Genomic DNA, 1045322 nt, shown 5'->3' on the forward strand with positions numbered 1-1045322 from the left:
TCCTATAATGCTGAGATAAATGTTGGATGTTCCTCCATTTCACTATTTTTTTTACATCTTTTTAGTACAATTCTATCTTCATCCTTCCTGCCTCCAAGAAAATGAACCCCAAAACAATTGCAAGTCAGGCAGCTTTTTAGCATGCAGTGTATTAAATCAAATCCTTCAACCCAAATAAAACTGATCATGGGAAGTGTAATTATTTCCCAAGGGACACCGAAGTAAATTTTTCTTTCAGTATACTACACTGTATTCCTTTTCATTCCCAGGAGAACTTTTTTTTCCTTTCACTAATAATGTGACTATTTTTATAAGTTATTGACTTCATATTTCATATAATCAAAACAGCAAAGGAAGAGATGACACCACAAATGGAATAATAATTTGGGGAGCAAATGTGATCTCTTACTATAATAGAATATGTGCACTGGGTACACATAAATGATACATTATCCATCTGAACATCCATCCCTAAAATTTTCCACAGAATTCATTATCACATTATATGGTCATAGGTGGCACATTTTCATGTGTTAAGGAAATAATGTACAATTTAAATGTTTTCTTGAAACAAAAAATTGATATGTCTTAAATTGATACCTCTTCTGGGTACAAATCTTCAGTTTAACACAAAAGAAGCAGTCAGAATAGACTTTTTTGAACAGCCAAATGAGTAATTTGATGAACAGAGAACCCTTGACCATTTAACAACCTTTGGCAAAATGCTGTGGCCCAATAATTCTATACTTCTTATGAGCAAATTTTAACTTGTTCAAAGATTCTGATTAAATATATCTACCAGTGAAGATTTTATAAAACTTGCTTTTTATAGTTTGCAGCATAAATGCACTAATTTTTATTATTATTTTCAAATATATTAAATTACATAATATGCTTTTTTAAAGAAATCCTACAAAGATTCTGATAAGTTGCTGTCATCTGATGCAATGCCCCCTCCCAACAGTGTCTACCTAGGAAAACTCACTATCCGCTCGGCCTTTTCCACATCTGGCTTGACTCATTGTTGATTCTGCAGCTCCAGGTTTCTGAACTGAACCTGTTAAAGTGAAATTGACTGTTTGTTCTGCATACCCCGGAGAACTTTGGAAAAAAATTGGAAATATTTCTCTGGTAGATGATGAAGCCCTTTGCTTTCTAATGGTGATAAAACTTCCCTTTTCAAGAATGTAAATCAAGAAACACTGATTTATCTTAAGACTTCTTTTGCTGTTGCAGGTCTAAAGATGTGAAATTCTCTTTTGATTCTGATCTCCTGTCCCTAGGATCATAGGCAGTTGCATCAGAGCAAGTCCTGAGTAGTTTCATGACCTCAGGAACACTTGGCCATTTTGTGGTTGACCACGTACAGTGTTGGATCTCATCCTCACCTGCTGCTAGGATTCAGCTTTGCTTGTAAAAAAATCATTCCATTTGGCCAAGCCATTCTAGCTGCTGGCAAAATTGAGCAGAGATAAATGTGAATTTCATTTGACAAATAAGTGAGTTCATTATGTAGAAGAGACATACAAAATTGTATTTGTCTTATGAGAAAGAAACATGTTAATAATGGATTCATTAGCTTTTGTTCAGATCTACCTGCAGATTTGTGTTAATGGGTTGTCTTTCTGCTAATCTTTTCTAATATTATGCACTTTTCACTCCTTGCCACATCTATTGTCTTTGTATCACCCAGCCAACATCATCCGGCGGCCCTGATGGTATTCCACCTGCCAGGATAGCATGGGAAGGGTAAACAACTGAAATAGGTATTTCATTTGTTGAAGCTTAATCAGCCTATGGCTATTCATCTCCCAAAGTAGAGAATGTCTTGTCTATAGAAAGAGCAACCACCAAGAGGTGGGGAGAGAATGCTTCAGCTTTCGAGCTCCTAAGAAATGGTAAGTATGCAGCTTTCTGTGACTTTTCTCTGCCTTCCAAGATGTCCACATGATGCACTCAGAAGCTCTCCAAATTTTCAGTTTTGTCAAAGGTCCTCTAATTTAATCTCAGGAGCATTTAAATCAGTGGTTTTGTAAATGACTATTTTTAGGAAAAAGCATTATTTCATCATCTAATCTTTCCTTTCCCTACTGTCAATCTTTGCAATTCCTCCACTAAGCTACTCCACTGCATTTGGTTGCCCTTAGTGATGCTCACGGCTAATTCTCCACAATGGGGAAAAGGTTTGTGCTAAAAGTGACAGGTTAGAGAATGTGAAAGTGAACTTAACATAGGAAAAATTAAACATGATGACATTTCACTAGAAAAGATTCATTAGAACATAGTATGGTATCTCTGCAAATGTTTAGGATAAGTTATGCCCTACAGTTGCATACTATGGCGGTATTATTTATTTCATCCCTGTTTGAATCACACTTGTCATGTCACATTGCCCATCTACCTGGTCTTCTATCAGTATGTGCAGAGATAAATTGGAAACAAACAACAACACACCCAGCCCCAGGCTCCATGAGAATTTCTATAAAGGTGAAATATATAAATATAGAAAAATATAATGTATGGCTTCTGTGCCTTTAAGAAATATCAGTGAGTCAAATACTTCTCATATTATATGAAATGGTAGGAAGATTCACATTAATAACCAAAAACACCAAGAGAATAATTAGCTAACATCAATGTTACTGAGCCAAATTTGACAGTTAATACACAACCCAACCCTCCTAATTTTCTGACTGCAAAGATGGCTATATTTAGCCAAATCTAAGAATGTACTGGGGGAAGGGGAAATTAATGTACTAGGATGATTATATAGCCCTGTTTATTATAATTATCTATTCATCTGAAAAGATCGGGCTTAGAGATTTTTTTTTCAGACAACTGTCCCTACATTCCAAAATAACTTTTAATTTACAGAACATTTTATTAGACCCCTCTGAAGCCATGTATGAGAAAAGAGAAATTTGCTATGGAGAATTTTCTAAATCTGGAATTGTAGGTTGGAACTGACCCACTCTCTAATGTGAAGAACAATACAAAAAACAATTCTACTAAACAAATACATAAGCACTTTTCAAAATATTTCACCTAAAAAAACAAGAAACAAACCAAACTGTTGAAGATAAAACTGATATGATCCAAATGCCTAGCTTTGAAAAAATATTGAATACCTTTCTCATGTTTGCATTTCATTTTGAAAAATACTCCAAAGAAGAAATTGTGAAAGATTTTGAATTCCAACAATTTTCAAATAATGAATATGGCTAAAATAGTGATATGGGTGATACTTATCTACATTGTTGGCAAGAATATATTTTAAAATGAGAGAATTTGGCATGAAGCCAACATGTTAAGTGGTATCTCATCACATATTAGTGTTGTCTGGGATATTTGAAAGTTATTACATTAAATTAAGATGTATTCCCAGTTTCAAGAGACAACTGTAAGATTTAATATTATATTCTAGGATTTTTATGAAAATTGAATCTGGACATATATAATATTTAGCTTTGACAACCAATGAAAAGTATCCTTTTGGCACACTTCAGTTTTATTGAGTAATTTAGTGGAATACACTGAACTTATACAATGTGTCATTACAAAATGCCTTCAATAATTTCTTCCCTTCCATTATTTTTAAGCCATAAAATTTCTAAATTGCCCACCTTGATAATTTGATAACTTAATACTTTCATTTATTTTTAAAAAGACACCATTCTGATATTGTTATTTTCATTTCAGAATTTTGATATTTAAATAATCAATACTAGATGGATTATTGAACTTGAGACTAGTCCAAATAAAGTACAAATCCCAGACAGCTCTATCAATAGTTAAATGCTTCTGAAACACTGGCCTTTTAAGGCACAGAAAATGTAAATGTTGTTCTTAATCTTTTCTCTTTCAAAAATTTCCATTTCAACTTGTGCAAAAATACACAGAAAATCTTTGAAATGCTAGTTGTTATTTCTCTTGAGAATCAGACATTGTTTCAGGATTAGATCCCCTCTATCCCATCTCTCCTAGACTATAGAAATACATATATAAAAACAGAAATCTATTACTTGTGTCAAATGACCTGAACTACATTTTGGATGTCTAGAATTGTCCAGAAGTTCATGTCAGGTTAATGTTCCTTTTTATCAGCTCTCTTGAGTAATTGGAAAAAGGTAGAGAGGCATGGATGGAAGCACATTCTTGATTATATATATTAAATGCAAAATGTGGTTGTTTGAAAAACTGCTTCAAATAATGTTAATGACATATATCCTTCCAAAACAGAAATTCATTTTTAAAAGAAAAAAATATATTTTCTTCCTTTTACTTAGCAAGCATTTCTGTTAGAAAGTCTTTAAGATTGATTAGGATTTCCTCAGCCTTTGAAGTGGAGATATTGAAAACACTTCTTGAAACAAGGATATTCTGGTCAAGGTCAAACTCTGGGAGTAAAAGGATAAAATTTTATATCTTCCTTTGAAACACAGCCCTGAGCAGGCAGCAACCATATATCAGTTGACATTTTCTAAGGTGTTTTAACATGCTGGGAGAAAAAAAAAATGTAGTCCCATCCAGTCCTGCCACAGACACTAGACATATACCATGTTGCTCTAGTTTAGCTGAGATATTCTCAACTGAATCAGCTCCTAACTTTCATATATACTGATTGGCTTATCTCTAGTATTTTCCCTCCAAGATCCTATTAATAGGCAAACTGCCCTTTCAACCAGTTGACACATAAGATTTCTCTAAGGAATCTTGTCAGAGTAAGGAGTTGGGTGTAGAGGGGGCATAATATTGGAGCCAAATCATTGGAACCCATTTGACCATCTTCCACATTACATATTGGACTCTATTTGGGACATTTACCCTTTGAAATAGTGGAAAGACTCTTATTGCTATTTCATCAACAGAACTTTTTTGATATTGGATCTAAGCAAGGATAACATCATATAAAAACTGAAAGTTATCCTTTTTTTAGCTACAATTATTATTGTTAAATTTGCAAGAAAATTTTGTCTTTGAAGTTTCCATCCAAAACTCCAAGGAGAATGGGGTTTCTGCTGCCATCAGCAATCTTATAAGAAATCTAACACTCCAAATCCTTTGTGACTCAGATGATATTATGGTAAATATATTTTTGAAACTTAGTCTTGATATTCTCAAGTTGCTCTTACAAATCTGCATAGATTTACTTTCTTTTTTTTTTTTAAAACAGGCACACTTCTAATCAAAATGAAATGGGAATTTTTCCAATAACTGGTTGTATCTTGTTGAGAAATGAACCCAAAGAAGCTGTGAGCACTTGGTTGACTCAGCAACTCTTCTTTTATGCCCCCTTTTACTTCTGATTTAATCCCTATGCACATCCTTCAGAAACAACTGCAAATAGTGAGAGAATAGTCAAAAGCAGAAGAGTCATTTTTCTTTTCAAAATGGGCTAAATTTGCTTGTCATTAAAAATTTGTTTGCATTTTAAAACTTCAAAACAAATGGGGATGTTTATAATGCCAAATCTGAGGCAAAGATTGCATTTTTGCAAAGCTACCCAGAAAATGTATGACAGTTACTAAGACACAGAATTTAGCAACCTGTCAGTGCCCAACCATAGCTTCCCTTATTCCATTCACACAGTATCTAGACGCAAATAAGCAGTTGGGCAGGAGAGACAGGTTACTATTAATGTCATAACCACATCACCATTCAGTTACTACCTGGGTTCAGGAACTAGGCAAAACATCTGTCAATCCCCAGGCTATATGGGCAACCCAGTTTACTATCTTGTTGGAGTTGGTCTGTGGGCATTAGAACAATGCAAGAAGTATTTTGTTCCTTTGATGTATTATCTGCAGTGATTCCTTTCTTCTCTGAGCCAGTGTCTTGGGTGTGACTTTAACTTTTCCATATAGTTCAGTCACATGCTTGTTGTCTGGATGAGGGCAAACCTTTCTTTCCAAACTTGTTGTCATGGAACCAATCTTTAAAAACACTGAGAATAGCACAGCCAAGTGAATTGGACCTAGCAATGAAAATTCTAAACTTTTTCTTTTTCTGAACTTGCTTTTTCTTTTCCTCCCACGAAAATATTCTTACACTCCAACTCTGGAAGTCATATCATTAGTAAAATGAAAATAATTTCTTTGTCACTGCTTAGAATTAAACCATACTTCTTCAGACCTTCCATAAACTAACATCAGATTCATGCATAATAATATTGAGCCTTTACCCAAAACTCGGTTTTGTGAAAACATAAGAACTCTTTTGGGTTCCTTTAAAGCAACTGATGAGGTATTTAATGATATTTGAAAACAACAGAGAAGAAAGGAGGGTTCTGCAAGGCTGCTGGGTTAGAGGAGGAAGGGCTTTGTCAGACTTTCTTCATATTTTGCTTTTCCTGATAAGTTTTATCTATCTTGGTTTCTAGTGGAATATTTTCCATATTTCTTCTGTGGGGGGATTCTGACATAGCTCTAGTCTCTGCCTTTTATTTTCCACTCTCCCAGGAGAAACAGAACAGCCATTCCAGAGCCTGTAATCTAGAAAAGCAGAGAAAATGGCAGGTACCAGATGGATCCAGAAGTTTTGATGGATCCAGAGTTTTGTACAAAATTACACATCATTCTGTCTCTATATTAACCTTGTGCTCACTAAACTGCCTTCTTAAAGTGACTGGAGCTAGATAAATATCAATTAGAAAATTACCCAAGGAAAAAGAATCAGAAAGAGGGCAGAAAATTAGTGAGTTTAGCAATTCTGTCTTCCAGGATCACCTTATATTCAGTTACAACTTAAACAACCACCACCACCACAAAACAACAACTCAGTCAAGGTGGTAGAGCAATTTTAAAATCAGATGTCAATCTATTATATTTTTTCTGATACACAATTCCATAAAGCTCAAGTTGCCTCGAGTATAGTATGAGGCATCCTAAGGTGGTATGAAGAATTCAAGACATAGTAACTGAAAACACTTAACACCAGACCTGGATTTCATCAGAAAGGGTCTAAGTATGATATTCTAACTACGTTAACCTTTCATTTTGATCTAGAGATATTTTATCAATTTGCAACTGCTTAATAAAGCTATTCTAAAACCTATCAAGAAACTTCCCTTTAATAAAATTAGAAATACTAATTTTCTTAATACTAAGTTCCTTAATTTCATCCTTCACATCAAGATGAATGGATCCAGACTCTATTAACACATCCCAGAATCATCCATGAGCCAACCAATCCCATGTGAGTTTGACATATAGTCCTTTAAGTGACATTTCAAGCTGTGAAAAGCCCCTTACAAAGATAATTTGCCTCATCATTGCTGAATTTCTTCTTTCTAGTGGGTGTTGCTACTAAGTCACTGCTAAATGTTCTTAACTCTGCTTATTGCTCCTCTGATTTGAGGCATTTGGCTCTATTTCAGTTAGTTAAAACTCCAATTAGTACTTTAGCAGCTAGAGAAGACCTCAGCCTTCATTTCTGAATAGATAAGGTTCTCCTCATTTTAACACCAAAAATCACCAGGGAATGGGACCTGAAACTTTTCTCTTTTGAAAATGATCATGTAATAGTTCCAGAGGTTCATGAATTTGCAGATCTCTCTGGACTTGAATTTTCTCACCATTACATGAAGAGCCTTGGCCTTTGGCTCGATTTTCCAGAACATATCAAACTCCATATGATCCTTGTTATCATGCATTTGTGGGTCTGGGTTGAAGGTGCTGTAGGCTATGAACGAGTTGCTCCCCCTCATAGTTGATTACCAGAGCAAGTGTCAAGACAATAAAACCATAAAGTCTGGTAAAAAAGTAAAGATTTATTTTTAAATATTTGTACACTGCTGGAAAAAAAAACTTTTCCTGAGGAGAGTGAAGGATTTCTTCCATCTGAAGAAACATCCAATAAGAAATGTGATAAGACTGAAATGGATTTCAAATCAGTGACCTTAAGACTGAATTTGTTATTCTTCTAAAGGATAAACTGTGAGTTCACAGTCTCCCACAATAATTCCACTTCTATTTTTTATTCTTTGTATTTGATGAAAACCTTTTAAGAGAAAGAGACTGACAGCAATTATTTTACAAAAGCATGTGAATTATAAACAGGATGTGCAATGACCAGGAAGAAAGATATTTAAAGGTACAATACAAAGGAAAATGAAAAAGGATATCATTTGCTACAGATTCAACTGTTTTTTAAATGCCTCCTTTGTTGTGGAGAAAATGACTACTCAAGAAGATTTCATAAAAAGACTTAAATCACACCCTTAGCAATCATCTGGTCTGCCATACCCCAAATGCCTCATTAGCAAAATGAAATTGAACACAGAGAAAATATAGCAAGAGAATGTAGAAATTTTCATGGGCAAGAGAAAGAAAAAGCAATCAAAGTGAACTCTGCTTGTATCAACAATGACTGTGTTAGGGGAATGAATGTAAGCATTCCCTTGAAGGAATCCCAGTTGGAATGTCATCAGAAATGGCAAAAAAACATTTCAATGTCACAGCAGTAATATATTCCAACTTGATTAGCACCAAGACACAAAGCCAAATTTGGAAGGGGGGAAAGTTAACAATATTGACATCACAACAGATAAAGTGATTTTGTATGCTTCAATGTTAAGAGAGAAAATTAAAATAGATAATATTTTGTTATAACTGTAATAATTTCTGGGACTGCCACCTAGGGATAAAAATACTCTTCTTTAGTTACAGTAGACATTGTATTTTTGTCTTTCAATAAGTCCCTCACATTGAATTTGACCCCCATTTCAGATTTGATTAGAAATAGTAAATTGAAAATGTAGGTTTTTCTGTCTTGTTTTCAACAAATATGCACCCTCAGTGTTTTCTGAGGACTACCTTGAGCCATCCTGGTTGTGCTGTCAATCAATGGCAGGTGCTTGTTTAAGGAAGAGAACCTGTGAACAGATTCAGCCTACCTTCCACACAGGCAGCTGCCTTTTCATTCTCCAACTCCTTGCCCCAGTCCCATCTTTTAAATGAGTCCAGGTCTATCTACCAGTCAAATCAACTACTGACGACATGATTAACTTAATTCTTAGTCAACTGAATTTTCATGGACAGTCCTTTGATGGTCTTCCCTCTGTTTAGTCTTTTATGAAAGTCTTGCATTTGATAAACTTTTAACAAGGCCTTCACTAGAAAAAGTCAACAAACACATTTGAGTTCAATCCAGAAGCTGAACAAATTTAGTTGCTATGTGAATCATCCTGAGGTGAGAGGGAGAATATCACCTACATTGCAAGAGAGAATTATAGTGCTATTACTAAAATAATATCCTATGAAGAGAGGTCATAGAATTTTTTTAAATAGCCTGGCAGGAACTCACACTTAATAATATAAAAATCATGTTCTCTGTTTTATAGGGATGTCATAGGTTGATGGTAAATTTGAATCAGGTTTTATTTGCAGGTTTATTCTATAGTTGACATGGTTCTTAGACTTCTGAATCTGAAGACTTTCTATAATTAAACTAGCATTATAGGAATTTCTAGGGGGGACATTTCATTTTACCTTCATGTTCCACTTGCAATTAAGGTGATATATGGTGTGTTTTAGAATAAGCTACAATTACGATTTTTAAAGTTTGGTCTCCAGAAAAACTAATTAGAAATTTGTTAGATATGCACATTATCAAGTCCCACCTGAGACCCCATGAAAAATCCATGAATCAGAAATTCATAGATTAGGCTCAGCAATATGGATTTTAACAAGTCCTTCAAATGATTCTGATGCATGCTCAAATTGAAAACCATTGTTCTGTATGGCCAAAAATAATCAATGTCACCCACTGTTTAACTCTGCTTGCTCCAAGGAAGAAGCTTGAAAGCTTCATTGTAAACTCATTCTAGGTACAATTTGATCAGATATATGGGGAGAAACATCCACCATTTAGACTCAGAATATAATTTGAAGGAAAATTAATTCTTACAACTGTTTATTTTTCCCCCGGTATAACTGGGCTTAAGGTAGTCTCTTCAATCACAGAGATTTCTGATCCGTCTTTTCAGTGCTTTTAAAAAAAGCAGCAGCTGATCTGCTTTACTTGACTGCCCCAGAGTCTAGAAAATGACCTTGCACATCTTCCTGTTAATCAATAGTTCTGCCCATATGCCTTAAGGCTAAATAATTATTGTATCTAGTTCTACTTAACGACAGACTACTGGTTTGAATGTGTGTATGCTAACATAAACACGAGTTTTCTTTTAGAAGATGTTTTCAAAGACTTGCATGGCTCACAAAGCTTGAAAACCATAGATCTATAGACATCATCCAAGTCACCTGGGACCTCCTTTCTAGGCTCTCTCATTTACATTGGGAGAACTGGAGTGCACAGTCAACAAATGAATGAATTTGCTTATAAAAATGACTTAACAAAGGGATCTTAAGATTGTGGGTTGTGTATGTCCCTTAAATTCAACCTGAAATATCACATTTATGGATACTTTAAATGCCTATGTGTATATGGTCCTTCCTTTGGGTCCAGAAATGTAATTCAAGGTGTGTATAAGGAAGCCTAAAATGTAAATTCCACCATGATATATATTTGGGGGGGGGGAAATGCAAATGGCTAGCACTCCAGTCCTCCTTTAGCAAGAGCCAAGCTTGTTTGATATTTTGAAATGATTGCTTTTTTTATGGGAATTAGATAACTGACTCATGTACTTGTGTTTTACCTGCTCTAAAATTCACGTTTCCTCTCCTGTTGCTATTCAGAGCTTAAGCCTCCGTGTGTCCATTTGCTATGACTGGGTGCATCTTCTTGGTGGCTCTTTGACCCTCATTTTACCACTCTTTCTCACACCTGATCACCAGAGAGCTCCAACTAAAGCACAGTCCCCCTTTCTCTGTCTCCACCATCTCACACACATCTCCATTGGTACATCCTTTCTTTCGCTCAAAGTCAAAACCTCACTAAAAAATGACTTCTTAGAATAATTACCAATGTCAGGCTTCCTTGACTTTAGGAAATGCATCTCTGAAGCAGAAGGGGCTGGATTCAATGGACTGGAATTCTCTCAGATCCATCACAAAAGACCCAGGCCTTGCTTTCCTTCCCAACTTGTAGTAGTTTCCAAAGTGAAGACAGCAGCAGTTTTTCTTTGTCTATAATCCATGGTTAGTATTACTGACATCTTCAAACAAACCTGGATTTCAAATTCCTCTCAGAAAGATTGGGGGATGGGAGGAGTTACATACTCTAAAGACCTCTATATGGTGGTTCAAGGAAAAGGCCTGGATCTTAGAAGGTAACAAGGTGATTGTTTTTTAATCCTTCAACTGCTTTGCCTCTCAGTGCCATTCACCGTGATGTTTGTAGGTCAGTGGTGCAACTCAACACTCTTCCTATAAAGCCATAATAACAATCGCTGGCACAACTGTTACTACAACAGAACTTCCCTGGATTTCATCTATTAATTCTTGTAGACTGGAGGAAGCTCACACCCAGCAGACATCTGTGGCTTTCTGGACAAGGGCAAGGGAAGGAACCAGCATGCAGTCTATACTGCGTAGATGCACAAAGCACGGCTCTGTGCCACGGCAGTATTCCCAGAGGGGTAGGTGAGAAGAGAGACTTTGGGTAGGAAACAGGTCTAGAACTTCTCTCTAGAGTAGCCTTTGATGGTTACTGATGACAATTCTTTCGCACCAGATAAACTGGGTGGATAATTTTGGTAGTAAACTGAACTAATCCTCAGCCAGCACAAGTGGCAATCCATAAAGAAAAGAGCGGCATGTCATCGTGCCATAAACCTCTTCAGAAGAGGTGATCATGAATTCCCCATCCAGGGCCCAAAAGGAAAGAACAGCCTGCTCATATACTGTATTCACAGTTTAAATAAAATCACAAATAACCTTCAAAGACAGAAAGGAGGAGAGTAGAAGAAAGAAGGGAAGTAATTGTAAGAGGAGATTTTACCTTGGAAAATGTAGTAAGCATTCCTAATGCTCCTCCAGCTGATCTCGAAGATTGCTCACACACCTAAAGCTATTTTTTTTTTAAATAATCTCACTGCACTTTGAAATTCCTGAAGGGTGGTGTGGCAGTGATACATTTAGATTATTCACTGATTTTTTTTTTCAAATTTTAGTTTTTCATGCTCATAATCTGTAAGAATTGCCATTTTGAGTACACAATACACACACACACACACACACACACACACACACACACAAAGGTACATACATCATGTATATACCTTTACTAATTTTGTGGAAAACACTATGTATAATAATAAAGAGTTTCCATTGCATTCTTTCAGTGTGTTCAGTGATAAAATTTTGTGGGGAATAAAAATACACATACCCTGGTTGTTGACCATTTTCTAGAAATTATGATCTTAAGCAACACTGTTAGAAATGCCTGTGTAAAATACCTTCTCTAGTATCAATGAGTCAATGCACTTTTAATTTAACTTTCAAAAAAGAATGATGCTAAACTTAAATATTTTTATATCTGTGGTGTTTTCCTATTATCCTAAAGTATTGAACAAGTGACCATAATACCTGATATAAAAAGGGAAAAATGGCCTCGTTGAAAGGTTACAAGTGAAAGAAGTTGTTTATAAAGTTTCCTGCCAAAGAAAATTGTTTAAAGATCTGTAAAATGTAGATTCACTTCTTAAGATTGTGATTGTAAGAAATTCTCACCCTATCATCCTCTATCTTTTGAAAATGAATATTTTGTATTTCTAAGGACCAAGGAAAATATTTTTAAAGCCAATGTAATACACAGAAGCCTCAGAAAGGAGAGATACAATAATCTACATCAACTGCATAAAGCTAGATTAGAATCTCAACATTTGATGACAAATTTATCCATCTTTCCTATAATTCTTACACTATACTAAATTACATTTGGGCAATTTTAGCTGATTCTTTCATGTAAAAGGCACCAACATTAATGATAGATCTGGTTGAACATGGAAAGTTATCATCTTCCTTTCAAGCACTTTGAGTGGATGAAAATTATCATTCAATTTTCTCACCTAACCATTTCACGTGAGCTAACACAGAGGTCCAACACTGTTGCAAAGAAGGCTAACAGACTATTTGCATCAAGGATACTTAACCTGTGCAGTTAGCAAGAACTAGCCATTTAAAAATATATTCAACTGTTTTGTAAATAAAAATTTTGATTACTATAGTTTTGTTCAAACTACTGTATTTTAAAATAAATTAGACTTTATTTGAATTTTTAATGTTATAAGTTAGATGTTGCTTTGTTGATTCTGTGATTCAATGTACACTCAGCCATATTCCTGTGGGAAAATATAAATCCTATTGACTTTCTTGGCATAAGCCAGAGATTCATAGTTTCTCTAAGGACTTTACATATGAAGAAAAAAAATATTAAAACCCACCAAAATGAAATGCTAGTGAAGAAATTAGAAGCCTACTGTATAAAATGTATTTTTAAAATCTTAAGATATATGTGACTTACACTGCCTGTTAATCTAGTCTCTTTGTGAAATAACCACAGCATACTATTTGTTAAGACTCTGAAACACCAAATATTTGTGATGTTTGTATAGTACCATTGTTATAATATGTGATTTCAAATGGTAAACATCTTTGTCGTAATCACGTGAACCCACCGAAGAATAAATTCCTGCTGTTATGTAAAACCAACTCTCAGAATTCAGATTCCCTGAAGCTGCTATGTCACCAATAAATGAGAATTAATTGTGAAAAACAATTTCTAAAGAATTGAGTTTATGATCACTGTGCATTTTCTTAATAAATGAATTCAGAGAGTTTTATTTTTACCAGTAAATACAACTGCTGATTTCGACCATACTATCATTTCAATGGTTTCTATACTCTTGATCTAACTACCAAAAACTGGAAGGTTGGTGCAAAGTGTGTCCTAACAAATGTACAATAAATGACTTTTCCTGCATGCTGCCTGAGATATGTTGTAATTTGAAATGTCTTATCAAAAATTATATATTTAATAACCCAAAACTGAACTGTCAATATTTCTCATGTGTTTAACTGATGGTATGTTAAAATCAAAATCAGAAGCAATGTCTATCATACATGTATGTTACATGTAACATTTAATCTTGTTGAACTGTAATCTGTGAAGTTTTCATTGCCTGAACTAGTCAATTCTGTACTGTCTTAACTGTTTTCCTAATCTTACCATGTTTCCTAACACTGAAATATAAATGTTTGTAAATTAGCCATTCATATTTGATCAACTTTCATGTATCTCTAGTCTGACTCTATTAACTAAAATGAACAAAGAAAAATCAAAGCTTTCTCCATCACACAAGTCCAGGGACACTTTAACTTATGGCCAAAATTCATTATTTACTTATTTATTTCACAAACTTTTATTAAGATCAACTGGGTTATCAGGCTCTTTGCCAAGTATCTAAGAATCCTTCACAGTCAGAGAAATCATGGATCCAGTGAGGGCTTTTGAACTCTCAAACCATTTTGTGATTTCCATGGAGATAAGAAATGATTGTTTCTCCTATGTTATAACCAATTACCTACAAAAGACTCTTGCATTTATTACAGGGAAATGCAACTATGACTTGCAGAAGTATTGAGTCTCGAATTTTAAAATCATTTATTTATTTTTATTGACTCAACTTAAGAGATTTGACCCCCAACTCTGGAAGAAACAAAAGTTTCCTGCTTGGAAACTATATATTTGTCTGTTTTCAAACATTATAGTAAGGTTCTCCTGCTGCACATAATCTGAAGGATCAGATCATATTTTGTAAAATGTTGTCCTTGTGGATCATCAAGGGAGTCTATAAAGGAAGAGAAAAATGACTAAAGATAAATAAATAAGTGTCCATAGAAGACCAATGAGGGAGGAGGGATACATGCCCAAGATATGTTCCAAAAGACAGATTTACTTACACAGACCAGAACTGCTTACCTCTTTCTCAAAGTGCTTGTGTGTGCACACACACACAGCCAGAGTCACACCTCCCATAGCACATCCACTGCTGTTATTCAAGGATCAGCTCCCATTGGCTTTCAAGGTGGGTGTTTCAGAAGTTTTTTGCCACTGGGACAAAATACCTGAGAAAAACAAAGGAGGAAAGGTTTATTTTGTCTCATGGTTTCCAGAGGTGTTCCGTCCATGGGTCAGCTGGCTTCTTGTTATGAGCCTGCAGTGAGGCACAGCATTGATGCTGGCCTTGGAAATCAGGTCCTCATTCCCAGGTGGTGAAGATTAAACACCTGAGAAATGCTGACGCAAGCATAGAAAAGAAGTTCTATATAAGAAAGAGATAGAACAGAGGTAGTGGACTTCTCTGGAGAGAAGTCAAGGGCCCAGAGCTGGGTGCCAGCAGGGGTGGGGTGGTATGTGTCTTGCCTTTTTATAGATCTCAGATTTCCTCTGTCTGCCCACTTCCTGCCTCAGGGTAGGAAGGAGCAGCCCAGGGGGTAATAATCATTAGCAACTCCTTCTGCTGGGAAGATCCCCTGGAGGTGTTAGCAGTCCACTTCCTTTTCTTTGATAATTAGGCTCATCTCTCCTACTGTATCATGTACTATTATTTCCTGTTTGCCCTGGCTACCTGTCCTTTGCCCCTGTCTCAGCGTCATGGCGGAAAAGGTGAGCAGAGCTGCTCACCCTGTGGTAGCCAGAAAGGAGGTGGGGCAGAGAAAGAAATAGACAGAGATGGATAGATAGAGAGGGAGGAGGGAAGTGAGGGAGGGAAGGGAGGGAGGGAGGGAAGGGAGGGAGGGAGGGAGGGAGGGAGGGAGGGAGGGGACTGGGGATAATATAGTTCCCAAGGGCCTATCCCCAAAGACTCACTCTTACAAAGTGGTTCCACCTCTCTCAGTTTCCACTATCTCCAAATAATGCGATCAAATTATTAATTCACTGGTGAGGTCAGAGCCCTTATGATTCAATCTTTCAAAGCCTCAATTCTGAACACTTTTGCACTGGGGACCAAGCCTTCAGAGGACATCCCAGATGGAAACCAAAACACTGGAGGTGATTAGATTAAGTCTATTCATATGGCCTACATTTGCACAAGACAGAATTGTGCTCATCAATTCTGGTTTATACTCAGAATCCGAGTTCAAATTCCAGTTTTATTTGTCCCTCGGGTGATCTTGTGAAAATCCAGTAACAAAGACTTTTTCCTTGACCAAACTTGAGTCAGGTTCCTCTGAACCATCTTCTATACTAAACCTCAACCTCAGGTTCTGTCTTTAGTCAGCTTAATCCACTTTTAACAAGAATCCTGCTGCATCAAAGTAGGAAAAAAAATCTCCCTCCCTTATTATCTGATCAAATTCCTGCATCCCTCATCCTCAGTACCTTATCACTCTAGCCTGTCTTCAGCAAGAATAATGTCAAATTGATCTGTAAGAATCCTCCCACATTCAATGTTTCCTCTTAGTGATTTTTCAACCACTGACCTCCATCCTACTCCTTGGCTATAAATTCCACTTGTCCTTCCTTTATTTAAAACTAATCTCAATCCATCACCCTTGTAGCAAAATCCCATTGGAGTTGTCCCCATCTTGAAGATGTCTTCCTTATCATCTTTAATGACTCTGAATAAATTTTTATTTAACACTAATGACATCTTTGATTCTGAAAGACCAAACAAGCTAAATTCTAACTCTCTTCATATGCTAACTTTAAAAAAAATTATTATTTGCTAAAAATCAAGCAATATACTTGGAACATTATTTGGACTATGTCCCTGATCCTTCTGAAAGGAATATGATGTCCACTCCTTTGTACACACAAGATCTTGAAGCTTAGAGAGGCTAAGTACTTGTGAAAAACCATATAGCTACCAAGTGGCAGAACCAGGATTTGAATTAAACTCTGACTCCAAAGGACAAATTTACAAAGATTATAATCTTTGTGCTATTTGCCTTTTAAAGTCAAATTTGAAAGTATTGATTTGCTTTAAGCAAGTTCCCAAGCTGATATAAAATGTCACAAAACGATAAAATGGTAGCAAGTTTCTTTTAATATATACAACCTACAAAATCATCACCTGCATCAGGTCTGCCAAAACTTCCATCCAAATTTAATGTACAACTCCATAGTAATGATATTTCTACACATCATTATCATAGATCTTACAATTTGTGATAAGAAATTCTATAGAATATTATATAAGTAAAAAGACTTTATTTAATGATGCCAGATGCAAGGCAAGCATACTAAACAAGTTTTTCATGCCTCATCAAAGTCACCTTGGAAACGGCTCATCCAACGTCACCTTCAATATTTTCAGATAACCATGGAGAAAGAATATATTTATTTCTTGCTGCTTTGGCCTGGCTTATCTGTAGACATCTGATTTGGGAACAAAAATGAATCATATTTCACTCACAAATTTACAAGAAAACTTTTTTTTTTGACAAAGCAAGTTACAAGATCATGTAGAACAGCAGCAATAATAAAAAGGGCACTGACTGTGGTAGCTAACCCATGAATGGAAACAATCACGTGTCTAAAAATGGGCATAGGTACAATAGGAATTTTCTTAATACAAGTGAACATTTTGATCTAATATTTTCCAAGACAGTAGCTATATTGTGGCACTATGGCACTATTTTCATCATCTACGAATAGCTATGCTTCTCTGATTGTGCCTCATCTCTGTGCTTCTTGGTTACAGGGAAAGACAATACAAAGAAACCCAGAAATTTGCCAACAAATTTCTAATTTTCTTTTCATTTAATCCCCAGTAATTGAACATTTTTAAATGTAGGCTCCCAAGATACGGCAGCTTGACCTGCTTATACATATAGACACATAAGTAGTTCTTTCTAAGATCCAGCCATTGGGTGAGAGCAGTTCATTGGCAGATGAAACTTTACCCCATTTCAAGGAATAATGTTGGACATACTGCCAATTTTCAGTTAGTGAAAGTTCATATTCCAGCATTGGGTGGCATTATGATCCTTTTTAATCTTCCTAGCTCATCACTGACTGAGAATAGAATGAAATATTTTAAGAAATTTTCCAAGATGATAAATCTGTAACATGTGAAGGTAATCTACAACGGTCCCAAACATGCCCCTCTACCTCCACCATAACATTGGCCTTCATTACCAAGGATCTGATGCTGCTAGGAAATTTTTATTTTGCCATAGTATTGCAGGGCAGCGAGCACCCGGCCAGGGTGGTTTCTTGCTCAGAAGTTTGTGAGCCACTGAGAAAAAGAAAGCCCCAAACAATTAATAAAGAAATAAGAGAGCCAGAAATTAGATCAAAGAGGAGCTCTCGATAGGTTCTCCAGTCCTGGTAGGAGCTGGATCTGAACAACTAGAAAATGGTTCCATCTCTTTATTGAGAGAGAGTCCATCAAAGGCAGAGATAAGGTTTCAGCAGGAGGAGTCTTGCTGCAAACAGGTTAATTGGCATCTTGGCAAGCCACACCCATCTCTGAAGGGCTGTGTGGCTCCATTGAGTTACCCCATCTCCAGTGAAGTGCTGAACCTGACAGCACTGAGTAGGAAGTCACATGGAGTGGGCAGTCTCAAACCAACTGGGTTGCTGCTGGGAGTTCCCAATACCAGACTGTCCTACCAATGGTTTCCGTGTTGATTTGGTTCACGCACATTTCATGGATGGCTCCCTGGCACCATAGAAGTGAAAAATTACTAAATAGGCCATATACAAAACCAAGATTATTTTGAGGTCCTTTTTCTTACTTATCTCACTAAAAACAAGGTATGATGCCATGAGTCCATCAACACAAATAGAAAATACAACAAAAGATCAAATCTTTGTCAAACAGCTGCAACTCTCTGACAGCGCTGATGATTTTACTTTGTGAGAAGAAAATGTTAACAACCTTCTTTGGTTACCATGAGAACCAGATGACAAACAACCAACCAAGTTTCCTAGAGGGGAAAAAAGCATGTGGCCATCTGTTTTAAAACTCTTGCCAATAAATTCCAAGCCTATGCAAGTCCCAGTCTCAAAGAAGCCAAGACCTGAAGATGCAAATGAAAAAAAATCATGTTATTAATTAATCTGAGAGCACTCATCTTTGGGGACAGTATGATAAGAAATGAGGCAAAAATCTTGGTTCCTGCTGCTATTGATTACAGAAAATTTGTATTTTTGTGATGGAAGCCACCATGATGCCTCATCTAGTACACATTAGTGGGAACTCCTGCTAAGCCAGATTCCATAAATTCTGAAGGAAAGTTTGACTCAAAATTCCTAACTAATCTCCTGTTGACAAATTAGAACCTAGAGATTGCTCTTGAGCATCCTTTCCCAGAGGCTTTTCAATTCAATAAGAACAGATTACTAGAGTACCCTCATCCGAAGACGAACAGAAGCAAGTTAAATAAGGATTCCATTTATTAAGAAACTTGTAAATGTCAAAAACAATTGAAAATAAAATGCACACATACATAACAGCTCAAAAAAAAAAAGAAAGAAAAGAAAGACAATGTCAGAAACTTAGAATTAATAAAGGATGAAACAAAGAAACATAAACAAAAGCCAGACCCTTTAAGGCCATTGAACTAAGGTAATTCCTTTTACTTGAGACAGGAAGTCTGAGATGGAGCACCATATTCTGTAGTCAGAAGAGACATATTTAAAAATAGGATGTAATGAATTATTTTCTGACCTGCTACGTGACCCTTGAAAATTTACCATGCCTCATTTTTTTTTATTGTGTGTAGTAAATCCTGATAGACTCAGTGTCTCTGTGTTACAGTTTCCTCATTGCTAATATTGCTTCAGAAGGTAGTCTAAACACAGCCAAGTACACAAATTATGTTACCAGATGACTTGAGTTCAAGTATTGGCTGTGTTAAGCTGTGTGCTCACAGGCAAGTTATTTACTTTCTCTGTGCCTCAGTTTCCTTATCAGTCAAAGAGAGAATAATAACATCTATCTCATGATGTTGTTGTAAAACAAAGTGAGTTCATAAACCCAAGCCCTTAGAAAAGAACCTAATGCAGAGTAACTGCTGGGTAAATCCACATATTATCATCACTCCTTAGAAGAGACAGAGCTGGGAGGGGGCCTGTCTGCTAGTCATCCCTAGTTAATTGTGACTTGATTCTTACTGTCTACATAAAAAAAAATGGAGAGAAACAGAACAATGAAAACCACTGGGACACAACTGGAAGATACACAAGTAAAATAAAGTAACATAGGAATAGACACTGTTGGGTTCAGTTCCATGGAATAAGAAGAGGCATGAGGACTTTTCTGGAAGTTGAAGGCAGAGAGGAAGGAAATCTGGTGTGTTCAAATACTGGTATAAACACTTGGTGATGCCTGCCAAAGCACTTTAATAACTCTCGCTTCTTTCTACTGTGTTACAAACAATAACAACAACAGTTCACCTTTATTTTTTTAAAAATGGCTACTTCCAGGCCTTTCACATGCATGGTCTCATTCTACCTTCAAAGAAACCCCAAAAGTTGAGCAGCATGATCTGCATGTTTCAAAAAACAAAAGCTTGAGAATAAAAGTGGTCTCTACACATGAGGCTTGGGTAATCAGTGCAGAGCCGCAGGAGGACCACTCTGACACCAGAGCTTCCACATCCACATACTAGGTTCACCTGCTCCCCGACAGATCTTAGGACAAAGGTTCACTTCTGGAAAAATGTAAGTGCTGAAATGGATTGAAATAGTAATGTCTATAAAGAGACCTGCTCCTGAAATTTTCTCTTCTGTTATCCTTCTTGCAGATATTTTCATGTTATATTGTTATTTTGAGTTACATTATTACTTTGTATTGTATCATTCCACCACTAGCAACAACCTCTTACACTAACTAATCTGGAAGAATCTCTGGATTTATTGTTGTTGTTACTGTATTTTCATAGAAAATATCATAGAATCACTAAAAATTGTATAAGCAGGATGAGGCCTCTGGTATGGTCAGAATAAAAGTAATCTTTATATTTTGGGTCAATGTTTTAGAAGTCCCACATGCTGCTGGGTGCAGTGGCACATGCCTGTACCACAGCAGCTTGGGAGGCAGAGGCAGGAGGATATCAAGTTCAAAGCCAGCCTCAGTAAAAGTGAGGCACTAAGCAACCCAGTGAGACCTATCTAAATGAAATACAAAATAGGACTGGGTGTGTCTCTCAGTGTTAGAGTGCCCCTGAATTCAATCCCGGGTACCCCCCACACACATATGCACGCACAAAGTCCCACATGTCAAGATCTTATAAATCTAGCCTAACTTTCCCATATAGGAAAATTGTGATAGTCCATGAAACTCTAGCCAGAGCAATTAGACAAACCAAAGAAATTAAAGGGATACAAATAGGAAAAGAAGAACTCAAACTATCATTATTTGCTGACAATATAATTCTATACTTAGAGGATCCAAAAAATTTCACCAGAAAACTTCTAGAATTAATAAATGAATTCAGCAAAGTAGCAGACATAAAATCAATACCCATAAATCAAATGCATTTCTATACATCAGTGATGAATACTCTCAAAAGAGAAATTAGGAAAACTACCCCATTCACAATAGCCTCAAAAAAATGGAAATACTTGGGAATCAACAAAAGAGGTGAAAGACCTCTACAATGAAAACTACAGAATACTAAAGAAAGAAATTAAAGAAGATTTTAGAAGATAGAAATATCTCCCATGCTCTTGGATAGGCAGAATTGATATTGTCAAATGACCATACTACCCAAAGTGCTGTACAGATGCAATGCAATTCCAATTAAAATCTCAACATAATTCTTTATACAAAAAAAAATCATGAAATTAATTTGGAAAAATGGGAAGATTAGGTTCATAACCACAAACATTTACACTTAATAAATTATTACATCCCAGACCAAAGTTTATCAATTTTTTAAAGCTAAAATGCATAATTTTCTATAATACACATAAATATTTTTACAAGGAAACTATGTCATTGAAGAAAATTATGTTGAAGTTGAAATCCCATCATACTGCTATATTGACAATGTTTCTATCTAATGAATTTTCAGATTCTTCAATATTTTTATTGAAATAGGTGAAAATTTGAAAGAACATGTTTACTGTAAACAAAGTTTATGAAGCATCATTTGGTAAAAATTTTTAAGGATGTATTTGAAGCGCTCTTAGGAAAGATGCAGGATTAGTCATTTAAGAAAATCTGTATGTGGTCATCTCCATTCCATTTAAAATGACACCAGAGAACAAGTCCCTAGTCAAAATTAGGATTAATTTCCTGGCAAGATGAGAAGTGATCACTTACACGGTGCATAGGAGAAACTCTTAGCATAACATGTGTTTAATTGACAAAGTGCTTTAAGCATAATTACTTTGCATCAAGGACTGTCTATCAGAATTTGGGACTAAATCTTGTAGGACCAAAAGAGAGCATTTCCTTTAGATCTATTTATAATTAGAAACACTTAATAAATAATTTCTTACATAATTAATTTAATAGAATTAAAAATGAAAATGGAAAATTTTAGAACCCATAGAAGACATGATTTAGTCCCCCTCCCCCCCCCCGCCACTGCAAGAGTATAGAAGTCCTTCTGACTTCTTCATGAGGGTAGTAGTTTTACTAAATTGCTACATTTGTTCATATAAAATACGTTCAGGAAATTAACCTAAAGCCTCAACAGCTATATGTTTGACTTAGGATTGGTACCCATGTATTGGATGAAGGATAGATGGAAGAAGGGATGGACGGAAGGAAGGAAGGAAAGAAGGAAGGAAGGAAGGAAGGAAGGAAGGAAGGAAGGAAGGAAGGAAGGAAGGAAGGAAGGAAGGAAGGAAGGAAGGAAAAATAGAAAGCTCAGGGATAGAATCTAAAAACTAAATGGGACAACTGTGACAGATGAGGTTACTGGGGAAGATTTCAGTTCCAAGCAATTAAGGCAGTGGTTTCAACCTTGAGCAGCCCCTGTGGAGTGTTTAATATAAGCATTCTGCTTAAGACCCCCACACACACTGAGCAATTGAATCAAGATGGTGGTACATGGGGATAGGGGGCAGAACTCAAGGATGGGAACCTTTCAATAGTTTCCCATGTGGACTTGCCAGATCGCAAAGCAAAACACAGAATGCCCACTCAAAGTACTTTTTGATGTGTCCCAAATACTGCATGGACACACTTACACTAAAAAATTATTTGTTATTTGTTTAAATAATAACTAGGACAAATGAGTAGAACATGACATTTGTAAAATATATGACAACAACATGGGCTGGGGCTATAGCTCAGTGGCAGAGCACTTGCCTAGCATGTGTGAGGCACTAGGTTCAATTCTCAGCACCACATAAAAATAAACAAATAAAATAAAGGCATCCTTTCCATCTACAGCTACAAAAATAAGAAATTATACATATACACACACACACACACACACACACACACACACACATATATACATATATATATATATGACAACAACAAACCAGGATGTTCAGGACACCCAGCATTTGGCAACTAACAGTGGGGACACTGGTTCAGAAGCAGTAATAGATCCCTGAAAGACCAATAGGGTCAAAGTAAATGCCAAGTTTCAGAGAAAATGTGTCCTCAGATAAGAAGCCTAGACAGAAATTCAAGCTTAAGAGAGACTAACCTGTTTCCTATGACATATTATAGGCTTTAATGGTTGGACACAGTGCAAACTGAATTTGAAGGTGAGAACAGAAGGCAAGGTACTTCTCTCTGGAGCCAAACTATAGATCCAGGAGCCCTTGTGTCTTCTTTATTAAGGAATAAATTTATCCCAGAGCCTGGGGTATATAATTTCAAGAGAGTTCAGAAGTGACCTTAACTGTGATTATGAGTTTTTTATGGTAGAGGACTGGACCTTTCATTGCGGAAGAATTAGCCAGCAAGTCAGCACTATTATCAATGACTCTTAAAAATATCTCTGTTGACCAGTATTTATGTCAAAACAACAGCCCAGATGAGAATGATGTCAAGATGTTAAGCCTTGGGCAAGATAAATGTCAGTCATGACCTATAAGAGTTTCATTCTGTGAACTGAAAAATAACAAAATGAAAATGTATTTTGACATTACTGGAATAATTGAAGAAAAGAAAAATTTAAGGAGCCTTTCTCCCCCTGTAAAAATTCAAACATAGCAGTGCAAAAATCATTACAAATATATTGGTAATATGTATCACATTTGAAATGCTAATAAAAATATATAAGAATAATCTTAACAAAAATATATAAAATCTTTCTAAAATGCCTATAAATTCTCTACATAAGGAGGAATAAAAAATGTTAACGAAAATGAGAAAGAGAGTTAAGAATTTTCAAAAAAATTCAAGAAGCACTTAATCACTTTACGATTCAGAAAAATGCATATTAGAACCACACAGTAGTAACATAACCAGAAAATGGCTAAAACTTAAAAGTAGACAAGATCAAGCATTGGCGAGAACGTGAGTAACTATAACCCACGTTTTGTTGGTGATTAGTTGTCATTCTTAGGCACCTACTAAATGTATGCACGACCTACAGCCTGGCAATATCATTACTAGATGTGCACCAGAAACGTGTGCAAAATGCACCAAACTCACCTACAAGGTCATGAACCCCAAATGGAAAAAAATTCAAAATGGTTCAATAATGATGGTATATTTGCACAATAGATACAATCTAGAAACTGAAATGAGTAATTACAGCTATTCACAATCACTTGATGAATCTTACAACCATGGGCTTACACATAAAAGAGAGAGGCATGGCCACTGAGAGGAGATAAGACAGAAACACTGTGTATCTCCTTGGAAGTTCTATGGGTACATTCACTTTGTGAGCAATTTTTATCATTTTACTCTTCTCTATGTTTGCTGTATTTGAATAAAATGTTTTTTGAATTTCAAGAATTACTAGAGGGACTAATAGAAGATTTGCATAAATTTAAATGTCCTATTCTTGTATAGAAAAACCTCAATAAGCACATCAGATCTTCTTAACTGCCTTATTCTATTCCTGCTGCTATAACAAAATAACTAGACCTTGTAACTTATAAATTATAAAAATTTGCTTTCCACAGCTTTTGGAGTCTAGGAAGTCCTAAGTTCTCCAAGATGAAGGTGCCAGCAGATCTGGTGTGTGGTGAGGGCTTGCACTCTCCTGGCACTTTGCTGTGTTTTTACAAGGGAAGGAGGCATCTCCTTAGGACGATCTCCCTAAGCCCTTTTATGAGGGTACTAGTCCTGCTCATGAGGGTGAAGCCCACGTGTTCTATTATCTGTGAAAGGTTCCTCTTAATACCATCACTTTGAGGTTTAAGTTCTAACATAGGAATTTGAGGCAGAGACACATAGCACTAACTACTCTGTGACTGTAATATAGTTCCAATCAAAATACCAACAGTGTTTTAAAATAAAGGGAAGGTGAGTGAATAATATCTAAATTCAAAATAAATATGTACATGTATAATATAAATATATATTATATATATGTGTGTGTATATACACACACACACACAGACACATATATAATAGGTAAGTAGTTAAGAATGTTTTAAAAGTTAAGAACAATGATGAGTGTCAGTTCTTTTCCAACACAGGGAACATTTAACAACTTAATAGTAAAACATAAAAGCAAATTTCTAAGCAAAATTCTAAGTACACAGGATATACTATAAAATCACAGTAATAAAAACAGTTTATGATTTGAGTAGCAATAAAGATGTTGATACGATCAATTGGATAAAAGTGAGTTTCAACTACACATGGAACTTAGTGGCATTCTAACTCATTAAAGAAAAAAAAATAATTATGTAATGGAGCCCATTGGAACAACTATATATTCATCTAGGAAACTGTTGGATCTTTGTCTCATTCCCTACAACAAGATATATTTCAGAAGGATCAAGGATTTAAATGGCAATAAAATTAAGGCACTAAAAATAAATGATAAATAATCATTAAGAAATATTTTCTAAGAGAAACATGCAAAGTCCTGAAAATATAAATTGGTATGTTGAATTGTACAAGCACAAAATTAAATCAACATAGAGAAATAGTATAAACCATGATAAAAATTAAAAACTGAGAAGATATTTGCAGCAGATGGCAAAGGACTCTTTCTTACATAAAAAGAGCTCTTACAAACCAATAAAAAGAGCATCAATCCAAGAGAAAACAGAGAACAGAATAAATAATGTAAGTAGGGCTTAAATATTAAAAATATGAATTTATACTGACTTTAAAAAACAATCTTAACTATTTTTAATGATGCAGTTCAGTAAAATGATAAACACATTTGCATTGTTGTGAAACAGATCTCCAGATATACTGACTTCTAACTACAAATTTTCACCCAGTGAATTTTTCTTGATCAAAAATTGGGTTGTACATTACACTGATGAGGGAAACAGGTTCTGTCATTCATATCTGGTGGGAATACACCATGGTCTACTATCTTTGAATGCCAATTTGGTAACATCTTCCAAATTTTAAATGAATAGACTTTTTGATACAGCATTTACACTTCTAGATATTTTTCTCTGCAGGGATATGTTTGTGTATGTACACAGACTTCTAAAACATATTTGGTTCAGCATTGTTATGGAACCTAAATGTCATAAATAAACCATGTCATGTCTATTCAACAAAAGACTAAGCAACTCCTAAAAAGAATGTCAACTTTTGCATAAAGATCTGGAGTAACTTCCAAGATAGAAGGTGCTGAAATCAATATGCCACCATGTGTGTGAAAGAAAAATATATTGACAGGAAGGATCAACAATGATGCGCTTGGATATACACAGTTTCTCTGAAAGCATTCACAGGAAAGTGTTTGGGGAATTTACCTCTTGGGACTGGACTGAAAGACAAAGGGTCAGTGGTACAGAAAGACATTTTTCACTGCAATTTTTTTAATGGTTTGAAATCTGCCACATCCATATTTTACTAAGCCAGCAGCAATAGCAAAGACCGACCAAATAGAAGTAATTCCTTTGACTGTGAATCTGGATGATTCTAACCATGTGGGCATTTTTCTGGAAGGCAAAGTAGGAATTCAACTCTAGTAGGAATTTCAGTTCCACAGAGCAAAGCAGGTAGGGGCAATGCTGCTGTCCTTGCTTTGGATTCCATGCTGTATAATGATCCTAGTAGTTTGGGCAGGAACACCCTTGGGGAAGTCACGTGTTCTTTGGGTTTTCCTGAGGTAGACTGAAACCCTTAGCCACTTCACATCACTGCTTTGTGTTCACCTATAAAATAGGAATTATGATAATGTCTGTCTACTTCACTGGTTTGCATAGTTGAATATCATTATGTTCATGAAAATGCTTCATTAACAAATATTATCATTTATATTATTTATTCAGGTTCCAAGACACACTTTTCACCCCTAGTTAATTTTTTGGGGGGGTTGTACTACTGATTGAATTCAGGGGTATTCAATCACTGATGCACATCCCCAGCCCTCTTTTGTATTTTATTTAGAGACCAGGTCTCACTGAATTGCTTAGCACCTTGCTGTTGCTGAGATTGGCTTTGAACCTGAAATCCTCCTGTCTCAGCCTCCCATGCCACTAGGATTACAGGAGTGCACCACCACACCCAGCCACCCCTAGTTTAGACATATATATCAGTTACATGTCTTCTGACAAAGTTGCCACAGAAATTCTCCCTCTGCTGGTGTAAATAAGCAGAGCTAAGTGCAGCTCATGGTTCTCTCATCCTATGATAATTATGGCATGCATTTCAGCAGTTTTAGCTTTCACAGCGAGCCGGAAGGGAAGCTATAGCTCAACCTCTCCCAGAAGCACTTTTATAGCCTCTCAGAAGATAGCCGCTTCTGTATCACATCCCTTGTATTCACTACTCATCTTTCTCAGAGATAGTTATCAACAGCTCTCAGATTGTTTCCATTTGGAAATGTGATATTTCATGAATAGCAAAGTGCCCTAGAGGAAGAACCTATTAAATTTTAATATCGAAGAACATTGAGATGCAACCATCAGCTTCTCTTCCTGTACCCACTTCATGCAGAAATATCCTCCAAAATACACCATCTTCCTTTCCCTTTAATTCACATGTAGAACTATCCTTCTAGATGCCAGTGTCTCTCCTAGGCTTCTGCTGGCTCAGTACAATCCATTTTCTTTGTGCCAAGGCACTGGTTGGCTATCCACATGTCATCCTCTACCATGATTAAGTGTACTCCAGTCACATCCCTGCCTCTCCTCCACCATGTACTCATCTAAAAAGTTGGTTTCAATCAGCTACTGGTCTTGCCTCTCTTGTCATTGCAAACATTTTGGGCTTTGAGGGGATTTTCCCAAAATTATACCCAAGGAAACAGGGAGTCAAATATATCTACATCTTTATAAAATCTAAAATATGGGCATAATCTCTATATCTTTGGAACAAAGTACCTTTTATTTATTTACTTGTTTCTATTGATATATTACAATTATACATAATAGTAGAAATCATGTTATATTTATACATAAACATAATTTGACCAACCTCATTTCCTTGTACTTTCTCTTTCCCTCACCATACTCTTTTAGAGGAGACATATTAGTTAGCATGAAATGCCCTTTGTCAATATTAGTTTGGATGTTTCTAGAAGTGGCATGATAGGTTAGGTAGGAGACAATTAAACAATAATTCTATGAAGATGTAGCAATTTTTCCTAGAGTATAAGCTCATTATCATGCGTACCAAATGTCACTAACAACAAGGCTTTTAAAGATGTGAAGAATCAACATAAATGGTAAGTTATGTCACTCTCACAAACACCAAAGAAATGAGAGTCAAGTATACTGATGCTTTTTGAATGTGGATTTGTGACTAGAGATAATAAATGCCAGTAAAATCAGGCATATATTCAAAAGGGACCATGTCTTAAAAAGCTTAGGTAGAAATGAAAATGATATATTCTTGAAAACTGTTAGATGAGTCAACACTACCTGCATTGATAAGGATGCTAATGCTGAATGTTTTGTGTGTTTCAATATTATTTATGACACTTGAGGATAGAAATACTTTATTACAAATTCTTGCTAAAATATGCCATTTTAATATGTCTATGTAACTAAAAATATATTTTTGACATTCATTTGCATACCAGTAAGTTGACATGTTATCACTGAAAAAAAAACCTTCTGCTCACCTCTTGTACTTCCCAATGGGAAAATGGGAAATACCTTATCTGGCATCTCCTCATATCAAGCTTGTTTATCAGTCACCCAAGTCCCTCTCCATTCCCTGTATTCATACAATTAAGAGAAATGAAACGTAAAACAATGATGTTACAGACAAGACTCACAGGAAATGGAGGTGGTGGCAGTCAAACTAGAACCAAGTCTCTACTTAGGTCCATGTTCAAAAGGAAGAAAGTCATTTCAATTTTAGAGAGAAATTCCAGCAATGTCCCAAGACAGGAGTAAGTACTGCAGAAGTAGAAAGAAGTGAAGACAGTAAATTGAGAGGCTCTATAAAATACTAGGAAGAGCCAAAAAAAAAAAAAAGAAAGAAAAACAGGAGACTATTTTATTTCCAAAAACAACTATATTCTATTTCTTTGCTACAAAAAAGTACGTATTATGGTGAAAATGTGCCTTGGTTTTCTTTATTTTATGGACCAATTCTTTCATGACTTCATAAAGTATTGTCAGGATGCCTACCATGCAATCGTACCCTTAGCAGTGGGAGAGACATATGTCAGTATCCTCATCTCCTGAATAGTCATGAATCCACGTGGGTCATGTGATCCATGAGGGGCTAATTAGATCTTTCTGGAGAAAGTCTTTCTCCTGGGGTTAAGAGAGGAATAGCAAAGTCCAGAATTGCCATCAATCATATTCCTGATCACTTGGAGAAAGCTCATCTTTAGTGGGAGAGAATGAGGCCAAAGCTCAGAGAAACACTATCAAGAAATCTATTGCAGGAGAACATCCTTCTTTGAGTCCCTTGTTCCAAATCTTCCTGAAAGAGTTCCTGGACATTCAGTCATAAGGGCTGCTAAATTCCCCCTTTTATTCAAACCAACCAAGCAACCAACCAATTTACCAGTATATTGAGGATAACATCGGCAATCAAAACGAAGAAAACAGAAACTGATAGTCATTGGGGGAAGGGGGTCACATAAACACATATGTACATACTTGCATGTAGAAACACACTGTTTAAAGGCTTTTTTTTTTACTAACAATATATTTAAAATATAATGTCATAGGAGATTTTCTCGCTAATGTCAACTCTAATATTAACCACTTGTATGAAAGTAAGCCATCAAGCCATCTCTTTAAATCACTGGTTATTAGTGTTTATATCTGAGTGGTTTGGGATTAGATCATTAATACCCAATAAGGTTGGATAGATAAAGTAAGAACAGTGGATGAAAGATTTTTAAATGCCCATGTGAAGACACTTGGGTGGTAGTGAACTGCGGTGCCTAAGCCAAAGAATCTTCACAACTCCATTTTTATTTCTACATTCTTTGATTTTTGTTTTCCTCTATGGCACTAGTTGAAATTTTAAGACAGTTCCTCAAATACAATTTATTTTCTTCCTAGTTTTCTGTCCTTTCCTGGAAATAAGATTGCATTTTTCTTATTATATAAAATCAACCCCACTATAGTTAAGCTATACTTGTAGTTTTGACCTCTAAAGAGTGATTTTGAGAGCTCATTCATCCTGCTTTCCTACATCCATGTCTTATTGAAGACCCTCTCCTTAATCCTGGTATAATTGATAGTATCTCACCAGCCAGGGCAGCCTCCCTCACCTCTCATCTAATAATAGCCTATATCTGGATTTCCTTCCAAACATTTCTAAATTTGATTCCCCTTTGAGCCACGGAGCAATCCCAGAGTGGAGAAAGAGCAGGATACAGACCCTCATCCCTGCTGGGAGATCTAGAAACCTGAGAAGGGATTCTCTCAAGAAGGGGCTTTTCAGAATAAAAGACCTTCCCATGGGGGAGAAAAGGAGAACCATTTATCTGGTATGTGGCATTTGCTCCTTCTTATAGTAAATTCCTTTAGGGACATGATTGCTCCCAGATCTTCCTGGAATTGGTGTAACATTGTAATATACAATACACAACCCAGAAGAGCAGCCGCAGGAGCCTGAGTTCACAAAGAGACAAGGCCTCACATCCCTTTGTGTGGCATCGTTTCACTTTGTCACAGGGCCACATTTTCCAACAAAAGTGGTTTCATCTGAGTTAACCTTTAAATCCCACACTCTTCAACAATATCTGGCCATTACTCTTTGTTCAGTGGCTTTGAAACATGGTATCTTAGCACTTGAATCCTGTTTACCCATGAAATCCACAAGTATAGGGGATTATGATGGCAGTTGAGGTTGGGGTGGGGGGATTCCCTGGGTTTTAGTCTGGTCTCCAGGGCATCACCATCTCCAAGATATGTGCTCCTGAACATTGTCATTCCCACTTAGGGAGAGTGAGGGGGAAAAACAGTATTTGAGACCCTCTAAGTCTCAATAGGCAATGCTTATCATTTGTCTTCATTATCTTATTTAATCATCATAACTGCCCATCTCTGGATATTATTATAACCTGTTTTACAAATAAACTATCTCTCTGACAGGTAACTTTCTTTTTGAATGTTACCTTGTCACATGAAAGGGTTGGAATTGAAGCCTTTCCCAGGTTACACCAGATTCAACCAGAGCCTTTAATTCAGAGACATTTCTAGAGGAGAAAAGAGAACAGAGACTAGGATTATTATTTTCTTCTGAGTGGGTCTGTCACAGTTGATGCTCCCCAGTCAGTTCTTAACTAATTGTGGACACTATTTTTCTACGTGTCTTTTATGAAGGACAGGACAAATTTGAGATGGGGTGGAATTTGGTGCCATATTTGAACTTCTGGGTGGTTATCAATTTTTATGACCTGAGAACTTTTACCTCTAAGTTTCTTAATGCTACTTGTCTGTGATAAACAGCTCTTATGGAGGAAAAAAATATTGCAATTTTATTAAAATGTGATATGAATAGCAAGGAGAGAAAGGAAGGTGGATAGCAGCCATGTCTTTTTCTGGAGATTGTCAATTACTTCAGTCCAAAGATAGGCTTGGCTGTTAGCTCTGAAGGGTGAGTGGCCACTTCAGGATGCCAGGTGGAGGTATGTCTAGTAAAGAGTCATTCTTCAGTAGAAAAGTAAGCAAAGGTTTTTTTGCTAATTCCTGCTACCATCTCTACTGCGGCCGCCTACCATACACAATATATGTGTGCATGTGCACACACACGGAATAAAAATAAGAAAAAAGTGTGATTTTTACCTTTGAAATTCACAGGATACCATGACTAACTTACCCCATGTTCCAGTCAATATAGCACCATAACAAGGAAAGAGTCCTAGTTTTTATCCTTTAAGAGATAATGGGTAGGTTATCTATTAGAAGATAGTAGAATGTTCCCTGCTTTTCAGTTCCTAGGATGATACAGGGACTCTTAATTCCCTACTACTTTCCTATCCCCTCTTATAGCCCAGAAAATCTATAATGGGAATAGCCAACTGTGTTTGCTATCTTTGTTACTGTAAAAAACATCTGAGATAAATCAACTTAGAGAAAAAAGCTTTATTTTGACTCATGTTTTTGAAGGTTTCAGTCCATGGTCAATTGACCCAATTGCTTCTGGGCCTGTGGCAAAGCAACACATCCAGGAAAAAGTGGGTGGCAGACCAAAAATAACTATTTTTAATAATGGGATGACAAAGAGAAGAAAAGGGAAGGAAAGAGGTCCTAATACTCCCTGGACACCCTGGACCAGTAGACTTCCCATTAGGCTCTCTCAAAGGATCCACCACCTCCCAATAGTACCACAGCCTGGGGATCAAGCATTTAGTGCATGTGCCTTTGGGGGACACTTATCCAAACCATAGCACCAACCCCACCTGGTTCTACTACTTGAAGTGAAACTCCTGCCTCATGGCCAGAACTTTGCACTGGGGTAATACAGATGCCCACCCTATGATGCCTTCTTGTCTTTCAAATTTCTCTCCCTGTCCTTGTCTTTGCCCTTGGAGATCTGGGCTTTTGAAGAGCAGGGTTACAGACAAACACAAGTATCAACAGCTAGAGCTGACCAATGAGCACATGGTCATGGGCAGCCTCTGGATCCAATAGCCCTTAGAAGATGATTGCACAAAGAGACTGGTTGGACTTTCAGGGCTTTGTGTCAACTCTCAAGTAAAACAGCATTCTAAACTTTTGTTTTGGCTGATACAAGTCTGGAGCTAAGAGCCTTTTAACAGCTGGGCCCTTGGCTGTGGGCTGATGATTGTAATAATCCTATTGTACAAAACAAGGTAAGAGCCAGATCTCAACAACTGAGATAATTGCAACAGCTGTGGCCAAGGCTGGCTTTAAATAGTTATCACCAAATTAGTATAAAACATCCTGTGAGTCATTCTACAAGTACTTTACATTTTACATTTTGTATTATTGCACTTAATCCTCATAATAACTCCATGAAGCAGGTATTGTCATCATACACATACGTACGTGTGTGTGTGTGTGTGTGTGTGTGTGTGTGTGTGTGTGTGTGTGTGTGTTTCTGGGTTGGTTGATTTGTTTTTTGGTTCTTTTTAGTTACATAATATTAGGATTCATTTTGACATAATTGTAAAAACATGGGACATAATTCATTCTAATTCAGTCCCCAGTACTTCCCCTTTTCCTCCCCTTTTCCTCCCCTTCTCCCCCTGTTCCCCTTCCCTCTACTGATCTTTCTGCTATCTACTTGTAGTTTTTCTGATCAGTGTCTTGTGTATGTCCATGATGGTGTATATGCACACAGAAAAGTTAGGTCAGATTTGTTCCACTATCATTCCCTATCCCAGCCCTCCTCTCTTCCCTTCATTCCCCTTTGTCTACTCCACTGATCTTTCTTCTATTCAATTTTTTAGTACCTCCCCCCTTATTTTTGGATTAGCTTACACATATCAGAGAAAACATTCTGCCGCAGTCTGGCTGGGCACAAATCACCAAGCTTCCACAAAGCACTTGTATGTTCAAACAGGAAACTTTATTGCCCGAAATCCACCAGCACTCCACGCACACTCCCTGGGAACTCTCCCGAACGCCACCCACGCAGCCCTCTCAGGTACACCACACCAACCAGAACTCCCTCCACCAGAACTTCACCAACTAATTCGAACTCCCCAGGAATCCCTGCAAGAACTCCAAAGTAGTGGGCACCCGCAGACAGCAGAGGTCTATTTACAATTGAATACACAACCTGTTTCAATCCAGCATTATCTTAATGGCTCACCTCTCAACCATTACTTCTGGCAAAATGCCAGGGGCCATTCCGACTCGGCTGTGGCTCTCAACATCTCCCCCCTTCTGTTTAATTAAACAACAAGCATGTGGCTAGGGGACCGTGCCTGTCTTAGGTTGTCCAATACTACATATGGTCCTTACCCGTCATTGGATGAGCTGACCTCAAGGCGTCAGCCTCCCGTCTTAGGTTGGTACCATTGCAATTGGATCTTACCCGTTATTGACTACTGGTCCAACATACAGCCATACTTGTGGATAGGCCTTTGCACCAGTGGGGGGGTGAGGTTCTTTGCCTCATCTCTGTTGGCCCCCAAACTTGGCCTTTGCACCAATGGGGTGGTGAGGTTCTTTGCCTCACCTCTGTTGGCCCCCAAATTTGGCCTTTGCACCAGTGGGAGAGGGTGAGGTTCTTTGCCTCACCTCTGTTGGCCCCCAAATTTGGCCTTGGTGCCAGTGGGGGATGAGGTTCTTTGTCTCACCTCTTTTGGCCTCCAAATTTGGCCAGAGGTGAGGCAAAGAAGAAATGGTTGAGAGGCGAGCCATTACTTCTGGCAAAATGCCAGGGGGCCATTCCAACTGGCTGTGGCTCTCAACAACATTCAACCTCTTTGACTTTTGGGTACGGGCTTATTTTACTTAGTATTCATAGTCTCCAGAGCCATCCATTTACTGGCATTAAAGGTCATTCTTCTTTATGGCTGAGGATACTATATTGTGAATATGTGCCACATTTTCTGCATCTATTTATCTGTTGAAGGGTACCCAGATTGGCTCCATAGGTTGGCTATTGTGAATTGAGCTGCTATAAACATTGATGAGGCTGTGTCACTGTAGTATGCTGACTTTAAGTCCTTTGGGCATAAACCAAGGAGTGGGAGAGGTGGGTCAAATGGTGATTCCTTTCCTAGTTTTTCAAGGAATCTCCACACTGCTTTTCAGAGAGGTTGCACTAATTAGCAGTCCTACCAACAACATATTAGTGTACCTTTTCCCAACATCCTAACCAACATTTATTGTTAATTGTATTCTTGATAATTGCCATTCTAATTGGAGTTAGATGAAATCTCAAAATAATTTTAATGTGCATTTCTCTAATTGCCAGAGGTGTTGAACATTTTTTCATATATTTTTGACAATTTGTATTTCTTCTTTTGAAAAGTATGTTTAGTTTTTGTTGTTATTGTTGTTGTTTGTTTATTTATTAATTCAGGGTGGAGTTATATTAATTTTTTTGAGTTCTTTTTTATTTTGGATATTAATCCCCTGCGAGGCAGGTGGTAAAGAGCTTCTCCAATTCTGTAGGCACTTTCTTTATGCTTGTTTTCCTTTGTCATACAGAAGCTTTGAAATTTCATTCCATCCCACATATTGATTTTTAAAATTTTTCTTCTTATATGCTTTAGGAATCTTGTTAAGGAAGTCAGTTCCTGTGCTGACATACTGGAATGCTAGGTCTACAGTTTCTTCTAGCAGTTGCAGTATTTATGGTCTAATTCCTAGGTCTTTGATACATTTGGTTGAGTTTTATGCAGAGTGAGAAATAGGAGTTAAGTTTCATTCTTCTACAGGTGGATTTCCAGTTTTCCCAGAACCTTTTGTTAAAAAGGCTAACATTTGTGCCCATAAACTTTTGGCATCTTTGTCTAATATGATATAACATTATTTATGTGGATTTGTCTTCATTCCTGTTTTGATGCCAGTATTATTCAGTTGTTTTTTTGCTTCTTTTTTTTATTATAGCTCTGTAGTATAATTTGAGGTCCAGTATTATGATGCCTTCTGTTTCACTTTTCTCACTAAGGATTTCTTTGTCTATAACAAATCTCTTATTTTTCCAAATGATTGCAGTACTACCTTTTCTAGTTCTGGGAAGAATGCCATTAGTAATTTGATGGGTATTGCCCTGAATCTGTATAGTGCTTTTGGTAGTATGGCCATTTTGACATTATTAGTTCTGCCTGTCCAAGAATATAGGAGGTCTTCCCAGCTTCTAAGTCCTTCTTCAATTTATTTCTTTAGTATTTTGTAGCTTTCGTCATAGATGTCTTTTGCCTCTTTTTGTTAGATTGATTCCCAAGTTTGTTTGTTTGGTTTTTGAGGCTATCATGATCAAGATAGTTTCCATAATTTCTTTTTCAGCAGATTCATCATTGGAGAATAGGAATGTAATTCACTTATAATTGTTGATCTTGTATCCTGCTACTTTGTTGAATTCATTTATAAGCTCTAGAAATTACCTGGTAGAGTTTTTTTTTTTTTTGAGTCTTCTAAATATAGGATCATGTTGTCAGCAAACAGATAATTTGAGCTCTTCTCTTCCTATTTGTATCCCCTTATTTTCCTTCTCTTGCCTGATTGCTCTAGCTAGAGTTTCAAGGACTATGTTGAATAGCAGTGGTGATCCTTGTCTTGTTCCTGTTTTTAGAGGAAATGCTTTCAGTTTTTCTCCATTCAGTATAAAGTTGGCCTTGAGTTTGTCATATATTGTCTTTACAATGTTAAGTTATTTCTATCTCCAGTTCTTCCAAAGTTTTAAATATGAATGGGTACTGTATTTTGTCAAATGTTTTTTTCTGCATCTATTAAGATGATCATGTGATTTTTGTTCTTAAGTCTATTTATGTGGTGAATTATATTTATTGATTTCTGTATGTTGAACTCACCCTGAAAACCTAGGATGAAACCCACTTGATCATGGCACACTCTTTTTAATGTGTGTGAGTATGCAGTTTGCCAATATTTTAAGAATTTTTGCACCTATGTTTATCAAGGATATCAGCCTTAAGTTTTCTTTCCTTGGCCTGTCTTTGTCTGGTTTTAGTATCAGGTTGATACTGATTTGGTAGAATCAGTTTGGTAGTGTTCCCTCCTTTTATATTTCATGGAATAACTTTAGGACAGTTGTTATTAGTTCTTATTTAGAGGTCAGTAGAACTCAGCTAAGAATCCATCCAGTCCTGGACTTTTCTTTTTTGTAAGTCTTTTGAAAGCTGTTTCAATTTTGTCACCTGAAACAAAAATTGACATTTGTTTAAGTTTTCTATATCCTCCTGGTTCAATTGGGTAGGTTATATGTCTCTAAAAATTTGTCAGTATCTTCAAGATTTTCTGGCTTATTGGAGTATAAATTTCCAAAATAGTTTCTGGTGATGGTCTAGATTTCAGTAGTGTCTATAGTGATATTTCCTTTTTAATCTTGGATTTTTAACAATTTGAGTTTTTCCCCTCTTTCTTTTGGTTATTTTGGCTAAGGGTGATAAATTTTGTTTATCCTTTCAAAAACCAACTTTGTTTTGTTGCTCTATGTATTGTTTTTAATATCAATTTCATTGATTTCAGCTCTGATTTAAATTATTTCCTGTCTTCTACTGATTTTGGTGTTGGTTTATTCTTTTTATAGGGCCTTGAGATGCAATGTTAGATTCTTAGTGTCTTTCTGTTTTTTTAATGTATGAGCTCAATGCTCTGTTCTTTCCCCTTAGAACTGTCTTCATGATATCCCAGGATTGATATGTTATATCACTATTTTCATTTACTTCTAAGAATTCTTAAATTTCTCCCCTTATTTCTTCTGCTATCCAATAATCATTCAGAAGTTTATTATTTAATCTCCAGGTGTTAAAGAGGTTTCTGTTTTTAATCTTATCATTGATTTCTAATTTCATTCCATTATGATCTGATAGTTTTGCATTATATCAGATCATGTGGAATCTAAGATTTACTTTGTGACCTAAATTATAAGCTATTTTAGAAAATGTCTGTGTGGGGCTGGGGATGTGGCTCAAGTGGTAGTACGCTCACCTGGCATGCGTGCGGTCCGGGTTCGATCCTCAGCACCACAAACAAAGATGTTGTGTCCGCTGAAAACTAAAAAATAAATATTAAAATTCTCTCTCTCTTTAAAAAAAGAAGAAAGAACGTTCTGTGTGCTACTGAGAAAAAAGTGAATTCAGTCATAGATGGATGAAGTGTTCTATAGATGTCAGTTAGGTCCACATTGTTAATTTTATTTTTTAGTTCTGTAGAATCTTTAGTTTTTTGGTGGTTTTTTTGACAATCTATTAAGTGGTGAGATAGAAATGTTAAAGTCAGCAGTATTGTATTGTGGTTTATTTGATTCTTAATATTAAGAAGGATTTGTTTGATGTATGTGGATGCTCTGTTGTTTGGGGTATAAATATTTACAATCATTATTTCTATTTGTGTATAATTCTCTTAAGAAGTAAAAAGTGATATTGTTTCTCTCTTCTGATTAACATTGACTTAAAGTTCACTTTATCTTATATGGGAATAGCTACTGCTTGTTTATGAGTCCCATGGTGAATAGTATTTTTTTCCTACCCTTTGATGTTCAGTCTGTGAATGCTTTGCATGTAAGGTAAGTCTCTTGCAGACTTTATATTGTTGGGTCTTATTTTGTAGTTCACTCTTCTAATCTATGCCTATTAATTAAAGAGTTTAGACCATTCACATTAAATGTTATTGAGAGATTATTTTTATTTCTGTCATTTTGATTTATTTCTAATGTTTAAATTAGACTTGATTCTACTTTAATTGACAATTCTTCTAGTGTAATTTCTCCATATTCTTATTTTCATTTTTATTCTTTATTTCTTCTTATAAAATATTTTACTGAGTAGGTTCTGTAGTGCAGACTTTCTCATTAATAATTATTTTAGCTTATTTTTATCATCAAGGTTTTTATTTCATCTTTAATTCTGAAGCTTAATTTTGCTGAGTAGAATATTCTTGGTTGGAATCAGATCTTGGAATATATTATTTCAAGCCCTCATGGCTTTTAGGGTCTGGGTTGAGAAATTAGTTGACATTTGGATTGGTTTACCTCTAAAGGTAATGAGTCATTTCTCTCTTGCAGCTTTAAAAATTTTATCCTTATTCATATGATGGACATTTTCATTATAATGTGTCTTGGAGTGAATCTGTTGTTATTTTGTATATTTAGAGTCCTATATATCCCCTGTATTTGAATTTAAATTAAATCTCATTCTTAAGGTTTGAAAATCTTTTCAGATATGATTTCATTGAAAAGATTATCCTTTCTTTAGCTTACATATCAGAGGCATTGTCTATCCCAATGAATGTTAACTTTGGCCTTTTAATGTTATCCCATATTTCTTGGATATTTTGTTCACGGTTTCTTAGCATCTCTTCTTTATGGTCAATTTTATTTTCAATATTATATGCTTTATATTTGAGACCTGAAAATCCATCTTCAATGTAGTCTAAACTATTGTTAATGCTTTTCATTGAATTTTTAACTTGGCTTACTGATTCTTTTATTTCCAGGATTCCCATTTGCTTCTTTTTCAGAATCTTTTTCTCTTTATTAAAGTAAATTTTTACTTCCTGCATTTTCTCTCTGATTTCACTCCTTATAACTTCTTTTAGCTCCGAAAACATTTTAACTATAATCTTCCTTAATTCCTTTTCTGACATTTCCTCCACTATGGTGTCAATAAAGTCTGTTGTGGAGGCATTATAGTTTGTTCGGGATGGTTTGTTCCCTTGCTTTTTTAATATTGTTGGATGTCTACCCATCTGTCAGTAGTTTTTACTTCTTCAAGCAAAGAACTACTTTGTGAACTTCTTTCTCTTAAGAGCCCTGTGTTAGGTGAATATCCAGATAATGATATTTTAAGTCAATATGTAGCTTCTGCTGATCCTAATGTCAGCACCACTTTAAGAGATGCCACTGAGCCTGATTTACTACAAGAACTTCAGAGTCATATCTCATTCTATTCAACCTTATAAGAAATAAAAATGTGATTGTTCTCCATTGTTCCTCAAATACAGGAATAAACTTATAATAATGTTCTAGAATGGGTCAAAAATAGTTTAAAATTTAGTAAACTTACTATAACCTTATGTAAGGGTTATATAACCTTATGTAATGGTTATAAAAGGGGGAAGTAATAAAAATTGGGAATAAAGGAGAGGGAAACTATGTAGGAGCAGCCGAAGGGGAGAAATGGAGTGGGCTCAATAAGCCTCTCTGAACTTGGTGTGACCTCAGTCCCACTGGTTGGCACTGAGAAATCACTGCCTCGGTCAGCTGGGCCTGTAATTTTAAAGGTGGCAAAATCAGGCTGCTCTTAAGTGATAAAATGGCTCAGTATCTGAAGGCTACTTTGTTAAAATTCAAGACTCTGGAGAATGCAAGAGCTAAACCGTGTAAAAAGAAGGCATTGAAGAGGGTTGGAGTCTAAAAGAAAAGGCAATTCATCATGAGAGCTGGTTGCCTCCACACAAGGGATGAAGAGAAGTGAGAGTCAGAATCCAATCTCCACACCAAAGGCAATCATAAAGGGAGGGGCCTCCAGGGGAAAGAAAATATTGGTAATGCAACAAATACCATTCTGCTTTAGCAACCCGTTCTACCACTTGGTTAGCTTTCCAAGGCTCTGCAAGAGTTCTAGAAGCAGCTGGAAAAAATTGCATTCTGGAGAAGTGTCCTTGTACACCTACTGGTGCATGAACTGTATAGTGTGCATTAGCGTAAGACCTTGGTATCCCTGAAAACCCTCACATGGAGTGAGAATGGGGACTGAAGGTGGAAGAAGAGCTTATTTAAGTCATCCTTGTTTTTGACACCTTTGTGGAATTGTGTTCCTTATAGGATTTACCATAGGAAATAGGCATCATCTCAGGAGACAACTAGATATATTACTCTTTCTGCAGATAAGAAAACAGACTGAGAGAACAAAACATCCACTTCATACCTTTTATCATTAATGTCTCTCTATGTAATATTGGTTGTGGGAAGGGGGAAATGTGCCTGAGGCACACTGATCCAGAAGGTATTACACCCAAATGTGGTAGGAAAAAGCACAACAAGGGTCTCCAAGAGGCCCACTTGCTTAGTAGCTATCAAATACCAGCTGGAAGAGACTTTCCCTCATTTAGAAATGAGAGCCCTACAAAGAGCGGCAATCATCTCACCCATGTTCCCTGAGCCATTTCCACCAAAGGACCACCCTCTGCTGCCACAGTCTGGCTGGGCACAAATCACGAGCCACTCAAGAGGAACAAATTTTATTTCTAAACTCCACCAGCACACTCCACACATGCTCCCCCAGGAACTCTCCCGAACGCCACGGCTCCTCCAGGAACCACCAGCCGGAAATCCCTCCTCCAGCACTTCCCCAACCAATGAAAACTCTTCAGGAATTCCCACGAGAGCTCCACCAGAACTCAACGGGAACTCCTCGAGAACTCAAAAGTCATCATCTTAATGGCTCGCTGGCGTCACCTCTCAACCACTACTTCTGGCAAAAATGCCATGCGTCATCCCAACTCGGCTGTGGCCCTCAACACTCTACCCAAACCTTGTCCTTCCTTTACTTTTTGCTCTCCTTATACAGGCACCATTATGGGTTAAATTGTGCTCCCCCAAAAAAGATGTATTTAAATTCTAACCCTCAGTATCTCAGAATGTGACCTTATTTAGAATGGAGTCTTTAGAAAAGTGATCAAATGGAAATTAGGTCATTATAGTGGGCCCTAATTTAATACAACCAGAGTACTTATATAAAGGAGAATTATGAAAGATCTACCTACACCCACCAGCATGGGACCCAGGCTCACAGTAGGCCCAGGTTCATCCTGCCACAGGCAGACACCCAGCAGAGCTCAGGCCTGGCCCAGATCTGCCCACACCGACATACATGGGATCCAGGCCCAGGGTAAGGCTGGGTTTGCCACCTGCCCCACCTGAGAGCCCAAGCCTAACTCACTTCCATCTTGGAACACTGCAGATATTGTCATAGACTTCCCAACACAGTAGCCCCTACCTTTTTGACAACAGACAGGGCCTAAAAGCAGCTTCACTCAGAGCAGGCATCCCAAAGAGAGTGTAAGGTGCACTCCTCAGCTCCATCTCTGTAAGACACTGCATCCATCTTGGGGCACCTCTACTATTATCTCGAGTTACCTCAGCTATTGCCACCACCACCTTTAGTTGCAGTAGTATACATTGAGGGACACTAGCAGGGTCTGGAAGCCCAACATCAAGGTGAGGTACAGACAATCTGCATGGGTACTACAATAATCTAGGGGAAAACTGTAATATCTCAGATCCACACTGCATGAAAGGAAGATACATAGACAACATGAAATAATAGGGAAGGAAAGTGCCCCAAAGAAACCAGGATACTACAATAACAGAACCCATGTACAGTGAAGTTGATGAAATGTCAGAGTAGGAGTTAAGAAGGTTCATAAATACAATAATCTGTGAATTAAAGAATGACCAACATTAGCAACTATAGGCAAAAATTGATCACTCCAATAAAGAGAGAAGAGAGCAAATATAGGTACCAAAAGATTACTTCAAGAAAGAGATAGAGACTCTGAAAAAAAAACAGTCAGAAATTCTTGAAATGAAGGAAACAATAAAATAAATTTTAAAAAATTCAAAAGAAACCATACCAACAGACTAGATCACTTAGAAGAAAGAACATCAGATAATAAAGACAAAGTATACAATGTGGAAAATAAACTTGATCACACAGTAAAGATAGTAAGAAACCATGAACATAACATCCAAGAATTATGGCACAGTATCAAAAAATCAAATCTAAGAGTTATTGGGATAGAGGAAGGCACAGAGTTTCAAACCAAAGGGATGTACAGTCTCTTCAATGACATAATATCAGAAAATTTCACAAGCATGAAGAATGAATTGGAACATCAAATGCAAGAGGCTTAGAGGACACCAAATGTACAAAATTACAACAGATCTACACCAAGCCACATTATAATGAAAATGCCTAGCATACAGAATAAGGATAGAATCTTAAAAGTCACAAGAGAGAGGAATCAGATCACATATAGAGGAAGACCAATTCTATCTCAGCAGATTTTTCAACCTAGACCCTCAAAGCCAGGAGATTATGGAATAACATATACCAAGCTCTGAGAGAAAATTTATGCCAAACAAGAATCTTATATCCATCAAATTAAGCTTAGATTTGATGATGAAATAAAAACATTTCATGATAAACAAAAGTTAAAAGAATTTACAACTAGAAAGCCTGCACTAGAGAAATCCTCAGCAAAATCTTTCACAAAGAGGAAATGGAAAACAATGATGAAAATCAGCAGAAGGAGGGAAATTACACGAAAGGAAAAACTATTCAGAGGAGAAACCAAGTCAAGTTAAATAGCAAAAATAAACAAAAATGGCTGGGAATACAAATTATATTTCAATAATAACTCTGAATGTTAATGGCCTAAACTCACCAATCAAAAGACATAGACTAGCAGATTGAATTAAAAAAAAATCAAACAAACAAAAAAAGACCCAACAATATTCTGCCTCCAAGAGACTCATCTCATAGGAAAAGATATCCACAAACTGAAGGTGAAAGATTGGGAAAAATCATACCACTCACATGGACTGTAGAAGCAAGCAGGGGTTTCCATCCTCATATTAAATAAAGTAGACTTCAAGCTAAAGTTAATCAAAAGGGATAAAGATGGACACTACATGCTGCTCAAGGGAATCATACACCAATAAGACATAACAATTATAAATATATATGCCCCAAACAATGGAGCATCTGCACCAAACTCTTCTCAAGTTCAAGAGTTAAACAGATCACAACACAATAATTTTGGATGACTTTAACACACCTCTTTCACCACTGGATAAATCTTCCAAACAAAAGCTGAACAAAGAAACTGTAGAAATCAATAATACAAAGAATGAATTAGACTTATCTAACATATATAGAATGCTTTATCCTTCAATGAGTGGATACACTTTCTTCTCAGCAGCATGTGGATACTTCTCTAAAATAGACCATATATTATGCCACAAAGCAACTCTTAGCAAATATAAAAAGTAGAGATACTACTCTGCATTCTCTCAGATCATAATGGAATGAAATTCAAAATCAATGATAAAATAAGAAATAAAAGCTATTCCAACTCCTGGAAACTAAAAACTATGCTACTAAATGAACAATGGGTTGCAGAAGACATCAAGGAAGAGATTAAAACATTTTTAAAGGTGAATAAGAATACAGATACAACATATTGAAATCTCTGGAACACTATGAAGGCAGTTCTAAGGGGAAAATTCATTGCATGGAGTATTCCTTAAAAGAAGAAAAAGTCAACAAATAAATGACTTAATATTACATCAAAAAGCCCTAGAAAAAGAAGAACAAATCTACACCAAAAGCAGAAGACAGGAAATAATTAAAATCAGAGCTGAAATAAATGAAATTGAAACAAAAGAAACAATTGAAAAAATTGACAAAATAAAAAGTTGGTTCTTTGAAAAAATAAAGTGACAGATCCTTAGCCATGCTAATGAGGAAAGGAGAGAGAAAACTCAAATTATTAGCATATGTGATGAAAAAGGAAATATTACAAAAGACACTACAGAAATCCAGAAGATAATTAGAAATTATTTTGAAAACCTATATTCCAATAAAATAGAAAATATCAAAGGCATCAACAAATTTCTAGAGTCATATTATTTGCCTAAATTGAACCAGGATGATATACACAATTTAAACAGATCAATTTCAAATGACAAAATAGAAGATACCATCAGAAGCCTACCAACCAAGAAAAGCCCAGGACCAGATGGATACACATCCTAGTACTACAAGACATTTAAAGAAGAACTAATACCAATGTTCTTCAATTTATTTCAGGAAATTAAAAAAAAGAAGGAGCACTTCCAAAAGCATTCTATGAGGCCAATACCACCCTAATTATAAAACCAGGCACAGACACATCAAAAAAAAAGAAAACTTCAGACCAATATCTCTTATGAACACAGAGGCAAAAATTTTCAACAAAATGCCAGCAAATTGAATACAAAAACATATCAAAAAGATAGTATGATCAAGTGGGGTTCATCCAGGGATGCAATATTGGTTCAACATATGGAAATCAATAAATGTAATTCATTACATCAATAAACTTAAAGACAAGAATCATATGATCATCTCAGTAGATGCAGAAAAAGCATTCCACAAAATACAGCACCCCTTCATGTTCAAAACACTACAAAAACTAGGGATAACAGGAACATATCTCAACATCATAAAAGCTCTCTGCTAATCCCCTGGCCAACATCATTCTAAATGGGAAAAAATTGAAGGCATTCCCTCTAAAAACTGGAACAAGACAAGGATTCCCTCTTTCACCCCTCCTACTTAACATATTTCTTGAAACACTGGACAGAGCAATTACACAGATGAAAAAAATTAAAAGAACACAGATAGGTGAAGAAGAACCCAATTTAGCACTATTTGCTGACAATATGATTCTATACCTAGAAGACCCAAAAAATTCCACCAGAAAACTTCTAGAATTAGTAAATGAATTCAGCAAAGTATCAGGATACAAAAATCAACACCCATAAAGCAAAGGCAATTTCTGTATATCAGTGACAAAACCTCTGAAAGGAAACGAAGCCATTTACAATAGCATCAAAAAAAAAATTAAATACTTGGGAATCAACAAGAGAGGTGAAAGACCTCTACAATAAAAACTACAGAATTCTAAAGAAAGAAATTAAAGAAGACTTTAAAAGATGGAAAAATTTACCTTGTTCTTGGGTAGGCAGAATTAATAGTGTCAAAATTACCATACTACCAAAAACACTATACAGATTTAATGCAATTCCAATCAAAATTCCAATGGCATTCCTCATAGAATAGAAAAAGCAGTCATGAAATTCACCTGCAAAAATAAGAGACCCAGAATAGCTAAAGGAATCCTTAGTAAGAAGAGTGAATCAGGTGGCATCACTATCCCAGAACTTAAACTATACTACAGAGTAATAGTAACAAAAACAGCATAGTATTGGCACAAAAATAGACTGGTAGATCAACGGTACAGAATAGAGAACACAGAGTTTAACCCACATAATTGCAGTTATCTTAATATTTGACAAAGTTTCCAAAAATGTACCTTGGAGAAAAAGATAGCCTCTTCAACAAATGGTGCTAGACAAATTGAAAATCCATATGCAACAAAATGAAATTAAACCCCTATATCTCACCAGGCACAAAATTCAACTCAAAGTTGATCAAGGACCTAAGAATTAAACCAGAGACACCATGTCTATTAGAAGGAAAAGGGGGCCCAAATCTCCATCTTGTCAGATTAGGCCATAACTTCCTTAAATAAGACTCCTATAGCATAAGAATTAAAACCAAGAATCAATAAATGGGTTGGATTCAAACTAAAAAGCTTATTCTATGCAAAAGAAACAATGAGGTGAAGAGAGAGCCTACTAATTGGGAACAAATTCTTACCACACGCACATCAGATAAAATACACAAAGAACTCAAAAATCTTAACACCAAAAAACCAAATAACCCAATCAATAAATGGGCCAAGGAACTGAACAGACACTTCTCAGAAGAAGACATACAATCAAAAAATATATGAAAAAATGTTCAACATTTCTAGCAATTAGAGAAATGCAAATTAAGACTACTCTAAGATTTCATCTCACTCCAGTCAGAATGGCAGCTATTAAGAATACAAACAACAATAAGTATTGGCAAGGATGTGGGGGGGAAAGTACACTCATACATTGCTGGTGGGACTGCAAATTGGTGCAGCCGATATGGAAAGCAGTGTGGAGATTCCCTGGAAAACTGGGAATGGAATCACCATTTGACCCAGCTATCCCATTCCTTGATCTATACCCAAAGGATTAAAAACAGCGTACTACAGGGACAAAGCCACATCAATGTTTATAGCAGCACAATTCACAATAGCTAAACTGTGGAACCAACCTACATGCCCTTCAGTAGATGAATGGATAAAGAAAATGTGGTATATACACAATGGAATATTATTCAACATTAAAAGAGAATAAAATCATGGCATTTGTAGGTAAATGGATGGAGCTGGAGAATATAATGCTAAGTGAAATTAGCCAATCCCAGAAAAAACAAAAGATAACTCTAGATCAGGCAAAGGGGAAAAGGGGAGGGAGGGGGAGCGAAGGGGAATAGGGGACGGAAAGATAATGGAATGCCATGGTCATCATTACCCTAAGTACATGTATAAAGACACGAAGGATGTGACTCTACTTTGTGTACAATCAGAGATATGAAAAATTGTGCTCTATATGTGTATATATATACATACATAATTGTGCTCTATATGTCATATATAACAAATTAAAATTAAAAATAAAAAAATGATTGTAAAAAGGAGAATTATGAAACCAAAACAGGCACACACAGAGAGATGATATTAAGACACTGAGAATACTATACGAAGAAATTGGAGTATGCATCTAGAAGTGAAGACACATGTAATCTGGGAAAGAGGGATAGGAAAGAGGGATATTCTTCCTAGAGGCTTCAGAGAGTATGAATGCACATGCTGACACCTTGATTTCAGAATTCTAGCCTACAATAAAGTTCTATTGTTTAAGAAACCCAGTTTAGAGGGCTCTGTTATGGCAGGATGCTAAAACTGTTGTCTTTTCTTATATTACCTTCTTTTCCCACCCTAGGTAACTAGGATAAGAAATAAGACTTGCTCTTCACCATGGAGATTTCAGAGTTCAATGCTTTGTTATTTTATTGCTGTCAAAAGCTTTTCCAACCTGCAAATTTAGATTTCTAATCTCTCTTTTTGGACTCTTGTATCTAACATCCAAAATACGTTTGCTTCCAGCTAGGTTCTGATTGCTCCCCAATTATTAGCACAGTTTGTTGTTAATAAGGGTACAAATTCAACTATTGATTTTGTCCTCAGGTAAAGTGGTCCAAAAGCTTGAGTTCAGATCACAATCACCTGGAGTGCTGATTAAAGTAGATTGATGGACCCTCACCCACGAGTTCCTCATTCAACAGAGCCCAAGCATTTCATTTTTAACAGGATGCCATGTGCTGCTAATTGGTGACCACTCTTAGAGAACCACAATCCTGAGATAGTGAAGCTTGGGAGGAGGGGCAATTAATCATGTCAAATTAGTGATGTTACAGGGAAAGCAAATTCAGGCTGCAGAGTTTCAAACTTCCAGAGACATCTAGTGCCCATTTTCAATATGTTTACCATCTACGTTGAAGGCACCAAGACAGAATCTTGAAACCTGTAGATTTATATCTGAACACTTAAAATACAAAGGGACACATTTCTCTATTTCTATAACTTATGAAGAGCTCAGATCAAAGTAGAATAATTTTCCATTCACCTGCCTATCAAACTATGGCTCAAGGGTCCTGAGGATTTGCTTTGTGAGCTCCCAGTCTTTGGGAAAATAAATTTTAAAATGTCCAGTGTATAAAGCCCTCTTCCTAAATCTTCAGAGTCACTCTTTAATATCAGAGTGCCCTAAGAAGTACCACTTAAGCCCAAACACCTTGAGAAGGTGGTCAATAAGAGTTAGTAAACACGGAGGTTGCCAGTGTGGGCCTTGGGGTTGATCCACTCTGCAGTGCACAGGCAGGATAACCACATCACTCCCCTCTCTGTGCCTAAGTTCCATCTCTCAAATGAGGACTATAAAACTGTCTACTTCTAGGGTGATTAAGAGCATACAATAAAGGTGTCCAGTTTCTGGCATGTACTAAACTCTCAAGGTGGTTTTGTTTTTTGTGAGTTTCAGCCCTTAATTTTGCATGAACATCTTAGCATGGATTGAGATAAATGGTCAAGCAATAAACAAAGCAAGACCTTACTAAAATATGGAAAGCTGTATTTGGGACCATGAATTAGAGCACGATGTGGAGATGGCAAGAAACACAAAGGGCCCACAAAAGGAGGACAGCAAAGTAAATGAGGGAGAAGTAGGAGACACAGGGGTATTAAAAGTTAGCTACTTGCTAAGCATGTTGTCCATGACAGGAAGAGAGGGCCTTCTTGCTGTGAATTAGACTAAATGATCCTGGTATTTGTTTATGCTTTTTCTTTCTGGAATTCAAGATCAATCTGCATCAGCTGAATCCAACAGAATGAGTTCTTGGATTTCTCTCTCTCCAAATAACATTGAGATGAGTTAAGTGTAAATGAATATGAAGCAGATGGATTAAATGGTCAATTGGGAACACAGGGGGTTGAGAAGCAAATGCAAAGATAGTTAGCAAAATACTTTCTGTGTTCACTGAACCTCAAGCACTTAAAAAGATACTTGGAAGGTGAATGCACCCTGAGAGTGGCTGTGGCTCTCTGCCTCCTGAGCCCTCTGCCTTTTCTGCTTTCAAAGTGCCTGGGGAATTTAGTATACCTCTTCATCTTCTACCCATCTTCCTCTGCTTTTACCAAAAGCCACAGAGACAAGTAGCAAAACTTGGTTTACATCATAGGAACATGAACCAATTACATTACTACACTTTTAATAGTGACACTGCTCTAAAAGTTGTGCAATTCTGAAATTGGTCTTCAAGGCACACTTGTATTTTTGGCCCCTGAAAAGTATAAGAGAAAGATTCATGACTCTCTGGGTTTAATATCCATAAGTGATATATTCCTTCCTAAGATGGGTAGAAACAAATAGAGAAAGCACAATGTGTGTTGAGTGAAGGAATGAATGCACAAGTATTCCATAATACCTCAGACTATAGCAGACACCCAGACAAGACAGTCCTTCAAGGACTCTGCACCTTAGAAAGGGAAATAAAATACATGCACAAAGATCAGAACACAAAGAATGAGAGAGTTCCACATTTGTAGCCACAGGGCAACAGGAGGTTAGCCAGAAGAGTCCCAGAAAGCAGCAAAGTAGAAATTGGGATTTCTTAACTTGGTTTTACCACCAACATGTTATTTCCTTCTGGAGAGTCAGGCTGAGCTGCAGTCAATCACCTATGGAGGACAGATCAGTTTCCTAACAGCTGCACCTTTTTTGTGTGTTTTGTAAATAAAATTATAGACTTGAAGAGACATTCATGCGGGGAAGACAAAGAGCCAAGAAGTATATGAAAAGATGCTCAGTCATTAATTATAGTGAAAATGTAATCAAGGCACAATGAAATGTCACCTCACATCTGTTACCTATTATAAAATATAAATATTGGGGGATTTGGAGAAATTTGGACCCTTTCATATGGTTGGTGGAAATGCAAAATGGTGTATAGGTGCTATGTCAAATAGTATAGTTATTTATCCAAAAATTAGAATGGAAAATGTGATATGGCAATCCCATTTCTGCATATTTATTGAAAAGAATTGGAATCCCAAGAGATATTAGTACTCCAGTATTTGTAGCACTATAGCCAAGACATGGAAGCAACCTAAATGTCCACTGAGTCATCAGTGGATTTAAAAAATGCAGTATATGCATATAAGGCGATGTTATTCAGCAGCTGGGGAGGCTGAGGAAGGAGGATTACAAATTCAAAACCAGCCTTGGCAACTTAGTGAGAGACCCTAAGCAACTTAAACTTAGCAAGCCCTTGACTCAAAAAAATAAAATGAGCTGGGGGTATGGCTCAGTGGTTAAGCACCCCTGAGTTCAATCCCTGGTTATCAAAAAAAAAAAAAAAAAACAGTTTGTAAAATGTCTAACGGTGTTGTAAATTTTTAGTGAAATGTGTGTATGTGTTTATCAATTTTTTGTTATTTTAAAAATTACAATGGTAAAACATAATTTACCATCTCAGTAATTTTTAAATATATAATTCAAGTGTTACATGTATTTACATGGTTATGAAAATGGTCTCCAGATTCTCATCTTACAAATCTGCAACTCCACAGAAACTTTTTCCTTATCCCTCAGACCTGAGCAACCAACATTCTACCTTCTGTTCCTTTGATTACATTAGTTACTTAGTGTAAGTGGTATTTACAGTATTTGAATTTTGTGACTGCTTATTTAGCATAATATTCTCAAGTTTCATGCAGTATATAGTGTGTGCTAGGTAAATGTTTTAGATGCTTCTACCTCTTGACTAATGAGAAAAAATTGTTGCTAAATATCATATTTTAATAAGCCTGATTATCCCTAACTATTGGCTTTATTTCTTTGCTGTTTGAGGTTGTTTTTGTTGTGTAGCAAACACAGATCATATGCCTTGTCATTTATATTAATGGATTCTTCCATCCTATTGGGAGACTATGCCACCAATTTGCTTATAACTAAAAATGCTTATCTATCGCCAAGGGGTCAGGGGAAATACAAGAGTTTGATCAATAATTATCAAAATCTGATTTGTCCAGTTAGCGATTACCTTATTCTGTTTTGTCCTGCTATTATGGAATACCACATACTGGGAAAACTACAAAGAACAGAAATGTGTTTTCTTACTTCTGTAGTCAGGGGGTCTGAGATCTAGGTGACAGCATTTGGTGTCTGGTAAGAACCTCTAGTGCATCCCCTTATATCAAAAATTAAACGACAAATTGAAACCATTGGGTGGTCTTTCCTTATTTATGCCTATTGTATCGATCCTAGTTTTTTTTTATTAGTTGCTCAAAACATTACAACGATCTTGACATATCATATATCATACATTTGATTCAAACGGGGTATGAATTCTTATTTATAAAACTATTTTTTACTCCTACTAGAACACTTAAGCACAGATATTTTAAGATAATCTCTCAAGTGTGAAAATAGTAGCCCTACAGTGAAGAGGATGAAAAAGTACAAACTTCTGGAGCTTACAAATTATTTCATAGAAAGTACTTTCAGACATTTTTATTTTAAAATATTCTACATATATTTATAAACAAGAATATTTAAGACAACATTGTAGAGCAGAGAAGTATTGTTTTTACCAGGAGGCTCTTTTGGCCCAAGGATCCCAGAACTATAACTGCACTTTCCTGTATCAGAGGCACTCTCTGAAATTTGATAGACTACATAGGCCTGAGGATGTACACACATTAGGGCTGAATGTGTGTATCAGAGAGAGGAATATAGTTTCAACTCTTTCAATATTTTCTTTCTCTAATGATTATGTTTTATCCTATGTACAACTTAATTGCACTTATGGAATAAATCTTTCACCCACTGCCTGTCCCTATTATAGTGGCTTTCAAATTTGCGTATCTAGAAGACTAACCAAGGTATCTTTTTTGAACGGCCAGAGTGATAGGCACCACTCCAGAGGATTTTTGTTTTGTAGAATCTGCAGCTCCATCAGGTGATTCTGATGGTCTTCTGGCCTCACAGAGAACCAGTGCTCTATTATCTATCTCAAACTGTCCAATGCTCCTCCTCCCCTCTAGGGACAATATAAAGTGGACTTTCACATTAATACAATAAAAGTAGCAACTATTGAGTAAAACACATTTTCTTTCCCGGTCTTATTTTTTAACCTAATTATTTTAGCTGAAAATTAGTTCATGAATATTACAAACATTCACTGAATAGCGCATGAACCGGGTGCTTAGGTTCAAGTTCAAGACCACATAGTCCCTAAGCACAATCAGAATCAGCTTGCCTGCTAATTGAAAAGACAGGTGTGTGAGCAGTAAAGCTACCGCACAAATCTTGTAAGTGCCATTCCAGAGAGAGGAAGAGGGAATACACAATGGAAAGCAGCTAATGGCAGGTAGTGGGGCAAAGTCAGCGACATTTAGGCCAGGCATCAAAGAATGAGAACATGGTTCTCACTTAAAAAAAAAAAAAAAAAAAAGGAAGCAAAAAACACAGGCTGAGTACTAACTGTCCCTTCCATTCTGACAATGAAATGGCCACAGATTCAGTTCCACAGAGAATTGAGTGATGTGGGCAGAAAAGCTCTTCACTTCTAACCACAGCAGGTGGGTGTGACCAACAGTTAAAGAGAAGAGCATTGTGTGGCAAGGAAAGGAACAGAGTAGGGATAAAAAGCAAGGGAGTAGGTTAAATCCAGTCAGGATGCAGCCCCTGGCCAGCTCCATGCCTCTCCAGAGCTATAGAGTTGCTTAAATGCCCAGGAAATTGTACTCAGATGTGTTGACATGAGGACCTTATTTCCCATGAAGTCAATGAGATGCATTTGTTACTATTACACAGAGGTCTGTTCTCTGCCAGATTATTGTGCGCTCCAAGGAGATGCGCTGTTCAACCCTGTCGTGTCTCCCCAGTGTAAATGTCATGTATGTGTCTGGAGCTAATTGATGCTCGCTTGCTTTTTTATAATTAGTCAGGTGGTGGTAATAAACACTGAACAGGAAAAATAAATGGGCTGGTTCCACTTAATCACTTTTTGGTTAATGAAAATGAATAGCAGAAAAGTCCAAGTGCAGCCTGCACTGACCTTGTGTGCTCAAGTGGAGGAGGGTGAAGCCTGGGATTCCCTGATTCCCTTGGTGAGAACTCCTGTGAGCAAAAGGGGAGGGAGGGAGTCAATGCTGGGTGTAGTTTGTGATCCTCTCAGGCCCCTGGACAAAGACTGAGTAAGGATCAGTGGAGCGAATAGAACTGTCTTCACAACATTCTCTTCTCATCTTCTTCATCTTTCCCAGCCCTGGTGCTTCTTCCTTCAAAGTACTTTCCTGTAGCCTCATTTTTTCCAGCTTCCTCATCAAGAGCTGCACAAGGGCTATCCAACCAGGAGAGTCCTCTGGGTACCTCTTTGATCTACCACATCCAACAGGAAATGTTAACAGTGACTGCAGAAAATGTACTACCAAGGGCACAAATTCTACCAAAGGCACAGAAACTTCTGGAATAAAGGTTTGAACTATCTTATTAGGCAAAGAAACCAAATCAGTAGAGGCTTTAGCTAGAGACACAGAATGTGTCAGAGGAAGTTCATTAATGTCTCCTCTCTTGAAAGTAGTTAGGAACTTATTTTAACCTCTGCTTACAGTTTTATATTTACCTCTCAATCCTGGACCACCACCCACCTCACTCTGGAGCATACACATACATATATACAGTTGAGCTCTTGACATCTGTCCTTACGGGTCTAACAGATTTATCATTGAATTTAATAATTAAGCATAGGATATCCAAAACCAGACTATCTGCTCTAATTTTCATCTCAGCAAACGTGAACTTCCAAATTTCCATTTGCTGTGCTCTGAAATCTTGACATCATTCTTCCTCTCTGTTTCTTGTACTTTCATTTAATCTATTAGCAAATAAAGTTGGAATTCTATCTTCTATACAAATATAGGATTTATTTACTTCTCATCACTGCCACTACAATGACTCTAGTCCAAGCTACCACTGTCTCTCTTAACCACAACCTTTCTTTTGGCAACCCCAGAGGGCTTTGGGCACTCAGGGTAAGAGATAATCTTTGTTGAATTGTGAAACACTCTTTCTATGTTAAGGCCACTGTATTAAGCATTTCATAAGAACTGACTTATTTATTACTCACAACCACTTTATAAACTTAGTATTAAAAATTTATCTCCAAGTCTCCAAAGAAAACTGAGGGTTGGGGAAGTAATCATCTTGCCTAAGTTCCCAAGTCTGCTTAGTTTATGTTGTTAGTGCCTGTTTGGTTGCTTCTTCACTAATTCTGGGTATTACCAGGGTCCTTCCAATAATTTATTATTAGCAAAAAACCATAAAATGTCCCTTCCTGTGTTTCTTTCTCTTAAGGATGAGTATTTGGTTAATTAGTGTAAAAACATTAAGTGATGTGGACGTATGAGACCTCACAAAAAAATGTTCAATGACCTTTAACTCATAATCCCTTGATCCTATTAGGAATAAATAATGGCAAAATTACTACCACTGTGATAGCTTCATGATGGAAATATATCCCCAAAACTGCCCATTGATGGCTCCCCTGAAGTCACATTGCATAATTCATTCCTGTTCTGGCAATGACCCCCTAAACCTCTCTCTGTGTATCTTGAAGCCTCAGAGCAGCAAAGAAAGTATTCTCTCCCCACATCCCTCTATATCCATTTACAGATAAAATTGTATAATATTTTGAAAGTGGACTAAGAGTGGCAGGTAAGATGTTTACAAGCTAAAAAAAAAAACAGAAAGGAAAAGAATCTTCTCCTCCCTACTTTCTTTCCTACTGATGTCTTTTGAACCTTCTCCCATTTGACTCTTGCCCTTCCTCCCTCATTTCCAGGAGGCCAAAGGGAATCTATAAAATAATACTTGGGAGATTTTTCCAGTTTTCATTTTTTAAAATACATCAAAGGTAACACTAAAGATGTAGATTAAGGATGTTGATTTGTTAAATGTGTTCAATAATTTCCTCTCATAAGGAAAATATTAAAATGGCCTCAACAGTCAATTCCTTTAGAACTACTTTTACATAGCTTAATATAAGGCCAATTTGCCTATTGCTAATGAAACCAGCAGTAAAAGTAAAACCCCCAGGAAATGATCTAAGCTAAAGCATGTTCAAAATGTATTTGCTTATCGAGTATAATTTTTAGAAAGTAACCCTTGGTGTGCCAGCCAAATACAAAGGGCTAGAATGTGATTTGCATTATAAATCACTGGAAAGACTCAAAGAACTTCCATAACTGACTACGTGTAAGGTCAGAAGTTCCAGGAAGAGAATTTATAAGAATTCTCAACTATCTTATTCACTAACTGGAAAAAAAGATATCACATCTCCAACACCATGTCCTTCCCAGCTTGACCCTTACCCCAGAGACTGGAGAAATGAGACTTTGGAAGTTTAGTATAGCAAGAAAGGAAGGGGGAAACGAATTTGCCATCAATACCATTGATGAAGTAAGAGGGTATAAATTATTGATATAAACAAATACTTTTCATCCTTTCACTCTGTGATGATTTTTATCATAGGTGCTGGGGAAACTGGTGAATGAAAGACCCAGTTTTGATGCTAGTGTGGAGTACAGGCATTACATAAATTTTTAATAATGAAATGCTCTGAAATGAGAAGAAGAATGTAGAATGGGAAAAGTCATCTGGAGGTCAGATTAGGCCTGTCTGGAAGAGGGATTTACTAGTATGAAACGTGGAGGATAAATAGGACCTCGTAAAGTAGAGGAGCACAGTGAAGAGGGTTGGAGCCATTAAATGTTTACTGCCTGGAGCCCAAGGGAGGAACAGAAGGTGCCCCCTGAGAGGTAGCCACAGGGCCTCTAAGGGGACAGGGTAAGATGGGGTTGGAAAGGTGGGGAAGATGCTAGGGGTTTCCTAACCAAGTCTGAGATTTATTTGGGGAGTGACTATATATATATTGAAGCCATGTAAGTTATAACAAGGGGAAAAGAAATACAATCAGACTATCATTATCAAAGAGTGGTTTGGCTAGAGACTGGCTGTAGACAGGTTGGATATTTGAAATGATTATGAAATGAACAACTTGAATCTTGCATTCCTTGATTCAGTATGTACCAGACACTGGCTGGTTTAAGTACTTTTCTAAGTACTAAGGATATAGCATTAAAAAATAATAAACTGTAGGAAGGTCAAAGAGAGGATTATCTCTCTATTCCAACATCAAATAAGAGTGAATAGACAAGGATGCCAGCCATAAGGGACTGGGCAGATTTGAGAGAATTATAAGACCCCCATGAGAAGATAGTGTGGCAATGCAAATAGGCAGGAACAAACAAAAGTGAGTGCCAAGTCGATGTCTTGAGCTGTTTATAGAGATGTGATTTTGAAGAAAAAAACTGGTATGTAAACAGGTTTGAGGGAGATGTTGATGAGCTCAGTATTGAACGGGTGTCCAAAATATTTCATGGTGAGCTGAAACATCCAAGCAGAGAAATCAAATAAGAAGTTGTGTGTAAGTGGCTGGGGCTTGACGGGGCCAGAGAGAGATTTGCTTAGTGAATGAAACTAAAAAATAGGTGAGATGAACCAGGAAGGATGTAGAAAGTGGAAACAGAACACTGAGGAATCTCTACATATAAGGGGCAACCTAGAGGCTGCTTAGATGTGACAGCTACTGAGAACTGATGAGAGAAACTGAGAAGGAATAACCAGAGAAGCTGAAAAGAACAGGGCTTTAAGCAAGAGGCATGGTCAACAGTAATCAGTGTTTCCATGAGGTCAGGGGAGGCAATGACTGAAAACCACCCATGACCCTGAACCATAGGAAGGCAGGGGTGGCTTTGGTGAGAGAATCGCCATGCAGTGATGGGGTGGAACCAATTGATGTTGGGTGGAGGAGCAGCAGTAAGACCAGAGAGGGTGGGGACAACTCCTTGGTGAAGTAGATGGAGGAGGAAATGGGGGAAAGAGTGGCCAAGACATGATTTGATGCAGGTCAAAACAAAAAGTGGATTATTATTCCCAGGGAGAGGGGGCCGGTTCTATGAGATTAGCCCCAGGCACCCTTTCAACTTCAGCCCAGAAGTTGCTTCACCCCAGCAATTTTATCAATTATTCTTTCTTCCCACTGTAAATTTTTTAGTACCTCTTATTTAAAGAAAAATTATTCTAAGAGATTGAAAAAATGTAGAGCTGAAATAAAGTGACAGTGCTGATGCACGCCAAGAGAATATCTACAGAGAATGCAGGAAAAAATTTGGTTGAAAATTTATAGAGAAAGCACAACTCCTGTGAGAAGTAGTAAAACAATCATTTGCCAAATTAAATATCATGGTTATTAAAGGTTTTCAATGAGGGTGCTGCATCCAACCATAATATATTGAAAATAAAAGAGCACATCCAACAAGCTTCCAAAGTACTAAGTGAAAGCTGAATCGCTGTTTACCAAGAACAGAAACATGAAATAGACCTGTAAACGACTGACACAATACTAGGGATTTTCACAAATTAAATGTTAAAGGGGGCTGCTCAATTATCAGAGTTCCATTACTAAAGAACTCTGGGTATGACAACTCTTATTGTTAAAGCTTTGTCCGAGGGTTTCATAAACTGACTTCCAGACTACTCACGTATAATCAAATCCAGCCTTTATTGAAGCACACTGGTGGCAGCTGACCAGAACATAAAGTTATTCCCCTGCTCAGCCCCGAACAATTGCAAGGGTACTCCTTATAAGCCTGAAAACAGCAAAAGGGATGTTCGGGGGGTCTAGCCAATACAAGAAAGCCAGGTTACAGAAGTGGGACAGTGCAGTCAAGTAGAGGGAAGCCTAACCAATCACAGCCCAATCACTCCAGTTACAGAAACAGAGCCCTGTTACCCTAATTACAGAAACAATACCCTATTAGGTAATTTTGTTTTCTTAAAGGTTTCTATAGCAAAAGGAAAAGAACATCTTGCCCCAGTCATGACTCTTTTACTTGGCATGGTTGTTTTACAGGATGAAGTCATAAAACAAAATGGAGTCACATTTGCTTCTACTATCACAATATCATTTAGATATACCATATTTACTACTTTTGTTTGGAGGTTGATAGCTGCATGCACACACATATGCCTAGTGGTAAATGTGATGGAAATTATATGAAAGTGATGTACCAAGTGTTGTCAGTAAGTGAAATCTAAAACACAGGACTATCCCAACAAGTTAGTTCTATTAGTTAGATTTTCTTGCTCAGACCAAAGTACCTGACCAGAACAACTTATAAAGTTTATTTTGAGCTCCCAAACTCAGAGATTCAGTCCATGATCAGTAGACTCCGTTGCTCTGTCCTGAGAGTGAGACAAAACTTCATGGCAGAAGGGCATAGCAGAGGACAGCTGCTCAGAGGCAGCCAAGATGAGAGAGGGTAGGTTACAGCAATTACAGTCTTATCAAATAACACACAAATAACATTCCTTAACACTCAAACATCATTTCCATAGCATGCAAATAACAGGCTTGTCTCATTATGTAGCATGTGTAACATACAAAACATAGCACACAAACACAGGTCATGCTAATAACATGCCTATAGCACACAATGAAAAGATTAATTTGTGTGGCTAGCATGTAACATGACAATAACATTCTTATGACATGTGCAGAAAGTATGTAACATGCAAAACATACTTATAAAAATTGAAAATTACATAGACAACATGCATATGATCTACATGTGACGTATGATATGCATAAACATGTAATGTGCAGTATGCTAAGTCATACAATGTACATGTATAGCATAACATGCAACAAACATTATATACGTATAATGTACAACACATAACACTTGTGACTCACCGTTTTTACATGCAATGTGTTACATGCAACGTGTATGCAACATGTATGTAGCATGAGACATACATGTGATGTAGCAATGTGGTGTGTGTGCAGCCTCCAATGTATGTATGGCATATGACATACATAATAGACTAACCATAAATGTAATATTCATATATAACAGAGTACATACCACACACAACAAAGAAAACATACATTTGTAACATAACACCACACAGGTACCTCACACAGAATGCACACAATACACATACAACACACAACACCTATGGCATACATGTGATATACACATGTGATATACATGTTACATATATGACATGCACATGATATATTTTCATGCAGAACATTACTTTAGGAAACAAAATGTGAGACTGTTTATCAGAGGTGATGGCGATTTTCCTTCCTAGATATTGAAGATGTTAGGATTTCAGTTTCATTATATTTCTGAACTGTCCATTTCAGAAGCTGTCTTTACTGCCTTTTCTTTGACTTAAAATCAAGGACTTTGTTTTCACTTAAGCTGTTAGCTATTTCCATGAGCTACTGAACACAAGTGTGCTGTCACCTGGGCAGCAGCTAAAGGCTGCAGATTTTGTGGCTTGCCTGCTGGAAGCTGCCAGCCCATCATCCATGGATCTCTGGTTAGGAGTGACATGCCCTTTGCATCCAGTGGAAAATTTCTCTTCCTGAAGTCTTTCTGCTCTTTGGCAGCCAGAACCAGATGTAGAGAATATTGATGTTATGGAGTTGAGTTAGGCAAATAGACTATTGGGGGATCTATTTGGCAAGCAGCCTTAGCTGCATTCAATGAACCTCTAAGCATGAAGTGGTCTCACCTCTCACTTAAATAGCAGAAAAATGACTGGAGAGGGCAAAGTAGTCCATGCATATTGTATTAACAGCAGGTAATGCATATCTGTGCTGTTTTGTGCTTATACAAAGCTGTCAGCAGATACTGCCTTAAATAAATCATGTCTACCACAACATATCAGTCACATACTAATGCAAACAGGGATGAATAGTTGCAGCATGCAGGGTGCAATTGAAAGGGTTTGATAAATCCTCAAGATATGAATATTCACATTTCATTCCCCATCCCCTGGCCCCGTTTGTGGTGGTGAAGGTAAAAAGTTTTCAAAATTTTGAAAGTGTTATTGAGCTATTGCTAGTACCAAAGCATTCAAATTACATGAACAAGAATTCCTTAGGTCTCATGTTATGGTTTGTATATGAGTTTAACCTAGATAGCTCATGTGATAGACAATGCAGGAATGTTCAGAGGTAAAATAACTGGACTATGAGAGCTGTGATCTAATCATTGGATTGATCCATTTGGTGGATTATCAATTTAAAAGAACTACTGAACAAAGCGATAATTGTAGGCAGGTGGGATGTGGCTGGAGGAAGTAGGTCACTGGGGGAATGCCCTTAGGATTACATCTTGCACCTGTAGCTCTACCCTCTCATCTTCTTGGCTGCCTCTGAGCAGCTGTCCTCTGCTATGCCCTTCTGCCATGAAGTTTTGTCTCACTCTCAGGACAAAGCAATGGAGTCTACTGATCATGGACTGAATCTCTGAATCTGGGAGCTCAAAATAAACTTTATAAGTTGTTCTGGTCAGGTACTTTGGTCTGAGCAAGAAAATCTAACTAATAGAACTAACTTGTTGGGATAGTCCTGTGTTTTAGATTTCACTTAATGACAACACTTGGTACATCACTTTCATATAATTTCCATCACATTTACCACTAGGCATATGTGTGTGCATGCAGCTATCAACCTCCAAACAAAAGTATATACAGTATATCTAAATGATACGAGTTGTCATACCCAGAGTTCTTTAGTAATGGAACTCTGATAATTGAGCAGTCCCCTTTAACATTTAATTTGTGAAAATCCCTGGTATTGTGTCAGTCATTTACAGGTCTATTTCATGTTTCTGTTCTTGGTAAACAGCGATTCAACTTTCACCTAGTACTTTGGAAGCTTGTTGGATGTGCTCTTTTATTTTTAATATATTATGGTTGGATGCAACACCCTCATTGAAAACCTTTAATAACTATGATATTTAATTTGGCAAATGATTTCTTTAATACTTCTCACAGGAGTTGTGCTTTCTCTATAAATTTTCAACCGAATTTTTTCCTGCATTCTCTGTAGATCTTCTCTTGGCGTGCATCAGCACTGTCACTTTATTTCAGCTCTACGTTTTTTCAAGCTCTTAGAATACTTTTCTTTAAGAAGTACTAAAAAAATTTAGATTTTTCATAAGTAAGCTTAGTCACTTATGAGAAAGAAGAAGAGAAAGATGGGCTAGAATTTCTGGTGAGTAGAATGAGCTTAAAATCCCAAGGAATTGGACTTATGTATTTACTCCTTATATTTTTCAGGATTCTTCTAATTTTTTTGTCATTGAACTTTTCATTTTATTCTGCTTCATTATTAACCTCTATGAACTCCAATAGCATAAAGTTAATTGTTTGTGATTATCTGAGACAATCCAAATCGTTAATATTATAGAAAGAAATAGTGATTTTTCAATGTGATTTTATGGCTAAATTTTAATATCCATGTCTGAAGATATGGGAATCCTTGGTATTTTCCTAACAAAGAATGATGTCACTGATACAGGCATATATTAGGGACAGCCTCATTCTCCTGTGACACACCATTTCTCCTGAGTACTACCATTCCCTTCCTCTCTCCCCCAATCTCCCTCTCTCATTCACTCTCTCTTTTCTTTCTTTTCTGGGCATATATTGAACTACTCCCAGAGATAAAGCAAGGACCAGTCCAAGTTCTAACTGATCTGTACTCATTTTTCCTTTGGCCCTATCCCAACTCAATTTTTCACTGGAATAGGGGAGAATATTGAAGGTTAATTTTTGACTAATCATTTAAAAATTATAAAACAATCAGGTTCCTGACTTAAGCAAACCATCTTCAACAGAGAGAGCACTTGCTAGCAGTGTATTGGAAGAGAACTCTGAATTGATACAAGATATATGTCCCAAGATGGGCAAATGGGGAGGAAATCAAAGGCAGGCCAGGGGTGAAGCAACCAGGGTCATGCTGTAAACTCACTTTGGTCCAAGTGTCACAGCCATTCCATCATTTCTGATTAAGTTGACCTCTAAATTTTCTTCTGCCTTTGTTCCAGTTGCTCAAGATTCCTGGTTTGGCAGCAAACACCCAGTTGAATATTGTAGGTTCTTTGAGTTTCCACAGGATGAGCTTGGGGAAAGGGAGAAGAAAGTACTAAAAAATACTCTTCCAAAAATACTAGATAATGGGATGCACTCCCTAAGAAATAACAAATAGAATGTTGACCACAAATAAGTAAACAAACAAGTATCTGATAAATAACTGATGCATACACTAAGAATATAGATAGAATTATCTTCAGGAGCCTCATTCAAGCAAATAGTACTTGGGTAAATCAAACTGACACTGTGCACTCAGAGCCTTGTGGGCAGAAGCCCAGTCAAGAGATTTCTTTTTCAGGAATGACCCAAATGCCCAGCTGGATAGCAAGATCCTACTCACACGTTTGAACCACCCATCTCACCTGCTCCATTCCAAAGTTTCAGGCCTCCAGACCAAGGTGCAGCTGAACTCTGTGCAGTCTGACCTGCCACCATCTCAGCCATCTTGTTTCATGTCACCATGTTCCTCAGGCATCCTCCAAAAGATGGTGCCTCTGGGCTCTGAGCTGTGCAGCAGAACCAGATTAGGGGGTGTACCAAAATTCTTGGAAAAGTTGAGCATGTAGGGTTATAGTTGACCTTTATGTACTCACAAGAAATGTAAATTTGCTCTACTTTACATAGTATTCTTAGACAATAACCATCAGTGAAATTTTTAGGAAAAAAAATATGTTTTCACTCTATCCATTTCATCTCTGTTCCTACACATTGTATCAATCAGCCTAAGATCAGCCAACCGGCACCTCACATCTCAGTGGGCTAGAAAAGCTCAACAATGATGGCTTTGTTTCATTTATGGAAAATGAGTGATTTATTATTTGAAATTCATATATTTTAATATGCTCTCCAAGAAATTGTCTGGTTTAGAAAACAATGAAAGAAAACGAGGAGGACAGGGAAGAAGAGAAAGGAGAGACTGGAACCTTTCTGGATGTGAAGAGGTTAAAAATGTTGTATTTATTTTAAGCAAGCTTCTCTAATGCTGATTCGGGAAATGAGAGAAGAGCCTTTGATCTCCAGTCTGTCATGGTCACTGTGGCAATTGTCTAGGCCACAGCAATTCCATGAGGTCTGGTGGTTTTCTTTCCATACCATTCCCATGGAAAATGGGAAAACTTCCTTGGACCTGGGGGTCCTGGGGCTGAGGTCCCACCTCCCTGGGCATGCCTGGCCATTGCTTCCACATGCAGCAGTGAGTGGAAAGCTCTTGGCTGACTTCAGAACCCACAGACCTTTCTCTTTACCTCCTTAGCTCTGCAAACCTTCTACCAAAATGGAGAAAATTGCTCTCTCCAAGCGTTTCCTCAAATATTCCTTCTTCTTAAATCTTCCAAGTCATTTAGCAAAATCTTGACAAATGATCTAGGCTTTTGGATACAAAATCCTGGAAGAACCTGGTTGTGTAGGTCATACTGCATCCCCTTCCATACATATCTCCCAAGATAGGAAGCACTGAGCCTTCAGGTGGAATAGCAGATGGCCAAACTTTTACTAGGCAGAACAATGACCCCTTAAGGTGTTCATGCCCTAATCTCTGGAAGCTCTGACTTACAGGACTCTAAAATGATCTGCATTATGTTAACTCCCTTAGTGTGGCAACTTGTTTTGGCAGGAACAAGAAAATAAGATACACTGCATATATTTTCTTCTTGAGTTTGCAGTCATCTGAGATAGGAAGCCCAAGGAACAGATGGATAGAGATAAAAATATGAGCTTTACTACTGAGAAAGTGGCTTGTTGTTTTGTTCAGGGTGGACTACATGACACTTCACACCTCAATTAGAAGGTTCTATGCATCTGACCACTGGCAGGGCTCTACTAATCCACTCTGGGTGAGTGTCCCCCAGGGCACTCCCCTTGGCAGACAGCACCTCGTGCGTGCATACTGAGGGCACATAAAACCAAGAGGAAGAAAAGAGAGAAGATACTAAGCCACACACTCACAGACATTTCCCAAGCTCAGTTATCAGTTACACCACTCTGTCTCAGGGAGTGAGAGTCATGGATCCAAGAATGCTGGCAATATTATAGAAATTTCTCAGCAAGGAAAATGAGGTCAGAGAAGGAGAGTATTCCTCTAATATCTGTTACCTGTATTCAATGGTGAGAAGAAAATAGAGGGAGAAACTTGAATCTCATCCTTCTGCATGCTGTGCCAAGAAGAACTTTCTATATTTTGCATATTAAAAGTATAATTTTTGTCAATAGTAAAACAAATTCTCCCCTAATATCTTTTAATAAATGTTGAGCAAAAATGTCATATGATAGGAAGGATGAGACATCACTAATCTGTTTTCATGCCACCTTAATTTCTTCTTTGCTTTTGTATATTCTCTCTTTTGTAATTCTTTGTGTCTCTGCTCCTCTGACATAAACCCTAAATTACCTTACTTTCTCTCCTTGCTCCCATGCATTTGGCTTTCAGAACTCCTGCTCAATGGTTAACATACTCCCCTACACCTTCCAACTTTTCCCTTAAAACCCTTTATGCCTCTTGGTCTTGACCCAAACCTGGCTCCCTCCTGAGGACACCACTACCCCTGTTGTATCCTACCACTTATGCCAGTCTTACAGAGTGCATGCTGTCATCTTCATGCTCTGGGGTCTCCAGATGGTCATTTTGACACCTTGCTTCTTTGGGCTCAAGAATATGGGACCGGTTCCACTCTGATCTCTTCCCTTTGCTATTATCTTATGACCATCCAGTCACTCCTCCTCATTCAAGTTGCAATCCTGATTAGTGTCCTCCTCTACTTCCAAGGACTAGCCATCAGCACAAGTGGTTTTAAGGCTACATGAATGACCCATCTACACCCTTGACTCTTCTTTCCAAGGGCTCTTTCCCACACTAAGTTTCATCCTTGCATAGCTCCAGTCTGGAACCTCAAAATCAAAATTTATGTTTGTGCCTCTGAGCTTGCTCGCTCAATTATTCTCATGACAGCTCTTCTTCCATCACATCAAGACTTTGAATTCTTTGGTTCTAACTCTTACTCAACTCTCCACTGTCTTCAGACCTCCAAACCAAATATCTCAGTCATTCATGAAGATGACGGATCTGGTTCCTCTTTACAAGGAGTAGAGAGCTGTCAGACAGGAGCCACCTCTATGTGTATTAAAAATTTTACAAGTGACCCTGCACACTAACTTTTAGGTTCTTCCTTTTGTTCTGCTACAATGAAAGGAGTTTCTCTCCTCTTACAGTAGCCTGATTTTTGTACCTTCTGGTTTTCCATAACTTACCATTTTCTTAAATTCTCCTAATCCCAGTGACTATAAAGTCTTCAAATCTGCTTTAAACCAAATTAGTCTTATTTATAAGATAAAACCAAAAGCAATTAGAGGGATAGGGGTGAGGGTGGGAAGAAAGAATTGATAAAATTGCTGGGGTGAAGCAACTTCTGGGCTGAAGTTGAAAGGGTGCCTGGGGCTAATCTCATAGAACCGGCCCCCTCTCCCTGGGAATAACAATCCACTTTTTGTTTTGACCTGCATCAAATCATGTCTTGGCCACTCTTTCCCCCATTTCCTCCTCCATCTACTTCACCAAGGAGTTGTCCCCACCCTCTCTGGTCTTACTGCTGCTCCTCCACCCAACATCAATTGGTTCCACCCCATCACTGCATGGCGATTCTCTCACCAAAGCCACCCCTGCCTTCCTATGGTTCAGGGTCATGGGTGGTTTTCAGTCATTGCCTCCCCTGACCTCATGGAAACACTGATTACTGTTGACCATGCCTCTTGCTTAAAGCCCTGTTCTTTTCAGCTTCTCTGGTTATTCCTTCTCAGTTTCTCTCATCAGTTCTCAGTAGCTGTCACATCTAAGCGGCCTCTAGGTTGCCCCTTATATGTAGAGATTCCTCAGTGTTTTGTTTCCATTTTCTACATCCTTCCTGGTTCATCTCGCCTAATTTTTAGTTTCATTCACTAAGCAAATCTCTCTCTGGCCCTGTCAAGCCCCAGCCACTTACACACAACTTCTTGTTTGATTTCTCTGCTTGGATGTTTCAGCTCACCATGAAATATTTTGGACACCCGTTCAACACTGAGCTCATCAACATCTCCCTCAAATCTGTTTACATACCAGTTTTTTTTTTCTTCAAAATTACATCTCTATAAACAGCTCAAGACATCGACTTGGCACTCACTTTTGTTTGTTCCTGCCTATTTGCATTGCCACACTATCTTCTCATGGGGGTCTTATAAAAATTCTCTCAAATCTGCCCAGTCTGTCCCTTATGGCTGGCATCCTTGTCTATTCACTCTTATTTGATGTTTGGATAGAGAGATAATCCTCTCTTTGACCTTCCTACAGTTTATTATTTTTTAATGCTATATCCTTAGTATTTAGAAAAGTACTTAAACCAACCAGTGTCTGATAGTGAATCAAGGAATGCAAGATTCAAGTTGTTCATTTCATAATCATTTCAAATATCCAACCTGTCCACAGCCAGTCTCCAGCCAAACCACTCTTTGAAAATGATAGTCTGATTGTATTTCTTTTCCCCTTGTTATAACTTACATGGCTTCAATATATATATAGTCACTCCCCAAATAAATCTCAGACTTGGTTAGGAAACCCCTGGCATCTTCCCCACCTTTCCAACCCCATCTTACCCTGTCCCCTTAGAGGCCCTGTGGCTACCTCTCAGGGGGCACCTTCTGTTACTCTCTTGGGCTCCAGGCAGTAGACATTTATTTGCTCCAACCCTCTTCACTGTGCTCTTCTACTTTACGAGGTCCTATTTATCCTCCACATTTCATACTAGTAAATCCCTCTTCCAGACAGGCCTAATCTGACCTCCAGATGACTTTTTCCATCCTATGTTCTGTTTCACATTTTAGAGTATTTCTATCATTGAAAATTTATGTAGTGCCTGTACTCCACACTAGCATCAAAACTGGGTCTTTCATTCACCAGTTTCCCCAGCACCTATGATAAAAATCACAGAGTAAAAGGATGAAAAGTATTTGTTTATTTCAATAATTTGTATCTTCTTACTTCATCAATGGTATCGATGGCAAATTCCTTTTGTTTTTCTTTCTTGCTATATTAAACATCCAAAGTCTCATTTTTCTAGTCTCTGGGGTAAGGGTCAAGCTGCGAAGGACATGGAGTTGGAGATGTGATATCTGTTTTCCAGTTAGTGAATAAGATAGTTGAGAATTCTTGTAACTCCTCTGCATGGCACTTCTGACTTTACACATTATCAGATATGGAATCCCCGAATTTCTAATGCAAATCACATTCTAGCCCTTTGTATGTGGCTGGCACATCAAGGGTTACTTTTTTGAAATTATACTTGATAAGCAAATACATTTTGAATGTGTTTTAGATTAGATCATTCCCTGGGGAATTCACTTTTATTGCTGGTTTCATTAACATCTGGCAAATTTGACTTTATATTAAGCTATGTAAAAGTAGTTCTAAAGGAATTGAATGTTGAGGCCATTTTAATATTTTCCTTATGAGATAAAATTATTGAACACATTTAACAAATCAACATCTTTAATCTAGATGTTTATTGTTACCTTTGGAGTACTTTAAAAATGAGAACAGAAAATATCTCCTGAGTCTTATTATATAGTATCCTTTTTGGCCTCTTGGAAGGGAGGGAAGAGAAGGGTGGAGTGGGAGAATGTTGGAAAGACAGGAATAGGAAAGAAAGTGGGGAGGAAAAAAAGATTTTTTTGTATTTTATTAGCTTATAAATATCTTTTTATTTATCTATGACAGCAGAATGCATTACAATTCATATTGCACATATAGAGCACAAATTTTTTTTATATCTCTGGTTGTAAAAAAAGTATATTCACACCAATTCATGTCCTCATACATGTACTTTGGTTAATGATGTCAATCACATTCCACCATCATTTCTAACCGCATGCCCCCTCCCTTCCCCTCTGCCCTATCTAGAGTTCTTCTATTCCTCCCACGCTCCCCCTCTCTACCCCACTATGAATCGGCCTCCTCATATCAGAGAAAACATTTGACATCTTTTTTTTTTTTTGGATTGGCTAACTTCACTTAGCTTATCTTCTCTAACTCCATCCATTTACCTGTAAAGGCCATGAGTTTATTCTCTTTTATCGATGAGTAATATTCAATTGTGTATTTATGCCACATTTTCTTTATCCATTCATCTTCTGTCTCTCACTATGCAGAAAACTCAAAGTGGATCAAGGACCTAGGAATAAAACCAGAGACCCTATGTCTAATAGAAGAAAAAGTAGGCCCTAATCTCCATCATGTGGGATTAGGCCCCAACTTCCTTAATAAGACTCCTATAGCACAATAATTAATATCAAGAATCAATAAATGGATGGATTCAAACTAAAAAGTTTCTTCTCAGCAAAAAAAAAAAAAAAAAAACCTGTAAGGTGAATAGAGAGCCTATATCTTGGGAGCAAATCTTTACCCCTAACACAAATAGAGCACTAATCTCTAGGTTATGTAAAGAACTCAAAAAGATGAACACCAAAAAACAAATAACCCAATCAATAAATGAGCCAAGACCTGAATAGTCACTTCTCAGAAGATGATACACAATCAATCAACAAATATATTTTAAAAAGTTCATCATTGCTAGCAATTAGAGAAATGCAAATCAAAACTACTGTAAGATTTCATCTCACTCTAGTCAGAATGGCAGCTATTATGCATACCAACAACAGTAAGTGTTGGGGAGGATGTGAGGGAAAAGGCACACTCATACATTGGAACTGCAAACTGGTGCAGCCAATATAGAAAGCAGTATGGAGATTCCTTGGAAAATTTGGAATGGAACCACCATTTGACCCAGCTATCCCTCTCCTCAGTCTATACTCAAAGGACTTAAAACAGCATATTCCAGGGACACAGCCACATCAATGTCTATAGCAGCATAATTCACAATACCTAAACTGTGGAACCAACCTAGATGCCCAGCTTGTAAATATCTTATCTGATACTCTAGTCCACTTTCAAAATATTATAAAACTTGACCTGCAGATCGATGCAGAGACATGTGGGGAGAGAATACTTTCTTTGTAGTTCCAAGTCTTCAGTCTACACAGAGAGGTTAAGGGGGTCATTTCCAGGACTATGGATCAATTATGAGATGGGACTTTAGGGGAGCCATCAATTAACAGATTTACCAAAATACTTCCATCATGAAGCTACCACAGTGCAGGAAATTTATTCCTCACAGGCTCAAGGGATTATGAGTTTAGAGGACATTAAACATTCAAATATTTTGTGTGAGGTCTCATACACAAACACCATGTAATGTTTTTACACTAATCAACCAAATACTCTTCTTTAAGGAAAAAAAAACACAGGGAGAGTCATTTTTATGAGTGAACAATAGTGTTTTCTTTGCCAATAATAAGTTACTGGAAGGACACTGGTGACACTCAGAATCAGTGAAGAGGAAACCAATCAGGCACTAAGCACAGAAATTAGGCAGGCCTGGGAACTTAAGATGATTACTTCCCCAATTCTCAGTATTCCACTTTGGAGAATTGGAGACAAATTTAACGCTAAGTTTATAAAGTTGTTATGAGGAATAAATCAGTTCTTATGTTTTGTACAGTGACTGGTATATAGCAAGAGTACTTCATAATTCAATGAAGATCATCTCTTATCCTGAAAGCCCAAAGCCCTCTGGGTTTGCCAAAACAAAGTCTGTGGTCAAGACAGACAATGATGACGTGGACCAGAGGTATGATAGTGGAGGTGATGAGAAGTAATCAAACTCTGGAATGGTATAGAAGACAGGATTCCAACTTTATTTGCTAATAGACTAAATGTGAAGTACAAGAAAAAGAGAGGAAGAATGATGTCAAGGTGACAGAACAAAGCAAATGCAATGTTGGAAGTTGCCATTTGCCAATATGAAGATTGGAGTAGACAGTCTGGTTTTGGATATCCTATGCTTAATTATTAAATTCAATGGTAAATCTGTTAGACCCACAAGAACAGATGTCAAGAGCTCAACTGTATATATGTATGTGTATGCTCCAGAGTGAGGTGGGGTCGTGTTCCAGGACTGAGAGGTAAATATAAAACTGCAAGCACAGGTTAAAGTAAGTTCCTAACTACTTTCAAGAGAGGAGACATTAATGAACTTCCTCTGACACATTCTGTTCTGTTGTCTGTAGCTAAAGCCTCTACTGATTTGATTTCCTTGCCTAATAAGATAGTTCAAACCTTTATTCCAGAAGTTTCTATGACTTTGGTAGAATTTGTGCCCTTGGTAGTACATTTTCTGCAGTCACTGTTAACATTTCCTGTTGGATGTGGTAGATCAAAGAGGCACCCAGAGGACTCTCCTGGTTGGATAGCCCTTGTGCAGCTCTTGATGAGGAAGCTGGAAAAATGAGGCCACAGGAAAGTACTTTGAAGGAAGAAGCACCAGGGCTGGGAAAGATGAAGAAGATGAGAAGAGAATGTTGTGAAGACAGTTCTATTCGCTCCACTGATCCTTACTCAGTCTTTGTCCAGGGGCCTGAGAGGATCTCAAACTACACCCAGCATTGACTCCCTCCCTCCCCTTTTGCTCACAGGAGTTCTCACCAAGGGAATCAGGGAATCCCAGGCTTCACCCTCCTCCACTTGAGCACACAAGGTCAATGCAGGCTGCACTTGGACTTTTCTGCTATTCATTTTCATTAACCAAAAAGTGATTAAGTGGAACCAGCCCATTTATTTTTCCTGTTCAGTGTTTATTACCACCACCTGACTAATTATAAAAAAGCAAGCGAGCATCAATTAGCTCCAGACACATACATGACAATTACACTGGGGAGACACGACAGGGTGGAACAGCGCATCTCCTTGGAGCGCACAATAATCTGGCAGAGAACAGACCTCTGTGTAATAGTAACAAATGCATCTCATTGACTTCATGGGAAATAAGGCCCTCATGTCAACACATCTGAGTACAATTTCCTGGGCATTTAAGCAACTCTATAGCTCTGGAGAGGCATGGAGCTGGCCAGGGGCTGCATCCTGACTGGATTTAACCTACCCCCTTGCTTTTTATCCCTACTCTGTTCCTTTCCTTGCCACACAATGCTCTTCTCTTTAACTGTTGGTCACACCTACCTGCTGTGGTTAGAAGTGAAGAGCTTTTCTGCCCACATCACTCAATTCTCTGTGGAACTGAATCTGTGGCCATTTCATTGTCAGAATGGAAGGGACAGTTAGTACTCAGCCTGTGTTTTTTGCTTCCTTTTTTTTTTTTTTTTTAAGTGAGAACCATGTTCTCATTCTTTGATGCCTGGCCTAAATGTCGCTGACTTTGCCCCACTACCTGCCATTAGCTGCTTTCCATTGTGTATTCCCTCTTCCTCTCTCTGGAATGGCACTTACAAGATTTGTGCGGTAGCTTTACTGCTCACACACCTGTCTTTTCAATTAGCAGGCAAGCTGATTCTGATTGTGCTTAGGGACTATGTGGTCTTGAACTTGAACCTAAGCACCCGGTTCATGCGCTATTCAGTGAATGTTTGTAATATTCATGAACTAATTTTCAGCTAAAATAATTAGGTTAAAAAATAAGACCGGGAAAGAAAATGTGTTTTACTCAATAGTTGGTACAATGGTTGGTAGGGGAGGAGAAGTATTGGACAGCTTCTGTGATGGATGATAGAGCACTGGTTCTCTGTGAGGCCAGAAGACCATCAGAATCACCTGATGGGGCTGCAAATTCCTTAGTCCTACTTAAGACTACAAAACAAGATCATCTGGAGTGGTGCCGATCACTCTGACTGTTCAAAAAAGATACCTCAGTCTTCTAGATACACAAGTTTTAATGCCACTAGAATAGGGACAGGGAGGCAGTGGGTGAAAAGATTTAATTCCATAAGTGCAACTAAGAGTTACATAGGATAAAATATACATCATTAGAGAAAATATTGAAAGAGGTGAAACTCTATTCCACTCTCTGGTAGAAGAGGGACATTCTTATCCTATCAGCCCTGATGTCTGTACATATCCTCAGGCCCATGTGCTCTACTACATTAATACAGGAAAGTGAAGTTATACTCCTGGGCTTCTGATAGAATAGGCCAAAATAGCCTACTGGAAAAAACATCTCTCTGCTGCCCAATCTTATCTTCAGTGTTCTTTATGATTATCAATTATGTGTAAAATGTTTTAAATTAAAAACAATGTCTGAAACCACTTACTATCCAATAAAATGTAAACTCAGGAGGTTGTACTTATGGGTCCTTTTATACTGCAAGGCTACTCTTCTCATTTGAAAATTATCTAGTTTCTGTTATTCCATGACAGGACAAAAGAGACTAAGGTAATCTCTAACTGGACAAATCAGCTTTTGAAAAAACGTTTTTATTTGTTCTACTTAGTTGTACATGACAGCAGAATACATTTCAATTCATCATACACAAATAGAGTGCAAAATTTCAATTATCTGGTTGTACGTGGTGTAGAGATGCACCATTTGTGAAACCACACATGTCCCTGATGTACATTAATTCCTCCATCTTTTCTATCCTCATAACCCCTACTCACCCTCACTTTTGTCCAATTCAAAGTTTCTCCATTCTTCCCATGTCCCCCTGGCTCCCCATCATAGATCAGCATACACTAATCAGAGAAAATATCTGGCTTTTAGTTTTTTGGGATTGGCTTGCTTCACTTGGCACAAATTCTCTAACTCCATCCATTTGCCTGTAAATGCCATAATTTTATTCTCTTTTAATGCTGAATAGTATTCTATTGTGTGTGTGTATGTTTATGTGTATGTGTGTGTGTGCATGTGTGTGTGTGCATGTGTATGTGTATGTGCGTGTGTATATATATCTCACAATTTCTCTATCCATTCATCTATTAATGGGCATCTAGGAAGTTATACTCCTGGGCTTCCACAGTTTAGCTATTTGTGAATTCAGCTGCTATAAACATTGGTATAGCTATGTCACTATAGTATGCTGAATTTAAGTCCTTCGGGATAGACTGAGGAGTGGGATAGCTGGGTCAAGTGGTGGATCCATTTCAAGTTTTCTGAGGAATCTCCACACTGCTTTCCAAAGTGGTTGCACCAATTTGCAGTCCCACCAGCAATGTATGACTGTACCTATTTCCCCCATATACTCTCCAACACATTATTGCTTGTATTATTGATAACTGCCATTCTGACTAGGTTGAGATAAAATCTTAGTTTTGATTCATATTTCTCTAATTACTAAGCTTCTAGAACTATTAAATGAATTTAGCAAAGTACCAGGATATAAAATCAGTACCCACAAACCAATTGCATTTCTATACATAAGTAATGAATCCACTGAAAGAGAAATTAGGAAAACTACCCCATTAAAAATAGCCTCAAAAATACAAAATACTTGGGAATCAACCTAATAAAAGTGGTGAAAGACCTCTACAATGAAAACTACAGAACATTAAAAAAGTAAGTTGGTTCTTTAAAGATGGAAGATAGGCAGATCTCCTACTCCCATGTTCTTGGATAAGCAGAAATAATATTGTCAAAATGATGATACTACCAAACTGTTATACAGATTTAATGCAATTCCTATTAAAATCCTAATGTCATTCTTCATAGAACTCAAAAAAAGCAATCATGACATTCATTTGGGAAAATTAGAGACCCAGAATAGTCAAAGCAATCCTCAGCAAGAAAACAGCAACTGTAACAAAACAGCATGGTATTGGCACCAAAATAGACATGTAGACCAAAGGTACAGAAGACACAGAGACCAACCTACATAAATACAGTTATCTCATACTAGACAAAGGCACCAAAGACATACATTGGAGAAATGATAGCCTCTTCAACACATGGTGCTAGGAAAACTGGAAATCCATATGTAGCAAAGTGAAATTAAACCTTGATCTCTTACCATGCACAAAACTCAACTCAAAGTGCATCAAGGAACTGGGAATTAGACCAGAGACCCTGCACCTAACAGAAGAAGAAGGTCTAAATCTTCATCATGTCAGAGTAGGGCCTGACTTCCATAACAAGGGAAGAAATAAAATCAAGAATCAATAAATGGGATGGATTCAAACTAAACAGCTTCTTAGCAAAAGAGACAGTCATTGAGGTGAAGAGAGAGCCTACGGTAAAGGAGCAATTTCTTACAACACATACATCAGAACACTAATCTCCAGGATATATAAAGAACTTAAACTTAATACCAAAGAAACAACCCAATTAATAAATTGGTTAAGGAACTGAACAGACACTTCTAATAAGATATACAAGTGATCAACAAATATATGAAAAAGTGTTCAATGTCTTCAGTAATTAGAGAAATACAGATCAGCTTTTTATAATTATTGATCACACTCTTTTCCCTGGCCTCCTGGCTATAGATGAGCATTATTGGTTATAAGCAAATAGGTGTGGCATAGCCCCGAATAGGATGGAAGAATCCATTAAGTATAAATGACAATGCATATGATCTTTATTTGCTACAAAACAAAAACAACCTCAAGCAGCAAAGAAAGCAAGCCAATAGTTAGGGATAACCAGGCTTATTAAAATATGATATTCATTTAGCAGCAATTTTTCTCACTAGTCAAGAGGTAGAAGCATCTAAAACATTTACCTATAGAGAGTAGATAAATAAAATATGGTATATGGATACAATTGAATATTATTCAGCCTTAACAAAAGGAAATCTTGTCACATGTTATATCCTGGGTGAAACTTGAGAATATTATGCTAAATAAGCAGTCACAAAAATTCAAATATTGTAAATACCACTTACACTAGGTAACCAATGTAGTCAAATTCATAGGTACAGAAGGTAGAATGTTGGTTGCTCAGGACTGAGGGATGAGGAAAAAGGTATTGTTTAATAGGTGAGGATTTGCAGATTTGTAAGATGAGAATCTGGAGATCATATTCATAACCATGTAAACACATGTAACACTTGAGTTGTACATTTAAAATTTACTGAAATGGTAAATTATATTTTAAAAAATTTATAAAAACTTATGTACATACTTCACTATAAAAATTTACAATGCTGTTGGATTAGACATTATTTAAAGCTTTTTCTTTTTCAGTACCAAGATTGAACTCAGGCATGCTTACCACTGAGCCATACCCCCAGCCCTTTTTATTTTTTTATTTTGAGTCAAGGGCTTACGAAGTTGCTTAGAGACTCTCACTAAGTTGCCAAGGCCTGTTTTGAATTTGTATTCCTCCTTCCTCAGTGTCCCTAGCTGCTGAGATTATATGTGTGTGCCACCACACCCAGCTATTTAAACCATTTTTAAAATGTGGATATTAGTTTCAAAGAAAGTGATTTGTCCAACATGACGCAGCTATGTTCGGAGCAGCATGAAGATTTAAATGCAGCTTTCTGACTCCCAAGCCAGTGCCCATATTCACCTTGTTCCCCAGGAGTCAAGGAGCATATTATTGCAGGCTGTTCTGATTACTCAGAGGTTTCTACACCATGAGGACCTGGTCTTTCCTTGAATTCCTTTGTAGTTATCTAGTTTTCTTCTCCTTTGAAGATCTCTTTGCTCATCTCATTGGTGAATGATTTTGTAGGCTTCTGAGTTTTAGACTTGATGATACCTTGAAGCATCTAGTCCAGAGTTTTTCGTCTCTCTTGTGTGATCTGAGTGACAAGATAATTGAAGGCCTCACCTAAAGTCTCCTGAAAAAGCTATTTTTATCTATTTAATATGTTGGAATTCTGTGTTAAAATTTCTTTTTCTTAAAAAGGTATTGTAGTAAGAAAACTTAGCATGAGATCTATTCTCTTCACAAACTTATAAGTATATAATAATTTTAGCTATCAGAATATTGTATAGATTATGGCCACAATTTATTCATCTTGAAACACTGAGATTTTATATCTCTTGATTGGCAATTCTCATTTTCACTTCCCCCATCCTCTGGCAATTACCATTCTACACTTTCATTCTTTGAGTTTCATTATTTTCAGATGCTTCTATATAAGTGAAATCATTGCAGTATATTGTCCTTTTGTGACTGGCTTATTTCACTCAGTGTCTTCATGGATTACACATGTTGATGCATGTTGCAGGATTTTCATCTTCAAGACTGAACAGCATTCCCTTATATACACATACCACATTTTTTTAATCCATTGATGACTCAGTAGAAATTTATGTTACTTTCATGTCTTGTCTATAGTACTGCAACAAACACTGGAGTACTAATCTCTTGGGGAATCCCAATTTCAATAAATACACAGAAATGGGATTGCCATATCACATGGTAATTTCATTTTAACTTTTTGATGAATAACTATACTATCTGACATAGTATAACCATTTTGCATTTCCACCAACCATATGAAAGGGTCCAAATTTCTCCACATCCTCCAATATTTATAGTTTATAATAAATAACAGATGTGAGGTGACAGTTCATTGTACCTTAATTACATTTTCATTATAATTAATGACTTTGAGCATCTTTTCATCTACTTCTGAGAACTTTGTATGTCCTCTGCATGAATGAAACTTCTGGTCTATGAATTTATTTACAAAACACAAAAAACAGGTGCAGCTGTTAGGAAACTGATCTGTCCTCCATAGGTGATTGACTGCAGCTCAGCCTGACTCTCCAGGAGGAAATAACATGTTGGTGGTAAAACCAAGTTAAGAAATCCCAGTTTCTACTTTGCGGCTTTCTGGGACTCTTCTGGCTAACCTCCTGTTGCCCTGTGGCTACAAATGTGGAACTCTCTCATTCTTTGTGCATGTATTTTATTTCCCTTTCTAAGGTGCAGAGTCCTTGAAGGACTGTCTTGTCTGGGTGTCTGCTATAGTCTGAGGTATTATGGAATGTTTGTGCATTCATTCCTTCACTCAACACACATTGTGCTTTCTCCGTTTCTACCAATCTTAGGAAGGAATATAGCCCTTATGGTATTAAATCCAGACGGTCATGAATCTCTCTCTTGTACTTTTCAGGGGCTGAAAACACAAGTATGCCTTGAAGAGCAATTTCGGAAGTGCACCAACTTTTAGAGCAGTGTCATTATTAAAAGTGTAGTAATGTAATTGGTTCATGTTCCTACGACGTAAACCAAGTTTTGCTACTTGTCTCTGTGGCTTTTGGTAAAAGCAGAGGAAGATGGGTAGAAGATGAAGAGGTATACTAAATTCCCCAGGCACTTTGAAAGCAGAAAAGGCAGAGGGCTCAGGAGGCAGAGAGCCAGAGCCACTCTCAGGGTGCATTCACCTTCCAAGTATCTTTTTAAGTGCTTGAGGTTCAGTGAACACAGAAAGTATTTTGCTAACTATCTTTGCATTTGCTTCTCAACCCCCTGTGTACTTAAGTGGCCATTTAATCCATCTGCTTCATATTCATTTACACTTAACTCATCTCAATGTTATTTGGAGAGTGAGAAATCCAAGAACTCATTCTGTTGGATTCAGTTGATGCAGACTGATCTTCAATTCCAAAAAGAAAAAGCATAAACAAATACCAGGATCATTTAGTCTAATTCACAGCAAGGAGGCCCTCTCTTCCTGTCATGGACAACATGCTTAGCAAGTAGCTAACTTTTAATACCCCTGTGTCTCCTACTTCCTCCTCACTTTCCTTGTTCCTTTGCTGTCCTCCTTTTGTGGGCCCTTTGTGTTTCTTGCCATCTCCAAATCGTGCTCCAATTCATGGTCCCAAATACAGCTTTCCATATTTTAGTAAGGTCTTGCTTTGTTTATTGCTTGACCATTTATCTCAATCCATGCTAAGATGTTCATGGAAAATAAAGGGCTGACACAACAAAACAAACCCTTTTTGAGAGTTTAGTACATGCCAGAAACTGGACACATTTATTAAATGCTCATAACCACCCTAGAAGTAGACAGTTTTATAGTCCTCATTTGAGAGATGGAACTTAGGCACAGAGAGGGGAGTGATGTGGTTATCCTGCCTGTGCACTGCAGAGTGGATCAGCCCCAAGGCCCACACTGGCAACCTCCATGTTTACTAACTCTTGTTGGGTGACCACCTTCTCAAGGTGTTTGGGTTAAAGTGGAACTTCTTAGGGTACTCTGATGTTAAAGAGTGACTCTGGAGAGTTGGGAAGAAGGCTATATACACTGGACATTCTTTTTTAATTTATTTTTCCAAAGACTGAGAGCTCACAAAGCAAACCCTCAGGACCCTTGAGTCAAAGTTTGATAGGCAGGTTATCAGAAAACTTTTTCTACTTTGATCTGGGCTCTTCGTAAGTTACAGAAATAAGAGAAATGTGTCCCTTGTTGTTTTAAGTGTTCAGATATCAATCTACTAGTTGCAATATTCTGTCTTGGTGCCTTCAATGTAGATGGTAAACATATTGAAAACATACCCTAAATGTCTTAGGAAGTTTGAAGCTCTGCAGCCTTGAATTTCCCTGTAACATCACTAATTTGACATGATTAATTGCCCCTCCTCCCAAGCATGACTATCTCAGGATTGTGGTTCTCTAAGACTGGTTGCCAATTAGAGGGACATGGCACCCTGTTAAAAATGAAATGCTAAGGCTCTGTCAGAAACCTACTAAATAAGGAACTCTTGGGTGAGGGTCCATCAATCTTCTTTAATCAGCACTCCAGGTGATTTTGATCTGCACTCAAGCTTTTGAACCACTTTACCTGTGGACAAATCAATAAGGGTACAAATTCAACTTTATTAACAATAAACTGTAGTAAGAATTAGGGAGCAACCAGAACCTAGCAGTCTCCACTGGAAGCAATCATACTTTGAATCCGAGATACAAGAGCCCAGAAAGATACAGTAGAACTCCAAGTGAGCAGGCTAGAAGAGCTTTGAAAGCAGTAAAACACAGAAGCACTGAACTCTGAAAACTTTGTGATAAAGAGCAAGTTTTATTTCTGAACCTACTTACTTAGGGTGGGAATAGAGAAGGAGTTCTGTGTGTGTCCAATGTCATATACAGTATGTGTTATATGTGATATATTTTGCATGTATGTTATATGCCTATTATGTGTGTGTTGTCACATGCATTGTGTTATGTGAATGTTGTATGTTTTATATGCAAGCTATGTGTTGGGTGCATGTTACATGTATGTTATTTGTGTGTTCTGTGCCATAAGCATGCTTGTGTTATGTGGCATGGTTTTGCATGTGTTGCATGTGATATGTGTCTTGCATATGATACGTGTGGTGTGTGTAATGTGATATATAATGTGTTGTGTGTTACGTATGTGGTGCATGTACGTGATGCATGTATGTTGCATGTTATGTTATATAAGTTTATTTGCACTGTAAGTGCTAATATCTATATATATATTAGCACTTATTCCCTATACTTTTCTTACCGTGACAATAAATATGAACTCTTATGTAATTGTATTATTTACACTAATAGAAATTATATGGAAATATTTTATGAGAGAACATCTCCTATTTTTATAATGACTGTTCTTTAGATACATTTGGGATCTAGATGTTAAGACAATGTTTACCCAGAGCTTTGTAATAAAATTCTTTTGGGTAGGCATCTACTGGTAGAATGAAAATTGTAAATTTGGGGGGAGTTTTCTTAAAATCCTGCTTCAAAAAAATACTTCTATTTATAAATACCTTATTGTGTTCTAAAATGAATGAAAGTAGCAAGGTAAAATAAATTACAAGTTGGAGTTAAATACCAAGCAAACAAAACAGGAAATAAAATGGACAAATAAAGGCATGTGTGATGTGAAGTAGAGCCAGGAGTGAGGCCGGTTCAACTGCTTTCTGCTTAAATGGTCTGTGCTATTTAGAACAGCTGAATGTCCTTCTGTTTGCTCATTTAACAATTATTTAGTGTCTGCTGTGAGCCAGCTCTCTCCATGGAACTTCTTCCTCCTTGACATGCAGAGCAGTGTCTTCTTCCCATAATAGCTTTTCTTTCATGCTAACCAGTTCCTATTCCTTCTTCCATATCTTAATTTCAGGAATCTTATGTTCTACCTTATTTTTAAATTAGTTACACAGGATAGTACAATGATCTTGACATATCATGCATTTGATTCACATGGGATACAATTTCTCATTTTTCTGGGTATACAGGTTGCAGAATCACATTGGTCATGCAGTCACATATATACACACAGTAATAATAATGTCTATTTTATTCTGCTGTCCTTCCATTCCCCCATTCCCCTCCCCTCCCATCACTTCTCTCTACCCAATCTTATGTGACACTTTTCCCCCTCACATCGTCATACATGTATTCTGTGTAATGATAAGGGTCTCTTTCCATCTTCCGTGTAATTCCCCTTCTCTCTCCATTTCCCTCCCACCTTTCTTCCCTATCTAGAGGTAATCTTTTCATGCTCTTCCTATCCCATTTTGAGTCACCTCCCTTATATCAGAGAAGACATTCAGCATTTTTTTTTTGCGGGGGGGGGGGGGATTGGCTAACTTCACTTAGCATAATCTGCTCTAATGCCATCCATTTCCCTGTAAATGCCATGATCATCTTATTTTTTAGTGCTGAGTAATATTTCATTGTGTATAAATACATTTTTTTATCCATTCATGCATTGAAGGGCATCTAGGTTGGCTCCACAGCCTAGCTATTGTGAATTGTGCTGCTATAAACATTGATGTGGCTGTGTCCCTGTAATATGCCATTTTTAGGTCTTTTGAGTATAGCCCAAGAAGAGAATAGCTGGGTCAAATGGTGGTTCCATTCCAAGTTTTCCAAGGAATATCCATACTGCTTTCCAAATTGGCTACACCAATTTGCAGTCCCACCAACAATATATGAGTGTACCTTTTTCTCCGTATCCTTGCCAGCACTTATTGTTGACTTCATAATGGCTGCCATTCTTACTGGAATGAGATGGTATCTCAGTAGTTTTAATTTGCATTTCTCTGATCACTAGAGATGGTGAGCATTTTTTCATGTATTTGTTTATTGATTGTATGTCCTCTTCTGAGAAGTGTCTATTCAGATCCTTGGCCCATTTGTTCATTGGATTATTTGATTTCTTATTGTTTAACTTTGAGTTCTTTATATATCTTAGAGATCAGAGCTCTGATGTGTGAGGGGTAAAAATTTGTTCCCAAGATGGAGGCTCCCTATTCACTTCACATATTATTTCTCTTGCTGAGAAAAAAACTTTTTAGTTTGAATTAATCCCATTTGTTGATTCTTGGTTTTAATTCTTGGGCTATAGGCGTCTTATTAAGGAACTTGTGGTCTAACCCGATGTGATGGAAATTAGGGCCTACTTTTTCTTCTATTAGATGCAGAGTTTGATTCCTAGATTCTTGATCCATTTTGAGTTGACTTTTGTGCATGGTGAGAGATAGGGATTCAATTTCATTTTGTTGCATATGGATTTCCAGTTCTCCCAGCGCCATTTGTTAAAAATGCTATCCTTTCTCCATTGCATGCTTTTAGCACCTTTGTCTAATATGAGGTAGTTGTAATTTTGTGGGTTGGTCTCTGTATCCTCTATTCTTTACCATTGGACTACCTGTCTATTTCGGTGCCAGTACCATGTTGTTTTTGTTACTATTGCTCTGTAGTAGTTTAAGTTCTGGTTTAGCAATACCACCTGTTTTACTCTTCCTGCTTAGAATTGCTTTAGCTATTCTGGGACTCTTATTTTTCCCAGATGAATTTTGTAATTGTTTTTTTATTTCTGTGAGGAATGCCATTGGGATTTTGATGGGAATTGCATTGAATTTGTAAAGGGCTTTTGGTAACATGGCCATTTTAATAATATTAATTCTGCCTATCCATGAGTAAGGTATATATTTCCATCTTCTAATTTATTCTATTTATCTTTTTAGGATTCTATAGTTTTCATTGTATAGATCTTTCACCTGTTTTGTTAAGTTTATTCCCAAGGTGTTTTTTTTTTTTTTTGAGGATATTGTGAATGGGGCAGTTTTCCTCATTTCAATTTCAGAGGATGTGTCACTGATATACAAGAATTCCTTTGATTTATGGGTGTTGATTTTATATCCTGCCACTTTGCTGAATTCATTTACTAGTTCTAAAAGTTTCTTGGTAGAACTTTTTGGGTCTGGTAGGTATAGGATCATATCATCAGCAAATAGTGCTAGTTTAAGTTCTTTTTTCTATATTTAGCCTTTTATTTCTTTCATCTAATTGCTCTGGCTAGTATTTCAAGAACTCTGTTGAGTAGAAGTGGTGACAGAGGGCATCCCTGTCTTGTTCCATATTTTAAAGGGAATGCCTTTAATTTTCTGTTTAGAAAGATGCTGGCCTGAGGCTTAGTGTACATAGCTTTTACAATGTTGAGGTAAGTTCCCATTATCCCTGGTTGTTCTAGTGTTTTAAACACAAAGGGATGCTTTATTTTGTCAAATGATTTTTCTGCATCTATCAAGATGATCACATGGTTCTTATCTTTAAGTCTATTGATGTGGTGAATTACATTTATTTATTTCTGTGTTGAACCAGCCTTGCATCCCAGGGATGAAACCCACTTGATCATGGTGCATGATCTTTTTGATATGTTTTTGTATCCAATTTGCCAGAATTTGAGGATTTTTGCATCTATATTCATTAGCGATATTGGTCTGAAATTTTCTTTCTTTGAAGTGTCTTTGTCTGGTTTTGGAATCAGGGTGATGTTGGCCTCATAGAATGAATTTGGAAGTACTCCCTCTTTTTCTATTTCCTGAAATAGACTGAAGAGTATTGGTATTAGTTCTTCTTTAAAGGTCTTGTAAAACTCCGCTGTATATCCATCCAGTCCTGAGCTTTTCTTGGTTGGTAATCTTTTGATGGCTTCTTCTATTTCCTCACATGATACTGGTCTATTTAAGTTGTGAATATGCTCCTAACTCAATCTGGGCAGATCATATAAAGTAAGTAATTTATCAATGCCTTTGCTATCCTCTATTTTATTGGAGTTTAAGGTTTCAAAATAATTTCTCATTATCTTCTGTATTTCTGTAGTGTCTGTTGTAATATTGCCTTTTTCATCCCATATGCTAGTAATTTGGGTTCTCTCTTCCTCTTCATTATCATGGCTAAGGGTCTGTCAATCTTATTTATTTTTTCAAAGAACCAACTTTTAGTTTTGTCAGTTTTTTCAATTGTTTCTTTTATTTCAGTTTCATTGAGTTCAGCTCTGATTTTAATTATTTCTTGCCTTCTACTGCATTTGCTGCTGATTTGCTCTTCTTTTTCTAGGGCTTTGAGATGTAGTGTGAGATCATTTATTTGTTGGCTTGTTCTTTTTTGGGGGAATGAACTCCATGTAATGAATTTTCCTCTTAGTACTGCTTTCATAGTGTCCCATAGATTTCAATATGTTGTGTCTGTTTTTATTTATCTCTAAGAATTTAATTTCCTCCTTGATTGTCTTCTGTAACCCATTATTCATTAAGTAGGATATTGTTCATTCTCCAAGTGATGTAGAAACTTTTCTTCCTTATTTTATCATTGATTTCCAATTTCATTCCATTATGATCAGATAAAATGATGGTAATATCTCTACTCCTTTATATTTGCTAAGAGTTGCCCTATGGCATAATATATGGTCTATTTTTGAGAAGGATCCATGTGCTGCTGAGAAAAAAGTGTATCCACTTGATGTTGGTTGTTATATTCTATATATGTCTATTAAGTCTAAGTTTTTAACAGAGTTATTGAGTTCTATAGTTTCTTCAACTTTTGTTTGGAAGATCTGTCCAGTGATGAGGGAGGTGTATTAAAGTCACACACGATTTGTGTGTTGTGGTCTATTTGTCTCTTGAACTTGAGAAGAATTTGTTTGATGAACACAGCTGCACCATTTTGGGGGGCATATATATTAATGATTGTTATGTCTCGTTGGTGAATGTTTCCCTTTAGCAGTATGCAGTGTCCTTCTTTATCCCTTTTGATTAACTTTGGTTTGAAGTCTGTTTTATTTGATATGCATATGGACACCCCTGCTTGTTTCCGAGGTCCATGTGAGTGGTATGATTTTTCCAATCTTTCACCTTCAGTCTGTATGTCTTTTCCCATCAGATCAGTCTCCTGTAGGCAGCATATTGTTGGATCTGTTTTTTTAATCTAGTCTACTAGCCTATGTCTTTTGACTGATGAGTTTAGGCCATTAACATTTAGGGTTACTATTGACATATGGTTTGTACTTCCAGCCATGTTTGTTTATTTTTGTTATTTAATTTGATTTGTTTTTCCTCTTTGAAAAGTTTTTCTCTTTACTGTACTACTTCCCACTGTTGATTTTCATTGTTGTTTTTCATTTCCTCTTCATGTAATGTTCTGCCCAAGATGCTTTGCAGAGCCGGTTTTCTAGCTGAAAATTCTTTTAACTTTTGTTCATTGTGAAAGGTTTTTATTTTATTGTCAAACCTGAAGCTTAATTTTGCTGGATACAAGATTCTTGGTTGGAACCCATTATCTTTCAGCATTGAAATACATTGTTCCAGGATCTTCTAGCTTTCAGCGTCTTCAATGAAAAAAAAAAACATCAACCATTAACCTAATTGGTTTACCCCTAAATGTAATCTGCCTCCTTTCTCTTGCAGCTTTTAAAATTCTCTCCTTGTTCTGTATGTTGGACATATTCATTATAAAGTGTCTTGGTGTGGGTCTCTTGTAGATTTGTACATTTGACATCCTGTAGGCTTCTAGAATTTGAATTTGTTTCATTCTTCATATCTGGAAAGTTTCCTAAGATTATTTCATTGAACAGATTGCTCATTCCTTTGATTTGGTCCTCTGTACCTTCCTCTATCTCATTACCTCTTAAATTTTTTTTATGGTATCTCAAATTTCTTGGATGTTCTGCTCGTGGTTTCTTATCCTTTCTGATTTATCTAGACTTTTTTCTAGATGATATATTTTGTCTTCGTTGTCTGATGTTCTGACTTCTAATTGGTTTACTCTACTGGTGATACTCTCATTTGAGTTTTTAATTTGGTTTATAATTTCCATCATTTCCAGGATTTCTGTTTGGTTTTTTGTATAGCCTCTATCTCCCTGTAGAGTTGATCTTTTTCTTCTTGGATTTGTTTATGTAATTCATTGTCAAAGTGATCTTTCATTGACTGCATTTGCTGTATAAGGTCTATCCTTGAGACTCCAGATCATCTGAGCATGTTTTTGAAGTATTTATCTGACTTTTTTTTTTACTGCAGCTATCAACTCCTCTATTGTTGAGCTGTCCTGCATTGTGTTCCTTTTTTTCCTTGATTCTTCATGATGCTCACATTTCTTTCCAGCTCTGTGTGATTGCTGTGTTATTTACTCCTGTAAATTTGTGTTGCTTTTGTATAGCACTTAGATCTCTCTTTTGTGATGGGAGACAATGTCTAGAGATGTTGTATTCAATTGTAATTTACAGTAAATTCATTAGCTTCATAAAAGGCATACAGATTCTATTGGCGTATAGAGAACTGAGAGTTGTAGGACTTTATGTTTAGGGGGAAAGATGTGAGGATATGAGGGTTAATATATCTTAGCTACTTTGGAGGAGAGCTCAAATGAAGGGGGTTATTAGGATAATAGACAGGAGTATTTGGGGGTAGCGAAGTACTTGGGAGGACTATAAGAAGTATAGAAACATTCACCTATTTGCATTTAGTAAATTACACATAGTTGAAATAGTAACGCTTGGGAGGTTGGGAGGGTAAGAGAAGGAGGAAGAAAAGTAAAAAGAAAAAAATGCACTCAGAGTTCTGTTTTCTTTACCAGTAGGTGGTGCTGTGCATTCCAGGTTGAGTCTCTGCCCTCAGGATGTAGGAAACAATCCATGTGGGGTGTCTCTCCCTCCCCTACCGAGAAGCCTCTTGAATCCCGGTCTCTTGGGTTGCTCCTGGTCTCTATCCCCCTCCTCATTTCTCCTGCTCAACAGGCCCCAGTCACTGGGGCTCCTCTCCCCAGCCCTGGGTTTACTCTGGGTGTGCAGTGTCCTGGCTGCCCCATGCTCGCAACCAGCTGAACCCTCTTTGTTGGGCACTAAGTCGCCACAGCTGATCTGTTGCCAATCTCGATATCCGTGAGATCCGCCCCAAGCTGATGAGGTAGATTTTCCAAGATGGCGACTGCCCGTTTCCATGCCAGGGTATCTGGTGAGGAGAAGGAAATTGGGCTGTTTCTCCAATAAGTCCAAACTTCAGTCCTCGGTCTGGTGCCCTGAGGAGATGTGGGTCACAGTCTGGCACCTTCTGTCTCCAAAGAATCTGAAACTGTCTCTAAGCTCTCAGAACTCCACAGCATTCAATTCCACTGGTGGGTTCTTCGCACAGAGAAACTTGGATTTTCTCTCATTCTGAACTGCGTTTGTGACCAGCCATTGTTTAAAATCCTGCCACAGGCTCCATGAAGCTTAAATTCGTGGGTGAGGAATCCTATGAGAGCGTCTGTCCACTAACTCGGGGTCACGCCAGTAATGAGGTCTCTAATCCGCCATCTTGGATTCCTATTATCCCTCAGTCCATTTCAATTTCTCTTCTAAAGTAATTTCTAAAAACAGGAGTAAACTCTTTGCAAAATTCAAATTCTAAATTCCCACAAGGCCACAGGACAGTTCCACCTTCTATGTTCTGTCAGCACTGCAAACTTGCATGACAAAAACTACTGTGCTGACCACCACTCACCACAGGTCACACCCACACTATGGTTACAGCAGTAGTTCCTGTTCCTATTTTGTTAAGGTCACTACTACCAAACTCTCAGCCACCCAAGCATTAAACCATGGAAACATCTCCCATCCTCAACCTACCCTCCCCATCACCTTACAACTCAAGCACTGGTGGGTGGAGAACTAGAGGACTTGATGTGTACTGATCACATGAAGAAGGAATAATAAGCCAGGTGGACAGATGAGTTGTTGGAAAGATGAATCAAACCAAGAGGAAAAAAGGAGGCAAAACAGGCTCTTAGGAATAATAGATAAAATCATGATTGCAAAAAGTTATTTATAAAATAGTACTACATGTATCTATGGCAGTAAATGTGAGAACCAAACACTTTAGACATAACCTAAGATATATATTGGATTACTGCTCTGAGTAAATAAATGTATACTGACTCAACAAATAACTTCCCTAATGCTTTTACTTTAGATGAGAAATTCATTCTCAATATAAACAAAATAAGGACAATTGAACTTGTCAGGAGTTACTTATATGTTTATACTAATGGCTTTGTTTTAGAATTTAATCACCATTATGCATTACAATTGCCATCATCAAAAACCTAGTATTTTTTGGACACTTCTTATGTGGCAGATAATATTTTAAGTCCCTCATATCTGTTGTCCCCTCTCAATTCTATGAATAAGGTACTATTATAAAGATGTGGAAATAAGATTTAGCAAGATTAATTTTTCCTAAGAAAAAAAAAAACAAAGAGGTAGAGCATGGAATGGAACCTAGGAAGTCTTATTCCAGTGTTGACCATATTAATCAGGCTAAGACCTAACTATTTATTTGAAATATGTCATAGTTATCCAATAACACCCAAATCTCAGTGGTCTAAAATAACAGTGATTTGTTTCCCAGTAGGACCACAAAGTCCTACTCAGGCAGGCATCTCTCCAGAGCAACTGCTTTGTGGTCCAGGTGGCTTCCATTTTATAAACCAACTATCTCAACACATGGCTTCCACAGTTGCCATGGCACAGGAAGAGAGCTGGAGCCACACACTGGCTCTTAAATACCTGAGCCTAGAAGTGACATGCTTCATTTCTGTTCATGGCTCATTTCTCACACTAATCACATGGCCACAACCTAACCCCAAGGGAAGCTAGAGGATGTCATCTTATGCAACCTCAAGAAGAGAAAAAAATAAATGGTATATGGGCCTCTGTCACAATGCTCTCAATAACTCAAAATTTTTGAAGAGGCATTTTTTTATATCATATATAACTTTATTCAACAGAATGCCTTTTAGGAAGAGCACTGTCTACAACTGGAAGAAATACATCCTTCAGGAAATTACAGGCGAGACCTCCAAGGATCTGACCAAGCTCCAAAAGGTCAATATTAACTTATCATGAAAAGGAATTTGTTTTGCTTCTCAGAAGGATGATCAAGAACAGAGAGTAACTTAAAGTATCTGACAACCAATCAGAACAGACTAATGAGAACCAGTGCCTTAAAGAGCCAGTGTAGCCATGGGAATCCCTGCTTACCTGAAAAGGGGGAGATATAGGAGAAAGGAGACAGAAGGAATGATACTGAATAGTATTGGGAGGTCTCCTCATGACTCATGTCTTCAGTAAGACTGAACAGATAAAACATTTAGAGTTTTATTTTTCATGGAAAACCAAAAAAGGGATGTATAAATAGATTGATATGAGTCCTATCAAAGGTAGCAGGTTGGATTTAGAAGGCAGAGATCAAGATGGCATGAGTGTAATAGCTCAAGAAAAATCCAGAAATCTAATTTAAAACCTCCCTTTGCTTTATTTCTTAATCAAACTAATAGCAATTATGGGATCACATCCCATATCAGTGTGCAATCATTACCATGTCATTTCTGGGGGCTCCCCACTCCTTAGGAAGAGTCCCAGTACATTGTGCCTGCAGAACCAAGAACCAGCATCAGTGGTCCACACTGGTCCATCATGCTGACCCCCCCGAGGTGCCACTGTCATGGCAGGCTCAATACATTTGTTAGGGCAGATCTACTTCTTCTGTGTTTCACACGGTGTCAGATATTGGCCAAGCCAGGAGCCCTTGTGCCTTGGGTCCAGTCTCTCCAAGAAGTTGCCCCTCCAAGTTCTGGTCATCTCCCCAGGGTACAGTCACACACTGGCAGGGTCCCTGAGACACAGGAGAATCTCAGGTCTCTAGCAGCCCTTCTACCCCTGGATTAAGTGCTCTTTTTCTCTCTTGCTACTTCCCCGGGGCTTCCTGATTTCTCTTTTTTTCTGCAGAATAATTTCTTCAACATTCTTGAGTCTTTACAAAAGAGAAGAACCTTCACTTAGCTTAAGCATTGTCTACTTTCACTTCTTCAAACTCCCTGAGACAAGTAAAAGATTGAGCTGCTTTGAAGAGTAGTGAAATAAGAAAAAAAGAATCTAACAACATAAGGAAAAACTGCTGATACACATGTATAGAACACATACACACAATGGGAAACCAGGTTTGGGTAGTAAATACATCAGAATGATACAGTGGTTATCTCTAAGACATGAGATTATGAAATTTTCTCTATTTTCCAAACTTTCTCTAGTTAACACATGTAAGAGTTACAATGGACAAACAACTGCCCTGTGGCCAAAGTGAATTTGCCAGCAGCTGGTGTAGGCAGTGTTTACCCTGCTCACAGTTTCCCACCAAAGCTGCCGCTTCTCTAACCTCTTCCAGGAGGCTTCCTCAAGCATCTAGAGAGCCTGCTTAGCCTTGGTACTTGGAAATACCATGGAGGTGACAATGCTGGATATAGATCCACAACTGATAGGGGCCAGGAATCAGTAGGTAAATATCTCACCCTCTCCATCCTCTGGTAGGACAAATCTGATATGAATACTACAGAGAAATTCAGAGAATCCCAGTGGGTTTCACCCTCATTACTTGGAGGAAGACATCCGCACCAACACACTTTGACTTCTCCCTCTTCCTTGATTCACCTTCCCCAGTTGCTCAGGTTCACTAACCAGGTTAAGATAATTCATCTAACCAGTAAGCCCAGTATTACCAAGCACCACACTGCTTCTCTTATCTCTACCTTTACATCATCTTGCACAGAGTTTTGCCCACATTAAACACATCACTAGATGCCTGTGGAATCTAACTAGATTTTAATTCACCATAGTTATAATGGAGATTTGATCATTCTCTTAAATGAGTCAGCTTCAAACTAGATTTTAAAACCAAAGCCTTGAATTACAATTTGCAATACAACCAAAGTGTGTGGTGATAGTGAATCTACTTTATAACTTCCCACAGTACCCAGAAGCACAGATGGCTGGAGTTAATGCCATAGGCTTACAAATAAGTCAGGTGGGCACGGTTTCAATGATGGTAGATGACACAGGAATTACAAGAGACTTTGCTTCCCTTGCCTGTCCCTTCTAGAATAGTCACAGCTTTGCCAGCAGTATTTCCACAATGGAGTTAACCTCAGAGAGTAAATAGTGGCTCATTGGCATTCTCTCAATATGAGTTTTCTATGAGCTATTGCTTCCAAAATTTGCTGAAACAATGAGAATCTGCATTAATAACGATGAAGCAGAAACTAATTGCATGATCCTCAAGTGCTTTCATGAAAGAAAAATTGAATTAGGTTTAATTGTGGTGTCATTCTTCAAAAACTGGCAACCCATCTGTGGACAACTCTAGTTAACTCCTCAGCTAACCAGACCATTTTATTAACACCAAGCGCTGAGCATGCTAAGCAATCTGAAGTACATATAACAATCTACATTAGTGAAGGCATTGACTATCACATTGGCAATGGCAGAAGTACTGTCCCTTTGCCCCCACGTAGACCAAGTCATCCCACCTGGGCATCCTGAAAGCAAGGAGGGAGGCTGACTAGAGGACCTTGGGCACAGGCACAAGTGTGAGGACTTTGTCCCCACCTTTAAACCAAGTAGCCCATTATGACCTCATGGATTTTTTGACAAAGTTATGATTTTCATGGCCTTTTCAAGTATTGAGAGAAAGAGTTCCAAGCATTTGATGGCATTTAAAACTTGCAGAGAATGTTCCTCATCCCTCACCACATTTGAAGAATGGTATTAATCAAAGACTGGTCTCACCAAAGTTCAGAATCAGCAAAGTTCTCCTCTCTTCGTGCATTCAGTTCCCTCACTCAGCTCCCTTCACTCTTCCTCTCCAGTGTGCAGGAACTGATCAAGGCCAGGAAGACAAACATGGAACTGTGTTCCACACCCCACCTCTCGCCTTCTACCTAATGGAGGCATGTATGTTTAGACATATGTTCTCCTGGATTCTTTCTCTTCCTTCCTGCTCCCATTTCTACTTCTACTTTCTCCATTCCTAATTCCTACCTCTACCCCTTCCAAGAGATGGATCAGAAGAAAAGAGATTTACAGTATTTTTTCCCTGTTGTTTTGTATTTACAGCTATTGATTAACTTAATTATCACATCCTAGGTACCATTCAAAATAGCTTCATGTAATACCTCCATGTCCCTATTAAATTAAAACTCAGTTCTCCTGCCTCTAATTTTCATCCTGTTTTCTTTACCCGATATTACTTAGAAGATAGCTGAAACATAGCTGAAAGTAATTTGTAAATACATTCCAGTACTACTCTTGCCTAAATACCTGGCTCTAAATCAAACATAAAGGCAACTCTGAATTAAAATGGAGACATATAGACATAGATATATAGATAATAGATATAGACACATGTTTAAGCACATCATGCTCAATGAGTGACAAGAAATGGTCGAGAGAAAAGTACTACTGTAGCTGCAAGTGAGGCAGTATGGTAGGATGGCTACAGTTTGGGTTTGGGCCTGATTCCATCACTCACTACTCAACTTTCTAAGCCTGAGTTTCTCCACCAGTTAAAGCAATGCACGATAATCTTATGCCGTAGCATTGGCATAAATATGAAATATGTGTCACTTATGTCTTAGGACATAAGATACCTTAAGAGGCTGATCCTGAACACAGATTTCTTTCTCTTAAGCTCATTTTCTTCCCCTTTTTTTATTTAATGTAGTGTTATTTAAAATTAATAGCTTTCTTTTTTTCCTTCTTGATTTGATTGTGTTCTCTGTGTGTTATCAATTAGAATCTCGGCTATTCAGGGAAACAAGGCCTGATTCATCATGGGTGTTACCACTTTTCAGTGACAGTAATTACACTAGCAGCAGTGGCTGCTCTTGAGTCTTAACTAAAGTTGTCTTCAGAAACACAGACTTGTTAGTGTCCTCCAGCCAGTGGCATCCTGATTATGTGCCTTCCTGCCTTGCTCACCCTTTGTCTCAATGTGTTATTTAGGAGCCAATACTCCCTAGCCTCCCTCAGTTAAGCCAGCCTGAGATGCTGCACAGATTAAGCTTAATTTGAGAAATTACAGGGTAAAGAAGACAGGGAGCAAGCTGATGAAGCCACCAACGACAATGGAAAGTCCAATGTGATTCACACATGAATATCAACAGAGATGAATGGATGGAACAAAGAACATAGCTGAAGACAGGAAGAAGAGTGAATTTCTGTATCACATTTTGAGAATGTTTTGTACCATCTTGAAGGAAGTGAAAGTTGCCAATAAATTTAATATCAAAACAAATTTGGGGGTTATTAGTTCAACAAATATTTACTGAGCATCTACTATATACTAAGCACCCTGAGATGCTGCAATATAATCCTGAGCAAAACAAGCCAAAAGAACTCTTGCCAGCAGATATTTGAAGTAGGCTGTCTGCTAGCATTTGACCAACTTGATTTTTCTCTTCCAGACCTGTGCGTTTGAAAATTGCAAATTTTCATAAGTTTAAAAGAAGCCATGCGATTTTCACTTCCTCTTTTGCCAATTTTTTTTTGCAGGAGGCTCTTGAAGGATACACTTGTATATCAAAAGACATTACAATAACTGGAAGATAAGAGAGGTGGGGTAGAAGATACATAAAGCCAAGTTTGTCAAAACCAGAAAATGTACTGGTAATATTAAATGATGGAATCAGAGTTAAGCAACTGGAAATTGTTTCAAATGGCTTAACAGCTGTGCCAGAATTACTAAAGCTGAAGAAACTAAGGCTAATTTACCACTTTCCAAGCTAGTGAGCAAAATGAAGTCAGTCTGGTATAGCTACTTGGGTTTCCCTTGATGGAAATTTAAGTTCTGGGCACAGCAACCCTCAGTCCATTTTCACACACATTTTCACATCAGAGTTTAGAAATACAAGTAGTAATAGCAGTCTGTTCTGATTTTCCAAAGAATTGAGGACAAAGGTACATGTGATGAATTCTTAGCATCTACAGATTTTATTCAGACAAAATCTACTAGAGAATTGAAAGGTCAGATAATATCACAAGCTTTTTTCAAAAGAATGGTGTTTAGTGGATATATTTTACTCTACCTCCTATTATTCAAAGAAATAGTAAGAGGTGTCAGAAATTCTGCTACTATCACATAATTTGGAAGTGCCCAATAATTTATAACTTCTCTAGAGTCCAGCTCCCATACAGAAATTATAATACCTCTTATAACAATTATTATGGTTGCATTTTTATATTTACTTGAATGGTGACTTTAACTCTTTCCCCTCTGCCAGTTAAGTGCCACAAAGCAGAATCACTTATACTTTGACTTATTGCTCACTCACCAGAACCTAGCACATAGTAGGGCCTCAATATTTGTTAAATGAGTAAACTTCCAACCTTTAATATCATGGAAATGATTATATTCCCAACAAAAAATTTATAGTGCAAAAAACTGGTGAACAAATTATGAGGAACTAGGGAATGAGATTATTTGTGATTATTCAAATTTCAAGAAAAAGCATTGTAGAGCCATGGAATCAGACATGCTATCAGCTTTTCCATCAACTATCAGGCTTATGTTACCATTAGTCCACGTCATTATTTGGAGCTATTTCTGTGTCAAATATATGGATGAATAGATAGAAATAGATTCCCATCTCTAATCTCCAATAACCATTTTAGGTATGCTTTATTATCCCCATTTTAGAGATAAAGAAATTAAGGCTTTCAGGGTTCTTAAGCAGCAGAGACAAAAATTGAGCTCAACCATGCTCCAAGTATATCTATTTCCTCCCCAAGACCAGATCAGGAATCACATTTTCTCTCCAGGGGGAAATCTAATATTCAGATTTCATGGCCCCACGATTTTGCCCGACTTGGTTTGACCCCACTGATGGCCATTGAAGTCATCTTTGTTTTCCCCCAAAGAAAATGTTTCCTGCTATGATATATTATTTTCTTATAGATTCCTGCTCTGATAGCTCTGTATACTTTAGGAATATAGAAGATGTGACTGACTGTCCTGGCAGGAAAACCCTAAGATGATAATTCCTTTTTTGACTTGCAGAATAGAATCAACTTGAGACTTTTTCCACTGAACAACCATAATAAAGGAATGCATTCTTTTATTAAAGGATCATTTTTTTAAAAAAGCACAACTCATTCTGTTTTCAGTTGTTGTAAGTTCAATGGTCCAATAAAGTACCATATCAATGATATTTGCATTATTCTTTTTCATCTCAAGGTGTAATTGTTTGCATAAAAGAAACCCCATAGCTTATTGAATCTAGTTCATGATGATTATAGAGTACTCATTGATTCTAATTTTTTTAATAGATTATGATCTTATTATATCCCAAAGATAAATGAAGATCCAGTTTGCAGATGACAATGAATATTTAAGGAATAGACCTTGAATTTCATGGTGAATAACTAATGGAATTAAGTAGAACTAGGTGCCTGGCTCTACCCAGCTCATGTCATGAGTTATCAGTGGACACTGACCTACAATGCCAAGGGATGAGTATCAAGCAGGTCTAGAGAGAGTGGAATTAAGTACAATATGGTTTGTCTTTTCCCTATTAATAGGTGGCTTTTATAAAATGGATGATGTTTTTCATTGACCTTGACACTTCACCTGTCATTTGGTGTCTAGGATGGAAAAATTGAGAAACCGTGCTGGATTCAATGCAGATAGCATAAACCAACTAGTTTGCCCTCCCTGGTTATCAGGAATTATTTTTTTTCTCTTTAGTGGATTCTCAGTATATAACATAAAAAAGACTAGTCATGCTGAACACAATGGTGCATGCCTGTAATCTCAGCAACTCAGGAGGCCTGAGGCAGCTTCAATAACTTAGCAAGACCTTGTCTCAAAATTTAAAAACAAAATGAAAAGAACTAGGGGTGTAGCTTAGTGGTGTAGTGCCCCTGGGTTAAATCCCCAGTACTCACCTAAATAAAGAGACTAGCCACACACATTCCATTTTCTATCCACTGTATGGTCCATGGCCAAAATGTGTAATAAGATGATGATCTGAAGCAAAGGCATGTCTTAGGCAAAGTTTCAAGTTACAAGCATTCCCCATTAGGGAAATCCAATTTATAAGATTCTAAGATTTTAACCCAAAATCTGTATATAAATTATGAGTTGGAGGACAGAATGGAAGGTTTATTTAAATTACTAAAGCAATTTACCCAAGATGCTCTGAAGGTTTCCTTAAATGGCTCATAGGTCTTCAAAATATGGTAGGATTTAATGGAATAGATGATATTAATATAGTGTCCCAAAGCTGCTACTTTTCAGATACTTAAAGTCTAGATTTAATTCAACAAGCTTATCAGAAATATTTAGCTCTGGAAAACATTTGAAGTGCAGAAGACGGCACAGAATCAATCAATAAGTTGCTTCATGTCTCCCATGTACACAAAAATGTTTTCCTTTTGAAGCAAATGGTCTTGGATTCTAAGACCAGCAAGTACAATTTAAAAGAATCCCCATATGAATTAACCTTATTGTTTTCATAAACTAGATGGAGCGATTGCTGACATCAAAGCAGAATTTAATTAAAACTGAAGTGTAGATGAGCTGGAACTGAGGGAGAGGGAGCTCTATTAAAACCAATGCTGTCTTTCCTTTTAGACCCTGAGACCCAGGCACAGAAAATAGACATCTTGTCCAGAGGAGGTTTCAATGCCCTATTAATAATAATACCATACACCTTTATTAAAATGATTGAAATCATTAATTAAATTGATCTATATTGCCGATGCTATCATAGTAATGATTACTGAAATAAATATCAAAAGGCTAGTTTTAATTATTAATAACAATCATAAAGCTATTAAATTACTATCCTGCAATGAACACATTCTCTCAATTGCAGGTATTAAAAAAACATGAAGAATCTGGAGAAGGACTTTTGAGAAGATCAGGTGATCTTTTTGTACCCTACGGGGCACTATATTGGTCCACTTTTCCCTAAGACCTAGCTGCTGAAATGATTTATATTTTTTCACATCTTCATCTATCCTTGAAATAAACACTTATCTTAAGGAGCCCAAACATTTCACTGTTTCTTACAAACTGAAAAAGTATAGCCAATTCTCCTAGCTTATTCCAAGTTTGTTTTAATGCTCAAAATCCCCACTGGTTCAAGAGACTTTGAGAACAGAACCCTACCACCACACCTCCATTCTGGTATATCACCCAATGATCAAAGACTTCAGAAAAATCTGTATAAAACAAAAATACTGCATATTATGAAAACATCAGAAATCTTCATCTATAGTCCCTGGTAAAACTGATAACACAGTCCGGAACAAAAATGTCTGAGTGGTCAGTGCTTGTGCAATATCCTAACATACCATCATCTAGCTACAGACCTGTTCAAACAGATAAAGTAGCTTCATATCATGATAACTTTGGCAACAATGTTTCCTCATCCTAAATCCCGACTTTGCTTTCTAGTGTCTAAGAAAAATAACACCACCAACCCATTCTAACAATGTTCATCTCAAATTGGAATAGTTTTAGTATCTTTACTTCAAATATAGTTACTCACGTATTTGACTTTACTGCATTACTCTTTACTTTCTATTGGTCCCATCTGTTCTATTTATCTCAATACCACTCCCCAACCTTGGCTTCTTTTAGATTTATTTTATTTAATGTACCATATTTAGTTTATCTTTCCCTATTAATTTGATTTCTTTGCACTTGTCTTGCTTTGAGTGTATATCTCTGGTTTAACATTTTTGTCACTTTTGGAAGATTCCACACTGCTTACTTCTTCAAATATCATTTCTGTCATATTCTTAGTCCCACATTTTACTTCCTTGAACAAATTAAGCACAATTTAAAGTTCAGGTATGATGACTCCATTATCTGAGACTCATAAATCTGTTTCCTTTATCTCTCATTTCTCCTAGTTTATGGTCACAAATTTGTATCTCTTCCTATTGAGGAAAAAATTCTAGAGAAAATTTGAGGCTCTGCAATGTGGCACATTCCTTAGGAATTTAGAAATGTTAAATTTACTTCTGAACCTAGGGTGAGAATACTAATAATTCTAATCACTTCAACCAGACCTTGATATGATTCAAATTTTACTTTGAATTTTCCCTTATTCTAGAAAATACAGCATTGAAGGGTTTGGGAAAACTCCCTCCTTGGTAAAACTTTAGCTCAGATGTTTTTCTGTTTCACAGCTCTACTGAGCCTCTGAGTTCCATCTTGAAGAAATGGTGGAAATGTGTGAAGGCAGCCTGCCCCAAGGGCTAGCCTTATCTTTTTGAGTTTCCTTCTCCCACATCCCAAATCCACAAGTTTGTACTGTCTTGTTTCTTAGAATTTTTTTTTTCTTACTTACTCTACATGCTCCATTATTCCCATTGGGGAGACTGGGATTTACCTAGGTCACTGTTACCAGAACTCCCAATGCCTAGAATTAAACCATTGAAGATTTGTGAATGTCTGAAAGCTTTCCTTCTACTGAAAATCCTAACACCAGTAAGGAGAACATGAATCCACTTGATTAATTTGCATTTTCAAGTAAGTGTGTTTTTTTTTTCTTTCTTTCCTGGGTGGTAGGGTTAGGGGTAGAAAAAAACAGAAGGAAATGTTGGGTGCTTTAAGTTACAGTGTAGCTGAAGAACTTCAGAGAATCTTGGATACGCAGGTAATAAAAATAAACCAGTATACATATTAATCTACACTATTTCTGGTCCTTGAGTTTTATAGATGCTGATGTCTAGATAGATGTTTGCCGATAAAAGTGTCTCACTGGGAAGATCAGTCTAAGGATAACAATCCATCCATCTGCAGTTGTCAATGGCAAGATCAATCATCATTTGTACCGTTTGCCCTTAGCATGAAAAATCTTCAACCTTAGCCCGATGAGCAATTCTGAAGTCTTGCCTCAGAAAGCACTGACTGCTGATAGTGAAATGCTTCTCAGTATTTAATAAAGTTTATGTTCACAGTCAAGGAGAGCCTGGCCATTTGTTCAATTAAATATTTATTCCTAAGCACTTTTTTTTAATGCACAAAGCACGAAGGTAAGTGATAAGAAACGTAAGAATTTTATTCTTGTCCTTAACGTGACTCTAGTTATGTACAATGAAAAATTTGGAGCCAAGGTAACATATCTTTATTGTTAAGTCATTTCAAGTCCTTTTTTTGAAAGCAGACAAGGCATAAATAATTAATAAATCTATGAACAAATCTATCCCTGTTCTCAAGGAGTTTATGATCCAGAACTAACTCAGCTCACTGTGGAGCTAATAAGATTGAGTTATCCTTGAACAGAAGGTCATTGAGCTACTTCAGAGTATGCAGAAATGTTTTTTTGGAGATGGACAGTTCCTGTCTGCCCTCAAACCAGTCCTTCTCTTTATTAATAGAGCCGAATTCTGTTCATTTATCTTCCTGCCCCACAGAGTAATGATCATGAACCTGCTCTAGAGGTGAGTGTGATGTGTCCAAGGTTAAATCTTCACCTGATCAGTAATTAGGGCAGGGACAGGCTCTGGACCTGTTCTGGCCATTGAGATGTGAAAGCAAGTCTCCTAAGCATCTCCTAAGACAAATCCACTAAAAATGGCTTTTTCCTCTTCTTCCTCTGGATACTTCCATGTTCAACTACGACACCTTGAATTGCTGCAGCCATCTTTCCACAAGACTGAGGACGAGGCCAACCTGGATGACATACCCTACATATGGGAAGCTCCTGGTACCTTGAAGACATGATTGAGCCAGTGGGCTCAAAGTACAAGTAACCCATTGTCACTTCGATTTTTCAAGACAAAAGAAACTTTTTAATGAAAGAAAAATAAAACTTCTGGTAAACCTGGATGAAGTTTTGTTTTGTTTGTTTCTTAAATACCCTTTAGTATTTCAAAAAAAGGTAATAGGATAAGGAGCATGATATCTGATGTTTATCAGATTCAGCTATAATAGTCTGATATTTTTAATGGTAACTTCCTCAAGCAAGCACTGCCCTGCATCAGTGTGCTTCTATCAGATGTTCTTGATCAACGTGAGTAAGATCAGTGGTTCTCACCTTGGCATTACTGACACTGAGGGCCAGCTGTATGTAGGAGTTTAGAATCCCCTGTCCCTACATACTATCAGTACCACCACATATCCTTGTTTAGGACACTGAAAATGCCTCTAGATTGCCACATGCCATGTGAGAGGCAAAACTGCTCCCAGTCGAGAACTATAATCCATGTAAGAATCTTTTACAGGTCACACTCTCCTTCATTCAAGTGTGAAATATGCATCTTTTTAAAAATTTGTTAACTATCTTCTTTTTCAAAAGTTAACATTGTGAGCACTACAAAGACACGTAATGAAGAAAGTCATCTATAACCTAATCCTTCTCAAATATTAACAATTTAGTCTATAAACTAATATACTATTCAATGTATTTTCATACTGAAATAATTGAAAACATGATTGAAAATAAAATGTGTAATATATAATTATCATTTCACAGTGCATCTATTCACATTTATACTATATTTTACTTATGTATTGTAAATAGAGGCATTCATTTTTGCCATATTGATATAAATACATGTAATATACACAAATATGTATACCTCTAAGCCTTATTCTTCACAGTGGTTCAGTGGTATTATACTGCATAGATATTCCATAATTTATTTAACTGACCACCCAAAGATGAATATTAGACTTATTTCCAATTATTTGCCATTAGAAATACTGCAATCAGCATAGGAGTATGTAAATGTTTGCCTATACATGTAAGTATTGTTTACCTAAAATGGAATTACTGGATCAAAATGTACTTCCTAATGTAGAACAGTAGAAATAAGAATCAAGAGGAATGTGTAGTGTTAACACTTAACTGTGCTGATTTATGTAAGCAAAAAATTAAACCTAGGAAGTTTGTGGGTAATTTATCCAAGCTCATACAGCATTTTTTTGGGGGGTAACAAATTCAAGACCAGAATCCAGGTCTCTTGAATTCACTTTGGTGTACTAAATAAGTAGTATGTGCAATGCCAAGTTTTATGATGCTTTAAGGCTCTTACATTTAAAAGAAAGCTCATCTTCACCTGACTGGCTTATAAAAATAAGAAACATTTTTATAGGGATCCCCGATCTTCATTTGAGTGACCTGACCCCCATGGAATATTTAGTAATATCTGGAGGCATTTGGATAGTGATAACTGGTTGGGTGTTACTGGCTTCTAGTAGATAGAAGCCATAAATACTGGTAAAACACTAAAATGCATAGGACACCTCCTTCAACAAAGAAACCCCGATTTAGAGAAAAGGTTTTCAGATATAAAGAATATAGGTTATTTCCTAATGTTTTATCCAGTGAGGGGGGAAAAAAAAAAACAGGAATGCTACCACGTCCCTTCCCTATTCTACCCTACACATATTCACATAGGCAGGTTCCACACAGCAATCCCTGAGATTGAAGAATAAAACTAACCACACGCTTCTCACCATTTTAAGTCTGGACTCATTTGGTAAATCACACAATTCCTGACAAGGTTCAACTAAAGAGCTGGCTCCAACTATAGCCATAGTTGAACTAAGTTGTATCGAACTCTTTGGTCCAAACAGCTTTCTCCTAGTCCTCCTAAAGACAAAGCTACAGTAGCAATGAGAAAAGTGCTGCTGGGAGCAAGTCATTCCAATACACCCAGGCAAGGTTGAGCTCTCCACACTCAGTTATATGTCCCCATTTCCCCTGAAGAGCACAGTGAAAATAAAAGAGGTCACATGCATTCTTCCAAGCCCCTTTCATGATACACACTAGAGTAAAAGTTACTTCCTATTCAGGAGACCTTGAGAGAAGGGGGACAGATCTTGCACTGCAACTGTTATGAAACTTTGCATGAAAGTTTGAAATCTAAATGAATAAATAAGTGCAATCTTCACAGATTAAAATTGAGTTTTTGAAAGAATGATAGATGTATACATGTGTATATATATACATGTATATAGCTGTGTGATAGGATTGTGTAAAAGAAAAACTACTCAAAAAGTCACTTGCACACTATTATAGATGACCTGGACACTACTGAAGCACTCTTGTGATCTGTATTTGCTTCATGTATCCTTCCCTTTCTTAGCTCATTTTCTGTTTTCCTTTTGTACATGAAAGCACATGAGAGAATACAAAAAGAAAGATGGAAGGAGACCTCATGGACTAGCAATGCTTTATTCGGCACTGGAGGGGTGCATCGTCAGAGGTAAAATGGCCATAAGCCACCACGCAGGTTTTTCTTTTTTGTGGCCTTAGCAGAGCCAGTTTATTAGAGGAGCTAGTTACTTTTTGCAGGCCCTCTTGGTGGTCAGGGCCAGGTAATGGGAGGAGTTTAGGGTGGGGCAAGAGGACAGGTAGGTAACCATATCCTTTATTCCAGACTCTGAAAGGGGTATAATGAGTTTGGGTGACATCATCACATATGGATGGAGTAAGGGGTTCACTGCCCGAGATCTGGAAGAGAATAAGGAGGTGGGAGGTAGTTTAGGCTCTACAGCCCTCATGGTTGTGGTGTGAGGAGGTGTAGAGAGGAAATTTCAAACATCTTTGTAGGTGATCCTTCTTTATGGGTCTCATGATTTCTCTGGCTGATTTGAGCTTAGAGAGGGCAATACGAGGCAAACAATTTGGGTTTTCCTCCTAGGGATGCTTTTTGGTCAGTTGAGGGGTCTGTGGCAAAAGTCAGGTTCAGAAAGAATAAGTTGTAAAGTCTTCTAGGGGGTAGGTGCTTCTATGAAAATAACAAAAAGTACTAGAATGAGATTAATACAAAACACTCCCAGAGTCATCAGGAATATGGGACAGATTTAGGACATGAGACCTTCATGCAGCACTGGAGGGATGGGGAATACACTGGCCAGCTGCCTTCAGTTGTCTTAAATCTTCCTCTGTCCCACACACCAAATTTCTCCCACAGGAAAGAAACTGAAGCAAGTCAGGAGAATCCAATCCACCTCTTTTGTCTCAGGATAGTAGAGGATAAGGTGGTATATGGTGAATCATTGCCAAGGCATGCATCCCTGGCCTGTGGCCCCACACCTGCACTTCTTCCCACAGGGCAAGCCTCATCCTGGCAGTGTGGGCATAGGCAATGGTGACCTTCTGAGCATCCTGGGCCATGCAGAGGTGGCCAGGGGTCTCTGGGGAAGAGGAAAGGAGAGTGGGGAAGTGGGACCAGCTCATGTGGTTAGGCTGGCACCACTACCAGGGGTAGACAGAACACAGAGACCAATGAACATAGACTGGTGATCTTACACACACACACACACACACACACACACACACACACACACACACTCACAAAATCACCTCTCACTGCAGGTGGCACCAATGCACAGGCAAAAGCTGATCCAGCTCACTGCTATTTGGGGGGGCAAAGGGCTGGGGGTCACAAACTGATCGAGGGAGCTTATGGAGTAGGGGGAGTGAGTGAGAATTGACTGTACAACAGAGCAAGTTTGGCATAATGAATACTTTGAGAAGAGTTTTTTTTAAAAAAAAAAAAAACTTGGAGGTAGGGAGCCTCAGGTCATTTGCCATTTCCTTAGAGGAAATTGTTCAAACCTTGGAGGATTTGGGGTCAAAGTTCACAAATACTGAATTCAGGCCATGGACTTAGGTTGCCTAATTTAGACTGTGGCCAGATTGGTGGAGGGAACACTGGGTTTTGGATGACCAGTGAGGCAACCAAAGGGTGAGTCCTGTGGAATGGACTGGATAGCTCCCATGTTGGGAAGTCTGACTAGAGTGACGGTGTAGATAAGGGCATCCCCCAATACTCTTCCATCACTGGACAGTTCCACTGGAGAATGAAAGAATGACTCCTCTCCAGTCTCAATGGTAGGGGACCCCCAAGGTGAAGTTGAGCCAAAAGGTGAGGATCTCTGGTGGTATACCTCTGTGAAAGTGAATAAGGAATTAATTTAATCATTTCCAAGGAATAAGAAGGTCTCTGTTGCATGCCAAAACAAAATGGCAGAGATCTCATGGAAAGAGAAAAACTGGAGGATTTTGGAATGAGGAGGGGTAAAAATAATCCTCAAAACATTCTGTCTCCCAGTCAGGGAACCAAATGAAAGCACATGAGAGAAAGCACAAAAAAAAAAAAAAAGAAAATTAGAGGGAGATCTCATGGACCAGCAATGCTTTATTCAGTACTGGAAGGGCACATCTTCAGGGGCAGAATGGTCACAGGCCACCATCCAGGTCCGGCTTTTATAGGACCTTATCAGAGCCAGTTCTTTGAAGGAGATACTTTTATGAGGCCCTGGATAGGTAGGGCCAGGTAATAGGAGGAGTTTAGGGTGAGGAAGGAGGACAGGTAGATAATCAGATCCTTCACTGCATACAACTACTACTTCTACACACAACTTCACTTCTTATTTACTATAATGGAGAAACTCAAGATTTGATTTGCCTCTACTGATTTCTCACAACTAGCAAAAGTTCAGAGAGAATTGGAATGACTCAAATTCCAGCCACAGGAAAAGATAAAATTTTACACACCTTGGTCAGATTCATATTCTTGAATAATAATGTTCAGAAACAACTTGAATGGCAATCTCAACTGAAAAGATGTCAACTGCACTTTCCAATATACAGAGCACCTGCTTGGGGCCTTCTCACATTTGATCTTCAACCAGTGCAGAGAAAAGGAGTCACTGAGCCCAGGGATGGGTGTCATAGTTCAAAGTTCTATTGTTAAAAAATGCTTTTGAGTGCCACAGATTCCTGGATAAACAAAATAAATACCACTGGAAAGGCACATGCAAAATCAGTACCAAAGAGAACACTCAACACACAGTGAGCAACCATCCAACAAATATTCACAAGTAGCATTACATGGCCAACCTAGATGTGGGGCCGACACACTGTGCAGAGGCACTCAAAGAAAGCTTGATATTTTCTCACATAAACCTCTAGTAGAGATGAGGAAAAATGAAAGAACACTGACTTAAGCAAAGGCTTAACACATGCATTAAAATAATGCAGACTCTAATCTTCACTTGTTTGTACATGAAACTTTTAAAAAACAAAATTTACAAAAAAGTTAGGAAAACATAATGGACCATCTGTGTACTCAATGGCTTAAGAAATAAAAACACACATGAAGCCTTCCTCATTTGCATTAAACTCCCTAAGAACTAAAACATTGACACTTATGAAGCCTTTTTCATTTGCATTATCCTCCTTTCCCACTCCCAGAGCTAAAGATTATCGTGCATTTGGTGTTTATCATTCCTGTGCATGACACTTAAGGGGTGTGTGTGTAATCAATAAACAACACATAATATTAATGGTTTTTTAAGTTATATAAATAGCACCCTACTGTGAAATCATCTCAACTTGCATTTTTCTTTCAAGGTTGTATTTTCCAAATTTAGCAAGCAACAAGTTGGGATTAAAGCTTTTTTGCCTTTGTGTGTGTGGGGGGGGTGTGTACTCGAGCCAGGGATTAAACCCAGGGGCATTTTACTACTGAGTCACATTCCCAGCCCTTTAATATTTTGAGGCAGGATCTTGCCAAGTTTCTGAGGCTGGCCTTAGACTTTCATTCCTCCTGCTCCAGGGTCCCAAGTCTCTGGGACTACAGTCAATATGCCACCATGCCAGGGCAAGGGATTTAAAATGTCTGAAGCAGAGGACTGACAAGAATTTATTCTTGGTTTTCACTTAGACCATCATAACCTTGGGCAGGACAAGGTAGATGAGTAATAACTGAAGTAACAATGACCCCAAGATCTAAACAAAGTTGCTACTGGGTCCATCTATCATGAGCTGGTATCAATATCCCTCAATTGGAAAAGTAAAAGATAATTTCTCCCTTTTTTGTATATTTTACACATAATTTCTCCTTTTGCAAATATACTACCTCACCATTCTCTATCCCTCCCTCCTTTCTAATTGTAACCATTCCTCCCAGAGAAAGGAAAATATTTAGATATCTCTTATAGTAGAAAGGAATCGGATGATAGATCATGCTTCATCCCCAAAACAGTAGGAATCCTCTTGAAAGACTTGTAACAGAGTGATATAAGGGAATGAATCCTCAAATTGTAGTAAAGGTAGTCAACACATGTTAGAGTCACAGTTCATGGGGCCTGTCCCCTACAGTGTAACCTCATAAAGGCAGGGGCCATGTTTCTACTGTGTATTCCAGTGCCTGACACAGAACAAGTTCACAATCAATATTTCTTTTTGAATCTGATAATGAAGATAAGCTGGTCCTGAAAAAGCAACATTAACAAAATTTCAGGACTCGAATTATTCATATTGCTGACTTGTTGAATGTTTATGCATACTTTTCTAATTCTAATTATCTCTCACTAATATTCTTTCCAGTGTTTTTTCAGTCTCATTAGAAAAAACGTGCCATCATTGAATACTAATTATCCTGACATTTTCATACCTGAGGCTAAATGTATCATCAGTGAGCTTTAACCTTATTGGTGTGAGTCCTGTGCCCCTGTGCTGACAGAAGGCCCAGCTGGCTTCCAGGGAGCATTCTGTCACAGCAAAAATCCCTGCCCTTCAAGGAATCCACAAATCCAACTCTATCCAGCCCTCAAGAAAGAAAAAAAAAAGAGAAACTTTTACATCAGAAATCCAATGCATTTATAGGAAGAACTATAACCAGCAAGGGGAACAGAATATTCCCATTGTTAAGTTTGGGCATCCTCTGATGATGTTGAAAGGTCACCTGTGTGCCTTTTTGTAGACTTTCAAGGATTACTGTTATTCTCAGCCAGGGGGAGCATCCTGCTCAACCTTGACTAAGTATAAAATAGACCGAAGAAAGGCAAGCTCAGTCTTTTAAGTATAAATGTCTACTGTTTATTTCCCTGTCAGTTCTTGCTTGTTCTTCCAATAGTCCTTCCTTATTCTTAATAATTGATCAAGTTAATCCCTGATTCTAAAAGAAAACCTCATAAGGATACTGCATTATATGTATGTGAGGGTTGAACTTGGAGTCTTAAAACTCAAGGGACTGCTTTCTATGTAAAAGTATTTCAGAAAGGAGTCTAAACTATTTGTAAAGTCATCTAAAGATTAAAACATTACTTTATCATGAAAGAAACACATCTCTAAGTTATTATATGGTAGTTCATCATGAAAGCTCTCAATTCCAAAACTATTTATGTTAATTCAAAACCTCAATTGGTGGTAATACAGACCAGAAATAGATGAATAATGTAACTATTGAAAAAATAAAATTCAAATTAAGATTTACCCTCTAAGACATCATTAATGATATCTTACAATATCAGAATGAGTGAGTTAAAAAAATCAAATGTACTTTAAGGAAAAAAAAATCTCACAATTCAGTTTAAATTGACTTTGTATGACCAAAATAACCAAACTATCACTTTGAACATTTTATCAGGACATTGGAACATCTGAGTCAAATAATTTTTTTTAAATGAACCATTATAATGTCAAAATACATGTTAAAAAATATTTACTCCATCATATGAAGGCCATGCACTAGCCTCAATTGGCCACTTAACATCAAAACCAGCTCAAAAAACTTCCCATAATGCCTAGCTCAAAGACTCCAAAGCTTTCCCTAACCAGCATGGCCTAAGAATGCAGAATGCTGCTCCAAGTCCATCCTGGATTTTCTGCCTTCTGTCCATGAACAAATTAACTCATTATGTCCCATAATCCTGTATACAATTAAAAACTTGGTACTTAATGGGTAAATTAATCTCTAAGCCACAGTTTCTTGTCAATGAGACATTGATAGGAAGCTAAGGAAAACACAAGCTGTGATTTCAAGTGGCTATGCATGGCCTTTCTTGTCAGATAATACAGAGAAGCCCAAGCTGAGAGTCACAGTTTGAATCTCAAATCTGCCACCTAGTACTTTATTACTAAGGAACAGTAATTGACATCTCTAGGTTTTGGTTGTATCATCCATAAAACAGAGCCTGTGATACCCACTTGCTTAAGAGTCTTTACAATGTGTTTTGCAAGGAAGGGACAGGCACATGCTACTCAGCAAGCATGGTGGGAGTAGTGGCTATTACTGCTGCTGTAGGTGGTTATTATTATCTGATCTGGGGGAGGCTATGAAATTGACTAACATGGTAAAGGAGAAAGTAAGATGGCAAGTGAAGCTACCTTGTCTGAAAGAATAAGAAATAGTGGGTGGAGGAGATGTAGAATAGATCAACAAAAGTAAAGAGAAATCTTTAAAAAGCCAGTCTGAGAATTCCTTAAGAGAAAAATAACCAAGTCAAAAAGGTTGGGGAATAAGAAAACAGAACTCACAAGGGATAGCAGTAGGAGCATGGGGTGGGAGATAGAAATTCTAGCAAAACCACCAAGCAAACACATCAGAACAAAGTGCTTCAGTGGTAAATGGACCACAGGTGGGCACTGTGATAAGTATGATTTACACAGATCCCTTGGATAAAAGCATGTCATTGCTATAGCCCCTGGAAGCTTCAGGAATGATTGTTGCTATTCTGCAGGTAACCAAGGAGAATCACTTCGTGATCACACTGAGAGGAGATAACCAATAAGTACAAATGCTAGCAGGGTGCTCACTCTCCTGCTGCCTCCTCATTTAAGAGAAAGGAAAGAGGGTAAGAGGGAAAGGAGCATGTCCATTCCAGTAGGTTCCTTGTGCAGCACTAAATAGCAAAAACTTTGTGGGGAGGGAACAAAGTTTCTATCCATTTTCAGAACTTCAAAAACCAAAAGACAAAGTCTCTTAGTCCAAAGGACACCATTCATGTTTCAGGGGAAATTTGAGAAGAAATTCACTGCTAATGAAAATAAGTTTTGCCATTTCAGAACCAATCAGCATTACCCCCCCACACACACACACACACATGCATGTATGTGTATTAAAAATATGAGATCCTTTGGAAAGTTGTGCTAGTACCTGTTTTCTAGCATGCAATGGAGCAGCCTTCCTAGTTTTGTATTGTGAAGAAATGGTTGAAGGTCCCCCTCACAAGGTCTGAAGTCATCTTCAATAATGTAGATTTTTCACCTCATTTCCTTCCTCACCCAATATATCCAATGGCTCAGATGCAGAAACTCTTCATCAGCTAGGAAACTAAAACTTGCTCATTACAGATAGGAAATTTGGTGGCCATGACTTCCAAAGACTCAGGACACTCTGATTTTAACTGGGGCTTTCTGCCTCTCTTTGCCTCTACAAAAAGGGAAACAAATTCATTTGGGTTTCTTCAAATACTTGGCAATATACTATGCTATACTAATCCAACAGATGTGCCTCCTAGCAAAGATACGAATGCCTGAAAAAGCAGAAGAAATCCCAAGATGGACCAGCAATACTTGGATACCCAGTGTGGGCAGGGCAGGAACATTGAGTGAAGGGTGTAAAGAAAAGCAATGAGAAGTAGGCAAATGGACAGTTGGCAGAATGGAGGGTGTGGAGCAAAGGTGCAGGTGCTTTCTATACCTATCAATGGAGCTCACGAAAGGAGCAAAGTTTTCAAATACCTCATAGCAATGGTCACAGAATCAACAGCAGAAAACAGAGTGGTGGAGAAAAGAACACAAAACATACTTATTTCCATAGTGCTGTCTTGTAGCTTAAATATGGTGGCTTCTGAGAGAACCATCAATAGAGCTGTTAGTCTTTACTTGATAGTGTGGACTGTTACAAAGAGGTGCTGCTTGAACATATTTTATATAAAACCCTAATTTCTAAGGCAAAAATGTTGGTACAAAATGAGCAAATGTATTCCCAAGTTTTGAGTGGCTTTGGTCAGCCAAACAGAAAGAGATGAAGAATTTATTCCTACATAATAGCTATCAACTGCCCTCATCACTAATCCTATACATTCCTCAAATACCTACACTGGTCAGAGTTCACTGAGAAGACCACACTCACTTCCTTATGCTCAATCAGCTCTCAAAATATGAGGATTGCATTACAGAATAAATCCCTTTAAATATTTCTGAAAGGTAAATTTTCACAAGAGAAAAATCCTCTTTTGTTGCCTTTGAGCTGCTTGATTGCTAGCACTAAAAATACTTGTCACTGACCTTTTTGCAGAACTGAGAATCTTTTGTTAATTTATCATTCTTTAATAAGAAAATCTTTTGAAAAATTCTTAGATACCTAAGAATTTTTTTGGTATCAAAAATAAAACTGCAACAAGTATTCACAATGCTATGTAATTTAGCATTTGAGCTGAGAAGAAAGGGAGACCATGGTGGTCAGATTTCTTCAACTTTATGGCTGATTCTGTGCCTACACAAGCTTATAATTACCCACGTTTTCTCCCATTCTGACAAACTGACCACAAGATCTTCAAGTACTATAAGTGAAAAAGAAGGGACAAGAGATAACATGAAACTCAGAATGTATCTCTCCTCCCCTACCTCCCTCGCCTTCTTAATCCAAGATGGAAACAAGAAGAAAATAGAATGTCAAGATTGAACCTGAAAAAGAAAGGCAAGGTTAATTGGGTGGTAGAAAACATTCTGCTTAAAAATCTGAATACTCTACCCATTGCCAGATGTCACTGAAATCAGCCAAAAGAATTCATCTGGAAAGGAAAAGGCATTCCCACATGTGGACCAGAAGGCTTCTACCACTGCATCTTATGTGCTTCTCTTTTTTGAGAAAAATGAGCCAGTGTGATACTGGGTGGTACCAAACAGATGGTACAGATAAACCCTTCGGGTCTGAGGTCCTGGTGCTGCCAGCCCAGCAACAAGGGAGTACATATTCCTGACATTTGATATCTTGAAAAATAGTTTAAACAAAACCAAATTATTTCATTATAAAACATACAGAACATGACAAACTAAACCATCCAAATGGTTTTGCTGTCCTCATGTGGGTATAATCATGTTTTAGAGGAGTAGCAACTATCACCACTTAGTTTCAGCAATAAAGATTCCAAGGTACAGTTTGCTTTGTACAACCTCATTTGATGGCATTTTGCCACATTTTGAAGCCTTCACAGAGTAGTCCTCTAAGGAAATATGTGCAGAGTATTTATTGAGCATCTATTATAAAAGAGGTAAGGCACTGAGTATATGATATCACTTCATCCCCACAATCACCCTCCAAGTAAACGGTTATTGCTACCTACCTTATACAGCTTAAGAAAAAAGACAGACCAAATTTCCCTAAGGACACAGCTAATGGGTAGCAATAGTGAGATTTAGTGTTCTCCACTACTTCTAAGCATAACTTGGAGATAACTGGCGTCCTGTGAATCTTATTGGCTAGCAACTAGAACCTGTTGTATCTGTAATAAAATGAAGTATGTATGCCATTTTTGGCAGAATTGATAGATTGCTTATATATAACCAGATGGGAATCATTAAGAATGGAATAATTTTTCCAGTAATTCTGGTGATACTTTTTAAAAGGTCAGGGAGGGGCAGGAGAAGATCAAATGACATGGTATGAGAGAAGTGAATGACAGTCCAGTGACCCCCCCACACCCCATTGTGTACCTTATCCCTCAACAGCACACCTAGAAACAACCACAAGATAGAATGCTATTCTAGAGGAGACACCAACAGGAGTCATTGTAATAATTTTTAAATTTTAGGAGAAACCCAATTCAAGCCACATTATCATAAATTAAAACCATGTGACTACAATGATCCTTCAATGATTTTAATGGAGATAAGACCACACTTGTCTGGTTGTCCCTCTTCAGACTTCACTAAAAAGTCCTTTATTAGGTCTCTTATAAAAAAGAAAATTTCAATCAGTAATCTTCTATTGCTGCATAAGATATTTCTCAGTATGGATTTTTTTTTAGCACAGTGGCAATATACATGTAATTGGCCCAAGATTGTATTTATCCAGTTCTTTTGAATATCACTAAGACATGGCCCTTAATCTTTGCCTGGGAATATAGACCTTAGGGTGGTGTGGTTTTTGTTTTCTTTTTTGGTATTTTGATGTGACTTAGTTTCTCCACATGGACAAAAAGGCTTATATAAGAGTGGGCTTCAAATTTTAGCTTTGGTCCCCACAGCAAAAGGACACTCTGGCCAATGAGATCCCTTATTACATAAGGAGACTATGGTGCCTGCACTGTTGTCCCAAGAAGCTGCTGTTAAAATTTTCCATGTAAATAAACGCACATTCCCTGAGCATACTGCTGCCAACTGCTAAGCCAGAGATAGCCATGTTTAAATCCCTGAGGAAGGTGTAAGAGTCATACAGATTGTCTCTTACTCAAAATTTCAAGTACCAGTAATGTTTTAGATTTTTTTCAGATTTTTTTCGGACATTTTCACATACATTACAACTTCAGAAAAGACCCAAGTCTAATCATGAAGTTCATTTATGTTTTATCTACACCTTATACAAGGAGGTAATATTATGCAACATTTTTAGTGATCCTGAGTATTCACGTCGACCTCATGTGGTCAGGGATTGAAGTTTTCACCCATGGTGTCATTTGGGCTCCAAAACTATACAAAGTTTGAAGCACTTTAGATTCCAGGTATTTGCATTAGGGATGCTCATCCTGTAGTTACTCGTTTTACTTCTCCTAAAGCCCAAGTGTCTTCATTCCCTTCATCTTGCCATTTCTAGTGTTTAGATCCTCAAGTGTGGAATTCAAAAGTGCTACCAGTAACATTATGTCCAAATAGAGGCCTTGCATATTTAGGGCCTGTCAGATAACCTGCAGTAAATTCTGGTTCCCAAAATTAAAGGTAAAATCATTCCTAGAGAAGGAGAGTACCATGAAGACTCAACACCATTGACCCAGAGGTGGTTTGCAAACATACCACATGATGAACAAGTAGGAAATGCTCAGGATTACAGTAGCTTGCCAGTAATTAATGGATACTGTTAGGAAGTCCTTTTTCCTATAACCTGAAAAAAAGTTGTATTAAAGAAGTGGAGTTGTTTGCAAGAAGGTTTTTTTTTAGAAAAAAAAAAAAACAAAAAAACTATATCCCCGAGTATATACTTTCCAGCCCAAAAGAATATTTTATCTGCTTTAGAGAAGGCAAGGTCCATCATTCATTAGGCTGATCTATGACTTACGTATATTTTTTCAGGGCAATTTGCTTCCTTTTGTTCTGATTCTGTGACTCCAAAGCAACTTTAAGACCATCAACTTTGTATACCTGATACCATGACGTCAAGAAGATGATGTTTATCATGCTCCCGTCACTGGAATGGCCTCTGTAAATCAACCAGTCAGCCTCCTGGTTTCTCATGTTCTTCATGGGAGTTTGTGAGTGCATTAATACTACCCAAGAGTCTCAGAAGCTGAACAAAATGAATCTAAACAGCTCTCTTGCCCTTAAGCCTCAGCATCCCCACTGAGGACTATCTAGGCAGGCTGTAACTGAGGCATAACTAGCTTTACTCAGCAATGTCTTCTGTTTAAAAGCAGAAAAACACAATGTTCCCTTTGCCTAAAGCACACTCCAATTTTCAGACTCCTCCAACAGCATCGTGTGCTCTCAACAGATCATTCAAATGCATCCTCCACTACCACAATTATGTTTTGTTCTGGAGAACAGTATTTCTGAAGACAGATGTTAGAACAACAAGTAGTCATTTTTATTGTGAAGCCTCGATAAGTGTGCTTCAAACTAGTAAATTTGGTAACTTTTCATTCTAGCACCCAATGGAAATGTGTCTAGTCTACTTCATTGCAATCAATGCCCTACATCACATGGAACACTTATTTAGAAAAAAACAAGATACTCCAAATGCTTACAGCGCCCAGGCAAGCATTTGCTGGGCACCTGTGAGACATTCCAGATGCTTGAAAATGAGAAATCACATTTATTTATGAAAGAAGTCATCACCCTTTATTTTATTTTAAACTGGGACACTACAAAGTGCAATTAATACTTGCCACCTTTCCCCCTCTTCTTGGGCATCTAAGCCCTTCATGAAATACATCATTCCATGATTATGTATCTAAATTACCTACCTGAATATGGATGAAGTGGGATGGATTAAGGCTACTTTATTTGTCACTGTTGATGAGGTTTAATGTTTGGCTTGGACTTAGAGGTCAGTAATTTTTTTTAATTAAAAATTTAAAATTAACTTTAGGACTATGGAGCTTTAAAAAAGAGAAAATGCAGATAATTAATAAGCTAGTTCTTACCTTATGCCAGACACTAAGAGTGTTTAATACATTTATAATTTTTCCTAGCTACTGTGCAAGCATTATTACCCAGTTTTTACTAGTGGAGAAACTGAGGTCTAGAAAGTTCAGGTAACAGACCTAAGCTCAGAGAGTGAGAGCCAAGCCTAGGTGATACAGAAGATTTTCTTCAAAATATGCTAGAGTACCTCAACATCATTGCTCACTTCTGTTTTCATGAATAAACATAACCAGCGGCCTCTCTTCGCCTTTGTACATCTATAAAGTTGAAGGTAATTAGTAATTTTTTCAGTTTCTTTTCTATGTAAGTTTTATGTTATCAAGTGACTTCCACATTGAAAGCCACACTACCAAATATACCAGGCAACAGTGACTCCCTAGGATGTCTGGGAGCCTTGAAAAATCCTACCACACAAAATCTTAACATAATCAATCCTTTATAAATAATAATCCCCCTAAATGGGCAATTACAAAAATTGAACCTGGGGAGCAACAAATTGCCATGGTCCTTCCTAAAAGTTTGAGCACAGTCAACAGAAAAACAACAACAACAAAAACACTAACGTTCCCCAATGAGTCCCATTATCATGTAATCACAGGGCAATCTTTGCGGGTGTGCCTGTGGAGAAGCATCACTGTTACAGCTCCAATGGTATCTTAGATATGCTTTCAGCTAGATTTTCCTTCAGTAACACTTCTTATGTAGATATGAGCATCTGAGAGCTGAAACAATACAGCTAGGATTCTCAATAGAACTCCAAGTCCCTCAGGATTAGAAGCCATTTTAGTATTGAGGGTTTTAAATAAGGCAAAGTAGTTTTTCTTCAAAGCAAGAAATAATATCTAGGAATATAAGTAAGGTTAGACATAGGCTCGATCTCTGTTCTGCCAGCAAAAGGCCATGTGATAGTGAATTAAGAGTTTACTGATCCAATCTAAGTCTCAACTCCTCACGGATGAAATGAGTATATTATTTACCTTTAAAAGCTGTTGTGAGAAATAAATGAGATGAAGTATGGCTGAATCACCATCATAGCATTCCTGGATTCCTGATCCATTTTTTTTAATCAAGACTATACTATTCTCAAGACAGCAGCCAGAGGGATTCTACTAGAAATGGAATTGCCAACAGTGTGTCCCATAACGACTTCCATGATCGGCAGTCTGCCCCAGCCTTCCCACCCCTCCTTCTCCAACCTTATCCCTGGTCACTGTGTTCCTTGAACCTTGCTTGTTCCAGCCACATTGGCCTCTTGCATGCTCTTGAACATAGGAGGCATGTTCTTATCCTAGGACCCTTGAACTTGCAGCTCTTTGCCTAGAAATTTCCTACCCCAGATATATGCACTGTCTTCAGGTGTTAGCTCAAAGTGCATCTTTTCAGTGAGAACTTCCTTGGCCTTCTTTCCAAAATTATATTCCCTCTGCCCCCAAAGCTTCCTTTATCCCTACTCTACTGTGTTTCTCACCTTAGTATTTATTACCATATAACAGACTGAACACTTTACTTGTTTAGTAGCCATTTTGCCCTCTAGAAACTATGCTTTAGAGATCTTTGGTTTGTCCACTGCTATATCTTCACTTTTTAGAGCAGTGATCTGCATATTGGTATTAAGTATTTTAATAAAGGAAATAAATTCAGGAACATTTGTCCATAGTAGCAAAAAAAAAAAACTGGAAAAATGTCTACTGACATGTGGATAATACAAAAATTGTGGTATAGAGACCCAAAAAATATTATTCAGCAGTTAAAAATATAAAAACTTACGAAAAAAATTTAGAGGGCTGGGAATGTGGCTCAAGCGGTAGCGCACTCGCCTGGCATGCACTGGGCACTGGGTTCCATCCTCAGCACCACATAAAAATAAAATAAAGATATGTGTCCACCGAAAACTGAAAAATATTAAAAAATTATCTCCCTCTTCTCTTTAAAAAAAGAATTTAGAAATAAAATTTGAGTGACAAAAGTAAATTGCAGAAGATTATACATATCGTAATACCAAAGCCTAATTATTAAAAAATAGTTAGACATATTCAAATGTTATAAAATAATACTTCATTTAGAAAAGGATTAATTTAAGTGCTAGGAAATCCTCATCTCTAGCTCTCACACATGTAACTGACCACACAAAATACTAGTATACATTATTTAAAGATACATATACAAGCATATTGTGAAAGTATGAAAATACAGGAGTGGGGTGTACAGTTCTTCAAGACAGTGGTTATCTCAGAAAACTAGAATGTGGATGGGCATTTTTGTCTCAAATATTTTCTTTTTTCTCTTTCCTTCCTTTTTCCCTTCTCACCTTTTCCCTCACTTCACATTCCTTTCCCTTTGAGAAAGGAGTTGGGGGGGGGGAAATCTGAAGCAAATATGACTAATTTTTGCTAATTTTGTTATCATTCTGTACTTTTTCCAACAGGTTTTTAACATTTCCAATGTTAAATTTATAAGAAAATTTTCACTTGTTCTGTGTTCAGATTAACATAAATTATCTGAAGAACATGTAACTTATCAAGATGAAACAAATTAAAAACAAGAGTATACTTAATGTGTTTAAGAAATGTAATAATTTAAAATCTTTCTTGCCAGGGAAGGGAAAAGGCCAAAATTAATTTTATAAATCAGTTCTATCAAATATTTAAGATATTTAGTATATAATATTGCAGAGACTGGAAATTTTTTAAAAGGAAACACGAATAATGTATGTATTCTCAATTATCATAACACAATGGAACTCTATTTAACTGTTAAAAAATGAAATTATGTCATTTATGGTGCTGTAAATAGATAAAATTGGGAAACATAATAAAGTGTCAGACTCAGAAAGTCAAGGGTTGAATATTTTCTCACAACATGCAGAATTTAAAGGGAAAAAAAAGAACGTAAGTAATAGAGGGGGTCATATGTATACTTATAATGCAGCAATTAAAATAAATGAATAAATAAATGGCAGACCAGTAAACTAGAGAGAAGAAAGTGGGGAGAAGGATAAGAGAGAAGGGGAATGGAGTAAATTATGTCATATGCATGCATGAATATGAACCCCACTACTGTATATTATTATAATGCACTAATGAAAACAATGAAATATTTAGACAGAAACCACAAGTAATTTAAATTAAAGTAAAAGATTTGGAAAGAGGAAAAACTAAAATTATATAGATTTTAGAAAATTCAAATGATTTATATTAAAGTTATTAAAATTATCAAAAATAGACATTTAGTTTTTATCTAGGATATTGCCTAAAAATCAACTATATATTTAGAATTTGAATGAAAATAAATTTGTGAGTAGATGCCATTTGAAAAGTTTTTAAAACAACATACTTCTTAGGAGTTAAGAAAACTATTTCAGAAATGACGAACAGCCACAAAAGGAGAAAGGAAATTAAATGAAAACATATTACATATTTACTCATGGGAAGAAATAATAGTCTTCCCAAATTAAACTATGATCTCCATGTAATTTAAATAATTTGAGGAATCTGACAAACAATCCCAAAACTCATAGGGACAAGTAAAAAACCAAGAATAACTATAGAAATACAAAGTAGAATATGAACAAGAACTTAGTGGAACTTCTGTCTAGTCCAATTTTATGTCATGAGGGGTAAGCACACAGAATCTAGAGCCAGACTTTCTGGGTTTGAATTTTAGTCCTACCACCTACTGTCTATGAAAGCTGGGTTGAGTTCCCTTATATATTTCTTATGTAGAGTAAATGCCTTCCTACATGGGAAGACCTTAGAACTTTGCCTGGCATGTGGTAAGTGCTTTGTAATATAGGTGTTAGATGTTATAGTGAAAATTGAAAATTGAAAAATGCTAAAAATAGGACATTCACTGAGGCAGAAACCTGAATGTCCAATAAACATATGGGAAACTTCACTAGCAACTAGGGAAATGCAAGGTAAATCAAAAAGCAATAGGCAAAAATTAAAGTGTCTGGCAATACCAAACACAGACGAGTTAAAGGAAAAAAATTGAAATTACATCTCCAAATAGCAATCCATCTTAAGGCAAAAATCTCACACAAACTACATTTCAATAATTTCACATGAGTGAGTACTATAGAGAAACTCCAGTCTTGCCCAATAATCATCCCTGCAATTTTATTTGACAAAGCAAGTATTGAAGACTATTAGTGTCCCTAAATGGGAAAATATCTAAATAACTTGTGTTATGTCCACAAAACAGAACACCATACAGCAAGGAAATAAATGGAATTTTGCCAAATAAAACGGAGTGAAAAATTTGCAAAAAGATGCGTACAGTTTACCATTTGTATAATTTCAACTTCATTCAAAAGAATGCTATATATATTAAAACACAATTTACTAAAAGCTAAGAGTATATGGTAATAAAATAATAAGCATCAGACTGAGAACAGATTATTTCCAAAAGGGAGACAGGATTAGGGAACCATATAGAATCAGAATAACTGCAATATGTAAATTCACTAAAATCTACGAAGCAAATAAAACAAATTGTGTTCACTTAACAAAGCCCAGATGGTGGATATTTATTATGTTTTCTATGTTCTTGAAATATTGCACATTTTCAAAAATCTCAGTATATTTGAGTATTTCACTGAATATTACATTTAAAACAATAAAACTCCTATAAAAGAAACACAAGGGGCACAGGTGTATTCATGTATGTCACTGATTAATAATAAAGGCCTAGAAGATGCACACAGACCACCAACTGTGGCTGCCTATGGTATAAAAAAAGGGAACAAAAAGAGATTTCCATATTTCCTGCTCTGTATACTTTCATATTAATATTTGATATTTCTCAAATAGTCCAGAGGGACACCCAAAGGCAAAATTCAAAGGATGTGGAGTTTAGAATATGTAAAAAGTTAGGACCTTTATTAAGACAAATATACCATATTCAGCCAATTGCTCTCAGAATACTTTAGAGTATAAAGAATATGGAATGGAGCATTATGGGGATGGGGATTATAATCAGTGTTATCCTGAAACTAAACTCTCCCCAGAAGACTGAGTCTTATGATAACCCAAAGATTATAATAGTCCTAATTATCTATGCAGGATGGTCATTTTTCAAATCAAGGAGTATTCATGAAATGGAACCGTCTCGAGTCCTATAGATTAATGACACGACAGTGCTGAGAGGAGGAGGGTTTTAAGAAGTTGTTCTGATCTCCAAGACGAGGAAGCACATTCTCATAAATCAGTGAAATCAGAGCTCGGCAATAAAAGCAGCTGGCTTTAGAATGGGCTGGTTTTCCAGGAGTCATTTATTTATTTGATGTCATGTCACTGATAAACTGCGCCAACCACGACTCTGTGTGATCAAGCCAAGTTTATTCAGACACACATCACTGCCTCCTGGAACAGCTAAGGCCAGAACCCTCAGTCTTTGTCAGGGACTCCAAACTATTTGGGGTACTCTACAAAGGGTTTCTGGTGGACACCAGCAGAGCTTGAAAAGTAAATCATGCTCATCAAGGTATCTGAAGGAGAGCACAAGGGGTATGGGGTGACATGAAAAAAGACTTTGCAGAAACATATCAGGGATATCAAAGTCAAGAGGGTTGTCCCTCGTTTTTTGAAATCCAAATACTAGGAGCAATACATAATAATAATGTCCACCATTTCTTGTGGACCAATTAAATGGCAAGAGGGCGATGAGTGCATCTACATGCAACTTTCTACAACCACACAACCCAGTACAGGCAACTGTCATCATGCCACAATCTCTGAGCAGCTTGCTGTAGGGCTCAGCATCAGAGGATGATAATGTGAACCATTGGGTAGAAGTCCAGTTCTATTACTCACATGCTGAACATCCTTTGATAAAATGTGTAATTCTTTATAACCAGATTCCTCTCCTTAAAATTGAGCACGTTAATCCATAAGATTGTTGTAAAGATAAAATGAAATGACAAAATACAGATTTCTTTAAAAATTGAGCAATTAGTTACTGTAGAACCTACAGGAACAGATAAGGATGGTACCCTTCCAACCTCCAACAAAGGTATACCACAGACACACATCCCACATCAATGCCGGTCCTCAATTTCACCGGCACTAAGTCATCCTTCCTGTCTCTAGAAATAAGTGCCTTCTCAGTCTCTTTCCTCACGTCCCTTATGTTCCAACCCTCTGGACACACTGCAGGGCTGATGACTGCATTGGTATTTACTTAGGTAGCTGTGTTTCTAGAATTCACTAATACTTGGAGGCTTCCTCAGCTCTCAGAGGGAAGAGGGTAGAGTGAGACTTTCCTCACCTGACAAGGTTGAAACAATTTCAGTCACACTAATCAGTTTCTGAACAGTGGAGTCAAGACTCACATGCCAAAGTGACCTATACCAAATACCTTAGAAGACAAATCAAAAAACAATAAAAACCAAGGTTGTGACTCAAGTTCCCAAACTATAGCAATACAGATCTGCCTCATTTTTCTATATCACACTGCCCATCTCATGATGCATTGACCACTATCCTACCCATTACTGTAATTTAGTTTCCATAGTAATTACTCAAATTTTTTTTTGGAACCCATATTCATCATTTCATCCTTACAAAAATCTCAAGGATTAATGGATGCTACCACTAATCATTTGTATGTACTTTTGTTTGACCACCACCACACAAAATTGTTCTGTGTGTCACATAAATGCCACTAAGCTGTGCCTAATCTATAATTTTATTTTTTGCAATGATATATTGGGTATCTTTATTTTGTCTATGATGTTCTATTTTTATGTTCAGTGGGACTGAAATTAAATGTATCCTATTTGTTGTCACAAAAAGTGGGGGAAGTTTCCATTTCCAATTGAGGGGAGAGAATAACAGAATAATAACTGCTTTCTTGTTTTTAGGAACATCAGGTATACTGGTCCTCAAATGATTTTATCCACACTTAATCCCTTAGTTGTAAGTGATAATGTCAAGAATCAAATGAACTAACATAGAAGAAATAGTAATAACTCTCAGAATTTTAAAACAGAATAGATTTTCATCTGGAATAGCCAGAAAATCTCATATTCCAAATTCCTTATTTCATAAATAAGAAATATGATGCTAAGAAATGTTATTAATTCACCCAAGGTTACATAGCCCAAGTTTCCTGACTTGGGCCAGGAAGTATTAGGGTTTTCTTTTTCCCACTTCTCCAATCTGTCTCAAGGTCCTCAAAAGTAATAAAATAGTCCCTATTTTTTTAAGCAAACCTTTGTACCTTACCAGGTATGGAGATATATTTGATTTGGTCTTTGAGCTGGAACACTGCAATAAAAATTGCATTGCTATTTAACCAATCAGTGATGAGGATACATTGTTTTTAGTCAACCAAAAGCCCTTAAAAGTCAGTATTTGCTCAAGTAGGGAAACCTACTTGAACTTCTACGAGGGACAAATAATGCCTGGGATGAGAACTAAATTTAAGTAAGTGATGCATGCAATGCACATTCTTAAGACAACACCTAGTACATAAATGTTTCATTCACAAATGTTTCATTTACATACTAATGTATACAATGGTAGGCATTTTTTTTTTTAAAGATGCCCCTTTGGTCAAAAAACGAAATCTCTCAATGGTCTTCAATGGAGTAAACTGAGGACCACCGAGTCCTGCTTGCCAGAAGCCACCCAAGTCTGTTTTTCAGTAGTTGTTTTTAATTTTTAATCAAAGAGTGATAATGGGTTTGGGTGAGTCCTGGATCAATTAAAAAAAAATCCCATCCTATTTCATTAGGAAAAGTGTCTTCTCTCTGTGGAAGTCAGCATTTCTCCTGCCTGGCATCCTGCTCAGTTGAGTGGAAATGGTTTCTAATCCTCCTCCCTGGCCAGGCCTTCTCCAGGTCTTCAGGCAACTGCGTGTGCCAGCTGGCAGTGAGCGCTTGAGTTAAGAGACTCTTCTCAGGTTTTTCACATTTGTTGTATTAACAAGTTTATCCATTTGACTTTCTCCAAGGCCTCCTTCCTAAATGAAAAGGAAACATGCCATTGTCCTTGGATAGCTGTCTCTTTGAGCTTCTTCCTGGGCAACTTATGAGAAACAGATGCTATGTGGTTATAATTTGGACCCAGAGAAACACATCAGTGTTCTAATCATTTATGTGTAAACCAGATGTTGGCCCAGGTATCTTGGCCACTTGAGATATGGGTAAAAGTCAGCTCCAATCCTCATTCCATGCCTGGTACAAGCCTAAAATAGCAGCCTTTTTCCCAGAGTTTCCTGAAGATTCCTGAGCAGCCTCGGCATCATGGTCCCCCCTTGCTCCAAAGGTTCTGGTTTTCACATGCTTGCATTTTGCTCAGCATTGAATTTTTCCAAATATCAAAGTCAGGTTTGTTAGAAATTCTTAACCAGTCAAACATATCCCTAATCAGGCATGATTGTAATTCAGTGAACTTAAGATGTAGGGAGAAAGGGGAGGGTATTACCTCTTGTTACATATTCATTTTTCTTTTATAATTTTTTAATTAAATCTTTACAGATATACATAGTAGTTGGGTTCATCTTGATGTACCCCCGTTCTGGAATGTGCTTTATCCATTCCACCTTGGGGAATTTTCACTGGCTGTGCCTGTTTACAAAACCAGATAACCCAATGCTTCTGGCAGCTTCTTACCCACTTCATGGAATGGTAAATGCCTCTCCATTTATGCAACACCATTCAATTCTGCCCCAGATTGCCTTCATTCTACCAGTCCCAGTAAAATCTTCAACAAAACCAGGCAGGCCTCACCCTCAGAGTGCAGTTGCCTTAGTTAACAGAAGTTTGTTCTCTAGTTTGTTTTATTTGGTTACACATGAATCAAGTTTTGGGTTTGGAATGGGCCCAATGGGCTAAATGGATCATATTGAGGAGTTTGTAAATGGCATCTCCTGGAGCTGTGCAGGGCTGGAATTGTGTAGGGCTGATCCATTTGTAGCCGTCTTCAACCAAACCAAGGACCAATCTGCAAATTTCTCGCTACATCTTAAATTCATTGAAGAACATTGGTAACTGTTTTCTTCTACAAGTAGAATCCCAGGGAAAGCTCAGTTCGCTTCGCAACAATGTCTAGAACACATGTAAAGTGCTTCCACCAAGGAAATTACTTGAAGCCTGCATCCAGTGATTTTATTGGAGGCCAGTCATGTAGGCATACAACATCTTGGTGCCTCCATCTCCATCCCCTGACAGATCAAACTGAAATAGCATGGCCCAAAGCTTTAGGCATTCAGCAACAGGTATGCATTGCAAATCAGACTATTGGCATAAGTCTCAATGATGCCACTTGATTAACCTTGCTCCTTCCACAGACTACATGAGAGCCATGTTTGTAACATTTTTACTCATCAGATATACCTAGCCCTTGGCAAGGGTGCTTACAGAGAGGAGTTGCCCTGTACACATCTGTTCAAGGAATGAATAAGTCAACAAAATCTTTTTTTAAAGAAGTGATAATTGAAGGGAGAAACATTCAAGGCAAAGGACAGAAATGAGGTAGGTGAAGTTGTGGAAAGAGAAAGGGATGTAAGAATGAAGAAACAGCGAGAAGGGGTGGGTTGACAACGGGGAGAAGAGGAAGGAAATGTGCGATGGAAGGAAACACTGAAGGGGCAGTGGGAGGAGGAGGCAGGTGACAGAAGAGGTCATTCTGCCCACAGTTCTCCAGGCTGTAAGGTCCTTTTGATCCGATTCCCTGCCTGTAGGTCACTGGCAGTGAAGGTCTAACAAAATTTCCCTCTGGTCTAAATTTTGCCAAGTATCACTGGGCAAGCCATTTAATCTGTTTGATGTGTCTCTAAAAGAGCAATTAAAGTCAGCATAAAGGTCCCTTCCAATAACACAATTCAGTGTCTTCCAAGAGATAGAAGAATCTATTCCTCACTCTTCTAACCCACTGTGCACTCATTTTGTCCTTTCTCCCCACCCACCCCGATCTAAGTATAGAGAAGCCAGAAGTCAGAATACTCCTACTGGGTCAAGAGTCTACATAGCTCTGTGATACCTAATAAATTCTTAAGAACCTCAAAGAAAGGCCAAATCTATCAATCTAACCACAATTCCAGCCACTTTTGAGAATCATAAAATAAGGTTACAACAAAATAAACTGGCTTTGAACTCTTACCATTCAAATTGACCTGAAAAACCCAAAGCCTGTGTGATTTTACATGTAGGTATATATGCCTCGTTCAATATTCATAGAATGCAGCAGAACTCAGGTCTCTGCTACTTGCTATGGGAGTTCCGAATAAGAATAATGTGGGCTAAGCCAAGCATGGTGGTGCACACCTGTAGTCCCAGTTACATAGGAGGCTGAGGCAGGAGGATCACATGAGTTCAGGAGTTTGATGCCAGCCTGGCAACATAGTGAGACCCTGACTCTTGAAAAATAAAGTAAAAGAAAGTAATAAGTGGATGGAGGAATCAGGTACACCCCACTCAAGGAAGGGCAGGGCTGGCAAGCAGAGAACTTGGCTAGAGAAATTCTAGAAGCAAAATGCAGCAGCCTTGAGTAGCCCTCATCAATATTCCTACCTTCTTAAAGCCTTATCTGTGAGAGTTTTCAGGGAAAAAAACAATTAGAGAATTAAAACTAAATCACCAGATGCTATCAAAAGCTGGTAGATATTCTTTTTAAGGCAAAACTATGTAAATGAGTCTCTTCAAATCTTGGACTGAAGGGAAATGTAGCTTTGAATAAAAGTACCTTTTCTGTGCCTCTGAAATTAGAATGTACAGACTACATATTTCTCTACCTCTCTACCAACTTGCAAAATATTTTATACCTAAAACATGCAAATTATATATACAAAACAAATTATACAGTATATACAAATATATACATACACAAACTTTTTGTATGCACTCATACTAAACAGGCGAAAGATTGAGAAAAAGCTGTTTTTTCAACAAAGGAGGCTAAGTAACTGATTAAGTACCAAAAATGGGGAATTGCACTGTTGTACTTGGAGCAGGTTTTATTTATATAGTGTAAGCCTGGCTGTAGCAGATTATATGTCTAAGAATTAGGTCAGTGATTTGGACAGCAAGCAGTTACAGTTCTAAGTTTTAGTGGAAACCCTAAAAAAAAAGATTTCCATGGTCATATATACCTAATATGATGCTACATATTATACTCCTGTGTTTGATATTCAAAGTACATATTAAAAACCCTGAGATTTCTTATAACACAAAAAAGTATGATTCTGTAAGATTGGCTTTGTCCAAACCCAATTGTCCATGAGAACCCCTTCCCCCACACACGCACATAACGCCTATTAGCATATTATAACATAGTATTGCAGGGACACACTGGGAATGACTAGTCTCACATCATTCTGATGCTCACAATCAACCTCTCTTCTGCTACAGGAAGATGAGACCTAAGAGCTGCATAGCATTAAAAATAAAGCTAGGGAGTGGGGTTGTAGCTCAGTTGTGGATTACTCGTCTCACATGTGTGAGGCGCTGGGTTCAATTCTCAGCACAATAAACAAAATATATCGTGTCCCTCTATAACTCCAAAATATTTTTAAAAACTAATAAAGCTACCGCTGATTGATGTTGATAGAAAAAAAGCTAATATGCAAAGAGGAGTGTAGGTAATTCTAGTAAGTACTTGCCTCCTGGGAAAAAAAATGCAGATTAGTCAAAGGTGTTGAGATATTCATTCCTGTGGAGATCCTTTCTCTTACTGGCTATTGTTGTGGACAGGGAAGGACCACGTTGTTTTGAGCAACTGTTGCATCGTATATTATCTGCCCTCTCTCCTGCAGATAATCATTGTTCCTTTTGAATTCTTTGGTGAAGTAATGGTGGTTTTCCACTGTTGCGAGAGTGAGATGTCTTGCTTTTAAGAGTTATAGAAGCAAAAATTTTTATGACAAAAATGGAAGTAACTAGCACCAGTATATATAATACCAGGGCACATGAGAACTAATGAGTAAAATCTCTTTAAGGCTGTGCCACCACCAACTACATGACCTTGCCCAGACTATTCAACTCTCAACCATGACTGCTCACTTTTAAAATGAGATTGCAGAACTATACTTGGCTTAAGAATCCCAGCCACCTCTAACAGAACAGGACAAAGGATGGAGCTATGGTTAAATATTCTGGCTTCATAATCATAAGCAGTTCCACTGTTTACTTTCTGCATTCCTGGACAAATAGTAAACTTTACTTGAGAATAACAATCTTCAATTATCTTTAATATTTAGTTGACCTGATTCATGAGGATTAAATAAGTTTTTATGTGCAAGGATGTATAAACCTTCTAATGTAACTTATCTATAGAAGTTCCATTATGAACTTCTGTCCCAACCAATTCTATGTATGGAAGTGATGGGTGCACAGATCTCATAAAAGGACTTGGAATGTAAAGTCAATCCCCAGACTTGGAATGTAAAGTCAAAGCACACATTAAGCCTAATAGCTTAAACATTGCTAACCTAAATCAAGTACTAAAAATTTCAATTGCTAGATTGTTCAAGGAGAGCTTAAGATGAATTACTACTACTTTAATCAGACACCATCATTGTTTGGCTTAAAACTCATTAACAGATCCTGGTGGCATCTCGAACAAAATACCAAAAGCCTGTGATCTCCTTATCATCTGACCCGGATTTCCTCCTGGCTGTAACTCCCTCTTCCTCACTTCTCGGCCATCCACTCTGCTGCCCGAACTGTTCTCACCTTGGTCCCTAACATGGTCAGCTCTTGCCTTTCAGGTCTGAAGTAAAATAGCACTTCCTCACAGAAATCTTGCCTAGCTACATCTAAGACAGCTTCCAATTTACCCCACTCCCTCTTCCTCAGTCCCATATTTGTCTAAGAACCTTATCATCAACTCATTTGTCAGTTATTTGAAGGCAACCACAATATCCCAAGGACCATATTAATAGAACAATCTATGGAGACAAGAGGAAATTAATCTGAAATTATTTTATTCCTCATCCTTTTGCTCCAGAGCCTACTGGCTCGCAACTACAGCCTCTATCACTTCATTAAAGGCCTAAAAAAAAAAAAAAAAGAATCAAATGGATGCAGCTAAGGTAGAGATTCACTTCTGATCCAATCCACTACAGTAAGGAGGTGGAGCTGTGCCATTCACATGGGCATACTGTTGCGTATGTGGGCTGGGAATATAGTCCACAACATGTCTGAGCAGAATTGAAGCCTATAGAGCCCAGCAGGAGAATCAAGCCCCGAGAAATATCTATGAAACTTCTGTTCTTTTTGAGGACACTTAGTATCTCCTCCTTCCTTCCCATGAGGTATCCTTAATGCCCATGAAAACCTCCTAAGCAGTAGTGGCTACCACCTCCATACTGAGAAAATCCACAAAAAAAGCCTGATCTCTACACTCTGCAGCTAAGCAGGGCTCCTCCACCAGGCTGTGGACACTTAGCACAGCATCTAGCTTGTACTAGATGTTAAACCATTTTTAACAAATGGATGAACAAATTATTACTTGAGTGAATACATGCATTCATGGATTAAAAATCAACTGTTAACTATAACAGTCAGTAAAAGGAAAGCAAAGAAATATACCAAGCACTGTAGGGTCAGACAGTGGAGGCAACCTACAGTCATGAGTAGAAAAATGTTGCATGTATCCTCTTGTGACTGATGAACCTTTGTAACTGGTGGTTAATTATGTTGTTGATGAATCCAACACTCAGTAATGGGTACGTATTTTTTCCTCACTTCTAACAAAGACAAAAGCATCCCATCCCATGGCTTCATCTTTTCTCCATACACTTTAAAAGTCACTTTTCAAAAAAGACTAATAATTCTCCAATAGAAGGATGAGACAAAAGTTAAAATATCTGTATTTCAGAGAATGCTTTAAGCCAAATTAAAATCAAAGAAATTAAAATCAAAGAAATAATTCCATTTTTGTCCTGAACATCTTGAAGCTCTTTTGGTCTTCAGCCAGGGAGGGTAATCCAGTTTTTATCATTTACTTTGAGAGAATACAGCTGCTTCCTTTTGCTGAAGCAGCTGGAATTTATCTCATTTTCAAAGTTTTGCTTTAGAATTTGGCTTTTTCCAGGCCTGGTGTAAATAAGGACATGGGCTAAGAGAACGAAAACATAAACCAAGAGCAGCTAACTAAGGGGTTCTAAAGTCTGTTTTCATTATGTGCATTGCCGGGACTCTAATTCATCACCAATTTTCCAGGAATGTTTAGATGTCGGATGAGAGGCCAGTTGCAGGGTCTACAAAGAACAACCTGTATCAAAAAGGATAGAGCTTTAGAGAAACATGCCAAGTTCTGTGGCAAACTAATTTTCTATTACACTAATTGTATATGTCCTTGGAATGATGACCTTACCTGAATAGAAAAGTCATAACTTGGATAATTTGAACAAAGTCCTTTGGAGCATGACACAGGTCCAATTATATTGGAAACAGACTAAGTTTTACCTTGCTCTTTAAAATTAATTTTGCCATATTAGACCTCAAACATTTTTAAATTCAAATAAAAATTATATCATATATTACAGTTTTCAATCATGTATACAGTGTGAGATATTGAAGTCAAGATAATTAAATATACATTACCTCCAATACTTATTTTGGGGCGGGTGAAAACATGCAAAATCTACTCTCAATGATTTTTAAGAATATAATACATTGTTGTTAACTATAGTAATCATGTTGTACGATGGCACTCTGGAATTTATTTCTCCTATCTAACCAGTTTCATATCCTTTGACTAACATCTCTGCAACCAACCTCATTCGTCTGCAGTCCCTGGTAACCATTATTCTAACTTTATGATGGACTTCATTTATTAACTTTTCAAATCAAGCGTAGTTCTGAGAGCACTGCTAGGTTTAGTAAGAGAACAGGTAGTTGCTTTCACTTACTAATAATAGCAGTGATGATTCCATGATCTTTATTATTAATAACAAAAATATATAATTGTAAGCCCTCAAAATATAATTAACCTCAACTCCTGTCACTTATTAGCTATGTAAACTCCAAGTTACTTAATCTGACTCAGTTTTCTCATCTATAGTATGGGGTTAATGATAGTATCTGCTCACACTATAATATTTTCTACCTCATGGGATCTTGTCAGGATTAAATCAATAGTGCCTGATATAGAATAAATACTATATAAATATTACCTCTATTATTGAGTTATTACTATGTATCTGGATGAATATAGATAATTTTACATTTACCCTGTTAATCCAATGAACTAGGTTCTGTAATTAGCCTTATTTTGTAAATGTAGAACATAAGACTTAAGCAATATATTCAAGATCACATTTCCATAAGTGGCAAAGTGTCATCTTAAACTCAGGTGAATCTGACACTGTTTTACTCTTAATCACTATTCTATCCTGCACTGTGGATGATGAGTGGAATGGGTAAAGAGGGATGGATACATGGAAAATGGACAAAGAATGAGAGAATCATACTCTCAAATAGTTTATTTTGTGATCCATATCACAGATTCAGAAAGAAAGGCAGATTTATAAACTATGATTTCTCTAGAGAGGAAGAAAATCTTGGAACAAATCTCATTGTGTTCTCCAAATTTCTTCCAGATTGCAACATTTTCAAACAGGGAAAATCTGATTAAAATTTAAAGCTATTTAACAATGGTTCATGACAATTGAATGAGCCAAAGTCAGAACTTGAGTCATGAAAAGGTAGGAAATTTGCAAAAACTGTAGCATAGCAGACAGCAACCTTGTGGTGGTTTGGGGTCGGGGTCAACAAGGTTCAAATAGAGAAGGGTGTGTATATCCCATTCATCCATCCTTCTGTCCTATTATTTTGGGTGACAAGACAGCAAAGCATGGGCAATCAACTGTGTACTTTCAGATCTGAGAAGCTGACCCCAAAATGGATTTAGTGTGTCGAAGTTTACAAAAGAGTACTTTTGGCTCAGCTCTGGTGAGAAGTAGGAAAGGAAGCAGGATTGGAGGAAAAGAGGTTGAGATGTAAAGTGAACAACCTCAACTGACCCCATGGTATGCTGTGGAGCTAAAATGGCCTATCAGATTGGCCTGCTCTGGGCAAACTGAACCTTTGTACTCTCGCCTAGATCAGTCACCTATGTGGGACATAGAGGATGTGTCTTTCTCTAGCTGAGGCTGTCCTTGCAAGGACTGAGAGCTAAAGGTTGTCAATTGATGTCATTTCCACCTCTTGAGAAAATAGTCCACCTAAAAGGAGGATTTGTGTGTACACCACACTGACCATTACAATCCCCAGGGTCAGGGTCTCCCTGCATCTATTCAAACAACCACTCACAAAGCATCACCAAAAAAGGACATTCCCAGGCCCTGACTTTTACCCACCAAATCTCTAGGGGTAAAGCCAAGCAATAGACATTTTAATAAGTTCCACAGGTGATCACAATTCACAGTGAAGGTTGAGAATAGCTGCACAAATGAGAACAAAAAAAATTCTTGCTGAACAAAGCAGGAATTTGCAAAGGAGAATTTCCAAATTCTGCCTCTAATGTGAATTAATTCGTGCCTGAATTCTCTCCAGCTCCCTAATTCCTACAAGAGGAATTCAGCCCAGGAGCATGGGAGGCATTTTCTGCAGCTCACCATCCATCAGTATGTCTGTGTGCATTTGCAGAGAGACTTTGGGCTTCTAACACATCAGCAGGAGCCTGGAAGGCCCAGTGCTTCAAGGACTGGCTCTTCCTGCCAGAAGGCCCAAGGGCTTATCTGCGCCTGTCTGGTACAGAATCCTTGCTGCTTCTGAAGGGTCCATATGTTAATAGTACATTCAGCTAAATCATAGCCTTTTATGAAGCAGCTTTGGGAGATCAATAAGTTCCCAGCTCCACACCCTAAACTGCCCAATTTCAGAGAGCACTTTAATCTCCACTCAGTAGTTCCACATTTCTTCACGTACCTGCTCATCTGCACCCCTCATCTGGGTCACTGCCCTCCTTACCCCTCCCTGCTTTCCCTCTGATAAGGAAGATCTGGGGCAAGTAATGACACATCAACCCAAAGCCCCTGAAGCCTAAGTTAGAAATTGAAAGAGTCACGCAAAAATAAAACATGAAAAATGGCAAACTTTTCTTCCTAAAAAAGTAAACATTCATGTCTGTCCACACACATTATGGGACTTAAAGTTCACAGGCTTTGGCCCCACAAATTCACCTCTTGGAATTAGCCTAATGGATAAAAATAAACATGGAAATACACAACAATGTTAACTACAGAATCACCTGTAACAGTGACAAAAATGAAGAAAAGCTAAATACACTACAAAAACAGAATAACTGAGTGTATGATACCATATTACATAGTAAAACATTCATGAGTAGCCAAATAACAAAGGAAATGCTTTCATCTGGTAAGAAGTGAGAAGTTCGGGATACATATTTATTTACACAGAATTCAAGTGTGTTTAAAATTAGTAGGAAAAAAGATTAAATAAATTTCCCAACTGTCTGAATGATGGAAATGAATAATTCTTTTCCTCTTTAGGAATTTTAACTCTATGCTACAAGTTTATAATTTTTTTAAAAAGCGTAAAATATAAATGCTTGAGTCTGTCAAGACTCATCTATTATTGGAGGAGCCCACTAAAATGCAGATTCCTAAACCTAAAGATAGCTTGTGCTTCATAGAAATACATAGATGGAAAGAGAGGTAAGAGGAGGATCCAAGATGGCTGAGTAGAGGAGATACCGTTTCTGGCTGCTCTGTGCATGAATCGGAGAAAGCAGTCAGGTGGCTTCTCCATGGGGTCTCCCCTTGATGGAATACAGCATCTCAGAGCATGTGACAGGACCCCATACAGCGGATTTTTGCAGAATCCACTAGAGCTGCAACACCTTGCAGAACTCAGAGCCTCTGTTCCAGTAAGACTCCAGACTCTGATCCCAAAGCCCCAGTGTGAGCACACATGCAGCTGTCAAGCAGCAGAGCAGAAACACCAAATCAGCACCTCAGCAGAGCTGCAGAACTCCAGAATATGCTCCACTCCCACACAGGTCACCCGACCGTGATCTAGCCACAGCACAAGGACATCCCAGCTCCCCCCACTTCACCAGACACCCCGATGGGGGAAACAGACTCCATCTTAGAAAACCTTTATCGCCATCTTTTGGTGGAGATGGCTATCAGCGCGGATCTGCCACTGAACAGGTACCTAGTTTCCAACTCCCTCTTCCCAGCTGTGATAACTCAGCAGTGACTATACAGCATAGAAACAGCTCTCAATTGAACAGGAGCACAGTGCGACCAGGGCACTGCCCACCTTGTGCGAACCAAGGGCAGAGAGCAAGATGTCCCTCTGTTTAGACCTGAAAAGCAAGAAAGGGGAGGGGTCTAAAAACTGGGAGCAACTCAGAGACCAAGATTAGGGAAGCTCCATGTAGGAGAGGGAGACCTCAAGTCTTTTCACATTGCTTACCTATCCCATCCTGAGGGCAGAGACTCAAGCTTGGAATAGACAACTCTACCAACTGAAAGAAAAAAAAATGGAATTCTAGGAGTATTCTTTTTTTTACTTCTCTTCCATTTTATCCTCTTTCTTTCGCCTCTAACCTTCCTCCTCTGTTCCTCACAACTCCAACGTATGTGAAACCAAGAACTTTGCATGAAATAGAACTTTAAGGACTGAGTCACCAGAATAATATATAAAAGAATTGCATAAGTCCCCCTTTTTTCTTTTTAATCTTTCTTTCCTTTTTATTTTTCTTCCTCTTTCAACCTAACTATTTTTACTTCTTGTATCTCTCTCTCTCTCTCTCTCTCTCTCTCTATATATATATATATATATATATATATATATAGATAGATAGATAGATATAATTTGTTTTATGCATTTTATTGTCCCACCACGTACTTGTCTACCCTAAATTACCTCCTGCCTATTCCCCAGCTACCAACCCTCTTAGAGTTCTCCAAATTTCCTAAGTTATATTAACCCCACACCCTCACAACTTTCTCCTTTAACATCCTACGCCCGACCACCAATTCTGTCTGCCACCAGAAACTCTACACCTTTTATGAAACTACTGATTATATTTTAAATAATTGAAACCAACATTTCTAGACATTGAGTCTAACTACAAATGTCTTAATAACAATTTGCACATAGGTGATGTATTGTTGATATTGGGAACTGTTACTATTGTCCTTCCCCACAAAGGAGGGATCTTGGAACTATACAAGACCACTACAAATCTATAGGGTAAAAACAATAATGTTAGAGTCTGTAAACAAGTCAAAATAACACCTGGCATTTTGCCAGAGGAATGTTAGAGTTCGTAAACAAGTCTGGATGGTGTCTGGCAAAATGCCAGAGGGAGTGGTTTGAGAAGTAACAAAAGCGAGCCATTAAGTGTGGAGATTCCTTATTGGTTGACTGATGTATCTAGTTTATGCTAATTAAGATAAGCTGTGCAAAATGTATAAATACCTCTGTTGTCCTACAATAAACGGCTCCTACTCCTGCTGTATCAACGTACACAACTTATTCATCACAAGTTATTCGTCACCCCCCAGTTATTTTGCTGCAGCCGGACTGCGGCACAATAACATGCCAGTCACAGAGCTGGAAAGAAATTCGAGCAACAAGACAAGGGAAGAAAGTACCACAAACAATTCAAGACAACATATCATTAGAAGAATTAACAGCTACAGCAGAAAACATTACAGAAAAAGATTTCAGGATATACATGATTAAAATACTTAGGAATCTCAAAGAAAACATTAGATAACAAATTCAGACAGTGAAAGATACCTTTAACAATGAGCCATATAAACAAATCCAAGAAGCAAAAGATCACCTCTACAGGGAGATAGAGATTATATATTAAAAAAAAAGAAATCCTTGAAATGAAAGAAATAATAAACTAAATTAAAATCTCAAATGATATTATCACCAGAATAGACCACTTAGAAAATAGGACATTAGACAATGAAGATAAAGCATATCATCTTGAAAAGAACATAGACAGCACAGCGAAAATGATAAGAAACCACGAGAACATCCAAGAAATATGGAATAGCATAAAAAGACCAAATTTCAGAGTTAATGGGATAGAGGAAGGCAAAGAGGTCCAAACCAAAGGGATGAGCAATGTGTTCAATGAAATAATATCAGAAAACTTTCCTGACATCAAGAATGAAACTGAAATCCAAATCCAAGCAGCCTACTTTTGATGCCAAATGTTCAAAATTACAACAGATCCACACCAAGACACATTATAATGAAAATGCCCAACTACAGAATAAGGAGATAATTTTAAAATTCACAAGAGAAAGGAATCAGATTACATATAGGGATAAACCAATTAGGGTAATGGCAGATTTTTCAACACAGATCCTGAAAGCTAGAAGATCCTGGAACAACATATTTCAAACTCTGAAAGATAATGAGTTCCAACCAAGAATCTTGTATCCAGCAAAACTAAGCTTCAGATTTGAAGATGAAATAAAAACCTTCCACGATAAACAAAGGTTAAAAGAATTTATAGCTAGAAAACTGGCACTACAAAATATCATTGACAGGCCAACTGTGGGACCCCGGAGATCCAGGCCCACTGATTCCTGCGGCCTGCCCTGCGGCTACAGAAGGCGTGGCGCCCCAGGGAAGCCATTAATTAGCAAGCAGGGAGAGGCTCGGCTGCGACCAGGTGGAATCCCACCAGCCAAGCCCGCACTGACCCCCCGGGCTGAGTACGGGAGTTTAGACGGGGAAGGAAGCGGTACAGTCCCATCCCCCGCAGCGGACACTCCACCAAGGGAATCAGCAGTCAGCATCTTGAGCAGCTGATATATCCACCCATTCTCCGACAGATCTCAACAACAAAACAGGTGTGTGGCACTCAGCCCATCCCCCATACATCGGGAACTCGCATAAACTCTCTCCTAGGCTTGCCGGGGGAGGGAGAATCAGAGTGAGCCTGCATAAAGACTAGGGGGGAACTAGAGGCACCTGACCTGCAACCCCCCCACCCATCTGCAGCCAAAAGGAAACCTGTCTGGCTAGAGCTGGGGGTGGGGCAAGCAGGAAAATCCAAAGGACAGAGTGCCTGGGATCCCAATTGCCAACTGTGGGACCCCGGAGATCCAGGCCCACTGATTCCTGCGGCCTGCCCTGCGGCTACAGAAGGCGTGGCGCCCCAGGGAAGCCATTAATTAGCAAGCAGGGAGAGGCTCGGCTGCGACCAGGTGGAATCCCACCAGCCAAGCCCGCACTGACCCCCCAGGCTGAGTAAGGGAGTTTAGACGGGGAAGGAAGGGGTACAGTCCCATCCCCCGCATCGGACACTCCACCAAGGGAATCAGCAGTCAGCATCTTGAGCAGCTGATATATCCACCCATTCTCCGACAGATCTCAACAACAAAACAGGTGTGTGGCACTCAGCCCATCCCCCATACATCGGGAACTCGCATAAACTCTCTCCTAGGCTTGCCGGGGGAGGGAGAATCAGAGTGAGCCTGCATAAAGACTAGGGGGGAACTAGAGGCACCTGACCTGCAACCCCCCCACCCATCTGCAGCCAAAAGGAAACCTGTCTGGCTAGAGCTGGGGGTGGGGCAAGCAGGAAAATCCAAAGGACAGAGTGCCTGGGATCCCAATTGCCAACTGTGGGACCCCGGAGATCCAGGCCCACTGATTCCTGCGGCCTGCCCTGCGGCTACAGAAGGCGTGGCGCCCCAGGGAAGCCATTAATTAGCAAGCAGGGAGAGGCTCGGCTGCGACCAGGTGGAATCCCACCAGCCAAGCCCGCACTGACCCCCGGGCTGAGTACGGGAGTTTAGACGGGGAAGGAAGCGGTACAGTCCCATCCCCCGCATCGGACACTCCACCAAGGGAATCAGCAGTCAGCATCTTGAGCAGCTGATATATCCACCCATTCTCCGACAGATCTCAACAACAAAACAGGTGTGTGGCACTCAGCCCATCCCCCATACATCGGGAACTCGCATAAACTCTCTCCTAGGCTTGCCGGGGGAGGGAGAATCAGAGTGAGCCTGCATAAAGACTAGGGGGGAACTAGAGGCACCTGACCTGCAACCCCCCCACCCATCTGCAGCCAAAAGGAAACCTGTCTGGCTAGAGCTGGGGGTGGGGCAAGCAGGAAAATCCAAAGGACAGAGTGCCTGGGATCCCAATTGCCAACTGTGGGACCCCGGAGATCCAGGCCCACTGATTCATGCGGCCTGCCCTGCGGCTACAGAAGGCTAGCAGGAGAAACCAGGAAGCTAGAGGCAAGGCCCTCAAGACTGGGCAGCTGGAAATTGCAGGCCCGCCGGCGACAGTTCACCCACTGCCCGCATAGCTGGGTGGTAGGAGAACACCCGGCCACAGGTGACCGATCACCCGCCCGCGGCCTGTGATACTGGGCGGCTAGAGACCGCCTGCCTGCCGCGACTGGGAGCTGAAATCAAACAGAGACAGTGCAGTCACACCACCTCATCAGGACACCCAGGCAAGGAACTGGGGCCAGTCATAGCAAAGTAGTGTCGTCACTGGAGCTGGGACGTCGGATCTTCCTTCACAGTGGAATCCACGTCAGCAGGCATAGTTTAACAACACTAAGGAGAGGCATCAGAGTAAAACAGAACCAAAACAAATCTATAGAAGAGAACAGAAACACGACAATCAAATAGAGCTGGAAAGCAACGGGGACAACATGAGAAAACAAGGGAAAAAAGGAGTACAAACAATGCAAGACAACTTAATTCTACAAGAGGACATAGAAACATCAGAAGCAGGGATAGGGAAAGAACTCAAGGCATTCCTAACTCAAATGGAAAGGAATATTAGAGAAGACATGAGACAGCAACTCCAAGCAATAAAAATATATTTTGAAAATGAATTAAACAAACAAATTCAAATGGCAAAGAACGAGCTCTACCAGGAGATAGAGATCTTAAAAAAGAATCAAACTATAATCCTAGAATTGCAGGAAACTATAAACCAAATTAAAAACTCAAACGAGAATATTACAAATAGACTTGATCAAGTAGAAGTCAGAACATCAGATAATGAAGACAAGGTTTATCAACTTGAAAAGAGTATAGTCAACACAGAAAAGATGCTTAAATCCCATGAGCAATCTATTCAAGAGATATGGGATGTCATTAAAAAACCAAATTTGAGAGTCATCGGGATAGAAGAAGGCACAGAGATTCAAACCAAAGGAATGGACAGCATATTAAATGAAATAATTGTAGAAAACTTCCCAGAGATGAAAGATGGAATGGATTGCCAAATCCTGGAAGCCTACAGGACCCCAAACATTCAAAACTATAATAGACCAACTCCAAGACACATAATTATGAAGATAGCCAACATACAGGACAAGGAGAGAATATTAAAAGCTACCAGAGAAAAGAGACAGATTACATTCAGGGGTAAACCAATTAGGTTAACGACTGATTTCTCAGCACAGACTTTGAAAGCGAGAAGATCCTGGAACAATGTATTTCAAACGCTGAAAAATAATGGATTTCAACCAAGAATACTGTATCCAGCAAAATTGAGCTTCAGATTTGACAACGAAATTAAAATCTTTCACGATAAACAAAAGCTAAAAGAATTTGCAGCAAGAAAACCAGCACTGCAAAGCATTCTGAGCAATATACTACAAGAAGAGGAATTGAAAAATAGTGCCCAAAACTAACAACAAGAGGTATCCCAGTAAAGGAGGAGGAAAATAACCAAAAAAAGTAAAACTAGCCAAACTAAAATAAATAAATAAAGAAGCATGACTGGAAGTACAAATCATATCTCAATTGTGACTTTAAATGTTAATGGCCTAAACTCACCAATCAAGAGACATAGGCTAGCAACCTGGATCAAAAAAACAAATCCAACAATATGCTGCCTTCAGGAGACTCATATGATAGGAAAAGACATACACAGGCTGAAGGTAAAAGGTTGGGAAAAATCATACCACTCACATGGCCCTCGGAAGCAAGCAGGAGTGGCCATACTCATATCAAATAAAATCAACTTCAAACCTAAGTTAATTAAGAAGGATAAAGAAGGACACTATATACTGTTAAAAGGGACCATCCACCAACAAGACATAACAATTATCAATTTGTATGCACCAAACAATGGAGCTGCAATCTACATAAAACAAACGCTCCTCAAGTTCAAGAGTCAAATAGACCATAACACAATAATTACGGGTGACTTCAACACACCGCTCTCGCCATTAGACAGATCCTCTAGACAAAAACTGAATAAAGAAACTATAGAACTCAACAGCACAATCAATAACCTAGACCTAACTGACATATATAGAATATACCAATCATCATCAAGTGGATACACGTTCTTCTCAGCAGCACATGGATCCTACTCAAAAATAGACCATATATTATGCCATAAGGCAAATCTTAGTAAATATAAAAGTGTGGAGATAATACCATGCACCATATCTGACCATAATGGAATGAAATTGGAAATCAATGATAAAAAAAGGAAGGAGAAATCCTACACCACATGGAAAATGAACAATATGTTATTGAATGATCAATGGGTTACAGAAGACATAAAGGAAGAGATAAAAAAATTCTTAGAGTCAAATGATAATACAGACACAACATACCGGAATCTATGGGACACAATGAAAGCAGTTTTAAGAGGGAAATTCATATCCTGGAGTTCTTTCATCAAAAAAAGAAAAAACCAACAAATAAATGAACTCACACTACACCTCAAAAACCTAGAAAAGGAAGAACAAAACAACAGCAATTGTAGTAGAAGACAAGAAATAATTAAAATTAGAGCAGAAATAAACGAAATTGAAACAAAAAAAACCATTGAAAAAATTGATAAAACTAAAAGTTGGTTCTTTGAAAAAATAAATAAGATAGACAAGCCCTTAGCTATGCTAACAAAAAGAAGAAGAGAGAGAACTCAAATTACTAATATACGGGATGAAAAAGGCAATATCACAACCGACACTACAGAAATACAGAAGATAATTAGAAAGTATTTTGAAACCCTATATTCTAATAAAATAGAAGATAGCGAGGATATCGATAAATTTCTTAAGGCATATGATTTGCCCAGATTGAGACAGGAAGACACACACAGTTTAAACAGACCAATAACAAAGGAAGAAATAGAAGAAGCCATCAAAAGACTACCAACCAAGAAAAGCCCTGGACCTGATGGGTATACAGCGGAGTTCTACAAAACCTTCAAAGAAGAACTAATACCAATACTTTTCAAACTATTTCAAGAAATAGAAAAAGAAGGAGCTCTTCCAAATTCATTCTATGAGGCCAACATCACCCTGATCCCAAAACCAGACAAAGACACTTCAAAGAAAGAAAACTACAGACCAATATCTCTAATGAACTTGGATGCAAAAATTCTCAATAAAATTCTGGCGAATCGAATACAAAAACATATCAGAAAACTTGTGCACCATGATCAAGTAGGATTCATCCCTGGGATGCAAGGCTGGTTCAATATACGGAAATCAATACATGCTATTCACCACATCAATAGGCTTAAAGACAAGAACCATATGATCATCTCGATAGATGCAGAAAAAGCATTTGACAAAATACAACATCCCTTTATGTTCAAAACATTAGAAAAACTAGGGATATCAGGAACTTACCTCAACATTGTAAAAGCTATATATGCTAAACCTCAGGCTAGCATCATCCTAAACGGAGAAAAACTGAAGGCATTCCCTCTAAAATCTGGAACAAGACAGGGATGTCCTCTATCACCACTTCTATTCAATTTAGTTCTCGAAGTACTAGCCAGAGCAATTAGACAGACAAAAGAAATTAAAGGCATAAAAATAGGAAAAGAAGAAATTAAATTATCGCTATTTGCAGATGACATGATAATCTACTTAACAGACCCAAAAGGATCTACAAAGAAGCTACTAGAGTTAATAAATGAATTCAGCAAAGTGGCAGGATATAAAATCAACACGCACAAATCAAAGGCATTCCTGTATATCAGCAACAAAACCTCTGAAATGGAAATAAGGAAAACCACTCCATTCACAATATCCTCAAAGAAAATAAGATACTTGGGAATCAACCTAACAAAAGAGGTGAAAGATTTATACAATGAAAACTACAGAACCTTAAAGAGAGAGATAGAAGAAGATCTCAGAAGATGGAAAAATGTACCCTGTTCATGGATAGGCAGAACTAACATCATCAAAATGGCGATATTACCCAAAGTTCTCTACAGGTTTAATGCGATGCCAATCAGAATCCCAAAGACATTTCTTGTAGAAATAGATAAAGCAATCATGAAATTCATATGGAAAAACAAAAGACCCAGAATAGCAAAAGCAATTCTAAGCAGGAAGTGTGAATCTGGAGGTATAGCGATACCAGAGCTCAAACTGTACTACAAAGCAATAGTAACAAAAACAGCATGGTACTGGTACCAAAACAGGCAGGTGGACCAATGGTACAGAATAGAGGACACAGAGACTAATCCACAAAGTTACAACTATCTTATATTTGATAAAGGGGCTAAAAACATGCAATGGAGGAAGGATAGCATCTTCAACAAATGGTGCTGGGAAAATTGGAAATCCATATGCAACAAAATGAAATTGAATCCCTTTCTCTCGCCAGCCACAAAAGTTAACTCAAAATGGATCAAGGAGCTAGATATAAAAACAGAGACACTGCGTCTGATAGAAGGAAAAGTTGGCTACGATCTACATATTGTGGGGTCGGGCTCCAAATTCCTTAATAGAACGCCCGTAGCCCAAGAGTTAATGACAAGAATAAATAAATGGGACCTACTTAAACTAAAAAGTTTTTTCTCAGCAAGAGAAACAGTAAAAGAGGTAAATAGAGAGCCTACATCCTGGGAACAAATTTTTACCCCTCACACCTCAGATAGAGCCCTAATATCCAGAATGTACAAAGAACTCAAAAAATTAAACAATAAGATAACAAATAATCCAATCAACAAATGGGCCAAGGACCTGAACAGACACTTCTCAGAGGAGGACATACAATCAATCCACAAGCACATGAGAAAATGCTCACCATCTCTAGCAATCAGAGAAATGCAAATCAAAACCACCCTAAGATACCATTTCACTCCTGTAAGATTGGCAGCCATTATGAAGTCAAACAACAATAAGTGTTGGCGAGGATGTGGGGAAAAGGGCACACTTGTTCACTGCTGGTGGGACTGCAAAATGGTGAGGCCAATCTGGAAAGCAGTATGGAGATTCCTGGGAAAGCTGGGAATGGATCCACCATTTGACCCAGCTATTGCCCTTCTTGGACTATTCCCTGAGGACCTTAAAAGAGCACACTATACGGATACGGCCACATCAATGATTATAGCAGCACAATTCACAATAGCTAGACTGTGGAACCAACCTAGATGCCCTTCAATAGATGAGTGGATAAAAAAATTGTGGCAGCTATACACAATGGAGTATTATGCAGCACTAAGAAACGACAAAATCATAGAATTTGCAGGGAAATGGATGGCATTAGAGCAGATTATGCTAAGTGAAGCTAGCCAAGCCCTAAAAAACAAATGTCAAATGTCTTCTTTGATATAAAGAGAGCCACTAAGAATAGAACAGGAAGGAAGAGCATGAGGAAAAGACTAACAGTAAACTAAGACGAATGGGGGGAGAGAAAGCAAGAGAGAAGGGAAAACATATGGAAATGGTAGGAGACCTTCAGTGATACACAAAATTATAAGAGGTTATGAGGGGCAAGGGGGTGGGGGGAAAAAAAAAGGGGAAAGAATTGAACAACAGCAGAGGAGGTAGAGAGGGAAGATGGGAGGGGAGGGGAGGGGAGGGGGGATAGTAGGGGATAGGAAAGGTAGCAGAATACAACAGTCACTAATAAGCCATTATGTAAAAATGTGAGTATGTAACAGAAGTGAGTCTGTATTATGTATTTGGGGAGTACAAAACCCAATTGAGTCAAATGTATGAAAGATGATATGTCTTGAGCTCTGTAATGTTTTGAACAATCAATAAAAAAAAAAAAAAAAACAAAATATCATTGACAAAATATTTCATGAAGAGAAAACGAAAAACAAATGAAAACCAGAAGGTAGCACACTAAACAACTCAAAGAGGAAAACCAAGTTAAATAAAAAATTTGATTTTAGAGGGAATGCCTTCAATTTTTCTGTTGAGAATGTTGGCCTGAGGCTTAGTGTAGATAGCCTTTGCAATGTTGAGATATGTTCCCGATATCCCTAGTTTTTCTAGTGTTTTGAACATAAAAGGGTGCTGTATTTTGTCAAATTCTTGTCTGAGATGATCATGTGATTCTTTAAGTCTATTGATGTGATGAATTACATTTATTGATTTCCATATGTTGAACCAACCTTGCATCCCTGGGAGGAATCCTACTTGATCATGGTGCATATATTTTTTGATTTGTCAGAATTTTATTGAGGATTTATGCACCTATATTCATTAGAGATTTTGGTCTGAGTTTTCTTTCTTTGAAGTGTCTTTGTCTGGTTTTGGAATCAGGGTGACATTGGCCTCATAGAAAAAGAGGTGGCACTATCAAACTCATTCTATTTCCTGAAATTAAAGAGTCTTGGTATTAGTTCTTCCTTAAAGGTCTTGTAGAATTCAGCTGTGTATCCATCCTGTCTGAGGATTTTCTTGGTTGGTAGTCTATTGATGGCTTCTTCTATTTCCTCACTTGATATTGTCTGAGTCAGGAAGATATACACAACTTAATCTGGGCAGATAATATGACTTAAGGAATTTATTAATGCCTTCAGTGTCTTCTATTTTATTAGAGTATAAGGTTTCAAAATAATTTCTAATTGTCTTCTATGTATCTGTAGTATCTGTTGTAATATTGCCTTTTTCATCACATTCTGGTAATTTGAGTTCTCCCTCTCCTCTTCATTAGCATGGCTAAGGGTCTGTCAATTTTATTTTTTCAAAGAACCAAACTTAGTTTTGTCAATTTTTTCAATTGTTTGTTTCAATTTCATTGATTCCAGCTCTCATTTCAATTTTTCTTGCCTTCTACTGCTTTTTCTGCTGTTTTTTTTTTAAGGGCTTTGAGATGTAGTGTGAGGTCATTTATTTGTTGGCTTTTTCTTTTAAGGAATAGACTCCATGCAATGAATTATCCTCTTAGTACTGCATTTATAGTATCCCAGAGATTTTGAAGTGTTGTGTCTGTGTTCTCATTTACCTCTAAGAATTTTTTAATCTCCTTGATGTCTTCTGTAACCCATTGTTCATTCAGTAACATTGTTCAGTCTCCATGTGATGCAGGAATTTTTATTCTGTGTCATTGATTTCCAGTTTCATTCCATTATAATCTGATAAAATGCATGGTAGTATGGTAGTATCTCTACTCCTTTGTATTTTCTAAGAGTTGCCCTCTGGCATAGTATATGGTTTATTTTTGTGTTGCTGAGAAGAAAGTATCCGCTTGATGTTGGTTGACATATTCTATATATTTCAGTTCATTATAAGTTATTACTTGTGTTATTGAACTCTCTAGTTGCTTTTTCAACTTGTTTGGATGAGCTGTCCAGTGGTGAGAGAGGTGTGTTAGAGTCACCCAAAATTATTTTGTTGTAGTCAATTTGACTCTTGAATTTGAGAAGAGTTTGTTTGAACATAGCTGTACCATTGTTTGGGGCATATATGTTTATTATTTTTATGTCTTGTTGGTGTATGGTTCCCTTGAGCAGTATGTATTGTTTTTTGATTAACTTTGTCTTAAAGTCTACTTTATTTGATAGGAATATGGAGACCCCTACTTGCTTCCACAGTCCATGCAAGTGGTATGGTTTTTCCCAACCTTTCACCTTCAGTCTATGTTTGTCTTTTCCTATCAAATGAGTCCAGAAAATTTTTGGATCTGTTTTTAATCCAATCTGCTAGTCTATGTCTTTTGATTGGTGAGTTTAAGCCATTAACATTTAGGGTTACTATTGAGACATGGTTGGTATTTCCAGCCCGGAACAAGACAGAGATGCCCTCTCTCACCACTTCTACAACGTAGTTCTTGAAACACTGGCCAGAGCAATTAGATAGATGATAGAAATTAAAGGAATAAATATGGGAAAAGAAGAACTTAAACTAGCACTATTCGCTGACAATATTATTCTATACCTAGAAGACCTAAAAAAACTCCACCAGAAAACTTCTAGAACTAGTAAATGAATTCAGAAAAGTAGCAGGATATAAAATCAACACCCATAAATCAAAGGCATTTCTGTGTATCAGTGACAAAGCCTCTGATAGGGAAATGAGGATAACTACCCCATTCACAATATCTTCAAAAAAAAAAAATAAGATACTTGGGAATCAACTCAACAAAAGAGGTAAAAGATCTATACAATGGAAACTACAAAACTCTAAAGAGATAAAAAGAAGAACTTAGAAGATGGAAAGATCTACCTTGCTTATGGATAGGCAGAATTAATATTATCAAAATGACCGTACTACCAAAAGCACTGTACAGGTTTAATGCAATTCCAATCAAAATCGCAATGGCATTCCTCATAGAAATAGAAAAATCAATCATGAAATTCATCTGGAAAAATAAAAGACCCAGAACAGCTGAAGTAATTCTAAGCAGGAAGAGTTTAACAGATGATATCGCTATACCAGACCTTATACTATACTACAAGGCAATAGTAACAAAAACAGCATGGTATTGGCACCAAAACAGACTGGTAGACCAATGGTACAGAATAGAGAATAGAGACTAACCCATAGAATTATAATTTTGTTTATATTAGACAAAGTTGCCAAAAACATGCACTGGAGAAAAGACAGTATTTTCAACAAATGGTTTTGGGAAAACTGGAAATCCATATGCAACAAAATTAAATTAAACTCTCTCTCACCATGCACAAAACTTAACTCAAAATGAATCAAGGACCTAGGAATTAAACCAGAGACTCTGCGTCTAATAGAAGAAAAAGTAGGCCCTAATCTTCATGTGGGATTTGATCACAACTTCCTTAATACTTCTATACCACAAGAATAAAACCAAGAATAAATAAATGGGATGGATTCAAACTAAAAAGGTTTTTCTCGGCAAAGAAACAATCTCTGAGGTGAACAGAGAGCCTACATCCTGGGAGCAAATTTTTGCCCCTCACTCAGAGCACTAATCTCTAGGATATATAAAAAACTCAAAAAGCTAAGCACCCAAAAAACAGATAAACCAATCAACAAATGGGCTAAGGACCTGAAAGAGACACTTGTCAGAGAGGATATACAATCAACAAATTATGGAAAAAATGCTCATCATCTTTAACAATCAGAAAAATGCAAATCAAAACTACTCTAAGATATCGTCTCACTCCAGTCAGAATGGCAGTTATTATGAAGAAAAACAAGTGTTGGCAAAGATGTGGGGGAAAAGGTATACTCATACATTGCTGGTGGGACTGCAAATTGGTGCAGCCGATTTGGAAAGCAGTACAGAGATTCCTTGGAAATCTGGGAATGGAACTACCATTTGACACAGCTATTCCTCTTCTCGGACTGTACCCAAAGGACTTAAAAACAGCATACTACAGGGACACAGCCACATCAATGTTTATAGCAGCACAATTCACAATAGCTAAACTGTGGAGCCAACCTAGGTGTCCTTCAGTGGATGAATGGATTTTTAAAAATGGGGAATGTATACACAATGGAATTTTACTCAGCAATAAAAGAGAAAATCATGTAAATGGATGGTGCTGGAGAAGATAATACTAAGTGAAGTTAGCCAATCCCAAGAAAACAAATGCCAAATGTTTTCTCTTATATAAGATGGGTGACTCATAGTGGGATAGGGAGGAAGAACATTTGATTGTTAGAATAATTCTAGATAGGGAAGAGGGGTGGGAGGGAAAGGGAGGGAGAAGGGGATTAGCAAGGATGATGGAATGTGATGGTCATCATTATACAAAGTACATGTATGAAGACTTGAATTGGGTGTCAACATACCTTATATACAAACAGATGAAAAATGTGGTATATATGTGTATTAAGAATTGTAATGCAAAAAAGTCCATGTATAATGGCATAAATTGGCATGAACATACTTTATATACAGAGATTCAAAAAACTGCTCTGTATGTGTAATAATTATAATGCATTCCACAGTTTTCGTGTATTTAAAAAAATAAAAATTAAAAAGAGGTAGTACAGACGTGATAATCTGCTGTTAGAGGTATAATCAACCCACAGATTCAGACTATGTTGTGCTTTTCTTTTTATCTATTTTCAGCAGGATTTTGTTTATTAATGATCCCCAAAGGAATTATTCCCTTCTTGGACACAGTCATAGCCACAAGGAGTTACCTGTGGACTGCAGCTTTATGAATCTGGATGTCTCTGTGGGATCCTCAGGTATTGTGTCTGGCCATTCTATACAGATTATATTTTCCTATATGAAAGAACAAGCAATGTAGATAATCTTGATTATATAATAAATTCACTTACATTGTGAACAAAATTAAGAAGATAAAGTTTAAGTAAATAAGCTGGGAGGAAATGTGCCACAAGTAAGATAATAGTGTCCTTTCATTAAAGCTTTAGAAATCAAAGAATGGACAGTTTACACAAGAAAATAGCTTAATACAACGTAATTCTATTAGCTAACATTCAATAATGAAATTTAAATGGTTTTTCATATCATATTTAGTGCTGGCAAACTATGAAACAGACTCTCTCGTACACTGATGGGATTGGAAATTCATCTCACCCTTCTAGACATCTTCAAGGCAATATATATCAAGAGGCTCTAAGTTTTTTATTCTCATGTAGTCATTTCTATGAATTTTTTTCTAAGATAACAATCAGAAATTATCCTGGTTATTTATTGCTGTGTGAAAAATCCTCTAAAATATAGATGCTTAGTAGAATAGCAGTCACATATTTAGCTCACAAATGTGCAACTGGAGCAGGGCTCTGCAAAGGACGTTCATCCGTGCTCCATGAAGCATTAGCTGGGACAGCTAGAGCAGGAAGACCCACTTTTAAGATGGTTCATTCATATGGCTAAGTTAAGGCCAGATATCATTTAAGACAGATGGGAGCTCCCTGGGGCTTAGGAAGACACCCTCAGTTCCTCTCCATAAAAACAAACATGGACATCTCCGGTTACTTGTGCTTCCTTACAGCAAGAGGATTGGATTCTAGTAATAAAACAGACAGGAAGTGGAAACTGCTTTTTTTTTTTTTTTTAATGTCTAGGACTCCGAACTGGCAGTATCCCTTCCTCCTAGATTTAAAGGGAAGATAAGTCTCACCTGTTGCTGAAGAATTTAGAGGCCATATTTTAAAACAGCTGTAGAAACAGAAATATAAACACATGTATAAGATTTGTTTTAAGTCTTATGTGAAAATATGAAAACATTAGGGGAGTAGTTAAATAACTTATAGTGCTTTTAAGTAATGGAATATGATCACTAAAATTATTTTTATAAAGTTTTAAATAAACAAAAATGTTGCTGTTAGATTGATAATTTTGGATAAAACCTACATAAAGTTGTATTAAAAGATACAATAGGTCTTTGTATCTGCAAATTACCATTGGCTTTTATTCTTTGGCTTTATTTTCTTCTAATTTCCCTGAAATCCCATAATGGTATGAATTTTCCATTTGATCAATTTTCAAGTTAAATGACAAAAAATTATCCAGGAAATAGTATTTTTCCCTCTGAATATTCCTAGTTCCTCTTTCCACAATTACTATGGTACTTAATACTTTTATCTACATGCTTTCCCTTTCTTCTCCTATCAACTTAAATTATATCCCCTGTCCTCTGGGTGAGTTCTCTGACATCCCCAAAACTTAACCCCCCCAGATGACTGTGCTGTATCCTTTCCATCTGCTCTGATAGAACTCTATGCTGACTCTTCTCATTGCATATTACACTTGTACAATTATGTGTTTATTGTTCATCTTCAAATAATTAGTTTCAACAGGACAGAAAATGTCCCAAGCACTGTATTTGTGGTAGACATTTACAATCCCTTCTCCCTTGCCACATCTCACAAAGATTGAAAACTCAAATGCTTGCATTGCAAGCCTTCCTTGTTGCTAAGGGTTTTTAAAATAGCGTCCTTCACTGGCTAGCCCTTTTCCTTACCTTGTCATCCCTACCATGAATGTTGTCATAATAGGAGGAAGACTGCAGTCATCCTGCAACCACAGGGGAAAACAAAGAAAACCTCAGGGACAGGAGCACTGAGATCACTGAGCCTCTAATCCAGTAGCAGCTTTCGTTGGCATCGTATTATAGGAGAATAATAAAGTACTATAATTTGTGAACAATCCTGTTATGGACATCTTAAGTCAGAGGCCTGACTCCCAGGGTCCCAGTGAACCAGATCTGACCACTTATCCTAAACACAAAGCAGAAAAGGCAACGGTGAAAAGCAGGGGAGGAAACTTGAATCAGTATGGTCACAGTGGGAAGGCAAAGTGAGATCCAGCGTCTAGCCCTGTTATCCAGAGTCTGACAGGAGCTCTGTGTTTAAACAGAACAAGAATTAGGGGCAGGGATAGAAGCCGACATAATTAAGTAGACTTGGTCAAACTGTGGTCTTGTTGATCATTCTCTCAGTTCCGATTCTGTGAGGTGGCTCTAAAGAATTTTTTTTTAAATCACTTGAAGGGAACAACTTTCATCTGTTGCTAAGGATGGTCATCCCTCAGACCTGTGATCCTGGAAGAGAGATGACTCGAGACTTCTAGGCCCCACTGAGGGGATTGAAAAAGGATGCTGCCAATCTTGCCTCAGGATAAGATGAGCGAGTAATCTTAGGGCTATGTATTTGTATAGATTAAACATTCCTTAAATGATCAACATGCCTACATACAGAGCTGAGGCAGGGACCCAAAGTTTAAGGTAATAAAGGGAATAGATACAGGATGAAGTGAAGAGATGCCAGGCTTGATCCTGCTTTTATTTACCCATTGGACATCTGCAGGCTTAATAAAGAGCCATTTTGCTTTTAGCAAAAGTCAGGCTTTTCAAATTCCCTGTTACAATGCAATAACATTAATAGGCATGGTGCAGCCAGCAACTGTTAACAGTTTTATTCTCTTTTTGTGAAGGAATTACATCCCTTCAACACCCACAGTGTTTGACTAGTAAGGGACTCTTAGAAGCATAGTAACTCATGTCAATTCAGAAGAATATCTTATAGGACTTCTGCTACTAAGAATTTCATAAGGACTTTTTGGAAGCTTGAGGAACTTATTGGTTGGGTAGAATTTACAGAACAAAAGCTGGTAGGGCAGGAATTCCACATGGAAGATGGAAATAGTTAGACCAAGTATCAGCACAGGGTTGGACAAGACCATGGCACACATGCTATATGGAGTTAAATTTTCCCATTCATTTTGGAATGTTGTTTCCTTCTATAATAAAAATAAACAATTGGAGGATATTGAGACATCTCACCTAATACAAATATTCATAGTTCCACATATCTAGTCTTCTGAAATTATATTTACATCACAAGGAACAAAACAGCGTTTACCTTACGCTGATACGTTAAGGATAGCATATGTTAAGGATAGCATTTACTAAAGTTATCTCTTTGTATCATATACCTTTAATCTAAAAATTCAGGTAAATTCCTCAATAATTCAAAATTCATCTGCATTTTGATGTAATTTCTATCATAAAGAGAATATGTTCAAAAAAGGATTACAGTTTTGATATACCACTCTTGTCTATTCCAACAACACTGGAAGCTCAATATTAAAGAGATGGTTTAACCACTGTCATTCTTCCCTAGTATTAGCCCCCAAACTGCCAGAAACATGAACAACTCCTAACTCTCAATGAGGCACATAAAGGAAATCTTATCTTGAACTGAGTCAAATTAAAACATAATAAAGACCGTAACAGAGTTCCCTCAAGTCAAGTCAATGGACCAAGGTTAGATTACTGAGTATAGTAAGGGATAATATAGAAGGATAAAGAGCAGACATATAAACCACTCTCCCTTTACCATGTTGAACTTGACTACTTGAACTTCACCATTACTTGGCCAGCTGATATCTGCAAGAAGACCAAAAAACAAGGTTCAGAAGACTGATCTCTATTAATAGAGTCTCTTGTTAAGTGGACCAGTTGTAGGATTTCTGCCCCTCTCCTAACAGTTTTATTCTTTTCCCGTACAAAAAACACAGATCATTGTCAAGTAAAGAGCTTTTGAAAATATACTGACGTGAGCTGGGGTTGTGGCTCAGTGGCAGAGCAGTTGCCTTGAACATGTGAGGCACTGGGTTGGATCCTCAGAACCACACAAAAATATAAACAAACAAGAAAATATACTGACCCATGATAGTGACTCAGAAAAAAATCTCAAAGGATTACTGATCCTAAGGATTTGGTAAGGAATTGATCCCATTTAAAAACTGACATGTTACTATATTCCAGAATTCTGCCCAGAGGATCCCATTTTTGCCTTTTCATACTTTGTATAGTTCATGAAGCTAGGAAGACAGATAACAAAAGCAATACACTAGAATCAAGACCTGGTTTCTGGCTAAAGTTCTGCCACTCATTAGCCTATGGTTTCAGTAAAGTCACTTAACTTTTCTAGATCTTAATAATGTCTTATTTTTAAAAGAACAATTTAGAGATCTAAAGTCCTTTCCAGCAATATGCACCTTGATGGCAAAAACATGCAGTGATTATTATTCTGGATTGTAACTAACATAACCCTGAGTTCCTGCAGACAAAATTCAGACACTACATTTGGGGAGGCAACAGGATCTAACAGGGAACATAAGGATTTAGTTGTATACCAATACAACCTTCATGATGCCAGGCTGGTTATTCACATTTCTTCAGCCTCACTTAGGAGAATATTAAGAATTACATGAAGCAGTATATATAATTCTTGTGGTATGCTGCCTGATAGATTTCAGGTATTTAATGTTAGTTCCATACCTCTTTACTCCCACTGATTAAATATGACTAAGGCAAGGAAAACAAAATTTGAAAATCACTAATACTCGACGAAGAATAACTGGGAGTATAGTAAATAAATGGAAATAGACATTTTAACAGAACAAGATGATCTGAAGTAGGAAAAAGTTCAGATTTTAGGAATATCAGTATCTAGATTAATGTACCATTTCTGTCAAAGTGACTGCCAAGTTCTAGCCCTTGGGCTCCTATCTACAGCCTGACTTCCATGCCCTGTTGTTCCCACATAACAAGTGATATTAATCAGGATTACTTCCCTTATGTCTCTAAGCAGTTTACATTGAACCAAGTCGTTAGCTAGTCTCAATGAAATAAAAGGTAATTTCCTGATACTGGTTTTTCCAAGATTTCTTATAAATGACTCAGTGGAGGAAATATGCCTCATTATAGCTCTGCCCTATAACAATATCTGCCCAACATAAAAATAAAAATGAGGAAGATGACAAAGCTTTTTTCTTTCATCTGACCTTTGCTCTCCCACTTTCATATGCTTTGAATTAAGCTAAATTGCCAAGTAATTTCTCAAATAATTTTCCTCTAGAAATTCTACTTTTTTAAGATACACACTAAACACATCTTTGAAAAGATTTCCCTGGTCCCAATTGATGGCTCCCTCTTCTAATGTCTAGTGACATAGTCTATGCATCTCAATTTCATTTGTAGCCTTCTGCTTTGATTACCATTGGTTTACAACTAATCTCCTTCAAGAGTCTAGTGTGTACTGTCTTACACATGGGGGAACTCTAATAGTGAGCTTAATGATGCAGAAGTTGGAAATCAATGTAGAGTTGCCATATTTATGGCATTAATCAATATAAACAGTTCATAAACTCCAACACTAGTGTTGTTTCCTCCCAGTAAAGGAAAATCAGTTAACCATGGATGAAGAAAAGATCTCTGGGGAGAAGTAAGAAAAGCAGTCAAATATGGAATTTTGGCATTTGAGCAATAGAGGTGAATGGGGTCTGAAATGAAAGAAAATGGTAATACAGATATGAATACAAAGATATATAAGCTTGATAGATATTGGAGGGAAGGACATAGTGCTTACTGTAGACTCAATCTATGCCAGAAGTATTCAAGTCACAGCAGCTCAAAATCGGCCGGGGGGGGGGGGGAGTGATATTATCCCTGCCAATTATCTGATCATGTCTCTTTCACACACTTCTGTTAGGTTTTTGTGTTTGTTTAACTTTAAGATTTCCTTATCTACAAGGATTTTTTAAGTGAAAACTACCAAAAATCTTTGGTAGCTTTTTTAATTTACAGGATATTATTCTTATATATAGTCATCCTGTTGGGCAATAGAACACCAAAATTTATTTCTAATTATAATTTAGTACTTGTTTATCAACTTCTCATCCCCTCCTCCACCCTACTCATCCAACCTCTGGAAAGCACTGTTCAACTTCTAGAGAATTTTTTTTTTTTTTTTTTTTTTTTTAAGATTCCACATAGAAGTGAGACCATTCAGTATTTGTCTTTCCATGCCTGGCTTATTTCACTCAACGTGACAATCTTCACCTCTGTTTTGTTGCAAATGACAGAATTTTATCCTTTTTACAGTTGAATCATGATATACATTATTTTTAATGGTAAAAATTAATGGAATTCACTGACACTTCCATACATGAATGTACTATATACTGATGACATTCATTCTTAGTCAAAATTTCTCTAGTGTTTCTGTTTTAGTAAGATACTGGCTTTACAACTAACCAGTATCTCTTATCATGTTAAGAAAGAGCCACTTTATTCCAACTTTCTTGAATGTTTATATAATTAATCATTGAGTGCCATCATTAGCTTATCAGTATCTATTAAAATAATCATATGATTTTTCCCCTAGTTTTCTTGGGGTGGGGTACTGGGATTGAACCCAGAGGTACTTAACCACTAAGCTACATCCACAGCCATTTTTATTTTAAGAATCCAAGTTGTTAAGGGCCTCATTAAATTGCTCAGCCTCCCAAATTGCTGCAATTATAGGCATGCACCACCATGCCCAACTTAGAGATATTTTAAAAATTATATGCAACATTGGATTTCCCAATATTAGACCAACCCTTTAATAAATTCCACATTGTTATGTATATTCTTAATATGATATTGAATTTTATTTGCAATTATTTTTGCAACAATATTGATAAAGAAAGCAGGTCTTTGGTATCATCTTTTGTCCTGTATTTATAAGGATCAGGTATTAAGATTGTCAGTAATCAGATGATTACTCACAAACCAAATTGAATTTTTTCTTTTAATAGGTGGGTAAAATCTATTTATGCTAACTGAAATGACTAATACATTTCATCCCAATAAGAGCAGAAGGCCCCAATTTCCCACCAAGATATCCCTTCAAATGCAAGCTGCTTGGTTTTTCAAGATGTTGGACTAGAGGATGTCACTTTCCCGGCTGCTCTGTGGCATGAAACCAAGAAAGCAGATAAGCAGCTTCTCAGCAAGGTGAAAGAGGGAGGGGGCATTATTGGGAATTAATACAGGACATTCAAAGCAGATTGGGGACTCAGAAATCCCCAGCACCACAGCCATTGGTGATACCAGCCAGAGCAGTCCCCCCACCATGAGCAAAGTAAAGGAATAAGGGAATTAAAGGGACCTGCATTTATAGGAAGCCTATGGCATGTCTGAGTACTGAGAGATCATAAATCAAAGACACTGCCAGACTAACCTAAAAAGCATGTTGCACAAAAACCTTGTGCAGGAAAGAAGCCCTCTCTCTCAGCTGCCCTCAGAGGATAGAGGTAGGAGTCATTTTGCAGCCACAGAGTGAGGGCTGGCAGCTAGAGGAGCAGATTCCTGGCAAACCCTAGGTGGGCCTGAAATACAGGTCTGGCAAACACACACTGCATAATATGGGGTGTTCCAAGAGAAAATGACCAGGAGAAAAATCCAACATGGAGAGGTATTTATACAAGGGAATAAGGTCATGGAAACCCACTTGGCTCCCCCTTGAGTCTAGTGGATTGCAGGACCTGCTGGGAAAGACACGGCCGGCTGGGAATTCAAAAGGGCCAAGGCAGGAGTGCTGAGTTTGGAGACTGAACTCAAGAAACCAGAAAAACACGGGGTCCACAGGTGATGGAGGGGAGTAAGGGCTACTCTAGCGCACAAGTAGAACCCAGGGGAGATAGCTAGGGTGCAGTCTCCCAGCATGGACTGGCAACTGGAGGTGCACCAATTTAAAATCTTTAAACCAACTGCCATTCAACAAAGAACCTGGAGCCTACTTACACCTAAACCCACCTCTAGGAGCTCCACTTATGGGATTTCATCTCACACTCCAGTGACCCCACCCCGAGAGTGAAGCAGACATCACTGCTCCACTTCATAAAACTGCACCTACCACTACACTAAGCTGGGAAGCCATAAACTCCAACAATTTTTTTTTTAACTTTTCATAGTCTTTTTCTTCTTTTTAAATTTAATTGTGACATAAATGGTTCATGGACACATATTTTTATGTCACTTGTATCATGTTTGGAAGGCAGTTATTTTTCATAGATCAGTATTTTGAGGACTAAGATGTTTAATTAGTACATTGGTTTTGGATTCTTTTTTTAATGTTTATGTTATGTATTTCTTTCTCATTTGTTTCCCTTGATTTTTTTTCTTCTGATAACAGCCAAATTCTATTGTCTTTCACTCTTTAATTTGTTTTACTTCTATTTTCTACATCATAAATATTACATTCTATATTATTTCTGTATTCTCCCCGTTTACTAGTTGAAATTATAAAAGGTTCCCAAATACTGTTTTTACTGTGGGCAATAACTGATCACATCATTTATGTTTGTAACAATTAACATTGTAGATATCATAGTAGGAACTATTTGGGTTAATACTATATATTGTTTATATTGATTTTTGTTATTTGTTTATCCCCCTAAACTAGAAACCTTCAGGAACACTGTAAGTCCACAGGATAGAAACTATACTGCCCCAGAACTATATTGTTTGACACACAAACAAAAAAGAGAATCAATTGCCCCCCAACCCAAATACTTCAATAACAGAATCCAACACCACCACAGTGGAAGAAATGTTAGAGAAGGAGTTTAGAATGTTTATCGTTAAACTGATATGTCAGAAGTGAAATCAGAAAATACAGGAAGTGAAAGATCTTTTCAATAAAGAGTTACATTCTGAATAAAGCACAAATCCTCAAAATGAAGGAATCTATACATCAAATTAAAAATTTAGTGGAAGAAAATCACCAACAGACTAGACCACTTGGAAAATTGAGTTTTTGGCAACCAAGTCAAAATATATAATCTTTAAAATAAATTTGACCATGGAAAAAAGATGTTGAGACCACAAACAGAACTTCCAAGAAATATGGGATAACACGAAAAGACCTTAAAATTTATCAAGACAGATGAAAGTTCAGAGACACAAACCAAAGGTACACACAATCTTTTCAATGAAAGAATGTTAGAGTATTTCCCAAACTTTAAGAATGAAATGGAAAAAAATACAGGAGGCTTACAGGACCCCAAATATACATAATTAAAACAGATCTACACCAAACCACATAATTATGGGAATGCCTAACATACAGAATAAGGATAGAATTTTAAAGGCTGAGAGAGAAAAATGACAGGTCACATTTAGAGAAAAAGACAGACCTCAGCTGATTTCTCAAACCAGACCCTAAAAGCTAGGTGGTTTTGGAATAATGTATCCCAAGCTCTGAAAGAAAATGGATGCCAGCCAAGAGTACTATGTCCAATAAAATCAAGCTCCAGAATTTATTATAAAAACATTCTATGATAAATAGAAAATTCACAGCTAGAAAGCCTGCAACACAAAATATACTCAAAGTATTTCATGAAGAAAAAAATGTAAAATAAAATTGAAAACTAGCAAAGGGATGAACTACTTTAGAATAGTCACAGAAGAAACTAATTCTAATAAAAAAAACTAGAAATAAATAGCAGGGAATAAAATGCAATTCTCACTACTAACATTGAATGAAAATGGCCTAAACTCAATCAAAAGACAGCCTGACAGATTGGATTAAAAAACAAGACCCCAAAATATGCTGTCTCCAAGAGACTCACCTCATAGGCAAAGACATCCACAGACTGAAGGTAAAAGGATGGGGAAAAAAACATCATGCACATGGATCTCATAAACCAGCAGGAGTTTCTATTATATCCAATAAAGTAGAATTCAAGTCAAAATTAATCAGAAGGGACGAAGAAGGCTATTTCATACTGCTTAAGGGAATATACATCAACAAGATAAAACAATCATAAATATACATATTTATGCTCCAAACAACGGAGCATCTATCAACCAAACCCTTCGATATTAAGAATCAAATAGACCACAATACAATAATACTGTGTGACTTTAACATGCCTCTCTTGGAATTGGATAAATCTTTCAAACAAAAACTAATGAAGCTATAGAACTAAAAAATACAATTTTTTAAATTAATAATTTAGATTTGACATATGTAGACTATTTCATCCATCCGTGACTAAATGCTATTCTCAGCAGCACAAAGATCCTTTTCTAAAATAGATCATCTTCAATCACAAAGCAACTCTAAGCAAATACAAAAAAATAAAGATAATCCCTTGCATTCTATCAGATCATAATGGAATAAAATTAGAAATAAACAATAAAGTAAAAAATAGAAGCTACTCTAACACCTGGACACTAAATAATACACTATTGAATGACTAGTGGAGAGAAGAAATCAAGGGTGAAATAAAATATGTGAGGTTAATGAGAATAGTGACACAGATTGTCAAAATCTCTGAGACACTATGAAGGCAATTCTAAAAGCAAAGTTCATTACATTGAGCTCATTCATTAAAATAGAAAGTCAAATAAAAATTCTCATTACATCTCAAAGCCCTAGAAAAAGAACAAAAACACCAAAAAGCAGTAAAAGACATGAAATTATTAAAATCAGAGTCAAAAAAAATAAAATCCCCTCTCACAATTTTTTAGAAAGTGAGTTATTTGAAAAAATAAAATTGATAAAAGTTTAGCCAAGCTAACAAACAGGGAAAACCTCAAATTACTAACATTTCTGATGAAAAGGGAAATATCACCATGGACCCTACCAAAATTCAGACAATAATCAGAAACTATATTGAAAATGTATACTTCATAATAAAATATAAATCTTGAAGACAAATTTTTAGAGACATAACTTACCCAAATTGAATTAGGAGGCCACAGAAAATTTAAACAGATCAATTTCAATGAATGAAATTGAAGATTCCCTCAAAAGCCTACCAAGAAGGAAAAGCCCAGGACCGGACATTCTCAGCTTAGTTCTACCAGACCTTCAAAGAACACCAATCCTCCTCAAATTATTCCATGAAATAAAAAAGGAAGGAACCCTTCCAAACTCATTCTATGAGGCTAGTATCACCCCAATACCAAAACCAGACAAAACACATGAAGGAAAGAAAACTTCAGACCTCTGTGATGAACAAGTGTTATAATTCTTAAAAAAAAAAAAATTGCATACAGAAACATTTAAAAGACACTGCATCATGATCAAATGGGGTTCATCCTTGGGATGCAAAGTTGGTTCAACAAACAGAAATCAGTAAGCGTAATTTGGCACATCAATAAACTTAAAGATAAAAATCACATGATTATCTCAATAGATGCAGAAAAAGTATTTGACAAAATATAGCATCCATTCGTGCTAAAAACACTAGAAAAACTAGGGATAATAGGAACATATCTCAGCATTGTAAAAGCTACAAAATGTTAAACCAAGGCCAACATCATTCTTACAGGAGAAAATATGAAGGCATTTACTATAAAACCCAGAACAAGACAAGGATGCCCTCTTTTACCACTTCTATTCAACGTAGTCCTTAAATATCTAGCCAGAGCACTTAGGCAAAAGAAAGAAATTAAAGGGATATGAATAGTAAAACAAAAGCTCAAATTATCCCTATTTGCTGATGACTTAATTCTATATTTAGAAGACCTAAAAACCAACACCAGAAAATTTCTAGAACTCACAATTCAGCAAAGGATATAAGATTAACACCCATAAGTCAATTGCATTCCTATACATCAATAATGAACCAGATGAAAGAATTTAGGAAAACTATCCCACTCACAATAGCCTCAAAAAATAAGATACTTGGCAATCAATCTAGTAAAAGAGGTAAAAGTCTTCAACAATGAACATTACAGAACACTAAAGAAATTGAAGACCCTGGAATATGGAAAAATCTTTCATGCTCTTGGTAGGTAGAATGAATATTGTCAAAATAGGCACACTACCAAAAGTGTTATAAAGATTTAATGCAACTGCTATTAAAATCCCAATGATGTTCTTCATAGAAATATAACAAGCACTCACAAAATTTGGAAAAATAAGAGTCCTGAATAGTCAAAGCAATCCTCACCGAGAAAATGGAAGCAAAAGGCATCACAATACTAGAACTTCAATCATACTACAGGGCTATAGTATCAAAATGGCATTGTATTGGCACTAAAACAGACATGAAGACCAAGGGAATAAAACAGAAGGCACAGAGAAAACCCCACATAAATAGTTATCTCATACTAGACAGAGGCACAAAAAAAAACATGTTGGAGAAAATATAGCCACTTCAACAAATGGTGCTTGGAAAACTGGAAACCCATGTGCAACAGAATTAAACTTTATCTCCTACATTGCATAAAACTCGATTCAAAGTGGATTAAAGACCTAGGCATTAGCTAGAGACCTTGTGTCTCCTAGAAGAAAATGTAAGATCAACACTCCATCATGTCAACTTAGGAACTGACTTCCTTATCAAGACTCCTAAAGTGCAAGAAGTGAAATCAATAATCAATAAATGGGATGGCATTATTCTAAAAAGCTTCTTTACAGCAAAGGAAACAATAGCATGTAGAAGGAGCCTACAGGAGAAAAATCTTTGCTACCTACACCTCAGAGAGCATTAATCTCCAAAATATATCAGGAATTCAAAAAACCTAACCCTCCAGCAAAACAAATAACCAGTTCAATAAGTGAACAAAAAACTGAACAAGCACTTTACAGGAGAAGAAATATGAATGGTCAACAAATATATTTTAATTTTTTAACATCTCTCACAATTAGAGAAATCCAGATTAAAACTACACTGAGATTTCATTTTACTCTAGTCAGAAAGGCAGTTATAAGTAAATGTTGGTGAGGATGTGGGGGAAAAGGTTCACTCACACATTGCTGGTGGGATTGCAAGTTGGTATAACCTCAATGGAAAGCAGTATGGAGATTCTTCAGAACACTTGGAATGGAACCACCATTTGACACAGCTATCCCACTCCTTTGTATATACCCAAAGGACTTAAAACCAGAATATTACAATGATGTAGCCACATCAATGTTTATAACAGCTCAATTCACAATAGCTAAGCTATGGAGCTAACCTAGGTGTCCTTCAACTGATGAATGGATAAAGAAACTGGTCTATATATACAATGGAATATTAGCCAAAAAGAAGATTGGCTTTATGACTTGTGCCAGTAAATGAATGGAACGAGAGACAATCATGTCAAATGAAATAAGCCAATCCCCCCAAAAAACAAAGGTCAAGTGTTCGAATATGTGATTGCTACCACACAAGTGGGGAAGTAGTAGTTCATCAGATTAGACAAAGGGGAATGAAGGGAAGGGAGGGGAATGGGAACAGGAAAGACAGTAGAATAAATCTGACATGACTCTCCTTTGTTTATATATGAATACACCAGTGAAACTCTAAATCATGTACACACAAGAATGGGATCCTAATTAGATTAAGTTAAACTCCATGTATGTGTAATATGTCAAAATTCACTGTCATTTACATCTAAAAATAAAAAATAAATAAACCCTGTCATCTTGAAATAAAAAATCCAAACAGAGGGGAGAAAAGCACAAACAGTTTGAAAGCACAAGCTGCTTTCAAATGATTATTTCTAGCAATGACCATGTTCAGGAGCTACTAACTCCTCCCCAGGCTTTCCTGCCATGACCTGATCCCCAGGCACAACAGTTCTGTATTTGACCCTCAACCTTCCTAGTGTGATGGTAGCGAGCATCTACCTCTCCTAAGCACAGATGAGCCTAGTGCCACACACAAGCAGATCACCAGGTGAAGCGAAAACCAGGTGCTGAGAGTAGAACTGACGAGATGCAGAAACCCTGAGACCATGGCAACTGCTGACTGTGCACACCTGCTTCAGCCCACCCTTTGCCTACCCTAAGCTTTGCTCCTCACATGCTCAGCAAGCCATCCAGGACCCTAGCCCATGCACCCCTTTGTGCTCCAGCACAAGCCCCAGTGAAGTCTCTTTCAGAGGGTATTGCTTGCTGCTTCATGACTATATTCAATAAACAAAAGTTTAAATAAAAAACAAAAACCCTCACATGAGCCGATAACACTAGGACCTGAGAGCTGGTCACTCCAAGAGCTGGTGACATTTAATAAAAATAAAAACAACCCAAACCCAAACACTATACATCACCTTTTCATGATTTCTATCCCAAATTCAGCAAAAGAACCCCACTCTGATTAACACCAACTGTGGGAAAATATTTATAGGTATTTTGTTACATTTCCTGGGGTTTTTCTTTTTTCGTATGTGCATTCCTTGCTCATTTAAAAATTTTGAGGTATGTAGAAGGCTTATCTGTACTTATACTTGTTTAATACCTTTAATTTCCAAGAATTCTTGGTTTGTTTTTGCCTTGACTACCTGGTACAGTTTTGCTATAACACTTTAATTCACACCTACTAATCACACAATAATAAGCTTATTTTATTTTCTTCCTTCCCTCTAACTTTTGTTATTTTCTACATGTCACAACATGTAACATTTGCATTTTGGTCTTCAGTCCCAATTCTTAATTTAAAGGTTTTATACCTACATTTGCACACTTAAGTTTTCACCAGATTTTTAGAAGTTTTGGCCAAATCCTTTGGCTGGAATTTTTTAAGTTATCTCTTCATTGAATAAAGCACATCCTCTAGAACTGACAAAATTAATCCAATAATAAACACATCGTCATTTATTGTGTTACAGAACTTCTACAACTAATTTTTCTAGTTTCTTTTCCTTCAGCTAAATTGATTGTGAAATACCAACTCTTTCTTTCCAATTCATGTCCTCTAGGAAAAAAATCTTAAATTCATGGTAACATCCTTTCATATTGAGTAACCCATTTGGAAACCATTAAAAGCAACAAAAACATACTTCATGTTTTAAGAAGAATAGTTCCTCTAAAGACCTTTTTATAACATTCCCAGTGGAGTATTTAGATATAATCAGCATTTAATCCAATATTTGCTAAAACCTATAACCTTAGTAAGAATTCTCAGTGCTGGCATCATCCCCAGTGGATTGCAATTCAGTTTATTCACTTGATGTCTTGACATTTAGTTGAACTATCTAACCAAAACGCCCAAAGCAAAAGAATAATTATATAAACACTTGGAGCAGAACAATTACAAAACAAGAGCAGTTAACCTTGAGAAGGGTTAGAGACCTAATCTGTATATGCATATCCTGAGGTTCAGGCACTGGTGGCCTTTCCCGTTTTATTATGTTCTTCCATATTTGCATGTTGATTGGTTTTCTTTCATTAGATGCCATACAATATTTTTCTTAGGTGTCAACACTTATATACACATGTACATTAATTTTCAAAGATATTCCCAGAAGCCTTGAAAACACAGGTACAATATTATACAACACTTTGGGAGCTCAACAGGGAAGAAATTCAAGGGAAAGTTGGTCTGGAATCAGGCCTTTGATGGCCCTGTGCCTTCAGTCTCCTGGATCATCAGACAATCTCTAGCACTAAACTGTAAATGTCTGGTAATTAACCTTTTTTCAATTCTTAATCCATTTCTTCAGCCTCAATGGAAACCTTTAAGAACGAGCAACTTCTCGGACCTCTTTTCTCAGTATCCATTTCCATCCTTTTTGCCCCTCTATTCTGACTCAAACTATACATCATTTTTCTTAAACCCACTTAGGTACTTGACAGTTTGACTCAGTTCCCAAGGAGGACAGTATTACTTGCCCCTACTTCAATTGCTCCAAAATATCACTCTTCTCAAAGGTAGACTACTTGAATCAACGGGAAGGCAAGGAAAGTTAAGGCAGTTAGATCAAACTAAAATTCTCTTTGTAAAACAAAAACTCTTGACACTAAGCAGGTGTTCTGTAGTCTAAGAAACTGAATAATAGGTTTAGGAATAGAACATGTTGGGACATGAGAGTCTGTGCACAGGCAACAGAAATATCAAGAATGTGTGAACCAAGCAGGTTCATTTATCCCATTCACTTTACATGCCCTCTAATAAGGAAATCGGAGACACTTTTTTTGCCTTTATATCCAAGAACTTCAGGGAAGATATATATGCACTTCATAGTCTTGGTGAGGTGGTTGGTGCACAAAGAGAACATAAGTGACTCAATAATTCATGCTCACTCCCACTTAAGAAAAAATTTTTTAAACACTGTAATTTCAAAGGTTCAAATCATGTGATCAATTTTTCCATGATGTGTGTTAAGGAATCCCTAAGCAATTAAATTCCTGGGAGGAAGCATACAATAGTAATCTGCTAGTTTCTTCTTTGATGTTGATGTATCTTTTTCTAAAATAATTCAAATCTCCTTATATGTAATTATCCATAGAGTATTCTAATAGTCTGAATTCTAGCCATGTCTAGAGTACATGAAGAGAGGATAACAAGGGTATCTGGAGCTAAAATACTGTCTAGATCCACACAGGACAAGGTTTCAATGAAGTAGAAAGGACTGAATTTAGAATTAAAAAAGGCAGACCTATGATCCACCATGAGATGGAGAGGTTTTCTTTCATAAACAGACAGGTTGAAAGGATGTTAGGAAGCCTGAGGCCCCCGGGATATTAACTGGATAAATCTGTCATGACATTGTTCTCATCCTCAACAGCACTAGGTACTGGAGACTCAGAAATGAACAGATTCTTAGCAATAGTGACACATAATTAAATTGGAATGAGACTTGTACATAAACCAGAAAGGCAGTTTATAAAATTTCCAGTGGGTGTACAGAAGCCACAGAGGTTCAAGAGAGAGGAGCTACAAGAAGTGCGGGATCTGCTGCAAGGCTTACGTTGAGGCTGTGTTCCTATCTGGCAGCCCTGTCAGCTCTTGAGCATGGCACTGAGCAGGAATACTGTGACAGGGTCACTCCTGCCAAAGTTGGACTCCTCTATGGGCAATGCATCCTAGATTCCTGCTGGTTCGGCAAATTGTTTCTCTGAACTGCACCAGTTTGAGGATCCTCCTACACAATCTTGCTCCTTTCCCCATCTCCTTTCACAAATGTGAGACTAGCATTACAGATTGAAGGTTCTTCCTGCTGCTGCTCTCTCCTCTGCACCTTTTATGGACATCACCCCCAATAGATCTCCTACACGGCTGGAGCTCTCCCTTGGCATTTGCTTCTCAGAGCACTCCGCTGCCCCAGGATATCATTGCTTTCCTGGAACTAAGCTGCCTTATCTTTGAGGCCTTGCCCTTGTCTTATTATCACAGTATCAGGGAGCTCAGTGTGCCGAGTCTAGCAATAAGATGTTTAGTTTCTGAAACCCTACTTGAGTAGCCCTTTATAAAATGCTTGCAGTTCTCTTGGATTTACTGTATACCTTCCCCACTCTTCTAAGGGCTTTACCTGGCTCACTCCTATTCACATTGCATGAGCAGATTAGTGATTTCTTCCAGGAAGCCTTGATTAGACCTCATTAGCATGGGTGGCTCTATTTTGTTTCAAAAGATTGTGTATGTATCCCTTCTGTACCAATTATTCTCTATTACACAAAAATTGTATGACTATTATAAGCAGATACTGTATTTAACAGATATTTATATCCCCACAACTAAGCTCCAGGTTTGGCATTAACTAGTGCTCAATAAATGCATGATGTACAAGGGCTTCAGGTTGTGAAATGATCACAGAATAGTATCATTTGTTAATTTTTCTAAAAACACCTTTCCATGTTAGATGAAAGATGAGAAACATTGTTTAAAATGCAAAGCTGAGCTAACAAAGGGGAATTCCCAAAGATCAAGAATGAAAGGAGAGCCGAAAACCAGACACATGCACTGCTGATGCTATAACAATCCAGAGAGCGCTTGGTGAGCAGCGGAGATAGCAATCTTTGGTAAACTGGGATGGGATTCCAATGTCCACACCCAATAGGAGATGAGCCAGCATATAGAATTGGGATTGAGTTGCAATCCTTGAAGGACCACAATTTTAGCAAATGTTTTGACTTTAAAATAAATCCTTCCCAACTAGGGAAGTCTCTGTTGGACTTTGGATTAAAAACAAAACCAAAATTCTCTGTAGGAGTTTAAAACACAGGCCTCCACTTCCTTTGGGTTTGCAATGCAAATATGCATTGCCCTATAAACTACGGAATTAATCTAAGAGTCAAGGTATCTTTAAAATACTTGTCAAGAGTACAAGTAAACTGCTCTGAAGGGACATGGTCTTCACCTGGGCTAAAGCTCCCCATGGGCAAATCCATGCTGTGATCTAAAATTACAAGACACAAAAGTTAACAGTCCACTATGAGCCAGAGTCAGCATAACTGAAGACTTTAGCTACCAGTATGGCAATCTGAAAGAATAAAATACATATAAAATTATTAAATGTACTAAAGGAAGGATCAAAATCCTAAGCAAAGGATAATACACTGTAAAAATAGATTTTAAAAAAAGTATGATTCAGCTAATATGCAATATCTGGAAGAGAATACAAAATGCTATTAAATAAAGGAAAGTTGAAATTCTAATACAATAAGATGTTCTGTGTGTGGGTGTGTAAGAGAAATCAAAATAATGTCTCAAATTAAAAAAATAGAAACATTGAAACTCCAAAACAATGGACAGATTAATAGCAAATTAAATAGTTTGAGAGAGATCTGAACTGCAAAATGGATCTGAAGAAATCTAAAATGAAACAGAAAAAGAGTTGGAAAATATAGAAATAAAAAGAAGCATGAAAGATAAATGAAGCCGGGTGTGGTGGTATAGGCCTGCAATCCCAGCAGCTTGAGGCTGAGGCAAGAGGATCATGAGTTCAAAGCCAGCCTCAGCAAAATCAAGGCGCTAAGTAAGTAATTCAGTGAGGCGCTGACTCTAAATAAATTAGAAAATAGGGCTGGGGATCCCTTGTACCCCCCCCCAAAAAAGATAAATGAGTAATTCTAATTTATGTCTAGAAGAAGTTCCAGTAGGAGAAAATTGATAGTAATGGCAAGTTCAAGAAAGTAATGGTTGAAAGTAGTGGTCTAGAATGGAAAAAAAGATAAGAACCTTAAGATTCAGGAATCATTGTGGGTCCCAAGAAAAAGAAGTAACCCTAACTCCACACCTAGATACAACATAGTGAAGCTGTAGAAAGCAAGTGGTAGAAGAAACTCTTAGAAGTAACCGGGAAGTTTGGATACTTTAAAAATGAATAATAATTATACAATAGATTTCTGTTCAAGAATAAAATCTCAGTGGAGTGAATTAAGAAAATAAATATGTAATTTAGGACAAAGATGACAAACAGGCTGTATTTTGTGTGCCATCTTCCATCGTGTAGTTATGCCTCCCTGGGAGGATTTTAAAGTCCATTCAACCTAAGAGAAAACAATCTCAATTAGTGCCACTGGCAGGAAGAGGAAAGAATGCTTCAGCATGTGCTTGCTATCCTTCCAAGACCCAGACCAGTGATACTTTCCTGCAACACAGCAGAGAACTCTCTAGAAAACCAGAATACAGACCCTTTGTCTAGTGAGATCATTCAAGAATGAAACACATGCACAACATGCATTTGGAAAGAGTTTTACTCATAAACAAAATAGCAATTCTGATACTAACACTACTAAAAAGCAACAGTAAACAGGGATGAGAGGTGGGAGGGAAAGGGAGAGAGAAGGGATATTGCATGGAAATGGAAGGAGACCCTCAGGGTTATACAAAATTACATACAAGAGGAAGTGAGGGGAAAGGGAAAAATAATATAAGGGGGAGAAATGAATTACAGTAGAGGGGGGTAGAGAGAAGAGGGGAGGGGAGGGGGGATAGTGGAGGATAGGAAAGGCAGCAGAATACAACAGACACTAGTATGGCAATATGTAAATCAATGAAAGTGTAACTGATGTGATTCTGCAATCTGTATACAGGGTAAAAATGGGAGTTCATAACCCACTTGAATCAAAGTGTGAAATATGTTATATCAAGAACTTTGTAATGTTTTGAACCAACAATAAAAAAAATTAAAAAAAAGAACAGCCCTGAGCCCCAGCACTTAGCACCCAGATGTGCCCTCCTCAAATAGGCAGGACTGAGGAATCTTTGTGGTATAGATACTGAAGATAAAACTTGAGAGCCAAGACAAGACTGGCCCTCACTGCCTTTCTTTACAAAGGTCTAGCATTTACATGCATAGGTAGTCAAGCACAATTATCTTTGGTTTTGTAAAAGTGAACTTCAAATTAAGGAAGTAGATTTCATGATCACAATATTATAAAGTACATAAAGCCCTTCGGAACCTTGGTCATATTTCCCATAAAAAATAGCTAATTAGCAATCAAGCTAACATAAAAGACAAAAAGGTTCATAGTCAATAATGAACCTGAAATCGAAGACATATCACTGAGCACTACCCCCCACACACATGTTGTCTTATCCCTGTGGAGATGTCCATGTACAATTCAAATGTGGAATGGAAGACCCAGGACTTCAAGACCAAAGACTTCCTCCAACCCTAGCTTTCCCACTATAGCAGGTCTCTCAGTGCTCCTGCACCTGGATGCTGAACCCCATGTAATACCCAAACCCAGAAGAGGCTGTCAGAATAAAAGGCTCTGAAAACATCAGTGTGGGTTTTAGAGTTTTGATAAGGGCTCCTTTCTTGGAAGAATGGCTTACTTGCAAGCTTAAAATAAATAGAAGGTGACAAATCCAGAATACCAGAATACTTTTGTAAATTTTTTGTCCTCAAGAAATCAGTCTATTAAACAAATTCCAAAGCAAATAATATTGTTGAGATTGTTTACCATGAATCTTACGAAGCCCTGGGTTAAGCACTTTACAGATAGGAGCTAGAAAAAGTAATACTATAAGCTAGAAGATTATTAGTATTTCCACCCATTTTATAGATAATAAGACTGAGCTTAGCAATGCTAAATAACTAGCAAGGGATGAAGGCAGGGTTTGACCAGACAAAGATGAAGTCTTTGCACTGTTGTGCAATAAGGCTTCCTGTCCAATCCTATTAAACTGTCAAGAAGAGGGATTATTCATAGAAATGGCAGAGAGATTTCAACTCATGCCAATTCTAACCTAATGGTGGTTGTTTGATAAAGATCCCATGTTCCGTCAGGGCTCAGTGAAAAAGAAAGCTGTGATCATTTAGCAATGCCTGCCACTGATGAGAAGATGGTAGAGTATGTTTGCTGCAAATTTGCCATCTCTGGAATATTGAATTCTCTGGAGACTTTCTATCTTTAATTCAAGTTAGAATTCTAAGAAAAATAACAGTGACAATTGCTGCCACTTCTGATTTATCTTTAATGGAAAGGCTCCCATCTGTGATATAAAACTTAAAAATGGAAAACAAGCTGCTAAATTGTTCTGAAGTCTGCATTGGTGAAAGTTAACCCCAAATACCGTTGCTTCCAACATTCCATAATTATTTAATAAGGGAATAATATTCCAGCACCAGAGACAAAAAGAAGTGAGAAACTTTAAAAATAAATAAGCCTCTGTAACTAACACAAACTGCCAAGAGTCATGAATTAAGCACTCAGATTAATAAATCCTAGTTTCCCATCGACCCAGGGAAACACACAAAAATCACATTTGCCTAAATATATCCTCCCACTTATCACCAGACCAGGAACCACCAACACAACTTAATCTCTCACTTGGGTGGCAAATAGCCCCCTAGCTGGTCTCACCAATTCTACCTTTATCTTCTCCATTTTTAGTGCAGGTGCCAGAATGATGCTTTCAAAAATGTAAGTCAGATCCTGTCACTCTCAGTCCTCGGCTCCAAACCTTCCAACAGCATCCCATAATATTCAAAAATCAATATCCATATGGTAGCCTAGGCGGCCATTTAACCTGCCCTTTCCTCCCATCTTCATCTCATGACCATCCTTGCCTCTCCACTGCAATGACAGGAGTCTTTCCTGTTCTGTAAACAAGGCAAGCATGCGCCCATCTGTGGTTCCCTCTGCCTAGAATGTTCTTCCACCAAACACTTTCCCAGCTCATTCTCCCACCTCCTTCCTCTCTTTTCTCCAATGCCATTTTCTCAATGAGACCTTTCTTTTTAAAGCTGGAACCCCACACCCTCTGCCATCTCTTTTTAAACCATATTTTACTCTGTATCACCTTTGACCCTCCTGTGCATGTCACATGTCCACTTTTTATCTTGCTTGTTCCCATTTTCCATGCCACTACACCTTGCTTTTACTCCAGTGTCTAAACTATGGCTACTACACTGTGGGCACATCATAAACAGATGGATGGGTGAATTAAGCACCAGAACCATAAGTTTTATTTCCTGTGAAGTAAAGTAAAATTTTCCCCCACAAAAAATTTTTAACAGATCCAGAAGTAATCAAGATTTTTCTAACTATTCATAAATGTAGTTTATATGGGGTCCTGAGCCTATTTCTTGGTATATAAAAACACCAAATACTAAGTCTTGGTCCCCGACACACCACACAAAAGCTCAGTCTGGGATCACCCCAAAAATGTACTGAGTTCTTACTGCCGCAGCAGTTTTCAGATTCTCAACATCAATATCACTGTTAGAAATGCAGACTCTGATTCTCATGCCAGCACTAATGAATTTTAGGGCCCACTTCAACACCATTCCCTTCAGGTGATTGTTAGGCACATAAAGTCTGAGAAGCACCACTCTGCATGATGAGTTTTCCAGTGAAGGACTCTAAGGCTTTATCAGTGGAAGCACAAGCCAATCTTTCAACTGCAGGAAACGCAGGTGTTGCTTGTTCCTAGAAAACAAAGCTTTTTTTAAAAAAAAGGCAGTATCCAGGTGTCAGTCTTCCATTTGTAAGTCCTGTGTTAAATTACATTTTGAAAAAACTTTCCTCCATTTCTTTTCCGCCTTTAATTAGCTCCCCCCAGCCAGCGCATATCACAGCTCAGGCAGAACAGCACTGCACCAGGCAAGTGAGGCTTGGGCTGTTGAGATGTGGATTCTTTACAGATCTCCCTCTTCCTCTGTGGGACCCGGCTTGCTCATCTGTTCAGGAGGTTAGGAATGCAGGCTCTTCCTCCCGTCTCAGGGATGTTTGGGGTTTCAGATGGAATCATATTTGTGAAACTTCTCTCAAAGGAGTAACAGCGCTGCACAAAATAAGGCATTAGTATCTTACTTGCCATTTCCTAACACATGCTTCCTTCATGCTGAGGGAGATGGATCCCAGCCATATCACGATTCGCATCTGAAGACCAACTGTTGTTTGTTCTTATACTAGAAGCCATAGCAGCTCAGGTAGGACGTCTTCCAATTACATGGTTTTGGATCTAATTATCTTACACAACACCCACACAACAGTAAGTTCTTCCTCACCACTAACAGAAATAATGATCCTTCCTGAATCACAACCATTAGAACTGTGAGTTCTTCCCAGAGCCCTCACCCTCTTTCTGTGCTTTAACCACCAGATCCCTGGTGAGTCTTGCCTCTTTGAAGAGCCTTGTCCATACCAATCCTAGCAGAAAGCCATCGTTCTTGGGATCCACAGGTAAACCACGCTTGCAGGCTGCAGGCTCTCTCACTTTCGGATCTGAGCCCTGTACACCACTGGTTTCCTGGTACAGAACTCCTGCCCATCTCTAAATCTGTAGCCTGTCAAAGTTTTCATATTTGCTCTGGCTATTCATTCCATCTCTCCTGCTCAGATTCTTGGCCTGCTCCCTTAGTTAATAAGTTCTTGTGACCTTGTGGATGCACTCTGAATTCACAGGATTTACCCACCTTCAGTTCCACAGGGTGCCAGGCCCCCAGTGTGATCTTTGCCTGATGCTGCGCCAGTAACCAAAGCCATAGGTCCTGGCCCTTTCTGGATCACTTCATCCCGAGACCACTCAACCTGAACACTCTCATGCATATCCTTTTCTGAACTGCATGCTCTGTTTTTGCTAAATCCAGGTATAGTTGTTCTCTACAACTCGATGGCTATTGTATGGGAAGTTCTCTAACAGATACCAGGCTGGATTCATTTTTTAATTAAACTTATCTATGATCGAAATACAGAAAAGTACACAAATCACAGGCAACTCGATAAATATTCAGAGTGAACACCTGTATAATTCACATTTAAAACAAAATACTCTAATTTATATCTTAAAAGAACAAAAATAATGAAATTTTAAAAAGAGAACATTACCAGCATCTCACAAGCCTCTTAATGCCCTCTCATGGTCACTAAAATCTCTCCTAGTCACTTGCTCCTCTTTACATAAAAGTAAGGGGAATGATTATTTTGACACCAGATCAGTTTTGCCTGATTTTGCCCTTCACATATGGAGCCACGAAACAGATATTCTCATGTCTAGCTTTTTTTTTTTTAATTCAACAGGTGTTTTTGAAACTCACTAATTAAATGTAGTGGTTTTTTCCTTTACTACTATATAGCATTTTATTGTATGACTAAGTAACATTGTTTGATGGACATTTGGTTATTCCCAGTTTTGTTCTATTATGGAGTATTGCTATAAATACTCTTGTGCATGTGTTTTGGTGAACATTATGTCTCCTTTTCCTGTCAGGTAAGTAACTAGAATAACTGGAAGAATGAATATGTGCAACAATCTTTCATGGATGTGAAAGTTTTCTAAAAACATTATATCCATTTACACTCAGTGTGTGCAAGTTCCAGTTTCCAAACATCTGTCTTTTTTTCAATTTGGCCATTATGGTTATTATTTAATGTGATTTCCCTAATGACTTCAAAAACCTTATATTTATTGGCCATTTGGATATTCATTCTCATTCAAGTCTTTAGACCATTTTTTCTTACTCATCTTTTTTCATACTGACATTTGGGAATATTTTTTGGTCCTACATATTAGTTTTTATAGAAAAAGCAAATCACAGACTGGAAGAAGGAAATTTGTACTATCCCTCTCTTAATTGGGGTCTATTGATAAAGAGAAGCTCTTTCCATTAATAAAATCCAAAAATCAAAATTTTCCTTATGGATAGGCTTTGTATCCTGCAAGAAATATAGCAGTTTATAGGCTGCCTATGGTGCAAAACTACCCTCACACTAGCATCTTTTATATGATTGTCACTTGAAATAGTCAAACCTTTTTAAGAAAATGTCAAGTTTTTCTTGAAAATTTTGAATATTCTCAAAACAGCCTAAAGTTAGCCGAGACTGTCAAGTTTTCTACTGATAAATGGTATACCATTCTCTGTCTTTCCTTAAATATGTAATATTTATTGACATTGGCTTGAGAAATTTAATCTCAGAATATTTCCAATGCATTAAACAAAGATCTTTTGGGGGTGAGGGGGATGACATTTTTAGCAACAAATTTGCTAAATAAGGATTGTTTAATTGCATTGCCTTATAAAGAAAAAAATGATGAGTCTTAGACCCAAGAGATGATTTAGAATCATCTCATTTAATCTCCATAACAAAGATACCATTAGTATACCTCTTTTATAGATACAGAACTGCAAGCACAGCTATAAGAAATAACAGAATATATGACAGTCCATAGAGCACGGTCTGTCCATAAAAAGCAGTCAATAATTCTTAGCTATGGTTATTACAAGTTCTTTTATTATTACAAGTTCTTTATTTTGTACTTATAAAAACTGAGGCCCACAGGAATAACAAACACCTTCCCCAATTCACATTGCTTTATGGATGCAAAATAAAAATAAGTCCTCCATAGTCATGTTCTCGGCCAAAGGAGCCTTTCTTCTAAATTGGAGACAGAGTTGCTCCCCTACAACAGTTTCAGAAAGTATTTTATGGAGAACGTGGCTTTATAACTTAATAACCAATAGGTAGGAGTCAAGACTTCATATTTTATAAATGGGATGTTATCAAACTAAAAAGCTTCACAGCAAAGGAAATCATCAAGAACATGGAGAACCTACAGAATGGGAGAAAAATCTATCTGCACCTCAGAGAGAGCATTAATCTCAGGGTATACAAAGAACTCAAAAACCTTAAAAATCAATAAGTGGGCACTTCACAGAAATACAGTCTGTCAACAAATATATTTTAAAATAGTCAACATCTCTAGCAATTAGAGAAATGCAAATTAAAACTACAGAGATTTCATTTCACTCTAGTTAGAATGACAATTAAGAATGTAAGTGGGGCTAGGGTTGTATCTCAGTAATAGAGTGCTCACCTAGCACTTGTGAGGCACCACATAAAAATATTGTCTGTCTACAACTAAAAAAAAATAAAAATAACATAAATAACAATATTGATGGGAACATGGGAGGGAAAGTACACTCATACATTGCTGGTGGGACTAAAAATTGGTACAGCCACTATGGAAAACAGTATGGAGTTTCCTCAGAAAACTTGGAATGGAAGCACAATTTGATCTGGTTTTCCCACTTCTTGGTATATACCCACCCAAAGGACTTAAAGTCAGCATACCACAATGGCGTAGCCACATCAATGTTTATAACACCTCAATTCACAATAGCTAACATATGGAACCAACCTAGATGCCCTTCAACTGATGGATAAAGAAAATGTAGTCTATATACACAATGGAATATTACTCAGCCAAAAAGATTGGCTTTATGACTTTTGCCAGTGAATGGATGGAACTGGAGACTATCATGCCAAATGAAATAAGCCAATCCCAGAAAATCTATAAGCCAAATGTTCTCTCTGTATGTGGATGCTAACACACAACAGGGGAGGGGAAGTATAGAAGTTTAGTGGATTAGACAAAGGGGAATGAAGGAAAGGGAAGAGGGATCAGAATAGGAGAGAGTAGAATGAATGTCATAACTTTCCTATGTTCATATATGAATATACAACCAGTGTAACTCCACATCACGAACAACCACATGAATGGTAAGTTATACTCCATGTATGTATAATATGTCCAAATACATTCTACTGTCATGTATTACTAAAAAAAATTTTTTTTAAGTTTAAGAGTATTTTTTATCACTTTATAAATTATAATACTCTTTCTACTGATTTGGTCATTTTGTTATTGGAAAATTCTTCCTGTTTTCAATTAGAAAATCTTTCAAAAAATATGAATGTGTCTTCTTCCTCCAAAATGGATATGGGTGTCTCAGCCAGTTTTTGTGGGGTACCAAACTATTCCAAAATTTGATGGCTTAAAATAACAATACCTTATTATTCACATAAATACATGGTCACCAGTTTAATCTACTCTTCCTTGGGTGATTTTGATCTTGTGCTCCAACCGAAGAGCAGACACACAGTTCTGGGAGTTGAGTGGCTAACTACTGGAGTAATGGAGTACCTGGGCCATGTGTTACTGCATCCAGAAGCAGCCTGGGCCAATTCATGTGATGGTCACAGGATCTATAACTGCCACAGTCTGGCTGGGCACAATCAGGAGCCACTTGACAAAAGAAACTAACTATTTTTAGAACCACACACGCCAAACAAAACAGCTCCTCAGGAAAAACCCTCAGAGCCCAACTTCCACCACTGGCTTCCCATAAGCCTCTCAACCACAAGCCTCACCACCTCCCACAATCCTCCTGCTCTTGAGGCCGATTGGCTGGGTGGCATGGCGGAGCCCAAAAAAAGTCCCCCAATGAGCAGCTCCGTGGTCTGAAAGGGCAGGGAAACAGCCCAATGAGCATCACCGCAGAGGAGCCAATCAGCTAGATGTTGCTGGGGCCGCTGTGAGCCAATCATCAGCTGGCAGTCTGAAAGGGCGGGGAAACAGCTCAATGAGCCTCTCCAATGAGCATCACCACAGAGGAGCCAATCCGCTAGATGTTGCTGGGGCCCCTGTGAGCCAATCATCCGGCAACTGGAAGTTTGCTGGCAGCTGGAAGTTTGCTGGGGCCCCTTCGGCTGTGGCTCTCACCATATGACAACACATAAAAGCATTCAAGACCTCTTGGACCCTCATCTCACAACAAATGATATTTGTTACGTTCTATTGATCAAAGAGTTATAATGCTAGCTCAGATTCAAGGGATGAGGAAACAGACTTCATATCTTGATGGATGATCCTATAAAATCACATTGTAAAATACTGGATATAGGAAGGGAAATTATTGTGGCCGTTTTTGTTTTTGTTTTTTAAGTTACCACAGCAAGTATACCTAAAAGTTAAATCAACACGTTAACTCTACCCTTGGACTAGAATTCCTGTTCTTCTAGTAAAAGAAAGCTTTTCCTGCAGTTATTAAAGTGAGGGTTTATATTTTTCCCTAAAATAAGCAAATATTTTGAAATTATAATAGGCATGGCTGTCAAGTAAGCAAGGAAATATGTTTTTTACCAGTTCGTGAAAGTACCTGTGTTTTCATGTTCATGCATATCAGGAGCTCATGATGAGAAAGTTATTATAAACAATCATGGATTTCATAAAGATAAAGCTCTATGGCCATTTCATGGAACATTGTTTTAATACAGATTTACTGGAAAAATCCATTTCCACGTATACTTAACTGGTGAAAGATGTAACCATGTAATGGAATACCACCATCATTAAAATCAAGTGGGAGAATATTAAATGATACAGGAAGATAATCACAACAAATTAAGGTGAAAAAGATTACATGAGGTATTATTGATTTATTTGTATTTTTGTATACTATTTTCTAAAGAGATCACAACTGGTATTTTTGCTTTTGAAATTAGGATACATGTTCTTTGACAATAAATGTGTCAGTTCTTTCACCTGCTGCAAACAAAAAAATAAATGTAACAGCAACAAAAAAATATTCCAGGTCTCTCTTCAACAATATGCTATTACCACAGAACTTACAAATCTCCATGGTACTAGAAGGAATTGTTTAAACTTGAAACTGATAATTCATGATTCTATGCTTGCCAGTCATTTGCTGTTTAAAATACTTCAACAGTACAGGCAGTACAGTACAGTCAGTACAGACTTCTATTCTGACTGGAATAGAAGTCAGAAATGTTGGACAATAGATCCAAAATTGCCACATTCTATTGTAATGACCTGGAGAAAACCACCATTACTTTATAATTTTATTTTCCCTCTGTCAAATGATCATATCACAGACTTCTAACTCCTTGAGAAAAACTATCTACCAGATCTAATTCAACTTTGCATTCTTGACTTTTTTGGCTGGGGATATAGCTTGTGTGCTCAACAAAGGTCCTACGTACCTACTTGATGGAGGTGTGCGAGTCTGTTGCCAAGTGCACCATCACTCTGCTTACCAGGTTCCCCTAAGAAGGGAAGATAGGTACATACTTCCTATGTCCCATAACAGATTCTCACATGTGCTTATCCCCAGGGCACTTGTCACTTGTTTTAACCTTAGTGGCTATGGATAAAAAAAAAAATGTGGCATATATACAATGTAATATTACTCTGCAATAAAATAAAATAATCATGGCATTTGCAAGTAAATGGATGGAGTTAGAGAAGATAATGCTAAGTTAGCCAATCCCAAAAAACCAAATGCTGAATGTTTTGATATAAGGAGGTGGATTCATAGTGGGATAGAGAGAGGGAGCATGGGAGGAATAGATTGCCACAGTCTGGCTGGGCAAAGTAACTGGGGCGGGGGGGGGGGGGGGAGCAACTTGTGAAGGTTGATACAGCAGGACCCGGAGCCGGTTTATTGTAGGACAGTAGAGGTATACATACATTACTGAATACACAGCTTATATTAACATAAACTAGATATAGCAGTCAGCCAATAAGAAATCTCCATCTTAATTACACATAGATTAACTTAATTGACATAATCTAGACACAGCAGTCATTAAGGAATCTATCATCTTAATGGCTCGCTGCTTCTCAAACCACTCCCTCTGGCAAGATGCCAGGGGCCATCTTGACTTATTTGTGGCTCTCAACAATAGATGAATTCTAGATAGGGCAGAGGGGTAGGAGGAGAAAGGAGGGGGCATGGGGTTATTAATGATGGTGGAATGTGTTGATCATTATTATCCAAAGTACAGGTATGAAGACACGAATTAGTGTGAATATATTGTGTATACAAAACAGAGATATGAAAAATTGTGCTCCATATGTATAATAAGAATTGTAATGCATTCTGCTGTCTAATAGGAAAAAAATGTAACCAACTTCACCTGGATACAACCTAACAGTACTTCATCACATGTAATTGCCACATACCCTCTTGCCTCTTGTCCCAATGTGTGCCTCTTGATGTAGAAGAGAGCACACAGGGTTCCAGTGACCTCCTCATTACAATATCAAAGACCACATGGCTCCCTCATGGTGCTATACAAAGAAAAGATTCACTATTGTTGAGGGTGATCAATCCTGACTTCCATGAGAAGCTAGGGCTGCTGTCATACAGTGGGTGCAGGAATGAGTAAGTCTCAAAACAAGGATTCCTTGGAGCACCCCTTGGTGCTTCTCTGCTTAGTAATGCTGGCAAATGAATAACGGAAGCAATCACAGCCTAACAAACAAGGCATAAAATCCTCAAAGATAAAAGTGTGGGTCACCTTACTGGGCAAGCATCCCAAGCCAAAAGAAGTGCTGGCCATGGTGGGGAAAATCTGGAAGATATGGAGGAAGGCGTGATAAGTGTCAGTCAGGACCTTGGGATTAGCTATACCACTGACAACTACAGTTTGTTTCATTAACCCTTTTACCTCAAGTCTTCAGTGTTCAGTATACATTACACTGAATAGGTCTCTAAGTGATTTAGCTTGTACCTCTTCTCTCATAGGGTCCTATTTTGTAGTAGGAGGAGCCATATAGCATGCTTCTCCTCCAACCTTCACCAGGTTTTTTTGCCAAGGACTTCCAGTTGATTCTGTAGAGCTCCATGTATGCATAATAAATTCAGAGGAGTAACACCTTTGGGGCCAATTTTTTTTTAAACCAAAGGCAAACTGCAGCCAGTGGATAAATTCTTCTCCCTCCCTCGGACAGATATACTTGCAAACTGGTCATTTGCACGATCTCCCACAGAAGATAATCCTGTAAGGCTGAGCCATCTGTTGCTCTTGACAACAAGTGGTAGCTGGCTTAATAATGTACTTTTGTGTCGGCATTTCCTCTTTTCCTGACTCATGCTCCTTCTCCTTGCCTCCAGTTTCCCTGGAGTTTTACTCCCTAATGAAGTAGTAGTACGTAAGACTGCCTCAGCATTTGCAGGTAAGTGGATGGAGCTGGAGAATATCATGCCAAGTGAAATAAGCCAATCCAAAAAAAAAAAAAACTCCAATGGTGAAATGTTTTCTGATAAGTAGATTCTGATCCATAATGTGGGACAGGCATGTGATGGAGGAAATTTGGATTGGGTAAAGGAGGGAAGGGAGGGGAGGGGAAATGGGGATAGGAAAGATGGTGGAATGAGACACATTACCCTAGGTATGTGTATGATTGCACAAACGGTGTGACTACTTCATGTACAACCAAAGAAGTGAAAAATTGTGCTCCATTTATATACTATGAATCGAAGTGCATTCTGCTGTGATGTATAATTGGAATAAATTAATAATCAAAAAAGAAAAAAGACTGCCTCAGGCTCCAATTTCTGAGGAAGCAAGCTTAAAATGTAAAATAGTATGAATATCATGGTCGTGCCTGTCAACGATCTAGCAAGGCTCCTAGGTGTAAAGAAACCACCTTCTCTTCTCCAAAAAGAAGTGACCTTCATAAATTCTCCAGGCAAGAATTGACCTGTAGTGAACAAATGGGCAGCACTCTCCACAATCCTCTTCATCAGCCTTAAAGTACATCGAGTGTTCTATAACCTCAATGACGGGCATTTTCACTCTTATGAAAAGATCAGCACTTTATAAGAGAACTGGAAGAAATTTGACCCTTTTTGGCTCCACCTTCTGCTATGTGAACTTGTCTCCACAAAATAGTGGCATCAATGGAACAGTTCCTCAGACACCAAACCACCACTGCCTTGATCTTCAACTCCTTAGCCTCTAAAACTGAGATGTATATTTCTGTTCTTTGTAAGTCACCCAGTGTGCAGTATTCTGTTACAGTAGCATAAGCAGTCGACACCTGTGAATCACGATTACTCTAGGGATTAGACTCAGATTATTGTCCAGCCCTTCTCTTTGGGATGTATCAATGCTATAAGAAAAAAGCACCTTCTTTCTTCTGGGGCATTGAAGCTAGGGACAGACACGTCTGAGCATACTCTTGAGCATCGAGTGGACTTTCCTGATGACACATGGAATCAGCTCAATAATGAAGGCAGAGAAAAAGCAGAGGTTAGAACTTAAAATAGATACTTTTGCAATTGCTACCACTGCCACAGGAACTAGTTGGAACTAGTGAGATAAACATACATCAACATCCAGGAAAGAAGCCAGGGTTTTCTATGACCACAGCCCTGAAACCATGTGTAGGAACCTTTATTAGTCCAGATTTAAAGGTAATCAAAATACCATTAAAGCTAGTGAAAGCATAATAGTTAAAATTTCAGGTTGGTTTCAAACATGGCTGGCTCTAGGGGTCTTCACATATAATCATGACTGTCTATTTTCAGTTCTGAGCTCTGCTTTCTTTCTGTTGGCCTCATTTACTGGGTAGATTCTATGTAGAAAGCAGTCTTGGATTTTGGCTTAGTGTGGTATCTACACTGATTGCGGTAACCAGCAGTTGCAGCAGGCCAGAAGCATAAGCAGGAACTCTGGGTAGCTCTGGAAAGGGGCAGCAGCAGTGCATCCCCACCTTGGGAGGGAGCATCAGTTGAAAGCTGCAGCAAGGAGAATAGATGCACCACCCACTCCTGGATTTGGTGGAGGATAAAAGGAAAAAATAGTCAGAAATCAAAGCTGGAATTCTAGGGATCACCCTGGAAGGAGGTTAAGAAGAGACGTTATTTTGGTTGGCACTTTTTCCTCTCTATAGTTCCACCACTGTCCTGCTAAAGCATGAGCCAGATCAGATGTTAGACCAGTGATATTCAGTCATGGTGCCATATTTCCACTCCTCTCTCATTATGGTAACATTGCCTACTACACCATGTGCATTTCTCTCCCTCTGCCCCAGAATTGAAGCAATCAAGTCATGAAAAAGTGTCAAACTAAAAAAAATCAGTGTTGTTTTTTTTTTCCAAGTTGAGCATAAATGTGAAGTTCTAAAGACCAAGCATGTATAAAATCTAGTTTTGAAATTAAGACTTCTAGCGAAGTTTCTGTCATACTATCTCTGATGTACATAGAGCTCACTGTTTTGGTGCCTAGGAATTAAAACATAAGATAAACTGTTCAAGGAAATGATTTGTTATGTTTGTATTAAAGTCCAATCAAATATTTCTGGGTCGCCTGTACAACATGGGGGAAAAAGGTCTCCCTATCCCCTGCCAGAGAAGCAACACAGGAAAAGGACAATCACCACTCCAGGGCTCCCCATTCTCATCTGAAGTTTAGACTTCCGCATTCTGCCTCTAAGAACCAGGGCTGAGACAGTGACCAGCCAGGGACATCTAGAACAGCTGGAACCTCCATCCAGAGACATCTAGTGGTTTCAGTGGTAGTTTCTTCTCCGCCTTATTAATCCAGGATTCCAGGGCAATTCCCCGTTTCTTTTAGGGATCACATAGCTTCCATTAAAATATTTTGAAGTTGGCAAGAAGTTTTCCAAGATTAAGGTGGAGTGGTGAGCTTTGCCATAAATGAGGGGTTTCTGTCACCAATTCTTTCTGCTTTCCAGAGAATTTTAGTGTACTTTTAGCTCAAGGGAGTGCAATAAGAGCTGAATCCTATCCTTCCAGAAAAAGAAATTCCAGCAAGATGGATGAAGTTATAACTACTACTTATCTGGAAGTACATGTGATGCTTCCCTCCAATTAAAATAAAGGAAGGAGAAGTAAGACTAAAAAAATCCTTACAGTTTCAAAATCACCCCCTCCCCTACCTTGCCTCTCACCTCCGCATTGCCATTCTCTGCCATTCTAGAAGGGTTCTGTGCTACCTGGGAACATAAAATGGTGATGAGGAAGGGAGACCCCTGACTCATTTAATTAGAAAAGCACAGGATGTGCAAGACGTGGAGAAGTGCCCTCTAGCCCAGACTTGGGGGTCAGCAAATCTTTCTGAATAAGTCACACAGTTGCCCTGGTGCTAATACTATGGGAAGAGGTAGCTTTGGGAAGAAGAAAGCAAGAGTTCTGGAACCTACAGAAGGTGAGACAATAGCACAGCCATGACAAGTAAGGACCCCCGCTGTATTCTACCTATGCTCAAATCTGGAATCCTAATAAAATTCCCAGGTATGGAACCTTGGCCACCATTTTAACCTTCCTGTACCTCAGTTTCCTTATCTGTAGAATGAGAATGTCAACTCATAAGTTTATTGTAGGAATTTCACTACACAGTACCCATAAAGCACCCACACCCTGCGTAACAGTGATCATTCAATTACTTTTCACCATTATAGCTGAAAGGGTCAGGGTGACAATATTATAAACATGAAAGAGACATGGAACTTTCAAGGGCAGGTGGCAACAAAAAGACAAGAAGTTGATCAGCAAACCCTGATCAACTCTGAAATTTTTTCAGGTTAGGTCACCTCCTTTCTTAAGGATTTGGAATTGGTACCAGTGGTTCTGGTTCAGTGTGGGTTCACTTATTCTATAAATTTTTGCTCTACACCCACTATGCATTAGGCACTGTCCCAGGAGCTAGAGATCTGGCAAGGATTAAAGGGCAAGAGGAGCAACAGATTTCTGGTTACTAGTCACAGGGTTAGCAGAGCTGGTGGGACTTTGAAGGATCTTTCTAACTCATAATTAGGATATATTTTACATAGTCAATCTTTTGTTAAAGCCAATAAAGTTCTAGGAAAGGGAGTGGGTACAGAGAAGGGGTGGAGAAGAGGAAGAAGCAGCTGCAGATTCTTCAAAAGTGACAGAAAATTGAGACCAATATGTCATTTAGAACTTGTAGGAGGACATAGCAGTGGGATCAGATTAACAGGGGGGAAAAAAGCAGATTTCATTAAACAGAAGAAGGAAAGAAGAAGTCATATGAATTATGATTCCCATCTTATCCATAGGATTTAGAGCAAAAACAACACAGCATATTTTGAATTAAAACATTAAAGGGGATGGTTGACTACTAATTATTGCAACAGCATATTCCACATCTCCTATGAATTCCCAACCCCCTATATTTAGATAACTTTATATCTAGATATAACATCCTCCATCACTGTCCCATTTGATTAGATGAGTTTAGTCTTTAACAGATTTTCCATTCTCAAGTATTCTGGACTCCCTGGAAAAAGCTTACATGCTCTTCAAATCTATCCCAATTACCATCTGCCTGGCTCCAGGTCTCTGTCAATTTGTCCCTTGCTCCAAAACATATGACCTGCTACTATCTACACAGGTTCCTTCAGGCAATTTCTCCCTCTTAGATTGTTTATGAGTCTAGTCACTTCCCTTAGGTCCTGTTATAACAGATTGGGCCAACAAGAAGTCATTGAAGCTTTGGAGATAATATTAAGTTTCAAATGAAATGAGTTAATACAAGCAAAACTACTTTTAAATATGGCGTCCTCAAAACCCAAGCCAAGACCCAAGTCTCTCTGCAACAGATTCCTAACAGTTACCTTCCCATCCACCTGAGGTTTTTTAATTGCAAGCCACATGTGTAGCCTAGAAGAATACCCCTGAACACATCCCACTTTTTGAAAAGCTCCTAATCTTAAAGCCTACAAAAATCAAAGGAATTTATTCTATACTTCCTAACACTCATTTCATGACCTTAGTCTCCCTTTCAGGGAGAAATACAGGGTAGAAGTTAATGACTTTCTGGAGAGTGAGCCCATAAATACACACGAGTCTGTAGGATATTCCCCAGTTCTGACTTATTTGCCTTGAATAAAAACAAGATTTGTGACATCAACAGCCCAGCTTGTGTTGAGCACCATCAGATCCAGGCCACATGTGGACAAGATGGGACATGTTTCCAGCCATGGCAGATATTAGGTCCTACTCACCTATCAGCAGCTGCTGAATCAAATGCAGAGACATATCCACAGCAAAGGAAACACTATGTAGATCTAGAGATGTCCAAATCTAGGCTCAGGAAAGAAGCATGTGCTAAGGGAAACGTTCTCCTGAAATGAGATTTTGTCATGGAAAGCTGACCTTCTAAATTGCAAAGTAAAACAGGTTAGCTCTTTGGGATTGAAAAATATAAACCCTTCTGAAGTCCAGAAAGGGAACTTTCAGCCTTTAGCTGAAAGGAAATGTTGACTCCAGGACAGTGATGGTAACCCTCTTCATGAGGGGCTGTTCTTGAAGCTCTAAATGAGGGGAATTTTTTCATATCTACCACCACCATTCTTGCTAGGGAATCACAAAGGACTGGCATGTAACCAGTTAGATATGTCTGGATTCTTAAATATTATGGCATTAACTTTAAACAGGCATATAGCACATTTATCTTAAATAATTTTTTTTTAATCTGAAGGTCAGTCGTGTGTGAGAGGGCTTTGATAAGCATAAACCACTGCCTTAGTTCCTTCCAGGTCAGTCTTTGAAAAGGTAAAGACAATGCAGATTGAAATAAGCCCAAGACCATGTATACCACAAAGAAGGTAGCAATCTCCTCAAACTCTCTTGATATCCCAAATTATAACCTTAGTACATTTTGAAAACATTACCACATATCCCTGGCCTGAGGTCTTTGGTGTGAATCACCTCTTAGCCCTAAGTCTTAGCTGTATTGAAATTCTTCAGAGCTAGTCATTAGTTGACCAGTTGCTACTCCGTGTTGAAATGTTCCTTGTGTCTAAAGTTCTCTTGTAGAAGTTGTATTGGGTAGATGTGAATTTTCTATGAATCTGAAAAATCAACCTTGGACTTCCAACTAAACATCACAGCTTGAACATAGATTTGTCTTCATTTCTTCTCAGCCCCACTAAAATTATGGTGAACTCATTTCCAAATGCCTTATCTACAGGCCAAATTCCTCAGGCTCAGGAGTTCCTTGGCCTCTGAAAGCATAGGAATTCAGTGAGGATTTATATGTTGAATATCAAATCTCTAGGTCTTTCCCCAACTTAATTCCCAGAAGACAAAGCAACCAGGCCTCCACGTCTCAGCCAGCAAATTGAAGAATTCCAAGAAAGATTATAACTCAAGATAAAAGCCTAAATATATTGACATTTTACATTTGCTCCATAAAATAAAACATCCAGGTCACACCTGATTATAAAAGCTAACAAACCTCACACTTAGATGAAATTTTCCAAACACCCTCTTAATGCCCCAGTCTCAAAATTACCAGCCAAGAATCAAATATTTGAGAAATGCCTCTAAAACAAAAGTAGTAACCAGAGCACACAGAAGGGAAAAAAAGAGCTAATGCAAGGAAGAATGTCTGTAAAGAGCAATTAATTATTATGCTTCAAGAGATAAGATTTTATAAAACATTACAAGAATGAAATGCTTTACAAAATAAAAAGGAGTACCCTGGAACTAGAGATAGTTTGTGACAATTAAATCTAAAACACGTTAAAATTTATTGTGTGAGAGGATAAAAGTCTTGTAGGCAGACAGGAAGCAGTGGTTGTTTTGGGGTGTAAGCCACTCTATCACTGCCATAAGCTGCTCCCCACTGAAGAGGTATCACTTCTGGTCCTGCTCTCAACTGAAGCTTCCAGAACAGCATAAAAATTTAGTCCACCCAAAGCTGTTTGAGGCAGGCAAGGGCTTTTCAGCTTTTTGTTCTCCCTCCTCTCTCGTAATGCCAAAGCCTCCTAATCAATGTGACAATTTCCTTTATTAGACAGATGGTTGGAAAGCAGTATGCCAAAGACCTCAATATTCAATTCAGTCATCTTACACACTTCCCTGATGCAGAGAGAGAGACCCACCCCCCAGAAATGTCCCATCAACCCTAACTTGTGCTGCAAAACAAGGGGTATCCCCCTGCACTTTCTGCTTCCAAAGTCAATTCCAAAGGAATGATTAAAACAAGGAAAAACATGAGGTTTTGTCACCCATTGCTGTTGGATAACGATCATTTTAGTCATGAAGGAGGTTGCCTCAATAAGTAAATGCACTGCCTGGAAAATGTAATGTTTCATATTCATGCATCTGCGCTCTTGCAAATGTTTTCTTGGCACCATCATATTTTCTATGATTAATTTTCCACGAGATTTACAAAGGAATAAAAATCCTTGCTTATAAAAGTTTAATTTGTATTTTCTGAATACCTCCTGACATCAAATGCCAAAGTTCTCCTTAGTTCATAGCAGGGGGAAAAAAGAAGTGCTATTTTCTTTAGCTGGACATTTTCAGTTGGACAGTATCTTTCTCAATGTAACTATGCTTCATCAAATTTATTTAGCAAAGCACATATTGAATGTGTGTTGTAATATACTGAAACTTCAGACATATTGTAGGCCTCCTGAACTCCTATACATAAAAAACAGCACAACTCAGGATCTTTGTCTCTAGCCCCTTTTGAGCAGGTTCCTGCAGATCTACCAGAGCACAAAGCAAGCAGGAAAGCTCTAGAGCAGATGACACAGCATTGAGCCAGCCTTACTGTCCATCCTCAGAATACAAAATTATCCAGAATTTGAATCAGGATCAAATAAAAATGATAGAAACTTTAGAGTCCTATGTCAAATGGAGAAACAGAAACTAAGAAGTACATAACAGGTGTTCTGCAAGTTATATCAGGAGATGTTGTATGAATTGGGGGAAATACAGAATAAAAACAAAAACATGGCTTCCTCTCATATCCTTTCAATACATCCTGCCCTCTCAAGCACATATATACACAATTTATGTTTAAAATAGGGCCCGAGAATCTGCATATTAAAAATAAAACTCCCAGGAGATGCCAATAATTGGTTAGAAACCCCCCCCCAAACCATCGCCGCCATCACCAAACACACACTCATTGATCTTTAAGTTTCTTCCAAAGCTTTGGTAAATAGAAAACATGACTTTGTACTTTCCAGAAGCTTGAAATATAATTAGAAAGTTAAGATAAAACAGGGCCATATAAGTGTTATATAAGCTACGTGAATATTACAAAGAAAAACTAAGAATGTAAAGGTTCAGAAGCCCACCTCTGAAAGAGGAAGTCCTGAGAAAATTCTTAAAAAGAATGTTTGGAATGTGAACATCAGGGGGTGGAAGCCATTCTGACAGGAGAGGAGGGAAAGGAAGAGTTGAGGGAGAAAGGGAGGGAGAGAGAGGAGGAAGTGGGGCAGAAGAATGAGAGAAGAACAAGAGAGCAGGCCCCTGGAGTAGGTACACCAGGCCCAGAACCATGTGATAGACACTAGCTAGGAGCAGGGCCAGCCTGGTCCTGGCCCAATAATTCTATTTTATGAGGAGTTTTCACCCAGGTTGGCTTACCACAGGTATCCTGCAAATGGGAGGAGAAAGCCCTCATGAGTAGTTGGCCAGATGTAACTTTCAAGGCCTATCTTAAATTCACCTTCAAAAAAGCCTTCCAAGGCTCACCCAAACTTACTATCTCCTTCCTTCTCTGAATTCAGCTAGAGCTGAATTACAAGCATGTAATTCAACTCCTTTACGTGATAAAGTACAATCCCAAAGAAGTGTTATTTTCAGTGTCACACAGGTGTTAGAAGATCAGACAGGCCCATGTTCCTGTATCAATCACTTCACCTTTCTCTCATGTTGAAGAGACATGGCATCAATTCTTAATGTCTAAACTCATGGCTTTTCATTTTCATCAGTACAGTATTGGTGTGCCAAATAAATACTTGTGGAATGGTAGTATATTGAATTATAGTTTAGTAAAGCTATTTATTAAAATGTTTATTAAATTTAATAAAAATAAGTTTGGACTTCCTCTTCTGGGAAGATAGTGGGAGAACAGGGGAAAGTAGATCTACTCTAAGTACAAGTAACATCTCTGGATGTTCTACATAAAAACAAACACAGGAAGATTCTGAGAGATGAAGACAAGAGATGGGCTGGGATCCAAAGACCACCATCAGGGTGAGTTCCCTCGGTTTTCTTTTAACTTCATATATCTCAGATTGGAGCTGAAGAAGCTAGTAACCTAAATACGCCAACAGCACAGACTAACAAAGCCCTGACAAAAGCTTGCCCTCTCTAGCCAAAGCCCCAGGAAAGGGACACCATCAAGACAGAAAACTTTTATATGACAACCACTGCACTCCAGTCAAACACCACAGGAAAACAATTCCACTAACATCAATGTTAGCAAAGACTGAACAGGAAGTTCAGATTAGCATTCCCACCGTAACAAAGGTGGTAATAAAGTGCCCCCAAAGTGGCATCAAAGTGGTATCAGAGAAGGCTACAGAGACCTTCATCTCCACAGTGAGATAGCAAGCCACCCTCTCTCCCCATAGTATCAGCAGAAAGCCACCCGAACTGTCACCTTCACCTAGCAGAATGTAAGACCACGTATACTTTGTGGTATACATGGTCTTGGGCTTATTTCAAAAGGGTGCCAGAAGAGGCCTAATAGGGAGTTAGGACTTTGACCACTTCTCAGCAGTGACAAGGGCATCCAGCACTATAATGGGAGATATTAAAACACAGCAGGGCACATAGTAAATACCAAAGCTCCATATTATGTTTGATGGTTGAAGTGAAAATAAAAAAGTAATACTATCTGATTTGGGTATAAATAAATATGAAAAAATATTTAAGACAATTGTAAACAGAAAGTAAGTGGAGGCGAGTTTTCTAATTTCACTCAGACTGGTAAAATCTTCAATAGAATGTGATAAATTAGGTACAGAATGTAAGACCTATGTATTAAAGCTATACAAAAAATACACAAAAACATAATACAAATTTGAAATATTGCTCAAGCAACCCATGGGAAAGCTAGGAAAAAAGAAAAAATATAGCCAGAAAACAAAATAGACTTTAAACAAAATTTACAAAAGATAAAACATCTACACAAATTACAACAAGACAGATGCTGACAGTACATTTAAGAACATAATCCAAAAACTCACTTTAGTTATAGCAACACAAGCTGCTGAAAGTAAAATGATAAGCTGAACATGGTGGTACATGACTATAATCCCAGTAACTTGGGATCCTGAGGCAGGAGATTACAAATTCAAAAATCAGCCTCAGCAATCTAGCAAGTCCCTAAGCAACTAAGTGAGACCCTGTCTCAAAATATTTTTTAAAAGGGCGGTGGGGAGCAGGGGGACACAGAGATGTGGTTCAGTGGTCAAGCAACCCCTGGATTCAATCCATAGTACCAAAAACTAAAAAATAAGATTAAGACATTTCATGCAATTTCTTTTAAAGCTCTAACGAAATACCTACACAGGATATTTTGTTAATAGAAACTTATTTCCTATAGTTAAACAGTCTAAAGAGTCCAAGATCAAGGTTCTGGTAGTGTCAGTGTCTGGTAAGGGCCCATTACCTAACTCATGAGAATGCCTTCACAGCTTTTATTCATACAATAGAAAGGGTAGGGGAGCTCTCTGGGGTCTTAATTTCAAATGACATGATTGTCTGAAAAATTCTAAGAAATCTAAAAACAAAAGAGTCCAACAACTAGTAAGTGAGCCAGAAAAATCACAGAATACAAGATAAACCACGAAAATCAATTGTATTCCCATATACTAGCAATGAATATATAAACACTGACAGTTAAAATGCCAGTTACTATTACTCAACTACAAAAAGAACACAAAAACATGTGTAACAAACTATTGTAAACTATTCAAGACTGATGAAAGAAATCAAAGATGATATAAATAAATGGAGAGAGAAACTACGTTCATGGATCACTGTAAAGATGTCAGTTCTTCTGAAATCAATATGCAGTTTTTAAGTGTCAACCAAAATTTAGCAAAATTTTCTTAAGATATATACAAGATCATTCTAGAATCTGTATGGAAAGGAAAAATTATAACAGCTAAAACAATTAAGTAGGAGGAATCAGTATACCTGATTTCAAGTCTGTGTGGTACTGGCAGAGAAACAGATCAATGAAACAAAATAAAAAATACAAAAATAGACCCTCAATATATGCCAGGTGATTTTAAAAAAAAAAAAAAAGCTGTAAAAGCAATTCAAGTAATGAATAAACCTTCCAACAATTCATGCTGGAGCAATTAGACATCCATGGACTAAAACAAAAAATGCCAATACAAAAGAAGTTAAAAGTCAAGTCAAAATAGACCACATATTTAACATAGAAATATGAAGCTTTTGGGGAAAAATGCCTAAGAAAAACAAGATCTAGGGCTGGACCAGGAGTTCTTAATCTAGACACCAAAAGCACAATTTGTAAGAGCAAAACTGGTTAATTTCATCAAAATCTAAAAATTTTACTGATTCTATAAAAAGGATGGAAAGACAAGATACAGACTGGAAAAAAATGTTTAAAAACCACTTATTTGGCCAAGGACCATTACCTAGAATGTACAAAGAACTTTCAAAAATCAACTGTTAAAAAACAATTATAATTCAATTTTAAAAATGGGTGAAACATGAATAGGTCTTTTACCAAAGACGACAGACAAATGGTAAATCAGCATAAAAAGATCAGCCATTAAAGAAATACAAATTAAAATGATAGATTTCACTACATACTTATCAGAAAAACTAAATAAAAAATAGCTATAATGCCAAATCCTGTTGAGAATCCAGAGGAAACTGGATCAGCCATACTTTGCTGGTGGGAATGCAAAATAACACAGCCACTCTGATTTTTTTTTCAGTTTAAAATCTAAACATGAAATTAACATACACCCCAGTCATTGCCTTTATGGGCATTTATCCCATAGAAATTCGAACTCAGGTATACACAAGCACCTGGACATTTGTGTATAGCTTTACTCATAATAGCCCAAATTGGAAATAAACTATTCACTTGTTGAAGGACATCTAGGTTAACTATAATGCATCCATACCATGGAATATAACTCAACAAAAAGCAACAACACAATTTAGAGATAACTATCCAGAGGAATCTATTGAGCACAGAGATAATCTGCAAAGAAAATATACTATGTTTAGATGTTATTCTTGAAGTGGCAAAATTATAAAAATGAAAGTTTATTAAGTTGTTTTTTTTTATGTCGAGTTTGAGTTCTTTATATATCCTGTAAATTAATTCTCTGAGGTGCATGTGATAAAGATTTTCTCCCATTCTGTAGGCTCTCTCTTCACGTTGTTTCATTTACAATTGTTTCCTTTCACAATCGATCAACAAATGTGAAAAAGTGTTCAATATCTCTAGCAATTAGAGAAATGCAAACCAAAACTACACCAAGATTTCATCTCACTCTAGTCAAAATGGCAGTTATCAAGAATACAAGCAACAATAAATGTTGGTGAGGATGTGAGGGGAAAAGGTATACTCATATATTGCTGGTTGGACTGCAAATTGGAGAAACCACAATGGGAGTAGTATGGAGAATCCTCAGAAAACTTGGAATGCAACCACCCTTTGACCCAGTTATCCCACTCCTCAGTTTATACCCAAAGCACTGAAAATTAGTATACTACAATGACACAGCCACATCAATGTTTATAGCAGTTCAATTCACAGTAGCTGAACTATGGAACTAACCTAGATGCCTTTTGACAGATGAATGGATAAAGAAAATGTGGTATACATAAACAATGGAAAATTACTCAGCCTTAAAGAATGAAATTATGGCATTTGCAGGTAAATGGATGGAGCTGGAGAATATCATGTTTAGTGAAATAAGTCAAATCCCAAAGAACCAAATGCCGAGTGTTCTCTGATATGCAGATGCTAATTCACAATGGGGGGGAGGGGGGGATAGGGAAGAATAGAGGTACTTTAGGAAGAAGGAAGTAGAAGGTGGAGGGTAAGACGTATGGGGGCAAGAAGGATAGTAGAATGAATCAGATATTATTTCCCTATGGGTATATATGATTACACAATCAGTGTAATTCTACATCATGTACAACCAGACAAATGGGAAGTTATACTCTATGATGCGTCAAAATGCGTTTTACTGTCATGTATAACTAATTAGAATAAAAACTAAAATGTAAAAACAGAATACAGTTATCAGGAATTAAATGGGGGGGGGAGAGAAGGGAGGAAATGAGTGTCACTATAAAAGAGCAACATGAGCAAACCTCGTAGTGATGGAAATTTTCTCTATCTTGACTACATTGATATCCTGCTTGGGATACTGTACTCCAGTTCTGCAAGATGTTACCATTGGAGTAAACTGGGTAGAGGGCACCTGATCACTCTTCAGGATTTCTTCCAGCTGCCCTCAGGATTGAGAATATTGATTCAATAATCTTTATATATATAATCTAAAAAAATTTTAATTATAAAATATAAAGTAGCATGTTTCATGAGATAATGTGAATAAAATTCTGAACAACAAAAAATGTTTCTTTCCTGAAAAAAATAAAACTCTTATCTTGTCTACATACTCACCTACCACTCCAGCCTAAAGGCCTGGGAGGTACCGCTAAGAACAGCATGGTGGACGAAAGGTCTAAGTAAGGCAGGCCACACACCTAGCAGGTCCCCACTCAGCACTGGAACCCAAGCAACTTTGAGTGCTACTGCAGCTCTAGCTCCACAAAAAAGCAGGAGGGCGACTTGAACCACAGAGGACGCCATCTTCCTGTCCATGTTAAAAGACAGGACAGCATGGGGGGTGTGACAGTACTGCACCTTGCGGGGTTACAATGAGGATGAGTAGTGACATCTGTGATAAGGTTAGATTCCTCAAGAGATGTGTTAAGTGAGGAATCAATTTCTGTGGTGGTCATAGTTGAAGCAAAAAGAAACACAGGAACCTCCAGCAAACCAGCAATCTGCACATGGAAAGTGAAGCAGGAATTGAAGGAGAAAAATGAGGAAAGATTTTTGTCTGAAATGCACAGGGTTGGCTTGGGGCCCCCACAACTCAGAGGCACCGGGCCCTAAGAATTCCCTTCAGGAATACAATACCAACAATACAGAAGAATCCAATTATAATCATGGGATGTCTTCTGTCATGAAATTGTTGCATCGTTTTATATATTATAAATTTGTGAACAGTCTGTTTCATAGGCAGTTTCTCAGGATTATAAACATGTCATTCCAATGCCAATGCTACCCTCTAGTGGCTATCACAAATACCTGGCTTGATGGAACTGAACCACTTAGCCAGTTTTCTAATCACATGAACCGCACTCTCATCAAAATCAACTTCACAGATCAGTCAACTTCACAGAGCAGAAAGGGACCAGAGGCGTGGGGACTAGGGAGGGAGGACAAAAGTGCTGGGGAATTACAGTGGCCAAATTATACTGCGTGCATATATGAATATGTAACAAATTCCATCATTATGTACAACTGTAATGCACCAATAGGAGATATGGAGCTGGAGGGGGGGGCGGAAAAAAAAAAAAATCAACCTCAAGAATGACTGATAATCCTCTTCAATTAAGAGAAACCTATTCTACAGTGCCACAGGCTAGCTAGATTAGCTATTATGACTAAAGCCTTTGAGTAATACCTAAGTTATACTTACCCAAAAAATTTTTTAAGATTGATGAGTATTTTTTTACTTGTTTAAATATTTATATTCATTTTGAATTTGAAATGTGATTTGATTTACAAAAACCACTTTCTTTTTCATAACTCTCCAGGAACTGCTATGGCATTAGATGCATACATGGGATTTGTTTCAATTGCTATTTAGGGATAAAAGGATGATTCTGCTTCTATAGAGAGTAAGGGTATATAGGGAATTGTGTGGAGTAAAGAACACATGCTTTGAACGATCTCAGATGCAAGTGCCCTGGTTAAGGATCTGGGTCAAGTCACTTGATTATGTGATGTCTTGGTTATATTTTCTACAAAAAGCAAAGGAAGTAGTTCCTATCTCATTAAACACAATCTCTGGTATAAAATAGGTGCTCAGTATGCTATATGCATTATTAGGTATGTTTATACCAGTTCACACATGCCTAAGAAAACTCAATAGACAAAATTACATTTGGAAGAATATGAAAATTATGAGTGCCAACCTTTCCTTTGGAAATTTAATTACTAAAAGTTAAGAAATATAGAATTTGGGGGAAATTATCTTATTAATTCTTTTAAATAAAAAACAATGCTTATTACATTCAAAGCACCATTCTCAATACTTTACATGGACTGTCTCATTTCATACTACAAACACCCTACAAGAAAATGGGGTACAGGAAGGTTGAAGTTACATAGCTTGTGTGTGGCCTAATAGGCACTTGAACCCAAACATCTAAACTTCAGATGCATTTTTTACCACCATGCTATATGCCTTCTCCTAGGTTCACCCAAGAACATTGTGGGAAATATTAACTTGGGGTCTATGTTAGCACTGATGCCTTACTCTTAAAGGTAGGCTGACCAGGTTTTAGAGAAAAGTGAGCTATTGCCCACAAGTGAAAATATTTCTCATTTAAAACTCCTACTACCTTTTCATATTTTATTTGCTGGCCAAGACTAAGCCAAGAAAACTGAGCAAGTGAAATGTTCACATTAAGTGATTTCTTCATCTTCACAATAATGCTGATACAGGAAAACTTCATCCCCATTTTATGCATCTGAGGCCAGGACTGTTAGATGTCACACAACCAGGGAACAGCAAAACTGACTTAAAACCCAACCTTTGCTGCCAATTCAGTTCTTTCCCTACAAGGTCTCTGCAGAAACAGTCTCTAGAAAAGCCCGTTTTAAGTAAAGATCTCAAATCTGACTTTCAACACTGTAGCTAGTTCAAAATCCAGACTTAATTGGGGGGGGGGACAAGTTTGAGGTTGATCAGGACAAAAGAGCCTCATTGCCCTTTTCTGTTCCCAGTCATGTCTGGTTCTGCAGCATCACAAGGGGAATCAGTACCAAAGATTGCTAGATGGACACGATTCCTCCTATGTATAAATACATTTACTCTGGAAGAAACAAATTCTCACCCACCATCTTTTAGGGGCAATAACTTTATAGCTACATTAGGAGGATATATTCACATGTGGTCTGCCTTCCCCTCAGCATGATGGAATTGCTTTTATAGATTGGTAGTTTGAGAATTTTCCATCAAATCTCAAGATTACATGTAAATTCTACCCAAAATTATGTCAGACCTATCCAAAAGTTTCTCAGGAACATACCTATGGTTTCAAACTATTGATTCCTAATGCTTCTTCAAAAGCTAGTTTAAATTAAATTAGGAGGGTCCTGCTCCTTAAAATTGCTGTTCCCCACTCTGGAAAACCTATCCATAATTCATATTCATAATCTCCACTAAAATGAAGCCATACAGATTTCCTTCTGTATTTAAAAGGGGGAAATACTCTAAACCCCAATACCATAATGTCTTATGAGAGAAGAGAAAGCTTTCACAGCCTTTCAATTCTAGAGACAGTCACCCTCAAGTGTAAGGGGACAACCAAGATGATGCTTCCCAAAATTGTCTGACAAATTTTCTTGTCCCCTACTAAAAAGAACAAATCCCTACAGATATACGCAGCTGCGAGCAATTACTCATCTCCATTAAACACTCACTCAAAAGACTAATTCAAACGACCCTGCTGCCTACACCTGCATGAAAAAAGTAAACAAGTTATAAGGGGAAAGGGCAATGTCTACATCAAAAAAAATGTAAAGACATGTCTGTAAAAGAATGCAAATGGTCATTTCTAGAGCACCAATATTAACTCATCAAGGCATCAGATAACTATACTCCTCATGACTAAGTGGCCTGGGTTATTCTCAGGATAAGGAATTTATCAATTCCATTGTTAATATAAGTCCCATGTTACTTCCTTTAAAATATGATAAAATTAATGTTTTGAAAGAGACTATGGCCTCATAGCAGCCTCCTACTTCTAGGCAGAACATAGGCTTAAGGGTTTCTTGAAGCAATCGAAAATCGGTACTAAGCATGCATCAGAAATACAAAGTATTACTACTATTGGGCACTATCTATATTCTAGGCAGTGTGCTAGAATATTTCATAGGTGATTTTATTTCATTTTTACCATAAATACATGGAATTGCTAACATTTAAGATTTTGAGAAGGGTGTTAACCTGTCCATGATCACATGACTCATAAAAGGGCATTCAGGAATTATGATCGTCTTACTCCCAAGCCCAGGGTCTTAACTGTTCTTCCAGTCTATCTGGGGAGCCAACCATTAAATACAAGGAATCTCAAACTTGGCAGGATTTTGGAATCACCTGAAGAAGTTTTTAAAAGACTAATATGTGGATTCAATTCTCAGGGAATTTGATTTAATACATTTCAGGTATGTCCTAGATATTCAGGTGTTTTTTTAAAACTTCCAGGATAGTTCTCAGATGCAGCCAAATTGGAGAATCACCCAGTGACATAATAGGAAGAGAAAAGCAAAGCATGAGCCATTCCTACTTTGTGCTGGAAATGGAAGCAGTTTAGCATAGGACTTAAAAGAATCGGTTTGGAAGTTATTCTGATCTGAACCCAAATCTCAGCTCTGTCCCTTGCTAGTTTTATAATTTTGGCAAAATTGAACTCTCTAAATTGCACTTTCTCACCTATAAAAGGGAAACATTTTTCATAATGATTAAATATGATTATATAATTAAGGAGTACAACAGGGTACAGAACAGAAAGTATCCCGAAATGTCACTATTATTCCTATCATTATCATCTTTGAAATACCATCTATTCTATTAGCTTACCATTTCATTAAATTTAGGTAAGAAATTATGTACAAAATTAAATTTTGGTAACCATCATGGGTATTACCCATTAGGGTTTGTGAGACGCATTGACATATCCCTTCATTTAATGCTCATCACATCTCTGACATATTATCCTGTAAGTGATAATGAAGCTCAGGGAAAACAGGTGTCTTTCTCAATGACACACAGTTCTCAGTGGTTGAATCAGAATTTTAATTGACTACCAAGATGGTTCCAATTCAAGTCAAATAATTACTTCAAACGAGACTGATATTTTGAAAAACAAAATACAACAAAAGATGTATGAGGGTTTTTCAGTGTAGATTTCTTGCCCTAAACAATAAGAGGAATTCTTTTGAACTAACTTGGAAGCTAGTTTTCAATGCAAGGGGAAAAAAAAAAAAAACACACACACACTCATTTGCCATTGTTCCTGTGACTATTACAATCAGCCTCTTTAACCACTATTCTTATTTTAAATGTTATTTCTTTGACTAGAATTTGGTTTTGGAAAATAGACAAGTTTCATCAGTAAGCATGTTCAAAAGGACTCACCTCAGATTACACAGGTAGTTGCAAAACAAGAATTCCAATGATGACTAATTTATAATCATCAATATTATCCTGCAAAAATAATTGAAGGACATACAGATCTGGTTTTAAATTCAAGTTTTCTTACTTCATTGTGGCCACTTCTAAATGTCTAGAACCCTTTCTTAGAAAGCCTAAATGAAACCTCAGGAATTTCTTATAACATCCAATGACTTGATTATAGATTTTCCAACTTTTTCTACTTTTGAATCTAGTAGATACAAAAATTTCAAAATATTTGTCTTCAATTAGAAATATTTTCCCCTGATATATACAGATAAAAACTAAGTGGTGATAACATAAAGGACTTGTCTACAGTCTCACAACAGCTGAGTGGGAACTAAAAGTCATAAAACTTTCGACTCTTCAAGATACGACCATACAAGAGTTGACTTACTCCAACCACTGATAATAGAATGGCTCCTTTGGATTAACAGATTTTTAAAGTATTATAACTAGATATATTGAGTCCAAAAAAAATAAGCCTGCTGAAAATGAGGCAGAATTCTTAAGATTTCTGGGTCAGGAAAATCAAATTTCATTACACTTAGAAAGGGAATGCATGGCAGAAAGCCCCAGGGTTCAATTCCCAGCACTATCTAAAGAAAAGGCGAGCACGCTCCATTGAGATCAGCTAATCCTTGATCCTGACTTTATAAGTAATGAATCTACATGCAAATGAGATAGCATAAACTAAAAAAAAATGAATAACTGCATAAACAATGTTGCTCTGAATTTGTATGTGTCTAGCATTTTGCTAAGCCACTGAGCTGTGCATCCTCTGTTTTTACCATAGTAGCCCTAACAGGTAGGTTCTGTTAATATTCCCGTTTTATAGATGAGCAAACTGAGTAAAAGAGCTTAAGTAAATTATTAAGGACACATGGCTACTCTGACAATCTGTCTTCAAAAGCAGCCCTCAGTGGTACTGGCCTTCTGATATTCACCAACTTCTTAAAAATAAAAGAGCAAAGGGGATGGAATGTCACCTCCGAGACTTGGCTAAAAGATGCTTCCAAGGTCACTGGCATTGTCTAGTTCTAGCTCACTCACTCTAATGAGGCCAACTGCCATCATGGGAGGTGCCCTAGGGGGAGGTCCACATGCTATGGAACTGAAGGTGGCCTTTGGCCAAGATCCAGGAAGAAAATGAGGCCTTTAACTCTACAGCCCACAAGAAACTGAATTCCACCAATGATCACATGAGCAAGCTTGACAGCAAACCTAACTCTCAGTTCAACCCTGAGGTGACTGTGGCCTCGGCCAACACCTTGATTGCTGCCTGCAAGAGACCCCAAGACAGTAAGATGCAACAGGACTCCTGATCCAATGAGGCTGTTTGATAGTAAATATTGTTATAAGCAACTAAGATTCGGGGTAATTTGTTATGCTCTAATTGATAAGTTTTAACATTCAGTAAATTGAAATCTCAGGATTGAAACTCAAGGATATCGAACTTCAAAGTATCTTCTCTTACCCTTTACAATATTGCCACAATGTTAGTCTATGGTGGATCATAGTTAGCCATGATACTATAGGTCAATGCACATCTTCATTAATTCTTCTTAAAAATATTACTGAACCTCTACTAGTTATCAGAAATTCAGGTTTTAATGATATTAAGTTGAAAAAGACAAGGTTTCTGGCCTTATACTACTAACCTTGTATCTGGGGGAAAACCCTATAAATAAATATGCTTTAAAATTACTATCCTAACTCAATTGGGAACATTTATTTTCATGATTATGCAGGTCTGTTTCTTCAGATTTTTATATACATGCCCACAGAACTTCCAATTCCTCTTTGTTTTGTTGGGCTTATCTCCTTTAAGCAAATCTCCTTTAACAACATTATACACACATACCAAAAGATGTTATTTAATATTAAAATAATTCCCTTCCTTCACTTTTCTAAACTTGAGCACACTAATATTTAAGCAATTCTTCCCGAAATGAATATGTAGTAGTAATGAGCTAAAGGGGGTATGAGAAAATGAACCCACAGGGAAGGAGATGAAATAATGTGATATGTTTGATAGTAAAGCATAAATAAAGAATAAAGTTTTAAAAGAAAAATTTATAGGACAAAAACCAAAAGAGATTAAAATTGCCAGGAAAGCACCGATAGAATTATTGATTGCTTGCTGTATCTAACCAGTGTGCGATTCTTTCCCCCTTGCTTGCCTCATTAGGGTAATTGAGGAAAGTTTGCACTAAAATCATAACCCATGGCTTATTTGAAAATGTTTCTGAATTAATTAGCAGAGGATGACAAATTGATAATGCCTAATGTGGACTTTGGGTTCCTGATGGTTTTCAGGAGAATCTCACTTTGGTTGATGAGACTGACAAGCTATGAAGTGAAAGTAGTGACAGATTAAAAAATGATGGATCTTTCGTAGCTATTTAATAAAGAACTGGAGCTAGAGAGATTTTTTGTATGTGGAGTTTACATTTTAATATCCACATTTTTTTTAAATTATTTTTTGCTTCAGATGACTGAAAGTAGACTTATTTTCTCATCAACAATGTTATTTCTGACCTACTTTTTGGTTTTTCATTTGTTTTTCTTAACTGTAGTAATGTTTCATATTCCACTCTACAAATGACTTTCATAGAAATTAACAAAGCAATTATGTTCATAAAAACCATTTTCAAATCAAAAAAACTTCAAACCAGTTTAGCCATGCCCTAGTCATTCCCCACAAACCATTTGTCTAGCAAGTAAATATCTTCTTAGGGTATTATCCACCCTAAAACATGAAGACTCCACTTGAATTTTCTGACATCTAATCTTCCTTTCTGTGCCCTGGAGCTAAGGGGCCCATGGTACACAGAGACAGGTGCTCAGCCTGGGGAGCCTATTCCTGAGCAACAAAAGGCAAGACGGGACAAAGAGACCATCATGAAGCACAGATGCAACCAACAACCCACCCACAAGCAAAACCCCAAGGGAACAGGAAGCTAAAGCAAAGATAATCAATATACAGAACTAACATAACAAAATAAATGTTGAGCACCTAAAGTAGAGACAAGACTGACAGCCAGTTTTTTAAAAATGCTGTATGAAAGATATTGCACTAAAACAAACTCAATAGAAGGAATTAACTGCAGAATGGACAGAGTTAAATAACAAATTAGTGAGTGAAAAGACTGGACTGACGAACTTCCAGAAAACACTAGAAAGGATGTAGTTATAGAAAGGGGAAAAGATACAAGGAAGAAGAAATGTCCCCAAGAAAGAATGAGAAAGGGGAAGAGATTATTTTATAAAATGACTAATGAGACTTTCCCAGAACTAAAGAAACACCTAGGACTACATTCTGAAAGAGTTTAGACATCAAGGAGACTTGAAGGGACAAAGTCACTTTTGAGACTTATGATAAAATTTTTTTAAAAAACAAAGCTTCTGAAGGGCACAAGGGTAGCAAATCTTTTAAAAAAAAATATCTGAAACCAATTGAGATTTTTCAGCTGCATTGGGTACAGGAATACAATGTGCTCATATCTTCAAGCTACAGAAATGAAAGATCATTAATCCTAGAATATTGTCTCTTACTATGCTACCATTTAAAAGTAAAGGCACAATAAAGACATTTCCAGGCTTTATATAAGAGATCAGAAAATATGCTACTAAGGGAGCTCTTGGAAAAGGAAGATTAATGACTACAGAAGGAAGCAAAGATAGATGGGAGGTAAGCAGAAAAAATTCATAAAGGCTGTAGTTTAAGAGGAAGAAAAGTGAGGAGGGAAGGATGTGACGAAGGGGAAGTGGAGAGGAAGAACCACAGCTGCCCACATCTACCTGGGGAATGGAGGAGAAAAACTCCTAAGGATACAAAGGACCAGAGGAAATGGAGATGGAGCAGGAAAACAATAGGAGGCCGAGAATGTGCTACAGTCCTCCCTTCTAGGAAGGACAGAGGGATGAGGACAGGGACACATACAGGTGCCCTTTATTAATTAACAGGCATTACTATGGCATCCAGTCATTTAGATTAACCGTTAGAACAAAAATTAAAATTCCAACTTCCAAACCTTTCCAAAAAAAGGATAATTTTAAAACAAAGCATAATAGGAAATGCTGAGATAACTCAAATATTTTTGCCCTTTAGCCTATGAATGTGGTAAATTACATTAATAAGTTTTCCGATATTAAGTCGCTCTGCTCCCGATATACTGTATTTAATCATGACACTTCAAAAAAATATTTGAGGAAAATATTTTTTGCATTTATGGTCATAAATAAAATGGTCCTATAGTTTTATTTTCTGTCATGTTCTTACTTGGTTTTTATAATGAAGTTAATCCTGCCCTGTATAATGTTTCAGAAGCTTTTCTTCTTTTAGTAAGTTCTGGGAAATTTTAGATGAAGGAGGGTTCACTTCTGCTTTGAGTGATGAAATTCTCTGCCTTTTGTGGAGAGGTAGATTCTTGCCATTGTAATGTCTAAGATATTCAAAAAGTCCCTGAGGCTATTTCAGTCTGGCCCATTTATGTCTCCATATATATCATCCCAGCTTCTTATGATCTGTGGTCCAGGTGAACCAGACTTCTTACAGGCATGTGGATCCATGCAGCTTTTCCTTCTCACTTCTTGTTCTTCATGCATTATTGCTTCTACATGGAATCATTGCCCACCTACACTCAATTTCCACCTCTTTTCATGCTTCAGCCTGGGCTTTTCTTGTCCAGGTCCCTTGATCTACTCACATATGGACCCACATTGGTCTTATTCACTAGAATTGAATCAACTCCCACAAACATTTTCAGCAACTTCATGCTTCAGATTTAACACATTTTCATGGTTCTCTTAGCTCTGGACCCAAGTGTGAAAGAGATGTTTCTGTGCAATTATTTGGTCTCCTGCAGAGCCACATTGACCTTGAGATTTAGGACACCATCAGGCATCAGCAGCCTGATTAAGTGATTCACATAAGTGGTAGTATTTTTCAAGTTAACAGGACCCATCTGTAGACATGAAACTTACCAGGATATGCATTCCACCCAACACAATATCTCAGGGTATTCTTAGGTCAACTGTCCTTGGTTGGCTCATGATAGGGCAACTGCTTCACATGACCCCACTGCACTACACCCTCTAACTCTGCAATTACTATTATCAAAGTTCTCATTTTTCTATTGTACAGTAGGATGGCTTTTGACAATGCATACATCAAAAAAGAATGATTTTAAATGCTCTTACCCCTAAGAATATTTAAAGAGACGGATGTGTTATATAATGTTCAAGTAGGGTGAGCATGTTTAAACATCACATAGTTCCCCATAAATATGTTAATTATATTTCAATGAAAACTTGAGTTAACCCAACTTGGGCTAGTGATCTTAAGTGTTCTGCCTTACTTTCTCTATACAATGAAAATCATCTAGCTCACAAGACTCCCTCCCCTGAAAAGGATAAAATTAGATTTCTCATGTGAAACTTTATATACTCTAAAGAATTATACATATTAAGCGAGCAAAAAACTCATTGGTTGGCCTTATAAAGGGCTGCAGTATTTCATGGTTGGCTTATACCATTTTATGCATCAAGCAAAAGAAATAATTTTCTAAATGACAGTTGCCTATTGTAAAGGTCCATGTAATTTTCCTATATTTCTTGCCAACTTCTTAGGGGAAGGATCAGATTCTTCCCATCTCCATACACAAGTAGCAGGGTCAAAATATTTAACTTGCTACAATTCATTTGTGCAATGTGAACCAAACATTTCATCTATGATTGATGTAATCTTTCTCCAGATCCCCAATATCTGCTGAATTTAGATACAGTATAATTCAAGTAATTTAAATAGCTTCTTAAAATTGTGTTCAGTCTCTGAAAGGATGCTTAGGATCCCAAGTCACCTCTGCCTGCCCCTGCCTCTCCACCTAAACTGGAATCCAAGTGTTCTGGGGGGAGTCGGGCACATGAGCCCTGGGTGACATTGGGAATGAGTGATTTTCTGACCCTCTATTGGGATGCTGTGTACCCTGGCTGGCCTGGCCTCTAGAACAGCGGTCCTCATCCTCCGGGTGCCCACGGCTCTCTAGCCTTTCCATACTGGAGTTTATAATTCGGGTCATCCTTCTAGCTCAGATGGTGGTACTCTGCCTAGTCATTGTTCGACTCCTACAGCCTACAAGTCCATTAGACTCTAGTCACATTTCTGATGGAAAGTCACCTCATATTGCCATACCAGCCCCTCAACAATCCCACTGGCTCTCAATTCAGTGACTTCCCAACAGAGCAATTAGAGCAGCTCAGAAAGATTAAACTGCTGGATTCTTGATGCTGACCACCAATATTTTCCCTACAGCAGGCACCAGGGGAACCCAGAGCAGTCAGACCTCCTTTTCCTACATTATCTCCCTTCTGCAGGAGCATTGGGTAAATGTAGAGTGAGTAGCACATCCCCCTCCCACTCACAGGACCAGAGGTTTGTTTTCTCAATCCTCCTGCACCTCATGCCCTCTCATTCTCAGGGGGACTGGGCCAGCATGAGTAGACAAGACATCTTCCTTGCATCTGGGGCCTGTGCTTTTTGTTGAGCCACTCAGTCTTATGATACTTTTAAAGGGGGACATTCTTAAGGGAACTGGAACATCCTTTCTCAGTATTATCCCATGGCTCACAGACCTACTGTATTGTCTTAATGACCCAATTTTGCATACCCAAAAATCTGAGTATGTCCTTGCTCCTTCCCTTAGGATTTCTTTGTAATATATCTTATTCTTCAGATCTTCTAACAATGGCTGTTGAGGTTAGGCTAAGCTAGAGAGCTTGGATTCAGAAAGGAAAAAGGAAAGCAAACTATTAAAATTCTAAATTATTTTCCTATGACAGGTGGATAAATATGCTACAATAAAATACATTTTTGTGGAGAAGGATTATCCCTTCTCTGGAGGACTAACTTCCAGAGGCATCTTTAGGTTTTGGTACAAGGAATTCCATGGTTTCAGGGAAACTGAAAAACTTGGCCTGAGAAGGCTCCAAGTCTCCTGGAGTGGCCAATCCTAGTGTATTCTAAGACCAAGTGCTCCTGATAGTGATGGTGGAAAGAGACTGGAATAACCTCAATTCCCATATTTGTAGGTAGAAGCCATACCCATGTCCGAGGCAGTTAGGTATGGGACATTAGAGAGTGGGTCGGTTTCTCAGAAATCCAAGAGCAGAGGATTTTAATGTCTTAAACACTATTTGGGACCCTCACCCCAACAAAGGTGTTTTCAAGGCCAAATTTAGCCTATAACTCTTGTTTTCCCATCTTTAAGACTCCCGTGAAGTTAAATGATCCTAAATTAGTGTTGTCATACTGGGAAGGGGGTTGGTAGACATTTAGGAGGTTTTAAAAAAAAGCATCTCAAACATGTCAACTAATGTTATTAACTTGTTTTCACTAGGGTGAATGTTTAGAGTAAATTTAATTTGTCCCTATTTATGAGGGGGCAAGATGACATAGGGAGAAGTTCATATCATGATTGACCTTCAACCAAAGATGAAAGTTTAAGTCAGGATCCAAAAACCCAAGCTTCAGGTTTCCTGCAGGAAGAACAACTAGTGGGTGTAAAAGGTAGAACACAGGACTGACTCTACAAAACTGGCAGGCCTACCTACAGGATTCAAAGGTGACATTTTGTCTAGTCTCGGGTCCCTTTGGTCTGCGAAACACCATTTATGACCTGGTATTTGAAAATAGCTTGTGCATCTTCTAAAGAAATGGAGTCAATTTTCATTTCATAAAACAAATGAAGATCATGGTGTGTGAATTAAGCTTCTCCATGTGTCACAGCGCACATGTGTACCTGTGCCCCGGACACAAATGCAGAGCAACTCAAGTCGGTCCTTTGCATTAGTCCTGCATGATCATCTATGAGGTGGCCAGTAAAGATACATATGCCACAGGTTTCAAATCACTTTCCTTAAAAAAGGAGCCCAAGACTCTCATCCCTCCACCTTCTCATTATCTTAATGAACAGTAACCCGATTAGAGGTCCTTTAGAGGTCCAAGGCAACCACGGGTTGGTAAGGGCACAAGTTGGAGAGAAGATCAACAGAAAGCCCTGGGCTTCCCCTGTGCAAGTGTTGCATCCTCAGAAGCCCTCCCCCTCTTTAAAACTTGGAGACTTTTTATAACAAATTGGAGTCAAATTCACCCATAGATGTATATGTTGCTTGTCCATAGTTTCGGTTTTCAAATTAGATTTCCATTCTTTGAAATGTGGGAGATTGCAGGAGGTCCAGCAGCATTCAAGCCAATATCCTGCTTGAGCTGAGCAGAGGGCGTCTGTGTAGACAGGAATCCTGCTGCATATAGTTCACTAAAGTCTCTCCTCCACGCCCTTTTGGTTCCCCATCATGGAACCGCCCCCACTTGTACTGTCCTCATGTTTAGTTTAGATACCTGATTTACAGATATGTGTCCTACCTAATATCAGACCGAGTCTATATTCCCTCTCTATAGTCCCCTTTCCCTGCTGCTCCCAACACCAGGTTGTGCTCAGAATTATCTCCCCATACCCTTGGCCTGTGTCCTCAACTGAACACCATCTATAAGAGGAAATTGTGGGATGTGGATAGTCTATGGGTCTGGCCTCCTAGCAGGTAACTGTTTCAAAGGGGCAATCTTGACTGCTACATGATCCATGGGCAAATCTGGCTTTGGACCTCAATTACAGCCCTGGACAGCAGCTGACACAATTTTTTTTTTTTAAGAGAGATTCTTGCATCAATTTTGAAAATGGCTTACACATTTGTTATCAGACCTGAATTTTCTCTGGAAAAACACACAGATCTTAGTGAAACTTGCTTCATGTTATCCTTTCTCCATTTTTTTTCTAAGAAATAAATATCATTAAACCTGATGAATATTAAGAGGGCGTCAACAAGCTGTGCTTAAGATAAAAAAATGGACTTGTTTTCCTGTTTTTCTTACTAAAGGTGGGTTATTTCATTTTCTACCTCAGTATGGAGTTATATAACTTATAAAATCTTATAATTAAGATATCCTCAAAAAAATACTTCTAGCCTCACAATTATTCTATTTATTCTGCTCAAGGAAACATCTTCTGGGTTCTCAGCAAGCACCTGACTACTCTAGACATCTAGCCTGCAGCTCAGGATGCAATATTGTCATGGACCCTCTAAAGATCTCATGGATTATAGATTCTGTTCTTCCTCCCAAGAGAGGGTCAAGGTTAAGAGCCAGGGAGAAGTTATTTGTGAAAAACAGTTCTGGGAAAAGTAACACAAGGTTAGGAGGGGCCGAGTCATGGCCAAGTGCCACTTGCATTTGTGTGTGTTAAATACCTCCAAGCACATTTGTTATGGTTTAGATAGTAGCTGTCCCCGAAAAGCTCATGTGAGAGACAAGGCAAGTAAGTGTAGAGGTGAAATGACTGGGTTAGGAGATTTTTTAACCCAATCAGTACATTAATCCCCTGATAGGGATTACCTGGGTGGTAACTATAGGCAGGTAGGGCATAGCTGGAGGAAGAGGGTCATTGAAGGCATGCCTGTCGGGGTTTATGTTTTATTCCTGGAGAGTTGAGTTCCCCCTGCTTCCTGGTATGATGTTCTGAGCTGCTTCCTCCTGCCATACTCTTCCACCCTAATGTTCTCCCTCATCTCTAGCCCAGAACATGGGAGTCGGCCATCTATGGACTCACCTCTAAAACCGTGAGGCCCAAATAAAATTTTCCTCCTCTAAAATTGTTCTCCTCAGGTCTTTTGGTCACAATGATGCAAATGTTGACTAAAACATTCGTCCTTCTTGGACTTTGTTTCTTTTCCTGCAGGCTCCCCTCCCGCACAGGAGGACAAAAGTATCTGGGACAGCCAGAAGAACAAGATGTAGGGGTAGGCTCTGCAAAGAAAGATAAATAGGAAGTCTTTGCTGTGCAGAGAAATTGCAAGATAGAAGGGTAGCCTGGGAGTAGCCAGATAAGTTAAACTTGAGGAACTGGGAATAAAAAAATTCAGTTGACCTCAGGTCAAAGCATATCCTGGAATCAGCATTTTCACTAATATATTCATTTTTAAAGTCCTGTAACATGTTTTTCCAGTAAGTTGTCAGTCAAAAATAGAGAAGGGTGCCATTTATCAAGTACTTAAACCCCAATAAATATCAGTAGGAGATTTTGTGTTCCAAATACTCTCTAGTTCTCCTGAAATGCAACTTTGATTAAGTTTTATCATCTTAAACAATGATAGGAATAAAATGGGCTGTTGAATTTGGTTAAAGATCATGTCAATCCTCCACAGGAAATGGAAAGAGATGAAACTGTACTGTTCGCAGAACATAAAAGTGAAAGGACTTGAGAAATGAATCAATGGAATAAAACTTCTTGCTGTACAACTAAGACTTTCTTAAAGGAATTCAGTGTCATTAAGCCGAAGCCAGGCCTTTTTCTTCCTATAAGTAAATGACAAGCCTAAGAGGGTAAAAGATAAATGTAAAAAAAAAAAAGAAAGAAAGAAAGAGGCACAAGTCAAGTATCAAAGAAATTAGGTAGCAAGAGTTAAACATCCCAAGGCAAGACATGGACATGAGCACTATCCACAACATATCACAACAATAGATAATGGTCAATGGAATTAAAAATGAAACATTGCCATTTCCATGCAAAAGAACAGAAAAAAAACACTGATGTTCTGGAATGGTTATTCCATTTTCTCAGAAACCTTGCAAATAACAAAACAAAATATGAAGAAAAGTCCTGAACAGTATTTTTAAATGCGTGACTCAGGAGATGATCAAGACAGACCTGGTCCATGGATCTTACTAAACGAAGGAAAGAACAGGATGTGTCTTTATGCCCTCTCACTCTGCATTAAATCTTAACAATGCCTTTCACCTTGACTTTCTTCATCAAACTTCAACATTTAGGCCAAAATATTTCTCTCCCCAACCTACTATGTCCTAAAAGTCTATAGCAGCTTCTATGAACAAGGTTATGGTTTCCAGTGGCCAAAGATGTGATGAAGACTTCATGACTCGAGTCTTCATTTTTTTCATTCAGGTCTTCTATACTTTCCAAGCAAATTTGCCCTTTGGCAACTACTAGATTATTTCACTGTTGCTTTAGAGGTTCTCCCAGGACACATCCCACCTTGGGATAGCATCCTCATCTTAAACCCTCATTCCAGCCATCCACCTCCCTGCCTAATCTACCATCAAGTAGGCTTTTCACTAATTTTCAAGAAGCTACTAGATCCATTTTTTCTCACCCTGATCAAATGGAAAAAGAAATGACTTCTCATCCAGAGCTCAGACTACCTAAACATATTTTAGGAGTTCCAAATTATTAACATTTTTTATCATATGCAAAAGTAAAGTGAAGTTCCTGAAGGCAATTAGGATGCTTGGATCATTTTTTCATTGTATTAGAAGCCTCTAAAGGTCAACAAGAGATCTTACTTCTAATATGTGGTGTATCTGCCAGAATAAGTTATTGCAGTATTGTGATTTATAACAAGATATATACTGGACTTTGAGTTTCCTGGCACAGAGCCTCTATAACACTTGTACCTAGCAACACTACTGCACAGGAAATTACATTTTTGTTCTAGTATTCCGTCTTTGACCCAGGTCCCTGATAGAGAGTTCCTCACCCCTTGGAGTTTCCTGGGTAATACGAATACCTTGTGTTCTAATGAGGCACCTCTTGGTGAGCTCCAATGTAGGGGCTGGTCACAAGATCAAGTCCATATTAGAAACTTGGACCTCTCATCCTCCTGCATCCTCCAGGAAGGAGATAGGGGCTGGAAATCAAGTTAATAATCCACCATGCTTGTGTGAAGCCTCCATAAAATCCTTGTACAGGGTTTGGGGAGCCTCCAGGATGTCAAGCACATCAACATGCTAAGAGGGTGGTTCACCTCAGCTCCTGCACTGGAGACCCTCCCACACCTTCATCTATCTCTTCATCTGGCTTATAATACCCCTTATAATAAGTAAGCAGTAGTAAGTAAACCATTTTCCTGGGTTCTGTGTCTAGCAAATCTCAAACCCTGGAGGCGTTTATGGGAACCCACTTTACAGCTGGTTGGTCAGAAACCCAAGTGACAAACTCACACCTAGCGTCTGAATTGAGATAGTCTTTAAGGACTGATCCCTTACCCTTTAGGGCCTTTGCTAACTCTGGGTTAACAAACTAACATTGCTAACACCAGTATCAGAATGGAATTGAATTATAGGATACTCAGCTGCTGGAGAATTGATTCAGGTGAGGGGAAAGATCCACATATCTGGTATCTGATATGAAGTTTTCCAGAAGTATTGAAAGAATATAGAAAGAAATCTATTTCTATATAAGTATTAACACTATTAATAATGAAGAAAATCTCCACAATTCTGGTTTCATTGAGAGAGAAAAAGATCGCTCCACCACTACGATGACTACAATAAAGAAAATAGCAAATGTTGGTGGGGTTGTAGAAATTGAAACCTTTGTGTACTGGTGGACTATAAAATGGTACAACAGCTATGAAGGATAATACAGAGATTTCCAATTTACATAACTACCATATTATCTGCCAATTCTACTTTAGATACACATTCAAAATAACTGAAAGCAAGGTCTGAAAGGGACATTTGTACAACTATGCTCCTAGTAGCACTATTCACAGCTAAGGAGTGGAAACAAATTGAATGTCCAGCAAATAAATGGATCCACAAAAGGTGTTTAAAACACATGACAGAATATTCACCCTTAAAATGGAAGGAAATCCTTTCACATGCCTCAACCTGGATGGATCTTGAGGACATTATGCTAAGAGAAAAAAAAGGCACAAAAAGAAAAATACTATGTGATTCCACTTATGAGGTGTCTAAAGTGATCAAATTCAAAGAAACCAAAAGTTGAATGGTGGTACCAGGGAATGAGGAGAGAAGGGCTGTTTAATGGGCATAGAAGTTTGTTTTGTGAAATGAAAAAGTTATGAAGATCTGTTTCACATCAAAGTGAATATACTTAATGAGTACACTTAAACATGGATATGATGAATTTTACTTTGAATGGGCAAAGAGGAGGAAGGGGAGGAGAGGGGGAATGGGGTAGAAAAGGTGGTGGAATGAGATGAACATCATTACCCTAGGTACATGGATAATTGCACCAATGGTGTGACTACTTTGTACAACCAGAGAAATGAAAAGTTGTACTCCATTTGTGTATAATAAATCTAAATGCATTCTGCTATAATGTATAACTAATTGGAACAAATTAAAAAATTTAAAGATGGTGAATTTTACATTTTGCTATTTGTTAAAAATGTAGTTAGCTTTGTGTGTAAATACTACCTACTGGATTCTCCCTTTGTATTCACAAATAAATGTTTTATCTGCATTTCAATGCATCCACTAAAATGTCTTCCTCAATTAACGTAGAAGTAACAAGCTAGTTTTTGCAGTGAATTAACCGGTTAAATTAATCTGTTAAATGTGGTCAGGCCAAGTGAGAATGTCCATGCAGCAAGGCCTCAGGCATGTGAATGCTGCATGGTTAATATATGACAATAAACAGATCATTAATGGCTGGGGAGAAGGTAGAAATCCAATGATGAGCACTTTTCTTTAAATATCTATTTCTGGCCTAAGCCAACGACAATTTAAATTGTCACAATGAAAAATCTGAAGTGTTTTGAGTAGAATAGCCGAGAGACTCGGCTTCCTAACTCTGCCAGTGCCTTGGGTCATGCAGGCCCTTGGAGAGTATCTAATGCAAGCTCCTCCTCCAGCCAAGTGCCTTCCCACCCGGAGTTTCACCAACTGACTCCTGGAGGCCAGTGCAGTTTATCTGTCATTGCAATTCTTTTGCAGCAAAGAAGTCCTAGTTGGTCAATAGTTGATACATGATGTATTCAGCAAGTACTCATTAACAATCCCTACAGTCATGCCTTCTATCAAATAGTGATAGAAGGTTCTATAATGGGAAATTTCAGTTTCCCCTTCCCAGAGAAGCAGCACCTAGAACCTTCTTATAGTATTTGGGTCCAAACTTGGAGTAGGAACAGGGATGGTAAGTTTTAATGAGTGAAATAAAGTGAACAGTCTGAGAAGCATGGCCCAGAGAGGGAAAAATAAAACAGAATATTCATTTGAAGAAGAAAGGAAGGTTAACAGAAGTGAATGGGTTCCAAGAAAGACTAGGGCAAAAGGCTTGAAATCTCTCTTGACCTCCCTTTGTAGGCCACGTGGCCATATTTTATACTGTCCTGAAACCACAAACCATTCCTCATAGCACTTACTTCAGCGACCATGGATTACAGTATTGTAAATGTAAATGCTTAGCCTGAACTCACTTCTGATTTATGATCTTACCAAAAAAGAGAAGGGGCTGGCTTGTTATTCACATGCTAGACAAGAAAATTTAAACCAGGAGAAGTTATCCAGGGTCAGCCTGCAAGGTTGGAGACTAAAAGCTGCATATCCTGCCCAATGCACAGGACCCAATTTAGCCATGGGATTAGAATACTCGACCATTTGACATCACTTATATTTCCACTTGGGAGACTGGAATCCAGAGCAGGGTTCAAGTGGGATATTAAGCAAGGATTGTTGCTTGGCTATTTTTTTCTGGGTTTCTTTTCACCATTCAATAGTAGCCCTGGGAGAAAGGATGAGAGGAAATAACAATCTCTTCATTTTGTTTGTGAAGAAGCCAGAATGGGCTGTTCTCTTGACTTGGCTTCAAAAATCTTCAAGTATTTCATAAAGATATGAACATGGATGAAGATTCATGCATTGTGCTACTTTTGTACTGTTTTCAGTTTCTCCAATAGAACATAGAAAACTAGAAGTTATAGAATTTTTCAACCACCACCAATAAAAAACATGAGACTGTTCCCTGTGACCCCAGCAAGCCCAGGCTGTTTTCCTCCCTAAGGAGCCACCAAAAACAGCATTTCTCCAGGTCTAAAGCATTTCATTAAAAATATATATATATTGCCTAAATATGAATCCCAGCTTCATTAATTCTTTCCTATGTGATGCCAAGAAAGTTACTTAAACTCTGCTTTCACTTTTTTAATCCAAAGAAATGGAGATAATGCTATCTTCCTCATGTAATCATTATGAGGAAGTGAGTTCATGTTAGTATCTCTACCACTGCCTAGTATATAAGATACATTCTCTATATGTACGTTAATCCTGTATCTCCATATTCAGATTGGTTAATTCTGGTTAGAATCTTAGTCCCTACCAAATAGCCTGGCCTGACCTTCCTAAAATGAAGTTCATACATCTAAAAATTTCAAAATATTCTCCCCCTCCCTCTCCCCATACCACACAGTTGAGAATTAAGAAAAAGCATCCATTATTTTTTTTTTTTTTTTTTGCCTAACAAATGGTAGCTGCCCAGTTTGAGTTTTCATTCATTCAGTTAAAGCTTTAGAAGGCATTGTATGAGACTGAGGTCTCATTACCTTTTATCCAATTAAAATGCATTTATGATGAAGAAGAAGCATTGGCAAAGGGGAAAGGCAGGTAGCATGGGGCAGAGTGGCAAGGAGGGAAATTCAGGCAAAGCTTTCTGTAATAGCCTTGGAGCTGAATTTAAAGAAGGGCCAGACTCAGAGAGAGGAAACAGTGGGAGGTAGGTTTACTTTACAAGTGAGGGGAAAATTTTTTTTTTTTTTTTTTTTAAACATCAAGGCTTAGAGGGGAAGCCTTTTGTGCCCAGGCCCCATGCCAGTCAGCGTGGCCTACAGCCCTTCTTCCTCCTGTTTCCTATCAATTCCTCCAGGGGTCTTCACTTCCCACTTTTTGGAATGAGATTTTAAGAATAGATTTTAAACATGAAATAATTCATGTTAAACCACAGGACAGTTCCTGGCCCTGCTAATATCCCCAATCCCCGTGGTTCACAGCCCTCCAGCTGGATGTTTTATTATTTTTCCCCCAACTGGGACTTGGGCCTCTGGGGAACAGGAGACCTGCTTTAACCTAGAGACCCATCTCTCCTTTCCAGATGTTTGTGGAGCTGCTGTTAAGGAGCAGGATGGCGCCTCTCAGGAGGGCAGTAGGGATGACAGGCCTGCCAGTGGCCTCAGGCCCACTAACTTTAAGTGACCTTGGGAGATTTATTTTTGAGGTTTCCCTCTCATAGTGGAAATAGATTTACCATATATTCCCCACACATCAACCAGGGCCCAGGTTTATTAATGTTTATGTGTATCTTGGGGAGGCACTGAAACCTTTAAAGAAAAACCAATCTGGAGTTTTCTGATATTGTCTGACACTCATGATTCAGCAGGGACTCATTGGTCACCAATGGCAGTGACTATTTTCAGGAACTAACCCACTATAAACCACGCCAACTACCCAGGGTAATAGCCTGTCCTCTCCTGTCTAGTTGGAGTTATATTAATCTATTTTTTCCATTGGTTCCAGTTTTCAAACAGTTTTCTTCTTATGCTCTGTTTCATGTTATGTCTCAGAAGAACTTGAATGATACCAGATATAATTAAATTTACCAAAAGAAAATCCATCAGAAAGTATTAAATAGGAGGAAAGAATAAGTTTGGTGGAATGGACAAAGGGGAATGAAGGGAAGTGGGGAGACAGGAAAACAAAAAAGTGAAATGAATCTGATATAACCTTCCCATGTACATGTATGAATATACCACAGTGAATCTCACCATCCCATACATCCACAAATTAAAGTTATATATATATATGGAAGCATCAGAAAGATCAATTGAGGGAAGGAGAAGTACTGGGGACTGAATTAAAACAAGATATATTCCATGCTTGTATAATTATTTCAGAATATATTCTACTGTTGTAACTAAAAAGAATTTTTAAAAATATTAAATAGATTATATTCCAGAGCCACATTCTACAAAGAAAATAGAAAACCAAGGTGAAGTTAAAAAAAAAAAAGTCAGTCCAGAGAAGAGGGGGTAGCCTGAACAGCAACTATTTCCCTCCCCAGCCTCTAATGGTATCAGTCAGCAATGCCCCCACTGACGGGACATTTGTTAGGTGCCAGGTACTGTGACCACATGCATTACCTCCCCCAGTTAACCACCCTAGAAGAGATGTACCATTGCTTCTATTTTACAGTTGAAAGAACAAAGCTGAGAGTAGTTAGAAACTTGTCCAAGATCAGAGCCTCTGATTGACAGAGCTGGCATTAGAGAAGACCTGATTCAGTCTTTGTTGTCCCTCTCCCACATATCCGGATCCTATGAGTGGTCCACTGAGAACCCTGGCTGTTATGGAAACAGGAAAGGGAAGGGATAAAGGGGACTGATATGAGTGGGTGGGCATTTCCTAGGTATAAACTGCGGTAACATTTACAGGAAAAAATAAACTCTCAGGACACAGCAACCTGAAGTTGATGACTCACCTTCCTTTTTTATAATAGGAAGAAAATAGATGTTAGCATGAGACATAACTAGATCCATTCCAAGTTCTGTCACTAACAAATCACAAATTACAAGTCCTTTGAACTTTGGGGTTTTTTCCACTATAAGAAAACTAAAACTACCCATTTTGGAAGATTGTAATGCGTGTAAGTGATTCAACATACAATAACTCATCTAAAACAGTGAATACTTAAATGCTAATGCCCTCAACCCCTTCTCCTGGCCCCATGAGATTTTTTATCACCCACTTGCCTTTAAAAAAAAAAAAAAAACACAAGATGAGCACACAGCACAACAAGGATAATTCAAGTCCAACCATATGTTCAACCTCACCATGGCCCAGGTTGCACTTTTGTTCTGCAATTTTATAATTCACTGAAAAATAGATGTTCTGAACAAAAAAAATCTACCCTTTGTCAATCCATTACATTTAGGTTGCTCCCTTTTCAACACAAATCTCACTTGCATGCAGGAGACAAAATGTACTTGATAATGCTTTCAAATATGATTTCCTTCCTTCCATCTTCCCCGTGGGCACAGCTCCCAGAAAAAGTCTTCATACCTTATAACAATAATAATAATCACTGACTTTATGACAATTTAGTTCTGACTAGTATTTCTGTCCCCAAAGGTCTAGCTATCTTAGGGCTATCCCCCTGCCCCAAAGTCCCTGGAGGAGACTGACAAAGGCACAAAAAACACACGTCTAAGGCGGGCTGTAAATCTCTTCTGCATTATTGAGCATATGACATGCCACACTTGGTAAACCAAGAAGGAGGCTTAAGAAATGATAAGTGTTGACTCCACAGTGACAATCAAATGCTGTGCACTGCTTTGAGAAAACAAAAATCCATTTTCTAATTTGTATTTGGTTTTATTTGTCTTCTGTATTTTTTCTTTTACTTTGAAATTCCTGGATACTTTTACTGTCCAAATCCTTCGCACTCTAGTGCATATTTTCCCACCATTCTAACCAGGTACTAGATATCAGTGGGATTTCATCATATTGTGAGAATTCTTGTTTCTGGAAGACAGATGTCAAGACAATTCATTTTGGCTTCAGGGTCTTGTACATAATGGATGCTCAGTAAGTATTTTTTTTAAAAATTGAAACTATTTCCAGGTATCTAAGCCAGACTTCATATATTCTTGGTTATTTTATTGACTTGGGAGATTGCTAATATCTTTAAAGTAAACATGGCACTTGACATAGAACACACTGCACAGTGAAACATCTCCTGAATATTTAATAAGTGGGAATTAAGTTGAACATTCTCGGTAATGAACAGTTAATTGGTGGGCTATAGAAATCACCTTGGGGTCTGTCCTCACACTCTTGTGGAAAATGGATAATTAACGTTAATTCATAAGAACAAGGAAGATTTATGTCAAGAGTAAAAGCATCACTTTGCCCACTTTGATAAGGAAAGCCCTCATGTGTCATGTTCCTCCTAGTAAAAGGCTCTAATGCTATAAATGGTACTCCAAATAAAACCATGCAATGTGGGACTTCAACATTGTAGAAAATGTTCCAGATGTTAAGTGGAACATCTAATGTTCTAGAGTATTGGTTCCCAGTCAGGGGCAATCCGCCCCCAGATGTCATGTGATGATATCTGCAGACATGTTTATCACAAATTTGGGCAAGGGGGAGTTTACCATGGGCCCCTGGGGGATAGAGGCCAGGGATGCAATCCTACATTGCGCAGCCCACCACAGCAAAGGATCTTCCAGCCCAAAATGTCAATAGTGCTGAGGTTTAGAAACTTTTTGCATCAGTCCTGCCACTTGTTGCTTCTGTGATCTTGACCAAGTGATGTTCCTGAATAGTGATGCAGGTCATAGAATTCCTTCCTTTGCTACCTTCAAAGCTTGATGACGATTCAATAGGATGCAAAGTGTTTGATAGACTATAAGTGCCTATATATGTTGTTAGTATTGAAATATTTGCAAAAGAATAAAAGTTAATTTCCAGAGTCATAGATAATGTCAGTCAGTCTGCTCAAAATGAGTGGCCCAGAGGCAAGAACATAGTTGCAAACACAATTCTCTAGTAACTGCTCCCAACGGAACAGAAGGATTCCAGCCTCACTTTGGAGGTCTTAACCCCTTAAAATGATTCTAGAAAAAATTCAGTCTCTCAGAGAGCACCTAGGAGATATCTAGGAAAGCCACGAGCGGAGGGTGCTGGGCTGCCTTCACTGCGGGCCTCCAGACATCAAGGCAGTGACTCAGCCAGCCCACCCATGGGAGACTTTCAGGAGAGCTGGCCAGGAAGGCCCCATCTCCTTCCACTCCAAGGGCAGTTCCTTAAGTACAGAAACACTATTTATAGAATGAAAGCAATTTTGCAAAGCCATCCTACCAGAAAATGTTGACCTTAAACCCTGGCATCCGAGTATCTAGAATGCAGGGAGTAATGATGAGTCCAGGCTGAGCACAAACTCAGAATACAAAATCTTCAGAAAAGCAGTTAGCATCCACACAGAAAAGAAAGTGGGCTCTTTCTTAACAGAAGACAACTTGTACAGAACAGCTTCCAAATGTTTCTTTAGTTCTTATTATACAGTTCTTAGGGAATAAGAGGAATTTATTTTCTACAACTGACCTCACAAATCAGAAGCTCACTTGATGGGGCAGGGGCCTGGGGAGCACCTGAAAGGGCAAACCATATATTTTATTCATGGCAAACTCTTGAAATTTAGGCTATTTAGTGACATTCCCCAAAGCCCAATAAATTGGACATGAAATTCTGGAATTTTACTTTGAGGCTTGGTATTAATAATAAATCAAAGTCAACCTGCATCAGTAATCCCCTACAACTTAATCGTATGCAGAGGAAATTTCTACAATTAGACTTAGAGAAACAGATGTTAAAAATGAGAATAGGAATTCAGAAGGTATGTGTGGAGTCACAACTTAAAAGCACTTAACATAGGAATGAACGAAGGAAAGCAATCATGAATTTGTTATTTTAAGTAAGTCATTTTCGGTGGGAAGTCCAAAATTAAAAGTAAAGCAAGAGTTCCTAGTATGTTTGGTTATGAATTTTAAAGCATGAGGACATTATTTTCCTTATTAGGCATAAACTAAGAAATTAATGATTATAGTATATTACATTTTGCTCTATTTTTGTTTTCATTTCAGAAAACTCTATTAAAATATCTGAGAATAAGAAATATTGATTTCTATATTATGTGCCTGAAAAAGACGGAATCTTAACTTTATCTAAAAGTACTTGTTTTTTCCTTAGAAGATCCCTGAATTAAGGGCTATATGATCAACTGTTCACAAATTCTTCTCACATGAGCACAAAGCACTTAATTAAGGGATCTCAAAAACATCAGATCCCATGAGGTTCCTGCCCTCATTTAAAAATTGGAATGTTTAAATTTTTCATTCAGCTTTATTAGAGAAATGAGAAAATTAAAATATGAAAATACAAGAGATTACTGAAGATTCAATATACAATCACAGAGATTTTATGTAGTGAAATATTATTAGTTGCTGATGCATACATTAAACCTAGGGCTATTGAAAAAACAAAGCCAGAGGGTTTACCATGCACAGGAAAAAACATAGGAAGGCATCATAGGGACAAGGCTCAGAATTCTGGTTTTTAAAGATGAATGTGACCGATAGGCAGAATTTTGAGAGGGAGAAAGAAAAAAAATGCCAGATGAACCAAGGTCAAAGACTAGAACTTCTGGATACCTCCAAAGCTATCCAAAGATAGATAGTGTTTGATGGCAATGATACCATTCTAATTTGATTTGCCTGCTAAAAGATAGTTCCTATAACATGGCTGCCAGTTGTTTAAATGTGTTTTCTGAATACCAAATCATTAGAAAACTTTTTGGTGGAGTCTACCTCATTGAGTTACACTGTTGCCCACAGATAACTAAAGAGACTATCACAAGCAATTGATAAGATTACATAATCTTATTGTGGCTAAATCACAGGAATATTGTCCAAATTATGGAACTCAATTTTACACATAAGATATGCTGAATTCTAAGGTACAATATTTAAGAACATTGGTTGATGTTCCAGAATTTTTCAGAGTGAGACAACCAGGTTGGTGAAAAATCTGGATATATATAAAAAAAAAAAACCACCAAAAAATAAATGAAGGAATAATCCATATTTCTTGTTAACTTGTCTGTCCCACTCTGGACTTTTATGTTTATGTCTGGACATCCAGACATACCTGGACCTGTCAGTCAATAGTAACCTCCACCAAGAGTTGAAGAACCATCCTGAAATTAAAAAAAAAAGTTATTAGTATATATATTCTGGAGGTCAAAAACCATAAGCAGTAGGCAGAAATAGAATAATCTTGGGGATGATTGTAAGAAAGTTTAGACAACTAAAGTCAACCATGTGAAAATGGAGTAGACCTTCTCAGGTCATAGTTAGCTACCCATCACTAGGAGTATTTTAATCAGAAACCATCTGTTAAGGAGGCTACAAGACAGATTCTTAAACTCGGTGAGAAACCTAAGATTTCATTCAACTCCATATTCACATTCATATCCTAGGATTCTCTCCTCTCCTGAGATCCATTTATAAGAAATAAAAACCTACTCAAACAAGCCTCAACAAAAAGGAAGGACCTAGGGATGTCTTATAGAATTTAAAAGCAAAAAGAATGGTTGGATCTCAGGAAGGACTGGAAACAAGAACCAGAAGTGATCAGGAGCCAAGAATCCATCTTTTAGTTTCTCAGTCTCTTTCATTTCAGTTCTATCACTTGTCTGTTAAGTTCTGCATTTCTGTGTGTCCATTTCTTTATGGATCTAGGTGCAATCCCTTTTCAGATTCTCTACCTTGAAATCTACCAAAACAGGCTTAAAGCCTGCAACTAACTAGTTCATCATCTCTATTTATAACCCATTTTGGGCTCTCCTCAGTGTAATCAGATTAGGGCTGATTTTTGCAAAGACAGAAGTGTTAAAGTATCTTAAAGACATTTTGGATTCAGAGAGAAAATTGACAACCCTAAAACATTAACTAAAAATACCAGAGATGCCCATTTTCCTAATATGAAATATACAGTCAATATGGTGAAGGGGTTAGAGGCAACAAGGTTGGCATCTCAGAGGATAGTATCAAGTAGGGAGTAAGCATGAGGCCTCTATATCTGCAGCTCAACTTTAGCTCTTATTTTATATATATGGCCTCAGGCAAGTTAATCTCTCTGCCTTAGTTTCCTCATCTATAAAATGAGGATTATAGGTATTCTAAATATAAATATCAAACTCTCAGATAATAGAAATACTTTCTACTTTTTGATTCTCAGAACTATAGTCTTGTTTTGATTCTCAGAACTATAGATATCAAAATGTATATTCTTCATTTCATAGATTATAAACTTTCTTAAAATTTACATCTACTAGTCTTACAGTTAATGACCTAACTGGGCCTACATTCAAAATTTCCTGAGTCCTTTTGGCTGGTCCTTCCATACAAGATGCTGCTTATTGTCATCAACTGATTTTTAATAATTTGTTAGACTAAAGAATTATTTAGCCTGAAAAGCAACATTCTACTCCCTCCTGAAATCATCTTTGCACCAAACTCAGTAACTAAATTAAGTTGTATTTTGCCTTGAAAACAATTTCAAAGAATATTTTAAACCTTGAAATCTACCAAACAAGAACAGATTTGTAATTGTTGCCCCCTTGTCTGGGACACACTTTCTTCAAATCTCTCCCTCTTCACCTCCCCTACCAGACTATCAGCTCCATGAAGAAGTGCCTAGAAGCCACCTGGAACAATATACAACAAGTATTTGTTGAATGAATACATATACCCTTCTCTTATGGAGTCCATGCCCTCCAGGAATTCTGGATCCCTTATGAAAGGAATCAATTTTCTGCAGTCACTGTGCCCAGGAGAGATCTTGCCCTACAAAGTTGAATACAGCCTTCAGAACATTTGCAAGAATAGTTGGGTCTCTTCTGAAAGGTTCCTAACCTAAAAGAAAAAGATACAGAAAGGAGAGAATAGACCATTGCCCATTAAGAATAGAGGACAGAGGCCTTTCGGTACTTTGGCTAAGATACTGAAAGAAGACAAAGTAGTGAACAGTGAAGCTACTCGAAGAGGGTCCTGAGACTATGGAGCACCAGCAGCAACAGCAAAAGGAGGTTTGCAAAGGGACCATTAGGAACAGATCATCAGCTATCTAATAGTTGTGAGAATCTGACTTAGAACTTTCCTTACAAGAGGAAAAAATCCAGTTCATGGCAACCAGAAAGTCCAGAGTACTAATTCCAGGTACAGCTCTGAGCAGGGTTGGAGTGATAATGGTCAAAACCCATTTTTTTTTCTTTCCATCTTTCTGCTCTGCCACTTTCTGTACTAGTTCTATAAATAGGCTTTCACCCTAGGACTACAAGAGGCTGCTGCTTTTCTAGCCCACATATTTCCAGTTTTAAGTGTATCAGAAAACAGTTTGCTTCAATGATGGCACAGCTGAACCTCACCTAACCAGAGCCAGTCTCTTATCCAAGCACTGGCTATGGAGAAAAGGATGCTTTGATTGGCCTAGGCCTAAGCCTGACATTCACCATCCCTAAAAATAAGGTATGGTGCTAGTTCCTCTTGAAATGCTTAGCACTGGGGAAGAGATGTTTCCCCCAGTGCACCATGTGGGTATATGTTCCTAAGAAAGGAGGGTAGGCGCTAGAGACGAGAATCGCATGCATTCCATTTTCCATCAAAACTTAAGAGTGGCTGTCATCCTTGTTGGCTTAGACAGCTTTAATTCTGGATTTCGGAAACCCATCAAGACATCAGAGATAATATAAATTTGGAAAACGGACAAATATGAATTACAACCTGGCTGACTTTTCACTGTGTGATCTAAAATAAGTTAATTTAACCTATCTGGTTCTCAGCTCCTTATGGAGGCAATAATTTCCTCAGGAAATCATTACAAAAGCCCAATAAATAATGTTGCATCACTCAGTATCTGACTTATGATTGCATTCTTTATTCTTGTAACTTGCCACCCCCTAAATTGGATGCAGAATGATGGTCAACACATTGGCCCCTGTGTCTTAGTTGATACCATTGGTGTAATTTTGTATTTCAATGTCCTTTTGGATCATTGCTAAGGAGAAACAAAACATGAAGACATTACTAACAATGAAAATGACAGACCATTCATACTCTAGCTTGCCTGTTTTATTAGCAGAGGTGGAACAAAAACAAATCCCCTATCAGGCTGAATGATGAAGCAACAAAGAATCTCCTTGAGGTATTGGACTTTCTGCAACTCAACAGACTGAGTGGCATTCAGTTCTCAGAGTCCCCAACGCTCAGAATTCCTGAAGTGTTGAGGCCAAGACTCCACAACAACCCAGGCACACACAAGGCAGGGCCAGTAAGATGGAGCCCATCTCATTCTCACAGCACCTCTACAGGAATATCCTACTATCATTCATTTTGAAAAATAAGGGTTAAAAGGGCCAACAACCAAGATAAGACAGCTAGTGAGAAGAGACCCAAATACAGACTTCCTGATCCCAGAGTTTCTACTCTTGACCTCTATTTTTGCACCTCCCCTTTCCTAGTCTTAATGCAGTGCCTCCTTATTGTTTCACTAAAAATCTCCACTGCTGTACAATTAAACAAACACAAATAAAAACAAAAATCCCCAATCTCTCAGCCCTACCACCAGCAGTTTTAGGTGCCATGGGTAAATGTCTAGCTGCCAGAGCAGCAAACCTCAGGATGAGATGAGATGGGAGTCAGGCCTGCATCTGGGATGGAGATGGGATTGGGGGCGGGGGGGGGGGGGTGTCAGGCCTGCACCTGAGATGGAACAGGTAAAGGCAGAGCCTCTCTTTCTGGAAGCTACACCCAGGGTAGGGTGATCTGTAGGGAAGAGGCTTGAAGGAAAGGGCCGAGGTGTGAGGCCACAGCACTGGAGAAGCCCCAGGGAGGGACTGGGTATTGCTGATGAGAAAGAAAGATTGCTAAATTTAATTTTTAGGAAACCTTCTGAGTCACAGGCTACATGGAGTATATATACTGTCCTTCTCAAAATTATGGTTTATAAAAAGATATTCCAGTCTTCTGAAGTTAGAGTGTAATATTTTTGATGCAGTATCAACATATACTGTGCTCGAGACCCTGGGATTTATTTAAGTTCGAGAGAACAAATCAGCACTTTAGGCCATTTCCACAGCTTTGGAAAGAGCTAGAAGATAATTCATCCTCCCCACGGGACCTACCCCTAACCACAACCCAGTAAATATTGGAAGTTTTTCTAGTCAAGAGAAATCTCTTTTTTTTAATGACCAGAAATTAGACATTAGAAATCTTTAAAAGCATTTTAGGAGAAATGGAAAAATCCTTTAAAATATAAACAGCTACCCAGGCCACAGAAAATATACCATACATATGACTAGATATGTTCCTACCTAAGTTAAAAATAAGGCTCGACAGTGGGGACCCAGCAGGGACTTGGGATTCCCTATTTAGAATCTGGATTCCAGATGAACATTTGGCCACTAAAGAATTCTAGGAGCATGTGTACTTTGAGATAATTAGTCATCATGTAGTGGACCATTTTACCAATTTTTCACTTTAGTGAAATCTCAGCTAAAGAGTCCATTAAATTATATTTGCTCTTGGGGACTGACTTCCTGATCTGTAAAGCAGAATAATGAAAATAGTGACACATCATATCAGGCAATAAAATTAAGGAGGCTATTTTCACTTAGCAGGGAATAATTCACCTAGTCAACAACCCAGAATAGACTTAAAAGTCAAAAACTAAAATCTTGATATTTTAACTCCCACAGTGCTGAGAAGATTTACCTTTATTAAGGATTTTCTAGATTCAGTAAGGGAAGTCATTCCCTGAAATAGGGATTGGCTCTAGGAATAGCAGGGCAAGGGAAGAGGAACATTTTATCTTCCAACTACAGCACAAGTCACTCAGTGGAAATCCAATTAAGTAAAAGAAACTCCCATAGCCTTTACCAGATCCTTTCTTCACTAAGTACAACAGTAAGTTACCCATGGTCTTGGTACGTTCAGAAACCTAAAGAATATACATAAAGGAAAAACTATCTTAATACACTCATTTTTATAGTTTTTTGGGGGGCATACCAGGGATTGAACTCAGGGGCACTTAACCACTGAGCCACATCCCCAGCCCTTTTTTAGTTTGTGAAAGAGGCTCACTGGGTTGCTCAGGGCCTTGCTAAATTCTTGAGGCTGTCTTTGAACCTTTGATCCTCCTACCTCAGCCTCGAGCTGCTGGGATTACAGGCATGTGCCACCACACCCGGCAGTACACTCATTTTTTGTTGTTCATTTTTTAGATAAATCTCAGTGGTATTTAGCGCATTCACAATGTTGTGCAACCATCATCTCTATCTAAATCCAAGACATTTCTATCACTATAAAAGCAAACTGTACATAAGCATTGATTCTCCGTTTTTCCTTCCTCCTACTTCCTAGTTTGTCTTTCTTATGGATTTATCCATCCTGAATGTTTCAAACAAATGGGATAATGACTTTTATGTCTACCTTCTTTCTCTTGGCATAACATTTTTTGGGTTACATTCATGTTGTAGCATATATCCGTACTTCATTCTTTTTCATGACTGATGAATATTCCATTGTATGGATTACCACTTTCCTTTATCCATTTCTTTTATCAGTTGGTAGACATTTGGATTGTTGCCAACTTTGAACTATTGTGACTACTACTGCCTTGAGTTTGTGATCCTCATTAATATCATAAGGGTGATTTACACAAAACCCCTCATTTGGCCCTCCAATACCCATACCATTCATTCCTTGGGATTATTTGAGACACAAAAGGTATATTTCATAGAAATAATTCAAAGTTACCCACCTACTTAATAGTAAAATTCAGGCCCTTTGACTTCAAAAGGCAGCTCTGTAGCCTATTATACAGGAAGGCTTCTAGTCCTTAACTATCTTAATTATATCTGGGAACAATTCTCCCTAGCAGGTGAGGTCACACAAATTTATATCTTGCTTCAAATGCCACTGAACACTACAATGGAAGCTCCTAAAGGATATGATTGTTTTGTGTACTATCATAGAATATAGCATCGAAGATAGGGTCTATATATTGCAGTACAGAGCTATCACCAAACACCAGCTTAGAAAGAAGGAAGAACACACAACACATAGGACAGACTCATGCCATCACCGGAAAATATTTTCTTTGTTCCTGTGACTTCCTGATCACTGTGCCCCTTTCTACACACTAGGAACATGAGTCAGGGGCAAGTCTGAACTAAAGGAAAGTTAATGGTGAAAAATTCCATGGAAAAATTCAGCAAAGTTCCTACTGTAGCCATCAGGCCTTTATTTCCTTTCTATTATGACCCCCAACCAAAAACTAATATGAAAAAATAAAAACAGCAAAACACACTTTATAAGAGCATTAGTTCTACTACACTACCATCAGTGTTAACCCCAGCCCTTTCTCTCTGTCCCAGAGAAATTATGGCCAAGTACATCCCTCTTATATGCTGCTAAGCTCTGGATTTATAATCTTAAAAAGTGAAGTTCCTATGTCACTGGACCAAGAACCAGAACATGGGTCCTACTCCTAGACCTGCAAAAAAAAAAAAAAAAAAAAAAAAAAAAATCAAATGTTAGAAGCCTCTCCACTTCAGATCCCAATCCATTCCACTGAGCATGTAAAAATGACATTCCTACAGGACATTGTGTTAAGTGAATAGCTGCTTGCAGCTAGAGACAGTGGACATGAAAGGTAATGGAAATTTCTTTTAAACAAAACAAAGGAAACAGATCCAACCAACAAACTACAGAAACTGATAGGAGGTTTCACCGTATGGTATTACCCCATAGCTATCATTTTGTGGTAGTAACAGTCCTTAAAAGTTTTGTTTTCTGGTGGAACCTTTCGCATTAGAATCATGCTATCTCACAATGACTTTGAAGTGAGTTATAATATCCCCATTTATAGAAAAGGAAGCTGAAGCTAAGTTCAATGGTTTCTATAATTGCTCAGCTTAAAACTAGCATGTCCACAAGTCTAAACCAGGTTTTCAGATGCAATCCAGGGGTCATAACCTAATTTAGTCTTAAACTTGATTATGCATCAGAATCATCTGAGAATCTTGTTGAAGTACAGATGCCCCAGCATGGCCTCATGGAAATCGTGTTTTTAGTAAGACCCCAGGTGCAGCCAATCTTTGGATCCCCATTCAGGTGTGGCTGCCCAGGTAGCCCATGTTCCATCACAGCTGTAGAGATCTGGATGTTGATAATGGAGGTTTTCTCAACTGCCCATCACTTACCCACTGAAATACAGAACACCCGACTTTCACAGCCCATCCTGAAAAATGGGTGATCACAGCCAGAATCCTCTGCTGAGCCACCATCCTGTGTTTGCTCCCACTGGATGGCCCAGTTTCCCTACAGAAGTTCCTGGTAGCCCAGCTCAACTCTTCCTCTAAAACCTTTTTTTATATGAATAAGACATTTGCAGATCCTGAAATTGGAAAGTTCTTTCCCTATTGCAATAGTTTTTGAACAAAGTGACTCCTTGCCAAGGGCATATATGTTTTTATTTGACCAAGTTGTCAGCCTCTGAATAAACTGCAAGATTCATCAATGCTTCTCCACAGAAGAAAACTTTTTAACACCACCATTTGCATACAGCAAACCGACTGGGGATTTTTACCCCATAGACAGCCTTGAGATTCCACACGGACCACAATGTGTTTATTTATGGCTTGTTGTAGACCTTGCTGATCTCAGTTTCCAGGCCTTTAAATCCTGACATGAAAAATCAGCCCTGTAAGGGAACTTAAGATCAAAGTTTTCCATGTCTCCAGTTGAAAACTTAAAAAGTGTCTGCAGTGAAATAGTTCTCCCCCGAGATAGACCCCGCCTCCGCGCGTTCTCAGTAAATGTTTCATGAGGCTGCAACCTTGAAAACTGACATTTTTTCCTCCAAGAAGATGCCTCCCTTGGTTTGTGCAACTCCCAAGTTTGAGGTATGCACTTTTCATAAACTATGGCTAGGCGGACTAAATGGGCTCTCCCAGCCTTGACCCTCCTCCTCCCAGCTGAATGCTTGGCTAGGCTTTGCAAAACTCTGGCCAAGAAATCACCCAGGCTCTTCAGATGCAAATTTTAGGCAGAGAGTGCCAAAGAGAAAATTAAAAGAACTTTTCTCCAAGTATAAAATCCCTTCCCATCAGAGAGCATTAAGTTGTTTCCAGTCTACTGCTTAAAGTGGTTTCGTTTGATGGTTGTTAACTATTAACAATTATACAAGGATGCCCCAAGTTTCAATAATGCCAACTTTGTTTTTTAGGCAAGAAAAATGATGATCACAGGAAATTCGGGTCTCCAGGGTTTGTAGTGCCACCAGCACATTTCTAAAGAAACTCTACAGCAGAGCTTTCCGAGTAGGTGACGCCTCGACTTATTTTACTCTCCTCAAAAAAGCAAAAGATGTGACCAATGGGTTAACAGAAAGCGTGTATTGACAAGAAGAAAACCCCTATAGTTAAAATACCTGGGCTTAATAAGGTAAACATGGTCTCAGGCAAATCACTAAACCACTCCAAGCCTCAATTTCTTAAACCTGTGAAAGTACAAGTAACACGGGAATCCAGCCTACTTTGTTTTGGTTGAGAAGATGGAGGAATTGGAAAACATTTGAAAACACTTAAGTGTTTTAGAAAAATCAAAGCAATAAAGAAATATAAAAAGCCATCATTCTGCCTTCAAATCAACCCAGCATGATTGCTATGTATACTTTTACATCTCCAAAGATTTTTCACTTTTTTAACAGGTTTTCAAGTCTTCATGAATGCTTTTGTCAAAAAGATGACATGTAGGTATATGTTGGTACATTGAAATATACATAACGTATGCAATTCCAAGACAAACTGATAATATATACCGTAAATTTAAGTACAGCAGCACTCATTTGTCTAATGCCTCATTTGTCTAAGGCCTCATTTAAACTATTCGGGGCATTAGTAATCAATTTATCTAACTCATTAGAATTGATTATATCCATGGACTTTTTGCCTTTCGAGTGAACCAGAAATTTGCAATGTTTTTCCAAACAAGTCTTAACATATCAAATATATTTGTATTTCTCATGCTGAACCTGCAATAGAATGTTAATGTACTACCATCACTTTATAGAGAAGGAAAAGGGGGCGTTTTAAAAATCAGTCAAAGTGAGCCTTTAAGCATCTGCTATACTTCTCCAGTCCTAGAACTTGAAGAGTCTGTGTCCAGTCTGTATTATGTGAATTTACCTGGAGTGGAGAGGGGAGACATTACAGAAGACTGCAGTCTGGAGCCAAGGCTTGAAAAAAAAAAAATCTATCACCACAAAACTTCCCTAAAAGAGTGGAGAGCCAGCATACCTGAACCCTTCTCACCAGATGACGCTCAGCTTCAGTGAGGCTCACAACATGGTCTGGGCCTGGCAGCAGCGACGACACTCTATTAGAACTGCGCGTCCTCCAGGTCCGCCCCAACCTACTGCATAAAATACCCTGGGGGTGGGGCCTAGCAATCAGTGTTTAATAAGCCTGCGAGGTAATTCCAATGCTTGCTCCACCTGAGAACTGCACTTAAGCTATGGGTTGGTGGAGAAAACACCCAGTCCTGGTTTGATGATTCTGTTCCAAGAGCCTGAAATGGACCTGGATTCGGTGCACCCTCCGTTCATTTGACAGATCCTATGATTTTTATCACAAGAAAAAAGTAAAGTCATGTGTTTGTTGGGAAAAAAAAAAAGGAAAAAAGGTTAGCATCACAGGACAAATAGAAGACACCTGTGATTCTACAGTCCAGAGTAAGTAGTCAGGGCCATGACACTGCACAATGCCAGGGAAGATACAATGTAGTTATGGACCACAGCAGTCTTAACCACTATTCATATCTTTGTGAGTATTTTCCAATATATCCTCCAAATAGATATATTTGGAGGATATATTGGTACCTACCATCTTAGAATCTTTGTTGAAAGATATAATCATGATGTAATCAATATCATATGCTTTTAAACATTCTTAATATACCACATTATTTTTAGTGACAGTCTGGTGGGCTTTTCAGTGGGTTTACTATAATTTAAGATATTCTATGTTATAACTAAATGTATTTGAATCAATTCGCATCGTATAGAAGCAGCACAGCCATTCTGGAAGGGGGGGGGGGGCGCGATGCTTCGTGCATAGCCCTAGGGGAGTTCCAAGGCTGTGAGTTGGTAATGGAAGGCATGACAGGCACTTCATAACCCTGAAGCACTGTGATTACAAGCTCCAGCGCCTGCGTTAGGCAGGCAGGGGAAAATCCGCAGTCCATCCAGCGCAGCGAGGCCCCTTGTTGGAGAGCTGCAGACATTTGGCTAAAAGCTGCAGAACCCGCTCCAATGCACCAGCTGGGGGCAGGAAATGAATCACACCATAAAACTGAACGTGCTCACCTCTCTGCCTGCCACATATCTATGAACAGGCTGTCTCTGGATCTCCAGCATGTCTAACTGGAGCCATCAACCAGCCTGCATGGGCTAGAGACAATTTGGGTATCTCATTCTTCCAGATTATCACTCAGTCTGTTTGTTTCCATATTCTCCAGATATTAGCAAACACTATAGTATACAGAGAGAAGCAAAGAATTTAAAGGAAAAGCAGCCTCATGGCGGTGGAAATCCTGAAGGCCTGAGTTCCATTCCCTCCTCCACTGATTCCTCCTGTCCTCACCTGTGATCTGGTGAGAGTAGCTGCTGTTCCCTTCTCCCAGCCCCACTCCCACCCCATAGGCAAGCAATTAGGCTGAATCAGCAATTTCTGTCATTGATAAACAGCCCCTGTTCTCCACTCCCACCCAAGGCCAGCACGAAGATAAGGAGTAGTTAATTATGTCTGAATTCAGAAATACACATGTCCTTGTTTTGCCCACTTAAAGTGGCCCCTCCCCCATCAGCTTCTCCTTTCCACCTGTTTAAATTCTAGTCACCCTCTAGTTATCCTTCAAAGTCATATCAAGACCCAGCCTGCGGTGAGTTCTGCCTTCCCTAATATTCTATAGCAGTATTGCTCCTACCACTCCTTTGAGGTTCCTGTTATCATTTTATGTGTGTGTGTGTGTGTGTGTGTGTGTGTGTTTCACCTCCACCCCTAAATTGTAAACTTCATAAAGTCAAAGATTATGAAGTATACTTCTGGGTATACCCTGCAGTGCCTCTCATCATGGAATTTATCCTGAGAAAATAATCACAGACACTTATGACTGATTAGTGAAGACTGATTTGTCACAATAATAACCAGTCCAAATAATTATTTTCTCCCATAAAGCCTGAAAGAGCAGGGATAATCCATCCTTCCTCGCCTATCATCACTGTCACCTGCTTCCTAATTCCCTACATCCCGAGACTCAAGCCTTTATACAGGGCTATTCTCTAGCCTTCCGAAAGACTCTGGAGACTTTGGGACTGGGTTTGTGCTTGGGGGGATGGCTAAAATATCCCAGAGCTAATACTTGTTTGGCCAAATTCCAAGCTACTTCTAATTTCCTCAGAGACAATTGAAACATCTTTAAAAATCCTCAAAGCCAACAAACACTATGCTGTAGAGAAACTCTGAAATGAAATTAATAACGATAGTGGAATTCTTGAAGAATGGGGAGATTAGTGCTGCTCAGAGGCAGCAGAACACTGATGTGGAAGGCAGGGTGGGCATCTCTGCTGCCATCTGCAGTGACCCACTCCTGCGTGCCCTATCTCTGTTTCTGCACTAATGCAGAACTATATCATTGAAAAATTGATTCTTTTGTTCCTCATTCATGTTTAAGATGCAAATAGCCCATGTTTAAATTAACAAGAAGACAAGTGATTTGTCAGACCCTCTACTTAATGTAGGCTTTGATATAGAACAATAAGAAGTAAAGCCATTGAATGAAAAAAAAAATAGAAAAGGAACAAAAAAAACTCCCTTTGGGGCCAAAAATGAATTTAACCCATTTTTAAAAAAATTTTAATTGTTGCACTATAATTATACATAATAGTGGGACTCATTGTTACGTATTTGTATATGCACACAATATAACAATATAGTTTGGCCAATTTTAATCTCAGTTACATCTATTCTATAATAATAAGAAGAAATCAACAGAAGCAAAAATACCAACTTACTCTCGTAGGGGGAGTTGTTGTCTATAGAATACCGTCATATCTATTGCCTAAGATTTTTCCCAGAACAATCCCATGAGGTCGACAGGATTCCCTCATGACTGGTGAACCAAATAAGTCTTATGGAGACCAAAGTGAGAAACTCAGTGTGTCACGTAAGTACTCATTAATACAATCAGTCTCAAAACTTGGCCATGTTTATTTATTCAGCAAATAAATATGAAGGACCTACTATAGACCAGACTTGGACTACTCATTAGGGATAAAATATGCACAAAATCCAGAACTGACTCTGCCCTTGTAGATCTGGGAGTCTAATAAACAAGTCGAGTACTAATCAAATTAGTGACAGAAATCAATGTGACATTGCAGTGGTGAAAAGAGTCATGGGAGTGGGGAGAAGGACAAGCAGCCTAGACAGAGAAGACGAAGCAAAAGGACAGTAGTTCTGCAGGGGGCGAGGGAGGACAGTTCTCCTGGAAAAGAGAGTTAATACATGCAAAGGCCCTAAGCAAGAGCCAGCACGTGCATTCCAGAAGCCTTCCGAAGGCCAGCTTGGGGGCAGGAAGAGAGCAAGGGAGTAGGTGGTGTGGAAGGAGTATGGGGAGCTCGGTGGGCATGGAGCATGTAGAGTCTGGTTTACCCTGACGTGGACTTTGGTCTAATAAGAAAAATTAATTGATGTGATTAAAATGTTTTAAATAAGGAGATGATTCTGAGAAGCACCATTATGAACAGTGTCACCTTGTTCCCACCTCATAACTGTGTCCAGTCCAGGTGAACATCTACCGTGGAAAGCCACGGTCCTTCTGCTTGCCACAGCTGTCCAAACATGAGGGTCCTGAACCTGACTCAAGACCATGATGCCTCCTTTTTCCACCCAAACTTCCCTAGATCTAGCACGTAAAGCTCCATGCTGGCATCGCAGCAGACAATGATAGCTCAGGCTCAGACTCCCTTCATGAGCAGTCTGTTGCCTGGAGAAGGAAATAAGCCTTGTAAACAACAAATTTTGAACATAGTAAAGCATAATAGCTGTCTCCTGGTTAAGGAAAGGGAATAATCCCAAGATGACAGTCTTACCTTGTGCTATGGTTTGGATCTAAAGTGTGCCCTGACCCTTCTGCTGAAGGCCTGGTTGCCAGGTCTCTGTTAGGGGATGACAGAATTCTTAGGAGGTGGGGCCTGGTGGAAGGAAGTTAGGTAATTGATACATACACGTGAAGGAGATTTTGAGACCCCAGCCCCTTCCTCTCTTTGTTTCCTGGATAACATGAGGGGACCAGTCTTCTGCCACACACTCCATTTGCCATGATGAATGTACCACCACAGGCCTACAGCAATAAGGCCAAGTAACCATGGACTGAAACCTCTAAAATGGTGAACCAAAATTAACTAGTCCTTTAAGTTTATTTTCTCAGGTATTTTGTCACAGCAACAGAAAGCTGACTTTGAAAGGAATTGACCATGGAACCTAGGTTATTTCAGAGAAATGTTGCTATAAAAGAGCAAGTTGCAGCTAAATTCCTGTCTGCCATGTGACCCTCCCTATTGTATACATTCTCATCATGATGTCCTTTACTATGATGTGATATAGACAAAGGAAACTTACCACAGTCTGAACTGACAGGACCACCCAACATTGGACTGTTATCCTCCAAAATTTTGAATTGAGTAAAGCTCTTTTCTTTATAAAGTACCCACATGAGGTATTTTGTTATAGCAAGAGAAAACAGACTAATATAGGATTGTATTGTGGTAACATTAAAATCACATAGACCATGCAGTGATACAGATGGTCTGTAGTTTTCAGGCTCCATATTTTTCATTTCACATTCAAACATTCCACATGAAGTGAATGCAAAACTTCTCATAATCATCTCCTTATTTAAGACATTTTAACCACCTACTCTTAGGAAGGCAGTCTTTTATTTCTAAGCATAGGTAGGCTATTGATTGTGCTTTTAACTCAGGTTTTCAGCCATGTAGTTGATGAAAACTTTCTCAAAATCTGGTAGTGGCTTAACTGACATTCACATTCCCCACATTTTTCAGTGTCTTCCCATATTGAATCAGAAGCTGATAGAGAGTATATAGAAACTATTTAAAATGCCATTCGGTGTTTTTATAGGTACTTATTTTCTTTGATATCAAGACTTAGCTATAAGAAATCTCCAAAGCTAAGATAGAGAGCCCATAAGTTAAAGTATACATACAAAGCAGATGCACTAATTTCTACTTTGATCCAGTGTATCATGGGACTGTTCTTTGTAAGTTTGTTGAGACCGAACACTCACATGACAAGGTACGTATTTGTATTAATACAAATACCCAGCAAGGGGCAACAGAAGCATAGGATTTATGATAACCTGCTCCCCAAGGTTCATGAAAGTCGCCCAGAATTGATGGAGTCATATCTGTTGTGCCCGACGTGCACACAGGTAAGGGGTCCCAGAAAGCAGCCCACCATGGGATTTGCACCTCAGGAGCAACAGGACTCACTGACATAAAAGGTTGAAGGACATTATGTTCTGGGAGGAACTAGAACAGAGCTGAATTATTACTGCCAGTTCTGCCCTATCTGAGGATGTTCCATAACCAGCACATTCTAGAGTTATTCTTGAGAACTACAAATAAGAAAGCAGGGAGAATGGGGTCAGCCCCAGGCTACACAGCAACCATCCTGCAATAAAGCTGTGACCCTGCATTCTTCATACTGCTTGCCCATAGACCATGCTTCTAGGAGCACCAGACTGAAATCCATGTCTGAAAAACTAGTGGCAATCAAACCTCAAATAAAAACAAATACACGCTAGGCCCACTAACACTAGCCTGTAATGCCAGTTACTGGGGAGGCTGAGGAAGGAGGATCACAATTTTGAGGCCAGATTTATCAAGTTAGTAAGACTCTGTCTCAAAAATAAAAAATAAAAGAACATGCTATGTAGATCAGTAATTAAGCACCCCTGAATTCAATATATATGCACATCCATACACATATGTGTATACATATATATGTATCTGAAGGCTCAACAAGGAGCTACAACCTCTAAACTCTTGGTCTAACTCTATTCTTACTTGAGATTGTATAACTTTGGAAAAACTACTCAAAACTTCAGGGCACTCATACATTTAAAAAGATTGCTTTGGACTGAGAGTGTAGCTCAATGGTAGAAGGCATGTATAGCATATGTGAGACCCTTAGCTCAACTCCCAGCACCAAAAATAAATAAAGAAATAAATAAGAGTTTGCTGCTTTAAATCAGTGAGTCTCAACTAGAAGAGATGCTATTGGTAGGATGGTTCCACAGGTGAATACTGTGATAGCCAATAAAAGATTGAGAGCCCCTAAATCATTGCCCAAGGAGGCACATTCTAAAATCCTTGGTATCATGAAAATTGAATTCAACAATGAGAAAATGGTGTTCTGGTAATATCTAGTCTCACATTCTGAAGGCCCACAGCTTCTTTGAATTGCCAGAAAATGCTCCTTCCAAAATTTCTGGAGTGACTTAGCCCAAGATTACTTTAGGGCTGGTATGCATCCAAAGTGGTAATGTTCCTTAGATTGCCAAACCAGCTGTGCTGGATTGAAACAATGACAGACAACAAATGTAAAATCCATTAAGCCAAACCAGGCAGAAAATAGTTCAGGCACATGCATATTGTACAGAATAGCCTTGTTCACTTGCTTTCTAATAGGGTGGGAAAGGGGAGGTAATGAAAAGGAGAAAAGGAACCGTCAGAGGGCCTTTGCATGCAACCCTTGTTTGGTCCTTTCCTGCTACTATCTCTAAGTATCCCTATCTGCCGCCCCCTCCCCTTATAATCTCTCTCTCTCTCTCTCTCTCTCTCTCTCTCTCTCTCTCTCTCTCTCTCTCTCTGTCACACACACACACACACACACACACACACACACACACGCTCATTCTGGCATTCTTTCAGGTTTTTACCTTCTATATCCACACATACATTATGTGTATTTATTTGTAATTATAGCTCCTGTGTATTGAGTTCCTGCTATATAGAAGATGCTTTTAATAAATTTATATATTGTTTATTATACTGTTTATTTCTCACAGCACCCTGAAAGGTATTTGGTCTTGCTCCTACTTTACAAGAAGAAACTGAGAGAATAAATTAATCCAAGGACCCACAACCAGTGATACACACACACACAGAAAAGAAATTTCTGAAAGTGTTTTATCAAGTAGGGAGCCCCTCAGTCATCTAGCAAATAGCTCCACAGAGTAAACTACCTACTCTGTTCATTGATAAAGCTGATCCTTTCTGCTAAAGAACTGGCTTTGTCCTGGAATTTTTTTTAATATCCCACTTGTGACAACGAGGGTCTTTAAAGCTTTCTGTATATTAAAGGCATCAACAGAGCAAGGAATTACAGGCCAGACTTCTCCTAGACTACAAACTTTGCAAATATCTTGTACAACATTGAGAGAAGACACATGGTGCTAAATTGCCCCTCAGTGATGTATAAGAGTTAAAGTACTTCCCGAGAGCTGTAATTTACTGGCCTCTTACCACTTGGCTCTGTCCCAACACTTGGCATATCCATTCCACATGCTGTGAGGACTTGGAAGGGAGAATAGTCATCCCAATCCAAACCAGGCAAAATGAAACACTTCCCTCCTCTACTTCTGAGGCCAAACAAAGTGTGCAATGACACCTTTCTTCCAAAATCACCTTCGTTTTAATCAGTCTGTTTGCCCAACTTTGTGTCAGATGGGCTACAAACCAGATGTTACAAATCAACTAAATCTTTATTTGATATAAAGAAAGAATTTTTCAAAAAAAAGGAAAGAAAATTTATTTTTAGTACCTTTCATGGACCAGACCCTGTCCTAAGAAATATGCATATTGCTTGATAAATCCTCACACAAATCTTAAAATAATCATTACTCTTTCAAGTTTACCACTGAGGCTCAGAAGCACACAGCTTCCATACTGTGGGGCTGGGTCTCAGACTAAATCTCTGACTCCACAACCTTTTGGTTCTCAGCCCTTTTTAAGCCATGTCTCATCAAAAACCTCTGCCACAGTGAGGAATCTGGAACACCTGCACTTCTTCTCTCAATGTTGTGCAAGATATTCTTTGCCAAGTATTCTTTTTGGTAGCTTATTACAAAAATGTTAGATAACTTTTATTTTCCAATTGTTATTATATTTCATTTACACATACAGAATTATTATATATTCATATTGACTCTTTCAAACTATACACACATCCCAATTCCTCCAGGGGTTACAATAACACAGTATCCATCACCACCACCATTATTTCATAAAGGACTAAAATAATATCAACCAATTGCAAAATAATTGGAAATGTAGTGGAGGCAATTTCTAAACAAAGTGAAGAGTCATGAACTTTAGAAACAATCGCCTTAGAATAAAAAATTGCAAGATGTAGTTTGGATTTCTTGAGAGTTGTCTATTCATTTATACACTTCTGATATCTCAAGTATTTTGAAAGAGTTGTGAATATGAATTATAAATCAATGCTTCTTTCTCCAAGTTTTGGAGACAGTTCCACAGTTTTATACTGCCTTATAAAATGCACACTTCACTTCGAGGCATATAAAAGTAAGATAATTTTATTTATCTACTTAGTGTCTGTTAAAGATATAAAATTAATTACCTTTTGACATCTTTTTAAAATATTTAAAGAAAGTTACAAACCCTGCAATCTAACATAAGAAAAGTGTGATAATAAAAGTGTTATTGTAAAATATATAACATTCCAAAACTTGCTCTTTCAATCTTATGATTCCTTTCTAGCATCCATATTGAAAACTGTGATTCTAGTTTGTATAATAATGATTCTAGTTCATCCAATTACAGTACAGCATCCCCAAGTATTCTTGTACCATGGTTTATTTTTTGATCTCACACTGAAGGATATGTAGGTTATTTCTAATATTTCCTGATTACTAACAGGTCCTTCATTTAAACTATTATAGATATCTCTAAATATATATGTGCAAAAGTTTTTCTGGAATGGATGGATTAGATACATGATCAGTAAATGATTGATAAAGCACTGCCTATAGTCCAAAGGAGAATCGGTAAGTGGGTATATCCTAAACTTTATGAGCTATTTCCAAATTTCTCATCAAAGTATTTAGAGTAATGGAACTCCCTAACAATATAAGGGAGTTCCGTTGCTCCATGTTCTTGCCAACACTTGGTTTTGTCAGACTTTTTAAATGTTTGCCAATCCTATGAAATGGCATTTCATTTTGCTATTTGATTTGCATATCCTTGACCACTATTGCGGTTAGACACTTTTATTTATTGTCCCCCACCAGGTTTACCCTTTTGAACTGTGAATTTATATTTTTGCCCATTTTTTGTATTGAATCAATGATTCTATTTTCATCAACTTCTGAGAGTTATATATTCTGAATACTAAACCTTTGTCAGTTCCTCCTGTATTTTTTACAGTCTATGACTTACAGTTTATGGGTACTCTGCTGTATAAAAATGTTTTGGTGAAGTCAAATTTAGCAATATTTTCCTTGTTTGTTTCTTGGCATCTGAATAAGTTTTTTCTTATTTCCAAGGTTGTAAAGATATTTTCCACTATTTTCTCCTAAAAGTCTTACAATTCTGTTTTTAACCTACAGATCATTAATCCATTTGGATTCTTTTTATAAATCATTAAAATGGGAAATTACTTTAACTTTTCTGTAATGGATAACAAACATCATTTTTTGAATAACCCATCCCTTCTACATTGTCACATAATACCACCTCTGTCATGGACCAAGTTTTTTTTTGTGTTAGATATTTGGGATTTTTATGTTTCAATCAGTTTGTCTACCTGCTTTTCCATAGGTAGATACTACCCTGTTTAAGTAATGATAACTTTATAATAAATTTATACATCCAGTAGGGGAAATATGTTACTCTTCTTCAAAATAATTTGATTATTCTGGACATTTTAGTTATCCACAAGAACTTTAATATTAATTTGTCAAGATTCCCTCAAAAAACCCCTGTCTTTTTTTTCCCCTGGAAATACATTTAGTTTATAGATTGACAGAGTTGATATGAAGATATTAAGTTACCTCATCCATGAACATTTTATAATTTTCCATTTAACAAGATACTATTTTATGTCCTTAAAAAGGCATAAAAATCTTGCACCTATTGTGTTAGAGTTATTCCAAATAGTTTTTATTTTATACATTGTAAGGTTGTTCAATATTTTATCATCCTTCTGAATGAAACAAAAATCTTTAAAATGTTTGAATTATTTTTTACATAGATAACCATCTCATTATTTCTACATGTGATTTTCTTTCTATGATCTTTTTGTACAAACCAAAATGAATTCTTTTGACCATTAATAGTTAATAAAATTACTGACATTCTGTCCTTTTTGTGTTTTCTAGATACCACAGTTATTTTTCCATTGGCACTTTATGGTATTTTTATTTCAGTTTACTCTGGATGAGATCTTTACCATTCACTCAGTTGTCAGAAATCTGCCTTTGCTTTCTGATAATTAACTTTTATGCTTTATAAGACTTTTATTTATTCTTTAGCTAGCAAGAATGAGTATAGACAGAGACTTATGTGTTTTTTTATTTAATCTGAGAAACTACCTTTCTTCTGTTTCAGAAAAATCTCAGCCATTAGCTTTCCAATATTGCTTTTATTTCCTGTAACTCCTTCTTCTGAAGCTTTTCAATCTACTTTTATATCTCTTAACAATTGACTTGTATCCTCAAAGTGTGCATCCCGGGTGAATTCCTCTATACTACAATGGGCTAATATTCTCTTTCATTAGGTCAGGGGCCAACATTTTTATTTCCAAGATTTATATTGTTTTATTATATAAATGATCAATGTTATTTCACATTTGTTTTGTATAATAGTTTGTCTTTTTATAAAAGAAATGTAAATACTAGTATGCCTTCACATACCTATTTGTGTATCCTTGATGCAACTAAACTACTAAAGGGTATTTGAAAGCTAAGTTTTAATCTATTATTTCAGTTTCAGCTGAGTTGAATTTATCTTTTTCATCTTCCCATTATTTATCATATTCGCTTTTACAGCTTTTGGGGGGATTTTTTTAATAAACAAGCCAGATTTGTGAACAGTTAATAAAATAAACATACAATACAAAGGTCTGAGTTGGACACCAGTTTGTTCTTCAATAGCAATAATGATATTGACAAAACCTTTTGTGAACTTGATCAAAAATAGGATGTACACAGACCAAAACCAGGATAAATAAAAAGGATTGTCACTAGAGTTGACACACGAATATATTAGGAAAAAAAAGATATTATTAACAACTTTATGCCAATGAATTTGAAAATATAGATGAAATGGACAATTTTTTAGGCAGTATATCAAGACTCACTCAAGAAAAACAGAAAGCTAGAAGAGTTTGGAGGGGGGATTTTTATTTGTCATCATATCATATTTTTGTGTTAAAGTTGTTTATCTTATTTTCTCCTCTTTTCTACCCCTTCCTGTCCGAGAGTTTTTGGTTTGGTTTGGTTTGGTTTTTTGGTGTGTGGTTTTTTTTGTTTTTTTGGGTTACTTTTTCTCAGATAAGTTGGTATTGGTCATCTGCCATATTCCTAATACCATCACCTTGGAACGGTATTAGGAATATGGCAGATGACCATTTAGACAGCACCTTACGTTAAAAGGTTGGGCTGGATCATTACAGGAATTGAGCCTAAAATCTTCAACCCAAGGTGCTGGTCAGAAGCAGGGCTTTCCCTGATTCCTGTAACAAGAAGTAGAAGCCCTACTAGGGCCATAACAATCTCCAAACCTTGTGAGGAAAAATTTTAGTAGCATTAGTACAAAGATATCAAACTTCCAGTTACCAGAACATGCTTCCAGCCCTGGATTCCAGTTGGTCTGAGGCTTCATCCCTGCCACCATTTGTGTTTCTGATTTTTTATATAGTCCATGAGATATTTCTCTTTTAGTCCATGAATGTTCTATTTTTAAATATGTTATCCTTCACTAGGAAAAAAAATGGAGTGTCTTGAAGCCAGCCAATTTTATTCCAAGTCTTTCTCCAGTTATTAATTTTCAAAGACGCTGGGTGAAGAAATGTTTCCCTCAGAGGTAGTTTGAGCAACCTATACCTGAAGGATACACTCAATGATTCCCTGAAGAAGTTAGTATCTACTCAATTCAACAAATATTGTATTGTTGTATCACTGAAGGTTTCTAGTTGAGGCCTTACAAGTCTAATAGTGAGACCATGGCTCCCAGGCTACCACCACTCCCTCCATTCCCTACCACTTATCAACAGGCTTCCTAAGCCTGTTGTCTGCACTGGACTCTCACTGCAGCTCAGAGGTACATCTGAGCTCCGAGGCATTAGAAATGCAACAGTTCTTCTTTCCCCTTCATTGAATTTCTCCACACAGAATATCAATCAGTAGGTATGGACACAAGACTTGAAACCTGCTTGCCATTTTTGGCTCAACACCTTAAAAGCATGTATGTGGCCTAAATAAGAGTCCACACACCTAAGAATTCACTACCACAGAACGTTAGTTCCATTAATACATGTTGGCATCAATGCTGACACTTAGGAAATAACATAAAGAATAACTGGTAAGCACAGTCAAAGGTTGAATGCATTTCTGTTAGTTTGGCTTTAAATTGTAAGGAGACCTAGTTAAAATCTATCCCAGTGTAGAAAAAAGTCAACTTTTAAATCTAAAAGAAGTCAGTGTCTTAGGAGGAAAGCATTCTTTTTAATCTGGGATGATTTTTTTCCCTCTGTCTCTCTCTCTTCAGGCACAACAATCTCATCCAAGGGGCTCAATATTGTTTAATTTCTTTTGTTCCAGCAGCTTCCTTCCCCCATCTCTCAAGTGGTATTCATTATCCAGAATGTTCAGCAACGTACCAGCAGTTTTCATCATCAGCGAAGAGTGTTTTTTTTTTTTTTAATGATGATAGTATTTCAAGCCAGTCTGTATTCCTTTCCAGATTATCACTGGCACCTCAATGTCATTAAACATTTGATGTGCTGCCTCCTGGCTTTGGGAGCTTTGCTTCCTGAAAACTCTACCACTTTAAAGCTATTTTCATCAGCTCTGCTGTTTTATTAAATGAATCACAAACTCTCCCCCCATTCATTTCCTTCCTGAGAAAACCTTCTAAAATCACTAATACAATGAGCTCTTAAAAGCTTGTGTTGCTTTTTACTTCAAAATTATACATCATAAGCCAAGCAAGAATTTTCAAATTATATCTCCCAGCTAGAGATGTGAAATATGTCACATATCCAACTAGAAATGTGTTCCATTTGGAAGTGCTGATCATTTGGTTTTGCCTATTCTTAAACTGCCCGTGTATTTACATATAATAATACAAAGGGGAGGTGTCTTTAACTGCAGGGCTTCATAAAGACAAGAGGAATTGTTAGAATGACAAAATTCACATTTGTCCATCAAAATCACATACAATTAACTATACATAGTTTAGCAACTGGTAATAAACTTGGTCACCAGTAAGGGAACAATTGTGTTCTCTATTCGACCTCTGTGTGGCTCTCCAGCATTGTTCTTTTCCTGCATGGTCTTATTTCAGAACCTTTATTACTCTCACAAATCATTTATAGGTTTCCAGATTGAGCCTGGGAGGCTGCAGAATGCTGCAGCTCTCCCTTTGCCTCCACACCTGGAGCCTGTTGTCTGCACTGGACTCTCGCTGCAGCTCAGAGGTACATCTGAGCTCCGAGGCATTAGAGGTGCAATAGAAGTACCGCCTTCTTCTAAGACTGTAACTGCAAATGGACTCCATGTTTGCATTGCACTATGAAATTTTCTGTTCAATATCAACACAGATTCTTCAGGCTGGAGGTGTAGCTCAAAGGTAAAGCACTTGCCTAGAATGTGTGAGGCTCTGGGTTTGATCTCAAGCACTGCAATCTCTCTTTCTCTCCCCATACTCTCTTTGCCCCCACCCTAACTTACTCATAAAAGTAATTTAGTAGTATCCACGGCATTAATATTAAGGTCCCCTCATCCCTCATGCTTAATCACTGGACTGTAGGTGTGCTTTGACAGTCATGCAGGACTATCATAAGTCAATTCATCTGCTTCCTGACCTTCCTGGTCTAAAAAACCCTGAATATGAAAGCAGCATCTTGGCCTTGAAAATGAGCTGTCATCAAGGGTCTTCACAGCCCTCTCTAGCTACAAAGAATGTTCAATTACAAGAAACAGATTCACAGACTCACACAGTAGAAAAGGAAAAAGAAGATCTGTTTCAACCCTATCCACCCTTCAATTCTACCTCTTTGACAAGTCCTAAATCTTTCACCTAAATTAATGTCTTCTTTGAAGTACTGATGCATTTAATCTCCACCGTACATTATCACTGGGCTATCTGCTGAACAGCTCTTGGTTCATGGCTTAGTCTTGACTGTGATCTTTGTTTGAGAACAAATGTTCCCCAATACACAGAATCTCTCTCAGCATACACTCTATATCTTGACATGTGTCACATGCTCACTAAATACTAGTGTTTGATGGCAGAGCACTTGTTATTCACTGTCTTCTAAGAACTAACAGAAGAGGGATATCCTTTGTATTCAGCCCTCCCAAAATAAAAGCTAACATGCCACAGAACCAAACTCTGTCAAGCACACCCATTGTCCACATTTCTGTGCTCAATGACAAAGTCTAAATGGAACAAGTACAGGATGGAAATCAGAGAATAACCAGTCAGAGAGTGTGCCTCTACTAGCTACTACTAGTGCCAACTACTAGTTATATTGATACCAGGTCTGCAGCTGTCACCCCAATTTCTGATGATATTAGGTACAGAGCAAACCTGCATGATACCAGTGTCAGGGGGATGTCACTTCATCACTGACAACTTCCCCAGGAAAATTCCAGTATCTAGCATCACCCTGGCAACATCCAATTAGCCTACCCACAAACCTTAATAATCAGAGCACCCATTTCTTTGCTTTGAGACAAAGAAATCCTGGCTCTAGTCCTTTTTTCTTTTTTCCTATGTTCTTTTGCAATTGCTTAGAAAGAAATGAGCTATGGGCTCAATTATGATACAGACCCTTTTAGACCTGTGACCCTGACAGAGAAAACTCAGACTTCGGTGGCCTGCTATGCCAATGAAGCATGAAGTTCATTCCTGTCCCTTCTAAAAGAACTGATTTCCACACAGTTGTACTGTGCCTGACGACTACACAGAACCACATTCTTATCCTCTGGGAGACTAAATTTTCCTCTCAAGATTGAGTACTTAGGGGAAACAAGAGATAGTAATAAAAAAAGGTAAAAGTAACATTTGCACCAAGACAGGGACATCAGGATGAGTTCAGCACTAATACTATAATCTGCCTGGCGGGTTTTAGCCTTGCCATGTAAGCTTTTCCCAAAATGCTTCCTCATATTGAGTGATCTCCCACTTTTTGGCCTAACTGGACTAATGAGACCTTATCTCTTGGCTAGACAACTAAGAAGGTTCCTCTAAGCACCCAACATACCTTCCTAAAGCACTGTTTTCACCTTACTCTATGTCTGGCGAAGACTCATCTGAGCTTCTCATTAGATACAGGGCAAAATACAACTTTGGTTATGTAACATCTATCACTCGTGAAAATTGCTGTAGTAAAGTTCCAAATATGTTCTCACTTTTCCTCCTAAGCAAACTTTTCATTTCCACTCTTAGGACTACGAAATGTCTACTGTTTTCCTGATTTAACATGGTTCACCTGTCTCTAACTAGAACATCCTTCCTCCCTGACAATCTAAATGATATCCTTTCCTCAGGTCCAGCTTAAATTCTAGAACTGAGAAAGCATGTAGAGTCCAGAAGGGATGAGTTTATTTTTATTCAGGAGAATCCTGAGACCTAGAGCAGAGAAGTGATTTATCAAACATCTCACTACCAAGAGTGTCACAACAGGCACTCAGTCTGGGTCTCCTGGGTCTTCTTACCAGGCCATGCTAGAGCTGTAGGCCTATCCATCACACTTAGAGAAAAAAAAAATCTTGTATTTTCCTATCACACACCCAACTAGATTCTTGCCTCTGTGCATTGACCAGGATGGCTACGAAGGTTTTGTTCCCATTATCTGGTTCCTCTCATACTCTTTCTGGCAATAGATTCAACTTCTTTCACATTGATACACCTTTGAATCTGGTTGTCCATTCACAGCTTTCTATTACTTTCAGCAAATCTGCAGTCAGTTTCAGGCTCAGAGGTTCAATTCTGCCCGCTTCATTAGGTTTAACCAGGTATTCCAAGACTCTAGGAAAAGGGCAAAAGAAAAGAGGGCAGATTTATTTTTTTCCCTAAATAACCCATATCAAAAATAAATTGTTAGTTCTAACCCCAGAAAGTGTCATTAGTAAGCAAGATTTCCCTTAAACGAATCTACAGCTCCTTCAACAATCTAAGTAACATCTATTCAATATCAAAACATAATGCAAACTCTAACATAACAATTGTATTGTGTTTATTTGTTCAGTCTGCAGACATTGTTTGATAAACATGTAAAGTCACTCATGAATCTCATAAAGTAGTTGGGCAGAAACTAGAATATCTATTACAGATTTAGAACAATACTGTTCATTTGGTACATATTGGCCAAAAATGAGAATTATCTTGAGTTGCAATATTGTTCATTTAAAAGTAAACTATATTAGGAGAGGGATCTCATTTGCATTGCTCAGTTTTGTCCCCAGGACTTGGAACAGAATAGGCACTAATTAGACCATTGTTCAATGTTACATGAATTCATATAATTTAATTTCACTTTTCATGTATCCATGGCTTCTTTCCCTAATTACACTGCATATTATTAGGATTCGGGGTAATTTTATTCACTGTAGGCTCCAAAGCAGCCAGCATTGTGGCATAAGTGCTCCTCAAATATTTCCCAAATTGTATTCCATGACAAACTTTTCTTGGAGATGTTACTGGGGTATAAAGTGACATTAAGCATTCAGAGGTTAAATAAGTTTGCAAAATAAAGCTCTGTCTTAAAATTTCAAAATGTACATAGCATATTTAAAGACCCTGTGAATTCCTGCAGTGAAGAAGCCTAGTTTTCTTTGTACAACCAATTTTTCTCAAATTTAGACTTAACATTTTCTTTGGCATAAATTTCTTGTAGGACAATGCTCCTTGATTTGTCTATCAGTTTGAAAATGCAACCCTTCAAGGGTATGTCTCTACACATAAATATTTTATTCATTTCAATTGCAGTGGAAAGAGCACTAGTTTAGGGACCAAAAGAACCAAATCCTATCCCTAATTCTTACATTAACTAACAATGTAATAGAGGTGATAGTTTCACAATAGGTTATTAGGAGTGGGGCATCTGCCAAGGAAATTTATTGAAAAATGAAAAAAAAGTAGTGAATTTCTTAATGTTAACATTAAAAACCCAGAGCATGAAGCTTTGGAATCTGAATTCCTAGCTATGTTAACTTCCACTGTGACATCAGTGACTCATTTTAAAAGTCAACTTGACAATGTAATATGAAAGGAGCAGCCATAGACAGAAAATAAACTAACTAGTGTGGATTGTCTAGGCCACTGTGGTAGAAGTATCTTCCAGTACGCTTCTCATCTCCTTGCTCAGCCTCCCTTAGAGATGGCACAGACATATGATTAAATGTTGGCTGTCAAGATGTGAAGAAAAGCATTATACATCATCTAGGAAACATAGCTGCTATTCACCCTTTATTTCTTTTCTTTCTTATTCCTCTTCTGTCCAGCTCTAAGGATATGGATGTGATGGCTGGAGCCCCTATGGACAAGGTCTACACCCTAGGGAGAGTGTCTCAGTAATCAGGAAAGGTCTTGAGTCCCTGAGGAATTTGTGAGCAAAGCCACATGGCAACCCCAAATTATTACACCCAGACTTTCACATGAGTTTTTATCTTATTTTCATCTTCTTGTTAGTGATTGACATGTTTCTGTTAATCTCGGCTGAACTTAACCCTAACTAATACAAAATTTTTACCTGGAAATTAGACTCTGCATGTGGCCAAACCCAGAATAAAGGCACTGACTTAGAACAGACTACTGGAAGAGAATGTAAAGGAGACAGGATGGAGAACTGGTATCTTTGCTTTGAGGTAGAAAAGCATGATTATACTATCCCCTGCTTTATCTTAGAATACCATATGTTAAGTGAAACTGAAACATTCAGGGAAATGGCAGGAAAAAAATCAGAATATTGTGTTTTCATGCTTTTTGAGTATGAAAGCAATACACTCACAGCCTGGACCTAATTAGTCTCCAACCTGAATTGGAAAATTAGAAGCTTCTAATTAGAAGCTCTTCTGTAATTTGGAAACTTATAGGACTGAAAAAACCAAATGTTTGTATATCCCACACTGAAACAATGAACAGGCTCCAAAGAGGTAGCTTTCTCAAGAAAGAACTGACAAAGCTGCCTAAAGGTCATAAAATCTGATGGTAGAGACCAGATGAAGTGTGTAGCCTTTCACCTGAGACCATTGTCTCTTACCACCTCCAGCTGGCAGCATTAAATTGAGAGGGAACATCAGGGCAAAGAACAGGAGCCAGGAAGTAAAAAAAAAACACTAGTCTCCAACCTTTAGATTATGTCTAGACAAGACCTTTGCTGTGGCTACATGCACATAGTACTGCCTAGAAATTTACTAAGTCTGCATGAGAATTTTATAGTCAAGGAAACAAGTCAGCCAAAAACCTTGCCAGACAGCTCACTGAAAAAGATACACAAATGAGAAATAAGCATATGACTAGATCATATGTCAACAGGGAACTGCAAATTAAAACAACAGTGAAATGCCATTATGAACCCATTAGGCTGGCCAAAATCTAGAACACTGACAACACCAAAGGCTGGCAAGGGTGAGGAGCAACAGGAACTCACTGCTGGTGGGAATGCCAAATCATACAACCACTTCTGAAGACAGTTCAGCAGTGTCTTAGAAAACTCATACCATAAACCAGGCACAGTGGTGCACGCCTATGATCCCAGCAACTCAGGAGGCTGAGTCAGGAGGATTGCAAGTTCAAAGCCAGCCTCGGCAACTTAGCAAGGCCCTAAGCAACTTAATGAGACCATCTTAAAATAAAAAATAAAAAGGACTTGGAATGTGGCTCAGTGGTTAAGCATCCTGTACTAACCCCCAGTACCAAAACAAACAAACAAAGAATTAAAAAGAAAGAAAGAAAACTCTTACCATGTGATCCAGCAACCACACTTTTTACCCAAGAGTTGAAAGCTTAAGTCCACACAAAAATGCCCACAAGAATACTTATAGTAACTTTATTCATAATTGCCAAAATTTAGAAGCAACCAGGATGTCCTTCAGTAGATTAATGATGAACTGTGGTACATGTACACAGTGAAGATCATTCAGTACCAAAAGGCAATGAATTACTAACAATGAAAAGACATGGGGGAATCCTAAGAGCATATTATTAAGTAAAAGAAGCCATTCTGAAAAGGTTCATTGTTAACTTTGAAAAGAGTCATTTAAATATCATGTGAGATTGGGGTGGGGAAGTGGAAGGGAGTCAGAAGTTTAATAAGGAGTGCCACCTTCAAAAAATATTAGAAAAAAATGTGAAAAACTTTGGAATTTTCAAAGATTATTAGGTGTCATGCCTCAATCTTCCAGTTGTCTTTCTTTCACTGTCGTTAAGTTATTTTATAACTCTATAAGTCATAAAAACCTGATAGCAGAACGAATGACTCTTGTCCAAAGAGATACAAGTGAAATTTGTCCAGTTGAGATGTAATTGATGTTCCCACTATGGACAAGATTTTGTCTTGTGGATGTTGCCAGTTTTGTACTTATTAACAGATTCATTTCAGCATTTCCAATTATCTATATATGTGTCTGTTCTTTGGATTCTCTTTTGAACCAGCATTTAGCTTTCCCTAAGAAAGGATGAGTTTAACCCCCTTTCGTCTTTCTAGCCCCATGCGCCTACCCCACCCCAGTCTTTGCCCTTTCACCTTGGGTTGACAGAGCAAAAAGGCTCCTACCAGATGCCAACATCTTTATATAAGACTTCCCAGCTTCCAGAACTGTGGTCAATACATTTTGTTCATAATAAATTACCCACTCTCAAGCACTCTTACAATAGCACAAAAAGAGTAAGACAGAAACCATCATCTTCAAAGAATATTCTATACCAGCACTAAAAACAACAGTCAACTATCAACATACCACAAAGCAGAGGAATCCTTGAAGACAGAATCACTTGGCACCAGCACAGCAGGGGAACCAGACACAGAAGTGCCACTGCATAGGGAACCATGATTCTCCCCAACAGAACCTGAGAACCAAATTCAGGTTTGGCAAATGCAAAAGATGGCTTTGCATCTTGAAGGAGTTAACCCTTTTTACATTTTCCCATTCAGGGGAATATACAGCAGCAATGTGCATTTGCTCTCTAGTACATAAAACTCCTTTTAAAAATAAGCAAACAGCTTTGTGGGGGAAAGGAAAATTCCTAGCAAGGACCCTGAAAGACTGAAACAACCATCCGGCTTAAGGGAACACTTCTCCCAACAGGAAAGGAGAAAAATAGAAAAATCTAACCCAGGAGGAAAAATACTAAGCAGTTCATCTCTAGAACAAAGTCTCCTAACTTTGGCAAATAAAGTATTTTCAGTTTACTACTCTCCTGCTACTTTCGCTCCAAATCTAACATTTTCTGTGTTCTAATCAAGAAAGATTTGTACATCCTTGTTATGCTCCCACTTTTCATGCTCTTGATAACTGTACAAAGAACATTGAAGTGTTCTGGGATTATATTGATAAATTCCTTTTAAAAGAATCAATAAGCTTAAACTCAGTTTTCAAAACTAGATGCTATCCATCATTTTCGGCAAGATTTATAGTGTTTGTTCTCACTTTCCCAACTTGAAAAGCACTCTCTTTGCTGTAGCAAATGAAAATAAAATAGGAACTGAGTAAGTCTACCTCCCCTCTGAGATCTGTTCGTCCTACCATCCTCCCTAAGAAATAGCCACTCCTTCCATGATATTGCCAGGAGAGGAAGGTGCATGAAACCACTCATCCTTCTCGCCCTGATTGCCATGTGCAGTCACATAGGGTATGAAATGCACAACTGTGCATGGTGGCCTGAAATTATGGTCCTACATCATAGTATTTCACCAAGAAGTAACATACCTAGAGATGGCAATAAAAACACACAGAATATCAACTAGAATACCTCACAGCATTCACAAATAATCAGATAGTAGAGCAATAAGCATGTGCAATGTCATATGATACCTTCACTCATCTTTTCCTATACCTGAGTCCTCCCTGAAAGACTCAGGAAGACATCTGAGCCACACACTACACTTCTTTGATTCAGTAACTAGTGTGGAACTTTGGAGCACTGGGTTAGATCTCAAAAGGAAGATACTTTGGAATACTTATTAAAAGCATTTCTTATGGCCCTCAAAACATACTGTATTGGTGTATTCCATTATGTTGAAATGACATCAGAGTCTTTGAACTTTTCAAAGATAACTTCAGTGAATGGTAGATAAAAGGAACCCCAACAAAATTAAAAGAGTACAGAAGAAAATGCCTGTGAGAACATAACAAATCACTTCGCCTAGCTATTACCACAGTCTTTTGGAGCAAGGACTGTGGAAAGGAGGAGTGAAGTAGATGATGAGAGGGAAGGGAGAATTTGCCAGCAATCCTCTATATGCTCCTTCAGACTTAATTGAATTGGAAATTTTATGATTAAAACCCCATTGAGCAGCTTTGAGGCAAGAGAAAAGACATCAAGAATATTTAAATCATCTTTTCCTTGCAAAACAAATCAGAGTTGGGACATTTTTGTTCCATAAAATAGAAAGGCAGGTTTCTACCTTGCAGAAGAATAGGTGATTTTAAATATGAAAATAGAGTTCGGGAATTAATAGTATCATTAACATTTAAAAGTGCTATTCTGAGCATATGCACTAGAAAATTAAACTATGAAGCTCCTATATTTAACAGTTCATTGCTTCTATATGCTTTCATTTAGCATAAATAGATAAAATTGAAGAAGGGACACATTTGCCCTTTTCTCATTTAAGGTACATAAAGTCTTCTCCAATACCCCTAATGCTATTTTAATGATACTTGAAGTTCTCCATCAGACTTTTTTTTCTTTTAGTTCTTCTATTTATCTTTTCAAAAATAATATCCAACAGAACTTATGTATAGAATCCTTCAAAGAACCAAATATTTTCTTTTAAAGAAAAAATGACCAAAGTTGCAAACAAATTTTACTTTTCTCATACAGCATATACATAATAAAATTTTGTTGAATAATTGAATGGATCGATGAATATAAATTAATAAAGTTATAATAGTAATACCCTCCCAGCACTAAATCCTACATACCTATTATCTAACTTCTCTGTGCAATCACTAGTGGCATTAAAAGGAGGCAAAGTTGTATACATTCAAAAATGGCCTAACCTCATATTTCTTAACAAGATTAAACAAACAGGTCTTGAAGAAACTCCTGGTCTATATGAAATTCCTAGTAGAAAAGCAAATCATCTATCAAGGCACTAAAGTCAAGTTCTACAGCAGGGAGCATTTCGGTGAAGGTTGAGAACAAGGAAGAAAGACCAGTCCAGACACATACAAGTTGACAGCCCAGCCTAGAAAGAGGAGATCCAAGGGGCTGAGAGGCCAAGGGCACCCAGCAGTGCTGCAGACAAATAAGAACCCACTTACGAAAGAGAAAAAGAGAGGAAATTACAAAATGACAGAGCCAAGTCACTTATCGCCAGGAACAACCTTACCTAATGCAGCTCTGATTGCACAGGTGCCCTGTAAAATAGTTTAGGTCTAAAAGTTGAAAGTTTCTGCTTGGGACAGCAGTTTTACTGTGCATTTTCATTTTGGCAGCCTGAAAGATATTAGAGCAATGATTGTCTCCTGCCAGCAGTGTGCTGTTATGTTGGCTGTGCTTGTGGCAGGCAGTTTGATTCTGGCTGTAAATGAGAGTTTCTTGATTACCTGCAATGAAAACCTTCACTGCAGACTCTGGAAACCGATGCCGAGGAAGGGAAGTGGTAGAGTGGCTTCTGAGACACCTAAGAGATGCTAACTCTCTCTCTCTCTCTCTCTCTCTCTCTCTCTCTCACACACACACACACACACACACAAAAAAAAAAAAAAATACACCCACACACACACTTCACGCTCACATTGACACACACATACACATCCACTCACACACACTCACACATACACATACATGCACATTCTCACACACACATACACACACACACATATACACACAAAGTATGGCCCTCAACCCAGCACCAAGTTGATGCCTCACAGGGATTTTTTAATCAACTAAAAAGAAAAGAGAAACATGTCTCCATCATTAGAAATAAGCAATTTTGTAGAAAGCCCTTTTATACAATACTGAATCATCCACATACCCAAAAAACTAAGGGACCCTGCAAGACTCAAGCTCCTATCTGAATTTTAACATCTCAAATCCTCCAGATATTTTAGGGAATAATTATACTCTGTCCTGGAAGATTAGTACAATGAAAGCCCAACAGTTTGTGCCCTTCCCGCAAGCCTTAAACCAACAATTGGGACGTGGGTATTTCTCAAGGGAGTTCCCAGGCTGGCAAGTCCATCTGACAGCAGCTTTCAGGACATTCCCTCCAGCCTTCATGGCTCCTGGCCTCTTGTTGGGAGGTATTGGTGTTTCAGAGCCTCAGAACGGCCCTACTGAGCTGTATCTTAACTATGTTTTCCAAGAAACAACTCTTGAAAGAAACTTGCTCTGGATCTCTTAGCATTGGTTTAGGGACTCCAATCTCTGAAACATCACCTCAGTTCAGGTCTCTGAGGGAAAACATAGGTGAGCTTAGGTAGATACAGGTGAGCCAAGGAAGACACATTGAACGGACTTTTCCTCAGCGCTAGTCCCTTCTCTATGCAAATGGGATTTCTCCTTGAAATTCAAAAAGAACCCATAATTCTCTCATGGTAAATGCAAACTCAAATATTTTGAGGTTGTTACCAACAAATCTCTCCAGATATCCTTCCAATAAGACAAATTGGGGCACATTTAAGAATTAGGATTAAAAAAAAAAGCAGTTTCCTAATATTCAAACTAATCTCCAAAACAGGATATTCAATTGTTTTGTTTAAGGAACCATAGATTTAAGATGAAAACCATACCTTCCCAGCTACATGGCATGAAGGTCACATTATCTCAGTAAAATGTTGGAGCAGAGGAAAGAGGAAAAATAAAAATTATTTTTAGTATCCAGATGACTGCCTGGTAAGTTATTGTGTTTAGTCTTTAGTACCTATTTTTCATCTGTGGTAAAAATCAAGAAAATGTGGACATCAAAGCAGATCTCTGGGATAAAATATTGCCTCTGTCCTCAAGAGACCCATTAAACATTTCCAGGGGCTGAGGGCAATACACATGGTAAGTTTAAGACAACCATAAAAGTTACCAATAAAAGAAATTGCAAAATAATGGGAACATTGACCATATAAAAGAAAGCAAAGGGTCTTAATATGCATTCTACAACTTATGAGACTAATTATGAACCCAAATTTTACATCCAGTTCTAGTTTACAGTGAGAAAAGGAGAAGCTATTTATGTTTCCATAAAGACATATGCTATCATGAAATTACTTCATGGACCATGAAAATACAAAATAAAATGAACAGAGGGATGGGGAGATGTTTCCTTCATCTCATAAAAAGTTCCAAAACTAGGAATTGTTTCTATGGTTTATCTTTTCATGTCTTCAAAACCCATCCTAAAATCTCTTAACTTCCATGAAAAATTTTCCCTAAAAGTAGAAATAATATATTGATTTTTTTTCTCTCAGGATACTACACTAATACCTGTGGACTATTTAAAGTATCTATGTGACTGTCAAACTCAGTTTAGGACATAATTATGCAACTGTGGTTCCTTAAGCTTACATTCATATGTAGGAAGTGGTCCTTAAAGCGATGTTTTGATTTGTTTTGTTGTTGTTGCTGTTGTTGTTGTTCTATCTTTTTCTTGATAGCAAACAGTCACACTGTTGAGCATTTTAAATGACCATTAGGAATCTAACTCAAGAAACTTCTAAGTACATCATACTCATGCTTCTACTCTGAATTCTCCCAAACAAAGATGCCTCAAGAATCAAATGGTTGCTGTGTACTTCAATAACTTAAGTAACCTCAGCACATGCAAATAGAATTATTTGCTATAACTTTCTGCCACAAAAGCAAAATCCAATCTCCACAAAACTCTTTATACCCAATATATAAAATTATATGGAAAGTCATTTCTACAGTACAAAAATCCTCTCAATATGTTAGTGGGATAGTCATTACCCAATAGTGGTTCTATCTGTTGGCCCATGGCCCCAGACAATGGATGGAAGGTTCACACTCGAGCTAACTGCAATTTCAGATTTTAAATTTTTCATTGCTACTGTATGGAAGAGGATACACTCAGTGTCAAAGTGTGGGAAGAAAATCATCATACCCACATTCAAAATTTACCTTTGCCTGTGTCACAAAGTTACTGCCCTTTGTGACACAGGCACTTTCCTGCTCTTTGACCATAATCAACTTGTTTGGCCAAGTTTAGAGACTGTTTGAAGCCTATGTGTCACATAAAGTCCATTTTTCACTCCTTTTGGGGTCAATTTATCCTCCACACCAGGGATGGTAGTCATGTATTTCCTTGATGTCTGGGTACCTGCAGGTTAGGTACCTCACCAGTGCCCTCTGATGTTGGTGCTTGTGCCTATGACCCTTCAACAAAACGGTGGCCCACAGTCATCTCCACCCTTGGCCTGAGCCTTCTCTAAGGCTGTGCACACTCACTTTGCTGTGTGTATGCTATGAGATCTACGTTAATGAGAGTCCAGGAGAAGTGAAGTCACGTGGGCTGATTACATCCCAACACAGTCATGAAGATGGCAAATATCTGCCAGCTGACCATCTGCTCCTGTGGCCAACCTTGGGTGTGTGCTCTGTCCTGTTGAACTGGAAGCCAAGAGGTGCTAAGTAAATTTTTTTTTTTACTTTGTGGAAAAATAATAAGCAAGTATGGCTTTCCTCACTCTTTTATGGAAAATATTACCAGAAAAGGATAAAGATCGTGAGACCACCTACATTTTGAAGCCATATTAACTCAAAAGGTTAACTAGACTTCTACTACCTGTACTCAAAAGCTCAAAGCCATTTGAGATGGTCACTTTGTGAGATATTTGGACAACAACTTTTAAAGGACTCAATTTATACAGTTTGAGTCACTACAGATGGCCCCTTCTTGCTATTTCTTTTTTTTAACTCTTAACAACCGTTATTTTCCCCACACCCTAATGATTCTCAGCTGAAACGTTCCTAGCTCTTCAAAGCTGAGGAAAGATGCTGTAACAGGGCACAAGTGTTCCCCTGTGGGGTATGTTTTTTCTAAAGGCATCACTTGGCAGGCCGAAGCTGGACTCAGAACCCTCAGCGTGAGGGAATGTTGAAGGACAGTTTCTCTCTCTATGATCCATCTAGATTTTCATTTCAGGACCCAAGTCCAAAATCAAATGCTAACCAGGGAGAAGCATTCAGCATTTAACTGAAAAACAGAACATTTCTTCTCAGGAAGCAGTGACAGAGGTGGAGAGGGGCTTTGGCTGCCAAGCATAGCAGCTTCTCCATGGCAATGCTTTCTGGAATCCTTAAAATCTAGCAAACCTCTGGTGAGTAAAATGAGCCCTCATTAGTGCAGAAATCATCTACAGAAAACATTACTCAATAGCAAAGGCATTGCAGGAGAAGGAGTTCTGCAGTAATAATGTCCACCCCCTCACAGCAAGCATACCAACTCCATCAGTCCACCAATTGTAAGGAAGCCATAGGCAGCCACCTGCAGGTGGGGTGGGAGGAACTCGGTGTTCCTGAGAAATGCTAGCTCTCAGTAATGCTAGCGAAATGCTGTCCAAACACTGCCCTACTTATTCAGCTAGGTTCCCTTTTGCCATGGCAATTTCACTCTGAGTTGCTATGAGATAAGGAATTCTAGAAGCAACTCAAATCCTGGTCCATACTGATACCCAGCACCCTTTATAATTCCCTGAGGTGCTCACCTCCATGTAAGAAAATGTAAGGACACCCAATTTATAAAGCAATCATCAATAAATGTTAGATACATATTTTCCTTCATTTTTTCTTTCTTTGACTCCTCAGAACGGAAGCCTGGTTTATGTCAGCATGTTTGTGCCTGTGTATTATGGGGGCAGGGGATGTAGTCTATGAGTACTGTGTAGTATATGAGTATTACTGTTGATGTTTTACTAGCAGCATTTATATTTAATATTTCCTTTCCTCAATATCAGTATGGAAATTAAGCATGTGAGTTCCATCAGAAGTTCCCGTGAAGTTCCGGGTGGCAGCTCCTACTTCTTTACGCAAATGTGCTTGAAAATTCCTAGCTTCAGCAAAGATAAGGAGGAGAGGGATACAGAAAAAGGGAGATGCACAATCCTAACTGTCATCTGAAGATTGTGGGTTAATCAGCATTTTCCTAACACTCAAATCCTAAGAAAACTACTAGATGGTTGTATAATATTTTATTATTCTCTTTACTATCTTTTCAAACTATGTGATTAAGTTCTACATGTGTGGAGTACTGATTGCCTCAAAGAAATATTTTTCCTACAAGACTAGCTAACTCTTAGGGAAACCTAAGTTTCTTAGACCATTCAATGAGCAAGAAAAAGGCTAAGCGCTTTGTAAGACTTCCCCGCACCCTTCAACTCCTCAACAGTCCTTTAGATAACCCATGGTCATCTTCATCTTGCAGAGGGGAAAAGTGTGGTTTCTTAGAGTTTATAAAGAACTTGACCAAGGTCAGAAAGCCAGAGCTTTAAGTTGAGCAATTGGTCTGGGTCCAGATTCCCACCTTTAGCCATCTTTGAACAATCATGTTATCATGGACTAAAAAATATATATATTTTAAAAACTTTCTTGAGAATATTACTATTTTTGAGGCAACAGAAAAGAGAACATGATTGAAGTAAAATTAAGGCTATTTTCTCTTTTTTCTAAGCCAGTCATTTAATGTTTTATTACTTCCTTATGTGGACACATTTCCTTAGAATCTTTCTGGGTCCTACAGATCAAATGTCAACAATTCAATGGAAGATGTACTTATTTTTGAACACTATCTGAATTCAGATTTCAGGCACATCTTTCAAATGTAAAAGGGAGAGAGAACATATTTCCTATAAAGGTTTTCTACAGAATCACAGCTGTAATATTTGAGTCAATTCAAAAAATTGTCGTATGACTTCCTTCCCAATAAAGAAGTCAAGTAGCACCACCTCTTGCCAATGGCAGGAAGCCCATCAACACCATCCAAGCTGTGCTGGAACATTACCAATTATTCTACAACTACTCATTCCCAAGACAAGGCTATTTCCATTATCAGAAAATTCTAATTATTATAACAGTATTTCTTATATTCGGTGCTATTTACTCATTGTGACTTTCACCTTCTCATCCTATTTCCATCATTGTGATGCACCCAATTTTATTTCCTTTTCTACCTGACACACTGAATGTCCAGCCTACCCACATTCTTTCAATAATTCCTTATCCTAGATGGTTTGCAAAACCCTTAGTATCCTCATTTCCTCTTTCTAAGCAGTCACTCCACTTGGTCAGTGTTCTCTCTAAAATGTAGCTTATTGCTAAATATTCAATATATGCTCCAAACAGCACAAAATAAGCCATTTTTTTTTACTTTCCATCTTCTGCATTTTGTTCTTTATAATCTAAGAATAAATTATTTCAAATAAATAATAGAAAAGCAGCTATATAACTCTTCCAGATTTAATCCCGTTCATATGATTATTTATCAAGTAAGTTTGCCTATATTCTTTTTCTGAAAACTTTTCTAAAAAATAATATTCTTGTAGCTAACATCACATTTAGGAGAAATAATGTGTGTTTTTCTTTGATTGGGGAAAAGGAGAACGATGTTCCCTATCATCACTTCTTTTCAATAGTGTACAGGAGGCCTAGCCAATGAAATAAAGGAAGCCATAGAAATAAAAGCTAAAGAGATAAGAAGAAAAAATGTTTTTACCCTCACATATATGACTAAAAATTGAAAGTAATTTACAATTCTAATCAATAAATGAATTAGAAAAGGTCACTGAATACAAAGTCATCATACAAACTTAACTGAATTTCTGTATACTAGCAACAAACAACAGAATATACAATTTTTGCAATATATTTATATAGTAGCATAAATATATTTACATAGTAGAATAAGTATATATATATGTATATATATACATATATATATTTACATAATAGAATAAATCTAATGAAAGAAAACCTTTCTGAAATAAGTTAATGAAGACCTATAGAAATAACATGTTCATGAATTGGAAGTCACACTGTGTTTTGTCAATACTCAGTTGATCTAAACAATCAACACAGTTTCAATTAATATCCTAACAAGCTTTTTTTCTCTCACAAACCCTATTGAAAGAAAGATACCAAACACAGAAAAGGACATATGTACAATTCCATTTACATGACATTCAAGAACACATCTATGTTAATAGGTATATAATATTAATGAAAATAAAAGGCAAAATATTGTTACCTCTGTGGAGGGCGGTATTCACTGGAAAGGGGCATGAGGGGCTTTCCAGGATGCTAGAAATATTCTAGGACCAGACTACACGGGTAAAAGTTCATTGAGATTTATGCACTTTATAATTTGTCTCATTGTCTTTATTTTGCTTTTAATTAATTAGTTTATTTAGGTGGGGGATTAAACCCAGGGGTGCTTTACCACTGATTCATATTCCCAGCTCTTTTTATTTTTTGAAACTGGGTCTCACGAAGTTGCCCAGGCTGGCCTCAAACTTTCAATTCTCCTACCTTAGCTTCCCAAATCACTGGGGATTACAGACATGTGCCACAGCAACTGGCTATGTCTCCTCTTTTTAAAATGCCAAATAATGTTACTAAAACAAATGACATCGAGGACTTTTAAAGTATGCCAATTAAAATTTTATCTCACAAACTTAGTTTCATGTTTTAAACCATTAAAAGACTCTTAACTATGATTCTATCACTGGAAATAGATATTAACAATTTAAATCACATAGAACATAATTTTGGCATTAGAGAACTCACTCAAAATCATTGGGTTATTTTATTTGCTGAAATTCTCCCAGTTTTTCATTAATGCTGCCTAAATTCATCAGTTGTGAAAAACTTCGTCAAGTAGTTCACTAGATTAGACATCATTGCTCTTCCCCAAACACTATTTTTACCCATATGGATCAAATATTGTATATCCTCCCAGATAGTTCTATGTTCATTCTATCAGTTCCAAAGAGAGATATTAAATTTCCTAGTTATTGTGTATACATCCATCATTTATTTTTGCAATTTTTGAGGCTATTTTATATGGCATCTGCAAATTTAAGAAAGTCATAATTTCCTGGTGATTTGACTTATATCATTATGAGATATTCTTCTTTTCTTAATTTCTAATTATATTTATCAAAGCATACTTTTATTTTGTCTCATGTTAGTATAGCTACACCAGCTTACTTTTTTATAGTCTGCAAGATACCTGTTATATCATTTTACTTGGAGTATTACCTGTAGTGTTATATCCAAGATGCCTCTTTTGTAAACAACATATTTTCTTTCTTTCTTTCTTTCTTTCTTTCTTTCCTTCCTTCCTTCCTTCCTTCCTTCCTTCCTATCTTCCTTCCTTCTTCCTTCCTTCCTTCCTTCCTTCCTTCCTTCCTTCCTTCCTTCCTTCCTTCCTTCCTTCCTTCCTTTCTTTCTTTCTTTCTTTCTTTCTTTCGTGCTGGGGATTCAACCCATGCCAAACAAACACTCTCCTACTGAGCTCCATCCCCAGCCTATTTACTATAAGGAATTTTTATTAGCTTCTTTCTACAGAATAAAAATCATTAAACCAACTTGTTTAAAGGTGAATTATAAGCCTCCATAATAAAATTAATGTAATTTACAAAGACCATTTTCTACTTTTTGAATTCATAATTTTTTATTCAAAAGTAGAATTTGAATTCTAAAAACGATGTAATCATTTCTTTGAGTTTACCTTCAACATAGTTTAAGAAATTCAAACTTATTTATTGACAAATTATTAAGTAGACACATTCATTTATACCAAATAACAAAAAAGCACACATATCATGGGCTGGGGCTATAGCTCACGTGTAGAGCACCTGCCTCACACATGTGAGACACTGGGTTTGATCCTCAGCACTACATAAAAATAAATAAATAAAGATATTATGTCCATCTACAACTAAAGCAATATTTAATAAAAGAAAAACTTACATATCATGATATCATTTAAGTATTTATGGTGATTACTGATTTGAAATCAAGTCCCTTTTCAAAGATCAGTATGTCAGGACTGATTAAACCACTAAATTATCATCTTTGAATAAGAAACCAAAAGCAAAAGGTGACATTTTAGAAAGGAAAATTATAGTTTCAAATAAGTAACTCTTTTTCTCATTTTAAAAAATGTACAATTGTTCTAAAATATAGAATACAAACGTTAATTACATGGAAAAAACTGCACATCTTAAAAAACTAGAGGAAAAAAACTCTTTTATTTATATACTTACCTAAGATGAATTCATGCAAAGTTTTACAACTACTCACATAAGTAGTTTAGAGAGAATTTTTATTTTAAGACAGGATCTGGATAAATTGTCCATGTGGGCCTCATATTGGGATCCTCGGGGCTCATCATCCCAAGTTACTGGGATCACAGGCATGTGCCCCACACACAGCTTGAATTTATTCCTTTTTAATCCTGTTAGACCAGTTGGAACATCATTATTTTCTAGTATAGTCTATTTACATTTGATATAACTAATGAAAGTTATTTGACTTAAATCTACCATTACTGTTCTTTCTCCATTTGTTCTATATTTCTTTTTTCTCAATGCTTGTTATTATTCAATATTCCCTTCTGTTAGCTCCCTAGATATAAAATATGTCCATCTTCTATTCTTTCAATGATAATTAAATATAATTCAAATCTGTTTTTGCCAATTGCTGAACAGTGAAAGGATCATTGAACATATTAATTCCATTTACCTCTCTCTTTTGTGCCACTCTGTTTTGTGCCAAGTATTTTAATCTTCTCTGTATTTTAAAGGCCCTCACCGGGTTGATAGCTCTTCACTGTGCATACATGCATGCACACACAAAACTTTTTTATAATATCAAGTTAGTCTGCTATTGTTGATTATGGAAATCCTAATTCTGTTTTAAATAAGATTAGTAAGTGATGAATTGTTCATTGTTCCTAAAGATCACATCTATTATGTCCTTATTATGGCTTAGCTTTTTTTTCCCCAAAAGTTTGCCTTTTTTTTTTTCAGTACAGAAATCATTTGGAGCCATTTGGGGATAGACATCATTGAAGTAGAGGCTCTGTCAAATCCATACTGCACTGCAGCATGGTCCATTGAAGAAACCACACCTGTGATACAAAAGATGCTCCACATTTTACCTGCTTTTTAATGATAGGTTCCTTTCCCCTTCTCTCATCAATTTTATTAGATTAAAACATGACATATTGGCTTCCTCCAAGTGAATCCCTAAGTCTGGAGTTTGGTTAGAAGTTTATGTTCACATAAACCAAACTTTTGGCTATGGTATTTGGGCCCTGCTATAATACTTAACACAAAATGTAGTTATAGGGAATATTCAATTTAGAATCTCCTTAATGTCGAGATGGCACACACACTATGAATCCAGTTCTTGAGCAGCAGAAGCACACAAATGCAAAGTCTACTCTGATTAAAAGATACAAATACTGTATCAAGTTTTCTATATTGATATCACAATGTTTAAAACTGCTCCTTCACTAGGAAAAAAAAAAAAGCCAGTCCAGTTAAATTGAACAGAATGTGGTAACTGGTCAATTCTGAATAGCCACTCCAAGAAAACAAGTTAATACATGATATTAGAAAGATGAAGGGGAACAATATTTACTAGTACAATGCTCTTCAATCTCTCCATTCTTATTACAAAAGCAGGCCTTACAAATTTGATTTCATACAATATGCATTATTTGTCAAATTTTATATTTGTCGTAATTAGATATTAACACGTACTATTGTTAGTCTTCCCCCACAGATGTCATTTTTCTTGTGCTTCATTTCCTCAAAATCAAACTCATATCCTGTCATCCTCCTATAGATGTCTTTAATGTCATCACAGGTTGTCTCAAAGTGAGTTGTGGCATAATATGTGCAGGAAATAAAGATCTGGCTCTCTTCTCCCAAATATTTTGGTACAAGAAGGTCTGATGCTAACAAATTTTTGTTCAATTGGCTCCAAGAGCTCCAAAGCTGGTCTGATTTCTTTTTCAGGTTCCTTGGTTTCCACAGTTGTACTGACAATGGCCATGTACTTTCCTTGCACTGCCACATTGTGTGCAGAGGAGATCATGCAAACATAGATATCAGACTTTCGATTGACTTGGTTCTGTGGAATAATCATCTGACAGGAGTTGGCATCGTTGGTGTCCTTGATGGGGTGGCTGAGGATGCATAAAACTCTGATGACCAGGCCCACTTTTTCTACTCGATCTTTTACATAGCTGGGGTCCCAGATGAGCTGCTTACAGCGAGCAATCTCTCTTTCAGACTTTACACCAACCACTTTTCCATTTTGCACAATGATTTATTTGATTGGTTTATTCAACATATAAGTACCTCCATAAATAGCACTCAGCGTTGTAAATCCTTGTGGCAATTCTCCAAGGCCATAAAGTGGATAAAGGTATGGGCTTTTGCCATATCTTGCCAAAGACTAACGGTAAAGTTTAATTCTATTAATGGTTTCACAACATGGTTGATATAAATAGTCATCAGTTCTATAAAGTGCAAGAGTATGACCAGTAAAATCTATAACATCTTGGCCCAAATCAAATTTCTTGTACACATCTCGCATTGTGGTCTTCTTAGGATGGATATCCTCAAAAGTTCTAGGATCTTTTTCATCAAAGTTGGCAACATACACTAGGAATTTTCTGAAGCGACATTTTTCAAATAGTCCCATTAAACTAGATACCAGGGCTTCTGCTTGAGTGGAAGGAACCTTGCAGATTTTTCCTCCCTTATAAACAAAGCTCTCTTCAGTCACTTTGAAATCTAGGTAGCTAGTGACCTCTGTGTAAAGTAGCATCTTAACCAGCTGACTGTTGGCCATAAAAAACTTGGGAATTAAATCAACATTCCAGTCTCTTCCTCTCCCCATTGATGTTGGTGGAGGTCCTGGTAATTTAAATCTTTTGTATAAATCTTCCAGTGGAGTTATAGATGCACTTTCTCCTCCATAATATGGGTTTCGATCCATATGAAGAACCTTCTTTGCATTCACTGACAAAATACCAGACAGAATACATTCCGTCAGGCCAATGCCCAGAGGGTTACTTCTACTCCTCATTCATGGGGGGCAGGGCAAGGATTGACATCTAGGAACAGAGAAAGCTCAGAGGCTCTGTGGCCATCATAAGAAGGCTGTAAGGTGTTCAGGTCGTTTTGGGCCCAAGAGAAGAGCAGAGGAGAGGTAAAAAGGATCTAACAAGGAGGTGAGGCCAGCCTCCACTTCAGACTGGAAGAGCTGAGCTGGGCAGGGCGGGAGGGAGGGCAGAGAGGAATGACTTAGCTTTTGACAATTAGTAATAGGTCTTAGAGATTTTATATTTTCAATAGCAATTGACTTTAAAATTCCTTTGCTCAATTCAGATATTGGAAAACTAGTCCATGAACCAATTCAGACCTACTACCGGATTTTGTAGATCAATTTTTATTAGCCTATGGCTACTTGCACAATACAGAGACCACATGGCATGCCAAGAATATTCACTATCCTGGTCTTTTACAGAAAGTTTGCTGACCACCTTATTTAATTCCTAAAATCAATTATATCCCTATTGGGCAAATCAAGGGTTTGTTTTGTTTTTCCATTCTTATTTCTCTGGCTTCTCTACTGCCCCTCTCCATATTTCAACCCATTCTGGCTATCACTGGTGAATTAATATTCCTCAGTTCAATTCTAATCCGATAATTTTTTGCTCAAAAATGATGGCATTCTGCTTCATATAAGTTATTTGTATTTTCTTCCTAACACATTTTTAATCTTCCCTTTTTTTTCCCAAAACCAGCATTTGTCTTTAATGTTCTTAAATTCCTTTTTACTGTACTGTGCATGATGATCAATAGTTATTTGCTTAATTGAATAACAGTTTTATTCATTGTTAGCACACTTAGCACGATGTTTTATGTTCCACAGTCTGAATGTTAGAAGATAGGCATCTGAAAGGATACATTTTATTTCCAAATCATTTCACTGCAGTTTCATTTGAAACTAATACACCACCACCACCACCCCCCGGACTGCTTCTCTCTCTGCCATGAATAATCCCCCACAGACACAGTTTTATCCTTCTGTACCAGACTCCTGCTCCCACCAGCCAATTCCATTTGAAGATATCTTAATCATTTAAACTTCCTCCTTCTAACCAAGTCCTTTCCCTGGGCCATGAGATATATCTTGTCTATTTTTTTTTATGACTTGTCCTTTTGTTCAGAAGTCATGATTTAGTAGATAAAATCTTGCTCTGCTAAACTATATTTATAGCCAACTTACTTCTCTACCCTCCTCTCTATTCTGAAGCCATAGAGTTTAACAAGAAGGATAAACGAATATAAAACCTGGGCCACCTTTACCCTTCTCCTTTATTTTTCTTCCCAGAGACTCAGATCTCTGAGGAAAATTATAAATGACTCACCCCAATGACTCAGCAGATGTAAAGAAGTTTGGAGTGAAAAGGACAAGCTAAGAGACTTACAAAACACATTGAAAAATAATCTTAAAATTGTTCCCAACCAAATCTTTCTATAGCTCTTCGTTTATCATTAAAATATATCTCTTTAACTCAGAGTATTGCACAAATATTTCTTGAGAGCATGGGTGTCTTTGAAATTTTCATTGAGGTCATATAAAGATGACTTCCTTAGTTAATAGTTTGGGAAGTTATAAGTTCAATTAAGTTAAACAGGTTTTTCTACTACAAGATTTCTCAGAGCCTCCAAAATTCTAATATGCATTATGAATCTGCTGTGGAGGAGTTCAATGCAAGTGATTTTTCAAACTTATTTTATCTCACTTTTAAATATCAGCTATTAACTGATGAAGTACTAGTCCATCCCTATGAAAATGATTTGATAGATGCTGATACAACTCCTAACTATAGCTTGGTTGGTGTTGTGATTTTGATCTGGATTGTTCCCCAAAGACTCATGTGTTAAAGGATTGGTCCCCAACTGGTGGCACTATTGGAAGGTGACAGAAACTTCAGGAGGTTGGGCCTAGTTGGATGAAGTAGATCACTTGAGGTTGAACCCTTGAGGGGTATAGTGGAAGTCCAGTCCCTTTATCTCCTTCTCTCTCTCTCTCTCTCTCTCTCTCTCTCTCTCTCTCTCTCTTCTCTCTCTCTCTCTCTCTCTCTCTCTCTCTCTATATATATATATATATATATATATATATATATATATATATATATAATATTATCTCTATCTCATATCATATCTCTCTCTCCCTCCCTCCCTCCCTCCCTCCTTCTTAGTCACCATGAGGTAAGCATCTTTGCTCTGCCATACCCTCCTGACCATGATGTATGATGTTCTGCTTCACCACAGGCTCAGAAACAACAGAGCCAAGTACCCAGGAACTGTGAACCCAAATAAATCATTCCTCATTTAAGTTGTTTTTCTCAGATATTTTGTCACACCAACATAAAGCTGGCTAACATAGTTGGGAAGTGGTTAAGAACATTCCAAAACAAAGTCACTAAAGAAGATGGTTTAGCACCCAGAAGAATTTTTATTTACCTATATTCCTTCATTATTTCTCTATTTTGAAATATTCCTGCACTGCCAATTTAAATTCATAGTTCTCATAAAAGCTTAATTTTTTAAATATATTTTATTATGTATATTTAAGGTCTATAACATGATGTTCTAATATATATCTATATATATTCATATATACATGTATATATGTATATATACTCATATATATATATTACATATATAATATATATGTTTACTATAGTGAAATAATTTAACATCCCCATCATCTCATACAGTGCTAGAATTTGGATCTCAAGTATTCCCCAAAGGTTCTTGTTTTCCAGGTTGGTAGTATTAGGAGGTGGTAGAGCTTTAGAAAATAGGGCCTAGTGGGAGGTCCTTGAGTCACTGGTATGTGTCCTTGAAGGGGACAGTGGGATCCCAGTTTCTTCCTCTTTCTCCCTTTCACTTGTTGACCATGAGGTGAATGATTTTGCTCTGCCCCATGATCCTGCAATAATGAGCCTCCCCAGGCCAAAAGCAACAGGGCCAATTCCTCATGGACTAAAACTTCCAAAACTGTGAGCCCAAATAGACTTTTACTCAGTTGATTATCTCAGGTAACTTTATAGTCACAGAAAGTTGACTAACATGCATAGTTGGCCATTTTTCTTCCCTGAGATAAAAGCAGGGAATTAGACAAGAGCTCTAACTCACTCTTTTAGCAAAAATACTGAATATAACACACTATTATTAATTGTAGCCTTTACATTGTCCATTAGATATTTTTTACTTATTCATCCTACATATTTTGCTACTTTGCATCATTTCTTCCCCTTCATCCTGACCCTGGTAGACATTGTTTTATTCTGTATCTCTATATACTTGACTTTTTCAGAGCTTAATTTCTTACAGTCCAACTATTCCTAAGCCAAACCTACCTGCTTATCTACCTGGAAGCTATAAATAGTCATATACCTCCTGATGGTAGCTTAATTCCTACTGGATAGGATTGAGGTAAACCCAAGCAACTAGAGAACACTTAGTCTTTCTGCTTTTATATATTCTCCTCCATTTTATTTTGTTTGATTTTAAATTGTTTAACTGATGTCCTGGGTGCATCCTATTTTCCTTCTGGATTAGTCAGCTTTCCATTGCTGTGACAAAATATCTGCAAGAAAGAAACTTAAAGGAGGAAAGGTTTCATTTGGCTCAGTTTCAGAGGTTTCAGGCCATGAAAACTTGGTTATGTATTTTCTGGTTCTTTGATAAAGGCAGAACCTCATGGCAGCAGGGGAAGCTGCTCAACCTATGGAAGCCAGGAAGCAGAGAACAAGAGAGGCAAAAATGGAAGACTGGAGAGAAGGGGCAGGGGACAAACGATATCCTTCAAGGGCACACCCCCACTGACCTACTCCTTTCAATTGGGCTTACCTACTAAAGTTTTCACCACCTTCCAAGACTCCATTAAGCTATGTATCCATAAATGAATTAATCCATTGTTAAGGTGAGAGCCTTCATGTTCTATTCATCTCTTAAAGACCCTACCTCTAAACACTGCTGCACTGGGGACCAAACACATGAACTTTCAGGGGATATTTTCAAAGTCAAACCATAATACCCTCCCAGACTCCTCCCTTGTTGTTGTTTTTGTTTATTTGTTTTTGTTTGGCTTGGGGGGGGATGTTTTTTGTTTGTTTGTTTTTGCCTTAACAGAAAATAATTCTGCCTGGTTGGTTTGTTATTTACCTCCTTTCCCTCTCCAGATGAGGTTAGTAATCAATTGCATATTGATAAGGCATTCATTACTCAGACCAGTTTCTTGGATTTTTCCAAACCTATTTTCTGTCTCCCACCCACTGAGGGAGAAGCAAATGATGAATTTTTGAACAGCTGCATACAGTGGCTTCTCTAGATAATATAGCCATAGAAACTATGTTTGAGAAGCAATCACATCAGTCCAGGGGCCGCTATGAGGCCATTCGTGATTTTTTGGAAAAGCCTGGTGGCATACAGGTAAGAAATGGATGACAGGAGAAAATTATAGGTTACTAAAAATATTTCATGTTCAGTTGAGTTTTTAAAAACCCATTTCCATGCCTGTTGTTTTACTACCAGGGATGAAAATAGAAATGGCTTCTTCTCAGAAACTTAAAATATTCTCATAAAGGGATCATCTACTTGCAGAACTAGAAGGACATAAAACTGTATCCACATGCATTTCTTCGATCTTTTCTTCTTTCTCAATTTGTACCTCATGACATTGATGAAAAGAGAAACCTAAATGTGATTTTTCAGGCATAATTTAGCCACTTGATTCCAAATGACCCACTGATCTCATCCCTAGGAATTTATTCCAGAGATGCAGTGTGACAAAAACAAGTACTATATGCATCAAAAACCTACCATAATATTTACCGAAGAAAGGATATTATCTGTAAATATTTGATAACAAGGAAATGATAAATTATTTATCTCCAACATAAAATTACATAACAATTTTAAATGTAGGGATAGAAATATTGTACCTGATAAATGAAAAGACAAAATAGAGAAATTTTAAACTCCAAAAGGAAAATAAACATACATGAATACATTGGTAAATGTGAATCAAATCACTGGGTAATGCTTATCTTATAAATATTATATAGTTTAGGTGATAGTGGATTTTTGCTCTTCTTTGTGAAGAGGTATGTAGCATAGTAACCACATCAACATCTTCATACTTCTTTTGGATGCTACTCAGGGTTGCACTTGGTCAAAAAAAATTTAATGAGAGTTAAATTTCTGATTAAAAATGAATTTTTGTGTAATTAGCATAAAATATAATTTAAAATAATAGTTTAATATGCAACTATTAGAACATTTTTATCCCTCAAAAGACATTTTGTAATCTAAAATTCATACCTAACTTGTTTTCAAGATAATAAGTCTAATGGAGAAGTGGAAAAAGAAGCTAGTATTTGTGAGGAAAAGACCATTTAGGCTCTAGTGACCCATCTTCTCATTTATGTCCCAGCAGAGAAGATGTTTTGAACTTGGTTTGTCACTATCAATATAGATCCCCCATATTGGGTTGTGTTTCACACCAAGACCAGCTCATGCTGGGATGCATTTGACTTAAGACTTTGATTTTTAGTGTGGCTAGACATGGCCAGTTTAGAAAAAAAAATGTTTCATTCTTAAAACAAGGCACAAACCACAGAGATTTCATGCAGAAAATCTGAACTTCTTCCCATGATAAAAAATCAAATGGAAAAAAAATAAACATAAAATATAAAATACTTCTGTCATGTCAACTTAAAAATTGGTGGAGCTATATGGAAACAAGCTTTTGTAGCTACAATTTTATACAGGAGGCAGAATGGTTTGTGGAAATATAGAAATAACATCAGAATTTAATATAAATATTAGTATCCCTTCAAATTCCAAATATCTCCCTCAATGACCCCATCATGCATCGATCTACTGTGTGTATTTTTAAATTTCTTTCCCCTCTGGGACCAGCCCCTCTCCTACCCTTTGGTGGCTGCAGATCCTGCCAGAAGAGGGAAAGCAGTGGGTGGAAGGTACTGGTTTATTGACACAACCTGACAAGCAAACCACAACACAGGATGCTTCCCACACAGCTGGTTCTCACCTCTCCCCTACTCTGCTCCACTGTGGAGGGTGGGAGAACTCTTATTTTATCTAAATGAGAGGGAGTCATAAAAATCTCCTCAAAAGTTTAACAGACAACTTGGAGAGCAGACAGTAAAATACCCCATTTAACAAACTCACGGAGGAACTGACAGGTTAAGTAAGTTGCTCAAAGTAACATCTACTTTATGGCTTTCCTTTAGGAAGAAAAATGGAAATTATCCCAATCTCATTTTTCTTACCAATGCAGAAAGGTGATTAAGGACCTACCATTGACAGAGAAGACTAATTTGTTAGGACTAGAAGGTTCGTGGTAAGTGAAAGGCAAAAGACTAGGGAAACCTAGGTAAATCCTAACATATTGTTTTTGGCAAAACTTAAAGATGAATTCAATGACCATGATGAATAAGTTTGTATTGATTTCAGCTGATAATATAAAGAACTTTTTATTATAAATTAAACTCATTTCCATTTTACAAGTTGATGGGGTTTTGGTATGGCAGTCTGAACTTTTGCATTGAGGTGACTGTATTGATGGATGTAGAGGGAGCATGTTTTTTGTTGTTGTTAATTTTGGTAAAAATATCCCATTGAACAAATAAGCAAAAGCAAATTCTATCTTTTTTTTCCTTCTACAAACAAGATCTAGACATCTGTCATGGAGAAATTGGAAGCTTTAGACTGTGGATAGTACAATATGTTATTTTGTAGTCTTTTGTAATAGCTCAGCCATACATCAAAGCTAGGCTAACACCAGGAGCCCAAAGTAATAAAGCTTGTCTACAAAATCATAATCCACCATCAGATAAAGTGGAAAAGTACTGTTTCCATAGTAGTTTAAAATAATTTTGGAAATTGCAAATAAGAAACTAGTTTATTTTCTGGCACCAGAATGTTACAGATACAACTGCTTTCCTTTCATCTCTGGTAAAACTGCATTGATATAACAAACAGGAGAAGAATAGACTCATAAAACACTTTACATTGTATTTAGCTACTTTCAGTCTTCTTAAGGGAAGGGTGGCATCTTGTGGCACAAACACAACTTGCCTCAACAAGCTCACTGTCTGTGTTCCTATGAGCAAAATAGTTTGGAAAACTGACATCTGGTTCTGAGCTACTGTGTATATTTTTAAATTTCTTTCCCCTCTGGGACCAGCCCCTCTCCTGCCCTTTGGTGGCTGCAGATCCTGCCAGAAGAGGGAAAGCAGTGGGTGGAAGGTACTGGTTTATTGACACAACCTGACAAGCAAACCACAACACAGGATGCTTCCCGCACAGCTGGTTCTCACCTCTCCCCCACTCTGCTCCACTATGGAGGGCGGGAGAACTCTTATTTTCAGATTTCCTGAGACTTTTCTCTCCTTGCTAATGTATCCTAAGCCATCAACCCTTCCTACAATTACAGTAGCAGGCACTTTGCTTCTTAAAGCATTTAGCCTATTTCAGGGACAGAGAATAGTTTTGGGTTTTTTTTGAATATAGAGAAATCTATTATTATAGAAATTGAGATAGCTTATCATCTCCATTTTGTCAAGTTTTTTGTTGAAATTCAATATTCATTTTATTAACACTAAAAAGATTTTCAAAACTTTTAACTTCTATATAACATTCATCATTCAGTGCTTTAAAGCAATGAAAAAGAATCTACAATGTTTAGAGAAGAAAAGTTTACAATCCCAAAATTTTATACATGACTGAATTATCTTGTGTTATGATACTTTTTTAAAAAATTTTCATTGTTGGTTGTTCAAAACATTACATAGTTCTTGATATATCATATTTCACACTTTGATTCATGTGGGTTATGAACTCCCATTTTTACCCCATATACAGATTGCAGAATCACATCGGTTACACATCCATTGATTTACACATTGCCATACTAGTGTCTGTTGTATTCTGCTGCCTTTCCTATCCTCTACTATCCCCCCTCCCCTCCCCTCCCCTCCCCTCTTCTCTCTCTACCCCCTCTACTGTAATTCATTAGAGAATAGTTTTTGTGAGTAGAGTTTTGTGGGGTTTTTTCCAAATTTTATTTTATTTTTAACTGGTACATAATAATCACATGTATTTACTGGGTATAATGTGATATTTTGGTACACATATGTGATATAAGGATCAAATCAAGGCTATAAACATAGTCTCATTTATCATTTCTTTGTGGTAAAAACATTAGAAATCCAACTCTTTTGACATATATAATTCATAAATGTTAAATGTAGACACCCTACTATTCAACTGAATATCAAAATTCATTCCAAAATACAGTTAGATAGAAGTATCTAACTGTAACTTTATTCCCATCGACCAACCTGTTCCCAGGCCCCCTTCCCTCCTCTGATAACCATCATTCTATTCTATGTGATCGGCTCTTTAAAATCCACATAGGAGTGAGATCATGGGTAAAAGTAGCCCACTGAACAAATAAGCAAAAGGCACAGTGTTTCTGTGCCTGGTTTCTTTCACTTACTATAATGTCCTCCAGATTCATCCATGCGGTTGCAAATGACAAGTTCCGTTCTTAGGGCTGAATGGTATTCCATCGTGTATACGTACCACATCTTCTTTCTCTGCTCATCCACTAATGGACACTTAAGTTGGTTCTATATGGTGGCTCGTGTGAATAGAGCTGCAATGGACATGGGAGTGCAGATGTCTCTTTGACAGGTTGATTTTATTAGTGGTACAGTCTTCAACAATGCAAGGAAAAGTCCTTGAAACCAGGAGGAAAGCAAAATCATTCCAAAAAATGATTATTTCATATCAAACAAAGACAATGGCAACATTATAAATAACTTCAGTGAGGGTTCACTTTTATTGGAAACTTCTGGCTTTACAGATCTGACTTGAAGATGTTGAAAAAAACTTTTTATTGTCTCCTCACATGGACATCATGCTGCCCACTATGGCAGATGCAGAAGTTCACAGTACAGTAATCCATACATTCAGCTCCTTTTAGCCTCTCATGTTATAATCTAAATTTTCTGAGGCAGAAATCTAAACGCTTATGAAGATATTTTAAACCTTGCTTATGAATGCCAGTCATTTCTAATTTCTTTCTACTCTACTTTATCAAAAAAAACATCATTGCTATACAACTTGTTTCATCCAACAGATCATTTCAATAGGTGCAGACATTTCCCCACCTCAGGAAATTCAATATCAACACAGTCCTCTATGTAGATATACCCATTCTTTAAATCAACCCAATCATTAAGCACATAGGTAAGTAATTCTGTGTAAATCTATGCACACATTTCTGATTTCCCTGGGAAATTTTTCTAAAACTTACATTTCTGGGTACAGCAATATAAAAATCGTGTATGTTTTAAGATGTATTGCCATATTGACCATCTAAAAGAATATGCCAGCTTGCATCCCTCTTAGCAGTGCTTCTACACACAAATTTCAGTTTTATCACTTTTTAAAATCTTGTCATTTTGCAAGTTGAAACCTAGTGTCTTATTACTTAAAGATGAATTTGTAGGATTCCTAGTGTGTATAACATTTAATTATTTATCTTTATGAAAATTTCTTCTTTGTTTTATTTGATAAAACCCTTTGCTAATTTTTCAATTAGATATAGTTATCTTCTTATATTACATGGTATAATCTTTCTATGTTTTAAGGAAATCCACTTGTGATCAGATAATAGAAGAAATCCCAATCCATTCTTGCTATCTTCCCAACCTTGAGAAATATTATCTATACTCTTTTCCACAGGCCACAAAATATTAGTTAATGTCACCTTTTGTTCAAATCCCATATCCAACTCAATAGAACATAGTATTGACACAACTTTCAGGATATACCCAGTGTGCTAGTCAGCTTTTCACACTGTGACCAAAATATCTGTGACATAAACACCTTAAAGAGAGAAAAGGTTTATTTTGGCTCAGTTTCAGAGGCTTCAGTCCATGCCAGTTTCATTGCTTTGGACCTGAGATGAGGCAAAATAACAAAGTATAAGGAATATGGTATAAAAGATGCTCAGTTCATGGTATCCAGGAAACAGAGAAAGAAAAAAAACAGGGAGGGGGGACAAGATAAAGCCTTCCAGAGATGCCTCTAGTGACGCACTTCTTCTAACTAGGTCCCACCTGTTATTTCCATCACTTCCAATAAAGACAATTCGCTATGAACCCATCAATGGATGAATCCACAGAGACACATCAGAGCCCTCAAGATCCAATCACTTCTCTAGAGCCCCGCCTCTGAACAAAACTGAACTGGGGACCAAACTTTCAGCACAAGAGTCTTTAGAAGACGTTCCAGGTCTAAGCCATAACACCCAGAATCTGGCCAGCATTTACCACCTGCACCCAAGATGGTAATATTTGTCTGAGTGATTGTTACTTCTTTCCTGGTCAGTACCTCCACATCTATCCTAAAAAACAAACAAATAATTGCATGTTATGAAAAGTATAGCAATAATATAATCTATTTAACTAATTTTCTATTTTTATTAGGTTGTTTCCAGTTTTTCAATATTAAAAATAAATAGCATGAAAATAATCCAGCCACAAAAAAAGACAACTACTATTTTATGTCATTCATATAAAGTAATTAGAGTAGTCAAATTTATAAAGAGAGAAAATATAAGTATCAAGAGTTGACTTTGGGTCTTTCCTGAGACAATCTAGCTGACATTGATTGTGGCACAAATAGTAAGATTGTTTAAATTCATTCATTCAAGTTCACTGTCTCATGCCTAAGATTAGATTAATAAGCTTTTAAGACAGGATTTGATAACTTTCACTGGCGGGCTTCAAAAGAATTTTTTCAAGTTAAAAAAAATGAACCCTATATGTAAATATGATCTTTCAGCACAATTTGCATTTTAATATGATGGCCTATTATACAATGCTACCACCTGTGTAAATGACTCAATCACAGTTTAATAAGATTTGGATACAGTGAAAAAAAATTATAATGTAAACTAGAATTATCTCATTTGGTGATTAACAAAACTGCAAGATGAATAAAGAGAAAAGTTCCATCTGTTACTATCTACCTTTTCCCCCTACACGAAGAAAACATAAAAGGGAAGAAAGTCACATGAGCTTATCTAAGTGCTTGCATAGAATGAAATTTCCCATTTGGCAAGGACTATGCGTTATTCATTTCTGGATCACCCACAGTGGCTTGTGTGTAGTAGGCGTCCAATTAACATTTATATAGCTTAATCAAAGTCTATTTTGCTGTAAAGAAAAATGTCATGGTCATTATTCAATACATTTTCACAAACTTTTATTATTGGATGTTTTTTAAAAAATTAACTCTGGGAACTTTAATACATGTAGTTACAGAAAATAAGTGAAAAAGGATTAATTACCATAAAAAATGATAGTACTTCACTACTTGAGAGGTCAGTGGTCACCTTCAGGCCAGGAAATTGCTTAGAATTGTATACAAGTTAAAATCCAATGATTTGATAACTTAAGACAATAAATTAATGGCAGCAGATAAAGCCATTTTAACTGTAAAATACTGGTAAATGACAACTAAATGAAGGAAAGAAAGCAAGATTACCAATTACAAAGTAAATAATCTAAGAAATATGTTAACTATCCGGGAGCATTTTTCTCATACAGAGAAATGTCATAATTGAAGCCTACAAGGATTGAGAAAAAGATGCAGTTTCACAAATAAGTCAGTTCATGACATGTAATTAGATGCTATGGTGATCCAAAGTAAGATATAGATTCAGATGCCACCACCTAAACATCGAAAAGAGAAGAACAGTAAAGAACCATGAGCAGTCTATGGTGTTGAGGATGCAAAAGAAAGACAAATAAGGAAGATGTGATGTATGGAGAAGGTCCAGTGTCCTCCCAGGTAAAGGAAAGACCAGGGAGCTCCACCAGGTTAGTCAATGCATAGCAATAAGCAGGGGGTTAAAAATAATAAATGGAAAGTACTTTGGAGCCATACTATGGAAGGCATACCTAATAAGTTGAAGTGGGGTGGGGTTTTTGTTTTGTTTTGTTTTCTGTTTTTGGTAAGAGTAATTTCAGAGACAGAAGGATTCTGAGTAGGGACATGGCATAAGAATGCTCATAAAGAGAAGAATATCTAACAATATGGTATAGACCTTACTACTCAAGGTGTACTTCCTGGACCAGCAGCACCAACATCTAACAGCCCAAATACTGTCCAATAGTTCAGCAATTTTCTTCAGTATTGCTATTTGGCTATGTTTTCATTTGAAAATGGAAATGTTTGATGGAATATCTTTTAGTATTCTTTGATTAGCCCATAACATAATGGCTAGAATTTATCATGTTCCTGATCTCCTATTGTTCAATTCACTTATGCCTTATTAAGAAACAAAATCACATTTCATTTTCAGGAGGTTTTTATGATTCTATTTCACTAAATACACTTTTAAAATAACTATATTCTATTGCATTTCAGGCAGCTGTTTAAATTGCAAGTAAATGTTACCAGAGAATGCAGTATTCTCACAAAGATAGTTTCATTTTCAAACCAAGATTTAACTGGATTGGAATACTAGGCAAAGGTTTTTTTAAAAAAAAAAAATGTATGTCTCACAATCAACCCACCATGAGAGGTATGATTTTCAAGAGCAAATCTCCAAATAGTTTAACTCCAAGTTGTTATATTAAAAACAAGCTGACTTTTCAAAACAAATTTTTGAAATATTGATCTGGAGCAAAATTTATGCTTCTAACGTAGCCAAGATGATCTGTATCTTTGTCCAAAAAACAACTGACTTAAATATCCCAATATTAATGAGACAGCTGAGTACTGAAAAATGGTGTTTGATAATGGATTGATCATAGCCCTCTGCCACAGGCAGAATACAGGAAGCAATTCAGAAGGGACCTCTCAAAGCCTCCTCCTTCTTCCTCCAACTTACTATCTAAATACAAAGAGCTTGTTTGCAATAAAATGCAACTGTAAAACTAAACTAAATAAATGGACAGTCTAAATAAAATATATCCATTTACATGCACATACACAAATACCTTGCAATATATATTGGGGAAGGAGAGGGGGAAATATAAACACACCATGCAAAATTAATTTCATCTTTCCTAGACTCCTATTTCGCCTGATGGTAGAAAAAAAATATTTATGATTTTAACCTAAATCCCAACTGTATCTAAATCAATCATTTTTTAGTTAATGCTAGTGACTCCGTATTTCTAACCCCTCCCCATCCTCCCTTCAAAAATGGTGCCTGGGGGCAGAGGAAGCTTTTACTCATGAGGAAGAGCTCCATGATTCATATTCAGCCCTTGAAGTAAGACATTCACTTACTTGGTCATAGGGACGGATACTTGCTAAGGTACCTCTGTACCTCTATAGCAGGTACCTCTGTTTCTTCCAAAATTTTCATATTTAGAGCTTCTTCCTCCGCAAAGAGCCTCAGAACTGCTGAAGCCCTGCTCCTTTTTTGAGCACCTTTGATCTCTCCTGGAAGATTTACAAACTCATTGTTGCTTTCTCTACACCTTAGCCTACCTGCCCTGTAGCCTACCTCTCCCAGACAACTTTCTCAGCCACTACAAAACTACTACCTGCACATTATCATGTCATTCTAGCATTGTATCAAACTAAAGTGCATACACATTGTTCCAGCCTACCCATCAGAAGTAGGCAAGCCCCCTCAAAGATGTTCATGTCCTAATCCCCAGAATCTGTGAATATGTTATTTGGCAAGGGGGAATAATGTTCAGTAATCAGCTGATCTTAACATGGGGAAGTCATCCTGCAGATGGATTCAAGGTCATTAAAAGTGGGGCCAGATGGCAGAGGAGTCAGAATTGCAGTGCTATGAAATCTACTAGACCTTTGCTGCCCATAAAGATAGAAGAAGAGGCCACAAGATAAGGAGCTCAGGCAGCTTCTAGAAGACAAGAAAATAGATTCTCCCTTAGAAATGCCAAAAATAAACACAGTTAAACTGACACATTGACTTTAGTGAGTCCCCTTCATGACTTCTAATTTTGGGGACTGTAAAATAATACATTTATGTTGTTTAAGCAGATAATATAATCCATTAACAGGAGAATTATAAAATAAATACACACCTTCTCTGCTACCCTGTGGGAAAGCAAGAAGCAACTCTCTGCCACCCTGAAACTTCCCCTACATCACTAGCCCTTCCTTCTGAGACTGGACACTGTCACACTTCTTGGCACCTCTGTTTTTCCCTCTTACATGCTTTCCTGTCAGAACATACACGAGAACAGGCTCTTTCATTGTATGCTTTCCTGTAAAGCATCCCTCTATTGAAACTCAGAATAAATTTAACATTTTAATATCCAAGTTTTCTCTTAATACTCATGGGGAATTTTTAGGATTTAGAAATCCCTTCTCTTCCTACAAAGCCTCTCTTTCAATGATTTCAAGGCTGAAGGACAAAAATGGCATATAATCATCCCTATAGATGCAGAAAAAAAATATTTGATAAAATTCAACATTCTTTCTTAATAAAAACTCTCAACAAGTTCGACATAGAAAGAATGTAACTAAACACATTTAAATCTATGTGAGACAAATCCGCAAATAACATCATACTTAATGGTTGAAAGTTCTTCCTCTAAGATGAAAAATAATACAAGAATCTTCCCCCCTTTCCATTTCCAGTCCATACAGTACTAGATGTTCTACCCAGAGCAATTTGGAAAGAAAAGAAATAAAATGCATCCAAAATGGAAAGGGAGAAGCCAAATTGTTCCTGTTTGCAAAAGATGTGATTTTATATGTAGGAAACCCTAAAAATAAAAAATGATAAAATATGTTGGAACTAATAAAGTCACTAACATTGCAGGTTACAAAACAGACACACAAAAAGCACTAACATTTCTGTATTCTAATAATAACATTCAAAAAAGAAAACAATTCAATTTATAATAGCTTCAGAGAAAATTACCAAGAATAAATTTTATCAGAAAGGTGAAAGAGTATATGCTGAAAACTACAAAACATTAATAATAGAAACTGAATAAATATAAAGCATCCTATATTTGTGGATTAAAAGAATCAACAGTGCTAGGATGTCCATGCTACCAAAGGTAATCTACAGATTTAATGACATCCCTACCAAAATTTCAATGACATTTTTCACAGAAGTAGGAAAAAACCCTAAAATTTCCATAGAAACATAGAGACCCCAAATAGTCAAAGTAATCCTGAACAAAAAAAAGAACAAAAGTACCTGGGGATATAGCTCTATTGGTAGAGTGCTTGCCTCACATACACAAGGCGCTGGGTTCAACCCCCAACACCACAAAAAAAATGATAATTCAAAAATAAAAAGGCTTGAGTAAGAACAAAACTATATGCATTATGCTATCTGACTTCAAAATACACTACAAAGCTATAACGGTCAAAAACAGCATGGTATTGGCATAAAAACAGACACTTATACTAATGGAACAGAATATAAAGCCCAGAAACACATTTATACATTGATGATCAATTGATTTTCAACAAAGATTCCAATAAAATACAATGGAAAAAGGAAAGTATTTCAATAAATGATGTTAGATAACTGTATATACACATGCAGAAGAATGTAATTAGACCCTTTTATTTCTATATATACAAAAGTCAACTCAAAATGGATTAAAGGCTTAAATGTAAAACTTGAAACTATAAAACTGCTGGAAGAAAAATAGGAGGACAACTCTGTCATTAGTTTAGGCAATGATTTTTTTTAATGTGAACACAAAAGCACAGATAGCAAAAGAAAAGATAGATAGGATTGCATCAAACTAAAAATCTCCTACACAACAAAGGAAATGTTCCATGGGGTTAAGAGACAACTTACAGAGTGGGAGAATATATTTGTAAGCCATACACCTGATAAGGGGTTAATATCCAAGAAAATTAATCTGATCAAAAAAATGGGCAAAAAGACTGAATGGAATTTTCAAAACAAGACATATAAATTTTCAATAAGTAATTCAAAACAAGACATATAAATTTTCAATAAGTAATTGAAAAAAAATGTTCAACATCACTGATCATTAAAATTAAAACCACAACACTATATATCATCACATGCCTCCTCTGCTCTACAGTAGCCATATTGTAGAAAAGACAAAAGATAACAAGTGCTGGTGAGGATGAGGATGAAAAGGAACCTTTGCATACTGAATGTAGTATCTAAAGAAGTTGAACTTATAGAAATAGTAGGTGCTGGAGAGTAGGGATAGTGAGAGACATATTAGTCAAACAATCCCACATCACAGATAGAATAAGTGCAAGAGATCCATTGTACAATATGGTTACTATAACAATATAAATCTATTTTTTGAATTGCTAAAAGAGTAGCGTTTTAATGTTCTCACCACAAAAAAAAGTAAGTTTGCTGAATAAAGAATATGTTAATTAGCCCAATTTCACCATCCCACCATGTATACATATTTTGAAGTGTCATGTTATACATGTTCAATTTTTATTTGCTGTTTTAAAATTCATTAGCTGATCTATTTAGTTTAATCAAAAGAAGAAAAAAATGTCTGTGGGTAAGGAGGGCCATGGAGTTGGAAATGGGGTTAAAGGAGAATGAGTTAGTGCATAACTAATCAAGCAAACAAGAGAGGGAACTTTCGAGGACAAGGTTTCTTGAACTGAGGGCTGAGATAATGCAACCCTCTGCACCTGTCTCCAAAGTACTAACCACAGTAGTAAAAGAATTCCCTGCGTGAGTCTTAGTTTTACTCCAAACCTTGCATCCTTGTTTTCCACCCTCGTTTGCAAGGCCTTCAGCTAGCTTGTTCTTCTTCCTCTTCACCATTTAGTCCTCTTCCTTCTGTAGTATTCTCTTTCCAATCTCTATTTTATCTCCCTCTTCCTCTTTCTTTTCTTTTTCTGATCATCTTCCCTCTTTCTCCTTTGTCTCCCTTCTTCCCCTGTATTTCTAACTTTTCTCCTCTCCCAGAATGAAGGTTTTTAGCATATATCATCACAAACTTTACCATCACATTGACAATAATGGCTAGCAGTTAGTTGCCACATTACATATGCCAAGCATCAATCTAAGTTCTTTAGATGTGCTGCTCCTCACACCAACTGCTATGGTTTGAATTGTATCCGCCAAAATTCAGGGATTTCCAGTGCGGTGGTACTAAAAAGTTAGGGCTTTAAAAGATGATTAAGCCACAAGGACTCTTCCCTCATGGAGGAACTAAAGCCCTTTAAAAGAGCTCTCTGGCCCTCTGCTTTCTGTGTCACATGAGGCCACAGCATTCCTCCTCTCAGGGGGACACAGCAACAGATTGCAGCCCTCAGAACACAGCCAACCCTAACAGCACCTTGATTTTGGACTTCCAAGCCTTCAGAACTATGAGAAATAATTTCTGTTCTTTAAAAATTCCCTAATCTGTGGTATTCTGTTACAGCAGCACAAAACGGACTAAGACACCTTCTTAGGCTTACACTATCCTTAGGCTCATCTGACAAGGTGAAAAGTAAAGAACAGAAAGTTTCAATAACTGACTCAAGGTTACATAGCGAATCAGGAGGAAATAATGAATTCAAACTCCAGGCAGTCTGGCACTGAATCCAGGTAATTAATTATTGTGCTGTGCAAGGATACCTGTCTTAATCTACGGCAATATTCAAGGTAATCTTAAATAAGAATGTGTATTGCAAGATTGTGTAAAATGGGGAAAATCCTGCTTTTAACCTAAATGTTCGCTAATAGCTGTCCATATCCCCTATATTCAATATCAGTAAAGAATGAGCTAGATCCACATGTTTTCACATAAAGGGACCTAAGATATTAAGTGAAATATGTAAGGAGCAAAATATTTGTACAATGTGGTTTATTTTATGTCATTTTCATTTTAAAAAGAGATGACAGAGAGAGTATGTGTATGCATGAAAAATTATATGTATATCTCCAAAAATATTTGGGGGAATATGTAGGAATACCAAAGGATTATGTAACTTAAGGCTAAAAGAGAGTCTTGAGACAGAAAGAAAATTTTATTTTTTCATTCCCCTTTGGATTGTTTAAATTTTCTAATCACACCTGTGTTCTTTTAAACAATAAACTTTACTAGAATGATAAAACTATAGGCCATTTTTCCTTTGTTCTTTATGGGTTTTGTACTAAAAGAAAACCTAATAAACATTATTTGAAAAAACTACACGTACTACTATGTTAAAACTACTACTTTTGATGGCATGAATCATTGATGGTTTCATAATCAAAAATTTCACTTTGACATTGATCACAAGCTGTACATGCTGGTACAGAATACAATTTTGTAAAGGAAAATGAAAGTGTCTTTTCTTCATACAAAGCTTGCAGGTTCCAGCCTGCTGAAGTAGCAGGCAATCAATGGCAGATCTCCAATATGACAGCATGTGGCCTTTCAAATGGATTTATGTTAGAGCTGAAAACACACTTTCCTAATGAGAATATGAAGCTGGGGTAGGGAAGGAAATAGAGCAATGAGAGGGATCCAGATATTTTAAGAACTCTTTGCAAATCCATTTAATGAAATTGAACATTTTACCTACCAAAGACTCATCAGGAAAATTGAATGTGTAGTATGAATGTTATAAAATAATCTGGATGATACTCAATGTCCAGGAAAGTTTGGTGATCAACAGAGTAAGGATCAGGGGTTCCCCAGTAACATTACACTTCAGTACAATATTATCAAGCTTGAATTCAGGCACAAGAGCAGAATAAGACATCCAAATCTGTTCACTGTTTAACAGTCATAAAGAAAACCAAATAAATGCATGTCATTACATATTGTTCACAGTACCAATAAACATTTTCCTCTAAAAAAGTTGGAAGATTGCCTTCTGTTGCTTAACTCACCTATTTTTTCTCTAAGGTAATTTTATAATAATATAGCTTAAACTAAACTGCAAAATTCATAAAGAACAGAAATTATTTCTCATAGTTATGGAGGCTCATGAGTACCTTTTTTCAATGAAACTGATTTGTAGTATTTTAAGAATTACCTTTAAACCCAACCAGTTAGAAGTTATAGTAGGAGAAAAAGAATGAATTTTCAAAATAAAAAAAGATAATGATGAAGTATTTAGATATGATCCTATACTTTGAAGACACAAAAACTCCACCAGAAGACTTCTAGAGCTAATAAATAAATTTAGTAAAGTAGTAGGACACAAGATCAACATACATAAATGAATCACTTATCTATACTCCAACAATAAATGTGCTAAAAGAGAAATTAGGAAAACCATTCCATTCTCAGCAACCTCAAAAACAAAACACTTGGGAATGAAACTAATGAAGGAGGTGAAGGAACTCTACAATGAAAACTACAGAACACTGAAGAAGACCTTAACACTGAAGAAGACCTTAGAAGATGGAAAGACCTCCCATGTTCTTGGATAGGCAAAATTAATATGGTCAAAATGACCACACTACCAAAAGCATTATACAAATTCAGTGCAATCCCCATCAACATACCAATGACATTCTTCACAGAACTAGAAATGAGATTTTATTTCTAAAGAGATTTCATTTCACTCCAGTTAGAATGGCAATCATCAAGAATACAAATATGGTCCTAAACTTCATTTGGAAAAAATGAGAGCCACAGAATAGCTAAAGCAATCCTGAGAAAAAAAAGGGTGATGCTGGAGACATCACAATATCACACCTAAAAATATACTACATAGTTACAGTAACAAAAACAGCATGGTACTGGTATCAAGTCAGACATGAAGACCAATGAAATAGAATAGAAGATACAGAGACAAACCCACAAGAATACAGTTATCTGATACTAGATAAAGGTGCCAAAAATATATACCAGAGAAAAGACAGCCTTTTTAACAAGTGGTGCTGGGAAAACTGGAAATCAGATTTTTATCAGAAAAATAAAACTTGACCCCAATCTCTCACCCTGCACAAAAGTCAACACAAAGTTATTGAAAGACCCAGAAATTAGACCAGAAACTCTGAAACTGTTAGAAGAAACCGTAGGCCCAACACTCCAGCAGGTCAGCACAGGAACTGACTTCCTTAACAAGATGCCTGAAGCACAAGAAATAAAATGAAAAATCAATAAGTGGAATGGCATCAAATTTTAAAAAAATTCTGCTTGATAAAGGAAACAAGAGTGTGAAGGGAGAGCCTACAGAATGGGAGGTCTTTGATACCTGCTCTTCAGATAGGGCATTAATATCCAGAATATATAAAGAACTTAAAAACCTTCATACTGTGAAGAGAGAGAGAGAGAGAGAGAGAGAGAGAGAGAGAGAGAGATTCTCAAAAGAAGAAATACAAAAGGCCAAAAAATATATGAAAAAAATGTTCAACATCTATAGTAATCAGAGAGATATAAATCAAAACTAGACTGAGACTTCATTTCACCCCAGTTAGAATAGCAATCATCAAGAATATAAGGGCTGGGAATGTGGCTCGGGCTGGGAATGTGGCTCAAGCGGTAGCGCGCTCGCCTGGCATGCGTGCGGCCCGGGTTCGATCCTCAGCACCACATACCAACAAAGATGTTGTGTCCGCCGAGAACTAAAAAATAAATATTAAAAAAAAAAAAAAGAATATAAATAATAATAATTTCGAAGAGGGCGGGATTTGGGAGGAAAGTATACTAATACATTGCTGGTGGGAATGTAAATTAATACAACCACTTTTGGAGATAGTATGCTGATTCATCAAAATATTAGGAATGGAACCACCATATGATCCAGCTATCCCACTCCTTGATATTTATCCTAAAGAACTAAAATCAGCATACTATAGTGACACATGCATACCAATGTTTATAGCAGCACAATTCACAATAGCCAAATTATGGAACAAGACTCGGTGCCCATCGACAATAGATTAGATAAAGAAAATGTAGTATATATGCACAAAGATATTTTACTCAGTCATAAAGAAAAATGAAATTATGTCATTTGCTGATAAATAGATGGAACTGCAGATTATCATGTTAAGTGAAATAATCCAAACCCAAAAAGTCAAAGGTTGAATGTTTTCTCTGATATGCAGAAATTAGTCCAAAATAAAGAGAGAGAGAGAGAGAAAGAGAGAGAGAGAGAGAGAGAGAGAGAGAGAGAGAGAGAGAGTCTGTGTGTGTAAAAGGGGGAGATTCTATCAGAATAGAAGAAAAATCACTGGACTAGATGAAGGGGATTGATGAGCAGGGAAGAGAAACAGGATAAGGGAAGAATAGTGGAATGAATTTACCAAACTTTCCTATGTACATATAGGACTGTATCACAGTGAATCTCACCATCATGTATATCCACAAGAACCTAATTTTTAAAAAAAACTAGAGTAGCATAAAGATTTTTAGAGTAGAGGAAAGGAAATGGGGAATGGAGAAGGGGAGGAAAGAGGAAGCACTGGAGATTAAATTGGAGCAAATTATATTCCATGCTTTTATAATTGCATCAAAATGAATCATAATGTTACACACAACTAAAAAGAACCAATAAAAAGAAAGCAATTAAAAAGACAAAAATAATATGCAAAGCACATATTAAAAGAGAGACTACTCCTAAAAGAACAAAAAGATAAGGCTGGGGTTGTGGCTCAGTGGTATAGCGCTCACCTAACATGTGCCAAGGACCTGGGTTTGGTCTTCAGAACCATATAAAAATAAATAACTAAAATAAAGGTATTGTGTTCAGCTACAACTCAAAAATAAATATTAAAAATTTTAAAAGAACCAAAAGATAAATTCAAAATAAGGAAAATCAATGTCAATAATAATGTAATTCTCTTCCAGATTTATCCAAGTCAAGCTCCAGACAAACAAGAGACACCAACAATATATTTGGAAACTAAGTAGGAAGCTCTATAAAAAATTTAAATGCACGTATAAATTTCACTTCTAGTAAGTTAGCTTCCAAGTCTACTAGATCATGATTATACCAAAACACTGTTTATAAAAGCAGAAGACTATTGGGTGTGGTTTTGCACACCTGAAATCCTAGTTACTCAGGAGGCTGAGGCAGGAGGATCAAAAGTTAGAGGCCAGCTTGGGCAACTTAGAACTTGTCACAAAATAAGAAGCTTAAAAAGCAGGCTGGGGGGGGTCTGGATTGTAGTTCAGTGGTAGAGCACTTGTCTAGCATATATGCAGCCCTGAATCTAATCCCCAGTACTGAGAGGGAAAAAAAGCAGAAGATTACAAACTACCTAAGTGCTCATCACTTGGAAGGAGACCAGTTAGATGAATTAAATATTTATCAACTGTGGAATGAAATTATGCTTTTACATATATGAATATAACAAAATAAATTCTACCTTTAAGTATATCTATAAAGCACCAATTAAAAACAGCAAATAAATGAAAGAAAGATCAGTAGAATAGAGAAATGAGAATAAGGGAAGAGAGGAGGGGAAGGAAAGAGAAAATAATGGGGACTGAAATGGAAAGCATTCCAAACAAACATGATTATGCCAAAATGAACCCCAATACTATGTATAACTATAAGGCACTAATAAAAACATTTTTAAAAACAAAAAAATATATTATTTGGCTGAATAAAACAAAATATCACAGCCCTTTTGAACTATGACATGTTTTACTACAATTTTAATTTTTAAACTAAGAGCACTTTTTCAGACTGTCTCGTGGAATTTTATTAATCACTATTATGCATATATAATATGTGTGCAGGCCTATGAGAGAAGGGGCAGTGTCTAACTTATTTTTGGGATATGTAAGGAGGCTTACTACTCTAGACCAATAGTGGGTATCCTTCCAAATCCATATATTAAGTCTTAACATCTAATGTGGTAGTATTAGAAGGTGGGGCCTGTGGAAGTGATGTGATTAGGTTGTTTAAAATTAAAATTATAAAAGGTAAATGAAATAAATTGGTTAAGGGATTCTTCAATTTTCAACTTTTCTGAATCACTTTTAGGTTTGGAGTTGAAGAAATTTATATTTTGCCATAGGATATCATCCTTTGTGCTCTACTACTATCTCCAAGATAATCTTCAAAAATGCTGATACATGATACATTAGTTTTGATGCTAGAACCATCTATATTTTTATTAGAAGAAATTGGAAGGCTTATAGACATAGATGATATGATCTATTGACTGGAATACCAAGAAGTTGCAATTCTTTGATTCATGAATGCAGACAGTTAATTGCACCATGACTGCTGCTTATTGACAATGATTATAAGATGCCATTGAATGTAAGTCTCATCTTAATTTAAGGTATTAAAATATGAAAAAGGAGCACTTTATTATTTTTGAAATGCACTAAATGAAAAGACTCATGTATAGAACAGTATACAAAGAAAGCCATTTGGGTAAATATGGGCATAAACAATACCTAAAATGTGATTATGGATGCAAAAAATGCCTTTGGAAGAACACACAATCTATTGTCTGGGGAATGGGAGTAGGGTAACTAAGAATGAAACTGGAAGGAGAACTTCATTGTATAACCTTTGTGTCTCATGAATTTTAAATATTGGGAATGTATTATCCACTGGAAAAATAAAAACATTAAAACTTTATATAATTGCTTTTGCTGTTTTGAAAGTAAATTTGGAAGTGAGGTGTCATTTTATTCTGGACACAAATTAAAGCAACAGTTTTTAATGCCAGATAGAAATGTGTTTATATAAGAAGCAGTTAAATTCATAGCTTTATGCAGTTATTTCAAGAGCAAAGAGAACCCCCAAAGGATGCATTGCCACAAGTAAAATCTAAATGAAAGTACAAATCAGTTGGTAAGGCACTCCAGGACAGCCATTTATATCCTTACTTGTTAGGTGCAAATAGATACTAAAAAGCTTCATAGCACAGGGAAATTTTTAAAATGTCCTGATCCATCCTTTTGAACTATATGTACACATACAAAAGGACAGTAGTCCTTCATCAAAAAACAACTGAATGGCTAGTATCATGGGAAAATAGAGACTAAAGTACTAACTTCAAGGACTTCAGATTCTGGTGGGGTTAAAGGATAAATAACCCTATGTTAGGATTCAATGGGGGAATGTGTGCAGGCTTATGGGAAAAGGGTCAGTGTCTAACTTATTTGGGGGATATGTAAGGAGGCTTACTACCCTAACCCAATAGTGGGTATCCTTCAAAATCCATACATTAAGTCCTAACATCCAATGTTATAGTATTAGAAGGTGGGACCTATGGAAGTGATGTGATTAGGTTGTTTAAAATTAAAATTATAATAAAACATGTCATAGTTTGAAAGAGCTGTAATATTTTGTTTTTATTCAGCCAAATAATATTTTGATTAATAAATATGCAATAATTCATTTAACTGATCTCCTTCCAAGTGATATGATTAGGTTGTGAGGTTGGAGCCCTTATAAAAGAGACCCTCCTGCCAAAAATAAAAGAAAAAGAAAGGAAGAAAAATACTCCCTTGCCTTCTTATCCATGTGAGGACAAAATAGAACCTCTGTCTATGAACCAAAATATGGGTTCTCACCAAACATCAAATCTGCAAACACCTTGATCTTAGGTTTCCAAGCCTCCAGAACTATGAAAAATAAATTTTTCCTATTGCTAAACCACCCAGTTTATGGTATTTTGTTGTAAAAGCCTAGACAGACTAAAATATTTATCCTAGGAGCTGACACTGAGACTGACTCTTGAAGGCCTTCACTAAAACAAGCTCAGTGGAAGCTGGGTTCAAATTCTGCTCAGAGGATTAATTTACCTCCACTTTTTTAGTACATCCCACATAAAAATTGATGAAATTCATAATTCTATCTATTATTTCTCATAATCTCAATCTCCCCTTTTATACTAGCTTTTTCTTCTCAACACAAAACTATGTTGATTTCTTCCATCTTTGTTGTTTGCTTCCATGCCCCCTTCAGAATACTACCCTACTTTTTTTCATTCCTTTACAGTCTGTTTATAAAACATGCTATATATGCTACCTCTGCTCCCTTAGCTTCCATTCATTCTTCTTACTACCTCATTCATTGCCCAAGTAGCCCATGTACTCTTGACTAATTCAATTAATACTTTGCCGTATCTTCCTTGACCTCCTATCTCTCTCCTTAGCTCCTAAAATCTTTCAGTGACTCTCCACTGACTTTATTATAAAAATTCCTGCCAATGGAATTTTGATGAATTACCTAGCTTGAGAACTTATTTTCCTTTCAGAAACAAATGCCTAGAGAAAAGTAGATTAGCATTCATCACAGAGAAGTCCAATAAAGTTCTTCATATTTAGTCAGATGACCAGTCTCCTGATCCCTATAGACAGGGTGTCCTCAGGGAACAGAGGAAGAATAGACTAAGTCATTTGAACTGACCCTTTCACTAAGGAAAACTAATAAAGCTATATAAACAAATAAACAAAACTTTAAAAGTATTGACCTCTTGGTGGGTCAAGAATGGAAGACAATAACCAAGGGTAAATATAGACACTCAAAACTGCAGTTTTCCCAAAAGTATTTGCTTATGATAAAAGATAAATTATGAAGCACATTTGTGTTTTGGAGTTCTCTTGGAACCAGCAAGAAAGAAATCAAAGCTATGACACTGCCAAAGGGTGGAACTTATAAATTAATTCCCATTTTCAACTAGAATTATGAAAAGCATGTCCTCGGGGTAGAATTGAACTGAAAATATCCTAGCAAGGACTTTCAATTTGGCCTCCCATTATCTGCATGACCAGGAAAGCCTGTGCCAAAGGAAATTCTAAAATATATACTACATGTAAAATAAAAATGCAAGGTAGAAGCTTCAAAATGCAGCAAAGAATAAAGAATAAGTAGATTTATAAGTATGACAGAATAATTGGCTGTATAAAGTAAAAACAATATGGCATTTAAAAATATTTAGAATAAAATTACCTGGCATCAATAGCATACAAGTTAGAAGAGTAGTAAATGGAATTAAACTATTCCAAGATTCCTACATTATCTGGGAAAAGATTAAAAATCTTGGCTAACATTATACTTTCATAAATTGTTACTATTTTAATAACTATAAATGTATTTTTTTAAATTTTGAGGGTAATCACTAAAAGAATGAAATGTGTAATTTTCAAATGGTTGGTAGATACTTGGGATGTGGCTCAGTGGTAGAATATGTGTCCAGCATGTATAAGACCCCTGAATTCAATTCAGAGATTCACAAAGAAAAAACAATTGGTAGATTTTTTTCAAAAATGAATACAAAATAAGTCGACAAGGAAAAGAACAGAAATCGGGTGGATGAGACAAAAAGAAGGTACAAAATAAGATCATAGCTTTAAATCTTAAAAGTAGAAATTTCTGTAAATGGACTGAATCTCTCATTAGAAAGTCTTCCTGCCCAGTCACAGGAAGTGATGGAAAAATCACAAGCTTCCTTTGGGCACAAATGGAGGCATGCTGCCCTGCAAGTTTTGCAGAACAGAATAAAATGTGTGTTTCCTTGGAGTAACTTGGTCAACTGAGTAAGAGAGAGGAAGGGTCTGGGCCTTTTTGTGCCCACTTCCTGTTACCAAGACTACCAAGAAAATAATAACAATTCACTTTTCCTTTCAGGTAGATGTGGGAGAAATGTAGGTCAAAAATATTACAATAATTGGAGCTGGGGTTATGGCTCAGCGGTAGAGTGCTCGCCTAGCACATGAGAGGCCCTGGGTTTGATCCTCAGCACCTCATAAAAATAAGTAAATAAAACAAAGGTATAAATATATATATATATTACAATAATTTATAAAACTAGGGTAAAATCAGGTCACTCCCATAGAAACATTTAGCATTCTAGTGTAGACCCTTGCAATATATTTGTTTGAGGGGTGAGAGAAGAGGTTAGAAAGAGAAAAAAGTGAGAATACATATAAGCAAGTCCCTTTCTTTTTTTTTTTTTTTTTCTTTTTACTGGGGATTGAACTCAGGGGCACTCAGCCACTGAGCCACATCTCCAGCTCTATTTTGTATTTTATTTAGAGACAAGGTCTCACTGCGTTGCTTAGCACCTCACTTTTGCTAAAGCTGGCTTTGAACTTATGATCCTCCTACCTCAGCCTCCTGAGCCCTGGGATTACAGGCACAAACCACTGCACTTGGCCATATAAGGCAAATCTTAATAAAGCCATAAAATCTATGTGAGTAGGAAAGATTGAAGAAAATATATGAAATGTTTTGGGGAGTTGTTAGGACAAAAATAAAGAACAATAGAAAATACAAATGATTGAGAGAGAGAAATAAAGAACTGATTAATACAAAATTTCAGGTGACATATAATTCTTCCAATGCTGTTTGTCCATCTACCCACATAGACCTAAAAATATGTCTCACAAAAGCACTTTCTTAAAGGGTGCATTTTTCAGCTAAAATTGGAAGCAGTTTCAAAGTGCTCAAATAGAGTTAGAACTAAGATCACATCTCAATCTGTCCATTTTTTAAAATACCCCTAAAGCAGTCACCTCAGAAAGAGAAAAATATAGCCTCTTTTTAAAGACCTCCAGAGAAAGATTTTATATGTCACCTTGTTGATTAACTTCAGCAGTTAACACTATATCTTTTATATATTAAATGAACTATCATTCAGAAGCTTAACAAGAGTTTCTTTAAAAAAAAAAACTAAAAGAAAAACTAAAGTAATTTACCCTATAACTTAAATGCATTTTTTTTATTTTCCTCCCAGTAAACAGGTATTATACCAGCTCCATAAGGCTGGTGGAAAGACGCCTTGTTGAACTCTCAAGCAGAGTTCCCCACAAGAAGATTTACAAAAATAGGAATTTGTATGAAAATGAAAAGAACAGAAAAAGCAATTGCTCTTCATCATCACTGCTGGGCAGACCTGGTGTCAGTGCAAGATTTATAGTGCTAAAGTGAATTGCTTGACTTTGTGGAAATCAATGAAAGTAAAACTCAATTTAAACTTTTTATTAAAATAACATAAATTTAAGATGTGCCTTTCCTGTCATAGTAAATCATTAATATTAGTAAGGATTACTAGAGGTAGAACCAGAAAATCATCATTCGAGTGCATGAATTATGCCCTTGCAAGTAGACTATTGGTCCTTTAGGACTCATCAAGAAAAGAAAAACTGAACCAATGCCATAAACCCCAGGCACACCACACTGCACTATAGCATTCATGTTAGCATCCCCAGAAATGGTGATTGGTCTGGCCAAGTCAATTAGACAGCAATGTGCATCAATTATAAAATAACTGAAATTTGGAAAGCAAACATGTTATACACTGTTCTTTTCAAACATAGCAGTACAACTTGACAACTGACAGTGATATAAAGAACATACACTGATAGTGTGACACTGAACTAGCCCATGCTGCTGGCTGGCTGTATTGGACCTAATCCTAAAGAAGAAGAAAAAAAAAAGTAAAAAAAAAAAAAACAACCAGAATCATATGCATTTTAAAGCTAACATGAAATTCATAAAAGACTCCTAAGGATTCAGAAGGTAGTCAGGAAATAGCAGCCCAAATTTACTAAGGGGCTTCCAAACTAGTGCCTGAGCTTGACTCCTCTCCCTGGATGCTCATTATAAAGCAAGATTGCAAAAACCCCCAAGGGCATATGAGCTCAGAGAGGGGAAAATGGCATTTTAAGGGCATGGTGCTATAAATCAGGAGACAACAACCAATGACACATAGCAGACAGAGATGGGCTGATGAAAGAAACATATTAAGAATTTAAGGTAAGCATAAAATCAGGAATCGATTACAGAATACAGAAACAGGAATTTTGAAGAACCAGTGAAGACCTCTGAAAGGCAGCATGGATACAGCAGAAAATGAACTTAGGTAGCTGGAAAACCAAGTGAAACAAGTCATCCCTGAAGGACCCAGGAATGGATTAACAGATGGAAGAGATGTGGCATATTACAAATACATACAAGAGAGATGGGAGTGTTACCATCTGTATCATCATATATCCAGGCTAAACAAAAGTAAATATTTGAAGAATTAATGACTAACAATTTCCCAGAATTAACGGTGAATTACCTCAGATTACCAAACAAAAGAGAGAAGAAAAAGAAATCCAAAATCTAGACATCAGTGAGGAAAACTCAAGAACTTCAAAATCTAAGAGAAAAAGCAACAAGTTTCCAGAAAGAGAGAGCAACTCAACTATGAAGAATAAAACTAGGGTTGTTATCAGTCTTCTGAGACAAAAAAAAATATTTTTAAATTGTTTCAGGAAAAGAACACTGGACACAGAATTTTATGTCCAGTAAAGCTATGGTTTAAATATAGAAGGCAATAAAGATATTCTTTGTATGTAGAGCTTCAGAAGGCTACTCAAAGACTTACTGTGAAAAATACTCAGAAAAAGTAGTCTGGCCAGAAGCAAAATAAACAAATAAAGCCAGATATATGGAAGTTAGAGTGAGAAAAATAATTCAGTAAAATTTATTTTATTTAAAACAGTAAGAACAAAAAAAATGAATATCCATAACAATCCAGAAGTAAAACTAAATTATAACAAATGAATTTCTACAAGGAGGAGGAAAGTAAAAGTTTCACTCAGAGAGAAGAGAGACTATTTCACAGATGAGGAAACTAAGGCCTAGGAAGGTTAAGAAACCTCTTCAAAAGACAATGCCAAGACTCAAAGTCAGACAGCCTGACTCAAAGTTTATAGTCTTCAGGTGGAAGACATGGATAGTTAGAAAAGCAGGAACTGTGAAAGGAAAAGCAAACATAAATGCATGTTTTTAATTGGTCTTAGGTAGCCAAGAGAGAGATAAAATTTTTGAAATGTTTAACTATCTAATCATCCAAAGAAAGTTTGATTTATTCAATGGGAAGAAGGAGAGGAGAAATAGACAAAAGTACGATAAAGAGAAAATATGAATTAGATAATCTCAAAAAAACCCAAATATTTCAATAATTAAAATAAGTGTAAATAATTAAACTAATCAGTAAAAAGAAATAGGGTATCAGATTCATTTTAAAAACAAAAGTAAGATGAAAGAATAAATTATCAATGGAAACAAATATAGAAAGTCAAAAATGAAGGAAAGGAAAAAGGTATAATAGGTAAGTATGTACCAACAGAAAGCCACAAAAGCAATTTTAATATCAGAGGAGAGTGAATTCAAAACCAAGATAGCATGAGAAAATATAAATATTATGTTAAAAAATATAAATCAAAAAGGTACAATGATGACATATATAAATGTACCAAACAACATCATGTCAAATAATAATTGTTAACATTTATGGAGTGCTTCCCATATTTCAAGTGCTGTGTTAAAAGTTGACATGTATTAACTCATTGTATCCTCAGTACCCCTGGCCGGTGAATATTGTTATCCTTCATTTTACAGAGAAAGGAACTGTGGCATAATAGCTGTATGTAAAAACGTGGATGTGTAACCAAAGTGATTCTGCAATCTGTATACGGGGTAAAAATGGGAGTTCATAATCCACTTGAATCAAATGTATGAAATATGATATGTCAAGAGCTTTGTAATGTTTTGAACAACTAATAATTTTTTTAAAATAAAGACAATGGAGTAGAAAAAAAAAGAACTTAAGACTTACATTAGCATGATCTAACTAACAGTCTAACTCAGAGGTCACATTCTTGTCCTCTATGTTCTGCAATTATTCTAGATTATAAAGTAACAACTGACAGGTTTCTAAGGAGATAAATCAAGAATAAATTATTATGTTTTTAAAATATTTTATCATACCCTAAAGACATTGATAGATAAATAGACAATGAATAAACAAAGTGATAGAATATGAACAACAAATTATGACTTACAAGCTGGCTGCCAATTTTTGTAAATACAATTTTATTGGAAGACAGCTAGGCTCACTCACTTACATATTTTCTGTGACTGCTTTTCCATTAGCACACAGCTGAGTTGTTATGACAGAAACCATATGCTCTGCAAAGCCTAAAATATTTATTATTTGTCCTTTCAGAAAAGGATGCCAGTACCCGCTGCAGAAGATTTAAGCAATAAAATTAACCACCTCAACTATTAATATATGGAGCATTTTATAGGCAGAGTCTACACGTCTCTCAAAAACAGCATCAAATTTGTTACTGCAAAGCCCTTAATTCTACCCTCCTTGCACTATATCATAGCTATCCAAAATATAAATAACCCTTACCACAGAATTAGAGAATAAACAAATATAAGGATGGGGTAAATAAGATGGAAATTGTGCCTTAAGAAAGGCCATTTGAGGGCTGGGGTTGTAGTTCAGTGGAAGAACGCTTGCCTAGAATGTGTGAGGCACTGGGTTTGGTTCTCAGCACCACATACAAATAAAAAAAAATAAAGATTCATCAACAACTAAAAAATATTTTTTTTAAAAAAAGGGCATTTGAATGTAATAGAAAAATTCATGGATCTTTAATGCTAGAGGTCTAAATCAGTAAACTATCTGAATGCAACTGTGAATACTTGTCAACAAATCTTTAATAAGCATTTACTAAACAGATACTTGAAACACCTACTGGACACATCTTGAAGAAGAAAGAGTGAGATACAAGTGGCTAAGAGCTTGGGCATTTGATGGAGCAGCTGAGCATACATTGTCCCTTAGCTCGGTATGTCTTTGGGGGACTCACACAACTGCTCTATGCCTCAATTCCTGACCTGTCAAATGAGGCTAATGATCATACCCACCTGATCATAGAGTTATTGGGAGTAATAAGTGAGATAATTTAATGAAAAGGGCCTAGCATCATTCCTAGGAAATAAAGTTCAGGGCAGATGCTATTGAATAGTATCTTTGGGGATATCCAATAGATACTATTCAATAGATAATATTCAATTGAATAGATACTATTAATATTATATATATACATAGACACTATTCAATATAAGATACAAATAAGTGACAAACCTCCAGGACTCCAGGAACAATTTCTTTTATTATTTTTCCTGATACAGCAGCTGAATGCAGGGTACGCATGCTTACTAAGAATGTCCATGTATAGAAAAAAGAACATTGTGGGGAAGGAGGTAGAGAAAGAGCCCTTATCTCTGACAAAGAGAGAATAGAGCTCAAAATGTAAGAAAATCCAAGTTTAAGGGGTTATTTTGTATTGTTTTGGGAATGCATCCTAATAATGACTGGCATGAATGCTAGCACAGAAGTTTTATGGTCAATACCATAGAAAGCAAGATGTTACTGCTAAGGTTTTCTCCAGTGGGAAATCAATTTTAAGAATAGACGTGCAAGGAATCTTTTCTCTGAAAGTCTATAACCATAATGCTGAAGATCAAAAGGCTATATCTCATTTCTGAAAAGAAAACAGAAAACAGGGTTATCAAACTTAAAAAATAACAAACTTCACCAAAATGTAGGAGATCCATTTCTTAATATCCAGGCATCAAAAATAAAAAGTAGAGCAAGAAAAATTTGCAAAGTTTATGACTCAACCATCTGGTTCAAGAACAGAACTTGGATCTAGAATGTGTAATAATGACACTTTGGGTGGGAGGAGTTGAACATGTGTTTACACGTGTCTGGGTAAACATTTTAATTTGAACATTCAAACCCAAAGAATAACCAAAATTTCTGCAACATGGGAAACCTAAAATGGAAGATTAGAATACTTTATCATTTCAGATGAAGTAACTTCACAAGGTTGCACATCTTTTTTGTAAGATTGGGAATGTCAACATTTATCTATTTAAATATAAACAGTAAAAAAATTTTGTTATTTTTTGCTGAAAAAGTACATAGTTACAAAATTACTTTATAACAAAGTTATACAGCTGAAATTGTGTAATGGGCTTCATGTGATCTGGGACTCTGTAAAATGTGAAAATCTCTCCTATGTGATCATTGGAAATCTTTAGACCCAGTATCTTTTTATAGCTTCTTTTTTCCCCTTCATGTTTGTAAATCTTCATAGAGCAGCCTGCTTTATTAACTCATCAAGCCTTGTCTGTAATTACCAGCATTGGTCATTTCAAATAATGATCTAAAAGTATTCCCAAAATAAATTCTGAAAAATTAATAGCTGAAGTTGTATCATTGTTCTCATTAAATGACAGACTGATTATATTAAAACCTCTATTTAAATAAATTATACTATCAACTCCAAAGAAAAATAATCAGAACTATTTCATTTTAACACTTCATCTACTGATCTACCTTTTCCTGGTATGTATAAGAGAAAATTTTTCTTTGACTTCTAAATATTTTTATTGAAGTGGGCCTAACATGCACAAAATATATAGCTATGTTCATCTTCAAAATCATAGAAGCAATACTAAGCAACTTGAAATTTAACACACATTTCTTTCTGACATTTATTTATTGAAGTATTTGCTGAAAAAAAAGTCATACCATAAAAATCTCATTTCTGTAGGCAATGTTAGTGCTAATACAATCAAGTGGAATAAACAGAAAAAAGCTTATAAAAACCTGTTTCCAATGGTGATTACTATTTTTTAAACTTGTTCCTTAGGTTATATCTTATCACACTCCTGCTTACACTTTATCCAGGATGTAAGATTGGATGTAAGATTTTCAACATCTGTCAGGTGTTCAAGCCTGGGTAAAATAAACAGTTTTCAATTTGTGCCATAAAACTTTAGATCAGAAGGCCATCAAAATAACTCGGGGATAAAAACAGAACACAGAATGGACCAGACAAAACATTTTTTTACTCTCCTCTGACTTCATAAGCCAAACAGAACTGAAAACACATAGCTATGAACCATCAGCCAGTCCTAGACCATGTCCCTTGGGAGCCCTGACCTCCAAACTTCCGCTTGTTCTGCATGATTTTTTTTCTTAAGCAAAAGTTCATGATTATCAGTTGCCTAATGAGGACACAAGGGTCTCCATCTATTGTTGCTGTTTGGATAAAGGTAAAGCTGTGTCCCTCTTTTTGGCTATTTTTTAAAAAGAACAGCCTTCCTTTGATTTTCAGTGTTTGTTCTATTTCTCACTCCCCGAGTACATTAAAAATTAATAATAATGACAATAATAATAATAATGCTTTTCTTTAGAAAAATAAGACAAGGGTTATCTAATGAAGAATGTTCCCACTGAGCTCCCACGAGAGCAGGGGTCCCAGGTCCAGGTTTTTGGCATTAAGAGCAAATGATCAAGCATGTTGGGAAAGGTTGGCAGGCCAGGCAGAGGTTTCCTGAAAGCCAAAGCAAACACCCTGGGAAAGCAGTGGGTTGAGCTGCAAAGTAACTCAAGCCCCTGATGCCATAGAGGAACTGGTTATTTTGGGGCTGTGCTAGTTTCCCACCCCGCTTATCCACTAGATGGATCTGAGGTTGATTGTCACCTTGATTGACAGCCGAATTTGACATAATTTCTTCTCTACTGCCCATGCATAAGTTTCTTCCCTGACCTTCTTCCTTGACCTTCCAACCCTGCCTCCAGAAAATGCAGACAGCAGAAACAACTGGCAATGCTAATGAGAGGACGACAGGAAACATGTTAAATTTAGGTTAGTCCCTTGGACTATTATGCATGCTCCAGATTGGGGATTTTCCCTTCAGGGTCTCTAATTCCTCTTGTTGTCTACTTTCCTCTTTTGAATGGCAAAATGGCTCAGTTTTTCCTCACAGGCGGGGTCTTCAGGTAGACCATTGGGTGGGTGTTGAGAGCCCTGAGTGGAGCTGAGAACCCTAAAATGTGGTTTCTTCCCCTATATCATCTTCTACCTATAAAGGACTTCAGTGTTAGATGACAAAAGCCAATTGTTATATCAATAATTTTAGTCAAGGAATATGGATATCTTGGCATTTTTAATTGCTTTATTTTTTAAATACAGGACAGCAGAATGCATTACAATTCTTATTGCACATATAGAACACAATTTTTCATATCTCTGTTTGTATATAAACTATGTTCACACCAATTCATGTCTTCATACCTGTACTTTGAATAATGATGTCCATCACATTCCACCATCATTGCTAACCCCCTGCCCCCTCCATTTCCCTCCTACCCCTCTGCCCTATCTAGAGTTTGTCTCCCATGCTCCCTCTCCCTACTCCACCTTATATCACAGAAAACATTCGCCATTTGTTTTGGGGGGGATTGGCTAACTTCACTTAGCATTATCTTCTCCAACACCATCCATTTACCTGCAAATGCCATGATTTTATTCTCTTTTATTGCTGAGTAATATTCCATTGTGTTTATATGCCACATTTTTTAAATCCATTCATCTACTGAAGGGCATCTAAGTTGGCTCCACAGTTTAGCTCTTGTGAATTGTGCTTCTATAAACACTGATGTGGCTGTGTCCCTGTAGTACACTGTTTTTAAATCCTTTGGATATAGACCAAGGAGAGGGATAGCTGGGTCAAATGGTGGTTCCATTCCAAGTTTTCCAAGGAATCTCCATACTGCTTTCCATATTGGCTGCACCAATTTTCAGTCCCTCCAGCAATGTATGAGTGTGCCTTTTTCCCCACATCCTTGCCAACACTTATTGTTGTTTGTCTTCATAATAGCTGCCATTCTGACTGGAGTGAGATGGTGTCTTAGAATAGTTTTGATTTGCATTTCTCTAATTGCTAGAGATGATGAACATTTTTTCATATATTTGTTGAATGATTGAATATCCTCTTCTGAGAAGTGTCTATTCATGTCCTTGGCCCATTTATTGATCGGGTTATTTGGTTTTTTGGTGCTCAGCTTTTTGAGTTCTTTATATACTCTAGAGACTAGTTCTCTATCTGATGTGTGAGGGGCAAAAATTTGCTCCCAAGATGTAGGCTGTCTATTGACCTCACTGTTTCTTTTGCTGAGAAAATAGATAGCTTTTACCATTGTCTTGAAAATAATTTTGAAAACCTTTTAAAATGCTTTACACACCAATTAATAATTTATGTGCTGGAGATGTAGCTCTGTTGTAGAGTGTATGCTTAGCACATACAAAACCCTGAGTTCAATTTCTAGCATACCTTCCCAAAATAATTAATAATTATGTACATGATTTTTATAAATACCTCAAACATAATAGAAGTAAAATCAGAGGAAGATTATGGAGAAACTCATTCCAGTATCAATCTTTTTCCCATCTCTTTGCTTTCATGATTAATGGGGTTCAGGAACTCATACGGCTTTTAAGTCTACCAAAGCAAGCCAGAAAGCCAAGCAAACAAGGGTATCAGCTGCCATAAGCCAGAGAAATGCCCCCTACTGGTTATGTCCCTTTCCTGTTTCTAAATAGAGAAATATGTTACCATTGTAATGTCCCACTATGTCAAATCTTACTAAAATAAACCAAACTTCAAATCATCCTTTAGAAAGAAAACAAAATCCTCCATATGCAACAACATGGATAAACCTGAAGGATATTATGCTAGATGAAATAAGCCAGTCACAAAAGCAAACACCATATGATTTCATTTATATGAGATACTTAAAATAGACTAGTTGAAAAAAAGAGTAAAATAATGGTTGCCAGGTGGTAAAGGAAAGTTTTGCTAATCAATGAGCCAATGAAGTTCTAGAGAACTTTTGTACAATGTGTCTCTATGGTTAATAATGCATATTGTGCATTTAAAATTTTGTTTAGAGAATATTCCATATTCTTCCCACAGCAAAAAAAAAAAAAAAAAAAAAAAAAGGAAGGAAGGAAAATAGCACCCGGTTAAATCAAAAAATTAAATTGGGTATGGTGCATGCCTGTAATCTCAGCAGCTAAGGAGGCTAAGGTAGGAGGATCCCAAATTCAAAGTCAGCTTCAGCAACTTAGTGAGGCCCTAAGTAACTCAGTGAGACCCTGTCTTTAAATAAGATATTTTAAAAAAGGGCTGGGGATGTGGCTCAGTGGTTAAGCACCTGTGGGTTTAATCCCTGGTACAAAAAAAAAAAAAAAAACAGAAAATCAGGGTAGAGACCAGACCACTTATTATTAAATGTGACAAAAAAGGAGAAATTCATTTAATCTTTATGATCTTCACTACCTTCTATTGTAGGAACAAAAATTACTATAACCTTTCTGTCCAACACATTCAACCACCTCAGTGATTCATTAAATATTTAATGAACACTAAAACAAATCACAAAAGCATCAGGGGAGCTCTCACATACATATTAATCTATAGAAGACCTTCTTTCTCTCTTTTTAGAAAGCTAGCTACTGGTGCTTAGGCCTCTTTATGCTGGTTCACATACATACCCCAGCACCTAGAGTACACGTAATTATTATTTAAAAAAAAAATCATTGTTTTTAATTTGCAAATTCAAACTGCAGAAACTAATGTTAACTTTTGGTTTCCAAAGACTATACACTGTAAAAATGTCTAATGGGAATATGAGATAGACAGAAGGCCTTGTAAACACAGCATAATCATGGATCAGCCTTCAACTCAACCCCTGCCTTATCTGTTGTTAACAGATTTAAACTTTATTTGCCCTTTGCAGAACATACATTGGCTATATTATACCTTCAGAAAATGAATCCAGTATTTGAGATTATGTCATTTCATTCTCTGTAATCATGCCTTTATCTGAGTATTTAAAGATACCTCAAGTGTCCAGAGTAAACTAGGAGGGTCAGCTTCTCCACCTGATTTAAACTGAAATCCCTGCCCTCTCCTACATTTCTGATCCCCTTAGTCTGTTCTATTTTTTTAAGGCACTTCCACCTTCTAATTTACCACCCTTCTTATTGATGATGATGATGATGATGATGATTTTCTTACCTTGCTTGCTCTCAACTAGAGTGTAAATGTCACAGAGGTATCAAACCAGCATGTGTGCTCCAGAGTTCATATGTTAGAAACTAATCTCTAAATTCATATTTTGATAGTATTTAGAGATATGGCCTTTAAGATGTAATTAGGGTTATGTGAGGTCATGAAAGTGGTGGGGCCACCATGATGGAATTGGTGGCTCTATAAGAAGAGGAAAAGAGACCCGAGTTTGCATGCTTCCTCTCTATTACTACATGATGATGCAGCAAGGCCCTCACTAGATGCAACCCTTCAATCTTGAACTTTGCAGCATCCAGAACAACAAGAAATAAATAAATTTTCTTTATATATTATCTATTCTGTGGTATTATGTTTCAGCACTGTAAAGTTAACCAAAACAAACATTGTGTGTTTGGGTGTGTGTATGTGCTCATGCAGGTGTATATGCTGGGACTTTGTACATAAACACACACTCTACCACCGATTTCCACCTCCCACCCTCCAAGGTGGGCATTTGAAAGGACAGAAAATTTTGTTCACATTCAGTAGACATTTATCAAACACCTACTAGGTAATAGGCAATGGGGACAAAGAGAGAGAGAGAGAGAGAGAGAGAGAGAGAGAGAGAGAGAGAGAGAGAGAGAGAGAGAACTAATAAGTTCCATAGCTTGGAGTCTAGTAAGGAAGACAAATATGAAAAAAAAAATCAAAACCCAATAAGTCAGGAAGAGGAATGCGAGGTTTATTTGGTGGTGTAGCATTTCAGTGTTGCAAAATGAAAATTTCTAGAGATATTATATGGCAATGTGAATGTAGTTAACTACTGAACTATGCACTTAAAAGTGATTAGGATAATAAATTTTATGTTGCCTGTTTTTGAACCACGGTACAAAATAATAACAACAACAAAACCGTAAGTTGTTAATTCCTAATAGAGGAATAAGACTGAAGAGCTTACAAAAAAACAGGATATTTTTTATTTATCAAAATCTTTGGAAGCAGATTATTGCCCAGCTTTTCAACAACAATCTGTCTTTCTCTATAATTTAACCCTTTGTGCCTGATCTGGGAACACTAACTTTCCTTAGAATGTGATAAACAAATGGTAAATAAGCATCCATTACACTCTGGGACACCCAGAAATCACCTTAGTGGGAAAGAATCGACAGTCTAGGGGGCCAGAACATCAGATTGTGAGATTTAGAAGTCTCAAAAGGCTTAGAGGATTTGAGCCTGTCTTTTTTTCATTCCCTTTATAAATAGGTCAGTATTCTACCAATGATCCTATTCATTAATAAGAATCATTGGTAGAATACTGACCTATTATACTGACCTTCTTAGCTTCCATTTCAACAAGCTAAATAATTTCAATTCCTTTAACCATTCACATAAAATTTACTTTTCTTAGTTATTTTTATTCTTTTACCTAAACTTCTCAACTTTCCCATCTATGTCAAAAAGAAAATTGTTATAATAAATGTCAGAAAAATATACAGTTAATAAATACACAATTTGTGGTCCACTTTTAAGTATTTAGGCTTATAACAGATAATTTGGATTAATCTTATGCCTTATCAATCTTTCCCCATATTTTCCCTTGTATTTATCGGATTTATTTTATTATTGAGAATTTTTTTCTCTAGTTTTTTAGTCTCACTTCAACAGTATCTGCGTAGGAGGCCAACTATATCTTGAAGAAGAGCAAGGGATTTCCAAATCAAGTTATCACCAAAGCGGTTTTCAAAAAAGAAATTATAAATAGGAATTTTTAAAGTATATATGTATCCAGTTTGAAATAGTAAATGCCATAACTGAAATAGTAAATACCATGATTTAAACATCTGAGTGTCACATATGTGAAAGCTAAAAAATTCAAACTGATTTTGTAATGGTGATTACTAGCAGCTGGGAAGGGGACAGGGCCAGAGAAACTAGAGCAATCAGGAGAATGGGGACCAATGCAGAGTTACATAGAAGGACTAGAGTTCACAGTGACCTTTTATGTGTTTTATAAAGAACCAAAGGAGAGGAGCTCAAAGGCTCTAAACATGAAGCAGAAGATCCATACAAAGTTGATCTCAGTGAAAGGACAATAAAGCCACAAATAGTGATTGAAGATGCAAACATGCCACAGTCTGGCTGGGCACAAAATAACCGAGCTGCCCCGAGGCACTTGTAGGTTCAAACAGGAACAACTTTGTTGCCCGAACTCCACCAGCACTCCACGTGCGCTTCCGGAACTCTCTCTCCCTCCACCGGGCTTGGTGAACTCCACAGGAACCCGTTGAGAACTCAATGGGAACTCCAAAGTAGCGGGCACCTGAGGCAGCAGGAGCCACCCAATTCCCTGAGCCGCCCTATTGCGGACTGCAGGGTCCATATACAACTCAATCCAGTCACAGCAATTATTATCTTAATGGTTCGCTGGCGTCATCTCTTAACCACTCCTACTGGCAAAATACTAGGCGCCATCCCAACTCGGCTGTGGCTCTCAACACAAACATATTTGTGATTTAGAAGCTCAACTAGTATCCAGTAATTTTATGTATTATGTTCTATTCTAAAGGTATTTTTTGGAAGAACCAAATGATTGCCTATACTTATGCTGCATGCTTTTATTTTGTAACCAAATTGGTTTTTTTCTGCCTAGCCAAGTAATTCATATTTATAATACAAAATTACAGTATTAAGTATAAATACAAATAGTATAATTATTAAATTCAAATTTTAAAAAGAAGATTGTGAGAAGATAATCATGACTATGTGTGAATGTGCATCAGATAACTTTCCAGTGGTGCCAAAATCTATTTTTCAAAACACCACGAATGTCTGTGAGTAGCAAGGAATTGTATGTCTTAAACAAGAAGAACAACAGAAAAAAATGAATAAGTACATAATGAGCACATTTGCTTGTTCCATATTCTTCATTCACCTCTTAACTCCAGCCATGGGAAAACTTTGGCTCGATTAAATCTGTGTTCTGAGAAATTGTTCCTATTCTATTCTGCCAAACACCATTCACATAAAAATGAAAATTATTTATTTTTAAGAAAATAAAACCCACATCTGGTTGTTTTGTTTATATGCAGATGACATATGCTTGAGTTTTAAGGTGAATATTTTTCAATTACCATTAAGAAAACCTGCAAAATAAATTTCCATCTATTAGGAAGGAGTAAGAATTTCAGGAAAATCAAAGGAGGAAATATCAAAATATGGATATCCTTGCTAGTTTTGGATATTCTGTCACTGTCATTGAACTAAGAAAAAGAGAAAAAGAGTTCCATTCAATGATGAGTGCCTTTAGTTCCAGCTACTTAGGACGCTGAGGCAGTAGGATCACTGGAGCCCAGGAGTTCCTGGCCAGCCTGCGCAATATAGCAAGAGCATAGCAAAATAAAAGGAAGAGACAGAGGAAGGAAAAGATAATAGCAAACCTTTAAAAAAATAATTTATATAAATATAATCACAAATGCAACAAGAGAACAGGAATATTAAAATAACAGTCTGAGTAAGGTGCCAAGACTGCAGGAAGAAAATGGCTTTATTTTATTTGGGCAACACACTTCAAGTAAATTGAAGTAAATTGCAGATTCAGTCATTTGTTCATTCAAAGAATATATCGAAGAAACAGTTTCCACACTGTCTTTCAACTGAGGCATTATGAATGTCTATCGGATGTAGATAGAGTTTTATGGACTCAAAATACATTCAAACAAATAAAATCACATCAAACAGCCTAGTGTTTTGAAATTTGCATTAAACGGCAAACTTTTCAGAAAAGACGCTGGAAATACTCAACTGTATTTGTACATCAAAATAATTTCATGTGCTGTATAACCAAAGCCAACACACACACACACACACACACACACACACACACACACACACACACACACACACACTAAAAAAGAATTGTCTTCTAAATCAGCACATAAAGATTGCATTCTTTAGAATTTTGATGCTACATTTAAACTGCAGCAATAAAAATACTAATTAGCAAGTAGTGTTTTACAGACAGTATTTACATACAGTATGCAACAACTTTCTGCTGAATTTTCTCTTTTTTGACTGCATGTTCAAAGAAGCACCACTTGAGGTGATTACGTATATAATTGGTTTATATGATAGGTATGTGACCAGTAGTTTTTTCCTAAATGGCTTCCAGTCGCAGTCATCAAAATATGTTCATTCTCTTTTTCACTGACTTGGTTGAAGTGTGTCTGTCTGACAAGTTTGTGTGTCTATCTCTGGGTTTTTACCACAATATCACAATGCAATTGAATTTCAGAAAAAAAAATGTATGAAGAGGGCTGGGGTTGTAGCTCAGTGGTAGAGCACTTGCCTAGCATGTGTGAGGCACTGGGTTCAATTCTCAGCACCACATATAAATAAATTAATTAAATAAATTTTAAAAAAGACCCAAAGACAACTAAAAAATATTTTTAAAAAATAAATGGTAGGGAAGAGATGAAGGCTAACACAAATCACACCAGTTATTTGTAAGCACCATGAAGGTTTGATGAATTTTTTCCTACACAAGCCCACAGACCCTCTTGTCAAGAGTAGGACTTCATACATTTTTTAAAAACCTTGACTGATGCATGCACCCACTCATCCTGTGTAGGAGCAACTACCTTCATGGGTGCATGCATCAATCAAGGTTCTTGTTGCAATAAATAGATGCTGATTTTGATTGATTATGCAAAGGAGAGTTTGTTTTAAAAAAAAAAAATAATGTGTCTCAAATGCTGGGCAGGCTAGAAAACCAATCTAGAAACTAACTTTCAGAAACCAACCTAACCAGAAAACTAATGCCCCTGCCACATTTCTACCAGCAATACTTCTGTCTGCTGATAACAAGCTGTCTCTGAAGGTCAGACATCCTGCCAGCACCCAGGGAAGTAAAATGAATGTTGAGAAGAGCCCTTGCCCCCTAGTGCTTACAAATAACTGGTGCTTACAAATAACAATGTACTGATATACTTTTGAGACTGGGGCAAAGGATAAGTAGCTGAATATCAAAGAAAAGGAAATGGGTAGATAGCACTCCCCATCACCTGGTTGCTAACAGCCTCCAGGTAAGAGGAAGGATCGCACTTTCCAATACAGGCGATCAGCCCCAGAATGGCTCTCCCCCTGCCCTTTAAGTCACTCCACCTTTTGGCCACATAGGCAGGATAAAGGGAGGAGGGGGCATGAGAAGAAAGGAGACCTGAAATCCATAAAGGGGCAAGACATCCTCACTCCCTCAGGCACCAACTCTGGACCCCCTCCTCTTAGTAGGGGCCCCTCTCTCTTTCTCCCTCTCTCCCTCTCCTGCCCCTGTTCTATCCTTTAAATAAAACTTGTTTTCTTGTCTCTCTCAGCAATCCAGGGTTATCACTATGACCTCCCATTAAATTGGAAGTTTCTCATAGGCTGGTGCCTTGTATTAACTGATATATTGCCATGTACTCAATAAATATTTATGAATGAACAAATGATAACAGTATAAATATTATATAAGTAAAAGGGTACAAGAAAGGCATATTATTCTAGCTTAGCTATTAAAGAAAAAAATGCAAGAAAAGAGTGTTCCAGGCAAAGGAAACAGGCACACATAAGGCCTGGGATTAGGGAAATAGTAGCATTCTGAAGTCAGCAGTTGGTACTGGTTGATATAAAACAGGTTGTTAATCTCCTGCACAGAAGAGACCAAGGTGTGTCATCAACCCCACTCAACTGAACCAAACTACAGGAGAGGGAAATGGAAAGCAAGATGTTTTAGTCAGCTTTTTCACTATTGTGACTAGAACACCCAAACAGAACAATTGTAGAGGAGAAAAAGTTTACTTGGAGGCTAATAATTTCAGAGGCCTCAGTCCGTAGACAGCAGGCTCCATCCCTCAGGGCTCTAGATGAGGCTAGAAGTCATGGCAGAAGGGTGGAGGGAAGTGGCTCACATGATGTTGAGGAAACAGAAAAAGAGACTCTGCAGACCAGATACAAAATATAGATCCCAAAGCCACGCCCCCAGTGACCCACCCCCTTTAGCCACACCCTACCAGCCTTCAACTTCCACCCAGTTAATCCCATCAGGGGATTAATTCCCCGATTGAGATAAAGCTTTCATAACCCAATCATTTCTCCTCTAAACCTTCTTGCATTGTCTCACACATGAGCTTTTGAGGGACTCCTCACATCCAAACCATAACACAGGATATGTGAAAGGCCTTCTCAGGTAATTCTGAGCAATCTTCCTAAGAAAAAATATTTAATAAGTGTGTGGGGAGGACAGAGAAGAGGAAGAGGAAGGGGGAAATAACAAGCAAAGTAGTGAGGAAGGTTCAGGTCATTCCCCCATTCCCTGGCTTTCACACCTGATTTGCTTCACTATCATACCCATATTCCCACATCCTGCTACAAACTCCCTGCTGATATTGTTATAGTTAAAGCTTTGTCCCAGGGTTTCATAAACTGACTTCCAGACCACTCACATATAATCGAATCGAGCCTTTATTGAAGCACACTGGTGGCGGCTGACCAGAACATAAAGTTGTTCCCCTGATCAGCCCCAAACAATTGCAAGGGCACTCCTTATAAGCCTGAAAACTGCAAAAAGGATGTTCTGTGGGTCTAGCCAATGCAAGCAAGCCAGGTTACAGAAGCAAGCGGGGCAGTGCAGTCAAGCGGAGGGAAGCCTAACCAATCACAGCCCAGTCCCCCCAGTTACAGAAACAGAGCCCCATTACCCTAGTTACAGAAACAATACCCCATTAGGTAGTTCCGTGTTCTTAAAGGTTTCTATAGCAAAAGGAAAAGAACATCTTGCTTCAGTCATGACTCTTCTACTTGGCATGGTTGTTTTACAGGATGAAGTCATAAAACAAAATGGAGTCACATTTGCTTCTACTATCACAATATGATGGTTATAGCAATCCTCTTAGCTCAGGGGGACTTCCGTGTTGATCCATTCAGTAACATTCCATCTAATGCAGCACACCCTGACTGGGAGCCTACCACATGAAAGCCAGTGTTATCACTAAGGATGCCCAGATGAATAGTCATCCCCTCCTCTCAAGGATCTCACAATCTAAAGCATCTGCATTCTAATATCTAAGAATATACATTAAACATTTTTAAGAACTAAAGGAATTGCCAGTGGCATCAAAATAAGAAGATTTCTTGAAACACTGGTCTTGTCCTCTATTCCTAACATACTCTCACTTAAAAGTTGCTCCTGCTGAGTTCCAACTTCCTGCACATTGCATATGTAATATTCAAATAACAAATCGCAGATGGACATATTAAATTCATCTATAGGAATCAATGGTTCTTTTTCAGTAGAGACATTTTGCTAATGAGAAGAAGAAATGATGGAGGAAGGAGTAATGGGAGAGAGAATTCCAGGCAACTCTCCTTCCAGAAAACTAATTATTTTCTTCCAGAAGAGGCAGAACCCCACCTATTCCAACTCACTGCAAGCATTATGTGAAAGGTACTGGTGGATGTGACAAGCTGCAGCAGGGTCCAGAGGAGAACAAATGCACATGAAAACGACTGGAACAAAAGTAATCCCTGACCTTGCTGACCCGAGGCTACTGGAGGGAGAAAGATATCAAAAGGAGGCGGAAGAAGGTAACATAAAGTGAGGGTTGACTCTGCGAGACTGGAGCCTTCACTCAGCTGCAGTCCCATCCAGGAACAGAGCTGCTGACCAGTCCTGAGCTGGACAGTCATTCTTCAATGGCTTTGGGTGGTACTTACATAACCTGGCCCATCCTTACCTGTGTTAGCTTTCTGTCACTGTGATGAAGTACCTGAGATAAACAATTTAACCAGAGTCAAGATTTATTTTGGCTCCTGGTTTCAGAGGCTTCAGTCTATGGCCTATTGACCCTGTCACTTTGGGTCCTTTGGTGAGACAAAGCATTATAGCTGGGAACACAACGGAGTTGAGGTGCTTACCTCATGGAGGATGGAAAGCAAAAAGAGAGAGAGATTGAAGAAGGGGACACGTTTCCAGGACATGTCCCCCTATTTCCTCCAACTAGGCCCCACCTCCTTAATTTTCTACCACCTTCCAATAGTGCCACCAACTGAGGGCCAAGTTTTCAATGCACAAGCCTTTATTGGTCATTCCTGATCCAAACTCCCAGCCCGCTGCCTTTACTCTTCAATTCATCTAACTGATTCTCTAACACCTCCTAAGAGCTCTCAGCCTTTCAGCCCCACTCCACTCTACCTCAGACATCTGCATGTGCTGCTCACTCTCCCACATCCTCCAAGCTGAACTCACGAGTGATCTTCTTCAGGAAGATCTCCCTGTCTCCTCTTTGTCAGTGCTGCCATAGCTTTCCTGGATGAATCAATGGTCAGTCAGTGAACTTCATCATCTTCTGAGCCTCTGACGGTCCAGACCCTTCCTTGCTCATTTCTGAATCCCTAGGTCAGCCTGGTGAATGGCAGAGAATAGCTGCTCAGGATTTATTGAACAGAACAGGATGCATCTTATCTGTGTGCTTACCCTCTTAGCTATAGGATGTTGGGAGTAATAAAGAGATATTATAAGCCAGATGCGATGGTGTCCCCTCTAATCCCAGTAGCTTGGGAGGCTGAGGCAGAAGGATCGTGAGTTCAAAGCCAGCCTCAGCAACTTAGCCAGGTCCTAAGCAACTCAGTGAGACATTGTCTCTAAAAAAATACAAAAACAGGCTGGGGGTGTGGCTTAGTGGATGAGTGATCCTGGGTTCAATCCCTGGTAACAAAAAACAAACAAACAAAAAAAAGAGGTTTTATGATACTCCCAAGACAGACTTGAGAGTCAGAACCCAAAAGAACAGTTTGGGGGAGAAAAGAATTCATCAAAATGGAACTCTGAAAGGTCTTAGGACTGAATCTATGAAAAGTCCATATCTCAAGACTCCATGAAGAATTTTTACAATTCTGCTCTCCATTTGGTGTCCCATTGTGAAGCACGTGGGAGGCACTTGCAAAATAAACAGATTTAACAATTTCTGTGTATCTGATTCAATATGTAGTTATCGATTTAATTTAAAGCTGTCCATTTTGTGATATGGATTCTATTCTTCCCAAATAGGATTCTCAGTTGTCATTTTAAAATTCAGAGGTTGTTTGTTATTTGTTTTAAATAACTTTCAAATACCGTTATGAGCTGCTCAAATCAGATGGCTCAAACTGGATGAGAAATTTGTTCATTACCAAGATGGTTAACTAAGTAGTGCAAGAAATGTGGTGTGTTTCAGGAATATAAAGGCATTGTGTTAGAGCACATGAATTTCTGCTCTTGGGGCCCAGGATTGGCAGATTTGGACGGAGTCTTGGTGGACCCAACGCGCCTCCTTCTTTGAGGTTAGTGCTTAGAAGGAAGGGGTGAAGGAAGGAGAGAAAGGAGGTGGAAGGAACGCCAGAAAATCCATTATACTAGATATTGAGAAACTTAGGTTCCAGGCTCAGCTATGCTGTCCCTTGATCTCTCTGGGCATCAGTTCCCTCAATTTGAAAAATAAAGCCAGCGGCTTAAGTGATTAATGACAGTCCTCTCACCCGGAATTCTAAACTCAATGCGGTTCCGTGCAGTTAACTAAGGAGAGCCACAAGGGCCGCTCCCGCAGACCCTCGGGTCTTGGGGTCCAGCTCCCGCCCAGGCCCAGGCCTAGGCCCAGGCCAAAGCCGTCTCGGCGCGCGCCTCCGAGAGCGCGGGATCGCGCCGCTCTCGTCCCAGGCCACGTGACGAAGCCGCGGGGCCGCTCCCGGGCTGTCATGGCGGCTGCGCGCCAAGATCCGGGGTCCAGGCCTGATGGGGGCGTCCGCTTCTTCTGCACCGCGGGCCGGGGCCTGGAGCCGTTCCTGATGCAGGAGGTGCGCGCGCGGCTGGCGGCCACGCAGGTGAGTCAGCCTCGCTGTGCGCCAGGAGGGCAGGCGGCCGTACCCGGTCCCGGTCCCCACTCCCCGCCAGCGCAGTCTTAGAAGCGAGCTCGGGTTCCCAGACCCGAGAGTGACCGAGGCTAAGGTCCCTGACCGCGTGAACGTGACTGGCCGGTCCTTTAATTACTGCTGGGAGGAACCAGCGGTTGTTTCTTTTCCTAAATACCCAGTCCTCTTCCCGCACCTCCGACCTCTGCCGTGGCTAAAGTTTTTAAAAGCGAGGTGTTGAGCCAAGTTCCTGGATTCTTTCAAAGGAAGTACTACATAGGGCCAAGAACTAGATTGAGACCTGTCAGTATCCTTTCTTCCTCCTCTAAATGCAAACATAATCTTCAGGTTCAGCTATTTAAAATTTGCTTGGTGACAATAATTGGTTTTACCTCTTAGAATTATTGTGAGGATCAAACGATGTAGGGTATTTAAAGTACACCTTAAACATTCAACAACAATAGCTGGAAAAATAATATGCTCTTGCAGGCCTCATACTTAGTTGTTTTTAACTTCAATGAAATGAACAAGCAAGGTTTTAAACACCGTTTTTTTTTTGTTGTTGTTGTTTTTGTTTTGGTCTAGAACTGCTTGAAACCAGAAGGTAAAGATGAAAAGATGTAATTAGAAAAGGCATCTTGATGGGGTATATAGGACATTGTGAATAATGTAGTCTTGGGAAAGGAAAGCTTGCAAACCAAGTAGACCACTTCCCTCAGGGAGCTCCTACAGTGTTGGAGGCCCACAAAAGAGTTTCTGCAGTGGAGGTTTGAAGTGTGGGTGGACAGTCACAAAAATGTCATCAGGCCTATTAGACCACCTGCCGTTGGTGGCTTGGGTCACAGAATTTAATAAAGTATTGAACGTAGCTAATCTAAAATAGTCACTCTGTAATAATAATTGCTGGCATTTTTCAAGCATTTAATGTGTCAGGCACATGCTCTTAGGTCCTTACCCTCAATTTAATTGCTTAATTTTCATGACCCTATGAAGTAAGTGTTCCACGTTTAACAGATGAAGAAAATAAAGCTCTGGTAGATTTAATAATCTGTTCAAGTCTTGTGCCAGAAAATGGCAAAGGTGAGATTCATACCCAAGCTGCCTGTGAAATCAAGCACAAGTATATAATCATATTCAACCCAGGCCAATTATGTAGCCATATGTAATCCTGCACTGGTTTGTTTTATTCTAATGTTAACCAGGAATGCTTGGTATGAAAAATAGAAGGCTTGATCCAATCTAGTTACATAGGTTTATTAGGAAAAGACCCTCGCTGCTTAATTGTCTTCTTTAGAGACAAAATAAGATGGGGAAGTTAGAAAATTCAATTAAGTATAGGGAAAACTTCTTGACAATGAGAGTAGTTAAATGCCAAGATAATTTCCATATTCTGCTCTTGTATATTTTAGGGACGTGTTAGTCAACTTTGTTGCTGTGACCAAAATACCTGACACAAAGTAGAAAATTTTTTATTTTGGCTCACAATTTTCAGAAATTTCAGTCCATGGTCCGCCAGCTCCATTGCTTTGGACCTAAGTTGAGACAGAACATTTTGACTGAAGGGCATGATGGAGGAAAGATACTGAGTTCATGGCAGCGAGAAAACTAGTCCAAAATAATGGAATGGGGACTTGTATCAGAATCTCTCTAGCTTTGTAACCTAGAAATGTGGTAGCTCAATTGCTGTTGTCCCTTTGTATCTGAGAGAGGATGGGTGCCAGGACCACCCCTGCTCAGACACCAAAATCCATGATTGCCCAAATTCATTATGTAAAATGGTGTAATATTGCATCTAGCCTACACATATCCCCCACATGCTTTAAATCATCTCTAGGTTACTTATAACGTCTAATGCAATGCTAATGCATTAGACGTTAATGCAAATACTGATCATACTATATTGTTTAGGGTATCATGATGAGAAGGAATTCTATAGATGTATGTTCAAACATAGGCTTTTATTCCAAATATTTTTCATCTGAGATTAGTTGAATTGGCACATAGGAAACCTGCATTACAGAGCTCCAACTGTCATGTGAGAAATTGCCCTGTAACATTGGGTATAGGTTATTTCCATAACACCTTGGCAAACAGCATATATGGGCTTTAGAATCAAAGACATGTATTCATACCTTACATCTTCCTGTAATAGATTTGTATCTTAGCACAAATTACTCAAATTGCTAAGCTTGTTTTCTTGGAGGTGAAAAAAGGTGATAGTACCCGCTTTTTATTTTTTGTAGTACCTACAGGATTAATTCAGTCATTCAAATGAGGATAGATTGGTAACACAGTGCATGACAAACAGTTAGTGCTCAGTGAATGTTAGGTCCCACAGGAGTTGCACAGGAATACTTAAGACCATTCCTGTAGTGACAAGAGAGTCTGTCAGAAACTTTGGTTTGCTTTAAGAAAAATTAATATTCAAAACCAGGAATTTATAAAACAAATTAACTCAGAAGTGATTGTTTACTTTTAGAAAGTAATCATTCAATTTTAATCAGTGTTTTTCCAATTTTAGTGAACATAAGAATTACCGAGGGAGCTTGTTGAAAATGCCATATCCCCGGGTGCACACCTCAAAAGGTTCTCTTTCAGTAGAGCTGCTGATAAGCACAGGTGTTCACATTTGAACATGAAACACTCTCCCTTCCCAGGTGACTCCGCCAACAAACTGCTCAGTGCACAGTAGAAAATTTTCCTGTGTATTCCTTTTAGCTTTGTTTATGGAGAATTTTGTGCAGATATAAAAGTAAATAGAATAGTATAAAGAATTCTACATACTTACCGACCAACTATGAAAAGATCAACCCATGGTTTGATCTGATTCTGCCCCATTCACACCTCCTGCCACTCTTTATCCCCATGTTATTTTGAATTAAACTCCAGGAATCATTTCATCTGTAAGTATTTATCTATCTTTAAATAATAAGGACTCTTTTATAACACTACATAATATAATACAATATAGTATAATGGCTCTAAAAAATGTAAGCCACATTATCATTGTCACAGATAAAAATAATTCCTTATTAAATATCTAGTCAAATGCTCAAATTGTCTCTTAAACATCATTTTTGTTTTTTAAGTTTGTCTATTTGAATCAGGATTCAAATACTTTCCATACCTTGGTCAGTATTCCTCTAAGCAATTTAATCTACACATTTAACCCCCTCCATCTCTCTCCTTTCTCCCCCTTGCAAACTGTGTCTTAAAGAAGTTAGATTGCCAGAGCCAGAAAACTTTTTCCTATAAAGGGCCAGATAGTTATAATTGTAGGTTTTATAAATCAAATGTGGCTTCTTTACATATATTCTTCTTTGTTTTATATTTACATCCTTTTAAAAATATAAAAGCCATTCTTAGCCTTTAGGCCTAGTTTTCTGACATGGCTGTGTTGTCCAATAAGGTTGCCACTAACCAAATTTAAATTAAAAATAAATGACTATTTAAATTAAAAATAAAGTTGGATAAATAAGAATTCACTATTTCAGCTACATTAATGACACTTTAGGTGCTCAGAAACCACACTGTTGGTGGCTACTATATTGGACAGCAGGAGTTATATAGTATTTCCATTGCTGCAGAAAGCTATTGGACAGCACTGATAGTTTCCCTGGTCTAGATTTTGCAATCCCATTTCCATGGTGTTGTTTAGCATGTTCCTCTCTTTGTCCTTTTTGTATTGCTCTAATAGAATACTGCAGACTGAGTATTTTATAAAGAAAAGACTCTTTACAGTCCTGGAAGACTATATTACCTCCCTGTAATATGATATGATTTTACCTAGATCTAAACATTTAATCTTTAGATTAGACTAGAATCCATGAATTTTAAAAAGAAAAAATGTTGATTAATAATATTCTAGCAGATAATAGAGCTGTTATTTAATCTTCAGAAATGTTAGGCATAAACCAGTGTTTAGACACTTAGATATAGTTTTAATTCCAAGGAGAAAAAAATATATAAATTTTCAAGTAACAAATATTAGGTTGAAATATTCTAAAATTTTACATTTATCTCTACTGTAAGTGAATATGATCAATTCTCAGCAATAAACTGAAGAAAAAGAGAAGTACTGGCTTTAGCAGTTGATGAAATTATAAGCATCAAAATTCAGTCTCCCTATTGCTTTAAGATGAAATCCAGTTTTCAAGAAGCGTAAACTGTGTGTCCTCATATATGATTATTTTATTCTCACAGGGACTATCTCATAATTTAGTAAACTACTTCCGATTATATGCTTATTACTCATAAAAACAATGCAGGCTTTATGTTAATTCTTAAAGAGAGTAACATTGCTTTTTTTTTTGGTTCTGAGAATATATTTGTTAATTTAGTGCATCAACATACACTATTCTTGTGATTTAAAACCCTAAATAAACTCTTTTTTGGTTCTCTTAATCAATACTGAGTCATGTTCTTTTTAGAAGATGTTTTCTTTTTTTTTTTTTTAAGAGAGAGGAGAGAGAGAGAGAGAGAATTTTTTAATATTTATTTTTTAGTTTTCGGCAGACACAACATCTTTGTTAGTATGTGGTGCTGAGGATCGAACCCGGGCCGCACGCATGCCAGGCGAGCGCGCTACCGCTTGAGCCACATCCCCAGCCCTAGAAGATATTTTCACTGTTTAAAATGTTTCCTTTAATATTCAAATAAGAAAAGATAACATCTTTGTATAGTTAAGGAACCAAAATGTCCAGATCACTGACTATGAAGATATAGTCCCTGATATAAGTGTTTGTATTCATTTTCTTGCTTTTAGGACTTAATTCTTAAAACCATACATTTTCAGTAAAATATTTAGTTCAGTTTCCCCAGAATCTTGGCAAGGTCTGTGAAATTGTCTTGGAAGGACTTTGATATCAGATGTATTTTTACACTGGGTAACAAATCTTAGTTCAAAAGTTTACTTTTTAAAACTCTCTTTTCAAGGTCTAAGCATTTTGAGGTAAATATTTAGTTTTGGAAAATGTCATCTATGTAATGAGAAAGGAGTTAAATCTTATTTGGGTTACTTCACTATCCCCCTAAATATTGATTCCTAAACATTCTTCTCATTCTTTGTTTTTTTCCCATAATGTCATCATATGTTCCTCCATCTGCTTTGATCAACTACATTGCTGATACCTAAGCTATTTGAGTTTTAGTTGGTACCAACCTAGGGCTTCCTGGGCAGAGAATCTTCTTTCATCAACCTAGTAACTCTAGAAATTGCCATTGCAGATGTTCAATTAGAGCCAAAACAAAACAAATCTTTGGTTTTATGTTCCTAAGTCTAGTAGCTGCCTAAACACATAGTATCTTAAGTCTGTTTTGCATTGCTATAACAGAATACCTGACACTGGACAGTATATACATAAAAGAGCTTATTTAGCTCACCATTCTGGTGGATGGAAAGTCCAGCAGCATGGTGCCAGTGTCTGACAAGGGTCACCCCTGTCCAAGTCACAGCATGGCAGAGAAGCAGAAAAGGAACCAGCTGCACATAGAAGGAGCAGGTATAGTGAGCAAGGAAGCAGGAGAGCAGGGAGGGGCCAAGCTTGCTGTTTTATAATGTCCAGCTTGCAAGACACTCCCCACTCAGCAAGAGCAGCATGAATCGCTTCTGAGGCTGTCATGACACAGTCTCCTCTCACTAGGCCTTGAAGATTCCACCACCCTTCAGAATCACCACGTTATAGACCAAGCTTTCTGCACATGGACCCTTGAGGAACAGGCTCAAACCCTAGCATGTGGGTACCTTTCTTTTCCTGGGTGCCTTAGTTCTCTGAAATAACTCAGAACTCTGTTAGCCCATGGCCACTGCAGAAGGAGAATTCCAACACAGTCTACATCCATCTTAAACTTAAGAGAGCTGGGTCGGCCCTATGAGGTTTAGGGTTCCACTGGTACTGAGCCCCATTTGCTACATCAGGCCCCTACAAGTCAGAGCTCTTTCATTTCCTTTCTTCCCTACTTTTACCACATACCCTGTCTTCAAAGCCTGTTTCTGTTTGAAACAGTGTATATCTCGCTTCTGTCCATTTTCCAATGTCTCATCATTTCTATCTCAGTTATCTACCTCTCCCTCCAGCATCACATTCTATACTCAGTCCTTTATGTCTCTTCCAAAGTAATTTTTTCTGCCAGATAATTCAGTGCTGTCACAGTTTTCATCAAAATTCTATATCGGCTGACCATTACCATCCGTGGTACTCAAAATTTCATGACCGTACATCAAGCTGGCCTAGGCCGCACCATCTATCCACTCGACAGTATCAGTCAGCATAATGCAGTGAAAGTTGCCAAGCCAACTTACAGTTGACTTCAGCCAGGTTTTCTCTCTGCTTCTGCATCTGCTCCTTGTTCTTTTGTTACTAGCCTTCTTCCCAAATCTTGAAGAATTCTTACCCAGTGCTTTAAGTGACATTGGCCTTCAGTGCTACTTATTGTATAGATAGCTTATCAGTGCTTTATAATATTAAAACTTGTTCTTTTTTTTCTAGTTCTTAGGTTATACAGTTTACCTTTTAATTTTCATGCCAATGTTTTAATCAACTTTTTCATTCCTGTGGCTAAAAGATCTGGCAAGAGCAACTTAAATAGAAAGTTTATTTGGGGCTCATGGTTTCAGAAGTCTCAGTCTGTAAATGGTCAGGTCCCTAGCTGTGGATCTGAGGTGAAGCAGAAAATCAGGGTGGAAGGGACATGGTAGAGGAAAGCTGTTCAGGACATGGCACTAAGGAAACACAGCTCCACTCACCAGAGACAAAACAGGCAAGCCCCCAGACCTATTCCTCCAGCTACACCCTATCTTCTTATAGTTACTGTCCAGTTAATCCATATCAGTAGTTTAATCTGCTGATTAGATTAAGGCTTTCATAAACCAATCATTTCACCTCTGAAAATGCTTGCATTGTCTCACCCATGAGCTTCTGGGGACACCTCATTTTTAAACCACAGCAGCCAGTATATATCTATCACATTATTAATGATAATATCTACTGTAATATTATTCAGGATTTATGGCATATGCTTCCTGGTGGACCACAGGCAGGTGTTTTATAAATATCCACTTTAACTTTTTTCCCCCACTTTTAAATAGTGTTTAAGGTTTATGTAATTACTAAGTATTTTATGTTCTGTTTTTCTAGTAGTATGTGCATGTGTATGTGTTAAAACGTAACATGAAAGGACTATGATCTTGATCACTGACTGTGTAACCTTATAGATAACTACTTAACATGTTATTTAACCTATTCTAAACCTCAGTTTCTGATTTGTAAATTAAGCATGATAAAATCTACCTTAGAGGGGGGTGTTAGAAAGATAAAGGGAAAAAATATGTATTCAGAATTCTTAGTGTAATGCTTAACAAATAAAAGATGCTTTGGAAATGGACATTTTTAATTATTAGTCTAGAGGCTATGGTCTTAATTAAGTGGGAAAAGGATAGTTCTTACCACATTAATATCTTTCTGTCTCTAGGTTGAATATATTTCAGGAAAGGTTTTTTTCACCACCTCTTCTGATTTGAATATGCTAAAGAAATTAAAATCTGCAGAAAGATTATTTTTGCTAATTAAAAAGCAGTCTCCATTTACTGTTTCTTCTCCACGTAAAGGTACAGTGTATGCCTATTTGCTTTTTATCCACTTAATACATTGAACTCCAAAGTTTTCTATGTAATAATAGGTAACAACTTCACATTCATAAGTCATTCATACAAATGGCATCATCAGTTGTTTTTTTCCTGACATTATCACATAATGATAGTGATATCTATTTTTTTCCTTTTTACAATCTGTTATCTGTCTCCTGAGATTTTTATGTCCAAAGTCATATTTTTTTTCTTTGGGAATTATGGTCAGGCAACTTCTCTAGATGTAAATTTGGTCATTTGCATTTATTTGCATTTAGAAGCATGTAATAACTCCGAATGTATTATTTTAATAATAAGTTGGTGAAAACTGTCACCTTATAAATTTTAATTGAGTAACAGGACCTTAAATTTATTTCAATAAACTTCTACCCATTTATATTTTATAAATATGCTGTGAAAATAATTTAAGAATCTTGATCAAAGCAGCAAAAAGGCCAGACACTGCAGGATTAAACACTGCCTTATACTTCATTTTGGTTGCTGATGTGCACAAGAGATCATGTAATTATATATTCTCTAATAAACTACTTCAAGAAGGATACAAATGACAAGAAATCAAGACTGGGCAGGAAAAAATATTTTAAAGCAAATCCCAAGATATTATCTTGTGGGGTTAATATAATTTCATTCCAGTTTGCCACCTACCTTCATCTTTAGGGAAGTGCAGTAATTACTTTTGGGTCATCTTGATGACCCTTATTCATCAAGAAAAGATTAAATTTTACTGAGCATGTTGGCAGTCCTTAAGTTTTGAATGGATCGTGTATGTGAAGTTTCACTTATGAAAACTCATTTTAAGATACATGCTAATGTTGTATAACCCCAAGATTTAGCTGCTCCAATTTCTGAACTCTGTATTTTACAATTTATTCTTTTTTTTAAAACCTTAATTTTTATAGGCAAGATCACCATTATTTAAAAGACTCTAGTCTGTGTATTTATTCATGAGATACATATATTTATTATCATAGGATAAATGAATTTGTTAAAGTAATACATGGTAATTATATGAGAATTTTAATGCAATATTGATGCTGTGTATATAAGAATTAACTTAATCTGCATAATATTCTTATGACAAATTATATAAGTTCCATATGAAAGTGAAATTTTATTCATGTAACAATTCAATAAACTTATTTTAAAGAAAGTAATGAAATTTGGGAGTAATGAGTGTATAAATGGTCTTTAAAGGGATATGAGTTAAAGTGAGATTTTATTTATTTAGGAAAAATATTTAATGAAATACAAAAACTTATAAATGATGATCCAGGAAGTTGGTTGGATACCATTTCAATTTGGAAAAATCTTCTTGAACTTGATACAAAAAAGGAAAAACTTTCTCAAAGGGCTTCTAACCCACTAAAAAGAAAAATGGGAGAAAATGAAATTATTGCTAAGAAATTAAAAGTAGAAGAAATGCAAAAGATTGAAACAACTCATAAGGAATGCCAGCTGGAAAAACAAATAAAAGAAAATGCACTCGAGCAAAGAGATTCTGTCACTGGCCAAGAAACACTTCAAGAAGAAGGATGTCAGAATGATGTAGGGAAAGCAGTTGATGCTCATAACCAGGACGACTTGACTTTCCGGGTTTCTTGTCGCTGCAGTGGAACTATCGGAAAAGCCTTTACTGCACAGGTATGCTTACCTCCTGAGGCGGGGTCCCATTTTCTAAAAGAATGAATCCGTCACTCCTGAGATTTACAATGAGAGGCAGCCCTCCCATAGGACAGATAAATAAGCCCAGCAGATAATTAGGTTTAATCTTCCTTGACTCAATACCTTCAAGATTGCATTTCCCCTTTTAACTTACCCCTAGGTATCTAAAAGGAGTGGCATGCCATTCCATGTAATGACTTCCTTTTATTTTGTGCCTAAAGGTTTTCTTAAATTCATAGATGTCCTTTGCATTTGGAAACCCTGATGCCATGGTCTTCAGCTTTGTAGGGGTTCTCTTTTATACATTTTTTTCTTATTGGGTGGCTACTTTGCACTAGGGATTTACCTTATATATATAAGTGGGATTTTCCTTAGGACCTACAACCACAAATACACAGGAGGACTCCACACTTCAGGGAAGAGTGGACACCACAGTTTCCACAGAACCTTATTGGTTGACCCTTACAGAGTTCAGTGATACAAAGGGCATTGGTCTGAGTTCTTTAGTGAACTTTAGAATCAAATCGTAAAAGTGGGGTTTAATGATACTGTTCTGGTAATTTGTAAACAGGATGATAATATCTGAAATGGTTAATCTTTCATCTTGCTTTCGTTTCCTACAACTTAGAATGACCGTATTCATCAGATCATGATCTTGTGATTTTGTATACCTAAAATTGCAAGAATAGATGTTCTTCATGTGTAGACATTAATGTCATAGGTATATTGAGGAGTAAGGGAGATAAAATATAGCCTTATTGCCTTGAATAGAAAATGCTTCAGAGTAACATTTTAATATTGGGATCCTAAATTATTATCAGATAATCTGACTTGATTTTTCTATAACACTTGATTTTCTATAAATTTTTGCTTCTCTTTAAATTTCAGATTTTCATTTTTAATATATTCTTTTCTATAACTTGCTACTTTGCAGGAGATAGGAAGAGTAATTGGAATTGCTCTTATGAAGCAGTTTGGATGGAAAACAGATTTGAGGACTCCAAATTTAGAGGTAATGAATATTCTTTTTAATTTATATACATATAAACTATTCTTATCATGTTAAAATCCATGTCTGTACGGATTCAATAGTCTAGTTTGTCTTTAACAGTAAAAGAGTGCAAACAGTTTTTCTAGTAGTTTCACTGTGAAAATGCTTTATCCAAATTTAAAAAGAAAAGACAAAGAAGTTTTTTGTTCACAGCTAAAGAATAAAGTACCCATTGTGAGGTTGCAGAGATGCTCTCTACAGTTGCTATAATATATAACAAGTCTCTGATAAGAAATTCTAGCTGTTGTTTAAAAGTCAATAGCAATAAGAAGGCCTGCATAAAATTTAATAGTATTGTTACATGGAGTAGCAGAAATTATTCTTCTCTTTGTTTTGAAAACCATCTCATGAATTTGACAGATAGTCATTTTCATGATTTATTAATTCATAAATTAATTGCTTGTTATATTGCTCTAAATGGAGTAATAACTAGCCAAATCAGAACACTGTATGGTTTTTTTTTCAGTTTTATAGTTCTATAGTTTTAGTTTTAGTTGATATTTTTCAATTTTTAAAAAATAACACCTGGTGTATGTCCATCTTTTCATGAAAAATATTTTGATGCCCCTGAATAAGGTGACTTCTACCCATCCTGCCTTTTCAGTTCTCTTTCCTTCTTCTTCCCACTTTCCTTTTTTGTCTCCCCATCTTACTGTCAGAATTACTGTTTTCTCATAGCTTAGCTTATAAAAATAGCAAATTTAATTTCTACAAGCCTTAATGAAATCAATAATAGCACAAAACAAAATTGACAACACTAAAATCGCATGTAATAAAATTTGTGACTGAAAATTGACAGGATAATCAAATCTTAACAAATTTTGTTTGGCAAGTTGATAGAAAAAAATTTTATAATGGAGAAGCTGTTTTTAATATTTGATATGTAAAAAGAAGATCAATCAAAAATATATCATATCTTTGGTATAAATTATAAATAGAAAAGAATTTTAATAAATAATATTGCTACAGTGCATGCTGTGTAAAAATTGGAAAGTTGAACTGTGATGTTTCAGTTGATCAAACAATTAAGTTTCTAAAATGAGTCACTTTAGATAATTATTTTTTAGGAAAATGTATCAATATTGGAACAATTCCGATTAAACTGCTTATGTTAAAAATAACTTTGAGGGGCTGGAGGGTATAGCTTAGTGATAGAACACTTGTTTGGCATACTGCCCTTAGTTTGGGATGGCAGTACCAGGGATCAAATGTTCTTAAGGTTCAAAGTGGCAGTTAAATATTTCTTAAACCTTATCAGACTACAAAAGTGATATTCTAACTTTTTTAATTCATGTGGGTTACTAGTATCTGAAGCATTTACATTTTCTGCATGGCCTAACAGAAGAAAGGAAATAAAAGAGGCAAAAACTCACCTAGAGATAGTAGATAGAAAGGACACTCTTGCTACCATACATTTGGCCTGAAGAAAGTTTTCTATCACACTGCAAGTATTTGTAGCTCATGATAACCTTGTGTGGGCTCAAGTCTTACTTGAGGTTAGAATTGTGGTATATTTAGGAAGTCTTTTCTAACCCAAAATTCTGAAAAGTCTAATTCCCTTGTGATAAAATAATCTCTGAGGAAAAAGATCTTGAGTTCTTTGTAACATGATTCTCCATATAATGTATGTACAAAATTGACCTCAGAATTTTTCTATGTAATGTTCTTAAAATTTCGTTTTCCTCTTTTAGAAAAAAAAAAGATTATGAAACATTTTTCCAGATATGGCAAATAAGCCTTGGAATTTCATATTAAAATATCTGTTACATAAATTCAAAATAGAAGTTTCATATTGTCAGTAATTTGGTCATGTATTTTCTTGTTCCTTATGAACTCCTGTGTTTGCTCTTTCAGATCTTTGTACATTTAAATGACATTTACTTTGTGGTGGGGATTCCTGTGTTCAGGTAACTATTATATTCTAAGCTTCAGGTTTGTCCCTTAAGAGTTTGTGAAATTAAAAACTGTGTTTTTTTTTAATAATATGAAATAATGATAAAACAGAGGAGGCAAAAGGTAAAGCATTTTGAGTTCTTTGCTTAATCCAGGAAAATGTATTCATGGAGCTTAGTGGATGTGACTTGATCTGACCACTTAGAGCTGTGAAAAATTTTGTCACAATCATCCATTAATTACATGATTAATACTGAAAATTACATCTAATTATTTGTTTTTAAGTGCTTTTTTTCAAACCATGTTTAAGCTACAATTTTTAGTCTGTTGGCATATTAGAAATATATAGAAAATATAATGTAGTTCTTTAAATTCATATTGAATATTTTCCAGATTTTATTGCCATTATTCTTTTATTGTAACAGGTTATTGCTAGTTTTTAAAATTTTCAGGGGTCTCCCTAGTCATGTAGACTACTAAATAATAATAAATACAAATGATTTGTTTCTTTTAATAAATACCTAATGAATTCTTCCTGTGTAACAGATACTTTGTCTAGGTGTTCTGGGGAGAAAGACCTGGTTGAATAAAACCATTGATTTCCAGTTTCTTGGAAGAATGTAAATATTAATACAAATATTAATAAAACTTCGTTTTATATGCATTACTCCTTATATAAGTGACTTAAGTACCCTTTTCCTAGGTGATTTTAGGCAGTAGGATGTTTTAAAGATCTGGAAAATCCTGTGAGAATAACGCATTTACCTTAAGCTCTATTTATGTATCTGAAATTTTAAATCAGGATATATTTTTAAATGTTTAAGATTATTAAATTTTATGTTAATATTAAAAACTTTATTTAAGGGTGAGCTTTAGTATTTGACCAGCACAATGCTGAGAACATTGTAGATATCTAAGAATGGTGAATGGTTGAGTACCTTGCTATGTGCCAGCCGTATGGTAGGCTCTACGAGCATTTCCATGACCAACAAAGATCACATTACATGCTAAGTAAAATTTCTTGGCACCATAAGTCCTGAGAGGTCATCACATGTCAATGCCCTATTCGTTTCTCTTGGACCCCACCTACTCCAATATCTTTTATAACTCCAGGCCCTAATCACTGTAAAATATTTATAAAACTGATTGACTTTAATTTCAATACTTTTGCCTATCTTACATTTTAAGATTTCATAACTGACATGAAGGATGGGGAGACTGAAGAAATGATCACATTTGTCAGAATAATATTGATGATCACCAAAACAAAGATAGGAAAGGTTAACAAAACAAGCAAGATATGAAATGTTTTTAATAGAATTTATAATGTAGTTAAAAATTATTTTAATTAATTAATTTATGTGTGTGCATATATAAACATTTTTTTTATTTTTATTTTTTTTTTGATTTTTCTTAGTTATACATGATGGTAGAATCCATTTTGATAAAATTATACAAGCATGGTATATATCTTACTCTAATTAGGACCCCATTCTTATGGATGGGCATTTTCATATGTGTACATAGGAAAATTATGTTAGATTTATTCTACTGTCTTTTAATTTAAAAATTTTTTAATTATATACAGAAGTTTTAAATACTCTTATGTAACAAACATATATAGCTTTATATAGCATTTTAAAGACATTATATTTTATTATTCCAAATTATTTTTATGTTCATAGAAACACTCAAGGAGTCAGGCTTATGGCATTTTAAATATTAATTGGTGATACACTTAAAAATTTACAGATACAAAGTATATACCTGAAAATTAAGACTCAGATCTTGAGTGAACAGTGATTGTAGATAAGATTTTAATAGATGCTTTGTGATAAGTCAGTTTTACTAGCTAGTGAAGGAAGAAATGGTCTTGATGATGTGTTGGCTAAAAAGAACAATTTACTGGGTATGAGCAAAAAAAGTGACATGAAGACATGAAGAGCAGATAGCATTTGACAAAAGAAGGGACAAACTGGTGATCCTGAAAACAGAAAAAAAAAAAAGTGAGAAGTGATGAAACAGTATAGAACAGACAGGAAATCTGAAGGCTACATCAAAATGTATATTTTAGTAGTAACTAATGACATTGTTCATAATAGAGCCTTACTTTCTTTAAAGAAAAGAACTATTGGGGTATTAGTTAGCCCCATAGGCCATTAACTGAACATATAACGTAGTAGTGATGGCATAATGGATAAGAACTATGGACTTGAATTCTCCCCTCTCTTCCATTTAACTGCAAGTTTGGCAGTTTATCATTTCTCTGTTTTTTATAAAATCAGGAAAATAATATTACCTACTTTATAGCTTTGTGGTTGGAATTGAATGAGATAAATGAGATACTCCATGTGAAAATGCTTGGTACTATTTCTGGGATAAGGAAGTGTTGAATCAATTTCAACTTTTTTTTCTTTAAGTCAGCAGCTAGTCAGAGGAGAAGCATTTACTAGAGTGAGATTAATTCACCCTGTTAATTTCCTTTGAAACATCAATTGTGTACCAAACACCCAAAGTTCAAGGAATTTGGTCTAGTGGTACAACAGACATATGATAAATGCTTGCCCAACTGAAAAAGGATTTTGCTAAAGGAGGACATGAGGAAAAGAACATGGAGCAGGGTCACTTAAGCAGAGTCCTGAAGGGAATAAGTAAGGGCTCGTTAGTAGACACAAGAAGGAAAAGCTCTTACAGACAAGGAGTAGTGTATTCAGGGGCACAGAGATGTAAGGAAGCTTGAGTTATGAGGGGATGATATGTAGTCCCAGTACAGATGGGACCGAGTGTACGTACAGAGAGTGGTCAAAAATTAGACTGAACAATTAAGGAAAAGGCACAGAGTGTCTTGTAAGCCATGTTAAACAATTTGGATTTCATTCTAAAAGCCATAAGAATTTGAAATGCAAGGGTAATGTGATCATATTTGTGATTTAAAATAATTACTAAGGAAGTTATATTTTAAAATGGAAAAGAGAGAGGATTTAAACTCTGTCCAGGCAATAAATGATGAAGAACTGAACCAAAGCAAAAATTGGGGGTAACAGAAGGACTGAATTCATGGAAAAGTTAAGGAGTCTTGGGAAAACCTTCATATTTCTGATTTAGGCAACTAGTGGATGTTAGTGTTAGTCACTGAGATACAAAATATAGGGAAAGGAAACTGTATTCAGTGACAAACATCCAAGTAGATATTTAAAGTTACAGCTCTGAAGTTCAGGTGACAAGTCTAGACTGAAGATATAGATTAGGGTGACCAATATATGGTAGCAAATGGAATAAGAAAAGAGTAACGTTTATATAAGAAAGAGAGAGGAGAGAATGTGTTCACTTTACAGCTGTTGAACATACACTACTTCACCTCCAGGTAAAAATGCCCAAGCAGGTATTTGAAGATAAAAATCTGGGGCTCAAATCCAGGCTAGAGATGTAGGTAAGAGTGTATTTGTCATGATGTGCAAGAGAATAAAAAAGAAATATATCTATGTGGAAAGGGGGGCAAAAACCACATTTACTTTGAACTACATAAAAACCAGCTACAATCTGATTTAAAACATCAGTCAGACACTATGAAAGTAGAGCATTGTTTTTATTTGCAAGGAGTTTGTGAATACTGTCTTCCCCTGAATAATTTTATTATACTGATTTTAACAGGGATCATTTATTGGAATAATAGCAGATCACTTTCACCTAGCTTTCCGCAAAGTAAAAACACATTCACATTAATGACGTTTTAGTAGAGTTAGCTCCACAAAATAAAAGCTGTGTTGGTAAAAATGTATACATAATTGTCAAAAATTTGAAGGTTCTACATAAATCCCTGCTACTTAGAAGTTGGTAATATAAACTTGTAATACATACACATGAAAACAGTCTTCCAGAAAAGGGAGAGGGAATTTCATCAAAATAGAGGAAAGCTCAGTAGAGTAGAGAGGGGATTGAGGAGGAGGAAGGAGGGTCTGAAAGAGGGAAGAACAGTAGAGTGAAGGTGACTACACTTCCGTTTGCACTACATGGATACCCCACAGTGGATCCCAATATCAACTCTACACCCAAGACACTAATGTTTAAAAAACTATAAATAAATTGCACAAAATTGGCAGAGTAAAGGGAGAGGAGCAGGGGAGGGAGTGGAGGAAGTGGGGAGTGCTGGGGGCTGAATTAGAGCAAATTATATTTCATGCTTTTGTGATTATGTCAAAATATATCCTAATGTTTTATGTAACTAAAAAGAATCAATAAAAAATAAAATAAATATTTAGAGACCAAAAAAATGGTCTTCCATACTGTGTCATTTTTATTTTTATTTTATTTATTTATTCATTTATTCATGTATTTTTGGTGTCTAAAGTATAAAATGTTTTCTAGCAAGACAGTTGCCTGTAGAATTACCAGTAGAACTTACCCTGTAGAAGTGATTAATTGATTGAAATATTTTATAGTCTTTTCACCTGCCAGTTTACATTCTTGATTTCGAATGTATAGATACAGTATTACTTATAATATGAATTAATGTTTCCTGAAAAAAAAAACTTTATTAAAAAGCAAAGCTCCCATGGGTTTGCCATGCAGAACTTTCTCATTATAGTGGCATACTGCTACACTGTTTTATTTGAAAGGGGTATGTCATCTTATTTCTAAGCACATAAGGGGCTTGCAGTTAGTATAAATCAGGACAGGATAATTTAAAATCAAAGAAAGATGAGGAAATAGATCATGGAAGAAATCAATATTTAATAAATTTATATACATGGAATTCTGTTGAAAGTCTTTAAGAACAGTGGAGAACACTGTGTGTTTGGGTAGTGTTATAGAAGAGCCCTCTTAGTAGTTTCAGAACAAGCCTACCCCAGAACAAACCATCACAAATTCTTGAAATCATAACTACTTTAATTTCCAAGATGTTGTTTGCTTATAACATTAGAAAGTTTGAAATAATATATTTTGACAATATCTTAACATATTAAGAGAATTTCTATCAATTCTGGAAACACCAATAGTAACAATGGTGATTAGTAACAATGATGATATAGAACAGAGACCAGTAAACTCATTTGGGAGATGTCTGCTTCATCCCTTTTAAGTTATTTTAGACAGTGGATTGTCATGCTTCATTTCATCTTTTGAGAAAGATGCAAATAAGCAAAAAGCAAATTTACAAAAGGGATTTTTTGGTAGAAAACAGGTTTGAAGGTTAGTATCCATTCAGCCAACTACACCTACATCAAAAAACAGTGTGTTCCTCTTGACTCCAGAGAGAAAAGAACGGTCTGTTGTACATGGGAAGATAAGGAAATACTAAATGAGAAAGATTTCCCTCATGTGTGATTAAATTTTTATAAATTAAACATGAGAGTTTAAATTTCAGTTTCCAAAGAATTTAAGTACCACAGTGGCTGGTTAGACAAAGTATCCATTAGAGAATTATTTTGAATAAGATTAAAATTTTTCTAATTTAGATAATTCTTGAGATATGGTTAGATTAATGTGCTAAAGTGGTTCTAGATACAGACAGATTCATCATTTTTATTTATATCCTGTTCTTTAATATATAGTAATATTTGGTATGTAAACAGCTTCTTTTCTTTGCAGAATCCCCTTAGCCAGCAGAACTTATATTAAGACTGCTGGACTTCGATCCACCATCGCGTGGGCAATGGCATCTCTTGCAGAAATTAAGGTAATGAAAATGTTTTTATTTTTGCTATTAGCACAGTCTCTTCCGTAGTTAACTTATATAGTCTCTTATTGGTGGACAATAAGAGATTGCTTGCTTTCTTTTTCTCATATTTATTTATTTAATTATTTATTTACTTTGTGTTATTGCCATTACACTTTAAAACTACTACAGTGATATGTTTCTGTGTACTTTGGCTATGAAGAAGCTTGAGTGCAAAGTTAACCACATTTTATTATTTCTTTTTTTTTTTTTTTAATTGGAAAGAAATCTTTATTTCTGGATCAAAAGAGTTGTTAAGATACCAGCTCACATATCAGAACAGATCTCAGGGTCCAGAAATAAACCTGTACATACACAATTTTTAAAAAAAGATGCAAAGGTAATAGAACACAGAAAGAATAGCCTTTTTAACAAATGGCGCTGTTAAAGTTGGATCTATAGGACCTGGAAAGGAAAACAAAAGTGAACTTGGAAGCATACCTTGTAGCATAAACAAAAAGTAACTCAAAATGGATCATAGACCTAAGTGTAAAACTTAAAAACTATAACTCCTGGGCATTCTTATACAGATGAAAAAAAAATAAATTGTGACCTTAGTGGGAAGAGTTCAACAGATGCAACACTAAATAATAAACAGATGGGATTTAACCAAAATTTTAAAGTTTACTCTTGCCAGGTACAGTGGTACACATCTGTAATCCCAATCACTCAGGAAACTGAGGCAAGAGGATCACAAAATCCAGGCCAGCCTGATCAACTCAGCGAGACTCTGTCTCAAAAAGAGAATGAGGATGTGGCTCAGTGGTTTAGGTGCCTGAGTAGAATACACAAGACCTTAGATTCAATCCTCAGCACCTGGGGGTCGGGGAGAACAGAATGCGCACCCACTCATTTCACATAAGAATACTGACACCAAACCTGGGTCTGGTGACCACTGTGTTCCAGCTTCATGTGGTTTGCATGGTCCTTTAATTGAACCTGAGTAGTCTATGACTGTGCTAATGGAATGTAGCACCACGCCCAGCCTTCCAAAAAACAGCTCCCACTTCCACTGTCTAAATTGTGAGGACCTTGAGCTGCCAGGTGAAACCTGCCACTTTTGAGAACAATATGAGATCACACAGATAAAGTGAGCCATCCCAGCCAGGCCACCATCAGAAGGCAATGTTGCAAGCAAGTTCTGTAGAACTGCCAAGCTGAGCCCACTCAAGTCACAGAAATGTGAGAAAATAAAATAATGTGGTTTAAAGCCACCACATTTCAGGCGATTTGTTTCAAAGGAAGAGATAACTCAAAACACTGACAAGGGCCGGGCACAGTGGAACACACTGGTAATCCAATTGCTTGGGAGGCTAAAGCAGGAGGATCATGATTTCAAAGCCAGCCTCAGCAACTTAGCAAGGCCCTAAGTAACTCAGTGAGACACTGTCTCTACATAAAATATTTTAAAAAGGCTATGGATGAGGCTCAGTACTTCTGGGTTCAATCCTCAGTACCTAAAAAAAAAAAAAAAAAAACACAAGGCACAGACACACACACCCATGAATATAGTTCCATTCACTTTACAAACAAAAACTTGAAAACAAATGACAAAACAAATAGGATTGTACTCCACCTACAGTACAGCTAATAATGGCCACACAAGATAGTTAATATTTAATAAAAAAAGGAAACTTAACTTATTTTTATTTCTTAATAAACTTAAACTTATTTTTATTTCTTTCTTGTTTTTTGTGGTGCTGAGATTTGAACCACGGAGCTATATCCTCAGCCCTTATCTTCGATTTTCTACATTGTACTGTTTTTACTTTTTTAACCTCTATACATATTACCTTTAGAAGAAAAAAATGATTTATGTTTAAAATTCCAGTCACAATTACAGAGAGTCTGTCAATATAAATTGATACAAATACCACAATTTTGATTTTTCAACTGATATTCATTAATTTCACATAAGGACTCAGGCTGGGTGGCTAACCCCCTATTTTGAGATGGTGAGTGAGCATCAGTCTTACTGCTTTAGAAAGAGACAGAAATTGGGGCTAGAAAAGGGAAATTTGCTGGAAATAGCAATATCCATAGTGTCCTTCCTCTCTTCTTCGCAAATAATCATACAATGAATTAGTATGCCATTACATTATTACAGATCTTGACATTTTATTTTTAGAAAATCATCTTTATTCAAGTGATTTAGAAACATGTATTCCAGAAATTTGGACCCCTGGCATACAAAATACATATTACCTGAAAACACTCAAGATTCATAAGGATCTGCCTTCTATCTGTACAGCCATGAAACTCCCTTTATTTTAAAGAGATTCAAACTTATGAATATTTATTTATTTTCATTTATAAAAACATACTGTAACAAAAATCAGAATGTTTTGATTATAGAAAGAACTTTAAAAAAATTTTTTTTTCAGGGGGGTTACCAGGGATTCAACCCATAGGCACTTTATCACTGAACCACTGAACCAAACCACATCCAAAGTCTCACTAAATTGCTTAGGGCCTCACTAAGTTGCTGAGGCTAGACTTGAACTTGTAATCCTCCTTCCTCAGCCTCCTGAGTAGCTGGGTTTACAGGCGTGTGCCACCACCTATGGCCAGATACAGCTTTTTTCCAGAAAGGAGCAGAAGGAATGGTATATACACAGAAACAAAGGTCCTTAATACACCTTGGCCAACTATTCCTTTTTTTTCTTTTTTTAAATACATTTTAGGTATTGGGAATGGAACCCAGGACCTCCCATGTATGGGACAAGCATTCTACCATTAAACAAACCCCAGTTCTTTTTGGTTATCTTACAGTTATCTGTAAATTTTAAATCCAAGAGGAAGGTGCAGGGAGGAACAGTTAAAGTATAGACATTTTTGTGGAATGTGTTCAGCCTCATCCTTGGCAAAGCCTCCCCATGTGGTCACCATGAGCCACAGTCATGACAAGACACAGTTACGACAAGACATGCTCCAGAACTCCTTGTCTGATCAACTGCTCACACTTCCATCGAGGCAAAAAGTGCTGGCTGTTTTTTTTAAGAAGGACCGAAGTGCCATCATCATCAACTTCAAATTCCCCATAGTCTTTTAGACACCGCACTTCAATATATAAACTTTTTGGAGGTTTCATATCCTGTGTGATGTCCAAACCTTCATCTCCTCCCAGTGACCTCATGTAGGTAGCAAGAGACTTTTTATACTGATTAAACCACTCTATTTCTTCAGCAGACATGTGAAATCGTAAAGCACTTGGCAAAACACTGCCATATTCCCACCTGAGAGCTCTAATTCGAAGCAATCGGTCATACAAGTAGGCAACAGTGCAGCGTCGATTTCTTAACAGAGAACAGTGCCGAAATTTAATAGTTGGTATCAAATCACCTCGTCCACCCAACTTTGCTTCATTTACATCAGACTGGTTTTGTTCATATAAAGCTTTCATTTCCTCCAGAACTTGTCTGATTCCATCCTCATTGAAAGCGGGTAGCTGCCCTTCTGGCGCGCGGTGCAGCTCACGAACCAGCTCCACAGCTTTTTCGCAGAACATGACGGTCCCTCGGGCTCGTCAAGGTTTCAATCCAAACAGTCGCAGGGGTCTCGGCTTCCGCGTACCTTCTGTTCTGCACACCACAGTTTCAGCTCTTTGCCTCTCCCTCTGCGACACGCTTTGGCCCACATTTTATTATTTCTAATTGTTTGTGTGATAGTCCAAAGGTGTGGTCTGTCTCTACATCTTAAAATTTTTCTCTATAACTAAGATCTTGATCAATTTTTGTAAATGTTCTATGAATATAAAAAATATTTTCTTTTTCTTTCTTTATTTTTAGCTATAGATGGACACAATACCTTTATTTTATTTGTTTATTGTTTTTTTGGGTGCTGATGATCTAGCCCAGTGCCTCACATGTGCTAGGACAGAACTCTACCACTGAGCTATAGCCCCAGCCTGATAATTTTATTTTCTGATTAAGAAATGTTCTCTATGACCTTTACTTACTGTGTTACTATCTGCTCCTTTCTGAAAGAGCTATTTTGAAATCTCATATTATTGTATTTATATTGTTTTTGCATTTTTATTAGTTATTGCATTATTTAGTTTCTATGTGGTTTGGTACATACACATTATTGCTTCATTTAAAAATTGTGCCTTTTTATTGTACATAAAATCCTCTTGATCTTGATGAGTAAGTTTAAACTTAACTTTCAGTATTTCTTATTAATATTTTTTTACTCCTTTCTTTTTGTGTTTGCCTAAAATTTCTTTCCTACTACTTTATTTTCAAGTTTAAGTATTTTTTTACCAACCTACAACTGCTTTGATCTTTTCTATCCCACTCTGATGGTCTGTGTCTTTCAGACTTGACTATATTCTGTGGTTTTTTTTTCCATTCAAAACTTCTTAATTCATCTGGTTACTTTTGTTTGTTTGTTTGTTTGTTTCATTTTGTTTTGTTTACTGGGGATTGAACTAAAGAGGCGCTTAACTACTGAGCCACATCCCCAGCCTTTTTTTTATATATATTATATTATTATTTTGTATATTATTTTTGTATGTACCTCAGAGTCTCATCAAGAGTTGCTTAGGGCCTCACTAAGTTGCTGAGGCTGGCTTTGAACCCCAAGATCCTCCTGGCTCATCCTCCCAAGCTGCTGTGAGAATGTGCATATCACCATATCCAGCTATGTTTACTTTAATTTTTTTTTATTTTTATTTATTTATTTTTTTTTACCTGGTAGTGCTGGGGATCGAACCCAGGGTCTTGTGTATGCAAGGCAAGCACTCTACCAACTGAGCTGTATCTCCAGCCCCCTATGTTTACTTTTCGTGTTTGCTGGTTTAATGAAGTTACCTGCTAATCCATTGTTCTCCCACACTTGGAAATTTTATTTTGCTAGTCTATGAAGTTCCTTTTCCCAGCTCTCTCAGTTAAACAAATAGAGCTCTACTGGTACTTTAAAGCAATATATCAACTGGCTTCAGCTGCTAAGACACACTGTTTTTTACTCCCTAAACAGTTGGTAAAAATTATCATTTTTACCAACTTCTCCCTCTCCCCCATGGTGAGGTGAGACCTTTAGAGGATTCTTTTCTCTATACTCCTGCCTACAATGAGACCTTTGAAACATTATTACCCCCTTTCTCTACCAACCGCAGCAACTAGATTAAATTAAATTATTTATTGTATATAGGAGCTTCCCTTAATGTTGCCCTTTCTGTTTCAAAATTTCCTAGAACTTTAATATCACAGTCTATGCCTGAGCATTTACAGAGAAGTTCTAACACACAAGGATGTACTGCAGATGTATTGCTCCTTCCTGTTTTTGTTCTCTTTGCCTCTCTCAGTTCCAGGCCTGTTTTCTGGTTTTATTTGTTGCTTGGCTAGTCTTTTCTTGGGTGTTTTCCTCACACATAGTGTTTGAGTAAGGTACTTCCTGCATTCCTTTGTCCTCAAGTGTCTCCCTCTCATCCTGGTTCACCCATCTCAGCAGGGCCCAGGGTCGTTGAGTTGTGGTGCTTCCCTCCAAGGTCCATGGGTACTATTTCATTTTCCATAGATGAGCCTACCATGCCACTGTGGTTTTTCTTCCCTTTATAGACAATTTGTTCTTTACACGTAGAACCTCGTAAGACTTTTCTCTTTAATCTTAGAGTTCAGGAATCTTACCAGAATTTCCTTTTCTATGTGTCTTTTCTATTCAGCCCAGAGTTGCCTTCTAGAGTCTTACTGCCTGGGTTCTAATTCCAGCTCTGGCATTTACTAGCTGTGAAGTTTAAGGCACACTTGACCATTCTGTGCTTCAGTCTCTTATTTGCAAGATGAAAGTGATATATAGGATCTTGTCAAGACTAAATGAATTAGTATTAATAAAAGAAATTAGAACAGTGCCTGACATATAGAAAATGTATAATTCTTCATTACTGCTATGGCAACAATATGAAGTATATAATTATTTATTATCATTTATTATTTCTCCAGCCCAGGTACTCTTCTCTGCCATTATTTATTTAACTATTATTGCTTCAGGTATTTAGTGAATTTAACCTTGAACTCTTCTCTTTTTTCCTACTTCTGAAATTCCTGTTATGAATATATTAAGCTTCTTGACCATCCTCCAAGTCACTTATCCTTTTTTACATAATTTCCATCTCTTTGTATTTTGGCTCTGCTTTTCAAGTTATTCTTGAACATTATAATCCAAGTTATAATAAAAATCACAGAGATATGTTCTACTTTAATTCACTTATTAATATTTTTAGTTTAAAAATCATAATATTTTAGCTTTAGAAGAATATGTGTGTCACATTTCACTCTCTTACTTTCTTTATTCAAATCTTATGTGGTTCCTCTAGCTCTATTACATTAAGAAGGGAGCCACAACCTCTTAGATCTCCTATTATTTTTCTTTGTTGACTTACTAGGGCCAAAGTAGGTTTGCTAAAGTATTTTCAGTGGTTGAAATCCTGTAAACGGTATCACTGAGCATCTCTTGGTTCAGCAGAAATGGAGTTAGAAGTAGAAGATGTACTTTCAGATTACCATGTTCCCAGAACCCATGCTTTTCTTTATTTGATTTAAATCTTGATCTTAAATTTCATTTAGGGTAAGGAAAGAAGAATGATTACAATTTATTGTTTTCTAAACTGCTAGTGTTTCCAATAGTTTATATTTAAATATAAATTTATATAACCACCTACAAATTTGGAATGTTACTTTTATCTTAATATAAACATACATGTTTCAGAAAAATCAAAAACAAATGATCAAAAATATAAAAACATAATGCTTTATAAGAATTTTTCCTTACTATCAGTTTGTCTTGCTTGTACCAAGAGTTAGAAATGTTTCTCCAAATGTCTCTCCTTACCAACAAAGGAGGTCTGAGAAAGCATGTAAGAAGTAAGAGGAAGCACAACTCAATACCAGCCTGATCCAGTGCCCCCTTGGAGCTTGTACCCAGAGCAGTGCCCACTCAGCTCAATCTTGGGTAGGCCAATGCAACTAAATATTTAATTTCAAAATAGGGATGTCAGGTATTTTTCACATTTCTCATAAGTGTTTCTCCTTTTTATATACCTTAACAAGTAAGGAAAATCAAGTTCTGTAAGTCTTGGTGGTTATTGTGAGCATCAGAAATACCCTGATTTGGGAGTATTCTGTGTCTACAAATGACATGAGTAGAAAAGATATTAAGGTAAAATGAAGATACCTAAAGCTATCTTAGGTCAGATTACCTTATTGAACACAGACCTTGGAGGAGGAAGAACACAATGTCTGGCACATTTTAAGATCACAATTCATTCTTATCTTATTAATTTTAAATAAATTGCCATATAAATCATTATTTTGTTAACTTACTCCCCTTCCATATTATATTCTCCTTAGAATTTAGTGCCAGGGAAATGTTTCTCTCTCCTGAAGAATACTTTGCTTCTTTCCATTAGGTACCCTCTGATTCTGACCGATACCTGGCTGTCCACTGAGGACCCTGCTTCCTCTATAGACATATCAAGTGATGGATGTTTTTTCTCCCACATCTGAGTACTACTAGGCCTGAAGGTGGGGTAGGTGTCCTGCTTGCTCCTTATCTCCCCTTTTGGATAATTGATTCCTTCTTTCTGCCCAGAGTCTCTCAGGGCCCTTGAAGCATATGCCTTTAAAGCATCCCAGTCATGTATAAGATCTCACTCCCTGTCATCTTATTAGAGTATAAACCATATTCCTGTCATAATTTGTGTGTGTGTGGTACTGAGGATCAAACTCAGAGCCTCCTGCATCTAGGGAAATACCCATTCTGCCACAGAGCTACATCCCCAGATCTGTAATTCTTTATGATCTTCATAGCAAGTCGATAACCTGCCTCTTAGTTTTTTGGTTTCCCTTCCTCTAAGAATCTGCTCTAGGTGGATCTTAGGCCTTATCATATCCATAACAATATCCCTTCCAGATTTCCCCAAACTCTTGTTTTTAGCCTGGCATGATGGTATGCATCTATAATCCCAGCTTCTCAAGAGGCTGAGGCAGGAGGATCACTTGAGCCCAGGAATTCAAGGCCAGCCTGTGCAACATAGTAAGACCAGCTATGATTCTGCTTTTAACCACCTTCTCTTTCCTGTTTGCTTCCACTGGTTCCCTAAGGATTTCACCAGGGACCTCCAGTCATTTGACCTACTATTTGTCACTCACCACCTGTCCTCATTCCCTCCTTTATAGCTTATATCCTATGCTCTGTCATTATAGTCATTATATATTATCTTATCCACACTTATAACTCCTCTTTTTTTTTTGTCTTTTTTCTTGTTGTTAGAGCATTATGGTTACACATAGTCATTGGGTTCATTCTGACAAAATCATACATGCATGAACTTTGATTTACTCCATATTGGTCCCCGTTTCCCCCACTTTCTGTCCCCTCCTCCCTTTATTCTCCCCCCTTGACTCTACTGATCTTTCTTTTGCTCCCCCCACACACTTTTCTACCCCCATACACATTTCTCCTTATTTTGCTCAAGCTTCCACATATGAAAAAAAACATTCGACCCTTGATTTTCTCAGTCAACTTATTTCACTTGGTACGAATTGTGCCACTATAAACATAGATGTGGCTGGATTGCTATAGTAGGCTAATTTTAGTTCTTTTGGATGAATAACAAGAAATTGGATAGCTAAGTTATATGGTGGTTCTATTCCTAGTAACTCTTCCTTCTTATTTAACTTAAATATTAGAATCAGGACAGAACTTCAGCATGTTCTACTCACCAAATCTACCAGCATATCGTAATCTGTGCCCACACATTCTGCCTTGTCATTACAGGAGTGAACTGTCTGTTTGACTCCAGTACTTGGGTACTGGATTCTGTTTCCTCTTGTGGACTGAGGATGTTTCTCTGCCTCCTTTTATATAAGAAAAAATGTGCTGCCTCTACTTCCATTCTTCCCATTCTCTTGTGTACACCCATTTCCATCAGGCCTCATCACCAGTATGCCACTGAACCTGCTCATTTTCTTTTAGCAAGTTACCATTGTCCTTGAAACAGATTTTTTCACTTTGTTTCAGAACCTCCACTCTAGGTTCCCCTCCTACATTCATATACAATGCTTCTCATTATGCAGATCTAGATCTTCATCTTCTAAACGTCAGTATTTAGGTCTCCAAGACCTAACATATAGTCTTCCCTTTTAACTTCCCTGGATGATCCCATCAGTTCCACTGTGTTAAATACCATTTATAAATATAGACTGTTTTGTAAAAAGAGCACTCATATAGTCTGTTACCAAATTAATATCTGTGACTTGAACCCTTAAACTCTAGATTCATGCATCCACTGACTCAGTTGATGTCTATACTTGAAGGTCTGAGAGGTTTCTCAAAATTAACATGTCCAGAGAATTGTGCTCTTGTCTCCTCCAAATCTTTTCCTCCCCAACTCTTTTCCCGCCTCGGTAACAGGCAGCTATTCTCCACTGCTCAACTGAAAAAGGTTGAGTCATTCCATACTGTTGTCTTTCTTTAATATTCCACATCTGACTCTTCCTTATGGTACTACTTTTAAAATGTATTCAGAATCCAACTGCTTTTAATCCAGGCCACCATCGTCTCCTGCCTGGACTCCCTAACTAGTTTCTGGTTAGCACTCTTAGCACTCTATGGTCTGTGGTTGGCAGAGCAGACAGATGATCCCCTTGAAATATCCTGTCTCCTAATATCATGTGACTCCTTTACTCAGACCCTCTACTAGTTGCTCATCCTTAAAAATAGAACTAGAATCCTTACAGTACCTACTAGATCTGACATGATGTGATCTCCAGAAAGGGAGTGATGAGTTGTTCCTCCAAATTCCTATTCTCCTCCTAAGTACAGATAAGATTACTTTCATGGATCCTTGAAACCATGTGTCCATTGACTTCAGCCATTTAAGTGCTAGTGGAAATGATGTGGCACCTTTCGGCACAATTTGTCATGCTTTCCCTCCCTCTGCCATGGTTCTGGCAGTACTCTGAGAGTGACTGCTTTATCAGCCTGGGTTCCAGAGTGAGGAGCAGAGGCCCTGAGTATCCTACTGCAGGTGTGTAATATGAGCTAGATGTTGTACCTGCAGCATACCCCATCCAGCTCTCCTTGATGGCATCCCCGGGCTACTTCCCTGATGATATCGCTATCTTTTTCCTCTCTCTCATTTTGCTTTGGCCACAGGGGCCTCCCTCCTAATCTTCAAACATGGCAAACACATTCCTGCTTTAAGGTTTTAACTACCTGAAATGCCTATTAAAAGTATAAAAAGGAATCTTTACTCCTGAAATATGGACTCTCCAGGTTGGAAGAAGACTTGTTTTATGGTAGACCTATTATGGTAGATTTAATAATACCTAATTTGTATTTCTGTTCATAGCCTGGTGCATTTGTTTTAGATCCAATGTGCGGACTTGGAACAATACTTTTGGAAGCTGCTAAAGAATGGCCAGTAAGTTGTAAAGTTTTGTGTAAACTAAGTAATGTATTTACTTTAATCAGCATGTGTGATCTCTTGCCAGTTATTTACAAGTAGATTGTCTGTTTAGGGATTATTTTTAATTATATGAGTACCATTCCCTGTTATTAAAATCGATTCTGAAGAGTTGATTAAATTGTTGTGTTACTTCTTTTCTCTGTGACAGGATTCCAATAATTAATCATGGGGATTAGATTATATTAATCCCCAAAGTGTTTAGACATTTGTAATGGTAAAACATTAATAGATTTTAAAATTTTAATAAAAACTTTTAATCTTTAATTTATATAGTATTCTTATAAAAGAACACTATAAATTTTGTTATAACTTGAATTTTTTTAATTATTGATATAATTTTCACCATTTGAGAAAACACAAGATGTCCTTAACTACTGAAATATCTAACAGTTGTATTTATACTGAAAACATGACTTTCTTCCCCCATAGAGTGCGTACTATATGGGTGCTGATGTCAGCGACTCACAGTTACTTGGCGCATGTGACAATCTGAAAGCTGCAGGCCTTAAGGATAAAATTGAGTTGCTTAAAGTCTCTGTTATAGGTAAGATAATAAAAGCAAGATCATTTTTCTATATATAAAGGCTTAATTTCTGTACCTTATAATATATCTATGGGGCTAAAACTCAGATTACTTCCAGAATTGTAACTTTTTAATTTTTCAAAAGGTTTATGATTGAGAACCAACATTTAAAACATAAGCATTTAAGTAAAAGCATGCCTTTTTAAGTAGTATTTGTTAAATCTCAATTATTCTTATTTCATAATCTGGGACCAGGTAATATAGGCATTAGACAGCAGTATAATAGTATAATAGTAATAGTAATAATTTTAATTTATTTCAGATAAACTATATGAACTGTTCTGAATTATTTTTCCTTCTTCCTACTTCACATTAGATAGTACCCCTGATATATACAGAAATAAGTAACTACCTGTCACAGTTTGCGAAACTAGTACTTTCAAGAAGTCAGGAAGGCCTGGGGCAAACCTGGACCCTGGACCATTGGTCACCTGTGAGGTAGAGAAACAATTGCTGCTTCTTTACTGATATGAAATCAGCAGTGACAGACTTGACTAGGAATCAGATCTGTAGAGTCCTGTCAAAATAACGTTTCTCTAATATCCATGATATTCAGATTATTATAAAGTAACCTCACATTTCTTATTTCTTCTGTTTCTTTAACACACCTCTCTTTAAAAATGTCATGTTTCATTTCCAGCTAAGGAATTTGAGTTTTCTTGGCACTGCATAGGCATCAAGCCTATAATCAAGAGGAACAAAATATCGTTTAAAATTTTTTGTTAAAATAGAAAAGTAGGAAAGATGAGTATCAACAGATCAAAACATGAGGATAACTTTTGTGTAAAAGCATAATAAAGCAGCCAAGTTCATTGAGATCTCACAGTTGATTGTGGCCAGTGACTGCATTTTAGACATTCTGCCAATAGTCCAATAGGACTCTGTGCATAAGACACAAGTTTCCAAAGTAAACTGAAGGACCATCAATCAGACTGAAATCAGCTTTCACAGACCCTAATTTCCTTAAAAATGTTTCTGAGACCTTTAAGGAAACTGGAATCATTTCATCAGCTGCTCCAGAGCAGTGGTTTGGAACCTTTATATTTGCCAGAGCACCCTGTAGGCACAAGGAAGGGAGCATAGAGCTGCCTACCAGCCCCCCACTACACCCCTTCACTTTTATCTGTTTTCATTTTGGAGGCATTTCCCATGAAGTGTTACTTTAAGGAAAAAAAAAAAAAAAAGCAAAGGCACTCCACTGTTTTTAAAACAAAAGGAGTTCTCTGTGGCATCAGGTAACCAAACAAATCCTAGTTTTTGAAAGTATCCCTCTAACTCCCATGGTAAGAATAGACTAGTGGAGCAAGGGTGGAAGCAAAGACTGTTGCAGTAGTCCAGTAAGAAAAGATGGTGGCTTGGACCGAATTGGAGTACCTGTAGGTGACAGAAAAGATGTCAAGTATTTATCTTTGAAAGTAGATCAAACAGGATTTGTTGTTGGATTGGGCAATGGAGTGTGAGGGCAAGAATGAGAATAATAACTTTCTGACAAGCATTCAGAGGGTGCAGGGAAGCCTGAAGGAAGAACAAGTTAAGAGTTTTGAACCTTTTCAGTTTTACATGATTATCAGATACCGTGTAGAAAAGATGTCAGGTTAGTAGCCCAGCATGCAAATCTGGAGTTGGAGAGTACAGATAACATTTAAATCCATGAGATCATTTAGGGAGTGAGTATAAACAGTGAAGGGAAAGAACTGCGCTCTTGAGCACTCTCAGATGCTTTGAGTGCTAGAACTGAGTATCTAGTAGAGGAATAGCCAATGATGTGAGAGGATCCAGGGAAGAGAGAGGGTAACCAGCTGTGGGACCCACTGCCAGTCGGTGAAGTAAACTGAGGCCAAGGGTTGTTTCTATGGAGCAGCAAGAACATAGGCCTGCTTGGAGTGGGCATGAGAGGTGGGAGAGAAGAACTTAGAGATGGCTAGTTGAATTTCTGTGGTTTTTGTTTTGTTTTGTTTTGTTTTTTCTGTACTGGGAATTGAACCCAAGACCTCGAGCATGCAAGGCAAATCACAGAGCCCCCATGAGGGCTAGTTTAGATCATTCTCAGGAGCACTTTAGCAGAGAAATGGGGTAGTAACTGAAAGGAAGAATATTGGGAATCAAACAGAGTGTGTTTGTTAGTTTGTTTTCAGTGCTGGGGATCAAACCTATGGCCTTACACATGCCAGGCAGGTGCTCTACCACTAAGCTACATCCCCAACCTTAAATGAGAATTTTTTTAGAAGATAGAAACCTAAATTAATTTTAGGTACAATGTGTTGGTATGTCAAAAATCAATGATAAAATAAAGAGGAAGAATATAGCATTGCAGAAGAGAAAAAAAAATTGCTCATTTACCATCCTCGAGGCGCCTGAGAAGGGAGGTATCCCAGTGCACAAGTGGTGGTACATGCACTCCTAGGACAAGAGAAGGCAGAGAGGAGGACAGTAGAGTTGTGATGGATCACACCAAACTAGCAGCAGAGGTTAGTGCACCTTTCCAGAAGCCTTTGTTGATGTATCACTATTTTTATTACAGTTTTTAAAACTTTGCAAATTTAGTTTGTTTAAATGCCTTTCTTTGACTATTACTGAGTTGAATGTTTTTCATGTAATGTCATTTATAGATTTTTCTTTTGTGAATTACTTGTTTTTAGAATGGCTTTCAGGAAGAAAGACTAAAGCATCTATTGTAAGCTGTTTTATCATCATAGACTTTAATGGTGAATTTCAGTCTGGAGATCTGGAGATCTTACTAAGAGAGCCAGTATTAACTCTTTAATTATCAGCCCTCTGTTTCATATCTCTGTGTTAGATGTGGATATTCTAACTAAATTATTTTTTCTGTTTGGTTCTGCCTTTAACGGTTCTCATCATAAGTACAATTTAGAATGCTGAGACCCATGAATCCCTTTTTAACACTGACAGATTTCAGGATCTCACACCTATTGACTGTTGTAACTAAGAACATGTGTGAATTCTGGCTTTATTGTTGTTTCTTTTCTGTGTGGCCTTCTGAGAAATCTGAACCTCTTTGTATTCTTTGTATTTACAAGATTATTATTATGATAATAATACCTGCTTTCTGAGGCTTTGGTGAGGATTTATACATTAATCCATATGGCATAGTGCCTAATACATATTGTGAATTAAAGACCTCTGTTATGTGTGGTTATGTCGAAGACATGTGGAAATGTGCACTAAACTCTGCTGCTAGTTTGTGACCTTTCTCAAAACTACTGTCCTCCTGTCTGCCTTCTCCAGTCCCAGAGCATGTCTCACCACTTGTGCACTGGGATACCTCCCTTCTCATGTGCCTCAAGTAGAGCAAATGAGCAATTTTTATATTCTCCTGCAACATTATATTCTTCTTTTTTATTTGATCACTGATTTTGACGTACAAACACATTATACCTAAAACACCCATCATTATTTATGTTTCTACACAATCTCATTCTCTCTATTGTGCTTTAATGACTTTATTTTTTTCTACTTTTTAAAGTAATATTCACTTTGTTTTACAACTCTGTACTACTATAAAAAAAGAAATTGTATGTATTTATTCCTGAGTTTTAATCATCATGGCAGTTAAGAATCAAATGAATATTATGTTATAAGTTATCTTAGGAAATGACAGTTAATCACTGTTTGGGTTTTAAACTATGGATATATGTACATTCTCAATATAAGATGAAAGCTGTAACAATCAGATTTGAGCCAGATAAACACATTTATGATTTAGTTAAAATATGAACAGCATAGGTAGGAGCTGGGCACAGTGGTACATGCCAATAATCCCAGGAGCTCTGAAGGCTGAGGCAGGAGGATTGTGAGTTCAAAACCAGCCTCAGCAAAAGCAAGGTGCTAAGTAACTCAGTGAGACCCTGTCTCTAAATAAAATACAAAATAGGGCTGGGGATGTGGCTCAGTGGTCAAGTGCCCCTGAGTTCAATCCCCCGTACAAAAAAAAAAAAAAAACAAGATAGGTAGGTAAAAAGGAATGTTTTCAGCATTCCTGATTAGACATTCTACAGGCTGTCACATGTCACATCAGTGGTAGAGTATAAAACAACAAGATTATTGCAACTACTGTACTTTGTTCTCAGGTGGCGTTTATTGCCAGTAGTAGGATGGGCTTTTTCCACCACATCTGTCCATGCACCATGCATGGTTACATTTTCCTTCATGCTAGTGCATTTTCCTGCTGCTCATCCTGCCCACGCTGCCTTGGCCCCTACTCTTTCAGCACAGCATCTCGTGGCCCATGCCATCTTCTACAAGATTTGTGAAGCTGCCCAACCACCTGATTTGGAGAGTCAGGGAAAATGGAACCTGATTGTTGGGTTGTCCATGAAGTATGTGTAGGAAATAGGGGAAAGAAGCTCACCACCTAGAGAGTGTCCTGGCAGCAAAGGTCTTTTCCTTTGTTGTGCACTATTGTTATTGTGTGCATTGGATGATCATATGGTATCATTTTATTGTTCAGTAGCACTTCTATTTTATAATAAACTTTTTTAGCAGCAATAAATTTTTTAAACATGCATTTTAAATTAAAAAGTACTGAGTTTCCATTTCTCAAGAAAGCTAATGATGAACACATAACTTGAGTAAAATGTCTGTTGACATTTACCATCTACTATGAGGGCACAAATGAAAGAAATCTGTGCATGGCAGCATCTAGCATTTATTTCAAAACCTAGCAGTTATTTTAAGGATACTTGGCCAAAGCCAATTATTTATCACATGAAGCTGAAGAAAATGCATTTAAGTATCACTCCATGAAGCATAACTTTTCATTTAGATTAAATGACTATTCTTCTAAATTAATTTTGCTCATATTCAATTCCAAGTTTTCTCATGCGCATAAGCAAAATGAAACTATGGCTATTGATATTTTTTTAGCTCCACTAGAAGACCTTTGCAGAGAAATATTGCCAGTTTTGTAGCAACATCTTTGAATACTTCCAAACAAAATCAAATTAAGCCAATTCCAGTAGTAGTTCAGCTTTTCTCCCCTAATTCTTGGAAATGTAGATTTTTTTCCTTGTGAAAAATGAAACATCCTTGTAAATATTACCATAAATTTAGTTCAGCATTGCATGTGTCTCCACTTATGCATTAATTTGGTAGACCAACACAGGAGAAAAATTCGTATCTTGCTAAAACCTACAGAGAAAAGTACCTGAAATTTAACATAGTACCATATAACTCGTAATTACCTCTGGTTTGCAGCCTTCTGTCAATTGATATAGAAACTTTAAGTTTTTAAAATAATCAGCACTTTATTTTTTAAACATATACAGAGTAATTGACTGCAAGCTATTTGTAATGAAGTTTTGCTTGAATGCAAAACTATACTGCAGTGTAGTGATACACTTTCTCTCTGTCATTAGTTGGGTTTAAAATTTGAAGCTTTTGAAGAACTACTTTGTAAAGCAGTCCTACAGTAGTGCTATAGGCTTTGCTTAAAAGATAAACAAGTTGCCTAATTTTGTTTTCATTTTGTTCAAAATCCATTGGTGATCTGTAATCAAAGATTTCAGCAAATGGACTAACAGAACTGTTGCTTTTGAATTTTTTTGTGAATTGCAGTTATTAAAAACAAAGTTGGCAACAGGAAGACATTTAAATCTATCTCTAAAAACACCAAGAAAGACATGAACACATTATTGCAAGCTCAGTAATCTTCGAGATTTAATTCTCAAATTCTGTAAATGTACTTTGGATATATTGTAGGAAGAATCTCTTGATGACTTTCATCATTTTAATTAGACATCTGTGTCTTCTAAAATGGAATGGAATGAAATTGAGAAGGCCTTAATTTTGCAGTATCTAAATTTGGCAAAACAAAAGAATAGTAGAGTCAACTTGAATTTTGTGTTGTGGAAATATTTGTCAAAGGCATTCTGGAAGGACTGTGAACTGGAGGACTGAAATCTTTACATTATCTATATGAAAAAAATAGAATTGAGAAGAGTCAAGAGTATCTTCCATTTTGCAAAATTTGCTCTGATCTTTAGAGTTTCTTTAGCACATGTAAACAAAGTATTTCCTCAGATAAACATATTGTAATTTAAGAGAAGTTTTTAAACATGAAAGTGAAGCTTTGAAGATCACAGGCATTTTATTAAAAAGGCAACTTAAACTTCCTATTTTTAAAAACACTGTATTCTTCAGAAAAATACCAGTGATGACATGGGATTAGAAACTAATACGTGTACGAAGCTGGTCAGTGGGTGAATATATACCACAACTATTTTGCCTATTACTATTTTAAAAGTGCATGGATCCTTATTTTTAGGTTCCTCATATTAAACCAATAGTAAGTATTTTATAAGTATAAACTTTTCTTTCTAGCATCCTCATTCTTGGCAGTGTTCCTGACTGTACTATTGTATGGCAACCAATCCACATGCCACACTATATGGTGCTTATTTAATTATTATAGACTTCTGGATCAAGATGGCAGATTAAAATTTCAGTGAAGGATTTGCATTCTCTTACACTTAATTGAAATGAGAAAAAGAATAATAAACATAAAGGAAAAAAATCTATCAGCAGCAACTAAAGAAGGGAAAATGATCTAATGCAGTGAACTTAATTTTATTTTGGCCACAATGGAAATAAACAAAGTTATAGAGCAATTGCCAATAGAATAGTGTTTATTTATAATGTTCTGAGATCCCTATTTATAAGGTTACTGAAGCAGAATGTGATGCAGAAATATTATACATAACTAAAATGTTATTTTTGAGGAGACATTTTCAATATGAAACAGTTCAGGCAACATTTCAGTAATAGGCTTTTGGCAGGGGGAATTTTTAATAAAATCCAGACATTTAAGAGATGAATCAGCAGAGGAACAGAGATTGAATTAATTTAAATATAGAACTAATTTTAAATAACTATGGGAATTATTGTTATGTGACAGACATCAAAGTAATAAACCTGGACACTCGAAAGAATAACAAACAACAGAAAGTATAGGAAGGAAACTAGGAAGAAGAATGTAATCAATTCTATAAAAGCCCTCAAACAACCTAGTCTTTGTTAAGTATATACATAAAAAAGGCCCATAAAACCTTCTGAAAGAAAATACCTGGGTGCCCTAATGAGTTTTAGGCAATTTTTACCCACTTTTTTCTCAGAAAAGGGGAAAATGGGCAGTTCTTTTATTCAAAGCAACTAGTATTTTAAAACTATTTTTTTCATGTTTTTCAATCATCCTGAAGAGATGTTTAAAAAAAATGATTTTTGCTTGTTTTGAGCTATTTCTATTTTAGTCTTTTCTCTTTAGTTACAGGTATACTCATAGGCAGTTTAAAGTATTTAATAATTAAAAAGCCTTTACTATGTATTTAGTCCTACAGGTTAGGTGCTCACAGTTTTAGAAGTTTTTTGAACTCTTTGAAGGATTCTGGCCCACTGGGCTCCACCTGACTGTCATCTCCTATAGACATCAGAGAGGACACTGTAAATAATAATTTAAAAACAGTGCCAGGCACTGTTCTAAATGTTTTCCCCCATTTATTAACTTCTAAGGTAGGCACTGTCATTCCATTTTACAATGAGGAAACTGAAGCAGTAGCCTCCCAGAGTCCTATAGGTAACTAGTCACAGAGCCAAACACAGCAGGCTGTCAGCCTGCACTGCACACCACAGCAACGGAAGTTCAGATTATTTCGTCCTTGGTTGGAAGATGTCACTGCTTAATTCTGGAACTTTTTAAAAAATTAGTCTTGTCTACCTATGTGAATTTTATTCCTTCTAAAGTTATTTATAAAGCAGTTTAGCAAATTATATAATATAGAAAAAATGGAGAACAACCAGAACTAAAAAAAAAAAAAGAAGAAGAAGATTGCCAAACCTGGACAAACTGGGCAACTAATAAACTAATTTACGGGTAGGTGCTGTGTGTGTATCAAGAGAAGAAAGACTTCTAATTAAGCAAAGTTGAGTATATCTTGTAGTTCCTTATATGTAAAACATTTGATCACTGTGATTTCCTTCGTTATTTATTGTCTTTAGTCATTTTGCAAAAAGTATAGAAAGGCTGAAATGGATGTGTTCAGTATCAGCACCCTAAAACACAGCACATGAAGTGAAACATACCTTGGGTGGGCTTTGGCTTATGATAGAATGCTTACCTGGGATTTAATTTCCTGGTTAGGTTTAAAAGATACTACTGCCTTTTTTCTAACACTCTGCTTTTCTGCTGCTCTCTCACAAGGTTTAGGATTAGGAGACAGCCAACAAGTGGTCATTAGACTTTGCCAGATAAGAGGAATTTTTGTTTTGTTTTTAAATTTCCTGCCAACCAAAATTTATATGATATTTAACAAAGATTATTTAAACTTTATTGCATTTCTATAGGATTAGGTTGCATTTTTGCATTGAAATTTGAGAACCCTTCTACCTTATGCATACTTGATTGACTTGATGGGTGGGAAAGGGGAAGACACACATAGGAAACCTGGGTGCGAAGGTTGGGTATATTGCCTTATAGAAATGTAATGCTGAGAAGAAAATGTTAAGAGGAGCAGGAAATTTCAATTTAATGATCAGATACCGTATTTAGTTTTGTTTAGAGATGATATTCATGGTGTTGGTTTTTGATCTTATAGCTTTTTCTCTAATCTTAGGGCTTTTATAGATATTTTTAACTTTTTAAGTTCCCCCTGAAAAATATAATGATAGTTGTGGATTCTCTCTTAGAAACTGAAACCTATCTTACAAAAATTTATATACAATAATGAAAGGGAAATAGAATATAGTGTTGTAAAAACATTTTCTAGACAACATATTTCTTCCTGAATCCCACAACTCTCTATGCATGTATTATGTCTAGAAAATTGAATTTTTCTGGTTAATTTAAAATTCCACTAAACTTACATCATTTTATAACATTTGAAAACCCATTTTTTCAAAGGACAAAATACAGTAAATAACTATTAATCTTTAGATATTTGGAAAGCATTTTAAGATCATGTGGTTACCTCAAAGCAATATTACCAACCCTAAATTTTATTCAACATGCAAAACTAATTGTGTACTTCAGTTTTCTCATTATCTATGTTATAATATTTGACCTTACTATAATAGGATTCTCTGATTTCTGTATTTCAGAATTGCCACTGCCTTCAGACAGTGTTGATATTATTATTTCTGACATTCCATTTGGAAAAAAGTTTAAATTAGGAAAAGACATCAAAAGCATTCTACAGGAAATGGAAAGGTGAGTTGCTGAATTTATTTTCATAATTTTTTAGCTTCTGGGAAAATATATCATTGCTCTTAACATCTGATTGCATTATTTTTCCCAGATTTTTATGGTTTAATTTCTTAAGATTTCAAGTCAGAAGTTTATAATTGAAATAAATGTTATTCCATATCATCTTGTATTATAAATTTTATTCAGAAAAAAATTTTTTTCTATTTCATTCACTGGGCTACATAATTTATATATATGTTTCTAATCCTCACAAAAACCAACACTGTACAGATAAGAAACTGAATTCCAGAAAGTTGAACTTCCTCATGATCACATTGATGCTAAAACAACTGAAAGGAATCCTGTCACAAGACGCAGTGAACAAGGCCAGCATTGGCTGTGAAATGAAAGTGCAGCACAGGACATTGTTCATCTCAGGGCTTCTAATTTGACATCAGGGGATATAATTTAATAGAGGGGTTCAAACAGTGAGATCTAGATATGTATTTTTCTCATTATTTAAGTTGATAAAGGCGTGAACCTAGAATGCTACAGGAATGAATAGACACCAAAAAAGATCAATTCATGTTAAGTTGTTTCATATGGGCTTTTATTTGATATACTAGGATAACATAAATGTCATAAGTCTACCATGTGAATAATGTGTCACATATTCTTAAAAAATGAACACATATTAGAGAAACTTCAGTGTCAAGGATGACAGTACACAAAATTAAAGCTTGACTCAAAGTCTAAGCCCAAGTCAGAGCCATCTCACTGTGTCTTGTAAGTTGGGTGCTTCACACTTCTTTTTGAATTGTCTTATTTCTAAGCCACTTCCCCTCCTGCCCAGTTACCTAACTTTTAGGGACCTTTCTTTCTGAGCACCAACTCTTAATTCAGACATCTCCTGAAACCCATATACTCCCTGCTTCCTAGTATCACATTCCCCTACAGTTTCACATTGCATATTTTGCATTTTAAAATTTTGCATTTTAAAATCATTGCAGAACTTTTTTTTAAATATTTATGCCCCACTTTCTCAGCTACCCTCTACCTAATTTAACTGATCTGAAGTAGGACCTGGATGTCAGTACTTCTTTCTTTCTTTTTTTATTTATATATGACAGTGGAATGCATTACAATTATTATTACACATATAGAGCACAATTTTTCATATCTCTGGTTGTATACATAGTATATTCACACAAATTTGTGTCTTCATACCTGTACTTTGGATAATAATGATCATCACATTCCACCATCTTAATTACCCCATGACCCTCCAACCCCTCTGCCCTATCTAGAGTTTGTCTATTCCTCTCATGCTCCCTCTCCCTATCCCACTATGAATCAGCCTCCTTATATTAAAGAAAACATTCGGCATTTGTTTTTTTGGGATTAGCTAACTTCACTTAGCATTATCTTCTCTAACTCCATTGGATGTGAGTACTTCTTAAAAAATCCTAGTATAATTGTTGTGCAAGCAGGATTAATAACTAAACCTTTGAGCCTAATAAGGTAATTCACCATTTATATCATTAACCGATTCACAGTGAGATATTAATATGTGATCAGTGACATGCGTTTAACCTGGACCTTTTCAGAACAAAGATGACTGACTCAACCTAACTCAAAATCTAGTGCTGCCTATTTTATGTATCTGCACAAGTCAGGAGTGAACGGGTAGGAATTTGAATAGACAGTCCTTTCAGCACTAGTAAATTATACCAGCCTGACATTATCTAGGCTGTTTTTTTATTTTATTCCAAGTAATTGAAAGTGAAATAATGATAGATTTGACTACCCTTTTACCATGGCAGTAAATTTAAATATTTACCTGAGAATCCAAAAGATGAATAGTCAAATTTCCTGCATAATTAGAGCACCTCCGTAGGACCAGTTATATAAGGGACTTTTCCATCTTCTGTACCCAGGCTTCCTTGCCACCTGCCCCAACCTCTGTGATCTGACTTTCAACTTCTTGTGGTTTGAGGTTTGATACAGAAAAGACAGGATGCTAGGGTTAAGAGAACAGCTTTGGAGCCAGGCTGCCTGGGTTCTAGTCTTGGCTCTAACTCCTCATAGTTCTTCAGTCATAGGCATACTGCCTGACTTCACACCTTGTGCATAATCTTTAAATCTTAACACCTACCTTGCAGCCTTGTTCAGAGGATTCAGGAGATTTAAAGCTTTTAGAACAATGCTGGACATCTAGAAAATGCTCAGTATCCGTTAGCTCTTGCCTGATTTTTTTAGTGTAAACTACTTCAGATCTTTTGGGAAGGAAGTGGTGATACATATAAAAATTTAAGTACACATAACCTCTCCCAGTGATTTACTGATGATTTAAGGCCTTATATAGGAATTGAAAGAGATGGGGAGTTTTATTAATAAAAAGAAGAAAAAATTACAAGAGGTCAGTAAACCTGTTCATAATAAGCAGTGGAAATAGCTGATCCTATATGTAGTATCATACATGCATCAGAATTAAAGTTTTTCAGACAAATGATTACTCTATTGACTTGAATTAGGCATTCTCAGCTCAATTATTTCCTCTTTTAATTCATTTAAATATTATCCATTTCATGAATACAGAGCATTTTGAGGAATTTAGGGAAGTTTAATTTGGGTTTTCTTTCTAAATATAGCCATGTAAAATATATGAGCAAAATTAGAAATTCAGCTTGCTCAGCTTGAAGATGGAGGCAGTCCTATGTGACAAAAAGACATGAGATGATCAGGGAAGAAGCAAAATTTCAGTGAATTTAGAAGTTGAGAGAGAATAAAAAGAGACCACAGATGTTTGGAGAATGTTTGAGTGAATACTGAAGGAAAGGTGTTTTCAAGGACTGTGAGTAGGGCAGATCACCTGGAGCAGAGGACTTAGTACGTGGGTAAGACCTACTATATTTCATGGTCAAATAATTTAGAATTATTCATGTCATCTACTCTGGTCTTGCAGGTCTCTCTTTTATCTTGTTTGATACAGAGTGTTCCCAACTTATGAACCACAAAATTTCTTTTCAAGAAATAATATCATTATCATCATCAAATACCCCATATGCTAGTGTTCAAAGGGATACAGTTTGGGAAATATTGCTTTGTAATTTTTGAATAGCTTTCTTAGTGAGAAATTATATGTAAATGAAAATATGCCTACAAAATGTTAAATTTCCATGTGAGTTTTACTTTCTTATTGCCTCCATTATTTAAAAAAAATTATAGTAAATAAGTTGGTGATAGGCATCCTGCCTTGTACTTCGGTATAAATAGATACTTGTTAAATAGAATCATTGTTAATTTACTGTATCTTGTTTTTTTCCCACTCAGCAGTATGTCATGAATCTCCTTTATGATCAGTTGTATTGTACATTATAATTTCCAATAATTGTCACAGTATTATATGTGTTACCATTATGTAACCAATACTTATGGATGTAGGTAATCCTCAATTTTTTTTATTTTAATAAAGAACAATGCCTTGAACATTTTTACAGTTTTTCAAACTTACTATATGATCAAGTTGCTTAAAACCAGTATCTTAGTTTTTTCATGTTTAAAATTACAATGCTAACCAGCCATACATAAAAGGACAAATCAGAGTGTTAAATAATATGTAATACAAAATATTTTAAATGGTGCCTAGTACATGATAAGTGCTCAATAAATATTTGCTATCATCACATGATCAATATTATTCTACTACTGCTGTTATATCTTAGAATAATTTCTTAGAAGTGAAATAGATGTATAAAGGTTATGTACATTTTGTATTTTTGATACATTATTGATAGTTACTGTTCCAAAACATTTCCCTCTTTAAGAGTACTCATTTTCTCATAATCTCAATTGTTTATTTTCATCTTTGTTAATACAGTGGGTAGAAGGGTTATATCTCATGTATTATTTTAATTGTAATGTATGTGTTTAGAGACATTTGTATGTGTTCTTGCTTGTGTCCCATGGTATACAACTGCATCTGTCTTCATCCCACCTCCTTGTCTCAGGAGAAGTCTCTCTTCTGGCCAGGGTATCCTGCTCATTCCCTCCTTCTCAAGGATAGCACTCTGCCCACTTCTCATTCCTACCTTCAGCTTAATTTTCTCCTCATTTTTTTCCCAGAGAATTGGCCATTTTTCCCCATATACTTTGTGAGTATTTACACAGTTCATCACTGCACGAGGTCCTGAGGATAGATACAGGCATCGACTAGGACAGAACAGGCCCCAGACCGCCCTGTGTGGGAAGATGGATTGTTAATGAGTCGACACACATGGTCATTCCGGATCATAAGTCAAATAAAATAGGATATTTTGCTGGAGAGTGAAAGAAGAGTAGTAGCTACCAGAGACAGGTAGAAAGTCAGAAAGACTGCTCCATAGAGGTGACATTTGAACTCTGGGACTTTAATGAGAAAGCACACAAGGGATGAGAGTTAAATGCACAGCAGACAGCAGAACCAGCAGTGCCAAGGCGAGCAGCAGCGGCTGGTGAGGTCGAGCAGCTGAAGGAAGGTCACTGCGGAGGGAGGCAGGCAGCAGCCTAGGTGAGGTTGGTTGTGGAGGGAGCTTGAACTGACTGAAGGGCGAGGAGCAGCTGGAGAATTAGCAGGCATTGGCATCTGTCTTCTGTGTGGAAACTGGGAAGGAGAGTGGGAGGGGTACTAAGAATGGAAATAAGGCCTGTCTATCAGGAGATTGTTACTAAGTCCAGACAGAATATGAATATGCAGATGAACACGTGAAACAGTGTGGAGACAGAATTATCTGGGTTTCCTGGTGGATTCGATGAAAGAAAGCTGCCTTCGCGCTTCAGTCTCTCCCTGTGACCCTTGGTCCTCTAGCTTCCTTACCCGTATAACTAAATTTCTCAAACTGTCCACTCTTGATATCTCTGCTTCCTCACCTCCCATTCTCACTCAGCCCCAGCAGACCCATGTCTGTCTGCTCCTGTCCTCATCTAGGCTTGCTGTCCCTAGGTTCTCTGATGACATCTTATAATCCTGGTCCTTGTTAGTCCTGTAGCATTTGACACTGTGAGACCATCCCCTTCTTGAAACTACATCTTGGGCTTCCAGGACATCACAGTTGTCCAGATTGTTCTCTTATGATATCTGTTCATTGTGCTCCTCTCCCCTGACCTTCCTTAGATCTCCTATGTCTTCCCTGGTCTTTTTTCTCTCTTACTCTGTTGCCACCCAGATGACCCCCTCTGCCCTATGGCTTTGTCTGCCTTTCACTAATGAAAGCTCTTGTCCCTCTACCTCAAGCCTGGTCTTTCTCGGTGCTTCCAAACTGAGTACCCTGCTCTCTGGGAATCTGCACTGTGCGTTCCTCAGGCACTTTCTAAACTGAACTCTGCTCTTCCTACTCTTCCTCCTCTTAACCTCTGTTTTCCCCATAAGGCTGGTAGCTTTCAGTGACCCTCCACCTCACGCCTTCCTGCGGCGTCTCACCTCTTCTGCCTCCAGCCACCTCCCTAGCTCCAGCCTACAACTTCCTGGCTCAGTCCTGCTTGTCCTTCAGCTCACCACACAGACATCTCATCTTTGGGGAATTTTCCCCTCTCCTGTGCCTGGATTGGGACCCACCTCGTGTGTTTCCAGGGCCTTTACATGTGCCTTCATGGTGGCCTTTATCACCCCCTGCACTCCTCACGTGCCTCTCCCCCAGTGCTCAGTAAATCTGCACCTTGTCATGGTTCCACCTGAGGCTGCTCAGACTTCAGCGGAGTAAATGAATCCTCCTCAAAGGGCGATAGTCACGGTCTGCCCCGCTTTGTCTGAGCTTCCCTTTGCCATCTCTTTGTTCATGTTCTAACTCCTCCCTGGTGACTTTCTTCTGCCATCAGCCTCCTGCCTACTCAAATATGCTGATTCTGTAGACTCTGTCACTCGCCTTTTTCTCTGTACAATCATTTATTAGAATGTGACTACAAATTACTTTGAGGCTTGCCTTTTAAGTAGAGTAAAAATAGATAATTAAAGCAGATTTGTACTAGAGATTCAATAATTACTATAATGAATATGCATTATGGAAGATACTACCTAATTACCAAAAATCCTTGTATTTAAATAGAGAAAATTAAATTTCAAATTAAAAACAACTATTTTAAATAAAGCAGGATTGTTTGTTGTCTAAAAAGAAAGAAGTACTCATCCTAATTACCCCTTTCTTTGTCACAGAGTGCTGCATGTTGGTGGAACCATTGTCTTGTTGCTTAATGAAGATCACCACAGGCTCCTTAAAGACTGCAGAGAGGGCAATAGCCCTCTCAACTCCAAGGGCAGCCACACCCATGAACCTGAAATTAAGAAATGCTTGAATCCTGAAGAAAACACTGGCACATCAGAGATGGTTCCATCTTCACATGAAACCAGTAACAACGCGTGCTTAAACAAGATGTCACCTTTTGGCTCTTTGGTGCCAGTGGAATACTACAAAGTTAGCTTAGGAAAAACAGAAGCATTCATATGCAAGTATAAGAAGTCACACAGTTCTGGACTGTAATGGGTTTGGGCTTGCTGCTAGCGAGCCAGGTGGAATCCTGTTTGTCCTGAGACTTTTTTTTTTTTTTTTTTGGCACTGGGGATTGTACCCAGGACTGTCCCACCACTGAGCTATATTCTCAGCACTTGCTATTTTTAAATTTTGACACAGGAGACGGGGACTCACTCAGTTACATAGGCTGGCCTCGAACTTTGATCCTCCTGCCTCAGCCTCCTGAGTAGCTGCATACTATCTTAGACCACCACACTTGCTCTGAGATTCTTTATAGCACCCACAGTTTCAAGTAAATACTCCCCTGAAGACAGGAGCTATGGTGAATTGGCACCCTCTCATTAAGAATTTCTGCTTTATGCTCCAAAGCACTCTACATTCTTAACAAAGAAAAGTCATTGAATATTTTGGGAAAAAACTCATGTTCTAAGGTCTGTCAATATGAAAATCCTGTTCTGCCATGCACAATTTATGAGCAGAGACTTCTGCTTCCAAATAAATATTTCTAAGGGTTCACATGAATCCTTCAGTCAACACAAGGTTGAGAAATTTTAACTATCAGGTTGTAGAAATGTAGAAACCTTTATGTGTAACTTCTTTTGATATTAAACTTGATTTTTTTGAACCTATAATTTTCTTCTCCATTGGAATGAAAATAATTTTTATTTGCAGTACATTTTATACAGCTCGTGATAAAAAATATCAGTGAAAATAATAACATGAATTAAGCCAGTAGCCTCCAACGTGATAGAAAATGAAGTTTACTTTTTTTTTTCTGAACAGCATTAATAAATTGCCCCCTTATGTGTCTTGTGTTGATTCTGTGAGAAGAAGAAATAGGAAGTTGATGAAAATATAGCTCTGATTTTTTTTTTCAACATCCTGATATAGTGGCTCAACTTTTTGTCTGACTTAATACCATTCAAACAACCTGTGTTTGGGAGATTTCCTACTATGTGAAGCCCCAAAATTTGCTTTCCAACCAGGGCATGGTCTGTCTTCCAGGCCAGTGTCAAGCTACATTACATGCACAAGCTGTGGCATTTGTGCCTGTGAGCTGCAGAAAAGTAGTCACCAGAACATTCCTGTCCTGAAGCTTGCCTCTCTGGCCTTCCTAGAAGTTCTGAGAGCCACCAGAGCTACCAGCTACCTCAACTACATTTCTTTTTTGTTAAAATTGTGTAGATTTTCTGTTAGCAACCAGAACCCTAACAGAGATGCTCTGAGGGGTTTCAAGCAACATGTCCCCAGACAGGTGATTCTGTTAGTAGTTATCTGGCTTGCTTAGGGTTAAAGATGACTTAAGCTAGTATTATAGAAAGTGTGTGGCATGTGATGATGGTAGAACAATTCATTATTCCTATGCTTATTCTACTGCTATGAGAAGCATCAATAACCTGAGAAACATAAGCAGGATTGAGGGTGAACTATCTACTTTTAACAGAATTTGACAACTAGAAGAAAAAGATCAAGATTCCCGTAGTCCTTATTCCTTGGGTTAATACAATGGCTTCAGCTATGGGCGACTTTGCCCCAGGGAACATCTGACCATTTTGGCTGCTACATCTTGGAAGAAAGGGTTGGAATCTAATGAACTAAGGAAAACCAAGGACACTATTAAACATCCTACAGTGCACAGGACAGTCCCTCACAACGATGAATTAATTGGTTCAGAATGTTAGCAGTGATCAAGTTTTGAAACAGTGGCTTTGTTCATGATAGAACATGCCAGGAATCTGTGTGTGTGTGTGTGTGTGTGTGTGTGTGTATGTGTGAGTGTATTTTAGTTCTATGTGGTGCTGGGGATTGAACCCAGGGCCTCAAAAGTGCTAGGCAAATGCTCTACTACTGAGCTACAACCCCAGCCCAAGGAATTTCTTAATGATTATTCCAGAGAACCTCTATTTCTGGTAGCCACTGGACTGAGCTAAAAAAATGAACTCAAGACTTTGATCCTGTGAGATGCTGAATTATCCACTGAATTCACAGCCTAGTAGGTCTCTAAGGTGAAAATTGGTACCTGATTAGGAAAGGGGGGACTCTGAGAATTGGGATGGAGACACAGGTGACTCAAATAACTCATAGCCCAGGGAACCTCCTGAGCCAGAAGCAGCAGCTCTGCCCCTTTCCTGATGAGGCTCTCCTGGAAGGTGCTCATAGCCTAGATTCTCTTGCACAGGGAAACCAGTTTTTTTCATGTGCTTCATGTCTCATTGCTTCTAGAACTTAAAGTCAGAGCCCAGGAGGCTTGAGGCCTGTGGAGGAAAAAGGCTTGCATATCAGAATTCCAAACACTTCTAATTGAGAAGGCAAAATCCTAGCAAATATGAGAGGATCCATTATGTCATTCGAGAAAAAGCTGGTTGTAATTTTAGATCAAATTGAATTTGTTGATACAGGGGCACTTAGCAAAGGTCCTGGCCAAGCAGCTGGGAGGGGCTCCAACAGTTTGACAACCAGTCAACCTGGATTCATTGGTTACCATCATCATCTGGAGCTGAATCCCAGAACTTTGGGATGTATAGAGAAAGAAATTCCAAGAGGTCAACATATTGGATTGGGCTGATGATACTTCCCCACTCTGTGTACCCCAAAGCCCTTCATCACAGCACTGAGGGGGAAAAATGCATTGGGGGGGTGGAGGGAAGCTCTGTAGTAGATTCTGTGGGCTGGGATCAGGTAGGATATGGCTACTGCAATGGGCCTCCTGTTTTCTCTGGGGGTAGATGGGATACCTCGGTGAGAGTCCAAGAAACAGCATGTAAAGACCAGAGACGAAAGAATTATGGAGACAGTAACACCAAAGTGGTGTCTAAACTAGAGCAGTTTTCATCTGCAAGGTTTGGGGTAAGGGTGAATCAGATACCATATCCCTAGATGCCACTAAGCTCCAAGTAGATAAAGTCTGTTAAACTCCTACTTCTTGTGCATAACCCCCACACATACACCCAGAAAAAAAAAGGTCTAGCAAGGAAAGTCTGACTTAAGCCACAGTAAAGTCATAGCCTATTACCCAATTCCCAGACCTGAATCTTCATATCCAACAGCCCTTTGAATGAACCGGAAGATAGATACCATTGAGTGAAGAAGCCCTCTTAGCCTTCATCAAAAAAGTACTATAGCTACTTAACAAGATAACAGCTCACTAAGGAAAGGGACCACCTAGACCTTTCAGGTGCTGGCTCACTGCCCCACACCAGCCCTAATCCCTGAACCCAAGTGCCACTGGGGAGGGCGGTGCTCAGGCAGCAAACGAATTTTTGACCCAGTAAATTCCACCACTCATGCAATAAATACTGCATATTCATTGAGCGCCAACCACTGTTCTAGGCACTTAGGATACATCAGTGAGCCCAACAAAGATCCCTCCCTTCATAAGACCCAAATATTCTAGGAGAAAAGAAAGAAAACAATAGACATTATTTATTTGACAGGTTACAAGGTAATAACAACAGTGGGACAGGGAAATGAGGTACAGTGGTGGGGGAGTAAGGAGGATGGAGACAGAAGTATTTTCCAATTTTAAATAGGTCAGGCCTCCTTGAGAATATGAGGAATGTGAGGATTGAGCAAATATTTAAAGGAGATGGAGAGTTAGGCATGGTGGCACAGGCTTGTAATCCCAGTGGCTTGGGAGGCTGAGGCAGGAGGATCTCAAGTTCAAAGCCAACCTCAGCAATTTTGCAAGGCCCTAAGCAACATAGTAAGATCTGATCAAAAATAAAAAGAGCTGCGGAGGTGGCTCAGCGGCTAAGCAACCCTGGGTTCACTCCCTGGTACCAAAATAAAGGAGACGGAGGAATGTTCTAGGAAGAAGAAATAGCCAGTGCAAAGATCTGAGGCGGGAGAATGCCTGATGTATTTTAAGAAGAGCAAAGAAAAGCAAATATGACTGGAGAAGAGCTAGTGAGGGAGGAAGGAGTGAGTGAGAGAGTGGGTGGCAGGTGGGCATGGTAGGTTAGGGTTAGATGAGGCCTGAGGACTACTGTAAAGATGGGCTTTTACTCAAAACCACTAAAGGAGTTTGGAACAGGTAAGAGAATCTAACATCCATTTAGGAATCATCGTAACTCCTGTATTACAATCGATTATAAGAAGGAAAAGGTGGAAACAGAGAAATCAGCTAGGACGGCTTTTTTTACAGTAATTGAAGCAAGATAAAGTGATACCCGCAGGATGGCAGCAGCAGAGGAGGCAAAAGGTGCGTGGATTCTGGATGCATTTTGAAAGTGGAACCAGCAGGATCTGCTGATATGTTTGATGTGGGGGGTGATAGATGGAGAGGAGACAGAAATGGCTAAGAATTGGGGGCAAGCACCTGGAACAACAGAGTTCCCATCAACTGAGAGCAGAACGGCTTCTGGGGCCATTGGGGAGGGGTTTGCAGAGTGGGTGGGGGCTATCAGAAGTTCAGTTTTAGACTTGCTAGTCTAGACAGTCTAATTTTGACTTGTCTAGTCAAGACAGTCTAAACTAGCAAATCCAGTTTAGACTTGCTTGCTAGACAGCTTTAGACTTGCTAATTTTAAAATGCACATTAAACAAAGTGGAGATGTCACGTAGGCAATTGAATATGTGAGTCTGCAGTTTAAGAAGAAAGGTCTGCTCTGGAGACATATATTAGGGAAATGTCAGTATTTAGAAAGCATGAAACTGGAGGGCATCACCAAAGTATTATGTATAGAGGGAATACTCTAGAGGGTTAGAGAAGGAATCTTCAAGGGCAACCAAGATGGAGGCCATTGAGCTAGGACAAGAACCCAAACTGTGCCGGCCTGAAAGCTTACAAACAATGGGTATGGAAGAGGGGTGGGCAACATTACAAATGCTGCAGGCCCACCAAGTAAGAAAAGGAGTGGAAATTAACCAATGAGGAGGTCACTGGTGGCTTTGAAAATGAGAGTTTTGTGGAGAGCAGTGAACCAAACCAGATGACAACAGGCTCAAGAGAACATAGGAGAAGAGCCAGAGGTAGAAAGCATTAGACAACACTTACCACTGATTTTTTGGAAAAGAAGAGTAAAGAAATGGGAAATGGGAGTAGTATATTGGTAGGAGAAGTGGAATCAAGAGAATGATTTTTTTTTTAATTGAGGGAAGGAGGGTGGAGAGAATGTTCCAGGAGAGAAAAAAGTTGATGTAATTAGAAAAATTGCTGAAAATGGGAAAATGCTGGAGAATAAGAGGATGGAACGCAGTCCACTAGTGGAGGAATTAGCTTTAGATAGGAGCATGAATAATTTATCCATGGTTATGGGTGGAAAGGCAGCAAACAGACATTTCTGCTAAAATATGATAGATGTGCTCCTAAAAAGGTTTTCATTCTCAAATTCATGCTCTAAGCAATTATGTGGAAAAAAATGGGTCGGGAAGACCATCCCAAATCTATCCAACTTTGCAACCTGAGTACTAACACCATCTTAGTAAACATAAAAGCACAAAGCCAGGGGCTGGGGTTGTGGCTCAGAGGTAGAGCACTCGCCTCGCACGTGCAAGACCTTGGGTCCAATCCTCAGCACCACATAAAAAAAAAATAAAGAAGTGAAATAAAGGTGTTGTGTCCAACTAAAACTAAAAAAAATAAATATAAAAAAAGCACAAACCCAGGCACAGTGGTGCCCACCTGTAATCCCAGCTATTCAGGAAGCAGGGGCAAGATGGAGGCCAGCCTTAGCAATATAAAAAAGAGAGAGAGAGAGAGAGAAGGAAAATATTAGCACAGTTTAAAAACATCATATTCCTAGTAAATAAGTGTATCAGTAAATAAAGAACTTCACCTTTTCAGGGAAAAGGCAAAGACACTGTAACAGAATTGGGCATAAAGAAAGATAAACTGCTGAATTATTCCAAAAGCATTTCTGTGGCACAATCTGTGGCAAAAAATGAACCAAGAAGAACATGCCATGTGGGCACCTTATTCTGCAACTTTCTCATTCTGCTGGTTCCATTGGTGCCCTTCTATTCTGCTGCTCTTATCTGGCGACACCAAACATGAATATGGTAAGGGAAAAAGTCACTTAGATACCAACCCAATTTCCACCTTGGAGTGACATCATCTCCCTACTTAGCAATAATATTTGAGCTAGTGCCATTACAGAACATGCATTGTAGGAGAGCAGACTGTAAGTGGGAACAGATGCTGGACAGTGGGCGGATCTGGCAGTGGGAGACTGTAGAAGTTCTTTTCTGATTACCTCAGTTTTCTCAGTGAAAAAACGAATGGTAAGTTCCTGAGCCCATAGTTGAAATAGCTTCCCCTCAGCCATCTGATCCATGAAATAAGGCTGTCAATTAATGAAAGGGCCAAGGTCACATTCCTTAGGCTTCCCCTTCCTGCCAAAATAACTCAACAGAAGCAATACCAAATGATTGTAGGAGTTGCAGGCATTAGTGCCACCAATAAGAAAGGCACAGACACTTGATGGAACTCTGTGACATCTGAAGGCAGTCCATGTCACCTTTGAGTTTGCTGCTCAGACTCATTCACTGTTAATGGAGGCCTGGGCAAAGCAAGGGCTCTCCAGCTGGTCTAGGTCCCACCAGAAGCAGCTCTACATTAATGCCCATATGACCTGGGAGACCTAGCGACACTCAGAGCATCTGTGACAGATCTGCATATTGCATGGTGCCTGTGGCCAATCCCGATAGGAGAAGAACAGCTGCAGCCTTTTAGCTTTTGGAACAAAGCCAAGCTTTCTTATGCAAGTAATTATTCTCCTTTTGGAAATAACCCTTAATTTGCCACTGGGAATTGACTTCAGGATACTAAGTGACCATGTGACCTAAATTGCTATCTTAAACTAAGAGTGCTTGCACCCACGAATCCCAAAGTGCTGTGGGCCCAGGACAGCAGTACGTGCTCATCAGATGGAAGTGGTCTACATGGGCACTGAGCTCCAACTTGCTGACTGGACTCAAGGGCTCGAGGGGCAGTTAGTGCTTTACCTTGATGACTCTCGCTGACCTCACTGCTACTCCTCCCTCACAGCGATGGTCTCATGAGAAATCCCCAAGGAGCAGTTTGATAAGGGGGAAGATGTCAAATCTGGTTTACAGATGAATGCAAGCAAGTTTTGTTGGTCCCTGCTGGAATCTAATCACTGAGGAATGTCGGACTCTCTCAGCATGAGGGACAGTGGGGGAAAGGAAGTCCTCCCAGGAAGCAGAACTGGAAGTAGTCCACTATGTATCCTGCCTAGAAGGCAAGATGGCCTGAGAGGCACATCTACAGCATGGCATACGGGGTAGCTAAGTTTGGATGCATGGTCAAGGACGTGAAAGAAGGTCTTGGAAAAAGGAATGTAGATGGGCATCTCAGAACATTATGGAAAAAAATTATGTATTCTTTAAAGATAAACATGACATATTTTGACATATTATACATACATGGAGTATAACTTATTCTAATTGGAATCCCATTCTTGTGGTCATACATGATGTGGAGTTACACTGGTCATGTATTCATATGTGAACCCAGGAAAGTTACGCCCAATTCATTCTACTCTCTTAGGGAAGAAAATGGGTGTCCCATGGAATGTTCGGAAAAGGCCCTCCTATAGAGCAGGTTCTATGTAGTAGAAGGTTGCCTGCCCTTTCCCCTGCAAAATTTTTCCTTTCCCCAGCCATCCTGGTACTTGCTCAGTAGCCTCCCAGACAGCTGGACATGGTTGCAGAGATGGAAATGATTCACCAGACTAGCAGGCCTTCTTACCAAGGCTGATGTGGCTACTAGCACTACTGACTACTTTTTAGCAGTTGTGACCAATCCCGAGACTTGTTATAAAACTCCATGCAAGAGTGGGATTACACTGGAGACCCTTCCCTTGGGGAGAAGGCAATAATTTGTCCTCACTGGAATAACCATTTGCTCTGGATTTGAATTCTCTCAACATTTTCCATGGACTTACCAAATTGATTTACTCACTTATCATTTATTTCCATCCAATAATACTTCTCACCAAAAAAGCTCCTTTTAAAGTAATATGAGGGCAATAACAGACACTCCGAGGATTTCTTGTCATATATCCTCTCACTTGAAACACAAGGCCTGTGGCACAGGGGATGACCTACTGAACTCAGCGTCCTTCAGAGATGGGATGCCTCCCTACCCGACGCTGTGTGCACCACAAACCAGGGACCAATAGATGGTGCTGTTTCTCCCATTTGCAACTCATCCCTGAAGTTCTCTGGTTTAGAGGTCACAAAGGCCTCTTTGGGAATCTTCAGGACATATTTCACACCTTCCCTTGGCCTCCACATCATCTCATCTCAGTGTCATTGCAACAAATAACCACTCAAACACCACCATCATCACCACCCCAGCCACCTCCAGCCCACGGGTCTCCGTCATTATAGGGCAACCACTAGAAAGGAGCCTTTTCAATGGGGAAATATATCCCCTGGTGTCAGGCAGTCTGGATTTGGTCTTCCAATTTTTTATTGGAATGATCCTGACCGCCAGTTTCCATACACCTGAGAAACTGGGGGGACCTATTCACCGTGAAGACCCACAATATGTTACAGTCCTCCTTGCCAGCCAGAAGGGAGAAACAGAAAGATAGCAATTGGTTCTGTGGGAATCTGAGTTTGAATGCAGCCATCACCTCTTTCTGGGAGAACAGGTAGGTACCCCCAAGTTCCCAGCTGCTCATTGTCAATGTAACTCTTGTGAGCCCCACGGTCTTTCATGGATAACCGTGCTCTTTACAAAATCGTTCCCAAGAGAGAAATTTTTCTGCTAGCAGACACAGCTATGAAACCATTGAATTAAGAGGTATTGATTATTTGGAATTCTTGATCCCACTGGCCAAAAGGCACAAAGGAGGTTAATAGTGTGGGTTGATATGTTTGTTCTTCCTACTCAGGGACAAGTATGTCTGGAACCCAGGAGTTAACCTAGGTTGTCATGAAACCACTAAGACTAAGATTTCTTTGCAGATAATTTATTTTGGGGAATGGGGAACTTGAAGGAGTAAAATAGGGAGAGAAAGAAATTTATCTAAGAATGTCCTATTGGGCTGTGAGAAGCTGCAATTGGATCCTGTAGACCCTTCTGAAGAGCTATGTAGAATGCTCCCCAGAACTGTCCACCCTCAGGGCCAAAGAAGAAGTATCCCCCAGGCCCATCGGTTGAGTAGGATGACTTTCAACTCCCTCTTACTTTTAGGATTTTTGTCTCCACAATTTAATCCATAATTTACAGAAGGTCAAATGAAACTAAAGGAAGAATGAAACCCCTCAGAAATCATGTTCTTGAAGTGGATGTATTACCCTTGTCAAAAGAAAGAATGAGCAAGCTCTTGTTTGCATGAAGTATAATTGCATTAGGTTCCATGGAAATACTGGGTGTTCAGAAGAAGTTCAAATGTGAAGTAAGAATGGATGTTGATAATGGGCATCCAAGATTGCCATAGAATGGTAAATTATGATATTTTCAGGCTACCTAGTATATTTTAACACTTTTCCAACATTTGGGGAATTTTCCAGCTTTTGAGTCCCACCTCTCCAAGGCAGAAACCAGAACACTAGTTTTCCAACCTCTATTCTAGGTAGAACGTAGGCCAGACACTGACAGGTGATTATCTGATTCGGACCGGAGCTGTTTTGAGGAAACAGGCACGATCCAACCTACTCTGTGGAAGTGTGGCAGCAGATGCATCTGGCCTCAAAGGTCAGCAGGGGCAGAGGGTGGTGTTCAGGGCGCAGCATCAAGGTGCAAGGGACAGGGCGGGCAGAAGAGGCATCATTCATCCCTGTTGCATGGATTGGATGGTGTTCTCGGTTCCCTAGACTAATTTTCTGGCCCATCCTAATGTAGTTTTTAATAAACTTCCTTTCTGCTGAACTGCCTCGAGTAGTTTCTGTTGATTGCAACTGAGGTTACTAGAACATTTGCTATCCTGCCATATGTATGCTATATGTAGCTCATTCTCAGTTGAGTGTCTCCTTAGTTTTTGCATGTTTCCCTGGCTTTATTTTCCAGGTGTAAGTTCTATCATTTTTTATTTCCCTTCCCCTAAGTCACTTTTAATGTCTTGGGCCTCTCAAAGATTTTTAAAAATGATGTCTTTCATTGTGTGCCTAAGCCTCATTTGCGTCTTTAAGAGAAAAGAAAAAAAAACATATGTGGGTGGACATCTTTGTGTGTCTGACCAAGATGCAGCAAATGGCAGGTAGAAAAACGTGTTTCTTCACCGACTTGAGAGACAGTGGTGTCAATCACAAGGGGGCAGCGGTTCTGATGATCTCTGTGTAGTTGAATAATTAAATCATGATTTCAGTTTCTGCTAAAATATCTTATATACCAAAATGCACACAACTATCGATCTTTTGGAAATTTTCCCAAAATTTAAGGATATTTTCTAATTGGAGTATTTTATATTCTTTTATTTTTCTTTCCAGAATAAGGCTCAGGGTGTGGCACTAAAAAAAAAAATTCAACTGACTATTGTTGTCTTAAACCAAATTCAACTGACTGTTGTTGGAAGCAAACAAATAAATAAATGCCTGTAGATCTGAGAACAGAATCAAAGGAACACTCAGAAGCCATGCAAGAGACAGCTATTAGAGAAATACTGAATTCCTTTGCAGCCTAGAAAACTGCATGTCATTAGGAATTCAAAATAAACCAAGGTTCAAGAGGAACTGCTCACTTCGATGTTGGATAAATATGGTTGTTCAGGGAACTTTGCAAGAAAGCCTTTGGACTCCATGGGAGAGATGCAAAGTCTAAACAGAGAAATTCCTGCGAATTAGGAATTCTCAAAAGAATATTTTCATGCATGCTTATATTTTCCTACAGTGTGTGCAGCCCCTTGGAACTCCATATCCTTTCAGTCATTCATTTGTTCCTTCATTCAGGCATGTATGAGTACTAGCTATGACAGTTCTCTGAAAGGGAAGCTGGGCAGAGGGTGGGAGGGCAGCAGCCAGAAGTCATGGTTTAGGAAAGAAGGAAATAATCCTGACCTTTGGAAACAGAGGGCTGAAGCTGCTCTCTGAAAAAAAAAAACCTTGATGGAGGGAGTCGGGGAAAACCTCTGAGAGAAGATGAAAGAAACAACTGAAAACATGCCCGAGTACATGAAGAGCTCAGCTTGTTCTTTTAGTTAAATTCCATGAATTTATGCTGTTCAAGAGCTTCGGGAGATCTGCAGTGTAATCTTGCCACAATTGATTACTGTTGTGGGTCTTCATTGGGTTCCTTCTGCAGGAACCGCCTCTCGGATGGGCTCAGAAGAGCAGTTAGGCAGGCCCTGCCCTCCTGCCCCCCTTGCTCACAGGTCATTTCTACCCTTTGGTACAAAAAAAGCTACACTTTTGTGATTCCTGCCCTTGACATCTTCATGTGGTTTGAAATCGATTTTGCCCGTGGAAGAGAAGTTTTATTGACCGTATGTTTTGCCAGGGAGTCCACACGTCCAGGACTGGCCTCTGGGCATTAACATGAGAAAAACTGGTTCACCAGACCAGGGGGTTTTGTCTTGGTTTTTACACAAGTCAGATAATGTCACCCTTCCGCTTACTTTCCATTTTACTCAGAATAAAGCCCAAAGTCTTGATCTGGCCCCAGAAGCCCCTCCCCCTCCCCCACCCCCCCACCCCCTGTTTCATTCTCTTTTGCTAACCCTGGAGTCATGCAAAGCTCTTCCATATTGGCTGCTCCCTGTCCTGGACTGTTTGCCCAGAGGCCTGCACTGACTCAAGTGTCTGCTTGTTAGAGAGGCCATGCCTCACCTGCCTATCTAAATGGCCACCACCTGGTCCTTCACATTGGATTCTCCTAGCACCTCCCTTTCTCTCTGTAGCACCTATCACCACCACACATTACCTAAGACAAGCTGGTCCCATTGGCTTTGGGCCATTGCAATAGCAACTCCTTGAGGGCCTCAGCTTTATCTGATCTGTCCCTTGTTTACCTCCCACACTCCAGTCAGTCTCTGGCACACACTCTGCAGTCAATATAGATTTGATAAACAAATGACCCCATGAATGAGTGAGCAAGGGAACAGCGATGCTGGTCACTCCTCCTATGACCACACATGTCTTTGTTGTGTGGAGATGTCCCTCTTTTCACTGAGGTCCCAGAACCAATTTGCTACTGCGGGGGCCTTCTCTTAAAGAGACCACAGACAATAGTAAATGGAGCTTCCAAATAACACAAGAATATAAACCTGAAAAACAGAGACTGGGAGGCAGCCGGTCTACTCCTTGAGTTCAAAGGACCAGCATCTCTGTGGTGCTGCACTCACTTACTTATTCCCTTGTTACTTCAGCATGTGATTTTGAGCATTTGCTCTCCACCCCCCTGGCCCCATGGTCATCTGCCAATAAAGTGAACGGAGCCAGAAAGGTCTGGCTTGCTAAACCAACTTCCCCTCACTTTGATCAAATCCACACATCCCAATGTCTCGAAGGCAAAAAGAAAAAATTTTCTTCCCTTGAAAGATTTCTCTTTTTCTCTGTGACTTTGGAATGTATGGAATCATGCAGCACAGAGCCAGCTGCTCAGTCATTACTAGGGAAAAGCTTGACATTTTCTGTGGCACCTTCATGATTATGTAGGCGTATCACAGACCCACAGGCTGATTGCTTTAAAAAAATAATGAAATTGTGCTAAATTTCATCTTAACCCATTGCATTCTTACTCATCTGGCTCCTCACGGTAACTGGGGTTTTCTTTTGTGCTTTTGGACAGGCTCATGAGAAGAAGACCATTCACGTGTCCCCTCTGTGTGGCCCCACGTGTTCCTCCCTGTAGCTCACCCCCACATTCTCTTCCTCACCTCCACTTCATTTCTCCTGAAAACCATTCCCCACTTGTGGGAGCACTCTGTAAACTGTGACTTTATTTGGAGAATGCTTTATTTAAGAACTGGCTCATCCTTTGAGTCAATACTGCATTAATCACTTGTGTTATCTCCTCAGATTACCTTTCACAGTTGGTTTAGTTTCAATTCCCGAGTCCATTTTATTTGAGAAACTTGTTGGCATGATAGCGATTTACTGTAGTCACAGCAGAGGCATATAAAGCAGAGGCCGATGTTCCATCGACGTGTTCGCAGGAATACAGATACTCGGTCAGATATATCCACCTCAAAATCTAGCTAGCTCCTCTGCCAGGGACCGACTGGGAATGTGGGGGTTAATGCTCAGGGTCTCAGGTTCCTCTCCTGTCAATGGGGGTGACAATCACTGCCCCCCTTGGGCTTCCCAGGCTGTCTGAGGTTTTGTTTTAGGGGGTTTTGTTTGTTCATTTTTTTCCCTACATCATCACACAGCAACCATTCTCTTGAAGAGAAGATACAAAATGAAATGCTCTCCTTGATATGGGAAAAAAAAAAAAACTAACTTGGATGGTATTCTTGAATTGACTCCACATCAGATGGCTTTGTTTTATTGTTTGTGTAATTTAATATGCTATGTTTTTAAATTAGTTCCCATTCAAGTTGGATAAAGAAAATAAGTGTATAGAGGTGTTCAGAGTGTTTTTCAGGTTTCTTCAATGTGCCAGTATTGCCAACATCCCTGGACAGCACATTGGTTCATGGACATCTCCTGGAAGGGCCCGTGGAGAGATGGTCAGGAACCACACAAAGAAACAGCCAGGAGGCAAGAACTGTAATTCCTAACTCTTGGGGTGGCTAACCTACCTCTAACCACGAGGCTTTATAGACTCCTTTTTGGAGTAATTGCTTTCATTTAATAACGTTTTTAAAAAGCCATCAGGGATACTTTCACAGGGCAAAGTAAGGAGGACATACCAACTCAAATATTAACCTTTGAGCAGGCCTGGTGACATGGGAATTTCTCATAATATGCTGTGGAGTGGGAAGTGCCAAGAAGGTAATTAAAATTGCTGTCATACCTTTAGGCTACTGCAGACTACAGGGTCTCTTGAAGGTCAGTCATGTAAGGAGAAATCCTGTGATTATGAAAACAGGTCTGGCATTCTTTACAGATTTACAAAGGGCAGGGTGTGCTCTGGTTTAGAAACACAGAAGCTTGATTAAAAACTATAAAGCAGTAACTTCCAAGGAGAATGGTCTAACATGGGGGTGGGGGATGTGAGCCTATCTAGAGGTATACAACTTTGAGAACAGGCCCAGATATGATTCAAGATGCACTATCACTGTGTATTGGTGTGTGCGCTGGGTCTTGGATAGTTGATCAGAATGCTGTGTGACATTGGAATGTATGGAATCATGCAGCACTGAGCCAGCTGCTCAGTCATTACTAGGGAAAAGCTTGACATCAGTCTTCTGACTGAGGGTACCATTCCCCCATCCTCACAAACCACACATGAGGGAGTAGCACAGTCAACCGTGGCCTCTCAAGATGAGAAGATGCAATGATGCATGCATTTATGACTATCAGGAATGTCAGCCTTAAGGCATAGTAGGGACTTCTCAGAATTTCACAGTAGGCTCCAGAGAAGGGAAATACTTACCTGAAGCAGACTGACAGTCTATCAGATATGGTTGAAGTTGGAGTAGCTACTATGGAACACCTGCCCTTCCCATTCACTCACAGCCACTCCCCCAAATCACAACATTATTTTCTCCTTGTACCTGAACTGAAATCTTCCCTGTCGTCACTAATTGATCAACTATCATCAACCCTGTAGGCAAGTTCTGGAGAACAACTAGAAATCAAAGAGGAATTGGAGTCAAATTAGATCAATTAGAAAGAGCACTGGGAAAACTAAACCATATTCCCAACTGCTGATTTCAGGCCCAGGCTCCACTCAGTTTAGGATAAATACCATCCTAAGTGACACAGTGTACCATGAAAGTTAGCATCCTCTCCAAACTATGGTTGTTTTTTTTTTCCCCTCCATATTATTGTATCCCTTTTTCAGCATAAGAACCACAGTTTCCTTAGAAAATAAGCTAACCCTTAAAATTTCTTAGACCTCATCCTTGAAAACCTCTTTCTTTTTCCCCTCCATCAAATTTACCACAAGGCTCATCAACGCCCTCTTAAAATGTAGCCATCCATGTCTCCATCTTCACAGCCAGCTCCTCAGTCCAGGCACCATCTAGTCTCCTGAAATCCTGTGACATTCTCCCTCCAAATTGGCTTCTCCACCTCTAGTCTTGGCCTGTGGTAATTCATTCTCCACCCAGTGGCAACACTTGTATCCTTAAGGAGAAATCAGTTCACATCCTTGTTCTTCTTTTGAACCCTTGAATTGCTTTCTATTGCCAGAATAAAGCCCAGCCTCCATCCTGCCTAGCTCAGCAACCTCACCTGCACCACTGCACCCTTGTTCTCTCTGCTGAAAACCTGTGGTCTTCTCTGGTTCCTGTCTTCATACCATGTACTTGGAGACTGGAGAGGAACAAATGGATAGTCCCGGGCTTTACACATAGCAGGCACTATTTTACAGTGAATGCTGAAAGGGAGAAAAAATAGGAAATAAAGACTGAAAAGTATCTTATTTTATAGCCAACTAATTTGTTTTCCTCTTGTAAGGGCTCCAGGCAGATATTCTAATAGGATTTAGAACAATTAAAAAGCCTTGCTTTGAAGGTTTGCAAAATATAGGTTGCATACTGAGAAGAACTATATTGAATAGCCATATTCCCAGTATGCATTTGGATGCCCTGAGCATCTTCAAGCATTTGTGACTGGCCTGCAACACGGAGAATTTCTCCTCCTTCTGGTCAGAGGACAAGGCCCTAGAGAAATTCAAATGCAATTTAAAAGAGTCCTTGGTCAGTATAGCTATTTGCATTCAAAGGAAGTCATTTCTGAGGCATTCCTTTCAGAATTCCAATTAGAGATTTGAAACACCCACATATAAGTGAGAAAGTTTAAATTGAGGTATAGAACCATATTGAGGTTACTAACGTAATAATGTTTGAGCCATCAAATAAATGTTCCATTGTACTTAGTTCATAACACATTTCAAATTATGTCTGGGTTAGTTTGGGTTAATAGTCCCTTTAATTATTCTAATGAGGCTTGCTAGCTTGCCAAGCTATATTCTCTTTCCATTTAGCCTCATCATACTACTGCCTATTTTTAATGGCTTCTCTAAAATTGGTGCTAAGGGAGTCAGTTCTGTCCAAGGAAGAGAAAAGTTTATCTGTGACTCTTAATTCATTCAATGATTCCACAAAGATGGGACAGCACCTATTGTGTGCTAGGTGGTGGGCCAAGCACTGGAGACAGCAGAGCAAGACAGTTTCTACCTTGCAGGAATCTACAGTCTGGTTAGGGGTGAATGAATAATTAGCATATCTGCTCAGGAAAAGAGTCAAAGCAGGACAGCCTTCTTGAAGATGGCATTCAGGAGGGTTGTTTGATGCTGAGACACAAGGAAAAGTCAGAATAAGCCAAGCTGGGAGTCCACAGCAGAGGAGTCAGCCTAAGCAAAGACCTGGAGGCAACATGCAGGTGACCTGAGCATCCTACGTGCACCAGCCTCCATCTGGTGGTTCACCTTGAGCTCTTGGGTCTCCAGAAGGCCAGATCCACTTTTGTCATTCTCAGGTTCAAGTTTCAAATGGGAGATCTTCAAGAGGCACCCCTCCCCACCCACACTTCCCAAAAGTTCATAATGCACTTTTTATTTTGCCAAAGACAAATGCAAACGATAAGAACGCTGTGAAGCGAAATGCACAGAACCAATGAGAATGTGCAAAGGAAACTTATTTTAATAACTGTTTGAATTAATTTATTTCTGCATTCATGCAATTATTTAGAGGCAGAAAGGGTGACTTTAATTTTTTTACTTGCATTTTACCGCATCGTACTAGAACAAAAGCTTCACAAGGGCAAGAACCTTTGCCTAATTTGCTTCACTGATGTTTCCCATGTGGCTAGAATAGTGCTTGGCACACATTAAGCACTCAATAAATATTTGGTTAAAGACATAATGTACTTTATGGGGGATATTATGCTCTGTGGGAAATCTTAATTCTCAAGGGTCAAAAGAAGAGGTAGGGTTCCCTGGGAGTGAGCAAGTATGGTCTTAACATTGCAAATAGATCAAAGACAATGCTGTTCAAAGGAAAGGAACATATGTGTGGTCTGTGATTGTCTCATCAAAGTTTTAGGGAAAGTCTCAGTTTCTGTAAATGCTATCTATATATGGCAGATGAGCATGACTTTTAATATACAATCTCAGATGTTCTATAAATCCACTCAAAATCCAGAGCCTTATTTTTCAGAATTGGAGGAAATTGCCCTCAAACATTATTGCGGACACATGGCCACACTTGTGACCATGTCCCTGAATTTTCTAAGGCTCCCACTGGATACTACTGAGAAGCCCCCATTCCAAGGCTTGGCCCCTCCCTGACCATCGAGTCTGCTTGTGGGATATGAGAGCTATTGTACCAAGGGCCCCGCCATCCCTGACCCTTTCAGAACTGTTCCGCTAATCTTGTGGTCGCCATCCTTTTTTCTTTTCAGACCTTGAGCACTTCTAACCTGCCAAGTCACCCCTCCTGCCCTCCCTCCTCTCCTGGACTCACTGCATAGTCACTTCAATGAGCTCAGTCACCTCTGCTTTCTGCCCAGCAAAAAGCCCTGAGGCACAGAACACAGTCTGGCTACATGCATGCAGCTAGAAGTGGGACAGAGAGAACACAAGAACAAACAAAGGCTCTCGATAAATTATTCATCCCACACAGTACTGTGCAACCATTCCAACATCTTCATTCACAAGCCAATTAAGAAAACCCCTCTAGGAGAACCTCAAGGACTGGGGACCAAATACCCGCCACCGGCAACGTTTGCTCACATTTCCATGACAGTAAATAGAAAGCGAGGAACCTTGGCCAGACACTTGGCTCCTTCCTCGGAGCTTGCTGGAGCTGGAAAGCAGGGAGGCTCAGTTCTTGCCAGCACACGTTTGAATCCTAAGTGAACTCCCCTGGCTTCTGGGCACATCTTTCTGGTGTGTGAACCCTTCCACCTTCTGCCACTGCGAAGCTTTTCTTCCATTCTCACCTCAAACCCCGGAGGAAGCTTCCCTGAAACTTCAAAAGTTACTCACTCAGACACTGCTTTGGTGGGTGGAATATAAATGTTCAAGAGTCCTGACATCTTCTAGGGGATCTTTAAAAAGAACTTCAAAGAAAGAGCTCTCTCCCGCTTTGAGGATTTTTCCACATAAGTTATAAATGAAAATAATTGCCCCTGTCTATATGTCTCTGATCCCGTCCAGAGGGACCGGTTTATTAAACAGGCCTGAGAGATTGTCAGGAACGTGCTCACAAGCCTCAGCTGTGCCTGGAACCACGACAAGAGTTTGCGTGGCCACTGGCATTTTTCAGCCTCTTCTAGCAGCTTCCATGACAAAATGTGGACATTGTCACTTGAAAATCAGGCTGTATTCTCTCTGGGGATAATTATCCCTTTCCTCTTCTGAGTACTAAATTAGCTTTTATAAAGAAGAGAGAGTAAACTTTTGCGAAATTAAGATCTAAAACAGCATCTTATTCGGGATAAGACATCTTCCTGTATTTTATAGAGCAACTTTACCATACATACACCATGTGTAGAGAGGGGAAAATGTTGGAGTTAAAAGGAAAAGCTTAGAAGCTAGCTAGTGCTCACTTCTCCACTGAAAGATGAGAAAACACAATGGAAGGTTTTTAGCTTTGGTCCTGGGCCCACACATAGGAAAAGGCTGAGGCGGAGATGAAGCAAACACTGCCAAGTCTGCTCCTCAGCTTCCAGGAAGAGCACCTACTTCATAGATATTTTGAGAGGACTGAGTGAAATAACACCTGGAAAAAAGCATAGGCCAGGTACAGGTACGTGGTAGGAGCTAAGTACATTAGCTAACCTACTTGGTAGCTAAGGAGGCAAGTGTGATTCTGGCCCCAAACAGTGCCAGCTGCACATCAGCAGTATATGGAATTTTTTTTTTTAATTCAAGCCTAGACTCAGATGTGGACCTTGAGTTAATTGGTCTCAGGTGGGGCCCAGCTTGCGGCCCAGCTTAGGTCCCTTGGAAGAATTTTGCCAGGTGATTCTAACAGGTAGCCAAAGTTGAAAATCACTGGTCCAAGGGGTCCAAGAACAAGGTACCCTTATCACTGGGTAAATGCAAGGCAGATGGTAAAGGAGGCAGGGGAGAACTTTAAATCTTACAGCAAGGTTTACAAAGAATTTCGAAAATAAAATCTTTCGTCAATATCAAGTGTGTGATTGCTACAAAAGATAAATAATAATGGCCAACCTAATTAAAATGAAGCAATTAGGCTTCATAAGAGTCTTACTAAAACAACAGAGTTCTCATCTGTCCTGTGGCTAAGGAAATTTGTTGACACAGCTGAAAGAGAAAAACACACCTAGATTAACAAGGGGGCAGTCATTTAATGCAGAAATCCAGTTAACGTAAGAGAACAACAGATAGGACTTCAAACAATACTGCATAGTGTCACGGATTAGCTCTTACACGGTTGATCTGTTTTTCTTATGATTTCGATTCCATTACAAAGACAGAGAAGAGACTTCAATTATAATAATAATAATAATAATAATAATAATAATAATAAGGCAACAGAAGAATCCTCCTGTGACAAGGAACAGCCACAAATAATGCACAAATATCAGGTGCTGACACAACAAGACACCATTCGAACAAGTTCTGAAGATGCTGCATTAAAATTTAACAAGCATTGTACAGTGACAAGAAAATTATACTTGCTTTGTTACGAACGAATCCTTTTGCAAATAGAAATGACTCTCAGGTAATTGTTATATACAAACTTTCTGAAATAAATGGAAATCATACAAATTTTTTTTTTTCCGATGCAGTTCCTCTTCTCCTACTCCTTCTCAAAGCATAAGTAGTCATTAAAGCACTTGAATCCACAGTAGTCTTGTCCTTAGAAAGGTTGGGAGGTTTTGCATGATTTTATATCAGTCATCCAGAAAGGGCTGCAGGCAACAGGTTGGAATGTAAAAGACGGCTTTTGTGCTTGGAATCCTGATGTGAACTCCGCTCCACTTCCCCCAGGAGTTGCCCACACCGTGGAGGGGCCTTGAATGCAGACAGTCATACCGTTGAGTCCCTGCCAGACTTTAGATGTACAATCTTGGTCCGGCTAATAAACGGATAAGCGATGCAGAGACCTCCAGCTGCCACAATGAAACCTAAACTGCACCAGGCACAAAAGATAGACCAGCTGTAGCCGTGTTCCACATCATCAGGTAGGCTATAAATGAGCTTCGGGAGCCGGTTCAAATCGTAAGAGATACTGGCAGCATACGTGCAGAGGGAAATGGTGCAAAATATCCCTATAAATAAAACAAAGAGAACAGAACCATCAGTTACGGCTTTGCCTGCCGCCAGGCCAACACCAGGCAGTCCTTTCTGAAAATTGGACCAACCAATAAGGCAACCACTCCAAATTCATAAAGATCAATTTATTGTTCTTTTACTTGAATTAATTCATTCAACAGACGAGGACAAAACTTCTATGTGCCAGACCCCACACTAGGGACTAGAGATACCAGGTGAAAAAGATAGACAGGAAACTTCTGATAACTTCAATGATTCAGAATTACTTGCTGTGAATGATTATGCATGTTTAAATTTATTTTGGTTTTTATTCTTTAAAACAATTCAATAAACTAGGCGTGAAGGCACGCCTGTAATCCCAGCAGCTTGGGAGGCTTAAACAGGAGAAATGCAAGCTCAAAGCCAGCTTAGCAACTCAGTGAGGCCCTGTCTCTAAATGAAATACACAAAAAATGGGCTGAGGATGTAGCCCAATGGTTGAGCACCCCTGGATTCAATCCCTCATACTAAACAAACAAACAATTTAATAAAAACTCTATTTTTTTTGTTTGTTTGTGGCGCTGGGGATTGAACCCAGGACCTTGTGCATGTGAGGCAACTAGTCTACCAACTGAGCTATATGCCCAGCCCCCAACTGTTCAGGAAAAGAAATACTCTTTCTCAAACCTAACACAAAATAACTATCATGTTCCTTTACTCCAGACCTGACTTGAATTTTTTTTATATGGTGGCAATCATTACACACAGTCTGCTTTCTTTCTTAATAAATATTATCATAAAAATTGATCATGTCTCCTATAGTAATATTTCAATAAATTCTTACAAGTAGCTCAGATTGTTTTTTTAAGGTACAGATTTTGGCACATACTAGGGCATCAAACAAATTTCCTAAATGAAGAATGAATGCTTTTTAATAATATAAATTAAGTCTAGTAATTTGGATAAAGAGATCATATACTTTCAACCATTCAAACTGTAAGCAATTTAAGGGACATAAGTAGACACACACCAAATTTTACTTTTTTTATATCAATACATGTAAGTATAACTGTCCTTCAAGAAAGTAAAATCCAGACCAATACAAATGCTTCAAAAGCCCAAGCCATAGGATTTTCAGTGCTTAAGTGATATTCCAAGGATGTAGACACTTCTACTCCACCGCAAGGGACACAACCAACGTTCTTTTTGGACAAGGAGGGGATCAGAACAAGCAGCCAATACATTAGAGATGAGGAATGAAAACAGAAACTGACACCCAGTCGAGTATCAGTTGCAGTTCTGTTGGTCTGTTCTGGGTCCTACACATCTTTTCATCATATTCTGGTTTATCCCTGTGTTCAATGGAGGCCACACCTACTTGCTGGGAAATTGCTTTGGAACCTTTAGGCATACAGGCAGCACTAGAAACAAACAGATTTTAGGACTGAAAAGAGAGTTACAAGAAGCAGAATCACCATCCCTCCCTTTAATATATAGCTTTGGAGATGGAAAACACCAGAAGAAAAAACAAAGACACAAACTCAGAGTAAGTAGCAATTTGAAGGAAATAAAAATCACTTAATGCCATTTTTAAAAGCTCTAATTCTATTCAAATCATGTAAGGATATATTGCCTGAATCTTTTTTCCAAATGTGCACTTAGAAAAATAAATATTCTAACTTACAAGGATACTTGATCTGAGATAATTTGATATTTTCTACTCTTTGCCTAATTCTGTTTTTGAACTCTAAAGTGATTTCATTTTTCTAAAAGAGCAAAATCTCATCTTTTTTCTTCTGACTCCATTTTTTTTTTCACAGCAGACCCATCACTTTGAGTTCTCCAGAAGAAAGAACTAGACGGAAATAATTCTTTCATAAAGGAATATCCTATTCAAAAAAAAAAATATTACATTGCTTTCTCCAGACCTTATGAAGAGCAAATATTCTGACATCTCTGGGAATGTTTTTATTTTTACTGGCACCAAAAATATAAAAGACAATGTTTATGTATAACAAGTCCCTTTTAATGAATGCTAGCAATAGAACAAGGCCATTAGTGGGGGAAAATTGATCTCTGGAGTAGCAACAGGTAAAATATAATAATAGAACAATGACCTATTTTCAGGGGAAAAAAACCCTCAATTTTGCATTTAGCTGTCTACACACAGCTGAATGCCTAACAACAAACATTTTCCTTTTTTTTTTCTTTTTACAAATACCACGGTTTTATGACCTCTGATAGCTTTGAGTTCAAACAGACTTTTAAGCATCCTTTGATGAGTGCATGCATGGAGATGGGATATAAGAAATAATGTATTCTGTTCCCTGGCTCTACTACTATTCATTGTGTGACCCTGAAATTACCTAACCTCTCTGAGTCTCCGTGTCTTCATCTAGGGAAAAAAAAATGGGGGACTTGGTAACTGAAGCACTTATGATGTCAAATTTCTACAATTCTGCTAGCCAAATAGAAGACGTGGAAAAATACATTTTTCTAAAACTTCTTAGTGAATCTAGCCCTCAGTTTTATGTAACCAAATAAAAAATGAAGTGCCCTGTGTATTTTTCCTTCTGTATGTACTCTCTTCAATTTTATACTGAAAAGGAATTTTCATTAGTTCCCTTCCCCTATCAGCTCCCCAAAATTGCTATTGGTGGAATAAATTTTATTATTACATCAAGGGTTCATATTGAATAGAAAAGGCCAAATAGGAAACAATCTACTTTGAAGACTTAGCCAGGGCAAAGATTTCTGTCTTCAATGTTATAGATGGCTGTGCTCTGCCTAGGCACTTGGTGTGTGCTTACTCTGTGGACACTGAATGATGTCACTAACAGAAAATCTTTGCTCAAGCTTCCAGAAAGCTGAAGTTCCTTGAAGCTAAATCTGTTGCCCCCCATAAGTAAAAGCGTGGGATTTCTTGGCATGCTTTTGGCTTCTACTTTTACTCTTGGATCCATCTTGCTTCTTGTTATGGTTTGGATCATAAACATCTCCCAAAGGCCACATGCTGAAGGCTCAGTTCCCAGCTTGAGGCACTAGTAGGAGGTCATGGAACCTTTAGGAGGTGGTGCCTAGTGGAAGGAAATAGGTCTTTGGGGGTGTGGTCTTTGGGAGCTTGCCCTGAAGGGGATATTAGGACTCCAGCCCCTTCTTCTCTCTTTGCCACCATGAGGTAAGCAGCTTTGCTCCACATGCTTTCTCTGTCACGAGGCTCTGTCTTACCTCAGGCCCAAAGCCAACAAACAATAGTTTGAAACTTCTGAAACCATGAGCCAAAACAAACTCTTCCTCCTTTAAGTTGATTTTCTCAGGTTATTTTGTCATAGTGACAGAAAGCTAATCTACTTTGCAAATCTGGTTGTCCCTTGTCCTATTCCTTTTACTGATTTGTATTTTTACGTGTAATATTATATTTTGGGGGCCACTTGGGTCCTTTTTAATAGACACTCAGCAAACTTTGATGAAAATTTACTTTATTCCCTGTTGCCTTGATTCACTCAACAAAGAGTGGAAATCAGGTCTATTGGCCCACAAATATACCCCCTTTCTTCCCTACCCTCTCTCCACAAATGCCCTCACAGGCTGCTGCCCTTCCATAATATCTATTTTCCTTTCAAGGAGAAGCTGTTTGGGGTAAGATGAAAGCAAAGGACAGATGAACAAGAAAAGATTCTCCTTTTCGGACCTTCAAATCTCAAGGAAATTTACAAATACCTAGCTCTCAGAGCTGTTGTTTGTGGGATGGGCTGGGCTATTTGGGATTATTATAAGGAAATGAATTGAGAGGAAACAAAGCATTGTTTCCAACTTTTCCAATAAGCTTTTGTAAAAGAAGCTTGCCCCAATCAAAGATACTTTTTTTTAAAAAAAATATCTGTCTATATCCATTCATCTGTTGAAGGGTATCTAGGTTGGATCCATGGTTTAGCTATTGTGAATTGAGTTGCTTTAAATATTGAGGTGGCTATGTCACTGTAGTATGGAGAATATAATGCTAAGCAAAACAAGCCAATCCCCCCCAAAAAACAAAGGCTGAATGTTTTCTTTGATCCATAATGGGGAAGGTGGTTAGAGAAGAATGGAGGAACTTTGGATGGGGCAGAGAGGAGTGAGGGAAGGGAAGGGATGTGTGGGTGGGAAGGATAGTGGAATGAGACGGATGTTATTACCTTATATACATGTATGATTGCATAACCAATGGGACTCTACAACATGTACAGGTAGAAGAATGAGAAGTTGTGCTCCATTAATGCACAATGTATCAAAATGTATTCTGCTGCCATGTATAACTAATTAAAACAAATTTTTTAAATCCTTCTAAATTCGAAAACACCAAGAAAAAAAAACATTTTTTTAAATAATGAAAGTATGCTTATTGTAGCTAGATTGATAGTTTAGGTTAATTTTGATACCATGAATTCTATTTTAGGTTCCATAAGCACATCTTCCAAATTCATGTATACGAGTTTGCTGGGGCTGCCATAGCAAAGCACCACAGACAGGGTGACTTAAGAGGATTATGAACCTGAGATTAGTGCATCAGCAGGACTGGTTGCTTCTGAGTTCTTGCCTTGTAGATGGCCATCTTCTGTGTGTGTCTTCACATGGTGTCCCCTTTGTAACTGTGTCCAAATTTCTTCTTTTTGAAGGACAGGAGTTGCACCTGGTCTTTAAAAACCCTACTTTCAAATAAGGTCACATTCTGAGGTTCTGGGGATTAAGGCTTTAACACAGAATTGGGAGACATAAAATTCAACCCATAACAATATGTACACACAACCGGTGAATGATGTAGATTTCAATCTCTTTTGTTGGTCTTAGTAAGACTGTACTATTTTAAGGGTTGGTTCATCAGTTAGTCAACAATTGTTCCCAGCCCTACTTCTGATTATGTTAGAGGTAACTTAGTTTAACCAGTTCTTGCCGGTCTCAGCCATATTTTGTTGGACACCCATGTGGTTAGGAACTGAAGTATTCCTTCCACTCCACTTTCCATCTTCTCAGCCATAGATAAGAGAGACTTCTTTGACTTCCACACATACCTGACAGAGCTGAGCACATGGGGTGAAGGAAACCTGCTGAACAAAACTTAATTCTGCCATACAGTGAGTTTCTACCAACTTAAGAGCCTGGCCATCCCAAATTACCCCGAGTAGGACTTACCTATGTAGCAAGTTATTTGCGGTAATACTGCATTGCCATCAACAGCAATCTAATTAATGAAAGAGATGTAAATGGGATACTAAAGGACAAATAAGAAACTCTGGCATGCAAAACTTTCGGAATCTAAGGGTCCATCTTGAAGATCCTTGGGGAACGAGGCCACCTCTCCTTCATTCTTCTCTCACCCTCCCCCTTCCTCTTCTCCCCTGACAGCTGATACTGTTTCAGCTAGCTGGTGGCCCCAGGAAAGAGAGATTCTCCAGTCCTGTGCTTGCTCCTGGCTATTGCTGGTAGTATCTTCAAAAGAGTGAATAATTACTGTTCCCTGACAAGCCCTATATGCATCTACTGTTCTTATAAAATATTAAAAGTTTTTCTGCCAATATTCTTAATTAGAAGATGCAATATTACACAATTGCAGGGCTAGAAGGGATATTTTCAGATCAGGACAGCAGTGAATTTATGCTACTTTCCCAGATCATCAACCTAATGCCCTATCCTAAAAATCTTCCTGGTGCCTGTGGCCAGCTGGTAAGATGTAATTAGGGCAACTGGGCCCATTCTTTTAACCTCCCTCCTTTGATGTGCTTAAAAGGTTGAAAGGAGTAGAAGCCGCTTCACAGTGGTTAGCTTGCTTGATAAATAACCTAACTACAACACCCAAAGGCATAAACATTGATTGCCTCCCCCCACCAAACGATGACCTGCCCATCATTCTGGTCTTTTTGCCCTTCCAGCAAAAAATGCCTCCTGTTACTTTTCACATGGATTACTCAAACTGTCAGGCCCACAGTGTCTTAACTAAATGACTGGGCAGGGATAACAGAGACAGACCAAAACTTTAAAAAACAAGGAAATAGTAAGTAAAAATAAAAACAGATCTACAATCTGTAAAGGACGAGGAGGAGGAGAACAATATTTTTCTGAAAGATTACAGCAAGTCTTTCAGTGGTAAAGCCTGAACTTCTCTAACATAATCTATTATTGTCCTTATTGATCCTGCTTAGTGTGAATATTCATAAGTTTTGCTGTAGAAATGTCAATGTATTTCATTTCAAGATGCTACCCCAGACCTTGCTGAGAGTGTTAGATAATACTGGATACATGTACCATATTACCTTTCTAAAATAAAATTTTCAGGATCTTGAGTTACAAAACACAACCTAGCCCCAAGGGTTTCAGATAAAAAAAAAAAATCTCTGGTTTCAGATTCTAATTGATGGATGGCCTAGATAATTTCATACACCTACTACACAGACACAGACCACACTCTACTACAGCAGAGTCTTTTCATTTGTCTGCATTAAAGCAAAGGAATGGGCAATCCAGGGTGGATGTTAACTGCCCCTGACATTTGAATGGTGCTTCCTAAGCACTGTCTCCTCTTTATCTGCTACAAGGATGGGAATGTTATATGCTGAGTGTGCTTTTTCAAAACTGCAGTGACCATTCAGGGCACAGCCTGTCAAGGAGAATGCATTCAGTGGGCAGGGAGACCCCCATCAAGGGAGGTCCAAGCTCCAATTTTTGAGACTCCCAGTGTATTAAGGGATATTTAAAATACTTACAACAGAAATATAAAAATTATATTTTAAAAGGTTAGCATTAAATAAAGTAACCCTTTAAGATATTTATAATTTAAATTATAATAATGACAAATAGCATTACTACAGCAATCTCATAGAAAGCATCCTTTAATGTGGATGGAAATATCCATTCTCAGCATACTCAGAGTAGTACGCCGTTGTTCTAGGCAGAAGAATTGATTGCCTCGATCCTCTGAGTGTGCCTCTGTGTCAGTGTGTAGCCTCAGATCATGTGACATCAAAAGTCTAAATTCAGGGCCCTTAGGGGATGTGAGGTCTGCCCCATCTTGCTCAAGTAACCCTCACAGGTCCCAGCAAAAAGAAAGGGGGTGCAACCTGGCTCCCAGATGTGAGTAATGGCATTGCTGCTCCTCATACGGGTAATCAAGACCTGTCTGCTTAAAACAAGGCAAAAGGAGGAAGACTGTTCAATAGTTTCTATTTTCACAGGCTCAGACTGTCACATCATTGATGTTCTCCATTGAAGGTTTGGCTAATAAGTTCAGGCAGAGAATGAAGATGCCAGTGCATTAGAAGAGGCTAAGATTAGCATCAAAAATCTGTGGGAGGGCTGTTGTCAAGAGCTGCTGAAGACAGTCTGCTTAATTAAAATCAATTTTTAACCCTTATTTGCTTTCATTCCCCGTTACTGCATGTGAAGGTTCTACAGCCAATTTATCTCAAGCAGTGGAAGAACATAGTTACCTCAGTTGTTTATAAAGAAAATTTCAAGGCATTATTTTAATAACAAGACAAACCTCTCTAAATCCCACAGCAAGGCACAGACGAATACAGAACCCAGGAAATGCCAGGCTTTCTCCTGTGCCCAATCAACACTAAACATCCACCTTCCTTTTCTTAAAACTAGACCAACCTCCCCAGGCCTCCCAGAGCCCACTCACTGGGCCCGAGTTTCATGGCCTCATGATTTATTTTAATGCTAACAATTGCTTTATATGCTAAAAGCATCCTAAATTATTCAAGTACTATTGCATATTAACAGTGTTCTTTAAAAAATAATCCTAATGAGGCTTTTGTCAAGTCTAGAGAGCCTCTTTTTCCTGGTAAAGGATTGTGATGTGGTGCCTTTTGGGGGAGGGGGGAAAATCTGCACTTATTGGATATACTTAAATGAAAAAGGGGGGGCACTGATAATGGGGTGGAAAGTGAGGGAAATTTTTAATGATCACTAAGCCCCAGCAAAGACTAAAAGGAATCCTCTGGTCTCTTTTTCTAAGCTGCTCTGTCCTGCTCACTCTACAATTTGGATTTTAAATACATCCCTTGGGCAGGCACCCAGTGGCTGACCTCAGAGTTCAAATCCTCTTCCAAAATGTCAGGAACTTGTGTAAGGTTCCTGGTGCCACTGCACATTCACCAAAATCTGGAAAAGTTAACTTGGGTTTTTGCTCAGAACTATGCAGTGTCCATGGGATTTCTGAATAGTTTATCCGGATGCTAGAAAATAGGCAGATAGGAGTTGAAGGAAGGGCCCAGGGCCAGCAAGACAGAAAGCAAAGTGTCACCCATCTGCCGGCTGTGTGTGACAGATAGACAGACAGAAAATGCTGTAAGCCCTGGAGGACAGGCTTAGAAAATGACCAGTTATAGTGAGAAGTCCTAAAAAACTTCATCATGGTCACCTGAGTAACAGTTCTCCAGGGAAGTGAAAATAAGCTTATTGAACATGGCCACCAAAGGTGGCATTAGTTCCGATGCTGGGTACACCTAGAGGAACTTCATTTGTCATTCACTCATCATTAACACAGTAATTTTTTATGAAGGGTAGGAAGAAAGACTTCTTCCCTGCCGCCACCTTCAGCTTGTGTTAGCCATCAACGAACACAATGGTACTCCAGACCATTTTTAGACAAAAATATCCTTCACTTGTTAATCAAAAATTCCCTGGCCATGTCTCCACACATGCCCCTCCCAGTCTCATGCTTTAAGTCAAGTTCCTCTGCTTAAATCCTTCTAGTGGCTTCCATCACCCTTAGCTTCAAATCCAAACTCATCACCATGACCAAGAAAGCTCTAGAGATCTGGCCACCGCCTGTGGCTCCTGCTTGGTGTGATACCCATCTTTCCCTCCTTTTCTTTGGTCCTCTCCAGCCTCGATGGTTTTCTTTCTGAGGCTGAAAACATAGAAGCACATTCCTACCTAGAGTGGGGTGCTAAGCTTCCTGGGCCTGCAGCACACTCCCAACCACTGGCAGCTTCTCACAGTTTAACTCAGAAATCACCACGCAGTAAGGCCTTCCTAAGCCCCTGTTCTACCCCATCCATTTACTTCATAGCTTTCAACAGGATCATAAACCATGGCTGATGTATCCCCACAAAACAGACAAACAGAGAGGCTCTTGTGTTAGAGTCTGTAAACAAGTCAGGATGGCGCCTGGCATTTTGCCAGAGGGAGTGGTTTGTGAAGTAAGGCCAGGGAGCCATGAAGTGTGGAGATTCCTTATTGGTTGACTGCTGTATCGAGTTTATGTTAATTAAGATAAGCTGTGTGGAATGTATATATACCCCTCCTGTCCTACAATAAAGGGCTCCCACTCCTGGGTATCAATCTACACAAGTTGTTGGTCAGCCCCCCGGTTATTTTGCTGCAGCCGGACTGCAGCACTCTTGCCCTATTTTTCACTTCTCTAGTATCCAGAGCAGTGTCTGACACATGGAAAGTCCTCAAAAAATATCTGTCAAGGTCCCTGCTCTGAGGCATGTACTTTGAACGGACTTTTTGCCCAGGAATGAGCTGTGCTTTTCTATCTCCCTTGCTCTCATTGGAAGCTCCTAAGAAGCCGAGGCCCACTTCTGCCAAGAGTCCAGACCAGGCTTTGTTTGGTGCATGGTCTAAAAGCATAGGACAGAAAAGAAACAGACCTGGCTCACATGGAGAATGAACCCAGGACACTTCCATCTCACCTGCTGACAGGTCACAATGCAGAACTCACAGCTGCATTTTGTTTTCTTTAAATTCTGTACTTCCCTCCAAAGCCAAATGACCTTCTGGTTGCTCTTCTCACAAATTAAAATAAAACTAATGGAGATGTACCAAAGTGAAGTTTGCTGCATACTGTAACAGCGTTCACCTTGGCTGGGAGAGGCAGCCTGAGGTGTGCAGCATACCTGTCATGAGGAACAGGAGTCCGGCCACATGCTGGGTCAGGCTTTCCTCCCAGAAGAAGCTGACGGTGGCCACGATGCAGCCACACAGCAGGACAGCTACGGCCATGCCCAGGAAGCCAGCAGTGATTCTTCTTAAGTCTAATCTCAAAACAGAGATAATCAAAATCAGACGACTCAGGAAAGTAAATGGAAAGAGAACAGAGTTTTATATACTATGTGACAGCTACTCAGTTACACAGACAGGCTTTGGGCTGGAGGGAAATGGTTTGGGGAATTCTCTTCCCAGGTGTCTGTCCACAGAGACTAGATGCAGTATAACCAACGGAGGGGCAGAGTCTATCCCTCCAAGTGCACAGAGAAATCCATCCAAGTACACAGCACACCAGAGGGCAACCACAAGGTCAGTAGAGTAGCAGAGAACAAGGGACTTAGCAAACTGAGAGTGAGGCAGGGTTGAGAACTCCCTTTATTGGCCCTAAAAGAGCAATACAAATGAAGGTTAATTAGTGGCTGTAATGAATCTGTCATTGGCGGAAGAGCCTAAACAGAGAACTACAGTGAAATAAGGTTTTGTCTGAGTGTCAAGGGCAAAGATTACTCTGTTTTCCATTTACATTTCATTTACATCTGCCTATTTTAGAAAAGGATTTGAGAAAGTGAAGTCAATGGTGAGGAATAAAATAATGGCCCAAAGTGCACAGAGGAGGTGTCTACTCATCAACACCCTCTCTCCTAAGGTACAGGTCCCAGAAGCCAAGCACCCATTTATCCAGGTGAAGGAGAAACTGTTCCCAAGGGTCAAGTCTCCACTGGATACCCAACAGTCAGGCTTAGTGGTGACATCTATCCAGACCCATGTTCCCTCCAATTACTAAATTAACACAGCACTCAAGAGTGTCCACCTTTGGCCTATTTTACTTTTTCATACTATTTCCTTCCTTCCTTTTAAGTTTGTTTTCCTAACAAAGCTAACTTTAAAATTTTGCTATCTAAATGCTAAATGTTATGATGCTTCTTATAACCGATTCCAACCACACATCTGCTGCCCTAGGGCTAGACAACCAGAGGGCAAAATAATAAGGACCATGAACACTCAGGGGCATATGGGACCAAGACAAGATGCACAGCACACCACACTGTTGGAAGTGTGGGCTTCTCTGCTCATGTGGAACAGCCTGAGCAGCTGCCACCTTGCTATCTGTCTGCGGCTCCTGGTATCTCAGAGGTGCTACATGGAGTAGCTTCTAGCCTTGCTCTTAGCATCTTGGCCACACACAGACTAGCCTTCTTCTTAAAAGGGATTCTCCATTTCTAGCTCAGAGCATCTAAGTAAAAACAGGGTGTCTACCTAGAAAAGGAGGCAGAGCAAGGGATCAGGAGGAGTGGTAATTTAAAGATACCGAGTTAAATGTTATGGATAAAAGGAGTTTGGAGAGATTCATATCTGAACTAGAGAACTGTGATAGTAGTTCAGCCACTATTATCTTACAACCTCTCAAATTCCCTGTGGTTTGAGTGATAGTTCTATCTTCCAAGACTATTAAAAGACACAAAGTTCAGATATAATCCACATGGGATTTGCATTAGTACCAGACATGTTAATCTTATCCAGCAAATGTAGTACAGATATTACCAAGGTGATTTTCTTAGAAAGAGCCATGCATGAGATTGTTAAAAGCATCTTTCTATGAGAACCTCCCCCCAAATTAAAAGAGCGGTAAAATATTGCCTTGTTGGGCCACAATTGGGTTCACAGTGAAGAGATAAGGTTCTTCTTCAGGTTCCACTAATGATCTTTTTCTGACCTGTAACCATGAGGCTTATATGGACAGATAATTAATATGAAGAACTCCAAACATGCTCATAAGGAATTAATAACACTTAGGTATGACTCTGACTTGGATCTATTGAGAAGTGGTAGCTAAAATTTGCCAGCAAAAAAAGAACTTTCAAGAAGCTATATTATTAAGAAATAAGTCACGATTTATCCAGAGATTTTTCCAAGTTTTAAAGTTTGCATTCACAATATTATGTATTATACCAATAATATAATGTGGCAATTAGAGTTTCCATGTAATGTTGCTATCATTGGGATCTGGAACATCCCCAAAAGCTCATGTGTTGAAGGCTTGGTCCCAATGCAGTGATGTTCAAAGGTGGAGCTTTGTGGGAGTGACTGAATCATGAGTACTCTGACCTCATCAGTGAATGAATCCATTGATAGCTGAATGTACTATCAGGAGGTGTTACAAACTGTAGGCAGGTGGGGCATGGACGGAGGAAGTAGGTCACTCAGGGATATGCCCTTGGGGACTCTATCATATCCTTGGCTCCTTCCCCTTGCTCTGCTTCCTGACTGCCATAAGCAGAGCAACTTTCCTTTGCTATGCCCTTTTGCCCTGATATTTCTGCCTTGGAGCCAGTCGACCATGGACTGAAACATCTGAAACCGTGAGCCAAAATAAATCTTTCCTCTCCAAGTTGTTTTTCTCAGTTATTTGTCACAGCAACGAAAAGCTAACACATGTATGCTTGAGATCCAAGGGTCTTTAGCTCTGCAGAGCTGTTTACATACAGAATGAGACCCTGCTTGGACTTCTGCAGTGGCTCTCACTACCAAAGCAGTTGCAGTCCTTGTTGCTTATTTCACCAGAAAAAATGACAATGGCAACCTCTAATTTGGGAACACATTGAAAAGAATTCAATGTAATGTTTTGTTTTCAGGAGCTATCTATCACCAGACAGTTTGAGTCAATAATTTCCACAAAAATATCAGCCCTCTTTAGTTTCACATTACATGGTCCTTTGTAGAGTTTCACATTTCCCCAACAGTGAAAAACAGCTTTTCCTTCCATTGAGATACAGAGGTAACAGACACCCACTGAGAAAATTATGACATACATTCATAAAGATATTTTAGCAGAAATACAAAGGTTCGAGATAAACACAGTAGCTAAAATACATATTGTATAAACAAATATAAAAGCGTAGAAAGTATCGTCTTCTTGGTTTGTTAGACAAGTGGAAAGGCAGGTCCTTATTGACTTGGTTAAGAAAATATTCAGTCATCTGGTATATACAGGTGCTGCTAAAACAGAGAGGCACAGGCTACACTGTTTCACAGAGCCTCATACTTGATTTTCACACATCTGGCTTATAAACAAGCTGAGCCTACAGCATAGTGAAAAGATGCTCAGAGCCTCTGACCAAATCCCATGGGGTCCAAAGGCACATGTGGGATAAATACTATATTTCAGTCCAAATCTGAGAGGTGTATGGGGCAGGAGAAAGGATTTTGTTCAGAAAGACACCAATTCTTCTCTCTTTCCCAGAAATACTTACGAAGCAGGTGCCATTCATCTTGCTGTATTGTCTTGGTTAAATTGAAAGGAATGTTTCGTAAGCGGATTGGCTGAGAAAAGTGGTACTTGATAGCTGTACACCGCTGTGCAATACCTTGAAGGAAAAAAGAAATGCGATTTACTAGTCTATTCATTTGTAATAGAATTCTGGAGACCTAAGGCAGAATAATTTATCCTAAACTTGGTTGAATGGAAGAGGGGATAGGAATCTTGATGATTCTCATTAACAGAGGCATGTCAGAACAGTAAAAACCTAAACCATGAAATAATTCTTAACTCATGTTTCATTTTTTAAAGTATTAAATTTTACAAGGATCTATGTATTACCCGAAATGGTTTTCCATTCCAAGTTTGTAGGACCTAAACATTAAACTACCCAAAAAGAAACGGCCTAAAAGTTTACGAATGGCCAGGAATAATCAGTTCCAGAATTTTAAATTAACACATAAATTACATGTCTGAATTTGACCCAATCTCAAACTTTCAAATAGGTTATATAGAAAAGTTCATTAGGAAGTGCATAATTTGGAAATCAGAAAGCATTTTTCCATTAAGATAACTTCTACATGTGGTGACTCTATCGTCAGTCAAAAGCCCATGTAACCCTCCCTCAGCTAATGTCATTCTTTAATACAAATGTTATTGGCTTGAGTTATGGATCTTGAGTGAAAGGGTAATACTGAAAGTGGAAAGGAAAAGGAAAACAATTATTTTTCCTGCTTCGTCTGGTTGCATGGCTAGCCCTAGGCACGACATTTAGATATGGGCAAGGGCACTCACGGGTTGATCTTGTACCCTCTCCTCTGCTTTTACTGCATAAATGAACACAGTCCTATTCTTCTAAATGCTTCTGAATCTCATGAAAAGTACCTATCTTCTCTTAAAGTTAAAGAACAATTGAAACTTCCTTCTTTCATTGTACGTTATTTTGGCCAGTTGTTTGGATAAACACAATCTCACTAAACTAATTTTTATAAAGGTTTGAGTAAATGTTAGTCCTTTAACCCTGACAGTAGTTCAGAAGTGTCCTCATAGATGCAAATAAATCTCTAATTGGTGGAATTTGAGGAAGCATAAAAGTAAAGTAAAATTTAAAAAAGAAAATCAGACATCAAAAGGAGGAGATTAATATTCAAGCATGGTTCGTATCATAAGCTAGTCAGTCCTTCCTGTGAACACACCTACAGGATTATCTTCCCTAAGGAGTTTCCCAGATATTAATGTGCATAAGAATCATCTGAGGTGTTAAAAATGAAAATTCCCTGATTCTACCTTAGATAATCTAAGTCAAAAGATTTGAAATGGAACCAGGAACCTGAAGTTTAATAAATATCCTATATAATTCTGAGTACTGAGGCAGGTAGTCCTTGAATCTCAATTTAAGAAACACTACCCCAAAATATCACTGATTTTTGGAAGCTTTTTCCCTCATGAAACCACAGAGACACCAAAATCTCAAGGTTCTTTTCTTTTTCTTTTTAACATGAGCCCCTTGGTCGTGGTTGTAAGGTCTAAGGCATATAAGTTAGGTGTTTTTATGTAAGTTAGATGTTTATAAGTACCTGTCCTTGCAAAGAGCAAATAATCTGGTGTAGGAATAAAGGCAGTTGAAGGACCACAATGTGATAATAGCTTGCATTTCTATTATTCAAAACTATCATTCCATTTGATAGTCATCTGCAGGCTGATCTTAAAGCTCCACACAAACACAAAATGAAAGGCTAAAGTAGAATCGAAGATGAGCCCTAACAAACACACACACAGTCTGTTGCCAGAAACTTGGAGACCTAACAATGGTTCCAGGTATTGAAGGACATTTCTGTCCAACTATTACCTGAACACTAAGCTAATCAGAGACTTCAGGGGCCACTTATGACAAAAAAACACAAATTACAGAATTAGCTTAGGAAAGTCAATAAAAAAACAACAGCAACAACAAAAATAATGACAAATCCTGGGGAAGGGGAAAATCTAATTCCCAGAGTTGCAACACTATATTATTTAAAATGCTGAGTTTTTAACATGAAAGATCAAGATAAGTAAAGATATAAGAAAGTATGGTCCAGGGCTTGAATGTAGTTCAGTAGTACAGCATATGGTTAGCATGCATGAGGCGTTGGGTTTGATCGCCAAGCACCACAATTAGAAAGAAAGGAGGGGAGGGAGATTGGCTCATAAGGGAAGTAGGAAGAAGCAGTCACTAGAAACTGGCATTTTGGGAAGCCCAAACATTGAACTTATCTGCTAAAGACTTTAAAACAGTAGTTTTAAATATGTCCAAAAACTCTACAGTAAATAATGTCCAAAAACATAAGGTATGAAAATGATACCTCACAAACCAGAATATCAGAAAAGTGGTCAAAAGTGTTTTCTAAAATTCTAGAGTTGAAAAATATGATAACTGAAATGAAAAATTCACTAGCGAGAATTCACTTCAACAGAAGTTTTGAGCAGGCAGAAGAAAGAATTAGCACACTTGAATATGAGTCAATTGATATTATCCTGCCTGACGAAAATAAAGAAAAACAAATACAATTTGTGAGATCAATTATTCCAACCTAAGTATAATAGGAGCTACAGAAAGGAGAAGAGAATGAGGCAAAAATATTATTTAAAGAAATAATTTGTCCAAAGCTTCCCAAATTTGATTTACAAAATAAATGTATACATCTAAGAAGTTTAACAAAATATGAAAAGAATAAACTCAAAGAGATCCCAACTCAGCACATAATAATGAAACTGTTAAAAGCCAAAGATTGAGCAGGAAGAAATCAGGAAGAAAAAACAACTTATCATGTACAAGAATCTTTACTAGATTAATACCTTATTTCTTATGAGAAACCATAAAGTCCAGAAGAGAGTGGGATGATGTTCAAAACATTGTAAATCAAGAATTCTATATCCAGGAAAATTATCCTTCAGAAACGAAAAGTAAAACAAAAATGAAAAGAATTGAGCACTATCAGAAATGCCCATGAAGAAATACTAAAGAGAGTTCTTTAAGCTGACATGAAAGGACTGTAAGTGAATCCACATGAAGAAGCAGAGTATCTGTAAAAGCCATGGCATAGGTAAATATAAAAGCCAGCAAAATCCATGCTTCATTTGTAATTTTTTTCTCCTATCTGATTTAAAATTCATAAAGAATAAAGCAATAACTATCAATCTGTGTTGATGCACATACAATGTATAAACATTGAATTTGTATGACAATAGTACAAAGGAGGGGAGAGGGAATGGCACTATATAGGAGCAAAGTTTTTATATACGATTGAAATTTATTTGGTATTAATCCAAACTAAGTTGTTAAAAATTAAGATGTCAGTTCTAATTAATAGGTTCACTACTTGGAAATTAACAATGATGACAAATATATAAAAGGTAATTAAAATGGCACTCTAGAAAACTTTCATTTAACATAAAATAAGACAGTAATGGAGAAAGTGAGAAACAAAACTCATAAGGCATATAGAAAACAAACAGCAAATTGGTAGATACAAATCCTACCTTCAGGAATTACATTAAATGTAAATAGATTATAATACCAATCAAAAGATAGAGATGGGCATCACAGATAAAACAACATGATCCAACTACTTAGTGTCCACAATATATACTTTAGACTTAAATAAGACACAAATAAATTGAAAGTAAAAGAATAGGAAAATATATACCATGGAAATAGTAACCAAAAGAGAGATGGAATGATTATTCTAATATCAGACAAAACAGATTTCAGGCAAAAACTATTACTGAAGATAAGAGAGACATTTTAAAATGATAAAAGAATCACTACATTAAGAAGAAATAATAATTATAAACATATAAGTACCTACCAATAGAGCACCAAAATACAAAAAGCAAAAACTGACAGAATTGAAAGAAGAACCAGATAATTCAACCAACAAAGTAGTTGAAGAATTCACTAACCTACTTTCAATGATGGTAGAACAACCAAAATTCAACAAGGAAACAGAAGATGTAAACAACTCTATAAACCACTAGATGCAACAGACATTATAGAACACTCTACCTAACAACATCAAAATATGCATTCTGCTCAAATGCACATAGAATATTCTCCAGCACAGACCATATATTAGGGTTAAAAATCAATAAATTTAAAAGTATTAAATTAAATTCATATAAAGTATGTTTTCTCACCACAGTTCATGGAAATTAGGAATCAATAGCAGAAGGAAGATTGGAAAATTCACAAATTTGTGTATAATAAGTAATATACTCTTAAATAATCAATGAGTCAAAGAAGAAATCATGAGAAAATTAGAAAACACGTTGGGATTAATGAAAACAAAATCACAACATACTTTTTATATCTAAATATGAGGTGTGCCTTTGAAAACTCATGCATAAGATAATGCAGGAATGTTCAGAAGTGGAATGATTAGATTATGAGAACTATAACTCAACCAGTGGATTAATCCATCTGATGCATTAATAATTTGAGTGAATCAATGGCAGGTAGGGCATGGCTGGAGGAAGTAGTTCAGCAGAGATGTGCCCTTGCTAACTATTATCCCTGGCTCCTTGCTTTCAAGCTCTTTCTGCTTCTAGCTGTCATGAGCTGAGCAATTTTCCTCTGCCATGTCCTTCTGCCATGATATCTGCCTCACCTTGCACTCAGAACTATGAAGTTGGATGAACATGGACTTAACCTCTGAAACTGAACCAAAACATGTTCCCTCCTCTAAGTTGTTCTTGTTAGTCACAGTGACAAGAAGCTGACTAACACAATACTAAATTTATAGTATTGTTCAAGTATTGTTCTAAGTTTAAATAGAGAGCTTAGAGGGAAATTTATGTTACAAAATATCTCAAATTAATAACCTACCTTTCCACCTTAAGAAACTAGGAAGGAAGAGCAAACCAAACACAGAGCAGAAATAGATACAGTATAAAATTAGAGATAAATGAAATAAAGAATGGAAATATAGAGAAAGTAAACAAACCAAAAACTTTGTCTTTGAGAAGATTAATAAAACGAACAAATTTTTAGCTAGACCTTTTTTTTTTTTTTTTTTTTTTTGGTACCTGGGATTGAACCCTGGTGGGCTTAACCACCGAGTCACATTCCCATCCCTTTTTATATTTTATTTTGAGACAGGATCTCACTAAGTTGCTAAGGTTGGCTTTGAACTAGCAATCCTCCAGCCTCAGTCATTTTAGCCACTGGGATTGCAGTCATGCACCACCAAGCCCAGCTTTAGCTTTAAAAAGAGGGAATATTCAAGTTACTAAAATCAGGAATAAAACAGAAGCTACTGAAGCAAGAATTAGACAGGCAGTCAGTATAGATAGGTAAACCGAGTCAGGTCAGATCAAAGAGGCCAATTTTGAGTGATTCCACCAAGTTGAAGACTGTCCCCTGAGGGACTGAAATGTTAATTACTTCAGAGCCCTTCCTCCACCCTTATCAATAAATTGCCCCTACTCCAACTTGTTGCTAAGGTTAACCTGTCCGCAGGAATTGCCCCTCCCTACAGGGAGCTATAAGGTTGCTAATGAATGTGTTCTGGGCTGGTCCATCTCACTCTTCCCCTTTCAGCTCACCTGTTTCCCACATTAAGGCCATCCCACAAGCATTCCTGGACCTGGGAAGGAGAAAGATAAGGGGAAGATGGCTAGAGAACAAAGGAAGCGTAGGACATATAAAAAGGGTAGAACACTTCTCTTCTGGGGATACCAGGATACCAGCTATGGCCCCCTTCTCCCTCCTGAGAGAAGTCTGTCACCCCTTTTTAAATAAACCCTGCTTTATATGCTTGCCTCTGTTTGCTTCTCTAATGTTCAAACTTCAACATGGGAGGGAACAGAACTCGTCACTGATAACCAGCAGTATCACTATTACTAACAAACTTACAGAAATAAAAAGAAATATAAGGAAAAACCATAAAAAATTATAAGCCAATAAATTAGACAAGACAGAGGAAATAGCATATTCCTAGAAAGACACAAACTCCAAGACTGACTCAAGAAGCAATAGAAAATCTTACATATATGTCAAGAGATTGAGTTAGTAATTAACTTAGTAAAAAAATTTCCCACAAGAAAAAGTCCAAGACCAGATGACTTTGCTGGTCAGTTTTACCAAATATTTGAAGAAGACTTAACAGTCTTTCACAGATTCCTCCAAAAAATTTTAATTAAAAAATTATATATACATATATTACATATAAGAGAGAGAGAGAGAAAGAGAGAGAGAGAGAGAGAGAGAGAGAGGAGAGGAGGGAATAGTTAGTTCCTAACTCATAATATGGAGTTAGCATTCCCCTAATATGAAAACCAAAGACATCACAAGAAAATTACAAAATATTCTTTATGAATATACACACAAAAATCCTTAACAAAATACTGGCAAATGTTTAAAAAGAATTGTATAATCTGAACACTCAGTAGATAGTAAAGAAAAAATAAATAAAAGACTATAGTCAGAATATACATGAATTCTTGGGCATTAAGAGACTAAAGTCATTGGCATTAAAGAGGGCATGGCAGTAGAGGCTAATGTTATTAAGAACCTTTCCAGTGAAATAATAGCAGAAAACTTAGAAATGAGGTGGACATCTACATATAGGATTATGTAGAACTCCAAGTAAACAATAATAAAAAAGAAGCTCTTCAAGGGCTGGGCATATAGCTCAGTTGTTAGAGTGCTTGCCTCACATGCACAAGGCCCTGGGTTCAATTCCCAGCACAACAACAAAAAAAAACAAAAAAAAAAGAAAAAGAAAAAGAAAAAGAAAGAAAAGACACTCTTCAAGATATATCATAATCAAAATGCCCAACATAAAGAATAAGGAAAGATTATTAAAAGCCTCATGAGAAAAATATCAGGTCACATTTATAGATAAACCAATAAGGATTATTACTGATTTCTCAGCTCGGACTCTAAAATCTAGGAGGATTTTGAATAAGAAAATCTAAGCTCTAAAACAAAAGAACTGCCAAACAAGATTTCTACATCTAGCAAAGCTAGTCATCAGAATCAAAGGAAAAATAAAATATTTCCAAGATAAGTATAAGCTAAAAGAATTTGTGACCAAAAAGTCAGCACTACAGAAAACAGTTAAATAATATATTCAGAAAAACTTAAAAAACAAACCCCTAAGCTTCTGGATGAATAAAGCTCACTAGAAAAAAAAATCAGTTAAGCAAATAAAAATTAAGACTGATTTAATATATAAAATAATCAAAATGCCAAGAAATAATAATCATCTTTCTATAATAATTCTGAAGCCAGGTGCAGTGGTGCACACCTGTAATCCCAGAGGCTTAGGAGCCTGAGTCAGGAGGATTGTGAGTTCAAAGGCAGCTTGTAGCAATGGTGAGGCACTTAGCAACTCAGTGAAACCCTGTTTCTAAATAAAATACAAAAATAGGGCTAGGGGTGTGGCTCAGTGTTTGAGTGCCTCTGAACTAAATCCCAGTACCAAAATAATAATAATAATAATAATAATAATAATAATAATAATAATTCTGAATATAAACAGTCTCATCCCTTCAATTAAAAAGCATAGGCACAGTGAATTAAAACACAACAAGAGTGTATATGCTATTTGCAAGAGATTCGTCTTATGAGTAAAGACATCCACACTCTGAAAGTAAAAGGATGGAAAAGGATATTGCATGCCAATGGAGTCCAAAAACAAGCAGGAGTAGCTATTTTCATATTTGACAAAGCAGATTTTTAAAAATGAATCAAAAGAGACAAGGAAGATCACCTTATATTGGCAAAGGAAACAATACAACAAGAAGTCATAACTATAGTAGAGATCCATGTCCCAAATACTGGTGCACCTAATTACATAAAACAAACCCTTCTAGACAAAGACTCAGATCATCATTATACAATAATACTGGGTGATTTCAATAGGTAAGTCATCCAGACATAAAATCAATAAAACACTTCAGACCTAAAAACGTCTATAAATATAATAGACCTAACAGACATCTTTAAAATATTTTATCGAACAACTCCTGACTTCACTTACTTCTTAGTAATGCATGCAACCTTTCTCCAAAATAGATCATATTTTAGGACACAAAGCAAGATTTAACAAAACAAAAGAATAATTTAAAAAGCAATATAATTTCTTGCATCTTATCAGATCATAATAGAATTAAGTTAAAAATCAACAGCAAGAAAGATTATATAAACCATAAAAACACATGAAGATTGAAAAATACATTTTTTGAGCAAGGAATGAAATGTAGAAGAAAAGAAAAGAGGGGGAAATTTTTTTTTAATTCAGAGAATCAAAAAGAATGGTGATGCAATCTACCAAAATCTTTGCCAACTACTCTTCCAGTAGGAGTTTAATATCCAGAATACATAAAAATTTAACATCAAAAGAAAAACCAAATAATTCAGTCAATAAATAGGCAATTTCTCAAAAGAAGATTTACAAATAGCCAACAAATATATGAAAAAATTTTCAAGGGTTAGGGTTGTGGCCCAGTGGCAGAGCACTTGCCTTGCATGTGTAAGACACTGGGTTCGATTCTCAGCCCTGCACATAAATAAATAAATGAATGAAATAAAGGTCCATCAACATCTAAAAAATTTTTTTAAATGTTCAATACTTTTAGCTACTGGGGAAATGCAAATCAAAATTACACTGAGATTTCATCTCACTACAGTTAGAATGGCAAACAGAAAGAATACAAATAATGAGCTGTTCATGGTGGCATATGCCTATAATCCCAGTGGCTCCAAAGGCTGAGGTAGGAGGATCACAAGTTCAAAGCCAGACTCAGCAATTTAGTGAGATCTTGTCTCCAGATAAAATATAAAAACAGGGGGCTGGGGACATGGCTCAGTGGTTAAGCACCCCTGGGTTCAGTCCCCAGTACATATATATATATATATATATATATATATATATATATATATATATATATACAAATAACTATAAATGCTGGTGAGGATTTGAGGAAAGAGGTAAACTCATGCATTGTCAGTGGACTGCAAACTAATATAACCTTTTGAAGAGCAGTATGGAGATTTCTCAAAAGACTAGGAATGGACTGCCCTCACCCCACATATGACCTAGTTATCCCACCCCTTTATTATCCATCCAAAAGAACCAATATCATTATACTATAGTGATACCTACACACAAATGTTTATAGCAGTGCAACTCACAATAGCCAAGTTATGGGACCAAGCTAGGTGTCTGTCAACAACAAATGCATTAAAAAAAAAAAAAGGTCCATATACACAATGGAACTTTACTCAACCATGAAGAACAATGAATTATGTAATTTGTTAGTAAATGGGTGGAACTGGGGAACATCAGGCTAAGTGAAATAAGCCAGACTCAGAAAGTCTAGGTTTGAATATTTTCTCTCATATGTGAAAGCTCTAGAGAGAGGGGAAAAAAAAGAAAGAAAGAAAAAAGCGTTCTCACAAAAACAGAAAGGAGACCAACAGAGTAGAGGAAGAGGAATGAGAGAAAGAAAAAAAAAAGGAGAACTGGGAAAATACTGGGGAACAAAATCTACCAAATTATGCTATGTCCATGTGTGAATATAACCCAATGAATCCTGCTTATATAAAATTATGTGCATAAACTAAAATACTAATACTACTAATAATAATGGAGATCAGTAAAGGAGAACAACTGAAACAGGGAAGAATGAGTGGAGGGAAAGGGCAGGTACTGGGGAATAAGATTGATCAAAAAATATTATGTGCATGTACAAATATGGCAAAATGAATACCACTATTATGTATGATCATAATGTGCCAATTAAAAATGATTTTTTTAAAAATAATTTTTTTTAGTTGTAGATGGATACAATACCTTTATTTTATTTATTTATTTTTATATGGCGCTCAGGATTGAACCCAGTGCCTCACGTGTGACAGGTGACCTCTCTACCACTGCGCCACAACCCCAACTCTAAAAATGATTTTAGAAAAGAGTTTTACATCAAGATCAAGTGGAATTTATCTCAGGAATGCAAGATTGGTTCAATATAATAAAATCAATTAAGCAATACACCCTATCGATAGAAGACAGAAATCACCTGATCATGTCAATGCTCGGAAAGAACATTTGACAAGCTCACATAATACTTGTGATGAGCCTTAAAGCTAAGTATGAAAGGTATTATTACTTCTACTAAACAGAAAAATCCGAAGCTCAGGGAGGTTCGGTAATTAGTCTAAGATCATGGTACAATATGGAAACCTAGCTTTAATCCAAACTTTGTACACTACTCACTCAGGAAAGGTAGAAATTCTCAACCTTGTAGAAACATATGTTAATTCTATAGGTAGCTAAAACTGTAGTTCTAAAAATATACATTAATTTGAAGTTAAAAAAAAATGCCAGTTCTTCCAGCTTAGCATCAGCATATGCTCATTTGGAAACAAATCTAAAGCCTAATCGGGGTTCTGTCTGTATATTACCCAAAACCCCTGTACCTGTTACTTGAGATGTGACTGGCTCCATGGCTGACGTAATGGCTTCACTGTACCTGCATCTGGCAGAAGCTACTTCATGCTAGAGATGAGGTATGGAGGGAGAAGAAATGGCTCTCTCGCACTCAAAGGACCTGGCCTTAGAACAACTTCTGCGCTAGGAAATGTGTGGCCCATTTCAAGTCATCGCAAATTTCCCCAGGTCCCATCTCCCCCTCTGCTTCTTGCTGGTAAAAGGCAGAATCCCAGCAGGCAGGGAGTACAGCAGGGAGAAGGCAGCAGCTGGACGGGTCCTGTCCTTCTTCCCAGGGGAGCCTGCATGTGCCAGGAATGAGGTAAGTAGTGCATATATCACCAAATGGCCTTTCCTCCCCCACTGGGATCTGGGGCTAACCCAAGAATTCTGAAGTGAGAAGAGAAAGCTGGTAAGGGGAGTGACCAGATTTAGCCTGCAGTCAGACCTAGACAGCAACAAGCAGCGCTCAAAGAACCTGGAGATGGGGATTTTTGATACTAAGCTCCTCAGCTACATTTGGGGGGAAAAAGAAGTCCTAGGGTCCTAGTGCGCCACTCCTTGGAAAGATGATGAGAGACTTCAACAGAATTAGAAGGGGGGGGGTGAAGGATGGATCAGCAGCAGTGTCAGAAACCAGCCATTAGCTTTTTTATGTCCTTGATCTTAAACAGTTGTTCCCTGTCGTAGCAGAAAGTCAGAGAGATTTTGAAGAGGAAAGCGTATCATTAGGGTTTGGCTTCCTACAGCACACACATTAAACTGACAAAATGAAACCTGACAAAAATCACACAGGAAAAGGCCAGATGCTACTTGATGGCTTGCCAAGGGAAAAGTGGGTCCTTTGGATAAAAAGACAAGTGTATCTGGGGTAGGGACAGAAGCTGGCGCAGTGCTGTTAAGGAGCGATGCTGTGAAAATCCACAAGGAGGCACTAGACGCAATGTTTTCAAAGCCACACATGCAAACTTTGAAATTAACCCGGCTTTCTGGGTTTAGATAGCAGTGAATCTGGCTCTCTGAAAAGGAACACAAAAAAGCATGAGCTCATAGCACCAGATGGCATCACACAATGGGGGGAAGAAACATGCAGAGGATTGAAAAGAACAAGTTGTGGTCTATATTTAGTGATTAATTAGCTTCTTAAAGGGCCAAGTAGAGCCACTTTAATGATGATATAAACCACCGAATAAGATACATAAATGTGTGTTGCACAGGGGTGAGGAACAGAGCTTTCAGTGAATTTCTGTTGTTTCCAATGCTAAGAGATGTTTTAGCTCCAAGATAAATCATAGAAACCCACACTAAAGAGTCAATGAGGGAGAAACAGAAGAAGCTGCAGAAGATGCTACAAAAAGTCATTATTATCAATCAAAGATGAGGCAGTGTATGTGACGCTTTAAGGACCTTGCAGTCAGACAGATGTGGGTTTGAACTGCAGATGTGTGACTGACAAATTATTCCACCTCTGTGAGCCTGGGTTCCCTTATTTGTAAAAGAGGGGAAATTGTGTTGGATATCTCATGAAGTTATTGCGAGGGATGAAGGAGGCAAGGCAGGGCTCAGCACAGATGTGGCCTACTGTAAGCACTCCATAGAGGTCTGGATTCTGAGTGGCCTCTTGGCAGCTGCCCACATTCATTACAGAATCCTTGCCACATATCAGAAATCTGTACCCTCAATGGCCATCAGATTAACCCAGCGTACGGACTGATAAACACACCTGTATAGCAAAGGCCCAACTATTAGCTCTCATTTTTTTCTATTCTCGCCACCTCAGTGCAAGACGGCCATTGCCTCACTCTGGGAAAAAAAAAAAATCACCAGTTGACCTAGCCACTCTCTTAGCCTTCAACCACCCCTATGCCACTGCTCGATAATCTGCTGTTGTGAAAACCTGGGGCCTCCACTGCCCATCAGTAAAATGAAATATGAAGATTTTTGCCATATCTACCTGCCTTTTAACGTATCATGAACTTAGGTTGCTTTAAATTAAGGACTACAAGTGAAAAAAAAAAAAACAGTTTTACTTGCCGTGATAGAATTATGTATTTATTTGAAAACAAAGTGCCTGGCACGTGCAAATGCTACATAATTGTTTATTAAATAGCTTTAATGCTTTGCCAAGGTGCTAGCTTTCAAAGTTTGATGACCCAAAGGTGAGAAAGTCACTCTCGTGGGCCCTAGGAGCAGAACCTAAGACTGGGATCTCACTATGTGGCTCTGTCAGGCCATCTTGGTCATCTGTCTCTGTCCAAGCAGATAGGAGAGGCTTCTCCTTGAATCAAACCCGGACACTAACACTTCTCATCTGTGTGCACCCCCACCTCACTTGTAGTTACCCGGGACTGGTTCCTAAGGGTTATCTCTGCCCTTCTCAAAAGTGTCCCATGGAAGTGTCAAGCCACTTCTGTGAGTCCCTGCCCCTCCAATCCTCACCTTGAAACATCTCCAAACCTACTGAGCCCTCCATACCCACTGTCTCGGAAAAGTCCTCCTGAAACTCCAGAGTCCTCGCAGATCACTCTTTTCTTGGGTTTTATATTCAAGTCTCAACTTGAGCTTCACAACCCGGCTCTTGTAGTCAGTCTGCCATTTCCTAAGAGATCAAAAAGTCTGCCTCCCAATGAAGGACCCAAGTTCCTTGGGAGAGGAGGAGTGACTTCTCCTTGGTATGTGACATTTGAGAGACAGGTCCAAAACAGGTGATGACAACTGATGCTTCCAGGAGTCCTCTAGCAGAAGGGGTCGGCGGCCGTCTGCACTGTTTCCTAAAACATTTTAAGGGAACCTCGGAATTCCATAACGGGCCCATGGGCAGAATAAAGAGTTCTTTTTCTCGCCAGCTCTGCCAGCATGCAGTCTACTTTAAAAGGAAAGATCAAGGTCACAGGGCAGGGCAGCAACCTGTTCTAGTTGGAGAGATTTAATTTCAGAGCAAATCAGGCACTAAGCAGACAAAAGAAAATGTTTTCCTTATCTCCTCCTTTATTGAACCCTCACTTAAATAAATAAACCAAGTACAGTAAGCTTAGTGACTTAACACTGACTTTTAGAGCCTCCAATGGCCAAAACCAGTCCCAAAGTAAAGGCCTGGAGGACATATCTATGGAGTCCACACTATTTAAAGGAAGGAGATACAAGATTAGTAAACCTGTGCTGCACTGTCTGGTGGAACTATAACGTAAGTCGTATAAAATTTTAAATTTTCTAATAGTCACATTAAAAGTAAATGGGAGGTTTTAATATTTTATGTGCAAACATGTATAAATATGAAATTTTATATATTTAATATTTAATTTTTAACATTTAATATTTTAACACACAATCAATACTTCAAAAATTATTAATGAGATACTTTGTTTTTCATACTATGGTCTGAGTAGTACTCAAAATCTGAGTCTGGTGTTTGTATTCTGCTTACAGTAAATCTCCTTTCAGACAAGCCTCACTTCAAGGGCTCAAAGTCCCAAGAGATTGGTGGCCATTGTATCAGAGAGGAGGTGTTTGGATGAAGGTGAATAAGCCTCCAGTGAAAGTGAAAGTAACTGAGAGTGGGGATGTTTAATAAAGGAAGGATCTGAGAAATGGGAAAACTATTCTTTGTTTAGGTTCTCTCTCCATAATATACTCTCCTGTTCCTCTTAATTATTTGATTCTATTTATGAAGAACCAACTTGGTAGCTTTGGAATTATATGTGGGTTCATTCAACACTCTCTGGAGCAAGATGGCCATATGCATTTTGGGTTCACCATTCACCTGCTAATGGCGCCCGTGGCAAGTTACTTAAATTCTCTGAGCACCAGTTTCCTCATCTGTAATAGGTAGACAGTGATAGCCCATTTGCCTCACAGGAGGATTAAGTAAAACAATCTTATATTGTTAGTGCTGGCTTCCATTATTATTATCATTACTACTGCTGCTTTTTAATCTAAGCAAACCCAGACAACTAGACTATTTCTTAAAGACAGATTTGGATGAAGTTCCTTAAACTACATACATGTGATCTCTTGAGACAAGGAGGGAGATTTCAATGACAAGTCAGACAGATTCAAAAATGCCAGAGACAGTGAATGTCATCACAAGGAAATTAAAACAAAACAAAACAAAACAAAAATGGCAATGGAGCCAACCAGAAACAACAACATTCCAAACAAGGAAGATCTTGTGCAAAAGTGGAAACTATCCTGGTTAGGGTAGTGTGTGGTTACTGGTTTCCTGAAATGATTTTGAAATCTCCTTGAATGTTGCTGCTATGTTGTTTCTAACAATAAAAAGTAATGAGATACTTAGAATTTTAACACCAAGAAATCTCGGCTTCTCGGAACCATCATGGCATACAGCCAGTGGCTTCACTGGTATGGTTGGTATTTATGATTTGTGGCTCAAGATGGGATATGATTTTATGTGGCTTGTGTGGAATTTTAGCCCCAGTTAAGTACTCTCTGATTCTCTCTCCCTTTCTAATCTCCTCCTTTCCTTTATCTTCCTTCTCTAGTAGGAGACAAAAGAACCACAATGTGGAGACAATGCCTACTCTTTATTCTACATCTCAGAGTTACCATGGTGAGAAAGGGGGACATGATCTTACCATTGGAAAGAAGACACATGCAGACAAGAACAGACACACTCCCTGAGCCACTGCCTCATGTGAAACTGCACATACCCATTAACTCAGTGGATGCTCAACTGAAACACACCGTGGCCTTTGCCTTTCCACAGAGATACCATGTTACCAGGACAGCCAATGGTCACTGCTGGTTACTCTTGTTCTGGTCACAACATACTACCTTCAGAGACATTCATGACAGTCACAACTAAAGCTTTATTAATAGTACAGGGTCTAAAGTTATTGTATGCAATCTGAACTTAAAATCTCCTGGATTCAAAGGAAGGTATTCAGTCCAGGTGGGAAGCTAACTTCTCCATTATGACTTTTCAATTAGTGTGAATGTCAATGAATGTGTTTAAAATGGTAACGTTAAGCCTGGGTGCTCCCAAATATTGCAAGAAACCTGACAAGGCATTCTTTTTTTTCTGCATTTAAAATGTGTGTATAATAAGCGGCATGTAATAATGTAATCCAGAATATTAGCTTCAGGACAATCAACTGTGTGACTAAGAGCAACAAACTCAGCCTGTATTGATTGGAGCTTGGTTTCCTCATCGGTAAAATGGGTGATCACCCCATCTCCCAGAACTGTCATGAGGATCAAATGAAACAATACATACAAAGTGTCCTAACTCCCTGCTTGGTGCATGTTTGGTGCTTTAAAAATGTTGATTTCCATCCACTCCCTCTTCCCAACCTCTCTACAAGTAGCACAAGTAAACTGTAACCTTGGGACTGCAGTACTTTTTGGCATTTTAATCCTCAGCTCCAGCATTCGGGAGGAACTAAGCGGCCAAGTCACAATCACTATCTTTTTCCCCCCATTTTTCTTATTGTTGTAAAATATACATAACATAAAATTTACTATTCTTTTTATTGAGTATACTGAAGGTGTACAACTTGATAACTTGATATATGCATACATTGGAATAATCGCCATAATCAAGTTAATTAACACAGAGCTTTTGTTTTGTTTTTGTTTTTTTTTTAATTTTTATTATTAGTTGTTCAAAACATTACGTTTTTGTTTTTGAGTGTGCCTGTAGTGAGACCATTTAGGATCTATTCTGTTAGCAAATTTCAAATATATAACAAAGTACTGTTACCTGTGGTCATCATGCTGTACATCAGGTCTCCAGAATTTATGTATCTTGCATAGCTGAACCTTGTACCAACATTCTATCTCCCCATTTCCCCCCAGCTTTCAGGCCCTGGTTAACACCATTCTCTACCCCTAGCCCACCTCTCTCTCTCTGTTTCTATGAGCTTGGCTATTTGGGATTCCACATATGAGATCATGCAGTTCTGTATTCGTCTTTATCCATTGACTTACTTCACTTGGCATAATGTCTGTGGAGTCTACCCAGGATGTTGCAAATGGCAGGATTTAAGGCAGAATAATACTCAATTTTATGTTGAATCACACTTTTCTTCCTCCATTCATTTGTAGATGGATATTTACATTGTTTTTATATTTTGGCTATTGTGAGAAATGCTGCTAAGAATACGAGGATGTAAATATGCCTCCACAATCCTGATTTCAACTCCTTTGAACAAATACCCAGAAGTGGAATTACTAGATCATATGACAATATTATTTTCAATTTTTTGAGAAACTTCCAGATTGATTTCATAGTGGCTATTGCAATATACATTCCCACCAACAATACCATCATTGTGGTATGTAAAAAATTTCCTCACCAGCACTTATTTTTTGTTGGTAATAGCCACCCTAACAGGTAAGAGATTGTATCTCATTGTGGTTTTTGACTTGCATTATCCTGATGATTAGTGAGATTCAGTGTTCTTTATTGTGTTCCATTGGTCTATCTGTGTGTTTCCATACCAGCGCCACACTCTTTTGATTACTATTGCTTTGTAATATAATTTGAAATCAGGAAGTGTGATGTCTTCACCTTTGTTTCTCCTTCTCAAGACTTCCTTGGTTACTCAGGATCTTTCGTGGTTCCATATGAATTTTAGATTTTGGGGGGGTATCTCTATGAGAAATGTCATTGGAATTTTACTGGAATTGCATTGAATTTGTAGATTGCTTTGGGTAGTAAGAACATTTCAACACTATAAATTCTTTTTTAAAAAATTTATTTTAATTATTTTTGTAGTTTTAGATGGACCAGAAGGCCTTTATTTATTTGTTTATATATATGTGGTGCTAAGGATCAAACCCAGTGCCTCACACGTGCCAGATGAGCCTCTGCCACTGAGCTATAACCACAGCCCCCACAAATTCTTTTAATCCATAAACATGGGATATGTTTCCACATATTTGTGTCTTCTTCAATTTCTTTCATCAAGTTTAAAATTTTTGTAGTTTGTAATGTACAGATATTTTACCTCTTTGGCTAAATTTATTCCTAAGACTTTATTATTATTTATCTTTAAGGAATTGTTTCCTTAATTTCTGTTTCAGATAATTCATTGTTAGTGTAAAGAAATGCAAATGATTTTTGTATGTTGGTTTTGCATCCTAAAACTTTTTTGGTAAATTTTCCAATTTCCTGTTATTAACTTCTAGTTTCTTACCATTTGGGTCAGAAAAGATACTTGATATGATTCTATCTTCTTAAACTTGTTGACTTGTTTTGTCATATAATCTATCCTGGTTTCCTTGAGTTGTATTTATTTCTGTTTTTTTTTTTTTCTGGATTTTGACTGCTTGTGGTTTTGGTGCTGAGCATTGAACCCAGGGCTTTGGTCACTTGCTAGGCATATGCTCTGCCATTACTCCATATCCCCAACTCCATAATCCATCCTTGAGTATGTTCCATGCATGCTTCAGAAGAACTTATATTCTGCTACTGTTGGATGGAATATTCTGTATCTGTCGATTGGGTCCATTTGGTCTCTAGTGTTCCTCAGGTCAACTATTTCCTTAGGGATTTTTCTTTGCATAATCTATTCAACGGTCTAGTATTTGAGTGTAGTATTTGAGTCTCCTACTCATATTGTACTCAACTGCTGTCTATTTCTCCCTTCAATTCTGTGAATATATACGTAGAGGTATCAAAGTTTGGTGCATATATATTTACTATTGCTGTACCTTCGTTATGAACAAACCCCTAATGACCTTCTTTGTCTCTTATGACAGTTTTTCCTTAATTTTTTTAAATCTGATGTAACTATAATCACCTCTGCTCTCTTCTGATTACAATTTGAATATAATATCTTTTCCTGCGGCAGTCTGGCTGGGCACAAGATCACGAGCCACTCACAGCTTTGTAGATTCAAACAGCAATTCTCTATTCCCGAACTCACACCAGCCCTCTACAAACACGTTCTGGGGAAATCCACGTTCTTCTCCCAAATTCACGTACTCCACCAGGCTTTGAATCCCAAATACTTTCTCAATCCCACGAGAACTCAACGGGAACTCAAGGATCAGGCGTGCCTGAGGCAGCGAGATACGCCCTATTCCTGGCAGGGTACACCTTAAACCTGGAACCACCCTAAACCCAAGGAGCAGGATACTCCCTAAAACCTGATCCACCCTAAACCCGGATCCGCCCTGGTCCTTGAGCAAGGTCACCTTACTCAAGCATACATGCAATGTCACAGCAAATGTCCAAGGCAAGTCCATTTCCACGAGTCCTTCTCCTAAGCAACATGGGGTACGCTGGCAAGGAAATTTTGATGCGTCATTCCTACTTGGCAATGGCTCTCAGCATTTTCTCATCCCTTTGTGTACATTCTTAAAACTAACAGGAGTTTCTTGTAGGCAGCTTATCACAGGATCTTGTCTTCTGATTGTTTTGTAATTCCTTTGTCCCCCCCCCCCATTTTTTTCCTCTCTTGGGGTCTTCCTTTGTCACTTTATGATCTTCTGTGGTGTTATGCTTTTATTCCTCTCTATTTATCTTTTGTGAAGACTTTTTTCTTTGTGATTATCATAGGTCTACATAAAACGTCTTATAAAAGACTGTTTTAAGCTGATAACAACTTAAATTCAATTAGATACAAAAAATCTTAATTCTCCCTCCCTCACGTACATTGTATATTTCTAATGTCATGATTTACATCTTTTTATAATATATATCCATTAATAAACCATGGTAGCTATAGTTATTTTTAAAAATTTTATCTATAAACACTTATACTTGTGTTAAAAGTAATTTATACATCATCATAACAATATTCTGAATTTGACTATAGAGTTACGTTTATTAGTAAGTTATATATTTTAAGGTTTTTAAAAATATTTTTTGTAGTTCTAGATTAATATCTTTATTTTTTTACTTATTTTATTTTTTATTTATTTATTTTTATTATTATTAGTTGTTCAAAACATTACAAAGCTCTTGACATATCATATTTCATACATTTGATTCAAGTGGATTATGAACTCCCATTTTTACCCCGTATACAGATTGCAGAATCACATCCGTTACACATGCACGTTTTTACATACTGCCATACTAGTGTCTGTTATATTCTGCTGCCCTTTAATATCTTTATTTTATTTATTTATCTTTATGTGGTGCTGAGGATCAAACCCAGGATCTCACACTTGCTAGGCAAGCACTCTACCATTGAACTACAAACCCAGCCCTTTTCACATGTTTTCATGTCACTTATTAGCATCCTTTTATTCAACTTGGGGAGCTCTCTTCAGCATATCTTATAAGGCAGATTTAATGACGATGAATTCCCTGAGCTTTTGTTTGTTTAGGAAAATCTTTATTTCTCCTTCATTTCTGAAGGACTGCTTTGCCAGGTCAAGTATTATTGGTTGATCATATTTGTCTTCTAGCACTTTTAATATATCATCCCCCTTTCCCCTGGCCTGCAAGGATTCTGCTGAGACATCCACTGATAGTGTTCTGGAGGCTTCCCTGTTTTTCAATGTGTTGCTTTTTGACTGCTACTTTCAAATTTTTCTTTTTGTCTTTGACTTTTGACAATTTGATTATAATGTGTCTCAGAGAAGAAATCTTGGTGTTTAGTCTATTAGGAGTTCTTTAGGCATCATAGATCTAAGTGTTCATTTCCCACTCCAGATTTTGAAAGTTTTCCATTATTATTTCTTCAAATAAGCTTTCTGTCCCTTTCTCTGTTCCTTGTAGAACTTCCATAATGCATGTATTATTTTCTTTGATGGTGTCACAAAAGTCACATTGGAATTCTTCACTCTTTCTTTTTCTCTTTTTCCTCTACTTTGAAATGCTCTATTGAGTTTGTCATTCAAGTCGTTATATTCTACAGCTCTAGCATTTGCTTGGTTCTTTTTTATTTATTTTTTATCTCTTTGTTGAACTTATCATTTTGTTTATTTGTCTGTTGTAAATCATTGAGCTTTTGTAAATCATTGAGCTTCTTTAAAATACTTTTTAAATTATTTGTTAGGCAGTTCATTGATTGATGTTTCTTTGGGATTAGCTGCTGGAAGTTTATTTTATTCCTTCAGTGGTGTTATATTTCCTTCATTCTTCATATTCCCTGAACACTTGTGCTGCTGTCTTCGGATCTGAAGAAGCAGTGCCTTCCTCCAGTCTTTACTGACTGACTTCAGAGGAAAATGACCCTAACCAGCTAGAGAGAGAGAGATCTCAGAACTTTCCTACAAACACTCTTGCCCCATTCCACTCATTTTATTTATTTATTTATTTATTTATTTATTTATTTCCACTCATTTTATCTTGCAAGGGAAATCTTACGATTGTTGGCAACTTTTCAGTTCCACAGAGTTAGTCCAAGTGCTGAGAGATTCCATTTATTTTCCTTAAGTGTTCAAAGCTGTGTACTTTCTGTTATTCCACAGAGTTGAGCTGGCTACTAATATCCATGTGGTATCTGCAGGAGCACATCATCATTACAGGCTTGTGTACACCAACTCAAGGATATGCACAGCGTTCTGGGGGCATGCAACAGCTAGTTGTGTTGAGGAGGAAGACTGCAGTGAGGCATAATATAGGATTTGTGGGTAGGCTTCTTGATGGAATACAGAGTTAGTAGAATCTGTGGCCAGATTTTGAGATTCATGCAGATTCATGCAACATTCGTGTTATAAGCCTCTTCTTCTCTTCCCTGCACCTAGATTCTTCCCCACAAGGCCACTCAGCCATGCTGATACCCTCAGTGATCTGGGTGGAGTGAAGCAGAACTGAGACCCAAGCAATGTCTTCTGAAGTTGTGGAATCTGGGCATCCACTACGCTCTTCTTTCTCGACACCAATCTATGCCACATTGAAGAACAGGCAGCATGGGTAAAATGAAACTGCTCTTATTACCTTCTCTGATGCATCTATTCTGATTATTCTTTGCTCAGAGGTCCACTGAATTCCAGAGGTACTGCTAGTTAAGGGTGTTGGTCAAAACCAATATTTTTGTCAAGGCACTGGGGTCAGAATCTCTTATTCTGCCATCTTGTTGATATCACTCTCTTAGCCAATCCCAAGTATAAAGTTCAGCGGTATTAGGTACATTTTATTCTTATATAGCCATCACCACCATCCATCTCTAGATTCTTTTCATCTTGCAAAACTGAATTTCTACCTGTTCGGTACAGTGGCTCACACCTGTAATCCCAGGTACTCAGGAGGCTGAGGCAGGAGGAGCACAGGTTCAAAGCCAGCCTCAGCAACTTAGTGAGGCCCTAAATGACTTAGTGAGACCCTGTTTCAAAACAAAAAGTATAAAGGGCTGTCCATATGATTCTGGGTTCAGTTCCCAGTACCAAAAGAAAAAAGAAAAAAAAAAACTTATTAAACAAAACCTCCCTATTCACCCATCCTCTCTCCCTGGCAACTATCATTCTATTTTTGGTCTTTGCACCAACCATTACCTTTTGTATTCATCAATCACTTACCATTTATTCTTCACTCATTAAATGAATGTAATAATGGCTCATTCATTCAACAAACCTTTATTTTTCAATAATCTTTCAAACTGAGCACCTACTTTCTGAATCTAGAATATGGTACCACGAAAACTAAGAACTAACAAAGTGAAACTAATCCAGAACTCTGAAGGGAAGGAAAAAGGGATGGAGGGAGAAAGAGATCTCTTACTTGCCTCGTGATGAACAGTAAACACTGATAGCACTAGCAAATTTCTCAAATATTCAGGACCACAACTTGCTGGAGAAAGGCTGTACATTTTAGAATCTGGCAATGTTCCAGGGCAAATTATCCTTAAAAACCCTGTACCCTTTGTCCTTTCCAAGTGTCGTGGTAGAATTCTTCTAATTGTGCTATGCTTTGAAAAGTTTATTTCCCTTTATGAAATGAACCCTGAAATGACTAGTAACTACTGTATATGGAGATTAGGAAGGTGACATTTAGTACAGCTAATTTATGAAAATACTGACAAGGGCAATAGCTTTGTTCAGACTATGAAAAAAAAAAAGCAAACATATTTGCTATGGTGAACAACGTTCTCATGTCCTCTTCACCAGATGGGCTGCTGGATTTATGATGGGTTGTGTCATTGATACACATCAAGATAGATGGGAACAAGGAGTCCTTTAAAGCTAGTCTTCGAGATCTAAAGAGAGAGTTTACTAAAGCCTGAGAAGGGTGTGGAGAGTAGGAGAAAAGCATGGTTTGTAGGTAGAGAGGAGCTCTTAGATAGGCGGAATAGTTTCTAATGTTCTGTGTAGTATAGTAGTATGACTATGGTTGACAATAACTAATTATTTCAAAATAGCTAGTAGAAAGGGTGAATGAATATTTTGAATGCTCCTACCAGAAAAAAATGATAACTATCTGAGGTGATAGACATACTGATTACCCCTTCTGATCATTACACATTGTAAACATGTATTAAAATGTCACACTTTATCCTATAAATATCTACAATCACTATGTGTCCATCAAAAATTTTTTAAAAAGAGACTGCTAGATAGCTGGCTTTATAATTGATAAAGTTGTACACCTGGACTTTTATGGATTACTGAAAGCGATTTTTAAAAAATAATATAAATTGATTTAAAATTATATTTTCAGCTTTTTCTAAGCAAGGACCAAGCAAAACAGAAACCTGAATTTCCATTCCTTTTACTTCAGTCCACCCTCTCAGGGACAATCTGGTAGGTGCCAGAGACAAAGAAGCAAAGGGGCTATAAAAGCTACAAATTGGTTTCATTATCAAGGATGTGCTCCAACTACAGCTGAGGATGACATTCCCCACCTTCCAATGGCAAGAGCCTGATGGTAGAAAGAAGCCAAATCCCAAAGCCATTAGTAGCAGCAGCAGGAAATGACAATCAGGAAAGGGTCCTCTATCTTTGGCAGCTTTATCACCATTTCCCATGTGTTCCTGCTCCTCCAACAGCTCTGCAGACGTCTCCACATCACTGCAGCAATCAGCAGCCAGATAAGCACACTTTTGAGACCCCCAGAATTGCAGTAGTTTACTTATAGGAAAATGATGACCCTACTTTTATTTATTATAGAGCATGATGTGCTTTGTTCCAAGTGCTTCGCACCATCCATGTTAGTTACATAAGGCAGACATTTTTTTCCCTTTCACAGATAAGGACAATAAGGGACAGGAAACTTAAGAGGCTTTCCCAAGGCCACATAACTAAACAGTGATGAGTCATAACCTCCTGGGGCTTACTGTATGCCAGGCTCCATGCTAGGAGCTTCACTCACATTTCCTCCATGTGATAGGTTCTATCACTACTTCTGTTCCACAGAGGAGGAAACTGAGGCTCAGAGAGATTAAATAATCTGCCTAAAGACTCACACTAGCAAGTGAAAGAACTGGGACTGAATTGTCATCTACCTCCAAAACTAACTCTTAGACCTAGGACCTAGACACCTGAAACAGACTGTCAGATAGGAATCTTGACTTTGTCTTGATAAGAACAATGACTCCATCTGGTCATACCTAACTAATGCACTTAAGTGGACCAGGACAGAGCCTGTGGGCCTGCATTGACAGCCGCACTGCTTTCATCCTGGTCTCAATCAATACATTCCTATCCCCCTTGCCCTTGTCCCCATACACTGAGGCTGCCCTCCACCCACATTGAAAAAAAGCAGGAACAAAACCGCTGTCTGAAGGCACCTTTCCAAACCACCGTCCAAAGACATCTTTCTCTGCTAGCTGAGCAGGTTTTCAAGGACTAGACACCTAACTAGGGTTGAGGGAAAGAAAAGAAGGAACACAGAAGTGACTAGGAAGGAATAATGTCTGGGAAGTGGTGTGGGGAAGAAGGGCCTGCAGGGAAAGGAATTCTACGTCTCTGTAGCTCCAGAGCCCCAGACACATAAGACCCCTGAGCAGGGGTGGGGATGGGCATCACCCCTAATGTGAGGGTTGGAAAACCTGGTGACCAAGTGGAAATGACATCTCCAGGTGGGAATGTCTCTATCCATGGGGGAGGTGGCCCCATCCCCACAGCTGCACACTCTACAGTGAATTCCCCATGTTTCCTCCTTCCAGAATTACCCACCTGCTGCATACTTCAAACAGTCCAAGTAGCCATCAGGTGCATAAGCCTGAAAAATAAATGTATTTTTGAACTGTTCCAATGACAGCATGAAGGGAACTATTTCTCTTTCTGTCTACCACCTATCTTAATCATATCTAGTCCTAACAAGGGCATACTGAATGCTTAGTAGAAGGACAAAGAGGACAAGATAACTTACAAACAGTCCAGACCACACTCACTGCTTCCTACCCCACACCACCCACACACACCCTTGCCTTTCAGCCTACATCTCCACAGAGCATGTCCACGTAATGTTACCACCCTTAATTTTACATCAAACAGCACACTGACATAACTAATCAGGCAGAGGGGAAAAGTGCCAATAGACAGTTTTGTTAAGCATCTCTTAAATTAGCTATTGGAGGATTTAGTGCTAAGAACCAGTGAATAAGCAGAGTTTACCAAGATCACAAAAATCGAAGGTTAGTACCCAGCCCCCCATTCACCCTGCCTGTCAGCAGCTAGGTCCTTGGACCCTTGGGACACAGTAAGTAGCCATAGGATCAGCCCAGCCATCCATTCGCACCCTGCCCCCGGGCACTGTGCTGGGTCTGGCTCTCCCCTTAGCGGGAAGTGTCTGCCTAGAGCTGCAGCACATCAGCATTCCTATCACTCCACTCAACCCAAGGGGAAAAATTTCCAGCTGCCTTGTACTTCAGCATCACCCCCGGCACCATCAGCTCGAGCCTGTGCATAATTGACAGGGAATATGTTGATAAGGAATGGGACTGCTCCAAGTTTCTGAAGGATAAGTAGGTAATTAAAAGAAAAACCTAATTTAAGAAAATTCTGAAGACATTAAAAAAAAAAAACCCTCTCTGGCAACATTCTGTATGGATTATTCTTTTACCAGAAGACTTCTGTTTTGAATCTGTTTGTTTTTTAAAGCCTGAGGCAAGATATCCAATATTCTAGGATATCCCGTGGTTCTCCTGCCTCCTAGGGGGGTTAGCTTAAGAGGCCTGGGCTGGAAGCCTAGAGCTCACTTCTGTTTTCTTGCATGGCTCAGAAGCACCTGAGTTTTACAAGTAGGAACACCTGGCGACTTACTGCTCAGGACTCAGCCCAGTGCTCTCTGAGGGCTCAGATACCCTACCCAGGTCAGAAGCTGCCCCTATGCAAAATATCTGGAGAGTCCCATTAGGCACAAAGAACACAGGTGTGCAAAGGCAAAAATCAGCCTCTGCAGGCACTCACAGCTGCTGCTGGTGACACCACTTCACTGCCTGGATGGTTTAAGACCCACAACAGGCTGACCAGCTACCAACATGTTTGCCTCAGACAGGAAACCAACATGAGCTCTACAGACTGTGTCCTAAAACACAGCCTGGACAAGTTCTTCATTCCATTGCATCTCCCTGTTCTGAAGGTTGGTTTAACATTGAATGATGGCCCTGCGACCCATTAGCTTCATGACCTCCAGCAAAATAATTCTCTGAGACTTATTCAATCTATCAAAGGGGGGCTGATAATATTGATCCTATCAGGTATTCCAAGGACTGTAAGAGTCCAGGCACTTCTTATGCACAATATCCTCTTTAATCCATATTTCCTGCCTTACCCTACTTGTTCCATCTAATTTAATTAATCTTGTCCAGCTCAATGGGTTGCAGAACTTATCTAACCTCAGCTGTTGGACCCTGTGATTTCCCCCAGTTCAATCCTACCTGTGAACCGAATGAAAACAAATACAAGCCCTCCCTCGCAGAATTTAGAGTCTTAGGAAGGACACAGGCATTCTTGAAATGATAGGGCAAAAAGATGTCAAATTACAACCCTGGCATAGAGGAGAAGCACATGGCATTCTGCAATCACAGAATAGGGTGCCTTAGCCATGAGGATTAGAGAAAGGCAGAGAAGGCCGAGGTCCCAAGGAGGGGCAGGATTGTCCTCGCAGGGCAGAAGGAAGATTATAAATAAGGGCTTCTTAGTGGATACTCACTCCTGGAATGAGAAGGCCTGCAGGACCAGGTGCAAAGAGTAAGTGAGGGGCATCATGAAAGATGCTACTAGAAAGAAAGGGGGAGGCTAAACCGAGGAAGATCTGAATTCTGCATTGAGACTTGGTCTCTATCATAAGCCTCCGTGGAAGTCTTCCCAGGTTGTAAAATAGGGGAAGACATGATCAGAATTGATTTTTTAGCAAACAAGCAGAGTGCAAAGAGGAGTAGGCGAGGACAGCAGTAAATTTAAGTGATAGAGATACAAACAGGCTGTCTCAGAACTGCCAGCAGGAAACAGTTCCCAGGGAAGGGATGTTGGGGAAGCCCTCCTGAGCCAGGCAGCCAGGTCTGGGGTGGTACTGGGAAGGAATGGGCATTCCAGACAGAGGAACTGCAAATGCAGAGGGTGCAAACAAAGGGTGTTTATAGGAACCAATAAGACGTTGGTATTGCCAGAGCAAAACATGCTAAGATGGAGCGTCGAGAAATAACAAGATAGAAGGAAGGTTACACAGAGGCCAAACAGGAAGCACTCCTCCCCTGCAGTACAAGGCCCCATGCACCAAGTTCTCAGGCACCACAGATGATTTAAACAAGGAAATTATAAGATCAAGTTTATTTTAGGCAGATGATTCTGTCTACCTGGTAAATAAGGGATATGAGGATATATAGGAGTTGGAAAGATAGTTAATTAGATGACTACAAACATTAAAATACACACATATAAAAAATATTAAAAATGGTTACCTATGGAGAATTCTTATGTTTTACTATTGAATTCAAAGCAGCAAATTTCATTGTATCTCAAATATTTGTATACAGATGTGAATAAAGACTAAATGAAAACAGATCTTTTAGCAAATTTATACAACTAAGTTAGGAGTTATAGATGATTTTTGTGTTCTTCTATAGTGTGGAAAATTGCTTTCTGCAATTTCTACTCTAAGCATATATTTATTGAAAGTTCATAATCAGAAAGAAATACTTAAACTACATGAAGTCAGCAGGAAGGTCCTATCAAACTGATAACATCAATTTACATTTTGATATTTAGTGACCCTAAATCTTAAGCACAGGATAAATATCATTCCCTCTATGCTCAGAGAGAGGAAAATGAAAAACAGGAAAGCAAAGTGATTCATTTAACATGACACAAAGGGCTGGAGGCAGAAGCAGACAGGGATTAGGTAGACACATGCACTCTTCTGCTGGTTCAAATTCTTTTTGCTGAGAAATTATTTGAACAGAACAGATCATGCACAATCCAATAATTAAGATAGCCAAAATAATTAGAAACAGCCCAATAGACTGCATGATTATCAGCCTAAATCAATAAAGAAGAAGTCAATCCCAATCCTTAGATAAATAAAGCCAGCTAGCTACACTGCTACAGGAACTATAATTCCAGGATCCTAGGCTCCATTAAGGTGGTATTTTTCTAGAAGTGAGAAGGAAGCCAGCTTTGCAAGGAAAGAAAACAGAGGTTGCCTCCATGCTGTGGCCATCACATCCACACTGATTGTGTCAAAGAAAAAGCAGAAGTTACCCCAAGTGCACTTTACCGTGAGATGCATAGCTTCCGTGCAAAAATAAGCAGTATATACCATTCTACTTCTCTGATGGCTGATGGCCGTGTGGCTTTTTCCCAACTACCTTATCAACTTCACAAACTACAAAATCATAACCCTAAAAGCAGCTGCAGCCACAGGTATTATTAGTGATTCCAGGCTCCACCCTGCCCAGGTTGGACACCTATGGTCCTCTCAGATAGGGAAAATGTGGTCTCAACACAGCACCAGGTCTGACTGCAGGGCTCATTGCTTATCTTCCTCTGGCACCCAGAAAATGCAACAAAAAGAGTCTGGCATTAGACTGGCCCTATTTTTGTTTATTTTAAATTTCAGAAAAGTATTACAGAAACTCAATATTTTTAATAGGGCTTTCAAGCCTAAAATAACATTCTTGGCTTCCTTGTTGGATGGGTGAGGTGAGACCATGGGGAGGGAAGATGGAGGAGGTAGGAGGTTTCCCAAAATTGCCAGCTTTGCAGATAAAACAAGTGCAAATTAGTCAGCTTCCAAATTTATGCTGAAATGGACGATACTGTAGTTTGCAAGCTAATAAAGTGGCTTTTATTTGTAAATACACAGAAAATGAGTAACCAATTTAAATTTTCCTACTCCACTGCAAGTAGTCCTAAGGATCAATTGATAATGATGAACTAGAAGTTCTGCATCCATGGATCCTAGTTTAACCTTTGCCACTATCAATCTCCTGGTATCTACTTTAAGAAGATGGTGACAGGCAAGCCAGGACTCTGAACAGGATAACTGTGCGGGATGCCCTATAAATGAGATCTAGTCATGCCTGTCAATTATCTGGACACTCTCACAGACCCCAAGGATCTTCCCTCTGCATGACCTCTTTATATTTCTGAGCCATCTTGTGGTCCCTGGGACTATGCCATTCTTGCTCTACTCTCATCTTTATTTTCTCCAAAGTGTTTTCTACAAAGTATAGACACACACTTTACATCATTCTGTAAATAGGAAGCGCCATATACCTTGATACTGTATGTCTGCACCACAGAAGAATACCCCCAAAGGCCTCTGGGACAATGAAGTTCCAAAGTCTTAACTCACAGGGGTAGCTCCTGAGATGTCATTACGACTACTTGCCCTAACTTCAGACCTAATATCAATGGTCCCCTATTTTTAGCCCATTAGTGGAATATAAAAAGGGACAGATACAGGCAGACACAGAAGCAGAAGGAAATAATGCTTAACAAGTACACGCACACAAGTCAGAACAAGCACTTTTTTTTTTTTTTTTTTTTAACGGAGAGTAGAGAGTGTGGATTAGTTTTAAGGCACAGAGTTCTTACACACTGCTATGCTCCCTCCCTCAGGGCACTTAGGTATTACATCATAGTTCATAATGAAACCCTGAGTCATTAAGCAAAAGTTAAATTTAGTGCTGTTTCAGAAAGCAGAAATATGCATCATGTACGGAATAAATATATCCATCCAATTAGATAAACACAAGCTTTGACCCACATAAAGGTAGACTTTAGCTATCTGAAAAACTCATCCTTTATTTCCTGATGCTCTGCATAAATCATAAAACGTAATAATTTGAAAAACTCAGAGAAAGTATGAAGTTCCACCCTTCACTTTAAAAAACTGAGAAACTGAGGTCTAGAGAAGTTGAAATGATTTGCCAATGTTCAGTAAGGTGCAAGAGAGCCAGGACCAGGCCACCAGCTCCCAGTTCCCAGGGTTCCTGATCTGCCCACTCTGTGCCAAATAGAAACCCCCACCACGTACAAACAGCAGCTTCACTGTTTTGCTCTCCAAACACAAGATTGGTCAGAATACCTTTCTCCTTTTTCTCTTTGTAAAAACTGCTTTGAGTTATGTGAAAGGAAGTTGCTGTGTAAACTTAAGATGCATTTTCTTACATTTCATGAGTCACGTATTTCTCATCACACGGATACTACAAAATAACTTCAGTTTTCTAGTTAATAATCTATGGATTTTATAAGCCTCTTTCCTAATGTTACAGTTTGTAAAAGGAAAAACAAAAACAAACAAACAAACAGAACCAAAACCCCAACCAAATGAAAAAAATGTATGTATCCTAACAAACACTTTCCCAAATGGGGAATCCAAAGTTCAGACCAATAGGTAATGGCTCTTCCCTTCATCCTTCCTGGAAGTCTCTCCCCCATCTTCCCCACCATTCTTCAGTGTAGTTTTGTTAATGTGTTTTGAAGAGGTTTATTTTTCTTCTCTTAGAAAATCCTCTAAGTAAGTCTTCCATATAACCAAAATGCAAATGACTGGAAGTCATACTGTGACCATGTCAATAAGAACCAGCCAGACTGGATCAGATGCCACAGAAGATGGGCATCTGACTAATGTCTGCCCAGTATGGAAAGATAGAAGGGAACAAATGGTCCTGTGGAGCATCAGAGGCTGAGCAGATAGGCCATTGTGATCATTGCCATGTCGACTAAAGCAGGATACCCACGAACGTCCTTTCATTTGTACAAAGGAGAAAATTTGGGGTCAACACATCATGTTCAAGTTTTTTAAATAGGGCTTTCTGTGAAATTAACAATCATGCCTATTTCAATATTTGGCAAGCAACCTAGAATATCATTCAAAGAAGAAAGGAAGGAAATGAAATGAATAACCAATATTCATAATATAAATGAAAGTGATCAAATACAACTTCCAGGTATTTAACACCGTGGATTATTAAATTCAAAAAGGACATCTCTAAAACTTTTGAACAAAATGAAACATAATTATGGGCTTCTCGTTGAATTCATGTGGATTGAAGTATTAAATACTTTCAATGGGCAAAGAAGGAAATCAACCTAGAAGTTTTTCCTGTAGTAATAAAAACAAAGCAGATTTTTTTCTTTCATCAAAAATCCTTTCAAAAGTTTTTCAAAGACATCTGAAAGGAATAAGCAAAATTTAAATCATACATACTATGCAATTTTCTAAAGGGAATTCTGTTCTGCTGTCCATTACAAACTCTAATTCCATTTTCTAAAACCAGATATGCCTTATTAATACCAATTCCCCATGAAACGAAAAAGAAAAATATATAGTCCAGTTCTTCCAACCAAATGGCAGAGATTGCTCCCACCACACAGAATTCCTGAAATAATACAGACGGTTTTGACATCTCCTTTAAAACTCTCAGGAGATGAAAAAGAAAGTCGGTGATAAAAAAGCAAGCCACATGCAAAAGAGCAGAAGAAAGCTATGTGGATGAACAACTTGGAAACAGGAAATGGCCCTTAAATTTGGGTTGTCCTAACATTTAACTACTTCTGGAGATCCTAGTCTGCCACATTGCCAAGTTAATTAGGCTGCTGTTTTCTGGGCACGTTATCCTTATAGTTGGTTAATGCTGCAAGAGGTCTAACAGGTTACACTAGTTCAACCTCTAAATTTACAAATGAGAAAAATCAAGATCTGAAGAGGTGACTTGCCCATAGTCACCCAGGCTAGTTAAGAGCAGAGTGAAGAAATGCCCCCAAATATCCTGACTCCTGTTACCTCCATAAACCACAAAATAAACTTGCTAGAGGAATCTCACTTCAAAATGCCAGCAAAGCCCCTCATCTCTTGAAGAGCCACCTCTGCCTGAAGAGCCTCAAGAGCACTCTTGCACCCCACGTGACTGCAGGCTTTTCTCAGCACACAGAAACCTACCTAGCAACAGGTCTGACAGCAGCAAAACAGCTAAGAGCTTAATGAAGGGCAGCAAACAAGAGTCTTTCAAATTCATTTAGCCATTCTGCTTCCTGGTAAAGGGAAGTATATAGTTGGACTTGCAAGAATCTTCTTGAAAAAAAAAATATTTAATAAGCCAAAACTGTACAGGACATGCATAAAATGAACTTGGTAAAATACTACCAGTATGTTGAGTTCCAATGATTTGAAAACCACCCTACTGGCTCCTGTGGAAGAAAGAAGACAAAGAAACACTTCCTGATAGTGGGACTTCCTAGAGATAAGCAGAAAGACAAGAAAATCTGAATAACAATTATAATCTCTCTGATAAAGATTAAGAGCATTTTATGAGGAAAATCCTCATAAAAAAAGCTCTCTTAATTTTATACTGATAACTTTGAGTCCTTGGGAGGTAAAAGCATACAAGGAATGCTGATTTTCATCTTTTTGTTTTTGTGGTTTTTTTTTTTAACATCTACTACTATTTTTTTAATGCCAAGTACTTTGTCTCCTTTGAATTTTTAGTGTCTTAGTCTTTGAAAACAGAATAATTCTCCCTTCTCCTTGTCCTTGAATCGGATTAAAACTCTGAAGTAGGTAAGAAATGGATCCAATATGACTGTGATTTGAATAAATCAAATGCAATTTTTTTAATAGCCCTTCTATGAATAGATCTCCATACGCCAGGTACTGAGCATGGCATCAAATATTCTTGGTCTTAAGGTTAGATTTCTGAAACTGTGAATGGTACTGACTCTTGTATATACCATGTTTTTATCCCACACATACAAAGCTTTCATAAAGTTTAATTTATGAATTAGGCAAATGAGAGTTTAACGACAATAATAAAGCAAAGCAATCATGATATACTGTAATAAAATTACCAGCATCACTACTATTGCACTTTGAGGTCATTATCAAGTAAAATAAGGATTACTTGAACCCAAGCATCAAGCAAGATACTACTGCAAGTCAGTCTGATAACAAAGGATACTAGGTGACCAACAGGTAGGTAGCATAGTACGGTTTTACTGGTCCAGGGGATGAGTCACATGCTGAGCAGTACAGAGCAGGACAGTGCAGGATTTTGTTACACTTTTCAGAATGGTGCACAACTTAAATTTATGAATTATTTATTTATTGGATTTTCCACTTAATATTTTTAGACTGCAGTTGACCATGGAAGCAAAACTGTGGATAAGATCAAACTACTATAAAGCAATTAATTTTGCAGGAAATGAGGGTAGATTCAAGAAAAAGCTAGAAAAGGAATAACAATGGCCCTAAGCTTTCAAGGAAAAGCAGACACTGTGCAGATGGACAAGAGAGGATGAAAAAACAGGATATGCAATGACACAGAAACATGAAAGGGCACGTTTACAGAGGAAACAGCAAATGGTCTAAAGTAGCCTGACCCTAGATTTCATGGAGAAAGGCTGGACATGTAACCAGCAAGGTAGCTAGAGCCTCATGGCAAGTTGGTTGTTTGTTGTAAATGGACACCATACCTTTATTTTATTTATTTACTTTTATGTGGTGCTGAAGATTGAAATCAGTGCCTCACACAGGCTAGCACTTTACCACTGAGCTACAACTCCAGCCCTGGCAAAAGCTTTTTAAAACCAAAGAAATTTAGACTTGAAGCTTTGGGCAGTGGGAAAACAGTTTTGGGGGTCTTTTGTTGTTGTTATTGTGGTTTATCATTTTAACCATTTTCAAGCATACAACTCATGATATTTAGTACCTTGTGTGATCGAATCCTACTACCTCTTTCCTATACATTTTCATACCTAAAAGAAAAACCCCATACCCACTAAGCAATCACTCCCTATTTCCCCATCCCTGTTTTCTGGGTTTGTCTATTCTGGATATTTCATATAAATGAAATCATTCAATATGTGGGCTTTTGAGCCCGAGTTCTTTCACTCAGCATGCTTTCAAGGTTCCACCATATAAAGGAATAAAAGTATATGGACATACACATTTTCTTTATCCATTCCTCAGCTGATGGACATCTGGGTTGTTTCCCCTTTGGGCTATTGTGAATAGTACGGTTGTGAAGAGTTATGTAAAGTTTTTATTTAAGTATCCATTTTTAATTTATTTGGGTGTATATCTACAAGTGGAACTGCTGAGGGTTTTGGTAATTCTATGTTTAGCTTTTTGGAGAACCCATCAGAGAGTTTTAGTCAAAGGAAAGACATGGTAATACTGTAATTTAGAAAGTTAAATGTATCTAATGGGTATTTAAGAAAATAAGATTGTATAGAGATTGTTCCCCAAAGACCCGCCAAATGTCTTGTTCCTTCCTGTCTCCTTCCTGGCCTTCCTATCCCTTTTTCTTTCTGCTCTCTTACTGCCTTTTTTTTTTTTTCCTGAACCTACAAGTTGGCATGCAATCTGGTGGTCCAAATATATGCCCACCCACATACCTTGTGGTTTTACACCATCTTTTGAGGCTTCTGTGCTAAAATCCTGCTAGCTCAGCCCATCTGCAACAGTTCAGACTTTCTTGCTTCGTAATTCCTGCCCTAAAAGGTGCCAAGCTTTAATAAACAGTGCTGAGGGCCATTACCAAGTAGGAATGACGCATCGAAATTTCCTTGCCAAGCGTACCCCATGCTGCTTAGAGGACATTTGATGGAACATTGCATGCATGCTTTAATAAGGTGACCTTGCTCAAGGACCAAGGCGGATTCGGGTTTAGAGCTGATCAGGTTTGAGGAAGTAACCGGCTCCTTGAGTTTAAGGCGTTGCCAGTTTAAGATAATGGGTTTTAGGGAAATTGGAAGTTGAAGATTATTGCTGGGATTAGGGTGTTCCTGCTGCTTGTTCCCATTGAGTTCTCGTGAGATTAAAATGGGATTTGGAGAGAGCCTCGTGGAGTAGGTGGTTTGTGCGGGAGACAGCAGAACGCGTTTGCCCCTGGACCTGTGTGGAGGTGGTGTGAGAGCTGGAATAAAGAATTGCTGTTTGAACCTACAAAGCTGTGAGTGCCTCGTGATTCTGGTGCCAAGCCGAGCATTGGCCTTTGGCATTTTGGTGGTCCGTACGAGGGATGTCTGAAGCTTGGGGGTAAGTGAATTTTCTCGCTCCTGAAGGAGAGCAAAAAAATGGGTGACCATTTCAAAAAACAACGTGTTCTTGTTTTGATTTATTTTGTTTTTATTTCAAGTTGCCTGTTCCTAGAACTTTCTCAGGCAAACTGGGGAAAATGGTTGACTCAAGGTTTTAATTTGTTCGCCTCTGAGGAAGAGAAATTGTTAGAGGAAGGAGGCACCCCAGTAAGACCAAGAACAGCTAGGGCATATGTTGATACAATACAAAAATGTAGCCCATGGCTTTTTAAAGACAGGTTATTAAGTATATCAATGGGACCATCATGGTATCCTGTAGAAGGATTTTTCTTCAACAAGAAAGAGATGGCTAGTTCTGTTTACTATACTTGTCTAAGATCTTGGTTTTTACAGACATCTGATTAATTTACAAAGCTAAAGTGTTAAAATATCAACCACTAAATATGAAATCAAGTACTCTTTACTTATTAAGTTCCATAAGGTAATAAATTTAAGCATTATGTGTGTTTTCATAAATTGGTAAATGGAAGGAAGTTTAATATTGCTTTGGTCTGTGTCTTTGCTGAAACAAGGTTACTAAGAGTTAAGATTCTATCATGTGTAATTTATATACAGAGAGTATAAGAAGTTTCAGTTGGGTTTCAATTACAGTATAATAGTACCTTAGAAAACATAAAAGTATTTCATCTTATTAAAGTGGAGTAATTTTATAAGGGTTGTTTCAGAATGTGAATTTATAAAAAGTGTTAATGGTTAAAAAAGGGATATAAAAAGGTTCAAGATGTGGAAATATATTTTAATATAAAAGGTTAAAGGTTAAATAAATGTTTCTAGATGAGATAATCTCTGTGTGGTAAATTAAAAAGTTGTAAATGCCATTTAAAAAGATTTTGAGGAAACTAGACTTACTTTATAAGCTTGAGAAAGGAAGAAAGAAGAAAAAGGTATTTGTACATGGCAGATTGAGACAAAGCTTCTTAATGGAGTTAAAAAAAAAAGCCTTTGGTTGAAGGGCAGCCATGTAAACTAATATTAAGCGATTTAAACAGAATCTAAGCCTCGTTTAAAAGAGTGAAGCTGTAGGTGGTGAAAAAGTACATTTAAAAGTACAGTATAGATGATATTTAAAAGGCTTTAAAAGGTTAAATTGAAGGTGGTCGAGATACCTTCATGGCGGATAAAAGATTGCTTTACTCAAACTATTAACTATTAAAATATATTTATTAAACTAAAAAGAGGGAGATGAGATAATCTTTGTGTGGTAAAGTAAAAGGTTGTAAAATATCTAAATAAGTTGCTAAAGGCTTTAAAAGGTTAAATTGAAGGTGGTTAAGATGCCTTCATGACGGAGAAAAAAAAAATAACCCATGAAAATGGGAAGATAATAAGATAAAAGATTTAGATAAAGAAGATTAAAAATTTGAAGTGGAAAACTTCAAAAACAGAAGTACAGAAAGGTAAAAAAAAGAGAGAAGATGTAGAAAGATAAAAAAGATATAGGAAGATAAAAAAGATGTAGAAAGACAAGAATTTTAAACCCACAAAATAGGAAACAAAAGAAAACTAGGAGAGAAAAAAGCAACTAAGGGTAAATATAAAAAGCTTAGAAGAAAAGTAGAAGATAGAAATAAGATAAAAAATGGTTGAAAATGTCAAGTAAAGGTATTTCAGATAGAAAATGCAAAAGGCTAAGACAACTATGGTTTAAAACCACATCTAAACATTATAAGGACTAAAATAATTCTAAAAAGTAAGACAATGCTTTTGAAAGACTTAAATTTAAAAGGATCTTAAAGGGGTATTTATCCCCCAAAGATAAACTTAAAATAACCCTTTTTACTCTAAACTTTCTAAATTTGGATTCATCAGGACTTAGTGCTGTGGAAAGACATATGTATCCGAAAAATGTACATAAGCCTAAGGTACTTTGGAAAGATATTCTAACAGGACAATGGAAAGGTCCTGACCCAGTTATTGTCTGGAGTCGGGGTTCCGTTTGTGTGTTCCCACAGGGAGAACAGCAGCCAATTTGGATTCCAGAGAGGTTAACCAAAACAATTTCTACAGAAAAAGAAGATGATTTGACTGAAATCCATAACAGCTGAAATCCAGAGCTCCAGCTTGGCTATTCTTACATCTGCGACAGTGATTAACCACGGTGCCTTTTTTTTTCAATATCTATTTTATTATTGCATTTTTCCCACATTGTAGTTCTATTTTATTTTTTGAGCTCATACAAACCTAGGTTAATGTTTTTCTGATCAGTTTTGTTTTTTGACTGTGTTTTATTTTTTGACTGTGGAGTTTTTAAACATTGCAATGGAGATTACCTAGGTAAAGCTACAATGCCGTTATTATTGTCTTATATGTTGTATGTTATGTGTGCCCTGTTTTGTGTTGCATGTCAGTATGTGTGTATGTCCATATTTTTATATGAGGAGCGCTCATGAAAAAATGGATCCGAATTTTTTTTTTTATTCACGTGATTTAAGTGGTTTAATTTAAATTAGTTAAACAGCTGTTAATGATTGTTTTCAAGGGTGGTTAATAGATCTGTTTGCTTACTATTGTTTTTAAAGGTGATTAACAGATCTGTTTGTTTACTTTCACTTTTCCTTTTCATTATATTTAATAATTCTGTTCAGGATAATGTCTCTTTAACATCATTGCCAGAATTCCCATCTCCATCCCAGTGCCGGTGAAGACAAAGAAAACCAAACTACAGCTTCTATGATAGCTACCACAGTAAACTGTATAAACTGATGCATCAATGAATATAACTCAACAAGTAATGCTCAATCAAGGACTTGATTTACTTTGGGAGGAAATGGACATATTGATAGACTCCTCCGATTTGAACTGCCTGCAGAACTTGCCTGGACTATATATCAGTTGCATGCATTGTGAACTATCGTCTGGTGCAGCGAATTGTGGTACTGCTGGCATATTTTTGCTGATGGTGTCACCAGTGATGCAATTTCCTTGCCAGCGCACCCCATGTTAATTGTGGTAATGCTGGCATCTTTGCTGATGGTGTCACCAGTGATGCAATTTTTCCAAAGGAGCCGTCAATTGGCTTGGTGTCGTGGCATTTCTGTATCTTCCTCCCTTCTACTAGTGATGGTCTAAAATTTGGGGGCCAACAGAGGTGAGGCAAGAACCTCACCCCCCCACTGGCACCAAGGTTAAATTTGGGGGCCAACAGAGGTGAGGCAAGAACCTCACCCCCCCACTGGTGCTTAGGCCTATTTACAAGCATGGCTGAATGCTGGACCGGTAGTCAGCGACGGGTTGATCTGATTGCAGTGGATTCAACCTAAGACAGGGGACTGACGCCTAGAGGTCAGTTCATCCGATGACGGGTAAGAACCATATGTTGAATTGGACAACCTACCAGGCACGGTCCTAAGCCGCATTGCTTGTTGTTTAATTAATCAGAAGGGGGGAGATGCTGAGGGCCATTACCAAGTAGGAATGACGCATCGAAATTTCCTTGCCAAGCGTACCCCATGCTGCTTAGAGGACATTTGATGGAACATTGCATGCATGCTTTAATAAGGTGACCTTGCTCAAGGACCAAGGCGGATTCGGGTTTAGAGCTGATCAGGTTTGAGGAAGTAACCGGCTCCTTGAGTTTAAGGCGTTGCCAGTTTAAGATAATGGGTTTTAGGGAAGTTGGAAGTTGAAGATTATTGCTGGGATTAGGGTGTTCCTGCTGCTTGTTCCCATTGAGTTCTCGTGAGATTAAAATGGGATTTGGAGAGAGCCTCGTGGAGTAGGTGGTTTGTGCGGGAGACAGCAGAACGCGTTTGCCCCTGGACCTGTGTGGAGGTGGTGTGAGAGCTGGAATAAAGAATTGCTGTTTGAACCTACAAAGCTGTGAGTGCCTCGTGATTCTGGTGCCAAGCCGAGCATTGGCCTTTGGCAAAACAGGCCTCACGGTGTCAAATGAGAGATCCAGGAGGAACACAGCAATTCCATCAAGAAACCGGAGATTCACTGGCGTGATCTGACGTGAACACTCCTGCTGAGATGACTGGGGTTCATCTTCATATGCCCTGTGTCCATCCTACTCTCCAAACATAGAAACATATACTGCTAAACAATCACTTCCTTAGATGGTCTTCTAGATTTGTACTTTCAAAAGCAAAAGATTCTTGACAAAATTTCAAGGATTATGATATTGGCTTTCTTTGAATTGATTAACTTCTAAAATCTTGAATATGTGCCTCTATCACACATCAAGACATGAGCAATAGCAAAGAGAGTTTTGCGAAGTTTCTTTCTCAAAATAATACAGTTGTATATGCACATGGAAATTGTAATGATGGCCCCTCAGTATCAGTCAAAGAATTAGAATGAAACATATTGTTGTTTTCCCCTAAGGAATCAAGAAATTAAAACAAGTCATATCATGGTTTGGACAGATTTTACAAATGGATAGGGGCTGGGCATGATCAGAATAATGATCTCCGTGACAGTCTTCTCTGGAGTGTGCTAAACTTCCTTTTTATTTATTTATTTTGGGGGGTGGGGTGGGATGGGTGTGGAGGTGGGGACAAAGGCTGTGTGTATGGGAAGCCCTTTAGCACTGACCTCACTACTCTAATGTGTATTAAATTTTAACAACTGTACCATCTGATCATAGAGCACATGGACATCCTCTCAGATGCACAGTTGCAAATATTCTATGTTCCATTTTAACAGTACAATTATAAATAAACTTTCTTAGAAACAACTGTAACCTTTGGGCCACTAGAGGTTAAAGAGACACAAACAGCTCTTCAAAAAGAAAAGCATAGCACTTGCAGGGCACTTCCATGTGTCCATCAGGGCAGGATGTAGAGACAGTGGTATACTTGGAAGAGCTAGCAGGAAATCTGGATTCTCTTTGCAGTGTCTTACTATGGAACAACCACAGGTAGGATGGGAATGCCATTGGAATATCTCTGCTGTGGCAGCCTCTACAGGTGTACTGCAGCCACTGTTCCTTGATTAACAGAAACCAGGCAGCCAAGAGAGTCCTAAGGAGACTAGCCCCCTCCCCAATCCCACGGAGTACCGCTTTGAATGGCCTAAGAAAATCATGGTAATTCCACTCCACTTGCCAGAGATTGGTTTAAAAACGGTCATGTGACATAATTCTGACCAATGAGAAATCATATTAATTATAAAAACTGGAGTATGTAAAACAATTATAAAAAGGGGGGGTTGTGCATGTATTAATTACAAAAGAAAAAAAAAATGGCCTTTCCTTTTTCCTAGTCTTTGACTTGTTCCTATGTGAGGAAAGGACACACAGAACTACTATGACCAGAAAGAGACAAGGCTTTTAAGCAAAATTGCCTGTGCTGGGACTCTAAAGCCTCCCAGCTCAAATCTCTTAATTCACTACCAGTGCTGGATTCCTCTAGATATATCCTTATGCAAAAATAATGCATTTTACTTGTAGACTAAATCATTGTTATCTGGGTATTCTCTTATTGGACACTAAAAGATTCTTAACTAATAAACTCACCCGCAGGAATGGATAAATGTTTATTAAGCACTTTATTAGCTTCATTTTTTAAATTTACACCCACCCAATTATAATGTTTCATACCTAATCAGTAATGTTCCTTCTTATTGGGAGGAAGAAATAAGAGAAAAAAAGCACTTCCAGAGAACTATGTACATAGAGGAACTGATCAGAGAGGAAAAAAATATTTCTGCCATTTTAACCTGCAAATAGAACTGGAAGAGTGCTAAAACAAGAAACTGTGATAATTTAGAAATAAAAATATACTCTTAAAAAGCACCCATGCCACAAATTTTCAAAATGAAAATCTAGAGCCTGTTAGTAAAAAGCACTCAATTTCTCTCATGGCATAATCAAAATATTACTGCACAATCATCTGTATGCACCGCCAAACAGAACAGGGAACTACTCTATTTAACAACTCTCAAGTACATTTAATTCAATAACTCTATCACATTTGGAGGACATACACAACTGTGCCCTGTTATGGTTCCTACTGTAATTTTTATTCTGAATTTTCCCAAATCGGGTGTGTTGGGACCTGCTCAGAGAACTAACAGGTAATGAGTTATTTATACAGCTGCCAATTTTCTAAAACAGTAGTGGTGCCCAGGGATGACTTTGAGGGAGTCAAGCACCCAGGCCACAATATCCATCAGCCCCTGATACAAACCCAAGCTCCAAAAAATGTAGTCTGAATTAAGCCCCACCCATACCCCATACCAAAGCAGGGAACCTTCTATACTATCCTTATATACTAAGGATATACTGTCTTATAAATTAGAACCAATTTGAGATTATGCCGATCTCCCTTGCTCACAGGCATTCTGATTAGCTTTCAGAGAGCAAGGGAGGGAGTGAGATGAACTGCATGTAATTGACCAGAGTTTGCTACTCAAGTGCAAATCACCCATTACAGACACCACGGTATAAAAATCAGTTGATCATCTCTGCTTGAAGTTCCTTTCGAGTCTTTGATTCTACCTGTGCTTACCTATTTGCCTACTACTAGTCTGAGTTTCCTTCCAAAAGAAAAGGTAACCTTTGAGAAAAGCAGGAAGTCAATATAACATGATCTTGATGCTTGTTTTTCAGCTTCATCTGGCTGGATTTTACCTGTAACTGCGAATGGTAAATGGTTACCTTGTGCTTTTGTTTTGTTTAGAACATCTGAAGAAAAAAAAACAACAACCACATTTTTCAAAACCATTCATGTTAGCAGTCACTATTGCTTTTCCTGCCACTCTTTCATTCAGCCTACCTCTTTATTTTTCTAATACTTGTGAGCTTTAGCTTCCTGCAACCAATACATCCATTTTCTGAACACCAATTACAGTTTTCCTACAATATGTTAAATACTAAGGATAAGTCACCTGCAATAAATGATTCTTAATTATCAGTGGCAGAAAACAAATACTGAGCTCCAACTGGCATAGGCTCGAATATTCATTCCAATTGACCATTATAATTTTTGTCCCTCACCACCAGCAGTAGCAGTTTATCTTCTGCCATGTTAAATTGTTGCTCTGATGTTCTGTTTTATAATTTTCCAATCATAAGTGATCAATTGTGTTGTTTTTTCCAGGATAACTTCATTTGATGATATTTAACGTGATGCACATACTTGAAATTTCATGACAATGGTAAACATTACGATAGGCAGTTTTCAAAATTGTAACAGTTTAGCTGGGCACAGTAGTGCACACCTAGAATCCAAGATACTAGGAAGACTGAAGCAGGAGGATCACAAGTTCAAAGCTAGCCTCAGCAACTCTGCAAAGCTCTAATCAGCTTAGCAAGACTCTGTCTCAAAATAAATTAAAAAAAAAAAAAAAAAAGATGGAGTTGTTGCCCAGTGGTTAAGAACCCTTGGGTTCAATCTCTGGTACAAAAAAAAAAGTGAGATCTTAAAAAGAAAAGGCATTCAAACTCAGACTAACCCATTGACTCAGACCCCATTCTTCTTTGCTCTGGGTGCCATAAGGAAAAGCTCAATCCTTTGAAACCAAGAGGATTTAGCACTATTTTTGTTTACTAAACAGGCTTTTACAAAAGAAAGAAAGAAAGAAAGAAAGAAAGAAAGAAAGAAAGAAAGAAAGAAAGAAAGAAAGAAAGAAAGAAAGAAAGAAAGAAAGAAAGAAAGAGGGAGAGAGGGAGGGAAAGAGAAAATTCTAACAGTAACATTTGTTGACTGATTGTGAGTGAAGCAAATGTTCACATCTCCCACACCAAATAAAAATTGCTTAAAATGTTGACAAAAGAGATCCCAGCCAAATGGGCCTCCCACCCTGATTCCCTCTACCCTCCTTGTTCTGCTGTTTTTACAGACCCTAAGTATGTAAGTCAGTGCTTATTTGCATGGGGAATGAAAGCATCAGTGTTGATTTGCACTTGAGTGACCTATTGTAAGGAGATAATTGCGGCTTCTAGAATTATCCATATACACACAATTTGCCACTTCCAGAATTTCTGGAGTCTGTTCCCTGTCTACCTGTATAGTAGTATAGTATAGTATCAAATAACTTGGAGAAACTGAAAGGAACCACATAATATCCTTTTGGTTCTTAGCAGGGAAATGACTTGATTGATTTTCACCTATAAACAACATATTAAAAAGTCTGAGCACCGGGAGACATCCAGCAAGTTATAGAAAATAATTCAGTGTGTCCTCAGTAATTCAAGAAAAGGGAAAGAAATATGGTTTGTATCCTTCCCCCTTTTTCACTTGCTAATGCATTCCCTGATGGGTGTCCCCATGACATTATTGTTTGGTCTACAATCAGCTTATCTGGCTGAGTTACAGGAAAGATGGAGTACAGCGTGTAGTTTCCCGGTACTCTGCAGCAAACAAAGGCTGTCAGCCTCACCACTGCTGACGCTGACTCTCTCAGGCTCCAAGAAGTTCAGTTGTATCCTTTTAGTTAAAACTTGCAATAAAACAGATTAATCACTGCAATCACTTTTAACCACGGGGAAACGCTATGAGAGAACAAAAGAATAAACTGTCATAAATTTTACCAGGTTTGAAAGATAAAGTCCATTTTAAAATGCTTTTTATTTTTTGATAAAAATCTTTACAACCAGCCACACACAGCCTTAGACAATATCCATGGTGTGATGTTTTAAAACAAACAAATGACAATAATAGGGAAAGCAAAAAAATTAAAACCTAAAGCAGAAAATGTTAAAACCTACATGGTTAAAGTGATCTTACCTGAATTACCAAAATACTGAGCTAATGTTGTACTCCACAAGAGACACATTTGCTGTCTGTATTATCTGCCAATCCTCGTTTCTCCTTCCACCCCACTAGTTGCTTTGGGAAGGGATAAGAACTGAAGAAGATGATCAAACCAAATCTACTTTTATTCTTTGAATCAGCAAAATATACAAGAAAATGGACCCCAGATATCCACACAATTGAGATTCAAAGAAAGACAGTGGAATTTCCCTGAAAGATAAAGTGGACGCAAGAAAGGTGGACTCTGGGCAGAGGAGACAGCCAATCCAAGGTCATGGTTTGTTTGGTGGGGGCGTAGATTAACAATCTGTGATTGTAATCTAGTAGTCTGTGATTACATAATTTGATGACCGGGAGTACAAAGCACGGCAGGTGTACACAGAGATGAAGGACAGATCATTCTGAATAACAGTTGGAAAAACCCTGTGACCTGCCTGAACCATTTCAACGTTCCCACTGCTCAGGATCCCATGCTCAGCAGTGACACAAGGAATCTCAGTGACTCCAGATGCTCCTCCAACAAAAGCTTATCTTGTACAGCAATCAAGAACACTTGCAATTATGATCAGTTTGCCTGATGGGGTTTGAGGGCTCTCTCTGAGCTTTGAAGAAGAAAAATCAGTAGCTGAGGAAAAAAAAAATAAAGTCACAGTGACTTGGGTATAACTAGATGTGAACTTTCTATGACACAGCAAAAACTTTCCCCTCATGGCCATTGCTAAATGTTATCCATAAGACATGGTGAATGAAAATGTCATTGAATCTGGAAATTTTGATCACAAACCACTTAAAGCATCATCCACTTTTCTGTTTATAAATTATTTTTAAAAGGTATTTCCTGTGCAGATGGCAAGAATGGCAGCAAGTATCTTTTTTTTTGATGATAGAGTGGCAAGAATTTAATTTCTCTTTGAGATCACCTTTATGAGGGTTTGCAATAGAATGTGTTGACTATCACGTTTGGGTGTGCACAGCTTCAACACACTATGGGATAAGATGAAGCTGCAAATGTAACCATTAATTAAGTAGTATGAATTGGCAGTTGTTTAGTTTTTTTAAAAAATGCTCATTTAATGTCTACATTTCATGATGTATATGTTAGTACAGTCCATACACATAATTTAAAAATTAGTAAATATAAATTATGTTTATATGAGCATCAAATAAGTGCATTTTCAAAAAAAATTTCAGACTACTTGCCTCAAGAAGTAAAGAGAGAAAAGAAAAGGAAGTCTTAAATTGCAATGTTAGCATCCTCAAACCTGAGGAATCCCTTTTCCAGCAACATCTTCTAGGCCAAGAGAAGGTCTAAGAACAATCCGTGAACTTCCAAGTCAGGAGGAAGAAGAACGCTGGCCTCTCAGCTTCCCTAGATACATCTGCTCTTGGGAGATAATTATTCTAACACAAATGATACTTTGGCCTACAAATGAGCTGAAGAAAATCATCAATCTATTTCTGTGTCAGGTAGAACTTGGTGGGTCCTGTACAGACTATTAATTTCATGGAGAATAAGCAATAGGGGAAGCAGATAAATCATTAGCACAGCGAAGAGCAGACTCAATGAATTCCTACCAAACCTTTTACTTTCCTTTTCTTACACAGAACAAAATGACAAAGTATTTATGTCCTACTGTCTTTGATATCTCTGTTTATCTCATTAGAAGAAAAATGCTTCTGAAATCACAAGGACATATTTTATTTCAAGTCTCAAGAACTCAATCCCAAATGATTCATATAAGTTAACATGATGCGTTATACAATGATAATCTTCACATTTCTGAAATCCGATCATTTTTAATTTCATAAAAACAAAACACTACAACATTAATATTCCTTTTGTTTACTGCAGGCAGTATATAATGTAAGAATTTGATTTACATGCACAAAGTACATGCATTTGAAAGGTAATGTTGTTTTTAATTTAAAATTTCAAGTTGAAGCTAGTAGAACAGTTGGAACTTCCGATATAATTTCAGTAACTCGGGTTCCTGTTCAAAATTGATTTCTCCAAAGTTCTGCATGGTGTATTCACAAGTCTTATCAATGTTTATTTGTTAAAGTCAGTGCTTTCGGTAACTGAAAGAAGCATCATGTAACATTCCCACTGAGTCTCCTTCCATCTGTCTTCCTATCTTACTAAGCATCCACTAGTTGAAACACATGTACTGTACTCAGAACAGAATGGCCGGGAGTCCCCCAAAGGGCACAGCGCTCCCGTCACTTCGCACTAGATTTTCTGTCATTTACTTCACCAGTACTATCATCCTTCCGTGCTCTCTGCCTCCATTAGGTAATCTTCCACACCTACTTGAAGAAGTTACCATGTAATCCACCACAAAATACAAATGCCACTACTTGAAAATAAACTCTAAGGCAGGCATTTGATCCTTCTTGTTCACTCTACATGAATCTCCCATACCTGGGTCAATACTCCAGTATCTATTTGTTGGGTGAATAAACAGATAATGAATCAATCAATCCATCAAGAATCTATCTTTAGGTCATCTCCTCTCGTTGCCTGGGACCCAAACATACATCATGCAAACCCACTTGCCTTATAAGCTTTTTATGACTTTTGTACATAGAGGTTTCTTTCAAACCTCCCCCACACTCCCAATGGCACGGGGATGCCAAAACCGCTAAGCTTTAAGTCCATCTGTTCAAGTCCCTACCACAAGGCTCCCCCAGCTATTCCAGACTTCCTACGCCTGGGTGAAAGATGACTTCATTTCATATTCTCAGAGCCAGTCCTTTGACCAGCGAATCTTCCTTAGTGTCGAAAGTTAGCTAGTACTGCAAGAAGGGTCTATGTGGAAAAATAATTTAGATTTAAACACATCAGAACTCCATATGGGTAGCCAAAACCTTCCTGGCATTACCTTGTACATAATAGGTTTCTATGGGTATTTTATTGAGCTGGATAGTGAACTACAGAATTATAATGCAAACCAATTATCTCTGAAGCATTTGATAAAATCTCATGTCATCCTGGTGTGCAAGATAGTGGCGTGTGGATTGGTGAATACAGTGCTATAAAGAGAACTTACTACCCGAAAAACAACTGTCCTCAAACTATACTTGTGAGTTAACTGTTCTTCATCAGCTTGGTGGAGCAGCATAAGGATCTAGTCTTGGTTTTTAAAGAATGTATCAATAATTTTACCTCCACTCTTGTTGAAGATTCTGGTTAGAGGTCCAATCTTTTTTTAATACTCATTTTTTAGTTATAGGTGGACACAATATCTTTATTTTATTGTTATGTGGTGCTGGGGATTGAACCCAGTGCCTCATGCATGGTAGGCAAACCCTCTATCTCTGAGCCACAGCCCCAATCCTAGAGGTCCAATCTTAAACACTTCCAAGGTATGGGATAGATAGAAATGAATTAGAATCATAATGACATGATGAAAAATCAGAATTCAAGGATTCTTCCAAATATTAGCTCCATTAAGATCAATGCTATCCTGATTCATGTGGCTTTTCTTAAGTAGATTAATACTATAGGGTCTATACATATCATTTCTAAACTAATCTCTCATTGCTCACAGTGTGTGTTTCCATCTCTTACACATCTCTCAGAAATCCTTGTCTTTGCCTTATCTTGTACAGCAAGAACAATAAGAAATGCAAATAATCCTGATGGTGATAATGTTTTCCATATTTTCCTCTCTGCAACCTTCACCCACCTCCTGGCTTTGTCCTGTGGGTCCACAGAGAAAAAAGCTGACTTCTTTTCCTCAAAAGCTCACTAAACCTGCCAGGCAGACCTTATACCCCTTTCCTATTCCTCCCCATTCTTTTGAGTCAACTTTTCAAAACAATTAAAATGTCTATAGGATGTTAGATTTCATAAACAAAGTAATTCAAAGAGAAAAGTAAGAAAAGAACTTGGACTCTGGTTTTCCAAAGTTTTAAATTAGATGTAATGTCGGTTTCTAGGGTTTTTTTGAAACTTTATTTTAGTTTCTTTATTTTTATTTTTTGGTACTGGGGATTGAATTCAAAGGCACTCGACCACTGAGCCACATCCTCAGCCCTGTTTTGTATTTTATTTAGAGACAGGGTCTCACTGAGTTGCTTGGCACCTCACAGTTGCTAAGGCTGGCTTTGAACTCGTGATTCTCCTGTCTCAGCCTCCCAAGCTGCTGGGATTACAGGTATGCACCACAACGCCTGGCATCTATTTATTTGTTTTTAATGTGGTGCTGAGGATCAAACCCAGTGCCTCACACATGCTAGGCAAGCGCTCCACCACTGAGCCACAACCCCAGCCCCCAGTTTCTATTTTTATATGGCTCATTTAGGGAATTCATACCACTGCTGCTAATGTCAGACACCTAAACACAGGCAATAACATTTACCCAATACAGATTCCAAAATCATCTGAGATAGGGAAATATTGATGACATTCTCAGATTATGTAGAGAATCGGATTTTGAAGCTATTGATGTCATCCATTCATTTTCCATATGATGAAACTGAGATTCAAAAGAGTTATATAACCAACACAAGGTAGGGTAGTCGCTAAGTACTGTTGGAAGTACCCAAGACATTCCTGACCTTCTCCCAAACAACAAATTATGATTCTATAACAGACCAGTGTCACCCTTTCTTCCAAGCTCCTCATTTCTTAATAGTGCCAGCTCATTAATTTCCCAGAAAAATTTACTTTGTTGTGATTGCAACAGTGATAAATGTGAGAACTAGATCATATTCTAAAGAACAGTCAGCCTTCCTAATGGTAAGGACAACAAAACTGAAGGCCATCCTTGCTCCTGGCTTGGACACTTGTGGGAGAACAAACTACAACTGAGCAACAGAGACAGGGAGGAATCCCAGGTCTTCTGACCACAACCTCAAACTCTTCAGTGGTCTCTACAAAGGATTAGCTCAACACTGTCAATGTAAAACTGAGATTGTTTTCATCTAGAAGATGCATCATGACTAGAAAACTCTAGTCATGAAATTTGGGTTCTGTCTAATGGAAGTGCTGGCCTGGACAACCCTCCGTCAGGATTGTAGAAGGGAGGTAGGACAATGGGATAAAGGTTGGATTTATTGACCTCTAAAGTCCTTCCACTTCTAAGATCATTTGATTCTGAACTGTGACAAGAGCTATATGCCTCAGCTAGTGAGGGCATTTGCAGAAATGTTCTGCAGTGTCTTGTGGGAGTCCCTCTCCTGCTGTGGGTTGAACTCTGCCCTGCTGTTTCAGGCATTACACTATACCCAAATTACATGCAATCAAATACTCTAGGCATAGAAAGAGTGTAAGGAAATGCAGTTCTGTCATTTCCAAAGACAGACTACACTGCTTAGCTTTCAAAATTGCTTTGCCTAAATGAGCATTCCATAACTGAGCCTCCAAATTCAGCTTTTACAGTTTGTTCATGTACTATGCTACTATCAGAATTAATTATGCAGCATCTTCATGAGGAGGAACCAGAGATGGATGCAAGTTGGGAGAGAAAAGAAAAAGGTGCACTTTCCAAAGGAAGATTACTGTATCCAATTCTCCCCAAATTGCTGGAGTCCTTCCATGTACAGACAGTTTGGATGGCAGTCCCCAGCTGGGTTAGCCATGGGAAGGAGGAAGTTGACATGTTTGAGAAATGAAGAATACGCCAACTAACAAGACTCAGAAAGCCAACACATTATTAGCCTCCTTTCTATGTAATCCATTTCAAGCTGTAATTTAATGTACATCTGTTCATTTGCCTTCCTAAATGGCTACTAAATATTAAAAATGTACTGACATTGGGCTTTTTCTTTTTTGAAGTGAGCTCAAAGGAAGAAGATATGTATTTATTTATTTTTCTCTCAGAAAGGAAAAAAAATTCTGTTAGGGGTTGAGTTCTGAAAGTTAAAGGATAGTCACATTGATGTTTCTGCATGAGTGGAATAGAGAGAGAGAGAGAGAGAGAGAGAGAGAGAGAGAGAGAATTCAAACTATCTGATTACATACGTGGAAGCCAGGTGTTGTATAGATTTCAGAAGAGCAAACTCAGTGCCAGATAACAAAACAATAAAAATAACCTTCTTTAGAAGATGTCACAACATAAGAGAGTGATATGTAAAGACTTAATGCCAGGTCTGGAACATCCACTTTACAGGGCTTGGCTATTTTCTCTCCTCGGCTTCTGCCTGGTTCCTGAGGAGGGATGGGATGGGGCAGGGGATTGGTGCGGGTGGGTCATTATCACTGAATACCGCAGGTGTCCTATCTGCCTTTAGACGCCTACCCTAGTGAACTACTGGTATGCGAAGTCCAATCCACACAAACCCTGCACTTTGGGTGTTTGGAGGAAGGTTCTGGGGCTTCCTTATCTCCCCAGGAGCCCACCAGGGTGGACTGCCCACATCAGTTCAGTTTGATACCAACATCCGCGCAATGCAAGAGATTGCAAACCTCCTCTGAGGTTTGCAACGCTTTTCTTCCAAAAGGTATTGATAAAAGGAAAGCACAACTTGAAGGAAGGAACCCAATGAGGAAAAAAAATCGAGTCTTTTTGACTGTTGCCCTCACAGGGAGGCGCGTCAAGAAAATCCACACATGCATCCCAAGTCAGGCAGGTGTGGGCACAGAGAAGGACGAGAGAGGGAAAGAAGAGGGCCAGAGGCAGGCAAAAGCAGGAAAGAGGGGTAGAGCACGGACTTGAAGGATGGGGAAATACGAAGGGCAGGATGAGGAAGATAGAGGAATCGTGGAAAGAAAGAAGAGGAAGAGAAGCGGAGGAGAAAGAAAGGAAACGGGATGGAGAAAGGAGGCGGCGGGGACGGATGAAAGAATGCGCCGGGCAGCGAAGCGCCGGGCCGCGGCGGGGAGGTGGCCGCGGGGACCGGCGCGCCCCTGGGAAGCCACGGGCTGCGCTCCACGCGCGGCAGCCGGGACGCGGGGCGCGCCCGCCGCTCACCTTTCAGGATGAGGGTGTCGATGTCCCGGTCGATGCCCAGGAAGTAGCACTTCCTCCAGAGGCCCGAGTAGGTGGCGAAGAGTGGGCGGCCGCACTCGGCGTCCAGCCCGCCGAGCCCCAGCAGCGAGCGCCAGGACTCGGGGTCGGCGCGCCCCGGGCCGCCCGGGAGCAGCCGGCGCCCCAAGGGGGGTGAGTCCCGCAGCGGCAGGTGCGACAGCGGCATCAGCCGGTTCTTCTGGTCCGGGGGGTCGGCGCCCGCGCGGCTGCGCTCGCAGCTCTCCTTGTGGCGCCGGGGGTCGGTCTCATACCAGTGGTCGGTGAAGATGGCCGTGACGAGCAGCCCCAGGGAGCAGAGGCTGAGGCCGAGGCTGAGAGCCGTGACGAGCGCCCGCGGCTCCATGGCTTCCCGCCCCGCCGCAGCCGCCGGTGGGCTCGCGCGCCGCCGCCAGACACAATGCACTTGGCCTCGGCTCTCCTCCGCGCGCCCTCCCTCCCTCTTCCCCCCACCTGCCCCCCACCTCCCTCCCACGGCCTCCCCGCCCCCCCCTCGCTCCGCTCCCCGCGCCCAGCTCTCCTTCCCGCGCCCTCCGCCCCCTCCCCGGCCCCAGGCTCCGCGCCCTCCCCGCGCCACTCGCACTTTCCTGCCCGCCTCCTTTTCTCCAGCCCCCTCTCCTCACTCTGGGCACCCCACTGCCGCTCACTCCCCTCGCCCCTCGCCCTATCCCCAGGTCCAGCAGTCCGCCCTTGTCTCGGGAGAGCTCATGCCTTTTCAATCCCTCCCCGCCGTCCTCACTTTTCTCACTCTCATCTCCCTCTCTCCCCTTAACCCTGTCTCTACTTTCCCCTTACTTTTCTCCAACTGGTCCTGTCGCTCTTTTCCCCACTCCTGTTGTCCCTCTGCTTTCTGGATCCGTGTTTCTTTATATCCCTGCCCTGGACTTGAAGCCTCTCTCCACCTACCCCTGAGCACACCACCTCCCTCCCGTCCTCTCCCCCTCCAATGACCTTAAAAGACATTCACCAACATCAGACTCAGTCTTGTCACTTGTCCAAGTTGATTTTGATCACTGTCTTCTGTTTTGTACCCTGGGCTGTGCGGCAGTATTTAAATCTCTGGAATCTTGATCTCTAGCAGTGGACCCTTCTCCTGCTGCCCGAATTGTGCAGCCTCTTAGACCCCCTGCCAGCTCCTTCTGTCTGGGCTCTTTCCCTCTCAGTCTTTCATTATGTAAGCTCAGACCCTCCTCTGAAAGAAGACACCCAGTGTCCCTGGAATGACAGAACGATAGTCAGAGATTTTCCTCCCACTTCATTTCAGCCTCCTCTGGGATGGACTTCTTTTTCGTTGACCACCTCCACCTCCCCCCTGGAGTGAGGAGCCTCTTGGAATTTCTAGAAAAGCATAGGATCAATAAGCCCTGGCAATGGCACCTGCTCTGTGAAGTGATTATTGCCTTTGAATAAAGAAAGCCCCCAGTAATAAATCAAAGTAATGATTTTTCTCCTGTGCAAGTTTCTCTCTATGGGCTGAGAGGGTCAACAACAAAGTCGTGCTACACACTAAAGTCAACATCTGAGCTCTTCTGTTCTTCCAGGGCACTCGGTAGTCACAGATGTTAATTCCAAGAATGGCAGGCAGATTTTCATTTTCTGAAAGGAAGAAAAACATTAGGATCCAGGGTATCTAAGAGTTAATGGTGTATGTATATAATCTGTACAACAGAGGTGCAATACCCTTGTGCCACTTAATGCCCTTGGGGCCATGTCAGAGACAGGAAACCATGCTGCAGGAGCCCAGGGATGGCAATTCTGCTCTGATGCTATGAAATATTAATGATCAAGAGATTATGAGGCATTCATTAGATGCTAAATGTCATTACTCCATGATTTAATGGGACTTATTAATTAGTGCCCCACATCAATTGGTATTAATGTGATTTATATATTTCCTCTGGAATGACATCTTTAAAGGTGGTATTGAGAATCATGCTGGGATTTATTTTCATTGCTGTTTGTGCTCAGCATCTTCAGACAGTATTTTTCCAAGGAAAAGCATGTGCCTCTTCTGAGCTGTTCAGTCACATATAGATCCCTTAAGCAAATCTTTCAGTCATATCAGGACCCCTGTTCCCATTTCTGCTGACCTGACAATGTGAATTATTGCTTGGATTTTCTCACAGCTTCAGCAAGAACTATGGTGAGCTCTAGTCTAATTAAGGAAGACAAAGAATTATAATTTTAGTGTTCCTCTCACCTATAAGCTTTCCCTTAACAGGAAACACTAAGCTCATCAAAGCAGTCTTATCTGGATTTGCACAAAAATGATGAGACTTAGGAGCTTTCTTTTATTTATATTCCATAATATGAGTAAAATCCTAGATCTTTATGGATACACAGACACTATGTGTAAACCTTGAACTATGAAATCACAACTGACATCTAAAATTAGCTCAAGTTTTCATGTGTCCTTTTATTTTAAAAAAAAATGCTTCTTGAAATAAAGTTATTACAAACCTGGAGAGTCCTAAGGGATGTCAAACCTTTAGCATGTCCTCATCCCCTTCTCAATCCTTACCTGGTGTTCTACAAGAAATATTCAGCCACATCTCAAGAGTCACTGGATCATCTTCACACAATAACTCTGTTCCCCAACTGGAGCTAGACAGAAGGAAACCTCTCTCTCAGGCACTGCCATTTAACTCAAAAGGACATACTGTTCTGCTTCATTTTCCTAGCCAGAACTCCTTGATCGTACCCTTCCTAGAAAATAGCATTATACTTGAAGTTCATTTACGTCTCTGTTTAAGACCAGTCTCAGCATATAATCCAAAGGTTACTATATGATGGATTGCCCTAGACAGTTTTTCATAAAAAATGTCACACATTACAAATATGGGCCAGCAGTATGTAATGAGAGCACTGCCTCTGCTGGTGCAGCATTAACGGTGTCGGCCGGGATGTGACATATGATGTGTACACAGGCTCCGCTACAGCAACTGCACATTGCTTCATCCACATTTTAAAAATTTCTCTTTTGGATATTTCCAACAAAGAACTATCACCCGCTAACCTCCGCTCTGTGAGGAGAGTGAGACATACAAAGATGAATAAATGGCTCCCATCTTCAAGTTACTCCTAATCGGTGGCAAGAAAGAGACACATAGAATAAGAGGCAAGTGCTGTAGCAGAAATAGGAACAAAATGTTGAGGGGACATGGACAATGGAAAGACTAATTAATTGCCTGGGGGATTCAGGCAGGCTGCATAGAGTCTCTTGAGTTAGTTCTCAAAGGATGAGTTAAACTTTGCCAAGAGGCTAATACCAGAGATATTAACATTGCAGTCAGAATACACCCCTTTGATTTTATGTCTACCTCATATGCATTTGAAGGCTTCAACATTTGGGGACATTGGAAAATATTTTTTCTACATGTTTAAGTCATATAGTTGAAAGATTCTAGTGACTTACTGCAGGCTAGATATTTACAGATGAGTAAAGCAGTAGTCTAAGCCAGAATGCAGTCAGTTATTTAGCCTGCCATAGAGTCAAGAAGATGAGAGATCAAATATCCAGCCGGTACACTGTGGCATGTCTCAGGTTTGACTGTGCAATGACCCCGACATTTTCCAACTTTGCTTGTTCTTCACTTGTCGTAAATTTCTTTTTGCCATCTCCAGATCAAATACCCAAGAACATGCCTCTGAAAACAAACTTGTCCTAAAATAACAGGAAAAGAGCCAGGGAATTTCCATTTGGATGTCTCACTCTATTGAACTCAATGTGTCCAAAACTAAACTCTCACAATGTCCCCCCGTCTAGCTACCCCCTCTCCACTTCTCTTTCTATGCTGTTGATGAGTCACTGAAGTCTGTCAAACTCAGTATTTGGGAATTATATAGTTTTTTAGAGATTTTTTCCTTTGACATGTCTTATATATCCACTCTTTACATTTCTATGATTCACAATCACCATGCCCCTCACATCTGGATTAATGCTCCAGCTTCCTCCATGACCCCCATGATTCCGGGACCAACCCCCCCTGTAGTCATCACGGACACTGTTTCCAGAAGCATCTTCCTCAGATGTTACTATTATCATGTCATCTTTCAGCCTCCAACTCTCTAGGATAGAGACAATGATTCACTATATTACTCTAGAGCCCTTCTTTGTTACTGTCAGTATTCCCATAGCATTTAAACATTACAAATGATGTGCTGGTCATGTTTAAATACTTAGAAAACAAAATACTTTTGCCATCTTCAAACACATTTACTATAATGCCTAAGTGCTTTACGACATCTGTCATATTTCTCATATTTCTCTATAGTCAAATATTCTTTAAATAAATATTTCCTTATAAAAAGGCATACACACACACACACACACACACACACACACATATACTCACACTCATTCACATACACATATGTGATCTCCAGGTATCACAGAGCTATGGAAATGATTTATTGACATAACTATGCTAAGCTAACCATGAATATTCTAAGAGACTTTTACCCTTTGTCCCAATGTCAAGGTTCAAAGAAATATTCTTTCAAATTTCAAATATTTGGATCCCACTATGGAGCCTATGTAGTTTAGCCAAAACCATACACTGGTTTTCATAAAGAGTGAGGGGTTTTCCCCTTAATAATGTCACATATATATATTTTTTAGCATTTAAAGTAAGAGTATAGTCAATTATATTGTTTATCTACAATATGATATTTCTGCAAATACTTGAGCTATCTTATATTAAAGTCAGCACTCTGAATTGTTTTAGTGTTTTTCTAAAGCAATTTTATTTTAATTCAACAACATATATTGAGCACCTCCAATGTAAGATATCATGCTAGGCCCCAGCTGTATTATACAAAGATGAATGAAACATGGTCTATATCTTTAGGGAGCTTAGGTTAGTACAAGGGGAAAACAGAAATGCAAAAGGCCATGCAGGGGGACAGTCTGGGATACGTGCTATCCCAGAGGAACAAACAAATGTAACCAGGAGATCTAGTACAGTGAGATTGGTTTCCATTGGAAAGAACATGGGCAAGCCAAGTGGAATAGAAGCTATCTCAGGCAGGCCCTTGAGGAAAAGGAGTGTTTTCTATATGTGTCAGCTCAGTCCAAGACAAAGCCAAAAGTGAATTTTCGAGGTAGCTCCTACACCATGGTGCTCTTCTCTACCCCACGCATGAGGTAGTCATCCTGGCAGTGCCATTTTGTCACTTACTAGATGCCTGGAACCATAAAATACCACAAAACCCCTGAAATAGATGGTGCCTGATAAGTTTCTCATTTCCTTGACACACCGCAGAATGTCACCATTCTTTTTCACATTCCTGGATTAAGCTGTTTCCTTTTTGGATCCTTTAAGCACATATGGTAGGGGAAAAAAAAAGTGTTCAAAGAAACCCATAACCATGTTAAGTCCCACTCAAAGTGTGATGTGTGAGCAGATGGTAGCTCATTAATTGCCATACCTAACTGTATTCACCACCTCATCTATGTGTGCAGATAACTGGGATATAGAAAATAGGTAAGAAAACATAGGTGCCCCGAGCCAAGACAGGGGAGCCTACCAATGGGCTCCTTCAGACCATGTTTGACAACCAAAGAAAAACTGTATAGAACTGAAATACCCAGTGTCTGTGGTTCTCAACCCCTGTGATACAGTTCCAGGTGAATAGAAAAGCCAGCCTTTCCAGGTGTCTCCCCTCTTTCTTACCAGGATCTGGGGAATGCACACATGGGCACTGGAGCCACTCAGAAAATTCTAGGCCCACTGCTTTCTACCTAAGCCTCTGAGCTAGTTACCCAGAAACCTAAGTTTGGAACGACAGAGATCAACATCAACCTCCTAGGATGCATGATTCACCATTATCACCTGCTAGATACATCCTTCCCACACCGTCCCCGTCCTACTCCATCTACATAAACACATAAACATGCTTCAGAAGATCCTTAAGTCCATTATATCAAGACCCTCTCATTTAAATGCCATAAATACAAATGGCCAAATCATTTATTAATGACACAATTTATCCACATTATTATTTATACTAGTCAAATAAGGAGACAATCTACTATTCTCATTTATTCATTATTGAACACCCATGGGCCAGGGAGGGAGTATTCCAGTCCTAGAGAATAGCCAATACAAAGGCCCTGAGGTAAGAGAAAGTTTTGTATCACTGAGAAACTGAAAAGAGCTCACTGTGAGCTAGAGTAGTGAATGGGGGGGGGGGATGGTACGAGATGAAGTAGCCGAGTTGATGCCATATCATGAATGGCTTTGAAGATCATACTATGGAGTTTGGACTTTAATCAAAAGAAAATCTTGAGGACTGGGGATATAGCTCAATTGGTAGAGTGCTTGCCTTGTCTGCACAAGGCCCTGGGTTCAATCCCTAGTACCAAAAAAAAAAAAAAAAAAAAAAAATCTTTGAAAAGTTTTAAGCAGGGAAAGGGCATGAATTGATTAATGTTTTTAAATGTCACTCAGACTGCTATGTGAAAAATGGATCAGGGCTGGGGATAGCAAGTGAGAGGGAAACCAGTTAGGAGGCTATTACAATCGTGCAGACAAGGGTGACTTGGGCCAGGAGGCAGCAATGGAAACAGAGAAGTTAGCAGATGGAGGTCAAAGTCACCAAGTCACCGTGAGTGCCAATGAGGGAAGGGAGAAATCGTGAACCATGTTGTTTCTGGCTTGAGTGCTGAGAGGGGAGAACTAGAGGAGAAATGTGCTTGAGAGGAGAAGCAGAAAAAAAGGTTTTAGACATGTTGAGTTTGAGATGTCACTCAGAAATCCCAGTGGGACAGACAGTTGGATATGTGAACCTGAGAGGAAGGGAAGCAGTCTGGACTAGATGATTTAGATTTCAGAGATGTCAGCCTGCAGGTGATATACACATATTGATATTAAATTCATGGGACTAGACAAGATTGCTAGGGGAACGTGTAGCTGGAAAAACTAAGAGGTTGAGATTCAGGTTCTGAGGCACTGAAAATTACAGAGCTGCATTAGAGGAGAAGGTACCACAGAGGGAAGGAAAATAGGTAAGAAAACATAGGTACTCTGAGCCAAGACAGGGGAGCTTACCGATATACTTTGATGACACAACAGGACAATATAGAGATTGGATGAGGAGTCATAGAAACTTGGGTTCAAATTCCAGTGTGATCAGGGCTCTGGGAGTGACTTTCATTATCCAAACCTCTGTTTCCTTATCTGTGAAGTGGAGATTGGAATAATAAAGACCTTCTTAGGAAATGCTAGGATAATCCAAGCATAATGAATATAAAGTACTTATCAACATAAGGAGTGTGAAGGCTGGCACGTAGCAAGTGCTCCATATACAAATGACAGCTGTTGTCCTTGTTGACATTTATCATCTCCTACAATAATATTTGGAGACAGTTCACATTTGCAGGCCGTAATCCTAGATGTGATACAGAACATTACTCTCCCAAGGATTGTGCCCTAATGAGAAGTATGAAGGCCTATCGTAAAGCCCCTAAAAACATAAATCATCTGTAGTATTGGTGAAATGATGAAGCATTCAAAAGTATGAAGAACCATTATGCTCTTTCAATAGGCTATTTTGTTATGAGCCCATAAAAGGGGTTTAATGCTGTTTTTCGAATAGCAGAAATAAGCTGCGAGAGCGCGATAAGGTATCTCCATTTCTCAAGGTCTTTAAAATGGACTCAGTGGAAAGGCCTCTGTGGGAAATGACTGCCCACAGCTACTGCATCTTATGGTACAAATCATGTTAGGTGAAAAAAGAGAATGCCCGGACCTTCCCTTCCCCAAGAAATAGGGAAATCCTGAGAGGATAGGGAGACATTAAGCCAGCTGTGGGCAGCATCTGGATGAGAGAGAAAAACAAGACAGACTCCATCTAAGAAAGGCAGAGAGAAAGGGGCAAGAACCCAGGAAAACCCAAGACACAAAAAAGCAACTCCCCAAAGACAGAAGGCAGCTCCCCACCAGTGAGGAGGAATCCCAACTTTGCCCATAGGAGCTGAGTCCACATTCCAGATTCTTACTGTCAAGACCAAGGGACAAAGATTAAGAGAGAGGTCCCTGAAATGGGTAAATTCAACACAACTACTTCAGCATTTGGACAGCTCTGCTTTTGTCTTCAATTCGAGATTCAGATTAACCCCTTGAAGAATTATTTCAGTTCAGGTAATCCTTAGTCAGGATGTCAATGAGGGACCAGATACTCAGAATACCTAACACTGTGCTGTGTTCTTTATAGCTCCTAGCACGCCAGGATTTCATCGGGCGCTGTGTAATCATCTGATGCGCCCAGTGCTTGGAGAACCATCCTGTCCTTCTGGAGGTAGGAACCAGTTTAGCAGGACTTGGCACACACCTCTCACGGCCACACCTGAGCCCCTGTAATGAATGGGCACCACGTGGCACTGATGGCCACTCAGGTGAAGAAGCAAATGAAAGCTTGAGGACAAATTACCATCTCACCTCCAATGAAGGTATGGAGAGGCAGGACCTTGTCAGGGTCAGATTTATGAGGCTGATTTAAAAAGTGAGAGAGAGGAAATGCACCAGTAGCCAAAAAGGAATCCAAGTAGGTGGTTTGATGTATGAGTTCCATCTGCCGAATTTATTTGGTATCTGCAATCTGCATGTGATGGAGAGCCTCAGACTAGGTGAGTGGCAAGTCAGAGAGGGGCCGGCGGTGGGGAAGATGTCTCTTAGTATTTTCCAGCCAAGTCACCATGTCCCCTTATGAATCCCGCTGAAATCCAAACACAACAGAAAGGGATTCTCTCCCAAGAAACCTTGTATTTAACCAAAACAAATTCCTGAAGTTTCTGACACTGAAGTTTAACCCAAAATGGAAATGGTCAGTTTCTGGGTATCTAGGGAAATTCTTTAATCACTCAATTTTCTTTTTCTGAAAGATTGCTGGATGTCTTGGTCATGAATTTTATAGACATAGTTTTAATTGCTGGCTCCTTCCATTCTCATTCAGCAATTTACCTTTTTCCATATCATCCACTTTTTTCAAGAAGCTCAGGTTCTTTGTGTCAATTAAACAAGAATTTAAAATGGCTCTCATGGCAGTTTTAACTGAGTTTATATCACCCCTTTGGTTTTTGTTTAGTTTTGGTATCAGGGATTGAAACCAGGGGTACTTAACACTGAGTCACATTCTCAACTCTTTTTACTTTTTAATTTGAGACAAGGTCTCGCTAAGTTGCTTAGGGCTTCACTAAGTTGCTGAGGCTTGCCCTGGACTTGCAATTCTCCTGCCTCAGCTTCCCAAGCTGCTGGTATTACAGGCATGCACCACTAGACCCAGCTATATGGTCCCTTTGTTATAATTGGTAGTAGTGACAGCAAAGTAAATATGTAATCCTAAAGTGGGGAAGCAGGGGTCAACTGAGGACATAGCCAGGATCAGGACCAAAGCTATCTGAGGTTCCTGGGATCTAAAAGGAAATTTGGAGAAGAGATGAGATAGAAATTACGCTCAAGACAAAGGGGGAAAGTACATGATTGATAAATGTTAGGAATGGGCCATTCATCTATTCATGAAAGCTGAACAAAATAAGCAACACATCAGCAGTAGGCACAGGTCAGGGTGGTTTGGTACAATTCTCCAACCTGGCTCAGTGTGTGGTATTTAAAGAGTTGGTATTTAAACGGTTTCTCTGATCTTCTTGCCTACTACTTTCCATCTATTATTAAGGAGCTTTTATAGATTTATAGAACATTAGTATGTAGCTAGCATGTGTTGATCACATACTATTTTCCAGATACTGGTAAGCACCTTATATGTTTTTTCTCCTTTAATCATTGCAATTACTATTATTATTGCTACTACTACTACTACTATTATCCCCTTTTTACAACTGGGGAAGCACAGAGAGGGTGATAACTTGCTCAGGTCATACTCTTCTTTAGTGGCAAAGCCAGGACTCTAGCCTGCCTTGTGTGACTTCAGGACCTGAACTCTTATTTATTATTTGTATACTTAGTAGAAAGATAATAGTGTTCTAGAACAGGTGACAAAATTGAAGTGGGGAGAAGAGGTTGGTTTCTGGAGAGATAATGAAGGCAGCTGACAGTGGTAGAGCACTAGGCTGGCATATGAGAGGCCTGGGGTTCAATTCCCAGTTCATACACACACACACACACACACACACACACACACACACACACACAGAGAGAGAGAGAGAGAGAGAGAGAGAGAGAGAGAGAGAGAGAGAGAGAGAGAAATAGAATTTATCAATGTGTACAGTGTGTGATAAAAGAGAAAGAAAGTAACTTGGTGGAATTGTCATCAACAGACATAGGGAAGGTTATGGAAGATATAGATTTGGAGCAGGGACAATATCAGGAGTCAGTTTGGGGTGCACTGAACTTGAGATTCCTGTTAGTTATCCAAGTGGAGGTGTTGAGTGAGCAATTGGATATACAAGTCTAGAGTTAGGGAAGAAGCTCAGACTAAAGATATAAATTTGGGATCCAAGAGGATCCAAATATAGAAGAAACTTCAACCATGAGACTCGGTGATGTCATCCAGGAAGTGAGTGCCCAGAGAAGAGAAGAAGGTCAAGAACTGAGACATGGAAAACTACTATGTACCGAGGTCTAAGAGATCATAGGAACCAGCAAAAGAGACTGAGGGGGAGTGGTCTAGCACATGAAGCACATGAGCCAAGTGAATAAAGTGTTTTTTAACAGGAGACAATCATCAGTGTCTCAAAGTTGCTGATTAGTCAAGCAAGACTACAAGTGAGAATTCAGCATTGGGTTTAGTAACACAGAGGTCTCTAGTGACCTTAATAAAAAAGTTTCAGCAGAGTAATGGGGACAAAAGCTTGGTTAGAGTGGGTTCAAGATAGACTAGGAAGGGAGAAGGTGGAGCAATGGGTATAGAAAACTCTTTGAAGGAGCTTTTCCATAAAGGAAAGGAGAGAAAAAGAATAATAGCTAAGTGGAAATGGAATTTAGAGAGGGTTTGTCTTTAGTTTTCAGGGGAAATGCAAATTAAAAATACATTGAGATTCCATCTCATCCCTGTTAGAATGGCTATTATAAAAAAAATCTGGCAAAAATGTAGAGAAAAGGGAACCCTTACACACTGTTGGTGGGAATGTAAGTTGGTACAAACACATTGATTATACAGCCACATTTATACATAGGGCCATACTAGTGTCTATTGTATTCTGCTACCCTTCCTATCCCCCCTCCCCTCCCCTGGTACACTTGTATATTGCTGGTGGGACTGCAAATTGGTTCAGCCGATTTGGAAAGCAGTATGCAGATTCCTTGGAAAGCTGGGAATGGAACCACCATTTGACTCAGCTATTCCCCTTCTTGGACTATACCCAAAAGACCTTAAAAGAGCATACAACAGGGACACAGCTACATTATTCTTTTTTTTAAAAAAAAATTTATATATATATATATATATATATATATATTAGTTATAGTTGGCACAATATCTTTATTTTTATTTATTTATTTGTGTGTGGTGCTAAGGATCGAACCCAGGGCCTCACACATGCTAGGCAAGTGCTCTACCACTGAGCCACAACCCCAGCCCCAAAATCACATTCATTCTTAAAATCAGAGAATCTTTCCCAGTGATAGTCTGAGAAAGAGAGAACTGTCACAATATAAAAAGGGTCAGAGAGGGCTGGGACTGTAGCTCAGTGGTAGAGCACTTGCCTCACACTGTGTTCAATCCTTAGCACCACAAAATAAATAAATAAATAAAGGTATTGTGCCCATCCACAAACAAAAATATTAAAAAAAAAAAAAAAAGGTCAGAGAGTAGCAGCAATGTGGCTGGCTCTGAATGCATGAAACAGCCTTCAGAAAAGACAAGGAAGACACCAGGGCTTCCAGAAGGAATGCAGAACTGCCACCACTTTGGTGCTAGCTCAATGAGGCTAATTTTGAACCTCTGACTTACAAAACTGGATGATAATAAATTTGATATTGCAGCAATTGGAAACTAATACAATGGCTAAACTGCTTCCTTTTTCAGACAGGTAGCCCCAGAATCACAGCGGTCTCCTCTCCTTCCTGACCCTGTCCCCTCTTTGGTCCATCTCCAAGGGTCCAAAAGAAGGGAAATTCAAACGCTTGGCAGGTGGAGAGGGAATGTCTGAGCAGATCCTCCTGCACTCCAGGCCTTCCCACATCCTTTGTCTTCAGGCATTTGTTTTAACTGAGCGCTCACCTGTCGCCCAAGGCACTACTCTCGCTGCCGCTGGGTAGGAAAGGTTTGAGAATTATTGCAGTGGATACTCCAGAAAGCAATGGAGAAGCCCAAGTGCAAATTATTGTGTCTGTTACAGTCACCACAAAGATATATCCAGTGAGTTGCTCAGGTTTCTGCAGAAACTCTGAGCTGTTCCCTGTATCAAACAGCTGTGAAGACTTTGTCCCTTTCAATGCCATCAGAATGGGTTTTCACCGGGCATTTAATAGAACAAAGCGCATTCAGCTTTGGCCCTCATTACCTAACCCAAGATGTCAAGACCCCAGAGGTGGTCTTCGGACTCTGCACAGACACTGAGGAAGCAGTGTTGGTACAAGGGAGAACTGTTTTGTCCAGGAGGAAGGAAAGACATCAAGGTTAACAAGCAGAAATAAAAGGAACCAAGTTAATAAATCCAGGGGAACGCGGACCGGTTGTAAAGATTTTATGGAGAAAACAACAAAAACAAAAAAGGAAGGAGAAACTGAAGAATGTTTATATTCTCGGCACCATAAATAAAAGCAAAAAAGATGTTAAGAGCACCGTGGGGTTAGGCATGACCAGCTGAAGGTTCACATGAAAGCATGAAATCGAGCGATGCCTGCCCCAGTCCCTGATGCTCTGTTGCTGGGATTTCTTTCTCTTGGTAATGATGTCATGACAGGGGAAAGGTGCATTCATCCATTCGTCAGAAGTTGGGCTACCTGTGACTAATTAGCACCATTTGGGGAGGAGAGTGGAAGAGGTTTGGAAGAAGGATGGTTGAAGCAACAAATGAAGCCTTGAAAGAAAAGAATCGGTTACATTTAAAGAATTAACTTGGGGGCTGGGGATGTGGCTCAAGCGGTAGCGCGCTCGCCTGGCATGCGTGCGGCCCGGGTTCGATCCTCAGCACCACATACCAACAGGGTTCGATCCTCAGCACCACATACCAACAAAGATGTTGTGTCCGCTGAGAACTAATAAATAAATAAATAAATAAATATTTAAAAAAAAAAAAAGAATTAACTTGGGTCCTTCCAACAGAGGGGGCTTCTGGGCCTGAGGCCTGTTGATTCTTAAACTGGGAGACAGCTTCTAAACCCTGGAACCTTCTAGAAGTGTTTCAGCTAGCTAAGGGCAAGCCTATTCACCCTGCCTTCTCCACTCCTTCCCCAGGAAACCATAAGAGAGGCTCTGGCCCTTGTTTTCCATGCTCCCTGCCTTGGCCTATGGATCGACCCTGTTACTTCTCAATGTGGCCTTGAGGGCTGTGTCCCCTGCCCCTGGGAACTGAGCATAACAAACCTCTTTTCAGGGACAGTCATCTCCTGATTTCTTGGCTTCACTGAATCTGAATAATTAAAACCAACACCTTAAAGCATCACCCAATGGGAACAGGCTTGTGAAAAGTTTATTTATAAGCCAAAGATTAGGATTCAGTTGTTTGGGAGATGGTATTGAGTAGAATAAGGTGATAGTCAGTTATAAGGAAAATTGTTTTCCTCTGACCCATTGCCAATCGGTCACATAGCACTTTCAATTGTTCAGCATATAATTTATTGTACCAACTAGGTCTGTACCAAACCATCTTTCTACTTTAAATTCAAGTGGAATCCTTATATAAGTAGCTGAAATTACTAAGGTCAGGAGAGAACAGTTTACCTCTGATGGGCCATGACCACCTGAGCCAGTACAGATGCACAGTATCTCTAAGCTTTCCGATTTCCTCTTGTGCCACCTGAAGAGGAGGGCCACCACAGGATTGGTAAGACTGCATCACCTCAGGTTCTTTCTAACCAATCTGCAAGATTTTAAGTCACCTCACAATACCCAGCCTTTTACCTTCCATGTAAACATCCCAATAGAAAGGATAACAGCCACTGTCCACACAGTATAAATATCTTTAAACACGCCCAGGGAATTGTTTCAAAGTTAATTGACGGTAATGAGTAGGGAAAGGCTACTTAGTTTTATTTAAACAATTGTGTACTTTTATACCGAGAAAACATCCCTAGCCTCTATTTTATAGTTGAGGAACCAGAGCCCTAGAAAATCGGTGATCTACCTGGAAGTAATGGCCTCTCTGGGAATAGAATCCCTACTTGACTCCTCCTGTAGCTCGTCCCTAACTGCCTGGGTCGTTGGAGCACTTCCGTGAAGTTCCAGAAACTTCAACTCCTTTTTCTGAAAAGGGGGGGTCATAGTACCCCTTACAGGCTCACAGGTCTCTTGAATTATTCATGATGTGAACGTTGCTTGTAAACTATGAAACGGGACACGAGTGACAGTCTATTAGTGGTAATATTGTTAAGCTGATAGAAGAAAAGGGGCCAGAACAATAAACGGCTTGGACTGATAGCCCCACGCGCTCTCCGAAGACAGAACACACGTCCCAGAAAATAGACTCCGATGAAATGTTTTATCCAACAGCCCCGAGCTACCATTGAACCTCTGTTTGCAATTATGGATTTGTTCTTTTTGGCTACAATGTAATCCCAGGATTACTCTGGGAAATATGACTGAAACACTTTTAAATTATTTAATCTCTTTTTCCAAATATATATATTTAGCTCCACAAGTAATACATGTTAATTACAAACTTTCCAGTAATACAAAGATGCAGAAAGACAAAAGAGGGCCCTTCCCTCACCTTCTCAGACTCCACTTCCAAAAGGTAGCACTGACTCCCACACACAGTTTCTTAAAATACAGAAATGCATTTGTTGCTTTTCCTTAGCAATCTGACCGGCATCAGCATCCTTATAAAGCTGCCCAGCTGTTTTTCATGCGTTACATGATATTCCATTGCATAAACTCATCAAAAAATACAATTCCTCTCCCATTCAGGTGATTTCCAAGATAGAATTCGTATACATGTACTGTAATTAACCTCATTGTGTACTTATTTGTGGACACATTAATTAATTACTTTTGCAGTACTGGAACCCAGGGCCTTGGCATGCTAGGCAAGCACTTTATCACTGAGCTACATCCCCAGATTTTTTTTTTTTTTTTTTTTTTTTGTGTGTGTGTGTGTGGTGCTGGGGATTGTACCCAGGGCCTTGTGCATGCAAGGCAAAAACTCTACCAACTGAGCTATATCCCCAGGCCTCACTCCCCACCCCACTTTTTTTTTTTTTTTTTTTTGAGAAAGGGTCTGGCTAAGCTTCCCAGGCTCACCTCAAACATGTAATCCTCCAGCCTCAGTCTTTTGAGTAACTGGGAGGACAGGCATGTACCACCAGGCCCAACTATTCATGGACACTTATGTGAGTATTTTTATAGAATTGATTCCTAGAAGCCAACCAGTAGACACCTATGGGATGGCTCAGGAAACCAGGACTGGTGTTTTTACTTTGAGAAATTACCCTGACTTTCATCATTTTTTGATCACTAGCTATGCCTCCATGCACACAACCATGCACAAGCCCAAGCCGAATACAGCCTAAAGAGTGTGGAGACAACAGGGGAACAGCACTGGGAAAAAACCCATTGCATAAGGCTGGGAGGAGTTAACTGGTGAACTCTACAGGGTGACTCAGGCCTCATATCCTTTGCTTCTCACCTTGTCAAACTCCACATTCCTGCTGACAAGCGGCATCTGTGTGTACAAAGAAATTTTGACAACACCGGCCTAGGTTGCTTTAAATATACCAAGGAGGTCATGTCACAGTTAGTGAACATTCATAAATTACTTCCTAATGAATAAAAACAAGAGAATGCACAAACTTCCACTCTGCAAGAAGACCATATTCAGTCTCCACTGGAGACAGGGAACATCGATCCCTCACCAGTCAAGCAGGCCCTTGCATGCCCAAGGCGAAGTTCTACCCAGCGGTCTGCTTCCAACTCCAGGCTCTCTCAGCTCCCACAGTCCCAGCCTATGCATCTGAACTCCAACTCCTGGGAAAATGCTGGAACAAATCCCAATGTTCAGAGTTGTCTTTAGCTTCAAGAAAATATTTTCAGGAGTTCAGTTGTATTTACAGGCTGATTCCTAATGCATCCAATTTTCTATACCAACTGTAATTCACCTGTTATGTTTGGACTTTTAGCTATGCTACATTTTCTTAAATTGAAACATTTCTTATTCTCCAAGATCTCCCTGATGTTCAAAAGCAAAATTGGTTTCCTATAAAAACTTGGCATCGCTATCATTAATTAACAGAAAGCAGAATGCCTCTGTGTGTTTACCTTTGCAAAGTGTATCCATGCAACACATTTCTTTCCCAGAGGCATCGTTTATTCCTATAGACCAGAAATTAAGAATGCATTTAAAAATAAATGCATGTCTTTCACCAGCAGGGAAGTTTTGAGAAGCAGACTACTATATTTTATGAAAGGACACTCAACACAGGGGTATGAAAATTAAATAGCGCCTTGAAGTATGAGAAAATAAATTAGGTTAAATTGTTCACTTAGTCTGAGGTTAGTTTTCTGTGGTTGATCCAATTTGCCAAACAATATATGGTCTGATCCTCCTTCCCATCAGTAGTTATTCATCGGCCTCCTTTATGGATGATCCGAATTGGAAGTAATGCAAGATAGGTTGTGTGTGTGTGTGTGTATGTGTGTGTGTGTGTATGCACTTACACTTTTATTTCTAGTTAAAATTCCAAGGACACACAGAAAATTACAGTTCAAAGTTAGAATTCTTTTAAAATGTGGCATAGGGTTGAAGTGTAGTTCAGTGGTAGAGCACTTGCCTAGCATGTGTGAGGACCTGAGTCCAAACCCCAGCATTGCAAAAAACAACAAAACAAATAAACAAAAAATTGTGTATGTCTATGCACAGAGAGAAATATTATTCATCCTTTAAAAAGAAGGAAACCTTGCTATTCTCAACAACATGACATTTCTGAAAAACTGAGTCCTAGCATATGAGAATGGGCTACTGAAAGCTAAGATGCCATCAGATGAAAGAAAGAAGCAGATGGAACCAGGATTGCATAAATGGCAATTTCATGGGAATTTATGGACAGCAGTGTGTCTTGGTGGCAGCAAGATAGGTGGATCCCTATTCACATAGACAAAGCAGAAGAAAGGGGTTTATATGCTAAGCTCTACAGAGGTGGGCTATGGCCAACTGGAATGTACCTGTCCTTCTCAAAAACTATTAACATGACCAAAATTAGTTAAGAAACAGTCTGGATATCAGTGGTTGGTTCACCATACTCAGCTGACTATTCTAGTGACCTTGTTTGTCCTGCAGGGACTGAGAGGCATGCCAAGGTCACCTGATGGGCAAAATGGTGGTTACAACCAAGATGGCTGTGGTCATGTCAGGCTGGGTATCTACACATGGATGAACATTACGCTCAGTGAAATAAGCCAAACAGAAACACAACTACTCCATGACCTCACTTCTCTGCGGAATCTGAAATACAACTCATAGAAGCAGAATAGAATGGTGATGGCCAAGCAGCATGGGGTGGGGTAATGGATAAGGGGAGGAAATAAGATGTTGGTTAAAGAGAAAGGTTTCAATTATGCAAAATAAGTAAGTTCTTGAGATCGAATATACACAATGATTGCTACATTTTTTTTTCCAGAGGAGTTTTTCTTGTATTGGGTTAAAAAGGCAACTGCCCTGTAAGCGTCTCTTCTCTGAGCCAGTGGTTGTTTTTCTCAGTTTTTTTTCCTTTCTTTTCCCTTGTAGTAGGAGTTCTTCAACATGAAAAATAGAAGTATGAGGGGAATGAGAAAGTAGAGGTTGTAGATGGCTCAAGGGTTAGTCGTTCATAGAAAGTCTCAGGACCTTGTCCTTTGAAACCACTAGCTTTGGAGAAATCCCCCAATGGAAATGTTGTCAGGATGTGAACTGAGCAGATGATTGCAGGCATGCGGATCCACTTGCAATTTCTTGGAAGAAGACATATGTTGCAAAGTGAAAGAAAGGCAGCTGAAACAAAAGCTCACGAAACACAAGGATTTAAACCACACTGGGGTGATCTGCATCAGAGGGTCTTTAAACTCTTTAGCATACCAAGTCAGCAGGTTTCTGAACTTGACCCAGTAGAATTCTCACAGCAGTTCAGCCTGCAGGTCCAAAAACAGAGTGATGGGGATGTGGGAGAGGAAGTAGAGGCCCAGCAGGGAGTCAAGGCTGCACCTGACAATCACAGTCCCTATACTACAGTCAGGCAGGGAGCAGAGGTCCTCTTTGTCCGGACCAGCCCTCCAGCAGCACAGGGATCCCCTGATTGCTACATTTAACAATACTTTATTGTATATTTGAAATTTGCTAAAAGGTTAGGCCTTTGTGTGTGTGTGTGTGTGTGTGTGTGTGTGTGTGTGTGTGTGTGTGACTTTAAAGCACTGTAGTTAAGTATACATTCCTAATAGGTTATACCTTAAGGGAATCATACAACTATAAACAAAGTTTAAATAGTGTTCAATAATAATATTTACTAAGTATATATACTAATATTATTTACTAAGTATTTTTATTTGGTAATAATATTGCTAGTGTTCATTTGAAACATCTGTTTGTGTGTGAATATATGTGTGTGTTTATATAGATAATTCAATTATGTTAACATTATTAGGAACTAAGACATTTAGTTTAAAAAGAGATGCAAGTAGAAAATTAATTAATGCAAAATCCTATAGGGCTGAATTTAAGTAGACAATATTGACATGAACTCATAATACATTTTCTCTTTTTGCTTTCTTTTTAAATTTATTCTAACTTATTATATATGACAGCAGAATGCATTTCAACTTATATTACACCTATAGTACACAATTTTTCATGCCTCTGGTTGTACACAAAGTAGAGTCACACCATTCCTGATTTCATGTACTGAGGGTAATGATGTTCTTCTCATTCCACTGTCTTTCCTGCCCCCATGTCCTCACCCCACCCTCCCCGCACTTTGCTCTATCTAAAGTTCATCCATTCTTCCCATGCTCTTGCCCATCCCCATTATGGATCAGCATCCTCATATCAGAGAAAACATTCGGTTTTTTGGGATTGGCTAACTTCACTTAGCAAAATATTCTCCAACTCCATCCATTTACGTGCAAATGCCATGATTTTATCTCTTTTAATGCTGAGTAATATTCCATTGTGTGTATATATATCACATTTTCTTTATCCATTCATCTACTAAAAGGTAACTAGGTTGGTTCCACAATTTTGCTATTGTGCCGCTATAAACATTGATGTGACTGTCTCTCTGTAGTACGCTGTTTTTAAGTCCTTTGAATATAAACTGAGGAGTGGAATAGCTGGGTCAAATGGTGGTTTCGTTGCAAGTTTTCCAAGGAATCTCCATACTTCTTTCCATATTGGCTGCACCAATTTGCAGTCCCACCAACAATGTATGAGTGTGCCTAAAAGGTTAGATCTTAAGTGTTCTTACCACAAATTTAAAAAAGAAAGGAAACAGAAACTCTCAAAGTGATGGATTTGTTAATTGTTTGACTGTGGTGATCATTTCATAATGTATACATATATCAAAACATCAAGTTGTGCACCTTAAACATGTCAAATTCCAATTTGTTATTTATACTTCAATAAAGCTGAAAAAAAAGCTAGAATTCTTTTAAAGACTAACGCTGGAAAGTGAGACTAAAATGTTCTTCATGTGGTTTATTGTTGTGATTTAAGTCATTGTGTATCTATACCCATGAATCATAATATAATATAGTTGCATTTCTATATGTATTATGATGTAGCTGAGGATGTAGTTCAGTGATAAAGTGCACGCCTAGCATGCACCAGGCCCTGGGTTCGAGCTCCAACACAAAAGAAGAAAGAAGAAAGTCATAATGGCTTCTGGGTATGCCCTTGAAGTCTGGAGCCACACTTTATATTATTTTTGCATCTGTGACTTTTATAATAAGGTTAGGGATGTAAGTAATGCTAATAAATATTAGACATTTGACAAACATTTGCCAATTTTAATTAGAGTTGATCTTCTATGTTTCCTACATTCCATTATAGAAAACTTAAAATATTTTAATTTAAAATTCCTACTCAGAATCTTTCAAACCTGTCACTCACAAAAAGCAGGAGGCACAGTGGGACCGGTTGAAGGAAATGGCCTTGTTGGCAGTCCTCTTTTCTTTTCCCCTTCTGTTGAAAACAGTGCGAGAGCCAAACAGAGCAATGCCATGTGTCCTGGGAGCACTGAGTAACATCAATTCTATTAAACAGAAAATGGAACAGAGCACAGGCTCCAGCAGGCAGGGGAGGCTCACTGGAACCTTGGCAGCAATAGGCAGGCAGCGATAGGCACAAGGAACCAGAGTGCAAGCCAGGCCAGCTGCAAACTTTAAGATTCCTCTAACATTCGTTCTAACAGGTGCCACACACTGCCCATACAGGATCACAAGACCTGCAGGATTCACCCCCTCACCTGACCCTACTGCATTCCTGCCTGCCCTCTGTGCTGTATTTGATTTCAGCCCCAATTTCAACCTGGCAACTCTGTCCACCTAGTTTAGACAATGGCTTACCACTTCACCTCTAGGTTTTTGGTGTTCCTTTTTCTTCCTTATTTGGTAATGTTTAAACTTCTTTTTTAGATTGTGAGCATCTTGGCCCCTCTAGCCTGTCTTTAGGACTCCTGTGACTGTTCCCATAGGGAGCCCAGGCATTCAGTCCAATATTCCCAGCTTACATTTGCCTTTTGTCTGGGCATGGAGGGACTCGGTCGGTCTCAGTATCAAGGCACAAGGGTATATGAAATCAGACATAACTCAGAGTTTGTGGCTACGTGAAACTTCAGCCCAAAGGGAGAACACAGTAGCAAGAAATTCTTAGGACAGGCATGATCATGGTTTCAGGCAAGAAGTTGCTGTTTGGCCCTGGACACTTCCTAACAATAAGGAAGTGTCCAGGGCCAACACTGGAGCCCATCATTGGTAGCCATATCCCTGGACATCAATGTGAATTAATTCCAAAGATGGGCTAGTATTCTTCCTGCCAGGTCTGATTTTGAAACTGAGGTGGATATGGGGTTGGGACCATTTTAAATCTAATTTTAAGGATAGGGAGAATGCAGCCATAAGAAGAGGGATGCGTATGAAAAGTAAATGAGGTGAACGCTTCATAGAGAAAACACAGACTTTAACAATGACCACATGTTGTAGAGTAGAGCAAGGCAGACTGAACAAGACCTTTTATTTCCACCCCAAGAATAATGTTTTGGAGAACTCTTGGGAAGAACAATAAAATGTTGAAGTAGTTAGCATTTTTTAGGTTTTCCAAACTAAACAGAAAATAGTTATGATAGTAACTATGAATTTGCTCACAAACCCAAAGCATTTATTTACAGCGAGCATGCACCTGTCTGAAGGAGAAGGAATAAATTTTCCTTTTGGAACTCACAAGCTTCCAAGTTAGAAGACAACCCTTTCCATTGAGCAGGTAGTTCAAATGGAACAGGTGATGGAGGCAGCCTGCTGGTTATAAGATAACATCTAAACTCAAGAACCAAGATCAGAAGGTCCTCCCAACAGTATGTCAGTGATTTAATTCTCTTCACTGTGTAATCTGATTTGCCACTATAAATCAATGTAATGATCACAGCAGCAAATACTTAAATACAGGCTTCAAACCTGGATAATTGCCCAGAAGTAAGATGTATCTAAGGATCCAATATCCTGACATTTAATAAAAGTTTGAATTATATTTGCAGCCTGCTGTGATTTAATTTTCTTGAGTTCAATATTTAATAAACAATAGAAAACTATTATAAATAATTTCGTTCCATTCAGAAACTACTGGTTACCTGCCTAGATCAGGGGGTCACACGTCAAGAGATTAAATTCCAACTGAGCCACAAACTAGTTGTCTAACAAATTACTCAATCTGTCAGTTTTCTCACCAGTAAAATAGGGATTATGACAGAATCTACTTAACATGGAGGATCCATGAATTATTACACACAGAGAGCCCAGAACACTGCCTGACATGTAGTGAGGACTCAGTGTAAGTTAATTATGTTGAGGGTTTTTGTTTGTTTGCTTAAGTGGATCCAGGCTGCCCTCCATTCTTGTTCGAACAATGATACAAAAAAAAAAAAAAATCTTTTTAGGAAGAGAAGAATTCTCCCAATTGCTGATTTCAACCAGGGCAATCTGTATCTGAATCAAACATTATCAAAGAGAAGCTATTTGGGGAACAAATTTAAAAACAGTCACAGGCTTCTGATTTCCAAATCTGATAGAATTTCTGCAAAGCACAAAAAGAGAGACCTGATAAACAATGTACTACATTGATGTTGCATGTGTCTACTTCTGCCACCTCTGCTATAAGCCCCATAATAGCAATAAATATGTCACATTTGTCTTTTTATCCTTAGAGTTTACAAGAATGTCAAGAGCCTAGAAAGCAGTACTCAGTGATTCTGGTTGATTGTTTAAATGAATGAAATTCAATATGAATTAGAGATTTGACATAGAACTCATAATTCACCCTATCTTCATGTAAGCTAGTGCATTTCACAGCAAAGAACTCTTGAAAAAAAGCCTAACTAAACACCAGTATTTTTCTGTAAAACTGTTGGACAATTTGTTTTTCTTCCTGGATCTCTGATTATTTAGGTAGAATAGTATATAAATGGGACAAGGACGTATAATAATAATAGAGAGTTTTCCATAGTACATTTAACTTTTATAACAAGTCTGAGCTGTAGCTAGTACCAGTTTTACAGACGCTGAGAACGAAGAACATAAAAATTGAGTTTTTGCAAAATCATACAATTAACAAGGAGCAGGCCTTGCCTGAAACCTTTTTCTCTGATTTCAGAGAGCCCTACGTTTGATGATTACACTGAAGTTAACTCTCTTAAAAATTACAAAATAACAGCTGAGAGGATCTTACATATTTTACATGAAAGGAAACTGAGATGCAGAGGTATGAAGTGCCTGCTGAATACCACCTGGTTCATCAAAGGCAGAGCCTGAGACTTGAGTTTCAGATTTCCATTAGCCAGGTGCAGTGGCACACACTGTATTTTCAGCTACTCTGGTGGCTGAGGCAGGAGGATTGCAAATTTGAGCCTAGTCTGGACAATTTAACAAGACCTTGTCTCAAAATAAAAAGGGCTGGGGGTGTAGCTCAGTGGTGGAGCACTTGCCTAGCATGTGTGCTGAGGCCCCGGGTTCAATCCCTCGTATGCAAAAACAAAAAACAAAACAAAACTAAATCTCCTGTCCAGTTATCCAAAATGCTTTCTCCTATACCTAATCACTTCCTTTTTAACAAAAGCAGCACTATCCTCACTCTGACAAACCTCAGTCAGTCTCTTTACTGAATACTAAAAAGGATTTCCCTTGTAGAAATAACCTGCTCTTATTTCATAAGTTTAATCAATTCTTTTGAAATCCAAAAAAATGCATTACAAATTAAATTCCATGGGTTAATCATCTAAGCATTCATTTTTAAAAAATTCTCTCTGCCTTTGAAGTTGCCACTCAGAGCATGTCATCTGACATAGACTCCTTTCTAGGGACTTGGTCAGATGAAAGGTCGGGGGGGGAGACAGAGTTCAAATCTATTTTCACAATCAGATCTATCATTCACCAGGTGATTGCCAAGTAATAGACGTAGGTGACAACAGTTCCCTGATGAGGTCCAGCGTCTTAACTCAGAGACCCATTGTGTTCAATCCATTTGTTAAAGATGCCCACAGTACACCAGCCATGTGATGATTGAGTTATTGTTCACCAAACCTGCATTCCGAGTGATGCAGGGAGAAAAGCCACATAGGCAGAAGGCAAATCAGACAAGAACAGCAACCATGCTTGGCTCAGTGTAGAAGGAAGACTGTTCCTCCAGCTTATTGTATTCTAGCAGTGATAGCCGCTGGAACACAGGAGCCTTTGTGGGAATGGGCGGTACCTTTCCAGGGGAGGAAAAGGAGAGGATTCAGTTTATGGACAAGGGAAAATAAACATGAGACCTACCCAGTCCCTTTGGAATCATCCCTAAGATCTGCTACAGAGTCATCCCATTAAAAGTGTTCTTTTGAAATAAGACACCAAAGGGTAGCAAAATGTCAATAAATTGTCGAATCTGGGGGACTAGACACAATGAGGCCTACTATTCTATTCTATTTTTTTTTTTTTTTTGGTGAATTCAAAAAGTTTCACGGGGAAAGCGTGGTGGTGGTATTTTAAGGCAGTCACTTCCTTAGGAAGAAGGAGGCCCACAGAGTCTTAGTGACTATGGCCATCCAAGAAGTAGACAGCACTGGACTTGAACTGAGAAGCCCATGGTCTCCAGCAGTCCAGGAACTTCTCTGGCCATAAGAGCCTTGAGGATTCATCCTTCCCTGCTCCCCCATGTACTTTACACTCTCCTCCTCGTTGGCTCCTATCAAGCTCTGGGTAGCTCAGGTTATGCTGAATTTCCTTTATCTTCTTCCCCTTTTCAGCAAGAGTCTGAGTGCTCCTTGAGAGAGGAGATCACCATTTCTGCAAGAATGAACCACCAGCACCCAGAGCAGTGGCTGCTTGTAACCAGCACTCAGTAAATACTTGCTCTCAGCCAAGGAAGAAAGGAACTGACATTGATTAATTATACACTTATTAATAGTGCCCATCTACTAGAGTTGTTGCAAAAATTAAATGAGATCACTCAGTGTGGTGATTGGTGAAATCACTTAGCCTGGTGAGCACTCATTTAATAATAGCTGCTTCAATCATTATCAATATGACTACCCAAATTTCCTACGCTTCCCTCCCTGCCCCCTTGGGTACTGGGAATTGAACCCAGGGGCATTCTACCATAGAGCTACACCCAAGCCCCTTTATTTCTTATTTTGAGAGAGGGCCTCTCTAAGTTGCTAAAGTCTTGCTAAGTTACTGAGGCTGGCCTCAACTTGCAACCCTCTTGAGTTGCATCCTATGCTGTTTAATCATTACCTACAAGATGCACCCAGTCATACCATCACTGAATGGCAGAATTCAAGCCCAAGACTATTTGTCTCCAAAGCACATGCTCTTAGCTCTACATCATTCTGCTTCATTTCTAACATCACTGTAAACTCTACATATATCACTCTGCAGCAGGGCCTAAATAGAGCCAGATGCTCTCCCAGGACTACCACTTGTGTATCGTTATCCTCAGTGACAGCATGTCAGATACCACCTGACACCTTCCATGACTCAATGGAGGAATCCTCAAGCTGTTCCAGGCTGCTTGGTCTTAATTTAATCCTTGAGTGGACAGAAAGAAACAAATAGCAGTCATTGTGGCTTGTGTGGTTGAAACAAACATAGATTTTCCTTGAGTCTGCAGTTTTCTTCCCCATGTGCATTAGTGTTAGTATACTCTATATATTTTCTTTACAGTGAGTTTAATCATGGATATAGTAAATCATGTGGGTGCTACTAGTCAAATGGCACAGGTTTGGATTAAATGTTAACAGAATGCTGGGCTCCAACCATTTTCTTTTCTTTCAATTTGCACTTAAATTTGACCCCCCACCCCCGCCCCAGGAACTGTGGACTGCAGTTCTCTTGGAAGACAAGAGTGTGAGGTAGACTGATGGGCAAGGAGTGAAGTAAGGGATAAGCAGTCTATAATCTCTGCCTGTTTCATTTACTCTGTGATCTCAGGCAGGTTATTGCATCTCTGTATGCTTCTGCATGCCCGGCCATAAATGAAGAAAATAGCACAGAGATCTAGTAAGAACTGAGAATTCAGATTTGCAAAGAATTTGACAACCTCCTTAAGTGATGCTAAAAAGGAGTTTATTATATATGCAGATCATTGCATTATGTTCTACTCCACACCAATAAAGTACAGATTTCTCAGCTTTGTTCATATAAGTTTTCTCAACCCAAGCTGAAGAATCTGCACTAGGAGGCCACACCCAGTCACTATCAGGTCAAAGACAGCCTCAGGGTCCATTTGCCTCAAGAGATCAGATGCCTACTTTTTCCTTTGTGTTTCCTCTGTGAATTCAACAAGGGATTCAGGGTTTGGACTTCCAGGATCCACCCTCAGATATATTTTTTCTAAATATATCACCAAGATGAAATGTTAATTGCATCAAATAACCTACCCTAAATCTATATTTTCAGCCTTCTGGGGACCTTGGAGTGAAATTGGAAAGCTATCTCCTTGGCAAAGGAATGGAACATTTAAAACAACAAAATGGATTGTTGGTGTACAATAAGGGGTTAAAGGTAGGCATGCATCCCTCAAATGTCTGCCTACATTTGAGGTTCACAGTTTCACCCCCTTCTCAATGGTGGCACTTCCCTCTAAAGAAGAGCAACACAAGAATCTTCCGGAGACCAGAGGATGTCAGATATTTCCGTCTTCAATAAAACAGATGCCTTCCCAGAGGACAATAGTCTCCCCTCCTGCATACTTAACACAAAATACTAAAGACACACAGTGGGGGGAAATAGGAAACTGTAGAATCAGAGGACTAAGAATTCGGTGCTTCTTACTAGTGTTCAGAAGCAAGAGAAATTTCAGGAGCAAGAAGGTAAGTTTTTAAGAACTTACTAACTCCTAGAAGTGTCTAGAAATTGTGATCACAGCAGAGCACTGGGATAACTTCCAAAGGAGTTCATAAACCCTTGAAACATGAGCAAAAGGAAACAGTAGATCAAGACACCCAGAACAGAAATACCCTCAGTCCCAGGAGCCAGAGAACCATTGCCAGATCTCTGTTGAGGGAGAATTTGGATCACCCTTGTGTAACGAGCAAGGGCTAAATGTTGTTAGATGTACAATGAATTAGCCAGGTGAATGAACAGCGAATCAGCACTAAGCACACTGAATTATCTCAAAATAATCCATTCATGCTTTTAAGCTTTGATTCAGGAGCCCTAACCAGGTATTAGTTACAGCTGAAAACTGCATCTAACAGATCCTACATGCTGTGTGACATCCACCCTGTGTCACAGATGGTGAACAGATCAGCCTATGTCAGAAATACCTACACACTTCCTACCACAAGGAAAAAAGCACTTCATGATCACCTCCTGTCCTTATGCAACCGTGTTGGCCTCTAACAACCCCATCATGACTTTTTACCTTGGCTTCTCTGCCCAGTATCACCTCTGTTGCCCATTCTGTACCCTTTCCCCTAAAAATAACACTCTATTCATTCAAATTGCAGTAATCCAGTTAAAGTAACTTATATAAATTATGGATGTTTGATAGCCTTTCCCAAAGAATTTGCATTTAGAAACAGAAGATCCATTAATCTCAATTCATCTTCAGGTTAAAGGTTTTACTAATGTATAGGTGATTTTTTAAAGTATTAGAGCATCTTGGTCTTGGGGGCAAGTTATTGAAAGTAAATCAAGATACTTCAAGTGAAAAGGGAATCTGTGTTTCATTCTGTGACTCCCTATAGACCATTTTAGTGCTTCTTCATCCCCAGACAGAATAAAGCTGGCCCACGCTCTTGAGATTCCATGTTAATGTTATAGAGATAGACCAGCTGTCCCTAAACACCACCTATGATTTGCAGAGGGAGTGAATTTAATGGTTCAGCTTGGTTTCCTTCATAGCAACCAAGGATGTAGGGACAACATAACTCAAATAGAACCCTACCTATCTATAAGTTGAGAGTTTTGTTGGCAGGTACCTTATAGGCTGAGTGGACATCCTATAAGCTATTTCCTACAAGGGCTCCTCCCTCAGACACTTTTTTTTTAATATTTATTTTTTAGTTGTAGTTGGACACAATACCTTTATTTTATTTATTTATTTTTATGTGGTGCTGAGGATCGAGCCCAGGGCCTCACACGTGCTAGGCGAGCACCCCTTCGCAGAGCCACAACCCCAACCCCATCCCCTCAGACACTTTAAATTAGCATTTTCTAAATTTCCTGATGGTAGATACACCAGAGCCTCACCTGAAGAGTCTGAATCAGTGAGTCTGGGATGGGGCCTGGGAACATCTGCTTTCAGTAAGAGCATCACGTGATTCTGATCATGAAGGAAGCTTGGGAAACTCTGCTGAGTCAAACTACAGAGGCTCCTGGCTTCACAGAAGGACATTTTTAAGTAGCCAAGCTCCACCATCCTATACCTACACCTCAAAATGTCTAAGCCTAGGATTCTCAATGCACCTCCTCTCTCTTCAGTCTGACACCCCAGGAGTCTTCTTTCCGAATCATTTTGAGGTTTGGGGGAATAGATGTGAGAATATTCAAGATTACCCATCAATTTTGGATGGGAAGTGAAGATTAAAAAGAAATAGGTTTCTCTCTCCTTCTTCAGAGATCTGGATGATAAGAAAAACTCTCCTGCTTTAAGGACTTTGGCTGCTTTGTGATAGATGAATTGAATCCCTCACAGTCTCCCTTCATCCCTGTCTCAACATTCTAATCCCTGAGTACTATGGTCTAAGACATTCTGTCACATAGTTTGGAATAATAAATCACCTTTTCCAGAACATTCCCATGAAGAGTTAAAGGGACAGTGATGTGTATTAAATTAAAGCCTTGGTTTTACATGTTGTGTGATTCAAATAATATTATGCTAAAGAAGATGATGGGATAGTGGTTTATTTTTAGAGGGGTGGATAAGCCACTAAAGGAAGCCACAAGATGAAGTTGGTCAAGCAGACGGCTAATGACAGCAGTTAAAGTCAAGGATAAAAAAGAATAATCCCTAGTGCTGGTGAGGAAGTGGGAAGGCAGGCTGTAACTATATTGCTGATGGATATGAACAGGCACACCTTTTCTGGGAGGGAAAAAAGCCTTAAACTGTTGCTATTTCTTAAATCTAGCAATTTTGCTTGTAAGAATTTATCCTTAAAAATTATCCTAAAAAAATTAGACTGGGAAAAAAGATTTATGGTGGTTGTTCATAATAACATTGACTATTATTGGCAAACACTTAGGGGAAAGAATATCCAGCAAGAATAATCTGTATATGAATAAGCAAACTGAGGCAGGTACATAGAATAGAGACTACACTATCACTGAAAATGACAAGTTACAATTATACTGATAGTCAGGGAAGTGTGTTAACAAAATATTTAGTGGAAAAAATAGTTACAAAAGGTTTTCTCTCATTTTTATATTAAATAGACTATAGTAAATATATTTAGGCATGCCTGCCTAGCTCTTACTCTATTTACAATCAGCTCTTTGAATCCAGGGGCTCCATATTCATGGATTTAACCAACTATGGATTGAAAATATATTTTTAAAGTTGCATCTGTACTGAACATGTACATTATTTTTCCTTAAACAGTGCAGTATGACAATTATTAAAGAATTGTAATACATTCCATTGTCATTTTTTTAAATCAATAAAAAATTAATTAATTTTAAAAAACAATTATTATTCCCTGAATAATACAATACAACAACTATTTTTACAGCATTTTCATTGTACTAAGTATTATAACTAATCTAGAGATGGTTTACAGTACTCAGGAAGATGTATATGCCTTATATGCAAACAGTAGGTCATATTACATAAAGACTAGAGCATCCATGGATTTGGGCATCTGAGGTCCCAGAACCAATCTCCTGTGGAGACCTAGGGAGGACTATATTTGGAATTACTCCTCCTCCGCAATCCCTACTAAAAGAGAAGGCTTCCTGGCTCAGTTTTAATAACAACTCAATTTAGGTGGATTGATATGAAGAACCAGTAAATAGTCTGAATTCTCATTCTGGATATTTGGAAATAGAGACACAAAAACAGGGTCATGTGGCTCTTGACACGTGAACTGCAGGACATTGTCACATTGAGGCCAAAGTGGCCATTTTCAACCATCTACAAGTCAAGGAGTAAGCAGAGGGATAGTTGTCTGCAGAAAGGACAGGTGTAGAGCAAATGAAGAGGAATGAGTGCTGGTGTGGCTGATAGATAGAAGTGCGAGTGTCACTGTCCCCTGCCTCTCCTCACTGTTAAATAAATCCCCGCTAGCTGAGGTACCTTGAGTCATATAAGAGTGAACTTGCAAGAATATGCTCCTAATTAACAAATGTACAGCATAATAGTCAACAAGATTGTATTTATATTTGAATTTGCTTAGAAAGTAGATCTTAAGTCTTCTCACTAAGTACACACAAAAAGGTGACAATATGAGGTGATAGATGTGTTGATTAGCTTGATGGTTGTCATCATTTCACAGCTATACACGTATCAAAGGATCATGGCATATACTTTGAACATATACTAATTTTATTTGTCCATTATAGTTCAATAAAGCTGGAGAATAGAAGAATCAACATCAGAGTTTAGCAGATATTATTTCATAAAAAAATGGAATTTCAGATAAATTTTGTGATCTTGTTCTCTGTATTTTCTGATGGCAATGCATGAAGCAAGATGTCAGAAAGCCTGCAATCCATCCAGGACTCTCCTTTTAATTAACTGAGTGGCTTTAGGAAATCATTCCACCATCCAGAATATGGGAATTTCAAGTGCAAAATTCCAGGTTTTTCTGCAGAGGATAAAGACAACTCATGGAACTAAGACGCACAACACTCCATATTTGCCCACCTTGCAGATGGCTTAAAACCCAAGGAAGAAAGATGGAATAATGTTCTGTCAACTAGTGGCAACCTGATGTAAATTATGATTCTGTTCCTTAGTGTGTATGATTTGGGGCAGATTGCTTGATGGGATTTTATCTCAGTAAAATAGAATTAATTTGACACTGGTTTCAAGGACTATTATAACTAAGGTGAGATAAATCGTGCACAAAGTTCTTTGCATAGTACCTGGAACATAAAATAGGTATTGAATAAATAGTTGTATTCCCCAAAGGTCTGTTCAAGACAAATGGGTTCTTTGCTTTCCAATAGACTGCTTACTCCCTATCCTAGGCTGGTGCTTCTAAGATCTCGGAGTGCAAATGAATTCCCTGGAAATGATTCTAATCTTCAGTTCCTTTCAGTATGTCTGTGGTGGGGAGGGAACCAGGGCTGGTGGTTTGCATTCCTAACTAGTCCCAGGTGATACCAATGCAGCTGTTCTGCCAGGCTGTGGTGGTAACAATTTTTCTCAGAGAATTCCTAACATAGAAGAGCTTTTCATACCTATTATCCACATTCAAAAGAATTAACTGGAAACTTTTTATTGTAGTGCCATTTGGTGACTGATGTCCTAGTCACGTTGGGGTTAAACACTGCCATGTTTCCCATTTCAGCTCCTGGAGTCATGGTTTCTAAAATATATTATTAGTTCACTTTTTGGCTTTGGTAAGTACAAGACATAATTTAATCTTTCTTTGGTGATTTGTGAGGCACTTCAGACCCTTGCAGCGCCTCGGGTCATTATTTAGAACATTCACTTTCATTGCCCTGTCCTAAAGACGCAAGAGTTATAGGATAAGAAATTGCACTGAATTTGTTCAGATCCAGAGCATGGGCTGAGCTCTGCAGAAGGTGTTCTTTTTTTGTTTTGTTTTTTGTTTTTGGTGTATGTGTGTGTGTGTGTGTGTGTGTGTGTGTGTGTGTGTGTGTGTGTGTGTTTCTACTCTTTGGAGTATCTTGTTTTGCCTTAATATAAAATACAAAACACTATTCAGACTAATTGAAGGATCCACATGTGCTCTGGATAGTTATACACAGTGCTACATGATTGTATGGGCCAGAGATGTAACCAGGGACCCCTTTAATAGGCCACTTCAACTTCTATCACCTTGTTTAAATTTTATTTTGTTGGTGTTTTGGTACTGGAGATTGAACCCAGGGGGACTACACCTCTGAGGCATATCCCCAGCCCATTTTTATACTTATTTAGAGACAGGGTCTCACTGAATTGCTTAGGGCCTTGCTAAGTCGCTGAGGCGGACTTTGAACTCATGATCCTCTGGTCTTAGCCTCCTGAGCAGCTAGGATTATGGATGTGGGACACCATGCCTAGCTCTTTCTTCTACTTCCAATGGAGAGTGCTGAAGGGCACATCCACAGGACAAATTCAGACCCTGGGTACCCTGGGAGCCATATTACCTCCTCAATGATGCAAACACTCCTTTCTCCCTAGCCCCTATCTGCACAAAGAATTGGGGCTGCTTCAAAGTTACTTTTGGGATGGGGGTGGGAGACAAAGCCACTTCTCAAATAAATGAACTCAAGACTTGTGCTACCGAGCACTTAGGGAATCTGTTTGGCTTTAGCTTGCAATAGTTTTACAGAAAATTTCTGCTCTATGAAGTGGTCATTCTCAAGCTGTTTTAAGCTCTCCCAAGATCTATTAGAAAACACATGAACCATGTCTAGTCTTGCCTGGCTCTGTTTTTCTCCAATCAGTTCTGAATGGTTCCTCCCTTGTCCTCCCTCTCCCTCCCTTCTTCCTTCTTTGCCTCTCTCTCCTTCCTCTCAGACATTCTTGCTGAAGCAAGACCTGTGATGGTTACAGTCAAGGAGAAGCCCATGTCCCCTCTCCACCCTCACTAGGCATCCCCTTTGTTTCCAGTCTTTGCACTGTGAGCTTTCTCTTTTAATACCAGTTCCACTCCTACAGGGGAACTTGTTTTCCTTTTTACATATTTAAGGGCAGGCACTGTAGTTTCCAGATTCCGAAGGTCTGCAGGTCCCCGTACACACCTGTCTCATCAAAGGTAACTTGGATATGTATTTCGTAAGCCTTAAAAAAATGTTCATACATCTTAACCTAGTGATTTCACTCTTAAGAACAGAATTTGCCCTAAAAATTAATTAAGGCTGAACACAGAGATTTATGATGATTGTTTGTAACAACATTGAATATATTGGCAAATCCCTGGAGTAAAGAATATCCAGCAATAGGAATTGTTGCACAAACTGAAGCAGGTACATGCAATGGATACACACTAGCCACTCCTTCAGCTTTTGAAGTTAAGTCTGACTCGCCTTCTACTTAGGTCATTGATAGGCATGGAGGGAGGGCATTCTGCTTGAACAGTTCTGCAGCACCAGCAAAACCAGCCCAAGGTAAATACAAATCGAATTCCAAAGCCTCAATGAATGCAGATCAGTAGTGCCCAGTAGAAATATAATGCATACAATTAGATGGAACTTAAAATTTGTCTAGTAGCCACGTTTTTTAAAAAGCAAAAGATCAAGGAGCTAGTTATTTTACATTCTAAGTCTTCAAAATTCAGCTTTGAATGTCACATTCACCACGTATCTCAATTGGCACCAGCCACAATACAAAGACTCAGCAGCCACATATGGCTACTGGCTCCCACTACTGGGAAGAGCAGAACATAGATCTTTACTGTGATTTCCTTAAAGGAGCAGGGGGAGAGGTTTTGTAAACCATCATATATCATAAAGGTTACATCCCCAAATCCTTTCTAGACAACTCTCTGAAAAGTTTCCCACCTGAGACAACTGATCAGAATCTCTTGCCCAGTTTGGTCCCCGTCACATCACCTCTTTGCCCTGTTCTGTCCCCTTTTTCTCCCCCCTTCTCCTCATCTTGCTTCCCATGCCTCAGTCCCCGATGCCCAAACTCTTTGACTACTTTTCTCCCAAGAACTCGTCTTTCTGAAATTGTAGTGAATAAAATTTGTCTTATTCGCTTCTTAAAGGTTCACAGTGTGGCTGCACCAGCTCACCAGTCTCCAGGGTGTCATGTGGGGGCCACGCCTGGGTGAGCACAAGTGATCCCTGGCCGGGAACAGATGAGCCACTCTTCAGATGCGCAGGGACTTCACCAAGGCAACTGAATTTGCCTGCAGTGAAAATGCTCCTGTTAACCAGCCCCCTTTCAGAGCCCTTCTTAGGACTGCTGCCAGCTCTGCAGCACTGTGGGGAGAATTAATAGGAAGAGAAAGGATTCCTGCTCCATGGGAAACAGTCTCCTCCCTACGACTCATGAGAGTCTTAGGAATGAGAGGGAGGAAACCTAGATGCAGAGCAACACTCCCTGAACCCTGGTTTTATTCTATTTAGCTGTAGGAGCTATGGAATTCACTGTGGTCTGTTTGCACAACCTTTCTGTCAACCTCGATTATATCTATTCTTTGCTTGTCTAAGACCCAGATGTGCTGTCCCCCAAAGACTGTAGAGGCTGAGTTACATCTTCCCGTGACTGGGAGTGGATTTATGTGTATTTGGCTTTATCTTCCTTAAGATTCCTTATGAAATTCATAGTTTCAAATTATTTGGTTGGAATGAAGATTGCAAACCTTAGTCGTAAGACAGAAACTTTATCTATGGAAAATAGACACACATAAGGATGTCTAGGTAAGCAATCTGGATGTTCTTATGACTATTTTGGAGCTAACTAAATGAACCCTGGGATCTACTGTATCCACATAAAAGATACAGTTGGAACTACCAAGGATCTACCCTCAAATGACCCACATTTTCATGGAAATCAGAATCAATCCAGACTCTCCAGAGTCATCCAGATCCACAGAGGCCTAAGGCTAATCTATCAGGCCCCTGAAATTTTCTAAACCAGTATAGTTCTGGCAGAAATGATTATCCAAGGACAGCCTCCATTTGATCAGCATTCAGTTCAGCATCTTTAACCTGCTATTAATCACTCACACAAACCCTGGCTGAAGGCCTGCTACTCCTGAGACGCCTACTTATATCTAAACATTAAAAAAAAAAATCCAAGAAATACCAATTGTTCTTTTCATATTCCCTCTGCTGAGTCCAGTCATCCTAACACCAAATGGCTTTTTAATATCTTTCACACACTCCTCCTCCTATGTCTGCCAATATTATAATGCATTGTTTGGCTGGTGATTTTTCTCATTTCTTTTCTCAACTCAGCAGCCAGAACCACTTCTCCCAACTTGTCATTCTTGCCGACTTCTGTGCCTGTACATTGCCAAAAATCCATAATCTTTAAGATTTATAAAATTTCTCTGCCTTTTGGGGGGCACAGGGAGTTATTATCTATGGCCAGAAATTTAATATTTTTCAAGTTTACTCTTTGGGTTAAAAAGTACCAAACACAAGTCTCTGTCTCCTTACAATCTTCAAGAGATATTTAATTGTCAGTTGGGACACATTATGCAAGAATTCTACTCACCATCTAATGAACTGAAAGGGGTTTTTTGTTCAATATAGGAGCACGTCCTCCCATATTAGTATGCAAATCATCATTTCCTCTGAGCTAGCTCATTTATGACATCTCTCTCTCTGCTGATCTGGATAAATAATAATTTTAGGAGAATTGAAGACTGCTATGAAACAGTAGGAAAAGTGTCAAGGATGTGGACGCTGCCATTAATGAGTTGTGGTCTTGGAAATTCACTTAATATGCATAAGCTGCATCTGTCAAAACATGATTAGAACAATGTTTCCTGAGGTACAGGTCTCTGGAAGCCTCTGGATTTATAGGATTTCCAAATCGATGAAGTATAGGTGACATCAATGACATGTATCACTCATGTAGGCATAGCTATTTGTTTTGAATATAGATAGTTGCTGCTCTGATTAATAATGTTGAAGTTCATAGAAAGTGATTATTGAATTCGTAGTGGCATATTATTATTATATACCTTCTCATTAGATGCTATATATTTTAGTGCTACTATATAAGACAGGCTGATATTGAAAAGGAATTCTACTTGAAAAGCTGGGGACCTCTGTGGTATAGTGATCTGTAAGATCCCTTTTAGGATTAAAATTCTGTGACTAAATATTTCTGTTTTGATTAGAAGCCCTTCCATGCCCCAACTCAAAAACTGGTAAAGGAAAAAGTCAAGTACAGGCCAGACTTGGAGTAATCGTCAACTTACAAGTGGATAGAGCTCCCTCTGGCCCTGCAGTACTCTAATTAACTGCAGAAGCTCCTGCAAAAGAGAGAAAAATTCCACACGGGGGCTATTACTGTCTTAGAAGATTTCTTGAGATTCTTTTTTCCCCCTCTTTTCTGTTCCATTTAACTGTCAAATCGCTTCTGACAGGATGCTTCTAAAACAGGCAATCTATAGCAATTATGGTAGCCAAACATGAAGCACATAGTCTACCTTTGTGGTAGCCACAGTGTTTTGTTTTGTTTTTAAACTTGGGACAAGATGTCTTTTCAAAATAGCACATGCAAATATGAAGTAAACTAAACCCAAATGACTAATCACTTCTTTGGGGAATTTTTAATATTTTTTCATCTTAATGTAAGCCTTAGGATAATCTCAGTGGTGAAAATTAAACATGGATATAGGTATATATATTCATTTGTGGAGAAAGCTAAGTTTCATGGAAAAGCAAAAGATATAAATATCTTTTAAAGAAATAAGAAAGTGGGATGGGAATGTAGTTAAGTGTAGAGCAATTGCCTAGCATGGATGAGGCCCTGGATATGATACCTAGCACTGCAACATCAATGTAGGTAGGTAGGTAGATAGATAGACAGACAGACAGACAGATGGCAACTCACTTATTATAAATTCCTTTAAAGGATGGACAATATTTTTTTACCTTAACGTCCTTGAATCCTAGAATTTGCTTATGGTTATTATTATCAAATAACCATAAAACATAAACATCAAATATTTGTTAAGTGGTCCATTTCCAAAATATAAAAAGAAGCTTTAGAATAGGAAGAGGAACTTGACTGTCATTCAACTAAAGGAAATAAGACTGAAAGAAATCAACCACAGACTGAATTAATGTGAATAATGTGGAATTGAAGAATATTTATTTGAATATATTTTCCTTCTTTCATTTTTATTGGTTCATTATAGTTATGTATAATAGTTGGATTCATTTTGACAAAATCATACATGCATGGAATTGAATTTGCTCCATTTCAGTCTCAGTGCCCCCCTCCCGTTCCCTAGCCTCCTCCCTCTCTCTTTTCTCCTTCCTCTACTGGTCTTCCTTTTACTTATTATTTATTTTTTAATATATTTTCTAAGAACTTAGAAAAAAATGAGAAATGAGCTGATAGAACTATCAGGATATACTACTGTAAAATAACAGACCAAATTCTCCATGATCTCAATGAAAATTTGCTTCTTGAAAATTGGTTTATCAGATTACATGTAAGGTTTAGCAGACTACTATGAGAAAAGAAAGTGTCTACAAATTCAAGGGGATGACCCAGAGGGATTATTTTCTCCATTCTAACAATGCAAGAGAGTAGGAAGCCCTGGGAATTCTTAAGGAAAAGAATGGGTAAAATTGTTCAAGAAGAGATGGTCAGATCAAGGAACTTGAGAAATATAAAGCAAACAAACAGCTGACTTTTGAGGTTTCAAAAGAGGGAAGAGTATTGGTGAATTTGTGACATTCCACTGAATGGTTAGCATGGTGAAAGAGAGATACGTCAGCCTAAGAGTTATTTCCAGGAATAATAAAAGCAAAAATCAACATTTTTTTCCCTTAGGGCCAATTATGTGTCTGGCATTATTCTGGACAAATTACATTCTCATCCAATTTCAACTTCTCTCATTTCTTCCAGCAAGTTTGTGCAATGTGATCCCATTTTACAGATGAGGATCATAGAAGTTTGCCTAAGATGACCCAACCAGAAAATGGCACAGCCAGGAGTTGAAGACCGGACTTTGACTTGCAAGCTGTGATTAGTGTTCAGCACTACTCTGCTTTCGTTAGAGTCCTAGTGGGAACTAAAGGAGCAAGGGATTTAGGGACAGGATGAACTTACTAAGAGGGAAAGGATCTTTGTGAAAAATTCAGGTTCTGCCTCTATTAAATCTGTGAAAGATGACTAGTTGAACATAGAACAAAGGTCAAATGATCCACTCCATATAATAAGGTGTCTTTTATGGCTTGGATATGATTAGTTGCCACTCGAACTCATGTTGAGACTTGATTCCTCAATACGGCTGTGCAGGGAGATGGGGCTCAGGGGCTTATGGAGGAGTCCTCTTGAATGGGTGAATGCCTTTCTTACCTGAGTGAGGTCTTGCTCTTTGTGAACTAGATTCCTCACTGTGAAAAAGGTTGTTTTAAAGCAAAGCTACTTATGTTCTTCCTCTTCTGTGCATGCCCACTTGCCCTCTGCTTTTCTGCCATATTTTGACAAAGCATGAAGCCCTAGTCAGATAGAATTGGCTATCCAACCTTGGGTATCCAACCTCCAAAACTGAGCCAAAATAAACCTTTCTTTATAAATTATTCGATCTCAATTATTCTGATACAACATAAAACAGACTAAGACAGGGTCTTGCTATTCTTTTATAAAGAAGGCAAGGAAAGCATTAGTAGAAGAGACCACTGACATTGCAATACACAATTGATAAGACTTTTTGCAAAAGTTCTACTGCAGTGGCTGACAAGAACAGCCAAAGACAATAAATGAAATCTGGCAGTCTGCCATAAGGAGGCAGGAAAGAGTTGACAGTTTGGTGAACTTAAGTCACAAAGAGAGGATGATTTTGAGCAGGGAAAAGTCTTTTTTGCTCAGACAACACAAATCATGTAAACACAAACTAGATAATAACAAAAAGTAGTGTATTATGGGAAGTATACTTGTGATACAAACTGTAAGAAATATAGGAAGTCGAGTATTGGTACTAGGTACCTTTGTGCATTTTCTCATTAAGTCTTTAAACTATGCTATTTTGAACAACATTTTTTAAGCGGAATTCAGTTAAACCAAAAAAACAGTGAAGTGTCATTGAGTAATACAGAAAGTACTGGACTGAAAGTCTGGAGATGTAACTTGATATTTATAAACAAATAACTTGGCATTGCTGAAACTTAATTTCCTCCCAGAGTATAATAATAATATTAACTTCAGAGGATTTTTGTGAATATGAAATGCCATGATATTTGTGAAAGCATCTTATAAACTTCCAGAACTCTTCAATCCTCATCATCATTATTATTTCTGTTCAGTTCCTACTTAACTATGTGGCCTTCCCAGTTATAAAATGGCAGTAGAGATAAGAGGTTAGACTAGATTATTCTTTAAAACTTTGAAATTCTCTGCTTACATAAATCATGACTTTCTCTTCAAAAATTACATAAATACATGTTGTGATAGACAAGCAATTAAAATGTGTAAGAACACAGCATCCCTGTACCCAGTGAGGAGAGAAAAAGAAAAATTAAACTACCAAGGAGACAGGCAAAGCTGCTCATGTAATCCCATCCATGGAGATCTGTCAGTCAGAAGAAAACACTATGAAATTTAACAGCAGTGGAGTAAAATTTTGCAAAGAAATAACATAATGCAGACTAACCCCCAATCATACCCTATTAAAAATCTACATAGACTAATAATGACAGAATAACCCATCAATGCCAGTTGCCCATTTAGTTGGTAAGATCTGGCTGATCTTACAAAGCTTGTTACAAATTTCTGTACCCCTCCACATGAAGCCTTTCCCAGATCTCTCTCAGAGCACTGTGTGTATAATACACTCATTCATCATTTATTGGTGGTTGTCTTACATGTCTACCTACCCACTATATTGCTATATGCTTTGGAATTAGAATAGCATCTATTAAATTTAATAGCCTAGTAAGCACAGGGTCTGGCACACAGAAGGTGTTCAGTGATTCCGGGTTTTGAATTAATTAAGTGAATGTTGAAAAACACAAAATACATGATGCTTTGTTTGGCTGACTCCTAAGTCAATAGGCAGCTTCCAATTTTTTTATTATTATTTTGTGTGTGGTGACAGGAACTGAATCCAGGGAATCATTCCTGTTAGGCAAGTGCCCTACCACTAAGCTACATCACCAGCCCAACTGCCAACTTAAATGGCATCTGACACAGACCTTCTAAAATTTCTCTCAAAATACCTATTAATTTAAAGGACTGAAAAATAAAAACACAGCACCTTGAAAATTAAGACATTTTCATTCAACACCAGGCTGATGGAACTGTTCTGAGAAGTATAATTGGTACAACTTTGTGTTATTCTGCTCAAAAGAAAGATAATTAATCTGGAAAAAGGATATATAGACCATTAATTTCTCCCAAACATTCTGACACCCCTGGACTAAGAATGTAAGATCTGTCCCAACCCAGAAACTGGATAGTTGGCTAGTTTCTGCTTTTTAGGTTGTCAGAAAGTTGTTTTCAGCTTTCCATAGTTCTTGAAGAGCCAACTTAAGAAATTTAAGCAGGGAGCTGGGGATGTGGCTCAAGCGGTAGCGCGCTCGCCTGGCATGTGTGCGGCCCGGGTTCCATCCTCAGCACCACATACCAACAAAGATGTTGTGTCCACCAAAAACTAAAAACAAAAATAAATAAATATTAAAATTCACCAAAAAAAAAAGAAATTTAAGCAAAAGAAACCAAAATAAATGAAATAGATACCATAATAAAAAAAATAATTGGAAAAAATCATGAATTGTAAAGTTATGCTTCAAGTATACATATTTAAAAAGCTCACCAAGTTTCAGAGGGAAAAAAGAAAAAAAGTGTATACACACACACACACACACACACACATCTAAATGTATTCTTGGAAGAGGTTTTAATATGAATACAAAGAAATAACTCTTCAAGCATTCAGATAGGTAATAAATTGCATATAAGGGGGAAAAATCAAGATGATCTTGGACTTTTCCTTTATTTTATTGTATCTTGAAACTGTGTAGAATATTTATGGGCAAGAGTTGTAATCAAGATTTTATACCCAGAACTTATGACTCCTAGTTACTATTGAGAGGTAACCCAATTCAAACCAATTTAAAAAGAAAATAAATGAATATATTTGCTCACAAAATTTCCAAGGTGTGTTTAGGTTCAGCTGAACCCAGAGGCTCAAATAGTGTCATTCTTCCTCCCTTTCTTCTTCTCCATCCTTTTTTGCTTTGCCCTGTCTCTGCTTTTCTTTCCACAGGGATCTAATTCTCTTCTGCTGTGTGTATACTCTTTTTAATCCCAAGCAGCATGGCTAAAGAAACAACTTCAAGCCACATGTTTTAACTCAGGATTCAAATGGAAGACAAACTCCCTGTATCCATGAGATTTAAAATCTTGTCAAAATCCTCTGATCGCCTGTATTTATATTATGTCTAGTCACCAGGAACAAGAGATTGGACTACTATTAGTCAGGCCTGGGTCACTAACCACTCTTATAGCTAGAAGATATACTGTGATAAACATTTCCACAAGAACCTGATGAGATGGCAGAGAGGCAATTCCTTCACAGACAAAATAAATGACAGACAAGAACAGCAAATGTCATAAACATTCTCCACATTCCCCACCATGCCTAATTTACACATACTCAGACACATTTCTGCTTGTATAATTTCAAAAGTGCCTCCATCTAATGTTTATGTGATTAATGCATAACCCAAATCATACTTACCTCAAAGAGATACAACCCAGAATCACACCCAGTCACCAACCCATCTCCACATCCAGAAAATCTGAGTGTTGCACACAGCTCTCTCATCCAGATACGATTCCTCTTGGTCCAACAACTTGCAATTTAAATGACCAATATAATAATGCCCTACACTTCTATTACACAGTAGATGAGAGTAAACAGGGTATATTTAATTCAGATTCCATTTAGATAGGGTAACATAATACCTGTCACATAGTAAGGATTTCATGTTAACAATGGAACCAATCTGACTTCCCCAGGTTTTGCCCTGTGAACACATCCTCCTCATTCATTGTTATCCAAGCTTGTGTCTTGAATAAATACAAAAAGGGAATCCCTTCTGGAAGTCCAACCCCTTAACCTTTCTTTTACTTTTGGTCTCATTGCCTTAGAGCCTAGCAACCCCAAGTTTCCTTGGTTTGGCACTTCTCTGGCCAACCCAGACCATGATACCTTTAAAACCCTAGTTATATACTGTTTTTACATACACCAGAAATTGTGTCTTGCTACGTCCTTGACTATGGACCAGATTATTGCCATATTTGTTCCTTAGCAACAGGTCATAGCCTTCAGCTAAACAACTCCTAAAATGATTAGGGTTGAAGTGTTGAGGAGCTAATCTAGCCCACTCTGAATTCCACTGGTTGGCCCTTTACTATGGAATGACCTATTGTCTTCATCACCAGCAAGTTCTCAATAGGATAATTTGGGGAAGAGCTAAAAAGATCAGGCTTCCAGATTTCCCAAATTCCCCCTGAGTCCCAGTCATATACCTACTGTCTCCCACTTCTTATGAAACTAACCTCGGATTGATCAGGAATACTGGGTTTTGTAGTTCCACGAGATGTCTGATTATCTGACCCACAGCAGTCTTAGATTTCGCTTCCTTCCAAATGGGAGAATAGTATCTCTTAATGAAGTTATATATTTTTTCCTCCCTGCTTTCTGAGGGACCAATTTATACTGTAACTTTTTCTTTTCTTGAAAGACATGCAAGAAGTAGACAACATCCTGAAATTTTGATGATTCCCCTAAAGCTCTAGTCTCAGCAGGCACCTGATCTGAGTCTAAAGAAGCAAGAGTTGACCGTTAAACCATGCTTCAGAAATCATGACAAGGACTGCCAACTTTCCTGCCCTTCGTATTAGAGTGCTCACATCCTGTGCCACTCTTACACTCAACCGGCTCTTCTTTGTAGAATCTTTCTCTAGCAAAGGCCTATTTCTGGCACTGATTCCATACATTTTTTTAGTTGTAAAGAACAAAAAACCAACCTAAATTATCTTAAAGGAGAAAAGAGAAATTTATTGGCTTACATGACTAGAATGGTCAAGAATAAGACTTGAAGCACAGCTGGATCAAGTACCTCAATTCAACAGAGTTCACTGTCACTTTCTCATTCTCTCTCCCTCCAGCTAGCTACCTGTATGGCTTTATCTCACTTTCTCTGCAGCCCTTAGATATGATTTTTTATCTCTTTTGTTTGATTGATTTTGTTTATGTGGGCCTCATTCTTTCCTGCTATAGATGAATTCTGTGCAAATAACAGGAAAGATGGCACTGGAAGCCCAACCCTACATATGGCTCACATTCCATACATGTAATTTAATTCAAGGGCTATGATTGGCCCTACTTAGATTGTATAACTACACTTTTGCTAAGCTCTTGTGGACAGATCATCACAATCCACCAGTTCAGGTGTGTGTCCACTCAAAAGTAATAATTACACCAAAGACAGAAACATATAGAAGAACAATGTCATCGTTGACTGAAATCTGAAAAAAAGATGTCTATGTTTTAAAGGTTAATACCAAGTGAATCTAATATTTTGCATGTTGTCTCTCACCTAGACCTGTGAGTGTTTCAGAGACAAATATCAGTACAGAAAATGTGAAAGGAATTGGCATGTAACTTAGTGGTAGAACACTTGCCTAACATCCATGAGGCCCTCAGTTCCATCCCCAGCACCACAAAAAGGGAAAAAAACATGAAAATATAATATAGTAGTATATTATGATAAAAACATTGGAAGTGGTATCCAGTTGCCAGGTTTGAATCACTCCTACTTCCTTGACAATCATGTGCTTTGGAGAAGAAACATAGTCTCTCTTCACCCCAGTTGCTTCATCTGTAAAGACGGGATCATGACAGTACCTGCTTCATGTGGTTGTCTAAAGGACCACATGGCTCATTAAATACAAAGACCCTTGAACAGCTCCTTGCCCACAGTGAGCACTATAGCACTGTTGTGGTGGAATATCACCAGGTGCCTTATGTTCTTGTCTTCATATTTTTCTGCATTTTTAAAGTTTGCTTTAATGTTTTTATTATAAGGGCAATGGGCTCCTTTAAAAATCCATATCATGTGTTTGTAATTTTTGTAAAAAAAAATACACCTACAGTCATTTACATTTCCTCCCTTATTATCCACTATGTTCTGAATGATTGTGTCTCCTCAGATAGATGAAATCTCTTCCCAAGGTGACAGTATTAGAAGGTGGGTTTTAGGAAGGTGATTAGGCCATAAACAGAGTCTCCATGAATGGGATTAGTGACCTTATAAGAGAGGCCCCAGAGAGCTGCCTTACCCCTTCTACCAGGTGAGGTCATTCAGGTCTACCAGAAAGTAGGCCTGAACCAGACACAGAAACCACTGGCACTTTGGTCTTGGACTTTCTAGCCTTATGAAATAAATTGTTGTTTGTATACCACTCTTTTCATGGTATGTTTGTTATAGCAACCTGAAGGCAACCAAGCAGATTAAGACATACCTCCTCCTTGCCCAGGTTACTCATTTGTGCATCCATTCATGTAAGAAATCCACCATGAACAAGACAGGCTAGGTCCTCATCTCTTTAAGGTCCTGGCAGAAAATAGATGGCACAAACTGGGTCATTTGAGGAATAGTTCAGGAAGGCATGAGCAAGTATAGGAATAGTTGGTGGAACCAGTGGGGAGGTCACTTGATGGGACCCATGACTTTTAGTCAAGGACACAAATATCCCCATGGAGCCCCATGGGAAGAAGCCAGAAGAGTAAATATCTCAAACTTTCTACACTCCTCTACTCCTGTTGGTGCATTGTGGTAGTAAACGCAACCTGAAGCCTGGGGCAGGGACTGCTGATGCCCATATGAGCCAATGGTCCAGGCCAGTGGTCAGGTGGAAAAGGGCAGAACATGGATCTGGAGGGGCAGATGGAAGGTGTTCAGCCCCAATACTCCTCTCACGAGGCAGGTATGTTAGTGGAGGAAGGCAAACCACATAATAATAGCTAACATTCAGTGAGCCTAACTGCATGCCAGGCACATTCTTAGTACTCTTTATGAAATAGCCGACTTAATTCTCAAGACAGCCAATCATCCTCAGTTTACAGTTGAGAAAACCAAACACAGAGAAATCAAAACCATGCATAAGGCTACAGAGTTAAGTGGAAGAGCTGGTTTGGCTTCCTAGCTAAGGCTTCCCCTACTGTGCTAGACTGCCTTCCAAGCCAGACATTTTTTGAGGGTGATATGAGTGAACAAAGACGAAAATACATCTGGATAAGTGGATACACAGTGATGGAGTTTCAGAGGGCAGGAGTGAGTGTAGGGAAAGTACTTCATTTACTACGTGGTCTTGAAGACCTTTCTAAGGAAACACTTTTAAGCTAAGGTCTGGATGATGAGAACAAGGCATCCATACAAAGAACAGCTCTGGGCAGAGGGGAAAACAGACACATAGGCCCAAAGGCCAGTCTGGCAGGTCTGAGGACACCAAACCAGCATCTGTAGCTGGAGGCTAAAATGCAAGGGAGACCGGTGCTATGAAATTCAACTGGAAAGATGGACAAGAGGCACGGAATGAAAACTGGAGGGTTTCAGAAGGGAAAAAAAAAAGTGATGGGAATTAGATATTTAAAAGATTGTTATGAGGATGAGATTTCCTAAGAGCAAGTACAATCAGAGAGCAGAAGTCTGAACAGTGACCCCTAACACCTTAGAGGTCTTATGGAGAATGAGGGAACAGTAATTGAAGACTCAGAAGAAGCCTTTGGTAGGATAGGAGGAGAACTGGTAGAGATTGGTGTCAGAAGCCAAAAGAAAAAGTAGAATTTCCACAAAGAGGAAGACAACTGTGTTAAATGCTGCTTAAGGACTGGGTGACACCAGGACAAAGAAATGGCCATTCGGTGTGGCAACATGGGGTTTATTGGTTGCCATGCTAACAAAGGCAAAAGGCAGCATGTATTCCAGGCCTGCTGGAGCAACTTTCATAGGGGGAAGCAAACACATAAAATCAGCAGAGGAGGTGGGGACGTGCTGTTGGAATGCACAGAGATCCAGCAGGCTGGACGTCAGATTCCAGAGACCACGATCACGGAGCAGGAGGGCTTTCACGTGGCACAATCAGGTATGCAAAAGTTGTATGCTTTGTCCAAACTTGGCTCCAGCCCTATTCTTCCAGTTCCACATCTGTTATTTAAGGGGAAAGCAGCCCTCCCCTAGCACAATAAGGAGGCTGAAGTCCAATTCTGTGGTTGATCACTTCAGCCATTGGCCATGGTGGGTTTTGACAGATCTCTGCAGGAAGCCAACTCCTTTCCCAGAAAATCACTAGCATGGCCTCAATATTGGAAAAACTGACCCTTGTCTTTCACCAGTGACCTTGATAAGAAGAGCCTCCGTGAAATGGTAAAATTAACGGAAGAGAAAAAAAAATCAGAGGAAAGAGAATTTAAAAAGCCAGTGAAGACAACTTTTTCCTACAGCTCACTGTGAAGTAAAGGAGACAAAGGAAGCACTGGCCAGAAGAGGATGTGGAGTCAAGGAAGGATTCTTGTAAGATAAGATACTCAATAACATGTTTATATAATGTTCTGAACAGCCCATCAGACATGTCTCCATCAAAGATGTGAAGTTCTTCTGAGGTATGGGCATACTTCTTCCACTGCAATGGGACGGAAGGAAGAAGTTTGGCAGATAGACCTACAGATTGGTATGGGGAGAGGAAGCGGTCCCTAATAATGTTATTGTTTCCTCTGTGAAGGTGAGACCAAAGACCACTCCCAAACTGAACCCTCTGTATGCTCTGAAAAAACCTTTCCCTCACTATAGCCTTCTACTGATCACACTGTATTTTCGTTTGCTGCTTACTTGTCTGTATTCCTATTAACTGCTTGAGAACAGGTATTTTACCTTGTTTTGATTATAGTCACAGACTTACAGACTTATGTTATAAATGTTGAATCATTATTTTCTTAAACGATAGAACTAACCATCACTAGGCAGAGGGAACATGGGAGATTAATTTTCTTTCTACTACTTTAAAACAATTTGCATTATCCAAATGTCAGCAATAAGCATACATTACCATAATAGTAGAAGAAATAAACTACGTTAAAATCAGCAGAACAAATACAAAGATATTAAACTGAAAACACAAGTAAAGTATGATATTATTACAGATGTAAGTGTGTAGAGTGATGATAAAATTTTATTTTATATGCTGTGGAGGGGATAAGAGGCAGAAAAAATGGGAAATAAAGGAAACAAGGAGAGAAAGTAAATTTGGGAAGGCTTTGGAAGTTGTCATTAGAAAACTAATGGTAAAGTTGATTGTGTTTTTCTGGTGTTCAGTATATTTTCCATTAATTGCAAATTCATCCTAGGAATATGGAGTAAAGTCCCTGTTCTGTAAAGAAATCCCAAGTTCTATGAACTGTATTGCATTTGTTATCTATTTCTATGTGACTTAATAACGTAATAAACGTTTACTGTCTCACACAGTTTCTATGCGTGAGAAATCTTAGGAGCATCTTCATTAGTTGGCCCCACTTCAGGAGGCTGTGGTGAAGGGCTGCAGTCACCTGAAGTCTCCACTGGGATTCGAGGTTCTGCTACCAAAGTGGCACACTCAGATAATATTGACTATTAGCAAGAGGTCTCATATCCTCTCATGTCAGCCTCTCCACGGATGCCTTCAGTTCTCATGACATGGTGACTGACCTTCCTCAGAGCAAATGATCCAAGAAAAAGCAAAACAAAAGCCACAATGTCTTTTATGACCAAGTCTCACAAATCATGCACACCATCCTTTGTACACGAAGACATGAATACCAGGAGAAAGGGATTACTGGTACCATTCAGAAGACTGGCTATCACATAGACAATCAGGAAAAACGCAGAACAAAAGGCTAACAGTACAATAAATCCAAATGAATGTAAGAATAAGCAAGTGAGACAAGAGAAATGAAGAAATGATTCCAGGTGCTTGGGGGTGTAGAGGATTTGCCATGCGTGAAGACCTGGGTTCAATCACCAGCACTGTAAAAAAAAAAAAAAAAATATATATATATATATATATATATATATATATATATAAATTTATTTTAGTCAAATGCTTTGGCATTGATAAGGCAGAAAATAGCAATAACGAAAAGCAAACACCACATTTTAACTGTACATATTTAAAGACTGACTAGAAATGTGAAATCTGCTTTATTTTTTTAAGCAGAAAACAATTCTAGAATACAATGGTAGGATGGAGAAAAATGGTTGGTGACCTCAGAAGGAAAAACCAGTAAAACATATCTAAAGAAATAATTGAAAGGAACCTGTGTCTATTTAAAACAGAGACTGATAGGGGTTTATCACTGAAGATATTTTTAAGCTCTTCAATTTTTTTTTGTGAAAACATGGAAAGTGCCATTTAATAAATTATTAAGTAAATAAACATAGATCTGGGGCTTTATGTGTTCAGTGTGTGTGCTCTACCTGCCTCTCCCCAGTCTCCATCCCTGTACCCTGAATTGAAATTTACTTGCTTCAACTCTTCTTTGTTTACATCCTGAATTTCTGTCCTGGTTGCTATGGACAAAATGCTGGGGCAGAATTTTGAGGTGTTGGGGTTAAAGCATGAGAAGATAAAAGGAGAAGGAAGGTTACGAAAAGTCAAAGTTACTGACAAACCAGCCCCTCATACATCAGGAGTTGGTGATGCTCTCTAATCCCTTCAGGTGTGACCAGGAAGTGGGGCATCACATCTCTGCTTTCTTAGCTAGTTCTATTTTCTCCCTTCCTATGGAAGCCACACATTCCCAGAATGAGGAGTTTCCCAAGATGCAGAATTTTCATTGTTAAAAATGAGACAGTACTAGGCAACTACACAACCCTACCTCTGTTTGTTGTTGTTGTTGTTTGGTTTTTTAGCATATCTGACAACTAGCATATCTGGGCTCACTGCCTTCCTTTATGTACATGACCATCAAGTATTCTTGCCAGAATATAGAAACCTCATAAAACTAAAGAGTAGAAAAGAAATACACCTAAAAGAAAATTTTGTGTGTGTGGGGGGGGAGGGGCTACCAGGGATTGAACTTAGGGGCACTCAACCACTGAGCTGTAGGAGTTCTGTGTTTGAGATTGAGGTCTCTGAAAAACTTCGTGATTGTGGCATGCTTGATGTCTGGGAAGTTTCTGTGGGGAATGCCTGGCTGCTGGGAAACTCCTGTGCAAAGATACAGGATGCCTGGCTAGTAATGTTCTTCCCAAGGAAACTCTGTGTTGGAGCCTTATCAGTTTCAACCTTCATCTCAAACACACAGCTTCTGGGAATATAGGAATTTGTAGATATTCTGACTGTGTAAATGTACAGGTTCCTCTGGTGAGCAAACTCCTGACCAGGTAACAAGAACTCTGTTTCCCATACTTGGAATGCCCAGCAGTTTCTCCTTGAAGCTAGTAAGATAAATATACAGGTGCAGATTCTAGTTACTACAGTAATGTCCTTAGAGAAAAGGGGGCTGTCTTAATCAGCCCAGACTTTGATCTCAATTAAGTAGCACCTGGGATTAAAGGAATACTATATAATAATAATGGCATGGTACTAACAAGCTATGTAACTTTTGATATAAATAAATGCAGTTGCATGGGGGTGGGGGGGAGACACTCTTTCTCTCCCATTCCTCCCTCTGCATCTTGTCTCTGTGTTTCCTTTTATTTTCTTTACACTAAGCCCCATCCCCAGCCCTATTTTGTATTTTATTTAGAGGCAGGGTCTCGCTGAATTGCTCAGTGCCTCACTTTTGCTGAGGCTGGCTTTGAACATGCGATCCTCCTGCTTCAGCCTCCCAAACTACTGGGATTATAGGCATGTACCACCACACCCAGCCTAAAAGAACTATTTAGGAAAAAAAAAACAAAAAACAGGCTGTATGTAAACTCTAAATAAACAGTAACAAAAAGCTTTTGGAAACTATAATACTAGAGAAAGATGAAAATGAGGGCAAATTAAATATTGTGGGTAAAAGACAACAGTAATGTGGGGATTTGTTTGTTTGTTTTGGAAGGTAAAAAAGTACAATACTAACACTATGGTCCTAGAGATCAAGACTGGAATGCATCTGAAATACCATGGTCAACATGTATGCAAAAAAAAAAAAAAAAAAGTCCAAAGAGCTGGATCAAAAAGCAGAACATAGAAAAAGAGACTGGAGGAAAGGGGGAGGAAATAACATATTCTGTTAAACAAGCTTAATATGCAACTGTAAGTATTTTATCATTCATACTACAGGAGTGTCTTTTGCAAATGAGATTATAGATTTGCTTGCAAATAGTAAGCCTGCTAAACAATTATAAAGTCCTATTGTTTTTTAAAAAATAAAAGCTAGTGCATGATATTGGCAGCCATCTCCACGGAAATCTTGAGCTTCCAAGAAGATACTATGTATGAAGAAATATGCAGTTCCCTCTGCTAGATGGGAATTTGCAATAAAGAATAAAAATTTCTCTCTGAGTTCTTCCATGAATTAAGAGATTGGCTTGCTGGATTGTAACTGGTGAGTTTGAGGATGCTGTTTAACGTGTAGAATCATCAGATTTTTTGACTGTTCCACAGAGTTCTCCCCTGGGGACCAGGACAGACTTAAACACGACCGTGGGCCAAGCAAATGCTCCTCCAGCTCTGATACTTGTCACTGTGGCACATCTGTGCTGCCACCGTTCATTCGACTCCCCTCCACCCTTCATCCAAAGAGTCCAGAAAGCCCTGCAGTCGCAGGGGAAGCTGAGGTCACTTATGTTTAGATCAGTTCTGCAGGACACAGCAAAATCCAAAATGGATTGTGACCTGCTGATAATCTTTCACAGCTAACCAAGTGATCATTGATTAAAAATAGCTTTGAACATGTATCACGCATCTATTTCAGGCCTCATTTTATTTGGAATGCAAATCCTGCTGGAAGCCGGAGCTCTACGAGCAGCAGCTGGAAATCGACTCAGGCGTTCCAGCCAATTCACATCAGGCCCAGTTGGCAGAATTAGTGCCATTCTGCGGTCTCGGTGAAGGAGAGATAGTTAATTATGCCCCCACTGCCCAGTGGTTTCTATTATGGACACATCTGGACTGAAAAGCTCATTTGAAATCTCCCAGTTTTGCTGCTTCCCAGAGTCTACATCCAGTTAAAAAAAAAAAAAAAAGACTGATCCACAATGAGGAGAGAGGGCGAGTATGCAAACGACTTGCCCATGGAGCCCAGGTAGGCATTAATGAAAGCCTATCCTGGTTTCAAAGGCCCTTTCATGCCTCCTGTGCTGGGGTTTCCATCAGCGTTGCCTACCCATTCCTAAAATACAGTATTTGGACAGGTTTCTTGGTAAATAATAAATAAAACACATGCCTGCACCTCAGGGCTAAGGAGTTTAGTTTCCACGGTGCCCTCGACTACTGCAGGCTGTGATATTTCCATTTCTCCGAGAGGAAAGTGGGCTGGGACCTTGTCTGTTTTGAACAGAAAACCTTTGAAGAATGTCTATGCCCTGCATCAAGAGACACAGCTGTTTGTGCCGAGGAAAACTTCCTTCCAAATTGATGGCTGACTCCTGTTCTGGGAGCGGGAATGTGCCAGTGAAGACGTCTCTGTTGGAGGTATCATCTTGAGAACAAAATTAACACAGATCAACAGACAAACCCAGGCTGGCCATTTGAATCCTCCCAGGCTTTGATTTGAGCAAACAGGCCCCTCCCTTCCTTTTCTCCTTCCTTCCTTCCTTTCTTTCTTTTTCTTCTTATCTATTTTAATTTTTTATTATTCATATTTATGAGGTTTGGTATAATAATTCAATACATGTATACAATGTATAATAATCAAATCAGGGTAATTAGAATTTCCTCATCCTTAAATATTTATCATTTCTTTGTACTAGGCAAACTCCTCTCTTCTAGTGACTATTTTCTTCTATGAAATCAATATATATATATATATATATATATATATATTTTTTTTTTTTTTTTGCTTTCACATGAGTGTCTTTCTACCCCTGGCTTAAGACTTAACAAGATGTCTATTGGCCACTTTCTATTGCACTTAAACCTGAAATAACCCAGATCTCTAACTTCCCTTTGGTTCACTCCAACAGCTTTCCGTGAGACCACAGTTCAAGGGAAGCAGCTCAGAGGAGGCAGAGCCAGATGGGAAGCTAGCAGCAGGCTCATGTTGGTGTACCAAGTATCCCTACACAAGGCAGTGTCAGAAGAACTGGAAAGCTATTACCTTATCTCCATCCTCCCCCAAAGTGCCTGATACCAAGATTTATTTTTAATTCATTTCTGTATGCCAAACCTTTCAAGGCTTTATCCTCAATAAAATATAAATGCTCTCAGGAGGGGTTAACTATACCTGATGGTGACTGTGTTTCCAAACTTTTTCTGACAGTAGGAATTCTGATCAAGGAAGAAAAGTTGAAGTAGAGGGGGTGAGAAGCACCTGTCTCCAAAGGAAGGCAATATAATTAAGGATACTGAAAATAAACTCCACTAGAGACCTTATTAATAATTTTGCCTGGAACTAACCTGGCTTAGTCTGCTCTAATTTGCATAAACTACTTGATTGATGGATCAGCTTCCTAGAAATCAGTCTTTGATAAGATTGAGGAAAATCAATCAGCTGAGGAAGTTGAAAAATATAGAGAACAATATGTAAGTTTAATTTTTAAGGAGATTCTGAGCTGTTAGGTCTGCCCAAACAATGTGTCAATTAATGCAAGAGATCATGCATCTCCATTCCAGGGAAGCTTTTAAACAGTCTAAATTCATTTCTGACATTAGCACTAGAGAGGGTATTTTTACCTTAGCCAGGTATTGGAACTAGAGTGAGCCAGGGGTCCATTGCTACTCTAAGGTTCTGATCATTTGTTCAATTATCTCATAAATGCTCATGATTCTGACCACAAGTGCTAAAGTTAGTGTGATATCACAATGACCAAATCAGGAACACAGGTGCCCACAACTCACAGTGTCAGAAAGCCAGGCTACAACTTCTCTGTTCTAATTCCAACATAGAAACCCTTCAGAGGCATGGTCACTAGTCAGGACTTCTGACTCTAGAAACATTCTCTACCTGATTTGCTCAAAGTCCATGGGATAAAAGGCAGTAGCTTTAGAAAGCACCCCTTCCTTGCATTTCACCCCCCTGAAATCAAATGCTAAGACTGAATGCTACTTACTGTTCAAGCTAGAGAACAAAGTCAAGGAAGGGAATGACAAGTTGGGATCAGATTTGGAAATTAGGTGAAATCCAGAGATGCTTAATAGTAAGGATTTGAAATTTTCTATTAGAGTTTAGACAAATATTTTTTTCTCTGGGTCTTGATTTCTTTATCATTAAAAAGAGGAAAAATGTTTTGATTTTATAGGTTTGTTTCAAATATTAGATGAGATATATTTTGTAAATCTCCTAAAAGAATAATTGGCAATTACCAGGTGCTCAACAAAAATCTGTTTTTCTCTCTTTTTTATCATTAGACAGGGAACACACATGTATGCAAATATTAATAATATGAATCAGACATAAAATGCAACCACTCAAATAGCCTTAAAATTAAAATAATCAGTCACTCACTACTTCAGGCAAAACTGTCTTCCCTATCTTCAATTAGGACATGGGTTTAAGTCCTAGGACAGAAACGGGTGAATATGTTGTATATTTACCTATTCCTCCTTTTAATATTCATGGCAGACATCAGTAATCAATTATAACAGTCCTGTCTATGAAGCCCAGATGCGGTCTTGAAAGTCTTTTACCACACAGGCCTCTTTATATGCTAACAAACATAGTATATGCATTGAAACAAACTTGGTAAATTTATCACAGGTCACAAACTTCCTTAAGCCTGCAAATGAAGTTGCTTTCAGAGATGATTAAGTGGGTTCCTCAGTGAATGGGGAGTGTGGCCAGAAACAAAGGCAGACCCTAAGGGTGCCCCAGCTCTGTTCAGTCAGAGCTATACTAATCCAAGAGTCTGTGCTCTCTGGGGAGTGAAGGCCAAGCTAGTAATGAAAGAGCCGATGCCTGAATTATGTCTGGTGCCCTGGAGGTGGGCCTACCACCCACAGTGTCCAGACAGGGCCATCAGATTGTTTGCAAAAGCCAGATTATTTCCCTGATTTAAGAAGCATGAAACTAACTATTATAGTGTTTCTCTCCCAAGGTGATGGGCAAAGGCTCTGATGAGAAAGTCCATATGAAGCTCAAGTCAGTGGGGGGAAACCTGACATTGGTGCCTGTAGGTCTGTCAGCTGAGACCTCATGAGCACCAAGGCCAGAAGACCAGGGCTAGTGGTGGAGATCCTCACCCCCTGTGCTCACAGAAGGACACCAAACACTTTTGCTGATGAAGGCCTCTGCTAAAACTCATTATTGATCCACAGCTTTTGGCAGGCCAAAAGCATGTTCACTTGCTGCAGAATCGCCTTAGCCCCTGCTGGGCAAAATCACGATGGGGTTTGAGCTGATTCCACAGCAGGAATGGGTTATATTCTGATTGCCTTTTCTTATAAAAAGCCTTTTTACTTGGAATCTTAAATGAAATTGTTACTCACTACACTCAGTCCCCCCGCCCCCGCCCCTAATATTTTTTTAAGAGTGTTTTTCTTTGTAGAGTCAAGAATAGGAGCTAGGAAATGGAACTCCTACAAATGGAATGGAGGGTTGGTTTTGTTCAGTTTGGGATTTTAGCCCTGAAACCTGCTACATGGTCCCTTCACTTCCTTTCCCAGAGGGAGAAGTCAAGACGCAGCTGAAATCACAAGGAGGTGAGGGGTTTAGGAAGCCCTGCAGAGGCTGCCAGAGACCAAGGATGCAAAGCAAGGAGCAGTGCTCATCAGGAAGGAAGTGTTATGTGGAGGTAAAAGGAAGAGACAGTGAGTGGTGTGGTTGGGAGACTGAGCAAATAAGTAAATATACTGAAGATAATACTGGTGTGGCAATTATGCTTTTATTACATGTATATGCATGTATGCATACACAGAAATAGTTATAGATGTTTCTATGTGTAATATTTGTGTGTGTATACACACACACACAGAGAGATAGATATACATGAAAAATGTGTATATTTCCTAACTCTGTCCACTGTGTAGACCTGAAAACAGTGACCCTCCTAAGTAGCAATTAGTATACTAGGTATGCAGGTCTTGGTTTCTAAATATTATCCTTTACTAAAAGGAACCAAAAAAACCTTAGAAAAATGACTGGTTCCAGGCTGCAAAAGGTAATGTACAAGTTGAATTTGAAACATCCTGTGCCAGAAAATAAGAAAATGTTCCATGAAAATGAGGATACATCACAAGGACAAAGTCAGCTTGAAAGGGACAAATTTGGAATAATTTAAGCATGAGAAAGGATAGTTGTGGGTTATACCTTTTACCTAAGATTAGAACCTGAAGATCCATACTGATGTAAGTAAATGAATAAATAATTGAGAGATAACAAAAGCTCTTTCTTATAAGAGAATGTCCACTATTAAAAATAGAAGACGTGATAGAAATAGATACTATCATTTGGCAACCAGTATAAAAGTAGTTAATTCCCTTAGTGGATGCTGAAGCCAGTAGTTTGGAAATTTGATAAGGGAAAGGATCTTGATGAATCTCAGAATATGTCCCCACAAAACTAATCAGTTGCAAGAGAAAAAACATTGAATTTAAGGCAGAGATACCTGACAAGGTGACAACAGTTGTCTCCACGTGAGGCTCTGAGAAGAGCAAAGCGGCATAACAGTAGGATTACTGCCAAGAAGGCGCAGTCTCAGGATGGTCAGGAGAAAGCATCAGACAAGCCTGGGTTGGAGGTCATCCAACAGAATTTTACAACTGTCAAGTACATGAAAGACAGGGATAGACAGTGGAGCTGCAGCAGTATGAAGAAGTCCGAAGAGATGCAGCAACTAAATGCAACATATGTTCTTGGACAGTGTTCTGGAACACAAAGGAGAGAGGAATTTGGAGGATTGTTGGCAAATTTTGAATGAGGTCTATGACTGGACAGTATTATACCAATTAAGTGTCCCTGTTTGGGGGACCTACTAGATTATGTGGGAGTGGAATCATATCACATTTTTAGCTCGCTCTCAAAAAGTTTCAGAAAAAAAGACAAATAATAGGTCTATTAGAGAGAAAATGAATGATAGAGAAAAATGCAATAAAATATTAACAATTAGAAAATCTGGTGAAGGGATATGGGAATTCTTGGTATTATTCCAAAAATCTTGAAATGATCAGAAATTCAATAAAAGAAAGTCTATTATATGTAATGCATATGCACACATATATACATGCATACACACACTGAAGGAAGTGCAAACTAAAACTATAGTGAGGTTCCATGACGTACCCACAAAAATGACTAAATTAAAAACACTACAACATCAATATTAGGATATGGAGGAACTGGAACTCTCACACACTGTTAGTGGAGTGTACAATGTTACAACCACTTTGGGGGAAAAAAATCTATCAGTTTCTTACAAAACTAAACATTCCTGCGACCCAGCAATTCCGTTTCTAGGTAATTTTCCCAAGAGAAATGAAAATGTATGCTCACAACAACTTGCACAAGAATTTTCAGAGAAGTTTTATTCATTACAACCAAAACCAGAAATGGGTTATCCATCAAAAGGATATTTACACCATGCAATACTACTGAAGAATAAGAAGGAACAAAATACTCATACAAATGGTGACAGCTGGATCACAAAAAAAATGCTGAGGAAAAGAAGCCTATAAAATGACATACTGGCCAGGTGCGGTGGCACATGCCTGTAATTCCAGTGGCTTGGGAGACTGAGGCAGGAGGATCAGAGTTCAAAGTCAGCCAAAGCAAGGGGCTAAGCAACTCAGTGAGAGTTGTCTCTAAATCAAATACAAAATAAGGCTCAGTAATCGAGTGCCCCTGAGTTCAATCCCCAGTATCCCTCCCATAAAAGATATGTTGAATCATTGAATCGTTCCATTTATGTGAAGTTCTAGAACAGGTGTCTCTGATGAGAGGAAATATCACAGCAGTAGTTGCCAGGAGGGATGGATAGGGAAGTGGGAAAGAGCCCCAGGGAAAGGACCTGAGGGTACTCTTAGGTATGATCACGTCCTCTCTTAATAGAAGTTTGAGTTGCACAGATAACAGCACTAGTCAAAACTCATCAAATGGTTCATTGACGATTGGCACATTTTCATGTGTGTAAAAAAAATTACCTCAAAAGGAAAGAAAAAGAACAACAAACAAATATCAACTGTGAATATTGCTAGACATACTGAAGTATTCAGGGTAAAGTGTGTCAATGTCAGCGACCTATTTTGAAATGCATCTTACAAATAAGGTGGATAAATGTGTGCTTGAGAGAGAAATAGATATGGAAGGAAGCAAGTATCATGAAATGTTAAGCAGAGAATCTAGATGATGGATATTGAGGGTTCTTTGTGATTTTTAAAAATCTTTTTTGTATATTTGAAATCCCATAACAAAATGCTGGGGGAATACACACACACACACACACACACACACACACACACACATTTAAAACAAAAAAACTCTTGCTATGGACTAAAAGTTTGGAGCCACTATAGTGAAAACAGTGTAATGCAAAGCAGTTGGATGAGCTGACATCCTGAACCAGTCACTCTGGACTATTCTCCCTAGTGTGAGTCCTGAGTAAAATGAGACCCAGGAACATCGATGGGTCAGTTTTTCCCATAATCCTTAAAGTTAGGTAGCCCTCAGAATGACTACTACTCTTTTTGAACATTTATCGGGAAAACACTATAGAACACCAATTCATCTAACCATTTCTATTTTGTCTTCTCCTGAAAGTATTGCCAGTTAACAAAATCGCATGAAACAGCTTCCTGGATATAACCGAATGTTCCTTCATATCTACTGTAGGTCAACTGTTATCTACAAAGGACTATACATCAGAATTAAATATATCACTCTATATATTAGTATATTTTTCTATTAGTATATTTTTGTGGTAATGCACAATACTCTTTACATAGTGTTCCACTACTTGCTGTTTTCTCATTATACCCTTAGACATCTTCCCACGTCAATATATATATAAATTATATTGTCTGTAAAATGGAAATAAGTTTGTTGTGAAGACTAGTTTAGTTAATACTTATAAATAATGTAGAACTCTGTCTAGCACATAGTAATTGCTTAATTAAGATTAGCTGTTGTTATTCCATTGAAAAAGTGTTCTATAATTTGTATAATCAATTGACGAGCATGGAGGTTGCTGCCAGTTTTCCCTTACTATAAATAACATGGAATCCAACAATCTTTCATGTAATCTTAACACATGTAATATTACAAGGAAAAATTCCTCAACATTGAGCTTATGGATCAGAGAGAATATACATTGTGCCAGTTATATATCCATTGTCTCTCAGCCAAAGACCATCCTCCTATACCTTCCTCTATGACCCAGGGTAGAAGCCTATAAACTTCTTTTGCCAGGCTGATTTGCCAGTTGGCTTCTTTCCTATTTCTTCTAGGAAGATATTGCCAAATCAACCTCCAAAATGGCGGCATGAGTTTGTACTCTCACAACAATATATGAAAGAGTCTCCTTCCCTACCTGTGGCATTAAAACACACAAACAAACAAAAAAAGCAAAACAAAGAAATAACTATAGGGCCCCATTCAAGACTTTCTGAGTACAGTTCTATAAGGGTGGTGCCTGGGCTTCTGTGTTTTCTAAAGGCACAAGAAGTGATTCCAGTGCACAACCAGATAAGAACTATTGTTTTAGATCTTGATTCTTGTCATGTGGTCCCTAGACTGCCAGGATTAGTACTACCTGGGAGTTTGTTTAAAATGCAGAATTTCAGAAGCTACATTCTAACAACATCCCCTGAGGGTTCAAAAGCACATGAAACTCTGAGAAACAATCCTCTATAAAGATGCTGCAATAGAGGAGCAGCGACAAAGCCAGGTTTTGCCATACCTAAAGTTTATATAATTTGGAGAGCCCATTTTTACCAAAAAAGAACAATGTAAAAAAATTTTTAAAAACCTGAGGGCTGGGGCTGTAGCTCAGTGGTAGGGCATTTGCCTTGCATGCATGAGGCACTGGGTTCAATCCTCAACACCACATAAAAATAAAATAAATAAGAGGTTGGAGGGAAGGGAGGGGGCATGGGGTTATTAATGATAGTGGAATGTAATAATCATTATTATCCAAACTACAGGCATGAAGACATGAATTGTGTGAATATACTGTGTACACAACCAGAGATATGAAAAATTGTGCTCTATATGTGTAATAAGAATTGTAATGCATTCTGCTGTCATACATAAATTAAAAAAATAAAATATAGATATTGTATTTTTATTTTACCTACAATTAAAAAAATTTTTTTAAACTGAGCACAAATTGAATACTTATTTAAAACAAAGTAATGTAATAAATATTTTAAAAGCTGAAAAATACCATACACATCACGAAATCCAGAAAAACATACTTACTAGTAAATTTCCTAAAGCATTTTTATGTTTTTCTAAGCATTTAGCTGTTTTCTCCTATGAAAATTTTTTTCTATGATATTTCTATAAACAGGTGAGAAAGATAACTCAGTTGGCTATAAATTCTTTTTTATTATTGATTATTTAGAAAAGTTTTTTTCAACTTCCAACTCATTATAATGTATACAATTTTTTGAGTTTTTTCTAACTTGGGATAAGCTCTATCCAGTTTCTTTCAAAGGAACCATAAGAGCGATGGCATTTGGGGCTTCTTGTACAGTAGCTAGTTTTATGTGCCCTTTGAGCCAAAGGCATGCCTTAGCCAGGTGTAATCCATGTCCTGTACACACATTACCTTCACCTTCCTCTGCTCTTTCAGGCTTTGTCCCAGGGGGTTCCAATTACATAAATTTCTTTACCTCTCTGCAGTCATTTCATCTTTTTAAATTTTTTTGTACCAGGGATTGTACTCAGGGGCACTTAACCACTGATCTACCAAACTCCAAACCCCCCCTTTTTTTTTTTTTTTTTTTTTGAGACAGGTCTTCATTAAATTGCTGAGCCTAGTTTTGAACTTGAGATCCTCCTGCCTCAGGCTCCCAGGCCACAGGGATTACAGGATTACAGGTGTGTGCCACCAGCTTTATCTGTATTTTCTTTGCTATTATGATTCTGTTTCCTGTCCTTATGATTTTGACTATCAGAATCTTTAGCTTCTGTTGTGAAAAAAAAAAGAGTTTTCAACATTTTGAAATTTCCATTGGTCTTCCCTTTAGGTTAGGTCTTCAGTTTCCAATAGGATATTTCCTCCCTTTTGAATTTCAGTATGATCAACCATTCTGAAAATAGATACAAAATTAATCTGAAATTAAGGAACACACCGGAGCAAGTCAAACACATTCTAAATGTGACTATAATATATTGAGCTACATAATCATGTAAATTACTCTTATAGTATATGTTTTCCTCACTGATGAATATAGGACTTCTGTCTCTACGAGCCATGATTCCACAGGACTAATGAATTGCATCTCTGATATACTGAGACTTATTTTGAGATGCGTAAAACCTGCAACATCACACACAGACTTACTGTTTGAATACTATTAAAGTTTTTTGTCCCTTCAAACTCAAGAATTCTGATAGATTCTATTTTGAGCAATTGAAATCAAAACAATTAAGAACTGTGTACTTAAGTGTATATGCCACATTATTCAGTATATTTCTGACAGAACATTTCCATTTTGTTTAGGCATTATTGTGAATCATCCATTTATCATTTTATATGTCTGATGATGGAGAATTTTCCACAGACTGGCTTCTGGTTCTATACATTTTGAGTCTTGTTTCTTTTTGATTCCTCAGATGCATCTCATGCCAAGTGTTATAGAACACGCTTATTCCATGACACCAAAGGTGGCCCTGGACCTTCATGCCACAGTACTGAATGAGCCAGCACAATGTGTGGTGGCTCTATTCCTGGCAGCCATGTCTGTACTAGGATGCTTGGCAACACTACAACTCCACATGGAGTAACTCTAAACTACACAGAGATATAGCAACATGCCCAAATCAACAGGTCCCCATTTTAATTTCCCTTTATTTGGATCCACAAAATGCCTGCAGACACTTCCAGACCACCTCACACCTAGGAAATTGTGATGCGTGGAAAAAGGAAGTAGAAAGAAAAACAAAAATGTCATAACCAATTTCAGTTGAACTATCTTACTTTTGAAACTTTACAAAAATGTGACCATGTAAAAGACATGGATGGAGCCCCTCTTAGGGCTTTTGAAAGAAGCTGTGTAAGCAAGAGTCCTGAGGCTTAAATTTTGTTAAGTTCACAGTCACTTTAATCTGTTTCTACAGAGGAACACATAGAATCAAAATGATAGAACAGAAATATATCTACAGAGATCATCCAGTCCAACCTATTTTTGATGTAAAGATGGGGAAACTGAGGCTCTTAGAGTTGAGTTCCCCAGGATACCCACAGCGGATAACAGAACTGAGACTAGAATTTGGACTCTGAATCCAGTGTACTTTCTCTCAAATGCTTCTAGCTTTGTAGTTTTCCCTACGATCCTTATATTTTGAGAGCTAAATTTATGCCCAATGTGTATTGAAGGAAATAAGATGTTGGAAGAGGTGTCACTCTAGATTTCACTCAGGCAAAGTACCCAATAAACACCTTTTAGCCCTGGGATCAGTCTTATAACCTCTTATAAAGTACTTGGCAGCAGAGATATTTTGCGGAGCCATTGAATCCTAGATGACAAAGAAAAAAAAATCCCTTGCCTAAGTCATAACACAAATGTTGATGAGATATTGTTGATGCCAAAATAAGCATTCTCCACCCGCCCCCAAAAAGGATTACTGACTGCTAATACTAATGCTAATGTTGGTGTATTACAAGTGTTTCATGCTGTGGCTCTATTTTGATTTGTGCCTTGAGAAACATATTTCATATCCCTCACAAATTACAGTATCTATTCAATTTTATGGGCCACAGTATGTTCCTATACTAATATTTCAATTCAGTCACTTCCACAGTGAAGATTTATTTTGTCTGACAATTCACACAGGCCACCATGTAATTAAAAATGACTTAAATATCAGATTACCTGGGCCATACTTTCTGTTCATGCAAGGATCACTTCTTAAGTGTCCTTACTGTTCCGGACACCGTGCTACCGGAGAACGGTGAAGAGAAGATACCAAGATGAATGAGTCAAGCCGTTTGCCCTCAGGGTGTTCTTAGAGAAGTGGGGAGAAACAGAAAAAACATTCACCTGGCCCAATCATCACAATGCAATATGGTGGAGTCTGACAGCGCAGAGAGGGGAACAGTAATTCTGCCAGGAGAGGACTTCAACTTGGCTTTAAGAGCTCACAGAAAGACCAGCATATGCAAAGTTGTGGAGACATGAAGGAGGTGTTTGGAAGTCTCCTACACATTTATTTGGGTGTAACCTAGAATACCCAAGACCTGGGAGGTGGGAACAGAAGAAAAGCTGAAATGTACAGAGTGTCATCTCAGCCTGGGAAGACTTTGCATGCCATGCTAAGGAGTTTGAACTTGCTTCAGTAGGAAAGAGTAAGCTTCTAGGTAGCAATGCGACATAATTGGATCTGTGTTTAGGATAACCAAGTACAGGGAGCATGGAGTGATCATGCTGCACACAGCAAGAGATAAAGGGCAGGGCTTATGAAAATCTCAGTAACTGTGGTGACAGCATCTGCTGGCCAAGGATCTCAACAGGGCTCTTCTGATAACCATCTCATCATCAAAGGCTGTCACTAAAAAGGCCAGGACTGGAAAACAAAACCAGAGCTCCCCTCTTCTCATTTCATGCAGCAAGCAGTTGTTCACAATGTAAAATTCCCAGGTCATTTTGATAAGTGAATGATGTGTCCCAGGATGACTTACATTTGGTCTTTTTCCTCTACTTCTTTCTAATGACTCCACATGCCGTTCTTTTTCTCTTTTATAATCAGTGCGATGAGCTCTACATGGGCCAATAATTATGATTTGTAAAGACAACAATGATGTAAGAAGCTTGTGATCTAAGTCTCAAAGCTCCTCTCTTTTAAATCAAACAGAAAAACCAAAATCCCTTGGCCCAATGAGAACCAAAAGAGTCAGCTTATTACTAGGCCAGCAAGCATCCTATAATCCCCCAAATTCAGAGTTCACTGGATTGGAAGGAAAAAGGAAAAAAAAAAAAAAGATTTAACATTTGGATAAATGGGGCCTCTGTTCCCATCCCAAATCTATACCTTGGGAATGGACTACCAGGGCATGACTATGGTGAACAGGCTCACAAAGCTAACTCCATTCACTAGATATTGGAATGGAGAGGTCTGCAGCAAGACAAAGGGAGAATTTCCTATCTCTTTCCCATGAGGAGCTCTCTGCTCTGGGAGGAGTCTCCCAAAAGAGAAAAATGGCCTTCATGTCTAGCAGTGAATGTCAAGGTGGAAGCCACAGGTCTTTCCTCAGACACAGTAATCCCTGTCAGTCAAATGTGGCCAAGGAATGGTGCAGATTCTGACCAACAGTATTAATCATCTCCCTGCTATCAGAAAGGGCCAGAAGGAGGATAGAGAGGGGCAGAATTGCCTCCACAGCATCTCCAAAGTGGGGCAGACATGTTGTATGGAAGGCAGGGTTTGCCAGATAAAGTACAGAAGCCCAGTTAAATTTTAATTTCAGATACATAGAAAAACCATCCTGAAGTATATCCTTAATATAGCATGGGACATACACTTTAAAATGCATTATTTGCCTTAAAACCAGATTAAACTGGACATGCTATACGCTGATAAGTCTGACATGACAAACTTACTAGAAGAATCTTACTCCATGGTAGAGTTATTCGAATCTCCCCATCTGAATTAGAATCTCAGAATTTTTGAACTTTAAAACCACTTTGTCCGTCAGCTTAAATTTATCCAGAATAAAAGTGAAGAGACCCAAAGAACTGCAATAACTGACCCCAAGTCACTCTGCTAATTAATGACAGACGGGGAAATAAATCCATCTCCAGGTTCCTATTGCAGTGTTCTTTCTCCTCTGCCACCCTAAGCCCCTTTGTCCCTTGGCTCACTAGCTCCCAAATTACTCGAAAATTCCCTAAAGGCAAAAGAATTATTTTTTAATATCTTCTCCCAATGCTTTATGAGCCCTGGCAGCACAATCAATGTTGTGGAGTGGCTGGCCACATGGTTAAATTACCTGGATGACAGCCACCACTTTCTGCTTCACCCACTCCTTCTGTGTTCTGTGCATGTGAGCCTGGCTTTTTGGTCATGGGGAAATTGGCACAGCCTTTAGCCAGGTGTGAAAATTGTCCTAGTCCCCCCAGGAGGCTGTGAAGTGTAGCTTTCTGAATAGGATACAGCCTTTGGGAAGGATCCTGAGGTAATGGATTCAAGGAAAACACAGCTGAGACCTGGGCACTTGTGTGAAAGGCAATCTTATTTTAATTGGGAACTTGGGCTTCCTTCACAGGAAACCTTTGGCCAGAGCTGCCTGCAAAGAGCCACCTGGACTTTTTAAGATTCCTTTCTCTCCTTTCCCTTGCCTCCCTCTTGTGGACAAGCAGGCAAGTAGTTAGTACAATGGGGGTGAGATGAGGAGACCTCAACAGATGCACAGACTGACCCCAACGTCATCATCACTCACCACATTGGTTGGGCCAGGCTTTAACAGATCTGTGAGCCGGATGATTTTCAGTCTTTCCTCATGTCTCACAACTCACACTACTATGCCTTATTCTTAATCCCCAGAACCCTGATCTCTTCTTTCCCCAACCTCTCCCTAACTCCATCTCCACATAGCCAACCTCCTTCCAGGATAACCCAACAAAGCTAGATTTCTTGGAGTTCCAAGGTCCTGAACAAATAATACCTTACTTTTCCAGGGAACAAGTTTCATCATTCCAATCAGAAGACACATTCTTTAAGCAGGAAACTAAGATGCTTGATGATGGTAATAACATTTATTTAGTGTTTGGTGGATATTTCCTTTGCTAAGAATTCAATACACGTTATCTCACTTAAATTTATAACCCATACAGCAAAGCAATGAGGCAAATACTGTGCTTGCATACATTTTACAGATGAGGAAACTGAGGTCTAGGAACCTTATATGGCTCATACAAGCTTTTACTCCATATGGTGGAATTGGACTTCATACTCAAGAAGATCTGGCTCTAAATTCTAAAAAACCTTATCCAAATGAACGTTCTATAATAGTGGAAATGTTCTGCATTTTCCAATATGGTAAACCCCAGCCACAAGTAGCTACTGAGCGTTTGAAATGTGACTATTGCAACTGAGGAATTGAATTTTTAATTTTGTCTACTTTGTATTTAGGCAGCCACAGGTGACCAGTAGCTACTCTACTGAATAAGACAGTCTACAATAAAACCCCATGTTATTCCAGTGACCTGCTGCCCACATCCACCATCCCCATACATGCTCACATGCATCCCGACTGTGTTAAGGAGGTATTTCATTCACATCATCCCCTTGGCCCTCAACTTCACCTAGATTTAAGGTGGGCTCACTGGAAAATTGATAGTTGACTTATGTCTTCATAGATGCAATAAGGCAAGGGAATATGAATCTGTAATATAAAAGATATGGGCTCTTCTCCCCGCTCTGCTGGTGACAAATCACATCATTTTTCTGGACCTATACAAGAACAGAGCCATCCTCCATGATCTCAAAGATCACTTACAGCTTTAACATTCTGCAGTAGGAAAGTGTCCCACAGAGCCCCTCCCCCACCCCAAGGTGGCACACGGAAAACAAGAGCCCCAGGTGATGAGTCTGGCACCAACAGTGATTACCTGGAGGAATCGTCGGCAAGCATGCTTGATTGTACACATCCAACACCCCATAATATATAGGGCTCTTTTTTTAGAACCCTAATCAGAGATTCCATTTGCATAATTAACATCTTTAGGAATAATTGCAAATGACACATCTGTTCACCATCACCCCCTTCTTGGCAAACTATGTGTTATAAACAGTTTCTTTAGCTCTGTAAACACTTGGTGCCTGTCATTTGCTTGTTGCTTGAGACACTTTCCACCTTGGGGAGGTGATGACCCTGGGTGGCCTATCCACTTGCAGTCCCATTCCTTCTTCCAGGGATGATCAATTCAGAGCAGGACCTGCTAACAAACTCTCCATTTTGTCTGGCCACAGAGCATAAGTTCCTAACCTCAGCTCCCTGGACCAAGCTTCGGAGGATTCATGGCATTTTATGAAATTGGGTGAAAATACTTGTGTGTGTGTGTGTGTGTGTGTGTGTGTGTGTGTTCCAGGAAGGCATTTGGGGCTTCTGATTTTTTCCATAACTCAAGAAATGGTTAAGAACCACATACTATGATCCCATTCATATGAAAGTACAGAATTAGGAACACAATAGGGACAGATGTAACTTAATGTTACTTAAAAATGGAGATATGGGGAATGGGAAAATGGGGTGATAGCTAAAGGATATGAGATTTCTTCAGAGGATAAAAATGTAATAAAATTGGCTGTGATGCAGCTATACATATATGTGAGTATATTAAAAACCATAGAACTTTATTGTATGGGAACTATATCTCAATAAGAGTGTTTTAGAAAATAGTTCAGTACTCCTGCTTAGAGAAAAAAAAAAGGCTGAGGTATATAGGTACCTATAGGTCATGTTCCCAAAAAGTCTTGAGTGCCTTTTTTGATGCAAGGTTATCTTTATGGGAGGGCCTTTAGAGGGGATTAATGTTATCAGGAAGGCTTTCCAGACCAGTGCTTCTCAAACTTCAATGAGCATGTGAGCTACTTACTGATCTTATTAAAATTCAGTGGGTCCAAGATTCTCCTGGTAGTTAGTTCAATGAACACACTCTTGAGTAAAAAGATTCTAGACCAAAAAAAAAAAAAAAAAAGTTAGCTTCCTCTTGTCTCCTTACTGATGCATGCAATCTAGCCCCTTATGACAATATATAATTTCCTAAGATATATTGTCCTAGGTAAATTTTATACCTGATTAGAACTTTCTCCCCAGGTAACTTCTCTGGTCTCTTTTCTAAGCTAAGTTAAAGAGCAGTTGAGCCAGGCATGGTGGCATACACCTGTAATCCCAATGGCTCAGGAGGTTGAGGCAGGAAATTATGGGTTAAAAACCAGCATCAGCAACTTAGCGAGGCCCTAAGCAACTCAGTGAGACCCTGACTCTAAATAAAATACAAAAAAGGACTGGGGATGGGGCTTGGTAGTTGAGTGCCCTTGAGTTGAATCCTCAGTACAGGAAAAAAAAAAAAGAACTGAGCTGACCCAAACAGCTTAAGGGTCCCCTTTATCTTTCTCCTTAAAGTCAAAGTCAGAGATAGGTCCAATCAGTCCATTTGTTTTATTTCCCCTTGGTTCTACACTGACTCAACTTATCCCTTCAGAATGAGGTTGCCTCTGCAAAAGGCATGCCTCATTCAAATATAACTTAGACAAAATAAGCTCTTCCATCCATGGGTCCTAAATGTGGAATTTCTTTTTTGGTTTTGTTTCGTTGCAATGCTGGGGATAGAACCCAGAGCCTCAGACATGCTAGACAAACACTCTAGCAAACAAGCTACATTCATCCAATTGCAGGTTTCCTTTCCCCAGTATTGGATAAAGAAGCATAGAATCTTGATGCTGATTTTGAACTAAAGGGTGTTCATCTAAAGAGAGAGGACTACAGATAGTCTACATAAAACAAGCTGCCTCAAAAAAACAAACAAAAAGGCCCCTTTGCTATATTAGCCAAACAGAACAATCATAATAGATGCAGGGACTGAGGGATCACAATGTTTTACAACAACTCTCATCAAGAGGCAGAGTCTCTTTCTCCACCCTGAATCGGCATCAGCCCTATGACTTGTGACCAATCAGATGTGGCAGAAGTGCTGCCATCTGAGATCCACAGTCAAGCCCTCAAGAGGCCCTGCAGCTTCCTCCATCTTTAAATCCTGCACTGAAACTACCATATAAAGAAACTTGTCTAGTGACATGAGAAGCTAAGTGAGGGGAACTGAGGCATCCCAGCCAACAGCCAGTACCCTCTTAAATTCTAGTTCAACACAGCCACTTAAGTGAGTCCAGGTGCAAACAGCAGAAGAACCACTCAGCCAACCTGCAGAACTGTGACATGTAATACATTACTATTTTTTAAGTCACTAAATTACAGCTGGTTTGCTGTACAATAGCAGATAACTGAAATAGAGAAGAGAAACAAGATAACATAAATGAGCCTGTTCTTTAAGAAGTGTTGGGGGTTGTTAATGAAGCCCATTCATACTTTTTCTTCTGCACATGTACACCTCTGTTCTCCATTCACTACAAGGCTGGTCTCTGTTCTTGCTTTTGTTGATGATCTACCACAAGAGGAAAGAAAAACAAATGCCCACCAAAGGGTCATTTTGTGATTTTAGTGACTTGATTTTACAGGGTGTCTTTCCTGAACTAGAACAGGGCTATAGATACGCTGTAAATTGCTGGACTTGGGATATTTCTCCCCGTTACCTCCATGTGCTATGCTTCAGGGCCAAAGTTGGGAGAGTTAAGATACCAAGGTGCCCAAGAGGAGAGAAGGGAAATCAGGATGACCACGGCAAGGATGAAGTAACAGGTGACACCAAATCCATGTCAAAGGTCCAACTTGAGGGGTGTTTTGGAGGGAGTAAAGTTTGTTTTGTTTTTGTGGTGCCAGGGATCAAACCCAGGGCCTTGCACATGCTAGGCAAGCGTTCTACCACTGAGCTACATCCTCAGCCCAAAGATCTAATTTTAATTCTCAAAGAGAAGTGGCATTGAGCCAAAAGCTGAAGGAAGACCTGGAAGAAATCAAGGCAGAGCATATACTGCATTAGAGCCCAGGCAGAGCGGGCAAAGGTCTATCACAGTTTAGAAGTGAGGTGTCCCCCCAAAGCCTCAAGTGGCAATGCAGGAATGTTCAGAGGTGAAATGTTTCGATTATGAGAGCTGTAACCCCATCAGTGGATCGATCTATCTGATAAATTAATCATCTGAATGGATTACTGGGTGGTAACTCTAGGCAAGAACTACAGGGTATGGCAGGAGGAGCTGGGCCACTGGGGGTGTGGCCTTGGACTTTATCTTATCCTTGGCTCCTCGCTTTCTCTTTTCCTGGCTACCATGGGGTGTGCAGCTTTCCTCACCATGCCCTTCCGCCATGATGTTCTGCCTCATCTTGGGCCCAGAGCAATGAAGCTGGCCAAGCACAGACGGAGACCTCTGAAAGCCTGAGCACAAAATGAACTCCTCCTCCTATAAGTTGTTCTTGTTGGGTGTTTTGATCACAGCTGCACAAAATTGACTAAAATGGGGTCTCTCTTCCCTTCCTCACTCTGCCCCAGCTCTGTCACCAGCTTCCTCAGGAGGAAGAAAATGAGGTGCTTCATGGAAATCCATTCTCACTGAAGCGTCAGTCACCCAACTCAGGGTAAGGTCCCCTGACAAAGAAACCCAACACAATATGAACCAACCAAAAAAGCCCCTAATACCCATGTGAGTATTAGGAGGGGTGGTGGGGGGGATTCCAAATATAGTCCTCCCGCTGTCTCTACAGGAGGAGATTGGGTTCTGAAGTCCTTAGATGCTCAAGACCCTTATATAAAATGGCATAGTATTTGCATATAACCTATGCACATCTTCCTATACCCTTTAAATCATCCCTAGATTACTTATAATACCTAACTCAATGTAAATACTATGTAAATTTACTGTATTGTTTTAAGGAAAAATAAGGAAAAAAAATGTCTGTACATGTTCAGTTCAGACACAATTTTTTCCCAAAATGATTTCGATCCATGTTTGGTCGACTATGGTTGCAGAGCCCTCAGATACAGAAGGCCCGTGGTACATCCATAAAGATCATGAATAAGGTTACAGGAAATAAACACAATTTGCCTGATTCAACTAGATATATAGGACATCTGACTATTGTAAGTTTCCTACAGTTTATTATTCTTTAGTCTAACCTTTGAGAAAAGATGTTGGATAGACTATTTTTAAGTGCATGATGTAACAACTTGGTAAGAGCTGGTAAAGTTGAAGAAAAGCCTTCCTGTATCCTAGCAATCCCATTCTTAGGTATTTACCCTGTAGGAAAAGCCTCACACATGGGTCTGGGAAGACCTCAGCAAGGGTTTGTATTCCAGCATTGTTTATAGTGTGGAGACATGTTTATGATAAGGTACAGTTAAGTAAATTAGGGGGTTATTCATGCAAAGTAATACAACGCAGCCGCCGAATAATTGAACTAGATCTATTAACATCAACATAAATAAATTGCAACATGATGGTGAATGTTAAAAAATTTTAAAGGATATACCACATAGGTAAATAGTAAAAACTAAATTCCAAAGGAACAATTCATACATATTATGTCTGCATATACAGTCTATAGAGTAAAAGAAATTTTAATGAACAAGAAATATAAATTAAAATGTTAAGATAGCAGTTCCCTCTGAAAAGGAGGAGAAAAAAAAGAAAACACTAGAATGGAATAACAGACATTGTAACTACAAACAACATTTTATTTTGAAAGGGAAGGGAAAGAGTGAGAGAATAGAGAATGCTAATAATGGCAAAATAGTTAACCCTTAAGAATCTGAGAAGTTGGTACATGGGTTGTCAGTTATTTTGTTTTTGTTGTTGTTTTCTTGTATGTTTAAACTATTCCATTTTTTAAAATTAAAAAATGATGGGCTGCGTGTGGTGGTGCACACCTGTAATCCCAGCAACTCAGAAGACTGAGGCAGGAGGATTGCAAGTTCAAGGCCAGCTTCAGCAATTAAGCAAGACCTTATATCAAAATTTTAAAAAATAAATAAATAAAACAGGCTGGGGATGTAGCTCAGTGGTTCTATCCCCAGTGCGCACCCCCCCCAGCCAAAAAAAAAAAAAATTTATGGACAAGAGTGCTTGCCTAGAATGTATGAGGCTTTTGGATTCGATCCCCAGCACTGAAAAGAGAGAGAGAGAGAAAGAAGAAAAAGAAAATGATGGACAGCTCACCAGCAAAGGAACCTCACCCCCTCTATAGGGACTTCCTGGGTTTATTAATGACTAATACAACCATGCACACACCATTGCTATTAAATTAAATGCTAATTCTCACCTCTCCTCATTCCCAAACAAGCTATTTTGCCTCAGTGTCCTATACATGCACCACTTCTGGTCTCTGCCAGATGACACTAGCCCCAGAAGACAGGATAAAACGCAAAGAAGGGGAAAACATGGAACCAAAGCCTTGTAAGACATGAAGAGATGCTTACTCTTTCAGAGCCCACTTTGGAAGGCTCTGTGTTTCTGTCATCTCGGGCATTCTGATGCATTCTGAGCATCTCCTCCAGATACAAGTCATTTCGCCAGCCGACAGGAGGAACAATTACTGCTGGCTTAAAAGAGTCGTTGATTTCTCTGGCGTCTATTTGCCTGCAGTTCTGGCTCTCTGACAAATCAAGTCAGATCAATTTGTACCCTAAAGAGTAAATGGGAGGATGTGATTATTTTCTGGTTCAATAGAAAAGCATTTCATTTCAAATGGCTGCTGCATGGCATTTCTTTCAAGAGTCACTAGGAATGGGTCAGGTCCATGGAGAGCAGGGGATGAGCTCACAGGAGGACAGCTGGCTTTGCTTCTCACCTACCCTTTAGGAACAGAGGCAGGAAGTGGAGATAAACAGAAAGCACAGTCCTGTGAGAAGGCTTTGCACCTTTAAGGAACATTTTCATTGCCTCTTCAGAAGCAATGAGTCTTCTAAGAGCTAGAGTACCCACTGAAGACTCTGGAAGATGAAACCTACCAGCAGCTACATTAAAAGCTATAAAATTTAGTCTGAGTTACTGGGGAGTCCAGAGCTGAAAGACAGCTTGAACCCAGGAATTGGGGGCCAGCTTGGGTCACACGGTGAGACACTCCATTTGGGGGGAAAAAAATCCAGGCACGAGGTACACACCTGTAATTCGAGACAAAAGGCTCACAAGTTTAAAGCCAACTTCAGCAACTAGGCCCTAGGCAACTTAGTGAGACCCTGTCTCAAAGTAAAAAATAAAAAGGACTGGGGATGTAGTTCAGTGGTTGAGCACCCTGGGTCCAATCCCCAACACACACACATACACACACACACGCACACACACACTCACACAAAATCTACAAAATTATTCTTGGAAATGATCTGAAAAATAAAACAAACTTCGAAGCAATAGAGTGCAGAAAATATTAGAAACAGTTCAGTAGGTGCCACTCAGATTTCTCCTCTTGCCTTCCAACAGATGTGTTCACTGAGACACAGTGTCCAGGGAGAGGCCACACGGAAAAGCCTCGGTGGCTTCCAGCTTCCAGTTACTCAGGGCATCCCTGGGGGAGCTGCCTTCTCAGAGGTGATATCACAATTGAAATTAATCTTCAGGGTCAGGTTCAGCCACTGGTCCTGCACATTTTCCATTCCCTCCACCCAGGGAACTTAATAGGACTTGAGGTGGGCAGAACATCATGGCCAAAGAGTGCGGCAGAGGAAAGCAACTAGGAGCATGGCACCAGGAAACAGAGACAGACTAAGCTCAGCTCACAAAATATATACCCCAAAGGCGCACCCCAGAGATTGGCTTCCTCTAGCCCACACCCTACCTGCCTACCATCACCCTTAGATTAATCCCTGTCAGGGCATTAATGCACCGATTAGGTTACACCTCTTATCACTCAATCATTTCATCTCTAAATTTCTTGCATTGTCTCACATGGGAGCTTTTGGGGGGCACCTGATATCTAAACCATAACAACTAGTAGTAGTACTTTGCACACAGGATTGTTGTTAAAGGCCATGCTGAGCATAAATCTCTTGACACCCTACTTGGGACAGATCTAACACTCTGCAGATACTTGTGTTTACCGTAGTTCTTGTCTGCTGTCCTGGCAGTGTTCTTCCTATGAAGAACTGGGAGATTTTTAAATCCAGATTTTAGTAGGGATATGTCTGTTACGTGAGCAACAGAGCTATCTATTTTTGTGGGCTTCTATCCTTAGAGATGAGCTTTCTCTGAGTCACTCCCATCTACCATGGAATTGGCATCCTTCCTTGCACAGATCTCCATGGCAATCGCTTTTACCCTTGCTCCTCAGCTCTACAACACTCCTCACGAGGTAAATTGCTCTATGAGCACCATAGTGTAGCAATGGACAAGGAGTCAGAAGGCAAGAGTTCTGGTTCTTGTGAATGTGAGCAATTTATGTATCATTTCCATCTTTTGATTTCTGCCTTTATAAAGTGAGAATCATTTTTCATACTCTATTTACTTCACCAGGTTATAAAACCCTGCAAAAAATGAACATGAGGATGTGTTGATTTGTAAAGAGTAGGGCGGAAGTACAAATGACCACTGTTGGCGGGTCACCTGTCTTCTGACATCTGTAAGTCCTTAAATGCATGAGGCACAGAGGGATCTACACCCAGAATGCAGCAACAACACCTATATGACACCACTGCATGGGTCTTATATTGTCAAAACCAGCACTGGTGAGCTGGGGATATAGCTCAGTTGGTAGCGTGCTTGCCTCGCATACACAAGGCCCTGGGTTCAATCTTCAGCACTACAAAAAAAAAAAAAATTCAGCACTGGGGATTTCACAAATATTGTTGATAATGGTGGACCCACGAGTTAATGTTTATAAGTTCTCAATGTATACTATAATTTCCCCATAAACTGCACACCATTGCTACTTACTGCATACACCTAGCAAATTCAAAGCTTTCCATCCTGAAATTAGAAACTGGCTAATTACAGTGGTAACCTCTTATCAGCAGTCTCACTTTCCATGGCTTCAGTTACCCAAGGTCAACAGCAGTATGAAAATATTACAGAACAATAAAATATTTTGAGAGAGGCAGCACATTCACATAACTTCAATTATAGTATAATTGTCCTTTTTGATTTTTAGTTATTGCTGTTAACCTCTTACTGTGCTGAATTTATAAATTAGGCTTTATTATAAGAAATGTATGTATGGGAAAAAATATAGTATGTATATGGTTTGGTCCTATTCACCGTTTCAGACATCCACTGGGGGTCTTAAAAATATATCTTCTATGGATGAGAGGAGACCACTGTACAGTTTCTAGGTGGCTAATTTACAATATTTATTGAGTTTTTAACTTTTTATTTTCATAAAAGACTGCTAAGGGACAAGCAAAATTTTAGTTGTTTCTTTGATTTTTGAAATACAACTGTAATGTTAATTCTTAACCAACTTGGTGTTTTCTGGTTATCTGTTGACAATCCAAAGATATAGCCCCGTCCATTAAAACTTGGTGGCTTCCACTGATGAGCACTTTCTTTGAATTCATTAGGTTGGATCTCATACCTCCTGTTACATTATCATCTGCATAGCCCCCACAGAAATGAGGCTCACAAAGTAAACTGTAAATAGTTCATTTGCAACAAGCATTTCCAGCTGCTAGACTTACAAGCACCTTGTTTCACATCCTTGAGCAATTTGGAGATGATTAATCACCACTCCTGCTCAGAGGATGCAAATATAGGCAACTAGGGGAAAAGCACTTATTGATATTAATGGGATTTATTTTAGATTTATTTAAAAAGCAGACAATCTCCCTAGTTATGATGAGACCATATTTTTCAGGTCCTTTTGTTCCAGGAAAATGACTATGCCCTTATCTTCCAGTCTTTGTTCTTCCTGTTTTCTCAGCCTGGATTTTGCAATTCTATACCTGTCAAAATCCTATCATATGCCACCCTTCCATTGCCCTTCCATTGCAACCGCATTCAGATGATTCTCCCTCTTCTAAGTTTGCATAGCCTTGTATTTGTATGTATAAGGCTTAGGTCCTTCTGCTTTATTTTTTAATTCTTTGTCCCACACAGAATTTTATGTTTCTTGAGGACTATGAATCATATCACTCATATTGCATGCTCTTTCTCTCTCTCTCTCTCTCTCTCTCTCTCTCTCTCTCTCTCTCTCCACAAACACATAGACAGCACATATGTGATACTTTGCAGATAGTAAGCACACAATAAATATTAATTAACATATCATAGAAGCCATGATGCAATCATCCAATAAGCATCTATTAAGTACTTCCTATGTGGCAGGAAGTATGCTATTTGAGAAATCAAAAAGGGATAACACAAATAAATGAGACCCAATCTAAGCAAAGAAACACAGCCATTTTGTTAACATTGCCATACATGTGACAAATACTGATTTTTTAAAATGTGCAAAAAAGAAAGAGCACCAGGTAAGAATAAACTAACCATAGCAGGAGACATTGAGACAGGCCTGAATGAAGAAGCAAGCTTCAGCCTTCAACTTAAAGGATGTGAGGAATTCAGCAGGTGGCAGGGGTGTGATGGGTATGGAAGGCATTAAAAGAAGAGGGAATGGTTTATGAAAAAGTCAGAGAGTTGTGAAAATAATGAAGAGGGGGGCAACTGTGATCAAAGCATTAGACATTTGGGAGTGAGGCAGGGAAATAAAGCTGGGGAGAGATGGAGCCAGACTGTGAAATGTTTTAAATGCCAGGTCAAGGAACTTCACCTTGACCCAGCAGGCAGGAGACATGTCTCAGGTTTTGCAACAGAGAGAAAGTGGGTCAGAGTTTTAGAATGATCATGCTGGTGGCTGGTAACTGGCAGCTCAGTCGGCCATAGCTTTTGGCCCTTATTTCTTTATCCTGCCCCTGGCTCTGGTGATTCACAACTCTTTGGAGAATAAAGAGCAAATGATGGTGAGCTACAGGAACTGTTAATTCCCTTTAATGCTTCCGACAAAAGCAGTCCCATTCTCAGAATACAAATTTACTTTGCATACTTTCATGTAAGCAATCACAGTAAAAGAAATGCTGTTAATTAGTGTTAGCCTTAAAAACTAAGAGCTTTTAATTTCTCCCCCTCCCCACTGAAATAATATTGTTTTTTATAAGGAGTCAGAGAGGAAAGGAATAGGGGTTAGCAAAATGTACGAGTAAAGAAATCACATTTGTTTAATTAAAGGGAAACTCTGCCAGCTTCTGAGAAAGAGACCCCACAGCCTTTTTTTTTTTTTTTTTTCAAAATCATCATTTCCAAAAGAAAAGAAAAAACGTGTCTAGTAGTAATCTTTGTACTCCCTTCTCACGCATTAGGCAGGCTGGATCTAAATGGAATTGTTTCTTAGGACAATAGTAAGACTCATTAGGAGCAGTTGGTGGAGATTCCCTGGGCCTTGTAGTATTCTAAAATATTTCACAGATCCCTTCGGGAGCAGGAAGAATATCCTAAAGTTAACAAAACTGGGAATGGAGGAATGGTGATCTGTATATTAGTTAGCTTCCTGTTACTACAGTGAAATACCTGAGGCAATTAACTTATAAATAGAAAAGTTTGTGGTTGGAGTTGCACTTCAGTAGTAGAGCACTTGCCCAGCTTATTCAAGGCCCAGGGTTCAATCCCCAGCACCACAAAAAAGAGAGAGAGAAAAGGTTTATCTGGCTCAGTTTAGAAATTCAAGTCCAAGATCTGGCAGCCTCATTCCTTTGGGCCACTGGTGTAGGTGGCACATCTCGGGAGTCCATGTCAGAGCCACATTCACATCCCTAACCAGGAAGGTAAGAGAGAAAGACACCAGGATCCCATAGTCCCCTATGATATCCAAGGACCTCCCATGAGGCTCTCCCTCTTCAAGGTCCACAGCACCTCCCAATACTGTCACTCTGGGGATCAAACCTTTGTATGTGGACCCTTAGGGGACACTCTTCCAAACCATAGCAATGGCAGGGGGTGGGGGTGGGGTGCTCTGATTCTCAGTCTGGTCTAAAGTCTAGTCTAGAGAGCAGGGAGGGCCTTGTTATGAACTAAGAACACTAAATATCTCAAATATCAAGCTCTGCCAGCTGGCATGCAAAGATCTCATTCCAATCGCCACCGTTTCTTTTTTCCAGCCCTTTGAAACGATTAGCCATTTCATTTCAGTTGCTGACATATCTCCAGCCAGTGAGAGCAACTGTTGAAATCTGCACTTGGAGTTCAGAGCTCCTAGATCCTGAACTTTGATAAACAACTTTCAGTGGAACTGGGGATACTTAAAAAAATAAATTGAAAAGTGAAGATGAACCGTAATGAACTTTATCAAAAAAAAAAAAAAAAAAAACAGCCAACAAAACATAGCTACAGCCAGATGCAAGCTTGACCTGGTTCATTTTCCCTTGAGGCCCAATCCCAGTTGAGGAATGGCAATGAGGCCAGGGCTGTCCCTTCAACATGGGAGGAACAACTGCCCTGTTGTAAGGCACAGACTGGTCCTGGAACTATACCTCCAAGAACTGCAAAGAAAGGGAGACCCCAATAGAAAAGTAAGTTTCAAGCCTAGAGATGTAACACTATATGAGAGATAGAAATGGAAAGACAAAAGGAAAAAATACAATTAGCCTATGGTTTTTCAGAATAATCAAAGGATTTTTGTACTGTGAGTCATGGTCAGCCTAGAAGGATAGTCGAGAACAGCAACATTTCAGGGCCCAGGAATTTACTGCACATAAACAGCTATTGTTGTCTCTCCAAAACAAAATGTTATTTCCCTGAAATATAGCATTGCATGAAGCTGGCAAAAGAAGTGCCTTCCTGTGACAATTTATGCAAAATTATATATTAGCAATATGCTAAAGCCTGCAGCATAAAGAAGACATTTATCCCTTTTTAAAACAACAATAGTTTGCTGCACACACTCTGCCTGATGTTGAGAGGTAATAATTATGCCCATTTGTTATTTTTTAATTCTTTCTGGGAAGTATCCACTTCTGGCAAAAACTTTTTCAGGTGATCTTGGACAAATCTCAGCTCCTCTCTGGACCTGAGCTTCCTCTTGGACTTGGTGAATTAGAGAGCTGACTTCTGTTCTTCCATTCTATTCTGTAACAACATATGAATGGAAGTATATCGCTGTGCTCTGAACATGGCATTGAGGTTCTGAACAATTCTAGATTGTTCTTAGAACCTGTCATTACTGACAGATCCAAGGCAAGGTGAATGGGATAGGCACCTTTGGCTCTGAAAAAGCAGGGTTTAGGAGCTCAGAAGACAAGCTTGCCAAAATTAACCAGACATGTGCAAAGGCACAGCAGGTTGCCATTCACCTGGTCCTTAGCCAACTGCTTTACTATTGTTTCTGTTGCCAATTCATACACCAGTTATTCTTACAGCTGGGCCAAGACCACTGAACCTGAAAGAATGAGGTTTGTATACCCATGATGAAACTTGGCAGCAAGTCTAGAATCTCCCTCCTCAACAGGGCTGTGGACAAAATCAACTTGTGAGGAATATGCTTGTTCATTCTATTCTTATCTATGTATACCTTTTCTGATCTGCCACTGCTGCTTCTCCTGCTGCTTACCAAAGTATGCTAAGCAGGGTCAAGAGAAGGCAAAATCTAACAGCAGACGAAGTCTCCCTGAGAAATCCCTTCCATGTTTCTCTTTGAGTACCCAGCAATGAGTTGCTGACTCATGGGCAGTGGGAGGTCACCACCTGAGCATCCCAGCTAGAATTGTCACTTCCACAGTATTGTGTTCTAGATCTTTCCAGAACCATGCTCCCTTCTTTAAAATTACCCTGCCCTAGCTGGGCATGGTGACGCATGACTGTAATCCCAGCAGCTCAGGAGGCTGAGACAGGCAGATCACAAGTTCAAAGCCAGCCTCAGCAATAGCGAGATGCTAAGCAGCTCAGTGAGACCCTGTCTCTAAATAAAATATAAAATAGGGCTGGGGATGTGGCTCAGTGGTTCAGTACCTCTGAGTTCAATCCCCAGTACCCCCAAAATAAAAAATTTCCTTGCTTTGTCCCATTCTTTCAGGGACTTTATGGCCAACAAGCTAATGAATCTCAGTTAATATAGTTGTTTGAAAGGGATTCTGGCATATTTGCATTTCAACTGTGCCCTTCACAATTTGTAAAACAAAGAAAATATGTAATAGTCGAATCAATGCCTCATCCAAAATGCTCTTCTAAAGCTAGATTGAGCTGGATTCAAAGTGGCCTGACTCCAAGTCCAGTTCTCCCACTGTTCCTTGGAAATGGATAGGGCCACACTCAAAGATATAGTTCTTAGAGATGTGATAGCACTTTTGATCTGATGTTTTCCACCCTTCTCTAACAATACCTTATTTTGAGGTTTAAAAAAGACCAATAAAAGTCTGGTGGCTCCTTGCAACACTTTCTGGTAGGACTTTCTGTTTTTTTCTAGGAGATCCATAATGTGAAATAGCACGTTGCTTACATAACTTTTATCCTGAGATTCAATAGTACTACACCATAACAACTCTGCTTCTCCAGATCATGTGTTTCGGGATCTAGTCAGGCCTAAGGACTTCTGAAGGTCTTTCAGCCAGTTGGGCAGGGCATTTTCCAGACTGGCAAAGGAAGCTGAAGGATATCAGAACCTTTTGGATAAATGATCGCAGACAGATGATTCCTACTCCCTGAGCCATAATGGTGGAAGAGGACTGGGTTTCTTCCTCCCTGGCTCTTCAAGGCATTCTTTCAGCTCACTCATGTCCACCAGCTGACAGCAGGCTGGTAATGTTGAGAATGCTGCCCTTTGTTTGAGTTGGGAAGTTTTTGCAACTTAGCAAAAACGGTTTGCATGAAAGAGAAAGTAGAAACTGTTTTAAGAAACTCTGGGGGAAAAAAATTATCCATAAGAAAAAAATGCTAGCTTTTTCTTGGAGCAATTTTGTTTTGTTTTTCAGGGCTAGAGATTGAACTTGGGCCTAGCACATGCTAGCCAAGTGTTTTACCCCTGAGCTACACTCCTACACGTCTTGGGGCAAGTTTTTATTTTTTTATTTATTTTCTTTTTTTTTTTTTGAGATTTTGTTTATTGGTTTTTGTTATTTCCTTCTGTATACAAAAGCTCAATGAATTATATCCTTGGAAGAGGAGTGGAAGACCTGAGGAAGTGATGGAGAGGCTGTCTGGAACTCTTTTGTCTTTTTCTGTCTCACCTTCAGACTTTATCCACTTCTCTTTTGCTAGAAATAGAAAAATTAACTCACAAGTCTAAAAAAATAAAATAACAGGGCTAGGCTGTTGCTCAGTGGTAGAGCACATGCCCAGTATGCATGACGCTCTGAGTTAGATCCTCAGCACTGCAAAAAAAGAAAAGAAATAATAAAGTAATAAAACCAAATAGTTCTTAGAAAGTCTCCTTCAATAATTACACAAATCTGACAATGATGCATAAGCTGTCCAGAAATCAGGACTAGAATCTAATCAGTTTCAGGGTTCATTATAAACTGAAAATCTAAAAGACGAGAGAGATCAAGAGATTAAGACAAAACAGGAGTGGGGGGAGAGATTGGTATCTGTGGGTTGCTATGATCAAAAGCAAACCAAAGACATAGGAATAAAAAGATCAAACCTAGGGCTGAAGGTGTAACTCAATAGTGGAACACCTGCTTAGCACACATGAGGCCCTGGGTTTAATTCTAGTAGATTTTTTTAAAAAATCAAATAGAAAGCAGTTGTCATGGATCAGGGTAGGCAAGAGTGAGGAACCAACAGGTGAAGTTCATCCACAGGATATGGCAGTAGGAAACAGAGACCATTTCAAGTGTCCTTACCCTGGATACTTGAAAGCTCTCTCCCACTCTATTTACAAACCCTACCTAGGTGGGAAACAAGCTGGGGAGTTAACTCAATGAGAAATGGCTATTTCTCATTGGGTTAAGGAAAAAAAAAAACAGGAAACAAAAAATTACTGAATTCCTATTGAATGCCAAACACTTGACATACTTACAGAGTCTCTGTAATTCTTTGAGAGAGATCAGATGTTATAGTTTCTGGTCCCCACACACCTTTCCTGCATTTTACTCTGTTGGTGAATTTCCCACCTGTGAGTTCTGCCTTTCCAGAGTAATGTCAGAAAACGTGCTTCCCCGGAGACCTTGGTAGCTAGAACACAGAGGTGAACTTTAGGCTCCCCCACTAAGATATACCCAGGCCAGAGCCAATTGAAAATAATGAACCAGGGGAAGATTATGTTGCCTGGGACCCATTTACTGTCAAGGGTGGTAGCAGATGCATCCAGTTGTCTGGGGCACCAGTTGTTATAAAATCACTTCCTGACCAGAAACATCGGTGCTGGCAGAGCTGCAGTGAGTCTCAGCTCCTGGCAGTCACTCCATGCTCTGGGGAAAGCAGGGTCAATGGCTTCCTTACTGGGTCACTTCCTTACTGGGTCACTTCTGCAGCATAGTTTCAGTCCTTGGCCCCAGAAGCTCAGCCTAAAGCCTGCCTCTCTGACTCTCCCAACTTCAGTATTTTGTGCAAGTAATAATTCTTTCAATTATCTCCTTATCTGCCTAATTGGCTACGTTCAGCTGCTAGTGCTTATAACTAACAACACTGAGTGCTAAAGATAAGTATTGTTACTATCTCTTTTTACTCAGAGAAGACCAAAGCTGAAAGATAGTGAGTGACTAAAAAAGAAAGAAGAAAAACTGAGTAACTTGCTCAAGGACGTACAGGTCTTAAGTAACAGAGGCAGGATTTGTGCCCAAGACTCCTTGATGACAAAGCTTGTGTTTTTTTTCAAATGTATTAATTGGCTGTTGAGGGCCACAGCCGAGTCGGGATGATGCATGGCATTTTTGCCAGAAGTAGTGGTTGAGAGGTGACGTCAGCGAGTTCTCGTGGAGTTCCCGTTGAGTTCCAGTTGAACTCTCGCGGGGATTCCTGAAGAGTTCGCATTGGTTGGGGAAGTGCCAGAGGAGGGATTTCCGGTTGCTGGTTCCGGGAGGAGCCGCGTGGCCTTTGGGGGAGTTCCCGTGAGCGTGTGTGGAGTGTGCTGGTGGAGTTCAGAAATAAAGTTTGTTCCTGCTTCAGTAGCTCATGATTTGTGCCCAGCCAGACTGCGGCAATTGGCGAAATTTCAGGAAAGGAGCCCCTGGGTGGGGTGGAGAAGGAATTGGTCCTGGTAACATCTTTTACTTCTACTGACTCTCAGTATCTTACACAATGATTTAAGGGTCCCCACCACAACTCTTGTCGAAATTTAATTCCCATTGTGAGGTATTATGAGAATGAAAACTTAATCCAATATGGTAGTTGGAGGTAGGACATTCAGGAGGTAATTAAAATAAAGTGAGACCAGAAGGGTGGAGTCCTAATCCAATGAGACTGTGACTTTATAAAAAAAAAAGAAGAGACAGAAGTTGGAGTGCTCTGTCTCACCACATAATGCCCTATGACACTATGGGAATCAGTAAGAAGGACCTCATGGGATGCAGCTACCCAATTTTAAACTTCCCAGCTTTTGAAACAATGAACCAAATAAATCTTTATTCTTTACAAGTTGCTCCATCTGTGTTGTTCAGCTAAAGCAACAGAAAAAGGACTAAGGCACCTTAGTAGTTGGGACATCTTTTTCTCATTGCTTGTGCTCAGTCACTTTTCTGACTTAACTGTGTGCCAATAAACATATGGGTGATGCTAAAGATAAACCAGCACCACTGATTTCCATTGCTACCTTCAAATATTGCCATTCACAGTTAGTAAGGTGGGGGGACCACTGTCTGTGGATTGCTGAGGGGGTGGCCAACTGTTTGGGTTTTATTTACCTTTGTTTTTCATGAGTCACAGATTTATGCATTATTCATAAACTTTAGGTTTAAAGAAAGTTTTCTTGTGCAATTTCTGTTTATTCTCCTATCCAGGATTGAAATAAATAGCAGCAGATAACAAAGTATATAGCTCAACTTGTGATTTCAGTTAGAGGTTGGGCCAATGGACTTAAATTCTTCAGAGTCCTGTATATTATAAAATGAAAACCAGACAGATTGATAGATATATAACAAATCTGAAGTAATCCTTAGATGCCTGAAAATTCAAATAGCCCTTAAAGAAATAATAATAATGATGATGAAAAAGATCTCAGGAAAGTGATAGTAGTTAGAACAGTTTCAACAAAAATGTAAACTTAGCAAAAATCTGTCCTACAGACCTCAACTTTACATTCTTTCCTCTCTTTATTCCTTAGTGATGCTCTCAACCCCTCTACTCCTCAAATACCTAAATTAAATTCTTTCCAAACTCAATTATTCCCTCAAACCAACGCACAAAAGACTAATAGGAACTCCTGCCATAGTCATTCATAGTCATTGTACAAAAACAAAGTCAACATCTAAAGTAAAGTGATTACATTTGGTAACAAACATCAGTCATTTGTAGTTGCCCCAAAATCTTTTTTTTTAAATTTCATACCAAAAAATGCATTATTTTTGTGTACAAAAGTATGGAACATATCATTATGGTCAATTTTATGTGTCAACTTGATTGGGCCATAGGGTGCCCAGATATTTGGTTAAACATTATTTCTGGATGCATCTGTTGAGAGCACTTCTTAATGAGATTAACATATGAATTTGTAGAATGAGTAAAGTAGTTTGCTCTCTCCAATGTGGTAAGCCTCATCCAACTCACTGAATTTATAAACAGAATAAAAGGATGAAGAAGAAAGAATTCTTTCTTTTTGCCTGTCTTCCAGCTGGGACACTGATCTTTGCCTGCCTTCAGACTTAAACTGACACCATTGGCTCTTCTGGATTTCCAACTTGTCTATTGCAGACCTTGGGACCTCTTGGCTTCCATATTTGCATGAGTCAACTCTTTACAATAAATCAATCTCAAGTAGATAAATAGAGATGCATAGACATAAATATAATCATGGGCTGCACAACAATGTTTTTAACAGGCTTAATATACAATAGTGATCCCATGAAATTACAATGGAGCTAAGAAATTTCTTCTTCCTAGTGAATGCATCATCATAACATTGTAGCACCATGCACCACTCACATGTTTATGGTGATGTTAGTGTAAACAAATCTATGACTGTGCCAAATATAGCGTGTACAATTATATATAGTACCTAAAACTTGATAATAAGAAACTGTTATTAATTTATGCATTTATCACACACTTTTGTGTTATTTTAGAGGGTACTCTATCTACATAAATGAAACACTTTACTGTAAAACATATGCCCTGTGCATGCTAGTCACACCCTCATATAATTTGTGTTTGTTCCATCTCTTGATTACATCAAGAGGCCATGTTGAGTGATTGACCCAGAACATCTAGGTTTGTGTAGGTAGATTCTATGATGTTGTCAAATAATAAAAACCACTGAAGGACACATTTTTCAGAATGTATGCTGACCTTGAGCAATGCCTGAGGTTATATATAGATAAACCCCTACTAGTTGTCTTTTCTTGGAGAACTCAGATTAATACAAATATATATTTATTATAAATCATTCAAAAATAATTAATGTTTGGGGATATAACACAACCCAAGAAATAGTTTACTATAGCTCTCTTCTATCTTCCAGCCTCTTTTTACTAGATGCTCAAAAATACTGTGAACACCTTCTTAATATTCTGATGGATCCCCACTCCATCAATCCTGCCTTTTCAACAATAAATTTAAATTTTGTTAAATTGTATTTGGGCTGAGGGTGCAGCTCAGTAGTAGATTGCCTAGACCTGGGTTTTTTCTCCAGCACACACAAAAAAAAAAGCACAACTTTATTTCCTAGCCCTTCTTGTGTTAAGATACCAGTACGTAATTGGAAATTTCACCAAACAAATACTTTCTTCTAGTACCGATTCAGAACTAAGTTAAACAAGGAAGAGGCAGGGCATGAGGCACCTATATTTCTAGCACACACTAGAACCAGCGGTTGTATGACTTCCTGATCATAACAGATGCTGTAGCTCCCTCAGAAGGACATTTTGGAATGCAGAAATGCACACTGAAGTTACCCCTGGTGGCTTACCTAGAGTCTGCTTCTTCGCCTTTCGTTATGATCATTTAATCTATTCACCCAATAATAAACTATTTTCGCTTAAAATAACCAGAGTAGATTCAATGACTGCCCCTAAGAAACTCCAACTGATTAAAAAAAAAATGGACCAGAAGTGATTGCAAACAGACTTCAAAGATATGGAGACTTTAAAAAAAAATTCTTAGATATTGATGAACCTTTATTTTATTCATTTATGTATATGCAGTGCTGAGAATTGAATCTAGTACCTCACACATGCTAGGCAAGTGTGCTACCACTGAGCCACAATCCCAGCCCCAGATATGGAGCTTTTGATTGGTCATTTGACCTGGTTGGGTTTGAAGTGTTTGATTGTCATTAAATAATGGAATAGTAGTAACACCTGATATACAAGGTGGTAAAACAGCTACTTAAATGATTACCTGTGGCCACATGAAATAAAGTGTCTACTGAAGCAAAGATTTTGTCTTTCCTTTGGATTGCTATAATACACCATTGTGTGGGGCTGAGAAATATAAGAACTATGGCTTCGGATGGTTGATTCTATTAGCATCAGCAAGCTTTAAAAAAAAAAAAAGATAGGATGAAGAATTTAAACTCTCAGATGAAGGTATTGTTAGAGAAACAGGGAGTTTCTAAGAATTATTTTGATAGTACTAGGGAATCAAACCCAAGGACTTGTGCATGCTAAGTATACATTCTACCAATGAGTTATGTTTCCAGTTCAGGATTTTTTTTTTAATCTGTTATACTTACAAGGCCAACAAGGCAAAAAGAAAAAGAAAAAAAAATGCAGAGCAAAATCTTGGCAGTTACTGAATTTCAATGCAGTTCAATACAGGTTGAATTTTTTTTATTAGTTGTTCAAGACATTACATAGCTCTTGACATATCATATTTCATACATTTGATTCAAGTGGGTTATGAACTTCCATTTTTCCCCCGTATACAGGTTGAATTTATGTTCTCACTAGATCTCTTACATGAAAGTCAAGACATTATTTAGTTAAATAATGGGCCGCAAGAATTGGAATGAGAGCATGTGGGAGGATCTGAATGACTAAATATCCTCATATCCCACTACAACTCTTCAAAAGAAACAGTACCTTCTTCCCTGTCTGAAGATACTGGTCTGTCCCTGCTTAAACATTAATAATAACCTCACCACAAACAGGAATGCTAGTTTTTCTCATGTCCCTCACCTATGACCTTTCATTCCCTCCATACTTATAACTAGCTCCAATTCCAGCATGCCCATGTGGGCTAATTTTAAAAGTCTAATTTGTACTGATAAAGATTTCACATACCAAAAGAATTAATTGTAAGATTTTGCTAATTACCATTATCAAAAAAGCCGGAGAATTACATTGAGTATTCTACCAGAAATAGGGTCAGGCTAAGTTATTGACATGGGTACACTAATCAGAGAGTCTGGATTCAATCTACTTAGTTTGAGCCAATTGATAACTTGGTAGGTTGACTAGCGCCTGAACTCCATTTTGCCTATTTCTGAAGGAAGCTGATATGATAAAGCTCAGAGACTTAAGAGATAATAACATTAGAATGAATTTATCAGTATAACATCTTACATACACCCAAAGTAAACTTAGAGGACAGTCTCTTTTCTAAGACATTGAGAAAAAAAAAATTATGAAGTGAGTATCAGAAGCCTTGAAGACTTTAGTGAATTTCTTCTGAGAAGGAATAATGAAATGCTGATACTGAAATTAATTCCTTGTTTCCAGTGGGGTTGATGGGTACCCAGAGTGATAGTCACAAATAGTAGGATTTAACTGCTAGGAAATGCGCAGAAGGGTTTGCTTGTGGCCATCTTTTGGTGTTGGCCATTTGATCATAATATTCCTAAAACTGAACTAGCTGGGCAGCACGTGAAGGTTTGATCTCTCAAAGTACTTGACCTATGTTGTTGACAAAATTTTAGGCCTGGTGCATCTAAATTTAAATCATCAGACTTGAACTTAAATCATCACTAGAGTGTCATGGCCATATCCAGAATCTTAACTCTGTGAAGGAAAGGGAGAATCCCAAGAATGAAAATCTACCTCTATCCCTTTCCTTAAAGGAACTACATACATCTACAAAGATAACTATATTAGAGAGAGGGAGATATATATGTCTTTCACAAATTATTGAACATGGCTTTCAATTTGTGCTAATCCCTGGGACCCAAATGTTACCATTTCCCCTACTCAGAGCAGAACCTTAACTAATGGGCACCCAAGTGAAAAGAGTTTGAATCCAAACACATGTCATGGTGAGCATAGAGTTCCTGGGACTCCCCTCCATTTTCTGATTTATAGGTTGAATGGATAAGTCCAGCAATATCCTCAAATTGGCTTCCTAGCACAAAGTAAGCACTATGGGACTTCCCCTTCCTAACAAAAGCACTACTATATAAATACCCATGTTCATGAATTAGAAGAGCTAATTTTGCTCAAATATCCACATTAACCAAATCAATCTATTGATATATTTTTAAGAAAACTCTGAAAATTAGTGGCATCATCAAAGGCAACTTTAGTTATAAGGACTTTTAACAGAAAAAAAAAGCTATTAAATGTCATTTAAAAAGAAAATATTGTTCCAATTTACCAGACACGATGGTGCATGTCAGAAATCACAATTAAAGAAAATAAAAATATCTGGGGATGTCTCTCTGTGGTAGAGAATTTCTGGATTCTATCCCCAGTACCTCAGAAACAAGCAAACAAAATCTGTTAGAACTAGTAAATTGGGCTAGAGATATAGCTCAATTGGTAGAATACTTGCCTTGCATGCACAAGGGCCTTGATTCAATCCCCAGCACCACAAAAATAAATAAATAAATAAACAAACTAGTAAATTAATTAAGTGAAGTTGCAGGATACAAAATCAACATACAAAAATCAATAGCATACAACTAACAACATGCTATCCAAAAAAACACCAAGAAAACAATCCCATTTACAATAACTCCAAAAATATAAAATACTTATGAGTAGCTTTAATTAAGGAAGTTAAATATCTGCATACTAAAACTATAAAACACTGATAAAAGAAACTAAAGATGACACAAACATATAGATATCCCATGTTTATGAATTGGAAGAACTAATATTGCTAAAATATTCATATTACTCAAATCAATCTACTGATTTAATTCCTATCAAAATTCCCAAAATGTGGACTGGAGTTATGGCTCAGTGGTAGAGCGCTTGCTTAGCATACGTGAGGCACTGGGTTCGATCCCCAGTATCACATAAAAAACTAAATAAACAAAATAAAGGTATTGTGTCCATCTACAACTAAAAAAAAATAATTCCCAAAATGTTTCTTTGAAAATGAACCCAAAAGCACAGGGTTTTTGAAAATGAACTTTTTGAAAATGAACCCAAAAGCACAGGGCTCAAAAAAGCAAATATTGACAAATGTGATTACATCTAACTAAAAACTTCAGCATCCCAAAGGAAACAATCAGCAGAGTAAAAAGATAACCTCTGTAATGGGAGAAAATATGTTTAAAACATATATCTGATAGGAGGTTAATATTCAAAATACATAAGAAACTCAATTCAATGTTAAAAACACAGATAAACTGATTTAAAAATGGACAGAAGACCTGAATAAGCATTTTTCAAAAGGGAAAAAAGACAGGGCAAATAGCCAAGATATATATATAATTATATTATATTATATATATTATATATTATATAATATATATGAATAAAAAAGCACTCTATCACTAACCATCAGGGAAATGCAAATCAAAACCATATTGAGATAACTATGTCACACCTCTAAGAATGGCTATTATCAAAAAGTCAAATTATCAAAAAGACAACAAATGCAAGTGAGGATGTGGAATAAAGGGAACAACTATACACCACTGGTGGGATTATAAGTTGATACATCCAATATGGAAAACACTGTGGACATTCCTCAAAAACTTAGAAATAGAACTACCATATGAGTCAGCAATCTCACTCTTAGGTATCTACCCAAAGGATTATGAAAACAGTATGTTGACATGATATCTGCCTTTCCATGCTCATTACAGCATTGCTCCCAACAGCAAGATATGGAATCAACCAAAGTGTTCATCAGTGATTGAATGGATAAAGAGAATGTGGTATACATACATAATGAAATACTGCTTGGCCTTAAAAATGAAGGAAATCCTATAATTTGCCACAACATAAATGTACCTGGAATACATTGTAATAAGTGAAATAAGCCAGACACAGTGCTATAGTTTTGGTCTAGGATGTCCCTTATAGGACCAGATGTTAAATGCTTGGTCCCCAGCCCATGGCATTATTTGAAGGTGGTAGAACCTTTAAGAAGTAAGACTTAAATGAGAGTGTATGCCCTTGAAGAGGATCATGGAATTCTGGTCTTTTTCTTTAATTCTCTCAATTTTCAGCCATGAGGTGATCAGACTTCCACCACTATGTGCTCCTGCCATGACGTACTGTGCTGACACAAGCACAAGGCAATGCACCAACCAATCACAGACTGAGAGTCAAAATAAACCTTTCCTCTTTTTAAGTTTATTTATCTCTGGTATTCATTCCAGTAACAGAATACTAACAAATATCACATGATCTCATTCATATATAATCTAAAAAAGTCGAATTCATAGAAACAGAGAGTAGAAGGGTGTTTACTAGGGGCTTTGGGATGGGAGAGATGTTGATCAAAGGATATAAAATTTCAGCTAAGAGCAATAAGTTCTAGAGAACTATTGTATATCTTAATGACTATTGTTGAAAATTGCTTGAAAAGAGGGTGGAATTTAAATGTTCTCATCACAAAAAAAGTATGTGAAAGTAATATACATATGCTAATTAGCTCAATGTAGCCATTCCATAGTGTGTGTGTATGTATATGTATGTATATACACAACATGATACACATACACTGAAAGGAAAGTGACCACAACACTTGGAGCAACCAAGAGATCTTTATTGCAGCAGTGCAACAGAGGAGAAAAGAGAGAAAGAGGAGAGAGAGAGAGAGAGAGAGAGAGAGAGAGAGAGAGAGAGAGAGAGAGAGAGAGAGAAATAACAAGAGAGATAGAGAAAGCAAGAGTGAGAGCAAGAGAGACAGAGAGAGCAAGAGAGATAGCAAGAGAGAGAGGGGCCCGGCAGGAGGGAGCTTCTATAGTCCAAATCTAATGAGATCTCTGGGTCTTCAAGCTGCCTTGTTGGCACAAGGGGGGTTACGTGTTCGGCCTTGAGCAGGGGGTTGAGTGTTCAGCCTTGAGCAGGGGGGTGAAACGCTCACCCTTGAGCGGGAGCTTGGGCTTTTGGGCTTGAAGCAAATAGTTGATAAAGAACCAGATAGAGGGTTTGAGTGGCCAGGTCATCCTGCAACTAACTTTGTTTGGCATGCCCTGCAGACAGCTTACTCAGCCTGTCCTGCACCTAACATACACAACATGATGTTTCGATATATATATATATCTTGAAACATCATATATATATTGTTTCGAGATATATATATATATTGAAACATCATGTTGTATACTATAGGTATATGGTTTTTATTTGACAATTAAAATAAAATTTAATTTTAAAAAACAGAAAACTGCAGGATTCATTATTTCTATTACATACACATTTAACTTCCCTATTTAAAATGTGTAGTAAATGGATGAATTTTATGGATTTCAAAATCTTATTATCTTGGAAGCTGGGATTGTGGCTCAGCGGTAGAGCGCTCGCCTGGCACAGGCAGGACCTGGGTTCGATCCTCAGTACCACATAAAAATAAAGACATTGTTGTATCCATCTACACCAAAAAATAAATAATATAAAATAAAAATCTTATTATCTTATTCAGTTGCTACAACTATTCCTAAAGTTGCCTCTGCTGTAGCAAATTGAAACAATCCTGGCGTCAATATGCAATTATTACTCTTAGTATGCAGTTATACACATGCTTTCTCTTCATAAGTGTAAAATACCAGAAGGAATTTGCTTTCACCCAACTATTCATGTTCTGCCTCTAAGCTTGTCAATTATCTACTTCCTTTGTATGTGAAAAAAACCCACTTCTATCTGGTATAAAAATCCTGTACTAATAATCAAACAAAATCTTAACAGAAATATGGGCCATGTCAAAATTCATACCACAATCAGTGGATGTGACAAGAAGAATTTTGGGGTATTTGAGCCTTTTATATTTAATAAATGTACAATAATAAGAATTTAGAGTCAGATTATTTTTCTCAAGAGCTAATAAAAAGACTTTCTTAGTTTAGTCAATTTAATAGGTTTTTTTTTAACATTCAAACATTCTTCTAAGTTCAATAAAATCAATTAATGAATCTATGTCATGATTAGACTGAATGACTAATTGTCCTATGGAACTAATAAGTCAATTCTAATCAGTAGCCCTGAATAGATTCAGTCCATGAGACTCAACTACCTTTGATCAACAAATATCCTCATTCTCAATAACAGCCCCATTGCATTGTATATTGTGTGCCTCTATGATCCCAACATTATGTACAGCTATAAATGCAATAATAAAAAACATGGAAAAAATTAAATTAAATTAAGAAAATGGGGGGAAAATCCTCCTTCTCGCCATTGGATAGCAGTTTCTGAAGTGTTGTTAATATATGCATAGCCACAGACCTATATCTTTTCTCTTTGTTCTAGAACCAATAGGACTTTGCTGGTTTGGCTGAAAGCTTAGCTCACTAGACCTCAGTAGTGAAAAAACTATAAATTCCATCAGTAGAGAAGTTATGAAGATGAATGAAGTCACGCTGGGCCAGTCTCCTGTCTTGTGGAAATCTAAGACCAAAAGTCACACAGAATTAGAACCACAGGCACTGTTTTTCAGATTCCCAGAAGAAAATCACTTTATCAACGTAAACTTGGCACAATTTTGAAACATAACAGCATCCATCTTATCAGCCCATTGAGTTACTACAGTAAGTTGTGATGTTTTCCTTATTGTTTTATGCCCAAAGCCACGGAAGATTAATGTTACAAGCTAAGCAAACAATGCAATATTTACAGCTTCCTCTGTTGGTGAATATTAAAGTCCTTTCACACACCCAGCTTCCTGAGAAGCCCAGAAGGTCACACCTGTGCTGGGAGACAGTCCGTGCACTTTCCCTGATGTTCAGGCCACAGATTAATGTCTGTTCAAAGGCAGGAGAGATGAGGAAAAGCTGCCATCTGTCATTAGGAACAGAGGTCTATAGTGATGAATCAATTTAGAGAATACACAGTTTATGAATAAGAAAAAAAATCTGTTCTCAGTACTGGGCCAGAAACAAGCACTGATTTTATGGAAGAGAAAGCAGTGGTGAAACATCACTTCCGAAGGGACCTTCTGGTTTCTAGCTTTTCCAAAATATCACTTCTTCCGGGGAGTCCTGAGGATGTCAGCTACTGCTGAAGGCTACAAGAGCAACCGACCCCTTGAGAAGCTGTATCTATGGCATCAAGGGAAGAAGGGAGTGAACCCTAGGAGAGGCTGGAACCTGAGAGTGGAGAACTTCTTTCCCGTGGAGGCAGCCAAATGAACACTTGGGCCCTGGTTACCTGGACTAGGTCACAGAGAACTCAGCTGTCACACAAATCTGAACACTCTCCTTGGATCAAAAACTGGACTGTGATGGAAGATACATATGGTCTACCGCAGAGTCCTCAAGAAATCCAAAGTTCAGCAGAGAACACAAACGTTCAGCCTTTAACACACAAGGGCTCCCAGTCTGTGTGCCTTTCCCTCTGGTACAGACACTGCCATCTTTTGTCATTCTCGAGCTCCTCCCCTACCATCAAGAAGGATGCACATTTCCAAGACTGTTCCAGGACTTTGGGTTATAGTGTGGAGATCAGCATGGAGTTTCCTGAAGACTTGGTATGGAACTTAGGTAGGACAGAAGAAATAAGAATAAGTAGAAAGGAGACAAACAGGGACTGCAAATTCACAAAACCTTCACCTTCAATCCCTCCTAGGCCTGTTTTTCCTCTAGGCCTATGTCTTTTTTTTTTTTTTTTTTTTTTAATCTGGGGATTGAACCCATGGCCTCATGTATTTTAAGCAAGCACTCTACCACTGAGCCACATCCCTAGCCCCCAGGCCTGAATTCTTAAAATGTCCAATAAATCATAGAGCACTGTAAGTCCAGTTAACTAGTGCCTATTTACCTTAATTTGTTTATAGAATGTATTTTTAGACTAATTTTAAAAGACATAAAGAGAAATATCATTAGACACCCTTGATATGGGTACAGTGAATGTGCTAGCTATCAATTAAATAATGTCAATCTAAAAATTCTGAGAATACCCAACCTCACTGTGGACTGCTCCCTGCTCTATGATCACAAGAATTGAGCTTAATTGCCTGACACAGCCCTGTGTGCTTCTCATGTTCCTAATTTACATAGTTTTCTTTAAAAGAAGAAGCCTGAGATCCCAAGAGGGCATCTCACTCTCCAGTGCATATACCTGCACTCCCTCTCCCTTTGGGTGTAGATTTTTTCTTATTATTTGCTTTCTTGAATAAGTCTCTGCTTGTGCCTCTTTTGACATGTCCTGAAATTCCCTTTCTGCTATGCTAGGGCAGAGTTGAGCACCTTATCTGTTTTTCTGGGGACCTCCCCAGGCCCCATCTAGTGACATTACCACTGTATGATCCAGCTATACCACTCCTCATTATTTAGTCAAAAGAATCAGAGTCGGCATACTGTAACAATACACATATACCCATGTTGATAGTACCAAAATTCACAGTAGCCAAGTTATGAAACCAGCCTAGGTGTCCATCAACAGATGAATGGGTAAAGGAAATGTGGTATATGTACACAATGGAGTTTTACTCAGCTATAAAGAAGAATGAAATTTTGTCATTTGCAGAAAAGTTGTTGGAAACAGAGAACATCATGCTAAGTGAAGTAAGCCAAACTCAGAAAGTCAAGGAAGAAAAGGGGAAATCTCATGAAAATAGAAGAGAGACCAGTAGAGAGTATGGGGATTAGGGAGAAGAAGAAGGGAAAGAAAGAGAAAGGTATGGGTAGACCAAGTCATGATATGTACAGATACGAATATATTATAACAAAGGCTAATATTATGTATAATTAAAATTTAGCAATAAAATAAAACTACCTGTGCTGTGGCTCCACCATTTCCCATTGCCTAAGACAGCCTAACTGTTCTGAGGAAAGGCTGGGACACTGGTGTAAACATCTCTAGTAGTTCTGATAGAAAACAACTAGCAGAGACATTGAGTGTCAACTGGACCTTCTGTTCAGCCCACCTCTGCTCTCTCTGTCCCTCGCCTGCCAACACAGACTCTGCCCCTTCTCTGTCTTCTGTGTGTCCTGCTGTCCCACGCTCTGAGGTTGGCCTGATTATACAAGTATTAAAGGGAGCACAGTGTCATCTACTCAAGCACATCCAGCAGGTATTAAATGGTGTCAGAAATCACAAATTTGATCCTTTTTTGCCAATTGGTTTCACACACAGGAATTCTGATCTGTAGCCACATATTGGTCTCACATATTATTCAAAAGAAACCTGGAAAAGGGTAGTTGGGTTTTATAGTCTATCTTAGTAAGAGAATGAGGTAGACAGGGGACTTTTAGACTATGTACCTTAGTGATGTTTCACTCATCCATTCATTATGTATTGAGAGGCTACTATGTACCAGGTACAGTTTAAGATTTTTTTTTAATCAACAACTATTGCCCCAGCTGTGGAAAATGTCCTTTCCCATATTGGTAACAAAATCCAAAAACTTCACATAAAAATGATTATGTGGGGTTTTTTTTAACCACAATTGGAATTTTTTTTTTTAATCAAAAGACTTGTAACTTAAATGTGAAACAAGAAGAAAGAATTCATTTACATTATTATCTGGGTAACCTTTGGGCTGATGAAAGAAAAAATTTAAGGCAGGATTTACAAAATCATGTTATTAACATTGAAAGAATTATGAGAGCCTTTGTGATATCTCTATGGCAGCACATTAAGCCACCACAGACCTAGAGGTTTGTGCAACCTCTGGGGCACAGTGTCAGGTGGGGCTAAGGAGAAAACAGACTTTATAAACATTGATTGCTTCTTGTTACACCTTGTTAGTGGAATCTGCTTTGCAGACTAGAATTAGCATAATATCATTATGCTCAGAAAAAATGCCCTGAGCCACAGTGCTTTTTTGGATTTGATTTCATTCTTCAGGAAGTTGCTTCAGGAAGGGCATGGCAAGACCTTGTATTTATTCTTACCAGAGTTGCAAAAGAGAACAACTTATCTGCCTTTTCCTTGTTCAAATAATAAATCGTGAGTAAGAGGCTACATCACTGTGCCCTGTACGAATGGGCCTCCACAAAGAACATTTAACAAAATTCTGTTAAGTCACGGGGTTTATTATTTTTTTTTCAGTTCCATTTGACCTTTCAGATCATAACTGTGACTAACAGCAACATTTGAGCCAATTACATTTGTGGTGTGCTGTTTGTAAAGAACCTAAGCTGTGGCCTTTCAAGAAGGATGTGCTTGTGCACACTGACACATAAGTACAACTCTTTGGAGAGCTAATTTTCTGCTGATTGCATGTTGCCCTGACTCATCTGCCATATTTTACTATAAACTCTGGCAGGCAGAGGGCTTGCCTGTTCAATGGGATATATTTCATGCCTGTTGGGCCATTGGACTTCTTATAGATCTTCGATTATTAATTGCTCACCTCTTTTAACATGGCTCACTGATAAGGACGGACTGTGGAGGAGACACTAGCCACTAACTCTTCAGCCCACCTTGAGTCTGGAGGGGTCTATGGCACCTACTAGGTCTTTGAAGGAATCCCTATTGAGTGGGTGGGCTAAATACTTGAGCTGCAGCTGCAAGCTTCAGCATGGTCTGAATCTCTGGACTCTGCACGTGACTCACCCTCTCAGACTAACCAGCTCTTACCCATCCACCCACAGAAAAACATTTCACACTCTGATGTCAGTTTGACCACTCTGCACTGGGTTTTCATCTCACTCCTCTGGAACCACTTACACCCAGCCCTCATTACCTTCCAACCACAACCCAAGACTGAGAAATGTTTGCTAATTAGAATATTGGCTCTCTGCTTCACTCAAAAGTAAAATGGGACCCTTGGCCAAAAGATTCAATTAAGCTTGTAATTGTGATGGTAGAAATAAGGGATGAGGGCTGGGGCTGTAGCTCAGTGATGGAGCACATGCTGAGCATGTGTGAGGCACTGGGTTCGATCCTCAGCACCACATAAAAATAAATGAATAAAATAAGGCGTTCTGTCCATCTACAACGAGAGAGAGAGAGAGAGAGAGAGAGAGAGAGAGAGAGAGAGAGAGAAAAGATGAATCTGCTACTTTGACTTTTCCCTATCAGAAAAAGCAAGAATATAGAGGTCATTGTGCTACTACCTATCTCTTTGTAAAACCATTTTTCCCTATGAAGTATATTGGGGTTGACCACAAATACCTCTTATTAATCCTATTTTCTTTTTTTCCTGATTTCAGATAGTTTCATCATTGCTATTATATTTCTCTAGGTTAATTATAAAGAATGGTGATGATTTTTCTTAAGGGCTTAACCAAAGAGGGTTTAAATTTGTAGCTTGCAAGTACTTGAGATCAAAATGCCTGAATTGTATCCTAATGAAAGTTCAAGGGAACTTTATTTTGTGCAACTGAATTTTTTTATTTTTCTAATTAGAATATATTCATCCTTTCTCTCTGAATATAAAAATAATATTTATTTGTTACCAAAATTTCAGGCAGTATAGAAATATGTACATGGAAAAGTAAAAAATAATCTACAATCCCACCATTCAAATTTTCTAAAAGTTTTATTAACTAAGGTATAGTTTATATGCTATAAAATTCACTTCTTTAAAACATACAATTGAGGGGGTTTTAGTTTATTCACAAGGTTGTATAACTATTACCATTATCTAGTTTCAGAACTTTTTCATGATCCTACAGAAATATCCATACTGATATCAATTACTTCCTATTCCCTTTACCCCTAGTTTCTGGCCCCACCAACCTACTTTCTGTCTCCATGCATTTTCTTATTCTGGACATTTCATATAAACGGAGTGATGTAATATGTGATCTTTGATGACAAGATGTTTAGCACAATATTTTTAATGTTCAACCATGTTTCAGCAGCTAACAGTACTTTATTCCTTTTTATGTCTGAATACCATTGCATTGTGTGGCCATTGAATAGTTTGTTTAGTCACATGTTATTTACTAATAAACATTTAGAGCTCACTTTGGACTATTATGAATAGTGATGCACTGAACATTCACATATAAAACTGTGGGAACATATGTACCGATTCTCTGTGTCTAAATATATTTTGATGAATAATAGTTTTAGACTTTCTTCTATGCATATCTACATTTACATCTAAATATATTGGAATGTATTTATTATTCCCAACTATTTACTCCCCTTTCCCACAGGAGAATTAATAAAACCTCTAATGGCCAAATGACTTGCTGTGCCTTCTGTGGGAAGAATACATATACTCACCATTGATAAAGGTCAACACCTTGTTTGCACTGGCAATGGCCTATAGTAGATATAACACACACACCATCACTGAGCAGAAGTTTTAAAAGCCATTGTGTATTTATATGAACTCCCTTGTTCTTGACCTCTGCCATGGGTAGGAAAGTGTTTCTTAAGCTTGTACCCCAGAATAATAAGCAGACACAAGCATGTATAAATATATATATGAGAGGTAAGTAAATTATTAGTACGTCACTGAGATCTGGCTTTTTGCAGTCATTATTACTGTAGCAAAGCTGATTGATGCATGAGTAAATCATCTGCTTTTCCTACCTAAGGATATAACATAAACACCTTTACAGATATAAACATTAAATTTAATAACTGTGGTGTTACAGAAACTGAAGTCCAAATAGATTAAGCAGCATGTTCCAGGTGAATGAATAAAAGAGACAAAGTCAACTTTTCAACCCTGTTCTGATTGGCAATCCAGTTTTCTAATTAAAACAAAGGAGGGGGTAATCTTGGACATTTGGGTGAGATTACAGGATGTTTATGAAGATCTTTGTGCCACTGTCTGATTGTTGAGCTGAAAATTCCAAACTCACTCATGCTGTACTAATGAGTTAATACTAATTGGAAAATTGCAATAAGCCAAAATGTGTGTGTTGTGATTTTCACAAAAAGTATTTTAAAAGAGGAGGGAGGCCTATTATAAGAGTTAATCCTTACTCTTTATCTCTGATGCCATTGGGTCTGGGATCACTACTGACAAATAAGCCGTTCACTGTTTTCCATCCACTCTGCGTGCCCCGCTGCTGCCACTCTGTTGTGCATGATTTAACATAATTGCCTGCCTGTGCCCCACAGGCTGGATGCTTGGCCCACAGGGCCACACTGATGGAAAGAATCTTGGCCAGCATCGCCCACATTCCGTCTGGTGGAAGGCAGTGTGTTTCCATCTCTCTTTCTATCTTAAACTCATAAATAAGTAACAGTCTTGTATAACTAACTTTCATAAAGAAAGGACTTTGGGAGAGTGCCACTATTGTTAAATAATAGCCGTCCACTTAACTCAGTTAGAGCTCTCAAGTTTTGGGTCTCAGTATCACTTAGGCTTGATAAAATGGCTACTGGTGGTCTTTAAAAACCCAGGCCTGGTAGCAATTAGGAAGAGTTTTCTTTCCTGATATTATACTGAGTAGTCAAAACTCCACTAAAAACAACTGATTTCCATACTTCAATAAAGGTGAGAACCGGTAGGTAAGAAGCTACTTTTATCACTTCCTTTTTTCCTCAGACCTATTTGCTTTTATACAAATAAACATACAGCATATTTTAGAATGCTACAAGTTGTTAACCTTTTTAAAATGCTACTAGTGGTTCACCAAACTAATTGTTTTAGTCGATTTTTTTCACCCCTGTGACAAAAAGACCTGACAAAAACAATTTTAAAGGAAGAAAAGTTTATTTGGAGCTCACGGTTTCAGATTTATAAGTCCATAGATGACCAACTCCATTGCTGTGTACCCCAAATGAGGCAAAACATCATGGCGGAAGGGTATGGTAGAGGAAAGCATCTCAGGATATGGCAATCAGGAAAAACAGAATGAGCTCCACTCACCAGGGATAGAATATAAACCCCAAAGTCACAGCCCCAGTGACCTATTGCCTCTAGCCATACCCTATCCGCCTTCATTTACCATTTAATTAGTCCCTATCAGTGGATTAATCCACTGATTGATTGAATTACAACTCTCATCATCTAATCATTTCACCTCTGAACCTTCTTGCATTGTCTCACACATGAACCTCTGGAGAACACCATATATGTAAACCATAACACCAATTTTATATTTATTATGATATAGGCCATTATTGGAATCATCATACTATCAATTTACTCATAAATTGATAAAACTCATATTATCAATTAACAAGCAAGAAAAATAATATCCTTGGAATTGAAAGAACATTTCCAAGGTCACTAGAACCCTGACTCCTGCGTTCCCATCCAATGCTCTTTCCGTTCCATGCCACTTCCTTAGCAAGTATGTAACCAAGAAGGAATCTGTGAAACCTGTTCAAGACAAGAATAAGATCTCACCACTGAATCTTCTAGAAAGTTGAGCCACCTAGGGAAAAGTGGCCTGCAAGCATGAGCCCTGGAAAGGACTAGGAACAATGACACCTACCAAGGTGATGAGTGAGAACAGACACAGACAAGGAGCAGATATATATGACCAAGTGAACTTCTTCAGTCTTCACATCCCCTAATGGGGCAAGTCAAAGTTAGTCAAAGATTATTGTTCTTCAAGAACAACAGGACAAGAAATCCTGAGCAGATGGATCTGGGTTTGTTCTATGAAAGTAGGAGCAACTTTGGTCCCCTGTTTCCCATGAAGTTAATAATTGTCCTGATCTTTAGTTCCCAAGGCTATAGGGGTAGCTACATCCTTGGTCCAGATTCAGGGCTTCACCAAAGTGCCCATATTTGGCTGAGACCCAGATATCATCAGCAACTGTGAGAAAGGTCAGGGGAAGCAAGATCCTAACAAAAGGTGATAGAGGGAGAATCAAACTCAGCAGGTGACCCTGAAATAATACTACCAACCTCTGATCCAAGCTCAAGTTTCCAAGTGGAAATTAGAAATACTCAGGAGGTTATTCTTAGGCACAGGATTTCGAAAGGTTTCTTAGATAACCCAGCTAAAAAGTTAGGACACCAGGCTTGGATATAGGACTGATGGAAAAAGTTAGGTCATTCATTGTTCTGAAGCCTCAGAGGGGCAACAATATATAAATGGTTTTTCTCTCAGGCTTCAGACAATTTTTGGGGAGTGGAGTGGAAGAAATAGGTGCATGCTCTGAAAAGGTGAGGAAAACAGACTTGGTATGAATAATCATAATAGAAAGATCTTTTTCATGCAGGCAGAAAAACTTATAAATCAGTAGAATTGGGGGGGAGAGAACTCTACATAGATTATCCTTGGCACTTTTAATTTCTTTCCCTTTTCCTCTTTCTCTCAACTCCCTCAAATAGCCTGTGCTCTCTGAAGAAAAAACAAATTCAAAATGCCAAATAAATCTTCACTCTGACTGCAAAACTCCACGGTGCAGGCATTCTGACACTGCTGCTTATTAAGTAATTTCTGTTTTCAAAATGTAATATATTGTTTTTTTTCCCCCTTTTCCTTTCAAACTCCCTCAACCTTCTGCACTCCCAATCAACTGTTTCTCAAAAGTTACCTATTAGACAGGTCAAGGAGAGCTTTGTCTGCACATTCCACTGGAACCCAGAAAGAGAGGTTAAGTGGTAAAATCAAGGACAGAGAGCCAGCCCAGCAGAGCAAGAGCCTGGAGGCCCTACCACCCAGGGCTCTGCTTGCCTCATTATGACTCTGCCTCTCAAAACCCTTGCTGAGACTGGAGTTCTTTCAACTTTTATTGTCACCATTAAAAATATTAATGGCCCAAGAATCCAGAAGCCCATCTAGAGTTTTCTTGAAATGCCTTCCCAGGGTTGAAGCACGCTCTGTATGAAGCATCATTAAACCCCACTGTCCATGGACCGAGCAAGAGGAAGGAGCAGTGGAATCCTACTTGTGAAACTAAAGGCACGAAGTCACTCTCATTAGCCTGAGATTTTCACCCATATTACAATCCCACTGCTATTAGCAAAGGGACCCCACTACTAGCACTCTGGTATCAGCATCTGTATTACCAGAGATAGAAATTATATCTAAGATGCTAAGATGTGTTTAAGTGTTCTCTCTCTCTCTCTCTCTCTCTCTCTCTCTCTCTCTCTCTCTCTCTCTCTCTTCCTCCCTCCCTCCCCTTCTCTTCTCTCTTCCCTTCCATTCTATTACCTCCTCTCCTGTCCTCTCCTGTCCTCTCCTGTCCTCTCCTGTCCTCTCCTCTCCACTTCCTTGCCTTTACAATTATTCCTTCCACATTTATGGTGGGAGCCCAGTGGAAGCTACCAAGAGCTGGATTCAGAAGTACCATTCTGCTCTCAGAAGTTAGCTATGTTGGCTCCGTGTGTGACCCTGTCTTGGAAAAGCTGGGTGCCAAGAAGCACCTCCAAAAACCTATTGCAATAAAATGTTTTCAGTTGTTGGTTCTCCTGACCATGACCTCATGCTGAGAGGATCAGAGCTGCTGCCAAATAATCAGAGCAGAAAGGGACATCCCCCACCCCCGCGCGCCCCCGGGCTCACTATGGACCGTACCTAAGCCTCCTGCAACACTGAACTCGATTCAGACCTCAAGTCCTCCAAATCAACATTTGGACTCTTTACTATGAGAAACTTGGGACTCCATTAATTTTGCCAATGTAATATGAAATTCGAGTCTTGATTATTCAAACTGAGATGTTTGATATCAAAGCAAACAGTCTTCAAATGTTGCTCCTGGATGACATCAGCCTGGATCTTACTGAGCAACAACACTCAAAAGAAGGACACCTAGATTCCTTTTTGTTTTATTGTCAGCACTGGGGATTGAACTCAGGGACCCTCTATCTCTCAGCTACCACCAGAGTCTTTTTGTTTTGGGACAGTGTCTCACTCATTGCCCAGGCTGGCATTGAACTTTCAATCCTCTTGCCTCAGCCTCCTTATCCCCTGGGATCCCACCTCCACTGGTATTCTGATCCCCTTTCTAGCCATAACTGGCCATATGATGAAACTGTAAGAACTCTGAGACTTCTGTTTGTTCATCTGGGGAAAGACAATACTTCCCACCTTATCTTCAAGTATTTCAACAATGATATTAAATAATATAGGCAAAAACACTTGGTCAATGTAAAGCACTGTATTCAAGAGGAAGACCATTGTTTTTTTCTTTGTTCACCTATATTAGCACTCTGTCATGTGAAAACTTGAGGGATCCAGTCAGTCAGAGCCAAAGTCAGGAGATTTTAATCATCTGCACTATCCATTTATAAGATTTGAAGCAGTGGTATATTTCTTTTCTTTCTAATAGCAATAATATGTGTATATACATCTTCTGTCTGTCTGTTTGTCTGTTGTCTATGTCCTTATCTAAAGCTTTCAATGACATAGAAACAGCTTTCAAGGAATTTTTAAAATGTATTTCCTGTTAAGAACATTATTTTCTCAGATCTTCTCTCCAGCATCAGTCTAAAACCAAATGTTGCCAGCAGTCTTGCAGGTAACCTGGATTTTATTTAACCCTGATTTGTAATGCAAACAAACAGGAATTGCTAAGAAGCAACTGTTTGGAAAGCAGCCTGTACTTGAAGTATAGGCTTCTATATTAGTCAGTTTTGCAGTACTATAACAAAACAGCTAAGGCAATTAATTTAAAAAGAGAAAAGGTTTATTTTGCCTAATGATTCTAAAGGTTTCAGTCCAAGACTGGGAGCCTATTGTTTTGTAACTCTAGCAGTGGTGTCACATTATAACGGCAAAGTAGAGCAAAGTACTCCTAACTCCTAACGTGAGCCAGGAAGCAGGGAGTGAAAGAACTTGTTGGGTCCCATAATCCCTTCAAGGACACATCCCAAATGATCTAAGCATCTCCCATAAGGACCCCCCCGCCCCCTCCCCATACCCCCTTCTTAAAAGTTCACATCACTTTCCAATAGCGCCATTCTGGGGACCAAGCCTTTAACACATCCATCTTAGGAAGATGCTACCCAATACAGAACAGCCTTCATTACTCAGCCTCTTAAATAATGATCATGGTCATTCAAACAGTGACAATGGTCTCTATTTGTTAAAAACAAAACAACAACAAACCCTAGAGATTCAACAAATAATTTGAAGTAGGAAAAAAGAAAGAGGTGAAATTTAAAAAAATTAAAGTCATGTTGATGTGTACTGTGCACCCCTTGACACAATGCCATGAGAAGGAAATTATCTCTGTAATATTCTACCCCAAAACCTATAATTCTAGTCAAATTGTGAGAACACATCAGCCAAATTCAAACAGAAAGACTTTTTTTTTTAGAGAGAGAGAGAGAGAGAGAGAGAGAGAGAATATTTTTATATTTATTTTAAAGTTTTCAGTGGACACAGCTTCTTTATTTTATTTTTATGCGGTGCTGAGGGTTGAACCCAGCGCCCCGTGCCTGCCAGACAAGTGCGTTACCGCTTGAACCACATCCCCAGCCCAAGACTTTTTACAAAATATCTGACCAATATTCCTCAAAGTTGTCAAAGCTATGAAAAACAAGACAACAATTGTTGCAAATCAGGAGTCTAAGGAGTCATGATGACCAAATCCACATGGTCTCCAAATCAGATCCTGGAACAGAAAAAGCATATTCGAGAAAACCTGGTGGAGTCTGAATAAAGTCTATAGGTTAGTATAAAGTTATGCACCAATGGTAATCTCGTGGTTTTGCTAAATATAGCATGATTATAAGAAACTAATATAGAGGAAACTGGATGCAGAGTGCACATAAACTCTCAGTGCTGGGTTTGCAACTTTTCTGTAAATCTACAATTATTCTAAAACAATGTTGTTTGTTTTTAATTTTTTTTTAGTTATACATGGACACAATATCTTTATTTTGTTTATTTATTTTTATGTGGTGCTGAGGATCAAACCCAGTGCCTCACATGTGTGAGGCAAGCACTCTGCCACTGAGCCACAACCCCAGCCCCAACAATGTTTGTTTTAACAAGAGAGAACCAGACCTGAAGATGTAGCTCAGAAGCAAAACACTTGCCTGGTGTGAACAAAGCCCTGGATTCAATCCTCAGCACGACGAAAACAGCAATAATAATAAAGAGATCAAATGAAACTTAATAAACATATCAGCCAATATTGTGGGATTGTACTAAAATACTTATATTTACATAATAAAACTATTTTAAAATTTTATTTATGAGACAACTGGAAATTGAAGCATTATATATTTGATATTAAGGAATTCTTTCTTTTTTCTTTTCTTTCCTTTCAGTCCTGGAGATCAAACTCAGGGCCTCATGAATGCATGCCAGGCGAGTCCTCTGCTGCTGAGATACACTCCCAGCCCCCTGTAGTTACATTTTTAAGAAGAAGGCTTCTTTCTATAAATATAAACTAAAAGATTTACAAATGAAATAGCATGATTTTACTTTGTATTTATGTCCAAAGTAATATATATAGGAGGGAGGAGCTGGTGGGAGTAGGGTATAGGTTAACAAGGCACAGATAAATAATTATTGAAAACAAGTGACGGGGGATATGGAAGTTCATTATTCTATTATTCTATTCTGTTATTATTCTATTCTATTACTATTCTATGCCTTCTTTCATATATATTTGGAATTTTCCAGAATTTAAAAGAAATTAATTTTTAAAAAATCCAAAGAAGACAAACCATCATCTCCTAACATTTGATTGCATAGCATTTTCTCTGCGGCTGAATTTTCCCTCAAGCATCTCCCTTCTTATTTCATTCACTCAGTCACCTGTTACCAAACCCACACACCAGCTTTGGGAGACAGGGTCCTCTATAGATCCATTCACTCCCAGGACCCCCTGGACCTTGAACCTCTGGAATTAGAACACCCTCCCTCATTTGGGAACCTTGCCAGGAACCTAAAAGATTTCCCCTCATCTGCAAGCCACAGGAACTCCCTAGGCCAATGGTGAAGAAATAGGGGTGTCTTAGGGCAGCCCCATCCTTCAGCCAACTGGGAGCAGAGAGACCCCTCCTCCATCTCTTGATCTTTCAGGGCTCACCCCTCTCGACCTCAAAGCAAATTGGATCTGGATGTAGACAAGCAGGAAAAGAAGTGGTGACAAGTGGAGGCTTAATTTTAATACAGACTTTTTTCTTCCCCAGTGCAGAAGTCTTATTAAAGAAACAGCAGGATGCTGACAGGAAACTGTTTGTAAGTAGAAATAACACTTATTATAACAAGTCAGAACAGCAGGCAGATAGGTTTGTTTGTTTGTTAATTATATCTGGTTTTATTTTCTAATGAGTGCCTTAAGAAAGGAGGGAATCATTCTGACAGCTGTTTGAAACCAACTTTTAAATCCTCTTAGAAAGAGGATATGAGCAGTAGGCACAGTCTTGTTCTAAGAAGCAAGAGGAGGTCTCCCCCACCCCCTCTTCTGTTGTTCAGATCTGCGAAGCTTAATGATGTATAATCCTGCGAATGGGGATCTAAATTCCAGCTTTAATTGATGCCTGTCTCAACAGAAAGTTTTTTGCTCACCACTGGGGAAAGTACTACAGGAGACAGACACAGAATGCATACGTAATTTGCCTACGTTTATAAAAATATAGTCTACAACAGTTTTCTAAGTATGATAGTTCCAAAAAGAAAAAGTATATTTGCCTTAGAGGAAAATGGAAACTTTATTCAGATTCACTTTAACTAAATGCCTACATAGCCATGAATCAGAAAAATAAAAAAGAAAAAAAAAAAAGAAAAACTTTTTCTTTTTTTTTTTTTTCTTTCTTTGAGACAGGATCTCTGTTGTCCAGGCTGGCCTCTACAAAACTCCTGGACTCAAGGGATCCTCCTGCTTCAACCTCACTACTTGGTACATACTTGTAGTCCCAGCAACTCAAAAGATTGAGGCAGAGGATTCCTTGGGTCTAGGAGTTTAAGGTCAGCCTGGCACCATGCAAGACCCTCTCTCAAAAGAAAAACACAAGAGTATAGCCAAAAGGAGGCAGCATAGTTCATATCTTGGCATTTCTATCCAAAATTACATTTCCACATTATACATTCACATTCTGATGTTAAACACACTCACAAAGATTTCTCAAGATCAGATCAACGCAGAATAGTTTGAATTATTTATACCAGATAAAAAATACATGTGCAGATAAAAATACAGTCATTAAGAGGAAAACCCGACTATATTATTGACTAGATAAGCTGAAGCATCATCTCAGTCCCCAGAAATATGGCCCTCCCTCCTCTTCCTTGGTGCACCTCTGCCAGAGACCACCTTCACAAGTCTGCTTTGAATAGGGCCTCCTGTAGGAAGTCCTCCCTGGTTAACTGATCCTTTTATTTTGCTTCTCATTGACACAGCACATGTGTCTACAGTATATTTGACCCTTAGTGACTTTTCTATCATCATTAGAGGGTTCTTGTGCTTTGGTTTGTGTCTTTATTTCATCTCCCTTCTTAAATAAATTTTTTCTTTCTTTCTTTTTCTTTTTTTTTTTTTGCAGAGGTGGTATCGGGGATTGAACTCAGGGTCACTCACTCACTGAGCCACATCCACAGCCCCATTTTGTATTTTTTTATTTAGAAACCGGGTCTCAGTGAGTTGCTTAGCACCTTGCTCTTGCTGTGGCTGGTTTTGAACTCAGGATACTCCTGTCTCAGTCTCCCAAGCTGCTTGTATTACAAATATGCGCCACTACACCCAGATAAAAGTGAAATTCTTAAGGACACTGCAGTGTCTTCCACGTCCTGGGTCCCCAAAGTGCTTACTGTCAGCAGGGAAGACCCTCAGGGATGCTGCCCATTGACCACAAGGAGCCTGCATTGTGTTCATGGCTTGGGCTTGGACTTCACTGTAAAAGTTGGAGGATATATTGTTATATATGACTATAATAAGATAATTTCAAAATCTCTCTGAGCATGTTTCTCTACCTGTCCTGGGAGGATAATGTAAGTTTTCTTTCCATTTCCCCTTCCCCTTTATTTTTGTACTGACTATTCTTGTTTAGCACCTGAATTAAGGGTTCCTGTGGATTTGTTTGAATTCTAGTAAGTTCAGAAGCAAGCCTGGGTCAGCAGAGATGCTGCGCTGGGGCAGCAGTGTCTCTTCAAAGGGACAGTCTCCATCATACTGTGAAGTGAGTGCAGTGTCTGCAGCTTTAGGGCATTTTGGCAGAATAAAGGGATCTGAAGTCCTCCAACCTCTGGGGAGAAAGAAGAAAATAGAATTCCTTATTAAAGTCTCAAGACGGTGGAATTTTTCCCTTTCCAAGAACCAACATGGTTAATTCAACAAGGCGATGAGTTAAGGTAGGGCAAGAGATTTGGAACTGATTTCCTAGGGATTAAAGTAATAGAATTCTTGATTTGAAAAAATCTTGAATAGAATTTCTTGCCCTGTCTTTCATCGTACCAACCATATTCTGTAGCCTGTCCCCAGGCTGTGTTATCAGAACATCTAGACTTGCCCTTAGGAATTAGTGTCTGTTGGGATTTGGAAGGGATGAGAAACTCAGTGACAAAGAATACATCTTTTCTGCTTCTAAGAGCCAAAAAGAAAAATCTGAATATGAAACATTCCTAATTAGCTTTCTTCCCAGCAGTACCTCACAAATCCCCTCCCCAGAGTTTTCAAGAAAATCTATCACATGCTGGTGTTGATATGAAGCTATATGAAAGCAAGCAAGCAAGCAAGCAAGGGGTGGGTTAGGAAAGAATCAGGCTGAAGACTGGAACGACTGAAGAAACACAACAAGAACAGAACCTCCAGCTCACGGCAGCCGTGTGGTTCCTCAGCTGCCTCACGGTGATGGTGTCACACCAGGTGGTGGAAAAGTCTGAGAACAGGAAAGTGAGTGAGCAGAGAGAGCAGCAGGCTGGTGTCCCACCACCAGGTATCTAACTGCTTCTCCACAACTCATGGGCTGCAGGACAGCAGCCTTCCTGGATCCCAGTTCCTTCATAGAGAGAATAACAAGGTTCTGGGGGTTCATGGATGTGTACACTGTGCTCAGAAGAGCCCATGGTTGAGAGGGACCCATGTTGTCGGAGCCCCATTAATCATAATCAAGCTAGAGGTAGGTGAGTCCATCAGATCAAGTCTCAGAGTCCCCCCGAGTCAATGAAGGGTGTAGTGCACACCTGTCCCATGGGAGGCTCTGGCTGATCTAATGGAGATATGGGGATGTAGCTCAGTGGTAGAGTGTATGCTTAGTATGCACAAGATCCTGGGTTCGATCCCCACAGCATGGGGGGAAAAATGGAGACAGGAAGGTAGACCAGCTGCAGTTTTAGACTTCACACAGCTCCATCCCAACTAAATGGAAAACACACATGTGATTGAAACCTCACCAGTGAGACACTGCCTACCTCTCCCAGCTGAGTGACAGGAGGTCTTTCAAAGAAGATGGCTAAGTAGAGTTCTCTTTGAGTTATAGATGAAGATGGTTGGAAAAAGAAAAATATCTGTCAGGGAAGTCAAAGCAGCCTTTCATCCGGAAGAGCGCATCAGAGAACTGTGAGGTAAGAACGTGGCTTAGGGTGAGACCCAGGTTTTTACTCATTAACTGGCTGCCTGGGGTCCAGAGAACTTCCCAATCCTATTTACTCAGAGTGACATTCCCAAAAGATAATGTTAGGCTATTTTTTTTTCTAAAAATAGAGATACGGTATAATTTTGCCTGGCTTGATGCAACCCTGAACTTTAAAATCCAAGCAAACAGATAAAGTCACTGAAAAATTCTTGACTTTACAAAATGCCTCACCGCAAGACAGCCTTAAAAAGTAAAATCCCGTGGTAGTACATTTTAGGTAGATTTGACTTACAAGAAGAAAAGGATTTATGTGTGACATTTGCTATATAAAGTCAGGTAGCCTTGTCATTGATCCAAAGCCATAAATAAAATAAGCAGTCATTCTTCTCCAACATTAGTCAATTGAGAAATCGGGAAGAGCAGTCTAAACAACAATCTTCCTGTCACTGGCAGTATTATTAGACTGCAGCCTTCCATTTTCTGTATGTTGACAGGAAGCTGGCCTCCTGGAAGAGAAAGAATAAAGCAACATATACCCACGGGATCATTTCTTTGCCCCATTAAATATTAGTTAGAGCCGGTGTGTCTATATGTGACTACCTCTGCTGCTGCGAGAAGTCCAAAGTTACAGATTGACATGATTTCCAGGAAAGTTCTAGAAGGAAGTATTTAAAGAATGATTTGTGAACACTTAGAAGTTAAAAGGTGATATTGGCCTTGATTCACTAAGAAAAAGATCATGACAAATAACATCTTTTTTTTTAAGTTACTACACCAGTAAAGCTGAAAAATTCCATAGGTAAAACTTACCTAGATATTAGTGATATTTTTTATTAAGTCATTTAGTCATCACAGGCAAGGTGAAAACAATGTGAGTTTAATGAAAATACAGTCATACGGATTGTGGGTTTTTTAAAAAATATTTACTTTTTAGTTTTATGTGGACACAATATCATTATTTTATTTTTAGGTGGTGCTGAGAATCGCACCGAGAGCGCTACCACTTGAGTCACATCCTCAGCCCCGGATTTGTGTTTTCTTAAATGGCTTCTCTAAATAGTTAATGAATAGACTTCTGTGAACCAGGAGGAAAGTCCCTAACAGTGTACCACAGGGCTCTGTCTGCATGGCGCTTTATCAGTGCATGGGATAAAAATTAAGAAAGTCCCAGGCTGGGACTGTAATTCAGTGGTAGAACACTTGCCTAGCATGTGTGAGGCACGAGGTTCAATCCTCAGCTCCATATAAAAATGCCTCTATATAAAATTTTTGAGATCACACACTTTAGAAAGTTAAAAGGCTTAGTGTATTAGATAGCAGAATCTGGATTCATAAACTTTTCAAGAGGACAGAAAGGATAATCAAAACAAAATATAGCTTATAAGGGATTAAATATAGTTTTATATTTAGGATATTATATAAAAAATAAACCTGATTTAATGGGAAAACATGTGACAGAGAAGTTGTGTTTTGTTTTATCACAAGTTTTATATAGGACTTAATAAAATATGTATTTAAAAAGCTAATGTATCTAAAATGCTTAGCAATTAACATTTTTCCCCCTTGGTTATCAGGATTTTTATTTTCTTTATAATCTACTGAATTTTCTAAAATTTCTATGATGAGTATATGTTACTTTTATAAATAGAAAATATTATTCTTAGTGTATGGAAATATTTGAATGACTGTCTTATGCAAGTTGAAGCAGTCTACTCTGTATAGTTTTAAAGGCTGGAACTAGTAAAGATGGCTTGAAGTTATAGGAGACAACTTTGGGCTAACTATCCAGCTCTGAGTAGAGCGAGTTTCTATGAGAAGCGTTCTCATAAACATTGGCTAACTACAGAGGTAGCATAACATGGCACAGTGGTGACAATATGTGACTTTGCCAAACTGCCTGGGTTCAATCTTGGCTGAGGTTATTACCCAGATAAGACATTCTACTATTTCCCCATCCATGAAAGGGGCATGGTCATAACTGTCCTTATCCATATGGTTGCTAAGGATTAAATGGATTCATTTAATAATAATTAACTAGCCTATGTTCAATAAACATTAAGCACAATTATAATCCCCCAACTATCTGGAGAATATATTTGTAGATTCCATGGGATGCCTGAAAACACAGATAGACGGAACCCTAGAACTAAACACTTACTATGTATCATGGTGTAACTTGGACAGTTTGAGATATGATGGTAAAACTAGCATGAGGTTTTTTTTCCCTTTCCACAATTTCATGAATAGATTTATCCTTACCACAGATTTAGCAACCTCAACAATTTTTTTTCTTTCCTTATTGTAAATATCTTTTACCTTTTCACTTAAAATTAGTACTTCACAGCTTCTCCCTGACATATTTGAATTGCCAGCCTCACTACTCTTGGAGCCAAGCCATTATTAAGTAAAATAAGGGTTGCTTGAACACAAGCACTATGATACTGTGGACAGTTGATCTGATGACTGAGATGGCTACTAAGTGATTAACAGATGGGTAATATATACAGCATGGATACACTGGACAAAGGAATAATTCACATCCTAGCAGGAATGGAGCAGGATGGCATAAAACTTCATCCTGTTACTGAGAATGGCATATGATTTAAAACTTATGGACTGTTTGTTTCTGAAAATTTTCATTCAATATTTTCAGATCAGGTAATTGAAACTGAGAAAAGTAAAATGGCAGATAAGAGGGAACTACTCTATTATTATCTATCAGAAGTGGTATCTGCTTTGCTAAAGAAATTAGACTAAATAATTAGAGTTCCCTCCAATTTCATAATTTTTTTACTGTTCTAAGTCAGACAGCCCCTTCCTCAGAGGACACTGTTTTATTACCTAAACCTGCACTCCCAAATAGAATGCTAATATTAACAAAATTACTGCAAGAGAGATTAATATATTACAAAGTAAGAAGTGCCCAAAGGCTACTCAGAATCTCATACATTTCATCCATCTGATAGAAATAATAGGAAGTAAGCCCAGCAGTGGTGCTGGATATATAAATCAATCCATAATTTGGAGTTCTGGCATGTGGACAAAGGGTAGGGCATGGGTGAAGTAGCCAGAAGAAAAAATGAGTCAAAGGTATTATAGAAAACAAAAGTCTACACTCGTTCATTTAATCAGCAAATTCATATATTGAGCACCTACTAATGTACTAGGCACTGTACCAGCTCTAAGCACATAAAACCAGGTAGACTCCCCACCCTAATGGAGGAGTGAAAAATATATTTTAACCAAATAATCATGATAAACATAAATTTATAGCTGTAATCAGCACATAAGTTACACATGCCCAGGGCCATGTGGTAGAGATCCGCCTTGGTCTGATATACCATGACTGAGCAGAAATTTGAAGAAAGGGTGGGAGATACAAGAGGAAGAGAAAGAAGCACATTTTAGGCAAATAGCGATTGGTGAGAGGAAGTGTGGTAAGTTAAGGGAACTGAAAGAAGGTCAAAGAGCCTGAAGTGAAGAAAGCAAGGCATAGATGCGGGGGCCTGTGTGGTCATTTTAGGCAATATTGTATCTTAAAATAACAGAAAAGCACTCAGACATTTTAAACATTTCAGTTAGGGTGGAACATGAAGATCAAATGAAGAGATTCACCCTGGATACATTGTGGAAGGCGCAAATTAAAATGGTAGCCAATGGGGGCGGGGCTGTAGCTCAGGGGCAGAATGCTTGCCTAGCATGCATGAGGCACTGGGTTCGATCCTCAGCATCACATAAAAACAAATAAAATAAAGGCATTCTGTCCATCTACAACTATAAAATAATAATAATAATAATAAATTAATTAAAATGGTAGCCAATGGACCAATGAGGAGAGGTCACAGTAATCCAGGAGGACGTGGTAGGTGCTTGGACTAGGATGCTGAGAGTGGAAGTCGGGAGGAGAATGTGAATTCAAGAGAGGTAAAGTCCAATGTGAAGGCCAAGGCAATGTGAAGGACATGGTGACTCCCAGGTCTGGCCTGCTTAGCAATGGCTGCTGATGCCTCTTCATGAGAAAGGGGATGTGAAGAGATCTGGAGACAAGGTTCAGGGTTAGATCTAGCTCTACTGTATTTTAGATGCTCCCTGACTCTTCTGAGTGGAGATGCTGGGTAGGAAGCCAGATAAGTGGGTCTAGAGCTCATAGGAAAGACTTACGCTGGGGAAACTTTGTTGCTACAAATGAAGTAAGAGAATAAGGTGAGAAGAATGTCTATGGCCGAGTCTTGGTCATTTTAATATTTATTTACTTGGGAAGAACAGAATAAAGCTGCCAAAGAGATATAAAATGAACAATCAGAGAAGATGGAGGAAACCAGAAGAGTCTTGTGTCACCGAAACCAAGGAAAGACATGGTTCGGGCTGCGGGTATAGCTCAGTGGTGGAGAGCTGGAGGAGGGAGAGGAGGAGGGGTGGCCAACAGTGGTCAAGGAAGAGGTCAAGGAAGGTAAATGACCTTGGCACAAGTTGTTTGGGTGACTGAGAGGACAGGAACTGGTTTGACAGTGACCTGAAGAGTGAGAAGGAAGTGGAAAAACAGGGTTAGCAAGGTATATAATCCTTCTAAAGGTCTGTGAAGGGGAAGAGAATGTTGGGATAGAAGGTCTCCACTCACCCCACCCGCAGTGGGAGTCTTGTGTTGAATACTAAAGCTGGCAGGAAGCATCTAGCTGCACAGAAGCGTCATGACTGTGCAGCCCAGTAGACGGGTAAGGATTGAAATGGATAGACGGCCAAGGGGTGTGCCTTTTAGCCAAGTACATGAGGCACGTAGAATTGCCTGGTCACAGGCAGTTACAAATGTTGAGAGCTGAGTAGCGTAGTTAGGGTCAAAGGCTCCATGTTGCTCTCTGGGTTTAGAGTTCTAAGAAAAATATCTGTGAGAAGTTGGAAGGGCAGTGCCAAAGAAATCCAAGGTCAGGTGTCTCAGGGATAGAGACCTTCCCCAAAGTAGAAACTGCAGTGGCCCCTTTGGCTTAAGTGCTTATGCATCTTTTCTGAATTGAGGTCCAGATCATTCAAGAGGGGTATTTCTTCATTCAAACCCCCAAATTATTTCCCAGAACCATACTATTTTGAATATGGAGGTCATGGGAGTCCAAGTTTCCATGTAGAACACCTGCATGCTATGTAGCCATTGTCTAAGGCACAGCTTCTTCAGACAGCTACATCAAGCCTTTATGAAGTCATAACAGGAAAGGAAATCTACTGTTGTTGTTGTTGTTGTTGTTTTGCTTTTGTTTTTGTTTTTAGCATCTACTGGGTGCCATGCTCTGTGTAGGAAGCTTTTGCCTCTGCGGAGGTGGGATTTGAGACTCCACCCAGGATGAAAGAAATCTGCTTTATTGTTTTGCTGAGAGCTGGTTACTTTGCCTCCTCAGTGGCTTTTATGTACAGCCCCAAGCCGCCCAGGCCTGCCAGGCCCATGTGAGGTAAGTGTTTGAGTGTATGGCAGGACATTTCCTCTAACATTTTCAAACTTCCTCAGCCAACTCAACGGCGGGGGAGGGTTTGTATTTTTATCTTCTCAACTTTCCTTTTTTCCTAAGTTGTGTTCCAGACAAATAATTGTGGGTCCTTGCCCAATAACATCAAAATACACAAATGTCATCTGCCAACTTAAAGTGGGTAGGGGAGGATTTACTGAGTCCTTACCAGAGACCTCATACACTATCCCTTGCAAGCCAACACCAACTTCTAATCCTTATTCTTAAAATACTTCCCATCTCACAATTGGCTCAGCCAGAGCAACACTAAGCAGGGGTTCAAGGAAGAACTGAGATTTCCAAGAAATAGGAGGTAAATGATCTCCCTCTCCATTTCTCAATTGTATGTCCTTCCACTGGGAACCCCTAGGATCAACAGATTCCTTGTCACCCTACCAATTGAAACACCTCCCATGAGAATATTTCATTATTTTACGTTTATGTTCTGAATTTCTCTAATTTTTTTCTTGGTATGGTATTTTTCCCGGCTTGAGAATTAAGTGATATGAAAAACAGATGTAGAATGCTAAAATTTGATGACCAAACTCATAAAAGTCATCCCTGAGCAATTTGCTCTTGAGACACAGAAACTCCAATCCCCAAAGAGCTACTCCTCCACAAGGCAAATAAATAAATACAATGTGTACATAACCCAAAGCGCCCAGAGGGTGGCTCAAGGGAAGCAGAGATTCAAAAGGCAACTCCAGTCCCTTCAGAGAATTCCTCCTCTCCTCTCCAGCCTTTGTGGTTTTTCCTACTTTCCCTCTCCCTACCCCCATACTTCCTCCACATAGAAGTGGGGGAGGCTGTTTTGCACCAGTCCATCCAATTGACTTCAGAGAGGAATCAGTCATTGAGGTCCAGCTACTTGGCAGACTAGTTAAAACCCCCTTTTCTTTACCTATCACACCACCACCACCACCACCACCACCCCCACACACCGCCCCCCACACTTGTTAAGAATGAGGAACACAGCACTTTGAAAACACATTCTGTAGAAATGCTGAATAATAATGACAACTAATAATAACCCTTTGGCCTGGGGAGAAGGCAGATTTCACTAAGGTGGATAAAATCGCCCAAGGGGTAAAGGAGTCTTCTGAGCAAAGTGAGTCAGCGTCCACATATTTGCGCTACTTGTAAAAGTGATATTCTTTATTCAGCTTTTGAGTCACACCTAGCATTCAAAGCCTGTTTCTCAGACATAAAGATCTTGACAGTCTTTCCTGTTTAATATATGCAGCATTGTCTTATTCCCTGGAAGGCCTCTTTTCCCAACAAGATAGAAAAGAAAAAAAAAAATGTTGTTATAAACTTACCTTGTGCTCCATTCATTCATTCATTCCTGCAGTGAGCACCTGTTCATGCCTGCTATGCACAAGGCGTTGCTCCAGGCACTGAGATACTAGCATGAGGAGCTGTGCACCATGAGTTGGCAGTGAGGTGTATAGTCTTTACAATAGGGATTGCACAGTCTTTACAATAGGGACTCAAAAAGCCAGAGGTGCCTTCTACCTGTGGAAGCTCATCCTTCATACAAGGTGTGCGAGTCAGCTTTTGGTCACTGTGACAAATACCTGAGGAAAAAAAAAACAATTTAAAGGAGGAAAGATTTATTTTGGCTCATGATTTAGAGGTTTCAGTCTATGGTCAACTAGTTCCGTTGCTTTAGGCCTGAAGGCAAAACATCATGGAGGAAGGACATGGTGGAGGGAAGCTGCTCAGCTCATGGCAGCAGAAAAAGAGAGAGCCCATGCAAAAGAGGCTGCAGACAAGAAATATCTTTCCAGGGCATGTCCCCAATGACCTACTTCCTTCAACCAGGTCTCACCTCCTACAGTTTCCACTCACCTAGGAGTCTATTCAGCCATGAATGGAATAATACACTGATGAGGTTAGAGCCCTCATGTTCCAATCACTTCCCCAAAGCTCCATCTCAGAGCATTGTTTCACTAGGGTCCAAGTCTACAACACGCTGAGCCTTTGAAGGACACTTCATATCCAAGTCATAACAAAGGAGAGGAGAAAGGCTGACTTGGCCAAAAATGTGTGACATTTCAGATTCACACCCAAGCATCACTTTTCTATATATTCTGTCAGTAAGTCACTCATCTTTCCGGATACAAAAGAATCTGTTAACCTTAGCACTCACAGACAAGCTCAGGAGCAATGGTATTGGCTGGGTGGCTGTGCGTGAGATATTTTAGTTCTGTAATTTGTATTTTCTTCCGTAGAACAATCCACAACTACTGTCAGACTTTCCTGGTTCTCAGCAGGCTAAACAATAAATAAAATAGAGCAATGGTTCAACCCATCCTGCAAATATTATCTAAACAAGTGTCTACTAAGTTTGCACATCCTCAAGCTATGTCCTCACTTTTTAAATACATACATATGGTGGAACTGATGATGCCAGACACGGGGGACTTGATATCAGACATTGATATCAGTAGCGATGACATAGAGTCACGTGAGTATGAATATACAGGCAAAGCTTCTACCAAGGCCTCCACTTGGAAAGGGAGTCACAACTCCAACAAGAAAGTCTCAGGCTGGCTTATTGAAACAAAAATAAAAGGAATCAGCAGGAATGGGGTTTAGGAATATTGCTTTAATGAGTTAGGTGAAAGCACCTTGGCTTTAATGGTGCACCTGGTACCGAGGTGGACAAATTCCTGACCAGGTGTAAGTTAAGGTAGGACCTTTTAATGATTTGGATATAGTTTGTAGTTTAGTTAACAACATTATTAATAATATTCCACATATTAATATTAGCATATTATTAATACCATACAAATGTTCATTTTCTTAGTTTTGAAAATTGTACTATATTAAAATTGGGGGACTTGGATAAAGCATACATGAAATATAGCATATGGATATATGGCAATACATCACTACTTGTTTTGCAACTTTAAAGAAAATTTAATTACTTCTAAGTAAAAAGTAAATAAATATGTTCTATAGACATAAATAGATATGGATTTACATTTTTTATTAGTTCAATGGTAATAAAAATCATTCTGTGTCCCACAACGTCTTTTTTATCACAAAAAAATCTGGCAAAATATGAAAACTGAAAACAAGCATTTAGGAACTCATAATAATTTGATGTTTCTACAGTTTTAAGTATATGATCCTTTTTGTAGAAATTCATTTTTACTGCTTTTTTAAAAAGCATCAGTCTATATTAGGGTTCTCCAGAGAACAGGATATATGTGTATAAAGAGAAAGAAACAGAAATTTATTTTAAGGAATTGGCTCATACAATTGAGGAGGCTTAGTGAGTCCAGAATCTGAAGGGGTAGGCCAGTAGGCTGTAGATTCAATAAAGAGATGCAGAGTCCAAATACAATCTGCTTGCAGAATTTCTTCTTGCTCGGGGGCGATGTCTTTGTTGTACTAAAATATTCAACTGATTAGATGAGACCCACCCATATGAGAGAAAGTAGTCTGCTTTACTCAAAGTCTACTGATTTAAATGTTAATTTCATCCCCAAAATACATTCTCAAAAACATCCAGAATAATATTTGAACTAATATCTGGTTATCAAGGCCCAGACAAGTTGACACATAAAATTAACCATCACCTAGTCCATGATAGATTAGAAACAAACAAACAAAAAAGGCTTTCACTGGAGATAATTTGAGAAGCATTATATAAGATAACTTTTAATAGCCTACCAAGATTGTTTTCCTTCATATATGGAAGATAGGAAAAGGGAAAGAATGGGAGGGGCGGGCATGGAGATCTTATGAAAATCAAAGGGACATCAGTAGAATAGAAGAAAGGGACCAGAAAAGGGAGGAGAAGACAAACACTGAGGAATGATATTAAACAGATTATATTGTTATATTGTATATAGATACAAATATGTAACAACAAATCCCACCATTATGTACAACTATAATGTAATAATAGTATGGAAAAATAGCCTATCCAAAAGTTGCATTAATAAAAAAAAAAAAGGAATCATACTAAGAATGCTTATTTTATGTGGGAACTGAGGAAAATACTGGGATCAGTGACCTGGCTGGCATGGGGAGGGGAGGATCTTACTGTTTTTTTATTCTGAGCCTGAACCATTAAATCCTTCTTTGCCCCATTGGATACAATTCAAATTACTCTGCTCCAGAGTTCCCAAACTTCCTAATTCACAGCATTTTATTGTCCCTATAATTTTCCCACAGAGACGTGGGCCAAAAGAAACACCTAACAGAAATTTCATTTATCCGGTAGTTAAATCCCACAACTGAGCTATTTGAAAAAATAATAGTCCACATAAATTGAAAGAAAAAAGTGTTTTTTATTTTATTCTTAAATAATTCCAGTTACTTAGGAAAGGATGTGTGTGCCACTTAGTTACTGAATATTTTCTCAAGTCTTGGAACCTGGGCGGTCTGGTTCCACACTGAATTCTGCTTGGTACTTGCATTCTATAACAACTGGGGAATACTCAGGTTGAAATTGTGAGCCACCCTGAGCTAGGAATTCATTTGATTTTCAGCAGGTATCAAGAATTCTTCTTTCCTTGGACTCCTGGGTCTCCCTGAGATTCCTGTGAAATTTGCTGTGATTTCTCAGGAACCTTAGTACAGTCTGGGAATCATGACTGTGTTCTTTCTCTGGTTTTGATTCTGTTTTCTCATCTGCAAAATGGAAGCATCTATTGTAAACGTCTAGCAACACCTCTATTAAATCTAAGACAAAGCAGAACATAACTTGTACTGCCCTCTTGTAGCTCTGGCTTCCCTCTGGTAACGTCTGGGAAGTCCCTTGCATTCTTCACCCTACAATACACTCAAGGAATAGATGGCCCTTCTGGCCAAGCATCCCAAGTATGAACCAAACAGAACACTACAGATTCTTTGGCTCTGTTGTATATTTAAATAAGAATGCGACCCTTAACTCTGTGTGTGTGTGTGTATGTGTGTGTGTGTGTGTGTGTGTGTGTGTGAGAGAGAGAGAGAGAGAGAGAGAGAGAGAGAGAGAGAGAGAGAGAGAGTTTGTTTTGTTTTGTTTTATGGATGATTAGATCAAGAGTGAAGGTAGTGGGCAGGGGATGTGGCTCAAGCGCGCTCACCTGGCATGCACGGGTCTCTGGATTCAATACTCAGCACCACATAAAAATAAAATAAAAATGTTACGTCCGCCAAGAACTAAAAAATTTATAAAAAAAAAAAAAAAGGAGTGAAGGTAGTGAAAGAATAGGTACAATTTTTGTATCTTTCTCACTAATTATTAAACATTCTCAATTACATCTTAATCTACTCTTGATTTTTTTGTTCTGGTTTTATTTATTCCACTCACTCTAAAGTCTTATTATTGTAGTTAAAATCTCTTGGATCATAAACGTGTTCTTTGAGGCTGAAGCATAGCTTGAGATCAACACTCTTGTTGTTGGTTTTTCGTTTTTGTTTGTTTGTTTCCTAATGGGAAGGTCATGACTGGGTGGGCAGGTGCTGATTTTCAAAATGGAGTTACTTTGGCCTAAGGACCTAACACTTGCTGCCTTATTGTTTCATTGCTGTTATCATCATCATCAAATGATTTACTCTGTTTGGCTGATATCTGTTTGGGGAAGGATAACTTCTATCTTCTGTTTCTAGTTGTTTGCTAGCTGTTTTCATTTTGTGTATGTGTGTGTATATGTGTGTCACTGGGATCAAATCTAGAGTTTTGTACATGCTAGACAAGTGCTCTATCACTGAACTACATCTCTGCCTTTTTTTGTTTCTTTACTTGCTTGCTTGCTTTATTTTGAAACTGGGTCTCACTAAGTTGCCCAGGCCTCAAACTTGTGATCCTCCTGCTTTGGCCTCACAAGTCTCTGGGATTACAGGCATGCACCTCTGCCCCACTGGTTCATTTTCTATAGGCAGAGAAAACATGTTTGTTTTTCTTTTCCCCCACCCACCCTTTTAGGAACATCTCCTAGCTTCTTTTATCTGCTATTTAATAACAGCTACATATAGTTGATACAACCTGCATTTGACACTAAGCTACTGTCTTAAATAACAGAACCCATATTCCCTTTCCAAGGATAAATCCAAGCTTATCAGAACATGCTTTTAAAAACCTCTTTCAAAAATAATAAACAGAACACAGTTTTAGATAGTGGCAGAGTGGCTTCACTCTTGAAGACTGTCACCCCCACCCCACCCCATCCCACCCGCCTCATTGTCACCAGGCTGATATTGAACCTCTCCTGTCTTGCTTGCTGAGACTTTCCTATAAGTCAGACATCGACAGATTTACTGGATTCTTTCTACTTTAACCTGTTTCACATTTTGAAAGTCTTGATAGTCAGGCACATTAGTTTTGCAACTACAGCTACTTTCCAATGACCTGGGGGGATTAGCTGGATACCTATTTGGAGCTGATATCCCAGAAGCCACCTCACTGTGTTTAGAAGCCAACTGGCACACAGACTTCAGTGGGAAGGCTGATGATGGCTGGTATTCAGTAAAAATTAAAACCCTGGGAAACACACCGGCCCCAGGGCCAGAACAAAGCAGTGAGTGACAAGTTTCTTCTGGAAGTAGGAGTCAGAGTTTTGTTTTCTTGGTTCGGGGATTTGTTTGTTTTGGTTTGGATTTTTTGCCCTGCTCCTGTGGATAAAAGTAAATTCTAAACTTCTCTGCAACCATGACTACCTCCCCATCAGAGGGCCTCCTGCTTTTGCAAGAGCTACTTACATGAGTGGTAAATGAAGGGTCTCTCAAGAGGGAGAGCTGACAGAGGAAGAAACAGAAAAAGTAAAACCAAATCCCTAGGTGTTACCAGCATGGCAAAACAAGAGGGGATTTTCAGAAGCCAGGAGAGAGACCAGCCCACCCCCAGATCTCCCTCAGACACGTTTTTCTTCCTTCCTGACTCATCAGGTTTCTTTAGGAACGCCTGATGAGAAAGGATTATGAAGCAGGCAAGGAAGCCAGCTTTTCTGGCAGCACCAGGCACTTTGATTTCAGATTCTGCAGATTTTCAAGAACAGATTTGGTGTGCTAGCGTTCTAGGCTGCGGTCCAGCAGCAGTTCGGCTGCAGAAGAAGCAAATCAGATGGTCGGTGCTGTCAGCCAGGGACCCAAGGACTTTCCTGGGGCTATACCTCTCTGAAAGTTTGAAGATGTGGGGACAGGTTTGCCTTCTGAAATGTGCAAATGTCACCAGCCGGGGGGTGGCAGATGCCAAGAGGCGTCTGAAAAGAGATCTCCATCTGGCACTGGGTTAGGCTTCCTGGGACACAGATTAGAATAGTTTGAAACAAAGCAGCGGAAGCACCGGCTTCGTTTTTTTCACATATTGTTATGGTCTGTGGGTCATTTCCTGCCTTTGGAATTGATTTCCTTTCCAGGTTCTGCAAAGCCTGGTTGAAGGACCAGAGAGAAGTTGGGGCCTGTCTTTGCTTCGGGCTCAGTGGCCAGGCAACGCTGCCTCTGTGAGTCTGTATCCATTCCCCTGTGCTTCTAGCTGCTTCTACTGAGAAGCCTTAGGAAAGGAAAAATAAATTAGGGAAGGGAGCCATCTCCAGTTGAGTCAGATGAATCCTCTTGTTCCTAGAAAACAGAAAGAGAAAGAACAGATTGGGAATGGCAACAGTGATGCTTAATGTAGGGAAGCTCTTTCCCACCAGCATCTACTTCAAGGATGTCACCCTCCTTGAAGCAGCTCCACACCACCTGGCCCTGACCTCCTGGGGTCAGCCAACAGGCCAGCTAGGTGCAGTGATATTGGCTAGGCAGTGATATTTGCTACACAATGACCTGCTTTGTTGATTTTTTACTAGATTTTATTTCACATTTCGTTCCAAGAAGGATTTAAGGTAGCAATAAGTGCCTTTCTGGCAACATTTTTAAAACACTCATTTTGAGCACTTTGAAACTGACATGAATCCTTATTGCAAAATCCTTCTGCAGCTCCCAGCATGCCCTGAACACCCACTACAGTTGTACAGTGCCCCAAGGTCTGCAGGAAGCAGTTAAAACTGAGAAGGGGGTTCCTGATGGCCCTGCCATTTCCCTGGAAAGCTTTATCTCTCCAGAAAGGGATGCACTAATGTAAGTCCCTTTTGAACAGCCAGCTCATATGGCCCTATGGTCAGGAGGAAACTTGTATAACATGTCCAGAGCCTGGCTCACTCCAGACTGAGAGGTGAGTTTGCAGCATTAGAGGAAGGGCTGGTTTTTGCCCTAGGCTTCGGTCTCAACACAGCTGACCTAGCATGGAGCACCGGATGAAGGAAGGTGCAACCACAGATCAGCCTCTGTCTTGGTGCCACCTGAGCCCCAGGCTTGCTTCTCCTCAGTCAGTATAAATGGTCTTTGCTCAAGGTTGCAGATGCCACCTCTGCTGGTGGCTGGCAGTGAGGAGCTGCTGCCTTGGGTTAGCACTGTGCTTCTGAAATCAAACTGACCTTTCCAAATGGTTTCGTCTCACCAGGTGTTCACAGAAACGGTCTCCTGTGACCTTCACGGCAATTGTTCCTGTGAACACTTTGAAAATTCTAGGCGAAGTAAGTAAGTAACTGGGGCAGAGTTGGCTCTCTATAAATAGCAGGGTCAGGAACACCAGTAAAGTAGGATTTCCAAAGCAATGAGAAGTCTGCTCCAATGGAACCAAGGGAACCGAAGGACATTATGTTAAGTGAAATAAGCCAACATAAGAAGACAAATGCTGCATGATCTCACTTGTATGTGGAGTTTTAAAAGGTGATTTCATAGATGTTGAGAGCAGAAATATGGTTACCAAAGGCTGGGGTGGGGTGAGTGAGGAGAGATTGGTCAATGGGTGCTGAGTTACAGTTAGGAGAAGTTCTTGTGTGCTGTCTCACAGTAGGATGACTATAGAAAATGTACTGTATATTTCCAAAAAAGTTATTAGAAAGGATTTTCAATATTTTTACCACAAAGAAATGTTAAATATTTGAAGAGAGAGATCTGCTTGTCCTGATGGATATAGGATGGATATATGTATCAAAATGTCATATAGTACCCTATAAATATAGTCTTGTGTGTCAGTTTAAAAAAAAAAACTTCAAAAATAAAAATATGTTTTCCAAGTGAAAGGAGGAGGAGGAGGAAGAGGAGGAGGAGAAAGGAGAAACTGCCCAAGAACCTCAGCTTTCCCCTATAAGGTAGCACTCTGGCAGATTTAGGCATTTTCTTCCCTTGGATTGGTAAATTTGTAAATAATTGCTTTTAAACTTGAGAGAATCTGATTCCAGGGGGCCCAGAATCTGCATTTTTGCTAAGCCCAGCTGGTTTTGCTGGTCCAGGTGCTCTCTGATCCATACTTTGGAAAACTGTACTGTAAGGAACTGAGTCACTGTCACATTAGCAAGGGTGAACTGGTGATAACACTGAGCATTGCACTTGGAGTCTAGGCCAGGATGTGGCACTCTGAGACCTTGGGTGAGACTATTTGATCCCTCCAAATTAAAGGATTAACTGAGGACTTCCAAAAATCTAGCTGGGGCCTGGGTTCTAAGTTCTGGCCCCAAAGCCTACAAAGTAGGCTAGCTAGTCCAAAGGATCAGAGGGAGCAGGACCACCCAGGCATCCCCTGAATGCTGGCTGAAGTTGTTCAGTGCAGAAAACCTCAAACACCAAGGAGGACCCTCCTGCACCAGCACTGCAGGCCTGGAGCACCAAGGCCTTGAGGTCCAAGAACCACAGCAGGAAGAGCATGTTTCTCGCCTCTATTCATTCCAAGTAGCAAATATGGGAAGGGAGAGACTCGATTTCCTTAGTGTTTTGTATGTCTTATTTTTAAAATTCTCAATAAATCTTAGTATTTTTAGTCCTGTTTTGAAGATGAAAGAATTGAGAATCAAGGAGGTTGAATAACTTGCCCAAGTTTCCAGGGTCACATGGCTATTGAATTCTTGAGCTGAGATTTGAATTCATCTGTCAAGATCTAAGATCCATGTTCTTTCCACAAAAACATTCATGCCTGATGTATAACCAACGTGATTCTGCAATCTGCATTTGGGGTAAAATTGGGAGTTCATAACCCACTTCAATCTAATGTATGAAATATGATATGTCAAGAACTTTGTAATGTTGTGAACAACCAATAAAAAAAAAAAAAGAAAAGAGAAAAAAAATAAATAAATAAAAAGTACTGAGAAAAAAAAAAAAAAAACATTCATGCCTGAGGCAGACATGGTGGTGCATGCCTGTAATGCCAGTGGCTCAGGAGGCTAAAGCAGGAGAATCATGAGTTCAAAGCCAACCTGAGCAATTTATTCAGGCCCAACGCAACTCAGAGATACCCTGTCTCTAAATAAAATATGAAAATGGGATGGGGATATGACTCAGTTTTTAAGTGCCCCTTGGTTCAATCCATGGTACCAAAAAAAAAAAAAAAAAATTCTTGCTTGATGGTTTTGCTGTGACCATTCTGAAGTCCTGTATGTTTTGAGATGCTCAAAATATCCTCCATTCTCCTAGTCTTCGTTCCATACTTCTTGCCCTTTCTGCTTCAGAATACCACTTACCAATGTATCCTTATTCTTCACTCTATTCCTGCCTCTACTAATCCCTCAATTATGCACATTTCTTAGCCCCACAACTTCTTGACTACAGTAATAAAACATTATGCCACCACTTCTCCTGGGCCCAGGAGGACTTTCTGGTCCTCAGCTACTCCAGCCACTGACTTCAAGATCCGTGAGTCCTAGAGAATTCTGGTTATTGCCAGAGGTTTGTACAGATTGAGAGTTCTCAAAAGAGTCGTTTTTTATTTTATTTTATTTTTGGCACCAGGGATTGAACTCAGGGGTGCTTTACCACTGAGCTACCTCTCCAGCCCTTTTTATTTTTTATTTTGAGATATGGTCTTGCTAAATTGCTTAGGTCCTTCCCAAATTTCTAAGGCTGGCCTCAAACTTACAATCCTCCTGCCACAGCCTCTCAAGTTGCTGGAATTATAGGCATGTGATGCCATGCCCAGTTTGAGAGGCACTTTTGCATTTGAAAACACACACACACACACACACACACACACACATACACACATACATCTCTTCTCATAGATATAGGAATTGTATCCTGGGTCAGCCAATGACCTTCTGTTAAGAAATGCCCCCATCAAACCTCAACTTCCTAATAATAGTGATTTGGAATGCTGGGCACCCCCTAGTGGGAATAATGAAGAGAGAAGACATGTTGTGATGCTGTTCTCAATAACCCGTCCACCCCCAACTTCCTGCTCCTCAGCTGCCTTCTCCTTCCAGCCCATCTCACAATTCTTGGAATGATTCATTCTTCCCACAATGATTGGGCCTTTTGCCCCATAAAGCCCTCCCCTGTCTTTACTGACACAATGAACTAAAATTAAGCAAAAGGCAACTCAAGCAGAACAGCAGGAAAAACTTCCTATGGTGAGAGCTTGAAACCCTGAAATAGCCTTATAAGGCAAAATAAATAAGACCTAAGGCACAGGGCAGAACAATAGAGAATGTGTTGGAAAGATATTTTTGGAAATGGGGAGGATGAGAGAATGGCTACTTCCCTGATTTCTTATGTTAATGGCTGCATGATTGATATGAATACCCTGTGCTATGTCTTATCTCTTCTTAGGTCAAGGGAACACCCAACATTAATCCATTTGGAATGAATGAATCCATGCCCCAGAAGAGGAACAGCCCATTCATGGACTGGGCACTTTACACAACTGTGGGACACTCTGAACATTTGTGTACCACCATCCACTCTTTCAAAGACTACTGCCACAGCCTCCCACCACAGGAGATGAGCTCCGTTACGTCGTAAACCATAAAGCATTTGCTGAGTATCTCCAACATACTAGGCATGGGAAGCTTCTGCAGTTTTAAGAGTGCACTGAGATCTTCTGAGCAAAAAATTTTTGCAGTGCCTATTTCCAGTTCCATGTTTGAAAACTTATTCAATGGGACAGGGGTCAGCCAATATCACCCCGTTGCCCAATGCCCGTTCCCACCTCCATGGACAATATTGGTTTCTATGCTTTCACATGTTCCTCATCTGAGTCATCAGCTCATTAGTGCCCATTCAACTTGGCCTCTCTTGATAAATCCCCAGAAACCTTGCTCACGATATGACCAATTCCAGTGCAGGATTTTCCCTGCTATGGCTCCTGTCTCATCTAGAGCTTAGTGGCTTGGACAGTCTAATCTTACCACTGCTTACAACGTTGATCCCTTTCATCATTTCTTTCAGAGCCATTTGATGATATTCAACTTTCTGACAACCAAGAACTGTGGAATGATCTCTTCCCTCAGGCACTCTCCTATTTTGTGTCCAGATTGGCAACCTTCCAGACTCTTGAGAGACGTTTTAGAATGGAGCCATCGGTAGAGGACTACAGGACAAATTGGACAAAAGTTCACTGGACATCTGAGAGAAAGAAGAAAGGTCAAGGATGCCTCAGCCTGGTCCTCTGAGGCCTGTCAGCAAAAGTTGTTCTTCCTTTTTGTCTGATTTGGGCCTGAAGTAAAGGCATTTTTCAGACCAGAGACTGCTGGTCTCCACTTGGAATGGACTGACCAGAGGGCGGAGTAAGGCTTTCATTTGGCGAAAAGGACTCACTGACCTCTGGTCTTCCTTGCTGCCTTCCTCAACCTGGAAAGACACAAGAGCCACTGTGAGTTAGCTGTTACCTGGAAAGCTTCTGCCAGCGCGTGTAAATGGACCCTGCCTTTGTAAGGAAGGGAGGCAATGAGTTTATGTGTTGGAGGAGAAAACTTATGAAAAGGAAATGAGAATTAAAAGGAATAAACCTAACTAGCAGCAGCTTTCAGTGACTAGAAAAGAAGTGATTCTTAGAGTAGAGGCCCCAGTTCTGACAGTTGGAAAAAAAGGGAACTTCCACTACTTCTGTCTCTATTTCAGAAGCAATAAAAGCCAAGTCATAGCTGGGCATAGTGACACATGCCTATAATCCCAGCTACTTGGGAGGCTGAGACAGGAGGATCACAAGTTCAAGGACAGTCTCTGCAATTTAGCAAGGTCGAAGCAACTTATCGAGAGCCTGTCTCAAAATAAAAAGTATAGCTGGAGATGTAGCCCAGTGGTACAGCACTGCTGGGTTCAATCCCTGGTACCAAAAGAAAGAAAAGGAACCAAATCCTAAACTTAAAGATGAAGGTACATTCACCTGACTAACCAAGCTGTTATATTTTAAACAGACACCAGGACAGTAAAATTGAACACTTTTAACTTGCTAGACTAGGAAGTGTTTCCTTCCTGTAAGTCACCATGAATCAAATGAAACACCCAAAAGAAGGTTACACAAAAATTTTTTCATGCAGGTTAAAATGCATTAATCTAGGTTGACTGCAGCCAGCTGGATTCCTAGCACTGGATGCTTTCCCACAAAAAGCAAAAGGTGAGCAACCAGAGCAGTTAGGGGAAATTCAGGGATGGGCTTCATAGGTAAGGGTGACCAGAGGATGGTGCCTCTGACCCAGAACTGCAGCAAACAGAATCAATGATACAAAGCTCCTAGTACCCAGTGGAGATGTTCTCTAAGGGAACAGGCCCTTAGAGAGCCAATGTGAGCCCCAAGACATTGCTTGTAGCCAGGGCACTGACCTAAACTTTTTGCCAGTTCCTGTGGCAAGTTAGATGTGTATTATTTGCAAATAAGCCCAAAGGTAGGGAGTTCTGTGCCAGTTAGAGATCTCTCGGGGAAGGCAAGTATGTAGCTCTTGGATAATGTCCAAGAAAACCAGGTGAAGACTTGAACTAATGCCGGAGAAGCAGGGTGCAGCACCACACCCAACAGGGGAAGAGGGTGCGGTGTGTCCATAAGGTAGGTGGGAGCATTCCCGAGCCTCCATTATGTTTATGGAAGAAGCTTCGATAAATATGGAATGCACGTCACTCATGCTGTCCTAAAACTTTTTCTCTGTTCGGATTGTTTTAAAGCCACAATAAACAAGTTCTCGATGACATTGTTGCTATGAAATAAACCGTAGATTGGATGATGGCCAAGTCTGTAACACATGGCCAAGGAGACCAAGGAAGCTCACTGGGGAGTCGCTTTGCAAATGAAGGGGTAGCTGTGTTTCTGAATCACAATGAATGAAGTAAAGGAAGCCCTCCAGGTCATCCGCTAACAGCATCTCACTTCTGGGAAGTCTATCTGCCAATCTAGGATATCCTTTCCATCCTTTGTTTTCTCTCTTGCCTTTTCTCCAGCTCATTCCAATGATAAACTGGAGCCAGCCTGGACCTTCTCCCAGCTCAATGTTCAGCAACGTCACAGTGGCAGAATACAATCAGCCATGGTGGGAGTACTTATACAATGGGAATTGGCAAACGCTACAAATCAGAGCTTGACATTTTTTTCTGGAGAGCCTGTTATTAAACATCTACCAATGCATCATGGCTGTAACTGAGAATTTTTGCATAGGAGAGGTGGGTAGTGAGTTAAAGGGGAACAATAAAAGAAGCTTGGGGAGAGGTATGGAGAAGGCCAATGCACACAGAGGGAAATGGTGGACTGCCAAGGCTGATTCTGCCTCCCCCACAAACACACCCCCTGCCCCCAATGAATGCCTTGGATTCAGTATTTAACAGTCACTTTGATGAGAACCTGCTCTGGGTCCACAATGATGTGGAGGCAGATTTTTGTTGATTTGGGGTGTTGTCTTCCTACTCAAACATTATTTGAAGTGTGTGCTGCAGAGTATAATAACCCAGGTACACCCTGTACACACTCCATGTACTAGTTATTATACCTGGCACCATATTATGCATTTTATACTCTGCACCATATGATGCATATTATCCATTTTTCCTATTAAGGATTTCAAGTGTTTTCACCCGCATTCAATCTCACTGTTCCTCTTCCAACTCCCCATGTAACTGTGTGTGTGTGTTCCCCTTACCCAAATGGGTTTCCCATTGACCTTTGGAATTAAGATCTCATCTCTCTTTTAAAATGTTCCTGAGCCAGATAAGTACCCCTTCCTCTGGAGTGGAATTGTTTAGTTTTAAACTTACAAATTACCTGGAAAATCTTCTTAGAATGCAGGTTTATATTCAATTTTCCTCAACTATCTCTCCTTTCCATCTCTTTGACTTTAAGTCCCACCTGCACCTCTGGAAAGGTCAGGCCCGCCCAGGAGTAGAATCTGAACCAAACAGCCAAATCCATATGCCAGGTGATGTTAGATTGTAGAATACGGTCCTAACCCCAGTTCCTACCACGAGCCAAAGCACAGCCTTATCTAGAGGTTGTGGCATATGGGGAATGAAAGAAGGAAGGAAGAAAAGCCAACAGAAGAATATGTTCTTGAATTGGGCAAAGGGAAGCAGGTGCTCAGTCTTGGGACATACTAATAATGAGTCTTCTGTGCATCTCAATACTATCTTAAGCATTCATCCAGCCTTTCCTTGATGAACAGTATTGATTCGATGTCAATAACCCTTTATTTTCCATTTTCAAAATAATGACTTGGTTCTCTAGTATCCTAGTTCTAGATACTAGTTCTCTAGTCACCAATAAATTTTATTTTAATATGATTATGAACTCATAGATTTAAATAATGTATATCAATCCATTGCAGTTATTATTCCAATTAGTGCTCAAATTATCCCTACTTTGGCCAATGGAAGCTTATGTGGGTTGACTCCTGAATCTTTGGTAGTATCCTTCCTTTCTAGTACTGTAAGATGTTATATTATATATTATATAGAGCAGCTCTATATAGCAGAACTTTCTGAGATGAAGGGAATGCTCTGCATCTGATACTATGACCACTGGCCATATGCAGTTAGTAAATACTTGACATAAAATAATGCAATGGGGACTCAGTTTTAAATTTAAATTTAGATTTGTATTTATTTTATTTTCATTTAGTATATTTAAATGTAAAGACATGTTAAAATAAGAATTGAGGGTATATTAACAATTTATAAGTCTAGAACAGAGAGCTTCGGGTCTTGTAATTATTTTTCTCTCTTTATTACTGCTATTCTTCATAATTTCCATTTCTATTTCCCATTATTTTCTCTGCCATTTTCCACATATTTTATTTGGGGCCTTATCCTTTGAATGATTTTATTTTAAATAGACACATGTGGCTAGTTGCTACCATATTGAATAGCATAGTTCTTGTGTAACATATAAAGAAATCTAGATACAGAAGAGCAGAATTTGTCTGCAGTAGAATTCAATCCTTAACATCAGAACAGTACAAGGATTAACTGCATCTAAATAATCTCAGAAACCTTTGTAAAATACTGATTTCTCAGCCTCACCCCCAGAGATTCAGGTTCATCATATATGATATGGTACTCTAGAATCTGTTTTATTGTTGTTTTAATATTACCATGAGTTTCTGATAAGCAGTTAGGTCTGAAGACCACTATGCTGTATTAGATTACTGGAATTTTTTTTAATTTTTTTTTTTAATATTTATTTTTCAGTTCTCGGCGGACACAACATCTTTGTTGGTATGTGGTGCTGAGGATCGAACCCAGGGCGCACGCATGCCAGGCGAGCGCACTACCGCTTGAGCCACATCCCCAGCCCAGATTACTGGAATTTAATATTTGTGTTACAGCTATGGTTCATGAAAAATTATTCCAATGAATCAACAGTGCATCTTTAGTTCCATGTGGCCAGTTTTAGAACTCCTCAGAGAAACAGAGCCTTCTGCTTGTCATGTAATCAAGAACTACGATTCCTGCAGAGACTTGCCTCACTCCAACTTTAGTATAGGCCTCTGGCCCTCATTCATCCATAATTAAAAAGGACCCAAAGCCAAGCCAGGCGTGTTCAGCCTTGACCTTCAGAACAGCCTTCATGACCTGTTGTGTCTGTGAATGTCAAGCACTGTGAAAGTTCTGAGATCTTCCCTTGCTTCCCTGATAAAAAGTTTACCCGCCACAGATTTGTGGATGCTAGCAGAAGACATGAGACTCCTAGACCAAAGATAAACAATTTGATTACCCTCAACATAGCAAGAAATATGAGAGTCATGTTAATATCCATTTCTCTTGCCCTTCGAGTCCCAAAGGGGTAACAGAGCGGCAGTGTTAAATACTACACAAACAGGACGTTCCATCACAGCTGAAGATCCCCAGTGGACTGCAAGCCAACGTGCCCAACTTTGCCCTAAATGGAGACATTGTCTTCATTACACTCTGCAATAAGCAAACTTTTTCTCTGTTCCAGAGGGAGATATTAACTCTGTCTTGGAAGGTTGTTCAATATGCAAACATTCTTGAAAAAGTAATCCTAAACCAAATGATGAAGAAATGTAGAAACAGAAGAGACTCTAGAGAATTTTCTCCCCACAGTGTACACCCAGGGCACTATTCCTGGCCCATCTGCAGCATGGTGAACCTCTCTGACCTGAACAGATACTACAGCATCTAATACAGATAATTTTTTATTTCTCCCAACTATGATGACTTTAGACCTGGCTCTGCCCTTTGTGGGAAGGTACTAATGCATCATAGTTGGAAAAGCAGTCTCCAAAGTCAGCCTATCTAGGTTCTTAGCTCTAATACTTACTAGCTGTATGTCTTTGAAACATTTATGTAACCTCTCCATGCCTCAATTTCATCATCTACAAAGTGGGAATATAATAATACCGAGTTCAAGGTTATCATAAAGATTACATGAGATTAAACATGTGAAGTATTAAGTCCCCAGTAAACATCAGTTAATAAAGACTGATATTACCACTCAATATTATTTATATTTTCTTATGACTTTTCCTAACATAGTGGACCTACTTGTTCATGTAGAACCCTAACACACACTGCCTTCTTTAGACGGAGTTAAAATTCCTTCCTAGCTGACACCCTTCAATTGCAACCTGAGAACCAGCTTAACACCCTGTTCAGTTTGTGCCATTCAGACTAGGCACACCATTGCCCATAAGCCAAATCCACTCCGTTCCCTGCTTATAAAAGATTGGACCAGTCGCATTCATTCAAATACATGTGGTCTACAATTGCTATGTTCATCAGCTTTTCATCTCCATTACCAAAATAATTGACAAGAACAACTTCAAAGAGAAAAAGGTTATTTGGGTCTCAATTTCAGAGGTCTCAGTCCATGGTCAGCTGATTCCATGCTCTAGGCCAGAGGGAAGCAGAACTCCACAGCAGAAGGGCATGGCAGAGGGAAGCTATTCAATTCATGGGGCCAGGATTCAGAGAGAGAGACAGAGGGAGGAGCCAGGGGGATGAGATAGAATCCCCAAGGGCACACTCCTGGTGACCCCCTACTTCCTCCTTCTACCCCTCACCTGCCAGTAGTTACCACTTAATAATCCATTCAAGTTATTAATCTATCAAATGGATAATCCACTGGTTGGGTTACAGCTCTTAATCTTAACATTTCACCTCTGAACATTCCTGCAATGTCTCACACATGAGCTTTTCCAAACCATATCCAAACCATAACAGCTACAATAATGCTACAGTAACCGTGTTGAATAGTAAACCCTAAACTATTTACTATTTGCCCTTTAAAGAAAAAGCTCACCAGTCCCTCATCTATTCCATCCAGACTACAAACCAAACCCTTCCAAGAATCTTTAGGATGGGTTGCTGATCACTAAGGAACCAGATAAGGGTGAGAATGAATCACTGCCATCTCTTTTCATTAATGAAAGAACACCAAGGTACTATTACTAAGGGATAAATTTAGCCTTTTATGAACCTTGCTTTATATTATTTTTCTCTGAATTTGATTATTTACATAGCCCATCAATGGCTAAAGTCCATTCAACAAGAGAAACATTGTATTACATTGAAAACAAAAGACTTATTTTTAAAGAAGAATTTCCTTTATTAAGAGATTTTATCAAGAGTACTCTAAAAATGAATTTGCTTTTCAAATAGGAATAAATACAAATAGAATGTATCTCACTTTAATTTTTTCCCACAAATATCTTTAACACATTAATAACTCCCTAATAAAGGCAGACATTAAATGAATATGTATAAAGGCCAGGGTTGGTGAATATTATCCATGGCCTATGTATTTAAGACTGGGTTTCAGAACTGAGTCATAGATATGTTTAGTCACTGTAATTGAATATACACTGAATGACCACTTTATATTAGGCCCTCAGTGATGAGAATGTGGATACCCACATGGAACTTTCAACTTCTTTCATGAAACACCCTTTCAGAGCACAGAGACTGAAAATTATTTGAGAAATCAAGATCTAACCAAATGACAGTGATGTTTTGATCATATTCACAAGTCAGGCTACAACAGCCTTCTGAAAAACAACGCTTCACCCAAAAGTGCAAAAATGGAGAGCAGGGAAGAGCTCATAATTAATCTTTTTAATTATGAAAATAATATTTCAGAAACTTTAAAGGAAAAGTCCCTTCATCCCTGTACCCTTATAGAGTTATTTTCATTTTTGTGTACTTCCATTTTAGTCTAAGTGTGCATAAATGTTCACATACAATGAGACTATTAGTGAGTTTTTCCTTACTAGAAACACTGTTCTTTTTTGTTTCTTTTTTTTTTTTAACTGGGGGTCAAAGCTAGGGCCTTGCATACAGCATATGCTCTACTACTGAATCACACCCACAGCCCCTACAAACAACTTTTTAAATGTGCACACAGATTTATGCACAGGGATGCCATAATGTATCAATGCATCAAGTACTGGAACAAGAAGAGATTTTCAGCACTAACTGTACATTCACTTCACTTGAGGTATTCATCTTTTTGCTATAAAGAAATACCTGAGTCAGGATAACTTTGTAAAGAAAAGAGGCTTATTTAACTCACAGTTGTGGAAGTTCAAAGCCCAAGAGAGAGGTGAATGCATTGGTTTGGACTCTGATGAGGACCTAATGGGACATGGTATCACAATGCAAGGAGTGTTATGTCTGTTATTGGTTTGGATCTGCAATCTCCCCCAAAGGCTCATGTGTTGAAGGCTTGGGCCCCAGTGAAGCAGTGTTCAGAGGTGATTAGATTATGAGGTGCTAACTTCATCAGTGGATTCATTCACTGAGAAATTCAGAATCTGAATTGACTGTTGTGTGGTAATGGAAACTGTAGGTGTGGGAGACCAACCTTACACGTGACTGGGTTACACTCCCCGGCTGGGTGCTGAGGTGATCAGTCGAAAAAATGTGGCAGAGCTTTCCCCACCCTTCTTGAGTTCGAGGGTCGGTGTCTCGTGCATGGGTGTGTCTTGCTACAGCCTTGTGGGTGAAACTAGGCTCACCTGTTCCTCTGTAATATAACCCCTTGCCCTGTTTAGGATAGAATCTTTCATGGAAGTGCCTTGTGCGTGTCCCCTTCTCTTACTGTGCCCTTGGGTGTGGCCTACCCAGGTGTCAGTCAACCTGCTGACAGTGGACATCATGAAGATACTCAGCCCCCTGAAACCTGACCCCTTGCCTCATTTGAATAGCTTCCCTCAATAAAGGGGGTCAGCGCGTGCTCTTGCCCTCTCTCTCTCTTTCTGCGGACCCTTAAGGTCAGAGGAGCCGTCACAGCGACCCCAAAGAAAAAGGTATTTGTGTCTCTTGTGTGGTTATTTTGTGCAGCCCAGTTAGCCCAGTTTAACTGGAGTGACCCCTGAGCCTTTTAGTCGCGAGAACAGAAACCTGGCATGTAGGAAGTAAAATCTAGATGGAGGGAAATACCCTTGGGGACTGTGTTTTGTTCCCAAGCCCTTCCAGCTTTGGCTCCACCACTCCCATGATGTTTCTACATTGAAGCCAATTGACCATAGACCGAAACCATGAACCAAAATAAATCCTGTCTCAGGTATTTTAACCCAATAACAAAAAGCTGACTAACAGCAAGTGAGAGGAAGAGATCACAACTCCAAATAGGAAGCCGGAGAGATTCTTGGTTCAGTCTCACACTTAAAACAACTCCCTCTCTCCACATCACAGGGGTCCCAGGAGAACTACTTTGATCCCTTCAGAGGACAATGTGCCCTAAGGATCTAAGAACCCACTAGACCCCACCTTTTAAAAGTCCCACTACCTCCCAATATTGCAGCAGGAAAGACTGACTTCAACAACTGAACCCTTGGGGGGATACACTAGCCAAGCCATACCAACTGGGAAGGTCTTGGGAGAGGGGGGCAGGGAGCAGGGTATGTTTTCTTTTGTTTTTTAATACTAACACTCTAGGCCCATCTATCAACAATTTCTGTTAGCCTAAAGTGGAGTATGGGTTTTAGATTTTGTTTTTGTTTTTGTTTTTCTTTTTTTTTTTTTTTTGGATTGGGGATTGAACCCAGGGACACTTTACCACTGAGCTACATCCCCAGCCTTTTACTTTTTTTATTTTGAGATACGGTAAGTTGCTGAAACTGGATTCAAATTTGTGATCCTCCTGCCTCAATCTCCCAAGTAGCTGGTACATGCACCACCATGCCCAGCTTAGGTATTATTTTAAAGTTCCTTGCATGATACTAAAGTGCACCTAGGTTGACAGTCATTGATCCAGCCTCACTCCTTAACTGTATAGGTCAACTACAGAGGCCAAAAGTACACATTAATGCTCAATGAAAAGGAAAATATTCAGAACTTTCCTTGAACTAGTATAATAGGGATGGGATTCTGAGAATAAGGATTTAGCCCTTTCAGAGGACAGAATAAATTTTTCTTGAAATATTCAAGATTTACCACTGCATAATACGAGGTGTAGTAGAATCCCTTAATTGCTGGGGTACCTTAGGCCTTGTTAATGTACTTTCCAAATGTTTGGGTCTATGTTCTCTGGGTCATCCTGTCCTGGCTTCGATATTCAACAGGATGGCCATTGTTATTTAGAATTCTCCAGAGAGAATGGGCCCCCAAACTGAGGAATTGGCACGTTCCTTCTTTGCTCTTTGCCATGTTGTTGCAATTTAAAACGCTTCTGTGTTGTCTCTCCTTTTGGGAATTTATTCTGGAGATGGAGATTAATCATCATGCACATATTAAATACTTTGAAAATTCTAGAAAGGAAGAATATTTGTTTAAACAATCCTGTTACTGTAGCTAAAATGAGAGATAACAAACAGCTGTCGTGATTCAACCCACATTCAAACTCTACTGTGTAGTTTGTATATTATCGAATTATATTTAAATTTTCCTTGAGATTTATATGTACCCTTGCCAAAACCTCTGGGTTCCCATAAATCTCCAGATTCAGTACATCGACCATCACCCAGCCTGTTTACACTCCCTCCAAGACCTAAAGACTGTTCTGGGAAAAGACAGACTAAAACATTTCTCTCTCGGAATGTTAGTTTGAGATGTTATTTAGATTTTTTAAATAGCCTAAATGCCTGGGGTGATCTGAAAGGAAATGCTGCAGAGTCTAATGTTGCCTAATAAATAGGGCAAGTCATGCTCACTCAGGCAAAGCCCTAAGGGAAAAACAAAGTCCTCACTCATCCTGAAGGTCAAAACTCCTTGATTTCACTTGTCATATGCTTTCTCTTCATGTGCTCGGAAGTTTCTCAACAGTGGACCACTAGTTAATAATTCTTTATATTGAACTTGCCCTGTTCAAATCACTGTTTGGTTTCTCTCTCTCCCAGTCCTACTCATACTGATAATGAGAACTTTGCTAGACACTGAGCTTCCGGAGAGTGAAAGTTGGTGCTGCAGGGACCAGGGCAAGGACCAGGCATATCCTTGGTGAAGGTGTAGGTCATATGCAAGGTTGGCACTCAATCAATGGTGAGGGGCTCTTTGCCTATTGGCCCCTCCTCTTGTTTGCCTCACCTGGAAAGAACTGCTCTGTTATTTTTTCCTTCCCTCCTTCCTTGTTTCTCTCTCTTTTTTTCTTTTTCTTTCTTACTTTCTCAGAGAGTCATCTAGCGCCTCCACAAAATTCTAGTAGGTGTGTAATTAACATTTAGCCAAAGACGGAATTACCTTTTCGTTCTCGGAAGCATTTCTTTAATGTAGTTTAAGAAAACATTCAAGGGGCTGAGGATATAGCTCCGTGGTAGAGCACATGATTAGCATGCAAAGGGGCCTGTGTTTGATCTGCACCACTGCAAAAAAGAAAGACGGCTTCTCAGTCTAACTGCCGTATAACGTAATGCTGAAATCCAGACTTTAAAATCCTGTAGATCAGACTCAATCCTATTTCTACTATAATTTTGGTCGAGTTACTCTCTGCACCTCAGTATCTGTAGCTGTACAGTAGAATTAATAATAATAATAATAACAATAATAATAATAATAATAATAGCTACTTAATAGGGTCATGAAAGGATTAAATAAGAGCATGCATATAAAAGACATAGTTCAGTAGGGTTGACCCTGGGTTTAAGTTATTCCCCTTTCCATTAACCCCAAATTCCCCTTTGTCTGAGTCTCAGGATGAAATAAAAATTAAAACCCAGGTCTGGGGATGTAGCTCAGTTGGTAGAGTACTTGCTTTGAATGCACAAGGCCCTAGGTTCAATCCCTAGCACCACCAAAAAAAAAAAAAAAATTCCATTATGTCAGTAATTAGTCTAAAGTCACAAAAGTTAAACATTTGCCTCTCTGTCCCAAGAGCTAACCAAAAGCCAAAGTAAATAAGATTTAGGAAGAAATGTAAAAAAACATAGCAATGGCATTGATCTCTTTTCAGAATGTTCATTTGACTGAGATGAGAATAACTTAGTTTTGGATAGTATTTTTTTTAATAATTTTCATTGATGAAAGAAAATTGAATTAGAATAAATGTTAAACCTGGGTTTTTATTTGTCTGCATTTCAAAAAGTTGACACTATTAAATTCAATTCCGTGAGAGTGTCTAGTGCCTCTTCCTTGTTCCAGGAATAATGCTAGGTAGTGAAGATTCAGAAATAAGATATCCTCCTAGCTCTCCATCAGCTGAAGGCCTTGAGGTGTTGAGATAAGGGTATAAGTAGAGCAAAGGCCATTCTGAGTGAAGGTTACTCTAATTGAGTCCACAGGCTCTGTGGGAGGAAAAGGGCAGAGACTCCTTCCCAGAGGAGAAAAAGGTAATATCTGTATTTCGATTGCCTGGCCAGTGTGGACAGGGAAGAAAAGAAGGAACTACTTGTCTTATTCAAGTGGCTGGAGGGAAATGGTGTTTCGGCTGAAACTCACAGTTAGTGTATTTGTTCATTTTGAGCTTATCTTGGTGCATTCAGGCTGCTATAACAAAATGCCAAGCTGGGTGCCTTACAAACAACAGAAATTTATTTGTCACAGTCCTGGAGGCTCTAAGTCCATGATCAGGGTGCCAGCTCCGTCTAAGTCTGGAAAGGGGCCCCTTCCAGGTTGCAGATTTCTGCTTCTCAGTGTAACTTCACATGGTGAATGGGATAAGCCCACTCTCTGAGGTCTCTTTTAAAAGGGCATTAATCCCAGTGATGAGCTTTCCACACAAGGAGGAGACCAAATCAAGTCTCAAAGGCCTAATCTCTTAATATTATCACCTTGGGAATTAGAATGATATCAAATCGATGTGAGGGAGGAGGACCCAATTTTCTATCTACAGCAAAGCTGCTAGTGTTGACAATGATAGCTACCACTTATTGAATACTTAGCATATGTTAGGCATTTTACATACCTTGATTAATTTTTGGTTCTTCTAAAAATTACCGGAAATTATTATTGCAAATTTACAGATACAGAAACTAGGACTCTGAGAGATTAAGTAACTTTTAGCCATAGTGGAGGCAATACCCACCATCCCCAACTCTTGGCCTGCTGCCGTTGACTCTGTCCAACTTCTGGGAATCCATTTTCTGCTACACAAAATCACACAGGGCCCAAAGAGAATTTCTAAACTGAGCAAACCTGACCTGAATTCCTTGATAAAATAGTAACTACTCTAGAGGCCAGATTCATCTAGCTTTCATTCACAACTCAAAATTATATTTTAACAGAAATATACATACTATCCAAACCCAACTGACTTCCTGTATTGTCTCAAAAACACTCCTACCCATTATTATTGCAGCTACAAGGTACAATACAAGAAAATGTGGTTGGATTTTGTGCCATCCTTAGCCTAATATGTGAAACTCCTAGCACAAAGCCCAACACAGAGTGGGTCATCACCAAATGTTGGTTCCTTTCTTCTTTTCTCTTCTGGTGCAAGCTATAGAGGTGAAATAGTGATGGAAAGTAGGCTGTCCAAAGACAAGGGGATAGAAAATTATAGGCTTCCACACACAAGCATGGCCTAGGTACAGTTCCCCCTTTAAAACACTTTTTAAAAATGTGTACTTGTTAGATATACATGACAATAGAGTGTGGTATTTTTGACATATCATACATACATGGAGTATTGGAAATTATGTAATGACCAGTGTCCACCTAAGAAAAGGACAGAGGGAAATTTTATACAATTCTTTATACATAAGAAATGGCAATGTGAAAATAACAAAAATGGAGCAGAGAGAGATAGGAAGACGCTGGCCTTTACAATTAGAGTGACACAGCCACAAGCCAAGAACTGACAGTAGCCACCAGTAGCTTGGAAAGGTATAGGACAGATCTCCCCCAGAGCCTGGGGAAGAGGGCGCACTTCCCTGCCGACCCTGGATTTCAACCCAGAGATTTTTATTTTAGCCTCCAGAACTAGGAGAAAATACAAGGTTGTTTTAAGTCACCAAGTTTGTGGTGATTTGTTACAGCAACCATAGAAAACTAACACAGATACATTATAAGGCATTAACTGGCCTTTCCACTTAGCAAGATTCATCAGCTAACTGTGGTTCAGAGTGAGTGAGATGTGCCATCCTAATGAGTATTAATCGAACCATGCAGTTTCAAAGGTATAAAAAATGATATGCCGATAAACTGGTTATCTGTGGAGCAGGGACCTATGATTTTTAGCAGATGCCAGTTTCTGTGATATAAATGTCCCCAGGATGACCTGATTTCAATTACCATTTTACCCATTTCCTTACCATTTAACAAAGGCTCTCACAATCCAACAGGACCCAGCTCCAGCCCATTCCTGTAGAGGTGCTTTAAATCATGGGTAATATTGCTCTAAAACTTTATTAAACATAATTTAATTTTTCCTTGATAATTCTGAAGGGTACTTCATGGTATTGTAGTTCTGAGAGTCGACTCGGGGAACATTAATTACTGCTGCACTGCGCACATGCTGGCTTGCTAATCGACAACATGGTGGGGACAATTTGGGGCACTGAAGAGAGGGAAGAAAGAGGCAGAAACAGAATGTCCTATCAGCTGTCAGCTGCAGGCTTTTCTTCCTTAGGGAGCTCTGGAGGAATTCAGCAGAAGCCATCCATTCTTTATGTAAATATATTATGATATAAATGGTAATAGCAGTGACAGAAATTTTAATCATTTTCTTCCATTGGAGTAGGACTTTATAATTTTCAAAGTGAATTGGACTTTCACCTTAAGGAAAAGAGAATGGCAGCTTTATCTCAACCAGAAACAAATGGAGTGTGTAAAATTTAGTCTTGCTCTTCAGGTCTTGTGCTATTGACTTCTGGATGGCATTCCAGCTGTATTTAATCTGGGGCTTGGGAAATTTTCCTAGCTCCTGGGAAGAAAGTTAACTAAACCATATGACATCTCTGGCAGGAGTCACAATTTCACACAAAAACTTTCTTGTAAAAAACTTTACACTTTGCATCCCCTGGTGGAATCACTGTCTCCAGGGAAAACTTGAGTCTCAAACGACAATTCTGTTAAATGAAAGTGCAAGCTGAGAGCTAAACCCAGCAGCCCTGGCTTCTCCAAGGAGGAGTCTTTGTCTTCAAATGGCTTTTAAATGGGTGAAGTCATGACAGATAAGAATGCTTCTAGATTTTTTTTTCCTGTTTTTAAAGCATAAAAAAAATTATAAAATTTTTTAAGTTAAAAAAAAACTATAATCAAATATGGTTTCTACTCCTACAACTTAATAGTGTTCTCTGTAGCCAAAATACTCTAGTATTTGCCATTTATATGAAATTGGAGATAAGGGGTGGTCAATAGAGAGAGGGCTGGCAGAGATTATTGGTTTAAATGGTTTATTACTGAAAAAGTTTGATTACAAACTGCAAAAGGTGCCATATATATATATAGTGCCATATACATATACATGCACAGATGTGCCATATATATATATATATATTTATATATATATACATACATATATATGAATTTACAGAAACAAGAGCAAGATGATTATTAGCCATCCTTGCTAGCAGAGAAAAGTAAAAGCACTCCAATATTAAAGGCTAAAGTTATCAGCTTTACTTCAATTTGTATGTCACACATGCTCTTTATACAGCCACAAATACAAAAGTCGGGATTCAAACCACAGGATGTCTGATGCTGGTCCTCAGAGTGTGACCTACATAGAAAAGATTTCCAGAGCATATGTGTTGATAATCATAGTGATGAGATGGTGTCAAAGATTAAGAAGATAAGATAATGCAGAGGACATGTTTATTCCCCAGGGAAGAGGGAGGATCTGGGAGCATGAAAGACCAGATTTATGAAGCTTCAGTTCCTTCTTCAATAGCATTGAAGAAAGAAAGGCAGTTCAAGTCTGTCCCATGGGCTTTGTCATATAAAAATAGCTAATTACTATCAGCTTGAAATAAGCAAACCAATGATCATTCCTAAGCTCGAGACCGCACTATTTTTTATTTGTGAAATTATGCACATCTTGCGGGGAACTTTAGGAAAACCTTTACAATTCACCATTTCACAAGCCCAAAGTTTACCTCCTCCCTTTTTGCAAGATTTGAAAACCCAAAAGTCTGCCTGTAACAATTTGAACTAGCATTTTCCCACCAGTGTGTGTGTTCAAGAACCCCTAGAGGGACTACAATAATCAGATGTCAAATATGTGAGTTAGTAAGAGGAAGAAAGCAGCAGTGTGGAGAAATAGCAACCCAGATAATCCAATAGTTGCAAGCTCTTAAATTTTAACTGTTAATTTCAACTGCTACCCCCAGAATTTCACAGCATGTTCTTGCTTTTAAATAAAATCAATAACAAGAAATGAGATGGGCAAAAGAAAGAAGCAGGAAAAAAATATTCAGGAGAAATAATGACTTTGTAATGTCCTCATGTCAAAAGAACAATCCTTCATAGTGAGAATGGCATGAGTTTTGGATTAAGATATAGACCAATGTTTGAATCCTGTTGTCCAGTTACAGGCTGGGCAATTCACCAGATTCCTCTGAGCCTTCATTTCCTCATTTCTTAAGTGGGACAATGACACCTAATTCGTAAGATTTTTTGAGAAGGTATACAGGAGAAGCTCAAAAACTCTAAGAATCATCCAACCACCAACAAAGTTCATTATGTGGGCTTCTCTGAGGCTGTGAGTGGATGTGAATTTCTGCAGCTAGTTTCTGCCAGAGGGTCTGAGTGTGCAAGAGGTGTCGAGGTAGGAGGTATGTGCAGGCTCCTCTGCTCCTCATCACCACTGGAGAAGTTTCCTGGCTGCAGCTAAGCCTTCATTGAGATGATCTGCATCACTCACATACCCAGCAGGTAAAGGAAGCCTGAAATTCTCTCCTCAGCCAGCCTGGTACCTCATCTGCTCTGCTTACTCCTCGAGTGTCGTCTTGGGAATAGCATCATTTGAGAATAGCAAGAGGCCTTAGCTAACCCCATATTTCTTTTTAACCCGCTCAATTTATCTTCTACTGAGAAGAATAGCCAGGAGTAAGGAGAACAGGTTTTAAAGTTAGACCTCTTTCTTTTCTTTAATTCGTGCATTATAGTTTCGCATAATGGGGCAACTTCTTGTTACATATTTGTACAGGCATATGATATAACAATATAATTTGGCCAGTATCATTCCCCAGTATTTCCCCTTTTTCTTCTCTCCTCCCTCCCACTGGGCCCTTTCCTCTTTTCTACTGATCTCCTTTCAATTTTCATGAAATCCTCTGCAGCGTTCTTTTCCTTTTTCCTCTCTAGCTTCCAGGCATGAGAGAAAATATATGACCTTTGACCTTCTGAGTCTGGCTTATTTCACTTTTTTACATCATGTTTTCAAGTTCCATCTATTTTCCCACAAATGACATCACTTCGTTTTTATTTATGGCTGAGTGAAACTTCATTGTGTGTGTGTGTGTGTGTGTGTGTGTGTGTACAAATATATATATATATATATATATATTTTTTTTTTTTTGAGAAAGACAGTCCCACTAAGTTGCTTAGGGCCTCACTGAGTTGCTAAGGCTGGCTTTAAACTTGATATACATATATATATCATATTTTCATTGTCCATGCACTCATTGATGGACACCCAGGCTGTTCCACAGTTTGGCTAGTGTGAATTGAGCTGCTATAAACATTCACATATCACTATAGCATGATGCCTTTAATTCTTTAGGATAAATACTGAGAAGTGATGTAGCTGAGTCACATGGTGGCTCCATGACTAGTCTGTTGAGGAACCTCCATATTAATTTCTACAGTGGTAATACTAATTTACAATCCCATCAACAGTGTCAAAGTGTTCCTTTTTCTCCACATCCTCTCCAGCATTTATTATTGTTTATATTCCTGATGATCACCATTTTGATTGGTATGAGATGAAATCTTATGAAATCTTATTTAATTCATTTGCCCGTTTATTAATTGGGTTATTTGGTTTGGGGTGTCAAGTTTTCTTTATATATTTTAGATATTAATTCTGTATCAGAAGAGTAGCTAGCAAAGACTTTCTCCCATTGTAGGTTCTCTCTTCACATTCCTAAATATTTCCTTTGCTGTGCAGTTTTTTAACTTGATGCCATCTCATATATTAACTCTTTTTTTTAAGAGAGAGAGAATTTTAATATTTATTTTTTAGTTTTCGGCGGACACAACATCTTTGTATTTGGTGCTGAGGATCGAACCCGGGCCACACGAATGCTAGGTGGGCGCGTTACCACTTGAGCCACATCCCCAGCCCTCATATATTAACTCTTGATATTATTTCCTGAGCTTTAGGAGTCCTATTGAGAAAGTCATTACCTGTGCCTATATGCTTGAATGTTGACCTTATGTTTTCTTCGAGTAGTTGCATAGTTTCTAAACAGACCCATTTTCAAAGCCTTTCTCTGCCATATGTCACCTCTAAGCCTCAATTTCCTAAACTGTAAAAAATGATTATAATGATGACCTACCTCTTAGGATCATTAGGAAAATTAATGAGCAACATATACTGAGCTCTCTCTCCATGCTGAGAAGTATTCTAAGTATAAATTAACTATTTTATTACTTCAACTCTGTGAAGTATTATTGCCTAATGTTACAAACTGGACAGTTTCCATTACTTGATCAATGACAAAGAGCTATTTTAATTTGACTCTGGTGTTCATGTTGTTAACCACTATGCAACCTGGCCTCCCTTAAGAAGAATAAATGAGCAGGCATGTGGTACATGCCTGTAACCCCAGCAGCTCAGGAAGTGAGGCAGGATTGCAAGTTTAAAGCCAGCCTCAGCAACTCAGTGAGGTCCTAAGCAACTTAGTGAGACCGTGTCTCAAAATAAAATATAGAAAAAGCTGGGAATGTGGTCCAGTGGTTAAGCACCCCTAAGTTCAATCCCTCTTCAAACCATGGAGAAATCTATTTTATTGGCAACTAACTTCAGAACTGGTGGATGTTGGCAAAAAAAAAAAAAATTGCAGCCATTATTTATGCTAATGAATTTATCTATGTGATCATCAAAAAAAAAAAAAGAAGAGTAAATGAAATAAATAATGTCTGGACAGCTTTCCATATAGTGTCTTAAAATTAGAAAACAAGGCTAGGGTTGTGGTTCAGTGGTAGAGCACTTGCCCAACATGTGTGAAGTCCTGGGTTTGATTCTCAGCACCGCATACAAGTAAATAAAATAAAGATACATTGACAACTGAATAAATATTTTTAAAAAATGAAAAAGAAAAGAAACTAGTCTATACATGGTATAGCTATTGTAGGATATATAGCTACCATGCATCTGAGATTTCTTTGTGATTTCCTATTTAGGTTCCCACTTAAAAATAGGTTGGATCTGTTCACAGCATTGGTAACCTGGTTCATCAATAGATAAGGCCACATCAATAGAGGTCTTTTGGAACCATTCTGGCTGAATTCTCTCAAGCTATTGGAAATGTCAGTGAATTACTGTGTAGATTGGTCAGAAGGACCTGCAGTAATTGTTTATTTTTCATCCTTTAAGTAATTTGACACTCAATCTCTCCAAACCATGGAGAAATCTATTTTATTGGCAACTAACTTCAGAAATGGTGGATGTTGGCAAAAAAAAAAAAAAATGCAGCCATTATTTAGGCTAATGAATTTATCTATGTGATCATCGTCTAAGTGAATTATAAACTTAGCTGTATAATTTGAAAGAAATTATGTGATGCTAACAGTATGTGGGAGCAGGAGGGGAATAAGGACAGAGAACAGTAAAACATTTGAAATGGAAAAAGAAAATCAATTAACAGAAAGGGAAGATGCAATTGCATTCTTATTGGATATATTTTATCACCATTTACTCCTTGTCTTGTAGCTCTACTGAAAAACCAAGACTATCAAAGTGATCATAAAATGATCCCATTCTGCATTATTGTAGATGAAAGAATGAGCGAGCGTTCATCTGGTGGCACTACCACCAGATGGGCTAGAATTTTAATATCAGGCTTGATACTTACCAGCTGTGCAAGACTGGGCACACACTTACCCAGTCTAAGCAGGAATTTTATCATATCTAAAATTGGAAAAATAGCCTTATCCAAGAAATTCATTGTAAAGCTTTTCAAGTTTTGTTACATAACAAAGTATAAGTGATGGCAAGAACATGGAGACTACGGAACCATCGTACATCATTGGTGGGAATGTAAATTGGTACAGTCATTAGTGAACCACAGCATGAAAGTTCCTCAAAAAAATTAAAAATAGAACTACCACTTCTAGGCAAATATCCAAAAGAAATGAAATCAGGATCTTGAAGAGATATCTTCACTACTATCTTTACTGTAGCAATCTTCATAATAGCCAAGATAAGGAAACAACTGAAATGCTCAACAACAAATGAATGGATAAAGAAAATGTGCTGTGTATTCACAATGGAATATTATTTAGACTTTAAAAAGAAGGAAATCCTAGCTGGGCTCAGTAAGCACATGCCAGTAATCCTAGCTACTTAGGAGGCTGATGCCGGAGGATCCCAAGTTTGAGGGCAGCCTCAGCAACTTAGCAAGATCCTGTCTCAAAATAACATAAAACAGGCTGAGATCACAAGTTCAAAGCTAGCCTCAGCAATTTAGCGAGGCCCTAGGTATCTCAGTGAGATCCTATCTCTAAATAAAACACAGAAAAGGGCTGGAGAGATGGTTCAGTGGTTAAGTGCCCTGAGTTCAATCCCTGGTGCCAAAGTGGAGGGAAAAAAAGAGAAAAGAAGGGCTGAGGTTGTGAATCAGTGGCAGAGCAATTGCCTCACACATGTGAGGCACTGGGTTCGATACTCAGCACTCCATAAAAATAAATAAACAAAATAAAGATATTGTGTCCATGTATAACTAAAAATTTAAAAGAGAGAGAGAGAGAGAGAGAGAGAGAGAGAGAGAGAAAAGAATAACAGGCTGAGGATGTAACTCAGTGTTAAAGCACCTCTGGGTTCCCTTAAAGGGAAGAGGAGGAGGAAAGGTGGAGGAGGAGGGAGGAACAGGTAGGAGATGGAGAGGAAGGGGAGGAAATCCTGCCATTTGCAGCAGCATGAATAAACCTGGAAGTCACCTTGCTAAGTGAAATAAACCTGACAGAAAAACAAATACTGGGGGAATCTCACTTACACGTGGAATCTGCAATAATCAAATTCATAGAAACAGGGAGAGGAATGCTATTACCAGGAGCTAGAAGGAAGGAGAAATGGGGAGATATTGATAAACAGGGCAGAAAATTTTATGCAAGATGAATAATTCTGATGTGACCACAGTTAAAAAAAATGTATTATATGGAATTCTTGAAATTTGCTAAGAGGGTGGATCCTAAGTGTTCTTATCACACACAAAAAAAAGAAGGAAGTGGGGGAGGGAAGGAGGAAGGGAAATCACCAAGTTGTGTACTTTAAATACATACAATTTTTAGTTGACAAATGTACTTCAATAGGAGGTGCTCAGTAAATGGTGGTTAATATTAGGATTACCTTTGATTGGTTTCTCTTTTAATACATTTCTGAGACCCAAATGAGGAAACTTCTAAACAGTAGAAGTTCATCTGGCCCACGGTTCTGGAGATTGAAGAGAGCACTTCCAGAAGCATGATGGTAGCTAGCATCTGGCGAGGCCTTCCCACTGAGTCATTCCATGGTGGAAGGGGCACAGGCCTCCTTTTTACAATTTACCCACTTAGCAAAGGCTTTAATCCATTCATGACGGTGGTACCCCCACAACCTATCACCTCTTACATGTTCCAGCTCTTTGAACCATTGCAATGACTATTAAATTCCAACGTGAGTTTTGGAGGGGACATTCCAACCACAGCATAACAACTAGACAAAATTAGTTGAGTAAATTTTCCAATTGTTGGGGGATGGGGAGGACAACCACCAAACACAAGCTTTTTATTGTTCTGTCTGTGGGTTCAGTTCATTGCTGAATAATTTGTTTCAGTTATGAAGACATAGCCATTCCGTTTTCAGTATTGCCCAGGAACTAGAACTATATTTTGAAATAAAGACAAATGGATTTAGAAAATCACTTCTGTACAAATAGAACTCATTTACAGCTACTTATTCAAATATCCAATGACAGCATAATAAAAATTTAGTGCCTTATTTAATTAAATACTCCAGTTTACTATTCCCTGGAAGTAGATACACGTATTTGGAAATTACTCTCATTCATGATTTTAAAATGGCACTAACATTAAGACAGTAATTTATTAAGAAGTAACTTGCTGATCTGAAAGTACTGATGTGATTTCCAAATGTATTCAGGAAGAACCCAACTCAATGAGGTTTATGTGCATAGATTTGGGAAATAAGGAGCTTATCACAAGATTTTTCATAGCCACTGCAAAATGGCAAATGAAGATAAATTGCAGAAATCAGGATGGCATGTTGCAATCAAAAGGGAACCTTCCCACAGACTGAAACACACTTGAAAAACAAATGAATGGAAGACCAAACAATCATGTCTGAGTAATATAACTTGTTCCCTTATGATTAAAGCCTGACAGGCACCATGAGTCAAAATGTAAATATATACTAGTTATTGTGGACCTCACTGGGTTGTATGGTTGGTAAGCCACAGACGCCTCATATTCGCCATTAAAAAAGGTGCTTTGAGGAAATGGTACTAGCCACTGCCACCTTTCAAGCAGGTGATATATTATTCAAAATAAGCAAGTCCTTAAGTTGGGAGAAAGCATTCTAAAATATTCTAGTAGCCTTTCTACACTTTGAAAAATATTTTTATTATATAATCTCTCTATATTTTTATACCTAAACACAAAATATTCAAGTATTTTCCACTGTGTACTTAACTTACAGGTATAAATCTTTGGTTATCTTCTTTCTTCTGTACCAGTAGCTTTATTAATGCACTGCTCCAAACATATAGATAGGAGCTCCCTCAAATATACACCAAGAAGTAAGGGGTATAAGTTGGAGAAATCCAAGTATGGAATTAGCCAATAACAGTAAAGCTAATGCTTACCTAGCACTTACTATATATGACAAACATTTTGTTTAAACACTTTAGCAGAATTGTTTCATTTAATCAGCACCTTCCACAGGACAAAGTTCCAGTATCCCTGATTATAAGAATTGAGAGACTTGAAAATCCAATGGTTGATAAAGAATTAAATTACTGAATGGGAATAAACAGATCTACTGTGTTGCCAGTAGAGCACATACTATTACATACTACACATAATAATTGCTGATGGTAATAAGCAATTATGATTCTGTATATGCCGAATGATACTGATGGAATAGTATGTATTTATTGTACTATACTTTTAATAATTATTTTAGTGTACTCCTACTTATTAAAAAAGTTTACACTATGTTGCATGGACAGCAGCCTTATGCATCTTTGGCTAACTGTGTCTCTTGATGGCATCAGGAGGCCACACTGAGTGACCTCTACCATCTAGGTTTGTGTAAGTACATTTTAGGATGTCTGGACAATGACAAAATTGTCTAGAGACTCATTTCTCAGAACATTTCCCATGGTTAAGCAGTGCATTGCTATATAATCTTGCTCCTTTTCTTAAAAAAAAAAAAATGTTTGACTCCCCCATAAAGCTCTAATACCTAAGTTCACTTGTTACTGAGCTTCATTGTTTATGTAATCAGGAGTGGTGATAAAATAAGCAGAGCTTTGAAGTTCAAGTTCTGCAGCTGCTCATAGTCGTCATAAACAAGCTTTACTTGGAGTACACATGAAATAAAATATATATCTGCTTGTAAATTGAAGCAAACTACGCCCGATGGAACATGGAACACTGGTGTACACTTGTGTAAGTACCATCTACCTCATGGCATGAACAAATGTGCTTAAGATTTTTTTGTTTGAAAGATGAAAAACAGGCAAATCAACCCTATTTACAAATACATACATAAGTATAAAATGCACACAGAAATTGAAACTTGAAATCCAGAATAGTTGTTCTCTCCACAGGAAGCAGAAGAGATGTGGGGCAAGTGGGGTACAGGGGCTCTATTACATCTATAAATGATTTAAACTTGAAAGAGAAGAGAAAGGAAAGAAGAGAGGGAGGGACACAAGGAAAGAGGAGGAAGACATCTAAAGGGGAAAATATTATTATGACTGTGCTGTGTGGTAAATGCACGATTTTTTGTCATAATATTCAGTATGTGCTTGAAATCTATAACAAAATCAGAGATACGCTAATCTTTATAATATTCATCCACAGTGTTATTAACCAAATCTAATAGTCAAAAACTTGGAAGCAAGTGGCACATATCATTTTCTAGTTCCACCAGTATACAGACTTATTTGCATCTGGGGAAGATAATATTTACAGTGTGACTTCCCCACCCGCCTTCTAGCACATCCTTAAAGACAGATGGAATGTCTTGATATTGTGAAGGCAAGTACTAGCACATATTAACCACTCCATTGCTCAGCCAACTTGTAACTGGATGAAAGTGCTTCTGAGAATCAATGTGAGAAAGGACTGACACTCCATTCAACACTTACATATGCATTTCTGCAGCATTTTTGTGTTCAAGCCCCCTCGGTTTTTTGTTCGGTTTTTTTTTTGTTGTTGTTGTTGTTTGTTTGTTTGTTTTGTTTTATTTTGTTTTGGTACTGGGGATTGAACCCAGGGCTGTTTTACCACTAAGCTACATCCCCAGCATTTTTTTGTTTTTTTGAGACAGGCTCTTGCTAAATTTCCCCAGGCTGGGGAACAGACAGGTGGCTGCAATCCACCTGTCTCCCATGTCACTGGGATTACAGGCATGTGCCATGGCATTCAGCATCTTCAGAATTTTTAAGAAGGAGGTTCACAGTTTACCAGACCTTCAGAAAAAAAAAAAAAAAAGTAATGTTAATTCATCTGCTAATAACTGAATTATTAGCTTCAGAGGTAAAATTAAAACCTTAGATTGATAAATAATGCAACAAGGGCCAAATCTGTGTTTGGTCTCTGACATCAAAATAAAATGAGGAAGCCAGATATAGTAGCACCTGTCTATAATCACAGTGACTAGGGAGGCTGAGGCAGGAGGATCGCAAGTCCCAAACCAGCCTCAGCAGCTTAGTGAGATCCTATCTCAAAATTAAAAATAAAAAGGATAGGGAATACAGTTCAGTGCTGAAGAGCCAAGCACAGTGGCATGTACCTGTAGTCCCAGCTACTCAGATGACTGGATCACTTGAGCCCAGAAGTTCAAGGCCAGCCTGAATAGCATAGACCCTGTTTCCAAAAAATAAAAAATTAAAATATGATAAGGATCTGATGAGTGACCACATTGTAGGGAAGAGAGCCTAGGGCAAAGGACAGAGACCTAGTTCCTAGGACTAACTCTGACACCAACAAGTTGTATAATTTTAAGGCATTCACTTAACCTGTCTCTGAATCTACAGGTCCTTGTCTATAAAGTGAACGATTGAATCTGGTCACTATAAGGACTTTTCTAAAAATCTATAATTTGGTGTTCTAAATCACAGCACAACATAAACACTCTTATCAAATCAGGGGTGATGAAAAACTATCTTTGGCGATTTTCATAACTCTGATAAATGATAAAAAAAGTCTCAAGGCCTAAGTTTAAGCAAATAATTTTCTCCTATTCCCTAAAAAAGTAGGCAGAGGTGAATGATGCAGAAATTAGCATGGACTCTTTAAAATCTGCAAAAAAAAAATAAAAATAAAAATAAAAATCATGGAGAACCGGAGTCAGAAATCAGGAAGTACAGGGGCTGGGGTTGTGGCTCAGCCGTAGAGCACTTGTCTCGCACGTGCGAGACCCTGGGTTCCATCCTCAGCACCACATAAAAAAATAAAATAAAATAAGTGAAATAACGGTGTTGTGTTCAACTACAACTGAAAAATAATAAAATAATTAAAAAAGAAAGAAAGAAGTACAAATAGAGCCATTCCATAAACTTATCAAGCAATTACAAATTAGACACTGTTAAATGCTAACAAATACAGTTCCAGCCCTCAAAAAGCTCAAGGTTTTACAGAAAAAAATAGAAAAAGAATTAGTGGTTAACTCTTGTAACAGAGGAGTGTACAGTGTGTGATGGCATCAGTTAAAAGTACTTCATCCTGATTAGAGAAATCAAGGAAGTCTTGCAGGAGGAGCTAAGACTTAAAATTCCACAGAATACATCAGAAATGGTTGAGAAAAGCAGCACACAGGACCCCTTGAGAGCACAGTTCTTTCAATAAAGAGCAAGTAGCTTAGTATGACTACAGCTAGGAGTAAGATGGATATGACTGGAGATGAGAGTGTTAATTTAGGCAAAGATCAGATCATAAAAAGCACTGAATGCCTACAAAAGGAGTTTAGGGTTTGTTTTGTCTTGGGGGTACCAGAGACTGAACTCAGGAGAACTCAACCACTGAGCCACATTCCCAGCCCTATTTTGTATTTTATTTAGAGACAGGGTCTCACTGAGTTGTTTAGTGTCTCATTGAGTTGTTTAGCGCCTCACTGTTGCTGAAGCTGGCTTTGAACTTGAGATCCTCCTGTCTCAGCCTTCCAAGCAGCTGGGATTACAAGCATGCGCCATTTAGGTTTTATTAATGGTGATGAGGAACCAAGTTAAGCAAAATAAAAAGATCACATGCAATGTGATTTTTTTAAGCCTCTCTGGTCACTCTGTGGGTGATGGATTGGAGGTGAAGATAAATGTCAGGCAGACAAGTTATAAGAGACTGATGCAAAAATCCAGGTGAGAACCAATGAGGGCCTCTATTAAGGCAAGGTTCTGAGTCCCAAAGGGCAGATTCTGGAAATGATCCTTGATGAACTACATTGCCCTCTCAGAAAACTGCAAAAAACCACGTAAGGGATCTGCTGTGGTCTGAAAGTGTCCCCCAATATTCATGTTGATATGACAGCATTAAGGGGTGGACCCCTTAGCAGGCTCTTTGGGTGATTGAGAGGCTGTGAGTAGGGCCCTTCTGAAAGGGCTGCTGGGAGTGGGTTCCTTCTCTACTCTTCCAACATGTGAGAACACAGCCAGAAGGCCACCCCCAGATACCCAATGCCAGGACCTTGATCCTAGACTTCCACAGCCTCCAAAAGGAAAGAAACAAATTGGTGTTATATATAAGCTGCCTAATTTATGATCTTTTGTTATAGCTGCACAGAGACAGGGTCATTAAGGAACATCTGAAAAGGTTCTGATTGGTCTATCACTAGGAGCCACTAATGGTTCACCAGAACAAGGCATCCAACTCATCCTCCCCCGCTTTGTGACAGGGCTACCACATTCAGAGAAGGCAGAAAGATCTGAAGGACTGTGTGCTCTGATTTCCTAGTCGGGTAGATCTGTTTCATCTTAAAGTGAGGGTACTACCATCACCGCTGTGTGCCTTGCTTTGGGCCTTGCCCTTCCTCACAATAGCCTTGACAAAGGTTTCTTTCAGTGAGACCTTCACAACTTGGAAGTGGACTTTAAATCCTAGCAAAAGACATGGGAGCTCGCCTTAAAAATATTTTTCAATTTCAGAAGCTGCGGCAACCCATGAGCCTTGACGCTGGATTGTCATGATTCAACATAATACTCCAGATGAGATGTGACCAACCTGTCAAAGTCTATTTTGTTTCATATCTGTTATTCTCAGCTTTAATCCTTATATGAATTTGTACCAGTTTCCAATGGATGGCTGTGGCTCCCCAAGATACTGCCAAGCCCACTCTTTCGTACCACCGTCTTTTCCACCCTCAGGCTTGTGCACATCTGATTCTTGCCTAGAATGCCCTTTCCCCTACTCTTCACATGCCTAGCCTTTCTGATTTTAGGTCTCAGCTAAAGCCCTCCCTGACTACCCTACCTAAAGTAGGGCCCACCTGGATTTTACCACCTCTGGCCTATTCAGCATGTATCATTATAGCCTGCAACTGATTTTCTCTTTTTCTTATTCAGTTTAGTCTTGTCAGTCTCCTCTATGAGAGTTAGAATTCCTAGAGGGTAGGGATTAGATCTGATTTCTTCATCATCCTATTGCCAGCCTATAGTCCAATGCCTGGAACATAGTAGGTTGTCCATTAATACATATTGAATGAATGAGTAATTCTCTCAGTCTTAGCTCATTTATAATAATCCGTCTTCCTCCAGCCTTTCCACTTTGATTTCCATCCTGACAGCCACCATCCTTCTCAGGCAGTAGCCTATTTCAGCCTTAACCCCTCACTGTGCATCTTGCCCTTCCAGCCTCGATCTCTCCCCTCCAGCTACACAATGAACAATTTCTGCTTGTTTTGGAGCTATTTCTCTTGCTGCCTCAGGATCAACTGCAGAGCTGTTCACTCAGCTGCTCTTTGCTGCCTCTACTCTTCAAAATCAGCCAAACCACAGCTGCCTTGGGATCCTACAGCTCATTCTTGAGAACTGGCTCTAATTATCAAACTTACAGGAGGCACCATGTTGACAGTGTGGCTAATCCAATGGTGAATCAGTATCACAATGATCTTCACAGGCTGGTCAGTCCCATCTGGAACATTATTTTCAAGCTGGCCTCCACATTTAAGGGGAAACTATTGAAAACTTCAAGTATGTCAAGAAGAGAGTGATGTCTATAAACTGCTGAAATAAAATGGCGACTCACACACAGACTAGGGAGCCAGACTGAATTTGAATTCTGGCTCTACCACTCATTGTGTGACATTTGGTAAATTAATTAACCTTGTACCTTGGTTTCCCCATTTAGGAAGTGAGAATGATAACGTACTCATTTCATAGGACTATTGTGAGGATTGAATGTGTTTATATATACAGAGCACTTAAAATAATGTCAGGTGCATAGTAAGTACTATACAAATGTCAGATATTATTATACAAAAATGGTGAAGAAACAGGCACTGTTTATCCATTACTCCCCAAGACCCTTGGCACTTAAAGTGTGGTCCAAGGACCACAGCATGGCATTACCTTAGAGCCTGTTAGAGATGCAGCAACCCAGACCCCACCTCAGAATGGAGTCAGAGTGGGAGTAAATGGAACCGAGTTGGGAAGGGGGAGAGATACCGAAATGAGATGCCAGTTCTACATAAGAACAAAAATTTCTTCCTTCACTCTCCTCCCTACCCTGCTCCTCCTTCCTCAGTGTGTCTCTCTCCTTCCCCTCCTCCCTCCAGCTCTTTTATTGTGTTTTTTTTTCCTTTTCTTTTATAATAGGCTTTAAAAGCTGGAAAGAAGCGATAACAAGCGAGGAGTGTGAGTGTCCCCTCCACGTACAGCAGCACACTCTGGGTTGCCATCCCAATTCCTCCCACTCTAGGAAAGCCCCCAACAGAGCTCTCCGTCTTCACCCACTGGAGAGCAGAATCAGAGCCAAAAGCAGGCTGGTGGGGATGGGAAGTGGGCCAGGCCTCCTACCTCTCCTCCCTGAAGGAAGAGCTTCCCCAAAGGCAATTCCCCAAGGAGCTCCCAGACCACCCTGCACTGCAGTCCCCTGGAATGTCCTTCCTGGGGCCACCCCATCCCACAGGGAGGAGTAACAGGATGCGGTCCTGGGAGAGGGAAAGATTCTCACTGTCTAGAGGATGTCACAGTGAGGAGTCAGAGAAATGGTGTGTTTGAGGCCCCACCATGAGCCTCATGGAGGGGTATTCAACCAACCCTATAGTCAAGTCTGGCTCAAAATGATCTCTAAGGTCTCCCATTGAAACCTAGTTTTCACCTCAAGAAGAAATGGGACATATAAGAGAAACGAGAAGGAATTGTTAAACGCAAAGATATATCAAGAAAATGTGGGGAAATGGATTCTTGTTGACCCCATGTTGCAAGCAAAATATATCTTACTTTGAGGGGCCATAGTAAGAGAGCTTTTGACTGTAATGGGATGCTATGGAAAAGGCAAAATCATTAAAGAGAAAACAGTGTTATCTTCTGATGGAATGAAGGAAATAAATTGTCATATGCAGTTTTCTAATGTCATTTTAGTGTTTTTGGTTTTCTAACCAGAGTATAAATACTACACCTCAGAGGGTTATCTTTTTCTGTCAATTTCCCAAAACAGGGAAATTACTTTGCAAGCAGAAGGTATGCAATAAGTGCATTAATGAATTTCAGAATGATCTCACTTGGACTTAAATTACTTTGACAGTAATCAGATGATTAATTGCACTCATAGGAAGAAAGCATGTGGTAGTCAAAGACCAGAATCTGTCACAATCCTCTCCTCCTGGTCTTAGCCAGGAATTTATTATTGAGAATTTTTGTTGTGCCTTCAATTTGCTATGTGAATCCTGCTCTTTAGTTCCTGAACATTTTATCCAGTTTCAATTTCCTCATCTAAAATGATGATGGGAAACAGTAGTTAACTAAAGCAAACGAGAATCATGGGGATGGGCATCAAAGATATCATTGGGTAGACATTCATTTCTGCCAGTCTCCTTGGTGGAGAGATGGCCAGCCTAATCCCAGAAGTGTCACAGGCTTCTCATGCTGTCCCAAAGAAGATGTGTGTTTTCAATTACCTGCTTTATTTTCTTCATTTGAAAAATGAAGGAAATGAATATCAGTGAGGCCTGATTGCATATTGGTTATTTGGAGTCTAAATCCATGGAAGTTCAAAATCAAAAGTCACCTCCAGCATTTTAACACAGATGGAATTATGCAGAATTTCAGTGGCGCTGGGAAGAGGGACAAACTCCTGACCTTCGGTGGTAAAGGGACTGCTAGGGAGAGATTTGGAATCAATGGCTGCAGCTACTCATTTGCATATGGAATCCAAGCAGCAAAGATCTCTCACTGCCTTATGAGGGAACTGGATGGGACCGGGGAAAAGAAGGTAATAGGAATCGCTTCATTCACCTCTCTCTTGAGAGTCACCATATTGAAAAAGTAAAAAAGGTTTATTATTTTTTCACTAAGGCTTCCAACTACTAAATCAAGGTGAAAAATGTGGAGTCAACGAATTATTTATTGTTTTAAGATTGCAATGTGGGCCAGGCACACTGGCCCACACCTATAATCCCAGCAGCTCAGGAGGCTAAGAGGACCTAGAGTTCAAAGCCAGCCTTAGCAAAAGCAAAGTGCTAAGCAACTCATGAAGATCTCCTCTCTAAAACACAAAATAGGGCTGGGGATGTGGCTCAGTAGTTGAGTGCCCCTGAGTTCAATACCCTGTACCAAAAAAAAAAAAAAATAGTAAAAGTAAAAAAAAAATATTGCAGCATGGCTAAAACTTGAATCAAAGAGAAAAGGTCAGCCTGATGTTTCAATGTCAGAATAGTAGCAAGAAAATCTGGTGTCAAATATGAAATCTATTAAATCAGAATCGGGGTGAGAAGCACAGAGTTAACAGAAACACATGTGGTCTGGTCATCTCATAATGAGTATATTTGCCGGAAGCAGTGGTTTGGGAGGACTACAACATAGTTTAGGACTATATTAAGTAACAGAGGAAGAGAAAGGAAAATAGAATCTTATCAAGAAGGAAATGAGCCAAGCAACAGCTAAAGAATGTCTAGAATACCACTGAAGTAAATGTGCTTGGAAATCTCAGAGCTCCTTAACCCTTTTCAGGAGTCTGTTAATCCAGACCCTTCTTGGTTTACCATGTACAGTTCTGAGACTTGGTGAAAGTTCAGTCAGAACCACAGGGCTGTGTGTTATGTTTTTTAAATGTATCAAGAAAGCATCAACTTGTTGTTGAAAAAAATAAATTCCAAGAGAGCAAAATAAATTTCAAGAGAACAAAACAAAGTTCATGTCAAATTGAATTCAACATTTACAAATAGACTGATTTCTAATACCAATGTTTGCAGCCCCAAACGGAGATTATTACCTGCCCCAGGAGCATTATTCAAATATGAAACTCAGTTTCTTAATAGGGGTTCTTCAGGGGGATTATAGAAAATAAGACCCAACAATTTTTCTACCTACAGCAAAGATAATTTGCATATATTAGATCCTATTAACTAGGTAATTGTGACTGTTCTAAACTACTCCTTGGTTCTTAAGTTTTCATTTCAAAAATAATCAGCTTCTCTACCAAAATTCTATTCATTTTTCTCATGTTATAATTGTAAAAATTGCATGACTCTTGAATTCTACTAATTTCCATTAGTTGTCAATAAATTACTAGATTAAAACTTCATCAAGCTGGGCGTGGTAGCATACGCCTTTAATCCCAGCGGCTCTCAAGGTTGAGGTAAGAGGATCATGAGTTCAATGCCAGTTTCAGCAAAGTGAGGCACTAAGCAACTCAGTGAGACCCTGTCTCTAAATAAAATACAAAATAGGGCTGGGGATGTAGCTTAGTGGCTGAATGCTCCTGGGTTCAATCCCCCGTACCTGCCCCCCGAAATTAAAACTTCATTGAGAACTTTCTAATGTTTCTTCATCTAATTCTGCTATCTTTATTAGGGATAACACAAAAATATTTGTTCGTTTGTGTTTATATCTCTTTTTATACTTTTCAAACTTAGAATCAAGAGCTTTGTATTTCCAACTTTAAAAAGAATACTTCTATCAAAGAAGCCTAATATTTAAGAAAATGTATTTCAGCATATGTAATGGAATTGATCTATTTACAGAGAGAACTATTTGCAGAAAGAGAAAATGAGCTAGTTTAAAAAACAAAAAAAAGTTTTTTCTTTTTTTCCCCTTTTCTTAGTTTTACTGAGCTGAAGATAAGTGTCAGTTACATTTTACATTCTTTGCAGAGATAAATTCTATCAAGGTTTTAATATTATTGAGATCAAAATATTTACTATTCAGTGATGTCACGTTCTCTGATGAATGTTTCTATTGAATTCTACTTTTTTTAAGCAAAAACTCTATTTCAGATTTCTTTTTTAATATTTTAAAATAGTGCTGTTCAATTCTTTATCTTCAATTTTATATTATTATTTCACCTTTGAACTACAGAGTATTTATTTTAAAAAAATAAATAATAGCAGAATTATATAGTCATTTATAATTTTCCATGTAATACTGGAAATCACATGTATTACATTATGCTGTATGAATCATTACTGCTGGGCCAACAGGAAGTAACAACAAAAAAGCAAATTAACAATATGACTTTTTTTTTTTCAGAATTAACTGAATGTTGGATATTTTTTAACACAGCTTTTTTTTTTTTTTTGGTACTGGGGATTGAACTCAGGGGCACTCGACCACTGAGCCATATCCGCAGCCCTATTTTATGTTTGAGACAGGGTCTCACTGAGTTGCTTAGCACCTTACTTTTGCTGGGGCTGGCTTTGAACTCATGGTCCTCTTGCATCAGCCTCCCCAGCTGCTGGGATTACAGGCTTGTGCCACATGTCTGGCTTAACACAGCACTTTTTTTTTTTAATAGAAAAGATTAGAACTCTAACGTATAAAAGTATGTATTTTATATGTGTGTGTGTATATATATATAAATGTAACATGTAATTATATACAGACACATATGTATATGTACATATATGAACATGTATGACTTGTAAATCCTGTCACAAATACATTGTTCTTGTTTCTCTCAGAATTTTAAAAATCTGTATCTTTTTTATTTGATTTGAAATTTTCTCACCACAAAGAAATGATGAGTATGCCAAGTGACAGATAGATTAATTAGCCTGATTTGATCATCTCACAATGTGTACATATAACAAAATATCACAACATTCCCCACAATTATTTTTCAATTAAAAATAAAATTAGGCCTGGGGCTGTAGCTTAATGGTAATACAGTTACCTGACATGCATGAGGCCCTGAGTTTGATCCCAAGTACTACAGAAGAGCAATAAAAATACAAGTAGAAAATTTTAAATCTCTATCTTAAAAATATCAATTTTAAAAGACATTTAAAAAATAGTCTTTATATTACATATCACTAGCGCTTGATAAGCAGTTCTTTGGATGCTTATTTTTTCCTGCATCTAGTATGACTTTTCTTAGTAAAGTAAGAGTTTCTTTTTCATTTTAATGCATCACAAAGGTTGTCCCATATATTTTCTTTATCTGCTGCTAAAGAAGCTTCTCAGAACAACAAAGACTAAGAAACAATAAGTAAATTAATTTTAAAAGCCTATAACCCTTAAAATGAGCTCCTAAAAGTAAGTCTCTTCTTAAAGATGAATCTTGGTAAATCACTGTGTTGTAACCAATGCTTTTGCGTAGTGTTTACTAGTAGAAATAAATGTGTGAGAGTCCAAACATTTTCAGTCCCTCAAGTTATCTACAATAAAATTAGAAACTTGTTTTGCTTTGTTTGTTTGTTTGTTTGTTTCTTTTAATTAAGAAAGTTCTATTAGGGTTTCTCAGTGAACTACTTCTGGTTGTATCTGTAGACCCTCAACACTTGACATGTGCTTCTTCAGACAATCAGACCTCACATCAAACACAACAAGGCACCCACAGACCTTCCTCTGTCTTCTGATATTTCAAAAATATGACTCAGGGCACTGCTGTACACATTTATTATGGGCACTGGCATTTTCCCCCCAATGTTCAAAGAGATCATCAAACATCTGTGTTGACTATAGTTAGATTAGAGAGTCATCGTCGTTTTAGGCTGACTGATTTGCTGAACATCACACAGCTCAGTAAACAGAAGAATTGAGACGAGAGCTCAGGTCCTAAACCCAGGAGAGTTGTCTTGAGGGTATGTCCTGTAAGACAAATACAAATAACTATGCTGTGTGCTTTACTAAAGGAGAAACAAGGAGCAGAACTCTAAAATGCCATTCAGCTCCATAGGGTGCCCACCATTCTAGCACTGTTCTAAGTGAATAGGAATGTGTAGATTATATAAACAAAGCCACATTTTTCAAATAAGGGAAGAAGACAAACGCAGCAGCACAGGAGATAAGTGTACTAAAAAAAGAACGTGCCTCTGCTTATCTCAGAAATACTTCATATACATTTTCCCAACTTGAGAAGTCAAGCTAAATTTGATTAAGCACATGTCTGCATATCACATGAGCCCACCACTACTACAGAAGACAGTGGAAACCGAAAGAAATGCCACATATTTCATGGTGTGAATCAGTTTCTTTCCAAATGACATTTTCTTTGAAAAGGCATAAATTTGGAATTTGCCTTTTGGATAAGTGCTTCTTTTTAATTTTCAAATATAATTATGATGTAATTGATCTAATTTGCATTTCAAAGCTTCTGAAGCTGAGCTTGCCACCAAAACCAAGCACGGGATCTCCCTTTATGGAGCCAAATGAAGAACAGCGTACTGAATTATTAGATAAGCTTTTGTTCTTTTCCTCAAATATTTGCATGAATTATTCAGCCTTTATGTGGATGGAGCTTTGAAATATTCAAATTCCTTGAACTATTTCATTATTTAACATTCGTATTTATTAAATCCTGTAGGCTGTACTTTTTCCCATGAAAGTGCAGATTCAGTTCAATTATTATTTCTTCAGGTGGTGGAGGGAATACAAAGATAAACAAAACCGTCTTCAGAGATTTTACACCCAAAGGGAATACAAAGCTATAAAATTTTTTAAAAAAACATAAAACCACAAGTTATAGAGCTTCCAAAGAAAGAGATGCCTTCAGCCAGAATCTAAAGGAAAAGAGTGAAGCTGGCATCTCCAATGGGGCTCTGAAGGACCCACAGAAACTTCACAAGTAGAACAGTAAATCCTGGTAGCTGAGATCCCAGCATCACCTCATGCTTCCATTTCCATCTTTGGGACCCCCTTCAGCTTTGACAACCCATGAAGTCATCTCCCTAGTTGTGATGCCAACTCTTTAATCTAAACCTTGATTCTGCCTTCCCAGCTGACAAACACATCCTGACCATCCCAGGAGGCCACCTTCTGAGAGGTTCCCCTTCTTGCCTTCCCCATGGAGAGTCTCTCACTCAGGTAGAACATCATAAACAATGCTAATGAAGCCAGCACAGATCAGCAGGAACGGTCTCATCAGAGTGCCCGAGGCACACCCATTCCTCTTGTCCCTAAGTTCTGATTGGTGCAAGATGCTGTCCACACCAGAAATGCTGTCAGGTGTGGGACTCGGTCACCCCACCTGCCACTTAACAATGCTTCTGTGATACCCCTGTCATATTTCTTAACCTGGCATACAAAGCTTTTCTGTCAAGCCTCATCTCTCCCCTCTTCCCTCTCCCTGGTTCATAGCAGCTCTTTGTAAACGCTGACACAACCACACACAAATGCACACAAAAACTCACAAGCACCTGTTGTAATTTACTTGTGCTTCCTCATCTACCTGGCATTCAACCCTACCCCTCCCTGGGTTACCTATATAGTTCCTACTCATCCTTTAAGTCTCTGCTCAAATGTATGGTTTCTTCTGCAATATATCTTGCTCCATTGTAAATCAGGTTAGCCCCTTTCCTGAATGAACCCATTAGGGCAGATCAGCACAAACATATCAGTCTGGAAGTTTTGCCCATACAACAAAGGGTTCTTCCCCCTTAGCAGAAAAGGATGGGGTTATGAATATTTATAAGTTAAGGTTATTTGGGAGTGCATGTGAGAGAATCCAAATCACAGATTTCAAATACAAACACATCAAAGTGTTGCCACACTTAACAGTCTTGCTTCCCTGAGAGAATACTGAAATGGTCCCAAAGAGGAATGACAGATCACTGCAGGTGTGTGAACAGTGCGGTGGCCAGAAAGGAAATTCAAGAAAAGAGGATCAAGAGAATGTGCAATTAATTGGTTTCTGGAGATATCAAGGAAGGCTGTGATTTTGAGCTTTAGAAACTGGAAGAAGAGGACATCTGTGACGGAATTTGAAGGGTTCAAAGAGGAGGCGATCTGATAGGACAGCCCAAGTGAAACGCACCACTAGCAGTTCTGTAACTGTTAGGTTCCAGGGAGAAAAGTCCTGGGATACAGACAAAAGACTTACCTTAGAGATTACTAAAAGTATGTGAATGCATAAAATTCAGTGAGAGGGTACAGCCAGAGAGGAAAGGACTTGGCCTTGAGGACATCCATGGTTATGAAAAGAAAGAAGTGAAAGCATTTTTTAAAAGCAAAGGGAGAGTCATGGGCTGGGGTTGTAGTTCAGTGGCAGAGTGCTTGCCTTGCCCTGGCTTTGATCCTCAGCATCACATAAAAATAAATAAATAATATAAAGATATTGTGTCCATCTACAACTAAAAAAAAAAAAAAAAGGGAGAGTCAGAAGAGGTTGTAAATGAGGAGAGTGGAGCAGGATGGCAGCCAAAGGGAGAGAGCAGTAAAATTGAGAGCAGTCAACATTGTTGGATGCTCCAGCACAGTGAAGGAAAATGAGAGCTGAAGGAAAAAAAAAAACCACTGGTGATTGGGAAACAACAGTGATGACTTCAGAGGGAGCAGTTTCCAAGAGAATGCTGGATTATGAACAGCAGAGAAGAAAATGATGGGAGTGGACTTCCAGCCAAGATGGCACTTCCAGGAGCACTGAAATCCAAAATGGCAGTGATCACAGATGATGTATAAAATGGGAAAAATGTCAGGCATGTTCACACTCAAAAATATCTCTGCAGACCAAAAATGGAACAGAGACAATATGGTTAGTAGGCTGAAGATGCAGACCTGCTGGATTCTGCCAAAAGTAAACAGAGGTATGCAGGGGCTAGACTCACACAGAGTATCGGGAACTAACCATTCCACATGTGAGGCAGAAGACATGAAATCAAGGGCTGAGATAAGGCTACCTCCCCTGAAAGTCAATGCTGAAGTCTACTGGTTTATACAAATCTTCGTGCCTAGGGAGGGTGGAGGAATCAGATGATCTCAAAGCCAGAATCTGATCCTGGAAAAAGAACTGAATCTACAATACTATAGGATAAAGACCTGCTTCTGATCTGGAGATAATTACAAACAAGGATCAGGGAAGGTTAAGCCTGGAGAGACAGAAGGAAGTAGGAGATAGCATTGATGTTAAGAGAGACAACCCCAAATAGAAGCAACCGCATGGAGAATTTACACCAGACAAAAAGATCATAATAGAATCTCTGAAAATTGTGTTTAGCTGGGCGCAGTAGCATGCTCTAAACAGAATCTCTTGGGTTGTGAGTTCAAGACCAGACTGAAGGATTATAGAAAGACCCTGTCTCAAAGAAAAAAGAGTCTATTTAAGACTTTCAAAGGAGCTAAGTAGAGGAATGACATCCATAAAAAATAATTATGAAGCACAAACAGAAATTAAATAGAACCAATTAAAATTCTGGAAATTGAAAAGGGTAGTTGATAATTTTTTTAAAAAAAGGAAAGAGAAGTAAGGAGTAATGAGTAGGATAAACTCTGAAGTGGGTACAAGAAGAATTAGAAAATTGGTAAATAGTACTATACTGGTCTATCAATCCAGAACAAAACAGGCACCCAGAGCTAAGAGGCATGTACAAAAGATAAAGGGGCTTCAATGCATGACCAGTCGGAGCTTCTGGTGCAGGGAATACAGGGCATTCTGTGATGAGTAAGTTCACCTATTTTAAGAGAGAGAGAGAGAGAGAGATTGGTAACAAGTGTCCAGTTTAATAAGGTAAAAAAAAAAAAAAGAATGTGTAAATTCAAAGAAAGACAAAGAAAGTAATAAAGAAAGGAAAAGAAGTGAATAAAAGACACGCACACACCACACACACACTGAAGGGTAAATAACAAAACCAAAAATAAGTTTTGAAAAATAATAAAAAAATAAACTTCTATCAAAGTTGATCAAGAAAAAAGAGAAGGCATAAAAATAGTAGGAATTAAAAAGGGAACATGGGGTATGACTGAAATTTGTGAATATCTTTCATTTATTTATTTACTTAACAGTATTAAAGATTGAAGCTAGGGTGTTCTACCACTGAGCTATATGCCCAGCCCTTTTTATTTTTTTATTTTGCGACAGGATTTCACCAAGTTGCTGAGGCTGGCCTTAAACTTCTGATCCTCCTGCCTCAGCCTCCCAAGTTGTTGGGATTACAGGAGTGCCACTCTAGGCCCAGCTAAATTTTTAATTCTTTAGAAAATATTATTTTTTAGAAATCTCATGCCAATAAATCTAGATGCATAGGCACAGTGGAAATGCTTATGAATAAATATAAATTATCAAAATTAAGTCAAGAAAAAAACAGAAAGTCTGAATAGATTTTTTTAAAAAAGTAGTAATAAATCAAATTTTAAAAATCAATAAGAAAATATATTTCCCCTCATAAAATATTAGGCCCAAATAGTTTTTTATAAGTGAATTTTATCAAACTTTCAATCAAGAAAAAGTAGCCATCATTTAGAAACTATTCTGTCAAATTGGGAGAAAGTGTTATCCAACTCACTATATGACTCTAGTGTAGCTCTGACACCTAAAACAAACAACTAAAAAGAAGTATTCAAGTATGCAAGTATCCTATGCATGAATAGAACTAAAAAGATCTTAAATAGGGTTTGGGGCACAGCTTAGTGGTTGAGCATTTGCACAGAATGCAAGAAGCTCTTAGTTTAATCCTCAGCACCACAGAAAAATAAATTTTAAAAAACTCTAAATTAAATTCAGGAATGCATTTCAAATACTTTTTTTTTTTTTTTTTTTGGTACCAGGAGTTGAACTCAGGGACAATCAACCACTGAGTCACATTCAGCCATATTTTGTGATTTTATTTAGAGACAGGGACTCACTGAGTTGCTTAGCACACCTCACTTTTGCTGAGTCAGGCCTTGAACTCACAATCCTCCTGTCTCAGCCTCCGGAGCTCTTAGGATTACAGGTGTTCACCAGCACGCCCAGCTGCCATTAAAATACATTATACCAAGCAGAACTTACCCCCAAAATACAAAAATATTTTGACAGGAAAAAAAGGTCTATAAATCTGTTTAGAATATTGAACATATATAGGAAAACAAAACAAAACCCCAACAGAAAAGATATTCTACAAAAGTGAATAGTCATTTGAGTTAGTAAAATGTGCAGATAGATAGATTTTTTTTTTAGGACACCTTATGATCATTTCTTTATTCATTCTATGTCCTCTCCGCCTCAAAACCAGGAATTACAAGCAAGGCTGCTATCGACATTTTCAAAGAGTTGTACACACATAAAAGAATCTCAGGTGTATACTTTGAAGAGAAAGTGCCTAGGGGAAGGATAGCCTCATTCTTAAATATTTACAAACTGCAAAGATTTGTACAAACTTATATTCTTCCTAAGTGTACATGAGAGCTTGTGTGTCCCTGTATCATTCCCAGCACTTTCTTCAGTTTTTCCCCCCCAAAGAACTGAGAATAAAATTTATTCATTGTGTTTGACCAATATTTATTGAGAACCTACTGTGCATAGCAAGAGAGTAGTAGGAAATGAGTCCAGAAATATGATAGCTGTCGGGGGTACATACGGCATCACTGTGAGGACTTTGGTTTTTACTGGAAATGACTTGAAAAGCCACTGAAGGATTTGATTCAAGCGGCATAATCTGACTAATTGTTTAAAAGAATCACTCTGGTTGCTATGTAGAGAACAGACTGCAATGAAAGAAGCAGGGAGATGAGTTAGGAAACTTTTTCAAATATTCAGACAAAAGATGATAGAGGCTTGGGCCACCATAAAATTATCTCGTTTAAAATTTTCACATTACCCAAAATTACTGTAGGACCATGTTTGTGACCTTAACGGTGGGAAGGGCTGCCTGGAACAATACTCACAATGCTAAGTCATAGAGTAGGTTTAATAAATTTTACTATATCAAAACATTAACTCTACTCATCAAAGGAAACTATAAATGAGATTAAATTTCCAGGAATAGACTGGGTGAAAGCACTGTAAAATAAATAGCAAAGGACTTGCTCTTGTATATTTTCAAGAAAAAGACAAACAGAAAAATGGACAAAGAATATGAATAAGCAACTCCCAAAAGGAAAAATATAAGTGATGAATAAACTAAGAAGAAATACTCCATCTTACCAGGCAGTTTTGGGGAAAATGCAAAGAAAAATAGGGGGATTTATTTTCATACATTGGATTGACAGTAAATTAGAAAGGTTGCTATCCAGCATTGACAGGCGTGCAGGGAAATAGGTGTTCTGTTGCTCTGTTGCTGAGCTTTTGGGAGAACAGATCAGGTAGTACTCCTCTCTTTAGATGCATCTTTTTTTTTTTTTTTTAAACTGGGGACTCAGCAGTGCTTAGCCACTAAGCCACATCCCCAGTCATTTTTTACATTTTATTTAGAGACAGGGTCTCACTAAGTTGCTTAGGGCCTTGCTGAGTTGTTGAGGCTGGCTTTGAACTAGCGATCCTCCTGCCTCAGCCTCAGAAGCCACTGGGATTATAGGCATGCTCCATAACACCTGGCTTGCACCCCTCTTTTGACTCAGTTATCCCGAACTAGCAAGATAATTGGAGATGTGCAAAAAAGAAACATGTATAAAGTTATTTACTCTAGTACTATTCATGGTAATAAAAATTTATAACATAGCAACATAAATGATCATCTGAAGAGAAACAGTTACATAAACAGTGGTGCATCTGAATTATGTAAAAATATGCAGTGGTTAAAAAGAATTAGAACACAGTGACACAGGAAAATCTCCAAGAGTCATGGCTAAGATTAAAAAAATAAAAAAAGCAAGTTGTAGAATAATCTGCACTATCTGATATCTGATACAATTTAAGTAGCAAAATTCTATCTAGGTAGATAAAAGACAGATGCACACATACTTCCACATGTACAACAATACATATATATGCATGCAGATAGATAAATGCAGATAAATAATTTAGATATCTAAATATCTAAAGAAAAGAAAAACCATACTTCACACAGAATTCAGTGTTTGTCCCTAAGGAGGATCCTGAAATGGAAGTGGGAAGAGGGGGTAAGAAGAAAAAAAAATTATTGATCTGTATTGTTGGATTTTTTTTTTTTTTTTTAACATCGTTTGTAGCTTTTCTGTATGTAGGTCTCTACTACATTTTGAAAAAAGACCTATCCCTTTCTAAGTTCCTGGTTGTGTGTCAGGCATGGCCCCTGCTTTGCATTCCGGACTAGCTGCATTCCTGGTTGAGCTGTGACTCAGCCAAGCATGCCCTGGGCCGGGCCAGGGTGCAACCATTCTGGGCTTTTGTCTGGGTTCAATATCCACCCAGACTGACCATGGGCAAATCAGTTTCAGTTCCCTTCTTGGGTTCAGCTCAGTTGTGGGGCAGTTTACCTCCCAATGGGGCAGGGATGAGGGTGCAGGCACTCTACAGGCTGCCCCCTCCCGTCTCCTCCGTGCCTTTGGTGACCAGCCAAGCCTGTCTTGGCAGCAGGGAGGTTGAGATTTCAGGGGAAATGCTTGTCAACTTGTGCACTGCTCACAGCAAAAGGGCAAGCTGGGGATACCATGGTTGGAAAATTTTTAGTGTAGCAAAGTGTTCCCTGCCCATCTGGCAGATTACATAGAGTTTTTCTTGCACTCTTTTTGGGTAAATATAGGACAGACAAAATGGCCCTTCAAACCACAAATGAAGCCCTGGAGAGACAATCCATGGACCACAAAGACAGATCGAATTGGAAAAAAGAGGGCCTGGAGAGGGACCCGAATGCCAGGAACAAACTACTGAAGACCATGAATCAAAACTTTACTTACTGGTCAGCGGCATCCTAACAGAAGTTAGCATGTGGAAGACAGCTGTGGAAATTATAAAACTTAAAAAGCACAACTTAACCACATCAGACTATTCTAAGACCCTGAATCCCCTCCTCCTTTCTCCTTTTCCACCTCAAAATAATCAAAAGCAATCCTATAACAATCACATACTGGGGGAAAGGCAAACCACACTGGGAAAGAAAAAAAAATAGCAGCTGCTCTAGATATCTTTTTCAGACTTTGGCTAGGATTGTTTAAGTTATTTTTCATTTTCTTTTATTCTTGGCTGCCTTGACAGCCCTTCAGGATTTCAGCAGCTTCCAAAACACAGCTCAATAAAAAATCTTTCTGGAGAAGTTTCATATTCCTAAGATTCCTTAAATTTCTCTATCTTTAACTTAGGAAATGAGGTTGAAAGAGGATGAAAAACAGCCCAGATTGCACCATTTCCTATGCGGAGTTTCTTGTAAAGCAAGCTGTGCCTCCCTCTCCAGCAAGAACAGAAAGACCCAGCTCTGACTGGGAGGTGGGCGGTGGGTCTTTGGAGCAGCAGCAGGACTATGTGTCTTTTGAAAAGGCCCCAGCAGGCCCAAATGCAGCCTGAAAACTTTTTATAAAGAAGGGGAAGAGAAAAAAAGGAGCCATTTGTATGCTAATCGTCTAAAACAGCCAGCGACTGTGGACTTCAGTCATTCACCAAATATTTATTTTGCACCTGTGCTGTGCCAGGCTCTGTTGTAGATGCTGAAGATAGAGCAGGGAAAGAATCTATTGCAACTAACTGATGCCCTCGGTGAGCAGCTGTGCCGGGTACCCGACCATGAAGGGAGCTCAAGGAAGCCCTTTCTCCTGACCTTGGACGCTGGCAGCAAAGCTCACGCTGTTCCTTCCCAGGTTTAGGCTTCCAGACTCTTTCTTCTGACCTTCCCTCTCCTGCATGCCTGGTTTATTATACCCTTCACCTCTCCCCCTATGTAATCACATGTCCCATTGTAAACATCAAAGGAAAATAAGTAGGACCAGAGAGCTGATGAAAATGAGATGTGTGACTCACAGGAGGATGTTTTTCTATTTTTCGTTTATACAACTCTCTTTGCAGAAGAATCCAGGCGCCTTTTCATGCAGACACTAGCTCCCTATGGTAATGCTTGATTCCCTGACTTTGGTGCTGAAGGTCAAAATCTACTCTCAACCACCCACTGGTATGGACCACCAGCTGGCCTGGGCCCTCTGAGGGAGCCTGGTAATCAATCTTATGTCCTGAAGCAACTTTTTTTTCCCCCCACCCCTTCCTTTAGGCTCTTAAAAAATTAATATTCACCCTTCTCAAAGTTCCCTATCATCCTGGCCACCACACTCACCTGCTGGACCTCCACAGGCCACGGCGTCCATGCTTTATAGGGAAAACACAAGTCATCAGAAAAGAACTCCCTTAAAGGTCAAGGATCATGTGTTTTCTCTCACATGTGGAAGCTAGAGAGGAAAAAGAAGAAGAAAGGTCAAGGGGTATCTTGTGAAAATAGAAAGGAGATCAGTAGAATAGAGGGAAGGGACCAAGGAGGGAGGGAGGAAGAAAAAGGGGGAAATACTCAGGAATGATATTGGCCAAAATATAATCCCACCATTAAGTACAATTATAATGCACCAGTTAAAAAATACAGAAAAATAAATAAATAAAAGGACTCCCCCCATTTCCAATCACCCCACCTCTGAGGTAATCTGCATCTGCAAATATCTCTTCCATCTTGCACAAAGGGGTCCCTCCCATTTAGGGGGAGACCCTGCACCAGAACTTGGGCTCCATCTCCTCCTGTCTTCTCAGGGAGCCCCTCATCAGTCATCCCCCTCCTCACCTCCCACTCCATTTCTGCCTTCTTCTGCGGGATCCTTTCTACCAATCTAACAGTAAATCTCTGGCTTCCTCTCATATGAACTTCCTGCTAAAGACTGATCCAGAAACTCATCCAAGAATGAATAATTAAAAATGAGCCTGGATAGCATCTACACTATCCTTGTGTTCGTCCCCCTTTCCTTCACATTCTCCTTTCCCGGACATTTTCTCAATTTCATCTTCTAATCCTGCCAGTGAAATTTTTATCTTGTCAACAACCATTCTTTTCATTCCCAATATTCCTCTTACTTCTGATAATTCTTTTTACAGCATCCTTGCTCTCGTTTTAGGTAAATAATATCTTCTTAAATCTTTGAAAACACTAATTAGAGGTCATTTGGGATTTTTTTTTAAAATTAACTCTTATTTCCTAATTTTGTAATTTTTTCCTGTCCGTCTTGTGGAATGACAGATATGCAATCAGAGGATGCACTGGTATATCCTCATATACACATTTATATCACTACTCCAGGTCACACTCCTGAGTTCCAGATTTATATCTTTAACTTCCTAATGAAAAACTGTGCTTTGACATCCTAAGGCACTAAAACCAAATTGAGGGTTTCCTCTAAACTTGTTTCTTTTTCTTTTAGTTCAGAAAATGGTACTACCATCAATTTCAATTGCCCAAATCTAAACACCCAGGAGTAATTCGTAACTGGCCCAATTTTTCCTCAGCTATGTCCTACCCATTAATTCCTAATGAACCTAGCTCCATAATATCACTCATTGTTACCCTGGTTTTTTCCTACTTTGTTGAAGAAACCCAGGTGGTGTAAATGCTAGTATCTCTCCACACATTCCACCACTGGATGGCAGGGAAGGTGGAGTGACTCATGATTTGTGAATGTGGAAAGGACAAACTGGGCGTGCTGGTTCTAAGCCACCCTTCCTCCTCTTGGCTGCTAGCCACAGGGGGCACCTCCAGGTGTCAGCTTCCCCAGAGAGTTTCACAGGTGGGGGTTTCAGGGACGCAGATTAGGACATGGATATTGGTATACAGAAGTTTTTATTGGGGAATTCTACTGGGATCAACGACTGTGGAAAGAACGGGGAGAAGGGAAAGGAAGGGAAGGGAAGGAAGGGAAGGTTAGATTAGAAACAGAAAAGAACAAAATGGGGCAAAGGGAGAAGTTGAGCTGAGATTCAGACTCAATGTGGCTGTCCTTTGGGGAGCTCCAAAGCTGGAATGACCTTTTCAAATAATCTCAAATTGGGGTTAGGGGATCAAGACTTTATATTTCCCTGCTCCAATTAGTCTTTGGATTTGGGCCACTCCAGGAAAGGGGCATGACTTTGGGCTAGTGGCTCTCTCTAATCAAAGCTATCCCTAAAGAGGTCTGATAGCTGAGACCTGCTAGTAGGACCAAGCAGCCAGGGGAAGAAGTTCTAAATTTCTGAAGAGAGTATCAGGTGGCACACTGCAGCATTGACCTCAGAGACACCTGCTTTGATCTAGGGGTTTAACTAGCATCTCATTTGGCTCTCACATCAAAGACTTCCACTTTAGCTTCTTTTTAAATTAATAAACAGTGTATTTTAGAGACGGCCTGCCAATCCTTTGTTACAGAGCTTTATTTTTTCCAGAGACTTGGCTGGGACAAGGGATGCTATTTAAACCTAAACCAATTCTCAGTATCCTTCCTACCACTCCACTGGATCAAGCCCTCCTCATCTCTTTCCTGAACCACATCCGCCGCCTCTGTTATGAACCTTCTCTGGCTCTCTCTCCACACTTTTCTCCAAAAGGAGATTTTTTTTTCAAAGCATATGTCTGATCATCTCACTCTGTGTTATTTAAAACTGTTCCTTGCTTTTCCATTGCCCCCCCAGGATTGGGCATAACCTAATAGTATTGAGTAGGCCAGTAAGATTTGGTTTGCTCACCAACCTAGTCTGATTCTCTTAATACTTCCTTACTCTCCACCTCTCTACTTGATGCAAGAGAGAAGTACTTGAGGTCTCCATTAACAATCGAACTATTTCTTGACTCTGGTTTTTAAATATCTTCTCAGATTAGAATGTACTGAACTGTTTCCTTATCTGACTCTCTCACTTGACTGCAAGCATTTTGGGAACAGGGACATGTCCTTGTACTTATAATAGGCACTCAATAAATATTAAATGAATGCATGAATATTTCTAGGAAGGACTTATGGTCTGTCATGCTTACTTATTAGCAGTGGCCACTAAACATATGGAAGTTTTTTTCAACTTTACTATTAAAAAGGCACTCTGAAACAAGGAGTACCATTTTTCACCTAGAAACTGGCAGAGTTGCTGGTGGGCATGATGGTAGATACCTGTAATTCCAGCAATTCAGGAGACTGAGGCAGGAGGATTATAAATTTAAGGCCAGCTTCAGCAACTTAGTGAAGTCCTGTCTTAAAATCAAAAGTGGGGGGAAAAAAAGGTATGAGGATGCAGCTCCGTGGTAAAGCATTCCTGGGTTCAATCCCCAGTATCCAGAAAAAAAAAATTGGCAGAGTTACTAATAATAATACTTGAATATCAAGGGTGTGAAGAAATGAGAATCTAATAAATTGTAAGTATCAGAAAAAAGCATTTTGGCAATATTAACTAGAATCTTAAGAGGCTGAAGCCATGTGTCCTAATAATTACACATCTAGAAGCCTATCTCCTTCATTACTCTTTTACTTCACACTTTTCTGAATGTTGCACATTTTCCACAACAAGCACAGTTTCATTTAATATGGGGGGAAAGATGGTAGTGTTCTATTTATTGAGAAGATGGTCTAAGATTTTGTGAACAGTTTTTTTTTTTTTTTTTTGGTCTGCTCAGGCTCCCTCTACTCCCTGTTCAACTGGTCACAGTGCTACCCCTTTCCTTTAGGGAAGTGCATTTCTTTAGATGTGATTGCTAATCAAAGCCCCCCCCCCCCCCCCCCCCCCCCCCCCCCCGTCCCGGCAGGGGCTGGGGTTGTGGCTCAGTGGTACATTGCTTGCCTAGCACATGAGAGGCATTGGGTTTGATTCTTAGCACCACATAGAAATAAATAAAATAAAGGTCCATTAACAACTAATAAATATTAAAAAAAAAAAAAAAAGCACTAGGTAGACACATAACAGACCAGACTAATAAGATCTTCTCCTCCAATAACTTGAACCCTGAGTGGAGGCACATGGGGACAGGAGGCAGAGTCCTAGAGAGCTGGATAAAATCTTTGTTCCTAAGATCTCGGTAACCTTTATGTTTCCTCTCCTTAAATTCTAAACTATTCCTCTATGACTATATACATGTCTTTTTTATTAGTTTCTGCAATAAAAATAATGATAATAAAAATAATTTAAAAATAACAATAAAGAGTATTTGGGGGATGTGGGGATTTAGCTTGTTTTTTTCTCCCCAAATCATAAATTTACTACTCCAATACAACAGTTTTTTATTTGCTCACATTACCTATTGGTCCAATTTTGCACAGTTAAAATCATAATATACACATTCTCTTTCGTGTAGACTTTTCTACACTTGATCTTAGCCAAAAGGCCGAGAAGCGATCGTGAAGGCTTTTCTACCTAGCATTATACCTACAGTAATGTTTTGTGCTTCCAGAGGCCTTCTATTCATCATTTTAATGCATGTTATTATCTTGTATTTATACATCATCATTTATTAAATCTTGATCCAGCGGTTGGATATTTGGACTGATTTTAGTGTTTTCTTAGCAGACTCAATGTTTAAAAAGAACATATTCATAGCAAGCATTTTGCTTTTGTTGAATTCTTTCTTTCCTCAGGATAAATTCACAGAATTGAGAAATGGATCTGCTGTGGTGCTATCCTTTTGTATTTTCATACATTTGATGTGTTGCATTGTAAAGTGAAAGGTGCTTTTGTGCTACAAGTAAATTTCTGTTTTGTGTATTTGGATTTTGATTTATAAGTTATTATTAGATCAAGCTAATTCAAATTAGTAGAATTTACATGGTTATGTCTCTTTGTTATGTATCTCTATGTTATGACTATTGTACAGGCGTTAGAGTGATTTACAATTTTTTAAGTAAAAATTTTGTTGGACATGACAAATAAAGAATATGGCACGAATCACAAAAGCAGACTCAACCAATTTTCACAAAGTGAAACACACCCATGTAACCACTATGAAGCTCAAGGAGGATCACTGGTCCTCTAGAAATCCCTTGAAGCTCCTACCCAGCTGTTACATTGTCAAGTATCCACATCTATCACCATAACTTACTGTCTTATGTGCTTAAACTCCAAATGAATGTACCCTTTGGTGCATGGTTTCTTTCATCAATATTATGCTTGAAAGCTCCTTCCATGCCATGTGTAATAGAAGCTCCCCCATTCTTGTTGCTGTATTGCATTGAACAGATTTACCATAATTTATTTATCCATTCTGCTATTGATGAACAATTGGGCTATTTCTAAATCTTGGCTACTATGAAAAGGACTGAAATTACTCAGTCATAGGGTTAGGCATATATATATTCAGCTTTCCTAGATGCTGCCAGTTTTCCAAAGTGATACACCAATTTACATCCTTACCAGCAGCACAGAGTTCTATTTGCTTCCATTCCTCAGCAATGCTTAGTATATTAAATCTTTTTTTAATATTAGACATAATGATAGGTATATAATGGTATCTTATTCTGATTTTAATTTGTGTGCCTCTTCATATGTTTATTGCCTGCTTGGATGCTCTCATTTACAAAGTACCTGTTCAGGTTTTTGATACTGTTTTTTGGTCAGCTTTTTTAAAAATATTTTTTAGATGAAACTTTATTTTATTTACTTATTTATATGCAGTGCTGAGAATAGAACCCATTGCCTCACACATGCTAGGCAAGTGCTCTACCACAGAGCCACAACCCCAGCCCTGGTCAGCTTTTTTGAAATAAAGTTTTCATGCAATGAAATTCACCAATTTTAAGAGTACAGTTATATGAGTTTTACAAATGTATTCTGTAATGTAGCCATCCATCATAATCACAAGATTTCCATTACCCCCATAAAATTCCTATCTGCTTTGAAGTCCTTTGAAGTCAATTCCCTTCTCCCATCCCTGGACCAGTGACAATAATTAGAGGTATTCTGTTACTAGAATCTTTTATGTAAATGGAATTATTTGGTAGGTTGTACTTCAAGTCTGGTTTCTTCACTGAGCATAATACTTTTGAAATCCCATCCCCATCATTTCATTGCTTTTTATTGATTAACAGTATCCATTGTAAGGATAGATCTCAATTTGTTTATTTATGTATAATATTTATTTGGTACTGGGGATCTGGGGATGGAACCCAAGTTTTACCACTGAGCTACATTCCCAGGCCTTTATAGTTTTTAACTTTGAGACAGAATTTTACCAAATTGCTTAGGACCCAGCTAAATTGCTAAAGCTGACCCCGAACTTGCCATCCTCCTGCCTTGGCCTTCCCAGTTGCTGGGATTATAGGCTGTACCTGGCTCTTTTCATCTTTTAATGGACACTTTGTTGTGTCCAGTTTGAGGCCTATATGAATAAAGCTGAACTTAACATTAAAGTTCATGTATTCATATATCATATGTTTTCATTTTTCTAAAACAGATATTTAGGATTGGGATTATAGGATCTCATGGTAAGTGTATGTTTAACTTTATAAGAAGTTGTCAACCTTTTCCAAAGTGGCAATATACTCCCTCCAGAAATACATGAGGTCCTTCACTGTTATAAAAGGGAATTCCAGCATGAGGAAACATGAAAACTAGAATGAATACTGTGGTGTGGTATCAGAACTGGAGTTCTTATATGAAATTATGGTCTTATATATAAATATAAACAGAATTTACATGTTATATAAAATTATCTAAATGTCTATATATTTGTAGGTATAGGCTCTGTTCATTGGCACATAGAAGCATACTTGTAACAATCTTAATTTCTAAATGTCACTTGATATCATCATTCAATAAAAAGCACCATCATTGTACTGTCATGTGTAGCTAATAAAAATAAAATAAAATAAAATGAAGATATTTTGTGCAGTTACATCTAGACAATAAATATTTTAAAATAAATAAATAAATAGATAGATAGATAAATAAAATAAAGAGTACCAGGGTCCTTTTGAAAAATAGCTGATTCTAGACTTGGAATATTTTTTTGTCCCAGAAAGTGAGAAAGTGCTCAGAAAATGAAGACATATTAAAAGAACACAGGAACCACATTGGAGGGGTGCCAACTCATCAAATCTGGGATAATTTGGACATCAAAGTAAATAATAACAGTACCAATTTATAACTCATTGAATAAAATAAGAATCTGTGAGTTAAAATTAATAAAAAATTGAAAAAATTAAATAAGCAAGTTAACAAGCAGGAAGACAGAGGGATAGATAGGTAAAGAAAAACTATTCTTCTTTTTTAAAAAAAATGTTTTCAGTTGTAGATGGACACCTTTATTTTTATGTGGTGTTGAGGACCAAACCCAGTGCCTTCAGTGGTCGAGTGCTCCTGAGTTCATTCCCTGGTACCAAAAAAAAAAAAAAAAAAAAAAATATATATATATATATATATATATATATATATATATATATATATATTCAACATCTCTAGCAATTAGAGAAATGCAAATAAAACTACACTGAGATTCTACCTCACCCCAGTTAGAATGGCAATTATCAAGAATATAAACAACAAGCTGGGTGTGGTGACACAGGCCTGTAATCCCAGTGGCTCAGGAGACTGAGGCAGGAGGATTACAAGTTCAAAGTCAGCCTCAGCAAAAGCGAGGTCCTAAGCAAGTTAGACCCTGTCTCTAAATAAAGTACAAAAATAGGGCTGGGGATGTGGCTCAGTGGTCAAGTGCCCCTGAGTTCAATCCCTGGTGCCCATCCCTCCCACAAGAAAAGAATATAAGCAACAATAAATGTTGGCAAGGATGTGGAGGAAAAGTTTCACTCTACATTGCTGATGGGACTGCAAATTGGTGCAATCACTCTGGAAAGCAATATGAAGATTCCTTAGAAAACTTGGAACGGAACCACCATTTGACCCTGTTATCCCATTACTCGGTTTATATCCAAGAGACTTAAAATTATCATACCACAGTGATTCAGCCACTTCAATGTTTAAAGCAGCTCAATTCACAATAGTCAAGCTATGGAACCAACTTAGGTGCCCTACAACAGGTGAATGAATGAAGAAAATATGGTATATATACACAACAGAATATTACTCAGCCATAAAGAAGAATGAAATTATGGAATTTGCTAGTAAATGGATGGGACAGGAGAATATGATGCTAAGTGAAATAAGCCAGTCCCCCAAAACCATGTTCTCCCTGATATGTGGATGCTAACCCACAACAACAGAGAAGAAGATTAGAAGTTCACTGGACCAGACAAAGGGAAATAAGGGAAAGGAGAGAGGATGGGAAAAGGAAAGACAGTAGAATGAATCAGACATCTTTCCTATATGCATATATGAATACACAACCAATATAACTCCACACCATGTACAACTACAATAACGGGATCCTAAAATGGAACAAGTTATACTTATTCTATGTATGCATAATAATTCAAAATATACTCTACTGGCATGTAAAATTTTTTAATTAAAAATTTAATGGAGCTGGGGATGTGTCTCAAGCGGTAGCGTGCTCGCCTGGCATGCGCGGGGTGCTGGGTTCGATCCTCAGCACCACATAAAAATAAAATAAAGATGTTGTGTCCACCAAAAACTAACTAAATAAACAAACAAAAAAAATTTAAAAAAATTTTTAAAAGTAAGTGGAATGACAGTGATAAAAAAATGATAGATTTAAAGGACTAAACTGATATGACAACTAAATCAAATGTGTGCTCCTGAATTGGAACCTAGACTAGAAAAAATACTTTAAAAATTATAAAACATAGTGTTAGGAAAGTTGGTGAGATATGAATAAAGTCTGTAGAATAAGTTATAACACATATCCTTTTTTTGTAAGAAATACACACTGAAGCATTTTAGGGATAAAAAAACATCATATTTATAACTAATGGTTCAAAAATAATAGACTAAAAATTATAAAGCAAATATGATAAAATTTAAACATGAACTTATGAGGTTGTACAATAGTTCTGTTAATTTTGCAACTTTTCTGAAGACTAAATTTATTTCAGAATAAGAGGTTACCAAAAAAAGGGAAGAAACCCCTAGTTTATTCAGAGTTTTTAAACATGAAAGGATGTTGAATTTTATCAAATTCCTTTCCTGTATCTATCAGAATAATCACTATATTTTTCTCTTTTATTATATTAATTGGGTATATAATATAGCCTGTAAGGTGAGGACAAGTTTGCATGCTTGAAACACATTTTATGTATTACATATCACTTGATTTGTTTGCTGATATTCAATTTAGGTTTGTTTTTCATGTCTATTAAGAAAGTAATTGACTGGGCTGGGGATGTGGCTCAAGGGGTAGCATGCTCGCCTGGCATGCATGCTGCCCGGGTTCGATCCTCAGCACCACATACCAACAAAGATGTTGTGTCCGCCGAGAACTAAAAAATAAATATTAAAAATTCTCTCTCTCTCTCTCTCTCTCTCTCTCTCTCTCTCTCTCTCTCTCTCTCTCTTTAAAAAAAAAAAAAAAAAAAGAAAGTAATTGACCTATCACTTTCCTTTCCTGACTTCAGGATTGCAGGCATTGGCCTCATAAAACGAGTCGGTAAGTATTCATTATTTCTATTCTCTGAAGGAGTTCGGGTAAGACTGGTGTTATTTTTCCCCTAAGTGTTGGAGGAATTTGCTGATGAAGCCATTTGAATCTGGAGATTTATCTTACGAAGAGTTTAAAATACGATTCCATTTCTATAATAGATATAGATTATTCAGCTTGAAACTTTCGGCATTTACTTTTGGTGTCACTCTGGGAAACTGGGTTGTTCTAGAAATTTTCCATTTCATCTAGATTTTCTAATTCATCTCTGATAAGATATACAAAATATTTTCAACATTTGGTAATGTTGGTGGCATCCATAGTGACATCCTTTTTTCAAGTGTAGTAATGTATCCTTCCTCCTTTTTATGTGTTTATTTTTTGTATATGTACAATCAATCTTAACTAGGGATATATTGTTTTGTTTTGTTTTTTAAGAGAGAGAGAGATAGAGAGAGAGTTTTTTTTTAATATTTATTTTTTAGTTATTGGCGGACACAACATCTTTGTTGGTATGTGGTGCTGAGGATCGAACCCGGGCCGCACGCATGCCAGGCGAGCACTCTACCGCTTGAGCCACATCCCCAGCCCGATATATTGGTTTTATTATTCTTTTCAGTGACCTTACACTTCTTTTAATTAATTTCTTTCGGTTTACCATTCCCTAGCTTATGCTTTCCTCAAGTTTGTTTTTTCTCTTGTGTTCGTGGTAAAGACCAGTAATCCCAGCAACTTTGGAGCCTGAGGCAGGAGGATCACAAAAAAGCCAGCAAGGCCCTGAGCAACTCAAGACCCTGCCTCTAAATAAAATATAAAAAAGGACTGAGGATGTAACTCAGTAGCTAAGCACCCCTGGATTCAATTTCCAGTACCAAAAAAAAAAAAAAGTTTGTTTTTTTCTAACTTCTTTAGATAGATACATAGGTAATTCTTATATAAAACTATAAATTCCAACCTTACAATTGTAAATATCCTTCTGAATACAGTTTTAACTGCATCTTAAAATTTTTGATATGACATACTTTCATTATGATTTATTCAAAACTATTTCCTGCTGGGTTTGGTGGAGCACATCTGGAATCCCAGTGACTTGGGAGCCTGAAGCAGGAAGATCACAAGTTCAAGGCCAGCCTCAGCAACTTATTAAGGGCCCTAAGCAACTCAGCAAGACCCTAAATAAAATACAAAAAAGGGCTGGGGGTATTGCTCAGTGGTTAAGTGTCCCTGGGTTCAATGCCTGGTACAAAACAAACAAACAAACCCTGTGTGTTAATTTCTACTGTGATTTCTTCTCTGATCCAAGGATATCTTAGAAGTATATTATTTAATTTCTATATAGTTGTGAATTTTCTAGTTTTTTAAAAAAATTGTTGGCTGCTAACTTAATTCCCCTGTGCTCAAAGAATGTATTTTATGTGATTGCAATTTTAAAAAATATTTTGAGGAGTGCTTTATGATCCAAGTTATTATCACTTTCAGTAAATGTTTCATATTCATATGAACTTCATTTGTTGGGTGAGATGTTTTATGTATCTCAATAATGTTCATTTTAATACTTATGTTGTTTAAATATTATATATTCTCACTAATTTTGTCTACTTGTTCTGTTGGTCACTGAGAAATGTGTCAAGATCTTCTACTGTTATTGTAGATTTATTTCTCCTTGCAGATTTGATAATTTTTGGCTTTATGTATTTTGAAGTACATTGCTAGTTGTGTTTAGAATGAGGAGTGTTATATCTTTTCGATGGGTTGATTTTTTAAATTATTGTGGAACATTTCCCTTTATTTCTAACAACGCCCCTTTTTTAAAAGTCTACTTTGCACATATAGTTATACCAGCTTCTTTGACAGTTGTATAACTGTCTTCCTCTATTTTTTTACACTTAGTCTTTCTGTGTTTTTATGTTAAGATTTAAACTCTTTAATCTTTTGTAGCAAGCACATAAAACTTTTAAATCAGTATGACAATCTTTGTCTTTTAGTGGAATATTATGCCATTTTCATTTAAGGTCATTAATGATATATTGATCTTCCAGCTATCATCTTACTGGTTTTGTTGTTGTTGTTGTTGTTTTGCCACACTTGGTACTCACTAATTTGGACCTTCTTTCTTGCTTTCCCTTGGCTTAATTGAGTTTTATTTATTTATTTATTATTACTATTATTGTTTTCTCCCTTTTACTATGTAATACATTATGTAATTTATCTTTTTTACTATTATTTTAGTAGTAACTCTAGACTTCACAACATACATTCTTGATTTATTATAGCAATATATAAATTTGTTTTTACCATTTAAGAGACACCCTGTTGGAGATGTATATATCCTATTACATTTCACTTGGGAGTTAGCATAGGTCCTCCCCACTGGTGGAAACTAAATCCTGTCTGCTTCTGTCCTCTTTCTGGGCTCAAGAGATGAACATACTCCTGAAGTCAAGCCATTCCCTTTTTCTTGGAACCCTTCCTACTTCAGATAGTTGAGTCTTTGGCTTCCATAGCCTAGGAGTCAAAATCACCATACCTTAATCCTCTCTCTAGAAAGGAGAAAACTATTGCTTGTCTTCCATGATAAGCCAACAGATAAGAAAATAAGACACGATTTCTCAATCAAGTTTTCCTACCATACCTACTACCATTATATTAGGTTTTGTGGTCTTAACTTCCATGGAAAATTAATTCTAAGGTATAAATACTTAGACTTTAGTAACTTCAGGAACCCAATATATTCATAAAATTATTCTCTATATAATGCTATTTTTCTTGCTTCTATTTAGTTGGAAAACAAAAAAATTGCAGAGACCAATGATAAGACTTATCGTGACGACAGGAATACCTGGGCCACTTTGCTCAGGACTTTGCTTCAATATTAACACATACAAATTAAGTAAACATTTGTAAACACCAAATTGCAAGATACTTTTGTACCTTTTGTTTTCTTTGTTGGAACACAAATGACCTAGTGATAGAAAGCAGTTAATTTTCAGATATCTCTACCCAAGGTACGCTGTGAAGTTTAAAAATGCAGTTATAGGACTGGGGACATAACTCAGTTGGTAGAGTGCTTGCCTTGCATGCACAAGACCCTGGGTTCAATCTCTAGCACCACACACACACACACACACACACACACAAAATGTAGTTATAAATATGCAGATGTAAGTAAATAAAGTTTAATTTAGGAATTATATTTTGGGTGTTTTAGCACCTAGGCTGAAAAATCATGAGGCGGTGGCCTGGTTTAATAAAACATCACAAAGGCCCATTGGGAAAACTTCCAGGGACTATAAATGGTAGTAATTTTGACCTGGACCATAGCAACCACTGCTTTCACTAAAAGTAAGTGTACTGATTCTAAATTTATCTCCTTTGATACTCAACTTTCAATTCCAAGGACCAACAATGTGGTTGAGCTCTCTTACTATTTCCAGTGCTCTATTAGCTTTCATCTGGACCAGATGGTCTAACCCTTCATTCTGAGATTTCAGGCAAACCTTAATTTCAAATGATGGCCCAAGTACCAGAAACTTTTATAAGATGTAATTTGAACTTTTATAAGAGTAAATTGAATTCAAAGTCATTTTTTTTCCTTCAAACCCCCTTCCTGATTCCACAGGCAGAACAATTTTTGATTTTTAGTTTTCTCTGGACCACCATTCTCATGTCTAGTTCAAGAAATATTACAGAGAAGGCAAAACAATGACAAGGTACATTTGTTTGTATTTATGTAGCATATCATAGAAGTACTTTGTTTCCCCCAAAATAATTTATAAGTTTGGTCTTGGATCTTCTAAAAACTACAAATTGGGCTGGGGATGTAGCTCAGTGGTAGAGTGCTTGCCTAGAACACATAAGGCCCTGGTTTGATCCCCAGCATTACAAAAACAAAACAAAACTGGTAATGATCAATAAAGCAATTCTGCAGTCATAAAATAAACATATTTTAATTTTTAAAATTTGTTCTAATTAGTTATACCTGACAGTAGAATGCATTTTGACACATCATACATAAATGGAGTATAACTTCTCATTTTTTTGGTTAAAATATATTTTTAAAATATGCTTTCCCTCATAAGATATCTTCCATACTTAATCATTCACTAGATGATTATTCAGAATGTGTAATATACAACCCGTTACTTTTCTCTTTTCTCCTCTACTTGCCAGAGTTTTGGTCATTTCACAGCTCATTAGTATTCTCTCTCTGGGAAAATAAAAGCAAATGTAGCTCAAACTAGTATTTTCAACTTTCTACACAAAGATTTTGTAGGAAGAGTTATAATTATTGGTTAATATATCACTTTTTAAAAAAGTTTTAGGCTAGGCACAGAGAAAAAAATTAAAGAAATTTAAGATTTTTTCCCTGCTCTTAAGATTGGAGAAAAAAGTTTATGTACAGTAAAGTCAAATACTAATGTAGGAAGATATATATATATATATAAAACAACAACATCATGAAAAAAGTCTGGTCCTACAGCAATACTATACAGGAGAAATTTATAGACAAATAGTGGTTCAAAACCCAGAGAACAGTGTAGATTGATGGTCATGGAAATTTACAAGTAGCGAGACTTGATCCAGTTATCAAAAAATGAATGGAATTTTAACATGGAAAGAGGAAGAACGAAAGAAAATTCTGCACCAAAGCGGAGGCAGGGACATAAAAGCCTGGAAATCCAGAGACTAGGGTCCATATGTAACTGTGTGTGTGTGTATGTGTGTGTGTGTGTGTGTGTGTGTGTGAGAGAGAGAGAGAGAGAGAGAGAGAGAGAGATTGAGAGAAAGAGACACACACATATGGGATTGAACTCAGGGACACTCTCACTGAGCTACATCCCTAGCCCTATTTATGTGTTATTTACTAACTTATTGAATTTTGAGACATGGTCTCACGAAATTTCCCAGGCTGGTCTCAAACCTACAATCCTGCCTCAGTTTAGTGAGTAGCTGGGATTACAAGCATGTGCTATTGTACCTGGTTCCATGTGTACCTTTAAATGGAACTTTTCAAGCATGCAAAACAGAAAATAACATAACAAACTCTATTGGTTCTCCCCACACAGCTTTGTTAAATATTAACTTACTGTCAGATTTGCTTCGGGTCCACTTTTTTTCCTTAATAGAGAAACAATACCAATTAGACTTTGCTTTCCAAGTGCTCTGACATTATCCTTCTTCCTCAGCAGAAGTAACTACTACCCTAAATATGGACTTTATTATCACTATGAATATGTTTAAATGTTTATCACATATGGAAATATCTAATATTGCTTTGTGTGTTTAGACTTAATGGTGGTATACTTTACACATTTTCTGCTACTTTTTTTTTTTTTTTTGGATACTGGGGATTGAACCTAGGGATGCTTTACCACTGAGATACATCCCAACTTCCTACCCCTCTTAAAATTTTGAGACAGGGTCTCATTAAATTGCTTAGGGCCTCAATAAGTTGCTGAGGCTGGCCTCAAATTTGGCAATCCTCCTGCCTCAGCTTTCCAAGTCACTAGGATTATAGGCATGCACCACCATACTGGGCTTCTTCTGCTACTTTCTTTTTTCATTCAGTGTGTGTGTGTGTGTGTGTGTGTGTGTGTGTGTGTGTGTATAGAGAGAGAGATATTTATACATGTTCTAGTTCCAGTTGTAGTTATTATTTATTTCCTTGTTATGACAAGGTCTCAGGCATGTTGTCTAGTTCACTTATCTTAACTAATATGAGATATTCCTCTTTTAATACAATTTACGTATCTGTTATCAGGTTGATGGAAATTTAGGTTATTTGGGGCTATTTTTATTGAAAGCAATGCTTCAATAATATTCATTTACATGTCTTCTTGTGCATTTAAGGGAGAATTTGGGGGGAATATATGAAATGAACTTGTCAGATTATAAGAAAAGGACACCTTTAGTTTTAATAGATCTTGTTAAATTGCTTTACAATGTGTTTATCCTAACTTATAGACTTCCCAGAATTTATCAGAGTTACCATTTGGGCTTGGTGACACATGCCTGTAATCCCAGCTACTCTGGAGGCTAAGGCAGGAGGATCACAAGTTCAGGCCAGCCTGGGCAACTTAGCAATATCTTGTCTTAAAATAAAAATTTAAAAAGTGGTTGAGGATGTAGTTTGGTGGTAGAGTATTTGCACAGTATGCACAATCACTGGTTTTCCCCCCCGCCCCAAGAAAAGAAAGTTCCTATATCTTCCTTACCCTTGCAGTTCTTATTGCTACACCATAGGCTAGGAACTGCCAGTATGTCCTGAATCAATATTTCCTGTGAACTGGCTGGGATGGTCAGTGTTTGGTCTCACCATGAACCGGCCCAACTCAAGCTAAGAGGGGATGATAAATTCCTCTGGGTGATATTAGGGAAAAGCAAAAAAAGGAATGGCATACTTGTGGAGGACTAGGTATTGCTTTATTTACTTTTGCATCTCCCAGTATGTGGTACAACCTGAAACTCAGTAATTGAGGTTCAAAAGGTTTTCAATTTACTGGAACTAACTATAAAACCTGGTCTGCTTTTGGCTCTCACTTCTCTAAGCTTCAATTTCCTCATCTGTAAATTATGGATGATAATAATTTAAGGGGCTATTCTAGAGATAAAAATGAGATATAAATGGGAAAACATTTGTAAACTCTTAGAAAGCAATGCAAATTCAGTTACAAAAGAAAGCTGCTTCTGTGTTGTGATTTCTTAGTACGATCAGATAACATTTTGGTGGTTCAAAACCATTGCCAGGTTTCCTACTGGTATTCTTCTTGTAACCCTAGTAACTTCTGGAGTCCCACATACCTCAAACTCTGCTCTGGGTCATAAATAAAGATAAATAGCAACTGAAAACAAAACAAAATTATTTTAATTTTTACTTGCAACTTTGAATGAATAGCAGAGAAACACAGTTTCTCCATGCAGAGTCACACTTGAATTTTCCTCTGTTCTCTCTAGTTCTCAAGCATAAACCCCCACTCTCCTTCTATAGTACTCAGCTTATGAATTTTGTTTATTTTCCCTCTTCTCATTTTTTCCCCAATTTTTTTAAATTATTATTTTTTAATTTTTTAGTTGTAGAAGGACACAATACCTTTATTTTATTTTTAGGCAGTGCTGAGGATCGAACCTGGCCACTGAGCTACAATCCCAGCCCTTCCCCAAAGTTTTGAAAGTTGACTTAGTCCCTCTCCTGCTAAATTATTCCCTTCTTTTCGTATTTCTCTGCTCAGATATCCACCATCCATTTCCTATGTTCCATATTACAAAATACCAAGAAGACTTGGGAAATGCTTGCCTATGGGAAAGAATAAATATTTATACCTTAATAAATCATTCTACAACATTCATTTTTGTCATGGAATGCAGCCACACTATTTTCACTTTGTGTAACTTATTACCTTTTTGATGGTGCTGGAGATTGAACTCAGGACCTCACCATTTGTACTTGGAATATGTAAAATATGAGGTATTTTTCTATTCCCTTATTTAAAAAAAAAAAAAGTTGCTTACTATTGCCCTACCTACACTCTCAGGCCTTGCTCAGAGTTTGTGATTCCATGTACAGTCTTTACTCATATGACCAAAATTATCCTCCAGCACTTTTTCTCTGAATCTGTCACTCTCCCTGCAAAAGTTCTCCTGGAATGCCCTACCATTTCCGAGAACTCCACATGCCTAAATGTGAACTTTCATTTATTCCCAATTTAGCTTCCTCTCAGGACTTCCATCTTACATCATTGGCATTTTAGAAGCGTGTTCATTGGCCAACAATGGTATTGTCAGAAGGGGAAGAGAATGCGGCCGGAGAGACTAATTAAGAGGCTCACACCATCAAGCAGAAAACAGATGGCACTCAGATTTGCAGATATGGTATTTTGGGTTTATGTGGAATAACAGGAGAACACTCTCTTTAGGTGAGAGGATACATAAACCCTAAATATTGGTCTCAGTAATATAAGAATATTATACTTTTAGGCATTACGATTTCATAGAAATGTTTCCAGACATTGAGATGGATATAGGCTGTCTGTGCACAGTGCCATGCTTGTTTTTAGGATGGACTGTTCACAAGTTTCATAGAGCAGCTTATCCATTTGTAGGTAAAATACAAAGTAGCAAGAGAATTTTTATGAGTTCCCTTCCTTTTGTTCCTTTTATCATGAGAACAATTATTCTACCAATACGTGTTAAAACTATTCTGATGGCATCATATGCTTGGCTGAGAAAGTTCACACTACCAGATGAGTCCCAATTTAACATATAAAGTATCTTTAAGAAAGCAGAGGATTAATCCCAGGCTGAAGGTCTGGTTCTAATACAGAGGCATGCCTTCATCCAGATGTGCTGTGCCATGAGCTCAGACCCAGCAAGTGATTCAGTTTCCTGGGGCAGAGATCTTCAGTTTTGAGATCCACCTAGCACTGTGATCAGGATTATAAAATCATCCAAAAGTTCCTGATATGGTATTTGAATTGAATTTATTTCTACCTTTTGCCTGTTTTGATCAAGAAAATGCCAACCCAGGTCTAAACTGAATGAGTGAATTATTTCTAAATCTATGAGCAGCTTGCTTTGTTTCACTGCAGTTTTGTGTGTGTGTCTGGCAAGGGCCAGGGTCCTCCTGAGAACTCAATAGCAGCATACAACAAATTTCTACCCAAAAGGCCAGCAGGATAACATGCTGGACACAATCTATGACAATCTACTTTGGAAACACAATGTTTGTAGCTACGTTTGTTTTGGGCCACTTTGGTCTAACCCAACACTGGTCTTACTCTGCACTTTGGAACTAGGGTACAGGGCAATACTCTTTACCTGGGGGCATCTTTGGGGAATTCTAGGTTAGGGAATCAGAGAAATCCTATGCCCTAATCTATCATGGCACAACAGATAGTTAGTTTTTTCAAATATATCATCCCAGCCATCTCTCAGTCTCTTATGCAGCCTGTATTCAGTCTGTACTTCCTTATAGTTCTTTACTATTTTATTGCCTACTTTTAATGCAGCCTGCATCCTCAAGGATTGGTTGTCTCCAAAAATATATCAGTTATCTACCATGCACGGCAAAAAGTATCCCCTCAAAATCTTGGCTTCCCAAAAAGATAAGAGATAAACTTTTTACCTTCTCTGTATTTGTTAGCTCTTCATTAGTATAACAAAATACCCAAAGCAGGCTAACTTTATAAAGAAGCTTATTTAGCTCATAGTATGGAGGCTGAAAGTTTAAACAGCACAGATCTGCTCTGGCAAGGGCCCCATGGCAGAAGGTGAAAGTGTATAGAGGAGAAAGCAATCAGGTCTCGGTCTCTCTCTCTCTCTTTCTCTCTCTCTCTTTTTCTCCCTTTTTTTTTTTTTTTTTTTTTTGGTACTGAGGATCAACCCCAAACCTTGAACATGTTAGGCTAGCACTCTACCACTGAGCCAGACCCCTAGCCCCAGTATTCACAGCTCAAAAGGGAAGCCACTGAGACTAGAGTCTGACAATCCTTTTATAGGGCAGACCCTAATGACTAAGGGACTTCCCATTAGGTCCCACCTTTTTTTTTTTTTTAATATATTATCTACACATGACATTACAATGATCTTGGCAATTCATACATTTGTATCATTGGGATATAATTTCTCATTTTAGGTCCCACCTCTTGATGTTCTGTCACTTCTCACATTGCTTCCCTGAGGGCCAAGCCTCCAAAGCATAAATCTTTGGGAAACAAAACAACATCCAAACTGTAGCACTCTGTGTGGACTATCCCTTCATGCTTGGCTTGTTCTCTAATTACCTTATAAATCTCGGTTTAGATGGTCCTCTGTGAAGATTTTCATAACCAGATTCAATGCTCTCCTAAGTGATCCCAGAAATTGTGTGATAAAGGGTAGGTTGAATCTTGGCTGTGAATTTACAGAGTTCAAACTTGGGTGCTAAATATTGGAAACGTAATAAGAGGAACCCTATTTTATACCTCAGAAGTTTCCTCAGGTAATATACTATGTAAGAAGGGAAACTTTGATAAATGGGTTGGTCTTGAGTAATAGTTTTCCCAAGATCACAAGAGGCAAACATTCTCACTGGAGACACCCCCACCAAACCCTAGGCACATATACACCAAACCCACACACACCAAACCCTAGGCATTTGGAAAATCATATGTCAAAAATGATGTCAGCCTGACTGGGAGCAATGATGATATGGGTGGCAGGGATTTTATAATACATGGGGACCATCCCACACAAGGAAAAATTGTTCCACCCCAAATGCTAATAAACCTTTATTGAGAAACATTGTGTTAGGATATATGTAAATTTGGGAGCTGAGCTAAATAGCTTAGAATAACAGTGGAGGCTGAGAGCTGATACCTGAGGACTCCAACTCCACCTACTCTCAGGCAGGGCTCTGCCTCCCTTGTAAATAAATGTGCAGGTTTTTGTTTGGGGGGGTGGATCTAGGGATCAAACCTAGGGCCTCATGCATGCTAGGCATGTGTTCTACCATTGAGCCCCAGTCCCGTAAATAAATGTTGAGTACGTGTTTTTAAAAATATTGGAAATATAAGAAAATAAATAATATGCACTGGTTTGAGAAACAGCCAAATTATTAGCCCAAAGACCATCTATTACATCTTTCTGGCTCTGTTCCTCCGCTGAACCTACATCACTATAAGATAAGGACTTGTCCATATTCTCAACTTAGGTGTACAACCCATGTTCGATTGCGTCATTAGAATCTAATGTAGTGTTTGGCATGTGATAACTGCTCAGTTAAGTTTTTCTGGATGACGACATCCCAAATTTAAAAATTAGCCATGAAATCTTTTCTGTTTTGGGGCCATATATTTATCATTAATCTTATATTTCCAGTTGAGCACCTCGAACTTAACAGGTACAAAATACATCCATTCACCTTGATCTAGGGCTAAAACCCTCCCCCAAGTACCACCAGTTCCCCTTGTTACAGCAAATGCTAGCACTGCCTCTTAACTGCCTAAGCCCAGAACCTGCCAGTGGCCAATGTCTCTTCCTGCTCCATCTCCTCCCCAAATCTGTGGATTCTGTCTTCCAATTACCACCTGGGTTCTTCCCCTTCTTTTGATCTTCAGCATTCCCAGTCTTAATTCAGGGTCCTTGCTAAATATTGTAATTGTTTCCCAAGTCATATCTCTACCACTATCCTCACAGCTGTTACCCTTTAAAGCATCCTTAAATATGTCCCAAAATAATAGGAATTAATACATTGTGGGATTATTGTGGTGTCAGACACTAGTTTCACATGTATTTTCTTTTGGCCTCTAACAACCCTGTGTGAAGTCCTGACATCACTCAGTAAGGGGACAGGGAGAAGATCTAAACCACGTACACTGGTTCAGAGCAGTGGCAGCCTAGGTCATATAACCTCCTGGAATTCTCTGCTGCTTAAGCATCATGATAGCTGACGAAAAGCCTTTTTACAAGCCAGTTCCTAATTTTAAATAAATAAATAAACAAACAAATAAATAGAAGTATGCTTAATTACTTAAGGACATTTGATAGGCACACACTTACCTGCTGAATGTGCTATATTATTTCAGATAGGTGCCTGTGTCTGAGTCTCCTCCCCAGTGGATGGCCTGATATTATCTCTTCTGAGCTAACCCTTGTTTGATGGTAGTTATGTTAAATGGGGAGGGCAGAAGTCTCTAAGCAAAGTGGATCCCATTGATTTGTTGGATAAGAGGCCCTTGGGGCAAAATTGGGAGCTAGTACTGGAGAGCAAGAAATTCCTAAGCCAGAGGCTAAGGAAGGAGAATTTCAAGTTCAAAGCCATCCTCAGCAATTTAGTGAGGCCCTCTGCAATGTAGTGAGACCCTGTCTCATCAGAAAGAAAGAAGAAATCCCTAAACCAGGAGCCAATGAGAGAGAGAGGCTCACAGAAGGATGGGCTGAATATGCTGGTAACTGGGGGCCGGTATATAAGTCTGAACTTGAGTAGTTTAATCTGTAAAAATATGCTGGTTAACTGCCCATCTTTGCCTTTTTTGTTCCTTGCTGTGTGATACTTACATGGGTGAGTGCTTTGAGGGGCTGGGAGTGTACCAGGAAGGTACACTCCCTTGTTTCATGAACTCCAACACATTCTGTGAGACTGCAAACTCCTTGAGGACAGGCTCTGTGGGCTTTTTTTTTTTTTTTTTTTTTTTTTTTTTTGCTGTTCTATACCACAAGAACCTAGTAATCATTGATTCTAAATACATACTATTTAAATAGGATTAAAAATTTTAATAGAATAAAAATATTACAGGGAGGCATTTTGGCTTAGCATTAAAGAAAAAAATTAAAGTATATTGCATATAATCAGCATATATAGGCTAGTGGCTAAGAGTCTGACCTTTGGTGTTAAACTGCCTCTATTCAAAATTGAGTCTTTTGCCTGAACTTGAGTACTTTAATCTGCCTATGCCTCTGTAAAAATGGAGGTAACATGACCTCTGCCATTAGAGTTTTGTGTGAAATAAATGAGATGATTCATGGAAAGTACTTGGTTTAGTTCCTGGTTCCTTGTAAGTTCTTGGTAATATTAGACATTACTATTTTTTTTTTCAGTTAGTTATTATGAACTTTCACTGGCACTATCTCACAATGAGGTAGATTACTTTGCACAGCATGAGTTCCCATTTGCTGAAAGTACTCAAACAGTAAGTAATTCAGGAGCGATGTTGTAGAAGGAATTCCCGAATTCAAAAGATTAGATGACTTCTAAGGATGCTTCTAATCATAGAAGATGAAGTTCTTTCTCTCCTTCAAAGGAAGTGTGATTATTAGTGTTACTTCTAGCAAAGTAGAGGAGTTTTAGAAGAGGTGAAAAAAAGCACTGTATTTGGCTGTGTGTGTACATTACAAAGAAATTTATTTTGGGGCGAGGTATTGGGGATTGATCCCATGGGTGCTTTACCACTGAGCTACATCCATAGTCCTTTTTTTCTTATTTTGAGACAGGGTCTCACAGAGTTTCTGAGTGTCTTGCTAAGTTGCTGAGGCTAACCTCAAATTTTCCATCCTACTTCAGCCTCGAGTTGCTTGGATTACAAGCATGGACCACCGTGCCTCTCTAGAACAAAATATTTTATTCCTTGTGAGCAGTTAATTGCATAAGCCCTTTTATTTATGGTGTAACCCATATGGTAAATGAAGCCCTTATATGAAAATCTCTCTTTTCAAAAAGCAGTAGCTTGGCCTTGCCAAAATGGAACAAACAAAAGTTTAAAGACTGTTCCAGCACTATTGAAATGTCTTTTCCCTTTGAAAGAAGTCTATTAGTGATGCAAATGCAAAGTTATCTGCACAGATAAACCAGCAAACAAAACCGTGAAACCATTAGAACTTTCCTGTGCAGCTCTAGTTCTGAGAATCTGTCTTTTAGGCATTAAAAGAGCTGGTTCTTATTTGGGATAGTTGTTAGCTTGCTTATCTGAATCTTGTGCTAATTATCACCGTGTTTGGCTGAAAGAGGACAAATAATTCACCAAGAGTAGACAAGCTAAAGACAGGCCTTCACTTTGTAACCCTAGCAAGTGCCTTAAACAAGCAAAAACTAGATCCGTAGCCATGGAACAACAGAGTCAGGAGTTTAATTCTCAAGATACCAGAGGCTTAAGGTGGAACTATCTAGAAAAAAAAAATTCAATGCTATGTAGTCCTGAGGCAGTAATTTAAGTGATTCTCTTACATTCCTGATGTTTTAAAACAAGACAATTTGGAGGGCTATTTTTGTAGGTAAAGAAATGATCATTTTCCAACATGTTTCACTCAATAGATTCTCAGAGCAAATAATTTCTTTGAGAATTTAGTAAATGTGTAATTTTACTGTAAGCACAAAAGATTGAGAAGCTATGTTTCAAGCAGTAAGTAAGTAGTATGCTTGATTATTACTTGCCTATACTTCACATTATCCTTAACAGGCATGATGAGACCTAGTTTCTCAAGGGCCACCAGGCATTAAGTAATATTAGTAGTTAGGAGGTATGTGCCTATAGGGATCAGGAAAACATTTCTGAAACAGAAATCCAATATGGTATTGCCGAAGTGGCCATAGCCTAGTTAATTAAAGGTTTTGGAACTGTCTAGTGGGCACATAACTGAGAAGAGAAAATTTACCCTCCATTCCCAACATGTTGTACTGTCCACAAAGTTTGAATGTAATGCTGGCAATCTAAGTCTTAAGGGTAGACCTTTTGTAGGTAAGCTAGCAGCTAAGGAGTTTCTGGGTCATCACAAATTTACATTTTAGGTGCGGGAATGGATCTGTTCCACGCTCCAACCTCCACAACCTCTCTTTTGCAGGCTTGACTGACAGTTTTTGATAATCCAGGACCTTTTGGGGAGGAAGGTCACTCGCTGCCTCGGTTCTGCCCTCTGTCTGCACCCCCCCCCCCACGCGGGATGGTGGGCTGCTGCTCTGTATAATTCCCGTCTTCCCTGGAGCTTCCCACGCCCTACCCACACCACATGCTTTCTTGGCTGCCCTCCTGGCCTGTCCTCTTTTGCACTCTGGCAGGCCTAACTCCTAGGGTCCAAGTGTGGATAATCAGAGCAAGCACAGCTCACTTCCCTCAGGGCTTTCCTGTGAGTAGGGCCTTTCCACAATCCCAGAAAGGGATTAATAATCCTACATTTAACTGCTTCTAAAATGAAGTTTGTGACATTTTCTTGCAAATTAAAACTATACTGCCTACTTAGGAATACAGCATGACCAACTTTATTGTGAGGGGAGTAAGAAGCTACTTTCTCCCTGATCTCGCAGTCCTCAGTATCTCGCGGTCGCGGCCGAAGGCAGGTCAGGTTCGGTGCGTCCTGGCGGCCCCAAGTCCGGCTGGCGCTCAGAGCTAGGGCGCGCGGACCCGGTGCGCGCAAGGCCTGGGAGCGCTCCCTCTGGGATTGCGGCTGCGCAGTCAGGTCGGAGCCGGGAAAGGGGAGGAGGTTGGAGCAGCCGGAGTAAGGGGAGGGGGAGGAGCGGCGGAGGCGGAAGCCATGTTGGAGTTTTACCCGGAGCGAGGGGCTGCGAGCGCTCTCCTCTCCTTGTGGGTGTGACCCGGGTTCGGCGCGGCGGCAAGCCGCAGCGGGGGGGGGGGCGGGGACGTTAGGCAGGTCGTCGTCGTCTGCCACGGCGCGAGGGGAGGGCGGCCGCAGCGTGGAGCGGGGCGATTGTGACCGCCGGGGGAGCAGGGGGCCCGCTGCGGCGCCCACTCTCCGTGTGGCCCCCTGAGCGCCCCCCCTCCCCTGCCCGGGAGGGAGGCGGGGGGCACCCGGGGCCCGCCATGAACCCCGGCTTCGATCTGTCCCGCCGGAACCCGCAGGAAGACTTCGAGCTGATTCAGCGCATCGGCAGCGGCACCTACGGCGACGTCTACAAGGTACGGGCAGGGGCCGCGCGCCGGGGGCCGCGGGGTGCGGGTCCGCCGCCGACAGGGCCGGGGGCGCCGCCGAGCCTGGGCTGCGAGTCCGCGATGCAAGTGCTCGGGAGCCTGGCGCTGGGGGCCGCGGCGGCGGAGGAGGAGCGGGCGCCTGGGGCTCCGCTGTCTGGGACGGAACAAAGAGCCAAATGCTTGACCCCGAGACAGCCTAGTCCTTACCTGAGCTCTCTCCTGGATGCGGATTTTGACACCTCCCTTCTGCGCATTTCCAGGGGAGGGCTGTACTGGAGCGGGCCACAGTTCTCCTGGTAGTGCTGAGCGGGGCCAGGCGGCTGTTGCATTGGCGGTGTCTGTGCCACGAACCCGACCAGGGGTCTTGGCGTTTGTCAAACTGCGTGCTGCTCGCGAACCTGGGATCGCCTGCTGTAGGTTGGGAGCTGCTGCCCATCGGGCCTGGTGGTCCTTATTACATTGGGCAGCCTCTGTCGACAGTCCTCAGCCTTTACCTTTTTAGTATTCGCCTGTCCGGTCCTTTAAATTTTTCTAAGACATGTCTTTCTTTTGTAAAAGAGATCTAGTTAGTATTTTTTATTTTATTTTTGGAAGAAAGAACAACTTTGTATTCTCCAAGTTGAACTGGACTATGATCCCATAGAAACTTGTTTTTGTCAGTGACACATGGGAATCGTTCTTTTTTTTAAAAAAATTTTTTTTTAAGCGAATCTAGTACTTAGTAAAGGAAGGTACTGGTTTGACAAAGTTAGAATTCAAAGTCCATTCGTAGTACAGCATTCCTGTTGTAGAGGGATCACTTCTAAATGTGGGAAGATAAATCACTCTTCCCTGGCCAGCTCAACTCTTGGCCTCGAAGAGACTGCCAAGAAGAGCAGAGGCTTGTGCCAAATGTGGCAGCAGTCTTGATTTAGTTGCTATCTTCTTACTGGTAACTGAAGTTGAACTCCTCTAGTTTCACTTAACACCTGAGGATGCACAAAGAAACTTAACTTACATTGGAAAGTTTAGTTTTAACTTTATTTTGCCCACAAGTAAACAATCGGTTTTTTCTTTTGCTTCAATAAAATGCATAAGGTAACTTAGATATTTAATACCGTGTGTTGTGTAGCTAGTGTTCTGCATTAGTCTTGTTTTGTTAATGATTTGCTTTTCTCCCCTTATGAATCTTATCATTCTTCTCCATAGACAATACAGGTGTATTGAGTACCCCCCATCCCTTAAATATATATAAAATCCTGGGCATCTAAGTACTTGGATAGATGGTCCTAAATCCTGCTTGGTTTGTAGTTTTGTAGTTGGACAAGAACAACATTAAGCAATTGTTTACTTTTTTAATTGCAGTTTTATTTTGTGCTGCAGAGAAAGGGAACCTGGTTGTAAGGGCAAGAAACAGGAAGATCTGATTTTGTCTGGAGGGTCAGAGGATCATCACCTTTCAGCAGAGATTGGAAGAACTAGGCATTGCTTAGAGCAGAGGGAGAGGGAATGATGCCACATAGAGTGAGCATGATTCTGAGGCCAGAAACACTGGTAAGGATTTGAAAGAACTGTATGGCTTGAACAGCCAGAGAGAGGTTGGCTTTAAATCTTGCAGGCCTTTTAACTCTTGTGAGGAGATTGAGTTTCTTGGTACAATGGAGAAATATTGCAAGTTTTTTATTATTATTATTATTATTTTCTTGTTATTGGTGGTACTGGGCATCAAACTCAGGGACACTTTACCACTGATGTACATCTTCAGCTATTTTTAAATTTTTTATTCTAAGATAGGGTCTCACTAAGTTGCTGAGGCTGGCCTCAAATTTGTGATCCTCCTGCCTCAGCTTCCTGAGTTGCTGGAATTATAAATTTGCACCACCACACCCAGGGATTACAAGGCTTTTAATGGAGTCAGATTAGATTTGGATTTTTAATAGCTCTCCCTATTACAGTGTGAAGAGTGGATTGGAGGGGAAGAGTAGTTAGGAGGGAATTGGGATCATTCTGGAAAGAATAATGATGTTTTGGATTTTTTTTTTAACATTTAGTGATTTTTCATTATGTGCCATTTTAATTTCCTTTTATTTTTCTTCTTAGTGGTTATCATTCTTTTTTTTTGGTGGTGCTGGGGATTGAACCCAGGTCCCTTTGTATGCAAGGCAAGCACTCTACCAACCTAGCTGTATCCCCAGCCTGATGTTTTGGAATTTTTTGATGACTGTAAAATTAGAAGTAGATGGATACAGGTAGCTGATTGATGGCTGGTTGGTGGAGACCAGTTATATTTAGTTGAAAACTTAACTAAAACTTTATAAATGTATGTGTCTTAGGTGTTAGTTTGTACAGTAAGTTCTTTATAGGAATAATTGGCCATGTGTTTAAGAAAATAACTGATAGTTAAGCCACTTGATTAAAAAGTTTAAAAAAATTAGAGCCTGTAAATTTCTAAGGACTTCTAAATGCAATAGAGGTATAATAAATTGATTGATGTTGTCATCCCTTTAAAATGACAATGTCAGCTAGCATTTTTTCAGTGCTTGTTATTTTCTAGGCACTTTTTAAAGTTTTTTGTACTGAACACTAACAACCACCTTGTGAGAAAGATGCTATTATTAATTTTACTTTGCAGTTCAAGAAACAAAGGCACAGGGAGGTTAAAGTAACTTGCCAAATTTGGTAGGTGCAAAGCCAAAATTTGAACAAATTAGAGACTCTATTCTCAGCCAACAGGAAGTACTGATTCTTGAAAGTTAGAACATGGCAGATATATAGATCCGAATTTCCAGTAGAGAAACTGAGGCACACATTTATTTTAGCATTTGAGTTGTAGCAGTCTTCTGGGGTAGTATGCATCCTTTCTCCCCACCTTTTTTATTGGTGCATTATAATCGTACGTTTTGATGGGATTTGTTTTATATATTCATGCATGCACACAATATAACAATATAATTTGGCCAGTGTCACTTCCCAGCACTTTCCCCCTCCCTCCCCACTTCCCACCCAGTGGTCCCTTTCCTGTACTGATCTCCCTTTGATTTTTAGGAAATTCACCTCCACCTTTGTTTTTCTTTTTTTCTATCTTATATCTTCCCCATATACAAGAAAACATATAACCTTTGACCTTTGGAGTTTGACTTATTTCACTTAACATGATGGTCTTTAGTTCTATCCTTTTTCCAGCAAATGCCCATAATTTCATTTTTCTTTGTGGCTGAATGAAACTCCATTGGGTAGTGTGGATCTTTAAATAGTAGTTAAAACTCCTAACTCCTACTGTGCAGCCAAGGCTGGATGTTTCTGTACTCTGGCAAGTAGACTTCAGATAATAGATTATTGATTCCTGAGTGCCAGACTCTTCCAATACCAAGAAGGACTCAAAGTAGAGAAATTCTGTGTGTGTGTGTGTGTGTGTGTGTGTGTGTGTGTGTGTGTATTTTTTTTTGGGGGGGTGGATTATACCCCCTGCATGCTAAATAACCCAGAGTTTAAACTATTTGAATTTTTTTTTTTTTCTGTAATCAAGTTCAGGTTATAAAGATACATATTTTTCACATTTGTTTTGCTTACATTTTTCTTACTTATACAGATCTTGTTGATTAGTTCCAGAGGAATGCAGTTTGTTCTCAAAAGCCAGTATATATGATTTGCTTCCTAATTTGTCATTGTTTAGATACTAAAAATGGAAAGATCAGATTAAATAAATAAATTATTCCTAATTATCTGTAGTAATACTTGGGAGGTTGGTGTTTTAAGGGATTTTTATCTTGAAAACTGTACCCTACCCACTGTGATATTTATTGTGTTTAAGTTGGCTGTTTAGTTACAAAGTACTAAATCAGTATGTGGAATAACTGGGATATATTAGCTATGCAATTTTACAAAATTGCTTACTTCTCAGAGGTGTATTCTTGTGACACTATTATTACCATCATATGCTTTGCTTTTTTTTTTTTTTTTTTTTTTTTTGGTGGTGGTGGTGCTGGGGATTAGAACCCAGGGCCTTGTGCATGCAAGGGACGCACTCTACTAACTGAGCTATATCCCGGGCCCATATGCTCTGCTTTTGGGGTTAAATGTTGAGCTTTATTGAACAAATTAGTTACTGTTTTTTTTTTTGCGAGGTGGGGCAGTATGTCATTGCAAATATACTTTTCATTTGCACAGTGTTAAAATACTTGAAGGCCAGGCATGGTGGGGCACACCTGTATTCCCAGAGGTTTGGAAGGCTGAGGCAGGAGGATTGCAAGTTCAAAACTAGCCTCAGTAATTTTGCTAGGCTCTAATCAACCTAGGGAGACCCTGTCTCTAAATAAAATATTAAAAAAGGCCTGGGGTTGTGGCTCAGTGGTTAAGTGCTCCTGGATTCAATCCTGGTACCAAAAAATAAAATAATAAAATGATTTTAAATACTTGAAGATACAATTAAAAAAGAAAAACAAGCAAACTACTTACTTTGAAGTGCCCTGCAGGCATTATCTGTCATGAAATATCTAGAGCCAGGATTACCTAGGGACCTAGAAGCCAACAACTAGAGCTGTATGGTTGGGCCTCAGGGGACCCATGAAGTGCTCTAAAATTAATAGGCTTAATGTGTGTATTTGTGTTTTTCTGAAGAGATGGTAAATGACCTTCCTTACATTCTCAAAGAGGTCCCTGATCTATCAAAAAAAGAGAACAAATGATCTGAAGGTTTGTCATTTTAGAGAGTTTTCTTAGGAAATCTGGTAGTTCTGTATTTAGCATGTCAATATCCAGTATGATTTGACATACATTGTACCATCTTTTCTTGGGCGATTTTCCAGTTTAATTTATGTTACTCGTACCTTCAAGGTCTTCACGTCCCAACTTGTTCTGGGTGTATTACTAGAAATAGTATCTGTGTGGTCTCATGGTTTCCCCAGCTCTTTGTTCATCCTGTGCTTTCTTCTTTGCTCTAGCCCATTGTCTGCTGGGGACCTTATCACAGTCTTCAGCTTCCTCCAGTGTAAGCCTTTCCAATCAATCAACTTTTGTCAAAAGCTCTAATATTGATGGCTTGAGTCCTTAGAGTCATCTTTTACTTCTTGGACTTATAGACATTTGCTACATTCTGTACATAGCATTTTCCAAAGTGTGGTTGGGATGCTTCAGGAAAAGTCACAGTATAAGAATATCAAGACTCATTAACTCTTGTGGCAAAGAAACCTGCTAAACTTTGTTTAATGGGGAAAACTCCAAGCTTAATTTTATTATGGGATTCTTTTTCTCTGTAATACCTATTGCTCATCCTTAGTACTAGTGTCTTGTAGAACATGCTTTGGAAGGGTTTATATTGATTTTTTTTTTTAATCTACATGTGTTTGGAAAGCCATTCCCTCTGAAGCAGAGGCTGTTATATTGCTAAGCTCCAAGGTTGCATTCACATGTTAAGTAGATTGGAGTTTATGAAAGCCTACTGAAGAAATATTGAGGAATAAGCAGTGGTATCAGGAATTAACTTACATTTACAGAATTGCATGTTGCCTTATTTTAACTCTCATCTTTCAAGGTGTTGTGATTAATGTCATCAAAAACCTAATTCTTTCATCATAGCCAACATTTGTAAAAACTTTTCTGGAAAATTCACTTTTTTTTTTTTTTTTTAAATCTTCACTTCTGATGAGGAACTTGAAAACCTTAAGCATTTAGAAAAGACCTGAAACTAAACATGGTTAGTTGGGGTTATGCTCACTTTTACTTCTTTGGAGGATAAAGTTTAGGGGGGGCCACAGAAAATGGTCTTGAACTTCAGAAAGGTCTTTTCAAGTTGAAGGTGAAATTTCTTAGCATGAGTAGCTATTTAAGATGGAAACTCAAGAGTTGATACAGATCTGATTCCCTGAAGGAGATACTTACCTCCAAGCCTTGTTCTGTGTGTGCATTTATTTGTGGAAGCATGTCTAATTCATTATTTTGTATTGCAGATGAGTAGTTTGTTCTCTGAGAGTGCACTGAATCACCATCCTACATTGAACATCTATAATATGAAAAATATGTTAGGGACTGTGAGTGTAAAAATGATACTTGATATTTCTAGGAACATAAAGTGCTTTAGCTATTATAGTTTGGGATTAGAGCCTTGCTGGTTTCCTCATTTCTGTCACAGTGAATGTCTTAATAGCTGAACGATTCCCTGGGTGCTCCATAATCTTCATGGCTGACTTCTCTGTAGTTAGAAGCAGGGTTCTGGAGCCAGACTGCCTTGTTTCACCACCTGCCAGCTCCATGACCTTGGGCCAATTACTTAATCCCTCTCTCTGTGCCTCCATTTCTTCAGCTATAAAATGAAGATACTGAAAGTGTTTAGGACAGTGCCTGACACACGATACTCAGTCATGGTCAGTCACTATTAGTATTTAGTAGTAGTATTGTATTTTTCTCCTGCTGCTGTTTTTCTTACCTACTCTCTTCCTCATTCTCTGTCTCAGGGTTATTGTACTTTCCACTTCTTCCTAAAGTCCCCTTTCCACTTCTTCCTAGAGTCTCCTTTTCTCTCTTCCTTTCCTGATACCTGTATGGTGTGCTGCTTCATTTCCCTCACATCTCAGGTGTTCAGATTAATATCATCAAAGACTAATTCTTCCATTGTAGTCAGTGTTTGAGAGTTTAGATGTTACCTTTTAGTAAGTCTGTTCCTTATTAAACAGTACTCCTCCCCCCATTTTTTTTTTTTTTGTATTAGAGATTGAAACCAGGGGTGTGCTTTACCACTGAGCTACATCCCAGCTCTTTTTATTTATTTATTTTTATTTTATTTTGAGATAGGATCTCTAAGCTACTGAGGGCTTCTATAGGTTACTGAGGCTGGCCTTGAACTTGTGATCCTCTTGTCTCAGCCTCCTAAGTCTCTGGGATTACAGGTGTGCACCATTGTGTCTGGCTACTGTCTTTTTAAGTTTGTATAATTTGGGGGGCCCCTCATTAAGAAAACAAAAAAAAATTAGAATAAGAAATTTGATACAAAATGAGTATTTATTTAGAATAAGAAAAGATATCCCAAGAAAATATGGTCATCTTAGAGTCAAGCCCCTTTCTCTTGAGAATTCTTTAGGCCTCTAATCAGAAATGCTCACATACAATGCTTCCTGATAGCAACCTGGCTTCTCCTCTCTAGCTGTCCCAGCAACTTTTAGCAATCAGAGAATCCCTTGCAAATGCAGGGGCCTTTTTTGTTGTTAACTTCATAGAAAGTTAAGCTCTGCTCTTTGTCTACTGTTCCATAATGCTGCATATTTCAACGTATTTATTTATTACCTGTCTTTTCCCACTAGAGAGTATTTTGTTTTGTTCATTGCTGTATCCTGAGACCCTAGAAGAGTGCCTTATACATGTTAGGGCCTTAGGTAAATACTTATGGAATGAATAAATGAACTGACATGAAAGGAACTAACCACGGCTACTTGGGTTTAGAGTACTTGTTTCTTGCTGGCAGATATCATAGTAGACTTTATAGAGGCAGTGGGGTTGGACTTGACCCAGCGCTCTTCAAGTAGTGGTACAGAATGAGTTAAATGTTTTGTATTATTAATCCCATACTAAATCAATAGGTTTATTTTGAGTACCTTTTAAACTAAAGGCTTTTGGTAACTAACTATAGTTTGAGTATACAGAATCCCAAAATTCAAACTCTAAAATGCTCCAAAATCCAAAACTTTCAACTGATACTACAAATGGAAGACTCTATTATACATGATCTCATGTGATGGATTATGGACAAAATACAGATGCAGTAAAAATATTGTATGAAATTACTTTTAAGCTGTGTGAATAAGGTAGATAAGAAATATAAATGAATTTCATGTTTAGACTTGGGTCTTATCCCCAAGATATCTCATTATGTATACGCAAATATTCCAAAATTCTAAAAAAAAAATTCCCAAACTCAAAACATTTGGTCCCAAGCACTTTGGATAAGGGATATTCAATCTGTAGTGAATATGCCAGTAGGCTATTATTTGTTGCTTTTTGAAAATATGATTAATTTGGGATTTTAGGAAGAAGACTTTGTTCACCAATATAAAGAGGCCTTAGATTCAAGAGATGAAATCATGTTTCATTTCTGCTTTAGGTTTGCTTTTTTTAAAGGCCTTTTTTAAATCTGGAAGATGCCATGTTTCAGAGTTCCAGCTGCCATGACCTGAGATTACAGGTTTGAATTCCTAATGTAGCAATGTACTGACTACCTTGGTCCTTAAACTCTGTGGCATTTTAGAACTGTAGCATCAATTTAGGTGTGTTCATCAAATGAAACATTTTTGTTGTTTTTGTTTAAACTCTAAGAAATTTGAGATTGTCAGAACATTCTTTTTCCCTGTATAGATTGTCCACATTTTTTTTTTTTTGCTCAAAGGATTTTTTCATTGCCTGTAGAAAACAGGACAACGTCTAACATTCAGAGCACTGCCCTTTTTGCCCTGTCTCTAAAGATAAGTAAGAGTGAGATTGTTAGAAAGCAGGGAGGGAGTGGGGGACATTCCAGGTGGGTGAAGGCTTGGAGACTAGAAAATAGGATCCCCTAATGAGCAAGGCTTGTGTTTGTGAGCATGGAGAAGGGTTCAGGGTTCCTAGGTAAGATAGGGCCAGTTTCCACACTTGTTGAAAACCATGTGAAATTCAGATATGAAGGAGTAGGATGTAGGGAGCACTGAAAATGTCTGTGTAGGATTAATAATTTTGAAAGTGGTCAGTTTTATTCTGACTAATCATAATGAGAATGGATCAGAGAGGAAGGACAATATCCACTACATAGATTCTGTGATTCTCAAGTTTTTCTAGTTTCAGAATCCCTTTACACTCTTAAAAATTATTAAAATCCCAAAGGTGTTTTTTTTCTTATATCTATTACTATTTGCCATATTTGCAATATCTGAGGTATTAAGCCTATCATATGTTAACATAAATAACATTTTAATGTAAACCAACTGAAATTTTTCAAACCCCCAAATTAGGAGAGTGGCACCATACATTTTGTAAATCTTTATTCTCTAGATAAATAGAAAACAGATTCTCAATTCTGCTTTGTCAATCAGTTGATTTTTGTTTGGTTGATTTCTGTGAAGAAAATATAGTGTCCCTCATGTATGTATTGGATAGCCTTTTCAGACAATTGTGATATTCTTGTCTGATACTTCCTAACAGTTTAAGTGATAGCTACTTTTTTCCCTCTACCCCTGTACTGGGGATTAAACCCTTGGCCACTTTACCACTGAGGTACATCCCCCAACATTTTTTATTTTTTATTTTGAGACAAGATCTTGCTAAGCTGCTGAGGCTGGCCATCCTCTTGCTTTAGTTTTCTGAGTAGTTAGGATTATAGGTGTGGGCCACCATGCTGGGCGACAAGTGATAACTTCTTAAAGATTAGTTGTAATATGAAATATGAGACCTTTTCAGTGAACCTTCCTATCATTGTTAAAATGCTAACCATCTGTCTCTTGAATTTAGACTAATCTTTTTTATCCATGAATGATTTTTTTAATGTCATGCATTGGTCATTTGGAAAATACAGGTTCACTGAGTAACACAGGATCTTCAAGAGTTGCCACACTTCACTATATAGTATCAAAACTCATCACTACTCTCATCAGAAAAGTCTTTTAAAGTGTTGATGGTAGATATAAGTTTTTCATGATTCCAATTTCTGCTCAAAAGTACTAGGTTCGTCATTTGAAACAGATATTGTCAGTCGTTTTCATTGAAGTTACACATTGATTTAGTTCACTTTCAGGAAAATATCTGTCATGTATCTAATTGTGAATAATGACAGTTTGTTAGTCATTCTATTGAGTACAAATGATGTTCTGTGAAACAGCAGCCAGTTGCACTTGCAGCTCACGATCATAGAGCAGCTGCTCTGTAGCTAATGTTCTTTGTGCACACTTACAGTTTTATCCCAAGGAATGTTAAAATGGCCAGTATTCCAGGGTCAAAATTGAATAAAAATCTTCACATTTATGCTTTGTTTAAGGACATTCTTCAATGACACTGTATTTCTCCTCTTGGAATGCATGATAATGATGAGCACAGTGACTGCTGGTACATTGTGGGACCACCTCCTTTAGTTGTTCTCAGGTACCAGTAGTTCTGTGACCCATGTTTTTGCATTGTAGTGCAAATGTCAGCATGCTAAAAGGGAACAAATTTTGTGTTTGTATTGTTAAATAGTTTTGATCTCTCAGACCCTCAAAAACAATCTCAGGGATTTCCAGAGATTTACGGAACTGTTCTAGAAGATCATGTGGAATAAACAAAGGTTGAGGTAAATGAGAGGGCCAGACAAGGCAGAGAGGAGCAAAAGAATGGAACCACCAGATGAAAAGATAGTAGTAAAAGAGTGGAAAGGAAAGACCAGAGGACAAATTTGAGTGGGCTTTGTGGAGAAATACAGGAGAGCAGAAAGATTATTCAAAGAGGACTTAAGAATTTAAGTCTGGTACAAATAGGAACACATAGTAGGTGCTTTCTAAATGTTTGTTCACATAAAAGTGGTAGCATGATGTCCATTAAGTTGAGTAGTTTATTATTTTAGATAGATTTTATTTTGATTTATTTTATTAGAAAATAAAGAGATCTGGAATTTTTAATTTTCTTGCTGTAGTTACTGTGAAACACTAGTACATAATGTTTTTCTTCATCTTTCTGAGGAAAACAGAAGTTCTTTAGCAGTATCTTTAGGACTAACTGATGGATCAGTGCCTTTCTCTGAGCTCTTACTGAAGGATTATGTGAAAAGGTACATCCTGTGGAGAATAGTGCAGATTTGGAGGGTCGTTTGTACAAGGAATTAGCAAGTGGAATCATAAAATACAGGTTACATATTTTATTCTGGCATAAATTTTAAAAGTGCTTCTTATTCTGATTGTAACATACACATCTTTTAAAAAGTAGACAATAAGCCAGGTGCAATGGCCCACACCTGAGACAGGAGGATCATGAGTGGGTTCAAAACCAGCCTCAGTAAAAGTGAAGTGCTAAGCAACTCAGTGAGACCTTGTCTGTGAAACACAAAATAGGGCTGGGGGTGTGGCTCGGTGGTCCAGTGCCCCTGAGTTAAATCCCTGGTAAACAATACCCCACTCCACCCCTGCCCCCCAAAAAGTAGACAATAAGAAACAGCTAAAATATATTAAAATACTAAGAGATACTCTTAATATTTTAATATATTTTTTCCATTTTTTTGTAGACAAGTATTTTACAAAACTTGTAAGCTTGCTGTCATATATTTTTAAAGTTAGATGATAGTTTACTTACAATGAAATGCACAGATCTTATGTGTTTTCAATTAGATGAGTTTCAACAAATGTATACAACTGTGTAACCCTATCTCTTTTTAAAGATAAAACATTTCCTTCACATCAGAAAATTCCTTTGTGTTCTTTCCCAGTTGGTCACAGCTACCACTGCCATGTCTACCCCATCCTATCTCACCCAAGGTTACTGTACCTAACCTAGCATTGTGACAACTCTTCTAGAACTTTACGTAAATGAATCACGAATGAATTGCCTTGGCACCTTTGACAAAAATTGACAGTCCATGTGTAGGCATATTAGACCCTGTTTGTTTTCGTGAGCTGTATGTCTTCTGTACTTTCACCAGTACCTCACTGACTTGCTTAGTATAGTTTTATAGAAAAAGTCTTGAAATCAGGTATTGTGAATCCCCAATTTTGTTTCACTTTTCAAAATTGTTTTTCTTTTTTAGGTCCTTTACTTTTCATACGAATTCTAGAATCAGCTTTTCAAGTTAAACATAAAAGCCTCCTGGGATTTTAACTTTTTATTTAGAAATAAGTATAAACTTATAGGAGTTTCCAAAAAGAATACATAGAGGTCTTATGGCCCCAATAGGAAACTTTCCCCATTGGTGACACCTTTACATGATTGTAGTACAAGATCAGGAAACTGATTAGTACGGTTAACCAAGTCTAAGTCATATTTTACCAGTTTTCCATGCATTTGTGTATAATTTTGTGATGTTTTATCATATATATTGCCTGCTGGGATTTTAATATGGATTGTATGAGGTCTGCAACCCAATTTGTGGAGCAATTAAGATCTTAATAGCATTGAGCCTTCAGATTTATGAATACATTTCTCTCTTTAGGTCCTTACTCATTAGATCCTTCTACTCATTATTTTTTCCTTTTTTGATAAAGGAAAATTTTGATAAATTTTATCCCTACTGTTTTTTTTTGACACTGTTATACAGGAGTTATAGAATACTTCAAGGTAGTAAAGTAATGATAATGTGAGCCACATTTTCAATTTCTGTTAAAGTCCTTACTATGTTAATGATGTCTGACTTTGTTTGGCTTACCTTATTCATTTTTAGCCTCAACATATGGACTTCTTTTAAATTGGCAAAAATGAAAAGACAGAGAAAATGACTATTTTAAAAGATATCTACTTTTGGAATGTATCCAAAGACAAAAGCAAGGACCTTATAAACTTGGTTTATATTTATATATGAGATATAGTATATATTTGTATGTGTATGTTTTGCAAATTTTTTTTTAGCATATGAAAGGAAAATATACTTAAATTTTGCTTCATCCTTAAGCAAAAAATAATGCTGCTAGATTGTAAGACTCTAAAACATTCTTTTGATTTTAAGGAACTTATACTCTGATCTATAGGAACTAATTATGCATAAATAAAACATCTAAGGAGCATTTCTAAGGTAGTATTTTAACAATTAGAAAAGAGCAGTAAAACTATAAATGGTATAGAAATTTCATTCAAGAGAAAGCTTACTTCTTAGGAGAGCAAATCTTAACCTGGCACTTAAAAAGGAAAAATTTGGTTTGTATTTATTTGAATTGGTGAAGTCATTCCAAAAGAGTGAATGTGGATAAGAATACTGCTGTGGGACCAAAGTGGGCATCAAGATATAATAGATGACTATTCTTAATAAGGGGCCCATTGGAAATATTCCCATTTCAGTGGTCCCAGTAATGTCCATAATAGCATTTTTCCCCCAGTCCAGAATCCAACCAGGATTATACATTGTGTTTTAGTTTCCAAGACTCTTCAGTTTTCCTCTCTTTTTCTTTTTTGTTTAATTTAGAATAGTTTTTTAGCCTTTCTTTTTCTTTTCTAGACAATGACATATTTAAAGAGTATACACCATTTCTGTTATAGAATGACCCCTTATTTTGGGTATATCTGGAGTTTCCTTTTTTTTAAGTTACTTGGTTTTGGCAGAAATTGATATGTGGTATTGTGTCCTCAGTGAAACATATCAGGAGGTAAATGATGTTAATTTGTGCCATCATTAATGTTAACTGATTGCTTGGTTAAAATGGGGCTGCCAGGTTTCTTTATTATAAAGTTATTTTTGCCTTTTGTAATTAATAATTTGTGGGATGATACTTCGATATTTCGTAATATCTCAGTCTCCATTAAATTTGTACCCACTAATTTTAGCATCCATTGATGATTCTCACTTAAATTATTACTTTGATGCTTGCAAAATAATAATTTTCGGACTCTATTAATTTCTTTTTCAAGCATCGATTGATATTTTTCTGCAGACTTTTTTCTTCTAAATTTGTTTGTTTATTTTTGGATTCCTGGGTTTTAATTTAATCACTGTCATTTATTTTGATCATCACACTATTCAAAATTGGCTACATGAATTCTCTTAGTCAGTTCAGGCTGCCATAACAGAATGATAGACTAGGTGACTTAAACAACAGAAATGTATTTCCTCATAGTTTTGGAGGCTAGAAGTTCCAGGATCATGGTGCCACCATGGCTGGTTACTGGTGAGGGCTCACTTCCTGTTTCACAGACAACTGGTCTTTTACAAGTATGCTCACACACTTAGGGTAGGGAGAGAGAGTGAATCTGCTTGTACAAGCTCTCTGCTTCTCTTCCTGTAATCCATTTATGAGTGTCACACCTTTACGACCTCATCTAAACCCAGTTATCTCTCAAAAGCCCCATCTCCAAATAACATCGCATTGAAAATCAGGCTTCAGTTTAGGAATTTTAGAGAGACACAATTTAGTCCCAGTAGCAGATTCCTTTGCATTCTTTTTCTTTCTTTCTTTTTTTTTTTTTTTTTTTTTGGTACTAGGGATTGAACTCAGGGGCTCTCAACTATTGAGCCACATTTTAATTTTAGAGACAGGGTCTCAATTAGTTGCTTAGCACCTTGCTATTGCTAAGGCTGGGTTTGAACTCTGGATCCTCCTGTGTGCCACTATACCCGACTTCCTTTGCTTTTTACATTTTAACAATTAGATTTCCAGAAGGTCTGTTTTATTCTTTTTCAAGTATACACTTTTTGCATGGGTTCTTGTTGTTTGGAGTTCTGACTCCTTTTATAACTTTAACATTCTCTTTATTAAAAGTGTCATAATTTCAAAGTTTGGAGTATTTAATCTTGTTATTTGTTGGTTGTGGGCTCTTACTCAAGGTGGATTTTTATTTTAATTTTGAATTCATATAATATTTTTCTTTAAGAATCTTTGTGGCTCAAATTGGGGGAGAGTGTATGTGCCCTTCCAAAACACTTTGTTTTTGCTTCTTCCAGAACCCTCATGAAATCTCCTTGGTCTGAGATTAATTTTCATGTTTATTCTTCATTTGAAATTTCCTACACCTTATGGATTTTGCATATTTGAGCCCCACTCTTCTCCCTCTATGTCATTCTTAACAGGCAGCAGGTTCTTGGTTCTAAATTCCTAGAGGAATTGCTACAAATTGCTCCTTATTCAGAGCCCAAGTAGAGTCAGATTTTGTTATTATCCTCTTGTGCTTTTGTGTTATTTAAAAAAAATTTTAATTTTTAAAAATTGTTTTTAAAATTGTATTTGTTTTATTGAGGGCATAGTCTCTTCCAGATTCATAATATTATTCAGGGGACTTTGTTCCAGTTTGCCATTTAGTGAAGGTCTATTCACCGGTACCCAAATGATTTTTTAAAATCCTAAACATTTGGAATATAATTGGAATCATGAAAGCATCTGGGTTGCAAACTCAAGTCTACCTTTCCCCTTTTTTCCCACTCTTTAATCCCTGCACATTCTGGTGGAAGCCTCAACTCTGCTCACTATTTTATCTTGCATTAGTGTGATATATTGTTAAAACTGATTAATATTGACACATCATTATGACTAAAGTCCATAATGTACAGTGGGGCTCATTGTGTTGCAGTTCTGTGGGTTTTGAAAATGTATCCATCATTATAGACCAAACAGTTTTCACCGCCCTAAAAATGACATGTTAACATCTATTCATCTTGCCCTCATTTCCCGTCACCCCCCACCCATCCATTCCTGGCAATTACTGTCCAGCCCGCGTGCCCCCCCCATAATTTTTTTGTTTTCCACAATATCATATAGGGGAATCATGCAGTATGTAGCATTTTCAGGCTGCTTTTTAAAAATGGGTGCTGTTCACTTAGCTATATACATTTAAAGTTTGTCCATGTGGATTTTAATGGCTTGATTCTCATATCTTTTTATTTCTGTTCATGATAATGGTTTTACTTATTTATTTACTTACTTGCCTATTAAAGGATATCTTGGTTACTTCCAAGTTTTGGAAATTATGAATAAAGCTGCAATGAAAAATCCATGTGCAGATTTTTATGTGGACATAAGTTTTCAACCCTTTTGGGTAAATACTAAGGAGTACAATTGCTGGATTTTATGTTAAGAATGATTTTTAGCTTCGTAAGAAACTATCAATTTGTATCCCAAAGTAGCTATAGCACTTTTACCACTTTACATTCCCACTAACAGTGAGTGAGTGTTCCTCTTGCTCCACATCTTCGCCAGCATTTGGTATTGTCAAGAGTTTTTGATCTTGGCCAGTCTAATAGGGGTGTGGTAGTATCTCATTATTCTAATTTGCAAACTTCCAGCAGCATATAATGTTGAGCATCGTTTTGAATGCTAGTTTGCCTTTTTTTCTTTTTTCTTTTTGTAAGATCCATTGAGATCTATTGCCCTTTTAATAAGGAATGTAGGATTATTTTTTTTAATTTATTTTTTAGGTGTAGATGGACATAATACAATGCCTTTATTTTTTTATGTAGTGCTGAGGATCGAACCCGGGGCCCCACCTCTCCTAGACGAGTGCTCTACCACTGAGCCACAATCCCAGCCTTCTATTGCCCTTTTAAAAATTGATTTTTTTCCTTTAGTGTAAAGCTATAAGAGTTCTTCATATGTTTTTGTTAAGTGTCCTTTATTAGGTATGTGTTTCACAGTACTTTCCCCTGTTTATGGCTTGCCTTTTCATTCTGTGGGTTTCAGGGGGCAAAAGTTCTTAATTTTAATTCTAACTTACCAATTATTTTTTTCATGGATTGTGCCTTTGGGATTGTAGCTAAAAACACGTTGCTCATTGCTACACTTAGCCCAAGTTACTTGGTTTTTCTGGTGTTTTACCGTCTAAAAACTTTATAGTTTTGCCTTTTACATTTAGGCCTGTGATCAATTTTGAGTTAATTGTTGTGAAAGATGTAAGGTCTGTGTGTAGATTTTTTTTTTCATATCTAGTAGTTTCAGCACCATTTATCAAAAAAGACTGTCCTTTTTTCCAGTGTATTGTCTTTGTTCCTTTGTGAAAGATGAGTTGATTGTATTTGGATCTGTTTCTGGGTTCTTGTATTGATTGGCTAGGGCTGCAGAAACAAAGTACCAGTGACAAAGTACCACACACTTGGTGATTTAATCAACAGAAATTTATTTTCTCACATTTCTGGAGGCTGGAAGTCCAATATTGAGGTCTTAGTATGGTTGGTTTCTCCTGGGGTCTCTTTCCTTGGTTTGTATATGATTGTCTTCTCCCAGTGTCTTTACATTGTCTTTCCTCTGTAACTGGGTATTTCCAAACACACAGAATTGTACGTAGGTTTTAAAGGGGTGGTAATTTTGAGTCAGATATATCAGAAGACTAGTGGAAATAAGGACTTGAGTCTGGTTGGAAGGATGTGATTGCTGCCTGAAGAATCATTTCCCTGAAGTGGTTGGCAGAGAATCCCAATTACAAGCTTTTTATGTGATAAGAGGAGGTGATGACATCTTCTGTAGGTTTGATTGTCAAGGAGCTTGGTCCTGATGCTTCCTTTCAGTACCATATTATCCCTCCCCTTTTGGCCTGTTTCTTATGCAGGGAATAGATCAAATTGAATCAGGTGGCTTATATTGGAGGATAATGGGGGAAATTGGGTCTGAATAAAAACTAATTATAATCATAGCAGGTACTACATATGGAGTATTTACTATGAATCTGACATAGCCTGTGTATGGTGTTCTCATTTTAGTCCCCCTCAGGGCCTTATGAGGGTAGACATTGTTCTTATTTCCATTTGGCAGATATGGAAACTGAGGCACAAACAGAAAGGTCAAGGGTAGACCCAGGGTCATACATCTAATATGCGGTGAAACCAGTATTTGAACTCAGGCAGTCTTGACTCTAGAACCTCTGCTTTTTAGTCACTGAGTTTTACTATAGAGATAGATGAGTCTAGAATATATTTTGAGAAACTATCTCCAGGGTATGAATTAAGTGTGATAGAAATAAGGAAACCATTGAAGGTGTTTGAACAGAAGTGTGGATGTGACTACTTGATGGCAAGGACCCCTTCTTAGTCCTGAGAAGGGGGGATAGGTGGGTACAGTGTAGGGTAACAGTTAATCTCATCTTTCACATTAAAATTTCAGATAATCCAGAAGATGGTGCACTAGTCTAAGAGAGAATGATAGTGAAGTGAATTAGGTTAGTGACAGGAAGGTGGGCATAGATGATCGAGATAGGTGGAAAAGTGGAATGAAGCAAGATGTGGAGTTAGATTTTGGACAGATTGATTGAGGTAATATTTTCAAGTAGAAAGGTGTTCCTGTTTGTTGCTCCCTGGAAAGTGGTAGACTAGCAGATGTAAAGGGACCAAAGGGGAGATAAAGTAGAAGGAGAGAGCACACAGAGGAACAAGAATTCTTAAGTGATGGGAGTGTCAAGAGAAGACATCTTTTACCTGGATTTTAAAAGGAAGAAAAGGTCTTACCTAATTTCCTCCTCGCTTTTAGCATGTAAAGAATTCATTATTCATGATTAAAATGTTTCTGTTGCAGTTTGAGGGAATGATGGAAATATAATATGAAAGACATGTGATGTAAGTACCTTATATGTGGATGGAAGTTTGATCTTTAGGTTTGGTATTATAAGTGACTGAGTATTTTCTAGAAGAAACATGGAAGAATGTAAGAATGGAGTGAGAGTTTACCCACAACTGTCATCAGAGTTTTCTTTCAACACCTGTGATCCTTAAATCCTTTTTGTTTGTTAGTTTCCTGTCTGAGAGGAATGGGTGACTTAAAGGTATCCCTCCATCCTTATGTAGGAGGGTTCACACTCTTCTCCCTCCATGTCATTCTTAACAGGCAGTAGAAAAGATGGAAGGAAGAAGCATTGGAGATACAGATAGGAACTCCAATGGGATGTATGGTTATTAAAATCTGTTCATTTTCCCCTTTCTGTTCCTTGCTTTTTGGCTTGTCCCCACGTGGTGCACCACTACCCTTTCTCCCATCAGTAAAGCGCAAGAAAGTGAAATTAAAAATAAAGTGCCAGAAAGTGTCAAAAACAAAATGATGGAGACACAGCAAAGGGACAGAGGAGGCTACTTGAAATAGTTCCCAAAGGCTAACCTGGAACAATTTGGACAACAAATCACATAGTATTGGATTATATACACAAAATATCCTTAAATCCATACTGATTTAAAATAAAGCATAGAGTAGAAAGCCTTTTGCAGAAACAGGCCACCCACAATTGTTTACTTTTTGAATGCTGTTCACTTGAAAAATACGAAGGCAGTTACTGTCATTTTTATTTCATAGACATTTTATTGATCCTTCTCTTTTGAGATCTTTTGTTTCTGGTTTGTGCTAGGATGTTTATTTGTGAACACTGCTGGAGTCTGCTAATCATTTAAGATGTTATGGTTTGGGATTTTTTTTTTTTTCTTCTAGTAAACTGTGGTTAAATAAGGTTTGATAGTCCCCCCCCCCCCAAAAAAAAATTGGAGGTTTCTGTTAATTACTGGGCAGAGTTACTATTTTTATGGCAGATTTGTATTGTTTGTTTTGAGTTTCTATAGCTGTTTTTAATCATGTTATGGTGCAACATTTGAATTAAAATTTAGAATTTTCCTATAACATAACTGACAATTGCTTTTATAAGAAGTGATATAAAAGGAAGATTGGGGGCTGAGAGAGGAGGATCATGAATTCAAAGCCAGCCTGAGGAATGGCGAGATACTAAGCAGCTCAGTGAGACCCTGTCTCTAAATAAAATACAAAATAGGGCTGGGGATGTGGCTCAGTGGTCGAGTGCCCCTAAGTTCAATCCCTAGTGCCAAAAAAAAAAAAAAAAAGTAGACTGATTTATAAAAATTTAGGCAAAGTATTTTTAAAAATAGAATTTAACTTGTTTTGACAGGCTTTAAGAAAAAGTTTGGAAACTAAACTTATTTATATGGAAGTAAAGTTTTTAACATATTTTGCAAAGTTTTTTTTTCCCTAATGCTGGGCAAGTGCTCAAACCCTATGTTACACCCCCAACCCTAGAAATTATCTATTTACATGAAAGATCAGCTGTTTTGAAAGAAAAATGCCTTTGTGTTTATTTGACTAATATTTAAACTTTTAAAATTAAAAACATTGAGACATTAAATTGTTTAGATTGGGGATTTAATCCAGGAGCATTCCACTATTGAGTCATTTTCCCACCATTTTTGATTTTTTTGTTTTGAGACAAGAGCTCTGCTTACTTAGTTGCCTAGGCTGTTATTGAACTTGCAATCCTTAGGAGTAGCAGGATTATAGGCTTGCATCACCATGCCTAGCTAATTTTATTAAATTGTTTAATTAAGATTTTTTAAAAAAGAAAAACAACTTTTTTGTTGGTTGGTTTGTTTTTTAAAGCAGAGCTTTTTGTTTGTTTCTGGTGCAGGAGCCTGAATCCACCAGGGTCTTGCTAAGCACATGCTAAGTGCATGCTCATCGCATCCTCAACCACTGTGCTATATCTGCAATCCTAGAAGAGTTTTAGATTTACAAAAAGTCACAACTCTTCAACCTAGTTTCCTGTTTTATTAACATCTTAAATTCATAGTACATTTGCTATAAAAAAGCACCAACTTTGGTACATTACTATTAACTAAACTCCACATCCAGTTTTCCCATAATCTCTTTGTTCTGTGCCAACATCACATCCAGAATACCATTATTAACTTCAGCCATTATGTCTTTTTTTTTTTTTTAGTTGTAGTTGGACACAATATCTTTATTTCATTTATGTGTTTTTATGTGGTGCTGAGGATTGAACCCAGTACCTTATATGTGCTAGGCAAACGCTTTACTGCTGAGCTATAACCCCGGCCCCCTCAGAAATTTTTGGTCTAAGTTTTACAGCTCTTTCTTTCTTTCTTTGACCTTGACACTTTCTAGGAGTGCTAGTCAGGTATTTTATAGTATTTCTCAATTTATGTTTATCTGATGCTTTTCTCAATGTTATACTGGAGTCATGGGTTTTGAGGGAGGATGAAATATCCATACTGTTAACATGAACTTAGCAGTGGTGATATTAACCTTGATCATCTGGCACTTATAGCATATATCAGGCTTATACACTTTAAAGCTACATTTTCCCATCTTTCCATGTTGTACTCTTTGGATAAAAGTCATTCATTAAACACAGCACCACATTGTGTTAAGTTTTACCCCTTTGAGGGAATGGGTAACTACATAAATTAGATGGTATTCTTCTGAAGCAATTTATCCTTGCCCCTATCTATCTAAATATTTATTATTGTTGGTGCTGGGGATTGAACCCAGGGTCCTATACATGCTAAGCATGTACTTCTACCACTGACCTCACTGTCTTTGATTTATTCCTTTATTTTAAATCAGTACGGATTTAAGGACATTTTGTGTATATAATCCAGTACTACAAGATTTGTTGTCCAAATTGTTCCAGGTTAGCCTTTGGGAACTATTTCAGATGATCTCCTGTGTCCCTTTGCTGTGTCTCCATCATTTTGTTTTTGACACTTTCTGATACTTTGTTTTTAATTTCATTTTCTTGTGCTTTAAGATGCCTTAGGCTCATCAAATTCCCTATCCCAACCTTATAACAGCTTTTTCTCCAAAGAGCATTGATTGTTTTTATTGGAGAATGGTACTAGAAAGTAAGATCTAGCCTGGGTGCTTGTTGCTATTGGGGTATTATTGCTTCTAGGCCCTCACTCAGTAGACAAGTTTAGAAATATATGCATATAACATTAATCCAAGTATACACACATATCTAATTATTTCTGCATCCTTCTGTATCCATTTTAAGTTAGACAGGAGTTCATAATAAAGCCTTTTTGTTTAATCTACTACCACATGGTTCCTTCTAGCCTTCCCCTATTGCTCATCTAACATCCTTCAGTAGGAAGAAACCTGGTTTCCACCATGAATTTACATATTTGCTCAATCTCAGTATATCTGTACAGCTCTGAAGAAATTGTCAAAACTAGTTTTACACCTTTACAAACCAAAACATTCTCATGTTTAAGTTGCTCATTTGCTTTTTGGAATAACAATAATTATATACTATTTACAGTGTGCTATGCATTGGTCTTTGAACTTTTGCCATGTAATAACCAGTTTTAGTCTTAATCTGTATTTATGATGTAGGAATTTACAGATGAGAATAGAGAAGCACAGAGAACTTAAAAAGTAATTTGCTCCTGGGCCCAAGCTAGTAAGTAGCAGGCACCAGGGGAACCCAGACACCTGCCTCTGGAGACCATGCAGTCAGCTATACTGACCAAAGGTGGTGTGTGAAAACATGAGAGACATCACCGCCCCCGCCCCCCCCCCCCAAAGGAAACTTAGAAGTGATTTAGAAAAGTCCCCAAATTGCCCTTTGGCTGTGAACAGTGCTTAGAAAAGAATTAATTTCCTTTAAAAAACACCCATTTAGAAATGCAACATTCTACTCACTAATATGTAAGTTTGTTTTCTTCTGGTTGAGGTGATTGTGATTGTGAGGAAAGTAGTGTATGCTTTGGAAAATGTTCTGGAATGGAAATGTGGACAACTATTTATTCCCCTCATCATCCCTTGACGATTGCCAGGTTACTTTTTCCTTCTGGTTGAAGTATGTGGCTCTCACCCTCTTCACATATGTCTCTTGCACAGGGGAAAGGAACAGGTCAGAATTATAGTTATAAAGGCCTTTTTGGGCTGCTGATCAACTCAAGAACCAAATTAATTGAAGGAATTTCTTTATTAACCTGCCAGAAACATCTTATCTCTTATGTTTTATCAGAGTCTGTTTAGCATTTGGTTTTATTGGTTAGTTTACATAGAAAAGTTTAATTATTCTGGAGTTTCATTTTCAAACTACTTCCCCCTCCTCATGCTTCCATTATTTCTGGGCAACATTATTGAGATATAAGTCATAAACCATATAGTTCACCATATAATTCAATCAGTTGTACAATCAGTCTGATTCAAATTTGAATCTTAAAATCAGGGATAAGCTAGTGATAGATGAATTCTATTTTTCCAGTTGTCATTGATTTATAGTTATGTTTTTAAATATTAACTGTTATTAATGTATACCAAAAGTAACTATTATTGCTTAACATTATTAACTTTGAAGGATTGAAAGATGCTAAAACCATAGAAATTATGGGCTGGAGTGTGGCTCAGTGGTATAGCCCCTGACTACCATGTGCAAGGTAGTTCAAGGGTTTAATTCCTAGCACTGCCAAAAAAAAAAAAAAAAAAAAAGCAAAGCAGAAGTAAAAATACATCATAGAAATTATCAGAATGTGATTTAGTTCTCGGTCTTTAATGAAATGTGCACAACTGTCTTGTTTTCATTATCATTCAGTTCTCCTTCTCTTTATTGGCTGTCTTCTTTTCTCCTTCTTAAGGACATTTAATCCCATCCATAAGCCTGTTTCATCGAAGTCAATATATTAAGTTGAAGCAAGATTGTCTTGCCACTTTGTCTATCAGTAAATGCAAAGCAAAGAGATCTTTTATCATGTGCTGAAATTCCTATTTCTTTACTATGGGGCATATTAAATTTCTCCAATTGCTTAAACAAAGTCAGCCAGTTCAGTTAGTATAGAAAATCTGAAGGAAACATAAATTATTAACTCTGGTGCTTGTCTATTTATACTATGCACATTTAAAAGAATACCCATATATTTGGAGTGGTTTGGAGCTGTCTTTCAAATAGCATCTCATTTCTAGAAGGAGTTTGGACTTTATAGTCCAGACTGTCATTTTACAGGGGGAAAAAAAATCTGGTTGTAAACCATACTCATATTATGATCTATTGTGCTCAGCCCATGGAATTACTTATAGCCTGTTGAACTTTTTGTTTTGTTTTGGTACTGGGGATTGAAACCAGGGACACTTAACCGCTGAGCCACATGCCCATCCCTTTTTTGTATTTTATTTAGAGACAGGGTCTCATTGAGTTGGTTAGGGCCTCGCCAAGTTGCTGAGGCTGGCTTTGAGCTCGGGATTCTCCTATCTCAGCCTCCTGAGCTGCTGAGATTACAGGCATGCACCTTTGCACCCTGCTGTGTCTTGAACTTCTTAATTCTCACCACCCCCAGGGGGGAAAAATTGCTGGCAACGGTATTTAAATTCTCTGTGAAGTCGTTAGTTTAATTCTGGATAAATGTATTTCCATTTATATAATGAGTTACTCTGTACATAGTACTTCGTTGTCACACTAGAGACTCTTTCAGATTGATATATGCTCTTAAGAGAATTGAGGATAGTAGATAGAGACTTGTAACCAGGTGGCAGTGGAGGTGGGCTGGGGGGCAATTTCTCAAAAGTATGACTGAAACATTTTAGAAGAAAATGTTCAAAAAGGATGTGGCTCAAGCGGTAGCGCGCTCACCTGGCATGCGTGCGGCCCGGGTTCGATCCTCAGCACCACGTACAAACAGAGATGTTGTGTCCGCCGAAAAAAACTAAAATAAATTCTCTCTCTCTCTCTCTCTCTCTCTCTCTTTTAAAAAAAAAAAAAAAAATTTCCTAGGGGGCTGGGGATGTGGCTCAAGCCGTAGCGCGCTCGCCTGGCATGCATGCGGCCCGGGTTCGATCCTCAGCACCACATAACAACAAAGATGTTGTGTCCGCCGAGAACTAAAAAATAAATATTAAAAAAAAATTCTCTCTCTCTCTCACTCTCTCTCCTCTCTCTTTTAAAAAAAAATTTCCTAACATTATTGTAAGTTAAGATGTTTTTTAATTGCTATTTGCTGTTTATTTCCTCCAGAATGTTTTCCAAAAACTAGTAGATTTTTAGGTAAACTCTGAAATTTCCATACACTCTTTGATTTTGCAGTAAGATATAATTTCAGGGTTAGGAACAGTATGCTTTTTCCTGCAACTGGGCGCACTGGTCTTCAGAGAAGATTTCTGTCCATACCTTGCTTCTTTGTTTTTGGCTTGTGATGGAGATGTTGCAGCATGTTTCAGTCTTCCAGACTTGTCTGTATCTGGAGAGATGATGAGCTTGTTACTTATTGTAAAATACTCAGACAACAAACAAACGCATGTTTAATTGTGAGAGTGCTTTGAAGCTTGCCACGATAATTGTTATTGTTCTCTAGCAGATTTTCCTTGATTTACTCTTCTGTTGGGTCACTTTGGGACAGTGTAATAGGAATCTGTGAATAACTGTGTCTGCTGTTACTTAAAGATGTAAACACAGATAGGAGGGGAAAAGAATAATGCACTTTGGGAATAAATCAGAGTCTTGTACATTCCGTATAAGAGGAGATGAAACCTCCTGAGTGGCAAAGTGATCACAGCTGGTTTACCTAAGAGCTTCTTAGCACATGTGGGATAGAGCTGGACATCTTGTTTCAGGAATTCTGCAAGTAGCTCTGAAACTTGTACCCTGGTCTTGCCTTTATTCTGGCTTTTTCTCTTGTGTTTGTTTTCTGTTTAGTCCCTATTCCTGGAAATTTACACCTTAAAGCATGTATTTCTAAGTATAGCAGGTGCACAAGTGAATTCTCACAGTCAATCCCAGTCTTTGTAGTGCCTGGCTGTGACCCATTCTCCACTATAAGTGGTTTTATTTATTTTGTAATTGTGCTTGTTTTTCTCTGTAATGCCAACATCTAGCCACTCTCTTTATGCATTCCATCCTCCAGACTGCTCCAAAGTTTCTGGATTTCTGCCTTGATCTCATCAGGGCATGCCCTCATCAAGCCCTCATTAGAGCGTGAGGCTAAGGATGAAGAGACAGGAGGGGATCTGTGGCTCTGTTCCTGACTCCTTCATTGATTAGATAAATGACTATGATTCAGTTACTCACTGTTCAGAGCCATAGTTTTCTCATCTCTTGTTTAAGTCCTCTTTAGTTTCTGTACTGGATCTTAATTTGTTTTCTTCTGGTCCAAAGAATTTGGGCTCACTTTTCCATTTCTAATAATTCCAGTTGTTATTTCCCCTAGAAATGTTTTTCAATTCTGATAGACTCCTGTGCTCATGAAGGTAGTCGATATATCAGGAACTAAATGGATGACAACTCTCTTGTCAAATAAAAGCTTACTAGTTCTATCCCATTTCCATCAATCTCAGGTAGTCATCCATAGGAGTAGATTTTTGGAATTATCAGTAGATTTCAGAATTTTACTATAAAACAGAGAGATAAGCATAAACATATAAGAGCTTTGTGTCCCTGCACCTACCACCATACCTGACTTGTAATTAGCTCCCAGTAAGTGTTTAATAACTACACAAGACTCTGAGACCATGTATCATTCTTTTTCCTCATCCTCATATCATAAAATGGAGTCACTGTTTAGAGAGGGGATGTAAATTGAACACTCGGTCTGGAATATGCACCACAATTTTTAAGTATGATTTAAATTGGAAAAAATGTAGGGAAAACATCTGCATTTATGTCAGGTGGCCCTCTCTCTGTAGTCTTCTTTCAAATTGGATCTCAAATAATAGCTTCAACTAAAATAGAGGCCAAAAACATTCCTCTGAGGTAGCTGTTTCCACACTCTCAGGTAATCCAGTCACATTTAAGGAGTAGAATTATGGAATGTATCTTGCTTTTAAAAAAGACTGTTTAATTATTGCCCTGCATTTAAGAGACCATTGGATTCTGTCCATTTATAATGACATCAAAATCTTCTGTTCTTCTAAACACATTTTAGTATTTCTAAAAGGTATATTTGATACCTTTGTAGATTATATGGTATGGACATGTTTCATTTTAATGAAAAAATAATATACAAAATGTTTCTAGAATATCAGAGGCAATAACTGTATGTTTACCTTTGGTGTCATTATACCACAAAGCCTTTTATGTATTTGGATGGCTATTTGATACATTTTGGTGAGAAAGTGTCACTTTAGAGAAGCTAAGAAGTTTTCATAAGTTGAAAATGTTTTTATACTTCAGAGTACTAAAATTAGAAGCTCTGGCCTCAGTTACTCAAAGACCTTTTAAAAAATAATTCTTTAAGTATTGTTTTCATAAGTAATTTAATGTTTGTCTCCTGAAGATGAATTCTATTTTTCTTCACAAACTTGTGTTTGTTCCAAAACCATGTAGTAGGATCCTTGACTGTTTCAGTGAAGTGACTGTAAAAGTTTTCAGTAGATCTTTGTAATCTTACCAGTTGCTTTGTTATGATTTTGTTACTGTTTATTCTGGAACTGTGAAATTCCCTCTGCACTATTAAAATGAGTGCAGGTTGTTGCATGAACACAGGGAACTCGAAATTCTTTATTCTGACTGTGGCATGTCAGCTAATCTGTCAGGGTTCAGTTGCCTCTTTTACTTAGATAATGTGTTGTCCTCTTCTTGAACTGGAGATCAGCCTTCCTCTTAAATGGCAGATTTACAGCCCCTCCTCCACCATTCTGCACTAGCATGCTTCCACCCCGACCAATGTGTGAATAGAAACTGCATAGAGATTAGCTGTAATTTCTATATAATAAAGAAAAACTTTTTATAGTGGGGTAGGGAGGGGGAGCATGAGAGGAAAAGACAAACTCTAGATAGGGCAGTGGGTGGGAGGGAAAGAGAGGGAGCAGGGGGTTAGCAACGATGATGGAATGTGATGGACATCATTATCCAAGGTACATGTATGAAGACACAAATTGGTGTCAACATACTATATATACAACCAGAGACATGAAAAATTGTGCTGTATATGTATAATAAGAATTGTAATGCATTCTGCTGTCATTTATTTTTTAAAAAAATCAATAAAAAAAAGAATGTTGAAAAGCAGATGTAGGTGTAAGCAAATGAAGCGTTTTGTGCTTTGGGTTTGTGAGAAGAAGGTGCTTTTCCACTGTTCTCAGTGAGTTGTTGGATTTAGCAGTAGAAGCTGTAGAGCTGAGTACCAATAACCCTCTTCAATTTTTTCTTCCCTTAACCATGTTGTTCTCATCTTAGTGCCTGTGGATTAAAGGTCTGTCTTTACACTTACTATAGTGCTGGATAAATAGACATCTGTGTAGTCTATAGTGCAAACAGATTCTGAATCTGGATAATTATTTTTAGTTTTTTTGGTCCACAATTAAGTTACTTTGTCCCTACTTTTAAAATAGATATTTGTTTCTCAATTTCTACCATGTTCAATTTTTATTTTGTTTTGATTTGGGCAGGGGAGGAGGGGAGGAGGGGGGTACTTTATCACTGAGCTACATCCCCAGGTCCCCCATCCATTTTTTCAGACAGGGTATTCCTACATTGCCTGAATGGCCTTGAATTTGTGATCCTCCTGGGATTATAAGAGTGCACCACTGTGCCTGACTTTTCCTTTTAATTTCTGCTATTGGCATACTCAATTTTTCTGCAGAAATTCACAAAGTGGCTGAGCATCTGTACCAAAAAACCTGATCCAGTTTCATGTGGATCTTTATTGAGGTGGCAGTATTACTTACCTATGACTCCCTTCCATGTCTCTTCCAAGTCTATTTTTAGATCTTGACTTTCATTTATTAAGATTCTGAATTTGCGTTTTAAAAATTAAATGTGAATTTTTTGAATTATACATGTAGTAAGCATTTATTATGTATAAGCACTACTCTCCATCCTGGGTATAAAATCTAAATAACAATCCAGGAGCAGACAGCCTGAACATGGAGGACAAACATGAATAAGCATAGTTCATAGTTATCTTACTATAGAAGTATATTTTAAGTTGTGTGATGTGGTATGAGTATATAGATTCTGGGGATGCCAAGAAAAATTACAATGTGGAAATGCCCTTTTAAGTTTTTTTTGCTTTTAAGAAAGAGTTTTTAAAAATTGAGATGTGACTGTGAACTGCACATATTTAAATTATATGATTTGATAAGTTTTGAAATATAGATGTACCTGTGAAACTTATAGCACAAAATAATAAACTTTTCCGTATTCTCAAAAGTTCCTTTGTGTCCCTATATAATCCTCTTGATCCTTCCTAATACCCAGGCAACCACTGATGTATTTTGTCAGTTTAAATGAATTTGCATTTTTCTAGCATTTTATAAAAATGTAATCACAGATATGTATTCTTTTGCCTGGCTTCTTTTACTCATCTTAGTTATTATGAGATTCATCAATGTTGTTGAATCTTAACAGCAGTTTACTCCTTTTTGTTACAGAATACTGTTACATTGTAGGGTTATAACAGTATATTTATTCATTCATAATTCTCATTTACATGTTTTGTTTTGTATTTAGTAAACATTTGCCAAACTCGGGTCACCAAGATTATCCATGATTTCTTCTAGAAATTTTTTTTTTAATTTTTATTTTTCAGCTTTGTTAAGGCACAGTTTGTAAACCATAAATTTACCATGATTGTATTACAGCATGATTTTTTTAAGCAAATTTACATAGTAGTAAAGTGGCCACCTCTACAATTTAGTTTTAGAAGGCTTCCATCACCCTGAAGTTTCCTTTATATTTTTTCTTTATTTGTTCTTTTTAGTTACACATGGCAGTAGAATATATTTTGACATATTTATACAAACATGGAGTATATCTTATTCTAATTAGGATCCCAGTCTTGTTGGTTATACATGATGAATAGGTTGGGGTTGTGGCTTAGTGGTAGAGTGCTTGCCTGGCATGTGTAAGGCACTGGTTCTATCCTCAGCATCACATAAAAAAATAAATAAATGAAAAAAATAAAGGTTAAAAGAAGGATACAAGTTAAAGCTGGGTGGTGGTGCATGCCTGTAATCCCAGTGGCTTGGGAGGCTGAAGCAAAAGGATTGAGAGTTCAAAGCCAACCTCAGCAATTTAGCAAGGCTCTAAACAAGTCAGTTGAGACCCTGTCTCTAAATAAAATATACAAAGGTCTGGAGATGTGGTTCAGTGGTTGAGTGCCCCTGGGTTCAATTCCAGGCACCAAAAAAAAAAAAAAAAAATCAAAAAACAAGTGACAATAAATGTTGTCAAGGATGTAGGGGAAAGGGTATATATACTCATAGATTGCCTGCCAGTGGGACTCCAAATTGCTGCAACCACTTTGGAAAGCAGTATGGAGATTCCCCATAAAACTTGGAATGGAATCAACATTTGACCCAGTTATCCCTCTCCTCCCTATGTACATACCTAAAGGACTTAAAATTAGCATACCACAGTGACACAGCCACATCAATGTTTATAGCAGCTCAATTTGCAGTAGCTAAACTTTGGAACCAACCTCAGTGCCCTTCAATAGATGAATGGATAAGAAAATGTGGTATGTGGAATATTACTCAGCCATAAAAATTATGACTTTTGCTAGTAAATGGATGGATCTGGAGATGAGTATGCTAACTGAAATAAGCCAATCCCAAAAGGTTTAATGTCCTTTTAATAAAAGTTTTTCTTTGAATACAAATCATATCTCAGTAATAACTCTGAATGTGAATGGCCTAAACTCACCAATCAAAAGACATAGACTCGCAGTTTGGATCCAAAAAAAAAAAAGATCCAACAATATGCTGCCTCCAAGAGACTCATCTCATAGGAAAAGACATCCACAGGCTGAAGGTGAAAGGTTGATAAAAATCATACCACTCACATGGACTGCAGAAGCAAGCAGGGGTTTCCATCCTCACATCAAATAAAGACTTCAAGCTAAAGTTAATCAAAAGGGCTAAAGAAGGACCATACATACTGCTCAAGGGAACCGTACACCAACGGGATATTACAAGTATAACCATATATGCCCCAAACAATGGATCATCTGCATTCATCAAATAAACTCTTCTCAAGTTTAAGAGTCAAATAGACCACAACACAATAATTCTGGGTGACTTTAACACACCTCTTGCACCACTTCCAAACAAAAGCTGAACAAAAACTATCGAACTCAATAGTATTATTGATACAATCAATAACTTAGGCTTAACTGACATATATAGACTATTTCATCCTTCAATGATTGAATACACATTCTTCTCAACAGCACATGGATTCTTCTGTAAAATAGACCACATATTATGCCACAGAGTAACTCTTAGCAAGTACAAAAAAGTAGAGAGATTACCCTGCATTCTATCAGATCATAATGGAATGAAATTAGAAATCAATGATAAAATAAAAAGTAAAAGGTACTCCAACACCTGGAGACTAAATAATATGCTACTGAATTAACAGTGGGTTGCAAAAGACATCAAGGAGGAGATTAAAAAATTCTTAGAGGTAAATGAGAACACAGGATACAACATATCAATCTCTGGGACACTATGAAGGCAGTTCTAAGAGGAAAGTTCATTGCATGGAGTTCATTTCTTAAAAGAAGAAAAAGTCAACAAATGACCTAACATTAAATCTCAAAACCCTAGAAAAAGAAGAACAAATCAGCACCAAACTTAGTAGAACTTAGGAAGTAATTAAAATCAGAGATCATATCAATGAAATTGAAACAAAAGAAACAATTGAAAAGATTAACAAAACAAAAACTTGTGTTTTTTTTTAAAAAATAAATAAAACTACAAATCCTTAGCCATGCTAATGAAGAAAATGAGAGAGAGAACTCAAATTTACTAACGTGATAAAAAAGGTAGTATCACAAGGACACTACAGAAATACAGAAGATAATTAGAAATTATTTTGTACTCCGATAAAATAGAAAATATCAAAGGAATTGACAAATTTCTAGAGTCATTTGATTTGTCCAGATTGTATATCAGGATGATATACACAATTTAAATAGGTCAGTTTCAAGCAATGAAATAGAAGACACCATCAGAAGCCTACCAACCAAGAAAACCCCAGGACCGGATGGATACACAGTCGAGTTCTACAAGACCTTTAAAGAAGAACTAATACCAATACTCTTCAATTTATTTCAGGAAATAGAAAAAGAGGGAGCATTTCCAAACACATTCTATGAGGCTAATATCACCCTGATTCCAAAACCAAGTAAAGACACATCAAAGAAAGAAAATTTTAGACCAATATCTCTAATGAACATAGATGCAAAAATTCTCAATAAAATTCTGGCAAATCAAATACAGAAACATAACAAAAAGATAGTGCACCATGATCAAGTCAGGCTCATCCCAGGGTTGGTTCAACATACAGAAATCAAAAAATGTAATTCATCACATCAGTAGATTTAATAATAAGAATCATATGATCATCTCAATGGATGGAGAAAAAGCATTCGACAAAATACAGTACCCCTTCATGTTCAAAACACTAGGAAAACTAGGGATAACAGGAACATATCTCAACATAAAAGCTATCTATACTAAGCCCTAGACCAACATCATTCTAAATGGAGAAAAATTGAAAACAGTCACTCTAAAAACTGCAACAAGACAGGGATGCCCTCTTTCCTCACTTCTAGTTCTTGAAACACTAGCTAGAGCAATTAGATGAAAAGTATTAAAGGGATACAGAAAGGAAAATAACTCCAATTACAGTATTTGCTGATGATATGATTCTATATCTAGAAGACCTAAAAAATTCCACCAGAAAACTTCTAGATCTAATAAATGGATTCGGCAAAGTAACAGGATATAAAATCAGCACCCACAAATCAGAGGCATTTCTGTACACCAGTGAGAAATCCTCTGAAAGGGAAATGAGGAAAACTACCTCATTTACAATAGCCTCAAGAGAAAAAAAAAAACTTAGAGTCAATTTAACAAAAGAGGTGAAAGACCTCTACAATGAAAACTACAGAACGCTAAAGAAATAAATCTAGGAAGACCTTAGAAGATGGAAAGATCTACCTTGTTCTTGGTTAGGCAGAATTAATATTGCCAAAATGACCATACTACCAAAAGCATTATACAGATTTAATGCAATTTCAATCAAAATCTCAATGATCATTCCTTATAGAAATAGAAAAAGAAGTCATGAAATTCATCTTGGAAAATAAGAGACCCAGAATAGTTAAAGCAGTCCTTAGCAAGAAGAGTAAAGCAGGTGGCATCACTACACCAGACCTTAAGCTATACTACAGAGCAATAGTAACAAAAACAGCATAGTATTGGCATGGGTAGACCAATGGTACAGAATAGTGGACACAGACACTAACTCACAAAATTACAATTATGTTAGACAAAGGTGCCAAAAATATACATTGGAGAAATGATAGCCTCTTCAATAAATGGTGCTGGAGAAACTGGAAATCCATCTGCAAAAAGATAAAATTAAACTCCTCTCTCTTACCATGCACAAAACTCAACTCAAAATGGATCAAGGACTTAGGAATAAAACCAGAGACCCTGCATCTAATAGAAGAAAAAGTATACCCAGATCTCCATCATGTGGGATTAGGCCTCAACTTCCTTAATAAGACTCCTTTGGTACAAGAATTAAAATCAAGAATCAATAAATGGGATGGACTCAAACTAAAAAGTTTCTTCTCAGCAAAAGAAACGATCTGTGAGGTGAATAGAGAGCCTACATCTTGGAAGCAAATCTTTACCCCTCACACATCAGATAGAGCAGTAATCTCTAGGGTATATAAAGAACTCAAAAAGTTAAACACCAAAACAAAACAAAACAAAAACCACCAAATAACCCAATCAACAAATGGGCAAAGGACCTGGACAGACACTAATCAGAAGATGATATACAATGAATCAACAAATATATGAAAAAATGTTCATCATGGCTAGCAATTAGAGAAATGCAAGTCAAAACCACTCTAATATTTCATCTCCAGTCGGAATGGCAGCTTTTATGAATACAAACAACAGTAAGTGTTGGTGAGGATGTGGGGAAAAAGGTACACCTACATTGCTGGTGGGACTGCAAATTGGTGCAGCCAATATAGAAAGCAGTATGGAGATGTCTTGGAAAATTGGGAATGGAACCACCATTTGACCCAGCTATTCCTCTCCTCGGTCTATACCCAAAGGACTTAAAAATAGCACACTACAGGGACACAGCCACATCAGTATTTATAGAAGCGCAATTCACAGTAGCTAAACTGTGGAACCAATCTAGATGCCCTTTGGTTGTTGATTGGATAAGAAAAATGTGGTATGTATACACAATGGAATATTTTCAGCATATAAAAGAGAATAAAATCATGGCATTTGCAGGTAAATGGATGTAGTTAGAGAATATAATGCTAAGTGAAATTAGCCAATCCCCCCAAAATCAAATGCCAAATGTTTTCTCTGATATAAGGATGATGATTCATAATGAGGTTTGGGGTGGAGCATGGGAGGATTAGACAAACTCTAGATAGGGCAAAGGGAAGGGAGGGGACATTGGATTAGGAAAGACATTGGAATGAGATGGATATCATTACCCTAATGTATGAAGACATGAATGATGTGACTCTAATTTGTATACAATCATAGATATGAAAAATTGTGCTCTATATGTATAATATGAAGTATAATGCATTCTGTTGTCATTTATAACAAATTAGAATTAAAAAGTTTTTTATTTAAAGTTTTATTTAAATGGAATCATAAAATATGTAGTCTTTTGTGTTTGGTTTTCATGTAGCGTGAAGTTTTGAGATTCATCTATATTGTTGCATATATAGATAAAATTTTTCATTGATGAGTGGTATCCTGTTTTATGGATACACCATATTGTGTTTATCTATTCACCTTTTGTTTTCTGTTGCCATAACAAATAACTGAGATAATTAACTTAAAAAGAGGAAGGGTTTATTTTGATTCACAGTTATGGAGGTATCAGTCCCTGGTTGGTTGGGCTGACAATGCAGAATATCATGGGGGGAACACATGGTGGAGGAGGCTGCTCATTTCATGGAGCCTGGAAAGTGAAAGAGGAAAGGGCTGGAGTCCCAGTATATCCACCAAGGGCCTGTTCCTAGAGACTGGGCTTCCTCCCAATAGGGCCACCTCTTAAAGTTTCCACTACCTCCCAGTAGCCCATAGACTAGGGACCAAACCTTTAGTACTTGGGCCTTTGCGGGACATTTATCCAAACCATAGCACTAGTATAAGAATATTTCAGGGTTTTTTTCCTGCATGTTGGCGGCTATTATACTGTTATGAAAATTCACATTCAATTCTTTCTTAGGTTCTTGGGTAGGTATTTAAGAATGAAATTACAGCATTGTTTTCTAGGTGTATGTTTAGTTTTTTTTTTTTTTTTAAGGAATTTCCTAAGTATTTGCAACATTTTGCATATTTCTTAGCGGCATATAAGAGTTTCAGCTTTCCCATAACCTCTCCTGAACTTTGAATTGTCAGAGTATTCCATATACTCTGTGTCGTGGAAAAGAATATGTACATATTATGCTCTTGTTGAACTGAATTGCTGAATAAATATCAGGTCACATCAATGGTGTTGTACAAGTCTTGTTCATCTTTATAGGTTTTCTTTCAATTTGTATCTGGTAGAGAAAGAAGGTTGTAGCCTCTGGATGTAATTGCACTTGCCTGTTTGTTCTTATATTTCTACTGGATTTTACTTCATGTATTTCAAGCTTTTTTTCAATGAATAAATGCTTACGATGTTATGTCTTTAAATTAATTGACCTTTTTTATCATTGTGAAATGACTACCTTCATTCCTGGTTATATTCTTTGTTCTAAAATCATCAGCTTTGCCAATATTAATATAGCTGCTTCAGTATTCCTCTGACTAGTGTTAGCACTAGTGTCTTTTCCTCTGACTAGTGTTAGCATTAGTGTCTTTTTCCTTCCTTTTATTTTTTAGCCTATTTGTGTCTTTATTGTGTACTTTTTGTAGGGAGCATATAGTTGAGGCTTGCTGCTGCTTTTTTCTCCTTTTAGTCTATTTGCCATTTAAATGGGCATGTTTAGATTATTTACACTAAAAGTTATAGGTAGTTGGGTCTTACTACTTTTTTCTATTTATCTATTGTTTCCTTCTTTTTTCTATCTTCTTTTGAATTTAGTATTTTTTATAATACTATTTTTATCTCATTTATTGATTTTAATAGCTATACCTCTTATATTTTTAGTGATTGCTTTTGGACTTACAGTATGTCTTTAACTGATCACTATCATCCTTCAAGTGATTTTATACCATTTCACATGTAGCATATGGAACTAAAACTATTCTATTACTCTCTTCTGTCCTTAGCTCTCTTATCATCACACATTATACTTGTAGATAGTATAAGCTCCATAACACTCTCTTGTTGTCTTTGATTTAGTCAGTTATCTTGATGAGATTTGAAAAATAAGATATGTTTAGCATTTTTGATGTTCTTTAGTGCTTTGTGATAATACATAGTATTGCCAGGGATCATTTTTCCTTTTTTGAAGGATTTCCTTCAGTATTTCTTATAGTGCAGATCTATGGTGATTTTTTTAATTCTTTTTAGTTATATATATATATATATATATATAAAATACATAAAATATATATATTGATTATTTTTAGTTGTATATATATATATATATATATATATATATATAAAACATTAGGATTTATTTTGACACAATCACAAAAGCATGAAATATAATTTGCTTTAATTCAGTTCTCAGGACTTCCACCCTCCCCTGTTTCCCTCCACCTGCTGATCTTTCTGCAGTTTATTTATAGTTGGTTTTTTTTTTTAATTATTGTCTTCTGGATATACCTGATGTTGGGATCCACTATTGTGTATTCATATAGTATACAGAAGTTTGGTGAAATTCATTCCACTGTTCTTCCCTTTTAATTATTAATTTTTTCAGTATTTGTTAGTCTGATAGTATTTTGCCTTCATTTATGAAAAATTGTTTTGTGAGTTGGTATTTCAAGCTTGACTATTTTTTAATTATTTTAAAATGTTGCTTCACCTTACTCTGATTTATATTGTTTCCAATCATAAGTCATTCATTCTTTGTCCTCTGTCCTCCTTTTCCCTCCTTTCGCTTTTAATATTTTTCTATCGCTATTTCAAGCAATTTGATTATGATGTCCCTCTCATTGAGGCTGGTTGCATGATTTCTTGCTTAGAACTCTGGGTTTATAGTTTTCATCAAATTTGGGAAAATATTTTGGCAATTAATCAGAAAACTTTTTTCTTTTTCCCTGTTGATTAGGCCTCTCGAAGTTATCCTGCAACTAATCATTCATTTTATCCTAGTGTTTTTTCCCTATTTCATTTGTTTAGTTTTTTTAGTTAATGAATCTTTTTAATTTTATCTATTCTTTGATCTATTTTGTTAATAGACATTTCTGTCCATTTTTTGGGCTATATTTTTCTAAGTTTTTTACAAGTTCATTAATTTTTTTTATTGGATTCCAGACATTGTGAATTTTACCTTATGTTGGATATTTTTGTATTCTTATCAGAATTCTTGAGCTTTGTTCTGTGATGCAGTAAAGTTATTTGGGAAACAGATCCTTTTGAGATTGTTCTGAAGCTTATTTAGGTTAGTACAGTGTTGCCTGTAGGTTAGGGCTAATTTTTCCCAATACAAAGGCAATATTTTCCTGAGGCTCCTCCTCTTAAATTATGGTTTTCCACTCTGGTAGTGGGAACATGAACTGTTCCTAGCCCCAGGGAGCTCTTGGCATTGTTCTCTCTCACCTGCTTGGTGCTTCTGTACCTCACAAGCCTGTGGGAATCAGTGTGGAGCTGAAACCAGATGGAGACGGACTCTGCAGATCTTGGGAGCTCACTGCCCTACATCTCCTCTACTCTGGCAATTCTCTGTCCTTGCTCTCCAGCTGCCTTAGTTTTCCATAGTCCTAGGTTCATCTTCTCAACTCCAGGAGGCTTTTCCTGCTTGGCCTTGAACTTGGAAACCAACTCTAGGTTATAAGTTGGGATAATTCTAGAGATCGGTAGGATTTTTCTCTTTTCAGGGATCATCTACCTGATGTTTAATGTCTGTGAACCGCTGTTTGATATCTTGTTCTTTATTTTAGTTTCTTCCTGTGAAAGGGTAAAGCTTGTCCTTGCTACTCTATTTGTCCAGGTGCCATACTTTTGGCAGCTAAAAACCTACTGTATTACTCATTAAAGAGGAAATTAAATAAAAATTATCCGGTGTTTATGTCTGTGATAAATTTTCAAATCTATGGATACAGATAAGCAGACTTATAGTTGTAAATTCATTGATTAGAAAATATAAGTGAACATTTACCCTAGCAAATTAGAAAAAGTAAAAAGTAAACTCATAAATTCTGGACATGTAGATAATAAGGAGGAAAGGAATTAAATAGAGGAAAAAGAATATGAGAATCAATAAACCTAATGCTGGAGATATAAAAGATATGTAGAAAAGACAAAGCTTCAGCTAGATCACCTAATAAATAAAAGAGAAGGTATAAATATTATTTATTGGTTAGTTATTAGTAGGAACAAAAAGAGAACATACCTACTAATATAGCAGATATTTAAAAGCTGTTTAGGGAATATTATGAGCAATTTGTGCTAATAGAATGAAAGCCTGGATGCGTGAATTTGTAGAGTCAAGACTGGGGACTGTCGCAGTACTCCAGAGGTGAGATGATGGTGGCCTGAACTTGAGGGAGATGGAAACAGAAATAAAAAGATGGGGCAGACATTTGGAATTCCATGAAGAAAGGGTGAGGATGGGCAGTGAAAGTCTAAAGAATTGAGGGTGTTCTGGCTTGGGTACTTGGAAGGTGGTGGGGATGGCATGGCATTACACCTGAGGAACAGCAGAGGGATTTTTTGGTGGGGTGAATAACACAGGGTCCAGTGACGTTATCCAGTTGGTTTTATAGGTATTGAGCTTGTAAGGTAAATCTAGGTAAATTGTGACTGCTTATGTAGCCACAGGATTGGGTTCCTATTTTAAAACTCACCAGCTTGTTTTCTTTTTGTGAGCATACCTTTGAATATTTCCACAAATGCACAATGCCTTTTGAAAAATCAGATTAAACCCTCCCCTGTATAAATATTAGTCACCCAGCTTGATCCTAGATATGAGAACAGAGGTCGTACTGAGAACAGTCTCTTGTAATAAATTCTAAATTGTATGCTTGTAACAGGAGCTCTTAACTTTTTGGCACAGTTTTTACATAAGAACTCAGATTTCTTTGAGTAATGTGCCTGTGCCTTAGAGTTAGACTCTGTAGAAGTCCTTGCCAGGCTAGTTTGGCCTTGCTGTGAGGGGCTGGGGCTGTCTTTTGCAGGACATAGCCCCAAATACCTTTCATTTAACTCATTAAGTTCCTAAGCTACTTAAACAGGAGCTGCTCTCATTTAGGTTAGTGTGCTCATGTAGACTTTTCTCTCCTCTCCTTGGCCTAAACAAAACTCCCAGGCAACCGAGGATAGAAGCAAGATTGTTCCCCTGTTTTTTGTCATTGTTAGTGAGAATTCATTGTGGCAAGTACTGGAAACAGCCTTTCCTTTTATACTTTCATCCTTTGATTGGATTTAAGGCTGCTGCTTACCACCTCAAGCCATCTAGTGTTCAGGTAGTACTAGCCTGACCTTCATTGGACTATTATTAATACCTTTATCTGTATTGTCAAAAGTATTTAGTGCCTGTCACAAGTGGTGTTCTTCCTAATTCTTACTGACACATAAGACAATTATACCTTGAACACACTTTTTATTATATGGTTCAAACTAAATTTTTAAAAAGCAACACTTTTTCTAGTTTTAATAGATTACTTGGAACTTCAGTATAAATATATAGACAAATATAATTCATTAATGATTTTCATATTTCATACAGTTATTATTCTTGTATTTTTAATATTTTAATTATCACAGAAAAGGCTTATATCATGGTCCAGTAAATTTTTTGTTGACAAATATTAAACAAGCCACCAATTTCTTTTTATCCTTGTTTTTCAAATTTAATCATTAATTTTCATTTTTAAAATAAAGGATCTATAACAGTGTTCAAAAATTAAAGTGCTGCTGGGCACAGTGGCACACACCTATAATCCCAGAGATTGGGTAGGCTGAGGCAGGAGGATTGAAAGTTCAAAGCCAGCCAATATGATACTAGTTCTCCATTAGGAATTTATATTATTTCTTGAATGGATACAGAGGCATCCATCATTTTGGTGGTGGTTGTTTATGTTAAATAGTATAAGAATTCCAGAAAGTTGTTTGATTTCATAAATGTATATCTGAACTGGTATTATGTGTACTCTTAACACTAACTCATATGGTAGGTTTTAATTGCTATTGTAGTGGAATCAGAATTTTTATTTTTGTTTCAGATATGAAGAATTAGGAAATAAAATGTTATTTTTATGTGTGTATTTCAAGGGCACAAAATCTTGATTAAAAATCATATATTTTGTGTGTAATGTCAGATCACAATTGTGTCCTCAGAAAATCTTTCCCTGACTTCCCTAGTATCTGAAGAAGGTCCTCTTACAGCAACATACCAATTTCCAGTTCTGTATGTATTTTTCTTCCACATTAGACTATCTTCCTCCAAGAACTCATTATAAAGAACATCTTGCACAGTGCCTGGTGCTAAATATTTGTTGAGTGAGGTAATTGATGAATTTTTAAGCTTCTTCTGATGTTTTCTCCAAAAATGAAATGTAGGCACAAGTAAAATTCAAAATTAAATCTTAAATTTTATGTAAGGCAGTAGAAAGTATATATGGTATTTACATAATGAATAAATTCAAATAATCTTTTGGTTGTGGGTAATTTGGTGATTTAAAGCATAGGGAGTTTTGTTTGTTTTGTTTTAGAATCAAGACAGCCTGAGTTCAAATTTTTTTTTTAACATCTCTGAATGCTTTATCTCTCAGACAGAATAATAGTGTTTCTACCTCCTGGGGCCACTGTGGAATAGATGAGACACACATAAAGTTTCTGGCACAATTCCTGGCACACCGTGCGTGTTCAATAAGAGGTGCTTCTTCAGTGGTTATTACTGATGTGGAGTTATCACCATCAGTTTAATGTTGAATCAAGGGCAAAATATGTTCAGATAGAAATTACAAAGTTTTGTAAAATAGCCCATTGTGTTAGTGTTTTTTTTTTTTTTTTTAAAGAGAGATAATTTTTTAATATTTATTTTTTAGTTTTCGGCAGACATTTTAATATATTATTGGTCATGAATTAATATTTTATTAAAGATACAAAAAGTCCATTGTTTAGGGAATATAAATTTGTTCTTCATAATTGGCAAATATGATATTTTTGAAGGCTGTAGGGTATTTTGTAATCATTAAATATTATGTTTTTAAGCCCCTACAGTGTTCGTACACATAAAGGAGATTGTTGATTTTCATCTACTTCCCACTAGGAATTCTTGCTTGAATGGAAATGGGAAAAAGAAAAAAAAAAGTCACTGAAAGAGACTGGTTGTCGACATTGCAGAATTCTCAAAGGGGCAGACCCTAATCTGAAATGAATGTTCTGGTAAAGTCCCATAAGCATTCTGTCACTCTCATATGAGTAGTTGTTTGCCTTAATATATTAAATCTTTAAATATGCTTACTTTGAAATGCCAAAAATACTAACTGAAAAATACACATAAAATACATGTGGTTTAACAGAGTTGCATGTCCTCGTATAAATCTTACTCTTTTTCAATTAGAAGTCTTAGACATTCTCTTACATGTTTTCATGGAAAACAATAAAACTGAAGTCATTGTGCTTTCATTTGGTTCTGTGACTGATATGACACTGTACAGCTTTCAAGAGATTCAGAATCTGCCAGTACTTTGAATAATTTAACTTAAATTGTAGATAAACTAACTACCTCATCAGTTTCTCCTGTTCAGTTGAGCATAAATTGCAACAGTTGCACATAAATTGCAACAGTTGTGCATAAATTGCAAATGCTTTTAGAAGTCACTAGCACAAATTTCATACAATTTTGCTTTTTTTTTCCCTCCCTCTAATAATGCATGCTTTTAAGAATTTGAACAACCAACTGGGTGCAGTGGCAAGTCTGTAATCCCAGTGGCTCGGGAGGCTGAAGCAGGAGAATTGAAAATTCAAAGCCAGCCTCAGCAACTTAGTGAGACTCTGTCTCAAAAATAAAAAGGGCTGAGGATGTGGCTCAGTGGTTAAGTGTCTCTGGGTGCAATCCCTAGTACCAAAAAAACAAAACAAACAAACACAAAAAATCCACAACCAAAAAATTGAGAGTCTCTTCCTTCTACCTCTCCTTTCCCTACTACCTATATATAACCACAGGTTACTGGTTTGTATCCTTTTATGTGAGTTTGCATATTGTATGTATATATATATGTATATATATATTTATATATAGTTATTTTCATGCTATATATACTACATACCTCACATATATATGTGTATATATATATACACATATATATATATAGTTATTTTTAATGCTGTATCATTGTGCAACTTGTGCTTTTACTTTAATAGCATGTTACAGAAATGTCATTTTATTAGTACACATGGCTGTACTTCATATGGTATTTCCTTGTATGAATTCATCGTAATTTTATTTGGATGTTTTCCTAAATGCCTTTTATTATAAACATTATTGCAGCAAATACAGAAGCATATTTTTGCACATTTTTTAGAATGAATAGATTGTTAGAAGTGAAGCTGTTGGGTTAAAGATTTTGTTTTTTAAAGTGTTGATACTAAAAATTGCTATTTTAATAATTGTTGGTCTAGTTTATATCCCCATCATGAATATATGAAGATAGCCACTTTTTATATTTTCCTGTTCATTCATGTTCTTCATTCGTCAGATCAATACACCAAAAAATGTATTTTAATGTTTTAACTTATTTGTAGTTCTTATATAAACTGTTACTTAGTGTCATCTTTTACTTGTATTTTTTGGTACTAGGCATTAAACCCAGGGGCACTCTACTACTGAGATATGCCCCAGTGCTGCGCCCCCCCCCCACATACTTTAAATTCTTTTGTGACAGTGAGGCTGGCCTTGAACTTGTGATTCACCTGCCTCAGCCTCCTGAGGCTTTAGGATTTACAGGCATGTGCTATCACACCTGACTGTCCATTTTCTAGTTATTTATTTTGGCACAGGGAATCCATATTATGTTGCTGTTTTTCTCTTGAAATCTTTCACTCCATGATTATCAAAATGCAACAGGTTTTCTTATAATATTTTATTAATATTGTCTTTTACATTTAAGTCTTATAACACCTGAATTTTTTTGTGAGGCATCAGATAGGAGTCTCTAACCCTTCTTTCTCCATTTGATTGTTCTAAAAGTGTCTTCACAGTGATGTCAGTTGCTGTTTTTACATATTCTAAATTTGAATGCCATTGATCTATTTTGTTTATTCGTCCAACAGATACACATTTTTCTAATGATTGTGTCTTTCAGTTTTTTAGAAGCATTTCTTGGTTAATCACACACATTTTCACTTCCAGATGTTTTAAAAGTGCTCTTGGCATGTTTCTAGAGAATATTTGCAATTTGTGTGACAGATATCATACCTTTAACTGTGTTTGGCAGTTTCTGAACATAACACCTTTGAAGGCCCAGGTACTCCAAGCCTTGTCAGACTGTTTACTGTGGCTGTCACTGCCTCTGACCTTTGCGGTCTGCCACTCTGTTTTCTTTTGACTGCTTGCCCTCCCAGGCCCCCTACCACCAGCATACTCACTTTATTTGCTTGTGGCCACTGCTTTTCAGCTTTTGTGAATGGCAGTTAATCTTCTGTAGATCTCACTGGACATAATGCGTCAGGTCATGATTTTAGGTTTCCTATTATTCAGTCCCTTCATTGTTGTTGGCTGCTTATGGTTTACTTCACAAATACCAAACCAGCCTCATCTTTTAAATCATGCATTTGGAGCTAGTATTTCATTTCATTTGCTCAGATTTATAGAAAGTCTGTTTTCCTAACAAGTAAGGTATTACTGAATAGTTATTATAATACTGTATTTCTGTTGTGCACACTGGAGGTAAAGTACTTTGTCACTGTTGCCCCTAACCCTCCTGCTAAGTCTACTTAAATGTTGTATTAGGATGTACTATATCAAGATGATCAGCATGTTTTTAATTAACTGGTGCTATTACACTGGTTGTTTCTCTTGGATAACTATAAGTTTTTCTTTCTTTCTTTCTTTTCCAATTGTGACTAAAATTTTTAAAGCTTTCAGTTTATATAAAATGGAGTGGAAACATGTTTGGAAAACCATAAAAAATGAGCTATATATGAAAACTGTCAGATGACAGTTTGATTTATAGAAAATAAATATTTGATTTATAGCAAATAAATATTTCCAAAGGTTTATTGATTATAAAATAAGGATATTTCCATAACTGATTGTTTCCTGGTAAATGTGTGACCAGCAGCATTAAATTTTTATTAAAATGAAAGAAATCTCTGATATTTAGGTGCTTTTTCTCCCTCCCTCTCATCTTCTTTTCTCCTAGTTTGAATTTTATTCAACTTTCCTATTTCAGGGTGGGGTAGCTTTTTCCAGAGGAGCATATACCCTTTTATATTTTGATATATTTTTTTAAACCAAGAAAATACCCTCTGTGTGCTTCTTTTCTCTTGCTTCTCCTTTTTATCTTCCCCTTTCCTCTTTCTTTCCATTATTGACTATATATCACCACTTATCAGTTAAGGATAAAATAAATTTATTTGCTTTCTGACGTTACTTTATTGACACCCTAAACCTCTACTCCAATTTTTCCCTCCCAGCACTGGGGATTGAACCTAGAGACACTTAACCACTAAGGTGTGTCCCAAGACTTTTTTTTTTTTTTTCCCTTAAATTTCCCAGGTTGGCTTTGAACTTGGCAGTCTTCCTGCCTTGGCCTCCTGAGTTGCTGAGATTGATTACAGGTGCAACACTGTACCCAGCTCTGGCTTCCACTTTTGATTTTGAGAACAAAAATAAGTAAGTGCACTATACAACATTATATATTCATCAGTTTATATTTCTAAAACATAATTTTAATTTTTCTTTTATGAAATTATTATTTGTTTTACATAAACCTTCATCTTATGAGACAATGATGAAGCTTCTGCTTTTTTTCCCCAAGGTGCTACAGACGGAACCAAGGGCTTTATGCATGTGAGGCCAGTTCTTTACTACTGAGCCACATCCTCAGCCCCTTAGATGCTTTTTTTTTTAAAAAATACAATTATTGTTTTTACTTAACACACATAGTATAGTACATTTTAAGCAAATTAATATAGATTTCTTAATATTTTTCCAGTTTATGTCCTATTTTGAGTCACACTTACTGAGTTACCATGGTAGAAAACAAAAGGTAAAAAAGTTCCACCCTTCACTCTTGGCTTTGGATATACACTGAAATTGTTTAAACTTTTAAATAAAAGTGTTTTTCTGATTATGAAAATATTTACTTACCTTTATTTGGGAAACATAACATTAAAATGATAATAGACATTACCTATCTTGCTGCATATTTAAAATGGGATTTTGTGCATTTATGTATGATTAATAATAAAATATAGTTGATAATTTATTGATCACTTAGTATCTACCTGAACTATTCTGAGCTCTTTATAAGTACTGACTGATTCAGCCTTCATAACAGCCTTTTGGGGTAATTTACCTCATTATCTCCAGTTTGTATAAGGGAACTAGCATTTGAATAAGGAATTTGCCCACTGTCATACATCTAATACATGTATTATGTGTTCATAATAAATGATGGAGCAGGATTTAAACAGTGTATACTCACTACCACATATTGCCTTTGTATGTGTTGATGTTCACATGTATACCATCTTGCCTGCTTACCTGTTTATTTCAGGGGAGGAAGTGCTTCTAAAGAATAAGTAAAGAATGACTAAGTAAAGCAGAGGGAAATCTTAATCTTTTAATTTACATATAGTTTTTTCTTAATATCTCAGGGATTCAACATGGATACTCAAATCTGCAGATTCTCAAATATCTTACAAAAATAGCCTCATAATTGCATAAACTTATGCAATACCCTTTAGATCATCTCTAAATTACTTATAATTACTAAGTCACTTATAATGTCTATAAGTTGTAACATTTGGTTGTTATACTGTACTGTTAAGGGAATACTAACAAGAAATAGTCTGGACAAATTAACAAGGGCTACATTGTATTTGCTAATTAAATTGCTGTGTTTCTGCTGTACTTTAGGAATCCAGAACAGTCCTCAAAGGAAGGACCATAATGGAATGGATTATTTGTCTCCAACAGTGCTGGACTTAGGTCTCTGAGGCCACCTTAGGTCCCTGAGGTCTCTGAGAATAAGACTGCTTATTAGATAACTTATGAAATAACCCGGACAGATGTACAGGAGGGGGAAAAAAAGAGCAAATTTTGGGAAAAGAAATAGAATCACCTCAGAGAATATGATAGGGAGAACATATTTATGAGGCCAAAGACAAGATGAGAGAGGCATAGCAGCAGTTAGAGACCCAAGTCTTTGACAGTAACTTGAACTGATCTCACTGGAGATAGCAGACTATTTTTAGATATCATATTTTGATGCAAGAACTTGTGGCCCTTGTTAATTTTTGCTCTGGAGTACAACAACCTAGAATTATAGAATTTTAACCATTTCTCTCTATCTCCATTCAGTTACTTGGTTCCGGCTGTCTTCATCTAAGGCCTACTCTAGATCAGTGTGTCCTTGGAATTTGTACTGCCTTTCCCTGCCCCTCAGGTTGTCGTCCCCTGAGATTACATATTGAAGTAAATGGCCAGCAGTTACAAGCAAATGAGATGCTGTTAAAAGATGTTGGAAACAGGAGAAACATGAAAAAAGAATGGTATTATTTATATTGGTCTTTTGTAATGGGTAAATTTTTAGTGAAAAAAGAAGTAATAGTAGAAAAAATTTATATAATAACAGAAAAAACTGTTTCAAAATATCTTTTATAGTAGTGCTTCATCAGTGATACTGAAAGACATGATGAAGCTGAGTTAATCTGTCTTATAAATATATTTAACTTACTGTGGAATTTTATATCATGGAAAAACATATGTATGTCCTTCTCATTTCATTGATTTTAATAAAAGATATATATCTAGCCCTGAAGTGTAGGCACATATTCCAGTAATTTTTTCTCTTATTCCCAATGTAAATGTGATTTTAAGTTAAAAAAATGAATTTTGCTGCTATATAACTTTATTTTGAAATAACTTATTGCAAAAAATGGGATTCTGAAATTTATAGGTGCTAAGGCATCCCTCTTCTCCCTCCCCAACAACCCAAATTTTATTTGCAGGCAATATGTTCCTAGATCCGAGTGGATGTCTGAAACCTTGGGTCATAGAAAACCCTATATATACTGTTTTTCCTTAATGTACATACCTATGATAAGGTTTAATTTATATGTTGGGTACAGTAAGAGACTAACAACTATAACCATAATAGAATAGTTATAACAATCTGCTATAAAAAAGTTAAAATTCATAAATTCATTATTTCTAGAATTTTCCATTTAACATTTTCTCACCAAAGTTGACTACAGGTAACTGAAAACACAGAAAGTGAATCTGTGGATAAGTGGGGAAGTATGGGTATTCCTTTGTTAAGGTTGAAATTACCTTAAATAGAAGGCTTCTAATGGGACAAAGATCTTATTGGGTAGAATATCTTGTTTTAGTACTATTATACTTAATCTGAACATCTGGTTGTCCACATAAATAAGTATTCAGTTTATTTTTATATATTAGCCTCCAGTTTTCACACTTTTAGTTTTTATTCACTGTATTAATAGGTGAAGCCTTCAGTGATTTAATTAAAATTCATTTCTAACATGCTCACTTATTGTTTCTCTAACTTTGAACAAATTAGGAGGTGAGGGTGGATTTAAGCATCAGGCTGACAGTAAGAATTAACCACTCACAACCTGATAAGAGACAGGGAGAAAACTCAAATCTTTCAAATTAAATAAGCAGAACAGCCTGTACTTATTTAGAGAAGTGATTCTTAACCTGTGAATTAGGAACATCTCTGAGGAATCCAATGGAAGCTTGTAGTCTTTCTTCTCACATGTGTAAACATGGTTCTTGGGCTTGCTGCAGCCCAGTCTTGGGCCCCAGGTTAAAAACCCGTGGTACAGACAAATAGCATTACATCCTCAGTAGCCTTTAAGTTCATCACTTCAAGACAGTTAATAGGTAATCGATGCAGTTGGCAATATTGATTTAGCTGGGAATGTTAAATTTTATACCATGTACTTAATAAATACACAGTATTTTTAAAATTAAAATATTGTTTCCATTTAACATTTTATCCTGTTGCCTGGAAAACACAAGTCTTCATTCTCCAGGGATACTGTGGGGAGGTGTTAGCCTGCATTTGTATTAAACAAAAGCTACATGGTAGCATTTTAATCAGTGATGTCCTGAAGCCCCCTCCACCCACCTTTTTTTTTTTTTTTTTTTTAAACTAATGACATAATGAGCCTGTATGCCCATGTTTGCATTCAGAGATACCAGTTTAGCTGGAAGGTTGTAATCTACTCTGGTGGTGTGTTTACATCACTAAAGTACTGCAACTCAAGACTCGGTCTGCTCTCATTTTCTCAAGCTGGTTTTTCAACATTTGCCAGCATACAAAAAAGAACATTCTCTTTTATTCTTCATTTTCTGATTTGGGAACAGTTAATGATATGTGCACATGAATAATTCTTTTTTTAGGGGATTGAATTCAGGGACACTTGACCACTGAGCCACATCTCCAGCCCTATTTATATTTTATTTCGAGACATGGTCTCACTGAGTTGCTTAGTGCCTCACCATTGCTGAGGCTTTGAACTCGTGATCCTGAGCCACTGGAATTATAGGCATGTGCACACCTTGCTGATATATGCACATGAATCTGTTTTTTATTGCTCCTCTGAGAAATCTAATTGCTTTTTTCCCCCCCGCCCTTTTGTGGATAAACTTACTCCTTTTCTTTGGCTGCTCTTAAAGATAGCCTCTTGGCCTTCTATATTGTACAGTTTCACATAGTGTGTCTAGATGTGCTTTTCTTTTTTATTCTCCTAGGGATTTGTCTCTGGGATCTGAGGTTTTGTCTTCTGTTTTTGAAATTTTCTAGCTACTATTTCTTAAAAAGTATGGGTTCTCCATTCTTTGTTTGGAAGCTTTAGTTAGTTGTATTTTAGATCTTCTTATCCCATTCTTTATGTTTTTTAATTTCTCTTTTGTATTTCTTTTTTTCTGTGAAGAATTGTATTTTTTTTTCCTATTTTCAGAAATCCTGTTTTGTTTTGCCTGTCGTCCAAGTCATTTTTGTTAGCCTCTTGTTTCTGGCCCATGTATTTGTTACCTTGTTCTGTGAACTTTTAAAGCATACTTTAAGTGTAATTTTATGTTGTATATCTTTTAATTCCACCATTTTAACTTACGCACATTTAATTTGGTTTCCCATAGCTCCTCCTGCTCTATCCTGCTCTGTGTATACGTATGGTGCTGATGATTGAACCAAAGGCCTCATGCATGCTAGGCAAGTGCTCCAAACTAACTACAGCCCAGTCCTCCTAATGTGTTTGATAATTTTATTTTAAGTTCATATATTTGGCTAATACTATCATGTAGGAATCTCCTGGAATGTAAGGTGAAGGTATGTTTTTCTTCAGAAGAATTGCTTCTGTTTCTGGTAGATGCTCAGAAAGAACTTAAATTTATCTCCTGGCTTGAGGTTCCTGGACCTCACAAAAAGTGTTAATTTTTAACCCTATACCCCACTTAGGAGAGGTTTGTAATTAAGAATTTCCAGGAGAGAGGTGGAGGCCTGATGCAAACAGATTGCTTTTTATTTACTCTCTTGTCAATGGATAGAGCCCTTTCCCCTCACCTACCAGCATTTACTGAGGGCTGTGGCCCTTCAGTGTGGAGATTTTATGCAGTAGTCTCAATTGCAACTTTCACCATATCTAGTAAAACTCAAAATTCAAGTCTCTAGATTTCAAGTTTTAACTAAAGTCATAGATTTAGTTTTTGCTTTCTGCTCTGATTTCATTCAATGAATTCATTCAGCATATTTATTTGCTTATTCATTCATGTATACATGCAATGCTGGGGATTGAACTCAGGGCCTCGCACATGCCAGGCAAGCACTATACCACTGAGTCACTAGTTTGTTTGTTTGTTTGTTTTGGCTCATTACTGTATTTTCTGTTTTTACCTCCTGTGAGACTTTTGAGTTTAGCAGTTTCTTTAAAAGTGTTTGTTGTATCTTGTGTAACGTATATAGTAATTTATAGTGGGAGGAGAGTGTTTCCTATCTAGTTTTAATCTATTTCCAAAAACAAAACCTTGTGGTTATTATTATTTTTTTTAATGCACATTGGAAGATGCTGCTGCTGTTGCCTTCTGTGTAGGAAATTGGAATTTTGTTACCTGATCCTTTTTATTTTTCCAAAACTCAGTGCCACAATTAAATCGTATTTATTAGTTGACATTTGTGATCTGCCAGTTAACATTTAAAAGTGTTATTGATATGGACAAAGTCTAATAGAATCCCAAAATTCGAAATGAAGCTGTGAAACAGAATTTATTGGTTTTAGAACTGGCTGTACTCTTTTTATCACTGGAAGATTAGTTTCCATGTCTCTATGCAATCATTATCTAGTAACTACATTTTTTAAAAGTTAGTCTGATAGTCTCAATCTCTTTTTCTCTCTTCTGAAATTAGGATCATGGAGTCCTAGAAATTTGGATCTTTAATTATCTAGTTTCAAGAAACAAAAACCCATTTGACAGGCCATGCAAAGATACACATGATGTGGAACTGGAAAGTTGTCAGAAGCAGCTTGGAGTTCTATTCTTTTCTCATGTCTTATTTTTCTCTGTGCATCTATTCTCTACTCTGCTCTTTATTGATTATCTTTTTTGTATTTCTTCCTGTTTTTGAAAACTTCACTCAAAAGTCCTGGGTGTGATATGGGCACAATTTTTATAGTATCATTTTACACGGAGTTACATTGCATGATGTTACTATATCTCAGTATTTCCAATTTAAAACTTTTTAGAGTTGAATGTAATGACACACTCCTGAGCAGCTTTGAGCAGCCTCAGCAGCTCAGAAGGCTGAGACAATAGGATCACAAGTTTGAGGCCAGCCTGGGCCACTTAGCAAGACCCAGTCTCAAAAAGGGCTGGGGATGTAGCCCAGTGGTAAAGCATCCTGGGTTCAATCCCTAGTACTTCTTATAGCTGTGCTATCTAAAACACAGCTATTACTAGCTACATGTGGCTATTAAAATCAAAACTAAAATAATGTGTAGGATCTGTATGGTAATAACTATAAAACGCTGCTGAAAGATATCAGAGAAACCCTAAATAAACAGAAAGATCTGACAGTAGTATTCATGGTTTTTAAGACTCTACACAAAGATGTTAGTTCTCCCTCAAATTGAACTATATGTTAAATGTGCTTTCCAATTAATATCCCAACAGGATTTTTTTTAAAATATAGGTTAGTGGAATCTAAAATTCATATGGAAGGGCAAAGGACCTAGAATAGCCAAAACTGTTTTGAAAAAGAAAACGTTGGAAGAATCACAGTATGTGATTTTTAAGACTTACTATAAAGCTATAATAATTAAGACTGTGTAGTATTGGTAAGGAATAGACACAAGATCAGTGAGTCAATGTAGATCAACATAAGTTGAAAAATAAACACACACATATATAAAAAGCCAATTGACTTCTGGAAAAGGTGAAAGGCCATTCAATGAAGGAAGAATTTTTATTTTATTTTATTTCAGTAATGGGAATTGAACCCAAAGGTTTTCTGCCAGTGAACTATATCTACAGCCCTTTTTATTTTATTTTATTTTTAAATTTTGAGACAGGGTCTCACTAAGTTCCTGAGGAAGAACTTGAAATCCTCCTGCCTCAGCTTCCCAAATTGTTGTGATTACAGGCTTGCACCACATGGTCTTTTCTCTTTGTGCGCAAGTTCAAGGCCACTTTTAGCAAATTAGCAAGGCCCTGGCAACTTAGTGTGACCCTGTCTCAAAATTTTAAAATGCTGGGGATGGGGCTTGGTGGTAAAGTGCCCCTGGTTACATCCCAGTACTCCTTCCCCAATACAAATTTTTGCTCTGTGTATTGGTTTGAGAGGACTGCTTTAACAAAATGCCACAGACTGTGGGTGGCTTAAACAGTAGAAATTTATATTCCTATAATTCTGGAGGTTGGAAGTCCCAAGTCAAGGTGCTGGCAGGGTTGGTTGCTCTTGAGCTTGCAGATGGCTGCCTTTTTGCTGTGGCTCCACATAGCCTTTTGTCTTTGCATGTGTTTCTTTGGTGTTTTTTATTCCTCTTTTGTAAGGATATTAGTCGGTGCATTAGGACCTATTCCTATGAGCTCATTAACCTTAATTATCTCATTAAACAACCTGTCTCCAAATACTGTGGCATTCTAAGGTACTGGGGGTTAGGACTTCAACGTATAAATTTGGAAGAAAACAATTCAGCCATAACGTTCTGTGAAATACATGTTAAGAAAACAAAACAAAACAAAAAAAGCTGCAGACTGGGGGGAAATAACTGCAAATCATATATCTGATAAAGGACATTCTATTTATAGAATATATAAAGAATTCTCAAAACTCAATAAGAAGATTAATATCCCAGTTAAAGCAAGGACAAAAGACTGGGAGACACTTCACCAGGAAACAACTGATAAGGACAGAAATACTTGTTCAATGTCATTAGCCATTAGAGAAATGCAAACTAAATCCACTGTGAGCTACCATTACATACCTACTAGAATGACTAAATTAAAAATATAGTAGTAACTATACATTCAGCATATAGAAATCAATAAATGTAATTCATCACATCACAGCAATGCAGGGCAGCTGGAATGTGTAAACATTGCTGTTGGGAATGAACAATGGTACTGCCACTCTAGAAATAGTTTGACATTTTCTTATGAATATTCCATGATATAAGCTAGTCCCACTCCTGAGTATTATGTAACCTATACACAAATGTTTATAAGAACTGTGTTCATATTTGTTCCAGATTGAAAACAACCAGATATTCTTTAACTGGTAAATGGATAAACTATAGTATATCCATGCAGTAGAATACTATTTAGCAACAAAAAGGAATAAACTAATGGCACATGCAACAATTTAAAGCAGGAAGAGTCTCAAGAGGTTACATAATGAATGATTAAGGACAAATGGATAGTGGCAGAGAACAAATCAGTGTGTCTGGACTTAGGATATAATTCTAGTGCAGTTTTTACAACAGTGGAACTTTTCTGTTTTCTGATTGTGGTGGTAACACACATCTATATATGTGTTAAAACTACTTAGAACTATATCCCTAAAATCCTATTTCTTGTATGTTTTTTAAGAATTAAAACCCCCAGTTTTAACTATCACATATAAATATTTTATGTTGAACAAAATTCAGCTCTTTAGTTGTACTGGCCTCATTTCATTTCATCAATAGAATAGGTACATGTGGCATAGAACAAATATGTCAGCACAGATATATAACATTTCTGTCAGTGAAGAACATTCTTTTGGACAGTGCTGTTTTAGAGCAGAATTGGCAAGAGCTGGGGATATTGTCAGTGAGGATGCTTGATCAGCATTCACCAGCATGTGTGACTCCCTGGGTTAAATCCCCAGTACCAAAAAAAAGTTAATGTGTAGAGTAAGGTTTGCAAACCCTTTCAATAAAGGTCCTGATACTTCATACTGTACTAGCCATAAAAGGTACTTAAAACAAATGAGCCAGGGCACAGTGGTGCACGCCTATAATCCCAGCGACTCAGGAGGCCGAGGCAGAAGGATTGCAAATCAGAGACCCTGCAATTTAGTGAGCCCTTTCTCAAAAAGGACTGGGAAAGATTGTGTACCACGATCATGTGGGATTCATCCCTGGGATGCAAGTTTGGTTCAACATACAGAAATCAGTAAATGTAATTCATCACAACAATAGACCTAAAGATAAGAATCATATGATCATCTCAATAGATGCAGAAAAAGCATTCAACAAAATTCAGCACCTTTTTATGTTCAAAACATTAGAAAAACTAGGGATAACAGGAATATATCTCAACATCATAAAGGCCATCTATGCTAAGCCCCAGGCCAATATCATTCTAAATGGAGAAAAAATGAAGGCATTCCCTCTAAAAATTGGAACAAGACAGGGATACCTTTTTTCACCACTTCTATTTAACATAGTTCTTGAAACACTGGCTAGAACAATTAGATGAAAGAAATTAAAGGGATACACATAGGAAAAGAAAAATTCAAATTGGCACTATTTGCTGATGATATGATTCTATACCTAGAAGACCCTAAAAGTTCCACCAGAAAACTAGTAAATTCAGCAAAGTAGCAGGATATAAAATCAACACCCATAAATTAAAGGTATTTCTATATATCAGTGACAAATCCTCAGAAAGGGAAATGAGGAAAACTACTACATTTACAGTAGCCTCAAAAAAATAAAATACTTGGGAATCAACAAATGAGGTTTTGAAAGAGCTATATAATGAAAAGTACAGAACCCTAAAGAAAGAAATTAAAGATGGAAAGATCTACCTTGCGTTTGGGTAGGCAGAATTAATATTACCATAATGCCCATACTTCCAAAAGCACTATGCAGATTTAATGCAATTCTGATCAAAATCCCAGTGACATTCCTCATAGAAATATAAAAAGCAGTTATGAAATTCATCTGGAAAAATAAGAGACCCAGAATAGCTAAAGCAATCCTTAGCAGGAAGAGTGAAGCAGATGGTATCACTATACCAGACCTTAAACTATACTACAGAGCAATAGTAACAAAAACAGCATGGTATTGGCACCAAAACAGACTGGTAGACCAGTGGTACAGAGTAGAGGACACAGACAATAAACCACAAAATTATAATTATATTAGACAAAGGTGCCAAAAATATACATTGGAGAAAAGATAGCCTCTTCAACAAATGGTGCTGGGGAAACTTGAAATCCATCTGCAAAAAAAAAGAAATTAAACCCCTCTTTCTCAATTTGCACAAAACTCAACTCAAAATGGATCAAGAACTTAGGAATAAAACCAGTGACTCTGCGTCTAATAGAAGAAAAAATAGGCCCAAATCTCCATTATGTGGGATCAAGTCCCAGCTTTCTTAATAAGACTCCTTTGGTGCAAGAATTAAAATCAAGAATCAATAAATGGGACGGACTCAAACTAAAAAGTCCCTTCTCAGCAAAAGAAAGGATCTATGAGGTGAATAGAGAGCCTATAACTTAGGAGCAAGTCTTTACCCTTCACACATCAGATAGAGCAGTAATCTCTAGGGTATGTAAAGAACTCAAAAAGTTAAACTCAAAACAATAACAACAACAACAAACCAAAAAACAAATAACCCAATCAACAAATGGACCAAGGACCTGAACAGACACTAATCAGAAGATGATATACAAATATATGAAAAAATGTTCATCATAGCTAGCAACTAGAGAAATGCAAGTCAAAACTACTCTAATATTTCATCTCACTCTAGTCAAAATGGCAGCTATTATGAAGACAACAACAAGTGTTAGTGAGAATGTGGGGAAAAAGGTACCTCATACATTGCTGGTGGGACTGCAAATTGGTGTAGCCAATATAGAAAGCAATACGGAGATGTCTTGGAAAATTGGGAATGGAACCACCATTTGACCCAGCTATCCCTCTTCTCGGTCTATACCCAAAGGACTTAAAAATAGCATACTACAGAGACACAGCCACATCAGTGTTTATAGCAGCACAATTCACAATAGCTAAACTGTGGAACCAACCTAGATGCCCTTCAATAGATGAATAGATAAAAAAAATGTGGCATATATACACAGTGGAATATTACTCAGCAATAAAAAGAGAATAAAATCATGGCATTTGCAGATAAATGGATGGAGTTAGATAAATAATGCTAAGTGAAGTTAGCCAATCCACAAATACCAAATGCCGAATGTTTTCTTTGTTATAAGGAGGCTGATTCATAGCAGGATAGGGAGAAAAGGAGCAAGGGAGGAATACATGAACTCTAGATAGAGCAGAGGGGTTGGAGGGGAAGGGAAGGGTCATGGTGTAATTAATGATGGTGGAATGTGATGGTCATTATTATCCAAAGTACATGAATGAAGACACGAATTGGTGTGAATATACTTTGTATACAACCGGAGGTATGAAAAATTGTGCTCTGTGTGTAATAAGAATTGTAATGCATTCCAAAGTCATATATAATTTTTTTAAATAAATAAATAAAAAGGGCTGTGAATGTAGCTCAGTGAAAAGCCCTCTTGGGTTTAATTCCCAGTACAATAAAAAAATAAATCTAACCACCACAAACCAAACGACACCTGGTTCAGTTCCTGGTATAAAAAAAAAGAATATTAAACAAATGAGCATGGCTGTGTACCAGTAAAATTTTATTTATGAAACAAGCATGTTTGTTGATCCCTGTTGTTATGTTATGGTTTAGATGTGGTGTGTCCCCCAAAAGCTCACGTGTGAAACAGTGCAAGAAGGTTTGGAGGAGAAATGATTGGGTTATAGCCTTAATCTACTTAGTGGATTTAATGCCTGATGGGATTAACTTGGTGGTGACTGGAGCACGTAGGGTGTGGCTGAAGGAAGTGGTTCACTGGGGGCATGGCTATGTATCTGGCCTCTCTGCCTCCTGATCACCATTTAAGCTCTCCCTCTCTCTGTCATACAGTTCCACCATGATGTTTGCCTCACCTGAGCCCCAAGGAATGGAGTCTACTGTCTATGGATTAGGACCTCTGAAACCCTGAGCCCCCAAATAAACTTTTCCTCTTCTATAGTTGTTCTGGTCAGATCTTTTAGTCAAAGGGGCAAAAAAGCTGACTAAAACACCTGTTTTGGAATTAGTTGTCTTTTTCTCCTTTTATCATGTTGGCTCAGGACTTATTGGTAAATTGACCTCATAATTTAGCATTCAGATTAAATAATATTTTACTTATTTGAGAGTGAGAATGGGCACTATTATAATGCTGAGAGAGTAGACATAAATTAGGAGTGTTCTGGGCACACTGTTCGTTCACTCCCTCATTCTCCCTGTGAACTCGTTTCCTTTGGTGGATGCGTACCTAGCTCAATTAATTGTGGAAAGCAAACATAAAATTAGACCTTAAGTAGTAGTGAGGTGGGTTATCTATTTTCCTGTGACAGTGTCTGGGAGGGGCTCTAAGCTTTGGCCTTCTAGCATACTCAAAATAATCTGTCCATAAGACCCTGTGCATGCTTTTCTTTCTGTCCTCACCCCATCCTTTTCCATGTTGTAATCCATTCTGTCTCAAACCTGTGCATAAATGGTATCACCTTGGTGAAACCATCTGAAAACCCTTTACAGACCTAGAAGTTGTTAGTAACATTTTCAGGTGGTACAGTGCTTTCATCCGGGTCCTTAGGCTTAGCAGTTTATCACAGGCACCTCAGTGGCCTTACATACACATTCCTGGGTCCCATTTAGTAGTAGGTGGACACAATTTCTTTATTTCATTTTAATGTGGTGCTAAGGATTGAACCGAGTGCCTCACGCATGCTAGGCAAGCACTCTACCACTGACCATAACCCCAGACCCCTCCTGGGTCCCATGTTAAATCTGTTGATTCAAAATTAGTGCCAGTGTTTGTTGTTTTGTATTTAAACTCCTATAAGATTTTTATATATCTTGCCAGTTGGTTCAGTATTTAGAATCTGTTAGTTTAGAGTGAAATATTTGATGTAAACATTGACTTGGAACCTCATAAATAGTTTATTTTCTCATTATTTTTAAGTTGTGGGTGGAGGGGTCCAAGAGAGGACGGACACAAGGGAATAACTTGCTCAAATCCTGTTGCTTGTTAATGGTAGAGCAGGACTAAATTTTTATTTCTTAACTCTCATTTCAGAACCTTTCATGTTTCATTGGACATCTACATAATAAGCTTTGGAAATCTGAGGGTGCTCAGTACTCATTAGTTAGACTTTTTACTGATAATAATTGCCTTTAACTCACTTTATATAGTACCAAGCACATTTATTTTGCCTCTTTTTTTGTGTACCAGGGATTGAACCCAAGAGTGCTTAACCACTGAGCAACATCCCCAACCCTTTTTATAGTTTATTTTGAGACAGAGTCTTGCTAAGTTGCTTAGGGCCTCAGTAAATTGCTAAGGCTGACTTTGAACTTGAAATTCTCTTGTCTTGGCCTCCAGAGTAACTGGGATTATAGGAGTACACCCCCGCGCCAAGTGTTTTTTTGGCTCTTAATGATGGTTTCTTAATGATGTTGCTTAGTGTCAGTCTACATTCGAGGAATACTTTCCTGATAATTGAAGATAACTCAGCAATCAGTGTGAAATCATCTCAGAAGAATCCTTTACCAAAGTAGTTATTTGAATGGCCTCCAAAGGTTCACCAAACCAAAGAAGTTCTGGAACAGATCTGAAATTCAGTAGTATTTCCAAGAACTCCTATAAACAGATCTGTTCTAGGTCAGCAAGATTTTCCTCACCAGGCCTACTCCTATTTGAGAAAGGTTACCCAGGTTCTGTGGAAGCATGTGTGTGGGATGCATAAGCAAGAATAAAGTATGAGACCAGGGCCAGGATAACTTAAGCTGAGCCTAAAGAATATCAGACAGTTGGGCAAAAGTGTGGATAGCACTAAGGAGTGACAATTTTTTAGTTTGGCCAGAGTCTAAGATATAGGGAATGACTAGAAAGATAGACAGGGACCCAATAATAGAAGGTATTATAATTAAAATGCTATACTTCACAACTTGCAACACATCCACATGCAAATAAATGAAATTGAAGCCCCACTTGGTACCATATAAAAATTTGCTCAAGTGGATCATAGACCTAAATGTGAGGTCTGAAACTATTAGAAGAAAATACAAGAAAGAAACAGTGGCCTTAAGGTCTTAACTAGAAGACTAAAAACCCAACTGAAAAAACATAACGAAGTTGTACTTCATCAAAACTAAAAGTTTTGTGCTTCAAAGGATACCATCAAGACAATGAAGACAGGATGGGAGGAAATACTTGCAAATCATATAACTGTTAAGGGATTTGTATACAGAATATATGAATTCTTACAAGTCAACAATAAATAGACAGCAGTTAAATGTGGGCAAAGAGTTGGATTACAAAGAAATTATTCAGATGGCCAGTGCTTACTGTGAAAAAGATGCTCAACATCATTAGTCTTTAGTGAAATGTAAATCAGGCCACAATGAGAGATCACTCCATCTCCACTAAATTGGCTAAAATGAAAACAGCAAATAGGCAAGGATGTGGAGAAACTGGAGCCCTTATGTTCATTGCTGATGATAATGTAAAATAATGTAGCTACTTTGGAAAACAGTTTGGCAGTTCTTCAAAAAGTTAAACATAGAATTGCTATGTGACCCAGCATTTCCTCTCTTAGGTGTCTGTACTCAAAAGAGAATTGAAAACACAGGTCCACACAAAAATTTGTATACTCATGTGAATAGCAGTATTCACAGCAGTTAAAAAGTAGAAACCTTCTATATACCCTTCAGCTGAGGAATGGGTAAATAAAATGTGACATTTTCATGTAATAGAATATTTCTTGGGGCTGGGGATATAGCTCAGTTGATAGAGTGCTTGCCTCACATGCATAAGGCCTTGAGTCCAATTCTCAGCAACACACACACACACACACACACACACACACACACACAAAATAGCTGACAGCAGTAACACATGGATGAGTGCACATTGTGGATGAATCTGAAAACATTGTGCTACGTAGAAGAAACCAGTTACAGAGGACCACATATTGTTTGATCCCATTCATAATGGTTAGGTTCGCCGAGAAGGGAAGTGGATTAGCAGTTGCCAGGCACTGAGAAGAGCTGCAACAGGGAGTGATGGCTAATGAGTCTGGGGTTATTTTGAAGTGATAAAAATGTTCTCAAATTCAATAGTAGTGGTTACAGAATTGAAGATTTTATGTACACACACACACACGTGTGTGTGTGTGTGTATATATATATATAATGTTGAATGTATACAATACTATACAGTAATATATGTACAGAATGTACACACACATATAGTAAAAGGGCGAATTTTATGATTTGTGGATTCTGTCAGAGTAAAGCTGTTATAAAAGTGGTGTGTTTAGTGAAAGATTTTAATAGGCCGACAAGGAATTTGAATCTTTATCTTGAAGCAATGGTGTATATTCCTGAAGAGTTTTAAATTCAAGAATGATATGATCAGAACCTTGTGGTAGGAGCCTGTGAAGGGGAGTGGTCATATCAGTGATGAGGCAGATGACTAGGTCTACATGCTTTTAGGATATTTATCCTTGGCTTTCTGACCTTAGGAAATATGAAAAGTGTGTTATTAATACTGAATTAAATCTTTTAACTTTATACATGTTAGTATCTTATAATATCTACCTTGATTTCATTTTTAAAAGTAAATTATTTGCAGTGATTGAAAAAAGAATAGCAGATACAGGATATTAGAGATGGTGTTTTTTAAATTTAGTGTATAACTGTAACCACTGTCAAATTAGATAACAGCAAAATGTAATTTATTTTAGCCAGAAGACCAAGGTTATTGATGAATCAGAATGATTTAAAAAGTCTTCTCTAGTAAACACGAATTTTGATGAGCAAAGACTCAGAAATTGATGTTTCCTGTTTTTTTTTAAGTAATTTATCCTTTTTTTGGTGAAACATCTTAATAAGAAGTTACATATTAGAACATATTTTAGACAGCATAGGAAGAAAAAAAACGTTAATCATTTTAACTATCTGATTTCTATTTACTCTAATGAACCCTAATTTTAGAACTGTTATCCTTGGACAGCGGTTGTAGCTCAGAGGTAGAATGCTTGCCTGGCATGTGTGAGGCACTGGGTTTGATGCTCAGCACCACATAAATATAAAATAAAGATATTGTGTCCACCTATAACTGAAAAAAAATTATTTAAAAAACCTGTGATCCTTTGAAAATTCTGGATTGATAATACATTTTGAAATATTATATTCATAATTTAGGCTGGTAGTAAATATTGACTGGTTAACTACTCATCAGTAGTTAACTGTCATGGTTTTTCTGTTAAATATGTGATGTGTTAACTGTTTGTAAATCGTATTTTTAGCAGAGTACATTGTGTACAGCAACCATTTTGGAAAGATTCTATGTAACTTCAAAAGAGAGTGTGCCCTCGTGTGGTCACTGGGAACAGAATTTGAGCTGTAAACAATAAACCCTGTGTATGATTTCACATTTTTCGGTTGTTCCATAATAGAATCATCCGATCATCCATACTATGAATTTCCTATAATTATGGGGGATTTTTTGTTTGTTTTTTGTTCTGATGATGGAACCCAGGGCCTTGTGGCATGGTAGGCAAATGCTGTACCACTGACCTACATTTGTACCCCTAAATTTCTTTTCAATAAACAAACAAATCATGGTGTGATTTTTAAATGCTGAGAATTAGAAAAGCTTCTTGTCTTATATGCAGAAGATGCTAAAAATTATGGGACTTGAAGAGCAGAGGAAGGAGAAAGGACATCTAAGTTTAAGGAGAGGCAAGTTGGGGTAGAGTTTAGAAGCTTTCTAACTAATGTTGGAAAGAGATAACCTGCGTGTTATCCAGGTACATGCCGCCCTCCTTTACAAATGCTCCCAGAATGGAATTCTGCTTTGTCGTTTATATATCTTCATCCTAGAGATAAAGAGACAAATATTTATCCAGCACTATTTGACACACTTATCTCATTTAATGGGAATTTAAGTTTAGTTTGAAATAAAGTATTCTCATCTGTGTATACTGCAGTGGACATTCAGGTGTTTATCTCAGATTTTGTTTGAAGAAGCCATTTAAAAATTTTTTTCTTGCAAATTACAGTTTAATTTGTTGGGGGAGTCTTTTAATTCTTTTATTGTTCTTTTGAGTTAAAAGATTTTTGTGTTGTTGTTGTTGTTTTATTTTGGTACAGGGGATTGAACCCAGGGGCTCTCTACCACTAAGCCACACTCCCAGGCTACCCCCACAACCCTCCCCTTTAAGACAAGGTCTCCCTAAGTTACTGAGGCAGGCCTCAAACTTGCAGTCCTCCTGCTTCAGCCTTCCTAGTATTTGGGATTGCAGTCATGTGCTACAAAGCCTAGCTAAAATTTTGTATTTTTAATGATGGCTGTGCCTCATGTCTACCTTCCTAGATCCTTTGCCTGTATTTTTAATGCCCTAGTATTCTTAGAAGGATTCCTTTGTTAATGGTATTGTGAATTCTTGTCAGGTGATTCACAGGTCTCCACCAATCCACTAGTAAGGGAGTATTGCAAATCCATAACCCTAGTTAAATGAATGAATCTTCCTGTGATCTGGTATTTGCATATGTTCTCTTTTGGTTGATAAGAAAATTTACCTGCTTTTACTTAACAGTTTTAAATATCTAATTATAAAGTATTTTAGATTTGCAAAGAATTATTGCCATTTTATGCAAGTTGAAAGGAAGTTTTTGCTTATTTAGATATAACTACACTTTTAAGTACCAGGAATATAATATTATGAGTTGATTTTTAAAGTGACTTTTATTTTTAATATGAAACTTGCAAAAATATATTTGGTTTATATTGAATACAATTATATGACATTACCATCAGGTTTAAAAGGATGTAAGGGGGTTGTTCTCTTAATTAGATAATTGAATTAACCTTTCATATTCTGTAGGTTTTATATGAAAAAATTTAAGGCAAGTTCATTAAATCAAAACTTTTACCAACCTTTGAATGAATAGCTACATAGAGTGTAGTTCTTAATAGTTTAGACTCTGGAATCAAACTGCCTGGGTTTGAATTCCAACACTGTCCCTTACCAGATATATGGCCTGACAAGTTCTTTACCTACTCTATACTTTCATTTTTTTATTTGCAACATGGGAATAACATTAGTTCCTGTCTTAATAAGAGTGCTGTGAGGACTTAATGAATTAACATAAAAACATTTAGAATAATGTCTGCAATTACTGAGGTTTTGGGTGTTACTGCCATGGTAAGTATACTCGAGTTAATGCTGAAGTCACTGTGATGGATATACTTCTGTTTATTTTGTAAATATAGATCACTTGTTTCTTTTCAGTGAAAATGAAAGATAATCTTTTCTTTTTCTTTCTTTAGGCGCGGAATGTTAACACCGGTGAATTAGCAGCAATTAAAGTAATAAAATTGGAACCAGGTAAATTATTTGACATTTGATGTTTCTTATTGCTTTTGCCATCTTAAGGCTTATTTTAATGATATTTTAATATTTTAGTGATAGAAGGTCAACCCTCTATCCCAATACTTTCTGGGAAATAGAACTGATTGTCTGCTTTGGGGGTGAGAGGGGAGCTCTCCTGATTAGTGCCTTCTGAATCCAGTGGAGCTAACTTGTAAGAAGTTAGTTGATAGTAGTGTGTTTCCAGGGCTACATTGTCCTGTGGCAGGGCAGTGGGAGGAAGGGAACTGAGATCTGGGAGGTTGTACTCTAGTTCTTTGTCTCCTGTCTATTTGCTATGTGAACTTGGGCATGGAGCTTCAGGTATCTTACTTTGTTTTCTTGGTAGACCCAACTCTCAAACCTGTGTACCATTAGCATCCTAATAGTTACCTTTCACCTTGAGTGACGTGTTATAAAATCCATAAGGATGATTTCATATATTTTATCTGCTTTAACTATATTTTCCCTTTGGATTTACCCACCCTCTTGAAACCCACATCTTTCTGAACTCAATCCCTTCCTGCTTTCTCTCAGACCTCCTCCTGTAGCCAAGTAATTGTGCTAGTGTCCAGACGGGTCCGTAGCAGTTAGGGTGCCTTCAGGTTTCAACTTCATATGAACATAAATGCATTCAGAGTTTTGAAGGGTGGGCAAGCTTTTTCTACAAAAGGCTAGATGATAAATGTTATTGGCCTTGCAGGCCATTTTCCTCCCTGGACTCTTCCCTCTCTCCCAAAATATAAAACATATTCTTAGCTAAAAAAATCATTCTTAGAAACCAGGCCCCATACTGTTTATAGTTTGCCTATCTTGATATAGATCATCAGTAAACTGCTTAGAAGTACCTTTAAGACAAAAATTTAAGGATTTGTTAAATGTGCTCACACCACACCGAAATATAGTGAGTAAAGAACATTTTTTTTCATTACACATGTTTACAAATCTTGCATAGTCTAGTTACATTCTAATATCATAAGAAAAGGTTTTTTTATTTTCCCCAAATCTTCTAATCTTTAATTTTTAGAAACTTAAGAAGGCTATTTGAATTTGTTGAAATCTGAGGTTATGAAAAGAAATTAAAGATTCGGCACTTAAAGCAGGGCCTTCTTTTTCATCGTTAAGAAGTGGCTGTGTTTTTTGATGAAATGATCCTAATCAGAGGTGGTTTGTACATACATCAGCCCCTCACATCAGCAGAGGTCTTCTTTTTCAGAAAGCCTCTCTGACCCCTGGAATGATTAAGCGGACACATCTGAAAGAATCAATCACTCTATAAAAGCATGTGTAATAGCTGTCTTGTCTTTCTAGACTTATCTTTTTTTGTTTCCATATTTTAATCAAATTCGTGCCACTAGCACTGAACTCAGGGCCTGGCACTAGAATTCAATTAGTACATTTTAAAATTACCTTGAAGCTGAGCACAGTGGTGCATTCCTATAATCCTAGCTGCTCAGGAGGCTGAGGCAGGAGGATCACAAGTTCAAAGCCAGCCTCAGCAACAGTGAGACACTAAGCAACTCAGTGAGATCCTGGCTCTAAATAAAGTACAAAATAGGGACGGGAGTGTGACTTAGCAGTCTAGTGCCCCTGAGTTCAATCCCCAGTATACCCCGCCCCCCCAAAAAAAATTACCTTGAAAATTAGAAATTTAAAAGTCAGGCATGGTGGTGGTGCTTATCTGAAATCCCAGCTACTTGAGGCAGAGGCAGGAGGATCACAAGTTCAAGGGCAGCCTCAACAACTTAGTGAGACCCTATCTGTTTCAAAATAAAAATGTCTGGAGATATAGCTCAGTGGTAAAGTATCCCTGGATTCAATTCCCCATACAACCTTGAAAAATCTATTTGTTCATCAAGGCAGTTTTTTTCTGATTTATATAATGTTTGAGTTGTGATGCTGTCAATCTTGAGCATTGCCAAGTGTCCAATATCAATATATTGGTCCATGTATTAAAAGTAAAATATATAACTAAGTAAAATGAATAAAATTATTTATATTGTATGACTAAGAGATAAAGGGTTATTACCATATTTTTATATGTGTGTTTATGTATATGTGCGTATATATATATATATATATATATATATATATATAAAATATCAATCAATCTTGGATTTTCTACTTACGTTCATAGAAGCCATCTGAACTTTTATATTTAATTTCTCTGTTTTACTTTGTTCATATCTTAGGAGATGTGTTTTCTTTTTGGTAAGCTCTGCCCACTGGTGAAGTACAGACTCTGAAGGCAGGCTATTTTGATTCTAGTCCAGAGTAGAGTACATTATTTAAGCTTTCTGGGCCTCTGTTTTTTCATCTCTGAAATGGGGATAACAATAATAACTTCCTCTACTGGTTATTATAAGGATTAAATGGTCTTAAATATCTAAAGCACTTAAACAATAATGCCTGACACAGAGTATGTACCAAGTAGTTATAGTCAGGTGGCTGAGAATTCTGCCAACACTGATACAGTTATTAAGGTGTGACCAACCTTATTTTATCTACTAGCTACATTCTGCTTTGAATCAGATCCCAACATTGTATCATTTTGGCCCTTAATATTGCCCTACAAATAGCTAGAGGATAAGAACCCAGGGCCACAAACAGGAAACTCTACACACTGCATTTGGGAAGTATGCCACTTTGGAAAACATTTTGGCACTTTCCTAAAATGTTCAACATAAATTTCGCATAATGACTCAGCAGTTCCTCTCATGCGTATCTTCCCCCTCAGTGACTTTCACACTTGAGTGTTCATAGCAGCATTACTCATAATATCTCATACTTGGAATCATCCTTACTGCCCATCAGCTGGTGAATGAATGGACAAAATATATTATACATGTATAATAGAAGACTATTTTGTGATAAAATAAAACTTCTAGTACATGCTATGAAATAAATGAACTAAACAGTTTGCCGAGTGAAAGGAGCTAGGCACAGAGACCACCTGTTTTGTGATTCTCTTACATGAAATGTTCAAAAAGGGCAAATTTGGAGAACTGGAAAGGGGATTAGTGGACTGGTGAGTTGGAGGCAGAGGAGTGGATTGGCAGTTAAATGAACTTATAGAATCTTTTTTTTTTTTTTTTAAAGAGAGAGTGAGAGAGGAGAGAGAGAGAGAATTTTTAATATTTATTTTTTAGTTCTCGGCGGACACAACATCTTTGTTGGTATGTGGTGCTGAGGATCGAACCCGGGCCGCACGCATGCCAGGCGAGCATGCTACCGCTTGAGCCACATCCCCAGTCCCCTTATAGAATCTTATAGAGGTAATAGAAACCATTCTAAAACTGATTTATAGTGAGGGTTGAAAAACCTGATGAATTTACTAAAAATGCCATTGTGAATTATGTACTTGATTGGATAAACTACATGATTTTAAAATATGCCTTAAAAAATAAAAAAAGGTATAACCATGATACTATTGACAATAATAGTTTCTTACTAGTAAATAAGGTCCACACATTGAAAATAGTGGATATGTTTTACATTTCTTTTATGTTTATTTTTTTCATATTTTTATTGGTGCATTATAATTGTACATAGTGGTAGGATTTGCTGTTACATATTCATCATGCATACAGTATAACTGCATAATTTGACCGGTATCACTCCACAGCACCTCTTCACTCTTATAAAATTTTTGCAGTTGAAACTTGGCCATTTGTAGTATTTCTCCTCAGTCTGGATTTTGTTGATGCCTCACTGATCATTTAATATATTCTTCCGTGAATTGATGGTTAGCTCTAGAGACTCAATAATTTCAGGTTTGATTTAGTAGGTGAGAGAACTCTACTTCAGGGGTGGGGTTATGCTCACATTTTTCTAGGTTAAAATTTTGGTGGCCAATCTTCTACTTTTTAAATTAAAATTTTTTTACAGTACTGAGGATTAAACTCAGTACTGGCCACTCTATCATTAGTTACACCCTTCACCCCAGCATGTTTTATTTTGAGATATGGTCTCACTAAGTTGCCAAGCTGACTTTAAACTCAAAACCATTCTTCCCTGTCTCCTGAGTAGCTGGGGTTGTACGCCACTGCACCCTGCCCAATCTTCTACTTTTTGAAAACGAAAATTAAATCTGAAAAAATGTGGTGGATTTTAAGAATTTGCACCTTGAGTTTGATACATTTATTCCTTTTTTAAAAAATAACTGGTAACCAGTTTGAACCTGGTTCAAAGCTAAATGAAAACTTGAGACATTTTAACAAAATTGTTTAAATGTCAGGTTAGTTCAAGGTGGTTCATTATGAATTCTAATCTTATTCATGTGGCTTAAGTTTTGCTTTTCTCAAATATATCCTTTGATTAACCATCAGTTTACACTATTTTTTAGCTTAAATTGCAAAAACAATGGTTATTATAATAAGAATAGAAAAATAGTTTATCGAAAAACAGAAACTAAAGTCATTCGTTATTTTTTTTACTTTGTATCATCACTGTCAGCTTTTTGGTGATTTTTCTCCAGATTTTGTGTGTGTTGAAACACCATACATACACATGTTTACATATACACATAAATAAACGGACCACAAAGGGAGCTAGCTGGTCATAGTTCAAAGACCATACTGCTTTGATCAGTTCAGTTGGTTTGCACACAACTGAACCAGTAAAAAAATGTTGCAAAGGGTACATAAGAATGCATATGAATAAGGCACAGCTCTCTAGTGCTTCCCTGAAGCCTCACAGAGGTGACCCACGTTGATGGTCAGTGACATCTATGAACAATCTGTTAGCCATGAGCACCTGGCTTGCCACCCTTTCTACCATCAGGCTGGGCTAAAGGACATCATCAGGACTCAACAAATGGTATAACTGCTGTTAGAAAAGATAGTTATTTGCTATAGTACCTTTTTATATTTTTATGTTCCATTTCTTACTAGGATGAGGCATGTAGCAGGCCTATCGTAGGTACACTTTTATAAATATGTGTGTATGTTTTGTAGATGTAAATGTAGATTCTTATTTTTATTTGAAAAGTACATCCTGAATATTTCTTATGTTATTTCTACCTCCTTGAAGTTGGCTGCATAGATTTCAGTTGTATAAGTCAGTTATTTAAACAGTTCCTAATGACGATAACATTTAGTTTCACAATTACAAATAGCATTGCCAGGTACCTACAGGGATATTATGCATATTGTCATCATAAAGTCCTAGCTGGTCAAAGGATATGGACATTTGAAAGACTCTAAGAAGATATATATTAGGAATACTGTATACTGGGGAAGACTATACTTGAAGTTTTCAGGGTTTCCCCCTATGTTTTCTCAAAAAGGTTATCATTGATCTCTTACTGTTAATTAGCATTTCTTTGCTTCTAGGGATGGAATATCCCACCACCACAACATACCCACACATGCCTCTTGGCCTTTTGTTATTATTTTGTAAAGAACCTGTCCATGCCAGGCATTTAATTAATATTTATTCGTTGTCTGCTTGGTGCCAGATGTTGGTATAGGTGTTGGGCACATAGTAATAAATAAAGCAGATGAGGAGGCTTCATTTAAGAAGCTGAGATTTTAGTCAGGAGAGACAATAAATATGGAAACAGCACATAAATAAGATAATTTTATGAGCTAAAATAAGGTCATGTGGTTGAAAGTGGGTGGGGACTAGTAATACTAGTGTCACAGTTTTGCAAGGCCTCTACAGATAGATGACATTTAGATTGAGATTTGAATAATAAGATAGTATTGGCAAATCCATTCCAGCTAGTGAAAGGCAAGTGAAATGCTCTAAAATAGGAATGAACACAGCAAGTTTGAAGACAGAGAGGAGGCCAGTATGACTGTCTCATTTTGAACCATCAGGAACATGGAATTAAATAGAGTTGAGAAACCAGGTAAGAACTAGTATAGATGGTCTGGAAGACTGTGATAAAGAGTAGTTTTTTTGTTTTGTGTGATGTGCTGGGGATTGAACCCAGGATCTTGTGCATATCAGGCAAGCACTCTACCAATTGAGCTATATATCCCTAGCCCTAAAGAGTAGATTTTATTTGAAGCATAGTGGAAAATTGTTTGGAGAGTTTGGGGCCTGAGCAATGGGATCAATTAAATGAGTAATCATCTTCTACTATATATTGCATGTCTTGCTAAGAGATCCAGTTAGAGATTTTGAATATGATTAGGCAGTTTGATATATGCATCTGAAGCTCCTGGAGAAGTTAGATTACGGATGCAAATTTGAAGGTCATTAGGATATAAACAGTACTTATAAAGCTTTGGAAGGGGATGAGATCACCTAGGAAGAAGGTATATAGAGAAAAGGCTGGGGTTGGGGTTGGGGTTGGGAAGCTGAAGTTAGAACCCTATGTAATTCTAATATTAGAGGTCTGCTGGGGGAGAATCCAACAAAGAGCTTGAGAACAAGTTAAACAGTTACATTTAGCTAGGAAACACACCTGCTGAATATTTTATGATGGAAACCCATAGAAGAAAGTCTTTGAGGAAGGCAGGAGATGAAAACTGTGTCAGATGATATGCTGAGAGATGTGGAGGAAGACTGAGAATTGCACATTGGCTTTGGTGCATTTTGTTAAGATTAGGTCAGTGAACTTGTGGAGCTGGTTTAGGAGAGAATGGGAGGAATGGAAGGGGAGATGAAGAAAGAGTATTCTCTCAGAATGAAGAGCTTGAGATGATGGAAAGACAGTATCCAAGGTATAAGAATAAGAGCAGGGGCAATTGATTCATGTTAAGAGGTAAGACTGAGTATGAGTACATACGCAGGCAGGTTGGTGGAATTGATATTGGGAAGATGTATTCTTATCTGTTTGCATTCATTTTCTTTTGGAACCTCTAGGATATTTAGAATGAGAATTGGATTGTGAATTAGAGATTTAGTGAGAGAGATAAATACAAGAGATGGTCATCCTAGAAAATAGGAAAGTGTATCTCTTTTTTCTATACATATACATGTACAAATGAATACGAGAATAAATTTGGATTCAATCTGACATCAATAAGCATCTAGTTGAAATTCAGATTTGAAGTGTGTCTAGTATGGAGCTATTGCTCAGATGTAGTGTGACCAAGAAGAAAAGAATGACTTTTGGGGATATGCATAGTAGTATGCCCCAATGGCCAATTTGAAGATTTTTGTAAGGATTTGAATTAAGATAGTTATGATAGGGCTGGAATTGAGAGAGATTTAGAAAGTAGACTGTAGAAAAAAGGTATTTTTTTCATCTGAGATATGTTGATCATGAGATGTTTAGAAATTGCTTATGTAGATGTGCACAATGTCCACTTGATGCATAGTTCTGCAGCTTGTGGGAAGAGGTCTTGGTTGGAGGCATGGACTTGGCAATTACTGGTGTATAGTAGTAATTTTAGTTGGAGAGTTTCAGAAAGGAAGAAGGCATCGTCAGTATCATGCTGCGAAGTGTCAGGTAGAATGAGAATTAATAAGAGACCTTTGATTTGGGAGTTAGAACAACATAGGCCTTTGCAAGAGTAATTCCAGCAGTAAGAGGGTAAAATAAATAGATTGTAGTGAGGTGAGGAACAATGCAAATTTGAGAAAGTAATGCAAAGAAAACACCACCCAGACTTTTCTCTGAAGGCATCTGCCTGTGAAAAGCAACAAGGAGATGAGTTTAATACAGGGGAAACAAGATTAAGGGACATTTTAATGGTAATTTGAGCATATTTGTAGGCTGAAAGGAAGAAGTCAGTGGAGATGGAGAGACTAAGAGACCTAAGACAGAAGTTTAGTTCTGCTTACAGAACAATTCTGAGGCAAACTGAGGTCAGAAGTTCAGAGATGTGTGAATTTCTGTTTTTTGTTCCATCACCCAGTGCAGTGCTCATTCATGTGCTTATGTGAGGCTGGGTCACCCATGTGTCCATCTTCAGTTTTCAGGGAGAGAAATGGGTATTTTCAGACAAACAATTTCCTCTCTTAAGGAAGTGAGATTGAAGGTCACATACCAGTTCTGCTCATTTTCTGTTGCTAAATTATGTAGCCACACAAATGCAAGAGTCTGGAGACCACATTACCCAGCCTCTCTCAGTTGGAGGAAGCAATGTCCTTAGCTGAGAATGAAACAGGGGCTGGGTACATAGGATATTTGAAGAATAACAGATGTGACTTTTTGTTGTTTTAAAAGCCATTGCAGGGAATAAGAAGAAGAAATTAACTAGGTATCAGCAATACAATTTTTGTGCAGTGTTATGTACCTAATCAGTGTTTGAAATCAGTCATTTTTGATTATTAATATTAACATAGCCATGTTTACAATTCAAGAGCAGTCATTAGAACATGACTTTAAAACAATATATAATCAAATTTTACCTAGAAAATTTTAGGATTATAGGAAAATTTGTCAGTAAGAGAACTAGACAAGACCCTATTCCAAAGTAGATAAACTTTTTGATGTTTTAAAAACTACTCATGAGTAAATTTCCTGTCTAGTTATTTGTCAGTTTTTGCTTCCATTTTTTTTGTGGTTAAGTGAAATATATATTCTATTCTTTCTTGTAAGGATGTATAGAATTTACAACATGGTCTAATATTTCATTGTGAAGACCTGGAACTAATATTTTATTAAGAAAATATACATTTTGGTAGAACAATAGTCTTGAAAGGAAACTGTATTTTCTTTACTGGCATGATGAAGGGAGAAGTAAACCATTCAACAATAACAGTTGGCAATTTTGATAACCCAACTTTCACTAATAGATTGGATTAGGAAGAAGATCAACAAGGAACTAGAAATAAATATAAAATTGAGGATAGAGCTCAGTGGTAGAGTACTTGAACATGTGGATGGCCCTGGGTTCAATCCTCAGCAGTACAAAAAAAGTGAAAGGGTGGGAGATAAACTAACTCTATCAAACAGACATCTACAGAACATTCTACCCAATGGCAGCAGAGTACACATTCTTCTCAAGAATTATGTTTTGCAGTTTTCAGTAAGTCTTTCATTAGTTTTGTTAAATTTATACCTACGTATTTTATTCCTTTTGTAATTAAAATTACTGTACATTTTGTAGTTAACATTACTGGGACCTCTTGCCCAACACCAATCCAATGAGATGTTATTAACTTCATTTTCAGATGTTCATTGTTCACAGATGGAAATAGTCGATTTTTGTATATTGTTCTTGTACCTTGCAACTTTGCTGAACTTACCCATTGTAATAGTTTCTTAAGAATTTTCTACAAATAAGATTATATCATCTGCAAAATATAATCTTCCTTTTCAATCTATATGCCTTTTATTTTTTTAAAAAATGCAAGACTTGTACACTGAAAACTAAATCTGTTAAAATAAATGGAAGATCTAGATAAGTGTGAAGACATCCCAAGTTATCAGACTAGAAGACAGTGTAGTTAAGAAGACAGCATTCTCCAAACTGATCTACAGAATGAACACAATTATGATCAAAATCCCAGCTTGGACTTTTGCAGAAATTAACAAAATGTTCTTCAAATTCATGTGAAAATGTAAGGGATCCAGAAGAGCCCAAATAATCCTGACTGTGAGAACATTGTTGGAAGGCTTTCTTTATACCAATCTTTTTTTTTTTTTTTTTAAGGCAGAGAGAGAGAGAGAATTTAATATATATTTTTTAGTTATCGATGGACACAACATCTTTGTTTGTATGTGGTGCTGAGGATCAAACCCCGGGCACACGCATGCCAGGCGAGCGCACTACCGCTTGAGCCACATCCCCAGCCCCTATACCAACCATTTTAAGTTACTACAGAGCTATGGTAATCAAGACATGGTGGTACTGGCACAAGGATAGCTATATTAGTGGAATGGACTTGAGAGTCTGGAACTTACCCTGACCTTTTTGGTGAATTGATTTTTGAGAACAGTGCCAAGATAAGTCAAGAGAAAAGACAGTGCCAAGACAAGTTAATAAGTGGTGGGAGGTGGACAACTGGATATCCATATGAAAAAGAATGCAAGTGAATGTCTACTTCACAGCATATTTGGAAATTAATTCAAATCAGATCATACATCTCCATGTTAGAACTGTAAAGCTGCTATAAGAAAACATAAGTATGTCTTTGAGATCTTGGGTTAAGGCAGTGCTTTTAAAGGTATGACCAAAAAAATCAGATAAATTGAATTACATCAAAGTTAAGATTTTTTTTGTCAAGAAAAATGATAACCATCAACAAAGTTTAAAGAGAGTGCACAGAATTGGAGAAAATATATGTTGATAAGAGACTAAATACAGAATATATAAAGATTTCTTTGAACTCAAAAGAGAGAGGTAACCCATTCTCACTGGGCAAAGGCTTAACACAGGGGGGCAACATAAACATGAAAAGTTGCTCAACATCATTAGTTATTAAGGAAATGCATTCAAAGCCAGAGATGCCCTTCATACTAATTTGGATATTTATAATAAAGATAGACAATAATAAGGGTTGGTAAGATTGTAGAGTAATTAGAGCCCTTACATGTTGCCGGTGGTAATATAAAATGGTGCGCCCACTTTGGAAAGTCATTTGGCAGTTTGTCAGAATTGTTAAACATTGAGTTACCATATGACTCAGCGTTTTTACTGTTAGATATGTTCTCAAGGGAAATGAAAGCATATGTATATATAAGAACCTGTATACAAATGTTCATAGTAGCATTGTTTATTATAGCCCAAAGTGAAAACAATATATAAAAACTATTGAGTGTAAAAATGAAACATGGTGGATCCACATTTACTATTATTTAGTAAAAATAAATGTGTATATAATATGGATCAAATATTATGCTAAATGAAAGAAGCTGGTCACAAATGATGTGATTCTGTTTAAATGAAATGTCCAGAACACGCATATTTGTGGATATAGAAAGTAGATTAGTGGTTACCTAGGGCTGGGGAAGGCGTGGTGGGAATGACGGGTGACTGCTGATGAGACTAAAATGTCTTAGTCGTGGTGATGGTTGTACATGGCTGTGAATATATTAAAAATTATTGGATTATAATTTTAAGTTAAGTGAATTATTTCTCATGAAATTTGTTAAAATAATGCTTGTTGTGGTATTAATACTTAAAACAAATTTTTAGACTACTAAATAGGTCCTCACTGGGTATAGCTAGTTAATACTGCTAGTAGGACTGCTAGGACTAGTTCTTTCTTTATAGAAAGAAAGGAAGCAGCATTTTCCCTCTGGTAACTAGGAAAGATTTGATGAAATTGCAAGAGTAGAAAAGGAATTAAAAATGATGTTTGCTGGACAAGGTGGCACATATCTCTAATCCCAGCTTCTCAGGAGACTAATAATATAGGAGGATCACAAGTTTGAGGCCAGCCTGGAAAACTTAAACCAGATCTTGTTTCAAAAAATAAAAGGGGTTGTGAATGTAGCTCAGTGGTAGAGCACCCTTGAGTTCAATCCCCAGTAACCCCCTTCCCCCCCAAAAAAGGAGGAAAAGAAAAAGAAAAAGATGATGTTCAAAAAGTGGTGCATGATAAAATACCAGGTAGAGAGGAGCACTGTAGGAGTTGAAAGCCAGGCGAGGGTGGAGAAGAACAGTAGTGAACACTGCTATCTTGAGCGTAATCTCCCATGCCTGAGGGAGCCTGAATCCCATAAGTAGCAACCTGGTGGAAGTGGGAGGAAGAAAGACTAGGCAGAGGCCCAGGGTGGATTTCTGAGAGATAGGACTGGTGCTGGGCAACTGGCCATGGAACAGTATTTCTTTAGAGTATGTATATTCAGTACTTGTAAAGTTGTAAAGTTTTGGTTTCCTTTTTTTTTTTTAAATTATGTAGTCATATTTACTTTGCTAGCATCATTCGATGTAAGTTGGTTATCATTTCATCTCATTTTGCATAATTTCCCAGCTTTGATAAAAAAAATTGTAAAGAGCTATTCCTAATAATAAAGACATGTTTTAGCCTGGTGGTGCTGCAGATTTCACTAGACTGTCATTTCTTGAGTACAAACTTTATATCTTTTTTCTTTATAATATAGATTCCCACTGCCTGCCACATTGTCTGGCACCTGGTAGGCACTCAGTAAATACTTACTGGATAAATCAAACTAATGAGGAAAATCTGGCAACTAATAAGGTAGAGATGAATTTGTTTATGCTATGTATTGCTACTGAATAACTAACATTTATTCAAACTTAATTTGTGCCAGGCACTGTTTTAAGTGCTTTGCATATGTTGACTTGTTTAATCCTTGTATCATTATCCCTGTTTTTTATAGTTAAGGAAACTAAAGTACTGAAAGTTTTAGTACTTTGCCCTAATTGAATGGAGAGCTGGAATTTGAACCCTGGCAGTCTAACTCTAGAGCCGCTTTCGCCACTCCCAAAGTTTGGCCGTGTGGTGTGGGAGTTCTTTGTATCAGATTGAGCCAGACGTGTGTGTGTGTGTGTGTGTGTGTGTGTGTGTGTGTGTGTGTGTGTATCACTTCAACTAGTGATTGTTATGTATGTTAAATGTGTAAATGAACTTCACTGGGGTAAAATAAACATGATTCTTCAAAATCAGTATATTTGCCCAAAGTAGATATCTTAGCAGAAATTGATGCAGAATAAACCAAAATATAAGCCAGCAAACAAACTCTTAAAAGAATACAATGCAGTCAGTATAATTAGTAAGCTATTCTTCATACCCTGACATAAATGGAACAGGACTCTTAGGTCACAGAAATCTCAAGTGACAGTAAAATCCTCCTGGTTATACATCAGAGCAAACAGACACAGTTGAAACCCACACTCCACAGGAAGCTGTTTCTTCCAAGAATGGTGTAGCTATAGAGTGTTGTAACAAACTGTGTCTTTGAATATATAGCTTGCTTACTTAGTGAGAAACTTTTTGTTTAAAAATCACAGTCTGTAGAGATTTAGCAGTATAAAATTGTATCAGCAAAAATGAAACATCCCCCTCTTCCTGGAAAATATCACTCACTTTGACATAAAGAGATTGTGTTGAATTCAGTCTTCCGTTTTTTGGTAAGATGGCTGTAGGTTCCTCTGGTGTGTAGTTTTACTCATTGCAGTGGGACAATAAACCAGATTTTGTGGGATTACAAGTTTGTTGCTATAGTCTTAAATCGGATGGGGCTAGAACATTGTCAGCTGTTGGCTCATTTTGAACAAAAATTTAAAAATAAAGTAAGATGAATAGTTGTGTCAGAGATGGCTAGTAGAGTAGAACTCATGTACTTTTGGCTTACAACAACTGTCATTTTGTTACAGGTCTCTTAAATCTTTCTTTCTCTCTTTCTTTTTTTGTCTTTTTATTTTAGTGATTTCAAGTTAGAATTTTAAAGTTACTTACAATTACTCATTCGTGGTATTGTTTGCTAAAATAGAATATAAATGCAGACAGGTAAGTGATTAATTTTTAGATAGCAATTTTTTAGGAGAAACTCTTCTAAGTGCGGAAATTCATTCCTTTTCCAACACAATGAAAAATACTGAGATTGATAAACAAGGAAATTCAGTGGGAAAATAGGATAGTATTTTTTTTTTGTATGTTCATGAGACAAGTACATATTAAATTGTAGAGCAAAATTTAAAAAGCAAAACAAGGTACCAGTAAGACCTCAGTCCACTATTTTTTCACAAATCTCAAGTTGCATTTTATGAACCTTCTTTCCTGTCAACATTTGATGTTGGTTTTCCTGTCCGTAAAGGTAGAAGAGGCACTTTCTCCCTCTTTATCTTGCATCAGAGTGGCAAATCATTAAGGAATGTCCTTATGTGACACCTTTTCCTATTTCCCTTGAGTGTTGAACAGGTCCCTCAATACCCAGTGTTTATTGCCATCACAGACAGAGTGACTGTTACATCATTTATTCTATAAAGGTTTATAGTTAAGGAAACTAAAGTACTGAAAGTTTTAGTACTTTGCCCTAATTGAGTAGAGAGCTGGAATTTGAACCCTGGCAGTCTAACTCTAGCGCCGCTTTTGCCACTCCCAAAGTTTGTTTGATTTTAAACAACAAAGTTTCTCACTAAGCAAGTTATATTACCTTCCTTGTTTTGGGGTCTTCAATCAGACCTGCATGGGTAAACTGGCTCTCAAAAGAAGAGCTGGACCATAGTAAGAAACAGAGATCTCACAGGTTAAGTCAGAAATCTCAGGTTAAGCCATTCTGCCCTCACAACCTGGATATAATTTGTTTGCATTTGAGAGTGTTTTCTCAAATATTTCTTTAAAATAAGAAGGTGGTAGAATCGCCAGCATAGTGGCACATGAACAGGAGACTGAGGCAGGAGGATTGCAAGTTCAAAACCAGCCTGTCTCAAAAAAACAAACAAACAGTTTGGGACCGTGACTAAGCAATAGAGTACTTGCCTAGCATGTTCAGGGACCTGTGTTCAGTTCTCATAAACACTCACACCGACACAAAAGAAGAGGGAAAAAACTCATTCTTTTTATGCATAAATGTATACATACACACATATAAATAGATATTCGAAATATTTGTGGCATAAAATTTCATGGGGACAGGGGACAGCTGTTAGAAAACAGGGTTGAAAAACAAGCATTAAAGTATGACTTTTGGAGCTGGTATCACAGTTTCATTATTTTTTCCAAAAATTAAACCTAATCATCTGGCACAAACTACTTTGGTATAAAATCATTATAATTTATTTTTTAAATTTGTTTTGAAGTACATATAGAAGTCAGTAGAATTACTTCCCTTAAAATCTACACCATGCCTTAGTTCTTTTATTCTGTCCTTACCTGTAGCATGTACCTGTAATCCCAGAGGCTGGAGGATGAAAGTTCAAGATCAGCCTGAGAAACTTAGTGAGGCCCCAAGCAATTTAGACCCATTCTTAACATTTTTTAAAAATCAAAAATTTTAAAAGGGCTGGGGATGTAGCTCAGTGATAGAGTGCCCCTGCCTTTATATTTCTTTGTAATATATTAATCAGGGCCAAATATATATCCCCCAAACTAAAACTAAAACGTGAGAGCTAGTTATTTGGTTTTAGGAAGAAAATTGTTATTATGACTACTTAAGCTAGTTTCTCATCTTTTTAAAATAAGCCACTGGAATTTTATTTTATTTACATATTTTAAAGGCGGTAATTGGATTTCATTTAGTGTATTTCCTGTATTCTCTGGTAGTTTGAGGTAGCTTCTTTTTAGAGAATCACAGCTGGGTTTGTGGCACATGCCTGTATTCCCAAGGATCTGGGAGGCCAAGGCAGAAGGATTACAAATTCAAGGCCAGCCTCATCAACTTATCGAGGCTCTAAGCAACTTAGTGAGACAGTGCCTCAGTATAAAAAACAAAAAGGGCTGGGGCTGGGGCTAGTGTTTAGGTGTCCCTGGATTCAATCCTCAGTACCCCCCCCCCCCAAAAAAAGAGAGAGAATCAAAGTTCTGGGATGTTAGCCATGTCATGTATTACTGAAATGCTGATAATTCCATTTATTGCTTCTACAGCATGAGGTGGAGTTTAAAAATTATGTTGAATGGTACCTTTGTAATCAACTTCTTGTTGCTATGACCAAAAATACCTGACAAGAACAACTTAGAGGAAGAAAAGTTTATTTTGGGCTCATGATTTCAGTCTGTGGTCAGCTGACTTCATCGCTCTGGGCCTGAGGTGAGACAGAAAATCATGGCGAGAGGGCTTGGCAAAGGAGAGCTGCTGTTTGTGGCAGCTGGAAAGGAGAGAGAAGACATTCCTCAAGTGATGCCCCAATGACCTACTTCCTCCAGCCACACCACAGCTGCCTCTCAGTTACCATCCAGTAATCCATTCAGATTATTAATTCATCCAATGGGTTGATCCAGTGATGAGATTACAGCTTTTAAGGTCCATTTGTTTCATCTTTGAACATTCCTGCATTAACATGTGAGCATTTAGGGGTATACCTTATAACCAAACCATAACGGTACCACTTAATAAATGGAAAATAAAAGCTGGTTGTAACATACCTTTATGAAGAGTGTGGATATTTGGGCGTCGGTGTAGCTCAGCAGCAGAGCACTTGCTAGCACTGGGTTCAATCCTCAGCACCACATAAAAATAAATAAATAAAATAAAGGTATTTGTCCATCTACAACTAAAAAAAGAAGAAGAAGAAGAGTATAGGTATTTGTTCCCACTTCTTTATGTTTAAAATAATATAGAAGTTTGAAGATTTGTGAATGAAATACCCACAACATATGCATAAGAAACCTTATTTGTTTTCCATAGTCCAAATCAAAACTTTTCTCTTTGGCCATAGGATTGTGTTTGTTTTTGTTGTTGTTTTGTGGTGCTAGGGGTTGAACCCTGGGCTTTGTGCATGCAAAGCAAGCATTCATAGGGTATTTTTTTTTAAATATCATGGTAAAAATATACAACTTGAGACCTACCATCTTAATAAATTGAAGTACAGTGTTGTTAACTGTAAGATGGATGTTGTAAACCTCTAGATCATTTTCATGTTTCATTACTGAAATTTGTATTTATTTAACACTAACTCCATGTTTCCTCTTCTACTCTGTGTCTGCATTGACCATTCTACTTTCTTCTTCTGTTAGTTTGACTACTTTACATACCTCATGTAAGTGGAATCACGCAATATTTGTCCTTGTAGGACTGGTTCCTTTCGTTGAGCATATTATTCTCCAGGTCCATTCATGTTGTAGCATATGATAAGACCTCTTTTTAAAGAAAGAATAATATTCCATTGTGTGCATATGTGAAGATATATATATATATAGAGAGAGAGAGAGAGAGAAAGAGAGAATTGTGTGTGTGTATGTGTATATCACATATTCTTTAGCCATGTATCCACCGTTGGACATTTGGGTTGTTTCTGCCTCTTAGATATTATGAATAATGCTGCAATGAACAAGAGGGCACAAGTCTTTCTTTGAGATTTTGATTACAGTTCTTTTGGGCATCTGCTCAGGAGTGGGATTGCTGGATCATATGGTGCTATTATTATTTTTTCATCATCATCATCATCATGGTACTGGGGATTGAACCCAGGTATGCTTTACCACTGAGCCACTTCCTCAACCCCTTTTATTTTTTATTTTGAGACGGGCTCTTTCTAAGTTGCTAAGGCTGACCCCAAGCTTGTGATTCTCCTGTCTCAACCTCCCAAATCACTGGGATTACAGCAGTAGGAATTACAGGTGTGCTCACTCAGCTTTTTAAATTTTGGAGGAACTTCTATACTGTTTTCCATAGCAACTGCATGATTTTACATTCCCAGCAGTAGTGCACAGGAGTTCCAATTTATCAGCATCTTCACCAACACTTATTGCTTTCTGTTTTTTGTTTGTTCATCATAGCCATCCTAACAGGTTGGAGCTGAGTCTTCATGGTTTTTGTTTGCTTGTTTGTTTATTCTCTGGTGTCTTAGACATACTAACAAGTACTCTACCACTGAGCTACAACTCTAGCCCTCTCACTATAATCTCATTTATTTATTTATTTTTGTTGTAGATGGATATAGGACCTTTATTTTATTTATTCATTTTTATTTGGTGCTGAGGATTAAACCCAGTGCCCCACATGTGCTAGACAAGTGCTCTACCACTTTGTTACAGTCCCAGCCCTCTCATTATAATTTTGATTTGCATTTCTCTGATGATTAGTGATGCTGGCATCTTTCACATACACATTGGCCATTTGAATGTTTTTGGAGAGACAAATTCTTTGTTCAGTAAGAAAATAATCCCCAGCATTATTAATGTAAAATTGACAAATGTAGGTTGTATATATTTATGGGTATTACAACAAAATGTTTTGATATGTACATGTTGTGAAATGATTGAATCAAACTAATATATTCCTCGTCCTTGTTCATTTTTAATTGTTAAGGTTGTTGTCTTCTATTGAGTTGTAGGAAATCCTCATGTATTTTGGATATTAAACTCTTATCAGATATAGTGTTTGCAGATATTTTCTTCCATTTGGTTGTTACCTTTCCAATTGGCTGATGATTCCTTTTTCTATGCAAAGATTTAAGTTTAATGCAGTCACAATTGTTCTGTTTTTGCTTTTGTTGCCTGTATTTTTGACAAGACCAATGTTGTGCATTATTTTGCCTTTATTTTCTAAAGGAGTTTTATAGTTTCAGATCTTGCACTTAAGTTTTTAAAACATTATGAGTTGATTTTTATATATGTAAGAGAAGTATCCAATTTTATTCCATTACATGTTGATATTCAATTTTCCCAGCACCATTTGTTGAAGAGAATGTTCTTTCTTTGTGTATAATCTTGGCACCATGTAAAAGAACCTTAACAGAATATGTGGGGGTTTATTTCTAGGCTATTCTATTTCATTGGTCATGTGTTTGTCTTTACACCAGTACCGTAATTGTTTTGGTTACTGTAGCTTTGTAAAATGTTTTAAAATCAGGAAGTATGAGATCTCTAGCTTTGTTCTTTTTTCAGGATTATTTTGGCTATTTGGGATCCTTTGTGTTTCCATGTGAATTTTAGGATTGCCTTTTCTACTTCTGCAAAAAACGTTTTTGAGATTTTGATTGGGATTGCATTGATTCCATAGATTACTTTGGGTTAGATAGACATCTTGACTACATCGTCTTTCAGTCCATGAACATAGGATGTCTCATTCCTTTCAGTAATGTTTTATAGTTTCCACCTACAAGTCTTTTGCCTCCAAGGTTAAGTTTATAACTAAGTATTTTATTTCTTTTGATGCTCTTGTAACTGGGATTGTTGTAATCCCTTTCAAATTGTTTATTGGATATAAATGCAACTGATTGTATGTGTTGACTTTTTTTTAATCCTGCAGCTAGCTTGCTGAATTCATTTGTTCTAGAAATTTCTTTATAAACTATTTAAGAGTTTTAAACATGTCATCTGTGAACAGAGGTAAATACACATTTTCCTTCCCAACTTAGATATATTTTGTTTCATTCTCTTTTCTCTGGCCATAGAACGTTTAATACTCAACTAGCAAAAATCAAAGAAACGAAAATTCTGGATAGATCAACTCTGATATCTATTTTTCTGTAATATTTTGAAGTAAAATCTGTTATAAAACTGTTTCTTCATGTTAATTTTCCAGATGAATATGATAGAATTTTTTTTATGTTCAAGATTCAACTGGTATTTTGATTGTAGTAACTCAGGGATTAATCTATGAGATATTTGCCTTCTTTTACCAAAAGTCCTTTTACTCAAAAGTAAAATGTTTTCCTTTTTTTTCCCCAGGGTTTTTGTCTTTTAAAATACTTGTGTAGGGCTCTTACATTTTAAATCTTATTCTTATGTATATAATTTAATTGGATGCATTCTAAAGTGTTAAAAGATTTTTTTTAATAGTTTTTTTTTCAGGTATGTGTTTGTCTCCCAAGGTACAATAATATGTATTATAAATTGTGAGCATCTTGTGTTCCTACTATTTGTCCCACCTTATTTTTACTTTTGTGGGCTTCATTTGGTTAATATTTCTGGGTTAACTCAGTAATGCATTCATATCGAATGTCTCTATTGAAAGACATACAGTAAATCAGTAAACATATAATATGTTTGATGTGATAAGAAAAAGAAAGCAAAGTAAGGGGGGCATGGAGTTGTGAATGTGGGTAATTGCTATTATGTGCTATTTATTGTACACACATATAGGTAACATATTATTTTGTATTATGTAATTGCCATTGTAGGTTGAGAAACACACACATATACAGAGAAAGTAATTTGCCCAAGATCATACATCAAGTAAGTTGTGAAACCAAGTTGGATTTTTTTCCTCTTAGTAACTATTTGCATTTCCTTGAGTACTCACAATATTATATAACCTGATGATGGGAAAAAGTAATGAAAAAGAGACACATGACTTTTGTTCTAATTCTCTTGGCAAGAACTAGTCTTTTGGGCACAGGAGCATGCTCACTGACTGGGAAGTGTCTGACTAGATGACTGCCTCCTACCAATAATTTGCACACTATGGAGAGGGGTGCACCAATCATTTGTGAATGGCTATCCAGCTCTGCCACAATAATAATAGGTTTGCTTGTTTGTTTGTTTTTGCAGTACTGGGAATTGAACTCGGCCTCACACATGCTAGGCAAGTGGTCTACCTTAAGCTGTATCTCCAGTCCTTGCCACAGTAATAATGATGTTGATAATCACATTAATTTCTTATGACTGCTATAGCATGTTACTGCAAACTTGGTAACTTGAAACAACACATTTATTTTCTTAAAGTTCTTGAGTTCAGAACAAGGTGTCAACAGGGCTGTACTCTTAATTGCATTCCTTAATTGGTCTTTCAAAGCCTATAGTGTAGCAAATCCTATCAGTTGTCACCTGGGTTGTTTAGGATAATCTACCTGTCCAGGATCCTCAGTTTATTAATACTGCAAATCCCCTTTGCCATGAAAGATAACATTCACAGGTTTTAGGCATTAAGACTTTTGGGAATCATTATTCAGCCTCCTTCTCTTAACTGTAAGTAGTTAACATTTATTGACACTTATTATGTATGATGAATGCTCTAAGAACATTACATGTATTATAATGTTTATATTTTTCTGCCTTAATTCTTAGTTCATTCATTATGTCCTCTACTTGTAGTCTTGCATATGTTCCCATTTCATTAAGGGAAGGGGATCATCTTTTGGAAGATGAATTATTTAAAGTCTAAAAATTTTATCAAAAAACTCTATACTCTTAGAATTGGAAAGTTTTTAGAGATTATCTAGTTTAATCTTTGCTCTTGTGTCCCAATTAAGCATGATAGGATTTTTTTCCCCTTAAGTTTGTTCATTTTCAACTTTGGAATATGTCTCTCATGAGCTTTAAAGAAAGTTCTTTAAATCAACATTTTTTTTTTTTTTAAAGAGAGAGTGAGAGAGGAGAGAGAGAGAGAGAGAATTTTTTTTCTTAATATTTATTTTTTAGTTCTCGGCGGACACAACATCTTTGTTGGTATGTGGTGCTGAGGATCGAACCCGGGCCGCACGCATGCCAGGCGAGCGCGCTACCGCTTGAGCCACAACCCCAGCCCCTTTAAATCAACATTAATATATTAAATTCTTTCCTTTTTTTTCTACCAAAGTTTATATTTTTCACTTACCTTTAAAATTGAATGTGTGAATTTTTCTCCTATAATAATTTAATTTAGCCATTTCATAATCAAATAAGATAGGAAAGAAATTATTCACTTTGGATCAACAACATTTCATGGGAGAAGTTGTACTTGAAGTCTTAAAGCCTCTCATAAGTTGAAGTAGAAATCAAAAGGAGTAATAAATAGTCTATTAATTGTATAAAGCATGCTGATAATTAGATAAAATTAAACCAAAAGCTGATATTCCCCTTTTAGAGCCTTCACAGAAGTGTAATGTAGATCCATTCAGTCAACAGTTCTTTCTGTTTTGTCTCAGGTGCTCAGGATACAAAGACAATTCAGGCACAGTCCTGTCTTAGAGGGCTTTGTCTTCTAGTGAGGACAAGCAGACATGGATGGAGCATAGTAAGGGCTTTAGTGTGTACAAAGATCATAGTAAGGCTGTGATATGTACAAATTGTGATGCTTGTAAGTAAAGAGAAACCCCTGCTCATGGTGGCTTAAATGATACAGGGAGTTTTGGGTCATGTACGGATGTATCGGAGAATTACAGAGTAGGTGAGGCCCACTGTAGCGGCTCGGTTGTATCATTAGATGCCCTCCTTTTCCTGTCTCTCCTCAGTGCTTTCCAAAAATCAGTCCTTCTGGGTTGGTGCCTTTGAGGTTACGTGATGATGAATAAAGTCTCTGAGGCTTCCCCTAGAAAAAATTCCCAACCTCTAACCATCAGAAGTCCTGGGATCACTGAGTAGATCAACCTTGATTGTGGATGGCCCTTCCATTAGATTGCAGAAAAGTATAATTTCAGGGTGGGTAAAAAGCAAAAGTTTAGAACTTCTAGATGATTGGTGTTAGTCCCTTATAACTTTATAACTTTTAACTTGGATTTCTTGTTTATATGATGAAAATCAGGAATTCTTAAGGTGGGAAACTAACTCATAAGAGGATCCTAGCTCTGAATTTTTGAGAACGTAAAAATTTCCCCCTCTTCTTTGGGGTTCTTTTCTTTTTAATTTTGTGTTCACATCACTACAGAAATTAAGAACTGGACATACCATCTGTTCTCTATTACTTCTTCCCTTGTAACTGGGACAGTGAGGTGGATTTTGATATCAGGCTCAAATGATTTGTGGTTTGTTTAGTTCTTGTTTTAGTTACATTTACAATGGGTAATGCCAAGGCCAGAAATTGCAGAGTTTACCCATCAACAACTTACTTATGATTTGAGCAGTAAATGCTAAAGCACTCTTAATTTTCTTAAAAAACTTTGCTGCTAATACACATTTTATCCAGCTAGTCATAGAATATAGTACTTGAAAACTGAATTAGTAATCCAGGCCACTTTGTTTTAAGTGTAAACACTTCCATTTGTTCTCTTTCTGTAGTCTCTAGTTCACCACATTTGCATTCTCTGCAGTTCTGTTGCTCTCCATGACAAGTGTTTATTCAGGAGTCACAGCATGTGACACTGCTGTGGGATTGCCAGGTCACATATTGAAAAGAATCTGGGCAGGGAGGGAATAGGAGAGATCATTTGTTAATCTCCTGACCAGACTCAGATATAGTGGAAACAAGTACTGAATACAAGACAGGCCTGTGGGGGTGGGGGTCCATCCAGTAACCTGTTGCTGCTGTTGTGTAGGCTGCTGGGCTCTGCAGAGAGCCTGTGGAAATACATCTACATACTTAGTGTATAAGGGGTCCTGCTTATAAAAAAGGAATTACTTCCTTATTTTACAAGTGTTAGCTGTTATCTAGTAATAAAGGAAAATGTGATAAATGACAACTGATGATTATGTCCTAGGCATAATAGTAATAAGTATAAGCCAGTGCTTATATAGAAATTAGTCTGCTTATTCTAAGCATTTTATATGTATTAATTCATTTAACATTGACAACAGCCCTGGGAGATAGGTCATTGTTATTTTACTGAGTAGAAAATTGACATGGAGAAGCCAAGTAATTTGCCCAAGCTCACACAGCATAGGAAGGAACAGAACTAGAATTTGAATCTAGAAAGTCTGGGACTGGAGATCATACTTTTAATCACTGTGGTATACTTTCTCTTAAGTCAGGACTGAAATTGTCATTAAAAGTAATACCATTAACTTATGAGTTGTGTTTATTTATAGCTCATTATTTATGTTAAATGCATAATTATCTTCATATTATGTTTTGAAATAAATGAACACTTTGAAGCTTCTCTTGCCTACTAAATATTCAACATGCTTTTTTTTTTATTCCAGGAGAAGATTTTGCAGTTGTGCAGCAAGAAATTATTATGATGAAAGACTGTAAACACCCAAATATTGTTGCTTATTTTGGAAGCTATCTCAGGTACATTGTTTGTTTCCCTTTTGAAAAGTAATAATAATTCCATCCCCTAATTAATGTAACAAAATAAACTTAGCTCTAATACCATGATTTGTAGTTCCCTTTATGCTTTGAAAATAGGATATTTTCACATGAATGGAATTTTAATTTATGACTTATTAATTCTAAAACCAGTATTACAGTCATGTGAGTTGGAACTTCTATATTTGAGTTCAGTGAGGAAGTTGACAGGCAAAAACTGACTTTTATGCTTAGTCTATGAATCTGTCTGTTGCCCCTTTCTTCTAGATGTAGGAGGATTCAGTCAGGAGCATCTCTTCCTGTTTTTATCAATACCTTAATTTTTGTGTTTTTTTGTGTTTCTGGCCTCAAGAATATTATTTTATTCCTTTCCTTCATTTTGTCCAAAGAACTAGGAACTAGAATTATTTCACTAACTACTGAATGGGCACGCACACGTGCATGGCACTGGAGATTGAACCCAGGGGCACTATACCACTAAACTGTGTCCACCCAGCGGTTTTTGTTCAGTTTTGAGATAGAGCCCAGGCTGGCCTTGAATTTGTGATTCTCCTTCCTCATCCTCCTGAGTAGCTGTCAGCAACTTATTTTTTTAGGTCCTGATGTGAACTTACCTGACTATGAATTTGCCATTATATTGCTTTGGCAGGACTAAGCCAGGTTCCCATGCAATACTCTGTAGGGGATCCCTCAGAGTTAAATCATGTTTTAACTTTGGTATGCAGCTGTGAGTCTTAACATTGTGATCTAGTCATTTTTAAGTTCCCTCCAAAAGGAAGATTGACAGTATTTCATATGTATTAACAAAAACAAAAAACGTTTCAGTGCTTCAGCTTTGATGGAGTATATTATAGTTGTAACTTACTGCAAGCTCACATTCTCATAGGACCAGGTGCAAAACACTCTTCCTTTTGTTCTGAGCATAGCAGGTTGGAAAGACTGGGGAATTCTGCCCTAACAACAGTTCAGTCCTTGGTTCTAACCACTCTAAAAGTGTGTGTGTGCCCACACAAGTGTGAATAGCAATGGGGGAGGGGAGTGTCTCTTATTGGAAACTTTAGGAAATTCACTAGCCCTTTTCACGTAGAGATAAGTCAATAACTGTTATGCATCTTGGATGGGTTCTTTAATAAGCCAATTTAGTACTACTTTAATGTTGAGTGGTTCGGACAATATCCTAACAGTTTATATGTTAGGGAGCAGAAGAACCAGCATCAGCTCAAACAGTCTCTTTAAAATCATTTAATTTCATTATGCAAATAATTAATTCCTGTCAACATATTTAAAATTACCACTTCAAAACACTTGTTTTATTGCCATTGGTCCTAACAGAATGACCTACCTAGACTTAATTGGGGGAAGCATTATAAACTATTTATTCCCAGGGATAAGCTGGTCTTTTGAAGAGAATTTTTATGTTTCCCCAAGGATGTTGATCTGCGAATTTCTCAAACATGATTTGAATCTTCCAGTACTATGAGACAGCTAAAACCTCACCTATTATTTCAAGATAGCCTCATGCATTTACATGGTACCCTTGGTGTAATGAAATGAGCACAATCTTCTTGTCAGGAAGACAGTAAGGTATATGATAGTTAAGAGCTTTAGTTAAGATCTTGGGGTCAGGACTCATCACTTAAAAAAATTTTTTTTTTAAATTTGTTCTACTTAGTTATATATGACATTAAAATGCATTTTGACACAATGTACACAAGCAGAGCACAACTTCTCATTCCTCTGGCTGTACATGGTGCAGAGTCACACCCGTACTGTAATCATACATGAATACAAGGTAATAATGTCTGTTTCATTCTACCGTCCTTTCCATCCCTTCATCACTTATTAATGGTGTGACATGTAGCAAGTTATTTAATCACTCTGTGCCAGCGATTTCCTCATTTATAAAATGGAGATGATATTATCTACATGATGGAATAGCTGGAAGAAGTCAGTGAATAAGTACATAAGTGGAGTGCCACGAAAGCTTAGAATGTAACTGATGCTGCGTGGTGTTCATGTTATTGTCTTAAAGTATAAAAAGAGGAAAATCACCCAGAAACCAAAGTAAAACAGACAAAGTTAAGATTATATTTTTCAATAGAACCATGTTCTTTTTGAGCTGTAGAGTCTAAGATCAGGAAGTGCTGGTTTAAATAGATGATTTTATTCTCTAATTGGCATTGCTGACTTAAAAAAATAAGATGGGAAAGCAAAACATAGTATAATATAGAATAGCAGTTAATCTTCCCTTTTTCTAACTCTTCTGTACAGAGTCTTCCCCTATTCTCTAACTAAAGTCCAGACTCAGCCAAATTTGGAGTAATGATTAAACTTGTAAGGTGTTGGAGCTGAGAGATCTTGTCACACAGCCCATGCTTTTCATAGGTGAAAAAGTAGAGTGCTAAATAACGACTCCTTGAGGCAATCTTACTATTCATTGTTGGCACTGAGACTTAGGCCTGGTTCTGCAAATGTCCTTTTGGTACTAATATTGCCTAGCCCAGGAAGGCCAGATTTAGTCTCAGAGGAAACCTGATTTCTTGGATTCTCTCTCATTGCCAGTGATTTTACAAAGAGCAAGCAGCTTTTTTAAGGGGTCTTGGTACAGACCACTTTAAAACAAATACTCTTCATTACCACTTCTGTGTTGTTCTGTTACAGCTTATTATAACAAATTTGGACAGAAAATCAAATCATATTTGACCACTGATAAACTTGCCCCTCTGGGAGCCAGACTTACCCATGAATTTTCTGAAGAGATAATCAGCTTATAATTAAGTTCTAGAGGCCCATTTTATAACAGAGTAGCTATGTTTACTTCTTGAAGAGATTCTGAAACTGAACTCCTGTAGAATAGAGTGCCTGGCATTCTTCTCAATAAGACCCTGCCTGCTCTGCTCTTCAATGTCATTATCATAGTGTACAATAAGAGCTGGATGTGTTGACACGATAGTTCCACCTATAATCCCAGGTATTCAGGAGGCTGAGACAGGAGGATCACAAATTCAAAGCCAGTCTGGACAACACAGTTAGATTCTATCTCCAAAGAAACAAAAAGTAAACTAGATAGAGGTTTTCCCTGGAGATTTAAAATTTAAAATAAGTAGTCACATATATTTGATGTATGTTATCTTTGAATATTTGTACATTTCTAAAAGAAATCAGTACAGAGCTAGTCTTTTTCTCATTAGAGCTTAATTATTGCTTTTAAGGTAAAGATGATTTTAATTTTAGGTTCCTTCTCAGTGTTTCTTAGCCAGCTATATCTTTTAAGAATACGCTAAAAAAAATCGAGACATTCCTAAGTTTGAATTCTTCAAACTCAAGTTAAAAAACAACAAATGGTCCTTAAAAATCAGGTTCATATAGTACAGTTTTATATAGATCAGACATGCTAGTCCTTTGAAATGAAGAGTACTAGTTTAAATGTGCAGTTTATCTCAGAATAATATTTGCAAACCACCATTTATATTATATTACCATTATATTTTATTGCCATTGATTACCATTATACCACCATTTACAAAGTGTTTCATATTGCTTAGTCTACAGAGTGCTGTATTGGTTTCTGAAATTGTAAAGATAGGTAAAACCTAATCCTTCCAAACCTAATAAGCAGTTTGTAATCTAGGAGAAGTAGACACAAGCAACTAATGTGTTAATTGCAATAATAATTTTGATGTAAAGCACAGAAAGTGCTAAGGGTGTCTGATTTGTTGATGTAGAGGAGTCAGAAAGCTGTGTGAATAAAGTACTTCCCAAATGTTTCTCAAAGAAATTTTTTTAAAAAAGATTGGTAAGCATTTATATTTGTAGAAAACCACAAATTTTGGCAAAGAAAATGCATGCATGAAAAAAAATTATGAAATAATCAGGAGACGGCTTATATTCTCATAGTAGAGCCTGTGGGTATAGATGCAGTAATAGGTAAGGCTAGGGAGATTAGATGAAAAGGATCCTTTTAAGCCTTAATAAAGACCTAGAAGATTTGAGCAAACTTATTCAAAGATTTTAACAGGAAGTTTATGTATTCTATGGAAGATGGACTTGGACTTGGGGTAAGGGATTGAGATAGGAGTTTAGTCAAATTTATTACAGTACTTTGTTATAGTAATCCAAGAAAGAGATGGTGGTCTAGAGTTATATAAAACCAGAAGGTTTGGGTGGGGTTTTTTTTAGCACATTTTTTTTTTTTTTTGGACACGATAGCATTATTTTATTTATTTATTTTTATGTGGTGCTGAGGATCGAACCCAGTGCCTCACACATGCCAGGCAAGTGCTCTACCACTGAGCCACAACCATAGCCCGGTTTGGGTGGTTTTGTTTGTTTGTTTTGTTCCTAGAACCAGAGACAGGACTGGGAAGGGAAATAGTAGAATTTTAACTGGAATGTGTTTATAATTGCCTTTTGAATGTTTGAAATATAAAAATGAAGTTTACAGTTAAGTCATTATTTGTACTCAGCTACATTTTTTGTTTGTTTTTAATTAATTTGGGGAGTACTAGGGATTGAACCCAGAGATTGTCACTGTGCCATATCCCCAGCCCTTTTTATTTTTAGATTTTGAGATAGCATCTCACTAAGTTGCTGAGGCTGGCCTCAAACTTGTAATCCTCCTGCCTTGGCCTTCGGAGTCACTGAGATTACAGATATGTGCCAACACCTGTCAAGTTGGGTTATTTCTTTGCCTGCAACTGCAATGCTAAGGGCTGTTACAACTACATGATGGCCATTGGCTGAGCACAAAAAGCAATAAATAGGTCAACATGTAATATCTTAATACCTAATGTGAATGAGTTTCAACAACTCCACTGTAAGAATATCCAGACAGACTCAGCAATTTAGCTAATTTTAAGGGTTTTATCTTGTTTTTCAGCTGCGAGTTAATCTGGAAATGTTTCATTGTACTTCTTTCACATCTCAGTTGTAATACTTACTGGCTTTTAGCCTTGTATCTGTATTCTATGGAAGAATACAGCCATTTCAATACTTGTTAGCATCAATACCATGGAGTATGCAGGTAACAAAATTCTGGCAAGTCACTGAGGTTCCAGATGTGTACCACTGTGCCTGGCTCAGTTACCTTTTTTGAAGGAAATTTTTAATTTTGAAATATTTTAGATTTACAGAAAAGTTGCAGAAATAGTACAGTTCTCTGTGTATATCCACTATTCACCTTTCCTTAATATTAACGTCTACAACTAAGGTCCATTTGTCAAAACCAAGAAAGTAACATCAGCACAATACTACTAGCTAAATTGAGATACTATATATGAATTTCATCAGTTTTCTGCTACTATCTGTTCTTTGAGGTTTTGAGAGAATTAGGGCTTTAGAAAATATTTTTAGGCTATATTGAGGGTTGTTAGGTATAATTACAAAGAATTAGGTCACTTTGTATCCCCTAAGGGCAGAGCTGCCTCTCTGAGAGAAGGGAAGCACCGTTAGTTACTTATATCTTTTTGAAATGCAGTAAAGTTTTATATGTCTGTTTAGAAATAAACCAAACATTTTGTTTTGTTTTTATTTTTGTTTTGGTCCTGGGGACTGAGCCTTGGGTGCTCTACTGCTGAGCTACATCTTCATCCCTTTTTAAATTTCAGGATAGGATCTTGCTTACTAATAAGGCTGACCTCAAATTTGCCATCCTCCTGCCTCAGCCTCCCAAGTTACTGGAGTTATAGGCACTCGTTACCAGGCTGAACCAAAACATTTTTAAATTTGGCTCACAGTTAAATAGTTAATCCTGTGTTAAAATATCTGTTACATAGTGAACTTTTCTCTTATTTTTTTATACTGATGTTTTAGGTAGAAGTTGGATTATTTTGGTAAATATAGTGGAGTAGCCACTGGTGAGTACCTTAGTCAGCAAGAAAAAACACAGTATAGGACAGGGACCAGGGGACTCAGTGTGTAAGATAGACACTTCAAGTGAATTTGGTAAGCCAGTTTCTGGCAGACATACACAATTGCTGATTCCTAGTGTTCTTGGTCATTTTGTTTTACTTTTTAAACTTTGCTGTTTTCAAGGGAAAATTTAACAAATCATGTTTAGTTTGTTCAGTCAGTTTTAAGTCTGTATTGAGTTTCACAATGTAAGAAAATTTAAAAATGTGTTTTAGAAATAGGACTTCTAGATCAATGAGATAGCTATTAGAAGTTTGGTCCTTGTGTGCTTTAAGAAACATGGAACTGAAGGTTAGAAGTAGACTCCCTTCCCTGCACACCTGTACTTAGTTTTCTGTTCTTTGTAAGAAAGATATGTTTAAAAAAAAAAAAAGAATTCTAGAGATTTGTTGGGTCAGGAAATTAATAGTTACATTGAAGATTTACCTAAGTGGTTAATTTTATTCGAATTCAGATACAGAGGGACAAAGATTTTAATTTGTTCTCCTGCATAAAACAGACAGATTGACTTAAAGTTCTCTCCCGTTTAAATAGATGGCTTGTGAGTGACCAAATGCAAAAGCAGACTTATTGTCACAATAGAGACATTCCTAGAACAGATGGAGTCATCTTTCTAATAGATTCTGATCATTTAAGTATTTTCAGACTTCATCTAAATAGAATGTTATGAAGATAAAATATTTTAAGTATCTTAAAAAATAAACTAGTAAGTAGTAATATGTAATTGTGATTTTCCCCCCTTTCTGTAAGCTGGAAAGTTATTTTACATAGAATGAATAGAAAACTGTATATTTAAGCAAGTGGAGAGAGAACAGAAACTAATTTTTAGTGTAAAACTATTTAATTGTAAAATATTTAAGAAATAAGCAGAAAACTCCTTTATGGTGTTCATTTTCTCTACCAAGGAGAATTGTTTTCAAACTGGAAATTAGGAAAGCATTATTAAGATGGAATTGAAGCATAGGATGTGTGAGGAGATAATTATAGAACAACTAGACACTTCAAGTGAATTTAAGTTTTTAGATTTATATAAATTGTATCTCATTATACTGAAACTGTAGCAAATGTGATTGTGACATCCACTATCAGTGAATGTCTTTTGACAAATAGAAGAGGTGTCAGAGATTAGATATCAGCAGCAACCAATTTTCAAAGGAGGGGAAAAGGTGATTTATAGAAAATTACAGGCTATCAAATTTGATGTCTGTCATCATTCCCCAGCCAACATCTAGGATGAGTTTTTAATCAGATAATTAGTACTTATAAGAAAGAAGTGATTAGCATGAATTCGATGAAAAATCATGTTAGCTCAATCCCATCTCACTTATCTTTTTTCTTAAAAAAGAAAAATAATTTTATTTATTTTTATCTTCATTGAGTTCATGGAGCAATTTAAGACAACTTACATAAGTATACTATAAGACAACTTACAGCAGGAATAGAAAGCAACTTGCATTTATGCAGTATTCCAAGTTCTTTACTATGTAATTTACATGTTATCTCATTTAATCTTGAGCAGACCCCAAGACAGTCATTCAGCCTGCTTTTTTTAAGTATCTCAAAGAGCTTTTATTTATGTTCATTATATCTTCTGACATTTACCATATTTAGAAATTAAGACAGAAAAATTTTAAAACTTAATCCATAAGCACATACTGCAGTCAGAGATGACATCATCATACTTCAGCTCCTGTGAAACTCCACTGCACTCTCATAAGAGAAAGTATAAAGGGAGCACGATTTCTTAGTATCATTATGAAACAGTTTTGACCTTTCTATTCCCCTGGGTCTCAGAGTACCCCAGACCACACTGAGAACCAGTACTCTAGAGAGGATTCAGCTAAAGAGGCCAGGCTATAGAATACTGCATTCCAGATACCAGCTTGGAGCTGGAGTATTATCCCAAAGCATATTGGTTGATGGGCCTGCCAGATTGGAAGTCATCTGCATAGTAAGAGAGTTATAGTGTGTGTGGGTGGGTGGTGGTGGGGGTGTCCAATTAGGATACTTAACAGTGTTAACTCACTGCCACAAAGGCATGGATCAAACATGATGTAAACATGTATCACAATGTCTGTGCCGAAGCATATTTCAGTCATATACTACCAGAACTAATAAGAGCATGTCAGAAGCAAAGGGATATGAGTCAGAACTCCCCCCCCTTTTTTTTAATAGGATGAGATTTTAACAAATAAAGACAAGTCCTGTCCTTAGTTTCTGTGAAGCAGATATACAAATAAGAAGCTGGAAAGAAAACTGATCTGACTGCTGTTTATATAGAAAAGATTTTTCAGTTAACTACAAACTATAAATCAGCAGTTCAGTTTAGTTGCTTCAAGAAATTGAAGACAGTCCTCAGCCAAGTTAATAGAAGTAGAGTGTTCAAATAAAGCCGATAATTGGTAGTCTGGGGGATTTAAACTTTAGTGTAGCAACCACTAGTCACAAGTACATTCTTCCTTTTGGATAAAACACATGTCTGCCAGCCCCAGACCTCCATTCAGCATTCTTAAGGCAGGCCTCCTTTCAGATGGCTCATGTTTATGTGGGTCATATCTCTTGATGTTTGCCATATTAGAAACTGCCAACAGTAAATTTTTATGTCAGCTATAATGACTCCATTTCATTGGACATGGTCCACCTGTGAATTACAGATCTTATATCACTTTAGATGTATATTTTTTAGGCTTTAATCTCTTCAGCTTTACCTTCTAGGTACATGGCACCTTGTACTCCACATTCTACAGTTAGCTGACCTTTGCACTCATATATTTTGTGTTCCCTTGCTGTATGCTGCATAGACCACCACACCCAGCCATGTTAGGTCACCTCTTAGGTCTGGCTAATCCAACCTTCATCACCATATCTGACCCCCTGCAAGCATTTCAGCAACTCTAGATTTTAATACACTGTTCATGCAAAACTGAGAGTAGCACTTGTTTTTGTGTACCACATTTTTAGAGAGATTGACAAATAGGAGACCAGAAGAAGATAACTATATGGCAGAGTCTACAAATCAAGCATTTCACAATGTGACCTCAGCCTATTCTAGCTCATTTCTGACCCTTATCCTTTCTGACAGCCTTTGTTCAACTCACATTAAATTATCTAGTCTTTTATATGTGACATCTTTCAAGTTTTCATTCTTTTGCATAGATTCCTTCCCTGTAATTCTCTGGTGAATTCCTACTTTATTCTCAAGATCCAATCCAATTGTAATCTCCTCCCAAAACCTTCTCTTGATTTTCCTGGGCATTTTCATCTTTGGGTTTTTACCGAACTTAATACATGCCTAGATTATTCATTAATCAAATCAAAGTTCAGCAGACTTTTTCTCTGAAGAGTCATATAGTAAATATTTTAGGCTCTATGAGCCACATGATCTCCATCATAGCTCTCCTGGTGTTTTGCTGTGAAAGCAGCCTAGACTGTTTGTGGGCACCAAAATGTGAATTTCTTAAAATTGTCATGTCAAGAAATGTTCTTCTTTTGATTTTTTTCCCCAACCATTTAAAAATATTTTTTATTATTTTTTAAAATTTATATGAGACAACAGAATGCATTATAATTTTTATTACACATATAGAGAACAATTTTTCATATCTCTCTGGTTGTATACAAAGTAGTACACAATGGCACACACCTGTAATCCTAGCAGCTCAAGGCTGAGGCAGGAGGATCACAGGTTCAAAGTCAGCCTCAACAAAAGTGAGGCCCTAAGCAACTTAGCGAGATCCTGTCTCTAAACACAAAATGGAGCTGAGGATGTGTCTCGGTGGTTGAGTGGCCCTGAGTTCAATCCCCAGTTCCAAAACTGTATAGAATCAGGCAGCAGACCAGATTTAGTCCATTGTTGGTATTTTGCTGACTCCTAATCTAAATGATTTGTTTATTCTTTCAGTCACTCATGCATTGGTTCATTTATGGAAAAATATTCATTTGGTGGATATTCTAGGCACCATGAAGGCATTGGAGAGAAAGACAGATATGTTATTAAAGTAGAAGCTTTCTTTTGCATTAGACAGCGCTTGCTGAGTTCAGAGACTTTTTATTCCATCTCTGCCCCTGAAAGTGGTACATTTTCAAGGGCAGTTTAAGTAAAGAGTGATGAAACAAAGGAATAAGCTACATAAGTCAATCCTAATTATTTCCCCTATTACTATATGATTATAACTTAGAATGTGAGTCTGAGAGACAAATGCTATAGAAAGACAAGGATCAATTTGAACAGATTATTTTGGGAAGATCATTGTTGAATCTGGATGTGATGTTAACTACATTTTGCCTATTGATGAGAATGCTGTCATTTTTCTTGGTCTAGGGATATAGCTCAGTTGGTAGAGTGCTTGCCTAGCATTCACAAGGCCCTGGGTTCAATCCCTAGCACCACCAAAAAAAAAAAAAGATGTATTGTCATTTTCTATGATGAATGTAGGTAAATGCATATAGACTGTCAGGGAGGGGAGGTTTTTAACCAGAGGGATATCTCTTTGTGTGGATATGCCTGTTGATAGCTTTATATCCAGGTGTATTTTAAATATTAAAACCTCTGGGGGCTGGAGTTGTAGCTTAGTGGTAGAGCACTTGCCTAGCATGTGTGAGGTATTGGGTTCGATTCTTAATACCACATTTAAATAAATAAAATAAAGGTGCATCAACAATAAAAAAAATTAAAAGTAAAACCGTGGGTTGAATTATAGCAACATTATCATTTACTCATTGAGGTTAATTAGCTCAGGTTAAAGATAGCACATTGCATCTTAAAGATAGGTCAAAGATAGCACATTGCATTTATGTGATTTTCCCAAGGTTTACAACTTTAGGAGACTTATTATTATGGACAGTTTTAATTATGAAGATCTGACACATGCCTCTTTTCTCTTTGCAGGCGAGATAAACTATGGATTTGCATGGAATTTTGTGGAGGTGGTTCTTTACAGGATATTTATCATGGTGAGACCAAAGTTATATTTTTATAGGTATGAAGTAGAATTTCTTAACATAGATGGTTACAAATTCAAATATCAATATTGTATTAGGGAAAGAGCTATGTCTTATCAGTATGTTGATTGGGCACATACACAGGTATTTAAGATATATATGAATGAAAGGAGTATTTACTTTATAAGTTGGAAGGTTATATGCATTTAAATTATTTTCTAGTTTTGAAGAAGGCACATTATTTTTAGTTCAAAATTTTGAACTCAGGGCCTTGTACAAATGTAGAAGACTTGAGACATACCAAACCAGTAGAACATCCAATAGATAAATAAGTGTTGGCTCTCCTGTGTTTTGGTAGCATCAATTAAATGTTTATTCTCTTAGGATCAAAGTCTGACAAATTCCAAAGTGATTAAAACATTTTTCATTGAGATTAATGGCATTTATGAAGGAGACTTGTAAAGTAAAATAAGCAGCATTTATTGTCTTTTTCTACCCTGATTGTGTCAGTTTCTTGTCACAGACTGTGAAATAGACTTACTCCATTCAAAAAGGGGTACTTTTTGATTTAATGTGAAATAAAATAGTATCTTAATTCAAGCAATCTTGGGGAAAATAAAGATCTCATTTTTTTCATATAGAATGTGGGCCTATGTTTCCCAGTGTGGGGTCTCTTAAGTGATTGAAGAGGCTAATTTTAATAATGCAGATGGTAAAAGACCATTTGAATAGGGATTTTACTGTTTATTTTTTAAATATTTTTGTATTTCACTGTGTCTTCTTGGTGTAGGTTGGTTTTGCTTGACATAAATTGACAAAATAGTGTACATGGTTTTTTTTTCCTCTCTTTTATATAATAGGGTCTCAATGTACTACTAACCATAATTGAACTAGGAAGAAGGAAATGACGAATTCTCTGAAATCAAAAACTTCATGAGAAAAATGGGCCTTAAGTTGGTCCTGAAACAATAAATAATCTTTGAGTAGAAAGAATAGGAAGCATGTTATAGGGGGTGAAACCACTGTGTAGCCACAGGGAGGTGTGACTCGTGACTCAGGAGAGCACTCTTGTTTATCTGGGAATGTGTATAGGGAGCCTGAAGAGCCCAGGAATGTTTCTTCTTTATGAAGAAATATTTATTTTCTAAGGATATTTTTATTATATTTTTATGATTGTTCTTTAAAATGTTTGAACATTTTTTCTTTTTTATGAGTGGCATTTTGATTTCAAAGATTTAGAGATAAACGAAAGAGAGTTGACATTAATTTACATTGCAGAACAAACAGTATTTCTAGAAGCTTGTGATTTCCGTATACTCTAAATAAAAAAGCTATTCCCCCTTCTTTGTCTTAATGTGGATTAATTTCTCTACTGTTGTTTCACCAACTTGCTGGTTAAATTTTTTTTTCTTAAGGTTTTTTTCAGCAAGATCTTAATGGTCAACTCTTCCAATGTCTGCCTCAGCTCTCCCCCACCCCCATATTTTTTATTGATACATTAGAGTTGTACATAATGGTGTGATTTGTTGTTACATATTAATACATGCACACAATGTAAAAATACTATTTGGCCAATTTGCCTCACCAGCTCTTCCCAGTCCCTAACTTTCAACAGATAGTTTAAGTGGGCATAACATTGTTATTAGCAAGTATTTTCCTTCAGCCTTTTGAAGATTTTAGACAGTTATCTTCTAGCTTCTTTAATTTTTGGGACCTTATGTGTTTCTGTTTATTAATCCTTGGCAGAAATCTCTGCTCTTCTCTTCTTGCTTTTAAATTTTTTTCTCTTCATTTCTAGTGTTTCTTGTGTCTAAGTGTGGGTTTACTTTTACTTTTTTTACTTAGGACTTCATGTACTTCTGAGAACTTAGTTCTTTCATTAGATCTGACAATTTTCAATTATTATCTCTTCAAATATTTTCTCCCCTGGTCTCTGCTATTTTTTCTGGAATTTCAGTTAGATACACATTGCATTTTCTGTGTCTCTTGTTTACACTGATCAACAACTGGATTAGTGGAAAAAAACAATAGTTTCATGGTATCTTGGATATTCTCAAACATGCATACTGGGAATTCACATGCTTTTACAAAACCACACATTCTTTTTCTGTGTTCACTCTTTTGTTCTGCACCAAAGGGTTGGTCAAAAAGTAGTATACATTGCCACAAGGGATTACTTCACAGCAGTGTACATTGCTCTATGAGCAGTCAATAATGCTGTAAATTTATGTCGTCACATAGGACATGTTTCTTCATTTGTTTCTGTATCTCTCCTCTCCTCCTTATCACATTTTCATTACATTAGGAGAAGTGTAATATTCTGGATTTCTGTATTTGGTATAAGAGAAATTTCTTCCTTTTCAAAACCCTAGTGCTTATGAGGTTTTTGTTGGGGTTTTTTGCAGGTGTATAAGACAAAATTAAACACATATTTTGATCTGTCATTTTGCAAAGATCAACTGTTTTGGGGTTTTCAAACCTGTTTTTTTTTTGCCACATTATTTTTGCACTAAGCCAATTTTAATATTTTATTTTACTGCCCTTTAATTCTATCTTTATTCCATATAATTTCTTAAAAAATTTAAGTCGTCTTAAATGGGAAAGTATTTTTGTTATCTGTTGGTTTATGACAAATGACCCAAAGTTTGACAGCTTTTACAGCGTTTCTGTGGGTCATTTGGGTGCTTGTAACTCATGGTTTCGCATGAGACTGACTAGGGCAGGAGGATTTTTTTCAGGATGGTGCATTTACTTGATTATTGGCAGAGGCTTCTAGTCCTTGCTGGCTATTGGCAGGCAGTTCCTCCCCATGTGGATCTTACCCCACAGCACTTGTGTGGCCATGATGTGGCATCCCCTGGACAAGTGAGTATAGAGAGAACAAGAAGGAGACTGCAAAGCCTTTTATGACATAGTCTCAGAAGTCGCACACTGTTGCTTCTGTTGCATTGTTCTTTGTATTCTGTTATTCAGAAATAAGTCAAATAAGTGCAGCCCAGGCTCAGGAAGGGAATCAAGTTTCAACTCTTGCAAGAGGAAATGTCAAGGAGTTCATAGAGTTGTATTCAACCATCATAGGAAGATGCATGTTTTGAATTTATGTTTTCTTCCCTACAAGCTTCTTCTCTCCTTTAACTTTTCTGTGAACTGTAGTCAACATTAGACTCTTTTCTGCTCCGGCATGGTAAGCTTTCTCTATTTTTCTGCTGAATTATTTTCTCTTTAATATTGTCCTTTAACAACTTTCTCCCATTCTGTTATATCATTTATAGTTAATTGCTTTCTCACTTATTTTATAATTTTAGATTTTGAAGTCATCTTTAGTGGACTTTTTCAGTGGGAATTCCATATAACTTCTAAGAGTATACATCTTTCCAGAGTTTTTTCCTGGAACCTCAGGAGCTCATTGTTTTCAGTATGTATTTGAACCTTAACCATGGGTGAACAGGCCTGTGATGACATTTTTCCTCCTATCCAGGTCCCTGCCATGACAGCCAGAATCCCTACTCGTCTCCTGTACTTGTCTGTTGTTTTAATGAGAATGTGGTCCTTTGAGGGCCCTGGCCTTTTGTGGGTTTTTGTTGTGACTCTGCCTTGTCTTCTGTGCCCGGATAGAGGATTAAACTAAATTATAAGTTTAATGATTTAGTTAATACAGGCTGTCCCTGAAGTCATAGCTAGACTATTCTCTCACAGTTTTACTTAATTTTCTTTTCCTTTTTGTTTGTGGCTTCTGAAAAAGTCTCGTACCGTTCTTGATCTCACCTAAGCCTTTGAAAGGTTATCTTAAAAAGTTTTTCTCTGGGGCTGGGGATGTGGCTCAAGCCGTAGTGCACTCGCCTGGCATGCGTGCGGCCCGGGTTCTATCCTCAGCACCACATACAAATAAAGATGTTGTGTCTGCCGAAAACTAAAAAATAAATATTAAAATTCATTCTCTCTCTCTCTCTCTCTCTCTCTCTCTCTCTCTCTCTCTCTCTCTCTCTCTCTCTCTCTCAAAAAAAAAAAAAAAGAAGAAAAAGAAAAGAAAGTTTTCTCTGGGTTTTATTTTCAGGTTATTGTGTTTGTCATATTGTAGAAACAAGTCTCAAGGAGGCCTCTTACTGAAAGTGAGTGAGCTTAGAAGTCACAGAAATTAATTATATGATTTTTTTTCAGACATGTAAGTCTAGATGTGTCCTCAAAAGAATCTAAGTGAAATAGATTTCTCTTTCCTATAAAATCCACAGCTATTCTAAACATGTTTATAAAACTATAAAGTTACATTTATGTGAGTTAACCATCTAGCAGAGGATTCCATCATTGGGATTTAACTAAATTTTTGGAGTAGTGTCTCTCACCCAATGTGTTTCTGTATTCTAAAGTAATTTTAATAGCAAAAAAAGAGAAATTAACTAGATGTCTTCAACACTGGCTATACCTGTCTCAGTCCATCTGTGCTGCTATAACAGAATACCTGACAGTGGATCATTTATAAACAATAGAAATTTATTTCTCTCATAGTCCTAGAGGCTGAGAAATCCAAGATCAAGGTGCCACTAGGTTCCATGTCTGGTGAAGTCTTGCCCTGATAGATGGCACTGTCTAGGTGTCTGGGTAGAAGGGCAAAGTAGGGTTGAACAGTGCTTTGAATCCCATTCATAAGCAAGAACCCCTGGTGGCTTAGTCACCTTCAGTGTCCCATTTCTTAATACCTTTATACTGAAGATTATTTCAACATGAATCTTGAAGGGACACATGTTTAAACCATAGCTGATTAAGACACAGGAAATACTATGATAAAATTAGGCCATATATATATGCACACACACACATGCATACATATATACATATATGTAGAAAAGATATTCTTGAGACATAGATAATGTTGGTAAGTGAAATAAGGGCAGGTTTCAAAATGGTGTGTATAATGCAGTGCCATCTTTGCTGATGTGTGCAATATACACATATAGATCACCCTTGATTTTCAATGATTTGACTTACAATTTTTTGACTTTACAATGATGAGAAAGCCATACACATTGAGAGAAAACTGTTGAATTTTGACTTCTTCCCAAACTAGTGATATATACTGTACTGTATATATTCTTGCTTTGGTGGGCAGCAGTAGTCAGCCACAGTTTCCAGTTAGCCATGCAATCACAAGAGTAAACCACTTGCTCTCCACTGTGTACTGTATCACTAAACTGTGGTGTTCATAAGTAATTGCATTGAATACATTTTTTACTTAGGATGTTTTCAACTTAGAATGAGTTTACCAGAATGTAACTCCTTTGTAAGTTATAGATCGTGTATTATTAAGATGTCTCAGGCTGGGGTTGTGGCTCAGGGGTAGAGCGCTCACCTCCAGTGTTCGAGGCCCTGCGTTCAATATTCAGCAGCACATAAACATAAATAAATAAAATAAAGATGTTGTGTTCAACTACAACTAAAAAAAATTAATATATATATATATTTTTTAAAAAGATGTTTCTGCATAAAAGCATCTGGAGCCCTGCACAATGACACACACATAACCCAGCTCCTTGGGAGGCTGAAGCAGGAAGATCACAAGTTCTGTGCCAGCTCAGGCAATTTAGTGCCACCCTGTCTCAAAATAAAACTACAAGGGGCTAATCTGAGTGGTGAAGTACTTTCCTGGCCTGCGTGAGGCCCTAGGTTCAATTTATAGCTTTGGGGAAAAAAAGATCATCTTGTAGGTTATAGACCAAACTTATTGGTATTGTTTATTATTGAGTAATATTTGGATAAGAAAGAGGCCTTTGCTTTACAAACTGCTCTACTGATTGAAACTCTTATAGTGAACATATATTAATTTTATTACTACAAAGTTAACACTTTTAGGGAAAATATTGATTTAAAAAATTAACCATAATACATTTTACACTCAACTACAACAACAACAACAACAAAAAAAACCCTTTTAATATAAAAACTAGCTAAACCTCTTGGTATTCTTTTAACATTTAGAAGGTGACATTCAATTAACAAGATATTACAATGAAAATGTTATCAGTCTCAGTGACCATTCATTCCATAAACAGGGAGCCACTCTTCTGTGCAGGCACTATTCTGAACACTGGAGATACGGCAACGAGCAAATCAGACTAAAAGAAAACAAAAACTCTGCCTTCATGGAGCTCACATCTTATTGGCACCTTTTATGCATCTTAATTTTGTTGCTCAATGGAATTTGTAAGACTTTGTCACTTACTGAAAAAACGTGTATCGATTAATCTTATTAATATTAATTTTCTTCTGTTACAGTAACTGGCCCTCTCTCAGAACTGCAGATTGCATATGTAAGCAGAGAAACACTACAGGTAAATCAGATACTAATTAGAATACTCTTGATTAACTTAAATGTTTATTGGGCATCATCTGATAAAGTAAGGATGAAATAGTCTAGTTTGGCAAAACATTTTTTAATTGTGATAAATTTATTATATTTCAAGTAAATATTGTAAAGCCTAAATGTGATGATATAACCTAAAATTCAAGCACTATGAATTTGTTGTTTTTTATTTCCTTCTAGTACTAAAGAAAGGCTTGAAAATTAAGCACTGCCATGGGACTCAGTATTCATTTTGATGCTAATTGGATTAAGAAAATTATTTCAAATTATTTATAAAGTTTACTGAAAACTGTCTTAGAAAAATCATTGGTTCCAGTTAAACTTTATTTACCTTTCTCATTTTCTTTATTCTTTGTCTTCTAAGATATTTCATAAGTTAAAGATAACTGGTAGACTTTCTGTAAGTAGTAAATAATATACAGAGATTACTACTTATTTAATCACTTAAAATCCAAAATTATACTCTGTGATAAAATCTTGATCACATTTCTGTTTTTCAAAATTCCAGGGATTATATTATCTTCACAGTAAAGGAAAAATGCACAGAGATATTAAGGTATACATTCTATTTTTAACCTAATAACCTGCTCTTCATTTTTAAATACTCTGATCAAATTATTGAGCAAAATTGGTTTTTATGTTTGATTGTTATCTGAAATATACCATTACTATAATAAAAGTGAGTGATACTGTTGTTTAATTTTTTATAGTAGTTTTGTTGAGATATAATTTATATACCATAAAATTCCTCCTTTTAAAGGATATAATTCAGTGGACTAATAGTTTAATAGTTCTTGTTAGCTTATTTGTAGTTATTTATTTGTAAAATTCGGATACTTTCATCAAATTATAGTTTTTTTTAAGAGAGAGAGAATTTTTAATATTTATTTTTTAGTTTTCGGTGGACACAACATCTTATTTTATTTTCATGTGGTGCTGAGGATCGAACCCAGCCACATCCCCAGCCCTATAGTTTTTCAGTAAGTTTATTAGTGAGCTTCAGTAATAGTAAGGAACTATAATTACTGATGTATCAAAATGAATAAATTAAATCTGAGTATTTTCTGATGGTCTTCCTTCAGCCGGCAGAGGAGATCTGCTACTCTGGACATGCTGAGGTTAACTCAATGGTAAATTAAGCCCAGTGGCAGGCTACCTGCATGTATTTCTAAAGCTACTGCCATCTTCCTCATATAGATATTTTCTTTTTTTGTTTGTTTATTTTTTGTCCTCTTTCCTTGTTCATCCTACTTCCTACTTCTTTCTTCCCCTTTTCTATAACATAGAGTTTAACTTTTTTTTGATGTTGCTCCTTAGTCTCTGGTGAAAGTCAAAAACTCTCTCCTCAGAAAATGTCCTTATACTCACGCCCTCAAATTTTCCTTGGAATTTCATTGGACTTACAGATCAACTGCTAAGATTCCATGCTTTAGATATCTTTCAAAAGCCACTTAAAAGACACAACAAAGAACTCTGGAGTTCAAATGTAGAAGAGATTACATGAAGAAGAATAAATTAAGGTGCCATGTCATTGGCACTTAGATGATCTGGAAGGATTGATGGATTTTTGTGAGAAATGGATGTTGGCATGCATTCCTAGAGAAAAGAAGAATCTGAACAAAGATACACAGGTTAGAAAGTATGTGGCCATTTTAGAGAACATAAAATCAGTATCGTATTATTGAAGAGAGTATATGGAATTAATAGGAGTTGAGGTCGGCTAGAGAATTTGAAACTCCATTATGCAGGGACTTTTGTGCCAGACTTGGATAAATTCTGACAGGTACCACTGTCTTTACTCTTGTCTAAGCTACATTATATCTCTCCTGGACTTCTCTAGTAGCCTTCTAACTGCTTGCATTCTTGAGTGGTTCTCTGATCACTTTTCTACCGAGTGACCAAAGTGATCTTTTAAAATCAGTTTTCATTCTCTTGCTTATAAACCTCCATTGGTTTCCATCATACTCCATAAAATCCCAGTTCTTTTACCATGACCTATGAGGTTATGAATGATCTGGTCCCTCCATTTCTCTGAACCCATTTCACAGTCCATTCCTCTTGGTTTTACTCATTCTGTTCCAACCAAACTGAATTTACTATTCTTGGAATATATGGAGCTCATTCTGGCCCAGTGTTTTTGTATTGATTGTTCCTTTTTCCTGCAACGCTCTTGTACCAGATTTGGGTATGGCAGTGTATCTTACTCCATCAAGATTTTTGCTCTTATTGCATTAGAGAGGGCTTCTTTTCCCTGCTTTGTCTTCAGAGTGCTTATTTCTGCCTGACTTTGAATCACTTGTTCATTCATTCATTCATAGATAAATAGGTAGATTTTCTCTTCCTCCTATTTGGATGTACATTCCAGAAGAACTAGCAGTTATTTATCACTATAGGCCCAGAAGTTAAAATAGTACCTCTAGTCACCTCTCACGGAGAGAGGGGTGGATAGATGAAGGGAAAGATCAAAGGCCATGATGTACATGTCGCATGAGGTAAATTATAACTTACAAAAATTAATCTGAAACAGGGGAGACTAGTGAAGGCTGGCAGAAGCCTCAATGGCTATGCACAGATAAGCTAAAATTCCTGCTCTAGTTTCCTTTCTTTCATTTTTCTCCCTTTTCCCATTATTCCTTAGAGCTATGTTAATATCAGTGGGTGCAGTTCCGCTTCACTAGTGACATTTGGGAATCTGTTAATCTCCTTTTTCCTTTTCTTTTTTCTTCCCCACCCAAGGTCTTGCTTCTTATTACTGACTACAGGAGGAAGACTTACAAATTTTCTCCCCCAAGCCTATCTCAATGTTTGATGGCACCCAGGATTAAAGAGGTGCCTACTTTGGCTTGCTTATTTAAAAGTTGGAGAAAAGAAGGGATAGAAAAGCATATGATACTGGGTTACAGTATTTCTTTCCTTCCAACAGCTTTGAGCTTATTGAAAACAAAATAGTCATTATTATTATCTTCTTTGAGCTTAGGGCAAGAAGCAAAAGTGAGAGCTGGGGTTGTGGTTCAGTGCTAGAGTGCTTGCCTAGCATGTGTGAGGCACTGGGTTCAATCCTCAGCACCACAGAAAAATAAATAAAAGTATTGTGTCCATCTACAACTTAAAAAAAAGAAGAAAGAAGAAGCAAAAGTGGCTAAAATGTAGTCTGGTGCATTTTAATTCTGTGGGCCTATGGTTAGTTGCTTATATACTGGGTGGCCCATTGGGATACTTGACCTTATGTCCAAGCTGCAAGGTAGTCATATACCAGCACTGCTGTCATGATAGTAAGTCCCTAAAAAGGGAGATTTGTTTAAATAAGAAATAATAATCAAATATTTATTTATTTATGCATGCATGCATGCATTGCTGGAGGTTGAACCCAGGGACACTTGATTACTGAGCTACATCCCTAGTGCTTTTTATTATTTTTAAAAAATTTTGAGACAAGGCCTCACTGTTTCTCAGTTTGACCTCAAACTTAGGATCCTTCTATGTTGGACTCCCAAGTTACGGGATTACAAGTATGTGCCACCATACCCAGCAGTGGTCAAATTTAAAGCTCAATATAAGCAATTGAAAACTTTTATATAACAGTTTCTATTGTTAAATAATATTTCAGTGTTGTGGTGGTTTATCATCAAGAGGAAGTGACACTTAGATGAAAACAGTATATATATATCAATTTTATATTAACATTCATACTATTTTGCTGTTTTGCTAGCAGCTTATTTTTAAAGGCAGAACATTTTATAAAGATAAGCAAATTGCCTAAGATGTGGACAGTAATTTCCCTATGAATTGAGCACACTTTAAATTTTAAATATTTCTAGGCCTAAGACTGATTCTTCTATTAATTTTAAACTGATTATTTATTAAATTGTTTGTTAAATATGTGTATTTAATCTTTTATATGCCCTGTCTGATAAAATGTCTGTTTCCTCTTTTAACTAAAATATTCTCACTTTGAAGGGAGCTAACATTCTATTAACGGATAATGGTCATGTGAAACTCGGTAAGTAAATTTGGAATTTTGATGAACAAATCTGTTCTAAAAAATAGTTAAGTCTTTGTATTTGGGTTTTTGTTTGTCTATTTTTGTTGTTTTGTAGGACTAGATTTCCCCTCTCCTGAACAGCATCTTGGTATTTTTAGATGGTAATCTTATTGCAGGGCATGTCTTCTCTCTATATCTGATTCATCTTCTCTTAAACAGTGATAAAGCCTGTCCTTCACATAAGATAGATTTGTCACAAAGATATTGTGAAATGATATTCTTTGGGAATTCTTTCAGCTCTAACCCAGGAACATGACTTCTAGTAAGAAATCTATACAAATTTATCTTATAAGCAAAAAATAAGACAAACAAAAATAAATTCATAAGTCTATATTCTTTACTTCGGTTTTTACAATGAAATAAAATATAACTGATTGTTGCTTTGTTTCAAACAGTAACTTATATTTTGTTTTGTAACTTTGATTCAAATCATGATTAAAACAGAGTTCAATACCTAAATAATGACTTAATTTAAAAGACAAAAAAAAAAAAAATGTCCAAGCTGCAAAATAGTCATACATCAGCACTGCTGTAGTGATGGTAAGTCCCTATAAAGGGAGATTTGTTTAAACAGGAAATAATAATAAAACAGTATAGTTATTTAATAATAATATCAAAATATAAAATATTAATAATAATTAAATAGTAGTTTTAGAACAGTCGTATCTATTAAGTATTAAATAAAATATCTAGTAATAAATATGGAAACAATTTATTTTGAACTATATAGGACATAAAATTCAAAGTATGTGTTTATTTTATAAAAATATAAACAAGGCTGGGGATATAACTCAGTACAGAGCATTTGCCTAGCAATCCACAGCTCCCCCGAACCTGAACTATATAGTCCTAATCAGATTAATATATATCTAATAATTAACATTTTAAAGTTTTCCTGGATGATTTATCTATAAATATGGGAAAAGAAAAAAAGATAAGTCCTATTCTGTGCCGATGACTTGGTAAGCAGTTTCTGCCAACAGTTTAATATTCTGTGACAATGTTACATAAAGATATACTCCCAAACTAGAAAATATAAGAACTCAACATACTTATCTTAAAGAATCATAACAAATTCCTGGCAGTGATTGATGTTGTTATTAGAGTGTATTACAAAGGTATGATTTGGCTGGGCATGGTGCTGCATGCCTGTAATCTCAGCGGTTTGGGAGGCTAGGAAGGAGGCTGACAAGTTCAAGACTAGCCTCAGCAACTAAGCGAGACCCTGAGCAACTAATAAAAAAATAAATAAAAAGAGCTTGGGATATAGCTCAGTGTTAAAGCACCCCTGGGTTCAATCACTGGTACCAAAAATAAGGTAGGATTTGGGGAATATATGTTTGGGTGTTTTTCAAGTGAGGTGGATTTACCAGATTATTATTGATCTGTTATCAGTCATCATGTCGGGCAAAGAATACATGGAATATACTGCTACTTAAAAATGTCTTCCATTGATATTCTGTGAATTTCAGGTCCTAGAAATTAGGAAGTCTGACAGTTTAGATTTTCCCAGCTCTTTTTCATCAAAACTGTTTGATCTTGACCTTTGTTATTATTTTAATTTATGTTGATATATTTGAGAGTCTCTTTGGCTATGATGCAAACTGTCTACTTTGTGATAGTTTAATACTATACATCAAATAGAAAATTCTAATATGGTGTTTGAGAATATTTCATTTTTGAAATTAACTTAACGAAAGTAATTACTGAAAGTTTTTTCTCATGTTACCTTCAACAGTTTTATTTTCTTTCTCTCATTTTTCTTTTCTAAATATTTCTTATTTTTTTAATAGCCGATTTTGGAGTATCTGCACAGATAACAGCTACGATTGCCAAACGGAAGTCTTTCATTGGTACACCATATTGGTAATTTTATTTTAATTGACTTTTTATTTTTTGTTGTTGTTGTTGCTGTTGTTGCCCTGTCATTACTAGATACAACATATCTCAAAAAATAGAATTTTTAGGACTAAGTTTATGAAAAAGGTCATCAGCAGGTAAAATAATTTAGGCATGTATACTTGTAGATAGATTAAATGACCAAAAAATTACTACCATGTGATTTTTCATCAAATAGAAAGGCTTAAAAGATTGATATATGGTTTTCAGGAACCTTCCATCTGGCTCTTGCTCCTATATACATCACATGTATTTTCAGAGATGTCTTTTTATCTGTCTTACTTCACCTCTATATTCTAATTAATCTTTCGACATTACATTATTTACAATATTCCTTTACCGAAAGCTTTTTGGCATGTCCTGGTTGACTACAAGATCAAATACAGAGGATGGAGATGTAACTCCATAGTAGAGCATTTGCCTCACACATATGAGGCCTTGGGTTCAGTTCCCTCCCCCTACAAAAAAAAAAAAAAAAAATCAATTGCAGCTTTCTCTGTATTTTTGGAGTCTTTCATGGTCAGGCCTCTTCACTTTATTAATCTTATTCCTAGTAGTCTCCTCCACAGACCTTCCTTTCTAGCCATGTTTGTTTGCTAAGTGGTCTTTGACCAGTCTATAAAAGCTGTCCTGTTCACTAGTTCCTGGCCACTTACCAGGTGCCAGGTATGACTCTAAGCACTTTGATTACCAGGGTGGACAGTATAACTGTCTTGGATACACCATTACTTGCCCTGGAATTTTTGCAACACCTTCACCTTATGTGTGGCCACTCCCTCCTCAGCAGTGGTGTAGCACTGCTGTCTCTGTACTGCCCATTCAAACAGTGCTAGGAAGGGTAGTAACAAAAACTCTTCTAGTCCTCTCTTCTGCATCTAGCATCACCCACTATTTAGATGTGTCATGGTAGGTGAAGATGTTCAGCGCTCTTCATTCCTCACCTACTATCCTTAGAGTGCATGTTCTTGGTGAAATCAGTAGATAAACTCTTATCACACTTTTTTCAAATTTTTTTTCTTGAATTTAATAATTTTGTTTTCAATTGCAAAGTTTTTTGTAAAAATCTCTTGTAAAGACTTTGCCATACCTTCTCACATTTTATAGTTTTGTAAGATGCCTCTATCTAATTTTCTATATCATAAAGCCTGTCAAACTTTGTCAGTCCTGATTTTTATTTGTTTTCCTTTAACTTCCTGGAATCCCCTTTTCTCTTCTTCCACTCTGGTTGTTTGATCTGTAGCTCTTCTGCATAGATTTGCCTTGGAGTTTTTTAGCTTGGGAATTTCTTTCCTGTGGATTCTAAGTGTTCGTAATTTGGCTATGAGTGTGTGTGTGTTTGTGTGTGTGTGTGTGTGTGTGTGTGAAGTACATGTTTTCCTACCTTTCTGACAAAGAATACGAGGGTAGTAAAATGCTTGAGACCTCACATGTCCATCTTTGCTCCTCTGAATATAACCCTTATCCCCAAAATCATGCCTAGTGTTTTGACATTCTACCTAATGGTGTTCCTTGGATGTGTTTTTATTGTTGTTGTTGTTTTTTACTATTATTCATCTGTACTTGACATTTGACTTTTTTTTAACTCAGAGGTTAATGTCTTTAGTTCTGGGAAATACTCTTTTTTTTTAAAGCAAATAGCATTTTATTTTTTTAAACAGAGAGAGAGAATTTTTTTTAATATTTATTTTTCAGTTTTCAGCGGACACAACATCTTTGTTTGTATGTGGTGCTGAGGATCAAACCCAGGCCGCATGCATGCCAGGCGAGCGCGCTACCGCTTGAGCCACATCCCCAGCCCCAAAGGGAAATACTCTTGTATTGTTTATTTGATCATCTTTTCTATTTTTTTTTTCCTGCTGTCTCTTTCTAGAACTCATCAGTTATATCTTGAGCCATTTTAATGTATCCATTTTCTCAAAATCTTTTTTGTTTTACTATCTAACAGTTCCTCAGCTTTTTAGACTCATACTTTCATGATGTAGGCATCCCTTACATGTTTTGTAATCTTTATATTTGATTCGTTTTGAAAAGCAAGGCATTAGAAGCTGACTCAAAAGCTGGGCACAGTGTCATGCACCTTGGGTCCTAGCTACTCTGGAGGCTAAGGCCCGAGGAGCTCTTGAACCCAAAAGCAATAAAGAAAAAGGCTGACTCAGCACTGTGTACATGGAAGATGGAGTGTAATCCTAGATACAGTGTTACAGAGTGGACAGGTGAAGGAAGCTGGGGACTATGGTTTCTCTGCTTAATCATGTCCTTTCCCCTGCTCCACCCCTGCTCTCTTTTATTCCTGGTATCCCTGAGTCTAAAATCTTTCTTATTTGTCTTTACCATTATCTGGTAGGAAAGGGGAAGGAGTAAATGCTGAGGCTCAATGTTTGAGAGTAGGAATCTGGGGAACTACTCTACCGATGTCAAATTTCTATTTTTAACCAATCTCACCCTGACATTTGTTACCATTTAACCATAACTTGTCAATATTTTAGAGATTCTTTGAAAGTTACTGGATTGCTAGTTGTTCTTTTCCTCTACACCTTAGGTTTTTTTCCCCTTCTTCCTATTTGCTTTAGCATTTTGAACTCTATTGTCATTCTGCATGATAGTTGTAGGTAAAATAAGTCTGAATTTAATCTTCTGACTCCTCAATTTGATCTTAAAAATCTGGAGAGAATCTCTCAGTGAATCTCTAAAGTCTAGCCCTATTCTGTGCATATACTCAATAAATTTTTGTTGATGAGGACTGATTTCCAGCTCAGGTCCAGAGATCAAAACTGTCATTCCTCTTGCAGTAGTGTGGGAAGTGTCTTGAGTACATAAGAAATTATGAGTTGAGTAAAGTTAATTAATAGACCAGTCCTGCTCTTCATCTCTTCTTGTACCTATCCTGTCTTTCCCACCTAAATCTAAGAAAATAGACTCCCACTCTTCTAGAATGATTAGGTTGGCAATTACATAGTCAAAGTCTGTTATAGTGTAGATCTACAAATGCACACATACATACCCTCAACATTTTATCTCAGTGGAAGAACTGAAGTGTGCATTTGTTTGGCAGTCTTTGGGTATATAGCCTTTTCTTTGATCACTTGCTAGGTGTATCTTAATAACATCAACCACACTCATATGCATCAGATGCATTTTCCTTTTCCTTTTTTTTTAGTTACCGAGATATTAATTAGGTATAAATTTACTCTTATTAAGTGTGCATTTCTATGAATGTTAAACAGTCAAGAGAAAACAGATTTTCGTCATCCTCTTTTGTCCCTTTTTAGTATATTTCCTCCCCTATTTCTCATGTCTCGTAACTCCTGATGTGATTTCTGTCTCTATAGTTTTGCTGTTTCCTTGAATGTCATACACAAGAAATTGTGTAGTCTGTAGCCTTCACAATATTTTGCATTTGTCATATGCTTACCTCATTTTCTAAAGCTTCTTGGTTTATCTTTTGAACAATTTGTCTTTAAGAAGTTTTTCTAAAACATTCACTTTAATTTTTATTACAATTTGTTCTTTTTAACTTCATAAGTCAGTTTTCATAATATTTAGTTAAACTATGTTTATAGTAGCAAATATACCTGAAATATATAGGTGCATAGGTGAGCCAACTGACTGTGGTAGACACACAGTAGAAGCCAGAATGTCCCTTACTTTTCAGGAGAATGGATAGCATCAACTGAAGTGACAGGCTGGGGAGGGGTGGGTGGGGTTCAATGTTGACTGCCTATAGGCATTTCACACTTTGCTAGGGCATTTCCACCGGCTGGCTGAAGTGGAAATTCATCAATGTCATAATACCAACATACTTCTAATTTTACTTTTCCTACCACAGTTTGAATTTTCACCAAGAGCTATTTTAAGATTTAAAAGATTTTAAGATCAAGTGTTTGGAAAGTTAGAGGGTTTTAAAATTTTTCTTACTTGTAACTGACCTTTCCTAAAATCATACATGCAAGACAAATATATATTTGTAAGGCCACCTATTTAAATTGCTCTTTTGAACTGGAAGAGTTGAGATGTTTATCTTGATAGTTTCAAAAATGATTGTTTAGAATTTGAAACTTTTGTTTCTGTGTTTGAAAAATAATCATGTAAAACTAGTCAAGGTATAATTAGAATAAGACTCTAGAATTGGGTGTGGTGGCACATACCTGTGATTCCAGCAGCTCAGAGACTGAGGTAGGAGGATCACAAGTTCAAGGCCAGCCTCAGCAACTTAGCAAGAACTTAGTGATACCCTGTCTCAAAATAAAATAAATTAAGGGCTAGGGATGTAGCTTAGTGGTTAAGTGCTCCTGGGTTCAGTCCCTGGTACCAGAGAACAATGATGATGATGATGATAATGATAATATAGCAGAGGTAAAAAGAACAAAGAAGTACTGAATTTGGGTAACTTTCCTCTGAATACAGTTTTTAAAGTAGATACACATTTTTATAATTTTTCCATCATTATAATAAAACTGGAAAAAGCCAAAAAATTTATAGTAAAATAAACTAAACACTATATTAAAATTATTAGTGCCCCAAGGAATAATTTTGCTGAAGTAAAAACAATGACCAGATTGCAGTTTATTGATAAAAAGAGTACAGCCGCTCCCCCATCACAGTTTATTTATCACAAATGTTATTTCTTTATAGAACTTTGCCTATATAGGTATGAGAGATTGGGACGTAGACAAATTTGAGGTGTGTTACTCTCTTGTAATTGTTCATTTTTATAAGCTGTTGTAGTAAGAAGTAATATAACAAAGTAGCAAAGGACATCAGTGGGGATTTGAAATGGTGGGTCATATGAGATGTCAAAACCTTGGAAAAAGTGGATCTTTTAAGTAAATACTACATATTTATTTTACAGAAATAAGCTTAAATAGGCCTTAATTTAGGTGGTGATATTCTCATGTCCTTCTGGTGGGAGTATAATGGAAAATACACTAAATACAAAGTTTTTCTTTCTGGAATATCTCCTTCAGGATGGCTCCAGAAGTTGCAGCTGTGGAGAGGAAAGGGGGATATAATCAGCTCTGTGACCTCTGGGCCGTAGGGATCACTGCCATAGAACTCGCTGAGCTTCAGCCTCCTATGTTCGACCTGCACCCAATGAGGTTAGCATGTCAGAGTTGAAGACTCCTATGCTTAAATTGACTCATTTTTTCCTTATTATATCATGAACAAATAAGGCTCTTGGTATTGCTTTCCCTTACTTGGGAATAAATAGTAATATGGTTGTACTGTGTAATATTTTCTTGATTTTTTTTTCAGAGCATTATTTCTAATGACAAAAAGCAATTTTCAGCCCCCTAAATTAAAGGATAAATTGAAGTGGTAAGGATTTTTGTGTTATTAACTTTTATAGTAAGATGAGCAAAACATTTTGAAATGTAAAAGTCTAATTTCTAATCAAAATTTCTTAGGTCAAATAGTTTCCATCATTTTGTGAAAATGGCACTTACAAAAAATCCAAAAAAAAGACCAACTGCTGAAAAGTTACTACAGGTATTATTTTTGCCCTGAAATATACACATTTTCGTGTGTGTGTGTGTGTGTGTGTGTGTGTGTGTGTGTGTGTGTGTGTGTGTATGTGTGTATGTATTTAGGTTAAATTTCTAATAAATGTTCTCTGTTCTGTACTGTTTTATTTACAGCATCCTTTTGTCACACAGCCTTTGACACGATCTTTAGCAATAGAGCTATTGGATAAAGTAAATAATCCAGATCATTCCACTTACCATGATTTTGATGATGATGATCCTGAGGTAGGAGTTGTTTTTATCAAGTGGTGTGTATAATGTGTGTGTAGGGGGCAATGTGTTGGTTTTTTAATTTCTGTAACTAGTTTAAATTAAAAAAAAAAAATCTCTTGGAGGAACAATTAACTTTGACTTTGTCCTGGGAAGTCACGTGCTAGATTTTTCTTATTTGCTACTTACAGATGACTGTTGTCTGAAAATGGCAAAGACAGAATCATTTACTCCACTTGTTGAAATCACTATAGTTATTTCAAAGTAGTTGTTTTAAATGAAGTTTCCTAATAAATCATCCACTATAAAAGGGGAAAGCAAATGCAGAGCACCTAAACAAGGTGTTAGAATATAGTGGTAATTTCTATTCATTTATCTTCTCAAAAGAATTCTCCTACTATGTTTAATAACTATTAGATTCATAAGGGTATGGTTGGCTTTGTTGGTGACTTAAACCCTAGTGATCCACTATGGAAATAAACATGAACCCATGATTGTTAAAGAATAAGGGCTAGGGTCATAGCTAAGTGGTAGAGCATTTGCCTAGCACATGTTTGATCCTCAGCACCACATAAAAATAAATAGATAAAATAAAGGTATTGTGTTTATCTACAACTAAAAATATTTTTTAAAAGAATAAGATAACGCTGATAGGGTGGAAATATTGCTATTAATGGAAGCTTGACTTTTGTTAGCATGTTTAATATTACCTATATCACAGTTAATAGTTCTGGTACCTAAGGTATAAAATCAGTGTACATGACATGACAGAATTCTCTTATCAGGTTTGTACTAGAATAAGTGGATGGCTTGATCTCAACTGGCTTTATAGAAGGCACTTAAAATGGTGCAGGTTTCAAAGATAGTACTGAAAAAATGAAACCCTTCAGTGGTCAGGAAGATGATCAGATTTTTTTTTTTTCCAGCACACCATCTTTATTCAATTCTGATAAATAGACTATCTGTGCTTCTGTTAAAGATCTGCAAAGGAGTTTTGAAGCATAAAAACAATAAATGTGTAATATTATTGACCTTATAATTACACTAGAAAGAAATTTGTTTTGTTAATTAAAATATAATTTATGTTTAAACCATTTAAACTAGTAGAGTAAAATTTCTCACAGTCATCCATGTCCATTCAGAACAATCTGCGTGACTAACCTGCATGATACCTATTTGGTTTTTAATACTATATTTAATGATCAGAAGTCCAGGACTTATTCAGCTCTGTGGCTAACTAACTGAACATCCTTTCAGTTTTGAGTCCCAGTGTTCTCATCCATACAATAAAGATTAATGCTTATTTCACAAGTTTATTTTGAGGATATGAGGTTAGGTTCATGGAAGTACTTTGTAAACAATAAAGCACTGTACACATGTAAAGTTTAAATGACCTAATTTTTGAAATAACTTTTACTGCTGTTTCACTGTCATTAGTACTTTACTATCTGGGTCTTTTCCACAAAGATAGGTCTAGAAGAATAATCTTTCAAAGGTAGTGTTTCACATATAGGAAACAAACAACTGGGTGTTGCAATAACATGAAATAGAAGCTGGCATCCTGTGCTAAGTGAAACCTCAGAATATATAGAATAGAGCTGCAAAAAGTTTTTCAAATAGGGCCTCGTTTACTTCTTAAGGCTTGAGAAATCTCCATGAATTAATACTAAGTAGACATTTCATCTCCACTCTGCCTACCCCCATAATATTTCTTTCTGAAGGTGGCTCTACAGTTAGAATGATTTTAATAAAGTAAAAGAAAAGAAATAGAGGGGGAGCTGGGGTTGAGGCTCAGTGGTAGAGCGCTGGCCTAGCATGTGCGAGACCCTGGGTTCGATCATCAGCACCACATAAAAATAAATAAATAGAATAAAAATATTGTGTCCAACTAAAAAGAAAAAAAAGCAATACAGGGCTGTTCCTCCAGGGAAAAACAAAGAACAAATAAATTTGTGTTTACTAAGAAGAAGGGCCATTTATCATTAATGCCTTTAGCATTATTTCATTGCCTTTATCTTTTATCCTTTTGATATAAGAAGTTGAAACAGATTTCTTTTTAATTGCAGTTTTCTCCTCTTTAGTAGAGAAAGTTAGTTGCAGTTTTTGAGCAGCAATTGAATTGCTCAATGGACCCACTATGGATAAAATATATTCCCTAATCTTGAGAAGCTTGTGAGAAACTCAGAGTTGAAAGAGTAAGAAAAAAGAATAGCCAGTTTTAGGGAAGTCAGAGACAATGCTATAAAGAAATTGATTGATATTACACCTGCAATTTTAACTCAGCAAAAAGAGCACTTTCCTAGTACATGTGAGGCACTGGGTTCAATCCTCAGCACCATATAAAAATAAATAAATAAATTGAAAGTATTGTGTCCATCTACAACTAAAAAATTAAAATTAATAAAAAGAAATTGATACCCTTGGAAAGGAGTTTGGCTACAGAAAGGTACAGGGAAGGATGAAAGTTTAAAACATGAAGATAATAATTAAAACTTTTAATAATTAAAAATAATAATAATTAATAAAACTTTTAAATAATTAAAACTGGTAATTTTTAAAAGCTCATCAAGATATTTAAAAAATGATAGCCAACTTTCATTTCTAAATGTTTTCATAAATTTTAGCAATGTTTGAGCAGTCTTTATTCTTAAGATTCATGTAAATGAGTATAGTCAAGACAAGCATATATGTAATTATCAGTGATTACTTTATTTTCCCATTTAGTTAGGGTCTTAGCCACTAAATCTTAGAATAATGAATTATTTTTATATTACATGATAACTGACAATAAGTAATACATTGTAAAATATCTAGAATATTGATTAGGACTTTAAAGGAAGTTTGACAAGGTGAATATATTGTACTTGGATTTTTACTATCATTAATTCTGTTACCTTTCTAAAAGCAAAAATAAAAATATATGGAGTGAAGAAACAATTTTAAAAGATTTTACTTTTCATATTTCCCAAAATTCTTAGCTGTTTTAAGGAAGATAATTGTGATTTTTTTTTTATTTGTGGTTAAAAGTGGGTGCTTGATTGTATGTGCTTGGAAAATAAATTTGACCTTGTGGGCCCCATGGTCTCTTGTCACAGTTACAATCTCTACCACTGTAGACCGAAAGCAGCCATGAGCCATACATAAAGTGGCATGGCTGTGTTCCAATAAAACTTCAGAAACCAACTGCAGGGGAAACTGTCCATGGGCCAGAGTGTGCTAACGCTTGACCTAGAAGAAACTCAAGTGTTTTTCCCCCCCTTATATTAGGGTTTCTCAACCTGAGCATTATTGGTATTTTGGGCAGGAAAGTCCTTTGTTGGGAGTTGACTGCTTTGGGCATTGTAGGATGTTTAACACCATCCCAGGCCTCCTTCTACTAGTTGTCAGTAGCAGTCTTTGGTCCCCAGTTGTGACAGCTAAAGTTGTTTTCAAACTTTGCCAAATGTCTCCTCAGGTACAAAAGTCCTGATGGCAAACTATTGGCTTAAGTAAACTAATTTTTTACCATATTGTCTGTATCTTTCCTTTATTTGATACTAACTTTACTTTCTTATCTAGTTCCCAATGCAGAAGGCCTATTATTTGTTTTATTTGATGATACAGTAATCCTAGAATTTCTAATTTTAATAATTTGAATAAACATGAAATGGTTTTTAAGGGCAGAATCTTATAATTTTCAAGAAGTAATAAAACTAATTTCAGTCTTAGGGCAGGTACAGCATTGTTTTTAAAGAACTTTGGAAACTATGCATCCTTGTAAGTGGTTTGTTTCTTTAAATATCATTTGTTAGTGTAATTATAAATTCATCATAGCAGGTTTTCTTTCATGACTAATATGCACTATACTTATTTATTGAGAATATAGTGAGAATATTCATGTTTAGAAATTAAATCTTACATTAAATTTTTTGAAAATGTATCTATATGGCCTTTGTCAAATTAAGTGATAATAAAGTTCAGATGAGCAATTTCAGAATGTATTCTGTTTATTTGAAATACTAATAAGTGGAATATCATTTTTAAAAAAGTTAAGTGAAATCTTTCATTATTAAGAAGCAGATTTGGGGCTGGGGCTAGCTCAGCAGTAGTGCACTTGCCTGGCATGCCTGAAGCACTGGGTTCTATTCTCAGCATCATATCAAAGGTCTATCAAAAACTTAAAATATATATTATATATATTAAATAAATAAATAAAAAGCAGATTCTTTTCCATTGTAGTAGCTTATGCCTAATATTCTGCCACCTACTTTAATTTCAGGGTGGGTATCTTTCATTATCCTGACCTCATTTAAAAGAATCTGGTCACAAAACAGTCGAGGTGGCACACGCCTATAATCCCTTTAGCTTGGGAGGCTGAGACAGGAGAATTGTGAGTTCAAATCCAGCCTCAGCAACTACAGGGCACTAAGCAATTCAGTGAGACCCTCTCTCTAAGTAAAATACAAAATAGGGCTGGGGATGTGGCTCAGTGGTTGAATGCTCCTGAGTTTAATCCCTGGTACCAAAAAAAAAAAAAAAAAAAAAAGAATCTGGTCACAAACCTTTCTCCCAAACATGAAATAAATCATTTTTATCATTGGCTTTTTTTTTTTTTTAACCTGAATCAGTACTTACAAAAGAAAAATTCTATCAAATCTTTTTAGTTCACTTCTATTCAAGTAACCTCTGGATACTTGAATAGTCATATTCATTTAACTTCTTCAAATAGTTGTCCATTTTGTTCCTGATATGCTGTTGGTTGCATTTTCAAAAGGTGTTAAACCACATTTTTCACTTAGTTCCTTTTCTGGTATTGGAACCCTTGATATACATCTCATATTGAGAACATCCAGACTATAAGTTTTCTAGTATTCCTTTTTTTTTTCTTTTAACTAGTTAGGTTCTGTAAATAATTATAGGGTATGAGACTTCTTTATGAATTAAAGAAAAAGAATTGAATATTTTTTAATTTTCTGCTCATGGAAATTATAATGGTAACATATCTAAAATCCAAAGAACATAGATGGAATGTGGAGAAGTTTTTTTCTTTTGTTTTGTTTTTGTTGTTTGTTTTGATGGAAAAAAAAAAGCTTCTGAAATACATAATCTGCTGTAACAATTTTAAGTCATGTAATTTTCAGCAATCTTATTTAAATAGGTTAGAATTCAAATTGTGGCAAAAAATGGAACGCAAATCATTCACTCTTTTCTATACTGTTTTTAAATTATTAATAATAATTGAAGAATAAACTTGAAAAGAAAAAACATCTAAGCTCAGCCATTATTAAGTGATAAATACAAATGTAATCCTTAGTGTTGTCTTTCCTTTCCCACCAGAATTTTTTTTTTTTTAATGTATTATTTCTGTGCTATCCAGGGTGTCTTCAGACTCCTATGCTTAAATGATCCTGCTTGGCCTCCCAAGCAGCTGGGACCACAGGCACAAACTATCTTGCTCAGCTTTTCCTTCAGAATTTCTTAATGTCGAAAAAGATTTAAAGTACTTTATGTAGTAGATCCATTCTTATAAAATGGACCCAGACAAGCCTAGTGTTTCACATACAGATAAACAGAATATATTATTGCTTATATATAATTTCATACGTATTTAGTCACAGATGTATTTTCACTAATGTAGATAATGATTTATATCTAGTGGGTAATTTAACATATATTTTTACCTGCACACATAGTTTGAACTGCTGTTGAGATTGCCTTTTCAAAAAAATATTTGCAAGTTCTATATTTTGCTCTCACTTTTATAAAGTGAACTACCCTTTCATATTTAGATAATTTTGTAGACAAATCTATGACTTGATTATCAAATGCCATATATTCTTGATTTTTGTTCTTTTGTAGCCTCTTGTTGCTGTACCACATAGAATTCACTCAACTAGTAGAAATGTAAGAGAAGAAAAAACACGTTCAGAGATAAACTGTAAGTGTACACTATGCATAGTTCATAATTTAATGATGGAAAAATAAGTTTTCAAATTGTAATTTAGTTAAAATTATTGTTGTTTGACTTTCTTCCTGATAGTTTTTCTTACTGAATACTGTTAAACATTGTCCAATTAGCAGTCAGTTTCATTTTCCTTATTCCTTTGGAAATGCAGTGGTGAGAAAGGAGGTGTATTTATGTTACTGTTGGAAGGAGAAATAAAATTTCTGGAATTGATGGGTTAGAGGTATTCCAGGCAGTGCATCTAGAAATCACATGTGTGTAAAACTCACCTAAAGAGTATCCAGAATATACCTCTGGATTCAGTAGATCTGGGAATGGGGTCTGAGGTTCCTTAGTTCTAACAAGCTCCCATACATATAGTACTGGTCCAAAGGTCATATTTTGAGAGCAAGGAGAGAGAAACACCTGCAAACTGGCTGAGCATCTGAATTACCCAGTAGATTTAAAAATGGATTTCAGACCTCTCTTTACCACAGATCCTAATTAAGTAGGTCTTGAATTTGCCCAGGAATTTACCTAGAGCACTTTTTAATAGTGTTCTGGGTAATTTGTAAAGACAGCCAAGTTATATGCCCACAGAGACAAACCACTTATTCACATATCAACTCATTGATGATAAACTGCCAGCAAGGAACTTTTTTGTTCCTTAAAAGCATTTGTTCCTTGTGACTCAGAGTGCTAATTTTCTGCCATCAGACTTATGATAAAAGTTTTCTGTGAATTAAAAATTCATTCTAAGAAACCTAAAATCCAAATGACTAAAATGACTACTGTTAAAAAATTGTTCTCAAATTTTGTCTAGATTAGTATGATAATAAAAATATAATTTCATAATTTAATTCATTAAGATGAATTTATCTCCTCATGTCAAAAACCATTTGAAGGAAAACAAAAAAGTAATGCAGGAATGAAGATATTTGACCATGAGGGGGTCATACAATGAGTTCATAGCACGCTACACAGCTCTAGACTCTAGCCTCCCAGTGGTCTTTTAGAAACACCATTCCATTCCAGGAACCCCTCAATGTCTCTATATGAACTCCACACTGGAAGTCCACCTTGAAAGGAATAAACTCCTGTAAGAAAATGTGGCAGGTTACAGAGAAAGTTCAGAAGTGGGATTTAGAACTTTTTGCCAATAACTGGTTGTGGTATCATATTGAGTTGTCTCTAAAGCTCCTGAAGCCACATGATATATGAAATTTGCTAATTTCCCCACAAAAGTAGTTTTATGAAAATGACAACCTTAGCACATGAAAACACATTGTATTATTTTTAACATACAAAAGTAATTTTAAAATTTCTTTGATTTTTTTTTTTTTTTTTTTTTTTTGGTTGGGGGTACCGAGGATGGAACTCAGGGGCATTCGACCACTAAGCCACATCCCCAGCCCTATTTTGTATTTTATTTAGAGACAGGGTCTCAGTGAGTTGCTTAGCAACTTGACGTTGCTAAGGCTGGCTTTGAACTTGGGATCCTCCTATCCCAGCCTCCTGAACAGCAGGGAATACAGGCTTGCACCACCGTGCATGGCCTTGTTCTTTATTTAATATCTGAAAAGTTATTAGAGATATCTTTATAGTTAATATAGGAAACTTTGTGCTCAATACTTTTGAAAATGTGAATGTATTTTTAATCTGTTTCTGTTTTAAAAATTATATTTCCAAGTCTCTTATAGCAAAGTGAAGTTATTTCCGAAACATCTCTTACTAATTTATATCAGTGATTCTCAAGGGCATATATATCTATGCTATCTGAAACTAAACACCTATACTCCAGTTTTTCTGAGGTTCTTATGTGGCCACCTTTTGGTAGGGACAGTAAATGGGCATCCTCCCATCTTTTTTGCCAGTTTGGGTATCACGTCCCTCTGGATATGTTCTCCTTACTAAACTAAATGGTCTTCAGGCAACCTGTATAAAAACTTACTCATTTACAGAAAGACTGTTCCTCTATCTCTTTTAGGAAGTTCCTTGCCTTCAGTTAAATATGATAGGCAAGGATTTGCTTAAGAAGAAATCAATCTGAGGCTCTTCTTGTTAGCCATAGCAAGATTCATTTTGACCCAAAAGTTTTGCTGTTGAAGGGTCAGCAAGTGATAATGTTCACAAAAATTTCCCCTGATTATTAAAATAACAAATTTACAATGGGTAGCATGACATATGTTCAGAGAGGTGGTAGAAAAATAGATTAGAACCAATAGACAATTACAGATAGGTAGAAGTTTTGACATTATTAAGAACATAAACAGCATTGTGTCTTAGAATGATTGACCAACAGTTATCTAAACAGTAGCTGGAAGACTGCAAAGCATAAAGAATGAGTCTCCAAGGGACTTGGCTCCCCTTTCTGGGAATGCATTCTCCATCCGCAGAATACAGCAGTATTTCTGCATTGCTGCTACAGTTATGGCTGTTAGTAAGACACCATCCCCACACTCAGGGATTATTACAGATGACTAAGAGAAACAGACACATTCACAGGACAGATGCACAGGGTTGTCCTCATATAACTTCACTACAGATTGCACTTTCCAGTTTGAAGACAAGGGTAGATGAGAACTGTTCAGTAGGCCTTGATCAAGATGAAGTATATGTTAGTTTTCATACCTTGTAAAAGTTATTTTGTAATCTTTAGTGTGTGCTCATGTGTGAGCATGTCTGAAGGACTTACTCTTGAAGAGCCTGCTCATCTTTATAGGCCAGAATTTGAGATCTGAGCCATGAAGAGCCAGAAAGGACACATATACACATGCATGTATAATGGGGATATTATAGGGATGTGTTTCTCAACCTTTTCTTAATTCATGCCTATTGCTAAATATTCAAATCTTGTGTCCTTTACTATTAACATTTACAACATTGTCTCAATTCACTCACTTTGGTTGATAGTTGCTGTTTCTGTCTGAAGCCCTTACTAGTCGAACTGTGGAATACTGTGACTGTCTCCTTTTCCTCTTTTTTCTCTTTTTAATATCTTTATCAGTGCATTATAGTTGTACATAGTAATGGGATTCGTTTTGCCACCTGTATACATGCACTTTGTCTCTTTGTCTTCCTTTCAATGTTTGTATTTGTGCCTCTGATTTTATCTCAGTGATCTTGAGTATTTGACCCAGCTTATAAAAACAGATAATAATATATATAAATCAAAGATAAAGGTAGTGAAACATTCTGGTATTAGAATAGCAAAGAAAAGGGTGACTGTACTACAGTTAATTATGTCTACTCCAGCTGGTTTATACTTTAGCTGCATGTTTATTATTTAAACTGCAAAAACATACTGTCCCACACAAATTCTTAGGGTCAAGAATCTAGGGATAGCTTAGAGTGGTTCCAGCTCAGGGCCTCTCATGAAGTTGTCAGAATGTTACCTGCAACTGCAGCCTTCTGAAGGCTTGACTTGACTAGAGGTTGCTTCCAAGCTCACAAGACTTAGGCCAAGGCTTCATGTCCTTGCCATATGTCCTGTCCTTCAGGCTACTCATGCAGGGTCTTCCTCCAGTGCAAGTGATCCAATAGAGAGAGCCCAAGACAGAAACCTTATCTGGAAGTGATGAACCATTACTTATGTCTCCTCTTTTGGTCATACCCACCAACTCTGATCCTCTGTGGAAAATGACTACACGAACTAATGAACGCTGGACAGCAGAAGCCACTGGGGATCATGTTTCTATTTGTTTTCTCTGTCAACTTTGTCTACCCAACTAAATATCAAGATAAAATTGTCTCTTATATTGTGTCACAGAACAATAGCAAATTAGGTCCTAACTGTACATACATAAAATTGTGCTAATCATTACCTTTTTTTTTTTTTTTTTAACTATGGAAAGACCCAAGATTAATAGATTAATTTAAGCAGTTAAGACTTCTTTGGGCTTTATCCAATAAGAGAGTCTTTATTTAAATCTTTGTATTATGACCATTATATAGTAGATTAAATGTGTTTTGCCATGGAATGGTTTTTAAAATTATTGCATCATTAAGGATATAGAAAATGAATCTGGCTTAACTTTTTTTCTTTTTCAGTTGGCCAAGTGAAATTTGATCCACCCTTAAGGAAGGAGACAGAACCACATCATGAACTTGTACGTAGCATAGTCTTGGAATATCAACAATGAAAATAAATGTTTTATTTGACTTTGTGGTATATTGGTACTGACTAAAAAAGTTAGTTATTAGTATTTTCAAAAGCATTTGGGGAAACAAAATGGTAAGTAATTCTAAAATTCTGAATAAATAAATCTGTGTTGCTGAGATTGAGTATTTTCAAAATTATTTTAGGAAAAATTACTAGTTTTTCCATTTCTTTTTTTTTAATTTTTTTTTAAGAGAGAGGAGAGAGAATTTTTTTTAATATTTATTTTTTAGTTTTCGGCAGACACAACATCTTTGTTTGTATGCGGTGCTGAGGATCGAACCCAGGCCGCACGCATGCCAGACGAGCACGCTACCGCTTGAACCACATCCCCAGCCCCTAGTTTTTTCATTTCTTGATTAAATGTTTTTAATGCAGACCCTTTATTATTTTTTCATTTTTATTGTTTTCCAGTTTTTGAGAGGCGTGTGTGTATGTGTGTACTAGGATAAGTGCCTTATCCTAGAACATTACAATAGAGTCAAATTCATGTAGAGCACTAAAACTCAGAAATATAAAGCATATGTAGTAGATTACGTTGAATTAAATGAATGAGACTTGCCAACTCTATGAATATTCTTCTCATGATTCTTTTGATTTTTTTATATGCTTCTATCTAGATATATTATACTATTTTTTGTTACAAACAAAATTGATCCTAGAGAAATTATTTTTCCAGAGCTCCAGACTAGTGTATATTTTACTTTTTTTTCCCTTTCCTATTTAATGAGAAGGAAGCAATTGTTAATAAATACTAAAGCACTGAAATGGGAACTTTCTTCTGAAATTTGATACTTATTTTAACCCACCTGACTAAAAGGTAAAAAGGGAGTCATTAGCCTTTATCTGATGAGTTCATTGTGCCAGCATGAAGAAAGAGAGTATTAAAGAAAACATCTTCAACTGATCTTAATAAAACTAAAGCCTGATGTTTATGTGGAGGAATGGAGAAGATTAAGAAAAGAGAGTAGTCATGGTGTTTATAAATGGTAATTGTATTTTATTAAGGCAGTTTGAGTTTATTTTCTGTTTCTTTTTAAGTTGGCCTTGCATGTATTTAAATTCTATACTAATTTAGTAACTGCATTATAAAGCAAAGTTGTGGCAATGTTGCTTTTTTAGAAGCTGCTTAATGTAATTTGACCTTGCATTTGCCTTAATTGTGTTAGCAGGAACTTACTGCACTTGTAAAAGTTTCCCTTTGTGAATTTGTGGCTTTTAGTTTAAGTGTAAATAACCTGGGTTTTTTGGTCTCTGCTGAACAGCCCGACAGTGATGGTTTTTTCGACAGTTCAGAAGAAATATACTACACTGCAAGATCTAATCTGGTATTTCTCATCTTCTGATTTTTTTTTTGTCAGCATTGTTTTAGTCTTGATATCTTTTTAAGATCAAACATTTTGTCTAGTTTTGTTATAAACTAAAGCTTGCCATTTCGCAAGTTGCCATATATTAAGAAATGTAACAATTTCCCTATAACAATTTACATAATATATATATATTCGAATGTAACGTTATTGTAATAACCAAAAATATTTTTCCTTTTTATGAAAAACATTAATAAATTTTCTTATTCAAATATGAAGTTTTTTAGAAATGACAATGTCCTATAAGTACATTCAGTTTTAATGATTATCTCGTTTTAATGAACTAAAAACATCCTTATATATATATATATATATACATTCATATATATATAAAACTATACATCATGTCATATATGATATATATTTGTTACATATATTTAATATATAATATATTCACATATTATGTATTATACATATAATATATTTAAAAAATTAATTTACCCTAAGTTAATAAAGAAATTATTCTCAGATAAAATTTTAACTTTGCAGCATTGTGCCATATCTAGTTTTCTCAAGAAATATTTGGATTATACAGCATCCCTGAAGTTATAAATATTAATTCTATTTTATCTTTAAATAAGGGAAAATGGAAAATTAGTCCTGGTAAATATTAAATTCAAGTAGTACATTTAACAGTTGTTATGAGTTTTTCTATTTCTGTGACTATTCAGAACCTCCAGTTGTCCCCATAGTTATTCCCAAATTCCACATTTCTGCATTTTAAGTGGAATTTTTTTTCTCATCTTTCTCTCCATCATTAATAACACACCTCTTTCAATTTTGGTTGGCTTAAGTGATTCTTTTTTTTTTAATGTGGTACTGAGGATTAGAACCCAGTGTCTTGTGCATGCAAGGCAAGCACTCTACCAACTGAGCTATATCCCCAGTCCTAAAGTGATTCTTTATATAAGTTCTTAAATCTATACCCTCCAACATTTATAGAACATAAAAGAGATTTTAGATGTAATTTCTCTTGGGGAGGAAGTTGCTATCTTATTGGGAAAAAATATATACATATAAACTCTTAGCCATGCAACAAAATAAATAATGGCTTGCCAGCATTTTACCAGGTGACAGATGTTGATGAGGGCAAACTGACATAATAGATACTATGGGTATCAGAGAAGGAAAAGTGCTTGGGGGCTAATGTGGCAGATCTGGCTTCTGAGAGATACTAACACTGATGTCAGTATTATGCAGGCGTCATAGTGATTCTTCAGGAAGGGAATGGACAGATACCCCCTGTGTTTCATGGGGATTAATGTGGAAACAGTCATTGGCACAGCCACATTTTTAAGAAATGTTCTGTAAATAGTTGAAATTAAGAAACTATACTGGGCTTGGGGATGTGGCTCAAGCGGTAACATGCTCGCCTGGCATGCGTGCGGCCCAGGTTCAATCCTCAGCACCACATACAAACAAAGATGTTGTGTCCACCGAAAGCTAAAATAAATAAATAAATAAAGATTAGAAAAAAAAAGAAACTATTATACTAGCACTAGATATATGGAATTAGCTCAGAGGTAGTTATAAATCATTAAAGAAAAATAGTGAAACCTTAAAATTGCATGCATTCCCATAGTTTGAAATGAAGAAAAAGCAGAAAACTGGTTACCACAGGGGTGATGTCAGTGTTTAGCAGTCAGCTAGAGCCTCCATTGGAGGCACAAAGCTCATAGAGTCAGTAGATGCACTGTCTCAAAAGAGGGAGGGATGTGTCACATGGCTTCACAGGTAGTGAAGTATGAGGACTGAGAATTTGGTGTCAGAAATAGAATATCTTAAGAAAACACTGTCAAGAAACTCCTGGATTGAAAATTTCTTTAGAATTAGACGTAAGTAGGCTAGCATGACACTTAGTTGATTTGTTATAGAAATCAAAGACCACAGAATCAAGTTTAAGTTGACTTTAGTATTTATTAATATTCTCCATGCAGAAAAGACAACAAAACCAGAAAGGTCCTACTTTAGAGTTGCAAAACATTCCCTTCTGGTCCACATGTGGAGCTGGCCTAGTAACTTGACTAAGTTAGGATAACTGTTTCCCTTTAACCCTTCCCTGCCCTGTAGTCTGGAGTTTCTTATGATTCAGGGGAGCAGTCGATGGGGTCTTTTTAGAGAAGAGGGCTCAGGAACAATTGACTCATGGATAGTTCTGGCAAAAGAAGGATGGAAGAAACATTTATCAAATTCTAGGATTTATAAAATCAACCTTAAAAGCTCACTTCTAATAATAGCAAAGGTTGACATTATTTGAAGGATTTTATGTGCCAAACAAACACCCTAAACCCTTGAAATATGTATTCATAATACAGTTTTGGTCAACAAGGAAGAGTAGACAGGACAGAGAGGAGAGAATATATCAAGAGATTATCGCCCAGTGATAACAGCCATCTTTTCTTTCCACCTTTTTTTAATTATTGATACATTATGGCTATACATATTGTTGGGATTTGTTTACATATCCATATATGCACATAATATAGGAACATAATTGGTCAGTATCACTCCCCAGCACTTCCCCCCTGATATAGCCATCTTGGTGGGTACAAGTGTACTACAATTATCTGAAATTGCCTAGAGACACATTTCTTAGAAATATCCCAGTCATTAAGTCACATATGACTGAATTATTAGCCTTATTTAACAAATGAAAAGGTTTAAAGTACAAAGAAACTGATATTTATTCTTTAGCTAAGAATAGCAGAGCTTAGCCAAACCTAAACCCCGTGCTATATTGCCTCTATCCAGTATTTTCATGATTTCTTGTATTTTTTTTTTAATTAGGATGTGGGTGTGTCTGTCTGCCCCCACCCCTGTTTTTCTCATGTAATCAACATAAATATCTCATTGGGGTTTTTTTTTCTTATGATGTTAAAATATGCATAGCATAAAATTTACCATTTTGACCTTTTTTTTTTAAAGAAGTATAGTCCAGTAGAATTAAGTTCATTCACATTGCAGTTATCACCAGAATGTTTTCATCTTCCCAAACTGAAACTCCATACCCATTAAGTAATAATTCCCATTCCTTCTTCCCCATCCCCTGGTAGCTGCCATTCCATTCTCTGTCTATGAATTTGACTACTCTAGGCACATTTGATAAGTGGAATTGTACAATATTTGTCCTCCTGTGACTGACTGACTTCACTTAACATAATGTCATAATATCTTTTATCGGCCATATTGTAGCAAGACTCTTTTTTAAGGTTAGATAATTTTCTATTGTATTTAAATACCACATTTTGTCCTCTGTTCCTCCACTGTGGACTTGAGATGTTTTTCCCTTTGACTACTGTGAATAATGCTAGATGTACAAATATCAGCCTGAGTTCCTGTATTTTTGGATATACAACTATAAGCAGAATTGCTAGACAATATGGTGATTTTATATTTAATTTTTTTGACAAACTGCCATATTGTTTATACTATTTTACCTCCCTGCCAGCAGTGCACATCCTCAATACTTCTTATTTTCTTACTTTTTTCTTTTGTTTTGGTTTTGATGGTAGCTATTCTAATGGGTGTGGCGTAACCATAGAAATTTTAACTCTTATAAATATGTGTTGCTGGCCACTAAAAACATGATGAACCCAAAATGTCTGGCTCTTATCTTAATAGGCAATTGGCACCAGAGATTGGTCCTAAATCTTTTGGGCTCTAGAAGAAACATTTACTCTTGAAAAACTTGCTGCTTGAAAGTTCCATATCGTTAGTCTTAAATGCCAAGTATTTTTATTTTGTAGTTTGCATGTTAAACATTATTCCTCAATTTCTCTTGCTACCAAAAGCAACCTGAAAAAAATTGGCAATCAAAATATGTGAAGCCAGAAGAAAAGAATTTAATATTTAGAATTGATAATTTGTAAGAAAAGTCTTTAAATTTTGCAAGATGACTGAGTTGAAAAACAACATACCTCACTGTAATGTGATAATTAAGTAGTAAGACTTTTGCCCAGAGCCCCCCCAAAATGGGTGGGGGTATTTAACCTACGAAGTGCTATCTTGAGATTGAGATTGTATTACATATCTGCAACAGTTGATGTTATTTTTTCTCTAATAAGCGTAGTTTTACTTTGTATTTTGAAGTATATCGAAAGTTATTTATATATAAAATACTTTGTTAATTTTTATAAAGGAACATAAAATAACCATTGTTCTGAAGAATAAACTTACTGATATTTTTCCAAATTTGCAGTATAAGTCAGGTATTCTGTTTGAGACCCAGAGGGGGACCTCTGCTTTTATTAGATTTCTGCATGACTAGTAAATATGCCAACCCCACTTGATTTTCTGACATTTTAAGAAATAAACCGTCTTCTTTGCATTATCCTAAATTCACTCCCTCTTTATTTCTGTAAATCATCTCTCACATTATAAAGGTGTCACTAATGACCTTATTCATGCCATAATTTTCTCTCTCTCTCTCTCTCTCTCTCTCTCTCTTTTTTTTTTTTGTTTGATGAGGAAAACAATTCTCCTCACCTTTTCTCATTTTTTTTCTTGGTTAAGATATATTGCTGAATTATTTTTTCTTTTGTGGTTTTATAGCCAACTGTATCAATTCTATTGACTCCTGCTGTTTTCTCATCAGGTATACACTTTGCAATCTCCCAAAGGGACTTTTTTTTAAAAGTGCAATAAGATTTTCTTGATCATATGTTTCCTTTTCCAGTGTTCCACATTATCTCCTTCGTTCTTTTTTCAGTTCTTTCTCATGCCATGTTTCTTAGAATTTCCATCTTAAGTTTAGGAATACTCCTGCACTCATTAAAGTGAACCACTGACATTAGGATTTTCTGACCCCAAATTTACTTTAATTGTGCTACAATAACCTTCTTGAACTTTTGTTTGAGCCTTTAAGTTGAATCTCTGCTAGGTTGTTGCATGTTTTCATTCTGTTTTGTTATTATTGGTATTACTGTGTAATTAAGCATTGCCATTCATAAATATGTTGATGCCTAGTTAATGCTACTGATTTTTTTTTTTTTATGTTTGCATGCTCCCAGTGTATTCTTACTTATCTTAAAAGGATGGACAAACACTACCATCATCTGGGGTTACTTTGAGTGCTTTTCTAAGCATATTTTTGGTAGTACTTTTCCAACATGTGATAGCTTTCAAATCCATTTTGAAAAGCCTTTTAGATAAGTCTTTCTTAGACTGTCCTAAAGATATGTAAATAACTACTAACTCTGCTCTGGTTTTACTTTCATTTCTTTCCTTTTGTTTGTTCTCACTTTCTGTGTCTGATTTACTGGCCAAATTCCTGTCATATAGTAGCTGTAAGGTAAATAATGGTTGCATTAAATGAGATTAGACACATACTAAGAGGATTTAGTGTGCTGCTTTACTTGATAGTATGGCTAGCACATTGTTTTTGCCCTGTGGTTGCTATAACATGACTTGATTTTAGGAGAAGAAATTGTTGGTAAAGAACTAGCCCCTTTCAACTTTTCCTGGTAGGACTTGAAAACTTGACATGTTTAATCATCAAACTTGGATTTGTGTACATCTCTCTTGGACCGAATGTTATTCTATATATGAGTCCATGCTCAGTTTTCTATTGAAATATTACTTTGGTTGTTTTATATACTTCTCTTTCCCTTCCCAAGTATACTGCTGATCTCAATTGATTTTATTTTTTTTAACCATTGTCATCAACCTGCCTGCTCATTGTCACAGCTGAGCTGGATATTGCAACACATCTGTGTTTATACAGAAGTCAGGTCTACTGTGTGCAGTGTGTGGTTTTGGAAGCTGTCATTTGATTAAAGGTTTGAGAGATTATATTGGCTAGAGATATTGGTGGTCTGGTAGAGAGCTTAAGTTATCCCTGAAGAAAATGAACTTAGAAGTGTATTAATAGAGACTAGTACTTCTCTTTACTAATACCAAAGTTTAAAGATTGCTGTATAATGTCATGATCATTTTAATTATGTGGCAAAATACTTGAGAGGCAGCCTTGTGATACCAGTTATTTTATCATATTAAGATATATCATTATAAATTAAAGAGAAAAATGTCCCTTCTTTTTAGAATTCCATGCAATATCAATATGACAGTTAACTAATCTTTGTTTATAATGTGTGTTACCTTTTCTGTCACTGGTAAGAACATTGATTAATATGCATGGGAGAACACAAATATTGAAGAAGACAAAACTTGAGCCTTGTCTAAAAGATTTTGATTTAGATTTTCATCATATATTTTTTTTGACAGGTCTTAGAGTACTTAAATTTTAAAGGGCTTTTCTCTTAAATACAAAGTATTACTTTGAATCCTCATATTCCTAGGCTTAGTATTTTGTGATCTAATTATATTTGTGTATCTTAAGAGTGAAGTTGGCTGTGTGCAGGAAAATAAACAATTGGCATTTCAACAAGCATCTATTCAGGACACAGTGTCTGCAGATACTGTGTTAGACCACAGGCTATAGGGAAGGCAAGAGGATTTGACCTTTTCTCTTGGAGTAGTTTGTAGCCTGACTGCTGTTTTATAGGCTTGTAAATAGATTACAAGGCAGTGTAAGTGCTAGGGAAGATCTCTTTTAAGCGCCATGGAGGAATAGAAAAGACTGCAGATAACTCTAGCCTTGGAATGTTGCTCTGAGGTTGTTGGCTTTGCATCAAGTCTTAATCCTGCAACTGATGTCTTTGTAAAATAAAAAGCACTTTTAAGTACATCCAGCATATTCTAATGAGAGTAAAATATATTTAAACTGTTAAAATAGTTCCCCTATTTTATAGTTAAAATGGTGCTTGAAATAGTGTCTTTTTTTAAAAGGAGAGAAAAGGTAACTTTACCTCATTCTTTCCATGGTTGGTGGAAAGCATGTTTCTTTTTCTCTAGAAGTTGTTTGAGGAAAGCAGGATCATTGTGCATTCCTTTGAATTTTAATTCTTAACACTCTATAGCCCATGGCATTCAGTGAAGTTCAGTGAAAATGTTTAAATAGTCAAGCAACTTCCTTAATATCCACTTAAAATTTTGCTGTTTTACTGTTTAAAATAGTCTTTAAAAGTCCTTCAGTGCAGTTTAAATCTTGTGCTACTTTGCATAAATGATTTACTTTAAAAATAACACCCAGTTTTATATCTTTTAAAAAATTAATTACCAGCCAAAGCATCAATAGAAATATGTGAATGTGTATATATACATAATTATTTCAGGTGCTGTATACAAAACCAAACCAAGATTTTGTTGCTTATTTTCTTGATTTTTGCTTCATTATAACTTGAGAATAAATACTTCATTTCAGCTTTTTTCTTTCTAAAGACCTAATTTTTAAATATTTATAACAGTAGCAATAGCCATAAATGAAACTTGCATATATCATTCAGAAAAAAATCCCAGAAAAATACGCAAATAATTAAAATCAGGACAACAAGCACATCTCTTATTGTTGGAAGTCCTACCATACCTTTTTTTTTAAGAACATATAGCAATACAGATTTATTTAGGGTCTGGGGCTTCTCTTTTTAAAATTATATATAACGGTGTGTCATGATATGTAATATAATACTCTGATGCTATGTATTTTATTTTGTACTACTAGGATCTACAATTAGAATATGGACACGGACACCAAGGTAGTTACTTTTTAGGTGGAAACAAGTAAGTAAAGTTCTTGAAAAATTAATTTAAATTTCAAATAATTCAATTGCCTTTAATATTATATTTTAATATTTAAGGCAATAAATTATGTTGGGCTTGTGGATATATTTTGTAATTTGCCCTTAACTTTTTTCCAGTGCTTTCCTGCTTGTCACTTTTAGTTAATAATTGTTATAATGGAGAGGATAAACTTAAATTTCTTATATCAAGCTACTGTGCTTATCCTACTTGTTAGAGAAAACCAAATATAATCCAACTGAAGATAAATATGTATTTCAGCAATTGATTTCTTTCCAGAATGAACCTGTTTATTCCACACAAAACTTGCTGTTATATCTCCAGATGTATTGGCCACTGAAAACACTGGAATTATTCACACTAAGAAATGTATCTTTTTAGCTGTTAAGAGTCTTTGAAAAAGTGGATAGTAGTTAAAATATATGCTTGAAGTCTTAAAAGTTATCAGGTCATGCAAGAAATACATTTAGCAGTTAGTGCCTACTCTGTACAAGGCACCATCTTAGAGATAAGGTGCACAGTGGTAAAGAGGCAGCTTACAAATTGAGTTTACACCAGTTAACAGATGGAAGTCTGTCCTCTGCCCTTCCCCTTCTCATTTCCTGAATTCATGGTTAATTATCATTATAAAAACTAATTTATAACGGAAGTCTTTCATTAATGCAGATATTTATTGTAGTAATCAAAACAGCTTAGGAATTCAAAGTATAATTTCAGTTATATCGATGAATTGAAATATATGTTTCCACATTTTAAGTTAAGCAGTTGAGAAATAATGACTAATAACAAATAGCTTAGTTTAAAATAATCATGGTTTTTTTTAATAAACATTTAAATTTTTACTTAAATATACTATCTTTTCCCAAAGACTTTGAATGACAACCTAGAGAAATGTATTGATTTTGATTCAACTAATCTTCAGTTAAATAGGAGGGGTTTATGTAGAAGTATTATTAGCCTTGATAATGTTATTAAGCTTCTGTTATTTTTAGCCTTTATGTTTCTTAAGATGTAAAATAACTATAAAATTTCCTTGGTAGAAAATTAAGTTTTCCCAAATAGTAACTATTTCCTGTTTAGTCAACAAAGAATAGTTTGTCTCATTATGAGTCAATAAACAAAATATTTTATGTATTTTAAATTATCTTTTCTAAATATGAGACCATTGATTTTTGAGGACTTACTAGCAAATTTTGGTGTATCTTAAGAAACTGAATAATTTGGAAGCAGTATTTTATTTAACTTTTTTTGGTTATTTAAAAGATATTTTTAAATTATGTACTTGAAAAATACAAAATAATATGCCCCATCACTAAATGCTTTTCTGAATTCCTTAATTCCCATTGCCTAATTTTTTATTGTTAGTCATATTCATAGTATATAGTTACTTTGGCTAGGTAAAATGTTAATAATTTGCCCAACCTTCATTTTTTGATTAATTGGATCCCTGCTTAAGGAACTGTATTCTATATAACGAATCATTGGCAAGGTAGGTTGGCCAAAAGTCTGACCTTTGGCTGTGTTTCATGTATAGGTATATACATACATGTGACATGAGCATGGATGTAGCACTTCTCTTACTGTATTTATATGTCTGCTTTATTCTTGTGATTAGGCAGTGTTTTAAAATTCACAAGATTTCCTGCATTCTCCATAGGTGATCAGGCAGACAGATTTCCATTGATGGGTTTTTATCTATTTTAAATCATGTGGAAACTAACTGATTAGAATTGTTACAGAGAGAGGTTTCCTTTTAACAGAAGGAATTAACACTGGGTTACTGCCACTTTTTTTGAATTCTGATTCACTGGGGTCAACTTGTCTATTTAATTAAAATCAACAAATTATTATTCCTTTAAAAAACACTTATTTCTGATTTTGTTTTTAATGTAGAGCAAAAGTACAAAAGATATGTCTCTTTTAATAAGTAAGAGTGAAAAGAATAAATTGAATTATATAATTCCTGGTCCAATTAAGTATAGTAGTAGTAAATGCTGAGCCCTAAGTCAGAATTAGCTTTTCCTGTAAACCACTGGACTTTGAGAAATTTACTTTCACTATCTCTTGCAAAATGGGAATTATAATAGTACCTGCCTCATAAAGAGCTGAGGGTGAAGTGGCACAGTCATTGGAAAGTACTTGGCACATTTAGGGTTTAATAAGCACTTACTAGCTGTCATTATTTACAATACTTATTGATTATGTAAGGAAGTGAATAATAAGTGTATAAAACTCTTCAATTTTAGAGAAATCAGGAGTTTCTTGTTTTAAAATGTAATCAGAAATTTACATACACATTGGAAGCAATTAGGTGATTTTCAAAGAATTTAGTAACCTATAGCATAAATTCCTTAGCTAGTTAAATCTGTTAAACAGTTTGATGGTATTACACCTCTCCTGTGTGAACTAAATCTGTACATTGTTCCGTTTTTAACTTTTCATCAAAATTTACATCAGAAATTAGAATGACTTAGTAATTCAATTTTATTATTATTATTTTTTCACTTCATAAAAGTTCCAGTGAATAAGTAACCAGTGAGTAAGTAACATTACTTATTGTGTAGCACTCAATCTCTTGGTTAATAAATCAGTATCACATTTTCTCCAGTATATGAATTCTATAACTTTATTAACAAAATATCTTAACATATAGTAAGATATTTAAAAATAAGTGAATAAAAACTAAACATGAGTCATGGGCCATGGCTAAGCTGCCTTTCCAAGTCCTTTTACTCAGCCTTTCTTTTTAAGTTTCTCTTTAAAGATTAGGGTGTCGTAGAAATTTAATTATATATGGTAACTGAAAGTGAAAGGACAGTAAGTTCTGTTTGTGATTATTTTTAAATCTTAATATTCTCTGCTGGAGAAAGAAATACCTCAAAAAAATCTGTTAAAGAAAAATACTTTTCACATTTTCTAAAATGCTAGACAAGCCCACTCTACAGCTCAGAGACAGTGTTTAATTTGGTAAAATAGTTTAAAGCAGCCTTCTCAAATCTTTGGACTCAGAATTCCATTATTCTCAAAAAATTATTGAGAACTTCAAATTGCTTTTGTTTATATGGATTATGAATGTCAGTATTTATGGTACTGCAAATTAAACTAAAGAATTTTCAAGATACTTATTAATTTATTTTAAAATAATATATCATCCTAAATAACATATTTTTTATATTTTTAAAAATTTCTCATCCTAAAAAACCATTTCAAATGCTACCTCTTTCCAGTGCCATCTTTATAGCTCCACTGATAGCTCTCACATGAAACCTACAGTGAATTATTGCAATAAGGGATTTTATATATGTCAGTATAATATAGAAAACTTTTTGTTGAAGCCCATTATTAACATTTTTAATGAAAAATAGCTACTTTTTCTGAAAAAAAAGTAATATTAGGAAAAATGGCATTGTTTTATATTTTTTGCAAATCTCCACATTGACTTAATAGAAGACAGCTTAATTCTCGTGATACATCTTTGACTTCATGGGAAGCTAAGAGTAGGAAAGGTAGTGTGTATTATAAAAGTAGTTTTAACTTTGTAGAACCCCTTCAGGAGACTAAGAGACCTTCATGATCCCTGGACTTAGTTCAAAAAATGTTGCTTAGTCAAAAATAATACAACACTAATGAAGTACTTACTGTGTCCTAAATGACTCTTTTAAGTTTAAGCTTTTACCTATATTAATTCATTTTAGCTTCAAATACTTGGATGTAAGTACTATTGTAATTCCCATTTAAAGTATTAGGAAACAGAAGCATGAGGTAATCAAAGTGATGCATCCAAGGCCACATGGCCCTCAAAGGTGGTGCAGGGTTAGATTCAGGAGATCTTGGTTTAAAACCTGTCCTCATTTTGCTCTACTGCTTCTAGCCAGAAGCTCTTGCCATCCTAGAGCTGGCCCTGGGAGAGCTTTATAGATATGGTATTGACTGTGGTTCATCAATTTTTTTGTCTACAAAATAGAACTTACAATTAGTTTTTCTATGTTATTTTCCATTCTAGATTCATAACTGTTGTTTTTTTAAAACTTATATTGTTATTAAGCTGATCTAATAAAATATTATATGGCTAAAGGCTGTTCTGTTTATTCATTGTTTGAAGTAGATAACCATGCTTTTCAGTTTCTCTAGTTTTATGTTTTGATAATTCTACAGATAGTTTTTCCATATATTAGGAGGAAAACATGATTAGAAACTACTCTTATAGCTTTTAGAGAGAGTAAATTTCCTGCTTAACCTCTCTTACCCCAGTATTTTTCAGAAACTGTAGCTTTGAGGAGGTTATTGAGTTTTTTTGCTCAAAGATTCTAAAGTAGGTGGTATTACTGCATGAACTTGCAGTGAAAAGAAGTAAGGAAAACTTCAGGAATGTCTCAAATTTTCTTACATTCCTGAAAATTAAAATTTTATATACTGCTCCTAATGGTAAACCCTCACACCTGGTCTGATACAGGCTTAGTCTCCCAAAAGTGTAAATGTGTTTGCCAGTGCACCACTGGAGAACAGAGCCTTCAGGTAAGTGAGTGTCTTCCGTGAAAGCAAAGTGCTACTACATTCATGTATTCACATCACATGCATGCATGCTTCTGCAGAGAGATCCAACATGTTGAGCTTCATTTTGTAGGATTGCCTGAGAGCATGACTTTTTTCAGAGTGTGTCACCTTCCTTACTTTAAGAAAAGGAAAATATAATTTCAGGTGTCAGGTATAATATTCCAGGTAAAATTTGATCCTGGAAACAAACCCCTGACAATGACCCTGCAATTATTGTTTTGTCAGTACTGTTGTGACATTTCATGGTGAGTTGTCTTCTGTTTGAATTGGCATTTTTCAATAAACATTAGGATTTAATTTGTTCATTTAACATTTACAAAGACATTAGCACAGAAAATAGAGCTGTCTCATTAACTATGATTTGTTTTATGGTACAGAGGTTGTCATTGTAGCAAATTATCAGTAAATGGTAAAAAAGTGAATCTTAAAAAAAATTATAGGTAAGGTTAAAATGATAAAAATATATACTTAATATTCCTTTGCTTATTTGTTAACATTAGTTTTTTTGTTGTTGTTTTTCCTTTTAAGGAGTCTTCTGAAGTCCGTTGAAGAAGAATTGCATCAGCGGTAATTTAATTTTTAGTTAAGCTTTAAATACTTCATGTCACAGATGAGTAAAGTCATTTTGCTCCCTTGTCTGTCATGTGGAAAAGTCTGTTCTAACTTACTCTAGCCTGTAAAGAAATAGAAATAAAATTCTATCTTGCAGAAGCCCTTCCTGTCTTTTCAAGAATTTCTTTTTAAGCTCTTCGTTAAAGTAACTGTGGCATTATCTTTTTTTTTTTAGAGGACATGTGGCACACTTAGAAGATGATGAGGGGGATGATGATGAATCCAAACAGTAAGTTTTGTTTCTCTTCTTTGGTAAAAAGAAAAAGGGTCATTTGACCTGATTTCTTAAATCTAACAATAATTTTAACATAATTAGTAATATAGTATCATGGGCCATACACAGGCTTTCCTTTGTTTCAACAATCACAGTTATTATTGTCAGCTTGGGCTGCCCCAAACAAATACCTTAGGCTGGGTGGCTTAAACAACAAAAGTTTATTTCTCACAGCTTCAAAAGCTGGAAAGTTCAAGGTCTAGGTACTGGCCAGTTTGGTTCCTGTTGGTGGCCGCCTCCTGGCAATATCTTCACTTGGCCTTTCCTCAGAGTGTGCACATCTGAGGGAGGAGGGCAATATCTCTTCCTTTAATTTCCTCCTAGAAGACCTTTCTCCAGTACAGTCACATTGGGGATTAAGACTTCAACATGTGAATTTTGGGGAGACACAATTCCAGTTGATAACACACTGGTTAATAACAACTTAGGAAAAAAACAGTTTTTTTATTGAAGTTAGTAATTGCTAGCTGCTATAATTACTACAACTACAAAGAAGCTTATTTTATGTTTGATTCAGTTTCATTGAATATGTTTCAAAGAAACACTTTAGATATATGTGTGAATTTTTAAAGGGGAATATTTTTACTACTATGTGTGTATTACCTCTTAGTCCTTAAATTTAATAATTTTTGTTTGTTTGTTTGATAAAGAAAGATGCAGTTTTCAGGTAGAGAGGAGCACCTGACAAGCTTTTGGGCGTGGGTTTTTCCTCTTCACCTTATTATCTGACTCTGAGTCAGGTCACTTAACCTCTGGGCCTCAGGGTCCTCATCTGAGGTGTTTTCTGGATATCTTTAATTTTTTCTGTTTCTGAAACTTATCCTGAGTTTTAATGAATCTTAACTTCATTCAAATTCTGCCTATCATTTCATAGAGCCACATATATCACCTTTGATGAAGTTCATCAAAGATATTTTATATCTAACAAAATAACACAAATCCAAGATTATGATGTAATTTATATTATACCATTTTTTTCCTCTACCAGGTGCTGCTTATGTTCTTTTATTATTTTCCTTTAATTGAAATAAACTGGAATTTTATTCACCTTTTCCAGTTTGGGTTATAATATTTGAAACCAAGAGGCATATCTACCCAATTACTTCTGAGTGATACTTCATTCAAGATAATTTAAACATTTCACAGAATATTTCAGTAAAAACTCACAATCTTAGAAAATAGTACTTGTTTTTGCAGGTTTTTCTTCCATATAGATTTGAAAACATAATTACATTTTAGTGATGATTTATGTGTAAAATAAAGGGTGCTGATTCTAAACTTTTTGTGTTTTTAGTTCAACCATGAAAGCAAAAGTTCCACCACCTCTGCCACCAAAGGTAGACAAGTTTATTTTTCAATTTGAAATCCGTGTGTTATTGTTCTGCCACTTTAATATTGTATTGTAGTTACACTAGATTATTTTTATTTATGACCCACAAAGAAAAATTAGGAAGTTGCTAACTATGATCTAAGTTAATACCCAACTTGTCATTTAGTATTCATTCTACGTCTTAGAAATTTTCACAGTGAAAATAAGTGTGTTGATAGATGAGTGTTATTTCACTTGGGCTAGAAAAACACGTTTCTTCTAATGTTTTTTTATCTCAAAATCTGCAATCTACTAACTGATCCCTGAAAATAGTTAGTAGGATGGTAATTTATCCTCACAAATATTTAATTTTCAGAAAAAGATCATAAATTTAAAATACAAAATAAAACAGTAACTTTCAAAAAAATTTAACATCAAAAGCCTTGTGCCAAGCACAATCATCATAAAATACTAAAAATAACAGCAATTGATAGGTTTCTTAAAGGATAAAATCAATTAATATAAATAGTGGTAATATATGGGCTGGTATTGTTGCTCATCGATAAGAGTGCTTATCTAGCACAGGCAAAGCCCCAGGTTTGATCCTCAGCACCACATAAAAATAAATAAATAAAATAAGGTATTGTGTCCAACTACAACTAAAATACAAATATTTTTAAAAGATAGTGATAATATAAATTTATTTTATAAATTCATATGTATCGCACATTTTAATTATAAAATAATTTGGTTTAAAGTTTGAAATCAGGGTATTATATATGAGAGCTGGATTGTTACCAGTCTTGGCATCAAATTTATTGCTGTATTTTGTTTCCTTTTTAAACTTCTGAGGAAAGTCTTGATTCACACAAGTAAATAATGCTGTGCTTGCCTGTTTAGCTTTAAATTAGCAAAAGTATAGAGATCTGAATTTCAAGGAAATAAGTGCTGAGCAATCTTCATAATAAAGGGCACGTTGAGGCTGGGGATATAGCTCAGTTGGTAGAGTGCTTGCCTTGCATGCACAGAGCCCTTGGGTTCAATCACCAGCACCACAAAAAGTAATAATGATTAATAATAATAATGGGCATATTTATAAAAATTTATAAATTTTCTAACCCTTTCTCTGACTGGAGTTTTTTCCATTCTCTTCACAAAAAGTTTTTCAGGTATCCCTTATTGTGGTGCTGTCTTCTTTAACTTGAGAACACCTTAATATATATCTTCTATCCTTCATCTGAAAAAAAGCATCAACATAAAGACACTGAGTCATCTAAGGGACAGTTTAGATTAGCTTTGATAGGAGCTGAGCTTGCATTAGCTGTAAGACTCATATAGAGATTTGTTTAAATTTGAGGCTATCAAAAGGATTGTTTTTAAGATTTGAAGAATAAATTAGAAGCCAGGCGTGGTGGCACATGCCTGTAATTCCAGTAGCTTCAAGAAGCTGAGGCTAAGTGGTTAAGCGCTCTGGGTTCAATTCAATTCCTGGTCCCCACCCCGAAAAAAAAAAAAAGAATTAATAAAAAGACATAGAGAGCCTCCCCCTTTTTTTGCAAAGCTGCAAAACTTGACACATATTCGTGTCCATTTTTAGGATATTTTTAAAACAATAAAGTAACCTGAATCAGATAGTTAAGTACCCTCAATTCATCTGGTAAACACAATTTGAAATATAACATTTACTTCAAGAAAATAATTATACGTTTAATCATTGGTCTTTTTTTCTGTGTTATTTCAGCCTAAGTCCATCTTCATACCACAGGAAACCCATTCTATTGAGGAAGATAATCAAGGAACAATCAAGAGATGTCCCATGTCAGGGAGCCCAGCAAAACCATCCCATGTTCCACCAAGACCACCACCTCCCCGATTACCGCCACAAAAGCCTGTTGCTTTAGGTAATGGAGGAGGGTTTACCAGGTTTTCATGCTAGTGGTAAATTTAAGAAATTATTTTGAATTTCTTTGAGGCAGGAGAGAAAAGAAGCAGTGGCTAAAGGAGATGTTTTTTGATTTTTGTTTCATAATTCAGTGTTTTTAATAAAAGGATTCCCTTTTATTAAACTATGAATAAGCAAGGAAACTTTTTTTTGGTGGGGGGGGTTCTGGGCTACTTCTGTTTTAGAAAAGAGGAGGGTACTTAGTTTAATTTCTTTATATCCTTTAATCATTTTTATAAAGATGATGATCCTTGTTTGCTGGGTATTGCATACCATTAATACTAGAAAGAGTTGTTTGAGGAAGATAATCAATTTCTTTCCCCAGCACCACAAAAAGTTTTTAACACTGTTTTTCTTCTGTCTTATACAAAAGAAATAATTTAAGAAAGAGCAACTAAGATTTCTTGATAACATAATATAAATTGCCCCTTTCATGAAAGTAGTTATGCATTTAGTATTCATTTTTTGCCTTTTTAAAGCAAATTATAGATACAACCTGAATTTAAATTTGCCTAATATAGCACAAATAGAAGTTTAAGTAAAGAACATTGTATATAAAAACTTCTTCCTACAATACTAAAATACTCTGATTGATCTCAGATGAAGAATGAAACTGTCTCTGAGTTAATACTTTTCTTTCTACTTGATAATTTTCTTACTGAAAATTAATAGTTTATCAATATATTTAAACATCTTATTGAAGGAAATGGAGTGGGCTCCTTCCAGTTAAATGGTGAACGAGATGGATCTTTATATCAGCAACAGAATGAACATCGAGGCACAAACCTTTCCAGGAAAGAGAAGAAAGATGTGCCAGTGGGTATTTGCATTTATAAGTTCTTCTTGTACTTGTTTCCCTTTCACTATTTAGTTTCACACTTACACTTAGTGAAACTATACCAGTTGTATATTTTATAATTGCTGTGTTGATATTTTAGTATGTTTATTAGAATAAGTAGATATTCTAAAATGTGTTCTTCAAACAAGTATTCTCGTGATTATGCACAAAATAACTCTCAAAAGTTTTGCATACATGGGCTGGGGTTTAGGCTCAGTGGTAGAGCATTCGCCTGCATATGCAAGGCCCTGGGTTCGATCCTTAGCACCACATAAAAAAAATAAAGGTATTGTGTCCAACTACAACTAAAAAATAAATATTCAAAAAAAAAAGTTTTGTGTACAGGGCTGGGGATTATAGTTCAGTGATAGAATCCTTACCTTACATGTACTAGTCCCTGGGATTGATCCCTAGCTCCACAAAAATGGAAAGGAAAATACCTTTGATAGTCTGAGAAATTATGAAAAATAAAGACATAAAGAAAGCTATAGGTTGTACTCCAGGACAGATTTCTAACTATAGGTTACATAATGGGTGATGTAGTTGATATAGTTGCTTTTACACAGAGGCAATAGCTAACAAAGGGAAAATATTATGATTGTTTTTTAGCAAGTGAGGATATCATTTCAGAAATGATGAAATTAGACTTAACAGCTATTCCTGTCATAAGTGTTAGTTGAAACACTATGGCATTACTATTAAAATGTATATTATTTATTAGGAATCATAAGACATGAAAAATTTTAAATATTTATAAAAAATTGAATCCTGATCAGTGGAAGACATCTATCATAAAAAAACATAAATTAACAACAAAAAATTGTGCTGCTATAAATAGCCTCCTTATATCAGAGAAATTAATGAAAAACGCATGAGAAAGCATTTTTTTTTTTTACTTGTCTTCATAATATTGCTGATGAGTGTGATATAATATGGACATCAGGTCAGCTAAAATGTAAAAGTTACCGATCCCATGTACCAGGAGTTTCATTTTCACAGAATACCCTTTTTAAAAATCCCTTCATGGCTATCCACAAAGTGTGAACACTTGGAGGAGGTGGGCATGCTGCTGCTGCTGTGACCCAGGGTCTCCCTACCCTCTCTCTTTCCCTCTATCCTTCTTCCCTATCTAGAATTCATCTATTCCTCCCATCCTCCCCCTCCCTACTCCACTGTGAGTCAGCCTCCTTATGTCAGAGAAAACATTCGGCATTTGGTTTTTTGAGATTGACTAACTTCACTTAGCATTATCTTCTCCAACGCCATCCATTTACCTGCAAATGCCATGATTTTATTCTCTTTTATTGCTGAGTAAAATTCCATTGTGTATATATGCCACATTTTTTATGCATTCATCCACTGAAGGGCATCTAGGTTGGCTCCACAGTTTAGCTGCTATAAACATTGATGTGGCTGTGTCCCTGTAGTATGCTGTTTTTAAGTCCTTTGCGTATAGTCTGAGGAGAGGGATAGCTGGATCAAATGGTGGTTCCATTCCCAGATTTCCAAGGAATCTTCATACTGCTTTCCATATTTGCTGCACCAGTCTGCAGTCCCACCAGCAATGTATGAGTGTACCTTTTTCCCCACGTTCTCGCCAATACTTGTTGTTTGTCTTCATAATAGCTGCCATTCTGACTGGAGTGAGATAGTATCTTAAGAGTAGTTTTGATTTGCATTTCTCTAACTACTAGAGATGATGAGCATTTTTTCATATATTTGTTGATTGATTGTATATCCTCTTCTGAGAAGTGTCTGTTCAGGTCCTTGGCCCATTTGTTAATTGTTTTTTCAGTGCTTATCTTTTTTGAGTTCTTTATATACCCTAGAGATTAGTGCTCTATCTGTTGTGTGAGGAGTAAAAATTTGCTCCCAGGATGCAGGTTCTCCATTCACCTCACAGATTGTTGTAATTTTGTGGATTAGTCTCTGTGTCCTCTATTCTGTACCATTGGTCTACCAGTCTCTTGGTGCCAATACCATGCTGGTTTTATTACTATTGCCCTGTAATATAGTTTAAGGTCTGGTTTAGCGATGCCACCTGCTTCTCTCCTCCTGCTAAAGATTGCTTTAGCTATTCTAGGTCTCTTATTTTTCCAGATGAATTTCATAATTGCATTTTCTATCTCTATGAGGAATGCCATTGGGATTTTGATTGGAATTGCATTAAATCTGTATAGTGCTTTTGGTAGTATGGTCATTTTGATAATGTTAATTCTGCCTATCCAAGAGCAAGGTAGATCTTTCCATCTTCTAAGGTCTTCTTTGATTTCTCTCTTTAGGGTTCTGTATAGATCTTTCACCTCTTTTGTTAAATTGTTTGCCAAGTATTTTATTTTTTTTGAGGTTATTATGTATGGGGTAGTTTTCGTCATTTCCTTCTCAGAGACTTTGTCACTGATATACAGAAATGCCTTTGACCTACGGGTGTTGATTTTATATCCTGCTACTTTGCTGAATTCATTTACTAGTTCTAGAAGTTTTCTTGTGGAGTTGTTTGGGTGTTCTGTGTATAGAATTGTATCATCAGCAAATAGTGCTAATTTAAGTTCTTCTTTTCCTATACATATCCCTTTGATTTCTTTCATCTAATTGCTCTGGCCAGTGTTTCAAGAACTGTGTTAAATAGAAGTGGTGAAAGAGGGCATCCCTGTCTTGTTCCAGTTTTTAGAGGGAATGCCTTCAATTTTTCTGTTTAGAATGATGTTGGCTGGGGCTTAGCATAGATAGTCTTTACGATATTGAGATATGTTTCTTTTATCCCTAGTTTTTCTAGTGTTTTGAACATGAAGGGGTGCTGTATTTTATCAAATACTTTTTCTGCATCTATTGAGATGATCATATTATTCTTATCTTTAGGTCTGTTGATGTGATTAATTACATTTATTGATTTCCGTATGTTGAACCAACCTTGTATCCCTGGGATGAATCCCACTTGATCATGGTGCATAATCTTTTTGATATGTTTTTGTATTCGATTTGCCTAAATTTTATTGAGAATTTTTGCATCTATGTTCATTAGAAATATTGGTTTGAAGTTTTCTTTCTTTGATGTGTCTTTGCCTGGTTTGGGGATCAGGGTGATATTGGCCTCATAGAATGAGTTTAGAATTACCGCCTCTTTTATTTCTTGAAATAAATTGAAGAGTATTGGTATTAGTTCTTCTTTAAAGGTCTTGTAGAACTCAGCTGTGTATCCATCCTGTCCTGGGCTTTTCTTGGTTGGTAGGCTTTTTTTTTTTTTTAATTTTATTTTAAAGAGAGAGAGAATTTTAATATTTAGTTTTTAGTTTTCGGTGGACACAACATCTTTATTTGGTATGTGGTGCTGAGGATCGAACCCGGGCCGCACACATGCCAGGTGAGCACTCTACCACTTGAGCCACATCCCCAGCCCGGTTGGTAGGCTTTTGATGGCTTCTTCTATTTCCTCACTTGATATTGGTCTGTTTTAAATAGTGTATATCTTCCTGACTCAATCTGGGCAAATCATATGCCATTCACATTTTTAACTGCTGATGGGACTCTCCAGCTTTTACCAGGAGAGATGAGCTGTCCTTCGAAGATTCAGACTTCTTAGAAAAGCTTTTTTTTTTTTTTTTTAACTGAAAAAAAAAAAGACTAAAGAAGCCATGAAGGAAAGCAAGGAATTCACCACATAGTGAATACACAGTTGCCTTCTTTATACTATCCCTGTTACCTGTTAACGTTCACAGCGTAAACAGTTATCATAAGAAAGGCACGGTAAGAGCCATTTGTAGGGTGCTTTTGGTAAGCTGACCTAACTGGTAGTGGTGATGAATTATGAAGGACATCTAAACTTCCTTGAAAGTTATGGAACTCTGTGCCTGTGAAAGTTACCACGCAGTGTTTCTTATTTCAAATTTATTGTGGAGCTCTCTTGCTTATTTTATTCTCTTACCCATACAATATGCCATGAGTATAAAATTGATATATTAATGATCTTGTTACCAAAGTAAGAAATGTCTCAAGGGGCCCCACTTCTGTATTGTTTTATTAGCTCAAAAGTTATTAAGTAAGATGTTCTTCTGCCATTGTTCCATCTGTCCCATATATTAGCATTTTATTTAATATGCTTTGGAAGTTGATCCATGAATTTTTGCTGGAATTAATACAAGTGTCTGACTAGATGGTAAACAGTAGACCGACATAACCTTCAAGTAATAATGTCATTGTTTTCTTGCTGTGTCTTTAGCTTGATTACTAAGGTACAGATCTGCTTAAAACCAAATGGCATTAGTTATTATGTTTTCCAAATTGAAGATTATTTTATTTACTATTTTAAGGAAATATGAAACCATTCAAAAACAGCAAATTTTATGCTCTGAAGTACATAAAATTAGTTAATAGTTAATGAAATGCAAAGAGGTTAGATAGTGTTAAGTTAATGAGGTTTATTTTCTATATGGTTAATATGGGTAATTTTTCATCTTCTTTAAAGATGAATAATATTCTGATTAAAGGTGGGAAATAATAGCTGAGGCATCCATTATTTTTCAAGATCTTTGTCTATATTATGTATTATACAGTAGATTTCTTATTTCATGACATTTCCTAGTTTTCCTACCAGTAAATAAAGACTGATAAATTTTTTTTAAATCACGCAATGCTGGGCTGGGGATGTGGCTCAAGCGGTAGCATGCGTGCGGCCCGGGTTCCATCCTCAGCACCACATACCAATAAAGATGTTGTGTCCGCCGAGAACTAAAAAATAAATATTAAAAAATAATAATAATAAAAAAAATCACACAGTGCTAAGAAAGTTAAGTAGAGGTGTTCACTTCATCATTATTCTTATAGAAAAAAACTGAAAATCCTAAATATCCAATTCCTAAATATCCAATAACAATTAAGTTATAAAGTATTGTAGTTAACCATGTTATAGTTAAAATAAATGAAGTAGGCCATATGAGTGATGCAAAATTATGTTCCAAGACCATTTTAAGGCCAAGTCCAAACAGAAAAATGGTGTTTTATGTGGGAACATTTCTGTAAATGTACACCAAAAAGTTTAGAAGTGAGTTGGCTGTAGCTCAGTGGTAGAACACTTACCCAGCATGCATGATGTCCTGGGTTTGATCCCCAGCACTGAAAAAAAAAGGGGGGGGGGTTTAGAAAGCTGTGTAAATACATGAGTATATGTAATTGCTTAAATAAAGGATACACATAAAACTGGTTTTGGTGGGGGCAGGTACTACAAGTAAATGGACTATGGAAGGGATTTCAGGAAACTCAAACATTATCCCTATAATGATTTCTTTTCCAAAGAGAATAGATTCATGTATTTTATTAGATAAATGTGTTTGAAATATAGGATTGTTTTATGCCAAACAGCAGCAAGAAATCTATATATATAATCATGTATGTGTTCTTTTTCTAGAAGCCTATTAGCAATGGTCTTCCCCCAACACCTAAAGTACATGTAAGTACAAACTGTGACATTAGCTGTTTTCAGACTATAGCCAAGGATAAATAATTGCTCAAAAGTGTATCTTAGGTTAGATTTATATCGTGTTAAAAGAACTTTCATAGCCATGGTGACATACAACTGTAATTACAGCTACTCAAGAGGCTGAAGCAGGAGGATCAAAAATTCAAGACCAGCCAGGGCAACTTAAGGAAGCCCGGTCTCAAAATTTTAAAAGGGTTGGAGGTTTAGCTTTGTAGTAGAGCACTTGCTTAGCATGTTGAAGACCCTGTCCCTAGTACTACCCAAAAAAACAAACAAACCAAAACAAAGGTCATTATTATCTATAAGATTGCTAATTTAAATGTTACTTGTGATTGCATCTGAAAAATAGTCTTTCAAACTAAGATTATGATGAATTTGACATTTTAAAGCTCCTTGATTCCAAAATTTGTTGATATCCCGTTTGCAGCTCTTTTAAAGAAATGTGGAAAAGCCACATAGATATTCGAGAGAGTACAAAATAGTTATGACATTTTTGTAGCATGTTTTCAGTTATCAAAAATGTGGAATTTTAATCGGATGTGGTGGCACACACCTGTGATCCCAGCAGCTTTTGAGAGGCTGCGGCAGGAGGATCACAAGTTTAAGGACAACCTCAGCAATTTAACAAGGCCCTGTGTAACTTTGTGAAACCCTGTCTCAAAAAATAAAAAAGAACCAAGAGGGTGGCTCAGTGATAAAGCACCCCAGGTTAAATCCTTAGTACCAAAAAAAAAAAACCAGAATTTTAAATTAGAAGACATATTGGAGCAACATCTGACCTAAGTCCTTGATCTTGCCCATGAGTAAAATGACATTAAAGATCCTGGTCATTAAGATTACAAAACACCCAACCCTATTTAGATATCCCTAGAATTTAGATGTCTGACATCACCTAGGTTGAGTTTTGTTTATTTTTGGTTTTAGTTAGACCAAGTTGTCCATTTTTCCTCATATTTTAAAATTTTTTTTAATAAGGAAATTTTTTAAATATTTATAGTACATAACATGATATTTTAATATTTGTATACATTGTGGAATGGCTAAGTCAAGCTGTTTTACATATGTGTTATCAGTTATTTTTTGGAGTGAGTATTCAAAAATCTACACTTAATAAAATTTTCAAGTAAATTGTTGTTAACTGTAGTCACCATGATTACAATAGATCTCTTAAACTTATTTCTCTTAATTAAAACTTCAAGTCTTTTGACTAGAATCTCCCCAGTCTTCTCCTCTTCTCCTCAGCCTCTGAGAACCATCATTCTGCTTTCTGCTTCTATGAGTTTAACTTTTTTTCTATCTAGATATTTATCTAGATATAAGGAAGTTAATGCAGTACTTGTCCTTCTCTAGCCTGTTTCACTTAGCAGTCTTCCAGGTTCACACATCATAAATAATAAGATTTTCTTTTTTTAAGTCCAAATAGCATTCCATGTTGGATATGCACTACATTTTCTTTACCCATCCGTCTGTTAATAGACACTGAGGTTGATTTTTTATCTTGGCTGTCATGAATAGTACCACAATAAACAAAGGAGGCAGTTGTCTTTTCAGCATTACTGATCTCATGTAATAGGAGTGCTGAATAATATGGTCATGCTTCCTTTATAGTGTTAAAATTATATTAAGTCAATGTATAAGTTTATATTAGTATGGAGAGAGCTATATTTCCATCACTAAAAATCTATAATCTAAAACCTCATGTAACGTTAAGCTGTCCTTAGTTCTAGTTTTTTTTTTACCTCCCACCCCTACTTTTACATGATACTTAAATTTTAAATATTTAAAATTGTAATTTGAATATTAATTTATAAATTAAAATATAATTTTAAATAACATTTATATCACCTAGCATATATATACTTATAACAAAGAAATATAATAGGCAAACTTACCATTTGGCCATAAGATAAAGCTTTTACTTCAGGTGTGTAATTTGACAGGGAAAAACTGGTAACAGTGGAATGACAGATAAGATCCAACTATACAAATTAACTTAAGGTTGGGACCAATTGTTTTGTCCTGACTTGCCACTTGGATTTCTAGAGGTTAGCAGTACCTTAACATACACATTTTGTTAGTCTTCTTAAAAGGTCTTAATTTGATTTTCTTAAGTGATACAGTTTCAGCCTTACATCATTGGTCACCTGCCACCTGATGATATTGCCAACCCAAGTCGTTCTTTTTGGTACTTAAATCTTTAAAAATATTGATTGATACATTTCTGTCATTAAAAAGGAAATGTTAAGGTTTTTGTCATGATTATTTTATGTTAATGATGTCAGAGTGTTCTGAGCATGTTGCCTCCACATTTGATGAGGTGCTACAAAGTGCCGTTATGTTAATTTAGAACAGACTGGCAAATACAGAAGTTTCCTCTGGCCAGATATTTTTGTACTATTTTTTCCTCAAATAGTTGGTTATAAATGCAAACCTTATGTATTTAATCAAAATGATAATTTCAAAACTTAACATTTTGCCCTTTGAGAATATAATGTACAATTCAAGTGAATGCTACATTTCATTATATTTATTTGAAAGATTTTTAAGTGGACTTGAAAATTAATAAGAACATCAGAGAATAAAACTTTCTAGTGAATCTTACCAAGGGAAATAATCAGATTGTTCTTTTTTTTTTTTTCAAAGACAAAAGAGTCTATATGTTTTTGAGTTTGAAGCACATGCATGAATTTCAAATCAACTACACCTCTTTTATAATATGAAATGTAATGATTAATACCAGTTTTATCATGAAACCAAATGAGACTTTTTTATATCTTATGGAAATTATGGTTTTCTTCTTACCAGAGAATATTGTAATGTTTTTGATATGGAACATGTCAATGATATTCTTATAAGCAAATTATCAGGCAGAATTGTTCACTATTAATGCTTTGTTAACATGAAAAGAGACAATAAAATATGAGTGAATTTTTCTCTTCCTCTCAAGTAAATTCATTGTTGCATCTAGAAACTTTGTGCTACAAAAAAATTTATAATAATAGCCTAGAAAAAATGATATTCTGTAAAAAGTTAGCCTGATGACTGATTCAACACATTTTATTTCTGTAAGTTTGAAGATCATAGTAATTTCAAAATGTTCTCCCATATTAAAATAAATGATTGCATTTTACATGTTGTATTAAGGACATTTGTTTGTCACTGTCTCATAGAAGTTATTTGTTTTTCCAGATGGGTGCATGTTTTTCAAAGGTTTTTAATGGGTGTCCCTTGAAAATTCACTGTGCAACATCCTGGATAAACCCAGATACACGAGGTAGTACCGTGAGTTTTTATCTGTTATCTAATATTTTTCAACTGGGACTATGAAAGCATTTGATTTAATTCATTTTCTAAATATTTTTCTGAAAAATATTTGGTTATAATTTTTTAATGTTAAGATACATAAGTTTGTTTATATTGTTGTCAGTGTTTGGGTGGGACATAAAATTAAAATTTCACTAGAGTCGCTGTATCAATGTAATAATATATTCTACACCGCTCGGATTTCCTTCAGAAATGTTTCTTTTGCGGCACAAAAACAGTCATTTTTTAGTTTAATTTATTTTTTTAGACAGTCATTTACTGAAGGAATTTAGCTATGAGAACCCAGGGGCTAGTGACCACTTTAGAGAGGTCAGTTATTTCATTTCATGGAAACAGAAACTGACTCCAAAAGATTTATTGTTTCACAAAGTCAATTGGTAGAGCTTCAGTTTAAACCCACTTCTTTCTGTCTGATCCCACATTTCATGGTATTAAATTTGCCGGTTCTAGTCCTAAGTGCTAGGCAGTTTAGGAATTCTCAGGACTTTCTAAATTGCTCTCAAAATACTTCAGTTTGGTCTGAAGAAGCTCTTGACCTGATCTTTTATCTTATCTTAAAAACAGATCCTGTAGGGACAAGGCCAGGCTTCTGTTATCTTCCAGGAGATATTGAGTTTCTTAGTAGGAACCCAGGTTTTAGTTAACATTTTTTTTATAGATACCAATCAGATTCTGGGTTTTTTTATGTTATTGCTTATCATACCTGGAAAAATAATATTCTGTAAAAATGTTTTTTATCTGTTCTCTCTGTTCCTGGTTTACATTCTGAAGTCATTTGCACATGTTCCTGTTTTCAGGGGGTTTTAGGAAAAGTAGCTGCAGACTCAAGTCAGTGGTACCTTCTGATGAGTGAAAGTCTAGCTGGCCACTCCCAAATACCCTCCTTATATTTATATGTAACTCAATTCAATAGTCTAGAGTGCCTCACTTCTTCTTTGCATTAAAATTCAAAGTATTTACAGTAATTTTTTTTTATATTAACACATACTTAACTGAAAGTTAAACTGTATAAAAGTATCTTATTGAAATCAGTTAGTGAAGTACTTTTGTTATTACAGATCAATATTTGATATTTGGTGCCGAAGAAGGGATTTATACCCTTAATCTTAATGAACTTCATGAAACATCAATGGAGCAGGTATGTTATTTGGTACATCTTCCCCCACCCAAGTTATTGTAAGTAGACTATAAATAAGTTTCACTTTTATGCTTTGGTGCCTCTTTTATTCATAACACCTTCGCAGAATATGTTCTGTTTACAGATACTTAAGACAGAGTCACTGGACTAGTCCTTACACTTAAGAAGCTCGTGATATACCAGGGAAAACAGACATAAATCAATTACTAGAACACTCAGATTATATGTCACACTGAGAACAAATACAGAGTGTAGGCCAAAAGAGATAGATGGCCTACACTCTGTACTTCCTGGGAGAGGAAGAAAAAGGGGTGTTTGAGGTGGACCTTAAATGATAATGCATAGAAATTTGTCAGCCAAACAGAAAGAAGACAAATATGGCAGCATTGAGTTGTGAAATAACATGGCAAGTGTGAGAAACAGTGACTGGACAATTGGGAGCACAGAAGAGTGACAGTAGTTGGAGCTGGGTAGGGGGACAGATGCCAAACCTCAGAGCTTTGTGTGCCACACTGATAATCAGGTCTGTTTTAGAAATATGTGTTTGCTGTATGGTAAGAGATGAAACTAGAGACTAGGTCAAAGGTAAAGGAGTGAAGTTTGGTGTGGAGATAAAGAGGGCAGAGAATAACATGGGGTTTGGAATAATTGTATGGGGCCATTGTTCATTGTTAGAATGAGTAGGGATATCTTTCTGCATTTAGCACCCAGAAGCTTGCAAAAATCACAATGATGATATTACCAATAACTATAAAAATTTTTTACTGTGTGACAGCCTCAGATTTTATTTGCTTGACATATATTATCTAACCCCTATAGAATCTCTGAGAGAACCCATTACAGTTCTTAATTCACAGATGAGAAAAACTAAGTTTCAGAAAGGATTAGTAACTTGCCAGGCAGCCCATAGCTACTAAGTGGCTGCACTGGGGAACAAACCCAGGCAGGGTGGCCTCTGAGTCCATATCCTTAACTTCACCATACTGCCTCTCCCAGCCCACAGCCTTTGTAGAGAAAGATGAAAGAGCTAGAATTGGCCAAATTGAATGATGAGTTCAATATGGAGGCTTAGGAGAGGACTCAGTTAACTCCAGGTTTCCAACTTGAGTGACTGGGTGCATGACAGTGTCATTTTCAGGGGAGAGGCTGATTTTAGAAGAACAACAGTGTAATCAATTTGGTTATGTCATTTTGAGTGCTTGTGGGATGTGTAACTAATTTTCCTTTATTGATAAATATCTCCTTTACAAATAAAACAGAGAGAGATCTATAAATTATAATTTCTTCATTACAAAGCATTTCCATCTTTTGTCACATTTTTTAAAGCAAATTTTCTAAAAGGGTCCTAAACTATATGATGTACTGTGAATCTTTTAATCTGGAATTGTTATACAATGAACTTGTTAGAAAGTACATAAGAACCATGGGAAAGAGAAGAAATAGATTCTGTTATTTGTAGTAATTAGTAGATAAGTAGTTCAAAGGTGGTAATATTGTTATTGACTATAAAGTGATAATCAAAATTATTGGTAACATGTAGAACATTTATCACCTAAATTAAGACACCCAGATGAAAGTACACATCAATCCTATCCAGCCCCAGTCTACAATAACTTCTTTTCTTAATTGCTTTAGCATTTGAAATTTTCTGAGCTAAACATTGCCCTTCAAGGTGAGACATTTTTTTCCTTTCAGGGGACGCCTTTGAGAGTAGAAAATGAGAATATGTAAAATCCTGAGTTTTTTCATCTTACTGTGAAATTGATTATTAGGTTGACTTTCTCTATACTCTGGGGAAAATAAACTGGGTTATATAAGTCTTCTAGCTTGGGAATGATACTACAAAGTGAGAAAATGAAGCAAAATAAGATCCTGATTTTAAATTTTTTTTTCTGCTTTTACTACTTAAAACTAACATTTCTTGAGTACTCACTGAGTACCAGACACTCTTCTTAGTGCATTACCAGGAATAGCCTTGTGAGATATAGGTGCTCCATTTTACAGATAAAAACACTGAGACACCAGAGACTGAGTAAATTACCCAAGGTCACAGTGTCATGGAGAAAACACATTTATGGATCTAGGCCAAGTCTTGAATCTGCCCTTGTTCATTTTTTTATTAAATAGATAATTCACCCAGAGCTACCTTGCTAAAGGAAGTAGGTATTAAAGAGCTATAAAAAGTTTAGAGTTTTTGAAATTTGGGCTAAAAACAAAAATCCAATATGAAATCTAACACTTGAATAAAACTGTTTATAAAAACCTTTCCATTATTACCTATGTTAATAATATGAATGAAATTTGTGTCATGTCCTGATGTTTCATATATCCTTGTATTTAATAAGCAAACCAACTTATATTTAGAAACATATAATCTCATAAAAATCCATAGATATGATACTAAAGAAATACTTAAGTACGTGTTTGTATGAAAATAAACCCACTTCAACACTGAATTAAATAAAAATCAGCTTCATGCCACTATGGTAAAGTATACTTCTCTGTGGTCTGGAGTATGTCATTGCCTCTCCTTTTATTATTGTTTTTCTCTATTAGCTATTCAGGGTCATAAAGTAATATCCTTAGAGGCCTTGAAACATTTCATTATTCTTCTCTTCATTCCTGTTCCCTGTCCTCTTCCCAGTCTATCTTGGAATAACCTGTAGGAATTGCCAGAGCAAACCTAAGCTATCACACTTGTTAACTCAGGATGCCTCAATACATATATCAGTGGCTGTGTAGCCAGTTTGCATCAGAATTGCCAAGATGTTCTTGTTAAAACAGATTTCTGGGCCCACCTTCAGAATTTCTGCTTCAGAAGGTGTGGGGTGAAGTCTGAGAACCAGAATTTCTAGCGTGTGCGCAACTGATGCTCAGGCTGATGATCCAAAGACCACTTTGAAAATCACTGATATTCACAATGAAATGATTCCTATTAGATTTCAGTAAGAAATTCTATATGTGTGCATGTATGCATGTGTATGTCCTGTATGATTTATGAGTTTTCATCATATCCCTTTTTCCATACTCTGTGTTCCACTACACTCACCATGATCCTTTTTTCTGTATCTCCCAAATATATGCATATGCCTAGGTAAATACATTTTAAGGGGAGTACCCAGAAGAGTTAATTATTCAACCCCAGAACCAAAGTGAAGGAATAGCTCATATTTGAAAATGTTTTATTCCCTGCATAGTTTGGGGGCTATAGAGAGTGTGCTCTATAGCCTCCAAACTATGCAGGGAATAAAACATTTTCAAATATGAAATGTTTAGACTGAAATTATATTGCAAATTTTTTGTCCCACATAAATATTTATGCTCGTATATTATCCTGTTTTAAATACTTATAAAATGAATTTCTATTAAAAGTATTTTACTTTTTAAATAATGAGCCTATCGATAAGATAGCTGACTGGTTAATGTGTACATGTTTACATGGTTATATATATTCTTTGTAAACTTTTTTCTACATTTTTTTTTATCAGCTATTCCCTCGAAGGTGTACGTGGTTGTATGTGATGAACAATTGCTTGCTATCAATATCTGGTAAGTCTTTTAGTTTCTCTACATCTTACAGTTCTGTTATAGCTTATTATTAGCTCTTATATTGTATTTATTTCCTTTACAGGTAAAGCTTCTCAGCTTTATTCCCATAATTTACCAGGGCTTTTTGATTATGCAAGACAAATGCAAAAGTTACCTGTTGCTATTCCAGCACACAAACTCCCTGATAGAATACTGCCAAGGTAACTGTATATTTAATTATATTTTCATTATTAGGAGAAATAAGCTAATAATTCATTGTAGTGTGTACTTATAGGAGAGAAAATAAAAGAGAATTTAGTTGGGATTAATAGAAATTATATGTAAGGAAAAAATCATAAGAGATACATTTTAACAAGGACTTATTTATCACACTGTAGCTCTAAAATATTCTACTTTCACTTTCCAGTTATATTAAATATTTGTTTCTGAATTTTTTATAAGTGTGTATATATATTTTTTTCAGGTGTAGTTAGACAGAACACCTTTATTTTATTTATTTATTTTTATATCTTTATTTTTATCTGTTTATTATTTTTACATGATGCTGGGGACCGAACCCAAGGCTTCACGCATGCAAGGCAAGCTCTGTACCACTGAGCTACAACCCCAGCCCTTACTTATTTATTTTTATGTGTTGCTGAGGATCAAACCCAGAGCCTTGCACATGCTAGGTGAGCGTTCTGCTGCTGAGCCACAACCCCAGCCCTTCTCTGAATTTTTAATCTGTCTTTTCTGCAAAGTTAAAACTAATTTATTTCCTGTCATTTTACATCACATGTATTGCCTTTGCTTCCCCCACCGTAACATTTTTTTTCTTAGTGCATTATAGCTATACATAAAAGTGGGATTTGTTGTTACATATTCGTACATGCACACAATATATAACAATATAATTTGGTCAGTGTCATTCCCCAGTGTTTCCCCTTCCCCTACACACTTGCCTTTGCTTTTGATATATTTGTGTTTACATGTACAAAATTAATTTTTTCAATATACAGTTTCTAAACCTAGAATAAAAATAATTTATTGAATAGAAGTTTTGATGTCTGAAGATAATTACTTAGAAGTTGAAGGGTTTCAATTTGTACTTTCAGGAATTTTAAATTATGCTATGCTTTTCCTTTTGTTATAATAGTTATTCCTCATTTGTTGACTAAAAGGTTTCTAAGACTAGTATCAAATGAATTTTACACAAACTTTTTAATATAGACACCCTTAACAAGATTTTTGTAAAACAAATGAAGTAAAACAAAACCTTAGCTTTTAAGTAACTTAACAATCTGTGTTTCTCAATTGCTAAGTTTATAGTAGAACTAATTCACCACTTGGAGCACGAAATTTTTTAAAAATCAAAATCAAATAAAAATATTTGCATGGTTTTCTTTCTCCTTAAAATAGGTTTATATAAAATTTAATTGAATATATACATAATTATTTAGAGTTGTTATGAGCTTCCTTTGGTGAACTATAGTAGCTATATTTGGAGTTTAAAGTGTTACTCCTTATCAGTATTTTTTTACAGGATTTAGTATTTTTGCAGTTTTATAGGAAATCCCAAAGTCATATTACTCTATTTTCTAAATACTTTTACAGACTTTTAAAGAACAGTTAAGTCCTTATTCCATTTGAAATTGGTTGGAGGACATGGGAAATGAACCCAAAATAGTCTTATTTTTAGTAAATGTTTTGTCAGCACTAGTTTCTTAACTCACTCTTTCTTCATTGATCTTTTTTGTTTCATGATTGGTTAGTTGGTTTGGTTTTTATGGTATTGTGAATTGAACCCAGAGCCTTACACATGCTATGCAAGCATTTTTTTCAATGAGCTACATCTCTAGCCCTCTTCACTTATCTGTAACAGCATATTTATGATATATTAAGTTTGCCTACATGTTATTATATACTCATTTTCATTTACATTTAGGAAATTTGCTGTATCAGCAAAAATCCCTGAAACCAAGTGGTGTCAGAAGTGTTGTGTTGGTAAGTAAACCGTCCAATACCATGTAGCTCTCCTGTTTTGCAGAGTGACTAAGAAATCTTCTTGAGGCTCAGTTTTTTAAAGTCTAGTATAAAACAGTACTACCCAAGGCATCCTTCCATTCATTGAGCTTATATCCACATGCCTTTAGTATGTGGAAACTTGTGCTTGTCATGTGAAGATTGTAGCTTCCCTGTTCACATACCTCTAGACTAAATTCCTACCCTACCCCCTAACAACTATTTTTCTGTTTACATGCAACAAAAAAAAAATGATTTCCTTCCCTTAAGTTACTAATACTATAAAAGGAAAGACAAGCAAGCACATAAATCACTGCACCACTGAGTATAATGCAGAAAGAACTCTAACATGGGCCAGCTGAAGAAGACGGTCTTCAGGCAAGGCCTCAAAAGAATTTCACTGTGAATGATTGGAGAGGGCCTTTCTTTTTTTTTGCTTTTGTTTTTGGTTTGTATTTTGTTTTGGCAGTACTGGGGATTGAGCCCAGGGGCACTCTACCATGAACCATATCCCAGCCCTTTTTATTTTGAGACAGGGGTTCTGCTAAAACTGCTAAGACCTTGAATTTGCAATCCTCCTGCTTTAGCCTCCCAAGTCTCTTGAGATTATAGGCATGTACCATTGTACCTGGCTGCCCTCTTTATAGTTTTTAATTTTTTTATTTCAAATACATTTACTTTATATCTTAAGTAGAAGAAAAGTCCAAAATATGAAGAAATTCAGTTTTATTATTTATAAACTTGTACTATAAAATTTGATGAAGCTGAGAATGGGGTCCACACAGCTACTATGGAGGCGGCTGAGGCATGAGAATCACAAGTTCAAGGCCAACCTGGGAAACTTAGTGAGACCCTATCTCAAATTTTTGAAAAGAAATAAGAATTTTTTTTTAAAAAACTTTTGATTAATATCTATAATGTTTTCTAGTAACCTTAGGAGTTTAATAGAAAAGGAAGGAATAGTTCAGCTGTTTCTTTCCTTCCTTCCTTCCTTCCTTCCTTCCTTCCTTCCTTTCCTTCTTCCTGTCTTTCTTTTTTTCTTCCTTTCTTTTTGTTTCTCCATATGTTTGTATGTATGCATGTATGTATGTACTGGGGATTGAACTCAGGGGCACTTTACCACTGAGCTACATACATTCCCAGTCTTTTTATTTTATTTTGAGATAGGGTCTTGCAAAATTGTGCAGTCTGTCCTCGAACTTGGGACCTACCAAGTAGCTAGGATTACAGACATGCACAGCTATGCCCAGCAGCAACTGTTTTGTTTTTTGAAACTAATAATATAAGGACTTTATTTTATAAGAGAACTCACGTCTGCTTTTTTGCCTTGACAGTGAGAAATCCTTACACAGGCCATAAATACCTATGCGGGGCACTTCAGACTAGCATTGTTCTATTAGAATGGGTTGAACCAATGCAGAAATTTATGTTAATTAAGGTAAGCATGAAAGTCAACCTAAGACATTGTTAGCTTGAAAGCTTAATTGTTAAACTTTTCTGTTTATTCTCAAATTATTTAAATGATTTTGGATTATGTGATAGGATGGTAAAAACTTGCCCAGTTTTAAGGAACTAGGCTTGATGAAAGTTCTGAAAGACACTAGAGAAATAGTTTGGGTTTGGTAATAGGGAGCTAGAAGTAGAGTATCTTATGTGCATAGATAGTTTTTGAGTTTTTGCTTGGGGGTTTTTGCTTAAGTTTCTCTAGGTTAATGAATACCATTAAAATGTTTACTGTTACTCAGCTATAACATATTTTGAGGAAAAACTAACTTTTAAAATGTATAAAGTACAGGCTCAATTACAGCAAAGAAATAGCAAATGAATTTGTTAAAATTGTTTTCTTTGCTGTTGAATATGGATTAAATGGTTTTCTTTCATGAGCATTTGATTCTTCAATAGAGACTGAAGTCAGCATCTAATCAGAGTAGGATTCTCCCTAGATTTTTATAATGTCAAACTAGAATATTTAGTTTACTTTTTGTTACTTAAAATCTTACAAGTGACTAAGAATCTATTTTTAGTTTTCACATCAATATTAACCTCAAGCCCGACTGGGGCTAAAATGATGGAAAAAATTGTTTCAAGAAGGTAAAACCTATTAGGTAGTAATTTCACAAATAAATTCACAGAAGCAAAAATTCTTTAAACTAAAAGCTGAGGGGAAATAGCCTTATAAGTTTTCTAATAGCAGAGCTACTGAATACATCCCATTTATGGCAAAAATTGCTTTTCTCAGCTTCTCTTTGTTCTTACATATTTGGCACGTGGATACTTTATCTTAGGTGAAATGGTAAAGTCTACACAGTTTGATTTTTCTGTAGTCCTATCGTCCTTCCTTTTCTTCCTTAGTCTACTAGAGATAAGTTTTTGCTGTGTCTTTCATTCCTAACCTCTTTCAAAATGAAAAAGTTTCATCATATTATATACTGATGGACTGATTAAACCTCAGCTCAAGTGAATTTATATTATCTGATAGGTTAAGGCATTTATCCTCAAATAATGAAAGCTCTTTTCTCTGTTAAAGGAATTTTGGATATCAAGAGTATGCAGGAGGGAATATATACTTTTAAAAGCTTAAAAATAACCCATCCAATGTATTCTCTTTTCCCAACGATGATACCAAGGAGCTTGGCCTGATCTGACTGTGGAGGCCTATGGAGCGAGTTCTGAGATAGTGGACTCTCACTGCAGTGAGAGTCCACCTGCAGGTCTCCTTCAAGACTGCTCACATGTCCTCTTTCCTTCAACTCACTGAGCTATGGGGCCTGGCCTGCCTCACTTAATTTTAACTTCACTTTCTGTGCCTCTCTGGCTTTAAGATTTCTATAATGTATGTTTTATTATTATATTTGACATTATTTTAACTAGTTTTTATGATGTTTCTATACTGGACTCTTTATCAGATTTGTTTTAAAAAAAATTTGTGCTTCCTATATTCGTCCTCTTAGTGACATTTCTAACAAATTTTGCTTAATTTAGGCATGTTTTTATCATAAATTAAAGTTAAGAATAAAAGATATACACAGCAAACATTATGTACTTACTATAAACTAGGCATAGTGCTAAGAGGGGGAGTAAAAGAGAAAGAGAGAATAAGATGTAAGGACTGCTGTCAGTCACCAAGAACACCTGATTTAAAGCCTTGAGAAAGAAATCCCCTTCTGTTAGTGATTTACAGACATTGCTTAGCTGTTATTGGAAGCTAAATAGAAGTAGTCAAAATCTGTTGGGCTTTCTTACATGCTAAGAAAAAAATTAAAGAAACAAGCATTATTTTCTTTCTGCTGTATTGTTCTTAATCATATTTCAAAGCAAATTATTTCAGTTGTTTTACCTCATTAAATATATGACAGATATTCAAAGCTTGTGCCCCGGGTAATGGGAAAGCTCCCAGAGAGGTGATTTAGGAGTTGGTAGTCACAGGGTGGAGGCAGCTGGCAGCAGGGGAAGAAAGGGCCATACGGAAGAGCAGATGCACACAGAGCTGCCTATTCCAGCCATCAGGACCATGTCATGTCTCCCAGCACTCTAAAACTATTAGTTAAGGCAGCCCTGCTTCACATTTTTATTTTCTTCAGAAATTATGAGTTGCCAGGTTAAAAAATAAATCGTATCCAGTAACTTTGTTAAATACTAGTTATAACCATTTAGAAAATATAGCCCATTTATAAGAGAAACAAAAATATAAAATGTTAGAATTAACTTAATAAAGTATGTGTAAGACCAATTTTTTTTCCAATCACCTTTTTTGTGAAGAGCCACCTCAGCATTCCCTATGCCACTCCATGTTTTTTAGGTAGTTCCCCTGAAGGAAACCTAGCAAGTTGTTGCTTTTCTTTCTCTTTATATACATAGATAAGTGTATCCATAAACATTAAAACTAATTTTACCTTATTTTCAACAATATGAAAGTGGAATCAGAAAGTATATATTCATTTATGTCTGGCTTCTTTTGTGCAACATTATATTTATGTAGTTGTTGGATATAGCAATAGATTGTTCATTTTCATTGATCTATAATTTTCCAGTGTGTGAATATGCCATAATTTTAATCCGTTCTACTGTTGATTGGCATTTGGGTTATTTCCCATTTTTGTTTTTCTTAAGTGTTGCTATGAACATATTTTTGCCTTTTTCTGTGCACACATACCCTTTCTCTCTAGAAGGTATACTTAGGAGTAATTGTTGCATCACAAAGGATGCATATCTTCAACATTGGTAGATAATGTAATTAACCAGCATCACTGGACCAATGTATTCTCCTATCATCAGTGTATGAGCATTTATTAACTCCTCTAATGCTTGTTATTGTCATTCTTTTTAATTTTAGCCATTCTGGTGGATATATGTAGTGTCTCATTATGGTTTTATTCCTTGATGATTACTGAAGTTAAGTGTTCTCTATTTTTCTAAATCTCCAAAATGTGGATTTGTTTATTCTCTTTGTAACAATATAAAAATAATTTTGAAGGTATATAAAATTAAAATTAGTTGCATTTAAAGATATTTCATAATTTTTCTTAATACCCTGCATTTCTGTGACAAGAAGCAATCTTTATAGTAGAAAGCTTTTTTATATGTTTTTGTAAACCTAAAAACTTAATGTTGTTCTCATAAGATTATTTGGTTTTTGTTTTTCTTTTCTGTTTTTTTGTTTCTGTCTCTAGCATATCGATTTCCCTATCCCATGCCCACTCAGGATGTTTGAGATGCTGGTGGTCCCTGAGCAGGAGTACCCATTAGTCTGTGTTGGTGTCAGTAGAGGGCGAGACTTCAACCAGGTGGTTCGATTTGAGACTGTCAATCCAAATTCTACCTCTTCATGGTTTACAGAATCAGGTTTGCAATTTTTATGGAATTTTTAAGACTAAACCATGTGCTGGTTTTATAAGTAATAAATTTTCTATGTTTTGCATTAAGCAAAACTGCATATAAAGCTGGTCTTAATAACTATATAAGTAAACTGGAAGAAAAGTTGCTTTAAAATAGCTAATAATTTGATTGGCAAAGCATATGTACGTTCAAAGCACATACACTTTTTTAATTAGAAATGAATATGGTAACGATCTGATGCTTAAGAGCCTGAATTAGTGTATATTAAACAATTTTACAGCAATACATCTCTTACTATAAAATGAGGTATATGCCTGGGTCATCTTGCAACGTTTAAGAAATGTGTGACATAAACTAGGACGTTGTAAATAACAGTTTCTCTCAAGGACACTATGTATAGGTAACCATTAAGGACACATTTGTAAGCTAGGGGTATAGCTCAGAACAGATGGGTGAACATGCATGAGGCCCTGGGCTTAGGCACCAAACTAATTTTACTTAGAAATAGCTCATTAATATTACCAATTAAATATCAAAGCACAAGTTTATTTATGTTCAAATTGTTTTAATATTTTAACACTTGCATTCATATTTTCACATTTATTATTAAAGAATCTTAGATGTATTCAGTTGTTTGATGCTGCTTACAAATATAAAGATTAATCTTTATGAAAGCTTATTAACATAGGAAACATTTAAAACAAAACCTGAACATTTCACGTTTTTGTAACTTGGGCCGGGTATATAGGTCAGTGGTAGAGTACTTGCATGGCATGCATCAGGCCCTAGGTTCAATCCCCAGACCGCAAAAAAAAAAAAGCAAAAAATATTTTTATAATTTAGAGAATCTAAAAGTATTTAATGTAATTGTAAGTGGTATGCACTTGAAAATTTGCAAATTATAGAAATTCAGTTGCTCTGCCTTCCCAAAAAGCATCAGGTGATTTTACCTTTTGAATCACATTCCATCACTTTACCAGGAATATTGATATTAGTGAACAAGTGAGTATTTAGTACATACTTATAATCCCCGAACTTGAGCTTGCATCAGAAACACCAGGAAACTTGTTAAAGCATACTATTGCCCCCGCCTCAAAGTTTTCATCCAGTAGGCCTGGTGTTTCTATAAATTCCCAGGTGGTACTAGTAATATGGGGACTATACTTTAAGAACTACACATAGACAAATCTCAGTCTAATAGAAAATCTGATTTTTTTTTTTTAAAAAAGTGACATTTTAGAATACTTTAAGTTTAGATTGTACTTCATATTGAATCCGTTTTATCCTGATATCTTTCTAAGTATGTATATTTAACTTTATTTTTTTCAGTGCTGGGGGTTGAACCCAGGACCTCACACATGCTAGGCAAGTGCTCTATCACTGTACTAATCCCCAGCCCTTAGAATATTTTAAATTTAGTTTGTTTCTTCATATAGTCTAAACAGCCACTTCCAAAGTATTTGTTGAAGGTATTGGAAAATAATTCTCTCATGTAATTCGTTTTCTTAAATATTGATTTACATTGCCAAGTCACATAGCAGAACTTTCCTTTATCACTACATACCCTACTATTTTAGCAAATATTATCTCCAAGTAGTGAACTTTTTACAGAAAATTGATGGTAGTTTAAAAATTCCACATTGAGCTATGACAAAATAACAGTTATTAAGTAAAACTTGAGTGTTATGATAAATTGGATTGAACTCTCTCACTTGAAAATGATGACCTTTAAATATCTTACCTTTGTTTTTAAAACATCCTATTTGTCATGAAACCTGTTTTGCTTTTTTTTTTTTTCCTTTAAAAATACAGTAGAATGTTTTGCTATACAGTAGACATTGACCACTTCAGACGGCAATTTTTAAAGGTCTTACAAGGGCTGTTTGTCACAGTCTTTGGCTACTAAGGGAAATGTTAAGGAAGTAATTTGCCAGTAAAATATTGATTTGGCAGGAGTTTGTTGAAAGACTGGAAGATTATTAATAAAAAGAAAAAACAGGAGCTAAGGATACAGCTCAGATGCAGAGACCCTGGGTTTGATCCCCAGCACTGCAAAACAAACAAACAAAACACAAAAGCCTAGACATAATACATGGTTCCTTTAACACATTAAACTTGAAATATAGCTCTTCAAGGAAAGCATGACCACCTTTGGCAACATTATGAGACTTGTCTTTGGCTCCCCAAATTCTCTTCTGCATTCTTCCTTAACCACTCATCTTGCCTTTCAAACAGCTGGTACACCTCCTTTCCAAGTCTCCCCTTCCCTGTATAACAGAAAGGAAGTATCTCTGATAAATATGTTGTTGTCACTGAATTTCGGTTATTGTCTTAGTTCTCTCAAGCATTTTACTTTTAAATCCTTTCTTTCTCATTGTTGGATTAAGGCCTTATTATCTTTTTTTTCTTCTCATCATCCATCATTAGGTTTATTTAATTTGTATATTTTGCTTTATCCACAAATGAACAATTTCAATATACTTATTTTGGTATTTGTACAAATATCATGAATTACACTGATTGTTGCCCTTGTCTCATTGAAAATTGTATAAAACAAATTTTGGTCGCTGATAAATTGGAAAACATAAAAGTAAACAAAATGCTCTTTACCCTGAAGGCCTTATTTTCTGACAGAAGAATTTTATACAGCTTTGGGTAGCTTCTTTCCAAGGGTCTTTTGATTACTTGGTTTTGCCTTAATAAATTTATTTCATTAAAAGTTAAATATGGCAAATATAACTCATCTCTCTGTTTGAAATTATAAGATAGAGGGAATGACTATGGTTTTACATCAGATAAAAATATGATGGGGCTGAGGGTGGAGCTCGGTGACAGAGTGCCTGTCTAGTATAGCATGAGGCTCCTGGTTCAGTCCCCAAAACCACCATTGTACATATTAGTGGTTCCAAACCCTACTGCATGGTAGGTTTACCTGGGAAACTTAAAACTTCTGATACCTGAAGTCACACACTTCCAATTAAATCAGAATATCTTGAGGGTGGTAGCCAGGCATCAGTGTTTTTTAAAGATAGTTTCAGTATTTCGGGGCTGATTGTTGTAAGCAATTAGTGAAACTTCATTTTCCTGGCCTTCTAACTAGTGTTAATAGTCTGGCTGCCTTCTGCCAAAGCAGATGTCTATAACATGTTCAGATTCTTAATTTTCAGCAGTTTTGTTGTTGTTGTTGTTGTTGTTGTTTTCCTTAAGAGCTACAGAGATCTAGTTAGCCTGACTTACAGGAGGGCTTTGCCATATCCTCCTAACCTTGATTAAGTTATAGCAGTAACCAAGTTCAAAATACAACAGTGCTTAGATGTCCTAATACTAAGTACAGTGGGAAGCAGAAAACAAGCAGGGTAGGCTGTCTTTCCTGCCATACCCATGCTTTCAGGGAATGTGAAACTGGGAACAGACACCCATACCTCAGCTATTCAGTTTTGATATACACACAAAGCTTTGGATATACAGTATTCGTCATTGCTTCATGGAAAACCAAGTCATTTAAACATTTTTACTTTGTAGGAACTTTGATAAATCATTGTAATTAAAATAATACCTCTTTGCATTTAGGTCGAATTTTCTGCTTCTAAAATGCTTTTTTTAAAACTTATATGTATACAAATAATTTGATACTCAGATTCATTCTTTCAGTACATACTTTTTGCATATACTAGGCGTATAATGATATAAAGAGCACAGCTCCAAGCCTTCTATTTAAACTTATGAACTAGTCATAGCCATCCTTTAGGAAATCAGTCTCCTGATTTCAAGTATAAATAAAAATGATACCAGGAACTGACATTTACTAGGTTGAGACATCAGCATTAGAACCCAAGTAACCCAGTTTAGTAACTTTACATTTATTAGAAAAAATGTATATCCATTTCAAATGTAACAGTCCTCAGAATTCTTTCTTTTTTTTTTTTTTCTTTTTTTTCTTTTTTTTTTTTTATAATTGCTGTGCTGTAACTACTTCAGTTTTCTGTGACTTTATCGGGCCTTCTTTTTTTCATAGATACCCCACAGACAAATGTTACTCATGTAACCCAACTGGAGAGAGATACCATTCTTGTATGTTTGGACTGTAAGTTTAATTTTATTTATGAACATCTTATCTTATTTTAAGAAGATACCTTTTACCTTCGTTTCTGAGTGACTTGTATTTCCCTAGGTTGTATAAAAATAGTAAATCTCCAAGGAAGATTAAAATCTAGTAGAAAATTATCGTCAGAGCTCACCTTTGATTTCCAGATTGAATCAATAGGTAAGTTGAAGATTTGTATTTCTTTCCTTTATGAACTGTTCAATTTATCTGACAATTATATGAAATTATAAATGTATTATTAAGTACTTTCTCTAAAATATAGGATATAATGAGTATGAGGTCACTATACCTTTAAACATTCTCAAGACAGTTTAATAATTGTATTGTAAATAATTGTTTACCTTCCTTATAGATTTGGCATTTTCAAAAGAAATAGTTAAATGTTATTTCTCATAACATGGTTATAAATTCCCATTTCCTCCAGATTTCTATAAATTTCCCATAGGTACGTTAAAATCAAGTGCTTTGTATACCCTATTGTGTTTTTGCTATTATCTCTGGTCAGAGAATTTTAAATATATGAAATTTCTTTTTGCCATTCTCACATTATGCTTGTTACGAGTTTTCCTGGAAAAGGAGTTCTGACAGAATTAGTACTAGCTGTGTTTAGTTATTCCAAATTTTACTGAATATACCAAATGTTCATGAAATGTCCCTATGTACAGATAAGACAAGATCGAATAAGATTCTGCCTCTTCCTTTAAGGAGTTTTTGTATAGTAAGGTTTTACCTCTAAGGGTATTTCACATCTACCTTATTTCAAATTATATTCAAGAAAAATAATTATACAGGGTGGTGCTGGGAAAAAAGAATGATAATTAGTATTTAGTGTCCTTTATTAATAAAATCAAGTTATTAATATGTATATATACACACATACATTGCATATGTACCCATACATACATGCATGGTGCAGCGGGTAAGGCCAAGGGCAGATAGTTCATTTGTCTTATTCCTGGTTCTATTTTTCCCTTTCCCTGAACTAGAAAAGTCCCTCCCCCAACAACAACAACAAAAAAAATGATTATGATAATAAAAGTTTCAAGGAATATCTGGTCAGGTGGAATCCTTAAAAAGACATAGCCAGGGTCCAAAAACAAGGCCAGTAACAGAAATTCAGTTTACAGGCCTGAAGCCAATAGCCTGCTGAGTGTCAGATAGTAGTAGACTTTGCTAGGTGGTAAAAAAAACCTGAAAGCATCCCACAGGAAATGAGGAACTTCAGCCACGTTCTTTGCCTGAAGGGCATGGAAATCAAGCTAATGGTTTTATAGATTTTTTTTCCCACCTTTATTTTTTTTTTAATTTTTATTGTTGGTTGTTCAAAACATTACATAGTTCTTGACATATCATATTTCACACTTTGATTCAAGTGGGTTATGAACTCCCATTTTTACCCCGTATACAGATTGCAGAATCACATCGGTTACACATCCACTGATTTACATATTGCCATACTAGTGTCTGTTGTATTCTGCTGCCTTTCCTATCCTCTACTTTTTTCCCACCTTTAGAGGAAAAGATAATCCCTACTCTATATAAGTTATTTCAGATGGTAGACAAAGAATTCTGAATAAATCAGTATTTTAATACTGTTGCTAGAATCAAACAAGATTAGTATGGAAAACAGAAATTTTAATCATGAAAATCGATTTTAAAGATCTTAATAAAATACTGGCAAATATCACATTACAAAGGATAGATTTTATCCCCGGAAGACAAGGATGGTGTCTTTGAAATGTATTTATGTAATACACTACACTAAAGATTAAAAGAGAAAAGTCATGTGACTCTTCAGTAGATACACAAAAATACTCAATAAACTTCTCAGTAATTGATGACTTTAAAAAAACACTTAGCAAATTAGTAATAAAAGGAAATGATCTTCAGCTAGCCAATTAAAATACCACATCATGATTAGACTGATTCTACTATCACATCACAATATTATTTTACTAAACAAAAAAAAAGGAAAGTATGAAGATTATAAAGAAAAGAGTAAAAATATACTTTTGCCAATGGTATCAATTTGAAATTTTAGTAGGAGAAAAGATCCCTTTCACAATGGCAATAAAATATATGTAAGACTAAATGTAGTCAGGCATAGTAGTAGCACATGCCCATAGTTCCTTCTAGTGGAAGATTGAGGCAAGAGGATCACTTGCGCCCAGGAGTCAAGGCTAGCCTGAACAATGTAGAAAGATGCCCATGTGAAGAAAAAAGAAAGAAAAAGGAGTAAATATAAACAAAACACATCCAAGACCCTTCTGTAGGTAATCCCAAATTACTATTTAAAGATATAGAAGAATATTTGAACAAATGAAGCCCAACATCATATTCATGGGTGGGAATAGGAGTGTAGCTCATTGGTAGAGCACCTACCCAGTATGCACAAGGCCCTAGGCTTGAACCCTAGCACTGTAAAAACAGAAAACAAAATTGCGGAAAAGAGACTCAATGTGAAAAGGAGGTCAGTTTTTCACAAATTAATCCAGAAATTCAGTGCATTTGCAACAAAAATCCCAAAAGCCACTTGACAAGATTCATATGGACAAGCCAAAGACCAAGAATAGTAAAATAAATGTTGACAAGTACTTCCCTTCTCTATGTTGAAACATAACTATAAAATGATAGTATTTAAGACAGTGCAATATCAACAGAGGCATAAATAAGTAAAAGTATGGTGGAAAAGTAAGCCCAGAAATAAAACCACATGTAAATAGAAACCTACGACATTATGTGTCAGTGGGGAAATGATGGACTACTCAACAAATGATGCCGAAATCATTGGTTCTGTGGGAAACAAATTAAGATTTCTGTCTGTTGGGTGTGAACATACCTTTCAAATAACATAAATTTAAAAAGTAAAACTCAGATTTGCTTTATTTATGCATATGCCCTATGTCCCTGTATTTCTATTTGTAGGTATTTTAATCATAGAGAGATTTTTTATATATTCTCAAGAAGTGGTACAAGAATGTTTATTGCTGCATTGTTTATAATAATGTAACTAGAAATATTTACCATACCAAATGTGCAACTGTTGGAAATATTCAATATAAAGCTTATATTGATAATATAGACTTATAATATAAACATTCATGAGAATGATAAATACCATATTTATAACAATACGTACCTTAGAGAGTAAGGAAGGCCAGTATGGATATGTAGGGAATGCCAGCTGTATTTATTTTCATTTAAAACAAAAAGCAAATGTGATAGAGTGTTAGGATTTGATCAGTAAGTATTAGATACATATGTGTATTTATGCTATTCTCTGTATTTTCTATTTAAAATTTTAGGTATCAAAATAAATTTTCATAACAAATATTTTGAATGAATTTTTTTTCTTTTTTCTTACCAAAAAGATTAATAAGTTCTGGCACTGGGGATGTAGCTCAGTGGTGGAACGCTTGCCTGGCATGCACAATACTCAAGGTTCAATCCCCAGTACCACACACACACACACAAAAAAATATATATATATACACACACACACACACACACACACACACAAAGATTAGTAAGTTCTTTATAGTTAAGTTCCAAATGTAAAGATGCCTTGTAAATATGCAATTGCTTTCATGAGATATTAATTGAAATATTGCTATATAAGATACAGAAGTAAAATGATGCTTATCAGTTAAACTTTTGTACTATTAACAGTAATTGAGCTGTTCTTGCCTGCTAGTTTGTCTACAAGACAGTGTGCTAGCTTTCTGGAAACATGGAATGCAAGGTAGAAGTTTTAGATCTAATGAGGTAAGTAATCTCATTTAAATTATGTCCATTAAATAGTCATAAAAAGCCCAGCACAGTAGCATGTACCCATAGTCCCAGCTACTTGGAAGCTGCAGCAAGAAGATGGCTTGAGCCAGGAGTTAGAAGCCAACCTGACATCCTATTTCTTTAAAAAAAAAACAAAATAAAAAATATTTTTTAAATATTTTAGAATAATTACATTATTAAATCTACTTCAATTTTCTTTTAACTTTGGAAATTTCTTCTTTTTTAAAATTTGTTGTTGTTGTTTTTTAAGTTGTAGATGGACACACAATATCTTTATTTGTTTTATTTTTATGTGGTGCTGGGGACTGAACCCAGGGCCTCATGCATGTGAGGCAAGCACTCTACCACTGAGCCACAACCCCAGCCCACCTTTGGAAAATTCTTAAATGGTGCCAATGATAACTTGATTTGCTAATTTTATTAATTATATACTGTATTCAGTCTAGTGGTAGAGCAGTAGTACATACTGTAGAGCCACCTCTCTTGCCAAACAACTTTAGTGCATATTTGATGTACTTCCAGATAATCACCCTCAAATTCAGAACAAGAGCTTCCTTAATCCTGCTAAAAGTGAGCCAACTCCTGTTTCTTTCAGTTTCCCAGACCATGATCTGGAAGAAAGTACTGATGTCGGCACACTCTGTCCTGCAACACCTTGTCAGCCTCGTATTTCATTGATAATGATCAATGCAGGCAGTGAGGAGAGCGTTCTACATTCCTCTTGAAGCCAGCTTGTCTCTTACTGTTTTATTATTATTATTATTATTATTTGTTTGGGGTTTTTTTGGGTGGGGGGCATAATTTATTATAGTCTTATTTATTATATATGACAGCAGAATGCAGTGCAATTCGTATTACAAATATAGAGCACAATTTTTCATATCTGCTTATATATAGTTGTCTCTTATTTCTATTATCATTATTCATTTGATATTTAGGGTATTTTGCCCTTTTTTATTAGCCTTTAGTTATATCTCCTGAGTTCTTACTGCCTTACAGGAGTCATTTAAGCTGTGTGACATTAAATTCAACTCAGCATTTATGTTGGAATGTGCCAGGGTTATGAACAAGACATAGTACAGGTCTGGGGCTGTAGCTCATTGGTAGAGCACTTGCCTAGCACATGTGAGGCAATGGGTTTAATCCTCAGTACCACATTAATATAAATAATAAATAGATGTATTCTGTCCATTTACAACTAAAAAAAAAAAAGACATAGTGCATGCCCACTAGAATATTATAGACAAGTAAAATCATCAAAAATTCTTCCAGTGCCCCCAGGCCAATCTCAGTAGATGTACTTGATCATTATCTGATCAAGTGATAGTACTTGATTATTGGAAGGAAGGAAAGAAAAAAAAAACTCATGTGCCTTGAGCAAGAAAGTAGCTCATTTGTGTCCTGTCATGCATTAAGTTCAGAGTCTTTCTTCTAACAAAGTAAGAAGCAACTTTGTGGGCATTAACATGCATTCTGGACTTGAAATACCCACATTCAAGTTTCACCTCTGCTAGTTAGTAGCTGGGTGACCAGGACATATCTCTTAATATCTCTCTACTGTGTTTTTAAATCTGTGAATTGAGAGTTAAGATAAAATGAAATAGAGCTTGTAATGTGCCTGGCATGTATAAGGATTGAAGAAACATCACTGCTGATGTTTCTAGCAGTAATTCCCATGAGCAGGCTCACTTCTTTGGAAACTGTTTCAGAATCACCTGATAGAATGGAGCATGAAGATAAGAATAGTCCTGAGCTGGTAAACACTAGACAAAGAAAGACATCATAGGCAGGAGAGAGTGGTTTAAAAAAAAGAGAGAGAGAATTTTGTCCAAAAAAAAATCACCTAAGAGACTGCACAGGCAGCACTTCAGCACCTCCAAAAACATCATCTTCTTCTACTATTTAATGGACAGGTAACTCGAAATCACAGGATGAGCCACTATCACCAAAGTGAACATGTGGGGGTAGGGAGATTTGCGCCAGAAGTGAATAAATCAGGAGTATTTCTAGAACCACTAATTGTAGGGGTTTTGATGGAACATATTTAGTTTTGAAATTAGTTTTTTAACCTACTAATTTGCCATTATATTTGAAATATTTTGTGTTCAGTATGCTGTGAACACTGGGTTTCTTTTGAGCCTTTATTCTTACTCCCCAACTGGTAATTGGTCACACTTAGGACTTCTTGAAAAGTATATTTCATCACCACAGCAGCTGCCTGTTTTGTATGGTATTTGCAAAAATCTTTCTTGCATGAGGAATCTTTTTCCTTTTTTTGGTACTGGGGATTGACAGGGGCACTCAACCTCTGAGCCACATCCCCAGCCCTATTTTGTATTTTATTTATTTAGAGATAGAGTCTCACTGAGTTGCTTAGTGCCTCTCTATTGCTGAGTTTGACTTCGAACTTGAAATCCTCCTACTTCAGCCTCCCGAGCTACTGGGATTACAGGCGTGCGCCACCGCGCCACCGTGTCCGGCCATGAGGAATCTTTCACTATTTTTTGTCGGCAATTTAGACCTTAAGTGTTTTCCTTTCTCTTTCCCAGGTCCCTCTTTTTTTAATTCAATATTCTGTGTGATGCACCTTGAACCCCACCCACTACACAACACTATTTCTGCAATGTCCAATAAAAATTTCCTGTGTCAAAAAAAGATGGGGGGGAGTATATTTCATTAGAAAATATTATCTCAAGAGAATGGAAGCCAGGTGAGGTGGTGCGTACCTGTATTCCCAGCAGCTTAGAAAGCTAAGGCAGGAGGAGGATCACAAGTTAAGAACATCCTAGGGAACTTAGCAAGGCCCTGTCTCAAAATAAAATATAAAAAATACAAAGGGCCAAGGACATGGCTCAGTGGTAAAGCACCCATGTGTTCAGTCCCTAGTTCCATTAAAAAAAAAAAAAAAAGGAAAGAAAATTACTTTGTATTAAGCACTTCATTAGCTAGGCTTATACTTCTTCCTACTGCAAGATCCGATTTTGCAGAAGGCAAGACTGTTTCCAGTAGATGGCATACCTTGCATAGTGTCACAGCTAGTAAGTGGTAGAACTAAAATTCAAACACAAGTCATGCCTGGATTTTAAATACTTCCCGTTATACCACACAGTGGCCTGTTAGGTAAAATAACCAGATCTAAGTGGCTTACTGCTGCTAGTAGCCTTGCTATTAGCATTAACATAAAGGAAGAAAGTTTCAGGTTAATAAAAAAGATTTGGTGGGCTGGGGTTGTAGCTCAGTGGCAGAGCACTTGCCTAGCATGTGTGAGGCACTGGGTTCAATCCTTAGCACCACATTAAAAAAATAAACAAATAAAGGCATTCTGTCCATCTACAACTACAAAAAATTTTTTTAAAAGGCAGTGATTTTTGTTTAAAATTTCCCCCAGAAATCTAACAAGTAGTTTTCCTGGACTTATATTTATGATTAATTCCAAATTAGCCACATTTTTCCTGGACATATATATTTGACACAGAAGCTAACAATAACTAAAGTCATACATGGATATATTTTTCAGTCCTAGAAATTATGGTTTTTTTCTGTTGAGTTATAATGAAATGCCTATATGAGATTTTGTATTCTTAATTTCAGAAGCTAAAATTATATTTTAATTGAACAGGTAACACAAGAAATTTCAGATAGCACAAGAATTTTCAGGCTTCTTGGATCTGACAGGTACGAAAATGGTTTGTATTAAGTGCATAGTATTAAACATTTCTAAATCCAGCATGAAACTGGTTTCTTTTTCAAGAGAATTGAAATTTCTGCAATAATATGTTCAACTATGTATTTTTCAAACTTTATTTTAAAACCTGACCTTCTAAATAACAAATAACAGAAATTTATAAATCTATCAGTACTATTTTGCATTAAACATAATATTTGGTCTGATTTACAGCAGAAGAAAGAAGAAATACCATATGTTAACAAGCAGAACTTTTTGTTTTTAGTGAAAAATAAGATTTTGGAGTTTTGATTCTTAAACTGCAAATTATTTTAGAATTTATAAGAAGAATTACGTTTCTCCAGTTATTTCTAGACATATGTTTCTCCTCCCTCCACCACCCTTCATTCCCAACTCTTTAAAGGTAGGAGGGTAGTGGGCAGCAAAATTATGCCCCAGAGTTGAAACTGGCCCTTTAATCATAGCAATAGCAATGATTTCTGCCCACAAATCAAATGAGCAGCATTTATAGAGGTATATAATGGAGAAGCAATGGAAAAATTTTCTGTTGACATTAGTTTTCAAGAATAACTTTGTTTTGTTATATGTTTGTTTGTTCATTACTTTTAGGGTCGTGGTTTTGGAAAGTAGGCCAACTGATAACCCCACAGCAAATAGCAATTTATACATCCTGGCGGGTCATGAAAACAGTTACTGAGAAGTGTTGTGCTTTGACAGTTAAACTATAGAAAGAACGAACACTACCGCTGCAACATTAATGGATGCTTGAAGCTGTACAAAAGCTGCAGTAACCTGGCTTCAGTTACTCGTAATTTATTGTGGCATGAGACAAGATGGGGAAATTTTTTGTTTTAAGTGGTATGGATATATTTAGCATATTGAACCACACAAGTGCTTAATTCATTGTTATGTAATCTTTGTACATATAGGCAGTATTTTTCTGTGAAACTTCATATTGCTGAAGACATACACTAAGAACTTATGTAGATATGTACTTTTATGAGATGTACAAGTAATTGTCTTATCTGTACAGATGTAAATGTTGATGAAAATGCAGTTGGGGTAATATTTTAAAAATTCTTTAGTATATTGGGTGTGGTTATATTACAAAATGGGATGCTGGCAATGACACAGTACATTTAACACTATTGTATTTTTATTATATGTAATTTAGTAATATGAATATAAATCTTGTAACTTTTAAAATTGTAATGGAGGCTGTAATCATTTTATAATCTTGTTTTTAATTTTAATGCAAGTACACTGGTGTTTATATTTGCACAAAGTATTGATATGTGATGTATTAAGTCACAAAAGTAAGCTGTGACGTTGTCAATATGCATTTGGCTCCACAACATCTTTTTAAAAAATGTATTTGAATTGTTTTCTATGTGAAACAAACCAGTTAACCACCTGTTGTAGTAACTGATCTTTTTATATTTAAGCAGAATCCGGTAAGATTGCTTGTCTGTGCTTCAAAAGACCTTTGAAAAAATTTTAAATCACAGAACAGCAGTACCATGGTGTAACACTGCAGTTGTTGTCTGAATTACAGTATGCACAAAGAATAAATTAGCATTATTAAAGAGTCCACACTAGGCATTTCATATAGTCACACTGAAAAACTGTAACATTCCATAGAGTGAAGTGGTTCAAATTTCTAGTGGAATTTTTCTGTTGTTGGCCTTATTTTATGATTACTTTCATTTCTTTTGATTTAGAGTATTACAACATGGCCAAAATAATTTAGTTACTACCTCATACAAACAATATAATGGTTACTACACATCAAAGGAACTTAGTTTTGGTTAAAGTCATTTTTGATTGCTTTTTTCCAATGGAATATGTATATACCAAGTTTTAGCAAAATGCACACTTTGGGCTCTTTTTGGTATATTTTCTTTATATTTTACTGTGGATATACACTAAGAACAAACTAAATTGTGATTTATGGTCTTCATTTATTTTAATTGATAATGGTTTTAAATATGTTCCTGATTGTACATAGTGTAAAATAAACATGTTTTTTAACATGCTGTTGTATAGTAGCTCATCATCTGGCTTTATACAAAATAACACTAAATATATTAAAGGGAAAAAACTTCATTTTACACTTAAAGTACCCAATCTGGTCACTTAAATCATGATTTTTATTTAACCTTTGATCTCAATTTTATGAAGCACAGTAATAATCCCACTTTGAAAATGGGGCATCTCCTGTAGAATCTTAAACTCCTGATCAGGAAAGTCAGTCAAAGATTCATAGTGTTTTGGTGAGAGCGGGGACAGGCAGACAACAGACCTCAACCCAATCCAGCCACTGCCTGCTTCTGAAAATAAAGTTTTATTGTAATACAGTACCACATATTCATTTACCTGTTGTCTTTGGCTACATTTGTTAGAACTGAGTGGTTTTAAAGAAACTATGGCCCACAAAGCCTGAAATATTTACCCTCTGACCCTTTACAGAAAGTAATTGGCTGAAGTTGAATTAGAAGAAGAGTGTTAGAGAGTTACCAACTCTGGAGGTAAGGGAAGGTGGTGAGGTTAAGTGGGAAGACCTGAATTGGGTTGTCAAGAAGTGCAATTTCTACTTCTACTACCCATCACTGTGACCTTGAATTGTTTACTTTTAGAACAGTTTTCATGTCTAAAATTATACAGCTGGTAATAATCATAACACTTGTATACATTGCTTGCTTTCCCCACGCACATGAATAATCTTGGCGTTAATGACTATTTTAAAATACATTTTTATACTAGGATAACTATCAATTTGCTGAAAAACAAACTCATGGAAAATTGTTCAAGAAATGGAGATTCAGTTCTTAGTATTTATTGACAAAAGTTGTTGATTCTTTTTCTGGGTCACTTTTTCCTAGTTTCCAATGCTTATAACTTATATAAAGGGTCATCATATCTCAAAAAATGTTGGTCGTCACATTTAACTTGACATCACTTAAAAATATTTTCAGAAGATAAAAGTATATAACTGGTGGTAAATTACTCATGAGCTTTTAAAAAATAATTACTGAAATGATAATCTTTGAGAGTAAAGCCCAATAACCTTTACTTTAAAGTTGTACAAATTATCCTGATAACACACTCCAGCATGAGAACCATCTGTGGAAATTAGTGTTTCTGACTGATCAGAGAGAATTATCTTTAATGACAGTTAAAATTGCAGATTTCTAGGCTCCACCTAAGAATGCACTCAAATGAAAGAGAGCTACTCAAATGTTTGGAAACATTTCCTCTTGATTGAAATTCAATTTGCCCATCTCATTTGCTACTTGCATAGATATTGGTCTTGAGAAGGAAGAGATCAATTGTTTGTGGGCTTATTGGCATCTTTCAACTTGTAAGTATGTTTCTGGTTTCATTAGAGACCAGAAAATAAAGGACAGATAGGTTATATCAGTTTTCACTATTAATGGCATAAAGGTCAAAGTATGTGCTTAAAAAACTAATAGGTAAACACTATAGGTGTTGTTCAATTCATTTTCTAAATAAGAAACTGAAGCACAGAAATTGCCCAGGGCTCTAGTGGGAAGTGGCAGACTTGAACCTAGGCACTTGGAGTCAAGTGTACTTGCTTGACAACTATGCTAGAATATTTACATGAAATATATTTACTGCCCACTGAAATACACTTTAGCATTCTTCCCTCTGGAACTAGGTATTTTTCTTTTCTAGGAACTGGATTGCAAGCAATGATTTCCCCTGTGTACCACAGAGAATGAATTTTTTTGCTTTTACCAAGTAGCCTTTTTCTTATTCAAGGTGTTTTGTATTAAGAATAAGAGGGTTTAAATAAAATTAACTTTACAATGAAGCTTATTAAATAAACCTAGTTAAAACTCATTGTAACAAAGATTTCTTTTTATTTGTGTGAGGCAATGCATGGTTATTTACAGTGTATCCAGACAGTTGACAAGCATTGGAGAAAAGATGGAAAGGGCACACATAATTCCCAGCCAGTATTCATTCATCCAAGGAACACACTTGGAAAATAAAGATTAGTGGCAATAAGTAGAAGTAAACAGGTACAAAAGGCTGAGCCTAATTCTACTTTGGGAAAAGGAACACCTTTCTGCAGAAGAATGTGTAGAGCAGGTAGTGGATAAATAAAGTATGTATTATGTAGGAGGGCTAGGTAGGAAGCTGTAATCTATACATGCAAAACCTCTGCATGTTTAAGGAATAGTGACTTAAATGCAGTAGAGCTTAGGGTACCTGTATTAGAGTTACAGGCAAGAAGCTGGAGAATAAACATGAGCTGATAGTGCAGAGTTTATTATCAAGGGAGTCAAGCATTTCAAAAATTTGAAAGATCAAGTACCATGAAGACGAAAATAGGCCAGAGGTTTTCATACATAGTATGATTAATTGCATATATAATGAGGTTTGGTTTTGTTTTGTTTGTACTGGTATAGGACCCAGAGGCACTTTACTAATGAGTTACATCCCCAGTCCTTTTTATTTTTTACTTTGAGATAGGATCTTGCTGAATTGTTGAGGTTGATCTCAAACTTGGAATCCTCCTGCCTTGGCCTCCGAAATCGCTGGGATTATAGACGTGGTGCCTCAGGATGAGAAATTCCTTTATAATATGATGAAGGCAAGAGCCATTAGAAATGAGTGGATAGAACTAGACTTAAATTTAGTGGAAGGACTTTAAAGAAGAAAAAGATGGTTTCTGGGTTACATTTCCTAAAAATAGAGATTTGAGTACAAAAGAAAAATTTGACAGCCTCAATCTGGCCATGATGGTGGGTGGGGGGATTCTACTGATGTACATGTGAGCTCATTAACAGTTTCTTTTTGAGTTAGTCTTGAAACACAATAGGTAAGCTTTGACAATTCTCTTTCCCAAGGTTAATGTGTTTGTCTCCATATAGCATTCGTCCGTTATGTTATTTGTTGACTTGATTGCTTTCCCCTCTGGGTGACAAACCCGGTGCCCTACTCTAATTCAGCCCCAGATTTAGATACTAGTACAGTGCTTGATGAGTTATGAAAATACCATTAATGAAGCACAGATAATGAACAGCTGCTTGTCTCAAAGCCTCTGGGAAGTTTGCTGGAAAGCTACTTCCACAAAAGGTATGACCGAAGATAATGACTAATGACAAAGAGCCTGGCCACCGGTGGCTGCCCACGCAGGGAAGCGGAGTAATCAGCCTTCACCCAGGTTAATTGGGGGCCTGGGGGCTTTGGGAAGGAGCAGGACTGAGCATGATCTCGCTGTCAAAAGCTGTGACCCGTTTCCTGGCCGCTTCCTGTCTCGCTGCGCCCATGGCCCAGAGATTACCCACCGAGACCTGGAGAGGGCGACCCGGCCGCGGGCGCCTGGGGAACGCTGCGGAAGCCGCCCGCCCCACGCGGCCTGAGCGTCGCGGTTGCCCGGGCGACGCCGCCGCGGCTCAGCTCGCTGGGGATTGCTGCGCCGCCGGCGGCCTGCTCCGAGCGACCTGCACTGGCCCCGGCTGTCCCGGCGACTGCGTGGCCGACGCCCGGCCGGCGCCGTAAGTGCCGATCCCCGCGGCTGGCGGGACCTGGGTCGCCGGCGGAGAAAGAGGTGGGGTCTGGGTGGAGGCTCCCAGCGGAGGATCGAGGAAGAGGAGAAGGCTGCCTTCCCCTTCCCGGCCTCTGGAAGGCCAATGGAGGGCAGGGATTGAGGGGAGGAAGCGACAGGTGGCTCCCGGCCTCGCACGACCAGCCCGGTGCGGGGCTGGGGACGTCCCTGGGCCGGGAATGTGCGGTCGGCGGGGAGGGCTGCGGGAGGGCGCGCGGAGGGCGGGCCGAGGGAGACCGGGTGGCCGCCCCCACGGGAGGGGTCCCAGAGGAAGGCCGAGGCGAACCCCTACGTGGATTGTGTAAGTTCTGTGGTCCCCTGGTTTTCTGAGGATAGTTGTAATTAGTCCCATTGTATTGTCACCAAGACAACTTTATAAATCCTTTGGGTTCTTTTGAAATGCAGTGACTCGGTATTGTTTTATTATTATCATTATTATTATCATTATTATTTGCACTGGGAATTGAACATAGGTGTGCTCAACCACTCGCCCAACATCCCAGCCCTTTATTTACATATACATACATACATACATACATACATACATACATACGTGTGTGTGTGTGTGTGTGTGTGTGTGTGTGGAGATAGATTCTCTCTAAGTTGCCTAGGGTCTCGCTAAATTGCAGAGACTGGCTTTGAATTCAGGATCCTCCTGCCTCAGCCTCCTAAGCCGCTGGGACTACAGGTGTATGCCACTGCGCCCGGCTTTTGGTATTTATAAGACAGGTGAGAATGATTCATAGTCCATTTTCCTGAGAAACGTATTAAATATAAATACACCTTTAGCTTTTTCATTAGAAACAAGAAAAACAACATAGCAGGTTGTGACTTTAGCTTATGAATCCCTAACTGGTCTCGCCTGACCTTTAAAAGCTCTCCTTTCTTCCATCACTCCTAAAGCCTCTGTTGAGTTTCCTGGAACATTTTAGTTTAGAAAAAAATTTTCCCCACTCTTTTCCTATTCTCCATTTCTCTTGGTGTATACTTAGGCTTATTTAAGCCCTCAGGGCTTGATCTGTTATACAATCATGGGAATGTTATACAATACATAATGGACCTCCAAGTGTTTTCTTGTTTCTATGTACTTCGTTTTGCAGATCTTTAAGGAAAATTTCTGAAGAATTTAATGATCCATTCAAGTATGTACCTACCTGTGGGTCTGTTTATCTTCATAATCACCAGTGGGTCCAAGACCATACCTGTCTTCGCCTTTGTACATAGAACTTCATTACTTGGTAAATGTTGAAGTCAGAAGGCCCTGTATAGCTCCAGTTGAAGGTCACTGGTAACTACAAACAATATTTTCAACCAGTTGCATCTATTTCCTGCCAATATCTATGTCACCATTTAATCTTGATTCCTGTGCAAGTATTGTAACAATAATCACAATGTACTAATTGCCCTTCCTTAAAACAAAGTCATTTTATATATTCAGTAGAAAGTTTAGCAAATAAAACAATGCCAGGACTTTAAGAGAAGTCTACCATTTGACAGACTTGGGCAAACAGTGCAAGAACAATGTGGTGCATAATGTTTTAAAAAGGAGTAGGGGGAAGTACAGCAGGTGAGCAGAGAAAGAGGCTGACAGTGGAGTTGGCAGAAGACTAAGCAGAAAAGACATTGAGTTAGATATTTTTGAGGAAGGATGATGCTGGATCCTATTGATGTGGAGAAAGATCTTTTTGTTGTAACATAAGCAGACATAAAGGAGTTAAATAAGACGGTTTAAAATAGGGTTTTTCAAACTTACAGAAAATAGGAAATGAACTCTCATCGAAGCTCATTAATTGTGTACATTTGGCTTCATTTGTTTTACTTCCGTTCTCTCCCTTGCTCACTTTCTTCTCTGAATATATTAATTTTCCTGCACCATTTGAGAATAAGTTGCAATCATCATATCCCTTTCACTATTAAGTACTTTAGCATTTATTTCCTAAGAATTAGGCCTTTTTTTAAACATGACCACAGTACAATTTACCAAAGTCAAGAAATTCAACATCCAACCACAGACAGTATTTTTGCCAATTATCCCTATATTATTATTATTATTATTATCTTTCCCCATTCCAGAATCCAATTAAGAAATTCGCACATTTCTTTTCATCTTTGGTCTTCTTTAATTTGGAACACTATTTTGATCTTTGTCTTTCATGACTTTGACCTTTTTTTAAGAGTACAGGCCAGTTATCTGTTGAATGTCCTTCAATCTGGTTATGTCTACTGCTTCCTCATAATTTGGGGTTTTGCATTTTTGTCAGAAATAACAAAGATGTTACATCCTTCTCAGTGACACATTTGCCTTTTCTAGAAATGTATTGGACACGGAATCATATAATATGTAGTTTTTTTTTGTTTGGTTTCTTTCACTTAGCATTATGTTCTAGAATTTTATTTTTGGTTTTTTAAAATATGTATATTTTTTAAAAAATATTCATTCACATTATGGAATGGACAGTAGTTTATTCCTTTATGTTACTGATGAATATTTTACTGCATGGATGGTCCATATTTTGTTTATCCGTCCGTCAAATGATAGATTGTTTTTTAGTTTGACGTTCATGTGAATAACAGTACTATAAACATGTGTCTACCTATCTTTGTGTAGACATAGTTTTAATTTTCCTAGGATAAATACTGAGGAGTGAAATTACTGTTTATATTTGTTAAACTTATAAGACACCCAAACTGGTTTTTGCAATGGAACTGTGCCACTTTACATTCCCACCAATAATGTGTGAAAGTTCCAGTTTCTACACATCTTATCAATACTTGAATTTATCATTCTTTTGATTTTAGCATTTCTAATGAATTAGTGCTATCTTACTATGGTTTTAATTTATATTATCCTAATTATGAATAGCATCCTTTTATGTGACCGTTAGATATTTATGTATCTGATTTGGTGAAATGTCTGTTCATGCATTTTATCCATTTTTAAATTGAGTTGTTTGACTTCTGTAGAGTTTTAAGTGTGCTTTATAAAATCTGGATATAAATCCTTCACCATGTATATGATTTGCTAATATTTCTCTTCCATCTGTGGCTTATATTTTCCTTTTCTTAATGGAGCAAATTCTGAGAAGTGAAAGATTTTTAAATTTATTAATTCCATTTTATCAATTTTTTTCCTTTTGATTATCTTTTTGATGTCTTAGCTAAGAAATCTTAGCCTAAATGAAGGTCACAAAGATTTTTCTCCCATTTTTATTCCTAGAAGTTATATAGTTTTAGTTTTATCTTTTGTCTATTATTTACTTTTTGTTAATTTTGGCATACTGGAGCTGTAATATAGCTCAGTGATAGAGTACTTGCCAGCACCCAAGAGGTCTTGGATTCAACCCTGGTATAGCCAAAAAATAAATAAATAAGAAGGAGGAGGAGGAGGACAAGAAGGAAACAATGATGACAACTGACCATTGCTATAGTTTTAATTTTGTCCCCTCCAAACTCATGTTGAAATTTAATTACATTGTGGTGATGTTGGGGGAGGTAAGACCTTTAGGAGATAATTATGTCATGAGGGCTCCAAAGGATTGGTGCCATTATAAAAGGGTAAGTTCAGCCCCCTCTTGCTCTCACCCTCCCACCATGTTTTTGGCACAGCATCCAGGCCTTCACCAGATGCTGGTGCCATAGTACTTGGACTTCCCAGCCTCCAGAACTGTAAGCCAGTAAATTTCTGTTCATTGTAAATTACACAGTCTCAGGTAATCTGCAGCATAAAGTGGAGTAAAGCAACAATAAATAAGAGTCCATTGCTTGGCTCACTTTTATTTTCCACTGATACAGATGTCTGTTTTTAAGTCTGTATTACACCTCTTGGTTTATCATAACCTTAAGACAGGTAATATAGCTCTTCCGAATTTTTTTTTTCTTTCCAAAGTTATCTTTACTGTTCAGGACCCTGTACATTCCCATATAAATTTAGACTCATCTTGTCAATTTCCATTTTTAAAATAGCCTATGGGGATTTTTAAAGTTTTTTATTATCTATTTATTTATTTTTACATGATGCTGAGGATGGAACCAGTACCTCACATATGCTAGGCAAGTGCTCTACCACTAAGCCACAACCCTGGCCCTATGGGGGTTTTATGAGGATTGAATTTACTGTATAGTTAACTTTATAGTAACTCACATTTAGTTGAGTTTTCTAATCCATGAACATGGAATTTTTTTCTGTTTTTAAATTTATTCCTAAGGATTTTATTTTTATGTTATTATGGATAGGGTTGTTTTCTTAATTGTATTTTCATATTGTTTGTTGCCAGTAGGTAGAAACACAGTTGCCAGTAGATAGAAATAGTTTATTGTGATATACCGATTTTTCATCCGTTATGTTGCAAACTTGGTCATTTGTTCTAATATTTTTTTGTAAATTAATTAGTATTCTCTATATACAGTATCATGTCATTTACATTTTTCATTTCCAATCTATGTTTTTAATTTCTATTATTGTCTTCTTGTACTGGCAAGAATTTACAATACAGTGTTAAAATGATGAAAGCAAACATCTTTTTCTCAATCTTAGGAGTAAAATATTTAGTCTTTCCCCATTAAACATGGTATTAAATGTAAGCTTTTTACTAATGCCCTTGAAGAAGTTCCCTTGTATTTCTACTTTGTTGAGATATTTATTATGAGTGAGTGTTGGGTTTTGTCACTTTTTCTGTGTCTACTGAGATGATCAAACAATTTTGTCTTTTATTCTAGTCACATGATGTTTTACATTGATTTTCAGATATTAAACCAGCCTTGCATTTCCATGTAACCATCGTATGTTTCTGAATTTATTTTGATAATTATTTTGTTGAGTATTGAGTTTATATTCATGAAAATGATGATCTGCAATAATGTGATTTTTTTTTTTTTGGCCTACTTCGTATCAGAGTGATATTGGCTGGATAGGTAGAATTCATCTCATACTGGGCTTTTCTTTGTGGATAGTTTTTTAATTACTTATTTGATTTTTTTACTTGTTATGGATATTCCCAGGTTTTCTATTTTTTCTTGAGTCCAGTTTGGTATTTTGTATCTTTCTAGGCATTTATCCAACTATCTGTCTAATTTAGTTGCATAAAATTGTTCATAATATACTCTTTTAATTTTTAAAAATTTCTCTAGAGATCCTAATTTTGATTAAGTTTTATTTCTCTCTTTTTTTTTCCTCTTTTTTTTTTTGCTTAATCTATTCTAAAGATTCATCTATTTTATTGATCTTTCCAAAGAACCAATTTTCATTTTATTTATTTCTTCCTATTATTTTTCTGATGAGGGTCAGTTATGAAGCATCTTGTTGTTGTTCCCTTATATGTGAATGGTTGTATTTTGCTGTTTTCAGAATATTCTCTCTGGTTGTCAGCAGTTTGTCTATGATGTGTCAGAGTATGAATCTCTTTGTGTTTATTCTATTTGGAATTTATTGACTTTTTGAATATGTAGATTAATGTTTTTCATTAAATTTGTTAAGTTTTATCCATTATTTCTTTGAATATCTTTGCCCCTAAATCTCCCTTTCTTTCCAGGCATTTTATTACGTCTATGTTGGCACTATTGATTTTTGTCTTACGAATCTCTGAGCCTCTGATCATCTTCGGTCTCTTCTCTCTTTCATTTTGGTCATTTGCAAAACCAAAACACTGTTCCTTTTAGATAATACATTAGTCATGAGGGAACGATTTGCAAGTCCTTCTATTCAGGGTTCTCCTTTGACTTGCAAGATCCCAAACTTCTCCCTCTAGCTTCTTTTCCCTTCACTCTCTATGCTTGAACAGGTGCCTCTTCCTTCCCTCTTATTCTTCTCTGCCCTGAGAATGGTGCCACTCTGATGTCACCTCACTATACTTGTACCTTATGCTGCATTTTCTTTCCTAGGGGGTGATTTTGAGTCTGTGTTAGGCCTCCTTTCTTTGCTTTTCCTTACTGCTTTTCCTGATCCAATCCCACTCCTATAGCTCTATGCAAAGACTTACAGTGAGCACAAGAGACATCTCTTCTAGAACTTGGGCTTTACCTTTCTATTTACATCTGTAGAAGTCTACTGTCTTCTTGTTATGTTGAAGGCATTGGATTTATGTGATCTTATTAGTTGTCGATCTTATTTGTATACCTTTGTGGATATATGAAGAGATTAAATTGAGTCAAAAGTCATTATCTCAAGTTCCCTTCCACATGTATCTTGGCAAGTCATTTAGGTGAAACATGGAACATGTTTGTGAGCTTTGTATAAGAATAGAGGGTAAGAGGGCTGGGGATGTGGCTCAAGCGGTAGCGTGCTCGCCTGGCATTCGTGCGGCCCGGGTTCGATCCTCAGCACCACATACAAACAAAGATGTTGTGTCCGCCAAAAACTAAAAAATAAATAAAATATTTAAAAAAAAAATATTTTGTGTCCGCCAAAAACTAAAAAATAAATAAAATATTTTTTAAAAAAATAGAGGATAAGAAAGAAGATAGTTTGTGTAGAATGTACCAATTTTTAAAAATTTTTATTTATTTATTTTTATGTGGTGCTGAGGATTGAACCCATTGCTTCACCTGTGCTAGGCAAGCACTCTACCATTGAGTTACATTCTAGCCCCAATCCCCTAGAATGTACCAATTTTTAGGTGATACTGCCCATTCATGCAGAGATGTTCATCAAGTAGTTAAATAGGTAGTTGGCTTGAACCACAGGAAAGAGATTAGGAATTGCTGCTTTTAAAAACTCTTTAAAAAATAATTTTTAAAAACTAATAAATTTAAAAATAAAACTTCAGAGTCCTGGTAAGCTAGAATTAGAGCCAAAAATTCTTTTTGTGGAATTCCTGCCTAGGTCTAACTCTTGCTTACATTTTGAACTCATCTTCCATGTAAAGGTTTATAAAGTAGATAATATTGAGAGGTTATCAGGTGAAGCACTGTGTTCTGCAGCTTTATTTTATTGTAAATAGCAGTTTGGTTGATATGACAAAAGATCTAATTAAATTGAGGAATCAGTCATTATGGAACTGTTGGGGAAAAAAGGAAAAGAATAGATAAATAGATCAAATAGCTACCTAGAGAAGAATGAGAAAACAAAGCATTATAAGCCAAGCAAGTGGCACAAACCTATAGTCCCAGCTACTCGAGAGGCTGAGGCAGAATGATCATAAATTCAAGGCAACTTAAGAAGACCCTCTTTCAAAATAAAAAATTAAGAGGGCTTGGGATGTAAGCTCAGGGTAGCCCAGTACCACAAATTTAAAAGAAAGAAAGAGAAGGGGGGAGAGAACAAGAAAAGAAAAGATTGCTACACTAAAGCTTCATAATTACCCTTGTGTCATATTCATAGTTTCCTTATGTTCCATGGTAACTGTCATGCTTATCAAATAGGTTAGTCATAAATTTATGAAGTTCTGTATCAATAATCAATAACTTTCTAAAGCAGATTTGTATGTAGTTTCTCCTATTCTCTTTTGACCATCTACTATTAGACCAAACAAAGGCAATACATGCATATTTTTATTTAAATAACCTTGAAGATAATAATATCTAAGTAAAAATATAGTATAATTAATAGGGTTTTTAGAACTTAATCCATGATGGATTTACCATGTATTTCTTCTTTTTTATTTTTTTATTGGTTGTTCAAAACATTACAAAGCTCTTGACATATCATATTTCATACATTTGATTCAAGTGGGTTATGAACTCCCATTTTTACCCCGTATACAGATTGCAGAATCACATCAGTTACACATCCACGTTTTTACATATTGCCATACTAGTGACTGTTGTATTCTGCTACCTTTCCTATCCTCTACTATCCCCCCTCCCTTCCCTCTCTCTACCCCATGTACAGTAATTCATTTCTCTCCCTTGTTTTTTTTTCCCTTTCCCCTCACATCCTCTTATATGTAATTCTGTATAACAATGAGGGTCTCCTTCCATTTCCATGCAATTTCCCTTCTCTCTCCCTTTCCCTCCCACCTCTCGTCCCTGTTTCATGTTAATCTTTTTCTCATACCATGTATTTCTTATGTGTGTGTTCGCCTGAATTTTCTCCTTTCAGAGGGAATAGAATATACTTTTAAAAAATTGTAAAATAGTATGTTAGTAATCATTTGCCCAAACACTTTTCGCTACTGTATATTTTCATGGTAGCAAATGAGAGTAGATGATTGAGATAATCTATGGATGAAAAAGACAATATGAGTGAATTTTTTAAAATGTACATTCATTTGAAACAGAAATTTTACAGGTGTTTACTTCTTTAATATAATATTAATACCAAGACCTAGATAAAAATGGTTCTTCAAATTGTGCATTTTTGTGAAGGAACTGAGAGACAGTGTAAGTTGTGATTCAAATTGTGATCTTTGAAACCTGATTGGCTGGGCTCTAATTTTACATTAGTTTCCTGTGCTTCAGTTTTCTCATCTGCATAAGTGGATAAAATAACACTCACTTTGTAGAATGTTTGTGCAGATTATATGTAGACAGAACAATGCTTTTCCAGTGCTATTATAATAATTACTATTAGATTATATTAACAAGATTTGGCAGGATAAAGGGGTGCGATTTTTCAGATTCATTAAACTTTTTATATTTTTCATTTGGGGGCTTATTTATTTAATGATACTGGCTTTATTTGTCATTTAATGTTTAATTCAGTCACCAACATAATCAAAAATGGATGATGCAGGATAGAAAAATTGTTAAACACAGTGTTTCTCTAGAAATCACTATGAATATGAAAGCACTCAAAGAATCCGTCTACCTCCTTTTTTGTACAATATCATTATTTTCTTTGGGGACTAAGGATTAGTTCCCCATTCATATAAAAGCTGAGAGCAATAAATGATGGATGTCCTGGAAAGATTCTGTTATTTTTTTAAAGCTGCTTTGTTAGCAGCCCACATTGTCTCTTTCATTCTCTCCACCAGGTGGGAGTCTAGCACTTTGTACCGTGTCTAGTCACCTAAGTCTTCCTAGTCATTGAGGCATTCCTGTTAAGTTAGGAAGGAGAAAGTAAACACCAGTTTGGAGTATGAAATGTTCCTAAAGCTGGATTTTACAGCATTATATTTTAATCATTTACTTGAAGACAATGAAAACAATAGGCTGGACAAGTTTCCTTCCCACAAATTTGTGTAATTTAACTGATCCATTATCAGAAATAATTCACGAAATATTTGTGATAGTTGCAAGAACTACACAGGACCAAACTAACAAAACAGCACCCAGGTCTCTCTTTAGCAGCACATGTACAAATGACATCTAAGTATTTTTAAACGGGTTTAAATTAATCAATGAAAATCTTCGGCGTGCCAGGAAAATTGTTTTTTTAACTGCAGGAATGTTGTCCTTTATAACCTGATTAAGGTTAGTCAATCTTATTTTCCAGGTGCAACATTTTACTGCAGTTCCATCAATATAATAATATAAGTGACCTTGACTATAATGGAAAAGTATGAAAAATTAGCTAAGATTGGAGAAGGGTCTTATGGAGTTGTGTTCAAGTGCAGAAACAAATCCTCTGGACAAGTAGTAGCTATTAAAAAATTCGTGGAATCTGAAGATGACCCTGTTGTTAAGAAAATAGCACTGAGAGAAATTCGCTTGTTGAAGGTAGGTTAACTCTCTCATACTATTCAAGGCATTAGGTGAAACATGTATGCTAAACATTTTTAAAGTATTATTTCTTTTCCACTGGACTCAAATTCCTTTGCATCAGCAACTTTGGGAAATAAGTAGATCATCACCTTGAACTTTAACCATTCTGATGTTTATCTGATACATATTAGCACAGCTGTAGGTGGTTAAAATATTGAAGTACTTCCATTCTAGTGGGTAAACATCCACACCACCTAAGACTCCTTATCCTACTATTACTCCTCCCCCCAGCCCTTCTCTGGAGATTGCCCCCAAATACTTTCCCAACCAACCAGCCACTAAAAGATCACCTCCTGGCACAGAGGGGCCCATGGGACTACACTAGTGCCCCTTAGATATCAGTGTTGCTTGGTCCCCGCCTGTATTGCCCTGGTCCTTATACTGAATATCACTCCCAGCAGTACATACACTTTACATAAAAGATTTTGTCATTATTGTTTTTACTCTGATAGAATTTGACATGTAAGATTCACAAGTTTTCAATGTTAAGATTTTTTCCTATCCTAAAAATCTTCCATTCGGGGAAGAAAGCCAGAACAGTGCTTCTCTGTTATGTAGAAGGAATCCCTTGGGGAATCTTGTTGAAATGGGGGATGGGGATCCAGGAGGGGGCCCGAGACTGCCTTTTTAATGAGCTCTCAGACAGCAGAGAGGCTGCTGGTTGGTGGGCATTGGCAACAACACCAGCGGTTACACATTAAGTAACAAGACCCTGTGATTTCAAGAACAACTAGCCTTGACTTTTGAACTGTGTCTTCTGTTTTTAGGAAAAACAAAACAGTAATCCAGTTTGAAAAGGGGAGATAATAATTACATTATCCCTCCTTCCAAATATCACTTGCACCAAGTGTCCCCAATGAATACTTTATAGTGTTTTGTTTAAAATATAATTTGAAATACAGTTTTGAAAACAATCATGATAGAAAAAAAAAAAAAAAATCACTCTTGCGACTTAGCCAGCAGAAGGCAGTGGTGAGCCAGCCAGGTCTAGCACCCAATTCTGGGCCAGGCTGCAGGGTGGGTCTGAACCAGGCAGTGTTGTTTTCCATTAAAAATAATGCTTTAAGTCTTCTCCCTCTTCCTCCAAAGTCTTTTTTCTTTAAATTTTTTATTTGTTTTAATTAGTTTCATATGACAGTACAATGATCTTGATATATCATACCCTCCAAAGTCTTAATAAGGTCAATGCTCAGCTGGTACCTTCTGAGTTACAAGTGCCCCAATTTGAGAATGTGCATTAAGGTGAAAGGTAGCCATATTTCATCTCAGCTTGGTCTCAGAATGTACTTTTTCCTGCCTCTGGTATGTTGCACACCCAGGCATGCCTTGAACACACTCCTTCCATGGGAAATGAACCTTACTTTCCTCCCATACTCCTGGTATTTAAATTTTATTTTCCTCGTTCTCCTTTCTACCTGATTTTGTGGGGGGTTTTTTTTTTTGTGTGTGTGTGTTTTGTTGTTGTTGTTTGTGGTGCTGGGGATTGAACCCAGGGCCTTGTGCATGCTAGGCAAGCACTTTACCAACTGAGCTATGTCCCCAGCCCTCTACCTGTTTTACTTTGGGCAAATCACTGTTTGTTGGGGTTATTAACTTCCTTTGTAAAGGATATATAAATTGCTGACCTACCCAGAGACAAGAGATTTGACCAGGTTCATCTTGGTCATCGCATAAAGCCATCTCATCTGTGAATCCCTTGCCCGCCTGTAAGGAAAAGCGCTTCACTTCCATTTTGTGGTTTTACTGCAATACAAATCAGCTGGCTCACCTGTGAGGTGTGGCTCCACTGTTTTTGGACCTTCTGCTCTTTTAGGCACTGGAGCTCATAGAAAGCAAAAATATGCTCTAGGCACATTTTTAATGTCTTAGGTATTCTAATTTTGCAGATTGTTGAGCAGCAAACACAATTGTAGGGTAATTTTATTTTATTCATTTTTAGTCAAGCCATACTTATACAGACATAAAGGCTTGTAATGTAAAACATACTTAGGATTCTCTACTGGGCCTGCAAAATATTAATTGAGCTTCTATTATATGCACAACATCTTGTTCTGTTTATATATTGTTCTGGGTAAATGCTATAGGGTTTGGAAAGTTGATTTGTCTACTATTCTGGGAAAATGACAAGGAAGATAAATGATAAATAGAAGAGATCATATATCCAGGTTTACATAGGACAGTCCTGGTTTATGGTGTTTGTCCCAATGTCCTGTCCAGTTAACATCCCCTTTCAAAAATGTCTTAGTAAGAATGCTAAATGATATGGTTGCCCTAATTAAAGGCAGGGTGATCATATATGCTGGTTTACCTGGGACAGTCCTGGCTTCTACTGTTATACTGGATTAGATGATAAGTTTTATATTCACTCTAATGATGGATCATCCAACTTCATCATCCTTTTTCCTTTAGTTTACAATATTAAAAACAAAGGTTGCCTTGTGAAATGCTTCAGTTTGGGAATGAAATTAACACATAAAACATCTAAATATAAGCGTGAAGAACAGAATCAAGGAATTACTGGGAAATTTAGTGAATTTAAAACACAGACTAATTGGAAATCCCTGAAATAGACAATTTAATCAGATTTAACATTGGGAATCCAGTATTGCTCAGAGCCAAAACTAGAATCCAAGCTGAGTTTAAATCCAGCTGACATTTATTTACATTAAGCCCATGGCAAAGTATAAGATAAGTGGGCACTGATGATTTTTTATAGTCTTTTACTCAATAATTCCATTTCCTCAATTGTTTATTCAGGTCATTTTATGACTTAGACATTTAGAGTTTCCATAAAATGCACAAAGTATTTTTTATTTTACTGCTTATATTTTAACTTATATGCTTTATTTGCTATCACTAGAAGGAGTCAAACAGTTTAGTTACCATCAATTTCAGTTACTTTAGACAAATTCTTATATTTCTTTCTACTTTAAGTTTCTGTTATTCTGAGAGCAATTTCTCTTATAAGGATCTATAATAACTTCTGCACAAGAGATGCACACAAAAATAATTAGAAAGGCCTTGTGTTCTTAACATTGAAAGGGATATGGAGAGAAACGATACCTAGAAACCCATCACTAAACTTTGTATTTCAACTCCTTTACAGCAATTAAAACATTCAAACCTTGTGAACCTCATTGAGGTGTTCAGGAGAAAAAGGAAAATGCATTTAGTTTTTGAATACTGTGATCATACACTTTTAAATGAGCTGGAAAGAAACCCAAATGGGTAAGTACTCTAGAAATTGAAGTTCTATATGGCCATGTTTCATTCTGTGTGGAATTAATTATGGCAATTTCAATTCCTAGCCACTATTACCCCTTCTACAAAATGCATCTGGCTGCCCCTCTCCACTCTCAGAATATGCTTAAAGGGCAATCAGAAATCAACTTAGAGGAAATATAACTAGGAAGACGAATCTGTAAATATAAATCACAATGCATTTTGAGACAATGCATTTTCAGCAAGTGAACCATGGATCAATTATAAAATTTATTTATATAATTCACTAGTAAGTTAAACGATAAAAAAATGTGATTTATAAAATTTGAAAATGTGAGATGTTGACAAATCCAACACTTTTTAAAAATATTTTTTTTTTTTAGTTATAGATGGACACAGTACCTTTATTTTATTTTTATGTGGTGCTAAGGATGGAACCCAGCCCCTCACACATGTGAGGCAAGCACTCTACCTCTGAGCTACAGCCCTAGCCCCAACACTTTTTGATTATTAAAAAAAAATTAAAACCTTAGCAACTAGAATTAAAAATGCTTTTTTTGCACACACACACACCAAAAAAACAAAACAAAACAAAACAAAAAACCTCTTCAAACAAATCTTACATTCAATGGTAAAGCACCAAAGGAACATCCATTAAATTGAGAAACAAGACAAGGATGTTGGTTGTCATGACTATAATTTAACATTCTGAGAACTGTAGCCAGTGGGATGCAATAAGAAAAATAAATATCACTTTTAGAAATAAGATAAGATTTTTACTATTTACATAATATTATTGTTACAAAATATGAGAGTGTCACCGAAAGTTATTAAAACTAAGGGAATTCAGTAAAGAATCCCTGTCCCACAAGAGAGTCCACACTCAAAAATTAACAGTTTTAATATTAAATACCACGTTAGAAAATCTGGTGGAGAAGGATCCCTTTTCAAATATTAGCAGTGACAAAAGCTTAGGAATGAAAAGATTTGCTTAAACTCTACATAAAGACATCTCCCAAACTAAGGAGGGCTGGGGTTGTGGCTCAGCGGTAGATTGCACTGGGTTCAATCCTCAGCACCACATAAAAATAAATACATAAAATAATGGTATCGTGTCCATTTACAACTAAAAAAACTAAGGTACATAAAGAATTTTATTTAAATGAACATAGTTTCTAGATAAAAATATTTATTATTTTAAAAATATTGCCTCCCCAATTTATTTACTAAATAAATTCTAATCAGAATTCTAATGGGTTTTTTTGAAACTTAAAGAAGCTAGACCAAATCAAGAAATATTTTAAAAATAAGAAAAAAGAAAATATGAACAGTCGAATTAAATCACAGTTGTTTTAGAGATTTCCTTTGACAAAAAAGCGCCATAAGCAAAACCCAAAAAGAAATGCCAAATTTGTTAAACTGCCATAATTAACAAATTTCATATATGAAAAGATTAATGCCCAATTGGAAAAAAAATATACATTCAAAAATGATTTAGTGAATATTGTGGACCTGTCAGATAAAGGTAGGAACACACAAACCAAAAAAGTAGCTTAATCTTGTGGAGCTTTCATTCTAGTAGACATGGAAAAGGAAACATGTTTTAAAAGGAGGAGGGGATGACCATTATATCCCCTCTCAAAAAAAAAAAAAAAGTTTACTCTCTCTATCAATCAAATAAATTAAAATGTTTATGGTGAAGGATCATTTTTCACCTATTAAATTTGGCAAAGATTCTTCAAAAATCATTATACTCAGTATTATCAACAATTAGGAAGCGCTGGGGTTGTGCTCAGTGGTAGAACACTCACCTAGCACATTCGAGGCCCTGGGTTTGAGCCTCAGCACCACATAAAAATAAATAAATAAAGGTATTATGTCCACCTACAACTAAAAAATAAATATTAAAAAAGAAATTAGGAACCAGTCTTTCTCATTCACAGTTCAAGAGAGTGTAATTGGGAGAACAATTTGGCAGTGTGTATGAAGTTTTTTAAACTGTTTTTATCCTTCAATCAAGAAATTCCATTTAGAGAAATAAATGGTAATCAAATATTCAGATAGGGACAAATAGTTATACATATGGATATTCAATATATCATTAAGTATAATAAAAATTGGCCTTGAGTTTTCTAATAAAAAATTGATGGGGAGAGGGGCCCGTCGCTCAGTGGCAGAGCACTTGTGAGGCATATGTGAGGCTCTGGATTCCGTCCTTAGCACCACATAAAAATAAACAAAATAAAAGCATTCTATCCCTCTACAACTACAGAAAAAAAATATTTTGAAAGAACTGATTAGGAAAAAAGGCAATGGGGAGATTCCATGAAAATAGATGGGAGATCAATCAGTGGAGCAGAGGAAGGGGATTGAAGAAGAGGGAGTGGGGGGACAGGAAAAGGGAGGAACAGTGGAATGAAATTGGCCAAATCATGCTATGTCCATATGTAAGTAGACCACAGTGAATTTCACCTTTTATGTAATATCCATAGAGCACTAATTAAAGAAAACTATAAATAAATAAAAGGAAGACCACTAGAGTAAGGGAGGGGAACAGGGAGGGAAGGGAAAGGGGAAGCTGGAGACCGCAGTGGGGCAGATCATATTCCATGCATGTATGATTATGTCAAAATGAACCCTAATAGTGTGTAGAACTAGAATGCACTAATGAAGACATAGAAAAAATTGGTCATAGATGGGGGTGGAACTCAGTGGCAGAACGCTTGCCTGACATGCATAAGGCCTTGAGTTCAACTCCAACAATAAATAAAAGGAGTGGGGGAATTAGTTACATGCATTTTGGTATATCCATACAATGGTACACTATTCATCTAGCCCGTGAGAAAGAATGCAGCATGCCAATCACGGTGGCACATGCTTGTAATCCCAGGAGGATTACTGTGGAGGCTGAAGCAGGAAGATCTCCGGGCTGGGGTTGTGGCTCAGAGGTAGAGCGCTTGCCTACCATGCCTGAGGCACCAGGTTCGATCCTCAGCACCACATAAAATAAAATAAAGATATTGTGTCCACGTTAAAAAAAAAAAAAAAGAAAACACTATCTCAAAAAAAAAATAGGCAAAAAAGAATGATGTAGAAAAATACTTGGTGTCCTGGGGAAATGTTCATGAGTTGGTCTATGAAAAATGAGTTAATAGAGCAGAATGGTAAGTGTAATTGAAGTTAATTTTGAATTTTCTCAATATTCTAGTAAATGCATTTATATTCTTTAAAATAAAATTGTACAACAGTTAAAAGGTGAATTAATTCACAGTTCACTTTTGTTGGAGCTGGTAACAAGCCTGGCACATTCAGCGAATAGCCAAAACTAACAGGACTTGGCTAGAAAATTTGTGTGGATGTAGTAGGAGATGAAGTTGGGGAGGTTAATAAAAGTGAAATCATCAAAAGCCTGGTGGACCCCTAATAACAAGGTTGTCATTTATTCCGGAGAACGGGGGTTTAGTGAGAACCCAGTTCATCTGGGGTAATGATAATGAAATCAAGTTAAAAAAATTATAACAAACTAAAACAAATGCAGGGAGTTCTGAGGTGGGCATTAAATCTCTGCAGAGGGGCTAAGAGAGCCGTCTCTGGGCTGTGCAGGCTGAATTCCCGATGCCTTTACTTAACTTGTTTGGCCTTGAACTGAGATGTCTCATTTTCACTTTAAGGCCTTCATTGTTGCTTTTAGTATTTTTTTCACACTTACCCAAAACATAATATTTAAACATGGAATCCATTGATTTCTTCTGGAGGTTTTATTTCTCTCCAAAACACTTTGGAAAAGGCTGTGTGCCGAATGGTGTCACAGCGTGGTCTTCCTGGACTGAGCGCTGTGCAGCTCAACTCCTTTGGTAACTGTCTTCTCTCTGCAAGATCAGTGTTCCTTGTGCGTAGTTGTTACTTCATAGAGATGTTGCTTTGCCAGTCGGGAGGCCTACCTTCTTGGAACCTGAGCTCACTGACCACTGTGACACTTCCAGTGAGAAGCCTATAAACACTCCTGCCATAGCAACAGCGCAGGGCTTCCCTATCAAATTCATCCATGCTTGATTCCACATCATTGACACTAGAAATCCCGGTTATAACAGCTTCTGAATGTTAGGCCCTGCCTAATTCCCCAGCTTCCCTGCTCCTGTATTCTCTTAGATCCTTCCCAGCATCCCATTCCTACATGGATAAGGCCATGGGTTACCCTTGCCAGTCCCTCCCTAAAACTGAAATCCATTTGCCTTCCTCTTTGCCACTGTCAGCCTAATGTAAGTCACCAGATCTCACCTGGGTTCCTGAATCAGCCTCCTAATTAATCTCCCTGTATCTACTTTGCCCCTGGAAATCCATTCACCCTACTGGATTGCTTTTTTGCTTGATTCCCCTCAGTGGCTTTGAATCTAGAGGAAAATACAAATTCCTTACCAAGCTCTAGGTCTGTGAGGCCTGCAGGACTTGAGAAACCTGACACATTCTCACTCATGCTCCAGCCAAGTTGGCCTCCTTGCTGGCCCCACGCTCCCTGTGCTGTCTCAGGACCGCTTCTGTCTTCGTGCAGGAGTTTCAGCCTCATTTATTGGCCTCATCTTTCAGATTCTCATCTCCTGGGCCCATGTGAGTGTTTAAGCCCAGATATTTAGAGGACAGACTTCTCAAATCACTTATGAAATGACATTTCCCTTTCATATGGGAAAACCCAGAAGCAGCAATAATTTACCCAAAGTTATAAAGCGAGGAGGCAGCACAGCTGGGATTTGAACTCTGGCAGCCTCTCCCATGGCTCAAAATGGCTATACTCTCCTTTCTACCTCCTAACAAAATATTTAAATAATGTTGCTTAAGGCTGGGCCATAGGTAAAGTGGGGAGAAGGATAAAGTTATATCAGAATTCATTGGAGGAAACAGCACTAGACATTTCAAGTGGAAAGGGGTTTAATACTGAGAATTCAGTGCTTTCAGAATAATAAATAGGAGAACTGGAGTGAAGGACATGCCACCATAATTGTGATCCAAGATAAGGAAATTGCTCTGAGAAAAACACCTTCCTACATTGGTTTCTCCAAATATACTTCAGCCTCATGTGAAGGTATCTTGTCATTAGTGCCATAACTGAGGTACACACAGGCTGTCTCCTAACCCTATAAAACCAGCTACCTCTGCATAAATTCAAAAGTGACCTAAATATGTGATTTAACTATCCAAATATGGGGAAATATTAAGTCTGTGTGAGGGATATAATTGAAGTATTATATAATTATGAAGGTTTTTTAAATTTAGAAAAATCCTTACAGTATACAGTTTTCTTTTGAAACCCTTGTGTTTCCAGTTTTTTGAAATATGCAAACAACAACCCCATCTGCATCAACAGGGTTGAAAAACAGACAATACACTGAGAAAAATATGTGCTGCATATATAATAGACTGATCTACACTGGGTCTTTGTAAATGAATAAGAAAAGAGTAAACAGAGCAGTCCAAAAATTGATAGAGGCCATGAAATGGAAATACACAAAAGAAGAACTGTAGTATCCAATAATCATAGGAAATTTATTCATCACTAAAAATTAATGAAAGGCAAATAAAAACCAAAATGAAATATCATTTCATTTTAACCACAGATTGGCAAACATAACATTGGCAAAACTAAATGTTGGCAAGACCATGAGGCAATGGGGACTTATCTGCACAGATGTTTGGTGGGAGTTTAAATGGGTATAACCTTCCTTCGAGAGAGGGTAGCTTGGCAGAGTGTAAATGTGAAGGCATCATCACGGGACAGGGATGTGAGTCATGGAAAGACACCAACAGAAAAGTTAAAGTGAATGCAATTGCTAGAATTTGTAGAGATGGTTACATGAAGTAGACAGGTTTCCCAGGTCCCCAAGTCCCCCGTGGAAATTACGCCTGCCCGTAATATCTTCCAGTGTTTTCTACACAGAGCAATGATCACTGCCAGCCTCCCATTCTCATAGGATCTTTCCTCTCCCTGGCCTCTCTGGCTGTAAACCACCCCACTTACCAGATGCTCGGCCATTGCACCATGGATCCAGCATGTGCTTGAGTGTGTATCACCAAATGAGCTGAGTGAATTCAAAGTCCCTCTTCCAAATTTACCTTTTTCCCTGCAAAGCCAGGTGTCAGGTCTGCCTGAAGTTCTTCTCTACATGTGCCTATGATTAGTTCCAGAAATGCCATATTTTGGAATTTACTTTAAGAAGATAATTGTACAACTGCAACAAGATGGATGATTACAGATGTTCATGGAAGTGCTTCTAGAAATGAAAATTGGCTCGACCTTACTGCTCATCAATGGGGAATAAGTACATTATGATACATAAAATGAGTCCTCCTCAGCCACTAAAATATATGTGCACATGTTAAGATTTGTACCTCATTTCTGAGAGAAGCCAGGCAGTGAGGGTAGAATTGCAGAAGATAAATGGGTAATTAGGCAGGTGTCAGAAGACTTTGTGAATGTACTTTAAAATTTTTGAGCCATTTGAATGTTTTTATTTAAAATTAAAGTTAAAAAGTAAATGCAGGCTGAACGTGGTGGTGTACACCTGTAATCTGAGCAACTCAGGAGGCTGAGGCAGGAGGATCATAAGTTTAAGGTCAACCTCAGCAACTTAGCAAAGCCCTAAATAACTTAGCAAAAACCTATCTCAAGATAAAAATAAAACAGACTGGGGATGTAGCTTAGTGGAAAGCACCCCTGGGTTCAATTCCCAGGACCAGGAAAAAAAAAAAAGAGTAAATGCAGCGAAAGTCAGCCTCCATAAGTTATAGCAACTATTTTCATGTAACAGAGTTATACATTTTCATGATAAGCATGTATCATTTGACAGATGTAAAAATTTCAAACTACAAAAGAAAATTATTCATTCCATTTCTAGTCCCAGCCTTTGCTCCTGGAACCCCATGCCTGGCATTCTCAATTCCTTTTTAATTCTTTCCCCCAGAGTTGCTGATGGAGTGATCAAAAGTGTATTATGGCAAACACTTCAAGCTCTTAATTTCTGTCATAAACATAATGTAAGTAACATTTTCTAACATATTTATTAATATCTTCTTGATGACTCTTCTAAACAGCTCAGGGATCTATCCAAAGATCTAAAGATAGAGGGAAAGAACCATAAAAGCAAAACAAATGAAAGTTACAGATCTGAGGAAAAGGGATTCGATATCCATGGCCCTTTTCCAATTTCTCTAAGAATCATGTGACTAATTTCTCATGAATTAAAAGTTTGTATAAACTTCATGTTTCATTTTGCTGCAATACTAATGGTTCCCATGATTATTTTTAAATTGAGTTTTAAAATAATTTGTCAGGGTGTCAGCAATGTCACCCACCACGGCACTCAATTTTGTTTTTATTATTTCTCTTAAGTCTTTCATCAACACTTCCCCATCCCCTACCTTTTTTTTAAATTTAATTTTCCATGCCATTAATTTTTTAGAACTACAGTTTTCAAACTTGAGCAGGTATCAGAATGACCTGGAAAGCTGTGTTAGGCCTGAGAACGTGCACTTGTAACATTTCCCCAGATGATACTGAAGCAGCAGGTACGAGAACCACACTTTGGATACTGCTGTGTTATAGAAATAATTTTGGCCCCCTGTTTCCTACATACAATTTAATTTGTTCTTTCCCCCTGTATTTCCTAAATGTGGGTATTTTTATCTAGAGCCTTGTCATATTTGGGCTCTGTATTTTTTAGACAAGAATATCACATTTGTGGTATGGTACACTTCTTTCTTTCTATTATTGTTATTATTTTAGTTGTAGAAGGACACATTACCTTTATGTATTTATTTATTTTTATGTGGTGCTGAGGATCGATCCCAGTGCCTCACACATGCTAGGCAAGCGCTCTCCCACTGAGCCCCAGCCCCAGCCCGTGGTACACTTCTTATTGCATCATCATGAGGCACATAGTGGCTGGTTGTCCAGCTTCTGACAATGTTGATACTGATCAGTGGGCTCCAGAGTTATGAGTTTGATCCATTCCATTGGCATTTGCCCTGTCAGCCTTTTCACCTGATGGTTTAGCATCCAGTGATGATGGTTGCCTGCATCTTGTATTTCATTAATGTTAAGAGATGTTAATTTTCCAATTCTGTTGTTTCTTCTGCATTATCATTGATTTATGAAAAATAACTTACCCTTACATACTCTGGCTATTGTAAAATACAGCAAGATGGATATGTGATGATTTCCTTTATGTGTCAATATTCAGAGTGATGAGTAAGTAGCTCAGCAACCTCCAATGATGGACCGTGACAGGCTTTCAGGGGAAGGTGGTGGGGCATCATTATAAACATGAATTTTTATATAGTTGATATTTCCGATCCTTTGTGGTCATTGTTCTCTTAAATGCTCAAATTTTCCCATCTCAGGCCATTGGGCCCTTACTCAAATTGGATCCTGTGCTAGAATGATAGCTTATAGAAGATATCTCTAGACCTTTTGAGTAAATGCCTAGACAAAGAGAGTGCTAAGGCACCATATGGTCAGTTTTGATGCCAGCAGAATGTCTACCATTGAGGATTGCAGAAAAATAAAATACAAGATCATGGAATTAAATGTCAATACTTAGGGAAGCTTTCTTTAGTTTTAAGAAAATCAGTGACGTTTTCATTAGAATCAACCAAAAGCCTTCTATTGGTGTAGAGAGATGCGTTCACAACATACAGAAACCTGTTTTTCATGATGCAAATTGTGCTTTCAAATTTTTCATAAACATGTCACTGAATTGCCAGGCACAGTGGGCACAGCTGTAATCCCAGCAAGTCAGGAGGCTGAGGCAGGAGGATCACAAGTTCAGAGTCAGTCTCAGCAATTTAGAGAGACCCTCAATAACATAATGAGATCCTGTTGCAAAACAAAAATTTTAAAAGGGGCTGAGGATGTAGCTTAGTTGTAAAGCATCCCTGGGTTTAATCCTCAGTACAAATAAAATAAAATACTGAATTGAATCCATATTTTTGTTGCTTTCTACTGTGCTATCAAGTTCACCTAAGGTTGCAGCAGGAACTTTGTGGGTAGCTAAATGTTTTTTTAAATACTATTCACTATAAGTGGTTGTGCCATATCCCCCTATATAACTTGACACTTTTCTGTGACCTAGAGTAATGCAAAATGTGAGGCTGATTTGTCTTTGTTTCTTTAGTGCTTAGCATTGACCTTTTATATAAAAGGTACTCAGTGAATACTTGTTGAATAAATGGATGGATGAATTAGTCGTTCAATCAGTCTGATTGTCACTCACTATTGCCAGAGGACTCAAACATTATTATAGCTCAATGAGACTGCCATAGTTTCTCTGCTTGGAATAATACATTCTATATCCTAAGCTTTAAAATATTGAAAACTTCCCATTGATAATCCATGACCTCTTTTAAAAATGGATAGTTTTTAGACAAAACTTTCCTCCTCCAAGATGAAAACTACTTCTGAACTTATGGATTTTCTTATGCAATGGTAAGCCTTTGTATACCCATCTTTTCCTTTTTAACTGTTAACTTAAATGCATGCAAAAGAAAAACTCTTACCAACCATGGTGGCACACGCCTGTAGTCCCAGCAATTTGGGAGGCTGAGACAGGAGGATCTAGAGTTCAAAGCCAGCCTCAGCAAAAAGCAAGGTGCTAAGCAACTAAGCAAAGACCCTTTCTCTAAATAAAATACAAAATAGGGCTGGGAATGTATCTCAGTTGTCGAGTGTCCCTGAGTTCAATTCCTGATACCCAAAAGAAAAGAGAAAGAAAAACTCTTAAGTCATATATAAGCTGTTACCATAATACACCTAAAACCTTTATAGTCTTTATTTTTAGAGGCACTCTAATGATGCTCTCAAAATTACAGAAAAGGCAATTTGACCCAGTAATATTGCTTTCACTCCCAAGGAGTGCACCTTATTATCTCCAGAGTCATGATCCTTAGCAAGACAATGGAGGTTAAAGCAGTAAGGGATTGAGGCCTTGCCACTTAATGGCTCATAGGGATCACTTGAGAGCTTGTCAGAAATGCAGAATCTCAGGCCCACTCCAATCTGCTGACTCAGAATATGCATTTTAACAAGAGCTCCAGATGATTGGTGTGCATATTAAATTTTGAGAAGTGCTGGATTTGAGAAAATACATACTTTGTTCTGTTTTACTTTCTAATACTGCCAGTGTGAGATAGCTGAAGTGATCCATTTAACTTCACTGTGAATCCATATATTTATATCTGATTCACTGGTTAGAGAAGAACTTTATTTCATGATAGCAAAACCACAGTGATATCTGAGACATGGAGGTGCCCAACTGCAGCATCCATCAGCATCTTGCTGGTACCCATAGTGGGTCAGCAAGGAGGCATCTGTTTTCTCTCTCATGGCTAATAACCATCCACCCCCACAGCCTGGTCATAGAGAACCACCTTCTCAGCTTATAGAAAATTATTTATTGCTCAATCTGGCATACAAGAAGTAGTTACTGGAATGGATGCTTCCAGAAATTATTCTTTGAGTTGAAAGCCAGGTTTAAAATGACATTTTTTCCCTCTTTTTTGCCAGCTTGTGAACCAACAATAACTCAACCTGAGTATATAAAGGGCTGGGGATATAGCTCAGTTGGTAGAGTGCTTGCCTCACATGCACAAGTCTGTGGGTTCAATCCTCAGCAACATACACACACAAAAAAGATGCCTATGAAACCCAAGTTTATTAAAATTCTTCCGTTAAAGAAACTTGCATGTTTCTTCTTGTTTGGTGGAAAATAAGCTGATTGCAAGAGGCACTTCACAAAAGCTGGCTGAAGAGAGCTTGTACAGAGCGTGGCTTTGCAGTAGAGAAGACAAAAGCTGTGTGTCTGAGTGTTTCTGTCCTCCATGCTCTGATTCTTACTGTTTCAATCATTTTTATTTATTTTTCTTTCTTCAATATTCTTATCTTTTTATCAGTAGCTTCTCTTACCTATGGCTATATAAATAAATGTTTCTGTTTCTTTGGGACACACTAATATTTTGTTTGCCTTTTATATTTTTGGATTGAAAAATACTTGCTATATATTTCAACATGGTCTGCATTAGATCCAAAAATATATATATAAATAGGCCAACAAACAAATATCAATATAAGTATATTTACTTTGTAATGTCACACATACTCTAGAAACTCCAGAATTCTATATAAAGTCATTTGAGGGACATACCTGTTCTATAAATCACCAACTATTTTAAGTATTGCTGACTCAGAAAGTTAGTCTCGGCCTGTAATCCCAGCAACTCAGGGGCTGAGGCAGGAGGAACACAAGAGGCTAGCCTCAGCAATTTATTGAGACCTTGCCTCAAAATAAAATTTTAAAAGGCTGGGGATGTAGTTTAGAGGTAGAGCAACTCTGGAATCAATCCCCAATACCGCCAAAAAAGAAAAAAAAAGTGGCATATCAAAAATATTTTATTCTCCAATAATGTATTTTTTTAAGATCAATACCTAAGGTATTAGGAGATCTAAAATGGTTCTTCAAACTTCTAGAAGTACACATTATGAAACAGTTGTCAGTAATTGAGATTACAAAGAAACAAGCTTCTTTTACCACTGCCATTTTTTAATTTTTTTTTTTTTAGTTGTAGATGGACACAATGCCTTTATTTTATTTATTTACTTATTTTTTATGTGGTGCTGAGGATCGAATCCAGTGCCTCACGTGTGAGGCAGGCGCTCTACCACTGAGCCACAACCTCAGGTTCACTACTGCCATTTTTGTGACCTAAGATGAATTTAAGCTTTAGCTTTTTCTCTTTCTAGGTAGTGGTTATTGAAGCAAAAATGATTTCAGAATTATCAATTTGACACAAATACCTAAAGAGACTGGCAGCATGGCAGAGAAGTGAGGCAGACACAGTTGATTGTGACACTTATTCAGTGGACTGTCAGTGGCCACCAACAATCACAGGACTATTGCAAGGATGAAATAATTCATGTGGAAGTACTTTGAAAAGCACAGAGCTCTGGATGGGGGCTAAGTGGTAGAGAGTGGTATCATTTTTAACTCTTTTTGGGGAGGGGAATAAATGATCTGAAAAGATAGAAGTTCTGAAGAATAGGGCCACAGTTGTTTCTGTTTTGCTTTGCTTTGTTTTTTTAGATCTGGAGATTGAACCCAGGGATGCTTAACCACCACCGAGCCATATCCCCAACCCCTTCCTAAAATATTTTATTTAGAAAGGTTCTAAGTTGCTTAGGGCCTTGCTAAATTGCTGAGGCTGACCTCGAATTTGAAATCCTCCTGCCTCTGGCTCCCAAGTCACTGGGATTATAGGCGTGTGCCACAGTACCTCTGCAACGTGGAAGACCTCTCCTGGGTTCATGATGTGTGCACTCGCTTGTTTGCCCTCCTCCAAGTCCCCAGCTTAGCTTTCTCATGTTCAGCAGGAAGGGTCATGGTGACACAGCAAATTTGTAAGGTCGCTACATATTTAAAAAGAACAGCAGAGCTTCTCCAAGGTGAGAATGACTCACAAGAGGGGTCCTCCTATCCTCCTGGGAGGGACTCCTCCTGCACTGTGCCAACATCTCATGAGGGCCGCCCCATCATTCCTGGTCAGCTCACTGCAGAGAAAATTGGGATCTCTGATCTAAGTAGGTGGCTACATCACAGTTCACCCAGGGTAGTTCTGATCTGCGCCTGTTCTGGCATGTTTATTTACAGAGCTCCCTTTACACTTGCAGGTGTCCTAATTTGGATAAAAATTTAAAAAAATAAATTAAAAAAAAACAATACTCTCACTCAAATTTTAAAAAGTGAATTTTTAAAAAAATAATTTAAATGCCTTTCCATTTTCTCAAATCCACAATAATTATTCAACCTCTTTTGTGTTTCTCATGTGGCCACAGGTCTTACTACAGGTCCATAGAATCTAGTTTCAGTTAGGGTCTTATCTAGTGCAGTTTTAATAAACGCAATAAAAAGTGAAAGAAATAATTGTATAGTATTCACTTCTTCCCCCAAAAAAACTGATACAGTTTTCATATACAACTGTAATTTAAATTTCTTCAGTAATGTAGCAACATTTGGATATTCTTTTTCTTTTAAATGATAAGATTTTAGGTAAAAGCTGCCAATTTAAGTTCTTTTAGAAAAATGAAGGGAATCTTTGTTTTTATATCATAGGCTACTTGTTCGTCGATATACTAGTAGTTAATATTTATTCTTGGTCATTATGATGGCCCAGAAAAATAATCAACTATTGTCTTCCAGTGTATTCACCGAGATGTAAAACCTGAAAACATTCTCATAACCAAGCAAGGAATAATCAAGATCTGTGACTTTGGGTTTGCACGAATTCTGAGTAAGTAGCGGATTTTTTTTAACCTACTTTATCCAATTCAGATGATTATAAACTGATAGAATTTAAATTCTTGCTTGAGATATTGGACAGATGCTAAGTGTTGTGTTGTTTTTTTCCGAAAAGAAAAATCTCACTTTAGCCTTTTAGTCAGTACATTATTTGGCATTTCAACTCTACTCCATTCAGCTAGAAGTTATTGGATGACTTTTTCACGTGCTTTGCCCCACAGGAGTAGAAAAGAATTATAAGTGCATTTCTGCTCTTCATGCTCTTATGATCTAAAGTAAAAAAAAAAAACAACAGAATAATACAAGATGGCTGGCAATAAAGAACTAAAATGAAGGTGCTGTCAGACAGTTCCCTGGAGGGAAATGTTAATGTGGGCTAAAGTGGTTGGAAAAAAACTTCTTGTAGCTGGTGAGAGACTGGAAGTGTCAACTGAAAATTAAAGAGAGAGGATGAAGATACAGTGCTAAGAAAAAAGAAATCATCCCAGGCAGGCAGGAAGTGAAGGGAAAGGGGACAAATAATTAATTCTCCCCAAATCTGGAACTTTGCGCGCGCGCGCGCGCGCACACACACACAGACACACACACACACACACACACACACACAGAGTGTTAGCAATTTATACCTTGCAGTATGGGTATATGCATAATCAGATCCTGATAGGACACAGATACAGGTGACCTGACAATGCATTTGGAAGGGTTGGGCAAAAACTGTTAAAAAGATTTTCTGAGGTTGCTGTGCTTTGTGGTATAAAATATTGGGACCCTAATGATAACTGGATAATTGATCCCTGTGCCATGTGGTTAAAAGGACAAACACTGGGAAATAGAGCTATGATCTCTGCACATAGTATACAGTACATCCAAATCATGAACTATTCGGCAGTCATTGGAAGTGAGGTTTTCAGAGTAAATGAAAAAGAAAATCGAACTGATGTGTACAGTATGATTTCAACTGCACAGAAAATAATGACAGGAATACATATGACCTACAAGTCAGGAAATTAAGGGAATAAGTCTTCTGATATTTCCCATAAATGCAGTGTTTGGTTTGTTTGTTTCCCTGGAAATCCATTCTAGACTACAAAAATATCCAATTTGGTCACAAAAATATATATGTCATTACAAACATTAAAAACATAAAAGAGCCAGGTACAATGGCACATGCCTGCAATACCAGTGGCTTGGGAGGCTGGAGGCAAAAGGATCAAGAGTTCAAAGCCAGCCTCAGCAAAAGTGAGGTGCTAAGCAACTCAGTGAGACCCTGTCTCTAAATGAAATACAAAAAAATAGGGCTGGGGCTGTGGCTCAGTGGTTGAGTGCCCCTGAGTTCAATCCTTAGTACCAAAAACAAACAAACAAACAAAAACCGTAAAAGAAATATTTCATATTAAAGTTACCTTATAAATGGTTCTTTGGGGGATTTTTTTCTCCCTAAATGGGCAGTTTTGCTGAAAATATGTACATATTTAATTTTTTTCATGAACCTGCATTCTTGCCTTTTTCTGAGTCTTCCTGTAGCAAACATCCATCTCTGAATGAAGAATCTTAGAATTGAATTAAATATTAAGGTCATTTGTCTCAGAAATTTTGATTGCATGAACACATCCAAAAGTCTCTGAAAATTGAACACACTGTTGACAATCCCAACAATTATAACTTCTAGTATGTTGTTATAAACAAAGTGGTAGTATAAGACACTGCCAACTTGTTCGCATAGACTAAAATTCCCATAAGATATGAGCTCAGGCACTGGTTACAGCTCAAACTGTTACCAGTATGGGTTTGGATCACTGCTGGGGTCATTGTTGGTCATTTATAATGAGAAAGGTGAAGAAGGGTGTCCATAATATTATGTGCTAAAATACTAATACTTGAATAAATAGACTAAACTACATAAAAATTTAAGCTCTTGCCAGACTTGATGGTGCACACCTATAATCCCAAGGATTTGGAAGGCTGAAGCAAGAGGATCACAAGTTCAAAGCCAACTTCACAACTTTAGTGCAATTCTGTCTCAAAATAAAATGGACTAGGGTTGTAACTCAGCAGTAAAGCATTTCTGGGTTCAATCCCCAAGTACCTAAAAAAAATTTTTTTAAGCTTTTACTGGATATATTCACATGCAAAAGAATGAGGTGGGCCCTTTACCTTAAACCATATACAAAAATTAACTCAAAATGAATCACTAACCTGTATATTAAAAGCTTAAACTATAAAACTCTTAGAAGAAAACAGGGAAAAGGCTTCATGAACTCAGATTTATCTAACAGGGATTTCTTGGATGTGATACCAAAAGTATAGAAGCAAAAAATTAGATAAGTTGGACTTCATCAAAATCAAACTTTTGTGCCTCAAAGGATGCTATAAACAGTGAAAATGCAACCCATGTAAAGGGAGAAAATATTTGTAAATTTATATCTGACAATTCATATCTAAAATATGAATATGTAGAATTCCTGTAACTCAATATCAAAAAAACTTATTTTAGAATGGGCAAAAGACTTGAATAGATATTTCTTCAAAGAAGATATACAAATGACTAATAAGCACTACCATTAATCAACAGGGAAATGTAACTAAAAAACACAATGAGGTACTATTTTACACTCTTTAGGGTGACTGTTATAAAACAACATACACACATACACACACAACAGAGTAAGTGTGGGTGAGGATTACCATATGATCCAACAATTCTACTTAGTTATGTAGTCAAAAGTATTAAAAATAGGAATTTGAAGAGATGCTTGCACACCAATGTTCACAGCAGCATTATTTACAGTAGTGAAAAGGTGAAGACAATCCAAATGTCCATCAAGGATGAGTGGATCAACAGAAGGTGACATATAGGAATGTTATTCAGCCCTGAATGAAATTCTGATATAAGCTACCATGTGGACACATGTTGAAAACATTATGCTACATGAAGTAAGCTGGATGCAAAAGGACATGCGCTGTCTGAGTCTCCTCATGTGGGGTACCAACAAATTCATGGAGACAGAAAAAAAGAATAGTGGTTATCAGGGACTGGGAAGAGGTAAATGGGGAGTTATTGTTTAGGTACAGGTTTCAGATTGTGCTGATGCACGAGTTCTGGATATGGATAGCAGTGATGGTTACACAATGAACTGTAAATGTACTTAATGCCACCAAACTCACTTAAAAATTGTTGAAATGGTGAATTTTATGTACATTTTACCACAAAACAAATATGAAGTCCAGATTGATAAATAATAGAATATAGATATACAGAGATAAAATTTTTAACTCAAGAGAAAGAATATTTCAATATTATAGTTAAAATTGATATAAAAAGCTTATGTTAGCTGGGATATATCTCAGTGGTAGAGTGCTTGCCTAGTATGCACAAGACCCTGAGTTCAATCCCCAGCACCACCAAAAAAAAAATTATATATATATATATATATATATATATATATATATATATATATGCAAATAAACCACTGAATTTCTTTTTTTTAAATTTATTTTTGGTACTAAGGATTGAACTCAGGGGCACTCAACCACTGAGCCACATCCCCAGCCCTATTTTTTTTTATTTTTTATTTTGAGACAGGGTCTCACTGAGTTGCTTAGCACTTCACTGTTGCTGGGGCTGGCTTTGAATTCGAAATCCTCCTGTCTCAGCTTCCCAAGCCACTGGGATTACAGGCGTTGCCACCATACTTGGCAAACCACTGAAGTTCTGAGAAGAAAAATTAACAAGATATTAGTAGACAATTCACAAGAGGAGGAAAAAGTTAATAAATATGAATAATCTTCCTCCACACTGATGTCAAAGGAATGCATATTAAAATACTACTCTTCACCAATGAAGCTGACAAAGTTTTATAAACATTAACTATGAAGATTGTTCCTAGTGGGAACAGTTTGGAACAAATCATTGGAAGAGCAATGTGTTAATATCAAAACTTTTCACTCTAAACCTTTAATTCCACTTTTAGGAATCTCTCAAAAGTACATCATGATGTTCATTGTAGGACTAGATATTAACAAGAAAAAATTAAAAGGCAACTGATTTTTCAGATACAAGGAAAGGACTAAAGAATGTATCTGACTTAACACCACATATTAAAATTTATTTTGAAGAATTTTAATGACACAAGAATATGCTTTGGCTTGTGATGTGGAGCCAGGTGAAGAAGAATAATACAAAACTACTAACATGCTCTCCCAATTGCATGTGTGTGTTTGGGTGTGCAAAATCAAGACAAGACTGAAGGAAAGGAAATGTACCAAAATATAATATGGTTTCTCTGGGTGGTAGGGGATTTTATTTGTTTATTTACATTTCTCAAGTGTTCTACAAAGAATATGAAGTATAAATTATGTTAATATTTCTTAAGATGGTAATTCTTTAAACTAATTTTTAAAAAATAATCTTAAACTGGGCATGGTATCCTATGCCTGTAATTTCAATGACATGGAAGTTTTAGGCAGGAGGGTTGTAAATTCAAGGCCAAGGCTTAGGCAGGAGGATTGCAATTTAGCAAGTCCCTAAGCAACTCAGGGAGACCCAGTGTTAACTTAAGAAATAAAAAGAGTTGAGTATGTGGCTCAGTAGTTAAGCACCCCTGGGTTCAATTCCTAGTACCAAAAACAAAAACAAAAAAAAAAAAAAGAAAGAAAGAAAGAAAGAAAAGAAAAAGAAATAGAAATAATCCTAAATACAGAAAAAGCTTGGGTTAGAGATTTTCAATCTGTGATTATTTATAATGGTAAAATATCAGAAAATTTGGGAAAGATGAAGTAAATCATGACATATGCACTTGGTAAACTATTAGGCAGCCATTGAACTAAGTTCATAAAGTTTATCACAGCATAGTAAATATATGGAATGGAGTGAAAAGCAGAACACAAAATTATATACATTTGTAGATATACACACACACATATATATATCAAAACTACTAAAAATTATGTTACCACAAAAAGAAGGGAAAAAATAAGATGCATCAAAAGATTAATACAAGGTATCTTTGAATGATAAAACTTAATTTATTTTATTTTTCTTCTTTTTGTTAATCATATTTTTCATATTCTTATATGACTTTGATAAGAGAAAGATGTTTCAAAAATGTACAACACCTTGTTCATGTGTAACTGATGTGATTCTGCAATCTGTATACGGGGGAAAAATGGGAGTTCATAACCCACTTGAATCAAATGTACAAAATATGATATGTCAAGAGCTATGCAATGTTTTGAACAACTAATAAAAAAAATGTACAACACCTAACTTAACCTGTGAAAATAAGAATTTTCAGTGGTTGTTATTTTCTTTATTTTCTATTTCCAAATACCCTAAATAGTATTTATTAATTCTTATCATTCAGAAATTTGTATAATTTTATAAAAGAGCAATAGGTGAGTGCTGTGAGGGCTGTTCTTCAGTGACACCTGCAGCTGTCTTTTGAGGCCTCTCCTAAGAGAATTGCCCATGACCTCATCTCTGCAAGCTGGTCATCTTGCCAGTTTTTCCCATTATGCATTTGTAGAGGTTATATATGAACTGATATGTGACTCTTGCCAGTTAAAAGCCCATGGTAATATTTTACCAAATTCTCTTCAACCTAAAAGGAGAAAACTGGGGTTCCTGGACTGTTAGGGTCTTGTAGCAATTATGGAATTGGTTTTTACCCACTTGGGAGGCAAGTGCCTTGGCCCTAGGCAGTCCCCACCTGGGGCAGTGGGCCAGAACTGGCCAGTGAGATCGCACCTAGCTCTCTCATCTGCCTGTCATATACTATGTGTGTCTCAGTTCAAGGAGTCAAATTGAAGTGTTTGTCACAAATTTGGATAAATATTAGTTTAATCCAGTTGTCCAGTACTGCATTAGTTACTTGTGGCCTCCATGAATAATCATAACCTGTGTGCTTAAAACAGAAATTTATGTCCTCAAAATCCTGGAGGCCCAAAGTTCAAAACCAAGTTGCCAGCAGGACCCTGCTTTGAAGGCCCCTGCTTCTAAAGCCTGCATTCCGGGTCTTGCAGCTACATCACTCTAGTATCCGCCTCTGACTCACCAGGGGCTCTCCCTGTAAGTCTGTGTGTTCTGACATGACCTCATTGTAACTTGATGACCTCTGTGTAGACCCTATTTCCAAATATAGTCACATTCATGGCTACACATTTGGAACTTCAAATCTCTTTTGAGGGGACACAATTTTTGCAACAAGCTGATGATAATGTGTAAGCAAAAAATTGTTGGTTTAGACTTGAAGTTACACCCTCCTCACCACCCGCCCTAGCCTCTTCAGCTATGATGTGGATATTGATCAGCAAAGCTTCTCTTGAAAGTTGAATGGCCTGCCTCAGCGCACAGTGTGACTGTAACTCAGTGCCTCGATTCATTGACCATTAGCAGGATCAGGGCCTCTGAGCTATAAAACTTACTTGAATGTCGGACCTGCTCTAGGGAGGAGTTCACAGGTTCACATCTTTGGAGAATATGACTCACCTGATCTGCTTGATGCTCTTGCAGTTCCAGGAGACATCTACACTGATTATGTTGCCACTCGGTGGTACAGGGCTCCTGAGCTTCTCGTGGGAGACACCCAATACGATTGTTCCGTCGATGTGTGGGCTGTTGGTTGCGTTTTTGCAGAGCTCCTGACTGGCCAGCCACTCTGGCCTGGAAAATCAGATGTGGACCAGCTTTATCTGATAATCAGAACACTGGGTATGAATTGTACTTTATGACTCACAGTGTCCCTAAAGTGTTATAGTATTATTATGTTAGCGTAATGATAAGAGTTTTATTGTTTCTCCAAAGTGCTACTTAGGATGATGGTTATGGGTTCTGAGTTGTGGCCAAAGCCCAGTCCTTTTCTCAGTACATAGAGCCGTAGCTCTTCTCAGTGAGTTTTCAGATACTTTTCCAAGAAAAACCAACTAGCCATGGAATAAACTATACATTTACTTCCATGGTGGGTTAAGGTAGGGATAAGAATATAGTCTGCTGAGCTTAATTAAGAGCTTAATTAAGAGATACTGAATCAAATGCAAAGGTTTTCCCCATTTATGCAAAAGCAGAGGTCAGCAATTTTTTTTTTCTATCAGAGACCAGTCATAAGAATTTGGGGTTTGTAGGCAATACAGTCTCTGTTGCAACTCTTCAACTCTGCTCTGGTAGTGCAAAAGCAGCCATATCCAGCCCGCCTCTGCCTTTTCCGTGGTTTTAACATGGCACAAAATACTATTCTTTTTATTTATTTTTAATCCATTTAAAAATTACAAACCATTCTTAGATCTCAAGCACTGGTCCAGATTTGGCCTGAGGGCCTTAATTTGTAGACCCCTGCCCTAGAGCTTAAGAGTTTTTTATTTTCTGTTCGAAGTGACTGCCAGAGTTTAAAACAATATTAACATATCTCATTTATATGTATAGTACTCAAGAATTTACAAATTACTTTCATACATGTTATTTCTTGCTGAAACTTGTTGTGGAAATAAAACCATTTTTTTTAAGAGAGAGTGATAGAGGGAGAGAGAGCGAGAGAGAATTTTTTAATATTTATTTTTTAGTTTTCGGTGGACACATCTTTGTTGGTATGTGGTGCTGAGGATCGAACCCGGGCCGCACGCATGCCAGACGAGCGGGCTACAGCTTGAGCCACATCCCCAGCCCTGAAACCATTTTTAATTGTGCCCATTTTGTTTTGCAAATGAGAAAAGTGAGGCTTAAGGAGCCTCCATGATTGGCCTAAAGTCATATATCCAGTATAGAATAGAAATAAGACTGATGGGTTTTTTTCACAAGTTTTCAGAATGTGTTAGCATGCTCAGGAGTTTTCATAGTTGGAAGAGAATATAACCCCAACATTAGCTGCAGCCTTGTTCCAGAAGCCTGGATACAAAGAAAGTGATACCTTTGCACCCAAATGAGTATGTATTGTTTACTTTTCCTAGGCTCTCCTGGTAGCATGGCTGCTGTATATTTCCCTGTTTGTTCCAATACATTCTCCTAGAGAATTCAGCCTGAAAATTTGGGGCAGAGTATAACCACAGACCATACCTTAAGTGTATATTGTTTGATTGTTTTACTATATTCATTAGGTTGATATAAGACTGACCTGGTTTGAATCCTGGGTCTGTCATTTACTTTACCATGTGATCTTGGACCAGTAATTAGACCTCTCTGAGCCTCATTTTCCTCACTGATACAGTGAAGATTAAAAATAGCAATACTGCTGTGATTGAATGAGATAGTATATGAAGCCCTTAGCGCCATCACCTCACCTGGTCTTTTGACAGAGGCTATATAGCAGGCCAAACCACATGCAGCAAAGAGCTTTATGTGAGAGAATTGGCCTTAAGTCCACAGATGTGCTTTTGCAGGGGACCAATCCTCCCATATCTAGAGAAAATAAGCCGGCACCATATTTCCTTCATACCTGGACCTTGAAAGCTAATCATTATTTACATACTTTATGTTTTTTTGACCAAAATTTTCAAGAGCTACATGGTTTGTGTTTTATAGGAAAACTAATTCCAAGACATCAGTCCATCTTTAAAAATAACCAGTTTTTCCATGGCATCAGTATACCTGAACCTGAAGACATGGTAAACTGCTCTATTTTGGATATTTTATTTTTTGTGTTGCTACTTTCTATAAAAAGGTAGTTATTTCTTTTTTAATATTTATGCTTTTGGCTTCTATTTTCTATACTAAATATGAACACAGATCAATGTTAAATTTAAGTTGAAATATATTTAGTGTCTTACATAATGCCTTGATCATTTTAGTCAAAGCACTGATGTTAATTTTTCCCCAAAATAATTATTTCTTCATAAACAGTACTTAGTCTTCCTTATTTTGAAGATATGCATGCTCAATTTTTTCAGCTTATGAAACAAAGTTCAAATCAATTTAAAAAAAAAACTTTTTGGGGAGTTGGATATTTAGCTCACTTGCAGAATTTTCACCTAGCATATGCAAGAAAGACCCTGGATTTAGTCCTGGCCCTAAAAAAACCAAAATAAAACAAAAAAAAACCCACTTTTTTGTAATTTTTATTTTTCTATGTAAGGTCATTTTACAAAATAATCCTTGTTATACTCATTAAATTCCAAATTATCCATCATCTCTGTGCTCTTGCTATGGTCTCTGCCTTTATCTGGGAATGTATCAATAACCATTTGACTCTCTTGCCCTCTGTAGACATTGATTTCTTGTCTGTGTTACCCAAGTTCAGACTATGACCTTTAAAACTCCATATGGTCTAGAATCTGCCTAGGGAAGGAAAGGAATGTCAAGAGAGGCACGCATCCACACTCAAGCTGTGTTGGAATCAGAGCAGCATAGGGATGGGAAAACGTCTGAGAAAGTCTGAGAAGCCAGATCATGATGTATGGCATGTGTGAGCAACCTGAGGTTCAAATAGTCCCAACTATCTCTAGACACCCTGTTCATTTAAAGTCAATTAGTTGGTGTAATACCTTGATTTGTACTGATTTTTTCATTTTATTTCTTAAAATCTTCAAATATAATACAGGGTTATGGGTTGAATTATAAAATTAAAGATTATCAAAGAATATTTATATAACATGTGTTTAAAGAATAAGATACAACAAACTCACACGAGTCTGCAGCCAAGTTAAAGACAGAGAATATTACTATTGTCTTTGGAGCTTCCCCATCTCCTTTCTTTACTACTCTGAACCTTGTGTTTATCTCTTTGTTGATTTCTATAATTTTATACATGTAGTTCAACATATTCTCATGAATGCTCAAAACATCCTTATAAGTAGATCAGGCACAGATACTAGAACACCATGATAGGATTTCAGAAGCAGATATTTTTTAGCTTCAGATTTGAAGCTTTCCCATCTCCTTCTCTCCAAAATAACCAACACCAGTTATAAGACAGTCAGTGCAACTTTCTTGAAATTAAGACAATAACTCCAGTTTAATGACTTTCAGAATTTTACATCAGTATAAAATAGTTAAAAACATGATTTTTTAAAAACTATATAAGGAATCATCTAACATATTAAGGGAAGTGTACTTAATGTCACTTGTAATATTTAACATATATGAGAAATATATGTTACTTTGTTGTTATATAACATTGAAATTCTTTATTTTGTTTTCCAGGAAACTCTTGAGGAAAAGTTCTCAGATGCTTATCCTGTGGCTTTGAATTTCATGAAGGTACTTAGAATTAATTATAACTGGGATAGGGGTATAGCTCAGTGGTAACATGTATACCTAGCATACTTATAGCCCTGGGTTTAATCCCCAGCACCAAAAATTTAATTAATTATAACTGTTATTGACTGCAAATTGTAATGACTAAAGCCAATAATTCTGGGAGGGATGGACAAATAATTCCAAAGTGAAATATAGTCATTAAAAATGATAAGGAGGGCTGGGATTGTGGCTCAGTGGTAGAGCGCTCGCCTAGCATGGGCAGGTCCTGGGTTCAATTCTCAAGACCACATAAAAATAAAGGCATTGTGTTGTGTCCATCTACCAAAAAAAAAAAAAAAAAGATATTCTCTCTCTCTCTCTCAAAAAAATGATAAGGAATATCATTATCATGGGGTAGCTCAGTTATAATGCCCTTACCTAGCAAGTGTGAAGCCCTGGATTCTATCCCTAGCACCACCACCTAAAAAAAAAAAGATAAGGAACTATAAAATAATTTTAGCTAAAGGAACATAAGTGGCTTAAGCAGTAACAGTTCTAACATATCCACCAAAATTAGTAGCTAAGACCAGGCAAAAGAGAACCATGCAGACCTATATAGAGGAAACCTACCCCATAGAACAGACCTATCCCATACAGTAGACCCAAGAGAGATTGTTAAACAAGGAACAAATTTTGATCCAAAGCTGAAGAAACTTACCAATGACCTGTCTGCCATTTGTATTTTGCCAACGGAGGCCACACTAGCAGGTGCTAGTGACCCATCCATCATGGATGCTGAAAGTACTCTGAGAGATGGACATGAAGATCCAGAAGTGATATCTGTCCTTAACAATCAGTTAAGTTCTGTCTGTAGCAGTACTTTCTAAATGTGGCTGCTCAGCAGAATGACCTGGGACCTTTGTAAAAATACAGTTTATATATCTAGCCTTAAGTTCACCAGGAGAATTTCCATGAGTAGGACCTTGAAATTTGTTCTCTTTAAACATTCTCTTAGATGGCATGATATACAACTCAGTTTGCAATTCATCTGGTCTAGCCAGTGGCCTTTTAGATGACCCAGAGTCAACTTTATAGATTAGTGTTTGTGCTAGGTGCTTGTGTCTGCTGTGGTGCTATCCAGGGTGCTGGACTTCTTCAGTCTGAGTCCTCCTGAGGCTCAGAGCCTGACACCTCTAAGCTGACACTGCTCTTACCAGTGCTGCACCTGACTTCAGCTGCCAGCTGACCTGCCTCCACCCCACACTCTGCAGGTCCTGTCTTAGAAGCCTCTATTCCCTGTCCTTGTTCTGGTGAGTGTTCTGACCCACTAGCAATTTAGCAAAACCTCCAAGCAGTCAGACACTGCATGCCCAACCCATTCTAAGGTATAGGCCAGAGTCTGCCTGTAGTTGTTCCTCACGTTAACCTGAAAACTCCACAGAGCACAACTCTAGGGGACATAAACGTTAAGTTATAGGACAAGCTCCTGATCTTCATCTCCAAAAGAGGAAGCACCCTGACGGCTTGCCTAAGAATCTAGATGAAGCTGGGTTTGTTACTCAATTCTTTGATTTAGACCCATTAAGTATTGATTAGGGATCCAAGAATTCTCTATGTGGTCAAGACTTGTGCTATTCTATGACTACACCCTATCTCCTAGACTCCTGCCCATGTTAGATAATATTATCTTGAATTAATGATAATTAAGACATCTTTGACAACAAGTAACTACTATTTGCAATAACAGGTAGTTTTCCCATGATACCAGATTATAACCTATGCAGGAAGGTGCTCAAGTTGGTGAAGTGTTGGCCAATGACAGTGCCAATGATAGTAGTGACATGTATCAGCCAATCTGTGGCAGGTCTTTTGTGTTCTCTTCGTTGAGTTTAAAATGAGTCCATGGCCATAATCTTTATTATTGATTACTCATTTGTCTCCATAGTCCTGACCATCCTACCACTGTTTCCGTTTGTATGATCATCAGGAACACTGTAAATGACTAGAGATTTTGTTAGAGAACTTTCTGCCAAATTTGAAAATCATTTTTGTTTTCTTCTGTTGTTGTTGTTGTTGTTTGTTTGTTTTGTTTTGTTTTGTTTTGTTTTTTAAGAAAAGGATCCTGACTTGGACTTACAGTTCCAATTTCTCATATCCCATCTTTAGGACCTCTTCCATATTGGAAGCACAACTATCAGGGTGTACCTCTGAAAACTCACCATCTTCTTGATGTACATAAAATTATTAATCCAGGCAGGCAAGGACTCAGAAGCCCTAGCTCCCACCCAATCAAAAGCAGTGCTTCCAAAATTAATCAGCAGGACATTGTTCCAGTCTAAGCTTCTTCTTAGAATCAGAAAATGCACTTTGAAATAAACACTCAAAGGTCTTTATTGATGAATAAAACTAGATTTCAGTAGATCAAAAGCCCCTACAAGAATGTGAATGAGTGCTGGGGATATAGCTCAGTTGGTAGAGCATGCACAAGGCCCTGGGTTCAATCCTCAGCATGGAAGGAAGGAAGGAAGGAAGGAAGGAAGGAAGGAAGGAAGGAAGGAAGGAAGGAAGGAAGGAAGGAAGGAAGGAAGGAAGGAAGGAAGGAAGGAAGGAAGGAAGGAAGGAAGGAAGGAAGGAAGGAAGGAAGGAAGGAAGGAAGGAAGGAAGGAAATATTTGAAAGGAAAACTGGTGGGACTTAATTATGACTTATACATGGGGAGTAAGAAGAGAATGGCAAGGATGAGGTGCCTGACTCTGTTTCCCAGCTGTTGTCAGATCTACGCTCTATTTGAAGTCTCTTGGCAAGGATCCTTCCTGGCCTCTTGCAGCTTCTGGGAGACTTGGGCATTCCTTGGCTTGTGATGTTATAACTGCAGTCTCCACCTCTGTTATTGAACAGAGGTGCATTCTTTATGTGTCTGTCTCTACGCTGTCTTTAATTTTCTTATAAGGATACCAATAATAACTGAATTGGGGGGTCTACTTACTAATTATGACCTCATCTGAACTAATTACGTCTGCAAAGACCTTATTTCCAAGCAAGGTCACATTCTGAGGTACAGCAAGTTAGGAATTCAACATGTATTTTGTGGGGGACACAATTCAACCGGTAACAGTGTTCTCAAGACTAAGAAGTATTATTAAGTAGACAGTTACATATGTGGCTCTGGAGTTCAGAGGACAGGACTGGAATAGAATTATAGATGTGGAAAACTCTGATAAACCTTGATAACTGAAATCATGGGCATTAACGAGATCAGTAGAAACTTAGAATAGGTGAGAAAGTGGGGAAGCTAGGACTGAGTCGGGAAGAATTCCATTCAACCATTAGGGGGATAGTACACTAGCAATGGCTAGTTGAAAGAGAGTGGTCAAGAGATAGAAGGAAGGAAAGGAAAGGAAAAGCAAAGACCAAGAAGAGAGTTTTAAGAAGGACCTGAGCTGGGCACCGTGGCACATGCCTGTAATCCCAGCAACTCTGCAGACTGAGGCAGGAGGATTCCAAGTTAAAGGCCAGCCTCAGCAATTTAGTGAGACCAATAAAAATGGCTAGGGATGTAGCTCAGTGGTTAAGCACCCTGGGTTCAATCCCCAGTACCAAGAGGGCAGGAGAAAGGAGGAGGACCTGGTCAGTAGTATTTAATACTGTTGAGATCAGAACTGAAAATAACTATTCGATTTATGATATAGAAATAGAGGTTATGGGTGTTAATAACAAAAGCCACTTGTGTGGAATGATGGAATCAGAAGTTGGGAAGTGATGAAGAAATAGAGACTATCACAGTTTGTATTCAAAATAGTCTTTCTGTCTGGTTATAGCCCTGACAGTAATAGGATTTGAGAAGACTGCCTCCCCATAGCAGCTAGAACTAATATATGCATGGATCAAGACTTAGGGGTGACCTGCCTGGAGCAAGTCATAGTCACAGAGGGACAGGTGAGTCTGGTTATGCTGAGCAAGGTCATTTCTTGAAGAGCTGGACTAATCAGATACTGCTCTAAGGGCAGGTGACAGTGCTTAGAGACCTGCAACATTCACAGGGGTCTCAGAGATCAACTTGGGTTAGGAAGGAGCAGATGTGACAGGGCAGCCCATGGCTGGGGCAGCATCAGGCATGCAGTTTTCTGGATACCTGACTGCCTCAGAACAATATTTGTTATGTCAGTGACCCTCATTTCTCTCTTATGGGTATAGACAAGAAATTTCAGGTCATCAGTGCCCGAGTGTTGTAAACCTGCTCCAACTCTTTATGGATTGGAATCTGCCTTTATTAGATGGGGGAAAGCTTCATTCTCTGAACAGAGAATATCAGGGCTTCTCAGGGAAAACCTCTTTGTGTCAGGATTGCCAGTGGCTCCTCTGTTGTCTCAGTGCTCCCTGATCCCAGAGGCAGTCCTAGAGATTCCTGATAGCCTTGAATATGAAGTGTCACAATACCTAGTTCCTAGGCCCTTACTTCTCTGGTATGAAAATACATTTCATTTCTCCATGTTTTGGGTTCTTTCCCATTACTGAGGTTCGCACTTCCTCAGCCATCTTATACCGGTGGTTCTCAGACTCCAGCATATGGCATCAGAGGGCTAGTTAAGTGCAGGTTACTAGGCCCCAGCTCTAGCACTTTTGCTACAGCAGGTAGGACCCTAGAATTTACTATGCTAACCAGCTCCTGGGGCCACGCTGATGTTGCTAGTTCAACACTCGAAAGACTCCTATGGTTTGCTTTCACCAGTGATGAAAAGGTGTCTTAGTGGGAACATGTCATCTACACGTGGCCTTTCCCAGAGACATTGAATATCCATATCTATCCTGAAGCAGCAAAAAAAAAAAAAAAGAGCAGCTCCATTTTTTTTTTATTTGTTTGTTTTTGTGTTTGGTACCAGGGATTGAAGTACCACTTTACCACTGAGCTACATCCCCTGCTCTCTTAATTTTTTTATTTCAAGAAAGGGTCTCAATGAGTTTTCCAGGCTGGCCTTGAATTTGCAATCCTGCAGCCTCAGCCTCACAAGTAACTAGAATTACAGTTTTGTGCCCTGCACCAGGCCAAAGAGCAGCTCCATTCACCAGTTCAAATATAGTAAATACACTTGGTTTTCTAAACTAATGTTTACTCCATCAAGTTATTGTTCAGGGCTTGGGGCACAGTAATAAAATAAGCCCCTCAAATACCTGCTTTGCTTTTCTATTCTTCCAAAGGGGTGTTTGAAGATGAATCCAGATGACAGGTTAACCTGTGCCCAACTCCTAGAGAGCTCCTACTTTGATTCCTTTCAAGAGGATCAAATGAAAAGAAAAGCACGTAATGAGGGAAGAAACAGAAGGCGTCAGCAGGTACCTCCATTCAAAAGTTAATGTGCTCTAAAAATTATTCCATTTTTCTACCTTTCAAAGTGAGACAAGGTAGACGCCAACACCTTTTCCTGTTCTGGTTAAGTTGCATTTGTTTATCTTAATAAATATTGATGATTGACGTAATAAAATCGAAAACTATGAAAATATTCAGATTGCTGTGAAATCTTATTCCAACTACACTTATTTTCTCTTTGAGACGGGCTCTTACTATGTTGCCTAGGCTGGTCTCCAACTCCTAGGCTCAAGCAATCCTCCTGCCTCAGCCTTCCAAGTAACTGGGACTATGGGTGCACACCACTGTGCCAGCTTGCACTCAAATAATCACATAACTCGTTTACTACATTGGCAACCTGCCAGATCGTGTACGTAAAATATAACTTTGTACAGTGAAACCCTGATTACAACAGAACTGACTTTTACTTCCATTACAAAGAATCCAGTTCCCTTTCCGTTGCCTCCAGATGCACAATAAAAGAAATTTGACTCTTCCATTTTTCACCCATGAAGACAGCTAGGTCTGCCGTTTTTAGGCTTTACCTCAAAATCAAGGACAAGCTTTGACAGAAACAAAGGGATGAAACCAGACATCTGGGAATTAAATCCTATCTTAAAATGGGCTAATATTGCAAAACAAAATGGTGACTCTTATGACTGACCTTAATTTTGCAGCTTATTAGGTCCTTCACTTGGTCTCAGAATAACTTTGAAGTTAAAACAGAAACTTCATGACAGTAGGTTTCTTTTGGTTAGAGGTTTTCTTTTTTCTTTATTTTATAAACCCAGCACCTAAAACAATATTTGACATATGGAAGGTATTTAATAAATACTAATATATGTATATATATGCATAAATATATTAGTATTTATACATATATACTAGTATTTATGCATATATATACATACATATACACACACACACATATATATATATATAGTTTACTAATAAACTAAGATGATAATTTTCAGTTTATCAGAGGCTGACCATTATCACATTTTGTGCTTACTTAATCTTCTATCTTCTATCTTTGATCTAGTTTTTGGTCATTTATCCTCTCATTAGCATGCCTTCCATAAAGGAAAAGATAGTCTCCCCCCTTCAACCCCCATCTCTTAGTAGTTAAAACAGAAGTTTGTTGGGAGGAAAAAAAAACGATCAAACTAATTAATAAAATGAAATGTTAAATTATTTCTGTGTATGTAAAATATCTGGGTATCCAACTTTTTATCTCATGGGCCATTTACCCTTCACTATTAATCTTGCACAAATCAAGCCCAGTGCCTATTACACTTATATAACAGCAAAAAAATAGTTTGTTTAAATAAGTTTTAGGCAGCAATCTAAAATACAGTGTGAATTGTGTAAAAAAAGATCATTGCTCCCTTAAAAATATCTCACCTGTTCTGCACCACTGGCCTGAGAGGAACAACAGTGTCACAGCCCACCCTGCCTCTTGCCCCCACCCTTATTTGTTTTTCTACCTGAGGAATTGTCATCACACTGGCCTTGAGGGGGCTGGGGGCTTGGGGTGCTGCTTTCCCTTTAAGGCTCTGGTGCACAGCCAGGCCGCCACCTTCTCCTTCACAGTCTTGAGTCCAACTAATGCCAAGCAGAAACTTTGCAGAAGGGTTCCAAAGACTTGGGGACAACAGAAGGAAAAGGAACACAAAGGCAGATAATCTGCACTAGATAATCTCATTTAAAAGATTACAATGTGTTCTGTACCCTTAGTAAACGGCATCTTATCCACCCACACCCCATGGGCCCCATTCAGCACCCACCCTGAGACCACACTCAATAGCTCCCTCTGCTTAGGAAGGCCCAGAGAGCAAGGCCAGGGGGTGGAAGAGGATGCCGTTCAGGTTCTGGTTTTCTTTCTGAGGACATTCCTAGAAATACTTTTATCAGAAAAGAAACTAAAAATTACAGAAAGATTTTTTCCTTCAGTGTGATTACATCTTATAAGTTTAAATTTCTATCTAGATTCTGGTTTCTACGTCTCTGAGTGAATGACCAACATCTTCCTTACGAGTAAATAGTGTCTAAGAGGTAGTAGTAAAGAGGTTTGAAGCCCGTGCTGTTTGACCAATATCCTAGCTTTTAAAAATGTGAAATGAGGGAAATGTCAACCCCTGGAATTATTGTTTTATAGCTGGTAGAGAGCTGTTTTTTAAATATTGACTAAATATTCAGAAATAAGTGTATCGGAATAAAATAACAGTACATCCATGAAAATCCTGGAATAACTAATAGAACCTAACTTTCAAGTATCAGAGGATTGCCATTTTTGGAAAGATAACTAAGCATGATTTTAAAATTGATGCTTTTGACATCTTTGTACCATACATATCCTTTTTGTTTTTACCACCTTGAACTCAAACTGTATCTGTAGGAATTGTATTCAATTTACCTTCTTATTTTTGTCTTGTTCTGCTATTAGAATCAACTGTTGCCTCTCATACCAGGAAGCCACATCTCCCCCACACCTGATGGAAGAAAACAAGTCCTCCAGTTAAAATTTGATCATCTTCCAAACATTTAGGAAAATGTTCTTTCAAGTGCAAAGTAATTTAATATGTACATATTTTTGTACAAGCGAGATAGGAATTCTCAGTGTTTCAAATGCAAATGAGCCATATGAAAATTAAGATGCCTTCTAGAATTGTTTTGCTCTGATCATTGCTGATTCCTTTCCCTGTGCTTTTTACATGCCAACTTTATCTTTTAGAACATTTTCTTTAAATGTTATAAGGCCTGAAACTGCACATATGGAGGAAACATTTTCAGTTTCATCAGAGCTGTCCTTCTTAGACAATTTATACTGAGAATTTGTGGACTTATACTTCAATTTATGAAAAAAGATTTACATTTATCATCCTGCTTCAACTGAACCCATAATATCTTAAAGCTTAACGCATAATATCTTATCAAATCTCCCACCTATATGTTGTTTAAGGAATGACATTTTGTTCCTGCATTTTAATTCACTCTCATTGTAACTATATCTGTTGAGCAAAACTGATATTTCATGTTTATATTGGTGTAGGATGGGAAATTTGAAAGGTTATCTAGGTTTATTCCTTGATTCCAGAGCAGACTCTATATTTCCTCTGCCTCATGAGACATTGACAATTCTATTTTTAAAGCTAGCTAGAGAAAATTCCACACACATTCCATACATAGCAAATTATGGACAAACAACAAGGAATCACTATCCTCTTGATAATAATGATCTTGAATTACTGCCTGCTGATTCTGATGGTACCTCATGATGCCCTATTCTTTTTTTCTGACTTAATCATCTCCATACCTAAACCAGTCCTCCTTAATGTGTTATCTGACCAGTTCATTGCCAGTATTTTGTTCCAAATATTGGCATCCATAGCTTCTACAAACTTGTACTGCCCCCAAACTGTTAAGGGCATCATAAACAGGTCCAGTTTGTAAATGCATACAAGAGCAAGAAGGTTGTCTTTTAGTTAATTTCATTTTGTTTCTCTTATCAAAAAAAGAAAAAGAAAATGAGGTAAACACCTCAATAGGTAAGACAGAATTGTGCTGGAGTATTTTCCCAAGTGAACTTGACATACATTCCCCCAGTACAACACACACATACACACACACACACACACACACACACACACACACACACACACATATTTATAAGTTTTGAACTATCATAGTAGATGCCTTTATCTTGGAAATCTAAAATGAAGCAGAATGATTGAAAAAACTTTTAGTTTGCTAATATGGAACTCATGTAAAATAATAGTACAGGGCTGTCTATCACTGTCTGGCAGAAGGCACAAAACAGTGATGTTCCCATCAATAAAAATTAAGAGTATTGGATTAACTCTTCCCTGCTCCTAGGCTGGCATTCTTGCCTAAATGTCGACAAATTTTACACATATACTACATTACAAAAATTCTTTGTGTCTGGCTCCAAGAATTAAGCATATAGAACATCCTATGTTCTTCTCTGAAGATCCATTGCTCTTATAAACATGGCTGTGTAAACTTCCAGAAAATCTCATTCAGTTATTTAGGAGCATCCACTTTCCTAAGGAATTACAGCATCTAAATAAATCATTCCTTGCCCAGTAGAAGGACTTTGACAGGGGTAAATATAAGCTGTCAGGGTCTTATTACTTCATCTTGTTGTCAAGAGTGTACCTCTTCAGATTTGTGTTTCTTGCATTTTAAAATAGAATGATATCACAGGTTCAGGGAAAAATCGGGAAGAAAAGATAAAAGGCAACTTTACTGACAGATTTCTTTTTAGCCATCATAGTTTTTTTTTTTAATTTAAGCCTTTTTATTACCAAACTCCTCATCTGCTCCAGCTCTCCCAAACATATATACATATTACGCATGCATGTCTACCTATAATGTAATACAGAGAGAGAGAGAGAATGAGCAGGGAGTATGTGGTTCCATTATCGATTTTGCTTTCAAATGTATGTTTAATGATGAAGTTTTGGCAGGGATTGGTGGGATAACTGTCTTCTCTTATTTTTGCTTTCATGTAAGAATTAATTCAGGAGTCCTATATTCCCATGCCTGAAGAATGTAATATATTTTGTTGTGGTGGGGTTTTTTCCTGTTTAAAAAAAAATTAATTCAAACTATCATATCTCTCTGTCTCTTTTTTCCTTCAAATCTATCACTGAGTATCCCTGGGGAAGGGAGAGAAGAAAGCATCTAACCTTAGAAAATGTTCTGATACAGTCATATTGTTATATTACTGTGAAGAAAAATAATCTTTTGCTTACATTTGCCAGTGTGGTTGTCCCTAGGTGACCCAGGCTACAGAGCATTGCTGCCCAAGCCTGTATCACTCTGGGGCACAATCCTCAAGCTCTTTTCTGTTTCAAGTACAAATCTCTCACTTCCAAACTACACAAAATTTCCTTGCACTTCTCAGCCCAATGCACTTCAGGATCTGTGCCCAAATTCAGTGATAACTCTTAGAAAACTCTTCAATAAGCAATCTTGCCCCAGGCTCTTCACATTAGCCCACTTGATTCTATGACCATGTGTTTCCTTTAGAGAATTGTACAATTTCTGACTTACCTGGGTCTTGTCTCATTCCTTCCAATTTCAACCTTTTAATCTATCACTGTCCCAATCCTGTACCATCACGGTGATTGATGCCACCTGAATGTCACTCTGAATGCCCCCTCTGCATGATCTCTTCTCACTTTGCAGGTTCCCTCAGACTTCATAATGTGTATCTGGGAGACTCCAAACTACCTTTTTGCAGTGCTCTTTGCTGACCATTAAAGGCTTTGAGCCAGTCAAGGTGGTACAGGCCTAAAATCCCAGCAACTCAAGAGGCTGAAGCTGGAGGATCACAAGCTTGAGGCCAGCCTCAGCAACTTAGGGAAACCTTGTCTCAAAATAAAAAAATTAAAGTAGCTCAGTGTTTAAGTGCCCCTGGATTCAATCTCCTATTTAAAACAAAACAACAATAACAAAAAACAAAAACAAAAACCCCATAGACTTTACTTACTCTTAGAGGAGTTTCATTAAAAAAAAAAAAAAAAAAAGGAAAGAAAGAAAGGACATTTAATTAGACTCTCTTAGCCCTGGAAGCCAAGGTGCATGGCCTGTCTTTAGTCTCTGATTCAGTCTTGGGGATATATGAATGTAATCATTCCAACTTGCCCTGACCACCAAATCCTTTTAGCAGGTCACTTTTTGAAGATTAAGGAGACTGAATCACTAATAAGTTGTGATTTCAAATCCTTGGGATTGGGGAGATGATTGGTAAAGAGTAAAAATAAGGACTGGAGTTGTAGTGGTAGAGCACTTGCCTCGCAAGTGTGAGGCACTGGGTTCAATCCTAGCACCACATAAAAACAAATAAAGGCATTGACAACAATCTATACAACTAAAATTTTTAAAAAAAAAGAGTAAAAATAAAGCCTTCAGATAGAGAATGCAGAATGGAAACAGATCTCCCTTCTTTTGAGTTAGATATATCACTGCAGATTTCCCCAACAAGAAGACATTAATAAGTTAACTTGAAAAAAAAATTCTGAAGCTGTTTTTTGCTTCTTTAGCATACTTGCCATAGAATTACAATTTTTCAAAAAGTTGGCACTTTCTTTGTCATTTGTCACCACTAATGATTTCCAAGCCTGGTTTTGGAACAACTTGAGTGGTACAGAATTCTGCACACCCCACCCCCTGCACAAGTTTTTAAAATTAGAATGTACTATCAGAAGAGAAATGATCCAAAAATGATCCACAAACAGTAATATCTTGATAACACTGGGGAATTACTGTAAGGTATTAGTTTAATTGTAAAGACAGAAATTTCTTATGCATTTAGTTAGGACATGAAGATAAATGTCGCTCGCAAGTTCTGGATGTATGTATGTATGTTCTGTATTGAAATTTTTAACTCAACAGCTTCATTCTTGTTTTACTAGACTAGAAGTCTATAAATGTGGTAGTTGAGTCGGGCGTGTTGTCATACCCTGTAATCCCTGCAGCTTGGGGGAGTCAGGGTAGGTGAGACAGGAGGATCAAAAGTTCAAAGCCAGCCTCAGCAACTTAGAGAGGCCCTAAGCAACTTAGCAAGATCCTGTCTCAAAAGCTTTGTAATGTTGTGAACAACCAATAAAAAGAAAAAAAAAGAAAAAAAAATTTTAAAAAGGGTTGGGGATGAGGCTCAGTGGTTAAGCACCCCTGGGTTCACTCCCTGGTGCAAAAAAAAAAAAAAAAAAATTGTAGTTAGAGACTAACACATTATTGAATCTGGGAATTTGGACAACCAGGTTCTTGGCCTGGCTGCAACTCTCTGTGTAGTCTTGATAGTATGTGAAATTTTGGGGGACTTTTATTTTATTATTCATAAAATAAGAGGGTAGAAAAACTAGATGATTTGTAGGCGCCTGTTAGAAGAGGCTCTTTAGAGGTCGTTTTTCAATAACAATATCAAGATAAAATTTTGGCGTGTATGATCTAGCCAGAAAATCAATCTCTCTCTCTCTCTCTCTCTCTCTCTCTCTCCCTGGCTTGCTTTCGGTCACTCACATAAACATTCAGACTGCTATACCCTATACCCTGTTATTTCCATCAAGTCAACAGTCGTTAGTTGATAGACAACCATTAACCATGGTAGCTTTTATAAACAAAAGTGGATTTTGAAGCTAACTTTCACTAGATTTTAATTAATGTAAATAAAATATGTGTGCTCTTAAAATTTGGGGTCGTATATGCTCATCCTTTGATGTTTGATGTTTTAATCTAACTCCAGTTAGCTTGAAATGACACATACGCTGTGAAGATATCCATCCAGGCAAACAATGTTTAGTGAATTTCTATTTTCAGCAAAAACTTAAGTAATTTCATTAGACAATAACTTAATGGAATTCTACACATGTATCTAAATTGTAAACAATTTTATTTCAGCAGTAGGGACTTGGGCTCAGTCAATAATTTATTTACACCTACAACTTAATCAAGCTGAAAACTGGTAATCCCACCCAAAAGGCATATAAATGTTTCGTATTTTTAAAGTTATGTTTTCTATTGTGAGCACTACTTATTGACCATGTCACTAAATATTGTCACTTTGAAGATGCTTGGCGTCTACTTAGTATTGTAGAAAGTAACTGTATAGAAGCAGGAGTATTGCAAATCAGTTAAAATTGTAACTATTTGTCAATTAGAGTTTGATAATTAGCATAATGATAATTTAAATTATTAGAACCAATTTACTGCAAAGTAGTTTTAGTTGTATTATTTAAATATACATAACATGATGCTATTTTAAAAACACAGCTTTAAATATTTAGAAAACTTACATATAGGATTAGCTACTTTGATGACTTCATGTTTGCAAATATATGTTAGCCTGAATCTGTTCTTTAGCTCATTTTAATAAAAACTAAAAATATGTGTCTCCTAATTTCTGTTCAACTCAGCTCTTAGTCTATTGTCTAATTCTTTTTTTTATTATTTTTAGATGGAAACAATACCTTTAATTTTTTCCTGGTGCTGAGGGTCAAATCCAGTGCCTCACATGTGTCAGGCAAGCACTTCCACTGAGCCACATCCCCAGCCCTATTATCTAATTCTTTATATTTAAGTGAGAAAAACTGCCATGTTCATATGTAAATTCTACAACTTGTTATTTAATTTCATATTGGTTGGAACAGCTCAAAAGCTGACATGCAAGCTATTCTTTGTGTCTTGGACTGGGAGTCTTACAAATGGGAAAACTAACAAAATGTTCTCCAGACTGATTAGCCAGATGCTTATCCCTGAGAACATCTTTACAACTTTACTTTGAGGCTGTAAGATTTTTTTTAAATTTCAATTTATCACAATATTTCTCTGACCCTTTACAAAAGGACTCAAGAACAAACTCAGACCAACGATCAAAAGAAAGGAAGACAATTGGTAAAATAACTAATGAGGTCACTATTTAAATATGCTTCATTTATTTTCTCTTGAACTAATATATCTGCTTTAATTATTTTTAATGGTTCCTGTGTTTAAAAGAACACAGTAGAAGGTTTTTCCAATGATGACTGCAACAGTTCCTCCCATCCCACACTTCCTTTGCAATGACACTTTGCCACTCCTTTTGTCAAGAGATGAAGTTTCTTCATCCCTCCTCGCTTTGAATCCAGCCTGGCTTTGTGGCTTCCCGAGGCCCAGAGAATGCAGCAGAGGTGAGAGGCTGTGTGTTTCTGGGCTGAGCCCTTAAAAGGCCTGGCAGCTTCTGCTTCCTTTCTCTGGGGAGACAGCCACTATGCTGCAAAGGAGCATAGGCTGATTACCAAGACACCATGTGGAGAGAAAGGTCCCTGTGGAATAGGAAGGGGCCAGACACATGAGTGGAGTCTTCCCGGACCTTCGGACTCAGTGTAGCCACCAGCCAATATAGCCAAATGAGTGTCCCTCGTCAGAATGAAGTAGAATAGGTAACTGCCCAGTCATTATTGTTTTGGATAATTTGCGTATTAGTCAGCTTTATCACTATAATAAATAGCTCGGACAAATCAGTTTATAAAGAAAAAAGGTTTATTTTGACTCATTCCATGGTTGATTGGACAGGTTGCATTGGGCCTTGGCAAAATCACACATGGTGGGAACCCATGGAGTGTTACTTGTCCTGAAAAAGTCTTCATCTCCAGATCTCCTTTCCACTGTTCTTCCCTCCTCTTTTCTAATTACCCTCCTCTCTTGCCAACATCTACTTTTCTTGGATTTGAATCCCAACTCTACGTCATTAGTTTTCATCCTTCACCAAACACTCATCATTCCACACTCTGCTGTGACAAAGATCTGCTCCATTATCCAGTTTCTTCCTGGATTTTTCAATCTCTTCCATCTATTACCTGCAATTTTCAGATAAGGGAAAATCATCTTGTATTTAATCTTGTCTAATGTAAGAACTCCCCAGGGCTGGGGATGGGGCTCAAGCGGTAGCGTGCTCGCCTGGCATGCGTGCGGTCCAGGTTCCATCCTCAGCACCACATACAAACAAAGATGTTATGTCCGCCAAAAACTAAAAAATAAATATTTAAAAAGAAAAGAACTCCCCAAATAATACCAGCACTAGCTGATAAACTAAATTTCCACATAATCCTAGATTAAATTAAGATAAATCATTCCCACAATATATTTTAAAGATCAGCATCTCTCTGGATGTAATATACCCTCTTATTTCTTAAATGTAGTCCCATTTAGAAAATAAAAATCGATTTCATCAAACATTCCCTCTAAATTATGAGTTCCAAGTCATAAATCAGCTTCAAATGGATCTATTGGAAGTTCTCTTTCCATTTTCAAATCCAGTTTTCAATTGTAACCCAGGACTGCTACTGTCCTATAGAGAGCTCAGCTGTGTTCACACATTGACGCTTTAGACTACTTCCAACCTAGAACAAAAGATCTCTGCCCCTGGCCCTGCTAATCCCTAGCTTGCTTTTCCCTTCCCGTTGAGCTCTTTGTGGCTTGAAAATGAACAAAGCCATAATTCTGCCCTTCTAGCTGACTAGTCTAGAAGAGATTAAAAAAAAATCCTTCTGCATTCTGTATTAAATATTTAATGCCTGCAAATTTATCTGGGTTCCAAAGTAAGCCCACCAGGAAAAGAGATTAGGGAGATTAAGCACCAGTCAGAATATTCACATGAATTTCTTTAAAGAAATAACAACCAGGAGCTGTTTGTCATCAGTGTGCTGAAAAAAAATGAAGGTGTGGGCTTCCTAGCATCACTAGGTGAGCCCACTGCCCCTCTCTTTGGCAGTTTACTTTTGTTTCAATAAATCCCCTTGTTCGCTGGGCACAGAGGCACAAGCCCATAAGCCCAGCAACTCAGGAGGTTGAGATGGGAGGATGGCAAATTCAAGGCCAGCCTCAGCAACTTTAGGAGACCCTATCTGAAAACATAAAAAGGGCTAGGGATGTAGCTCAGAGGTAAGGCACCTCTAGTTTCAATCCCCGTTTCAAAAAACCAACCAAACAAACAAAACCCTTATTTTATAAAGAAAGAAAAACAAAAATGGAGGTATGAACTGGGGTGGGTGAGGTTATTAGGTAGCCAGAGGATAGATAGCAGGAAGGTATTGGGTATTTCTTTAGGGAACTGGGAATAGAGGGCACCACAAGAAATGAGAAATTGAAGTGAAAATATGCCTACAGCAGTCCTTGTCTGCTTGGAAAATTTACCAATGCCAGCCTTGGCCATCTTTTATTCCAAAGAAATCCATCAAAGCCATGTGGGGAAGGGGAAGGGGAAGGCCTTGGCTGGGTTCTAGAGCCAGTTCTGCTACTAACTGCACAAAGCTGGGCATGATCTCTTCTCTCATTGGCCTCCCAGTCTGTAATGAGGAGTCATTAAGCCTGATGATTTTAAGGACCCTTCCAGGTAAGAGGTTTTGTGAAATGACATTAACAAACAACTGTCGTCTATCTATTGTCTATTCCCGTGTCCTCTTCCACCGTCTTTTCCTCAGGCCTGTTGCAAACTGAATGGAGATGTGAGGACACAGAGAGGGCCTAGCTAGGAAGCACAGTTTGCCAGCTTCCTTCGCCTTTCTTAATCTACTGTATTCTACTCCATTCTCCTGTTTGCTGCAGAGAGCAAGTACAAAATCCTAAGGGTGTAGTCACTTTGCAAGAAAAAGCTCAGATTTCATTTTTTTAAGCAAACCAAAGATCTAGAAATGTTTTCTATTATTCAACCCTGGGCTGGGTTTTTGTTTTGTTGTTACTGTTGTTTGTTTTTCCTTAGTAAACACTCCAAACTCCTCATTGCCATCACACCATAAATGATGGCACACCATAAATTGACAATCTGGACCCCACTCTGAAGAGGAAGAACGCCTTTCTTGCCCAACGAGTGCACAACAGGCCCTTTGATTGATAAAACTGACAAAGAAAAACACACATGTAGAGAGAATAGCTATTAAATATGCGTGACATTCAAAGTTCAAATTTCAAATTGCACAACTCCTAAAGATTAAAGTAAATCCTTGGCTATGATTCCAAGAAGGCTCCATCTAGCAACACCACCAGATTTCCCCGCACACTCGCAATATGTGAAAATCCCAGAACATTATTTACAGTATTTTGGATTTTTATTTTAACTCTCTGACCACCAGTTCCCTTAAATGCATACAAACTCAAAAAAAAAAAAAAAAAAAGAGTGGTTTTGTAATTGCTGCTGTTGTTGTTGGCTTTTCATTTTTTTTTCAATTTCAGAATTTCTCTACCCATAAGAGGACAATAATAACCAATTTAGTACAATATTTAAGGGAATTTGACAGGATCAAGGCTAGGAAGAAGCATTAAATAATTATAGAAATCTCAAACCTTATGCAGTAAAAAGGAAAGAAGTATTTTAAATCAATATTCTAAATATAGAGCAGCTGTCATGTTGAAATACAAATTATTAATGCATTATGGAGACAAATAATAGCTTTTTCCAATTCATTTTAATTTCCCCAATTTGTGCAAATATTATGTATTTACATATACAAACTATTACTATTTTATTTGATGAATAAATATATATTATAAACATCTGTATGCAATATACTGTGTTGAAATATATATATAGTGGAATGGTAAAATCAAGCCATTCCACATATGCATTACCTCACATACTATCTTTTGTGTATGTGGTGAGAACACATAATCTACTCTCAGCAATTTTCCAGGATATGGTACATTGTTATTAACTCTGGTCACCATGTTGTACAGTAGATTTCTGGAACTTTTTCCTCTTATCCAACTGAAACATTGTATTCCATGACCAACACTTCCCCAACATGTATGTTCTATTATCTCTTTTCTGATGGGCTGTAAGTTATTGGTAGAATAATAAACTAAATGGTAATAAGCCCTGATTAAATGCCAGATATTGTATGGGATGCTTTCTATGTAATCTCGCCTGTATTCTCTCAGACAACATAAGAAGTATCCACATTTTACAAATGAGTATTCTCAGGTTCAGAGAGGTAGCAGAAAGCAGTAGAGCTAGCTTTAAAACTTTCAGAAATCTTCCACCAAATTTGTCACTTATATTTGCATGTAAAGCTGGTAAGCATTAACTATCTAAAGTCAAATTCCTTTCTCAGGGGCACTTTTAAATTTTGATCAACCTTTACATCCTGGTATTTGTGATTTCTCTTATGGTAATCTTAATTAAAAATACTGTATCCTTAACTAAATATGTAGCCTCAATTGTAAAAGTGTTTGGTGTTTTTTTGTGAGCATCTCATCAATTTGTAAGCGAAGTCATCTGCATATTCTTCTGTATGTGCAAGGCCTGGCTCTAATCAAGGTGATGGTGTTAAAATGAAATATGAACAGTCACATGAATGCTATATAAAAAGATAATGTAAGGCTGAGAGTATGGATCACTGTTTGCCTAGTATGTGCAAGGCTCTGGATTCAATCCTCAACATCACAAAAATAAATAAATAAAAGATAATTGAAATTAGGGATCACTGGGGCTGGAAGTATACTTCAGTGTAGAGCTTGTGCTTAGCATGTGTGAGGCCCTGGGTTCAAATTCTAGCACCAAAAAAACAAAAAAAGGGAAAGGAAAAGAAAGAGAGTCCTTTGTGAGATCATGCCAAATTTTTGATTTTATAGATAAGTAAGTTGAGACCTTGAAAAAGTTAAAAAACCCAAAGAAATGTTAAAACAGATTAAGTAGGTGGAAAAAATCATGTTTATTTATTTAACTATGTCTCCTTATTGGGTAGTGGATTTGACACCACTTTTATATATAATGATTATAAAATAACTGAAAAATAATTTTGAAAAGCAAGGATGATGAATATGTTCAGAAGTAGATAGAGATGATGGTATATAATCAGTGGGTATACTAAAAAGATAGACACCTACTGAATTGTATACCTTAGAGTGAATCTTATGGTACATGAATTAAATCTCAGTAAAGCTGTTATTTTCTAAAAAGTACATCTATATTTATTTATTTATTTATTTATTTATTTATTTATTTTTTAAAGAGAGAGTGAGAGAGAGGGGGACAGAGAGAGAGAGAGAATTTTAACATTTATTTTTTTTTTCTTAGTTCTCGATGGACACAACATCTTTGTTGGTATGTGGTGCTGAGGATCGAACCCGGGCCGCACGCACGCCAGGCGAGCGCGCTACCGCTTGAGCCACATCCTCAGCCCATCTATATTTATTTTTAATAGAATAGATGATAAAATCAGAGAATGATAACTTCTGTATTCTGAAGTCAAAACATTAGACAATCATTGGTGAATCAGACAAACTTAATGAATCAAGAACATCAATCAATTGCCTCCATTTCTCTATTGTGGGGTATTAGGCCAGATTTAGAAGTTTCCATTGGGGCTCAGAAATTGGTTTCCAATAAGACTCTGGAATGGATTTCCAAAGAGAATACATTTTCCTTCTGGGAAATTCTCTGAGTAAATTAGAAACCAAACTACAGGATCATATTGATTTCTATTGAAAAACATAAAGTAGGGCTGGGGCAATAGCTCAGTTAGCAGAGTTCTTGTCTTGCATGCACAAGACCCTGGGTTCAATCGCCAGCAACACACACACAAACACACACACACACACACACACACACACACACACACACACACACCAGAAAGTTAAATCTGTTATTCTTTATGTATACAGGCATAAAATTCATGCAAAATGCTTTAAAATTAGTATACACAAATTGATCTAGGAATCCCCCTTCTTAAAATTTATCACAGAACATAATGAACTCAAGAAAGTTTTGAGAATTAAGTAAACATTATAGCATATCATTATTCATAATAACGAAGAGATAGAAATAACCTAAATGTCCCAAAATAAGAGAATTTAGAGGAATATTTAAACATTGTGCAGCCCTTTAAAAAATTGAAGTTTTATTTATTTTTAAATCTGCATAATTGTTTATATTGCAGAGAAAATAACAATATATACATTGTAACAAAATTCCAGATATTTCCCCCACAATCTCCTGTTTTAAGAGATAAGCAAAATTAAGTACTTGATGAATATTTTACATAATCATCCTATAATAGTTTCTAGAAGTTTGATTTTGTATTTCCCAAATTCTCTGTGATGAGTATGTTAAAAATAATATTGGCTTTCTAGTTCCAAAAATAATACAGGGTTTTTTGGTAGGCAATCTGGAAAATACAGATAAACCAAAATAAAATTTTCTAGTCACTTGTGACCTCCCTATCTTGAGATAATAACTGTTGCTGTTTAGATAAAACATATATTTTAACAATCTTCTTCTATGTATACATGTGTATTTATTTTTTTACAGAAATAAAGTTATACTGACCATATTTTTTAACTGCCCTTTGTCACTTAAATGCATTGTGAACATTTTGAAAATCACATTAATTTCCTATAATGTGATCTTTTGGCTCTGCAGGACCATAATTCATATGTAGGCATTCAGTTGTTACCAGTTTTTGCTTTTATAATTGATAGATTGCACATCCATATAATAAATCTTTGTGCATGTATAATAGGTAAGATACTCATCTGAATAAATAACTAAAAATGGAATTGCTGAGTCAGATAGCTTGCAACATGTTAATGCTTATGATACTTATTGCCAACACACTCTTCAAAAAGGATTTAGCAAGGCTTCTTCCCAGCAGTAGTATGAGGTACTGGTCATTTTCCACACTTTCAATAGTGCCAGATGTTATTAAATCTTGCAACTAACTTTTATTACTTTTCTCTTATTAAAAAATTATAAATCCTTATTATGGGCAAATTACAATGTGAAAATAAGAGAAGAAAACATAAATCACTATTAACCACTTATTTTCCTTCTCCCTTCCTCTCTCTATATATTTTATGCCTATGTACACATATTTTATTTGCTAAAATTAAGTCATGTGAGTAAAAAGTAACACCTAATAGTATATATAAATATTACTGTATGCTAAATCCTGTGATATTGCTTTAAAGTAAATTATCTTGTTGACCCTTTACCTCTATATAATAATAGTATTCTTAGTGTTTAATGCATCCAATTTTTCGTGTTAATGTCTCCATTTTTAATTTTTTTTTTGTTGTAGATGGACACTATACCTTTATTTATTTATTATTAGGCATTGCTAAGAATCGAACCCAGTACCTCACACATGCTAGGCAAGTGCTCTACCACTGAGCCACAACCCCAGCCCTAATGTCCCCATTTTTAAAAAAGGAAAATTGAGTAGAGAAATTAAGAAAGTGGCCCCAGTAATATAGCTGACATGAGGCACAGCTGAGATTTGCCTATTTTTAGAGTCCCTGTTCTTGTTTCCATTAGGAGCCCTAAAGGGGTATTTGTTCAGTATCACAAAAATGGTCAACTTTGTTAAAAGCATAGGTCATGGTCTGTCCTCAGGAGGATTTTTTATTTTTATTTAAAAGGATGCTTATGTATAAATGATTGGATAAATAAATAAACTTCTGTGGAGAGAGGGGGAAAGGGGCAAACCCTTCTTACAGAACAATTCCAAGTCCAGTCCCCTCCAAGAAGTGGAGTTCAGTTCTCTTCCCTTCGCATATGGGTTGGACTGAGTGACTCTCCCCCAAGAATAGAGCAGGGAAGGGGAAAGCGTGGTGACTTCAGAGTGGGCAGATCCCGCCGTAGCCATGTGATCCAGGCCAATATTACCAATGATAAGTCATGCTGATGTTGTGTACTGGATCTGGTGTGATGAGAAGGGCACGTCACCTCTGGTACTCTTCCCACACCCCCTTACCCTGGTATTACCATGAGAAAGAGCATCAAACAAACCCAATGGAGGGACAGTCTACAAAATACCTGAGCAGTACTCTTCAAACTGTCAGGTTATGAAAAGAAAGACCAAGAAACCATCCCAGATAAGAAGGGGGCTAAGGAGACATGATGGGGATATGAAATGTGGGACCCCAGACTGGACATTAGGACAGAAAAAGCACATTTGTGGAAGGATTGGTGAAATCTAAATAAAATGTGGAGTTGACAGTAATGTACCAATGTTTATTTCAGTGCTGCGGTAACATAAGATGTTATTAATTAGGCAAAACTGCATGAGGGATATACAGGAATTATCAGTATTATCTATGCAACTTTTTTGTAAGTTTCTAATTACTCCTAACTTTATATATATATATATATATATATAATTTTTTTTTTTTTTTTGCTTTGAGATAGGGTCTTACCAAGTTGCTCAGTGTCTCATTAAGTTGCCGAGGCTGACCTTGAACTAGTAATCCTCTTGCTTCAGCCTCCCAGCCGCCGAGAGTATAGGCATGCACCAACTCACCTGACAAATGCTCATTTTTAAAAAGGTGATTGTTTCAACATGAAATTATGCATGGCAGAGATAGGTCCCAGCTGTGATAGGATTTTCAGACTATCAGGGAGGGCCTGAATTTGTCTTCCCTTTTCTGGTCATCACTTCCCAGTGTCCTGCCAACAATGCAAAAAGGAAGAACTCAGATAGGAGCAGAAAGATCTCAAGGGCCGGATCCTGGGACTCCAACTAGTTTTTTCTACTAGGTTGGTTCTATGGTTTCTGCTGGACTAAAAATCTTCCGATATTGGCCCTTGGTAATATATGTGACATAGCTGAGATTTTTATATTAATTAGTCATGTCTCTGATGTGCTTCTAATTATTAGCAAGCAAAGGAATCAATGGTGCAGTTCCTCCCTGAGTTGACTTCAGCATGGAAAAGTAAAGCATGTTAAGATCACCAAGTACAGCCAGGTACGGTGGCCCACGCCTGTTATCCCAGCGGCTCAGGAGGCTGAGGCAGGAGGATCTCAAATTGGAAGCCAGCCTCAGTAACTTAGCAAGGCCCTAAGCAACTTAGCAAAACTCTATATCTCTAAATAAAATATAAATAATAGCTGGGGATATGGCTCAGTGACTAAGTGCCCCTGGGTTCAATTCCAAAAACCAAAAGAAAAAAAATATCACCAAGTACCCAAAAAACAATATAACCCTGTGTGTTATCTTTTGCTGAACTATCTTCCCAATATCTCCTTAGCTCAAGAATGGTACTGTTTCCCTGGTTACAAAGGCCAAGTCACCAGGAAAAAGGACACAATGGTTGTATCATTCCATTATAAATATCATTATAATTGTACATAATGGTGGGATTTGTCCTTATGGAAGCTTTTAGAATTCGAAGCTCATATTAGTTGTTTTGCTGGATTATGCCGCATAATGACCTCAAAATTTACGTAGCTCGAAACAGCAAATATTTATTTCCTGCTCTCGTTACACGTCAGTGGCTGTGGCTTGGCTGCTGCAGCTATGCTCCAGGATGCAATTTGAGAGCAGGTCTATGTGTCTTCTCGTCCAGGGACTCAGGCTAAAGCAGTAACTCTATAGGGGATGTGCCCTTCTCAGGGCAGAGGCCACAGGAACAAAGGGCCCACTGGAAACTTTCAGTGCCTCTGGAACGTGCTGTGCAGGAGTCGTGCACGACACACCCATTTATAGTCCGTCTTCCAAAGTAAATCAACAGCAGCACAAGGCTAAGTGAAGTCTAGCCACAGGGAAGAAAAGACTGAATAAGACATTTTCTTGGCATTCTGAATCTTTTCTAGGAAGTGTACAGCCATAAATTGAGTTCCTTAATTTTTAGAAAATTATGCTCAATTTATGGGTAGTAATCTTTATCAAGGATTGGAAGAAAATAAAGGCTCTGGGTGCAGTGGCCCATGCTTGTAACCCAGCAACTCAGTAGGCAAAGGCAGGAAGATTCCAAGTTCAAGACAGGCCTCAACAATTTAGCAAGCTCCTATCTTAAAACAGAAAGGGCCAGAGATGTAGTTCAGCAGTCAGCAACCCTGGGCTTAGTACCCAGTACTGAAAATAATAATAATAATAACAACAACAACAACAGAAAGAAAGAAAAAGGACAAAGGAGACAAAGGCAAGGTATTTTAGTAATGGCTCATGCATGTGTGTGCGCATACACACACACACACACACACACACACACACACACATACACCTTCAAATTTTAATGTTGATGGCTTATAAAAGTCCTTTCATTCCCCATCCACAGGGGTCTTTTTGCTCCCACTTCACCCCCATGTCACAACCACACCTTTGTTGTCTTTCTTTCCTCCTCATCCCCCTATCTCTCCTCCTCACCCCCTCACTGTCTGATTTCCTGGAATTTTGGGATTGATATTCTGGACTTTGAGCAGGAAGTGGGTGACCTGACAGAAGAAGATTAAACATGCCTGTTTCAGTTATCTTTGGCTACATTACAAACCACCCCAAAACTTAGTGGCTAAAAACAACAGCCATGTTATTATCTCTCACGATTCTTTGTGTTAGCTAGAGCTCAGCAGGACGAGTATTTCTGCTCGTCTCATTTGGGGGATCTCGTGTGGCTGCATCCAGATAGCAGTGGGGCTGACCACCCAAGATGGCTTCACCTGCAAGTCCGACTAGAAGACAGGCCCAGTTTGGTGTTGGGGCGGCTGGGCTTAAGCTGGGCCTCTCTCTCCCTCACCCTCTCAGGCCCTTTGCTCCCTGCGATACCTCCAAGTGATCCATCCTCCTGATCTTTTCGTGTAATCCCTCCAGCAGGTTAGCAGGGCTTTTTCCATGTTTGCTCAGGACTCCAAAGTACACCCAAGTAAAAACTGCCAGGCCTTCTTAAAGCCTAGGCTGAGAACAGGCAGACTGTTACTGAGCCCCTCCCAGAGCAGCCCAAGTTCAGTGTGGTAGGGGGACTGTGCAGAAACAGACATAAAAGGAGGCACGCTGCGTGGGGCCATCTTTGGAGAAAGAGACCACCATGCTTTAGTGACAACAATTAGTAGTATTTGTGCCTTCATTAACTCTATTTATAAAGAATAATAAGAGCTAATATTGGCCATCTGGTTGTATTAAATATTAAAATTTTGATATTAAATTAAATATTTTTGTTATTTTGTTATTGAGAATTTCGATGTTCGATACCTCTCATGCCCACCTTCCTCTCTCCCAAATAGATAAAACATAATTCAGTTTCTTAGTTTGATACCTTTATACCTTAAATAATATAATTTATCAACTAGTCAACTATCCAGTTTGTGAGGTAGGAGATATCATTGCACCTAGCTGTCCCATGAACCCTTCTGTCTTTGTGCTACCTACAAACTTCTGTCTACTATTAATTTGTTTCATTGAGGTTGTGATATTTATGTTCTATAATTAGACCTTTTTTTTTTTTTGCCTCTCTATAGATTGATCCAAAAGTTCAAAACACAATAAGCAAGAGCTTGCATTTCACTTTTTCATCCCACATATATTGCCCAGGACTTGCCTTGAGATAAGCCCGCCCAGTGGAGGCACCGAGGTTATGACTTTGACACCAAATACCTCGCCTTTGTCAAGCTGACAGTACAATATTAGAAAGAGACAATCAAGCAGAATAAAACTTCAAGTACATACCAGGAAGAAAAGACGGAGCAGGGAAAAGAGAGAAAGAGTTCTGACCAGCAGCCGGACGCCATGACCTTGGTTCTGAGAGGCGGTGGGCGGCCTGGCTTTGTGAACCTTCCCAACACCACTGAATCGGCCACTTTGAAATAGTTAAATTCTACCAAAAATGAATCTCACCTTCATATTTTTAAAAGCCATGGGAAAAAAGATAAAATTTGCAAAGAAATCTAAATGAGGCCGAAGCTTTCTGACTATCTGGATGAGAAAGGATCCAAGCCCAAGAACAGAGAGAAAGCTGGACACAGGAAGGAGGAAGGCAGGTCGCCTGCAGAGAGGGCCAGGGGGAGAGTGACACACGGTGAGGGGGGTGACTGGGGTCAGTCACGCAAGGTCATGGGCACCTCCTAGAAAACTCAGACTTGCCCTGCTGTCAGTGCTCCTCACCTGGGTCCTCAGCTCCGCCTCACCTGGCACTTGCTCAGCCCCAGTGATGTTGGCCACCTTCTTAGCCCCTCCAGTAAGAATTTCTTAAATGAACAAAAGAGAGAGAGAGAGAGAGAGAGTGAGTAAAGGGAAAGTTGGTAGCGATTTTTAAACCATCTTCTACAGGTGTGGGGGTAGGGAGCTAAACGGGGGAGGGGGGCCTAAGAGAATCATGGACTGCTTAGTATTATTTATTTATATCAAAATAGAATAGAATGATTACATTTTCTTTTTTCTAAGTCTTACTTGTCAAAAAAAAGTAGGGTTTTTTTTGTACTCTCCTTTGATTGATAGTTTAGATGTGTATAGAATTCTAAATTTGAAAACACTCCCTCATAATTTTGAAGGTATAGTCTAGCATCTACATGCTGGTAAGAAATCTGAGGTCAATCTGAGTCTTGTTTCTTAAAGATGGCCTGTTTTAACTGTAGTTGGCTAGTTTGTTCTACCTATTCTCTCAAAGCTTCTAAGACACTTTTCTTGATCCTTCATCCTCAGAATTTCTGCCATGTTGTTTCTGTATCCCCCCCCCTTCTTTCTTTCCGTCTTATTTCCCATCTCGTTTGCTTTCCTCTAAGATCATGTGTTTCTATCACATCTCTTGTGTTTTGAGTTTTCCTCGTGAATCTGCCTATGTGAGCAGAGTTGTTAACTGATTACTTCCCTTGAGAGTAAGCAGAAGAGGAACTGGCTGGAGTTACAAAAGGCCAAAATGTGAGGCTTGGATGTGGCAAAGAACCGAGGTTTCTGCCAAAAGGCACTAGCTTACCAGCCATGCCTTGAGGTGACCACAGCCTCAGCTGGCATCTTGACTATAATCTCTGAAGGATTCCACCTAGCCAGGCCATTCCTGAATTCCTGACTCGAAGAAATGGTATGAAGAAGACAATGTTTATTATTGTTCTTAGCCACTAAGTTTTGGGGTAATTTGTTACATAGCAATAGATAATTAGTATACCATGACATTACTTCTTAATGAGGATTAGTTAGCATCTAATAGATGGTATGAGGCACAGCTGCTGGAAGGGAACTCTTAAAGATTATGTCAATGAGACCAACATTAGCAGGGAGCAGTAAAACAGCCCTGGGATTTTTCATAAGGTGACCTCTCCATCTAGAAAGAAAAGTGATGTCATTATCCATTTCTGATAGGTATTACCTTTTATTTTTATTTTAAAATGTATTGACATGTATTAAATCTTTTTATCCATTTGGAACATTACTGCAGAGTGCTTGCAGGGAGTTATGAGAGTGATAGTTGGATTCTTGGTTTAAGGTGGGGCTCAAGCCAAGAAAAGTGTAATGACTCCTGAAAACAGGGTAAAATTAATTAATTAATGTTAGATATCGCAGCATACATGATAAGCCCTCAATCCTTGTGGGTGTCTTGCATCATCCACAAAATGTAACTAAGTACTTTCAAAGTTCAGAAAAAGAAAAATGTCAACGCAAAGTGTAACAAGGTAGCTTTATGTGAGATTGTTCCTCAGGATGTTTTGAACTTTTAGAGGAGAGACACTGGAAGAGAACTAGACTAGATTTGGTGGCAGTTCTTTGTGCCTCGTCCAAGGTGTCATTTAAGACTAAAGAATTCAGAGGTCAAGAAATGTTCTCACATCTTATGATTTACTATTGGTTTCCACCTTCTGTGAGTGGGAATATCAATACGGTAAGAGAGGTGGAACCACTCCCCCCAGCCCCGCCCAGGCCTTACTCATATTCTCCTTGTTGGGATGTACTCATACTTGGCATATCTGGGAGCGAGGGAGGGAGGCCCATGTCCTCTCTGACTGGGCAAGCATGCCCTGGCTACACCTCTTTTCTGTGGGAAAGTGGGTGTTCAGACCTTGATGGACAGAAACTTTCTCGGCTACAGTGGTCACAGCAGAGACCAATGGTGTAGCCAATGGAGTGGTGAGCTCAGCCGGGGGCAGTGGTAGCCAAGGGGTCATGGGGTAATGTGGCTGCTCGAGAATTTGGCCAGAACAGAAGATCACAAGCGAACCTACTCCAGATCTCTCCTGAGGCACCGATTTAGGGAATCTCAGAAAGAGCTGGGAACACTTTAAAGGGTGATAATTTCACGCAAGAAAGTTGGTGGAGATTCATCTTTGTAATTTTGATGACCAGTAGGGTCTTTTCCCCCACTTTGCTTTTATTAAAAGGCAGTGTGGGAGAGTGGAAGGAGCAAGGGCTTGGAATCAGAAGCCTGATTTTAAATCTTAATTCTACCTGCCACTTAGCAATTCAGAGGTTACAAGTCTCCCATCTGCAAATCGATGAGACCCTTCCTCCTTAGCTTTCCAAATTGTTGGGAAAGTAAAATGAAACCAGACTTTAAAGTCCTTTGAAAATGTTAAAATAGTATGCAAATATAAAGTTGCCCATAATAAGAATAAACCTTCTTGGTTTATCTTGCTAAGAAATAACATAATGCAGGAATCTAAACAAACAAACGCCTACAAAAATCCCTGGTTCTTTGGCACTGTTTTCTCTGTGAGAATGTGGGTTGCATTTAGTAGTTAGTTGCTCATGCTGCATCAGACCTATTTTGGGATGAGGCAAGATTTGTAGAAATACATTAATCAAGAACTAGAAGTCCAAAGGAATTGAGATATGAGCCTCAGTACTTTCCCAGGTCTTGCCTTTTGACTATGTTGACAAATGGTACTCAACATTTAATTACATCATCTTTAGTTCTAAGAGCCTCTTTCTTTCTTTTCTTTTTTTTTTTTAGTTTGTTCTACTTAGTTATACATGACAATAGGATACATTTTGACACACTGTACACAAATGGAGCACAACTTTCTCCTTTCTCTGGCTGTACATGGTGCAGACTCACATTGGTAGTGGAATCATACATGTATATAGGGTAATAATGTCCATCTCATTCCACTGTCCTTCCCATCCTTATACCCCTCCCCTCCCTTCACTCCTCTCTACACAATCCAAAGATCCTTCATTCTTTCCTACCCCTCCCCATTATGGCTCAGCATCTGCTTATCAGAAAAAACATTTGGCCATTGTTTTTTGGGGGGTTTGGCTTATTTTGTTTAGCATGATTTTCTTGAGCTCCATCCATTTACCTGCAAATGCCATAATTTCATTCTTCTTTAAGGCTCAGTAATATTCCATTGTGTATATGTACCACATTTTCTTTATCCATTCATCTTTTGAAGGGTACCTAGGTTGGTTCCATAGCTTAGCTATGGTGAATTGAGCTGCTATAAACATTGATGTGGCTGTGTCACTGTAGTATTCTGATTCTAAGTCCCTTGAGTATTAACTGAGGAGTGGGATAGCTGGGTCAAATGGCGATTCCATTCCAAGTTTTCTGAGGAATCTCCATACTGCTTTCCAGAGCCTTCTTTCTTTACATCTAGTGTGAGGAGGAAATTGTAGAAATGATCACTTCCACATTCATTTCCAACTTTGTCTTAGTCCATTTTCTGTTGCTATAACTGAATGCCGCAGACTGCATAGTTTTTGGAGAATAAACTTGTATTTGACTCACAGGTTTGGAGGTTGGGAAGGAAAAAGCTTAAGAGGCCACATCTGATGGGGGCCTCTTGGAGGTGAGGACCCTCTGCCACATTCCAAAGCAGCATAGGGCATATTAAATTTCACGATGTGTTCTGGTGGGAACATTCAAAACCATAGCAAGCTTCAAGTGACCATCTCTAAGAAACAGAACCTCTCTGTAAATTCAATTAAAAAGGCAAAATAATAAAGAATGCTCACAAATAAACTCTGAAAAAAAAATGTTTTTCTGGGAATTTATGTTCAAGTGATGCTGACATCCTGAACCTATCCCAGCATAGATTCAAATTATGATCCCAGCCAGCCATCAGCAAAACTGTGAGAAGGGCCCTTTGTCTCTTCAGCTTTCATTCAAACACATTCGTACTCACGTGTCCCAGGCCATTTTGTTTTCTCCCTTCATCTTAATGAAACCTGGTTCTCAGGAAAGGATCCCAAGTACTCATTCCTGTGTAAATATCTGGTATAAATACTCTACTTCTTTTTTCATGTTTTAGAAGAAGAAAACTTTAAGCCATAGAAACACGTCTCTGTGAAACTTCAGGCATCAGCTGGCTGAGGACTTAGGTGCCTATTTCCCAAAAATCTCACACACAGACTTGTTATAATTTTATATATTTGCCAGTTCATTAGGTGAAAAATGGTATGTTATGGTTTTAATTTGCATATCCTTAACTGTAAGCTTTTTATTTATGTTTTGCCATTTATATGTTATCTTTTGAATGTTGCTTATTAGTGACCTTTGGTAGCTTAATACAAAGAACAGTGGACAAGAAATCAAAAGCCCTGGGCATCAGTCCCAATCCCAGTCCCAGGTGTGAACCAGCTTCCCATCACAGGCCGAGGTTTGTTCATCTGTAAAATGAGGAGGGCTGGTCCAGGTGACCAAGATATCCTCTAAGAGCTCCAACTCACCACATAATAACCAGTTTTCTATATTTCTTGTTTGTGACTAACCAAAGGCTGGGAGCAGCAGTACATGCTTGGATGTTGAGGCAGAAGGATTGAAAGTTCAAGGCCAGCCTCTGCAATTTAGCAAGCTCTTGTCTCAAAAAAAAAAAAAAAAGAATTTTAAAAAGAGCTGGGTGTGTAGCTCAGTAGTAGAGCACTTGCCTAGCATGCATGAGAACCTGGATTCTCTCCTGAGTAATGCTCGTGCGCGCACACACACACACTCACACCCACACCCACACCCACACCCACACCAAAATTTTCTATTGCTCCTCCAGGCTTAATCAACAAATAACAATGATACATCTATAGTCTGCATTTGCAACAATCAAGCCAATTTGCATCCCGTGGACAGACCTATACCTCTTTTAGCTAATGAGTTCTTTCCTGAGGTCTTTATGTGACTCAGTTGCAATTATAGACATTTGCTTCAAAATTGCCTTTTTTAGATATTATGTACGATATTTTCCTTAAGTGTGAGAATAAGGGTACATTAAATTATATCTGCATTGTTTGAATACCATATACAACCCTAAGCAGTGACAGTGTTAAAACAAACACCAGTCTCTTACCTGATAAAATCCAGGCACATCAATAAAAGTGGGGGCAGAAATACCTCAATTCTGGTTAAAAATAATGCCCTAAAATCTTATTTCAGAGATGGGTAGATAGGAGTTACTGTACCTGTTTTAAAAATCTCATCATGGACTCTTTCCAGCTATGAAGTAGATAAGGGATTTTTAGAGGCAAATATTCCAAAACATTTAATTATTCCAATAGACCCATGTGGAGCTTCACATGTACTATTCTTGGCAGATTGTTTCTTCCTTATTTTGAAAGATTGTTGGGAAAATATACTATGCTTGTGTTACGGTTTGGACGTAGAATGTCTCCTAAAGTCCCATCTGCTCAGAGTTGGGGCTTTGGGGAAGTGATTAGATGGTGAGGTCTCTGACCTCATCTGTGGATTAATCCATGGATACCTGGATGGACTCCTGGGAGTTGGGACCTGGTTGGAGGAAGTAGGTCACTGGGGGCATCCCCTGGAAGGGTGATCTTCTCCTCTACCTGTTTCCCCTACCTTCCCAGCGGCCAAGAGCTGAGCAGCTTTCCTCCACCATGCTCTTCTGCCATGATGTTTCTGCAGTGGAGCCGACCGACCATGGACTGAGACTCTGAAACTGTGAGCCAAAATATATCTTTTCTCTTCTAAATTGTTCTTGTCAGGGATTTCAGTCACAGTGATGAAAAGCTGGCTGACACAGCTTGCCTGTTTTCAACAAACTAGTCTAAAATGAAACAACCAAATTGAGGAATGACATTAAAAATAAGAAAGTTAAATTATAATTCACGCTAAACTCTTCAGAGCTGTTATCAGTAGCCACTGTCTATATGTGAACTTTTGAAATATGGCCAGTCTGAATAAAATGTGCTTAGGTGATCTGGGAGTGTAACTCAGTGGTAGAACACCTGCTTATCATTCATGAAAACACACACACACACACACACACACACACACAGTGCTTAGGTATAAAATGAGCCCTGAATTTCAAAGACAAACTATGGTGGGGGGTGGGGATAAACAATGTGAACTATTTCATTTAAAACTTTTTAAATAAATTACATGTTGAAAAAAGAAACAATTTTGGATTGGTTTAAGAAAGTTTTGAGTATATACTCCTAATATATCCACTTTAACTAAATTTACATATATGTGCCAGTAAGCTGAAACATTAGGTACATTAAAAAACATTTACTTTAGTTGTTATTGATACAAAAATTTTGCTCTTATTAAAAATGTCATTACTAATAATAGCAATATGATTAGTGATAGCGATATAATTGAATACATCACAACTGAAATGTTTAAAAATTTGGTAGATGAACAGCATAGCATGCCTGTATTTTATTTGTTTATTTTTATGTGATTCTGAGGATCAAACCCTGTGACTCACATATGCTAGGCAAAGCTCTACCACTGAGCCACAGCCCCAGCCCCACAACTGAAATTTTTAATTTAGTACTTTGTAATGAAACAATCAAAGGTCAGATTTCATGTTCAGTTGTTTTCAATATGTTCTTTCTTTTTTACCTCCACTATAATGCATAATAGTGTACATAATAATGAAATTTGTTGTTATAGATTCGTATATGCACAATATAACAATATAATTTGGCCAATATCACTCCACAACACCTCTCCCTCCCTTCCCTCCCCCTCCTCCTAGCTTTTTTTTTCCTGATCTTCCCTTGCTTTTCATGAAATCATTCCCCACTTTTCTCTTCTTTTTTTCCCAACTTTCACAAATGAGAGAAAACATATGACTCCTGATCTTCTGTGTTTGACTTTCAACATATTCGTTTAAAGATTGTAAAAGCTGAAAAATAACTTCAAAAATATTTGTAGTATTGGATGAAGATTACTAAATATTATGATTTAGTATCTCACTTTTCAATCCTACCTAACAATTATATGTTTTGTTGAAATTTGGTTAGTGAAATTTTTCATTTTCTATGTGGTGCTGAGGATTGAACCCAGTGTGATGTCTCCTGCATGCTAAGCAGGTGCTCTACCACTAGCTACAACCCAGCCCAGAGCCAGTTATTCAAGTCCTAGATCTGTAACATGTTTGTATAAAATGAAGCTCTTGGTAGGAGCAATGGTGGACACCTATAATCCCAACAACTCAGGAGGCTGGGGCAGGAGGATCACAAGTTTGAGGTCAACCTCAGCAACTTAGTGAGACCTTGTCTCAAAATAAAAAAGGAGTGAGGATATAACTCAGTGGTGAAGCACCCCTGAGTTAAATGCTCAGTACTGCAAAATAAATGTTGGAAAATTCTGTTTGTAATTTTTTTGCCTGTGCAGATACAAGGTGTTTTTGTTTTTAAGATATAACTCTATTGTTTGAGGTTTCTAAGAGATTATAAAATAATGGAAACATGTCCAAGCATACTTTTCCAAAACAAATTCCCCAAAGTTTAGCTTTCTTTCAAAAAGCAGTCGTTATATTACCTACTGTTAAGATATCACCTATGTCTTGAAAACTTGGTTTGATTAGTTTTCCAAAAAAGACCTACCAACTGGCTTATAATTACTAAAAGCCTCTTACCATTATGTAAAGGTCAGCATATTTGAAATACTTGTCTTTTTTTATAAAAGACATAATTCTTTTTTTTTTTTTTTTGGTGTGTGTGTGTATATATGTGTGTGTGGTGCTGGAACCCAGGGCCTTGTGCATGCAAGGCAAGCCCTCTACCAACTGAGCTATATCCCCAGCCCCTAAAAGAATTCTTCATTAAGTTTGATGATTCCTTTAAGGACTTTGCCTCAAGATCACCAGGAAACCTTTGTTTCCATGGCTATTGCTATGTCTGAATGTTTCTACCCCACCCCCAAATTCATATACTGAAACCCAATCCCCACTGCAATACTATGAATAGGTGGGACCTTTAGGAGGTTTCCGGTGATGAAGGTAGACCTCTCATAAATGTGATTAGTGCCCTTTAGAAAAAGTCTTTGGGGAGGTTGTTCACCTCTTCTGCCACATGAGGATGGAAGCATCATCTATGAAGCAGAGATTCAGTCCTCACTAAACATCAAATCTGCTAATGACTTGATCTTGAACTTCACAGTCTCCAGGACTGAAAAAATTAATTTCTGTTGTTTGTAAGTTACCCAGTCTAAGGTATTTTGTTATAGCATCCCAAACAGAAAGTCACCTATAATTGGCAAGTTTTCTTGGTTGAAAACAATAGTTTGAACAGAAACAATATAGATGACTAAAAAAAATAATTAGAAAGACTAAAGAAACAGACTGTTCATATATGAATACACAACCAGTGTAACTCCATACTACGTACAAACACAAAAATGGGAAGTTATACCCCATGTATGTATGTATAATATGTCAAAATACACTCTAATGTCATGTATATCTAAAAAGAACAAAAAGAAAAAAAGAAAAGAAAGATAGAAACAGATTATTGAGGAAACTTCTAGAGATCCTACCTAGAACTGATTCCAAGGGACCTACCACCTCTACCTGCTGGATCTAAGACTTTGCTGTTTTTGCCACCCTTCTTTACAGTAAAATGGATGTTTCACACCCTTCCCCTTCACCATGAAATTCAGACCCAAATTAAAGTCTCTCCCACAGGTGAGCCTTACACATGGAACCCAACTCCAAAGTGTACCCTGGCTCAAAGGAATCTGGAAAATGTAGTTTTTCACATTCTATATTGAATATAGGATTTGCATTTTAGAAAAACTATTAAAATGTAGAGAGGATGTTCTAAAGAGTTTGGCTAACCCAAAGGAAAGGCTTCTCCCCATGGACTTCTCACCTCATTACAAAGTATTGTAAATATTCCACTAAATGTACTTTTAGGTTAACCTGGACTACAGTACTCCACAAATACTCCAACATGTTCAAAGCCAAAAAAAAATAAAAAATAAAAGGAAGCCCCACTCTCAGTTATTCATGTCATGTACTCTGCTTCTTAGATGTGGCTGAGTGAGGCTACAAATATTGAGCTGCATGTTAAATATTAAGATACTTTTCTTTCTGATTTTAAAGATGCGAAAAATTAATAGAAGTTCTGATATTTTATCTCAATGAGATCTTCTTGTGTACGCACCCTGGAAGCATGTTTCTCCCTTTGGAAATGGTTTTTCCAGGCTAGTGGGCCTCAAAAACTGTTTGGCTTTTCTGGAACATAACAAATAGGAAAAATATGGACAATAAACGTTTCTAAAATTAAGTGGACTCAAAAGTCTCCCCTTAGCTGGGCATGGTGGCACACGCCTGTAATCCCAGCTGCTCAGGAGGCTGAAGCAAGGAGTATCACAAGTTTAAAGCCAGTCTCAGTGATATAACAAAGCCCTGTCTCAAAATAAAAAATAAGAAAGGCTGGGGATGTGACTCAGTGGTTAAGCATCCCTGGGTTCAATCCATAGTACCAAAAAAAATTTTCTTTAAATAAAGTCTATCCATTATTTTTGGATTATTCTTCCTTTTTAAAACAACTAAAGTGTCTTTTTTGAAATAACAGAAATGGGCATTGTAGTTTTAATTAAGCTCTTTCGAGACAACAATAACAAAATATAATCAGTGAATCCCTGCAAACTATTTTAAAATTGAACCCCTCTGTGAAGATAAAAAAAATTGTAATTTGCTGTTTCAAAGTCCTCTTGCAAGGTGATCAAGGAAATGTAGAGGAAAATGTTCAGAAAGCTACATAACAAATACATGTGCTGGAAGATTCTCAACATCCTTAGTTATTAGTAAAATACAATTCAAAAAGCACAACGAAGGCTGGGGTTATAGCTCAGTGGTAGAGCACTTGCCTCACAAGTGTGAGGCACTGGGTTTGATCCTCGGCACCACATAAAAATAAATAAATAAAGATATGGTGTCCATTTACAACAAATTTTTTTTTAAAAAAAGCATGATGAGATATCACTTCATATATGCATTCAATGGTTAATTTTTTAAAAAATGGAAAATTGGGTTGCTGGTACAGCTCAGTGGTAGAGCACTAGCATGCAAGAGACCCTGGCTTTGATCCCCAATATTGCAATAAATAAAAAAAAAAAGAAAAAAAAAAGTGTTGACTAAGATATGAGAAAATTGGAATATTCATTCTTTGCAGCCATTGTGGAAAACTTTGGTGGTTCCTAAAAAAGTTAAAACATGGAGTTGCCACATGGCTAGTAATTTCCCCCTAGGTATATACCCAGAAGTATTCATGGTGAGAGGCAGGGTGTGAAGGACTCTGATAAATACATGTATACTAATGTATATAGCAGTAGTATTCACAATAGTGAAAGGTGGAAACAATCCAAATGTCCATTGAGGATGAATGGATAAACAAAAGGTAGTATATACAAATAATAAAGGTTTATTCAAAAGGAAGGCAACTGTGATGTATACTGTAACATGAGTGAACTTTGTAAACATTATGCTAATTGAAAGATGCCAGATACAAAGGGACAAATAATGTGTGGTTCCATTTATATGAGGCACTTAGGATAGTCAAATTCATAGAGATTAGACAGTAGAGTAGTTGTTACTAAGGACTGGGGGTATACACAAGGAGATGGAAAATTACTATTTAACGGGTACAGAGTTTCCATTTGGGATAAAAAATAAGTTCTGGGAATGGATAACAGTGATGATTGCACAACACTGTGAAAGTACTTAATGTTACTGAGCTATATACTTTAAAATGATTGAAGGGTAAATTTTATGTATGTTTTACCACAATAAAAAGGAAAAAAAATGAACTATTGGTACATGCAATAACATGGATGAGAGATTTTCCATAGAATTTAGGTTGAATGAAATACTCCAGGACACAAAAAGAATGTATAATTTCACTTATGTAAATTCAAAATAGGTAGATCTATTATTAAATAAGATTGTAGAAGTCCACAATTTAGACTGAGCCCCTGCACCAGTCCCCCCCAGACCAAATCAAAATGGAGTCACTCAGGTTAAAATTCTGCATCACCAAACCAAAACTAATTTGTTTATCTGACTTTCCCAGAAACCAGGAGAGAAAGAAAGAATAGTCAAATCCCTGAACAGACCAGTTTTAGCAGGATAAGGAAGTTCCATCTGTTTTAACCCAATAAAGAAAGTAACTTTGAAATAACCAGTCTGCTTTTTGTTCCTGGTTTCCGCTTTCTTCAGTCTTTTTCTGCCTACGGTGACTAATTCCTCCACTCAGCTCTTTGAAGCGTCCTTTCCAAATTTTTAGAAGAGACGCTGAACTCGTGCATGAATTGCAAAACAAGCCAACAGGATCATTTAAATGAATTCATTGTAATTTTCATTTGACACTATCAAACCTATAGTGATAGAAATCAAAACAGAGTTTCCTGGAGTTAGGCTGGGATGAGTAAGTTTAATTGGAAATGGGCACCAGGGAATTTTCTCAAGTGATGAAAATGTTCTATATCTTGATTGGAGCAGTGATTATAGTTAGTGGTGTATGTGATTATCAAAATTTATGTAATTGTACACCTCGTATCTGTTCATTATGTGCTATGTAAAGTATATGCCAATTAAAATCAGAGACAAAGCAATATGATGAAAAAAAAGTAAAATTTTTAAATTAAACTTATATAAAAAAATTAAAATAGAGGTATTTTAAAAATGATACCATAAAATGCTGCTTCCAGAATTTAGGTTTTTCCTCCGAACTCAGGGGCTTACACCTGTAATCCTAGTAGCTCAGAGGCTGAGGCAGGAGGATCACAAGTTCAAAGCCAGCCTCAGCAACTCATATAGACCCTGTCTCTAAATAAAATATTTTAAAAAGGGCTGGAGATTTGGCTCAAAGGTTAAGTGCCCCTGGGTTCAATCCCTGGTACCAAAAAATATAAAAATAAATTTAAGTTTTTCTGAGTAGTCAAAACTCAGCTCTTTGCTGCTCAGTGAATGTCAACATGACAATAATTCTCAAGAATAATTTAAATTAATTTTTCAGAGTTGGGGATGTGGCTCAGTGAGGTAGCTATTTGCCTAGCATGCTAGATCCCTTGGGTTCAACCGCCAGTACTGGGGGGGGGGGGAAGCATTTTTTTCTTTTTTTGTTGTTTGTTTGCTTTAGCTATCAAGGTAGTCAACATTAGCTGACACATGCCTGTAATCCCAGAAACCCAGGAGACTGAGACAGGAAGATTGAAAGTTCGAAGCCAGCTTCTACAAGACCCTGTCTCACAGTTAAAAAAAGAAAAAAAGAAAGAAAGAAAAAAAAAGAAAGAAAGAAAGAAAAAGAAAAAAGAAAGGAAAAGAAAAAAGAAAAAGGGCTGGGGGTGTAGTTCAGTGGTATAGAGCACCCTGGGGTTCAACTCCAGTACCAAAAAAAAAAAAAAAAAAGCCCACCAAAAATATAATAATAACAACAACATTAATCAGGTTAGAAACTGAACCAGGAAGAGCTTTAATCAAACTCCAAAGTATTGCTTTCCCAGGTGTCTCCCTTATAGATCTTGAGATTTTCCTAATTTTAGAAAAATGATCCCTCCACGCTAGTTTTTCTGCATGACATTCTGTTCAGTGAAGATTTAGTTTTGAGAAAAACAAATTTGGCAACAAAAAAATCCTTGTTGGTTTTCTGGTGGAAAAAGCCCAAACAAAGGATTAAATCATCAATGCAAACTAACATGCAAATCCCAACCAAGCCTTCTGGGAACCACACCCCGCTTCCTGGGTAGTGGGACAGAGCCTGAGGAAATATGGCAGCCCCAGCCAACCCAAGGAAGGGGAAGGTGGATGAGGAAGGAATTTCACATTTGTCCAACCCCTTCTCAGTGCCACACACTGTTTTAAGGAGGTTTACTATAATTGTGTCACTGAATGAATATAATGAATATGAAAAAGGGATTCAAAGGGAGGTCAGAAAGTTCCTTGCCTATCTTTACACACCAAGTACAAAACCATATCTTGGCAGAAGCTGACAATGATAGATTCCAGGAAGGACTGGGTGGAGGTGGCTGCCAAGAACAGTCACCTCCTAGGAACTCTAGCACCTTCCCCTTACCCTTCCCTAACAGGTGGCTGGGTTTTTGCAAGACTTGTCGAGCTAAACAGCCAGTAAACTAAAGCATGTGTTTAAATTTGGAGAAAGGGCCTGCTGTTTCATGATTATTTTTTAATTAGCTATTTTCTGGGGTTTGATTAAATTTGGAAATAATTGCATCTTAGGAACTATTTCAGAACCTCAGATTGTAAACCTAGGGCTGCCTCAGGAATCTGGGGATGGGTTGTCACCCTGTGACCAATTGCCAGTCCTGAAAACAAGCATCCTTTGTCTACAGAAGAGGTTGTGGCCATGCAAATTTTTCTAGTTCTCTGCCTGGAAAGAGAATTCCATCTGGCTGACTTCTCTTTTTTTTTCTCAATTTTTTTTATATGAAATATGCAAAACATAAATGCACGAGCCACTAGAGCAGCAGATTATGTCGCCTGAATATTGCAGATAAAATTGAAACATGACAAGAAGTTAAAATTTGCCCCAAGGAAAAAGCATGTAAAAGACTGTATGCATGATGATATAATGAAAGTTTTAATAAATCCAGAATGGGAAATCAAATAGTTATGGGGGGAAAGGAAACTGCCAGTTTGAAAAATACTGTCAAAAATAAACTGTATGAAAGATAGTCTCATGATCTAGAATATTTAAAACTGGGTTGAGAACTCATTTTGTAAATAGAAAAATCTAAGGTGGTTTTACATATATGTGTGTTGTTAAGATATGTCTAACTGGGGGCTGGGGATATAGCTCAGGAGAGTGCTTGCCTTGCATGCCCAAGGCCCTGGGTTCAATCCCCAGCACCACAAAAACAAAATAAAAGAGATGTCTAACCGTTTCTATTGATCACTTTGCAATTTTCCAAGCATTTTCATACCTGTTGTTCTATATGACAGTATGAGGCAGGTGGGAAAGCTATTATTAGGCCTATTTTACAAATGAAACTGAAGCTTATAACCTTTTCCCTCAAGACCCTACATGAGCTTTAGTTGGAACCCACACACAGGTCTTGACATTCAAAATTCTTGGGCTCTTTCCACAGTATCCCACTGTTTATGTGCTTTTCCTGAAAATATTATGAAGCTAAATAAGTTAATCATAGAGCAAACTCCTTAGTTAATTATATTGACAAGTACAAACTTAGAAAGGTGTTATAATGTGGTGGTTAAGACCATGGAATGTACAACCACTACTTAGTTATATGACCTGGAGTAAGCTACTAAAGGTAACTGTGCCTCAGTTTACTTATCTGTGTGACAGGAATAATAAGAGCATTTATCTCAGAGGGGTTTTGAAAGCCAAAATTAAATTAATGCATGTTAAGTACTTTTGTACAGTGCGTGGCTCAAAAGTAATCATTTTACAAGTGCAAAGTATTATTGTCTTCGCCAAGTGATTTTTATGTTCAGGTTACTCTAATAAACATTGAGATATTTTAAGTAGTTAGTGTGTGTGTTGTATTACATAGCTTCTAAAACTATACATGTTAATGACTTAAACTAAATATCTCACCACACTGTCTCTAGTTCGCTCTTGCCAATTATGAATAAGCATCTGTTGTCTCAGAGTTGTATTAATTAACCTAAAGTCATAACAAAACACTGCAACTCATACCAACCCTGAATCACCCTAACCTAAGAATCATGAGGACTTCAATATAATTGTGACAGACTTTTGCTGTCGTTCAAACACATCCCTTGCTCAAATAGATTTATTCTGTAAACATTATTTAAATACCAAGTCCCCTCAGGGAAATATTAAATTTTTGCAGACTTTCTTTTCACCCTCAAGAATCAGTGTAAACACAGGCAAATAAACAGTTCAGAATCACCAAATATTCTTGTATTATAGAGCAAGGATGCTCAGCAACTCTGAGCAGCTTGAAGGGAGTTCCTTTGAATTTCCAAAGTATGAATTCATAGTGATGGAAGCCAGCGGGGGGTAAAGAGAAAGGGAGGGCAAAGTGAAGGAAAGCTTCTCTGTACAGAAGAAGGCCCCCAATAATTGTTCAACGGATGATGGAAATTCACCATTTTGCAATGCCCAAGTTATAGTTAGTTCAAGCAAGGATTATTTAAACCAGTGGTTCTCAAAAATCAATGTGCATCAGAATCACCTAGAAACTTGTTAAAAACAGATTCCTGGGGGCTGGGTTTGTGGATCAGTGGTAGAGCGCTTGCCTAGCATGTGTGAAGCACTAGGTTCAGTTCTCAGCAACACATGTGAATAAATGAATAAAATAAAGGTCCATTAATGAGAAAAAAAAAAAGATCAGATGATAGGATGCTACCCCTAGAATTTGTAACTCAGTAGATCCAGGGTGAAGCCCATCAATTTGCTTTTCTGTTAAGTTCTCAAATGATGCCATTTCTGGGATCATGCTGAAGGCCATTGCCAAGTAGGAATGACGCATGGAAATTTCCTTGCCAGCGTACCCCATGTTGCTTAGAGGAAGGACTAGTGGAAATGAACTTGCCTTGGATATTCGCTGTGACATTGCATGTGTGTTTGAGAAAGGTGACCCTGCTCAAGGACCAGGGTGGATCCAGGTTTAGGGTGTATCCTGCAGGTTTTAGGAAGTATCCCGCTCCTTGGGTTTAGGGCGTTCCCGGTTTAAGACAATCTGGGTTTAGGGCAGTTCCAGGTTTAAGGTTATTCCTGCTGGGATTAGGGCATATCCTGCTGCCTCAGGCATGCCCGGTCTTTGAGTTCCCGAGGGATTGAGAAGGTATTTGGGATTCTAAGCCTGGTGGAGTACGTGAATTTGCGGCAGAACTTGGATTTCCCCAGAACGTGTGTAGAGGCCGGTGTGAGTTCGGGAATAAAGAATTGCTGTTTGAATCCACAAAGCTGTGAGTGGCTCGTGATCTTGTGCCCAGCCAGACTGCGGCAGGACCACACTTTGAAAACCATTTATCTGGGCTGGGGATGTGGCTCAAGTGGTAGCACACTCGCCTGGCATGCGTGCGGCCCAGGTTCGATCCTCAGCACCACATACAAACAAAGATGTTGTGTCCGCCGAGAACTAAAAAATAAATATTAAAAATTCTCTCTCTCTCTCTCTCTCTCTCTCTCTCTCTCTCTCTCTCTAAAAAAAAAAAGAAAAAGAAAACCATTTATCTAAACAATGGGATGATAGATTGTTGAGGAATAAGGCATTCACGCAAGGGTTTTTCAAAATAAATATTTAGAAGGGGGAAAATGAATCAACATAACACTGGTGGAAATTACCACCATCTTTTCTTGAGTAAGTTCATGTATGACACATATTGTTGTCTTGTCCTGGGATCATGTGATCTAAAGGATCCACTTTTCCTGAAATGTCAGGCAAAATCAGATCTAAACTTGAAGAGCACTTTGGAAGTGAGGGATCTAATTCTGTTTCTACTATTAACAGATTTGTTTGACCTCTGGTAAGTGCTCGGCTTTTCTTTAGGTTCTATTCTTTTATTTAAAAAAATAATAATAAGGGTCTTGAATTAAAGTGTTCTCTATGAGGCTAATGGCAGAAGGTTCCAAAGCCCTAAGAAATTTAGGCTGGAAATTACTGCATCCTGCAGCTTGGAAATCAGAAAATAGCAATAGAGAGGCATCATCTCTAGTGAAGATTATTTTTATGACATTGCATCAGAGATTTCTTTTTCTAAGAAATAGAAATATAGATTTTAAAAGAATGTGAAAGATGAATGTTTCAAGACAAGTTTTTTTTTTTAATCAATGTTGCTGCAGCGACTGCTTTATATGGAGGACTAGGAATTATTTTATTCTGCAGAAATAAATTAACCCAGTTCTTTAGAACTGAGCATGACTTTCTTCCTAGATGTAAAAACCACAAACTGCTATTGTAAAATTCTTTGTGTGTAGATTAAAGGAGACCTTATCAGAAAATATTTGCTTCTTTGCTACAAACTATCTGTAACAAGCATCTCATTTGCACTCATTGTGGTTAGACATGTCCCAGGCTTCTCTCCTTTGCAGACTCCCCATTCTAATTTTGAGGCCATTCCAAAGAGTTGGAATTGCAATGGGCACCATTTGAAGGGTGCCTCAAAGACCATCTTCTAGGCTCTACCTAATTTATGTGACTCTCATCACTAAAGAGATCATATGCCAGGTGAGAGCAGGTCAGACCGCACAGGCAGAAGTGACATGCCCTCATTGGCTTCAGTCACATCAGAATCTCCAAGGAAATGGGAGTTCAGTGTTAAGCCAGTGAGGGACTAGGGCATCAGGCCTTGGTAAGGTACAGGGAGAGAAATCACAGTGGCAGCCAGGTGGGAGGGAGAGGATGACCCACAGAAACAGGGCTTGCTTTCATTTTTCCTTATGTTGCAAGTAGACTATAAATATCACTTTCAGCAAAGCTGATAAGGCTGAAATGATGCCATTCTGGGCTAAACATTCTCATATATTTTTATCCTATGTCTCAATCAGCAATGCTTCCTCCTCCCCCTACTTCCCACTCTTCTATCCCAGCAAAATACCTTTTTGTCATAGCAATGGGTGTAAAGTCAGGACAGCAAAGCAGAGCCCTAAAGGTCTATGACTGACTCTTCTCGCTGCATACCCAGCACCTCAGCTATTATCTCTGAGACCCCTGGAATTCCCCTGGGGTTCCAAACTATAGTTGGGACATGGCCTTTAGACCACAATCTGAAGTCAGATGTACCAGATTAAGAACTCAGTGGGGACAGTGTGTCCAGCCTTTGGCTCTCCTGCATTCCATGATAATTACATGCAACAGAAATACATAATTAAAGACATTCCAAAGTGCCCAGATGCAAATGCACTTATTTATTTGGCTTTAAGAAAATGTCCTAAGCTGGGCATAGTGATGCATGCCTGTAATCCCAGTGGCTTGAGAGGCTGAGGCAGGAGGATCACAAGTTCAAATTGCGTCAGCAATTTAGCAAAGGCCTAAGCAACTCAGTGAGACCATGTCTCAAAACAAAAAAAAAAATACAAAAGGGTTGGGGATATAGCTCAGTTGTTATGTGCCCCTGGGCTCAATCCCTAGAGTAAATAAAATAAATTTTAAAAAAAGAAAAAGAGAAGAAAATGTCCTAATCTTTCATAATTTTAAAAGATATCTAAAATCGTCTTTTTTATCTGATGGTGTTACTTTAGAAGGGATCTCATTTTGTGAGACTCTGTGCTTATCTTATTTTTTAGAGTGGTACCCATACCACAAACAGCAACAAAAAAAAATGTTTTTGATTTTATGAACTTCAGTCTACAGTCTGTTTTCCTAATACTGTTTTAAAGGTAAGAGTTGAAGAGTGACTACTCGTTGTACTTACCTCCTAAAAACACAATGCTGAAGAACAAGAAAGAGATTGAGCAAGGGGACCTCTTCAAGTCACAGCCTGCCATCTGCCCCAGCTGGACCTGAAAAAAGTCTCAGAGTGTTGTCCTTCAAAAGATTAAAGAACAAAGCTGGTGCAACTTCTCTCTCTTAAATAGTCTCATTTTCCAAAAGATAAACTTGAAACAGTAGCGTGCGCGGAGTCTTTGATGTGAGGAGCCACTGGGATGAAGAGAGGCAAGCTCTGACCTTGGAGTAGGCCAAGGGCTTTGCACTGGGTCATGTGGGGCAGAGTGCACAAACTAACTTAGCCTCAGTTTTCTCTGCAGAAAAATGGGGACATTCATACCTACTTCAGAAACCAAAATGCAAGGAAGGTACCTGGACCATGGAAGATGATGAAAAACTGTTAGTTTCCTTTCCCCATAGCCAGAGTCAGTTATTTGAGAGAGGCAGAGTGAGGTGATAGAACACAGCCTTTGTGTTAGGAATAAAGGAGGACAGGTTGTGTAGATCAGTGGTGGAGTACTTCCCCAGCATGCTCAACGCCCTGGGTTTGATCCTTAGCACCATAAAAATAGTAATTCTAAACATTTTGGGATTTGGGGTGTAGCTCTGTGGTAGAGCACTTGCTTAGCATGTGCAAGACCTAAGGTTTAATATCCAGTTCGGGGAGGAGGTGAGGGTGGTATAAATTAAGAGTTCTGAAGATTAAGAGTTTACCAGAAATTCAGGAGATTGTTGGGTGATGACTAGTGTCCTTTTTAGGCTTGTAATGGGGACATTAAGGTGACACCAGCCCCTGCAATTGGATGGTTCTGTGGTAAGGCTTAGGTGCTCAGGTGCAGACACAGAACTAGTGGGTAGCTGGGGTTATCTGAGGCTGGACTTCACAAAAGGCAGGTGTGGTACATGGAGACAAGCAAGGAAATGGAAATATTTTCAAGGGCATAATAATAGTGGTAATCACGGAATTTAAGCTAAGTAAGGAAAGAAAAAGTACAGTGGAAGATTGTCCGAAAAGTGGAAGGAAGCAGTATGAGAGTTCATTCCACCTCTGGTGTGAATTATGTACCTTCCTCCATCAAAGGCAGGAGCAGTTAAGATCCATTTTGTTTTAAAAATAATAATTTATCTCTAACACATTAGCAAACTAAATTCAGAAGTTTATGAACAAATGAATACAACATGAGCCAAGGACATTTTGTTCTAGGAATACACGAGTGCTTAAATATTACTTTAAAGATGAAAGAATAACCAGACCATCACATCACAAGATATTGTTGGTTATCTATGGCTGCGTAACAAGCCACCCCAAAATTTTGTTCCCAACAGATGCATTGTATTTGTGCATTTTGTGAATCAGTAATCAGAAGAGAACAGAGCAGAGACAATTTTATCTTTGCTTCACAATGTCTAGAGCCTCAGCTTGGGAGGCTCAAAGTCTGGAGTGACTTGATAGCTGAGGGCAGAATCATCTTGAGGGGTCCTCACTCACTTGGTTGATATTTGATGCTACTGGTCAGGACCTCAGCTGGTCTGTCAGATGGAAAACTTACACATGGCGTCTTCAGGTGCCTTCTCCATGGGTTAATCTGAGCTTTCTCTTAGTATGAATTCCAAGAGTCAGCATCCCAAGAGAAGTGAAAGGTGTTTTTATGAACCAACCTCAGAAGTAACATAGTATCACTTCTGCCATACTCTACTCGTCCAGGCTGTTATGAAGATCTTCCCAAGGTTCAAGGTTAAAGGGGAGAGGGTATAGACTCCACCAAACTATAGGAGCCTGGGTTCTCCAGAGAAACAGAACCAATAGGATATGTATCTAAACAACAGAGAGATAGAAAGGGATTTATTGCGAGAATTGACCTTCTCTGGTATGTTGATGACTCAAACCTTCATTCCTGAAGGGTCTGGGTCATTCCATAGTCCTACCTGTCTTGAGTTGTAGTTTTCTATTGATCTTAATCAAAGGAATGATAATGAAAAGCAACGCCCTAAGGGACCTCCTATATTCCAGAAATATTTACTAGCATCATGGAGGAATAAGCCAACTTGACAGTCCGGATCCATCGTCCTAGTCAACATTGTAAATCCCCTATTCACCTGTTGACTCAGAGTCACGAGAGGTCTAAAATGGTGGGGTGGCAGTCTTCACTTCCATTTCAATGGAATTATCATGTGTCCCCTGGTAGAAGGATTCTTCCCTGTGGAACTAAGATTTGTATGCTAACAGAGCATAAATCTGCAAACTGGAAGAAAATATTTTTCTAGTAATCACTCAGGCTTTGTGTGTGGTGCCAATAGCCTTGGTTCATGAACCTGTGAATTCTGGCTATAAGAGAAACAGTATCATATACAGAATGCTGATTCAGAACATATGTAGCCTCCTGGAGAATCTAACCTCAGCCCTGCAAGCTATTGTCAACTGGCAATGTAACTGTGTCACCAGAAGGCTATTCCAGTATTCTACAAAGTTAGCAATTCAAAGTGGTGGGGAACATTTTAAGACCAGTGATAAACATAAGACCATTGCTGCATTTCCAAGAAATGAATTCACGGGTCATAAGTAATGTTATATGGAATACCATGATGGGTGGTAAGCCATTCTGCAAGTCCACAGATGGTTGTTTTGGCAGAAGCAATGGAAGTAGCGTTGAGCATGTGGAATGGGAAATACTGTTGTGGCCATCTTTAAAAAATACAATCTGTCAGAGATACTGAAAAATTTTTTAATGATCAGCAGCCCTTTCTTGGTCAAAGCTCTTGGATTAAAAGAAAGGGAAGGATAGATATGTATGCAAAATAAATTAAAGTGGGTTCTTGAGAGATATATGTCAAATGCTACAACGAATGAATTGTAAGGACATGATGCTAAGTGAAATAAGTCAGTCACAAAAGGACAAATACGATCATGTATGCACCATAAGACAACATTTTGGTCAACAACAGACTTTGTATGATAGTGGTCCCATAAGATCATAATACCTAGTAAAGTTGTAGTGATCTTAGTTTGTATAAAATACAATCAGAGATACTTATATAATGACAAAGTTGCCTAATGACACATTTCTCCCTGTTGTTAGGTGACACATGACTACTGGAACTTCCATTTATATAAGGTAGCTAGAGTATCATATTTGTAGAACCAAAGAATGGTGGTCACCAGGGTCTAGTGGAAGGGAAATGGGGAGGGAGTTGTTCAATAGATATAGACTTTCAGGATTGCAAGATGAAAAGAGCTGGTTGTACAACATGTACTCACCACTGAACTGTACACTTAAAATTGTTAAGATATAAGTTTTATATAATGTGTATTTTATTAAAAATGTTTAAGAAAGAAATAAAAGCAAGATTTCTAGATATGGTAAAGAATGCCATAGCAGATATTGCATATTGGCCTGATCTAGAAGGATGCACAGACAGAAGCTGAAAAAAAAAAAAAACATTTTTCAGACTCTCTTGTGGCTAGAGCTGGAGACATGATTTGTATCCCACCAAACAGATGCACTCATGTGAGACTTGGACTTGGAACTGAGTCCTCTGTGGAGAGAGATGCTGTGGAAAGCAGCTGTTGTCTTGGGTGCAGACCGTGGCAGAAGTGTCATGATCTGGAGCCAGCTGCTGTTGCAGCCATTATCTTCATTTAGAAGGTGAGGCCAGGTGCGAAGGAACATACCTGTAATCCCAGTTACTTGGGAGGCCAAGGCAGGAGGATCGAAAGTATGGAGCCAGCCTCAGAAACTTAGCAAGACCCTTGTCTCAAAATAAAAATAAATAAAAAAGGTCTGATGTGGCTCAGGGGTTCCATCCCTGGTACACACCCTCCCCCCCCCCCAAAAAAAATTGGCAGGTGACTTCTTGATTCAGCAATTTTTGGCATCAATGGTAGCTTCATTTCCAATTTGGGTCAAGGCAGAGTGGTTATGGGTTCAGGAGTTGCTCCTGAATCCTCAGCCTCAATCCTACTTCCTCAGCCTTTATGAAAGTCTGGAGGCAGAATCAGTGGATTTGCATATAAAATGATTATATTTATGGAGAACCAGGGACTGCATTTAAAAAAAAAAAAACCTACTGGAGTAAATAAAAGAGGAGCTGAATAAGGTAGCCAGATTTAAGTCAACCATACAAAAGACAATGGATGCTTTTTCTTTAACCCAACAATCATCAGGTAAAAATCCCATTCCAAAGAACAACAAAAGTTGTCAAGTGCCAGGGATAAACTTCAAGGAAATACACTAGACCTACTCAGCACACGGCCCCCATTTGTGTCCTCTTTCCCTCTGTTTTAGCTTCGCGGTAAGTTCACCTAACTAAATAAACAATTATAAGGAAAATCATAACAAAATCCTTAATGAGACCTATTGCCACTGAAGTCTCAATAACAGAAAGGCCTATTTTTGCCTCATCCGCTGAGCAAATTAAAATTCAGTTCTTCCTTAGCTGTTACTGTTTTCCAACCCAAAGTTTATGTATTTTCGTTTTAATTTCTATGTTCGAGTTGAGAAAACAAAAACTACACACCCCACAAATCAAGGCAGACGTTTTCATTTTTAGACAAAGTTAAGAAGAAAACAATTCTAAGGCAATAATGTTTCTGCCTCAGGGAGAGAAAACTTGAATGTGATCCTTATGGAACTGGGTCCCTGGCATCCTCTTCAAAATCATGCATGCATAAGTAATTTTCAAAGATTCAGGGAAATGAGCTGTTGCACAAGGGATGATAGGATATGTTATGTTGGGTTTTTTTTTTGTATTTGTTTTCTTCTTCTTTCTTTTTTAAGAATTACTGGTAGTTTGTTGGAAAAAAAATTTAGACTGTGCCTCTGTCAGAAACAGTCAAGAATAGATCTGATGAAATATAGATATCTAAGTCGTATTTATCATAAACTCTGGTTAAGAAACGTACAGGCCTGGCACAGTGGTGCACATCTGTGATCCCAGCAATCCAGGAGGCTGAGGCAGGAGGAACACAAATTTGAGGCCAGCCTGGGTAACCTAGCAAGACCCTGTCTCAAAATAAAAAGGGCTGGGGAGGGGCTGGGGCTGTAGCTCAGTGGTAGAGTGCTTGCCTCCCAGGTGTGAGGCTCTGGGTTCCATCCTCAGCACCACATAAAAAAAAGATATTGTATCTATCTACAACTAAAAAAAAATTTTAAAAAGGTGTGTATGGGGGTGCTGGGATGTGGCTCAATGGTAAAGCACCCCTGAGTGCAATCCCCAGAATGAAAAAACAAAACACAAACATAAAACAAAAGCCCACACTGAGATTCCATCTGATTCCCAGTCAGAATGGCTATCATCAAGAATATAAACATCAGCTGGGCATGGCGGCACATGCCTGTAATCCCAGCGGCTCTGGAGGCTGAGGCAGGAGGATGGAGAGTTCAAAGGAGTCTCAACAAATAAATGCTGGTGAGGATAGGGGTATATGCCGTTGGTGGGAATGTAAATTAGTGAAGCCACTGTAGAAGTCAGCATTGTCGTTTCTTAAAAAACTAAAAATAGAACAACCATGTGACCCATGTGACCCAGCTGTGCCACTTTCTGGGCATATGCCTGAAGGAATTAAAGTAAGCATACTATAGAAATTCCTGCTTAGGGCTGGGGCTGGGGCTCAGTGGCAGAGCGCTTGCCTTGAATGTGTGAGGCACTGGGTTTAATCCTCAGCACCACATAAAAATAACTAAAATAAAGACATTGTGTCTATGTATAACTAAAAAATAAATTTTAAAAAAGAAATACCCGCTTATCCATATTGATTGCAACAAAATTTACAATAGCCAGGTTATGGAATCAGCCAACACAGCCAACACTGGATGAATGGGTAAATAAAATGTGATAATACATAATGGAATATTATTCACCCATAAAGAAGAACAAAATCACATCATTTTCAGGGAAATGGAACCGAAGATCATCATGTTAAACAAAAAAAGCCAGACTCAGAAAGACAAGTGTTGCATATTTTCTCTCAGATGTGGGGTTTATCAGGAGGGAAGGACAACATAAAATTAAAGGGAGACTATTAGAGAAGAGGAGGGGGATCTGGGATTAGGGAAAGAGAAGGAAAGGGAGGGGAGAAAGAGGTGGGGGGCAGAAATGATCAAAATGTATTAAATGTATGTAAGAATATGCTACAATGAAACCATCATTCTGTATAATGAATTCTGTACAAGTAACAAGCACAAAAAAAAAAAAAAAGGAAAGAAAAAACATACCCTAAGATAGAATTCACTATAAGTTCTTTACTTACCTAGCCATACCAGTTTCTGCACATGTTTTGAGAAAGAAATCAGTTTGCTTTCAGATATTTTCCCCCTCTTTGGTACTGGACAGTCTAACACTGAACCACTTCCCTAGCCGCTTTTTATTTTTATTTTTTGATACCGAAGAATAAATCCAGGGGTGCTTTATCAATGTGCTGCATCCCTAGCCCTTTCACACTTTTTGAGACAGGATCTTGCTAGGTTGCCCAGGCAGGCCTTGAACTTGGAATCCTCCTGTCTTAGCCTCCCAAGTAGCTGGGATCATAGGCATGCACTGCTGCGTGCATTGCAAAAGCTTACTGAGAAAAAACATTTGTGAGAGGAAAGATCAAACAGGAAGCAGAAAAGGGCAAGGGATCCTGGTGCAGATCTGCCAAAGACAGTCCAAAAGGCAGCTCCAGAGCAAAGAATGTGAATTTGAAGATGAAAAAGAATAACATACTGGGCTGGGGATGTGGCTCAAGTGGTAGTGCGCTCGCCTGGCATGTGTGCGGCCCGGGTTCGATCCTCAGCACCACATACCAACAAAGATGTTGTGTCCGCCGAGAACTAAAAAATAAATATTAAAATTCTCTCTCTCTCTCTCTCTCTCTCTCTCTCTCTCTTTAAAAAAAAAAGAATAACATACTTAGAAGTATATCTAACAAAGGAAAGGCAAAACTTATACTGTGAAAACTACAAAACACTATTAAAAGAAATTAAAGACCTACATAAATGGAAAGACAGCCCATGTTTATAGAAAAATAGATTTAATATTGCTAAGAAGGTAATATTCACACACTGATCTACAGATTCAATGCAGTCCCTATCAAAATCTCAGCTGCCTTTTTTGAAGAAGTGGACAATCTCAAAATTCACATGAAATTGCAAGGGACTCAGTCAAACATGCCACCCCCCTCCCCTTTTCAGTACTGGGGTTAAACTCAGGGCTTTGCACATGCTAGGAAAACACTTCACTACTAAGCCATATCTCCAGCCCTCATTAAAAAAAAAAACAAAAAAAAAAAAAAAACTGAGACTGGATCTCACTGTGTTGTCCAGGTTGGCATTAAATTTGCCTCCAGAGTAACTGGCATTAGAGAGACCTGTGCCACTGCATCCAGTTCCATAATATTCTGGGAAAAAAAAAAAACAAAGTTTGGAGGATTCATATTTTTTATTTCAAAATATACTAAAAGCTATAGTAATCATGGTATAAGAACAGACATAGAACAATGGAGTACAACTGAGAGTCTAGAAATAAACCTTGATATTTATAGTCAACTAATTTTCAGTAATGATTCTAAGGCAATTCAACTGGAAAAGAATAGTCTTTTCAATAAGTGGTGCTGGTACAACTATATATCTTTGTGCAAAAGGATAAAGTTGAGGCTGGGAATGTAGCTCAGTGGCAGAGCACTTGCCTCGCAAGTATGAGGCACTTGAAATGAAAATAAATAAATAAATAAATAAATAAATAAAATAAAGGTATTGTGTCCATCTACAACTAAACAATTTTTTAAAAAAGGATGTCTGCACCACCCACAAAAGTTAGCTCAAAATGAATCATAAACCTAATTATAGAGTTGAACTTACAAATTCTTAGAAGAAAATATGGGAGGGAGGCTGTATAAATCTTCATGACCTTCTTAGATGTGACATAAAAAGCACAAGTGACCACAACAAAAAATAGACAAATCAGACTTCATCAAAATTAAAGACTTTTGGGGGCTGGGGTTGTGGCTCAGTGGTAGGGTGCTTGCCTACCATGCATGAGGCACTGGGTTCAATCCTTAGCACCACATAAATGTAAAATAAAGATATTGTGTCCACCTAAAACTAAAAAAATAAATATATTTTTTTTAAATTAAAAACTAAGGGGCCTGGGGATATAGCTCAGCTAGTAGCATGCTTGCCTCTCATGCACAAGGCCCTGGGTTCAATCCCCAGCACCACCAAAAAAAAAAAAAAATTAAAAACTTTTTTCTTCAAAAGGCACTATCAAAAAAGCACACAGGGGCTGGGGATGTGGCTCAAGCAGTAGCGCGCTCGCCTGGCATGCATGCGACCCGGGTTCGATCCTCAGCACCACATACCAACAAAGATGTTGTGTCCGCCGAGAACTAAAATAAATAAATAAATAATAAAAAAAAGCAAACAAAAACTTCAGAATGAAAGAAAATATTTGCAAATCATGTCTCTGATAAGAGACCTATATCCAGAATATGTAGAAATATGTACAGTTCAATAACAGAAAGATAAACAATCTAATAAAGAAAAAGTACATATATAAATGGAATATTACTGAGCCTTAAAGAAGAATGAAATTATGGCATTTGCAGGTAAATGGATGGAAGTAGAGAATATCATGCTAAGTGATACAAACCAATCCCAAAAAACCAAAAGCCAAATGTTTTTTCTGATAAGCAGATACTGATTCATAGTGGGACAGGGGGTGGGATGGGGAGATAGGGAAGAATATAGGAACTTTGGTTTGTGTAGAAGGGAGTCAGGGGACAGGTAGGGTTGTGGGAATGAGAAGGACAGCAGAAAGAGACAGACATTATTACCCTGTATACATGTATGACTACACTAGTGGAGTGACTCTGAACCATGTATAGCCAAAGGAATGAGAAGTTGTGCTCCATTTGTGTACTATATGTCAAAATGCATTCTACTGTAAAATTAATTAAAAAACAAAAATAAAGATGGCAATCAATTAAGGAGGGGACCAAATGATCTTAATAGATATTTCTCCAAAGAAGACATACAAATTTTACCACTTACAGATAATGTCGGATAAAAGTATTAGTATTCTGATCTACACACATTTACTACCTCAGAGTTTCTGTAAGTAAAAAAATTTAGAAGTGGGCCAGGCATGGTGGCACATGTCTTTATTCCCAGTGGCTCAGGAGGATCACAAGTTCAGAATCGGCTTCAGCAACTTAGGGAGGCCCTAAGCAACTTAGTGAGACTCTGTCACAAAATAAAAACTAAAAACGGTTTGGGGATGTGGCTCAGTGGTTATGCATCCCTGGGCTCAATCCCTGTACCCGCCAAAAAATAATAAATAAATAAATAATTTGGAAATGGATTATGGTGTTTCTGATGCAGGATCTTACTTGGGATTGAACCCAGGGACACTTAACCACTCAGCCACATCCCCAGCCCTTTTTATTTATTTATTTATTTGAGATAGGGTCTCACTAAGTTGCTTAGAACCTTGCTAAGTTGCTGAGGCTGGCCTTTGAACTTTTGAGCATCTTGCTTCAGTCTCCCTAGCCGCTGGGATTACAGGCATGTGTCACCACACCCAGCCAGGATCTCTTACACGGTTTCAGTCACCTAAAGACTGGAATGGGGCTGGAGGATCTTCGTCTAACTTGGTTCGTTTACAAGGTTGGAGACAGCAGATCCCCCTTCCATTTCACATGGCCTTCTGCATAAAGTTGCTGAGTGTCCTTAAAACACAGCCATGGGCTTCCCTAAGAATGCAGGATCCAATAAAAAAGGACTAAAGCCACATCTTCTTTGAAGACTGCTTCAGTCATCACACACACAATTTCTGCAAAATGGGACTTTGGCTTCAACAGGGTTATTTATTCATTTTGGGAGTGGGGTAGATACCAGGCATGGATACCAGGGGGCAAGGCTCACTGGACAATCTTGGAGGCTGGATTCCACACTAAATAGCATACAATTTAATTCTACTTGTTTTTTGAACTTTACTACAGAGGGCAGTTGCCTGTGTTTTACTTTATGTTCCTGTATTTAGGTGTGGTTTATTAATTTTTGCTACCTCTATCCCACAATCTAGTTATTCATTTTACTGCTTATGCTATTACAAACAATGCAGTGAGAAACTTTCTCGTCCAAATGTGAAAGAATTTCTTTGGGATATATATGTTGTGTGAATATATCCTATGTTGGTTTACATAGGACATATCCATGTTTACCTTTTAAGAAAAGATAAATAGTTATCAAAAATGGTTGCACGTGTTTATTTTGCTACTAGCAATGGATAAGAATTTCAGTTGCTTCACATCCTTGCCAAAGCTTAGTTTTGTACAATTTTAATTTTTTTTTGTCAATTACATAGGCACAAAGTTATATTTCATTGGGGTCTTTTTGTTTGTTTTCTTTTTTTTTTTTTTTTTTTTTGTGAGACCAGGTGTCCCTTATGTTGCCCAGGTTTGTCTTGAACTCCTGGTTTGGAGTGCTCCTCCAACGCAGTCCCCTGAGTAGCTGGGATTACAAGCGTGTGCCATCAAGTCTGACTTCATTGCATTCCCCTGATTATTAATAATATTATTTTGGCTTGCATTTCCCTGGTCTTTTTAAATTGGTTCTTTTTATGTTATGCATGACAGTAGAATCCATTTTGATATAATTATACAGCATGGAATGTATCTTATTCTATTTAGGATCCCATTCTTGTGGATGTACACCATGGTGGGATTCATTGTGATATATATATATATATATATATATATATATATATATATATGTATATGGACATAGGAAAATTATGTCAGATTCATTCCACTGTCTTTCCTTTTCCTATTCTCCTTCCCTTCCCTTCATTCCCTTTGGTCTAATCCATTGAATTTCTACCCCCTCCCCACACAGTGAGTTAGTTTCCATATATCTGCTAAGACATTTGACCTTTGGGTTTTGGGGACTGGCTTATTTCACTTCGAATGATACCTTGATTATTGAGAGAAATTCTTAATCATCATTTTCTCCAAGTAAACTACCTATTCTCTATATTAATTCTGTTTTGGTTATGTGAGTTGCAATGACTTGCTCTTATTTTGTCTTATCCTTTCACTTTTCTACTTTGGGCTCATAAAGGTATTCTTTATTTCTTTCTCACAGTTTTATAATTTTGCCTTTTGTATTTAAAACCTTTAATCCAAAGGGATTGTTTTGTGTAGGGTGGGAGTTAAGGATGTTATTTCATCTTTTTCTAGATGTATTTATCAATTGTCTATGAATAGTATATCCTTTCCCAAGTCATTGGCTACACCTCCTCTGCCATAAATCAGGTTTCTAGCTGAGCTTGGTGGCACTTGCTGATTGAGATCCTCAGTAACTTAGTAAGACCCTGTTTCAAAAAGAAAAGGGGGGTGTAGGGGATGTAGGTCATTGGTAACATATCCTTGGTTTCAATCCCCAGTACTGAAAAAAGTAAAAAAGAAGAAAGCCCCTCCCCGCCCCCAAAAATGAATCAGAGGTTTCTGTATATTTGGCTCACTAGTGATCCATTGGTTTATTTATCAGTTCCTGTGTTGATGCCACATTGTTTTGTAATGCTGGGGATTGAATTCAGGACCTTGTGCATACCAGGTAAGCACCCTAGCACTGAGCTACATCCCCAGCCCTCCATATTGTTTTAATTTCTCTGCTATGCAATCAATATTCATATCTGTTATGTCAAATTCTCCTACCTTGTCGTTTTAAATGGCAATTAGCAAATTAGCTTCATGCTCTTCCATGTACTTTTTAGATTTAGTTTATCACATTTAATGACGAAACATCTAGGGAATAAAAGTTGCCTTTTGAGAATCTATTACACTTTCAATCAGTTGGAGAGGCTTTTGCAAAAAGTTGGACTCTGTAGGGATCCTGAAGAAAATGTGCACAGAGTAGTTCCATGTATCTTAAAGATCCCTTGATCTTCTCTTCTAATTGTACCTACCCTGCTTTGTACTATCTTTGTGAGGGACAGGGGAGTAAAGGAGACAACGAGGGTAAGAGACTCAAGTATCGGCTAAAGGTAAATAAAAGGTTGGCATTCAGCCGTTTTTCTCAGCCACTATTTTATCTCATGAATATTCTGGGGACATGCTATTGTATTTGGACAACTGGAATTGAAGGTAGAGATCTAAATGAAGGAAAAGAATGAAGGGTGGATATTGCCCTAGAGGAGGAAATACATTAACTTGGCTAAAGGTTGAAAGTTGTTGGTGATGCCTGTCAGGCCCTAAAATTCTAAGGAAGGAATCCTGCATGAGAGCTTGGAAGGAGTTCAGAGAGAAGGTGGCACTGGAGCTGAGAGCCCGCAGCATGGGTGCCAGTTCCACCAAGAGCAAGTACCTGGGTTCTGGGTTGGGGCTGTGTTGCTGGAATTGGAGAAAAAGGTTCTGGGCCTTCCAGGCACACAGAACAGCACACATGGGAAAATTCAAGTGATGGGTTTGTAGGAGGCACGGTAAGTTCATTTTGAGTGGGAGAGTTCGCTGGAAAGAGCAGTGGCTCGATTGTGCAAGGCCATGAGTATCAGGTTAAGGACTCTGGACTTTATCCTGGGGCTCCAGTGGAAGCTTTTGAACAAAAGTTTGCTTCAGGTAGATAATTCTGACAGCGGGGAGGCAGGGGAATCAGCCCGCACAGTCCCGGCCAAAGAAAAGCACGAGCGCTGCACTTTCACCTGCAGGGGGCCCACCTAAGGGCTGAACGTCCTCCCCGCCCCCTCCCTCGCCGCCCCAGTTCCGACGCACTCGGAACTCGGCTACCCAGCCTGGACGCGCCCCGCCTCGGGCTTCGGCTACAGCGTCTGGACGCGCCCCCGTGCGTCACGTCCGCTAGGGCGCGAGGCTCGTTAGATCTGAGGAGGGGCGTCAAAATTGAAGTATCTGCGCATGCGCGACGGGACATCCATCCGCGGTTCAAGTTGAGCAGACCCGGGGAGTTTTGCATCTAAACTCACAAGCTTCTGAGTCTGGCGTGGCAGTCTTCTCTTGTTGCGTGCCGATAGGAGTATTGTTTTGTCCCAAGAGATATAGGCAAGCAGTCGAGAGGGGCTTGAGTGCTCCGTGACCTTAGCTGTGCCAGCCCCGACACTCCCCCTAGATTACTGGGCTGAGAAGCTTGGAGTCTTCGCTGTAACTTTCCTCCAGCGCTTGCTCTCTTTGCTTCCTGGACTTCCCTAGTAGTGAAAACTTGCTTCGGCCATTAAGTGTGACCAGCCCGTTCTGTACTTCATGTTTCTAGGACTTGATTCCCTCGGCAATTAAAACAGGTTTCCTAATTGAAGGGGAGCTTGTAGATTAAGAATTCCAACCACTGAACGCTCCTAACGTCCTGGAGTGAGTGAAAGTAGTTTTTACTTGCACACCCTCGAAGATTGCGTGATTTTGGGGGGGATAAGTTTGATGATAGAGTCTCTGAAAGTTTCGTCCATGCAACTTTCATTCTTTCGGAAATATATGTTACCATCGATTGTGCAGGCACCGTAGGTCTTGGGGATACCATGATGAACAAGACACTGTTCTCTAGGAGTTTATGTTTTAGTGCGAGGGGGGCCAAAGACAAAAATAGAGAGGCCTGTGCTAGTAGGGAAATACCCAAGGCTTATGGTAGAAACAGAGATGGGAACTACTTGGACCGATCAGAGGGAGGTCGAGGTCGTGATGTTTATAACCAGCGAAGTGAATAGCTAGGAACTCCAGAGAGAAACTCCAGTCCTTTGAAACAGGAAAGAGATTAGTGTTTTCTAGGAATAGCAGGCCAGGGTAACTGGAGAGTGGTGAGCCAAGGTTTAGAATGGTGAGAGAACGTTGAGAATGTAAATAGGAGCCAGATGCTATGGTAAGAAGTTTGAAATGTGTTTAAAGATAAATGTGAAGCCAAGGAATAGTTTCCCACAGAGAACTGATCTTGGGTCAGTCATGTAGAACCACACAAACCATATCACAGCTCTTTAAACATTTGAATATGACTTACATGTTCTTTGAACCCCCCTTTCATTTGCCAACACCCCTCCAAGCTATGGTTCCTCTACTGTCTTAACCAGAGGATTTGTGAACACTTTAAAAATGTGGGGAACTTAAAAATGTAAATTATGTGTGCACATTTTAAAATGAAAGAATCTAAGACTCTACAGATTCTCAGAGTAAAGAGTAATAACTATGGCTTAAACATTTCTCATCTATGTTATCCTTGTTACTGTTCTCCAGAATAGCAGAACACAGTATCAACTTTAACCCAGACTAGTTCTCACCTGTGAAGTGAAAACAATAGGTAATTATGATTAAATGAGATGATTTTCAGAAAGTGTTTAATGATAAACTGTGAGGTGTTAAGGTTGCGGCACTGTGCCACTCGGTGCCACTATTATTAACAAATATCTGCATCCCTGGGATGGAAGGACAATGTATAGATGCTCTTTCTTAAGCATTTCATAAGCACTAAGTGCCTATCCCGGGTAGAGACCTTGATGGAAAAATCTGCCTCCCAGAAGCTTATCATCTAGTTCCAAGAGGAGGAGGGGGGCGGGCGGGAGGTGTGTATATGTGTATCTGAGGGGGCATAAGTAAAATGCTCTGGGATCTGGAACTGTAAAAGAGGTCTCAAACTCCATTGGAAGTAAGTGCTTATTGGAGTTCACATTTGAAGTGGGTTTGAACAGATCGAGTCTAATCACAAAATCAATACTACACGTACATTTATTCTCGATAATATGGTAAGACCAATGGAAAACACTGCAATCACTTACACTATCCGGTAAATATTGAGCAGTAGCTTTCGTGAGAGGCAACCTATCTTTTGTGCAGTCTGTTTACTATACATTGCTTGTTCTGGGCAGTCCTTATCTTCATGCTCGGGAACAAAGTACACACACACACACACACACACACACACACACACACACACACACGGCCTTCTCCGAAACGAAAGACCCCGTGCCTTCAGTGGTGGGGTGGGATTCGACGAGGCCGGACCATACAATGGGGGACGTTTTGCCTTAGCTCTCACATCCCCATCCGCCGCGGGCCGCGCTCGGCAGGGCTTCGCCTTCAAGGATCCTTTCGCCCCTCCCCTGCAGCCCGGGGAGCGCTGCCACTGCCCGGCCGAACGCCCTCCCTTTCTCGCGCGTCCCTCCTCCTCCACCGGGAGCCGGAAAACCCGGAGCGAACCGGCCCAGCCCGGCGGCGCATGCTCAGTAGTGAGCAGGTTCAGTGTTCTAGTAGGAAGCTCCAGCGCTACACCGGCGTCGGCGGCGGCCGCGGCGGCAGCTCGGGGCAGCCAGATTCCCCAACAACGACCTCGGGCTAGACCCCTCCCCCGCTAGACCTCAGCCCCAGCCCCGCCGCGCCGGGAGGGTCTGGTGTTCGGGAGTCTGCTGGGCAGAGCGGGCGCCGCGGTCCGAGTGTTTCTCCACACGCCCTCCCCCAGCCGCCCGCTCCTCGGCGGGCCAGGCCGGGCCCGGGAGCGCGGCCCCGGCAGGCGGGCGGCGTCCGCAGCGGAGGGCAGCCCGGGGCGGCGCCGGCGAGCCGGGGAGGGGCGGGGGGCCTGGCCCCGGGGCGGTGGTGCGGGATGCCGCCGCCGCCGGCGGGCTGCTTTTGCTCTCCGCGGCTGGTGCTGGTGTCGGGTGGGTGGCCGGGTGCGGGCCTCGCCCCCCAGCCGCCTCGCTAGGGCTAGCCCGGCCGCGCGGCGCCGGGAGGGGGCCGGGCCGTCCGGAGAAGCCCCGGCCCTATTCCGCGCTGCGAGCTCGCCCTCTCGCGGCTCCCCGGCTCGGCCGCCGCCGCAGCCGCCCCTCTCCCCGCCCAGAGGCGCCCTGGGGGCACCATGCAGGCGCAGCAGCTGCCCTACGAGTTTTTCAGCGAGGAGAACGCGCCCAAGTGGCGGGGGCTGCTGGTGCCTGCGCTGAAAAAGGTGAGGAGCGCGCGGAACCCAGCTTCCCGGCTGCAGCCCCCAGCGCGGGCGCCAGGCTGGGCGAGGGCTGGGGAGGCGGGGCGCACAGGGCAGTCTTTCTTCCCTGTCTCATCTCTCCTGAAAGGACCGCGCACGCTAGGTTTCCCTACTCTAGGCTGGCTCTCGGTGTTGACATTCACCCGATGAGTGGGAAGGCCTCTGGAAGCCAGTTTGTCCGAATAATCCAACCACCGTTGCCTTGCCCCTTGATTCAGACAACAATTGGAGGAGCTTCAGTTTTCATTGGAGGTCAAAGCAGGACACTTTTCCGCCTTCTGGGTCTTATGGCAGAGCTGCTGTCAGCCTCCGGTTTTAGGTGTCCAGTACTCTCGTTTTACTGGCTCAAGAATGCTCTGGCCATAATGCTTGCTCTAAGTAATTGCGAGCTTGCCTGCCAACGAGAACGAGGCCTGCTTTGCTTTGCTCTGCTCGTCCTCAGTAATAACTCTACAGTCTGTCAACATCCCCGTTCCCCCATTAACAGGGGCCGTTGCCCTTGCCACTATTTTCAGATTTTGCGGGGGTTTGGGTGGTTTGAGAATCTTAGTATGGTCATTTGGTTTATTAAGAATTTTTAACCTTATGTATGTTACTTTCAGCTTGCCTCTTTGTTAAGTAAAGTTACGCTGCAAGTGTAAAAACTTCTAAAGCAACATTGTGACAGTAAATACAGTATTAAAACATCTGAAATCGGTGTGTTTGAATGAATTTAAAAACAGATAATTTTGTTTCCTTTTCTTCATTTACCTTTTCAATAGACATTGTTTTTATATTGTTTCTTCTTTTTGCTCAAAGAATGGTCAGGCTCTCTAGTTAAAATATCATTTTGCTCCTCCTGAGAATTGAGATAATGGTGTACCTTTGATGCAAAACATTTATACTTTACAATAAATATCTTAAAAGGTATGATATTTTTCCAAGGCTAGCAACTTTTACTTTCCTTTTGACCTGTTGTCCCCCTCTCCCTCTTGGTGTATGACAATGGATACTATTTGGTTTGTTAGTAGAATTTGCTCTTTCAAATTTATGTTATGACTTTCCCTCTCACTAGTTGCAAACATCTCTGTGATAATTTCTAAGAAAATCAAAGAGATGTCATATATCTTATATTTGATTCATTAAGCATTCCATCAGGTTTTATTCTATTTACTTTTGCTTTACCTGAAAACTTATTAGCTTGTAATAGAAGGGGAGACATGTGTCAGTGACACTAGAAGCTGGTATCCTGACAGGGTAAGGGGACAATGAAAATTTGTTTCAAGATGTGTTTAAAACAAAACAAAACCTCTAAAGCATTACCAGTTTGGGGCCATTTTGTTGGAAGCAAGCAGCTCCTATCTTGAGGGAATCACCAAGATACAAGATGAGGATCTTTGTAGGAATGGAAAGAGCACTGTAGGGGCTAAGCAGACCTGGTCTAATTGCCACATGGGTGGCCCTTGTTAAATCTGTCCATAGATACATTTTATTTTACTGGCACAATGTTGTTTTATTTTTAAATGTAATTATTTGCCAATATTTAAAAATGGTAATACTACACAAAATCTCAATTTTCAGTTTTTTTTGAATAGGAATATCTCTCCATTTAGAGTCCCCAGTCTAGCAAGGCAGTATAAACTGCTGGAGTTGAGTAAATGTTTTCCCTGTTTAGACAGGACATGTATTCCAGTTTTCCACATTCTTGTGGTGTTTGATGTTTGCTTATTTACATAACCCAAGTTTTGACTTTAAGCAGAGTACCATTGAAGAATTAATGGGAGGAGAGGAAATGTACACCATCTACTTGATATGTAAGGTTCTTCCAGTAATTTAAATATCCACTGGCAACAATTCTGAGATATCAAAGACAAAGTTAAAAATATATTTCTTGGTCAAATATGTAGCTCAAAAGCTGCATTTTTCACATACCTGCTGGACATTTCATATGCATATGTCCATATCTTGAACTCTTCCTTCAGACTATTAGACTACTGTGCACCATTTGTGTTCTCTCACCTGAGGTCTCTGGATAGGCTGTTTCCTTCACCTGGGATGTCCTAATTTGCTGGACTTGACATTTCTCATCCTCTGGGACTCAACCCTATTGCTTTCCTAAATCCCCAGGGCTGAATTGGATGTTACTCCTTTGTTTTGTTTTAGCCCCCATCCTAACTCTTAGCAGTGAATTTTGGGTTCCAATTTACTGTGTGTCCTCCTTGCCCCAACTGTACTGAATGCTTTCAGAGAACAGGGATGATATCGTACCCTCATTTTATTCCCCTTACATACACTCCCTGACATCTATTAGGCATTCAATTTTAATAAACCGAGTCAGGGAATACCCAAACTAAAACTATCACTTTCTCCTCCATCTGCCAGTTTTAAATTTCTTTTTTGATTAATAGCTTTAGTATTTTATTTGACTGGTTCAAGACTTTGAAGTAATCCCTGACTTTTCTCTGTGCATTACTGACCACATTCGGACTAAGGTTGTATGTTTTTTCCCCTTTGATATTGTTCTATTCCTTCCTCTAACTGCTCTAATTGAACCTCCTTTCCTAGATTAATGTGATAGCCTCTTAGTTCACTGCCTCCTCACTTGCCCTTTATCTATTTTCCAAAATTCAGAAATTATAGGATAGTTCTGAACATGTCACACTCTTGTTCAGAACCTTTGATGTCTTTTGAGCTTAATGTAGGATAAAGTGCAGTTTTTAGCATGGAATTGTTGGTGATTTATGATCTGGCTTCATTGTGATCTTCTGACTGGATTCCCTCCCATAATCTTTCCTGTTCTTTATGATTTAGCCAGATAGTAATGCCACTTTTCCTGAAATGTTTAGAATGTCCCACTGTATCTATTTCCATCTATCAGCTTAAGTCCTGTCTTATCCCACAGATATATCATGCCTACTTCAGACTATGTATTTCCTTTGGCACTAAGGATACTGAGGTAAACAACATAATCAGAAAGACTAAGTTAGAACATGATGAGGTGAGTCTGGAGAGATAATTGGTTATAAACTTTTTTGTTAAGTTGGAGTTTGAAGAGATAGAAGCCATAGGAGGATTATTGTCATTTGTTTGTCAGGGGTAGAACTTATTTCTTTTTTGTACTGGGAATTGAATCCTTAGGTGAATTCCATGAGCTAATCCCCAGCACTTTTAATTGGTCCTTTCTAAATTACCCAGGCTAACCTCAAACTTGTGATCCTCCTGCCTCTGCCTCCAGAAGTTGCTAGCATTACAACAGAACTGGTGGCATAATACCAAATTTGAATTTTAGAAAATTCACTTTCACACATAATAGACAATGGGCTGGAGGCCTGGGGTTGAGGCTCAGTGGTAGTGTGCTTGCCTAGCATGTGTGAGGCACTGGGTTCAATTCTCAGCTCCACATATAAATAAATGAATAAAAGTTCATTAACTTTTAAAAAATAAAAAAAGAAAAGAAAATGGGTTGGAAAAGAATGAGACTTGAATCAAGGAGAAAAGTTAGAAAGCTAGTTTGTTAGTTCAAATAAGAGATGATATACATTTGAATTAAGGCTACATTTGAACTAGAATGGAAATGTGATAGATTCTATTTTGTTGAGATGTTTAAAAGGCAGTATTGATGGGGTCTAGTATCTGATGAGGGAAGTTAAGGATAGCAGGAAGAGTTGTTTCTAAGTTGAGTGCCTTTGATCTGGATAGAGAATTGTAGAGGACTTTGGGATGGAGAGAAGAGTGGCATAAAATGATTTTTGGACATGTTGATTTAAAAGTCCCTTTGGGTTATCCAGCTGTACTTTTCCAACTGGTAATTGGCTGTTGATATCTAATGAAGCAGAGTTGAAACTTCTACGTATGTAAGTAAAGCTATAAGTGTAGTCAGGTATAGTGGTGCACACATCCCAGTGACTCAGAAGCCAAGGTAAGAGAATGGCATTATTAAATTACTCAAGATGAAGGTCATTTTGGACAACTTAGTAAGACCCTGTCTGAAAATATGTAGGGCTGAGGATATAACTCAGTGAAGAGGACTCCTGGGTTCATTTCTCAGTATTGGTGGTGGCTGGGGGAGGGAGGAGGAATAAAGCTATAGATGAAATCTGTATCTATAGAAAGACTTATACATGAATGTTTCATGGCAGCTGTGTTCAGCCAAAAACTAGAAAGAATTCAAATGTCCATCTATAAGAATGAATAAACAAATTATGATATAGCCATATAGTGGAATAAGAAGGAATGAACTAGGGCTGGTGGTAGAGCACTTGTCCAACATATTCAAGGTCCTAGGTTCATTTCCCAGCATTGTAAATGAAAATAAAAGAAAAAACTACCAATACACCTGACAACATGGCTGAGTCTTAATTTAGCTGAAAAAGCCAAACCAAAAGCATATATTCTGTAAAATTCTATTTATATGAAATTCTAGAAAATGCAAATAATATAGATCATTGTTTGTTTTAAAGAGAGGATTATATGTTCATTTATCTAGATTGTGTTGATGGTTTCAGGAAATATTTGTTTATTTTGAGACAAGATATCACTAAATTTTTTAGAGCCTTGCTAAGTTGCTGAGGCTGGCCTTGAATTTATCCTCCTGCCTCAACCTCCTGAGCTGCCATGCTAAAATTTTTCATATTGACCAGTTTTAGATATCTACAGTTTATTGTATGTCAGTTGTAACTCAGTGCCTAAAAAGTGTTAGACTTCACAGCTAAGGGGTCATCGATCATTTGTATCAGAACAGTTTTATTTAAAGGGTAGAAGATGAACATGCATGAAAAAAGAATGCAGATGACCTGCTCCCATCTCCAATTTTTTTTAAAAAACATTTTTTAATTATAGATGAACACAATATCTTTTTTTTTGTTTATTTATTTTTATGTGATGCTGAGGATTGAACCCAGTGCCTCACAGGTGCAAGGCAGGTGCTCTGCCACTGAGCAACAGCCCCAGCCCTCCCACCTCCAAATTTTAAATGAGGAGAAGTGAGATACTGCTTAGGCAAGAAGGGGATTCAAATTCAAGGTTGGAAAGACATTTTTGCTTCTTACTAGATGGTGACAAAATTGTTAAGAGTCTTTGGGGAAGGAGCTGAACAAGGAAAGAATACAGTAACACAAGCAATAGAATTTGCCCTGAACTGTTTGTCAGGTCCTATCTTTAAACACTTCACATGCTCCAATTTAATTCTCATAGATACTGTTATTCTTCCATTTCACAGGGAAGGAAAGTGAGATTTGGAAAAGCTGATTTGCCCAAGTAATTTGGTTACAGAGTCTGCTTTCTTTTCTTCTCCTTCTTCTCCTTCTCCTTCTCCTCCTTCTTCTTCTTTTAATGGAAATACCCTTTTATTTCAAGACAAAAAAAATTGTGTATTATCAATTTCCAATTTTCATTCAAATAAATCCAGGAATATAATGTAATTCCAAAAGGTTGTTATGCTTTTTATACAATTCACAATTTTTTTCTAGAATGAATTAGTAAAAGCAATATGCAATAATAAAAATCATTTTCAAAAGAATTTTATGCTTTTAAATTTTATTTTATTAGGGCATATTAATTATACAGAATAATGGGTTTCATTATAGCATATTACTATAAGCATTTAGCATACCTTGATCATTTCACCCCCTACTCTTCCCCTTTCTCCCCCTGATGCCCTTTCTCCTCTCTAATAGTCTTCATTTACTTTCATGTTGCTCCCCTACTCTTTTTTTAACCCCCTAGATTTTATGTATGAGAAAAAAAATGCAATGCTTGTTTTTCTGAGTCTGGCTTATGCTTAACATGATGATCTCCAGTTTCATTTTTCTGCAAATGACACAATTTTGTTCTTTTTGGATGAATAATACTCTATTGTGTATATATACCCCATCTTCTTTATCTATTCATCCATTGATGAGTCCCTAGATTCCATAACTTGGCTTTGTGAATTTTGCTTCAGTAAATATTGGTCAGCAGGTTTTTCTATATTATGCTGTGTTTCCTTCTTTCTTTTCTTCTTCTTTTTTCTTTTATTTCTTTTATTTTTTAACTGGGGGATCTAACTCAGGGGCCCTTTACCACTGAGCTACATTCTCAACCCTTTTTTTATTTTTTGAGATGGTCTCACTATGATGCTGAGGGTCTCACTAAGTTGCTGAGGCTGACCTTGAATTTGTGATCCTCTGTCTCAGCCTCCTCAGTCACTGGGGATATAGGCATGCACCACTGTGTCTGGTTTTTGCTGCAGGTGTGGTATAACTGGATCACATGGTTATTTTTACTTTTTTGAGGAACTTCCATACTGACTTGTAATGACTGTACTAATTACATTTCCATCAAATCCCATCCTCACCAGCATTTATTGATTTTTGTATTTTTTTTAAAATCAGAACCTCCATCTCCAGTCTGCACATTATTGCAGAATTTTTTTAAATATTTTTTTCTAGTTGTAGATGGACACAATACCTTTCTTTTATTTATTTATTTATTTTTATGTGGTGTAGAGGATCAAACCCAGTGCCTCACATGTGCTAGGCAAGTGCTCTACCAGCCCCCTGATTTTTGTTGTCTTAATGATACCCATTCTGACTGGAAATCAAATGGAATCTCAGTGTTGTTGTTATTGCTGTTGTTTTTTTAGTACCAGGGATTGAACCCAAGGGCACTTAATCACTGAGCCACATCCTTAGCTCTTTTTTGTATTTTAGAGACAGTGTCTTATTGAGTTGCTTAGGGCTTTGCTAAGGTGCTAAGGCTGGTTTTGAATTCACCATCTTCTTGCTTCTGCCTCCTGAGCGGCTGATTACAGGCATGTGCCACCAACCCCAGCCTCAGTGTACTTTTGATTTGCATTTGTCAGATGGCCAAAGATGTTGAATATTTTTTTTGTGTAATTATTGGCCATTTGTAACTTCTTTTGAGAAGTTGTCTGTTTGGTTCATTTATTGATTTGCCCATTTATTGATCAGGTTATTTGGGGGGTTGAGGTTTTTGAGTTCTTTATATATTCTGGATATTAATCTTCTGTCAGAAGATTTGCTGGCAAGGATTTTATCCCATTCTGTAGGTTGTCTTCTCATTGTTAATTGTTTCCTTTGCTGTGCAGAAGCTTTTTAATTTGATGCAATCCCGTTTGTCAATTCTTACTATTATTTCCTGAGCTGTTGGAGTTCTATTCAGGCCGTTATGTGTACCTTTATCTCAAGTGTTTCTCCCATTTTCTTCTAGCAATTTCCAAGTTTCAGGTCTTTTACTTAGAGCTTTGGTCCATTTTGGATTTATTTTTCTACAGGGTAAGAGAGAGTGATATAGTATGAATCTTCTACATATGGATATCCAATTTTCCTAGCCCCATTTTTTTTTTTTCCCCTTGTACCAGGGATTAAACCCAGGGGTGCTGAACATTGAACCACATCCCCAGCCCTTTTTATTTTTTTATCTTGACACAGAATCTCACTAAGTTGTTTAGGGCTTCACCAAGTTGCTGAAGCTGGCCTCAAACTTGTGATCCTCCTGTCTTAGCCTCCTGAGTCCCTGGGATTACAGGTGTTCTTTTGAACTTTTTTTTTTATTTTTATTTTTTTTTAATGAATTTTAGGTTTTTTTTAAGTTCTTGGAAGAATGTCAAAGGTATTTTGATGCACTGCATTTCTAGATCATTTTCTATAATATGGCCATTTTAACAATATTAATTCTGATGATCAATGTACATGGGAACTCTTTCATTTAGTGGCTTCTTTAATTTCTTCAGTGTTCAGGGCTTGCATTTATTTATTTGTTTGTTTATGCTGAGGATTGAACCCAGGGCCTTGTGCATGTGAGACAAGCACTCTACCAACTGAGCTATATCCCCAGTCCTGCATTCTAATTTTTTCTTTTATTGGTTTGGTACCAGAGATTGAACCCAGGGGTAGTTTACCACTGGGATACATCCTCAACTCTTTAAAAAAAATTCATATAATATACGTGTGTGTGTGTGTGTGTGTGTGTGTGTGTGTGTGTGTGTGTGTATACACACACACACACACACATATACTTACATATATGTATAGGTATATATATGTTTTTTAAGACAGGGTCTTGCTAAATGTCTTAGGATTTTGCTAAGTTGCTGAAGCTGGCCTTGATTTTATAATCCTCTTGCCTTAGCCTTCTGGGCCACTGGGATTTCAGGCATGCACTACCATGCCCTAGAAACTGTATTTTAAACACTATGGTATGCTACCTCTGGCAGGGTGGTCATTTTCTTTCTTCTGAGATGGTAGCAAAAGAGGTAAAAATGGGTTTGTATGTTGGGGAGTAGAGAGTTCATGCTTAGTAGTCTCTGTTTTCATTATGAAATAAAGGGTAAGATTTTTTTTGTAAGATATTTTTAGTTGTTAGTGGACAATTATTTTTAGGAAAGATATATGAGCAGTGGAATACACAAATGTTAATTGTACTATTTAATGAGTTTTGACAAATGTATGCAATCTAAGTCTCTACTAAGATACAGAATATTACCATTATTATTGAAATTTCCTTCATGCTCCTTCTCAGTCAATCCCTGCCCCATCCCCCAGATGCAACTACTGTTCTGATCTTTTATCATCCCAACATAGATTAATTTTCTCTCTTCTAGAACATCATATAAATGGAATAATGGTATGTATTTTGGGTGAGGCTTTTGAGATTGTATTTTTAAGAATTCAGTCCTTTTTTCCATAATATGAACATCGTAGTTTGTCCTTCTAGTGGATACTTGGAATACATGTTTTAAGTTTGGGCTTCTATGAATAAAGTTACCATAATGTTCTTATACAAGTCCTTTTGTAAACCTATACTTTCATTTCTCTTGTATAAATACCAAGGAAAATGGCTTGTAGGGTAGATGTCTAGTTTTAAGAAAGTGCTAGACATTTTCCCAAAGAAGTTGCACCATTTATATTCCCATCATCAATATATGAGTGTTCTAGTTGCCTCACATCTTTGGTAATATGTGATGTTACCAGTCTTTAATTTTGTAATTTTGCTGAGTATGTAGTGGATGTCTCAGTATGGCTTGTGTTATCCTAATAACTTATCCTGAACATTTTTCATGTTCTTATTGACCACTCATCTTTTGAGTGGTGTCTGCTCAGATCTTTCATCAATTAAAAAAATTGAATTTTCCATTTAGCATTGAATTTTAAGAGTTCTTTAAATATTTTGGTAACTGTCCCAATTTTTCAGATACAGTTTTATGAATATTTTCTTCTAGCCTGTGGTTTGCCTGTTAATATTGTTGGAGTCAAATTTATCAGGTTTTTAAAGCTTATTGCCCTCTAGGATTTTTTTTGCCTGCTACCAAATCATGAAGATATTCTAATGTTGTATTCTAAAAGCTTTATTTACATAATTGAAGTCTATTTCAAGTTAATTAATGTGTATGATATGTTAGGAATTGATTCACTTTTATTTCATGCTGATATTTATCAAAACTATTTGTTGAAGAGATCTTTTTTTCCCTGATTCACTTTTATTTCATGCTGATATTTATCAAAACTATTTGTTGAAGAGATCTTTTTTTCCCCAAGTGAATTGTTAGTGTTTTCATAAAAATTAAGTTATTTCATTTGCATGTGAATAAACATATCTATATTTATGTCTACATATCTTTTAGTTTATTTCCAAGATTTCCATCCTATTTCATTGATCTCTTTGTTGATTACTGTAGATTTGTATTTAATGTTAAAACTACCTTATATTACTTGATAATGAAACATGGCAGATAGTATTTTATTGAGTTTTTGCTTATGTACCTAGGTACCATGTTTGCATACTTCTTACTGACCCATGCATTGACTTACTTTTCAAGATGGTAATATCCTAGTATTATAGATGAGGAAATGGACCTTGAAAGGCACGTTGCTCAAGATCTAACAATAAGGAGTAGAATCAGAATTTGAACCTAAGTATGAAGTTTCTAAGACAGCCTATCCACTATACTGTATTGCCTTCTTTGAATAGGCAGTATTGTACAGCACAATGGTTTTCTAATTCTAAATCTTAGATATTAAAGAAGGAAGTGCCTTATGCCTTATAAGAGAGGGAGATGAATGAAGAGGGTTTTGAAATTCCCCACTATAAGTTGAGGTGCTCAACCCTTTAGTGTATTGATCTTCTGCATAGGATTTCATTTGGAAAGAAGGTGTGTGTGTGTGTGTGTGTGTGTGTGTGTGTGTGTGTAGGTTCTGATGCATTAAAAAAGTAAGGTGTGTGTTTTTTTCTCCCCCCCCCCACCCCTTTGATGCTAGGGATTGAACCTAGGGTTTATGTATGCTAAACACATGCTTTACTGCTAACTATACCCCCAGCCCCCAAAGTAAGAATTTTGAAGTTATTAGTTAATGGGAAAATAGCATATACCATAAAGGAATGGGCTGGGGAGAAATAGTCTTAGGGTGACAACGGGAAGCTAGGAGACTTCCATACACTTATGTTTGGGCATGATGGAAGTGATATTTTAAATGAAAGTGGGAGTTAACTAGCTAAGGATTAGCAGGAAATGAGTTTGAAGAATTTGTAGTAGCTTGGAAGGCCAAAAGAAACTCAGCTTTTTAGGAGTTCTGAGTACCTGGAGTTTGGAGTGCAGGGCCAGATCTTGTGAATCAAATTATTGCATTTTATCTCATGAGCTTCAGGGAGCCACTGAAAGGTTTAAGCAGAATCCTGACAGATGAATTTTGAAGGGTCACTGTTCTGTGGGGCATGAATTAAATTAAAGGAGATCAGAACTGTAGCTAGGAAGGCCAGTTAGATTTTTGCAGCAATTTGTGGAAGAGATGATGGTGGTCTTAACCAGGATAATAGCTTGGGGATAGAGAAAGGTAGATACATTTTAGGGAGATTTTAGAGGTAGATTGGTGAATGATGGGCAGGACATTGAGGAAGGAGTCAAAAGAGAGTTCCTGGGTTTCTTACTTAGGAGTCTAAGTAATGTTGGTTTTGAAAGAGAAAAGATAGGAAAGGAGCGCATTGGGAGGGAAATTAAAAAACTATCAGCAATCTGAGGATGAAAGTGTGTGAGAGAACTGTGGTAGGGATTTATCACCAAAGACAAACATGGAAGACTTCTTTGTTGGACTGTCCTTGGTAATTTTATGCAGGAACAACCTGAAGGCTCCAATGATGTTTTTCAAAGTACATTTCAAATACTACCTCCACAAAGCCTTTCTACTACAATCACATATGGATCTCTTCATATCCTTATATCTCAGTTTTAGCATATCATGACAGTCTGGCTTATAAGGATCATTTGAATCTGTGGCTTCTTTCCTTTTGTAGGTTGGAAGTACCTTTGTATTCCCTGAAATGCTTACCATAGTTCTCACATATAGTAGGTGTTTATGTATATTTTTTGATTGTATGTCATTCTGAATCTGTCCCCTCATAAATATACTTAATGAGTTAGACAGGTCTTAGATTAAATCTGTCAGTCAAAAGGCATTGAAATTGTCAAGTTCATTGCATTCTGATAGCAAATAGGGAAGCATAAACTGTATTTTAGAAATAGTTCACTTAAAATGGCTAGATTAAAAATAAAGTGATGCTTCAAAGGGAGCTTTTATCTTTATTATTAGTGCAGGCCCTTTTAAAAGCAGGTGTTAAGATGAGATTAAGTGTGTAAGAAATTGATTAAATGAAATGCTTGTGAGGGGGAAAGGGGAAGGAGTCAGGGGGATTTGTCAGACTGTGATGCCAGTCTGACTCCATGTGAAGGAGAGAGGTAAGGAAAGAAGGAACTTTAGGTAAAAGTGTCAGATTGCAGTGCAACACTAAGGAAAGTTTGCCAAGGCCTCAGGAAGTATTTGAGTGAAAGTTGTCTATCACAGGAATTCCACATCTCTCAGGAATAGGTCTGCCTTAGTATGCCTGCCATGCTCTATCCATTGGCTGGGAGGAGCCAGTTAGAAGCGTGGCCACTGCACAAACACAGTGATGGATTTCAGAATGCAGCAGCTGGGGCCCTTAGTCAATTATGCTTCCTGTAGTCAGATCTGAGAGGCTCATTCTCATGGCCAGCCAGGGTCATCTCTGTAGCTATGAATTGCCTGATTTGAATTATAGTCCCCCCCTCTGATGTACCTCACTGCCTAAAGTGGGTAATTTGTTCCTCAAAACTTTCATATTAGTTTAAAAAGAAGTCTTAAGGTGAATTCTTAAAAGTTTAATTTTTATTAAAATTAATGCTAATTTACTTCAATAGCTAATAAATTGTGCATTTCATAATTCAATGTTTATGTAATTAAATCTGTAATGAACAAAAACACCAAACACTAAGATGAAAGAAACACTGTGAGATCCATATTATTATGTATAAGCTAGTGAGCCAATATTTCAAGCATCCCTGCAGTAAGTACTCTGAGTAGTCTAACCATACAGCCACAGAGATCACTCCTGTTGGCTTTCCTTTCCAGGTTGGGCTGCTTCAGAAGCATACAAATGAAATTCCTCTCAAGTCAAATTTTGGTGACCCCCTATTAGAGTTGGGGGTGGAGATGAATAAACATGGGAGAAAAGAAAGTTTTAGATCCTGAATTATTCAGATGTTATTTTTTAAATAGATACTTTCAAACTGTAATACTAAGATGATTTTGAGAGTTTCTTTAATGATATCTTCATGATGATTTTTACCTGTTTAGTTTTATTCATCAAATTAGTTGAATACGTATTGTATGGCAAGCATTATGGATATAAAATTAAAAAATAAAATGTTATCGCTTTGATGAAAGTTACATCTGTGATTTAAAAGGTCTATAATCTGCCCATAATGTGTTAAAGCAGCTTTTGCAAATTAGGTCAATCCCAGTATATAGAAAGTAGCTTGGTTCAGGGTTAAAAGAAAATCAAAGAATAAAACAAGTAATGAGATTAAAAAAAGTTGAGATTTTAATCAATATAGATGTTTTGTAATAAGTTAATGTAAATTTTAGTTATTCTTTTATAATTCCTGAAACAATTATTTTCTATGCAGTGCTTAATAATTTGTAATGGAGTGCAGTTATTGATAATTACATTTTGTTTTAACACACAGATGGAATTCTGATTTCTGGACATAGATTTAATAACTTTTTCTATGTTTTTATTATTTTTTTTTGTACTGGGGATTGAACTCAGGGGCAATGGACCACTGAGCCACATCCTCAGCCCTATTTTGTATTTTGTTTAGAGACAGGGTCTCACTGAGTTGCTTAGTGCCTCGTTCTTGGCTGAAGCTGGCTTTGACCTTGAAATTCTCCTGTCTCAGTCTCCTTAGCTGCTGGTATTACAGGTGTGCCTGGCATTTCTTTGAATTTTTTTGTCATGGTAAAATATGTATGACACTAAATTTTCCATTTTAACCATTTTTGAATATGTAATTCAATATGATTAATTACATTCACAATGTTGTGCTGGGCTCAGTAGTGCACACCTGTAATCCCAGTTGCTCGGGAGGTTGAGGCTAGAGGATTCAAGGCGGCCTCAGCAACTTTGTAAGGCCCTAAGCAATTTAGCAAGACCCTGTCTCAAAGGAAAAAAAGAAAGGAAAGAAAGAAAAGGACTGGGAATGTGGCTTATTGGTAAAACACCTCTGGGTTCAATCCCTGGTGTGTACGTATACACACACACACACACACACACACACACGAAAAGAAGACCAAAAATAATGTTATATAAACATTACTACATTTTAATCACTCCAAATAGAAACTATTCATTAGCAGTAACTTCTCACTTCCCCCTCTCCCAGACCCTGGTAGTCTCTAATGTACTTTCTGTCTCTATTGACTTGCCTATTCTACATAGTAAAATATTTATCTACTTATGTCTAACTTCTTTCATTAGCATAGTGTTTTCAAGACCCATCTATGTTGTAGCATGTGCTAGAATTTCATTCCTTTTTAAGGCTGAATAATAATCTGTTGTGTGTATATAGACCACATTTTGCTTATGAGTTCATCTGTTGATTGACATTTGGGTACTTTCTACCTTTTGACTAATGTGATTAATACTTTAATGAACATTGGCATATAAATATTGATTTGAATCCCTGTTTTCAGTTCTTTGGGGGATGTACTTTAGAATTTCTGGATCATTAGTAACTTTGGTTAACTTTTTGAGGAACTGCATGTTGTTTTCCACAGAGGCTTTACTCTTTTATATTCCTATCAGCAATGCACAAAGGTCAGTTTCTCTACATCTTTGCCTACACTCCCCCACCCCCCCTTTTGGTTCCATTCTGGTTGGTGTGAAATGGTATCTCATTGTGCTGATTTGTATTTTCCTAATAGCTAAATGATATTTGATGTTTTTTCATGTACTTGTGGGCCATTTGTATGTCTTTTTTAGAGAAATGTCTGTTGGGATTCATTGCCCCCATTTTTTTTTACATTTAAAAAATTTTTATTTGTTATTTTTAGTTATACATAACAGTAGAATGTAGTTTGACATACCAAACATACATGGAGTATAACTACCATTTTTGTGATTTTTTTTTTTACATGATGTGAAGTTACCCTGGTGTTGTATTCATATATGAATACAGGAAGATTATATCTGCTTCATTCTGCTGTCTTTCCTATTCCCATCTCCCCTTCCTTCCCTTCATTTCCCTTTGTCTAATCCAGTGAAATTCTATTTCCCACCCCCAGCTTACTGTGAGTTGCCATCTGTGTATCAGAGAGAATATCAGAGAGAACTTTTGACCTTTGGTTTTTTGGGATTGGCTTATTTCACTTAGCATGATGCCATAATTTCATTCTTCTTATGGTTGAGTAATATTCCATTGTAAATTTGATTATGTGTAGTTTTCATTGTTTATGTCTTTAGAGAAATGTCTACTCAAGTTCACTGCCCATGTTTTATTTTGGTTATTTATAGTTTTTAGGAAATCCTTATATATATATTTGGTAATAGATTTTTATTAAACATGATTTGCAAATATTTTCTCTTAAATGCCACCAAAATATTGGCTTTTAGTTTCTTATAATGTCCTCTGGTGAACAAAAGTTTAGTTTTGATGAAATCCATTTTATCAATTTTTTCATTCATTGCTTGACTTTTGGTATCAGAGCTAGGAATCCATGGCTAAATTCGAGGCCGTGAAGATCTACCCCTGTGTTTTCTCCTAAGTGGTTTATGGTTTTAGGTTTTGTATTTAGGTTGTTGATGGCATTTTGAGTTAATTTTTGTGTTTAGTATGAGTTAGGGGCCTGTGCCACTGAACTACATTCCCAGTCCTTAACCCACTTTTAAAATTTTGAGACCAAGTCTTAATATGTTTCCCCAGCTGGCCTCAAAATTGTAATCTTTATTCTTCAACCTCCTGAGTAGCTGGGAATATAGGCATGTACCACTGTGCCTGGCCTCACTTCATTCTTTTGAAGGTGGAAATCCAGTTATCCTAGCACCATTTGTTGAAGAGTCTGTTCTTTCCCCACTGAGTGGGCTTGGTTCTCTTGTCAAAGATCAATTGGCATAACTTAATAAAGCTTAATAGATTTCAAAAATAAAGAACTCTTAAAGTAACCTTGTTAAAAATAAAAGATCAGTTGATCATAGATGTATGAGTTTATTTCTGGACTCTGTCTTCTCTTTAATTGATCTGTCTACTCTTAGGATAATACTACATTGTTTTGATTATTGTAAATTGTAAGTTTTAAAATCAAAAAGTTTGAATCTTCCAAGTTTATTTTTCTTGATTATTTTATTTTAATTAATTAATTCGTTTTTTTTTTTTTTTTTTTTTTGCTCTTTCAGTTTCATATGAATTTGAGGATTGGGATTGACATTTCTCAAAAAAACAAAAAAGGCTAGGAGATTAGGAGATTAGGGATTGTATTGAACCCATAGATTGTTGTTTGGGGTAATAGTAACATCTAACCAACATTAGGTCCTCCTACCCATGAGTGCAGGTCATGTTTAATTTTTTTTCAGCAACATTTTGAAATATTAGGATACAATTCATCTCCTTGGTTAAATCTATTACTAGGTATTTTATTCTTTTAGATAATAAATAGAATTGGATTCCTAGTTCCCTTTTCAGATTGTTCTTTGCAGGTGCTTAGAAATACAGCAGTTTTTTATGTGTTGATCTTGTACCCTGAAACTTTGCTGAATTCATTTTTTAGCTGTAGTAACTTTCTTGTGGATCCTTTAGGCTTTACATAGATATATAGGATTTTATTATTGGCAAATAGAAATAGTTTTACTTTTCAATAGGAGTGCTTTTCCTTCTTTGGGCTAGAACTTTTAATGCAATGTTGACTAGAAATGGTAAAAGTAAGTATCCTTATCTTATTCTTGATCTTAGTGGGAATGTTTTCAATCTTTTACCATTGAATTTGATTTGAGATATGGGATTTTTATATATGCCCTTTATCATGTTGAGAGAATTCCCTTTTATTCTGTTTCTGCATGTTTTCTCATGAAAGGGGTTAGATTTTGTCAAATGTCTTTTCTTTGTCAAGTGAGAAATTAATCATTAATGTAGTATATTACACTTTTAAAAATGTTGAACTGTTGTTTCATTTCTAGAATAAACCCCACTTAGTCAAAGTGTATAATCCTTTTGATGAGTTTTGGATTTGATTTGTTAGTTTTTTTGTTGAGAATTTTTTCAAATATGTTCACAAAGGATATTAGTCTGTAATTTTCTTGTGATGCCTTTATCTGGCTTTGGTATTAGGGTAATACTGACCTCACAGAAAGAGTTTGGGAAGTATTTCTTTCTCTTCTGTTGGAAGAGTTTGAGAGGATTCCTGTTAATTATTTAGTAGAATTCACCAATGAAGCGGTTTGGCTCTGAGCTTTTATTTGTTGGAAGTTTTTTTTTTTTATTACTGATTCAATTATTTATTTTTCCTCTTCCTCTTCCATGCTGGGGATTGAACCCAAGGCTTCTGCAAATGCTAGGCTTTTTTTTGTTTTTTGTTTTTTTTGGTACCAGGAATTAAACCCAGGGGCACTTAGTTACTGAGTGACATCCCAGCCCTTTTTTATACTTTTATTTTATTTTTAAATATTTATTTTTAGTTTTTAGGTTGACACAATATCATTTTACATTTATGTGGTGCTGAGGATAGAACCCAGTGCCTCATGCATACTAGGCGAGCACTCTACCACTGAGCCACAACCCCATCCCCATTCCCCCCTCCCCCATGTACTTTTATTTTGAGACAGGGTCTCAGTAGGTTGCTTACAACCTCATTAAGTTGCTGAGACTGGCTTTGAACCTGTGATCTTCCTGTTTCAACCTCCCAGCTGCTGGGATTACAGGTATATGGCACTGTGTCTGGCTACTTTTGTTTTTTTCTTGAATCCACTTAGCTAATTTGTATTTTTCCAGGAATTTATCTACTTATTCTAGGTTATCTAGTTTGTTGATATACAGTATATAGTACTTCTTTATAATCTATTATTCTGCTTTTAGTTATTTATGCTTTTCTCTTTTTTCCTTAGGCAGTCTATCTAAACATTTGCTAATTTTGTGAATTTCTTCAAAGAGCCAACTTTTTGTTTCATTGATTCTATTTTTTAATTTTTATTTTGTTTATTTCAACTCTAATTTTGATTATTTCCTTCCTTCTCTAACTTGGGGTTTAGTTTACTTTTTTGTAGAACCCTGTGGTATAAAATTAGCTATTGATTCGAGATAATTTTCTTTTTAAAAGTAAATATTTATATCTATAAATTTACATCTGAGCCCTACTTATGTGCATCCTATAAATTGTGGCATATTGTCGGTTTTCTGTAAGTATTGGTCTCTAGTTATTTGCTCATTTTCCTTATGACTTCTTCCATTGGATGTTTAAGCAATTTCTACATATTTATGTTTAAGTTAATTTTGCATATTTATGAACTTCTTAGTTTTTCTTTTGTTAATGACTTCTAATTTCATTTTATTATGGCCCGAAAAGGCCTTTAATTTTAATCTTTTTGAATTTATTGATATTTTATTTTGTGTTATGATTTATCATGGAAAAATGTCCCATGTGCATCTGAGAAGTATGCATATTCTGTTAGGTATAGTTGGTTTATAATGTTCAGATCTATTTCCTTATTGATCTTCTGTCTGGATGGTTGATCTGTTATTGAAATTGATATAGTCAAGTCTCTAGCCATTATTATAGAACTATTTCTCCCTTTTTGGTCAATGTTCACTTTATATATTTTAGGGCTCTGTTATTTTTGCCTGTATATTTATAATGGTTATATTTCCTGATGAATTAACACTTTTATGAACATGTAATGCTCTTCTTGTTCTGGTAACAGTGTTTGACTAATAGCCTATTTTGTCTGATACTAATAGAGCCAGTTCTCTTTTGCATGGTATAGCTTTTTCTGACCCTTTGATTTTTTTTTTTTTTTTTTTTTTGGTATGGGGAATTGAACCCCAGAGGCTCTTTACCACTGAGCCACATCCCCAGCCCTTTTTATTTTTTATTTTGAGTCAGGGTCTAACTGGTTTGGGGCAGTGAGTCTCACTTGCTGAGGCTGACCTTGAACTCCTTATCCTCTTGCCTCAGCCTCAGTTACTGGGATTACAGGCATGTACAACCATGCCGGATTGTCCCCTTATTCCACTTGTATCTTTAGGTAAAAAGTGAGTCTTTTATAAATAGCATGTGCTCAGATCATGTATTTTAATCTATTCTACCAATTGCTGCCTTTGATTAGAATGTTTGATTTAATTAAAATAATAACTGCTAAGGAAAAACAAATACTATTTTTTTCTGTATGTTTTGTATCTTTTTTGCTCCTCACTTTGTCCATTATATTTTGCCTTAAAAAAAAAATTGGGGCCAGGCACAGTTGTATACACCTGTAAGCCCTGTGGCTCTGGAGCTGAGGCAGGAGGATCTTGAGTTCAAAGTCAGCCTTAGCAACTTAGTGACACTCTAAGCAACTCAGTGAGACCCTGTCTCTAAATAAAATACAAAATAGGGCTGGGGATGTGACTCAGTGGTTGAGTGCCCCTGGGTTCAATCCCCAGTACCCCACCCCCCAAAAAAAAAGTTGTCTTATGTAGTGAACTGTTTTGATTCCAGTCTCATTTCCTTTTGTGCATATGTTTAAAGATATTTTCTTTATTGCTATATTGGTGGGGGTTACATTTAATATTCTAAACTTAAAGCAGTCTACTTCAAATTGGTACTGACTTAGCTTCAATAGCATGTGAAACTGCCATTCATAACAGCTCGGTTCTACTCTTCTTTGTGTTATTGTCATCATAAAGTATATCTTTTTATGCAGTCCCTCCATACTCACAGGAGATATGTTCCAAGGCTCCCAGTGATGCCCCAAACCATAGATATTCCCAACCATGTGTATACTACATTTTCCCCAAATGGTAGATTCGGTAAGGGATTAACAACAACTAGTTATAAAACAGAACAGTTTTAATAATATTCTGTAATAAAAGCTTAAGTAATTGTGATCTCTGAAATATAGTGTTGTACTTTCTTATGATGATGTGAGATGGTACAATGTCTCCGTGGTGAGATGGAGTGAAGTGAATGCCATAGAAATCTTGGCATGGAATTGATTCAATAACTGAGAAGGCTATTTAAGTGTCTAACAGTTGGGTGGCATGTATGGATAGTATGGACATGGTTATTCAGGTCCTGGGGTTAGAGGGGCAGCCTGAAATTTTATCATGTTTGTCAGAACAGTGCCAGTACAGAATTTTATGAGGTTCTTGTTTGTTAATTTCTATAAATTTTCCATGTAATATTTATGGATTGAGGTTTTAGTGGGCAAATGAAACTGCAGAAAGTGAAACCACATTGTGTGATGAGTAAAAGGAATTTGTAATTGTTTCTTGTACATTTGCTTTTAAATCCTGTAGGCAAAAAAAAAGGGGGGGGGATAAAAGCCAAATATATAATCATACTAGCTTTTAGGTTTGCCAATGTATTTACCTTACTGGAGTCCTTTTTTCTTTGTATGGATTAGAATTATTACTGTTCAGTCTTCTTTAATTTCAACCTACTCTCTTTAGCATTTCTTGTTGGGTAATTGTAATGTGCTGTCTCAACTTTTGTTGATCTGAGAATGTCTTTAAAGTACTTCATTTTGAAGGACAGTTTTGCCAGATTTGAAGTATTGTCTTGGTTGGCAGAGTTTTTGTTGTCGTTGTGGTCGTTCTCTTGGCATTTCATGAATGTGACTCGACTGTGCTCTAGCATTGATGGTTTCTAATAAGAAATCAGCTGTTAATTTATTGAGAATCCTTTATACATGAAGAGATGCTTTTTCTTTGGTTTTAATATTCTCTCTTTGTCTTTAGTTTTCAAGTTTGACTATAATGTGTCTCAGTGTAGGTCTCTTAACATTTATTTTATGAGGATTTCAGTGAGTTTCTTATATTTGTATCTTTCATCAAATTTGAGATATTTTCAGATTTTTTTCAAAAATATTTTTATTCCTTTTTTTAAATTTCTGGGATTATTATAATGTGTGTTTGTCCATTTGTTGTTTTTCCACTCTGTTCACTCCTCTTCATTCTTCTGTTCTTAAGACTCAACAATTTTGGTTGTCCTATCTTACAAGTCCAGTGGTTCTTTCTTATGCCTTCTCAAATCTGCTGTTGAACCCTTCTTGTGATTTTTTTCATTTCACTTACTGTACTTTTTAGTTCTAGAATTTTTGTTTCATTTCTTTTTGTAATTCCAATTTATTTATTGATATTCTCATTTTGTTTATATGTCATTTTCCTGATTTATTTATTCATTTCTACATTGAACTACATCTCCAGTCCTATTTATTTATTTATTTATTTGTTTGTTTTTGAGATGGGTCTCATTAAGTTGCTTAGAGCCTCACTGAATCCTGAGGCTGGCCTTGAATTTGTGATCCTCCTGCCTCAGCCTCCTAAATTACTGGGATTACAGGTGTGCACCACCATGCTTGGATCCTGATTTCTTTTAATCATTTGTTTATGTTTTCTTATTTAATTTTGTGGTTTTTCTCTTAGCTCCTCAAACATATTCAAGATTTTTTAAAAAGTTTTTGTCTAGTGATATATAGAATTCCTCAGGAACAGTTTCTGTTAATTAAATTTGTTCATTTGAATGGGAATATCCCTGCTTCTTTGTATGCCTTGAGATTTGTTGTTACTATTGTTGAAAACTGGATATTTGAATATTATAATGTGGCAACTCTTAAAATCAGAATTTTGACTTTTCTAAGAGTTCACTAGTTTTAATTGCCCTAGCACATTTGTTAAATGACTTTTCTAAGCTTTTCTTTTTCCTTGTTGCATATGTAGTCATTGAAGTCTCTGTTCTTTAGCTTGTGTTCCATCAGAGTTTTTGACATAAATTTCCTTGAACACACAGAGCTAAAAAAGAAAAAAGAAAACTCAAATGTCAAGACCCTCTTTTTTTTTTTTTTTTTTTTAATATTTATTTTCTAGTTCTTGGCGGACACAACATCTTTGTTGGTATGTGGTGCTGAGGATCGAACCTGGGCCGCACGCATGCCAGACGGGCGCGCTACCGCCTGAGCCACATCCCCAGCCCTGTCAAGACCCTCTTACAGTCTATACTGTGCTGGTATATTCCTCGAGCACTTTATGAAAACTGTATCAGCAGGATATAATGCTAATAATTAGAGTAAAATTCAGATCTGTGTCCTGAGATTTGTCTGTTGTACTCTGAGATAAAGTTCTTTCATATCAAGTCTAAGACTCTTTTCATAAGAAAATAGCTTATATCTTAGTTTAAATTAATCATGCCTTGGTATTTGAGTTTTAAAATTCTTAGATAATAAACAGTTCTTTTTCCCCTAAAAGACAGGATCTCACTATGTTGCCCAAGTTGGCTTTGAACCAGCAACCCTCCTGTTTCAGCCTCTTGACAGCTGGGACTATAGCCTTGCACTACCACACCAGACACAAGTAGTTCCTGACTTACCAAGCACAAGGTGCTCTCAGAACCCCTGATACCTGAATTCCACTAGAGAACTCGGTTAAATTCAAAAGGTGTTTATTGAGAAGCTGCTATATACAAAGTCTTGTGCTTGGCTTCATAGAGAAGTAGGGGGAATAAGAAGTTTTACATAAGAGGAGTTTATAATCTAGTAAAGGTTAAGTCAGTTCCTAAAATTGTTATCATTTAAAGGACTAATATGTAATATGGTACATGTTTTGAGAAATACAAATGTAAAAATGTGTAAATCTTTTTTTTTTTTTTCTTTTTCTTTTTTGGTTTTGTTTTGTGTTTTGGGATGGGGTTCTTGCTATGTTGTTGCCCAAGCTGATCTCAAATGATCCTCCCACCTCAGCCTCCCAAGTAGCTGGGACTGAAGCCATGCACCATGGAGCCTGGCTTGTAAATCTTTTTAATCATTAGATGAATGGTTGAATTAGCAGTGTACTACACTCACACACTCATACATAGGTTACTTGGGGGCACAAAGGCTAGGGAAAAAAAGAACTTCTGAACAGAAACAGAATATTTTTACCTTCTGTATTTCTTAAACATTTTTACTTTATTTGTATTCTCCAAAATTCTACCAATTACACTTTCATATAAAATAATAAATATACTTTTGTGAAACCACAGTTACTTCTAGGGAGATTAAAGCTACATATTTTATATATATCAGTGTATTTATTATGCCTTTCTCTTAGTTGTTATAAATTGAGATCATACCTGTTTGTGAAAGACTTAAGAGTCTTAGTGGGTGGGAAGAGGGACAGAGGGTGACTTAAACACATGCAAACACATGTAATTTGGAAGGGGTAGGGTTTTGTGGGGGATGTTGCAACAGGGGCATTCAGGGAATCCCCAAAAGAGAGACTTAAAGGGGAAGGTGATACATTGGTGTCAAAGATTAAATTTATGTGGTTATAAATTTTGACTGAGGACATGTATATATTGGTAAGGGGAATCAAATGTTTTCTAAGTCTCAATTTCTAGAATTTAGACGGCTGCCTTAGAACTGAGATCATATGTGTGTGCCTGTGAGACTGAACTCATATGTAGGTATGTATGTGTACTAGAAATGGAACCCAGGGTTTTTCCACTGAGCTACATCCCCAGCCCTTTGTATTTATTTTTTATTTTGAGACAGGATCTTGCTAAATTGCACCCAGGCTGGGCCTCAAACTTGTGGTTCTTCTGCCTTAACCTCCCAAGTAACTGGGATTAAAGGTGTGTGCCACATGCCTGGCCGAACTGAGATTATATTATATAATTTTATTAAATAGACTTTTGGAATCATGGGGATTTAATCTCTATTTATAACATTATTTCTATTGGAAAATATTTATTGAGTAAATAATAATCTCTTGAAGTAGCAATTAGTTTATAAATCTGAAATTATTTTGAAAAGATAACTTCCAAAATGAGTTAAATTAGAAAAACAAATTTAAATTAGGTCTTTTCTACCTTAAAGTAAGCATTTTTAACAATTTACTTAATTAGCAAATTTACATCTTTGTTTCATATTGTGTACTAATCTGTTTCTAATTGTATTGCTACTTTATATTGTTTCACTTATGTATTTGATGTTAAACTCTTATTTTTTCCCTTTTATTAAAGCAAAAATCCAACTTATTCTCTAGTTAAAAAAATATAAGTTTCAAATGGCCAATGTTTAATTGTCAATATTCTGGTAACTATGGGCATATTCCTAATGGCTTTATGGCTTTCTTAAGGGGAAAAAAAAGGAGCTTACAAATTTGAGATTTCTTTTATAACTTACTTTGGGAGAATTTGTTTCCTTTTAAATAGTAATAAACATTTGATATTTAAATGATATCTATGCATATAAATTAAAAGTGGAAGTATCTTCCTTCCTGCATTCTACCAGTCTCACTCCTCAGAATCTATATAGCCTAAATTTCCTCTCAATTTTGAGAGCCTTCTGCCCTTTAAAAAAATTGGGTAATATTTTCTCTATTAAAAAAAAATCTTACATGAAAGCCAGGGTGGATAACAGATGGATAACAAAAACAACAAAATGTTTCTTTTTCTTCCTCTTTTTTTGACAAAGGCAATGAGTAGAATCGGGCTGTCTCCTCACATTTATGCAGTAGTACCTGAAGTATCTCTGGGAAGTCCTTAGCTCTGCACTTGTAATTTGAAAACCCTTTTTCTCTTTGTGCTGCTGGTAATTAAGAACAAGAATTATTTTGAATTTTTTTGGATATTATGTGGAAGTCTCAAAACAAATTTCTAGATTCTTTTTAATGTATATTTTTAAAAATATTCTTATATTCCTAAGATGAATAATGCTTTGTCAGAAGTTTCAACATTTGGAACAAAGTTTAGTAGTTTGTTATAAATAAATGTAGTTCAAACATGCTTAGGGTGGGTGCCTGTTAGGATGGATATAATGCTATATATAAAGCTTATTTTCTGAATCATCTAATGTTCAACAGTTGACTTAGACATAGTAATAAAAATACTTTTTCAACCAATACATAATTATTTCTTCATGTCTCTTTAGTGTATCAATCTCTCGCTTTCTGGCAGGAGCTTTATTGAGGAATGTGTCATACATTCTATTTCTTTTTTTATTGTATATGTTTAAAGTTTACAACATGGCATTTTGGTGTATATACACATATAGTGAAATGACTGGTCAGCAAATTAACATATCTATCTTACTTTTGTGCATGTATGTGGTAAGAGCATCTAAAATCTACTTTCTTTGCAGATTTTTCATATGCAATATAATGATATAAACTATAGTCCTCATTTTAACATCAAGCCTCTATAGACTTACTCATTCTATATTACTACAAGATTGTAGCCTATGGACTGAACCTCCTAATTTCCTACTCCTCTCTATGTTAACCTGTACTATTATTTGTTTTTATGTATTTAGTTAGCTTTTTAAAGATTTCACATGTAGGTAATACTGTACCAAAGTTTTTTTTTTTTTTTCTTTCTGGCTTTTTTTCACTTAGTGTAATGTTCTCCAGATTCATCCATATTATTGCAAAAGACAGCATCTACTCTTTAAGGCCAAGTAATATCACCCCCTCTGTGTGTGTAAGCTGGGGGAGGGGAGGGGGAGAGAGAGAGATCTTGGCTATTGTGAACAATTCTGAAAGGAAAACAGGAGCACAGATATTCTATGCTTTTGGGTTCATTTGTTGTGATATGTTATTTTTAGTTGAAATATATGTGTGAATTAAGTCTAGCCTCATGCAAATAAATATTTGAAAAGGGAGAAGATATTTAACTAGCTTTTTAAGATTTTTTTTTTAACATCAAACCCAAGTTTAAAAGGTTAGCTGCAATGTAGAATCTAAAACCATAGTAATGAACTTTTTGTTCACTGCAGTAAAAGTAGCAATGTATCTTGTAGTCTGGAAATGCCTTCTCATTGACTTTCTATAATTGCTACTCCATTCTACTGAAGATTCAAAGTCCTTAAGTGATCTGACCTTCTACTATCTTTCTGACCTCTTCTCCAACTCTCAGCTGTCTATGGTAGTCACACTGACTGCTTTGCTGTTTGTACCTGTGGACAGTCTGCCTCTGTGCTTTTGTGCTTGTTGTACCTCTGACACCTACCCCTATCACACACTCAGTGCAGGAATAGAACCGAGTGTCTGGCACATTCAAGGCAGGCACTCTACACCTCCAGCTTCCCCCAATTCCTTCCCCCTCTCTCGCTGGAGATTCAGCCTAAGTCTTCCAGTATGCTAGGTGCACATTCTACCACTGTGCAACATTCCTGGACTCCCTCTGACTTCATAAATTAGATAGTGTGTTAAATCATTTTTATTTAGTAAAATCCTACTAGCAAAACATCTTTTTTTTTTTTTCCAATTTGTTTTCTTTAGTTGTAGATGGACACAATGCCTTTATTTTTTAATGTGGTGCTGAGGATTGAACCCAGTGCTTACATGTGCTAGGCAAGTGCTCTACCACTGAGCCACAATCCCAGCCCCAGAACATGTTTTTGAATATGAATATAGGAATCTTGAGTAGAACTGCATATACTTGGCAATGATATCAACCTTGATGTTAGACCCTGACCCTGTCCTCTTTTGGGAAAGTGACATGGCATCAAGCCATTTGGATTGCCAGTACTTTGCTAGAGAGCACAGAAATATACATCCTTCTATTAGTTTTTTATTGCTCTGGCTCATGACTTTAATTTGAGAATTTAAGGGATATAAAGTTTCTATAAATGTCCAGTTTGAAGAGATAATTTGGCCTAATTTGAAGAGACTGTTTTTATAATTACAGACGATTTTATAATTACAAGTTTTCAAGTAAAATTTGAAAAATTTTACTCTTAAATTTCAATATCAATTTGATTTGATTTTATTTTTAATTTTATTATTTATTTATTTACTTATTTTGGTACTGGGGATCGAACCCCCAGCTGCTCTACCACTGAGCTGTATGCCTGGCTCTTTTTACTTTTAATTTTGAGACAGGTTCTCACTAAATTGCCTAGGCTGCCCTCGAACTTGAAATCCTCCTGCTTCAGCCTCCTGTGTAATGGGATTACTGCATGTATCACCCTACCAGGCTTGATTTGTTTTTGAAGAGATTTTATTTGAAATATTCTCTAAATCTTCTCTATTGAGGCATATTTTGATTGATTTTTTAAAATTTTTATTTCAATTTAAAATGTCACCTACTTCTCTTCAAAAAGGTATGATTTACATGTCAATTGATATGTGAGGTGCAAAAGTATGTACACTTAGCTATTTTTAAATATTGATATATAATAAATTTTGAATTCATATGAAAATACAAAGAAGAGAATATTGTAAGACAGGATACATGAAGTTTTAGAGCAATGGGGTCTGCTAGGCCTAGGTTTGTTGGAGAGTTATGAAGGGTTAAAGATTATATATTTATTTAAGAAAATATATAATAGGGGAGGGAATCCAGTTGCACATTGTTGAGTGTAAAAAGGTAAGGAAATATACCTTTTATATCAGTGATTCTCTACTAGCTGTAATTTTGGTCCTCCAGGGGATATTTGGCATTTATTGTTGTCAGGACTAGTGGGAAGGTACTAATAGCATCTACTGGTTAGAGGCCAGGTATGTTGCTGAATATCCAACAGTGCATAGGACAACCTCCATAAAAGACAGTGATTTTGTTCAAAATGTCAGTAGTGCTGAGGTTAAAACCCTCTTTGGATCTTGAATGGCTGGTGTGAAATGAAGGAGTAGGAATGCTGAAGCCATATTAATCCAGAAAACTAAAAAAAAAAAGGTATAGAAACAATATAGAAAGGTTTTGATATGCAGAAAAAAAACTGAGTTGGCTGTTCATTTCACGTTACCTCCTCTCACCCCACTCCCACCCACATGTTTTCATAAATGCAGCTTTTATATTGTGATACAAGGACCATATTCAAAGTATCTAATGACTTAGGTATTGACAGTGTGATCTGAACAGGCATCTTGCTCTATTAGGTGTTAACCCTTCAGTTGCAGGGGGAGAGATTCTAGGATATCAGACTAAGGCCCTGGTTAGCTGGGAGAGAATGTGTCAGGAGAGGAAACATTTGCAGTTTTGGGGCAACAGCTCAATATCAGACTTGGTGGTTACTCCCAGCTCTGCATAAGCATGCTAACCCCTCATGCAGAAGAAGAACTGAATACTTTACAAGATAGGAAAATGGTAGGAAATTACATTAGTAATTAGGAGAAATAATAAATAAGAATAGGTTTTTCAAACTTATTAGTAATATTCAAGAAAAAAATAGGTTTAATTGTAGAAGGATATAAAGATGTTTTGTGTTCAGAGTCTAATGGGAATTTTTGGATGCTTGTGAGGAGTTTTGGACTAATGACAATGGTTTTGCATTGCCAAGTTTTATATCAAACTTTTGTTTTTCTGTAATTTCTCAAAATTTTGACTTGATTTTAATTACAAATTTACTCAGCGTGTTTTTTTTCATTCATTTATTCATTCAACCATCCAAGAGAAATATCAAGAAGTATTTTAGATACCAGAGATAGCAGGTGATAGCATAAAGTCTCTATCTTCGTGGAGTTTAAGTTCTAGTAGGAGAAAGCAGAGAAATAGATAAATGCAGTGGTTGTAGATAAGAATACATAAAGAAGATAAAGCACACTGAGATAGGGTCTGAGAGACAAGGAAGTGGGAGTTTGCTCTTTTAAAAATAGTGAAGGATGGCCTCTCAGAGGAGGTGACATTTGAGAAGAGATCAGAATGTTTAGAAGTAGCCAGCCTTGTAAGAAGTCTGGTAGAGGAGCATTCTAGAAGAGATCATTTAGTGAAAAACTTGGAGTGTACAAGAAACATCAAGAACCATTATGAGTATCACATATAGGAAGAAGAGTGAAAGAAGGTAAGTTATGAGAAAAAAGAAGGATCCATTTTATGTAAGGATTTATAGGCCTAATGATGGAAAATAATTAGAGGACTTTAAGCAAAGGTGGGGGGACATACTCAAATATGTTTTATACATTTAGTTCTGGTTACTATATGAGAAAAAGGACTTTGGTAGGGGTAAGAATGAAACAAAATACAAAAAATCATATGGTAGTAGTTTACTATGTGTTGATATTGCTATTCTTGTGCTGTATGTCATTAGAAATGGTCAGAATTGGGATATATTTTAGAGTAAAAGAAATAGATTTGTTGAATGTACAGGAATAAATGGAGAGAATTTGAGGTTGACTGCTATATTTTTGTCCTGTGCTGATCGAGTGGAGGTCCCACTTCGTGAATAGGAAAAACTTAAGGAGAGGGCGGTTAATTTTGAGAGTTGGATGGAACGAAAGAGTTCAGTTTTCATTGTGGAATTGGAGAGAGTTACAGACATTCAAGTGAAAATGTTGTATAGGACGTTGGATATCTGAGTTCATGGGAGAGGTGAAGACTTGGAATAAAAATTGTACAACTGTCAGTCGACAGTGAGTAAAGTCATGGACTGAATTACATAAGGAAGGTACATGAGATAAAAAGTAGTGCCAATGACAAGTTTTGGAGAACTCACAACATTTCATAGATGGAGAACTAAGAGTGTCCATTTGAAAAGGACCATTTAGAGAGTGGTGACTTAGGAAACTAAATAAGAATGTATTTCAAGCAAATGAGAGTGGTCATGTGTGCCGTGTTGCCAAGATGTCAGATGAAATGAGGACAGATTACAGAATCTGCTACATTACAGAATGTCAGTGCTTGGAGACCATGAGAGACCTGGGTGGAGAAGCCTGGTATAGAGAAAGTGACTGTGAAACCTCTTCTTTGGAGAATCTCTGTCTGAAAGGCTAAGAAAATGAATTTAAGACTCCATGACTGGAGGAAAGAAAACCATTTGTTGTTGTTGTTGCTGTTTTATGTGTTTATATACCAATGGGGATGATCCAGTTGTGACAAAGTTCAGTTTTTTGTAATGAGTGAAGATTTTCTCAGGTGAAACAATAGAAAACAGGAGTCAGATTTAATCGGTTTGTAAGGAATTACTTATACCTGTGGGAAAGTTGACTGTTCATTTGAATTCACAGGTGAAACAGAAAAAAAAAAAAAAAAGTTGAGCACAGTGCAGCATGTAATATAATTTCATTCACTTGCTGAAAGTCCAGTACTTGAGCTCCTACTCAAGTATCCAAAATTAGAATAACAAAAGTAAGACATGGTCCCTGTCCTCAAGGAGCTAAAATAACTAGCAAAATAGATAGTTGTGACCTTTGCAGTACAGAATATATTCCTCAGACTAGTAGTGTCGTCCTACCTGATAGCTTGATAAAACCCCAAATCTTCTGAATCCAAATCTGTGTTTTAAATAAAGTTTCTAGGTGATTTATATGCATTTTGAAGTATGAAAAGCACTGGTGCACATGACCAAACAAAATGAGATGTGACACGCAATATAAATTGTCGTAAAGAAAATACTGTGAGAGCTCAGTCACTGCCCCAAACCTCTAAAAGAAGAAAAATGGTAACAGAGGGGAAAAAAGTAGGATCAGACATTTCCCTGGATTAGTTTATTAAAAAGTGTTAAACACGAGCTGAAATAAACTAGCCCCAGGCACTTCCATGTTGTTGTTTGCTCTTTATAGTCTGCAGTTAGTGTTTATGCACACAATATTTATAAATAAATTATTTCAATAAAAAGAATGAGATTTGAATCATAGAAAACAGGAAAAACAAAGCCAGAATTTATCAGTTGATTGCAAATTACTATTTGCTAGTGCCATACACATGAGAAGTGCTGGGATTATAAATGAGATGGTTACTCTTCTCTAATAGGAGACTCAAGGACATTTATTCTTTGAGTTGTATTCCAATACTATTTATTGCCCTTTTTAGTACTCAGATTGTGGCAGCTTTGATCATGAGGAGCCCTTTTAGGTTGGTTCCTGTTGAAAACTACTTTTTAAGTGAACCTTTTGCCCCCTCTCTTTTGAGGCCTGCCTGATATTGGATCAATGTTTTATGAAAAATACAGTCTTAAGACTAGCCATTTATATTACTATTACATAAGACTTTGTTTTTTTTAAAAAGTACACTCAATATCAATAATCATTAGGGAAATTAAAATGAAAATCATTGTGAGATACCACCTCATACCCATTGGGGTGGTTATTGTCAAAATAAAGAACAACAAGTATTGGCATTGATATAGAGAAACTGGAACCCTTGTGTGTTGCATGTGGAAGTGTAAAATGGTGCAGCCTCTGTAGAAAACAATATGGCAGTTCTCATAAAAAATCATATAGAATTACCATATGATACAGAAATTTCAGGTATTTTCCAAAATAATTGAAAGCAGGGACTTGAACAGATATTTGTATAATAGTGTTCATAAAATACTATTCACAATAGCCAACAGGTGGAAACAACTCACATGTCCATTGCCAGATGAATGGATAAACAAACATATGGTATATACATACAGTGGAATAGTATTTGGCTTCAAAAACAAATGTAATTCTAGAGTATGCTATAAAGTGAATGAACCTTGAAAACATTTTGTTAAAGGAATGAAGCCAGATGCCATATGATTCCACTTATTTGTGGTAACTAGAATAATTAAAATGATAGGCACAGAAAGTAGAATGGTGGTTACCAGGACCCCACCTAGGAGTGGGGAGTTATTGTTTCATGGATAGAGTTCTGGACTGGGATGCTGAAAAAGTATATATGGAAATGGATAATGGTGATAGTCGCACAACAGTGTGAATGTATGTAATGCTACTGAATTGTATACTTCAAAATTATTACATGGTAGGTTTTATGTTATAAATTATTTACTATAGTTGAAAGAAAAAAACCTCAAATTCCTTGGTTCCATCCCAGTCCTACTAAATCAGAATCTGAAGTAGTGGGGCTCCATAAGCTGCATTTTAAAAAATAACTTTTAAGGTGATTGTTATATATGGTTTAGGTTAAGAACCACTGACATATGGGATTATATAACACATAGTGGAGTGAACTGCATTCTGTTATTTTGAAGAGAAACTTATTATATTGATGCATTCAAGCAGTCTTCATCTAGGTTTTATGTTTAACAGAACTGTTCTCAATTATTCTACACTTTGCATATGGCAATGTGAATAATAATTGTCAATAATTATTTAGCATTCTACCATTTAAAACACTTAAAAAAGAAAAACCACAAAAATTCATTACTATTTTTTTCCCTTAACAAAAATGTGTTGTCAGATATATGATCTCATTTTATCATCATAGTGTCATGAGTAGTGATAGTGCCACTGTCAGGTGAGAAACTTTAATGAGGTGTCTATGATTGTACAAGTAAAGTCAGACCTCCAACATAAGTCTTGTAACTACAACTCTGTTGTATTTCTCTCTTAGCAGTCTCCAAGAGAACATCAGGTGTTATTGATGCTAATATAAGTATTCCATAGGTTTAATTGTTTTGTAAACGGAAAAAAAGTGAAATTATGAACCATAAGATCTAATATCACTTTATTTTTGCAAATATTTATTTACAATTTTACAGGTCTACTAATCTTGCCATGTTAGCATTGATTAATGTTTATAAAACTAAAATATTCTTATTCTCTATACTTAACATATTTATTCCTACTTCTATAGGAAGTATTTTTAGAAAATATAACAAGGTGAATATTTAATAAATATTAATTAATGCCAGTTATCATAAAATATAAAGCAAATCTATCATTGGATCTGTGCATAATTCAATTTTCATAAATATGACTCTTCATTTAAGGCTCCTCTGTTGAGTCAGTAAAGTCCCCCTTTTTTGGTGAAGGGGAAGTACTAGGGATTTAATCTGGTACACTCAACCCCTGAGCCATTATCACAGCCCTTTTTATTTTTTATTTTGAGATAGGATCTTGCTAAGTTGCTGAGGACCTCACTAGGTTGCTGAGATTGGGCAATCCTCTTGCCTCAACCTCCTGGACCACTGGGATTACAGGTTGTGCCACTGTGCCCAGCTAGTAAATTCCCTTCTTTGCCAGGGACATCAAAGTGAAGTTCAAAGATATGGGGGGGAGAAAAGCATTTTTAACATTGATTTTCACACTAATTCCTCTTACTCCTTACTGTTTACTCTCATGGAATTAATGGGGTATTGGGCATTTTCGTTTAACAGTGATTTTAAGTATTTCCTATTATTTTGATAGAATGTAGGCATTATATGATAAAATTATTAAAAATAAAATCCAGGCTTATTTATTAACATATTAAACTATTTGTTTGCTAATTTCATGTCTCAAAGATTTCTCAAGCATAAAGTCTAGAACTGAACATTTAATTTCTTTGTTCTTTTTCCCACCTATTCAAAAACTGCTCATTTTTCAGTATTCCTCATCTTAGTAAACATGCCTACATCTGGCCAGTGATCTATGTCCTACCTAACCCACTATGTAAGAAAGGATTTTAAATATTGTCTTTCACTTGGATGTACACATGAAAAAAATCAATCATGTACCAGTGAAAATCTTTAATTTGTACCTGATTTTATATACACACATACAAAGTGTCATAAAAGTGTATAAATATTGTTCAATAATTATTACAGTTTGGGGCAGTTGATTGCTTCTTTCTTTGCCGTAATTTTCTTCCCTTCTTTCCATATCCCTGCTCTGCTAGGACACTTTAACCCATGTTAAGAACTTAGGTTATATTATTTCATGTTTTTCCATGCTGTCATGTTCATGTACAAATATATATAAAATACTTTATATACATGTGTGTTGCCTTTTTGAGCATTCACTGTATTTTAATTTTTTCCTTTTTTCATGAATATCTTGTAGAAATCTGCCAAATGACACAGTTTAAAAAATTTTTTTCTGTGATATTCTATCACAAAACTACATCCCCAAACTTCAAAACAAAACAAAAAATACAAAACATTTTTATTTTGACAAAGACTTTCTTTAAGTTGTTGAGGTTGTCCTGGAACTTGGAATCCTCCTGCCTCAGCTTCCCAAGTTGCTTGGATTACAGGCATGCACCATCACATGTGGCTCTAATTTATCCTTTTTAAATAACAACATATATAGTTGTATTTATTTGCTAGGGATAAAGTACCACTAACTGAGTAGCTTAACCAAGAGAAACTTATTTTCTTGCAATTCTGGAGGCCAGAAGCCTAAAGTCAAGTCTCTCTTCTTGGTGTATAGGTGTCTGGCTTCATTCTCTGTCTTTACATGGTCTTCCCTCTGTGTATATCTGTCCAAATTTCTTCTTCTTTATAAGCATGCTAGTCATAATTGGATTTGGCTTAAACTAAGACCTCATCACCCTATCTCAAAATACATTTATATAAAGAGTACTGGGTTTAGGACTTCAACATATGAATTTTGAAGGGACACAATTTAGCCCATAACAGTAGTAGCCTAGAATATATTCCACTATTCCTTTACTGATGGATATTTATAATAATGAACTATATAATGAATTTTAAATATATTTATTTTATTTTATTAATTTTATGTGGTGCTGAGACTTGAACCCAGTGCCTCACGTGTACAAGGGAAGCGCTTTACCTCTGAGCCACAACCTCAGCCCCTATAATGATGTTTTGATAAATGAAGGACATATATGCATTTGACAGTGGTCCCAAAGATTTATAGTGGAGTTGAAAAATTCCTATTGCCTGGTGAATGCATATCTAAAGAATAGGCAAGAGGAAAGAAAACTGCAGAAGATAAAAGAAGAACTCTAAGAAAATTCACAGTAAAGTGTTTAGTAGAGGGCTAGGGCTATGGATCAAATGGTAGAATGCTCGTCTAGCACATGTGAGACACTGGGTTCAATCCTCAGCACCACATAAAAATAAAATAAAGATATTGGGTCCACCTAAAACTAAAAAATAAATATATTTTTAAAAAGTGCTTAGCAGAGGCTTTGCCTATCTCAACAAGCTCCTTAAAAACATGAGAACATGTTTTATCTAATACCATAATGTTTTCATTAATAGAAAGTAATGTTCATGATGCGTTATCTTCTTATGTGCAAATCTGTGATGAATTAAAAAATCAAAGTTTTAAAAAATAACACTAAAAATTGGAAAAAGTCTAGAATAAGGATATAAAGAAAAAATATTTTGGTGTAGCTTTGCAATATGTTTGTGTTTTAAGCTGAGTGCTGTTAGAAAAGAATAAAAACATTAAAAGTTTAAAAAATTACAAAAAAATTATAGTAGGCTGAGGTTCTTTTATTATTGAAGAGAAACCATTTTTTTTACACTTATTGTAGCCTAAGTGTATGGTGTTATAAGTCTATAGTAATGTAATGTTCTAGGCTTTCACATTTACTCCCCTCCACTGACACAAGAGCAGCTTCAGTACTGAAAGCTCCATATGGAAGTACCACTTTAAAAAGTCTTTTATACCATATTTTCACTGTGCCTTTTCTTTATGGTTACACAAATACTCACCTGTGTGTTATAATTGCCTACAATATTCAGTACAGTAACATGTTGCCCAGGCTTATAACCTAGGAACAAATTTTGTACCATATAGTTTAGGTGTGTGTAAGGTTATACCAGATTTGTGTAAGTATACTATGATGTTCCACAACAAAGAAATCACTTAATGTGGGTTTCTCAGAACATATTGTCACCATTAAGTGATGCACAACTATAATTTATTTATAAATTTTTATAAGTTTTTTGACACTGTCACTATGAACAGTAAAATAAAATGTTCATGTGCATATTTTTAAAAATATTTTTTAAGTTGATGATGGACTTTATTTGTTTATTTATTTGTTCATTCATTTATATGCAGTGCTGAGAATTGAATCCAATGCCTTTCACGTGCTAGGCAAGTGCTCTACCACTGAGCCACAACCCCAGCCCCTGTATTTTTAGGATAAGTTCCCAAAAGTGGTTTAGCTGATCAGTGGTGTATGTTTTTATTTGTAATTTTGATAGTAAAAGTAGTTTCCAGACTTCCAAAAAATTCACACTCACATTTCTAATAGCAGGGTAGAACAATAATGTTTTCCTAGCAGTTTTGTCAACCATACATGTTACTAATCATCTTAATTTTTGCTAATCTTAATATTAATAGAAGTAAAATTATCAGTATATTTCATTTTATATTTTATGTTAGCATTTTTTTAATTTTTATTTTTTGAATTTGAGGATCATATGTTTGTATTGGGAAATTTTAAAATGTGAAGCTTTAGTGAATTATAAAAAGTTATTTTAATAAGAAAAGTTTAAATTATCATCTAGATGTGTTGGAAAGCCCCACTTATTAGTTGAGTTTGAAAAATTGATTTATAAATTGTTTGGGAATTGAATACACTCTCCTAAGAGGTAGTTTATGGTGATTATGTTTCAACCCACTCTATGCATGTTTAACTCATAGTGATAAAACTGATGCTATTTAACTGCATGCTTTTCATTCATTCTCTTCATAAACATTCGGTGAACAGAACTCTTCCTCCTTGTGCTTTTCCTAATGTAGTTAGGGATTGTGTCTTCTGAAAAAGGTGTAAGGAGTGAGCTGAACAGGTAACATGGCTGTGTGTGTGTGTGTGTGTGTGTGTGTGTGAGAGAGAGAGAGAGAGAGAGAGAGATATTGAGAGTGAACCCAGGTGCTCTCTACCATTGAGTCGAATTCCAACCCTTTTATTTTTTCTTTTGAGACAAGCCTGGCCTCAAACTTTGAGAACCTCCTGCCTTAGCATCTGAGTAACTGGAATTACAGGCAGCGCCACTGCATCCAGCATGACCTTGCATTTATAATGAAGTGTAGATATGATACAAACCTGGCTTTTACTTAAATAGCAGTCAAGATTTTATTCACAGAGGAAAAACTAGAAACATGAATGGATACCATCTTTGTAGTATCTTATTAAAACATAGACAACTACTGTAATGCAGTTCTTGTCAAAGTGATAGGGAGTGGCAGGAACTCACACATGGTTCTCCAAAATTATGCCGATTCCTTCTTAAGTTTATTTTCCTATCCCTTCCCTCCTTGGGATTCTAATTACATATATGATAGACTGCTTAATGTTGAGCTGCAGGTCACTGAGACCCTTTTTACTTTTTGAGTCCTTTTCCTGTCTATGTTTCATTTTGGATAGTTGATATTGCTTTGTCTCCAAATTCACCTGTCTTTTCTGCTGTTAACTCAATCCATTCTATCTTTAATTTTATATATATATATATGCGATGCGTTTTAATGTCTTTGCTTAGTTCAAAGTATCTTGTCTTTTCTAGGTCTTTTTTAGTTATTTACTTTTCTTCTTTGGGGTTGTATTTTCCTGCCTTTCATGTGCCTGGTAATTTTTGATTTTTGGAAACTGAATTTTATATTCTTGGGTGATGGATTTTGTTATAATTCTGTAAATAGTGTTGTATTTTGTTCTGGTAAGTAGTTAAATTACTTGGGATAAATCTGAACCCTTTGAGGCTTGTTTTAAGTTTTGTTAGAGCTTGTCCAAAACATCTTTAGTCTTATATTAAAACAGTGTTTTCCTGAGATCTTTACTTGATTTCTCATGTGTTGAGAGGGTTTTCCCTCTGATTGGTAGGAACATGAACTAATTCCAGCCCTTTTATTAGAAATAAAACCAAGTAATAAGAGATCCATTAGATGCCAGTATATGTGCAGCATGGACAAAAATTTGTGGAAAAGGCACAGTTCCTATCTCCGTAGATCTTTTTCCTTTCCTTTAGGTAAACCATGTTCAACTATTACCAAAAAAACCCCAAAAAACAAAACAAAACAAAAAAACAAAAAACAGGACTAGGGGTGTAGCTCAGTAATAGAATGCTTTCCTAGCACGTGTGAGTACCTGGGTGATGGAGTGAATTGCTGATGTGTAATATCTTAAAATGATCATTAAGATTTCAGTTGGCAGACGTGAGGGGGAAGGACAAAGGCAGAGAGGACAAGCATGAGAAGGTATGGCAGTGTGAAAGTTGTGTTCAGGATCTTAATCAAATCAAAACAAGTTAACTTTGCTTCCTAACAAGTATTAACATTAGAAATAGGATGCTTCTGGGTGAAAATTTCAAACTCAGTTTTGGGGACATGTCTCTTTAACATGTTTATACATGAATATAGAGTCAAGAATTTCATGGGGCTGGGGATGGGGCTCTAGCGGTAGCGCGCTCCCCTGGCATGCGTGCGGCCCGGGTTCGATCCTCAGCACCACATACAAAACAAAGATGTTGTGTCCGCTGAAAATTAAATAAATAAATAAATATTAATCTCTCTTTAAAAAAAAGAATTTCATTATAGTACTCATTGGCAGAAGCTTGTATTTAAAATATGACAAGACTAATAGTATTTAATAAACTACGTATGGATAAAGAAACCAGGCAGCTGTGCTTGAATAGTCAATGCTCATTGCTCTTAGTACTCTGTTTTCTCAGTCTTTTCAAGTTTTTCAACTGTTTAAAATTAATGGGGCAGTTATAATACATTGTATTTTCAAGGCATTTTTGTAATACATCCTCCTTACATTGGAGAAAATACTTAAAACTTTCAAAACTAGAAAAGTAACATTTAAAAAAATATGCATTATTCATAGTATTCTCTTAGTATTTTGGTGTTTTGTATATTGCACATTTAAAACAGTGCACATAGCATATGTATGTTTGGTTTCAATAATAATAAACAATTATCTATGTACCTGACACACAGTTTGAGAAATAAAATATTTCTAATACTTAAAAGTCCCCGATGTTTTTCTAACTGGTTGCATCTTTTCTCCCATCCCCTGGAGGTAACAACTTAGAGTTTTGGGTTAATCAGCTGCTTTTTTTCCCCCCTGTAGTTTCATCACATGTATAAATTCCTAAATAATGAATAGTTTGGTTTTATCTTTTTTTCTAAATTTATTGAATATAAATGGAATAATTATTTATATTGTTTGGTGATTTATTTTTGCTCAATATTTTTGAGATTTATGTTATATTCAGCTTATAGGTCTTTCATTTTCATTGTTAATATTCCATTTTATTAATTGACTATAATGTATTAATCTATTGTTGAAGTGTTGGTGGACATTTGGGTCAGTTCCAAGTTTTGCTTTTCAAACATTGCTATTACTATCTTTTGTGCTTGCTCATCTGTTGTACATGGGTAAGTTCTTCTATAATGTATTTGGAAATGGAATTGCTGGGTGTGTGTGTGTGTGTGTGTGTGTGTGTGTGTGTGTGTGTGTGTGTGTGTTATGTGTTCAACTTTATTAGTAACCCAAACTTTTATCCAAAGAGATTGTTATTTTATGTTCCTACCAGTCATGGATAAAAATTCTCATTTCTTTGTATCTTTACAGACACTTAATATTCTCAAATATCACTTGATTTTTTTTTGTCAAAATAGGTATAAAATAATATCTTTTTCAGTTGTTGATAGACCTTTATTTATTTATTCGTGGTGCCGAGAATTGAACCCAGTGCCTCACACATGCCAGGCAAGTGCACTACTGCTGAGCCCCAGCCCTAAAACAATATCTTATAGTTTTTATTTGTACTGACTTGAGTACAATGTGATTAATGTGATTGAAGTTGAGGACTTTGGTAATATTTATGGGGCAGTTGTGTGAACATGACTTCTGCCCTTTATAAAAAATTGAGGTATTGAGGGGCCGGTGTTGTGGCTCAGTGGTGGAGAACTTGCCTAGCATACGTGAGGCATTGGGTTCAATCCCTGGCACTACATAAAAATAAAAACAAATAAAATAAAGGTATTGTGTGTCCATCTACAACTAAAAAATATAAAAAATAGATAAAAATATTGAGGTATTTGTTTTTACTACTACTTTGGGTTCTTTATCCTATTTTTTCTTTCCAGGTTATATGTGTTTAATTTATTTTTACTTATCTTTGCACTTTTTGTGATATTTTGAAGAAGTAGTAGTTCTTAATTTAATGAAATTGAATTTTATGTTTTTTCATTTCATGCTTTTTTGGTCATTTAAAAAACTCTTTTGTACCTCAAGTTATGTAGATATCCTTATTAAAGGGTTTTAGATCTTTTGTTTATCATGATGATGTAATTTATTTGTTTTCAGTTTTTTTTCCCCCCTTTGGTACGAGGGATTGAACTCAGGGGCACTCAACCACTGAGCCACATCCCCAGCCCTATTTTGTACTTTATTTAGAGAGAGAGTCTCCTCAGCTCTTTTTCTCCCAACATATATTTTTTTTAATTGTCAGTGGACTTTTATTTTATTTATTTATATTCAGTGCTAAGAATCAAACCCAGTGCCTCACAGCAAGTATTCTACCTCTGAGCTACAACCTCAGACCTCTTTTCATTTGTTTATTTATTTTGAGACAGGGCCTCACTAATTTAGCTGAGGCTGGCCTTGAACCTGTGATTCTCCTGGCTTAGCCTCCTGAGTAGCTAGGATTACAGGTATGTGCCACATCACTCAACAGGAATAATTTTTTGTCTGATTTTTCTTTAGGAGTGCCTTAGATATTTTTGACTCTCTTAAGTAAATGTAGGAGCTGTATTTCAATTTTTCTGAAAAATATTGTTTCAATTTTAATAACTCTTTGATGTTTAGATTATGGGAAAATTGACTTCATTATGATATTGTATATCATACCATTTAAGGCCTTTTTTTGTGTGTGGGGGGGTACCAGGGATTGAACTCAGGGGCACTGGACCACTGAGCCATATCCCAGACCTGTTTTGTATTTTATTTAGAGACAGGGTCTTACTGAGTTGCTTGGCGCCTCACTTTTTGCTGAGGCTGGCTTTGAACTTGTGATCCTCTTGCCTCAGCCTACCAAGTTGCTGGGATTACTGGTATATACCACTGTGGCCAGCTATTTAAGGTCTTTTATTTATCATACATTGGATAAAGAAAATGTGGTACATATACCCAATGGAATATTACTCAGCCATAAAAAATGAAATTATGGCATTTGCCAGTAAATTGATGGGAAGCTATCATGCTTAGTCAAATAGCCAATCCTCCAAAACCAAAGCTGAGTATTCTCTGTGATATGTGGATGCTAATACACAATAAGGGGAGTATGTGTGGGGGCAGAATAGAAGTTCATTAGATTAGACAAAGAGAATGAAGGGAAGGGAGGGGGAATGGGAAATAGGAAAGACAGTAGAATGAATTGGACATACTTTCCTATGTTCATACATGAATATACAACCAGTCAAACTCCACATCATGTAAACCTCAAGAAAGGGATCCTAGGGGTTGGTCATATTAGCTCAGTTGGTAGAGTGCTTGCCTTGCATGCATAAGGCTCTGGGTTCTATTCCCAGCATCAAGAAAAAAAAATGGGATCCTAATTAGAATAAGTTATATGCCACAGATGTATAATGTGTCAAAATACACTCTACTGTCATGTACATCTAAAAAGAACAAATTAAAAAAAATGTATGTCCATTATAGAGTATTTGGTAATCAGACAAAAGTTTAGTGAAGATGATTAAAAAATGACTCATAATAACCAACGTAGGCCTTTTAATTTATTTTCTTTCAGTCATTAAAAAATTATATATAGGGGCTGGAATTGTAGCTCAGTGGTAGAGCACTTGCCTCCTACGTGTGAGGCACTGAGTTCGATTCCCAGCACCACATATTAATAAGAAAATAAAAGTGCATTAACAACTAAAAAAATATTTTTAAAAAATTATATATATTTCCCAAGGTTAAAAAATGTCATTCATTAAATTTTTATAATTTCTCCTCCCTGAAGCGTTTTGTATGTATTTTATAAGATTATTTTCTTGTGTTAAAGACTATGCTTAAAAAAAGAGAAATAAAGTGAAAGATATTTACATTTGACTAGTAAGATTTTGTAGTGAAAATGTTGTTTTGTGTGTTGTTACAGCTCCTTGCTTAAAAAAACATAGTCTTAAAATACATGTAAAATTAATATGTACTCACTTTGGAAGACTTGGGGGAAAAAACGCATGCACATACATGCACACACACAGAGATTTTATTTTTTATTCATTGCTTACATAGCAATCCAACTGTCTTATGTAGATCGTTTCAGTAATTCTAAGCCGACCTATTAATGCCAGTAATTTTTATGTAGATTGTTTTAGGTTTTTCAGTGAGAGCAATTATATTTCCTGCAAATAGTAGCAGTTTTGTTCTTTAATGTCCAATCCTTTATTGTTTTATTTGCATCTCCAGCACTGTCTTGAATAGACATCTATGATAACAGGCATCTTTTTATTTTCCTTGGTTTTCCCGGGTAGTTCTTTTGGTATAGAACTGGATATTTGCTGTAGCATTTTTGTTTATATTCTTCATCAAATTTAGGAATTGGCCTATGAGTAATTTTACTTTCCTTTTTTCTTTTCTTACTCTGGACTACTGTCAGTTATACACAACACATGATATATGGTTGTAATTTTCTATTCCTAGAAAGATAAAATTATTTTGCATATAGGAAGTTTCAAGCTTTTGATACAATTTCTTTAATGATTGAGAACCACCAGAAATATTTTTGAGTCAGTTTTGGTAATTTATATTTTTAGGAGTTAATTCACTTAGCCTACAGCTTCAAAATTTGCCTTAAAGTTTTTCATAATTTTCTCATACCTTTTTAAAGTCTGCCGTATCTGTAGTTACGTCCTCCTTTTTAAAAACTGTAATATTTTTTGTGCCTTCTCTTTTTCTTTAGTCTCCTAGAAGTTTTTCTATTAGTGTTTTTCAAAGTATTGACTTTATTTTTTATTTATTAACTTTTGCTTTCCTTTATTTCTTCTTTAGGATGTGTTTTAATCCTTTCCCCCATCCAGTTTCTTAGTTTGGATGTTTAACCTTTGAATTTTCATCTTTTTTTCTTTTCTGATATACATCTTTTATTTAGAAAATTTTTTTGTAGTTGTATATGGACAGCATGCCTTTATTTTATTTGTTTATTTTAATGCAGTGCTAAATATCGAACCCTGCATCTCACGCATGCTGGGTAAGCTCTCTGCCACAGAGCTACAGCCCCAGCCCTCTGATATAAATCTTTAAGACCATAAGTTTTCTTCTAAGTACTGCTTTGGCTGCAATCCATATTATCTTTATAATAATCATTATTATTATTATCATTGTGCTAGGAATAGAGCCCAGGTACCTGTGGGTGCTAAGCACATACTCCAAGCTTCATATTTCTAAAGATTATTTTTAATTTTAGAATACTTTTACAGATAGTACAGAGAACTCTTCTATGTCCTTCACCCCATTGTACATTTGTCACAACTAAGAAGTCAACATTAGTGTATTATTATTTACTAAACTTGGCTAGATTTTCTAGTTTTTCCCCCAGTGCCTTTTCTGCTTCAGGATCTCACCAGGGATACCACATTACTTTTTCTCATCTGAACTTCCTAATTCTGGGTTCTCAGATTGTCTTTGTCCTTGCTGACCTTTGGAAGCACTAGTTAAGTTTTTTACAGAATGTGTGTCAATTTGGTTTTGTTCAGTATTTTCCTCAGGGTTATACTGAAATCATGGATTTTTTACAAGAAGAATACAGAGGTAGAGTTCTGTTTTTCATCATGGTATATCAAGGTATATGCTATCAACCCAACTTCTCTCTTTAACCTTGGTCAGTTAGTTATGTAGATATTACCCCTTTCAGCTATTGTCCATTAACTAACTCTCCCACCAGCTTGCTTCCAGAGAATGTGGAAAAGTTTGAGGAGGATGACTTTTATATATAAAATGTTTATGAATGTATATTTATAATTGTTTGTATACATATATAAATTTATTATTTTATATTTGCTTCCTTTCACGTATTTGTGTATATATGAGATATATCTTTTATTTAGGAAATATAGATATGGTTATAATCCAGTACTACATTACTTATTTTGTTCCTCAAATTATTTCAGTTTTGACCACTGAAACTTTTTCATATTTGTTCCAATGTCTTTTCCCCCCTTCTTTCTTTCTTCTCCCTGCCCACTATGTGTTTTTGACATACTCTCATTCTTTGTATTGTTTTATCACTTCTCTATTAATGCTACTCTAAACTCACTTGTATATTCTTTTCCCCAAACCTAGGATCATCTAATTTCCATGGAACTCCGGTTTCTCTTATTGAAGAATGTCGTTAGAAACCAAGATCTGGGCTCTCTGAGTATGCTCTTATAACAGAGGTATCAATGTTTTTTAGGCCATCTCAGTGGACAGAAGTAAGAAATACATGTACATATATACCTACTGTATGTACATAATGGTATCATATGAGCATACTGTTCAGTTTTTGTCCATTTAACTTAAATATATTTGATTTTAGTACATATTTTAATGCCCAGTTTTAGGTAGTAGACAGTGTAGTTGAAAAGTAATCTTACATTTGTATACTTTTATGAATTAAAAACTAATAAGACTCTATTTAATTAAATTTTTTTTAGATATACATGACATACATACATGGAGTATAACTTATTGTAATTAGGATCCCATTCTTGCGGTTGTGCATGATGTGGAGTTTCACTGGTTGTGTATTTATATAGGAACACAGGAAAGTTATATCCAGTTCATTCTGTCTTTTCTGTTCCCATCCTCCCTCTTCCACTTCATTCCCCTTTGTAATAATACCCTTTTTAAGACAAAAGATTATCCTGAAAAATATGGGTGGTTTATGTTTTCAGAGTTCTATAATTGAACTGTTTACAATGTATAATAAAAGATGCCTTAGCATCAATATTTTAAATGTAGTCTAATTTCTTAGCATGCAATACAGAATCCTTTGTTCTACCTCTTACCCATGTCATCTCGCGCTATCCATTCTTTGTTCGTGCTTCCTTCCATTCTAACCATACACACTGCCTTGCATTTCTCAACTACAGTGGGTACTCTCAGATCTCTGTGTGTTTATTATCCATGTATTCCTTCTGGATTTTCCTCCTCATTTGATTCACCTCGCAAATTTCCATTTATTCTTCAGAATTCAGTTCAAGATAAGAATCTCCTGGGAATCATCCCCTAACTTATCCAGATACATTTAGGACTTAGGAGTTTCCTCTGTGTTAGTGTTTCTCAAAGTGTGATCTCAGAACTACTTTTAAGAATGTCTAAGAATGAATGGTTAAATGTGTAGATCCTGGCACCCATCCCCAAACTTCTCAAAGGGAATTGTTAGAATAGAGTGGATTTGTATTGTTGATATGCTCCCTAGGTGATATGCACTATTTTTATAACCCACTCCAGAGTTTTATTGAAAACTTTAAAACATACTATAAAGTAGAATAATGAATCTATGTGCCTATCACTAATACAGCCAAGAGTTATCTAGATTTTGCCACATCTGCTTCATTTACTGTCCTTTTTCTTCCCCTGAAGTACTTTAAAACAAATTTCAGACACTGTTCTCTTTGCACACTTCAATATGCATCTTTTTCTTGCACAGCTTCAATATTATTATCATAGCTATCCAAATTAATAATAATTTATTGTGGCATCTACTAATACCAGTTGAATTCATGAAGGACTCTCTGTGTGGCTGGGGTCTTGACTATAGATCCACCATATGGTCCTCAGTTATCTTGGAATTGTCATTTTTGCAGTTGGTTTATTGGACTCAGGAGCCAAACAAGGTTATGAGTTATGTCTCTTAAATTTCTTTTAGCTATCGACCTGCTTTGCTCAACTGACTTGTAGAAACTGAAGTTTTCTGTTTTCTCATGATATCTCAGTTGTCCTTGTATCTATAGTTTCTCTAAATAGAAGCTTTAGATGCTGGATTGTATTTATTCAGCTGTCTTGGCAGCAATATTTTACAGGTGGTGCCATGACTTCACAGTATCAAGTCTGTTTCCAATTTTGTTATGGTAACTAAAATTAGGGGTTTCAGGAGGTGGCAGCTTGAGTCCTCCTTTATAACGATTGACTCTTCACATAATAGTTTCATTTATTGATGATTGATATCTGAATTTATGTGGTTCAGGTTACAAATTGTGGTTTTTGTTACTGTACTCTCTCTGTATTATATAGAATCCTTCTATAAGGAAGAATTCCTCATCAACTTGGGCTATTTGATTATCTCCAATTATAGCTTGCATAGGAAGAGAATGATACATATTTAATTATTCTAGAATCAGTTTCCAAGTTATATTCAGTGCTATTTAATGAGTTTTTGTTTTAAATTATCATTTGACCGTACCAGTTTGTATAATTTCATTGAATTTCAATCAACTACAATTGATTTGGTTTTAAATTAGCTCATCTTTTGCTGCCAAGAATCTCTTTCATGATATTTGTGTGTTCATGTGTTAGATTCTGTTCATCTTTGAGAGCTTCCAAGGTTCCTGGCATAAATGCTCTACACTTAAATCTCTGTGTATATATTTTTAAATATTTACTGTGCATTACTCCTACTTTAATTAAAAATTTCTTAAGATAATATGGGGTTGGATTTTTTAGTAATCACATTTCTTATAAAGTTTATTGCTATATGTTAACTCTTATCATTCTTTTCTCAAATTTCATGAAGTTGTTTTTATCATTTTGTGAATATGTTTTTTTTAACATATGTAGTCCAAAGCTTCTTGTACAGTGTGCCTGCATTTTTTATTTATATTTTGCTCACAGCTAAGAATGTGATAGGTACTCTTAAAACAATTTTTACTTTTTTCAATCAATTTATGTTTTTGTACTGGGGATTAAACACAGAGGCACTTTACCACCGAGCTACATTCCTAACCCTTCTTATTTTGAGACAGACTCTAGCTATATTGCTTAGGGTCTCACTAAATTGTTGAGGCTAGCCTGAAACTTGTGATTAAGGTGTGCACTTTAATGCGTGGCCCCTCTTTTTGTAGTTACATTAGCTTATAGGTAATTAAGTAAGTTTATTTCTACCAAAGCACTGACAATTATGTTGTTTTTGCTACTTGAGAATTTGAAATTTACTATGGCAAATAATTCAAACCAAAATAAAAAATTTACGAAAAAAAATGCTATCATTCACTAGATGTAGTATGAGAACGTTAAATTCAAATGTCAGACTTTGAATTTCTTATCTTTTCTGCAAAGTATTACTTTCTAGTATTTCCTGTCCTAATTAAGTAAGTGGTTTTCTCTCATTTCTGTCTTCAGGCCCCCATAATATTCTACCTTAACTGTCCCTTCTTTTCTACCTCTTACTTTGTTCTTTGGTCTTTGTTCTCCTTATGGAGGCTTGGGCATCATTCCAAGTAGTTTTGCTTCAATTTCATCTGTGCTTTAACCCAGCCTTCACTGACATAGTTTGATTTCAGCAAATAGATCTAATTGCATCAATTTCTAGTTTAAAACTTTCAATTATTATTCTAGTTTAAAGCTTCTCTAATCTCTTCCCAACTCCTTAGCATGATATACAAGCCTGGTCTCTACAGTCTCTGCTTTTCCCACATGTACTGTTTTGCCCAGTTAAATTTCTCCAACATACCATTTTGTTTTCAGCGTCTTTGCCTTTTTATGTGCTAGCCCTTTTGTTAAATTATCTTCCTCTCTATCAGCTGTTACTACACTGTCTTTATCCTTTATGCCCCTATTCAAAGTGCGTCTTTCTGCTGGGGAATTCTCAAACTCCTCCCACACCCCAGCATTTGGTGGTTATCATTGTACCTTAAACATAACCCCATTTTTGTCTCAGCACATTGTGCTGTGGTTTAACTGGACTTTTTGAAGACAGATTCCCTGTCCTTTATTCATCTTTATTTCCCTGGCAAGAAGCTCAGGAAGAGAAATAAATAGTAACACACATGGGCATCAGAACCAATTAACAGACACCAAGAAATAAGAAAATATTCTTTTTTTTTTAAGAGAGAGAGAGAATTTTTTTAATATTTATTTTTAAATTTTCAGTGGACACAACATCTTTATTTTATTTTTTTTTAATGTGGTGCTGAGGATCGAACCCAGCGCCCTGCACATGTCAGGTAAGCGTGCTACCGCTTGAGCCACATCCCTAGCCCAAAAAATATTCTTATTTTTGAGAAAGATATAAGTTCTCTGAATTGTTTGATATTTGCGTCTTGACTTTATTAACAATTTTGATTTTTAAACTAGGAAAAATGAGCACCTAAAACATCAAAGAGTGAGTAAACAATCCTAACAGTGGAAGAGTTTTGAATCATCAAATCTTTATTATTTGGTATGGAAAAGGTTTTGAGAATACCAGTTTCATTTGAGATTCTTCCATTTATAAATAAAGTGGCAGATCTAGGCTTAAGACATGATAAAATACAATCTAAAAGCCTTTCTAATTCTTCAGAGAGCCATTAGCTAGAAAAGGCTATTAAAGATTCATCAGAATTCAACACAGTGTTTTCTGACAGTTTACCCAAGGGGTTCCTGAATATACTTGGAGGACTTATGTATCAAACAACTAGGAATTGATATAGACCAAATCCCTTTGCTTTTTGATTCCACAAAATCTGGCAATAATAGCCAATAAAGTTCCTTCAGAGTCTGCTAGGAATTATAAGAGACAAAATGAACTGCCAAGGTAGAAGCAAGTGGGCCCAATGAAGGTTTTGAAATTCAAGAGTGACATTTTTAATTGAACATGGTGATTATAGCTTAAAAGAAGAATTGCTGTCATCACCACATAAAATTCTTATTCATGACTATCATTAGTTCTTTAGTGAAGTATTTGCATTTATTATACTTAAATTACTTTAGTTACATTTAAAGAACTATAATGAAGTTTTCTTCAATAAACCTAAGTATAAAAGGTAATGTTTTTGCAAACTACATTTGAGAGAAAACCCACATCTAGTTTATACCCAGTTCTAAGTGCTTATTGTAATTGCTGATAAACACACACATGCACACACCTCAGTAAATGATCAGCTGTAGATGACTTCTGGAGGTTGTCATAAGATTTGTCAGGGTAATGTATTCTGTGTAGTGTTGAACAGTTTGGATCATTTGATCCATTAAATGACTGAATACCAGTTTAGATGGGATGGGGCACTTTAGCTGTCTCATTGTTTTTATTCTGTCTGTATGTGAAATATAATACTAGTTCTGTTTGCTCTTTAACGAAATAGCATTTTCCTTGAAAGAACAAAGATCAGTTTATGAATTTTTAGAAATTAATATTCTGCTTGACTTTTAAATATTACCATTGCCTGTGTTTTCCAGTTTTGTTTTTAAGGAAGTAAAACAATTTATTGGGCTTGTATGAATTATAATCCTAATTTGATAGATTTAATGTTGACAAATATTAATGTTCAGAATTTATAAGCTTTAATGTTAAATTTGAGATGTTGGTAGAATATGTGGAAATATTTAGCATGTATTTAGAAGTATGGATCTTAAGAATCAGGAAGTTAGGACTTAGGGATAAATATGGAGTCATCTGTGCATAGTATTAGTTCAAAATGTAGAAGTAAATGAGATTACTTGGGGAAAGGAATAGAAGGGAGCAGATAGATGAGAGTCCACATTTGAGGGGTGAAGGAACATATGGAACTCTATAAGAAAATTTTAAAAGGAGTAAAGAAATCAGAGAACTAGAATAGATTGAGTCACTAATATTAAGAAAAGAGTTTCAGAAAAGAAAGGAACCTGACCAAGCACCAGATAGAAATAATCCTACATATGGTGTTAGTCTTTACAGCTAGATGAAGATAAAGAGTATCTGAGAAGACAGTATAGGCCTTTGGGGGCATACAATTCAACATATAAGAGTAAAACTTGTGTCTGTCAGGCACAGTGGCACATGCCTGTTATCCTATCTGCTCAGGAGATTGAGGCAGGAGGAGCAGGAGTTTGAGAAAGGACTGGGCATGTAGCTCAGTGATAGTGTACCTCTGGGTTCAATTCCCAGTACTTTAAGAAACTTCTGTCAAGGTCCAGGTGTTTTTTGTTTGTTTTTAAAGAGTAATTCAATCATGCTAAGTTTATGAGATTTAGTACCTGTCACATTAGTCAGAATGTGTTGTCATGGTGAATGAAAAGGACTGAACTCAGAATCTCGAATCCCAAGCTCTTCATTATTTTAACTGTATAACTATTCAGTCATCGAATAGGATAGAGAGATTTGTAAACGGATAAATTATAATCAGATTGGTAGCTGTTATATTGAATATGATTAAAAGTGTTTGAGCAAATCAGTTAAGTCTTTTGGGGCTCAGTTTCTTCACCTGTACAAAAAATTTTTTAAAAATAGTTTAAAACCTCATTCTCTATATAGTACCCCCTCATGCAATTCTGAATTGTTAGATTGCTATTTGCCTACAAATTATTTGCCTTAAAAAAGTATGTGCAGTGCATATGTATATATTTTTAACATGTTTTTAAAAATTCTTTATATGGTACACTTCTTATAACTATTACCCCTTACCCATGGTTGTCATCCTTTCAGCTAATGAAGTACAAACAGCAGACCATCTTCAATGCCCTTGACCAATGTGTATCGTGCACTTTCTTCTATTAAGTCCTCTACCATCCTCTGAAGTATTAAGCATGTCTGAAAACATGTATTATTTATCTCAGGGACTGTTTTTTCTTGCCATTTATTTATTTTGGCTCACAGTGAGTGATAAAGAGAAGGCGGCCTTTGTACTAGCTATTAAAATGCAAGCTTTATAAAAAGAAGGTGAAGATTATTAGGCCACCAGTCTTCCTACATGGAATGGACAAAGTCCGAAATTGTCAAAGTGTACATTTTGTGTCCTTTGATAGAGGGTCACTCTGTGTTCACAAATATTTATCAAAGGTGTGAGCTCTGTGTAGTGTTAAATACTGGAGATAAATTAGTAGATGTGATTATACACACACAAACACACACACACATACACACACACACATACACACACACATATATACATAATATATATCTCCTCTTGGATTTTTTCGTTTAGTAGGAAAGATAAAGTTAAATAAGGGACAGGGACCCACGGGAGGCCAATTTTGCCCAAGCAGAATGTTGAATAAATGCTCTGACAAGAAAAAAAAAATCACAAACAGCATCTTTTATCATCACCTCAGTCTCTCCTTCCTTCATCTCATTCCTGCATCTCATTGCAACTGTGGTATAAGAAAAAACATTGATATTATACAGTTAGGTAGCAATATTTCCAAAGCATGTTATTGGCATATATGGTAAATGTGGCTAGGGAGAATGAAGGTTGAGCATGCCTGACTTTTGGGTCAGTAATATCCAGTCTGTCTTTGTAGGCTAGTTCACACTTAAATTAAAAAGAATATATATATATATATATATATATATATATATGATTTTTTTCTTTTGTTTTAATTAGATAAACCAAACCCACATCTTAATTACTTTACTTTTTGTTTAATAGGTCCAGGGGCAAGTTCATCCGACTCTTGAGTCTAATGATGATGCTCTCCAGTATGTTGAAGAATTAATCTTGCAATTATTAAATATGCTATGCCAAGCTCAGCCCCGAAGTGCTTCAGATGTAGAGGTATGACAAAATTAGCCTCATATTTACTTTAGATATATCTAATGTATGTGCCTTTTGTAATATCAGTGAAGGCAAAAAGAATGTGCTCTTCAATTCCAGAAAATATATATTCAATGTATATGAAAATCAAGATTGGATATCCTTAAACTTTGTGTTGAGTATATGATAGCTTTTATATTTTAGCTGTGATACTATTCCATATTTTACTTTTCAACTAAAACAGTTTTGTGATGCCAGAATGATATATGTTCATAACTTAAAGAGTATTGTTTCTTTTGTTTGGAAAAGCTAGCTAGCTAGCATTTCAGAAACATTTCCATTAGTTTCAGTAATGAGCTCAGAGAATTGGTAACACTAAAATATCTGAACAAGAGTAGTAGAATAGATTGGAAACAGAGTTGTATGAATTTAGAATTCATGGTAACATAGTTACAAAACAGAATATGGTCACTTGGTAGTGGCTGTACTTAAAGGTGAAGATGAGTTGTTTAAAAGTTCATGCCCCACACAGTGGTGCACGCCTGTAATCCCAATGGCTTGGGAGGCTCAGGCAGGAGGTTAAGGAGTTCACAGCCACCCTCCACCAAAGTGAGACCCTAAGCAACTCAGTGACACCCTGTCTCTAAATAAAATACAAAATAGGGCGGGGAATGTGGCTCAAAGGTCGAGTGCCCCTGAGTTAAATCCTTGGTACAACCTCTCACCCTCCTGCCCCCACCAAAAAAAAAATAAAAAGAGAGAGAGAAGGGCAGAAGAGTATTTTCTGTGACCTTAATGTAAGCAATAAAGCTGCACAGGATGCTGGTAGGACTTACAAGAGAGTGAAAGAGTGATGTTTCAGAAGCAGTTTATGAAATCTTGCATGCAGGCTGTGGGGCTAAGAGCAGTTCCTGCTCTAGAAATCTTCATAGGGGATCCAGATTTCAACTGAGACAAAGTATCAAGGAACATTGAATTACAGATGTTGTGGATATAGTGAAGGTAGTGTACTGCAGTGTAGTAATTCACTTTATTTTTTAAGGAATCCAGAGTAGGTTTCTTACATTAAATTTATAACCTTTTTAAATTGAAATCAAATCAAATTATGTATATCTTTTATTTATAATTGGCTTTGGATAAGTGTTTACATTGGGGTTCACTAAATGGATCTTAAATAGAACTGGTTCCCTGACTCTGCTTCTCATTAACAATTCCAACTGCTCTTTTGGATTCTAGTTAGGTTCCCCCACAGTGTTTATAAAATGCAGCTTCCAACTGAATGTCTAATGTATTAGAATGGGGATACAAATCTCATCTTGTTTATTATCCTGATGTTATTATCCTGATGTACATTCCAGGCATTTGATAGTCTGTTGACATTGTATTTATAATTATCAATTTTATCCTTTTAATTAACATAGAAACTAATACATTATTTGCCAATATTGAAGGAAATCTCTGGGTTTTCAGGAGTAACTAAAAGTCTCTCAATCTTCTACTTATATAGATTTAATCAATATGTAGATTCAAGATTGAATAAAAGATATTTCATAGATTTTTAATATTCTTAGAGATTCTGAGACATCAAAGATATTTATCCTTTTCCTTTCCTTATTATTTTTAAATACTTTGCCTGAGCCTTTAAAATAGAGGTAGCCATATGGAATTCCAGTAAGTTGGCTTTAGGGCTAGGGATGGTTTTCTTTTCTTTCTCTCTCTCTCTCTCTCTCTCTCTCTCTCTCTCTCTCTCTCTCTCTCTCTCTCTTTTTTTTTTTTTTGTTTGTAACAGTGTAACAGTAATAGAAATACCAATCAGTTATCTATTGGGCTTGATAATTTCAAAGTACTGTCAAATAAATTTTTGTCCTTACAATAACCTTGTGGGTTATTTACTGTTCTCAGTATAGATAGAAATGATTGGTTTTTTAAATATTAGTTGTATAATACCTTGTACCAGCCTTGGAAGGGTATTTAGATAAGAATAAAGAATGTGGAGATGAGGGCTGGGGATGTAGCTCAGTTGGTAGAGTGCTTGTCTCCCATGCACAAGGCCCTGGGTCTGATCTCCAGCACCACCCTCCAAAAAAATGTGGAGATGAGATAGAGAAATGAGTAAAGGCTGTCTCAGTATGTTGAGGCTGCTGTAGCAATATACCTTAGACTGGCTAATTTATAAACAGCATATGTTTTCTTATTTTGTTTATTTTTAAAAATAGCATAAGTTTATTATTCATAGTTCTGGAGGTTGAGAAGTTCAAAATCAAGGCACCAGATGATATGGTCTTGTTTTCTACATATGTGTCCTTACATGGGTGAATGGGACAGAGGCTGCGGGGGATTCCTCAAGTCTCTTTTATGTAGGAACTAATTCCATTCACGAGGACAGAGTCCTTAAAACCAAGTCACCTTATGAAGGCCCCACCTTTTAATACCACCACAGTGGGTATTCGGATTTCAACATGAATTTGTTAGGGACAAGACATTCAGAACATAGCAAATTGTGTCTTAGATTCTTTTGTTAAGAAATAATCTTCCATTTTCCTTATTTAAAGTAATAAGGTCCCTAAACTTAGCAAACTCTTTAAATATATTTAAGGTGACCCCCCCCCCCAAAAAAATATTAAATCTATTCAGAATTGCGAGCTGGAGTTCAACTTCTGTTGTTTTCTACTGCTTTTCTACCTCCACTGTGTACCAGTTTGCTTGTGTTTTGACTCCAGCTCATGACCCCTTAATAAGTCGTAAAATCACTTTAGAGCATTGCCCAACCACCATTTTAAAAAATAGAAAAGACCAGTGTACTTTATATAAAAAGGGCAGATTTTGTTTGTGAAACTTTGTTTCAGTTGAGTAAATATGTATAACATGTAAGGGCATTTTGTAAAATATGTTAAGAATTTATTTCTTATACTGAATTAAATTTTTTTTAAAAAGTGCTAGAAAGCCACAAGGTCACACACTATTATTAGGTTTCTACCATAGATACACCTAGTTGGTTTGACCATGTGATAAACCTTTCAATGTAAACATCTCAATAGAAATCCATGGTCTGGGAATGTAGCTCAGTGGCAGAATACTTGCCTACCCTGGATTGAATATCTAGTAACAAAAACAGAAAACAAAAACAAAAAACCTGGTCTTGTCATTTTGGGATTAACAAATCTATAGAATTAACTTGGACAAAGGAAATCATTTATTTATTTAACAAAATAGAATGCATTTTGACACATTATATACAAATGAGGTAATTTTTGTTTTGGATGTTCCTTTCTACCCTAGTCTCTCCTTTATCATCTGCCCTTGCTCCACCAGAATTTTGAACCTTTGAATGGCCTTTACTACATGAGGCTAGCATCCTGGCAAACAGGTTTTCAACTAGGTAGTTGGAAAATTTGTTAACTCCATTTTTAACTACAGTGATTTATTTAGATACATTTCTGATTTCATTAATTTAGAATATAAATAATCATTTTGCAATTCAGCAACTGATTTAGCCTAAGGCTGGTTGTGAACTTGAACAAAGATTTGCTTATGTCCTGTCATTATATTTCTTCCTGCCCCTTCCCCACCTCCCAGACTATTACATGGCAATCTTTCTTTTATTTTCCATTTAACAGCAAAAGACTTTTTTTTCAGGTTTATAATCATAGTTGTTTTGTCATTTCATCCAGCAGTTTTTGCACACTACCAATACTAGTTGAGTACTAGGAATTTAAAATGTTAAAAGTTGTGTAATAGTGACCTCTTCTGGTTATAATCATGGTATCCTGCAAGTGGGTTTTAAACACTTGCTAGAATGAAAGTACTTTCTGTTTAAAGTGAAGTATGAATCACATTGTCTCTAAAGGTAAAGGAATTCAGCCATTATAGTATTTTGAGTTCTTATACTTTCAGTGAAATTGTAACTGAATAACTGCTGGAAATTAAATTGAACTCTTTGTTCATTTGTCTCAGAGATTGAACCCCGGGGTGCTTAACCACTGAGCCATATCCTTAGCTGTTTTTGCTTTTTATTCTGAGATAGGGCCTCACTAAGTTTCTGAGGCTGGCTTTGAACTTGAAATTCTTCTGTCTCAGTCTCCTGAGCCACTGGGATTACAGGGATGTGCCCAGCTTAAATTGAAGTATTTTGCTAAAAATCAATAACCTATGGAGGACCTTACTCTGAAGATAAACTGCCATGTATTAAAATTGTGGATACCAATGTAAATCATTGATTTCTTTGATTTGTAAATAATTTGAGGGTTAAGTACTTTTGCACGATGGATAAAGAAAAAAATTTTTGAGGGTTCAATTGCAAAATGCTATTTGAGCTTGTAATTGGTGTTGAAAAGTAAGGACAAGTAAATGAGAATTGAATTTAAGATATTTGCTTTTTGAGCTTAGATCTTGTTCTTGCTTGAAATTATAAAAGTTATGTTTAAAGCAGCTTCTACTCATTCTGGTAATTAATTTTATCACAATTAAGTTGAGATTCAGAATATTATTATCTTCCTTAGATAATAGAAAGAATGTTCCATTTTTTAGTCAACAAAGAATTAATATATTGACAATTATAGTTTTTTTCTTAGCTTAAGTGTGTTTGTAATATAAATTACACAACATGTGGAAAATTCTTTGATATTATTTGATTTTCAAAGTAAATTTTAAGTGAAGGTCACTGTTTGGTTTATTTGATGCTTAGTCGTTATTTTCCTATTTTCTAAGGAACGTGTTCAAAAAAGTTTCCCTCATCCAATTGATAAATGGGCAATAGCTGATGCTCAATCAGCTATTGAAAAGAGGAAGCGAAGAAACCCTTTATCTCTCCCAGTAGAAAAAATTCATCCTTTATTAAAGGTAAAGATGAAACACTGCCTTCTTCCCTTTGAAAAGCAAAATAAAAACCACCATTTTCAAACACTAAGAATGTTTAACTGAAGAGTAAAATTCTCTCATTTTAAGTCTTCCAGGGATTCATGTGATGGGGAGGGATGCTATGATAAGTCTAAATTGAACAACATGATTTAAGATAATTTCATACCTTAAAGTAATTATCAAGCAAATTGAAAGACTAAGAAAAGTTATTATTGTGGATTTTGTTTCCAGGTGTTATAAGAACTACAAAGAAAATTTACAAAATTCCGCCTTTCTTATTGTTTAGAGCTAAGTTTCCATATAAATAATTTAGAAATTAGACTTCAATAAGACTCTGTCTAATCTTTGAACAACAACAACAACAAAATCCTGAGTATCACCTACACTAGCCAATTCAACTTGCTGTTTACATCAGTTTAATCTCTCCAGAACTAATAGAAAGAATGACTGCTACAAACCCTAATAATTCTCTTTCTGTTCTATTTAATACAATGAACAAACTATTGACTAACTTATAAAAAAATATAAGAATTAAAACCTTAATACTTTTAAATATCAATAACTTTGCAAACACTGTAATACAGGCAAAATGCTAATGCTTACTTGTATTGTCTCTGAGTTTTATTACTCAAGAAAGTTATTGTCATTATTTCCAGTTTGTAATGTGAGAAAATATCTAACTTTCTAACAGAAAGTATCTAACTCCCTGGTTCAGATCCATAAGACTCAAAGAGATAGTATTAAATAGATCTTCTTAATATTATACATAAATGTAAGGCTTACTACTTTGATAATATTTAACACTGTCAAAAGGCAATATTTTTTTGTCTTTGGTGGCTGAATAGAAATAGCTGCCTTTGTCTTATTGATTGTTTTGACTGAGGAAATATGCATGGAAAATTACTAAATTATTTATAATTGCATATTTCTTTTTAATTCCTTTTTTAAGATTTTCATCAACCATACATTAACTTATAGTCAGAAAAAATCAACAAATTGAGATATGTACATACTGTTAATAATCATAAATTTTGAGTTTTGTAATCTAATTGTAGGTATTATTTCAAGTTACTGGTAAATCTTTACCATGATACATTTAATAGTTTTTATATATCCCAAACGGTAAATGCAGCCTGCCCACAACTTATAGTAGACTTATTTCAAAGTTTTTCTCCCCCTTAATTGGATTGTTTGGAATTTGCTCTCCTACAAGGAAAACAAAAGACCTATAAAAGACCATACTCTTTGAAGTCTAATAATAGAACTATTTAATGTGCTCTTAGTAACTACCATTGTGCAGTGGGACAGAGCACATTTTTTTTTTCATAGGATCAGCCAGAGAAATGTGCCATTAAGATTTGGGGAAGCCTAGGTTCCTTAGGAAAGAATAGAGGTATATGATATTTCTAGATGCCAATAATGTATTTACTCTTGTATAAAAGAGAAAACTCCGTTGTTGTAGTTACTTACAGGTATTCTTACTTGGGTAATGAAGAACATAACTGAAGAGTAAAATATACCAAACTTGAACTTTGCTTCCTAAGTTAGGGATTATGTATTTAATAATGTATGCTCTTAAGTATTTTACATGACCAGGATGACTTTGCCTTGCCTTGTCTTAGTTTACATTTTTCAGTTGTAATACATTATTTTTCATAATTGGACCATTTAAATTATAAAATAAAGCATTGATAATCACAGGCCTCAAAGTTAAGCTAAAGTGCATGATTTTTAAAAGTTTGTAATCAGTGTGTTAAATTTTTAGTATATGGTGTCTAAACACGTTTTTCTTTTAATTTTGCAGGAGGTCCTAGGTTATAAAATTGACCATCAGGTTTCTGTTTACATAGTAGCAGTATTAGAATACATTTCTGCAGACATTTTAAAGCTGGTGGGGAATTATGTAAGAAACATACGGCATTATGAAATTACAAAACAAGATATTAAAGTGGCAATGTGTGCTGATAAGGTAGGAAACTGAGCTTCTATATGTTTTATTTCTTAAACGTGTGTACTATATTTTGGGGAATACCTCTAGTAAATCTAGTAGCAAGAATTCAGGATATCACTTTCTAGAAATATATTAGATATATAATATTAAGATGTTTTAAAACATGTAGCAATTTCTATATATTGCTGCAACTAGGGTTTATTATAGTAATAATATCTTAACAGTGAATTTCTTAAAATTTAATTTGAATTGGAAGATTTAAAACGCTATGGATTTACTTGAAAACAGTTTTTTAAAATTTGAAAGTACTAAAAGTTTTATTTCAGCACTTAGTTTTCTTTATATACTACTTGTGCAGTGTTTCAATAATATTAAGACCAAACATTTATTGAAAGTTGAGCATATACATGGTTTATCTCATCTGGTCATTATGATACTCTCTAATGTAGGTAATCTTATCTATATGACACTGTAGAAGTTCACAAGAAAGAGAAAATTAAGTTCCAGGAAGACTAACAATGGTAGACTTCTTGGAGAAAACAATTGATTCATCTCTACCAAATGTAGGAAAATAAGCCAAATATGAGAGATTGAGGCCATGGAATAAGGTGAGAATGGCAAGGGTACAGAACAGAAGACACCAAATCAGAGAAATTCCAAGTAGTATTTGGGAACAAACCAGAAATGATAGGTTAACATGACAGACAGATAGCTACTAGTGTTGATAAAGAACTTGGAGGAGGCATGTGTGATATTAGTAGAATTCTATTTTAGAGAAGTTGTGAGGGGTTATAGCAATATATCCATAAAGATGCAGTTATATACCAGATTTTTTTTTTTTAGTCATTTAAGAACTTTATTCACAGAACCTTTAGGGCATTTACCTTCAAATTTGACTGTAGATTCACATTTGTACTTTATATATCTCTATATAGGTATTGATGGATATGTTTCATCAAGATGTAGAAGATATAAATATATTATCTTTAACTGATGAAGAGCCTTCCACTTCAGGAGAACAAACTTACTATGATTTGGTAAAAGCATTTATGGCAGAAATTCGACAATATATAAGGGAACTAAATCTAATTATAAAAGTTTTTAGAGAGCCCTTTGTCTCCAATTCCAAATTGTTTTCAGCTAATGTAAGTATATTGTGTGTGTGTGTGTATATATATATATATATATGTCTATCATTATATGACAACTTTGAATTTGAATTTGTCTAGTTCACACTAATTTGCCAATATTTTTAAGTTGTTGGACTTAATTTATGATCACAAATAAAATGCTACAAGTTTTAAGAGATCACATATCAAAAATTAAAAGAAAATATAAAAAGTAGACTGATTACAAAAGTTAAAATGAATTCAGAATCTTTGATACACACCAAACAATAAAGCCTCTTGTCTAGGTAGAAGATATTTTTGCTTTATTTGGCCAACTTGTGTCATTTAATAAATATTTCATCGATACCAACTGTGTTGTCAGGTACCATACTTAGCAGTGGAGATTCAAAGATAAATAAGAAACAGTTTGTTCCCTCAAGTTAAGACAGAGATGTAAATTTAAAATTAAATTGCAATATAGTGTGTAGTAACTATGATAGAAGTGTGACAGCAATATTATTGAGAGCACGAAAAATGGAACCAGTAACATTGACACTCAAATAAAAGCATTGCTGGTGTTACAATAGTAACCAAACTAACCTAATTGGGACCTAAGGAAATGCTGATTGACAGCAAGTGAGGTTGTCTAAGGGAGTTACATACTAGTAATTCCTAAAGCTACTCAGCCATAGGTGACTGATGGAAAAACAGTGCTTACTATGGAAACTGTGAGTAAACATTAAAAAAAAAAATAAAAGAACCAGGGGTGGGGTGTAGCTTAGTGGTAAAGTGCTTGCCTAGTATGTGTGAGGTCCTGGGTTTAATCTTGAGCAACACACATAATAGTAATAAATAATAAGGAATAGGTTATAGTGTTGGTTTTGCAAATCTGTAGATTATTTTAAAAAACACATTGAATTACCCACTTTAGATGGATGAATTACATGGTATTCAAATTATCTTTCGATAAAGTTGCTTTTAAAAATGAGTAAAGGTGCTGGAATGCAGTAGCATATACCTGTAATTCCAGCTATTTGAGAAGCTGAGGCAGGAGGATTACAAGGTCAAAGCCAACCTCAGCAACTTAGTGAGCCCCTATTTAAAAATAAAAAACAAAAAGGGCCCAGGATGTAGTTCAGTGGAGTGCCCTTGGGCTCAATCCCTAGTACTGTAAGTAAAAAATAAATAAATAGTTTTAAAAAATAACAGTAAAGGAAAGGCAAAGATGTTTTAGGACACAAACATTAAGAACTAGAAATGGTCAATATCAATAATCATCTAAGAAATGCACATTAAAACCACAATGAGGGGCTGGGGTTGTGGCTCAGTGGTAGAGCGCTCGCCTTGCATGCGAGAGAACCTTGGTTTGATCCTCAGCACCACATAAAAATAAACAAAATAAAGATATTAAAAAAAAAACCACAATGAGCTGCCACTATACACTCATTAGAAAGACTTAAAAAAAAAAAAGACAATATCAAATACTGAAAAGGATGTGGCAGTCCTATTTGTGGGAACATAAAGTTCCCATATTACTTGTGAGATGTAAATAAGTATAAATATTTTGGAAAAAAGTTTGGCAGTTTTGTATAATAATAAGCATAAACCACCCATACTATCTAGTAATTTTACTTCTAAGTTTTGTCCTGAAAAAATAAAAACATGTTCATATAACACTTGTTTACAAATGTTCCTAGCAGTTTTGTTTTTGCCCCAAACTAGAAACAACCCAAGTGTCAATCAGAGTTGAATGGAGTGGACTGGCATTGTAGCTAAGGAGTAGAGTGCTTGCCTAGCATGTATGGAGCACTGGGTTCGATCCTTAGTATCACATAAAAATAAAAACAAAATAAAGGCATGCTGTCCATCCACAACTACAAAATAAATAAAAATGAATAAATAAATAAGTTGAGTGGATATACAAAGTGTGACATGTCCATGTGGTGGAGTGATGCACAGAAATGAAAAGGTATGAAGTACTTATACACATAGCAGTGTGGAACAAAGAAATTAGACATAAGGGCTGGGGTTGTAGCTCAGTGGTAAAGCACTTGCCTAACATATGTGAGGCATTCGGTTTGATTCTCAGCACCACATATAAATTAATGAAATAAAGGTACAAAACAACTAAAAAAAAAAGAAACTAGACATAAAAGACTAGATATGATTCCATTTATTTCATATGCTAGAAAAAGTACTTTTCTAGTAATGAAAAGAAGATTATGGGTTCCCTCGGAGTGAGAATAGTGAAAATTGATGGGAATGAGGAATACAGAAACTTCTTAAGGAAATGAAAATGTTACATATCTTGAATAAGATGGTAGTTATAAGAATGAATACATAAATCTCACCAAGAAGTACATTAAAAATAGGTATATCTTACTGTATATAAATCATATCTCAAAGTTAATTTGACAAAATATAGTCACTGATAAAAATAATCAAAAAATAGTAAGCAGCGGATTTTAGTGTAATCATACAAAATTGACTCCACATTACATCTAACCTTTAAGAAACTATCATTCGGGGCCTGGGGCCCTAGTTCAGTGGTAGAGCATTTGCCCAGTATGTGTGAGGCGCTGGGTTTGATCCTCAACACCACATAAAAAGAAATAAATAAAATAAAGGTCCATCTACATCTAAATTAAATTTTGGTGTAGGGCCATAAAAGGATGTTCACTTTATTTATGGGAAATGTCTAGAATAGGCAAATCCATAGAATAGAGGTTGACAAGGGCTGGGAAAAGAACAGAATGGAGAATAATTGTTAATAGGTTTACAGTGTCTCTCTGAGGTAATGAAATGTTCCAGGATTTGATAGTATGATATACAACTCTGTAAATACACTGAGAACTGTCAGTATCGTAAGCATGTTTCATAAGGGTAAATTTTGTGGTATATGAGGTACATCTCAATAAAAAATTACGAAGAATCTTTATAAAAGAATACCTAACAGTTATTTGAGTAGACTATTATTCTCCCTTTCCTAATATGTATCTGTATAGCTAGATTTTCTTCATGTATTTCAACCAAAATAATGTATCCCAACAGATTGAATGGCAAGAAATGATAGAAAAATCCTGCTCTCTTCTATTAAACTACTTGTTAGATTTGCAAAAATGTAAAGTGATACCATTTTATACTAAATATTTCCTTTTTGTTGTTTTAGAAAAACAGTTGCTTTTCACAAAAATGTTACTTATGTTATCATGTAGTGAGTTCATTTTTATAAGTGAATTAAATGTTTAAACATTGTTGGTTTTAATTTCTAATATGGTAAACATAGATACAAAAAAAGTCTATAAAAGTGTGGTAATTTATTAGGTAATTTATGAGAGTGAGAAAGAGTCCTAAGACAAAAAGTTTGAGAACCGTTTTTCAAGAGAAATGTATATATTACCTATAAATTACAAAACAAATTATTGAATATTTTTAATTTATGAGTCATTAGTATTTGTCAGTATATTTTCCATGTTAAGTTCTGTGATTATAAAATGACTTATAAACTCAAAATTTATCTATTGTTACACAGCCTAATTGAATTAATATATTTCTCTCCTCCCCAATAGGATGTAGAAAATATATTTAGCCGTATAGTAGATATACATGAACTTAGTGTAAAGTTACTGGGCCATATAGAAGACACTGTAGAAATGACAGATGAAGGCAGTCCCCATCCTTTAGTAGGAAGTTGCTTTGAAGACTTGGCAGAGGTGAGTACTTCAATTTTTACATATATATATATATATATATATATATATATAATCATAAAATTGTGTATATAAGCCTACTTTTGCCTTAAAATTGGAAATTTTAATTCTGTGTCTAGCTAAAGTCCTAGATACTAACTGTTAGGACTACTTACCTGTTATTGCCCCTTCTTCATAGTGTTATCGTTAACATTTGTTTCTGTTATTTCAACAAACATAGAAAAAATGGTCTCCCATTATAGAAAAGCAGATTCCATAGAGGAGAGGTGCCAACGCTGACACCCAGTGGCCTATTATGAAATCTTTCAAAGCAAGAAAAGTCAGTGAATCAATGAAGAACTTGGATCTGGGGTTAGAGGACTTGTGTTCCACTCCAAGTTCTGCTGTTTATTAGTTATGTAACTGTGAGCAAGTTATTTTGCTTCTTTAAACCTCTGTATATTTGTAAAGTAAGGGTGATGATAATATAAGGACTTGAAATTTTTTTGGAAATTGAGTATAACACAGTCAGCTACTCAATGTGTGGTAACTACATTATTATTTTGAAGAGCAGGAATGAAACTTGGGTCCAGAGCCTAGACAATTCAGAGATGATGAGGCAGAAAATTTGGTAGCCTTTTCCTGGACTATTTCAAATGCTAAAATATATATGAGTTCTAACAAATGAGCATTTGATAGTCATTCATTCTGGGTTTTCTATCTCTTGCTCTGTCCTCACTTTAAAATCTACTCTCTTTAACTATAATAGTGTTGAACTTTAAAAAGGGGGGAAACTTTTAAAAAGAGATATAATACTTAGTGGCTAGATTAAAGAATTCAGGTCAGATGCAGTAGTGCATACCTGTAATCCCAGCAGTTTGGGAGGCTGAAGTGGGAGGATTGTGAGTTCAAAGCCAGCCTTAGTAACTTAGCAAGGCCCTAAGCAATTCAGTGGGACCCTGTCTCTAAATAAAATACAAAATAAGGCTGGGGATGTGGCTCAGTGGTCAAGTACCCCTGAGTTCAATCCAAGGTACACCCCCTTCTCCTCCCATGAAAAAAGAATTCAGAAACTAGAAAAGAACACTACTACTACTTCTATTCATTCTCTTAGCAGTGCTACCAATGCAAGAAATAGACAAGACAAAGTTGTACTCTATATAGTCACTATAATTGTCTATAGAACAAGTCCAAAAAATTTATATATTATTAGAACTAATAGGAAAGTTAAATGTAGTGGCTAGAGAAAAAAAAAATCAGCATATAACAATTGGTGGCATCACTGTGCTCAGTCACAATACATTGAATATATAACATTAAGGCAAAATATTTCACTTATTAAATGATCTAAGGTATTCAGTAATAAACCTAACTACATATATGCAGCAACATTGTTTAAAAAAAATTAGGTTCATAAGGAATATCTGAATAAATGGAAACACATATCATATGTATGGATGGAAAGACTCAATTTGTAATGATGTTCATTGTCTCTCAAATAAGCTATAAATTCTGTAAACCGATCCTAAACTTTGTGTTCAATAATGAAAGGATAAAAAAATTAATTTGGAGGAACAACAAGTTGAGGGGACTTACCCTGTCACTTATTAAGATTTGTTACAAAGCCATAGTAAATAAGAGTGTAATATTGGTGCTGATATAGATAGTGGGACAACAGAATAAAGAGTCCTAGAAAAAAAATATGCACATTATATTTGACAGAGATAACATTAATTGGTAGGGAAAGAACAAACAAATAACAGATGCTGTGTCAAAATTGCTTATCCTTAAGGAAAAATATTCACTTTTTATCTTAAATCATTCTCAAAAAAGTTCTCAATAGATTATAAAGATCCCTATGTTTATGAATTGGAAGAATCAATATTGTTAAAATGTCCATAGTACCCAAAGCAATCTATAGATTCAGTGCAATCTCTATCAAAATGATAATGACATTCTTCACAAACCTAGAAGAAACCATACTAAAATTTATATAGACCCCCCCCCTCCTTACAACCCCAAATAGTCAAAGCAGTCTTGAACAGAAAGAATAAAACAGGAGGCATTACATTACCTGATTTCAAGACATACACAGAGGGCTGGGGATACAGCTCAGTGTTAGAGCACTTTTGAGTAGTGTGTGCAAAGCCCCTGATTCAGTCCCCATCGCTGGGTCCAGTGGTAGGGGACCCCCTAAAACTATAGTAATCAAAACAGCATGGTATTGGTATAAAAATAGACACATTCACCAGTGAAACAGAATAGAGAGCCTAGAAGTAAACCCACACATCTATAACTAATTGATCTTCAACAAAGGTGCTAAGAATATATATGGGAGAAACAGTCTTTTTCAATAAATGGTGCTGGGAAAATTGGGTGTCCATATGCAGAAGAATGAAACTGAATCCCTACCTCTTAACATATACAAAATTGAACTAAAAATGGATTAAAGGCTTACATGTAAGACCTGAAACTATGAAAGTGCCAGAAAGAAATGCTTCAGGACATTGAAACAGGCAAGGATTTTTTTTGGATAAGACCTCAAAAGTGCAGGAAGCAAAAGTAAAAATAGGCAAATGGGAGAAAATATTTCTAGCTGTACATTTGATATGGACTTAATATCCAAAATACATAAGGAACTCAAACAACTCAGTAACCACCACCATCCCCCAAAAAAGTCAAAAAACTGTTTTAAAAATTGACACTTGACAAATAGACTTTTCTCAGAAGACACACGAATGGCTAACAAGTCATGTGAAAAAATGTTCAACATGACTAATTATCATAGAAATGCAAATCAAAACCACAAAGAGATACCATCTCATTCCAGTTAGAATGGCTGCTACCAAAAAGACAAAATATAACAAGTGCTAGGAGAATGTAGAAAAAAGGGAATCCTAATACACTGTTGGTGGGAATGTAAATTAGTACTCTTCATTAGGGTGAAAAAAATATGGAAGTTCCTCAGAAAATTAAAAATAGAACTATATGATCCAGCAATTCCATTCCTAGATAAATATCTAAAGGAAATGAAATCAGCATGTTGAAGGACATCTACACTACCATGTTTATTTAAGCACTGTTTGGTAGTGCCAAATATTGGCAATGAAGTGGTCAGTTATCAAGTCACTACTGATGAGTGTATAAGTTGATACTACTTGTTAGAAAGCAACTTCCCCCTTCTAATTATATGCTTTAAAAATATGCATATGAGCATAATAAGACATATCTAAAGTATTTATTACAGAACTATTTATAATTGTGAAAAATTGGTTATTATTTGAATCACTTTTAATAGAGAATAGATAAGGTGATGTAATCATAAAGTAGAATATTATAGAGTTTTAAAATAAATTAATTAGAAGGAACTACATGAATCAGAATGGATGAATCCTGATAATAACTTTGAGTATAGAAAGCAGCTTGCTGAAGAACATATATTATGATATGTATGTGAAGTATGAAAGCTTGAAAAATAATTCATTGCTTTTGTTCTTGATATATATGTAATTGTAATTCCTTTCATTCTTGATAATCTATTCTCTATTGTAATTGTAATATAAAAACCTATATGGGAAGGTTTATCAAATCCAGGATAGTGAATACTTGTGGGGATCAGCAAAGAAGGATGTAGACTTGTGAAAGGGAGCCTAAGGGATTTACAAATTTATTTCTAAGAATGAATATATGTGATGAGAGTTTGGATTCCCAGTGAATCGCCCATTTTTTTCTCTCTTGAGCTTAGTTAGCTGTTTTAGAATAATCCTGGCTACCGTTAGTTCAGAGCTTATTTTGTGCAAGACTGTATATATATGCTTTACATAGATATCTCATTTAAGTCTTAAAACAACCCTGTGAAGTTGGTATTATCCACATCTTCCAATGAGGAATCATTCTTACAGTAAATAGTTTGTTGAAGGACACACAGCTAGTAAGTAATCAGAATTGGAACCTAGGTCATTATGACTCCAAAGCTTATGTTTTTAAATCACTACACTATGTAAAGTCTTTCTTTTGTTTATAAAGTTACTGTGAATTTTTGTAATACCATGGGGCTTTATTGAGAGGGAAGGAAGGCAAACATCTATTGTATACCATAATTTCTAGCAGTTCAAAGAAACCCAAGGTCTAATCAGAACTTCATTTCTTGTTCCTATCCACTCTATTTATTTCTAACTCCTTTCTGTTAATGTTGACACCTTACTAAACATTTCTATAAAATATATAATGAACTGCAGTTTCTGGTATTTTTACAGAAATGTTTAGTTGAAGGAATTAAGAAGTGAACTTAAGATGCTGCTGTAGGAATCCAGAATGACTTGGAACTTTATATGTCATATTGCATTTCACAAATCTTCTGATTTCTGATCTGGTGTTATTCTGGTACTTACTGTTATTACTGTCTTTCCTTAAAAAGCAATCTGAGCTGGGTGCAGGAGTGTATGCCTATAATTCCAGTGGCTTGGGAAACTGAGGCAGGGGGATCATAAGTTCAAATCCACCCTCAGTGACTTAGCAAGGCCCTGACTAAGCGAGATTCTGTTCTAAATAAAATATAAAAAAGGGCAGGGGATATGTCACAGTGGTTAAGCACCCCTGGGTTCAATCCCTGGTACAAAAAAAACAAAGAACAATCTGGAAAACAACATTAAGGATGATTAATACATAAACATATTGCTTGTTTTGCCATTTCCTCCTACCTCCTTCCACTACATTGCTCCACTTATTTCTTCTTCCTCTTTCTATAATTACCCTTTGTGGAAATGAGCTCTTATGAGAATCTAGAGCACCATTTTCATAGTAGCTTTAGACCTGGAATAGTGGATAGAATGGAAGATGGAAATCTGCTGCTAAAATCAAGTTTCTTACTCTCTTTTTTCCTCAGGAAACATTGATACTCTTTAGACCTAACTGTTAGAATTTAGTTTATTGATGACTAGCAATTTAGAAATAATGATAAAATTTTTTTGGCAGTTTGGGTTAAATTGTTTAATTGTTTTATGAAAGCTATAACAGTATATTTTAGGTAATAGAAACTGTTTTCTTTGTGTCTAACACAAAGAAAAACTATGAAAAAATAAGTTTTTGGCATCAGTAAACATTTATGCCTTATCTAATTATTGTTATCTATATTCTTTGTTGTTCAAGCTAAGCTTTCTTTGTTTTCCAGAGAACCAAGTCCTACTCTTTGCCCCTCTTAATACTGTAAGGAATCCTTTAATGAGGGATGCCACAACATGAGGGTCCTCTTTGCTCATCAGAAATATTATATTTTTTTAATTAAAATTATAATTAATAGTCATAATTTTTATTTAGAGGTTTAAAAATATATAATGTACTGTCATAGATATATTTTCTATTTATAGTGGTAGGGTATTTATGTTTTACCTTGGAAAAAGATTATTTATGTTTTAACTTCTTTATTTTCTAAGGAACTGGCATTTGATCCATACGAATCATATGCTCGAGATATTTTACGGCCTGGTTTTCATGATCGTTTCCTTAGTCAGTTATCAAAGCCTGGGGCAGCACTTTATTTGCAGGTACAGTAATTTTTAAATCAAGATGTATAATGTCTGAAAAGTAAACTTAGAAAAAAAAATTAAATCATTTTCTTTTCTAGTCAATAGGCGAAGGTTTCAAAGAAGCTGTTCAATATGTTTTACCCAGGCTACTTCTAGCCCCTGTTTACCACTGTCTACATTACTTTGAACTTCTGAAGGTAAGAAAATTCTAATTGATATTTATAAACTCTTCAAATGTGATGAAAAAGCTTCACATATGCTAGGCAAGCACTCCACTAAGCCACAGTCTCCATCCTGTCATAAATTCTTTACCATTCTATTTGTAGATATTATATGAGCATCCATGTACATTGGTGTGTACCCATTTTCTTTTTCCAGTTAAGTAAATCTGCAAAAGAGTAGCATATTTCCTCCAATTTCTATAGTAAATTTTAAAGCAATTGTTAAGATATTTTTATCTTGTGTACTTTTTGCTTCTGTGGCTGATTCTTTGAAAATAACCTTGGATTTATGCTTCCAAATCTCCATTTGGTGACCTCAGCAGATTCAGGAACTTAGATAAAGGAATATTCTCAGATGTGAATAAGGCTGAAATAATGGTGATGACTAATTCACCTAATTTTCTCAGTTCAAGTATAATCCCAGTAAAAATCACCCATTTGATTACAGTTCAAAATATTAAGAAACACTGCTCAAAAGGAAAGGGTCTTTTTTCTTTTCCTGTTATGCCCTGAAATTAAGGAAAAGAAAAACCTTAGTCTGTAAAATTTATAATTTGGTAGTATAGCCCAAAGTCATATTCTGTTTACTTTTAATGACCTAACCCTCAAAAGACAAAACAAGATATGCATTAATACTATTATTCCCTTAAATTGGGATATAGGTATTTGCTTTCTGGATTGATGAGTTATCAGTTGCTTTCAAAGTATTTTAACACTACTATTTGTGGATAGCCCCAACTGATTGACACTTAGGAAAAAATTGATAGGTTCAGGCAGGGTAGTACCATGTTTTTAGCTACTCAGGAGGCTGAGGCAGGAGGATCACAGGAGACTAGTCTGGGTAACTTAGATATATTGACTCTGTTTCAAAATTAAACATTTTTAAAGAGGGCTGGGGATGTAGCTAAAGAAAGAGCATTTCTCTAGCATATGGGAGGCCCTAGGTTCATTCCCCAGGACTGCAAAAAGAAAAGAAAAAGACTGATAGGAACGAAGTCAATCATTTATTTACCCTGTAGCGTTTTTGTCCCCATCACTTGGTAAACTCTAAAAGAGCTTAGTTTTGACATTTACAAAGTATTTATATTTGATTTTCAAAATTTAAGTTGAAATATAACTGGAGTTCCTATGAATGCCTTCATTAACTGTACTAGTAATGAGAAATGAGGATGTAATCAATTTTATTTGCTTGTATAATGCTTTATACAATGTTTGAAGTGGGTAGGTTTACACTTATATAGGTAGTATTTCTGTTTCATTATGACTGCATTGAGGGAAGGAGAATCTGATCCACAATAAAATCTTTCATGAATCATTTAGAGTTGACTGTTATCACTTGCTTTCTGAAACCTTTTTAAAGAAATGTACTTTTATCAGAAATAAAAAATAAGAAAAAGACATTATTAGTTCTTTATCTTTTAAACAAATATTTCTTCCATCAAAGAAAACTCATAGTTGAGAATGTACTACTAGAAATATATAATTTGCTGGAACAGATGATATGGGCTTTCTGTAATGAATCATTAAATGAATAGAAGATCTCTGAATTTAGTAAACTGGAGGAGCTCTCATCCTTACCTTTTGTTTCCATTTTCTAGGTTTCTTTGCCTTGTAGTAATTTGGACTTAATCCACTTAAATTTCAAGTAGGAATGTTTGAACTTGGAAAGAGTTAAGGGAGCACTAAAGTAATATTTAATCACCAGGTACAATTATAAAGCTCTTAGTACTCTGTTTGAGATTGCAAACACTTACCATTTGTAATACAGGGTGGTTATTCTAAGAAGGTAATCAAGCTTTTGGTATGAGATAATTTTTATAAAGAATTCATTATGAAAACCAGAATCATGATGAGACACTTGTAGTTTTATTATCTAGAATCCTTCCTTGCAATGATTTCTCTGGTAGCAATTTTTACCTGAGCCTGTAATGGTGTTCTGAAGGATGCAAAGTCCATATGAAACTTGCTCAAGGCAGTTATAATTATTATTATAAATAAAAACAAGACGCTTCGATGAAGGTTCAGAAGTCTATAAAACCCATCTTTTTGTTTCTTGTTTTTTGTTGAACTCAGGGGTGCTTAACCACTGAACCACATGCTCCTTTTTTTTTTTTAATTTTTTAGTTGTCAATGGACTTACTTATTTATATGCAGTGCTGAGAATTGAACCCAGTACCTCACACATGTTAGGCAAACACTCTACCACTGAGCCACAACCCCAGCCACTCCTGCCCTTTTTTATTTTTTATTTTGAGACAGGGTCTCACAAAGTTCCTTAGGGCCTCCATAAATTGTCCAGGCTGGCTTTGAATCTATAATCCTCCTGCCTCAACTTCCCAAGGCTGGGGTTACAAGTATGCACCACATGCCCTGCTGAAATCCAATAATTTTAATAAGATATTACTTATTCCCCAGATACAGGCAATTAATTGTACCTTGTGGCAACTTGCAAGATTTCTATTAGCTTAGGGGTTTATATTCCTGATTCATATCAGTGCCTAAAGTTATATTGCAAAATTAACAGCATATAGGGCAGGAAACTTTGTCTAATCCAGACGCTGATCATTTTTTAAAATTTTTGATACCAGAGATTGAACCAGCGGTGCGTAACCACTGAGCCACACCCTCAGCCCATTTTTTATTTTGAGATAGGTTCTTGCTAAGTTACTTGGGGCCTAGCTAAGTTGCTGAGGCTTTGAATTTATAATCCTTTTGCCTCAGCCTCCTGAGCTGCTGGGATTACAGGTATGTGCCACTGTGCCTGGCTCTGATCATTCTTTTTTATGCTGAATTCTCTCAGCATATTGTGCTGCTTATACTTTTCTTTAATTTGTTTTTGTTTTTTAATTAAATATTTTCATTTAGCAGTATTTTTAAAGTGTATTCTCTAGGATGCTAGTGTCATGAGATATTCTTTTTCCCATTTTTTCTTTGTGGTACTAGGAATTGAACCCAGTCTTTGTATATGCTAGGCAAGTGCTCTACCACCAAGCCATATCCCAGCCCTCTCATGAGATATTCTAAAGTGGGCGGGGGGGGGGGGCGGCTGTTCAGTGGTCAAATATTTGGGGACTACTGCATCATTAGTTATGCTCCTAGAAATGCTCAGTGTATGTTAGAATAGTAAAAGCTTTGTAAAATTTCACAGTAAAGCAATCTAATTGTTTTTCAGCATTTCCCAAGTCAGTTACACTTGCAATCCCTTTAGAATGTGATGCACTTATGGATGTTACTTAGGGAAATTATCATGGGGATTTTTCCATCAAATGCACTTAAAGGCCTTTCAGCTCTAAGATTTTTTTCCAACTACCTGATTCTTCCTGGTTCTCCCCCTGTCCCTTTTTGGGAATTGCCATACTACAGGTGTCAGTCTGAGCTTGGTAATTCTAGACTCAGTAATAATAGCACAAAATTGAGGCAACTAGGGGAAGGAAAACCCCAAAATGTAAGTGACAGAAACTAGACACGATTTATCTATGAGTGACATGGTTTTTGAATGCTTATTAGACTATATTGAGGTCTGATATTTCTTCTTGTATTCTAGCTCAGTAGCTTACTAGCTATGTGGCTTGACTCAGGTTACTTCATTTTTTCTGTGTGTGTGTGTGTGTCCTGCTTTCCTTATTTATGAAATGCTTATTTCATTGTCAAACACAATAATATACATAAAAATACTTAAGGGTAATTTCATCACTAGTGCTATTTCTTCTTATCTTGAAGATATGTTAAACTTAACATTTTTCTTTCAGGATGTCTGTTCTTTCCTGTCTTCCCAAATCTATATTTTTTCCTTTATTTCCTATCTTTGTTGATTAGCTCAGGCCCCTTCATCAGAAGCCAACACAACATCCTTGGTTTTTCTCTTTTCCTTATTAGCAGATCCTCATGATTTGACTTCAGAAATGACTCTGGAATCCAGCCTGTTGTGTACCTTCTCACTGACAATGCCTTATTAAGCCCTCAGCATGTCTTGCCTAGACCAAGGGTACTGGTACCTTCCTTCTGTGGACTTTGTACCTCCTGGAACTCCCAGATTGAAACATGCTATTGGTTCTCTGTCACCTGTAACAAAATCTAAATTATTTAGCTTTGTTGCAGCTATCTCTCCAACTTCATCTCTCAGTACTCTATTCTACCCACCTTCTGCTTTAGCCATAAGGAATCACTTAGCAGCTGTAGATATGCCAAATCTGTTCAGGGTTCTATTCATTTGCATGTCCTTTCCCCCTCATTTACTTGTAATTCATCTTCTTCTAACCTTCTTTTTCATATGGGAAATTCAAACAGTTCTAGAGTTGGTTCCTCTATCAAGTTTCCCTTGTTCCCTAGGTTGATCCTTTCACCGAACTCCTTACTCTGTTCACAACTCTTTGTAGAACTTGTTCCATGTTTGTTGTCTGACTGTGTTCTGTGAGGAATGAAACCACACACTATTATCTTTGAATTCTCATGCCTAGCACAGTATCTGGTTTTTATGCTTTCAATAAATTCTTGTTAAAAATGAATGTAAATATATATGTTTTTCTTAAAATTCCTATAAATGTATTATATTTTAAAAGAAGGTTAACTGTAAAATTTATCTAATTACCTTTACTTGGGGAAGTGAACTTTGCAAGTTCAAAAGATAAAGTCTAGCTGTTAACAGTATAAGACTTTTGAACTTCATATAAACAGTAAAACAGTTCTGAGGCTGGGTGGTAAGAGGATTCAGATGTTTGTCAAGGACAAGAAATTTTAGTTCAAGGAATAAATTTAAAAGATCTGTTGTATATCATGATGACTGAAGTTAATAGCAGTTTTCAACAGTATACAATATATTGTTAAGAGAGAAAAGTAGGTTTAGGTATTCTCATCACAAATAAAAGTATATTTGGTAATGCATATATTAAATATCTTTCTTTTGCCGTTCTAAATGTGTATGCATATCAAAGCTTCACATTGTTACCTCATAAGTATTAAAAATAAATTAGGAAAATTTATTTTTTTAAATACAAAAAATAAAAATTGTATTTTTTTAAATACAAAAGCAAAATGTGTAAAATACTCAAATATAATATATAGGTATTGACTTACTAGTTTGATTTCTAAACCTTTCTCTAAATATAAAGTAATATAAATATGTATTGATGCAAAAATTAAGTCAAAAATGATTAACTTGAGTAATGTTACCATCCCCACACTGATGACAATTAGATATCATTAACATCACCAAAAGAAAATGTTCAGTATAACTGGATTTCTCTGAACTTCAACCTTTCTAACAACCTTCTGTTTCTGAAAACAGAAGATCTCTATGAAATCAGAATATTTTTATTTAAAAAAAATAATATTTGTTTTGTGGGGTTTCTTTGTTATATTTTTTTAAAAAACATGAATATGTTATACTACTAATTAAAGCATTTTATTTTATAATTGCACATGGAAAATTCAGTGAACTGAACTGAAATTAATCTCAAAGCCTCAAATATTGAAATAAACAAACAATTTAAAAAAAAAGAAAATTAGCATAAGACTTTAATGTTACTGAAACTGAAGAAGAAAATACTCTTTCTTTCAATGGTTAAAATTAGCAGTCAAGGGGCTGGGGATGTGGCTCAAGCAGTAGCGCGCTCGCCTGGCATGCATGCGACTAGGGTTCAATCCTCAGCACCACATACAAAGATGTTGTGTCCGCTGATAACTAAAAAATAAATATTAAAAAAATTCTCTCTCTCTCTCTCCCCATCCCTCTCTCACTCTCTCTTTAATCATTCTTTGATTAGTTTGAAAGAATTATAGTTAATATTTTATGAAGCAGAAAACTTCTTTTATGAATTTTTGAAAACTACATTGTATTTTGAAGGTTAGGAACTCAGTAGAATTTGGTTCAACAAAATTATTTTTTTGTTGTTGTTTCTTTTATCTCCCCAAGATATACCAAGGCAAACATTAGGAAAAAACTGTCCAAGATGACTTTGAACTAATTAATTTCCTAGAGAATTACCCTATTCTTTTCTAATATGCTGAGTCCATATAACCTAGGAAAAAGTATGTTTTCTTTATTTTGAGAATCAGTTTGAAATCTATATTGCTATATATACATTAATGTCTTAGTTTCTTAAGGCTGCCAGAGAAAAATATCACAGATTGGCTTAAAGACAACAGAAATTTATTCTTTCACAGTCCTGGAGGCTAAGTCTGAAATCAGAGTGTGGGCAAGGCCTAGTTCTAAAGGGACTAGGGAAGAATCCATGCTGTTTCTTCCTAGCTTCTGGTGAATTCCAGCAATCCACAGTATTCCTTGGCTTATAGATAACAATCAGTCTTTGTCTCCATCTTTATAACAAGTTCTTTACAACCTCACATTCTCCGAGTCAGCATCCAAATTTCCTTTCCTTTCTTTTATCAAGAACAGGATTTAGAGCTTACCCTATTCCAGCATGACTTCATTGCAAATTGATTACATCTGCAAAGATCCTATTTTCTAAATAGGTTTTTCAAAATCATTTCAGTTACTACTATAGTGAAAAGGTCTTTGGACTGAAAATTAAGAATCTTGGGTTCTAATTTTGCCTGTCTATGTCATCAAGTAAATGGTGTCATTTTATATAATGTTATGTTGAAACTAATTTAGAACTAATTTCTAGAAACTAACTTTCTAGAAATAAAAGCATGAATTTGTATATTTTTTAAACAAAGGGAAGCCATCTGTGTTTGTTGATGAATTTAATTCATAATATACATCAGGTACAATTTGGGGAGGGAGTGGGAGGGATTGAACCCAGGGGTGCTTAACCACTGGGTTACATCCCAGCTCATTTTTATTTTTTATTTAGAGATAGGGTTTCACTAAGTTACTTAGGCCTCACCAAATTGCTGAGGCTTACTTTCAACCTGTGATCCTCTTGCCTCAGCCTCCTGAGCTGCTGCAATTACAAGCATGTCTGAAACAATCTTGAGTATTATTCTTCTCCTGAATACCATTGCTAATTTTTTTTTTCCTTTAACAGCTCCTTAAGTTTGATAACATTTATCTTCCAGGGTTTCCTAGGACATAGACTGTGCATATTGAATATGCTTATTCTGCATACACTATACCATATTTTTTTCCTGGATATGCACTTTTTTTTCCCCCACATTTTTTATTGGTGCATTATAGTTTATATTGTACACAATCCTCTACTTATTTCTAAGGAGCCAAAAAAAGTAGTCACTGGTAAAAAGTGTCTCCTATCCTGTGAAAAGATAATTTTTATCATCTCTGTAGAACATATTAGTTCATAGTACTTTAGAATATGATTCCGCAGATGAGATTAAATACAATCTCATGTATGGCAGTATAATCTTAGAATTTGGATTTTTAAAAAATATCCAAATAAACTGTATTTGTAAAATTAAATTGCTGCTATTGCACAATGTTATTAAATAGGCACCCATGGAAAGCATGGCATTGAGTATCACTTTGGTAAAAGAGAATGTTGCCTTATTGAGTCTCATTTACAAACTAATTGTATTGCTTTGTTTCTGTAGCAACAATAAGCTACCCCTTTGATGGTAATTAGTTTGAATTCTGCATGAGTGGCCAGTTCAAATTAGCTGTCAAATAAAAGAAGTAACATGCTTAAAGAAAGGTCATTTATTACACCAAAATTTATTTTAGATGTTTGTCTAATGTTATGAAAGTAAAAATGATATTTAAAAATAATTCACAGAAAGGTTTTATGAATATATACTTTGGGTTTAACAATATTTTTGAGATACCACTGTAGTTAAATGGCTGAGAAACTTGAGACTTTTTAGAAAACAATGCACATGTCTAAATGGATTTTCTTTCATAATTCTTTTCATTTGTATTAGGATTCTGCATGACATTAGACACGTCTGCCCAAACGAGAAATATAAAAACATCAATGACTAAATATCAAAGGCTCAGTATTCTGCTATTAATGCCAAATCTTTAAGGCTGAAAAATTGTCATATATCTTATTGACTTAAATATCTCTAGCCTTTACTGCATAAATTCTTAATTCAATAATATAATTCATTCTTTAGTAGTACCTTTATTAAATTGCCTTTTTTTTACATTACCTACTGTGTTTGAAGCCTAAACTTGTTAATGTTGATGCTAACATTTTGTTTCAAAAATTCTGTCATGTTAATAGGCAAATAGATTAGAATGATAGGGATGGAAAGTATTTTGAGAGATAACCCAGAATCCAACCTTCAGCCTACTAGCAATGTCCACTAAGAAAAAACCTAGAATCTTTCTTTATGTACGTCTGGTCACAAGCTTTCTTTTAACTGGCCATAGTGAAGAGCAGTAGTAAAAGTAAAAGATACCTGATTTTGGAAAATATAATGAATATAAGAAATTTGGATAATAAAAGCTCAGTATTACATAGATACTACATTCTCTTTATAATAAAATTATTATATTGTAATAGATGAACATTATTATGTAACATTACTTGTGAATAACATTAAAACATTTTAAGCTTCTATAAAAATGATTTGGGACATTAAGATATCTGTTTACTTTTCACAAGTCATTAGTGTGAGTGTGTGTGTATGTGTATATACCTAATTTTTATCAATTGAAGCAAAAAGGAATGTGTTGACCTTGTGACAAAAATTCTTCAAGTGCTGATGTAGTAATGATGATGAAGCTCATTGAAAAGTAAAATTCTTTATAACTACTTTGAATAGTTTATGGTTTTATTTCTCATGTCTTTCCCTTTATGATAGAAATTAGATTTTCTTAAATGGTTGCATGAAAGCTCCATTGACAAATGTTATTTCTTAAGTTTTCTTTTTTTGGTAGCCAGAAACTGGTTTAGAAGTTTAATAAACTACTATCACTTATTGTCACTCATACTTCTGTTAATTGCTTGCTTAAGTTAAAACTACCTTATTGTATTGATATAGTTATTTAAGAAGTACACTCTTTCTCTCTGGCATACATAGATATTTGCCACTAATAGAGTTTCATAAATATTCCTAGCTTTACTCAATATCTTAATGTTGATACTAACGATTTTTTATGACAATGAAGTTGTTGCTAATTCTGTAGTAGAACTGCAAAGAAATCAACTTACACTTAAGTGCTATTGTTTGCAAAGTGCTTTGATTTTTTAAAAATTATCCCCATAAAGGAGGCACAGCAGGCTTTGTATGAGTCTCATTTGGGAGAAGAAAAATGAGGCTCAAGGATCAAGAACCATGCCCCAAGTCACACAGAAATAGAGTCAAAATCTGATCCTAGGAGCTGGATGTGGTGTGTACCTGTAGTCCAATCCTGCTTAGAGGGAGGATTGCTTGAGCCCAGGAGTTCAAGGCCAGCCTGGGCACCTCCTCCAAAAAAATTTTTTTTTTGTTTTGATTCTAGGTTTTGTGTTTGAAGTTCTTCTCCACTATACTGCATCCTTCTGTGTATTCATCTTCATTATCATTGTAATACTCTACAACAGTAACATAGGAGTAGAACCTAAGTCCAAATTCCACGGGTGCTGTGCTAAGTCCTGCAGTAGTTAAAAAGACAGTTTATGCCCCTTATTTCTTTTCAGTAATGGGAAATTAAAAAAAAAAAACACATTATTGCTTATCACAGGAATAATCCATTTTTTAACATTGGTCCTCTTGTTTTATACTTTAATATGGAAAACTTGGTTGCCTGTTAATTCTGATACTAATACACAATGAAGAAGATCACTTCTTAAAAAATATATGTGGTAGGAAGCATTGAATGAATGTTATTTTGTTATTTTTTAATTCTCTCTTTTTTTTTTTTGGTGGTGGGGATTGAACCCAGGGCCTTGTGCATGGGAGGCAAGCACTCTACCAACTGAGCTATATATATACCCCAGCCATTGTTATTTTTAATTCTTAAATGGCTTTATTATTCTGTCTAAAACTGTTCTGGTTCAGATTTATCTTTTTGGCTTTACAGCAGTTAGAAGAAAAGAGTGAAGATCAAGAAGACAAAGAATGTTTGAAACAAGCAATAACAGCTTTGCTTAATGTTCAAAGTGGTATGGAAAAAATATGTTCTAAAAGTCTTGCAAAACGAAGGCTGAGGTGAATATTCTCACTTTTTAAAGTATCCTCCTTTTCACCCTGAATATTGTGGTGTAAATTCAGGGATCCCAGTTCCCTCCTCAAGTAAACAATGAAGAAAATAGTTTTAGTGACAAGCTTGGTCTTTCAGAGGAAGTGACATCAAAGCCAGGAGAATTTGTTATTGTTTGAAAAACCTTTCATATTTGTGCATTTTCCTTTCATACTCCCAGACAAGACCTCCTGAGAATCAACTGGTAAGCTAAAGGAGAGATAGAGCAAAATGTATCGGGTAGATTTATGTCAGCATCATTGTTCTGTCAAAAAGTAAAATTAGTAATGCCCTTTATTTTAGGGATTATATAACTCAAAGCATTAATTTGGATAACATTGCTTCCACTTTCCTAATTATAATATGTGCTACGTGTTTCTAACTTTGGGTCTTGTCCATTTAAACACTTGTAAATAATTTATTTTAATCTCTTAAATTACTTTTTTTTCACTATGTTGGGCTACTTTTTAATGTTTGCATTCTAAATATTTAGTAGCCAAGATAGAAATAATCATACTGTAGCTGAATCTGTATGGTTGAATTTTGTCAGTAGTCATTGTTCTTTTTAGAGCACTGAAAATTTTTTCTGTGTTGTTTTAGTTTCCAAAATTGTGTAGTTGTGTACCACTAATATATTTGAGGAATTAGTAAACACCTTATCAGTGTGACTTTTGAAAATGTACTTTTACCCTATCCCTTATTTACATGAACTGTAGATTCTTTGTCATCTGTGCACTAATAATGTCTTTTCCTTTATCCCAGTGAATCTGCATGTCGGTTTTATAGTCAGCAAATGAAGGGAAAACAACTAGCAATCAAGAAAATGAACGAGATTCAGAAGAATATTGATGGTTGGGAGGGAAAAGACATCGGACAGTGTTGCAATGAGTTTATAATGGAAGGAACTCTTACACGTGTAGGAGCCAAACATGAAAGACACATATTTCTCTTTGATGGTTTAATGATTTGCTGTAAATCAAATCATGGGCAGCCAAGACTTCCTGGTGCTAGCAATGCAGAATATCGTCTGAAAGAAAAGTTTTTTATGCGAAAGGTACAAATTAATGATAAAGATGACACCAGTGAATACAAGCATGCTTTTGAAATAATTCTAAAGGATGAAAATAGTGTTATATTTTCTGCCAAGTCAGCTGAAGAGAAAAACAATTGGATGGCAGCATTGATATCTTTGCAGTACCGGAGTACACTGGAAAGGATGCTTGATGTAACAATGCTACAAGAAGAGAAGGAAGAGCAGATGAGGCTGCCTAGCGCTGATGTGTATAGATTTGCAGAGCCTGACTCTGAAGAGAATATTATATTTGAAGAGAACATGCAACCTAAGGCTGGAATTCCAATTATCAAAGCAGGAACTGTTATTAAACTTATAGAGAGACTTACATACCATATGTATGCAGGTAAGAAATGTGAAGTTGCCTGTTATTTTGTTTTACTGCTTCTAGCTGACTGTCTGCTGTGTAGGTTATTGTGCCCAAAATAGAAAACAAACTAACAATCTAAAATCTCTGCATTCTCGGAGATCATTTTCTTTGACTAAAACTACCACTTATATTTCCTTGAATTTTTATATTTTCTACCACATTTATATACATTATTTTAAACCTTACAGAGTTACAGATGAGAAAATGAGTCCCTTAATTAAACTTATCCAGTTAGAAAGCAGAAGAAACATTAAACAATAATAAATTATCATTGGAGTCTAAAAGCTGTATATTCCTTTATCTCTTTTTTCTTTCTTTTTATTACTTCTATTGCTGAGCGTAAAATAAGTAGAAACTATAATATGCATATATCACCAGAATTGTGCTAGTAGTAAAAATATCCCCAGCATTGCTTTTTCATAATTCCCATTCCTAAATCTATTAAATTTAGCAATTCCATTTAAGTATTTTCAGCATTTTCCCCCCTTTTTTATAAATAACTAATGCTATTTTTAGAAAACAGTTTCATCTTAACAGGGAAATTTTTAGAGATAAACCTGCCCAGATAACAATAGGAAGATTAGTATAGGTAGAATCAAATATTATGGCTGAGAGGTAAGGAGTAAATATATAATGATTGTTTGTAATTTCATTTCTTCTAATGAAACAACATGATCATCTGTTCTTCAGCCTTCAATTTCTCCACATACTAAGAAGTTTTATAATTATAAAATTTTGTATATTGTGAGCACTGAACTTAGACTTGGAAACTTGACTTTTTCATAGTCCCTTCATGTCACAGAAACTTGATTTTTTTCATCTCAAAAATCAACATCAAATAGCTACCTTGGTATGTTGGTGGGAATAGTAAATGAAATAATATCACATGTGGAAAACTCTTTGCAAAAATATAAATGTAAACTGTTTTCAAAGATTTGTATTATAAAGTGATTATTATAAAATATAAATGATTTAAAATCAAATGTAACTCAATAACATAAATGCTGTTCTTAAATTGTTAAATGTTAAAGTTAACTTCTGTCCCCATTTCTTCTTGTAATGGGGTTGGGGATGGAGACTAGAGATTGAACCTAGGCCTGGCACATGCTAGGCAAGTGCTCTAACTTCTTTTTCCTATTTCTAGATGTATGTTTCTAGGGAAATTTTTCTTCCATTTTTAAAGTCCTATTGGATTCTCAGTTCTCTTTGGAAATTATTATAATACCAGTTAAATTAAGCATTTAAATATATCCATTATATTTATCAAATGAATGAAGAGCATTCAACAATGTTAATCTGTTCAGTTTGTTAACTACAATCAGAACCACATTACAAGGAATGAAATTAAGTTAAAATTTAATATTTTTATCAGTGGTCAAAACCACTTTATTTATAAATACAGTCTGTTCATTATCTCCATGTCTCTCTGGGATAATTAGCCAATGTTTCCTTGATTTGGTTTCAGTTTTTATTTGGCCTCTCACTGGTAGTCCTTTAGTTAATTTTTTCCATAGTAAAATAATAGTATTTTCCATAGGTTAGTTTTATAAGCAGTTTGGGTTCTCTGAACACATACCATTTGGTAATAGTAGGCAATAGCTGAGACATATGTTGAATGTAGTAAGAGAAAAATAGTCTGGGATTTCAGTTTTTTGGGTAATTTTTCTCCTAAAAATTTCTGTAGTCATTGGATCATTTTGCTGATCCAAAAATTTTATTAAAAAATTTTAATAGCACAGGAAATTAAACAAGCTTCCTAATGTTTATATCAAAAATAAGTTATAATCTTTTAAAATATATAAAGCATTTTTAAGAGGTAACAATTTTCAGTAGTTATTATGATCTACCTAATTAGTTAATGTTCATTAACCTTTTATATTATACTTTATGATCCAGAATAACATTTTTAAACTAAATATTCATTTTATCCTAAATATTTTTTTGGGGGGAGTGGGATTCTTAGACTATTTAGAGTAAAATTAATACTTAATTTTTTTTCTCTGTAAGGACAAAATTTTTAACTTCTTTTCCTATCAAGCAATATAAGTGGAAACAGCTAAAGCATTCCTGATGTTTCTTATCACAAGTCAGTAGTTGGGATTGTGGTTGGAAAATACTTTTAAATTCCAAATTTTCAAATCTAATTGTTTCTATAAAACTTGATTGTTAATTATAAAAATTATTCTTTAAACTGATTTATTTCACAGATTTAATTTCTGATATTTCATAAACAGTTGCAAAATTGCAATTAAATATTTCTTTTATGGGGAACTGTGCTTTATTTATTTTTTGAATGAGCATACTATAAAGCAAACTTAACTTGAACAAGCTGATAGTTTTTCTGTCAGTCTTCATTCCTGAATGTGTACAGTGCTAGCCAAAGTTGGTGATTATAGCACTTTTGTCATGGTGTTATTAGTTACTTTATTAATTTTTAGCTTTTGAATAGAATATTTTGCATAGTTTTGCTTATTATTATTATTATATTTAAATTTCTAAATTTGTAGAACTTTGCCAAACTATTGAAGTTTAAAACAGTTAAATTAAAAAAAAAGAGAGATTCCTCTCAGCAATTTCTTGAAAAATCAAATGTCAGCTAGTTTTAGAAGTGTTGGGGCTAATTTTGACATTTTTTTTCATTCTTATTTTGAAATGTAATTGAATGCTTTATGTCATAAATGTTATTACTAATGTAACTGGAATCCACTAGCAGCTTTCATGAGTTGTAGTATACACAATTATTATTAATTATTAGCTTTTTTGAGCTATTCTGTAAGACTTGTTTACTGAACTTATTACTGGTGATACAGAATGTACTTCTAAGAGAGTTAACTTGTAAAATAAGAAAGAAGTTATTTTCAAGATCCCTTCCAACTGAAATGGACTTTGAGTCCTCCCTACTGTGATAACAGATCTAGTTATTTGTCTTAAGAACAACTGGTCTACTTTTCTTTTACCTTTCTTCAGCTTCCCCAAAGAAAAAAACGGATTTTTGGTTTGGTTAGTTGGCTAATAGGTATTTTTATTGGCGAACACACAGTACAGATTGTGGCTTACACTGAAGGAAAGCTAAAATTAATTTGCACATTTTTATTATATAGAATTATTTTAAAAGACATTGAATAGAATACATGAGAAATTTAATAACTAATTCTATAAGATACCACCTACAGACATCTTTTAGATTATTATAGTTTAGTCAGACATTGTCATAAAAAACAGAAGAGAAATTGGTTTAACCTTGCTTAATTCAGACTTAACTATAGCTTTAGCTAACTTGATTCCTCAAGTGTTTTAACAATAATCTACAAAAGGGGGCTGTAGATTACTAATGTAAGGAGTGTTGTCCAAGCCCTCATTTTATAGATAAAAACTCATGGCTCCTGAAGGTTATATGGTTTTCTAGAAACCATATTATCAGGTAATTGCATAAGAAGTTCTAAAAATTAGGTTTCTTGACTCAACATACTTTCTACCTATTACAAAGATTCATACAAGGTTAAGTTTTTCTTTATTAGATTGTGTTAGTAAAAATAAAGGGAATTGCTTGGTTTGAAATGCTAATGATATAAATGCTTGTTCATTTCTGGGCAAACATGGGTTTACTATGGAGATACAGTCAGTGTCTGTAACTGTTTTTCTGATTGAAATAGGTAAAGATAGGTTCTAACTATAGGCAAACTGCCATTGTAAAGCATAGTTGTATAGTTAGATCATTATCATCACTCTGTTTTTTCAAAAAATCCAGTCAGACTTTAGTCTATTGGTATAGCTTGTTCTGTAAAAGGAAATTTTTCTGTAAAAAGAAACTTTAGGAGAATTAGAAAATGTATAATTCATGGAAAGGATTGCAACAGGATCTGATACAGAATCTAATTTATAGCTTGTCTCTCATCTCAGTGTTTCTGGACATACAGTAAATCATTAACTATATCAGAGCTTTGAGATTCAGTCCAAATGCTGGCAGGGTGGGATAGGAGTAGGAATTACCCAGTGGGGTGAATCATTCTCAATCTGACAGTGGTATGAAGAGACTATTTTCTTACCTAGAATAAGCAAACATAAAAGGAAACTAGGAAGAGTCACTTCACAGAGTTGTTGTGGACAGTAAAATATGAATTAATTATTGAGACCTAAAACAATATGGGTAGAGAAAAGGATGGTGGTGGAATATCCAGTTTAGTAGTCTATTTTAGAAAAATGAGATGACCTTCAGGTAAGGATTGTGATTCAGAACTGACATTATATGGAAAATAAAAGTTTTTTCATATTGAAGTGTGAGAAAAGGGTGTTTCTCTTGCATTGTGAACTTCACTTTTACAGAAGATAGGATTTTAAAAACTTAATATTTACTGCTGTATTATGCATTCATATATAAAGTGCTAAACATAAAAATCTAATGAAGATTTTTGAGTTTGTGTCTTACATAAGCTCAGTTTGGGTGCTTAACTTTTTAAAAATCTTTTGAATGATGTTTGATCTATAGGGCAGTGGTGTTCTATTTTTAAGCCCTCTGATTTTTTTTTTTAAGTGTTTGTGCGTCAGCATAGCGTCTGTTTCCTTTTTTAAGGAATTCAAGAGTGATTGTTTATAAATCCTTGCTGAGAAGCTTATTGTTTCTTGTAGCTTTTAAATGGCTGTATTAAAGGGAGTATTATCACATGAACAGACATCCTGATTAACAGTGTTGAGCTATGGTGGATGGGGGAGGGGTATTCTTCATATAAATAGCTTTTAATGTAATAAATATTTCATAAATCACATTGACCTTGCCAAATAAAAGTCAAATATCAATCAAAATAAGTACACAAGAAGAATTGGATTTATCACCTCAAATCTCAGGTGTATGTTCTGAACACTAATGTAGGTATATTCTGAGTTTGTAGGATTTTAAAGAATTGTGCAGTAAAATAAAACAAAGACAGTTAGAAGGCCAGCAGAAAATAACAACCACAGCTTATGTCTGAAATTATCTAGATATAGACCAGGGATTTCAAAGTGGAATTGGCAGGTATGTATAGACAGGTTATACTGAGAGGGGAAAGCAGAGAAACTAGTGAACATGATGGAAATCTCAATGCAAGATTTGAAAGTCAAGTGGAAGAGTAGTATTACTGATGATGAGGCAGGAAAAAAATGGACAAATTTATTTTTTGTTGCTTATGATGAAATCCATTAGGAGTCATGTTTGAGCATGAAATTTGTGGAATTATCTCTGTGAGTGATAATCAGAAAGAGGACAATATCAAAATAGGCTGCTTTTTATTTCCTCTATGAATATTTTTCATACTTATGTTTCAAAGCCAAATGCAGGTTGGCCTTTGTATTTTTATGTATTTGCCTTCCATCAGTATTTGAAATATCATTTTAGAATATAAGTAGATAACTTCTACCCCACAACCAACTAGCAATATGCCTTAACTTTTATCATTGCCTGATAAATGGAAGTAGGTACTTTGTTTTCTTCAAAAATTATATAATCTGTCCTTATTGATGGATATTTTTTGATTTTTAGATCATCACTAAGATAAAGGTCTTTAGTAGTTAATGTGGCATGGTATATGATACAGTCACTGAAATAGAGAAATAAGTGCAATAGAAATAAAAATAGTTTCTGGAATATGTATGCTTTTTCGTGTAGAATTTCAAATATAGGCCATGGCCTCTCAAATAAATTTTTCATTCATTAGACTTTTCATTGCTTTAGACTAAAAATAGAGTCTAAATTACACAAGCCTGGGAATATAGGTAGCATTTACTATATATTTTTAAAGTACTTAAATTTTTGCTAAATTTTTTGTTTATTTTTGGTTTCTGCTATTTTTTTCTGATTCACAAGATTGCTCTTACTTCTAATCAAGCTAAAAACAACTTAAACTTGAGTCACTTAACCTACTAAAACAGTGATGATTGTGGAAGTGTTTATTTCACTATCAGCCCCAGAAACTCCTCTTCTGAATGCAGTGTACAGGAGGGTACAGCTGCTGCTTCCTAAAATCTAGAAGAAGGCTTATAGTTATAGCTTACATAATTATGGTAGAAAAGAACACCAAATCAGGAATCACATAACCGAGGTTCTGGTTTCAGTTTTGCCACTCTACTGTGTGACTTTGTATAAATCCTAGTTACTTCTCTCACTTGTCTTACTGAGCTTACAGAAATCATATGAAATAAATTAGGTGAAAACTCTTTGAGAACATTACATAACAGTCATTAGGAATTGCCATGATCCCATCTGAGTGTAGTTACTAAAGTACTAAAATGGCTTAACATGAAAAGTCTGTTTTTAAATGGTTTGGGTTAAGAGGATTTAAATTATTTGCCTTTAAAAATAGTCATTGTTTTCTTAAAATATAAAAATCTACTTTAGGGGCTGGTGCTGGGACTCAGTGGTAGAGCACTTGCCTAGCATGTGTGAGGCACTGGATACGATCCTCAGCACCACATATAAGTAAATAAAAAATAAAGGTTCATTAACAACTAAAATAAATATATGTATATATGTATATATATATGTACACACACACTTTAAATCACTTAGATCTTGCTTTTATTCTGTTTTCAACTTACAAGTACCTTTGATAATCCCACAACATTTTAGCCTGATTTTGGTTGGCATTTGAGAAGAAATAGATCTGGGTGTTGATTTTAAATCTTTAGACTAAAATAAACTTTTAAAGCAGGAGCGGGGGACACTGTAAATTTGGAACACAGCTCAGGGATACTTGGGACCTCTGTACTGAGAGTAGGGGCTCTCTCTCCAATAGTGACAGCTCAAAGTCCCTATTGTGGCCACTGCTGTTGCTTCCTAAATACATGCTTTTTTAAAGTAGCCTCACCTTACAAATAGATTTGCAGAACAGGAAGAAGATTCTTGAAAGGGAGGGTTGTGATGAAACCGATAAAAATCTCTGTTTTAAAATCTTGTACAGCCTTCTGTTTTAAAATCTTTTCTTCTGGATGAGACATTAGTCTTTAACTGAGGAACTCTGTAACTGAAGACAATAAAATACCAACAGAAATGAAATTATTAAAGGATTATATGTATTTAAATTACTTTTATCAGTAACCCATTCTAGCCTCAGAAGCTAAAGGAAAATGGAGCATTTAAAACCAATGTACTTTGAGTCTGTGAACTTTTCTTTAACTTAAAAGTATTGTAATTTTAAATCCAGGATTATCTGATATGTAACTCAATTCATTATCTTTTTGACCATATATACCAATAGATTAGAAATAGATTTCTGCTTTATAATGAATCTGTGACGTTGCAAGAGTAAAATGGTAATAGTGTTATGAATATTTAAATTTAGAGTGGTTCTTAATCAGATAGAATCAGCTTAAATAAAAATTTTCCAGATACCTTCTGATTTTGCTAAGTCCTGTGCTAATAAAAGACAACGTATTTGTTTTAAGTTTTGATCCACAATGTGTGGCCTAACAAAAATAAAGTCATTTGTTGTCCTCAGTGAATTTACCATAAATTAGACTTTACCAGTCCCTAATGTAAATAGGAGACTGCTTCCAGAAAAAGACTCAAGTCAACGAACTTTCCCCTCCTTCTTTATAAGGACTCTTATAACTAAATGTAGACTTTGATGGAATTTGAGTTATAGAAGTGAGTGGGGTTCTCCCCCACTCTTTATCAAAAGACCATAGCCCAATTCTCTCTTGCTGATGACAGCATCCTTTCTCTACAACTTGGGAGACTACTATCAAGGAGAAGCAGGAGTAGGTCAGGTCTGGGGAAGTTGTCTCAGTCAATGGGCCTCCTGTTCTACTTCATGGAGGTATGAATGAAAAGTAGAACCTTTCATGAAGAGGGTTGGAGACTCTTCTTATGATTGATTTGTACAATTCTAGTCTCTGTGTTAGTTTTTAACAGCTTTAACAGATAAAATTTGTGTTTGAGTTCCCATGTAATTCAACAGTAACAGCTTACAGTTGTTTCAGCAGCTCTAGGTAAGGCCTCTGACAATTAAAAACAATATTTAATCTACTTTATAAGATTCAGTTTCTAGTTGTATGCTGTGTTAACTTTATTTTTAAAAAATCTAAATAACTGATCCTAGATGCCAAGATAAACTAATCTGTATGCCAAGAAATTAATAGGTTATTGTTGCAACTTCTTTACCAGAGAGATAAACCAACTGGTGATAGGCTGAGATCCTGGTAGCAATATGCCTTTGCCTTTTTCCCTTATACATTCCTGTGGCCAATGATAAGTGTAAGACCATCTGGCCAGTGTGCAGAGAGCAAGAAATAAGCTAACAAAAATTTTTAATATCAATTTTTTTACCACGGATTTAGAAAGCACTAAAGCTAGTAGTACATTACAAAATCCAAAACATTTTCTGTGCTGAAACATTTGGGACTTTTAAAATTTACTTTTGATCTCTTTAAAAAATGTAAATAGTAGTTTTAAACATTCTGAATCAAATACTTTAATATTTTTCCTTTTTCTTTTTAGATCCCAATTTTGTTCGGACATTTCTTACAACATACAGATCCTTTTGCAAACCTCAAGAACTACTGAGTCTTATAATAGAAAGGTCTGTTTTTTAAAATGTTTAAGTTTTTTTAAAAGAGATTGAGCAATAATCTTATATGTTTTTCAGAAATACGTTGGATGAGCTTTAAATTGTAGTTCATGAGCACTTTTAAAATAAATCCATTTATTTTTACATCATGTTACCTTTGATTATTTAAATAAAAAATAGGTGCCATTTTTAAATGGAAATTTAGCATTTGAAAATTCACATTTATAGAATTAATCACTTTAAAATATTACATAGAAGTGTATAATTTAAACTCTGAGTTTTTTTGGTTTCTGTTTAATTTTTTTTTCTTGGTACCAAGGAGTAAACCAGGGGCGCTTAACCACTGTCCCATATCCCCAGCCTGTTTTTATTTTTTATTTAGAAATGGGGTCATCTAAGTTGCTAACCAGTTAAGTTGCTGAGGCTGGCTTTTAACTTGCAATCCTCCTGCCTCAACCTCTGGAGCCGCTGGAATTATAGGTGTGCACTACCACACCTAGCTATATAATTTAGACTCTGGATATTCAATTCTTTATGATTTAGATATTCAAACAAAAGTTTTCAAATATTCCACAAATTGAGTAAACCATAACTTGTCAGTAAATATGTTTAATACTATCATTCAGGAATGTGTTTTTATCTACCCAAAGAGCAATCTACTTTTCAAATATTAGTTGCCCTTAAAAAGTTATCAGCTGATTTAGAGTAATTCTACAAACCAAGATTGAACATCAATTCCATAACTATATAGTCATTTTTTAGATTTTTGCGTGCATCTATTATATTTCTAGTTAATTTTACCTATATTGTCAAGTATTAACCTCTTTTTAAAAATATTATCATTTGCCTTTACATTATAGAAGCCTTACTAGTTTTCACAGATGTTTACATCCTTAAGTAATTTTGAATAGTATTCTTTTTTCTTTTATAATTTTTATAATTTTATAATTGTGCATATTAATGAAGTACCATGTAATGTTTCAGTATATGTATATATTGTGTAATAACAGTAATCTCTTAGTTGTGCTGACAAAAAGCTTTGTGGGTTTCTATTGCATAATTTGAAATAAATATTTTCATTAAATTTTTTCTGTGTTATGACAGGTTTGAAATTCCAGAGCCTGAGCCAACAGAAGCTGATCGTATAGCTATAGAGAATGGAGATCAACCCTTGAGTGCAGAACTAAAAAGATTTAGAAAAGAATATATACAGCCTGTTCAACTACGGTAAGCATTAAATAATAACTGAAGTAAACAAGTCTTCATCAGACTTTTGTTTCAAAGTTGGAATATATAAGGACCAAAGGAAGAAGTAATAAATAAAATAAATGAATTAAATTTATTATATCTTAATAATGTAGAATTTTGAAAGTCACTGATAAGATTATTTAAATTGATGAGTCTGTTTTATTGGTATCTTTTATTTTGATAAAATTTGTATTTGAGTTCCCATGTAATTCAATTCTTTGCTAATACCACAGAGTATTAAATGTATGTCGGCACTGGGTAGAGCACCACTTTTATGATTTTGAAAGAGATGCAGATCTTTTACAACGAATGGAGGAATTTATTGGAACAGTTAGAGGTATGTTTTCCCTAAAGGCCTTGTTTTATATGTATTAAAACTACAATATGGTGACTGTCAATGGATGCCATAATTGCTCAATGTTGTTAGAGATGTGATTTTTTTTTTTTTTTTTTCTGTGATGGAGGGGATTGAATCCAGGGCCTCACACATGCTAAGCAAATGCTCTACCACTGAGCTATATCCCTTGTCCCCAAGATGTTTATAATAGTAAGAGCACAACCATTTTAAAAGTTAAAATTTTCTCATCAAACAACATTTAGACCTACAGATTGCTCAGTAATCACTCTGTTGAGTCAAATGTATTTTCATTTGGTGAGTCAACTTACTGATTCTTTTAGAAATGATTAGAAAACTCTCAATGAAGCTAAGTTACTTATTTAAAAGTAAGTGTACCTGAGGTATGTAGCAACTATTCTATAATTATAATACCTCTTAATGGAAGTCTGACAGGCTACAGGTGAATAGAGATAATCAGGTGGCAGAAGGTATTATTCTTAGAGTCTATGTTTAACATCATCACTTTGAGTCTTCAGATTTCACTTTCCTTGTCAGAAACATGAGGAGCTAGGTTTGATGATCTCCATTGTTTTCCTTCCTATTTTAAAAATCTGGTACTATATGACTCCAGGATGTCCTAGTAAACTTGTTTTTATTTCTATTGTATAGCATCAAAATTCATACTTAATGATGTGTGGACTCAGTCCTCTGAGACTGTTTGGTTTATAAAAATGTGATGTTAATTAGATCAGTGCATGTGTATAATCTATCAATCTTGTAATTTGTATGAAATACCTTTTTGGGAGAATATTGTAAAATAATATTTTGAACTAAAGTTGAGAGCAATAGAGGTGAAAAATCTCTCAAATAAATTACTTCCTAATTTTATTTAGAAAGGATCTAGAAAAATACATATCAATCTATGAATAGTTTATTCACGTGGAGAAGAATGAGATTGGAATGGGGGACTAAGAGGAGGGAACTTGTAGTTTTTATTTTATCATTTGAACTTTTAATAGCAAAGATATATTCAGGTATCATTTGTGAGATTTTATACCTTTTTTAAAAGATAAAATATCAAATAAGGAGTATGTAAATGTTATTTTAAAATATAATGTATTTCAGGTAAAGCAATGAAAAAATGGGTTGAATCCATCACTAAAATAATCCAAAGGAAAAAAATTGCAAGAGACAATGGGCCAGGTCACAATATTACATTTCAGAGTTCACCTCCCACAGTTGAGTGGCATATAAGCAGACCTGGGCACATAGAGACTTTTGACCTGCTCACCTTACACCCAATAGAAATTGCTCGACAACTCACTTTACTTGAATCAGATTTATACCGGTATGTAATTTGACATTCAGCTGAAAAATCATTTCAAAAGAGTTAATTATTATACTATTCCTATCTTATAGCATTGTCATAAGATGTAAATGAGGCAGTACATGAAATGTTTAGTAGTGATAAGACTTGGCAGGCAGTTCTGATCCTTTTACTCTCTTGGTGTCCCCCATGCTCTGTTTGAATTTATACCATCTGTCTTTCTGCAGTCACCCCTATGTAGTGAAGCTAGGTTCAAATCCTGACTTTCAATTGATGACTTGGTATTCTTAGGCAACTTTAACCTCCTTAGGTAACCTTTATCCTTCTGCTTCTTAGTTTCCTCCAGAGTAAAATGAGGCTAACGATAGTACTACTTCTGAGGCTGTTTTAAGGTTTATAATATATGGTCAATACATGTACGGTGCTTATTAGCACATTGTCTACCGTCACGTGAAAGCTCAATAATTATAGCTCCTCCTCTGGTAAACTTAAAGTCATGGCCAGTTATAGCTTTCTTCAGTTTCTTGTTCAACATTGACATAACTACAATCTCAAAAAATGTTAATGGTTTTAAATTCTACTTAGAATATAAAGTAATTGTTGTTGTTGTACCAAGGATTGAATGCAGATTATTTACTTTTTAATAACTAAATTAAAAAAGGAGATAAACTTATCTCCTGCCAAAGATCATCATATTTCCCAAATGATAATGTTAGAATCTATTTTCAAGGACTTTTTTGTGGTAGATTTCTCTCTCTGTTCCTTTATAAAGAAAGAAAGAAAGAAGGAAGAAAGAAAAGATTTATAGATTTTAGTGACTATTGTACCCTCTTTGCACTAACTATTATATATCATTATTTATTAAACAATGTTTATATTTGCTGGAAAAGATTATGCAAAAATATCAACCTTGCCTGAAACAATAATACAGATATCTATAGAGAAAAATGTATAATTATAACTTTTTGTTAGACCTTGTTTTTATAAACCTTTTTGTTTATGACAGAGAAGAGTTTATGTAGCAAGAGTTTAGTTTTTATTTATTTTGTTTACTTAATAAAACACTGTCTATGTTAGAGGGAAAAGTATCATGTAGCATTTTTGTGATGATTTTAGAGCTGTACAGCCATCAGAATTAGTTGGAAGTGTGTGGACAAAAGAAGACAAGGAAATTAATTCTCCCAATCTTCTGAAAATGATCCGACATACCACTAATCTCACTCTGTGGTTTGAGAAGTAAGTATTCTTGACATTCTTATGTTGTATTGCAGTTGGCTGTGTTAGGAATTTTAGCGCCATTCTATTTGTATATGTTGCATGTCTGTTGTTCTTCCTTTATTTTGCATTAAGTGAATATTTTTCTAATATAGCATTTTAATTTTAGGAATGATTTTAATTTTTTTAGTTTCTTTTAGTGGTTGTCTTATGATTTACTATATACATCTTATCATTGGCTTTAGATTTATAGTAGCTTATTCTTATATAGCTTTATTCCTTTTCTCCCCTTTTCGTGGTATTATAATGCATATAACATCTAATTAATTATGTAAATCCAACAATACATTGATACAATTATTACTTTACCATTTGCCTTTATCCTCTTAACCTACTACAACTTTACTCTTACCTACCTCCTTTGTGCTGTTATTTTACACATATACGTGCAATACATTACACATATTTTTCTGTTATAAACACAATATATTCATATACATTATTTTATATAGTTCCTTTTAAGTCAGGTAAGACAAAAAATGAATAAAAATATGCATGTATAGTATCTCTTATAATTACACAGTTACCTTTACTGGGGCTCTTTATGTGGACTTGAATTACCATCTGGGATTACTTGTTTTGAGCCTGAGAACAACTTCCTTTAGTGTTTCTTGTGCAGTGGATCAGCTATCAATAAATTCTCAGTTTTTGTTGATCTGAGAAAATAGTTCATCTTCATTTTTGAACAATAGCTCTATCTTCATGTTAATTGATTTTTCCTTCTGTCCAAATCTTCTACTGAGCTCTTCCAATTTTGTACTGTACTTTCCAATTCCAGAATTTCTATTTATTTTATATATATATATATTATATATATATATATAATTATATATATATATAATTTTTACCTCTCTAATGATATTCTGTCTTGATGCACATTCTAATCATACCTTCCTTTACTACTTTATCATGTTGTCCTTTAGTTCTGCAAACATACTCAGAATAGCTATTTTGAAATCTTTCTAAATCTAACATCTGGTCCATCTCACAGGCAACTTCTATTCCCTACTTTCATTCTGGTGTACGGGTCATATTTTCCTATTGTATGCTTTGTAATTTTTTATTGTATTTTTTTGTTTACTTGAATTTTTTAGATAATAGATTATAGCAACTCTGAGTACTGTCCCCTCCCTTTCAGAGCTTGCAACTGCTGCTTGCTTGTTTGCTTATTCAGTGACTAGAATCCAGTCAAATTGTGGCTTCTTGGAAGGATAGTTTCTGAGGTCCCTGTTCCATATTTGTGCTAACCTGAGGAGGGCTCCTCTTAGCTCTTTTTTCCTAGTTCTTTCTTGCATACTAGCTGGCCTACAGTGGAGTCTGTTCCTTCATTATATTTTATATATTGTGAATCTCCTCCCCATTGCCTTTCATCACAGATTCTACTATTAAGACCACATTTGGGTTTAAACTTTCCACATTTTGTTTGCAAATGACAATCGAGATTAATGAACTATCTGTTTGAAACTGGTCTGTGGAGCAGATGATGACAAGCTTCTCAGTGACCTTTTTACTCTGGCAGCTTAGAGCTAAGTCACAAATGGAGGAGGACTGAAGAGCAGGGTGCTGCCGTAGGTCCTTTTTCTTCCCTATTTTGATATGGAACCACTGTTTTAGGAACCAGACTAATGGCTATTTTCTCAGTGTTCCCTCCATAAGTCAAGAGCTGGGCAAAAGCATGTAATCCCTACTTAACTGCACTTAACCTGGACTTAACCTCAGTAGTAGGCAGCTGGAGGCAGGATGAAAATGTTGAAGTTCTGTTCCTTCCAGGAGCAAAGGTCCCTAGCTTGAGCCTAGTACTCTTGGCTGGAGCAATTTAGAGTGGATATTCTAGAAGGAAGGAGGGAAGGAGCAGTCTTTGTTAAAATAAATACCACAGACCCTCCTTTCTCTTACCTAACTTTTGTAGATTTTTCTGAATAAATATTTCTTCAGGGGGCTGGGGATGTGGCTCAAGCAGTAGCGCACTCGCATGGCATGCGTGCGGCCCAGGTTCAATCCTCAGCACCACATACCAATAAAGATGTTGTGTCCGCCGAGAACTAAAAAATAAATATTAAAAATTCTCTCTCTCTCTCTCTCTCTCTCTTCCCTCTCTCACTCTCCCACTCTCCTCTCTCACTCTCTTTTAAAATAAAAAATAAAAAATAAATAAAAATAAATATTTCTTCATTTGCCATTTACTGTTAGAGCCATTTCCAGAGACTGCTGTGAGGTATTTTGTTGGTACCATTTTGGTTTTTTGAATGGGGAAGGAGGTGTTTTGGTTTAGTAAGTTTCACTGAATTAGTTCAGTGAAGCGCCTTGCATTATCATTCTGTTAAGTTCAGAATTCATTGCAATTTTATAATTGGGAGGCAGAGATTAGAGTTTTGTATACTGACTGTATTTATTCTGAGTGAAGACAATATTACTATTTGAGTAATCTTTGTAAAGATATTATGATATTTCCACAAATTATATTGGGAATATCAGAACAAGCAGCCAATAACATAAGGGAAAGAATGGATAAAGACTTACAAAACAGTTTCTGTAAAGAAATAAGCATTCCAATTCTTCTGAAAATTAGAACAGCCATCTACTTATTGTATTAAACATAACTTGTTTCTAAAAACTTAAAACTTTGGAATTTGCTCTCTAAATGTTGCTTAACTTCTTATCGATTTAAATACTACACTTTAGTAAGCAGAACCCCTTTCCCACCATAATTAAAATGTCATATCTGAAAGGGGGGTTGTAATTAATAAGAGTAGAGACCACTTTCATTTCTGTCCTATTTTTAAATAGGTTATTTTGAGGAAGGCCATTTCCTGCCCTTTCAATGTTGAGAGGTTTTTATTCATTTTCCACAGTGGTTCTTAGCCAGGGGTATGCATTAGAATTGGAATCAAAAGCTCCACAGGTGATCTTGGTTGAAATGGTAAAATGAAAGCTATATTTAAAAAGATATAAATAAATTGTACCTGTGTTATATTTTCTTAATTGTCCAGCCCACTAGTTAGCCAGAATATATTTTCAGATATCTAGCTAAAGCTTTAATTGTTTTTAAACATGTTATTTTTAATTTGATGATAAGCCAAGTTTATTTTGATAATTTCATCTACAACCGTTTATTTTTCTTGGTGTTAATTCAGACTCATTAGAGAATAATGTAATCTGCAACTTTATATTTTAAAAAATGTTTAATACTGATTTATATTTAGTTTTCCCATTTATATTATCAATTTCTTTTCGATTAGAAACTATTAATATTATATTATTGAAATCTAAACTTAAAATGTTTTTTCTTTACCTGTGATTAATAAGTTAGAAATTCTCTCAAGCACTAAACAGAGTTAAATGCTAAGTAATTTTCTTTTATTGAACATGGCACACTTCTTTTTACTATATGCTGGGAGGGGTGTGTATATATAAAATATAGTAAATTCACTAGATATAATGTGTATTTTATAGTATATTAATATTGAATACATTTTATTATATAATGAGCATATAGATATACTTACTAAGGATTCTCAGTATTTTAATGTAAAATACTTTTCGGGCGTGGTACCAGAGATCGAACCTACGGGTGCATAACCACTGAGCCATATCCCAGCCCTTTTTATTTTTAATTTTGAGACAGGGTCTCACTAGGTTGCTTATAGCCTCGCTAAATAGTTGAGGCTGGCTTCGAATCTGTGATCTTCCTGATCTGCTGGGATTATAGGAATGCACCACCACACCTAACTAATGTAAAATACTTTTGTTTTCATGGTTTTTCTTTCACTATTTTCTTTCTAAGTAACTTTTATTTTATTTTTAGAAAGAAAGAAATTAAGCAATAAACACTAATATCTTACAATTAAAGATTTATGAGGCAACAGAATTCTTGAATTTTACATTCCCCTAGGACACACCTAAATTACAAAGATGTGTATACATTTAACAAGATACTATATTCATCAGTTCATTTGAATGCTGATAGAGGATGTACACTAGAAAAATGTTTGGCTGACAGTAGCAGTCTAAAGAACAGAAAAGCTCAGTGAGACTGGCTAGAAGGACTGCCTTCCAGTCTCCTTCTGCCTTTCACTTTAAACATGTTTTCTCTGAAGTCATACAATAGCCACTCCCCACCACACTCTAGATTTTTGTATTCACTAAACTTTTTTAAAGCATATCATTTTTGGAAAAACTATAAATATTTAATTCTTAATTTTTTTGTTGTTGATTTTGACTCATAGATGTATTGTAGAAACTGAAAATTTAGAAGAAAGAGTAGCTGTGGTGAGTCGAATAATTGAGATTCTCCAAGTCTTTCAAGAACTGAATAACTTCAATGGTGTCCTTGAGGTTGTCAGTGCTATGAACTCATCACCTGTTTACAGACTAGACCACACATTTGAGGTAGGTTTATACATGTGTTTTTAAATGAACTTTCGTTGCCTGGGGATTATCTATAAATTTTGTAATGAATTGGTTACTCTTTCAAAATGAAGCATTCTCATTAAAATATATTTGCAAGTCCCAACTTAGAAGGGGTAAAAAAATTCTCTTAATTTTTACCATTATTTACAAGTAAATGCACACAAAATTGTGTGAGAAATAGCCAAGATACCCTTTCCCCTCTAAGTTTGTACTAGCATCTGTAGAGATAGTTTTAAAAATCAATATTGTTGTGTTTGGGCTTTGTTGTTATCCTGACTTTTTTTTGGCAAGGCCAATAATTCTGTTTATAAACTTAAGCTTTCTCATTTTTTTTTCCTTATAGCAAATACCAAGTCGCCAAAAGAAAATTTTAGAAGAAGCTCATGAATTGAGTGAAGATCATTATAAGAAATATTTGGCAAAACTCAGGTCTATTAATCCACCATGTGTGCCTTTCTTTGGTAAGTATTTCTTCCTGAGTTTTTATTGTGTTTGTGTGTGTGTGTGTATGTGTGTATAATACTTATTTCATTAAATGTCTTATAGACATGTATATTATGCCAGCAGAAAATATTTACCTAACAAATATTTAGCACCTGAATCCCTTGAGATTTTTTTTCTATTAGGACTTTTAAAGATGAAGCCCAGTATCTTCTGAGATAACACAAGGGGAAAATTCCAAATGTGACCTCATACAAGGAGTCACAGTCAAAATGTGGACTTTAGAAATATTGTATATATTACTTTCAGGCTATGTTATAAAGGACTATTTGAAATATAAATGATTTTATGTTTTTACGTGGGTCCTATACCCAAGATATCTTATTACATGCAAATATTCCAAATCCAAAATCAAACATTTCTGATCCCAAACATTTTATATATATAAGGAATACTCAATACTTTCTTTTTGTGTTCATCTTGGACTCTCAATATTATATAATATTTACTTACTTTTTATATTCATAGAAACCTTTTCCATTGAATTTAATAAACTGTGCTACAGAAAAGGCATGACCAAATTCATCCATATTTATAACTGATTTTTTTAAAGTAGTTTCACATGACTGAAAATCATAGTGCATGTGCCTCTGAACCCATACCTTCAGCACACGAAAATTTCATTTTCTTCACTGACTCTTTTCCCCACTTTTGAACCAAAGGAAAGATATGCCTTTTTCTTCCTTTTAAGACTGTATATCCTTTTGTAATCAACTTCCTTTCTGTAGATCCCTCTGTCTTCATAAATTCCCTGTATTTCACATCTTCACTATCCCCTTGATATTGACTTCTTTTCTCTGCCTGTGTGTGTGCTCTGTGACCCTTCTTCTGAATCCTTAGAGAAACTATGATCTCTATCACACCTCTTATATTTTGTCTATTTAATATGTGGTAAATTTTCTTCTATTCTTTTCCTCATCTGTAATTTTTTCTGTATAGTTTTAAGTTATACTACACATAAACAGTTTTATGTCCTGATATTTTATTCAATTAATATATCATATTTCTCATATTTTGTTGCTTAGGCTTTAGAACCAACCACTTTTATATTGGCTTAACTTTTTGCTTTGCACACTGTATATAATTGTAATTATATGACACGTGTGTGTGTGTGTGTGTATAGATACATAACGTGTATGTCTATATAAATATACACACACATACACACATATATATAATGGTTTACTTTTTATCTACCATATCCTAGGTATATTATATTTTATTAACTATTCTTCATAATAATCATTTATAATGGTCACATAATTAAGTTAATATAACAATTAATTTAACCACTACCTCATGATCATACACTTTGTTTTAAGCTTTTTCTCTTTTCTAAATAATGTTATATTTTCATTTATTCCTGTAAGTGAAAATATCCTCTTGAGATAGGTAACCAAAAGAAAATTCACATGCATTAAGAGGCATCAGTTTTTAATTCTTGATATGTATTGCCAAGCTGCTTTCTAAGAGTCTTACGCTCATTTACTTAATGCTATTTCAGAAGTGCACAACAAAGCAAATGTCATTCCATAATTCCCCAAGTTATTTTCGCAGATTAAAAACTACTACTTAATTGTTGTGATAATTTCCATTCTTGTTTACTGTGGACATTTTTTCATATATTTGCTCAATATTTGTGTTCCTTCTTGTCTGTGTCCTTTTTCATATCTGCTGAAAATATTCTTACCAATTGGCCTTTTAGTTTGTGTTAGCTGACATATATTAGTTTCAAAATAATACGTCCATCTTTCTCATTATGATTTCCCACCCTAAGGATAGAAACCTTAGAAAGTTCATCTAATCTAGTAATTTAATATTCAATCATATTTTCACCTGGCTTTTTATAATTTAGCTTTTTAAATTATTGTTAACCCTTTTATGAAACTGAAGTCTCTTTTAGATGTCATATGAAGTACTTAAATTTATTTCTCTACCAAATTTTACTTGTTCACCCAGGTATACTGAATAATTCTTATTTTTTCCAATTTATATATGGCCTTCTTTAATACATACTGTCTTGCACTGATTTCTTTTTTTTCTTTTTTGTCTTAATCCATTTAGGTTTCTTTTGTTGTTGTTGTTGTTGTTGCACTGATTTCTTATACTAGTGCCATAATTGTAATGATTATCATTTTATAATTATTGATTCTAAGGAAATATTTAGCAATGTCTAGAGGCATTTTATATTGTCCTAATTGGGAAGGTGCTGCAGGAATCTAGTGAGTAAAGAAAGGACAAGAATGTTGCTAATATCCACCAGTACACAGGATAGTCTCCCATAATAAAGAAGTATCTGCTCCAAAAGGTGATGTCAAGACAGAGAAACCCTGCTTTATAGTGTTCTCATATATGATAAAGTTGGTTCTTTAATGATACTTCAGTATTTTCTTTGCCAATTTTGTTTTTCTATATTTCCAAATTAACTTTATAAATTTCGTGGGGTGGGGCAGGGCAGAGCAAATGCCTCCAAATATAATTGAAACAATCAATTTGGAAAGAATACTTTTCTAAATATTTAATATGTCAACAACTAATGACCCAGTATCTTTTCCTTTAATCTTCTTTCTCTGTTATGCATTATAGAATTGGTCATTAATTTCCCAAAGGTTAAAAAAATGTTTTTGAAAAAAACAGCTGTTTTAAACTTAGTTTCATCAAGAAAAGATCTAATTTTGCTGCTTGCTTAATTGGATGCTTTTTGTTATTTTAAGAAAAGATCTTTCTTGTTACAGGATTGTTACATTATTTTAAAACTACTAGCAGGTTGGGGGTATAGCTCAGTAGTAGTGTTTGCCTAGCATGTGTGAGGACCTGGATTTGATACCCAGAATCAAGAGGAAAAAAGTAAAACTATGAGCATTCACTTATATTTGCAACAAATTGTTTTTGTTTCTATTTGCAATGTGTATTTTCCATTTCTATTTTTACTTACTTTTTTTACTTGGATTTGCTTTTTTTCTCCAAAACAATCTTAAACTTATTCTTTGCTGATTTTGTCACTTAAAAAAAAAAAAACAAACAGTGATTCTACTGTTTTTTCAAGGACATTCTGCCACCCTCAATTCTGGATAAAAGTATTGACCCATTTGCCAAATGTTTATGCTTTCTGCTCATTTTCCTGGTTATTGAGACTTTGCTCTGTTAGCTAGTTTATCTGAAAGCGTCCCCAGTCAGTCCTGCTTCTCTAAAAAGATGTTTGCTCTTTTCATACTGAAGGTTATCAGTCTCAGAAACTATCCAGGCAGGCTTTTATGGTTTTGATCTGGTAGGTAGAGCCAGATGTTAACACTGTTTCTGAATTCCATTTTTCTATATAAAAATTTATAGAAACTTCTTCCAGGTTTTAATATGTAATTCTGGATACAGTTTTTCCCCTTCTGTGGGGGAAAATAGGGGTAGTAGTAACACTCCCGCCACCTCTATCATCTTACCAGAATTCTTACTCTTATGCTGGAACTGCCACTATTTACAGAAAAATCACAGGGCAGTTTTTCCTTAAAAAGCTCTGGCAGACTTCTGGTCTATTTCTCAACTTCTAGTCTATCTAAATACATGAGCAAACATTTCCTCTGAGGAAAAGGCCATACCTTAATCAAGTTTCTCATCTGTGTACCAATATCCAAGCCTGTAACATTTGGCTTTGCTCTTTATTTTTACCCAGCTTTGATCCTGTGTCCTCCTGTTTTGTTTTTTTATAAATGTGTTTCATCTCCACTCTTGCTTTCTTGCTATTTTACAATCAACTGTATGTCTCCAAATGCTCTGTCTTCTGTTCTGAAATAATATGCTTCTTTCTTTCACTCAGGAACATTTGTTGAATGCCTGTATGTGTGAGGCTCAGGGCTAGGTGCTGAGAATGGACCAGTAAGACATAGCCCCCAGAGTTTCTATTCCCTTGAAAGATCAGAAAAAATAAATTTATAGTATTGTGTTGTAAGTATAACATTGTATTGTAGAAATATAGAAATTGAAGTGTAGACAAAGTGCTGTGGGAACTTTAAAGTTTGAGCAGCCACTTTTTCCTGGGAAGGTTGGGAAAGGCATTAGCAAAAAAGCAAAAACCTCAGCCCTCTTCATTATTTATGTCAAAGCTTTTCTTTCCCTCTCGAAGAACAATGCTAGAACAGTCTTCAGAGTAGGGTATGCAAAATGATCTGTTGAAACACCGGACTAAACTAGACCCCCTATTTATATATATTTTTAAAAGAAGAAAAAATTAAGCTTCCTTATATGTAATATTCAGGTCTGTATTATACATACATACAGGTTTTATATTTTTAATTCAAGAATTATGTATATGTTTATATATATGATTTTTTAAACACTGATGATCATCAACATCTTTTAATGAGTCACCAATTAGGCATAAAATAATTTCCAAATTTTATCTTGAACTCTTTCCCAAGTGCTACTTGTAAGCATATTTACAACTTCATTCAAGTATACTTTTAACACCTGGACATTCCATAAACTTATTTTGCCCTCCTGCATTCCCAGTGGTGGTCATTGTATCACCCATTCAGTCACCCAAGTACAAAGCTCAGACAATTTTTTCCTGCTGGTCCATCCCTTACCAAAACCAGTTAATAAGTTCAGGGGGCAGGGGCTACTTATGAAATATTTATCCCCTCTATTATATCTTCTTAGACCCTACGGCAGCCCTCATCATCTCACAAACACTGTTGATAGCTTGCAAACTTCTCTTCTTTGGCTTTCAGTGCAGCTCATGTTAGCTAGAATGTAAAGATGCTAATAATTCCCTATTTATCTCCTAAGTGAAGCTTTTTAAACAAAAGTCCAGATGTTACTATGCACAAACTCTTCATGGATGGGCCATAGTTTGTGACTAAAATGAAAAGTTAATTTTGGCTACCATTGCATATGCATGTTTTGTCAGAATGATCATTGAGCTAAATGGATCATGTCATTTGTATAAAGACTATAACTGGCTAAAAGTTAAAGAGCCTTTTCTTACTAGAACACACAGTAACTTTGTCTTATAAATGAATGTATCATAAAGAGTGACCTAGGTACTCAAAAAGACAAAAAAAACTAATTCATTCAATAACTGCTTCTTTTTTGATACCAGGGATTGAACCCAGGGAGCGCTGTTAACCATTAAACTACATCCCCAGCCCCCCCCCTTTTTTTTTAAATTCTTTCTTTCTTTATTTATTTTTAGTCATACATGATAGCCGAATGAATTTTGACATATAATACATACATGGAATGTACATACATCAATCATATTGTCCCAGCCCTTTTTTTTATATTTTATTTAAAGACAGAGTCTCACTGAGTTGCGTAGGGCCTCGCTAAGTTGCTGAGGTTGGCTTTGAACTCAGCCCTGAGAGGATTACAGGTGTGTGCTACTATGCCTGATAAACTGAATGCTTTTTAAAACTAAATAAAGCTGGGCATGGTGGCACATGCCTGTAATCCCAGCTACTAGAGAGACTGAGGCAGGAGGATTGCAAATTCCCGACTACCCTGGACAACTTAGTGAGACTCTGTCTCAAATAAAAGGCTGGGGGGTGTAGCTCAGCACCACAGACACATACACACACATATACACACACACACACACACACACACCAAAAAAAAAAAAAAAAACAGACATCTATGATTTGCATCATTTAATCTTTTCAAGGATGTGGCCAAAAATTCTAATATTTAAATTGTGCCTCTACCACAGATGCATTTACAACCACTGCCCTCATGTCCTGCCACTCTTCTTCCACTCCACACACCAAATCCCTGTGTTCTAGCCATACCGTATAACACGCTGTCTCTTAACTATGTCTTCCAAGCTTCATCGCAAATCATTGTACACATTACTACTTTGCTTTAGAATGCCCTCTATCTTATTCTACTTATTAAACTTCTCTTCAGCTTTTGAGACTTATTCTAAGCATCACCTCATCTCTAATGCTTTTTCTAATCCCACTGCTCAAAGCAGGATAAGGCATGTGCCTCCTTATTCTCTTGTAGCATCTTATGCATTAATATTAATATACTTACCAAATTGCATCTTAGTGGTCCACATTCAAAGCTCTGGACTCCCTTGGGATCAGGGACTGTGTTTTTTTTCATCTTTGTATCTGTAGTACCTAATGCAGTACTTGACATACAGCCAAAACTCGATGCATTTTATTTGAGTGAATGAATTCAGATATCCAGACCCTTGTCTTCTGCCCAAAGCAGCAGTCAGTACTTTGGTAGGAGAGGGCAGAAACATACGAAAATAGGGCAAGATACAATAATGGCATCAACAGTCACAACTGAAGCTAATTAATGCTTTTATCAGGCCCTATTCTAAACCATATAAAAATTCTCTCATTTATTTCTCACAGCAGCCTTCTTACCTTCATTTTACAGATGAGATAACTGATTTACAAAGAGACTAAGCAATTTGCATAATATCACACAAGTAGAAAGCAGAAGAGCTGGCTCCAGAACCTTTGTACTAGACAGGAAAGGAACTAAAGTGCTCCTGGTTCCAGAGGACTGGATAAAACAGCTAAAGTGCCTGTTATTTTGTTCATTCTCCCCACCCAGTGCACAACCTGCAGTGATGGGGAAACAGGAGCTCAACTACCAGATTGACATGAGTTATATCAGTCCTATGTTTGATAGGCTTGCAGATCCTTCCACATTTCCATGAAGTAAGCCTACCCAAACAGGATTACCCCTGAATTGCAAATCCTAACAAGCTCTTATGGGACCTCAAGAATTGAGTAAGCAGAAAATGTGATCCTCTGAGTTTAGCATTTTGCCAAAGATATGTGCCATTAATGACATAGTTATTCTTAAAGTTCCTTTAGCCAAACTGTGATTTAATCAAATAACAATGATTTGAGGAGTGTGAAAAATTAGTATTCTTACTGAAAAATCTATTGATTTTTTTTTAAACTTGAACTTGGTCTCCCCATTTCCGAGGACATTATAAAATTTAAGTCTTTCATAGAAGAATTTGATACTTACAAACTCTCTTGATACTTTCTGAACTTGTTATCTTTCTTAGCATGGAAATCTGAGCCTTGATTCTTTAGTTATGATGACTGAGTACAGTGTATATGCCCACAATTAATGTGGGAAAAAAGAAACAACTTGCTTTTTTCCTTCTTTATCCTTGAAACAATTTCATTATATCTTCTAGGAATTTATCTCACTAATATCTTGAAAACAGAAGAAGGCAACCCTGAGGTCCTAAAAAGACATGGAAAAGAACTTATAAACTTTAGCAAAAGAAGGAAAGTAGCAGAAATAACAGGAGAGATCCAGCAGTACCAAAATCAGCCTTATTGTTTACGAGTAGAATCAGATATCAAAGTAAGTTGAATTATGAGGATATATAATTCTTATTAAATTTATAAAATGCCTGATAAAATAGCCAAGTTTATTTTGTAGAGGAGAAATAGAGAAATAAAAGCTAAAAAAAATTCAAATTTTCTTAAGTCATATTCCTAAATTATATTCATGAATTTCAAACTTAATATATTGAATATTAATTTTTTTGCATTCATTTTAGAGATTCTTTGAAAACTTGAATCCAATGGGAAATAGCATGGAGAAAGAATTTACTGATTATCTCTTCAACAAATCCCTAGAGATAGAACCACGGAACCCTAAGCCTCTTCCAAGATTTGTAAGCATTCATCTATCTACATTTCTTTTATATCTATAAACTTTTTGCAGTTGTCATCTACTTCTAGTGATGTCATCACTACCATATGTTATGTAGATTAGTTTACCATAAAATTATTCAGAGGTGAAATGGACATGTGATAGTGAAAAGTAATGAAATCCTTACTAAATACACCCAGGAATATTCCCCTTGGTTCCAAATAAATGGATGTTAATATTAATTTGAATAAATTCTGACATGATAAATTATGAAATTGAGCATAATATGTAAGATTTTTTCTTATTCTTGGATTTAATCAAAAACAATGTTATTTATTTTAAGTGCCAGAAATTTAATGAATTTATACTAATTCACTTATAAGAAAGATATTTACTTGGGACTTAAAGTAATAATTAGAACTTTTAACCATGAGTCATTAGCACATAGAAATATCAGGTTTCGCTAAAGACACCTTCCAGTAGTTCCACTGTTTTGTATTACTATCGGTGACTAGCCAAGTTTATGTACATTATCATCACCTCACTGATCTGAATATGTTCTCCTAATAATAAGAAAGTCAAGAATCAGGAAATAAACATAAGTGATTTCTAAGTGATCAAGATAAATCTCATAGTGTTTATGAACTAAAGCATATGCAGTTACTCATAGGCAAATTTGTCAAGCCCTAAAATAGTTTTTAATAAAATGAATTAAAAACAGCAAATTGGAAATATATATCTAGACTGCTTCACTGAGGCACAGTGATATCACTAAGAAATAATCACTCTGCAAGCAAAATGCCTTAAAATTAACATATACACAGATAAAAACTCAAGCAACTTAATGCATTTATAAATAGCCCAAATTGTTTTAATGTCATCACTGTATTATAGCATAGTAAGGTACTATAGTTCATGATGGTGATCCTCACTTTTTCAGCAAGATTCAATTTGTTCAAAAGAGTTTGTTTTAAAAGCCAGGAAAAAGGAAAAGCTGGGTGTGGTGGTGCATACCTGTAATCCCAGCAACTCGGGAGGTTAAGACAGGAGAATTGCAAGTTTGAGGCCAGCCTAAGTAACTCAGCAAGACTTTGTCTCAAAAAAAAAAAAAAAAAAAAAATCAATGGGGGGAGTGGAGATAGATGTAGCTCAGTGGTAAGCACACCTGGGTTCAATCTCTAGTACTCTCCCCACCTCAAAATAACCACGAAAATATACAATATATTTTTGAAAAATTTGTAACAAATATTCTGGTATTTATAGGACTAACTCAGTTAAAGAAACTCATTTCCTAACAATTTAGTTAACCAAATTTTCAGCAAAATGGAATAATGCTTTAACTTGGATTCTTTGATTTGAATCATTATGTAATTTCCGTAATGGTGATTTATGGCTTTCAAAGCTATTTCATTGAATTTTACCAGGTACAAAAATTTTCCTTTCTACCACAGTGTTTTAAGTATTGTTTCTTTTCATATGTCTACAGCCAAAAAAATACAGCTACCCCCTAAAATCTCCTGGTGTTCGTCCATCAAACCCAAGACCAGGTACCATGAGGCATCCCACACCTCTACAGCAGGAGCCAAGAAAAATCAGTTATAGTAGGATCCCTGAAAGTGAAACAGAAAGTACAGCATCTGCACCAAATTCTCCAAGAACACCACTAACACCTCCTCCTGCTTCTGGTGCTTCCAGTACCACAGATGTTTGCAGCGTGTTTGATTCTGAACATTCGAGCCCTTTTCATTCAAGTAGGTGCTAAAATTATGAGTGTTTTAAAGCAATTGTTAGTATTATGATGCTAGTTGTAAAAAAGAATCTGTGATTTTGTGTGTGTGTGTGTATGTTTGTGTGTGTGAACTTGTACACAAGTCATATACTACAGTATAAAAATAAACAAATTCTAAACTCCAGTAACTTAAATTTTTTTTAAACCCTGCTGAAATAGTCGTCTTTAAATTTATTATACTTTACTATAAAGCCTAGTGGTAAAATTGGTAAACTTTATTTGAGCATTTCAAATGCATCTCTTTTATCAAGAGGAAACAAAATTCGCTTCAAAAATCTGTAAGGAATGTTAGTGCCTACAAAATTATTATAGTTGAGTATTATTCAAAGTATACCATTCCCTCTCCAGATTCTGCAGTAGCTTCGAATTTTGCAGTGTATCAAATTTAAAGTCCTACCTACCCTTTCCTTTCCTTAGCCTATTGATGGTTCCCTGATAGCATGCTGTGCCTGCTGGTATGCTACCTGTGCTTTTTGGCACAGCTATACAAACCTCAACAGCTTATTTGTAGACCAGCCTTGTCCAACAGAAACATGAGAGCATGTGTAACTTGAATAAGTGAAACTAATTTTAACCATAAATTTAATCCAGTGTATCAAAAATATTGTTATTCCAATATGAAATAAATATAAAAATTTATTACTAAGACATTTTACATTCCTCTCCACCCCACCCCCTAATCTTTAAAATTCAGTAATATTTAAACTTAGAACACATCTCTGTTTGGACAAGCCACAATCAGATGTTCATTAATCACTTGTGGCTACAAAACTGTACAGCTCAGTTCTAGCCCTTAGATGAGGCTATCTTTTTAATCTAGATTGCCACTAATTTTCTCATTTAAAGAATACATCATTTTTTATTTGTTCATTATTAAATCAAAACTTGAATCCAGTCACTTCCAACCCACTCTTGACTACTTCCACAAGCTCTTTGATCTAATACCAGAGGCAGCATGACTTTATTATGGAGGCAGAAATCAAGAAGTACTGACCCCGATTTGTCACTCCAGTCTGCTAGTAAGCTTTCTGATTTTAGATAAAATACTTTCTCTGCACCTTTAAGGGCAAAACTAGATTTTTTTATGGTTTCTTCAGCTCAGAGAAGCTAACTAAAAAATCAACTTTAAGTAATCCTTTGGAGGTATGTTATTTTTAGATTTGATCCAGAATGCTATTTGTTTTTTTCTTGTGGTGTACTTGCATTTGTAACTACTCAGCAGTCTGTCTTGTCTTTGTACCACCTAAAGTATATTTGTCTTGAGAATACTGTGTCTTGACTTTATTGGACAACTGAGGATCATGGGGTCATGTTATACATAGGAAGCTATCAGGTAGCTTCCTAAATTCTAATAGACCCTAGGTTTAAAAAAAATCCCATTTATTCTCATCAACTTAACATATCCCTGAATTAAGTAATAAAATGAAACCAGCACTTTCGGTATACTTGATCAAAAATCATTGTTTGTTGGACTCATCAGCTATTTGCAGAATATTTTTTTTCCTAGAGCAAACAGCTTTAAGTCCATATTGTAAGGATCCCCAAACTAATGAATTATTGAAGCCATATGAAAGCCATCAACTGCAAATTCTACTTCTCTTAGTTTAAGTCACTAAAAATGGAAGAGGTGGCGGGGGGGGGGGGTGGTGGGAGGAGATAGGCACATTAAATTGCTCTGCTAGCATTAAATCATTAGTCAGAGAAGAAGTCATTCCAGAATGCAATGCTCTGGATCAGTGCTTTGTTGTATGTGGCAGTAGAACAATGTTGACTTAAACAGCTAAACAAGTAGAGAAAACATTGTTCCAGGAATTAGACTTTGTAACCTTAGCTTTGAGGGTTTTCTCATTTTCTCTATGATAAAGAAAACCCCTCTTACTACTCCCTTTGCTCTTAGTAAAAATAGAAAATAAGTGATTTTGATATCAAATAATCCAACATAATATGAGACTGGTCATGTACTCTGTTTATCCCTTAGTTAAAACTTATCAGTAGCCTATGTGGAATAAAGGTACTCACCAGGTTTTGACTCAACTTCTGCTAAGAGATCTACTGCTGTGGGGATCATCAGAGTCTCAACTTGCTACCCACTTTGTTGCCACTAGACAGCATCTTCCTTCTTTTTTCCCTTGGCCTCGAAGGAAAGAGCTGCATGCCTGCAGTCTTATGTCATCTGAACACATTCCACTCAATACAAAGTAGCAGAAAGTCCCATTGCTAAAGTTTTCAAAAGTCAGAAGGCAAAGTTTGACTAGAATTTGTTATAATACTACTACTTTTTTTTCCTCTTAAAGATTTTTCTCCAAATAATCTACTTTTAAGCAATAATTAATTCTTTCTGCAGTGTTTTGCATATCTTACTCCTTGCTAAGCACTTTCACGTCTTCTCTAGGAAAGCTTACAGTCATACTGAAAAATGACTTCAGAATGGGCAAAAATGGTCATTGAAAGCTTTTGGGTAAAGGCAGACAGGGAAGGGAACTGGTAACCTATTTTGTGCTGCCACAGCTATTCTTGACACCTGGAGCCCTACGCCACACCTTGCCCTGACCAAGTCCACCTTTGAGGTGATTCTGACAGTGGCTGGGAAAAGAAGAAAAACCATTTACATACTGCTTTGTTTCTGCTGCAAAGGGGAGAATGGTAAAATACCCTTGGTATCTTCCTGTTTAAAGACTGCCTGGTACTGAAAGGGATCCAGAGGTCTGACCTGGTCTATGTGCTGGAGATGAACTTTATTACCATCCCTTAGTAGGGGAAGCTTCAACAAGAAAAAGATCTATTGAAAACATTCCAAGCTGGAATGCAAGACTCTTCTTCACAAAAGATGGTTGTAGGTGATGAGTTTTTAACCTCAAACACGTTTGCAATTACCAGGCTTTGATGAATTTAAGAAGTTAGCCATCATTTATACCATGCTTTTTCCTTAAAGGCTTGTTTCTTTTTCAAGAATGATTCCTTTATAAATTGGGGAGTATCTTCAACAGTGGTTTCAACCTGACTATACAATACAGTCCCTTGGGGAGCTTAAAAAAATATCTAGGCTCAGCCCATGCTAGATTGGCATTTTGGGCAACTGGGCATCAGTATTTTTTAAAAACTTTCCATTGGATTCTAATGTGCGGCCAAGATTGAGTACTTAAAAAATTAATTTGTATTTAAAAAATTTAATAATACTACTTTTTAAAAATTAATTAGATTTAATTTCTAAGTCATCATCAACAAATTTGTTCAGTATACGGCCAGTAAGAATGTCTAGCATATATTTCTTGATTATAGCATGTAAAATTTGAAAAGAATTTTTAAGAACATTTTCCAGGCAGTGAAACCAAGCAGTTAAAGTTAGAAATCAGATAAGTGCTCCAAATTTACCAAAAGTGTGAAACTATGCCTGTGCTACATATAAATATGATCAAAGACAAGTTTACATCTATATACATGTTATGTGCATATAATAATTATTGTTTCAAAAACACTGCAGTTTGTAGCAGTCATAAGCTTTGTATTTTTTTTTTATATACCTATATTGTACTAGGTGTACTACCATGTTCTTGAAACTTATCTCCAGGAAGTATATTTTTCTTTTTCAAGAAAAGAATTATAAGTAGGCAAACACTGGAACTGGATATCCCCTCAGTCCCTATTTTGTCATAGGTGCATAACTGTGAAGAAAGTCATTGATAAAACAAATGTTTCTTATAATTTCAGAGCAAAAATATTTATTTATTTATTTATTTATGCAGTGCTGGAGATTGGGCCCAGGGGCCTTGCACATGCTAGGCAAGTGCTCTATACTGAGTTACATCCCTGGTCCAAAAATGAATTAATCTTCTGAAAGAGAACTTAATAAATAAGCTGGGTTGCTATACTTAGTCCCAAATAAATATAAGTACATATGGAAAAGAAATAATGGGACAGAGTATTTAAATCTGGGGCTTCCTGGGAAATAAAACCACAATTTCTAGGTAAGCAACCAGGAGTCATCCAGTTAGCTGAACCTGGAATGTAAAATTGGCCTCCTTCTGAACAAATAAGCTTGAATAAACAGTGGGGTACTACTTGAGTCATTGAATATTATACAAAAATAAAAAACTAGAGAAAGGAAAATCTGAATTTAAAAAAAAAACATTTCAGTCTAGTTTTACAAGAATTGTTTAAGGGTCTTGGATATTATCTAGTCCATGTGTTGGTAATATGAAGCATAATAACAAAAACTTCTGGTGAAGAACCATTACAAGTCATCTAAGCTTTCTGTCTTAATTTTCCTACTTTAATGATTTTGGAGCTCTGACTTTTGTTTTTCAATTCTTGTTGAAATTAGACATTCTAAATTTATCAGGGAGTTTCCTATATAAAATGTATCCAAGCACCAAAGGTTTATTGAACTTTTTAAAAAGTGTTTATGAAAACAGAACAACAACAACAACAAAACAGAAAAAAGACTCTTCTCAAGCTTGTTTTAATATCCAAAGCTGTAGAGATTCTGTAAGGAGAATATATGCCCCAAGAATAGTTTTTAGAGGCCTGTAATAAGTAAGAAGCTCCCTTTTCTTTTTTAATTTACATAAATAAGTTTGTTACTTATTACTTGTTTCACAAATTTGAATTTCCAAACTAATCTTTAGTAAAGGACATATTTTCTAAGTCCAGCTAAATTCTTCACTTGAATTGGGTTTATACATTTTAAAAAGTCTTGGTAGTTTAGTTCTCTCATTAATGTTTCTCATTTAATTATTATGACATCAAGTAGTAAGTCTAAAAGGAATATTCAAAATTCTCAATAAATTAATTCAATTTGCCTATTTTTCCTTTCAAAAGTAAATATGAATGAGCTTTTACTAAAACTGTTATAGCATTCTTTGAAATTAGTATGACAGGAATAACATTTTCATCATGAATAAATTTTTACAGATGAGCTGAATATATCAATGGAAGAAAAAAAATCTACCTTTTCTTGTTTCCTTTCACAGGCAGCGATACCGTCTTTATCCAAGTTACACTGCCCCATGGCCCAAGTTAGTATATTTGGCTTAAGACTCATAATTCTCGCTTTGGCTTTAAAAATCAAAACAAGTCTCATCTTCCTGCTAACACTCTCCTTGGGTCTGGCAGCACTGGTACCTGCTTGCACTGTCTTGGAAGTGAGGCCTTCACTTGTGCTATCCTTTGATCATAAATGATTTACTTAAGTTTATATACTTTTCATGCTTTTTGTAAAACTACTATTTTCTTTTAGAAGAATATATTAAATAAGTGGCTTCCATATTTAACAATTCCTCTTTTCCAACTATAGAATTCTAAATATATTTTAATGCTCAGCTTTGGGAAAAAAAAAAAAGCAAGAGCATGCATGCGCATATGGGAATGCTGGCAGCTACATGTAGTGTCTCGATTATAAAATACACTTAGCCTGGTGACAGTATACCCTGTAGGCAAATAACTGCTTTTGATTTTAGAAGAAATACTATCTTATATTGTAACTATTTAAATTATAAGGCCTAAATATTCACAGGTAAAATAAATTTCCATTGTAGCTATTTGGTTTAATTTTAAAGCAAATTAACAGTTCACTGAATTCCAATATTGTAATTAGTTTAAGCTAACAGGTTAACATTTTTTGCCCTTATATATAATTTCAAAATGTATACAATAAAACATTAATTATAATCTAAATTAACTCTTATAAAGTAGGTGATCAAAATGTTGATCATGTGAATAATACCGGTATATAAAGTATTCTTTAAGTTCTATAATTGACAAAATAAAAGCTTTAGTACTTGAAGGAATAAAAAGAACCTGCCAAGTATAGTTCATCTTTTTAATAGTGTTTATAAACTAGCTAACAAAACACTAAGTGTTGTCTTTCAAAGGGTAATTACTTATGATGACACTATGCCCTGTCACCATATATGTCTATAAGATAGGTTCCAATTAGAAGCTCTACTTACCTCTTTTGTGCCATTTCACCAACTTATTCTTAAATTGGGTTCACTAGATTTCATGTAAGTCCTGTTTGTATTATCAGATCTGCCCTAGTTATCCTGAGTAGTTCTATCACAGTTAAAATTTTTTGGATTATATATGATGAGCCTGATTTTGTTCATACACTAAGGAGAGTCTATACTCAAGCAAAATGAGAGTGATCCTCCCCAGATTTTTTCCTTTGCAACCTGTAAAAGAACTGCTGGGGAGAGACATTTGGGGAAAGTGGTTAAGATCAAAAACTCTTTTTCTGGGGACTACCCAGTAAGGGGAGGAAATTTTTATACTAAAAAGGTAAAAAAAAAAAAAATGAGCCCATCACACAGTTGACAAAATTACCATTTCAAAGGTTTTCAAGTTACCATCCCAACAGAAATCTGAGAATTAGACCCTATTAAATATTCCAATAATAAATTAATAGTGGGAATGTTTTTTTGTTCAAGAAGCAAAATAACCAGGTTTTTTTTCTAAAAGTACTGCTAAGAAATTTCTGCATGCTTTTGTTATAGCAATCTGCTTTAGTAAATGTAATACTATTGAGTATTGGTTTATGAAGCTGCTTTTGATACTTCTACACATTTATTTTAATAAATATAAGCAGTTTCCAGCTAAGCCTATTTCAAGAACAAGTGAAATAAAGTTCCCATAAATTTTCTTTAAAATGTAACATCCTACAGGATCTGCTTCAGTATCATCTATAAGTTTAACCAAGGGCACTGATGAAGTGCCCATCCCCCCTCCTGTTCCTCCACGAAGAAGACCAGAATCTGCCCCAGCGGAATCTTCGCCATCTAAGGTAAAGTAGAAAATCTTGTTATCCAGACATTGGAATCGTTAATTATATTATAGACCATTGGTTATGTCTAGTTTATTTCTCACTCAGATAGGTTAACATTTCAGAGTGTTTGGGCTTACTAGCCAAAGATTAACTATGGATTCAGCATATGAAATGTTTATTGCTTTTCTTCTAAAGATAGGTATTTGGTATGTTTGAAAAACCCTTATAAACCTAAAACTATGAGTATTATCAAGGAAAAAAACCAAGTTTTAGTTTATAAAGAAAGAGTAATTTAATCTGAAGCAGTTCTTTAAAAATACACATACATGGGGGGAAAAAAAGAGAAGGAAGGAGGCCTGAGTTTTGTGTAAAGAAACATAAGTGAGATTATCTTATTAGCATATGCTCAAAATCACTTATCTGAGCCTCTTGTTATGCTTCTAAATGGGGGTTTCATGAAAATTCTGGATGGGAAGAGACCCAAAGGCTGTCCAGAGAGTAGAGCACCTGGATTAGTTAAGACACTATGCAGAATTTCATGAAATCTTAATATAGCAAAAGTTAAACCTGAAAAATAAATGAGTAATTTATGCTAAATCAGAAATTATGATACATTGCATGATAGGCAAATAGTATGCATGCTAGGCAAGTAGTAGCAAACAAAATTTTGAGAAAAAATTCAGGTAAAAACATCAGCAAAATTAATTTTTTTTCTTATTAATTGATAGAACATCTCATTTAAACATGGCAAAATTGCCTGTTCCTCATATAGTATTCTGCCAATAGCATGTTTGAAAGCCCCAACTTATATAATTTTTGTGGTACTACATGAATTATTAATAAAAGTGTTTTTATTCTTTTTTCATAGATTATGTCTAAGCACTTGGACAGTCCCCCAGCCATTCCTCCTAGGCAACCCACATCAAAAGCCTATTCACCTCGATATTCAATATCAGACCGGACCTCTGTGTCAGACCCTCCAGAAAGCCCTCCTTTATTACCGCCACGAGAACCTGTGAGGACACCTGATGTTTTCTCAAGCTCACCACTACATCTTCAGCCTCCCCCTTTGGGCAAAAAGAGTGACCATGGCAATGCCTTCTTCCCAAACAGCCCTTCTCCTTTTACACCACCACCTCCTCCTCAAACCCCTTCTCCTCATGGCACAAGAAGGCATCTGCCATCACCACCATTGACACAAGATGTGGACCTCCATTCCATTGCTGGGCCACCTGTTCCTCCACGACAAAGCACTTCTCAACATATCCCTAAACTCCCTCCAAAAACTTATAAAAGGGAGCATACACACCCATCCATGCACAGAGATGGACCACCACTGTTGGAGAATGCCCATTCTTCCTGAGTTTCTCTATACTGGGATGTACAGTTTCTTAGCCCCAAATCCATTGCTGGCAATGGATGCACTGAAGGTGCCAGCACTGAGGAGTTAAAATGAGAACTCCAAACACTAATGACTCTACTTCAAGATGCAGTATAAGACAATTTTAACCTAGACATAATTATAAAACGAAATGGTATTCCAGTTTAGAATATGGAAGGACCGAATGAGAGAAATTGGACACCTGAAATTTGCACCTGAAAATTGAGTGAAGGGACTTTTCCCAGCATGAGTCCTCACTTTGTGAAGTGATCTTTATCATTAAAGGGATGGAAAAAAACAGCCTAGTGTCCAGCAGGCCCACAAGATGACAGTTTTTGTAATTCAAAATGTTATGCACTTTTAAAAAAAAATCTTAAACAGGGATCTTACTATCCTCCTTTGTTTTCCTTTGCTTTACTATTCTACTTTAGAATATTTTCTTAGAAATCATTCAAAGGACTGTGAGGAAAGGCTGTGGTACCTGACCTTGTTGAAATCAAGGCCCAGCACTGTACCACAGTCCTGTTTACAGATTATTACAGTGAAATGAATGGGTACCGAGGCTTCACCAAAGAGGTACTTTTTTTTTGTTGTTGTTGTTTTAAGAATAATTATTCCAATTTTAAGAACATTCCCCACCTCCCATCGACACACACACACACACACACACACAAAAAAAAATGTGGTGGTGTTGCCTTGAAACGAGAAGTTTTGTCATTAACAAGACAGAAGAACTTTTTTAAAAATGTAACTGTCAAAAATACTATTTACAGTTAGGAGACTGTTAATCTATGCTAGATTGTCATTCCCCCACCCTTCCCCCACAAAAGTTTACTGGTAATCCATTTCCTGGCTCGTGGCTGTCCCTCTAATCATAACTGTGGAAAAGCAGGCACTCAATGTGAAATGGAGCACTTGGTGGGCATCACTGACACCATTCATGTTTTACTAATAGTCGAGTAATCCGCATACCTAGAATTACCTTGCATTGCCTAAATCATGTGTATATAGTGAATGTTATATAATATACCTGGCAGGTCTGTTTTAATTTAATTGAATAAAGATACAAATACTTTGTTTGGCTGGCATATATTAAATTATTATATGGAGAAAATGGTCGGTTCTTATTTCTTTCAGTTGAAACACACATGAACACTAAGCATAAAAGCAAGTATTGTGGTACGTCTTGGTTTCTAGTTCTGGATATATGTATTGATCTTAAAGAATGACCTAAAGTTGCAGTTTGGCATGTAGGAAAATATTTGGTTAGAATAGAATGAATATCTTTTAAGCAGAACTTTGGTAGGTTTTTAAATTTCCTAAACAACATGTATACAGTTTGTTAAGGTTTATATTGAACATTCTGGCTTGCTTGAGGTCTTCTGCTTTGTCTGAACTATTCATAATAGAACATCTACCTGCACCATTACTATGGATTATTCATTAAGCAAATGTACTGCTCTTCTGAGTCCAATACTTGACTGAAATGCATGCAACTGTTTGAAGAGAAAAAGTTTTTATTTATTAATCTCCACTATAAGGTCTATGAGATATGCAGTATTCCATCCTTAGAGTCATCGGTTCATCAGTATCTGCATGTGTCCTCTGAATAATGAAGCAGCATTTCAGCAGTTCTGTTAGCCACACCATTAGACATTTTTAAGAAATGCTACACCCCAGTGGAAATCTACTACTTTAATAATTTCCTGGATATTTATTAGAGCATTAAACATATGTCATGATAGTACAGTATATAGTCCTTTAAGACCTGAAAGTATATTAATTGCATCACCATTAAGCAGTCCATCTAGTCATGTCCTTTCTTATTTATTTGAAAGGGTTGAATCTTTTGGGTTAATATCTGTACCATTTCCATTATGGTAGCCATTTTTCTCTTTGCAAAATGTTTCCTCTTTTAAATGTCTTAAAAATTAACTTCATATTCCCTCTTGGATGCAAAGTGTCCATAAAACCATTAATTCAACAAATCTTTACCTAAGCCTACTTACTAGTGCTGCTATAATTAATTGTGATACACATTCCAGAATTATGAGTTTTTTATTGGGCCAGCCTAATTGTTCTTAGGATTTCCATTTTTGTGACTTATTGGTCACTTCTCTTTTTAGTTATCCTATCTATATTCCAAATGAGAACTGGAGAAAAGTCACAGTAGAACCCATTCATATCTCCCTGGCCAGTGTGTTAACCTCCAATAACATGAATGGCCCCTTTTTGACCTGCCCGATGCTACAAAAAGAAAAAACTCAGATTTGAAGTTCTAATCTATTTCTCCCCAAAGGAGACCACTTCACTGTGCAACAGTTTTATATGCATTGTGGATAGAGGATATTTTTATTCTGAAATGTAACATTTGAGTAAAAATATTTTCTGCAGTGGTAACTGATTAGAAAAATTCCAATTGGATGCCCTTAGGTGTACATGAGAAAACTGTATCCTTACCACCTTACGTGAAACATTAACTAGCTGACAAATTTATCCTTAATAGTAACTAAAACATACTTAATCAGGGACAAGAAGTGGCGGAAGAAGATAAATGCATCACAAAATTCTACTTTTAAAAATGCAAGACATTACAAGGCAGTCAATGCAGCATGATATTTTGTTAAACATGTTCCAAAATGTGGAAAATTTCTTTTAGAAGTAGAAATATTCCTAAGTGTTTTGTTATTTGAGAATCACAAAGTGAAGATCAAGATTGAATTTACTTAGTAGGCTCATAACCAGTATAATAGGAAGGGAAGCTTCTTACATCTAAGCACAGGAACAAATTAGAAGTATATCTTTCTAAATTTATTGAAAGACAGGTTATTTATTCTTCCCAGTTCTCAAAATGTACTTTTAAGACTATAAATGATCAGGAAATATACAAACATTGAAGTTTGTTTGACTTAAGTTTGCTTAATTAAAGATTGTCAGGCATCAAATAATGTGTTTAGTAGATTACTGTTCTCTTAAATCAAGGATATTTTAATGGATCTGAGTTGATAAAAGAGCAAGCCACCTAACAATCAAATAAACAGTCAAGTACTATTTCAGTTGAGAGTTATATTATGGTTCTGAATTCTTCCTTAATGTTGTTTTCTTCATAAGCCAAAATTACCTTATACAAACCAAAAATTAATTGGTATTATGAACGTGATCTTGTCATAATTCTCAAGTCTACCTTCAATATTTTATTTCATAGTTTTTGAATATGACAATTTAAATTGCTTTTTTAACACTCAGCAAAACAAAGGGCGGGGGGAGTTGTCCTGATTAATTACTGCTGTACATATTGAAAACCTTTTTTTTCTTCAGATTCAGAAACAATTTAACAGTTAATTTCTTGGTATTCTGCTGCTGTGGATAGGTTTACTTACTGTTTTCAACTATATTGTGTGACTGTTGTGCAAGTGTGTAGGTCCTGTTGTATTGCACATTAATCTTTACCAGTAAAAACACATCACAAGGTTCATATCAGTTTGGCTGAGAGAATTAAGCAGTAAAATTATTTATAAGGGAAAATGATGACTTTATTTGACATTTTTTCTCTTGAAACATCTCATTACTAACTTTTTAAAAATCATTTCCTAATCCTTTATACATGAGCCAGTGAAATATGCTGAGCTCTAGTTAAGAAGCATGAAGTCTACATAACAGATCTAAACAACAAAAGCACTTGTAACTTCTTTTGTAAATTTCATGCCTTATTTCCCATTTTTGACACCGTAAAGTGCATTTTTTTGTCAACTGTGAGCAAATTTCCCTTTTGCCTTTAATGAAAATAGTGCATTAAGTAGCCAATTGCTGCAAAATTGTAAAGCAAGTTAGCTAAAGGTGGGTCACGTTGGATTACCACTCAAAGAGTCAAGATGCGAAAGAGATGGAAGTTACATGTGGTGTGGCTTAGAGCGCACCTATGCCAGATGCATGCCACTTTCAGTAGCTGCCAAATGTGCCTTTAATTAAGAACATCTCTAATTTTTTTCTTCAGATCAAGTCAGCATTTGGGGGGTGGGATTAGGGCAGGGGTCTTTGGGGTACAAATATCTGGTGAAACAACCAGAGAATTTGTTTGTCAAAGTGACATGTATAATTTTAGTTGAGATGTGTCTGTGTATATATGTGTATTTACCTTTGTTTAGTAGCACGGTTATTTGCTAAAATAATTGTCAAAAATGCTCTGTCAGTCTTACTACAATGTAAGAACAAAGTGTGGTCTATATATCTAATATGGCCTTTGTACCTAACTATGTTCGTAGGTAATCTTTGTACTCTTGTGTGCAGCAGTATTTGGTTTGCGTTTAAAGTGAAAATAATGGCTGTTATTTTTCTGGCATTACTAAGATAAACCGAAAAATAATAAAGAAAAATGCCTTACATAGCCCACAAGCGTATTGTTTTTGCACATATTTATTTTAGAGGAAAGAATGTTTAAAGTTATTAGCAATGGTCATTTAGCTTATTATACTTTCCACATAGATATATTTTGTATTTTATCATGTTGGGGACACCTTTAGGTTCCATGTTTCATTCTGTGTCAAATTCTACGATATAGAGAGTGGGAGGGCTTTGGGATGAAAATTACTAAAGTGACCTTGGTATGCCTGGGTGAAGTTTCACAGGGCTAAGGCAATTGTACTCCTAAAAGAAGTTTAAAACCAGCACAATTCCCTGACAGGCAGCTTTAACGGGGATCTGCTGGAATGAGGCAGCTTGACTTCTCAGAATTCTTTCTAGGTTTGGCATGAAAAGATAGGATTTAAGGTTTTAACTAAAAAACTGTGCAAATATGAGATCATTCAAGGTGGACTACATAATGTAAAAAAATTAATGAATTCTTAGAGATCCAGACTACTTATTTAAAAATTGGGATAAGTGTGCCCTGGTGAAATGTTCATGTGGCAGTTAGTATTTGAGATCATTTGACTTGATGTTGATTCCTGGTATGTGGATGGCTGCTTTTTCAAGAATACTTAAAATTAATTGATCCCCCCCCTCCCCGTTTAAAGGCACAAAATCATTTATTTTAATAGATTCATTTGTTAAAATAAATTGAATTCAGGCATGTACTAAATATATTCTAGGTAATCAACATAATAGTCATAGGCAAATGTTAACATTGATATTAGTCAAACTAGATTCTGAATTTGCTCCTGAAATGTTACTTTTGAGCTTTAATCAGGTGATTTGCTTTTTTACTTATTTTAGTCATGTTAACCTATCACAGATTAAGGGCACCCAAGTTTCAAGAAAAGCCAGCACCACAGCTGAGCCTGTCTTTTCGCAGATTTCATAAGAGTTCAATTCCAAAAAAATTCCATTTATGGCCATTCTAACATTTTATTGTTTTTTTTCTTAATAGTTGTAGATAGACAGCATGCCTTTATTTTAATTGTTTATTTTTATGTGGTGCTAAGGATCGAACCCATGCCTCACATGTGCTAGGTAAGTGTTTTGGCACTGAGCTACAGCCCCAGCCCCCCGTTCTAACATTTTAGCTTGATACTTACTGAGGGCAAAAAAAATGATAGACTATTTAGAAGCTAGTTTCTCTAATAACTCAATAAAGGTAAGAATCGATGTGGGAGAGTAAGCCGGTAACATTGAAATCCTACCTTCTGACACTTGTTTCCATTACTTACTATATAAGTGACTTTGAAGACCTTATTTAATCTATTTTTTGTCAATAGGGTGGGTGGGGGATTTGGTAAAGTGCTTGCCTGGCATGATTGAAGCCCTGGGTTTGATCCTCAGCACCAAAAAAAGGGGACGGGTGGGCTGGGGAAGGTGATAGACTTATTTAGGACTTTTATGAGGTAACTTGTAAACACAATGCTTTTCATATAGCAAGTGCTTAATAAATAGTAACTAAAGTTATGAGAGACTTTTAAAAGTTTGTCTGCTTTTAAATAACTTTTAAAAGGTTGATGGTTTATCCTAAAGTGTCTATGCTTTGACTCTTTATAGCTTCCTTTGCTGTTTATCTTCATTTAAATGGGTTTTAAATGACCTTAATAAGTATTTGATAAGGGATCATGTAACTATTTAATAGTCAACAAACATTTATTGTTCCAGGTACAGTTCAGATGTTAAGAATACAGCCATGAACAAAAATCCATTTCACCATAGGATTTATAATCTAATGAGAAGATACAGATAATAAATAGGTTATATTACATATTAGAATGTTATAACTGCTATCAACAACAAGAAGGAGGAGGAATAAGGTGACTGGGATTGTGGGAAACAAGGAAGGTGAAATTTAAATGGGATGGTCAGAGTCTGCCTCACAGAGAACATGACATATAAATAAAGACTTGAAGGAGGTAAAGGAATGAATATCTGAGAGAAGAATATACACAAGGATCAGCCAGTTCAAGAGGCCAGAGGCAGAAGCATACTTGATGTATCTTGAGAATCAGTGAGGCTGCTTTTGTCAGGAGAGAAATGACTATGGATGGTCTAGAAGAAGTTGCCATCAGAGGTTTAAGCAGGTGCCCGTCACTTAAAGCTTTAAAAGCCCTTATCATGACTTCGACTTCTGTTTAGAGAAACAAGAGTCCTTATGGGGTTTGAGCAGAGGAGTGATGTGATTTGATTTATACTCTGGATGTTGTGTTGAGAATAATTAGAGATTAAAAGCAAGAATAGGGAGTTTAGCTCAACAGAATATGATTTGGAACGGTGTGACAGCAGTGGAGGTGGTAAGAAGAGGTCAGAGTTATATTTGGAAAACAGCCAGTTTGCTGCTAGACTGATTGTGGGATAAAAGAGCTGTCAAAGATAACTTCAAGGTTTTTGGCAAGAACAACTAGAAGGATAAAGTTATTATTAACAGAGGTGAAAAAGATATGGTTAAGCAAAAAGGATTGGATACATTAAGTTTAATGAATAGATCGGAAATCTTAAGCCAAGAAGGCAATTAGAGATGTTACCATGGAGCTTGCAAAGGAGGTCTAGGCTAAAGATAAAACTGGCAGTGACTTTAATAAAGACCATATTTTAAAGCAAGCAGATTGGATAAGATCACAAAGCAAGAGAGAATAAACTGGCAAAGGAAGAGCACTAAGCAAAAGTGAGCCCTGGGGGTACTCTCTTGCATCAAAAGGGGAAGAGGAAGCAGCACCACAGAATGAAGATGAAAACCAAGAGTATGTTGTATCTTTAGAGCCTAATAAAGAAATTATTTCAGAAGGAAAAAGTGATCAAATGCTACTTGCTAAGGAAAGTAAGATGACTGAGGATGGACAGTGTTTAGCCATGTGGAAGTTGTCAGTGATCTTGACATAAGGAGTTGGCCCAGTGACCTGGGCAAAAGCCTGGGCCTAGAAAGTTTAATAGCACTGGAGCACAACTGAAGTAGCTGCTGCTTTCAAGTTTTACAATAAAAAAAAGCAGTGTACTGGAGTGAAGCTAGAATAGTCCAGAGAAAACAGGTTTGTATGCAAATGGGCTTGCCCCAGGTAGAGAGGAAAACGTGATAGTGAGGCTAAGAAATGGAAACAACTCAAAAGCACAGATGGTATCCTCCAACAGTGCTTTACAGTTGATCCTAGAGGACTCTTGTCTTCAGGTGCATAGGTTTATGTACATGAGAAAGAAACACAACACATTGTTTTCCTGCTAGAATTAAGAGTATTTAATATTACTGTGTCTGAAGGGAATGAAGGCAAGATAATAAAAATATCTCTATTTTACAGATAAGAACAAGTTTAGATGACTTAAGGATTATGCACTAAGCTCTATAGAAAAAAAGTTATGTGATTTGAGGATTAAAATATTAACTATTTTAGCCCGGCATGGTGGCACCCGCCTGTAATCCCAGCCACTTGGGAGGCTGAGGCAGGAGGATCTCAAATTCAAAGCCACCTCAGCAACTGCGAGGCGCTAAGCAACTTGATAAAATACAAAACATAGGTCTGGGGATGTGGCTCAGTAGTGGAGTGCCCCTGAGTTCGGTCCCCGCTACCCCACCCCCCAAAATTGACTATTTTGAACATCTAACAACTTCTCAAAAAGTTATTTTTAGCATTATCTAAATTCATATCTTTTCTATATTTTCAAAACACAAGTGTAGTATCATGACACATTAATTTCTATTTTTCCCCTTAAAACATATAGGTCTCCATCAGTTTTCTCTACCTAATTTTAACCCCTGTCTCTTTTTTAAAAAAAAATTTTAATACTTATTTATTTAATTTTTTTTTAGTTCTCGGCGGACACAACATCTTTGTTTGTATGTGGTGCTGAAGATGGAACCCGGGCCGCACACATTCCAGGCGAGCGCTACCGCTTGAGCCACATCCCCAGCCCACCTCTGTCTCTTTTGCTATCTTATCCTTCCTTTTCTCTCAGTCCCTCCCCACCATGTGACTTGCTGGCCTATATGCCATAAATATCAAGATGCTTAGTGGCCAAGAGTGCTGCATTCACATCTTTAAATCATCTTTCAGGATATAAGAATTCTAACTGTCCTGAAAACCATGGGGTTTTTTTTAATGCTCAGGAGGGAAGTTATTAATGGTGATGTTTCAAGAAAAAGTTTAGTCTGAAAACTAAACAATTTTATTATACAACTTAAAATGACATTTGTCATTTTAAGTGCATGCAATCAGTTCTCTGTAATATGCCACTTCATAAAATACACTTCAATTTTACCACTTCATAAAATGCACTCACCGTGTGTGTGTGTGTGTGTGTGTGTGTGTGTGTGTATTTGTTTTTTTAATAAAAATCTTGCTGTATAGGATGGTAAAGGTTACAGCTGATGGGGCTGGGGTTGGGCTCAGTGGTAGAACATTTCCCTAGCATGTGTGAGGCCCTGGGTTCAATCCTCAGCACCACATAAAAACAAACAAATAATAAATAAATAGTATTATGTCCATCTATAGCTAAAATACTAAAAAAAGGGGGGGGCTATAGCTGATAAATTTAAGAATGCAAAAATACTCACCTGGGTTTCAACAAACTATTAGTTTTTTGTGCCTCAGGTCTAACCAACCTCCTGTCCTAAAATTCAATCTATGACAAGAATCCTGACATTTGCATATCAGATCATTCAATTTATTGGCCTAAGAGGTAGTGGCTCTAAAATTTCAGTGGACCAAAGAAAATAACATGAGTTCATTTAAAATGCAGATTCCTGGGACTGAGACTAGGTCAGTGATACAGCACTTGCCTAATGTTGATGAAGCCCTGGGTTTGATTCCCAGCACCACAAAAATAAATACAGTGCTGATTCCTGGGGCCCGTCCTCAAATGTTCCTAATAAAATGGGACTAAAATAGTGCCCAGGAGTCTATATTTTACAAGGGCTCTCATGGAGAAGGTAACATGAGTAAAGACTTGAAGGAGGTAAAAGGATGAAACATGGGGTATTACAGAAAATGCCCTTCAAAGTGCTTCCCTGACATTCTAGTTTCAAGTCTTAGATTAGTTTAATATATCTGTTATATACAGAATAGCCCTTAGGAGTACACAAATCCATGCTTCTCAAAGGTTCTAATTCTGAAGTCAGAGAAACAAGACAGTCTTGCTTGGATTTGCATGTAGATTCCTCAAGGTTACAGAAGAGACCTATCATAACTCCCTTGCCTGTGCAAAAATCTATTTTTTGGTGGAGTGCTTCTTCCTGTTCATCAACCCAAACACTTCCCAAAGATATCTGTGGTCTCATGTGTAAACTGCATTTCTCCAGAGGACTGGAGTTCACAGATTAACAACTGTCAAACTCCCATACTGACTTTCATCCCTAATGCCATATTACATTATATATCATTACTATCACTAATCATCCTGTCTCTCCTCAATTTATAATACTACCTAGAAAGATTATATAAACTAAGTTAGAACAACAAAAAAATAGCAAAGTTTTTTTTTTTAATTGGAGAGATGTTTTCTAATGCTAGGTGCTGTGAAAACAGCAGCAGTGTCTTTAACTTTTTCCTTTAAAAAAGTAAAAGGCCAAAGATAAAGTATGAACCCTGAGGCTCTTTGTCAAATCAAGAGTACTATTTATTTTCTGTATCACTCTACCTATTATAGCACCACCATGAAAGTTGGCATCAAGCATTTATTGAGCACCTACTATGTACTTTTCTAGGAGTGGAGGAGAATTAAAAAAAAAAAAAAAAGATATGGCATAGTCCCTTGAAAGAACTTGCATTCCTAATGGGAAGATAATACAAATACATCAAAAGATAAACTAGTCACACCACAAGAGGTCACAAAAAAGATGAGGGGGCTTAAATTGGATTTTAAGATTAACAGAGAAACAGCAGCTAGAGAAAAGGTATGAAGCAAGAGTGAGCCTGGGCAAGGTACATGGTTTACTGAAAACAATAGAAGCTCAGTTAGAATAACTTAGTTTACCCAGAACAGCAAAGTATGAGATGACAGTGAGAAAGAAAACTAGCAGCCATACTATAGAGAGACAAACTTAAATGTCAAGTCAAGGAGTTTAGTTGATAATACAAGAACAGTCAAAGAGTTTCACATTGAGCAGTATTTCAGAATATTTAGTGTGTTAGAAACATATAGGAGTGGGGGCAGAGTACTTATAGGCAATTAGAAAACTACCCCCCAAAATGCAAATTTCAGGAGACAGAGACCCAAAATAGCATAATTATTACTAGTTTCATTGGTTGATTTCATAAAATACAACTAAATTGAGCTGTGCTATAAATGTAAATTAAGATTTTTCAGAGGATATTATCAAATGAAATTTGAGATGGGTGTGATTTTTTTAAACCTTCCTAGTAACTGACCATTTTGATGAGAAAACAGGATATGAAAGGGAAAGGCATTTTACTGTTGATTACATTTTATTTAAGAGGTCATGACTTCTATTTTCATGTCCAGTTGATCTGGCATTGTGCTTTTCAAGCACTGCCTTAAAACAGTTTGGCCTAATAATTTCAAATTAATCCATTAATTTCTTTTTTTCTTCGGCTATGCTGGGGATCAAACCCAGGGCCTCACATATTTTAGTCATGTGCTCTACCACTGCTACATCTCCAGCTCTTTTTAATTTTAGACAAGAACTCATTAAGTTGCCCAGACTGGCCTTGAACTTGATATCTTCCTGCCTCAACCTCCTAAGTAGTTAGAATTACAGGTATGTGCCTTAATGACCAGGTTGACTTAAATTTAATATTGCAAACTTCAAAAAGTTGGCAGTGATTCTTAACATGATCCAGAAACCTACTGTTCACGCTACTAATGTTTCTAATTAATTGCCAAAGAGAAGTAAAGTTGTAATACTTAGAAATAAAACATCCCCTATTTTATCAAACAGTGCATTCACAGAGGAACATGGTCTGAAGAAGTCAGGTTGAGTACTAGGATTCTGAATGTACATAAGTCAAATACTCCTAATTTTTTATAGGTAACTGACTAGGAATGGAGACAAATATTTTAAATCTATTTTTTTATTATCATGGGCATATCAAGGACACCAGTCATTTGGGCCATGTCCATAAGGAAACAGCACATTTTACTACCCCAGAACCAGGAAGACATTCATTGCATTATGATTCCTTTATCTGACCTATAAGAGCTTTGTGTCTTTACAACTTCTGCAAAAGTTAGGTACTGCATCCCTGAGTTTTCATTATGACCTGGTGTTTGTAGTAACCACTATGTGTCTACTGTTAAAGTACTATTGCTGTTGCCACCTTCTGTCCAGACTGAAGAAAGTCTTTTTTTAAGGATGTGGCTAAGTCAGTGCTTTTTTCTTAATCCATCTGATCATGAGTGTGTGCGACACTTAGGATCACAGGTGGATCTGGAATACTGAGTACTCAACAATACAAAGACTCTGGATTATTCCCAACCTCAGTACAATCCATACAAGGGAAAAATATGGAGCTTTTTTTTTTTGTTCCCCAGCTACCCAGTGTCTACAGAAATCATTGTTCCCATTACTGTTTTCCATTACCACCAAACAAGTTTGAAGATCAAGTGTCTTTAACCTTTGAACTTTTTTGTATCATGGCTTAAGCACAAATTCTTCGTAACTCAGATTTGCAACATGTAAAATACAGTTGTATTAATTAACCTGCTTTGTTTTAAGGGATGTTACCTATTGCCTTAGGGGTTCTGAAGACATATGGCAAGACACAATTGGCCCCTAGCAGTGTATATTAATCTAAGCACACTAGGATGCATTAATAAGCTAAATGCCTAGGAAACACAAAATTCACATCCCTGTGAAATATGAACATGCTCAATATTATACTTGGGGAATGACTTCAAGGTGCAAGGTTTTGTTCTTACAAACATTTATTTTCCTCCAAATTGATTGTGTTTTTCTGTAATAATATGAAAAGTCTTCATTCCCTTTTCCCAAGTATTGAGTTTCAAAAAGTCAGGTCTTAACCATACACTAATCTTCATCTCTTCAATGTCTTGTATGTTGTTAGTTTCATATGTAAGTATTTATATTGGTTTTCCTCAGGGATTTATACATTGATATATATATATATTTTATGTATATATATATATATATTCCTACACAGATATATACAAGCTTTTTATCCTCATCTTACCACTTGACAATACAACTTTAAATATGTTTTACACAGCTGTTCCTTGGTCAAGGTCATTTGCAAGAGCAAGTCGGTTTCTGAAGAAATCTTGTTTGGTGGGTGAAGGATCCATTGAGGGATTCTCATTAGTTTTTTCCCTGTATTCTGATCCACTGGACCTAAAATCTCAGCACACAGATAAAGTACAGGTTGATTTGGTTTAAATTGTTTTCAAATATTTTATCTATCCAAATTGTTTTGCATTTGTAAAACAATTGTCTCCTAGATCTGGAAAAATTTTTACTCCACTGAATTTCAAGACTCAAGATATGTGATCTAAAATTTGCAGCAAACACAAAAAAGATAATATCTTTCTAATGGCTTTAGGGAATAATTGTGACATCTGTATATGTCCATGTAAGATACCATGTAATAACATTATAATAGGGCTCAGAGAATTGAAAAAAATCCTATTTTGATTCATCGAGGTAACTACTCCACAAATTTCCAAGGCCTTGAAATTAAAATGAACAGAACTCATTGTTCTCAACAAAGTTTATCAAGGGCCTTTACTGAGTTTGGGCATTACATTACAAACTCTTGCTTTTGCTGGTTTTCATTTTTAAATAAAAGATTTATTGAAGCCAACCACACATATATGCTACATTTGGTAGAATCCAGAAATAAGTACAGTAATAAAATTAAGAAAATACTATAATCTCAACCACCACAAAGGAGACCAAGGCCAATCAATAGTCAACAACTCAAATCAGTCCGTTTGAGTCCCCAGTCGAGGGTGCATTCTTCCTTTTATCTTGGGTAAGCCAGTTGGGCAATCCATTCCAGCTCTGTACCTTCTCCAGTTTGTTCATGTCAGAAGTCCCTGCAGGGAGGAGGCTTTCTGGAAATAACCTCTGATAAGATAGATGGGGCCCTCTCACTAGCTTAAACTCTGATGGGTGACACTAGCCCAGTAACAAAGAGCTAATACCAAAGACAATAAGCAGGATGCATGAAAGTGATGCTAGATGTGAAGTTCTTTGTGCAAAGCGCCTATACAACTGAACAAGTTCTCCATATGCTGATGCTCAGTCAGGTTGCTTCCACTATCCACTAAGAAGGACAACTGGCCTCCAAGCTCTTTCACTATCATTGGTATGTTATTGTTGGATCCTTATTATTGTTATTAGGTAAGTTAATTATGACTCTATTATTATTTCCTGAATTGGGCAGAATTCTATTCCTTTACATTATTCAAGGAAAGAAGTTGTATTGACACAGACTAAAATCCCGATGCCTAGAAACCTGATGACTGACTAGGTATTTTCACCTTGATATTTGGTATCACAGATGAAGCCACAGCTCCTCTTACTTCTATCTGGTAAGGAACACTTTTCCACTGCATCCCAGCAAAGAAAGAAAAAAACTATTCTATCAATTCCAGTATATCTGGATGTTTATCAAATAAAATGATTCTTACTGGGTGAAGTTCTCTTTTTCAGGCATCCCCACTGAACTCTCCCATAAAACAGACATCACATGCCTTTCCCTAAAACTCCAGTCCTTATCAGAACTCCTGCATATGCCTAGTTCAAATCATCCCTAATTAGTATAGCTAGTCCCCAAAAGCTAGGAAAATATGTTTTTAACCATTTCATTCTTTCCCTAGATCTTCTGTTGTTTAGAACACTAGGAATTCAGTGGTAGGAAGGTGGGATTTGAATTGGGCTGTTGTTTCTTTTTTTGGTATCAGGGATTGAACTCAGGAGCATATAACCACTAAGCTACAACCCCAGCCTACAAGTTTTTTATTTAAAGACAGTGTCTCACTAAGTTGCTTAAGGCCTTGTTAAGTTGCTGAGGCTGGTTTTGAACTTTCGATCCTCCTGCCTTAGCCTCCTGAGCTGCTGGGATTATAGGCAGACGTGTGCTGCTGTTTCTTCTAAATTGTTCCCACCTCCCGCATCACACTTTCTCAGCAGAAAGTTATTAATCAAAACAAAATCTTCACCTCACATTTCCCCTTATCTATATCTGATCTCTCCAAAACCCAACATGTCACACTTTGATGTTCCAACATGCAACTGTTTAGTGTTTACCTGGAAATGGGAAAGCTTTGATGTCACCACCAGCCCCAAGGACCACAGAAATCTTCACCAGTTGAGTTCCCATTTCTGAAACAAATGCCAAAATCGCCCTGTCTAGTTTTTAAAGTCCACAAACTCAGCTTAGTTGTTTTTTTTTTTAACTGCTCTTCTCACAAATTGTAGCTTCCCTGGGTTTCTAGTACCTGAATGTCTCTGCATTTCTTATATTAACTAACTATTCATTAACTAAAGGCTAACTTACTAATCCTTTTCAAAATCTGATATTCTAATGTAGCCATGACTAGAAACTCATTTTCATCTTTTTTACAGATAATTTTAACTGCCCTCTTAATGATGCTTAATATGTGCTATAAGAACACCTGTACTCTTCCAAAGGCATCACTATTAGACTCTGAAGTAATGTACACCTAAAGTACTAGGAAATGACCTTCAGAGTTTAGGAGAAAGAGTCAATATATCTACTTTTATTTTCTTTCTCTGTAAAACATAGAAATGGCTTTTGAGCTTCTGGAGCTGTCTTGACTAACAGCAGAACAGATCTGAGCAAAGACTTGCTAGGGAAGGGAAATGGCTCCCAATACATCACATAGCCAATTCAAGCATTTGGTAGAAAGAGGAAACAGAAGAGACTCATTGGTAACTTTCCTTCCATTCAAGTTACAGAGACAAAGAAAAGCACAAGTCAAGTAGATCAGTAAGTATAGATTTGCTACAGGTAAATCTGGAAAGTTTATTTGGTTTGGGGAAGGGAGAGGAGTGGTTCTATGACATAGAACCTCAGACTTTAGAAGAGACTGATTCTCTGATTGGAAAGACTATCCTTCCTAAAAGTTTCAGGAGACATGTATAGGGAGAAGAATGCAGGGGGACTGGTTGGGGAGCACCTATCCTCTTGGACAAATCAGTCAACCCTGATAATCAAGAAGGTATCAAATGAGCATTCATGTAACGAGTTGTTGTTGTTGTTTTCCCCACTATGCAACCTTCTTCAGTGCCAACAGCCTACAAGCACAGAGGGCCGGAAATGGTTCAGGGCACAGTTTGTTCTGGCATGGGACACTATGAGAGTAATGAATATTTTTGAGTGCTTACTAAGTGCCAATAACACTTATTAACTTGAAGCTAGATTACCTTTATATTGAACTTTAAGTTCTTAATGGGCAGGAACTATTTCTTTTACTTCTTTTGTACTGGACAAAACCTAGTATACTTAAGATCCTTAATTTAATAATGGATTTCAAATGACTTATTGAAAAAATATTTATTATCAGGATTAAGTAGTATCAAATGTCTATCCCTTCAACCATCCCCTTCAATTTTAAAATTATATAGGAGATGAAATGAGATATGAGAATCTTAAAGTGGGTAATAATGGGTGTGGGACTTGTGATGAGCTATAAGGAGGTAGAGAAGAAAGTGAAGATAAAATGATAAATTGATTCTTTGACAGTCCCAATTTCTATTACATGATCCGTTCCTCAGCTAAAGCTGAGCATATATAAAAACAGTTGAAAAGATGTCAGAAGAAAAGAATTCACTGATATTCAGTTATATAGGACCCTATAGAAGTTCTCTCCCAGTGTGTGATTAAGAAAATAGAGGGATGGGGATATATCTCAGTGATAGAGCACTTGCTTAGCATGTACAAGGCCCCATATTTGGTCCCCAGTACTGGGTAGGGTGGGGGAAGAAAGAAAAAGAGGGAAAAATAGGTTTTTGATGTGACTGATAGAAAAATAGTAATGACTCTAAAGCATGTAAGTTACAAAGTGCTAAAAAGGAAGAGAATGGGGGAGGAAATAGAATTAATTATTTGGATGCCATATTCCATTTTCCCACCCACATTTGAAGACAAAAAGATAAAGTACCATCTACATTTCTTACCCCTGAACTGTCTTACATAATTCTCTTCCCACTGCCACATTCCCAACCAAGAATACTGTTTACCTAACTGCAAGATTTACATATAAAGATGAAGTAGCATTTGCCTCAGCCTTCACAATAAGCTAGGTTAAAGTCTTTGACAGTCTTCATTTAGATCCTTCTAGAAATGATAGTTTGCCTTCTGTCCTGCTTAAAGGCAGGGGAAGAAGTGTTCAGTCCAGCATCAGCCTTTCACATTAGGCTTCTAAGAATCTTCATTTTAAAATGTTTAAAGTCACTTAATATTTTCAAACTTTAATATATGTAGATTTATTTTGATCAATTCTGGACACCTTTCAGGGACATGTGACCTGGTATCTACCCAGGACAAATATGCCTGAGATAGAAACAATCAGAGGGTCATCCTTGTCCCCAGTTATCGTGGGCATTTTTCAAGATTTTTTTTATGATGTCAACTTGACTTTCCCTTTTGAATCCTTGTGGGTATGAGTCTCAGAGGGAAGAGAACCCTTTCTCAGGTTTTCTGCTGCATCTGGCTCCATGCCTAGCTTCATCCCGAAGCAGCATTCTGGGTGTGTGGGGCCACCAGCCAAACAAGCCCCTATGGAACAAAAAGTGTGTCAGTGTAGACAAGAATGAGCCTCCAAAGGGCTGTAGGAGAGGAAGGCAATGAGCCCCAGAAATGACACAGCAGTTTCACTGGCCCTGGCCCATGTGGACCTATGAGACCAAACTCTGGAGTGGTTCTAGTACCAGGCTTAGCTACCTTCTTAAAGTCACTGGGCTTGCTGCCAGTCTGACTTCCTGACACATAAGTGGTGACTGGGCTAAATGTCTCTTCCTAGTTTCTTCCAGTACCTGTCCACATGGCTGAGTTCAGAGTATAAGTTCCTATGCAATTGGCTGGGATCATGTCATTCAAGATCCTATACAAATGTCTGGAATAGTGCAGGCATAGAAGATGCTGTGTTCTCATCTAAGTTAAAAGGTACTAGCACTTCTGTGCTATGCTGGGGCCTCCCTGCCCCTTCTTTCTTTAGTATCATATTTTAGCATGGTCCATAATGGACATTCCATGGTTCTCAGATGAAAACACTCAGGAGAAGCTACTTAAGTTGCTTCTTTATCCCATGCCAAGTCACCAAAGTGCCCACCATGGCACCCTAAGCACAAGGCCATGCCGGCATCACCTGATGGTGCTGACTGTCCTAGGCCAGAGCTACCAAGCCAGTAAAGCCTGCCAGAAGAGTTATCTGTATGGCTCCACCTTTACTTCCTCTCATATAACACTCAAGATTTAAATATAAATGACAGTTCCAGTATTGTTGACAGTAATATGACTGATACAGGCTGATCTATGAGAAAGGGAAAGAGAATTAAGGGAATATATTGGCCATATCTAAAGAGAATCCCCCAAAGCTGCAAGAGAACTAAAAGCAATTAGCTAACATGAATTTGGAGAGTCCAAAGCAAGTCCTCAACATTATATAAAGTTCTATGGGGGAGGGGCTACAAAAAGATAAATCCTGGCCTTCTATGTGATGGATCTTTAAAATTAAAGTTTTAAAATTAGAATTATAAGTTCAAGACCACATTCACTTCTTGTTTCTGGTGACAAAATGATGTGATTACTCAGACTGAGCTACAACAAAGTCAAACCAAACTAGAAAGGACTGGTGATTTCCTGAGCAATCTCCTACCCAGTGCGGGGAGTCCTTTCATAGTATCCCTGAGCAGTCACCCTGCTTCTACTTAAGAGAACTCACTCTCTCATGAGGTCACCAGCTCCAGTTATAGGTACATTTTAGGGAGCTCTCCTTTTCACCCACGGCTGCTATTCCTGCCCTCTGGATACAAAGAGGACAATTCCACTACCTCTGTATCATGTAACCAGAAGAGCATATTTTTATATTTCTCTAATAAACAGAAATTTGAAAAGGAACCAGTGTGAATCTATTTCTCATTGTTTTCCAAGACAGTAACCAGTCAGTATAAATGGTAGTGAGCAAAAAGTGACTGTTTCAGGAATACCATGGTTTGAAAAAAAAAGAAAAAGAATAGGCTCAAGAAGTGCCTTTAGGAATCTGGAGTCCCTTAATCCCAAGTTCAGACTGGAAAGCTATCAAACTTGACAGAAGCAGGCATTAGGCCAAGAAAGATCAAAGTCTATTATCCTAGAAAGAATATACAATTCTTGACGTTTCAACCCCTGAATAAAGTGTCTTGAGGATCCAGCAGCAGTCATGCACACATTGGGTTGCCTTAACAAAACTGAAAGGGGACTGTAGGGCTGTGGTTAACTACAGAACTGTTCTTCCTCTTCCTCTTTCATCTAGTAACAATAGGCAAAGACCAACAATTGGAGACCCACTGATCTTAGTACCACCCTCCCTTTGTAAAATTAAGCAAACCATAAAAAAATCCATACTCAATGTCTGCCCCTCTTCTCCATTTAAGACCATGATCTAAATCAGCCAATAACCTCTATCTTCAAGGCAAAAATGATTTTCCAGCAATTCTCCAAAGGCAACAACAACACCTCTGTTTAACTTTTCAAACCACAAAATATGAAGACTTGCTATTAAAAGTGACTGCAAAAAAATTTCTACCAAGAGAAAATAAATAGCAGGGAGATCTCCCTAAAGGAAAGAGAGGCAGACCTAAGGAACAGTGGAGATACAAACAGCAGTGACTCAGGCAGGCAATGGCTGGACAGGCAAATCTTTCAGTATTCAAATGTTAATGCTCATCTCCCCCTTATATTTATGATAGGGTTTGGCCCTGTCTCCTAGACTGTAGCTGAGTGCTGGACAAAATGCCTGATGGGTGGTATTTCATACAACAAAGACCTAGAATATTAGAAGAACCACAGAGGGAAATGCCTTGTTGCCTTGTGAGGAGCATGGACACTTCATTAAAGTGATTTTTAACTAGAACCCAGGCCAAATCATCCATTCAGGGAAAACACTAGCAGAAGTCCCAATAAACATGTAGTACCCCAGAAAACTATAGGCCCGTAAAGGCAGAAGTGCTGTGATGCCCTTAGAAAACCTCCCAGTAGCATGTGTGAGGCCCTGGATTTGATACCCCATCCAACAACAATATCTTTTTAAAAAGGGGGGGAGGGAAGAAAAAAAAAACTTTCTCCAAGTGTGGAGGAGATTCTGATGGAGTACCCATTAAACTCAACTTCAATAGAGGATCCTACTCCCAGAGAAACCTCCTCTGCTCATTCCTCTCAGGGCAGGTGACTTTGGGAACAAGAAAGAAGGGATAAAAGAAGTAGCAGGAGAGAGAGTTGAGTGTGCTTCTACTCTGGGAGATTACAATGAGAAACATCTTCACCCTGCAGAAATTGTGGCCACTGGGAGCAAGCACTAAACTTGAAACTATGCGAGACCAGACTACTTGATAATTATTAATGTTAAAACCTCCAGACTTAGCCCAAAGGGAAATGAGTTACAATGCTGTCTTGTCTAAGGCTACTCACTTCTTTTTAAAGAGCTTGCGGAAGGAGCTGCGAAAGCCCCCTTTCTGGTCTTGCCTGGGATTTTGATCGCTGAAAGATGTTTGTTCACTTTCTCTTTCTTCCTTTGGACAGAATCGGGTGGTGTCTTCTAAATGCATCTCCTGAAAACACAAAAGAGGTACTGTTTTTTTACTCTTTTCCAAAAATATCTATCCTGACTATGGGTCAGTTTTTTTATTTTGTCACTTTCCTCACCTACCCCAAAAGACTATCAGTGAATACCCAATCCCAACTAAAGCACACTTAGGCTAATAAAGAAATCATGAAGTGGAAAGGAGAAAAATTTTCTGCTGAGTGTAGTATTTCCTATATATCAATAATCTAGGATAGGAACATAGTGAATGCTTAAAAAATATAGAAAGTAAATGCTTATTCTGGCACTGACACTGTCTTGCTGGAAACCCAGTACTAAGCCCCTTCATATCTCTGAATATATTTCTTTCTAAAAAATAAGAAATCTCCTTAATTGTAACATGAGTTTTAAACTCATGTTTCTAATTTTCCATTTTAGGCATAAATGAGGGAAGGAGTTTTTAAGAGGTCAGAACTGTTTAGAAGATCACCTACTATCTCCAAACTGAAAATAAGCCTTTAACACAGTTTTTACAATTCAGAATCCATGATATTTGGAATATAAAATAAAATAGAAATAAGGATGTATCTTTTGTGAACTCTCATTTTTTAAATGTGAAATGTGTCAACTAATAGATGTGAATATGTATTCATCTGTATATAAGCTAGATGTGCATATACATATATATTATATCTTGAGTTAACTAATTTAAAATTAATCTAAAAATAGTTTCTGGATTTTGAATAACCTTAAAAGTATCCAAGAAGTCAAGGCAAAAAAACATAGAGAATGCCCTGTAAGTCACATGAATTGGATGGGTGACTGCTGATAGAAGAGCAAAACATGAGGATGATTTTTTTTTTTTCAGGAAACATACAGGTTTGACTTAGAGAAATTAAGTTGGGGTTGTAGTCACAGATCTGAAATTATCTGAGATTCTGCTAAGATTCATAACTAGACTATGGAGATCAATATTCTGATGGCTTAATAGAGTGTTTCTCAGATGTGTGGTCCTGGGACTATAAGATCAGCTGAGGCCTCTATTTAAAATGTAGATTTTTGCCTTTCATGGTGGCACATACTGGTATTACCAGTAACTCAGAAGTGGAGACAGGAGGATTGTTTGTGTCAGGAGTTTGAGACAAGCCTAGACAACATAGCAAGACCCTATCTCAAAAACACCTGAGCCCCACCCAACTTTCTTAATCAGAATCTCTGAAGTGAAGCCTTAAGCACACTTAAGCACACTTGCACATGAAAATCAGTGATTTAAGGCATGTTTCTTCTCATCTTCTCTTCATGTTTACATGAATCACCTAGGTATGAATCCTAAATTGCAGTTTCTGATTCAGTAGGTTAGGCTATAAATTCTGGATATAACAAATTCCTAGGCAATGCACTCACCACTAGCTTGACAATTATATTTTGAGAAATGGGCTTTTAGGGACTACAACCAGGCTACAATGTTGGCGAAAATGCCTGGTGGGTGATGTTTCACACAAGGACTTGGAATTCAGGACTACAGAAGGAAATAGCTTATTTTTGCCTCCAGTTGAGTACGGAAACTCTATTAAAAGTGATTTTTAACTAGGACCCTCATCAAATCATTCATTTAGGGAAACTAAATCTATTAACTGTTTAAGGAAAAAATCTTTCTGTAGAACCATAAGCTTAATAAAATTTATATCTGTATAGCATCACATACTTTACAAAGCATATTGACAAATTTTATCTTTTTTGGCCTAATCTTCACAACAAACCTGTGACATAAGTAAGGTAAATATTGCCTTGTTTTTATAGGTAAGAAAGCTGGAAACACAGAGAAGCCAAGTGAATTGTCTAAAAGCACACAGCTATTTAGCATAGAGCCAGAATTAGAACCTAGAGCTCCTGACACCCAATCAGATGCTCTTTGCACTAAAACACACTATCTTCTTTCTTGATTTTGAGAGAGGACACTAAGGACTAGGCTTCAGTTGGCTCTCCTGGGCAGATGTAGGAGATGCAGAGTATATAGAGATAGAACAGAAGTTTTCCACATCTCAATAGTCAAATAAGATAAGGTGAGGTATGTGGCATATGCCTGTAATCCCAGCAACTCAGGAGTCTGAGACAGAAGGACTGCAAGTTCCAGGCCAGCCTGGGCAACTTATGAGACTCTGTCTCAAAATAAAAAATTAAAAGGGCTGGGGATGTACCTCAGGGTTAGAGGACCCCTGAATCCAATCCCCAGTACTACCAAAAGGGGGGATAGTTGTAGGGTTATCTTTTGCAACAACATTCCCCATCCTGGCCCCACTTCATATACACTTATTCATATATACATACACTCACCCATATATACATACAAACATGCATGCATGCACATACACATTTGCACCAACTTTAATACTCATACACAACCTCTGCCCACCTGCACTCTGCACACAACTCTCTCTAGGAATTCTAGTAATCTAGGCCTTCTGAGTTTTTATAAAGAAAAATTTGTCCAAAACCAGAAATAAGCAATGGGAACTTTTGCATATTTGAAAATTTTACTGACATGTACTGATAGAGAAAAGATCTTTTTAAAACATTTCATTTGATACTTGTTTGGTATCTCTTCTTAAACTGACTTGACTTCTGTCTTACAATGTTAGGGGAGGAAATTTGTTGCCCAATTTGTGTGATTAACAGTTTCTAACATATTGTTATTTCATATGTCTGTTAAACAGTCACAAATATATTACTCATTGTTTCTCAGATATATCACTTGTTATTTCTGATTAATGGTTTTTACCTGGCAATTGTTGAGCCCCTAAATTTTCACACATCAATTAGGGAAAAACATTTTTATGAACATGTGAAATGAAAACATTTTTAACAGCATAAACTATACTAATTACACTTTTTTTCATGCCTGACTACCTCAGATTTCCCTCAGCTAACTTCTAGGCAACTTTTCAAATCTAATTCAGACACCCAATACTTCCTAAATACTTCCTGTATTTAGGAAGGCTTTTATGACCACCATCATACCAAAAATTTTAGATAATCCTCTTGTGGGCTCCTACAGTTTATCATAGTTCTGTGTTTTTGTGCCTTACTC

The 1045322-nt window shown here is 37.1% G+C and overlaps 7 protein-coding genes, 2 long non-coding RNA genes, 1 other non-coding gene and 2 pseudogenes across 34 annotated transcripts in view; 5 read left to right on the plus strand and 7 right to left on the minus strand.

Moving 5' to 3' along the window:
• Positions 1-258223: 258223 nt before the first annotated feature.
• Positions 258224-259897, minus strand: LOC101966609 (rab GDP dissociation inhibitor beta pseudogene; annotated as a pseudogene).
• A 47343-nt stretch (positions 259898-307240) lies between these two features.
• Positions 307241-352792, plus strand: Thumpd2 (THUMP domain 2 tRNA and snRNA guanosine methyltransferase). Of its 3 annotated transcripts, XM_005324536.5 has the most exons (10): positions 307243-307419; positions 314917-315052; positions 316320-316732; positions 317688-317765; positions 319659-319711; positions 325287-325374; positions 335765-335836; positions 336311-336425; positions 345573-345681; positions 351845-352792. In XM_005324536.5, the coding sequence occupies exons 1-10, from the start codon at positions 307294-307296 to the stop codon at positions 352167-352169; spliced, it is 1515 nt and encodes a 504-aa protein (XP_005324593.2). In that variant the 5' UTR covers positions 307243-307293; the 3' UTR covers positions 352170-352792. The 3 variants fall into 3 exon arrangements, with proteins under 3 accessions (XP_021581549.2, XP_005324593.2, XP_040127028.1); XM_040271094.2 differs by lacking the exon at positions 314917-315052 and having other exon boundaries at positions 307283-307419; XM_021725874.3 differs by lacking the exons at positions 336311-336425; positions 351845-352792 and having other exon boundaries at positions 307241-307419; positions 345573-345649.
• LOC144369400 (DNA replication complex GINS protein PSF1) lies at positions 327091-329038 on the minus strand. Its single transcript, XM_078029308.1, has one exon. The coding sequence runs from the start codon at positions 328919-328921 to the stop codon at positions 328328-328330; it is 594 nt and encodes a 197-aa protein (XP_077885434.1). The 5' UTR covers positions 328922-329038; the 3' UTR covers positions 327091-328327.
• Positions 352793-371478: 18686 nt separating the features above from the next.
• Positions 371479-436637, minus strand: Tmem178a (transmembrane protein 178A). Of its 2 annotated transcripts, XM_078029322.1 has the most exons (5): positions 436139-436637; positions 385635-385748; positions 382293-382430; positions 376940-377093; positions 372289-372425 (listed from the first exon to the last, which is right to left on the minus strand). In XM_078029322.1, the coding sequence occupies exons 1-4, from the start codon at positions 436536-436538 to the stop codon at positions 376954-376956; spliced, it is 792 nt and encodes a 263-aa protein (XP_077885448.1). In that variant the 5' UTR covers positions 436539-436637; the 3' UTR covers positions 372289-372425; positions 376940-376953. The 2 variants fall into 2 exon arrangements, with proteins under 2 accessions (XP_005324614.4, XP_077885448.1); XM_005324557.5 differs by lacking the exon at positions 376940-377093 and having other exon boundaries at positions 371479-372425.
• Positions 436638-436904: 267 nt separating this feature from the next.
• Positions 436905-630664, minus strand: LOC120884894 (uncharacterized). Its single transcript, XR_005727305.2, has 12 exons — positions 630186-630664; positions 605389-605500; positions 562076-562517; positions 553183-557471; positions 552067-552191; positions 551234-551491; positions 507159-507364; positions 502668-502744; positions 443245-443373; positions 438714-438796; positions 437700-437788; positions 436905-437407 (listed from the first exon to the last, which is right to left on the minus strand). It is a non-coding gene; the product is annotated as an uncharacterized LOC120884894 (long non-coding RNA).
• LOC144369495 (sigma intracellular receptor 2 pseudogene) lies at positions 452685-486850 on the minus strand (annotated as a pseudogene).
• Positions 573264-573336, plus strand: Trnas-uga (transfer RNA serine (anticodon UGA)). The gene has a single exon. It is a non-coding gene; the product is annotated as a tRNA-Ser (tRNA).
• Positions 629556-807678, plus strand: Map4k3 (mitogen-activated protein kinase kinase kinase kinase 3). 13 transcript variants are annotated; one of them, XR_013429042.1, is made up of 37 exons: positions 629558-629966; positions 692483-692540; positions 715815-715905; positions 726722-726786; positions 733042-733097; positions 733638-733685; positions 734212-734259; positions 735866-735958; positions 737087-737129; positions 738965-739037; positions 744035-744166; positions 744324-744386; positions 744476-744557; positions 744707-744817; positions 750641-750719; positions 754776-754834; positions 756150-756212; positions 763810-763868; positions 768969-769007; positions 769228-769281; positions 770621-770663; positions 772377-772536; positions 773281-773393; positions 778817-778858; positions 782078-782162; positions 783271-783350; positions 786839-786899; positions 786982-787099; positions 788824-788882; positions 790235-790338; positions 793571-793742; positions 795066-795101; positions 797752-797820; positions 797908-798000; positions 801511-801606; positions 805253-805308; positions 805928-805972. XR_013429042.1 is itself a non-coding variant. In XM_078029309.1 (37 exons), exons 1-37 carry the CDS (start codon positions 629871-629873, stop codon positions 806013-806015), a joined length of 2862 nt encoding a protein of 953 aa, XP_077885435.1. In that variant the 5' UTR covers positions 629561-629870; the 3' UTR covers positions 806016-807678. The 13 variants fall into 13 exon arrangements, 12 of the variants coding, with proteins under 12 accessions (XP_077885442.1, XP_077885439.1, XP_077885438.1 ...); XM_078029309.1 differs by having other exon boundaries at positions 629561-629966; positions 801536-801606; positions 805928-807678; XM_078029314.1 differs by lacking the exon at positions 629558-629966 and adding an exon at positions 678779-678799 and having other exon boundaries at positions 801536-801606; positions 805928-807678.
• Positions 807679-810488: 2810 nt separating this feature from the next.
• On the plus strand, positions 810489-858851 carry Cdkl4 (cyclin dependent kinase like 4). Of its 7 annotated transcripts, none has more exons than XM_078029320.1 (11): positions 810492-810899; positions 811997-812038; positions 820267-820490; positions 823642-823763; positions 830711-830783; positions 836996-837086; positions 843606-843803; positions 845604-845686; positions 847221-847277; positions 852452-852586; positions 855046-858851. In XM_078029320.1, the coding sequence occupies exons 3-11, from the start codon at positions 820323-820325 to the stop codon at positions 855145-855147; spliced, it is 1029 nt and encodes a 342-aa protein (XP_077885446.1). In that variant the 5' UTR covers positions 810492-810899; positions 811997-812038; positions 820267-820322; the 3' UTR covers positions 855148-858851. The 7 variants fall into 7 exon arrangements, with proteins under 7 accessions (XP_077885447.1, XP_077885446.1, XP_077885445.1 ...); XM_078029319.1 differs by having other exon boundaries at positions 810492-810846; XM_078029318.1 differs by lacking the exon at positions 811997-812038.
• A 48190-nt stretch (positions 858852-907041) lies between these two features.
• Positions 907042-1026502, plus strand: Sos1 (SOS Ras/Rac guanine nucleotide exchange factor 1). 3 transcript variants are annotated; one of them, XM_013358261.4, is made up of 23 exons: positions 907042-907265; positions 957931-958056; positions 962743-962874; positions 964697-964861; positions 965779-965988; positions 969522-969665; positions 975074-975184; positions 975265-975363; positions 985313-985440; positions 986234-986889; positions 995384-995465; positions 996558-996680; positions 996935-997038; positions 998164-998386; positions 999482-999601; positions 1003867-1004029; positions 1004394-1004511; positions 1011714-1011886; positions 1012086-1012202; positions 1013667-1013931; positions 1018940-1018984; positions 1020629-1020747; positions 1021598-1026502. In XM_013358261.4, the coding sequence occupies exons 1-23, from the start codon at positions 907179-907181 to the stop codon at positions 1022090-1022092; spliced, it is 4005 nt and encodes a 1334-aa protein (XP_013213715.1). In that variant the 5' UTR covers positions 907042-907178; the 3' UTR covers positions 1022093-1026502. The 3 variants fall into 3 exon arrangements, with proteins under 3 accessions (XP_013213715.1, XP_021581557.1, XP_077885450.1); XM_021725882.3 differs by lacking the exon at positions 1018940-1018984; XM_078029324.1 differs by lacking the exon at positions 962743-962874.
• LOC120884895 (uncharacterized) lies at positions 993891-1011719 on the minus strand. Its single transcript, XR_013429043.1, has 4 exons — positions 1011539-1011719; positions 1010576-1010767; positions 1007487-1007553; positions 993891-993908 (listed from the first exon to the last, which is right to left on the minus strand). It is a non-coding gene; the product is annotated as an uncharacterized LOC120884895 (long non-coding RNA).
• A 768-nt stretch (positions 1026503-1027270) lies between the features above and the next one.
• Positions 1027271-1045322, minus strand: part of Arhgef33 (Rho guanine nucleotide exchange factor 33) — a 57425-nt gene continuing 39373 nt past the window's right edge. The window contains exons 15-16 of one of the 2 annotated variants that reach the window (XM_005324542.4): positions 1042123-1042262; positions 1027271-1034819 (exon numbers count right to left, since the gene is read on the minus strand). In XM_005324542.4, coding sequence (XP_005324599.2) covers positions 1034690-1034819; positions 1042123-1042262 — 270 coding nt within the window. In that variant the 3' untranslated portion in view covers positions 1027271-1034689. Of the gene's footprint in view, positions 1034820-1035180; positions 1036815-1042122; positions 1042263-1045322 lie in introns of those variants that run through there. The other variant, XM_078029325.1, reaches the window with a different exon arrangement.

The sequence above is a fragment of the Ictidomys tridecemlineatus genome, chromosome 12 (assembly GCF_052094955.1).
Source record: "Ictidomys tridecemlineatus isolate mIctTri1 chromosome 12, mIctTri1.hap1, whole genome shotgun sequence".
NCBI classification, from domain to species: domain Eukaryota; kingdom Metazoa; phylum Chordata; class Mammalia; order Rodentia; family Sciuridae; genus Ictidomys; species Ictidomys tridecemlineatus.

Excerpts from the sequence above, each read along its gene's own strand:
- Cdkl4 (XM_078029320.1), top strand. The coding sequence starts at position 820,323 with ATGGAAAAGTATGAAAAATTAGCTAAGATTGGAGAAGGGTCTTATGGA. Across the intron at positions 820,491-823,641 it reads GAGAAATTCGCTTGTTGAAG|CAATTAAAACATTCAAACCT; the intron begins GTAGGTTAACTC and ends ACTCCTTTACAG. Across the intron at positions 843,804-845,603 it reads TCTGATAATCAGAACACTGG|GAAAACTAATTCCAAGACAT; the intron begins GTATGAATTGTA and ends TGTGTTTTATAG.
- Sos1 (XM_013358261.4), top strand. The coding sequence starts at position 907,179 with ATGCAGGCGCAGCAGCTGCCCTACGAGTTTTTCAGCGAGGAGAACGCG. Across the intron at positions 965,989-969,521 it reads CCAAATTGTTTTCAGCTAAT|GATGTAGAAAATATATTTAG; the intron begins GTAAGTATATTG and ends CCTCCCCAATAG. Across the intron at positions 1,004,030-1,004,393 it reads GACTAGACCACACATTTGAG|CAAATACCAAGTCGCCAAAA; the intron begins GTAGGTTTATAC and ends TTTTCCTTATAG.
- Thumpd2 (XM_005324536.5), top strand. The coding sequence starts at position 307,294 with ATGGCGGCTGCGCGCCAAGATCCGGGGTCCAGGCCTGATGGGGGCGTC. Across the intron at positions 319,712-325,286 it reads GTGGGGATTCCTGTGTTCAG|AATCCCCTTAGCCAGCAGAA; the intron begins GTAACTATTATA and ends TTTTCTTTGCAG. Across the intron at positions 336,426-345,572 it reads GCTTAAAGTCTCTGTTATAG|AATTGCCACTGCCTTCAGAC; the intron begins GTAAGATAATAA and ends TCTGTATTTCAG.
- Tmem178a (XM_005324557.5), bottom strand. The coding sequence starts at position 436,538 with ATGGAGCCGCGGGCGCTCGTCACGGCTCTCAGCCTCGGCCTCAGCCTC. Across the intron at positions 385,749-436,138 it reads CGACACCCTCATCCTGAAAG|GTATTGCACAGCGGTGTACA; the intron begins GTGAGCGGCGGG and ends TTTTCCTTCAAG. Across the intron at positions 372,426-382,292 it reads ACTCCTGTTCCTCATGACAG|GGATATTTTGCACCATTTCC; the intron begins GTATGCTGCACA and ends TTTTATTTATAG.
- Map4k3 (XM_078029309.1), top strand. The coding sequence starts at position 629,871 with ATGAACCCCGGCTTCGATCTGTCCCGCCGGAACCCGCAGGAAGACTTC. Across the intron at positions 629,967-692,482 it reads CCTACGGCGACGTCTACAAG|GCGCGGAATGTTAACACCGG; the intron begins GTACGGGCAGGG and ends TTCTTTCTTTAG. Across the intron at positions 737,130-738,964 it reads TAATGGTCATGTGAAACTCG|CCGATTTTGGAGTATCTGCA; the intron begins GTAAGTAAATTT and ends TTTTTTTAATAG.
- LOC144369400 (XM_078029308.1), bottom strand. The coding sequence starts at position 328,921 with ATGTTCTGCGAAAAAGCTGTGGAGCTGGTTCGTGAGCTGCACCGCGCG.